The sequence below is a fragment of the Balaenoptera ricei genome, chromosome 11 (genome assembly GCF_028023285.1).
Source record: "Balaenoptera ricei isolate mBalRic1 chromosome 11, mBalRic1.hap2, whole genome shotgun sequence".
Lineage (NCBI taxonomy): Eukaryota > Metazoa > Chordata > Mammalia > Artiodactyla > Balaenopteridae > Balaenoptera > Balaenoptera ricei.
The window spans coordinates 52,897,253-54,012,598 of NC_082649.1; the positions used below are offsets into that span (position 1 = coordinate 52,897,253).

At 42.3% G+C, this 1,115,346-nt stretch overlaps 10 protein-coding genes, 3 non-coding genes and 4 pseudogenes across 17 annotated transcripts; 10 read left to right on the forward strand and 7 right to left on the reverse strand.

Annotated features, from left to right (window-relative positions):
* Nucleotides 1-123,744: 123,744 nt before the first annotated feature.
* On the forward strand, nt 123,745-123,816 carry TRNAD-GUC (transfer RNA aspartic acid (anticodon GUC)). The gene has a single exon. It is a non-coding gene; the product is annotated as a tRNA-Asp (tRNA).
* Nucleotides 123,817-182,084: 58,268 nt separating this feature from the next.
* On the forward strand, nt 182,085-279,647 carry STT3B (STT3 oligosaccharyltransferase complex catalytic subunit B). Of its 3 annotated transcripts, none has more exons than XM_059939065.1 (16): nt 182,093-182,857; nt 232,203-232,311; nt 235,933-236,220; nt 249,828-249,893; nt 251,521-251,620; nt 261,352-261,450; nt 262,581-262,727; nt 263,988-264,036; nt 265,425-265,579; nt 267,994-268,205; nt 269,423-269,610; nt 270,347-270,518; nt 271,395-271,568; nt 273,984-274,097; nt 276,141-276,353; nt 279,380-279,647. In XM_059939065.1, exons 1-16 carry the CDS (start codon nt 182,547-182,549, stop codon nt 279,458-279,460), a joined length of 2,478 nt encoding a protein of 825 aa, XP_059795048.1. In that variant the 5' UTR covers nt 182,093-182,546; the 3' UTR covers nt 279,461-279,647. The 3 variants fall into 3 exon arrangements, with proteins under 3 accessions (XP_059795049.1, XP_059795048.1, XP_059795050.1); XM_059939067.1 differs by lacking the exon at nt 182,093-182,857 and adding an exon at nt 186,890-186,971; XM_059939066.1 differs by lacking the exon at nt 276,141-276,353 and having other exon boundaries at nt 182,085-182,857.
* On the reverse strand, nt 225,791-226,096 carry LOC132374072 (non-histone chromosomal protein HMG-14-like). The gene has a single exon (XM_059937570.1). The coding sequence runs from the start codon at nt 226,094-226,096 to the stop codon at nt 225,791-225,793; it is 306 nt and encodes a 101-aa protein (XP_059793553.1).
* A 15,727-nt stretch (nt 279,648-295,374) lies between the features above and the next one.
* On the reverse strand, nt 295,375-672,774 carry OSBPL10 (oxysterol binding protein like 10). 2 transcript variants are annotated; one of them, XM_059939069.1, is made up of 12 exons: nt 671,443-672,774; nt 498,503-498,678; nt 491,341-491,420; nt 450,562-450,753; nt 378,336-378,546; nt 360,754-360,908; nt 328,867-329,016; nt 314,635-315,112; nt 305,413-305,599; nt 302,542-302,724; nt 298,929-299,082; nt 295,375-296,618 (listed from the first exon to the last, which is right to left on the reverse strand). In XM_059939069.1, the coding sequence occupies exons 2-12, from the start codon at nt 498,546-498,548 to the stop codon at nt 296,574-296,576; spliced, it is 1,881 nt and encodes a 626-aa protein (XP_059795052.1). In that variant the 5' UTR covers nt 498,549-498,678; nt 671,443-672,774; the 3' UTR covers nt 295,375-296,573. The 2 variants fall into 2 exon arrangements, with proteins under 2 accessions (XP_059795052.1, XP_059795051.1); XM_059939068.1 differs by lacking the exon at nt 671,443-672,774 and adding an exon at nt 589,975-590,477.
* Nucleotides 369,821-370,187, forward strand: LOC132374823 (large ribosomal subunit protein uL23-like; annotated as a pseudogene).
* On the forward strand, nt 497,306-497,378 carry TRNAW-CCA (transfer RNA tryptophan (anticodon CCA)). Its single transcript has one exon. It is a non-coding gene; the product is annotated as a tRNA-Trp (tRNA).
* On the forward strand, nt 627,189-628,032 carry LOC132374073 (ubiquitin-conjugating enzyme E2 variant 2-like). The gene has a single exon (XM_059937571.1). It carries the CDS (start codon nt 627,195-627,197, stop codon nt 627,630-627,632), a length of 438 nt encoding a protein of 145 aa, XP_059793554.1. The 5' UTR covers nt 627,189-627,194; the 3' UTR covers nt 627,633-628,032.
* A 254-nt stretch (nt 672,775-673,028) lies between the features above and the next one.
* On the forward strand, nt 673,029-786,271 carry GPD1L (glycerol-3-phosphate dehydrogenase 1 like). 2 transcript variants are annotated; one of them, XM_059939070.1, is made up of 9 exons: nt 673,029-673,141; nt 686,905-687,082; nt 700,627-700,767; nt 702,227-702,365; nt 710,037-710,149; nt 721,343-721,576; nt 721,818-721,924; nt 780,168-780,310; nt 786,237-786,271. In XM_059939070.1, exons 1-9 carry the CDS (start codon nt 673,095-673,097, stop codon nt 786,254-786,256), a joined length of 1,122 nt encoding a protein of 373 aa, XP_059795053.1. In that variant the 5' UTR covers nt 673,029-673,094; the 3' UTR covers nt 786,257-786,271. The 2 variants fall into 2 exon arrangements, with proteins under 2 accessions (XP_059795053.1, XP_059795055.1); XM_059939072.1 differs by lacking the exons at nt 780,168-780,310; nt 786,237-786,271 and adding exons at nt 723,924-724,052; nt 728,796-728,868.
* A 2,641-nt stretch (nt 786,272-788,912) lies between these two features.
* On the forward strand, nt 788,913-875,793 carry CMTM8 (CKLF like MARVEL transmembrane domain containing 8). Its single transcript, XM_059939073.1, has 4 exons — nt 788,913-789,711; nt 870,017-870,190; nt 873,974-874,090; nt 875,539-875,793. The coding sequence occupies exons 1-4, from the start codon at nt 789,565-789,567 to the stop codon at nt 875,620-875,622; spliced, it is 522 nt and encodes a 173-aa protein (XP_059795056.1). The 5' UTR covers nt 788,913-789,564; the 3' UTR covers nt 875,623-875,793.
* Nucleotides 875,794-887,064: 11,271 nt separating this feature from the next.
* Nucleotides 887,065-929,208, forward strand: CMTM7 (CKLF like MARVEL transmembrane domain containing 7). Its single transcript, XM_059939074.1, has 5 exons — nt 887,065-887,319; nt 919,708-919,881; nt 924,344-924,442; nt 926,941-927,022; nt 928,611-929,208. Exons 1-5 carry the CDS (start codon nt 887,161-887,163, stop codon nt 928,622-928,624), a joined length of 528 nt encoding a protein of 175 aa, XP_059795057.1. The 5' UTR covers nt 887,065-887,160; the 3' UTR covers nt 928,625-929,208.
* Nucleotides 929,209-938,647: 9,439 nt separating this feature from the next.
* Nucleotides 938,648-944,700, reverse strand: LOC132375309 (NADH-ubiquinone oxidoreductase chain 5-like; annotated as a pseudogene).
* Nucleotides 944,701-952,477: 7,777 nt separating this feature from the next.
* Nucleotides 952,478-953,389, reverse strand: LOC132375310 (cytochrome c oxidase subunit 2-like; annotated as a pseudogene).
* Nucleotides 953,390-965,437: 12,048 nt separating this feature from the next.
* LOC132375312 (ATP synthase subunit a-like) lies at nt 965,438-966,918 on the reverse strand (annotated as a pseudogene).
* Nucleotides 966,919-972,403: 5,485 nt separating this feature from the next.
* On the reverse strand, nt 972,404-1,013,960 carry CMTM6 (CKLF like MARVEL transmembrane domain containing 6). Its single transcript, XM_059939075.1, has 4 exons — nt 1,013,731-1,013,960; nt 995,421-995,597; nt 977,696-977,794; nt 972,404-975,146 (listed from the first exon to the last, which is right to left on the reverse strand). Exons 1-4 carry the CDS (start codon nt 1,013,866-1,013,868, stop codon nt 975,024-975,026), a joined length of 537 nt encoding a protein of 178 aa, XP_059795058.1. The 5' UTR covers nt 1,013,869-1,013,960; the 3' UTR covers nt 972,404-975,023.
* A 12,975-nt stretch (nt 1,013,961-1,026,935) lies between these two features.
* On the forward strand, nt 1,026,936-1,027,008 carry TRNAE-UUC (transfer RNA glutamic acid (anticodon UUC)). Its single transcript has one exon. It is a non-coding gene; the product is annotated as a tRNA-Glu (tRNA).
* A 7,666-nt stretch (nt 1,027,009-1,034,674) lies between these two features.
* DYNC1LI1 (dynein cytoplasmic 1 light intermediate chain 1) lies at nt 1,034,675-1,081,666 on the reverse strand. The gene is made up of 13 exons (XM_059939076.1): nt 1,081,352-1,081,666; nt 1,081,095-1,081,168; nt 1,056,927-1,057,043; nt 1,055,959-1,056,189; nt 1,047,086-1,047,255; nt 1,044,707-1,044,800; nt 1,042,050-1,042,185; nt 1,041,350-1,041,461; nt 1,039,550-1,039,609; nt 1,039,379-1,039,423; nt 1,038,595-1,038,715; nt 1,037,499-1,037,654; nt 1,034,675-1,035,657 (listed from the first exon to the last, which is right to left on the reverse strand). The coding sequence occupies exons 1-13, from the start codon at nt 1,081,495-1,081,497 to the stop codon at nt 1,035,545-1,035,547; spliced, it is 1,575 nt and encodes a 524-aa protein (XP_059795059.1). The 5' UTR covers nt 1,081,498-1,081,666; the 3' UTR covers nt 1,034,675-1,035,544.
* Nucleotides 1,081,667-1,102,756: 21,090 nt separating this feature from the next.
* Nucleotides 1,102,757-1,103,198, forward strand: LOC132374074 (large ribosomal subunit protein eL31). Its single transcript, XM_059937572.1, has one exon. It carries the CDS (start codon nt 1,102,777-1,102,779, stop codon nt 1,103,152-1,103,154), a length of 378 nt encoding a protein of 125 aa, XP_059793555.1. The 5' UTR covers nt 1,102,757-1,102,776; the 3' UTR covers nt 1,103,155-1,103,198.
* The last annotated feature ends 12,148 nt before the right edge of the window (nt 1,103,199-1,115,346 follow it).

Sequence of the window (1,115,346 nt, forward strand, 5' to 3'; positions counted from 1 at the left end):
AATGCTTATGATTTTATATCCTGAATAGAACATTTTTTAAAGAAGAAAAGAACAGGCATCTTGATTTTAAAATCTAGAACTTCTGTGATAGAGTATATACTTTGCAGCACTGCTCTGATGGGTTCCTCTTTGGAAACCTTTCCTTAAAATATATATCCAGCATGGCTCTTTGTTTCCATCAATCATTTTCCATTTTGTACCATAATTCTTTTTTTTTTTTTCTCTTTTGCAAATCCTTTACAGTGGATTCAAGGGAATAAACCTACCTTTAAGAACTTAATGTTCTAGCTGAATTTATACAACTTCAGATGAACAGGAAAATAATCCTGACAAGTGACAAAAGGTTAATAAATACAAATCCATTTTGGCATCTGTTTCCTCTATTATAAAATAAAGAGTGGAAAAAAGAAGCGTCCAGCAGATGCTGGTTTAGAGCAGCTCAATTGGTCACCCACTTTCCTGCTGAATGGTGCCAGCAGCCTGGTGCTAAGGGCCTGTCTGGATTTGAGGTATGACCTTTGCTTGCCAGGGATGCAAGGTGCCTTGGGAACAGTGCAGAAGATCCCCTTTGATTTAATCTTGGATTAGGATGGACTTTGCAAACTTTTGGCAAGAAAGAGCACACAGAATTTTCTGGAAAAGATGTTTGTAAGGGTGCTGGTCTTCAGCTAAAAATAGAATCAAGGCAGAACGCTGACTAATTAACATACCTAATTATAGGGATTTCTTACAGACAACTGCTCATGTCAGCCTTTTTCTTGTCAGAATGGTCATTGGTGGTGTCCAGTCAGAAGAAATAAACAATTATGCATGGGAAGGCTGCAACTTGCTGTCCAAAGGGAAAAGCTGTGGATGCTTCTGGAGAGTTCCTGTGCCGGGGTAACGGGCCCTACACTTTCAGGTTAGTGTTCACCCCCCGTGTCCCCTGACTCTCCTCAAATCTGGAGCCAGATTCCTTGGTTACTCTGGATACCAAATACATTTGGTTTCTAATAGAATCAGCGGAGTGTGTTCGGGCTTCCAGCTGTAGTAAGATACTCCAACTGGTGGAAACCAATCCAGCTGGAGTACACTTGAGCACAAATCACATGAGGTGAGACGGCAGTTGAGGAAAATTATAGTCATAACTTTGCTTTAGAAGCTAAGTCGCTTGCATGATCTCGGAAATGGTACTGATACTCTCAGCTCTCAGCAGTGATGCAGGTGCCAGAACACATTTTTGCTAAAGAGAGTTATTAAAATGCCTTTATCTATCTGGGGTGTGCCATCATTATTAAAAACAAAAGCAGAGAGGAAAATAATGAAGTTGAATCGTGTTCAAGGGGTTCGCGGCCTGACATGTGCTGGCAGTACGATTAATACCAGCATTTAGTGGGTTCCTGAAGCATCCCGTCAATCAGTACAAACACGCCACAATGCAGAATAGCTAAAAAGGTGATTTTTCATAAGCAAGCTCTCCTACAGTGTTTCCACAGTCCGTTTCTGTAGTTTACTGTCCTGTAAGTGTGCACATCAGACAAGGTTTCTGACACATCCACGCTTGCAGGATCATAGAGGGGAGGGAGGGAGCTCCGGGCTCCACGTCATAAACATCTATCCACTCACCCTCCCCCACTCCGACACACTCAGTACTCCATTCCACAGATGAGAAAAACTGAGGTCCATGAAAGTCAAATGAGTTGCCCAAGGTGACACAGCAAGTTAGAGACAACCAGAATTAAAATCCAGGACCAGAACTGTTTCTTCTCTAGAATTCTATTTCATTGTTCATCAACAGCTTCAGGTTGTTGATTTTATTTTTCCAGAAGAGAGTAGGCTATAAATTATAAATAAATCAATAGTACTCCACACCAGATCCCCCAAAGGTAACTCGGTACTGGACGCCTCTGCTTTTAAGACGCAATTAAAACACAGTACATTCCCAGAAACAGATGTTATAGCAATAATCATCTTCAGGCAGACCCAGGCAAGGCTCCGCCAATGTGGTAGAAATCATCACACAGACCAAAAACTGCAGAACGAAGGGACCAAGAAGGCAAGAAATAAACCTAGGCGTCCATTAGGAAATAGCAAATAAAGAAGACAATTGTGACAGGTTGAAAAGTAGGCATTGCCTGTGCGTATAAATGGAGCCCATTAATCTTTGAGGAAGTCAGATCAGAAACACTTGGTGCTCTGAGCTCTGCTTCCTGTTATCTGAATCCAGCTCACCAACCCTTCACGGAAAACTCTGCCATGTGCCAGGCTCAAGATTAGGCATGGGAACACTTACAGCGGTAGACCAAACAGCCGCCCTGCCCTCAGTGAGCTTACAGTCTCATAGCAAAGACAGACCAGAAAGAGGGTTTTTCAGTAACTGTCTTAAGTCCTAATCCACACCGCCTCCAGGAGCTCACAGCCGCGCCGTTCCGGTGAGAGCGATCTCATCCCAGCTTCAGGGTGAGCCCCACAGACTTAGGCTAATCAACGTGTGACGTTTTTGTAGCCCCAGTGATTGGCTCCAGGTGGGCACCTGACCTGAGTTTGTCCACTTAGAGTGAAGCCCGCTTTTCCTCAGTGGTTTGTGCCCTGCTCCAGGCAGTGCAGAGTACAAATATGAGGCCACAGCTGTTGTATGACTGTGACTGGGTGCCAAGTGGGAAGCTTCTTATTGCCCAGAGTTGAGATCCAGGATAAAGCTGGAGAGAAAGAGAAAAAGAACTCCACCCCCTGGCAAAATTCCAAAAAGAGCAGGAGGGACTTCCCTGGTGGCACAGTGGTTAAGAATCTGCCTGCCAATGCAAGGGACATGGGTTCGAGCCCTGGTCCAGGAAGATCCCACATGCCATGGAACAACTAAGCCTGTGTGCCACAACTACTGAGCCTGCGCTCTAGTGCCCACGAGCCACAACTACTGAGCCCACGTGCCACAACTACTGAAGCCTGTGTGCCTAGAGCCCATGCTCCGCAACAAGAGAAGCCACTGCAATGAGAAGCCCGCGCACTGCAACGAAGAGTAGCCCCCGCTCACCGCAACTAGAGAAAGCCCGCACGTGGCAACGAAGACCCAACGCAGCCAAAAATAAAATAAATTTAAAAAAAAAAATAATAATAATAATAAAAAGAGCAGGAAACTCCTCAAAGTTCATTAAAAGGCCACTGCACTGGTCCCCCTTGCACCCCAAGTCAAATGAGGACCGATGAGGAGCCCTCACAGGGTAAAGCGGGGCCGCAGGCGCACACCTCACTCCATGACCGGACGCCTACTGGGCCGGAGGCACCCACACGCCCAGCCTAGATCCCCGCTGTCAGGGCAAGGGGAGTGAGGGAGTTCCCAGGTGACATTGGCAGTGTCCCCAGGAAATCGGCAGAGTGACCAGAGCCTTCTTGCCTGGGGAGCTCTCAGGTTGGGCGGCCAGTGTGGAACGTAGGGAACTGGTGTGTCTGGATACAAGGTGGGAGCAATGTCCATCCCACACCCGGTTCCTCGAGGCCATTGGAGGGCGTGGAAGAGGCCGTGGAAGTTTGTGGCTCCACAGGAGTGTCACAGAGGTGAGAAAAGGAGACAGAAGCTAGGAGGCTATGGGGGCAAAGGCCACCACCCATCTGGAGAGGATTCGAGTACAAACTTCTGGAGGCGATGACACGATTGCCCTCTCAGAAGGTTCTTTATCAGGAGGGTGGGATAGAGTGAACTGCATCCCAAGAAAATCTGCTGGTCATCAACAAAGATCACCTGAAACCAGAGGGAGGCCGGGAGCCACTCCCACCAGTGAATAAGACACTTGGCCACTCTTCCAGCCCCTCCTCCCAGTGGCACATGCAGAGGCACTGACAATGAAAGGGTTGGGGGGTGGAGAGGGGTGCCTGAGAGCCCCACACCTCTCTCTACTGCATGAACCTCACACCCCAGCTTTGGCTGAGCTGGGGGTAAAGGGAGACAAGACGAGGTCTTAGCAGTGGCTAGGAGATTGGGGTTTTAAACACAAATAAGACTGGGCTGAAGATGCTGAAATAGACTAACCATTGTGTTACTAACTATTGTTGGCTGTAAAGTTATGGAATCTGTTCAGGATATTGGTTGGAAAGGGGGAAGCGAGATTTGAACTAGCACATTGGGAGCAGTGATGGGAGAGAAGAAAACTCTTAAATCCTTGTTCTACAACTTACTAACCCTCTAAGTGGGGATAATGATCCCTAACCTGCAGCATTGCTGTAATGGCTATATAGACTGACTTAGTCCATTCAGACTGGTATAAACTAAATACCACAGCCTGGGTAATTTAAAAGCAAAGGAAATTCATTTCTCACAATTCTGGAAACTGGATGTCCGAGACCAGGGTGCCAGAATGGTCAGGTAAGGACCCTCTTCTTTTTTTTTTTTTTTTTTTTAAATTAATTAATTTATTTATTTATTTTTGGCTGTGTTGGGTCTTCGTTTCTGTGCGAGGGCTTTCTTTAGTTGTGGCGAGTGGGGGCCACTCTTCATCGCGGTGCGCGGGCCTCTCACTGTCGTGGCCTCTCTTGTTGCAGAGCACAGGCTCCAGACGCGCAGGCTCAGTAGTTGTGGCGCACGGGCTTAGTTGCTCTGCGACATGTGGGATCTTCCTGGACCAGCGCTTGAGCCCGTGTCCCCTGCATTGGCAGGCAGATTCTTAACCACTGAGCCGCTAGGGAAGTCCCCCAGCCTGATATTTTAAAAGTACGTTCCATATATGCTGCAAACCTTCTACGTCATAAATAAAAGGTCTACTGAAGAACAAATAATGGGAAAGGGCAGTGATGATACTTTCAGGTTTGGGGAGGTGACAACTTTTAAATAAGTCTGCCAACTTACAAAGACAAAAAAAATAAGATATGGAGCAAGGCTTTCTGCATTAATCTCTGGATTACGAGCAAAAAGCTCTGACTTCGTAGGAAATCCAGAAGCCACCCAGGAAGGCCCTCTGAGGATGAACACAAGTCATCAAACCCTCCTGCCTCCTGCCACTGCCTAGAGGGAGGGCAGCTTGAGGTCCTGAGGAAGGCAGGGGCCCAGCTGTCCTTGGCTCAGCCAGGTGGGAGAGGGGCTGCCTGAGCCCTGGGCAACCCGCTAGCAGCTGGCGAGGCCACCCTGGGAGATGCTCAGGCACATTTGTATCAGCCAGGGCTGCCGCTGCGGTTCACAGCTCTGCAGTTCACAGCCAAGGATGATTTCCTCCCCACACAATGAGCAGGAATAAGCAATGTGAGTGAGCCCTGCTCAGCCTCGTCCAGATTCTTCCTTGCCAACCCCAGAGCCAATCCACTGAAAAGTATCCAGTCTACACTCCTGGCTGAGATGCTTGAATAATACTCCACAGTTCTTACACCCAGAGAAGTCTAGCTCATGCACGTTCTCTCTCTCCTTCTCTGCCTACCCCCATCACCCCCTCCCTCTCCTGCTCCTGTTCCTAGCTGCCTGTCTCAGTATTAACCCAAACTTCTCTAAAAGAGAATAACTTTTTTCTCAGAGATTCTCTCACTGACCCAGTCAGGAGCACCTAAGCAGTGAGGTCTGAGATGTGCATTAAAATTCTGTAAGATGCACTGACAGCCTATGAAGTTCCAGGCCCTGGGTTGGGCCCAAGTCCTACATAGACATGGAGCCAGAGGGCCTCCCAATCTAGTAAAGACAAAGATGTGCAAACAGCTAGTGCAGCCCTTTGAATCTCAGGTGTGCTAGATTTATAATTTTTCTTCTGTAACTCAGGGTCATTCTACTTCTAGCTCTCATTCTGCCCCAGTGACAGAAACAGGATTGACCTGGGTTTGTTCCCTGCTATTCTCCCTGGAGCTGGGTCTCATTGCCGGAAATTAACACATAGTCCAAGAGGGGAACAGAGGGCCTTTGGTCACCGTCTAATCATAGTGGCTGCACAACATCCCTCTGCCCATCTGGTCCTCGGTCTTTGATCTACTGTGTGGGGGAGGGGGTGACAGTGGGGGCAAGAGCCTGTTTTTGAAAGATAATCCGACATAAAGTAGAAGACAGAGTTGGGGGAGGGGCAGACAAAGACTGTAGGCGGGAAGATGAGCTCAAGGGTTGTTTTAAGAGTCCAGGCGGAAAAAAAGGGGGGGAGGGGTGTGGGATTTCCCTGGTGGTCCAGTGGTTAGGAATCCACCTTCCAATGCAGAGGATGCAGGTTCGATCCCTGGTCAGGGAACTAAGATCCCACATGCTGCAGGTCAACTAAGCCCGTGCACCGCAACTACTGAGCCCGCATGCTCTGGAGCCCTCGGATCACAACTAGAGAGTCCACCCGCTGCAACTACTGAGCCCGAGTGCTCTGGAGACTGTGTGTCATAACTAGAGAGAAGCCCACATTCCACAACAAAGAGCCCACATGCCTCAAAAAAGACCCAATGCAGCCAAATAAATAATAGATAAATAAATAAATAAGTCCAGGGAAGCAATGATACGTTTGGTTGGTTAGGTGGTGACCTTAGGCAGAGGGAGGAGGGAAGGGAATGGAGAGGAGTTTGTGAGGCAGGGTTAATGGGATTTGGGACTGATGAGGTGTGAGGTGCAGGAGAGGGTAGTATTGAGGACGACCCCTAGGTTTTGGCCTTGAGTGACCTTGTGGCTGGCAGGACCATCTCCCCAGGTGGCTGCACGTGGACCAGGGGATGGATGCATTCTGCTCTCGGCCTGTCGACTGAGATCTGCTGGGGTGGTGACTGGGGTAGATACCCCACCGAGGGCTGAGAGGGTGGGATGGACATGGGTGCCCTCAGAACCCAGGGGATGTCCTGCCATGTACATGGACAAACCACCCAGGCAGAATGCAGAGCCCGAGATGAAAAGAGAGCACAGGACAGAGGCCCGCAGAGCAGCAACATGCAACGGGTGGGCAGAAAAAGTGACAATGATGAGGGGATAGGAGCTGGATGAGCGCAGAGGCTGGTGGATGCATCAAAGGGACAGACTTGCCAGAAGGATGTTTCCAGTGGGACCAGCTGCTGCCGTGGGGCCCGTGGAGTGAAAATGGAAAAGAAGCCCTTAGACTAGACGCTAACCGCTGCCACGCTGGCGTCGGCCACCCGTCACACATTGTAGGGAACCAGTGACAAGCAGCTAATACATATTTCTATTTTCATGACGTTTACCATTTGAAAGGTGCTAATAAGCAAAAGGGGAAAGAAGCCAATGGTCTCTTAGGTCAACATGTGCTCCTCACCCTCAGAAGCTAGTTGCCCCTACATGGGGTGTGTGATCTGCACACGACATTCATTACCATGCCTGCTGGGCTCCGGGAATAGGCAGGAGAAGGCTCCCTGATAGCAAGTGTGACCGAACACCACATTTACTTAAGAACTGTGCACATTCCTTGGTCTGTGGGCAAAGAGAAACTTACTGAAGACCCTGCTGTACAACAGGTACAGATAACCAAGACTAATAACTTAAAAAGAATAAAACGACTGCAAATGGAGTATAACCTTTAAAAATTGTGAATCATTATATTGTGCACCTGTAACATATAATATTCTACATCAACTATCCATAAATTCTAACAAAAGAATAAAATCCCGACTCCCTACCATGGCTTACAAGTCCCTGCATTTCTAGCTACCCCTCCCCCTCAGCTTCCTCAGCCTCTGTGAGCCAGTCACACTGGTCATGTGGCAGTTCCTCAAACATCCGTGTTCCCTCTCACCTCCAGCCCTTTGCACATGTTTTCCCCCTTTCCTAGAATGTTCTCACAGGATTCAGCTTAAATACTCCTTCCCCAGAGGCTGAGGAGCTGAAGAGAAATGTAAGAAAAGGAATGGAAAGCAGGTAGTTTGGAGAAGCAACTGAGAGAGCTGAATCTGATTTGTCTGAGCTCAGAGTCAACACACTGAAAGAGTCTGTCTACCAGGCTCGGCAGAGACACCAGCGTCTAGCTTGATGGGAATGTCTGGGGGCACGAGTGTGGGACAGATGACCTCCCCAAATCCTCTGCTGAACAATCTAGAACTACAACATATCCAAGACTGCCACTTATAAGATGGCAGAATAAAGAAGTTACTGACCCCGTTGCCCTTGGAAATCACCCAAAGCAAGAAGAATGAGAGACACAACACAAACTCTATTTCTGACAGAAGTAGGGAGCACCTATAAAGCTGAACCACAATATATGAGGAAGAGTTGCCAGATGCAGAGAAAATTAAACAGAGTTCTGGAAGATGCTGAAAGCACAGAGTGGTGAAGGCTGAGGGACAAAATTAACAGTCCTTTCTTTGGATCAGGGATGGGGTATGTGAGCTGCCTGGCAAGCTCCCTAAATTCTTCAGGAGGATGGAAGTAATAAGGCCAAGGCCCTAAAGTGGAAATTATGTGGATAACATTCTCTGATTACAATGAAACTACACTAGAGATGAGCAACAAAGGCTTTGAAAACACCACATGTCAGAATTTGTGGGCGATAAAGAGTTCTCAGAGAAAAATTCATAATCTTAAGCACTTACCTTATAAATAAGAAAGGATGAGAGAAATGAATTACACACACATTCTCAAGGGGTTAAAAATTAACAGAAAATAAGCCTAAGTAAAGCAGAAGGAAATCGTTAGTAAATAAAACAGAAATCAATGAATTACATACAAGAAAAATAGAAAACCTACATAGAGAGACATATAGATAAGAGAAAAAGACAGACAGACAGACATTTGTTTGAGGGGAGGAAAAAAACCCTCCAATAACATTGAAAACCACAAGCTAAATTAAGGGATAAGGGTACGAAGCATAAAAAATGAAAATGGAAAAACATGCAGATATATAGTGTAAACTGAAGGAATAATAAGAGACTATTTTTAGTCTCTTTAGAGACTATTTATCAATTCTATTCAGATATTTTTAAAACCTGACTATGAAATAATTTGAAAACCTGAATGGATTGTTCAAAGAAACATGTTACTAAAACTGAACCCCAAAGCAATAAGCAGTTTAAACAGGCCAATTACTGTTGGTGGGGGGAGGCGCCTAGAAAAAAATAGCTACTCATCACAAAAACACCAAGTCCAGATGGTTTCACAGGGAAAACCTACCAAAACTTTAAGGGATAGCAAAACCAATGTTACTTAAATTGTTGCAGAATCTAGAGAAAGAAATAAAGATTCCAAATTCTTTTTTTGAAATCACCACAACATTGGTACCTAAAACCAACAAAAATAGCACAAAAAAGAAAACCACAGTCTGACTGATCTCACTTATGATTCTTGACAAAAATAGCTGACACAAAATATTAGCAAATAGAATCCAGCAATTAGCTAGAGAACTAATATAACATGAGTAACTGGAGTTCATGCCAAGAGGAAAAAGGTAGCTCTATATTAAAAAATATATAAATACAATTAATCATATCAATCAGTCAAATTGAAAAAATATAAGGTATCCACATAGATGCTGAAAAATGATCAGATAAGACTCATATCCATTCTTGATTTTAGTTCAAGTGACCAATCATTGAGATTTGTCTGGAAACAAAGATTTTCCCAAGATGCTGTACTTTTAGTCCTAAAACCAAGAAAAACCCAGGCAAGAGGGACAAGTTAGCTATGCTAATTTCCATAGACACAGGTGAATACTTCCTTAACAATAGAGATAGAGATAAACATGGCTACTGATAGCTGTACATCTCAATCTAAAGCCAGCATCAGAGAAACACTACAAACATTATCAATAAAGTTGGGAATGGGTCGATGACCTACACTCATACCGCATTATTTACCATTGTTACGGAGGTACTAGCCAGAGCAATTATCTAAGAGAATAAAATTAAAAGTATAAAAAAATTAGAAGGAGGAAATAAAATTACCATTATCTGCAGATAATATGATTGTATACCTAAAAAGTCTAAGAAAATCAGCTAAATAATGATTTCAATAATGGTGGTTGAGTGTCTAATAATAATAATCCAAAAAATAGACAGTGTACCTATACAAAAACAGTAAGCTGTTAGAAAATATCGTAGAAGAAAAGACACCCTTTACAAAAACAACAAAAATATAAAATATCTAGAAATAAATTTGGACAAAATTGATTCAAATTAACAAGAAATAGACAGTGTTGAAGGAAACAGAGATAAGTATGAAAAAGAAAAGTTGAAGAAATGAATATGCATGCTGTTTTTGTATGTAAGGACTGTCATTTCTCCTAAAGCTAATCTCTATATGTAATGTAATGTGATAAGATTAAAAATACCAACAGCATATTTTTTTAGAACTAGACAAACTGAATTTTGAAACATCTCTTGAGAAGCTGGAGACGAGGGATTTATACAGCACAACATAGCAGAACTTCCGAAAAATAATTGTTATTCACCTATTTCCAAAGCTACCCATCACAGCACCTATTGCCTGTCATTTTTTCCTTTTTCTGTCTCTCTTTTTCACTCTTCCTCTCTCCACTCCCCCTAATCCTGCTGGTTCCCTCATCTTCTCAGGCTACCCCTCCCAATCTCATCCCTTCCCACCTAAAGGAATTTGACCTGCTTTCAAATTCCATTCCTCCTGATCACAAGAGAAGGCACAGGGACTTCCCTGGTGGCGCAGTGGTTAAGAATCCACCTGCCAATGCAGGGGACACAGGTTCAAGCCCTGGTCCGGGAAGATCCCACATGCCGTAGAGCAACTAAGTTCATGTGCCACGACTACTGAGCCTGCGCTCTAGATCCCATGAACCACATCTACTGAAGCCCGCATGCCTAGAGCCCGTGCTCCACAACAAGAGAAGCCACCACAATGAGAAGCCCGGCACCGCAATGAAGAGTAGCCCCCTCTGCAGCTAGAGAAACCTTGCGCACTGCAACGAAGACCCAACGCAGCCAAAAATAAATAAATACATTTTTTAAAATAAATAAATAAATAAATAAAAAAGAGAAAGCACAGAGCCAGGCTTCTTAGAAGAGACCAGGTAGAAATGAAGGAGTAGGGGACAGGGAGAAGAGAGAAAAGCAAAGGAGAGTTCCAAATATTCTCCCTACATCTCTACCCTTAACAAAATGCATCTTGCTGAGAAAATTTAATAAATAATATGGATTAATTTGCTTTGCAAATAGCAAGCCCTATACAGGTGGTAACAGTAACCATACTTTAATAGACAGTCAACAGAAAATAATGATCACACATGTAGAATTTACCATTTATAAAGCACTACAACAAAACTATAATGTGGTGGAACAGGTAATATGATTCCTATTTTGCAGATAAGGAACTGGAGACTTAAAAGTGAAATGACTTACTAAGAGAGAAACCTATAGAAGCCTATAATCTATAGAAGGTGCTCTGAAAATGATGCTCAGATTTTTAAAATTATTGACCCCAAATATTTAAGATTGAATCAACCCTTCTATTGCTATATAAGAATCAGCACTGGAAGACATGAACATAATACCTGTGTACGTGAGTACATATGTTTAGTAGTAAACATACTACTTCCCACAAGGGGAAAAAAGGGCTAGAAATAAAATAGGAATCTTCTAAGAGAAATTAATGAGAATGGATCCCAAGATCTATTCTTTACACGTTGATTTGCTGCGACCACAGAGAGCTCAGAGCCTCTGCCTGAGTCTAACTAGAAAGTTTTCACCTACAGATGCTGTAGGTGCAATTTCAAAACCCATGAACCAAGATGTACACAAACTATAACTTAATTTTTTCTGTGACTGGACTATGTTGCCATTTTATCAGTCTTTCAGGTCTTTTTCTCAAGGGTAACATCTTTTTCACATCTTTTCTTTTATCTTTCCTTTCAAAATTGCAAACAATGTTTTAAAAATTGGCCATATTTAGGGTAAGTGCCACCTGTAAGTTAATTATTTCCAGTGAGTGATAACAGCCACACTGCATAACTGCACACCCTGCTCTCTGTCACTGTATCAGTTAAGATTTGCTAGGTTTGCTGCAGTAACAGATAATGTCAAAATCTCTGTGACCTAAAACAATGAAGTTTCTCTTCCACTCATCCAACCTGTTAAAAGTGGGCTGGCCACAGCTTTGCTCACCGTAATCACTCAGGAAGCCAGGCTGATGAGGACCCATCTCCATTTCCATTTCCATGATCTTGGAGGCAAGGGAATGTAAATATGGCAACTGACACGCTGGCCCTTAAAGCTTCTCTACTCATATTCTACTGGCCAAAGCAAATCATGTGGGTGTGCCTGAGTCCAGCAGACTCCTTGAGGGAGAGGCACTGATGATTTTGAACTTGAATACAGTCTACACAATCCTCTTTGTTCTTGAGGCCATGGTCTCAAGAACATGAAAAGCCAGACTGAGCAATGCAACGGAACACGGCTAAGTGGGCCACCAAAGAGTAACCCCAGCCCTGACCTCACTTGCTCCTCTATTCCTAATCAGGTGGAGGTGAGTAGGGATAGCTGTTCTAGCTGGAAACTTCTGACCTCTTGAGAAGCAGGTGAAAGGGAGGTAAATATGTCAATATTTCTCAGGCAAAACTCAAAGCCTTTATTTTGGTGTGAAAGGCCATGTTTGGGGAGGGAGAAAGAAGCAAATGAGTATTTATGTCTCCACATGTCTCAGACTTCTAAATATAAGTGAGCGGGTCAAGTCTAAATATCTCAAAAATGACTTGCCTGCAGATGTACAAATATCCATACCCTGGTTATTCACTTAGTTGAGTCAAATTATAAAAATGACTATGACCCTAGAAGCTTAGCTTTTCATTTTAAAATTCTAGTGTACTGATACTGATTCATTCTCATTTTCAAGATTCTGTTCAAAAGTAATATCTGATATGAATGGATAAAGAAGATGTGGTACATATTTACAATGGAATACTACTCAGCCATAAAAAAAGAATGAAATAATGTCATTAGCAACAACATGGATGGACCTAGAGATTATCATACTAAGTGAAATAAGTCAGAAAGAGAAAGACAAATACCATATATCACTTATATGTGGAACCTAAAATATGACACAAATGAACCTATCTATGAAACAGAAACAAAACTAGGGACATAGAGAATAGATTTGTGGTTGTCAAGGGGGAGAGGAATGGGAGAGGGTTGGATTGGGAGTTTGGGATTAGCAGATGCAAGCTATTATATATAAGATGGATAAACAACAAGGTCCTACTGTGTAGCACAGGGAATTCTATCCAATCTCCTGGGATAAACCATAATGGAAAAGAATACAAAAAAGAATGTATATATGTGTATAACTGAGTCACTTTGCTGTACAGCAGAAATTAACACAACATTGTAAATCAACCATACTTCATTTAAAAAAAATAATATCTGAGAAACTATCTCCAAACAACCATCCATTCTGAAACTTCATCTACTCTGCCCATGGCCCTTGGGACTGATATATGTCTTATTCTGTATCTATACACTGTGTTCTTAATTTCCCAAATTCTTTGTTATAAGCTTACATATAAAATAATTTGCTTTTCTCCTCATTGAGTTCACTGACTTTGGTGTGTGTATTAAACACACAGACTTAGAGATAACAGAGCTAGAGAGGGAGCTGGATAACTGCAAGTTAAATGTTTATATCCTTTTGGCAGCAAGTAGATACCCTGACTCAAACTGAATTAAGTAATGACGGAATTTATTATTATTATATACTTATTATAACTATACAGTTATATAGACCTTTAATATAATTATAGAGTCTAGAGGTAGGATGAACTTCAAATTTAATTGAATTAGAGGCCCAATGAGGTCATCAGGAATACAAGTGCTTCCTACTCTTCTACTCCACTAGCCTTGGGGTTGGCATCATTCGTGAGCAATGGAAAGATGACTACTTTATCTCCTTGTAGTTCTTGGTGGATTGGTGAAATTCTTCCTGAAAGCCCTGAAGCACACTTACCCTCACACTTCACTGGGCATAATCATCCATTCCTGAATCAATAATGGGTGAGGGGGCAGGAATTACCAACGTTGACCTAGAGTAGATGGTGAATATCCAATAGCAAGGTCCACCACAATGTGCAACTCACAATAAGATTCTACTTCAGGTCATTTCCCCTCTCTATGCCTCAGTTTCCTTATCTGTAAATCAGGATGATTTCTGTGTTGCATTCTGTCTCTAACATTCAAAGACTCAAGAGTCTCTGAGGAAACAATGTGCTATGAAAATAACATCATCTCTCTAACCTTCAAATTTATCATCTGTAAAATGGGGTAATAATACCTGCCTCATAGGGTTGTTGGCAGGATGGGTGGAGGTAATAAAATTAAAGAGTCTAACACTGTGCCCATCACATTGTAGGTACTCAACAAATGACATAATGATGATGATGATGATTTTATTTATCATGCAGAGAAAAGGCTGATATTCCTAAGAAAACTTAAGAACTAATAGGGAACAAGATGTTGCTTTTTCAAAGAAAACAAATTAATTCTTTCTGAGTTTGTTTTGTTTTGGTTTGGTTTTGGTAGTCCTTTAACTTAATTCTTTTAAGTCATCTTTTGAACTGAAAATAGCTTCATTATTTTCAAGACATATTTCCAGAGGGGAAATTACATTAGGATTGCTATGCCCTTGTCACCATTAACTGTTATTTACATCCAAAGAGGAAAATATATCATTTAAATTCCAGATGCTGACTGTATAATTTCTCTTTCTACGGGCACAGGAATGTTTTCTTATTGTTCAGTTCTATTCTCCCTGCATTTCACAAATCACTAGTGCATAAAATTATTGACATTTAAACAGGTGATTTTCAGCTTCATTTCATGCCATCTTTGGGCTACAATGCAATGGCCAAAGGGTCAAATAAGCAAAATAATCCACTATACTCACCATGCTCTCTAGGAAAGAGGTCTTTGCTCCTCTCCATGTCGGGAGCAGGAAATGATTTACTCAAGACTAGGGAGCAATCACATTAACTCCTTTGGGACATACCACTGCGCTGGTAAGAACCATTTATATAACCATGCAGGGTCAATCCATTTCAAAAAGCAACTACCACAAATGCAAATGTCACTTTATTTCTGATTGACTAGAAACAAAATAAAAAGACTACTTCTCCCATTGAAAAATACTCCACTCACTTACACTGTGAAAATTTCAGTAATTATAAAAAGCAGAAAACTATGTCTTCTCTGCCAGAGGATTCTATTATCACCTTAGCTCAACCCCAGTGGATTTAAATAATTCAGGTCATACTTTCATGATTGGTACCACGTGTGTGGTGCAAATCCTCACTGTGAGAGAGTTTAGAGAAAAGACATCAGCCGTTTGCTAATGGCTGGGGTTATAGAGTCTTCAAAAGACCCGCCAGGTTCTCTGTCTATCCCAAGAACTGAAACCAACAAACTTTCCTGGCTTTGTGCTAAACAGTTCTGGGACTGAGTACTCCTTGTTTTTCCTTATCAACTTTATTGAGGAATATTTATGTACAAACAATACTTTTTTTTCTCAGCACTTAATAATACTGGGACCAGGCAAAAAATAGTTGGCTACTTGATCCAAGAAATACTTGCACCTAGGAAGTAAGTCTGTAAAATAATGACTTACTTTGTAAACAAGTACTTAGTTTACTTTTTAAAACTAACAGCTTATGCACCAATATAAACACCTCAAAACCCTCACCTCTATATTACATAAAGTACCATGTCATAAGCTCTGCCTAATACCAGTTAGTTCTCTGCCTTGTAAGACTCTCCTTAAAATCATCCAACCCAGGTCCTAAGACCACTAAATATCCTCCCTGATGCTCCCTTCTGGGATACTCCTAAGACGCTGTCAAGGCCGGAGTATGTCTAACATGCTTACCTTTCTTTGACCAACAGGCTTTTCTAGGGGTTTCTTTGGGATGGTGATGGGCAACAAGTCTTTCCTACAGAAAGAGATGGATAAAGCATTTTTAATCCTCCTTCTCAATAAATTTCCATTTCCTTGTCAACCATAATTAGTAAACAGTCATTGTTTTCTACATATTGGGCTATACCTTAGGGATTGTATCAAAGAGTCTGATATAGAAGGTGTCCATATGGGGGTACGGATAACTTGGAGACAGATAAAAGACTGGGAAGCTAGCAGGCATGAGCAGTGAGTACTTCTCTGATACAGGATGACTGTATATACAGTGAGAGAGAGAGAGAGCACATGACAGAGAGACAGAGAGATGTATAACTGAATCACTTTGCTGTACACCAGCAACTAACACAACATTGTAAATCAACTATACTCCAATTTAAAAAAAAGAAGAAAAAAGGAAAAAAAAAAGAGGGGGTGAAAAGGCACTTGAAGGAAAATCCAATTAAGTATTCAAAAGATTACAAAAGTCAGGAGAGACCTGAATAGCTATTCCTGGTCCTTCCTTGTGGCCATTTAAATTCTGCCCAAACACGTACAATAGCTATTTATTCATTTGGAAGCTTATTTCCTCAAATGCCAAGACATCATCAAAGATGTTCCATGTGGCATGCAGAAATCCCTTTGAATATAACCGCTTTATTTATTCTGAAAAAGCAACCAACAATTAAAAATCTTCACAATTTCATGGGCATGAAATACAAAATGACAAAAGCAGATTCAGGGACACATCCAGACTCTCTCCTCCTCTAAGCTTGTAACTGAAAGGACAAAGCAATTAAATGAAACCAAACAGTGCCGCAGAGTGTAAAAAAACCATCCCACATGGTCTGCTCCTCAGGGTTCCACCCACCGTCACCACCAAGTCCCGGGTACCTTTCTCCCATTGACTTACCCTTGTTGACTTGTACTGTTCAGCAGTTAGACTTGGAAACCACTCCTTGGATCTGAATCCTTGACTCAGCTCCTCCACTTACCAATGATGTGAGTTGTGAGAAGTTACAGAACCCCTCTGTACCTCAGTCTCCTCATCCACAATAATGAGGTTACGAATTATGGCTCATAGATTGTAAGAAGTATTAAATTATAATCATAATTTAATAATGCACGGACAGTGTTTATGCGAATCAAGATGTGATTGATTATGCTTGGGTCATAAACAATCCCCAAATCTCAACCCAGCGAAAATTCGTTTCTTATCCATGCTACATGTCCAGCTTGGATCACTAACTTCTGGATACATGCTTATACAATAAAAAAAGAATGTGACAAAAGTCACACGGCTTTTAAAGATTTCTCCTGGAAGTGACTCATATCGGTTTCACTAACATTTCATTGGTCAAAGCAGGTCACATAGCTAAGTGCCCGATACAAAGAGCTGGTTTGTAGCAAAGCTAAGAACAGAATGCAGGTCCCTTGGGGCCCAATCCATAAGCTTTTTCCACCACACAAAGCCACAGTCAAGACTATGTTGGACCGCCTCTCCTTCTTGAAGGAGCAGAAGCCTTTCTTTTAAAGATATCTCACAATTCAGTTCCTGCCTAAGATTCCCTACCTGAGTCTGCTGACCTTAGTCACACCCCAAGGTACAGATCTTTCAATCTTTCTCGCTCATCATAATGTACTTCTCCTTATGCCATTTGTTTACTCACTCATTCATTCATTCAGGCAGGCATTTAAAACTTGCATGTGCCAGTCAGGATAAGGGAGTGACAAAGTCCAGAATGACCCTCCTGTAATAAACAACTAGAAAACTGGGAAGGAGCAGGGATATAGGACACAAATATTTTCAGATACTGGACAATAGGCAGTTCAGGACCGTGATCTCTGGGAGAAGAGAAACGAATGAGGAGTAATCTACAATTGCCCCATCTTTCTGCCCAGAGACAATTTCCAAACCACAGTGCAGGCATGGGGGGCTGAAACAGAACTAGGTGATCTTGCTGAGTTGAGGAGACAAATGTCAGAGTTTAGGGAGGTGGAGATGGCCAGAATTTTCAGTGTGGAGTACCCAAAGAGGAAGCTACACAGAGAAAGGACTCCAGAAATAGAGTATCATCTTGCTTCTTCGGCTTAATACTAATCCAGGCTCCACCCACTGTGGGCACGGCAGGCACGTGTCACACTGTGCAGGGTTCACGGCAACACCTGAAGTAAAAGTGCTACTGGGCTGACCAACTGTCCAGTTCTCTGTGTGTGTGTTAATGTGATATGCGTGTGTGTGTGTGGTGTGTGTGTGTGGGGGGGTGTGTATGTGGTGTATGTGTATGTGGTGTGTGTCTGTGGTGTGTATGTAGTGTATGTGTATGTGGTGTGTGTGATGTGTGTGTGTGTGTGTATATAGTGTGTATGTGGTGTGTGTGTGTGTGTACACATGCATGTGAATGTGTCTGCGTGAGTCTCCCATCTGTTTCCATGACCACAGCCTGAGTGACAGGGTGAGCTTGCAGATTCTAAAGGCACTGGCCCCTCTATTCTCTACACAGCCTCCAGGAAAAGGCATCACTGGTTACTGAGTTTTAGGACACAGCTGGGTTTGGCCCAGTTAACTACAAGCCAAAGATTCTGGGCTTTTTTCTTGATTATATTACTTATTTAACTTTTTCTTTAGCACAAAAGTAATATATCGTCACCATATAAAGTCAATGAAAAGCAAAAAGAATATAATAAAAGTCTCCGATAATCTCACTATGCACAGATAACCACTGTTACCATTTTTGTAAAATTATTTTCAGTATCTTCTTTTTTCCATAAAATTAGCATCGGAGAATATATATATTTGTCTCTATATATATATATGGAGTATTGTAATCTGCTGTGTCAGTCAGAGTTCCAGCAGGAGCAGGAGGTATCCTTAAATTAAGGTAAATTAAGGGGTGTTTAATAAAGGGCTGTTTGCATACGCATAGGCAAAGGCTCAGAAACCATGAGGGACAGTGCAGTGCCCTGGGGCTAACAACAGCAGGGAGGTGTCGTCCTCGGGCCTGAAGGGGCAGGATGGGGTGAAATTACCACAACCCAGGGACAGAGATGGCTGATTGGAGGGGGGGCCTGAGAGGACCTGAGATTTTTAGTCCCAAAACAGAGCCAGCGAAGGGAGGGAACTAAAGGAATGAAGTCCCGGCCTCCCCCTCCTCGTCCCCTTCAGTCTCCGCCATGCTGCCAGGACTGAACCCACCTGGAATCGAGAGGGCAAAGGAGACGGGGTGGCAGCAAACATTTCCTGTAAAGAGCCAGATAACGGTTTAGGCTTTGTGAGCCATCTGGTCTCTGTCACAAACACTCAAACCTACAGGTTTATAGCATAAAAATGGCTATAGACAATATTTAAACAAATGGATGTGACCAGATTGGGCCTGCAGGCCACAGTCTGCCAAGCCCTGGTGTAGACCACATGGGTCAGCCCCCCAGGCCACAGAGCAAGGAGAAAATATGGAGAGTAGGTCTACAAGGTTTAAGGAGAGACACCTAGCTACTTGCTTTAATGGTCTAACATACAGCAAACATTTCACCAGGCTTACTTTTCTTTGTGAACCTAGTGGTAAGGCAACTTTATTGGAAACAGGGCTAAATACTGTTCAGCAAATATTACAGAAGTAGTATCTAACCTTATATATATACATAAAATTAGGAACATACTTTACTGATCCTATTCTTTTCATTTATTCTCCTTATTTGTTTGTACCTCATCATGTTACAAGAAGATTTTTAACAAGGCTTAAATATGCAATATGATTTGAAATTAAGTTTGAAATAAATCAGTGAACTTGTAGGAACTTACCTTGTAGATATAATCATTTATGTGCACAATACTTTACATATTCAGTAAGAGTCAAATTAAACTAAAAATAAATGAATGAACTTGTAGGAATTTACCCTGTAGATATAAGCATGTATATGTACAAAGACATATACAAAGTATATTCATTTCAGCATTGCTCTTAATAGCAAAAAAAAAAAAAGGGAAATAGCCAAATCAATTAGGAGATGGTTACATAAATTAAAGCATATCCACAGAATAGATACTTTTCAGCCATTATTTAGAAAACTCTACAAGAATGGATGTGGAAGGATGATCTCCAAGATGTGGTGTGAACATTTAAACAGTATGCTATTATTTGTATTACAAAGATATGTATGTATGCTGTTATGTGTGTATGTATATTTGTGTATATATATATATACAAACATATATGCTGGCATATAAATGTATACATATATGTGTATATGTATTTTTATTCCTTAAGACGTTGTTAATGGATAGACAGACAAGAAATTGGAAACAATCGTTGTCCCTGGGAAGGGGAATTATGTGACTAGGGTGTGGAGTCACGGGGAAATGCACTTTTACCTATAAATACTTTTGTACATTTGTAATTTTGTACTATTCACTTACGTTACCTATTCAAAACAATTTATTCATTCATATAAAATTTAAAAGTGGGTGAGAAAAGAGCATAAGCTGGTATATATGTACAGTATGTGTAGCAGCACATATTTTCTGGTTTATATTAACTCTCCTCTCATTATCTAGTTTGAGGGAACTTGATCATCCCGACATTCCAGAGTATCACACTGGTCCCCTACATTGGTGGTATTTCACCAGTTGAATCTAGAAAATAACACTAACTTTCTATTCTATTTAGTAAGACACAGGTTTGTCAGGATGAAAGATACACCCCATCGAGCCAGGGGCCTGCCTCAAGTGAAGTTCCTAGGGGTGTAGTGGTCTGGGGCAGGGGGGTCTAGTCCCTTTAAACTGAAAGACAAATTGCTATACTTTGTCTACCTATCACTAAGAGGGGGGCACAAGAACTATAGGGCCTCTTTGGCTATTGGAGGCAATATACACCACATGTTCCATTTATCAAATAATGAATAAAGTTGCTAAAAATTACTGGGGCTCAGAGGAAGAGAAGGCTATACAGTAAGTCCAGGCTGCCACGCAGACTGGATTGCCACTTGGGGCTCAAAGTCCAGCAGTTACAATGGTACCCAGGATGCTGTGGCAAACAGGGATGCTTAATGGAACTTCTGGTAAACCCCAATCAGAGAATTCAAGGGCAGATATCTATAGAATTCAGAGTAACGCCATGTCTTCTTCGTCTGTAATTATTCTAATTGTGAGAAATAGTTGTTGGCTCACTACTGTGCCCTGGGTAGAGGCTGAACATCTAACCAGGCGGTATCAAGCGACCATGTTGTCTGAGCTTCCCATCAGTAACTTCCCATTGTTATCTGACCCACCAACCATAAAGGTCGATATACATAGCAGTAATCCATCATCAAATGAAAGTGGTTTATCCAAGATCGGGCTTAACAGGTCCTGGAAGCACAAGTACGCTGCACTGGCTTAGACTCCCATAGCAAACATTCTTGTTGCATTGCCATTTATCCCTTAAACCATACCTGCAGCCTCATGGAACTTTCCTATAACCGTTTGACTGAGGAAGATAAAACTCAGGTCTGGTTTACAAATGGTCTACACAATATTGTGGCACAAGGCAAACGGAAATATTACTGATTCACTCTGAAGTGTTTGTGAAAAAGTATTGAGGAATTCTTTCCTGGGCAAAACTTGAAGTAGTACATCTGATTATCCACTTGGCCTGAATAAAGAGATGGTGAAAGGGATGGATCAATCCTGAGTCTTGGACAATGAATAATAGTTTACCCACTTAGTCTGGAAAGTGGAAAAAAAAAGAAGCCTGATGACAAAAGAACACTGACGACAGACGGCTGAAGGAAGAGATACTAGTATATACATTCCAGCAGATATTGCAGAAGCAGAACCAAAGATACCAGATGTAAGAGTAAGGACCTCCGAAAATCTGCTTCTCCAGAAAAGCAATGAGAATATCAGCAAAATTGTAAAACTCAACTTTTCCAAAACTCTGGAAAGTAACAAAAGGCTTGCAACAATGCAAGGCAAAGAACCGAATCATGGTAAGAATAGCCAGGTTTGTGTCATTTTCACTTGCCCTATTCTGATTCCCTCCTCTCCCCAGCTTCACAGTAGCCTTGACAATCACAGTTCTGCAATCAAAGTGAAAACTACCAGCCTAGCAGCCACTGGAGGAAGCAGACAGGCTTGGAGTCCCCAGAATCACCACTCCAGAAAACTGTTATTATTTGACCTCTCTTGCAGTTCCCTGGACATTGTCACTAAGCAGGTCTTTATGTGACTTGACTCAGAGCTTACTCAGAGTGAACAACCTTTTCCTCGGGGGTATTTATCAAAAACAATCAGCAACAATTGTTTAATATTGCACTTGCCTGAGGTGGCAATAACAGTTGGGACAAACAACAAGCTGAAAAGAAACTTGAAAAGTAAAGTCCACAAAGATCTCTGAAAATTTCTGAAACATCCCTGGAAATCCAGATGGCCACACATACGCACAGGGCTCTGTACATGCCCAGAGCTGTGCACAAGGCCAGAAAAATGCTGAGAACCGTGGCATCACCTCTACATTTTTTGTGGTAAGCCATTTACAATCCAAGACACGGGTTTCCTGCTGTGGAAATGTGCAGGTCCATGAAATCTGCTCTCTGAGGCAGTTTCACTCTTGAGACACCAAATATACAGTCAATGGCCAGACAATAGATGAAAATAGAACTCTGACCCATAACTTCTGCAGCAACTAGTCCAGGAAGCCGAATCACAACCTCTGCAGCAATCAGCCCAGACAGCCAGGACTCGGTCAACGACTGCCACCTTCCCAAATGTTTGCTCCCAGTTCCAAGTCAGGACCAACCAGAGAAAGCCCACTCTGTTCCCCAAATCAGGCACATAAGGTGCTCCACTTCAGGTTAGCCCACTTCCAGATTCCCTGTGCCAACAACCTCCAATCAGAGCACTCTTGATGCCTTTCCTATTTTTCACTATAAAGCTCCCCCTTCTCCTGCTTGCCTCTGAGTTTCTGGCAAACACAGGTGATGATGGCTGACCCCCTTGCTATAGCAAACTCTGGAAATAGCCTCTGTGCTCATTCAGGTGGTCTCTGTTTATTTCCACAGCCTCATCACCTCGATGAGTTTTGCCAATTACACTCTCAGCATCCCCAGGAAGCTGCTCCGGGGCGGCTCAGAAGCCTATGCCCTGGGGGCTTGGTAAGAGCATCCTCTATTTTATGCTCCCTGAGGCCCTGCCTTTCTTCTGCTTTTGAAAGTTGTGGCCCTTTAACATTTCCTTCTCTTCCATTTTCTGCTTGAGTGTGATGGGCCTCTGGTGTCTGAGAACCTCTGTTCCCATCAGAAGCCACAGGTGAGATGTCAGCAGTTTAACCTGCTTCTTAAAGGACCGCTCGCCTCCCCTATGGGAAGTAGGACGATACCTTTACACTGGCGCAGCGCTTTCTTTCTGTTTGCTTTCATATTGCTTTTCTGGCCCAGACATTTGTCTTTCTAACTTCCTCCTCAAGAGTTTGCATTTTTGGGTCCCCCAGAGTATCTGATACCAAGTCAGGGAGTCAACAGTTTTCCAAGTATATAATTTTTAAACAAATCTTATCTATCTTCACTTTCTTGAGTTGTTCAATCCCACTCAGGAGGCCTGACCTCCTCAGATCAATACTCGACTCAGGACTGACCCCGTTTATTTTTATCTTGCCTGGTTCCCCTGGAGTACGTCTTATTTGCCCTGTGCCTTCCCTTGGAGGGGACCCTAATTCCATAAATTTCCCTGGCAGGTTCCCTTCAGGCACAGGCACTTCCTGCTTCCCCACTTGTGATAACTGATAACCGTACCAGTTTCCAATTCAAGACTCAGTGCCTAGAGTATTTTATCCTGGCTTCTCAGGCCTCCTCATTCACATCTGTCCAAATATTGTGCACAGCTATCTCAGTCCTCAAGGGGCGCTTACCCAACTCTTCTTATTAAGGGAGACCTATCTGCAGTTTTATAGAGATGCCCCTCAATCATTTCCTAAAGTCAGGAACCCCCAGGGAAATTTGTCCCATCTCCTCCCTGAGATGAGAGCCCTTCTCTGATCTTAGAGCACTTGAACAGCTATCCCTTCATTAGGAACGGGGGTTAGATGGATGTGCTTCTCCTGTCCATTCTTAAATATGTCTCATCCAGCCTCCAAGATCTCGTTTTCCGTTTCATATCTGCCTAGACTATGCTCTAAGATCTCAGTCATTCTGCTAAAGAAATTTCTCCCTTTTTCACTTGAGTCAGCTGTTTTCCTTTTGTTTCCTTTAATTCTTCTACTTGCTCCTATTTTGATAGTAAGATCAGTGCATGATTTAAATAATTTCCTGAACAAACCTGATCCCTAAAAACAAAGTGTTATGGGCATAGACCTTTGTAGCTGTGTTATTTTCTTTGGATATATGATAGTTTATGATTCCTTTTCTTCAACCAAAGGATATCCCATCCCTATTTAATCAAATTTATGGGATGATTCTACAGGCTGTCTCTCTAAAATCTAAAATGAGATCCAACCTCATGTAATTAACAAAACAGAGCCTCCCATATCAAGTCCAATCTCTGACCATGACCCTGAGGTTGGAAAGAAAATAGAAAGAGGTTGATGGTTTCAGGCTCACTCAAACCCACCCTGCTTATCTTTAGCTGCATGCTAGATTTCAGAGAAAACACCTGAGTTTTGTCCCAGATCTGCCATTTTACTATCTGACCTTGAGTTCAGTCTTGGCCTGTCCTGCCCTGGTTTCCTGGTTGTATCAGATACACTTATCTCTGATCCTCCATGACAATGCTCTGATCAAAACCAGCACCATCCAACCAGGCTTTCCCTCCTGGAAACCTGGTCCCCTGGATGTCCACACTGTAGGCCCATCACAGAAGTGTCACTACCATGCCTGTGTCAGTCCCAGCACAGGTCCTGTGCTACCTTAACCCCACACTGGGCCCCAGTTCTGCCACAAGTGGGGTGCTACAGTGGCAGCAAAATCACCACTAAAATTAAAGCCTTGTTATTACATGGTTACATTATTACTACATGTGATTTATAAAATGGTTATATATTTTAAAATCCATTATTTTATTACATATGTTGTTAACAAGATTTACTTATTATACAATATTGTATTTTTTATTTACACTGAAAGATAAGCTCCATGGGGACAAAAATTTTGTCTGTCTTATACACTGTATCACCTGCACCTAGAACAGTATCTAACACATCACTGATGCTCAGAAAATATCTGCTGAATTCATCAGGGGTTAAGAGCAGAGACTGGAATCAGACTATTTGGGCTCAAATCTGGATGCCACCACTTACTGGCTCTGTAACCTTAGATGAGTTAGTTAAGCTTCCTAAGCCTCAGTTTCCTCCTCTGTAAAATGGGGATGATGTACTGGGGACCAGCCATGTTGTGAGATTTAGGAAAGCTTGTCCGTACGAAGAGCTTGGCTTAGTGCCTGACCCAGAGTGAGAGCCGAGTTGATGTTAGCCATTGGTTTTCCAGCTGCATGCTGCATAGCTCCTGTCAAATGTCCCAGAAGAGCGTTTAGACTCCACATGCTAAAATTAAACTTCTTATCTAACCATCATCCATTCTCCAAATCTGCAAAGTGAGGGATAGCATCCAATTCCTGTCTATTCCTCACCCACAATCACATTAGACACCAAGAATATTGTCCCAACATGTGATAAAACAACTGTCTCTCTCAAGCCAACTGGCCAAGTCCATCCTCTGTGTCTCCTATTCTACAGGACAGTGTGGTAAAGCCAGTCCTTTCTCACAGCCTTTGTCACACTGTATAGATGGTGACCTACTGATCTACTTCCCTCCCTGGACAGCAAGCTCCCCAAAGCTCATTAGCATCTCTTGTTCCTTTTTAAGGAAACTAGCACACTGCCCACATTTAGTCATCAATAGGTAGCTCCTCAGAAAATAATGCCGACAAATAAAGGCTCCGTAGCAGATACCACAGGGGATCTGGCCCAGCCTCCATTTTCAACCTCATGCTTACCTCTATTGTTGAAACCGGAAATGCCAAAAACTCATTTTCTCAGCCACTCTTATAGCTGAATGTGGCCATGTGACACAGTTATACCCTCTGAGGCAAGAGCAGACATCCACTGGTGCCAACTCTTTCCTTTATTGCACCTTCCCGCTGTTATGGACTGAATGTTTGTGTCCCTCACCCTATTCATATGTTGAAGCACTAAACCTCAATGTGATGTTATTAGAGGGTAAGGCCTTTGAGAGGCAATTAGGTTAGAGAGGTCATGAGGGTGGGCCCCTCATGATGGGATTAGTGCTCTTACGAGCAGACACGAGGGAGCTTGAAGACGTCATTAAGCTGGAAAGTGGGTCCCCACTGGAACCAGAACACCCAACACCCCTTACCATCCAGTGTGGCCCTCCCCGAACGGCTGCAAATGCGGCAGTTAATGGCTCACCTGAGCAAACTTTGCCAGAGATTGTACCTGACTGATGATTTTCAGCTGACCAGGAGATGCTTAGCAGTTGATAGAACTGAGGAAGCAGGGGGACAGAGGCAGGTAACTGTATTTTTTTATACAGCAGGTTCTTATTAGTTATTTATTTTATACATATTATTGTATATATGTCAATCCCAATCTCCCAATTCATCCCACCACCACCACCCACCTCCCTGCTTTCTCCACTTGGTGTCCATACATTTGTTCTCAACATCTGTGTCTCTATTTCTGCATTGCAAACCAGTTCATCTGTACCTTTTTTCTAGATTCCACATACATGCATTAATATACAATATTTGTTTTTCCCTTTCTGACTTACTTCACTCTGTATGACATTCTCTAGGTCCATCCACATCTCTACAAATGACCCAGTTTCATTCCTTTTCATGGCTGAGTAATATTCCATTGTATATATGTACCACATCTTCTTCATCCATTCATCTGTCAGTGGGCATTTAGGTTGCTTCCATGACCTAGTTATTGTAAATAGTGCTGCAGTGAACAATGGGGTGCATGTGTCTATTTGAATTATGGTTTTCTCTGGGTATATGTCCACTAGTGGGATTGCTGGGTTGTATGGTAATTCTATTTTTAGTTTTTTAAGGGACTTCCATACTGTTCTCCATGGTGGCTGTATCAATTTACATTCCCACCAACAGTGCAAGAGGGTTCCCTTTTCTCCACACCCTCTCCAGCATTTATTGTTTGTAGATTATTTGGTGATGGCCATTCTGACCGGTGTGAGGTGATATCTCATTGTAGTTTTGATTTGCATTTCTCTGATGATTAGTGATGTTGAGTAGTTTTCATGTGCCTCTTGGCCATCTGTATGTCTTCTTTGGAGAAATGTCTACTTAGGTTCAAAAAACAGCCCAGAATCATCAACAGGAAGACACTGGAACTCACCAAAAAAGATACCCCACATCCAAAGACAAAGGAGAAGCCGCAATGAGACAGTAGGAGGGGCGCAATCACAGTAAAATCAATTCCCATAACCGCTGGGTGGGTGACTCACAAACTGGAGAACACTTATACCACAGAAGTCCACCCACTGGAGTGAAGGTTCTGAGCTCCATGTCAGGCTTCCCAACCTGGTGGTCTGGCAATGGGAGGAGGAATTCCCAGAGAATCAGACTTTGAAGGCTAGCGGGATTTGACTGCAGGACTTTGATAGGACTGGGGGAAACAGAGACTCCACTCTTGGAGGGTACACACAAAGTAGTGTGCACAAAAGGACCCAGGGGGAAGGATCAGTGACCCCATAGGAGACTGAACCAGACCTACCTGCTAGTGTTGGAGGGTCTCCTGCAGAGGTGGGGGGGGCCTGTGGCTCACCGTGGAGACAAAGACACTGGCAGCAGAAGTTCTGGGAAGCACTCCTTGGCAAGAGCCCTCCCAGAATCCACCATTAACCCCACCAAAGAGCCTGTAGCCTCCAGTGCTGGGTTGCCTCAGGCCAAACAACCAACAGGGTGGGGAACTCAGCCACACCCATCAGCAGACAAACAGATTAAAGTTTTACTGAGCTCTGCCCACCACAGCAACACCCAGCTCTACCCACCACCAGTCCCTCCTATCAGGAAACTTGCACAAGCCCCTTAGATAACCTCATCTACCAGAGGGCAGACAGCAGAAGCAAGAAGAACGACAATCCTGCAGCCTGTGGAACAAAAACCACATTCACAGAAAGATAGACAAGACGAAAAGTCAGAGGGCTATGTACCAGATGAAGGAACAAGAAAACCCCCCAGAAAAACAACTATATGAGGTGGAGATAGGCAACCTTCCAGAAAAAGAATTCAGAATAATGATAGTGAAGATGATCCAGGACGTCAGAAAAAGAATGGAGGCAAAGATCGAGAAGATGCAAGAAATGTTTAATAAAGACCTAGAAGAATTAAAGAACAAACAAGCAGAGATGAACAATACAATAACTGAAATGAAAACTACACTAGAAGGAATCAAGGGCAGAATAACTGAGGCAGAAGAACGGATAAGTGACCTGGAAGACAGAATGATGGAATTCACTGCTGCAGAACACACTAAAGAAAAAAGAATGAAAAGGAATGAAGACAGCCTAAGAGACCTCTGGGACAACATTAAACACAACAACATTCGCATTATAGGGGTCCCAGAAGGAGAAGAGAGAGAGAAAAGACCCGAGAAAATATTTGAAGAGATTATAGTTGAAAACTTCCCTAACATGGGAAAGGAAATAGCCACCCAAGTCCAGGAAGCCCAGAGAGTCCCAGTCAGGATAAACCCAGGGAGAAACATGCCAAGACACATAGTAATCAAACTGATAAAAATTAAAGACAAAGAAAAATTATTAAAAGCAACAAGGGAAAAATGACAAATAACATACAAGGGAACTCCCATAAGGTTAACAGCTGATTTCTCAGCAGAAACTCTACAAGCCAGAAGGGAGTACCACAATATTTTTAAAGTGATGAAAGGGAACAACCTACAACCAAGATTACTCTACCCAGCAAGGATGTCATTCAGATTCGACAGAGAAATCAAAAGTTTTACAGACAAGCAAAAACTAAGAGAATTCAGCACCACCAAACCAGCTCTACAACAAATGCTAAAGGAACTTCTCTAAGTGGGAAACACAAGAGAAGAAAACGACCTACAAAAACAAACCAAAAACAATTAAGAAAATAGTAATACAAACTACATATTGATAATTACCTTAAATGTGAATGGATTAAAGTTTCCAACCAAAAGACACAGGCTCACTGAATGGATACAAAAACAAGACCCATATATATGCTGTCTACAAGAGACCCACTTCAGACCTAGGGACACATTCAGACTGAAAGTGAGGGGATGGAAAAAGATATTCCATGCAAATGGAACTCAAAAGAAAGCTGGAGTAATAATACTCATATCAGATAAAATGGACTTTAAAATAAAGAATGTTACAAGAGACAAGGAAGGACACTACATAATGTTCAAGGGATCAATCCAAGAAGAAGATATAGCCATTATAAATATATATGCACCCAACATAGGAGCACCTCAATACATAAGGCAAATGCTAACAGCCATAAAAGAGGAAATCGACAGTAACACAATAATGGTGGGGGTCTTTAACACCTCACTTACACCAATGGACAGATCATCCAGACAGAGAATTAATAAGGAAACACAAGTTTAAATGACACAATAGACCAGATAGATTTAATTGACATTCATAGCACATTCCATCCAAAAACAGCAGATTATACTTTCTTCTCAAGTGCACACAGAACATTCTCTAGGATGTATCACATCTGGGGTCACAAATCAAGCGTCAGTAAAATTAAGAAAATTGAAAACATATCAAGCATCTTTTCCGACCACAACACTATGAGATTAGAAATCAAATACAGGGGAAAAAAACATAAAAAACACAAAAACATGAAGGCTAAACAATACATTACTAAATAACCAAGAGATCACTGAAGAAATCAAAGAGGAAATCAAAAAATACTTAGAAACAAATGACAACAAAAACACGACAATCCAAAACCTATGGGAAGCAGCAAAAGCAGTTCTAAGAGGGAAGTTTATAGCAATACAATCGTACCTCAAGAAACAAGAAAAATCTCAAATAAACAATCTAACCTTACACCTAAAGGAACTAGAGAAAGAAGAACAAACAAAACCCCAAATTAGTAGAAGGAAAGAAATCATAAAAATCAGAGCAGAAAAAAATGCAATAGAAGCAAAGATCAATAAAACTAAAAGCTGTTTCTTTGTGAAGATAAACAAAATTGATACACCATTAGCCAGACTCATCAAGAAAAAGAGGGAGAGGACTCAAATCAATAAAATTAGAAATGAAAAAGGAGAACTTACAATGGACACTGCAGAAAAACAAAACATCATAAGAGACTACTACAGGCAACTCTATGCCAACAAAATGGACAACCTGGAAGAAATGGACAAATTCTTAGAAAGTTATAAACTTCCAAGACTGAATTGGGAAGAAATAGAAAATATGAACAGACAAATCACAAGTAATGAAATTAAAACTGTGATTAAAAATCTTCCAACAAACAAAAGTCCAGGACCAGATGTCTTCACAGGTGAATTCTATCAAACATTTAGAGAAGAGCTAACACCCATCCTTCTCAAACTCTTCCCAAAAACTGCAGAGGAAGGAAAACTCCCAAACTCATTCTACAAGGCCACCATCACCCTGATACCAAAACCAGGCAAAGATACTACAAAAAAAGAAAATGACAGACCAATATCACTGATGAACATAGATGCAAAAATCCTTAACAAAATACTAGCAAACAGAATCCAACAACACGTTAAAAGGATCATACACCATGATCAACTGGGATTTATCCCAGGGATGCAAGGATTCTTCAGTATATGCAAATCAATCAATGTGATACACCATATTAATAAACTGAAGAATAAAACCCATATGATCATCTCAAAAGATGTACAAAAAGCTTTTGACAAAATTCAACACCAACTTATGATAAAAACTCTCCAGACGTGGGCATAGAGGGAAACTACCTCAACATAATGAAGGCCATATACGACAAACCCACAGCAAACACCATTCTCAATGGTGAAAAACTGAAAGCATTTCCTCTAAGATCAGGAACAAGACAAGGATATCCACTCTCACCACTATTATTCAACATAGTTTTGGACGTCTTAGCCATGGCAATCAGAGGAGAAAAAGAAATAAAAGGAATCCGAATTGGAAAAGAAGAAGAAAAACAGTCACTGTTTTCAGATGACATGATACTATACATAGAGAATCCTAAAGATGCCACCAGAAAACTACTAAAGCTAATCAATGAATTTGGTAAGGTTGCAGAATACAAAATTAAAGCACAGAAATCTCTTGCTTATACTCTAACAACGAAAGATCAGAAAGAGAAATTAAGGAAACAATCCTATTCACCATTGCAACAAAAAGAATAAAATACCTAGGAATAAACCTACCTAAGGAGGTAAAAGACCTGTACTCAGAAAACTATAAGACACTGATGAAAGAAATCAAAGATTACACAAACAGATGGAGAGATATACCATGTTCTTGGATTGGAAGAATCAATATTGTGAAAATGGCTATACTACCCAAAGCAATCTACAGATTCAGGGCAATCGCTATCAAATTACCAATGACATTTTTTACAGAACTAGAACAAAAATCTTAAAATTTGTATGGAGACACAAAAGACCCCGAATAGCCAAAACAGTCTTGAGGGAAAAAAACGGAGCTGGAGGAATCAGACTCCCTGACTTCAGACTATATTACAAAGCTACAGTAATCAAGACAATATAGTACTGGCACAAAAAAAGAAATATAGATCAATGGAACAGGATTGAAAGCCCAGAGATAAACCCACACACCTATGGTCAACTAATCTATGACAAAGGAGGCAAGGGTATACAATGGAGAAAAGGCAGTCTCTTCAATAAGTGGTGCTGGGAAAATGGGACAGCCACATGTAAAGAATGAAATTAGAACATTCCCTAATACCATACACAAAAATAAACTCAAAATGGATTAAAGACCTAAGTGTAAGACTGGTCATGTAAGACTCTTAGAGGAAAACACAGGGAGAACACTCTTTGACATAAATCACAGCAAGATCTTTTTTGACCCACCTCCTAGAGTAATGGAAATAAAAACAAAAATAAACAAATGAGACCTAACAAAACTTAAAAGCTTTTGTACAGCAAAGGAAACTATAAATAAGATGAAAACACAACCCTCAGAATGGGAGAAAATATTTGCAAACAATCAACAGACAAAGGATTAATCTCCAAAATATACAAACAGCTCATGCAGCTCAATATTAAAAAAAAAAAACAACCCAATCAAAGAATGGGCAGAAAACCTAAATAGACATTTCTCCAGAGAAGACAAACAGGTGCTCAAGAGGCACATGAAAAGCTACTCAACATCACTAATTATTAGAGAAATGCAAATCAAAACTACAATGAGGTATCACCTCACACCAGTTAGAATGGGCATCATCAGAAAATCTACAAACAACAAATGATGGAGAGGGTGTGGAGTAAAGGGAACCATCTTGCACTGTTGGTGGGAATGTAAATTGATAGAGCCACCATGGAGAACAGTATGGAGGTTCCTTAAAAAACTAAAAATAGAATTACCATATGACCCAGCAATCTCACTACTGGGCATATACCCAGAGAAAACCATAATTCAAAAAGACACATGCACCCCATTGTTCACTGCAGCACTATTTACAATAGCCAGGTCATGGAAGCAACCTAAATGCCCACTGACAGATGAATGGATAAAGAAGATGTGGTACATATATACAATGGAATATCACTCAGCCATAAACAGGAACGAAATTGGGTCATTTGCAGAGACGTGGATGGACCTATAGACTGTCATACAAATTGAAGTAAGTCAGAAAGAGAAAAACAAATGTCGTATATTAACGCATACATGTGGAATCTAGAAAAGTGGTACAGATGAACCGGTTTGCAAGGCAGAAATAGAGACACAGATGTAGAGAACAAACGTACGGACACCAAGGGGGGAAAGCGGCAGGGGGCGAGGAAGGGGTGGTAGGATGAACTGGGAGATTGGGATTGACATGTATACACTAATATGTATAAAATAGATAAATAAGAACCTGCTGTATTAAAAAATAAAATTAAATTTTTCAAAAAACTTCTATGTAGAGAAACTGTAGTACCATTTGGATTTTAAATGGAGGATAAAGTCCTATACAAATGTGAGGGATGGGGGCAATAATTTAATAAATAGCATTTTAATTTTAAAAAATAATAAAAATTTAAAAAATTTTAAAAGCCCAGCCCCTTGCTTCAAGGTGAGGCAGCTCTGAGGCACTACTTACACTCCAGAGCCCCCTGGACCAAGGCCAAGCAAGGCTGTTTCCTGAGACCACTGCCTGTTCCACTCATTCCTCTTCCCATCCCCTTCCGCTTGCTCCCCGACAGGTTATTTCAGAAGAGCACTCCCTCATAAGTCACGTGTACCCAAATCTCTGTCTCAGGGACCCCAACCTAAGACAGATGACCTATTTTAAGAATGTCCTTTCCCAAAAGGAGGAGCAAGCATGCCAATACCGACCCCACAAGCCCTCATGCTCTCCGACGGCGCAGAGTCCCGCTGGAGATGGCTGTGTCTGGCTGCCACTTCCAGCTGTTTATCAATTAGAAGCTTCAGCGAGGCCCCTTAATCTGGTAGCACTAACAGAAACCTTCCAGGCAGAAACTGATTAATTTCTCACTCCATCAAAGTTTAAGTCATCAGGGATCTCAGAACACAGCTAAGGGATTTTGCGATTAGGTTCGATTCTGTGAGCAAACGTGGAAGGAAAATACTTCTTTGCCTAATGTACGAGAGGAGGCATCTCTTTTGGTGCCCAAATTCTGCCTGTGTAGAACTGAACTACCAAAGGATATGGAAAACTCCAGGAATTGTGACTTTGGAGAAAATTCCTGCAAGTCTTCAGATCTGTGTTTTAAAAGAAGCCCATACATGTCCCATCAAGAGTAGGAAATTGTAGGAAAAGTAAAACCTTAACAAGTGGTATGTGACAAATAGCCCATTTCTTCAAGTGAAGATAACAAGGGTCATTTTTTATAAATTAAACATAAATGTGGATAGTGTAAATATTAATGTTTAAAATGTCAGAAACTGACCAACAGGAAACAGAAAAATAGGGAAGTCGGGTCATCGAGGAAGGGATTTGAATAACCGAAACTAAACAAGAGATCCCAAAACAATACCTGTATTTTAGTGAATCAGAATACAAACTAGAGAAAGCAGTTTGTGGAAGTTACCATGACTGGAGCTCCAGAAAGGGAAATTAGGGGCAAGAGGCACACAAGTATGGGAACCTGAGAGAATAGAGCCTGTCTTAGGGCCTGGGAGACTGTCCAGAAGAGCCACTTTGGGCCCAAAGATATGCCTGGAAAATGGCCCAACACATCCTTAATCCTCACGTCCTGGAAATCAGAGAAACACCACAAAGTGAAGGGGAGAAGTTCATAGACCTGGTTCTTTTCAGTGGCCTCAGTGTGACAAAGCTGGATTCTGTGATGGTTTTCTGGGTACCTGTCATTTGTGAAGCCAAAAGCGTTTGTACCCTGAGATTTCTCAGCCTGTACCTAAACCCTTTAATATTGTGGTTAAAAACATAAATTCTAAATTAAACTTTGTGCCTGGGTCTAATCCAAGCCCTGCTACTAATTCGTTGTTTGAAGTAAAGTGATTTAACCTTCCCTAACTCAGTTTCCTCACCTATAAATAAGAATATTAATAGTACCCATCTCATTGGCAGCAACATGGATGGACCTAGAGATGATCATACTAAGTGAAGTAAGTCAGACAAAGACAAATACCAGATGATATCGCTTATATGTGGAATCTAAGATATGACACAAATGACCCTATCTATGGAACAGAAACAGAATCACAGATATAGAGAGCAGACTTGTGGTTGCCAAGGAGATGGGTGGGGTTGGGGAGGGATGGACGGGGAGGTTGGGATTAGCAGATGCAAACTATGATATAGAGAACGGATAAACGGCAAGATCCTGCTGTATAGCACAGGGAACCATATTCAATATCCTGTGATAAGCCATAATAGAAAAGAATATGTATATGTATAAATATATTCTGGAGTCTAGACTCTAGACCCTCTAAATTATAGCGTCGGATTAAGTCAGAAAGCTGTATGCCTGGTCCACAAGCTCTGTACTCCTTAGAGAACTTACTTTCCTGAACTGTGTTTGGCATTACATCATTTCCTGTATTGAAAAACACAATGTAAACAGTGCTATGAAATTCAATTTGTGCTGAATAATGAGATAATGTTGAGAACATGGTTTTCTATGTCATAAAGTATCTCTTTAATGAAGACTTGAAGAAAAAATGCACTCTATCCCCCAAACTGTGAATAGCAGTGCATTTCCTCAGCAATTGTAACTTGTTATCTGCTTAAATGTTTCACTTTGTTTTGGCTACTAGGAAGATCACTATTAATTTGTAGCCAAAGTTCTAGCAAACTATATAGGATATAATATGCATTTGGGGTTTAAGTATTAAGCTTACCCTTAGGAGGCAAAGTAGAAAGTGAAACTTTCCATTAGGGTGGAAACTCCTCCAGAAGGCAGATGCTATGTTTGTTTCATTCATGCCTGTATATAAAGTGTCTGTATATTAAATGAGTGAGTGCTGCAGTACACAACACGGCACCTTGAAAATAATGTATAATATAGAAAGCAACAATAAAGAAAGAAAGGAAAGGGGCAGGAAGGAAAAAAAAGACGACAGGGTTTGTAAAAATCAATCACTTAATTTGTTATGAGAAATTCAATGTGACTTTTCCCCAACATTTAATTTTTCACATATATTGTTTTGTTCCAAGAGATTGGGACATCCATCAACAGAATAAGACAGAACTTTGTGTATTGATATGGGAAAATACTAACAACCAAATGAATAGGAATATGTATAATCACATTTTTATTTTGGCAAGACAAAATCTGTAAAAATATTTGTAATTTTTTCCTAAATATACAGTCATAGATGCAGAGAGAAAACTACGAGTTCTGGGTACTGTTCTGCTTTCTACACTGTATTATCATGGCCCTGACTTGGGACATCTTCTCACAAGGGTGACAACAGTACCATGAAGTTTGTCATGAAATTGATTTCCTCCTACATTGCCAGCAGCGGTTTATGTTGGTAAATTTATGGTTGTCAGCTTAGTATTGCTTATCTGAAGCCATAATGATATTCATAACCTTTGACCAATTACTCTACATCTGGGCATTTATCTTAAGGAAATTACTCCAAAGAAGAATAAAGGTCCATGCCCAAAGATATTCATTAGTATCCTAATACGTATATTTAACAATCCAAACCAAGTGGGAGTAAAGTATTGAATAATCTTCCTTCTTAACATTTCTGTCTCTCAACTAGATGATATTTGAAGCCAATCCTACAGCCCTTTCAATCATTTTAAAGTATTAAAACTAAATAACAGTCTCATTTGGGGGTATTAAAGTGTTCAATAAAATTGGAATTAAAACTTCAGTCTCATTTCATTTAAAACTCTTGATATAATCTGAGCTTAGAAACTTGCAATGTAGACTGGGAGGCAGTGGAGGTGGGTGGGACTTTTTAAATTTTTTGTTTTAAATACTTCCTTTCCCACTTCCCTGCTCAGGATGGGGATAGGAGAAAAGAGGAAAGGTAAGGCGGGTGGTGAAAAGTCTTGCTTGACTGATATAAATCTGGGATCAGAGCACTCTGTGGGGGCCAGATACCTAAATACTAGTATCCCTTGCTCTTTAGTCCCTTTTGGGGGTGAATTCCCCACTTGCGGGGCTCCCACTACATTGTTCCAGTAAAGCACAGACTCTTGCTTCTGGGACCCCTTGGGCAGGATGCCTGCTTCTAGGTTACCACTTTGGCACAGGCTGACCCCTTGGGCAGATGCTTTGAATTCCACACAAGCCCAGTTACCTTCCAAGGACCACCTTTGTTCTGAAAAGGCTGAAAGTGCTCCTTGCTCCTGCCCCTGCCCTCTCAATGCCCTGACCTCAAGGGCAGCTGTAACTAGCCTCTGTCTAGGTGTGAACCAGACCCCAGCCGCTGTGTACTCCAACACAGGATACGCCTCCAGGAGTTCTACTGAGAACCCCCTCACTTGGCCTAATGTGGGGGTTTGAATGGGGAGGAACACCGCACCCCTTCAGCTCTCCCCAGAGAGCATCTCCTTAGCAAGATCCACTAATTCCTCTGGATTCCACATGTGTAGAATAGAGGTAAGCCAGACTTAGAGAATGAACTTATGGTTACCTGAGCAGAAAGGTGGGATTGACATGTACACACTGCTATATTTAAAATGGATAACCAACAAGGACCTACTGTATAGCACAGGGAACTCTGCTCAGTATTCTGTAACAACCTAACTGGGAAAAAAATTTGAAAAAGAATAGATACATGTATATGTATAACTGAATCACTTTGTTGTACACCTGAAACTGACACAACATTGTTAATCAACTGTACTCCAATATAAAATAAAAAGTTAAAAAAATTAAAAAATTAAAACTTGAAAAAAAAAAAAAGAATAGAGGTGAGTGATGGGCTATATGGGCAGTTTTGGTTCTTTGGAGCTCCCTTTAGGAAGGACAACATGGGTGGTCCAGCCCCTCTCTTGGATGCCTGGTCACTTAACACTTTCACCCCAGCTGCAGCTCTGAAACAAAAAGGCATTCTGTGCCACCACTTTATTCATTTCTTTACTACTTTTTAACCCCAATGAAAATTCCAGTCAACTTCAAGCAACCCTCAAATTTTTCTCAGTGCTGTAATGGAAAACCGAGTTCTCAGCAGAGAAAAACAGGCTTTGAAGTTTTAAATGTGTGTAGTTGCTTATGCAAAATGCCTATTCTAGCTTATGTTATGGTGGACTGGTTATTCAAATCAAAATCAAATCTTCTACTACCTACAGAGTACAATAAGATGGAAATAATTCATTCGTAAGATTCTAATCTGTAAAACCACTCCACTACTTACAAAATACTACTCTAAGTATTATAATTCCATCAAGCCTCAATTTGAACAAATGTACAATCACTTAAACAACAGCTGTTAAATGAAAAAAGAATTCAAAATGCCTTTAGAAGAGTGACAGAAACATTATTAACATGATTGCTCTGGTGCAGACTTTCAGAAGGACACCCTCTGGAAGACTGACTCAGCCCTAGGAAACTCACACCTTGATAGTGACTCTTGGGGAAGAATCACAAGGAAACCCCCTTGATGGGTGGATGTTCCTCAGTGGTTCTGGAGGATGAAGGGCCAGGAAAATCCCCTGTGGGAAGTAATCTCAGGGCTTCACACAGGTTTACTGGAGGACAGGGAGATAGATGACGTCCTCTCTCATGAATACCACATGGATCCCTTCCCAGCATGGAACCTTCACCTGGATGATGGGGTTGGAGAAAAGTGCCTGCACCAGCTTCACGTTCCAGTGCTAGAGATGGATCAGGAGGACCTAAGTCATCAAAAGCATCCTCAAGATGAGTCCCACCAGGCATCCTTTTTTAAGATGTGGACAATTCACTCTCTCAAAAGAAGGCCCATTAAAACTTACAAATCATGCTGTTGCAGAAAGAGGACCAGTGTCTGAAGCAGAAAAGGAAACTCTGTCTTGTATATGTGAAGGAAGAGCTGGACCAGGATATAGATGGCCTGGTGGACACTCTATCATCCTGGGCCCCCTGAGCCCATGGACATGACATCTGGTAACATCTGGTGAACTCTGTCTTGTACATGTGAAGGAAGAGCTGGACCAGGATATAGATGGCCTGGTGGACACTCTATCATCCTGGGCCCCCTGAGCCCATGGACATGACATCTGGTAACATCTGGTGAACTCTGTCTTATACATGTGAAGGAAGAGCTGGACCAGGATATAGATGGCTTGGTGGACACTCTATCATCCTGGGCCCCCTGAGCCCATGGACATGACATCTGGTAACATCTGGTGAAGTAAGGCAACATTGAACCCTGAATACCTAAACCAACCCAGCTTGATGGGACATACCTCCTGTCTTGAGGATCTAATGACCCAGAGGATTCCCTGGTTCTCCTGGGCCTCTGCCAAATGCTCTGCTTGGATCATCGACATCTTGCGGATCCTTTTCTAAACTCTCAAATGTTGTAACTTCTGCATTGATTTTCATCTTCCATGTGCATTTTCCGTAACCAAGAGCAATGAGCTGGCTTTTCAAAGGACAAATAAGTCCTTCCATTTCTTCTTCTAGAGCTCAGGCATGTTTTTTTTTTAGTTTGATTTGATCTGGATTTTTGGTTTTTGTTTTGTTTTGGCATCCAGATCTTCATGGCACAGCTCATGTTTTCAGCTATGTTTTAAAACATTTCTCCTCAGTTTTTAAATCATTCTTCTTTTCCTACAGGATAATTTCCTGGGAGATTTCTTAGCCTTGTCTTGACGCAGCTCGGTCTTTAAGCTTTTGCTGAAGCTTTTGAACCTCACTTAATCTTTGCATTTTCTGATTCCAACCATGCATTTTTTTTGTCTGTTTGGAGAGTTGCAGTATAATCCGTCAGGGATTGTTTTATCTTCTCCATCCAGTGAAATATATATTTGGTTACTTCCTACTTCAAGGGGTTACAAGGAAGCATTTAGCTTGATGGCATCAATCAGTTTCCTCAAAGTTCATATTAACTTATCATCTAAGTGGTGTCCAATTTTCATTCTCTCATTATGTCCTTTTCCTGGTGTTGTCTTTTCCAAGGACAGCAGCCAAATCTGCCATCTTTAGCAGACATTTAGTCAGAGTTTTGATCTGAAGTTCCTTCTCATGTAGAACTTTTTCCGTCCAAGCTTTAGAACAGTGGTTCGCAAACTGTGGTCTGTGGTTGCCAGGGGGTCCCCAAGACTCTTTTAGAGGATCTGTGATGTCAAAACTATGTTCAAAATAATACTAAGATACTATTTCCTTTTTCACAGTTGACATTTGAGCGGACAGTGCAAAAAGCAATGATGAGTAAAGCTGGTGACATTTTAGTATGAATCACAGCAGAAGCACCGAACTGTACTCGTAGTCATTGTATTCTTCATCACCTTACAATGTCGGCTTTAAAAAAAAAAAAAAAAGCAGCTTCTGCTTCATACTGAGTGTGAAGATTATCTGGAGGGAAAGCACGTGTGCAATTGACTGAGTTGCAAGCTGAACTAGCCACTTTTTCACAGAGCACTATATTCATATGAAAGAAAAACTGACAAACCACACAGATTTAGGGATTTGGCAGACACATAATTAAAAATAAACAAAGCAAGCCTGTCACATCAAGGAAAACAACTGACAGTATTTTTTGCCCAAGATAAAATGCAAGTTATCAAGTGAACATCAGAATTTTGGGAAAAATTATATCAGTCATCATAAGCTTGACAGCTTCCCGATACTTAAAGCCTTTTCTGATTAAATCAGTGGTATTAATAACAAATATAATATTTTTATATTTTATAATGAAATATGTCAACATTTGGAAGATTTAAATAACTCAGTAAACCAATATTTTTCAAGAGGGCAATGCATGATATTATATAATAATGCTAGGTAAAATATCTATTTAAAGTGCAACAGCAGCATAGCACAGGGAGATCAGCTCGGTGCTTTGCAATGACCTAAAGGGGTGGGAAAGAGAGCGTGGGAGGGAGGCTCAAGAGGGAGGGGATATGGGGACATATGTATGCATATGGCTGATTCACTTTGGTGTACAAGAGAAACTAACACAGTATTGTGAAGCAATTATACTACAATAAAGATTTATTTTTTAAAAAATGTGGTGTATATTAAAAAAATAAAATAAAAAATAAAATGCAAGTTAGACCAATGAATTTTAATGTAGCAGAGTATGGAAATTTCATTGATATGCTGTCAGATTCCACATCGCAACTATCCTTTAGTAAACAATTGTCAAGTTTTAGTATAGTAACAAAGAAGAATACCCACAATTACCTAAAATAGCTGTTAACATATCCCTCCTTTTTCCAACTACATATTTGTGTAAGATAGAGTTTTCTTCATATATCTGAATTATAGCAATACACTGCAAAGTATTGAATGCAGAAGCAGATATAAGATTCCAGGTATCTTCTATTAAGTCAGACTTTTTAAAAAATTTACAAATCTATAAAATAATGCCAGTCTTCTCACTAATTTTTTGTTGTTTTGGGTGAAAAAAATGGCAATTTTTCATTAAAATGTGTTATTTTAAAACCTTAGGGGGGGTTTCCCTGGTGGCGCAGTGGTTAAGAATCTGCCTGCCAAGGCAGGGGACACGGGTTCGAGCCCTGGTCCAGGAAGATTCCACATGCCACGGAGCAACTAAGCCCATGCACCACAACTACTGAGCTTGCGTGCCACAACTACTGAAACCTGTGTGCCTAGAGCCTGTGCTCCGCAACAAGAGAAGCCACCGCAATGAGAAGCCTGCACACCTTAACAAAGAGTAGCCCCCGCTCGCCACGACTAGAGAAAGCTCCCCTGCGGAAACAAAGACCTAACACAGCCAAAAAAATAAAGTAAATAAATAAATTTAAATAAAATACAATAAATAAAACGTTAGGGGTTTATGATAATAAATAACAAATCTTTGTATAATTAGTTATTATGATAATAAAATAATGAGTAAACACTATTCTCAAAATTTCCCCAGTTTAATTTCTGATACAGTAAAAACCAGTGGATATAACCCACATGGCCAAAAGCCCTTTGGGATCCTCAATAATTTTTAAGAAAGTAAAGGGGTCCTGACACGAAAAACTTTGAAAACTGTTGCTGTCAAGTCATCAAAATTTTTTTTTCTGTTCATCACATTCATTGAGTTTTTCCCTCTTTCTGTCCTTCAGCCTCTTGTTGAAGTAGCGTTCTGCTTTCCTGGAGATGGTGTGCCCATCCACACCCTTCCTCAGTGCCAGCTTCTATAGCTGCTCTCACTCCCCTGACATAACTGTAAGGCACTCAGGGCTGAATGGTTCTTTTTTTATAATTTTTTTTAAAATTTATTTATTTATTTTTGGCTGTGTTGGGTCTTCATTTCTGTGCGATGGTTTTCCCCAGTTGTGGCGAGTGGGGACCACTCTTCATAGCGATGTGTGGGCCTTTCACTATCATGGCCTCTCTTGTTGCGGAGCACGGGCTCCAGACGCGCAGGCTCAGTAATTGTGGCTCACGGGCCCAGCTGCTCCACGGCATGTGGGATCTTCCCGGACCAGGGCTCGAACCCGTGTCCCCTGCATTGGCAGGCAGACTCTCAACCACTGCGCCACCAGGGAAGCCCGGGACTGAATGGTTCTTGATGCACCTTCCAGTGACTGGGCATCCTGTGAGGAGCCCTCCCCAGTGCTCATCCTGGACTTGTAGGTGTCTCTTTCCTCCATTCTTTTACTGACAAGTCTGTTTTAACCTCAAGAAGGAAACTTTTTAGTTTTTTATTATTTGCCTCCAGGCTCAGCATTTCTGATGACTTAGTCTCAAGGCTGGCCTCTTTCCAAAAGGACTCCAGTGCTTCATAATCTCTCTTAATATTCCTGAGCTCAGAAATTTTGCTTGTTCTTTATCAAAGGCAGAAAAAGTTATGCCAAGCTCTTCCTCCCTGCATTTAAAAGTTGGCTTTTGTCTACAGGAACACCCATACCACCATCTCCCAGGTAGTGGGTAGCACCACCAAGGTCTGGACCAGGAGTTACACCTTTACCCAGCCCCACACAGCATTTCCAGGGTGGACTGGGGTGAAGCTTGGTAGCCATCACTAGCTCCCCTATGGCACTAGTGGCTTCCACAATATAGCCTCAAGTTGTCAGGGCCCTACTGGCCCCAACAGACTAGAGGGGGCCCCATAGAATGTAGTTGTTACATAAATTACTTCCACATACATTATAATCCCACAATACATCTTTATTACTGTTTTAAGTAGCCAATAACCTTTTAAAGAATATATGTATGTATGTATAGATATATACTTTTTATAAACACATTATTTTTGGTGAGAAATCTGTCATTATTCTGTAAGTCATATATCTTTTTCTTCAGGCTAATTTTAGAATTTCCTCTTCATCTTGCTTTTTTGGAAGTTGATTATGTTTGCCTATGGTTTATTTTGAATTTATCCTGCTTAGGGTTCACTGAGATTCTTGGACCTGTGGGTAGTTATATTTCATCAGTTTGGAGAAATCTGTGGCATTGTCTCTTCAAATATTTTTTCTGCCCCATTATCTGTCTCCTCTCTTTTCAGGATTCCTGTTACATTAGATCATAGGTCTCAGATGTTCTTTTTGGTTTTTCATTTTTATTTCCTCTTTGTTTTCAGCTTGTATAATCTCTATTAACCTGTCTCCGTGTTCACTGATCCTTTCCTGCTGTTAGGTGTATCAATTCAATTATAAAAATCAATTCTGATAGACATTTTTTAGCATTTCCATTTGGTTCCTTTTAATGTTTTCCTTCTTTGCTGAAATTCTACCTATGTTTACACGTGTTATTCATCTTTTCCACTAGATTCTTTAACATATTTATAATAGCTATTTAAAAGTATGCATCTGCTAATTCCAACATCTGTGCCATATGTGGGTCAATTCTTTCAACTCTTTTCTCTGTGGTTTATTGGTCACATTTTCCTACTTTGTTTCATGACTCGCTACTTTTTATTGTATGCCCAAAATTGTGTGCAAGGGAGCAATAAGGGTTGAAGTCGATAAGACTTACCCCCAGAAAAGAGCATGCCCATTGCTCTGTCAGCTGCTAGCATGTGGGTAGCCTGGCAGGGTTGGAGAGGAGGGACAGTAGTGAGTGTAGCTAATCTACAGTTGAGCTGAGTTTGGGCCTTGTTGGCAGCTCATTTCGTGAGTTTTTGTTCAAATGTTTTGGGGAAAGATCAACACTTTGTCTTCAGCAGGACTTGGAGTCTGAGCCTCGGTGAGATTCCAGAGACCTCTCTGGGCTTTGCACCCCCCTGTCCAGCTGCCAACTTTGGGAGTTGCTGGGGACTTCTATTTGCTCTGACACCAACTTCTTTATTTTGTCTTCAAAAATTGGAAATTATTTAAATGCCCAACAAAAAGAGAATAGTTGTGTACGTTATGGAAAACCAATGCTGAGTTGTATGCACTGATTTATAAAATAGTTCTGAGGAAAAGACAAACGCTTAACATACAGTGTTAAATTTTTAAAACCAGAATATCAAGGTAATAAAAATTATATTAAAAATTATGTATACATATGGACAAGTACCAGAAGAAAGCCCCTACAAACGAAATGTTTGAGCCATTGATGTGGCAAGCTCATGAGCAGCTTTGCCTTAATGTTTTGTTGTGATTTCCACCAACAATGCCAACCATACTGAGTGTACAGTAAAGAACAAACCGTAGACAGATCTGAAAGAACAATAACAATTTCTTAGTCTGGGAAAGATAACCCAGAGAAGAAAGGGTCCAGCAAGGCTCTTCTCCCCTAAGGCCCAAACAAAAAGAAACTAGCTTAAAATACAGCAAGAGGACTGGGTTAGGAACAAGGAAGAAAGAATCTTTGGACTGTCATGGTTGTAAAGTGAAGGCTGACATGAGAGGGTTAGGAGAGAGGAATAAACTTAGAAAAACCCAGATGCAAACAATGCAGTTCTGCCCATCGGTCCGTCATTAATTGACAGTAATGCCATCAGATGTCTCAGAATAAACCATCCTCATTTCCATCACTGTTATTATAGACTGGAACTAGTTACCAAGGGAAGCTGTGGACTTTTTTCCCAGAGGCCATTTAAAATCAGATAGAGACAACCACCTGTCTAAAATAATTCAGGGAGAGACCTTCAAGATGGTGGAGGAGTAAGATGTGGAGATCAACTTCCTCCACACTAATACATCAGAAATATATCTACATGTGGAACAACTCCTACAGAACACCTACTGAACGCTGGCAGAAGACCTCAGACTTCCCAGAAGGCAAGAAACTCCCTTGCCTAGGGCAAAAGAAAAAAGAAAAAAGTAAAAACAGAGACAAAAGAATAGGGACAGAACCTGCACCTCTGGGAGGGAGCTGTGAAGGAGGAAAAGCTTCCACACACTAGGAAGCCCCTTCACTGGTGGAGACGGGGGGTGGGCGGGGGGGAAGCTTCAGAGCCACAGAGGAGAGGGCAGCAATAGGGGTGCAGAGGGTAAAGTGGAGAGATTCCCACACAGAGGATCGGTGCCGACCAGCACTCACCAGCCTGAGAGGCTTGTCTGCTCACCCGCCGGGGCGGGTGGGACCTGGGAGCTGAGGCTCGGGCCTCAGAGGTCAGACCCCAGGGAGAGGACTGGGGTTGGCTGCATGAACACAGCCTGAAGGGGGCTAGTGTGCCACAGCTAGCCGGGAGGGAGTCCGGGAAAAAGTCTGGACCTGCCTAAGAGACAAGAGACCATTGTTTTCAGGTGCGTGAAGAGAGGGGATTCAGAGCAACGCCTAAACGAGCTCCAGAGACAGGTGCGAGCTGCAGCTATCAGAGTGGACACCAGAGACAGGCATGAAACGCTAAGGCTGCTGCTGCCGTCACCAAGAAGCCTGTGTGCAAGCACAGGTCACTATCCACACATCCCCTCCTGGGAGGCTGTGCAGCCCACCACTGCCAGGGTCCTGTGATCCAGGGACAACTTCCCCAGGAGAACACATGGTGCGCCTCAGGCTGTTGCAACGTCATGCTGGCCTCTGCTGACACAGGCTCGCCCCACATTCTGTACCCCTTCCTCCCCCCGGCCTGAATGAGCCAGAGCCCCCTAATCAGCTGCTACTTTAACCCCATCCTGTCTGAGCAAAGAGAAGACGCCCTCAGGCGACCTATACGCAGAGGCGGGGCCAAATCCAAAGCTGAACCCCAGGAGCTGCGCGAACAAAGAAGAGAAAGGGAAGTTTCTCCCAGCAGCCTCAGAGCAGCGGATTAAATCTCCACAATCAACTTGACGTACCCTGCATCTCTGGAATACCTGAATAGACAACAAATCATCCCAAAATTGAGGCCGTGGACTTTGGGAGCAACTGTAGACTTGGGGTTTGCTTTCTGCACCTAATTTGTTTCTGGTTTCATGTTTATCGTAGTTTAGTATTTAGAGTTTATTATCATTGGTAGATTTGTTTATTGATTTGGTTGCCCTCTTCCTTTTTTGTTTTTTATATATATAGATATATATTTTTTTTTCCTTTTTCTCTTTTTGTGAATGTGTATATGTATGTTTCTTTGTGTGATTTTGTCTCTATAGCTTTGCTTTTACCATTTCTCCTAGGGTTTGGACTGTCCGATTTTTGTTTGTTTGTTTGTTTTTAGTATAGTTTTTAGCTCTTGTTATCATTGGTGGATTTGGGTTTTGGCTTGGTTGCTCTCTTCTTTCTTTCTTTTTTTTAATTACTTTTTAATCATTTTTTATTTTTATTAATTTAAATATTTTTTATTTTAATAACTTTTATTTTATTTTATTTTATTTTTTTCTTTCTTTCTTTCTTTTTTCCTCCCTTTTCTTCTGAGCTGTGTCACTGAAAGGGTCTTCGTGCTCCAGCCAGGTGTCAGGCCTATGCCTCTGAGGTGGGAGAGCTGAGTTCAGGACATTGGTCCACCAGAGACCTCCCGGCTCCACGTAATAACAAATGGCAAAACCTCTCCCAGAGATCTCCATCTCAATGCTAATACCCAGCTCCACTCAACGACCAGCAAGCTACAGGACTGGACACCCTATGCCAAACAACTAGCAAGACAGGAACACAGCCCCACCCATTAGCAGAGAGGCTGCCTAAAATCATAATAAGGTCACAGACATCCCAAAACACACCACCGGACACTGTCCTGCCCACCAGAAAGACAAAATCCAGCCTCATCCACCAGAACACAGGCACCAGACTCCTCCACCAGGAAGCCTACAACAACCCATTGAACCAACCTTAGCCACTGGGGGCAGACACCAAAAACAATGGGAACTATGAACCTGCAGCCCGCAAAAAGGAGACCCCAAACACAGTAAGTTAAGCAAAATGAAAAGACAGACAAAAAAACAGCAGATGAATGAGAAAAGTAAAAACCCACCAGACCAAACAAATGAAGAGGAAATAGGCAGTCTACCTGAAAAAGAATTCAGAGTAATGATAGTAAAGATGACCCAAAATCTCGGAAACAGAATGGAGAAACTACAAGAAACGTTTAACAAGGACCTAGAAGAACTAAAGAGTAAACAAACAATGATGAACAACAAAATTAATGAAATTAAAAATTCTCTAGAAGGAATCAATAGCAGAATAACTGGGGCAGAAGAACGGATAAGTGACCTGGAAGATAAAATAGTGGAAATAACTACCGCAGAGCAGAATAAAGAAAAAAGAATGAAAAGAATTGAGGACAGTCTCAGAGACCTCTGGGAAAACAATAAGTACACCAACATTCGAATTATAAGGGTCCCAGAAGAAAAAGAGAAAAAGAAAGGGTCTGAGAATATATTTGAAGAGATTATAGTTGAAAACTTCCCTAATATGGGAAAGGAAATAGTTAATCAAGTCCAGGAAGCACAGAGAGTCCCATATAGGATAAATCCAAGGAGAAACATGCCAAGCCACATATTAATCAAACTATCAAAAATTAAGTACAAAGAAAAAATATTAAAAGCAGCAAGGGAAAAACAACAAATAACATACAAGGGAATCCCCATAAGCTTAACAGCTGACCTTTCAGCAGACACTCTGCAAGCCAGAAGGGAGTGGCAGGACATATTTAAAGTGATGAAAGGGAAAAACCTACAACCAAGATTACTCTACACAGCAAGGATCTCATTCAGATTCGACGGAGAAATTAAAACCTTTACAGACAAGAAAAAGCTAAGAGAATTCAGCACCACCAAACCAGCTTTACAACAAAGGCTAAAGGAACCTCTCTAGGCAGGAAACACAAGAGAAGGAAAAGAACTACAATAACAAACCCAAAACAATTAAGAAAATGGTAATAGGAACATACATATCAATAATAACCTTGACTGTAAATGGATTAAATGCTCCAACCAAAAGACACACCTGGCTAAATGGATACAAGAACAAGACCCATATATATGCTGTCTACAGGAGACCCACTTCAGACCTAGGGACACATACAGACTGAAAGTGCAGGGATGGAAAAAGATATTCCATGCAAATGGAAATCAAAAGCAATCTGGAGTATCAATTCTCATATCAGACAAAATAGACTTTAAAATAAAGACTATTACAAGAGACAAAGAAGGACACTACATAATGATCAAGGGATCAATCCAAGAAGAAGATATAACAATTGTAAATATTTATGCACCCAACATAGGAGCACCTCAATACATAAGTCTAATGCTAACAGCCATAAAAGGGGAAATCGACAGTAACACAATCATAGTAGGGGATTTTAACACCCCACTTTCACCAACGGACAGATCATCCAAAATGAAAATAAATAAGGAAACACAAGCTTTAAATGATACATTAAACAAGATTGACTTAATTGATATTTATAGGACATTCTATCCAAAATCAACAGAATACACTTTCTTCTCAAGTGCTCATGGAACATTCTCCAGGATAGGTCATATCTTGGGTCACAAATCAAACCCTGGTAAATTTAAGAAAATTGAAATCATATCAAGTATCTTTTGCGACCACAATGCTGTGAGACTAGATATCAATTACAGGAAAAAATCTGTAAAAAATACAAACACATGGAGGCTAAAAAACACACTACTAAATAACCAAGAGATCACTGATGAAATCAAAGAGGAAATCAAAAAATACATAGAAACAAATGACAATGAAAACACGATGACCCAAAACCTATGGGATGCAGCAAAAGCAGTTCAAAGAGGGAAGTTTATAGCAATACAATCCTACCTCAAGAAACAAGAAGTATCTCAAATAAACAATCTAACCTTACACCTAAAGCAGTTAGAGAAAGAAGAATAAAAACCCCCAAAGTTAGGAGAAGGAAAGAAATCATAAAGATCAGATCAGAAATAAATGAAAAAGAAATGAAGGAAACAATAGCAAAGATCAATAAAACTAAAAGCTGGTTCTTTGAGAAGATAAACAAAATTGATAAACCATTAGCCACACTCATCAAGAAGAAAAGGGAGAAGACTCAAATCAATAGAATTAGAAATGAAAAAGGAGAAGTAAGAACTGACACTGCAGAAATACAAAGGATCATGAGAGATTACTACAAGCAACTATATGCCAATAAAATGGACAACCTGGAAGAAATGGACAAATTCTTAGAAAAGCACAACCTTCCAAGACTGAACCACGAAGAAATAGAAAATATAAACAGACCAATCACAAGCACTGAAATTGAGACTCTGATTAAACATCTTCCAACAAACAAAAGCCCAGGACCAAATGGCTTCACGGGCAAATTCTATCAAACATTTAGAGAAGAGCTAACACGTATTCTTCTCAAACTCTTCCAAAATATAGCAGAGGAAGGAACACTCCCAAACTCATTCTACCTGGCCACCATCACCCTGATACCAAAACCAGACAAAGATGTCACAAAGAAAGAAAACTACAGGCCAATATCACTGATGAACATAGATGCAAAAATCCTCAACAAAGTACTAGCAAACAGAATCCAACAGCATATTAAAAGGATCATACACCATGATCAAGTGGGGTTTATCCAGGAATGCAAGAACTCTTCAATATATGCAAATCATTCAATGTGATAAACCATATGATGAACTCACTAAATGCAGAAAAAGCTTTTGACAAAATTCAATGCTGATTTATGATAAAAAACCCTCCAGAAAGTAGGCATAGAGAGAACCTACTTCAACACAATATAGGCCATATATGACAAACCCACAGCCAACATCGATCTAATGGTGAAAAACTGAAAGCATTTCCTCTAAGGTCAGGAACAAGACAAGGATGTCCACTCTCACCACTATTATTCAACATAGTTTTGGAAGTTGTAGCCACGGCAATCAGAGAAGAAAAAGAAATAAAAGGAATCCAAATCGGAAAAGAAGAAGTAAAGCTGTCACTGTTTGCAGATGACATGATACTATACATAGAGAATCCTAAAGATGCCAACAGAAAACTACTAGAGCTAATCAATGAATTTGGTAAAGTTGCAGGATACAAAATTAATGCACAGAAATCTCTTGCATTCTTATACATTAATGATGAAAAATCTGAAAAGGAAATTATGGAAACTCTCCCATTTACCACTGCAACAAAAAGAATAAAATACCTAGGAATAAACCTCCCTAAGGAGACAAAGACGTGTATGCAGAAAACTATAAGGCACTGATGAAAGAAATTAAAGATGATACAAACAGATGGAGAGATATGCCATGCTCTTGGATTGGAAAGATCAACATTGTGAAAATGACTATACTACCCAAAGCAATCTACAGATTCAGTGTAATCCCTATCAAACTACCAATGGCATTTTTCACGGAACTAGAATAAAAAATTTCACAATTTGTATGGAAATACAAAAGACCCCAAATGGCAAAAAAAATCTTGAGAAACGGAGCTGGAGGAATCAGGCTCCCAGTCTTCAGACTATACTACAAAGCTACAGTAATCAAGACAATATGGTACTGGCACAAAAACAGAAATATAGATCAATGGAACAGGATAGAAAACCCAGAGATAAACCCACGCACAGATGGTCACCTTATTTTTGATAAAGGAGGCAAGAGTATACAATGGAGAAAAGACAGCCTCTTCAATAAGTGGTGCTGGGAAAACTGGACAGCTACATGTGAAAGAATGAAATTAGAACACTCCCTAACACCATACACAAAAATAAACTCAAAATGGATTAAAGACCTAAATGTAAAGCCAGACACTATAAAACTCTTAGAGGAAAACATAGACAGAACACTCTATGACATAAATCACAGCAAGATCCTTTCTGACATACCTCCAGGAGAAATGGAAATAAAAACAAAAATAAACAAATGGGACCTAATGAAAATTAAAAGCTTTTGCACAGCAGTGGAAACCATAAACAAGATGAAAAGACAACCCTCAGAACGGGAGAAAATATTTGCGAATGAAACTCCTGACAAAGGATTAATCTCCAAAGTATACAAGCAGCTCATGCAGCTCAATATCAAAAAAACAAACAACCCAATCCAAAAATGGGCAGAAGACCTAAATAGACATTTCTCCAAAGAAGATATATAGATTGCCAACAAACACATGAAAGGATGCTCAACATCACTAATCATTAGAGAAATGCAAATCAAAACTACAATGAGGTATCACCTCACACCAGTCAGAATGGCCATCATCAAAAAATCTAGAAACAATAAATGCTGGAGAGGGTGTAGAGAAAAGGGGACCATCTTGCACTGTTTGTGAGAATGTAAATTGATACAGCCACTGTGGAGAACAGTATGAAGGTTCCTTAAAAAACTAAAAATAGAGCTACCATATGACCCAGCAATCCCACTACTGGGCATATACCCTGAGAAAACCATAATTCAAATATAATCATGTACCACAATGTTCATTAAAGCTCTATTTACAATAGCCAGGACATGGAAGCAAGCTAAGTGTCCATTGACAGATGAATGGATAAAGAAGATGTGGCACATATATACAATGGAATATTACTCAGCCATAAAAGGAAACGAAATTGAGTTATTTGTAGTGAGGCGGATGGACCTAGAGTCTGTCACGCAGAGTGAAGTAAGTCAGAAAGAGAAAGACAAATACTGTATGCTAACACATATATATGGAATCTAAAAAAAAAAAAAGGTTCTGAAGAACCTAGGGTCAGGACAGGAATAAAGACGCAGACGTAGAGAATGGACTTGAGGACACAGGGAGTGGGAAGGGTAAGCTGGGACAAAGTGAGAGAGTGGCATGGACATATATACACTACCAAAAGTAAAATAGCACGAAAGAGGGAGGAGATATGGGGACATATGCATATGTATAGCTGATGCACTTTGTTATAAAGCAGAAACTAACACACCATTGTAAAGCAATTATACTCCAATAAAGATGTTAAAAAAATAAATAAATAAAAAATAAAATAATTCAGGTCCATTGAGCTAAATGACCCCTGAAAGTCCTTTAAACCCTGTGACTCTGGATTCCTGGGCTGATAACATTAAGAAAGCTTTATGATCCTTTTTTCCTAATCCTTTACTGTGTACTCTGTTTATATTTTTTCAGATTAGAATGTGAAACTTCTTCTCGCAAGCAATCCGTTCATTTCTCTTCCTGACATGAGGCTGAAATTTCAGGCTTGCAAATATCACTGGGGAATATTTCTCAGCTGCAGTTGATAATTTCTTCTTTCACTGCCAGGCGTCATCATGCCTGGAGAGAATTCACTTAGCAAAGAAGGGGCGAGGGCAGTGGGTAGCAGAGGGAAGAAACAGCATGTCCGAGAAGCTGGGGGTGAGCCTGGCAAGAAACGGGGGTAGAATTTATGGTAATTCGGTGACACAAAGCAAGAACTTAAAATTGAAAATAAAAAGTCTAGTAAGCCTTAGTTCTGGGTGTCTGTGTGTGTGTGTGCATGTGTGTGTGTTTAAAGTGCTTTAGAATGAAACAATGCCATTTGCAGCAACATGGACGGACCTAGAGATGATCATACTAAGTGAAGTAAGTCAGACAAAGAGAAATATCATATGATATCACTCATGTGTGGAATCTAAAAAATGATACAAATCCACTTTGTTACAAAACAAAAACAGACTCACAGACATAGAAAAAAAATCTTATGGTTACCAAAGGGGAAAGAGGGGGGAAGGATAAATTAGAAGTTTGGGATTAACAGATACACACTACTATATATAAAATAGATAAGTAGCAAGATCCTACTGTAGAGCACAGGGAACTATATACAATATCTTGTAATAACCTATAATGGAAAAGAATCTGAAAAAGTATATATATGTATAATTGAATCACTTTATTGTACACCAGAAAGGAACCTAATATTGTAAACAAACTATACTTCAATGAAAAATAAAAATTAAAAAAAAAAGAGAGATAGATACTTCTGCAACTTCAAAGATACTGTCAACTAAAAATAAAAAAAGTGCTTTAGGACACAAAATTCTACACTACCCAAATAAAGCTGTTATTTGGTCACAGCAGCTAAAAATATTAATGATGCCACGCCAAATGCTTCATAAGAAATCATCCCCAGCTGCCAGAAAGGGGGAAAAGTATCAGGCAAGATTTACATACACTTATTCAGAATGAAAAAGCAGTGACCTAAAAAAATAACCAAATCAACTTGAATTTTGCCCCTGAATTTCTCATCTCTCTCATTTGTCAGTGATCACTTGTGGGGTTCCCTCTGAGGACTGCATTTTGCCCTCCTTTGGGATGGGATTTGCACCCAGAGAAGAGATGGGGCAGGAATTACTGAAAGCCCCCTTTCGGATCAGCATTAACAATTCATGGAGCTCATCTCTAGTTCCACCTGAGGCGCTGGGAAGGACACCCGACAAGCAGCAAGGCCTTGTTCAAAGTGTCTCCTAATCTGCTTTGAAACGCACAGTGGATGGGGCCAATTCGAGGTCGACACCCCATCCTCGTTGTTTTGCGAGCTGCCTGGCTGCTCTTGTGCCTGAGGAAGTGAAAAGACAGACTGATTGCAAACCCACCTGGCTCCCACCCCGGCCGCTGAATGGCCTTTTGAAATGCAAACCTCCAGAGCTGAGGGTTGGAAACTCTCCTTCTATTCAGGTCCCCTGTCACACAAAGGGGAAAAAAAATAATCACCAAAAAGTAATTTAGGCTGAGTGGTTTACAAAATGAGACAGATCAAAGGGTAAACTCACACAATTGAAATGCTGAGAAGAAGGAGTTTTCAACATTATTAATTAAGTAAACCCAGTGTGGGTGAAAGCAGTTCAATTTCAGATGGGAAGCAGGTAAGGGGAGCTTTAGCGCCTATACCTCCACCAGACTTCACGCTGGTCCAACAAATATGTCCACAGGCAAAGCTAGCCTCCAGGCAACGTGCCCTCCAGGCAGCATTAGCCTCTTCTGGCTTCTGAGACGCAGCAATCTCCTGGCTTTCCTCCCACCGCCAGACATCCCCCTCCTCTGAGTCATTTGCCAGGTCCTCTTCCCCATCTCTCAGACTTGAAAGTTGGTTCCTCATGGCTTGGTCCTAGGTCTGCTTTGATTCCTTCCATGTGCCCTCTACCTGGACCACCTCATCCACAGCCTGGTTCCTCGCCATCTCTAAGCAGATGGCCACACATTTGCTCTCCAGCCAGACTTTCTTTCTTTAAAGCTCCAGGCCCAGGGAGTTTGGGATTAGCAGATGCAAACTAGTCAATATAAGATGGATAAAAAACAAGGTCCTACTGTATAGCACAGGGAACCATATTCACTATCTTATTGAAACAGAACAGGACCCCATGTCCTCAGCCTGCCTGTTGTCTGTGGAAAAACTTTAGTCAAAGAATAAGTTTAATCATAGAAGTGAAAAAATGCAGAAGCGAAGGAAAGCAAACAGGACAAAATAATAATAGTTGAGTCATTAAGCAAAGTCAAGGACCTTTAGTTCCTCCTCAAGGGCTATAGATAATATTCTGAGCCATATCCTGTGAGCTGTCTTATAGATACTAAAACCCCCACCAGGTGGAAGAAGTTAATACATGATGACCAGACTGTAGCCATGACATAAGCTGCCACAATCCCGAGAATTGGCCTCAAAGACAAGGGAACAAACCCACCCTGGAACTGAAGATTAACTGTACTTAAAACAGTCAAGATGATGGTGGTCAGACCACTGATGACCAATTTCAAGATGAGCGTCAGAGCTGACTGTGCTGTTTCTGCATGTAGCCCCCTCCCTCCGTCTATAAAAGCTCTTGCCCACTGATTGTTGGTGGAGGGAGTCGGTCTTTGGACAAGAGTTCCCCACCCACCCCGGTTGCCGGCCGCCAAAATAAAGCAAACTTTCCTTTCCACCAAGCTTACCTCTTTATTGGCTTTGGAGTGGCAAGGACACAGACCCACTTTTGGTAATAGTTTTTGCTCCCAACGTGAGGCTGGGATCTCGCGATATCTGGCTCCCAGGGTTTCCCAAGCAGAGCCGCCGCCATGATGACGCTCGGGGATGGCAGCAAGGAGCCTGCTGCTCATGACTCACTGGCCCTGGGCGGGGATTTGGGGGGATGTTCCTGGCAGCTGCCAAAACTATTTGTTTTGGGGATCCTCCCTGTTTCTCCCTTGCTCGGCACTGGCTGCCAATGTATGCTTTTCCTTGGTGGAATGGAAAGATGCCTTTGGACGAGCTGACAAGCTCCAAGACTGAGTAAGTCCACTAGCGTGCACCCGGCAAACTTCTCTTTTAAGCACAAAGTGTCGTTTGGGCATTTTTGCCAATTGGTTCTGATGTGTGTCTACCATTGAGGACCGTTTGTGAGCACGAAGTGTCATTTGGGCATTTTTGCCAATTGGTTCTGACATGTGTCTGACGTCAAGGCCTGATTGTGTTGGGAAGTGTTTGTTTGGGACTCCGTACGGGTCATCCTCTTGTTGGATTTGTGATAGTTCTATCTTCTGGTGTGTGAGTGTGTAGTCCATTTGTGTGGTTGGTATTCTTGTTGCCTTTTGTAAAATGGGAAATTCAGGTTCAATTCATTAGAAAAAGTCTAAGTTATGAAACTATGACTAAAGTAAAAGAAAGGTGATTTTTTTTTAAAGGTTATTTGTATTTATTTATTAATTTATTTATTTATGGCTGCGTTGGGTCTTCGTTTCTGTGTGAGGGCTTTCTCCAGTTGCGCCAAGCGGGGGCCACTCTTCATCGCGGTGCGCGGGCCTCTCACTGTCGCGGCCTCTCTTGTTGCGGAGCACAGGCTCCAGATGCGCAGGCTCCAGATGCGCAGGCTCAGTAGTTGTGGCGCACGGGCCTAGTTGCTCCGCGGCATGTGGGATCTTCCCAGACCAGGGCTCGAACCCGTGTCCCCTGCATTGGCAGGCAGATTCTCAACCACTGCGCCACCAGAGAAGCCCAAGAAAGGTGATTTTTTAAACACTTTGTGGCCAACAGTATTCTTCACACTCCAGAGAAAATTGTTCAGATGAAACTCCTTTGAAACTCCAAAACTGGTTCTTTTTGCATATGCAGTTAGAGAAAGCTAGTTTGATAAAATACTGTTTTCAGAATTCTGACCCTGAGAGAACAAAAATATGCCTAAGAGAAAGCTTAAAGTTAACTCTTATCATGTCCTTGAAATACAAACACAGTCCACTTTGCCTGAGACTTCAGCCTTGAGTTAATTAGTAGAACTTCAAGCAAAGGGAAAAGAAGGGGGAGCAGGGAGAAGACTTTTTTAATATTTATTTATTTGGCTGCGACGGGTCTTAGTTGTAGCACGCAGGATCTTCTTTGCAGCATGCGGGTTCTTTCGTTGCAGCGCGTGGACTCTTTGTTGCAGCACGCAGACTCTGTTGCAGCGCTCAGGCGTCTAGTTGTAGCGTGTGCAGGCTCCAGACCACGTGGGCTCATTAGTTGCAGTGCATGGGCTTAGTTGCCCCACGGCATGTGGGATCTTAGTTCCCTGACCAGGGATTGAACCCATGTCCCTTGCATTGGAAGGTGGCTTCTTAACCACTGGACCACGAGGGAAGTCCCAAGAAGCCTTTTAAACTCAAGTGAGAAAATTCAACTTATTCCAACTGTTATTTATAAATAGATTTATAAATAGATAAATTTATAAATAGATAAATGATTATTTATAAATAGATATTATTTATAATAAATAATTATTTTATTAATTATTATAGATAAATTCTATATTTATAAATTATTATAAATAGATAAATTTATAAATAGATAAATTCTATATTGAAATATCTGATTTGAGATCTCTGAATATATGTCTATATGTGACATATCATAAATAGATAAATTCTATATTAAAATTTATAAATAGATAAATTATTTATAAATAGATAAATTTATTTATAAATTTATCTATTTATAAATAATTTATAAATAAATAGATAAACAAATTATTCATAAATAGATAAATATATTTATCTATTTATAAATAAATTCTATATTGAATTTATAAATAGATAAATTTATAAATAGATAAATTATTTATAAATAGATAAATTCTATATTGAAGTACCTGATATGAGATCTCTGTCTGAATATGATATGTCTGTATGTGACATTGTCATAAGTGGGATCAAAAGTTTTTGTATAAACTCTTTGAACATAATCATGTTTCAGGGATGTCTACCTAAAAATAGTTTTTCCAGATTTTGGGTGACTTGAAACTTTAGAGTTTTGCTAAATTAAGTTAAATGATGAAAACTAATTGAATGTCTAAATCATTTTTAAGATAAAATACTAGAACACTGATTGCTGAACAAATCTAAGTTTACCTACTTTTGCCTTCTTATGACAGAAAAAACACTAAAGATGTTTGGGTTTACTAAACACGCATGTTGTACCACATTAAAGAGAAATTATGCTATGAGAAAAATGTCTGTTTTTAGAGGTTATGGAATATGTTCTTAAGTTTGCCAATCAGTAAATGCTGGTATAACAGTTCAACTGCTTGTTTCTTGGTTTTGTTAAGGCTTTTAAGGGTTAAAAATTGTAACATGTAATTAAAGCTACCAGAAATGATAAGGGAAGCATTTCAGTGTGTAAAATAAATAGGATATGTGTTGTCGGCGAGAGACAGTATAAAGAATGGAGATATTTTTGTTGAGGAAAAATGATGATAATGATGTTGTCCTAGAGCTGGTTGTTTCTGGATGGGGAAATATTAGGGACAAATCATATGGATACAAAAAGTAATAAAAGGTTTGTGAAAAAAGGGAATTTTGAGAAGAGAATTTTGTACATTGTCAGGAGTGATTAAGATTAGATTGGATTTAATTAGGTAAATGAACTTTGTTATTAATAGTAAGCTGGCACAAGACTGGAATTTGGTTTTCTTTCTTCCTGTTAAGAGAACAAAATTTTCCTGGAATATTGAGCTGCTTTTTTTTTTTTTTTTTTTTTAATTAATTTATTTTTGACTGTGTTGGGTCTTCGTTTCTGTGCGAGGGCTCTCTCCAGTTGTGGCAAGCAGGGGCCACTCTTCATCACGGTGCACGGGCCTCTCACTATCGCGGCCTCTCTTGTTGGGAGCACAGGCTCCAGACACACAGGCTCAGTAGTTGTGGCTCACGGGCCTAGATGCTCTGCGGCATGTGGGATCCTCCCAGACCAGGGCTCGAACCCGTGTCCCCTGCATTGGCAGGCAGATTCTCAACCACTGCGCCACCGGGGAAGCCCTATTGAGCTGCTTTTGATAACAGATTGTAAGTTTCTTTCTCTAGTTAAATTTGAGTATTCCAAAGGGTCCCTAGGTAGCTCAGAAGAAATATTAAAGTAACTAGGATTATTTGATATGTTAAATTATATGGAAAACACTTGATAACTTTCAGATCATATTGCTAAACTGGGTAAGAAATTTAAAGAATTCTAATGGAAAGTTATTGCTTTGCTTCAAACCATATTGAAGCCCATGTGCCCTAGAGCCTGTGCTCTGCAACAAGAGAAGCCACCACAATGAGAAGCCCACGCACCACACTGAAGAGTAGCCCCCACTCGCTGCAACTAGAGAAAAGCCCACGCGGCAACGAAGACCCAATGCAGCCAAAAATAAGTAAATAAATAAATATTTTAAAAAATTAATCAGAGAAGTGAAATAAATGCAAAAGCAAAAGAAGGCAGTCAAATGGGACAAAATAATAATAGTTTAGTCATTAAATAAAGACAAGGACCTTTATTTCCTTCTTAAGGGCTGTAGATAATATTCTGAGCCATATCCTTTGAGCTGTTTTATAGATACTGAAACCCCCACTGGGTGGAAGAAGTTAACTACATAATGACCAGACTGTAACCATGACATATACTGCCACAGTCCCAAGAACTGGCCTCAAAGAAATGGGAATAAACTGATGCAGGAACTGAATATTAACTGTTTAAAAGATCAGACCACCACGTGACCAATTTCAAGATGACTGTCAAAGCTATAATTCAAAAAGATACATGCACCCCAGTGTTCATAGCAGCACTATTTATAATAGCCAAGACATAGAAACAGTGTAAATGCCCATCTACAGATGAATGGATAAAGATGTGAGATATGTATATGTATATGGAATATATATATATGTATATATATGGAATATTACTCAGCCATCAAAAAGAATGAAATAATGCCATTTGCAGCAACTTGGATGGACCCAGAGATGATCATACTAAGTGAAGTAAGTTAGAAAGGCAAATACCATATGATATCACTTCTATGTGGAATCTAAAATACGACACAAATCAACATATCTACAAAGCAACAACAGACTCACAGATATAGAGAACAGACTTGTGGTTGCCAAGGTGGGTGTAGGAGGGAGGGAAGGATTAGGAGTTTGGGATGAGCGGGTGCAAACTAGTATATATAGGATGGGTAAACAGTGAGGTCCTACTGTGTAGCACAGGGAACTATATTCAATATCCTGTGACAAACCATAATGGAAAGAATATGAATAAGAAGTAAATAAATATATATATATACAAACACACACATATATATATAATTACTAAGTCACTTTGCTATACAGAAGAAATTAACAGAACATTGAAATCAACTATATTTCAATAAAATTAAAAAATAAGAGATGACTATCAGAGCTGACTGTGCTGTTTCTACACGTAGCCCCCTCCCTCTGCCTATAAAAGCTCTTGCCACTGACTGTCAGTGGGGGGGAGTCGGCCTTGGGCCTCATTATAATATGTTAGCATATGCTAAATGACATGCCCACAGACGCCATGACAGTTCCAAGGCCGCCCATAAAAGGCCCAAAAGTGGGTGGGGCCCCAATTCCTGGAAATCCCCACCCCTTCCCCAAGACAGTTAGAATATTCCTCCCACGCCTTAACCTATGAAATTCGCCAGCCTGTGAACACTAATCACCCCCATGCCTCCCGGCCACTCTCACTTTCTGAGATGACCTCTTGCCCTGGGGCCACCTCTCACCATCTAAGATGGCCAGCATTCTGCCTATGGAGTGTGTATCTCTGCTTTCACTTTACTACTGCTCACCTTTGAACTCTTTTCTGCACAAAGCCAGGGACCCTCACTTGGTGGCCTGTCCCAGGAACGCGCCGGAGACCTGGGACATGACCATCCTCTTGCGCCCCATTTTCTTGCAACATCTTTACAAAGGAAGAGGGGGAAGGTGGTCTCCTCTTCCCTCCCCACTTTTCCTTGGATTAATTAATCCACTTCTTACCTATCACTTTGCCTCTCACTGAATTCCTTCTGCGCCGAGGTGCACAGAACCTGAGCTTCATTGAATCCTGAGACAAGCTGTGTGGTTTCAGTTGAAATATTGTGGGTTCAGTCCCATCTGAGGTGCAGTTTCAATCCCAATCCCCCTCCCGGCTCTTGCCCAGCTCCTCCCCACGTCAGTGCCTTCAAAAGGGCTCATTTTTTCTGCCGGCAGCTGCTTTCTCCCCGTGAATCTGCTGGGCCAATTCCCCTCATCCTCCCAGTGTCAGCAGAATTACACCTTCCTCACAGCACCCGTCCTGTATCCCCAAGGCTGTCACAACCTCCACTTGTCCAGTTTCATAGTCTCCTTGACTTTTTATTTATGTAGGATTTGTCACGCTTTCTAATTAACCCACTCTACATAGTTACTTGTTTTCTATTTTTTGCATTGCTGTGTGTCCAGTGCCTGGCACTATATCCTGCACATTTAATGAAGCTATCCTGAAGGAATTAGTAAATGAATAATAGAAATAGAGATAAGGTCACAAGAAAAGAAAATTTTTCTGCCACCAAGTTACAATTTGTATATTTTTATTTCTATGAAGTTAGTCAGATGCTCTTCCTCAATGACTCATACTGAAATCCGTGACCAGAGTAAACCCCAGTGGCTTTTTCCACATTAACTGATGTCAAGCCACGTATGTCTCTGTGCAGAGGTAATGCATGTTTCATCTGCATGTAAAGTTTTTATCTTTGGGGGAACTATGTAATTTTTGAAACTGAATTCTGTCATCCAAGATATTAACTGTCCTCACCAGGTGTCACTTGAAAATACTATAATCATGACTGCCGTGCCTTTTTTCAAGTTGTTAAGAAATGGTGCCTTCATGCTAGCCCCACAAAACCCTGCAAATACCCCTACGGGCCTTTTTCCCAGTGTGGCAGACATAATTGGTCAACTCATCCAATAGCCATTTCTCCCAACTTTCTTATTCCTTGCTCTCTTTCAACTATAGAGGCTAAGAAAAGCCAGAAACCCAATATGTCAGCTTCCCTGTAACTAGTGGTGGCTAGTGAGACATAAAGGGACATCTACAAGGAGGAAGCAGTGTGGGGAAGTACTCTGCTCCCACTTTAAAACAAACAAACAAACAAAAAAAGGTCAATCTAACATGTGCTCTCTTAACACTGATTACTCCATTGATTCTACCTTTGAATGTGATTGTGATGCCTAGAGCCATAGTGGCTATCCTGTGGCCCTGAGGTGACAAGCATGAAGACAGAGGCAATATGAAGATGGAGGAACTTCTGAACCAGCCTATTATGCCTATCGCTAGAGTTCTTGTTATGAGAAATAACTGTGTCTTTATTGCTTAAGCCACTATTAATTGGGTTTTCTGTGCTTTACAGTCAAACATGGCTTGAATCGTACCTTTAGTTAGAACGGCACCATGAGTCAATATTAAAAGTATAGTTGATCAGTCAGACACAATTCTGTCTAACCATAGCGAAGTCCAGCCCTAATTTTTCTATTTTATCCATAAAGCTATCATGAAAGACTTTATTTCAATTTTTCCCTCAAGTCACAATACACTGAGACTATGTTATTTCCCTCCTTTGACAGTTCTATAGGTTCACCCTTTAAGCATTGCTCTTGGCCTGAAAAGAGTGGAGATAGTAGACATATTGTGCTCAGATCCTATTTCTATGACATTTGATCTGGATTAACATTAAGCCTCTTAAGACCTTTTTCTCTGTAAGCTTCATCCTACTCTTTTTCATAATTATTTTTTAAAGTGGATAGGTATTTTTCCTTCTGAACACTTAAAAATGCCCAACAAAACAAAGTATAAGTTCTCTGTTCTGCTCTTCCAAACTCTTTCGTGGTTCTGTATCCTGAAAAATCTTCAAAAGTAAATAGAATCTTTCCAGTAAACAGAATTGTCACACTATCCTCTGGCATTAGTTACAATATCAGTTGGGCTTCTGTGTCATAGGCTCAAAATAAGAGTGGCCTCAATAAGAAAGGTGATTATTGCGAGCCTAAAAATTCAGCCACTAAGCAGTCCAGGGTGGTATGGTAGCTCCATTTTGTCAGGCATCCCATTTCCTTCTAGCATAGCCGGTTGGCTTTTCCTCTTGGTCCAAAATAGTACCCATCATATCCACGTTCAGGGCAGCAAGATGGAAGAAGGAGAATGGAAGGTGTCCTTTCCCTTTAAGGGCATAACCCAGACATTACACACATCACTCTTGCCCACGTATAACTGACTACAGCATAGTCATATAGTCACATCTAGGTGTAGGAAGGCTAGGAAATGTAGTCACTATTCTGGGGAGCCAGGTGCCCAGCTAATTATCAGGGCTTCTACCACTACAGTAAGTCCCCTACATACAAACGAGTTCCGCTCCAAGAGCACGTTTGTAAAAGTCCAACAAAGTTAGCCTAGGTATCCAACTATCACAATCGGCTATATAGTACTGTACTGTAATAGGTTTATAATACTTTTCACACAAGTAATACATAAAAAATAAACACAAAAAGTAAAACATTTTTAATCTTACACTACCTTGAATGGTACAGTAGTATAGTACAACAGCTGGCATACAGGGGCACATTTGCATCTTTGAAAGTTCACAACTTGAAGGTTCATATAAAGGGAACTTATTGTATAGACAAAGGGAAGTGAGATTTCGAGGGACAACTTACAGCCTCTCTCAGACTTCCCCCCAAGAGAAATATGAATTCCTGGACTGAAGTTGCAATAACAAGCAATAATGTAACAATGTACATGAAATCGAGCCAAAGGCTTGAAGCTGGCTCTTGGCCCAGACAGAGTCACCCACTTTAATGAGAGAGGCCCAGTATTTTTGAAGTTTCTCTATCATAGTGGTTTGTAGAGTGGCTTGGACCAGCAGCACAAGCATCACCTGGGAACTGTTGGAAATGCAGATTCTTGGGCCCCACTTGACACTGAATCAGAAACTCTGGGGATGGAGCCCATAGCCTGTGTTTTAATGAGCTCTGTGGGAGATTCTGATACATGTTCAAGTACCACGCTGTAAAGTATCGCACTTCACAGGTTCGTGCTGAGCATTTATAAATTCCTACATTAAGACACCTGGTACCTGAAGAATTCTTGCGCTCAGGTGAGCAATAAACTATTTTATTAAGAGAATGTTCTGATCAGAAAATGGATTTCAAATAAAATATATACCTTTATATTAAGGAGTCTTCCATTCTTCTTAAGAAAATTTCTATTAGATTTGTTATTAACCTTCAAAAACAACGGTTGTGCAGCAGTGGATTTAAAATCAAGAAAAGGGCAAATCCTCTTCTTACTATATGGTCATCACAAAGACATGAACCAGCTCTCTTTCTCAAGCAGTCAGCATCATGAACAACACAACCAGTGGGGACATCTCACCCCAAAGGATGAGGTGCCAATGACTGATTCACTAGGTGGGGCACGTAGGGGTCTCTGGGGCATCCCTTCACACAACGCTTTCTTTCTCTAGCTCACGGATGTGAACAATTACTTATTTACACAGTCTTTCCTTTTTCTTGTGGTTTTTTTTACTTATAAGAGGTAAAACATCATCTTTACAATCATTTATAGCAGAGCCTCTCAAACTTTGATTGGCAGATGAATCTCCTGGGGATCTTGGTAAAACGCAGACTCTGATTCAGTGGGTCTGGGGCCAGGCCTGAGATTCTGCATTTCAAACCAGCTCTCAGGTGAGGCTGATCCTGCTGGCCCACAGACCACACTGAGTAGCAAGGATTTGTAGAATAACAGGATAAAGAATACAGGAGCTGTTTTAGAAGACCTCCCAAATTTAGCTAAAGAAGTCACCACCCGTGGGAACTGTTCAAACTGAGCTGCCAACACCAGGGAGGTTAAAAAGAAAAGATGCCTATTTACTGAAAGCAGTGGACAAAGAAAGGGAAAAAAGGGGGCACAGGGGGCCTATTCCCCCAAGGGTTGCTCCACCCTTGCTTCCAGGGCAAGACATCATCACAGCCTAGCTGTTTTCCCTGGGAATCACTGTGGTCGATGACAGTTACTCCCTCATGTATGCATTCACTTAATAAATATTTACTAAGCAAGGATTATATGCCAAGAGGGTCACCTCGAGTCTCACAGCATCAATCGAACAAGCAGAAGCTCACCGTCATGGTCCCACACTCTGACTGGGTCCCTGTCACTCCTTCTGTCCATCTGGGGGCTGGCTGGTCTCCTGAACTTCTCCCCAGAAGTAGAGTCTTACTTCTCATTGGGCTGTTTAATATTATAGCTTTGAGTTACAGGGGCTCGTTTATATTTGGTTCCCTTGCTTTATCCTTCAGGAGACAGTGTTCTCCAGTTAGGGAGATATTTCGTCCAGAGGTGCCCCATGTGGATCTGCCTCCTCTGTTTACTTACGGAGCTAGTGTTCGGCATTTCCCCCCTCACCTCAAAAGCCTTCTCTAGCCAGGTCTTAAGGACCAAAAAAGCTATCTCTGATTTACTTTCTACTCTAAGCCCAAACATTCTCAATGTCTTAACCAAAAAATTGAAGTGCTTCTTCCTTCACTATTCCTCAAGGCAAGATGAACTTCTGGAAATTCCCCAGACACAAGCTGACCCTGGCGGTCTTTTTCTTATCCCCTACAAAAGAACATGAACAAAACTTTCAGAACGCTTCTATTTAAGATAAGTCAAACAACCATGGAGGCCCTGGGGTAAATTAAACATATTGTTTCAAGCCAAAAATCAAGAACATGCCTGGAACATTCAAAAGTACTTATGGTGACAGAGAAACAGAAAATTTAAGAATACGCTTGTCCTAAAAAGTTTCAAACATATATTCGTCTTGGCACTGGTAGCCAAAAGTGTTCTAGAGCTGACAGAGAAGGGGGGAAAGGATGCAGAAAGGAACAGAGAAAAGACAAAGACTATGTGCTCCATCTGTTCACAATAGCCAACACATGGAAACCACCCAAGTGTCCATCAACAGATGATTGACTTAAGAAGATGTGGTACATATATACAATGGAATACTACTCAGCCATAAAAGAGAATAAAATATTGTCATTTGTAGCAACATGGATGAACCTAGAGAATATTATACTTAGTGAAGTAAATCAGACAGAGAAAGACAAATACCATATGAGATCATTTACATGTGGAATCTGAAAAATAATACAAATGAATCTATATACAAAGCAGAAACAGATTCACAGACATAGAAAACAAATTTATAGCTACCAAAGAGGAAAGGGGGGTTAAGCTGGGAGTATGGGATTAACAAATACAAACTACATAAAATAGGTAAACAACAGGGATTTAGTGTATAGCACAGGAAACTATATTCAGTATCTTGTAATAACCTATAATGGAAAATAATTTGAAATATATATATAATTGAATCACTTTGCTGGAAACCTGAAACTATCACAACATTATAAATCAACTATACTTCGATTTTTAAAAAAAGACTCTGTGCTTCATAGCTCTATCATTCAGGATAAGCCAGATCAGTTTTCTCAACCTATTTTTCATTATTGCCTCCCCAGGGAGTCTTTTTTAGACATTTTTTCTTAATCCCCCCCCATGAAATTTCAAAACCACAGATACTTTATATATTTGTTTATTTACAGTATGTATATACTGTATATTTTCACCCATCCCAAGAACCAATTTTCACCCCCTTGGTGGCGATATTGTCCCTCTTAAGAATGCATGGGTTAGATGCTGCTTGGTAACAAAAAATCTGAAATCTTAGTATCTACTTAACAACAAAGTTGTTTCTCATTCACATTCCCTGTACATCACAGGTCAGATGGTGGGGGTGGGAAGGGAATGGTGTGGAGGCTGCTCCCCAAATCTCTTCACCCCAGGGTCCAGGCGGACAGAGCAACCACCGATTCCATTGTTGCTGGATGCCAGTGGCAGAGGGAAAAGAGCAGTCAGGAAGGTCTCACACCTGCAATTAAATGCTGCAGCTCAGGAGAGACACATGTCATTTCTCATCTCAGGTCATTGGCCAGAAGTAAGCCATATGGTCCCCACAACCACAGGGGCCCAGGAAGTTTAATTCTACTGTGTGCCCAGAAGATGGAAAGCAGGAGGAAATAATAGGGAAAAGCACCCCAAAGCTCTCAAAACAACCTTGCCTTTGGAAAGCACTGCTATCAAAGAGGACATATATACAGAGAGGCTCTTGGGACCATAGGGTGTAGACTTTCCTTGTCCAAGACTCACCTGAGTTCTTGGCAGAAGTAACCCACACAGACACGCCCCCTTCCTTACCACTCTGGCCAGTGTCCAGTCCATTCAGCCCCAACTGCTCTGTAGCCTCAACACCACATCCTCTTTTCTCTCCCTTCCTCTTCTGCTCCAACTCCCCGACTAAGGATCTAAACCAGCAACAGGAATTTAGAAGGCTAGGAAGGCTGTCTATTAGAGAAACTCTTTCAATTGCAAAATGATTCAACTGCCAGCACCTTTCAGGGAAGAGGATGAACTAGATACAGAGAATTTAATACCCAAGCAAGGGTCATCATCAAGATGAAACAAAGTAAGTGCTCAGTAAACACCTGATAGCTCAATGAATGCAAGGTTGGACAAATCCATGAATGAAAAGCATGGTGTGCAGCCCATTTTCCATAGTCCTCAGTAGTACATTTTCTCCTTTATTGTTCTTTTCCTGATCTCCATGCAGACCAGTGTCATATCCCAGTCTTAGCTTCAAAACAAGCTCTGTTTCCTTGTGGTCCCATCATTGGCTTGCAAATGGGTTCTGTGCTCCACTTTCTCTTTCCTTCCTCTATGTTTGAAGGCAAGGCCCTGTGACTTGGCCTCTTCTCTAGACTGTCCTGTATCCTGTCTGACCTGTGACTATCCAGATCTCATGCTAGCCCCCAACAAATTCTCTAGAAAAAAGAACCTCCTGGCATAAACACACTGACTGTGAAACAATGACATTGACAAGCAGAAAGAAAGTAACAGGATATTGTTGCAAAATGTCAGAAACATGTGCACACAGACTTGTGCAGGTTCAGCCAAGACTTGTTTTATGGGTTTTGTTGTTTCTTATTTTATTGGAGGGCATTTTGGTAAGTGAAATAAGTCAGACAGAGAAAGACAAAAACTGTATGATATCACTTATATGTGGAATCTAAAATTGCAACAAACTAGTGAATATAACAAAAAAGAAGCAGACTCAGATACAGAGAACAAACCAGTGATTATCAGTGGGAAGAGCAGAGGGGTAATATAGGGGTGGGAAAGTGGGAGGTACAAACTATTATGTATAAAATAAGCTACAAGGATATATTGTACAACGTGGGGAATATGGCCAATATTTTGTAATAACTGTAAATGGAGTGTAACCTTTAAAATTGCATTAAAAATTGTTTAAAGAAATAGAGAAATAAAAAAGAAGGCCATATGAAGACACAGCAACACTGAGACACACCTAAAGAACACCGTGTGAGGATGGAAGCAGAGAGTGGAGTGATATATCAACAAGCCAAGGAACACCAAGGATTGCTGGCAACCACCAACAGCTAGGAAGGGGCAAGGAAGGAATCTCCCCTAGAGTCTGCATGGCCCTGCTGACACCTTGATCTCAGACTTCTGGCCTCTGGACTTCTGATTTATTCTCTCCAGTGAGAGAATAAAGTTCCGTTATTTTAAGCCATGAAAAATAAAATATTAATAAAATAAATAAAATGAAGTGAAATAAAACAAAATAAAATACTGATGAGGCAGGCATATAGCAGTCAGCAGTATTCACGTTTGCACATATAGCTATGTGATCAGGCAACTGCTCTCAAAAATTATGAACTATGAACAAGAACAAATCAACTATCCATATTTAGGCAGTTCAAGTGTCCAAGCAGAGACTTGTCACGTTCAGACCAAAATATCTACTTGGAAATATGAAAATGTTATTGAAGCCCCTCTTGGGAGTCAAGGGCTAGGGTGAGGATACGGGAATGGGAACAAGCCTTTCTGTCTTACAGAGGGGTGCAGTGAATAAAAAATACCCTTGCAGGAAAGGAGAGGAAGAAGAGGTTCCCGGCCAGCAGAAAAGTTTTGGGTCAGGAGTTCTAGAATCAAGCCTCAGAAAGGGCAACATAGAGTTGCTTTGAACACAAATCTAATATCATTAACACACTAGATGGCCATCCGGGTTGTCTCTATCCTGTAACATGTCAGTTCTTGCTGTGTGCTTCTGAGACATAGATCACAGATTTCTATTTCCACCTCCAGTAATCTGATATATTTGGCAAACAACATCATGGAGAGGAGAAAATACGAAAAGCATGGAAGGAAAAGGACCCCACTTTGCCCTTTCAATGCAGGCAGCCTGTTCAGCATGTGTTGCCGGAGCAGGACACAGACAGGCACCGACCTCGGCATGAGGGATGACGTGAGCAACAGGACAGGGGAGCAACATTTTAATGGAGAAGAAGAGACAATGAGCAAGTACATGAACAAATGAAGGATGCACTATCATGAGATAATAAACGTGGAAAGAAAATAAAACAGAGTAAGGTGGTTTTCTTACTGATCTGGGGGTTGGCTGTTACCTTAGATAGAGGGGTTACTTTAGAATGCATGAATAAGTCCAAAGACCCTGGAGCGATCATGAGCTTGGTGCATTCAAGGAGCAGAAAGCAGGCCACGTGCCTGCGAAAGTGAGGAGGGTGATGGTGAGAGGAAGCTGGAGCAGCGAGTTGAACCTGGATCACATGGGGACATGGGGGTCTTAAAGACCAGGGTAAAAAGTTTGAATTTCTCAGTGCATGTAGAGTGTGCCCCGTCACAAGGCAGAGTGAGGAAAGCTGGCCTTGGTTGCCTCCCTGTGTGTATCCAGCCCCACTGTGCACCAGCTGGGTAGGCACAGGCTCACAGCTGGTCAGTGCAAACAAATTATTCTGTCCTAGGTCAAGTTGGCTAGAAGTAGACCCTGAGACAAGGACTCATGTCAAGGGACTTACTAAGGAAGTACACGCAGCAGAAGCCAGTAAGGAAGGATGGGGAAGCAAGACAGAGAAAGTTAGGCAGAGTTCGGAAGGTGGGAGCTTCAGCCTGATCCCCGGAGGCAACTCTGAGGGAAAATTGTGCAACGACACCTCACAGCTGTGCCAAGCTGTAATAAGAAAGTTGACCTTTCATAGTCTCACATCAGGCAGTTGTTGGTTAAAGGCCACCCCAGGAAAAGTGGGTTCCAGTATCCTGAGGGCAGACCTCTGAAAAAGAGCTGCAAGTGGTAAATACCACAAGCAAAAGCACACTGAAGCATAGACACACACACACACACACACACACACACACACACACACAGCAAAATCAGATCCTAGAGGGTTGAAAGAGTTCCTATATCATCCACTACACAGCCTAACTGAAATACCTAGTTTCAAAATAAGTTCCCACCACTTACTCCCTCTGTGATCTCAGTCTTCTCCTCTATAGAATGTATATAATCATAGTACCCACCTTATGGGGTGATTCCAAAGACTTAAATAATGATAATGCATTTAAGTTCTAGCACAATGCCTAGCATATAGTAGACACTCAATAAATATTTTTTCCCACCTAATCAGGCATTCCAAAATTGCTGCACCGATCTAATAGAATATTTTCCCATTCATTGCCTTCTCCATACTCATAAAAGCTCCACCAATTTCCATAAGCATAATAGCTTTATAATAAGTTCAGTTGGCAAGCTAGGGGATTATCCTCAGAACTTTCAAAGAGAAATATAACTGCATTCCCACCTAATTATACATCAAGACATCCTTAAGAATCTCTCTTTCCCCTGGGGAGGACAAGGAGTATTCTTAATAATAACCAGGGACTATCATTATCTATCACAAATAGATTTAGAAATCACAGATGTCCAAAAGACTTCAATCAAATTCTTTATATTTGGGTCCATTATGGGTGATAATAGAGTTGTGTCTGCTTCATGGATTCTTGGATGTATTTCACTGCTTCTACAATTGCACTTCAAATGCTATCCTACTTCCTAATAATGAAGACACAGGTTCACTTCAGCAGAATTTTTTTAACTTGATTAAAGGACCCAACATCAAAGAATCTCTGTTTAGCACTCAATGGGACTTTGAATCTTTAACCATGTTCTCATGTAGTTCATCAGCTCACTTCCCAGCACCTACACTTTGAGCTGTTTCCAGGTTGGCCTATGTCTGTCTATCCATTAAAATGAGCCCACAAGAAACAAAGGATGACCTAAGATATGGGAATTCAAAACCACAGGGTCCTGTATAAGGCCCAGGTCAATGGCAAGATACCACTCAGCTCAGAGTCTGGTTGGAAAGGAGAGTAGTACATTCCATTCCTTAAAGTCAACACAGTCTATTTAGATGGAAATTAAGCGGACTTAACTGATAAAGATTTTTTGTGAAAAGTAGTTGTCTTAGACTTCTAAATAAAGATGGATAATCCTCTATGGTTTTCTCCCTTTTCAGCCAGACTCCACTGAAATTCCAGTAAAAGAATAAAAAATTGTGTTAACACAAAAGGACAAAAACAAAAGGGAAGAGGAGATGGCAAAGGAATGAAATTAGAGGTGGGACTGAAAACGGAGCAATTAAAACCCACATACTCAACTACAAGAACCTCTTCTTTCTCCTTCCACCTGCCCCAAAATGACAGTAGCCAAGCAATTTACTGTCCCTTCATACCACTCCATCTGCAAGCTGGGCTCTCTTCCGTAGGGAAGCTGAACAACACAAATATAAGCTCTTTCGAGACAGGTAAAGCCCCCTGATAAAAATACCCCCTCATTACCTCATCATCTTCAGATGAAGCCCACCAGTGGAAAGGTCCCCTCCCCATAACACACAGATTCCAGTCTGCTTTCTAGTGCTTTACTCTCAATTATATATGGAGAGCCAAAGATCACCAGTTATGAGAGCAGATTTCTGGCATGGAAGACATCAAAACAAACAGAAAAAAAAAAGGATCTGAAGGAAACAGAGACAAAAAACAGAAAAGAAAAATTTGAAAAACCTGTAGTATGTATTTTTAGAAAGCTAAGAGAAGGTATTTACATTTGTGAACCAAGAATAAGAAGCTAGTAAAAAGTATCAGTCAAAGCACAGTGAAGAGCTGTCACATAAAATTTAACTGAAATTAAATTTTTGATGGAAAGGCTAGATGGCAAATTTGCAGAACTTACCTTGGAGGAAGGGAAATTACCCAGAAAGTAGAACGATTTTCCAAAGACATAATAAATGGGAGGGAAAATAAAACAAAATTAGATAACCCAGGAAGTTCAATATTTGATTAATATGAATTCCAGAAATAACAGAGGAAGGGAATGGGTAAAATTATCAAAGTCGCAGTACAAGAAGATAGCCCATGGCTGAAGACTTGAGTCTCTATTTCTCTAAGTGACAAATACAATGAATTACCATCTGTGTTTTAGTAGAGGCTCAATCAAAGTCACATCCTCATGAAAAATCAGAACATCTGGGATAAATGAAGACTCTAAACACTTTCACAGTGAGAAAATATGTCACATACAAATATTGGAAACAAGACTAGCCACCCTAGGTGCCTCCAAATTTCTGAGGGTCATTATTCTTAATCTAAAATTCTATACAAGGTCTAACCATCAATCAGGTACAAGGAGAAAATACACTTTCAAGCATGAAGTGTTCAAATAAACAAATCTCCCATGCCTTTTGGAGATGATTTTAAAATCTCCATCCCTTTTTGATGGGAAGATATTAAATAATATGCTTCAGTGAAAGAAAGAGGAAGGTATGACTTTTAGGACACATTCTTTCTTATTCAACAGAAGGAAAAAGTGGAGGGAATTCACAAGCAGATTGTATAGGGAAGACTCATAACGATAGCGGAGTGGAGATCAACCATTTCAGATGGAAGGCAGATGGCTGTAGGGAAATCTCCTGAGTGGAAAAAAAAATGGAACAGATTATTTGATGTGTTTGATTGTTCAGAAAAAAAATATATATATGTATATACACATACATATATACATATATATATAAATGGCTACCATTAACAGATCAATGAGAGCAGCATTTGGGGAAAAAATAAAAAGAATTCTATAGAAAACTAATCAAAAGTGAAAACAGGCAACTGTGGTTGCCAGAGGTGGGGCAGGAGGTGAGTGACCCATGAAGAGGGTCAAAAAGTACAAACTTGGAGTTACAAAATAAATAAGTCATGGAGATGTAATGTACAGCATGGTGACTAGAGTTAATAATATTGTATTGCATATTTTAAAGTTGTTAAGAGTGTAAATGGTAAGGGTTCTTATCACAAGAAAAAAATATTCTGTAACTATGTATGAGGACAGATGTTAACTAGACTTATTGCAGTGATCATTTCTTAATATATACAAACATGGAATCATTATGTTGTAGTCCTGAAACTAATATAATGTTCTATGTCAATTAGACCTCAATTTAAAAAATAAAAAATAAAAAAGCAGAGGCAACTATGAACTCAAAAAAACAAAAATTGTATGAAAATGCAACCATAATATATTACATTTCTCAGCAGTGAATGACATTTATAAATTAAAATGATGTAAACACCAACTCTTGATTGAACCAAAATTATGAAAGATTGGGTAGACAGCAGAGAGAAGTGGAAAGAGAATTGCAGAAAGGGGTATAAAACTGTGAAATTCTCAACTGCCCAGCAGGAAATCAAAAAAATAATGTGAAGAATTAACAACATAAGAATATTATTTGACATGTAGAATTACGTATCAGAAATAATTTCTAAAAAGGATTGAAAGTGGTTATTTCTGGGGATTGGAGGTAGGGAGTGATAAGTGTTTTAACACAGTTTGGATTTTTTTACTATATACATATAAAACTTTCATATAAATAATTTTTTTAACTGTGAGGAAGGAATAAGAAAGATCACGGCAAACCAAATCCAACAATATATAAAAAGGATCATACACTTATGATCAAGTTGGATTTATTCCATGGACACAAGGATGGTTCAATAGTCACAAATCAATGTGATACCCCACATTAACAAAAGGAAGGATAAAAATCAAATGATCATCTCAATAAATGAAGAAAAAGCATTTGACAAAATTCAGTATTCATTAATGATAAAAACTCTCATCAAACTGGGTAAAGAGATAACATATCTCAACATAATAAAGGCCATTTATGACAAACCCATAGCTAACAGCATACTCAATAGTGAAAAGCTAGATAGGGGTATGGGATTAAGAGATACAAACTATTGATACTATCTATGTATAAGATACATAAACAAGGTTATATTGTACAGCACAGGAAATTATAGCCATTATTTTGTAATAACTTTTAATGGAATATAATCCTTTAAATTGCTGAATCACTACACTGTACACCTGATACTAATAGACTATTGTAAAGCAACTGTACTTCAATAAAAATAAAATAAGGAGCAAACTAAAATAAATGACAAACAAATAAATAAACCAATAGGAAAAAAAAGAAAGAAAAAAGGTCATTGGCTTCTGTGACCCAATCTCTATCAACAAATGCCCACAGATACAAAATTGATCTTGTTGAAATGGTGCCCAGTTCAAAAGTCTCTAAGGAAACCATAACCCACTCAAAAAGACTTTTAAAAACTAAACCAGTTTGAAACTAAAAATAAAAAACATATTTAGTTCCCTAGAAAACAGATTCAAATCAAATAAATAAAATATCAAGTTCACTTTATGTTCAAGTCCAAAAATATATATTGGTCTTTCCATTTTAATCTTCTTTGATCATTTTAATGTGTATGTATATATACACATATATATACACACATATCACTCTTTATTCAAACCTCCCAAAGATATGGGTTCTTATTTTTCATACTTCACTTTTAATCATTTTGATTAAGTGGTTAACTTTGCAATCCAGTTATTGGTCTTCCTTTCTTTTAAGGTAGGGTCTTCAGATAAAATACAAGATGACCAGTTAAACTTGAATTTCAGATAAAGAACAAACTTTTTTCAAATAATATGTTCAAATATTGCAATGGACACACTTATCCTAAAATTATTCATTGTTTATCTAAAATTCAAATTTAACTGGGCACCCTAATTTTTATTTGCTAAATCTGACAACCCTATTTTAAGGGTTTCCTCTGTCGAACTCATCTCATATCTGCTTCTGAATCAGTCTAAGCTGCAGCTGTTGTTTTCATCACGTCCTCCCTCTCCACCATTCTCAGTCCATCTCGAGCCGTCATTTCTTTGTGACTGGTCATTCCAGGACCTCCCAGGCCCTTGTTCATCCTGAAGAGGTGTAGCCTCTGTCTTGCTGGCCTCAGCCAAGGTGTGATGCAGAGCTGGTGGCATTTCCCTTTGCTCTCTGCCTCTTGACACCTGCCAACACCACTAACAGAGTCTGTGCCTTTGTAAAAGATTTGGTGACACAACACAGAATACTAAATATGACTTAGAGTAAAATAGAAAAAGAAAAAAATGGGAAGACCTTCTCAGGGGAAACTCTAGTTCCCAGCTCATTTTCTTCTCCTGCGGTTCACGACCATCACATCCTCCTCTAGTTGATGAAACCACTTCCCATAGTCCTTCAGAATATGACTTCCCTCCCTCTTTTACGAGCGCCCACTTCCTACCCAGAGGCCTCACACTTCCCCTCCCAGAGGAGTTTACAGGGATTAAGAATCCCCCATCAGTGGTAGAAATGTTCCATATCTTGACTGTAGTGGTGATTACATGAGTACACACATTTGTCAAGATTCATGAATTCTATACACTGAATGCACACATTTAATGATATATTGATACCTCAATGAAATGGATTTTTGAAAAATATCCCCTAGCTGTACTTTTACTAAAGCATAAGTTAATCATTCTGGAATCTAAAAGAACACTACAGGGATTTCAGCAGCCTGGGATTTTGCATTCCAAGTTTAGATTTCCTCAAGTTCTAGCACCAGTGTAAAGTGAAGATGTGCCTCCTTTGGTTTCTTGTGGTGGCCTAGTCTCTTGTGGGTACCTCTGAATAAAACACACACACACACACACACACACACACACACACACACCCCTTAGAGATGGTACAATATAGTCCATCTAAATATCTTACAGGGACTTTCCTGGCGGTCCAGTGGTTAGGACTCGGTGCTTTCACTGCTGAGGGCACGGGGTCAATCCCTGGTTGGGGAACTAAGATCCCACAAGCCACATAGCACGGCCAAAAAGAAAAAAAAAGGAAAATTATTTAATAATCAACTCTTTATGTGACGTAGAGACACAAGCAAGATGGCGCTTGGTGGAACAATTCCATCAAGACAAAAGCATTGGTCTCTCTACACAAATGCACTTGCATGTGAGGCAATATTGAAAATGGAATTATTAAACAGGGATATCCTCTGAACTGGTACAGGTGGGGAGGAGTCAGGGAGATGTTTAATATTGTTTTACAGGAATTGTCTTGGTTTCCAGGATTTTTCTACTCAACAAAGGGAAAATTCCATTTTCGGCTCAAACTCTAATCAGGAAATTATTCTTCAAAAAAAAAAAAAAGAGGGAGAACAGCTGAAAAACTCCTCACTACTCCACAGCCCACAAACAGGACAGACAGCAGACCGGAAGAGTCTCAGCTCCAACCAGATAAAAGCCATTTCTGAGTAACACATAATTTATGGCCAGGCATTTTGTATATAATACAGGAGGAAAGCAAACCTCTTAAGTCAAGAGTGGGTATGTAAGTGAACCTTCTGAAAGCACATAAACAAACATGGGCAACTTTCCATAAACTTTAATAAATAAATACTTTGATATTAAAAAGAGGGAGAAGAAAGAAAGAAAAAAAATAAAATAATCTAATACCAAACCAAGACAGAGCAAAGGGTCTCCAGTAAGGAGAGTGTCAAAAGAAACAAAGAGAATAGGATTATGATCAGCATTGGAATAATAAGAGTAATATTGACAACTATCTTGAGGAGTCACTGTGTGCCCAGGACTATTCCTAAGTGTTTTATATGCATTTGATCCTCACAACAGCCCTGTGAGCTAGTAAAATTATTAGCCCCACTTTGCACATGACGAAACTGAGGCATCCAGACTTCAAGCAACTTGAACAAAATCACACTGCAAGTGAGTAGCAGAGTCCAGATTTGAATCCATCTCCATCTGTTTGCAAATCCTTAGCCCTTGCCACTATGCTCTATTCTCTTGCTACTCAAAGTGTGTTCCACGGACCAACCGTAGCCCGAGCATCCCTCTGGAGTCTCTTAAAATGCAGAATCTCAGGTGGCACTCCCAGACCTGCTTAATCTGAATCTGCGTTTTAGCAAGACCCCCAGGTGATTCTATGCATATAAAAATTTGAAAGGCACTATCTAGTCCCTTTCAGAAGACAGATCAGTCTTATCTGTTTCGGATTTATCACCAGTTCCTTCACGAGAATGTACTGAAAATGGATATAAGAATCTATTGTATAGAATTCATAATTATTTTAAATAAACTATGCTCTTTTTTGCAGTAAGTAAAATACACATTCCTTGTTAGGTTCTTTCACGTTGCAGGGACTAGGCACTCCCAAGTTACTTTACAGTTACACTCAAAACTTTTCCAGCAAGTACCCCTAATAGCTAAGCTCACACCTCCAGCGGTTCTAGGAGCCATACCATTTTCTCTTTCTGTCTTCCTTATCTTCCATTTTTTTTGTAAACAACTTTACTGAGATGTAAGAATATTCACCTGTTAAATTTATAATTCAATGACTTTTAATAAATTCACTGAACTCACTGAGTTCTACAACCATCACCATAATCTAGTTTTAGAACATTTCTATTACCCCAATACGATCCTTCATGCCTACTTACAGTTAATCCCCACTCCCATCACCATCCCCTGTCTCTGTAGATTTGCCAATTCTGAACATTTCATATAATTGGAATCATACAATATGTGGCCTTTTTCATCTGGCTTTTTTCACTGAGTATAATCTTTTTGAGGATTATCCATACTGTAGCCTGTAGCAGTACTTAACTTTTTACTGCTGAATTGTCCCTTGTATGGACCCATAGCCCTTTAGATTGTTTAGCAAATTTTTAAAAAAATTTTTGAAACCTCAGTATTTATCTTTAAAATTCATTCCAGTGTTGCATGTGTCTGTGTTGGCCTGAATAGAAAAATGTTTTAAATAACAAATTAAATCAAAAATTCAATCTTTGCTCCAGTCCACCTTAGACTCCATCAATATGAGACATATAAACTTGGGTGATGAGAGTTAGTGCTAGGGAAACACAGGGAAGAGAGAAAGATGTGTTCATATAAGTCTTTAGTCATTGCAAACTAATCCTTCTGTAATTTGTTCCAAGTCCCAAGATAAAAATGCCCCACCAGGTACTGGTATAAAGAGACAGCAGAATGAGATGGCCCATCATGATGATTACAGTCAAGATTTTGAGGACTAATTATGGCAAACAGTATGGAGGTTCCTCAAAAACTAAAAGTAAAGTTGCCATATGATCCAACAACCCCACTCCTGGGCATATATCCTGAGAAAACTCTAATTGGAAAAGATACATGCACCCCAACATTCATAGCACCACTATTTACAATAGCCAAGACATGGAAACAAGCTAAACATCCATTGACAGGTAGATGGGTAAAGAAGATGTGGTTCATATATACAATGGAATATTACTCAGCCATAAAGAAGAATGAAATAATGCCATTTGCAGCAACATGGATGCAACTAGAGATTATCATACTAAGTTAAGTAAGTCAGAGAAAGACAAATATCATATGATATCACTTATATATGGAATCTATAAAATATGACACAAATGAACTTATCTACAAAATAGAACAGATTCACAGACATAGAGAACGGACTTGTAGTTGCCAAGGGGAGGGGGAGAGGAGGGACAGATTGGGAGTTTGGGATAGCAGATGCAAAACTATTATATATAGAATGGATAAACAACAAGGTCCTATTGTATAGCACAGAGAACTGTATTCAATATCCTGTGATAAACCATAATGGAAAAGAATATGAAAAACAATGTATATATATATATATATATATATATATATATATATATATATAACTGAGTCACTTTGTTGAACAGCAGAAATTAACATAACATTGTACGTCAACTATACTTCAATTAAAAAAGAAGAAATGCATGTAAGATTTTGAGACTGGAACAATGAAAAAAATAATAACATCACTCCTTTAAAAATATTGCTTAATAAAGGACTTTTCCTATTACACCAAACAAGTAACTACCCCTCACCCTAATATCCCAAAAGCTTACTCTTAATGGGAAGCCATTCCTTGTTCTAAAGTTATTTTTGTTGCCTTTGTCAAATCTTGGAACAGCCGTGTAAAACAGTTAATTAACTCACAGATGATCACCTTGTTGTTCCCTAGCTGAGGCTCCATTAAAAGCACCATCAAGTCACCCAGTGCAAAAATCTTGGCTTCTAATATCATTTTCCAATAAAAGAAACTAGAGCTCCTTGGAGATATAGTTGATTCTAGGACTGGAGCAGGAAGTATACAAGATGATCCCAGAGCATCTTGTGGTACCAGAAAGTAAGAAAGTGCTCCCAAAAATCATAATAATGAGGATATGTCAAAGGGACACAACAGCCAACCTGAAAGAGCTCCCAAGGGCCAAAATTGGGACAATTTGAGAAACAGAATAAATAATGTAGGATTAAATTAAAATCCAAAGTACAAAATAAACATCCATGAGACCATACTGTTATAAATAAAGTACTGAATAAATTTTAAAATGGAGCAGAAAAGGTGATCTCCCATACAGAAAATTCCAAATATTTTGTGTAAATACTCCTCTTTGAAGGAAATAGAACTTAACTCCCCACCCATTGGGTGTGGGCTGCATTCAGTGACTTGCTGCCAACAAGTAGAGTGTGTTAAGAGAGAAAAAAGTTACTTCACCAAGGAGAAGCCTGGTAACACTGCCTTGGCCATGTGACCAAGGTGGACATCATCAGTGATAAGTCATCTTGAAAACACAGACCCTTTAACTCATATGGTGAGAAGGGCAGTTTACCTCTGTGGTCTTCCTCCCAAGAAAACCATAACCTTAGTCCAGCCATGAGAAAAACATCAGACAAACCCAAACTGAGGCGCGTCCTACAAAGTACAAAGTACATCCTACAGGCACTGGCCAGTACTCCTGCCAACAAAGAATGTCTAAATGTCTGAGGACCGTCACAGCCCAGAGGAGCTTACAGAGACATGACAACCAAATGTAGTGTGGTGTCCTGGACGGGATCCTGGCAAAGAGAAAGGACATGGGAAAAAGTAATGAGACCTGAATAAAGTATGGATTTTCGTGAATAGTAATGTACTAGTGCTGGTTCCTTAGCTGTGACAAATGCCCCCTGGTAAGGTAAGATCTTAACATTAGGGGAAACTTGGTATGGGGTATATGGGAACTTTCTCTACAATCTTCGTAACTTTCCTGTAAATCTATGCTATTCTAAAACAAAACATTTAATTTTAAAAAACAGGGACTTCCCTGGCGGTCCAGTGGTTGGGACTTCACCTTCCATTGCGGGGGGGGCGGGGGTGTGGGTTCGATTCCCGGTTGGGGAGCTGAGATCCCACATGCCTCGTGGACAGGGAACCAAGATGTAGAACAGAAGTAATATTGTAGCAAATTCAGTTAAGACTTTGGAAATGGTCCACATCAAAACAATCTTTAAAAAAATGAAAATGAAAATAAATAAATAAATAAATAACAGACATAAGTTACAACCAGAGTTACTTCAGAAACCTCTCTACAGAGAAATATGCAACCAATTAGCCTAACCAATCGGCCACACCTAATAGGCAACTGATGGTTATCCGAAGAGAGACTCTTTTGTTCTTTTTATTTTTGACTGCAATGGGCAGCTTGTGGGATCTTAGTTCCCTGACCAGGGATCAAACCCAGGCCCTTGGCAGTGAGAGCGTGGAGTCCTAACCACTGGACCACCAGTGAATTCCCTCTTTCGTTCTTTTTAAGGAGTCACTCATGCCCAGGCTGATGTCATCCACAGCCCAAGGCTTTGAGCTGCATGACGATGACTCACAGAACTATACAGCACTGTCCCCAGCCCCCATTCAAATACCCAGAGCTTGATAATGTTTCCATGTGGCTGTCACCCAGGCCCCCAAACACAGGTGTACAGTTGTTGGCTATTATTATAACGGTTCTAACATCCAGCGCAGACTCATTTTCTGGAAAGCTGATGTTTGTGAGTGCAGCATCCTGGCTGGCCCTGGCGATTTGCTCAGCCTTTAAAATGGATAAATACATGTTATAAACCATACGTGGAAAAGGTCCACTAGCAAATAACCCAGTCATTCCTAAATGGTCAGAGCAGTCCTTGGAGTCAATCACTGAAAATAAACTGAAGCCAATTTTTTTGGTATGGTATTGATGAGGTGGGAGTGGAGATTATGAATAATGTCAGATCCCTCCCTAAGGCTTCAAAATTGGGAAGTTGGGACCCGAGGCTGGGCCAAGGATGGGAATTCAGCCTCTCCCTTGCAATTATTTTCCATCTTTCATTCATTCTTTCAACTATTATTTATTGAGCACCTACAATGAACTGGTAACCCTGGCCTATTGCCTAAGGCCAGGGGCCCTGGACAAGCAGAAAAGAAGACAAGTAAGTGGAACCAAGAATGCAATTAATCAAGCCCAAAACTGCCTGCATGCAAAAGTCCAAAGTTCTTTCTATCATCCAAGAGTAGCTGGCATACAGTAGGTGCTATTAACTATTTGTTGAATGAACGAATGCACACATCAAGGCTTTCCCTAGATACCAATGTGAATACCTAGAGGAGGAAGCAAACTAAAGAACTATTCTGAAGAATCCACTTCCTGTGTGTCAAAGGAAGAATCGGTTATCCTTCCCTATTTTTCTTTATGACCAGTGACTTTGCCCCACACAAGCCCAGTCACTTATGAAACAAAAATAAAATAACTGTATCTAAGCTGACTGAGGGAAGAGGCTTTGGAATGATAACACACAAGAGTGAATTGCAGATCCTTCTACCAAAAACACTTATCCCAGGGCCCCTGTGACACAAAGTGACGGACTGAGTACAAAGAGCTTTTTCTCAAGCCAGACACATAATTAAATTATTACGACGTTGTTCCTGTATCTCCCAGGTCTCTCTGATCTTAAAATTAGCTGAACAAGATCAAAACATCCTTAATATAGACTGAATGATCGTTTGTGAACAAATCTCTAAAAGTAGAGTAATCACATGATGTTCTGGAAAAAGTACTGAATTAAGGATTGACAGCTGCACCATTTAGCTCTTCATAGAACTTTAGGTGTGTTATTCCACTTCTCTGTGACTCTTTTTCCTTTCCTAAGAAAAGAGGGTGGGTGAAGAGTTAGACTACATTATCTCTAAGGTCACTTCAGGGTCTAAAACATTGGAATTCTAAGAGTATTGCTCTAATAATAATAATTTTATTATAATAGTTACTCATTGGTTGTATTTACTGTGTCAGACACCGTTCTGTATACTTTTCAAGCATTGTCTCGTTTAACCCCCAACAACTGTATTGGGTAGCTGTTAGTATTCTCATCCTCGATGAGGAAACTGAAGCACAGAGGGTTAAAGGTCCCAGGCAGTCCACATGGTGCACAATACCAAGGGCACAGGTCTGATGTGTATGTATTTCTGTTAACACAGTACCTGGAAAGTTGATAACTGCCCATACACGAACTCAAGCAGCTCAGCTTCAGAGTCTGTACACATAGCCTCCACCTACACCAACGGTTCTCAAAGGGTAGCCACCAGACCAGAACGGTCAGCGTCATCTGTGAACTTGGCAGAGTGCTAATTCTTGACCCCAGTCCAGGTCACAGAATCTGAAGCTCTAGGACCGGGACCAAGCGTTCTCTCTGAACAAGCCCTCTGGGTAATTCTGAGCTGGAGTTTGAGTATCACTGCTCCATGACTCTTAGGAGATGTGATGATGGAAGTCAGGGAGTGAGGAGTGTGAGGCTGGGGCATCATCAAAGTCATCTACTCTAGATGAACTAAGGGTTCCTTAAGCCTTAACAAGAGAACCTGCAAAAGTAGTCAACACTGCAGGCTGGTTACCTTTAGAGAGATCATCTTCTTTTAACATAGCACTGCAATGAACAAAGAATAAGAAAAACTCCATTTATTTTTCCCTTAAAATTACTGTCCATGACCATTTTTTCCAGGTTGAAATATCTTCAGGACTCATCTCTGAGTTTCCAAAGTGCTTGCCAGGGATTTAGCGGCAGAAGTCCTATTAGACTCCACAGGAGATTTCCAGCTGGAGCCACCAGCAGATGCTTTGAAGTCTTTACCTCTGATGGACCGTCTCCCCTTCTCAGACACAGCATTTGATGTTCTGAAAGTGGTGGAAAGCATCTGACAACCCTTGTATTTCTCTTTTGACCCAAAGCTGTTGATTTGGTGGCTTTTTTCTAAGAGGCACACCAGATTGTCAGCTTGCTTTCTTTAAAAAAAAAAAAAAAAAACTTCCAGGCTAAGATATTCAAATTGCTGAACCAATGGTATCATGGGAGGCCATTATAAAATCCTCTCCAAGTTAAGTCTGCATGCCTCAAAGAGCAAAAAATTAATATACTCCGTCGTTACACAGTTGAGAGGGGAAATTAATTTATACAGAAATCTTTTCTAAGGCATGTTCAGACTGCCTGGGTACTGCTCCAAATGGGAGCATTATCTGCCTTCCCAAAATAATATGCCATATGCCCTAATCTGGCAGACACAAAGATAATTACATGACTCTGGCAGAGCCAATATGCTTGCTAATAAATGGAAAAATGAGGACAATGCAAATCAAAGTAAAGTTAGATGGTTATCCAGAACATTGGGAAGGAAGCTACCTGTTACAATTAAACATGGTGACAAGCAGAAAATGGGTCTCTTGCATAGATTAAAAGAGCCAAAGCCGCTGCGAGGAGACCCATTTACAGCAAGGAATATTAACAGAGGAAGTGGGGTTGTTTGTGGGCATGTGTGGTAGGATTCCAAATCACAGGGTAATTTCCCTTCTAATAAACAACTCTTACGGAGATTCAATGGGAATTTTTAGTAAAACGAAAGCTCAAAACGCCAAATTCCACACTATGACCTGCAAATTTAAAGCAAAGGAAACAAAATGCAAAATGTGGCCTAGAGATTGGATTTGCATTAACACAAATGATGTGATGGCCCCAAACCATGGAAAGCTCTAGCCCGCAGTAAAAGATCTGACATCGGCATCCTCTTCAGAGTGCTCTCTTTTTTTAGGCAAGAGATCTTTTTTTCTTCATCTTTTTCTTGCAAAACTACTTGGAATTCTCGTATCTAACCTCCTGGATTCTGACATGCACTAAAGTGCTGAGTAACTGAAATTATCAAGCCTGACTCCACATGGCTATGAATGAAAGATGTAGAGACCAAAAAAAAATAAAAATGTGTTTCTTTTACCTTAGAAAATATCCAAATTTTCTGGGAAAAATTCTTTTCCTGCAATTTTTCTTTTTATTTCACCCTCCAATAAGCTCTTGGTCGCAGCACCAGCAAGCCTTCCTATCTTTGGAATAGAGGGAAGAACACTGCCCTGGTGATGAGAGAAGCATTGGTGCGAGGGACCAAGATTAAACATGTCCAGCCTCTGATGCGCTGTGTACAAGAACCAACCACAATCCTAAAACATGTCTGGGCAGCATGTGGGGACGTGGCAAGCCCTGCACAAGGGGCTTCAACTTAGAAGCCCCTCTTGTCAACCACAGGGAAAAAAAAAATCAGACCTTGGGACCCTGAGCCCTCGGAGAAAGAGTCTTTCCTCAAATGCTAACAAATACGGTCCCATGAGTGTTTCTTGCCAATTGAATTCCAGGAGAAAGACCATGACAGATGTGGGGTGCTGGTGGATTTGAGCTCCATCAGTACAAATACCTTCACGAGGGAGCTTGCATTGTACAGAGGAAGGCAGCAGTGATGAAATATTTACATATTTATAAATATCTAGACATTAACAAGCTTGCCAGGTTCGTTCCATTCCACGCATTCTAAAGAGTTGTCCCAGGAAAGAGAGAGGAGAGAGACATGGCCCTTGATGGAGAGATGACCTCAGGTTTAGGAAACCCGGGCAGAGGCTGATCGGGATCTACCCTCCAGGAGGGTACCCACCGTAGTCGCTGATTATTACAAGCCCGGAAATTTATCTAATACAACATCTCCTAAAGCATTTTCCACACAATCCCAAGAGATGAATGGGGGGGTGGGGAGGGGAGCTTCATTTTCAACTAAACTTGGGAAAAGTTTTATTCTTAGAGACTTAAAATATCCTCTGGCCTACCAAAGGCTCTGAAAAGTCCTGCAGTAAAGAAAGCTGTAAAATGTTGTTTAACCCAACAATTCCCTGATTTCTTGGATCATGAGGATCCTTCTATTCACTGATACCTACATCTTGTACAGTCCAAATTATCCTTCACCATACTGTGCAACAGAGTAGAATTTAATTAGGAAAATTTTCATTTGCTTATTCAGTATTTAAATGTCGAATTAAAAAATAGTGCATTTCGGGGCTTCACTGGTGGCGCAGTGGTTGAGAATCTGCCTGCCAATGCAGGGGACACGGGTTCGAGCCCTGGTCTGGGAAGATCCCACATGCCGCGGAGCAACTGGGCCCGTGAGCCACAATTACTGAGCCTGTACATCTGGAGCCTGTGCTCTGCAACAAGAGAGGCCGTGTTAGTGAGAGGCCCGCGCACCGCGATGAAGAGTGGCTCCCGCTTGCCACAACTAGAGAAAGCCCTCGCACAGAAACGAAGACTCAATACAGCCATAAATAAATAAATAAGTAAATAATTTTAAAAAAAAAAATAGTGCATTTCTTTCCCAATAAACTAGACTAAGACAAGTTTTTCTTTAAGAAGGAAAAAAAAACGGGAACTGGATTGGAGGGCCTCTGGGGTTCTGTTTGATTTAAGTCTTTTTTTATTTACTTTTCTTCTGCCTGAGGCCAAGGTCAGACTTGCTTTTCTATAAAGACAGACATAAAAGGCACACCCACCCTTTGGGTAATCCTCTGATACTAAAACAGCACTAGAAAGATTTAGGACAGATGAGGGGGTTAGTGTTTCTGAGAAGTGACTGACTTTTTTGCCATCAAATCCTTTATTGCCTTCTTTCATTGACTTGAAAACTTTGAAAAACACCCCAATTAAGTTAGCGCAATTTATAGCAAGTCTTTTGTGATATTGATTGTACTGTATAGTACATTGTATTACTGTGGTATAGTAATATTTCTTAGAGTTGTTTTGTTGTGTTTTGTTATTGCAGTAGAGTTGATGTACAATATTATATGTTACAGGTGTACAATACAGTGATTCACAGTTTTTGGAGATGTGACTGATTTTGATTGGTTTCTGGTCCAGCATATGTACTTGCTACAGTTTGGGACAAGATGCCTTTATAAAAAGGAGCTGCTGAGTTGTTGCTTACCCAGATTCATTGTCATTTAAAACAAGTTCTGAATGTGAAACTGTCAGAATTAGTCCACTTCCCTCCTCCCACCCCCATCCAGGGCTGACTTACTTATTAGCAACTCTGCGTGGCTGCTTTCACCTGCCAGCTCCAGGCTTGTTATGCGCTAAGACTGGCCCTATGTCCTTGCTGAGTCTGGAACGACCTTCGAATGCTCCCCTGGTTCCTCTCAGTATTAATCAGCTATTGTCACAATGATGCCACATAACAAAGTACCCCAAACTCAGTAGCTCCAAAAACAAACACATATTTTTGTCACTCCCAGTTCTTGGGGATGGTTCCCTTTTGACTCCTGGTTGGCTGGCTGGGCCCTAAGCTGTGCTCTCCCATCCCAGGCTGCAGGCTAAGGAGGCAGCAGAATCCAAGTGTTCTCATCTCACAGCAGATCTGGGAGCATAAGAAAGCCCAGTAACACGGTCCATTTAAGGTCTCTGTTCATACCCTACCTGCTCACATGCTCCTAGCCAAAAAAGTCACGCAGCCAAGCCCAGCATCAACAGGGTGGGAAAGTGAGGGCGAGGGGAGCGAATACCCACTGAGTAGGTCACACTACATCATGCATCTCTTGCCCTGCTTCTCCTACTACACATCCTGAGGTGTCCTCACCCCTAACTGCTAGCCTGGCTTTCGGCAACTGGATGATTTTGACCACTTGTACACTCCCTGCTTTCTAGGACCAAAATAGGATCAAGTGGGATGAGGAGCATGAAGACTCCAGAGTGGAACGACGGTGAGTAGAAGCCCTGCTGTTAGGGTGACATGAGCAATACAGGGAAACCCTTCCAGGCCCGAGGGTCCTAGCACAGAAGATAATTACAGATGAGCTGCAATGGTCAGAAGCTGAATTGATAGAATGGAGGCCAGAGAGGCAAGGAGATTCAGCAGGTTCTTCTAGATGTTTCCCACTTGGCCATCAGTCTTTTTCCTGGCTTGTGGGATCTTGTTCCCTGACCGGGGGTTGAACCTGTGCCCATGGCAGTGAAAGTACAGAGTCTTAACAACTGGACCACCAGGGAATTCCCCATCAGTCTTATTTTGGACTGTCCCAGGCCAAATTTGCTACTGTGACCTATTGCCCCAGGGCAGCAGGCTGGTGGGGGCCCCTCCAACTCCTCACTCACCTCCAGCCTGCAGGGCAGTTGCAGAAAGCAGCTTTTGAGTCCCTGTTTCAGCCTCAGCTTAGCCCTTCCTGTGATTAGCAGACAGACCCCTGTATCTTTCTTAATGATTTGGCCTTTTCACCAAAGCCAGAAGTTCCCGGACTTTGCTTCATGTTGGAATCATTTAGAGATCTTTATTTAATTTTTTTTTTATTGAAGTATAGTTGATTTACAATGTGGTGTTAGTTTCTGGCGTACAGCAAAGTTATTCATATATATATAGATATATATAAAATCTCCATTCTATACATAATAGTTTGCATCTGCTAATCCCAAACTCCCAATCCATCCCTCCCCCACCTCCCCTTGCCCTTGGCAACCACAAGTCTATTCCATCTAGAGATCTTTAAAAAGTGGCTCCCACCCCCAGGCATTCTGATTTAATTGGTCTGGGGTACAATCTGGGAACCAGAATTTTTTAAAGCTTCTCAGATGATTCTAATGAGCAGTGCAGCAAAGTTTATACCCACAAATCCAGAAATCAAATCTAGCCAATCAGACTACAACCAAGAGTTTAAGTCTACAACACAGTTTTGCACAGGCAGAAGATGGCCCTGAGCTGGGTTTGTACATAGGAACTGGAGAGACCCCAATGACTCTGCATATCAAAATACAGGTCCATAATCCCTTATTCTGAAACCCAAAAGACTCTGAAATTTGAATGTTTTTTCCAAACTCAATGGCAGCAAAATCTGACCTGACTTGAACCCACTTGGTGGCAAGACTCAACTATTTATACTCTTTATCCATCCCACTTAGCATGAATATTCAAGCATTTTGCCAGGAAATATTAATGTGTTTAATTACAGAGTGCTTTCCCAGACCCTATTGAAGCTGTTACATAATACAGGGTATGTGTACCTTTCTCACTCGGAAAATCTCCAAATTCAGAAGACAAATATGTGGCCCCAAGGGTTTAGGCTAAAGGAAGATGAACTCATAGAAAGAATTTGTTTTATTTCTCCTTGGATATAAAGAGCAGGAAGGAGAAGAGGATAGAAGAGAGTAAAATGACCAAACAACTTGGCGCTTGTGTGACTTATCTGTAAGTGTCCCATCTGCGTGGATTAATTAGAGAAAAGGACCATCTCTGAGTAAACAAAGCCCTTCAGTAAGGCTCACAGCTTGACAAGCAGATCGCAGGCTGGATTTTACCTTCACTCACCTCTCTTGGCCAGATTCTTTCATGTGGTGCACAAACTACACAACTGAACGAGTGGCCTTGCGAAGCAATTTTGATAGCAGCTGGAACCTGAGGTACAGAAATGGGCAGAGCTTTTTCTAAGTACAAGGATGTCTAATATTCAATTTTTAGTGTCTGTTAATGAAATGATAAGCTTTAGGGTGAAGGGCCTTGGAGGGCCTGCATGGAGTACCAGCATGAAGTGGCATGGCAGGGCCAGAGTCCATAAGATGGGGTACTGGACTTTCCACAAACTATTAAATAGGGTTCAGGACAATTTCACCCAGCTGCTAAAGAGCAGTGTCATGTGTGAGCCCAGCCTATGTCTGAGCTACAGAAACATTTCACTGAACATCTAATAGGTTGAATATAATATGCACTATCTCAGATGAGCCTCGCCACAATCCTATGAGAGGAAAGGAAGCTAGGAGTGGTTAGGTTGTTTGCTCAAGTAAAAATAGTTAAAAAGTGACAAATCCAGGTGTTTGATCTAGATCTTTCTAATGCCAAGCCAGTGCTCATAACCACTGCTCTGGGCCTACGTCACGCAGACACTGGCCTAGACACTGGGCATGGTGTCTGCATACAAGTGCTCAAAGGTTACTCCAGCAAAAGCAAAATATGGTGCCCACCCAGCACTGCATGTGGTAGAATCTTGTTAAAGATTCTATGCCTTAAAACTAAACCATAGGGCTTCCCTGGTGGCACAGTGGTTAAGAATCCGCCTGCCAATGCAGGAGACACGGGTTTGAGCCCTGGTCCGGGAAGATCCCACATGCCACGGAGCAACTAAGCCTGTGCACCACAACTACTGAACCTGCGCTCTAGAGCCCATGAGCCACAACTACTGAGCCCAAGTGCCACAACTACTGAAGCCTGCATGCCTAGAGCCCGTGCTCTGCAACAAGAGAAGCCACCCAACGAGAAGCCCGTGCACCGCAAGGAAGAGTAGCCCCTGCTCGCCGCAACTAGAGAAAAGCCCGCACGCAGCAACAAAGACCCAATGCAGCCAAAAATAAATAAATAAAATTTATTAAAAAAAAAAACTAAACCATAATAAAGACCCTACCAGACTAACACAAGCATGTGAAACACTTGAACAGCTCCTGTATACTTGCCTACCTCGTTTACATTTATATATACTCTGCAGTACAGAGGTACCCACAATTTCAGCTATTTTTTAAAATATTTATTTATTTATGTATGTATTTATTTTGGCTGCTCCAGGTCTTTGTTGCAGCATGTGGACTCTTAGTTTCGGCATGCATGCAGGATCTAGTTCCCCAACCAGGGATCGAACCCGGGCCCCCTGTGTTGGGAGCACAGATTCATACCCACTGGACCACAAGGGAAGTCCTGTCAGCTATATTTTAAGGAGAAATGTTTTGTTTCAGGCATTTCATTTGTAGGATCCATTAAACTGAATATCACCAGTATTTACTTAGAACCAAAAACACCCTCATGTACTAGACAAAGCTGAAAAGATTCACAACATTGTTTATTTGCAAAGGTGGTTTCCATTACCTGCACCCTTGTGAATATCAACAGACCACCAGAAATTCAGCCAATCAGGAACCTGTGGCCAGCCACATGTGGAGCTGTTTGTTTAAACTCCTATCAGAACCCAGCAACCAAACTGCACTGGTGATGGATATGGCACTTAATAAGCAACATAGTTAAATTGAAAATATAAATTTCCTGCTGTTTATGACTGTGGCAGAGACCCCTGATAGTCTACTATGGCAGCAGCTACCTATGCATCAAAAAGTTATCCTCCCCAAAGGGACTTCTGCAGTGCTGTTTATGTTCTGTTTCTGAATCTGGAGCTGGTCACACAAGTGAATTAAGTTTGTGAAAATGCATTGGACTGATGGTAACTAGATTTATCATGGTGATCATTTTGAAATGTATTGAAATATTGAATCACTATGTTGTGTACCAGGAACTAACATAGTGCTGTAGGTCAATTACACTTCAAAAACAAACAAACTTATACAGAAAGAGATAAGAGTTTGGTTACTGGAGGCAGTGGGTAGAGGGTGGGAGAATTGGATGAAGGCAGTCAAAAGGCACAAACTTCCAGTTATAAGATGAATAAGTACTAGGGATGCAATGTACAACATGATAAATATAATTAACACTGTTTTACATTACATATGAAACTTAAGAAAGGAAATCCAAAAGTTCTCATCACAAGGAAAAAATATTTTTCTAATTCTTTGATGTTGTATCTATATGAGATGATGGATGTTCACTAAACTTATTGTGGTCATCATTTCATGGTGTATGTAAGTAAAATCATTATGCTGTGCACCTTAAACTTACACAGTGCTGTATGTCAGTTATATTTCAATAAAATAGGAAAAAAAAGAAAATGCACTGGGCTGTACATTTATAATACATGTACTTTTCTGATTGTGTACTACAGTAAAAAGTGTCTGAAAACAATTACCCAGGGAATTCCCTGGCGGTCCAGTGGTTAGGATTCCATGCTTCCACTGCCAGGGGCCTGGGTTCAATCCCTGGTCGGGGAACTAAGATCCTACAGGCCACATGGTGTGGACAAAAAAATAATAAATTAAAAATAAATAAATAAATAAATAAAATTTTAAAATATCAATGATCCAGGCTACACAATATAGGCAAATAAAAAGAATACACTGGGCTTCCCTGGTGGCGCAGTGGTTGAGAATCTGCCTGCCAATGCAGGGGACACGGGTTCGAGCCCTGGTCTGGGAAGATCCCACATGCCGCGGAGCAACTGGGCCCGTGAGCCACAACTACTGAGCCTGCGCGTCTGGAGCCTCTGCTCCGCAACAAGAGAGGCCGCGATAGTGAGAGGCCCGCGCACCGCGATGAAGAGTGGCCCCCACTCGCCGCAACTGGAGAAAGCCCTCGCACAGAAACGAAGACCCAACACAGCCAAAAATAAAAAATAATAAATAAATAATAAATTTAAAAAAAAAAAAAAAAAAGAATACACTGAGAAAAAGTGTGTTCTTTCCAGGTACAGAGTTGTCAGTAGAAGCAGAGGCCAAAGCAGGGACTACATTTCCCAGAACCACTTGCTTCTAGATGGAGCCATGTGACTCATTCTTACCAATAGAGTGTGAGCAGAAGTGATGTGTCATTTCTAGGCCTCAGTGGCTAAGACACTGTATACTTTCTCTATTCTCTCTTCCCATCTGTCTAATAAATGAAGAGGATTCCAGTGCCCTAGAGCATAGCTGATCAACAAGACGGAAAGTGCCCACTGACCAGGAATACCAACACTGGACTTTTAGCAACCTGTAAATAAAATTCTGTAGTGTTAAGCCATTGAAATTTTGGAGTTTCCTTGTTAAAACAGCTAGCATTACCCTAACTTGTATAGCCACCCCAAATCTGTTCATTCCTTCTTTCTGACTAATGGAACCCTAGTATTTTTAAGTTGACAATGTGTCCACTTAAAAGTACTAACCTCTCTATATTCCCTTGCAACTGGATATGGCTACATGACTCAGTCCTGGTCAATGAGATATAAATGGAATTTGTCATCTATGACCTCCAGGAAAGCCCTCTTTTTTTTAATTTATTTTTTTTATTGAAATATAGTTGATTTACAATGTTGCATTAATTTCTGCTGTACTGCAAAGTGACTCAGTTATACACATATATACATTCTTTTCTATATTCTTTTCCATTATGGTTTATCACAGGATATTGAATATAGTTCCCTGACCTATACAGTAGGACCTTGTTGTTTATCCATTCTATATGTAATAGTTTACATCTACTAACCCTGAACTCCCATCTATCCCTTGCCCCTACCACTTGGTAACCACAAGTCTGTTCTCTATTACCATGATACTGTTTCTGTTTCATAGGTAAGTTCATTTGTGTCATATTTTAGATTCCACATATAAGTGATATCACATGGTATTTGTCTTTCTCTTTTTGACTTACTTCACTTAATATGATAATCTCTAGTTGCATCCATGATGCTGCAAATGGCATTATTTCATTCTTTTTTATGACTAATATTCCATTGTGTATATGTACCACATCTTCTTTATCCATTTATCTGTCAATGGACATTTAGGTTGTTTCCATGTCTTGGCTATTGTGAATAGTTCTGCTATGAACATAGGGGTGCATGTATATTTTTGAATTATAGTTTTGTCTGGATATATGCCCAGGAGTAGGATTGCTGGATCATATGGTAGCTCTATTTTTAGTTTTCTGAGGAACCTCCATACATGGACATGCTACATGAGATGCAGCAGCCACTTTGCAATCATGAGAGCATGTTAAAGATGGCCATGAACACCTCTTATGAAAACCACCCAGTCAAGAAATAGAAACTGACACTACCCCAGAGATCCCTCATGCGTCCTTTCCTGACCACAACCCCTTCTCTCCCCCTAAATGTAACTACTATCCTTCTCAGTCTCCCTTATTTATGGCATTCCCCAACCCCACATACATACACCTATGTTCAAACATTCTTTTTCGAAATGGCATTTGGGTATAAGGAGTAGGGGACTCAAGTGTCTTCATGGCAATGCAGTGGTGTCCTCAGACCTACACAGTCTCCTCTAATGATGAGCCTCTTCTTCATGAGAGAGAATATCAGGACCCACATGTCCTACAAACTCCCTTTTCTGCCTCAATGTCTCTTTCTCTGTCTGCCTCCTCTTTGCCCTTAAAACATCTCACCAGAAGGGACAGGTTTTCTCCTGTGTCATATTCTTCCTCCCAACTCCAGCCTCAAGGCCAAGCCATAATAGGAATAAATATTTCTTTCTTTACTAAATAAGGGAAACTCTAGGAAGACTAGCATTTGCTATGCTACAAAAAGAACTAAAGGAACTGAGGAAAATCCCCCTTCTCAACAATGCCTAATGCCCAAGCCTACCTCTTGCCAAAGAAGTCAAGAACTTAACCTTTCCTACCTGAACCACTAAGCCTCCAGGCTTGTAGTTCAAGGAGAATTTAGTAGCTTAAAATAACAACGCTTTATTCTGCTCACATGTCTGCAGGTCCCCTGGGCAGGTTCTTCTGATCTCAGCTAAGCTCACTCATGCATCTGCAGCCCAGCTGTGGATTGGCTACTTGGCTCTGCTGATCCTAGTTGGGCTCTCTCTTCCGTGCCCAGGGGTCATCTGACTCTCAGCTGTCCTGCAAAGGCCTTGGCCTCCCCATATGTCTCATCCTCTGATAGGCTAGCCTGGCCACGTTCTCGTGGTAATCACAGAGGAGTAGCCGAGAAAGCAGAAATGCACAAAGGCTTTCTCAAGCCTCTGTTTGTAGCAAGTCTACTAACATCCTATAGACCAATGACAACCCATGAAGCCCAGATTCAAGTGATAGGGAAATAGACACCATCTTTTTAGTGAGAGAAGTTGCAGAGTCATAGGGCAAGGGGCGTGGATTAAGAGAGGGTCAAAGAATTGGTACTATCAAGGCAAACAATATACCATATCCACCAATTGCCATCTGCTGTAGATTTAGGTTAATTCCTCAGCACTGCCAGACTGCCCCACAAGCTTGGGTCAAGAGGAAGCCTTCCTCGAGCAGAGAACTGCTGATACTGAGAGTAGCACAGGGTTGATAATTACTGAAATGGTGAATGATGAGGGACATTCATGGGACTCATCTGTCAATCTACTGTTTGGTGGGTGGCCCATGATGGAACGGACCCATCAGATTCTCACTCAGGAATTAGTACTGGAGGTCTAGACAGATGTGACAGAAGAAGACACACCAATTAACAAGACAGAGAGAGAGGGTAGCTAGGAGTAGCTAGGTCTAGTTCTAGGCTAGAAATGTGCATTTTATAGCAAACCTCTTTTTCTTGAAAATACCTAAGTGAATATCTGGGAGTACATTAATTGCCAAAAGTGGGCCAAATTCTCCATCTCCCCTGTATCCATGCCCCTTTGCAATGCGATTTTGTTGGTCTTCCAATCAAAGAGTACAGTAGTCCCCCTTTTCCACGGGGAATACGTTCCAAGACCCCCCAGTGGATGCCCGAAGCCACAGATATTACCAAACCTTTTTTTTTATTATTATGGTTTTTTTTCCTGTACATACCTATGATAAAGTTTAGTTTATAAATTAGGCACAGTAAGAGAATATTCAAATTGCTAGGACCCCTACTCTTGCACTTTGGAGTCATTATTAAATAAAACAAGGGTTGCTTGAACGCAAGCACTGTGATACCAAGACAGTCCATCTGATCACTGAGACAGCTGCTAAGTGACTAACAGGTGGGAGACACTGGACAAAGTGAAGATTCATATCCAGGGCAGGACACCGCAGGATGGTGCCAGATTTCATGACACTACTCAGGACAGCACACTGTTTAAAATATAAGAATTGCTTATTTCTGGAATTTTTCATTTAATATTTTCGGACCGCGGTTGATCACAGGTAACTGAAACCACAGAAAGTGAAACCGTGGATAAAAGGGGTCTACTGTATATCCATGTCCGTACCTTTTGAATCTGGGTTGACACTGTCACCTCCTTTGACAGTACGATGCTATGGAAGTGACGGAGGGCCAATTCCAAGTCTGGGTCTCAAAGGATGCACAATTCTTTTTCGGATCCTTGCTACCACCACAAAAAGAAGCCTTTTGGGGAATGAGAGAGACCACGTGGAAGAAAACAATCATCCCAGCCAAAGTTGTCCTAAACCCTACAGCAGCAGCTGACCCTCAATCACAAAAGATCAGCAGAGCTGCTCACCCAACACCAACTTATCACAAACACTGGAGAGGGAGCACAGCCCAGGCCAGAAAAATGTTCTACCTAACCCAAAGGGTCTTTCTTCTTTGGCGTGTCAATATGGTGGATTACATTGATCGATTTTTGAATACTGAACCAGCCTTGCTATTCTCAGGATAAACCCCACTTGGTTGTGATGCATTATTCTTTTCACATATTGCTGGATTCAATTTGCTAATATTTCACTGAAGATTTTTTTTTTTAATTATTTATTTATTTTATTTATGGCTGTGTTGGGTCTTCGTTTCTGTGTGAGGGCTTTCTCTAGTTGCGGCAAGTGGGGGCTACTCTTCATCGCGGTGCGCGGGCCTCTCACTATCGTGGCCTCTCTTGTTGCGGAGCACAGGCTCCAGACGCGCAGGCTCAGTAGCTGTGGCTCACGGGCCTAGTTGCTCCGTGGCATGTGGGATCCTCCCAGACCAGGGCTCGAACCTGTGTACCCTGCATTGGCAGGCAGATTCTCAACCACTGCGCCACCAGGGAAGCCCTCACTGAAGATTTTTGCATCTGTATCATGAAGGTTATTGTTCTGTTATTGGTTATTTGTTGTTGGTCTTTCCCTTTCTTGTACTCTCTGTTTTGTTTTTGTATCAAAGAAATACTAGCCTCATAAAATGAGTTTGTAAGTGTTCCCTCCTTGTCTATTTTCTGGAAGAGATTTTGTAGAAATTGTGTTATTTCTTCATTACATGTTTGGCAGAATTCACCAGTAGAGTCTTCTGGACCCTTTTTTTGAAGGTTTCTAAATATGAATTAAATTTCTCTACTAGATATAGCACTAGTCAGATGATCCATTTCTTCTTGGATCAGGTTTGGTAACTATTTTTCTTTCAAGGAATTGGTCCATGCCATCTATGTTATTGAACTTATGTGCTTAGAGCTGTTCATAGTTTTTTCCTTATTATCCTTTTAAAATCTGCAGAGTCTATAGTGATATCCCCTATTTTAGTCCTGATATTGGTAATTTGTGTCTTCTCTCTTTTTTTCCTTCAGAGTATGGCTGTAGGTGTATACATTTTGTTGATTTTTTTCAAAGAATCATCTTTTTGTTTCATTGATTTTTCTCTATTTTTCTGTTTTCTATTTCATTGATTTGTGCTTTTATCATTACTATTTCTTTCTTCCAGCTTGCTTTCTGTTTATATTACTAGTTGTGTAAGGTGGAAGTTTAGATTATGTATTTGAGACTATTCTTCTTTTTTAATATTTGCATTTAATGCCACAAATTTTTCTCTAAATGCTGCATCCCACCAAGTTTGATATATTGTATCTTCATTTTCATTGAGTATTCAAAGCATTTTCTGACTTTTCTTGAGATTTCTTCTTTGAGTCATAGGTTACTTGAAAGTATGTGCTTAATTTCAAAATATTGAGAGATTTTTCCAATATTTTTTGTTACTGATCTCTTGCTTAATTCCGGTAAGTTCAGAGTTCATATTTTGAATAATTTCAATTCTTTTAACTTTGCTGAAAATTGTTTTATGATCCAGGATATGGTCTATCATGGTGAATGCTCCATGTGCACCTAAAATGAATATGTATTCTGTTACTATTTGGTAGAGTTTTTATAAATGTCAATTAGGACAAGCTAGTTGATGGTGTTGTTTAGGTCTTCTGTACCCTCACTGATTTACTGTTTACCTTTTTTTCAATCAGAGTGAGGAGTGTTGACATCTCCAACTATAATTGGAGTTGTCTATTTCTCCTTGCAGTTCTATCAGGTTTTGCTTCACTTATCTTTACACTCTGTTGTTAGGCACGTACACATCAAGGATTGTTATGTCTTCTTGGAGAATTGACCCCTTTATCATTGTGTAATACCCCCGTTTTCCCTGATAAGTTTCCTTGCTCTGAAGTCTGCTTTGTCTGAATTAATACCGTGTTAATGCTTTCTTTAGCATTAACATGGTATAGCTTTCTCTGTCTCTTTATTTTCAATTTATCTGTGTCTTTATATTTAAAGTGATTTCTTATAGATAACATAGAGTTAACTCTTGTAGATAAAATTGAGTTTGGTCTCGTTTTTTTTTAATCCAGTCTGACAGTCTCTGTCTTTTAATTGGTGTACTTATTTAGATCATATACATGTAAATTGATTATTAGTATAGTTGTTCCTTCTCTACCATATTGTAACTTTGTTACACATTAATCTGTAACTTAATTAACTTAATTTGTTACCTGTTGTTGTTTGTTTCTTTTTCTTTTTCTTTTTTTGTCTTTCCCTCTTTTTTTACCTTCACTAGTTTTAACTGAGCATTTTACATGATTCCATTTTTCTCAATCGTATTTCGTTTTAAAAATTTTTAGTGATTGCCTTCAATTTTGCAATATACCTTTACAATCAATCTAAGTTCACTTTCAAATAACACTATATTGCTTCAGAGGTAGTGAAAGTGTCTTCCAATGGAGTATTCTCAATCCCTCCCTCCCATCCCTCATAACATTGCTGCCATTCATTTCACTGATCCATAACCATAATCATTCAATAAATTGTTGCTATTATTATTTTGAACATACTATTATCTATTAGATCAATTAAGAATAAGAAAAATAAAAGATTTTATTTTATCTTCATAATCTCTTCTCTAACACTCTTTCTTTCTTTATGTGGAGCTGAGTTTCTGACCTATATCATTTCCTTCTGTCTAAAGAACTCCTTTTAACATTTCTTACAAGGCAGGTCTACTGACAACCAGTTCCCTCAACTTTTGTTTGTCTGAAAAGTCCTTATTTCTCCTTCACTGTTCAATGATAATCCCACTGGATACAAAATTGTAGGTGAATAGCTTTTTTTTTCTTTCAATAACTTAAATATTTCACTCCACTTTCTTTTGCTTGCATTGTTTCTGAATAAAAGTCTGATGTAATTCTTTTTTAAAAATATTTATTTATTTATTTATTTATTTATTTATTTATTTATTTGGCTGTGCCAGGTCTTAGTTGCGGTACTCAGGATCTACACTGCGGCACTCGGGATCTTCATTGCGGCATGCGGGATCATTAGTTGCAGCTTGTGGGATCTTGTTTTAGTTGCGACATGCAGGATCTAGTTCCCTGACCAGGGATTGAACCCAGGGCCCCGGCAGTGGAAACGCGGAGTCTTAACCACTGGACCACCAGGTAAGTCCCTGGTGTAATTCTTTTTTTTTTTTTTTTTTTTAATTTATTTATTTACTTTTGGCTGTGTTGGGTCCTCGCTTCTGTGCGAGGGTTTTCTTCAGTTGCGGCAAGTGGGGGCCACTCTTCATCGCGGTGTGTGGGCCTCTCACCATCGTGGCCTCTCCCACTGTGGAGCACAGGCTCCAGATGCGCAGGCTCAGCAATTGTGGCTCACGGTCCCAGTTGCTCCGCGGCATGTGGGACCCTCCCAGACCAGGGCTCGAACCCGCGTCCCCTGCACTGGCAGGCGGACTCTCAACCACTGCACCACCAGGGAAGCCCCCCTGGTGTAATTCTTATCCCAGTTTCTCTGCAGGCAATGTGGGCTTCTTCCTCTGGCTTCTTTCAAGATTTTCTCTTTGTCTTTGATTTTCTGCCATTTGACAATGATATGCTTAGGTAGATTATTTAGTATTTATCCTGGTTAATGTTCTCTAAGCATTTTGTTTGGATGCTTTCTTAGCATTTCTGTTTCTCTGCTCACATTATCCACCCATTCTTGCACGTTGTCCACTTTTTCCATTAGTGTCCTCAGCATATTTATTGTAGTTATTATACATTTCTGGTGTGATAATTCCAAAATTTCTGCTCTCTCTTAATATGGTACTGATGTCTTCTCTGAATCTCCAGACTGGTTTTTTGGTGGGGAGCAGCTTCCTGATTTCTAGGCAACACCATTTTCCTTCTTTTGCTTCTCCAGCCATTCTAAGACTTTTACAACCAATTCTCCGTATTAAATCTCTCTATGTCTGGAATATTTAGAAGGGTTTCTATTTTCCTATTAGACATTGACTAGAATAGATGGAGTAGGGCCCTCATAAGAGGTCTGGGGTGCCATGCATGGGCAGCCAGGAGTTCTCATTAATACAATTGGAGCATAATCTATTCAGAAATATGTGCCTTGGGGAGCAGCAAAGACATAAGGGTAGTCATGTAGTACAAATGAGAAAAGGAGACAAAAATTTTAATTCATAAATTTGCTTGTGTTCTTATCCTGCTCTTAAGTGCTGTTTGCCTTGACATGATATACACAGCTGTTAAAATTAAATGTGGATCTTGTGCCATCTTTTAAAAATTGTTTTAAATTGATGTTCTTCAATAGATGAATGGATAAATAAACTATGGTACATCTGTAAAATGTAATATTATTCAGCACTAAAAAGAAGTGAGCTGTCACACCATGAAAAGACATGAGAGAAATGTAAAAACATATTACTAAGTGAAAGAAGCCAATCTGAAAAGGCAATATACTGTATGATTCCAACTCTATGACATTCTGGAAAAGGCAAAACTCTGGAGACAGTAAAAAGATCAGTGATGGCCAGGGGTTTGTGGGGGAGGAGAGATGGCTAGGCAGAGAACAGAGGATTTTTAGGACAGGGAAATTATTCAGTATAATACTATACTAGTAGATACATTGTACATTTCTCAAAACCTGTAGAACATCCAACACAAAGAGCAAACCTTAATATAAACTACAGTCTTTGGTGGTAATGATGTGTCAGTGCTGGTTCATCACTGTAACAAATGTACCACTCTTATGGAGGATATTGATGGTGGGGGAGGTTTTGCCTGTGGTGAGGGCAGGGGGTATATGGGAATTCTGTGCTTTCCACTCAATTTTGCTGTGAACCTAAAACTGCTCTTGAAAAAAATTTAAGTGTATATATATTAAAAAAAAAAAAAACTAATTGTTACACTCAGAAAGATATTGTACAAAAGATACTCAATTTAGGGATAGAGCCATTGGCTTATTAATCCATGTGACAAGAGGAAAACCAGTGTTTTCTCACAAATTTCCTCCTTTCCTGCATTCCCATGAAAACCAAAAAGTCAAAACGTTATTACATCAGAAATAAAAGCCATTGGTTGCATTATAAAGGAAGTAGAACTATTCCTTAGGCAGGTTTTGAAATCTTCTGTTTTGTAGAAATTAATCCTTCCACAAACATCACAGGAACTGCAAGCTTAACTTCATGTTTATATAAAGAGAAGGAGGAAAAGGATCATAGACCAACATGCACCCCCCGTCTTGGAATGCACGCTTGCAAACACAATCACATTTGCTTCCTCATGCTAAATCAAGATCACAGGGACATTCAGAAGTGAAATTAAATGAGGGAACAGTAGCAATATGCTTGAATGGTTTATTATCTGTCCCAGTCTGGAAAAATACATTACACTCCAAAGGAAGAAATAACAGTACAGCTGAATGACAGTATATTTATTTTTTATTGCAAGAAAAATGAATTACTTTAATACCATGAAACTACATTTGATAATTATTCTTTTTTTTTTTTGATAATTATTCTTTAAATCAACAAACAAAAACAAAACTTTTTCTTTTTTACAATCTGACCTTTCTCCAACTGTACTTACTCCATGCTTCTGTCATGGTTAATGGTTATAAGCAACAGAAGCTGGACTCGATTGAATGAGGAAAAGGAGAATATTCGAAGGATGTCACAAATCCTTTAGAGGGCTGGAGACCCAGGCTTAAGATGAGCTCCCCGAAAGAGTTCCCAAATCCATACAGCAGAACTAGTCTGATTAGGAAATAGTTACTGCCACCACTTCCAGCAGGCAATAATTATGCAGTTTGAACCACCGAGGCATCCATGCCAGAAATTCTACCTCACAGCCTTAACCTCCAAAGAAAGAGAGCAAGTTCACCCACCATCTGTATTATTTCACTGGTTCTCCAGAGAAACAGCCAATAGGAGGTATATACAGTTGACCCTTGAACAACACAGGTTTGAACTGCATGCGTTCACTTCTATGCAGATTTTTTTTCAGCAAATACATACTACAGTACTACATGATCTGTGGTTGGTTGAATCTGAGGGCTGTCTATGAAGTTATACATGGATTTTTGACGGGACAGGGCGTCGCTGCCCCAACCCCTGCCTTGTTCAGGGTCAACTGTATATACGAAAGAGAGATTTATTTTAAGAGATTGGCTCATGTGGTTATGGAGGCTTAGTTACGTCCAAAATCTGACTGGGTAAGCTGGCAGGGAAGAGTTGCAGTTCAAGTCCAAAGGCAGTCTGCTGGCAAAATTCCCTCTTGCTTGAGGGAGGTCAGTTCTATTCAGGCCTTCAACTGGTTGGATGAGGCTCACCTGCATTGGGGAGGGAAATCTGCTTTATTCAAAGTCCACTAATTGAAATCTTAATCTCATCCATCCAAAAACACCTCCACAGACAGTCCAGAATGATCTTTGACCACATATCTGGGTACCATGGCCTAGCCAAGTTGACACAGAAAAAGTAACCATCCTACCATCCCAGCCCTCTTCTGTCACTAGCTTTTGGGTCAAAGTTTGGCAAAGACATGTTTGATTGGCAGAGTGAATCAGTGGGGGTCCAGGCAGGAAAGAGATGGCACACTCAGAAGGATAATTGCAGAGTGTTTATTAAGAGGATGGTTTACAATGATGTGGGGAGAAATGGTGACACACCCAAGGGCTAGTAACAGTGGAAACCATTACCACACCTAGAACTGAAGGGCCAAGGGGAAGGAGCCATTCCTGGAGGTCAGTAGAGAAAGTAGAGATAGTAAGTAGCTTTTGTTTTGTTTTGTTTTAAATTTTATTGGATTATAGTTGATTTACAATGTTGTGTTAGTTTCAGGTGTTCAGCAGAGTGATTCAGTTATACATATACATACATTCATTCTTTTTCAGATTCTTTTCCCATATAGGTTATCACAGAATACTGAGTAGAGTTCCCTGTGCTTTACAGTAGGTCCTTGTTGGTTATCTATTTTATATATAGTAGTGTGTATGTTAATCCCAAGCTCCTGATTTATTCCCCCTCGCTCTGTTTCCCCTTTCGTAACCATATGTTTGTTTTCATATCTGTAAGTCTGTTTCTGTTTTGTAAATATGTTCATTTGTATCATTTTTAGAAATTAGATTCCACATATGAGTGATACCATATGATTCTGTCTTTCTCTGTCTGACTTACTTCACTTAGTATGATCATTTCTAGGTCTATCCATGTTGCTGCAAATGGCATTATTTTGTTCTTTTTATGGCTAATATTCCATTGTATATATGTATCACATCTTCTTTATCCATTCATCTGTCAGTGGACATTTAGGTTGTTTCCATGTCCCAGCTATTGTAAATAGTGCTGCAATGAACATTGGGGTGCATGTATCTTTTCTAACTATGGTTTTCTCCAGATACATGCCCAGGAGTGGGATTGCTGGATAATATGGTAGTTCTATTTTTAGTTTTTTAAGGAACCTCCATGCTGTTATCCACAGTGGCTACACTACATTCCCACCAACAGTGTAGGAGGGTTCCCTTTTCTCCACACCCTCTCCAGCATTTACTGTTTGTAGACTTTTTGATGATGGCTATTCTGACCAGTGTGTGGTGATACTTCATTGTGTTTTTGATTTGCATTTCTCTGAAAATTAATGATGTTGACCATCTTTTCATGTGCCTTTTGGCCATCTGTATGTCTTCTTTGGAGAAATGTCTATTTAGATCTTCTGCCCATATTTTTATTGGGTCGTTTGTTTTTCTGACATAGAGCTGCATGAGCTGTTTGTATATTTTGAAGATTAATCCCTTGTCAGCCACTTCGTTTGCAAATATTTTCTCCCATTCTGTGGGTTGTTGTTTTGTTTTGTTTTGTTTCAGAGTTTTGGGGGACTTTACCAAGAGCAGCTTTCAAGTTCTGAGCATTTCTCCATCACTGGCAGGTGTCACAGCTGGTGGTTCTTTCATCAGTACTAGTTGGAAGGCCAGCTTGTAGTGACCACAGTAGCCACAAGCAGCAATAACAATCACCAATCATCCCACAAGATGTTGACTTTCTGTCCACCATATTCACACACCTGGTTTCAGTGCAGTTTCTCATCTGTGTTCTCCACCAGGTTGGCAAAGTCATCAATGATCTCTATGACTCTCTACTATCCCTACTCTATTCCTGGAGCAGTAGCAACAGTTAGAACACTTCCTGGCACAGGTGGAGCTGGGGGAACCCGTGTCCCACTGCTCTCTCCTTCCACTGTCCAATCTCCTGCTATTACCTCCCGTTGGCTAAAGCCAACCAGAAGCCAGAAGCAAGGAAACTTTGGTGATATAGTCCACGCAGCTCGGCCTCCTGGTGGACAGAGCATGTAGAGAGGGGTGGAAAGCAGATCTGGAGTGACAAATAGAAGAAACCCAGAGCCTAGGTCACTGGCCTCGACATCAGCTGTAAGAACGGGAGTGTGAGGGCTGGGTATGTGAGACCTGCCTCCTACCTTCTGGAGGTAGGATTTTTGAATGAGGGAAATTTCCAAAATAGAATGTTCTGGTGAGGCTGGGCAGACACAAGTGAGACAATTGTCCTCTTTAAACTCCATCAGCTGGGTACATCCCAAAGATCATACACATCTTCTCGCAGTAGCCACTGCTGCAGCCCACAGTCTCCAACCTCAGAATAGCTGAAGACAACAAGGACCCCCTCATACACAGGACTTTCTGTCCTCTTCCAGAACATCCTTGTCCTGGGACTCCAAACCCTCTGCCTCTTCATCCAGGCCTTCATTTCCCTTGGAGGAGATTGGACATTTCTAATGTTATCTGAGAAAAAGAAACAAGAGACAAACACACTTCCACAAACAAACAAACAAAAAACAAAAACGCTTTATTTCAGCAAGGACCCCCTGAATATGTAATTTAGTACACAAGTCTCCAATTTAATCTTAGAAATACTCAACTCAACAACTCAACGTTAAAGGATGTTGGCCTAAGTGGAGGAGAGACTCCAAAAGGCCACTTGGCAGCCTTCTGCTGCCCTCATGGCAGGTTGGATAGTGAGTCACCTGTCTGCGGTTTGGGCGCAGTGGGAACTGGCATCAGCCCTCCCTCCAGGTGTTTTCTAAAACACACACACACCTATGCAAATATAACCTTAGAGTCCAGCGCTCTCATCCCAAAAGCCACACTTGTAGAAACAGACAATAGTCAAAGTTGCAATGTGGCATAGGGTCAAGTCTGCCCTGCCAAGGTGCCTTGCAGGCCTGCACTGAACTTAATGTTGTCTTTTAGGTGCCAACATTGAAAAATTAGGAAATTCAAAACCAAAAGCCAGATTGCCAGCTTCTCATGAAATTTAGGATGCTGTAGGAAAACTGGACCCATATTCCAACATGGCAGCATTCAGCCGGAGCTGGGAAATGACTGACTCCTTTGCTCGGACACGGGCTCTTCAGGCCTCCCCTGCTTCTGTCCCCGAGAAACTGAGGCTGACCATGAATGACTGATTGTCATTCTAATCGTGCTTTTATTTTCCTTATAGTCAAGTTAGAAAAATATTTCTCTACCAAAATGTGGGGAAATTAGAGACAGACTAAGAGAACCACATGTTTCAAGAAGAAGGGGTGGGAGCCTATTTGTGGGCCAAAATGAGCCAGCCTGTCTCACTTATTTATGCTCTGTGCACAGTCCCAAGTGACACGTGGGGTTTTGATACCTGGTTTGACCCCAGCAGACTCATTTAGACCCACCTTAGCCTCTCGGTTCCTTATTTGATTTAACCTGCGTTTCAAACCCTAAACCTACATGCAGACCTCATTTTATTGCGCTTTGTTTTATTATGCCTCACAGATACTGCATTTTTTTTTTTTTTTTTTAACAAACTGAAAGTTTGTGGCAACCCTGCATCGAGCAAGGCTGTCAGCACCATTTTTCCAACAGCGTTTGTTTGCTTCATGTCTCTGTGTCACATTTTGGTAACCCTCGCAATATTTCAAACTTCTTCATTATTATTATTCTGTTTGTTATGATGATCTGTGATCAGTGATCTTTGATGTGACTATTGCAAAAAGATTACGACTCAACAAAGCCTCAAATGATAGTTAGCATTTTTTTAGCAGTATTTTTTAATCAAGGTAGGTACATTATTTTTTTCGAAGTAATGTTGTTACACACTTAACAGGCTACAGTACAGTGTAAACATAACTTTTACATGCACTGGGAAACCAAAAAGTTCGTGTAACTCGCTTCATGCGATACTGGTTTTATTGTGATGTCTGGAACCAAGCCTGTAATATCTCCAGGGTGTGCCTGTAAGTTTTTTAAGTCCAAAGTGCTCTCTGCCACCTATAAACATGGAGATGCCTGATTTCTTGTATATTCAATCACTCAGCATCCTTTCAACAAATAGTTATTGAGCGCTTACAGGCAAGGCACCCTGGTAAGCACCAGAGATACAGCAAGATGTGTGTGATCTCGGCCCTCACAGAGCAACCTCTCTGTCCAGCTCTTCTGAGTATATTACTACAGGGAAGCTTCAATTTTCAGTTAGCAACATCACAGCTTTCTCCTGAGCCTTGGAGAAGTATCCTTGCAAACGGTAATGAGGGTTGCTTTCTAGCGGAAATCAAAGAAGGAGAGGGGCGGGCAAAAATTATTTTCATTGATTAGGCCCCAAATGTTTTCACTGTGGTGTCATTCAGGATAGGCCGCTGTGCTGTTGTGACCCCAACTTTCAGCGGCTTATTTCTTGTGCCTGCTGCCCGGCTGTCTCGGATCAGCCATGGTGCTCTGCCAGCCCAGCTTCCCCCTGGCACCCGGCCTGTGACCTGGCCAGTTTGTGGCAGAAGGAAATCAGAAGGGTAGTCCTGAGATCTTCTCCTTGGAGTCTCACATCACATTCACTCACAGTTCTTTGGCTAAAGCAAGCCTCATGGCCACACCTGAGTTCAGCAGGGCAGGGAGGTATAATCCTCTGTCCAGCAGGAAGGGCTCCACATGGAGAGACGACTGATGTTTTGAACAATAACACAATCTACCACAAAGAGCCATACCATCAGAGTCATCTGGTCCCTCGAGACCAAAATAAAGAGTTTGGTGTAAAAATCACATTCACCAAAAATTGACAGTCTCCAGTGAAAAAGCCAAATAGTATATAAAAGAAAGAAAATAGAAAGCCGAGTCAGCTCTGTCCCCTGTTCCTGGCTGCCGCAGCCCTGGCCCTGTTTCCGCACAAAGCAGAGGGACGCTCACACCGGGATCCTGCTTTCCAAGGTGAGGTTTCCCCTGCCTGCTCATCGTGGCTAAGTGACTGAAACAGGAAGCCTAGAAAATTGTTTTGGGAGGGTATTAAATAACTTCCTGACTTAATTGATTGATGAATAATAACTTCTAAAATTAGCCCTGCATTTTATTACTTAGTGTCTGAAATGAAATCTGCTCAGCTTACCTGAAATTCTGGGCAATGCAAATGATTAACAAACGCCCTTTAAGCTCCTGAAATCGTCTTCCTCTGCGGTTGTCTTCCGGGAGTTACACGGGGGAGGCAGCAGGGTGGGGGACAGGTGGGAGGCTCTCAGTCCCATCTGTACAGCCCGTCTTCTCCCCACAGCTTCCACGAGCACCCACAGGTTTACAGTCTTAATCATCACAAAGCTCTTAGTTCTTTAGGTAAAGATTGGGAATCAAAAACTATAATTACTTGCCACCCATGCTAACTCTTGCCTTTTCTCTCCAAAAATTCGCCGGTAGAAATTGTAAAAAGGTGAAGGCAGCTGTGTGATTCTAAAGACCTGCGGTAGGAAGCAGAGGCCTGTAAATGCACAGATGCCTTGCAGGCCAGAAAGGAATCCTCTCATCCCCAGAGAGGGAGGCATTTAACCCCAATAGGGGCAAGGAGGTTGAAGGAATCCTGAGGCTTTTAAAGCAATTAGCTCTATCTACAGACTATCAGTGAGTCCCAGTTTGTTTTCATTCATCTGCTTTCAGCCCCAAAGAGACAGAAACTGAAGTTCCTCAAATTATTCTGCTGTAGACCACTAAATGTTAATTCCATGGGAAAACATGATTAAAAATAGAAATACCGTTATTACAGATCTGAGACCCTTTTTTCAAGATTTGAATGTGGGAGGGCAAATGTGCTTTCCCAAATGTAAGCTTCTTACCCCACATGACCACTTCCTATACCACTGATTTCTAAACTCAGCAAGTATTTACCAAGCATCCTGGGCTGTAGAATGACTAGTGCAGAATTTACTCACCCACCAAGCAATGAAGCACCTCGCATTCACTTCTGAGCAGACGGACATACAGGACAACCTGGTCAAATAAACAAGCTCCCGTGGACTCTTAGATTAACCCCGTCCATAAAACATGAGAAGATGTGCATCTTCATTGACTTGAGCTTTATTCACAAAGAAACCTGGAAGAACACTGATAGCAAAGCCTAGGGGTGAAGTAAAATCTTCTTAAAGCCACACCATAAAGATGGCCTTCTGCTATGCAAAAATGAACACCTTCAAAGAGGCAAATGCTACAATCAAAAAAGAAAGATTGGTGAACATAAAGCCAGTCCACCATGATTGAAAGGTAAGTGCTAGAGACACAGACATGAACAAGATGGACACTATTCCCATCCCATGTGGAGCCTACAGCCTATGGGGAAAGAAGACAGATATTTGGAAATTTGATGAATAGTGTGAAAGGAGAGGTACAGGGAGCTGTGGAATACAGAGACATTTAATTTGGGGGAGTCAGAAGAGGCTTCCTTGAGGAAATGGCTTGGAAGCTGAGACCTAAGAGGTTTGTGGAATATTAATTAGAGCACATGGCAGCTCCTGTCGCTGCCCACGGAGATTCTCACTGTTGTCAGCTCCCCACCTTACCATCCAAGAAGCTCCCACCATGCACGGCACCTCCCAATCATCAAAACTCAGCAGCAACCACCCACCTTATTCCATTAAGCAGACAAGAAGACAAATAAATGGAGAAATAAGTTGAGGATGACTTCAGTCCAAAAAAGTTTAAATGGAGAAACCCAAAGTTTACTAGATGGGTCGTCACGGAAGTGAGTTAATTTGGATTCTGTAAAACAGATAGTCAAAAACTCCTGCCAAGATCATGGTAACTACACCTTCTCACAGTCAAGAATTGTGCCTCACTTTCTTTGAGACAGTCTCTAAAAGATAACGAGGTCCAAAACTGTAGCTTTATAAATGGAAGAAGGAGGAACTTCTTGTCAATGGTTTGGCAAATGTATTTGAAAACATTCCCTCAAGATGGGTGCAGAAGGACAAATAACAGCTGGTGTTGTCAACAGTCAATATCACTCTTAGATTTAAAGATAAAATACACATCGCTTTTCTAAAATGTCATGCTCTTATCAGGACCAGAGCATTTGACCCCGTATTTCTCATAAATGAGCAACTACCCAGTTTAACGAGCAATAATCCAGTTGGCCATCAGATGCATGCAGTTTGATCTGACTGACATGGCTGTGTATGGAAAACTCTTAGCAAACTGACCACAAGCAGGACAACTGCATGAGTGTTAATAATTTGTCTTTTGAAGATGTGTGATCATAGCGAATAAGGATGTTCTTTGATGTGATTCTCATAGTTAGGATGCCAGTTTCTTCTGGGGGTTATTTTAACCACATGTGGTGTCTTCTTCATTAGCCACATGAAGAGAACAGAATGCCAATGTTCATAGCAGCACTATTCAGCCAAGACATGGAAGCAACCTAAATGTCCATCAACAGATGAATGGATATGGAAGATGTGATACATATATACAATAGAATACCAATACCACTCAGTCATAAAAAAGAATGAAATTTTGTCAATTTCAGCAACATGGATGGACTTGAAGGGCATTATGCCAAGTGAAATAAATCAGGCAATGAAATAAAAATACTGTATGATATCACTTATATGTGGAAGCCAAAAAATACAAAAAACTAGTGAATATAACAAAAAAGCAGACTCACAGATGTAGAGAACAAACTAGTTCTTACCAATGGGGGGTGGCAATATAGGGGTTGGGGAGTGGAAGGTACAAACTACTGGGTGTAAGATAGACTCAAGGATGTACTGTACAAAGAGAATATAGCCAATATTTTGTAATAACTATGAATGGAAAGTAAACTTTAAAAATTGTATAAAAAATAAAAATTATTTTTAAATATTTAAAATTTTTATTTTATATAGTATAGTGGAGTTACAATGTAGTGTTAGTTTCAGGCGTATAGCAACTTGATTCAGTTATATATATATACATATCTATTCTTTTTCAGATTCTTTCCCCATGTAGCTTATTACAGAGTATTGAGTAGAGTTCCCTGTGCTATACAGTAGGCCCTTGTTGATTATCTATTTTATATATAGTAGTGTGTATATGTCAATCCCAACCTCCAAATTTATTCCCCCCCCACCTTTCCCCTTTGGAAAATTATTTTTAAATCATTTTTAAAGAGAATGGGCTGGACCAAGAGGGTCATGAGAAACCTAATTCCATGCCCAAGTGTATGGCCTTGGTGGGTACCACAAGAACATCCCCCTGTCCTCTACTCATGAGAGGTGCCTTTGTCCTCATTCCTCTACAAAAGCAAATTAAACCAGGTTCTCTTTGCTGACCTTGAAGGCGTTCTATTGATCAAAGCCACCTTGGCTTTCTTATTCAGCCAAGAGCAGAGAGACTGCAGAGCCTTGACTGGAAAGCACTTCCTCGACGCCCAGGATTCTTTTGTTGGAAAAAAGGGGCCAGGTGGGAGCATCTTCCTGGTGCTCTGCACTGTGTCGTAACAGACAGAAAGACTTCAGAGGAAATTGTTTCTGGCCTTTCTTTGAAATCAATGTAACAATAACTGGGAGTCTGAGGATGTAGAAGTCTAGAAGTGAACTCCTGGGTGATTGCACACACTGTGATACATTTGTTGGGTGGGAATAAAAGTCTATGAGTTACATCTTATTCTTCTCAGGATGAAATGTCTTGAGAAAATTATTGCAAAGCAATTGGATTTTTTAAAGTTTTTTTTCTGTTTAAAAATAAAAAACTATTCAGACAGCACCATTGTATATTCTATTTTTGTCATGAGAAAGCTGCATTTTGCCTTATTTGTAATCTAACTTGAACAATTATTATTTCCACCATCCATATGATATAGGAATGGTTACAATATTCCCACTGGGGCTAACATTCATCAGACTAGTCAATATACTTTATTTCCTCCAAATATTCATAAAGCATTTTTAACTTGATTTCTTTTTCTAATATCTATTTATTTATTTAGTTAGTTAGTTAGTTGGTTGGTTGTGCCAGGTCTTAGTTGCGGCAGGCTGGCTCCTTTAGTTGCGGCTCTCCGGCTCCTTAGTTGCTGCACTTGGGCTCCTTAGTTGCGGCACGTGAACTCTTAGTTGCGGCATGCATGTGGGATCTAGTTCCCTGACCAGAGATCGAACCCAGGCCCCCTGCACTGGGAATGCAGAGTCTTATCCACTGCACCACCAGAGAAGTCCCTTGATTTCTTAATTATGAATCATTTAGGTAAAGTAAAACACAATAAGTTTTCAACATGTAAGTCAGGTTTGGTGAGTCTTCTGAAAGAATATGCCAGCATGTCCATTTGATGGCTTATTGCATTCCTTGCCTGACCTCCCTGCCACCAACACCAGAAAAAAAAAAAAAAACCCTGCAAAGCCAGGTTTAAAATATAAGTAATAGCTGATAGACTGTCAACTTTCCAATGTCAGTAGGAGAAATATAAGGCTGCAGACTGGTTATCAATAGAAGGAGGAACATATAAAATGACCCAATCTATCTACAGGACCATCTTTTGTCTACCTTGTCCCAGACCTGATTAAAATGATTCAAGCTCCTATTCCACTTGGAATATTTACAGTTCTTTTCTGTTCATATTTCTCTTCTTCATATTGACTAATGGTCTCTTCCTTTTCTCCCTTCCACTGTCTCTCTCCCCATTCTCTAGAGAATTTGGCTTCTAGGAGGGACAGGACTGAACTATTCAGAAGCTTTTTGATGGCTCTAAAAAGAAAACCTCATATTTTCAGAGGGAGCTTTCCTTTATGATACATTCACATCTTTTAAGTTCACCATTATGTTCATAATTATCCACATTTTCTAAATAGTTGTGATTCTCTTTTCTATAAAGATTCATAAATATCTCAAATTTACTGCTTCATTAATCATTTTCACATGGACAGTATCACACTTGGCACAATGCAGCATTAAAGATTTCCCTAAGAAAACATCCAAGAACTATCATTCTTCCTACTCTTTGATCTTCCCAAACCAAAATCTCTCAGCTTAAAATATCCCAAATAAGAGACCTATTTCCTTCCTTTTTCTGATTTTCCCTTCTAAACACAGGGAGGTTGTCTCCAGGAAAGGGAAATGGGGGCTGGGGATCAAGGGTAGGAGAGAAACTTACTCTTCACTTTTAGTTTTCTATTGATTATGAAAACTTTCACAGCCTAAGACAATACAAATTTGTTATCTCACTGTCAAACGTCTGGGTTGGATTGACTGGTTTCTCTATTCTGGGTTCCATGAGGTTGAAACCAAGGTGCCAACAGTGTTCGTCCCTTATTGGAGGTTCTGGGGAAGAATCTGCTTTTTGGCTCATTTAGGGTGTTGGCTGAAGTCAGTTGCTTGTGGTTGTGGGACTGAAGTCCCAGTGTCCTCACTGTCTGTCATCCAGGGCTGGGCTTGGAGCCTCCAGGCTGCCTGCATCCCACATGGTACCTGGAGCACCAGCTAGTGAATCTCACTCACGCTCAGAATCTCTCTGCCTTCCTCTTCTGCTGCACCTATCTATCGCTAGCCGGGTAATCTCTCTGTTTTTATCTAGATTGGGCCCACCCAGATAATCCAGGATAATCTCCCTATCTTAAAGTTCATAAACTGAATTACATCTGAAAGTCCCTTTTGCCATGTAACATATTCACAGGATCCAAGGATTAGCACATGGACATCTTTGGGAGGGGGCAGTATTGGAGCTACCACATCACTGTACGTTTTTCGTTACATTTTGAAGTTATAATTTGTACCATGGGTATGGGTCATCTATTTTAAAAAATAATTAAAATAATAGAAGAGGACATATGAACAAGAATACGGCAACATTTGTGGAAGTTGTAGTATATTTGCTGAGTGCTTGCCAAACGCCAGGCTCTGTTCAAAGTGCTGTACCTGTTTTACCTAATTTAATCATTACAATGTTGTTATCTAGATTTTACAAATAAGGAAACTAAGGCCCAGAGGGGTTAAGTGTTTGCCCGAGGTCACACAGCTACTGTGTGGCAGAGTCTTGCGCACACAGAGGTAGCTAGCAAAGCAAAGCCTGCTTCTAGCCATTACACACCACTGCCTATAAGTCTCCAGCTGTGAGAAGCTCTGCTCTAATTCCTCCTTCACCTCCCCATGTTACACGGATTTCTCTAGGGGAATAAATGGATGAGGGAAGTGACTTTAAGTGCCGTATGTTTTATGAGAGCCTGGGGAAAGCTTTCTGGTTCTAATAGATCAGCACCGCTGACAATCATTTCCCTCCTGCCCATCCCAGGTAGGAAAGAGCCAGAAGCCACCCCCGGAGCCAGTGGGCTGGGCCAGGCAAAGGCTTTTAAAAGGGGGTCACTGGGTGCAATTTTTAGCGGTGGCAGGCTACAAATCCTCCCACCCCATGCCTGCCTCTAAATCCCAGATGTGTATCTTACCCCAAAGGCCACTGAGATGCTGCCTGGTGGTTGTCTGAGGCTTTCTGCCCCAAAACAGTTCTGCGCAAATGGGAGGCTCCATTTTACCTAAGATAGAAGGAAATCCCAAACCTACATCAGCACTCAGTAAGAAGAAGGGGGTGGAGGACTGAGAACAGGGCACCTGACAACCCCCTTCATGTGTACACTTCAGGCATCCTGTCTATTGTGTGTGAAATTAAGCTCTACTTTTTTCCAATTATACAAGTATTACATGTTCATTGAAAAAAATATAAATTATACAGGTGAGCAAAGAGAAGAAATTGTCCCGTATCTCTCACCAAAAGAGAACCACTGCAGTATACTGGTGTGTGTGCTTCCAGATGTGTGTGTGTGCGAACGTGTTTCTGTGTTGTGAAAGCGAGGAGGAAAGGTGCAAAGACAGAGAAGAAATTGATTTCTCTTTTCTAAAAAGTAGAATCATTGCACATGCAGTTTAACGCCCTTTTATTTACAATTGTTCTTCCTGTGAACATTTTTATCATGTCAGTAGACAAACTTCTACAACAAAATTCTTTCACAGTTCAAAATTTTTAAAATATTTTTAAATGAGTAACATATTCACTGAAGAAAAATTAGAAAATACAGATATGCAAAATAGAATTGTAATTCAACCGGGGGAGACAACCACTGTTCACATTTCCACCTTTGTTGTTACAGAATACACCCTATTCTAGTCCTTCGAAGTTAAACACTACTGCCAAGATTTTGCTAGGCAAGATTTTGCTGGACACAATTTTGCTAGACAGGCAGTCACTAATGTTAAGAGAAACCAAACTTTGCTGACGTCCCTGATTAATTCCTAAAGACTAAGTTCTAGAAGAAGTGCTGGGTCAAAGGACATGTACATTTTTAAAGCCATTGATCAACATCATCAGATTGCTTTCCAGGAGCAGCAGGAGGGTATGGGAGTACCGTTTTCCAGGCCCCCTCACCAATCTTGGGTGGTATAATTTTTTAAGTCTTTCAGGCACAACACTTAAAACATTTTCAACTCTGTGCAGCACAAAGCTGTGTGGGGTCTTGGTTTGGACTCACAAGCTCACACTGTTTTAATGACATCCTGACCGACTGCGAGGGTCAAACATGGTCTTTTGCAGGAAAAATCATGAAACACACACACATTTACAAGCAGAAAACTATGCAATTACAAAAGAAAAGATTCAGGTGAAGAAAGAAATAGGATGCCCTTTGAAATTGTTTCTAGAGAGAAATAGAATCTTCTTCACTTTGATTTCATTTTCTAAAGAAAACCATCCCAAGCCCAAGAAGTCCATTTATAAGTTTAAGGCAGTGGTATCAAATACCAATTTAAAAAACCTGAATAGGCTCTGACACTCCTTTGGTGAACACCTTAGAGCAAAGAAATAGAAATACAGGATCATCCCATCCTGTCCTCCCTTGCTCTGCTGATCACAAGACCAAGCACCTGTTTGGACGGTGTGTCTTTAAGAATCATTTCTGTCTCTTGTGGATCTGGTTTCGGTCAGAGAGCATATCATCTGCCACATGGAACTCAGTCCAGCAAAGGAATTGGCCCATTTCCAGCAATTATCTGAGAAATCCTACTTCGGCCACTAAATCTCCAGTTTTAATCAACTTACAAATCCCCATCACCCCCAGCAGTGAGCAATCAGTGGAGCCAAATGGAAGCAGTGATTGTGTCTGTGACCCCAGAAGCCCTCTCCCCACCAGCTGGCACTTGGAAGCCCGGGGGAGGTTCTCATTGTCTCCCATTAAAACTTCATTTCCCGATAAGATATCTGAATGAAGGAGGAAACGGTGCCCAGGCAGTGGAAGGGCTGCCACTTGGGGCCGAATGATGCCGTCTGTGTCCCTCGGCGGGAGCTTATGGAAGAGAAACAATTGCCCAGGAAATGGGTGTGTATTCTGTTCTTAGCATCATCAGATACCCGCCTTAACCAGAGATTTCTCTCCCAGCAGCTCCAGTGATGATGGTTCTAGCCATCTGACGTGCCAGCATCTGAGTGTAATTGATTCCTTGGCTTATTTGGCTTCGGTGCCAGCAGCTGTTTTGAGGCAACATTTACCCAGAACTCTTAGTTTAACCTCAGCACTTAAGCTTTTTTGGCACTGCCAAAAGCTGCTGTCCCACCCAGCAAAAACCCCAACAGAAGTGCTTTGGGTGCCCAGCAGAGATCCAGGTTGTATATTACAGCAAGTGGAATAGATCAGCTCTTAACTGTGGTGTGTAAAATTCTTTCATTCATTCTGAACATCTGTATGTTAAAAACCATAGACCAAGTAAAAAATTGTTTTCTGTTGTAAGATAAATCTAGGAAAGAATATCACAAAACTTATTGCTTTATATTGTGGATTTTAAAAAAACCTATTTCTCTGTTTTTAAGTGTTGAGGTGGAAGGGAGAGGACAGAGGTAGGCAAAATTTGCCTTTAGAAAATGAGACCTTCCTCCCCAAACTGCCAGCACAGGTTTTCTAAGACACTTTGTTGAAAATTAGTTCTCTCTATAAAAATAGTCATCGAATTCTAACCAATTTCCACTTTTTAAAGATCATATTTATGCTCTAATTAAACCCAACAAAAAAGACTACAGGCATTTCTTCAATAGGGTCAGGAATTAGGAAGTTAGTTGTGCCAACACTACTGTCTAACACACCGGTCAATGATTTAGCATCTCCCACTTCACGCTTCTCTGAACAGCAGGAAATGTTTGGTGCTGTCACAAAGCTGCTTTCCTGTGCTTTGCTACGCAAGCATCTTTCACCTGCATCATTTTGCAGGGCTTATTTCTCCTATCTTGCAAAAAAGAAAGTGCACCTACCTGTTCCTCTACCTACAAAGATTCCTCCCACAATGTGTTACTATTAAATAAAGTCCTTAATCAATCAAACAAGCTACAGCCTTGGATTGTTGCATGGCTTTCTTGCTTGTGTTGCATAGTCTGTTAAATATTGAGAAATAATAACAGATGAGTTACTACTACCTGCTCTGATCTGATGGTGCAGTGCCAGCTACAGGCCAGGTACACTCTGAGGGGTGACTGACACTGTCTACACTCTGAAGAAAGCCAGAAGAGCTGGAGAGTTTATGCCACCATCTCTGCCCCTCAGGTGTCCTCATCCAATAACCAGGAACATGAAAACCTAAGGTTAAGATAACTCTGACACATAATTCAGATTCCCTCAACAGGATCAAGCTGGAGATACCCTCTAAAGGGTTTGGCTTGAAAGCTTACCCTTACTGGGTTTCTTCCTGTTTCCATCATCTGTTGCTACATCACAAACTACCCCAAATTCAGGTATCTATTGTTGTGTCAAAAACTACCCCAAACTTCATCTATGGCTGCAAAACAAACTATCCCCAAGGCAGGTGTCCTGTAAAAAAAAAAAAAAAAAACCTTAACCAAATCACCTCTTGCCCTGGGGACAAAATCTTATCATTGCCATCAGATGACATGGGTTGCAAATCTGGTTTCCAAATCTGGTTGCTCTATTTTCAAATATAGGAGTGGAGCGGCCTCTTGTCTTGGCTGAATAAGAGTCACAAATATATACTCTCGTAGTTTAGAAAAGCAAATTCCAGTTACCATGTACCATTTGCCTTACGGCATATAGCATAGTGAATGTGATTCCTAAATCCCACTAGGGTTTTATAGCTAGCTTTCCTACCTAGCTTTCTCTTCGTGAGTGACAAAAACCAATCTTGGTTATATCAGTGCCTGAGCTGGAAAAAAACACGTGTTCCAATGCCATTTATTAAGCTTCAAGGGTGAAATCTGCCTATTAAATTTCCATAGTCTAGAAGGATATTTCAGAGCAGACACTTTTCCTGGCTAATTCCACAATAAGTAGAACAGTATTTTCTCTTTTTCTTTTTTCTGAGCTTGTTCTTCTTTAAATGATACAGCTGAGACACTGTTACAACTTGATGTTATTATATTTTCTTGTTAAACTTTAATCCTAATTCTCAATTTAGTTCCATAATCACTGGTTTTTAGTCTCTAAAATGTTGTTATTTAATTAGCAAGATAGAGATCAATGTCATACAAAATATGTGCTAACACAGAACTAGATTTTGCTCTCCTGTGCATAGATGCCAAGTGTGGAGAAAATAACCTGCTCCAAGTTCAAGGGAAACTTATCTCATCCCAGAAATAATAGCCTCCTGTTTCATGGGAAGCAGCAATCTTGAAATACCGAATTTTAACAATGTGCTCCCCCCTCCCCCTATGAATTTAACATATATGAAATGAAGGTATGTCTAGTAATTATCATCGTTTAATTGGCTTTTTTCTTTCATAGTGGTACATAAAATAATGGTGTGCCTTAAAACTGGTAATGTCTGAGTTTAGATGAAATGTGGCAATCCACATCAACTCAGCCAGAGAGAATTGACCAGACTTCAATATTAAATGCAGGTGTGTGAAAGCAAAGAGAAGAACTGAATTGCCTCTCTGATGTAGCCCCTTTTGGACACTTCCAGAAGCAAACAGCTATACCCAAAACTTGGAGTGCTTTTTGCAGCTCATTTTCTGTATATACTACCTCTTGCCTATTGCAATTTTGAGCATATTGACCATATTTAGAATGAGCCCTAGAAGAGATTCATTCTAAACATGAATGTGTAGCTTTATGGAAATAAATCTTACAACTACCCAGCTGGCATTGGGTTAGGTTTCTATGACACACTTTTCTGTTTCACAAAAACTGCCCTTGGGGTTTTGATGCTAATAAGGGCTCCAAGACACAAGTGCAATAATTCTCAAACTTTAATGAGAATAATCTTCAGCATTTGTTAAACATATTCATCCCAGGGCCTCACCCCAGACCTTGTGATTCAGGAACTCTGAATGGGACGGGGCAGGGAGGCCAGCTGTGTGGTTGACAAGCTCTGTGGGTGGTTTGGACACACACCACGGTTGACCACTGCCCTGTGGTGTGAGAACGCCAGTGCCCCACGCATGCACAGTGGTACATTAAAGGTGAGATTTCCCGAGTCCAGCATCTGCCTGGAGTCACCTGGTTGGACGCTCACACTGATCCCTGGGCAAATCTCGAGCCCATATCTCTTCACACCAGCTCTGTTTCCCTCATGATCTGTTGTCTGCCCTCCATGTGACCACCCAGACCCAGGGCATATGTGGCAACTGTTCTTTTTTTTTAAATTTTTATTGGAATGTAGTTGCTTTACAATGTTGTGTTAATTTCTGCTGTACAGCAAAGTGAATCAGTTATACATATACATATATCCACTTTTTTTTAGATTCTTTTCCCATATAGGTCATTACAGAGTATTAAGTAGAGTTTCCTGCGCTATACAGTAGATTCTTATTAGTGTGGCAACTGTTCTAAAAAATGCTTCTTCAGTCAAAAGGAACTGAGGCCTAAACTAGTTTACTTCAAATAGTGAAGGGGCAAGGAAATTTGGGTTCATTAACATTGATTTATTTGCCGACTAATTTTCATTTTAAAGGCCACGTGGAAGCTGCCTTTTCCAATACGGGGGGGATTCTAGCCCAGTTCAACACTCAGTGCTGGGCCTCCGCCTCCTGTCCATTTAATATACGTTCCAGACAGTGGGCATGGTGGACTAAGCAATGGCCCCCAAAGATGCCCACGTCCTAATCCCTGGAACCTGTGAATATGTTACCTCACAAGATAAAAGGGACTTTGCAGGTGTGATTAAGTTAAGGTGAGAGTAGCCTAGGTTACCCAGGTGGACCCAGTGTAATCTGACGGGCCTTATAAGAGGGATATGGGTAGTTCAGAGTCAGAGGGAAGAGATGGAAGCAGAGGTCAGAGGTCAGAGGTCAGAGATCGAGATCGAGAGAAGCGTTGGGCCCCTGGCTTTGAAGGTGGAGACAAGGAAGTGGATTCTCCCCTACAGCCTCTAGAAGGAACGAGTGGGTGACACCTTGATTTTAGACCAGCGGTACCATCCAAGACTATAAGGTAATACACTTGTGTTGTTTAAGCCTCTACAGTTGTGAAAATTTGTTATAGCAGCAATAGAAAGTTAATACAGGGGTTTTTAAATTATTCTTCTCACTCTAGAGCTGAAAATTCTCTGAACAAAGAGAGACCTACAGGAGGCCCAAGGGAGCAGGGTTTGGGTGGAGCCTGAGAACGAGGCCACCAACTGTTCCTGTTTCTCAAAAGCAGATGGGATTAATAGACTGTGACTTTGATTCTTGAATAACAAATGCCAAGGTCTCCGGGCCTGATCTAGGAGATCAACTATATTTGGCAACCAAACAGAAGCATCCACGGGTCTGCAGTTCTCCTATTCAAGCTCATTTGTGTCTGAAAGCATGCTTGCTTGCTTGTTCCTGGGAAAGGCTGAAGTTTCTGTTAGAGTTTAGATGAAAGGTTATCCACCAGTGTCCCAAAGAAGATAAAAGAAAGTGTGTCCCGTAATCTGTGTCCTACAGGAGTGAAAGGGACTAAACCGTCCCATGCCTGGAAGTCTCCCAGGGTTCTTGAATAGATGCTTTCTAGACAGCAGGTGCTACCTTTTACCGTCCATTCAGGGTCCTATCCCTGGCCCTCTTCCCCTCTCCCCAACTCCTCCATCCCAATAAGGTCATCCGACACCAATTCTGAAGCTTTGGGCATCTTGGGATGACTTTCCCAACCAGGAAGAGGATGGGGACTTTGAGGTGAGAGTGGATGGTGTCTCCTGTCTCAGCCCTACAATCCCCTATTCCAGCTGCTTCTCCACTGCCGGGTACAGAGCCTGCAAACTGCAGTTTCCAGCCTGGCTTTCCACCTGGCTCCTTGTCAGATGCCGCCAAGGGGAGACCCTGGCAGGAGTTCAGAAGAAGCTTTTCTTCTGTAGACTTGGTTGTGCTTCTGCAGAGTCAGGGCAACCATGGAAGGGGAGGCAGCAGTGGCTGAGGGAAGGGGCAGTCTCCTGGTTTTCTGCCAACTAGGCCCTGACAACAGCAGGCTGAGGGCAATGAGCAACAGTTTTTCTTTCTTCTTTTTGCTCTTTCTGAACTGGAGGCGGCAGACACTTGCTGCAGTGACATCTTTGGGAAGTCATACCCTCCCACCTGTCCTCCAGCTCTTCTAACACCTCATGACCAACCTCCTATTTCAAAATCTAGATAATCTGTTTTCCTGATTAGATGAGGAAAACCTGCATCTTCCACTTTCATTGACAAGGGCCAGAGTCAGTGAAACCCTTTATCTACCCTCAGTATCGTGGGTTTTTGGATTCCATTTGAGTCTTTCCATCAAAAGACTCAAAGTACAGACCTGCCCAGAAAGAGGAGGTAGCTAGAGCTGGCTGATGCACGTTGAACAAACCAGGTTGGAAGCCAATGTTTTTTCTTAGGTACTCTTGGTCTTAGGTTAGTTTATCCAGATAAATTCTCCAAGGTGAGGGTCCTGTGTGAGTGACTTACTGTGGGTGGTGTAGGCAGGATGCAACCAGGCCTCCCAGGGTCACTCCAGCCTGGCCTCCAGGGGGAGCTCTGGCGTGTGAGTGGCCTCAGAGCTTTCGTGATGATTGCAGCCATAGATCATTTCCAAGGGTCACCCTCAGGGGCCGTAAACTCCCAGGCGATTTTGACTAACTCCAGTAGCCTGATAACAGGCCTCTGAAGAAGAGTTGCAGGTGTGAGCCTTTGGAACAAAACTACACACAGAAAAGATATGGGACCTGGGGAATCCAGCCAGAGAACTGACAGGGGCCCTCTGATTATGACTTGTACTATCTGACTGTGAAAAGACCTTCAGAAAGGGGTGGCCAGCCCTTCAGAAAGGGGTGGCCAGCCCTTCACTTCTTTTTTTTTTTTTTTTTAAGTATTTGTTTATTTATTTATTTATGGCTGTGTTGGATCTTCGTTTCTGTGTGAGGGCTTTGTCTAGTTGTGGCAAGCGGGGGCCACTCTTCATCACGGTGCGCGGGCCTCTCACTATCACGGCCTCTCTTGTTGCGGAGCACAGGCTCCAGATGCGCAGGCTCAGTAATCGTGACTCACGGGCTTAGTTGCTCCGCGGCATGTGGGATCTTCCCAGACCAGGGCTCGAACCCATGTCCCCTGCACTGGCAGGCAGATTCTCAACCACTGCGCCACCAGGGAAGCCCTAGCCCTTCATGTCTGCCTCTCAAATTTTATGCAAGTTCCTCTTTGGCCAACTCTAACCCAGAATCGTAGGGGGAAAGGGATTCTAGGAAATGTAGTCCCCAGCTGAACCGTGTTAATGACAGAACAATCCAGACAACTAGCCTAACTGTTTTAATAAAGTATCACCAAACTCAGGTTATGGGTGGACCTCCTGTCGCTAGAATATCCACAGGAAACTGTTGGTGGATATTCTCCCACCCGTACTAGGAAAAACTGTTGATACAGCACCCTGTGTGGCCCCCATGATGTGCTCCATCAAATGAAAAGGGGTGGTCCACAGGTGGGGAGGGGGGGATAAAGTTCCAGGCAGCAGCCTGGCCCTGGAAGGTTCTAGGCCAAGTCCTCACCTCTCCACTTGGCCCCAGTTCTGGCCCTCTCACCCTAGCACCCCCATCCCCAGCTTCCTTGAGACTCATGTCAATTCTCAGTGCTCATTTGGGGAATCGGAGATAAAGTCAGTGTGGTGTTGCAGCAAAGAGCATGGTCTCAGAAGCCAGATTTCTGAGTTCAAGTACTGGGTCTACCACTTCCCACCTGTGCAACCTTGACCAAATGACTCAATCTCTATGCCTCAGTTTCCTCATTTGTCAAATAGGAATAGCGTTACTACCTATCTCATATGGTTGTTGAGAGGATGAGAGGAGTTAATGTGTCAATCACTTAGAATTTATATGAATAACATTCATTAAATTTCAATGACTAAGTCACTTTATTTAGTGATTATGTACTTTTTATTTTCTTTATATTCTACTAAAGCATTACCCAATGGGATCTGACAATACTTTGAAATAAATTAGCATTGTCATGTGTAAGAAGACACAAGTACACGATGACATTTTCAAAACTTTCTTATTCCTACTTGTTACTATTTCAGAGTGACCTTTCCCCAGATTTGTAAAGTTTTTATCATACATGGAATTTACTCTTAAAAGACAATCTTTAGGGAAATTTTCTAATAGAGTAGTGATTATAAAAAGGTTAAAGACCAAGTATGAGGCATTTGAAGTCGTCTAATTTCCGTCAATAGCTGGCAAATTTCACCAATAAATATTTGCCTAAGTAGCAGGAGCATAAAGCCATAAGAAAGGTTTGCAAGTGTTGGGTTTCACTGAAGATTCAGCGAGAGTAGAAATGTATTCTCCCGGAGAAGTAACTTTGAGTTCCTCATGTTTGGTCTCTAAGAAATAACTGGTATAGTCTAGTGGTCCAGTATGATGAGTCACTGTGGTCAGAATTTTCCCTCCCAAAACACTCATACATGCTAGTGGTACTGAATATTTTGTCCAGCCTCCTTGGAGGACAATTTGGAGATGTCTGTCAACACTTTAAATGCTTATACCCAGTCATATGCTAAGTGTTTGTTGTATAATAAAGAATTCGAATAGTCTTTGTCTCAGGTTCCTGGGATGGAACCTCTAAACCCTTGGAATTTCCTGAGTGTTAAGAGTGCTTTTGTTATTTATGGTGGGCTCCTGGGGTTGCACCTGAGTTAATGAGGTGACGTTATGGGCTCCTAGGAAGTTTCAGGATGAGCGCTGGCTGTGTCAGAGAGATCGATCCTGTAATTACAGGGTTGGGGCTTTAGGCCACCTGCTGCTAGCCCAACCTCCCTCCCCTGGGAGGGGACACGGCTGGAGATTGAGTTCAATCACATGGTCAATAATTTAATCAATCATGCTGCCATATTGAAACACCAATAAAAACTCTGAACACTTGAAGCTCCAGGAGCTTCCTGGTTGATGAACACATCGATATGCCAGAAGGATGATGTGTCCCTGCAGCCACAAAAACTCCATTTGGGAACCTGCCAGGCTTCACCAATAGGTTTCCTCATTTGGCTGGCCCTGATTTGCATCCTACATAGTATAACTGTAATAAGTGAAGTGGTCTCCTGAGTTCCATGGGTCATTCTAGTAAATTATCAAACCAGAAGGGGTCACGGGAGCCCCCACATTTGTAACTAGTTGGTTAAGAAGTGTGGGTGGCCTGGGGACCTCCAGACTTGCAGCTGGTATCTGAAGTGAGGCCAGCCTTGTTGGGGGCTGTGCCCTTAACCCATGGAGTGTGCACTAACTCCAGGTAGTGGCAGAATTGAGCTGAGGTACTGCAGTGTTTAACAACCAACTCTGCAGGGACAAGGGAAGCCCTCATGTGTAATCATTGCAGGTTCCCATGATGTAAATACTCTCACTATGGCCAATTCAAGTTACCAGTGTGATGTCATTGACCACGGAGCTGGGAAGAGATGCATTTGACCTGGTCCTCATGGGCCTGTATAAACTGACTCCAGCACATTATTGCTTGTATCCTTGGACCAAGCAACTCTACTTCTCAAAACGCAGCTGGCAGACTTTCCCCATCCCAAATATGTACAAGGATGTTCATTGTGTGTTGTTTGTATTCATAAAAGATTAAAAACAATCTACAGGCCCACCAATAAACTTAAATCATTGGGCATGAATAAAATGAAATACTCTGCAGGGTTTAGAAAGAACGAGGCAAATCTACACTGATGTGGAGTAATTTGCAAGATGTATCATTAAGTGAAAAAAGGAAGATGCAGAACCGTCTGCAGGTTTCTGCCATTTAGTATACCATGAAGGGAGATATATATTAACTGTATACATGTGTAGACTTTCTTGGGAAGGAATACATAAAAATCTAGTAAAAGAGGTAGATTCTGGGAAGGAGGATTGGGAGATTTGACAGAGAGACACTACTTTTTATGTAAACATTTTTGTACTGTTTGCATTTTGATGGCAGCTATTTAAAAAATTAAAGCCACAAGCAATGATAGAAAGTAGGGTAATTGGAATGAATGAGTAAATAAATGAGTGAACCTTTGAACAAAATGACCTTAGTTCTTTCATTGAAGTTAATACACTTGTCACTGATCTCTGCACACAGTTCTGTTCTAAAGGTGACAGGGTTTAAAAAGAAACCATGAGGCAGTCTCTAACAGTGAGGTCAAACACTGAAATGCCTGTAGGAGCCAGGTGGACATCATGAATGCAGGAAGCTGTCCAGGTGGGGGTCATGTCAAAAAGAAGGGCTCCCGCCGAACTCGAGGGAAGCCTTGACTCGGCTATAGCAGCCATTGGCCTGCAGCAGTGCGGGCCCAGGGTTGCCAGATCTTTTGACTTTTCAAGAGAATTCAGAAATCCAAAAAAATTTCTTGTTTAAAGTAAGCAATAAATACAAATCTTTTAACAACATAATATGAACCAGAGAAAATCCATTAGGGGAATTCCCTGGTGGTCCAGTGGTTAGGACTCAGCGCTGTCACTGCTGTGGCCCGGGTTCAATCCCTGGCTGGGGAACTAAGATCCCACAAGCTGTGTGTCACGGCCAAAAACAAAAAAACAAAAATCCATTATAACTTTGTAATTTTAAAGAGGAGGACTACTTTTCCACAACTGAAATACAGGAATTTGCTTAGGTTGAGCTTAAATGAGTAGCAAATATTTGGATTTCGCAGTCTAAGGAAAGAGATTTTACCATTTTTTTCCCCTTAAGTCCATCATTATATTTAATGATGGTATTGGTAAAGTTAGTGTCTTAGTCCATTTGGGCTACTATTAAAAAAACAAAACAAAAAACCACAGACTGGGTAACTTAGAAACAACAGAAATTTATTTCTCACAGTTCTGCATGCGGGAAGTCTCAGATCAGGGTGCCAGCAGGGTCACGTTTTCTGGTGAGGGCTTTCTTCCTGGTTCACAGCCAGTGCCCTCCCCCTGTGTCCTTACCCGGTGGAAGGGGCAGGGAGCTCTCTGGAGCCTCTTTTATAAGAGCACTAGTCCCATTTATGAGGGCTCCACCCTCATGACCGAAGCACCTCCCAAATACCTAATACCATCACCTTTGGGGGTGGTTAGGATTTCAACCTATAAATTTGAGGGAAAAACAAACATTCAGACCATAGCAGCTAGTTAACCAACTTCTCTTGGCAGTGTATACTGATTAACAGATTTTAAAAGCTTTGAGAAATTGCCAGGCCCATGCAAAAGTGAGGGATGAGAATGGGAGAAAGCTCTCAATGTGGTAGCTGGGCAGACCCAGGAAGGCAGCCAGGGAGGGGAGCCCAGATGGAGGCAGTTAAAGGAGAGGACTACAGTACTGCCCGCCTTGGGAGGATGGGAAAGAGCCCAAAGACCGGAAGTCCAATCATTATAAGGTAGTCTTTTCCAGTGGGTTTTCTTGCTTATTGATCTGCCTTTCTGAATCCCCTGTGTCTCCACTCTAGCTTCATTAGAATTGCCTGTGTCCGTCAATACCTGCATTATAACTAATTTATCCCTACTGACTGAGATCCTCCCAGCACCCTGTTGGCTGAAAGTGTGCTGATTTCCAGTTGCTCTAGCTTTTTAAAATCTCAGCTGTCAGCATAGCCATGCTTCCATGGAAGCTCAGGCCCACAGGGTTAAGCAAGCCCAGATGGAAGTGAGATTAATGGGGGCGTCTGTGTTATTGCAGAGGGAGAAGAAACAGTGGCATTAATAATAATGATGACGATGGTAGCAGCTTTTAGTATGGGCTAAGGGGCTTTATGGGAGAGGCAACCAGAAGTCTCACCCCATTACTCCATCTAGCTCCAAGCCCGGCATCTCTTGGGGACTGTCTCTTCCTCCAAGTCAGGTCCACGTATAATTTCTCAGAGTCCAGCAACGATCAATTTGAATATTTCCAACATCTAAATATTTCAACAGTGGTAGAAAAAAAATAAGTTAACCGCAGCTGAGTCCTTTTTGGATAAAATCAAATATAACCACCCAGAACACCCAGTCCTGAGCACACTTTATCCAGCCAGAGAAGACTGGCAGGCACTCCAGTCCTTGGCAGTGAAGTGACGTCCTTGGTCAGCCAATCTGGCCGCCCCTGGTTTTGCAAACAGAAAGGACTTTTCATATCAAGGTTATATCCTGTTTCCTCTTATAAGAGCCATCTTGGACCAAACTTTGTCCCATTCTTTCAGGACTTGACTGAAAGCTACAAGAATGAGCCAACACACTCCAACACTGGGACATTTTTCTACTGAAGTCAAGGCTGAAGTTCCATACTATTGTTTCTTAATTGCAGAGCAGGAAGCTAAGACTCAGGGAGATTAAATAACTAACCCCATCAGCAAGACGCAGAGCACAGATATGAATCTTATCCTGCTTCAAGATTATTCTTTTTATTTCATCTTCTATAACTTTTGCATTTCTAACTATAGAAGTAAGTGCGTAAGTGTGATGGGAAAATTGGAATACACAGAAATGTATTTTGCATTTCTTTTCAACCTCACTCTCTTTTATTGTTACATGCGTGCAAAAAACACATGTAGCATTTCATCAGGATTAGTCATTACATGTGCTCTACAAAGTGCAGACTTCTCACCCTCAGGCAGGAAAAACAGCCCCAAGACCTGGAAGGTTTCCCATAGTTTATTGCTTAGGTAATAAGCTGACCGTGAGATGGTCAGCGCATGCCCCTCCTCCTCTTCCTCCCGAAGCTTCAGGATCTCCAGCACCTGAATTGGGAAGCAGGGGCGGACATGGTTAAGACACACCCCTACCCCTGCCACCTCCCATCTGCCCACTCTCCCTTGGGACCCGACCTCCGGCTCCGACTCCCAGGCCTGATGCCTGGACAACTTCTCCTCGTTCGTCAGCTTCGTCATGGCCTCGTACTGGTAGAGAAGCTTCTTGGTGTGCTCTATGGGCTCCACCTGGAACAACCACCACAGTGACATGGAGAAGCAGCAATGGCTGGGGCTGTAGGCAGATTCTGGAGCCAGACCTCCTGGGTTCAAATCTTCCCCTGTCATTCTCTAGCTGTGTGACCTCAAGCAAGTTGCTTAACCTCAAAAAAAAAGAAAAAAAAAAATTGCTTAGGCTCTCATCTCTAGGTGAGAGCCACCTCAAAATTACCTCAGATGGGCTTATATTTCACTGGGTTAAATTTCAAATAACTCATTATAATGAATAATCCAAGCACTAGATAAATTGAGATTTTTAAAATATTCTGTTTCATGCCTGATTTCAGAAATGGTGCTGGAATATGATGAACCCCACGTTTACCTAAAGTAAGGAGAATCCTGGCCACTAACAGGGTGAGGAGGAGACATAAAATAAGGTCAAATATGCATCCATTCATTTGTCATTCAACAAGTAATTCAGAGCACCTTTTTTTTTTTTTGGCCTCGCTACACAGCTTGCAGCATCTTATTAGTTCCCCAACCAGGGATCAAACCTGTGCCCCCTGCAGTGGATGTGCAGAGTCCTAACCACTCGACTGCCAGGAAATTTCCCAGAGCACATTTTATGTGCCAGGCACTGGTTTCAGAATTGAGGATACAACAGTACACCAAATAGACAGAGTCCCTGCTTCAGGGGGCTTCCACTCCAGTAAGGGAGACAGACAGTAAACAAATGAACTGAGAAAATGTCAGGTTGTGATAAATACTGTGGAGAAAAATAAAGCAGAATACAGGGAATAGAAAGTGCTCAGGAATAAGGTTGCTCCTTTATGCTGTATATTAGTCTGCTTGGGCTGTCAAAAGAAAATATTGGGTTGGCCAAAAAGTTTGTTCAGGTTTTTCCGCAAGATGTTACAGAAAACCCAGACGAACTCTTTAGCCAACCCAATACCACAGACTGGGTGGCTTAAACAACAGAAATTTATTTTCTCACAGTTCTGGAGGCTAGAAAATTGCACCCTATTCAGTTGCAGTGAGAGCTCTTCTTCCTGGCTTGCAGACTGCCACCTTCTCTGTGTTCTCACGTGGCCTTTCCTCAATATGTGCACATGGAGGGTGGTGGGGGGAGAGGGAGAGAGAGAGAGGGAGAGGGCCCTCTGGTGTCTCTTATAAGGACACTAATCCTATCTGACCAGGGTCCCACCTATGTGACCTCGTTTAACCTTAATTACTTCCTTGTTCCAAACACAGCCACACTGGAGGGTTAGGGCTTCAATATATGAATTTGGGAGGGGACACATACATTCAGTCCATAATATACAGGATAGTCTGAGAAGGCATCTCTGATAAGATGTGGCAGCCAGCTTTCAAGATGGCCCTCAGTGAGCCTCACCTCCCAATATTCACACCCTTATGTAGTCTCCTCCCACAAAAGATCGGGGATGGTCTCTGTGTAATAAAGTACAGCAGAGATGAAGGTATTTGATTTCTGAGGCTGGGTCATCAAAGGTGTCAAAGCTTCCACCTTGCTTTTTTGGATGACTCTCTCTGGGGCAAGCCAACCACCATGTCAGGAGGACACTCAAGCAGTCCTGGGAGAGAACCACGTTGAGAGGGACTCACACCTCCCCTCCAGCAGCTCTAATCTGTCAGACGTGTAAATAAAGCACCGTGGAACAGGAACCTCCAGCCCGAGTCAAGCCTTCAGATGACTGAAGCCCCAGCTCAAGTCTGCACTCCAGCCTCATGTGAAACCCTTAGCCAGAGCCACCCAGCTAAGCTGGCCCTACACTTCTTGTCTACAGAAAATTTGAGGTAATAAAGCCTCTACGTTGAAGTAATTTGTTAGCCAGCAAAAGATAAGTAGTACATAAGGTGAGCAACCTGAAGGAAGGAAGCAAGATGAAGCTTACTTTTCCTTCCTTTTCCTTCTTTTTCCTTCCTTTTCCTTCCTTTTCCTTCCTTTTCCTTCCTTTTCCTGCCTTTTTCTGCCTTTCAGGAGGAAGGAAAAGCAAGTGTCAAAGCCATGAAATCAGAGCACGTGTGGCAAGTTCAAGGAACAGCACAGAGGATAGTGCAGCAGGAACAGAATGAAATACAGGGTCAGATCACATAGGGTCTATGTGTCTCCACCCTGCCAGAGTCACGTGCACAGAGACGCCCACTTAGGAGAGCATCTTCTTTTTTCCCCCCTTTGGTTTAGATTTTTTTTTGAATTTTATTTTATTTTTTTTATACAGCAGATTCTTATTAGTTATCTATTTTATACATATCAGTGTACATATGTCAATCCCAATCAAAGATTTTTTTTTTTTGGATGTGGAGCATTTTTTTTCAAGTCTTTATTGAATTTGTTACAATATTGCTTCTGTTTTATGTTTTGGTTTTTTGGCCGCAAGGCATGTGGGATCTTAGCTCCCCGACCAGGGATCGAACATGCACTCCCTGCATTGGAAGGTGAAGTCTTAACCACTGGACCACCAGGGAAGTCCCTAGGAGAGCATCTTATTTGTTTTAACGGAATGTCCTGATAAGTTTTGAATCTCATGTTGTCAGATTATGCCAGCCATCTTGGTGATCCCAAGAACCCTCACTCTTAAATATTATTTATGTTTACAATTCCCAAATTTGTCTTTCCAGTCTAGATGTCTCCCCTGAACTTCAGCATCTCATACCCAAGGGCCTAGTCAACATCTGCCCTGGAATAGCTAATAGCATCTCAATCTTACTGTGGCCAAAATCATATTCCTGTTCTTCCCACACCTCACCCCCCACAATCCTCCTCATCTCTGAAAATGAAAGTCCATCTTTCAGGGACTCAAGTCAATAACCTTAGAGACATCTTTCACTTTCTCTCTTTCTTCCCCCCATACACCCATCCAAAATATCGGCAAAGTCTATTAACACTCCTTTTAAAATATATCCAGAATCCAACACTTCTCACCATCTCCACCCCATCCAAGCCACTCTTATTTCTAGGCTGGGTTATGGTATGAGTTTTCTAACCAGTTTCCCTTTCCCTCCTATGGTCTACTCTCAGCCCCGTAGCCAGAGGGAGGTTTACATATATCCGATCATGTCATCTGTCTGCCCTGAATTCCCCAATGTCTCCCCATCTCACTCAGTGTAAAAACCAAAATCTTCACAGGATAAGGCCCTTCAGGATCTTGTCCAATTATCTCTCCAACCTCATCTCTAGTTACTCTCGCCCTTCCTCAGCTTCAGCAACAACAGCCTCCCTGCTCTTGCAGAAACGAGCCAGGCACACTTCTGCCCCAGGGTCCATGCTCTTGCCGTTCCTGTTATCTAGAATACTCTTTCATCTGATTTATCCAAGATTTACTCCCTTACCTCCTTTGGGAATGTGCTCACGTGTTCCCTTGCCAGCAAAATCTTCCCTGACCACCCTCTTAAAAAGTGCAACCCCCTCTCCAGAATCCCTTATCTCTTTGCTTCATTTTTGCACATAGCTCTTATCACTATCTGACATTTTATACATTTTATATGTTTTAATTATTATTTAGTTGTTTTATTGATTTATTTTTGTTGGGCTCCTTCTGCTAGAATATAAGCTCCTTGATGGTAAGGATTTCTGTCTGTTTTGCTCACTGCTGAATCCCCAGGGCCTAGAACAGTTCTTAGCACATGGTAAACACCTAATAAACACTTGAATGAATGAATAAGCCCCTTAGCGTGGATATAAGAGCCTCCGTTTCGGGACATGAGCAAGTGATGAAACGTGGTAGCTAACCTGCCAGGCTTAAGATAATGGGGAGAACTCAACATGCTCTAAAGAGTGAGGAAAAGAAAAACAAAGGCAAGGTGTACCGAGAAAGGCCCAGCATCACTGGGGGGTACCCGAGAGGAGCCAGAGAGAAAGTTCCTCCCTTGGGGGTGGGCTCAAAAGACTGGGGAAATCAGAACTATTTAAGGGGACTTTTAAACTAGTTTTTTGTAAGGTATCCAATGTAAATCCCAGTCCTCCACCTTCCCTACAAAATGTTGCCACCAATTCTTCTCTGCTTCGTAATGCTTCTGTGGGAGGGGATTCTGGCTGGAGAAGTGGGCAAGGATTGACTTTTGCATCCAAGTTGGCTGATGTTCAACATGTTCCATGCGGAGGTCAAAGGCCAAGAGCACAGCTGATGTCTGATTGCACCTGCAGCCTTTAACCTTGCTGTGTATTTCCTTGGCTGGCTTCTGTTGAAGGGAATGGTGATTTGAACAAGGACCAGGGTTTTAATTCATCAGACACTGTGTGCTGTGGCTTGGGTCCAATTCATCTTAAGGGCAGCTGCTTTCCTACACATTCTTCGAGTCATACTTATAATTATTACCAATAACCCCACATACGTGTGCCAGACACGACAGCCTGAAAAGACATGATCTCTGAGCTAAACAGCTTAGTTTCTGTTTTAATCATGGAGTTCTAGGATCTTACTCCCCTACTTTTTTCTAATACAGTTAGCTGATTTAAAGCAAGTAGCCTTTTGAATTCCCCTCTCCGTGAATTTTGCTTCAACCCGTGCTTTGGGAGAGCTGCGGGCAAAGAAATTTCTTTGAGGAACAACAAAAGTGCTCACTGCCCCTGGAGAAGGGACAGAAAATTAAAGCATGGAGCCAAGAATCATGTTATTTTTGTATTGTTAATATAAAATCACATTGAGATAGTACGTATATTAAGAGTTAAACCTATTCACAGAGAGAGAAAAAAAATATTTTGTAGGCTAAAAAGCCATATTCACAAAATATATATTTTATCTACATCCTGTCTGGCTTTTATCTGCCTTTATTCCCATTGTCTTTTTCCTTTTTCTTTTTTTTTTTTTTTTGGCAGTGCCGCGTGGCATGCGGGATCTTAGTTCCCCCACCAGGGATCAGACCCATGCCTTCTGCAGTGGAAGTGCAGAGTCTTAACCTCTGGACCGCCAGGAAAGTCCCCCCAGTATATTTCTTGAAGTATCAATAATGTGCCATAGGCTAAAAGAGCCATAAGGATACTTTTCCTTTGGGGTTTTCTGTCCTGAAACCCTAGCTCTGCGCAGCCCCTACCCTCCTTCCCCTCTCACCCAGCTTTACTCATCATGAACCTTCCATTTTGAAACTGTTAGCCTTTCAGGTCCTCTCTCCAAATTATATTTCACTCTCCAGGTTTTCTACAGGTAAAAAGAAATACATAACCTTTCCCAAATCTCTCAGATTTTTAAACTCAATTTCATTTAATTCCAATACCACAAGTGATTTAAAAAAAAAAAAAACAACCCAGCAATGCCGTTGTTACAAATGGGTGGGCGAGGGCAGGGATTAGCAGTGATATCTAGTAGGTAGAGTTCAATAAAACTTCTTGAAACCAGATTAGCAAAATACTGTTAGGATATATGATGAAGCACGGGAAGAGCCTTTGGGGTGTGAACCCAATTCTCCAGACCATACTCTTCTCACAGCCATTGCAAGCATGTGCAAGTTCTACGTTTAAAAAAGAGAGAGATGGACAAATGGGCCAAGGGAATAGGACAGAGAGCCTAAAACAGGTGCATGCCTAGAAGGATACTTTGTGTAAATGGAGGTGACACTTCACAGCAGTAGAGAAAGACAGTGATCGACTAAATGGTGGTGGGTGTCCATATGGAAAATTTGAAATTGAGCACCTACTTTACAACATACACAATAAATTCCCAGTGGATTAAAAATTCAAATATGGAAGGCAAAAACATTCAAACTTTTAGAAGAGAGTATCTTTATGACCCAAGGGGTTAGAGGGCAGAAAGATTTCTTAAAGCACAGAAAGTACAAACCTTATAGGATAACACTGATTGGTAAATTAGACTGTTAAAATTATGAGCTTATATTCATCAAATTACACCCTAAAAAAAGCGAAAAGGCAAGCCACAAACTGAGAATAAGTATCTGTAATAAGGTAACTAACAAAGTATTAGTATCCTGAAAATAAAAAGAGCTCCCTACGAATGGTTGAGAAAGCAAAAAAACAGCACAATTGTTAAGTGAGTAAAAAATGTGAACAACTCTAAATATAGCCAACAAATATAATACCACATTATAATAGATATGAAAAAAGATGGTCTTTGTAAGTTATCAGGAAAATATGAATTGTAATGAGATACACATTGGATTGGAAAATAACTAAAGTCTAATACCTAAAATAACTAGAAAGTCTGATACCAAGTGCTTGAAACAGTGTAGATCAACAGGAAATCTATTCACTGCTAATAGTAGAAAGTAATTTGGCCTTCCCTGGTGAGGCTGAAGATGTACACAGTCTGTGTATAACTCATCAAGCTCACTCCTACGTATAGATCCCAGATAAAATTCTAAAGATAATAACATGAAATTGTATAGCATTTCACAGTTTACAAAGCACTATTATTGGTATATGTAGTCTACAAACTATTTTTTTTATGAAAGTATAGTTGATTTACAATGTTGTATTAATTTCTGCTGTACAGCAGAATGACTCAGTTATACACATATATACATTTTTTTCATATTCGTTTCCATTATGGTTTATCCCAGGATACTGAATGTAGTTCCCTGTGCTATACAGTAGGACCTTGTTGTTTATCCATCCTATATAACAATATAGTAGTTTGCATCTGCTAACCCCAACCTCCCAGTCTATCCCTCTCCCAGCCCCCTCCCCCTTGGTAACCACAAGTCTGTTCTCTATATCTGTGAGTCTGTTTCTGTTTCATAGATAGGTTCATTTTTGCCATATTTTAGATTCCACGTATAAGTGATATATGGTATTTGTCTTTCTACTTCTGACTTACTTCACTTAGTGTGATAATCTCTAGGTCCATCCATGTTACTGCAAATGGCATTATTTCATTCTTTTTTATGGCTGAGTAGTATTCCATTGTCTATATGTACCACATCTTCTTTATCCATTCATCTGTCAATGGACATTTAGGTTGCTTCCATGTCTTAGCTATTGTGAATAGTGCTGCTATGAACATTGGGGTGCATGTATCTTTTTGAATTATAGTTTTGTCTGGATATACGCCCAGGAGTGGGATTTCTAGATCATATAGCAGTTCTATTTTTAGTTTTCTGAGGAACCTCCGTACTGTTTTCCAAAGTGGCTGCACCAACTTACATTCCCACAAACAGTGTAGGAGGGTTCCCTTTTCTCCACACCCTCTCCAGCATTTGCTATTTGGTCTACAAACTATTTTTAATCCATTTTTAGTAAGCAGTATTAACTCTACTTTTCACAGAGGTTTAGTTATCTTTCTAAGGTGACATGATTGATGAGTGGCATTGACACTTGCCTGTGTAAATTTCCCCATCTCCTGGTAACGACCCCCACTTTTGTGTGGGGATCTACCCTCTCCACTCTTATGGGATCCGGATGAGGCTCCATCCACACATGGTCAATTAAAGCGCCACAGTGATTGGTCCAGGGATAACATGGATCCCTAGGCCTGTTCGTTCAGAGTGAACCTTAGGACTGCTGGAAAAGTGTCCTGCGCTTTCTTGCTGGTCTAGACCCTGTGAGCAGATGAGACCAGAGCTAATGTAAGCTGCCTTGTGGAGTCTGAGAAAGAAGCAGAGGTAGAGTTGAGGGGTGGAAAGAAAAGAAGCCTTCACGACATAATTTATAACTCTGAGCTACTTGAAGCCAGATTTACCCCTGAACATCTAAGTTATTTAAGCAAGAAACTCCCTTTTTGCTTAAGTGATTGAGTTACCCTTTCTGCAATGTACAAGCCAAAGAATTCTGGACCATACAATGACAAAGCCAAAAGTAGAGCCCAGCTGTCCCAATGTCCACTGTTCTTTCCATAGCTCTGCCCAGCAGGATGTGGCTGGTAGGCTCCAAAGCCAACAAGAAAAAAATGGAAATAGTGTTTTGCTTTTACTAGGACAGGACTCTTGGAGTTTTTCCCCAGCCTATTACACCTGAAAATATTTTTTCTCTTATTTCTATGGGTATATATCTAGTTTGTATCTTATCCCATTCAAGATCAACAACTTCATAACTGAAGTAGTTTCTTTGTCAAAAATCCCCCTTAACATAGTCAAGGACAACATTATGTAATTATAGATAAATTCATCCAAGCTATCAATGGGGATATATGTATATGCATAGCTGATTCACTTTGTTATAAAGCAGAAACTAACACACCATTGTAAAGCAATTATACTCCAATAAAGATGTTAAAAAAATTTTTTAATATAAATAAATAAATAAATGTGATCAAAGTGAAGATATATGTTAAATTATTATCATGAAAGGGATATAGACTATTTGATTCAACAAGAAGACTGAAGTCTGATGACGCTGCGAAGAAAATAACCAACAACACAGAGTTGTAAACGACATTTCCTCTCCACACAGGAGAGTGGACAATTGTCAGAGCTGTCACAAAGACATTTAGCTTCTGACAGAGGCTGACTGCACCTGGAGAGAGGGACCACCCTGCCAGCTGGGGTCAGTGAGCTGGAACTGTGGGTCTGGAAACTGCACCGTAATTGCAAGACCACAGTCCCCAAACCCAGTCTGACAAGTGTGAATGTACCTCTGGGGACATCACAGGAATTCCAGAATGGTGATCACCAACGTGGATAACAAAAGCCATCCCCCGTCAGAGCAAATAAGTCAGGTTATCAAAGAATGAGCGTGAGATAGCCACCCAGCTGCTGAAATTGTAAAGCACTCAGAGTTGGTCTTCAAAGTCTCCACTGCTCCTTTGCTCCCCTCCTGGACCTTCCGGCTTCCCTCCCCCCTCTCCCCACAGACCCACAATAAGGTACTCGATTCGGACATACCCTCTGGGAAAGGGCTTAAAGCTCCAAATCAAATCTCTTTCTCTCTTTCCATCTCATTCACCAGAATTTCCATTCCCTCACAGAATCATGAACATTGGAGCCATGCAGTGCTAGGTTAGAAGCCAAACCATGCCACTGACAAATGAATGAAGCTGGGCGAGTTAGCTAACATTCCTAAGCATCAATTTCCTCATCTGAAAAATGGGAATAGTAATATCCCCTCACTCATAGAGTTATTGAGAGAATTCACTGAGATAAAGCATGTAATGCAGTTTACCCAATGGGTGGTCCATAGGAAAATCCCAATAAGCATCAGTAATTATTATTATTGCTACTAGTAATAATAATAGTGATACAGATAAAGATGATCAATAGGTCTAACCATCCTGTGGGAGTTTGCCTATTTTTGAAAAAAGAGCTTAATTGCTGGTTGATAACTTTTTGGAAGGACCCATTCACCATTTGCATTTTGCCTCCACTGTTTTTGCCTGTGGGGCTTTCTGTAGGACAGATCATGTATTCCTTACTGTAGTAAATTTCAATATTCCTTTTTCACAGGATCTATCATCTCTGAAATAAGTCTTTATACATAGCATGTAACCAACCCAAATGATGCCAAACAAGGCGCTAGCCCAAAGATCCAATACTAGCAATATACAAGACCTTTTCCCCCTTTCCTTTAGTGATTTACTTTAAGAATAAATTGCTTTTCTTTAAAGGTCACTTTGTTGCTTTAGAACAACAAAGGGAATTGCACAAAAGATGATTTATGCAATATTATGCAATTTTTCCTAAGATTTTATCTATTATTGCAATTTTCCTAGAAAAAAAAAAAAACCTCAAGATGTTGACTAAGTAAAATGATTTGCCTGAAAATACAAATTTTATCAGAAATAAAAATAACAAGCAATGTATTTTATATAATCTTCCACCTGGGTAAGGCATAATATTTAATTACAATTAATGTTTATTGAATACTTACTATATGCCCAGCAGTATACACTAAGGGTTTTATATGTATCATCTCATTGAGTCCTGACAATTATTTTATCAGGTAAGTTATTATTATTCTCATTTTTAAAACAGGAAATATAATATAACTTAGCCAAAGTCACACACTAGCAAGGGCTGAGTGGAGAACAGATTTATCTTACTCTCTAATTCAAGTTTGTTGATCAAGCAAGACCCAACTCTTGAGCATGACACCTCCAAAAGGCAATGTTGGAAAATGTTCATTGGGATAGCTGTGAAGTCCTGAATCAGAACAGCCAATTCCAGTAAATCACATAGACTCTGCCCTCTTAGCTTCTTCAAAACATCCATCCTGAACTTCCCATCCAATAGGATGGGGCACGAAAATTTCCCAGTTCTAAGGCAGATTCATCATGAAAAAAATCAGGTACAATAATGATTATCTGCCCAGACACATATTGCCTTCCATCCTTCCTGTAACGTTTTGAGGTGTGTATCACTCCCATTTGACAGATGAGGAAATAAGGTTCTGAGAGATTAAGTCAGAGACCAGAGCCTGCTCTCAGCTCACAGGGATGTTCTTTTGGCCCACAGAGTAGTATTGAAATATTTGAGCCAACATTTAAAGATTGGATGACATGCTAAAACCTGGATTTCTGGATTCTATTGAGACTCTCAAATTCCCAGAAACCCTGGCCACATTCCTTCCTGGCATCAATAGCTAAAGCTGAGGAGTAGTTGCCCAGGGCCCATTGTCTCCAGCCACCACTGTCCCCATCAGCATCACCCATTCCCTTTTAGCATAAATATCCACTGGTTCCCACCTCTCATGAGAACAGGCAGAATATTACAACCAATTGAGTGATCTGCAGAAGACCCAAGCCATGGGAAATACCCACTCTGCCACAGCCACCATCTCCAAAAGATGCCCACCTGCTGGGCAAAAAGGAGAGCCACAGAGGAATGACACAAATACAGGACACTGAATGTATTCTCTCCGTCTATTCAAAACACTATTTGCCACACAGCACACTTTAAATTGTCGCAGAATACTGTTTTCATTAATTGTCTTGTGTGTCTATTGTACAGGCAGCCTTTGTTGTTTTCCCACATGACTTGCCTAGGAGCAATTCTAATAAAAGACTCAGATCATACAGTATCCATTTTCTGCTTCTTTTCAGTAGTAGGGCCCCTGAGTTTTAGCTAGAAATCTAGCCACCACCCAAGAAGAAACTACATTTCCCAGACTCCCTTGTGGTTAAGTGTGGCCATGTGACTTACTTAGACCAATGGGATGTAGCCAACTTCAGGGTCTTCTAAAAGATTGACCTGCCCCAGGCTAGACCACCAATGTGGAAGTGAGCCAGCATCAGCGCTAAGGACATTCGAGGAGATTACAGGGCAATAAAATGGAAGGCACCAGGGTCTCTGAATGTCCTCGTAGAGCAAAGCCACCCTACCAGCCCAAGTGAGCTCATTCTAGACTGTTCTTGGGAGATAAATAAGCCTATTTGCTTTAGCCACTATAGTTTATATGTCTTTGTTCCAGGCGCCTTCCTCCCCTTATCCACTCCCACTCCTTCCATTTTCAGGCATCCTTCGTTCTTCCTCGGGTTTCAGAGTATGAGCTGTCCTTCCTTCACTGCATAAAGTACAGCCTTAAATCCTAACACAGCTTCTGGGGAGCAGTATGGCCTTGGGCAAGTTCCTTACCTTCTTTGAACCTAATCTGCAAAATAATATTTGGAAGGATTTGTCAAAATGAGAGAGTACAGGCACATCTACCTTGTATTTTGGTATGTCTTTAGCCTATATCTTAACTTATACGACCACTTTCCAACCTATTTTTCTCTAATGCATACTTGAGCCCACACTCCACACTTTATCAATGGTACCCCCATTACCCTTAGGAGTGAATCCAAGTTTCAAAACAAAGTTTAAAAGGCCCCAGATGACTGGACCCCAGTGTCACCTCCAGGCACGCTCTCTAGGCAGCCGGGGATGCTGTCATTTAGTTGGGAAAAGACCCTTTGCCAACTAGGCCTGTAACTCTTGTTTTAACTCCTTGCACTCTTGAGTTTCCTACAGGTCAGCCAACCAGAAGGCTGCACAGTGTAGGGGTTAAGACCAGAGGAATCAGACAGACCTGGGTTCTAATACTGTCTCCACCACTTCCTGCTGTGACCTCTGGCAAAGCACTTAACTTCCCTGTAAAACAGGTATGATCCTATGACTCAGCTCGGGTTGTTCTGATCATTAAATCAGATACTGTACAGAGAGCCCTCGGCTGAGTGTCTTGCATGTAGTAAACACTCAATAAATAGTTAGCGTTGCAGCTTTCCTTACTAGCTTTTTTAGTTTGTTGCAGCACAGAAGAAACATGGAACAACCTCCCACCCCTCGGCCTCTACCCAAGGATATATTCAGTGATGTACACAGTGAGTGTCACATCCTAAATTGCATCTCCCTGATGACAATGTGCCAGTGACACAGGATGAAGTCCAAGCCCAAGCCCTCTCCCACACACCCGCCTGTCTAGTGCATTTGGGGAGAGGTGAAGCGGTCTGTGAGTAGCCAACTCCCAGCATCCTTGTGCTCAGGCATCAGCTCCAGATCCTTCTCTACCAGTTTGCCCTGAGGAACCAGAAGCAAGTTGACTCTGGCTTTTGGAATTCTCTCTTGGAACCCTCAGGAATAAAAGTCCCTCCTGTAAAACCCCCAAAGCCCAGCTCTATTGTGGTCCAGTCATGCCTTCTTTAAAACAAGTGGGACTTCCCAGGTGGTCCAGTGGTAAAGAATCCGCCTTCCAATGCAGGGGACACGGGTTCGATCCCTGGTCGGGGAACTAAGATCCCACATGCTGCGGGGCAACTAAGCCTGCGTGCCACAACTACAGAGCCCACGTGCCCTGGCCCGCGTGCCACAGCTGGAGAGAGAAAACCCACAGGCCACAACTAGAGAGAAGCCTGCACACCGTAACAAAGATCCCACGTGCCACAACTAAGATCCCATGTGCTGCAACTAAGACCCAACACAGCCAAAAAAATAAGGAAAATAAATTTTTAAAAGATTCCTACACTAGAACAACGTCAACAAGCCAGCAACCAAAAAGTAATTTTTAATTAACATTTTACTGCAGTTGCTCTCAAAGAACACCAAAGAGGGAACACAGAACTTGTTAGAAATTCTCTCTTCCCTTTCATTCACTTCCAATTATTCCTCAAACCCTGCAACTGTCCCAGAGGCTCTCAACCTTCTCCTAAAGCAAGACACACAGACACACACACACACACACACACACATGCACACAGCCCACCAGCGGTATGCCAGAGTGGGCTTGCACCAGCTTGAAAGAGCCAATTGTTCAATTTTCAGGAATTTTGCCAGCTGGTTGTTCAACGCAGCCATTATTAAAAATTAAATTATAGAAACTTACAACAAAATAAATTATACACCAAAGTGATAAATATGCAATACTCAGAGGAAAAAGAGGAATGAACATGCAGCAACATGAGTGAATCTCAAAATAGTTATGCCGAAGCCAGACAAGAAAAGAGTGCATGCAGAGTGATTCCACTTATAGAAAACAAATCACCCTTATAGTGATGGAAAGCCAACCAGTGGTCATCTGAGGGCAGGGCTTGGAGGCAGTGGAAGAGACAGGTTATATAGGGACGTGAGGAGATTTGCGGGTATTTGATTTGATTGTGGTAGTAGTTTCACAGGTATATACAAATGTCAAAATTTATCACATTCAAGTACATGCAATTTACTGTATGTCAGTTATACTTCAAGAAGCTGTAATAAACACTCAGAAATCCATCACTCTCTAATTATTTTACTACATTTTACTACTATCTATATACTCTTAAGGTTTATTTTTATTTTATTTTATTTTATTTTATTTTACTCTTAAGGTTTCTTTACACTCTGTATCTGTAATGTGGAGATACTATACAATAGTGCTTCTGGCCTCTGTTCCCAATTCCATTTTCAGTGACCTCATTTTGGTAGCTTGAAATTGGCCATGATGGGAGGGTTTACACCATGGAAATCAGCAGACACTCCAAACCAGGGCTTGATTTTTTGTTTTCTTGGTTGTCAAGACTTAAGAAAGTCATGGAAAAAATGCTAGTAATACAGATTAAACTTAAAACTGTGTTATGCCTTACATCGTGAACAGCACAAAAAATTAAGAAAAGATTCTTTCGGGGCTCCAAAACTATTATCCGACTTATCAAAAAAGTCAGTCACTCACATCATTGATGAATGTGTAAAGTTAAACATATTCTTTGTTGTTTCACTTTCTTATGTCTAACTTGTTAAAATAAATGAAAATATTAACCAACGTTTATGTGAGAACGATATTCATTTATCAGTTGCAATGGATCTAAGAGTTCAGCAAAAATCAGTGAAAGCATTCTGTGGGAATCAATTGTTTATAAAGAATTTATAATAAAGAGTATTACATATTTTATTTTCTGTAAATTGTGCATGACACAATAAAATCTATAATAAACTTACTTATGTATGTGTACACACACACAGAGTTTTGTTTTTTCAGAAAGCCTGTATTAAACATTTAGCAGCATTGCATCACTTTAATGTCACTGTGATGTCGTTTGCAAGATAACCATTCCATTTCATGGTGTCCCTGTCTTTCCTTCACATTAGGTCTTTATTCTGTAGCTCCCTGGTTGAGGGTTGTTTTTTTTTTAAATTTATTTTTGCTTGTTTTTCTTTTTTGGGGGTGTTGTTCAATTTTCCCAATTCCAGAAAATAAAAAAGAAAGACTCTAGAATGACCAAGCTAGAGTCCTTCCTCCTTAATGAAGGAGGAAGATTGCAACCACTTCAATATAACCTGTTCTCTTCTCCTTTATTTCTGCCACGTGCACATTTTTGGCTCAGTGCTTTAGAGCTGACAAGATGCATGCACACGACTATGCTGCTCTAACCCAGCTGGCTCTTTGCACCTCCACGCCCCCCTTTAAGCCGCTTCACTAAGGTCCTGTCATAAAATCCAGCATCTGTGTGCTGAAGGCATTGCAGACAGAAGTACAGATGTTCCCTGCATAACATCCTCCAAGCTCAGAGGTGACAAGCAAAGCCTCAAACCCAAGATGGCCTGACCATAAAATCGTATCAACACTGATTATAGAGAGAGAAACATTCATAGGTTTTCCTGCAAAGCCCGGAAAGATGCAAAAATGAAAGTACTCGTTTGTTTGGGTGGTAAAAATGTAGGTGAACTTTTTCCTGTGTTTTGTATTCTATTCATGTCACTCTTGTTTGCATAAATATGGAAATGATTTGGGGGATGTATTTATGTATAGCATATCAAAATATAGAAATTGCATTTGATTTGCTTTGTTCCTATTCACCCTAAAGCACAAAGTGTTGTACAAATTTCTCATATTCACCTCTATTCTGCAGCCCTGCCACTCCCACTCCCATTACAGTAAGCCCCCTACATACGAACAAGTTCCATTCCAAGAGCGGGTTCGTAAATCCAATTTGTTCTTAAGTCCAACAAAGTTAGCCTAGGTACCCAACTGACACAGTCGGCTATATAGTACTGTACTGTAATAGGTTTATAATACTTTTCACACAAATAATACATAAAAAACAAACAAACACAAAAATAAAGAAAACATTTTTAATCTTATGGTCCAGTACCTTGAAAAGTACAGTAGTACAGTACAACAGCTGGCATACAGGGGCTGGTATCAAGCGAACAGGCAAGAAGAGTTACTGCCTGGAGGAGGGAGAGGAGGTGGGAGATGGTAGAGCTGAAGGATCATCAGTAATAGGAGACGGAGGGCAAGCTGCAATTTCACTCATGCCTGACGTTGATGGAAAGCACTTTCTCGTCTTCAAAAGTTCACAGCTTGAATGTTCGTATGTAGGGGACTTATTGTATGTAGCAGGTGTTTGATAAATATTAGTTGAATGAATGAATGAAAGTCCCCTGCTATCTGGGTTGTTAGAAAGCACCATGTTGGCTGAAGGGAAGAGAAATGCTGTGTCCTAGCTTGTTGTATTCAGCTGGATAGGTTGGGTACTTTATAGCTTTAGGAAGGTGTGATTTATGTCATGTCTATGTGAATGGCACCCCCAACGATCACACAGGAAGATCTGACTCCACCGCTGGACGATCATTCCTCGAGGGCAGGGACCCCGCCTTATTTGCATCGGTTCTGCGTATGACACCTAGCAAGGTGCTCCACGCCCGGTAGGTCCAACTGGCTATTTGAGGAGTGAATGTATATGTCCAATAGAATTGTTCACAAAGCCGTGGTAGCCAAAGGATTGTTCTTCTTCACGTTAAGGATATTTTCATCTTTAGAACTGTGCTGAATAGTACAAAATGATGTCCTTTCCTCCCTACAGGCAATCATTCACTGAGCAGAATTTACTGAAATACCCGCTGTGTGCCAGACACAGGCGCTGCTTGGGACACTGAAGATACGGTGGTGAGTAAAACAAAGGCCCTGGCCTCAGGGAGGTTACATTCTAGTGAAGAACAGACAAGAAACAGATTAGCAAAGTAAGTGTATAATGTAATGTCAGGTAGTAGGAAATGATAGGAAGAACTTTAATGCCAAGTTAGAGGATAGAGGGGAACAGAGAGCAATTTCAGGGAAAATGGTTAGGGCAGGCCTCGGTGAGGGCGTGATGTTTAAGCAGCTCTAAGTACAGGAAGTGAGGAGGTGAGGCGAGCCAGTATCTAGGTTGGGAAGCCCCTCCCCAGGCCCAGGGCAGAGCGTGTGGAAAGGCCTGGATGTGGCAATGAACTTGATGTGATGAGGAAGAGCAAAGAGGCTGGCAGGAGTGAGTGGAAAGTGGTAGAAGAAAAATACCAGAAAATTCTTGCATTCTGGCCTCCTCTTTCTAGGTTCCATGAAACCCTTCAGTTAAGAATCAGTGTGGTGGTGGTGGTTTTTTTTTTAAGTCACTCCTTATGTCAGGTTAACAGCTTACAGCACCATTCAACATTTTTTTTTACACCTTTACATTCCAAGCCTATCTTTTTGATATGAAACGCTGAATATTTTTCTTAGAATGCTCTCATTTCTTCAAGCAGTACAAGCTTTCTTTTTTAAAAAGAAATGTGTGCGGAGGGATTGTCCCCTCCATATTCCCGCTAATGTCCACGACGAGTCAGATTTTTGCTAATTATAATTTCGAAAACGGCCTTTTCCTGACATTACCCCAATTTCTAAGCATCTCCTGTGTGTTGGCTGTTGGCAGTGTGACCATAAACAAGATGGTTCAGGCAAAAAGCAAACAAGAGTTTCACTATGGAAAATAAAGAGGGTTGAATTTGTATATCTTTGTTTCCCTAAGTATGTGATGTAGCTAAAACCATTCACCATTGCTCTTTACAAGGAGAGCCTGGTTAAATATTAACACTTTTCGTCTTAACAGGGGTTCCTTTTGTTTCTTGTTAACAAAGTCCAATTTGACCAAAGCATTTCTTCTCTTCTTCTGGAAGTACTTGTAGGCAGAGTATTATATTGAAGGCTCTAGAAAATAATTCCTGCACATTTTTTTCCTACTATGGAACACTGAGCAGTGGGGTGATGTGAAATACTTTATGATCAGATGGGTTGTGCTGAGAATATTCTTTTTTCTGGATGGACCAAGTCGTAAGAGTCAAAAACCACACGTCAATTTCACTTGATCTCTATGATACCATTTCTCTCTCCCTCACACTACCTTCCCAGGAAATAAATGATCACTCATTTGGCAGGTTGAAATAATAACCACATTCAGATTAGAGCTTCTGAAGTATCGGGATAGAGTGCGCTCAATGACCTTGTAAACGGTGGTTAAAACGCCAATTAGTCTTTCATAAAACCTTGAGAGAGGCCATAAAACAATGCACATTCCTCTCCCTTTCCTAGCCTACTCCGTGTGAAAAACACGCAATTCAGAACTTGGGAGAGAGGGGAGGGAAGAACGGTGTATATATTTTGAAAAAGCTCCCTGGGTTTCATGGTGATTCTCTTGTTCAGTCATTTTCTCCTCCTCCTTCTTTACTGTTCCTCTGTTGTGTGGCTGTATTGCTATAACTTTTTTATCCCCCGCCTTACAAATTTGAGGAGGTATTGTTTCTTTCTCCCCTCATTCTTCTTCTGACTGTTTCCACATTTTCTCAATACCTCTTCCTTTCCTTTTATACCTTCTCTCACAGCTGATCATACTACAGAATTCAAGTTTATTTTTAAATAGTCATGGTATCTCTGAAATTAAGTTCATGCTCACCATTCTTCATTGTAAAATCAGAGTTTGGAGGAGGAGAAAGGAACTAACATTTATTAAAACACTTTAGTGCCAGACATTATGCAAGGTGCTCTGAGGACATAAATTCACTTAATCACTTTAGCAGTGGTAGTAGATTACATTATTTTTCAGAAATGTTCACTCCCTGCCCCTCACTTTCCTGGGAAGTGTAGACTTCCTTCTCCAGTGATGTTGAGTTTGCCTATGTGACTTGCTTTTGCTTCTATGGGGCAGAGCGTATTTCCCCTCCCCTTGGCTTTGACCTCAGTCATGTGATCAGCTTTGACCAATAGTGTGTTAATAGATGGGATACAAGCAAAGACTTGAAATAGGGCAACACATTCTCAGGCAGCCCTCTGGTCCCAGGAGAGGAATGAGGCTCTCAGAGAACAAAATCACTCCAAGCCAGCAGTACTGTTTACAATAGCCAAGACATGGAAGCAACATAAATGTCCATCGACAGATGAATGGATAAAGAAGACGTGGTACATACACACAATGGAACTTTTTTTTTTTAAATAAGTCTTCCCATCTATTTTTTATTTTATTTTATTTTATTTATTTATTTATTTATTTATTTATTTATGGCTGTGTTGGGTCTTCATTTCTGTGCGAGGGCTTTCTCTAGTTGCGGCAAGCGGGGGCCACTCTTCACCAAGGTGTGCGGGCCTCTCATTATCGCGGCCTCTCTTGTTGCGGAGCAAAGGCTCCAGACGCGCAGGCTCAGTAATTGTGGCTCACGGGCCTAGTTGCTCTGCAGCATGTGGGATCCTCCCAGCCCAGGGCTCGAACCCGTGTCCCCTGCATTGGCAGGCGGATTCTCAACCACTGCACCACCAGGGAAACCCCACACAATGGAATATTACTCAGCCATAAAAAAGAACGAAATGATGCCACTTGCAGCAACATGGATGGACCTAGAGATTATCACACTAAGTGAAGTAAGCCAGAGAAAGAGAAATATCATCATATGATATCACTTATATGTGGAATCTAAAAATTTATACAAGTGAACTAATTTACAAAACAGAAACAGACTCACAGACTTCTTAGAAAACAAACTGATGGTTACCAAAGGGGAAAGGTGGCTGGGAGGGATAAATTAGGAGTTTAGGATTAACAGATACACACTACTATACATAAAATAGATAAACAACAAGGACCTACTGTATAGCACAGGGAACTATATTCAATATCTTGTGATAACCTATAATGGAAAAGAATCTGAAAAAGAATATATATATATGCATATATGATAAGCATATATATATATATGAATCATTTTGCTGTACACCTGAAACTAACACAAATTTGTAAATCAACTATAGTTCAATAAAAAATAATTTTTTAAAAAACTAACCCAGATTAGCCACCTCCCAGCTGACCCCACACAACATAAACAAAGTTTTATTGCATTATGCCACTGCAATTTTGTGGCGTTTATTACACAGCAATAGCTAACCAATGCACAAGCCTATGAAGTAAATAGTAATATTCCTTTTTAACCAAAATGGAAACAGAATAAGAAAGAAGCCTGTAGTCGCCCAGCTAGTATGATGCAGAGCCAGGATTCACACAAAAGTCTGTCTAATCTAAACTCCAATGCTCTTTTACCTACAGCATGTTTCTTCTTGAAACTTTATATTCCTCTTTCCAAAAAACAAACAAAATTAATTTTATTTTTACTTTCATGTGTCTCTTGGTTGATTTTTACTAAGGTCCATAGCCCTCCCTAGAAAGTGTCTTCTTTACCCAGCACAGAAATTTGACTTCCTAGAATCACTTTTCTCCTTTTTTGGGTGAGTTCTCAATATGGCCCACTGATAACAGGAATAAAAACCTAATAACTGGTTATTCCAAAAATGTATTTTTATATATATGTAATTTGTTGTTTAAGCTCGTAATTGATCAGATATGAAGAGCAAGCGCTGGGTGCCAGTGTGTGATGGGTAATCACTTTCTCCCCTCCTCTAGCCTGGAGGCCTAGTGTGTGATAAAACAAGAGTATTCCAATTGCTGGGCCCTGATAACACGGTTCTCAGCCCTCGGCAGGAATTGGTCGCCTTGCTGCTGAGTCACTTGTCATTATTTTTCAGAACTGATAGTACTGAATAAAAAAAGAATCAGGAAATGGGACAAATACAGTGCCCAGTAGTTTTAAGAGGTCGGAAGACTCCACTGGCTATTTGAGATTAATCAGTTTAACTTCAATATCTGCAAAGGTACTTGAAAAAAGAGTCAATTTGAAATGATGCTGTAGTCAACTCGATTGCCAGCTAGAAGGGTTCCCACTTCCCTAGCTTAACCCTGTGTGGTAAGTCTTTAAATATCACCAACGATGGTTGTAAAGTTGATGCGGAACACTGGTTTTTTGTAAATCCATCTCTGGGATACACTTCCGACTTTCTCAACCTGGGCGCTACTGACATTTTGGCCCGGATAAGGTTTGTTATCGGAGCTACCCTATGCATTGTAGATGTTTAGCGGTACACCCTGGCCTCAACCTCCGAGATGTCAAAGTCTCCAGACATTGCCAAATGCCCCCAGGGGTCTAAAAACAGCTGCTGGTTGAGAACCACTGGGGCACATAAACACTGCCTCTGATTTCATTTGTTTGGTATAACAAACTGTAATGTGACCTGCTTGCCTTCAGCCTTCCCAGCCTCTGATCTGTACTGGCTGATCTTGCTCACAGTGATATAACATAGACTGTCAGTTCTCAAAGCCCCACAGTCTCCCCCTGTTCCTTCTGGGACTCAGCAGGGTGGCCCACCTCCCTCTCCCCCTTCCTTGGGTATCTGTCACCTGGTAAGCCATTTGAGGACACCCCCCCTGGCACTGCTGCCAGTGCCCATCAGGACGTCCATGCTGCCTCCAGGAGCATTTAAAGATGCCAGCCCTGGAGACGGCAGACTGATACCCCTTCCCTAGAGTCCCCACTGCACTAGAATCATCTGGGCGCCCTGTCAGAGGGCTTCTGTGTGCCAGGCTGCTTCACCTGGGCATCAAACGAATACTCTGTGACTTACCTCTCCCTCCCGCTTCTCAGAATCTGTCAGGAAAAGAATCCTTTGGGGAAAATGAATGTTTCTCAAACCATTAGGCCAGGACTTCTCAAACTGACTGCGTGAAGAATCACGTGGGGGAACATGTTAAAATGCGGACCCTGATTCAGGAGATCAGGGATGGGGCCCCCAGGTGAGGCTGGCCCTGTACTCCACTTTAAGCAGCAAGGTTGTAGTAGGTGTCAGTCACCTGGGGTGCAGGTTCATAGACCCTTCCACCAGAGATTCTGATTCAGAGGGTCTAAATGGAACCCAGACATCTATGTTTTGGGGGTTTTTTTATATTCTTTTTTTTTCATATTCTTTTCCATTGTGGTTTATCATAGGATATTGAATATAGTTCCCTTTGCTATACAGTAGGACCTTGTTGCTTATCCATCCTATATACAATGGCTTACATCTGCTAACCTCCCACTCCATCCCTCCCCTAACCCCCTCCCTCTTGACAACCACACGTCTGTTCTCTACAGGCATCTGTGTTTTCAACAACTTTCCCCAGGTAGCTCAGAGTTCACACTTAGAGAACCACCTCATTGCTGCCACCCTTATCTTTGTAAGACTAAGAAACACGTTCCCAGGGGCTGAGTCTACAATTCTGTTTGCACAGGAATGTCCTCTTCCTAGTTATAAGCTCTCTCCCTACAGGAAGATTGCCAAATGCAAATTTGTCTTTCTCTTTCTGACTTAGTTCACTTCGTATGATCATCTCTAGATCCATCCATGTTGCTGCAAATGGCATTATTTCATTCTTTTTATGGCTGAGTAATATTCCATTGTATATACGTACCACATCTTCTTTATCCATTCATGGACATTTAGGTTGCTTTCATATTTTGGCTATTGTGAATAGTGCTGCTATAAACCTTGGGGTGCATATATCCTTTTGAATTAGCATTTTCTCCAGATATATGCCCAGGAGTGGGATGGCCAGATCACATGTTAGCTCTATTTTTAGTTTTTTAAGGAACCTCCATACGGTTCTCCATAGTGGCTGTTAACAATTTACATTCCCGCCAACAGAGTAGGAGGGTTCCCTTTTCTCCACACCCTCCCCAGCATTTGTTATTTGTAGAGTTTTTAATGATGGCCATTCTGACCAATGTGAGGTGGTAACTCATTGTAGTTTTGATTTGCATTTCTCTAATAATTAGGGATGTTGAGCATCTTTTCATGTGCCTATTGGCCATTTGTATTTCTTCTTTGGAGAAAAATTGACTAGGATAAATACAGCATTTAAATACCACAGTTTAGGAAATGTCACGTTTTTCTGAGTATTTCTCCTTGATGGCATGTTTCCATGTGAATTTAAAAGGTGAGTGTTCACTGTTTTGCCCTCTGGTGTTTCTCTAAGTTCACCTCCACCCCAGCCCCATTACCCAATAACCCCATAATGGCATCCATCAAGCTCTTCAATTAGGACAGTACACGAAACAATGTCCCGACAGGTCTACCAGGATCAGGCTAATTCTACCCAGGAAGAAAATGTCATTTTCTATTTTCATAATAGACTTTTGAAGAAACCTATCATATTACTCTCCTTCTTTATGAAAACCTGTATTGCAAAGGATAAGCCACTAAGCCAAAGCAGATCAATAAATATGCCATGTGGTTCATCTCAATTCCAGTTTTCTCCAGTTCTAACTTCAAAATTGATATTCATCTCATTGCACATTATTTTTGTAAGAAGAAACGATCAACATTTTACAGTTTAGGTTATGATCCAATCTCCTAATCTCTTAAGAAATATGGATTCAGTGAACACATAGCCCAGATCTTCCAGGGTCAACCCAATTTCAAATGTTTTTCAGTTGTCATCTTTGGGTCCTGATCTGTGGTTCACCCCTGTTTCTGGCAATGCAGTCTTATTTTTCCCCTTTAAAATGAGGAAATACAGTTTCCCCTCAATCTGAAAATCTGCTATCTCACATTTTTTCTGGAATAGATTTGATTCAGCTAACCTGAATCCTTCCCAAATCTTCCCTCACTCCCAATTCTGCTTTTCCTTCTAATTCCCAAGGGCCTTCATCCATTTCTATCATGTCACATTTCTATTATTTACCTAAGGATTATTATGATAGTTGATTGCTTTGCCGTTGCACATACGTACATTTGTATGGATCTATCTTGCCTAGACTGTGATCTCTTTGAAAACAGGGGCCCTGTGGCATTTGCTTTTGTATCTATATGCCTAACACAATATATGTTCAATAATCGTATGTTTTAAGTTAACAAAAATAAGTAAATATGGTTTTGCTCATAGTTAAGTACAGAAGTGGGATCTCTGGGCACTACAGAGGAAGTTGGGTCTACATAAGATGGACCACCCAGGCAATGTGAGTGACTTAGCATGGATGGGGAGTAGAAAGGGAATCGTGCTAATGAGGGGGTGAAAGGGAGCCAATGACAAATGTGACCTCCTTCCAATTTTGTCTAGAGTCATCTTGTCCACAGCAATCACAGAAAGCTCAATTTAACAGCAAGAAAGGAGGTCAAGGGCTGAGGGCAGACTTAGTGGAATTAGAAGTTAAATAAATTCTGAAATTGAAGAATGAAGAATAAATGCCCTGCTGCTACACTCCAGGAACGTCCTCAAGAAAAAGAAGTTCTATTAATTTAAAGAACCAGAAAAATGGTTCAAAAGAGAGATTGTTTCCCCCGCTCTATAAAAAGCTAACTGCCAGATGCTCTTGTCGGCCGATACTATGAGATGTGATCGTGGAATACAGCTTTTTTCAGGGCAAGTGTTTTTCTGGGGCTTGCACCAGGGAACTGGGGCCTTTAAATGGAATACTCAACAAATGAAATCAGGCAAAATTTCAAGGGTACTCAAATAGACTCATTTTTATTTTTATCCTCTAGCAGAGGTGATCTAGAGAAAGAGGAAATTCTCTTCAGTGACGCTTGGATCTGAGGCTTCAAACTCCAGTCACTTCCTATAGCACCCATATCCACTGACCCAAGTTCATCTTCTAGAAAGCAGGCAAAATTCACCCCTCAAAGTTAGGTTTTTCCAGAATTCGAGAGAGGTCTACAGTTTGCATATTTCTCGACTTATTTGAGAAATCCGGATGCTCCTTCCCCCAAATTCCGAGTTTTGATCTGTGAATTTTATTTTTGCCTCAGTTGACAAAAGATAGTACATCCTTTCTTGGCTTTCTGCACCCCCCAACTTCGTCACTAGAAGCAGATGGCTAGAATCATGTGATCAAACTTTTTTTTAATGATTTTATTTTTGCAAAGTCAATATATCAATACATGAAAGCAGGCAGTCTGGTAGCCTAAAATAATAAGCCTGACAAAAACTTCCTATGTCTGAAGTGAAAACTTTGCTCTTGTGTATTCCCTCCACCTGTGAACCCTCAGCTGCTCTTTGCAGGCTGTAAAAGTTCCCCTTGCTTTGTTCACACTGTTCGTTAACTAGGGGCATAAATGTTTCGGATCCTGCTCTCATATAAACAACAAGCACTCCACACTGGCAGTTTGAGGCATGCAGAATTATAGATTGGGACTTTGTGACTCAACATGTAGCCACCGCTATGTTCTCTTTTCCTTTAAAGGAAATATGATCAGCTACTCCTAGTTATCCAAGTTCTTCTTGACACTGTTACCCACTCAGCTTAATTAAGTCCTTTGTTGATATAAATAAGGTTCTGGTTTAACTGAGCTCAGCAAAAGGAAAAGTGTGTTTGTTCAAGTTCTTTAGTTGCAAACAAGAGGAATACAATTAGATGAGATCAAGTTCACAAAGGAAGGGGCTTTCTTGTGAGATGGTGCAGAGTCTCAAAGGCCTGGAGGGAGCAAGACACATGACCTCAGGAGAGAAAGGACTTGGCAATGACAAAACTAGGAGGACACGTTCAGCAAAGTCTTCTTCTATGTTCTCTCCCCAAACCAGCTTCATCTGCTTTCCAGGACCTGAAGGTTCAGCCAAGAGACAGACTCACTTTTCAGTTTCAGCCCCAGAGGCCCAGGAGATTGGCAAGTTTAGAGCTTATGTCCGACTCTGGTCCAGGTGGCATAGCTAGAGATGGGTTTGCACAGAATAATCATGGTGGCTGAAGAACAAACTATTAGGATGAGAGTTGTTCCTGGGAAAATGGGGAGTTGCAGTCTCATTAGCTGATCAAACATCTCCAAAAGAGTCCACCAAAGAATAGCATATATATATATGTGTGTGTGTGTGTGTGTGTGTGTGTAAATATATATATATGTGTGTGTGTGTGTAAATATATATATATATATATATATATATATATATATATATATATATATATATACACCAAAATATTTAAACACTCTGTGACCCACAGAAGGTGTGCAATAGCAGGAGGTTTGGCAATTGGGGTGGAAAATGAGGAACTCTTTAGGCCAGTGTTTCACATTCTGCAAGGGAATGGCCACCCTTTCCAGCTTGTCACAGGGAAAATAACAAGGATTTTGGACAACTTTCTAGTTCCTCTTGAACCTTTTTTCATAATGTGAATAGGTTTGCTATTTAGTTAGAAATGTTGTGATTTTCCACCATGTCAAACAAATCCCTATTTTAACATAAGTACCAAAATCCATTTAAAGCCTAACTGATATGACTTATGAAAGTGTGTTGTTAAATTTTTATTTCCTTCAAATTCCTAAGAACTGATGTGTGATCGGTGGATCCCTGTAAATGTAGTAAAGGTCATATTTTTAAGCTATTTCCCCCAGTAGTTCATTTCTTCCCTATGTTCTTTCCTCTCCAAACAGTTAGGCTGTTTTGAGCTCACTGCCTCCAGGCAGGGACACACCCTGGTGGAGAGCTGAAACAGTGGTGTTTTCCTGGGTTGGGTTTCCAAAGTCCTAGGCCCTGTTTTGAAGGAGGAGAGGACAGATGGAGACCATCCTCAGCAGAGACAGAGAAACTCCATGGTTGAGAACAGGGTTGAGTTGGGGGAAAGTCACTGGGTAGACTAGGGTTTCTTCAACGTTGGAAAACTCTTGATTGGCTGAAAGGGAGAAATCCAGGGACAAATTAAATATTTGGAAAAGAGCAAGTCCTCAAGACTGTGGCTTTGTACCCTTTTTCCTAGTATGAGCCCCCAGTAGGCAGCAAACTTAAGATAGATTTGTAGGACCAAGGGATGGGTACCTGACCTCTGTTGCCCATGTGAATGGAGCTGCCTGGAGCTGTAGCAGCACAGTCTATAGAGACCTGGGGAGAGTCATGTGCATCTAAGCAGGCAGAACTTTGGTCATTCCTGGCCCCACAAAGCCCGCCATAGCACAGAAGCAGCTGAATGATTCTCATGTTAAGCAAGCCATAGATGTGAGCTCCCAGTGGTCATTTGCAAGGATTGACTTCTGAGACAGAAGAATGATGAATACTTCAGCGGCTGTATGTGCAGACAGATGCGTCGAAGACCAGATGCTCTCCAGATATGTTTTGATAATACATAAACCCCCAGGAGTTAGATCTGATCGTGAAAAAGACACAGATGATTCTGAATTCAAGGAGGTCAAGTTTCAGCCACTCAGCTGAATGGGGGCTCCAAAAAGAATTAAGTTACATTAGAGGAAATAAAGTACACTTCAACGCTTGGATTTCTGAACTGAGATATACATCCACTAAATAAATATATAGAAAAACAAGAAAACATAAAAAGCAATTTCAGCAGACTTCCTAGAATGTCTTTCAATGCCATTCAGGATTATGGTAGGTTGTCTTATTATCCAGCAAGTATCCACTTTCTCTTCCTCACCTCTGTGGAATTCCTTTGGCCCTGATGATGGGCATGGATAAGGGAATGTTGATAAACATAATGCAAATAGAGGCAGAGACATTTAAAAATACTAGTGCAGAGTTTGGCTTGATCTCTTGAGCTTTTGCCCTTCATCATGAAAAGAGCATGCCCCAGATAGCACTTATCCCAGAATGAGAAGATGCACAGAGCAAACCGGGATCAAAGCTCAAAGCAGAGTCATCCCTGATGACCCCCAATTCATGAATGAGAAATAAATGTTTGTTGTGGTAAGCCAGTGAGATCTTTGGAATGTTTGTTATGCAGGTTATTATGGTAATAGCTGACTAATACACATGAACAGCTGTAGCCTTAGGAGATTAGGAGATGCTCTGATGACACAACCAAATCTTAAGTGCTATTGTGCTCAGAAATAGATGTCCACTGATTCCTTCTCTAACATTCTGCCATTATGGCTACTAAGGTGGGTATCAATGATTTACTCTACCCAGTTTCCCCCTTCTTTGGGGAAATTTACCTTCTTTCTCTTGAAGGTCGTTTTTTCTCTCATGCAAACCATGAAAACTGTCAACCATAGTACATAACCCTCCTAGCCACACTGATTTGTCCAGTGATGGTTATGTGACCTAAGCAGGCCCAATCAGCGCCTTTCCCTAAAACGTTTTAGTGTTAGAGCTGCCATGTCCCCTCTCCCTGTATTGATGATGCCTGTTGACAAGTAGAGAAAATAAAACACACAAGACCAAGGGAAACAAGCTTACAAGACAAAGACTGTAATTTCTGCTTGGGATCAATTCTTGCTTCTCATCCTACCTAACCACATACCCAATCTTCATGGCTATGTCAGCCAATAAATTTCCCTTTTTTGCCTAAGTAAGTTCAAGTTGGGTTTTTGTCCCTTGAAAACAAGGGACAAGAATCTTGACAAATAATTTTCTGCTTTTGCTTCCACTGCTGCAGCCATTGTCTAAGGACTCACTTCTCTTCCCATGACAGCATCCACACTTAGAGACATCTCTTTGTTACCTCCCTGGTTCCGTGCTGCCCTCCTCTTGCTGTATGTCTGCGTGTGTCTCATCTTCCAACATCCTCAGAGAAGCCAGCCACAAAACAGGATAGATCCAGGCCACCTGGAAGATTGCTGACCTTTGGCCATCTTTGAACCTGGACCCCTTCACTACTCCAATAGCATGTGGCCTGGATGGAGGGGGGGGGGGGGCATGGTACAGAGCATGATGTTTCATAGGTAAAATCCTCTGCAGAAAGGGACTGTGGACTCTGAGGGTAACCAGAAAGGAACAGCACAACCAGCCAGTATCTTTTGTGGTCTGTCCTCTTGCTGCTTTTATTGGTCCACAGTATTGCTCCCTGTCTACTGTACAATGGAGGGTTAACTGGAAATGAAAGCAGAAACAAGTTTCTACTTAGAGGCTAATATAGAATGGGGAGCTTTTGGGGAAATTAATTGGTTGCAAGTTTCAACAATGCAACTAAGAAGAAAAGCTTCATTTTAGTCTCCAACTCCTCCATTTTCTGAAATCTTCCTGGTAACAAATTCTCCACCTCATAGTTCTCACTTTCAGTATTTTCTTCTAAATAAAAAATACAAGGTTGGAGATCAGATCATTCATTCATTTATTCAATTAACTAATTAATTAGTTAATTTAGTATTTTTTATTGAAGGGTAGTTGATTTACAATGTTGTGTTAGTTTCAGGTATACAGCAAAGTGATTCAGTACATATATATATACTCTTTTTCAGATTCTTTACCCTTATAGGTTATAACAAAATATTGAGTATAGTTCCCTGTGCTATGCAGTTAATTTAGTATTGAAGCACAATTCACTTTGGTTTTTTTTAACTGTTCCCAGTTAATTCCACCAAATTTGTTAGTGATTATTTAGCTAATCACATCTTTTTTTCTCCAACTTTTTGTGTTGAAAAATGCCAAACTCACAGAAAAGTCACGAGGGTAATCAAACACACACCTAGGTTCACTTTCCCTTAGGCTGACCAATTAACTTTATTCCAGTATTCCAATTCTTTTTTTTTTTTTTTTGGCTGCACCATGCGGCTTGTGGGAGCCTATTCAATTTCTTTAATATTAGCTAGATGAAGAAATTGTCTGATATTATCCTGGGTGTGACTTTTCACTGTTCAACTATATGATGAATGCTGGTGAGTAATTTATGGGAAAAAAATCCTAAAACAATATGCAGAAAACATTATTCATATCACTGAATAAGTGGGTGGATGACAAGTCAAAGAATAAAGGCCAGAATTTGGGGAGTTGCTGAGAGTTAAATAATGCACATAATTCTTGTTTCATTATTGTTTTCTCCATTGAATTCTCTGCCATTTGTGTTTGGATTGGGCTCCTTCCAATAAGATTTAGAAAGGTCTGCAGCCAGTTCTAAATGCTAAGACTGAGCTGTGCATGCAGATACAGACCCTCAATGTGCATTTGGTGAAGATGTGTTGTCCAAGGAACTACGCGGAGATGTTGCAATCACTCCACGTATGCGCAACATGAGTGGAGGAATGCGAAAAACTGACAAGCTACCTGAGAAGAAATTCAGTTTGCCTTGAACACAACTGTATAAACTTATCACCCCCTAACAGTGCTCATCTGAGGAAGACATTATCTTTTTTTTAGCTTCTAGAGATGACTCAAAGGGAGCTGACGGCACTTACCTTTTATAAAAGGCAGAACTCAATTTGCTCTTTTGCAATAATTATATCCCTTCACTAGGGTAATGGCTACCATAAATAGCATAATCTTAGAAATGTCATTATTATCAAATATTTATCGAGTCTTTCTTCATTGCACACATAGACTGTAGAGATGTATAGAGTTGATTAGAAACGGCCAGTGTTCTCAATAGTTTATGATCTAAAGACAGAGATGATGCAGAAGAACATAAAAGACAACGATTCTCTTGTAGCTAAGAATGACCTGATCTCATCTTCCGTAGTTCTCCTCTCACTGTCCTTCTGAAGTCTCCTGTCCTAAATGCGTTCACCCAAAAGTCAATCCCTAAGACAAGATTTTGTGTACAAGTCATTTATTTGGGAGGCGATCACAAGAAGCACAGAGAGAGTAGCGAAGTGAGACAGGAAAGGGAGGAAAACCAATAAAGGGTATGCTGATGAGGACGTTACTGCCGTGGGCAACAGGGTTTCAGTCCTGCTGGGGATCCACTAGTGCCTGCATAGAGCACATCTCAGAACTGTCCCTTCTCCCAGATGGATAAAGATATGTGGATATTTATCCTCCAGCTCCTGTCCCTATACACTTGAGGGTTGCTATTGGGGCATCCTCCTCACCCAGGCCCAGCACATCCCAATGGCAGAGAGATACAGCCGAGAGGAAGCTTTGTGCAAGTAGAGGGATTCTCCACGGAAGCAGCAGGTGACGTCTGGGGGTGGAGGGGTGACGGGGAGGTGAGTGGGCCATTTATAGCATCTGCCACATCTCCTTTTCCCATCTGGGTAAAAGTTCTGGTCCAAAGCCATCGTCAGAATACCTAGGATTCAAAACATTTTACCACTATTTAAAGGTACCATATACTTCTCTTGTACTACAAATTATGTCGTGTCTACTTGAGCCTTGAATAACCTATCCCGATTTTGAATAACCTAGAAATTAGCACCCATATCTGGATTATTTTTTATCACAAGTGTGATACATTGGCATTATTTTTCTTGGCATTTTAGTTTTCTGATAGGGCAATGGGCACCTAAGAAACAAATTTTTCATTTTCTGTAAGAAGACAATTATCTCAAAAGAATCAAAGTGACATCCGTGCTAACCGAAATAGGACATACTTCAATGTCACCAGGCAAGTGCATATTATATTTCTGAGGTTATATCCATTCCAAAAGGGTGAGTCAAATTCTATTTTAAGGGACTGAATTCAATAAAATCTAGTTTTAGAGGTTGTCTTCGTGACAGGGAATAGCCAGTTTGAAGGTTTCCCCCCAATTTCTTTAAAAGACTGTGTGGGTGACCTAAGATATAGTGCTTTTTTTTTTTTTAATAAGTAATTCAATGAGGAAAGCAGAATAATTCTCTATTTATTTTATTTATTTTTGGCTGTGTTGGGTCTTCGTTTCTGTGTGAGGGCTTTCTCCAGTTGCAGCAAGTGGGGGCCACTCTTCATCCCGGTGCGCGGGCCTCTCACTATCGCCGCCTCTCTTGTTGCGGAGCACAGGCTCCAGACGCGCAGGCTCAGTAGTTGTGGCTCACGGGCCCAGTTGCTCCGCGGCATGTGGGATCTTCCCAGACAAGGGCTCGAACCCGTGTCCTCTGCACTGGCAGGCAGACTCTCAACCACTGCGCCACCAGGGAAGCCTGATATAGTGCATTTTAAAATGGGCAGAGGAAAGTCAGCGCTGGGGCACAACCAGCCAGCAGGCACACCATCACATCCTTCCTGGAAACCAGGCGAGGCAAAAGTGCACGAAGTAAGCAAGCACAAGCAAACAAAGATGGTGGTGTTTTACAGACACTTAAGAGGAAAGACTGAGTCAGAGCATGTGGAAGAGGCAGAAGGGAAAACGGACAAATCAAGACAACACTGTTTTAACACATAGGGTTATAGCAAGAAACACGAGGCACACTGAAACTGAGAAATTGGGAGAGAGTTTAAGAAATGGATTATTTATAAAAGTGTGGGCAGGATTAGGGAAACCGCCATGGACGGTGTTAATATTCAGGGCTAGTGACAGCAGTGGGGAGGTTCAGAGCCTGCAGGGGCAGGGAGTGAGAGAGGTTACCAGAAATCAGAGAGGAGAGGGCCACAGGGCAGGAACTTTGTGGGCGTGTCAGCACTGCTGACCCCACAGAAAGGGGGCCAGGGAAACAAGCACCCCAACCTCCCTGCCCGTACTCGCTGCTGGACACCCCTACTAGAAGCCAAAGGGCAGGGCCCCGTGGTTGTCACCCATCCAGGTCAGCCACCAGGAGCAGAGCGCATGTGCAGAGTGGGTCTGGAGGACAAGAGCAGATATCCAGTGCCACCAGCATACGAGAGGACCTTGCTCAGTTCCTGTGCAAACTAAACAAGAGAGATCTCCAGCCCTGGGTAGTCCTGAACAGTCTTGCCACTGACTTGAGAGAAGCCAAGTACAAGTTCGCCATCTCAGTAAGTGGTAAGGTGTCCCCTACTATCGGGCGTGAGAGAAAGGACACTCAGTCACGACGGTGGCAGAGAGTCTAAAATGTCAGGATCCCATTTATAATCCTAAAGAGGATGTGTAGCTCCTTGGGTCCCATTTATTTGTGACAGATTCAGAGAGAAGAGTCCCCATGATCATAAATTAGCAGCACCCTCCCCGCCCCACACACGTGGACTTTTGTAGCATTTGACCTTGGGCTTCAGAAGCTTTAGGGGTCTCCGTGGTGCTCCCAAGCAAAATTGCATTAGGCTGGTAGCCACTGCTTACCATGCCCTCGGGGAAAGGAATGACGTTCTGAATATGCCTCAAGTTAAATACATTTTTTTTTAATGCATGTAAGTGAAGGACACCTAGAGTTCTCCCATTTCCAGGGCTTGGCTTCGTGGCTGTGTCCGTATCAGTGGTGGGAAGATGGGTGATGGTGGACTCAGGTGGGCTCTTACTCATCTCTCTGGTTTGTAGCAACTTTTCTCGCAGCTGCTTTAGAAAATCCTGTGCACATGTGCTTTGAGAGGCAGCAGGAGATGCTAAGCCTCAGAGGGCCGGGGAAACTTGGGCTGTGACCGCAATACCCCTTGCTTGAGAGGAGCTCTCCGTTAGACAAGAAACTGAGCACTCCTTTCTCCTCTGCCATATGGTGCTGCGGTATAATTTAAATTCCAAAGGTCAAATTTCAGAGCCTGAGAATTGCAGCTGGTAGACACTCCTAATCACTTTACTGATATAAGTAGGGACAGAGAAACATAATAATTTAAGTGAAAACCATGCTTTCAGAATCTGAAAGGAAAACTTCCAAACCTAATATTTTGGATCTTCTGCTTCAAAGGAAAGACCCAGAAAAAAAGATGCCAAGGGAACAGTCTGGGCAAATTGATTCTACTAGCAAAGTTACTTAAAAAAAAAAAAAAAAAAAAAAGCTGGACTGCTGACCAATTGTTTGGAGTCCTTTAAAATGGGATCTATTATGGCAGGATTCTCGGATCAACAGAAAGACATCCATTAAGCTCTAATTCTCACAGATGCTATTAATGTTAGTAAAAGTCAGAACTGAGAAGGAGGAGGTGGTATGTAGCCAAGCTATTGGACAGAGGAGTTTTTACTGAATAGGGAAAGAATTCCAAGAAGCATTTGCTAAAGATAAGTAAATATACCTAGAATAGGTCGAGCTGAGAATTCCAGTTTACGAGTCTTAGTGGAGGTTTACAAGCCAACATATTTTTAAATTTTTAATCAAATCCAAAAAGGCAAGTTCTAAGAAACACCAGCAGTTCCCTCTCCTTTAGGCTGAAAAGAAATAGAGCATGGAGACGCATAATTTGGCCCTTAGGAGATATAAGGGAAAATTCACTTGTCTTTCTGAGCAACTGTGAGGGGAATGGAGAGCTCGAGAGGACAAAGAAATAAAAATGACTTTAAATGCTCTTTGGGAGAATCCTCCTTTCTGTACCCGTCGAGATTTTTTCAGGTTAAAAAAAAAAAAAAAAAAAGAATGAGAAGGAAGGGAGGAAGGAAGTGGGGAGGGAGGGGAGGGAAGGAGAGTTATTAGCTTAAGTAGCAGGGGTAGTCTGTCTTCAGGTGCAGTTTGATCCAGAGGTTCAAAGATACCACTAGGGCAAGATTGATTTATTTTCATCTTTCCACTTTGCTCCTTCAGGACAGGCTCTATCCTCAGTCAGGCTCTTGGTTGGTGGAGAGAGCAGCAGAAAAAGCTCATTGTCCACCCACAGCTACTTTCCCTTTACTTCCTTTAGCATAAAACCTCTCACCTGTGGCTGGGCGCACAGTCTCCTGAGGTAAAGACCACATTTTCCACACTTCTACTGCAGTTATGCATAGTAGTGTGGCCAATGAGATACAAGCAGAAGAAGCGTCATGGGCAATTTCCAGCAAGTGTCTTTGAAGGATCCCTCTTCACCCTTTCCTCCTCCCTGCAGCCTAGAAGCTCAACCATCCATCTGGGACCATCCATGTTATCAAGGATGACAGAGCAAGAAAGAAACCACTCCCTGCTGGACCTTGAGCCACCCTGAATTGCTTGCCTCAGACTTCATTCATGTAAGAAAAAAAATACATCTCTGTCTTGTTTAGATTATTGCAAATGTGAGATTTCTGTCTCTTAGCAAAACCTAATATTAATTAACACACATAGCCGAATGCTTACCACAGTTCCAGGCTTATATCCCATGAGGTAAAGCCCCATAGGATATTACGCCTTCCTCTTCCTCAAAAGCCCAAAGATGCATCTGAGCATCTCAGTGGCTCCGATCAGGTCACAGGCCAATCCCTGAGCTGATCACTGTGACCCAGGGCTCTGATAGGCTTAGCAGGACATTAATAGAAAAACTGGTGAAATCCAAAGAAAGTCTCTAGTTTAGTAATAATCAGGCACCAACGTTCATTCCTTTGTTTTTTATTTTTATTTTTTCTAAATTTTTATTGGAGTATAGTTGATTTTAAATGTTGTGCTAGTTTCTGCTGTACAGCAAAGTGAATCAGTTATACATATACACATATCCACTCTTTTTTAAAATTCTTTTCTCATATAGGTCATTCCAGAGTATTGAGAAGAGTTCCCTGTGCTATACAGTAAGTGCATACATACAATGGAATATTACTCAGCCATAAAAAAGAACGAAATAATGTCATTTGCGCAACATGGTTGGACCTAGGTATTGTCATACTGAGTGAAGTAAGTCAGACGGAGAAAAACAAATATATGATATCGCTTATATGTAGAATTAAAAAATGGTACAAATGAACTCATTTAATCATTGTACTATGATTATGTAAGATGCTAGTATCAGGGGAAGCTGAGTAAAGAGCATATGGGAACTCTGTTGTGGTACACTTCTGGAATCTCCAAATAAAAAATTAAAGAATAAATACAAATACATAGGGAACTGTACTCAATATTTTGTAATAACCAATAAGGGAGAAGAGTCTGAAGAATAGAGATGTGTGTGTGTGTGTGTTTGTGTGTGCGTATAACTGAATCACTTTGCTGTACACCTGAAACTAACATGACATTGTCAATCAACTATACTTCAGTTAAAATAAATAAATAAATACAAATAAATTTTAAAGTACATTAATCACCTCTTGTGAAAAATAAGCTTTGATTCTATCCATTAGCAATAGTGGAAAAATAACAAAATATTGATCAAGGTGGAAAAGAAAGCTATGGATGATGTGACACTATGGTTCCCTGTCCGATGCCCAGCTTCCCCTGCTGCCCAAGCTTGTCTGCTGTGTCAGCACCTGGGCTGCCTTGCTTCCCTTGGCACACAAATTTCTTATTTTCAGTCATTTGACATCTCACAGGTAGAGTTAGCTGTGGTTTTATTCTTAGTTTATTCTTAGTTTATTCTTAGTTTATTCTTAGTCTTAGTTTTATTCTTAGTTTATTCTTAGTTTATTCTTGTGGTTTTATTCTTAGTTACTATGATTATTTGAAAACAGCATTTATATGAGATCTTCCCCCCCACCTCTATGTTCCCTACTCCCTGGAAGTTTCTCTTCTGTCTCTCCAACAGCTGCTCCCATAACTACATCACTTCTTTCTTTCCCTTCCATTCCTCTTTTCTCTCCCTTCACATCTCTTCCTCACATGGTTTGGAATTTCTAAGAAAGGTTGAACAGGAACTACTAGGGTAAGAGAAACAGGGGGGCCTGGTGTGTTACTGTATTTTAAACACAAAACCCACCCCCACTCCTTCAAAATTTTAGGTGTGTGGTGCTAAGACTCCACCCAGAATTCATCCCTCTACTTAAATCTGTACAATGGCATCTCAGCCCAGGGTAAAATGTGCCCAAGGTGTTGTGCCTTCTTGACCTCAAGCAGGTTTTATAACTTCAGAGAAAGTCATTTAAAATTTTTTAAAATTTTGTATACAATTTTTAAAGGTTACTTTCCATTTACAGTTATTACAAAATATTAGCTACATTCTCTGTGTTGTACAATATATCCTTGAGCCTGTCTTACACCCAATGGTTTGTACGTCCCACTCCCCCACCCCTATATTGCCTCTCCCCCTTCCCACTGGTAACCACTAGTTCATTCTCTAAATCTATGAGTATGCTTCTGTTTTATTATATTCACTAGTTTGTTGTATTTTTTAGATTCCACATACAAGTGTTATCATACAGTATTTGTCTGACTTAATTCACTAAGCATAATGCCCTCCAAGTCCATCCATGTTGCTGCAAATGGCAAAATTTCATTCTTTTTTAAGGCTAATATTCCATTGTATATATGTGCCACATCTTCTTTATCCATTCATCTGTTGATGGACACTTAGGTTGCTTCCGTATCTTGGCTATTGTAAATAGTGCTGCTATGAACATGGAGATGCATGTATCTTTTCAAACTGGTGTTTTTTGGAGAGGAAGTCACTTTTTAAAATATAGTTCAGGTACACAACATGGCAAAGGAAATTGATGTGGAGAACCAGAAACAGTTACTAAAAAACAGAAGAAAGAAAGAGAGAACAGAGTTCATTCTTATAGGCTATTGTTTGGAAAATGAATAGTTCAACCCGAACCCAAACAAAACTAGAATAATAAATGTGCCATTGACTTGGTGGAAATGCCCTGTACCTGGTAGAGAGGAGCATAAATATTCTTTGAATATATTCCTTACATTTATCCTGGTCTGCAGAGTTTAAAACCTCTTAAACTTATTGAGACTTCTCAGGGCTGTTTCTTGCTAATTACCCTGAGCGTTATGAATTTCTGCCTACATCTTAATATCAACAGTATTGGGTCAGTGTCTACTTTATCATCTGTGCTCACATGCTCTGCCTTTAAGATGCTTATTTATTTCTCTAAAATTATAAAATCTTCTTTTGAAGTAGAGATGGAACAAGGCGTTCCCTACTACTAATACAGGGCACAAAACCATAATTATGTGTAGAGTATAAAATAAATCTCTTTTATTTAAAGGGCACAAAGATGAACAGGGGAAAATAGGAGAGAACTAAATTAAGCTCTCATTATACTCATAGAAGTTACCATTAACCATTCATGATTTTTGTTAAATAATGTACAGAGAAGGAGACTTGAATGTCTTCTTTCAAAATTACTTACTTTTTTAAAGTAAATTTTGAAGTGTACTCAGACTCTTGAGTGTTTTTCTTATCTCTGTGACATAGTAAGCTTGCAGACACTTAATGAGTACTATCGATGTAGAGAAAAAAAACGTGAATTCAAGCAGAAATGAATTTAGTTTTAAAGTTAATGCTCCAGTTTTGTTGGTATACCTGAATAAGATTTCATTCTCACAAATGTTTGGGTTCTCAGTGTTAAAATGAAAGGGAGTCGAGTGCATCCAGGAGATGCTGGCAGGTGGGAGAAGTTTGCCCTGGCAGGGTGGGCAAACTCTTGGTAGCTTGTTTTCAGTCTCACATCCCTGCGGAGAAAGTGAAGATGTAATCATGCTCGTGAATCCTTCACAGAGTCACTGAGAAATCACATTCCTCACAGAGACGGTCTAGAAAAGAAGGAATAAAAGTTCAAGAAGTACTGGGGTTTTCTAGAATGTTCTCCAGTCTCAGTAGCCAAGGAGAGATCGAATATATTTCGTGTGTGTGTGTGTGTGATATGAGAGTCAGTTAAGTAAAATCTACAGTTTTAGTCTAGTTTTAATTCATGATTCATGAATATACAAGACTGTCTAAAACTATAATTCAAAAAGATACATGCATCCCTATGTACATAGCAGCACTATTAGCACTATTCAAAATAGCCAAGACATGGAAACAACCTAAATGTCCATTGACAGATGAATGGATAAAGAAGATGTGGTACATATAGACAATGGAATACTACTCAGCCATAAAAAAGAATGAAATAATGCCATTTGCAGCAACATGGATGGAGCTAGAAATTGCCATACTAAGTGAAGTAAGTCAGAAAGAGAAAGACAAATACCATATGATATCATTTATATGTGGAATCTTTAATATGACACAAATGAACTTCTGTATGAAACAGAAACAGACTCAAAGACATAGAAGACAGATGTGCGATTGCCAAGGAGTTGGGGTGGGAGAGGGATGGATTGGGAGTTTGGGATGAACAGATGCAAACTATGAAATATAGAACGGATAAACAGCAAAGTCCTACTGTATATCACAGGGGACTATATTCAATATCCTGTGATAAACCATAATGGAAAAGAATATGAAAAAGAATGTATATATATGTATAACTGAGTCAACTTTGCTGTACAGCAGAAATTAACACAATATTGTAAATGAACTATACTTCAATAAATTAAAAAAAAACAAGACCCTGTCTAAACACATTATATTATGTACAGGACACATGAGGAGGGACTCTCAAGATTTAATTTCATGTGTGGTTTGTCAAATGTCTCACTGCTTGGCGTTTTATACTTTGCATGCACACGCCCTCGCTTTTGCCACTAAAGACCACACTGCCCGACCACTTTCAACTGAACATGACCTTTGAGTTGTTTTTCCAAGAGTGGTTTGAGGTTTGCATTATTATTCCCTCTCATGTGGTTTGCCTTTGTGACCCAGTGCACATGTGTCCAAAATTTCTGGCTGAAGTTAGATGTTGCAGCTGGGAAACAGTTTTTCTCAGTGAAAAACAAAGTGGTTCAGTAATAATAATGACAAGATTTATTGAGCGCTCACCATATTAAGTACTGTCCTCATGCTTTACTTCAACGAACTCATTTAATCTTGACAACCCTCTTATGTAGATCCTATTATTAATATCATTATTATTCTCTTTAACAGATGGACAAAACTGATACACAGAGAGGTTGAGTAATTCACTAGAGGGCACACAGCACGTAAAAACAGCCAGGATACAAACACAGGAAGTCTGGTTCCAAGTCCTGACAAGCGAGGTCTGCACTACAATTTGGATATGACAGCACTTCAGTCCCATCCGATTCCTGCATTCTCACTTGGGTCAAAAGCAATACTTCAGAATTCCATGGATATGCTCAGATTATCCTACATCAAGGACAGCATTCCTGGCCGTACCACATGCCCCAAGTATGAAGTGCTGAACTGGTCACCATTTCACCAAACACACACTCGCACTGTGTCTGGAACACAATTGCTGACCGTCAGTCTCTTCATGACGTTCTTCTACCAATCCTTCACCTTTAGCTTCACAGCTTAGCTTGGCTGCTGCCTTTGCACTCAGGTCTTTTTTTTTTCTAGCTGCATCCTTGCTGGGCTTCTTCCCTTTCCTTGACTTTTCCCTCCCTTGCCAATTTCTCCTGAGGGCACTTCCTTAGTAAATCACACACAAGCCCATCTCAGGGACTTCTTCCTGGGAAACGATCTAAAACGGATGTATGAAGATTTTATGAGAAGCAGAAAGATGTTCAAGAGATTGGTTCAAGATGGCAGAGTAGAAGGACGTGGCCTCACTCCCTCTTGCAAGAGCACCAGAATCAAAACTAACTGCTGAACAATCTTCGACAGGAAGACACTGGAACTCACCAAAAAAGATACCCCACATCAAAAGACAAAGGAGAAGCCACAATGAGACAGTACAAGGGGCGCAATCACAATAAAATCAAATCCCATAACTGCTGGGTGGGTGACTCACAAACTGGAGAACACTTATACCGTGGAAGTCCACCCACTGGAGTGAAGGTTATGAGCCCCAGCTCAGGCTTCCCAACCAGGGGTCCGGCAATGAGAGGGGGAATTCCTAGAATATCAGACTTTGAGGGCTAGTGGGATTTGATTGCAGGACTTCGACAGGACTGGGGGAAAGAGAGACTCCACTCTTGGAGGGCATACACAAAGTAGTGTGCACATCGGGACCCAGGGGAAGGAGCAGTGACCCCATAGGAGACTGAACCAGACCTACCTGCTAGTGTTGGAGGGTCTCCTGCAGAGACAGGGGCTGGCTGTGTCTCACGGTGAGGACAAGGACACAGGCAGCAGAAATTCTGGGAAGTACTCCTTGGTGTGAGCCCTCCCAGAGTCTGCCATTAGCCCCACCAAAGAACCTGGGTAGGCTCCAGTGTTGGGTCGCCTCAGGCCAAACAACCAACAGGGAGGGAACCCAGCCCCACCCATCAGCAGACAAGTGGATTAAAGTTTTACTGAGCTCTGCCCACCAGAGCAACAGTCAGCTCTACCCACCACCAGTCCCTCCCTCAGGAAACTTGCTGAAGCCTCTTAGATAGCCTCATCCACCAGAGGGCAGACAGCAGAAGCAAGAAGAACTACAATCCTGCAGCCTGTGGAACAAAAACCACATTCGCAGAAAGATAGACAACATGAAAAGTCAGAGGGCTATGTACCAGATGAAGGAACAAGATAAAACCCCAGAAAAACAACTAAATGAAGTGGAGCTAGGCAACCTTCCAGAAAAAGAATTCAGAATAATGATAGTGAAGATGATCCAGGACCTCGGAAAAAGAATGGAGGCAAAGATAGAGAAGGTGCAAGAAATGTTTAACAAAGACCTAGAAGAATTAAAGAACAAACAAACAGAGATGAACAATACAATAACTGAAAGGAAAAATACACTAGAAGGAATCAATAGCAGAATAACTGAGGCAGAAGAACGGATAAGTGACCTGGAAGACAGAATGGTGGAATTCACTGCTGCGGAACACACTAAAGAAAAAAGAATGAAAAGAAATGAAGACAGCCTAAGAGATCTCTGAGACAACATTAAACGTAACAACATTCACTTATAGGGGTCCCAGAAGGAGAAGAGTGAGAGAAAGGAGCCGAGAAAATATTTGAAGAGATTATACTCGAAAACTTCCCTAACATGGGAAAGGAAATAGCCACCCAAGTCTAGGAAGTGCAGCGAGTCCCATACAGGATAAACTCAAGGAGAAACACGCCAAGACACATAGTAAGCAAATTGGCAAAAATTAAAGACAAAGAAAAATTATTGAAAGCAGCAAGGGAAAAATGACAAATAATATACAAGGGAACTCCCATAAGGTTAACAGCTGATTTTTCAGCAGAAACTCTACAAGCCAGAAGGGAGTGGCATGATATACTTAAAGTGATGAAAGGGAAGAAACTACAACCAAGATTACTCTACCTGGCAAGGCTATCATTCAGATTCGATGGAGAGATCAAAAGCTTTACAGACTAGCAGAAGCTAAGGAATTCAGAACCACAAAACAAGCTTTACAACAAATGCTACAGGAACTTCTCTAAGTGGGAAACACAAGAGAAGCAAAGGGCCTATGAAAACAAACGCAAAACAAATTTTAAAATGGTAATAGGAACATACATATCGATAATGACCTTAAACATGAATGGACTAAATGCTCCAACCAAAAGACACAGGCTCTCTGAATGGATACAAAAACAAGACCCATATATATGCTGTCTACAAGAGACCCACTTCAGACCTAGGGACACATACAGACTGAAAGTGAGGGGATGGAAAAAGATATTCCATGCAAATGGAAATCAAAAGAAAGCTGGAGTAACAATACTTGTATCAGATAAAATAGACTTTAAAATAAAGAATGTTAAAAGAGACAAGGAAGGACACTACATAATGATCAAGGGGTCAATCCAAGAAGAAGATATAACAATTATAAATATATATGCTCCCAACATAGGAGCACCTCAATACATAAGGCAAATGCTAACAGCTATAAAAGAGGAAATTGACAGCAGCACAATAGTAGTGGGGGACTTCAACACCTCACTTACACCAATGGACAGATCATCCAAACATAAAATCACTAAGGAAGGAAAGACGAACTTTAACTGACACAATAGACCAGATAGATTTAATTGACATTCATAGGACATTCCATCCAAAAACAGCAGATTACATGTTCTTCTCAAGTGCGCATGGAACATTCTCCAGGATAGATCACATCTTGGGTCACAAATCAAGCCTCAGTAAATTTAAGAAAATTGAAATCATATCAAGCATCTTTTCTGACCACAATGCTATGAGATTAGAAATCAATTACACGGAGAAAAACGGAAGAAACACAAACACATGGAAGCTAAACAATACGTTACTAAATAACCAAGAGATCACTGAAGAAATCAAAGAGGAAATCAGAAAATACCTAGAGACAAATGACAATCAAAACACGATGATCCAACACCTATGGGATGCAGCAAAAGCAGTTCTAAGAGGGAAGTTTATAGCTCTACAAGCCTACCTCAAGAAACAAGAAAAATCTCAAGTAAACAATCTAACCTTACACCTAAAGGAACTAGAGAAAGAAGAACAAACAAAACCCAAAGTTAGTAGAATGAAAGAAATCATAAAGATCAGAGCAGAAATAAATGAAATAGAAACAAAGAAAACAATAGCAAAGATCAATAAAACTAAAAGCTGGTTGGTTGTTTGAGAAGATACACAAAATTGATAAACCCTTAGCCAGACTCATCAAGAAAAACAGGGAGAGGACTCAAATCAATAAAATTAGAAATGAAAAAGGAGAAGTTACAACAGACACCGCAGAAATACAAAACATCCTAAGAGACTACTACAAGCAACTCTATGCCAATAAAATGGACAACCTGGAAGAAATGGACAAATTCTTGGAAAGGTATAACCTTCCAAGACTGAACCAGGAAGAAATAGAAAATATGAACAGACCAATCACAAGTAATGAAATTGAAACTGTGATTAAAAATCTTCCAACAAACAAAAGTCCAGGACCAGATGGCTTCACAGGTCTATTCTATCAAACATTTAGAGAAGAGCTAACACCTATCCTTCTCAAACTCTTCCAAAAAATTGCAGAGGAAGGAACACTCCCAAACTCATTCTATGAGGCCACCATCACCCTGATACCAAAACCAGACAAAGATAGTACAAAAAAAGAAAATTACAGACCAATATCACTGATGAACATAGATGCAAAAATCCTCAACAAAATACTAGCAAACAGAATCCAACAACACATTAAAAGGATCATACACCATGATCAAGTGGGATTTTTCCCAGGGATGCAAGGATTCTTCAATATAAGCAAATCAATCAATGTGATACACCATATTAACAACTTGAAGAAGAAAAACCATATGATCATCTCAATAGATGCAGAAAAAGCATTTGACAAAATTCAACACCCATTTATGATCAAAACTTTCCAGAAAGTGGGCATAGAGGGAACCTACCTCAACATAATAAAGGCCATATGCGACAAATACACAGCAAACATCATTCTCAATGGTGAAAAACTGAAAGCATTTCCTCTAAGTTCAGGAACGAGACAAGGATGTCCACTCTCACCACTATTATTCAACATAGTTTTGGAAGTCCTAGCCACAGCAATCAGAGAAGAAAAAGAAATAAAAGGAATACAAATTGGAAAAGAAGAAGTAAAACTGTCACTGTTTGCAGATGACATGATACTATACATAGACAATCCTAAAGATGCCACCAGAAAACTACTAGAGCTAATCGATGAATTTGGTAAAGTTGCAGGATACAAAATTAATGCACAGAACTCTCTTGCATTCCTATACACTAATGATGAAAAATCTGAAAGAGAAATTAAGGAAACACTCCCATTTACCATTGCAACAAAATGAATAAAATACCTAGGAATAAACCTAGCTAGGGAGACAAAAGACCTGTATGCAGAAAACTATAAGACACTGATGAAAGAAAGTAAAGATGATACCAACAGATGGAGAGATATACCATGTTCTTGGATCGGAAGAATCAATATTGTGAAAATGACTATACTACCCAAAGCAATCTACAGATTCAATACTATCCCTATCAAATTACCAATGGCATTTTTTACAGAACTAGTACAAAAAATCTTAAAATTTGTATGGAGACACAAAAGACCCCGAATAGCCAAAGCAGTCTTGAGGGAAAGAAACGGAGTAGGAGGAATCAGACTCCCTGACTTCAGAGTATACTACAAAGCTACAGTAATCAAGACAATATGGTACTGGCACAAAAACAGAAATATAGATCAATGGAACAGGATAGAAAGCCCAGAGATAAACCCACACACCTATGGTCAACTAGTCTATGACAAAGGAGGCAAGGATATACAATGGAGAAAAGACAGCCTCTTCAATAAGTGGTGCTGGGAAAACTGGACAGCTACATGTAAAAGAATGAAATTAGAACACTCCCTAACACCATACACAAAAATAAACTCAAAATGGATTCGAGACCTGCATGTAAGACCAGACACTATAAAACTCTTAGAGGAAAACATAGGAAGAACACGGTTTGACATAAATCACAGCAAGATCTTTTTTGATCCACCGCCTAGAGTAATGGAAATAAAAACAAAAATAAACCAATGGGACCTAATGAAACTTAAAAGCTTTTGCAAAGCAAAGGAAACTACAAACAAGACGAAAAGACCACCCTCAGAATGGGAGAAAATATTTCAAACGAATCAATGGACAAAGTATTTATCTCCAAAATATATAAACAGCTCATGCAGCTCAATATTAAAAAAACAAACAACCCAATCCAAAAATGGGCAGAAGACCTAAATAGACATTTCTCCAAAGAAGACATACAGATGGCCAAGAAGCACATGAAAATCTGCTCAACATCACTAATTAGTAGAGAAATGCAAATCAAAAGTTTAATGAGGTATCACCTCACAACAGTTAGAATGGGCATCATCAGAAAAGAACAAATGCTGGAGAGGGTGTGGAGAAAAGGGAACCCTCTTGCACTGTTGGTGGGAATGAACATTGATACAGCCACTATGGAGAATAGTATGGAGGTTCCTTAAAAAACTAAAAATAGAATTACCATATGACCCAGCAATCTCACTACTGGGCATATACCCAGAGAAAACCATAATTCAAAAAGACACATGCACCCCAATGTTCATTGCAGCACTATTTACAACAGCCAGGTCATGGAAGCAACCTAAATGCCCATCGACAGACGAACGGATAAAGAAGAAGTGGTACATATATACAGTGGAATATTACTCAGCCATACAAAGGAAGGAAATTGGGTCATTTGTAGAGACGTGGATCAATCTAGAGACTGTCATACAGAGTGAAGTAAGTCAGAAAGAGAAAAACAAATATCATATGTTAACACATATATGTGGAACCTAGAAAAATCGTACAGATGAACCAGTTTGCAGGGCAGAAATTGAGACACAGATGTAGAGAACAAACGTATGGACACCAAGGGGGGAAAGCGGCGGGGGTGGTGGTGGTGGTGCTGTGACAAATTGGGAGATTGGGATTGACATCTGTACACTAATATTTATAAAATGGATAACTTATAAGAACCTGCTGTATAAAAGAATAAATAAAGTAAAATTCAAAAATAAAAAAGGAAAGATGTTCAAGAGAGGGCAGTAAGCCCCAGAGCAATAGGAGCCATAAGGAAGCATGAGTAAGTGTCTTTGAGAACAAGTATAGTGAGTGTGTTAGAGGGTAAAGACAGGAAAGGCAGTCACAATGGGAACCAAGACAGAACAGTGGCGTCAGCATATGGACATGGTGCAAGGAAGATGACAGGTCATACGACTGGCCTAGCAGAGTTTTGTTGAGACACTAGAATTGCTGTGCATCCCAAAATAACTTATTGTTTTCTCTGCAGTCTGGCTGTGCATCTGCAGAGAGGTCTTCCTGTCTCTCTTTTACTCCTCTGTGCATCCTTTCAATAAATTCCATTACCCAGAACCCAAATACATCTCTGTTCTTTGAAAACTTGAAAGAGCCTAAGAAACCCACGTTATCAGAAATGAAATGAACATCCCAATCGTAAATGCATTTATAATGCTTTAGATGTTCAGAATATTTTTACAATTAATATATCCCTTCAGCTCCTTTTAATTTTGTTTTTATTATACAAATTATAATGTAGTTTTCAATTTTATAACTTCCAGCTAATGTGCCTTCCATTTCATTATGTCACTAATTTAATAACCAACAAAATCTCTAATTCCTTGGTAAATGAGTTTGTTTTGTGTAGTTATTAAGTGGAAGACATTTCTTCAGCATAATATTTATTGTACCTAATTTTAAAATTAAATGTTTGAGATATGAACAATTTACAATAGAAGTGGGGAGATTCAAAAAAAATGAATACATAAACTCTGAAGCTCAATATATATTAAATTCTCTGGTTAAGCAAGAAAAAGTCCTTATGTCAATTTTTCCTGTTTTCCAGACACCTCTAGGGTGAAATAACAGCATCTTCCTCCTGTTTCGTACAGGTTGCAATTTGTCCTGAGGATGAACGGGAAGAGAGGGAACCCATGAGAGGCTAGCTCTAGGTGTTGGGACAGGCACAGGCCACTCTAATTTCCCATCAGGAAGAAGAATTAACCACAGGCTCAGCCTGCCCCACGGAACCAGAATAGGGCCTGAAGCAATCCTGCGGTTTTATAAGTTTCTTTGAACTTCACTCTGACTTACTTTATATAAGAATATAATACATTGTCTTACAAATATAATGCAGTTATTGATTCTGTGATTATTTTACAATATGTAAAAAAAAAAAAAAATCCCCAGTGTATAAGGATTGGTGATGACACTGCATCAGATCACTGTGATTGTACCTGAAATACATTAAAAGAAAATATTTTTTACTAAAGTAAACTATTTACTCACCTGCTCCTATAAGACTCTCAGGAAGAGGTGGACAGTTCAGCTAAATATCAGGAAGGCACAAAACTTCCTGACATTAAAACAAAATGAAACAACCTTCTTTCTTTCAGGGGAGGCATTTGCAAACAGTTACTTGTTCTTTAGAAAAATTCTATCTGAATTTCTTAATGCACCGTAAAAAATCCCGTCATTACCTCAGAGGTACTTTCATGAAGTACATGATGTAGAATAGATATTCCAGAGGATATGCTAAATTGAACAGTAGAAGAGTTTGGGGGGGGGGGGTGTGGTTTAGGAACAGATTTGCATGAATTCACTGTAGATGGCCTCGTTTTCTGAGCAACCAGCAAATAAAATTATACATGTTAATGGTTTCCATAATATTGGAGCTACTACCTCAATAAGTATGCTTAAAGATACACAATCAGTGATGGCAATTCTGCCTCACTGAGGATGTGAAAAGATTGCCTTAAATATAAAATCAAGTACCCTCAGCCTTACTCATAAGGGAAATGCAAATTAAAACTATGAGTTTGCATCTCACTTGTTGGCAAAAAGCCAAACATTTCTTAACGTACATTGTTGGTGAGCCCTGTGAAATGGGTCTCTCACACACTGTGGTAAGGCAATAGATAAAAGCCCATATAAGGACAATTTATCTATTGAAATTACAAATATACTCATACCAAATTTCACGTATGGTAATTTCTCCAACCCATACACTTGCACTTGGGAAAAATTGCTTCCTTATAAGTCTATTCATTGTATCTTTGTTTGTAGTAGCACAAGATTGGAAACAGCTCAAACACCCACCAATGGGTTATTGATTAAATTAATATGATACATCCATCCTATGGAATATCAGGCAGCCATAAAAAGGAATTAAAATTTTCTCTATGAGCTGATGTGGAAAGATCTTGAAGATAAATATTTAGAAAAAATAAGACAGAGAGAAGTGTGTAGAGCATGTAAAAAGAATGGAAAAATAAGAAAACATGTTCATATGTGCTTGCCTTTTCATAACGAATTTTGAAAGGATACAAAAGGAAATAATAAAAATGATTACCTATAGGGAGAAAAGGGAAGGAATTTGGCTTCAGGACAAAGGGAGGGAGGCAGAGTCTTCACATAACTGTATTACCTCTGTAAAGCATTCAGTAATAGTAGTAGTAGTAATAATAATAATAATAATAAATCAAGCTCTCCAATTTGCATCATTTCAGTGATAAGGAATACTCTAGTTCAGGAGTTGGCAAACTACAACCTGCAGACCAAATCTGACCTGACACCTGTTTTGATAAATCAAGTTTTATTGGAACACAGCCACCTCATTGGTTTATATCAGTGAGTGTTTCTCATCCTCTTAGCCAAGGCATTTGGTCAGGAATTGACACTTGATCCAAGTCAGGCCAATCAGACCCACTGAAACCCAATTACAGGATTTTTGTTTGAGCTATCAGCACAGCCAGACATGCCTGAAGAAGTGACACTGGAGCCCTGGGGCGATAGAAACTCAATGTGATCACAGGGGTCGGGGGTGGGGGGGGGTAGTGTGTTCTTGCCAATGACCTAAGAGAAGGTAAGTTAAGGTAATTTCTGGGAAATTTTTGTTTTCCTTAAAAAAGGGAGACATACATGATTGACACTTCCTGTTCCCCTGACATTCTGCCTCAAATGCTGATGTGATGTCTGGAGCTTTAGCAGCTATCTTAAGATAGTGAGACAGCAGTCAAGAGAATGAAAACCAACCCTGCAGGGCTGTGGTGAGTTAAAGATGCTGATGCTCTAGTTATTGACAGGTGCCTGTGGGCAGCTTCAGTGACCTGCCTAAGGTCACTTGCCTTACTGGCAACCCTGCCTAAGGTCACTTGACTTACTGGCAAGACCTGACCCAGAATGCAACTCTCAGCTGCCCGTCCAGGGCTCTTCCATATGAAAGGTGCTTGCAATTCTAGAGCTGAGGTTGAAGTGTCAACTTTAATCTCATGCAGTGTTTTCCAAACTATGTCTGAGGACTGGATGTTTCATAGCCTGTTAAAAGGTGTTATAAGGAAACAGGTCAAATAGGCTTGGGCAGTGCGGAGGTAAAATTGAGTTACTGCAGAACTTTCCAGAGCATTGAGTATGGCAAAGTTTATCATAAATTTCCAAGGGGGAATTAAAGCATGTTGGGTTTTTTGACCGGGAAAACTTTTTTTTTCTCCCAAAGTATCTTATGGGATGAGTGTGCCTTAGAATCTTCTTTGGGTGATTAAGTGGTGACAGTAGGGTTGTTTCTTTTCATCTTTGCAGGTTATTTAGGTACATTCTTAGGAAAATTATGCAAAAGATTGCTGATAACCTTATCATTCCCCTGTATTAGTTATCCATAGCTGTGTAACAAATTACACAAGGCTTAAAATAATAAACATGTATTTTCTCACAGTTCCTGTGGGCCAGGAATCTGGGTGCAGCTTAGCTGAGTCTTCTGGCTCAGGGTGTCTCATTAGGCTGCAGTCAAGGTGTCATCTGGGGTTGCAGTCATCTCAAGGCTGGGCTGTGGAAGTATCTGCTGCTAAGCAAACTCTTGTGGCTGTTCGCAGCCTCAGGTACTTGCAGGCTGCTGGCCAGAGACAATAGTTCCATGCTACGTGGGGCCCCTTTAGGAGACTACTCACAGTACTATTGTTTGCTTTCCTGAGAGGGGAAAGAAGGAGGAGAAAAGGGGAGGGGGGAGAGGGGAAGGAAGGGGGGCAGGATGAGGAGAGGGGAGGAGGAGGGGGAGGAGAAGAAGAGACTAGTTTTTAATAACCTAATTTCAGAAGCAACAGCCCATCGCTTTTGCTATATTCTGTTGCTTAGAAGTAAGTCACTCCATCCAGCCCACACCCGATGGAGGAGATCCACAGGGTGTGAACACCAGCAATCAAGGATCACTAGAAGCTGCCTACCACACCTGCCCTCTGAGGTTTTCTTGCCACCTTAGCTTCCCACTAGTTTATCTAGCAGATATTTCAGTGAAACAGCATTCCTAGGTGGTGGTTGATTTGAGGCAGGTACTTCCTAGTTTAAAGAAACAGAGAAGTGTTGAGATGGGCTCAGGTCAAGGGGGATTATTTTAAGGAGGTCCACAGAGGTAAGTCTCACAGCCCATCTGTCATTGTTCTAGATATAGAAGTAGTCCCAGTAACAGTGTCAAAAACCAACATGGATTGCGTGCTTCCTTTGTGCCTAAGTGTTGGTCCAAGTTCTCCTGGATTGTTTCCTTTATTCCTCATTAGGACCCTAAAAGGAAGGTGCAGTCCTTATCCATGCTTTAGAGATGAGGAGACCAAGGCACAGAAGGGTGAAGAAACTTGCCATAGGCCACGTGACTCAGAAGTCGAGCCGGGATTTGATCTTTGGCAGGATGTCCCCAGAGCTTGTGCTCTAAACCACCACGTAACACTGCTTCTCGGCAGCCCAGCTAGGAGCTCACAACCTCATCACTTTTCTCCCACATTTCTCCCTTTCTGCTTCCCTCTCCCCTCTGGGGCTGCGGGTCACCAGACAGGTACTCCGACTGATGCTTATCAGAAGGGGATGATGTAAGAGTGAAGTCCCTCAGTCACCAAATATTTATAGTTGCCAATTAAATGCCAGGCTCTGGCCACCCCCTCCTGTGGTGTGTTTAGTACAAGAATGTGTGTCATGCTGTTTTGGTTCCTCTAGGAAGGATGAAAACTCCTTTAAGACCTGTGCCACTCCCGAGACACGGAATCATCACTTAGGTCTTTCTTGACCACAGTGGAAATGCCAGGCACTGAGGATCAGTCATTTTGTCTTTTCTTGACCTGACTTGATCCTCTGTGTGCTTTCTAAGCCAGACTTCTAAAAAGGGTGGTTTACACTCCCTGTCACTGCATCCTTTGCTTCCGATCCCCCCTCACCCGCTGCCATCTGGTTTCTGCTCCTTACTGCTTCCCTACACTGGCCTTGCGAAAGGAACTGGCCAACTCCTGGTTGCCAAACACGGCACACTTTCCAGCAGTGTCACACTGCACTTCTCTCCACTCTGTGCCACTGCTAGCCTCGTTTCTTTCCCCTTTCTCCACTTAGCTGCTGGAACATCACCCTCTCTGCTGGTTCTTCCATCTCTTTGGCTCCTGTCTTGCCTCCCTTATAGGCTCATTCTCGATCTTCTTAATCTGGGAGTTCCTTAGGGTTCTGTCTTCAACCCTTCTATCATTCTCTCTAAATTAAGTTCCACCAAAATTTCATCCATGGCCAAGAAGTCCTCAACCTTTATCCCCAGAAAAACGTTTCCCTCTTGAGCATCAGATCTCTTTATCTATGTGCCTCTATGTTAGACACCTCCTCTTGCATATCCTAAAGAGACTTAAAGCATGACATGTCCAAAGCTGATCTGATCATCTTCCCTCCGAACCTGTGCCTTGTCCTGTGCTCCCCATTTCTGTGACACCACCTCCCACCCCAGACTCATCCTAACTCTGACTTCCACCATCAATTTTTGGATTCTGCTCCCTTGATACCTCTCCAATCTAGCACTTCCTCTCTGGACCCCACCCTTCTACTCTCACCCTTTCCAGTATACTCTTCATGCTGCTGTCAAACATTTCTTTCCATTAACCAAGTCTGATGGTTTTATTGTTGTTCTAAATGCTTCAGTGACTCCCAGCTGCTTAAAGGTTAATATCTCAACTCCTTAACCAGGCAGACAAATCCTTGATAATGTGGTTCTTATCTCCCTTTCAGCCTCATCTTCCAACGCACCTTCATTAATACTGCATTTCGAGTATGACTTCCAAGGACTTCCTTGTTTCTGCTTGGAATCCCCGCATCCCTCTGCCTGGTGAATTTCTGCTTTGCTCCTGATATTTCACCACTCCACTCATCACACTGTACCACTTACGTTTGACTGTCTAACCCCTCGGAGATTTGAACTCAGTGAGGACATTATAAGCGCCTAGCAGGATCAAGAAGTTAAGTGCAGAGAGGCAAAACAGTACACCCAATCTTCATGCACAAACTGGAAACCATTTTTTCTATGTTGGTGAGCTGGAAACTGAGAATGAACCGTGTTGCAATTTATGCCTATGGGTTCCTTAATAGTTCTTCAGTAATGCATTCCTCACAGAAGTAACCTCGGAAATCTCAGATATTGGCCCTCATAGACTGATGAGATCTCTCACTGGTCCCCTCTCCAATGTGCTTCCCACATTGCACACCAGTAACCTTTTCAAACTGCACAATGATCATCTCTCACGCCATATCACACACACCACATCCTGCTTAAAGCCCTTCATGGTTCCCTATTACTCTGCAGTTACAACAAAACAAAATCACCTCTTAACATGATCCACACTATCTGGCCATTTCTTCAACTCCTATCCCACATTGTTCCACTATCTGTGTTGCAGCCATACTGGCCCTTTTCTGGGTTCCTTGTACTTGCCTCCCCAGCCCCCCGGCAGGGCCTTTGCATGTGCTTCTCTGTCTGGATAATTCTTTCCATTCTTCTTCCCCTGGTCCATTCATTCTCACCCCCAGTCCTCACCCCTAGTGCTGCTTCCTAAGGGTAACGTTCTCATCTTCTGAAGATCAAATCCCCTGTGTATCTCCCTTCCATTGTATTTGCCACATTCCATTTTTGGTACTTAGTAACGTGATGGTTCAATGTCCACCTCCCTAGGGCTGGAACCACATCCCTCATGTTCCCTCCTGCATCCCATGATCCACATAGAGCCTGGCATAAAGGAGGAGCTCAATGAATACTTGAATGAATCCCCAAGTGAGTGAGTGAGTGAAGATCAAGAATAACAGGATTTATGTCATGGTGTGTTCTGCCTATGTTTTCCTCTAAGAGTTTAATAGTGTCTGGCCTTACATTTAGGTCTTTAATCCATTTTGAGTTTATTTTTGTGTATGGTGTTAGGGAGTGTTCTAATTTCATTCTTTTACATGTAGCTGTCCAGTTTTCCTAGCACCACTTATTGAAGAGGCTGTCTTTTCTTCACTGTATATTCTTGCCTCCTTTATCAAAGATAAGGTGACCATATGTGCATCACAGCAAGATCCTTTTTGACCCATCTTCTAGAGAAATGGAAATAAAAACAAAAATAAACAAATGGGACCTAATGAAACTTCAAAGCTTTTGCACAGCAACGGAAACCATAAACAAGACGAAAAGACAACCCTCAGAATAGGAGAAAATATTTGCAAATGAAGCAACTGACAAAGGATTAATCTCCAAAATTTACAAGCAGCTCATGCAGCTCAGTATCAAAAATACAAACAACCCAATCCAAAAATGGGCAGAAGACCTAAATAGACATTTCTCCGAAGAAGATATACAGATTGCCAACAAACACGTGAAAGAATGCTCAACATCATTAATCATTAGAGAAATGCAAATCAAAACTACAATGAGGTATCACCTCACACAGGTCAGAATGGCCAGCATCAAAAAATCTACAAACAATAAATGCTGGAGAGGGTGTGGAGAAAAGGGAACCCTCTTGCACTGTTGGTGGGAATGTAAATTGATACAGCCGCTATGGAAAACAGTATGGAGGTTCCTTAAAAAACTAAAAATAGAACTACCATACGACCCAGCAATCCCACTACTGGGCATATACCCTGAGGAAACCATAATTTAAAAAGAGTCATGTACCACAATGTTCATTGCAGCTCTATTTACAATAGCCAGGACATGGAAGCAACCTAAGTGTCCATCAACAGATGAATGGATAAAGAAGATGTGGCACATATATACAATGGAATATTACTCATTCATAAAAAGAAACGAAATTGAGTTATGTGTAGTGAGGTGGATGGACTTAAGGGTCTGTCATACAGAGTGAAGTAAGTCAGAAAAAGAAAAAAAAATACCATATGCTAACACATATATATGGAATCTAAAGAAAAAAATGGTTCTGAAGAACCTAGGGGCAGGACAGGAATAAAGACGCAGACGTAGAGAATGGACTTGAGGACGCAAGGAGTGGGAAGGGTAAGCTGGGAAGAAGTGAGAGAGTGGCATGGACATATATACACTACCAAATGTAAAATAGGAGCTAGTGGGAAGCAGCCGCATAGCACAAGGAGATCAGCTCCGTGCTTTGTGACCACCTAGAGGGGTGGGATAGGGAGGGTGGGAGGGAGGGAGACGCAAGAGGGAAGAGATATGGGGATATATGTATATGTATAACTGATTCACTTTGTTATAAAGCAGAAACTAACACACCATTGTAAAGCAATTATACTCCAATAAAGATGTTAAATGGGAAAAAAAAAAAAGAATAACAGTTTTCCCTGCTGCTTTTACCCTCATGACTACTCTGGATTTGCATATGTACCTTAACAAATTTTCAAAATATTTCCAGATAAGCGATCTAATTTGATATTAACAATTGACTCGAAGAGTAGAAAGGGTAACCCATGCAGGTGACTTGTCCAATGTTACATGGCTAGTAAGCAAAAAAGTGGGACCAGAACCAAGCTTTGTCACTTTTCAGACCAGGGCTCTGGCCATTAAACAACCAAAAAGGAAGCAAAAGAAGATAACATACAACTTAATAGGCAGCATCTACACAAAAGACAATAAAATTGAGATATCCAAATAGAAACACAAAATAAGATTTATTTTAGGCTGATAGAACTTTGGTTCATGGAACACGGGCACAAGTTCTCTAAATGCTGGCATTTTAGCCTAGAAGGTTTGGGCTCTGACATAGAGCAAGTCACCTAGAATTCTGGTACAACAGGACTCAGTTAATATTCTATCATAATTCTCATTAAAATTTAGATGTTCAATAAATGTCGGCTATTAAATCATTAGTGGGAAAGTCTATTTCTGGAAACCTTTTCATCCTTTCCTTAATGAGACTATTTATTTATTTAATTTTATAAGTAAATGAGAGAAAAGTTAATCACTTAGCAGGTTGAGTACGTAGCTGGGTCCAGTTGTTTCAAAGAGCAGCCGCTAACCAAGGCTACTTATTCATTTAGCTAACATTTTGAAAAGACCTACTATTTAAACACAACTTCTAAATGTGTTTACATTTTCTGTACTAAATTTTTTAATGACTTAATAATTGAGTGCCTTTATAATATTACGTGAATACACGCTTTTAAGTTCAGATGTTATTTACCTAATAAAATGGACAATTTTACGTAAATGTTAATTTACATGAAAAGTTAATCAAGTATTTACGGAGTGTTGATCATACTGAAAGCTCCGTGCCTTTCCTGGGGCTTATATCAGAGCACGTCTAGTCTCCATATATTATATATAGAGAGAGAAATTTTTATTGAAATAAAGTTGATTACTCCACTTATATTTAAACTCATTTTGCTTTGAGTTTAGTCTACCGGGTAGCACTTTCTTTTGGGGGACAGGGGCGTGGGTAAAGGGGGAGAAAGGTGTAAAAATACAAACTAGACGTGCAAATATTCGTGTACAGGGATCTGCAGTTCGCTATCACCTAATGAAGAAAGGATTGGGTAACAGCTTAAAGTCCACAGAAAGTTTCACCCGTCTGATGGAATGTATGCAACTGTTAACAATTTCCTACATTTGCCCACATTTCCAGTGAACAAACGTCATCTTTGCAATCAGGAAAATACAAGAAGTGAAAAAAGCCGGAGAAAGTCGCACTTCCCTTGTCCCACGGGGTCGTTCCCGAGCTAGAGGCTTGTTTGCCGGCTCCGATGAGTTCCCAGCGCCGGCAAACGTGCCCTCGTCCGGGACCTGGGAGGCAGGCCGCCAGGCGCAGCTCGCTGGGCTGGTCGTGGGGCGGCCGCGGGCTGGTGATTCGCTGCGCCAGAAGCGGGGAGCCCCAGGCGGCAGATCCCTACGCGCCAGACCCACGCGCGGGGCACTAGGACTGCGCGCCTGCGCGCCCGGTCACGTGACGGGCGCTCCGCGCAAAGCGGGTTAAAAGTCACGACCGCGCAGCGCCCGCGAGCGCCAGGCCAGTCGGCGCGGCGCTCCCTGCGTCCCCTAAACTGGTTCTAAAGGAAGCCGCCCGTCTGTCCTCGACCACCTCCCGCCCCCTTGGCCCGGCTCAGCTCCAAGCAACGCGCGGAGCCGCCTAGCGCCCCTCCTGGCCGCCAATACAGGCGCGCGAAACTGCGTCTTTCAACTGACAATGAAACCGTAACCCCGCAGCCAGGCCGCTCCGGGCGAACAGGCGCGAGGCCGGGAGGGGGAGGGGAGAACGGTTGGGCCAAGCCCCGCCCCAGCTCGCGCCCCCATTGGCCGGCACCGCGGTTCTGGGCCCGCCCCCTAACGGACCTGTCGCATTGTGACAGGCGTAGGGGCCAGTTCCTGTTGGGTCGGGGGCGGAGTCAGGGGTAGCCTGAGCTCCGCCCGGACTTCGGGGGACTCCTCCTCCTGCTCCTCACGGCGGGGTGGGCGGCGTTGTGGGGGGAATGTCATTGCCGCTCCGAGCCGTGGTGTCGCCTCTGTCTGCTCCTGCTCTTTTTCTGGCGCCCTCGTCCCGTCGGCTTTCGCCGCTGCCGCAACTGCACTGGGAAGACGGATGGCTAGAGGGGCGCAGGGGCCATCCGAGTTGAGAGAGCGGCGGTCGCGGCCGCTGCTGAGGCGGAGACTCCCCGCCGCCGCCTCCACCCCCTGTCCCCCGGCCTCGCGGCGCTAAGGGCGGGCGCGCGCGGCTCTCTTCCCTCCTCCTCCTCTTTCTTCCTCCTCCTCCTCCTCCTCCTGCGGGTCCCCGCCCAGCACCCCTCGGACCAGGCGGCGGCGGCGGAGCGGAGCGAGACCCGCCGCCGGGGCACAACATGGCGGAGCCCTCGGCCCCGGAGAGCAAGCACAAGTCGTCCCTCAACTCATCCCCGTGGAGCGGCCTCATGGCCCTGGGGAACAGCCGGCACGGCCACCATGGGCCCGGGGCCCAGTGCGCGCACAAGGCGGCGGGCGGCGCGGCGCCGAAGCCGGCCCCCGCGGGGCTGTCCGGGGGGCTGTCGCAGCCGGCCGGCTGGCAGTCGCTGCTCTCCTTCACCATCCTCTTCTTGGCCTGGCTCGCCGGCTTCAGCTCGCGCCTCTTCGCCGTCATCCGCTTCGAAAGCATCATCCACGAGTTCGACCCGTGGTAAGTGCCCGCCGCCCCTCCCCCGCCGCGGGCCCGGGACCGGCGCCTCCCTCCCCCCAATCCCCCCACCCCCCGCGCTCTGCCCGGACCCGCCACTGGTCCCGAGCTCGGGCGCGCCCCCTCCTGCAAGCGAAGTTTCCCCTGCGCCGCTCGAGGCGGGGCGTCGGGGCCCGAGCGGGACCTTGACCCGGGTCGGGCGAGTCTGCAGACTCCCAGGAGGGCGAACGCTTCTCTTCGCAGCCGCCTCGGCCCGCGGAGCCCGACCCGCCGCGCCGGGCGGCGGACTACCCGCCTCCCCGCCCGCGGCTCTCGCCTGCTCTCAGCTTCTCGCGCGCGTTTTTGGCTGGTTGGGATGGGCTCGCCCAGGGGGTGCCCTGTTGCAGTTGGAGGTGAGTCCAGATGTGCAGGAGCCTCGTCGGCGCAGCCTCGCAGTTGCACGCTTTTACCGTGTCTCTCTTGGCTCTCAGACGGGAAGGGAAAAAGCGAGGGAGTGAGGTGTTGGAGGAAAGGAAATAAGATCCCTAAAAGTGATCGGAAAGCTAGGGACGCTTACTTAACGTTAGATATTTTCAAGAGTGGCTTTTTTTCAAGCCTTTAAGTGCACTCTGCACCTCACCGGTCCACAATTATCTTGGGCTACTTTTTAGAGCAGGCTCATTATTCTGTGAGCCAAACTGTCACCCTCAGTATGTTATGCGCAGTATCCGAAAGCGTTGCATTAGTTCCTTTATTGGTCTCTGCAGGAAGGTTTGTGGATTAGAGAACAAACAGTTCCATAGTGATGGGGAGCCCTAGATTGTAATACTGAAGTTTCACATGGTATTAGGGACTGACCTGAATGTTTTAGGAAATTACCGCATAAAGAGCACTAGCTAATTTAGCTAACTTAATTTACTGGTCTGTGAATTATTTAGATAGGAAGAGTGCTTTAATTTTTTTTTTCCAACTTGACCAACCTGGGTTAAGTTTTCTTTGTTTTTTGTTTTAGCCCTAGTCTATGCTTTTTAAACTGACTTAATTCATCTTCTTGACCTATCACCCTTGAGTTCATCTTACTTCCTTATAATTAGGCCCAACTAACCTTGAGGGTATTTGTCATTGGAAGTACAGAGAGAGAATCTTCTTGAGAGTTACTAAATATATGGATAACAAATATTTGGGGGAGGGAGTTACCCATATATTAAAATACCAATTGAAGTTCTGTTACAGATAGAAAAATTAGTAGTGCATCATCTGTTGAACACCAGAGGGGTCCACTTCTGGAGAATCCAACTTAGGTAGACAGTTAACAGCTGTGACATGCTTCCATTGCAACGTTTCCATTCCATTTTAGAGGTTTGATTTTTTTAAAAAAACAACTTCTGTGTTACTTGGAATCACAGAAGAAAATAAATTACTGTGATGCTTATGAACTAGACAGAGTTTTCTTAGTCTTAGCTTTGAAACACATAAGCAAATTAGATAAAAATGAAATTGAAACCAGAAAATGAAAACTGCTAATGTTTTGCTGAACGTGTAAAAAGAGAAAGTTGTGTTTTTTCAGTTTACAAGAGCAGAAGTGCATGGTTGACCAAACATTACGGGTAACAAAAATTGTGAATAATATTTCTGGAGAGTATCATTTTTATAAACAGAAGGCTGCATAATGTTTAGTACTAACATTGAGGCTTAAATTAAGGATTGCAGAAAAATTCACAACTGAATGATGAGATGATGGATATTTTTCCTAATTTTGAAGGAAGATTAGAAATCTGCATCAAGTGAGCCGAAGAGTTTCTACTAAAATGAGTATTATAATCATGAAAAGTCTTATCGGGTTGCTTCACAGATAAGTTTTTTTTTTTTCAATATGGCAAAAAATTAAAAGTTGATTTCTTCTCTAGTTTCAAGAATATGCTTGGAGAGCATAACCCTTTTTTACTCACACAAAAATTTGTTTGTGTCTTTCTGTGTATAAAACACATTTCAGAAACATCCTTTAGTAGAACGAATAACATTCTACAATTCGAATTTTAATTCATATACTCTAATCTAAAGGTATATAAACCTCTTCGGTCTTAAAGACCTATTAATGTAGGTTTTCAGCTTACTGGTAGTTTTAATATATACGTTTTATTATATTCCTGGTTAAGCGTTTATGTTCATAATGTTAGGTAATTCTGACTAGTAGTAAATAGCCTTTTATAATAAAGGAATTGTCCCTATCCTTTATTGTGAATGGAGATTTGCCAGTATAAATCTAATGTCTTAAGTATAATTCAGGTGACTTAATGAGAGAATTTTCAGTCAAAAAAAAAAAAAATCCCTTGTTTGCTCACTTATGTTTTTCTTTTCATGTCGTTCAAAGATCTCAGTTAGGCATCTTATTTTTATAATCCATTCCTGTTGAAAAATTTGGATTTTAAAGTGGTTTTCCTTCAAAGCTACTAATAGTACCAGCACTTTGATTCTACAAACATTCTAGTGTTATACTATCTTGGGAGTCTCTCGGATTACTGTTTTAACATGTAGTAGTAACATGAACCTTTAATAATGTTTAAATGTTCCTCTCAGGTTGTGTATCCACAAACCAATTTATTCTGGCCTTTCCTGATCCCTTTTTCTCATGTCTCTGTTCTGGCTTCAATTCTGAAATCTTTTTAGTGAAAAGTTTACTTTCTCTGTTTGATTGTGAGTTATTTCTGTAAATTTTAACATTAGTACTTAAATTGCGTAAGACTCTAGTTAGCTGCCAAAGGTGACTCATTGTCACAAAGTTATACTTGTTTTTTAAGTTTGTCATTCAAGTTATTTTATAAATCTTACCAGTTGTTACAAGGTTTGGTATGTGATGTTCAATAGTATTTATTGAATTTTAAAATACACTGCACTTTTTTAGAACTTGGCCACATTTTTGGTAATGATCTCTTCACCACTTCACTTTAGTAATTTCCTCCCTTATCAGTTGACTTGATCAGACATGAGGACACAGTTTGAGAATTTGTTGTCTGTACTTGGCAAACATTTGGTTGACCAACTAGTTTAACAGCACCTAATTTTATCTTCTTTTTATCTGGAGCAGAATGTAGTTTCTACTTATTTTTGTTGTAACTATTAATACTTTCATATTAACCAGGTGCTTTTCCCATAACCATTATCTTGTTAAATTGTGGTAGCTTTTCCCACAGAGACAATGGAAAAGCTCCCTATAAAAGAGTTGCATTTTTCCCTGCCTGTACAGGTTGTAGGGGGTTCTCCTTGGACCCCTAGAAGAAGAATTCTCTGAGCCTTGAGTTTTGGCTGCAGTTAGCTGTAAAAGGGCAGCAGATGCCTTTTCGCAGGGCAGAAAGCTGCAATTTAGAGTTGAAACTTGGGATGCAATTTTTCATAGAAACTATGGTATAAATAGGTTAATTAGTACAAACATGTTTTCAAAGGAGTGATAAACCTTTGGAACATAAGCTGTTTGTAAGTTGGGGGTACTTCCTGTACTTTGAGGTCTCCATGTTTTTCTTCACTTTGCAGATGACAAAAAGAGGCTATTGACCTCAGTTCTGAAGAAGACAAAATGGGTAATAAAACAAATTTTAGATCAGAAACATCCCTCAATCGTAAAAAGGCACTTTATGGAATCATTAGCAACAGCAGTCCAAATGCACTTCAGAACAGGTACAGTAAGTCCCTACATACGAACCTTCAAGTTGGGAACTTTCAAAGATGGGAACGTGCCCCTGTATGCCAGCTGTTGTACTGTACTACTGTACTTTTAAAGGAACTGTACTGTAAGATTAAAAATGTTTTCTATATTTTTTGTGTTTGTTTTTTATGTATTATTTGTGTGAAAAGTATTATAAACCTATTACAGTACAGTACTATGTAGCTGATTGTGTTAGCTGGGTACCTAGGCTAACTTTGTTGGACTCAGGAACAAATGTGACTTACTCACGTGCTCTTGGAACGGAACTTGTTCATTTGTATGTAGGGGACTTACTGTATACTGTCACTGATTTCATTGTAATTTAAAACTTTTCTAGCCTTGAGCTCTTGAGATCATTCTACGAACACTCAGGGAGGAGGTGCAAGGAGTGCCTTGAACTGCTGGGTTGGATGATGGGATTGGACCTGCTCCCATTGGGTGAGTGTGGTGGCTCCTATAGGTAGTAATCCTGGGTTTCCTGAGGCATGTCCTGGGGGAGTTAGGCTCTGTCAGCAACCACTTTGGAACTTTTTCTTTCTTTAGAGTATTCATACATTGAGGGCTAACTTGAATAATACTGCACACCACATACTGCCATGAGTAGTTTGCATAAAGACAACGTTGGTCGTAGAAACTTAGAATAAGGAATTGCATTATATGCTCTGACCCAGTTATTATGAATATGAGGAAACTTACTAGTCTGTCTATGGTCTATCTCTGATTTTTATGCTCTCAGTAAGTTTTGGGTGCTTTGGGGTATGAGAGAAAATGTTAAAAGTTCTCTTCATCGTGATATCTTATTTATCAGTGCATATGTGCTCTCAGAAATAACGGAAAGATTAATATTCTCCAGTGACTGAATCATATTTTTTTTCCTCAATTTGTTTACTTTGCAAACTTAGTGCTATTAGAGAAAGACAATATTGCAGTTAACTTGAATTATAAAGCACCCTACAATTCAATAGACCTGTATAATGCTAATTGTTATGAAAATTTTCAAGCATACAGAAAAGTTGAAAGATTTTTACAGTGAACACTCATACTGAACATGTGGATTCTACAGTTAGTATTTACTTTATTTGCTTTATCATATCTTTTTATCTGTCCATTACTGTTTTTAAATCTTACTTCTAGGATACCGATAGTGTACTGTTCACTCTAATGTAAAGAATGTCATCTTTGTTCCTGAACTCCATGATAAAGAGGAGCTCTTATTTCCGGGTAGCATTTATTTTCTATAATACTTGAATATAATGAGTATAAATACTGTTTATATATCATCTTTGATTGGAGTGCAGGTTAGAACCAGATTCAATCATCCTAGGTTTTGGTTAGTAACTTACCTAACCTACATCATAAGTCATTGCATTAGCCCACGTCTGTTAAATGACTTTTTTGAATCTGGTGTCTCAGGAGAAGCTCTGAAGTTGTTAGAAAGATATTGATGTTGGTTTTATTAGATTTAGTTTATGTGGAACTCCTAAACTCTTTTGAATTATTAGAAGCCTTTTATTGGTCAGCCTGTTGCTTACTGTGATGAGTCTTATGCTCTTTCTTTGCCATGTTTTATCCACATGGAATGCTTAATGGAGTTTTATGTATGATTGCAGAAGTGGCTTCTGTCAGTCCTTACAATAAATAGGAAGACAGGAAAACATTTTCAAATAATGTAGGACCCACAACTATACTATATGGGCAAATTAATACTATTGAAAGGGAAAAAATCTCTAAATGGTTAACCTGCTACTGCAGCTTCACCCCTTTATTTGCTTTACCTTTTTCTGGTGGACATTTTTTGTTTTTAAACCTCTTACTCTTTTCTGAGAAGGTTTCTGTGTCCTTACTTTACCTTTTTCTTACATGAATAATTTCCAAGGATTTAGAAATTGATAGAAAGTGGCAATACCATAAGATTTAAAAAAAAAAAAAGTTTGTTAGGTCAGGGTTGGAAGAAATAGGAGCAACTGCTTGAGGCTCTCATATTTTAGTATTGATAAATGTAGGTTAACTGGCATTTGTAGACATTCCAGGAAACCTAACTACTATTTGGAGCTTTATTTCTTTGGAAAAGTGCTTTCGTAGTTTTTAATGAAAGACATTTAAACATATTTTCGAGTATAACCTGTATGTAAGTTGGTGTCTTTATGTTGGAGAAGTTTGTACTATTTTTAGGAAAACAAATTTCTAGAAAATTGTGGCTGGTACACTAAGTTGACCATATCATCTGTGACTTTTTTTCTTTCTTTGGAACTTAGTATTGCAAGGTAACTTTAACATATGTTCTAAATAGTGGTAGATACTTAGTTTTTACCTTGTCTTATAAGTTGATTTTAGATCCTAGAATTGAAGAGATCAGGTAACATCTTTTATTTCTGTAGATAAAAAATATTTCAATTCAGTATTCCTTTCAAGGATTGAATAATACAGGTCCACCTGTTCTCCAAAATCTATGTCTCCACCTGTTCTACAAAATCTTGTCCTTTTTATTGCATTCTCTGCCTCCAAGGCAGGCTTAAAGGAACGTGTCTTCCATTTAATTTAATGTTTTTTAATCAGCGGCCCTGATTTAAGTCTTAACACGTTGACCTATCAGAATGCCCCGGGCACAGTCCCTGCTCTAGCTAACCACACTCATTAGTTGGATGATGGCTAATTACTTTGTTTGTTTTGATGTAGGGAAGAGAGAAGAGTTGATGGTGGCTGAAAGTTGTTATACCTGAATGACTAGGGAATTTTCAGAGAGGGGCTTTTAAGGGAATAGCTGAATGAGAGGGAAAGATGATTGAATCCAACTGAATGTTGTTTTCATTTACATTCGTCCGTAAAAAGTTCAGAGTAATGAGGTTGGAAATATTAAGCCATTTGAGTTAAGAGAATTATGGGGTGGAAGTTAAACTTTTGGAGTAGACTCAGAATTCTATAGTCTAAAGTACTTTTAGAGTATATGTTGGTTGGATTGGCTTGTTTTCTGGGTGAAGAAGCTGACTGCCAGAGTGGTGAAGTACTTTTTCTAAGGTGGTACAGTTGTGGCTTGGCTAGATTCTTTTCTATTTTCTTTGCACCTGTGTTTGCATTAGAGGAAGTTTTTGAGAAGTTGTTTGAAAATTGTTACTTCAGAAGATGAGGGGAAGTTAGTGTCTACCATTCACTTTATTTTTTTAGAGATAACTTTTTAAAAAAGTACTTATTTATTTATTTGGCTGCATCAGGTCTTAGGTCATCAAATCCGTGGCATGTGGGATCTTTGGTTGTGGCATGCAAACTCTTAGTTGTGGCCTGTGGGATCTAGTTTCCTGACCAGGGGTCGAACCCGGGCACCCTACCTTGGGAGGAAGAAGTCTTAGCCACTGGACCACCAGGGAAGTCCCTACCATTCACTTTAAACTGACAGTGTGGGAGATGTTGGCAATTCAAGTTTAGTCATGGAAACAGCTTTTGTGTGAAGTTTGACTTCTTTAGAACTAGTGATTTTAAAAACTGCATCAGTTATCTGTAATTTCCATGAGTTAATAGTTTCCGTAGTTTAACTTTTCAAACTTTTATTTTTTGACTTTTTTCCTTCATTCTTAATTTTTTCTTCATTCTTATCCCAAGGGAAATATTAATGCATAAAACATAAAGAAATTTTGTTTCTCTTAGTAAAGTATTAGCGATTTGCTGATGACCAAGTTGGTAATGTTTCTTTTGGGGCTTCCTTTTAATTTCTTTTTCATGCCTTGAAGGTTTATTAGCTATTCTCAGGTAAAGATTTTTCTTCATACTATGGGTGTTCTTTTTTTTAATGTTATCTAGCAAACTCTCCAACCTGCAAATGACTTCAAGAGAATTTGGTTTTTAAACTTAAATTATTGGACTCCTCTCTCTTTCTATAGATAGATGGATAGATAATATTACAGCACATACTGTTTTCTATACTATTTTAAAAATTAAAATATAGTAATTCATAATTAATTTCTAAAGTGCCGGTATATGTGCAGCTTAAATTATTGTTTGTTGCTGGCCAGATGAGTGGAGTTGGTGAAAAGAATCATGCCTGGAAACTCACTTGTGACCATAATGCTTTTTTTTTTTTTAATTGAGGTAGAGTCGACATAAAACATTAGTTTCAGATATACAACATAATGACTTAATATTTGTATACATTTTGAAATGATCACCAGGGTAAGTCTAGTTAACATCTATCACCTTAACATAGTTACCCCCAATTTTTTTTTCTTGTGATGAGAACTTTTTAGATCTACTGTCTTAGCAGTTCATGCTTATTCTTATAACACCAGTAACTCCTGTAAAGAAAAATACACCCTATTTAAGAAGTTTTTATTGTTAAACTAAATTATTATATGATCTTACTTGTGTAATCCACAGGAAAAATAATGGAGTACAGAGTTATTGGAAGGTAGCACTCTTGTCGTTTTTGAGTTATTCTTTGAAAATGTCTTAAATATTTACATAAACGGGGAAAGAAATGTATTCTACAGAGGCTTTTTATTATCAGTGAGAAGATGTTCAGTTTCAGCCTTTAAAAAATTTTTTCACTTGTGGTGAAATATCAAACATTCTGAAAAGTATTTAAACCTAATATACAGTGTAATGACTAATTATAAAATAAACACCCATGTGACCATCACTCACATCATCAAGAAAATTGCCACGACCTCAGAATTCTTGGTGTGTACTTTCTCAATCCATCCCCTTCCACGCCACACACTTTACAATAATTACATTCTTGCTTTTTCCCCTAGGTGGTATAATTCTGAGTGCATTCCTAAATAATATAATTTAGTTTTGCCTATTTAAAAACTTTAGAAAAATGCACTTGTGGCTTTTGTGTCTTGCTTTTTTTGCTCATCATTGTTTTTAAGATTCATCTTCACTGATCAAAGAGTTGTTGAGTGTATGTGGATAATAAGGTTTAGCAATAATTTGATTAACCAGGCTTCTCACCCACCGAGGAGGTTGCCTGCTCTTTTGCAGCAGGAAGGAAGTATCTGTTAGAAAGAGAAGGCATCCTTCTCTTCACTTGAGATAAAAAGATTGTCTCATGGTTGAACACTGAGCTCTAGTCAACCTGGTCTCTAGATAACCTTGACAAGTGTTTTAAAGGTACTAACTGACCAGAGAGATTTAATCTTTCAACAGACACTGAGGCTGCAAAGAAGAGGGTTGGGGATGGGGGGGGGGGGGGAGGAGACACCACTTTCAAGAGCCAAATGATAATCAAATAATCATAAATGCAAAATTACTGGATTTTAAACTGTAGCTTTTACCAACTATTGTTCGTTTTAAAGAATGTGTATTAAAATTTATGTAAGGAAAAGAGTTGCTGTAGTTAGTTCTTGAAAGAAAGAAGGAAAGAGAGTGTTGAAAGGGGATCTGAACTACAGGAATTTAGGAAAACCCTAAGACTGGACTGTTTAATGTATTGGTATTTTTGTAGAGGACTGTTGACCCTGGGTTGTGTGTGATTTTGTTTGTGTTGATATCATGGGCTCTTGAATAGCTTTCTTTTCTCTGAATGTTGTTTTTCCTGTTGCTTTCTTCCAATCTTCCTTGGCCACCACTTCTGTTCTTTTCCCATATTGTTAGCGACCTGGGTTCTTCAATCAGTATAAATTGATATGAGGCATATTTAATCAGTAGATACGGATACAAGGCCAGACGAGGAATTCAGGCAAGACTTTATTGGGACTTGTGCTGCAGCAGGAGGGAGCAAAAATAAGTAACGGGATCCCTTGCTTGCTCCCTGAGCGGGGGCGAGCTGGTCCCTTAGGGGTGATGGTAGGGGCGATTGGTGGGTCGGGCCAGAGGGGTGGCTTAGGGGGTCTTCCTACCCCCTTGGTGATGCTGTGTGCAGGGATCATTCTCAGTACCTGCTTTTGGTGCTGGCACCTCAGAAATGGCAGTTGGGTTTTGGCTGTTTTGTATCATGTTGTTCATAATTTGCCCCAACTGAGCATGCACACGGTTATTTTTAGTCCCTTACAGTTTCTTTGTATTCTTTTGCTCCGGGAGATGTTTGTCCAGGTGCAAGCACTGCAGTAAAGGGTCCCAGGTCCCAGCCCATCTCAATATCTTTATCTCTATTGATTTAGTAGTTGTCTTAGTCTTCAGGAAGAATGGGAGAGGTATGATAGTAGTAGGATCCTTTCAGAAACTGTCTTGAGGGGATAAAAAGTTGTATTCAGAGAATGGTAAAAGGTCATTGATCTTTAGGTAGGAACTTAGAATCTATTAGGATATGAGAATTTGTCATTATATATTAGCAAGTGATTTAAAGATACTATTGGAAACGTGATTCCAGCTTATGGGCTTTTAATTAGAAAGCAGTTCTTAAGTGAAATAAACATGAATGCTTCTAATGCATTTCTATCTGTTGGTCAGAATGATTTTGATCAAATTCGGTGGTATTTTTCTGCTGTGCATTAGTATGGAACCCATGCTACTTGAATGGATAACAGTTGATTTCGTTTGTGAACAAATAAAAGACTGTATGGTTAATTCATTATTAGTTGAAGAAGAATTTAAATCTAGGACTGTCTTTCTTCAAACTTCCAATGTAGTCAATCAATATTTTTAAAGAATTCAAACTTAAAATTTAAATCAAGTATCATAAGGAAGATATACTTATTACCCTTTCTCCCCCAAATCCCATGTAATACATGCCAGAGAGAAACTTTGAATTAGGCTCTGTTTGGATAATGGTCCAACTTAATGATTTAAGCTATTTTAACACCTCTAGTATTCCTCTTGTGTGACTTCTTCAGGGAAGTAGGGATATTTTTCTGAAATGTATTAACTATTAGGAAACATGCCCAGCATACTTCTTTCAGAAATAACAATCCAGTATAGCTTATCTGCTTTACTACGTGAGGTATAGGTACAAGTTTTATTAATCCCAGTATAAAATAGACTTACTTCAGTTAAATTTTATGACTGTTCATTTAACTAAATAGGCCAGAGCCATTTTGAAGAAGATTTTATCACGTGTAATGTAAAAATACTCAAGGAGACGAAGTTATTATTCGTTCTTTGCCTAAATTGGTGAGATACTGTTGTGGTGATATGGTGCTCATTTCCCCCTCTAATGAATAATAATAACAGCAATTTATTGTTACTGTTACTATAGAAAGACAAACGGAAGATCCTTAAGAAAATTTTCTTCCCAGAATATCTACATTATATTGGGAACTTAGTGAGTGTTCAATTTATATACATGGATCCTTTATCCTTAATGATAACCACATTTTATGTTTTGGTGATGATAGTAATAGTACAGGAAGTGCTTATTGTGTAATACCTTGATAAACCTTGGACTTGACTGTGCTGTTGGGAAAATCATATGTTTAGTTGGGATGTTGTGATTTATAATAGGAAGTACATATTTGGTCTAAATCCCCTTGGAGTTTCCTAAATGTTGAGAGCTTTAAAGGTGTCTTTTGTTACGTTAATGAGTGACTTTTGGAAAGTCCCTGGGTCACCTAAGGATCGGAGATGGTTGCCAGTGGAGCCAACCCTGGTTATTAGAGGGTTGGAGCTTTCAGTCCCACCCCCTGACTTCTGGGAGGGGAGAGGAGCTGGAGGTGATTTAATCACTGGAATCGCCAGTGGCTAATAATTTAATCAATCATGACTATGTAATGGAGTCTCCATAAAAACCAAAAGGATCAGAGTTTGGAGAGCTTCTAGGTTGGTGAACATGTGGAGATTGAGAGAAAGAGTGGTGGGTTCGGAGAGGACATGGAAGCTCCGCACCCCTTCCCACATACCATCTCTTCCATCTGGCTGTTCCTGAGTTCTACCCTTTTATAATAAACCGGTGATCTACTTAATGAAATATTTCTTTGAATTTTGTGAGCTAGTATATTAGTATATTAATCCAACCCAAGGGATTCTTGGACCTCCCATCTGTAGCCAGTTGGTTAGAAGCACAGGTGACAACCTGGACTTGTGATTGGCATCTGAAGTTGATGGGGTGCACAGTCTTGCAGGACTGAGCCCTTAACCTGTGGGATCTGATGCTCTCTCCAGGTAGATAGTGTCAGTTGAATTGTAGAACACGCAGATGGTGTCAGAGAATTGCTTGGTGGTGTTGAAAAACACCACCCACCCCCAGCCCCTACACACACACTGGAATTGCTATGGTGAACCTCTTATAGTGAACATCAAAATCTTGCTCTCAATAAAAGTGTCATTTTAATCTTAAGAAGAAAAGAGTTGAAGAAAGGAGGTGATAATGCTTATAGAAGTAGTTTATGTGAGCATCAGTGATTGCCATCAGCAATTGAGAGATGGCTAGTTGGATAGATGGATACCTTAGGAAGAACTTTAAGGGAGGGAGATTTTAGTTACAGAAGTATTTCTTCCAAATACAAACAACTCTTGAGTAAAAGTTCTGTCTCAAGTTTCAACTCACTAGTTAAGGAACATTGAATAAGAAAAGACAGACAAGTTAATATCCAATAACCATATGAATGATAAAAGTTCCAGTGTTGTTAACTTTTGAGATGATAAATGAAAAAAGATATCAGCAACAGAAGTAAAATTCACAAGCTGGCATTTTGTTTGAACATGAGAAATAATATCTTAATGTGGAAGAATAGAAATGATCATTGTATACACAGGCACTCGTTAGAATATACTAAATCATACAAATGATGAGTTTGGGTGGGATTAGATTAATGATCCATTTAGTTTCTTGGCTCTTAACTTTATGATAATGGGTAATTTATATGGAAATGAAGCAACATTTTAGGAAGCCATCCCAGCTCTGATCTCATTTAAACTTTACCATAAGAGGTTGAAGGATACTAAATAAAACTACTCACTAGGGATGAAGTAAGTTGCTTGTCTCCATTAAAGTGTCTGCAGTAGAAATAGTTTTGTCTATGTCTAGTCATTGGGAGGATCATTGAATATTGTAGACCTTAAGAGTTAAATAAACCAAGATATATATTTATCTTCTTTTACTATGGATTGAGCTGTAACAAAATGACTAATCAGCTCTTTAATTATAGTATTATTCCATGTAACAATAGCAGCATTCCTCTGAGTCCTAAACCTGATGTGCTGTAATGATCTCACAAGATGTTTTTGCTTAAAAATGTTTTTTTTTTAGCCTTCATCCATCAGTGTGCCTTTAAAAAAATCTGTCATAGTGAGTAGGGTTTGTTGAATAAATTGACAATTAAAATATTGAATATGTTAAATTTAAAAATTTAATGAACTTACTTCATGGAAGTTTAATCTCAATCCTAATATTTTTATTCTAGTTAGCTAAAGAAGACTTTTGTTTTAATATGCTAAGCAGCTTTCTGACATTAGAAAGAACAGGATAATGAAACAATGTGCAGCAGATGAACTGTAATCTGAAAACTGTGTAAAGGGACTTCCCTGGTGGCGCAGTGGTTAAGAATCTGCCTGCCAATGCAGGGGACGCGGGTTCGATCCCTGGTCCGCGAAGATCCCACATGCTGTGGAGCAACTAAGCCCATGTGCCACAACTACTGAGCCTGCACTCTGGAGCTCGCAAGCCACAACTGCTGAGCCCACGTGCCACAGCTAGTGAAGCCCGCGTGCCTAGAGGCCATGCTCCGCAACAAGAGAAGCCACTGCAATGAGAAGCCCGCACACCACAACGAAGAGCAGCCCCCACTCACAGCAACTAGAGAAAGCCCACGCGCAGCAACAAAGACCCAACGCAGCCAAAAATAAATAAATAAATAAATTTATTAATAAAAAAAGAAAACTGTGTAAAGTCCAGTCATTTGTTCAAAGTAGAAAAATGAACTTGAGACGCAACTAAAATCTTTTTAAATATAAGGATATTTTTTGAAGGTTGTTAAAAATGAGTCACTTCATTAGTGACTAACCTATCTTCCTGGTTTTCCTCTTCGCACTAGGAAACAATCATCCTGAGTTCTATTTAACATTTCCTTTGGAGAAAAAAAAAAAACAGTTCATGTGTGTATTTCTAGACAGTATATTGCTAAGTTTTGCTTTGTTTGGAGCTTTAAAAAATAGTATCCTACATATAAGCTTCTCTGACTTGCATTTATACATTTTCTAGTTGATTAACATTTGGGTTTCCTGTTTTTTGCTTTTATGAATAAATAATGCTACTGTGAACATTAAAAACTATATATTCTGATGCATATGTGTACATGTTTGCTAGGGTATATACCTGGGAATTTTGTCATAGTATGTTTCAGTTGTTTATAAAAATATAAAACACCACCCAAAACTTAGTGAGAAAACAGCATTTCATTATTTTGCAATCTGTATGTTGAGTGGGAGGTTCTTCTGCTTCAGCTTTGGTGCTGGGATGGTTGTAGTCATCGGAGGCTCAACAGGCTGCAGTCAGCTGGGGCTAGAATGGCTGGGCTGTGGACGGCTGAGAGTCATTTGGAGTCTTGGTTGGGAGGTCAGCTGGGTTTTTTCTTTTTTGACTCCTTCACGGGGGGCTGCTAGGACTGCCTCACAGCATGGTGGCTGGGTGCTAAGAAAGAGTGGCCTGAGAGAGGAAGTTGCCAGGCCAATCTCTGAGTCAAGGGAGAAGATGCCAGTATATACCAGTAGGGACAATTGTTTCAGACCATCTTAGGAGACTGGCTACCACAGTGTATTTATCATTTTTATCTCCTCTTCTGTAAAATACCTGTTATGTCTTTGGTCAGTTTTTTTACTGGGTTGTTTTGTATTTTGGTGTGTGAGGGAGAGGTGATACTAAGTCTAGGTTAAAGTTGTTGCAAATCTTACTGCATTTTGTGGCTTATTGGTCCTTAAGCAGTCCTGTGAGATAGATATTTTATTACCCCCATTTTACAGATGAGAAGAGTCAGTACTGCTTAGTATGTTAAGAAAGTAGGCCTTGAAGTCAGCCAGCCTCAGGGGATATTTTTGGTATAAAGAATAGCATATGCAAACATGTACAATTAGGAAATGGCATGATGAAATGGCATCAATCTGCTTGTTACACCCCCCCCCCCCCAAAAAAAGATTGACGCTTGGAAAAACTTACAAGTTTTTAAAATTCATTTATGGTCAATTATAATGTTTTAGATAAAGTTTGGCCTTTGTTAGGAAACAGGCCTGGTGATGCCAGAGTGACGGAGCTGGAACCAGTACATTCAGGTCCAAGTTCTCTAGTCTTGCTGCCTTCCCCAGTCCTCACTTTTCTTCCTCTAAATTATTCAGTTGGATCATTCATTCACGATCTGCCAGTACATTTTAAACACTTGTGTTGATAGCCAAACTAGTTCTGCACTTAGTCTCTCACTTTGAGGGTTTGCTGGAGTTCTCAGAACACAGCGGAAAGGAATTGGCTGATATTGGAGATTTCCTTGACTAACCCTACTTACAAAGTTTATCATGAAAATTAAGATTCATAAGCGTTGTGGTCAGAATGTTTAATAAGAATTCTAATAAAGCTAGAGATTCACAACTAATATTCAAATATTTGCCATATGTACTTTAAAAAGAACACTGTAGGCATGCATCAAGCGCAGCTGAGTTGCTTTAAAACTGAAAATGCCACAGAGCAATTCTGAATTCTACAATGTAAGACTGAATAAAATGAGGCAGCTTTCTCTCATGCCAGAGCAAATGCACAGTATACAGAAATAAACTTGTAGACACTTCTTCCCAACCCTCAAATTTAGGAAAATTGTTATTTGTACAAGTATAGTTTCTGATCATTACAGTTCTATATGTTGAAGACAGACACCTCAGTACAGCTCTCAAGTGTAAAAACAATGCTTCAGGCAGCATGACTTATTTTCATGTCACTTCAGGTTTCTTGGGTCCAAGATTCAAACGCGGAAATGAAAGTGATAATAGTAGTTGTACTTAACTGGAGGGATTTTTGACATATAGTGGAATTCAGAGCATCTTTGGACTTTGAGGCAGAAATCTTTTTTTCCACCAGTGATACCAGCCATCACAGGACTGAGCCTCTCATTCATTTTTATTTTTCCCAGCCCCATATTCTTCCAATTCCAGTGTCCTGCATGAGAATTAGTTACCCTTCCTCAAGAAGTAAACTGACGTATAACATTTGCTGTAATGTTCCCATGATAAAGTATAGGTGTCACGTAATTTGGCAAAAAGTGTAAAGCTAGATTCCACCAGGTTGAGTATAGTACAACACCATTTGTAGAAAAGAGGGAAAAAATTAAGTTCATTTAAAATTCAATAAATGCATTTGTAACATTTGTAATTCTCAGAATAAACACATTTTAAAAATAAAAGTATACCAAAAACATTCTATTCTCTGAGGAGTTCAATACATGTTATTAGTTTATAGAAATTAATAAAATTACCTTTGATATGTGAAGGATACTAAAACTTTCTTATAGTTCACTATTTCCTAGCACCTCTTCCTCAAGCCTGAAATGTGGGTCAAAAGGGAGGAGAAAATTGAATCACTCTCCTTTTATTCTTTCATAACTGCTTGAGTATGTTTGCTGACACTTTGTTTGAAAATGGGGTGACTAAAACTAGGTAAACTGGATCACTTTTCCCCCCCTCTGGAATGTAGAATGAACTTCATACCTAGAAGAGAACATAGAAATTATTTGTTAGAGTGCTTACCCAAAGTGTATTCTGCAGAACACATATCCCAGGAATTGTAGTTCAAAACTAAATAACCTATGATAATTTAAATTTGGAAAAAACTGAATACCCCATCCACTTATTTACAATACACATTAGCATGTTAAAAGCTGAGAAGTTCTTGAACACAATATTGATTTTATTTAATATAGTGTTTACATGTTTAATTTAGGAATCACTGTAGCTTTTTTTTTTTTAATTAGTGTTGAGTGCATTGCAGTTTGGGAAAGACTGATCTAGTTGCTTTATTTGATAGATGAGGAACCTGAGGCCTAATGATACTAAGTGACTTTCTCAAAGTCACAGAGCTACAGCTAGGACTGACAGGCTTGCAGGTTTGAAAGAATTACTGCATTGTGAACATCGAGTATATCCACATTATAATGGGAGCGTATATATTTTTTCATAAGTAAACAAGTATTTGCTCATTTATACCATCACCCCGATTTGTCTTGGTGACTAAGTTGAGTATTTTGACACCCAGCTCTTCAGTACTTGGAAATTTGTCAGATTTTAACATTGCAGTATGGCTTATGAATATGCCTTCCCTTAGGTCTTAAAAATTAAGATCTCCGGAGAAGGCCTGTATACATTGCTTATTTTGAGTGGCCGTTTTATTTTAGTTTATCTCTTGGTGTTGCTTTCCCCCTGAATGTTTGCTTAGCTTTTGAATTTACTAGTTGACCAAAACCACTTTGGTTCTTTAATCACAGCAAATTATGGGTCATGGGATATTATTACTATAGATAGTGCTTGTTAGTTGGAAATCTTATTTCTGTAGTATATGAATATGTGTCTTGACTTAAATATATGTATTATAATACATATTTATATATCAAATGCTTATTAGCTGGAAATCTTATTTATATAGTATATTACATAATAATTATATAATGGCAATGTTAGATAGTATCTAATAACAATAAATAGATGTAAATCAACATGTTTATATATATAACATTTGTTGGAGATCTTGTTGCAATTATATATGAATGTGTGCCTGACTAAAATGCGTATTACACATACACGTGTGTGTGTGTGTGTGCACACGTGCGCTTTATAGGGAGAAAGAATACACGAAGGCGTGTGCATCTGCCTCTCTTGTGTAGGTTTTTTAGATTTCAGTCTATTGTATTTAACTGAGCAAAAAATATCATTGGATAATTTTAATTTATCAAATACACTCTTTTATATGTGACCCTAGAAATTTTTTTTTAGATTTTTTAAATGGCATTAAGATACTTACTTTGATATAATTTTTTGGTGCCAGCTTCTCATCATTGTTTCCTTTTTTTCAGTTTATTAAGTGTCCTTTATAAAGCACAACATACTCCTTTTTCAAATGGATACTTAAGAAAACTGATAGCTGTCATTGCCAGTTAAGGCAGAAGTTGAGAGAGAACTAAAATATGGATATGTGTTTGAAAGTAGTTTGCTCTGTGTGTTCTTGTGAGATCTGATATCTTTTTGATTTGTAATGCATTTCACCTTAAGTGGGATGGTACAGAGAAGTTCTGCAGGACATTTCCAGCTTTTGAACAACCCTTGTTTTTTTTCCATGTGTTGCTCAGGAGTAGAGAAGCAGGTAGTTTGTCCATCTAATACATACAGCATGCTCTCTGCTTATGGAAGACCTCGGAGTCAAAATGACCCACCCATCAGCTGTAAGAGCCAGGGAGGTTAGTGAGAGTTGTCTTACGACCCAGTAGCAACTGCTTTTACATAAATGAGTCATGATTTGATGGTGTGGTAGTGGTCAGTCTGCATCTGTGGGTCTTTTCAAACTTCAGAATTGACCTAGTAATAATAAAATAGTAAAAAATGACTTCTTTATTCTGTATCATTAGTAATCATTTGAAATTTTATTGTTGTGCTGTTGTTGCTTAAATATTGATATGAATCTCTATAATCGTATTAGGCTTGAATATATCCTCACATATGAGTTTCCATAGTTTGTTATAAAATTGGCTGTGTTTAATACGATTATATAAACAGTGTTGATATGTATCACATGGTAGGATTGGATTTAGAGTGTTCATTTTAATAATTTAATAAATTCGGGTTTTTTCCTCTCATGTACTTATTTATTAGCATGTCATTGTGGCATGCTTTTGTTTTTGATCCTGCCACTAGATGGCAGGAATAATAAAAGGTAGATTGAAATGCCAGCTTGAGCTGCTGCTTTGTACTTTTCCCTTGCCTTGGTTGTTTTCTATTCCCTTTAGTGTGAATTTTGGGTATATATGTAGTCTCCTAACTAGTGGGATTTATGTAGATCTGGTACCTTGTGTAGCCTGAAAGTTCTTAGACAAGTTAAAGGAAAAGAGAAGGAACAGAAAACCTTTAATCCTGGATGTAATCATTGGTGTTCTAACACTTTGGTTTTCACTTTTATTATCTCTGTGAAATTCTGTTCCTTTCCTTTATTTCTCGATTCTCTTACGCTTACATTTGGCATCCATAATTGATCATTTCTGTTGGTGGCACTGGTTGCCTTCTCATTTACGAGGTGAATACGTGTTAACCCAGCCAATTTTGTAAAATCTTATGCTACACTTTGCAAAAAAAAACTCTTAGAATTATAATTGACTGTGAATCTTTTCACAGAATGAATTATTTTTGAAAGAGCTTATCTATTGATAGTCTTTGAAGAATAGAGTGGTGGACAGAGTCTAGGGTGGTTGGGATGTAGCTTCCATGATTATGTTAACGTTATATAAGATTTTTATCTTACTACTGGACTCACACCAGAGACTCTCCTTGTTGGCATTATGAAGTACTAAGCAGCCATGTTGGAGAAGTCCATGTGGCAAGGAACTGCAGGCAGACCCTTATGAGGCTCCAAAGAACTGCCAGCAAGAAACCAGGGTCCTCAAGGAAATGAATTCTGCCAGCAATCTAAGTGAGCTTGGAAGTGAATTCTTTCCCTAATTGAGTCCAAATGAGAGTCCAACCCTCGTAACCCCTTGATTGCAGCCTTGTGAGACACTAAGCAGGGGATCCAGTTAAGCTGTGCCTGGACTCTTGACCCCTGAAACCATGAGATAATGATACATGTTGTTTTAAGCCATCGAGTTTGTTGTAATTTGTTACACAGCCATAGAAAACGAATACAAATACCCTTAATAAAAATCTTTCCCATCTCTAAATGTTACCTATTTGCCAGGTGCTGTGGATACAATGGTGTGAACCCAGATAGACATGATTCTAGTCTAGTGGGGGAGACAGATTTGAAACAGTTAAGAATGACAAATGCTGTGAAGGTGCATACCACAAGAGCATCTAATAGACTTAATGAAACACCGAGTATCTCTTTAGGTCTTACTCAACTTTTTAAAATATTCTTCCTAGGTTGCTTTTCTCTCTCTCCTTTTAGTATATTCTTGCCATCACAAAACTTGATCTAGCTTTATTTTCTATTAGCATTATGAAAACTATGTTATAGCCTTATTAATTATTGCCTCAAATGGCAACAACCCATATGTTCTTCAATAGGAGAATGAGTTGTAGTATTCATAAAATGGAATACCACTCAGCAAGAAAAAAGGAACAAACTGCTGCTACAAGAATAAATATAAGAAACATTATGTTGAGTGGAAGAAGCCAGACACCTATAGAAAATAAAATATCCATTTATATGAAATCTGAGAACAAGCAAAATTAATCTGTGATGAAAGAACTCAGAAAGTGGGAGGGGGAAATGACTTTAAAGGTGCTGTGGGAACTTTCTGCAGTGATGGTTTTGGGTGATAGTTATGGTTGATGAGATTATAAAATTGTCAGAACTCATTGAATCAAACATAACATCAGTGTATTTTAATGCATTAAATTATACTTCAGATTTTAAAAATGAAAAAAATGTCAGATGTCCTTTAGTATCCTATGTGTTCTTTTCTCTGATTGTATTTGCTTGTTGACTATCCCTCCTGTAAGATTGTCAAAGATTGTCAGCTTCCTGAGGTCAGGGACCAAGTTTGCCTCTGGTTCTTAGTTAGAATTGTGTGCTTGTATGCATAATGCCCAGGCTTATTGGCTCTGAGTGAAAAGTTATTTGTGAACTATAGTTTATTCATAAGTTGGTATCCACGTTTCATGGTTGCATTTTTCAAGAAAAATATTTGTATTATTTCAGAATCTTGTTATCAGTGTTTTTTCTTTATGTAGCTTCTAGTTTTTTCTTTTCTAGGATGCACAAAAGACATCTGTTTTAAGTGTTGGTGGAGTAATCTCGCTCCAACTATATCTTTGCCAACCACAGTTTGAGATAGCACAGTGCTTTATTTATATACCAAAATTTAAAAATCAGATCTTTTTTGTAAATGTGAAGTTTATTATATTCCTCTTAAACAAATGAAAACTAAATATTTATTCTTTTTTCTCCTCTTTTTGCCACCTCTCTTTAATTTTTTGAGATGAAGCAAAGAATGGAGACACTATTTTTTTTACTGTTTTGATACAAAAAGCCCTTAAGCACCACAGTAATTTGAAAAAGAACCAGGTGGTTACATAGCACTTTGCCTAACTGGTGCTATCCCTTGTAGTCATGGTGTTATTTTTTTCCCCGATGAAAATAACAGTAAATTTTAAACGATTTAATGGCTGAGTCAGAAACTTGAAAAATAAGTGTACTCTCGATTTCCCAAAACTGGTAGATCACAGGTGTAGTTTTTCTGAACTCTTGAAGAAGATAACTCAGAGTAGGTTTTTCAGTGCTGGAAAGAAATGCCTTTCTATTGTGACTTATATGTTGGGGGTCTTCTAAAAATAAATTCAAAATTCTGCAGAATTTTTATGCACATTCTTCTGGTGAGAGAATCCATATTTTCATCAGATTCTCAGAGGCTGTCATCCAGAATGACTAAAAACCCCGCCTTTCCCTCCTTTTTTTATGAGGTTATTTTTCATTGCCAGCTGATGGTTTTGCCAACTTTTCAGAAACATAACCAGCTCTAAGTTGGCAAGAAATTATTCTGTATTGAGTGTTCACCTGTAGTGAACACTGTGAAAATGTAATATTTTATATGTCTGGTGGTTCCCTTCATTTCTTCATTGTTTTTACTGTTTTTCTTACCTTTTTGGTTGCACAACTAAATCATAATTACTGGGTTCTACAGACTGTCCTCTTTGCTTTTGCATTCTAAACCATCCCAGATATAGGTGTAAGAATGATGAAAAAGAAATACTTCCATTAGTAAACCTGATTTTTCTCTGGTCAGAAATGCTTGTTCTCAATTATAACACCATTTTTTTGCAGGAAAATATATACTTCTTGGCAAGATGTTCAGGAATGTCAAAATCTAAATCTGTGGCTACATGCATATTCTGTCACTTGTTAATTTATTGTCCTGACTCTCCTGTTTCTAATCTTGTTACTCTTATCCTTGAGGTGGTACCTAGCTATAATAACCTATAAAAAGATAAAATAGCATGATTCTTGCAAAAAATTAATTAGGATAAGCTTCATGTTTTAAGAAAATTCATGTTAGAGTTACTGCATTTTGATATCTGTATTCTATTTTAGTTCAAAAACATTGTCATATTGATATACGTTCGATCAAAATTTAATTTGATTGAGGAAATGACATTTTTTATCCTTTCTGTTGAGAGTTATGTTACTTATGCCTCTCCTATTTGGCTTTTTTTTTAGGATGTTTTATTTATTTTTTAACATCTTTATTGGAGTATAATTGCTTTACAATGGTGTGTTAGTTTCTGCTTTATAACAAAGTGAATCAGTTATACATATACATATGTTCCCGTATCTCTTCCCTCTTGCGTTTACCTCCCTCCCACCCTCCCTATCCCACCCCTCTAAGTGGTCACAAAGCACAGAGCTGATCTCCCTGTGCTATGCGGCTGCTTCCCACTAGCTATCTATTTTACATTTGGTAGTGTATATATGTCTATGCCACTCTCTCACCCTGTCACATCTTACCCCTCCCCCTCCCCATATCCTCAAGTCCATTCGCTAGTAGGTCTGTGTCTTTATTCCCGTCTTGCCACTAGGTTCTTCATGACCTTTATTTTCCCTTAGATTCCATATATATGTGTTAGCATACGGTATTTGTTTTTCTCTTTCTGACTTACTTCACCCTGTATGACAGACTCTAGGTCTATCCTATTTGGCTTTGACTGATGGGAAATGAAGTCAGATTTGAAGTTGAACTTGTAGGCCCTTATGACTTACATTTTGGTATGTTTTTACCTAGTCTTGAATTTTTTAATCTATATTTCTCTTGTCTTTTATCTTTCTATGTTACTTTTATTTTATTATGTATTTTTGTGGAACAAAATGGTGATAAGTTAAGGCGTTTTACAGATCTTAGAACTTGGAAAAGCATTGATTTCCCCCCCCCCTCCCCCCATAGGCTTTGATTGCATATCTGAATTATAGTAGAGCAAATGCTTTTAGTACTAAATGGTACCTTCGATGTTCAAATTACCTAACAAATATTTACTGTGTGATAACTATTGAATATGTGCCAGGCACTGTACCAAGTGTTTGGAATATATACGGGGTCTCTGTTGTAATGGAGCTTATTTTCTGGCAAGCAAAATGTAAACAAATAAAAAGAAAAAATAAAGTAACATGCTAGCTAGTGTCCGGGATGTGGCTGTGGGCCTATCACTTTAGAGAGGGAAGTGAATGAGGCCCTTTTGAGGTGATATTTGAGCTAAGACCAGGATGACAAGGAGTTAGCTAGCCCTGTGAAGATCTGAATTAAGACCATCTCTCCAAGCAAGAACAAGTTTGGCATGCTGAAGGAAAATAAGGCCCCTATGGCCAGGATATAATGAGAAAGGATATAATGTAAATAGGGATAGGATAGGGCCAGGTCAAGTATGGAGATTGATAATTGTGGGAGTTAAACCCTTATTCAGATGAATTTAAAAAATAAGTGGAGCAGAAGTTAATTTGGCTGTAGCAGATGTTTTTCATTTCTGTATATAATACTGAATGGTTTTGTGGGTGATACAAAGGATGGATGAAAGACTTTAGAGGCCAGAACATGAAGAGGGACCGAAATAGCATTGACTATGGAGTGTTCACACAATGAAAGTTTGATTAAACCAGTTACACTATTTTTATTTCCTTCTACCTGAATGGTATATTTCTATAGAAAGAATAGTTTACCTTGGAGTGGGAGTTAAAACATTTTACACAACTCATAACTTCACACTAGCATTAAATCACCTTACCCAGGGGACATTCGTGGGAAAATGTTTTAAAATTGGATCATATATAAAATGTTCAGAGGTGCTTTAACATTTATTGAACTTACTATATGCTGGGTGCTTGGTGGTAGGGGTAGGAAGATCTATTCATTCATCTTTGCCTAGAGACCAAATTGTGTGACGCCTGGCTTTGCTATTCATTAGTTGAGTGACTTTCAGCAAAGTTAACCTCTTTGCAGTTGATTTCTCGTCTATAAATTGGGGATGACAATAGTACCTGTCTCAATAAGTTACCACAAAGATTAAATGAACTAATACAAATAAAAGTACTTAGAACAGTATATAATTCATAATAAGCACTTATTAAATGTTCACTGTTTGTTAATTTTGTTACTGTTCACTTACGATGGAGCCTAATAGGTAAATTTATGCTATTTAGTATGTTGGTTGGAGAGAGGTAAAATGCAAAGTGCAATATCCAGTAGAGGCATAACGGAGGGAGTGCCAGCCCTTAGCTGAAAAGGATAGTTAAGATTTAGGAGGAAGTGTCTTTTGAGTTAGGTCCTGAAGGGTAAGTGTGGGAGGATATGGAAGAGGATTTGCTCTTCAGGAAACAAGAACAGCTTGTGCAAAGGTATAGAAGTATGAAAAAGCATGAATAGTATATATTTAAGGAAAAAAAGTTTGGAATATATGAGGTGAAAAAGAAGTAGGGAGGAGACATTTCAGGGTGGGGATAGGGAAGGGAGTCTCAAAAACATCAGGACTTTGTCCTATAGATTTTGGGAAACAGTGAAGGATTAGTATGGTTAATAGTTCATTTAAGAGAGAATTGTGTGGAGGATGGATTGGGAGGTGGTAAGAAGTCAGTAAAGAGACAAGTGAAATAGTCTAGATAGAATATGAAAAGGGCTTCTTATTGGGAAATTTTAGGAGCTGGGTTTAGGGAGTGAGTAGTCTAAGATGATTCTCTGTGATAATGGTAAAATTTTTAAGATAGTGAGCAACTTTACTAGTGGAGAGCAGAGTAAAAATGAGTTCAGTTTTAGGTATGTTGAGTATGATGTGCCCATGAAGACATCTCAGCAGCTATTCTGGTGGGCTGTTCAATATGAGGATTTAGAATATAGGAAAAGGAATTGTGTACTTAGGAATAATCCATGGTAGTCAAAGTTCAGGGAATGGACGAGGGAAAGAGGAGAGGTAGCAATGAAAAGAGTCTGGCATCAGTCAGGCTCTTGACATCAATCTTTGGAGCATAGTGACCAAGAAAATCAAATGTATATGGTACACAAAAAATTTTTTTCATCTAAAGGACTTAGGGAAATGGGCACTTGGAAGAGAATCAGTTGTCAGGTTCTTAGCTACTTTATGTACTTTTTCTTAAAACTGAGGTCCAGGCATCATACTGATTCTCTTTCCCCATCTCTAATTGCACAGTCATGCATCTCCCATTTTACAAAAGGAAAGCATACCACTCACCTGTCCCTATATGTTGCCCTGAGGTATAAAAATCTCTAGGTTTCCAAATGAAGGCACAGCACAGTTCACAATGTTCGTGTGGAGATACCGTCCTTTCTCTCAAAGAGAGCAAATCAGGTATCTGTCATGGAGATGTCGCAGAGGAAACTCCGTGATTCTTTCTGAGAATGTGAGTTTTCAGGAATTTATTTGTTGGATCATAATCTAAACAGATTGAATGTAGCAAATTTATCTTGAAAGAACTAATACATATCCTGAGATATTTGTGAGGGTAAGTCTAAAAATTTTTATTAACACTATCCTACTAATTCTAAAGCATGAAATAGAGCAGAAAAGTCAGTATAAATGAGAAGGGAAAAAAAATGGACAGAGGTTAGTTTCAGGGACAGAAATTACAGTATAAACCTTGAGATGCTTGCCTTTGGTGAGGGGTGGTGTCTCATTTGGAATTTTGGTGTACAGATGGTCTCCCTTAGGACAGATCAAGCTTCATAGCTTAGCATAGATTTTCTTACTCTAATAAAGCTGATGATAGTTAAACAGGGTTCTTTAGGAAGCAATGTAGAACTCTGAAGTTAGAAAAATAGATCTTTTCCATAAAGCCACTATCTTTTTTAGAAGACAGTGCTTTTCTTATGTTTTCATATTGCAGTTTTTACTACTATATTTGAGGAAACAGGAAAAGTCTTTTTCTCTTATAGAAGACCTAGACTAATGCAAGAGAGAAAAGAGACTAATTGAAGTAGTTAAGTATTAGAAGTATGTAATGGAGAAGGTGAGCTTCCCTTGTTTCATTTAGGGTAGAGACTCTACTTTTAGGTAGTGTAATATATTACTTGAATAATCTAAGAGTGAAAGTCAAAAGGAGCTAAAATTACCCACCCCTACACATTTTGGACATTTTTTCCTCAGGAAGAGAGGGAGAATGACTTCTTAAGACAGATTAAATAAGTCTCATAGACTTCATTTCTGAAATGGTTATATGAATAATTTTCTCACTTGTCAGTAACCAGACTATTTAAAGATTTAAGGAAAAAATGGGATAAAGAGTAAATTGTGATTTTTAAATTCATTAAAGGAAGAGAAACAACTATATTTGAAAGTCCTGTGGAATTAGAAAATACTTCATAACAGGAGAAAGAGGAAGATATTCAAAATAAATTGTTACACTTTAAGTGTTATAAGTAATTTGTTCAAATCAAAATACTGATAGATGATTGTGGTGATAATTAATACTGAAAGTTGTATACATCTCTTGAAAGATGCTGCAATAATGGACAATAGATGCAACCTATTAACAAGTCTGTCTTGCATTCTTTTCATGAGAACTGAGACTTTGTTTTCTATCAGATATATTTTTGATCCATGTATAACAGGTATATTATAAAAGTGAACTGGCCTTTTAAGATCAAATAGAAATTCCTAGTTCCCTCTTTATACTTTGTAAACAGAGTTTTAAAAGCATGAAGGAAAATTTCTGCGTGAGAAAAGCTTTTTTCCCATCCTTTCTCCTTTCTGAGACATTGAATATGCAAATGATAACAAACATCAATGTCATGTTATCATGAGACATTCTCCCAAAATAGTTCTTTAACATTTATGTGGCAAGCTTGTCTATGATGGGAAGACTGGTTTGGGTAAAGCAAACCTGTACTGGGTAGAAGTGGAAGGAGGGATTTCAAGTCTTTTTTGAAAAGGAAGTTTACCCAGGTTTACACATACGTTTATAAGATGAGAAATAAACTTTGAGGGAGTAAAGATTAGAAATTTTAGCTTACTGGTAAGGGTGGTTATCTGGAGCTTGACAGTGGTGGTTGAATTGGTTAATATATTAAATATGAGAAAGGTGCCAAGAAGGGGAGAAATATGAGGCAGAGATGGGGACCACTTGCTTTGGATCTCCTTTGTGAGAGTAATAGTTAATAGTTGTTGGAGGATTTGGTAAAAAAGCATTTTATAGGTTTTGTGTGAAGCTTGAAGGTAGTAGTGATGGTTGTTATTTTTGGTCATGCAGTACTTAATGAAGTTTTCTGGCTATGATTTTTTTTTTCTTTGCCTAGCCTTTTTGGTTTTGCTTTTTTTTCTTCTTTTTTTGTTAAAAATTGCTCATTGTTTAAAAAATCAAAGAATGAGGCATAATCTATTAACCGCTTGTTATATATTCTGCTAGGATTTCTTCAAAGGATACACAGTTTTTGAAATTTATGTAAGTGTACATGCACACATAACCTTTAAGGTTTTTGGCATAAGTACGATCATACTATACAGACTAATGAATTTTGCTTCATCTACAAAATAGCATGACATATATGGTAGCTGATAGTGCTATTCACCAGTATCTGGTTTCCCTCTTTTCTCAGCGCATGGGTGGGGCCACGTGACTAGTACTAGCCAATGAATCAAGAGTGTAAATGATGTGTATTTCTTTCCACCTGAAAATTCGTTGTGCTTAAACCTCCAAAATTCTCTTCTCTGGCAGAATGATTGCAACATTCAAGGTAGTGACTATTCAGGCTATGGTTGTTTAAAAGGTAATATCTGTACCACAGAGTTGAAATCTGAAATGATATAGTCAGAAGGATATTGGACTTCTCTGTCCTTTTGTTTCCAAAGTAACTTAAGAAAGCAAAAGCTTCAAGGTTCAAAGTTGCATCTTAAAACATCTTAAGAGAACTATGCTAATGGTTTTGCTTATATAATTTTAAACATATGCCAGTGTTTTTTAAACACTTGTTTTAGCTCTTGAACCCTTTCTTCAAATGAGAGTTTACACAAGAGCCTAATATACAGATAAGTGTGGATTAAATGGGATGGTACCCTCTTCCCTTCAAAAGTATATATTCTACTCGCTTCAGAATGTATACCCCACTCCTGTCAGAAAGGTAGTATGAGAGGAGTTCTTTGGAATCTGAGGTACAGGGAATGATTTAAGATCCACTTTTAAGGTTCACAGTGCCCGGAAGGTGATGCAAATTATTACTGGCATTTATTACTCTCTTGCTGTTTGGAATCATCTTGTGATCATGCTCAAGAATGTGGGCACTGGAGTCAGAGCTGCTTGGTTCAAATCCCATCTTGGCTACTTAATGGCTGTATGACTTTGGATAAGTATTTAACATCTCTGTGCTTTAGTCTGATAGATTGGGCATAGTATCCTACCTCAAAGGTTTCTTTTTTTGTGATGATTAAATAACAACTATTCTTATCACAGTACCTGACAACTGTTAACAATTTTTTTAAAGAATAATTATACTTCTGGGCTTCCCTGGTGGCGCAGTGGTTAAGAATCCGCCTGCCATTGCAGGGCACACGGGTTCGAGCCCTGGTCCGGGAAGATCCCATATGCTGCGGAGCAGCTAAGCCCGTGTGCCACAACAACTGAAGCCCAGGCTCCTAGAGCCCGTGCTCCACAACAAGAGAAGCCACTGCAATGAGAAGCCCGTGCACCACAGCGAAGGGTAGCCCCCGCTCGCTGCAACTAGAGAAAGCCCGCGTGCAGCAGCGAAGACCCAATGCAGCTGAAAAGAAATAAATAAATTTTTTTAAGAAAGAATAATTGCATTTAAATAAATAGTGCTAAAAATGCATCTCTTTACTACTCCCCCTGTTGGACCCCTTTCTCTCCTTAAACACACTAACCTCTCCTATCTCAGGGTCTTTGCACTGCTAGTTTCTTTACCTAGGGGCAGGTCTCCCCACCTCTTGGAATGGTTGGCTGCTCGCATCCTTAAGGTCTCACAAATGTTAGAAGACTTCATTTATACCTTGCTTAAAGCCATCCTTACCCCTTCCTCCCCTTCTTCCTATTTCACTCTTTTATCCCATCCCTTTAGTGTCTTCCAAAGCTGTTGCTTCAACCTATAGTTATCTGGTTTGTGTTTATTGTACTTAAGCTCCAGGAGAGAGTGACTTTGCCTGTCTTTTTCACTGCTCTCTTTCTAGTGCTGAATGGAAACCTGGGACACATTAGTTGCTTAGAATTTTTTTTTTTTAAATGGTAAATGATTATTACCTTTTAAAAATGAAAACCATACTAATGTTCAATGTAGAATAGCTATCCTTAGAGGCACATATTATAATGTCTTGACAGACAAGAATTTTGGGGAGGCTTTGAAAGACGTGCTGTCAAATTGACATAGGTTCTCTATTCATAGGAGACAACTATGAGCCCTCACATATCCTTATTTTTGAATGAAACTTCAGTTAACCTGGTATTTCACCACAAAGCAAATTAAAATAGTGGGATGATTCAAGGCTTTGACCTTAAGGGGAATGTTGAGATGTGGTAGTACTTGATACAGAGCTCTACTTCCTCTCTCCCCTTTTGCCCTATCTTTCCTCTCCTTCCCTTCTTTGCTACTTATATTTGCTGTTCTTTATCACCATCATGGAGCAAAGCTGCTTGCCTTTCCTTTGTTTGTTTCCTCCATTGTTTCTGATTTATTCTTCTGCTTTATAGATTTTATTTGCGAAGGCTAAGCTAAACTAGACTTGTGTTGTCTTATGGAAATTAGATTTGTGCACTGAACATTTGTGGGGTGTGGGACATGTTTGTCTACCATCCCCTCTGTGTTTATCTTGCTCTTTCATTGCCAAAAGCAGTCTTTTTCTATTGTTTCCTAATTTGAATCTATTTCTGTAAAGCCTGGTTTCTAAATTTCTGAGGTGTCTACTGTGTTCATCTAAAAGTGTGTTAATCTTGAATCTGTATAAGAATTTAATATAAAAGTGAAAAGAGTAGGGATTATTACAGCAAGCACTTATTTTGAGACAGTCATTTTGATGCCAGTCTTACAAAAAAGCAATGACATAGGCCCTGGAAAATGTCAATTAGCAAACTTTAGTTAAAGGTTTAATTATATTTATATTCATTTGGTAGATAGTTTTAGAGAAGTAATGGTTTAGGGAAAAGGAGGACAGAACTGGCCCTTGGGAGACTTGCTTGTGTTTTACTTTTAGCACTGCCTTAGCCCATTTCTTTAGGCTGGAACTTTCTCTATCTTTACTTCTTAGCTATAAATTGAGACCTTTATTTCTCAGCTTTTCTAGCTCATATTCTACACGTACCATATATTCTGTTACAAAAGCTAGTCACAGGGGTCTTAGATGACTTCAGGTTGGTCATAGCTTTAAGGCTAAGAATATACTATTCTACTTATTCTTAGACATCTTCCAATTAATATTTTTTCTGATACAGTGCCATATTTTTATAGAGAACTGGAAATGTTAATTAAACATACAAAACCCTTTCCCACCTCAAAAGTTTCCTCTTGAAGATAGAAAAGCCTTTCGTTAACTTTAGAGCTGAGGTATAATATTTTTTTAACCTTTAAGGGTATATATTGTGGTATTTTGCTTCAGTACATAATCGTGAGATTTCGTTATTGTTTTTGAGTGTACATTAAGTGTTTCAGTATAACATAAGGTGAAATAACAAACCTAAATCGAAATGTATGAAGTGGTCAGGTCTCCAACAAGATAAGTAGAAGGAAAACTCAGAGGCAGCACTTTCCCTCCTTGTTCAGAAGGGCAGGCCTGGTTTACAAATGGGTTGGTACTGAGTGTTTGTTTTCCTAAGGAAACAATATCGTATATGTTGAATAAGCCGTAAAGTTCTATTTAAGCTGTAATGTTCTGAATTCAAGTATTGTGCTAATCTCTGCTAGAACCCAAGAGGTATAACCATTTTTCCATAAATGGGCTTCCATAATTTAATCTCATCTTGCTACTTTAAGAGGTTGTTTCAAGCACATAGACTTTTCTTAGCTTTTGAAGGGTTTCTTGGGATGAAGAAGAATTAATACTACGGAATTTATAAGGATTAAAAACAAACAAGTGTGTGGCTTTCAGAAGCAAGCGTTTTACTCCTATCTTGTCACTTTTCATTTGTCTCTTATAGATATCTGGAAAGGCCATTATAAAATGGCGGTGTCTTTGAATAGCCAAAGGACACGGAGGTCTTAGGAATATACATTGCAGAAGAAAACTAAAGTTATATATCTTAGCTTCTTTGTAAAGGTGGGTCTCTAAGACCTCTTTTAATTTGTAATATGGCTGTTTATCAGATTTAAAACTCACATTTTCCTGTGATCCCCAGTTTCTCCTTACATCTTGAAGCAGTTTGCTTGTTACTGGAAAGCAGTAAAATTATTTATATGCCCCTTTTAGAATGAAAAAGTTCATGTGAGAATTATTTTGTCTGCTTAATAAGTCATTCTTACACACACTATTGGAATTTCAGGTTGGCTCTAGAAATTGGGTTGAGAGAATTTGGGGGAAGGCGTTCATTTATTTTTTTAAAAACTTTTATGAAAAACAAATAAACCAAAAGTAGAGAAGACCACAATGAACCACATGTATCTACTATACAGAGTATTCAATAATTAGCACCTTTTTTTCACACTTGTTTCAAAACAAATCATTTTATTGAATTTAAAATACCAAACATTGTTCTGACAATATTAATAAAAGTATATGTAAAATCTGGTAGTTTTCTCAGACTGAGTTAGATATTATTTTACCACTTCTGTTTCTCTTTTATTTCAGTTTTATTTTGATGTCTCCTAACCTTTAATACATCATTTCTCAGTCAATTCACCTAGTTTTACTTGAGGAAAACTGTAAATTGTATGTATGAGTGTGTGTGCGTGTGTGAAATTTTCCATAATAAAGTTTACATATAATTGACTTGAAACAAATAGACTGCCAGATATTTCTTCAGCAAAAATGGGTTTATTTGGGATCAGCAGAGAATTGCAATTCAGGATCTGCAACCACAGCAGGCCATGTACAAGTCCCAGCATGCCATTTTATAGAGAGGAAAAGGAAGTTGGAGGGGCTAAACAGAGTCTATGGCTTTTCATTGGCTGCTGAGTCCTTGCCAGGGAAGAAGAGGAACCTTTCTTCCTTCTGCTGGGCTCTGCCGTCCTTGCAGGGCATGAGAGCTCCCCTTTCTGGTCTCCCAACTCTATTTAATTGAAGTTTATTAATTTTTAACAATATGTATTACACATATATATAATTATGTAGATTATCTATCTATGTATATGTAAGTATTATAATTGCATATATAGATATGTGTGCATGTATGTGTAAGCTCTATATACACACACACATACACACGTGCAGTATCGTGGAAAATTTCTAACATAAGCAAAAGTAGAGTTAATACTGTAATGAACCTCCGAATGTGTATACATCACCCAGCTTCAACAGTTTTCAATTTATGGTCCATCTTGTTTCATCTATAACATCCTCCCCAGCTATTTAAATTTTTTAAATATGTAAATTGGACATGCTAAAATTGAAGACAGCTTTTGTGCACACAATTGCTTGCATTTAATGAAGAAGGAAATAGAAGCCAAAATTTAAGTCAGTGTTACTACTCATTACTAGTATGCCAGAAAGAATTAATTGACCCTCATAAGTGAAGTGCCAGGAACTATATGATACCTTCAAGGATACAAAAGTCACTAAGAAAAAAATATTCCACTGTCAGGTAAATTAGAATAGAGGTTCCAACGTGATGTTTTCAAAGCACAAATTCAAGTGGACTGGGGAGGGGAGGATGGAGTATTAGAGAAGGCTTCAAGAATGAATTTCAGGTTTGAGGGGATCTCAGGAAGAAAGGAGAATAAAATGCACGGCTGTGGTGGGTTTCTATGTAGATGGAACAAAGAGCTAAGAAAGACCATGCTAAAATTGCTCAATAAGAAGGTGAAACAAAAGATTAATAGATACAATTCTTTTTTTGGTTATTTACTGTAATGGAAAAGAGTAATTGTATGATTAATCTAAATGCCTTTTATATTTGTTTTGGATTGGTTTTTGTTTTGTTTTTTTTTTCCCCTGGTTATTAATTTCCCCCCCTGCCCCGGGTTCTTTTGTTTTTTTCAATTGAGAAATGATTACCATATACCAATGTATTAATTTTAGGTGTAAAACATAATGATTTCATATATGTATATATTGTGAAATGATTACCACAATAAGTTTAATTAATTAACATTCATTACCGCACCTTTTTTTTTCCCTTGTGATGAGAACTTTTAAGGTCTAAACAACTTTCAAATATACAATACGGTATCGTTAACTGTAGTCACCATGTTGTATATTGCATCCCTACGACTTATTTATCTTATAACTGGAAGTTTGAACCCTTTGACCACCTTCACCCATTTCCCCCACCCCTGCAATCCCACCTCTGACAACCAGCAGTCTGTTCTCTATATCTGAGTTGTTTAGGTTTTTTGGTTTGTTTTGGTTTTGGGGGGTTTTTTTAGACTCCACGTAAATGAGATCGTCTAGTATTTGTCTTTCTCTCTGACTTATTTCGCTTAGCATAATGCCCTTAAGGTCCATACTTGTTGTTACAAATGGCAGAATTCCTTCTTTTTTATGGCTGAATAATATTCCTGAGAGAGAGAGTGTGTGTGTGTGTGTGTGTGTATGTACACCCCACATTTTCTTTTATCTATTCATTTGTCAATGGACACTTAGTTTGTTTCCATGTCTTGGCTATGCTGCAACAAACAAGGAAGTACAGATACCTATTCAGGATAGTGATTTGGATTAATGCCTTTGGATTAATGCCTGGAAGTAAAATTGCTGGGTCATATGGTTGTACTATTTTTAATTTTTTTGAGGAACCTCCATGTTGTTTTCCATAGTGGCTGCATAAATTTACATTCCCACGAACAGTGTGCAAGGGTTCCCTTTTTTCTACATCCTTGCCAATACTTGTCTTTTTGGTAATAGCCTTTCTGACAGGTGTGAGATGATAACCTCTTTGCATTTCCTTGGTGATTAGGATGTTGAGCACCTTTTCATGTACCTGTTGGTATTTGGTTTTCTTTGGGAAAATGTCTGAATCAGTTTGGATTGGGTGTTTAATACTTCAACTGAGGTTTTCTGGGAATTCACGTAAAAGTAAATAACCAGACTATACTTATAGTATACTTGTAGTAACAAATGAATCTGCAACACAGTGTTACAAATTTAGATTTGGGTGCTTCTAGTGTAATTTATATATGTGTGTTTATATACACACAATGAGAAATACAAGCATTACTAAAATTTTCTATTAGGCTCTAAACAAACTTCTGCATCATTTAATTGAATAATATCTTTAACAGCAAGGAAAACTTTTTAAAAAATGATTACTGTTTGACGGTTACTTCTGAGTCAAATATTTTACAATTTTGTGAACCAAAACAAAATACCAAAATAAATTTAGATGATGTTTAGAATCTTTGCAACTATGAAATATAACCTCGAGTTTAAGATTCTGTGTTTACTGAAAGAACCTAATTGTTCTTACTGATTGATTTATTAATAAATGTTATAAATTTGGGCTTAAATTTCTATTTTAAAAAATATTTTTATTTTTCCTTTACTTTTTTATGAAGATTTTATTTGAATAAAGGTTCCAAGCCTTTAAAGTTTGAAATGCAGTAGCTTATTCCATTTTGGAATTTCATATTATATATCTTAAGTATTTCAGTTAAATGTCTTTACTTTGAATGAAGTTAATATTTATCTGTATTTTCTGTATAATTGAAAAGATTGGCAATTATAAGGGATAGGTAATGGGATAGAATGATGTGGGAACAAAACATTACCTCTGATAACAGGGCTTTAAAAACTTGGAAGTTTGTCAAGTAGTCTTTGAGACATCTCTCTCATTTTAACATAGTCACAGGAATGTTTATTGATTTTCAAATTTAAAGTCTGAAGGAATCTAGTGGTAAATTATTAGAATTAATAAGCATTTGCAAGGTTTCTGGTTATAAAATCAATGTAAAAATATCAAGAGATACCTGTCAAAGATTGCCAACAAACACAGGAAAGCATGCTCAACATCACTAATTATTAGAGAAATGCAAATCAAAACTATAATGAGGCATCACCTCACACCAGTCAGAATGGCCAGCATCAAAAAATTTACAAACAATAAATGCTGGAAAGGGTGTGGGGAAAAGGGAACTCTCCTGCACTGTTGGTGGGAATGTAAATTGATACAGCCACTATGGAGAACAGTATGGAGGTTCCTTAAAAAACTAAAAATAGAACTACCATATGACCCAGCAATCCCACTACTGGGCATATACCCTGAGAAAACCATAATTCAAAAAGAGTCATGTACCACAATGTTCATTGCAGCACTATTTACAATAGCCAGGACATGGAAGCAACCTAAGTGTCCATCGACGGATGAATGGATGAAGAAGATGTGGCACATATATACAATGGACTATTACTCAGCCATAAAAAGAAATGAAATTGAGTTATTTGTAGTGAGGTGGATGGACCTAGAGTCTGTCATACAGAGTGAAGTAAGTCAGAAAGAGAAAAACATACAATATGCTAACACATATATATGGAATCTAAAGAAAAAAATGGTTCTGAAGAACCTAGGGGCAGGACAGGAATAAAGACGCAGACGTAGAGAATGGACTTGAGGATGCGAGGAGTGGCAAGGGTAAGCTGGGATGAAGTGAGAGAGTGGCATGGACATATATACACTACCAAATGTAAAATAGATAGCTAGTGGGAAGCAGCCGCATAGCACAGGGAGATCAGCTCTGTGCTTTGTGACCACCTAGAGGGGTGCGATAGGGAGGGTGGAAGGGAGACAGACGCAAGAGGGAGGGGATATGGGGATATATGTATACATATAGCTGATTCACTTTGTTATACAGCAGAAACTAGCACAACATTGTAAAGCAGTTATACTCCAATAAAGATGTTAAAAAAGAGATACCTGTCAATATGTCAAACAGGATTTTTAAAAAATGAATGAAAATACTATTAAAAATAAGAATAAATCTAAGCAAAGATGTGTCAGATCTCTAAGGTTGAAATTATTCATTTTCTGACGAGACATTAAAGAAGACCTATAAGAAGGAGATAAATTCTATTTATGGATTAGATGAGTCAGTATTGTGAAGATACTAATTCTCCCCGAATCAACATGTGGAGTTAATGGACTTTTAGTCAAAACCCCACATGGATTTTTTGGTGGAATTGACAGCTTATTTTAAAATTCATGTGGAGATGCAAAAGGACAAAATACAAGGAACAGATTTAGAATGTTCTGCCAGATGTCAAGATTTTATTTAAAGCTCTAGTTATAAAGTTTGCATATTATTGGTGCAAGGATAGACATAAAGACCACTTGAGCAGAATAGAGTCCAGAAACAGATGTGCCCATTAATGAACTCTTAGTGTATGATAGAGGTAGAACTGTACAGCAATGGAGAAAAGATAATTTTTCAGTAAATGATGTGGGAACAATTATTTATACAGGGGAAATAAAAATATATAAATATTTCTCACCCTATAAAATAATTGATTCCAGGTATATTAAATACCTAAATAAGTAAGTTTAAATTATCATGAAAAAGAAAATATCTTTATGACCTTGGGACAGTAAAAGACTTTTTTAACCAGAAAAAAAGCACTAACTCACAGCAAAACAAAATTGATAAATTAGGTTTTATGTCAAGAATTTCTATTCTTTAAAAAATACCATCATGAGTGAAGAGGAGCTATGAATGAGAACAGTTTACAACTCACATAACCGACAAAAGAACAATATGAAGAACTTAGTCAAATTAACTAGAAAAAATGTGCAGAGTACTTCAATACATACTTCAGAGGAAATTTAATGACCATTAAATACATGAAAAGTGTTAACCTCACAAGGCATCATAGAAATGCAAATTACCATTGTTGGCAAAAATTGTTTGATAATCCTAAATGTTGGTAATGTTACTAAGCAACAAGCACTCTTGGGTAGGGTGTCCACCTTTTATTTATCTCTATAGTTAGTTCATTTAGCTATCAGACAGGGCTGATTAGTTTAGTGGTAGTGGTGTGTTGTATGGGGGGAGAATAGGGGGGAGGTACTGTGTTACGGGCCTAAGAAGAAAATAGTGACTATTACTACCTTCAAAGTGCTCAGTGAAATAAGAGTGTGCTGCCCTTTACTAAAGTCCTGTTATTTCACTTCCAGGCGATAAGAAGGGAAACCCATAAGGGCATTCAGGAAACTATTCACAGTGCTGGGTTGGAAACTGGGCCAGAAAATAGGATAGAAAAATGAACGGCAAATCAGACAGGAAGAAGTTAACTGAAAATCAAAGAAAATGGGTTTGTAAGAGTGAGTTGGGACTTCCCTGGCAGTCCAGTGGTTAAGACTCCGTGCTTCCAGTGCAGGGGGGCACGGCTTCGATCCCTGGTCGGGGAACTCAGATCCCACAAGCTGCATGGCGCGGCCAAAAAAAAAAGAGTTAAGGGAGTTGTGGGAGCCTTGCATACCAGAATTGACTTGATTCTGGGGATAAAATAGGACTAAACACATTCTACATCCATTTATGTTTAGTTTTTAGATACTTTGACTAGGTTTTCAGTAGAATCTTAATGAGCTTGCTTGTTTGTTTTAACACTTTAATTTTGCCTTCAGGCTTAGATCTCAGGAAGTGTAGTTAAATTGGTTTTAGTCTTTAACTTTGGGGATACCATTTAAAATTGACGTTAGGTAGCTATCTGGGAAGCTATCTAGAGTGTATTTCATCTCCATTTAAAAACATATTTATGAAATCAGTTATTCATTCAACAAATATTTGAGGGCTGCTATGTACCAGGTGCTATGCGAGGTGTTGGAGACATGTGGTTTCCTCGTGGGAGTATTTATCTAGTGTAGTAAATATTAATCAAGTAAACTAATGTGAAATTGCACCTGTGGCAAGTGCTAGAAGAAAAAAGTACATTGAACCTTTTCTGTTAACAGCATCCCTTAGAAATGTGCTGAAGTTTGAAGAATTAGTTATTTAGGCTAAGAGGGGAGATAGCAGTGATCCAGGGGGAAGGAACTGGCAGTCTGAAGTTCCTGAGGTCGGAGGGGATAAGGTGAGTCTGGAGGACTGAAGGATGGGTATATGGAAAGTAGGGAGATAGTAAGGTGTGAGATGAGGCTAGAGTTATGTAAGAGCTAGAGTGTGTGTGGCTTTGATTATGTTAAGTGAAGTTTCCTTCCTTTTAATTTTAAGAGATGAAGCCCTTGAATAGTTCAGCAGAGGGTTGCAATATGATCACATTTGCATTTTGAAAAGATGTTCTTTGTTGAGAAACAGTATACAGATTGGAGAATTAGGACATGGGCAAAACGGATGTAGGGGGATGAGTTGGGGGCTACTGCAGTAGTCTAGTTAAAAAATGATAGCTTGGATTACAGTGCTTAGTATCAGAGTAGGAAAGAGTGGACAAATTTCAAGGATATTTAAGTAGTAAAGTAACCTGGTTATGATTTGTGTATAGGATGTGAGAGGGAAGGAGCTCTCCAGGATGACACCTAGATTTTTGGCTTTTTCAATTAGGTGGTAATTAGATAGAAAGTACTAAAAGCAGACACAGTGTATGTATTTGTTTTGGGGGTGGATAAGTGGTGTCCAATCATGAGTTAGTTGGATATTGAGTTTGAGATGCCTTTGTGACATTCAAGGGGAAAAAAATGTAGAGAGGGAGATAACATTGGCAAATTGTGGGAATACTGATAATAATTGAAGACCCAGGTATGACTGACATCTTTTGGGGGAGAGTTACAGTTAATGAGAGGATCTTGGGTAGAGGAGGCTGCCTGTACAGAAAGCAGAGAAGAGGGTTGGAGACGTGGGGTAAAAAAATAGGAGACTATTTTAGTTATAAAAGCCAAGGAAGAGAATGATTGAACAGAGAGGGAGAGGCCAAGAATTATGCGAAATGGAAAGTTAAAAATACCACTCAGAACAATTTTGATTATGAAGTTGGAACCCCATGTTTCTTAGTTTTAAGAACATATTAATCTCTTGGAGTCCATTTTTTTTAAGTGAAAAATTACGTTTAAAATTTAAAATCCTGATTCTTGTTAAAATACTAGGCCTTTTGTCATTGAACTATTTTCACAGGTTTTGGGGATGTTACTTACTTTTCCTGTTGTGTACTTCCTAATGGTGCTCCTCTACCTCCTATAGTTTGTAACTGTCCTTTATGAGCTCATTTGAGTCTCAAGTTATTTTTGGTTTTTGCTTTTACTGTTAATCCAAGTTTTTGGACCTTGGCTTCAGTGATAACTTCTTGATTTGGAGATCCCTTGTAAATTTAGACTAACATGCGTGGTACAAAGGTGAAGACTTTACCTTTTTTATGGGAGTCTTTCTTCCCTTGGGAGGAGAAAAATTTAGCCACTTTCATGCTGTTGGATACATCGTTTTTCATCTCTGAAGGGATAGTCTTCCCATGGTCCCACCTTTAAGTACAATAAATACTTTGTTTCTAGCATTTGGAGGTTTCACTTTTAAAATTAGCTCTGGTACTTTCTTTTAGAGGGTGTGTAGCATTTCTAGCACTAGCTTAGATTTCCAGAATTGTTTCTGGAAAACAAATGTTGTTTTAAGTTCTGAGTTTAAAATCCTTTTTCCTTAGTCAGAATTTTGGGTATATTATTCCATTGCCTTTATAGCATTCAGTGATTCCAATTAACTGATATATTCCTTTGGAGAAAATCTGTTTATTTTCTATGAATGATTTTAAGTTGCACTTTATCCTTAGCGTTTTGAAATTTATTGAGAGGTACATGAAGTTTTTTGTGTTTTTTCATAATCATCTGTGGGGCATAATGATGATTCTTTTAAGATTAAATGTAAAAACTGGATTTACCTTTAGATTTCTTAATTTTTTCATAATACTTTTTTTCAGCTTTATTGAGATATAATTGACAAAGTTGTGTGTATTTAATGTGTACTGCATGATGATTTGAGATATACATAGACATTGTGAAATCATTACCACAATCATAACACATCCGTCACCTCACATAGTTTCTTTCTTTCTTCCTTCCTTTCTTTTTTTTTTTTTTGGTGAGAGCTCTTAAGATCTCATCTCCTCTTAGCAAATTTCAAGTATACAGTACAGTACGTATTACTAACTACACTCACCTTGTCATACATTAGATCCTTAGAACTTATTCATGTTATAACTGAAGTTTGTACCCTTTGATCTACCTCTCCCCATTTGTCCCATCCCCCATCCTCTGGCAGTCACCATTCTATTCTCTTTCTGAGTTAAACTTTTTTTTAAAAAAAGAGTTCACATATAAGTGATACCATACAGTATTTTTCTTTCTCTGTCTGGCTTATTTCACTTAGCATAAATGCCTTCCAGGTTCATACATGTTGTCACAAATTGCCAATGGCAAGATTTCCTTCCTTTTTGTGGCTGAATAGTATTCCATTATATAAATGTATAATGACATTTTCTTTATCCATTCATCTATCAACAGACACTTAAGTTGTTTACATATCTTGACTACTATGTATGTATTTATTTTAATTTTTGGCTATGTCGGGTCTTAGTTGTGGCACACGGGATCTTTGTTGCGGTATGCAGGATCTTTCGTTGCACACCCAGGCTCTTTGTTGCAGCACATGGGCTTCTCTAGTTGTGGCACATGGGCTCTGTAGTTTGTGGCATGCAGGCTCTCTAGTTGAGGCGCACGGGCTCATTAGTTGTGGTGCGCAGGCTTAGTTGCCCTGCAGCATGTGGAATCTTAGTTCCCCGACCAGGGATCCAACCCATGTCCCCTGCATTGGAAGGCGGATTCTTTACCACTGGACTACCAGGGAAGTCCCCGTCTTGGCTATTATGAATAATGCTGCAGTGAACATGGAAGTGCTGATATCTGTTCTATATACTGATTTTGTTTTCTTTGCATATACAGTTGACCCTTGAGCAGTGCAGGTTTGAACTACATGAGTCTACTTATATGTGGATGTTTGTCACTGATAAATACAACCTGCAGTTGGTTGAATCTGCAGATGCAGAGGAACTGCAGATGTGGAGGAACCAAGTATATGGAGAACTCACTATAAGTTATATGCAGATTTTAAGGAATCTCCACACTATTTTCCATAATGGCTGTATGAATTTACATCCCCACCAACAGTATACCAAGGGTTCCCTTTTTTCACATCCTTGACAGCATTTGTTACCTCTTTTCTTTTTGATAGTAGCCACGCTAACAGATGTGAGGGTGTTTCTCATTGTGGTTTTCAGTTGCATTTTCTGATATTGAGCACCTTTCATATACCTAATTGGCTATTTGTATATCTCTGGGAAAATGTCTTTTCAGGTTCTTTGACTTCTTTGACCATTTCTTAATCAGAGTTTTTGTGGGTTTTTGTTTTTTGGGGGGTTTTTTTGCTATTGAGAGGTATGAGTTCCTTATGTGTTTTAGATATTAATCCCTCATTAGATATATGGTTTGCAAACATTTTCTCTCATTCCATAGGTTGCCTTTTCATATTGTTTATTCTTTCCCTTGCTATGCACAGCCTTTTAGCTTGATATAGTCCCAGTTGTTCATTTTTGCTTTTGTTGCCTGTGTTTTTGGCATTGTATGCCCAAAAATCATTGCCAAGGCCCATGTCAAAGAGATTTTTTTCTGTTTTCCTCTAGGGGTTTTATGGTTTCAGATCTTACATTGAAGTCAATAATCCATTTCAAGTTGATTTTTGTGTATTGTGTAAGATAAGGGTCCAGTTTCATTCTTTTGCATATATTAATAACATCCAGTTTTCCAATACCATTTATTTGAAGATACTATTCTTTCTTCATTGTTTGTTCTTGGTGCCCTTGTCAAAGATTAGTTGACTGTGAAAGTGTGGGTTTATTTCTGGGCTCTGTGTTCTGTTCCAAAGGTCTGTGTGTCTTTTTTTATGCCAGTACCATACTGTTTTGTTACTATAACTTTGTAACATAGTTTGAAATCAGGGAGTGTGATACTTCCAGTTTTGTTGTTCTTTCTCAAGACTGCTTTGGCTATTCAGTGTCTTTGGGGGTTCCATGCACATTTTGGGTTATTTTTCTATTTCTGTGAAAAATGCTATTGGAATTTTTATAGGTATTGCACTGAATTTGTAGATTGCTTTGGGTTATATGGACATTTTAACAATACTATTGATAATTCTTCCAATCCGTGAGCACATAATATCTTCCCATTTATTTGTGTCTTCTTTCATCAGTGTATTATAGTTTTCAGTGTACAGGTCTTTCACCGTCTTGGTTAAATTTATTGTTAAATATTTTATTGATTTTTATACTGTTCTAAGTGGGATTGCTTTTTTTTTTATGTGCTTCAAAAAAGTCTTTCATAATCGAGATTTTATTGGTTGTTTTGAGGATCAATACATAGACATTTCAATTTGTACACAATTCTCAACATACGTACCAAAAACCTAAAAAATCATGTAGTTGTGATTCTTTTCTGAACAGTTATTCCAGTGACTTTCCAGCTTAAAATTTGGAGGCAAATTTTCCTTCACAGTATATCAAGTACCAATATCTTCAAATATTGATATGCTGTTACATCGTAAGTCCCACTAATTCACAATTTAATATCATATACACTACATACTCAAATTGTCAGTCATTCACAGCACATTAACAGTTACTAGAAGAACTGGACTACCACGACCAAAGATGTTACATAGTGCACAAAATTCTGCCCAGGAGAGCCAAGACCAAGGTAAAGTGGTTTGCTTTAGGAAACAATTATACCAAAAACAACATGGGAAGAGAAGTAATTTAGTGTTTAAGACATTAAATGCACAGCTGACTCCAAACTGCTATTTAGTATGCTTCCTATTATAAGATATAAAAGCTACCCTCCATCTGTGGAATGTTAAGCTGACACCCAAGACAATCAAAGCCTCCCATATTTAATATCCCAGTATTTTCTGGTTCTACCAAAAAATAAACAACCAGCAAATGATTTCACCTCTTAAAAAAAAGCATTTACACTTTAAAAATGGCATGAGGTGGGATTCCCTCCTTTTTAAAAATGTTTCTAGAGCTACTAAAAAACTTGCATTTACAAAATAGTTGATAACAATATTCCTCTGGATTGTACAAGAAGGGAGACAGGGACCACTGATAGGACCAGGGGTGTGATATTAATCAGACTTGGCTTCTTTCTCTCCTGCTTCATCAGAAGCGGAGCTCTCCTCGTTTTTGGTTTCTCCATTTTCTGCATGTGAGTCTTCTTTAGTCTCTTCGTTAGCCACTTTAGCCTGTTTTGCCTTTGCTCCCCTTTTTCCCTTTTGTTTGCACTTTTTGTCTGAAGATGTATCCTTTCCTGCCGCCTTTTTTGGCTTCATTTCCACTTTTGCAGGAGCCAGTTTAGCTGACAACCTTTCCGATCTCCTCTTGGGCTCCTCCTTCACCGCCCCCTCAGCGGAGCTGACCTTCCTCTTGGGCATCGTGGCGGTGGAGCGGGCATGTGCCAGGTTCCTGCGGGCCGCAGCACACCGAGAACCTTTGCAAAGCTGGGCTGCCTGGCCGCTGCCGCTCCTCCCACCGCCTGAGCTGCTGGGACCCGCAGCGGGGGCGGTGGGAGAACCCGGGATTGCTTTCTTAATTTCTCAATCAGATAATTCATAGTTAGTGTATAGAAATGCAATTGATTTTTTAAATGTTGATCGTGTATCCTTGGTGAAGCCTTCCGAGTTTTCTGTATATAAGATCATGTTATCTGCAAACAGACAAATTTTTCCTTCCCAATTTGGAAGCCTTTTATTTCTTTTTCTTGTCTAATTGCTTAGGCTAGGACTGTGTTGAAAAGAAGAGTGAGAGTGGGCATTCTTGTTTTGTTCCTGATCTTAGGGGAAAAGCTTTCAACTTTTCACCATTGAGTATGATGCTAGCTGTGGGCTTGTCATCTATGGCCTTTATTATTTTGAGGTACATTTCTTCTATACCTAATTTTTTAAGTTTTTGTCGTGAAAGGATGTTGAATTTTGTCAGAGGCCCTTTCTGCCTCTGTTGAGATGATCATATGATTTTTATCCTTCATTCTGTTAATTTGGTATCACATTTATTAATTTTCGTATGGTGAACCATCCTTGACTCAGGGATAAGTTCCAGTTAATTATGGTGTATGATCCTTTTAATGTGCTGTTGAATTCAATTTGCTGGTATTTTCTTGAGGATTTTTGCATCTTTGTTCATCAGGGACCCTGGCCTGTCGTTTTCTTGTTGTGTCCTTGTCTGACTTGGGTATCAGGGTAATGCTGGCCTTGTAAAATGATTTTGGAAGGGTTTCTTCTTTAATTTTTTGGAAGAGTTTGAGAAGGATTGGCATTCATTCTTCTTTAAATGTTTGGTAGAATTCACCAGTGAAGCCATCTGGTCCTAGGCTTTTCTTTGAATCAGTGATCAAAACCCCCCAACAATCACCTTACTCATTATTGATCTGTTCAGATTTTAAAATTTCTTCCTGCTTCAGTCTTTGATGTAAGTTGTATGTTTCTAAGACTGTCCATTTCTTCTGGGTTATCCAATTTGTTGGTGTATAATTGTTCATAATAATCTCTTATGATCCTTTTTGTGTCTGTGGTATTAGTTGTAACGTTTCCTCTTTCATTTCTGATTTTGTCGTCTTTTTTTTTTTCTTAGTCTAGCTAAAGGTTTGTCAATTTTGCTTATCTTTTTTTAAAAAAAGTTGAACAAAACTTCATTTTTTTTTCTTCTCTTTTTCTAGTCTTTATTTCTGCTCTGATTTTTGTTATTTCCTTCTTTCTGTTTTTTGTGCAAAATTTATTCTTTTTCTAGTTCCTTGAGGTATAAAGTTAGGTTGTTTATTTGAGGTCTGTTTTTTATTAATGCCAGTGTTTATTGCTATAAACTTCTGTCTTAGATTGCTTTTGCAGCATTTTGGTATGTTGTGTTTCCATTTGTGTTTATCTAAAGATACTTTAAAATTTTTCTTTTTATTTCTTTGACCCATTGATTGTTCAGAAGAATACCGTTCAATTTCCACATATTTGTGAATTTTCTAGCTTTGTTACTTATTTCTAATTTTATATCATTATGGTCAGAAAAGATATTTGGTATAATTTTCTGTCTTAAGTTTGTTAAGACTTGTTTTGTGACCTAATATGTGATCTGTCCTGGAGAATATTCTGTATGTACTTAAGAAGAATGTGTGCTCTGCTGTTAGATGGAATGTTCTCTGTTAGATCCATTTGGTTTAAAGCGTAGTTCAAGTCCAATATTTCCTTATTCATACTCTATCTTTCTGATCTATTCACTGAAAGTAGGGTATTAAAGCCCACTACTATTATTGCATTGCTGTCTATTTCAATTGTTATATACTCTTGATCAGTTGATCCATTTATCATTCTATAATGAATGACCTTTTGTCTCTTTTACAATTTTTCATTTAGAGTTTATTTTGTTGGATAAAAGTATAGCCATTCTTGCTCTCTTCTGCTTTGTTTGCATAGAATTTTTTTTCCATCTCTCCACTTTCAGCCTATGTGTATCCTTAAAGCTGAAGTGAGTTTCTGTTAGCATATGTTTGAGTCTTGTGTTTTTAATGTATTTACCCACTCTATGTCTTTTGATTGGAGAATTTAATCCATTTACATTCAAAGTGATTACTGATAAGACTTAATGACTGCCATCTTGTTAATTGTTTTCTAGTTCCTTTGTTCCTTTCTTCTTGTGCTGTTTTCCTTTGTGATTTGATAGTTTTCCTTAGCAGTATTCTTTGATTCTTTTCTCTTTATCTTTTTATATCTACTATAGGTTTTTGCTTTGTGGCTACTGTGAGGTTTACATAAAACATTGTATGATTATAACAGTCAACTTTAAGCTAATAATTTGATTCAGTTGCATGCAAAATCTCTATTCTTTTACACACCCCTTCAATTATGTTATAGATGTCATAATCTTTTTATGTTGTGTATTTAACAAATTATTGTAGCTATAGATATTTTTATTTTTGTCTTTTAACCTTTATACTAGTTAAGTGATTTATACACCATTACAATAGTAGAATCTTCTGAATTTGATTACATACTTATCTTACTAGTGAGTTTTATACTATTATATGTTTTTATGTTACGAATTATTGCCCTTTCATGCTAGCTTGAAGAACTCCCTTTAGCATTTCTTATAAGGCAGGTGTGGTAGTGATGAACTCCTTCAGTGTTTTGTTTTTTTTTGGTTTTTTTGTTTGTTTGGGAACGTCTTTATGAAGGACAGCTTTGCTGAATATTCTTGGTTGGCAGTTTTTTTCTTCAAGCACTTTGACTATATATACGCTATTCTGGTGCAAAGTTTCTGCTGAGAAATCTGCTGATAGCCTTATGTGGGTCCCATGTATAAGTTTTTTACTCTTGCTTTCAAAATTCTCTCTTTGTCTTTGTTTTTTGACAGTTTTATTATGTCTCTCAGTGGAGTCCTGTATGGGTTGAATATGTATTGGTACCTATGAACATCACATGCCTGGATGACTGTCAATTTCTCTCCCCAGATTTGCAAAGTTTTTAGCCATTATTTATGTAAATAAGCTTTCTACCCCTTTCTCTCCTTCTAGAACTCTAATAATGCAGCCATCACTACCCTTGATGCATAGTTAATGTAGGCTATTTTTCACTTTTTTTTTCCGTCTGCCCTGATAATTTCAAGTAACCTCTCTTTTAGTTCTCAGATTCTTTCTTCTGCTTGTTCATGTCTGCTGTTGATATTCTCTGCTGCATTTTTTTTTCATTTTATTCATTGTATTTATCAGCTCCGTATTCTCTTTGGTTTTTTTTTTATAATTTCTGTTTCTCTTTTGGACTTCTTATTTTGACCATGTATTGTTTTCCTGATTTGTTGAGTAGTCTTTCTGGGTTCTCTTGTAGCTTACTGAGCTTCCTTAAAACAATTACTTTGAAATCTTTGTCAAGCAATTCAGAGATCTGTTTCTTTGTGGTCAGTTACTAGAAAATAATTGTGTTCCTTTGGTGGTGTCATGTTTCCTTGATTTTTTTCACTTTTGTTGTAGCCTTGCATTTATGCCTGCCCATTTGATGGAGTGGTTTTGGTCAGGAAAGACCTTTACCTGCGGGTAAGTGTGAGGGTGCCAGCTGAATAGGCTGTGGCAGTTCTTACTCTGGGGAAGATCCAGGGGTGTAGTCTTTGTGCAGCTCCAACAGCTGAGGTCAGTGTTAGTGAAGATTGCAGGGGTCCTCAATGGCCAAGGCAGCAAGTGTCCATGGGGCTGTTAAGGGCTGTTGGGGACCTTCTGGTCTCTTTTTCTCCCACAGGGAGTTGTTGTGGCCAAGGGGATCTCTCTTGGCACCAGGTCCAACTCACAGGTGTCCTCTTAATCGTGGTAGTACTGATGAGTGCCCATGGAGTAGCCATGGAGCTAGGGTCTGGAGCTCAGGCACACACAAAGCAGCTGCAGAGCTGGAGTCTGAAGTGTAAGCACTTACAGAGCAGCAGTGGTTCTGGAGTCCAGAGCATTTGTGGGATTAGGGGGTTGTGGCAGCCCTGGTCCTGGGGCAGCGCAGCAGTAGCTCTTTCTTGCTGAGGACACAGTAGTGTCTCCCTCTCCAGGGGCCCTGTGGCAGTGATGGCTTTTGGTGAAAGCTGCTGTTGTCCTCTGCAGAGCAGGCCACTGGAGTTTGTCCTGATGAATACTTATGGGGTCCTCCTTTGTGAAAGCTGTCATGGGTGCTGTTGTCCTCAGTTGAAGAGCCTGCCTAGGTCCTCCACAGAGCAGACCACACTGGGCACTGCAGTGGTACTACCACATGGCTGATACTGATAGCCTCTACCCTTCTTTGTTCCTGGCTGTCTCTAGATGTCTCAGCTAAGCCTGTCTCCCTTGTGATCCTTCTGTGTGGTTGCTCTCCATTTTTTGCTTCATTGTGCTGCTGTAGGATCTCAGTTCTGCATGAGCCTCCTGGGGATATTTTCCTTCATGGATAGCTGTCTATTTCTTATTTTTTGTTGGGGGTATGAAGGCTGGTATCTCCTATTGTGCCATCTTTCTAATGCCACCCCTCAGAATACTTTCTGTCTTGTTACTAATTTGCTTTGCATCTTTGACCTTTTTACTATTTAACCCATCCTTTATTTTGTATATCTTAACAGTCATTTGACATTCAAAAACTTAAATAGTGCTTTTATCATAGATCTTTATTTCACAGTAATAGTAGCAGTAGCCTCTGAGTGCTTTAGAGATATTATATTGTTTACTTATCATAGCCACCTTATTGACATAGGTACTGTTGTTATCCCTTTTTCACAGATGAAGAAACTAGAGCACAGAGAGACCATGAGTTGTTTGCCCAGCCAAGGTCACATAGCAAATAAGTATGGAACTAAGATATTCAGGCCCAGGCAGTATGATTCTAACACTCGTAGTCTTAACCTCTCGGATATGCTTCCTTTCAGGCTGCTGTGGCTTGTCTTATTTCTGAAGATATTCCTATTTCTGTTTTCTATGGTATTAGTTCTTCCACTCATTGATTTTGATGCTTAGATTTCATATTGTCTACTTTTCTTAAATGTTTGGTTTTTGGATGTGTGCTTATTTTTGTATTTGATCAAGTCTGTCTACAAATACTACAGTGTTTGTATCTGGTGATTATGGGAGGGAGAGTCATGGCTTGCTATTGGGAAGGATATATCAAGCTGAATTTGGATATGAGGATTTCCTATTCATCTTCTTTCCGTCAAGCACTATTCCACTTTTTGAATCACTTGTCTGCATGTATTGCAGATACCTTTGAGGCCCACTTCCTTGCTTGGCAGTGGTAGGGCAAGGGGATCCACCTGCCTGGCTGTTCCTAATGCTCATTACCCTGAGGATTGCTGCAGGATTTTCTCTTGCCCCCCTGCCCCATAGCAACTTTATACTAAACATGGAACATCCTGGAAACTCCTCCCATTCCCCCACCTCCCCAACACACACACACATACCATGGTTTGCAGTTTACTTCTGGTTGCAATTTGGACTGTGGCTTCTTCCATCTCATTTCTTCTCATTTGGTTTTTTGTCTTTCATTGAGGAAATTTCTCATTCGTTAAGGTCATGTTCTCGTTTTAAAGTGCTGTTACAGTTCATCTCCCATGATTTTAGTGCTATTATAACTTATTCTTTATTTCTGTAATTTTTAGGGTTATAGGATTGGAGGCAATTATGTTGAATGTGCATCCTTCATTTTGATGCTATTTTCTTTCAGTGGTTTTTAATCTTTTGAGGGTCATTGACTTCTTTGACCATTTGGTAAATTGTATGTACCCCAGGCAATGGCCAAATGTTAATTTGAGCATTACTAGTTTGGTAGAGTTGTTTTTTGGGGGGGGAGGGAGGGACTTTGTTTTTAGTTATATTTAGAGGTATTAGCCTATTTCTTGGAAAATAATGTGTTACTTAGGTTTAAGGAAAATTGTTATAAAAGATGTATTTATGTAGCCATAGAGCTATATATAAAGAGTTAAATATAAAGTATAATATTAGAAAGAGAGCTATTTCTTCGTAGTAAAGTTTTATAACATTTCTTTTTTTCCTGTTTTCTCTAGGTTTAATTATAGATCAACACATCATCTTGCATCTCATGGGTTCTATGAATTTTTAAATTGGTTTGATGAAAGAGCATGGTATCCACTAGGAAGAATAGTCGGTGGTACTGTAAGTATATTTGCAGTTATTTATGTTAATCTTAAAATTTTGCGGTTATTTGAGTAAGTATTAATCACTGAGGTGGTGGCAATTTTTTTTTTTGTATTTTTAAGTATTTTAAGTATTTCTGAGCAATAATAAGGTGCGTTGTATTTTAAAATTCCGCATGTTCATTGCTAACATATAGAAATACAGTTGATTTTTTAAAATTATTTATTTATTTATTTATGTATTTATTTATTTATTTATTTATGGCTGTGTTGGGTCTTCGTTTCTGTATGAGGGCTTTCTCCAGTTGCGGCAAGCGGGGGCCACTCTTCATCGTGGTGCACAGGCCTCTCATTATCACGGCCTCTCTTGTTGCGGAGCACAGGCTCCAGAGGCGCAGGCTCAGCAGTTGTGGCTCATGGGCCTAGTTGCTCCGTGGCATGTGGGGTCTTCCCAGACCAGGGCTCAAACCCGTGTTCCCTGCATTGGCAGGTAGATTCTCAACCACTGCGCCACCAGGGAAGCCCTAAGGTGGTGGCAATTCTTGAAAGCTTTGTATAGTTAACTAACACATTTTTCTGTGGCTGATTAGTATTTAATTTGCTAAATCTCTTTTCTTGACCCTCTTCTTCCCACTCTCACCCCGCGACCTGTTTTTGGGTTACCTCATACTAGCCACTATTTCTGACAAGTGGATCTCTTGTCACACATTTAAGTTCAGGTTATTTGTATGTTTTTGTTTTGTTCTGTAACAACTTTATTGAAAAAAAATTTTGGGAAGGAAATAGAAATGTAGAAGAATCAGATAATTCTAATTTTCCAGGTCCCAATTACTCGAGGTAATTGAGTATTGATCATAGTTCGTGGGGAATTATAATGTCCAGAAGATGATATAAGAGAAAATATTTTTAGGATTTGGGATGTAAGGAGAATGCTGAAGAGAAAATGAAAGACAAGACACCTGTTTGGGCAATATATATGTGTAGTATTTTTTTCTGGATCAGTTTTGTCAGAGGTTTATCAATTTTAGTAGATTTCTTAACCCAAAGAAACTTTGACTTTGTTGATTATTAAATATTTGCCTTCTCTTGTGTTAATTTCCATTTATTTCCTTCCTCCCACTTTCTTGAGTTTGTTTTGATGTTTTTATCTGTCTTCCTGATACAGTTTGATGAGTAATTTTCAACATTTCTTTGTTATTAATGTGTTCATTTTGAAGCTATAAATTTCCCAATAATCACTTTTAACTACATTGCATAAGTTTTGATATGTAGTATTTTCATTATTGTTCAGGTCAAAGTGTATTTTAATTTCCACTATAATTTGCCCTGATTCATGGGTTACTTGTATTTAACTTTTAAACATAATAGAATTTCCTAGTTATCTTTTTTTTGCTTTATACTTCCAATATATTATGGTTAAAGAACAAATCCTGTAATTTTAATCCTTTGAAAATTATTGAGGCATGATTTGTGGCCCAAGATATAGCCAACTTTTATAAATGTTCCCTCTGTATTTGGAAGGAATAGGTTCTCCGTGGTAGTCAGATGTTGTGTTATAATCTGGGGCATCTTCTTATCTTTGATGTAAACAGAGATAAAGATACAGGACAATAGTCATGAATTAGGGTGAATTAGAAAGGTATTGAATGGTGAGAGATGTGGTAGATGGCTGTATCTGTACTTCTTGTGGGATGAATGCTATCATTACTTCATTGTACTAGTCTTTGATTACTATAGTTTGTTTCCTGGTGTGTTTATAAATTTTTATCTTGAATTCACCCTCAATGAAGGCTTGTTTTCTGAGACTCCTGGTGTCTTGGTATTTGGGACCATCCTTATAATAATCTTTCTCACTTGCCTTTGTTGGAGCCCTTAGAGGTCTTACTGCTTTTAGGACAGTTTTTAGAGGTTATTTCTCAGCTTGAGGTTTTTTATACACGATGCTGTTATAAATGTGGAACCCATATTCACCCATGTGATGAATGAGTTTCTTATTTCTTGTTTTGTTTCTATTCAGAGCTTTGGAAGTAAGGCAAGAGTTCCTTACTGTTTCCCTTGATGGATGGGTAGAATTTGTCTAGTCTAGTTTCATAAACGGGCCCTGGTTTTGTGCTGGGAATTAGGCCTTTTCTTTGATCCCTGTGGTGAGTGGTAACTACCCCCCAACCTCGAGTGCCTATATATCAAGCCTGCTTTGTTTTTGTTTTTTCTCTTTTTAGATTCCCACGGCATCAGTACCTACTTTGAATTTCTTCTTTATGTTTGGAACCTGGAGGGTTCCCTTCCTTTTGAGCTTAAATATGCCTTTTTTGTTGTTGGGTGGTTTTATTTGTTTGTTTAGAGTTTTTTGGTCCTTTCATCTAGTACTTCTACCTATTTTGGCTGTATTTCATATGTCAGTTCAGTCTGCCAAATTTAGAGTATTTTCAAATTCATTTCCATTTTCTTTGAATATTGCTAACAATATCATACACTGAGGCCTGGTATCATATATGAAATGGAACAAAATTTTGATTTTTAAGAATGGTGATGATTGCCATACTTTTTCCCCCTTCCATTATCCCATTCTCCTTCTATACATTCTATCGAGCATTCATTTTGTGCCAATCATTGTTCTCTGGATGCTGGGGAAATTTTTCTGGCTATTCTGGAGCTTATATTCTTGTGAGGGTGTTTAGTTAATAGACAATAAATAAGTAAAATAAATAGTATGTGAAATGGTGATAAGTGCTATGGAGAAAAAAGCAATGGAGTTGGGTTAAAGACCATGGGAGTTTGCAAGTTTAAATAGGATAGCTAGGAAAGGAAATTTATAACATTCTTTGTAGTTTCAGTGATGGAGAAAGAAAAATCTTTTAGGATTTAGATAAGGATGGAAATATAAATACACATTTTAATCACTGAAGAATAGCTCAGAATTAATGTCCTATTTCTTGTTCTTTGAATCCTCTTAATGTTTCATGTTCTCTTTTAGAGGGAGGGTGCAGAATATAACTGTTAACTGGCCTATTCTAGTTTATTATTTCCTTTCTATCCTTAAATATTTTAAGAAGTGTAAAAAGGTCTAATCTTCCAGGAGTCCGAAAATATTATATCTGAATTCACCAACTAACTAGTCCTTCTTTTCCTAGCTAAAATTGTTTACTTTCCAAATCTTGACTTTGAAAGAAGGGAAAAATCATTTATAAATACCACTTAAATAATATTGCACGTAACTTTCTTTCATCTTCCGTCCTTTTCTCAGTCCCTTGAACACAAGTATAGGCAATGTTGGAGCACGTTAAAACTCCAAACTTAAGGATATGTTAGATTAGGACCCTGTTTTATAGTGAAAGGATAGAGTTAGTGGGATCAATAAGAAAGTTACGTAGTTTTTCATTGTTAAACCTCTTCACTTTTAATCATTCATTCAGTATGATCTTTCTTCTTTTGCTTAAGTATGTATCTGAATATCAGATTTTTATTTGTATCTAATCCACAAGAACATTTAATTTTGTAATGTGTGAAGGCAAACTATTGTAAGAGCTTATTCTCAAACTTACTATAAACAATATATAATAATAAAGAAAGAAGCTTACATTAGTGTTTTCAGCTACCTCATTTTATATGTAATTAAATTGTCCTTTTTTTTTCTTCCTAGGTTTACCCAGGGTTGATGATAACAGCTGGCCTTATCCATTGGATTTTAAATACACTGAACATAACAGTTCACATAAGAGATGTATGTGTGTTCCTTGCACCAACTTTTAGCGGCCTTACATCTATATCTACTTTCCTGCTTACCAGAGAACTTTGGAACCAAGGAGCCGGACTTTTAGCTGCTTGTTTTATTGCTATCGTACCAGGTTACATTTCTCGGTCAGTAGCTGGATCCTTTGATAATGAAGGCATTGCTATTTTTGCACTTCAGTTCACATATTACTTGTGGGTAAGTAACACTTAATGTTTTGCTATCGTTAATACCCATGAACTTTCTGCTGAAATGCTGTTGTGCAGCATTTGTCTTTTATCAATTATAGTTGTATACAGAGAACTCTGTTACTGTTTGTAACAAGTAAGTCATAGCTCCAATAAAGAGGCTATCAAAAAATTAAGCTCTTGATTTTGTTTCTTTTGTAGGGGAGAGAGGAGTCAGATACTTAGGAAAATGAAATGTGGTTCAGTGGCTTAGGATGTTGAATTCTGTTTGTGAAACTTGTATTATTTTACTGTTGCCAAGTTATTTCTTCCTTGCCAATCTGTATACCTTCTATTTCCTTTTCTTGTGTTACTGTATTAGCTACTAATTCCAGTGTGATGTTGAAAAGGAGTAGTGAGAGGAGACATCCTTGTCTTGTAGGTAATATTTATCAAGTTGAAGAAGTTCCACTCTATTTGTGTCAATAGTTTGCTGAGAGATTTTATCATGAATGGATGTTGGATTTTGTGAAATGCTTTTTCTCTATCTTTTGATACACAGTTAACCCTTGAACAACACGGGTTTGAACTCTGCAGGTCCACTTATACACAGGTTTGTTTTTCAGTAAATACATACTACAGTACTACATGATCCAAGGTTGGTTGAATCCATAGATACGGAACCACAGATTATGTAGGGCCTACTGTCAAGTTACCATGTGTATTTTTGATACCAAGGGGGGTGAGGGGGTCACTGCCCCAACCCCTGCCTTGTTCAAGGGTCAACTGTAGTTACATGATCTTTTTCTTTTGACTTTTTGATGTCATGAATTACATTAATTGATTTTCAAATGTTGAGTCGCTATGTCATACCTGGAATAAATCTCACTTGGTCATGATATTGATATATAATTCTTATAATACGTTGTTAGACTTGATTTCTTAATGTCTTGTTGAGGATTTTTGCATCCACATTAATGAGAGAGATCGTGGTCTATAGTTTTCTTTTCTTGTAATGTCTTTGATTTTGGCATTAGGACAATGCTGGCCTTGTAGAATGAGCTAGGAAGTGTTCCCTCTACTTCTGTTTGCTGAAAGAGGTTGTAGAGTATTGCTGTCTTTTTTTTTTTTTAATGTTTGGTAGAATTCACGAGTGAACCCACCTTGGCCTGGTGCTTTCTGTTTTGGAAGGTTATTAATTATTGATTGATTCCATTTCTTTAATAGACAGAGCCCTATTCAGATTGTCTATTTCTTCTTGTTTGAGTTTTGGGAGATTTCTTTCACAGAATTGGTCCATTTCATTTAGGTTATCAAGTTTGTGCACATAGAGTTGTTCATTGTATTCCTTTATTATCCTTTTAATACATGTCCATGGGATCTGTAGTGATGGTCCTTCTTTTATTTCCAGTATTAGTATTTGTGTCTTCCTTTTTTCTTAGCCTGGCTTAGAGGCGTATTGATTTTTGTTCATCTTTCAAAGAACCAGTTTGTGATTTCATTGATTTTTCTCTATAAATTTCCTGTTTTCAACTTCATTGATTTCTGCCCTGATTCTTATTTCTTTTCTTCTGCTTCCTTTGGATTTAAATTGCCCTTCTTTTTCTAGTTTCCTAAGGTGGAAACTTAGATAATTGTCTTAGACCTATCTTTTCTGTTATATACATTCAATGCTGTAAATTTCCCTATGAGCACTGCTTTCTCTACATCCCACAGATTTTGGTAAGTTGTTTTCATTTTTATTTAGTTAACAATATTTTAAAATTTTTCTCGAGATTTTTTTTATTTGACCCATATATTTGTTTAAAGGTATGTTGTTTAATCCCCATTTATTTTGAGATTTTCCAGTTAATTTTCTGTTACTGATCTTTAGTTTAATTCCATTGTGGGATGAGAGCAACACCTTACATGATTTTTATTCTTTCAAATTTGTTAAGATGTGTTTCATGGTCCAGATGTGGTTTACCTTGGTGAATGTTCCACGTAGGCTTGAGAAGAATATGTATTCTGCTGTCCTTGGATGAAATCAAGTTTAGATGTCCATTACATCCAATATCCAGTTGATTGGTGGTGGTGTTGAGTTTCATGATTTTCTTAAATCATGAAAATCTTACTGATTTTCTACCTGCTGGATTCATCCATCTGAGGGCGGGTTTTAAGTCTCCGTTTATGGTAGTGGATTCATCCATTTACCCTCGTGGCTCTGTTAGTTTTTCCTCATGTAGTTTGACACTTTGTTGTTAGGCACATGCACTTTAAGGATTATGTAGTCTTTGAGAATTAATCCTTTTGTCATTGTGTAATGCCCTTGTTTATCTCTGATCACTTCTTTGCTTTGAGGTTGGCTCTGTCTGAGATTAAATTGCTACTCTTGCATTCTTTTGATTAGTGTTAGCATGGTATATTTTTTACCATCTATTTATTTTAGAACTATATATATCTTTATATTTAAAGTGGGTTTCTTGTAGACAACATATAGTTGGGTCTTGGATTTTGATCCACCCTGACAATTTGTTCTTTTAATTTGTGCATTTAGACCATTGGCATTCAAATGATTATTATTAGTTGGATTAATATTTACCATGTATGTTACTGTCTTCTAGTTGGAACTCTTTAGTTCTTTGTTTTATTTTTGTTCTCTACTCTTTTTCTACCTTTTGTCGTTTTAACTGAGCATTTTATATGTTCAATTTTCTCTCTTTTTCTGGCATATTAGTTATGCTTTGTTTTAAAACTGTTTTTAGCAGTTGCCTTAGAGTTTGCAACATACATTTACAGCTAATCCAAGTTCACTTTCAAAGACTACTGTACAGGCATATCTCATTTTATTGCACTTCACAGATACTGCATTTTTAGAAATTGAAGGTTTGTGGCAACCCTGCATCAAACAAGTCTGTCAGTGCCATTTATCCAACAGTATTTTCTCACTTTGTGTCTCTGTCACATTTTGGTATTTCTCACAATATTTCAAACTTTTTCATTATTATATTTGTTATGGTGATCTGTGATCAGAGATCTTTGATGTTACTATTGCAAAAAGATTACAACTCACTAAAGGCCCAGATGATGGCTAGCATTTTTTAGCAATGAAGTACTCTTTAATTAAAGTATATGTGTTGGTTTTTTAAAGCATAATGTACTCTTTTTTTACATTTATTTTATTTATTTATTTATTTTTGGCTGCGTTGGGTCTTTGTTGCTGCGTGCAGGCTTCCTCTAGTTGCAGCGTGTGGGGGCTACTCTTTGTTGTGGTGCGCGGGCTTATTGCGGTGGCTTTTCTCGTTGCGGAGCATGGGCTCTAGGCACGTGGGCTCCAGTAGTTGTGGCACATGGGCTTAGTTGCTCTGCAGCATGTGGGATCTTCCTGGACCAGGGCTCGAACCCGTGTCCCCTGCATTGGCAGGTGGATTCTTAACCACTGCGCCACCAGGGAAGCCCCGTAATGTACTCTTATAGACTACAATTTAGTGTAAACATAGCTTTTATATGCCCTGGGAAACAAATTCGTGTGACTTGCTTTACTGCAATATTTGCTTTATTGTAGTGGTCTGGAACCAAACCCACAATATCTCTGAGGTCTGCCTGTATCACTTTATAGGCAGTGAGTACCTTATAATAACAAAATAATCCTAATTCCTCCCTCTTTTCCCTTGTATCATAACTGTCACTCATTTCACTTTTATATGAGCATACATAATAGAATACATTGTTGGTATTATTATTTTCAACAGACTTATCTGTTAGATCAATTAAGAATAAGAAAAATAAAAGTTTTTAATTTACCTTTACTTCATCTTTGATGCTCTTCCTTTCTTCATGTAGATCTAAGATCCTGATGTATGTTATTTTCCTTCTTGTTAAAGAACTTTTAGCATTTATTGTAAGGCAAATCTGTCAACAAATTCCCTCAATTTTTGTTTGTCTGAGAAAGTCTTTATTTCTCCTTTAACTTTGAAGGATAATTTCACAGGGCACAAAATTCTAGATTGGTGGTTTTTTTCTCTCAGTACTTTAAATATTTCACTCTGTTCTTGTCTTGCTTGTATGATTTCTGAGTAGAAGTCATGTAATCCTTATCCTTGTCCTTCTATAGGCAAGGTGTCTTTTGCTCTGGCTTCTTTCAGGATTTTTTTCTTTATCTTTGGTTTTCTGTAGTTTGAAAAAGGTATGCCTGGTTGTGGTTGGTTATTTTGGCATTTGTTGCTTAGTGTTTGAGCTTTCTGGATCTGTAGTTCAATGGCTGACTTTACTGGGAGAAATTATCAATCATTCTCATTTCAAATATTCTGTTCCTTTTTCTCCTCTCCTTCTGGTATTTCTATTACATGTATATTACACCTTTTGTTGTTGTTCCACAGTCCTTGGATATTCTGGGTTTTTTTTTTCTGGTCTTTGTTCTATTCAGTCTTGGAGGTTTCTATTGATGTAGCCTCTAATTCAGAGATGCTTTCCTCAGCCATGGCCAGTCTATTCATAAACTCAGCATAGGCATCCTTCATTTCATCTGTAGCCTCTTTTTTTGTTTTGTTTTGTTTTGTTTTGTTTTGTTTTGTTTTGTTTTGTTTTTGGTTCTTAGGATTTCCAGCTCTCTGCTTACATTGCCCATTTATTCTTGCATGCTATCTCCTTTATCCATTGGAACTCCTAGCATATTAATCATAGTTTTAAATTCCTGGTCTGATACTTTCAGAATCCTTGCCATATCTGGTTCTGATGCTTCCTCTGTCTCTTTAAATTGTGTTTTTTGGCCTTTTGGTATGCCTTGCAATATTTTCTTCATAGCCAGACATGATACACTTGGTAAAAGGAATTGCTGTGAATAAGCCTTTAGTAATCAGGAGGTAAGGTATAGTCCTATGATTAGGTCTAAGTCTTTTAGTAAGTTGGACTGTGAACTTTACAAATGTTTTTTTTTTTTTTCTCTCCCCACTTAGGTGGGAAAGGATGGCTAGAGCTGACTGGAGTTATGTATTTCCCTTCCCCAGGTCAGTTAGGCTCTGATAACACCCCAGCAGGTCAGGCTCTGATTAATAGTTTCTTCTGAGGACAGGCCTTGTTAAGAACAGAATGCCTTTGCATTTTTCAGAACGTTTCCTGTTCCCCTCCCTGTGCCAGAAGCAACAAGGGGGTTTTGTTTTTCCATATATTTATTGTGAGAACCTGGTTAAGATCCTCAAGGCAAATCCAGCATAATTGTGGGGACCACCATATGACTGAGTCCACCCTGGAGTTTTTAAGTCTCCACACTGAGACTTATGTTTCCCTACCCACCTCCCTGCCCCCAATTATTTGCAGTATTGATTCCTGCATGTGTGTCTCTCCATTGTTGAGAGCAGCAGTTTGTCCTGTGTCTTTCCCTCACTCACAGATCCAGGAAGAGTTGTTGATATTTCAGTCTGTTCAGCTTTTTACTTGTTAGGACTGAGTGGTGACGTCCAATTCCTTACGTGTAGAACCAGAAACCAGAAGTCTATTTATTGCTAAGCTATCTAAACTTAATGTTTTTCCTGCAAGGAAAAGGGTGCTCCTTAGTACTAGCTTCAAGTTAAACCTTGCATATATTTAATTGTTTTCTTCTTTATTCTTTTAGCCTATGTTCATACTTTTTCAATGTTGGAAATTGCTCCAAATTTTTCCATATGAATACTCTTACATATTAGGTAGCTAGGTGAATGGTAGCATTATTTTTCTCTTTTATATTTTACATCTTTTAAAGCTCCTTAGCTTGTGGATATTTTTGCTTTGGCAAGGAATTTCAGAGGAGAATTGTTGCAGTCAATCAACATAGACAGTTGCTTGATCTTGAGTTTAAAAGAGAAGAAAGAAAAGCACCCATGGTGATGAAGATGATGACAAGCAGCAAGGTGCTGCCGATGCTGCTGTATTCACCAAAAAATGTTTTAAAACAACTGAGAAAAAACCTTAAAATTTGGAACATCCTTTTGAGGTCTTTTAACTAATAGAATTTAAATTACATATTAAGTATATATCTTGACAATACATATGAATGGATGGAGCTTGACAGTATAATGCCAAATGGAAAAATAAGTTGAGGTAGAATACATACAGTAATTTTAAATAGTACAAACCATATTGTGTACTGTTTGTTTATACCTATTTATTATGAAAGTATAAAAATATGGCATTTATCCACATATATACCAACTTTATGATAGTGGTTACTCCTGAGTATGGGTGGGTGATATTGAGGAAGAAAGTATGAAGGGAGGTTCAACTCTTGTCAGTAAAAAAAAAAAAAAATTTTTTTAATAAAATCATCCAAAGCAAATATATGATGTATTTGCATTTGGAAGTCTGGATGGCTATTATTCTCTACTCTTCCATATGTTTGAAACATTTTGTAATAAATTTTTAAAGTAATATATTCTGTATGTTGGAAATTTAGAAACAGAAAACTAATGTAAAGAAGCCATCTCACCCAGGTGTTACTACATTTGTATTTTGTCATATTTTTTAAATTTTGTATGCTTTTATGAAATGCAAAAGTGGTATTGTTTATATAGTTTTTTTATTCTTTATATTCTTTTAACATAGCATGAGTCTGAATCATTGCAGGAGTGCCTTAACTGGCATGTTAATTACCTTTCAACATATTTTAAAATTTCACTTTAAGAAATTGAGCCAAATTCATATAACATAAATTCACTGTTTCAACCATTTTAAAATGTACAGTTCAGTGGTTTTTAGTATCCTCTGTGTACCTACAGAACATTTTATCACCCCCTAAAGAAACCTTGTACCTCCCAATTCTGCCTTTCCTCCATTACTTTAATTTCTGTTTGAAGACTTACCTATTCTGGACATTTCATGTAAATAAAACCCACATTAAAAAATGTGACCTTTTATGTATGGCTTCATTCCCTGAGCATAATCATTCATATTTTTGACATGTATCAGTACTTCCTTTTTATGGCTGAATAATCCATTGTATGGATAATACCACATTTTTTAAATCCACCATTAGTTGATGACATTGACTATTATGAATAATGCTGCTAATGACATTTGTGTACAAGTTTTTATGTGGACATGTATTTTCATTTCTCTTCCATATATACCTAAGGGTGGAATTATTGGTTGGCATGATAACTTTGTGATTAACTTTTTGGGGAACTGCCAGACTGTTTCCCACAGTGGTTTCCCCATTTTACATTTCCACTGGCAATGTATGAGGGTTTTAATTTCTCCTAATCCTCGCCAATACTTGTTTTTTTTCTAGTTTTTTTGTTTTACTTGCCTGTTGGTATGAAGTGGTATCTCATGGTTGTTGCTTTTGTTTTTTTGTGTGTTTTTTTAATTGTGATAAAATACATGTAACATAAAATTTACCATCTTAACTATTTGTTAAGTGTAGAGTCCAGTGGGGTTAAATAGATCATAATGTTGTGCAATCACCACCACCATCCATCGCCACAGTTTTTCATCTTGTAAAACTTGAAACTATATCCATTAAACAATAACCCCCCATTTTAACTTTCCCCAGCCCCTGACAGCCACCATTCTACTTTCTGTCTCTGTGATTTTGACAGCTCTCCTAAGTATTTCATGTAAGTGGAATCATACAGTTTTTGTCTTTTTGTGACTGGCTTATTTCACTTAGAGTAATGTCCTCAAGGTTCCTCAGGGTTCATCCATGCTGTGGCATATGTCAGAATTTCCTTCCTTTTTTAAGGCTGAAATAATGTTCCATTGTATTTATATACCACCTTTTGTTTACCCATTCATTTGTTGATGGACACTTTGGTTGCTTCCATGCTTTAGCTATTATGAGTATGTTGCTATGAACATAGGTATACAGATATCTCTTAAAGACCTTGCTTTCAGTTCTTTGGGGTATATACCCAGAAGTGAAATTGCCAGATCATGTGGCAATTCTATTTTCAATTTTTTGAGGAACCACCATATTGTTTTCTGTAGCAGCTGTAATATTTTACATTCCTATTAGCAGTACACAAGGGTTCTAATTTCTTCACATCCACATCAACACTTGTTTGTTTGTTTGTTTGTTTTGGATAGTAAGCCGTCTTAACAGGTTTGAGGTGATAGTTCATTGTAGTTTTGATTTGCATTTCTCTAGTGATCAGTGAGGTTGAGCATCTTTTCATGTGGTTAATGGCCATTTGTATATCTTTGAAGAAATGTTTACTCAAGTCCCTTGCCCAGTTTTTTTTTTTTTTTTTAAATTATTTTATTTTATTTATTTATTGTTGGCTGTGTTCGGTCTTCGTTGCTGCGCATGGGCTTTCTCTAGTTGCGGCGAGCGGGGGCCGCTCTATCATTGTGGTGCGTGGGCCTCTCATTTCGGTGGCCTCCCGTTGCGGAGCACGGGCTCCAGGCGCGGGGGCCTCAGCAGTTGTGGCGCACGGGCCTAGTCGCTCCGTGGCATGTGGGATCCCCCCGGACCGGGGCTCGAACCCGTGTCCCCCTGCATTGGCAGACGGATCCCCAACCACTGCGCCACCAGGGAAGCCCCCTTGCCCAGTTTTGAATTGGATTTTTTGGTTTTTGGTTGATGAGTTTTAGGAGTTCTCAATATATTCTCAATAGTAATCCTTTGTAAGATACATGATTTGCAAATGTTTTCTCCCATTCTGTGGATTGACTTTTTCACTCTGTTAATATTGTCTTTGAGTCACAAAATTTTTAATTTTTCATGAAGTCCAATTTGTCTATTTTTTCTTTTATTGCTGTGCCTTTGGTGTCATATCCAAGAGATCATTGCCAAATCTAATGGCATGAAGCTTTTGCCCTGTGTTTTCTTCTAAGAGTTTTATAGTTTTAGGTCTAACATTTAGGTGTATTTGAGTTAGTTTTTGTATATGCTGTTAGGTAAGGGTCCAACTTCATTATTTTGCACGTTGATATCTAGTTTCCCCAGCACTGTTTGCTGAAGGGACTGTCCTTTCCCCATTCAGAGGACTTGGCACCCTTATTGAAAATCATTTGACCATATATGCAAAGGTTTATTTCTGGGTTCTTTATTTTGTTCCATTGGTCTGTATGTATTATATGTATGTCTTTATGCCAGCACCACATTGTTTGATTACTTTAGCTTTGTAGTAAGTTTTAAAATCAAGAAATGTTTGTCCTCTGTCTTCATTGTTCTTTTCGGGATTCTTTTGGCTATTAGGGGTCCCTTGAGATTACATATGAATTTTAGGGTGGGTTTTTTACTTCTGCAAAGAAAAAAAAATCATTGGATTTTGATATGGATTGCATTGACTCTGTAGATCACTTTGGGTAGTATTGTCATCCTCCAGTCTATGAATGACCATGGGATGTTTCCATTTATTTATGTTTTCTTTAAACAGTGTTTTATAGTTTTCATCATACAAGTCTTTTACTTCATTAGTTAACTTGTATTTTATTCTTTTTGATGCTATTGGAAATTTTTTTGTAATTTCCTTTTTGCATTGTTCATTGTTAGAGTATAGAAATGCAACTGAATTTTGTGTGTTGACCTTCTATCTTGCTATTTTGCTGAGTTCATTTATTAGCTCTAACAGTTTTTTGTGTATGTGGAATCTAGAGCTTTCTCCCTATGAGATCATATCTGTGAACAGGGGTGATGTTACGTCTTCCTTTCCAATTTGGATACCTTTTATTTTTCTTGCCTAATTGCTCTGACTAGAGCTTCAAGTACTATGTTGAATAGAGGTGGTGAAAGTAGGCATCCTTGTCTTGTTCCTGATCATAGAGGAAAAACTTCAGTCTTTCACCATTGAATATGTTTGCTGTGGGTTTTTCATATATGGCTTTTGTTATATATTAACATGTAATACATGTTATTAAGTATGTAATATATTTTATGCTATATACTAGTACATAGTATTTTGTATATTAATGTTATTTGTACATTTTTTATACATAATATCTCTCAGTTGGATGAAGGTATTCCTCTAATTGGACTCCTCAGGGAAGGCCCATGAATATCATATTCCTCAAGTCCTCACATGTTTAAATCTGTTTTTTTATTGTGTCATATATGAGAGTTTGGCTAGATGGAAAGGTCTAGGTCATTTGTTCTTTACTTGAATTTCTTGGAATTGTTGTACTATGATCATTTTGCTTTGTTATTGTCAAGAACCTAATTTTATGTGTTTCATAACAAACATGATCTTTTTTTCCTGAAGTAATAATTAGTTTTTTCTCTATAGCATTGAAGTCTAATAAATTTCCTAGGATATGTCCCAAAGTTGACACTTCTGGTAATGGTGACCCCTTTCAACATGTATATTGATAATTTTTATTTCTGGAAAGTTGTCTTTGATTATAGTTTCAAATATTAGTTTGTTTCACTGTTTTGTTTTTCTTGGATCTTCTTCCTGTTTGTTTGAATTCCAGTTCTATCACTTGGGGTTGTTTAAACCTCCCGAATATCTATTTCATCAACTATAAAATGGAAGTAATAATAGTACCCTACCTCATATGGTTTAAATAAGTTAATGCATGTAAAGGTATAGAACATTGTAGGAACACAGAAAGTGATGAGTACATGTTTGTTATTACTTCTGTTGTTACTGTCACCAAAAACAGAGCTAGTGCAGATAGAATAGTATTTAGAATAATACTTATTACCATATTGCCTCCTATAGTTGTGGGGTTTTGGGTTTTTTTTTTAAGTTTCCTCCTGTGCCTTTGTAATCAATCCTCTCCTTAACCCGTATTACTTGCAACCACAGATCTGATTTCTGTCTGTATGTCTCTGGGAGTTTCTTTTCCAGAATGCCATGTTATAGAAGCAGATAGTATGGGGTGGTCCTCTGTGTCTGACTTACTTCATGTAGCATAATACTTCTGAGAGTCATCTATGTTGTTGCATGTTTTAGTAGTTTGTTACATTTTATTGCTGAGTAGTATTCTGTTGTATGGATGTGCTATAATTTATTTTGTTTTCCAGCTTTTGATAATTATGAATAAAGAGGCTATAAATATTTCCACACAGTTCTTCATATGGAATAAATTAGTATTTCTCTTGAATAAATGCCTAGGTGTGGGATTGCTGGTTTGTAAAATAACTACATGTTTAATTTGATAAAAAGCTGCCAAGTGGTTTTTGCAAGTGACTATCATTTTGCATTCCCTTCATCAGAGTATGACGAGTTGCATTTATTTTGTTTGCATCACCAGTACATAGTTTGTTCATATGTAACAGTGTTGTAGTGGTATCCCGTGGTTTTAACTTGCTTTTCCCCAATGACTAATATTATCTTTTCATGTACTTATTTCCCATTCCTTTTCTTCTTTGGTGAAATGTCTGTTCATATCTTTTGCCTATGTTTTGGTTGGGCTGTTTGGCTTTTTATTACTGAGTTGTAAGAGTTCTTTATATATTCTGGAAATAAGTCCTTTATCAGATAGATGTGTGTTTTGCAAACATTTCTCCCAGTATGTGGCTTGTCTTTATTTTTTTAACATATCTTTCTAAGTAGAAATTTTTAATTTTGATCAAGTCCACTTTATCATTTTCTCTTTTATGGATCTTGCTTTTGGTGTGTCATCTAAGAAATCTTAGCCTACCCCAAAGTTACAAACATTTTCTCATGTTTTTACTTCTAGAAACTCAATAGTTTTAGGTTTTACATTAAGATCTGTTATCTGTTTCAAGTTGATTATGGTCTGTGGTGCAAGAAAAGGGCTGAGGTTCTCTTTGGGGAGGATATTGATATCCCATCATTCGAACATCATTGTTGAAAAGACTCTCCTTTCTCCACTGAATTACTCACTTTGATAGCCTTGTCAGAATAGGTTGACTGTATACACGTCAGTCTATTTTGGGATTCTTCTGTTTTATTGAGATCTCTATATATCTATCCTACACCGTGTTGTCTTGAAATCAGGTAGCGTGAGTGATTTAACTTTGTTCCTCTTTTTCATAATTATTTTGGCTGTTCCTAGTCCTTTGCTTCATATAAATTTTAAATTGGCTTATCAACATCTACCCAAATGAGTAGAGATTTCTACTTTTATTGGGAGTACATTAAATCTATAGATAGTTTGGGGAGAGTTGTTATCTTAATATGAAGTCTTCTGATACATGTACATGGTTATCTCTTTTCATTATTTTATTTCTCAGTTTTGGCTTTAACTTTTCTAGATTATAAATTAGTCATTTGAGATCATCTCTTCTAATATAAGCACTTAAAGGTATAAGTTTCCCTCTAAGTGCTGTTTTCGCTGCACTGCACAGACTTTTTTTGAGAAATAGTATTTGCATACCATAAAATTTACCCTTTTAAAGTATACAATTCAGTGGCTTTTAGTTTATGAATAAAGTTATAACACAAATTCCAGGGTTGTAATTTTCTCACTTTTAAATTTTTCAATATTTTAATATACTCCCTCCCCATTCACGTTTTAGAATAAGACCCACCTTGTTATTTGACCCTGTCCAAAGGTAAACCTTGTCGAAGTTGGCATGGTTTGGGGGAGGAGATTGGAGTGTATTTTGTCACACATGTGCACTGTAACATTGAATTCAAAGCAGTGTTTCATAGTCTGTTAGAAGTCTCATACAGCTCTAAGTGCTGTAAAACTAAGAGTGTTTTCTCTTTTCTTCCTCTCTCCTTCCCTTCCTTTTTTTTTGTTTTGTTTTGTTTTTGTTTGTTTTACAATTTCCCCAAAGATTGGACGTCACTTGTAGTTTGTTTTAATGTACTAACAGAAATAGAAGCCCATTTTGAAAGTGAAGAATTCCTTGAAATAAGCTCTATAGAAAGCATACTGTTAAATTTGAACATGGAGCTAACTCTTTTAATACGGAATTACCTATAATGTTTAATACAGAATTACCTATAATGGGACTTACATCTATCATTTCTTACTCAATTCATCTTAAAGATGACCCTTTGCTCTTGGCATAAGTATTTAGAGCTTATGTTTCTAAAATTTTAAATTCTGTTTTCTGAAGGTGCTAATAATACATTTTGATTTTTCAAATGAGCACGTAAACTCTTTGATTAGTTTTTTTAAGACAATAGAGATATGTCAACTTTTTGAACCTTCATTTATTGCACGTTGTCTTTCCAGTTCAGAGTAATTGAGAATTTTACTGACATATCATTAGGCCTTCTAGAAATTTTAAGAATATAAATTTATTGAAGATATGATTGTGGTATCTGAAAATTTCTAGGTAATGATAAGTTTTCAAAAATGGATGCTCATAATTATATGTGAGATATAGATGATCACATTCAGATGAAGAAAAACTACAGATTAAGGTGTTATGTCTAAGCAAACCTACCATATAAAAATGTAGACTTACTGAACAAATTTATTCTTTAGTTAAAAATCTTAATTTGTTGATATTAATCATTTTAAGATAGAAAATATAACAAATGGAAAAATAGAAGTTCCTTTTAAGATGATTCTTTTTACTAAAAACTATATAACTAAAAAAAAAAAAAAATCAAAGCTATTCCTAAAATGTATGACTACTGTCCAGTGTTATAAATGTGATATATATTAAGTGGATCCAAGTATCTGTATAACCTCATTACTCTTTTCAAAAAATAATCTTTGCTTTTTGTAATACAGGTTTACTAAACATTTAACCTTTTTTCATTCAGCAGGAACATTTATAAACTTTATTATATCAGTTGCTTGTTTGTTTTTTAGGTAAAATCTGTAAAAACTGGGTCAGTTTTTTGGACGATGTGCTGCTGCTTGTCATATTTCTATATGGTAAGATTTCATGTTACAAACTACATGAGGGCAAACAAGTCTTTGGCAGCTGGATCAGTGCCTCCTCTTTATCATTCCCTTCTCAGCCAGGGCTACTTCTCCACTTCGTTTCTCCTGCAGTCTTTAAGATCTTTTGTTTAATGTATTCTCTTTCCTTACTACCACTCTCTTTCCTACTCCCACCTTCAGGGCCTGGTATGGACTTTTACTTTAGTGGGGAGGGCTAGTACTCAACCCCTCAAACGTAATACTTGCAGTAAGTGAAACAAAAACTTTTCTTTCAAATGTACAACTTTTCCTAAATAATGGTCACATTCTCTAGGTTAACCTGTAAACTACTTAACATAATTTTTTTCAACAGATTACTTAAGATTGGGGTTCAGTATTACCTCTTTAATCTCCTGCCGTTCTTTTCCACACCACAGCCTATATAGTAGTCTTATGCTGAAAATTAATGATAATCTTAAGTAACTTTTTTTTGTTTCTTAAACAAATGTCATGGAATTTGTGCTTCCATATTATCCATGCCCGTTTTAAAGTGGTTAAAGGTTAGGACACATTCTGTGCAGTTGTACTCAATAATAGCAAACTCATTCTCTTTCAAGTTTAGACTGAAATTTTGGAAATAACCAGAAGTCCTTCAGTTAGAACTGGAACTCAACCAGAGTAATGTTGTCTTTGGTGAAAAATAGCGTATGACTGTAGCAGTAAACTGGTGTTCTTATGTGAATTGTAAACTGAAGGCCATTTCTTTTAAATTGTTTTTATATATTTTAGACAAGGGCAGCATTGTTAGAACGTGTATGTTAACATATAGTCTCCTAAGGTGACTGTTGGTACAAATGGTTCTTTTAAGCTTTTAGTTATTAGAGAACATGCAAGAACTTTGATCTTGACAGACCTTATTGCCTGTTACTAAATGTACTTAATAAATTCTATTGGTTTGGAATAAACATAATCTTTAGAATCTTTATTGATTTAGACCAGAACATAACATACTCAATTGTCTGGTAAATAGAATTATTCTAATTTTGTGCTACAGGCTAAACATTAAACTGGGATCTTGATTTGTATCCATTGGTAGGAAGAAATTTATACCCAAGGTAGCACCTTTTGTCTTGAGGATCACAAAGCACATCCAGATCATCTGAGTATTCCATTTAGTTGTTGACTGATGCTAACATCCATTGTTCTTATTCTTAGTGAAGTTTCTTGCAACGTATTTATCATCAAAAATGGAGGGAGTAAAAGGGGCTTTTTTCTTTTAAAAATTTATGATCTATATTCTAAAAGTCTATCTCCATGACAGTCTTTTTATTGCCAATTCACAAATTATATTGTTCTCAGTGTTCTTATAAGTTTAATTTAATTTGACCATTTCTCCAGTGAATATATAAAAGTGTATTGGATTTATGGTATTGTGTTGTTACTTATCAATAAAAATAAAGAAAAATAGGTTATTTGTAGGTTACAAATCCATTTTTAAGCATCTCAAAATTGCTAAAAAGCCTAGTGTTTATATTTGCTTATTATATGTTTAGATTGTCATGACATGTCATCACAAAACTTAATCTATTTTTAAAAGCAAGTATATAAATTATTTAACTTAGCATTTCTTTACTCATAGGTCTCTGCTTGGGGTGGTTATGTGTTTATTATCAACCTTATTCCACTGCATGTATTTGTGTTGTTACTAATGCAGAGATACAGCAAAAGAGTCTACATAGGTAAGTGATTTGACTTCTGATAGCTGTCAACTTCTAAGAGGTGTTTCATATACGTTCTTTTCATTGAACAGACATTTCTGTTAGGTTAGTATTATTCATGAGGAGGTAAAAATAATTTTAGATTTATTTTGCTTTTTGTATTAATAAGGAGGGTCAGGCATTTTTACTAAGTGTGTTGTTATCAACTTTCCCTTAATGAGTTTTTGTCAAAATCAGTCTAGATTTAATATTTGTCAACCTTTTATTTTAATTCGGGGGAATGGGCATTTCTATCATTCACATATACACATTGTTCAAATTCAGCTTACTCACTGTAAGAGATTAAGGATCCTTAACAGTTTAATAAACTTTTGAAAGCTCTTTCTGTATAATATACAACGGACTGTCTTAGTCCATTCTAGCTGCTATAACAAAATACCAGAGACTGAGTAGTTTATAAACAATAGAAATTTATTTCTCAGTTTTGGAGGCCAGAAAATCCAAAATCAAGGCACCAGAATGCTCACATTCTTGTGAGGGCTGTTTTCCTGTTCCACAGCTGGTACCTTCTTTGTCCCCACCTGATAGAAGGAATGAGCAAGCTCTCTGGGGCCTCTTTTAAAAGGGTACTGCTTCCTTGGAGCCCTCATTACCTAATCACCTCCCAAAGGCTACCTCCTAATACCATTTCCGTGGGCATTAGGTTTTCAGCATTGAATTCTGGGGAGAAACAAACATTCGGACCCTAATAGAGACTGAGTATTTTCTCTACACAATTTTAATTTGCTCTACAGGTTTTAAAGCATATCTTTTGAATAAGATGCTTAGTAATAGATGATGTCTCAAATCTTAGAGCGCATTTTCTATGAGAGAGACAGAACTTCTTTGGGTTGAATTAATCACAGAGAAGTTATGATCTGAAACCAGTGTCTTAGTAAAATAATATAATTCCATTATAATAATGTTGGAAAACAGTAACAAAAAGATATAAATCTTATTTACTTGATTAAAAAACAGTAGTTTGGCAGTTTCTCAAAAATTTAATCATAGAGTTACCGTGTGACCCACAATTCTACTCCTAGGTATATACCTAAGAGAATTGAAAATATATATTTACTTTGTAACTGCTTAGGATGTATCTCTATGAACTGTGTACTATATGCTTCTGTTATAGTCCTTACAATATTTTATTGTCTTATTTTCTGTAACAATTTTCCGTGGATTCTTTGGGCTTAAGGTATATTAAAAGGGAGACTGCGATTCTGGGACTTCCCTGGTGACGCAGTGGTTAAGAATTCGCCTGCCAATGCAGGGGACATGGGTTCGATTCCTGGTCCGGGAAGATTCTATGTGCCACGGAGCAACTAAGCCAGTGGGCCACAACTAAAAAAGAAAATATATATTTACACGAAAACTTGTACTGTAACATTCATAGCAGCATTTATTATTCATGATAGCCAAAAAGTGAAGACAAACCAATGTCCATCAACTGATGAATGGATAAAGTGTGGTACATCCATGCAATGGAATATTATTTGGCAATGAAAAGGAATAAAGTACTGATAACATGCTACATCATGAGCCTTGAAAACATTGTGCTAAGTAAAATAAGCCAGGCACAAAAGGCCATATACTGTAGGATTCTTTTTTTATGAAGTGTCCAGTGCAGGCAAATCCATAAAGACAGCAAGCAGATTAGAGACAGGAAGTTGATTTAGTGGTTGCCAGGGATCTGGGGAGTAGAGGAGTGACTGCTAATGGGTAGGGGGTTTCTTTTGGAGGTGAGCAAATGTTCTGGAATTAGATAGTGGTGATAGTTACACAACTTTATGAATACAATAAAAACCACTCAATGGTACATTTTAAAAGGATAGGTTTTTTTTTTTTTAGTACAAATTATATCAGTTTTTAAAAGTTAGAGTATATTAATTATATTTACCATTTCAGCATACTTTATAACAATTACCACTGAAATAGTACATCTGTATGTATCAAGTTCTTCTTATATAGCACAAACTGTCCTAATTTCTTCACATGTATTTAACTCATTTAGTCTTCATAACCACACTATGAGGATAGTTACTATTACTATCCTCATTTTACAGATGAGGAAACAAGAGAAGACATAATTTGCTCAAAATCATGTAGCTAGTAATGGAGCTGAAGCCTGAACTTAGATATTTTGGCTCCATAGCCCGTAATGCAAAAAAATCACTGTAACTGTGTGCCTGCCATATAAATAAATACCTTACTGGGGAAATATATCAACCTATGATAAATCTCTTTACCCTGAAAACACTGTAAACAATCATTGGAATCCAGAAAAGAAGATGACAGATTAAACAATAACTCTCGGCTTTTTGTTTTGGAACTATACAAGGAAAAACATTTTAAGTTAAATGGTTATGGGGAGGAACTAAGAATTTCTTTGTTTAATTTAAAAAATTGGGGTCCTGAAAATGTAATGGTCAGGAGAACAGAGTTAGGGAGAAGATTGAAGGATAGACTTTTGCAAAATGCCCCTGAATCAGGAAGAGGAAGAACTAAAGGAAGAGTTAGAAGTAGCCAGATAAATACATTGTTAAGGAGGTCAAATGGGAGTATTTTCTACATACAAGTTTAAAGCATGAACAGTGACCAAGTCCTCTTAAGTGTTAGCACTAAGATCAGGTAGGATGAGAGTTGAGAAAAGACCTTGTATTTGATGGATAGGATTTCTCTGGTCACTTTAGAAAAGCATACAGTTAACACTGCTTTGGTTGGCTCTTGAGAATATAAGAATATTAGAAAAGCTTTTCAGAGGGAAGAAAAAATAAAATGGGTTAGGGATGTTATGGATGTGTATGAAGTTAGATTAGCAAAGTCTTAGATAATTTCATGGTGTTCAAATTCTCCACCCCACCCTCCTTGTTTATATTTAGCTCTAGAAGTTACCAAGGAACATCATCTTATACTTTCAAATTATATTTCTTTGTTTTTTTTCTGCTGTACTATCCGTGATTTCATTTTAGGTATCAGTACGAAGTATATTTGCTATTTTTAAAAGTTGTGATTGTCTCTCCACTCAGGTGTTTTGAACAAGTCGCTTCTTGCTGCTTTTACAAATAGAGCTTATAAAATAATAGTTTACAAGACTCATTCTCTACATAGTTTGCAATGAACAGCATCCTGGAAAAAGAAAAATTATTTTTCTCATTATGTATATCTGTTAAGTTAGTCATTGTATTTCTCTCTGCTGGTCGAGAAGAATCCGTGGAGGGTTTTTTTTATTTTTAGTTTTTGGGGGGCGGGGGGGGCAATCTTGTGAGCTTTAATTGCATATAAGTTTCTTACCATTTTTCACCCTGCTTATTTACCAGCATTCACAGTAGTCAAGTAATCAAGCAGTAATAAAGTATCTTTATTAGTCAAAAGCTTCAACAGTCTTACAAGCCTTTAATCATATTTGTTAATAATAAAGCAAAATTGGTTGAATTTTAAAGTATTTCCTCACTATGTTTCTTTTGGTTAGTACTATTTTGGTTGAGAGAGACAGGGGATGGCAAAGGAATATTTTGCTAGACCTTTCCATCATCACCCAGGAGATAAAACAACTCAGAAATGGTAAGGTGATTTAATGGTGGATCAAAGTTAACAGGAATATAATATTCACAAAACCTTTTCTAACTTTATTTAAGTAAAAGGAAGTATAGCAGTACTTTAAAAGCATGAAGGGTACTGTCAACATAAGTTATTTAAGCAGGTACTTGAAGGTTAGTTTGGGGAACAGCAGGAGCTTCTTGAAAACTTGACATTCTTTTGGAACTCGAATCAGGCCTTTCAGTGCCTTTTATTTTATAGAACAATTCATTTGTACACCTTAAGTCAGGGACAGTGGTTTGTTTCTTCTCTGTATCAATCTGGTCCCACCCCATACCCTTGGATTAAAAAAAAATAAAGTACTTAAAAATTTTTATTTATTTATTTATTTTTTTATGTTTGGTTGCGTTGGGTCTTCGTTGCTGTGCACAGGCTTTCTGTAGTTGCGTCGAGCGGGGGCTACTCTTCATTGTGGTGTGTGGGCTTCTCATTGCAGTGGCTTCTCTTGTGGAGCACGGGCTCTAGGTGTGCTGTCTTCAGTAGTTGTGGCGTGCGGGCTCAGTAGTTGTGGCTGGCAGGCTCTAGAGCACAGGCTCAGTAGTTGTGGCACACAGGCTTAGTTGCTCCGCAGCATGTGGGATCTTTCCAGACCAGGGTTCAAACCCATGCCCTCTGCATTGGCAGGCGGATTATTAACCTCTGCGCCACCAGGGAAGTCCCAAAACAAATAAAGTACTTTAAGAGTGAAAAGATGTTTAGGTTCTGTTTCAGAAGATTACTATTTGTCCCAAACCAAAGAGATTTTCTTTGGTTAAAAATAACCAAACAGAATAACAGACTTTGTATGTATCTTCCTAATGGTAATTTGGGGGGAATTCTGACACACTGGAAGTATGGTCTGCAGTAGTGAAGGCCAGTAACTGTACTTCCACAGGATGGCAGTGTGATGAACATTGTCGTGATGTAATAAATGATTTACTACATTATTGGTCTTGTGCGTTTTCTTAGAGCTTACTACTTTGATGGAAAGCTTTATTCGTCTGGTTTAAAGGGTAAGAAAAGTAGGTTAAGATGGATGGATAGAAGGTTGTGATAGATGTAGATAGTAGTTTGGTCAAATTTCATAAAGAGTCCGGAGGAAGAATTGGTGGAGAATGATTGCCATGTGTTTGTGTTGTTGAGGTCTTTTGAGAACATTAGAGAATGGTACAGGTGTTGTCAACTGCCTCTTCAATGCCCATGTCAAGAAGAGGAGCTCTCTCCCTCTAAGTTTTTATAGAGCCAGGGTTTTTTCCACTAATGTCACATGTACTTGCTTCATTGTATTGTGGTTATTTGTGTACATCTCTGATTTCCCCAATTAGATATCTAACTCTTAGAGGACAGGATTGATCTTAATAAGATTTTGTATTTTTAGAAAGTCTTGACCATGATAGACATAAACTTAATATTTGAATGAATTAATTAAAGAGATAATTTTTAAACACACTGTTTGATGCTCTGGTATAAAGAATGGAGAAAAACTTGTTTTCATTTTGCAGTGGAGATTGTGTTTATTTTTAAGAATTGAAAGTTACTTCACTATTTCTTAATACTCAAGTATATCTAATTCTTATTTTCATTGTTTTAAAACATGGGTTTGTAAATGGGATTTAAATTGAGGTATGGAGATGTATATCTAATTTTACAGATTCAAGAAGAAGGGCAGTATTAAAAGCAAGATGAGCTTGTGACATTTTATATTACTTGGCAGGCAATCCTGAATTTAATAGTGTTAAAAAAACAAAATTCAACTGAGTAAATTTTAAATATTTAATTGGCTTTATGAATGATTCATAAGTTGAGCGGCATCACATCAAGCCAAGTAGAAAGGAGCTCCAAAGAGCCTCAGAAAGGGAAAGATTTTCATAGGCAAGACAAGGAAATTCACAAACAGAAATGCCTTTCAGGCTTAGGTAACCTACCTATTGGGGAGGGAAGGGTCTGTGTGTCAGATTACCTCATCTTTCTTTGGTGAGGGGGGTTTAGAAAGACTTACCTCATTGGTGCTGACCAAAAAATTCCACACTGACCAGTTAGGATTGCATTCCTGGGGAAGGTTGTGACTGCAATTAAGGTTATGAATTAAGTTTTGATTTTAGCCCAGGTGACTCCATTTGGGGCCTGTCATTTCTTTAACAATGGAAATATTGGTGTGTTAAAGAGTGCTGTGAAGTAGAACATATATCCCCCTATGTAAACATCTCAGTATCAGTGATCCAAAAAAGATAAAAATAGGGAAGACGTGAATCCAGTTCTCTGAAAAGGAAATGGTTATCTTTGGATTATTGCATATAGCACATTTATCAGCTTTGTATCATTGGTGCATGTAAGTAGGTATAAATGAGGTTAATTTGGATAGAGGAATATTTATAGGAAAAATATTGTTTAGATAGAACTTGTCTGTTTCTGTTAGTTCAGATTTATTTGACATTAATATATATTTACAAAGTAATGTTTACAAATTTAAGTCCCACCTGGCCTTTTTTATGTTTGCCGAGATTGAATTTCTTTTTCTTGAACTCATCTCCATCTTTTTATTAACTTGAACTCCAGTGCACCTACTTCTTTTTTTTTTTTTTAATTTATTTTATTTATTTCTTTTTGGCTGCATTGGGTCTTTGTTGCTGTGCGCGGGCTTTCTTTAGTTGCGGCGAGCAGGGGCTACTCTTTGTTGCAGTGTGCGGGCTTCTCATTGCGGTGGCTTCTCTTGTTGCGGAGCATGGGCTCTAGGCGTGTGGGCTTCAGTAGTTGTGGCTCACGGACTCTAGAGTACAGGCTCAGTAGTTGCGGCGCACGGGCTTAGTTGCTCCGCGGCATGTGGGATCTTCCTGGACCAGGGCTCGAACCCGTATCTCCTGCACTGGCAGGTGGATTCTTAACCACTGTGCCACCAGGGAAGCCCTAGTGCACCTACTTTTTTATAAAATGTTTTCTTCTTCACTAATGACAATAAATACCTCTGTGAAGTTGCATAAAACTGCTGAAATGAGAATATTACCAGGTTTAGTCTTCTCTTTTTGGATATGCCTGGAAATGAACTTGAGCAAATCCCTGAGAGGAAACTTCATTGATAGTTTCCAGGCAAGTGATCGCTGAAATTTTTATATTACCAAGCACAGTATAGTCCCATTTGAAGAGACAGTATGATGTGTGTACGCATGATGTATATGTGTGCCGACCATGCCTTCTAGTGATTATTTCTGGAAAATGTGACTTAAAGGGAAGTAAATGGGCTAGAGACTTTCACTTTTTACTGTGTTTTTTTTTTTTTCTAAACAATACATTACCTTTACAATTAAGAACAAACCAAACAAACAAAAAAGAACAAACCAGTAATCCATGGAAACAGATGCAGATTTGTGTTTGCCTTGCCCTGGGATAGAGGGGATGGGGTGAGTATGAGGTTTTCTTTTGGGATGATGAAAATGTTTTGAGACTAGAGAGGTTTGGTGGTTGTACAACATCGAGAATATACTAAATGCCCCTGAATTGTTCACTTCAAAATGATTATATGTGAATTTGACCTCAGTTTTTTTTTTTAAAGACTTTACTTTTTTGTTCAGTGTGTGCCATTTGTCATATCTAATCCAAATTCTGTGGCAGTGTTATATAATATTCAGTGTTCATTTGTGTTTATAAAAAAGAGAAATCCAGCCTCAGAGGATGTAAGTAGACTTAACTATAATTAATACACATCAATGACATAAGGTTTTCTCAGGCTTGGCCTTTCTAATTGTGCCTTTTTTTTTTTTTTTTTTTTTTTTTTAATTTTTGGCTGCGTTGGGTCTTCATTGCTGCGCGCGAGCTTTCTCTAGTTGCGGTGAGCGGGGGCTACTCTTTGTTGTGGTGCGCAGGCTTGTGATTGTGGTGGCTTCTCTTGTCGTGGAGCACGGGCTCTAGGCGCGCAGGCTTCAGTAGTTGTGGCACACGGGCTCAGTAGTTGTGGCTCGCGGGCTCTAGAGCACAGGTTCAGTAGTTGTAGCTCACGGCCTTAGTTGATCCATGGCATGTGGGATCTTCCCAGACCAGGGCTTGAACCCGTATCCCCTGCATTGGCAGGCAGATTCTTAACCACTGTGCCACCAGGGAAGTCCCTCTAATTGTGCTTTGTGTGCTCAATATTTCTCCAGGGTTTAATTTCTCAGCTCTAGGTGTCTAAAAGGCCTGTTGATCATAGAATCTTAGCTTATTATTATTGGGGCGGAGGAGGGGAGGGATCTACAAGTCTCGTCCAAACTCCTCATTCTGTTGCGAGGAAACAAACTTTTGTTTTTAAGTAGTTCAAGGTCACACAATGACCTTGTTCCCATTTTTTTTTCTAATTCTGCCTCTGTGACTCTTCGTCTGGGTGTCTACACAGACTGATTTGTTAACGAAACATGCTGTTATTAGATAACCCATCAACCAAATTGGTTGACAGTTCAAATATATGTGACATAGAAATTCTTATTTATATTTACTTAACTCTTATTGCATTTGTGTTCAACTATCTTATTGAGGGTAATTGTATCCCAACACTAATATGTCTGGAAAGTACATTGTTGGATGGGTTACTTCTGCAGCGTCCTCTAGACAACTGGTTCTCTATTAGCTTGAGGTCATCAGAAACTTTATACATTGGTCCTTCCTATTACATTTACTTAAGCTTCTTATCCTTTTCTAACACTGTAGTCATCTCTCATCAGACAGCTTGGAAGACAACTTAACATTTGAACCATTAACACATAATTTACCTTCTATAAATGGGTTTCTTTTAAAAGCAAATAAGCATTCTTTTTTTTTTTTTAATAGTTCTTTAAGTTAGTTGTAGGGTATTTTTATTTATTTATTTTATTTATTTTTTGTCGGTGTTGCGTCTTCGTTTCTGTGCGAGGGCTTTCTCTAGTTGTGGCAAGCGGGGGCCACTCTTCATCGTGGTGCGCGGGCCTCTCACTGTCGCGGCCTCTCTTGTTGCGGAGCACAGGCTCCAGACGCGTAGGCTCAGTAGTTATGGCTCACGGGCCCAGTTGCTCCACGGCATGTGGGATCTTCCCAGACCAGGGCTCGAACCCGTGTCCCCTGCATTGGCAGGCAGACTCTCAACTACTGCGCCACCAGGGAAGCCCCAAATAAGCATTCTTTCTCAGCTGAGTTGAGTGAAGGGAAGCATATGCTGTGCTGTACAATGTGTAGCATACAGATATGCCTGCTGTAACAGTTCTCTTGCAGTCTTTTTTTTTCTAATAGAGTACTTTATTTGCCAACAACTAAATATTGACTATACTTCATAAAGTATGTGAATAAGCTTTATAAATGGAATAATCTTCACATTAACTTATTTTACATGAGTTTTAACTTCATTTCTAAATAATTTTTAATTACAGTGATTCCAAATACTTTCGCTGTAATCAGCTTGTCTGGTAGTGATCTGTGAACACCTAAATGCAAAAATAAGTCTGTTATACAAATTGTAGCCCCTCCCCAATTTACCTATACACTTAGGTTGATATAAGCCAAGAATACTATATAGTATATTCAGTGCCAAGAGCAAATAAGTTTCCTTTATTAGATCCTAATAAATTCAGTAACTAGTCTGTTTTATGGCTTGACTTCTGTGTTCTTTTGTTCTTTAATCACAGAAAACTTAGCGGATGGACGTAAGATTTTTTTTTTTAACTGGTTAAGTACTGTACAAAAGTGTTAGGAGACTATAAATAGGGTGTGAATACTTAAAAGCTTTTGAGACAATAGCAGCTATTCATATATGATGATGATAAGTATTCATTTGGTCATGCATACTTTGGGTTAATGCCAATAGGAATGGTGTTTACTTATATATTACATAGCTTCTTGGATTATGTCATTGATTATTAATGATAGATTGAAAAAAAACTTGATTCCATTTTCAGGAGAGTAAAACAGCACCAGTCTCCTTAAAATAATATTTTTTAAAATGGCAGAAAGAATTTCACGATTTATAATGTATGATTAACCATCAAATATGTATCAAATAGAATAGTCACTTCAGTATTCTATTCTTAAAATAAGTTCAGTTAAAACTTTGCTAAAAATATATGAGTTGTGTATATATTTATGTTTGAAGTACTATTGGTAGTAGTAAATTATCCTTGTTTCCTATTTTGTCTTTATAGCATATAGCACTTTCTATATTGTGGGCTTAATATTATCCATGCAGATACCCTTTGTGGGATTCCAGCCAATCAGAACAAGTGAACACATGGCAGCTGCAGGTATGAAAAATATTTATTTTCTTTCTTCTAAAGAATCTGTGAAGGTATGACTGGCCAATCTTCAGTGGAATGAAGGGTTCTTTTGGGGTTTTGTAGTTGTTTTTAATTTTGATCGTATTGGTTCTAAAACATCACCACTATAAAATATGAATATCATAGAGTTTATGGAGACTTTCTGATATTGTGTGCCTAAAAGTGCCTATCTTGCCAGCTGTGACTGTTCTGAAAAAGCAAAACATCCTTTTTTGCAAACACTAAATAACATTTGCTTTGTATAAATTAAATAGTGTATCTGTACACTGAGTTACTGTATCACTGAGTTTTCATTTTACCAAATTTAGATGGAACATTTCATTTTTATGTTCCATACATCTCACTAAAATACTTTATCCGTATCTACTAACTGTAATTAATGGCTTTCCTATTGATTATAAGGTAATATAATTCCTCTCCCTAAAGCAGAGGATTTTGCCACCATTAATCTCGGTCACAAATAACAAGATACAATGGGAGATCTGTGAATAAAACTTTATCAGAGATTCTTCACACAAGGTGCATGATCCATAGGAAGTCTGTGGGTAGTTTTTTTGTTTGTAGCATTTTATAAATATCAGTATATTTAACTTTCTGAGACGATGTTCCATAGCTTTTATCATCAGATTCTCAGTAAGAATCTTGAACCATCTCTACCCCCCACCCAACTATAAACAGTAACCATATGTCAGGATTCTCCTGATCCAGGTCATTTGTATCCTTCAGTAAATCTGAGAATTATTTTTTTAATGACGTTTCTTTATTTTTTTTCTTTTTTTCCTAGAAAACATGTTGCTAAAATATGGGACAAAGGGTGGAATTTAATGTGCTGGATAGGCTTCAGTTATTGAAATGAGACTTTTCTTGCCTGGTCCGTGTATGGGGAGTCTGATCATTTTGAAAAAAATATGTAACAGAATTTTTTGGATGTATTAATTGGTTAACTGTCATTTGACAAAGGTAATGTCAGATCAAATGACTAGTCTTTGATATGAATGGTACAAGGTATTCTAAGAAGGTCTTCCAAATTAACGTTTGTAAATGTCCTTGGTAAAAATGCTTTGTTGATTACTTATATGAACCTTTTCTTTAATTAGGTGTCTTTGCATTGCTGCAAGCTTATGCTTTCTTGCAGTATCTGAGAGACCGATTAACAAAACAAGAGTTCCAGACCCTGTTCTTTTTGGGTGTATCACTAGCTGCAGGTGCTGTGTTCCTTAGTGTCATCTATTTGACTTATACAGGTAGGTGTCATCCCCTGTAGGATATGAATCTTGTCTCTAGGTTATTGCAAAAAGTAATTCTTTTTCAAATTTTGTACATGTTCCATTTATCCTAGTAGGTTAAATATTGTGCTTTCTTTACAAACTGTATGAAAATAATAGTCAGAGGTTCTATAAAATATGAATAGCACTACAAATTTTGATTTTTTTTTTTTTAACAGTATCTTAATTTTGCTGCTTCAGGTTCTGATAAATCCACTTTCAAGCATCCTTCTCTTGATGGATGAATAGGCCCAAAATGTATAAAATTCAAAGCTTCCAGTGTTAACAGTGCAGGTTTACCCTCCCTTGTGTACGTATACTCTATCTCCTGCTTTTAAACAGTCAACCAAATCAGTTTCAGTCTGCTTCTGGATTCCGAGTTACTTTCTAATCCTGACTTTACTAGTACCTAGAAACAGGTCAAATTCTTTCTGAAGGTATGCCAAATTAATGTACCAGCCTACATCATAAAATCATGAAGAATTAATTGACAGGAATAAAAGGCACGAATGTTTAAAATCATCTTTGTGGACTTCCCTGGTGGCACAGTGGTTGGGAGTTACACCTGCCAATGCAGGGGACACGAGTTCGAGCCCTGGTCCAGGAAGATCCCACATGCCGCGGAGCAACTAAGCCTGTGTGCCACAACTACTGAGCCTGCACTCCGGAGCCTGTGAGCCACAACTACTGAAGCCCTTGCGCCTAGAGCCCATGCTCCGCAACAAGAGAAGCCGCCGCAATGAGAAGCCTGTGTACCGCAACGAGGAGTAGCCCCCGCTCGATGCAACTAGAGAAAGCCCACGCGCGGCAATGAAGATCCAACGCGGCCAAAAATAAATAAAAAATAAATAAATTTTTTTAAAAATTAAAATCATCTTTGTAATTTATCTAAATTTGGCATACTGGACACCTCTCACTTTTTAAAATTATCCAATGCTATCTTAATATCTTAGCTTTATTTTACTAGTCAACTAGAGGTTTAAGAGAGAATTGGAAAACATTCTGCAATTTTATCTATCAACTTGTTGTATTTCTCTGGAAATGTAATGTCCGTGGATTTTTTTTTATTTGATCCCTAACCTTATTTTATCTGACTGCCAGCTGTGTGAAATAACGTTGTCACCTATTTTTTTAAAGACAAGAATTCTTTTAATATTAGCTTAAATTAATCCATAATAATCAATAAACATAAAAACAGTGAAAAGGCAGATTAATTTCCTCTACATTTTTCCTTCCAAGGTTACATTGCACCATGGAGTGGCAGGTTTTACTCATTGTGGGATACTGGGTAAGTGCATATAAGTTATTTGCCCTCATGTTATTTCCCTTTTGTCATCTGTTCTTTATTGTTAGTATCTCTGTCAATACCTGGGCAACATTTCTAAAGTATCTAGCACGTACTAGTTTAGTAAATGTTGTATTTTGTCTGTTATAATACCTGTTTGGAATTCACCTTTAGTGTGATATGTAAGTCACATTTCTGTTCATGGGCAACTCCTTATTTTAGTTTTATTTGTTAATACATTTCAGGTAACGTGTGCCATTTTAGTAATTGATTTTTGTTTTTACCAATGTATTCAAAGTTTCCATCTGTTAGTAATATTTAATTTTTAATCATTAAGGATAGATGCTATGTTATAGCATCTATATGCCGTAGATATGAAGAAAAATTTAACTTTCTTTTTAATACCACATTATCTAAGTTTCTTGATATTTTTTAACCTATCAAATATACTAGAGAATATTTGTTGTGCTTTTTAAGAGTGCTATTATAAAAAGAGTTAGTAAAAAAGTTTTAGTTTTAAATTAGCTGAATAATTTTTTATCTCTAGAAATGTTTTCCTAAGGATAAGAAAATACCTCTTGGTGATAATTTACTTCTCTCCCTTGATTCTGCTATTCCATCTTTTTTGTTACTCCCCATGTGGGCCCAATAAAAAACCTACCACAATTTATTGAACAGGCCTGCCCTTTGGTGTGATACCAAAAGGGCTCCTACCCATGACTAATTAAAGGGCATAAGCAAATTATGTATGAATGGCTTAAGCTAACAGACACAAACTTCCAGAGATCAGCCTTTGCATCACCAGAGTTTGAGGGAAAACCCCAATTGTAGAAGTTAGTTATTCTGATTAGGTTAAAATCCTAGGTTAAATTTTTGTTAGTCATACTTATTCTTGCTTTCAGACTTTAACTGACCACTTTGGAATTACAGGGAAAATTTGTCCTGTCTTTTCCATTTCCCTCACCAGCCTCTGTGCCATCTCCTTGTTAAGAAAGGTATTGTGGCAATATGATATCTTATTGGATAAGGTATTTCTGCTAGTAATAAGTCCAGAAGATAGTGAAACTCGTTGATGCAAACTTAGAAAAGTACTAAGTTAAAACTGCAAAACAAATTCCTATTTGAGCAAAGATTTTTGTGTTAGAAGTCAGAGCCAACACTTTTATAACTGGCCTTAGATAATTCTGATTTTAGGAGGGGCATATTGGTTTTGGTTTTACCAGTGTGTATCAGATTTATTTCCACTCTAGCTGGTTCCATTGGAATATAGTTTTAAGCAAGAAGAGGTAGGGATAGGAACCATATCTACAATCAGAGAAAGTTTATTCATCTAAAAGGAACTCCTGTTTTATCATTTACTTTTAAATAATGTTAACTTTTTTTAATACCAGGTATGCAAAAATACACATTCCAATTATTGCATCAGTGTCTGAGCATCAACCTACAACTTGGGTATCTTTCTTCTTTGATCTACATATTCTTGTGTGTACCTTCCCAGCAGGCCTATGGTTCTGCATTAAAAATATCAACGATGAAAGAGTATTTGGTAAGAGATTTTTAATAAATACTTTGATTTATTTATTTTTGTTGAGATTTTCACTGCACTTTAAAGTTTTGTTTTTCTTTGCTTGACTCTATGCATATTTAAGATAAACTTTCCTCTCTTACTTTGCTTAACCAAGAAAAATTCAGTGAATTTGCATTATATATATTCTTAATTATTAACTTTTCATTTTGGACTAGTATATAAATTTTTCATTCAATTTATTGTTTTCTGAGAGGTTAATGCAATTATAGTCTGTGGCTGAGAATTGGAAATTATAACTGTTGACAGAATAGATTTGACTTTTATTTTCTCAGTTAAATCCAATTAAGTAGAAGGAAGTTTGCAGGGGCATCCATGATCCAAATTTCAGTGCAAAAGTACATTTTGTAATGGAATAAGAATCACCTTTAAGTAAACACCCTCTTGACTGATAGATTTGTGTAATTTCCAACTTACAAGACTTAGAGATACAAACTATTTTAAAGCCAGTGTTTAGGATCTGACATTCAAAATATAAATGGACAAAATAAACAGATACCAAACACTTTTATGTAATTCAGTCATCACAAGAAGTATGCCGGGGCTGTTTTGCATTTGATAAAACCTGAAACTGAAAAAGCTTTATAATATGCACAGGGTCACACAAGCAAATAGTTTGTGCAAGCATGGGTCCTGGACCATGAGAGACACTCAGAAGTTACTGTTCCAGAGTGAAGTCAGGAGAGATAAAATAGCATCTGCATAGGTTCTAACCAAAGGATGACACTCCTTCTTTTCTGGTTTCTATAGGTCAGTGGACTCTGGATTAGGCCATGTTAATATTGTATCATTCAAAAAGATTTTAGCTTAGACATATTGCCCACTCATGCCTTAGCAGTCCCAATCCTAGGTATATACCCAAGAGAAGGGAGTGCATGTGTCCCATAAAGGACATGTTTAAGAGTATACATAGCAACTTTATCCATAATAGCCCCGAATTAGAAACATTCCAAAGGTTATCAGCAGTAGGATAAAGAGATTTTTGTGTATTTGTACAGTAGAATACAACACAACAATTAATAAAAGAATAGCATGGGTAATTAAAAGAAACCAGTACAAAAGAGAACATTTTTATATAATTTCATCACTATGAAGTTTAAGAATAAGGAAAACTAAATTATCGCTTTAGAAGTCCAAATAGTGATTACCTTTTTGGGGAGGGGTGGTGAGGGGAGCAGTTATTGACTGGGAAGAGGCATGAGGGATTCTCCTGAGGAGGTATACAAATGTTCTGTATTTCGATATGGGTGCTAATTACATAGGTGTGTACATATATAAAAATCCATTGAGATAAACAATATGGTATAATAAATGTATTTTCTAGTAAAGAAAAAAAATGTGAATTAGCTTCAAATGAGATAGGCACTCAAATGACTCAATAACTTTGTAAAGTCATATAGCCTCTAGACAGAAATGATAGAGCCTTTCCTTGTGGGGAGCACATTACCTGGAAAGCTTTGACTACTGGAAATTGCTTCCAATTTTTTTTTTTTTTTAAGTTTCTTGGCAATAACTTTATAAGTTCCTCCTTTGGTAATAAATTATATTCTTCTCATCCCATTCTTACTTTAAAGCAGGCTTTATGCCAGATACTGGCACAGACTTTTCATAGACTTTGATTCTATAAACTTACTGTGCCTAATAATACAATTCACCAAACATGTTTTCATCTGTCAGTTACATATTTTTCTAATATGTGATGCTGCTGACAAATAATGAATTGTCTCATTCCCCATAGTAGCTATAATTAAACTTGAATCATGATATGCTTCTCTAAACTGTTGATATGCAGTGTTCATTTGGTCAACACTAGTTATAATTTCTAAATATGACTTTTAAATTGGTTAGCATTATCAATTTAAAAACAATTAGGGCTTCCCTGATGGCGCAGTGGTTAAGAATCCACCTGCCAATGCAGGGGACACGGGTTTGAGCCATGGTCCAGGAAGGTCCCACATGCCGCGGAGCAACTAAGCCCATGCTCCACAACTACTGAGCCTGCGCTCTAGAGCCCGTGAGCCACAACTACTGAAGCCCACGCACCTAGAGCCTGTGCTCCACAGCAAGAGAAGCCACCACAATGAGAAGCCCGTGCACTGCAACAAAGAGTAGCCCCAGCTTGCCACAACTAGAGAAAGCCTGCGTGCAACAACAAAGACCCAACACAGCCAAAAACAAAATAAATAAATTTATTTTTTTTAAAAAGTTTCTCTTTTAAATAAATAAATACATACATACATACATACATACATACAATTAGCCCTTTTATGAGATGTTTGTCTGTTTTTAGATTTTGTTTTAAATAGTTTTAAATAGTGGAGTTTCCTGGAACCCTTTTCTCTTCTGAAGTGTTACGAGAGAACTTGTCTTTGCAGTTGCTCTGTATGCCATCAGTGCTGTCTACTTTGCTGGCGTGATGGTGCGGCTGATGTTGACCTTGACTCCAGTCGTCTGTATGCTGTCTGCAATTGCATTCTCAAATGTTTTTGAGCATTATTTGGGGGATGACATGAAAAGGGAAAACCCACCTGTGGAGGACAGCAGTGATGAGGATGACAAGAGAAACCCAGGAAATTTGTATGATAAGGTGGGAAATCTAAAGTAAGGCCTTTAAAATTTTTACGTGTTTTATTTTTCCACCACAGTAAGAACTTATATATATATTATGAAGTGTGATTAAATAAGAATTTAGGCAAACTATGACATTTCTAGTTGGTCTTTACTGCTTGCCTCAAATTTTGAATCCTGGTTGGTCTTTTCACTCAGAAAGCTGGCGCTCTACTAAATTACATAAAATTTAGCGTTATAAATCCTTCTGAAACCATGTGCAGAGTGCTTATCCTTGAGGTCCATATTCACTGTAAACTTTTAAAATATTTGGTTGACTGAATAGTGATTCACGAGGGGAATAAGTGCCTTAAAAAAAAAGTCTCCAGTTCGTTAGCACTAGGTGGCTGGCCCATATAATACTGTAATTCACTTTTAACTTCTCAGCTAACAGAGCAGGATTTTATTTGGTGCAAGTGTGGAAAAGACTTAGAATCAGAGCACTTGTCTTGGATGACATAGTAAACTTTATTAACTAGATTTTTAAGTAGCAGTAAGCAATGAAGCTTCGCAGTATACGTATTAATTTTGAAATTTTCTTTCTTTACTATGATAGGTCCAATATTATTCATACAGATTAGTGCTAATAAGGCACATACCTGCTTTTGTGTTTGTGTTTGTTATGTTTTGTTTTGTGGTTTCTTAATAACTAGCCTTGCAATTTAGAACCTCTGACTCTGTTCTGTTCTCTGTTCGGTGAGGTTTTTGTTTTGTTTTCAAAAATGTAATCTTGATTTTAACAAGTCTGTTGGTTTGGGGTTTGGAAATTAGAAAACTGATTCTGATAATTCTGGATTATAGCTGGACATTGCTGTTTTCATGGTGAGGAATTCAGATTTTTTATAAGAAAAGGTGGCCAGCATGAGACCATTTGGTTATCCCCTTTGTATTTACATAAAACATAAGGACAGTTGAGTTTGAAAGCATCCTCTTACTGGAGGTTTTTTGCTCTGCAACCTGCTCCTGGATTGGGTTTAGTTCCAGGAAGCCTTCTTATTCACATTTGACTTTAGAATCCACCTTGATAACTTTTAGAAAATGTTGTATGACCCACACGAGAATTCCTGATGGTTATACATTTTCCTTCTGAAAGAATTAAAATGATAGATAACATTCTCCCAACTTCTCCCTTTTGAGTGTCTTAATGAAAGCAAGTCAAATGATGAATTTGTCTCATCAGTTTTTTTGCATTTTCAGGCAGGTAAAGTGAGGAAGCATGTAACTGAACAGGAAAAAACTGAAGAGGGATTAGGTCCTAATATAAAAAGCATTGTTACCATGTTGATGCTGATGCTGTTGATGATGTTTGCAGTCCACTGTACCTGGGTCACAAGCAACGCGTACTCCAGCCCAAGTGTGGTCCTGGCCTCTTACAATCATGACGGGTAAGAAGACAGCTTGACTGCAAAACGATTTGATGCCTACCCTTTTTTCCTGCCTCAAAAGAGAGAATTCAGAGATGTTTGTGAGGCTCTGCATTTGAATCTGCTGTGCTTTTCTTGTGACCTTTCCCCTGCCCGTCCCCTTTGGTAGAAGTAGGTAATAATCATTGTATTTCCTGCTCTTTTCCAAAATATCTTTGCATATATAACATACACATTAGTCTTTCTCAAAGTGTCGTGCTTGGACACAGAGCATCATCATTACCAGGAAGTCCTTTAGAAATCTGAATTCTTGACCCCACCTCAGTGTGTAGAATGAGAAACCTGGGGGTGAGACTCAGCGATCGTGGTTTAATAAGCCCCCCTGGTGATTCTGATGCAGCTACAGTTTAAGAACAGCTGGTTTATGTACTGCAACCCCACATTCCCACCCCAGATTCTGCTTCACTTGGGTGCTCATTAGACTTGCCCAGTATCAGGCTCCACCCCAGAACTACTAAACCAGAATTTGCTTTTTTACAAGATGGCCTGGTGGTTTGTATGCATATTAAAGTCTAAGAAGCACTAGGTCTAGCTCCTCATTGATTTTTTTTTTTTTTTTTTTTCTCCCTACCATGGAGGCTTTTAACTACCATCCTTAAAATGTGAAATTACTTAGTGGCCTGGCACCTCAAGGTTTTAAGTTACCATCTTCACACTTCTAAGATATCATTTAAAAGAATATTGTGATTGTTTTCAGCACCAGGAATATCTTAGATGATTTTAGAGAAGCTTACTTTTGGCTGAGGCAAAATACAGATGAACATGCCCGAGTGATGTCTTGGTGGGATTATGGCTATCAAATAGCTGGGATGGCTAATAGAACTACTTTGGTGGATAATAACACCTGGAATAACAGCCACATAGCACTGGTAAGAATTTGATCAACAAAAGATCAAAAGTTACAAACCTTTATTCACTACTTAGCAATCAAACTTCACTTGTGATTAAGTAGGAAAAATGTGGGTGAAAGTACTCTTTGCTTGATGAATTTTGAACATACTTCTCTACATATTTATTCAATAAAGTGAGTTCAAGGTATGCTTACTTATTTTGTTTTTAAGAATAGAATTTATTTAAGTATCATTCAGAATTCTAGGCTGTTTGCTGGAGAATTAGGCAAAATCTGAAACTTAAAATATTATATTTGTCTTATATTTTCCATTTCATAAGAAAAGTATTTGCAAATATGTAAAACAAATACACTGTGTTTTATGGGCATGCAAATTATGTTTGCTCTAGCTATTAAATAACTAATTTACGTTAATTAAAGTTATCACCTCTCTGTTCTTTAAAGATTTTAAATAGATAACTGGGTGTTAGCCAAATGAGTTCTCTTTGTATTAGTGTTGTAGCTAATCATTAGATGTTTAGTAAACTGAAGAAAAGGATATATTTGTGCTAGCTAGATGGATGGTCATCCTTGGCCTGAGGTTATGAGAAGTTCTACTTCTTTTAAGCTTGCCTGCTTTCATATTGAAATGTTAATTTCATGAGACCTAATTATTAGCAGAATATTAGAGCATGTATTTCTGATTTTGACATTTCTGCTATAATTGGTTGTAGTAAGTGAGGTGCTTATAAATCTCAGTAAATCTGTTGAATTCATAGCAAATCATTTCTATAAAAAGAATTCCATGTAAATCAAACTCTTGAGATGCATTCCATTTTAAAGTAAAAATGTGCGTTCATTTTTATTTAGTGTATTTTGGGACTAAGTACACACATTCTCCTTTTTTATTCTGTAGGTGGGAAAAGCCATGTCTTCAAATGAAACAGCAGCCTATAAAATCATGAGGAGTCTGGATGTAGATTATGTCTTGGTTATTTTTGGAGGGGTTATTGGCTATTCTGGTGATGATATCAACAAATTTCTCTGGATGGTTAGGATAGCTGAAGGGGAACATCCAAAAGACATTCGGGTAAGAAACTAGGTCGTTCTCGGTGTGTGAAAGACAGCTCCCAGTAGCCCTCTTACCTCGCTAATTGCATCGTGTTTGTTTTCATTATCCTATCCCCCAAATTAGTTCTTCAGTCTGACTTTACTGTTTATTAAAGATACCATAAGCATTTTCCCAGGTTTAAAACTTTGGAAACTCATACCTGGTACTTCCATTCTCCCCTACAAAGCAATCACATGTCAAAATTCTTGCTTTTACTCCTTACAGCCTGTCACTTCTGCCCTTTCCTTCCATTTTCATTGCTTCCACTCTGGCATTGACCCCTATGCTCATAAACCTGAAATAGGACAGTAGCCTTGAAATTGCTATCTTTGCCTTATTCTTGTTCCCTCTCCCAGTCTAACATGACATTGATCATGTAACTTTCCAGCTTTTTTTTTTTTTTTTTTAAAGCCTTCATTAGTTTAAGGAAAGGGGACTTGAAACCAGACAGACATGAGTTGGAACTAAACCCTGCCACTGTCAGCTTGGTGCTATGGGCAAGTTGTTTTTCAGCCAGTCAGCATTATATTCTTCGAGCACTAGGTCTTGTTCTAGGTTCTAGTGTTATAATGGTGATTACGGCTGTTTCAGTTGATCACTAACAGATGCCAGGAATAATTCATTTGTAGTGCTGTTATGAGAATTTACAGTAACATAGATGAAGCCTCAGCCTAGAGGCTGGTTTGAAATAATCATAATGATGATTGAAATAAGGAAGCAGTGGTATGAAGTCCAAACGCTTTAGCTCAGAGTGCAACCCCTTAATACTTCACTTTCCTTTGCTGGCCTCTTGTCCTTCTGTCACCTTTTCCACTCTGTCGATCTACTCTAGCCCATGAAACTTGCCTCGTGGTTTCTTTCCTTGGCTCATCTGACACACGTGTTTATACTCTTTTCTTCTTGGAGTAGCTTCCCTACCACAGATTTGTCCCCTCTCCAAAAGCCCTTCTCTGGTGCATCATCAGATCACATCCAGCCTGGTTTGTAGGTAGATTCTGTTGTATCTCTCCCACTCAGCTGTGAGCGCAGAGAGGTTGGGCACCCAGTGTTGTGGTTTACGTGGTGAAGGCACAAAAGATGAGAGTAAGATTCACTGCTGATCCAGAATAAAAGAACCTTTTGGGAAAATGTATGAATGTGTTTTATGTGACAGGGATGAAGTCGAGTAAAGCCCCAGATTCCCTGTTTAAATGTAAATGCTGTGACATTTCCCCTAAACTACCATTAATAAACAGTATTACCTTGTGTTAAATTGGTCTTAATTTTAATCCTCCTAGTATGTAATTTTCATTTGTGCATTTGCTTTAGCAGTGTTAAAACTGTGACGTGGTAGATCCAGATATATGCTTTGAACCATTTATATAGAGAAAAATCCTAAATTCCTATGCTTTGTGAATAGGTAATTTACACATTCACATGGTTCAAAAAATAAAATATAAAGGGATATACAGTAAAAGTTTACACCCCCACCCCAAGAAAAGGAAAAGAAAAAAGTCCATGGTAGTCTCTTACTATTTTCTTATGATTCTTATTGAAGCAGATAACTAGTAGCAAAATATACACCTTGTTCTTGCTTTTTTTACTTCACAATATATTGTGGAGATCTTATGGGGATCCTTCGTTTCTTTTTTTTTTATATCTGCATAGTGTCTTCCATTGTGTGTGTGCACCATGATTTATTTAACCTGTCCCTGTTAATGGACATTTAGGTTGTTTCCAGTTTTTTAATCTCATAAACAGTGGTGCGATAAATAACTTTCTGCACTCATCATTTTGCCCACATATAAGTATCTCTGTAGGATAAATTCCTAGATGAGGAATTTCTATAGATAGTGTCAGATTAGCCCTCTTAGAGGTTAATTCATAAATTTGATGAGCTCCCAATAAAAATTCCTACAGAAGTTTTCTAAACATTCCCCTCTCAACTAAAGAACTGATTTTATAAGTTCATATGGAAAAATAAAGAACAAATTTAGTCGGCCTACCTGATACTAAATCATGGTATTGGTACCTTTTTTTTTTTTTCTTAAATTATTGAGGTTTTATTATAACATGGTTTAAAATCTGGTAGAATTAATTAATAATTGCCCTCCCTCACTCTAACAGACTATTGTTCTTTTTCTCTATGTTTTCTTGGATGCTCTTGTTTATTTTCTATAAATGATTTCTATACTGAGCTTTAAAAAACACCCATGATAGTTTTGTGGGTTTTTTAAGAGATGACATTAAATTTATAAATTCATCTTCTGATACTATGTTTTTTTGAGATGTAACTAAATATGGCTTTATGAAGGTACCTCAAAAGTTAGTTCTTATGGGGAAATGAAAAGGGGAACCTGTAGCTTTGAATTGGTTATATTAAACTGACACAAACTTCTGGATTCTTTCCTGTAGGAAAGTGACTATTTCACCCCACAAGGAGAATTCCGTGTAGACAAAGCAGGATCCCCTACTTTGTTGAATTGCCTTATGTATAAAATGTCATACTACAGATTTGGAGAAATGCAGGTTAGTTACATCAATTTTTCTATAATCTTTATTCAAAGGAATATTAAGTAGCCTTGTTTGACTCTAAAAAACAGGATAATGATGTTTTGTTTGTGCTGTAAAGAAAAATGTGCTCATCTAAAGATTCTTTTCTCTGTTAAATTTAATTTCTGAAACTTGTATGTAAAAAATGAGGAAATATTTTTTAGATCGAAGATTTCTTTCCAAAATTGTTAATTAACATAGGCTCAGATCCATTCTTTGCTTGTCATCTCACTTTTTGACTTCATGCTTTTGGAAGACCGGGGAGAGGTCTTCCAGCTGGGAAACAGTGTGATCTTAAGTAGTTTAACTTCACTGCCTGGTGGGGGAAAGCCTGAAATTAAAGAGGTGAATTATTTAGTCACTTCACATATTCACTGTTTCCCTGTTCTCCATTACCACAGAGAGCTAGGACTCTCTGGGTCAGAGTTTTCCCAGAAAATTGGAATGATATGGTACAAAAGATTAAGAGTCAACAAAAATGAGTGAATGGGCAAAGAGGCATCGTGGCAAAAAGAACAGATAACAGACTGTCACAGCACCTGGGTTCCAGGTCTGTCTCTGTCAGGTCACGTAACCCTTGGACAAGTCATATTCTCTCTGGACTTGTTTTTTTCCTTGTCTGTATATAATGGAGTTGGACTGATGGCTTCTGTGGTTCTTCATAGCTCTCAGATTGCATGACTGTCACACCAAGTTACATCCTTCATACTAAGGTTACATCAGTGGCAGAGGAAAAATTGCTTGTTTAATTTTATACAAATACCAGGGGTCAAGATCATGTTTCAGCATTATTCACTTGGAATTACTCTACAGGTGGCTCTGAAAAAACAGACAAAAATTTTACTACCAGATTTAGGTTTTTGTGTGTGTTTTCTTTGAAGGCCACTGCCTGGTCTCTAAATTCATGCTAAGAAAGAAGCAACTTAAGCCATAATAATTAGCTACCTCAGAAAATGGGTGAAAGATTAGTTTCTCTGTTCACTAATGAGAGCATTGAAGGACTTTTTTTTTCTGTCACGTTTATCAAGAGCTCTAAGCTGTGCGTCTAGCATGCATTCATTTTGATGCCTTTCCCTACTCAAGAATAATATGTTTAAGACATGAAGTATATAACTTTGCTCTTGTATAGATGTGCAATAACAAGTTATTCTCACACTGGAGGAGATTTGGTTTTTGGTTTTATTTTTAAGTTGAATTCATTTAAGTTCTGTGTGGCCACATAAACTTAGTCTGAGAATTTCTTAAAATCTTCTTGCGTCCCCCCATTTCTTCCTCCTTTCATTCTTGGTTAATCTTCCCACGGTTTGGCTTGTCTGACTTCCTTTGTGGTTCCCAATTTCAGGATTGTTAGCGTCACTGCTTTACTTGTGCACTGACTTAACAAGCAGTACTGGTGAGATAGAGCCACACTGAATAAGGTAAAGTCATCATGCAGCTTACATCCTGTTGGCGGATATAAGTAATTTTAAAAATAAATAAAACCTTTAGCAACAAACACTATAGAGTAAAAGAATAAGGAATCAATGGAGGAGACTTCTCAACCATCAATCTCAAGAAAATATTTTCCTGAAGGGATGGTATTTGGGCTGAGACCAAAGGATAGAAAGGGACCAGCCATGCAAAGTCACTGAATGAAGAAGAACTTTGAGGTTGAAAGAGTAGATAGTATAGTGCAAGGCCCTGGGGCAGAAAAGCAGGCCTGTCTGTGTGTTTTCTCTGAATACCTATAAGAAGGGCTTTAATGGATTTCATTTTGCTATTTTGGTTTTTTTATGCCTGCGGGCTGTTCATCCACTTTAAGGGTTCAGTGAAACTCTAATTCTGATGTATTTAGTTTCTCTCTTGCAGATTTCTTCCTATCTGGTTAGCAACATACAAGAACTGTTACAATATATTGCTCTGATTGTGTTTTCCTAGTTTAAAAGGAGAAAGTTTTACTCTGCTACTAACATTTACTACCTTCTAATATTGCAAGCTTTCCAATATGGTTAACATCCAATACTAATGTCACTTTTGCAGCTGGATTTCCGTACACCCCCAGGTTTTGATCGAACACGTAATGCTGAGATTGGAAACAAGGACATTAAATTCAAGCATTTGGAGGAGGCCTTTACATCAGAGCACTGGCTTGTAAGGATATATAAAGTGAAAGCACCCGATAACAGGGTGACACTAGACCACAAACCTCGAGTAACCAACATTTTCCCAAAACAGAAGTATTTGTCAAAGAAGGTGGGTGCCAAATGAAGTCATGTTTATGAAAGGGTAACTCCATATATACACTAGTATGTATAAAAGGGATAACTAATAAGAACCTGCTGTATAAAAAATAAATAAAATTTAAAAAGAAGAGAAAAAAAAGGGTAACTCAAAGATTGGTTGGTTTGACTGATAAATAATTACTGAAAATTGCGAATAAATTTTCATTTGCCAGATGAATAAAGACCAAGGCTTATATACAAAGGAGATATAAAACCAGCCTGCTGAGGGCAATCCTTGCAAACTGAGCACTTCAGGTACCCCAAGCAGCAACTGTTCTGGATAGTTCTCGATAGGGAAGAGTGGTTATCAGTGAACCAAGCTGAGATTTTCCAGAGGCGTTCTGGCTTTAGCTTGTGCCACTCCCATTATTAAGACTTGTTTGTAAAGTGAGATGTGTCTGTGGCTTCTGAACCTTTGTGAAAGTAAAAATGCCAAACAAGTAATAACAGTTGTGATTCGTTCATCATCTTTTGGTCAAAGCAAATTTATGTAGCATTTTCATGTTCCGTTCTCAGTACGATGTTACTGTATTATTCATTGAATAAAAAGTAAACTTGAGTTGGTTTGAGTCTTGAATTTAAAAAAATCATTTATCTTAAGATAATTATTTTTAAATGTAATTGTCATGACAAAGCTTGTAGGTAGAATTATGATGATGAGACTATTGCAGTCCTTTTGTAATATTTAATAAGATATGAAGTCTTCTATTAGAGGTCATTATGACTCACTTAAGCCAAATAGATCTAATCTTTGCTATAAAAGCTACTGAAAAATGAGTATTTATATGGTTTGCCCTCTGGGGGAGATGGAAAATAATGAGCAGTCAGAAAAAATATTAAAATTGTATTTTAAGGTACTATACCCTTATAATACTAATTGTTATTAGACTGATCTCAGTCTTAAGTCTTGAAAGATACTTAGGTTTACATTGCTCAGATCAGTTATTTTAAATCATTGAAGGAATTGTCTTATCCCTTTGTATTACTTAAAATATACTTCAAATATATTCAGGATACAGATTATTTCAATTTGTACTATAAAGTGCTGAATATTAACTGTATGGTATGTAAATAGAAACTTTAACTGAATACTTTCTGTGCCAGGAATAGGTTACCATATCTAGACTAACGTATTTAAATAAGTCACAGAGAGCTGGCACTCACTGTGTCAGTCATATCAAGTGATCTGGTGTCTCATAGGCACGTGGTAGAAGAAACTGGTGAGTCACATCAGTGCAGAAGTCAGAACAAATGCTGCCAGTCTGAAGGCAGTCACTCCTAAGACATCTCAGCCCAGTTTTGAAAAACAAGGCATTGAACTTGCTGTATAACTGTTGATAGTGAAGTCTCTTAATCTGACCTCTTTGTCTTCTCATCATTTCCCCCAAATAAGTGAATGGATAAATAAAAATCCATCTGTCTTATATACCAAAAACATATTCTATTAGCCAACAACATGGATCTAGTATTTCTGGTTTCCATGGCTTTATACTCAGTTTTGTACTAGCAGGAATGCTCTTTATTTGTTTTGCTTTCCTCCAACCCGGTTTTTATTTCGGGGGTTGAAGCGGGTGTGAGTGAGTACAGCAGCCACTTCCTGCCACTTCCAAGCTGACATGGCTGAGGCACTGGGAATTGTAGTCCGGGGCTGCATGGCTCACCTGCTCCTAGAGAGAAACACCCTGAGGACCTAGATACATACGTGCAGAGACCTGGGGCATTTTACAGGATCTCATAGAAAAGGTTTCAAGTTAGAAATAATGTAGGTGATGATAAAGAAACCAACTCCTTGGCCTGGTTTGAATTTTTACAAATTGTGCCCTCTGAAATTCTTTACTTTTTGCCCTAATAAAATAAGTTAATAATAAGGTAATAACATATATTGTGGGCAAGTTAGCAGTAGCTAATTTTTGTGACCTTAAGAAGGATTGCATTCTGCCTTGTATTTTTGTCGCTGTTAGAAAAAAATTATAAATTGTTTTAAACTGAACATCATAATATATATGTACATGACATAGCATTTGCCAGAGTTTCTGAAACCTCCTCCAAAAGTTGTATTTAAATGTGAGAATTGAATTGAGGGGTCAGTCTCTTGAGTCTTCACCTGCTGCTAACCCAGTGCTTTGACTGATGCCTTAAAGAACTAATTTCCAAGAAATTTGCTTTTTTCAGTATCTGTGAATATGTCGGATTGTCAGACCCATTTCCTATATTGATTTATCTTTGTGAGACTCTAAAATAGCAAACATTTTTGCAGTAATTTCTACCACCACATTTGTAGTAATTTATTTCTTATACCACAGACATCAGTTGACAGTATTTTAAGTGGAATCCTGAAGTGTTAAGAAAAATGAAAAATGTCTTAGTTTTTTAAAGATCTGTGATGCTCAAGAAATGTTACGGGTTTTTTTCTTGGTGTTTGGGTTTTGTTTTAATATTTAAGTGCTTATTTTCCTACCTAAATTGGAGAATGTGCCAAGTAACTTTATTTCTCTTTATTTTTGTAGATAGGTGTAATCATCCTCATTTTTTACAGATAAGAAAATTGGGGCTCCAAAAGTTACTAAGTTAATTTGTATTTCTGACACAGCTAATTCTTGGAAACTAAACTAGGAGCACCATTAACATTTTCTGAATCCTTAGTCTAGTTATATATTCTATCATGCCTGGAAATGTGAGTAATTATTACACCTAAGCGTTCAGTGGTTGAGAGGGGAGGTGGGGATCCATTCACTTGATGGTGAGGAATGTATGACAGGCGTTTGAGGACTGCTGTGGTTGTCCTTCATCTTAAAGGTGAGGACCTAGTCCAGTTCATCTTGGATCTCGGCATCCTTGGCATAGAGCAGTTCGTGGTGCTGTTTCAGAGTCCAGCCTAGGAAGATCTGAGGGATTATTAAGACAGTCTTCATCACTCTGCAGTAAACCATGTGTGTATCTGTAGTTTTAATCCGTAGGAAACCTGCACTAACACCATGTGTTCTGTTTTCTTTTTAGACTGCAAAAAGGAAGCGTGGCTACATTAAAAATAAGCTAGTTTTTAAGAAAGGCAAGAAAATATCTAAGAAGACTGTTTAAATATACTGTTCTGGTTCCTAACTTGAAGCAGATGTCCTTGTGAGAACCGGTCTTTGCCTTTAGCTCATGTCATGTTTCACAGCGACGGAGGGTACAGAACCATCACTGGAACCATCACTGGTCCAGGTTAATGTACAAAACTTTCTGGCAATGCCTGATTTAAAAAATAAAATTGGCTTACTGAGAACAGCTGTTTTTGATTTGTAATGTGAAGCAAGACAGAGCACTGCTGTAAATGTCTAACAGCAGACTTTTTTTTTTTTACTGGTACATGTTATCCTTCAAATCTGAGAATTTGGACAAATCGCACCAAAGAACCCTCTAATTTGGTCCCTGGCACATGCATACTTGTCAATGTTTTTATTCTTTTACAAGACCTGCATTTTTTTTTACCCAGATAGCAATATGTAAAATATGAATGACAAAATGTGATGCAAGCTTCTTGAACCAGTAAACTAGTACGGTCTGAGAAAGAGGTATTAGAAAAATAATGATACTTCCTTGAACTATATTTATTTTCATGTTTCTCCAGTGCAAAGAATGTTTCATCAAATGTACGTTTTCTATTGCTTACTGTTTGCTCTGAGAAGAAGCTGCTGTTTCAAAGATGGACCTCTAACTAATCGATTCAAATAGTTTTTTTTATGTTGAAACATTATTGCTGCTGTTAGCAGTTGTTTTCACCAGGTACTTACAGAGCAGATCTCATACATTGTTCATTCAAGGGCTAAATTTATATCCTTTGGAAATCATGGCAACTGCACCGAATGTTGCTTATTACCAGGATGGGGTTTGGTATCTTAGTCCTGAGGTTAGCACTTTGTTTACATGCAGAAGATTAAGGAAGAAACCCTTAAAGTGGACAGGCAGCCAGAGTTCATTTTGTGTGATTCTTCAAAATGACAAAGGATTTTTAAAGTTTGCCTGGATTTCTCTCATTTTTATAACAGTTTCATCCATCACAGTGATTTTGTCCTCTGCTCCATATTTTGTTAATCCCTTAAGCATTTGATGAAACACTCTTTAATGCTATATGCATTTTCTTACTTTTATTAAAAATGTGACAATTGTCCAAAAAAATGCACTAAAATATAAATGGAGATTGAACATGTTCACTTTCCGTCTCATAGGCAACTTTATATAGACTTGAAAATTTTCTCCTGTTCAGTAAAAGTGAAAGAGAAAGGGTTTTTCCTGCCACAGGATATCTTTTTTTTATATAAACAAGCATAATTTACACCACTGCTTTTGGTGGAAAAGTGCAGAATAGTATGTAACTTTTATGAAGAAAAGTGTAATTTACAATATTCATTGAGAATGTTACTGCTGATTTTCTTTTCCAAAGTGTAGAATATTCTTTGATTTATAGAATCCATTTTTGACCCAGATGATGGTTCTTTTACATACCAATAAAATGGTTGAACCTTTACACAAATAAAGTGTAACTAAATCTGGATTTCTGATACCTTGTCATTTGGAGGATTTTATTTTACTTTGTTGCTTTAAAATTCAATGCAGAGAAGTTGTTGACTGTAGGGAAAATAAAGTTAATTCAGATTTTGTGTTAAGTGTTGTCTTTTATACATCTTTTATTTTTGAAAGGACTAACAGTATTGAACACATACTTCCTTCTTGTTCACTTTTACAAAGGTTTTAGAGAACACGTGTAGGAAAAAAAGTGCTAGATTAGTTCAATTTAGGTCTAAGGTCTAAGTTGAACTAATCTATTATTTATTTTGCCTTCCTTTCCACCCCAGAGTGAAAATTTCATTTTGACTTTTTATGTGTGAGTGAGGGGAAGACACCTAGCCAAATAAGAATTTAATCTCCATGTAAATGAGGCTAGGACTCTAACAAAAGCCCTGCTCTGTAAAGTTCCGACATTTAATCAGCCAAGTCTTGTATAATTTTCTCATTAAGAGCAGGAATGATCTCTCACCTTTTCCAGTTTTAGGGAACCCCATTTTGGTTCAGTGGATTGCCTCAGCAAAAACTGTATTGTAACCACACTTGAGATTTTATTGTAGCAGAAAAGTGAAATTATAGACAGTAAAACAGCTTTTATTTTTATTCCACATCTTAGAATTGAACAAGCTGAGTGCTTTGTAGTATAAATAAGGCAGTGAGGCAGCAAGTCCAAAGATAAAATTCATTTTTCAAATTTACGTCCTTACCTACTTACTTGAGTTTGCATTTGTAGAGTTTTAACTTTGAGTCCCCAGGCCATGACCAAAAGGCCAGAGAACTAGATGGTGTAAAAGCAGCCTATAGGGTATTATCATTTCCATAGCTTAAGGTCATAAGATTATGAAATCTGGAGCCTCTGCCCACTTTTTTTAAATGGTAGTAAAATATATAACATAAAATTTACCATCTTAACCATTTTAAAGATGTACAGTTCAGTAGTGTTGAGTACATTCACATTGTTGTGCAACCCTCTCCAGAATCTCCTCCTTTGGAATGGGTGCTGCTTGATGTGGGTGCTGTCAGACCCCCCTGCCTTGTTACCCAGGCCTCACTGAGGTGGGTGGAGTCATGAATGAATGTAGAAACAGCAATCTGTTAGAAATGGCAGGTGTCTGAAATGAAAAAGTAATCCTTCTTTTGGTGTGAGGTGTGACACCGGGAAGACAAAAATGTACATCTTAGCAAGTTACCACAAGACAAGCAACTTTGTAACCACAACTCAGATCAAGAGAACAACACTGCCAGGACGCCAGAAGCTTCCTCATGCTCCCACTTGGTCACTGGCCTGTCCTACTTGCCCCTCTAGGAGGTAATCAGTCCCCTAGGTTTTACAGTAATTTGTTTCTAAACATATTTAATTGTACATGTTCTTTGAATGATAAAATGGCCTCAAAGTATGTATTTTTTTATTTAGCTGCTTTTGCTTAGTTTTTATGAAATTCCAAATGTTGCATGCAGCTGTAGATTTATTTTCATTGATGTATAGTATTCTTGTATGTGTGTATCTCTCACACACACACACCACTCTATTGATAGATACTTGTGTTGTTTCCAGTTGGAGGATATTACAGTTAAGGCTATAGGAATTTTCTTTTACACCTCTTGTGGAGCTTACATGCACACATTTTAGTGGGTATTTACCTAATAAAGTAGAATTGCTGGTAGGGTATGAAGGTTCTTGTTACTCCCACATCCTAATCAGCCCTTGTCAGTCTTTTTAATGTGGCCTTTATGGTGGGTGAATGATGGTTTTCCATTGTGGTTTAGTTTGCCATTTCCAGGTTACTAATGAGGTTGGTCATTTGGCAATCCCCTTTTTATAAGGATTTGGTTTTTTTTTTTTTTATTGTATTAGTAGGAGTTGTTTATATATCCTGTATATAACCTCTTCATCATTTGTGTTGCAAACTGCCTAGGAATTCATTATTTTAATGTTGTTGTATTTTTCAGTCTTCCATGTGCCTATAGCTTTCTGTGTGCCCTGTTTAACAATATTTTCCTAACCTGTGGTGTGAAGATCATCTCTTGTATTCTCTTCCAGGAAATATATTGTTTTATCTTTTATACTTAGGGTTGCAGTCTGCCCAGAATTCATTTGTTGAGTACAGTGTGAATTGTTTGGGTTTTGTTTTGGGTTCGTTAGGTTTTTTGGTTGTTTTTTTTTTCCATATGCAAATCTAATTGTGCACCATTTATTGAAAAGACTGTCTTTTTCCTAAAGTTCTGCAGTTCTCCTTTTGCAGTAAATCCATACATGAATCTATTTCTGGGCTGTATGTTATAGTCCATAGATTTCTCACCTTTCTGTATTGATTTAATGTGCTTTAAGATAATTAATATGGTAATGTCTCCCATCCCCACCTTCTCAGACTTCGCTTGGCTATTTCTGGCCCTTTGTTTCTCCATATAAATTTTAGAACCAGTTTATTCAATAACACCAAAGAAGAAAAAAAAAGAAAAGAAAAACCTTGTTGGGCTCTTGACTGGGCATTAGGCATTGAAACTATAGGTGAATTTAGGAAAAATTAACACCTTTGAAATACTGAGTCTTCTGTCTGTGAACATGGCATATCCTTCAATTTATGTAGGTCTGGGTCATCTTTAATATCTGTATTGTAGTTTTTCAATAGGTCTTGCACATTTTCATAAGTTTTATTACAAGGTATATTTTTTGATAAATACTGTCTTATAAAATTTTATTTTTCAATCGTCAGTATATAGAACATTTGGTTTTGTATGTTGAAATTGTACTGAACAACCTGTTAAGCTCATCCTAATAATTTATTCAGATTATTATAAACATATGCCATCATACTTGGGGAATAATGGCAGTTTTATTTCTCCTTTTCTAGTGGTTATGCATTTGATTTTCTTGCCTTTGCCGCACTGGTCAGGATATCCAGCGTAGTACTGCATAGAAAAGATAACATGTTTGTCTTGCTCCTGTCTCACACAAAGTTTTCAATATTTCTCCTTTAAATATGTTTACTGTAGTTTCCTTTAGGTATCTTTGATCGGATTGAGTACATATCTGTCCCAATTTCCTGAGTTATCATGAATGAGTTTTGTTTTATCAGGTGATTTTTTTCCTTTGTTTATTAAGATGATTCTGATTTTTCTCCTTTATTCTGTTTGTTAATAGTGAATTACAGAGACTTTCTGTTTACATTGTTGAACTAAATTTGTGTTCCTGGAATAATGATTATTTCTGGTTTTCTTTTTTCTTGTTGCATCCCTATTTCTGTCTCTTCTCTCTCATTACCTTGCTTCTCATTTTCCTTCAGTTTTTTATCCAAGACCAGCTTATGGCTTTGTTGACATTTTCTACAGTGTGTTTTTATTTCATTAGTGTTAATTTACTTCTGTTTGCTTGCAGGAGAGTTGTTCTTTTTACCTTAGTGTGATACATGAACTTAAAGTTATAAATTTACTCCAATCATAGTCTGTTTCATTCTCCCAAGTTTTGATGTGAACTATCATTGAGTTTAATGCATAATTTGTGTACTTTCTTCTTTGAACCATGGGTTATATAGATGTACATTTCTTGATTTTCAAATATGGTGGTTTTTTAGTTATCCTTTTATTATCAGTTTCTACCTTAATTGTATTGTAATCAGATACTGTGATTTTAATCCTTCGAAAATGTTTGCAATTTGCTCTGTGGTCCAAAGTGTGTGTAAAATCTCCCTGAAGCTTGTTCTGTTATTTGCTGAGAAGGATGTATTGAAATTGTATACTGTTATAGGTTTGCCTATACCTCTTTGAACTGTTGATTTATTTTGTATGTTTGAACCCAGATTATTAGGTGTATATATATTTAGAACTTCTATTGGTAAATTGAACCTTCAATTTTTTTGGAAATATCAGGATTTATTTTCAGTAATGCTTTTTGTTAAAGCCTATTTTGTCTGATTAGTAAGTTATATATCAACTTTCTTAAGATGTTTGCATGATGTATCTTTTTCATCCTTCTAGTGTACCCTATTTTGGATTTGTTGGGCTTTCAGCCTTGTAGCTTGTTGGTTTTCATCATTTTTTAAGTTCCCAAATCATCTCTTTAAATATTGTTTCTGCCCCATGCTCTTTGCTCTCCAAGACTCCAGTTGAACATAGTTAATTAAGCCTTCTTCATTGGTTCCCTCCTTTTGCCTCTCCATTCTGTGTATTTTCTCGACTCAAGTCTCTCATCAGTTATGGCTGATCATCTGTTCTTAAACCCATCCATTGAGTTCTTTTTACTTACTGTTTTTCAATTTTGGGGTTTCTCTCTCTTGCCATGCCAAATCTGCTGTTTCTTTTTACGGTTTACAGCTGACCCACTGACAGTCCTTTATTTAACATAATGAGCATAGTTATTTTAAAGTGTGTTTGATAATCCACTAACTCAGCTCTTGTGGGTTTTGTTTCTGGTGTGTGTTTCCTCCTAATGTGTGGAGGAGAGAGGGGGCAGATTGTGTGCTCTGGACACATAATTTAAGAAATTGTTTAAGTTTTTTTAGGCCTAGGATATTTTCCTTTCTAGAAGATTTTGTTTCTGCTAGGTACCTAGTGAAACTAGCAAGCCAGAGTCACATTAATCGAATTTAAGGGATGCTATATGATACACAGAGCTAGCCTGCCATCCCCGTGAGGGCTGGTTCATTATTCCCAGGCTGAAACCCTGCAAGGACTTCATCCATGCAGGTTTCAATACCAACATTTGTCCTCCTAGTTCTGCAAGGTTACTGAAATTGCAGTTCAGTCTCTGCCAATTTCCAGGGGGAAATGGCCTCAAATGCCAAGCTCTTCTCTCAGGATTTGCATCTTCTCCTGGGTTCTGGCGTGGTGATGCTGTCTTGGTTCTGTGAAGTCTTAAAACAGGTGTTATTTCTTGTCCAGCTTTACTGCTTGTCCTTAGCCAGAGAGTTGGTCCAAACTCCCCCAGTCCACTACTGTCAGAAGTTGAATATTAGAAACAAAGTTACCTATGGTCCTTTGGAGCCTAAAACAGATAGATACAGTATTTGTTTCTTAAACAACATCTTCACCTCTTTCTTGCTGTGTAACAGCTAGACTTTGGCAATCCAAATTTTGTGCATCCCATAGATAGATAGATAATCACAATCTCATTATTTTATTTACTTGGAGAATATGGAATATTCTTGGAGAGTCATCTTATTTTAAAATTCTGGTGACAGTTTGATTAGAGTACCAAGTGTCTGCTTTTGTTGAATTGGGTTTCAGTGAAAGCTGAAGCTAATGAGATTGAATGAAAACTCAAGATCAAGTGGCAGCCAGACTGACTGACTGTGACAACAGTGCATTGTAACCTCAGCACACTATCATAATTATTCAAACAAGCCAGATAGATGAACATCGTCATCTCTCTCTTCTAACAAAACTAGATTAACGTGAATCAGAGCTCAGGCTTGTATCCTGCTGAAGGAAAAAATATATACTTTGTGTCTTTTAATGTATATTATATATAAACATATAATCTATGTTTTTTTAATGTTTTTATGGCCCTAGCTATTTATGAGGAAGTTGGGTATTAGTCAAGCTTCTGTTACCTCCCTTCTGCCAGGAATATGAAAAACACACTTGTCAGTGAGCGAACCTCCCATTTCCTATCATCTATCTTTGGTCTACACAGAATTAACTTTTTAGGTCTGTAATCTGTTGATTTAATTTTTTGTATGACTTGAGGTGTGAGTTTTATTTATTCAGTTGGACCAACACCATTTGTTGAAAAGTCCTATTTCTCCCATTTAATTGGCCTTTGTAGAAAATAAACTGACCAAAATTCTCTATTTTGTTTCATCAATCTATGCGTGTCCTCAACACCAATATCACACTGATTGATTAACTGTAGCTTTTCAGTAAGTCTTGAACTCAACTCAGGTAACGTGAGTTCTACACCTTTGTTCAATGACTTTTAATATTTACCCTGAGACCACAGGCATACACTGGGTATCTTGGGCAAACGAGGATGTGTTGTCACCCAACCTGCAGCTGACATAGGATTAATATCCAGACTGGGTAAAGAACGCTTAGGAAAAAACACATGATTTTCATTAGTCCTTAACAGAAGAAACCAAATAGGAAGTAAATATATGAAAAGGAACATACCCACCAGGGTTAGCTAAAATGTGCAAATAAGTGAGAGGATGTACAAAAACGTGTATATTGCTGGTGAGAACTTAACAACTGCTCAGAATTAGCTGATGCAACTGAAGATGCATATCCCCATGTCCCAGCAATTCTGTCAGAAGTAGCTATGGTAAACTGATTGATGATAGCAGTATGTTCATACAATGGAATAGTATTGAAGGAAAAAGAAGAATGAACTACATTGATAAGGAATAACACTGGTGATCTTAAAAACAATTTGAGTTAAAAAGCCAGACCAAAGGATATATAACATGATCCCATTTATATACAGTTCAAAAACAGGCAACTATGTATCATTTAGGGAGGGATGTATACATAGTGTTAAAGCTATAAAGCAAACCAGGCTGTGATTCACCCACAAAGTTGGATTAATGGTCAACTTTGTGGGGGTAGAGGCAGAATAATGGGGAATTTGACTAGGAACATGTAAGAACGTTTTGGAGTGATAGCAGTGTTTCTTTGGAGTTGGACTGTGGTTACATGTGTCTGCTTCTACTTTAAAATAATTCATTACATGTGTCTGCTTCTACTTTAAAATAATTCATTACACTGCACACTAGATTTTTGCACTGTGCTTATAACACACACATGAGAGCAAGGTTGCAGACTAGGAAGCTCCAGGCCATCATTCCTTCATGGAAACACTCAAAATAACAAACTAGAGACTGGCTAAAATACCATTATAAGGGCTCTGGAAAACAATCACTGGTCTACAGCACTGAACGAATGCCCAGTCAAGAAAAAGTCACATTAAAAATAGTATGAAATCTCACAGTGCTTTTATTCACCTTGGCCCCACCTCTCCACAGTGGCATGGTTGAGAGAAAGCAGCAGCGCAGCTCTCAGTGACCTCTCCTAAATAGGAGGGAACAAAGCAGAACTCACCTGCAAAATTCTGATGTGTCTAGGACTGCCAGAAGAAAAAAAAAACTTCGCCTAACTTGTTAGTCTCAGGGAAAAGTAGTATAGCTGGGGAAAGCTACAGAAAGAGGGAGGCATTGCTCATAAAATTAGAACAAAAAATTTTTAAATTTGTATGGAGACACAAAAGACCCCGAATAGCCAAAGTAATCTGGAGAAAGAAAAATGGAGCTGGAGGAATCAGGCTCCCTGACTTCAGACTATACTACAAAGCTACAGTCATCAAAACAGTATGGTACTGGTGCAAAAACACAAATATAGATCAATGGAACAGGATAGAAAGCCCAGAAATAAACCCATGCACCTATGGTCAATCTACGACAAAGGAGGCAAGGCTACACAATGACAGTCTCTTCGTTAAATGGTGCTGGGAAAACTGGACAGCTACATGTAGAACAATGAAATTAGAACATTCTTTAACACCATACACAAAAATAAACTCAAAATGGATTAAAGCTCTAAATGTAAGAAAGACCTGATACTATACAACTGAGAGGAAAACATAGGAAGAACACTCTGACATAAATCACAGCAATATCTTTTTCAAGCCATCTCCTAGAGTAATGGAAATAACAAAAATAAACAAATGGGACCTAATTAAACTCGAAAGCTTTTGCACAGCAAAGGAAACCATAAACAAAACGAAAAGACAACACCCAGGGTGGGAGAAAATACTTGCAAATGATGTGAGAGATTAATCTCCAAAATCTACAAACAGCCCATGCAGCTCAATATCAACAAAACAACACAATCAAAAAATGGGCAAAAGGCCTAAATAGACACTTCTGCATAGAAGACATACAGATGGCCAAGAGGCACATGAAAAGATATTCAACATCGCTAATTATTAGAGAAATGCACATCAAAACTACAATATCACCTCACACCAGTCAGAATGGCCATCATCAAAAAGTCTACAAACAATAAATGCTGGAGAGAATATGGAGAAAAGGGAACCTTCCTACAGTGTTGGTGGGAATGTAAATTGGTACAACCACTATGGAGAAGAAGGTTCCTCAAAAAACTAAAAATAGAGTTGCCATATGATCCAGCAATCCCACTCCTGGTCGTACATCTGGAGAAAACTAATTCAAAAAGATACATGCCCCCCAATATTCATAAAGAAGATGTGGTACATATATACAATGGAATACTACTGAGCCGTAAAAAAGAATGAAATAATGCCATCTGCAGCAACATGGATGGACCTGGAGATGATCATACTAAGTGAAGGAAGCCAGAAAGAGAAAGACAAATATCATATGATATCGCTTATATGAAAAACCAAAAAAAAAAAAAAAAATACAAATGAACTTCTGTATGAAACAGATTCACAGACTTAGAAAACAAACTTATGGTTACCAAAGGGAAAAAGCAGGGGGGATAAATTGGGAGTTTGGAATTAACAAATGCACACTACTATATATAGAAGGGATAACCAATGGGGACCTACTTCACAGCAAAGGAACTCTGCTAGATGTTGTCTAGTAATCTAGATGGGAAAAGAATTTGAAAAGGAATAGATATATGTATAACTGAATCACTTTGCTGTACACCTGAAACTAACACAACATTATTAATCAACTATACTCCAATTAAAAAGAAGAAGGCTGCAGGGAGACTACAGACCTGGAGATGCCTGGGCAAGAAATTACGGATAGAGGAACAAGAGAATATCTAAGGTCCTGAGAAGAAGCTGAAGGGAAACTCTCTGAAGAATTAAGACATGTAAAAAGTAGTCATGTGTAAGGGGGAATCAAAAATGGCACACAACCCCAGGCAAGACACATGTCCAGAAAAGACCTTAGAGAACCTTAAGCCTCCATGCCGGGCTGATCCCAAGGCTCACACACACACACCTTTCACATCAGTGAAGGTCTTCCCTGGGGTGCAGCAATGAAAACACTGGGAGAGATGGTTATTTTTTCAAATGCCCGATTTTCAACAAAATATCACAAGGCATACAAAAAAAAAAAACAGAAAAACATGGCCCATGCAGAGGAAGAAAATAATGTAACAGCAACCGTCCTTAAGAAATAGGCATCAGATGTATTAGACAAAAACTTTAAACCAACTGTCTTAAATATGCTCACAGAAATAAAGGAAAACACAAAGGACTAAAGTAACTCAAGAAAACACACAGAGTATCAACTAAGATAGAAATAATCTTTTTAGAAAAAATCAAATTCTGGAACTGAAACAAATAAGATGAAAAGTTGGGTAGAGTGCTTTAACAGGAAGAAGAAAAAGTCATGAAGACAAGTCAATTGAAGTTATTAGGTCTCAAGAGACAAAAAAACAAAAAACTGCAGAAATGTGAAAAGAGCCCTCAGGACACCATCAAATGGACTGATATACGTTATGGGAGTCCCAGAAGGAAGAAAGAGAAACGGCCCATGTGATTTGAAGAAATAATGGCAGAAAACTTCCCAAATTTGATGAAAGACATGACTACAAATTCAAGGAACTCAACAAATGTCAAGTATGTTAAACCCAAAGGAATCCACAGACCACACTGAGACACCTTATAATCAAACTGTTGAAAGCCAAAAGCTAAGAAAATCTTGAAAGCAGCAAGAGAAAAGTGACTTGTCACGTAAAAGCCATCCTCAATAAGATTATCAGTGGATTTCTCAGAAATTTTGAAGGCCATGAGGCAGTAGGAATATACATTTAAAGTGCTAAAAGAAAAAAAAAAAAATGTAAACCAAGAATTCTATACCTTTCAACACTGCCCTTCAAAAATGAAGGAGAAATTAAGAGCTTTCCAGATAAACAAAAGCTGAGAGAGTTCATTACCACTACACAAAGTCATTTTTTAAGTTGAAATGAAAAGCTTTAGACAATAACTCAAAGCTATAAAAATATAAAGGTAAATACATGGAGAAATATGAAAACCAATACAATTTTGTATAATTTTATAACTTATTCTACATGACTTAAAAGACAGGCACATAAAAATAACCATAGACCTGTTAATGGGTACACAATATACAAAAATGTAATTTGTGACATCAATAAAAAGGGGTGAAGCTTTTAACTAAAGCTTTTAACTAAAGGATTAGTTTTTTTTATGTGATTGAAGTTAAGTTGGTATTAATTTAAAATAGATTGTTATAACTTTAGGATGTTATGTGTAATCCCTTTTAACTAAAGGATTAGTTTTTTTATGTGATTGAAGTTAAGTTGGTATTAATTTAAAATAGATTGTTATAACTTTAGGATGTTATGTGTAATCCCTCTAATAACCACAAGTGAAATGATTATAGAATAAAGACAAAAGAAAATGAGAGGGAACAAAATGTATCACTAGAAAAAAATCAACTAAATTCAAAGGAAGACTATAATGAAGGAAATGCAGGACAATAAAGCTATAAGACACACAGAAAACAAATAAAATGGCAAAAGTAAGTCCTTATCAGTAATTACTTTAAATGTAAATAGATTAAATTCTCCAATCAAAAGACATAAACTGGCAGAATGGATTTTAAAACAAGGTCCAACTGTATGCTCTCTATAAGAGACTCACTTTAGATCTAAGAATACGGTGTACATTCAAAGTCAAAGGATGGGGAAAATATTTCATGCAAAGAGTGACCAAGGAGAGCAAGGGTGGTTAGACTAATATCAGGCAAACTAAACTTTAAGTCAAAAACTTACAAGACACAGGGACAGTATATATTGATAAAAGAATCAATTCACTAAGAAGATAAAACTATTATAACCATACATCCACCAAACATCAAAGCTCCAAAATGTATGAAGCAAACATTTACAGAATTGAAGGGGAAATAGCTCTACAATAATAGTAGGAGATTTCAATACCCCACTATCAATAGATAAAAACAACAAGACAGGATCAATAAGGAAATAGAAGACTTGAACATCACTGTAGGCCAACTGGACTTAACATACACACACAGATCACTCCACCAAACAGCAGCAGAATACACATTTTTCTCAAGCGTGCATGGGACATTCTCCAGGACAGACCCTATGTTAGCCCACAGAACAGTAAATTTTAAGACTGAAATCATACAAAGTATTTTTTCCAATCACAGTGCAATCAAATTAGAAATCAATAGTGGAAGGAGAGCTGAGAAATCCACTGATACGTGGAAATTAAACAACATACTCTTAACCAATGGATCAAAGTAGAGATCCCAGGAGAAATTAGAACTTATCTAAAGACAAATGAAAATAAAAACACATACCAAAATGTACGGGATGCTGCAAAAAGCAGTGTTAAGGGGAAATATATAGTTATAATTACTTACATTTGCAAAGCTCACAAATCAACAACCTTTGAACCTTAAGAAACAAATGAGCTAAACAAAACTAAACCCACAGCTAACAGAAGGAAGGAAATAATAGATTAGCATAGAGGTAAATAAAGTAGAGAAAACAGACAAAGTCTCACACTTCCTGATTTCAAAACTTACTGCAAAAGCGATCAAAACTGTGGCACTGGCATAAAATCACACATAGACCAATGGAATAGACTAGGGAGTCCAGGAATTGTCAAATGGTTTTTTGATAAGACAACCATTCAATGGGGAAAAGAGTCTTTTCAACAAATGGTCCTAGGAAAACAGTATATCGATATGCAAAGTAATAAAGTTAGACACTTACCTAACACCATATACAAAAATTCACTTAAACTGGATCAAAAACCTAAACATCAGAGCTAAAACTGAAACTCTTCGAAGAAAACATAGGGGGAAAGCTCATGAAATTAGATTTGGCAATAATTTCTTGGATATGACAACAAAAGCACAAGCTATTAAAAAAAATGGACTTAATCAAAATTAAATACTTTTGTATATCAAAGGACACTATCAACAGTGAAAAAGCAACCCACAGAACGGGAGAAAACAATCTGCAAATCATATATATATATGGAACTCCTACAACTCAACACATAAAGCAACCCAATTAGAAAATGTGCAAAGGACTTGAATAGACATTTCTCCAAAGAAGATATACAAATGGCCATTAAACACATCACTAATCATTAGAGGAATGCAAATTAAAGCCACAATGAGATAGCTTTTCACACCCATTAGGATGACTGTTGTAAAAAAAAAACAAAAAAGAGAAAATAACAAGTGTTGGGGAGGATATGGAGGAAATCAAACCCTTGCGCACTGCTGGTGGGATTGCCAAATGGTGTACTCACTGTAGAAAACAGTATGGCAGGTCCTCAAAAAATTAAATGTGGAATTTTCATATGATATAACACTATAAACACACACACCCCCCTGAAAGAATTAAAAGCAGGGACTCAGAGATACTTGCACTCCCATGCACATTGCAGCATTATGCACAATAGCCAAAAGATGGAAACAACCCAGATGTTCATCGACAGGTAAACAAAATGTGGTGTGTCTGTATGTGCGTGTGTGTGTGTATATATATATATATATATATATATATATATATATATATATATATATATATATATATATATTCCTCTTAGAGGAAAACATAGGACGAACACTCTTTGACATAAATCACAGCAAGATCTTTTTTTTTTTTTTTTTTGCAAGATCTTTTTTGATCCACCTCCTAGAGTAATGGAAATAAAAACAAAAATAAACAAATGGGACCTAATGAAACTTAAAAGCTTTTGCAAAGCAAAGGAAACTACAAACAAGACGAAAAGACAACCCTCAGAATGGGAAAAAATATTTGCAAACGAATCAACGGACAACGGATTAATCTCCAAAATGTATAAACAGCTCATGCAGCTCAATATTAAGAAAACAAACAACCCAATCCAAAAATGGGCAGAAGACCTAAATAGACATTTCTCCAAAGAAGATATACAGATGGCCAACAGACACATGAAAGAATGCTCAACATCACTAATTATTAGAGAAATGCAAATCAAAAGTACAATGAGGTATCACCTCACACCAGTTAGAATGGGTATCATCAGAAAATCTACGAACAACAAATCCTGGAGAGGGTGTGGAGAAAAAGGAATCCTCTTGCACTGTTGGTGGGAATGTAAATTGATACAGCCACTGTGGAGAACAGTATGGAGGTTCCTTAAAGAACTGAAAATAGAACTACCATATGACCCAGCAATCCCACTACTGGGCGTATACCCAGAGAAAACCATAATTCAAAAAGACACATGTACCCCAATGTTCATTGCAGCACTATTTACAACAGCCAGGTCATGGAAGCAACCTAAATGCCCATCGACAGATGAATGGATAAAGAAAATGTGGTACATATATACAATGGACTATTACTCAGCCATAAAAAGGAATGAAATTGGATCATTTGTAGAGACATGGATGGACCTAGAGACTGTCATACAGACTGAAGTAAGTCAGAAAGAGAAAAAAATATATCGTATATTAATGCATATATGTGGAACCTAGAAAAATGGTACAGTTGAACCAGTTTGCAGGGCAGAAAGAGAGACACAGATGTAGAGAACAAACGTATGGACACCAAGGGGGGAAATTGGGGGGGGGGGGTGCTGTGTGGTGAATTGGGAGATTGGGATTGACATATATACACTAATATGTATAAAATGGATAATTAATAAGAACCTGCTGTGTAAAAAATAAAATAAAATTCAAAAATTCAAAAAAAAAAAAGCCAAGAGGATGACTACTCCAGGAGTCAAGACAGTGTTACCTCTGGGGTCCAGGAGGGGAATTTTGTAGGGGCACAATTTTGTCGAGGCACAAAGGTGGCTTTTAAGGTATGAACAAGCAGGTTTCTTTCCCTAAGCAGTGGGTACATGGGTGTTTATAATTATTCTTGGAACAGTATTATGTTTCATGTACATCTTTTTTATATGGTATTTCACAATTTTTAAAAAGGCAAAATGAATCCCCCCCCCCAAAAAAAAAGTGACCCTTCTCCATTTTTTACTACCCAGATGGTTTATACTCTGGTATAAGACTGGAAAATCTAAAAACACCACAGTGATTACTTTTCCGTCTTCTCACTGAGGATTTTCTTCTCAAAATAGCATCTATTCCACTTTTCCTCTCAGAAATAAAATGGTTCCAAACACTTTACTCTCCTGGATGTTTTAAGACGACGGACTGGAACAAGCCTACATTATGGTTTTGCCTGGTAAGTCACTTCTCTCAAAACAAGACTATTCACTAGATGTGACCTTATTGTTACAAAATATCCATACATGATGTTTTGATGAAAATATGATTGCTGTTCACATCAAATTAACACTAATCAATAAAATTTGAGTTCATTCAGAGCCACCAATTCCAACAGAACTTTGGAATCCCTAAAAATAAAATACAGACACACAGATAAGTATAGTATTTAATCGAAATATATTTGTCTAATATCTACAAAGTGTGAACAATTGGTCTTAAGAAAGCAGACAAAAGGCACAAAATTAGTATTACTACAGAGAAGCATTCATGCTACCGGATTGTATAAATATTCTCATTAGAGTGGCACAGTAAAAAATAAATTAAGCATTGAGCAAAGATCAAATACTTCATTTTCTCCTTGCTTTATATTCTGGTCATGTCTTGACCTCATTTGTAAAGGCTGAAGACTGAAACTGAACTGAAACCATGAAACACTTATGCAGGCTTTATGGATGTTTTAATCACAGTGGTTTCCTTGCAGAATTCGGGTCAAACGAGAGGTGCACTTTAAAAAAAATCCACAGGATATTCTCTTCTCTTTCCCCAAACGAAATATAAGATTGAGGCTGTGGTGGTGCATGTTTGTATATGCATGCGTGTATTTCATTTCTAAAGCCCTTTTTTCAGGATAAAGGTAGTGCAGTCTCCATATGACTTGTTTTCTACCATGAAAGAAGCAGCTTCTGAAAATTGTATGACTAGAGCTTTGAGCATGAGAAATTACCAGAAAGCTTCTGGGGCAAGGAGATGCGAGGAACATTCCAAGGTAGGCCTGGCTCTAGGCTCTCCCAAGGGTGCTCCATCCTAGAATGCTCCGGCATAAACCTTTACCAGCTTCCTGCCCGCTCCCCATCCAGCAGGAAATGGCAGTTGATCTGTCTTGCATATGGACAAACAAATGTTGACTTGGGAGGGGAGTGGGAAGCACAGCGATAATTCTGAAATGACAGCCACCTTCTACCAGACGGACAGCAGTAGGGCCACGCCAGTTCACCTTTGTTTGGACAGGAGTTGTCAATTGGAGAATACTTTGTGAGTGCAAAAGTATTTGGCAAAGTGAAGAGTAGAAAACTTCAAACCTCATTGATAAAAAGGAGCTCATAATTACCCATTTCAATATTGGTAAGTGCACTATTTACATGTGTAATAATATCCAGCAGACATAGCACATGCGTGTGAACATACAGTGTGCCGAGAGCTTGCACACAGACGTGTGTGCACACGCATGCCCCAAATGGCTCTTGAATAAATTCTATCCCATAGTAGAGTCTGGGGGTGCATTTTTCACAGTACATAATTTCTCTCTCAGGTACCATGTCTTGAATGCTATCAAGAGGTCTCAGGGAATACCAGCAGAACCTTGATACTGTACCACTTTAATTCCTACAAAAACAGGACCATTTCTGAAAGCTCTGCATCTCCACCCATTAGTGTGCCTTCCAGAGCGGATTGTAGTATACCCAGCCGTCACCCTGCAAGAGAGAGGAGGACACATCATTACATCGAGACCTGTCGGCGAGGCAAGGGGAGAAGCAAGGGTATCCCCTGCTGCGCTAGTAACACACAGTACTGGTTACCATCTATCTGTTCAGGACCACCAACCTGTGTGCCTGCCTCTCCTGATGTCTCACAGCCAAGCCACGCTGGTGGTCTCACCACCCCTCCTCAGCCCGGCTGCTTTTTAGAGCCCATGGGATCTTCATATCTGGCATTTTGGAAGCAAACCCCACAAAATGACCAAAATAACGAGGGGGAGGGCTTTGTTGGTTTACATCAAGGAAGATTAGTTGGCCAAAAAAAAAAAAAAAAGGCCTTTGAAACAGGGGGACAGGAGAAAAAAGAGGGTAGTTGGACAAACGGACAGGGAAGAGAAAAGACAAGGGCCTGAATAGGAGGAATCTGCCCAAACCAGTGATTTTTACCACCCACCAGCCTGGAGGGGAGTGCCCAACAAAGGGCACGGGCAAGGCAGCAGTCAAAAGACATCAGCACACACAGGAGAGGACAGCAGTCAAATACCAGCGAGGAAAAGGCAAGAATCAAAATGGTATGCAATCTGGTGCTAGGCTAGAGGGATGTACTGAATGTTAACTATGCTGGTGCTGGGATGATTTGTATTCTTTAAATATCCTCAAGCCTCCTGTTATAAACAGACTGGCTTTTCTTACACCCTATGGGAGGAAAACAATGTTTTTTGGTTGTTGTCATTTTACTTTTTAATGTGCAACTTTCCACACAAGCCAGGCAACCTAGTTGTCTCAGAGAGACCAGATCCAGCAGAAGGATCCTTGGGGGATTCTGTGATGGTTAATTTTATGTGTTGACTGGCCCCGGATTAAACATTGTTTCTGAGCACAGGGGAGGGGGCAGTGTTTCCAGATGAGGGTAGCATTTGAATTGGTGGGTGGAGTAATGTAGATATCCCACCCCCATGAGGGTGGGCATCATGCAATCTGCCCAGGGCCTGAATGGAACAAAAGGTGGAGGAAGCAGGAATCGGCCCTTTCTTGCCTGCCTCACTGTTGAGCTGGCACCTCATCCTGACGTCTGCCCTCGGCTGGGATTCACACTATGGGCTCCCCTGGGTCTCAGGCCTTTGGACTGAATCATACCACTGGTTTTCCTGCGGTTCCACCTTGCAAACCACAGATCCCATGGCTTTTCGGCCTCCACAATCTCATAATAAATCTATTTAAATTTCTATCTTCTGTTGGCTCTGTGCTGTTTCTCTGGAGAACCCTGATTAATACAGAGTCACCTCCCCTGGGCAAGGCCTCCAGACACGGATACACTCCCCAAGCAGGCTTCCTGCCTGAACCAGCATCTGACCTTGACATCTGCGCTCAGCCCACGGCCCTAGTTCCCGCCTCTAGGAGACACATGGTTGCTTCCTGCTCCAGACCAGAAGCCCACCTCAAGGTCACTAACTCTCCCCACAGACCTCCAGCTCCACGGAGCCATCCTTCCAAGGAGCAGAAGTCAGACACCAGCAGTGCCTAGGCAAGGAAAGCCCAGACAGATTTCAACTGGCCCTTAGTGTTTACATTTTTAAAAATTCCTTGACACCAGGTGAATATCAGATCTCATAAAAATTCTGATTTCTGGCTTCTCTTGAAGAACTGGGCCATCAGCCTGTGACGGCCTGGAGGTCAGTGGCATCCACCCTTTTAGATACGGACCCTGGGTCTGCCCCGCCCTCACCGGCCTGTTTCTCTCATTGATGCTGCCAGGCTCCTGACCAGCCTGCCTTAAAAATTGTGGCTCCTACACTTTTGTCATTTCCAATTCTGTTCTCAGAATGCTGCCCAGCTGTGCCACAAACAACTGGGCACAGGGCGCCTTGCCCAGCAGGTGGGCAGTCGGGGGGTGAGGGGCGTGGGGGGTGGGATCCCCTTCCAACACCACTTAGCAGCAGCGCGGGGACGCGGACCCCGCGGGCCTCCCCAGCACGTCCATCCTCCATTGGGCCCCTGGGAGGCAAAGCTCTGAAAGGGTGCTGTCATCGAGAAGGTTCCAACCCACCCAGGTGTGGAGCTGGGCTGGGAGGGGCTTCCCGACTAATTTGCTACTGAAGGCAGAGTAGCAGGGCTGTGGTCGTTGTGAAGCAGGACGCCGCCAGAGCCGCAGCCCCCTCCGTGCCTCCCCGCGGGCGGGGGTGCCTCCCTGATGGGGCAGCCTGGGGAGCAGCAGGCGCCCATGGGACCGCCTGGCGCCGCTGGAGCCACGGCCACCACGCCCAGGCCTCCCAGGCCCTCCCCGCCCAGGACGCCCCGCAGGGTCACCTCCTGGATGAAGTACTTGGGCCGCCAGGGCGTGCGGAGGTTCTCCCGCTTCCGCTCCTCCGCGCGCTGCTTCTCCTCCAGCCGCCGCTTCTGCTCGGTGGCGGCGTCGATGTCCCCCAGCCGCAAGCATCGGGTCACCTCCTGCCAGAGGTTCCTGGGGGCGGGGGTCATTGGGGACAGGAAACAGTCAGGCAGGGCCAGCAGCCTGAGGCTGCGGTCCTGGGCGAGGAAGGGCCCGAGCCGAGGATGCTGGGCTGCGGGGCGGGAGGGGGCGAGCAGCTCACTCCACAGGCCCAGAGCCCCACCTGCACCCAGATCTGAATCCCCTCTCCCCTCCCGGGCTCTGAGCGTCTAGACCAATCTAGGGAAGGCTGGAACAATCAAACTGCTCCTACAGACAGAATCTACAGCAGACCCTGCCACGGGGCATTCACCACATTCCTAAACATTTTACATATGGATTAACTCATCTCATCATCACAACACCCCAGGGATACAGATGCGATACTATCACCCCATTGTAAATGGAGAAAAACAGATCCACATAAAGCGAAGTGACCTGCCGGAGGTCAGCAAGCTGATGGATGTGAACAGGGGCTGCTCTCCCACCGGGAGCCCCATATTAGGAGTTACGGACACTGGGGGATCCGTCACCTCCCCGTGTCTACACGCAAACTTAGACACATTCATTCATGCATTCACCCACTCAGTCCTTCGTTCACTGGAGAAGGCGGCAGCTTCCCTCCTCAGGAAGCCGGGGTGCCCCCTCCAGTCCCACTCCGTGCCGGGGGGTGGGGGGGGGGGGAGGACCAGCACTGAGGTGAAGGCGGACAGTTCCTCACTTCGGCACATCAGGACCAGTCGGGATTCCGCACAAGGGGACCAGCGGGCTTCTCCGCAGCGAGCACCAGCACCCCCACCCCGGCTTTGGGGACAAGATGCCTCTGCAGCTGGGGCCGAGCGGGCGCTCCCCGTTAGCTCCTGGGGAGCCGGCAGGGGAGCGGCCAGTGCAGCCAGGACAGCAGCCCTCCCGGGGGACCCGGGCCCAGGGACCGATGGGGCCCGGGCTCTGGCTGCAAGGCCAGCCTGCCCACCGCCGCCCAGCACCCCCCCATGCAGAGGGTACAGTGGCACGCTGGCTCCTACCTTACACAGGAGAAACCTCTAAAGCCAGGTCCTACCGGCCTCACAGCCCTTGCTCTCTCTACCACGCCCTGACAGCTGACTTAAGAGAGGAAAAGATGGCCTAAAACAGGAAAGGAAGGTGGGGAAGGAGACAGGGAGGGCTGGGTGCCGGGTCAAATCAGTCTTTTCCATCACCTGAACGCTCAACACACACCTGGCGCTGAGGGAAGGACTGCGTGCCCGGACATCCAGGGTCGGGGTGCTCTCAGGGCAGGACCTCCCCTGAGAAGGCCCATCATAAAATAGTGGCCCCAAATTTAGAGGGTAGAGAGCCCCAGGGACTGCAGATGGGGTGGTGAGCAAAGAACCGGCCCACAGGTCAAGGGCTCTGCCCAGACACCCACAGGGTCCAACCAAGAGCCCCCTGGAGGGGCTCTGCTTCGGAAGGCTCTGAACTTCAGGACAAAGGGAAAGGCAAAAAAGCCTTCAGGGCGGAGAAGGCGGAGGCAAGTCTGCAAGAAAAGCAAAAAGGAAGCCCAGGGGAGCCTTTGCTAGAAGCGGAGGTCCTGGTGGCCAAGGGCCAGGTGGTGGCTAGGCCGGGCGTGGCCAGCATCGCCGCGTGGAGGGCTCCAGCCCGAGCAGGATGGCTGCGTGGGCCGGGCTCTGAGCGTCGCGAGCACACTGACAGTAGTGGGCCCATGTAAGCGCAGCTTCCCTCTCCCCTTAATGGGGCAGGGGTTCCCCTCCACCGGGGCCGGTGGGGGCTGAGACCACTGGGTGGGCCCTCCTTCGCCTCCTCAGGTGAGGCCTGGCACAGGGGACTGGGCTCAGGTGCTCTGAGCGGCAGGTGCCACACCTCAAGGCCATTCCCGCCTCGGAGAACAAGGTGGGCTGCTGGGTTTGTCAGCAGCCCAGGTCCAGGTTCCAGTAAAGTCCACGTATGCGAGACGGGAAGAGGCGATACGCCCCCCTCTCTGGTTCCGGACTCCATCCTCCATCCATTCCACCCCCAGCAAGGCCTGATGAGGAGGAGCTAACCTACTCAATAGTCTTGGAAGAACAGCTCAAAGGAATCATAGTTTTGTTCTCAACAGCCATACCAGAAACAAGCGGTGCTGTGACAGCAAGCACAGGGCTCCTGATTCTGGGGAGGTGTCGTCAGAGGCCAGGGGACGGATTCCTTCCTGTCACAGCCCAAAGGGCTGGGTTCACGCCCTCCATTTGGACACGGAGACGGTTACACTCTGATCAACAAGAATGAGTGGACTAATCCTACCACAAAGCCAAGTTTCCAGGACACTGCAGCCCTCTTTCTATTAAACTCGGTGATAATGTATGATTTATACACACTGGTATCCCTGCTTTGTTTCCACATAAAAAGCACCTTTCCAATTTCGTTACAAACTCTTCTTGTAATGGCAAACCCTTTCGCAGAATCATCTGTAATTTCACTCCAACCCTATATCCTCTTTCTACAGAGCAGCATGCTTGTAGATAAGAGCAGGGGCCAGCAAACGTTCTCTGTAAAGGGCCAGAGAGGAAATGTTTTAGGCTCTGCAGGCCATTTGGTCTGGGTCGCAACTGTTTCACTGCTATTGTAGCCAGAGGGCGGCCACAAACAAGATACAAACAAATGGACGCAGCTGTGTTCCTGTAAAATTTTACAAAAATCAGCCAGAGATGGGATCTGGCCCATGGGCCGTAGCTGGCTGATCTCCTGGATTAAAAAAATTAAAATGGCATATTTCCAGAAGATTCTGCTTCTGTACCTGCATAAACATCACTTTAAGTGGCTTGCGGGATATTCATATGCTAGAGTGAATTCTCCGTAGTTCACTTAACTGTTTTCCAATCGTTGCCCTGTTAGATGGTTTCTTTTTCTTCCTTTTGTTTATCATTTAGTTTTTTTTTTTTTTAAATACCCAAATTTCATATTTAAAACCTTTTGTGAATTGAAGAATTTTCCCTTAGATGAGAGTCCCAGAAATGGACTGCAAGAGGAGAACTCACAAATTTAGAGGTACTGATCCGTGCAGCTAACCTGCACACCTGCCTCCCGGAAGCACAGGGCATAGAGTGTTAACTTTATCACAGCCTTGCCGGCGCTGAATTTTTTTTGAATTATGTTGCTAATCTGGTAAGAAAAAAAAAAGTATCTCATTGCTTTGCTGCACAGTTCTTTGATTACTAGCATCTCTCTGTATTTAACTTTGCAATTAAGTAACAGACCCACAGAGTTGACAAACTCTTTTAGGACAGGCATTAAAGTCCGGGTGGGCTGTCTTCACACTCCACCCCATGACTGCAGAGCAACTAAACTGAAAGCAACAAAGGATCTACGCGGAAGTGACACACAGAGGACAATTCAAGTTTCCAAAGGAATTAGAATGTGATTGCTGGCCCCTTTGCATTGGGCTTCCTCTCTGCCCCCTGGGTCAAGTGCTGAGGACAACAAAGCTTGGAGAGGAGCACATGGCCTGGTCCCCACCTGGACTCCATGGGGCCCTGCTTCTCCAGGGGTCGGATCTTCTTGGGGTACACTGGCAGCATGGTCGTGTCAATGACCTTGGTCTCCCCGTTGTTGTAGGTGAACTCTAGGGTCCCATTCCACTCGCCGTGGGCTTTGCACACAATGGTGTTGGTCGGGTTGTGCTTCACTTCTGCTGTGACCCTGCATTAATGAAGCATCGAATAAACACGCTTTGCAAGATTATTAGAACAGAGACCGACTTCAAAAGGCATCCTCACATGTAGAGATTTTTTTTATGGGGTTGCTTTTTGCTCTTTTGCTCAAAGACTAGCTCTTAAAATGTGATCTAATATCCTTGAGCAGAAAAAAGCAAGCATCAGTGGGAAAACAGGTAGGATCTGAATAAAGTCTGTAGATTAGTTCATAGGAATGCAGCAATGTTAATTTCTTAGTTTTTTTTCAATTGAAGTATAGTTAATTTACAATGTTGTGTTAGTTTCAAGTATACAGCAAAGTGATTCAGTTACACACACACACACACACACACACACACACACACACACACACATACATATATATACTTTTTCAGATTCTTTTCCCTTATAGGTTATTACAAGATATTGAACATAGTTCCCTGTGCTATACAGTAGGTCCTTGTTGTTTACCTATTTTATATATAGTAGTGTATATATGTCCATCCCAAAGTCCTAATTTATCCCCCCAATTTCTTAGTTTTTTTCAATTAGTACTGTTTTATTGATTTTTGACAATAAATTAGATAGGCGGTTGAAAATTATACATGTTTTACACTATATTTTATACACTATATATTGTGATTTGTTTAGTTGAATTTCATCAATTTCTTAGTTTTGATAAAAACGCCAAGGTTTTATAAGATGTTATTATTGGGGTGGAAATCACAAAACTCAGTAAAAACAAAATATAAATATCAATTAAGTCTATCTGGTCTATTGTGTCATTTAAAGTAGAACTAACTACCATATGACCCAGTCATCCCACTACTGGGCATATACCCTGAGAAAACCATAATTAAAAAAGACACATGCACCCCAATGTTCACTGCAGCACTATTTACAATAGCCAGGACATGAAAGCAACCTAAGTGTCCATCGACAGATGAATGGATAAAGATGTGGCACATATATATAATGGAATATTAGCCATAAAAAGAAATGAAATTGGGTCATTTGTAGAGACGTGGATGGACCTAGAGACTGTCATACAGAGTGAAGTAAGTCAGAAAGAGAAAAACAAATATTGTATATTAACGCATATATGTGGAATCTAGAAAAATGGTACAGATGAACCTATTTGCAGGGCAGAAATAGAAAGGCAGACGTAGGGAACAGATGTGTGGACACGGGATGCGGGGGGCGAAGGGGAGGGTGGGATGAATTGGGAGATTAGGTTTGACATAAATACATGACAACATGTGTAAAATAGATAGTGGGAAGCTGCTGTATAGCACAGGGAGGTCAGCGCGGTGCTATGCGATGGCCTAGATGGGTGGGAGGGGGGAGGGGGGAAAGGGGAGGGAGGTCCAAGAGGGAGGGGATATATGTATACATATAGCTGATTCACTTCACTGTACAGCAGAAACTAACACAACATTGTAAAGCAATTATACTCCAATAAAAAATATATATAAAATATTTTTAAAAAAAAATATATATATATACACACCCTTCTCCTCCCTCAAATAGCAACTAATAGTGTACATTTCAACCACCAAAAGAGTGTGAGAGTCTAGGGGGAACTTTTCGATCACTAAACAAGGTCGAACCCCTCCAGCCTGGCTTCACAAGGGCCCCTGGTGGAGATGTGTGGCCCTTTGCCTCACCCACCTGGCCCGAGGGCTCCGGGTCTCAGCTCTGGGTGAAGGCAGAGCCCACCTCCCTCTCCGCAAGAGCCTGGTGCAGGCAGAGCAACATGGCAGAAACGGGAGGTGGAGGAGCCCGGGCCCTCTTTTTTCTACTGGCCAAGCTCGGGATGAATCTGGTGTTTTCAAATTCCAGGTCTGGAATTTTTCCCCCTGAGCCTGAACACCGCCGGAAGCCCGGGCGGCACCAGGAATCCTCCCAGCGGCACACAGCGGAAGCGTATCCGTGCTGTGCTGGTAACGCTTTAACAACGGGCTCGCCAGGAGGGAAAATGCCTGGTTTACAGCTTTTGCCAGTTTCTGTGCTGCCCCACCCACAGCGTATCTCAAGCTACCACTGGGGCATGAGGGGCCTCGGAGCCGGGGAGAAACACGCATAATCAGCTCTTGGGGGCTGGTATGTTTGGCTCCAAAATGGCCACTGAAGGTGCCTACTTTGCAGGGGACACTCCAGCACCCCACGTGAACGCCATCCAGAAAAGCTTTGCAAGAAAAAGGTCAAAGATGGGGGCTTGCTTATTATGCAGCAATCTGCTCCAAAGGGGGAAATTAATAATTAGAGCCATAAAAACGAGGCGATGCTCCCCTCAAACAGCGGGCCTCTCCTTCTGTTTCTTAGGACCTGCTTCCCGGCTTCCAAAAGGAGAGAAACGGTCCTGCTCTCATAGATGCAGGATTCAGGATGTTGCATGGAGCTCACAAAACAACTGCATCAGTGCAGGTCAGGCCTCGGGCCTCGGGCCTCGGAAGCGAGAGGTTACCATAACGCCAGAAGCCCTTTGTTCTCTGGGGCATGTTCCGCCAACACATCACCAGAATGGGGAGGGTTCAAGACGCTGCCCGGTGAGACATGTCATCTGAAACAGATCTGTTAACTTGATCTTGATTTTTCAACTCATCCCATGGCTGGAACCCAGTCTTCTGATGCAGACAAGAAACCCTGGGGCATCGTGATCGGACAGAGACGGAGTCTCCCTGGCCCCTCCTACCTGTGGACCTTCCCCCCATAGAAAGGCTTTGTGTGGAAGATCACTGTCGCTGAGTACCCGGTCTTGGCACAGGTGATGCTGACTTTTCCTCCGAGCTCCACCCAAGGGATGGTGAGGATGGACCGGGCGTAGGCACTGGGCAGGGTGAACACATAATCCTCCCCATGCTCCAGGAGCCGCAGCACACCTGAGGAAGACAGGAGGGAAGGGTTAGGCTCGCACACCAGGAAAGCACAGCTGGTGAAACCCAGGAGGACCCTGAGGGGCTCCCGGGCACGGAGGCCTTTTTGTCTCCCGTTTCTTGTAGCCTCCATGACCTTCCCTGAGTTCCAAAGGGCAGATTGCAACAGCTGCTAATCCAGGGAGGTGCAGCCAAGAAACCACCGGAGGCGAGATGAAAGGGACCAGAGAAGCTCCTCAAGATGAGGAGACCTAATAGCACCTGAGACCCTGCACACACCCTAATCTTGTCAGCAACCCCACCCTTGAACCATTGCTATAAAACTCCTCATCAAATCCTCCCCAATTGGGACACATAGTTTTCGAGGGCAGGAGCCCACTGTGTCCCCCTTTGCCTGGCAAAGCAATAAAGCTACCCTTTTCTACTTCACCCAAAACTATGTCTCCGAGATTTGATTCAGCCCCGGTGCACAGAGAAACTGAGCTTTGGGCATCGCTGGGGACCAGAAGACGCAAAGATGAGAAACCAAACACGCTCCTGCAACAGACGTCACGCCTCCCACCTCTGCAAAGGCCGGCCACCCACGTGCCATTTATCTATTCGCTGCATCTCTACTGCGTGAGAGACGCTGAGAACACATGGTGAGCAAGACAGACCCGCTCTCTGCCCTCAAGGAGCCAAAGAGAAAGGTGGGCGTGAATGAAGCACTCACAAACACAAAACTGTGACTGTGATGGGGTGGGAAGGGGAGGTGCCCGGGGCCTCCAGCAGCAGGAGCTGAGCTGGGAGGGGAGGCTTCCCGGTGGAAGAGACACTTGAGCTGGGTAAGAGTTGAGTTGAGGAAGAGGGGAGGGAAAGTAGAAGCAGGGGGAGGCATGTGCAAAGGCCCTGTGGTGGGAAGGAGCCGGGTGAGCATGGGGGTCTGAGAAAAGGGCCCCAGGGAAGAAAGGGAAGTGGTGGGTATAGGTACGGAGGCTGCCCAGGTCTACAGGGGCCAGGCCTTGTCTTTAAACTCCGAAAAAGCCTGTTAAGGAGTTCTGCCTTTATCCTGAGAGCAGCAGAGACAACCTCAAAGGTTCTCAGGAAGTTACAAAGCAGAGTGCACAGCTGCTGTCACCACCCGGGGGGCACCCACCCCTTGATCAGAGGTTCTCCAGGCTGGGAGCCAAGTACCAGTCTTGGAGAGATCTGATCCTCTTGAAACAATGCAAAATGACGTGGGCTTGTCTCTGTTTCTAGGGAAAGGAACCACAGTTTTGAACAAGTTCTCAAAGGCTGCCGTGAACTACCCCGACAGGCGCCATCTCCCGGGGCTGCTGTACAGCTGGTGCACTGACACCCAGCCCCTGCTCTGGCTTGTCCGGTCGGGCACCCACAGGGCCCCCTCTGCTGAGGGCAGCACCTCCTGGGCTGGCAGAGGCCTGAGAACCAGCACGCCTGGCTCGCTGAGGTTTGCTCTGTGTGAGGGGCCTTCTCGGCCTCCCACCCCGCACTGGGGCTTCGCTCCCTGTGGAAAAGCCCTCCCAGCTCTATTCCTGCCCACTCTGGGCCTGCAATGGTCAAGTGCAGCAAGAGCCTCAGGAAGGTCAGTTCTGTCCTTCGGCCGGAACTATGTGACTGGAGGTGTTAGTGATGTCCTCTCCCTGGGCCCCTGGTTCCTCCACTGGAAAAAGCAAGGAGGGGGGGCTCCATGTGCCCTGGGGGACCCTTCCTGGCCACCCAGCACTTCCAGGGGCTTCACATGCAGTGTCTTCTGTGAGCTTCACAACCATTCAACGCAGCATTAATTATTATCATTTTTAAATGAGGAGGTAGAAACAGAAACTCAGGGGTTAAGTAATTTGACTGGTCGGTACTTCTCTCTGAGGCTAGATAAGCATCTCAATCAACAGAGCTAGATTACTAAGCCCTAAAAAAGAATGAAATAATGCCATCTGCAGCAACATGGACGGACCTAGAGATTATCATACTAAGTGAAGTAAGTCAGACAAAGAAAGGCAAATACCATATGATATCACTTATATGTGGAATCTAAAATATGACACAAATGAATTTCTCTATGAAACAGACCCACAGACATAGAGAACAGACTTGTGGTTGCCAAGGGGGAGGGATGGAGTGGGAGTTTGGGTTAGCAGATGCAAACTATTATCTATAGAATGGATAAACAACAAGGTCCTACTGTATAGCATGGAGAACTATATTCAACATCCTGTAATAAACCATAATGGAAAAGAATATGGAAAAGAATGTATATCTACACACGCACACACACATATACGTGTAACTGAGTCACTTTGTTGTATAGCAGAAATTAACACAACACTGTAAATCAGCTACACTTCAATAAAATTAAAATAAATTAAAAAAAATCAATCAATCAACAGAGCTAGAATCTGCCCAGCAGAGACAGTGTATGTGTGTGTGTCCCTTTCAGCCCTGGGAGCTCGCCAGGAGAGTCTGAGGAGAGGGGACTAAAGGTACAAAGGGATCACGAATGCTGAGTTTCCAAAGTCAATATGAAGATGTACTCAGGAGTCACTCAATTTACCCTTAAAAACTCCTTGCATCGCCCATGAGCCACAGTTTGTGGAACAAACCAGGCTTGTCCAGAACCCGCAACCTCACCCCCAGGTAAGTCCAGCAAAGTTACACCTGCTGACCCACAGACACAGGGGGCTGGTGTGGAAACCCCAGGGGACGAGCCCATGTGCATCTGGGGGTCGTGACCTCCCCCAGGGAGGCAGGTGCTCACACATGAGCACAGGTGGGAGAGAAGACCACCCCCCCGAGAAAAAGCAGACTCAGGTCACTCACAGCCGCGTGGGCAGGACTGGGGGGCAGAGATTGCAGCAACATTTAAATCTCTCTCCTTAACCAGGAAGAGAATTGAGTACATGTAACATAAATGCACAGACCGTAAGACTCCACTACACCAAATACACGGAATATCAGAGCACACTGACTTCTCCCCACCTCCCCACTCACCAGAGCTCTCAATGAAATTACACCATCTTCCCCAAAGCCAAGCCTTGGGCCACCGAACACCCTTCCTCTGTCATTTACCCCTCCCCACAGTTCAGGGGGCAGAGCTGCCCCAGGTGACCGCTGAGGCCCTGTCCTGTGATGCACAAGGGTGGACCTGTGTCTGCAAGGAGGATTCGACACCAGTGTGTCGCTTCTTACAGCTTGTGCTCAGGACCCTGGAAGAAGGATGGCCAGGCCTGGTATACTTTTTGTTTCCAAGCCTACTTTGTGCCTTTCCTAGAATTAGGCTGCTAAGAAGAGAGCGAAGCAGGTGGTAAGTTCATGCCGAACAGGTCTGACACCAACAGTCAAGAGGAACCGGAAGTGGAAGTTGGAAAGAGAGAGACTCCAGCAGACTACCCACCTACCCCTCCGCCCCAGTTCCACTCGCAAGCCTCCGGCTCCCTGAGTGCCAGCCGCACCCTCGTAGTCTCAGGGCCTGTGGCAGCGGGAGGGGCCCTGAGACCCTGAGGAGGAGGCTGCCGGTCCCTCTGTCACCTGCCTTCCAGGGCCCAGAGAAGGCAGCTCTCCGTCCCCCATCCTCACCCTCCATGCTGATGGACTATGTGGCAGTAAAGTCCTCCCAGGGGCCCAAATGTCCCCTGACAGCACTGCCCCACCCCCGATGTCTACGATGTCCCCCTCTGCTGTCAGCCTTTCCAGCCTTTGACCTGCCGTACTTTGGGGACCCCCACCCATTTGCACATCATCCTGTGGTGGCTTCTCTCTGCGGACCAGGACCACGCGACAGCCACGAGCGCCACGTGCTGAGTCTTCCTGGTCTCATTCACGAATATAAACTCGGTGAGGTAGGATCATACCACTGATATTTTCTTTAGAACATACTTACCTGGAGCATACGCCACCCTTTTTTAAAAGCCCTAGATGAGATCTTAGAGGATCATGCCAACTCCTCCGTCCCTCGCCAGCCTGGTGACCTTAAGTGCTCTGCCCCTCAGCTGCCTCATCCGTGATGCAGGGACTAACGGTACCCGCACCTCAATGGGGCTGTAAAAAAGGCAACACTGAAACTTAGCTCAGGGCACGCAGCCTGCTACACCGCTGGAATCTTGATCACACCCCCATCTCTCGGCAGGTGAATTCTCAGCAGTGGTACTTCCACTTGGGAACAAAGAAGAAATCACAAAATCTGCTGACGGGTGATGCGCATGGGGGATGGGGAGCCAGGTGGGAGGCACCTTCCTCCCGCTCGTCTTCAGGAAAACCTCTTCCAAACCAAGGTGAAACTTCCCGCAAGTCCACAGAAATCAGAAAAGTGAGCCCCAGAGCAAGGCTGGTTTAAAGCACTGGCAAGACCACACTCCCAGGCTCTTTTCTGAAAATCCATAAATGTGCGCTCACTCATTAAATCACTGGCAATTATGCCTTCCCAGGACTCTTTTTTTCAGGATTGCATACAAAAATCTGTCCCTAATAATGAATAAAAGACTATATTAAAACTAGACTTGCAAATGGCCTCACAAATGAAAGCTCCTTTTTCATTAGCCTAAGAGCTGAGAGAAGCTGAAAAACACTGAATAATCATCTTTCCGGGACATAGCTAGTCCTCAAGCTGGGAGATTTTTGCTTTAAGTCCCACAAATTGATTTATCAATAAACGTAAGGCCAAGCACTAAGATTTTCCAACCGATAAATTTAAAATAACTCTGAGGAACCAAAATATTCCGACAGGGTGTTAACTCTGGAAAGAAAGCACAGAATCACGGAAAGCAACTCCGGGGAACTGGTCTTCAGGGCCCACAGTGCCGGCATTCATGGGCAAACGGGTCCCTGCCTGTCCCCACAGACCCAATTCAGAGGCTGTGCCATTTACTGGGCGCTGACCTGGAGTTCTGGCGGAGAGGGGTTTCAAGAGAAGCTGGATGAGCTCTGTCCCGAGCGGTGAGGGTGGGTACCAAGCAGAGGGACCTCTGCTCCCATCCACGGATGGATGTCATCTCGGGGTTGGCTCAACAGTGTCACGCTTAGGGCCTTTCAGTGTCAGAGCTGAGGGACCATTCGGGGGAGGTCTCTGAGCTACAACCTCGGGGAATTCAAGGCATAATGAAGCACTTGATAATGGCATTTTATCATAGCCAAATAGGCCACAGCCTTAGGGCAATAACTTAAAATGTAAGCCCATGTATTTACATACAAAATTTCAAGTGGACCCATCTAATGTTTAAAATGAAGGGTTGGGGCTTCCCTGGTGGCACAGTGGTTGAGAATCTGCCTGCCAATGCAGGGGACACGAGTTCGAGCCCTGGTCTGGGAAGATCCCACATGCCGCGGAGCAGCTGGGCCCGTGAGCCACAACTACTGAGCCTGCGCATCTGGAGCCTGTGCTCCGCAACAAGAGAGGCCGCGATAGTGAGAGGCCCGCGCACCGCGATGAAAAGTGGCCCCCGCTTGCCGCAACTAGAGAAAGCCCTCGCACAGAGACGAAGACCCAACACAGCCAAAAATAAATAAATAAATAAATAAATAAATTAATTAAAATGAAGGGTTGGAGGGACTTCCCTGTCAGTCCAGTGGTTAGGACTCATCGCTTCCAATGCAGGGGGCGCGGGCTTGATCCCTGGTTGGGAAACTAAGATTCTAGCAGCTGCACGGCAGCCAAAAGTTAAAAAAAAAAAAGAAAGAAAGAAAAAATGAAAGGTGGGAAAAAAATGTCACTTCATGCCCAACCAACAAATTCATGGAAGGTGCTGGGTCAGCGCAGGGAATGGAGTGAGGAAAGAAAAGCATCCCACCTCCCCCATTCACACTCCCCATAACCCCTCCCCCAAAGGAGCCCTGAGGACAGGAACCAGAACCTTTGGCTTTGAAGTCTGGGGATTCTTAGAAGCATTTTGTGTGAAAAATCCGAAAAACTGTGTGTTACAGAGCTCACATGTAATTAGTATGAAAGAAAGGGGGACGTAGCTACTGAAAGGACTGAGACAAACTTAAAGCCTCACAAGAATGAGACACGGTCCCCTGACCCTCTCCAGGCCCGTCGACAGCAGGAATACATGGGGGTGGGGGGGTGGCCAGGAAGGGGCCTTCCACAGTCTCTCTCCAGAATCTTCCTTCTGCTTTCTTCACTGAGAAGTTCTAAGCAGAATTTGCAAGCAGAGAGAAGAAGTGAGGGCTGTGCAGAGTGAATGAAGGCTGCACCCCTAGGCTGCCTGGAAGGAACAGGGCAGCCGAGATCCCGAACATCAGAGGCCGACCCTCCACGCGACACAGACACGCAACACATACAAGTCTCCAGGCTTTACATGACAAGCTTTAACCTCAGCCGGGACCTCCCCCAGAACTCTGGCCTGTAGCGACACTGTTTGCTCAAGCCCCCCTCTCAAATGTCTAAACCCCAACACAACCTAACTGGGCTCCCGTGCTCTGCCTCCAAACTAATCCCCTCTTCAGTCTTCCCCACCTTAGTTAATGGCTATTCCATCCTTCTAGTCGCTCAGGTCAACAGCCTGGTGTCACCTTTCTCTCATACCTCACATCCAATCCAGATGTGTCCGATGAGGGGTTAGTATCCAAAATATACAAAGAACTCATACAACTCAACGTCAAAAAAAAACAGACAGCCCGACTGAAAAATAGGCAGAGGACCTGAATAGACATTTTTCCAAAGCAGACAACAGATGGCCAAGAGGCACATGAAAAGATGCTCAACGTCACGAACCATCGGGGAAATACAAATCAAAACCACAATGATGTATCACCTCACACCTGTCAGAATGGCCATCACCAAAGAGATCACAGATAACAAATGGTGGCGAGGATGTGGAGAAAAGGGAACCCTCCTACGCTGTGGGTAGGATGTAAATGGTTGCAGCCACTACGGAAAACAGTATGGAGGTTCCCAAAAAACTAAAAATAGAACCACCATACAATCCAGCAATTCCACTTCTGGGTATTTATCCAAAGAAAATGAAAACACTAATTAAAAGAGATATATGCGCCCCTATGTTCATAGCAGCCTTATTTATAATAACCAAGATATGGAAACAGTCTAAGTGCCCATCAACAGACAAATGGATAAAGAAATTGTGGTATAAGTATACCATGAAATATTATCCAATCATAAAAATGAATGAAATTCCACCATTTGTGACAACAGGGATGGACCTAGAAGGTATTATGCTAAGTGAAATAAGTCAGAGAAAGACAAATGCTATACGATTTCACTTATAGGTGGAATCTAAAACGAATGAACAAACAGAACAGAACAGAAACAGAGTCATAGATTCACAGAACAAACAGGTGGTTGCCAGAGGGGAGAAGAGAAATAGATGAGGGAGGTTAAGAGGTACATATTTCCAGTTGCAAAATAAATGAGTCACGGGCACGCAGTGCACAATGTAGGGAATAGCGTCAATGATTATGTAATATCTTTAAAAAAAAAAAAAAAGCCTTGGCATCACCTTTCACTCATACCCCACATCTGATCTCTCCACTTCAGAATTCATCCAGATTCCCACCCTGTGTTACCTCCGCACCATTCCTGCCCTGGTTCAAGCCACCATCGCCTTTTGCCTGGATTATTATCATAATCTCCTAACTGGTCTCCTTGAGTCGCCTTCCCCCTCTTATGGTCTAGTTTCAACAAGCAGCTGGAACAATCTTGCTAAACTGCAAGTCAGATCATGATACTCTTCTGCTCAAAGCCCGCAAAGACTTGGCAGCTCACTTAGTGGGACGGCCAACACCCCTGCCAGTGGCCCCCCGAGGCCCCACGTGACCTGGACTCAGTCACCTCTCCGACGGCATCTTCTCCCTCCCACCTCCCTTCTCCCGGCTCCGGCCACACAGGCTTCCTGTCTCGGACCAGCATGCCGGTCCCTGGCCCCTCTGCCTCTGGCCTTGTTTTCTCCACCAAGACACACTCCCCAGGTAATCGACAAAACCTGTCCTTCATCACCTTCTTGGGTCCTTCATCCCCACCCCCGCGGTCTTTGCTGAACTGTCACCTTCTCGGTGACGTCTTCCCAGCTGCCACCCCAACCCATCCCAAAGCCCCACTGCTCTCTCCCTACCATTCCTAGATCCTTTATTTTATTTCCACGTCCTTTCCCGCCTTAATTTTTCTCCAGAGAACTTATCACCTTCCAAAGCACTACACAATTGTATTTCCCCAGCAGAAGAGAGAACTCTGTGAGAACAGAGATTCTTCTGTCTGTTTTGCTCATTCAAGTACCCATGGCCCCCAAGACAATGGCTGGCAACCAGTAGGCGCTCAGTAAGAGCGTGCTAAAAGTCAATGAAAGGTGTTCTCATCTCCTGGAGTTTGGAAAGGGCTTCCAAGGAGCCGTGTATGCCCTGAAACGGAAAGCCAAATTCTGTGCTGGATTTTTCTTTTTCCTGAGAGTCTACAGCCAGAATCTCACGGGGATTTATGACTCAAAAGAAGTTGAAGAACCACTAACACAGGTTCCTGAATTTGACAAGGATGATTACAGTTTCCCTCAAACAATGAATAACCTTCATTCACAGCTATTTGCTAATAGAGAAACGTGTGATCCGCGAGTGGTCTGATTATACTGGGTTTTCCCTTCAGAACTGCAAGCCCAGCGTCCAGAGATTTGCCTTGGGAATTATTTATGAGCAGATTTTGAATAGGCAGCACTATGATCCTCATTGTCTATGAGCCAGAAACTGGTGAGAATGAAGAAAAATGTGTTTTCATAGATTTGAAGCCAACTCTAATATTCATACAGAGCTGGAAAGAAAAGGCTCTGTAAGGCGGCTCACACACGAGTAGCAGGTGGAGATCCAGGTGGGCAGCCTAAGAGGCAAACAGCTGCATCCCACTTACCCCATCACCTCGGCCGCTTTGGGAAATGACCAGAACCTGGTTCCCAAATAGCAAAACCCATCCATATTTCCAACCCGCCCACTTACTCCCAATTCCGTAACGGAATAAAAACAAAGGCCTCCACACACAAATCCTCAAGTGTCCATCAGGTACACAAATGTCCCTCGGTCAGAGCCCAACTCCACCCAGCGATTTGGCTTACCTTCCCCGATCATTGAGACCCCCACGGACATGCCCATGAACTTGCTTTTGGTCCATACGTGAGTGTTGACGCACAGCCTCTTCTCCTTGCACTCACAGTAGAAGCAGGAGACGGGCGGGTGGTGGGACACCTGCTCGGCCACGAACCGCATTTTGTAGTTCTTGGAGGGGCCGTCGGCCATCGGGTGTTCCTGGCCGGAGGCAGCAGTGGCAGCAGTCCTCTTGGGCCTGACCCTGTCCTTGGGAACCTCCCAGGAGCAGTGGAACGTCTCGCCGATGATGGGGTTGTAGGGTTTCTTGGCCAGGGTGCCCTTGCGGCCCTCGTGGAAGGCGGTGAGGTAATACTCCACGAAGCCGATGAGCCTGTCCTGTGGCGTGGCCCCTGCGGCGACAGCCAGCAGCAGGTCTGGGTGTGCCAGGAAGTCTGCGTACATCTCCAGCAAGGACCGCTTCTCGAGAATGAACGTGGGAAGCACCACCTGCGGCCAGAGGAGACAAAGTCAGACAGCAAGCCCTATGGGTGCAGGAGAGAAAGCTGGAAAGGAAAAAAGCAAGGCTGCAACCCCCGTCAAGCAAGGTCCTAAGGGCGGGTGCCAGGGACCAGTTCCTCTGATTTGCGCACACATGACCAGTCAGAGGAAAGAACATCCAAGAAATTGGAAGTGGCTGCAGCGGTGGCATCAACATCAACCCAGCTTCGTGGATTAGACTTCTCTGGGCCATTTTCCTCTCTGCTCACCTGGGCTGAAACAACAGCCTCTGTCCCTCCCTCCATGGCCAGTGCCCTGCTAACACGCAGCCCTCTTTCACACCCCATCATTTAGGGACGTGAAGAAAATAGCCCCAAAGGGCTTTTTCGTATTCTTCCTGCCATCAGGCACCACCAAGGGGGGTGCTCAGTGTGTTCCCACAAACACGGATACTGGGGCTCGTTGGTGCTGCATCAAAGGGGGGCCCAGGTAGAGCAGGACCCGCCACTAAGAACATCTGCTTGGAGATCTCTGTAGGAAGAGCAGCGTATAAACCCTCACAGGATCAGGGCAGGGAAGGAATGTGGAAAGGGCCCGACCCATGTCTCCGGAGGCAAGGCCAGCTAGCGGGCAGTGTCCACAGTGGCTGCCACGGAGAAGAGGGGCCATGGGTAGAGGCTGCCCCCTAGGCTGGGCCAGAAGAAATGAGCAGAAGTTACAAAGAAGTAGGCTGGCACTTAATACTGAAGCTTCTGGTAAATGGACTGGCACAGGGGCCATCCCCTCGGTGTGTCACTGGCCCCATTACTGAAGACAGGTCGAAAGTTGGATGCTCTGTCAGGCACTAAGGGACTCCTCGTTGGTCCAAAGTGGATCCAAGTGGTCCCTCAGGCACCATACAACCCAAGTGCCTGGAACCCAAGGATTAGGTCACTTAAAGCAAATGATGGACTTTCTGGGAAGCTGGTAAGCCCTCACCATCCCTGATATGCTACCACCCCCTCAGTGATCTGATGACGTAGTTATGGGGTATTACCATTCCACCCCTCGGCTGCAAGACAAGCTTGCACTGACCTGGAGCATCTCACTCTGCTCCCCGTGGTGGGAGTCACGGGGTTCTGAAGCTGGAAGGCCGGCCCTGACCCGCTGGCTCCCCCTTGAACCGTCCGGGTGAGGGGAGGGGTTCACCAAGGTCACGCAGCTGGTTTACACTCCTCCCTACACGGCCAAGTCTGTCCTTCCGTCACATCATAGGCCCCAACTCCCACGAAAGCATTGCTAACCAATAATACCACACACAGATCTGTGACCTGGCCCCCACTTCAGCCTGCTGGGACCCTTCCTAGGGAAAGACGGAGATACCCTGGAAGTGAGGTGTCCCGACAGACAGGCGTACATGAGACAGACAGCAAAGCAGAGATTTCAGAGGAAACTGGGGGAAGCCCAGCCCGCTGGGGAGGTGAGGCTGGTACCCCTTCTAATGCTTTTCTGTCCCACTTGAAAACTATGTCAGAGGACAATGCACCCTCGCTAAGTCGAAAAGCAGCCAGATGTAAAATGAGCATGTAACACAACCCAAGTATCACAGCAACACTCCCAATTTAACATGTCTCTCTGGGTGACAGAAGTGAGTGATTTTTACATTCCTTCTGAGTATCCTTCTGCTTTACTTTTATAATAAACTAGAAGAAGAAACATTATTTAAAACACAACTATGCAAATTAATGGAGATTTCCTAAGTTTCTTTCAGCCACAACTTGACAAACTTGAGCATCTGGCAGCCTGAGGATGTGAGATGGCCGGGAAAAGTGCATCCTGGCTCAGAACCGCCTTCAGACGCCACTGCTATGACCTCCTACGTCTCTGCGTGGAAACAGGTCAAGCTCAGCTGCCATCCCCGTGCCCTGTGGGGCCTGCCCTTCTCATGAGGCTCACGGGGGCCCGGCTGTGCCACCCATGCCTGCCCCCCACAGAGCCACTCAAGGTCCCCCCAGGAATGTTCCCCACCCAGGATGTGCAGGTTGAGGCTGTGGATTTCAGCAACCATGGAACTCCCCCACCCCCGGCCAATGCGACCAAATCAATTGAAAAAGAAAAGAAGCCACCAAGGTCCGCATCTCCAGACCTTCCTGAAACACTCCATTCCTGCGCTCCCTCCCAGGCAGGGGGCCCTCTGACGGAGGGCAAGGGTGGGGTGCAGAGTTACACCGAGGAGCTCCACGTGAAGACGGTCCCATGACCCGGGCTCCTCCTCCCTGACCCCGTGGGATGGGGCGTCTCCGACAACAATCCCACCTCTGGACAGGAATTTTCAGGGCTGCACCCGAGACTGAAATTAAAAGGAAAGAATCACGTGGATGTTTACGCTCTCATGGGGTACTTTGGAAAAGGGCAAGAGTTTAAGGCATTTCCCCTAACTTAGCATTTCTGAACTCAGAAGCTGAAGGATTAAAACAAAACAAATAGGGCTTCCCTGGTGGCGCAGTGGTTGAGAATCTGCCTGTTAATGCAGGGGACACGGGTTCGAGCCCTGGTCTGGGAAGATCCCACGTGCCGCGGAGCAACTAAGCCCGTGTGCCACAACTGCTGAGCCTGCGCGTCTGGAGCCTGTGCTCCGCAACAAGAGAGGCCGCGATAGTGAGGGGCCCGTGCACCGTGATGAAGAGTGGCCCCCGCTTGCCGCAACTAGAGAAAGCCCTCGCACAGAAACGAAGACCCAACACAGCCAAATATAAGTAAATAAGTGAAATTCTAAAAAACAAAACAAAACAAAACAAATACAAAAAAGAACGCCACGCAGAATCCCAAATCGCTCGGCATCAGAACCCGAAGGCCCCTTCGGGATGCTGCAGGTCAAGCCCCTGGTCTCACAGGTGAGGGGACAGACTGGGGAGAAGGCAGGGAAGGTGTAGGAGAGCGTGGGGAACCTCAGGGCTCCCAACTGCCCCCCAAGTTCTGTCCATCGCCCGACACATCACGATTCTCTGCTTCGGGCCAATGAGAGCATCTTCTTTCCCTCAGAGGACGAGGGAGGTGAGCGGTCACTGGACGTCAGAACCGGGATGGTTGGGCCACCTCCTCTCCTGCCCCTAACATGCAGGGGTCAGGAGGCAGCCCAGGGGGAAAAGGTGGGACGAGAGCCCCACCTTCTAGTCCATTCTACTCTTCCTGGATGACAAGGCAATCCACCAGCCCAAAGACTGTCATTAATGTGCAGACGGGAGGGAGACCATGGGCAACTAAGAAAGGACACTCATGGTGCCCCCTATCTGGAAAAGTACAGCTGACGCTTCCTAACCCGCCTTCCAGCTGTCACGCCCGCCACTATTTCTTCTTCACACCATGGCTGGAGTCATCTTTCTAAAATCTCTATAAGACACAAAGTCCAGCCTGGCCCCCACCTCCTCCAGTCTCACAGTATCCCTCACTTTCTGCCCCAGCCCTCCCCTCACAAGCACACATACACACACGCACGAGTTCACTCCTGTTTCCTTTTCCTGCCCTCCCTCCTGCCCTTGTCTAATGAGAAACAGCTACCAGCTCATAGAAGGTAAACTCCTCTATGAGGTCTTTTCTGACAGCTCCTGCTCCTGCATCCACCCCCTCCTTCACTGTACCCATCACACACCCCCATTGTAGCATCTACAGGGCTCTTTTTGCTCTTATCAATGCTATAAAGAGCATTATTCGGACAACTGGGGGGAAATTTTACTATGGGCGTGTAAGCAACAGTATCATAGCCGTATTAAATTTCCCCAGCGTGACAAATGTGTCGTGTAGGAGAATGACCTTGTTAGGTCACTGATGGCCCATTGAGGTCCACTCACTGATGGATGTCAGGGAGAAGTGTCATGTCTACAACCTACTCTGAAATGGCTCATCAAAAAATAAACACATACATACATGTGCGTGTGTACCTGCTGTGTGGCGGACAGAGAGAAGAAGCAGGGAGAGAGTGGGAGAGGGGAAAGAAGAAAGAAAAATACAAAGTGGCATAATGTTAACAATTGGCCGATAAAGGTGAAGCATATATGTGGAAGTTCATTGTTCTAGTCTTGCAACTCTACTGTAGATTAGAAAATGTGCTAAATAAAGAGTTGGAAGAAAAAGAAAAAAAAAAAGGCTCTACTAGGGATGCAATACCTGAGAACTTACTAATTGTCGAAGACAACCCTCCTGAAATGAAAGACACAGGGAATGTGGTCTCACAGCCAACAGGTTCAACCCTCGAGGCATGTATTCTGCACTTGACAGTGATGCTGTGGCGTTGTCCGCACTGGGAAAAGTAGAATTCCCAGAGAGATGGAGGAGAATGGGGCAGGAGTGGGGTGACCATCTCCCCTTTCATCTATTGCTGGTGTTTGTGCAGAATACCCAACCTATGTCCTTTCAAGCCAGCACATTGACCACTCTGGGCAAAACGTTTCATTAAAGTGGATTCTCTCTCTCCTATGACCTCCCTGACTTCTTGTTGGTCCCTTTGCCAATAAGTCACTTAATCATCTGTTTCTTGGGCGGTGGACACTGCCGACAGGGAGCCACAAAGTGGTGAGGAGTAACTGGACTGTCTGCCTCCAACCGAGAGGTGAGCGACGGCCCAGCTGCTCAGACTCATGGCAGCCAAATGGCGCAATCGCTACTGCAGATTATTGAGCCATCAGTCAGGGCTGCCTTTTCTGCCATTAACATAATTAAGACAATAAACTACTTTGGGGAAAGGAAAAAAAAAGAAGGAGATCTGCACTCAGGACTGAGAGAACAATTAATTATGGCTAAAGTTGCATCAATCTAGAAGTAAATAACTTATGTTTGGGTTGGGATCTTAGAACTTGGAAACAATTGATCACCCATAGAGAAAGTCAAAGGGTCCCCCGAAAGAGCAGTGGTCCGTCCCTTCCCCACAAAGGGAAGCACAGTGGGCCTCCGCTAAGGAAGGCCAGAGCAGGTGCGACTTCTCCAAAGAAACATCAGTTAACCTAATAACCTTGAGAGTCATCTACATAATACTCTGTTCTCAGTCTGGGAAACCTACCCAGTGCAAACAAGCAAGGAAGGGAGGACAAGACCACCTGAGACTGACCTGTGCAATCCTTTAAGGAAACCAGGGGAAGTACACAAAAATCCAGCCTTACAAAATGAACAGGAGAGGATTCACACTGCCAAAGGCCGAAGGAATGCTCCCCCTGGTTTCCTTAAAGGGCCAGCTCCCTTCATGTGCATCTCATGGTGCTTGGGACATCAGGGAAGGCACTAGTTAAAACAAATGATACAAATGAACCTACTTACAAAACAGAAATAGACTCACAGATATAGAAAACAAACATGGTTACCAAAGGGGAAAGGTGGGTGGGAGGGATAAATTTGGAGGTTGGGATTAACAGATACACACTACTATATATAAAATAAACAACAAGGACCTACTGTTATAGTACAGGGAACTCTACTCAATATCTCGTAATAACCTATAATGGAAAACCATCTGAAGAAGAATAGATATATATATATATGCATAACTGAATCACTTTGCTGTACACCTGAAACTAACACAACATTGTAAATCAACTATACTTCCATAAAAATTTTTTTAAAATAAAAATAATTTTTTTAAAAAAAGGGCCCGGCTTGCAGGAGAGTCAGAAACTGTGAGCCGAGGTTCATCTCTTGGCAGCGACAACCGTGTGGACCTGGGCAAATTCCCCCCTTAGAAGAAGGAGCTTAAGCACAGCACTGTTAATCTGTGCTTGTTGTGATTGACGCTGGAAATTTAGCCTAATAAAATAATTCAATCAAAGGGAAAAGCTCTGAGTTCAAGATGTCCACTGTATCATTATAACACCAAGAAGCCACTTGTGGAGGAAGTACAAGACAACGCAGCAACCTGGGGGGAGGTTATGCATCCGTGAACAGGAACGCAGGCCATGAGACTGTTCTCGCCCTTGAACCCAGTGGCGGGCACGTGGGTGTCTGTCATAAGGCAATTCTCTAACCAGGGGGCACACAAACCGCAACCACAAACCACGTCTCCTCTTGGTTCAACAAACAGCTCTACTGGAACCATTTAAATAATTCTTTAAGAATCACAGAAACTTCACAACGATCTCAGCAAGCTTCTCTCTCAATGTACAAATCTTGTCTAACATCCTTGAGGACAGGATGTGCACGGGGCACCCAAGGAGAGTTCAATCCACCCTTTGCTTTGCACTAGTTTCAACCACAGTCTGCAGCCCCAGACTCCCACCTGCTCTATGGAATCAGTTATGCCTTCTGGAAGGGCTCACAATCCCCGATTCCAGCAGATCTCTGCCCCATCTGAATCTGTAAAATTTGAGTTTGGACCAAATCCCTTGAGGAATCCAAAGAGGTCACAGGTCCACCCTGGACCTTGCTGTTCCCCACAACCACCACCCCCCAAAGTCTCAATTTCAAGCACCCCCCCCCTCCACCCATCGCCCCGTACGTCCAGCTCACTCCATCGCAGCCCCAGCCCCACGACCCCATCATGTCCACCATCCCCTGTCGCCTCATTTCCCTCCACGTCCAGCGTGGCATCCTGCCCCACCTGACACTCACTCCTTGATCTGCCACCACCACCGCCCCCCCCCCGGCCCCTCGGCCCTCTCTCCCTCTGGGGGGTCAGCCAGTAAACCCCAACTCTGGTTTAATCCACCTCCTCACGTTCTCCGAGCCTCAACCTGGCAGCTCAACTTAACTGGAGAAAAGAGACACATGCTGGCTGCTCTCACTTTAAATTCGTGACCTAGAATCCTTACGTGCCCCGCCCCGGGGCGGGGCGAGGGGCAAGCCCGCCACCTCCTTCCTCCGCCTGAGAGGGCCGCTCATCCCTGCTGCCTCCTCCCTCCCCAAATCTCTCACAGCCCTTCCCTCTTCATCACCCTCACTGCTCTGAATCCTTGACACGTGGCTGTGCAGATGTGGGAGCAAGACGCGATTATCCCTGCTTTACAGGCAAGGAAACAGAGACATTCAGAAGCGAGGTTAACAGCTGGGGCGCGTCCCGGCTCAGAGCCACGTGCGTAAACACAGAGCTCTCCTGAGGGTCCCCCGGGGTCCCCGCCCCTCCGCTCTGCTGCTTGCCTCCTGCTACAACGGTGGACTGTCCTAGCTAAGGACAGACCCTCCGCCTGGCACGGGATCCCAGGCCCTCTCCCAAGTTCCCGCAGGCATCCCCGCCCTCTCTCCCAACCGTTCCCATCAGCATTCAAACATCTTCAGAAACCAAAGTTCTCAGTTCCAGACCTTCGTCCCAATTTTCTGCTTCCCTTTTGCATCAAAGCTCCTTGAAACGCCATCTTTACTCCCTGTCACCACTTTTCTCCCCATCCTCCCTTGAAGCCACCTAATCAAACTTTGACCAAAACAAAGGCAATGGTCCCTCTGCAGGCGCGTCGGCAGCAGTGCCTCACAGCGGAGAACTCCCTTCTCCTTAAAACACTGCCTGTGTGTGACTTCATGTCATCTTGTTCCTCTGCTTCCTACCCCACCCCCTCCCCCCCCAGCTGACCCTCCTCAGTCTCCTCTGCTGGACCCCTCTCATCTCTCCAGCCTTCACATACTGGAGATTCCCCGGACTCGGCCTTTGGACTTTCCCCCTACATTTCTACTCACCCCCTAAAGGGGGGTTGCCATCTCCTGAGCTGGACCACCCTCTGCACATTGTTCACTCTCAAACTGGTACCCAAGCTTCACTCACAAACCCCAGGCTTCTATACTCAGCTGCCTACACATCCTCTCAATTTGGATGCAGAGTGAATGGATCCCTCAGACCCCACAGACCCAAGGTTGAATCTGGGATATCCCCCCAAACACCCCAACCTCCTCTTCCCATAGCCTCTCCCCCCTTGGTAAGCGGGGGTGGTGGTCTGCTCCACTGGTGGCCCTCGATGAACCCAAGCGCCTGGAATTCACACCCCTGCAGAGTCCCCTTGTGGCACTTTAATCAACAGAGTCGGAGTGACACAGTGTCAGTTTGGGGACAAGGCTTATCAGCATCCAGTTTGGACCTCCTGGGAGCTTTGAGCCACAATGTAAGAGTCTGGCTACCCAGCTGGACAGACCATGTGGGAAGGATTCATGGAGACAGAAAGGTTACAAGACTTCATGGGGAGAGAGAGGCCCAGCTGTCCCAGCCACGTCTAGCCCACAACCAGCCCACCAGCTGATGACAGGCACACCAGTGACCACTGGCAAGACCAGCAAAAGAACCACCCAGCTGAGCCCACCCCAGACTGTGAACATAAATAAAATGGTTATTTTAAGCCACTTTGTTTAGGGTGGTCCATCCCTCAGCAATAGGTCACCGAAACAAACAGCAGCTCTAATGTTTATTATTCCAGTTGCTCAGGTTGAAATCTTAGAGTCATTCTTTATTCCTCTTTTGCTCATACCTTACAACCAAACCACATGCAAAAAGGATACCTGAAAAAAAAAAAAAAAAAAAAAAAGGATACCTGTAGCCTGCTGGCACGTCTTCTAAGTACACCCAGAAACTGCCACTGCCCTTGCCATTGTCTGTCACCTCCTCCATTCCCACCCTGACCCTGCTGCCTGCACCCCACTTGCCCTGTCCCAGTTTACTTTCTACAAAAGAGTCAAAATAATCTTTTTAAAATACAAGGAAAGCCCTGCATTCCTTTGTTCAAAGCTCTCCGACGGCCACCCATGTCATCCATAATAACACCCCAAGTCCTCACAATGTCCGACGAGGCGCTCCGATCCAGCCCCTGCTGTCTTGCCAATTTAATTTCCTGCCAGCCCACGCAGGTCAACTCTGCTCCAGACACAATGGCCTCCCTGCTCGTCCTCAAAATGCCAGGCAAGGGCCTCCTTGGGCCTTGTCCACTCCCTGACCCCTCTGGCCTGAACAGCCTTCCACTACATGGTCACCTGGCTGGCTTCCTCATCTGTCACTGTACTCCAGTGACACCTGGAGAATCCTGCGCTGAGCGGCTCCTCTAAGAAGCTCACCCGCCCCATCAGCTTTCAATCCCCACCCGCCATGCTCCGTGTCTCTCCACTGTGTTTGCATCTCCACATTCTTTTCTCTTCTCTCTCTAGTTTATTGTCTGTCTCTTTCCACCGTCACACAAGCTCCGTGAGGCGTGGATTCTAACTGTTTTGTTCACTGTTGCACTCCCAGCGCCTAGAACAGTACCTGGCAGGTTGTAGTACTCAATAAGTACTTGTTAGATGAGAGAGCACATGCATTACTGACGGCTGCCTTTCATAGCCCTGAAAACAAGGTAAAAATCGTCATAAACCCCCAAGCTCAACCTTGCATCCTGTGGGCCCCCCGTCCCTGGAGCCCACAAATTAGCAGGGCAGCAACTCTGAACAACACACGTTTCTCACCTGCTCCAAGGCCTCCAGAGGTTTCCCATCACCCTCAGGATCAAGTTCACCCTCCTTCAATGGCCCACAAGGCTCTGCAGATCCGACCCTATAGCCCCCACTCCAGGCTCCCGCGTGCCCCGCCAGCACACACCCCTCCCCAGCCTCACCGCCTTGTGCGCTCTGGCTTCGCCCATGCTGTTTCCTCCGCCAGGAATGCCCTTCCTCTAGTTCCTTCCACTACTGCCCACTAACCCTTCAGGCTCAACCTACATGTCCCTTAGTCAACGAGCCCTTCCGTGCCCTCCGTCTTCTGTGGCTCCTCCTTTCTCCCTCGTTTTCCTTCCTGGGCTACCCATGATTTGTGCAATTGTAGCAGGATATCCAGTGGAGGAATTCACCAGCAACTTGGGCTTCTGGAACCACAACTGAGGAAGGAGGACAGACGAGGGTGCTTCTGGAGGCAGGACCGGATACCTACTTTGGGGGGCCCAGTGAAAAACAAAAATGCAAGTCCTCTTGTTCAAAATGATTAAGAATTTCAAGACAGCAACAGCAGAGCAGTAAACCAAGCCTGGGATGCTTCTGAGCATGGGGTGCTGTACAACCCCACTGGTCACTTGCCCAGGAAATTGATGACCACGGTTAATGAACTAAAGCAAAATTCAGCACTCAAGGCCCAGTGAGGCTGGTGACCTGGGAATGCAGCTGCGCTGGACACCTCCACAAAGATGGGCTGCGTGCTTATTTTACAGAGAGATCAGAGCTTCAGCCTCAAGTCGAGGAAGGTAACCTCTCCAGGGTGCCTGCTCATCGAACCAAGTGCCGTTCAGGCCAAGCTCGTCCACTGCCAGCTTAGCACAAGCTTAACTGAATGACACAGACAAGAGCCAAGAAGAGGGGAAGAGACAATAAGGAAAGAGATAACCTACAAATAACAAATGCTGGAGAGGGTGTGGAGAAAAGGGAACCCTCTTGCACTGTTGGTGGGAATGTAAATTGATACAGCCACTATGGAGAACAGTATGGAGCTTCCTTAAAAAACTAAAACTAGAACTACCATGTGACCCCGCAATCCCACTCCTGGTCATATAACTGGAAAAAAACATAATTCAAAAGGATACATGCACCCCTATATTCACAGAAGCACTATATACAATAGCCAAGACAGGGAAACAACCTAAATGTCCATCGACAGATGAATGGATAAAGAAGATGTGGTACATATAGACAATAGAATATTACTCGGCCATTAAAAAGAATGAAATAATGCCATTTGCAGCAACATGGATGGACCTAGAGATGACCATACTAAGTGAAGTCAGTCAGACAGAGAAAGACAAATATCATATGATATCACTTATATGTGGAATCTAAAATACGACACAAATGAACATATCTATGAAACAAAACAGACTCAGAGACATAGAGAACAGATTTGTGGTTGCCAAAGGGAAGGGGGTGGGAGAGGGATGGAGGGGGAGTTTGGGATTAGCAGATGGAAACTATTACATATAGGGTGGATAAACAACAAGGTCCTACTGTATAGCACAGGGAACTATATCCAGTATCCTATGATAAACCGTAAAGGAAAAGAATATGAAAAAGAATATATATGTATGTATAACTGAATCACTTTGCTGTACAGCAGAAAGTAACACAGCATTGTAAGTCAACTATACTTCAATAAAATTTTTTTTAAAAAAGGAAAGATACAATTTCATCAACATTTTTACAGGGCAGGGCAACAAAAGCCCAGAAGCCTCATGGGACAATAAAAGGTTTCCCTCTTCCTTTCACAAGTATTTCAGCTTGTCAAATGTTCCCTTGGTTTCTGAATAACAGCTTCTTCCCAGTAAATAAGTTAATAAACAATAGATTAGAAAAGTTTTTCTTTCTGATAGCTGACTGTTGGATAAACATGTTTGCTCTTTTAGGAAAAGGCAATGTACACTTCTCATGATTTCCATATTTTAAAACAAGAGGGACTTCCCTGGCGGTCCAGTGGTTAGGACTCTGAGCTTTCACTGCAGGGGGCATGGATTTGATCCCCGGTCAGGGAACTAAGATTCCACATGCCGTGCGGCGCAGCCAAATAAAAAAATTAAAAAATAAAACACAGGAGCCAGAAGGTGATGTCTCTGAGACACTCCACCTGCCGTCATACAGTCCCCTCGGTGCTGTTGGGTTTCTCCACATCTGACCTGGGCAACTTCGCTTACTCTGACAGTCTCTCTCCTGTATCACTCAGGAGTCTACATTGAATTATAGAATATGATCCACGATGCAAATATGATTCACATGGTGACCCAGTACACACGTATCAACAGAACTAAAAAGTTTCACCTGCTGTACACTCTGGTATTTCCTAATGTATTTTATTTCATTTTTTAGAAATGATCATCTGACCCACTAAATTGGTTTTACAACCCACAAAACGGGCTGTGAACCAGAGTTTGGAAACATGGTTTGGGGTCAAATTAGTGATGTCACGGCCCAGATTGCAGCCCCCAGGTCTTCACTCAAAGCTCCGTCTGAGTGGTCTACACCATCCACAGGAATCAGAAAGGGGGCTTTTAAAAAGGCAAGCACTTAAAACGATTCTTCTAGCAAAAAGGATGCAAATTACACGGCCAGGAGACAGAAATTAAGGGAAGGCAGCAGGAGGTCAGCTTGGTGTGTGGAGCCCCCGAGCAGAGGGCAGGGAAAGGGGAGACAAGGGAACCTTCCAGGTCACACTGCCCACAGCATGGGTCCCCAATCCCATGGAAAGTAGTGCAGGTCCCCAGGATGTCAGACTCCCTCATGATCAAACCCATAAGAACATCCCCAAGAAAAGGCTTTTCTGTCCCCTCTGAGGCTCCCTGTTGTCACCTTCCTCTTCAAAGAGCCTGTCTCATCCGCCCCCTCCCTCTCGCTGGTCTGGCCTCCAGGCCAAGCTGAACTCGTGGAATCCAGCCCCTTCCCTTCGGCCAAACAAGCCCACGACCCTCAAGGCAGTTTCCCCAGGCTGCGCCTTCAGGGGCTCCAACCATTTCAAGTAGGCCTTCCAGGATCCAGAACTTTCATTCCCAGCACGCCCTCCCCGTGGTCACGTCCCTCCCTCCTAATCACGATGCACCTACCGAAACTGAGCAGGACCCTGTGGGGCTCCCGGGCATGGAAGCCCTTCAAACAGTTGTTAATCAGGGAAGGGAGGGGATACAGAGACAAGAGAGGAGCAGCCAGGAAACAACAGTGCAGCCTTGGGGCAGCGTCCTGGTTCCGCCTCAAGGGATACACATAATAATATCCTTGAGCTCCTCTGCAGAAAGATAACCCCCAACAAATGGAAAATGTTAGCATTCTTCATTCCACAGAAGACCACCTGAGGCCAGATTGGAGGAGTGCAGGCCCTGCACACACCCTGATCCTTATCAGCAACCCAACCCTTGAACTCCTTACCTCCTGGTTTGAGACACACAGTTTTGAGGGGCAGGAGCTCGCTGTGTCCCCCTTTGCCTGGCAAAGCAAGAAAGCTATTCTTTACTACTTCACCCAAAACTCTGTCTCCAAGATTCGATTCGGCACCGGTGCAAAGAAGCCGAGCTTTCGGCATCAGCATCAGGACGGGCAAGGGAACCCGGGTGGGCTGGACAGCCGAGTCCAGGCATCTCCCACCACCCACAACGCTCCCGATGCCCCCACGCCTCTCCGCCGCACGCAGAGCGGCCTTCCCTCTCGCCTCCAGAACGAAGCCACTGCCCGGAGGCGGGGGAGGCTCCACGGGGGGCCATCGCCGGCCATCAGCGTGGAGGATGCTGGGTCCTCTCAACGAGGTTTCCCGGGATGGGTGCAGCACCAACAAGAGTTATTGCGCGTCTACCAACCAGCAGGCACACAGCTCTCCACGTGGGCAGTGAGGTCTGGATCACCAATGGGGTTAAGGCCAATGACAGCCAGCAACAGGAGGTGGCCAGCTGCCCAGAGGCGGGGGTGGGGGTGGGGTGGGGGTGGGGTGGGGGGGGTGGTGCAGGTGGAGGCGACCTCACTCTTGCCCACACCATTTCCTTCCTCCTGTTTTCTCCCTGTGGCCAATGTGCCACGTCCATCTCTCTAGGTCACCTTTAATCCTCTCTAGGACACAGCAGGAGACAAAGAAACCCCATCTTGAATTCTCCTTATCATCTTGTGTGCTTTCCCTGCTCTCAAAGTATCGCAGCTCCTCCCGAGAGAGAAGCAAATGCAAGGCTCATGCTCTGGGGATGATCGTTCACATAAAATATCCTTTCCAATAATCCCTGGAACATCCATACTTGACCGCAGCTCTGACCTTTCCCCACTCTGCATCCCCAATCTCCCGAGCGGGAAAGCCTGTGAGGGACAGAAAGCACCCAGACGACTGGCCACAAGCCCCAGGGGACACGCCCACCTACCTTGGTCAGATCCATTCCAAGTTTGAGCTGAGAAATGAGGTGAAGGATTACACTGCGCTGATCCTCCATGACGCCCACTTCTGCCTCTTCCTGATCTTCAGCGTCACTTTTCTCATCTTCTGACAAAACCAATTCGGGGCCTGAGTTTGGCTAAAACGAGATCATCAGTAAAAATCACCAGCTTGGTCCTGAGAAGTGAGAAGCACAGCACCGAACCCATGTGCTTAGCAAGGGCAGAGAGCCCAAGCCTGCCCAGATAGAGTTTCTCCATAAACTGGTCCTCCCGGCCGTGGGGCAGAAGACGATGTTTGGGGTGCAGGCCCCATCTTTAAGCACCTCAGGAGCCCTCTCATCTTCCCCCTCACCTGTGAGTGAACCTTCTAGCCTAAGCACCTCCCCCGACAAGAAAGCTTCCTGCCCTCTAAGAAACTAACTATAATAGTCAAGTGTGCGTCCCTTCACCTTGGCTATTCCCAAATAATATTCTCCTGTTAACTTGTACAACCCAGGGCACTACAGCTAATGTAAATTTCTCTGTTTATAAGCAGAAGTCAGACACCCGTGAAACTGACATTACCTTATTTATGGGAAAATTTACTCTGAAATTATTTCTATTCCCATTAGTGAATATCACTACAGCAAGTGTTTAAAAAAAAAAAAAAAAAAAAAAGGCTCAGTGCTGGCATTAATTTATGGAGGGAAACAAAAATGAAAATGTAAAGAAAAAGTCCAAAATTTTATAATAATGCTAAGCTTCAACCTGGCTAACAGACCCTGCACTTCCCTTGGTGCAAGTTTTATTCATTCAGTTGCTTGATTCCAGTTTTCCAAATTACAGAGAAAGCAGGCAAGTTAATTAAATATGCAAGGTGGATTGCTGAGCGCATAATTTTCTAATACCTAACTACCAAGAACTCTGGCTACAATTACAGCTGTCCTCACAATTCTGTTGAAAGAAATAATCTTATTCACCATTCTTCATTTATGTATGTTCTCATAGTACTTGTTTCTATGTCAGCAAAAGCACTCTACACAAAACACTACATTATTGTTTCTAATTACTGTTGACTGGTCAGACATAATGAACTTATTAACACACAGAAACACGGGAGCCCAAACATTTTAATATAAAAGGATACAGACTTGCCCAGATATCCAAGCAAAAACTAATGATTTTCAACCTCATTAGACAGAACCATCTCATCTACTTCCAAAACACAGAAGTTATTTAGCGATCAAGGTGTTGATAATTGTCCGACCTCACATACACGTGCTGGTCCTTCCTCACCAACACTCCAGAGGAAATACGGTGCTCTTTCCACTGGGGTAGCATTTTTAAAATTTCAGTTGAAATGGACATTTACCATAGACATACTGCTCAAATTAGTCCCAAGGCCATGAGGCTTTCCTCCAGCCACAAGCCAAGTTTCCATCATGTGCCTGGTTCCCTAGACTCATGTCATGTGTGCTATGTGACATCATTGGAAAGGTGCTTTGCTAGAAATACTGAAATAACTGAGGGCCCCTGACCCCCACCATGGTCCAGAGAAGACTAACCAGAGGGGGAGTCTGGGGCCATGGGCCACCCTGATTCCACACTGGGAAATCAGAGACAGAGGAACAGGAACCAGCACTTGCTGTCAATGCCCGGAAGCCCCCACCTCTCCTCCAGCTTCAGCGCCCATGGCGGCCAAGGTCACTGTGGTTACGAGTCCGACGGGCTAAAGCAGGGCCACCCTCCCATATACCTGCCCTCCCGACCTTCCCTGCTCCTTCCCCCTCCTCTGGGTTTCAGGCAAGTTTTAAAGGGTGGCTGTCTCCTTTCACTGTGAGTTTGCATTTCCCGTCAGTTGCCACCAAAGCCAGAGAGCTCAGACACACTCCCTTCAATGCCAAGGTGATGGAGCTGCTACTTCCTTTGCAGTGACCTGCTGGGTGGTCACCTATATTAGCAGACATCCCCTCCACCCAGGGCAGCGGGGCAGGAGAGGGCAAGGCCTGGGTATCTTGTGTGGGAGGAAAAAGGACAATCGAAAGCAAATCACGCTACCATCCTGCACTCAAGGGGGTGGGCGTAGCTTTCAAGGTCCTTATACATCTCAACAAGAAAGGGAGCTCCATGGGAAAAGAATCTGAAAAAGAACAGATACATGTGTGTGTGTAACTGAATCACTTTACACCTGAAATTAACACAACACTGTTAATCAACTATACCCAATATAAAATAAAAATTCAAAACAAAAACCAAAAAATAAAAAGAGAGAGAGAGAAAAGGAGCTCCATCTGGAGTGCAATTGTTCCTGCTTGAAATTAGCTGCTCTCACAGAGCACTGATTGTAAACTAAACAAATCAATAGCTCAAGTAAGTTTTATGAAGTGAAGAATTGTTCTTTCTTCTGAAAGTGTGATTCTCCCATCTGCCCACAAGCCAGTGCACCCCTCCCACCCACTGCCACACTCACGGGGAGATGCTTACAGACCACAGGGACCAAACCTCTCCTGCTGTCTGCCTTCCTTGGAAACCAAACCCAGCTGGTCCCTGACATCCAGGAGCCAAGAAGCCTTCTGCGAGATCCTGCCACATCATACGAAGAACATACATTACTGTGCACACAAACCTCTCCAGCTTGTCCCACTTGAATCAACATCACATTTCCTGTGTCTGGTGATACCGTCAGGGACACTGGCTCCAGCAAGGAGAATGGAGGCTGGTGCACAGGCCTCAGAAGCTGACTCACTCCAGGGCGACTGGCCGCCAGAGCTCCTGGGGGCCCTGAAGTCCCGCCAAGGGAGGAAAGGCCACAGGGAGCCTGACACACATTTCCTCACTGGCACAGACCCTTAGCAAATGGTGCCCTAAGCTTAAACAAGGATCCAGCAACATTTCTGTCTCCTGCAGCTTCGGAAAACTTGCAAAAAGTCTCTTATCCAACCTTGAGTGAATAATCAGGGTTTTAAAAAAAAGCTGGTTTCATTCATCACATTGTCAGTGAACATCTTAGAGGACACCCCCAATTCCACCCACACTGGAACTCAAGTCCATATGCAGAAGGTGAGACCACCCTCTGGTGTGGGTCCAAAATGGGGGCGCGTGGATGGAGGGTAGGGGTCCCCAACAGGGCATGTCGGTCTGAAGGAGGTCAACTGGCCGTGTAAACACCCATCAGTGGGCACCCACAAAGCACCCATGGTTAGCAGGGGCTCTGAGAAATGGAGATTTCGAAGAACCAGGCTTTGATGGAGTTTTCAAGACAGAACACCTTCCCTTTTAGGGTCAAGGGTTTGCAGATTCTGCTGTTCCGATGTGAAATCCACAACAACGGTAACGGTCAGTGGATCCAAGTCTGCTTTCCACAGTCAGGCCCACGTGCTCATCACATCCTCACCCTCCCGCTCATCAAGTTCTGCTCCTCTCCTGGGTGCCCCTGTATGCCCACACCCTCCAATACCAATGGATTTCTGCTTGTAAAGTGATGGCGACCGTCCCGAGGTGACCAAAGGTGGCAGAACGGTCTTTCTCCACTGCAGAAGAAAACTGAAAGTAAGAAATGGCTTTATAACGCTGAGAAAGTTCCTAAGACTCAAGCAAGAAGAATCTTTAAATACTGCCGTTCCCCAGAGAGCTTTGCAAATGAGCCAGCCCGAACCGTAAAAATGTACGCAAACTTGAAGATAAAATGGAATGAGAATATGTTATAAAGAGAAGCGGGCTTTGGGAAAAAGAGGTTTTTAATCAAAACAAAAAATTATGACAGTATTTCTACCACATGAGTACCGCAGGACATGGCGTGCTACAACAATCCAGTGACTCTTGCCTTGTTAGCAAATGGGGGGGACGGACAAGCAAAGGTGATGGACAGGAAAAGGCCACCTGGCAGCTGGGGTCCAGGGGCACCCCCGGTAGCTCAGCAGTGACCTGGGCCCTAAAGCAAGGATTCTTAACCTGGGCCCCGTGGACACTCGTTAAGATACCTACCCATACCCTTGACATTTCATATACAAATTGTGTGTCTGGGCTTTTTATGGAGAGAGGGTCCTGCTCTCCTTGGATTCTTAGAAGGGTATCTGCCCGGGGCTGACCTCAGGCCTCGCAAGGTCTGCAGGGTCTCAAGGTCTGAAGGGTCATGGAAGAGAGATGGGCTCCCAGGGTGGGAAGTGGTCGAATCAAAGACGGTCCCAGCACCTGCAGACATGTCCCTGCCTCATCACCAACCTCTACTCCTTATCTGATAGGGGGCAGCTCCTCCACGGGCCGAGGACCAAAGCCAGAAGCAACACCGTGACTTGAGTTAGGTTTATGTGGGTCCAGCAGTCTTGTCAAGGGGGACACCGGTGTAGGGGAGACACTGAACTTTGTTAGCGTCTCTTCTTTTGCACAAAATTTTAATTCTTTAATATAAATGCAAATTCCAAGCAAGCCTGAAATTCCAACCTCTTTTATTCAATACACATATGTGATTTAATTACAGTTGGAGTCAGTTCCAGGAAAAAAAAACCCCAGGAAACAGACATTTATCTTTAGAGTCCATTCAATTCCTTGTCGGAGGTCTCACTCCACCCCACGCTCCCAAATCCACCCCCCCCTTCCCAGGCCTCGCTCCTATTTTCCCTTCCTCAGACGGTGTACGTCTCTCTTCACAACGATCTCTCCTTCTTTCTTAACTGAGACCTGGCCCTCAGACAGCTGGGGCCAGTATAAGCAGCTGGATCTATTGTACTAACATCCTCTTTAACCTAATGTCTTAAAGGGCTAACCCCTGAGACTCAAGGCATTAGAGAGAGGCCTGTGCATTACCCAGCCTTCCAAAAAGCCTTTTCACTGTTGGGCAGGGAGCAGCTCCACAAAGAGCCCTGAAAACCCAGACATGCAGGTGTGAGGGGTCTCCTCCAGCAAGGATCAGGATGGACTCCTATAGCCATCTTCTGCCAGGTAAATAAGCATCCTGGAAGAGGTATTCTTAACTAAACAACGTCTTCAACAGAAAAACATAATCCACTGAGCTCAAGTTAGCCACCTCTCTCCTGAAATTCTCCCTGCCCAAGATACAAAGCCAGCTAGAGAATGAATGTTCTCCTCTGGCAGCGGACACACTTCACCTCAATCGTTTTTAAAGCCTGGCATCTCTCCCCGCACGCTGGTACCTTGGCGTGGAGGCACAGCTGGGCTGAGCCATCCCAGAGAATCTTGGCATTGAATGCAAGAACACAACGTAGCCCAGATATCGTCCTTACAGGAAAAGGGGGGAACCCAGCCATGTCAAGAAGACTCTCTGGTATTCTGGGGACCAGCAAAAGGTGGGCAGTGGGGAAGAAGACCCAGAGCGTCACCACCCTCAGACACCCTCAAATGACAGCAATGCCTGTATCACAGCAGCAGGCAGAAGAGTAACCAGGAAATGACGTGTCCTCCTAGGCGACGTGCTTCTCAAGCCCACAACTACACAGAACATGCAATGACATGCAATCACGGCCACCAGGGCGAGCCTGCTTTTGCTCACTAGGGGATAAAAGTCAAGAGAAGCGGGTCTTCCAGAGAATAAGAGGTTTTAGGAAAAACAGGAACATGAAACACGGACAGAGCTTAGGGGGTCAGAGATACTGGGAGGGTGGGTACATGGAGACAGACCAAGGGGACCAAAAAAAAGGAAATGCAGTGAATACTAGAAGAAAAGCAAGAGGGTCTGAGTGTCTAAGAGGTACAAGCACCCAGGGACCAACAACCAAACCAATTTTTTTTTGGTTCTAATGAGAATGGTATTACTGCCTCTTTAATTTCTAGTCATTTTTTCATCTCAATATTCACAGTGTATTTAACCAAGTTATCACAACCACTACTTGGTCCTCAGAGCGCATCTTCATATCAGTAACATTTTATCAGTAAATCCTAAGAAGCCCCGCCTGACAGCCCAAGGTCACGAGAACTGGCACAGCTGGATCCGAGGACCCAGTCCAACTCGGGGCTCAAATCAATAGCCTCAGCAGAGCCTGGAGCCCCCAAAGACAGCCAGCCGTCCAGCAAATTCCACCAGTAATTTCTGGCCCTCATTCCCCAATAGGAAACGTCTACCCCGTGACTGTCAAGTGCACGGCCCTCCCTACCACGCACTTGGAACAATTATCTCCCGAGGACAGACACAGACGTGAAGTTTGTCCTCTGAACGTGCACTGGTTGCTCCCGGGGACCTACTGTTCTCCCCACGCTCAGCACAGGCGGGGTTTCTCCTCCAGACGAGTCTCTCTCGTGCGTGTCTCTAATTCCCCAAAAGTAGGCCATCCTTGCCCGGTGTAAGGGCTCTCGGTCGGAACGGATGGATGCTTGTCTCTGGTCACAAGTCATGCCAGAGGGCTGCCGTCGGACACACGTCTTCGGATGGTGTCTGGTCCGGCTGACGGCCCTCGGCCCTGATGCAGGGCGGCAGCTGAAGGCTCCTCACATGTACCGTCCTCTCTGCAGAGCCACGTCGAAGCCAGGCCACCGACTGTGCCTCGGAGGCCACTTCCTTAGTTAGGGGACCTTATCTGGCCATTTGGAGGTAGGTACAATGAGGCCACTGTGGCGGGGCGGGGGGGACCTGACGGAGAAGTTGGCTCTTATCCTTGACAGGTTCAAGTACAAACATGTCCACGCAGCCTGCTGGTCCCAGCTGCCATCTGGGGGGCACTGAGTTGGCTGCCACTGCCATCATAATCCTTCTGCCACCTCCCAGTGGACGCGCTGGCTTTCTGGCTCTACCCACACATACATACACATTTACCACACTTGGCTCTCACAGACTGCAAGGACAGATGCTCGTCCTGAGCAAAGGGGCCGACCTGCAGAAAGGTTAATTTTAAATCAAACACATCCTGGAAGGCAGAAGGAAGTTGCTTCCGGGGAGGGGGGTGGAGGGCGGGGGTACATTCATCATCAGCCAAGGTCATCGGGAACATCACACCAAGAAGATTCAAAAAGCGTTCCTTTCAAGACACAAGAGGTAAGCATTCAGAGGGAGGAGAATCGCCAGCCCTTTTCCAGCATCCGTGTGTCTACTTGAAAATCATTTTAAATGAAAGCAGAAAAGAAAGGAATTGCGAAGGAGCAAAGGAAACCTCAAGAAAGCACCGCAAAGGAAAAAGGAAGCAGCAGCAGCAAACAAAGGGGGAGGTGATTATTTTGCAGTTGAGGTTTTGGAAGCACATCAGCGGGACCCCTGGCCCAGGCATGTGGGCACCGGGAATCAAGGGGAGGGTGCCAGCGTGGTGGGTCAAGCAAAGTGCCGGCGCCGCATCCAGTGCTTTATGGCCTTTTCTCCATCAGCAAAAGTCCAGCCCTTTCCAGCCCAGCCCAGCACTGAATTCACAGCCGGGCCGAGGGCTCAGCAAAGCTCTGCGGGGTGAAGGGGCACGCCCACCGTGCCCTAGTCCTGGGTGGCACCAGCAGCACGGGTCACGCTTCCCAACTCACAGGAAGCCCCTGAGGATGGGGATAAAGGTCACGAGAAGGAGAAGAAAGAGGATGCATCACCACAGCTCTGCAAGGCAGCAAAGCGTCCAGGGAGAGCTCTGCGCGGTGGCTGCAGCGAGACGGTCCTGGACATAAATCCTGAACCCGCCACCTTCCACCTGGCAGGCTGTCTCCTCACCTGTGAAGTGGAGATGGTAGCACCCACCCCCTGGAGGGCTGCGGAGAGGCCCGGGGAAGCCAGGGCACGGGAAGTGGGTGCAGAGGGAACACTGAGCAAAAGCCTGCTGCTCTCGTGAGGCTGCGGCATCCTCATGGGCACATGGTGGACCTGCGGCCACGGGGATCTAGAAACCACAGCTGAAGTGCCCACCACCCCTGCTTGTGCTCGTTCCCATCTCGGCAGCCTCCTTCTGGAAGCTGCAGGATGCCGCCCATGCTGTCTCCCAGGCCCTCCCCAGCAATGATGACACCGAGGGTTCTGGGGCTGCAAAGGTCCAGGCCCCCCAAATAGTCCATGGCCCTGACCACGAGGTAGCATCACTTCCTGGACCTGGGGCTGCAGCAGGAAGGGATTCATAGAAATCCACCCTCCAACAAATCTCAGCCAAGAGTCACATGCAGATCCGGGAACCACATGGGACAAACACACAGTAGCCAGGACAGTGAATCGCAGAGTGCAGGCCATCCCCTGGCCTCAGGAGACCTGCTGTGGTCTGCAGGGAGTGACAGGACGGGGGTGCCTGCCATCCAAGGCTACCCAGGAAAGGTAGGGAAGAAATTCCCTGAGACCCATCCTAGCCCTCCTGGCCTCTGGAAAGAGGAAAAGTGGTGGTTTAAGACATAAAAGGACCCCCCCACTCCTTCTTGGGGTGGGCTGAAGGGTAAGCAGTCACCAGGCCTGAACGAGTTACCATTGCACCAGCCTCCTCGAACTCAAAGCACCGCATGAGATACTGAAGACGGAAGGATGCGGTCTTAAGCCACGGTCTCTGCATTCAACCAGCGGGGATCTGTTGGAGGACCTTCCTTTCTCCAGCCCTGGGTGGGACTGGTAAGTTCCCAACTCATCATTCGAGACTTAGTTCAATCAGGCTTCACGGGGGCAGAGGCGATGCCTCCATCCTAACCAGGAATCCCTAAGCACCCGTCCGCACCCAGCTCGGCACTTGCCCAACTGTATTTATGCAACTGCCCATCTATCTGCTTTCCCGTCGCAGCAGGACCGTCAGCCCTCTTTTGGTACAGGAACACTGATGATCGGGGCTGGCTGCTTAGGGCTCTGGGTCGATGTGGATTAGAAGCCTCCTCCAGGATCTGGGAGGAAAAATGCCCTGACCCAGCAGCAACATCAGCCGGGAGCTCAGGAGGGGAGACCAACAGCCATGAGATTGTCAGCTCACCCAACTCAGAGCTCCGTGATGACGGGAAGCCTGTCTTACTCAGGCTTTCATTTCTAGAATCCCAACACAAAGCCTGGTTTTATAATAGCTGCTCAGTTTAAAAAAAAAAAATTGTAAGGACTGAATGAATAAAACTGAAGAAAAATTGGGAAAACTGGAGCGTGCAAGGACAAAATCCAGATTTAAAATGAGAAGGCCAGCCAGTCACAGAAGACCACACATGACATGATCCCACTTATATGAGATGCCCAGAACAGGCCAATCTACAGGGACAGTAAGTAGATTAGTGGTTGGTGGGGGATGGAAGGACGGGGGGATTTGAGGTGACAGCTAAGAGGTAAGGTTCCTTTTGGGGTGATGAAAATATCCTAAAGCTGACTGTGGTGCTGGTGGTACATAGCTGGCAGCACCCTCAAATCCACGGGATGGCACACTTCAAATGGGTGAATTGACATGGCATGTGAATTATATCTCAATAAAGCTGTTATTTTAAAATTAAAAAAAAATAATAAAAGGACACATGATGCAAAGTCAAACAAGGCCAGAAGGAAGGTGACGTGTGCAGAGCCAGACTCTGGCCTGAGTCTCACCAAGGAGCAGCACTTAGGGTGGCACAGAAAGGCGGGGCCCTTCCAACCAGAGTGACGTGACAGGGAGGTTTGGCTCAGCCCAGACTGTATGTGGCTTTGACCTTAGGACTAGACTCACTCCCTTGGAAAGCCCATGTGATTGATGCCGTGGCTTTAAACCACTTGTACACTGATGGCTTCTAAGTTTATATCTCAAGTTCAGCCTTCTCCCCTGACTTCCAGCTTTGTGTGTCCAAGTGTCTATCCACACACCCTGAGCTATTAGGCAGAACAACGGACTCCCAGACACGTCCACGTCCTAATCCCTGGGACCTGTGAATATGTTACTTTACATGAAAAAGTGGCTTTACAGATGTGATTAAAGCCTGGAATCAGAGCAAGTATCCTGGTTTATCCAGATGGATCCAACAGAATCACAGAAATCCCTAAAATTCGAGAATCTTTCCTGGCTGTGGTCAGAAGGAGGAGATGTACCCATGGGAACTGGTCAGACATGCAGCACTGCTGGCTTTGAAGATGGAGGAAGGAGCCACAAGCCAAAGAAAGCAGGCAGCCTCTGGCAGCTGGAAAAGGCAAGGAAATTGAGTCTCCCCTAGAGCCTCCAAGAAAAACCTCGATTTTAGCTCCGTGAGACCTATGTCGGACTTCTGACCTACAGAACTATAAGACGATCAGGTTGCATTGTTTTAAACCAATAAGTCTGTGACACTTTGTTACAGCAGCAATAGAAAATTAACACACTACCTAATAGGCATATTAAACATAATATATCCAAAACACACCTTTCAACTCACACCTCCAAAACGTGATCCTCTGTCTCAGGAAATGGCAACTTCATTTTTCCAGCCACTCGGCCAAAAGCCTCAGCACCACCCCTGACTCCAGTCTTCCTCACGTTCCACCCACACCACAGCCCCCAGCAAACCCTGCCAATTGCATCCGGAATCCGATTGCTCTCACAACCTCCACTCCCTGGCACAGGTCACCGTCAGCTCTCGCTTATTTACTGCAACAGCTTCCCATCAAGTCTCCCGCACGCCCTCTATGGCCTCGGTCTCCTCACAGCAGCCAGCAGGCCTCTTCAGTCATAAAGCAGATTCTCTAACTCATGCTCAAAACACTCCCCACTTCCTTCAGAATCAAGGTTCTTATTGGGGCCCATGAGGCCCCATGTGATCTCGCCCCACTGCTTCTCTTACCTTCCTTCCCACCGCACCCCTCCCACACCCTCCTCAGGCCCTGCCAGCCACTTTCTGTTCCTAGAACACATGAAGTGCATGTCTACCTCAGGGCCTTTGCACCTGCTGTTACCACCCTTCTCCCCCTAGATTCCTGCATGGCTTCCTCCCTCCCTTCACTCAGATCTCTACTCAAGAGTCACCTAACCATCCTCCCCACCTTCCCCATCATGCCCCCACCCCGCCCCCGCTGCTCCTTCCCTCCTGGCACTGATCGTATCATATGCTGATTGATCACCTCTGTCCCCTGGAGAAGGTCAGCTCACGAGAACCAGGCTGTGTTTTGTTCACTGTTGTGTCTCTATCAACAAAGATAGGACTTGACACTGACATATTCCTTGAATGAGTAAATACACACTTGGCTTTCCCCTTTGGAAGTGAGCAACTACTGACGATCACTAAGAGGCTGAAGAATATAACCCAGGCCCCAAGGAACGGCCTGTTAATTAAGCCACAGTGTGACTGTCACAGGGGTGATGGGCACACTGAGAACCGTCCTGGAAGCTTCCTGCAGCCACGGTTCAGCGTGAGGGAGAACGGCGTGCACTGGGAGTGGCAGAGAATGTCCCCCACTCCCCTTCCCTTTATTCCACAAACAGACCCATCAGGCTCCGCGTGAGGCACAGGAGAGGAGCACAGACGGCGTAGGACACGGCCTGGGTCCCCCTGGGCCTGCAGCCTCTGTGCGGACAGTGGCTGGTGTGGGTTCCCAGTTGCAGGGTCAACAGTGAGCACCGCAAGAGCCACGGGGGAGCAGCAAGGCGGCGGCAGGCAGTTCAGAAGGAAGAAGCAAGCTCTGGAGGGAGCAAATGGAGCCAGCAGCAAAACTGGACGCAATGTCTACAGGTGGCATTATTTTAGTCAACCAGGAGCCACAGAGGAGAGAGCTCAGGAGATTCAGACGCAGCGTCATTCAAGTGGGAAAGGGCCGTTAGCATCTCCCACACCTCAACGGCCCCCTGCAGCACCCCGCCTTCTCTGTTTCACTCACCATCCTCCTTGTCACCCAGGTTTGAGGCCTGCAGGTTCACAGACACCTCCCCGGCGCCCCAGCACCCCAACACCCACCCGCTTACACATCCCTTCCCTCTCCCATCTCCGCCATCACACGCTGGGCCTCGGGCACATCTCACAGGATCCGAACACTTGCCAGATTCTCATCTGCTCCAGACCCCTCCTCTTACGCTCTGTTTCATAGTGCACCACTAGAATGATCTTCCCAAAACATGCGCTTCTCTGTTCAAAGTCTTCAAGGCCATCCCATTGCCCAGAGAAAACGATCCACTCACTCAGCCCACCATTTCGGGCTTTGCTCCCCCAGACCCTTGTTGTCACATCCCCTCCTGCTCTTCACCTAATCCTCCTCCAGCCTAGACTTACCCTGCCCGGCGCGGTAGCCACCAGCCACAAGTAGGTATTTAAATTAATTAAAATGAAATACAATTTAACCAGCCACATTGTAAGTACTTAGCGGCCACAGGCGGCTGGTGGCTACCATATTGGTCAGTTGGCAAAGAAAATACTTTCATCATCGCACAAGTTCTACACTTTATTTTATTTTATTTTAATATTTATTTATTCATTTATTTGGTCGCACTGGGTCTTAGTTGCGGCTTGTGGGCTCCTTAGTTGCGGCCCACAGGCTGCTTAGTTGTGGCATGTGAACTCTTAGCTGCGGTATGCGTGTGGGATCTAGTTTCCTGACCAGGGATGGAACCCAGGCCCCCTGCATTGGGAGCGCGGAGTCTTAACCACTACGCCACCAGGGAAGTCCCGAGTTCTACACTTTAAATGTCCCCCCAACTCATTTCCATGCCTCCCACCATTTGTGATTTCTCTGCAGAAAGAGCACCCATGCCCTGATGCAGGCTCTGATGATCCCGGGGCAGAGGGAATCCCTCTCTCCTCTAACATCCCACACGGAGGCCTCGCCAGGGTCGTTCACAGGTTACTGCCTTGCCTATCTTTTCTTAACATTTTGGCAATAAAAAGCTCAGTGAGAACAGATCATTTTAAAACTCTAAAATTCCTACTGAACCACAGATGAACCATTTTACAAGCACCTTCACCGAAGAAACAAAAAGACGACGGAATGATATATCGGGGGGGGGGGGTCCCCCTGTGATTTGCTTCTTTCGTAACCATGGATGCGCATCGAGAACAGAATTCTGGCTTTCTATATCCACAGTTGTTAATGATTTATGTTTTGTGCTGAGTGATGGATTTCTTCTGATTCTACAGATGGTGAATGCCTCTATTCAGAAAATAAACACAAGGAGACTAAAGTCGATGGCACCCCCTTAGTGGTCCTTTCAGAGTCTACACCTGATGCTGCTAATTGCTAGACCACCTTGCTTCTTCCACACATTATGCAGTCATGGGCTCGTACTTAGAGGCAGGCACAGGGAAAAACGATGCAAAGCAAGGAGGGGATGCAGAATGGAGCAGGGGGAAGCCCAGAATCAGGCCTAACACGTGGTCCCGAACCTGCAGCCTCAGCATCGCTGGGAACTTGACAGAAATGCAAAGTCTGGGCCCCATCCCAGACTTCCCGACCTGTGTTATGTTTGTGGGGATGGGGGTCCAGACCTGTGATATGTTTGTGTTTTGACGTTGATTTTTGAATCGAAATAGAATTTCTATGTGGTGCAATGTACAGGCCTTAGTGCGTAGTTCCATGAGTTATGACAAATCACTTTATATTCAATTACTTTTTTTTTCTAACACCTTAACTATTTTTAAGTGTACAGTTCAGTAGTATCAACTCTATTCACATTGCTGGGCAACAGATTCCTGGAACTTTTTCATCTTGCAGAACTGAAACTATACGCCCACTGTAGGCTTCCAGCCCAGCTCCTCCCCTACCCCTGGAGAACCTGAGTTTTACCAAGCCCCCCGGGTGATTGGAATGCACGCCAGCACTTGAGAAACCGCTGCTCCAATGATCCCAGGCCATAGGGGCTCCAGGGAGCAGCCCAGAAAAGCAGCAGGCGTGTTAGAGGCCTGGCACCCAGGAAAGATGTAGCAGGAAGTGTGTCACTGGCCTCTTCTGATTCCCCAAACCCAATCCTGAGTGCCCAGTGTGGACATGGGAGTCAAAGACGGACAAATGGACAACTTCTATCAAAATCTTGTGTAGGCATAAGTTGAAGAAGGAAATTGTATTTCTCAACATTAGACCAGGTTCTGGAAATTTCACTTGATGGCCCAAAAACAGGATCAGAAAGCTATAAACTTTTTTTTTGTTTTTGCTTTTTTGTTTGTTTTATTTATTTATTTTTTGGGGGGCTACGTTGGGTCTTCATTGCTACGTGTGGTCTTTCTCTAGTTGCGGCGAGCGGGGGCTACTCTTCGTTGCGGTGCGCGGGCTTCTCACTGTGGTGGCTTTCTTGTTGCGCGGCATAGGCTCTAGGCGCGCGGGCTTCAGTAGTTGTGGCATGCGGGCTCAGTAGTTGTGGCTCACGGGCTCTAGAGCGCAGGCTCAGGCTCAGTAGTTGTGGCACGTGGGCTCAGTTGCTCCACAGCATGTGGGATCTTCCCGGACCAGGGCTCGAACCCATGTCCCCTGAATTGGCAGGTGGATTCTTAACCACTGCACCACCAGGGAGGCCCAGGATCAGAAAGCTATAAACTTTGACTGGAAGAGGGTGATCAGTAGTTACACCAGGTGGTCATTTAATTCTGACTTTGAATTGTATCTGTCCATTTTCATCCTTTCTGCCTCTTGCTTAGAAATTCTCAACTGATTATCTCCAATGGAAATTTGGGGAGGGGATGATAACTCAAAGGAGATAACCAGAAACCACAGGGTAGTTGTTTATTTTTAATTTATTTATTTTTGGCTGCGCTGGGTCTTCGTTGCTGTGCGCGGGCTTTCTCTAGTTGTGGTGAGCAGGGGCTACTCTTCATTGCAGTGCACGGGCTTCTCATTGCAGTGGCTTCTCCTGTTGCAGAGCATGGGCTCCAGGTGCACGGGCTTCAGTAGTTGTGGCACGTGGGCTTCAGCAGTTGTGGCTCAGGGGCTCTAGAGCGCAGGCTCAGTAGTTGTGGCGCACAAGCTTAGTTGCTCCGCGGCATGTGGGATCTTCCCAGACCAGGGCTCGAACCCATGTCCCCCGCATTGGCAGGCGGATTCTCAACCACTGTGCCACCAGGGAAGCCGCACAGAAGAGTTTTGATTTACAAGTCATTGGAAGCAAGAGGCATTTACTGTTCTTTGCAGGCAAAAAGGGATTGCATCATGAATAATGGAAAAGGCAAAACCCATTAAAACTGTTCTGCAGATAACGCTCTGCCCAGGCCACCAGAGACACCATTCACAGGGGACTCCTGTGTGCCAGGCACATATCCATACACACACAGACGCATCCCAGCCTTCAAGGACCAAAATCAGGGAAATCTACGCCATTTCACTTCAAGGGGTAGAGTTTCTGGATTACTACCCCCTTTGGGAATTTCTGACTCTCAGAAGATCCAATGATTTAGTACCACAAGAAGATCAAAAGCTAGGAATTTTAGAAACAACCCCAAGCTTGGACAATTTTAGATTCTTCACTTCTCTTAAAAACTCTCTGGTATTTGTCTATCGTGTCTTAATTTCAGTAAAAACTAACAAACTTAGGGAAAAGCATCTCAGAGAAAACAGGCTCTATCTAGTGTCTTGTAGAAAAAGAAATAAACCAGAAAGAAAACCACCACACAGCTCTTAATTCTACAATGAGGAAGCACCAATAAGCCTCCGTTAAAGCTACAATCTCTAAATCCCACTCAATACATTTTGGCTCAAATAGCTGGCATTTTCTCTGCTTTGTAATTTGCATTATGTGCAACGATTTTTCTAGCCACTGTGATAGCGGATATTAAAAGAAGTTTTCCCTGTACTTTTATTCAAATGGGAATTGATACTCGGGATCTAAGAGGGTAATTGCAGCAATTTTTTTTTCATATTATTCACTGCCATAAAATCCAGATGATGCTTACTATGTCTTCTACATTAAAAACCATCACAGTATCATACTCTGCTTTGTCCCACTCTCAAATGCTTAATTCATTGAAAACGTCAAGGGGAAATGTGTGAGACAGCTGTAATCATCCCAGGGTAATGAAAACACTGTGTAGTGAGCACTATTAATGATCAGACCTGTGGGTTTAAAACCATATTTCGAAAAGATACATGCACCCCAATGTTCACAGCAACACTATTTACAATAGCCAAGACATGGAAACAACCCAAACGTCCATTGACAGATGAATGGATAAAGATGTGGTAGATATATACAGTGGCACACTACTCAACCATAAAAAAGAATAAAATAATGTCATTTGCAGCAACAGGGATGGACCTAGAGATGATCATACTAAGTGAAGTAAGTCAGAAACAGAAAGACAAATATCATATGATATCACTTATATGTAGAATCTAAAATATGACACAGATGAACTTATCTATGAAACAGACTCACATAGAGAACAGACTTGTGGTTGCCAAGGGGGAGAAGGGTGGGAGAGGGAAGGATTGGGAGTTTGGGATTAGCAGATGCAAACTACTATATTGATATACAGGATGGATAAACAGCAAGGTCCTACTGTACAGCACAGGGAACAATATTCAACATCCTATGATAAATCATAATGGAAAAGAATATGAAAAAGAATATATATATGTATAACTGAATCACTTTGCTGTACAGCAGAAATTAACATTGTAAATCAACCATACTTCAATAAATACATTTTTTTAAACTGTGGGATTATCATATTTAGCACAAAAAGAGCACAGTAAATTTTAAGGTATGAATGTCTCAGGTAGGACCCACACTCTTTTAAATATTAAATCGTCTCTTCTTTTTTCAGATCATTTTGATGCACAGAATTTCCATTTCTCCAGCATAACATAGTCCTACGATGACTCTCAAAGCCAGGCTTTCTGTCACCTGGCTAGACATTTGAAAAATGCTCTGTTCCTGAACGATAAATCTTCATCCCATTCATAAAGGGCAATAATGAAACACACCCCTCTTGCGTGTTTAAAAATACCCCATGGTAGGTGATATTTAACTGAATATTTTACCATGCTATAATCCAATGTCTTTAAAACTAAAAAACAATTTAACTTCTGACATTAAGTACTTCATTTCTGAGAAATAAAACTATTGGTTTTTTTTTTTTTTCAACTTGATAAGTATCCTGCATAAAACTGCCTTAAAAACCAGCAACATTAGACCCTGGACGGAGACAGACTGTCCAAACCAGAAGCACCAGAGAATGAGTCACTACACATTTTGACATCTGCCTGAGAGCAAGAAGTGGGCATGGGAGAAGCTGAGGGTAGGAGAACCAATGCTCTCAATGAGAGGATGCTTGATTCGTGCCGACGATGTTTCCAGGAAGGATGGGTGTACATATCAGCTCACGTACGTTCCCACAGTGTGATACCTCCCTATAAAACAGCCACCGCAAACACAGCAACACCGTGGCTCACCTCAGTGGGCAGCCCTAGACAGCAACACACAAAGTTCATTTGAAAGGATGTAAGTAAGGGGAATCTGACGCAAACCAATTCAAGCGAAGGGCTCCTTCATGGGGAAAGATTTTACAATGGCGACCGTAACCATGATTGTGGTCATCACGTCTTATCTCTCAAAGTACACCCAAGAAGTGGACAAAATATTTTCCTCATACTATGAAGGACTAATTGGCTTAATGTAAAAAGAATTCTTATAAAACATTAATTAGAAAGTCCAACTGAATGGGAAGATGTGCAAAGGCTGTGAACAAGACATTGAAAACAAGAGTAATACAAAGAGCTAATAAATACGTGAAGCGTATTCTCAACTTCATTCATAATCATAAAAATAGAAATTAAACAAGATACCATTTTTCTTCTTAAAAAGCACTGGTAAGAAAATAGGACCTTGATATTCATTCCTAATGGCAAAAGAACAGGAAACAGCAGCCCTCACACATTGCTGAGAGTATAAATTTGGCTCAATCTTGGAGGGCAATTTGGTAATACTTGGCAAAATTTTAAATTCCCAAATATGTTGGCTGAATTCCACTTAAATTCCACTGCTAGACAGTTTCCCTATATAAGACATATGTACATTAGTGTGCCAAATATATGCCGAGCACTACCTGTAAAAGAAAACTGGACTATCTAAAAGTCTCTCATGGAGTCTGGTTAAATAAATTACGGTACCTGATTCCATGAATTATGATACACCCAGAGTTGAATGCTTTGTGGCTGTTAAAAGGAGGGCAAACAATATACCTAAAGTCTATTGTAAATTAAAAATTAAAGAGCCACATTATCTATAGTGTGATTCCACCGTTGTAAAAACTGTTTAAAGTACACATGTTTGCTATGCAAACAGATTCCCCAGAAGAGATACAGTAGCTCCTTGTAGGAGGTATGCTGGAAGGAAGAAAGAGTGGACTTTTACTTCTGACTTCCTACAAGTCCTATGCTGTGTTTATGCGACAATTATGTTGCCATAATTTTTCAAGTCCTCCTCCTCCCAGTGCCAAGATCTGAACTGTGTGAACTGTCAAAGATGACCTCATGGGTCATGTCTGGCTTAATTCTGAGGCTCTTGGGAGCAGCAGAGGGGATGGAGGGGTGAGGAGCAGAGGCAGGCTGGGAAAAGTCAGTTTGGCAAAGTTTCACTATGTACAAAAAGCAAAGCCAGTTACTTTTCTCCCGATAGCGCATCCAGCTGAGCTGACTGCTTTCCTCCAAGGGAGCAATGTAACCACTGGCTCTATTTCAAGTCGGAGGTCCATCCCAGTTTTATTTTCATGGTTTAATGTATTTGTGATTGCCAACCAACTCACCTGCTGTGTAGTCTGAATAAGAGCCCAAAGATGTCCAGTCCTAATGCCCAGGACGGTGACTGGGTTAGGCTATATGGCAATGGGGAATTAAGGGTGCTAGTCAGCTTAAAGTAGGGAGACTGTCCTAGATTATCTGGGTGGGCCCAATGTAACCACAAGGATCCTTAAAAGTGGAAGAGGAAGAGGAAGGCAGAAGAGAGAAATCACAGGGAGACAGGACTATGGAAGCAGAGTCAAAGAGATGCAAGGTTCCTAGCCCTGAAGATGGAGGAAGGGGCCACAAGCCGAGGAATGCAGGCAGCCTCCAGAAGCTGGAAAGAAGCCAAGGAAATGGATTCATCCCAGAGCCTCCAGAAAGGAATGCCGTTCTGCTGACACCTGGATTTTAGCCCACTGAGACCTGCGTAACACTTCTAACCTACAGAACTGTAAGAGGATAAATTTGTGTCTTTTAGGCTAAGTTTGTGGCCATTTGTTACAGCAACAATAGGAAACTAATACAACCTACCTAATATTTCCTTTATGTCTCTACACTCCAGACTTCCTCTGGTGGGCAAAGCTGGGGTGTGCTGTGAAAATCAGCCCACCTGGGCAGCCTGCCTTAGAGATGCCCACTGAATTGGGCCCACCCTGCCAGCTGGCTGGGTGATTTTAGGACTTCCTCAGAGAGAAGCCAGGCAAGACACGTACCTTGCAACAAAACTGCTTGATAATGCTTAAATCAGCTATACCTGGAGAAGCCAAGTTTGAGTAAGTTATTAATGGAAGCCCTTTGTGAATCAGGCCCCACGGTATAAATATATACATTTGTCATCATTTACACCCAGAATACTCTTTTGGAAGGCTACATAAGAGAAATGAATCTCGCATGAGGAACCCAGAAGAGCTTAACAACAAATGCTCATAGGGCTTCCTCAACCAACTTCCTATCTACAAACTGGGGTAAGAGAGGCAGGTCAAAGACAATTTGAATAAGACTCTGACTACTGAGCACCTACTATGTGCCAGGCACCGAGATAAACACTGACAATACACCGTCTCATCTAGTTCTCATCACATTTCCATCAGGAAATTACTACGATCATTACCACTGATAATTCACATGCCCACGTTCTCATAGACAGTAAGTCCAAGAGCTGGGGTCCAACCGACTCTGTGAGCCTCCACAGCTGGAACCCTAGAGACATCACGCTAACCCCCGCATCGAGGGACAGCTTAAACTGACATCTACTCTAGACCAGAATATCCAAGAGAAGAAAGAGAATATCAGCTTCATTCCCATGATCTAGAAATGCAATCATTTAACCTCACCTCTCCAAAATACCCCTGTAGCTTTGAAACACTTTTTACTCATCTCAAGAGCCAAACTACCTAAAAGAGGATCTCTCATTGTCTTTGTTATTGTTTTGTATCTTATGTTCTACCAATTGCTTCTTTAAGGAATCTGTGTTCTAAAAAAATATAAACAAAAAGCTTGCTTTTGTGAGGTGGGCACTCTGATGCTTATAAAGGCCTTCTGTTAAGGCTCAGGAAGGACCTGTTATGACATCTGTCCCCCACTTTTCTACTCACCTAGTGAAGAACCACTGATCTCACAGAGCAGCAACTAAAACAGGTGTTTTCTCATTCTGGGAATTTCTATGTAAGATCCCATTCTAAATAAGGTTTTTAGCTCTAAAAATGCATCATAATGAAATTAAAAGGCATGTAAACATAAAAGTAGTCCCTTTCTCTTGCTTGCATTTCTTTTCTCACTTCAGTGCAGGAAATTGGTTTCAGTCACTATAAGAAAACCTCATACTCCCCAAAGGAGTTGTTTTCTCCCCAAATTACATGTTTTTTTTTTAAGACGGAACTACAAACTGGCCCTGCATTTTAGTACACAAGCCACTGAAAAGAAGATATTTGGGATCTGAAACACATTTTCCAAAGAAGAATGTCATTCATGGTGTAGGTCCATTTCCAGAGTAACCCACAAAGCTCTTTCAAACTCAGAATGTGGATTAAATATTATACATTTGCTATAGGAAGATCTGATACTCTTGCAGTATTACTTTAACTATAAAACAATCAAGTTCTACACATTCCTTATTCTTTTTCAAGGAAAGCAATTCTGATGAGATCAAGGAAAATGTGAAGAGAGATTTGGGGCAATCTGAAGGACATTTCCATGGCTTTAAGGATTGATATACTGTTCTCAGCTAGGTTTAATTTCATTTCCAAAAAAGTTACAGTTTCCTTTTCCTCCAAATGGCTGTATTTCTGCCCATCTTCTTATACTTATTTGTGATGAGGTCATTTGCTGGGATTACTGTAGCTAATAAAGAGAGCCACAAATGACATAGGACAGTCTGATGTCTCATTAGCTGGCTGCAGATGGTGAATGGCAGGGAAAAGGGGCCCGGGGCTTTGGGGAAGCTATGGCTATGAGTTGTCCTCAGAGGAGAAAGAAGATGGTGGTGACAGGGTGTCACATGACACTTGACTTGCACCTGTCACCTCACAAAGCCTACCTGCTTGGCCCCTGCTGCTCTAATATCTGCAGGGGCAAGGAGAGCTTTGGTGCTGGGGTGACTGGGGACAGGACGCACAGCCAAACAGCTGCTGGTAAAGTAAGTTCAAGTATCAGAGGGGCGGCTGTTTGAGTCCTATATCCAGAGCGGGTAAAATCTTTATCAGAACTTAGACAATTTCATTCACATACACACATACCATCTCCATTCTGCTGAGCTGCTCATCTATCACCATTTCCAAAAAATTTTAAATTTACAATTATAATATAGCACAGAGGCAGCCCCTGCACCGCACAGCCCCATAATCCACCTACAAAACTCAATCCACATTGCAAAAGGGATCCAAGAACTCATTGATTAATTCAGGCAGAGCCCGAAGTATACGTAAGAAAAGATTTTCCTCTTTTCTTCCATAACATTCTTTCCCCAAGATCATAAATCTCCGAGCATCGACTTCACATCTCTGGAAAGTGAACGGCATCTGAGACAGCATAGAAATCACCTCGAGAAGAGTTATTCGTCGTGGGCAAATAAAAATGTAAGCCGGGCAGATGGTGAAGAGCTCGTTTCTACTGGTAGCATCTCATGGGGCAAGGCGGGCTAGGCGGAAAGCAGACAGAGTTGTGAAATTTGGGGCCACAGTGGTAGGAAGAGAATAAATACCCAAAGCACCAGGACACTAAAAATTATCCTACCACATGGCTACAATCTCTTCAACTCTTCGCCTCTGCTTCAGATCTGACTTTCTCCCTCTATGGCCACAGGACTGATAGGAGGGCAAAGAGAAGAGGAGGAGGAGGAGAGGGGGTGGGGGGGAGGCAAAACCCATACTAAACACTGCAGTGCTTTAAGCCCTCTTTATTCACCAGTTTCAAAGCGCTTAATCCTTTGGGGACTGCGTCAGGATAGAAGAGATTATACCACCTGGTGCTGATTTTTTTCATATGGCTCCAGCTCACAATTGGCAAATCCAAGATGGCTGCGTCCCCAACACTCTGGTGGGTGTTTATGTCACAAAGCCACAGTGGCCTGGGGGTAAGGAAGGAAAGGGAGGCAACACGCTGACCACCCCCAAGGCTCCCCGAAGACTGGCTTGTTCTAGGGTTGAACCCACTGGAAGCCCCAGACACACCCTACTGGCCCCTGAGCAGGTGTGATTGGGGACCTTTGACTATACTCCACCTGGCTCTTATAAAAGCAACACCAGCCAAGAAAACAAAACTTTATTATCACCCACAAAAAGGGATACAAGAAAAAAGGAAAAGGAATGAAGGGAGGAACAAGTCGTTGAAAAAGTAGCAAAAATTGAAATGAATCCCCCAAAGCTGCACAGGAAATGACACTGTTGTGCCTCTGAGAGCTCATTAATGTGGCCAGAAACCAAGTTCAAGAAGCCCTTGAAAAATGCACACAGAGCTTAGGTTTGTGTGTGATGGTTATGTTTGCTGTCGATTTGTTAAGAAAAGAAGAGGGCAGAAAAACGCTCTTTTTGACAGACAGGAGCTCTCAGCCATGGGAGGAGTGATTGTTCTCAGCAATCACAGCCTATGAGAACACTGCAGAAATATGTCTCCAAATGCCATGCATCTCACAGACGGTCATCTTAACTACCACGGCCTGCAGCCACAGACCACCAGCACCTCCATGGTGCTGGCAAATTAACCTGGAAACATCACTTGGCTAAAAACCATTTCTCCTGCTTCTAATCTCAAGGTATAAAAAAATAACTATTGTGAAAAATGCACAGACTTAATAAGCTGAGTATCTTAGTTCAGGCTAACAAAATACCATAGACTGGGTGGTTTAAACAACAGGAGTTTATTTCCTCACAGTTCTAGAGGCTGGAAGTCCTGGATCAGGGGGCTAGCATGGCTGGGTTCTGGTGAGAGCTCTCTTCCTGGTTTGCAGATGGCTGCCTTCTGCTGTGTCCTCACAGGGTGGAAAGTGAGAGAGAGATCTCTCTCCCTCTTCCTTCCAAGGCTACAGTCTTATTGGATTAGGGCCCCACCCTTAAAACCTCATTTAACCTTAATTGCCTCCTAAAGACCCTAACTCTCAGATACAATCCTATTAGGGGTTAGGGCTTCAACATATGAATTTGCAGGGAGGTGGGTGTATGATTCATCTCATAGTACTGAGCTATGAAAATCTGCTAAACTAAGGAGTTCTCCATTCCATGTCCATCACATAGTAGCTCAATGAATGTCTGATGAATGAACAAATAACTGAGAAGATGAATAATTACTATCTTACTATACTGGGAACACAGAGCAAACTTATGAGAGAGCAGTCTATTTTCAAGCACAAGCAACAATCTAAGTCTCGAGGGTCTGGTAGCCAGGAGGTGTCTCTTCTACATTTGCACAGTGGATGGACTGTTTTCTCTCCAAACCAACAGCCAGAAGAGGAGAAGAAAAAACCCAGATGATTAAAAGCCACTCCCCATTCCATAATGTCAGAACCTAAATGGAATGCCCTCTGTGGATCTTCTGAAAAGGTTATAATAAGAGTTCCACACATCACCACCATCATCTAGTGCCTGTTGGATAGGTCGAGGCCAATGACCAGAAATGAACTAATTAGTAAGAAAGCCTTCTGACTAGGGAGGTCCAGGACACTGGCCATCAATGAATCACTTGTCACAGCAGCATACATAACTCACCTGCCACTCAACAGGTTAGACTTACCCCTAGGAAAGAGCGAGGGACAGAGATGAGGACAGGGAGAAGGATGCCCTCAGGCTATGAACAGTACCGATGGACTTCATCATTCACATTCATTCATTCATCACATATTTACAGAATGTCTACTATGCCCACAGTGCTTTCCTAAATATTTTGGAGTCTTCAATGAGGGATCAGAGAGAGGTCTACCCTCAAAAAATTTGGCCTATGAGATGAAACAGTCGGGCTAGAAAAGTCTTTTTTTTTCCTGGGTTGGGATCTGGGAATCTGTAATTTTTTAAAATTTTTATTGGAGTATAGCTGATTTACAATGTTGTGCTACTTTCTGCTGTACAGCAAAGTGAATCAGTTATACATGTACACGTACCTACTCTTTTTTAGATTCTTTTCCCACATAGGTCTTTACAGAGTATTGGGTAGAGTTCCCTGTGCTATACAGTAGGTCCTTAATAGTCACCTATTTTAGATATAGTAGTGTGTATGTGTCAATCCCAATCTCCCAATTTATCCCTCCCCACTAGAAAAGTCTTATGGAAACTGAAGATGAGCACTGCAGGAAGAAAACCTGCTTGGGGCAGGTATGGGGGTCCAGCCACACTCTCTGTTGCTCCCCAAGGCTAATGGGGACCCAATGTGGGTCCCCCTAGGACTCGAGATCCCTGTGATTTAGCACCCTCCTCCACAGCCATGGAGGGTGACTCTGGTAACTCTAAGGCAGTCATGGAAACCCAGTTGCCGGGTCCTGGGGGGGGATCTAGTTCTGGTTATGAGATAACAAGAAACGTGTGCCGGGGACCTCCCTTCCCACACAGAGCATCCTGGGAAGAGCTCTCATCTCGTCCCACGTTCTAAAAGAATGTTGTGAGCAGGTGATGCTTGGGACTGTACCTGGCATGCTGCCACCATGACAAGCATGGGGATGAAAAGCCAACAGCAAGAAGAATGGAAGAAACTGGTTTTTCATTTTTTTTTTTTTAAGAGAGAAGTAATCAATTTTTTGTGTGATAAAAAGCACATGAGATCTACCCTCTTAACAAATGTGGACGTGCACAAGTACAGTAGTGTTAGCTACACGCACATGGTTGCACGGCAGACCGCCAGAACCCTTCGTCTTGCACAACTGAAACTCTCCACTCACTGGATAGCAACTCCCCATCCCCCTCCCCACTGCCCCGGCCACCACCATTCTACTTCCTGTTTCTATCAGTCTGACAACTTTAGATACTTCTATAAGTGGAATCATGCAGTATTTGTCCTTCTATGACTGCTTATTTCACTTATTATAATGTTTCTAAAGGTTCATTCTTTTTTTTAAGGCTGAATAACAATCCATCATATCATCCATATACCGTATTTTCTTCATTCATTCATCCATTTAGGTTGTTTCCACCTCTTGGCTATTAGGAACAAAGCTGCAATGAACACTGGGGTGCAAATATCTCAAGAACCTTATTTCAATTCTTTTGGATAAATGCACACAAGTGGAACTGCTGGATCATATGGTAGTCCTAGTTTTAATTTTTTTCAGGAACTGCATACCATTTTCCAGGAGCCTGTATCTTCGAGGCCATCAGGAGTAGCTGCAACAAACCCAAGGCCACTCACTGGCAGAAGTCTTACTGTGTGAGAAAATTAAATGTAGTTATTGCTTGAGCTTCTAACTGTTGGGTTCTCTGTTATTTGCAGCTGAAAGAATCCTCCTGGACACAGGAGATGGTGTGGTATATACAGAAGGGCACTGGCTGGGGAGAAAGGAAGTCTAGACGTCCATCCTGCCTTTACCACTGACCAGTTCTGTGACTCTTGGCAAGTCAGTCAGTCACTCCAGTTTGGGGAGTGGCCATTGGACCCCTAAAGACTATTCTAAGATGTAGTGACTCAAAGGCCATGGCTCAAAGAGAAAAAACATCTGTCCTACAGGATCTGAGAAGAGGAGGCAATCAAACTCTCTAATGACAGGATGGGGAGTGGGGTAGAAAGGGGCTAATCATATCACCCACGACCTTACTTGTTACAAAGTCCAAATGTGATCGACAACATTTCCTACGTAGCAACCATTAACTTTGTGGAGCTATCACAGAATTCACTAAATTGATTTTCAACCATTATAAGGATGTGTTAGCTGATCCACTCCATGGTCAAATAGCTGACAACAAATACGTGTCAAATATTTTGAACAAATCAGTAAGGTTGAAAATGTGTGTTAAAAGAATTATCCAAAGGATCAAAACAGCATATTACCTTATCTTGAAAAACTCTATCACCATCCCATGCCTTACATTTAATGCTCAGTCAACATCTATCTATACATTGGTGTATCGTGGAGATGAAGAATAAAAAGGATCAAAATGGGTTGAGATTACCCTGGTCAGGCTTCAACTTGAATGTCAGAGGATTTCAAAACTAACAGCTTTATATGTGGTTAAGTGGTTCAACAGTTCAGTGCTAAAGATGACAATTCAACCAGGAGCATGAAAGTTCTTCTTGAGGCAAAATTCAGCTAAATCTTTATATCTGTCTCTTTCCCTTATTTGTAAAACAATGCCCTCCCTTGGGGAAGTGGGGATTTTGACACACTTACTTGAAAATTAAATTCTGCAGTTTTCTAACCAAAGCCCACTGGCTAATTTATATGCTGATCGAGTCCTTAGTACTTAGGGACATTATGAGAAGTCCTTCTGAACCTGCTAGATTTGGGGAGTGTAGGTCATATGGTCTCTTGATGGCATTACTGCCACTGTGATGCAGACAATTCACCAGGCAAAGTTTTCTAATGAAACAGTCAACCCAGGGGTTGATAGGAGCTGACGGTGTACTCCTGAGACACGGCTTCAAGACCCCCTGCTGAAGGTCCCCAGTGGAGAGGGATTAACAGGACTGACTTTCCATCTTCTCCCTCCAGGCCAGGGGTCAGTGTCCGGGCACCTAATAACTGCCTCCAATGATTAACACAACATACATTATGCTAAACAAAGAAAGCCAGGCTCACGAGTACACACTGCATGATTCCATTTATATGGCATTCTGGAAAAGACAAAACTATGTGGACAGAAAACAGATGAGCGCTTGCCAGGGGCTAGGGGAGGAGTTAAACACAAAGGAACACAAGGGAATCTTGGAAAGCGATGGAACTGTTGTAACAGATCAAAGTTCGGAAGTGATAAAATTGCATTTTAAAGGGGTGAATTTCATTATATATGAATTTACCTCAATAAACCTGACTTTTACGACAAATCAGGGTTTCTGTCTCTCAGAAACAGCCTCCAGAAAGGTGGGTAAACATGGTGACATGTGAGCTGCCATTGAGGATTGTCCCCATGCCACCCCTTGCTTCCCTATGCCAACAGCCCAACCAGTCAGGATCCAGGGCCAGGAACGGAAACCACTCCAGGTATTTCAATCAGGAAGGGATTTGATATGGGAATTAGGTGCTTAGAGCATCACTGGTCTGGCAGAACAGAAGGCCCCCTTAGACTTTTTCATGCAAGGACACACCACTGCAGGTATCCTTGATCCAAGTGTCGGGTTGCTGCCGCCGCTGCGGCCACAACAGCCTCTCCTGCCAACGCAGGGGGACTGAGGCCCCAGAACAACGAGTCTGGCCACTGCACCTGAGTCTAAATACTCACATCCCCTTGACCCTGTCCGCCAGCAGCACCAGCAGAAGGAACCTGGTCCCCGTCTCAGCTTCCAACTCTCACACAAATGCACTGAGGAAACTGTCGTGCATTTAGAAACCTCCCTGTGAGAAAGCCTGCGACGTGGACTTGCGTTGGTGGGTTTCCAATCCGGAGGGTGGATGGAGGTCAAGAGCGCCAGGCCCAGTACTTCATCTCCCCAGTCACCGTTCCTCCTGTCCTAAAACAAGGCACTCTTCGACAAAGAAAGCACCACCAAAACCCTCTTCTGTCTAAACTGAAATTTCAAACCGTGTTGAGAGAGTTGAAATACTGTTCTCCTAACGGGGACACCAAGATTCTAACTCACTTCATTATGGAAGAATATTTCAGTTTCACATTTAGTGGGTCCCAGCCCCAGCCGAATAAAATTTTGAGATCACTGCATTTGATAACAGAGCCAACCACAATTCTCTCGTAACTCACATATTAAATACACGCTGCTCTTCCGAGTTCTATTCTGTTGAGAATGAAACAGACTAAGCTTGAAAATGCATTCATTTTCCAGATATCTGTAAGTTGTTTTATGGTAAGCCAGAACCAGCGGAGGGGAGTGTAACATTGTGATTTATGGTAAGAAATATATATTTGCTTTTTTGTCCCTATTTCCAGCACAGAGTTCCTAAAACCCTTGGAATTTCCAAAGAGATGAAAGCTTTAAAGTGTCTTTTATTATGTTAACGAGTGACCTTTGCAAAGCCCCTAAGGATGGGAAATGGCTGCAGGTGGAGCCAACCCCTTGATGAGAGGGTTGGAGCTTTCAGTCCTACCCCTGACCTCCGGGGAGGGGAGAGGGCCTGGAGGGTAAATCACCAGTGGCCAAAAATTTAATCAATCATGCCTATGTAATGAAGCCTCCTTAAAAACCCTAAAGAACAGGGTTCAGAGAGCTTCACGGTTGGTGGGGAGAGTGGTGCACTCGGAGAGGGCAGGAGGGCACGGAAGCTCCGAGCTCCTTCCCACAGAGCTTGCTGTATGCATCTTTTCCTTCTGTTCCTGAATTACATCCTTCTGTAACAAACTGGTAGATGTTTCTCTGAGTTCTGTGAGCCACCCTAGCGAATTAATCAAGCCTGAGGAAGAGGACATGGGAACCTCCAATCCACAGCCAGCTGGTCAGAAGCACAGGTGACAACCTGGATCTGTGACTGGCATCTGAAGTTGATGGGGCGCTCAGTCTTGCAGGACTGAGCCCTTCACCTGTGAGATCTGACGCTCCTTCCAGGTGGACAGTATCAGAATTGAGTTGAATTGTAGGATACCCAGTCTACGTCTGATGGGAATTGGATTGAGTTAATTGCTTGATGGCATTAAAAAATACATATACATTGGAGTATGGTACCTTTTATACCCTAATTTATGCTCCTAAAGACCTAATATGATCAAAACAATAAGCCAGAAGAAAATACTTGGCTAAAGTACCACAATAACTACAATTCCTAGTCTCCCAATGATCACTCACATAGTAACTACATTCTCCACATCAAAAGGGATAAGAAACCTTCTCATAAGGAATTTCACTTCATTCCTTCTTGGGTTATTTCTCCAAATTGTACAAAAGGGAGGCAATGGAAACATTTTCCTTTTTCTGACAAGAAAACTATTGGGTGGCTATGGCTAGCTTCTTCAACTGTTACGACAAAAAAAAAAAAAAGTGACAAAGCACAATGGCCTAAAATAAAAATAGTGTCCAACCAACACTAGCTGTTTGGGTTGTGAGAATCATCTACCAGAGTTGTCACTGGAAAAAATGAAGGACGTCTTTGCAAAAGAGCTCTAATCCTTCCTTCTCAGAAAACATTCACACCTGCATCACACCCCATAAGCCTCTCACTGCTGCAAGGGAGGACCAGAGAATATCTCCTATCACTCTGACAAAAGGAATAAGAGCAAAAACGACAATCAGAAATTAATGATTGTTCCTAACTTAAAAGCTCTCCCTAGTTCTTCTCCTTCAAAATATTTTTTAAAAGTTGAACGTGGGAGCTAGTTATTTCGTATGGACAATGATATATTATCTTCTGCCAATGCTATTGACTGGCAAAGCAAAGTGGGCAATAATTTTATGTTAAAAGAACAGACCTCTCAAACTTCAGGGTTAGAAAAAGCACCCACAGGAAAGGCAGACATACACTAGGAAGGACTCAGAATAGGGAAGATCAGCAGCCCTAATAATAAGCTTATCAGGTTACTAAGTAGACATTTCCCCAAAGACATACAGACAGCCAATAGGCATGTGAAAAGATGCTTAACATCACTAATTATTAGAGAAACGCAAATTAAAACTACAATGAGGTATCACCTCACACCAGTCAGAATGGCCATCATCAAAAACTACAAACAATAAATGCTGGAGGGAGCACGGAGAAAAGGGAACCCTCCTACACTGTTGGTGGGAATGTAAATCGGGGCAGCCACTATTGGGAATAGTAAGGAGGGTCCTCAGAAAACTAAAATTAGAGCTACCCTAGGAACCAGCAATCCCAATCCTGGGCATATATCCAGAAACAACTCTAATTCAAAAAAATACATGCACCTCTATGTTTATAGCCCCACTATTCACAATAGCCAAGACATGGAAGCAACCTAAATGTCCATCAACAGATGAATGGATAAAGAAGATGTGGTACATATATACAATGGAATACTACTCAGCCATAAAAAGGAACGAAATAATGCCATTTGCAGCAACATGGATACAACTAGAGACTATCATACTAAGTGAAGCAAATCAGAAAGAGAAAGACAAACACCATATGATATCACTTATATGTGGAATCTAAAATATGACACAAATGAACCTATCTATGAAACAGAAACAGACTCACAGACATAGAGAACAGACTTGTACTTGCCAAGGGGGAGGGGGATTAGGGGAGGGATGGAGTGGGAGGTTGGGGTTAGCAGATGCAAACTATTATCTATAGAATGGATAAACGACAAGGTCCTACTGTAGAGCACAGGGAACTATATTCAATATCCTGTGATAAACCATAATTGGAAAGAATATTTAACAATTACATATACGTGTAACTAAATCACTTTGCTGTACAGTACAAATTAACACAACATTATAAATCAACTACACTTAAGTAAATAAATAATCATTTTTTTTAAAAAAAGCTTATTAGGTGACAGCCTCTGTTAGGGTTTCCCTGTGATGTTGCTGGGGATGAGGATCTAAACAGTTATTTCTAAAGATCTAAGAACTTCTCTTTTCATTTCTTTCTAGAGCAACATTTAGGTATGTGTATTATGGTGTGAACTCCCAAAGGTTCTTTTCCAACAGAATGGAAGTGATTGGAATTCTCAACCCCTTAGCAGCTAAGCACGACCTCCTCAAACGTGACCCCACCCGAGGCTCTCAAAAGAGCGACCTGACAGCAAGCTCCGACATCTTCTCAGTTGCCAACTTACCTTGCGAGGCACCCACACGTCAGCTGCAAGTGTTTCACCCTGAAACTCGGTGTACAGGCAGAGGCAAATACCTTTCAAAATCTCACATGCCCTATCGTTTCATACCCTGCAAAGTCACCTTACAGATACTGATGAAATACTTGCAGGCAGGCCGATCCTGCCTCTGGAAGACCTGAGCCCTCAAGTGGCCCTTGGAGAACAGAATCATGTGAAGCTTGGAGAAAAATTTCAATGGATAACCAAGACCATTTGATTGAAGAAGCTGCCTTGGGGCTTGCAATCTTACAAAATAGATTTTCCTCCACAATTTCAGGCTAAAGTGACTTCAATTCAAATGAAGAACCACCTCTAACACATGGTTAAAGTAGGTCCCAGCCCGGTTCACGAGATCATGTCAACAGGACACATGCATCCAAAGAAAGAAAAAAAACAGAAATTCACTCATGACACCTGGGGAAATTGACAAAATGCAGGCTGTGTTTGGCTTCCCTCCAGCTGCCACTTAGAGGCGCAGTTAGTCACGGAGATTGCGCGGGCAGATGACTGGGTCCAGGGAGGCTGTGGGGGCCTGGCTAGCCCCGAAGGTCTGCAGGGCTGCTCCTTCCTGGACCTGGGCTAGTGCAACACCTAGAAGAGTCCCGGCCACTGCCCCTGGGCTGGCCCAGTTGTGTAGCATGCGGGGATCGAGCATGGGAGGAGGGAGCTCATGTTATTAGCACAACCACACAAAGAAGCCAATATTCAGGGGAGCGACAGAATATATTGTAAGCGCTCCCATCATGTCAAGAGGCGTCACATTAGTGGGTGTGCTGGAGTTTCTCCCACGTGACGTGAAAACGACTCCCATTTCAATGAAAATAGGAGATTCCCCATCAGTTGGTTCACAGTTCGCCCACGGCAGCTGCCAGGCACAAGAACAGGAGCGCCAGGCGTGCACGGAGCTGATTTTGTCTCCCTGGGAGATGCTTCCATTTTATAACTTGTCTCCTCTTAAAACCCAGCGATGAGCAAGTTACAAACATAATTACTCTACTTCTGAACAAGCGCTAACACAAGCCATGAAAGGTGCGAAGAGAGGCTGGCGAGCTTACCTCTGGCTCTGGCGGGCAGGTTTGTTCATCCTCCACGGAGTTGGGTAAAACGGCCCAGGTTATGCTGGCGCTGGCCGATGGCAAAGAGCCAAGTGTCCCATTTTTCAGCTGCTCTGTGGAGTGTGACTTAGGCCCGTGCCATCCCAGGATGCTTTCTGAAATAAAGACCTGAATGATGCCAAGTATTTTCCAAATCCAACATTTAGAGCTCAAGAAATAGCCATACCATGCTGTTGAAGAAACCCGACTTGAAGTGGGTCCCATTTTAAGTGGACCATAGTGGATTTAAGTTGATTCAGTGGATTTAAGTGTAGATTCAGGTCACCTATTTATAAACGAGTTTCTGCGTAATGACCATAGGCTGTGTCTCTCCCTGTCCTCGGACAGAAACAATTCGCATGTGCCGTATCTCCTTGAGGGTGTTTTTCTTATTTTTTTTTAACTTTTCAAAAATACTTATAAATATTTACAATAAAAAACAAAAGTCAAATTGTATCAGGTATGGGCTGCTCGAAATGCAGTCTGAATGCCCATTGACATGATGACCACAGCTGAGAAAAGACGCCTGCAGTGTGATCACACCACGTGTGATCGGCCATTACATGTGGCCGAAGTCCATTCGGGTGGCAGAAGTCAGGAAGCCACATCAGGGACGGACATGGGCATGGAGGATGGATGCGGTCATGCCATTCTAGCTACCATATTGCTGTTAATAAAGCTTTTTTCTTTTTTTTTTTTGTTTGGCCATGCCACACGGCTTTTGGGATCTGTTTCCCAACCAGGGATCGAACCCAGGCCCTTAGCAGTGAACATGCAGAATCCTAACCACTGGACCACCAGGGAATTCCTTATAAAGCATTTTTAAAATTTTCCCTCAACCCTTGGGAACAACAAAAAAAACTTTCTAACTCTAATACTGATCTTTCCAAGAGTCATGGGTTATTACAGAATAGTTGTATATATGCTTGCTAAGGGGGACAGGAGTGATCAGAGGTAGATTTCTTTACCCTGTAGCAATTCTGCCGTTAGAAAAAGAATAGGCCTCAAACTCAGCTGAATCTGGAGCTTCTGTTCTCAGCCTGAGTGTAGGAGTGAGTGATGAAGGAAAGGTGGGCTCAAGTGCAGACAACCTCACGTGAACTAGAACTCAGCCGCCCTTCAGCACCTCAGATGCTGCCTGGCATCTCCTCATTCTCTCCCGGCTGCTCACGATGCTCAAGCGAGGCTGTTTGTTTGTTTTTTTCCCCATTCTTCCAAGGGACGAGAGCCTTTGTGTGTGCTGTTTCCCCGCTCAGATTGCCATCCTCTAGTTCCTCTACCTAGGGGAGGAGATCTCCTGAGTAAATCCAGGGGTCGGCTCAACCATCACGCGCTCAAAGAGGCCCAGGGGGACTTCGCTGGCCAAAGCAGCACCCCAGAGGCACCCCGTGTCCCAGCTGTTGGTTTACTGTCTTACGGCTCTTAGCACTCTCTGAACTCACCCTGTTCATTCGTTTATTGTCTGCCTTCCTCTTCTCTCTAGAATATTAGCTCCTTAAAAACAGGGACAATACTGCCCTTGCTCACTGCTGTATCCCCAGGACCCAGAAAAGGGTCTGGCAAGGAGTCTGAGCTCCTTAAATCTGTGCTGAATGAATGGATGACCATTAAGACTTTTCAGAGATGGTCAATTTCAAGAAGAGTGAATGTTTCAAAAAGCGTGTATGTCCATGGTGGAGAAGGGCTGGGGACAGAGTGGGGCAAAGGAGGTGGGGGGAAGAGTTATTTAATGGGTATAGAGGTTTAGTTTTGCAAGATGAAAAGGGTTCTGGAGATTGGTTGTACAATAACAGGAATGAATTTAACACTACTGAGTTGTATACTTAAAAATGGTTAGGACGCCAAATTTTTTTTTTGAATTTTTGAATTTTATTTTATTTATTTTTTTATACAGCCGGTTCTTATTAGTCATCCATTTTATACACATCAGTGTATACATGTCAATCCCAATCTCCCAATTCATCACACCACCACCTCCACGCCCTGCTGCTTTCCCCCCTTGGTGTCCATACATTTGTTCTCTACATCTGTGTCTCAATTTCTGCCCTGCAAACTGGTTCATCCATACCATTTTTCTAGGTTCCACGTATATGCGTTAATATACAATATTTGTTTTTCTCTTTCTGACTTACTTCACTCTCTATGACAGTCTCTAGATCCATCCACGACTCTACAAATGACCCAATTTCATTCCTTTTTATGGCTGAGTAATATTCCATTGTATATATGTGCCACATCTTCTTTATCCATTTGTCTGTTGATGGACATTTAGGTTGCTTCCATGACCTGGCTATTGTAAATAGTGCTGCAATGAACATTGGGGTGCATGTATCTTTCTGATTTATGGTTTTCTCTGGGTATGTGCCCAGTAGTGGGATTGCTGGGTCACATGGTAATTCTATTTTTAGTTTTTTAAGGAACCTCCATACTGTGTTCCATAGTGGCTGTATCAATTTACATTCCCACCAACAGTGCAAGAGGGTTCCCTTTTCTCCACACCCTCTCCAGCATTTGTTGTTTGTAGATTTTCTGATGATGCCCATTCTAACTGGTGTGAGGTGATACTTCATTGTAGTTTTGATTTGCATTTCTCTAATAATTAGTGATGTTGAGCAGCTTTTCATGTGCTTCTTGGCCATCTATATGTCTTCTTTGGAGAAATGTCTATTTAGGTCTTCTGCCCATTTTTGTATACATTTATTTATTTATTTTTTAGCACCTTTAATTATTATTTATTTATTTATTTTTGGGGCTGTGTTGGGACTTCGTTTCTGTGCGAGGGCTTCCTCTAGCTGCAGCAAGTGGGGGCCACTCTTCATCGCGGTGCGTGGGCCTCTCACTATCGTGGCCTCTCTTATTGTGGAGCACAGGCTCCAGACACACAGGCTCAGCAGTTGTGGCTCACGGGCCCAGTTGCTCCGCGGCATGTGGGATCTTCCCAGACCAGGGCTCGAACCCATGTCCCCTGCATTAGCAGGCAGACTCTCAACCACTGCACCACCAGGGAAGCCCTGCCCATTTTTGGATTGGATTGTTTGTTTTTTTAATATTGAGCAGCATGAGCTGTTTATATATTTTGGAGATTAATCCTTTGTTGATTCGTTTGCAAATATTTTCTCCCATTTTGAGGGCTGTCTTTTCATCCTGTTTATGGTTTCCTTTGCTGTGCAAAAGCTTTTAAGTTTCATTAGGGCTCATTTGTTTATTTTTGTTTTTATTTCCACCACTCTAGGAGGTCGATCAAAAAAGATCTTGCTGTGATTTATGTCAAAGAGGGTTCTGCCTATGTTTTCCTCTAAGAGTTTTATACTGTCCGGTCTTACATTTAGGTCTCGAATCCATTTTGAGTTCATTTTTGTGTATGGTGTTAGGGAGTGTTCTAATTTCATTCTTTTACATGTAGCTGTCCAGTTTTCCCAGCACCACTTACTGAAGAGACTATTCTTTCTCCATTGTATATCCTTGCCTCCTTTGTCATAGACTAGTTGACCATAGGTGTGTGGGTTTATCTCTGGGCTTTCTACCTTGTTCCACCGATCTATATTTCTGTTTTTGTGCCAGTACCATATTGTCTTGATTACTGTAGCTTTGTAGTACAGTCTGAAGTCAGGGAGTCTGATTCCTCCAGCTCCGTTTTTTTCCCTCAAGACGGCTTTGGCTATTCGGGGTCTTTTGTGTCTCCATACAAATTTTAAGATTTTTTGCACTAGTTCTGTAAAAAATGCCATTGGTAATTTGATAGGGATTGCACTGAATCTGTAGATTGCTTTGGGTGGTATAGTCATTTTCACAATATTGATTCCTCCAATCCAAGAACATGGTATATCTCTCCATCTGTTGGTATCATCTTTAATTTCTTTCATCAGTGTCTTATAGTTTTCTGCATACAGGTCTTTTGTCTCCCTAGCTAGGTTTATTCCTAGCTATTTTATTCTTTTTGTTGCAATGGTAAATGGGAGTGTTTCCTTAATTTCTCTTTCAGATTTTTCATCATTAGCGTATAGGAATGCAAGAGAGTTCTGTGCATTTATTTTGTATCCTGCAACTTTACCAAATTCATTGATTAGCTCTAGTAGTTTCCTGGTGGCATCTTTAGGATTCTCTATGTCATCTGCCTATCAGATGTCATCTGTATCATGTCATGTGCAAACAGTGACAGTTTTACCTCTTCTTTTCCAGTTTGTATTCCTTTTATTTCTTTTTCTTCTCTGATTGCCGTGGCTGGGACTTCCAAAACTATGTTGAATAATAGTGGGGAGAGTGGACATCCTTGACTTGTTCCTGATCTTAGAGGAAATGCTTTCAGTTTTTCACCATTGAGAATGATGTTTCCTGTCGGTTTGTCATATATGGCCTTTATTATGTTGAGGTAGGTTCCCTCTATGCTCATTTTCTGGAGAGTCTTTATCATAAATGGGTGTTGAATTTTGTCAAAAGCTTTTTCTGCATCTATTGAGATGATCATATGGTTTTTCTTCTTCAAGTTGTTAATATGGTGTATCACATTGATTGTTTTGCGTATATTGAAGAATCCTTGCATCCCTGGGATAAATCCCACTTGATCATGGTGTATGATCCTTTTCATTTGTTGTTGGATTCTGTTTGCTAGTATTTTGTTGAGGATTTTTGCATCTATATTCATCAGTGATATTGGTCTGTAATTTTCTTTTTTTGTAGTGTCTTTGTCTGGTTTTGGTATCAGGGTGATGGTGGCCTCATAGAATGAGTTTGGGAGTGTTCCTTCCTCTGCAATTTTTTGGAAGAGTTTGAGAAGGATGCATGTTAGCTCTTCTCTAAATGTTTGATAGAATTCACCTGTGAAGCCATCTGGTCCTGGAATTTTGTTTGTTGGAAAATTTTTAATCACAGTTTCAATTTCATTACTTGTGATTCGTCTGTTCATTTTTTTCTATTTCTTCCTCGTTCAGTCTTGGAAGGTTATACCTTTCTAAGGATTTGTCCATTTCTTCCAGGTTGTCCATTTTATTGGCATATAGTTGCTTGTAGTAGTCCCTTATGATGCTTTGTATTTCTGCGGTGTCCACTGTAACGTCTCCTTTTTCATTTCTAATTTTATTGATTTGAGTCCTCTCCCTCTTTTTCTTGATGAGTCTGGCTAACGGTTTTTCAATTTTGTTTACCTCCTCAAAGAACCAGCTTTTCGTTTTATTGATCTTTGCTATTGTTGTATTGTTTCTATTTCATTTATTTCTGCTCTGATCTTTATGACTTCTTTCCTTCTGCTAACTTTGGGTTTTGTTTGTTCTTTTTTCTCTAGCTCCTTTAGGTGTAAGGTTAGATTGTTTATTTGAGATTTTTCTTGTTTTTGAGTTAGGCTTGTATAGCTATAAACTTCCCTCTTAGAACTGCTTTTGCTGCATCCCATAGGTTTTGGATGGTCGTGTTTTCATTGTCATTTGTGTCTAGGTATTTTTTGATTTCCTCTTTGATTTCCTCAATGATCTCTTGGTTATTCAGTAACGTATTGTTTAGCCTCCATGTGTTTGTGGTTTTTACATTTTTTTCCTTGTTATTGATTTCTAATCTCATAGCGTTGTGGTCAGAAAAGATGCCTGATATGATTTCAATTTTCTTAAATTTACTGAGGCTTGATTCGTGACCCAAGATGTGAGCTATCCTGGAGAATGTTCCATGCACACTTGAGAAGAAAGTGTAATCTGCTATTTTTGGATGGAATGTCCTATAAATATCAATTAAATCTATCTGGTCTATTGTGTCATTTAAAGCTTGTGTTTCCTTATTAATTTTCTGTTTGGATGATCTGTCCATTGGTGTAAATGAGGTGTTAAAATCCCCTACTATGATTGTGTTACTGTCGATTTCCTCTTTTACAGCTGTTAGCAGTTGCCTTATGTATTGAGGTGCTCCTATGTTGGGTGCATATATATTTATAATTGTTATATCTTCTTCTTGGATTGATCCCTTGATCATTATGCAGTGTCCTTCCTTGTCTCTTATAACATTACTTATTTTAAAGTCTATTTTATCTGCTATGAGTATTGCTACTCCAGCTTTCTTTTGATTTCCAATTGCATGGAATATCTTTTTCCATTCCCTCACTTTCAGTCTGATGTGTCCCTAGGTCTGAAGTGGGTCTCTTGTAGACAGCATATATATGGGTCTTGTTTTTGTATCCACTCAGCAAGCCTGTGTCTTTTGGTTGGAGCATTTAACCCATTCACATTTAAGGTAATTATCAATATGTATGTTCCTATTACCATTTTCTTAACTGTTTGGGGTTTGTTTTTGTAGGTCCTTTTCTTCTCTTGTGTTTCCCACCTAGAGAAGTTCCTTTAGCATTTGTTGTAGACCTGGTTTGGTGGTGCTGAATTCTCTTAGCTTTTGCTTGTCTGTAAAGCTTTTGATTTCTCCATCTAATCTGAATGAGATCCTTGCCGGGTAGAGTAATCTTGGTTGTAAGTTCTTCCCTTTCATCACTTTAAGTACTTTCTCTTGCTGCTTTCAATAATTTTTCTTTGTCTTTAATTTTTGCCAATTTGATTACTATGTGTCTCAGTGTGTTTCTCCTTGGGTTTATCCTGTATGGGACTCTCTGCACTTCCTGTACTTTGGTGGCTATTTCCTTTCCCATGTTAGGGAAGTTTTCGACTATAATCTCTTCAAATATTTTCTCAGGTCCTTTCTCTCTCTCTTCTCCTTCTGGGACCCCTATAATGCGAATGTTGTTGTGTTTAATGTTGTCGCAGATGTCTCTTAGGCTGTCTTCATTTCTTTTCATTCTTTTTTCTTTATTCTGTTCCGCAGCAGTGAATTCCACCATTCTGTCTTCCAGGTCACTTATCCGTTCTTCTGTCTCAGTTATTCTGCTATTGATTCCTTCTAGTGTATTTTTCATTTCAGTTATTGTATTGTTCATCTCTGTTTGTTCATTCTTTAGTTCTTCTAGATCTTTGTGAAACATTTCTTGCATCTTCTCGATCTTTGCCTCCATTCTTTTTCCGAGGTCCTGGATCATCTTCACTATTATTATTCTGAATCCTTTTTCTGGAAGGTTGCCTATCCCCACTTCATTTAGTTGTTTTTCTGGGGTTTTATCTTGTTCCTTCATCTGGTACATAGCCCTCTGACTTTTCATGTTGTCTATCTTTCTGCGAATGTGGTTTTTGTTCCACAGGCTGCAGGACTGTAGTTCTTCTTGCTTCTGCTGTCTGCCCTCTGGTGGATGAGGCTATCTAAGATGCTTGTGCAAGTTTCCTGATGGGAGGGACTGGTGGTGGGTAGAGCTGGCTGTTGCTCTGGTGGGCAGAGCTCAGTAAAAGTTTAATCCACTTGTCTGCTGATGGGTGGGGTGGATCCCCTCCCTGTTGGTTGTTTGGCCTGAGGCGACCCAACACTGGAGCCTACCTGGGCTCTTTGGTGGGGCTAATGGTGGACTCTGGGAGGGCTCACGCTAAGGAGTACTTCCCAGAACTTCTGCTGCCAGTGTCCTTGTCCTCATGGTGAGACAGAGCCACCCCCCGCCTCTGCAGGAGACCCTCCAACACTAGCAGGTAGGTCTGGTTCAGTCTCTATGGAGTCACTGCTCCTTCCCCTGGCTCCCGATGCACACACTACTTTGTGTGTGCCCTCCAAGAGTGGAGTCTCTCTTTCCCCCAGTCCTGTCGAAGTTCTGCAATCAAATCCTGCTAGCCTTCAAAGTCTGATTCTCTAGGAATTCCTCCTCCCGTTGCTGGACCCCCTGGTTCAGAAGCCTGACGTGGGGCTCAGAACCTTCAATCCAGTGGGTGGACTTCTGTGGTAGACGTGTTCTCCAGTTTGTGAGTCACCCACCCAGCAGTTATGGGATTTGATTTTATTGTGATTGCACCCCTCCTACCGTCTCATTGTGGCTTCTCCTTTGTCTTTGGATGTGGGGTATCTTTTTTGGTGAGTTCCAGTGTCTTCCTGTCGATGATTGTTCAGCAGTTAGTTGTGATTCCAGTGTTCTCGCAAGAGGGAGTGAGAGCACATCCTTCTACTCCGCCGTCTCAAACCAATCCAAATTTTTTTTATTTGTATTTTTACCACAACGTTTTTGTTTTAGTGGCAAAAGGGCATCCATATATCAGTCCTTGATGTCATTTTTAAAAAGTTAGAAACTCACAACACTAAAATCAAAGGCTGAAGGATGAGGTAAGGACAGGCTTATGAAGAATCCCCATAAATAATAAGGTGGATGGGGTTGGACTAAGAAAACCAACCCAGGGTTCCAAGATCCAGAATCTTCCCTAAGAAAGGTGGAAAGATACTTCTTACCTGTCCTGTTGACCAACTCCTGCTCAGAGACCTGAAGTTGGATTCAGATCTTAAATACTGGGCAGCTGTCTCATAAATACAGGGGTACTACTTTCTTTTCATTTTATTTTATTATACAAGTAGTAAATGTCCTCTGGAATAATTAGGAAAACTTAAAAAAGCACTAGGGGAAAAAAATGAAATCTGCTCTCCTAGGCAATCAGGACAATGTTCCGTCCATTACTCCCACACCTTAACTCTGTCCCTCCCTCCCCTCCATACCATCATTCAGAGATGATAACCAGGAGACAGACAACAGGGCAGGAAGTAGAGTCTGGCCTGCTTGTGATACACAGCATCCTGAGACAAAGACCAGGACAGGAAGGGTGGGGGTAGCAATGCATGCTGGGAAATGCAGTTTTCTGTACATTCTATGGATTCAGAGCATCAAAGAACCAGTGAGGGAGGACAGGAGAGAAGACCACCTCAGACCAGTCCAGCTGCTCTAATCACCAGCCACTGGTTTGGGAGTCTGGATAGAGCTGCCTCATGTGAGGATAAAGGAGGAAAATTCTAATATAGAGTGAATGAAAACGAGTGTATAAATCAATCACTTCCAGCCTCAAGACCAGTAGTGAGCGCCCCCGCACCCTCATTTTCTTTCCTTCTCTCAACCCCTGCCCCTCCCAAAGCCAAAGCCAAAGCAAAGGCTTTGAAGGCCAAGAAAGCAGTGTTGAAAGGTGTCCACGGCCACAAAAAAAAAAAGATCCGGATGTCACCCACCTTCCAATGGCCCAAAACACTACAGCTCAGGAGGCAGCCCAAATATCCTCGGAAGGGCGCCCCTAGGAGACACAAGCTTGACCACTATGCCATCATCAAGTTCCCCCTCACCACCGAGTCAGCCATGAAGAAAACAGAAGACAACAACACACTGGTGTTCACTGTGGATGCCAAGGCCAACAAGCACCAGATTAAATAGGCTGTGAAGAAGCTCTATGACACTGATGTGGCTAAGGTGAACACCCTGATCAGGCCTGATGGAGAGAAGAAGGCATATGTTCGACTGGCTCCTGACTATGATGCTTTGGATGTTGCCAACAAAACTGGGATCATCTAAACTGAGTCCAGCTGGCTAATTTTAAATATAAAAGTTTTCACTAGTTAAAAAAAAAAAAAAAAAGGCCCATATAGTGCTTGGGAAAAGAAACAGTATCCTCAGAAGGCTTATAGGAACAATATATCTCTGAAATTTCTAACATAAGGTGTCAGAGAAAACATCAGGAGAGGTGTATCCTCGCAACAATACAAAATAAGTAGCTGCTATGAAACAAGAACAGAGAGCCAGAAGAAGAAAATGGGCTGAGGTGAAGAAGGAGATAGAGGCAGAAAGGAATTATTATAAGGAAACAAAGTCAACATTAGCAGAATTAAGGTTAATACTGAAACGAGGAAAAAGTAGAATCAACAATGTAGAAAGTCGAGTAAGTAGTGTGTCAAGAAAATGAAGTTCTACCAGTGAGCAGCTGCAAAGGGCACAAGACCAGCAATGAGACAGAACATAAGACAGAAGATACACAACAGAGACCCTAAAGTAAAGAGATCAGATCAGTGGAACAGAAACAATAAACAGTGACAGAAGTAAAGAAACACAGCCCGAGCGGAAGAGAGGGCTTTGGGTTCTGCTGAAAACAGCCCACCTCAGTCCAGCAAAACCAAGGGGAAAAGACTCACATCTAGACACAGCTTGGCGATATTTTCTTAGGCTTTTTCTCACTGAAATTTCAAACACATACAAAAATAGAGTAGTATAGTGACTGCCTGGCTCATGAAGTTTGGCAACATTTTTTAATTAAAAAAAAAATCATGAGAAAAAAATTTCCAAGCATTTAGGCAGAAAAGTTAGACCTGCCTTAAAGGAAAAAAGAAATCAAGCTAGTCTTGGATTTTGCTGCAACACTAAACCCCAGAAGGTGGGTGGATGAAGAGAATAATGCAAATAAAAGTCTACAGATTTGAAGGTGGGTGCGGGGCTGGGGGGATAATGCTTATCTTCAGACAAATTACCTTTCCTCTGCCAAAAAGAGTCAGCATTTATTGAGCTCTTGCTAGGTGCCAAGGACTACCATATAAAATTTACGTGTGCGAACTCATCTAATCCTAATGACGACCCATGGGTAGGTCCTATTATTATGTCCACTTGACAGGTAAAGAAACAAAAAGGCACAAGAGCCAGTAAGTGTCAGGGGTAGAAGGGAGATGAAAACCCAGGCCACCTGGCTCCAGAGCCCAGACTCTTAAACTCTACACTGTATGCCTTCTGAGCAGCGCTGCAGAGACTCAGAAAATATTCTACCTTCTAGGGAAAAAAATGACTTGAGGACATATCTCAATACATGAAGAAAAGAAGCAGAATTAAGAACTCAAGACTGGAGAAATTGTATAAAAGGATTGGCAGTGAGCAATAACCCAGTTGAACATAGAGCTGAGCAAGGCTGGGACTCAGGGGAGGTAAAAAGACACTTGCCTAGGGGTAAGATTTAGAGAGGCACCAAAACACTCAGTAGTCAAGATAAATGACATGTGCACGCAATATTTTTTAAATCAAAATTAATGTCAAAACAAAAAATGTCTTAAAGGACTCAGTCTCACCTGCCTCACACTGTCAAGTCCTGTTTTTATTTAAGGTTTTGATATTTTGTTCATCCTGGATTTTTTGCATTAATTTTGGTTTAAAAGTATTGCATTAAAACAGCATTTACCTTAATTACTTTGGCACCCTTAAATGTGTGCTCACGCTGGGTGCCTCACTTCATTTCATCCTGTCCCAGTCCTAGAACTGAATTTAAATACTTGTTATAAATGTGATTACACAACTATGAAGTTAAAATTCTTTTAAAGAGATTTAATCATTATCCCACATTATTAAGTATTAAATTAATATTTAAATACTAATAACAATAGCCTCCATATTATATTACCCAAAATTGGGAAGTCTATCTGAGAAACAAAGGAAATTAAAGTATTCTAAGTCTTCAGCACTAAAGGAGAGAGTGAAGACACAGTGTCATTCTTGATTTTGATGATTAGAAAAATACAAGTTAAAGAATGCTTATGAAGAATGCAATGTAACTACTACTAGAATTTATGTACATATTTTTTCCCAAAACACTAAAGAAAAGGGAATACAATCTGTGTAGCGAAATAAGAGGAAACAAGAAAAGCAGCATAGAAACATGAAAACAAAAAGCATAACAGAGGGACTTCCCTGGTGGCGCACTGGTTAAGAATCCGCCTGCCAATGCAGAGGACATGTGTTCGAGCCCTGGTCCGGGAAGATCCCACATGCCGCGGAGCAACTAAGCCCGCTCTCCACAACTACTGAAGCCCGCTCTACACAACTCCTGAAGCCTGCATGCCTAGAGCCCGTGCTCTGCAACAAGAGAAGACACCGCAATGAGAAGCACACGCACCACAACGAAGAGTAGCCCCCACTCACCACAAATAGAGAAAGACCCAACGCAGCCAAAAATAAATAAATAAATTTATTTTTTTTAAAAAAAGTGTAACAGAGACCAACAGAAAAACAACCATCAGTGTAAGGGAAAAAATAAATGGACTGCGTTATTCTTTTGAAAGATAGATTCTCAAGATTGTGTCATAAAACAAAATGCAAGTCTAAACCATATTTCATTAATCGGAAGACACACCAATTTTCACATTTTAACAACCCTGAAGCTGGAGTTCATCTTACACTCAATGGCGTGTCATAGTTTAATTGGCAGCTTTTTCTTAGTGGCACAAAGGCTAATGGTGTGTGTTACTGTTGATGTGTTTGACAGGTGAGAAAATATGGCTCACTTATAGAAAGTGACTCAGAAGGTCTAAAGGAGAAAGAAGATCACAAACATACCAGCAAGTACAAATGCAAAGAAGACTGCGATCAAATATTACCATGTGGCTGCTGACTGGTGGCCAATCAGGTAGCTGCATGTTAATTACCTTTCACTTTCTGGTCCACCTTAACCTTTCTGAGCAGGAGACCATCAAAGATGATCCAACAGAACAGAGGAGGAAGACAAAGGATGGGATGTCCACCAAATGGCAAACCCAGTCCTTAAACCAGGCTTTGACACACGCCTGCATCTCCTCACACAACATGCCTAAGTAGATAGAAGAATGCCAGGAAGAAGGGAAAAAAGAGCTTCTGGTTCCTTGAAGCAACCAGAAGCAGAAAGAAAGCTACAGAAGATTTATCTGTGGGCTTTAAGGTTTGTTTGACCATGGAACTGTCTTACTCTGTCCTTGGCCTCGGTTTACACCCTGCTTGAGTGCTGGGAGTTGCAGTGCCCGTGCCAGGGCTGTGACACCTCTGCTCAGAGGCCAGTGACAGGAGAAGGTCCCTGGAAGGTCCCTGCCTCTTCCTGTAACACAGTGAATTCACGCCTCCCAGGTTCAGTCAACCTGAGAGAGTTTTTCCCAAATGGAATAAGACTGACATTTACAAACGTGGGAAAAACATAAGGCATATTTATGATGAAAAGCTGGGATGTTAGGATCTAACTGCTTTCTTTACGGAGGAGCTGCCACTCAAACAATCTGTTTATACAGTTGTAAAAAAAAAAAAAAAAACCTACCATCTGAAATATTCTGCAATGCTAGCTTTTCCATTTTCTCCATATGCTGTTTACTGAAGGAATCGTCGTCACATTTCTATCTTGGCCTTTAATCACAAGATAAGGGAGGGTGACTTATGTGGGACTCATTTTCACCAGAAGCAGCAGGTCTTGAGAAAGAAGGTATAAGAGACAGAGAACAGCAAAGAGAATCTCTGAGTGGGGAAAAGGGATGAAGGTTGAGAATCTGAAGCTGTTTCTGGAAAAAAGCGAAGCTAAGCAGAAGGAAGAAGGCAACGGGGCAGAAAAGCCAAGAAGAGTACCTATAAAAATAGTGTCACCTATTTGACCCTTTTGGCCAAACCCCAAAATAGGAGGAACCAATGCAACTGGCTTATTAACTGACAATCCCCACAAATCTTAAAAGAGAATGAAAAAGTTATTGGAAGCGCAAGTTAAGAAGCACATATTAAATTCCGCTCCGGTTCCCCTCTCTTCAATTACACTTGTTTTGATCTCTGGCCCTGACTTATGTCCAAGGGCACGGGCATCATCCAGCTATTCCCTGAGGCTCTACCATCCTCGCTCCAGCAGCTCTGACCCCAGTGTTCTCTCCCAACGTGCCCTGCGCCCACCATTCGTTGGTACCCAGCTCTGACCTCGCACTAGAACATGCTGGTCTGGTCACAGGTGCCTGCACTGACTTTGAAGCAAGTTCCCCGCATCAAGGGTGCAAGCGAGGAACTACGCAGAAGCACAGGCAGCAGACTACTCTGCCCCCAGGACCACTTTAAGGTTCCGGAACCCTCCTCAAGCCCAGATTCCCAAGCAGCCCAGCCATCTCTGGAGCAGCCCTGCCTGCCTCTCCACGTAAAATCAGAGGCGCACATCTAGACTCAGGAAACCAGATGCCCACCTGCCCCACCCCGTCAATCAACTGCCTCCATCAAGATGTTGGAGGAGATCTAGTCACCAGGACAGAGGAGAGCTGCGTAACACAAGCCTTGACCAAAAAGCCAAGTTACTTTATTAATTTTAGCTACAAACCTCTTCATAAACAGAAGTTAAATGAAGCATTTCAGTCCTGCATATCTTAGAGGTAACATCAGAGAGACAGGCCCAGAGCCTGAAATGCATAGGTGGGAGCAGGTGAAGACTCAAGTAATTCTGGACCTTGGTCCAGTTGCTCTGCGTGTTTGAAATGAAATCAGGATCAGGGAGCAACATTTGCAGACAAAGGCTCCAGAGCCAACACATTCCCCAGAAGATGCAATGAGAGGCTACAGAAGATGAAGTGCTGCAAGACCACAAATTAATTTTTGATTCTGAAGAGGGGCAGAAGGAAAAAAAAATCAGTGCAGGGGTCAGAAAGCATAGAAACTTCAAGAACAATTCCCATGGATACCGGCTGTGCTAGGGGATCTGCACCCCCCGCCCCAGGCCCCTTGAACATCTAGAGGAAACCCTGACAGAGGTTGGCTTTAATGAGATTTTGATTTCCATCAACCCAGCCTGGCACTCCTTGGATATAACCATTATGTTTTTATCAGCGGGAGTCAGTCTGCTACAGTCACTATCAACCTCAAGAGCCCTGAGATTCTAAACAAACACATTTTGTGGTGACACTCCCAGGGTTGCCAGATTCTCTTATTCTGCTAGCTTGAGAGTCTGGAAATCCATTTTAACTGCAGGCAACTGTGATGCTTTGGATGCAGGAAGTAATTCCATTTTTTCCCCCAAATGTGTGGCACAGATTTATTTATTTATTTTTAATTTTTTTTTTGCTGCGTTGGGTCTTTGTTGCTGTGCACGGGCTTTTCTCTAGTTGTGGCTAGTGGGGGCTACTCTTCCTTGCGGTGCACAGGCCTCTCACTGGGGTGGCTTCTCTTTGTCACGGAGAACAGGCTTTAGGCACGTGGGCTTCAGTAGTTGTGGCACGTGGGCTCAGTAGTTGTGGCTCGCAGGCTCTAGAGTGCAGGCTCAGTAGTTGTGGCACACGGGCTTAGTTGCTCCATGGCATGTGGGATCTTTCCGGACCAGGGATCGAACCCGTGTTTCCTGCATTGGCAAGCGGATTCTTAACCACTGCATGTGGCACAGATTTAAAAGACACATGCAGAATGTTTTAAAACCTAAGGGGCTGTGTTATATGGAATGTAACTTTGGAAAGGGTTAAGAAGACAAAGAAACAAAATAACTCTTATGATGCTTCCTGCTCTATTCTCCAACCTTCAGCCAAGTTCTTTGGTAAAAATGGCTAAAAACACACAGAGATCAGCTCGGTGCTTTGTGACCACCTAGAGAGGTGGGATAGGGAGGGTGGGAGGGAGACGCAAGACGGAGGAGATATGGAGATATATGTATATGTATAGCTGATTCACTTTGTTATAAAGCAGAAACTAACACACCATTGTAAAGCAGTTATACTCCAATAAAGATGTTAAAAAAAAAATGGTTAAAAGGAAGGGAGGATGGACAAACGGGGCCAGGCCAGGGGTGGGACAGGGAAGAGCTGCAGAAGGCAGCATGGTGGGTGGCAGAGTGTCCGCGACACTGCTCGGTCTCCCCCTCCCCCCACCTCAATAGTCCTCATTTCAACCTGTCACCACATCTGAAATTCCACCTCGAGCTTTGTCCCGCCAGGCCCTTAAAAACCCCAGAGACACAATGAAAATCAGGAACAAAAATCAGAAATTTGCTAGAAAGCCACCCTGAAGAAAGATGTAAGGTATGAATTTTAGGAACAAGAAAATGGGTCAAGCTTCTATCCACTCATTCTCGGAATGAGCCTGTTCGGTCGCAGAGGCTGGACACACAATCTGGTGTGAAAGGGATCCTAGGAATCTTGAGAAGCATCCGGTCTAACACTGATTTGTACCCAAGCCCCAACGCACTCACCGAGGCTCCATCCAGATCAGGAAAAGTCAGGGAGTCCCAGCATCAGAGTCCCATTTTTCAAGTGGAGAAGGAAGAAGGAGAAAAGCAGATTGGGTGCCTTCACTCCGTGCCTCGACACACATGCCCCTCCCAGCCTGTATCCTGTACCTGAATGTTTTTCCTTTTGTTACAGAGGACATTGGTGGAGCCATCAGCAAAATTTAGTAAGGCCTGCAGATTAGGAAGAGGATTGTATTCATGTTAATTTACTGATTTTGACCACTGCGCTGTTATTACGTATGAGAGTGTCCTTTTTTTTTTTTTTCTTTTAATGAAATTTACACTGAGGTATATAAGAGTAAAGATATATATCAAGTCTGCAACTTACTCCTAAGTGGTTAGAATATTATAATAGGCTTATATATACAGACAGAAGATAATGAAGCAAATGTCAAAAAATGTTGGCATTCAGAGTATTTGGAGATATGAGGATTTTTCATACTATGCTTGTTACTTTTCTAGACGTCTCAAATTATTTCCAAAAAAAAGTAAAGAAAAAGAAGATAGACCTGCCCTGAGAAAATTATGATGTGAGCAGGACAGTGTCCCTGGCCCCAGTTTGGGGGACCCAGAGTCCGCTGGGTGTTCCATTCTGGACTGAACAAAGGACCCCAGGCACCTGCCACAGTGGGAAGATCCCACCTCTGGACGTGGCTCTGCCGTAGCTGGGTGGCCTCGGGCAGGTCATTTAACCCCTCTGAGCCAGCATCTCACTCACATGATGGGCATAATAATATCTACTTGGTGAAGATTTCAGAAAATGTGTAGCAAAAGCCAAATGCTGACAGAATCAGAGCTTAGTACATGATGGTGGGTATTACAGAAAGAAACCCGAATTACCCTTATACGGTTTACTGTAGGAAACCAACATCCCCGTTTTAACCTTGGTGAAAGAGGGAGGCAGAGGGGACTTGCGGGAAACGTGAAATACAGACTGTCATAACCCAGCTATACTTTCCATCACCTGAACTGCCTCATTTCTCATTAATTAATTGAACCCTGGGCAACAAAGCTCCATGAGGCTTCAATTCGTCTCTTAATTCTAATACTTTACAATTCTATATGACATGACCAATCTCAAGCCATTTTTACCTTTATCATTTAATTTAATCTTCCCTAATATCTTTCTATCTGCTTATTGATTAAACACTTCAAAAGGATTGGAGCATCTTAAGGGGGGTTATTATTATCTCTAGCTTCTTGGTAAAGAACTGGAAATGCTTCTGCTATGTATTCCAGAGAAATTCTCACACCGGGCCCTGAGGGGACAGGAAAGGGGGGCGGTGAGGGCGGGTGGCCAGAGAGCAGGAGGTAAGGCGGGTGTCCATCAGGAGAAGGTGTGGAGCCAAGTGTTGGGGGACGCACTCCACAGGCACAGTTAGAAACAGCGGACTAGAGGCACATAGCAATGAGTCTTGCAAACACAACACTGAGTGCAAAATTCACAAACGGAATGCAACGGAGAACGGGGCGCCAGCACGTCTCAAAGTAGCTTCAGAGTATTCATGGAAACACGTTAAATTGTGCATAGGATGGCAACTGCTAATGGGTAAAACAGAAATAAAAATATAGCCCAAGCGAGGTGGGGAAGGAAGAAGGGGTAAATGGAGAAGCGCTCGGATAAAAGGCGAGATGGATGGATTTAAAGGAGGAAGGCGATGGCAGACAGACACACGCATGCGTACATCGGACAGCGCGCACTTGCAGCCCCGGGCGGGCCCCCGGAGGTCTTACCCGAGGCCCCGGGCCTGTGGCTGGGCTGGCCGGCTTGGTGCAGGCTCTGCTGGAGCAGGCTCAGGCACTCCCCAAGGCAGCTGAGGGTGGCAGCAGAGGTAGCTTTCAGGAGCAGCAGGTCCTGGTCCAAGGCAGTGAGGGGCCCGGACCCCGGCAGAGACTCGATGGCATGCACCAGGTTCTTCTGCTGTCCCTCCACCTGCGTCATCATCTGCGGAACGGGAAGACAGCGAGGAGGTGAGGGTCGAAGTCCTCTCTTCCACAGGCGGGGAGCCAGCGCTTAAACCACCGGCGTGGATGAAAGTGCGGGGAAAGTGGTGAGAGACGGCATCACCACCCAGACTGCCAGCAGCGTGGGAGACAGCTCGGAGGGTGCTTGGCGCACATCCCTCCTGGGATGATGCAGGCCTGGGTGAAATCTACCTGGGTCCATCCACGCAAAGGCACGCCTCTAGAGCTCTGATCACAAGAGGGTTTTAGAACTTTAGAGCTGAAAGGGACCATCGGGGCCACCTGGGTGTATCAGTTTACAGATCTTCGGAAGGTAATAATAAATATACTAAAAGTATAGAAGTCTTGTGACCAACTTTAAGGTCCTTGGACCACGGAAGGTTATCTGAGACAGTGGAAGCGGGTGGCTTTGCCTCAGAGCAAGGTTAATTCCATGCTTTCCTTCCAGCTGCAATCCATCCCTAACTCCCTGGCAGTCCTATTCGAAGTTCAAGAAATAGAAGTGACATCTGGGGCTGGCATTTGTGGGGGTGAGACCAGACCGAAGCCAGTGCCGACCCACTCCGACCCCAAAATGCTACAAGAGCCCGCGACTTACTTAACACCGTGTGTAGGGTGACAGGAGGAGGAGAAAAACTGGGAGTTCTAGAGCCAGCCCTGCTCCATGGCTGAAGCTGTGACAAACCAGTAACCCTGTGTTGTGGCCTGGCTTCAGTTCGTAAGCTATAGACAAGCAGTGTCTCCTTGGACAAATAAGGAAGGAGAAAGGAATTGAAGAACTAGAAAAGGACTTCACTGGTGATCTTGTGAAGTTCATGCCCCTCCTGTTTTACAACTTATCTCGCTAAGCAAGATGATGAGCATAAATTGCATGGCAAACAAATAAACAGTCGAGTTGATACATGGGGGAGCTAAAGCAGCCTGCGCAAGGTCACAGGGTCACAGGTCAGCATCAGAGGCAGGAACCAACTCCTGTTCTCTGGACTCCGGTCCACTGTTCTTTAAGCATCCCTCACAAAAGCCATCCTTAATTTGAAGCAACCGCTCCTGCTTTGTCACTGTCATCCCAGGAGGATCCTTGTTACCATCAAGATGCCACCAGCTGGGAAGAAGCAATACTTCTGTAAGGACTACTGGACTTGGACACATAACTCATCCCATGCTTGGGCTTATTTTTCTATTTTCTTTTGAAGGCAAATATCTGCTATTTCCTATCACTCTGTGTAGTCATCTCCTTAAAAAAAAAAAAAAAAAAAAAAAAAAAAAGCTCCCCCATTGCAATCCTACTTACCAAAATCGGTGCCATTACTTCAAAAAGATTTTTAAAAATTTCAACATTAAACATATTACACGCCCAGCCTCTGGCCATGTAAATTATTTTTTGCAGATTACAGAGGTTATACCTAGCCATTCTGGCTCTTAAAACAGTACCTGGGGCATAATAGGAGCTCAATAAGAATTCATTTCTCCTTCAGGTCTTTGCTGAAGAGCTGCCTTCTCAGGAAAGCTTCCTGAACCACATAATTTAAAATCATATGTCCAACCAAAATCCTGGCACTCCTGTGCTCCTTCCCAACTTATTTTTCTCCATAGCACTTACCATCTTCCAACCCAACTTGTAATTTACTTATTTCTTATGTTCATCTGTACTAGTGTGAAAGCAAGGACTGTTCTATCTGTGCTGTTCACTGATGGATCTGTTTAAAGAATGAACGAACCCCCAGGGTCCCTTTTTTCTCACTGGGGCTCAAGAGAGTCTGTTTACGACACAAAGTCTACACAAATCATTATAGTCTATTAGGACAACATGGCTGAAGATTCAGTAAAAATAATACCTCTGTTATCAGTTTAGGTTTGCCAAGAAAATGGTTAAATTTAACATTGAAAAAGATAAAATGTTTTTATATTCTTCGACAGTCAACTCTACGTAGAACTGCTAACGTTTAGGGAGAAGTTGATTTCAAGCTACTTGTTGTAGTCAGCATTTCTGTAAATTCCTACCATAAAATCTTGTCTTAGAAAAATGATGCGTTGAAAGGGAAGAAGCAAACATAATGATGGAATGTAAATGTATTATGTTCTGGACTATTATGGACGATACCATAATGCTTAAGAGAAAAGGTGAGTAAAATGAAGTCATTAACTATGGAATATAGTCCTTTTTAATCAACGAAAAGAAGAACTGTATTCCAATTATATAGTATAGGATAAGTACTTGTTATTTCACAAGCATAAAATATGCAAATCTCAGGTAATAAAAACACAAAAGTGACTTCCAGAATCTTCTACCCTATTACGACAGAGGCAGGTTCCCAGAGATGGAAGGCACGTATCTGCTCTCTAGAATGTATTCAACAGTGTTTATCGGAGCCTGTTGCCAGCGCCAAGAGGCAGGACAGCCTCCAGCAAAGGACGTCTGAACCCGCAGTGGGTGGATTTGACGTTTACAATGACTGCAGCACGGCTGGCACTGAGTGGGAGGGGGCAGGGGTGCCACATGCCCCACAAGTCAAGGCAGAACTTTCCTGCTCAAAATGCTGAGAGCGCTCCCTGAGTGACCCTGTGCTACAGACTCACCAGGGACCAGACACTGGATGGATTTCAGCATCTTTCTTGGTCAACTGAGCACTAAAACGAGCCTAGCACAGCGCGTGACACACGGGAGACGCCAACAGTCATTTTCTCCCCTTTTCCATGTGACGCAAAACAGAACTTTAGTCTTTAAACACACAATCGATGCCAACCTTCACTTCCTATTAGCATCATCAGGCTCCAAAAGAAACTGAACGAACCCTGAAAGCAACGCAGGACTCCCAGCCTCAGCGCTTGTATATCACGCTTATCACTGCTTTAACTTTTCTCACACTGGGAGGCACTGATGGAGAACCTTCATCAGACTTGGGAAGAACAAGTTTTAGCTGTTTCCATATCTAATTTTAATGAAGGGCACACATGAGAAGATGTCGCAAAGCTGTACACGACAAAAACACCAACAGCAAGGTCTCAAAGCAGCTCCCTCTGCCCTGCAAGCTTCCCACACCCTCAACACAAGGGCAAAGCACGGCCAGTGACGGCCACCAGCCTTTGAACAGCTTGAACCACTAATTACATAAGTTTCAAGTCAGAGCTCTAAACACTTCTTCTGAAGCACAACATCAACCATGTGTGGTGTTTAAAAACCAAAAAAAAAAAAAAAGCACACATTTCATTTCTTGTGGCGTTTGGCTTCTACAATCAGGGGTATCACCACCTTGTTAACACAGGTGCAAAATGGGACCCCCGTGAAATTTCAGAGATCCACCCCCTGGGAATGTCAACTCTGAGGTTGTGAAATAGTCTACCTTTAGGTCAAATCCAACTTCACAGGGAAGGAAAAATGCTATGGTCCACTTCTCATAGCACAAACAACGGCATGTGCACTGCAAAATCAAAGCATAGGTTAATGCTAAGAAAGTCAGTGGCTGCAGATTTCATGGTTTTATTTCACTGAAGCTGAAACCAAAGCTGAAGGCAAAGACCAAAACCCAGTGACATCAGCTCAACAAGATGAGATCCTGCTAAAGAGGGAACTGAGGAGGGGGCAGCAAGGGGGCAGCGGCTACACTTGCTCTCGCCTTGATGGCCTCAGACTGTTCTGACCTGCAAAGCTGGGTGCAGGTTTTGAGAGGCGCCGGAAAGGTCCAGTCCTGACAGGCTAGACATCCACGAATACCAGCTCCTCACTCATCCATCTGTCAGTAACCAAAGCAGCAGCGTCACGCTCCGATTTCTTATCCTAATGTCACCAGGGCTGCCGGCCTTGCTTGGCCAAGCCTTCTGGGCTCACAGACTCCCCCAGACCTTCAGTAACTCAATCCCTCTTGCCTGGAAGGAGAACAAACAATTCGATGCCAACTTCAAGGTGGCCTTGGTTTGACATTTGTCCTCAGCCTGCTGGAATTCCAGAGCCCCTTCTAAGTCTCCTGTCTGGGTCAGGGATCAGTCCTTGGCTAACTCAGGCTTCAAAGACCTTAGAACCAAAACTAACTAACTAGCTAACTAACTAAAACTAACACTTTTCTCTCCCTCTCTCTCTCTCTTTCTCTCTCTGTCTCACACACACACACACAGAGCTTACTATCTCCATTAACACAGATTTACTATTCAACTACCCTCATTAGCATTACTTAAAAATTCCAGACTCCCCACCCCAGAAATGGCTTGCCGGCTCCTTACAGAAACTTCCTGAAATATCCATCAGCTCTTCAATGGAAGCCATCAACATAACAGTGTGCACCCTAAAATTTGTTAAATGCCTTGTCTCAAAGTCTTTGCCTTATTTCCACCAATCCTGAGCCGTTGTCTCTTGATCCCAATCAAGTCCCTGTATTGTCAACCAAAGTTCTAATTCTCGTATCCAGACGCTGCCCTCCTGGCTGGGAGACACTGCCCCATGGAGGTGGCATTTCCCCCACAGCGTGAATAATAAAGTCCCTTGGCCTTGTCATTAGAGGGTGGTGGTGACATCTGGAGAGGCAACATCCCAACCTCTACAGCCTTTCTCCATGTTTCTGAGTGTTGGGAACCCAGTTAAGTCCTGGCCTCACCTGAACAATTACTCCCTCTTGCTGAGTCGCTTCCCTGACTCTCAACCTGCCTCCTGCACTTCCTGGGCTTTGTCTGTTGTTCCAGCTCTTGGCATAACCAAAATGTTAACAAGCCAAGAGTTTCCTTGAAGCAGGGTACCGGGTCCCTTTGCACTGCTCTCCGTGGTCCCAAGCACAACCCCACGGAAGCCAGTCCTAAACATTTCCTGGACTCCCAAATCTCTCTCCAGGCTCATCAGGTGAGCAGACAAAGAAAACCCCATCGAGTGGGCAGATCTTCAAATCCACACTACTTGACAGGAGTAAGAGAGTGACGGTGATAATAAGGAACACAGATGAGCAGGAGGAAACAGGGTCCCTCTCCAGGGGTGAGGCTGCCGGCTACACAGATGAGGTTACAGACAAAGAGGAAGAACAAGGTGACAAAACACAGGACGAGAGTAGAGAAACCAACGTAAGGAACATATTACTCTATACTATAAACCAAGGGAAACCAAAATTCCACATTGTAAAGTATCCAACATCAAAAGAACCTACCGTCTTCTAGGCAGAGGAGTGAATTATGATGGAGTTACTGTTGCCTGGGCATATGTAAATTTAACCATCTGAAATACAGGCCTTAATCATCTTGTCATCTTTGTTGAGTTTTTCAAATAAATAGTAACATGGACAGTTGAATTTTAAATTTAATTTGGAAGCCTAATGTAGTGAAAATTTCTTCAGAGATATTGCTCTGAAATTCAAATTTCAATAAAAATTTTAGTTGGAAAAAAAAAAAAGGGAAAAAGAAGGGAAGATCTCCCAAAAATTGACCATTAGATCTTTGATGACCTAACTACATGTGTCCACAAACTTCTATAAAAGGCCAGGGAGTAAATATTTAAGGCTTTGCAAACCACTGGATCTCTGTGATGACTGCTCAGCCTGGCCCCTGCAGCTGGAAGGCAGGCAGAGTTCCCATGTAAACATTTGGGTGAGGCTGTGCCCACATAAAACTAGCATTTGACTCATCTCGGTTTGGATGTCAGATAATTCTCTTTCCTCATTGAACGTGTGATTTTATTGGTTCTTGGAGTAACTGGTGATTTTCGACTGTATCCTGGACATTTTGGCTATCATGTTAGGAGATTCCAGGTCCAATTTGTATTTTTTTAGGAGGCAATCACATGTTTAGGTTGAGCACACAAGCCCTAGCCTACTTTTATGGCCCATGGTTTCAATGACAATCTAATTTCAGACACTTTGTGGTGCTATTTTGATCTGCTTGGTTTATCTCCTGTCCCGGGGTCTCCACTGGTCCCTGCTGGTCTGCCTGAGAGTCCAGACCTTCCACACAGGGGACAGGTGCCTGTTTTGGCAGGATCCCCCTTGCCCTCAGCTCTGGGTGGGGGAGGGGAATCTCAGGCCTGAAGTCATTTTTATGCCTTTGGGCAGAAAAGTTTGCTTTCCTTTCAAAGGTATATAAGTGCATACATGCTATTTCCACTTCCAAGTTGAAGGCTGCTTCCTAAGCAGATCTAACTAGCCAGATGGAAGAGGGCCAAGCACCAGTCATTCATTGTTTTGGTTACAGAATTTATTCTCTCTTTTAGAAAATTGACAGAAGAGAAGCATTCATCATTTCTACATTTTTACCTACTTTCTGGATTTATACCCACTTTGCTGGACCTCAGGGGGTACGACTGAGGCTGACTGTTACCAGATGACTTACGTGCTGACTCCAGATCTCTCTGTCCACCCCCACCACTGGGAGGCCGGACGGGCTACTGGCATTTTTAGTTCAACATTCTGACACGTGGCCTTTATCATGCGAGACTAGAGGAAGAGAAATGAAAGAAAAGAGTGGTTGAAAGGCCAATCCAGAGATGAAGGACATCCATCCTGGTCCCTCCATAGTTTCAGTATGAGAACATGAGTGTTACCAAGAAGTCTCAGTGCTATTAATACAGCAGCCCATGCCATCCAAGGCAAAAGGCAAAGGCAAAATTCTGAACTGCACACGCACATACTCAGAAACACTTTGTGAAGATATGGGGATGAGTCCCCACATTTCTTAAAAACGGACTCTTTTCTGTCTTAGCTTCACCTTTGGCTTTTCTACAATCATTTCCTCGCCACCCCCAGTAATAACTCCACATTGCTCAAATATGAAATGCACATTTTATCTTTACCAACTCCCAAAAGACAAACCCATACTGAACTGTTCAAGAACTATGAGATCATAAACAGAAAAACAAACAACCCAATCAAAAAATGGGCAGAAGACTTAAATAAACATCCCTCCAAAGAAGAAATACAAAGGGCCAATAGGCACATGAAAAGATGCTCAACATCGCTAATTATTAGAGAAATGCAAATCAAAACTACAGTGAGGTACCACACCTCACACCAGTCAGAATGGCCATCATCAAAAAGTCTACAAATAATAGATGCTGGAAAGGGTGTGGAGAAAAGGGAATTCCCTACACTGTTGGTGGGAATGTAAGTTGGTGCAGCCACTGTAGAAAACAGTATGGAGGTCTCTCAGGAAACTAATAATAGAGCTACCCAATGATCCAGCAATCCCACTCCTGGGCCTATATCCAGACACAAATCTAATTCACAAAGATACATGCACCCCTATGTTCATAGCAGCACTATTCACAAAAGCCAAGACATGGAAGCAACCTAAATGTCCACTGACAGAGGAACGGATAAAGAAGATGTGGTACATACATACAATGGAATACTACTCAGCCATGAAAAAGAACAAAATAATGCCATTTGCAGCAACATGGATGTAACTAGAGATGATCATACTAAGTGAAGTAAGTCAGAAAGAGAAAGACAAATACCATATGATATCACTTATATGTGGAATCTAAAATATGACACAAATGAACCTATCTACAAACAGAAACAGACTCACAGACAGACAACAGACTTGTGGTTGCTGGGGGGTGGGGAGGCGGGAGAGGGATGGAGTGGGAGTTTGGGGTTAGTAGATGCAAACTATTATATACAGGATGGATAAACAACAAGGTCCTACTGTATAGCACAGGGAACTATATTCAATATCCTGAGATAAACCATAATGAAAAAGAATATAAAAAAGAATGTGTGTGTGTGTGTGTGTGTGTGTGTGTGTGTGTGTATATATATATATATATATATATATAACTGAGTCACCTTACTGTACAGCAGAAATTAACATAACACTGTAAATCAACTGTACGTCAAAAAAAAAAAAAAGAACCATGAGATCACAGCATTCATGCGCAAAGGAATCTATGGCTGTCAAGTCTGTCTCCTTTATTTTGCAAGCAGGAAATCTGGGTTCAGAGAAGCCAGGAGTCCGTGCTGAGGTCACACACAGCTTCACCTGTAGTGGCAGCCCTCACTTTCCTCCTCAGGGGCGGCTCCACTACGAGGCATGGTCTGATATACTTCCTCCTCTTTCCTTCTCTTATTCGGGAAGCACAATACCCTTTCTGACGGTGACGTTTCTTCCACTGTCCCTCACCCCACCTTTTCTCACCACCTGGAAACAACTTGTTTTTGTTATTCTGATTACAAAAGGCTGACTCACACCATCAATCACCATCCCAACAAAATCAGAAAGTAAATACAGTTCTAAAGAAGGAAGTAAAAATTACCTGAAACCCTACTTCTCAGAGATAAGCCCTAACATTCTGGTATTACTCTGACTCTTCCAATTTATACACACACACATGTACACACACAGAGTATTATTTTATTTAACAGGATATCCCTTATATATAATTGTATAACCTTTACCACTTGAAATGCATCACCTCTTATAGCTGGGAGTTACTTCAAAATACTCCAGTGGTGTTGGTGGGGGAGAGTATGAAATGATACTGGCTTTGGGGATGCTGAAGCTGTTGGTGGTGACATGGAGGTTTAATATTATCTTCTCTAATGTTTTTACATTTGAAATTTTTCAAAATAATGAGTTTTTTTTAAATAGGGAGGAAATACATCATTATGGGTTGAATTGTGTCCTTCCAAAATTCATATGTTGACATCCTACACCCTCAGTACCTTAAATGTGACCTAACTTGGAGACAGGATTTTTTTTTTTTTTTGCAGAGGGAAATATAGACTTTATTTTATAATAACTTTAAATGAAGTATAATCTATAAAAATATTGAATCAGGTGTGTTGTACACCTGAAATTAATAAAACATTGTAAATCAACTAACTATACCTCAATAAAAAAAAAATTATTAGAAAAATATAGGAGTTTCTTGTAGAATTAAAGATGATGAACAACCAACTCTCAGAAAGGACAAGAACAGGGCTGAGATTTTGGGACTCTCTGCAGCAAAAGCCTGAGGATCCCATCTTTAGGGGCTGCCATGAAGGGTTCCAAAGTTGCTGCACATGTGCATGACTCCAATCACATTTTTTCAAATTCTCAGGAACGAAAGTATGATTGGCTGTTACCAAGGAGTTTCAATCCTTGCTGCAATCAAGAAGAAAGGTTCTTTGCAGAGGTCATCAGTGTAAAATCAGGTCATTAGGGTGGGCCCTAATCCAATATGACTGGTGCCCTTAGAAAACAAGGAAATGAGGACCCAGACATGCACAGAGGGCGGATGAGAGAAGCCGTGGGAGAAGACTGATTTATAAGCCAAGGAGAGAGACCTGGAACAGACCCTCACAGTCCTCAGAAGGCACCAACCTGCCAATGCCCGGACTGAGGGCTTCTAGCATCCAGCGCCGGGAGACAAAGTACCAGTCGGTGGTACTTTGTTACCGCAGCCCCAGAAAGCTAATACACACGTCACAGACGTCTTTCCACAGATCTCACTGTAGTGGCTGCATCATGGAAGAGCTTTTCACTCCCAGCAAAGTCAACCCTGGCTCTGGAGCAGAAGCTCCTTGCATGCAATGTCACCATCACATCTTCTCGTGGAATTTTTGCTAAAGGAAAACTGAGGTGGAGAATGCCTCTTCAGAATGAGGTAACAGAAGATGCTGACACAAACGTTAAAAAGTATAATTTTTTCACTCCACCTGTCTGTACTGAATGTTAAGTTGGTAATGAGGGGTGCCAGGTACAAAAGGAATCATCTCTTATCCTGTTCTCAACGAAAACACCATAGACCAACAGAAGGACTTTGAGTAGAAGGTAAAGGGTCAGGAAATCACTGCCTTGTTTCATCCCTCATCGCTCTGTACCTCTGCCTCCCTCATACAGGCACAGCCGCGGCAGGGTGCTGGATGTGAGAAAGGCGCTCACCCTCACCAGCACAAAGCTGGCCTCCCAGGCACGACGCCCACGACCCGGGCTTTGGTGGAAGTGCCACCCACTGCTGGTTTTCATTATAAGTATCTCTTTTTTTTTTTTAACAAAAACAATACTTATCACGGAAAAAAACCCCACACATAGTAAAACAGAAGAAAAAAATACCCATAACACATCCCAAACTAGAGAAATAAATATTAAAATTTTGGTATACATACTTACAACAGTTTTATGCACAAATATGTACTTTTACTTTTTACGAAAGTGGTTGCACATCATAATACTGCTTTTTTTTATTCCATATACCATGTTGAATTGTAACAATACTATTTACGATACTGCAGGTCATTCCAGCACATAAATGGGCCACAATTTATTGCCCAATTCTCTATCGCTGGACCTTACAATGAGGTCTAACTTTCTTCTCTGTGACAAATTACAATTCCACAAACTTCTCTGTAGGTAGATCTCAGCATAAATTTGTAATGATTTCCTTAAAATAAACTCCTAGAAGAGGAGTTGCTGAACTTAAGCGTACTTAACGTTAATTTTTAAGGCTTTTGAGAAATACTGCCAGCTCACTATCGAAAAAAAATTGTTATCAATTTGTTTTCCTTCAGCAATGTGTGAGCTGTCTTCTTTCTTATTAGCACTCTCTAAAAATCATCTTTTTTTCATAACCAATTTCATAGACAAAAAAACTCAAAAAATGAAAACCAGTAATTTTTTTTAATTTTAATTCATTACACATGTCCCTGTATACTATGGGGCTAAAAAAGGTTAAGAAATTTCCACATCTAGTAACGAGCAGTAAATAAGCCCTAGAGACCTAATGCACAGTATAATGAATATAGACAATAATATTGTACTATAATCTTCAACCTTGCTAAGTGACTAGAACTTAATTATTCCAACCACTAAAAAGAAGGGATAATTATGTAATGTGACAGAGGTGCTAAATCTCACTACAATGGCAATCCTATTACCCTATGTACATGTATCAAATTAACATGCGGTACACCTTTAATTTACAGAATGTTATATGTCAAATATATTTAACAAAAAAGAAGTTTCCATATCCAGTAAAGAAAATTCAAGCAAATAAGACTAAAGGGAGTCCAGAGAGCACGCTCCCTTCATCAGGGTGGAAGCAGCCGTGTGGATAGGGGGGTGGGTGTAGGGCAAGGGACAAGGTGGCCCCAGCGATGGAAGGAAAGCTACACACAGCCCTGGCTGGGAGGGGAGGGATGACCAGGAGAACCAACTGGATTCAGAAAGCTCACGAAGAAGCCATAGCTCTCTCCTAAAAGGTCCAAGGACAAAGAGACAATGGGAAACAATGCCCGAGGTGCCCACACCCTCCTCATGCCAGAGGGAGCGTCTACCTGGACCCGATCCTACTGCCTGCTCTGCCCCCAGGACCCACTGGATAAGGGCAGGACTGTCCACCTTTGCCACGCTCGCCAAGCAAGGTCCTGTGTCTGATCTGAACCCAGCATCTAAGCTGAAGAGGAAAGCAGAAAGCAGCTCTTGGCTTTCCCACGTTCCTCCTCAACTTCTCCATCTACTTCCGGTACAGCAGTCACACCAGTCACAGCCATTGACATGAATCATAGAAGCAGGGCCATTTCACCTCCGGACCAAGGGGGAGCCTTACAGTTTACAAAGTGCTACCACACTCATCATCTCTCACTCTCCCAGCTCTGCCCTGCTCCCAAGGCAGGCTGGTCGCTGTGATTCTTGTTTTACACGACCCTGGGGCCCAAATCATAATCCATGCAAGTGGAGATGTGAGGACTGAAGTCCAGTGTCCTGGATCCAAACGTCTCTGCCCCTCTGCCTCACTCCCAGGAGGCACGCAGAACGGCACTGCCCTAGACGATTCGTGATCACAGCACACACGCACACGCGCGCGCACACACAGAGATGCTCACCCGGCAAGGCCTTCTGCCTAAAAGGAATTAGATGCAATTCACTCTGAACTGAAAGAGAACAAGTTAGACCACAAAGTCTTCCTGGGTAAAATCCCCAGAAAGAAATCCTGATTCATAAACAAAGCCTGAACAACAAAGGGTAAGGATTTGTCCTGCAAATGGTGTGGAAGTTTCACTCAAGTGTTTAAATATCTCTCAGAAGTCCCCTCATCAGAAACTGTTAAATATACATCATGTATAAAACAAAAACTAAAATGTTGCTTTATTGATCCATGTCAGAAGCCTTCTGGTCGACCTGCCATTTCTCAGCAGATACTGGCTGGTATATCAGGTTTTTATCTCTTGCAGAATGGAACCTTACAAACCAAAGATCAACGAGTATGAAATTAAACCACTTTCCTGAGTCTGCTTTACCTTTATTCACACTCATATTCCACGTACATTCTCGGCCTATCTCAGAGAACCTCTAAGTTTCTGGATATGTAATCTCCATTTGGGGAAATTCGAAGGTTGTTCTAAGAATTCCTGGGAAAAAAATAGCCAATAGACATCTATATCTAACTTCAGGTTGGTAGCACGTACTTATCTCACACTAGGCCGCAGCTCTACCTACTAATGCCTGTTACTCTCTTTCAAAACTTAATCGCTGTTTTTAGTTCAAATATCTATGCAAAGCAGCAGACAAGAACATGACAATATAGTTCTCTTTTCCAGCTAAAATGAATTTCACTAGTGCCAATTATTTTCAGGAAAGAAATGCATCTCCAAAGGATACTTGAAAGAGGGGGACAAAATTGTACAAGAAAGTCACATCTCCAGGCAAATCCTTTACAGCATCTGAGCCTTGGCAAATGAAACTCTGGAGAGACAAATGCATTTATCAGGAATCTGCTTCATTAATCTGAAAGGGAAAATTATGGTAAGGGATAAGCCACCAGTAATTAATATTTATTGTATCCCCACTGGGTAAATGACACTGCAGTCACCATTTTACAGAACAGAGAACACAATTCCTGCACACAGACTGCTTACAATGTAATCCTCCAGGTGCTCAAATACGAGCTAGCATAGTGATATATAATATACAGTGCTTTACAAAAGAGCTAACACCCCTCACAGGTGCCTGCATTGGAAATTGCTTTTGCGTGATGGAAATGAACTGCCCTGGACCCATTCCTATGCCTTCTCCACTCTCCCTCATGACTCTGGCATCCAGTTTTTAAGGAAGTATAAGAGTGTGTAGTCCATGACCACTATTCACATGAATAAACATGCAAAGGGAATTTATTATAATGATTTCCATACATGTCCATCTCCAGGGCCCAGCCTACTGAGAGAATCAATCAGTTAATCCACGACCACACACACTGTGAGAAGGGCCCACAGGATCTTAATTCATCAAAAGACTCTATTCACAGGAGATGCCTGACAAACGCTGGATGGATGGGTAGATGGATGGATGGATGGATGGATGGATGGATGGGTGGATGGGTGGATGGGTGGATGGGTGGATGGGTGGATGGGTGGATGGGTGGATGGGTGGATGGGTGGAGGAGGAAGAAGGAAGAGAGGGCAGTGAAAGGAAGGGGATGAAGCGGGGTGGGGGGGAGGGAGAAAAGGTAGAAGGAGAGGGGAGGAGGGGAGACTACCGAGAAAGCAAGGGGGGAAGGAAGGACACAGCTCCAAAGTTTCGGGAAGTGTAGACAAGCTGGCAAGGTCCTCTAGCAAGTCCAAGAACTCCCTTCCAATGCCCCTAGTCTGGAGCTGCTACTTCCACTCAAGGAATTAATGATATTTCTTTCTGTAGCCTGTGACCTTAGACCTTCAGCCTTAACTGTTAGTCCTCCCTGGAGGACAGAGGGAATGGGATGTTTTAACTGCACATGAGACATCTCCAGGCACACAACAACCTCATGTTTCTTACAGCCTCTATTAATCTGTATGTTCCTAGGAAAAACAAAGCCCTACCTGAATGGGCTCTAGGCTCGACCATGGAATATCTGCTTCCTGATTGTCTTTTTTGTCTTTTTTGTAGCACAGTTGATTTACAGTATTTCAGGTGTACAGCAAAGTGATTCAGTTATACATACATATATATTCTTTTTCAGATTCTTTTCCATTATAGGTCATTACAAGCTACTGAATGTAGTTCCCTGTGCTATACAGTAGGTCTTTGTTGTTTATCTATTTTATATATAGTAGTATATATAATGGTGTATCTGTTAATTCCAAATCCCTAATTTATCCTTCCCCCCTGCCGCCTTTTCCCCTTTGGCAACCATAATTTGTTTTCTATGTCTGCGAGTCTATTTCTGTTTTGTAAATAAGTTCACTTGTATCACTTTTTTAGATTTCACATATAAGTGATATCATATGGTATTTGTCTTTCTCTGTCTGACTTCCTTCAGTTAGTATGATAATCTCTAGGTCCATCCACGTTGCTAAGTAATATTGCTAAGTAATATTCCATTGTATATATAGGTACCACATCTTCTTTATCCATTCATCTGTTAATGGACATTTAGGTTGCTTCCATGTCCTGGCTGTAGTGAACAATGCTGCTATGAACACTGGGTTGCATGTACCTTTTCAAATTATAGTTTTCGTCTTTTCTGGATATACGCCCAGGAGTGGGATTGCCAGATCATATGGTAACTCTACTTTTAGTTTTCTAAGGAACCTCCACACTGTTCTCCATAGTGGCTGCACCAATTTACATTCCCACCAAAAGTGCATCTCCTGGTTAAGTCTTACTCTTTCTTCAGACTCAGCTTAGACGTTACTTTCAGCAGGCAGCCTTCCACCATCTCCCAAAAAGGTCACGATCCCCATCACCCATAGAACACATCATGGTTGTAATTAAGCGATGTGTTATGCTAGTACTTGGTTCCTCTCTCTCACCCTTATGAGCCTCTGAGCTCCACGAGGACAAGGACCATGGCTCTTTTGTTCACTGTTGCTTCTCTAGCATCTAGGACAAGGCCTGGGAAACTGCAGGCAAAAAATACTAGTGGAAAGAATGAGTGAACGAATAGATGAAGGGGAGCACCCAGGCATCTCTTAAGAGCTGGGAACAGCCGTTCTCCTCCCTTCAGGCATGAAAAAAGACAGGGCAACCTGAGACACATCCACATGAATAAAAGGCCCAAACACCATCTGAGTGACAGCCATGGGCTTTCAAAATTGACAAGGTAAGGAGGCACCATGCCAGTTCTGGGGACGAATAGGAGCAGGTTAACTGTTTCCCTGCCACATCTCGTCGGGAAACTGCAGTGGTCACGTGCCTCCCAGGTATGGCTGATCGTGGTCATAGAGAGTGTTTAGCAGCAAAGAGCGTAAATGGACCCACGCGAGTTCAAGGAGAAGGGGATCCCTTCATGGATATGGGACGGAGGTGCCTAGCGTCTCCTAGAAAGGACCACTCTCTGTCCTGCAGTGATGCCACGGTCTCTCTTCTCCATCCCTCCAGCCTCTGTGGTCTCTGATGTCGGTACTTCTCTCTCTCCTTTTACTCCCCTGAAAACTTCTTGCACTTGGACAAATCTCAACAGAGGCCCTGGAGCCACATCGACCCCATCTCACAGGTCTGACTTCAAATTTGAGAGAAAGTGAATATGACGGGCTGGTCATGGGTCGGATGCCTGCCCTGGTCCAGTCAGCTGACACCAGGGATGTGAAGAATGGTGTCATGTGATACCACAGCCCTGCACACACAGACCAACCCCTTCAGGATGGGGTCTCCCCTCAACCCACTTCTCTTTGTGATTTTAACCTGATACAGGATTCTGACATGCATGAGATACAAGGATGCACACTCTTTACAAATAACTTAAAAACTCACTTCACAGGAAGACGTATGTCTCAGCTGGAACATCAGTCAACGCTTTCATCCAAAACACTTAGTTCAGTGGTGAGGTGTTTCCCTAAACATGAATGCCACGCTCACACAGCCTCCTGTCCGAGGGTTCTAGAAGTTTACTAACTTCTTATAAATGTGTATGATAAACACCCAACTCTAACTGAGCTCAAACCCCCCCACCACTCTCTTATCTGTGATACCACCTCATAACGCAAGGTCAATAGGGTCCCACAGGCTAAAGGGAGCTTAAGAAGAGAAAGGGGCCCAATCCCCTGTCCTCTCTCAGCTCACACCTCTCCTAAGACTTTCCAACGTCTAGACGACAACCCCCAAGCTGTGTTACCTATTAGGTTCACGGGTCCAATGCCGCCCTTAACTTTGTGGAAATTAAAATTAGCACCAAGGAGCTCTGGGTTTTTTGACATTAGCCAACACTCCCTCAAGAGCCCTCTGGAGTTTCCCCTATGCAGCTGTGATGAAAACAGTTCTCTTTTTCATGGGAATAAATTCTTCTCTTCCCATCACCCAACCTGAGAAAAAGAAAATGTCTGGCCCTGGCAATGACCTTGGAAAGTACAGGATCTGAAAACAGAACTAGGTGTAATTCTCACAGGTGGCTTGTGTATCATGCCCCTGTCTTCTCGTGAATATTCCACCTCCTCGGCCAGCCCTGCACTCCTTGACTTTCTCTAGGTTACATCTTACCTGGAAATCCTTTCCTCCTCTTCCCTCATGGTCAAGTCCTACTAGGCTTCCAACGCCCAGCTCCTGAAGTTCCGCGCATCTCCCAGGCAGAAGTCACCAGTCACCACACCCCCAGCCCCTCGAACCCCCCATGAGTGCTCACCTTTTTTCTTTAAAGTTCTTGAGGTCCGGGGAGCAGCCCCACGCCCGTGTGCCCCTAGCACCTGGCTGGGAATACCAGTTTTCAATGATGTTCTCACTAGATGCATTCCCAGGCTTTGGGCCATTGTTTCAGGTTCCAGGTTTGTTCCTTCCCAGTGAAAATGCTCTGCTTCCATTGTTATATTTGTGTCAGTAGTTGGGGCTGCCTAACTTGGGCTAAGTCGGGCATTTACAGAAGAAAAAATGCATTTTCTCCTTCAATTCAGAAAATACTTAAAAATGACTATTCCCCCTTAGGCCCACCTGTGTTCCGTTAATTCACCAGCTTTAACCTAACCTTTTAGAAAATGTATACTATTAGCGACTCTTCCAGATACTGTCTCCTGTTTCCCAAATGCAAAATAAACACAGGCTGTAATTCTTTCCACAACTACAATGTAAATACATATTTCACCCCAGGGATAAATTGGCTTTATTTTCATGTAAATTTAGTAGCAATAAAAGGTAACCCTTGGGCGTGAGGAAATATTCATGTTTCTGACTGTGTGTGTTACCTTCCACCCCACTCCAAAGCATCAAAAAACAAAGAACTGGGAATTCCCCGGTGGTCCAGCGGTTAGGGCTCGGCACTTCTACTGCTGGGGACCCTGGTTTGATCCCTGGTCAGGGAACTAAGATCCCACAAGCAGAGCAGCATGGCCAAACAAACAAACAAAAACTACTTATCTAAAGTAGAGCCATTCCTCTAGTAAAAGTTTAAAGTATTGCTTCAAACTGACATACATGCTAGATTTTAATAGAGCTGCATTTATTTGGGGAACAATTTCCTCAGCTTTGAGATTGGCTAATCTGAAGAACAATGACCATTTTTACCCTCTCCGGTGCTGCCCCCTGCTGACAAAAGGATGCACACCCTTGCCAGACACTGCCCCCCACCCCCGAAAATGGCAGCTGCAACAAAATAAGCCCGATATCACTTATACGCGGAATCTAAAATATGACACAATGACAAACCCACAGCCAACATTGTCCTCAATGGTGAAAAACTGAAACCATTTCCACTAAGATCAGGAACAAGACAAGGTTGCCCACTCTCACCACTATTATTCAACATAGTTTTGGAAGTTTTAGCCACAGCACTCAGAGAAGAAAAAAAAATAAAAGGAATCCAAATCGGAAAAGAAGAAGTAAAGCTGTCACTGTTTACAGATGACATGATACTATACATAGAGAATCCTAAAGATGTTCCCAGAAAACTACTAGAACTAATCAATGAATTTGGTAAAGTAGCAGGATACAAAATTAACGCACAGAAATTTCTTGCATTCCTATACACTAATGATGAAAAATCTGAACGAGAAATTAAGGAAACACTCCCATTTACCACTGCAACAAAAAGAATAAAATACCTAGGAATAAACCTACCTAAGGAGACAAAAGACCTGTATGCAGAAAACTATAAGACACTGATAAAAGAAATTAAAGATGATGCAAGCAGATGGAGAGGTATACCATGGTCTTGGATTGGAAGAATCAACATTGTGAAAATGACTCTACTACCCAAAGCAATCTGCAGATTCAATGCAATCCCTATCAAATTACCACTGGCATTTTTCACAGAACTAGAAAAAAATTCACAATTTGTATGGAAACACAAAAGAACCCAAATAGCCAAAGCAATCTTGAGAAAGAAAAATGGAGCTGGAGGAATCAGGCTCCCGGGCTTCAGACTATACTACAAAGCTACAGTAATCAAGACAGTACGGTACGGGCACAAAAACAGAAATATAGATCAATGGAACAGGACAGAAAGCCCAGAGATAAACCCACGCACATATGGTCACCTTATTTTTGATAAAGGAGGCAAGAATATACAATGGAGAAAAGACAGCCTCTTCAATAAGCAGTGCTGGGAAAACTGGACAGCTACCTGTGAAATTAGAACACTCCCTAACACCATACACAAAATAAACTCAAAATGGATTAAAGACCTAAATGTAAGGCCAGACACTATAAAACTCTTAGAGGAAAACATAGGCAGAACACTCTATGACATACAACACAGCAAGATCCTTTTTGACCCACCTCCTAGAGAAATGGAAATAAAAACAAAAATAAACAAATGGGACCTAATGAAACTTCAAAGCTTTTTGCACAGCAAAGGAAACCATAAACAAGATGAAAAGACAACCCTCAGAATGGGAGAAAATATTTGCAAATGAAGCAACTGACAAAGGATTAATCTCCAAAATATACAAGCAGCTCATGCAGCTCAATATCAAAAAAACAAACAACCCAATCCAAAACTGGGCAGAAGACCTAAATAGACATTTCTCCAAGGAAGACATACAGATTGCCAACAAACACATGAAAAGCTGCTCAACATCACTAATCATTAGAGAAATGCAAATCAAAGTACAATGAGGTATCACCTCACACCGGTCAGAATGGCCAGCATCTAAAAATCTACGAACAATAAATGCTGGAGAAGGTGTGGAGAAAAGGGAACCCTCTTGCACTGTTGGTGGGAATGTAAATTGATACAGCCACTGTGGAGAACAGTATGGAGGTTCCTTAAAACACTAAAAATAGAACTACCATACAACCCAGCAATCCCACTACTGGGCATATACCCTGAGAAAACCATAATTCAAAAAGAGTCATGTACCACAATGTTCATTGCAGCTCTATTTACAACAGCCATGACATGGAATCAACCTAAATGTCCATCGACAGATGAATGGATAAAGAAGATTTGGCACATACATGTAATGGAATATTACTCAGCCATAAAAAGAAACGAAATTGAGTTATTTGTAGTGAGGTGGAAGGACCTAGAGACTGTCATACAGAGTGAAGTAAGTCAGAAAGAGAAAAACAAGTACTGTATGCTAACACATATATATGGAATCTAAAAAAAAAAAATGGTTCTGAAGAACCTAGGGGCAGGACAGGAATAAAGATGCAGACGTAGAGAATGGACTTGAGGACACAGGGAGGGGGAAGGGTAAGCTGGGACAAAGTGAGAGAGTGGCATGGACATATATACACTACCAAATGTAAAACCGATAGCTAGTGGGAAGCAGCTGCATAGCACAGGGAGATCAGCTCGGTGCTCTGTGTCCACCTAGAGGGGTGGGATAGGGAGGGTGGGAGGGAGATGCAAGAGGGAGGAGATATGGGGATATATGTATATGTATAGCTGATTCACTTTGTTATATGGCAGGAACTAACACACCATTGTGGAGCAATTATACTCCAATAAAGATGTTAAAAAAAAATACGACACAAATGAACATATCTACAAAACAGAAACAGACTCACAGACAGAGAACAGAGTTGTGGTTGCCAAGTAGGAGGGGGTTGGGGGAAGGATGAAGTGAGAATTTGGGGTTAGCAGATGTAAGCTTTTATATATGGAATGGATAAACAACAAGGTCGTACTGTGTAGCACAAGGAACTATATTCAATATCCTATGATAAACCATAATGGAAAAGAATATTAAAAAAGAATGTATATATGTGTATAACTGAATCACTTTGCTGTACAGCAGAGATTAACAACATGTAAATCAACTATACTTCAATTTAAAACAAAAAACAAATAATACTGATGAACAAAAAATAATAATAATAAGCCCACTGGCCTACTGGGTACCAAGCCCCACGGAGAAGAAGAAAGGGGCAAGAGACACAGCTCCTTCAGGATTCTAAGAATGAACAGAGAAGACAAAACATGTACATACAAAGCCATCAAAACAGTATAAAACTACACTGTTAAGTTATAGAGTAAGGGCTGTCCAGATGAACAAGATTCTGGGAAGGGTGAGGCCGATGAAGACAAAGGCCCCATATAGACTAGTGGTTCCCAGTCTTTCACGCTAAGGAACCCCATCTCACTCTGCATGGACTTCCTGAACATAAGGAAACCAGAGTATGCAGCAAATGTTCATCTACATCCAGCCAAGAGCAAAGAAACATAGATAAGTGCTTGGCTTCAGTTAGGGGATTTTACAATGATGAAAATAGCTCACAGATCCCCTAAGAGAGAAGGTTCTAGAATCCATGAACCCTAAGATGCTTTCTCAGTGGGCTTCTCAGGAGGTCTGGTGCCTACAAAATGGATTCAGTGACAGGGTTATTTATGCCTGCGAGCATTTTGCTCCTGAGGAAAGAGTCCTTAGCTTCCATGAGACTCTCAAAGGCACTTGTGGCCAATAGTAAATCAGTCAAAAAAACAAACAAAACTAAAATCTGTAGGCCTATGATGTCAGGCTAAGAACTCCCGGTTCAGATAACATGAAGGGTGCAGAGAGCAATTCCAGGGGAGATGCCATGCTCTCCGGTTCCTATCCTGAGAGGCATCCATTCAGATTTAAATTGAAGAAAAAATATCTATTCTTCTTTTTTTTAAGTAAAAAAGAAATGTATCTTTGCCTTTATTTGTTTTTCTCAAAATAAAAAAAAAATATATTTATTCTTCCTTTCCAAACTAACTCCACCAAACTCTTAATACCCCACATCACTTCCTTTCAACAATTTGCTTACTAAAAATTGGCACTTGCCATCTCTGCCTCTACAAGGATTAAGTCACAAGCCACTGCAGCCTCTGACCTTCAACACACCCTGAAAGGAGTTCAGAGTGGAGAACAGGAATAAGGCCCTCTGTATGCTGGGAAAAACTGGCAGAACAGGTCTTCAGATAGATATTTTCAGGGGAAGATTTTACGAGCCCAATTCTGGCATCTAAACCTAGAAAAGCGCTAAAATCATTAATGGCAACATCTGCTCCTCGTGCCTAGCAGCAACCTTCTGCCACAATGGGTGCTTGATTGCACGTACCCACCCTTCACTAAAATTATATATAATACTGACCTTCCCCCCTACCTCTTTGGAGCAGTTCCTCAGAGCTATCTGAAATGTTGTCTTCCAGGCTACAGTCCTCATTTTGCCCCAAATAAAACTTAACTCACAACTCTCACGTCGTGCATTTTTTTTCAGTCAACAAATTTTAAAGATAGAAAAAAAAAAAATGGCAACCACAACAGACCATAACTCTTAACCATTTATCCTGTGTGGTCAGTTCTCCTTGGCAAACAGGTCAGCCTCTGTTTACAGGGCTGGTTTGAGAAACAGGAGTTTATCATCTGACACTTGCTATGTCACAACCTATAGAAACTGATCAGCTGAAGAGCCTGCAGGCACTAATCTGAGCTCAGGGCGTGGAAAGTTAATAATACGTAAGTAAAAAGTGGAGAGCGCGTACAAGTTCCTACCCAGTGAATCTGCTTATTGGTGGAGAAAGCGCCTTCCCCAACGCATCCACCCTGGGAAGCAGCAGAACTAATTAGGGTCTAAGCGTACAGACTCAGGACCACTTACTAAGTGTGACCTTGGATATGTGGTTTACTTGTTTCTGGGTCTCAGTTTCCTCACCTGTAAAATGGGGCTCATAACAGTTCTCATGGCAGAGGCATGTGTGAGGGGTGAATTAGTCCATAACCTGACACAGCATCACACAAGTGTTTGCAGCTGCTTCTGTTTCCACTCCTGCTATAACTACCACGACTGTTATTCTGCAGGTTAAATTAGATTATGTGTAACAAGCTGAAAACAGTGATAGGCAAATAGGAAACCCTGAACACGTCAGCAACCATGGTGATGGTGAGCACCAGTGGCAAATAAACACAGATATGGAATCTTTCTATCCTGTGGTTTTCACCAGACCATCATGAAACCTGTTTCAGAAGCAATGCGGTCAATGTCAAACACATTACACATCTCTTGCAGAACCGTTTCCTTCCCTACTGGAGTTGACTTCCCTGTTCTTAAAAAATAACCTCACCAAATCAACTGCCGTCGGGTCCCATTATTCACAGTAGTTACATTCTACGAAGTGGCCGTGGATGCTTGATGATGGAATACTGTACCGTCGCTGCTAAGGGAAGTACAACGTGAGGGTCCCGGGAGCCTGCAGTGACATTCTGGTCCACCGCTAGGTTTGTCTGCCAAGGTCCTTGTAAAACAAGCTAGTTTCATTAGCATCAAAGCCTAGTTTTTCCATGTAATCCTTTTCTTGTAGAACACTTAGCAGGTATAGTTGATTCTCATTATTTGCAGTAATATGCTCTACAGAGTCACCATGAACAGTGAATTAGCAAATGCTGAGCCGTTAGTCCTAGGACGTGTGCGTGTGTGTGTCTGTGTGTGTGCGTGCGCACGTGCGCGCACATATATATCTCACACAGATTATCTCTTATTTTATGCTGACAAAAACTCAGTCTGGTAGATTCTATTTTCTTTATTTTACAAAGGAGAAAACGAGGTTCAGAAAGTCGCCTGGGGCCGTCCCACCAACTGGTACCAGAGCTGGGATTCAAACCCCATCCAACTAATCGCAGATGTGGAGCCTCCAGCACAAATTGCCCCTCCCGTCTCCATCCTCTGGTCACCTGTACCACAGCGCTCACGGAGGGCAGAGCATCACCTTGCTGGACCTCAGCTGAGAACGTGTGCATTGGGTGACAATTTTTTGACGTTCTGCATGTGTCTGCAAATGACCGCAAAGGCACCGTATCCATTTTGGAGTTTCGTATACATTTTAGCAAGGAGGAGAATTCGCGAATACAGAATCCGTGAATAATGCAGATCAATTGTATGTTTTTCAATTACTAATATATTTTGAAAGCCTAGAGGATAGACTGCATTTTTAAAATTATTCCTCAGTCCCCTGATCTTTAGAACCTGTCCAACTTACAAATTTAACATTTTTCACGACATATCACCTTTTGAGATACATGAGCCAGCCAGCACTAGGCAAGAAGGGTTTACCATTTTCCTGACCCTGGGTAACATGACCAAAACTGTCTTTGGCTTTCAGCCCCATGACAATGTTGCCCACTATGCTTTTTAAAAGTCGGTCACCATCTCACAAATCCACAAATTTAGCTGCTTTTCCATCTTTTCCAAAGTTTCATCACACACTAAAGATGTTACTTTTGCATTTTCCAGAGTGGCCTGACATACAGATCGTCAGATTTCCTCTTCCTCTTTTTGGATATACCACATTTTTGCTTCATGAACATTGAACTCACAGCCAACAGCACTATAACTCACACCTGAACGAAGCTCACCAAACACATATTTTATCCAGTGGGCACATCACAGCCTTCTTGCACTTAGCAACACTTGATGGCACTTCAGCCCTACACTTGGGGGCCATTTAAAACAGCAAAATCACTGACAAAAGCACAAACATGCCAAAAATGTAGCACTAAACAGACTGTGAGAAGCACATTTGTTTATAACATGAGAGCTGAAACAAAAAGGCAGAAGGTTGCCTTGTCTGACTTCAACTGGGGACCTGCACGTCAAGGGACTCACAATTTTTTGCAGCATGTCCATGAATGATCAGGAAAGCATCCTGAATATTGATTCTCGGGTTATAGATACATTTCAGCAGGTAGGCAAATTTGCAGAGACAGAACCCATGAAAAATGAGGCTCAACTGTATTTTTTTGGTCTTTGTTTTTTGGGTTTTTTTGGCCATGCCGCACGGCATGCGGGATCTTAGTTCCCCCACCAGGGATCGAACCCGCACCCCCCTGCAGTGGAAGCGCAGAGTCTTAACTACTGGACCGCCAGGGAAGTCCCTCAACTACATGTTGTTAAAGTATTAAAATATTTTAAAAGCCTAGAGCTATCAAACTAATACAAATAAACTCAAAATCAAAAAGGAAATGTATATTCACTTTGCTGTACAGCAGAAACTAACACATTGTAAATCAACTATTCTCCAATAAAAATTAATTTTAAAAAAAGGAGGGCTTCCCTGGTGGCGCAGTGGTTAAGAATCCGCCTGCCAGTGCAGGGGACACGGGTTCGAGCCCTGGTCCGGGAAGATCCCACATGCCGCAGAGCAACTAAGCCCGTGCACCACAACTACTGAAGCCCACATGCCTAGAGCCTGTGCTCCGCAACAAGAGAAGCCACCGCAATGAGAAGCCCGCACACCACAACAAAGAGTAGCCCCCGCTCACCGCAACTAGAGAAAGCCCGCAAGCAGCAAGAAAGACCCAACACAGCCAAAAATAAATAAATAAATTTATAAAAAAAAAAAAAAGGAGAAAAAGAGGAAAAGTATAGTGTCATGTGCAAGCACATGTGTGTGTGTGTGTGTGTGTGTGTGTGTGTGTGTGTGTGTGTGTGGTTCCATGAAACCACTGTGGTCTATCCCTTTTTCAGGCAAATGTAGGCGGCTGATTACTGAGAAGAGACACTTGTTACTGGGCACTATCCCCACTTCAAAACAGAAGGCTTAAGTTGACTCAATTATTTTAAAGTCCTGTGATGAATAGTAAATTGGAATAATCATGAGCATTGCAGTTATTCAAGTTCAGAAAAATATGCTCCCAGACATGCCCCTTCACCTTTAAAGGTATTGATTTTGATGTAGAATAAACCTTCTCAAATACTCTTTTTTTTTTTTTTTTTTTGGTAAATCATTCTCTGGGCAGCCTTTACACAACAGATTTTATTGGCTTTCATGGTCCAAATAATCATCTTAGTTCCTAAATGATGTTCACCTATGGATTCCTCTCTGCTACCTTTCAGTGGCGTCACTTTCTTCACAGTTCACAGAGGCAAGGTGTTTTTAAGGCTATTTAAAGTTTCTGGGTAGAAAACCTGGGAACCCATCCTCTTAAATCTTGGCAGGCTTAACCTGGCACTCTCCAGGGCAAGGAGGTACAGCCAGGAATGAACCAGTGAAATCCCTGCCCACGTGAGCGATGTTCCAGGGGAGGAAGATGGACCGTAAGTAAACAAGCAAGTGTGCGGTGTGTCAGGTGTGATGAGTACTGTGGAGAAAACTTAGGCAGGCAAAAGAGCAAGAGACGGGGGGCTAGTGGGCTGCAATATTAAATAGGTGGGTAACCTAGGAAGGCCTCACGAGACAGCCTTTGAGTAAACACCTCAAGGGAATAAGAGGAAGCCATGCACAGAGAGGAAGGAAGGATGTCCTAGGAAGGAAGGAGAGGTGGGAAGTGTAAATGCCCTGAGGTGGGAGCAGGTCTGGCAGGGCCAACAAACATCAAGGCCAGTGGGACTCGAGTCGGGGAGGGAGAGAGATGGAGAAGGTTTCAAAGGGGTGACGAGGGGGCTGCATGAGTAGGGCCATTTGGACCAGTTGTAACGTCTAGATTCCACTCTGTGTGAGAAGGGGCACATTTTAAGTGGGCTTTTTTAAATTGTCATTTAAAATTTCAATATTCAGAAAAATTTAAAGACTAGAAACCCACATACCCACTAGCAAGATTCAACAACTGCTCACATGTTGCCATATTTGCTTTATCTGCGTGTATGCACATGTTTGTACCTCTCTCACATACCTGTTCTTCCTGAAACGTTTGAAACGTTAACAACTTAACACTTCACCCCTGAATAATTCAGCATGCGTCTCCTAAAAGCCAAGACATTCTTCTACTTGTCCACAATACTACCGTCTCCCTTCATAAAATTAAAAATAACTCCCATTAAATTAATTAATACATAGTCCATAGTCAGAGGTCTCCAATCGTCTAAAACATCAAGGTCCGAATAGACAATTTGATTGCTATGTCACAGGAGTCTCTTTAAAACTACAAGGTCTCTGTCCATTTTTTCTATTTCTTGAGTAGACAAGACTTGTGGGTCTCCTAGGAGGTCCCACCTCCTGGATTTGTCCGACTGCGCCCTCCTAGTGTTGTTTAACTGCTTCTCTATCCCCTGTCCTTTCTGCAAACTGGGAAGTAGGTCTAAAGGCTTGATTAGATTAGGATTGGGGAGTATTTCATAAGTGTCGCCGAGAATGTCACGTGGCACCCCATCAGCAGGCACATCATGTCAAGTTATCCATCAATGAACACTGAGTGACACTAGGGATGAACACTCAAATAAGGTGGGAACCGCCAGTTACCTCCCTGAATGTTGTATTTTCACTTTTGCAATTAGCAAGTACTCTTTGGCATCTTACAAATGCACACACAAAACCCACAATTACACCTTACGAATATCCCTTTCCCCAGCACCCTTCACCTAACAGTTCTGGCATTCCTTAATGGTCTTTGCCTACATCTATTATTTCTTTGGGGATGCCAAAACGGTGATTTTCTAACTCTCTCTGCTTTCTACATTTATTAGTTGACATTCTCTCTCCCCACGACCTGCCACTTTTCGTTTTTGCTCTCTCTACAGACTCATGGTTACCTTTTCTATTTCGAATGTTACAAATCACCACCACTATTATCTTTTTGACACACACCCATGAGCCTTTGAGCGCTTCCATTCAGATACCATATAATGCCCCAAGCTTATTTTGTACTTTCCCTGCTCCAGACTGAATCAGCTGTTTCAGTGTTGGCAGGTCTTGAATAAAGGAGAGACATTACCGGACTTTTTAAAAGATCCCCCCAGCTGTTGGATTGAGAATGGTGCTATGAGTAAGAGCAGAAGCAAGGAGACCAGTAACCAAGCTCTTCTCACTGGCATCCAGGCGAGAAGCTGGTAACAGGGTCACGGGAGTCTGATGCTGGCTATATATATATATATATATATATATATTTTTTTTTTTTTTTGCTGGTTATATTTTGATGGATGACACAATGGTGTATTCTTACAATTCTGATGTGGAATATAGGGAAAAAATGGAATAAATGACAAAGATTGACCTCCAGGTTTGGAGTCTGAGCCACTGGAAGGATGCAGTTCCCATGTATTAACTTGGGAAGAGAAAAGAAGACATACAGATGGCCAACAGACACATGAAAAGATGCTCAACACCACTAATTATTAGAGAAATGCAAATCAAAACTACAACGAGGGGGAATTTGCCGGTGGTCCAGTGGTAAGGACTCTGCCCTTCCACTGCAGCAGGCACGGGTTCAATCCCTGGTCAGAGAACTAAGATCCCGCATGCTGCATGGTGCAGCCAAAAAACAACAAGAAAACAAATAAAACTACAACAAGTTATCACCTCACAACAATCCGAATGGCTTTCATTAAAATGTCTACAAACAATAAATGTTGGACAGGGCGTGGAGAAAAGGGAACTCTCCTACACTGTTGGTGGGAATGTACATTGGTAATAGCCACTATGGAGAAAAGTGTGGACGTTCCTTAAAAAACTAAAAATAGAGCTAGCATATGATCCGGCAATCCCACTCCTGGGCGTATATCTGGAGAAAACCATAATACGAAAAGACACATGCACCCCAACGTTCATCGCAGCACTATTTACAATTACCAAGACATGGAAGCAACCAAAATGTCCATCGACAGATGAATGCATATAGAGGATGTGGTACATATATACAATGGAAAGGTGACTCAGCCTTAAAAAAATATAATAATGCCATTTCCAGCAACATGGATGGACCTACAGATGATCATACTAAGTGAAGTAAGTCAGAGAAAGACAAATAGCATATGCTATCACTTATATGTGGAATCTAAAATATGATACAAATGAACTTATTTACAAAACAGAAACACTCAGACTTAGAAAACAATCTTATAGTTACCAAAGGGGAACAGTGCAGGGGGGTGGGGGGAAATAAATTAGGAGTTTGGGATTAATATATACACTCTGATATACATGAAATACATCAACAATAAGGACCTACTGTATAGCACAGGGAACTGTATGCAGTATCTTGTAATAAACTATAATGGAAAAGAATATGAAATAAAAAATATATATATATATATATGTTTAAAAAAAGAAACGGGAAGAGACAGCAGCAAGTTTTTGCTATTGTTGCTTGTGGGGCATGGGGAAGGGATGTGGAAGACATTCACAACTTCAGTTTTGGCCACATGAACGTAGTTACTCTGAGACAGAGATGACACAACCAAGTGGAAGTCTTAGTCCATCTAAGCAGCTGGACACGTGAGCATGGGGTGGTCAGCAGATGGACGGTTCTGGAAAAGATCACCAAGGGGACAACTGAAGACAGAGAAGAAACTCCAGCATTTTAGAGACTGAGATATACGAAGGAAGTAGCAACAGAGACTAAGAAGAGGGAGCGACCTGTGCAATGGGAGGAAACGCAGGATCGCGTGGTGTCTTGGATGCTCATGGGGGAGACAGTGTTTCAAAGAGGAAGGGACCTGCTGGATCCAGTACCGCTGACCCACCAATGGGATGAGGCCTGGGAGTGACCATGCAATCTACCAACCTGGAGATCCTTGGTGAGCTTGATGAGAACTGTTTTGGTGGAAATTGTGGAGGAAAAGGCCTTAATAAGAAAGGCTTACAAAAGACTGGAAACAAGCTTAAAAGGGAGCAGAAAAGTGACCCACAGTTGGAGACAGTATGGGGTCAAGAGAGGATTTTTTAAGACGGAAAAAGTTACAGCTGATTTGTATGCTGATGGGAACGAAACACAGCAGAATATGCCACTGCAAACAAAGTCCCTTTAACATAAGGATGATTGACTGATTATTTATTTATTTATGGCTGCGTTGGGTCTTCGTTGCTGCGCGCAGGCTTTCTCTAGTTGTGACCAGTGGGGGCTACTCTTCGTTGCGGTGTGTGGGCTTCTCATTGTGGTGGCTTCTCTTGTTGCGGAGCACCGGTCCTAGGTGTGCGGGCTTCAGTAGCTGTGGCACGTGGGCTCTAGAGCGCAGGCTCAGTAGTTGTGGAGCACAGGCTTAGTTGCTCTGTGGCATGTGGGATCTTCCCGGACCAGGGATCGAACCCGTGTCCCCTGCATTGGCAGGCGGATTCTTAACCACTGCGCCACCAGGGAAGCCCTAACATAAGGATTATTTTAAACTGAAGGCAGTTAAGAAGCAAACAGGATACACTCTGTGCCTTCTTCCTTTCTTCCAGGAAGGGCGAGAGGATTCTTAATTCCAGATACTCTAGACCCTTACCAGCCTGAGAAGGCACTAGAGGAATTCACATAACAAACCTCAGTAACTACCCCTAATCATCCATCAGTTTCCTCCATATATTTCCATCTTTCCACAATGTACAGCACTTACAAGCTCAAAGTCCTTTTCCTTTGTCACTTCACAGAAAAAATTTATTTTTCTTAAGATGCTCTACAAGCCCCAGTTCTGACCACTCCTTTGAGTTCCCAGTCATGAGCACTCCCGTGTGTATGCAAGATGCAGGCCTTAAGATCTAAACTTTTGTTTGTTTTTCTCTTGTTAATCTGTCTTTTGTCCATCTAATGGATAGGGCTCCTGCCAGAGCATTTAGGAGGGGAGAAGAAAAATGTTAAGCTTCGCCTCTCCTACAGGAATAATCCAATAGATTGACATTATAGGAGGGAGAATTTCTAGAACTATGTCTAGAGCAAGTGAGAGGGGGTAGCACTGAGCACATGAGTGCAGGGACCAGCCTAAAACAGGGAACATGTTGCTGGAAATGAATTGTCTGAAACAGAGGCAGGTGGGTGGGCAGAGATGGAGGAAGGAGACTGTTGGAAGTTCTCCTTTGGTGGCTTTTATCTTCTCAGGGAAAGAGAAGTAAGGTCATCACCTAAAAGTGAAGATGGGGAAGGAAGTGCTGCAGGTTTGAAGGTTTAACCAAGGTTGGGGGTTTTGCCAGGTGAGTGCAGCCAAGTGAGAAGTGTAAAGAGATTTGAGGGAGGACGCAAGGGCTTGACACACTGAGAGGCCATAGACTCTAAATAGATTAACAAGGAAAAGGCTGGAGGGAGTAATGGCAATTCACAAGGTCAAACCATCATCCCCATCATGGATGGTGTGGATACAGTAGGATGACAGCATGAGATTCAAAGGCAGGTGTTTTAAGGGAAGAGGGAGGCAGAATGATCTGGAAGGGGCAGAGAAACAAGGAGGTCACTTCTCCATCTCCATGTCCTGGGAGGAGGGAAAGAGAGAATCACAGCCACGTGGGAGGGCTGCCGGGGAGAAAAAGGTTCCAGACAGAGAAGGTGAGGAACCATTCAGAAAACAGGTTGAGGATGTAGGGGATTATGTTTGATGACAGACCATGAATCCCAAGAAGCACAATGAAAGGGTTTCAGGAGCTGGGGAACAGGGTCAGAAAGGGAGATACACAGAGTCACATGGGGATGCCAGGCTGGGATGGTCTGGAGTCCTGGGTATCTTGTGATGGCTGCCAACTTCCAGGTTCATGGGTGTGATGGGATTGGATTCAATGGTCTCAAGAAAGTGTTAGGACTTAAAGTTGAGATTAATTATATGTAAAAGTTAAGTAATTGAGAAGCACACCACAAGATGCTCATCATCATTAGTCATAGGGAAATGCAAATCAAAAGCAGAATGAGATACTACTTCACACACACTGGGCTAGCTATAACCACAAAAGTGGAAAATAACAAGTGTTGGTGAGGATGTGGAGAAATTAGAACCCTCATACGTTGCTGGTGAGAAAGTAAAATCAGATAGTCATGGTAGAAAACAGTTTGGCAGTTCCTCAAAAAGTTTAATGTAGAATAACCATATGACCCAGAAATCCCACTTCTAGGTACAGGCCCCAAGAAACTGAAAACTGATTTAAAAAAAAATACACGTACACGCATGTTCACAGCAGCACTACTCACAACAGCCAAAAGTGGAAACAACTCAAATATCCATCAACAGATAAATGGATAAACAAATTGTGGTATATCCACACAATGGAGTATTATTCAGTCGTGAAAAGGAGTGAAGTACTAAAACATGCTACAACATGGATAAACCTCAATAACATTATGCAAAGTGAAAGAAGCCAGATGCACAGGTCACACAAGGTTACACATTGTATGATTCCATTTACATGAAATATTCAGAATAGGTAAATCCACAGAACCAAGATTGGTGGTCGCCAGGGGCTAGGAGGAGGGGGTAGTGGGGATTGACCGCTTAATGGGTGTGGGATTTCTTCTTGGGGTGATGAGAAAGTTCTGCAACTAGACAGAGGTGGTGGTTGCACAACATTATGAATACACTAAAAGTCACTGAATTGTTCATTTTAAAACAGTTAATTTAATGTTATGGTAATTTCACTTCAATTTTTAAAAGTTTAAGTGATAATTCACCCATCTCAAGATCAGACTATCACTAATGCTGCACTAAAAATAAACATTTAAAAAGGTATTTAATGTTTAAATTCATGAAGAACAGAGAATACCAAGGCTAAGGAGCAAGATGCCACTGGACTTTGCAACTAGGCTCTCTCCACACCCAAAGCCTTCTAAAAACCTAAACGAAAAACCAAATTGTGTAAGGAATCTCCCAACACACCAGATCCACACTGTGGCTCATTTTCTCATGGTTTCTGGATCACAGGGAACATCAAACAATGGTGACACCTATTTTCCAGCTAGTTATTAGAACATAGCAGCTAATTTAAACTGGGTATTTTGAAAGCCTAGAACATTTTTTTTCATCTACAAGAGAAATGGGAGATGCGAAATCTCACAAGAGAAACCTCTTTGTGAGATGAGTGAGTGACCTGTTATTGTACCACCAGCCTAGTGGTCACTAATGAGCATTTGATTCAAATCAGTAGGCAACATAGGAGAAGCTAAGGTCTCTTCTCTATCACAGTGCAGGGCACGTGGTAGGTGTGTGATTGGTGTCTGTGGGAGGGAGAAACGGAGACAGGGACGGAGTCAAGACAGAACTCAGGTCTGGCCAGGCAACTGCAGAAAAAATAGTTTCAGTGAAGAAGAATTCCCAGACTTGCAACCATCTGCCTTAAAGCTGCTTCTTCAGCACCCCTTGCCCCCCGACCCACAGTCCCACTTGCAAGCACAAAGCAAAGGAGGGAGTTCTGGAGATTTCAACTCAACATGAACATTGTGTGTGACTTTGAACACATCACTGACCTCTCTGAGCCGTGCCCTCTTCACCTGTAAAATGAAGACGTTGAACTAGATTTTTTTTTAATACATTTATTTATTTTATTATTTATTTATTTATTTTGGCTGCGTTGGGTCTTTCGTTCCTGCACGCGGGCTTTCTGTAGTTGCGGCGAGTGGGGCCTACTCTTCACTGCGGTGCGCGGGCTTCTCCTTGCAGTGGCTTATCTTGCTGCGGAGCACGGGCTCTAAGCACGCAGACTTCAGTAGTTGTGGAGAGTGGGCTCTAGAGTGCAGGCTTAGTAGTTGTGGCGCACGGGCCCAGTTGCTCCGTGGCATGTGGAATCCTCCTGGACCAGGGCTCGAACCTGTGTTCCCTCCATTGGCAGGCGGATTCCCAACCACTGAGCCACCAGGGAAGCCCCGTTGAACTAGACTGACTCCAGCAGGGCTCTCAGTTCTCACAAGGATCCATTCTGGGATTTCTTCTGTAAGGCTTGATCTTTAAGAACCCGAAGAAGCTGGACAATTCCTATTCATTGACAAGACAACCATCCCAGGCTAAAGTTCTGTCCTTCCCTCAATAAACTGTCTTTTGAGCATCAGAGAATTGCACTCTTAGCATGGCTTTGGAATGCTAGTGACTGAAGCTTCTGGACAAAACACAGCCATACGTTATGATTCCCAGCCTGTGATTCCAAATGGTTCCACCCAAACTGTTCACCGTTGTAGGTAGGGGCAACTTGCTAAAACGTTGGAGGATCCAAACGTGGCTTCTGAGTCACTCCTGTAATTCTCTTGAGGGCAAAAGCCTAATCAGAACCAGATAAGGATGAAGGCAAAGACCAGGGATATCATTTTTCTTTCCTTTTCAGTGAACCATATCCTCATAATCTTTCTCCACTTTTCCATTGGGTTGTTGGCTTTTCTTCACCAGTTTTGAGAAGCTCCTTACACAACTGGGGAATTGGCCTTTATCTAGGTTATGAGTTGTAATTATTTTTCCAGGTTGACTTCTCTTGTAATACTTTTTCAGCCACAAGAAAGTCTTTACTTTATTTTTTAAATAGATGCTACATCTATTGTAGCTTTATTTTTTTTTTAATTTTTATTTATTTATTTATGGCTGTGTTGGGTCTTCGTTTCTGTGCGAGGGCTTTCTCTAGTTGCGGCAAGTGGGGGGGTCACTCTTCATCGCGGTGCACGGGCCTCTCATTATCGCGGCCTCTCTTGTTGCGGAGCACAGGCTCCAGACGCGCAGGCTCAGTAATTGTGGCTCACGGGCCTAGTTGCTCCGCGGCATGTGGGATCTTCCCAGACCAGGGCTCGAACCCGTGTCCCCTGCATTGGCAGGCAGACTCTCAACAACTGCGCCACCAGGGAAGCCCGAAAGTCTTTACTTTTAAGAAGTCAAATGCGTGAATCTCTTTCTGGTTTTGACTTAAGATTTTTTAAGTCATGTTTTAAGAAGCCTTCCCCATTCCAAGGCCAAAAGGAATTCTTGTGTGATTTAAGTACTTTAGTTTCACTTTTTTTTTAACACCTAAGTCTTGGCTCCATTTAAAATGCATCCTGGGGGACTTCCCTGGCGGTCCAGTGGTTAAGAATCTGCGCTTCCACTGCAGGGGGCACGAGTTTGATCCGTGGTCAGGGAACTAAGACCCCACATGCCGCATAGCACGGCCAAAGGAAAAAATAAAATAAAATGCACCCTGTAAAGAAGATAAAATAAAATGCATCCTGTATACACACACACACACACACACACACAATGGACTATTACTCAGCCATTAAAAAGAATGAAATAAGGCCATTTGCAGCAACATGGATGGACAAAGAGCTTATCATACTAAGTGAAGTAAGTCAGAGAAAGACAAATACTATATGATATCACTTACATGTGGAATCCAATATATGACACAAATGAACTTATCTATGAAACGGACTCATAGACACAGAGAACAGACATGTGGTTGCCCAAGCGGAGGGGGCGTGGGGAAGGGATGGATTGGGAGTTTGGGATTAGCACACGTAAGCTACTATCATATAGAGAGTGGATAAACAACAAGGCCCTACTGTATAGCACAGAAAACTATATTCAATATCCTGGGATAAACCATAATGGAAAAGAAAATGAAAAAGAAGGCATATATATATAACTGAATCACTTTGCTATGCAGCAGAAATTAACACATTAATCAACTATACTTCAATAAAATATATTTTTAAAATAAATTAAATTAAATTAAGTTAAATTAAATAAAAGCGAATCCTGGCACACCTCCCAGGTAACCCCCAGTTATTGCAAACTGCAGTATTCCAGGTGTGAGCAGCTTGGGCCAGACCAACAGCAGAAGTTTTTGAGACTGAACAGACACAGATCTGAACCAGCTCACCTCCTTACTACCTGAGGCCGGAGGCAAATGATTTAAACCTATCCAGTCCTCAATTTCCTCCTCCATAAAGCAGAGATAACTCTACCTGTCTACCAGGTTTTTCTGGGATTAAATGAGACAACTACAAAAAAGTATTCTGGGGAAAATTCCCTGGCAGTCCGGTGGTTAGGACTCCGCACTTCCACTGCAGGGGGCACGGGTTCGATTCCTGGTTGGGGAACTAGAATCCTGCATGCCGTGCGGCCCAATAAGTGGTCAAGACACAGCTGGTTGCCTCCTTCTTAGTTCTTCATTTTCTTTAGTCTGTTTGCCTTTTTGAGTAATTTACAGCGTATCAAAAAATATGCAAATATCATGGAGAGTGCAACTTGTCAACTTTCTTTGTTTTTAACTCATTAAAAAAAAAAAAAGGGGATTTGATCGAGGCTAGAATTAGGCCTCAGGGCTGCTTGTGGATTGATTTAACTACATTAAGTCTGGTCCTTTTAACCACATATATAACAGATTTGAAAGATAATAATATTATGATTATTGTAGGTCCTTTGGGAAGCCAACCAGGTCAGCCCCATCAATCCTGTTGATCAACAAGATGACAGATCAGAGACAGACCATTCATACCAAATTTACTCACAGACTACATACCTCACACCGTGCATTTGCAAGTAACTTAAGATCTACATGCTGCCTCTACAGAGTTTTAGAATAACTTCCAAAACGAAGATTTAAAATGGCAAACAGGGACTTCCCTGATGGCGCAGTGGTTAAGAATCTGCCTGCCAATGCAGGGGACACGGGTTCAAGCCCTGGTCTGGGAAGATACCACATGCCACAGAGCAACTAAGCCCGTGCGTCACAACTACTGAGCCTGCGCTCAAGAGCCGTGAGCCACAACTACTGAGCCCGTGTGCCACAGCTACTGAAGCCCGCGTACCTAGAGCCTGTGCTCTGCAACAAGAGAAGCCACTGCAATGAAAAGCCCACATGCAGCAACGAAAACCCAACACAGCCAAAAATAAATAAATTTATACTAAAAAAAAACAAAACATAAGCTTAAGGACTATCTGGTATCCTACCACATGGGTGTTCCTTTCTTCAGCTAAGCGGAAATTAGTGAGATAAAACTGTAAGCAACGACTAACACAAAAAATTGTAAATTAACTATACTTCAATAAAATAAATTAAAAATTAAAAAATATTTTTTAAACTGTAAGCAATGCAATTACCAAAATTACAAATGATCAATTAGCAGGTGACATTTTTCGATCTCACAAGTAATTAAAGAAATGCAAATGAGTGGAAGAATCAGATGCCCATCTTTTGTCTACTGGGCAAGTTGGCAAGACATATTAAACATGAAAAAAGTCGGTGTTGGCAAGAGTTCAGGGAAGTGAGCAGTCACACCCACTGCTGGCCAAGGCTGTAAATTAGGATGACTTTTCTCTGGGTCATTTGGCAATAAGTTCCTGGAGCCTTTCAAAGACGATCTGCGTGCGGCGGTACTGGCAAACCCCTGAGTATGTGCTCAACGAGGAACGTGTCCTGAATTACCCCCGAAGAGTCAGGGGCTGATTTACATGTCATATGTATCAAATTCTTATGTCTCCAAATCGCAGATGTTAGGAGCGGCCATCTGCCAATCACTAAATACTGATGGAGGATAAAGATTAAGAGGCCACATGACAGCATTCTCGTAGCCACCTGCAGGCAGAGATGTCACCGAGATGCTTGCAGAGCTGCGAAGGTCCTTAGAACTGGTACCAGTCCCTGGGGTCCGACCCCAAAGCTTTAATTGGAAGATCTGAAAGCCCCAAGCACCCACTGCCCCCTGGTGACCCTTGCAATAAACAGGACATACTCACCCACAAGATGGGCTCTACACAACCAACCGTCTTTCCTGAGTAATAGGCTTACATCATCCAAAGCGGATCCCCCAGCCCAGACAGGAAAGATCAACCACATACGTGTCTAAAGGCCAGATGGTGCAGGAAACACAGCTCTGCTTGTTGGAATTCATTTTCATGTTATCCCCCAAACCTAGGCCAGATGGTCGAGGGTTCCCTGGCTGGCTGGCTGGCATAAGGAACTGGGCATCTGAGACTCATAAACAAGTTACCAAGTGCAGAAGGAGAGAAGGATGGAGAAGGCTCAAGTCCGGTCCACTTGGATCAAGAAAATAAATGTCATGGGAAAAAAAAATACCTGTGTGACCTTTTTGCAAAACAAAACATTTTTGTTTTAAAATAGAAGTGTCATTTTTCACGCTGGAACAGCCTGTTCTTCTAAAGATTTGGCTCTGAAGCAAGGTGAAAAATCTTGTCGTTGAAAAACCATAATGCATCTTTGCAAACCGCAGAGACTGGGATAAAATGCACAGTGGCTTTGAGAGGAAGAAGTGATGTGCAGGGCACATTCTCAGGTTCAAAACTCCCTTTTAGTAAAAGCCAGTCGGCCACAGTATTTAGTACACATCTGAAGCGGGTGGGAGTCTCCAGGACAGAGTTATAAAAGCAGAATTAACAGCAAATAAAAATACAGATGCACTCACCCTGAGGTTCTGACATTTTTCTGACGGCCTCAGAAAAATGTTTGTACGATCATGCATGGCAGGATAAGCCCAGTCTTACACTCTGGAAGGAGTTCACTCTACTTATATTCTAATGTGCATGGATCAAAAGCCTGAGTTTGTATTGGTTCATAGAAGCGAGCACACTAGTTAATTTTACTTCACAAAACCTTGCTGAGCTGAGCTGCCTAAGGCCAAAGTAACAGAGCTAGTCACTACCAACTGAGAAAAACAGATCTTTATGTGATTATGATCTTAAAAGCACCCAGTGCTTAAATGAAAAATTGCATTTCAAAGGTTATATCTATAAGAAGGAAAAAAGAGAACCCAGTATACTCCAGTTCAATCCAACATTGACTGAGCCATCCAAGGTTTACACAGTGGGTATAGGTGCCTTGAGGGATTAAAACATGAGCAAGACAGATTATCATCTGGAACCTCAAAGAACATTCCAGGAGCTTTCAAGCAATCAGACATTATGCGTCACTTTCAATAAACATTCAGGAATTCAGGAAGGAGAAAAAATCATTATCAAGTTGTAGAATTGATCCTTTCAATGAAGCTTTTGCAAGTTTTCGAGAAAGCCGAGGGTGGCTTTCAAACACCCCAGGTTAAGCAAGGAGCAAAGCAGCTCCCCTCCCCCACACTCAGCATATGAGACGTCTGAAAGGCTTCTAATTACCTAAAAATGACACCACCACAGCAGTTTTGCTTTGTTTTTGTGCATGTGTGTGTCTGTGTATCCGTTTGTTTTAAACTCTCAGCCATCCAGACACACCAGATGGTCCAGAAAGTGACAGGGGCTGACTCTGTCCCCAAGAACTCACACAATTTGGATTTCCTGGAAGGTAAGCATGAAACAAGTTTTAGATTCCCTTTCTTGTATCCTCAAAGGGAAGAGAGAAAACAGGTATCAATTTAGTCAATTTCACCAGCTCCCCAATTTCCCCCAGTCCTCCCTATTCACAAACCAACCAAACGCAGCAGAAACGCCTTCGCAATCCCTTCATCACTTTCTGGTCCTGCCTCCCCCTTCCGATGGCATCTGTACCTCCCGTGAACTCCCAGCCAGACTAGGAAAGCTCCTGTCACTACTGTCTCTCTGCCTAAAATAGTTACAATATAAGCAGCAAGACACTGCACTTCCCCCGGCTCTGCTGAAGTTTTCAGCACCACAATCAAGGACCCATTTATTTGTAGGACCCCTGTAGCACAAATAATTTATGCAGAAAATTAAAACGTACAGAGTTTTTTTTTAATTTCTAAACTTAGATGTAATCTAATTAGCAATAAATGTCTGATAATATAGATGACAGCTGCTTATTTATCAGGCTGTTAGTCTGCAACACAATGTGGGTTTAACGAAGGGGGTCAGGTATGGGAATTAAAGAAACCCCAAACCCAGCACCAAATACATGTCTGCCTTTTTGAAATAAGATGATCTCACAAATATGACTATTTCTCCTCCTTTTTTAAAATTTTTATCTTATATTGGAGTATAGTTGATTAACAATGTTGTGTTGGTTTCAGGTATATAGCAAAGTGATTCAGTTATACATACACATGTATCTATTCTTTTTCAAATTATTTTCCCATTTAGGTTATTACAGAATATTGAGCAGAGTTCCCTGGGCTATACAGTAGGTCCTTGTTTGTTATCTATGACTATTTCTCCTTAAAAAGCTCCTCTGGTTCATGAAAAATAACAAGGAATTATGAAGACTTTCTAAGCTTTCCAAGCAAAAAAGTCACTGTAATTAAATTCAGACTCATAAGAAACAATATTGTTCAGATGCATTAAAGAAAATACAGAGAGTTCCGATATATCTGAGTTTTGCCCCTCCCTACGTCAAGGATTCCCAACCTCAAATCTATTGACATTTTAGTCCAGCTAATTGTACAAGACTGTCCTGTGTATTGTAGGATGTTTAGTAGCATCCCTGGCCTCTACCCACGAGATGCCAGTTAGCAAATGTCTCCAGGCACTGTCAAACACCCCAGGGTTGACAACCCCTGCTGTGAATGATCGCTCACAGCTGACCCTCTCCTGGCTAAGGAAGGCCGCCCAGTGTCCAAACTCAGGAGGTGTCAACCTCATCCCTCACCTCTGCCAGCAGTCAATGACCCCTTTTCTCCCCAACTGAAGCATTTTCTCCCATCCTTGCACACATTGCTTCTAGAGAGACTCACAAACCTCACCAGCAATTTCAGGGAATTTACATGGAAACAAGTTGAATGTTCGAAGAAAGGTAAGATCCTTAGCACTTAGTTGGACTTTCCTTCCTCTGCTCTGTGCTGTCTTAAAGCCATGGATTCTTGTGACTGTCTTCCGAGTGTGACAGCAAAACAACAGCTCCAAGTCAAGAGACCCACCTCTATGACCTTGTGCAAACCATTTAACCTCTCTGACCCTCGGGCCCAGGAGAGAAAATGAAGTTGAACCAGCTGATCTCAGAGAATGTTTCCATTTCTCCAATCTAGGGTTTCTGTGAACACTGCAAAAGGTCACAGCTATTTTCTCACATAAAAGGGGGTATATCAAACACACACAAAGGCATGGTCACTTACGCCTTTTCCACAATACAATATATCACAAAGCCAGCAAAGCCAATAACCCTGTGTGACCCCAGACATCTTCCTCAGTATCCTTGCCTCTGAAGGGCAGCAGATGGTGGTGCCCCAAAATATGCCACTTTGGTGTAAGGATTATTATGAGCTGAAGGCAACTGGGAAGAAGCAGATACAAGAAAAACCCTCTGCTCTCCCGTTTTCCAAGAAGGCCATAAATTTACAAAGGTATTCCTCCTCCCCCTCCACCAAGAAGGACAAAGGTTAACCCCCTAAGGCAGCTTTAGACCCTATCCGCCTGGTGACACCAGAGGAACCTACAAAACAAACTTCACTCCCTATCCTTCATCTTCGCCCTGGGAACCCCAAAACTGACTTCCTTTGTCCTGTGATTTCTCCACAAATTTATTGTCCTTTGTTGAAGATGATAAATAAACCAGAATTCTAAGCCACTTCTTTGAGTCATTTTTCCCTGGCTATCTCCCATGTTTACATGAGGTATACATGTTGATATGCTTTTGTTTGTTTTTCTCCCATTAATCTTTTATTACAGGGGTCTCAGCCAAGAACTCAGAGGAGTAGAGAGAAATTTTTCCTCGCTTATACCTTCATCTATAAAATGGAGAGGGGGGTGATGTATGTTAGACAAAAATGACGTAATAGGGAAGAACAAATCTGACTCCATGTTGGATCTGTTTCTTTTACTTTAACCTTTGTATTCTATTGCTTTGGCTACAAGTTAAGAATGTTGCCTACAGCCTGAAATATGCAGGACAGCCCATTCTCAAGGCTCTGACCTTTAAAGGTTTAACATTTTCCCATTCATATAGAGATAAAAAGTTGCAGGACAATGAATAACATTTATCTTGTTGCAGGTTTAACATTGTGACCTGACCTACCTGGACAACTGCAAGAACAAAGGATTCAGACACCAAGAAGTCTGCAGCAACCAACCACAACCCCTCCCCTTTTAGTATAAAAGAAGCCTGAATTCTATCGCAGGGAAGATGGTTCTTTGAGACACTAGTCCACCATCTCTCGGTCTGCTAGCTTTCCGAATAAAGTCACTATTCTTTGCCCCCAACAACTCGTCTCTAAATTTATTGGCCTGTCATGCAGCAAGCAGTACAAGCTTGGACCCAGTAACAAATTGACAGCTATGGTTTTACCCAGCACTCTCAACCTAGACTCCACATACATTCATAGGCTATGGTGTAAAATGGAACAGTAATGATCACTTTTGCACAAATTGTTCCAGATTCTGGGTCCAGGCCCAAGAAGCTGCCTGCAAGGCTGTCTTAGTACATTTATCTACTGATAAAGGCTACCCAGGGCAGTGGCCTCTAGCCACAAGTGGCTACGAGCATGTGGAACGTGGCCAGACCCAGCTGGGACATGTGCAGTGTGTGTAAAACGCTCACTGAATTGCAAAGACTTGATATGGAAAAAAATGTAAGGTATCTCATTATGTTTTCATATTGATCACATGTTGAAATCGTAAAATTTTGAATATATTGAGTTAAATATGTTAAAATTATCTTGACATGTTTCTTATTACCTTTAACATGGCTAAAGAAAAATCTGGATTACATATGTGGCTTCCATTATATTTCTATTGGACCGTGATAACCTAACTGCCCCTCCCCCTGCCCCCCAAGGCCATACTCAGTTGCAACGAAGCAAGTTGTTTTTTTTTTTTTTTTTTTTGGCTGCACTGGGTCTTTGTTGCTGCGTGCGGGCTACTCTTCGCTGCGGTGCATGGGTTTCTCACTGCAGTGGCTTCTCTTGTTGCTGAGCACTGGCTCTAGGCAGGCAGGCTTCAGTAGTGTGGCTTGTGGTCTCTAGAGCACAGGCTCAGTAGTTGTGGTGCACGGGCTTAGTTGCTCTGCGGCATGTGCGATCTTCCCGGACCAGGGATCAAACCCTTGTCCCCTGCATTGGTAGGCGGATTCTTAACCACTGCACCACCAGGGAAGTCCCTAAGTAAGCTTTTATTTGATGTGAGAAAACAGGTTTCTTCAAGTGCTCTATACAGTTTGAATCTGGAGTGCAGAAAACTGTCACTCTAAGGCAGATGTCAGTCAGTCTTTTACACCCAAGGCCCTTCCAGAACTAGATCTCATCTGATTCTTCGTGGGGGTTTGTCTGCCAGGCAAACCCTCTGGATCTGATTTTCAGATACGCCGAGAGAGAGCAGAAGACTAAAGCATAGGCACGACTCAGAGAGTGGGGAGTTGATGGGCCAGTCTGGATTCCAGCCTCACATCTGTTATCTATCTGACCTTGGACAAGTTACCCTCTGTGCCTCCAGCACCGCATGTGTAAAATGATGACCATAACGGGGCAGAGCTCACAGAGCTGTTGGTGAAGATGAATGAGTACTCAGCACAGTGCCTGGTACATGGTGAACACTCCAGAAATGATGGCAGAAACCATCGCTCAACCTCCTTTAACAGGTAAGAAAATGAAGGGACCAGGAACAGAAGTTGCTTGCTCCAAATCCCACGAATCCAATGCAGCACCTTCAGAAACTTACAAGTGAAAGGTGCACATTTAATACTCTCTGTCTGGGTTCAGTTTGGCCAGAGGGTAAAAGGACAAGAAGCTCTGAGCAGAAAATGATCTTAGGGATTGTCCAACTTCTCACATGAACTTGAATCATGTTGACGACATGGCTTCAGGGGCCACGTACTCTTGTGTAGAAACCACAGATGTTTCTAAAACAGACCATCTCCCCACATTCTCTGCTGTACTTAAATGTCCATCAACAGACGAATGGATAAAGAAGATGTGGTACATATATACAATGAAATATTACTCAGCCATAAAAAAGAATGAAATAATGCCATTTGCAGCAACATGGATGGACCTAGAGATTATCATACTAAGTGAAGTCAGACAAAGAAAGACAAATATCATATGATATCACTCATATGTGGAATCTAATTTTTAAAAAAATGATAGAGATGAACTTGGTTTACAAAACAAAGACAGACTCACAGACTTAGAAAACAAACTTATGGTTACTAAAGGAGAAACACGGGGGGAGGGATAAACCAGGAGCTCGGGATTGGCACACACACACACTACTATACATAAGGTAGATAATCAACAAGGACCTAATGTATAGCACAGGGAACTCTACTCAATATTCTGTAATAACCTATATGAGAAAAGAATCTGAAAAGGAATGAACATATGTATATCTGAATCACTTTGCTGTACACCTGAAACTAACACAAACATTGTAAACTATACTCCAATAAAATTTTTTAAAAAATAAAAAATTCCTCAATAACAGTCCAGGTCAATGAACTCATGCTGGTCTACCACAAGCAGGCAGCAACATTTCACTTCAAGATGGTTGTACCCTGCTGTCTCCATTACACTCGGGTAAAAGTGCAGCTCATCTCCGGGAGGGGAGAGAAGTTTTAATGACAAGTCTCAGTAAGCCACCAGGCCCAGTGCTGACACCAGCCTGCTGCAGGGCTGATGGGGTCATCAGAGTGTGTGCGTTCCAGCCCCTCCTGGGCATCCTAACAAGGAGAGCTTCAGCCCACAGACCATCAACTCCTGCTAATAACCCTTCTCCCAAAGAGGTGTTTTTCTTCTCCATCCTTCCAACCACCTTCCTTCACTGAAAGCAAATAAGTAGGCAAAACACCACTGCTTACAGGGATAAACAATCAGCATAAAATCATGCGGGGTGATGGCAAGAAAAGGCATTTAATGAGCCATATTTTGGAGCAAGTTAAAATTCATAGCTACACCATGAAATTCAATATGCTATAAAAACTTATGGTACACATTTAAATTTTATTTTAAAAAGAAAACTGTACTGATAACAGCGAAGGAAACTTCGAAATTATATGAGTCCCTAAGAAGAAAAGTGTTATCAGAATTATTCAGTTTGTAACGTCCTTTGGCTTTCTCTCTGAAGCTTTTCTGAAATATGCCTACAACAGGGACTGCGTTTCAGGCTTTACCTTCTTAGATTTTAATTCAGCGACAATATAATGCTTTACTGTTCTCTCACCAAAAAAAGAGAAAAACCTCTCAAATGTTCTGTTCTTCCTAAATAAAGATAAGCTTGCTGATATTTTCAGAGCTAGGATGTCTCCAAGGGGGCAGGAGTCAGGGGTTTAGGGCCCCGCCGCCCCAAACTTCTTTCAGGTCCCTGGGTGTTGGGTGTCAGGCATGAGGACCAGCGACCTTCCAGGGTCAAAGGATGGGGACTCTCTAGGTAGAACTAAACCGGTCCACACAAGGCGGCATGGTATCTCTGCAGTGCGGTGATGGGGCTGCTATGGTCCCCGAGTCTCGGAAGTTTCCTACAGTGAACAGCTGCTCTTAGCACCACGTATGTGGAGGAAGGACAGACCAGATGTGAAAAGGTGACCTTGGCCCCATCTGAGAGGGTGGATTCTAGCCTCCTGCTACCCCCCCCACCTTCAACAGCTCTACAGATCCTGGCTTCTCACCTGCCAGAAAACATAATTCCATCACAAGGAAAGAAAAGGAGGAGCTTAGATACCTAAGAGCCATGAATGCCCTCAGTGGTGTGTTATGCCAGGAAATCCGTATCAATTTCTCATGCCACGGGGTTATGATCAGATTATCACTCCCTCTGCTTGTAAGAGCCTAGACCTTACCTGCAGACTGGGAGCAAAGGGCAGGGCTGCAGGCGTGGGGAACACTTTTCAAGCTGCTCTACAAAGACTTCTCTGAATTTGACCAAGAGAGCAGAAGGGGCTCTGGGGCAAGATGCTGCTGCTCCCCTGGTATCCACCCCCCCTCGCCTCCTCCGTCGGCTTCAGCAGGGCATTTGGCTGCCCAGCTGGGGACCGTATTGTCAGCCTCACTTGCATGAGAGGCATGACCACGCCACCAAGTTCCTGCACATGATTCATGAGCAGAGGCAAAAGGTCTACAGTCTCCATCTCACCATAAAGCCAACTCGGAGCCCAGGCCTCTCCCTTCCCTTCCCACAAGCTGGAAAAAGTAACAACTGGAGAGCCAGCTTGTGCTGATGATCAAAGAGCCACCCGGCCAGCTCCAGTTGGTAGCCTCTGGACCCTCTAAAAGAGAACAAACCTGGACCTTATTTAAACTACGGTATTTGGGGTCTCTTTGTTACAGCCTCCGGGCTTGACTAATACACTCTTCCAGTCTACAAAATGGATTTCCTAAAATCACACATGACTCTGTGAGCATCCCTCCAAATGATTTTTCCTGAATCAATGAGAGTTGTCTATAAACATCAGCTGTCACCCGGATATGATGCTGTCATAGGAAGAAGGCAATGAGGAAGCAGGTTCTGGTGGTCCCGCTCCCAGCTTTCAAGAAAAGCTCCACTGGACCAGTGACCAGCTATAGCCCTTCTTCTCCCAGAGTGGCGCTGCTGGCCTAAGGTCAGCCTGACGGCCTGAGCTTTTCCAGGGAGGGTCAGTGATAGCCAGCCGTCAAGGGACACCACAGCCCAAGCCTGTAACCCTATGACAAAACAGAAGGACACTTTCTCCATGTCACAGAGCCACGCTGAGTCCCTGGCAGAACCAGCAACATCTGTAACCACCTTCCTCCAAACCAAAAGCAGCACCAGCAATCACTGTTGTGTTTCCTCAGGCACTCTGTCCGGTGCTTCATGTGCATAATGGATTTGGTAAAACATGTTATTTTGAAATAATTCTAGACTTACAGAAAAGTTGCAAAAATTGTACAGAGAGTTTCTATATACCTTTCACCAAGCTTCCCCTATGGTTAACACTTTACATAAAAGCAGCACAATTAGCAACGCTAGGAAATTCACACTGATACATGGCTAGCACCTGAATTTTCACACCTGTTTGCATTTCACCAGCTTTCCCATTCAGTTCTTTTTTCCTGGTCCAGGATCCGGGATCCCGTATCGCATTTAGCCATCAGCTCTCTTCACTTCCTCTAACCTGTGATACTTTTGAAAAGTCCAGGCCAGTTATTTTCAAAATGTCCCTCTTGTTTTCTAATAATTACAGTGAGGTTATTAGATGCATTTTTGGCAAGAATACCATTGTGCCTTCTCAATGCATCATATTTGGGGGTTCGGGACATCTTATTACTGGTGATGTTAACCTTGATCACTCGGTCAGGGTGGCGTCTGCTGTGTCACTCTGCTATCAAGTACTATTTTTTCTTTGTAATTATTAAGTCTTTTATGGGGAGATAATTTGAGATTATGGAAATATCCTGTTTCTCATCATACTTTCACTAATTTTAGTATACTTTGATAGTTCTTGCCTGCAACAATGATTATTATGGCGCCTGGTAGTGATCTTCTATTGCTCATTCTTTCTACATTTATTAATTGGAATTCTACGTAAGGAAGAGCTGTTCCTTCTGCCCCATTTGTTTGTTTATTCAGTTATTTATTTACAGCAGCACGAATCATGGATACTTATTTTATTCTAAGGTTGATAGCCCAATACTGTCAACATAATGGATTTTTGGTCCTGATAATTCTGACATTACGCCCATTGTACAGATAAGGAAAATGAGGCAGGAAGAGGTTAAAGACCCTGCCTAAGGTTACTCAGCAAGTCAGGAGCCAAGATGCAAAGCCAGCAGGACTGAGTGACAAGTTCAAGTTCTTCATTAGCAAATGACTCAGCCTCTAGGGTAAACAGAGAGGTTGTCTCAATTAGCAAAAGAGCAAATTGTGATCCACCAACTAGAAATCATACTTTAGGACAGAAGAGCAAAAAAAAAAACTAATAACCAAAAAAAACACACCTTGAAGCTCTTCATCTTAACAAGCAGAATTATTTACCCCAAAATTACTTGTCATTTTCCCAGCAAGCACCCCAACCCCATGGTGGACAGAGCCCACTGAAGGTACTTTATAAGGACTCAGGGCAACTCTACCCACACTCAAAGTGCTGACTGCCAAAGCAATAAACAGCAACATTAGTGATCTAAATGAAGCTTACAAAATGAAGCTATTTCAGAGGTTATTCAACTTTAATAATACTTCACTTTCCCAACTACCTGATCTGCTGTGGTCTGCAATTTATTTGGGCTGTTTAAAGGATCAAGGTTCTCACTTTGTGTGTCTGCTCAGTGGAATGATTCAGATTTTAATTCGAACAAGCAAACTATCCCCAGAGGAGTGTCTTACTGCCTGATGACTTTAACATCTCCACTATCATGCCCAACTTTCCTTCTGGTTTTCTACGTCACTGACGAAATTCATAATAATAATTATTATTGTTTAATCTAAAATGTGTGCAGGGTCTGCTGAATCATTCTCAGCTTTAAGACATCATTCGCTCATGCTTTAAATGAATCAGCATGGGTTTCTATTTTCTTTAAAAATGAATTATGCAAGTGATTTCAGGCAAGGTATTTCAGACTCCTCCTTTCAGATGAACTTTCAAACAAAATCCCCAATCAGACAAGGTACGACAGACGTTGACCCTTTCTGGGGATTCGCTCACCCTCTCTGCACACAAGGATGTGACTGAGGTCTGTACGCGCCAGAGAGGTACCCACTAAACCTGGCCACGTCCCCTGGTCCCTCATCTATAGGGTGCCTTTCCAGAAGCCCACAGTGCTAACTAAATACAGAAGTGATTCTTGTTATGAGCTGAAAGAAAATTAATCAACGTGACTGTAACTTGCCTCACATGCTTCATTCTCCCACCATCACCCAGTGCTCAGTCCTACATGCTTTTAGCCCTGAAATGGGGGGTGTCTGGGCGAGTGCAGGAACAGCAGCGGCCAGGTGGCTGGAACCCAGGAAAGGGGAGGGTGAAAAAGGTCTGAGAAATGAGGTCACACACAGCCAAGGACCTGGGCATATAGAGCTTGGGGCCACGGATCAGATTTGGGGTTTTACTGTAGGTACAGTGGAAATCCATCACAGCTCTTTAACAGTTGCACGATCTGATATGGCCATGAAAAGATCACTCTGGCTACCATATGGAAAAATACAGGGTGGGGGCCAAGGGCAGGAGAAGGGAGAGTTAAAAGGTAAGATGATGGTGGTTTGGACCAGAGCAGTAATGGTGGAGGTGGTGAGATATGGTTTGTCTGAATTTAGAACCAAAAACCGCCTCGAGGACATAGGCACTGAGGACTCTATAAGAAATTATTTAAGAATCGGAAAATATTTAAGAAGTAGAATACAGATGCTGGGCCATGATATCATGATGCATTAATAAACTTATCTTTTTGTATAAAGAACATCACACAGGGCATTATGCTAAATGAAATAAATCAGACAGACAGAGAAATACCACATGACCTCACTTACATGTGGATTCTTAAAAAAAGGAAAAAACACACCAAGCTCATTGTATGGCTGTTAGCATAACTGACGCCATCTTGGCCCGGGCACCTCCTCCTGTTCTCCCGCTGACCCTATCCAGGCCTGTACTGTGCAGTAAATCACCTCTCTTGTCATCAGGGCCTTTCTAGTTAAGAGACACTGTTTAATAATCATTAGGACCAGGTGGCCTCCATGCTCTGTTAGTCCCCAAACAATGATGAAGACCTTCGCTGACATATTCCCGTTGCCCACGAGACCAGTTACCCATTCATAAAACTTGACTTAGGAAGGCACGTCCTGTTTCTGAGCACCCACCCCCACACCCTAGGTTAACTATAAAACTGTTCCAATGTCCCCTCGGAGGTGTGGAGTACAGCTGCGAATGCTTCCAGGCTGCTGTGTCCTCCTGATCCAGATCCCACACTGTAAGTTATCCTGTAATAAACTGGTCCATTGATTATATGGAGCTGCCTGCCTCATCCTTCTGTCTCAAGATGCCTTCTCAGTTCAGTGGGCACTTTTCATTCCCTCCATCATCCAACACTCATAAATGCAGAGAATAGACTGGCAGTTGCTAAAGGCGGTGGGGCGGGGATGGATGAAGGGGGTCAAAAGGTACAAACTTGGGAGTTACAAAATAAATAAGTCATGGAGATGTAATGTACAACATGGTGACTAGAGTTAAAAATACTGTCTTGCATATATGAAAGTTGCTGAAAGGGTAAATCTTAAAAGTTCTCACCATAAGAAAAAAAATTTGTAATTATGTATGGGGACGGATGTTAACTAGACTTATTGTGGTGATCATTTCACAATACAAATATGGAATTATTATACTGTACACCTGAAACTAATATAATGTTATATGTCAATTCAATTTTAAAAGGGGGTGGAATTACATAGCATGAAGACAGTTTCACAGTCCACAGTTCTGATTTTGTCAAATGAGCAACTAGCTACAATAACCTTAGTGTCACCCAGGATCAGTAACCTACAGCCTGGTGGATCCCTGAGAAGAAAAAGAGCCAAGATTCCACACTCACCCTGTAAGACTAAAATCATTCCCATTTTACTCCTGTCATCCCAGCAGATCTGACCGGAAGTTGGAAGAGGGAGGAGCCGGGAGAAGAGGCAAAGGTAGGCATCCAGCAGCCAGCAGGGAGAGAAGAGGGAACACAGAAGCCACCCGGGAGCGGCCGGAGCAACGCAGGAGAGCTGGCGGCCAGAGAAGCTCCAGGGCCCCCGAGGTCCTGTGGGTTGCGGAGTTTGCAGACTGTGATCCCGGAACGTAGTGATAAATTACCCTGCTCTCTAACGAACTGAGTTCATTTCTTAAACAATCAGTATCCTGGAAATAAGCTGAGCACAAGCAAATACCAACCAGTGGATTGAGAGGGCACATCACTCGCTGGGTTTGCTCTTAAGTCCCCACAGCCCCAGCAAAAATGCTAGAGACTGGGATGGGGGTAAGCGCACCCAGAATTTCAAATTAAATAAAAAGAAAAAGACAAAGCTAATGAAAAGACACCTGAAACAATTCTAAATCCCTTTCTGACCGTCCTAACTAAATTCACCATGTTATTCCCTCCCTCTCTCCTCGCTTGACTTCATAGAACCCGACATTTATTAATTATTTGATTTCTTTCCTGTCTGTCCCACTAGACTTTGAGCTTCGTGACAGCAAAGGCTTTGTCTCTGTTTAATTTCCCACTATATCCTCAGAACTAGAATCCTTCCTGGAACATCTTAGACCTGCAATAGTATTGATCAAATGGGCAAATTAATATCTCTTCTAGATTTCTAAAAAGCTCTTAATAATGTATATATATATTTTTAATATATTTTATACATACATTATATAATATATACTATATAATACATATTATATGTATTATATATAATATACTTTATATATAACACATATACATGTATTTCATGCTTAATGGAGAAACTAGAAGCATTCTGAATAAAATGAGGACTAAGGCACAAACTATCACCATAACCACTACAATTTAAATTTGTTTAGGGATAAATTAGGAGGTTGGGATTAACATATACACACTACTATATATAAAATAGATAACCAATAAGGACCTACTGTATAGCACAGGGAACTATACTCAATATTTTGTAATAACCTATAAGGGAAAATAATCTGAAAAATAATAAATTATATATATATATATATCTGAATCACCATGCTGTATACCTGAAACTAACATGATAATATAAATCAACTATACCGCAATTAAAAAAAAAATTTGGATACACTAGCCAACACAATTATTAAAAGGAATCAGATAAAAATCAAGGAGGGGACTTCCCTGGTGGCACAGTGGTTAAGAATCCGCCTGCCAATGCAGGGGACACAGATTCGAGCCCTGGCCCGGGAAGATCCCACATGCCGCGGAGCAACTAAGCCCGTGTGCCACAACTACTGAGCCTGCGTTCTAGAGCCCACAAGCCACAGCTACTGAGCCTGCGTGCCACAACTACTGAAGCCCGCGCACCTAGAGCCTGCACTCCGCAACAAGAGAAGCCACCGCAACAAGAAGCCTGCGCACCGCAACAAAGAGCTGCCCCCACTTGCCGCAACTAGACAAAGCCCACGCACAGCAACAAAGACCCAACACAAAGAAAAAAAAAAAAATTTAATTAATTAATTAAAATTTTTTTAAAAAAATCAAGAAGGAGGTGAATGATCACTATTTGTAACAGATAGGATTGTACACCTGCAAAACCAGAGAAGATCAACAGAGAAACTACAACAAACAAAATAACACAAGGTATTTAGATTTCTGGGAATAAATTCAACCCACAGAAAACAACAGCCTCATTATTTACAAGCCACCCAATCAAGTCGCCCAATCAGTTAGAAAATATAAAGGAAAAAAATCCATTTGCAGTAGCAATAAAAGGGACAAAATACTCAGCAATTAAAAGAACCATGTAGGGGGAATTCCCTGGCAGTCCAGTGGTTAGGACTCCGTGCTTTCACTGCTGAGGGCCCGGGCTCGATCCCTGGTTGGGGAACTGAGATCCCACAAGCCGAGAGGCCAAAAAAATATGTTACTTTAATTCTCCTGAGAGACACAAAAGAATGTTGAAGTGAGTTGAAAGATGAATAACTATGCCCTGATTCTTGAAAAGGATATCATTCAGATGTCAATTCTCAAGGAATGCATAACTTTAATGCAAGCCTGATAAAAAAGCCCATAAGGTGATGGCGGCCGTGGAGTTTTTAAAAATTAAACAAGCTGTCTCTAAAGTTCATATGGAAACAATCATCCAGGAATGGCTGAAATAAAACGTGGCTAAGGTGTTCTGGCCTCATCAGATACTAAAGCATATTCTAAAGTGGCAGTACATAAAATATTATAGTCCTGGCACATTAACAGGCTGACAAATCAACGAGAAAGAAAAGAAGGAACAGAGACAGACCCAAACACTTAACTTAGTATGCAGTTTAGGTGGCACTGCCATATCAGTAGAAAAATTATGGACTATTCCATAAATGGTGTTGGAAAAATAAATATGCACAAAGAAAAAATGCAGATGGATGCTGTTCTCACTCTTTGCACCAAATAAATTCCATATCAAACAAAAATTCAAATACAAAAACAGAACAAATTTTTGAAATATTTAAAACATAAAAATAAAACAGCAATGGAAGTGTTCTAAAGCTGGACGGTGGCCATACTGCACAACTATAAAGATTCACTAAACCTCATTGAACTGTAAACTTCAAATGAGTCATTACCACGTGACCCAACAATTCTACTCCTAGGTATATAGCCAAGAGAAATGAAAACATATGTCCACACAAAAACTTGTACATAAATGTTTACAGTAGCATTATTAATAATAGCCAAAATATGGAAACAACCCAAATGTCCATCAGCTGATGAATGTAAAAACAAAATGCACGGGACTTCCCGGGCGGGTGGCGCAGTGGTTAAGAATCCGCCTGCCAATGCAGGGGACAAGGGTTCAAGCCCCGGTCTGGGAAGATCCCACATGCCGAGGAGCATGTGACTATGACTATGGTGATGGTTACATATATCTGTGAATATACTAAAAGTCACTGATTTTTATACCTTAAATTGGCGAATTATATAGTATATGAATTATATCTCAATAAAGCTGTTAAAAAAAAAGATAAAAAACAACTTAAAATGAGTGAATTTTATGGTATGGAATATATTTCAATAATGCTGTTTAAAAATGAAACTATAACATTTTTTAAAACATGGATGCTTTTTAAATAATCCTGGAGTGGAAAAGAACTTTTCTAATTATGTATGATACAGAACTCCAAATCCTTAAAGTAAAGATTGGTAACTTGACCACATAAAAATAAAAAATTTCAACACAGAATAAAACACCCTAAATAAAGGACAACTGACAAATTAGGAAAGGTGAATCTCCTTAATACATAAAAACTCCTAGAAATCAACAAAATAAAGAATACCTACTAAACAAAAATGGGCAAAAAACATGAACCACTCTTATAAATATGAAATGATACTCAGCCTCACTTAAAATAACATTAAAATTCTGAGATACCACTTTTCTTCTAGCCAAATGGCAAATGCAAAAGGTTTGAAAACCCAGGGAGTCCACAAAGGTGTAGAGAAACTTCCTCTCCTGAACATCACCGGGGGTTGTATAAATAGTTCCATCAAGCAATTCTCCATCCATAATCCTTACTTTTATTAAACAGCACACAGGCACAGATATTCCCTATAGCAGGGGTCCCCAACCCCCGGGCCACGGACTGGTAGCGGTCCATGGCCTGTTAGGAACCGGGCCACACAGCAGGAGGTGAATGGCGGGCAAGCAAGCGAAGCTTCATCTGTATTTACAGCCGCTCCCCATCGCTCGCATTACCACTTGAGCTCCGCCTCCTGTCAGATCAGCGGCGGCATCAGATTCTCATAGGAGCATGAACCCTACTGTGAACTGTGCATGCAAGGGATGCGAACCCTACTGTGAACTGTGCATGCGACAGATCTAGGTTGCACGCTCCTTATGAGAATCTAATGCCTGATGATCTGAGGTGGAGCTGAGGCGGTGACGCTAGCGCTGGGGAGCGGCTGCAAATACAGATTATCATTAGCAGAGAGGTTTGACTGCACAGAGACCATAATAAATCAATTGCTTGCAGACTCATATCAAAGCACTATCAGTGAGTGGCAAGTGAAAACAAGCTCAGGGCTCCCACTGATTCTGCATTATGGCGAGTTGAATAATTATTTCATTATATATTACAATGTAATAATAATAGAAATAAAGTACACAATAAATGTAATGCACTTGAATCATCCTAAAATCATCTCCCCCGCCCCAGTCCATGGAAAAATTGTCCTCCACGAAACTGGCCCCTGGTGCCAAAAAGGTTGGGGACCGCTGCCTTACAGTGTTGTTTATAAGAGTAAAAAATTAGAAATACTGTAAATTGTTCCTTAAAAGTGTCAAGAGCTTGAGTTGCCTGGTGAGGAGGACGTCAATTAGGACAAGAAGCCAAACTGAAAGTAACAACTAAGCCTTTATTTACTTACTGTGATAGTACTGCCTCCCCATCTGCAGATTCAACCAACAGCAGATCGTAAATAGTACTCCACGCGTGGTTGGGTGAAGCCACAGATGCGGAACCCGTGAATACTGAGGGCCAACCAAGGGCCTTAAGCATCCACAGATTTTGGTATCTGCAGCAGGTCCTGGACCCAATCTCCTGCTGATACAGAAGGACTACTGTGCAAGCAAGAGGCAGAACAGGGAAAAGGTGCCATTTTCCCCTACGAAACAGCAGAAGGTGAGGGAGGGTCAGATCTATGGGTGTGGGTGGCAGGGAGGCGATCCTCTCGCTGCCAAGGGAGAGGGGAAAGGGCTACAAAGGGAAAAGTACTGAGGACTGAGAGCAGAGAAAAGTGTCTTTGAGCCCCCTCCTCTCCCAAGGAGACGTCGGCAGAGGTGCCGGGGAAGGGTCTTGGCCAGGGCCCTTGGATAAGGAGGCCTCGGAGAGAGGCGCCAGGGTTAGCAATGCAGACGCACAGAAAAGCACGGGACCGTAACTGCCTCCAGATCCCACATCCAGGCTGGTCCCAGGAGGGCAGCTTTCCTCATGAGGCCTGCCAGGTAAAGCCCTTGTAATTGCCCGTGCTCAGCCCAAAAGATCACACATGGAATTCTGGCCCGTAGCAGTTCTGAAAGAGAGGAGTCTTGAAGCGTACCATGGTTTATCTGTACAGAAGAGCGCTCTGTTGATACCAAACAGAGAAAGAATTCTTATGTGATCGACAAGGAGCCATTTCCAAGAGAAAGAAGCAAAGTTCATAACAGAATATAACAAGTACATACCAATGTGTATAATACACTACAGTTGGGGTTTTTTAAAACAAGACTATTTTTTTAAAAATAAGAATATTTTACACATATACATACAGGTACATGTAACATACATGCCAACACATGTATAGAGCACACAAGAGGCTAATGGCGGTGGCTGCCTTTGGTCAGGGCAGCAGGCTGGGAAAGCGGAGGCAGGAAGCCCTTTGTCGAACCCTCCTGCACTGTTGGTGGGAATGTAATGGGTGCAGCAACTGTGGAAAACAGCATGGAGGTTCCTTGGAAAACTGAGTTGCCATATGATCCAGCAATCCCACTCCTGGGCATATATCCGGGCAAAACTCTAATTGAAAACTCTATCTTTTCAAAAAGATACACGCACCCCTATGTTCCTAGCAGCACTATTCACAATAGCCAAGACATGGAAACAACGTAAATGTCCATCGACAGATGAATGGATAAAGAAGAAGTGGTACAATGGAATGCTACGCAGCCATAAAAAAAGAATGAAATAATGCCATTTGCAGCAACATGGACAGACCTAGAGATGATCATACTAAGTGAAGTAAGTCAGAAAGAGAAAGACAAATACCTTATGATATCACTTACATGTGGAATCTAAAATATGGCACAAATGAACCTACCTATGAAACACAAACAGACTCACAGACATAGAGAACAAACTTGTGGTTGCCAAGGGGGAGGGAGTTGGGGGAGGGATGGAGTGGGAGGCTGGGGTTAGCAGATGTAACCTTTTATGTATGGAGTGGATAAACAACAAGGTCCTACTGTATAGCACAGGGAACTATATTCAATATCCTGTGATAAACCATAATGAAAAAGAATATCAAAAAGAATGTATATATATGTATAACTGAATCACTTTGCTGTACAGCAGAAATAAACACAACGTTGTAAATCAACTATACTTTAAGAAAAAAAAAGAAAGAAAGAAAGCCCTTTGTCAACAGATGGCCAATACCCATCTCCGCAGACACACAGGTCCCTTCTGATCTCCTGTGTACTTACCAGCAATTCAAAACTCTAATCTGTTTAACAAATAGAGTTAACACGGAAGTTACCTCTGAACAAAAGTAAATAACTGCCAATCTCAAAGATTATTATAACCAACACAACTCAATACCTGGCTCACCTCCCCGTTGGCGGGGCTGGAGAGCACCTTCCCTGGTATCTAGATTCTGGTTCTTGAATTGTATCTATCAGTTCCTTCCAAGCACAAAGTTTAATACGACTGTCACAGCTCCCAACTTGGTCTATAAATGCTCTCTAGAACCTCAAATGAAAGGTGCTGTGTAATTATGAAGTATTATTGCTGTGATTTACGTGCCCCAATGTTAGTAAATTCTAAATAACATGCCTTCCTGTGATAATTTCTCTGTCAGTGAGAAATCTTCACCTTACCTTCTCATCTCCTGAGTGTTAAGCTGATAGATGTTTATTCTGAGGTATGTTTGGAACAGTTTATACAACAGGCAAAAAAAAAAAGATTTACCCAATAGCATGTCAGAAGGACAATTATATTTATGTTGGAGGTAAAAATTTGTACTAAAATAATATAATTTCTGGGTTTTTTTTCTCCCTAAATATAGGGCAGAAGTTTTTGTTTACTTTTAGGATTCTTATTTCATCCTTCGTGGACAACCCGTGTAAATCACATATGTCTTACACTGGATCTCTCCAATATAAGGAATAAAGAATATATTATATAAGGAATTTCTCTGTAAATAAAAATTTAGAAATGTTTCTTCACACACCTATTTTAAGACTATATTCTTGCACTGGGGAGAGTAATCATCAAAGAATGAAAGTAAATAGAGGGATGAACAACCTTCAGAAAGAAATCCTATCATGTCCTTTTCACTGTGACATCAAGTTCTGATTTATAAACGACCAAAGCATCTTTGAGCTGGCGACCCAGCCTGGTGCCTTCATTTCGCAGGTGGGGGCAAAGGTCAGATAACCCACCCAAGGGTCACAGAGCAGCTCACGGGCCCAGAACAGAGACCCACGCCCTCACAAGGCTGTCCACCAGGCCCACAGCCTGTACCACTTACTTATCACCTACACAGGCAGTTTTTTTCTCTATGAAATGACACATGGGACAAAATGTTAATATACCTCAAAGCTACAAAAATTCAAACTTCCTGTCGTTGCCTTTAGCACCAACTGTAAGCTGGGAATGACACGTAAAAGAAGGTATCTGAGCCAAGCTGTCTAGGTGCTGCGAGCGCTATACCTGCCCTGTCGCTAGGTAGAAACGCAGGCGCGATTCCAAGGCCGCGGGCGGCGCCAAGGAGCACGTGCAGATGACTGTGTGTGCCTGGCTGAGGGAGGGCTCCGGGATGAGGCTTCCGTGGGCTCCAGTTCTGGCACAGCTGCTTCTCTGAAGGAGCTGAGCACACGGCTGGGCCCTCGAGGCCTCGTGTCCTCATCTGTACAGTGGGAATGAAACCCATCTGACAGGGCCAGGATGCAGAAGACACACGTTAGCATCTGATAGGCGTGAGCTCCCTGTAGTAGGGATGCGTGTACGTACTGAACCCCACTGCCCGCATGAAGAATCAGGACAAAGGAGGAATGCCCTGAGCACACATGCTGGGCCTTGCCACTGTCCAAGGCTTCAATAAGCCGGAGCCAGAATCTCCAAAAGAGCCTGGTCCCATCAGCCATCCTACCCTCAAAGCCTCCCCTCACCTCATGGCACAGGCAAGAACCCCAGGGGCAAGGCGACTTTCGTCCGAGGCCCGACAAACTCCACTTGGCCCAGACCTATCCCAGGCAGCCCACCCGTGAGGCCAAGAGAGCTGTGGTTCCAAGCCAGGCCTGCCATGTTGAAAAACAAACCCAAGAGCTTAAAGCCCATGTGGACAACTCTATGTACTAAATCACCATCACACAGTGACAAATGGAAGAATAGTCTTCAAGTGGTGTGACATAAAAGAGCTTAACTTCACGGGGGTCTTCTGTACTGAGTTCAACAGTGTTCCTCTAAATTCAAGTCCACTGGAACCTCAGAATGTGACCTTATTTGGAGATAGGGTCTTTGCAATTGTAATTAGTTAAGATGAGGTCATGCTGAACTAGGGTGGACCATAAATCCAATAACTAGTAGCCTCATAAGAGGGCGGAAAGAGGCAGAGACGTGGGGAGAAGGTCACAGGATGAAGGAGCCAGAAGTTGGAAGGATGCACCTACAAGCCAAGGACTGCTGGCAACCACCAAAGCCGGGAGACAGGCACGGAATTACAGCCTCCCTCGGAGGCTCCAGAAGGAGCCAACCTTGCAGACACCATGATTTCAGACTTCCAGTCTCCAGTTTGTGAGACAATAAATGTATGTGTTTTAAGTCACCCAGTTTGGGGTACTTGGTTGTAGCAGCCCTGGGAAACTAATACAGGATCCAAATTCTGGAAGCAAAGGAGCAAGAAACAGATATGTGGCTATTTCGGTTACAGTAATATACATAAAACACATAAATGGCTTACCTGGTAGACGAAAAATGGTTTTAGCTATTGCTCCCATCAAGGGGGTAGGGTCTCTGTCCCCTCCCCCTAAATCTGTGTTCTGTGAGCCCTAAAATATGAGTGACAAAGTGCCAACTTCAGGCCCAGGTTTCAAGAAACCAGCAACGTTCACTTCCTGTTCCCAGGACACTTGCCCTGAGTCCTGAGCTGCCACCTAAGAAGTCGGAAGCCACCGAGCTGGAGGGCCTGTTTGGACACAAAGACAGGGAGGTGCCCGGCCTGCCCCCGACGGAGGATCCCCCGAGGAGCCCAGACACCCTCAGTGTGAGGCCACGTCATCCTAATACACCTGCCCACATGGCCGATTCCTGAACAAAAGAGAGGATTGTTGTAGTTTCACGCTGTCAGGTTAGAGGCTGCTTTGTGATACAGCAATAGATAATCAGGGCTGTTTACTGTTTTTTAATCTATTTGTTTCTGTTTCTATATATTTGATTAATGTTCATAATATATCAAATCAGTTTTAGATGTAATACTTCATAAATAAATACATATCTAATGGGAGGCATACATTTTTTGACAAGGGTGGGTGACCAAGTATGTTTGGAGAAACCTGGACTACAGTCCTATAAGCTTCATATGCACACATATGCCTTAAGCCTGGTTAGCGGAGACTCCAAGCATCTAGTACATATTTCCAGACATGAACATGCTTTTTCCTACAAAAACAGAACTTCATATAAAATAGTGATACCTATTAATGACACAGTTCTTATTTTAAAAAAAAAGAAGTCAAGAAATACAGTAATAGATTAAGGTTAATAGGAAATAGGAATTCTGTGGCACCATGTAATATCCTTTGATTTTTCACTGGAAATTAACTGCTTCTCTACTGGTTTCCTTTGTATCCTCTTTAAAGACACTTGTGAATTGTCTTCTATCGCTTTTAGAAAACTTCAAAAAATTTTTTCTAATCTCCTGACTGTGACCTGTTCACAGCCATTTGCAAACTGCTTGCCCTGGTAGAAAAAGGAATCAAAGTCCAATGGGGCTTTGATTTTTCAATCAGGACTGTTTATGTTGCTCAATCTCTAATACGAAAGTATAACAGAAGCAAAAGATGCTACACCTTAAAAATGAACTAGAGAAAACTCGGATCAAAGCAATGGAAAATGATCATGGTCCCAGCAGGGGGGCAAAGAGGTAGCTAAGGAAGGTGGGTAGTTAAGGGAATACTGTAATTCACCTGCAAGCTTGTTGTGCTCAAGCATCCAGTGTGGGTGGGAGAGAGGAATAGTGCCTCTGCTGAAAACAGAACAAGATGACTGGGTTTTAAATGAGGAAGGATCCCTGTCTTATCCTAAAGTCCTACTATGAGCCACTAGGAACAAAACAACATCTTCTGCAAAACTCACCAAGAATCAGATCGTAAGACACAAGTTCCAAGGGTGGCTTGAGCGCCAAAGGACGAACTTGTCTAACTTCCCTCCTTGTCAATATCCAAAACTATGTTATTATCTCTTGGCCCGAGGGCACTGACAGGAAGGTTCCTTGTATTAAATTGCCACCTAGGGTAAAAACATGCATTAGTCTTTTCTGTCACAGAAAAGTGACACAAAATAATCTGCCACTTAGCTTCCTTCTGAGTGTAACGCTTCAAAGGTGTCTGAACCATGAATTTTCTGCAAGCCAGAGACAGGCAGAGACAAACAGGTTCCCTTACCATATATATCATTTTTCTCAGCAATAGTCTAATAATCCAGGGGTCTGATTTTTCCAGGGGTCCCACTGACTTGTGGAACCCAAAGGGTACGGGTCCATGTGGAGGGGCAGCCAGCCCAAACTGGCCCTCACTTTCCAGTGAATTCCTACTGCCATTAACCACTGTAGCACCAAATAATTTTCATGTTAGTTTAACCAACCACCTAGATTATCCAGTCCCTGGACAAGAGCCAGGGCTGCACACATCATTCCAAGCCCACATCAGAGGCCAGCGCTGGACCCGAGCCTGGTTTGACTGAAGACAGTCAAGCCGTGTGAGCTTTCCAGAAACAAGACCTCAGGGCAGACACATACAGGAAGGCTACAGGGGGCATACAACAGTCTAGGGTGCTTGTGATGGTTAATTTTATGTGTCAACTCGGCTGGGCCATGGTGCCCAGGTATTTGAACAAACATTATTCTGGATGTTTCTATGAGGCTGTCTTTGGATGAGATTAACGTTTAAGTTGGTAGACTCTAAGCAGAGAAGATTGCCCTCTGTATTGCGGGTGGGTCTCATCCAATCAGCCCATTGCCTGTATAGAACAAAAGACTGACCTCCTCCAAGCAGGAGGAAATTCTGCTGGTAGACAGCCTTCAGACGTGAACCGTGGCCCTGGCTCTTCCCTGGGTCTCCAGCCTGCCTGACCACCCTGCAGGCTACCTATTGGACGTGCCAGCCTCCACACTCATGCGAACCAATTCCTTAAAATAAACCTTCTTCCTTCCCCCACCCCCAACCCTATTGGTTCTGTTTCCCTGAAGCATGCTGACTAATACAATGGTAACCTCTGGGATCTACCAGTTCGTGACTTAGCTGCTTACATTCTGCTGACAGCAGTTCATTTCTCCACTAACTACTTCTTCTCCACCACCTGGCATCTGTGTGCTTCCCATTCACACTCTAAAGGGGCAGTTAATCTCATTATAGAGTTCCCACTTAAGACCACCTCCAAGTCCAAAGGCCGGGCTAGAGGACAAAGCAGCGACAGCTGGTCTGACAGCTTTGTTCAGGATGGTAGAGTCACATGGCACAAAACTCAATAGGCTGGTCATCATTAACCACTCAACCCCCCCCCCACTTTTTTTTAAATCACTAGTGACAAGGGTAAGGGTTGCCCAGAGAAATCACTATACTCCCAGGCATGAATCCTATTATCTCCTGTATAGACTGATGATGCATCAGGAATCCCATCTTTTGCACAACTCCCAACATAGGAACTAACACCCAGGCCAGAAACAACCACTTATTACCTGTGTGACCTCTTGTGATGGCCTTTTTGATGTGTCAACTTGGCAGTGATTCAATCACTCATCTAAATGTTTCTGTGAAGTCTTCTGTAGGTATGATTACAGTTCATAATCAGTTGACTTGAAGTGAGAGAGATTACCCAGATAATCTGGGTGGGCCAGGTTCCACTGAAAGGCCTTGAGGGCAAAGCTGAAGCTTTTCTGAAGAAGCAGTTTTGTGGATAGAGAGCCACCTGGGCCAGTGGCTGAGAGGCAGGCCCCACAACTGCACATAAGCCAAGTCCTTGCAATACATCTCTTCACATACATCTTCCGCTGGATATGTTTCTCTGGTGGAACCCTGGCTGATATGCCTCTCTTTGCCTTAACCTCTCTATGCCTCAGTTTCCCATCTGTAAAACAGACAACAATAATAATATCTACCTCACAGGGCTGACCTTAGGATCACACAAGTAAAGCTGAGCACAGTACATGGGCCACAGTAAGACCCCAACAAGTATGAAATATTATTGTTCATGTAACAGTCACTATTGTTATTAATGAATCCATGCCTTTGGGGAAGAAGTTTATACACTAGTGGGGAGATTTTTAAAGATAATTATAACATAAAGCCATATTTGCTAAAAACGTAGGTAGATATAAAGTGTACCAGGAACTAAGAAAAGAAAGACCTAAGCATGTCTGGGGCAGAGTGGAAGGCAGCCCACTGTAAATACATAATACACCTGGGCCCAAGCACCCCATTGCTTCTGTTTTGGGACCGTAACTCTCCTAAAAATATGCTACAGGGCAAGAAATCCCTTCCTCACCAAAAGCTTTTAACCAAATCTGCAGAGGAGTGTTTCCCAATGGCTATGATCCCCTTCATGAAAAATCACTCATTTACTCCAATTTTTATTGAGCACCTACTACGTGCCAGGTACTGTGCTAAGGGTTGAGAAATAAAGAGGTTTTAAAAAAAAAACCTCTTGATGGACAAAAGGGGTCAGACATTAAACAAGTAAACAAATAAATGCCTCATTTCCAAATGTAACAGAATAATGAAAGAAAAACAAGCCTAGCAAGAGAATCAACTGAGGGTAAGGAAGGAATTCTGGGAGAAGTTGGGATAAAAGTGGGAAAAGAGGGATTAGAATTATAACCAGCAAGGCCAGAACCTATCATTCAACCAAGGTGAGGAACAGAAAGCTGTGAGCAACCCCAACTTTCCGGGAGACCAGGCAGTTAGTCCTTTTGTGGTTAATTCCGCCCTCAGCCTCCCCCACCTTCCGCATGCCCCCAGCGGTGCCCTAAGCAGGCAGAGCTTCCTTCCCCCAGGGCAGCAGTTTGAGAGACAGCAAGTTGGAGGTTGACAGGGGACATGACCTCACTACTTTGCTATTGTTGTTATTCACCTGAAATACTGCTAATGCCAAAATCCAGTGACTCTCAAACTGGATTCTCAGAGGATCTCCAAAGGGTTCCATGCACCACCAAATGTTTGTTTCAAATTGCATGGATACAGAAACTAAGAGATCACAATGGTGGTCATAAATACTATTCCAAGTCAACTTGGAATCAATCAGTAAATGCCCATTCCACCTTCTAAAGTAAATCTGCACTAATAAAGCACTGTTTTTATATAGTAGGGATCTATAATATTTTTATTTGAGAATAATACTCTACTGCTTTAAAAACATTTGGAAATAACTGCTATTAAGGAACTCTGCATTACAGTTTTTGAAAACTGAAGTCCGGGGCTGACATATTTTGAGAGATTGCAAATCGCCACTCCAATGCACTTGAGGGTTACTGGTCATCATTTATCCAAAAAGTACACAGGAGAATTAATTTGGGACATTTTTAAAAATAATCATTCTGTTCACACAAAGGATAAAGGCACTTTATACCTTAAATGCGGTTTCCCTGGTGATGGGATGGGCTGTATTCAGTGCTGCCAGTACTGACCACTACCTTAACACTGATCAGCTAATAAAATTCGTTAGGGTACTGACAGCTACTGCTTCCATAGCAAAGGTTGTATACATGAATCAAGGTTTCTAAGCAGGCATTCACTACATCCGCGTGTATCAGAATCAAACCAAACCGTCCTGAAGGGAGAATACTGAGTCAGTATCATTTATAAAGATGGCACCTCATTAAAGCATCCCTCCTTATATGTGCATTAAGTAAACATGACAGTGCATTAAATGAAGAAACATACATATGAATTCACACAGCTGGAACCACATAAACACACTCTCCTCCACACATTATACTCTGTGAAAGGTTTATTTAAAACCATATTAAAAGGAAACCATAAACAAGACCAAAAGACAACCCTTAGAATGGGAGAAAATATTTGCAAATGAAGCAACTGACAAAGGATTAATCTCCAAGATTTACAAGCAGCTCATGCAGCTCAATAACAAAAAAACGAACAACCCAATCCAAAAATGGGCAGAAGACCTAAATAGACATTTCTCCAAAGAAGATATACAGATGGCCTACAGACACATGAAAGAATGCTCAACATCATTAATCATTAGAGAAATGCAAATCAAAACTACAGTGAGATATCATCTCACACCGGTCAGAATGGCCATCATCAAAAAATCTAGAAACAATAAATGCTGGAGAGGGTGTGGAGGAAAGGGAACACTCTTGCACTGTTGGTGGGAATGTAAATTGATACAGCCACTATGGAGAACAGTATGGAGGTTCCTTAAAAAACTACAAATAGAACTACCATACGACCCAGCAATCCCACTACTGGGCATATACCCTGAGAAAACCATAGGTCAAAAAGTGTCATGTACCACAATGTTCATTGCAGCTCTATTTACAATAGCCAGGACATGGAAGCAACCTAAATGTCCATCGACAGATGAATGGATAAAGAAGATGTGGCACATATATACAATGGAATATTACTCAGCCGTAAAAAGAAATGAAATGGAGGTATTTGTAATGAGGTGGATGGAGTTAGAGTCTGTCATACAGAGTGAAGTAAGTCAGAAAGAGAAAAACAAATACAGTATGCTAACACATATATACGGAATCTAAGGAAAAAAAAAAAAAAAAAAGGCCATGAAGAACCTAGTGGCAAGACGGGAATAAAGACACAGACCTACTAGAGAATGGACTTGAGGATATGGGGAGGGGGTGGGGTGAGATGTGACAGGGTAAGAGAGTGTCATGGACATATATACACTACCAAATGTAAAATAGATAGCTAGTGGGAAGCAGCCGCATAGCACAGGGAGATCAGCTCGGTGCTTTGTGACCACCTAGAGGGGTGGGATGGGGAGGGTGGGAGGGAGGGAGATGCAAGAGGGAAGAGAAATGGGAACATATTGTATATGTATAACTGATTCACTTTGTTATAAAGCAGAAGCTAACACACTATTGTAAGGCAATTATACTTCAATAAAGATGTTTAAAAAAAAAAAAACAAAAAAACAAAACCATATTAAAGGACATGGCCTCAATACAGTTTATCTACCCATTATACACCAGGGCAGCACACAGCCCTCTCTTCAAATGGGTATGTGGCCTGGGGACTTCCCTGGAGATCCAGTGGTTAAGACTCTGCGCTTCCAATGCAGGGGGTATGGGTTCGATCCCTGGTCGGGGAACTAAGATCCCGCACGCCGCACGGCACGGCCAAAAAATAAAAAGGTACGTGATGTGATGTGGCTGGAAGCAAGCTATGTAACAATTTTAAAAAGTTTAAGAGAAGGATAATTGCTATTTGTCAATAAATGATCACTGAACGCTTAATTAAATCTACATTTATGCCTCACCCTCACCCATTACAATGCAATAACATGACCTTTTCTGTCATCAAGCTACAGAGTCCAAAGTCTCCCTACTGAATTAAGTGTATTTAAGTCTCAAATGTCACAACTACAAAAAATTATTTGGTCAAAGCCAGAAGAACCCGGGCTCTACAAAGCTTATTGTGTTGTTCAAATGTTTATTATGTCCATGCCTATTACCATATTTGGACTTAGAGAAAAATTTTAGTAGGGACTCTCTTTAGAGAATTTTCTTAACTCTAATCCCAGGAAGAAAATAGTTAAAACCTGTTGGAGACCACAAATAGTCCCACACATACACACAGCTCTGCGCAAAGACATGTGCTGTCATGTGTGCAGACACTCAGATCATTTCCTCAGTAGCCACTCCTGGGAAACAGCAATGAAGAATTAGGAAAGGAAGAAACCTCTGACTTTCCTACTTTATGCTCTTCAATTCATGTATGCAGGTGTGTACACACACACACACACACACACACACACACACACAGCACACACATATGAACAGGTATGAGGGGTGTATATTTTCAGAAAGCATCTAGTGAACAGGAATTTTATAAAAATTACACTACACCTGTACCAACTGCACTTGTGTCCATTTAAATAATGTTAAATAACGTTAAAACCTGTTATAATGCCACTTAAAGTGTAAAAGTTAGAATACAAGTGAATACGACACATTTCAATCATCAAATGCTTAAACAGCTAGGGGCTCAAGTTGATTTTTTTAAATATATTAGATTCGGGACTTCCTTGGTGGTCCAGTGGTTAGACTCTACGCTCTCAATGCAAGGGGCCCGGGGTTTGATCCCTTGTCAGGGAACTAGATCCCGCAAGCCGCAACTAAAGAACCCACAGGCAGCAACAAAGATCCCACGTGCTGCAACTAAGACCCAGCGCAGCCAAATAAATAAATATATATATATATTTTTTTTTTTTAATAAATAAATAAAAATAAAATATATTAGATTCTATTTATAAAACAATTGCAGTGGCACTAATGGGAGACACATATGTAATTTTAAATTTCCTGGTAGGCACACTTAAAAAGATAAAAAGGAACAGGTGAAGTTAATTTTAATATACTTAATTTAACCTAACATATAGAAAAGATGTTCACTTCCACCTGCCATGAGTATTAAGACATTATTCATGACACATTTTACCTTTTTGGGGTACTGTCTTTGAAATCTCACGTGCACTTTCACATGCAGTGTTCATTAAAGTACATTTCAATTTAGGCCAGCCACATTTCAAGAGCTCATTAGCCTCATGTAAGTAACGGCTCCCCAGGGGGTGGGGCGCAAAGTGATAGAACATTTCCATGGTGGCAGAAAGTTCTACTGCACAATGTACCTCCCAACAGAGGGAGGCAGGAAGTGCAGGGCGGGGAGGAGGAGGAAGGCTGAGGCCAGGCAGCCAGACGGAGAGGCAGAGATGGGCAGACTTCAGAAGGCCTTGTTTGCCACACTGAAGAGTGCAAACTTTACCCTGTGGACAGCGGGGCATAAGGGTGAGACAGTTAAAAAATCAGTGTTAATCAGTGGTTTAAAACACAGATTCATAGGCTGGAATCAATCCATGATGAATGTTCTTCCAATATAAGATAAAAAATTAAAAACAAGGGAAATGCAGTATGGTTTTCATAAAACTAAACTTATTCAATGCAATAAATGGCCCTTTATTCTAAGATTATATGCCTTGGTGGGGGCGGGGGGATTAAATGTGCTTTTATGAGATGGTGGTAACAGATTGTCACTGCGCTTTAAAAACATCCGTACCAGGCAAATTTTAAAACCTGCAACACTAAGTTCTCCGAAAATTCTATTTCTAAATTTTAAACGCAAGTAAAATCCAAAATTCTGGAACTACCTCTTTTAAACACTTTCTGGACTTTATTAATATGGACATATGGGCCAATGTGTGTACAATATTCTCTATTCTTATTTTCTTATTTTATATACACATGTCCAAGTAGAAATGATACTTACAAGACTTTTTTTTTTTAATTGATTGATTGATTGATTGATTGATTGCTATGTTGGGTCTTCGTTTCTGTGCTAGGGCTTTCTCTAGTTGCGGCAAGCGGGGGCCACTCTTCATCGCGGTGCGCGGGCCTCTCACTATCGTGGCCTCTCTTGTTGCGGAGCACAGGCTCCAGACGCGCAGGCTCAGTAGTTGTGGCTCACGGGCCCAGCTGCTCCGCGGCATGTGGGATCCTCCCAGACCAGAGCTCGAACCCGTGTCCCCTGCACTAGCAGGCAGATTCTCAACCACTGCGCCACCAGGGAAGCCCAAGACATTTATCTTGAATTGCTATATAGTAATTCAGCATGTTAAGTGTATTATTGTTTATTCAGTCATTCCCAGAATGCTCTGTGTTGAATCTTTCACTTTACTAGTATGAATACCTTAACCCAAATTAACTTTCCTCCTCTACCCCCAATTCCATGGATTTCCTCAGAATATAGTTCCCAACAGGGAATTTATGGGTCAATGGCAATGAAGAGCTTTGTTTTGTGTTTAGTTCTTATTATATATCACCAGACTGTAGCAAAAAGAAAATATGCAGCACTGCCAATATTTCTTACCACCATAACCTACAATTATTTCTGGTAATCTGATAGACGAAGTAGTCCTGATTTCCATTTCTTGAATTGCTAAGGAGGATACACCTGTTCTTCACGATGATATCACGTCTTGAATTTTCTATATTCATCTCTCCTTGCCACTTCCAGAGATGACTTTGGGTATTGACCTTTGGGATCTCAATTCTTTATATTTTGGATAATAACCATTTCATCTTTTAAACTGTCTCACTATCTTCACCCATGCTGTGGCATTCCATTTAATATTGATTCTGTTGCCTGTGGCTGGGCTATTTTTCTTTTGTTCTTCAGATATTCGGGCACATCTGTCTTGTGGACGATGATTTTCTCCCTTGCTTCAGTGGCCATAAGTTTATCTTCCCTGTACAGCTGGATTAAAAACCCTATTCCATTTTCTTCTAGTTATTTTATAAATAAATACAGTGGCATTCAAAAGCTGAGGTGCCTTTATACTTTGAGATTAATACTTTCAAAAGTACAATGAGGTATCGTCTCACACCAGTCAGAATGGCCATCATCAAAAAATCTACAAACAATAAATGCTGGAGAGGGTGTGGAGAAAAGGGAACACTCTTGCACTGTTGGTGGGAATGTAAATTGATACAGCCACTATGGAGAACAGTATGGAGGTTCCTTAAAAAACTAAAAATAGAACTACCATAGGACCCAGCAATCCCACTACTGGGCATATACCCTGAGAAAACCATAATTCAAAAAGAGTCATGTACCAAAATGTTCATTGCAGCTCTATTTACAATAGCCAGGACATGGAAGCAACCTAAGTGTCCATCATCGGATGAATGGATAAAGAAGATGTGGCACATATATACAATGGAATATTACTCAGCCATAAAAAGAAATGAAATGGAGGTATTTGTAATGAGGTGGATGGAGTTAGAGTCTGTCACACAGAGTGAAGTAAGTCAGAAAGAGAAAAACAAATACAGTATGCTAACACATATATATGGAATCTAAGGAAAAAAAAAAAAAAAAAGACCATGAAGAACCTAGTGGCAAGATGGGAATAAAGACATAGACCTACTAAAGAATGGACTTGAGGATATGGGGAGGGGGAGGGGTGAGATGTGACAGGATGAGAGAGTGTCATGGACATATATACACTACCAAATGTAAAATAGATAGCTAGTGGGAAGCAGCCGCATAGCACAGGGAGATCAGCACGGTGCTTTGTGACCGCCTGGGGGGGTCGGATGGGGAGGGTGGGAGGGAGGGAGATGCAGGAGAGAGGAGATATGGGAACGTGTGTATATCTGTAGCTGATTCACTTTGTTATAAAGCAGAAACTAACACACCATTGTGAAGCAATTATACTCCAATAAAGATGTTTAAAAATATATAAATAAATAAATAAATAAATAAAGGTACATCTAACAAAGAAAAAAAACAAAAAAACAAAAAAAAAAACTGCAGAACTTTCTGGTCAGGATGAAATTTTCTCAGTTCCCAAGGCGGACTGGTCCATATCATAAAAGGACTGATGTCACAGAACAGTCACCCTTCTCCAGTCAGGAGGGAAGCTGGGCATGAAATTTGAGAATCAAAACTTCCGCCTTCTCTTCAAGATGTCCGCCACCCTGCAACCCTCAACTGCCAGTGTTTGTATACATCTCGACAAGCTCACTTACGATTAATTTTCAGCAAGCAAGGTCATCACAAACAAAAGCAATCACCTGAAGAAGATACCTGGTTGTTGCCCAGGAGTACAACAACCAAACCAAAACAGCTATGGAGGCATGTCACCTAGTTATTTGTCATATAATGAAAACTCCCTGGGAAATTTCAATATTTCCCACCACTGATGGAAAATGGAGAGAAAATAATATGATAATAATATGATAAGAAATAATATGATAATAATATAAGAAAAAATATGATAAGTCATTTACAAAGTTTAGATTATACTATAGAATTTTTACATATCTACATATGTAACTCATATATTAAAAAAAGAAGTTAATTCACCTGAAACTAATGCAACATTGTAAATCAATTATACTTCAATTTTTAAAAAATAATAAAAGAAAAGTAAAAAAAGAAAATGAGTATTTCTCTCTTTGGAATCTCACAAAATAAAGTTTAAAAAAAAAAGAAGTAATTCATTGAAAGGTTAACAGTGGTTATGTGAAGGGAGGCAGGGTCATGGGTTATTCTGATCTTCTGTAGATTTCTTCTGCATTATATACGTCATACAATTAAACGTTTTTATACAGACATACCCAAAGAACATACTCTTATCCTTTTAAAAACTTGAATTCTTAAAAATGGATGTAGAACAGATCTTGGCATTATATGAAATCAAATGCTACTAAAAGTTAAGCCAGGTCCCCCAACTTTTATTTGGGCCACTGCTCACTAAACACAAGCACCCACCTCCTCCTTTTGTTTTCATATGTACCAGGCCTCCTATCAACACTTAGAATAGTTAAGTCTATCAGAGATTTGTTAGAATTAAAAGAATTCTCAAAATACCATGAACTTACTCTTTTCTTTTTTTTTTTTTAAGGTTAAAGTCTCTAAAGTACTTGCAAAATATATATGCAATGAGGTTTACATAACAGCGACATGATGGTATTGCGGTTTTCCTGGTTTTTTTTTAAAGTCCTTATCTGTTGGATAAATATTGAAACATTTACTGGCAATGATAAAATATTTAAGATTTCCTTAAAATACTCAACTCACCCCAAAGAAAGGGGGGAAAATAGATGAAAAAAGAACAACAGAGGTTTGGAATTACTTAAGTTGGGTGATGGGGACCATTATTCTCTTCTGCTTTGTGTACATTCAAAGTTTTTCCATAATATAGCTTTTTGAAAAGGTACCATGACAAGTGAAAAGCCATGTGCACCACAATCACTGCTCGTATATCATCCAAGGTAGCGAAATTAAGCTCATAGCCAAACAGTTTTTGTGTTTTTTTTTTTTTCACATCAGGGTGACTATCTCAAAGAGAACATCTGACTCTGTACCTTTTCTTTATTAGGCAATAAAGGGTATATGCATGTGTAAATCTATCCAAAAGTGTCTTTCATATGCATCTACAGATCTGAATCAGAAGATTTCAGATTTTCTGTCCTGGGCCAGAATTAGAACAAGATAGCCAGCTGACACAGCACTACTTGGCTCACGACATTTAAAAAATAAAACAAGATGCATGCTGATTCAAGCCATAGCAAGACCCTATTCTGGGAGCCCCATTCTCCTGCTTGACACGGAGTAAGGACTCTGCTACTTCTTTAAGAGGACAAGCTGGTGCCTACACAAGTCAGCTGCAGGGCAAAAAGCCTCAGCACTCAACACAAGTTAGAAAACTAAGATGAAGATCATTTATTTTATACAATTTTTTTTTATTTAAATTAAATTAAAATTTTTTATTAATTTTTATTGGAGTATAGTTGCTTTACAATGTTGTGTTAGTTTCTGCTGTATAGCAAAGTGAATCAGCTATATGGATACATATATCCCCTCCTTTTGGATTTCCTTCCCATTTAGGTCACCACAGAGCATTGAGTAGAGTTCCCTGTGCTATGCAGTAGGTCCTTATTAGTTATCTACTTTATACATAGTAGTGTATGTATGTCAATCCCAATCTCCCAATTCACCCCACCCCTCCTTCCCCCCTTGGTATCCATACATTTGTTCTCTACATCTGTGTCTCTATTTCTGCTTTGCAAATAAGATCATCTGTACCATTTTTCTAGATTTCACATATAAGCGATATTACACAGTCTGTTCTTGGCAACAGTCGCAAAGGACGATACAAATACTAAGGACCTGGGAGCCCCAAACTGATGACTTCCCAGTGAATCAAAAGTAAAAACAAAACATAACCCCTAAGGCATACCCAGTGGAAGGGCTTTCATGTACACTATCATCTGTGATCCTCAAATCTCCCCTGAGAGGCTGGTAGGGCCTGTGTTATTCCCATTTCATGGATGCAGAAACTTGGGTTCCAAGCTTTAAGGCAACAGAGTCTTCTGCTTCCAAGGACAGTGCTCTTTTCACTGCCCCACACCTCCCTGGAGTGTATATGTGATGGTGAGAGCAGGTAAGCATTTCATAAAGTGAAGCAGAAAAGGGGAAACCAGCTTTAGGTCCACCACTTCCTGAGTTTCAAAATGCCCTCAATTATTTCCTAATTACCCTCTTTCTGTTCTTTCTCTTCTCTGCTGTGAGCATGGAGGCCTTAATGAATGGCCCTTCCATCTCCTTCCGTGTTACTATGGATTGGTGTCCTCTGCTTTCTGAGCTCTGGCAGAGGTCTCCTAAAACTCACTTAACTCAAGAAACAGAAATAATTTTTTTTAACCTTTTTTTTTTTTTCATGCGGGATCTTATTTCCCTGACCAGGGATCAACCCATGCCCCCTGCAGTGGAAGCGCGCAGCCTAACCACTGGACAGCCAGGGAATTCCCAGAAATAATTATTTTTTTTAAACCAGGAGGGATTGTCATGGCTGTGTCTGGGAGGTTTGCTTCTGGTCCTCTATCTCCATCAATCAAGACGGTACAAAGGAAGAGAAGCTGGCAGAGCAACATCACAGCCCTCACCTCCCACAGAAGACTGAACCTAGGAGAAGAACAAGACGTACCTCTCTGACTTCATGAAGCTGGCCGGAATACTGACTCTTGGCTCTTCGGGCGGCAGCAGGCGACTTGTGATGTGTGATTGTGACCACGCCGGGGGCCCCCGCACCGAGGTGTCTCTGGCTACAGGGAGATGCAGAATTGGGTGTTCCATGGGGGAGCAACGTGAGACTTCGGCTTCGGGAGCTTGGAGTCGTCTAGAATAAGCAACAGGCATCAAAACTCAACAACCGACCTGCAGCAGAACACAACCAAGTGTTGGCTTCCGTTTATGTTGGACCTCTCAGGCTTTCCCCTTCGTCTTTAGAGGGACGAGGAGCTGGGGAGGTGCCCGGCACTACATGCTCTAATCCCACACTCACTCAGGCCAGAGACACTGTCTCCATTAACTACGCTTCTGGTCTCGCCTCCGGTCATGTCTCCTGCCCCAAAATATGGCCGTGGAGAGCTACTCTGAGGCCCCCAACACCACGGGCTCTCGGGGTGCTGTGCTCCTCTTCCTAAATGCCCTCCCCTCCCGCCAGCAAAGCCAGCTGAACGCTCTGTGCTGCGTGGAGCATCCCCTGTCTGTCTCAGCCCCTCTGTGCTCTTCTTCCACTACATCGAGGTTATATTCATTGCCCAGCTAAACTTTGATTCTTTCAAACTCATCTTTATATCCCCAAGACCTGGCACATCATGACTGTTATTCATTAAGTACTTAATACATGTTTGCTGCATAAGTGAATGAATGTACCAAGTAATCCACCAATTAATCCCCATTTGTCAGTGCAGTGCTGGTATTTCATCCTATTGTAACATATCATCCAAATAACAACTGAGTACATGATAAGGACGGCATCACAACTTAGTGGAGATGAATTTTTCAATAACTGGTGTTGGGATAACTGGGCAGCCAACTGAAAAACAAAGTTGGATTTATCTCTCCGATCACAGACCCCCAAATGGATCAAAGACTTAAGAGAAAAAAAAGAAAAAGCACTAGAAGAAAACATGTAGCCTTGGGGTAGGGAAGACCTAACACCTCCAAATCCAAAAGCCATAAGAGAAAAGCTCAATAAACTTGACGCCCTAAAAATTGAAAACTTCTGCACATGAAACAAATTTTAAAAACCCACTCCTGCCACTGACAAAGCCAACTGATAAACTAGGAAAAATATTTTCAACTAGTTTCACAGACAAAAGGCTCATCATTCTAATTTGTAAATAGGAATATAGTGCCTAGGAATTAAAAAGAACAACAAACTATTAAAATAGGTCAAGATATGAACAGACAATTCACAAAAAAAAAAGAAATACAAATGGCCCTTAAATTATATGAAAACATGTTCAACTGTACTCATACAATAAAACCACATTTAGATATACCATCTTTCACCCACTGGATTGGCACAAATCCTAAAGTATGAGTACCCAGTCTACTGACAGGACCTTAGACAGATGGGTTTGTGGGAGTATAAGGTGGCAGAAAGCGCGAGGAGGGCAATCTGGCAGGACCTGTCCCAGTTACAGATTCGCTTCCCCATGATCCAGCAATGCCCTGTTTGGGAATGTCTCCTCCATACACCTGCACCCAGGTGGAACGGCATCTGTGCCCAGTAGTCACCAAAGTCATATGTTTAATGGCAAAGGATGGGAAACAATGCAAATGTCCCTCCGTCTAGGACAGGTTAATAAGACACGGCACACCTCCATGACGGAACACGACCAGGATGTAGTAGGATCATAAGAAAGGTCTCCGTGAACTGGTCTGGAAAAAGAAATCTCTAAACTATACAGTTAAGTGAAAAAAGCAAGGTTCCTAACTGTTCTATAGTATGCAAAGTTCTGTGTCAAAATGTGGAAAATTAGGGCTTCCCTGGTGGCGCAGTGGTTAAGAATCCGCCTGCCAGTGCAGGGGACACGGGTTCAAGCCCTGGTCCAGGAAGATCCCACATGCCGCGGAGCAACTAAGCCCGTGAGCCACAACTACTGAGCCTCTGCTCTAGAGCCCGCGGGCCACAACTACTGAGCCCGCGAGCCACAACTACTGAAGCCCACGTGCCTAGAGCCCGTGCTCCGCAACAAGAGAAGCCACCGCAATGAGAAGCCCGCGCACCGCAATGCAGAGTAGCCCCCGCTCGCGCAACTAGAGAAAGCCCGCGCGCAGCAACAAAGACCCAACGCAGCCAAAAATAAATAAATAAATAAATAAATAATTTTTTTAAATGTGGAAAATTACTGTCTTTATCATTTGTTTATAATCATTGTTTAAAACAAAAAATACTCTAGAAGGATACACATGAAACTCAAAGTGGGCTACTTATTCATGGAGAAGCTAGGAATGAGAGAGTAGGAACAGAGAGGGAGGGAGATTGTTCACTGCATAGTTTTCATATTCTTTCATTCTGAACCATGTGAATGGATTATTGATCCAAGATTTTCTACATTAAAAAGCTGTGTTCTAAATGTTTCTACACTTCATTTCAGCTTGAGAAAAAAAGGCAGTTAGATGCTATGCTGGATTCATGCTAGTTTCTCTATTCCAATTATCAAATACCTACTATGTGCCAAGGAGAATATCTGATGTGTGATGTCAAGGTGAAACATGAGATGTATGAGGCCATCTTTCACCACAGATGTTTATACTACTGCTGGGGATATAAGAGCACAGACACAGAGACAGCGAGACCGATACACACACGCACACGCGCGCGCGCACACACACACACACACACACACACACACACACACACAGAGTAAGGAAGGGCATGACAAGACGCTAATTTGGCAATACAGCCAGAAAATGTCAAAGTGAAGAAGAGAAAGATCAAGGCGAGCTGATTTCATCACAGGAGACTGTTCTGAGGGCAAAGAATTTGAAGCCTGAGTAGAATTGAGGGAGATAAAGAGACACGGGTGGCGTACAAAGCAACCCAGACAGGAAGTTCAAAGCCTCCAGCCTTGGATAACAGTCACAAGTCTAAACATTGTTAAAAGTTAATGATCCACAATTTTACAAATCTCCAAGGGGTTGGGGAGCAGGGTGGGAGCCAGGGTAGAAATCAGAATTTTGTGTTAGCCTGTAGTACCACGGTAGCTTGTAAATTTCTCTGGATGTGAACTTGGACAGAATTAATAGGAAGACAGATAAAGTCAGGAGGCAGTGTATTGCTTTTAAGTCAGCTTATATACAGGTAACTGGAGAAATCTGTGGTCTAAGAATTAAGTATACCTTGATCACAATGAAATACAACAATCATCTACTTTCAGCTTCAATCTTTCCCCTTGGAGTGAAGAGGAGGAAAGAAGCTATGCCTTTAATTCTTCAACGACGCAAATTGGCCTAAGCATTAATCTACTGAAATACATTTTGTTTTTCTGGTTTGTTTGTTTTGTTTTCATTTTCATCAAGAACTTTACTGAACAACGTATTCACCCTTTGGTCCACTCTGAAATACATTTTGATTGTTTGGGAGCCTTATTCCAACCCAAGAAAAGGCAGATTTTTTCACTGGGCTTTGAAGCCAGACAGCCAGGTTTCGCCCACACCCCCAGCTCTACCAGGTTCCAGCTATGTGGCCTCAAGTGAGTTAAGCTTTCTTATTAAGCATCAATTTCCTAATCTTTAAAAAAGGAATCATAATATTGACCCTTACGTGCCATCATAAGGATTAAAGTAGATCATGCAAAAAAATACTTAGCACAGTGCCTGCATGGCCAAAGATTGTTTCTCTCCTTATAGCCCTTAAAACTTGATCGATGAAGGCATTACTGATTTTTAAAATGTTAAGAAGCCACTTAGCACAGAATTGTAAGCAGTCACTGACCTGCTCCTTATTTTCTACAGGGTCAAAGTCGTGATGCAGCCCAAAATGTAATTAAATAATTACTGGAGAACCTACATGGTCAGCAAGACTGCAGAGGGAACCACACTTCTAAATTCTAAGCAGAATGAGAACCCATCAGAAATCAGAAAGGAAGACCTCTCTGGTAAGGGGCGCCTTTGCCTGAAGGACTAGCATGTAAACGACAATAAATCAGGAAAGTCACCCAGGAGCCAAAGGATTCTGCTGTGGATGTCTAACCCCACGCTCATTACTTGATGGCTGTCACTTGAATTCACAAGCAGTAAATCTGAGTCGAAAAAACCTTTAATTTCCCATTCACTGTATGTTTCTCATGGTTTAATTCACACTCATGTCTCCTCTCAGGGCAAATATGAGCAAAACAAGTCTCTCTCTTGATAAATCCCATAGGTCATCAGGCACCCGGAGAAAAAGGCAGAAAAGGCAGCAAACTGCAACTACTACAAACAAGCGGCTCTTTCCAAAAGGTGGCCTGTCGAAAATGTCCAGGTTGTGTTTGAAAATTACACTTAGGGGGACTTCCCTGGTGGTCCAGTGGTTAGGAATCGGTCTTGCAATGCAGGGGACACCGGTTCGATCCCTGGTCGGGTAACTGAGATCCCTCATGCTGCCACTAGTGGCCCCCGCTAAGCCCACGCTCCACAACTACTGAGCCCATGCTCCTCAACTAGAGAGAAAACTGCACACAGCAATGAAGAGCCCGCGTGCCACAACTAAGACCTGACGCAGCCAAAAATACATAATTAATTAATTAATTAATTAAAAAAAAATTACACTTAGGGAATTTCCTGGCGGTTCAGTGCTTAGGACTCTTTCACTGCCAAGGGCGCGCGTTCAATCCCTGGTTGGGGAACTAAGATCCTGCAAGCTGCGTGGCACAGCTATATTGAAAAAAAAAGAAAATTACACTTAGATGTCATACACAAACCTCTCTGCTACTAATTTAAAACAAAATATTATCAAAGTTTGAGGAAAAACATGTCAAGGTTTTGCTCCAAATATTGACTTCAAGGGAGCAACTAGAAATGCCAAGTGTGCCATCTGCAGAAAATTCTGAGGCAAGAGTAACGGCTCCTACCCGGGAGTGAGATCCACTCTTTACTTAGGAGAGTCACCCCCTGTGCCCCCTCCCTCAGCAAGTAGCAGTAGGTAAGTGGGGTTCCTGCCTGACAAATGGGGTGATGCCAAAGAAGAGAACAGGTAGCAGGTAAGACACAGCACAGATGCTCAGACCCCACCCAGGATTCCACCTGTAATCAGGTGTTATATTTACCAACCTCTTGGTTTTTCCCTTCTTTCTTCCTTGGATTTCTACATTTCCCAAGGTTTCAAGGCAGGGACACACAGACATCCTTTTTGTATTTACTGGCCCAAACTGTCAGAAAGGAAAGGTGTGACTGGAAAGGGAGACGCAGCACTAGAAAGAATATTTCCAGCAGGGAAACCAAGCAACAAGCCGGAGAGAGACAGTCTAGTCTGGGAAGCTTAGAACAGAATCACGGGACTACCGTCCAGAAAAGCAGCAAGAGGAGATGATCTAGTCCCACAGGACAGTGTGGGTGAGTGGTTAAGACCACGGTTTCTCAAGTTGACGGCCTGGTTTCAAATCTGCGCTCTGCCACTCATGAGCTGTGTGGCCTAGTAAAGTAACGTGGTGTTTTCATTTCTAAAATGCTAACATTACCTCATGGGTTGTTGGAGAGTAACATGAAAAGAGATAGGTAAAGCACATGCCATATAGGAAGCATGCAATAAATGTCATCATTATCATTCAAAAATTAATAAAAATGAGGCCTTTGGGTACCGAGTAGGTGAATGATTGTTAAGTGGGCCCAGAGTCAAGTATATGGATTTAAAGGTTGTTTTCATCCAAGTGCCTTAAGCAGACATAGCCTTACCTTAACTTCCTTAACTTACAAAAAAAAGAAGGTAAATTAAGAGTAATCATCCTAATTACTAAAAAAGTTTGCTTCAGAGAAAAAAGTACAAAGTACATTTACTATGATTGCACGTTTTTGAAAACCTATCTGTTGTAGAACACGAAGTGCCTGTAGATTGCTCCAATGATACATGGGTACCAAAAGCAAAGAATTAGTATAAATAAGTAATGAGCAATTTCCCATTAGGATTTTGGAATAAACAAACCCTCAAACTGAAAAGATCATCAGCTGGTCATAAAAACGTCTTAAAACTTGTATCAAAAATTTATAATTAAGCTTGCTGCAGCTGAAATTAAAAAGCTGAAAAGGAGTAGGGGAGGGGAATATCTTAAATGTACATTCATGGCAACTGCTTCTGTAGAAAATTTTTCTGATGGGAAAAATTGCTGAGAGTCAATTATAACAGCCTTCAAATGCCATATAATTTTGGTGCATATTTTCCTCACTTCCTTGAACTCTTTCACAGCAACGGGAAAAAAGACACTATATTTCAGAATAAAATAGCCCAGGGGAGGCAGAAAAATCAAACCGGCCTGGTTATGTTTTGTGAAAAATAAATTCAACTGACTAAAATCATTTCATCACATTCCTTCTCTCTCCTCTAAAAAAACAAATTAATATGCCATTTCTAAAGATGTGAAAGCTAATCATAAAAATTGTGGTTTATTCCTTTTCTTCCAAAAGGAAACATACCTCAAAATCAACCAAAAGGGAAAAGCATAACAGTTTTTAAAATATTACATTCAGGGCCTTAAAATTATTCAGATTTTTGTTTTCCTGGCGGTCAACATCTCAATAAAATGTGGCGTTTTTTTTTTTTTAATGTGGAGTGTTTTTAAAATGAATCTATCCTACTATTTTGCTTAATAGCTTCATATGAACCTTTTCTTTTGCCCTGCTTTTTATTTGTTTGTTTCTGCTTTTTAATATTCTGTTACCTCAGCTTAAAACAGACCTAAAGTAGAAATAAAATTTTTTAAACTGGGACATTTTCCAAGTTCACTGCCATGATTAACTTCTCAAAATTATACTCAGCTGTCTCTACTTTTCCAAATTCCTGTCCTCTTACAGAAATAGGAGTTTCAACTCTAAGTTACCAAGCCTAGGAAATTTCCATTGTCATCTGTGAATCTTGAATACACCTTAAACACTTTTCACTAACTTTATACCAAGATTCTGTTAAAATGCACACAAACATGTCTGCAAAGGAAAAATCGTGGTTTTCCCCAGAGAGGAAGGCTCTAGCTTGCTTCTAAACATATCATCCTGATTATACATGCAAATGCTAGATCTCTGAAAATCAGGGCAAGCAAAATGCATATATTTCCATTTCCTGCAAATAGAGGGATAGAAATCTTGACATTTTCAGCTTGCCTGTTCTCCCAACATTTTCAGCCACCAAATAAATTCTGCTGACTCTTCTCTAACAGCTAATCCAATTGCTCCAGAATCCCTAATGCATACTCTGGCCCAGCCTCTGTCCAGGTCAAGCTGAAGGTCCCAAAAGGGCTGAAAGGGACTTCCCTGGTGGTCCAGTGGTTAAGACTCTGTGCTTCCACTGCAGGGGGCACAGGTTTGATCCCTGGTCGGGGACTAAGATCCTGCATGCCCCATGGCAAGGCCAAAAACAAAAAACAGAAAACAACTGGGCTGAAAGCATTGGTCTCATGCACTTGGCATATCACACACCACTATTTTTTCCCACTTCCCCCACTCCCGCCATCTTGCAGATCCACCTAGAAGTGGTCATGTGCAATTTTAAAACCTTCCACACACCCACCCTCTCAGCTCTTGCACCTTCTATCCACATCCTTTACTTGGGACCCTGTGATTCCACGTACCAAGACTCCTTTTCGATGCTTTATTCTAAAAGCGTGAAGGCTCCCTCTTTCTATTGTCCTGCTGTGGAATTACAGAATTTTAGAGCTAGAAGAAATCTCAAGTCTAGTCCTCCCACTTTATAGATCTAAAAACTACAGCCTCAAAAAGATAAAATGAAATATACCAAAAGAGGACCCAAATTACGAGCCTCGGTCAAGATTTAACTAAAAAAGCCTGATGAGAGACTCAGGCCCTCCAGCTGGTCCTTCTCAATTAAATGAGGATTTAAGTCATTGAAACAGTGTCTGACACAAGGTTGACACTAAAACATTTGATAGAAAGGATGAAAGCTGATACCAGTTTATCCATTTTCACCTTTCCTCTTGCACATTCACCTATCGCAAAAATACACATGCAACACTCCTTTGAAAGCAGGATAACTGTACTATATATTCTCTTAGAACTGCAGATCCTCAAAGAAAATCATTTTATTTTATATATGTTGTTTGTAAATAACATGAAACAAAGACTTTTTAATGCTGAATAGCTGTTTCAATAGGAAAAAAACAACTCTGAAAACAAGGACTAGAAAGAAGTTGATTTAACTTAGTTATGTTAGAGCAACCACCAAAAACCCAGAACAACCACCAAAACCCTAGGGCAACCTCCAGACTTAATACAGAAATTTTAGTTTCACTGCTTTTAGCTTTAGAAACAAGATAAGGATTCCAATATCATCACTGTTTAACACAGTTCTAGAGGCACTAGCCAACAAAATAGGAACAAAAAAAGAAAAAGAGGTAGAAGGATAAGAAGTAACAAAAATGTCATTGACTGTAGGTGTGACCATTTTACAAAAAAATAAAAAGAAAGCACACTAGTGAGTCCAACAAAGTTGCCACATATATGATGAACTTAGAAAGGTCAACAGCCTTCCTCTGTATCAGCAATAACCAACTAGAAAATACAGTAGAAAATAAGATATTCAAAATAACAATAAAACTATGATGTACAGGTATTAATCCAATAAGGAATACAGAAGACTTTTGTGGAGAAGATTTCTTTACATCTGTGAAAATAAATCAATGAGGAATTGAGAAGATGAAGACACACCCAGGTGAATGAATTGGACAAGTTATTATAAAGATGTCATTTCTCCCGAATTATTATATAATTGTTCTAATAAAAATTCCAGTAGGATTTTTTGAGCAACTCAACAAATTTATTACAATATATAAATAGGAGAATAAAGGTCTGTGAAGAGCCAAGTTAATTCAGAAAAAGGAGAGGGGCTCACCCTCCCACCAGATACAAGTACTAACAAACAACAAAGCCACGATGACTATATGGTATTCATGCAGGAATTAGCAATTGGACTAAAAACTAGAAAAGAGGGTGTGAGAACATGTTAAGTATATAGGAGAACTTGGTATATTACAGAGGCAGCACCATAAACCAGTGGAGAGAACAAATGCTATTGGGAAAAGCAAAAATATTGCTGGCTTTCTGTCTTACAGGATATACAAAGGCAAAAATCTAAATGTAAAAAGTAAAACTACAAGCTAACAAAAGAAAAGGTAGGAGAAAAGTTATGTAACATGCAGAAAAGCATTTCTTAACCAAGACTAAAAGTGTAAATCACAAGTTGAACAATTTGATGGATCTGACTACATTGTAAGTAAGAGTTTCTATTCAACAAGGACACTGTAGACAAAAATCACAAGTGTGTAGAGACTTGGAGAAGACAGATTAATATCTAGAATATAAAAGGAGCTCCTAGAGAAAGAAGTCAGAAAACACAGCAAAAAATACGGGCAAAGGATAAGAATAGGCAATTTACAGGAGATTCAGGAATGGCTAATAATATATCAAGGTAATCAGAGAAATACAAATTACAATCACCAGGAGATTGTATACCCACCAGATTTGCCAAAATTAAAGAGTAAAACATCCCCAAATAATGGCAAGGATGCAAAGATACTGGAACCCCTTGCATTGCTAGTGAGAGGGTAGACTGGTGCAGCCATTTTGGTAGCAGTAAAGCAGAATTTAGTGAAAATATATATGTATGTTCCCTATGATCCTCAAACTTTCTGCTGGGCAGGTACCCAACAAATATGCTCCCAGTCACATGTATCCAGAGGGATAGATACAAGGATGCTCCCAGGTGATGAAGGTGGGGAGTTTGAGGCAATGTAGGTGGACAGCAGTAAGAGTCTGTATAACTAAAAAGTAGACTCTTCATACAATAATACACATGCATCAGTTAGAAGTCATGACTTAGAGGTATGTAGAGCAACACTGATAAACATACTGCTGAGTTAGAAAAGTTTAAGAAGAAAATGATAAGACCAGCAGGACAATACCACTTAGGTAAGTTCAAAACGCATACACAAGGCAAACAAAGACACATAATGTATGCCAGGAATTAATGCTGACAGGGGAATAGGAGCCAGGAAAAAAGAAAAATAATTATAAGAGTTTCTTAAAAAAAAATTTTTAAGAGAAGGACTTGTTTGGACTGATGAGTTTACCATGATCCAGTAATGACGGTTATAAATTTAATTACAAGCATATTTATAATAGTTAACACTTACATGACACCCACTATGTGCCATGAGCTGTTTTAAGTATTATATACACACCTTAAATCATTTTTATAATTTATAATAAAAGATTTAATAAATTTTTAAATAATGTAAATCTTTAAAATAAAAATTTATAATAAATCTGTATGATACCATGAGGTAGATCTATCGTTTCCATTTCAGAAATAAGACACAGAAAGATTCAGTATCTTTCCTTGGGTCACACAGCTAGTAAACAATGGAGCTGGGAGTCAAGTCCAAGCGAGCTGCCTCCGTGGGCCATTACATTGCACTTGCTAGAGTGATTCACCCACTCTCTTCAACTGAGGTCTGAAAAAGCCACCACAACTCTTTATAACCATAACTAATAGCTTAATTAGCATGTGGAGGGAAAAAAATCCTTTATAATATCAAAGCCCCGTAAGCATGCCAATTCTCAAAAACTCAAACAGTAAGCTCTTTAAGGCGAAAATACATGGATTTAAAGTTTTTTAATCAATTATCCATAATAATAGGGGCAATGGTATATCTACAGATATCAAGAATAAAATGCAGCTCACACCCCTCGTAGCACTTAGTGTGTTTTACCCACGGGTGGTCTGTCCATGCTTCACTGTCCTCCCTAGACTGTGACCTCCTCCAGCCAAGGGACTGCATCCAGCCACTGTGTACCCTGTGGAATCTGACACAGGCCTCAACTCGCAAGTGCTACAAACGCAGTAAATAAGAGCAATGAATACCCCCAACCTCAATTTTAACCACTGGTTACACCACTGCTCCCTCCCTGGAAACCTAGTTTTTAAAATACCAACAATGACTCAAAGGAGAGGGAGATATCCCTCTCCTTTTCCAAGAGGCAGAGGAGTCTGGAAAAGACACACCACCCCCACTTAATTATACCCAAGCCCAAAATGTCCAAAAAGCAACCTGGTACTGTTTCAACCAACACACATAATTGAGAGATTCAACAGGTATTTATTGGGCACCTACTATGTGCCAGACACCGCTCTAGGCAACAGAGATACAACAGTGAACTAAACAAACAAGTATCCCTGTCCTTATGGAAGTGGCATTCTGGGGAGGCAAAGAGACAGATAGACTTAAAATATAAAGTGTTTTAGATAATATATAATAATCTAAAGCAAGAATAATAGATAAAAGTAATACAAAGCAGGGATAGACAAAAGCGGGAGGGCTTACCAATTTTAGATAGGTGGCCAGGGAAGCCCTCATGAGAAGGTGACCTGAGTGAAGCAAAGGAGTGAGCCATGCTCTGACAACTGGGGAACAGCATTCTAGGTAGAAACTCAACAGGTGCAAAGGTCCTGGGACAGGAGTCCACCTGGCGCGTTTGAGCAAGGAGGACAGCATGGCCGGGGTGAAGTGAGCAAGGCACAGAGCAGTAAGAGATGAGGTCAGAGAGGTAACGACTGGAAAGAAGAGCTCCTGAATTAGACATTACAGACAATGGCCAGGCAAGCCAGAGTACCTGGTATAACCTGGGGCTGATTCAGAGGCTCAGAAAGATGAGCAAATGAGAACAATGGGTTCCAGCAAGCTTTCCTCCTCAGGGCCATATTCAGGCATTAACTTGTTATTTGCATACAATTTATATATGTCTACATAGCACAGATCATCTCTACTGGATCATTTTCATGGTTAAATTGTACTGCCCTGCAGATGGGCACTTCATGATTTATTCCCTTCCCTATTTCCTCTCACATCTCAATATCATCGACCTAGAAGATACTTTATGCCAGAAATGAATCACAGAACAAAAGGAGACTGCATGCCAAGGGATTCTATAAATGATCACTCCATAACATGGCAGAAAGGGGGCTCTTATTTTATGTTTAAACTTCCATCACTTACCAGTGGGTCAACCCAGCCACAGGGATGGAAAGTCCAAAGTGCAATTCTAAGACAGATCATTTTAAGAAGCAAATGTGATTTTCCTACAATCAATAACTCATCTCTGACAGAGGCACTCCTATCTACTTAGAGATCATTATCTCCTCCCCAAATGCTCAGGCACAAAAGCAGGAAGCTCAAAAGGGCACTCTTACTTGTGTTTCAAAATGCTTCCCACAGAAAAAAAAATTAAATCACACCACTGTCAACATGCCTCAGCTGCATGCAGAATCCTACAGGATCCGTGGAATAAATCCCACTTGAAATTACTTATTTCAAGTTTGATATTACTGATGAAGTTAAGACAGAAATGCAGGATTTGCTAATAACTTAGGGAATCTGGGTAAATAGCACCTTAACAACCCACATGGTGGGAGGTGGGGTGGTAGCAACAGGAAGCTGCAATTTTCCTAAAATTTTGTATCTGACCAGAACCTTTGAAGCTACTGATATTTGCCCTCCTCTTTCCTACTGGACTTGTTATCTGCATGTAACACACACAGGTAGGTATTCTGCACCTACGTAACCCCTCCCTAATTCTCCCTAAGGCACTCCTTGCCAAAGAGAAACAAACCACAGGTTCACAAGCTTATGCTAAAACTAAGCTAAGCTTATTTTTAAAACACTAAGGAATTTGTGTCTAGGATTTTTAACAATCCAGACACAAGACTTGACAAGTATACAGAGCCAACAAGATTTTTTTTTTCCCCTACAAATGATTTCTGGACCGCAAAGAAAAGAACCTGACTCACTCTCAGATCTCTCAATTTTTATCCAAGAATTTAAGACGGGAGTCATTAGAAGTATAAGTGGTTTAAGGACTAGGCCCTGTCATTCCAATCACTGAAATTTGCAGAAGCTGGCCCAGCAAATGAGTATCTGGCAAAGCAAAAAAGCCCGTAGGACTCCCAGGGGGTGCCAGTAATTTCCATGCATAAAGTCTGTGGATGAAGTCATTAGAAGCAGCCCAGAAAAGGTTGTAAGTGACCAGCCTGAAGCCCATCTTTTTCTCACCCCAAGAAATGTAAACCGGAGGCCAGTTGTAAATGCCATACTATATGCGAGGATTTTTGCAATGTCCAACCTTAGGGTATCGGGTAGCAGAGTTAGAAAAGGTCTAGTGGATGTTCTCAATGTCCTCAATTTAACCAAGTAATTGGATTTCCCACCACTTTCCATTCCTTCCATCCACCGTCCAGCACAGCGGGTACAGACTGCTCACGTCTCACAGCCCACCCCCCACCCCCGCAGTGACGCCTGCACACTTCCACCCACCAGTGGAGCTGGGGGTCCACAAAGAGCCACGTGGATTTAGTCCCTACTCTGTTGATGCTGGTGTACGCATTACTTTAACGGCCTAACTTACATAGTAAACTGACAAAATATAACTACGAAAAATCATTCAAATGTATTGAGGCAGGAGGTAGGTGGGCTCCAGGTTAGGCATTTACAACTGGCCTCCTGTTTACATTTTTTGGGGTGAGAAAAAGATGGGCTTCAGTCTGGACACTTACAACTAGCCTCCTGTTTGCATTTCCTGAGACAGGAGGTAGGTGGGCTCCAGGTTAGACACTTACGATCAGCCTCCTGTTTGCACTACGAAATAGAAATAACAACAGAAACAGGGTAAATGGCTGGACTTTGTCTCCTGTGGACACTTTAAAATAACAGTCATGGCAGGGACAGAGAGGGGCTAAACCCTGTCTGAGTAAAAGATCAAGAGGTCACATATTTCCCATCCTTAGGGGCAAGGGAGATACTGCACATGTGCAGAAAGGCTCCTCGGGGGTCACAAAGGAGAGGGAACCACCCCATAATACGTGATGCCAAGGCCCCCCATAGGCCTCTGGGCTGGAATCCATCTTGGAAAAAAGTTACACACGCATGTCGGGAAGGGTCCTAGGGCAGGTCACGTGGGGAAAAAGAAACCAGATAATTGGCCAAAGGTAAACAAAGACCCGGAAGACCTGCCCTATATAAATGACTTAACTGCCTCTTCACTGCACTCCTCCTGATTAGGGGGGACGCCCACACCCTTTCACTCCCCGTGTGTATCTCTGCCCTGCTTCTGTCTTAACTGAAACTGTTTCTCTGTGTGCTCCCCCACTTGTTGTGCTCTGTTTCTAATAATAAACTTTGTACTTGTTTTTACAGTTTCTGCCTCCTTGAGAAATGCATTTTTCAATGCAGGCAAGAGCCAGGGGAAATTTGCTTCTAGCCTCTAGCCCTTGCTGGTCTAGTGGCTAGGATTCCTGGTTTTCATCCAGGCTACCCAGATTCAACTGCTGGGAAGGGAACTAAGATCTCACTTCAAGCCACCGCACACTGCTGCCTCTCCAAGATCAGTATGATGAACTCTTTATGAAATCATAAAGTCTCCATGAAACTAAGCTGGATGACTTGGAAAATGTCAATAAAAGTTGAGTTGCTAAAAACTGCTGTTCAGTGAGATATGGTCATGATAACTGTAAAAGACTAGAAACCATTTCGAAAAACCTAGAAGGATTCTGTAACCAGTTTGTCCTGTTCTTTAAAGAAACCAAAACAGAAGATTATAGGTGATACATTACAGATATGCTTTCTACAGGGGAGAAGATGCAGACTTTCCACCAGTAAACCCACGCTTGGTGAAAGGGCCTTGGACCTACCTCTAAAGACTGGTGAGTGAGGGAGAACAATCAAGATGGTGGAGTAGTAGAACGTGAAGCTCATTCCCTCCCACAGAGACTGGTGAGTGAGGATTTTAAGTTAAAATGACACACGTGCTTAAGATTATGATTCCTAGCTTTAGCCAACTGGTTTGTGTTTCTTTTTTTGATACTGTAAATTAAATGTTTTTTTTAATTCAAGGATAGTTAACTTACAATGTTGTGTTAGTTTCAAGTGTATAGCAAAGTGATTCAGTTATATATAAATATATTATAATATATGTACTCTTTTTCAGATTCTTTTCCCTTATAGATTATTGCAAGATACTGAGTATAGTTCCCTGTGCTATATTGCAGGTCCTTGATGGTTATCTATTTTATATTTAGTAGTGTGTACATAATAATCCCAAACTCCTATTTTATCCCACCCACCCTTTCTCCTTTGGTAACCATAAGTTGGTTTTCTCTGTCTGTGAGTCTATTTTTACTTCATAAATAAGTTCATTCGTGTCATTTTTTAGATTCCACCGATAAGTGATATCATATGATATTTGTCTTTCTCTGTCTGACTTACTTCACTTAGTATGATCATCTCTAGGTCCATCCATGTTGCTGCAAATGGCGTTATTTCATTCTTTTTTATGGCTGAGTAGCATTCCATTGTATATATGTACCACATCTTCTTTATCCATTCATCTATCGATGGACATTTAGGTTGCTTCCATGTTTTGGCTACTGTAAACAGTGCTGCAATGAACACTGGGGTGCAGATGTCTTCTCAAATTATAGTTTTCTCCAGATGTATGCCCAAGAGTGGGATTGCAGGATCATATGGTAACTTTATTTTTAGTTTTTAAGAAACTTCCATACTGTTCTCTACAGTTAGCCAACTGATTTTTATCAAGGGACAGTGTCTCCAAATCATCAGCTAAGAGAACTTCTCCTGGAGTGTCAGCCCTGGGGTTAAACCCTGTTCTCCAAAGAGTGAGCTGCAAGATAGCGGTTTCCATGAATTCACCAGTGCAAATACTGGCTCGGCCAAGAGCTTCTGGGCTCATCACAGGGGAGGTGGTATTGGCTCCAGGTTTCTATACCTGGGCAGGTCAGCTGTATGTTAATACTCAGGGGACAGGGAGGAAGATGGCCTGATCCTCACAGGAAATGTGGATGCAAAGCTGTTGGGTGTTACAGACACACAATAGGTCCTTCTAGGACTCAAAGTGCTTCTGAGCTAATATGTCACTGTTACAACAGACTCGAGGGCACATGAAGGGGAAAGTTAAACTCTGATCGCTCCCTGCATGATAGTACTCGAGAGATTTTTCCTCATTCCTTACTGTCTCCAGAGACTCCACTACCTCTTGAAGAGTCCAAATCATTCATTTTTTAAAAGAGGGTTTTGTCTTGTATTAAAATCTAATTGGATTCCTACAGTTTTAACAGACTTAGTGACTTTAACAGATCAACTGGCTTAATTCCATCAAAATGAATAATAGAGGAGAAAAAAGAGGTTAAGGGCACTGGGACAAATACATGACCTTCACTTGGAACCTCGCTGAGAAAATCCCCTATGATCAGATATCATCAATTCTGGATATTCCTGAAGCTTTGAGAGACAAAGAAGCACTGGCGACCAAAAGAGAGATAGGGGATGTGGAAGTGACATGTGTCAGATACAGATGTGTCCTGCCTTACATCCTCCCAGCCCACCTTTCGATTCCAGCAGTTTCTGAGGCGACCAGCTGTGCACAGACGTTAGTACCAGCCTTGGCTGCACTATTTAAAACCTCCTACTTTCTGACCTGGGGCTGTTCTATGGGAGCCAATTCAAAAAGTCAATGGGAACGAACTTTCAAGAGGTACAGGTACCTGTCTTGACAGGTTCAAGAGCAAACTTGGAAGTACAAGAGAGAATTAACACGCCCATGGGGCAACCCTTGATCAGTGGGTGTTGGCAGCCAGTGGATAAATAATCCCATCTTCCGGACCTGGGGTAGAGAATTCTGAAGCACATTCCTACAAGGGTGACAGGTGATTCTGCTTTAACCGCCCACAGCGGTAACCAGCACAAAAACCCGCCCTTTTGGTTGCCTTTGTCAATTTCCATATTTCCCTCTTGCTTCTCTCCCTAACTCCACAATCCTGCACCCAAGCCTTCATCTCTCAGGCTCTGCACTCTGGGAGAATCCACCTAAAACAATAGGTACTACGCATTGTTACACAGGGTGCCAGACAGTAGCCAAAATGGTACGCTTGCTTTAATCTGTCATCAGAGCTGATATTTGCTGGTCCCTCCTCTTTTCTTTTCCATCCAGATTTACTCTTCTAGGCTGAAGTTCCATAAGCATGACGTCAAATTTCATTTCCTCCTCAAATCTTTCAAGAGTTCTATTGAGGAATATAGAGAAATTTCCAGACAAGGGCCCGATCTAGACACTGTGAATAGAACATAACTGATTAAAAAGTTCATGGCGGGGTATCTCCAGGACATGGGGAGTCACACATCTAATGGTCCACAGTCGCCGGCAGCCCAGGACCCTCAGATCTGAGCCAAGCAAAGAAGGCAGCCCCTCTCTGAGGCAGTGACAGGGACTCTGGAGTCTGGGGCTATGGAACTAAGATCCGCTGACAGGCAGAGCAGTAAAAGACTGTTTTACCCCATGAGCAGTTATGACAAGACCAGTGAGATTCCGTCTTCTATTTTACACCATACACAGAAGATGCTGAACTAGGATTCCTGTAACAAAGCACCAATCACCCTGTATTGGGCAAAAGATGCCCCATGTATTATCTTTGGGATTGCAACCAAAATCAATATAAAGCAGAGAAGTGCTATGCAGGCAGCAAAATGCGTGGGTTCCAACAGAGAGCTGCCAGGGTCTAAGTGGTCTGCCTCAATCTATGTATTTTACAACCTAGGGAGTGAGGAGTAAGGTCAGTGCCTCACCCAGAAGAACTGAAAACAAGTACTCAAACAAATACACATCTACATCCACAAATATTCACAGCAGCACTATTCACAAGAGCCAAAAGGTAGAAACAACTCAAATCTCCGTTCACTGATGAATGGACAAATTATAGCATAACATACAATGGAATATTATTCAGCCATAGAAAGGAATGATCAGACGTGCTACAATGTGGTTGAATCTCAAAAACATGATGCTGGGGCTTCTCTGGTAGCACAGTGGTTGAGAGTCTGCCTGCTAATGCGGGGGACACGGGTTCGAGCCCTGGTCTGGGAGGATCCCATGTGCCGCGGAGCAACTGGGCCCGTGAGCCACAACTACTGAGCCTGCGCGTCTGGAGCCTGTGCTCCGCAACAAGAGAGGCCACGATAGTGAGAGGCCCGTGCACCGCGATGAAGAGTGGCCCCCGCTTGCCGCAACTGGAGAAAGCCCTCGCGCAGAAATGAAGACCCAACACAGCCAAAAATAAATTAATAAATAAATTAATTAATTAAAATATTTTTAAAAAAAACAAAACATGATGCTGGATGAAAGAAGTCAGACACCAAAAGTCACATATTGTATGATTCCACTTATAAGAACTATCCAAAACAGGTAAAACCGTAGAACAGAAAGCAGATTGGTGGTTTCCAGGGGCTCGGGGAAGTAAATGCTTCAGGAGTTTATTTTGGGGTGATGAAAATGTTCTGGAACAAGATGGAAGATGGAAGTGGTGGATTCACAGCATTGTGGATGTACTAAATGTCACCAAATTGTCCATTTTAAAATGGTTACTTTAGGGACTTCCCTGGCGGTCAAGTGGTTAAGACTCCACACTTCCAATGCAGGGGCTGCAGGTTCGATCCCTGGTCGGGGAACTAAGATCCCACATGCCTCGAGGCATGGCCAAAAAAATAAAATTAAAAAAATAAAATAAAGTGGTTATTTTATGATATTTGAATTTCACCTCGGTTTTTAAAAAATGAAGAAAAAAAAGCAAGGATTAATGCCTTAAGAATCAGAGAACCCTCCGCAGACAATTCTAACATAATCTGTGTCTGTCAGCCTCTCCCCATGTCCTCCTACTCATCTCTTTTTTCCATGTATATGGAACTTTATTTTATTATAAGGCTGGTCTTATTTCCCCTTAATGCAGGCAGGATTATACACCCAGGGCCACTGGCTAAATACTGGGAGGCATTTCTAAACAACAGCTCAAGTTTTCTTAGTAAAATAGGAAGTCAGTCAACCAACACAGGAGTAAAAAACTATTTGCACAAACTATCACAAATTGTTAACAGCGGAAGTTCTACAGTGGTGAGACCACATTGTTCTTTCTTCTATTTTCCAAACTTTGTTACATCCCATTACATTACTTCTATAATCGAAAAAGTTAAACTAACAAATAAATTATATCATTCTGGAATTGCCTTCTAAGGTAGACTGTATTACACACAAAGCAGAACTCAGTAGGAAGCAGTTCTCACTTCACCCAGAGATGCTGCCAGGCCCACACAATCACTTCCTCAAGTCCAGATGTGAAATTCTCTACTGGTCCAGGTGCCCCAGAAAGAGGGAGGTGTGGGCAAACCTCTGTCAGTGCCGCAGGCAGGCTCTCTCAGTCCCAGTGTCGCCCCATTTACAGTTTGCATGGCTCATCCAAGCATCACTTATTGACTTCGAGAAGGATCCTGCACACCTGAGGTCAAGGCCTTGGGAAGATGAGATGTGCACCTTGCAGAGGGCAAATCTGAGGCCACTGAACAATGATACAGTGAAGAAATGGCTGTTTTTAAAATCCTACTTGAAACAATTCCTCTAATGCTGGTGGCTAAATATAAACATCCTGCCCTCTCACCTTCCTCGGGGCAAATCTTAATGCTTTTTCCCAATCACACTTCTTCCTGCAGCTTCTGATGCCACTGAGCACTCCCACCTTTCAGAGCCTCCGGGATGATGAACCCTCCCCAGGCCCCTCCTGCATCTGCGGCACATATCGTCTTTCTCACCAAAGTCTTCTAGTTATCCTAGGCCACCCAGCTGTGGGTGAGCCCTGAGGGCCAATCCGCAGTCCTAGGCATGTACCTTTCTCTACAAAGGGCTTTTTCTCACTGTGTCTTCAATTGCTGCCTTTTCTCAGAGGACTTGCAAATGCTCACTGTCAGCCCTCAAACTACAGATTTCCAATCATCTATAAAATGCCTTCCCTTGAACTTATTTACAAAACAGAAACAGTCACAGATGTAGAAAACAAACTTATGGTTACCACGGGGGAAAAAGGGGCGGGGGAGGGATAAATTGGGAGATTGGGACTGACATATACACACTACTATATATAAAATAGAGAACCAACAAGGACCCACTGTATAGCACAGGGAACTCTACTCAATACTCTGTAATGACCTACATGGGAAAAGAATCTAAGAAAGAGTGGATATATGTGTATGTATAACTGATTTGCTTTGCTGTACAGCAGAAACTAACACAACATTGTAAATCAACTATACTCCAATAAAGATTAATTTTTTAAAAATACCTTCACTCAAAGGACCCCCTCCCTGTCCCGTTTCCACCACCCCCCCCCCGTTTTTTTCAAGATTTTTTTGATGTGGACCATTTTTAAAGTCTTTTTATTGAATTTGTTACAATATTGCTTCTGTTTAGGTTTTGATTTTCTGGCCAGGAGGCATGTGGGATCTTTGCTTCCTAACCAGGGATCGAACCCTCATCCCCTGCATTGGAAGGGGAAGCCTTAACCACTGGACTGCTAGGGAAGTACTCCCCCCTCAGCCCCCCGGCTTTCTTATTACGTCATCTGCCCACAGGCTGGCTTCTCCCGGATCAAACCCCACTCACAAGTCGTCCTAAATCCTCCCCACTCTACTTCTCACACTCTGGTAACCATTCCTGTCTAGCTTTCCCTGTTCAGAGCTGTCCATTCCTGTCCCACTCCCGGCCACCACCCCAGTCCACGTCTGTGCTGACCTCCAAAGAAGTCCTCCAAAGGGGCGATCAGAACTGGGCTTCTCCCACACGGAACTGCGCACATTCTGAGATAACAAAACTGTGTCCGGTCAGGAAATTGGAAATCTCTCGGGGGAAATTTTATGTGGAAAACTGGTTAAACAGAGGATGGAAGAGCAGAAAGAACCACCAGGGAAGGGTGAGGCATCCTGGAAGTGCGTGTAATCTCTAGGTTACCTCTAGGGCTGAAGGGATCCTGGGGAGAGGGGTGGAAGCAGCACCCAGAAGGGGCTGGACTTGGTGGGTGGGGCTGGCCGGGGCCCACGCCCACCCCAGGCGGAGGGAAACGGACAGCCACGCCCACCCTCCTTGCCCCCGCCCACGCTGCTTCCACACACACCCCCACCCCCCCATTGATTCAACCTGCCCGAAAGAACCCAGAGCAAGGCATCCCATAAAGGCCTTCCTTACACACAGCCAAACAAGCAAGTTTGCGCCCTACAAGATTATGCAGAACCAGGGTTTACATGCCAGGGCACCTGCCCTAAAGGTTTGATGTTTGCTTGTTAGGCCCTGAGCATGGTGTGCTTCTAGAGACTCTGGCATAATTCTCTGTTATTTTTTTCTCCAGGTCTTTAACCCTCCATCCTACCTCTTGCTGAACCGCCTGCCCTTTCTCAGGGTCACACTTCATTTTGTCTCCTGCTGTTGCTATTTGCTCTTCCTGCAAGAATTTCACATTCCCCCAACCCCTTGTTCAAATATGGACATAGGGCATGTACAAGGTCATGGTTAAAAACATGGTACAACTCTCATTCCAAACATGAAGATCACAAGTTCCATTAGGCTGGTTCCAATTCCACCCGGAGACTTTTTTCCTCAGTTCTTTTTTAAAACTCACGCTCCACCATTCTTAAATCTCCTACTGTGTTTAAAACAAAAAGAAGCCTACATTTTAAAGAACAACTAGTTCCCATGCCAAAGCCCATCCTCTTAATGGTGCTTTTGTCCCAGAATCAGTGGGAGCAACGCCTGCCCCCCCACTACATGCCCACTCCGTGCTGTCACCTCTCTGCCCAGGTTTCAGGATTAACACAGGAAAAGCTGGGGAGCATTTCTAGCCAAAAGCCAAGGATGCCAGTCCATCAAAAAGCATGGCAAAATGGCCTGCAATATTTCCTCCCACATTAAAATGGGGCTGGATAAAAGGTACACTCTGGTTCTCTTCTTTGTTTCATCATATCCCTGATCATGATATAGACAGTCTATCATTTAGGAAAGGTTGCAGGTAACAAAACTGACTGATAGTGGCCTGAACTTTATAACCCTTTTTATTACTTAGCAATAAGTTCAGAGTTGGGTGGTCCCAGAGTCCACACCTCTGCTCAGCCACTCTCTGTGTAGTGGCTTTGGCCCAAAGCACAATCCCTCATGGTGACAAACTGGCTGCCACTACTCCAGGTGCCATGTCAACACACATGGGTATCCAGGGAAATGAGACCAAGGGATTTCCTCCTTCTGTAGCTTTCTCCTTTTACCAGAATCAAAACATTCCCCTTTTGCCCCCAACAGCCCCCTCTCCAAGCCCCACTGGTCAGAATGGGTCTCATGACCATCCCCAGTGGCAAGAGGGGCTGGTGGGCGAGTACTTGGCCATGAGGGGCTCAGACCAAGCACAATTCATCCCTGGGCCCAAGACCACTGGCTGTGGAGCAAATCAGGGGTCCAGTGGCAAGAACAAACAAGGAATGGCTATTGGGTTGGCATCCAACAGCTACTGTCACGGGCAGTCTCCCCAGAATCATGTTTCTAGGCTGCTTGAAAGAAAGAACACACTTTGAGTACAGAACAGGATGGCAGAATTCTCTTCGTTGGGCTTTTACAGCTATTCTCACCAACCTCAAAGTCATCGAGGAAGCAGCCAGGGCTAAATAAGAGATAAGTAGTATTCCCTCATTTAATTGACCTGGTATATGACAGACATGTACTAGACTCAACAAATGCCTCAGAAATAAAGGAAGGGGAAAACAAATACGCTACCTTCTTGTCTTCCAGAACATACAAGGACAAATTCGGTGGAAATGTTGAACTTCCGGTTCACTTTCACCATCTCAGAAAAAGTTAAAAGAGCTCCCGAGCCTGTCTGGCTCCATTTTCTCAGCGATGAGATAAGCATTTTTGGCATCACATCTGTGACATCCACCATATCTGCCTCCTGAGCTCAGACCTTACTGACCCCATAGCCTCCTGATCCTGAGTCCTTTGGTCTTTCTAGGGCACAGAACCTCCACTCACACCGTTTCCTTTATCTGCCACCCTCCACCCATGCCCACTCTGGCCCTTCTCTGCTCACTAAATGCCAACTCATCCTGCTAGAATCAGATGCCCAAAATCTCCTCTGATTTCCCCCAGATAGACTAGGTGGGCCCCTCCTTTGGGATTGCACAGCGCTGGGTTTGTATTTCAACCAGAAATGTTTGCTCTGGATTATAGCTTATTGGAGTAGCCATCAAATCCCACACTGTCTCAGAACAGCAGCCACGTGGAATTTATCTTCTTAACCCTGGTGCTGGGAGACATATCTAGCATATATACAGTAGCAGTCCAAAGAAGTGTTTTTGTTTGCTTCTTTTTTTTGTTTGTGTGTTTGTCTGTTTTACATCAAGGCTATTTACAGCTGACCAGAAGAAGTTCTTGAAATCTCCATGTTCAGCTTCTCTCTGTTTCTTCCTCCCTTTCTACAGTCTTTCACTGCTATTCAAAGGCTCAGCTCGCAGGACATGTTAAACTGTAAAAATGGCCACGATCCTTGGCACTTCCCCCCATCAGGAGGGGGGGGGGGTCTGTCTCTCTGCCCCCCCAAATCTGCTTGGCCTTGTGATGTGCTCTGACCTATAAATGCAATGGAAGTGACATTGCGTCTGTTCCACACCCAGGCTTCACGAGGCCTTTCAGCTTCTGTTCTTGCTACTTTGGGAACCCTGCCCAGCCACGTGGGACCCGGAGTGGCCTGCTAGAGGGTGAGATATATTCTTTAACCCTCACCCCAACTGCCCAGCTAACAGCCAGCCAACCGCCAGCCATGTGAGTGAGGCAATCCAGGAATGCCAGGCCCAACCCACCTGCCAGGTGACTGCAGACGCATAAGCAAGCCCAAGGAGAACCACTGAGCCCAGTTCAGACAAGAAGAAAGGCCCAGCCTAACTGTAAGCTGAATAAAGTGGTGGTGACTTTAAGACATTAAGTTTCAGGATGTTTGTTATTGGTTACACAGAAGGAGACAACTAGTACATGAGATCTGAGGATGGATTTGTAACACTGAAAGCTGGATAGGATCTGAGAATACCTTCTAGTCCAAATCTGTCTTTTTAAAAGGAAAATCGAGGCCCAGAGAAGCTGAACAATTAACTCCAAGCACACAGAGCCAAGACTAGGAGACTACCTTATTCTATGTCTCACTGGCCTTACCACTTCATACCACAGATAAACCAGGCCTTTCTCTACATCCAAGGGTCTATTATGTACTCAAAAAATGCTCACCAGGAGATTATTAACAGAATTATGACAAATGCATTCATTACCTGCCATGAAGCTGGGTTTTTTTAAAGACAGATTCACCCAGTGGCATGGAAAGATTTCCAAGACTATCATGTGACAAATACAAACAAAACAATACAAAAGCAACTTTGTAAAATTCAAAACAATTTATACAAGAGGGACTCATTTCCCTTCCTTGTTGAAAAAAGTGCCTAAAATGTTGACTTCGCAGGATCAGAACGGAACAGAAGGGCAGAGAGCAAGGGGGCAGCAGAGAACTTCCAACACATAAAAAAGCAAATCTACTTTCTGTCCATTCCCAAATTAAAATAAGTGTGAGAGAGAGAGAAATGTGCTTCCTTCTTCTCCCACAGAAACACACGGAGGTCCACAGGAGACCTCCCCCCAGGTCACCCTCACGGCACCTTGAGCACAGAAAGCTGGCAATTATACTACTCATCATCATCATAATTATGACATGAATAACTACCTTCATTAAGCCTCTCTGACAGTTGTCATTTACTTATCATGCAAAATCTCTGCAAAACACAAGAGGGGAAGGGCTCCACCTATGTTACAGAATAAGAAACTGAGGTACAAAAGAAAGCAAACAGCTCAAGGTCAAGGCCCACGGTAGCACCACCAGAACACCGACCCCACCACCCTGTCTCCTGACTCTCAGAGCTGAGCTGCCCCCCGCTCATGGGCTGTGTCTGCACATCATCCCGACACGTGAGATGAGGGGAAACTAACAACATGATGACTCCCATGGGCTTCAAAAGCCAGCAGATCAAAGCAGCCATCCGAGGTCAGTAGCTGAAGCTGTGGCAAGTCTTCAGGAGAGCCCGCATGCCCCGACCAAAAAAGATAAAAATAAATAAATAAAAATAAAGAGACACTTCCTCAAGTTTGGCTGTTCTGGACTGTGCATCCAATGGGGGAAAGAATATTCATGGCTTCAAAATGTGCAGAAACCCCTGTGCCCTGGGAGCCTAGACCACACTGTCCCAAGGGAGACATGGAGGGGAGGTGATGAGTAAATGCGTCCCTCACCCCCCTCCTCAGTTCCTGGGACCCCGTTTACCTTTGATGACCAGGGGTGAGGGGGCAGGCGGGGGCCTCCCTCTGCCTCGGCCCACAGTGGGATGAGGCAAGAGGACGTGCCACCAGGGGTCCTCACGGCGGCCAAGTGCCCGCAGCCCATCAGGAGGCCAGGAGCCCCCAGCCAGGGCCCAGCACGGCTCACACACAGGCCATCAAGCTTCAGCCTCCAGCCAACATTCTGTCTTTTCTCTACCCATCAGTGCAGCGCAGCGCGTGGGGGAAATTAAACTTCAGAAACACGTGCCAGGTGCCACCGCCTCTTCTCAGATTTGTGCAGAATTATGGCTAAGGGGGTCCAAGGCTGCAAAGTGTGGGGTCCCCTTCATTCTACGGCTGGGCCTGGGGACCGGCTCGGTGGAGCAGGAGAGCGAGTGCATCCTTGCTCCGCTGCTAAAATCTCTCTCAGTTCCTCGTTGCATCCCCCGCGGGGTAGGGGGCGGGGGGAGCAGCCCAGGAATCTCAAGACATGACGGATGAGCTACCTCACACCTGGCAAGAGAGCAAGGCCTCTCCCGAAAGCAAAGGCTCAAGGGCACAGCAGCCCCGGGTCCAAAAGAGGCTCAGATGAAGAAGCAAAGGTGTGGGGATGGCTTCTGGTCTCACCTTTGTCATACCCTAGCCCTGGGGCCACTGGACCTTCCTGAGCCTCAGTTTCCTCATCTGTGAAATGGAGATGACACCTACCTCAAAGGACTGTTGTGAGAATTATACGAGGCAATAGTTCTCAACTAGGGGTGATGCCCCCCCAAACCCCCCTCTCCCACCAAGAAGCATTTGCAGAGTCCGGAGAGTTTTTTTGGAGTTACAGCTGGTGGTGAGGGTGCTTCCAGCCTCTAGTGGGTGGAGGCCTGGGGTGCTGCTGGGTGTCCTACGACGCTCAGGACACCCCTCACAGCGAAGAACGATGCAGCCAAAGGTGGCGACAGTGCTGAGGCTGAGAAACCCTGGTACCACGTGATTTGCACGGAGGGAACTTAGCAACTACAGGGCACCACTTATCGCTGTTATTATGAGGGAAGAACATGTTTTTGTGGCATCTGAACAAACTATTTCCATGGGACAAAAACAGTTTCCTGTCGTCATTCTTGCTTTTTACCTCAATACATGATGAGGATCTAGGAACTTTGAGCTTCTATGCGATAAGCTGCAAAGGAGAGAGCACCAGGGAGAGTCTAATGCACACAGTAGGTGGTTAATAAATGCCTGCTGTCTAGTGCACAAAGGAAAGAGCTTTGGAATCCAAAGAGGTATGCAGGCCTGCCAAGTAGCAGGGCTGAAGGGGGATAAAAAGAAGATGCCATAAAGAGAAGCTGCCAAGTAGACGAACGAAAAAGAAATACCTGAAATACAGGTATCAGCATCGGCAAACTTTTCCAGCTGCCGACCTGGCCAAGGAGGGTTCAGAGGGATGAGAGATCCTGAAGGCGGATGCCAACCTACTAATGGAACTCAGGGTTCACTGAAAATGTCCCTGTGTCCTAACTCCAGTGGGCTTCTTGATAACCTCTCCAGATGGGTGTCAAGGAGTCTGGCGGGGGGGCTTTAAAAGCAGCTAAGAGTATGGGACTTCGCTGGCGGTGCAGCGGTTAGGACTCCACGCTTCCACTGCAGGGGGCACAGGTTCAATCCCTGGTCGGGGAACTAAGATCCCGCATGCCACACAGCGTGGCCAGAAAAAAAAAGTAGCTAAGAGTACAAGATGATGAGGGTAAAGTTTGTGGTAGAGAAACAGGATCATCAAACCTGCAGCACGGGCAAGAGAGGTTGGGGGTGTAGGTGCCTGGCAGAACCAAAAAACTACAGGTCAGTGTTAAACAGTCACCTTGAGGACACAAGTCCGATGGGTGGGTGGGTAAATGGAGGGGTCCAAGCCAGAACTGACTCCACTCATACTAACCCAAAACCACTCAATTAACTTTCCAAGTATTTTCATTTCCCTACATTAATACATTAAAGATCTATTACTTACAAAATCTTTCTTCCCTTCCTGGGCTGAGAAGTATCAATTTTCTTCTTCCACATTTCAAGAAGTACCCCGTGTTCTGTTCCTAGGTACCAGAGACAAGTAAAACATCTCTGCTCACCCTGCCAGCCCAATTCCTGCAGCAGGGGTCCCGGACACGGCGAGGCAGCCTCGTCCACTGGCTTCAGGGTATCAGAGACCTGGGTTCAAAATCCAGCCCTTTACCAGATATGTGACCCAAGGGAGTTATTTATAATCTCTCAGGGTTTTGTTATCCTCGTTCTCTTTTAGGAAACTAAAACGACCTTGTAAGCATCTTTTAAGGAATAAAGAAATAATGTCTATTAAAGTACTTACCACCATGCCTAGCATTTTGATCAGTTGTGATAGCTTCTGGCATAATAATTTTATATATTACAATATAGTGATATAAAATATTGTTATTGAAATAGACTCACAGACTTAGAGAACGAATATATGGTTACTTGGGGGGAAGGGTGGTGGGGAAGGATAGTTAGGGAGTTTGGGATTGACATGTACATGCTACTATATTTAAAATGGAGGGCTTCCCTGGTGGCACAGTGGTTAAGAATCCACCTGCCAATGCAGGGGACACGGGTTCGAGCCCTGGTCTGGGAAGATCCCACATGCCGCGGAGCAACTAAGCCCGTGTGCCACAACTACTGAGCCTGCACTCTACAGCCCGCTAGCCACAACTCCTGAGCCCGCGTGCCACAACTACTGAAGCCCGTGTGCCTAGAGCCCGTGCTCCACAACAAGAGAAGCCGCCGCAATGAGAAGCCCGTGCACTGCAATGAAGAGTAGCCCCCGCTCGCTGCAACTAGAGAAAGCCCGCGTGCAGCAACGAAGACCCAATGCAGCCAAAAATAAATAAATAAAATAAATTTATATAAAAAATAATAATAAAAATAAAATGGATAAACAACAAGGACCTACTGTATAGCACAGGAAACTCTGTTCAATAATCTGTAATAACCTAAATGGGAAAAGAATCTGAAAAAGAATAGATGCATGTATATGTATAACCGAATCACTTTGCTATACACCTGAAACTAACACTACATTGCTAATCAACTATACTCCAATATAAAATTAAAAGTTTAAAAAAATAAAATAAAATATCATTATTATTGGTCATCCGCAACCTTCTTTCATGGTATCTAAATTATATCTCAATAAAAAAAAAATTTTTTTTTTAAAGATAAATGCCAAAGTTACACATAGAAGGGGCTACAGAGGTTGCCCACCTTCAGTCGGGGGTAGTTTATCACTGGCTTGCCCCCCCCTTTACTAAGTCTCCGTCACCCATAACTCATCATCCTCCCTGCTCTTCAAAGCCCAGTATTCTAACCAGTTCTCTGTATTAGCCTGACTGCAATGACCCTATCATGCCTCCTTTCCCCAAATTATCTTTAATTCTCAGAAAACTATCGAGCACCTTGGTGGCTAGTCTCAGCTAGATAATAGCAAGTGAAAATTTACTTTCTTTAAAAGTCATACTAATATTAAAAATAAAAAAAAAAAAGGAATAAAAAATGGGATTTCCCTGGCGGTCTAATGTTTAAGACTCTGCGCTTCTACTGCAGGGGGCGTGGGTTCGATCCCTGGTTGGGGAAAGAAGGTCCCACATGCCATACAGCACAGCCAAAAAAAAAAGAATGAAAACGTCATACTAATATATAAATGATTTATAGAAAATTTCTCCCAAGGAATATATGTTGTTTTTTAAGAATAGGATCTTGTTTTGAAACTTGTTAGACTATACCTGATTTTTTAAAATTTTTACAGGGAAATAATTTCAAACTTAAAGTTGCACCCACCAAAAGAAAAACTCCTGTGTACCCTTTAGTCAGTTTCACCAATTACCATTTTATCCCGTTTATCATTTGTTCCCTCTCTTTTCTCTCCCCAGTACATGGGTGCACGCATGTGCACACACACACAAGTGTAATTATAAGACATATTAAAAATTTTTCCTAAACCATTTGAGTGAGGGTTACATGCATCATGGCCTTTTGCCCTTAAATATTAACTACTTCAGGGTGTCTTTCCTAAAAACAAGGATATTTCCTTACATAACCACAAAACATTTATCAGCTACCTTTATCTAAACCACGATCCATTATCTAATTTTGTCAATACAGACTCAAATCCAGTTTAAGGTCAGGTATTGTATTGAGTTGTCATGTCTCTAGGCTCATTTAATCTGGAATATTTCCACAGCCTTCTTGATCTTTCAAGATATTGACATTTTTAAAGAATGCAGCATACATGGGATATATTTCTGAGTAGGAATACCTTAAAATCTTCAATTGTTTTCTAGTCTCTGACCTTGTTATTTCTTCTAGAACTTATGGCTACCTGACAGTACCTATCTGTTGACTGTCTTCCCCGAAAATGTGTAAGCTCCATGTAGCTACTCTCCATGGAATCACCATGTCCCCGGAGCCAGAATGTCATGGCACCCAAGCACTCAGGGTTTGTTGAATACTCTTCCCAAGTTGGCCTCCTTCTAAACTTCTCTCCCAATGTCAGCAAAACCGTGACCAGCCCATGAACAGCTGATCCCAACTGTATGCCTGGATTCTCCTGTCCTTAGTGTGTTCATTCATACTTGCCTACGATGAAGTGTAGGAAATGTCCTCAGACCAAGACTTGTTTATCCTGCCTCCAATCAAAACTTCTCAAAGAGCCCTCACAATATAAAACCATCCACCGAACTTCTAGACAGAAACAGCAACTCAACTACTTATTCTAGAACAAAGCCCTATATATATACAGATAAAAGGTGGAATAAATGAGTTCAACTGAATCAAAACTGTACCCTTACTTTTTCCTTAAAAATTTAAAAAATCTGAAGGCCCCCTTGGCCTAAGATCATCCTCCTTGGTAGCACTAATACTTCCCTTTTGGGCAAGGCAGGCAGCCTAATTTTAAAACTATGCTCGAGAATGTATGCAAAATTGTTGCACTTTATTAAGGCAATAAAAACTCCCCAAACTATCGTTTTAATAAAGACTGTTTTTAAATTGTGTTTTATTTACTTAATTTTATGGTGTGTTTCAGAGGGTGATGTTTTACACTTAGTTTTAAGTACCCAAAAGGTAATTATCTGTGAAAAATTCTACAAGAAAAATGGCAATGCACTCAATATAACATGAAAGTAAAATTGCCCAACAACAGAAAACAGGAAGATGGAGCCAAGAAGAGTAAATCCTCCGATAGGCTTGTCCAGCTTTACTTACTGGGAGTGTTTAGGAAGCTCAAACCCATCGCATGAGATTCCCGCAAAGACTTGCCACTTAGGAACACAGACAGGACCCTGTGATGCTCTGCTTCTCAACCTGGGGCACTTTTTACCTGAGGGTCTCAGTGGGAGATGAACATCTTGCCTTTTTTTTTTTTTTAATTTATTTATTTATTTATTTATTTTTGGCTGCGTTGGGTCTTCGTTGCTGCGCGGGCTTTCTCTAGTTGCGGCAAGCAGGGGCTACTCTTTGTTGCAGTGCACGGGCTTCTCACTGCGGTGGCTTCTCTTATTGTGGAGCATGGGCTCTAGGCGCGTGGCCTGAAGTAGTTGTGGCACACAGGCTCAGTAGTTGTGGCTCATGGGCTCTAGAGCGCAGGCTCAGTAGTTGTGGCACATGGGCTTAGTTGCTCTACGGCACGTGGGATGTTCCCGGACCAGGGCTCAAACCCGCGTCCGCTGCATTGGCAGGCAGATTCTCAACCACTGCACCACCAGGGAAGTCCCAAATATCTTGGTTTTTACCCAACAATTTGGGTAAAGAAATAAAACACATTTAAAATATTAAATCAGGCTAGTATATTGTACAGTAAGAAGGATGAGCTGAATTTTTTTGAGACACAGGCCATTTCTAAAAATGTTGTCAGGTAGGCAGCACAAACCCCCTTCAACCCCCAGTGGAGAAGCTCTGCTCACAGAACCCCACACCCAGATGCAGGCTCCCTGCTCCTCAGTCAATCGCCCCAGCACCGAAGGCTTCAGCCGAAGAAGAGGGAACCACGTTCACACTTCATCACTGTTCGATTCAAATCGGGGTGGGGGCGGGGGAAGGAGCACTTCCCCCAAAGAGCATTAAACTTTAAACACCCCAAACCGTATCAGGTAAAATCAATTCTGAGAAACAAGACTAGAAGCCTCATCTGAATTGGCAGGAATCTGGAATTATTGAATATCTTTAAGGACATTTGGTTTTAAGACCTTCAAGGAGAGAATATAAAGAGAAGCAGGCCAATCAGTGACTGGGGAAGAGCTTCTGTCTGCAGATAAAGGGCCAACTTGACAGTAGCCTGAGAGAGCACAGCACTTTGCCAATCAGCCTCAGCGATGCTTTTTAAAAAGGAAAAATTTTACAAAGTTAAATGTTAACCATTTGAGTAACTACTATATGTGTATATGTCAATGCACAACATGAAAATTTCAAAAAGTATCAAAGGGTACACCTAAACCCCTACTTTCTTTCAACTCTAAATCCCCAGTTTCCCCCTTCCCTCCCAGGGGGAAACCACTGTTACAAGGCCCTTATGTTTCCTTCCAAAGACTATGTGTGTTGTGTATCTCTATTTGCTCTGTTTGTTGTTTGTTTTGACTGGCTGACTGGTTCCACAATGGTACACCTTCTCCACCCTTTTTTCCCCTTAAACTTTCCATCTATTTTAATGTTGGCTATTTAAACAGGTAAAAAATTTCTCTTCTGGGAACTCCCTGGCGATCCAGTGGATAGGACTCGGCGCTTTCACTGCCGTGGACCCGGGTTCAATCTCTGGTCGGGGAACTAAGATCCCGCAAGCTGTGTGGTGCACCCAGAAAAAAAAATTTCTCTTCTGATTATCTTAGAGACTCATTTATCAGAAATGTGTCGCAAGCCGTGCATACAGTCTTGGGCAGTCTGGTCCTGGCCTTTTCCCAGGGAGATGACCTCATGAGGCCCAACTTGGCAGGGTCCTCCTGCCAGCCCAGCACCCCTTATGGAAACTAACTCAGCATCTGGCTCTACAGTAAGAGCATGACAGACGTTAACTCACGGAAACCTCACCACAACCCACAGTTCGATCTTCGCATCGATAACTGTCATCCCCCTTTCACAGATGGGGCACTGAGGCTCAGACAGTAACTCGTCCCAAGTGGCACTAGAGGACAGGTTGTGAACCAGGTGGCCGGGCCACCCCACAGCCTCAGAAAGTGAGACTGGAACTACTGGCCACAAGACCACACAATATGAAAACCGCCAAACTGGTTCAGTCGGGATTATTCTCGAACTTTCTGATGCATGGGGAATATAATCCTTTGGGCAGTCTAGCCAACCTTGTCGGGGAAAGAGTCATTATAGTCAGGTTTTGGAGGCGGTTCTTAGCCTCTAGTCCTGAGTGATCCATCTTCAGGTGGAACCCAGCTCTACAACCAAGTTACCTGTCAACACAGATGTTCTGGCAGAGCTGGAAGAGTTCATGCTATAAAAAGAACTGATGTTTGTGAAGTAGTTAATGTCATTTCACCCTAAAAACCATCCTGTATGGTTGATGCCAATTATTTTGCCCCATTTACAGAGGTTAAGAGAGATTAAGTTACTCTAGACAACAAGACTAGTTAGTTGCTGTGAGGGGTCCAGGCACAGCCAGAAACCAGGTCTTTGGACTCCAATCCCCACTCCATTATACCAGATGTCCCATTTGTCCTCACAATTTTTGCTTATGTCAAAAAAGATGAGAAAAGTGAAGAGACAAGCCACAGAATGGGAGAAAATATCTGTAAACCATGTATCTGATAAGTGTCTAGTACCCAGAATATATCAAGAACTCTCACAATTCAACAATTAAAAATAAATAAATAAATAATGACAAAGGATTGAAGTAGACATTTTTCCAAAGAAGATACATGAATGGCCAATAAGAACATGAAGAGATGCCCCAAATCATTAGTCACTAGGGAAATGTAAGTCGAAACCACAATGAGATACAACTTCATACCCACTAGGATGGCTATAATCAAAAATTGACAAGATCAAGTGTTGACAGAGATGTAGGAAAACTGGAACCCTCATTCACTGAGCATGTAAAATGGCGCAGCTGCTTTGGAAAAGAGTAGCTCCTCCAAAAGTTAAACAGAGTTACCACGTGACCCAGCAATTCCACTCCTAGGTATATACCCGAAAGAAATGAGAAAATACATTCACACAAAAACTTGTGCACAAATGTTCATAGCAGCATCATTCACAATAACAAAAAAGTGAAAGTAAGCCGAATGTCCATCAACTGATGAATGGATAAAAAAATGTGGCGTATCATGGGGACTTCCCTGGCAGTCCAGTGGTTAGGACTCCGTGCTTCCACTGCAGGAGGCAAGGGTTCGATCCCTGGTCGGGGAACTAAGATGCCACACAGCCAAGGCAAAAAAAAAAAAAAAGGTGGCATATCCATACAATGGGATTATCCAGCCATAAGAAAGAATGAGGTACTGATTCATGCTACAACATGGAGGAAGCTTGGAAACATTATGGTAAGTGAAATCAGCCAGACACAAAAGACCACATACTTAATGATTCCATTTACATGAAATGTCCAGAATAGGCAACTTCTCAGAGACAGTGGTTTGGGGTTGGCAGGGGTTGGAAGAGGAGGTGGGTGAGGGATGAGCAGGGACTGCTGATGGGCACAGGAGGGGTTTCTTTAGAGGGTGATCGAAGATTCTGGGACGAGACAGCACTGACAGTTGCACAACCTTGTGAATACACTAAAAACCACTGAATTGTACGCTTTTAAAGGGTAAATTCTATGGTATGTGAATTATATCTCAAATCTTTTTAAAGAGATGGCAGCCCTTGCTAGCTATGCAGGCATGGGCAGGCATATTACTTATCCTTTCCATCCTCACCTATAAAACGCAGTCATCAATTATACTCCAATAAAGATGTTAAAAAAACAAACAAACAAAAAAACGCAGTCATAGTTGTACCTGCCTCGTAGGGCTGTTGTGAGACACACCTAAGATCATCCAAGAAAAGCACCTCTCTTAGTATCTGCCACGTAGAAATGTGATGATAGAGGCCATTTATTATTATTTCCTTTCCCCAAAATGTGTTCCTTTTGATTGCTATTTTCTTCAATTAAAAAAAAAAAAAGTCAGGATACATTTTGTTTGAAATTACTCCTGATTGACTTCTGGTTGCAGGAAGCTCAGAGCTCTCTCTACATAGGAAGAATCCTCAAGTACTTGATCTAATATAAAATACAATAGTATTCAATGAAAATTGAAATATGATAACTTGGGTATCGTTTAGGGATCCCAAATCCAGCACCACTACCACTACTAATACTACTGTTACTAACACACACAGGAAGGAGTCAGGAAGAGGAAGCAGGGCTGACATTTATTGCTTCAAATGCTTTATATCCATCGCGACTTGTCATGACAGTGGCAGGTATGGAGGAGACAGCTATGATTTCCCCACAGTCCTGGGTGGAAGGACACAGCCTTGAGGGCTGACACGTGTGCGCACACGCGCACACACACCATGAAAAGTGCTGTCCTACAGGTGTGTCTTGGTATAAACGGGAGCACAGGAGAGAGCAGATCCACTCCGAGCAGGCAGGTCAGGAAGGCATCACAGAACTCTATGAGCCTTGAAGACCACATGGGTATTCGCCCCAGGAAGGACGGAGAGGGAAAGGCACTCCTAGCCCAGCAAACAGCACAAACGCAGGAAGAGTACACAGTGTGCCTGGGGAGCCGTGTGTCTGGAACACTGGGTGCCCGAGAGTGAAGGTGGAGAAACCGGACCTGGCATGTAAGGGGCAGCCATCGCCAAGGTAAAGCTCTGGACTTTGTCTTAGGAAGCGGGTGCTAGCAAAGGCTGTGTGAGCCAGGGAGCAGTGCTACGGCAGCCTGCCCTCGCCCCTCTGCGCCTCACAGAAGCTCAAACTAGCTTTTCCAGTAAGCAGCCTAGAGGTGACCTCTGAAAATGGTCTGCTGTTCACTTGACCCAGAAAACCTCACAAAATCATGCAAAACAAGAGGTTCAAATCTTCGTGTTCATTCTAAGAACGCTCGTGAAATTGCCCAGGCCATAAAAGGTATGCACATCCAAAAAGCTACCGAGTTATCTGCAGGATGTCCCTTTACAGAAGCGACAGGTGCCATTCCATCATTCCAGTGGTGAAGTTAGTAGATGCGCTCAGGCCAAACAGTGGGGCTGGACGCATGGTCGATGGCCCCAAAAGAGTGCTGAATTTTTACTGCACGTGCTCAAAAATGCAGAGAGTGATGCTGAACTTTAGGGCCTAGATGTAGATTCCCTGATCAGTGAGCACGTTCAGGTGAATACAGCTCCCAAAAATGCGGCTCAGGACTTAACAGAGCCCATGGTCCGATTAACCTGTGCATGAGCTCTCCCGATCACACTGAGATGATCTTCACTGAAAAAGAGCAGATTGTCCCTAAACCAGGAAAGGAGGTTGCACAGAAGAAAAAGATACCCCAGGAGACTCTGAAGAAACAAAAACTTATGGCCTGAGAGTAAATTCTGCAAAAAAAAAAAAAAAAAAAAAATGCAAATAAAAGTTTAAAAAAAACACCTCAAACTCGTTTTCTTGGCAAACAGCTGCAGTGCAGTAAGCACGTAGTGGAATCTGACCACATGAGAACACCAGTTCCTAACGTCAGACAAGTAAGGTCGGGGTCCCTGTTGCACAGATGAGGCCACGGGAGAAGTGAGAGTGAGCAGGATATTCAACGCCAAGGCTGTGGCACAGACCAGAACTCCTCACCGGAAGGATGCAGGGGAAGGTCAGAAGCAAGGACAGAGGGGTGGGAAGCACCAGTCAACCTTTCCAGATTTAAAGAAAGCAAAACACTGTCCATGGCGCAAGAGGAGATTAAACCGGACACCGGCAAGTCCCTCCTTAGAAACCGTGAAGCCGTAATGGAAGCTTTATCAGCACTTGCCAACAGAACCTTCTGTGATGATGATAGATGTTCTAACCCTGTGCTGTCCAGTACGGCAGGCATCAGCCAAGCAGAGCCCCTGAGCGCCTGAAATGTGGCTAAGCATGACCGAGAAACTGAATTTCAAATTTAATTTCAAATAATGTCAGTTTGGACAGCCTCACGTGCCCCAAGGCCTCCATACTGGACCACACAGTTTTAGGACCTACCTCTTGTCCTATTCCTTATAGCTACTGTTTTTAGACACATTGAACAGAGGGAGTTTGGGATCCCTTCCCACTATTTAATCATTCCATTACTTCTGAGCTATTCCAAACTGTTCTGAGGGGCCTCAAATTTGTTTAGTCATAAAAGAGAGGTATTCGATGTCATTTGTTCGATGACTCCCCAAATTCTTAGCATTCACTCAGTGAGGTACCAGCAATGCCCCCTCTAGGTGAATAAAACCAGGGATTGTTCTGAGAGACTCAGCCCGCATTTTTTCATTATTACCATAAATATTCTGGTACGCGCTTCTGTGAGGATGGTGGGATGCGGTGGGGTCAGGACTGGATGGCATCTGAAGTCCCTCACAACCACGTGGTTCCAGATTCCACAGACGCCACCGGGTTAGTCCCGGTGGCAGGTGCTTCCCTGCTGTGATGTCGCACAGCCAAGACAGCTAAGCACCTCTGCAAAGCCCCCTGGCTCACACCCCAGGGCGGCAGACAGTCAGGAAAGCTGTAGTCATTAGTCATCAGAAACCGAGTTTCCTGGGAGAACCAATTAAACAGCAGCTACACATCTCCTTACTCTTCACACAAGGCATAACACACAGCCTGATAGAATTCCCCACCCATACCTCCCCACAACAGACGAGCCTTCTGATTCCCAGAAATAGTCCACACACCCCCATGCTTGTATGGAAAAGACTGGAAGGATGGACCCCACATGGGGTCACGTGACCTCTTTCTGTTGATATTTCTCTACACAGATAAGGCTCTGGAAGGATGCACACTCAAATAGTATCATCAGAGATTAGGTCTGGGGCTGGGATTTGGGGTGATTTTTTTCCTTCTTTACACTTTCCTACCTTCTGAATGTTTTGCATTGCGTACAGGTAATATTCACAATTTTTTAAAAACAATGCTACTTCCATTACAGGAAAAAAAATGCCTTCACAAGCTGTCAGCAGTGAACTTGCAACAGGAGTATGCTTGTGGTGGGGATGGGGGCACCAGTCAGACAGGAGGCAGCTGAGCTGAAAGGGAGTCCTGGGTGCACCCCCAGAGTTTGAACCCCACCCCCTCTCTCCCCATCGTGGGGTTGGTTGGAGACTTAACCTCCAGAGGCAGTGATAATCATCCCCTCCTGTCACACGTTCATCCTTTAGGGGCTGAAAGGCAAGGGAGAAGGTACTAACGCCCAATCAGCATCTGAAGAGACTTAGCAGAAGCAGACTTAGAAGTAGAAGAGACTTAGTGAACTTAGTATACAAGTCAACCCCCACAAGCGAATCCACCTTCCATGTTCTATTCTATAACCCAGTACTTCCGCTGGTATAGATTCATATATATATACACACCTAGAGGTACCAGAAGATGTGTGTCCGAAGATGTTTATTATAGCATCATGTATAACAACCACAATCAAATGGTCAGTGTCTGTCAGTGAAGGACTCAAATAAAGCACTGACATCCACCCTTTAGAACAGTATCTGGCCATCCTAACAGGAGTGGAGTAGATCCAGATGTCAAACAGGGAAAAATCTCCAAGATACATCAATAAGTGTAAAAAAACCAAAAGATAGAACAGTGTGCGTGATACGATCCATTTGTGTAAAAAACAAATGTAGAGCTACAGATACATACACATACACACTAACACATGCCTAAATTTACTAGGCTGATGTACCAAAGAGCAGTCATCTCCAATAAGCACCTATGGCAATAGGTGAAGATATGTCCTTTTTATTTGATCCCCTTCTGTTCTCTTTTATAAAAAGTAAAACAATACATATAAAAAGAAAACAATTTTATACTGCCCTGACTAGGTGTTTATAAAATACTGATGTAATGTCCAGAACTCCTACTATAATTCCTGGAAAATAAAGCAGGCCAGAGGGAAAAAAGCTTTAGAAGTGGGGCCCTACCCATATATCCAGACAAAACTATAATTCAAAAAGACACATGCACCCCTATGTTCATAGCAGCACTTTTCACAATAGCCAAGACATGGAAACAACCTAAGTGTCCATCAACAGATGAATGGATAAAGAAGATGTGGTACATGTATACAATGGAATACTACTCAGCCATAAAAAAGAATGAAACAATGCCATGTGCAGCAACATGGATGGACCTAGAGATGATCATACTAAATGAAGTAAATCTGAAAAAGAAAGACAAATACCATATGATATCACTTACATGTGGAATCTAAAATACGACATAAATGAACTTATCTATAAAACAGAAACAGGGGCTTCCCTGGTGGCGCAGTGGTTGAGAATCTGCCTGCTAATGCAGGGGACACGGGTTTGAGCCCTGGTCTGGGAAGATCCCACATGCCGCGGAGCAACTAGGCCCGTGAGCCACAGCTACTGAGCCTGCGCGTCTGGAGCCTGTGCTCCGCAACAAGAGAGGCCGCGATAGTGAGAGGCCCCGCGCACCACGATGAAGAGTGGCCCCCGCTTGCCACAACTAGAGAAAGCCCTAGCACAGAAACGAAGACCCAACATAGCAATCAATCAATCAATCAATCAATAAATAAATCTTAAAAAAAAAAAAAGCACCAATGCCTGATCCCTGGGCCTTTCCCCCTTTAAAAAAAAAAAAAAAACAGAAACAGACTCAGAGACACAGAGAACAGACTTGTGGTTGCCAAGGGGGAGGGGGTGGGGGAGAGGGATGGATTGGGAGTTTGGGATTAGCAGATGCAAACTGATATACACAGAATGGATAAACAACAAGGTCCTACTGCAGAGCACAGGGAACTATATCCAATATCCTGGGATAAACCATCATGGAAAAGAATATGAAAAAGAATGTATACATATGAATAACTGAGTCACTTTGCTGTATAGGACAAATTACCACAACACTGTAAATCAACTAGACTTCAATAAAATAAATTTTTTAAAAAAGAAGTGGGGCCCTACCTATGATTAAAGACCACATTTGGGGCAAGTCAAGAGGGGCATTACAGTGAATGCAACTGTCATAAGCGAGTCAAGGAGAGAAGATGTCTCCAGAAAGAAAAAAATAAACAAAATCATTGTGAAGAAATCATTTCAGGTTGTATCTGGAAGTAGAACAGGGAGGTATAACTAAGCAAGACATTTCCATGTCCTCCCTGAGCAAGACAGCAGACAGGTTATGGTAAATGGAAGCCTAAGAAGTCTGAAGTGTGGGTCTTCCTATCAGATACATGGAATACAGAAAAAGAATGCAAATGGATATCGTAACTAAGTTTGAACTAATGACATAAAAGCAGTAGCCCTTTGAACGTTAATTCATTAATTTTAACAAATATTTATTGCCCTGAATAAATTCATTGGACAATTATTTCCTATACAATTTTTTAATTGAAGTACAGTTGGTTTACAATATTGTGTTCATTTCAGGTGTACAGTGAAGTGATTCAGTTGTGGGTTTTTTTCAGATTATATTCCATTATAGATTATTAAAATACAAGACACTGACTGTAATTCCCTGTGCTACACAGCAAATCCTTATTGCTTATCTATTTTACGTATAGTAGTTTGTATCTGTTAACCCCATACGCCTAATTTATCCCTCCCCCGCCATCCGCTTTGGCAACCACAAGCTTGTTTTCTATGTCTGTGAGTTTGTTTCCATTCTGTATATGCATTCATTCGTATTATTTTTTTAGATTCTACATATAAGCGATAACAAATAGTATTTGGCTTTCTCTGACTTATTTATTTCCTGTATTTAAGGATAGGAGATCCTCCAAATAATCCATGAAAATGTCTACCTCCTATCTCCTATCCCCTGCACATCTGTACCAAGATCTCAGACTGAATCCTGAGGAGAAGCTAATTCATACATGGATGCCAAACTACCTGAGAACATTCTGACACACTTAGATGCAGAAGCACCTTACAGAGCGCTTCGTCGAGCTGGGGTCTCGTTTTATTTAAGGGTCTGTGACAACAACGAGTCTTCGTGAACAGTAAATCTGACTCCTCTGCCGCCGCCACAGTGACACCATCTGCTCAAGCTTCTCTGCAGACCAGTTACCAGCTGCCTAAATGGACAACACAGAAAGACACAGAAGTGTCTTTCCAGAATCAGTTCCAATAAAGTGTCTGCATGCCCCTTCACTCTACCTACAAGCAAATCCTCCCACCTTTCTCTTGGCTTTAAATGTAAATGTCACAGGACAAGTATGAATTCCTCGATGGTGGAGAACTTTAAAGATACTATGGAAAACAGCTTCCCCCAAGAAGCCAATCACTGGGCTGAAGGCTGATCCCAGCAGATGCAACGCCCCCCCCTCCAACCCACCCCGCAGTGACTTACCTTAGAATTCATCTCCATGTGGTATTTGGCACAAGCTCGAAGCTGAGTCACCCAGAACTGTTTCTCTTTTGCATCAGCAGCTAAAATATAGAAAGAAAGGCTTGGAGCAATTGAGCCAAAACACATCCAACCCATTTCTACACACACCTGAGGGGTTGGGGGCCTGGGAATGAAGGAGCGAAAGGCAAATGCAGATGGTACTCATGCCAAAAATCTGACGACACCAAATCTCAATCAAAAGTCTTTTTTTTTTTTTTTTAAGAAATCTAAAATGTTTTGAGAAACTTAAAGGGATTTTCAGAATTCCATCTTCCTGGATGGAATCACTTGAACACATACAGATCAATTTCTCCAAAAGTAATCAATACACTTACATTCTTTCTCTCTTTTTAAATTTCTAACAGATTTTTTTAACAGCTTGGAGATAGAATTTACATACATAAAATTCACCTGTTTTTAATATTAAGTGATTTCTAGTATATTTACAGAATAGTACAACCATGGCCATAATCTTGGTTTAGAATATTTTCAGTATGCCCCAAAGAATCCTCCACCCATCAGCAGTCACTTCCCATTTCTCTCTCCCCACCCCCTTTCCCATCCCTAGGCAACCACTAATCTGCTTTCTGTCTCATAGATTCGCCTATTCCAGACATTCCATATGAATGCTCCCAAGCAGTATGTGGCTGCCTTCTTTTACTTAATGTTTTTCAGGTTCATCCTCATTGTAGCATTTTTTATTGCCCCTAACGCATTTTTTTAAATCTCTCTTTTCAACTTATAAATACCAACTCAGAAACCTCAAACAGAACAAAACTGAATAAAGTAAGTTTCTTGTCATTAGAAGGGGGTTAGAGGTGGAATTTCCTTTTCGGTGGGGCATTATCTAAGTGGCTGCAAATATGCTTTGTTAAAACACTTTGCCCTACTGTGTAGTACACGGTGGGGGCACCTAATATAGTCCTGTGACAGGTGCTTAATGAAGGTTTCCCTGAAAAAGTGACAAAAAAATTCCCTCTTAAACCACGTTAAAAACTTAACTTATTCTGAAATGTCTGTCATGAGAACAATTTGGCCAATTTTTTAAACTCTTCTGAAAAAGTCATTTCTACTTCTTTAAAAAGCAGCAGGGAAGAGAAAACATGCTTATTTTTTAATGCCTCTACCACATGAGGCTATGAGGCTAAAAGGAGGATCAAAGTACAGTGTTTGAGGCCCCTCTGTTATCTATTGGAGTTGTAATGTGGAGTTATCAGCCTTTACAAAATTAGCGTTCAGTTGAATTACCATTTTAATATGCGTTCTCAAGGGTTCTTATTATGACTGAACAGAACAAGGTACAAAATGTTGACTTACAGACCCTCAAATGTCCCCCAAAGAGACATTACAGTACCAGTCACTTGCATAGTCACAATCTTCCATCTACACCCCCATCTCTCAAATATATAAAATTATTTTCTTAAAAGATCATGGATACATAACAGGTTCTAATAAAATCCAAGTTAATTTAATTGCATAACTCACTGCATAAATATTTTAACAGAATATTCACTGCATAAATGTTGACTATGCAGAAAACAAAATGATTCCCCTAGAAATTTGTATCGTTTACAAAAATGAGCCTGTCATCTGTCAATAAAACCCAACTTCAGCTTGAACTTCTGGTGAAGAAATCTGGACGTGCAGACCAGCATAAGACTAGGTGAACCCTACTTCCAAAGAATAAAAGGATTCTGCAGAACCTAGAGCCATTTCCCTTAGGAACATGAAGAATTGCTGGTTTGCGGCAGTACCCAAAGGCTCTGCACCAAAAACATTCCCAAAGCTGTGCATCTATTAATATCAAGATTCATCTCTACATGTAGTGAGATGTAAAATGAGAAAACCAATGCCCAGATTCTTTGGGATGGACCAAGGACCAGCCAGAAAGAGGCAGAAATGTGTCCTGCCTTTGCTGTAGTGGGTAAGTTTAAGCTAAATTTAGCCCTTGTGATTAGTTCACGCAGATAATAAAACTTTTATGTTTGCTATTAAAACAACCCTTAAAAAAAAACTTCAGGTTTAATAACCCAGAGAATAACAACTAAAAGGCAAAATGAGATGGCTCAAATGGTTAATTGGTTGGGCTGTTCTTTTGTATGGGTTTGTGTCACTTTAGAAATCACAGGCGGGTTTATAGCAATACAAGTCTACCTCAAGAAACAAGGAAAATCTCAAATGAAGAAACTAACCTTACACCTAAAGGAACTAGAGAAAGAAGAACAAACAAAACCCAAAGTTACTAGAAGGAAAGAAATCATAAAGATCAGAGCAGAAATAAATGAAATAGAAACAAAGAAAACAATAGCAAAGATCAATAAAACTAAAAGCTGGTTCTTTGAGAAGATAAACAAAATTGATAAGCCATTAGCCAGACTCATCAAGAAAAAGAGGGAGAGGACTCAAATCAATAAAATCAGAAATGAAAAAGGAGAAGTTACAACAGACACCACAGAAATACAAAGCATCCTAAGAGACTACTACAAGCAACTCTATGCCAATAAAATGGACAACCTGGAAGAAATGGACAAATTCTTGGAAAGGTATAACCTTCCAAGACTGAACCAGGAAGAAATAGAAAATATGAACAGACCAATCACAAGTAATGAAATTCAAACTGATTAAAAATCTTCCAACAAACAAAAGTCCAGGACCAGATGGCTTCACAGGTGAATTCTATCAAACATTTAGAGAAGAGCTAACACCCATCCTTCTCAAACTCTTCCAAAAAACTGCAGAGGAAGGAACACTCCCAAACTCATTCTATGAGGCCACCATCACCCTGATACCAAAACCAAAGATAGTACAAAAAAAGAAAATTACAGACCAATATCACTGATGAATATAGATGCAAAAATCCTCAACGAAATACTAGCAAACAGAATCCAACAACACATTAAAAGGATTATACACCAGGATCAAGTGGGATTTATCCCAGGGGTGCAAGGATTCTTCAATATATGCAAATCAATCAATGTGATACACCATATTAACAAATTGAAGAATAAAAACCACATGATCATCTCGATAGATGCAGAAAAAGCTTTTGACAAAATTCAACACCCATTTATGATAAAAACTCTCCAGAAAGTGGGCATAGAGGGAACCTACCTCAGCATAATAAAGGCCATATATGACAAACCCACAGCAAACATCATTCTCAGTGGTGAAAAACTGAAAGCATTTCCTCTAAGATCAGGAACAAGACAAGGATGTCCACCCTAGCCACTCTTATTCCACATAGTTTTCGAAGTCCTAGCCATGGCAATCAGAGAAGAAAAAGAAATAAAAGGAATACAAATTGGAAAAGAGGAAGTAAAACTGTCACTGTTTGCAGATGACGTGATACTATACATAGAGAATCCTAAAGATGCCACCAGAAAACTACTAGAGCTAATCAATGAATTTGGTAAAGTTGCAGGATACAAAATTAATGCACAGAAATCTCTTGCATTCCTATATGCTAATGATGAAAACTCTGAAAGAGAAATTAAGGAAACACTCTCATTTACCATAGCAACAAAAAGAATAAAATACCTAGGAATAAACTTACCTAGGGAGACAAAAGACCTGTATGCAGAAAACTATAAGACACTGATGAAAGAAATTAAAGATGATACCAACAGATGGAGAGATATACCATGTTCTTGGATTGGAAGAATCAATATTGTGAAAATGACTATACTACCCAAAGCAATCTACAGATTCAATGCAATCCCTATCAAATTACCAATGGCATTTTTTACATAACTAGAACAAAAAAATCTTAAAATTTGTATGGAGACACAAAAGACCCCAAATAGCCAAAGCAGTCTTGAGCAAAAAAAACGGAGCTGGAGGAATCAGACTCCCTGACTTCAGACTATACTACAAAGCTACAGTAATCAAGACAATATGGTACTGGCACAAAAACAGAAATACATATCAATGGAACAGGAGAGAAAGCCCAGAGATAAACCCATGCACCTATGGTCAACTAATCTATGACAAAGGAGGCAAGGGTACACAATGGAGAAAAGATATTCTCTTCAGTAAGTGGTGCTAGGAATACTGGACAGCTACACGTAAAAGAATGAAATTAGAACACTCCCTAACACCATACACAAAAATAAACTCAAAATGGATTAGAGACCTAAATGTAAGACTGGACACTATAAAACTCTTAGAAGAAAACATAGGAAGAACACTCTTTGACATAAATCACAGCAAGATATTTTTTGATTCACCTCCTAGAGTAATGGAAATAAAAACAAAAATAAACAAATGGGACCTAATGAAACTTAAAAACTTTTGCACAGCAAAGGAAACCATAAACAAGACGAAAAGACAACCCTCAGAATGGGAGAAAATATTTGCAAACAAATCAACGGACAAAGGATTAATCTCCAAAATATATAAACAGTTCACGCAGCTCAATATTAAAAAAACAAACAACCCAATCAAAAAAATGGGCAGAAGACCTAAACAGACATTTCTCCAAAGAAGACATACAGATGGCCAAGAAGCACATGAAAAGCTGCTCAACATCACTAATTATTAGAGAAACGCAAATCAAAACTACAGTGAGGTATCACCTCACACCAGTTAGAATGGGCATCATCAGAAAATCTACAAACAACAAATGCTGGAGAGGGTGTGGAGAAAAGGGAACCCTCTTGCACTGTTGGTGGGAATGTAAACTGATACAGTCACTATGGAGAATAGTATGGAGGTTCCTTGAAAAACTAAAAATAGAATTACCATATGATCCAGCAATCCCACTACTGGGCATATACCCAGAGAAAACCATAATTCAAAAAGACACATGCACCCCAATGTTCATTGCAGCACTATTTACAATAGCCAGGTAATGGAAGCCACCTGAATGACCATAGGCAGACGAATGGATAAAGAACTTGTGATAGATATATACAATGGAATATTACTCAGCCACAAAAAGGAACGAAATTGGGTCATTTGTAGAGACTGTCATATAGAGTGAAGTAAGTCAGAAAGAGAAAAACAAATATCATATATTAACGCATATATGTGGAACCTTGAAAAATGGTACAGGTGAACGGGTTTGCAAGGTAGAAATAGAGACACAGGTGTAGAGAACAAACGTATGGACACCAAGGGGGGAAAGCGGGAGGGGGGCATGAGGGTGGTGTGATGAATTGGGCAATTGGGACTGACATGTATACACTAATATGTACAAAATGGATAACTAATAAGAACCTGCTGTATAAAAAAATAAATAAAGTTCAAAAATTCAATAAAAAAGAAAACGAAACCACAGGCGGTGGTGGGGCATTAAATTTTTCACCTGCTATTGTTTCTGCTCTGACAATTTATTAAGCAATAAAGAGCAAAGAGAAACCAAGGACCATATAAATCTGGGACACACACTGTATGAATCTCCAAAGAGAACATGAATCTTCTCACAGTTCCCAAAAAACAAAAAACTTTCTTCAACTATAGACATTTTTATATCATAGGTTTGTGGACTGTTTTATAGATCCTGAGATATGACTTGTATATTGATAATAAAAGAACCTCAGGGGCTTCCCTGGTGGCGCAGTGGTTAAGAATCCGCCTGCCAATGCAAGGGACACAGGTTTGAGCCCTGGCTCGGGAAGATCCCACATGCCGCGGAGCAACTAAGCCCGTGCGCCACAACTACTGAGCCTGCGCTCTAGAGCCCGCGAGCCACAACTACTGAGCCCACGTGCCACAACTACTAAAGCCCGTGCGCCTACAGCCCGTGCTCCGCAACAAGAGAGGCCACCGCAATGAGAAGCCTGCGCACTGCAACGAAGAGTAGCCCTGGCTCACCGCAACTCGAGAAAGCCTGCACGCAGCAACGAAGACCCAACGCAGCCAAAAATTAAAAGATAAATAAATAAATAAATATATTTTTAAAAAAAATAAAAGAACCTCAGGAAATTCCCTGGTGGTCCAGTGGTTAGGACTCTGCACTTCCAAAGCCAGAGGCCCAGGTTCAATCCCTGGTTGGGGAACTAAGATCCCACAAGCTGCACAGCGTGGCCGAAAAATAAAACATAAAGGAACCTCAGCTTAGCCCACCTCTGGGTAGCAAAGCTTGGAGGAAGGTCAGCAAACACTGAGCTCTGAGCTGGGGAATCGAGGCCCTCAGTCTGGCTTTGCGGAGGCTGACCCACCACTGTCAGCCCCTGGCATCAAGGAGAGATAACGAGGGGCCTCTTCTTTGCACGTGGCCCTTCCTTGGGCAAAGAAAAATGTGATATAAGAGGCAGAATTACCACCGCCGAACACTTAATACACACTACTTTCCTCAGACCTTAATAACACTGACTCTGGTGTGTGTGTACATGCACATGCGTGCAAACATGTGCATTTGGGGTTTGGTTTTGTTATTTTGTTAGAAAAAGACTGACAATTTTTCCGGCAATGTGCCCATGACAGAATGCTGGAAGAATGATCTAGCAATCAAATCACATCGCTGCAGACAAGTCTGGCCCATCAGAAAACCTGCGAGGTGGATATGCCTCGGGGGCGACAAGACCTACAGTTCCAGCCAAATGCTGGGCTCCCCCGAGACCTGACGAGAATGCTTAGCAGACCTCAGCTTTCCAGAAGCAAAGAGAAGGGGAGCAAGTGGACTACAGGACATAACACCAGTTGGCTTTTCACCAGGCTCTAGGGCCACAACGGGTTAAATAAAGTACAAGTGAAGGGGCCTTTACTAAGAGCTGGTTCTAGAGAAACTTTGAGCAGAGGACACCATGACCCTTAAAAGGCTTGACCTGTCCTCAGATCACAGCCCCACGGGCATTGGAGGAAAGATTCACGGTATACGGTCCAAGAAAATATATACTGAGCTAATATGAAAAATCTGCCCAAGTCCTAAGGCTCAGCCAGGTTTGCGATCACTCACCTTTCCTTCGTCCTTAATTGCTCAGTTAATTAGGACAAACACTTCCTAATGTCAGCTCCTCTCCCCACCCCAGGGGTAGGAAAAGCAGCATCTGTCACCAGAGTCCGCAAACCCGGCAAATTGTTAAAGGTGATTTTTTTAAAAATCAAAAAACAAGAGACCCATCACCATGGTAACTGTGAACCCAGGAGGCCCGTCTGAAAAGTTCCCGGGAGAAGAACGTACCTCTCAGTTTGTACATCTCCCCGTTGGCAGAGTACACGACCAGCATATGGGGCGCTTCGTCACTCAGGGACACGATGGCGCCGGACAGAGACAGGGCCCCTCGAGGCTTCTGGTGTTTGCTTTGCTCGTTCACAAAATACTGCAGGATACCAGCCTCAAAATCCAGCACAAAGTACCTGTGTGGAGAAACCACAGTGCATCAGTTTTCTCTCCAAGCAAAGAAGAAAAAGAACATAATCCTTAAATTGACATCAAGGCTCCCAATCCAGGATGTTGGAAGCTAAACGTCCCTGCCAGGCCCCACACAAGTCATCCACGTGTAGGGAGAGAGCACCCAATTCTTAAGTCAAAGCAGAACTTGTCATGGCCCCTGGGGCAAGGGCCAGGCCCATTCTGGGCTCGGTGCAATGCCCATTCATACGTAAGCCTCAGAATGGTAAAGAAGAGGGAAGCACTGGGACACAGACTCTGGTAACAGGCTCCACGTGACTTCACAGGAACAGCTGAAATTCACACCCCAGAAGCAGCAAGCTGGGCCGGACTCCAGCCAACCGCCTGGGCACTGTACGGGGCCTGAGCCCCAGAGCTGGTCAATGCAGGAACTGGAGGTGCTCACACAGCCCCCTGGGCACCCTCCAGCGGGCCCTTCCATGGATCACTTTTCACACAAAGGGACAAGAATTCCCTCAGCTCTGGGAGGCTGTAATGCCACTGGAGTCTACATTCAGGGTGAAAACAGGGAAACTGCTAGTTGCCTAAATCACTCAAACAAATCTTGGTAGCCGAGTACCTGGCCTGTTTATAGTTACCATCTATCACCAGGAAGCAATCAAGACAACTTCCCCTTCTCCACCAGGACGAGTTGTCTTCATGTGAGACCCACATGCCCCCTGGGACCCAGAGGCTCACCACAGCCCCTGATGACTCTCCCAGCCTCTCACTTTCTGCTCCACCCATGCTGGCTCACCCAGCTGCCTTCCACCACTTTGCTCATGCTGTTTCCCCCACCTGGAGCAGTTACTCGAAGTGATGGTCTACAGATTGTTACCAATCCATGACATCGAAACTCTTCCCACAATTGGGCTTCGCATCAGCATCCAACTGGACAGTCAGTGGGTTTGTCTCGTTAAAGAAAGAGTCCAGACATTGTCTGACACACATGGCACACACAAGCCACAATACCAGTCCCAAATCAACCACGGCGCAATTGGGGGGTGGGAGGAAGCAAGTTCTTCATCAGCTTGAGATATACTTGCCACCCCTGTGGCTAGAACATGGTTCCCTCCCCCTATTTACTGGATGGTAACTTCAGGAACAACTCAGGTGCCACCAACTTGAGAAAGCGTCTCCTGACCAGGTCAAATCTTCCTCCCACAAGCTCTCACTTTGAACTCACCCCTCATGGCCCTGGCCTCATCGGGAGTCTACATTTGCAGGATTATCCCATTCAGTGTCTGGTTCCCCCCAGACTCTACGCTGTTCGGAGGCGGACAGTGCCTGACACCTCGCTGATACTCAGTTAATATTTATTCAGTGAATGAATGAAAGGGAAAAAACTACCGAATTCCACCCTTTTCAATCCGTGCACCAAAGCAGCTGGGTCACCACTGTGAACTTGCAGAGGCACTGGAAAATATGTCACACTTTTGAGGGATACAGAGTGATGCTCAACATCGGTCAGATATGAAGCATACAAACAACTCAGGCAGTTTTCACAGTTTCGATACTAGTTGCACTGCATTCCTTTCAAAGACATAGTATCTTTGCAAAGCTGGCTTTTCAGCAGTTGCTGGGTTAACAAGGAAACATCGACAGGGAATAGGAAGTGGGCAGCGATGCCAACAAGATCCCAAGGTTTGAGAGAGAAGCTGTGCAGAATCCGCAGGCACACACAGTCCATCAACAAGTAATTGCAGTTATTTAATGTAGAAACATACTCATAACGTAGAAACATAAACATTTATGTTTATTATTTTTTCAAACGGCCACTGAGTTGTTAGGACATCAATGTACATGAAGTTGTTTGGAGCTGACTGCTTTCATAATAAAAAAAAAAAAGCTGACTGCTTTCATAATAAATGAAACTGTAGGATTTTTTTTAACCTCTAAGCACCACGAACCAAGAAAGTTTACAAACTTCCGACCTAATTGATTCTCATAGTAACCAACAGACAGCCATCATTATTCCCCATTTTACAGGCACTAAGACTCAAAATCTAAGTCCCACTTGTCTGTGTCCAAATCCACACCTGGTTCAGTCCAGCACTCACAAACTCTCCTTCGAGTCTCACGCAAGTCCCCCCTTGTCACTTGCTCCGCGTCACCTCTCCTGTACCCACTTAGGTACTTGATTCTCCAAAGCTTCCCATTCCAACAGAGCTAGCCGAGCTGAAAGCACCTTTGCCTGGCCACAGAGGTCCCACCTCATCCCCATCCTGCAGAGCAGGCACACCTGTCGACCCAGGTCTCAACCCTCCAAAACTCCAATTCCTCTAAGAAACATTAATTATTTGTAACATTCCAAATGTCCTGGCCAAGGCTATTTATCTTTTTTACCCCTCTCCTTCCCTATCTCTCGAGTCACAATAATAAGGATATACTTCTGGTATCCACGATTAGCATGGATAAATCAAGACACAAAAATGTACTCCTGGACCAGGACTATTCAAAGTGCTGTTCCTCGCCCAGCAGTATCAACATCACCTGGGAGCTTGTTTGAAATGTAAATTCTTGGGCCCCACCCAAGACCTGCTGAAGCAGAAACGGGTGGGGGTGTGGGGCGGCCAGGAAGCTTCCAGGTGATTCTGATGCAGCTCAAATTTGAGAAGCACTGGCCTAAACTAACAGCTCATCACCAAATCCCTGCCCTCCATTTCCAGGAGACACAAGCCGAATACATTTCCCAGCTTTCCTCGTAAGGACGTGTGGCCATTTGACTGAGCTGTAGCCAACAGAATGTGAGCAGAAGAAATGCGAGCCAGGCCTGTAACATACAGACAGACAGAGAGACGCATGCACACGCGCACACACACACACACACACACACACAGACTGGAATGGAGACACCCTGCAAGGCAACTCGGGATCCACAACGGGTGTGGCAAAGACATAAGAGGGAAGCAGCCTGGATCCCCGAATTACCACCTGGAAGAGAGTCACCTCATTTCTACATGGATGAGAAAGAAGCTTCTGCTTATTAGGCCACTAAAATCAGTTAAAGAAGCCGGCCTGAGAAATTCACAAAAAATCTTTTTTAAATGTCTATTTTTACGTCCTTCTACTTGAAATGTGCTCCTCTCCTCCTTTCTGTGATGTGAAGACCAAATTCCATCAACGAGAGAAGAGCTGGGGTGATTTCTGAGCCGCCAGTGGTCACATTATTCAAATGCTGACCCTGCCCTTCTCTTTAAGAGTAAATGTTCTGGGCTTCCCTGGTGGCGCAGTGGTTAAGAATCTGCCTGCCAATGCGGGGACAAGGGTTCAAGCCCTGCTCTGGGAAGATCCCACATGCCGTGGAGCAACTAAGCCTGTGAGCCACAACTACTGAGCCTGCGCTCTAGAGCCCGCGAGCCACAACTACTGAGCCCACGTGCCACAACTACTGAAGCCCACGTGCCTAGAGCCCGTGCTCCGCAACAAGAGAAGCCACCGCAATGAGAAGCCCGCGCACCACAAAGAGTAGCCCCCGCTCGCCACAACTAGAGAAAGCCCGCGCACAGCAACGAGGACCCAACGCAGCCAAAAATAAAATAAATAGATAAATAAATAAAAAAGTTTAAAAAAAAGAAGAGTAAATGTTCTCACGAAATTGAGTTATATGTAGTGAGGTGGATGGACCTAGAGTCTGTCATACAGAGTGAAGTTAAGTCAGAAAGAGAAAAACAAATACTGTATGCTAACACATATATATGGAATCTAAAAAAAAAAAAAAGTGGTACTGATGAACCTAGTTGTAGGGCAGAAATAAAGAGGTAGACATAGAAAACGGACTTGAGGACATAGGGTGGGAGGGCAAAGCTGGGGCGAAGTGAGAGTAGCAACGACATATGCACACTACCGAATGTAAAATAGTTGGCTGGTGGGAAGCAGCCGCATAGCACAGGGAGATCAGTTCGGTGCTTTGCAATGACCTAGAGGGGTGGGACAGGGAGGGTGGGAGGGAGCCTCAAGAGGGAGGGGATATGGGGACATGTGTATGCATATGGCTGATTCACTTTGTTGTGCAACAAAAACTAACACAGTATTGTGAAGCAATTATACTCCAATAAAGATCTATTTAAAAAAAGAGCAAATGTTTTCCACGTGACCTATACTTAATGTCACGGTGACTGCAGCTGGGCAGACACGGCTCCTGGCAAATCACAGCATGAAGAGCAATAGTCCGTACAAGTGTAGGGAAGGAACCTCGGCGCCGACTACAGCATTCTGTGTCTCCAGCAGCCCCTGCACCCCCCCAAACCGCTCTGGCAGAGCAGCAGTGTCCCCCCATCCATAAACATGCCTCCTTTACACAGCAGGAAGCAGGAAAGGTAGCGCATAACCTGAACAGGCTTCAAGGAAAAGGCAAGAGCAAGTTGCTCTCAACTCCCCTGCCCGCCCCCCATCCACCCTGTGCCGTTGGCTGGAATGGAGAAAGGGCTGAAACACCTCTCCCCTTTCTGCTCTGCCCACTCATCAACCGGGCCCCCATCAGCCTTCCCCGCTCCCAGAAGCGGCTTCACAAACGCATCCTGCTCAGACCAACCATATATTCGCAAAGGACGTGGTTAAGAAGCTGGTACCAAGAAATGAACTGAATACTGGGGGGGTTTTTCAATAAGGATGACGGAATAACCAGTTGAGGTCACATTATGCAGAATACAGGAACACGTTAATGATTTGTCACATTACCTATTTCAAAATGACATCTTAATTCTAACCCCCTGCCTCAGGCAGAAAAAAAACTTATTTCCACTGCTTCCTAAAATAGCTTTAATGCAAATGCACAGGTTTGAATCATGTGCACTAAGCAAGGTCATCAATAATTTACTCCTTTCCTAAAGACAGTTAAAAATTCGATCCTATTTGGAAGGGAGTGAAAGGAGAATATCTGATTAAAAATGACAACAGACTAAACATAAAGTGTTCTTTCAGGATGGTCTTTGAAAGTTGATTTAGATTCTGTCACATGCAGGTGGCACTAAGAAGGGCATTGCCTGTGGGTCACACCCCCTGGGAGGTAAGAAATTATATTTGGTTTCCCGCAGGGTCAGGGCTCTGTCAGGCACTGCTGTTTGAAGCTTGCTGCTGTATCTGAAACTCATAGCTTTCATTCTAAATGGAAAAGTTAACCGTATTTCTGGATGAGGTTTCATTAAATGAGGTGCAAACGCCAGATAAAATCCTGAAACATTCTTTAAGGTTTTCCCCTCTGGAGAAATGAATAAGACGAACCTAATTCCTAATGGGCTCTTTTCTAATTAGCATCTCGAGCTTTAGTTTGCAACTTGACCAATGTGCAGGTGAACTTAACTGTATACGGAGGGAACATATTTTATGGACTACGTTAACAGACCAAAGAGGGTGCTGAGAGAGAAAGAGGGGAGACATCAAACCAACCCATGAAAAGAGCCATCAGTCCCGATCAGGTCAGCTTCGGGGTGGCAGCCTCACCCCGTCCCAAAGCTGGGACCCGCGGCGAGTGGCAGGCCTGCCTCAGAAGGGCTGAGGACAGGCCACTGCTTCGAAAACAACACGTGAGCACGTGCACAGACGCAGACACACCTGCATGCACATGCACTCACACGCGCATACACATTCACGCTCACTTGAGCAGGCCTACACACGAAGTAGCTGCCCTTACCCATCACTGCTCTCCAAGCCTTGCATCGCTGATGGTCATTTGTCAACACCTGTAGCCTTTTAATTCCCACCCCCACCTGCCTGAGATAGTTTCATGAAGGTTCAACTTCAGGATCTAGAAGTTGAAAACCAGACATACTTACTTTGAGAAGGTGGAGCACACCAATGGCCATTAGCATCCAGTCAGGAGCAGAAAAATAAAGGGAAGGAATTGGGGGGATGGGGGGAGGAACAGGGGGGAACCAGTTCATTAATGCCAAGAAGCAGAAGGTACAAGCAAACTACAAGAGGGTTACAAAGAGGAAAAAAATGCAGTGAAAAAAAAAAATCTTTCGAACAGGAACTTTGCCAGACAGGCTGCTGCTGACAAAAAGCTAAATCATTTCATCTAAACTTAAAAGTGAAAATTAAAGCAAGAGGAAAGGGCTTGAGAAGGGAGGTGATGGCCAGGCCCATGATGCCTGAGCAGACACCTTTCATACCCACGGTACTACTTCCAGGAGGGGGTCAGGACCCCTCCCATTCTCCGTGGGGCTCCGCTGCTCGCTCCACGCCAGGCACGAGGCCCCGTCCACCACCCTTCACACGCGAAAGCGGACCAAGCCCCCAGCTCACGCAGGCGTCTTTCCTGTTGGGATCTGCCTCACCTTCCCAGGCCCTCTATTTTCTTTCTTCTTTCCCCCCCGCCCCCACAGTATTTATTAACTATTTATCAAGAGAAGCTATTCTTGGTGGGAATGTAAACTGATACAGCCACTATGGAGAACAGTATGGAGGTTCCTTAAAAAACTAAAAATAAAACTACCATACGACCCAGCAATCCCACTACTGGGCATATACCCTGAGAAAACCATAATTCAGAAAGAGTCATGTACCACAATGTTCACTGCAGCTCTATTTACAATAGCCAGGACATGGAAGCAACCTAAGTGTCCACTGACAGATGAATGGATAAAGATGTGGCACATATATACAATGGAATATTACTCAGCCATAAAAAGAAACGAAATTGAGTTATTTGTAGTGAGGTGGATGGACCTAGAGACTGTCATACAGAGTGAAGTAAGTCAGAAAGAGAAAAACAAATACCGTATGCTAACACATATATATGGAATCTAAGAAAAAAAAAAAAAGGTCATGAAGAACCTAGGGTCAAGACGGGAATAAAGACACAGACCTACTAGAGAATGGACTTGAGGATATGGGGAGGGGGAAGGGTAAGCTGGGACGAAGTGAGAGAGTGGCATGGACATATATACACTACCAAATGTAAAATAGCTAGCTAGTGGGAAGCAGCCACATGGCACAGGGAGATCAGCTCGGTGCTTTGTGACCACCTAGAGGGGTGGGATAGGGAGGGTGGGAGGGAGATGCAAGAGGGAGGAGATATGGGGATATATGTATATGTATAGCTGATTCACTCTGTTATAAAGCAGAAACTAACACACCATTGTAAAGCGATTATACTCCAATAAAGATATTTTTTAAAAAAAGAGAAGCTATTCTTTAGTCCAAATATTCACACTTCATAGTTCAGGAACACAGCTCAGTGACAAACTTCCATGGAACTCAACCCAAACAAATTCTTTACATTCCAAAATCACTTTGCACTCTGAAAGATGCCAGCCTTCTTCACCGCCTCAAACTCTTTCACGGATTCATAATTTCTGAAGAAATCTGCATATGCCAGGCCCTCTGTCTTCTGAGAAGGTCCTGCTGGAGGCCACCTGTGCTTTGTCCTGACCATGACAACAGTGACCTTTGTTCTTCAGCTAAAGACCCTTCTCTGGGTTGGGTGACTGACTGCCTAACTCTTCCAGAATCCCAGCAACACACCAAAATGGCAGCGGCTTGGTCCTGCCGGCCTTGGGCGTCCTCCTGGCCTTGGGCGTCCTCCTCTCCCCACAGTACCAGGGAGGCCTTGCCCGGTGCAGGCACTACACACCCATTTTTCCAGGTTTCACCTGCCTTCCAATTCCCTCTTGCCCACAACCACCCGAAATAGCACCATTTCTGAGATCTAGTATCACCACGTTTCTAAAACTTCCAACCTATTGCTTATAGAAAATAAAAACTCAAGGAAAATCAGCAAAGCAAAGCATACTCACTTGTGAAGGGAAGGAGGATTTCAAATTGTGGGTGTATTTACCTAAGTTAACCTGAAGTCTTCAAAAGGACTATCAGCTGCCGATCATTGATTGAACACTCTCTCTCATCTTCAGAAATGAATGTATCAAAGTTCTCCCCAGAGTTACTTCCGTGGAGCTGCCTGTCTCATGTAAGAGGGTGTCTCTGCCTCTCCAGGTGGGCCTAGGACACCTTGGTCACTGTGGTCTCCTGACCTCAGAAGGGTTCACACTCAAAACCCTTAGAGTTTCTGGCTTGAGAAAGAAGGATAGATCTTCCAGAATTTCTCTCATGATAACCAAACTTCCTGGAGAGGATAGACGATGGATCCAGGCATCAAAACCTCACAACAAGGTTCCAAGGCCCAGCACCTGCAGGCAACCTGGATCCCAGCCAAGTGTTAAAGTCTGGAATCCTCTCAACACATGAAATTGGGGCGATGGCGAGAGAAATGCAGAGAGGCCTGCTTGCATCTCTCAGCTCCCTACTATTCAACCTGTCATCAGAGACTTCCACAACTGCCACCACCACCCACCAAAAGCACTAAGTGAGAGACTCCAACACACTCCAGAAAGTACTAAACTGTCAGAGGACCCTAAGGCACATCACCAACTCAGGGATAAATATACTCTGTCACATAACTCAAGCCATTATTAAAAATATCCAGGCATGCAATACAAGTTCAACCTCAAATATATCAGAAAAACGTCATGTACTATGGCCTGTCTATAGCAGAACCATTATGCTGGTCTTCAGATGTCTTAAAAATATATAAACTGAACCACTGATAAAAATGATTGCTAATGTTTTCAGAGCACTTTCTATGTGTCACGCATTGGGTGCTGCCATATTATCTCATTTACACCTCCCAGCAGTCCTAGGAAGTAGATGTGACCATAACCTCTTTCTACAGGTGAAAATTTCAAGCGCAGAAAGGTAAAAAAAACACGCTCAAGATCTTACAGAGAGGAAATTATGGGGTAGTCTTTAACCAGGGAATCTAGCCTTACAGGCCATGGCTCAAAACTGTTAAGATACCCTGTGTTTATTAAAATACCGTTTTCACTACAAAGATGCAAAAACATAGGGTCAAAACGGACAGACAGATAAGAAAAAAAAAATTAAACACAATCAGGTTGGGAGATTTTTAGAATTCTCCTTTCACCCAGAGTTGGACAGATATGCAGAAAACAAACGGGGTATATAGATTCAAAACAATATATTCCCAAGTTTTATTTTAAATGTTACAAAGAATTACATACTCCAAGGAAAAATATAACTTCTTTTTAGATGTGCATGGAACATTTTCCAAAATGTTGTCTAAAAAAACATCAAACATCTAAAAGTAGAAATTTTATAGGGCACAATGTTTGCACCTCATAGCAAAATAACATCTGACATGTTAAAGACTTTAAAAAAATAAACTAATAGTATTCGTTTTAATAATATAGTCACATATAATTATATTATATATTAGTATTAGGAGAAAATATGGGTGGATATTTTTAAACAGTTAGGGTGGGGAGGGCACCATAACAAGAGATTGCAAAACCGTAAAGAAAAGTATTGACACATATTTCTAAATTTAAAAAAATCTCCAGCTAAAAATAATCCATAAATAAAATTAAAAGACAATCAGTAAAGCAGAGTTTTAAAAAAGAATACTGAAGTGTCTTGCCTTCTAAAAAGAATGTTTTTTTACAGTTTGGGTTACTTCCTCCTGCTTCTGAATCAGCCTGGAAGCTTGTTAAAAATGTGGATTCCTGACTCCCAGCCCATACTTAGAGAATCAGGATCTTTGTGGCTGAGATCAGGAAATCAGGAAAATGAGTTTCAAAGTCTGCCTAGATCATCCAAGTAGAAAAACCAGTGCAAAATCGAGTCAGGATAAAACCTTCGAGTGTTACTCACACCCTGTTTTTTCTCTGGTCGTTCAAGCTTTTACCCCTAAGCACTCATTCAGCAAACATCTCAGCACTATGGGCCCATGCAACCAAGCGGAATATATTATTTAAGTGTGAGCTGACCTCATTTTGTCTTGGTCTGAAAGAGCCAAAGCCCTGCTCCTAAATCACCACAGCTCAGGCAGTAGGTATCTTGGCTCTGTTACGTTGGAAGTATTTTTGAGAAAGATTTAAAGAAAAGATATAAAGAAAAGTTACGAAAGTTATTTTTGTTACAAAAATAACAAAAAGTTATTTTTGAGAAAGATTTAAAGAAAAGTTACTTTGTCCTTGCCTTCCTTCTGGGAGTTTCTTCACCAGGCCTGGAGTTCCTGTATAATAGGATCATCAACTAGCATCATGTAGGTGCCCACCTGCGCAGAGCAGCCCCAGGACCAGCCCAAGTGAAGCACCTGAAGATTAAGGGCCACCAGCCCAAGTGGCTGCTGCCTCGGGAACCACCTTCACCTGACAAAGGACCAGCATAAGTCACAGTGAACTCTTAACACAAGATTTGATGTACTGCGCTTGGATTTGATCTATCATGAGACTCCATCTGCTTTTAAAGACCAAGTGATCTAATACCAGGAGCAAGAACTGAGAGCTTTCTAACACAAGTTAGTACAGGCTCTCAGAATATTGCCCCGTCACCTTCTGAACTCCTATTAACGCTTAGGTTTCCAAGGACATTAGGTAAGAACTTCAACTACAACTTTAACTAAACTGTAAAATATCGAGACCCATCTTAACGCTCACAATTCATTTTCATTCTTGCCATCAACAACACATGGAACTTACCTGGGAATCCTTGAGATGGGCCGAGTCTTGAATCAAGTCTCTGCCTATCACTAAAAGCTTCAACATATACATCAAGTCACAGGGAAAAGGATTCTGATACTGGCTGAAGCCCCGGGACAAAGACGAGTGGGCAGCCCAGGCCTGGTACCCACCAAACTGAAGAGAGATGGGAAGCTGGCCTGTGGAGACCAGGGAAGCAGTTAGGATCAGAAGCAGGCCCCTAGGCTCAGCTATTCTGCCCCAAATATCCAACTGAGTCAGGCCCTAAGCCCCACTCTCCCTGGATCAGAGCGTCCTTAATTTCTCCCTTTGGGTTACACAGCACATAGGAAAGAGGTGTGATCTGGCAGCAAGAGGCCTGACTAGACCTGTGGTTTTCAAACATTTGCTGTATCGGAATCACCTGGAAGCTTGTTAAGACACAAGTTCCTGTGCGCCCCCCCCCCCCACCAGATTCAGGAGGTCTGGGTAGAGCCAGAGAACTCTAGCAAGTTCCCAGATGATGCTGATGCTGTAGGTAGGACCACGCTTTGAGAGGCACTGAATTCTCACTTTTGTGACCTTGGCCACGGTACTTATCCACTCTGAGCCTCGATGCCCACATCTGCAAAAGCACAAAGCTGGCTCATTCTCTTTGGAACCATTCCACCATCGCTGTGCCTCAAGGTCTGCCTGGTTATAAAACAAGAACTTCCAAAAGTCCACATCGCATTTCTGAATGCAGACAGTGAGTCGGATCCAATGCTCATATTGCATTGTATCAGCAACAGCACTTTAGTTAATTGACTACAAAGCCAACAAGACAGAACTTAAAACACGAGCCAGTGTTTGCTCTTTTTTGGAGGTGCCATGGCAATATTATTTGGCAAGGTTCTCAGTGTGGTCAGCTGTACCATGTTCTGTGATATGGATAAAGCATTGTGGATACATTTACTCATTCTATGGTTAAACAAAAGAAAATCTACATAAGCCCAGCTATTTTTAAAGAATTTAGCTTTGGTTCCAAAACTAAGTTTTATTTCCAAGAATTCCCTCGTTTCTTTAAAAAAAAATTTTTTTAACTGAGTACCAACCTTGCTAGGCACTATATGCTAAATGTTAAAAATATATTGGGGGGGGGCAACAAGGTCCCTGATCTGATGGGGGCTTGGAAAAATGGTGCCAACAGACAATAAAATATTTACAAAAATAAACGTATGACTATAGCTGTGCTGAGTCTCATTTCTCAAGACAAAATGTCCATGAACTGGTGAATGGATAAACAAATTGTGTTACATCCATACAATGGAATACTATTTAGCAATAAAAAGAACACAGTACTGATACATGCTACATGGGTGGACCTCAGAAATATGATGCTACATGGAAGAAACCAGATGCAAAAAGATTATATATTGTATGATTTCATTTATATGAAGTGTCCAGAGAAGGGAAATTTATAGAGACAAAATGCAGATGAGTGGCTGTCTGGGGCTGAGGATGGGAAGAGTATTAACTACACACTGGCTAGAGGGAATTATTTTTGCTGACAGGAATGTTCTCAAACTGGATTGTGGTGATAGTTGCACAACTATATAAATTAACTAAAAATTACTGAACTGTACACTTACAATGGGTCTATTTTATGGTGCGTAAATTATACCTTAATAAAGGTGTTTTTAAAAAACTTCAGCAATCCTGGCAACAGCCTAGACCAGGGTGGAGGTGACAGAATCACTGCAGGGGTACAATTGACAAGACCTGATAATGAACTGGGAATTCCGTCTGAGGATTGTTGCACTTCACACGCCTTTAAAACTTCCAAAAGGTGTTGACTAGCAATTGGATGAATGGATTTGGAACCCAGAGAAGGTTCCAAAGCTGGAGATATAAAGACGAAATCATCTAAAAATAAGTAGCCATGGAAGCCAAAGCCATGGGTGAGATTGCACAGAAAGAGAATACAGGGAGGAGAAGGGGGGCAGGGATGAGGGGGCCCAGGATCAAGACGTGAGGAACTACAACATTAAACAGGAAAAGAGGCGGACAGAACAAGACAGAGAGGTAGGAGGAAAACCAGAACCCCAGAAAGAGAGCGTTCACGAAGGCAGGAGTAATCATCTGTGTCAAATGCTAACGAAGTGTAAGATAGACACTGAAACATGACTTCTTTGTGACCATACATGATCTATTTGTATATTTCAAGATTCATGGATTTCCATGACCCTAAGTTTATTGTGAAGCAAATCAGTTCCTGTTGGTGTGTAAGCCCAAGAGAAAAGAACTTCTCTTTTCTTCCAAACATGTACTGAGTCCACCAGCTGTTTCCCAATACTCATGTTCCATTTTTACTGGGAACACTGGAAAGATGGATCTCTGGGTTGAAACCAGGGGCTGCAACCTCAGCTCTAGCTAGGATTAACTTGTGGTCTGAAACCAAGTATAGTGGGGATAGCTGACTGACTACCTACCCCACCTACCAAATATCCATTGTCTCTCTCAAATCAAGAGAACTCCAATTTTTATCTGGGCCAATACATGATGCCAGAATACATTTCCCCACCTTCCTTTCAGCTAGATGTGGTCATCTGACTAAGTTCTAGCTCATGAAGAACAGTGATGGATTAGATTCCTTCCCCTCCTCTACCTGCTTTTTTGGAAGGTAGATGTGATGGCTGGAATTCCAACACTCCTTTTGGACTTTGAGGACATGGCCACACCCTAGGGATGATGAAGCAGAAAGTTAGAAGGAGCATGGGTCTCTGAAATCTGTGGAACCCCCAAACCAACCCTGCAAAGCTTATGCAAAAAAGCATGTATGTACAATAGAATATTACTCAGCCATAAGAAAAGAATGAAATAATGCCATTTGCAGCAACATGGATGGACCTAGAGATGATCATACTAAGTGAAGTAAGTCAGACAGACAAAGACAAATATCATATGATATTGCTTATAGGTGGAATCTAAAAATAAAAGATGCAAATGAATCTATTTACAAAACAGAAATAGACCCACAGACATAGAAAACAAACTTATGGCTACCAAAGGGGAAAGGGGAGAGAGATAAATTAGGAGTTTGGGATTAACACACATACACTACTAGATATAAAATAGATAAACAACAAGGACCTATACTATATAGCACAGGGAACTAGACTCAGTATTTTATAATAACCTATAAGGGAAAAGAATATGAAAAAGAATATATATATATGTGTATATATATATATGTATGTATGTATAACTGAATCACTGTGCTGTACACCTGCAACTAACACAATATTGTAAATCAACTCTACTTCAATTAAAAAATAAGCAAATAAAAAATAAACAAGAAGGATCTAAAGGTTAACAACAACAACAAAAAAAATCCCTGCCTTTATCTCATGGTCCTTCTATGGAGGAGAGGAGGGAAGGTGGAAAAGACAATACTTGTTCAGATTGGCCTAACCCTCTGAGGTAGGTATCATTAGTACCCCTTTCTAACCATGAAGAAACAGAGAGGGGTTCACTTTTACCAGAGTCACACAGCCCATAGGCAGTAGAGACAACACGAGCCCAGGCAATCTGCCCCTAACCCCTGCACCATCCTGCCTGTCTCAGAAAGCTGTGAGCACACTAAATCTCCCCCCCTCAGGACAAGGCGCCTCAGCCTTCAAGCATCTTCTAAGCAGAGGTGTGGGGTGGGAGAACGCACTGGTCAGGAAATGTCGACTATTCAGACTGCAAGTCAGAGGTGGGATGTCTGCTCAAACCAGTGAACTCGGCTGCCCAGTGGCAATTTCTCCTCTAGGGATTCTGCAGGCAGCTGACACCGAGGAGACGGGGAGGAGAGGAGATGAAAGGGGAAAATCCAAACAGGGCCGTCCAAAGAATTCTCACCAGGGCTGATGGGCTTCACCCCAGAGAGATCAGCATCCCGCCTCTTGAGGCCGCCGTGGGCAGCTGGCTCGCTCACTCTCTCCCTGGTCCTCCAGGAAACCGAACACTCAGCAGGAGCATTGTAGCTCCCCCGCCTATGGATCTCAGGGCTGGGGAGGAAGGACAGGGCAGGCCTGGCAACTAGTCTCAGGCACTAATGCAAGAATAAGTCGAGATGACAGATGGGCAGATCAGCTCAGCTCAGCTCAGGCTGCCACCAAGGGCCCTGGAAAAATACACACATTCCCAAAGGGAGATCCGCATGCTGGCTAGCTCTACCTGGCACGTCATTAAACTAACCTGAAAGGGTCCAACATACCAAAAACGCTGCCCAAAACAAGATTAAAGTCTCAACTGTTCCTCCAACACATGCTCTGAGGCCTCCATGCAACACGATCCACCGCGACCACAACACCGAGGCCAAAACAAAGCCACCCTGAGGTCGCCGGGTCCTCCTGGGAGTTGTGGACACAGCACGCTCTCTGCGGACACAGAATCCTGAGCGGGGACACAGAGGCCCAAGTGTCCACACATGCCCACTCGCCACAGACTCTCTCAGGGAGCCTGAGTCAAAATCATTTCCAACCTGGTCTGACCTTGTCAAGATCTGCGCCTGGGGAAGCCGCTGGTGTTTTGCCACTGAGCTCAAGGAAACATGGAACCTCCCCAATTTTCTGGGGAAGAGGAGGTGTCAGCGAGTGGACAGAATTCCCAGTTTTGAGGTTTTTCTCGAAAGAATTTTTCTAGACGCAACTACCAACATGTCTCTAGTGGCCACGAAACAAATGAACACACAACAAAGAAATCAGGTAAGAAAAGTATCTACCTCAAAGGACTTTTTTGAGAATTAAATAAGTTATTATTTGTAAAATGCTTAGAACAGTGTCTGGCACACTGCTAGCAATATATATATATTCCACATATTCCACATATATAAACAATATATATACGCACTTATTTCTCAAATAACATATTGAGGAGATACTTAGCAATTACCCTTAAAAAAATCCTCGTCTTATTTTTTTTTTTTTCATTTTACAATTAAGGAAAGAGCTTTCATTTTATTATTTTTGTGGTTAGGAACAGCAGGTTATAGAATTTAATTTACTATATTCTAGTTGCTGAGCTAACAGCTCTGTGACATAGATATTATTTCTATTCTACCAATAAAGAAACAATATGCAGAAAGGAATCCTGGTCTTATTTTTTCAGGGGCATGTGTCTGTGATCTTGTACTGGATACACACCAGTTGTGACTCCCTACTCCCCAAGTCACATGACGACAGCAAACCTGTCAACATGTCAGAGCGAGTGGCATTCCACAAAGAGCACCACGTCCAAGGGCCTAATGGCTGCTCATCTCAATAATGAGATTTAGGAGGATGAAGATTAGTAAGTATCAACTGAATCCCAAACATCAACGGTATTTTCCAAATCTGATTTGAAATGTCCACTACACCATCTCCAGAACAAACATCTAACCCTTCTTTGCAAGACAGTTGAGCATTTCTTGCCAAGAAACTGTCACTTGATTCGCCGTTCTGACTCTTCCCATCCCTCAAAGAGGGGGAAACAGGAGAAAGAGAGGAATGAAGAGATGTGTGTTCTCCACAGACAGGGAAGGTCCAGCCTGAATTTTGAGCACCGGTGGCCACTGTTCGACCTTATTAATCTCCTCTCCTGTGGAGGCAACATGAGTTTGGGGGCTCCCCACTAAGCTGTGTGGTATTTCAAGAACGCACTGCAGACAGTGAACTCAAAGACATAAATATCAAGGACGGGCAGCATGACAACTATTTCGTTTGCCTGGTCAGTTACTTGCCACTTCAGTTTGCAGAGCAAGAGCAAACAAAACAGTCCACTTCACAAAAAGCTAATCTCCTTTCAGTTGATTCTTCAAGTTTCTCATACCCTCCCCCAACCATCTCTTAAATTGTTTTTCATAAAATATATATGACCTGCCTGCTCCTACCACTCCCAGCCAGAATTCATCTCTCTCATCAACCCTCCCGCAGCCGACTGTTGGAGCTGAAAAAGTGGGAAATCGCTTGGCTTCCTATTATCATTATTACTGTTATTATTATCATCATCATCACCATCATCAGTTACACGACTATCTCTGCCACCTAAGCTGGAAACTCCTTTGGGGCCATGTTACTTGATTAAGAATCCCTCTGGGCTGGGCACAGTACCTCGCATGTGAAGGAGGCAAATGTAAGTCCCCTGATGGACCAAGGTGAAGGTCAGTAAACAAAAACGTGTCCCTTCATTATTATTTATTGTCCTCATTCACCTATTATCGCCACCATCACAATCAGAATAGAAAGCTCTCTAAAGCCAAAACTATTCTCCATCACCAAGAACATTTTTAGTACTCTATGAATACGCCTGAGACTCCACACCAGGATGGGAAACTTTGCTTTCGTGAAATCTCACGTCATTGACTCTGCATCTTACCCAGTGTACTTATCCCTGATTAAAGACCAGCCAGTCAGCAGAATAATCAATCCCCAACCATTCAGGACCTAGTTCATCCATCTGGGAACCACCCTGAGTCCCCAGTCCCCTCCCCCACTGGCCACTCCTCTCTGAACGGGAAGAAAAGAGAACCAGGTTGGCTCCAAACAGCTGACCACGAGCAGATTGGATTCGACTTTCAGGGATAAGACAGGCTGCACCTGATGATGACAATGATGGTGTTAGGTCATCCATGGCTAACAGAGAACTCCCTGAAGTTAAACTTGATTTTGAAAAATCGTCACTCAGGTCACTGAAGACAGCATACCTGCCAAACCCACTTCTGTAGAAGATTTTACGTTGAGAGAACTTTGATGGCTCTGGGAAGCTGAACATTTCCCCAGCCCTCTGGAGAATCAGGGAAACTACACAGCCTGCCTCTGAATTACCGATGTCATAATTTATTGAAAGGTCTCCATTAGGTCATAGGTCACACCCCGGATGCAATGCCAGGTACCCACTCAAGGGTCTGTGACTAGGAGTAAAAGCAACATGGAGCCGATGGTTCCCGAGCATCTGCGGTGCAAGGGTCCTGTGGCCCCGAACCCAACCAGCACCCAGCACACCCAACACTCATCTGAGTCCTTATTTCATCATCTTATAAAATGCAGAGGTATTCTTCACTCCATTTTATGCAAATGAAACCTAAGGCTGGTAAAATTAAGTGACTTTCCTGTTATCTCTCAGCTAGTTTGTAAAAGGACCGGCTATTTGAACTTCTGATCCATGGTTTATCTCATTAAATGATAAGGTTTCCTAAACTTAGGTTTACATTCACTACCAGGCGTTCTTCTAGATGCTGGGGAAAGAGCAGTAAACAAAACAGATAATTCCTGCCTCATGGAGCTCTAGCGGGAGGACAGAAATTACAGACATATAAAGCAAATATGTTAAGTGTCCGTGAGCGCTTTAGAAAAAAATAAAACAATACAGTGTCAGAAAGTGAAAAAAGGCTGCCATTTGGAGCATTCTAACGTCACCAGGTCAGGGAAGGCCTGTCTATACGCGGAGGATTTGAGCCGAGACCAGAAGGAAGAAGGTGAGGTGTGCCAGCTGAAGGAAATACTGTGTTCCAGGCAATAAGTACAATTTCAGAGGTGGGAGCAGGCTGGGCAAGCAGAAAAGAGCAGGAGAAAGCCCAGTGTAACAGGGGCAGACGAGTGAGGGGGCAAGTGATGGGAGGTGACTTGCGAGACAGCCAGGAGCCAGATCACGCAGGGCCTTGCAGACTGCGGTAAGGGCCTCCGATTTTACTCGATACGAGGGGAGGCTTCTGGAGGGTTCTGACGTTAGAGGATCACTCCAGAACTATGCTCAAGTGGGTGGTTGGAGAAGCGGGGAGGTCTGTTAAGAGCTAACTGCAACAGTCCAGGCAGAGATTTACGCCAGCAGATAACATGTAACATGTACAGATAAGTAACATAGAATTTTCCAGCACAGCTAAAACAGTCACCCCGTTCTCCTCCACCTGCAGCCTGATAACTTGTTCCTCTATCAGCTGACTCAGAGGCAGGATGGCCAGCCTTGGGCGTGGGCGCAGGGCGTTTCCACTGTAAACGGCGTAGTTGTATTGACTGTGGTTCATGGGTGAGGATGAGGTGAAGGAAGGGACGGGCATTGACTTTGGTTTCTATTATTTTAAGATATTTGCTTGCCTCTACACAGCCTGTGTGATTCTCTGGATTGTGGCCATCAATTCCCTGATCGAACAGTCCATTCCCATAGGCTAGGACGTGTTTTAAGTACTGGAGGATATTGATCTCCGATAGGTGATGAGAGCACTTTGGGGCAAAGAGGTGGAAGAGAAGATGGGCAGCTCCCCTCAGGCACTTCACGCAGCTTGGCTCTCCCTTAACTCGTGATCTGTAACCAACAAGAAACCTTGAAATCACTTCTCCAACAGCATCCATTAGAGAGAGGGGCCTGGTCAACAGCCATCCAATAACACTGACTGTAGCTCACTGGAGAGAAGTCTCACTTAGCTTAGAACGAAGTCTCTTGAAAGAATAAAACCTTACCACACAGCTGTATGGCTGTTGGCACAACTGACGCCATCTTGGCCCGTGTGGCTCCTCCTGTTCTCCGGCTGACCCTTCCCAGGACTGTACTGCGCGGTAAATCGCCTCTCTGTTGTCAGAGCCTTTGTAGTTAATAGTTAATAGACAGTGTTTAATAATCATTAGGACCAGGTGGCCTCCATGCTCTGTTAGTCCCCAGACAATGATGAAGACCTTCGCTGACATTCCCGGCACCCACGAAACCAGTTACCCATTCATAAACTTGACTTAGGAAGGTACATCCCGTTTCCGAGCACCCACCCCCATACCCTAGGTTAACTATAAAACTGTCCCAACGTCCCCTCGGAGGTGTGGAGTGCAGCTGCGAACACTTCTGGGTCACTGTCTGCCCGATTCCGCTCCTGTAAGTTACCCTCTAATAAACTGGTCCATTGATTACATGGAGGTGCCTGCCTCATTTTTCCATCTCAAGATACCTTCCCAGTTCAGAGGGCATTTTTCATTCCTTCCATCCTCCAACAATAGCATCAGGATGCTTAATAATGTTAATTTTCGTTTTTATAGACCGAGCTACGGGAACCCTCCCTAGAGGTTGATGAAGAAAGTAACCTGAGGGCTCATGTGGCCTCCTCAGGCGGCAGGGCCTGGCCTCTGGTGGTCTCTCAAAGCTTTGTTTCTACAGTCACTCTCCTTTATACTAAAGGCATACATCCTCTTATCACCAAGACCTCTAGTTTCTAACCAGTGTTCTCTACCAAGGGAAATATGTCGGCGTTCACCCAGAACACCCTCCTGATTTGCTTTCTGGTCTTGTGCATTGTTTTCTGAGGCTGTTTCTGAGGCACCTGGAGATTAGTCCTGGAAAAGAGAACAAGATAATGGAAAATAAAAGAGTCCATTAACTCGATGACTCTTGTGGCTAATGGAAGCTATGGCTGGTGCAGCTCAAGGTTAAAAATAAAAAAGGAGAGGGGAGGGGGACTGCTCACTAAATCACCTCCTCTCAGCAAATTATTTCATTAGCGAAAAAATGCAAATGACATTCCTACAGTGACTCACTGACTCAGCAGCGCCACTGTGGTACCCAGCAATTTGTGGTCAAACGGGCGCTGTGATTCCACAGACCCTCAGTGTCCACGTCAGCTCTTCTTCCTGGGCCATTCTCCACATGTTGGGCAACTCTGCCATCTGTGAACCTCACATCCATCTCCCTGAATGGCTGCCACTCTGAGTAGCAGCTTTGAAACCAACCACCTAACATCCTTTAAAAAAAAAAAAAAATCTGAGAAGTTGGAGGCACTGAAAAGCAAAGTCCAAGAAAACCAAGCGGCCGCTGCCCTGGAGAGGTGAGGAAAACCAATAGCCTCGTTAACTCCCTGCTCTTTCAATACAGGGACACGTGCTCCAGGAAGGGACAAGGCAATTGCAGAATTCAGAGGCCAGGACTCCAGAGACGCTTCCCACTCCGCTGTTCTTGGCAAACAGAATGTGAGCTGGATCAGTACTTTTGAAATACCGCTCGGTCTTCCACTGCAAAATGTCCCTTCCTTCAACTGCATCCCTAAGTCTCCCAAGCCTTACCAATATTTATAGCATGCTTCTTTTACCTTCCACTTCAATTTAATCCACTTCATAAATTAAAAGGCCCCTATTTCCTTTATTCCAACCATTCTGTAAGCCAGCAGGCCCTTATTTCAAACACAGACCAGAATAAAATGTTCTCCTTAATCAAAGATTATTTCAAGGTCTGCCACACTTGGGCTGTTACTTTGATTCTTTGCATCACAATGGTACAGCCTTTCAGGACACCAAAGCAGGGTTCATATTAAATGCAACACCCACAGGGAACTCGGCTAATGCCCCGCCTGCTTCAGCCTTCAGATCTGTAAGGACACTCACAGCTGACACTCAGGGCCAATGGCAGAGGCCCTAGAACAGGAGTTGCAAACTTTTTCTGGAAAGGTCCCAAAAGTAAATATTTTAAGCTCAGTGGGCCACAGAGTCTCTGCCTTAACTACTCAACTCTGCTAATGGAGCACAAAAGTACCCACAGACAAATGTAAATTGGTGCAGCCACTATGGAGAACACTATTGAGGTTCTTTAAAAAACTAAAAATAGAGTTACCATATGATCCAGCCATCCCACTCCTGGGCACATATCCAGAGGAAACTCTAATTCTAAAGATACATGCACCCCAACGTTCATTTGCAGCACTATTCATAACAGCCAAGGCATAGAAGCAACCTAAGTGTCCATTGACAGACAAATGGATAAAGATGTGGTACATATAAACAACGGAATATTACTCAGCCGTGAAAAGGAATGAAACTGGGTCATTTGTAGAGACGTGGATGGACCTAGAGATTGTCATACAGAGTGAAGTAAGTCAAAGAGAAAAACAAATATCGTATAGTAACGCATATATGTGGAATCTAGAAAAATGGTACAGATGAACCTGCTTGCAAGGCAGAAATAGAGACACAGACATAGAGAACAAACATATGGACACCAAGGGGGGAAAGGGGGGGTGGGATGAATTGGGAGACTGGGATTGACATATATACATTAACTAATATGTATAAAATACTTAACTAATGAGAACCTGCTGTAGAGCACAGGGAACTCCACTTTGCTGTACAGTAGAAACTAACACAACACTGTAAAACAACTATATCCCAATTTAAAAAAAATTTTTAAGTAAATTAAATAAAATTTAAAAATAGTGAGTGACGGGCTTCCCTGGTGGCGCAGTGGTTGGGAATCTGCCTGCCAATGCAGGGGACACGGGTTCGAGCCCTGGTCTGGGAAGATCCCACGTGCCGTGGAGCAACTGGGCCCGTGAGCCACAACTACTGAGCCTGCGCGTCTGGAGCCTGTGCTCCGCAACGAGAGGCCGCGATAGTGAGAGGCCCGCGCACCGCAATGAAGAGTGGCCCCCGCTCGCCACAACTAGAGAAAGCCCTCGCACAGAAACGAAGACCCAACACAGCTAAAAATAAATTAATTAATTAATTAAATTAAAAAAAATAGTGAGTGACAACTGATGTACACTTCAATCCAACCAGAATTTTGTTAATACCATATGGGTTAATATACCCTAGACTATGTGCTTCTAATTTACAACCAAGTAGATCAGGGGACTTAAACAACAGCCATGGAGTCCATACAGGCCTTTGTAAACCAAGTCAGAAGGTGGAAATGGCCGCATGAGTACAAATTTTATAAAAACAAATAAATAGAAAAGCAAAATCAAACAGTTCAATCTCTCTGTGCATGTATAAATTCAGGCTATCTTAGACCACAAACTAGCTTAGAAAACTTAGAAAACTGACTAGACAACATTTATATACATAAAACTTTGAAGAGTTTAGTTGTTCTAGACAGAAGCAATCATTCAGCACCCAAATGTGTACCATGCAGTTCTATGCCCCAGACCCTGTCACATTTCCACCCACCAAAATCTAGGGGAATGGAAAGATTCTCATATACTCGGAAAATTAAGAATGAAGCAGAGACTTCTCTTATTCCGTTCAGGCTTCTATAACAGAATACCACAGACTGGCTGGCTTATAAACAACAGACATTTCTCTCTCACAGTTCTGGAGGCTGGGAGTCCAAAGTCAAGGTGCAGCAGATTCAGTGTCTGGTGAGAGCCCACATCCTGGTTCACAGACAGCTTTTTGCTGAGTCCTGCCAAGGTAGAAGGGGCGAGGGAGCTGTCTGAGGTCTCTATACAAGAGCACTAATCCCATTCAGGAGGGCTCTACCCTCATGACCTAATTACCCTATCAAAGGCTCCACCTTTTAATACCATCACATTGGGATTAGGCTTCAACATATGAATTGGGGGAGGGAGGAAAGGGGACACATTCAGTCTATGACAAAACTACAGCCATTTCTTCCTTTTGTTTTTAAGCCAGTCCTAAACCAAGCTCAGTTCCCAAAGTGTTCTATGTGTTGTTAGGTGTCAGTGAATAAAAAGGTGCTATCATCAGCTAAGTTTGAAAAACTCAGCTAAAGCGAAACTGAATCAAGCATCAGTTTCTCTACCGTATGACTTATCAGAGTCTATAAATATGCTTGTGTTTGTTGTGCAGCCCTACAAGGGGATCCAGCAGGCAGTGTTTTCCAAACTTACAAACCATAGTAAGTTTTTTTTTTGGGGGGAGGGGGGCAATATATCTCATGGAACTAGTGTTCCATGGAACTTGCTCTGGGAAATTTCATAGCAAAAATATATCCAAGATGGGATTCTCATTTCCCCATATGTGGGATTATTTGAGCCTGGGACTCTAGTCCTTAGTATCAAATTTTTCTATACCAAAACCAGACAAAGACACCACCAAAAAAGAAAATTACAGGCCAATATCTTTGATGAATATAGATGCAAAAATTCTCAACAAAATATTAGCAAACCAAATCCAACAACACATAAAAAAGACCATATACCACGACCAAGTTGGATTCATCCCAAGTTCAGAAGGATGGTTGAACGTACGCAAATCAATGTGATACACCACATCAACAAAAGAAAAGACAAAAAACTAAATTTTTCTAGTTTCCTAGAATGAAGCAGTTGAAATAGGAAGATTACTAGAATCTACTTGACCCATTATGCTATCTAAGTGGCCACTACTCACATGTGGCTATTTACACCCAAATTGATTAAAATTAAGTAAAATTTAAAGTTCCTCAATGCCCACAGCATGGTTACGGGCTACTGTACTGAACAGCATACCTATGGGTCATTTCCATCATTGCAGAAGATTCTATTGGACAGCACTGCACTAGAATCTACGCTTCCTGTATTCAGGGAAGTGTCTGTTGTGTTTTCTACTGTATGCGCACCTGCACCCAACACAGTGGGGTTTTTTTGTTTTGTTTTGTTTTGTTTTGTTTTGTTTTTTAATTTTATTTATTTATTTATTTATTTTTGGCTGTGTTGGGTCTTTGTTTCTGTGCGAGGGCTTTCTCTAGCTGCGGCAAGCGGGGACCGCTCTTCATCGCGGTGCGCGGGCCTCTCACCATCGCGGCCTCTCTTGTTGCGGGGCACAGGCTCCAGACGCCCAGGCTCAGTAATTGTGGCTCATGGGCCTAGTTGTTCCGTGGCATGTGGGATCTTCCCAGACCAGGGCTCGAACCCGTGTCCCCTGCATTGGCAGGCAGATTCTCAACCACTGCGCCACCAGGGAAGCCCTGTTTTGTTTTTTAATTTATTTATTTACTTATTTATTTATGGCTGTGTTGGGTCTTCATTTCTGTGCGAGGGCTTTCTCTAGTTGTGGCAAGCGGGGGCCACTCTTCATCGCGGTGCGCGGGCCTCTCACTATCGCGGCCTCTCTTGTTGCGGAGCACAGGCTCCAGATGCACAGGCTCAGTAGTTGTGGCTCACAGGCCTAGTTGCTCCGCGGCATGTGGGACCTTCCCAGACCAGGGCTCGAACCCGTGTCCCCTGCATTGGCAGGCAGATTCTCAACCACTGCGTCACCAGGGAAGCCCCAACACAGTGTTTTGAACACAGCATTTAATAAATTGTTGTTGAATGAGAACAGGGTAAAAATTATCATGAATAAGACTTGCCCTGCCCTGCAGTTATTCCAACCACACCCTCTCCCCTCCCAACTCCTGTCCTCAAATTCTCTGGTGACCGATCACGCAGCATCCCCTCAGCACAGAGGGACCTTGAGGGCATTATGCTAAATGAAGTAAGTCAGACAAAGACAAATCTACATGATCTCATTTATACGTGGAAACTAAAAAAGCCAAACTCATAGAAACAGAGAGTAGACTGGTGGTCGCCAAGGGCTAGGCTGTGAAAGAATGTGGAATGCTGGTCAAATCCCACAAGTTTATACCTCAAGTACAAACTTCCAGTTATAAGATGAATAAGTTCTGAGGATCTAATGTACAGCATGGTGACTATAGTCAACAATACTGTATCACATACTTGAAAGTTGCTGAGAGCAAATCTTAACTGTTTACACAAACACACACACACAGTAATTATGTGAAGTGATCGATGTGTTGACTAACCTTATTGTGGCAATTATTTTGCAATATATAAGTGTATCAAATCATCACATCTTACACCTGAAACTTATACAACATTACATGTCTGTCAGTTACATCTCATTAAGCTGGAAAAAAATCTCCTTACCATGGATCCAGCACTGTCTCTAGTAAGTCAATAATTAATGCACAATAAGTATTTATTTACTCTCAATGCCATGGTTCAAATTCTATCAAAAAGTCTAAAACACACATTGATAGATACTCAGTTCTACTCAGAGGGCCTACATTCTAGAACGTTTCAAAGTTAGTCAACATGCAAAAACATATTTCATCAATTTTAGAGTAACCATAAAATGTTCCTTCTTGGTTTTTCTTCCTGATTGGATGCATCTGGCAGGTTTTAGAGTGAGTGGCCAGCCCCGTGACTCTAAAATCAGAGGGGTCAAGTGTGACAAGAGGTCTCCTACAGACATTATGATGCCTCTGTTCTTGTGAGCAGAGCAGAAGTGAGATATCCTACACTTTCTTCAGAAATCAACCTCCCGGGGCTTCCCTGGCGGCACAGTGCTTGAGAATCCACCTGCCGATGCAGGAGACATGGGTTCGAGCCCTGATCAGGGAGGATCCCACGTGCCATGGAGCAACTGAGCCCGTGCGCCACAACCACTGAGCCTGCGCTCTAGAGCCCACGAGCCACAACTACTGAAGCCCGCACGCCTAGAGCCCGTGCTCCGCAACAAGCGAAGCCACCGCAATGAGAAGCCCAGGCACCACAACAAAGAGTAGCTCCCGCTCGCCGCAACTAGAGAAAGCCCGCGCACAGCAACAAAGACCCAACACAGCCAAAAATAAATTAATTAATTAAAAAAAAAAAAAAAAAGAAACCAACCTCCCTCTAAATTGACTCAACAGTCAATTTTTTTACCACCATCCCCTAAAATGATCATTTCCCAGAGTCCACCACTCACCACGGATCATGTTAATCAGCACAATAAAAATGTAAATGTTTGTTCCACTCAATACTCTTAAAAGACTGAAGTGGACACTTTCACAATCACCTTCCCTCCCCCTACTGCCCCAACATAAAAGCTTTACAAATCTGTGATTAATTACTTCTCAGGCACCTGTTAATCTCCCTTCCTCTTTCCAATTAGCCAAACCAAGATCAGTGGGTTTTCGTGTTCCTGCTGAAGAACCCAATTGGGTTGATTCAACCACCTGGCCCTTCCCTAAAAATGGCCACCTATCTCTCCATTTCCATCTTAATTTTAACTCTTCTGTCTAATAAATATTTTAAAATTCTTTTTCAAAATCTTTTCTATTATGGTTTATCACAGGATATCGAATATAGTTCCCTATGCTATACAGTAGGACCTTGTTGTTTATCCACCCTATATATACTAGTTGGCATCTTCTAATCCCAAACTTCCAATCCAACCCTTTCCCAACCCCCTCCCTCTTGGCAACTACAAATCTGTTCTCTATGTCTGTGAGTCTGTTTCTGTTTCATAGATAGATTCATTTGTGTCATATTTTGTTTGTTTTTATTTTTATTTATTTAATTTTTGGCTGCGCTGGGTCTTCGTTGAGGTGCACGGGCTCTTCATTGCAGCACGCAGGCTTTTCTAGTTGTGGCGCGTGGGCTCCAGAGTGTGTGGGCTCAGTAGTTGCAGTGCACAGGCTCTCTAGTTGTGGCACATGGGCTCCAGAGCCTGCAGGCTCTCTTAGTTCCCCCACCAGGGATCGAACCTGCATTCCCTACATTGGAAAGCAGACTGTTAACCACTGGACCACCAGGGAAGTCCCTGTGTCATATTTATTTATTTATTTATTTTTTAAGTTTTATTTATTTATTATTTATCTTTTTTTTTTTTTTTTTTGGCTGCGTTGGGTCTTAGTTGCAGCACGCGGGATCTTCATTGAGGCACATGGGATCTTTCGTTGCAGCACACGGGCTCTCCATCGCGGCATGCGGGCTTCTCTGTAGTTGTGCGGGTTTTCTCTTCTCTAGTTGTGGCGCACAGGCTCCAGAGCACGCAGGCTCTGTAGTTTGTGGCACGCGGGCTCTCTAGTTGAGGTGCTCAAGCTCGGTAGTTGTGGCACACAGGCTTCGTTGCCCCGTGGCATGTGAGATCTTAGTTCCCCGACCAGGGATCAAACCCGCGTCCCCTGCATTGGAAGGCGGATTCTTTACCACTGGACTGTCAGAGAAGTTCCCCCTGTGTCATTTTTTAGATTTCACATATAAGTGACATCATATGGTATTTGTCTTTCTGACTTACTGTGCTTGTTTAATACATGTTTTTATTGTAAGCCTCAACTCCCATTAAGAAATACACGGACTAAATATATGTTGCTAAAGCTATCTCTTTTATTGTAATATTTAGATTTCTATAAATCTATTGCAACTCCTGAGATGACTCCACTCCCTAACTCCAGGCCTCTGCTCAGACTGCACCTTCTACGTGGAATGCCCTGCCCTGCCCACCTGACAGACCCACCTCTGTCCTGAGCTCTGTCCTGCTGCCCCCAGAGAGCTTAAACCACCCCCTCCTTTGCCTCTACACAGATTTCCACTAGGGCTTTTATAACAGTTTAGTATCAATGTAAGTCTGACACATCAAACACATTCAGAATGGCACCTGGCAGAGGAAAAGACCAAACTGAAACACAGATCACTTCAGTAGGGCTCCTTCACTGCAAATAACAGAAACTAATTTGAACTTGCTTCAGCAAACCCAGGGGTGACTTACTAAGGGGGTTCAAGGCATCTCATAGAAGCCAAGGGAGGTGGCCAGGCCTTAGGAAGGCCCTGGAAGCAAAAACTGGAAATCCAGACAACAGAGAGGAAGTGTCCCCTCTCTCTCTGATTCTAATCTCTGTTTCTCCAGAGATGAACATAACTGTTCCAGCTCCTGAGGGGGCACCTTGTAGAGTTCCAGCAAGAACCCACCTTGATTGCCCATCTCTGCAATTCAAAATTTCTAAGAGAGGGGAATAAACAAGTGTTCGTGGGAGGCAATCCACAAAGAAGGAGGAATGGCTTCCAGAATGTGTCTCCAATGGGCATTCCTATCCTGGGCTGGGGAAAACAAGGCCTTAGACACAGGCAGGGCGGCACTGCCCCCCAAAGCAGGCTGTGCAGAAAGTCTGAACAAACACACTTTCTTTTTTTTTTTTTGGTGGTTTCTTTTTTTTTTTAATTAAAGTATAGTTGATTTACAGTGTTTCAGGTGTACAGCACAGTGATTCAGTGATACATCTATATCTATCTATCTATTCTTTTTCAGGTTCTTTTTCCTTATAAGTTATTACAAAATATTGAGTAGAGTTCCCTGTGCTATACAGTAGGTCCTTGTTTATCTATTTTATATATAGTAGTGTGTATCTGTTAATCCCAAACTCCTAATTTATCCTTCCCCTCCCCTCCAACACACTATCATAATTATCCTCTCCTTTATTCCAAAGAGAGATCCACCTTCCTGAACCTCCTAGAGCAGCAGAACAATGACCATAAGCTCTGAATGGCTGGTCATTCTCAGTGGAAACTTACTTCAGAGAGTCAAACGTAAAGAGGGAGGTTGTTTGTTTGTTTGTTTTGGTCACGCTGTGTGGCTTGTGGGATCTTAGTTCCCCGACCAAGGATTGAACCCGGGCCCTCGGCAGTGAAAGTGCAGAGTCCTAACCACTGGACCGCCAGGGAATTCCCATGTAAAGAATTTTTTAAATGGAAGGAGGAAAAGGTAAAACTGTAGAGAAAGCAAACAGATCAGTGGTTGTCAATGGTCTGGGGGGGAAAGGGGAGAAATAAATAGGTGGAGCATAGGGCATTTCAGGGTGGTGAAAGTATTCTGTATGATGCTATAATGGTGGATATGGCATGCATTTGTCAAAACCCATAGAATGTACAACACAAACAGTGAACCCTGATGTATGCAGATTAAGAAAGAAATTAGGAGGTCAGGGATTTCAGGAAAGAAGCCAGACTGTGACAAGAGAATCTAACTGTATTACAAATGTATGAAACAACCTCACTGAAGGGAGTGGGGAGAAGTGCTGACCTAAGTAACTTTGGAAATGAGTGGAATTTGTCAGACTAAAGGCAAAAGAAACTACACCTAAGTACTTATTCTCCTTGATAAAGTTGTTTCCCACAGGGCTATTAGTTAACAATTCTGATACTACTATACATGTACAATGGAATTGAACAACTAAGTAAACGGATGTCAGAAGGTAAAATACAAGTTTCTCACTGTTGAACTGGGGGTTTACAGATAAACAAGAGGAGGAGTCTAGAATGATCCATATGGTAATGGATTAGAGTTGGAGATATCAGTAATGTTAAAAATGAGTTAAACTCATGTATAGATACAGAAGTTTACGCATATATATATATACACACACACGCGCGCGTGCACGTGCACACACACGTGCGGCTTAGTATACACACACATTTTTTTTTTTCCTCTGTCAGCTGAGAGGTGCTAAGACAAATGACACCCCATCAGCAGCAAGCACACTTAGCACCCAGATCTTGGTTTCTAACACCATTCTCCAATAAAAGGAACCAGAGCTCCTTGGAAAAATGGCTGATGCTAGGACTGGGGCAGGAAATACACAAGAGGAGCCTGGAGGGTCTTGCAGTGCCAGAAACAAGGAAGTGCTCAAAAACAAACAAATAAAAAGGCCACAAGGATAGGGGCATGTCTAAATGACAAAGAAGCCAACTGAAAGAACTTCCAAGGGTCAAAGTTGGAACAATTTTAACAACAAAACAAAGTAATATTGGGCCATAACCCAAAGTTAAAAGTAAATACCCATGATTCCACACTGATATGAGTAAATGATTAAATGGAGGCGAACAGACAAATCTTCCATGCACAAGAATTTTAAATAAATTATGTAAATACTCTTCCCCCAGGGAAGTAGAGCATAACGCTCCACTCCTTAAGTGTGGGCTGCACATAGTGACTTCCTTCCAAAGAGCACAGTATGAAAAGGGCGGGGGAAAGAGAAGCTTCACAGTGGAGAGAGCTGACAATCACTACTTTCCAGCCAGGCAATCAAAGTTAACGGCAACAGTCATGAATCGTGTTGATACATGTACCCTTGTTATGATGGGATGAAAATGCCTCTTTATCTTTGTGCTCTTCCTCCCCAAACCCATCACCGCAGTCTAATCATGAGAAAAACATCAAACAAATTCCAACACGAGGCATCCTACAATATACCTGACTGGCACTGCTCAAAATTGTCAAAGTTGTCAAAAACAAAAGAAGTCGAAGAAACTGTCACAATCAAGACAAGACTGGTAAATGAAATGTGGTATCCAGGGTGGGATTCTGGAGCAGAAAAAGGACATTAGGTTAAAAAAAAAAAGCAATCTGAACAAACTTTATTACTTTAGTTAATAATAAGGTGTCGAGGGGACTTCCCTGGCGGTCCAGTGGTTAGGACTCCTAGCTTCTACTGCAGGGGGCATGTGTTCGATCCCTGGTTGGGGAACTAAGATCCTGCCTGATGCACAGCACCTCCCAAAAAAAAAAAAAAAGTGTCAATACTGGTTCATTAATTGTAACAAATGTACCACATTAATGTAGGATGTTAATTACAGAGATGTTGTGTGGGTGGCATAGGGAATATACAGGAACTCTCTGTACTAGCTGCTTAATTCTTCTGTAAACCCAAAACTGTTCTTTAAAAAGTCTATGAATTTTTTAAAAGTGGGAGGAAAGAGAAGAGTCAGACCAAGGATCTGGGGCGTCAGTGTTCAGTGTTACAGTGACCTGGTCCCCAGCCCAGCTGGCTTCACGTGTGGCCCCATCTTGCTGGGATGGGATCCTTTTTTTTCTTTTTTTTTTTTTTTTTAAAGGTTTTTTTGTTTTGTTTTGTTTTGTTAAATTTTTGACGCAAGCCTCAGGATCTTAGCTCCCCGACCAGGGATCGAACCCGTGTCCTCGGCAGTGTAAGTGCAGAGTCCTAACCCCTGGACTGCCAGAGAATTCCCTTGGGGTGAAATTCTTCATCTCACAAATGCACCCAAATCCGGCCAAACCTCTTCAACTCAAAGATGTAGCTACCGGCAATTAGCAACAAGAACTTCCTAAAGCACAGAACAGAAGCTATTTTAAGTGACACCAGGAATTTCCAGAAAAATCTCAAGCAGTTAATGTCAGGGGTTCACAGGGTATAAAGATCACTTGGGGCTTTAAAGGAGCAAATGAGAGATGAAGGAAACCCTTGTGTGAACACTTCACAAAAAAAGAACAGGGGCAAGGACCATAGAGGACTAAAAAGCACTCTTCATTTATGTGAACTGGTTTCCTAGGGTAACCATTCTCTTTTTATTGGAGAATCCTTGAAGGCAAGCAGCCAAATTCCACAAAAAGCCAAGCTATCCAGTCTGATTTTGGAAAGGGGGCAGGAGGCCACCAATTCTGGTTAATTAACACTGTCTCTGGCTAATAGCTGGCTGTCCCTGGCTGTCTCACCAAAGGTCCTGTTTCTGCCCACACCAGTATGCAGCTTGTCACGAGTCAGAATGCAAGAGTCACTCTGAAAGGCAATAAACAAACAAACATGGCCATTAAAATGAGGCGAGACCAGAGAATTATGAGGAGGAAATGCACTAGGCGGACCAAACACTACCTCTTTTTCCTCCTGTATTTTTAAAAGCTAAAAATATTCTCCAACATACAAATTCATGTAAAACAACACTTTTCTCTAAAAAAAAAAAAGGCTTGAAAAAAAAACTTAAAGTGTGACATATATTTGTCCTTTATGGCTTTGACTCTGGAGTTGGAAAAAGCCGCCAGACACGCTCCACAGCCAACAGGGCAGCAGTGTCACAGACACCCAGGATGGAGTGAGCCCCACCACGCACTCAGCCCGTCAGCATGTCCCCGTGAGATCAGTAACGGATCCAGTGAGTACATTCAAGACTTCCTGGAAGACAGAAAAGCCAAGTTCTAGAGCATTACGGCTCCCTCAGGTAAAATCCTGGGTAACACCATTTCTACTGCGAGACTGAAAACACAAGCCTCACTTGGAACCAGTACACGTACTAAAAACAGCATAATTTAGTCCATTTGGAAATTATCTTTGCCAGAGTGAAGATGTGAAAAATACCTGAGTGATTTAGTGATTTTATGAGAGAAGTTCTTATTCACTTCAGGCATTGCAGGCTGTAGGGCATCTGTGACAACTACTCACTGCCTTTGGAGCGCTCAACGGCCGTAGACAATAATAATGAATGGCCGGGGCTCTGTTCCAGTAAAACTTTACATAACAACAGCAGCAGGCTAGATTTGACACACAGGATGTACTCTGCCAACTACTGAATTAGATAATTCATTCTCTCTCTCTCAAATAGCTGCCATCCATTCAAATTTCAGGAACAGACCCAAACTTTTTTCATTCATAAGTCAGGAAGAAAATCTACATGAATCCTCTGAAAGTCTCCTTATTTCTTAAAGAAACTCAGCTGAAAGTCACACAATTGCAAACGGTACTGTAACAGAGAAGAACAAACCTGACTCCATATTGGACCTATTCTTTTAGCTCTAAACTTTGGGTTCTGTTGTCTGTACTTAGTCATGCTGGCTCTGCACCTTTTGTAAAAGAATGTTGCGTATAGCCTGAAATATATGGGACAGCCCTTTCTCAAGGCTCTGCCTCCCAGGCTTTTCCATTCACACAGAGATAAGAAGTTGCAGAACAGAGAACATTTATCTTGGTGGTGGTTTACAAGAACACTGTGACCAGACCTACCTGGATAGCAGGATTCCTGCACCGAGAAGTTGCAACAACCAGCCACACCCCTTCCCCTTTCAGTACAAAAGCTGCCTGAATTCTAATTTGGGTAAGATGGTTCTTTGGGACACTAGTCTACCCTCTTCTCGGTCTGCTGGCTTTCCAAATAAAGTCACTATTCCTTGCCCCAACACCCTGCCTCTCGATTTACTGGCCTGTCGTGCGGCGAGCGGTATGAGCTTAGACTCAGTAACAATACCTGGATGTAACCAAGCAAAACTTGGCCAAGAATAACTTCTCAGGGAACTATGTTCTCTAAGGGGAAGTGTTTGGGAGATGCACACACCATATGGATCAAACCGAAACTTCTCAAGGGCCCAGAAAGCTTACCTTCCCTGTGGCTGTCTTCCTAACACACTCCCTCATGTAGAAGCTTTGAAATGGTTCCTAGAATGTCTGCAGCAAGTCCAATCTTCATAATATGGCATACAAGACCCTCCAGGACCCTCCACATCTGGTCCCAACGTCATCTCCAAGCATTCTCTACATCTCTTTCCACCCCCAAACTACACTCTGACAACATTAGAGGACTCACTACACCTCAAATACATCATTTGGCCATGTGCTTTCAAGTCTCCAAGCCCTTACCAGAGTGACTGTGTATTGTTCAAACTAGAGCATTTTTGAGAGTAAAAGGAATGCTATTAATACCTATGCTAGGACAAGAAGCATAGCCCAAGGCAGACCGTAGAGTCATTTAACATTTATTCATGATGACTTCTCTGTTGTAAAAGCCATTACAAGTTCATTCTGGTCAACTCCTACTCATCCTTCATGGCCCAAGTCAAATATCTCCCCTCCCCCCTTTTTTTGTGTTTTCTGACCTCTTTCTTGCAGAGGTAACCACTCCCTTATCTTTATATCTATGATAGCCTTTATCACACAGTGTTATATTTACTTATTCACCTATGTGTTTTTCTTTGAAGAATGTTTCTTCTTTATGCTGGAATTATCCTATAGTTTTAGCCCTCAACAAATGTTTATTCATTTTCTTATAATAACAAAAACCATTCTTTGTAAACCATAAACCAGTGGTTCTCAACTGGGGGTACTTTTGCCTTCCAGGGGATATTTGCAATGTCTGGAAACATTTTTGGTTGTCATAACTAGGGGAGATACTACTGGCATCTAGTGGGTAGAGGAATGCTGCTAAACGTCCTACAACACACATCATGCCCCCACAACAAAGAATTATCCAGGCCCCAAATGCCAATAGTGCTAAGGCTGAGAAACCCTGGAATAAACTTAAAACTTCAGCTCATTTCCTCGTGAAGTTACTACAAATTCTGGATGACAGAAATAGAAAGACATGAAAATTTTTAGCCCATATGCCATAAACATCTTCAGTAAGCCAACACACTCAAGGTGTTAGTGTAATATAAGACAAGTAAAAATGCACAGACATACTGTAAAGATTCACAAATTGGCTTGAGGCGCAGTGTGGATACACAGTGTCACACAGAGTGCTTTGAATATGACTCTCAAGCAGAGGTTATTCAACCAGCATAGGAATGATACAGAACATAGGCAGCAAGAGAAATAATAACACACGTGGAACTTCCTCAACCATACACAAAATCAAAGATGAAATAAAAGCTGCAAATTCTGGACACTTCCTGAGTCACTGACATTTGGGATCTAAAGTAGATTAAAACTGTATTCTTTACAAAAGGTGAATCTGAAACTTCCTCAACTACCATCAGAACCAAGGCCACTATTATATGTAACAGAAACTCCAGAATATTTAGAGGATATTTTCAACCACATAATCTTATAACATTAATTTCTAAAGAAAAACTTGGCCACCAACAAATTTTCTATGTTTCCTTATTAACAGGAATCTGCACTCTTCAATACTAGCTCGGTAAATTTTCCCAAGAACTGAGTCTAAAACACACGGCATACCTCTCTCCTTTCATAAGCAGAACAAACTATGTCAAATTTGCTTCTCCTGGATGCCCAGGGTCACCTTAACTACTTTAATACTGTACTAATATAACCCTCTCAGCCTATTGAAAAGGGACAGAAGGCTTGCCCTCCACGAAACGGCCCCCTATGGCTGGTTTTCTCCTGTTTTAATTCCAGGGTGGCCCACTAAGCTGTAACCATCATTCCTGCTGCAATCGGCATACCTGCCCAGGCCTTCATCTGCAGCCTCTTCTAATTCAGCTCTTCTGGAAATCTTGTATGAAGTAATTAACCAGAAACACCTTATCTGGGTAAGAGGCTGAGTGAATGGATGGTTAAAGAGTTCTTCCACTAATACAGGGCAAAGAGCTTTGTGCCTGTGAATTCTCACATCTAAGCATGTTCATGCCTTGGAGTTTCTCTCATCCACCCCAACCCCTAGCCCATTGTTCAAGAACAGGGAGGAAACCACACACAGGTAAGGAGTAAGAAGTTTTAAAAGCCCCAAAAGGCTAGTTTGCATGATCAAAATGAGGAACAAAGAGGGAGAATAAATTAAATACGAGCCACAATCAGTAAAATAAGGTCATGAAACCCCCAAGGGATGAGATCAGGTTAGTTACATTTATAACAATCACCTTCTATCGGAAAGCACAAATACCTTTAAGAAAAATAACTGAGACTTGCAGACTTTATTTAAAACTCTACAGAAAATGAGCACTTAGGTCCTTACAAAACTTTGATTCAGAGGTATTGATTTTTTTAAAACAGGCAACACATAAGCAAAGCATCCTGTCCATTTGGCATCTATCTTAACCTGCCTAGAGGAAAAAAAAAAAAAAAAAAAACCCACTAATTGAGAGTTTCAGGAATGACTCATACATCAAGGTGACTTTTAAAAGTTTGTCTGCATGCTGCCAGACAATAATTACTGTGTGAGCCATCCCTTCCCACGCCCCAATACCCTACTCTTGATTCAGATGATACAGGCCCTAGCATCTACCCCAGACTTGCACCACTAAGAATGCCTGGAATGCAAATTTGCAGCCATATAACTCCATCTAGACTAGAAGCCTGACTTGAAGGTACCAAAAGGTGTTGACGGAAGAAGGTAGAAATATAAAATTACTATTCAAAAATCAATCTATTATCAGGTCTGTGTTTATGAAATACCGGTACCATTTGATAAGAGAGGTGAGTTGTACAATAGAATCACAGAGACATCCAACCTTCAACTACCTCATTTACCTCCTTCATCTCCAATTAAGATTAAAAAGAAATCTTTTAGATGATAGGTCATCCATCATTGCCACTGGCACTTAAAAGGCATCTGATAATACTCAACATCCTTTCTTAGAAGAACAAAAAAGATGGAGATCAGTATTTTCTAACATCATAAACCCTATCTCAACATGAAAGCAAGCATCATGCCTAACAGATTTCTAGTCAGGTTCAAAGTAAGAATGTAATATATCATCAGTATTTTTTAACATGAATCTGAAGATTCCAATCAATGTAATTAGACACGAAAAAAGTTTACTGAAACAAAATTAACAGAAAGTAGCTTTAGGGACTTCCCTGGTGGCACAGTGGTTAAGAATCCACCTGCCAATGCAGGGGACACAGGTTCAATCCCTGGTCCGGGAAGATCCCACATCATGGAGCAACTAAGCCCGTGAGCCACAACTACTGAGCCTGTGCTCTAGAGCCTGCGAGCCACAACTACTGAAGCCCGCTCGCTCTAGGGCCCGCGTGCCACAACTACTGAAGCCCGCGCACCTAGAGCACGTGCTCCACAACAAGAGAAGCCACAGCAATAAGAAGCCCACGCACCGCAACGAAGAGTAGCCCCCCATTCGCCACAACTAGAGAAAGCCCATGTGCAGCAACAAAGACCCATCACAGCCAAATAAATAGAAAGTAGCTTTAATATAGAGAAAAATAACCATTATAAAATATAATAGAAGAAAAGCATTCATGATGACTACAAAATAAAAAGTAAAGTATCCAGCAATAAAATTATCAAGACATGTGCAAGACTTATATGAAGAAAACTTTAAAACACTCCAAGCTATCACTAAAAAAGACTTAAATAAAAGCAAGACATATTACATCTTAGGGATAGATTTCACATTCTCAAGATGTTAATTCTTCCTAAATTAATCTATAAACCCAATACAATTTTGATAAAAGTACTAGGAAACCTTTTTTTGGGGGGTGGGGAGGAAGCACTGAATAAGCACATTGTAAAATTCACATGGGAAAACCAGCAGGGGAGAATAACAAAGAAAACTCTGAAAATAAAGGTAACAAAGAGAGAACAGCCCTATAAAATATTCAAACAGATATATCATAAAGCTACAACAGTTAAAACTGTGTAATCAGTACGGGCAGTGGGTCAGATGAGTGAAGAACAAACAGTCCTCCAATCCATCCAAAATGCATGTGAGAAATAAGAATACGATAGAAGCGACATCTCAAATTAATGAGGAAAATGTGGTTTGCAAGTTGCTAAAGAGTAGACCCTAAAAGCCTCATCACAAGAAAAAGGGTTTTGGGGAATTCCTTGGTGGTCCAGTGGTTAGGACTCCACGCATCCACTGCAAGGCGCCTGGGTTCAATCCCTGGTCTGGGAACGAAGATCCCGCGAGCTGCACAGTGTGGCCAAATGGTGGTGGTGACAGATGTTGGGGACAGATGTTGACTTATTGTGGTGATCATCGCACAATATATACAAATACTGGATCATTATGTTGTACATCTGAAACTAATATGGTATTATATGTCAATCATACCTCTATAAGAAAAAAAATTAGTTGGCCTTCCCTAAATAAACACAGACTGGCAAGGAAAGGAGGAGAGAGAAAAGGAAAAACTACCTTGTACTTACAAAATATTGCTATGAGTAATCTGCATGCAAGTATTGGAATTTTACTGCCAAAAGTATTACTATTTCATATTAATCAAAGAAAATAAGTTTCTTTAACTTTTTAGGATGGTGGGAATATTCTTTCTTATTTGTGGTGGACAAACCATATACATTTGTCAAAGCTCGCTAAACTATACACATGAGAAGACTGAATTCTATGTAAACCTGATTTTTAAAAATATAAACTTTTTTGGAGCCAAATATCCTTCTTTCCCAACAAACATGGTACACTAGAAAAAGTATTCAATTCCAAACAACTCAAAATAGTTTATGCAAACTACTATATATAGAATGGATAAACAACAAGGTCCTACTGTATAGCACAGGGAACTATATTCAATATCCCATAATAAACCATAATGGAAAAGACTATGAAAAAGAATATATATATGTATAACTGAATCACTTTGCTGTACACCACAAACTAATACAACATTGTAAACCAACTATACTTCAATAAACTAAACTAAAAAAAGAAAAAAACAAAACAAAACAGTTTAAAGATTTTACTGTGAGTCGGGCAAACGAGAAGTTACCCAATTTTACCAATGGAGAAACTGAGGCCAGATCAGTGAAATGAACTATAACTTTCCATGGTGTTACTGTCAGGCTGTCACCAGAGTGAGCTGGACACAAGGGGTGATGACCCCAGTTCTGCCACCATTTGGCTCAACGTTGAGGCCATAGGTAAGTCCCTTCAGCTATAGAATGAGGAAGTCCCTACATGCCTTTTTTTAAAAACCAGATCTGAAAATTCTTTTATCAGAGAATATAGCCTAACACTATTTTTTTTAAAACCCTAGGAAAGGGACATCCCTGGTGGCGCAGTGGTTAAGTATCTGCCTGCCAATGGAGGGGATATGTGTTCAAGCCCTGGTCCGGGAAGATCCCACATGCCGAAGAGCAACTAAGTCTGTGAGCCATAACTACTAAGCCTGCGCTCTAGAGCCCGCGAGCCACAACTTACTGAGCCCACACGCCACAACTACTGAAGCCCGGGCGCCCTAGAGCCCCTGCCCCGCAACAAGAGAAGCCACCGCAATGAGAAGCCCACGCACCGCAACAAAGAGTAGCCCCCGCTCGCCGCAACTAGAGAAATCCCGCACGTAGCAACAAAGACCCAAAGCAGCCAAAAATAAAATAAATTAAAAACTAATAAAATTAAAACCCAAGGAAAACCCAACTTACAGAAGAAGAGCAATCATGCTGTGTTCAATCAAATTACAAATGATTTCCAACTTTACAAAAATCACTCACATGAAGAGCTTCCCTAGGACATTCAGGTGTTGGTTTACACAATAATAATTTTGTGACGGAGAAGGCAGAAAGAGGGTAGGTGCCAAAGTCAAGAATAAAAGAATTCAAAAGAAACATCTCTGGTATTATGATGGAAATAAATGTACATCTGAATCAACTCACCTACAAATTTTTAGGACAATTTTATTATATAAAGAAGTCATGAATAGGCTAATAAAACCATCTCAGTTTTTTAAAAAATCTGGCTTATGTAAAGTACTTTGGTAAGGGGCATAAAAAAATTATCAAGTTTTTTTCAAAGAAGCAAAAACTTCTTGTATGAGGGGAAGAAGTAAGAATAGAAGAAAAAGACCAAAATTCAAAACACTTATTCCACAGCCAAAGAATATCAGAAAATTCATACTCGTAGAAACAGGGCTAAATATATATGACTACCTTTGTGTTTGTATTATATTCTTTCTTCCCTTTATTTTTTTCCCCCCCTTTATTTTTTAATTGAAGTAAGTACAGTTGATTTACAACGTCATGTTAGTTTCAGGTGTACAGCAAAGTGATCCTACACACACACATATATAAATCTATTCTTTTTCAGATTTTCCATTACAGGTTATTACAAGATATTGAATATAGTTCCCTGGGCTATACAGTAGGTCCTTGTTGTTTACCTATTTTATATGTCGTAGTGTGTATATTTTAATCCCAAACTCCTAATTTATCCCCCCCTCTTTCTTTAAGGCAGCATTTCCCAAAGGGTCTTCCACACAGTTTCAAAAACAAAACAAGTTTCTATGGTTAAAATAAGTTCAATGGCTGTTTACTGCATCACCCTCGTATGAGACAGGATTGCACTCAGCTACATGTAATAAAAACTCAACTACAATGGTTTAATGAAATAGGGCTTTATTTTTCAACTAGGACAATCGGTCCCAGATGGAGAGTCCAAGGCTGGTGGAGTAGCTTCAGGAAGCCATCAAGAACTGCTTCCATCTTCCTTCCTTCGATCTTCTTGATTTGCTACTCATACCATGTGGCTTTTGTTCTGCTGGTGCAAGTTGACTACAGTTCCTTCAAGCAGGAGAAGTTAGAAAGGACAATGACAAAGGTGTGTGCCAGCCTCCTTGGATCCTGTTTATCGAGAAAGCAATAGCTTTCCTTGGAAGCCCCACCCTGCAGGGACTTAACTTACGTCTCATTGGCCAGTACTGGGTCACTGCTAGTGGCAAAGGAGCCCAGGGAGGTGAAATTTTCTACCTGGGTACATTGTCACCTAGAGCAAAACCAGAGCACCAAAAAGAAACTAGAGACTGAATGTTTATTTAGGAATTTAAAAGATCCATCCCATTTATCTTAGAAATTCAAACATGCATGTTTTGTATTAAAGACTCTGAGAAACTGTGCAGTAAATAAACCTGTTTATCTTTTTTTAACACAATACTTCTCAAACTTATTTGAACACAAAATTCCTTATTTCCTTTGAACAGCCTGTTGAAACATCATTCGGTGCAACGCATCTTCGAAAATACTGCTTTGGGAACTAAAAGAAGAAAAAATACTCTTATGAAAGAGTCTGTTTTCATACTTAGAAAGGTAGAAGGAATATGTTGCATTTAAACAAAGGGTTCTGGAAATAAATGAAGTGATAACAGAATTCTACAATCAGGAGCTGATGTGTTTTCACTTTTTATGTAAAGTCACAATTGCTGTGAGAAAAATCTTTGCTTTCCCCTTTATGCCTTTATAAGCATTTCCTCCCCACCATCCCTTCTCAACTCCAGAACTGTCCTTTCCTTATGTAACTTCCCCTCGTCTGAACATTTCAACTTGGGCTTTAAAAGTCCGTTACTGCCAAGGGCGCGGGTTCAATCTCTGGTTGGGGAACTAAGATGCCACAAGCCGCGCAGCACGGCCAAAAAAAAAAGTCTATTCCAGAGTTTCTCCAAGGTTTCACTCCTCCTTTGGTTCAGCTTCTCATCTTTTGATTACTTTTCTTTCTTCTCCCATTTTCTTATACTACCAAAACAATTTGGGGTTTAGCATTTATTTATTAAGTCAGCCCTTCCTGTATAATTTGTACTTGATTTTTTCAACCACCCTTCTTTGATAACTCATGGAGGCTGCTGTTAATTAAATGCTGTTACAGATGCCAGTATTGTTTCCAAGAAGAAATGTTCATATTTTTAAGAAAAAGTAGGGAAAGCATTCAAAGCTTAATTTTTCATCCTGATACTAAAGCTTTCGAAAGAAGGCCATTCAATCATATCTAGTTCCATTAAAACATTCATTTCTTTTAATTCACTTTGATAGTTTTTAAAGAACCAGACATGTCTGATCACACCAATTTACAAAGGGACTGAATGGAGCTGAACCCCATGGGGTCTTCTTACTCTCCTCTTTTCTAGAAACCAAGAAAAAAAAGCAGTTGAGAATATTAACGTCTCCAGTAGACAGGCCTCTAGAAAGTCAAAGTCAAAGGACCATGAAATACTTAGATGCCATAAAAGACCTTTTAGTGCCAAGTCCTGGCCATATAGATTCTCCATCCTCTTTAGGGGCTCATCACTCACAAAAGAGAAGGTACAGCCAACTTACTCCAAGTCAGAAATTCAGACAGCATCACTTTAGGTCCAGCAGAACACTTCCCAAACTGCTTCCAGAGAGAAGACTAGATCCTCCCAACCACCAGGGGAGCTAGAGAACCACAGGGCTACTCACTCCCGTCATGCCTCTCAGCCCTACGCCAACCTGAAGTCCCTTCCTGCCCCCAGCCATCCTTTCCCATAATCTTACACCCACATCCCCATCCCAATCCCCATCCTCCTACCCCCTGGAACCACCTCTCACCCCAGCCTCTCTTCCCTTCTTGGCTGAAAGTGGCACTTTTGATGGAAACACACTGCAGCCTCTTCTTATTCCCCAAAACCAAACTAAGAGCCTCCACCCTTGGGTGACACTTCCATCTACATGTACCAGTCCTCCCCTCCATTCGTTGAAGACCCTGTCACCCGGCTTGTCTTCCTTGCATCCAGCTGTCATTCTGAGCGACCTCAGAATTCCCCAAGCTCTGGCTAGTTGGTTCCTCGTCCTCATTCTGTAACCTCCTTCTCTGCATTACTGCCTTCCTCCCAAAGATCCATCCTGGACCTTCCCGTCAACACTCAGAACTGCCCCACCTCTAGCAGGCCCTCCAAACATTTCGCTCCACTTCTTTTCATCCGCTATAAACTCCTTCCCCTTCAGATCTCTCCTACAGCTTCTCGAACTACACCAGCTCCTCCATTTCACCTGATGCTCCAATTTGCCGATCGCTCTATTTTCTACTTCTCTGCATCCTTTGTCTCCATCCCTTTTCTCCTCCACCCTCCATCAACCACCCACTGGCCAATGATCTCAACTCCCCTGTGCTCCCGTATACACCCCCCCAACCAAGCCCCAACCCCAGATCCTGCTCCCCATCACCTCCTCTGTGTCTCTCTCCATGACGCTCAACACCAAGGAGAAAAATCACACATCCGCTAAAGCTGATGGCGTAACAGGTTCATGGTCTCCATTCTCCAGAGGCCCTTGGAGCTGCCCAGCACACCCACTCAGCTCTTCTCCCAGTCCCTTCAAAGGCTATTTCAAACCTCCTCCACTTTACCCAAGCCTTGGAGTCCACCACCTCCCCCCTCCTCCCTCTCCACTCTCAGAAAATGACCTCACCTCTTGCTTCACAGAGGAGGAAGCAAGAATACCTTCAACTTCCTCCTCACCCCAAGCTCCTCTTCCTCTATGTCCTTCCTCCCTCCTCCAGCCCTGCTCGGGGCTCCATCCACTCCTGACTTCCCAGGCACGGGCTCCATTCTGTTAACTCTCTCTTATAACCTCAAATCCTCCTCTCTACCAGCTCCCTTCCATCATCGTTTGAATGTGCCAAGACTATCATCTTGGGAAAAACATCCTGCTTCAAACCTACAGTCTACTCTAGTTATCATTCTGTTCTTCACAGCCAAGCTTCTTGAGATGTCTCTGCCATCTTCTCTCCCCTCCACTAACCCTGGCTTTGTTCCCCACACCTCCAGCGAAACTCACACCAGCAAGGTCTTAGCTGCCAAACTCCACCAGCACATTTCAGACACCCTCCCCTTCTCCTCCCTCAGCTTCCTAGACCCACACACACTCCCGCTTTTCCTTGTATCTGGCTCGCCAATCTTCTTCCCCTGCCTCCATCACTGCTTTTCAAACTGTTAAGGCTTCAACCTTCAGGAAATCAACTCAGAGCAGGGTTTCTCAACCTTGGTGTTACAGACATTCGCACCACGTGATTCTTTGTTGTGGGGGCCGCCCTGTGCCTTAGAGGCTGTTTACCAGCATCCCAAGCATCTACTCACCAGATGCCAGTCATGACCAGCAAACATGTCTCCAGACACGGTCAGACTGGCAATCACTCCCATTTGAGAACCACTGGCTTAGAGGGTTGCAACCCAAATTTTTTTTTTTTTTTAAGAAACTGAAATAAAATAGAAACTACCAGAGTATGTCTCCTAAGAAAGGATAAAGACCTTCCATGAAACTTTGGTCTCTGGGTCTTGTTTGTATTTGTGTACATGTGTACACCTGGAAGAGAAAGTACGTACTTCTTTCTGTGGGTCAGAGTCAGAACACTCTAAATCCTGCTACCTTACATGTGGGTGCTCCCAAGGTTCTGTCCTGGGCTCCCTCCCTTTTAAAAATCATCCTGAAATGCAAAAAGGCATAAAGAGACACACAATGAGCACTTAAGTAGTCAGCACCAACTCAAGAAAACAAAGCGTTATCAACCAGGTAAGAGCAGGGAATCTGGCAGGCACCCCCTCCCACACTCCTGGAGGAAACCACAACTCTAATTTGGTATTTCCCCCCCGATTTTACTATGTTTGGATGTGAGTCCTTAAGCAATATATAATACTATGTTGCTCAGTTTTAAATGTTTTAGGGACTTCCCCAGTGGTCCAGTGGTAAAGAATCTGCCTTCCAATGCAGGGGATGCGGGTTCGATCCCTGGTCGGGGAACTAAGATCCCACATGCCGGGGGCAACTAAACCCACGCGCCGCAACTACTGAGCCCGCACAACTCAACTAGAGAGCCCACGTGCCGCAAACTACAGAGCCCACGCACTCTGGAGCCCCAGCGCCACAACTAGAGAGAGAAAACCCACACACCACAACTACAGAGAAGCCCGCGCAGCAACAAAAGATCCCACGTGCCGCGAGGAAGATCCCGCATGCCGCAACTTAGACCTGACGCAGCCAAAAATTAAAAATTAAAAATTAAATGTTTTAGAAGAGCATGTTTTACACACCCTCTGCAACTTGTTTTTTTTTCCTAAAATTATGTTTGTGGAATTCATGCATGTTTGTATCTCCTATTCTACACCACAATTTATTCACTTATTCATCTTTGGTTGGTGGACCCTTGGGCTTCCTGCCTATTTGTGTGCATGTAAACAATGCTGCTATTAACCTTGGTGTGTGTATATTCTGTGCAAATGCGTGACAGATCTACTTGGATTTGTGCTCAGGAGAATTACCACCCTCCTAGAGAGTATGTTCATTATTATTATTGCATCAAACAGTTTTTCATGGAGGTTGTACTCATTTACATTCTGATCGGCAGTGGGTGAGGGTCCCCACTACTTCACATCCTTGCCATCACTTGTTGCTGAGGATTTGTTTTTGTTTTTGTTTTTGCCAACCTAAAAGGTGTGGAATTGTGTGCCACAGTGGTTTAAACTGCACCTCTCAGATGACTAGTTAAGGTGGGCAGAGTTTGATGAGTTTAGTGGCTCTTCTGGTTTCCTCTTCTCTGAGGAGCCTCATTTGATCATTTGTCCATTTTCTATTAGATTGCTACCCTTGTCTTATTGATATTTAGCAGTTCTTTCATATACTCTGAAATCAAGTGCTGCACTGTCGGTGATGTGTCATCATATCTTCTCCCTATCGTGGGTAGGTCTTTCTCCCCGTGCCTGGTCATCTCCTCCACTCCCATGGCCTCCTTTACCGCCTCCATGGTGACCACTGCCTGCTCCTCACCTGCTGGCCAGATCGCTCTTCCGGCCTCCAGATTCACAGAGCCATTTGCCTCCTGGCCCTCTCTCCTGCTGCCGAGCATCTCAAACTCAACTGTCCCAAACTAAAACTGTTACCCTCCCCGCTCCCTGCACCTCCTGCATTCATTTCCTGGTTCAGAGAAAACACTGCCATTCATTCCCATATCCAGTGAGGCTTTTTCTTCTCGTCTCCATCTTGTCCATCGCCTAGTCCTATTCATTCAACTTCCTCATTACATGGATTTTTTCACTGCTATCCACCTCCAGGATTAAATTACCTTGCTTCTGGACACTTTCATCTCTCAGTGGGACTGCACTCCATGGCCTCCCTGTTCCCAGCCCTTCAACTCCAATATACTGTTTAAAAAACTGCCAGACCGAATGGGCTTGAGGACACAGGATGGGAGGGGGAAGCTAGGGCGAAGTGAGAGTAGCATCGACATATATACACTACCAAAGGTAAAATAGTTGTCTGGTGGGAAGCAGCAGCATAGCACAGGGAGATCAGCTTGGTGCTTTGCGATGACCTAGAGGGGTGGCACAGGGAGGATGGGAGGCAGACGCAAGAGGGAGGGGATATGGGGATATATGTATATGTATGCATATGGCTGATTCACTTTGGTGTAGAACAGAAACTAACACAGTATTGTGAAGCAATTATGCTCCAATAAAGATCTATTTAAAAAATTGAAGAAAAAAAAAACACAGCCAGACCTAGCAATCCCACTATTATTTACCCAAGAGAAATGAAAATGTACATCCAAAAAAAAAAAAGGACTTGTATAAGAATGTTTATAGCACCTTTATTCATCAAAACCAAAAATTAAAAACAACCCAAATGTCCAACAGGAGAGTGGATAAACTAACTGTGGTTCATCCATACAATGGAATACTACTCAGCAATAAAAAGGAGCTGCTATGGGAATTCCCTGGCGGTCCAGTGGTTAGGACTCTGAGCTTCCACTACAGGGGACACGGGTTCGATCCCTAGTCAGGGAACTAAGATCCCTCAAGCTGCGTGGCATGGCCAAAAATAAATAAATAAATAAATATTTAAAAAATAAAAAGGAGCTGCTACTTATAAATACAATGATGTGGATGAGTTTCAAATTATGCTGACTGAAAAAAAGCCAGACACAACAGAGCCCCTACTGTGTGACACCATTTACATGAACTCCAAGAAAGACATAACTGGAGATAAAAGTCAGAAAGTGGCTGTAGGGGGGTGGGGGTTGGGTGACTGAATAGAAGGGGATCTAGAGGAACTTTCTGGGGGAATAGAGATTTCCATATCTGGTTTGGGGTGGTGGTAACGTGAATGTACACAGTTGTCAAAACTCATCAACCAAACTGGCCATCGACTAAACTGTGGCCATTTTACCATATGTAATTATATCTCAAATAAATAAATAAATATATATACATACGTACATACATATACATGTATTTACTTATTTATATTTATATATGTCTCCAACTACAGTGAGGTTGCTAAAATTAAAATCTGATCAAGTTATTTCCCCATTTAAAATTTTTCTGTGAGCTCCACGATCTCATGACAAAGGCCTTTGGAAGGTCATACCTACCTTCCTCTCCAATGTCTACTCTTTTTTATTTATTTATTTATTTATTTATTTATTTATTTGGCTGCATTGGGTCTTCGTTGCTGCGCACAGGCTTTTCTCTAGTTGCGGCGAGCGGGGGCTACTCTTCGTTGTGGTGCGCGGGCTTCTCATTGCAGTGGCTTCTCTTCTTGCGGAGCACAGGCTCTAGGCACGCAGGCTTCAGTAGTTGTGGCTCAGCGGGCTCAGCAGTTGTGGCTCGCGGGCTCTAGAGCGCAGGCTCAGTAGTTGTGGCGCACGGGGTTAGTTGCTCCGAGGCGTGTGGGATCTTCCTGGACCAGGGATCAAACCCGTGTTCCCAGCACTGGCAGGCAGATTCTTAACCACTGCGCCACCAGGGAAGTCCCCCAATGTCTACTCTTAACCCTTCTTCCCTGACCCTCCCTCATGGGCTACGGTGCTCTCACACTGAAGTTCTTATATTTTCCCAAACAAATGATGTCCTCTTTCACCTCTGGCCCGCTCTGCTTTGGGCAGCCCCACAACCCTTGACATGGCTGACTCCTATTATCTTTCAAGACTCAGTGTGGATGTCACTTCCTCCAGGAAGTCTTCCCGTTTCCCCAACACTAAATTAGGTACCTCCCTTGGGCTCCTGCCACTCCCTGTGCTTGCTGATACACAACCCCTTTTACTCTGAAATGTACCTGTCCAACTGCCTCACTAGGATATAAACTCCCCGAGGACGGAGCCTGCGAGCTAGTCACTGCTAGATGTGCCAGGGATTGAGGAGAGCAAGTATTCAGTTGACATTTGTTCAATGGGTGAGTGAAATACTCAAAGCATGTTTTCTCCTCACGCTAAACACGAAGGGATGGAAACTTAACAATATCAATATTTAAGGAAAAATAACTTCAGAAGAAAAAAACGTAAATATTTTATATTTAATACTTCGGTAACCACTTAGACACAAGAGACTGTATTATATCAAGGTCTGTGGCAAACAGAAAGGAAAAGTAACACAAACAGACTCGGCTAACTCTTACTCCAAAAGGAAAGATAAAAGGAAAATGGGAGTCATCTGGGGTTAACAAATAAATCTCAGGGAAGGCATACCGAGCAGGGAAGACTCTTTGATGAATATAAAAGTGGTCACTTTTTCAGTTGATTTAAGGGGAGCTGAGCGTTAGTCCAACAAACCTCTGTGAACTGTGTAAATTCTAACAGAAGCAGAGAGGAGCCAAACAATGATCTGGAAACATACCAAGAGTTCAAAAGCATCACGTCTAGACACTTCAAACTCCCCTGAGAGGGGTCTGGCTGCCTGCCTGTTGCCAAGATCCCTGCTGACCCCAACTGCTTACTTTCCATAATCATTTTCAGATGGACTGCTAAGAAGTCACCTTTAAGGGAAGCAGCCTCAGCCATCCGCCATCTCTAACACGTCAGAGGGGCACCGCCTCCCCTTTGCAAGGGAAAAGAAAATGCACTGGTGTGAAGTTGCAAGTGAAATGAATTCCTTAAATATCAGGAAGCAGAGAATATAAGTAAAGCTCTTCCTTTAGCACTTCTTGCTGCCAAATGAATTCCCAAAGCAAAAAAGTGCAGGCTGTATTTCTTCAAGGGCTGTCTGATGTGCCAGAAGACTTTTGAATATTCCAGAACTGTTATGGGCTGCTGGGTATCACCAAGCCTTTTCTTTCTTCCTTCTCCTCCCAGGCAAGAACTCAGTGTATGGCCCAAGATTAACAGTAACACATTTCCCTTTATAAATTCTTTTAAACCCTCCTAGATGCCTCATTAATCCCCTGCTCCATTATCAAGATCTGAGCCTGGCATCTGAAATCTTCAAAACAACACATTTACAGTGCAGGCATACTTGTGGGGTCAAAGTGAAAAGCAAAAATTGAGATAAATGAACCAAAAAGTGACAGCCACTGTCATTCAAAGCAAACACACGGTTCAACCAGCCAACACAGTTTTCTCGTGTTTTGAATATTTCTATTGTGGTAACACACATATAACAAAATTTGCCATTTAACCATTTGTAGCTGTGCAATTCAGGGGCATTAGTTACATTCACAATGTTGTGTAACCATCAGTACTATCTATTCCCAAAGCGATTTTATCACCCCAAACAGAAACTCTGCACCCATCCCCAGCCCCTGGTAGCCTCTAGTGTACTTTCTGTCTCTATGAATCTCATATAAGTGGAATCCTATAGCATTTGTCCTTTCGTGACTGGCTTATCTGACTTAGTATAGTGCATTCAAAGTTCATCCACATTGCAGCATGCATCAGAACTTCACCCCTGTCTGTGGTGAATTATAGTCCATTATATGGATAGACCACATTTTGCTTAACCAGTCATCTATTGATGAACTCATGAGTTGCTTCTACTTTTTGGCTCTTGTAATAATGCTGCAGTGAACACTGGCATACAAGTGTCTGTTCAAGTTCCTTTTTCCAATTCTTTTGGATATACACCTAGAAGTGGAACTGCTGGGTCACACAACAGTTTTTTTTAATTTAATAGCTTGAAAGAAAAACAAATGTAATTTTTTTCCTGACTATAAAAGCAATATGCGTTCATTGCGGAAACTCTGAAGAAGAATAATTACACCACCCCAAGAAAACCACTATTAATATTTTGGAATATTCCCTTAAAATCTTACTGTCTAGCTACACACACACAGAGAGTCAGACACACATGGATATTTTCACTGAAACCGTCTTTTTCCCACTTGACATTGTATCAGGAGCATTAACTCCATTGTCATTAAATGTTCTTCAGAAACATCATTTAATATCCGAATAGTATTTCAGCAGATGGAGCTTAACTTTCTTAACTATTCCCCTATTTAGGCTGTTCCCTATTTTTCATGGTTATACATAACACAGCAATGAACATCTTCATGCGTGTTTCTGGTGGACTTCTCTGATTGCCATCTGAGGATACATTAGATATATTAGAATCACTGGGTCAAACCACATGAACACTCTTAAGGCTGTTGATAAAGACTAGGTATCTGTCTTCCATAAAAGTCATATCAACCTTCATGCCCACCAGGAATGTTAAATAGCTTTTTTTAATGTAAAAATACATAAATTATTAAAATAAAAAATTTTAAAGATTATAACAAAATATTATTAAAATTAAAAATGAATAGAAGAGCATAATAGAATAGAACTGCTTTTATTTATTTATTTATTTATTTATTTATTTATTTATTTATTTATGGCTGCGCTGGGTCTTTGTTGCTGCACACGGGCGTTCTCTAGTTGTGGTGAGCGGGGGCTACTCTTCATTGCAGTGCACGGGCTTCTCATTGCAGTGGCTTCTCTTGTTGCAGCACAGGCTCTAGGCATGCAGGCTTCCGTAGTTGTGGCTCGTGGGCTCTAGAGCACAGGCTCAGTAGTTGTGGCGCACAGGCTCAGTTGCTCCGCGGCATGTGGGATCTTCCTGGCCCAGGGCTCAAACCCGTGTCCCCTGCATTAGCAGGCAGATTCTTAACCACTGCGCCAACAGGGAAGCCCTAGAACTGCTTTTAAACTGTGTGCGGTAACAACTTTCTTTCTTATTCAAGAATGTGATCAGGGCATCTGAGGAGTTAGCATCTAGGAAAATGGTAATCTCTATTTTAAATGAACAGACCTGCTAAAGCGTTAATATATTCACACAGAGACATGTGGAGAAAAAGATTTATGAGTGGCTGCCCTCACTCCCCAATGATCCCTCTGTCCCTTCCACCCAAGCTTGGATAGACTTAGAGGCAACTCTAATGCCTACAACATATTTACTTAGAAAGATCCAGTGCTTGGGTTTTAGTAGAAAGGGCAGGTCCACCCTCCACCACTTTATGAACAAACACATAAAGAAACCAAATGGTGATTTTAAAGTAAATCCCGGGGCTTCCCTGGTGGCGCAGTGGTTGAGAGTCTGCCTGCTAATGCAGGGGACACGGGTTCAAGCCCTGGTCTGGGAGGATCCCACATGCCGCGGAGCGACTGGGCCCGTGAGCCACAACTACTGAGCCTGCATGTCTGGGGCCTGTGCTCTGCAACAAGAGAGGCCGCGATAGTGAAGAGGCCCGCGCACCGCGATGAAGAGTGGCCCCCGCTTGCCGCAACTAGAGAAAGCCCTCGCACAGAAACGAAGACCCAACACAGCCAAAAATAAATATAATAAATAAATAAATAAATAAATAAATAAGATTATTATAAAAAAAAAAAAAGTAAATCCCACCTGTGACACCCACTTGTCACTTAGAGACAAGCCCCATCCCGGCCAGTGTGGTGGCTTCAGATGAAGAGGGAACAAGTCACACCAACAAAGGGCACCCGGAGGTCACTATGGAGAAGGAGATTCCCTAAACTTCCCTTCCATGTCAGCCAACAAGGGGTCAAATCCCACCACGGACTTCAGGTCCAAAGCTATGGTTCCAACTGCAGCACCAGCAACCAGGGGGTCCCGGAGTCCCCACAGAGGTGCTGTGAGGACCATCTGGACCAGAGTCTCCAATGACAGCAGGAAACACAGGCTCCAGGCCTCAAGTCCACTAATCCATTTGGTTCTCACCAGAAAAGGGTGTTTTGTTTTTTTATTTTGGCTTTTTTGTCATTTTTTTGGTTTGTTTTTGAATTTTGAACCAGTTGCCAGTCTTTAAAAAATAAGAGGGGTTTCCCTGGTGGCGCAGTGGTTGAGAATCTGCCTGCCAATGCAGGGGACACGGGTTTGAGCCCTGGTCTGGGAAGATCCCACATGCCGCAGAGCACCTAGGCCCGTGAGCCACAATTACTGAGCCTGCGCGTCTGGAGCCTGTGCTCCGCAACAAGAGAGGCCGCGATAATGAGAGGCCCGCGCACTGCAATGAAGAGTGGCCCCCGCTTGCCACAACTAGAGAAAGCCCTCGCACGAAACGAAGACCCAACACAGCCATAAATAAATAAATAAAAATAAATTAAAAAAAAAAAAGCAGACAGGTTTAAAAAAAATAATAATAAGAGCTTCTCACAAAAATCCACATCTGGTTCCCCTTGAAATACCCAAGTAGCTCAACGTTGGGCCCATGTTCACCCCGTGGCAATGAGAGGCCAGAGCTGAGAAGCAGCTGCCCCATCAGACGCTGGGTGCAGACCCACATCCCACCTTCCCGACCACTCAGGACATTGAGGCCGCCACCCTTGACCTCGAGCTCGAGGGCCTGGACCCTGCAAAACATTTGCACTTATGACCCTGGTCTGACAGGAACAATGTGTTATGCACATAAATATGGTTACTTTTCATATGCCTGCAGATCCCGCTGCAACTAATAAAACCCAAATTATTGAAAAGCATAATTGAATTCAGAGTACCTTTTACCATTAGGTATTTCCTGAAACAGCAAACACTATTAAGTATTAAATGGGAAGAGGGAACTCAAACTTTTTATTTTACTAATAACAAAAAAGATTAGAGACCACTCAATTAAAAATTTTTTAAATCAACTATAGTTGAATAAAGTTTTTTAAAAAAAGAATTTTTTTAACTTTTTTTTTTTTTTTTTTACTTCCTGCCTACTGTGTACAAAAGATGAGGCTTCCTACTATAAACACAATGATGAGTAAGACACAGATTAAATGTCACGGGCAGATGGAGGGAGATGCCGTGTGAAAAGTGCCACAACAGAAGGCTGCGCAAGGTGCAGTAGTAGCAGCTCCCGCCTGGGAGCAACACATGAGCCTTTATCAAAGGACACAGCACCTGGAATTCCCTGGTTGTCCAGTGGTTAGGACTCGGCCCTTTCACTGCCAAGGGTGCAGGTTCCATCCCTGGTGGGGGAACTAAGATCCCGCAAGCCTTGCCGCGTGGCCAAAAGTTTAGAAAATTAAAAAAAAAAAAAAAAAAAAAAAGGACACAGCACCTACCAGGCAGGGCAGTGGGGGGATAGGAAGTGACAGTATGAGATGAGGGGTGACACGGGGGCTGGGCATTGGGTACCATTCTAGCAGAGCTTGGATTTGATTGGAGGTCACGGGAAGTTGCTAAGAGCTTTAAGGATTCCATACGCTTTGGGAAGATCCCCGTGGAGATGGTGCTGAAGAAGACCAGCTTGGGTTCGGGGAGGCCAGTAAGAAGCGACCATGGGTGTCCAGGCCAGAGCGAGAAGCATCTGAACAAAGGTAAAGGGCAGGAAGAGCGGGACAGAGAGGCAGTGAGGGCTCCGTGGCTGGTTAGATACTGGAGAGAGAATGAGACAGAAAGAGTCACAAAATTTCTGGCTCCAGCAACTCAGTGGATGTCAGAGCTGTGAAGCCAAGACAAGAGACACAAGAAGAGCAATGACTGAGGAGTGAGGGCTTATGGGGCGAGACAGAAAGGCCAGCATCCCACCTGCAGAGTCTGGCCATCAAGGGTCAAGGCAGGGCCACGCCCCCCTGTCCATCCAGCCTGGCCAAGAGCCCCTGGCTTGGCACCAAAGCTTGAGGCACCTTCCTCCACCCAACCTGGCTGCCAATGACAGCTCCTACAGCATCACTAAGAGTGAGAAATCCAAGCACTGGCTTCCTCACCGAGGCAGGACTGTGCTTTGCCCACTGCATGCTTGTGGGTAACCGTCCACATTATCAATACCAGACCCCACAGCAACATCAGTAGTCACCTCCCCAGCCCTTCGACATCTACACATGAGATCTCCCCTCATGCAGCTGGACAAACACTGAGCAGGTCCCAGGAGCAGGGCCTGGTGCTGGGAGGTTGGTGGAAGTCTGAAGATGGACAAAACATGAAACCAGCCCTCCAAAGAACCTCACAGGGCAGAAAAGACTCAGATGTGAAGCTCCACGTACAGAGCCAAGTGTGATGGCCAGAGAGGATAAATGGATGAGTCTGTCTTGGGTCATGTTCCCTAGAAGAAGAAACTGATGTGGGGATTCCTGTGCCAATGGGTGCTGGAGGAGGTGCTCTCAAGAGAAACATGCAAGAAAGTAAGGGAAAGGAAAAGGAAAGGAAAAGGGGGGCTAAGAGCAGGCGAGCCACGGTCTGATCCCACAGGGAGCTCCGGAGTCAACTGTACTACAGACTTCATGCTGCCTGGAGGCAAAGGGCCAGGTTTTACACCCCAGTCTTGGACATCGGTCAATGATGTCAGCCCCTGGGCACAGGGCACCCCAGGGTAGGGGATGAGGGGTTTCATCCCCTCATCTCCAGGTTACGGAGCTGCTCTCCAGCAAGGCAGAATCTTCCAGTGAAGGATCCAGGTGTGAGGGGCTAGCAACCAACCGTGCTGTAGCCAAGCATTGGGTGCACTGGGTCATTAAAGGGGTTCCGGACAGGGTACCAACAACATCTGCTACAGAATCATTCCAGAAGTCCATGAGAACAACATTTAGGCAGGAGAATAGAGAAGGGTCCTTCTTCATCACGAATCTTTCCATCTTTCCACCTCCCTGGAAACTGTCCAGGAAGTTAATAAACTCACCTCCACAAGGTGCTTGAGCATCTCTGAAAAGCCTCGAGCATGGAGTGTAACTTTACAACCCAGGCTGAAGGCTGCTCTCCCAGGTTTGGGTTTTCTGTTGCCTGTTACAAACAGCAGCCAGCAGTTCTACCTGCCTTCTGCCCAGGACCCCTCCGGCCTCAGAGTGGATTTCTCTGACGGTACGCGAGCAATAAACGGGCAGTCATCCTCAGCCATATAACTGACAACATTCCTCCAATTTTTATGATGCTTTTTATGCTCACCTTATAAAGTTGCACGTTTTACTTTCCAGATTTCATTGTGTGCACTCAATGTGTCCCAGGAGTGTGGCCAAGCAGTTTTAATTTTCCAAGAAGTACTTCTCTGCCTCTCCTTTCCACTACAGTACGGCTGAGAAAGTGGAAAAGGCCCCCAGAGCAAGTTTTCTGGGCAGCCTAAACAATCTGGTCCAAGACATTCAAGCAGGAATTAACTTTAGGAGAACTTCCAGCATCCTGGCTGAAGCCCCAGCCCCTGCCTTCATGTATTTAGAGGGTACATCTATGGCAATACACAGCTGAATAAGCAAATTCCAAAGTAATGAGATGAACCTTGTAATAAAAGATTATCTGATTATCCAGGGGCAGCGCGAGAAGGTATTCAGTAAGATGCCAGAGAAATTCTGAATCACCAACCATGTGCAAAAGGAAATAGATGCTCAAATCAATTAACTCATTAATTATGATTTACCCTTTGATTAAACTCACAGATCAAGTTTCTGACAATACTAGGGCAGAGTTGGGGGGAGGACAGATTGCAGGTTGGTTTCTTAACCAATGCAAACCTGCCTCAGTTGTCTTTCCTAAAATGTACACATTAATGATTTCATGAAGAAATGCACTAATCAACAGAAAAAAAAGTTGACTGAAAGTTAAAATAGCAACAAATTACCCTTACAGTGCACCTTGCATGTGCCCAGACTGTGTAAGGAGCTGGGGTGTTTACATTCCTCTCCATTCTCAGGAAAACACTGTACAGTGCAGGAAACACTAAAGGATATTGGATCCCTACCTCACACCACAGACACAAAAGTCCAGACAGATTAAGGACTTAACTGAGAAAGGTAAACTTTTGAAACTTTCAGCAGAAAATAAAGAATATCTTTCTAAAGGGAACTCTCCTACACTGTTGGTAGGAATGTAAATTGGTGCAGCCACTATGGAGAACGTATGGGGGTTCCTCAAAAAACTAAAAATAGAGCTACTGTATGATCCAGCAAGCCCACTCCTGGGCATATATCTGGACAAAACTACAATTCGAAAAGATACATGCACCCCCTCTGTTCATAGCAGCACTATTCACAATAGCCAAGACATGGAAACAACCTAAATGTCCATCAACAGATGAATGGATAAAGAAGATGTGGTACATATATACAATGGAATATTACTCAGACACAAAAAAAGAATGAAATAATGTCATTTGCAGCTACACGGACCTAGAGATGATCACAGTAAGTGAAGTAAGTCAGACAGAGAAAGACAAATAACATATGATATCACTTATATGTGGAATCTAAAATATGACACAAATGAACTTATATATGAAACAAAAACAGACTCACAGACATAGAGAACAGACTTGTGGAGGGGGAGTGCAGGAGGGTTGGATTGGGAATTTGGGATTAGCAGATGCAAACTATTATATATAGGATGGATAAACAACAAGGTCCTATTACATAGCACAGGGAACTATATTCAATATGTTGTAATGAACCACAGTGGAAAAGATATGAAAAAGAATATATATGTATGACTGAGTCATTCTGATGTACAGCAGAAATTAACACAATATTATAAATCAACTATACTTCAATTTAAAAAGAAGAATATCTTTCTAGCTAACCAGAAAAGAAAATATAGAAACCCTGTCACATTAAAATTAAGAACCTCTTGACCTAAGGTCACTATCTGTGGATTGACGGGGTTTGGGTCGGAGCTGGGAGCTACTCTCAGTGAAAGATCTCAGTTGTCAGTTGTGCTGTGGGTTGATGCAGCGATCTGAGAATCAGCAATTTTTTAAAAGTAGGTCTCTGCAGGAAACTCTACTTATGTTTGCTTGTGTTGGCTTCCCAGGCATCTGAGATGAGCCTGCCAGGGGAGATGGCTGTTTCTGTCAGTGAAGGGAGCAGCTGCCAGTGTTGGGAAGCATAATAAAGATAATATAAAAAATAATAAAAATTTGTTTTCAAAAAAAAGCATCACGAAGTTAAAAGACAAGCTATCAATTAAGAAAAGATATGTGTAACACATACATCCAACAAAGGATAAGTATTCAGAATATATAAACAACTCATAAACCAATGTGAAAAACATAAATAACCTACTAGATAACTGAGCAAAAGACACAAGCTGGAATTTCACAAAAGAGGAAGAAAAGATGACCCTTAAACAAATGAAGAGCTGCTCTCTTTCCGAGAATCATGGATACCCAAGTTAACACATCAAAGAGATACTATTTATACCCAGTAGCTTAGCAAAATTAAGAAGTCTAATCACAGACACAGAAAACAAACTTATGGTTACCAAAGGGGAAACGGAGGGGGAAGGGATAAATTAGGAGTTTGGGATTAGCAGATAAAAACTACTATATATAAAATAGATAAGCTCAAGGTCCTACTGTATATAGCACAAGCAACTATACTCAATATCCTATAATAAACCATAACGGAAAAGAATATGAAAAAGAATATATATATGTACTGACACAACATTGTAAATCAAGTATACTTCAATTAAGTTTTTTAAAAAAAATTAATGTCTAACAATGACAAACACTGGAAAAGATGTAGAATGACAGAACGCTTATACTCCACTGGCAGGCATTAAACTGGTACACCTACATTAGGAAACAAGTTAGCATCATCTTATAAAATTGAGAGTCCAGATACTCTAAAACCCCCATATCCCATTCCTACATGTACATCACAGAGAAATTCTCGACCGCACGCACTGGGAGATACACACACACGTGTGCGCACAGTGGCAACAGTGCTCCTGGGAGCAAAAATGGAACTATCTAAACCCCTACCACCAGGTAAGTAATTCACACAAAGCAGTGTTCTAAGAATGCACCACAGTTAAACACAATAACAGGGATCAATTTTGGAACCATAATGAGTGAAAACAAACAACTGCAGAAGACTACATACAACATACATTTTTTTAAAAATATTTATTTATTTATTTATTTGGTTGTGCTGGGTCTTAGTTGCAGCAGGCAGGCTCCTTAGTTGCGGTTCGCAGGCTCCTTAGCTGTGGCATGCGAACTCTTAGTTGCTGCATGCGTGTGGGATCTAGTTCCCTGACCAGGGATCAAACCCGGGCCCCCTGCATTGGAACCACTTTGCCACCAGGGAAGTCCCCACAACATACTTTTTAAATATATAAAACTGAAAACAAACAAAACTAAATGATAAATTATTTAAATAAATATTATAAAAATAATTTATATTATTATTTATAAAAAGACAAAACAATGATGAATCAAGGGACTTCCCTGGTGGTCCAGTGGCTAAGACTCCACGCTCCCAAAGCAGGTGGCCCTGGTTCAACCCCTGGTCAGGGAACTAGATCCCACGTGGTGCAACTAAGACCCGGTGCAGACAAATAAATAAATAAATAAAATATTTTTTTTTAAATGATGACTCAAAACCCAAGAATTAATGGTAACCTGAAAGGGGGGAGGTGTAGGAGTTGGAGAACGCATGCATAGGTGAGCTTCTAGTGGTTACATGATCCTTCCTTGATTGAGCAGTGAACTCACACCTGTTCATGTTCTTATTACTCTTATGACATATATATATATATATATATATATAAAACATATACTTGCATATACTCTTTTGTATAAACCAAATATTACATTTTTAAAAGCTGAGAAAAAATAGTAAATTGGTACAGCCATTATGGAGAACAGAATGGAGGTTCCTTAAAAAACTAAAAATAGAGCTACCATATGATCCAGCAATCCCACTCTTGGGGATATATCCAGAGAAAACTATTATAATTCAAAAAGATACATGCACCCCAATGTTCACTGCAGCACTATTTATAATACCCAAGACATGGAAACAAACATGTCCATCAACAGATAAATGGATAAAGAAGTGGTACATATATACAATGGAATACTATTCAGCCATAAAAAAGAATGAAATAATGCCATTTGCAGCAACATGGATGGACCTAGAGATTATCATACTGAGTGAAGTAAATGAGACAGAGAAAGACAAATATATGACATCGCTTATATGTGGAATCTAAAAAATGATACAAATGAACTTACTTATAAAACAAAAACAGACTCACAGACATAGAAAACAAACTTATGGTTACCAAAGGGGAAAGGTGGGGAGGAGGGATAAATAAGGAATCTGGGATTAACATATATACAATACTATATATAACACAGATAAACAACAAGGACCTACTGTATAGCACAGGGAATTATATTCAATATTTTGTAATAACTTATAAGGGAAAAGAATCTGGAAAAGAATAGATAGATAGATGTATGACTGAATCACTGTGCTGTACACCTGAAACTAACACAACACTGTAAATCAACTATAACTCAATTTTTAAAAAAAGATAAAAAATACTCATCTATTCATTTCATGACAGTATAAAATTACAAAATGGAGACAATAAATAAGTGATTTTTTTAGATTATATGTGGTATTATTATTTCCGTTTTACTGATGAGGAAACTGAGGTTTAGAAAGGTAGGGTAACTTTCATACATACAGTTAAATGAAAGTGACAAAGCTGGGCTTTTATTTAATGTTAAAAGCCGAGGCTTTTAACACTATGCTATACTATAAGGTTTCCACCAGGAAGAAAAGAAATTAGAAATAATTCATATGATTCTACTCTTCTTACAGAACACCTATGCTTTCCAGGAGTGGTAGGACATAAGCACTATTTGCTCAGGATTTCTTAGCTCTAAAGTCACAATTTTTTTTTACATCTTCTTAACATGTTATATTGAACAGACAAAAAAAATATCCTTTAAAATTCAACAAAATTTGCAATTTAAAGAAAACCTATGATAAAGCATTTTCTTTTATTTTTCAAATGCAAAGAGGATGCTGGAGCAAGTAAGAAAACACGCCTTACTACACGATGGGTGGATTGAGAGTGTTTCATGATAAAAGTGATAAAGTAACCAGCTCCTGGTTCTTTTCTTTCTGGCTCTAAGCTTCAGAGCTCTCTCACAACTCCACGTCCTAAGCAGGTGGTATTTCCTCCAGAAAGAGTTCTTTGCCTACCACATCCAGAACTGGTGCCCCTCCACCGTGCTCCCCCTGTGCCCTGGGACTCCACACCACGGCCCGGGGTCTCCTTCCCTGCCCATTACTCCCAGAGGGAGGGATCCACCAATGACCTTCCTCCCACACGTGGCAGATGGTGAGCAACAAATGAATGAACAACCATCCTGCTCCATGAAATCCATCCACATAAAGGGATCAGGGGGGACACGGAGTAACGGGGAGAATGTGGCCACTGCAGTCAGACTGCCCTCTGTTCGAACGTCCACTTCGACATCAGCTGGCTCAGCTAAAATAATAAGATCTTACTAAAACCTGCCTGCCTTGAATGATTATTACGATTAGCGGCGATAATGTACGTGAAAATGGGTCCCGAAGTGATTTTAAACTGTGGGTGCACACTGAACGGTGGGGGGGGAAGGGGCCCACATTCTGGTTCAACTGGTCCAGAGTGGGCAGTATTCTGTAATAATTCCCAGTACTTCTCCTGTGCAGGCAGGTTCCAGAACCTCTGCACACGAGAGAACAGGAAGGAACCAGCACATACGGAGCCTTGCTGGGTCCAACACTTGTCACATTACTTAATAACCTGTCCCCGGAGAGTGGGCACTGCCGCCCTGTCAATCAAGCCGTGCCATTCTTTTCCCACCCTCTTCCTTCTGCCCCTCAAACATCTCAATCACCTTCAAAAACGATCTACCTAAACTTTCATATAAGTCACTAAATGTAAATATGCTCAAAAGGGGTGTGTGTCTCGTGTGTGTGTGTGTGTGTGTGTGTGTGTGTGTGTGTGGTGTGTGTGTGACAGAGACAGAGAGATGGAGGAGAAGGGAGGAAGGAAGAAAGAAAGGGAAGGGTTGGGGGGGAGGAAGAAATTGGGGAGAGGAGGCAAGAAAGTGACTCCTTTTTCCATCAGAGAATTTAGCAGCTTCAGGTTCTGGTTAATTCGTTAACAGAAAAGCCAAATAGAAATTTGTTTCCAACCCAGCTGTTGTGGCCGACTGGTCCTATATTTCTAGCACGTACTCAGCATAATGAAATCCTCAACAACAAAAATCATTATAAGAAGGCTGGATTCATGCTTTTTAACCCTAAGACAATTAAATGTCAAAGGTGCCCATCCACTGGCCCTCTCACTTTTCCTGCACATAAACCTCCACTAACACTGTTCCTGGAGAGGGGAGGGAAACGGATCAGAGAAAGGGCGCCCTGGCCCAGATGCTGAGACTCAGAGAGACTGAGCCAAATGGCCTCTGAGACCCTTTAACTCTAATCAGCTACAAAGAGCCTTTGTGCATTGATGCCATCCAACTGGAAAGGAAAAGGAGAAACCACCTCCAAGTTCCACGAGGAAGGCTCATGGTTCTTCCTTCTTCGCAGCAATGATTTTAAAGCTGCCATCTCAGCAGTGAGAGGGAATCAGTGCCTGATAAGACATGACGACACAGACCAGTCCCAACGTGTTAGGCTAACTATAGGAAGCCAGGCAGTAACTAGTACCTACTGTCTGGTTCCATTTATATGAAATGCTAGACTAGGTAAAACTAATCTATAGTGGGAGAAAAGCAGGGTGGTGGCTGCCTGTGATGGGAAGGGCAGGGGCACGAGGGAACTCTGGGAAGGTGGTGATGTTCTATATCTTGACATGGCTTTGGGTAACAGGTGCACGCAGTTGTCAAAACTCAGCAAACACACACTTAAGATTCATGCATTTCATTGTGAAATTTTACATCAAGAGAAAAAAACTGCAAACAGATCGTCAATGATAGGATAAAATGTTTACAAGGAAGTGTACTGATATTGGTAATCTACTTTGAAATGTATAAAGAAATAAAATGGGAAATTCCCTGGCAGTCCAGTGGTTTAGGACTCCGCACTTTCACCACCAGGGCCCGGGTTCAATCCCTGGTCGGGGAACTAGGATCCCGAAAGCCGTGTGGGGGAGGGAAGGATGGAAGGAAGGAAGGAAGGAAGGGAGGGAGGGAGGAAGGGAGGGAGGGAGGAAGGGAGGGAGGAGGGATGGAGAGAGAGAGGAAGGGAAGGAGAGAGGGAGGGAGGCAGGGAGGAAGGAAGGAAATGGCTTGATGGATGGACAGATGGAAAGCTACGTAATAAAGCAGGTATAATGAAATGTTCATTGTAGAGTCCAGATGATAGATATATGTGTGCTCCCTATACAACTCTACCAACTTTCCTGTATGTTTGAAATTTTTCAAAATAAAATGTTCAGGGAGCAAGGGGAAAGTTAGCCATACGAGGGGTGGGGGGAAGGTAAGCTAATTGCTAAGAAAAAGCACAGAAGCTACTGTACCCACTGGGGTTTAAGGCAGCTGTGACCTGCTCTGACAAAAGGAAAAGGGAAAGAGGGCAAAGTTGAGCATAATAGTAGTCATTTATTGGGCAACCACCATACATCAGAGATGTGGGTTAGACAGTCACCTGTTATCTGATTTTACCATCACAATCTCCCTGCATGATAAGCATATCATCATTTTATAGATAAGCAGACTAAAACTCAGAATGGCGTAATAACTTACCTGTGGTCATCAGGCTGGAAACTGAAACTGGTTCTGCCAGCCACGAAACCCCAGAGCTACATAGGAAAGAGCACCATGAGCCCAGCACTTCTTCCCTCTTCCCAAGGTCAGGACCGTGCCAAGGGCACAGGCATGGCAGGAAACCGCTCCTACACAGCAGTGCCACCTGCCACACAGTGGTAACAGCACTGACAGCTGCACTGAATCCCAGTCACTGAATTCTCCCAATAGCCCCGGAGTCTCCCACACTCAGTCCTTCTCCCTCTGTTCTTTGCACTTCAAGAATCTATCTACCCACCAGAGTTTTAGGCATCACCTCTATGCAAACACCCTTGGTCACAAATATTGCAAAGTTCCCCACTATCCAACAGTCTTCAAGCCCACCTGCCTTCCAGCTCTGCAGAGGTGAGAAAGCTAGACGCTCCCTTCACCAACTCTCTTGCAGCTAGATTCTTACAAGCAGATGCACCCACGCAAGACTTGAAAGGCAGAGGGGAACAACAGGAGGCAGCAGCCACAGGCTGGGAGGTCAGAACTTTCAGCAAGACAGGACAGTGGGAGGCGTGTTTGATGTCTTGGAGCAGCTGTGCAGAGGGTTTACTGTTCTGCCTCTACTGTCACAGGTACCAGGGTGGAAGTGAATTAGAACCATGTTATGGTTGCGATTTGGTTGGAGACAAGCTGTATCATTGCTGAACGTGTAGCACTGAAGCTTGGTTCTCCCAGAAATACTGTCTAATTAAACCTGTCTAATAAATCGCCTGCTGCTTAGATGGCTTAGAAGGAATCTACTGTCTGCAACGAAGATCCTAACACTGCTTCTGAGCAGCTCCGAGACAGTCTCCCAAGTTACGAGCCTACACAACTGCCTGCCAGACAATAAAACTCCCTAGTACAGGACATAAGCTTCCCACTTACCATGTTGGAGGGAGGGCAGGAGAGGACAAGAGGAACAGGGAGAACATATTACAGTCTGTCAGCTTCTAGGAATATACACACGGTCTTGCAGAAAAGCAAACCTAGAACAGCCTTTCAAATATCCAAGGTAACAGCGACAAGAGAGCACATAAAAAATGAGGGCCTTTCAAGGACCTCTGCCTCACACCCTAGACTAGGATTTGGAATAAAGCAGGTCATTCTTGGAGGCCACTTCAGGTAAGAATAATCTCATTCAAAAGTCATGTTGGCATGGTGATTTGAGAACAGCCTAATGATGTACAAAGGTATGACTGTTTTTTAACTACCACAACTTACACAGAAATAAATACTTTTGTTCCCTCCAATGAAAGACCCTCAGAGGCTCCTGGCTTATTGTCATTACCCATAACCTTTAGGTCCACTGAGACAAATCCATCTGCTCTGAGCATGGTTACAAGATTGGGAAACAGCAGAGAGCAAGTCAGAGTGAGGTAAGACCACAAAGCGGGCAGACTTCTTTTCTGCGGTGGCTTGTACTTGTTCTGAAGGCAATTCCAAAAAAGTAGCTTTCAAAATAATTTGAGCGATGGTAGCACTGTTGTAAAAAGGACTCTTGCCATTCTTGGAGATACATATATTTGGGAATTCCTGTTTCGGAAAATACACTTTTAGAGTCACTTCATATAGTGTGAGACTGAAGTGTGGTCATTTGTTTCTTGATTTATTGTGTGTGCACCAACCAAGAAGAAAGAAAAAAATTTTAATCTTCTGTGGTCTAGCCTCTGCAGCCATTGGCAAAGGTGCAGGAAGGCTCATGCCGCCATGAAACCTGGGGACCACAAAGTTAACTTAGAGCGACAGTGTGACTTTGGCACTGAATAGCCATTTACCTGATTCACTTTAGTCCTGGCCTGATTTCTTCCAATAGTTGGCCCTCTGGCTATTCCTCTTTTACAGGGCTTAAGAGTGAATTATAACTCTTTTATTGAAAAAGTCAAAAAACAGAAAATGACACTGCTCCTCACAAATCCGTCCTTAAAATATTTTCTCCAACAAAACTGATTTATACCTTTTAGGCTTTACTAGATCTCAATGTACTAACACCTGTCAGATACGCAGGTGCATTTTGCTCTTGAATAAAACCAACTGGTATGCACACACATCAAGGCTTTGCAAAAGTAAAAGTACAAAATGACAGGATTCAAAAGAAATGTACAAAAATGAAAATACAGTTGTATGATCCCAAGAGCAGTGAGATTAGGGGAAATTTTTTCCCAGAAGAAACCTTTTTTGTTATAATAACTGAGAAGTTATTGAAAAATAATACAAAAGCATCTTCCCCACCATGGATGCTAAATCTCAACTAAGATGTTTATGTCCCAAGTACTGGATTCTCTCCTCCATCACCCACAGAAGCCAAGGGTGCTTCAGCCTTGTTTTCCAAAAAGCTGCTAAACCAGAGATAAGCAAACAATGGCCTATGGGCCAAATCCAGCCCACCACTTGTTTTTCGTAAATAAAGTTTTATTGGAGCACAGCCATGCCTGTTTGTTTACATACTGTCCATGGCTGCTTTCATGCTACAACAGCAGAGTTGAAATCACTTACTATCTGACCCTTTACAGAAAGTTTGCCAACCCCTATACCTAACCAGAGGAAGAGCCACTGCAGCACATGGAAAGCTCACTAGTGCACCATGGGAAGTGTCCCCCAAAGGTCAAACACCATCTCTAGGGAGCCAGGGTGTGGTCCAAAAGAGCAGTTCTTCAAGAATGGAGGAGTGTGCAAGAAAAACAAACATGTCACATCTGCCAACATGCCAAGGTCCAGGCTAGAGCCACTGCCAAGCAACTGAAGAATGCTCTGTCCTAAGACCTGCTAGGAAACATCAGTCCCCAGGGAAGTCTTAAATGTTTAATGCAACCTAATCAGATTTAGCTAGGTACCTTCCAGAATTCAGAAGTGCATCTTCTATTTCAGCATCACAAGAAACAGTGCACTATCTACTGACAGATTCAAAGCAGTCCTAAAGACTGGTTCTTTATTCATAATTTGGAAAATGAAATAAAAGCAACATTGGCTACAGAAAGCTACTATTAAACCTAGTTCTGGACTTCCCTGGTGGCGCAGTGCTTAAGAATCCACCTGTCAATGAAGAGGACACGGGTTCAAGCCCTGGTCCAGGAAGATCCCACAGGCTGCGGAGCAACTAAGCCCGTGCGCCACAACTACTGAGCCTGCGCTCTAGAGCCCGCGAGCTACAACTACTGAGCCCGTGTGTCACAACTACTGAAGCCTGCGCTCCTAAAGTCAGTGCTCCGCAGCAAGAGAAGTCACCGCAATGAGAAGCCTGCGCACCGCAACGAAGAGTAGCCCCCGCTTGCCTCAACTAGAGAAAAGCCCGTGTGCAGCAATGAAGACCCAACGCAGCCAAAAATTAATTCATTAATTAAAAGTTTAAAAAAAACAGTTCTCTTTGCGATATAGGGAATTGCAGGCAGTCCAGTGGTTAGGACTCTGCACTTTCACTGCCAAGGGCCCAGGTTCAATCCCTGGTTGGGGAACTAAGATCCCACAAACCCTACGGCTAAAAAAAAAAAAAAAAAAAAAAAAAGTGACTTATTCTTTGCAATATATTAGAGGAAATTAGCATCAGACTCAGAGATAAGATATCCCCAACACGATCTTTTAATACCCCAGGAACACAGGGTTCAAGAATAGCTCTCTGCCCATTTTGAAATGCTTCTCCATCATTCAAAACAGCTAATAAACTGCAATGTGGAATGAATCTCAGGGCACTGGCCAGATAATGAGAAACCAGTGGGTATTCTTTGCTGTATAACAAAACCACAGGGCAGAAAGACCATATTTAGCATCACTCTTCTGGAGTTTTTCCAAAATTGCCTGAGGAGCAGAGATCCAGTTTCTTGTTCTGACTCTGCCACAAAGTCAGAGTATAACTTTGAATTAAATGTCATCTCTTTGGGGCTGTTTCCTTACCTGTGAGATGAGGGCAAGTTCATCTGAGGGCCTTCAGGATCCCGGAATAATTCCCTGAGAAGGAAAATGTCAGCCTACCCCTGCCTTTTACTGTTAAGCAATTTTTATTTATTTTGGAAAATGCTTCCAGAAAAAGAATAGAGGTAAAACGTCAGGATTATTCCTGAGTTGTAACATGTGGTCATAGGGTTACTTACAATCAAGTTCTCTCCAATGCTGAGAATGAAAAAGTTGCCTAGCAGTTAAGAAATATAAAACTCTCCCTCCTGGGGTCTGATGTATTCTATTGTAAAACGGTTCTTCCAAACTCCCTGGCACAGAGAGGACCATCTTAGTGCCATGCTGAATGTTCAAAAAATTACATACTAAAAAGCTTCCACGAGCAACAAACAGCTCAAGACCCAGGGCAAATGGGGAGCCCCGGAGGTCCCTTCCTGAACTTGTTTTTGGGTTTTATCAACCTAACTACAGCACCCTTCCCCTGTGGCCCAGGATGCCAGAGGTACCACATAAAGTAAGGCTGGCACCAGCCACACCCCACTTGTCATTCAGACCCTCAGCTACACTCACCAAGTTCAACAACGTGAAGTAAAAATTTTTTCCACTTTTATTACAGTAAAATTTACAATGTTGTGTTAGTTTCAGGTGTGCAGCAAAGTGATTGTTATATATATGTATATGTTTATATACATATATATTCTTTTTCAGATTCTTTTCCATTATAGTTTATTACAAGATATTGAATATAGTTCCCTGTGCTATACAGTAGGTCCTTGTTGGTTATCTATTTTATGTATAATAATGTGTATCTGTTAATCCCAAACTCCTAATTTATCCCTCCCTACACTTTCCTCTTTGGTAACCATAACTTTGTTTTCTATGTCTGTGGGTCTATTAACATGATATAAAATTAAACAAATCAGAAGCCTGCATTCACATTCAGGATAACAAGAGCATTTGCATCGATTCGGATTATAAAGACTATGGAAATGAGGTGCAACAGGGGAAACCAGTTTAAATATTCTGTTGTCTGGCCAAATTTCTAACTCAGATCCAATTGACCTAAATGAGACAGCAAGGCTAGAATGGACACCAGAAGGTTGCAAGCTAGTGTACATAACACTCCCCCCACAGCTTAAAACTATCCAGTTCTGAGTGAGAATGGGAGTTCCTTTTGTAGCTCTGTCTCCCCTTTCATCGGCTCAGAAACCAAATGAGTGTCTCTGAACCTTCCTGATTTCCTGGAAACTGCCACAAGAGACTGCGTGACCACCTCTCTCCCCCTTTCAAGGGCATCAGTCACGTGTCACACACACACACACACACACACACACACACACACACATACACGAAGTGTTGCTCACCCCCTGGGAGTAATTTACCAGCTCTCTTTCTTTCCCACGAACCATCCTCTTTAATCCTTATTCCTCCTTTCAGAAGGAAAATACATTCCAAGATCCAAAATACTCACCAACAAAGAGTTAGGACACAATCTGCTTGGACACGAAAGCTGTCTGAAAATTAGCTTAAACCACCTCATAGCTCATAAATGCCCAGGTGCCTCTTTCTGTTAATGTCTCATCAAGAAGTCAGAGCTGTATTTTTTATTTGCCAGAGCTGTTTTAGAGCCTCCATGTAGAACTCACCCCGAAAAGAATACTTCTAAGCAAGTCTATAACAAACCGAAATCTGAAGCTGTGCCAATCACTTGTTGGCTCAACCATCAAATACTGAAGACCTACCAGGCAAACACGAACCCCGTGGCTGCCTTCTTGGCATGACTTTGTCACAAGCCACCAAACAAGGTGTAGGAGAACCCAAGTGCCAGGGAGGCTCCGGGAGAAAAGTGACCCCGGAAAACTCAGAAGGCTAGCAACTCTCTACTTTATAATTTAAAATATAATAAGAGAGGCTGGGGGCACGCACATGGGGTACATGGGAACTCTAGTTCCACTCAATTTTGCTATGAGCCTAAAACTGCTCTAAAAAGAGTCTATTTTTAAAGAGAGATAGAGATCATTATTAATGTCTTTAGTTTTCTCTGTAGCCTTTTCTGAATTTTCCAAGTTTTTTATAAGGAACATGAAATAATACCTTTACAACTAGAAAACTAAGTCATTAAAACAGAGAATGACCCCCTTTTTGTATTAAAAAAAGACACAAAAGTCACTGAACTATACACCGAAAACAGGTACATTTGTCTGTTAATTATTCCACCATAAGGTTAATTTTAAGAAGTATTTTTAAAAGCCTTAGAAATCTTACTTTTCACTTTATTTTTTTAAATTAACTTATTTATTTATTATTTATTTTTGGCTGTGTTGGGTCTTTGTTGCTGCGCGCAGGCTTTCTTTAGTTGCGGTGAGCAGGTGTTACTCTTCGTTGCGGTACACGGGCTTCTCATTGCGGTGGCTTCTCTTGTTGCGGAGCACGGGCTCTAGGCAAGAGGGCTCAGTAGTTGTGGCACACGGGCTCTAGAGCGCAGGCTCAGTAGTTGTGGCGCACAGGCTTAGTTGCTCCACGGCATGTGGGATCTTCCCAGCCCAGGACTTGAACCCATGTCCCCTGCATTGGCAGGTGGATTCTTAACCTCTGCGCCACCAGGGAAGTCCCACGTTTCACTTTAAACAGTATATATTATAGTGTATGCTATAATCTTTTTAAAAAATTTTACTGCAGTATAGTTGATGTACAATATTACATAAGTTACAGGTGTACAATACGGTGATTCACAATTTTTAAAGGTTATATTCCATTTATAGTTATTTTAAAATATTGGCTGTATTCCCTGTGTTGTACAATATATCCTTGTAGCTTATTTTATACATAATAGTTTGTAACCTCTTAATCCCCTACCCTCTATTGCCCCTCCCCATGTATGTCATAATCTTTAGGGAAAGTTAATTTGTGTAAACTAGCAGTAGATGTTCCTGTTAAATTTGTGTTTCAAGATAATTAATTAAAGTAAGTTCTTTAATTTTGGTGCCACCAATTTGAGATTTGGGGTCCCGTAGCCTACTGTCACTACAGGTAACAATTATAATTCTGTAGAATAAATGGTTTGCTAAGCAAATAATAATAATAAAAGTTATTGCATAATGGATACAGAGTTTCTCTTTAGGAGGATGAAAAAGTTCTAGAGATGGAGAATGGTGATGGCTTCCCAACAGTGTGAGTATACTTAATGCCACTGAACTGTCCCCTTCAAAATGGTTAAAATGGTACAGTTTATGTTATGTATATTTTACCATAATAAAAGGAACTTTAGCTTCCACCTAAACACAGTTTTCTGGAGATTCCATACTTATTAAATGGGAACCAGTACAGGAAGAATGTCACAAATGCTCTGCTGGGTGCCTCGTGTGCTTTACCAGCAAGAAGTCTAAAATTAGGGTTTCAGTCTCTTCCATTACACTAGTCATTAATGCAAGGTCCCTGAGACAAAATTTGTCATTTGGTGATTTTCACAAAGACCACAGAGGCACAGAGAGGTGTGTATGGGGAAACACATCCAAACCTGCAAGGCCTACTCTGAAATCACTGCTACTCTGATTCCATCCATTCTAGCAAATATTTATTGAGAGCCGACTACAGCCCGGCACTGCGCCAGGACTTAGGGCAACACCTGCTCTCCTGGATCCTGCTTTCAGTCAAACTATTTCATTGATTTGTTGGTTTCAAATAACATTACAGGTGGGTGGGGAAGGGATGAATTGGGAGTTTGGGATTAGCAGATGCAAACTATTATGTATAGAATGGATAAACAACAAGGTCCTACTGTATAGCACAGGGAACTATATTCAGTATCCTGTGATAAATGATAACGGAAAAGAATATGAAAAAGAATGTATATGTATGTATAACTGAATCACTTTGCTGTACAGCAGAAACTAAGACAACACTGTAAATGAACTATACTTCAATTAAAAAATTAAAATTAAAAAAATAAACCATCAAATCAAATAATATTACAGGACACGGTGTGACTTGTATATCTCAAAGAAGCCATGTGTTTTCTTGTTTCCTTTTTATTTCTTTTTCTTTATACTCTGAAATGATTCAAACTTACAGAAGAGTTGCAAGAATATTACAGAGAACTCCTTTATTGCTGAACCCATATTTAACAGTTACTGATGTTCTGGTATCTGCTTTATCCTGGCTCTGGCTCTCTCCCTCCCTTCTCCTGCCCTGCCCCTTCCTTTCCTCCCCTCCATCCACACCCACCCAGCTCCCTCCTCCTCCCCTTCCCTCTCCCTTTCTCCTTATAGACAGGTTTTCTGGAAACATTGTGAGGCACAGACATCTCCTTTTATTCCTAAACACTTCATTATGTATTTTCCAAGAATAAGAACCTTCTCTTATTTAACCACAGTACAATTATCAATTTCTGGCAGTTAACATTGATTCAATAGTATTACCTAATACATAGCCCATACTCAAACGTTGCCAATTGTCCAAACAATGGGAAAAGGGGTGGTACCCAGGTTTTAAAATACTGTTTTGAAGGCTCCTTCCTCAGCCACCCAATGGACTGACAGCCCTTCAGGAGACCTGGTTTACTTCCCACAGGACCTTTCTTAAAGGACTCTAGGCAGAAGGAAATTCTCCCTATTTTATAACTTCTCCCTGTGTTACTTAACAAAGCTCTTAACAACCACCTCACATTTAACCTGAATTCATGATATGACTTAATCCTATTTTCCTTTTGTTCTAGTCACTGAAAATCTCTGGATAAAAATATTTTCTTGTAATAAAATTCTGAAGCATCACCCTCCCCCCGCCAATTAGAAACTGTTCAAAGCCCAGTAGCCCTTCCGCTTGGCGCCTCTCAGCAACTTCAATTTAAAGCAGTATTTCTCAACCTTTTTTATCATCATCAGTTTCCTAGGAAGCCTTTTCAGACAAATTTCCTTAAGCATCCCCCCAATGAAATTAATACAAGAGATAGACTGTTCATCTATTCATGTACTCTACCTATATCTGCACATTATATATTAAAAAGTGAGACATTTTCACCACCACCACCCCAGGAACCATTTTTTATCACCCTCATTTAGAATGCATTGTCTAAGGTCATTCACGAGCTAGGGTGGGGAGAAAAAGGAGAGAGATCAAGGTGTTACCTGTGTGAGACAAGACTCCAGTCCAGCCCGGGATCCTCAGAACCAAAGGATCAGAGCTCTAATGGTCCCTCTTCTATAGATGTGGTCTAGGGTCCACCCCGGCCCCATAACAGGCTCAAAATACTACAGAAGACTTTGCATATTCAAAGCTGGAATGGAAGTCTTAGGAGGATAAAGGAAAATCCCCCTCTTGTAAAGGGGATGGATGAGTCTGGATTGTCTAAAGGTTCCTTCCACAGATGTCTCCCCGGTGACGCAGTCTACTCGGCAGTCTTAACGGGGGAGCTGTGGTCTCAGAACCTCTTTGGAGGCCATTCATCCACTCATTAGAACCAACGCATATATATATACATACATTTTCTTTTTCTGGCTGTGCCGTGAGGCTTGCGGGGTTGAACCCAATGTATTTACATTAAGCCTGAATTGGAGTCCCCTAAATTGTCTGAAAAAGTATCTCCAGGGACTTCCCTGGCAGTCCAGTGGTTAGGACTCTGCCCTTCCACTGCAGGGTACGTGGGTTCAATCCCTGGTCAGGGAACTAAGATCCCACATGCCCCAAGGTCCAAAAAAAAAAAAAAAAAAGTATCTCCAGGTGGCTCTAAAACTGATTTTTTAGATATTTACCTAAAATAATGGCAAGTGCCAGATAGTCAGGGAGAGGACCTCATAAAATAAGATTAATAGCACCCCGTCCTGTAATATTTGTGTGCTTTCAAAAAATATGAACAAATATCAAGTTCTCGTGACTTTATGCAGGTGATATTCAGGAAAATTAAATATACAAATAAGGCAGTCTGTGAAAGAACACAAATTCAGGGGAAATTTTGAATACATATGACATTGTAAGCAGGGGTTGTGCTTTCTTTCTAGACCACAGCTCTAAAATTATAAAATAAAGATTTTTAAAAATCAATCAGGATATAGAAGAACTGAAAAATATCAACAAGAACTGGATCTAATTGACATTTACAGAACAATTCTCCCAATGACAAAGAATACATATTATTTTCAAGTATATATAGAACATTCACCAAGATAGAACATAACCAAGGTCATAAAACAACCCATAAAAAAATTTAAAAACTGAAATGATACAAAGTATGTTCTCTGACCATAATGAAATTAAACTAGAAATGAGTAAGAAAAAGATAACAGGAAATCTTCAAACACTTGGAAATTAACATACTTCTAAATAATCCATGAGTCAAAGAGAAAGGCTCAATGGAAACTGGAAAATACTTTGAACTGAACTAAAATTAAAATACTACATATCAAAATTTGTGAAGGCAACTAAAGCAGTGCTTCAAGGGAAACTTATAGCATTAAATATTTACATTAGAAAAGATGAAATAATTTAAGCTTCTACTTTAGGAAACTAAAAAAAGAAGAAACTAAACATAAATAGCAGAAGGAAAGAATAAAAAAGATTAGAGCAGAAGTAAAAAAAATTAAAAATAGAAAACAGTAAAGACCGCCAGTGAAACAAAAAGCTGGTTCTTAGTAAGATCAATAAATTGATAAATCTCTAGCAAGACTGTCAAAGACACAAATTACCAATATCAGGAAAAGGAAAAAGGGAATATCACTATAGGCTTCAAGATACTGAAAGGATAATTAGGGAATAATACAAGCAACTCTATACACCCTATAAATTCAACAATTTATAAGAAATGGACCAATTCCTCAAACAGCATTTACTACCAAAACATACCCAAGATGAAGCAGATAATTTGAATAGCTTTACAACTATTTTTAAATTGAATCTGTAGTTAAAAACCCTTCCAAAAAAGAAATCTCCAGGCCAGATGGTTTCCCTGGTGATTTCTACCAAATATTTAAAGAAGAAATAACACCAACTCTACACAATTTCTTCCAGAAAATATAACAAGAAGGATAACTTCCCAACTCATTTTAAGGCTAGCATTACCCTGATGCCAAAACCATACAAAGATGGTATTAGAAAACTACAAATATCTTTCATAAACATAGATGCAAGAGTCCTTAACAAAATATTAGCAAATTGCATCCAGCAACATAAATAAAGAATAATACACCATAACCAAGTGAGGTTTATCCCAGGATAGCAAGGCTGCTTCAAAATTCAAAAAGCAATCAGTGTAACCTACCACATTAATAGTTGAAAGCAGCAATGAGAAAAGGGCCAGACAGTAACCATTTCAGTCTTTGCTGGCCTCAAGGTCTCTGCAGCAACTACTCAACTTTGTCACTGGAGAGTGAAAACAGACATAGGCAATATGTAAACAAATGGGCATGACTGTGTTTCAGTAACACTTTATTTACAAAAGCAGGTAGCAGACCCTTTCAAAATAAAAAACACTCAACAAACTGGGAAAAGAAGGAAGCTACCTCAGCAAAATAAAGGCCATTTATGAAAAGTCCACAGCTAACATCATACTCAATGGCAAAAGACAGAAAGCTTTTCCTCTAAGATCAGGAACAAAGCAAGGATGCCCACTCTCACCATTTCTATTCAACATAGTATTAGAAGTCCTAGCCAGAGCAATTAGGCAAGAAAAAGAAATAAAAGGCATCCAAATTGGAATGGAAGAAATAAAATTATCTCTGCAAATGACATGCATAGAAACCCCTAAAGAGGGACTTCCCTGGTGGTCCAGTGGTTAAGAATCCATCTTACATGGGGCTTCCCTGGTGGCGCAGTGGTTGAGAATCTGCCTGCCAATGCAGGGGACACGGGTTCGAGCCCTGGTCTGGGAAGATCCCACATGCCACGGAGCAACTAGGCCCGTGAGCCACAACTACTGAGCCTGTGCGTCTGGAGCCTGTGCTCCGCAACAAGAGAGGCCGCGACAGTGAGAGGCCCACGCACCGTGATGAAGAGTGGCCCCCACTCGCCGCAACTAGAGAAAGCCCACACACAGAAACGAAGACCCAACACAGCCAAAAATAAATAAATAAAGTGCAAAATTTAAAAAAAAAAAAAAAAAGAATCCATCTTACAATGCAAGGGACGCTAGTTCAATCCCTGGTCGGGGAACTAAGATCCCACATGCCGCAGGGCAACTGAGCCCATGTGCCATAGCTACAGAGCCCACGCACTCTGGAGCCCGAGTACTGCAACTACTGAGCTGGCACACCACAACTAGAGAGCCCGTGCACCACAACTAATGAGCCTGCACACCACAACTAGAGAGAAGCCCGCGCACTGCAATGAAGAGCTTGTGCGCCACTACGAAGGATCCTGCGTGCCACAACTAAGACCCAACACAGCCAAAAAATAAATAAATTTTTTCTAAAAATAGAAACCCCTAGGGCTTCCCTCATGGCACAGTGGTTAGGAATCCACCTGCCAATGCAGGGGACACGGGTTCAAGCTCTGGCCTGGGAGGATCTCACATGCCGTGGAGCAACTAAGCCCATGTGCCACAACTATTGAGCCTGCATTCTAGAGCCCACGAGCCACAACTACTGAGCCCGCATGCCACAACTACTGAAGCCCACACACCTAGAGCCCCTGCTCTGCAACAAGGGAAGCCACTGCAGTGAGAGGTCCACGCACCACAACAAGGAGTAGCCCCCGCTTGCCGCAACTAGAGAAAGCCTGCACATGGCAACAAAGACCCAATGCAGCCAAAAATAAATAAATAAAATTAATTTATTTTTTTAAAAAAAGAAACCCCTAAAGAGTCCACAAAAGTTTAAAAAACCTGTCAAAACTAATAAAGGAATTCAGCAAAGTTGCAGGATACAAAATCAACACACACAAAAAAAGTTTTGTTTCTATACGCTAAAAATGAACAATCCAAAAAAGAAATTAAGAAAATAATTCTACTTATAATAGCATCAAAAAGAATAAAATATTTAAGAATAAACCTAACTTACTATATTCAATATCTTATAATAACCTATAATGGAAAAAAAGCTGAAAAATAAAAGAGATATATATATGTGTGTGTGGTGTGTAACTGCATCACTTTACTGTACACCTGAAACTAACACAATATTGTAAATCAATTATACCTCAATAAAAAAAAAAACAATAAACCTAATCAAAGAGGTGAAAGACTTATACACTAAAAACTACAACACATTTCTGAAAGAAATTAAAGAAGACATAAATATATGGAAAGCCATCCCACATGTCTTTGGATTGAAAGACTTAATATTTTTAAGACGTCCAGGGACTTCCCTGGTGGTCCAGTGGTAAAGAATTCGCCTTCCAATGCAGGGGATGCGGGTTCGATCCCTGGTTGGGAAACTAAGATCCCACATGCCGCAGGGCAACTAAGCCCACGGGCCACAACTACCAAGTTCGCGTGCCTCACCTAGAGAGCCCACGAGCTCTGGAGCCCATGTGCCACAACTAGAGAGAGAAAACCCGCATGCCACAACTAGAGACAAGCCCGTGCACTGCAACGAAAGATCCCACATGCCTCAACGAAGATTCCGCGTGCTGCAACTAACACATGGCACAACCAAAAAATAAAAAATAAATTAAAAAGATGTCCATACTACCCAAAAGGATCTACAGATTCAATGCAACCCCTAGCAAAATCTCAGTGGCAGTTTTTGCAGAAACAGAAAATTCATCCTAAAATTCATATGGACTCTCGAGGGACCCCGAATAGCCAAATAATTTTGAAAAAGAAAAACAAAGTTGAAGGACTCACACTTCTGATTTCAAAACATATTACAAAGCTACAGTAATCAAAACAGTGTGGTGCTGGCACAAAGAAAGTGGGTCAATGAAGTAGAACAGAGAGCCCATACAGTATATCATTCTGTATATGATCATACGATCTTTAACAAAGGTGTCAAAATTACTCAGTAGGAAAAGGAGAGTCTCTTCAACAAATGGTGTTGGGAAAATTGGATATCCACATGCAAAAGAATGAAGCTAGGCCCATATCTTACACTATATGCAAAAATTAACTCAAAATTAGATTAAATATCTAAACATAAGACCTAAAACTATAAAACTCCAGAAGACAACATAGGAGAAAAGCTTCATGACATTGGACTTGGCAATGATTTCTTAAACATGACACCAAAAGCATAGGCAACAAAAGCAAAAACAGACAAATGGGACAACATCCAATTGTAAAGCTTTTGTGCATCAAAGGACACAATCAACAGAGTGGAAAGGCAGCCAAAGGAATGGGAGAAAATATCTGAACCACTTCCTGTCCAACGTCTTCATCTACAGTCCTGCAGTCAAGGCCACCACACATGCCCAGAGCTGCTCCCAGAAGCTGGCCCATCGTCACACAAAACTCCCAAGACACATTCCCTTTGTCCTCTTTTTTTTTTTTTTTTAATAAATTTATTTATTTTACTTATTTATTTTTGGCTGTGTTGGGTCTTCGCTGCTGCGCACGGGCTTTCTCTGGTTGCGGCGAGCGGGGGCTACTCTTCTTTGCGGTGCACAGGCTTCTCATTGTGGTGACTTCTCTCATTGTGGAGCATGGGCTCTAGGCGCGCGGGCTTCAGTAGTTGTGGCACGTGGGCTCTGTAGTTGTGGCTCACGGGCTCTAGAGCACAGGCTCAGTAGTCGTGGCACACGGGCTTAGTTGCTCCACGGCATATGGGATCTTCCCGGACCAGGGATCGAACCCGTGTCCCCTGCATTGGCAGGCGGATTCTCAACCACTGTGCCACCAGGGAAGCCCCCCCTTTGCCCTCTTTATTCAACAAATGTTTCACAGGTAATTTTAAAACAAGCATCACCATAATTCTAGATAACAGAATTTATAAGTTGTAGGTTTAAAAGTGATTATAAATGATAATTCATTCTAATTTTCCTATGTTGCAGTCAGAGAGAACAAGCAATATGCTTCTCACTTCATCTCATTTACAGATGAAAAAAAAAAAACAAAACCGTTTGACATCCACATAAAATGAAACAGCTAGACTAGACAGGGAAGGGATAAAAACACAAATCTCCAAGCCTTGGGTTGAATAGTCTTTCAATAAGCTGCAAATATGGTGGCATTACCTAGTTTAAAATGGACAGTTGCTCCCAGGCACTAACAATTCCCACCATCTTCACTATAGCTAAAGTCCGGAATTGTCTAAGAATCATTTTATCACACCTGGGGCATCTTCCAAACCAGAGTGGGTGAAGTACGCAGGATGGCTGCCTCAGTGGCCACTTGAGAAGATTAGAGGTTAAGGCAAACTGGGTAACTTTTATTAGATACAGACTACATTGGGCCCAGAAGTATACACTGCATACCCCACAGCCTTTTTAAAAAATAAGCCAGACAAATTTTGGCTAACTTTTTAGCAAAGTTCCAAATTTACAGAGAAGTCACAAAGATACAAAGAACTATTTATTACTAAAGAACTACTAACATTTCACCACGGTTGCTTTATCGTTTTCTCTCGTTCTCTCTATATATACACACACATTTTTCCTGAACCACATGAGAGTAAGTTGCCAAAATCATGCCCCTTTACCCCCATATACTTCACTGTACAAATATTAAAATCAAATAATTAACATGGATACAGTACTGTTATAGACCGCATACTGTCATAATGTCATTTACAGAAAAAAATCAGATCACAAGTTATATTTAGTTGTTACAAAATGTACATTTTGAAGTGTTAAAAGGGAATTTACAGTTTCAAACTAAGAAAGCAAAAATAAAGACGGAAACAAAACAAAAAACACTAAAAATACCAACGACTGCTACAATGCTGGAAAGGAAAAGGAAGCAAGCCTTTAGATAAACAGAAATTCAGACAATTCCATGACACGGATAACTGCGATTCAGTCTCTTCCAAGTTAGGTTACGCTTTGCTTTTGTTCAAAAAATGACTTCGCCCAGACTTAAACTTGATTTCACAAGTTTAGTCCTGTTTCTTTGATACAAAGATTTTCTGAAGTATCTTTATGTCAATCCTATCTTGTTATTCAATGTGAGGAAAAAAATATAGAGTTTTGGCTTTTAATACTCTTTTCCTGAATTTCAGCTGACCCCAAAGGAATCCCGAAAACTGACATCTAACAAAAAAAATTTCAGTTACAGGAAACTCCAGATTAACTAAGTGACTACAATAGTGTTACAATGCACTTCCGGCCAAGGTATCAAATGGAGACCTCACAAAAAGAAAAAGGCATACATTAGCCAGGCGAATAAAAATGACCACAAAGATTGTTGCTAGTACAGAAAGTGACCAAATATGAAATGCCACATATGTAATAAGTATGCAACAATGCTCTCTCAACAGCACTAGCGGCACAAATTGCCTTTTGTCTTGTTCCCCTTTTTGGGACCAACACATGAAATGAGTCAGCTCGAACAGGCACACAGAAAAGCTCTGTGCTGAGCCATTAGCCAAAGGGGTCGGGAGGCCCATTTTTAAGGTATTAGTAATAGGGTGGAACTCAGCTACACGAGAATCCCAAAAGCAAAATGCATTCAAAACATGTGACCCCATTTTAGCCAAAGTCCGCACTCTGAGCTTCATGACCTGGGAGTTCTCCATGTCAATCAAGATTCATCTGTCAGCGCTTCCAAAGAGTCACAGGGCCCCCTCAGCCAGCCCCTGGAGCCCGAGTGAAGACAGGACAGTACAGTAAGAAAAGATATGACTAAGAACTACAGGAGGCAAGAGGCAAGGCTGTGAAAGCTCTAAACATACAGCCCAAAAACAGTGCCTGTTTCTGACCAGGGAAAACCCACCAAACATCAACTACTCACAGAAGGAAATTCTGCCCAGGGGAAGGCTACAAAATCACTAATTACAACACAGGGGCCCTTCTTGGGAAAGGCCAGGGCTGAAGAGATAGTGAATGAGGGATAAAACAGAGCAATGATTACCTTGCAGTGGAATGAACTGCTGGTTTACCCTGAGGCAAAGCCCTCAGTGATCTCATCTATAAAATGAGGGGGTGGAAGATCTCCAAGTTCCTTCCAGGGTAATGGAAAGAAAACATGCTCCAGAGTCAGACAGATCCTGGCTCCACACCTGACTAACTGGGCAACTTAGGTCACTCTATGCCTCAGTTTCTTCATCTGTAAAACAGAGATTCCACCTGCATCAGTTAGGGTTAGATTTGGCTGCGAATAGTGACTTAAAAAAAAAGCTTATTCCCCCAATCATAGAAAAGTCCAGAAGATGGCAGCCCAGGATTTGTGAGGTGGCTCTGATCAGCAAAGTCATCAGAGGCATCTTCTGCCTTGATAGCCTTCATCCCAGTCACCTGAAGACTCAAGATGACTGCTGGGGGACTTCCCTGGTGGTCCAGTGGGTAAGACTCTGCGCTCCCAATGCCAGAGGCCTGGGTTCAATCCCTGGTCAGGGAACTAGATCCCACATACATGCCGCGACTAAGGAGCCCGCCTGCCACAACAAAGGACCACACATGCCGCAACTAAAGGAGTCAGCGAACCGCAACTAAGGAGCGCGCCTGCCGCAACTAAGACCCAGTGCAATCAAATAAATAAAATAAATAAAATGAATATTTTTAAAAATGGAGGACTTGCCATGACTCCAGGAATCTATTTAAAAAAAAAGACGACTGCTGGAATTCCAGCCATCACATCTATATTCCAGTTTTGGCCACACGTCTATATTCCAATATGGAAAAAAGGGGAAAGGTACAAAGAAGGTTCCAGGAAACTACTATGTGACCACTCTGCTTGTAACCAGAATACAATCGCATGGCCATCCCTAGCTGCGAGGGGGGAATGAGGGGTGCAAATATAGTTTTATCTAGGACAAAGCACACATCCAGATTAAACCTGGGGTTCTATGACTATAGAAGAAGGGGAGACGGGATAAATCTGCAACACCTCTCATTCCATGTTAAGGATTAAATTGTAAATGTAAAGTGTCCGATGCTCCCTGGGCCCACAAATGTATCCCTTCCCCTCTGGCAGTGCTGACATTTTATGACCTGTGGTCTCGGCGGCTTGAGGTGTCCTTCGGGAAACAGGCTTTTCCAGCCTGGTCTATCTTTTACTGGCTAGTCTCTGGCCACAGCCCATGATTCCAGCCATACCAAACTATCTCCCTCCTTCCATGCTTCCCAACCTTTGTACTCACAGAGCTTCTACCAGGGAAGCTCTCCCCAAGCCCTGGGCTGCATGATGAACCCCCTAGACATCCTAGGTCTCCCCTCACCTGCCACTTCCCCTCTATCCCCACCAGGTAGGGCTCTCCCCAGGTGCTTCCTCTCGGGTAGCATCAGCCCCCCACACCCCACCCCACCCTGTATCATAAGTACTTTCTATGGGCCACGCCCTGTTCTAAGCCCTTTACACGCAGCTTTGAAGCTGATCCCAACAACCCTATGACACAGACACTATAACACCCCCATTTTACAGATAAAGAAACCGAGGCACAGAGAGGTAAACTAGATGGTCCACAGCCACACAGGTTGTAAACAGCAGAGCCAGGATGCAAGCACAGGCTGTTGGACTGCAGAATCCATACCCTTTGCCACCACATGAGGCTGCCTTGACTCCCTGATTGAGGGGTCTGCATGTCATTTCAAACCAGGGATGGTCAAACCACAGCCCACAGGCTAAATCCAGCCCACCACCTGTTTCTGTAGATAAAGTTTTACTGGAACACAGACACACCCAGTTGTTTACAATGGAGAGTTGGGGAGTTGCCATGGAGACCGCAGAGCCCACAGAGCCAGATATTAACTGTCTGACCCTTTATAGGAAAAGTCGGCCACCCCCGTTTCAGGCTGTCAGCTCCATAAGGCAGGGCCTGCACTGTGTTCTTCTGACCCCCCAGCTCTCAGGGCATTTGTTTATTTGTTTTTAATTGAAGTATAGTTGATTTACAATGTTGTATTAGTTTCTGGTGTACAGCAAAGTGATTCAGTTATACATATATTCATTTTCATATCCTTTTTTATTATGGTTTATTACAGAATATTGAATATAGTTCCCTGTGTTATACAGCAGGACCTCACTGTTTATCTATTTTATATATAATATTCAATAGTCTGTATCTGTTTATCTCAAACTCCTAATTTATCCCTCCCCCATCCCCTTTTCTCTTTGGTAACCATAAGTTTATTTTCTATGTCTGTGAGTATATTCAATTTTGTAAATAAGCCCATTTGTATCAATTTTTAGATTCCACATGTAAGTGATACCATATATTTGTCTTTCTCTGTCTGACTTGCTTCACTTAGTAGGATCATCTCTATGTCAATCCATGTTGCTGCAAATGGCATTATTTCATTCTTTTTTATGGCTGAGTAATATTCCATTGTGTGTGTGTGTGTATGTACCACATCTTTTTTATCCATTCATCTGTCAATGGACACTTAGGTTGCTTCCATGTCTAGTGCTGTAATGAACACTGGGGTGTATGCACCTTTTTGAACTAGAGTTTTCTCCAGAAATACTGCACGGCATTTGGTATACACAAAAAAGGTGCTCAACAAGTACGTGGGGTGTGAACATCCATCAGGCCTAATTACACATAGAGAGGAGCGCATCTGGGGGCTGATGCTGCCAACTCACGGAGGGCTTGGAAAGTCTCCCGACTGAACAACCAAGGGGCCCAGAAAAACGGCCGTGGCGGCGTTCCCTGCACTGTTCACAACCCATCACAGTTCTGACGGAGTGACCATTGCAGGGACGTACCTGTTGCCTAATCCACTTAACTCCCCCCGAACAAGAGGCTCACGGAGAGCCCCAGCCCCACGCACACTCGGGAGAACCTGAATCCCACGGCTTCCTCGGTGGTTCCCAATACCTGCTCATGGCTCACCGGCCACGTGACCGGCACTGCAGATAAACACAACACATCCTGGAAAAGAGTTACTAAACACCGAGGTCGGTCGCCTTTCAACTTGTTACATTTTCATCAAAATACTTCTAGAAAGGGACCAAACCACACAGAAACAGAAATAGTCCTTTAAAGACTACCGCACAACGTGAAAAGGTTATTCATGGCTCAAATGCCTTCTCCGACCTTCAGAGAACAGGCTTGTGTACCACTTTTCCTGACTGTATCGTTATTATTATTTTTTTTTTTTTTTATGGCTGCGTTGGGTCTGTTGCCGCGCGAGGGCTTTCTCTAGTTGGCGAGTGGGGGCTACTCTTCGTTACAGTGCGCAGGATTCTCATTGTGGTGGCTTCTCTTGTCGCGGAGCAGGGGCTCTAGGCGTGTGTGGGCTTCAGTGGTTGTGGCACGTGGGCTCAGTAGTTGTGGCTTGCAGGCTCTAGAGCACAGGCTCAGTGGTTGTGGCACACAGGCTTAGTTGCTCCGCGGCATGTGGGATCTTCCCAGAGCAGGGCTCGAACCCATGTCTCCTGCACTGGCAGGTGGATTCTTAACCACTGCGCCACCAGGGAAGCCCTGTATCGTTATTCTTGATAACATTACACAAGGCACAAATAAAGCACTTTCTCTCTGGGCTGTGACCATATCCAATCGAGTCTGGGTTATCAAAACCAAATTCTGGATGGTTTTCTTTCTAATTCTGTCTTGGCCATGCCCGAAATCCCATCAGGAGCTGCCCAGAGGAAATGTGCAAAACGCCTCCCATATTTCCGGCACAATCATCTCAATTCTGCTTTTAGCACACAAAGGCCCTCATCTCTCCTTTCCTCCCAGGGTTCTCCAACAGCTGTCCGCTGGAGCACACCCTGCCGGGCCAGAGGCTGGGCAGCCAATAGAGACCAGCACCCGCTACACAAATCAAACCATTTGTCACCTGGGGCCCTGAGCAGGGAGAGGAAGGGCTGAGAAATAGCTGCATACTGGCTACGGCTGGGTCAACAATGACCACCAACTCACCCCCAGGTTCCACGAAGTCACCCACTGGTCTGTTTAAAATACCAGACTCCCAGCAAACAAACTACTGCGTGCTAGGCACTGTGCCAGGCCCAATGCATGCAGGAGCTCACAGCAACGCTACGAGGCAGGTCTCACGCACAGACGAGGAAACGAGGGTCCAAAGAGGTAAGTGACTTGTAAAGGTTGTGCAGCAAAAACGAGGCAAAGCTGGACCAGCAAGGGGCTCTAAGCACATCACCAGCCTGTGCTCCTGCAGGCTGTCCCCTCAGAAGCAAGGCGATTCCAGGAGAAGGAGGCAGTCCCAGCTTCCAAAAGCTCCCCAGGTGGCAACACAGAAGGTGGCCGGGATGGGGAGCAACGCATTCATTTATACACTGATGGTGAGCAGTGGGAAATGGTCCAGCCACTCTAACAGTTTCTACATGCACCTCTCCTAGGACCCTACAATTCCAACCCCAGTGTTGACCCAAGAGAAATAAAGCTTGTGTCCACACACAGACTTGTACACAAACAGCAGCTTTATCTGTCACAGCCAAAAACTGGAAACCACCCAAACGTCCATCTACAGGTATATCAATAAACAAACTGTGGTGTATCCACAAATGCACTATGACTCAACAACAGAAAGAAACCCAGTATAAACTACTGAGAGGGGCGGCAATGTGGACGCATCTCAGAACATCTTTCTGAACTAAACAAACCAGACTCCGAAAAGGATATACTGTATGGTTCTATCTACATGAAACCCAAAGACACAAAACAAATTCATGGTGATAAAAATCAGAAACAGATTGCAGGGAAAGGGGAATGGACTGGAAAGAAGCACAAGGAAACTTCCCGGGGGGCAGAAATGTTCTGTACCTTTTGGAGCAGTGGTTACATGGTATAAACAAGTATCAAAATTCAAACAGAGCGGGCTTCCCTGGTGGCGCAGTGGTTGAGAATCTGCCTGCTAATGCAGGGGACACGAGTTCGAGCCCTGGTCTGGGAAGATCCCACATGCCGCGGAGCAGCTGGGCCCGTGAGCCACAATTACTGAGCCTGCGTGTCTGGAGCCTGTGCTCCGCAACAAGAGAGGCCGCGATAGTGAGAGGCCCACGCACAGCGATGAAGAGTGGCTCCCACTTGCCACAACTAGAGAAAGCCCTCGCACAGAAACGAAGACCCAACATAGCCATAAATTAAAAATAAATAAATAAATAAAAATAAAAAAAAATAAAAAAAAAAAAAATTCAAACAGAGCACCTAAGACCTGTGCATTGTATTGTATGTTAATTATAACTTTAAAAAGAAGTCCTTGGACTAATGAGTCATTCTGACAATAAAATGGAAAACAGATTATCACATGATTCCTTCCAAAACTAACTTCTCAGTAGAACTTAAAGAAACCCCAAAGAAACCCTGATTTGCCCATTAAAGTAAATTAGGTTTACTCACAGGCATTAGAAACAATTTCCCTCACAATATTACCTACCTAATATTTGCCCAAGGGGGTCTGTCTAGCAAACAAAGATGAATGAGCCCACCAATGCTTCCTAACAAGCCCATTATAGTCATGACAGCAACCTGCGCCCTTCCATGGGAGAGATGGCTGTCACCATGGCAACTGGTGGAAGGCAGGAAAGGTGGATGGGGAAGGGAGCTGGAGAGCTAAAGAACCACCTTAGAATTATGACTGTCGGGATGCAATACCCCCCACCACCAAGATGTCCACATCCTAATCCCTGGAACCTGTGACTGTTACCTTACACAGCAAAGTTTTTGGCATATGGCAGATTGATAAAATTCAGGATCTTGAAATGGAGGGATTATCTAGGTGGGCCCTAAATGCATTCATAGGAGTCCTTCTAACAGGGGAGCAGAGGGAGATTTGACACACACAGAGGAGAAGGCAACATGAAGACAGGCATAAACTGGAGTGATGCAGTTACAAGCCAAGGAATGCTGGCAGCCACCAGAAGCTGGAAGAAGCAAGAAGCAATTTTCCCTTAGAGTATCCGGTGGGAGCACGGTCCTGCCAACACCTTGATTTTGACCCAGTGAACCTGATTTCAGACTTCTGCCCTCCAGAACTATGAGAAAATAACTTCCTGTTGTTTAAAGTTACCAAGTTTGTGGTCATTTTTCATAACAGCCATAAGAAAACTAATACAGACTGGAAGCCTTAAAGCTGTATTGCTTCTGCCAGCAGTCTACATTCCCCCAGTATCAACTCAAACTCCTAAGAAATTAATTTATTAATTTCAAATTAATAAAAGGGTTTTTTTCTCTTGAAAGAAAACATCAGAGAACATCTCATTACCATGGGGTAGGCAAAGATTTCCTAAACAGGGCTCAAAAAGAACCAAACATAAAGGGAAAACATTGAAAATGTGACATTAAAATTAAGATTTTATGTTTACCAAGACACTAGTAAGAGATGAACTGGCAAACCATAGAGTGAAAGAAGATAGCTGCCTTCTCTAATATGCACTGCCTGTGTGCATGTGTACACAGACCCATCAATGAACTTGTATCCAGAAAAGAACTTTTACAAGTCAATACGAAAAAGGCAGATACCCCAATATATAAATAGACAAAGGATTTAAATAACACCTTACAAAACATGACATCCAAATGGCCAATAGATACATGAAAAGACGCTAAACTTCATTAGTCTTCAGGGAAGGCAAATCAAAACCACACAATGAAATACCACCACATACCCACCAGATTGGCTACGGTGAAAACAACAGACGATGTCAAGTGTGCAAGAGTCTGTGGAACAGCTGGAACTCACACATTTCTGGTGGAGTATTAACAGACACAACCACTCTGCAAAACTCTCTGGCAATATCTCATAAGGGGGACATTTGCAATATCTCCACTCCTAGGTATCCACCCACAGAAAGGCATACATATTATTTCCCAAAACTATTCGTATGGGCCAAAAACTGGGAAGAACTCAAATGTCTATCTGCATCTGCAATAGATATAAACATATTTAGTATATTCACACAATGGAACACCAAACAGTAGTGGAAATAAATAGACCACAACATGGGTGGGGCTCTCAAACATAATGTTAAGAGAAAAAAGCCAGATACAGAAGATCACATCCTGTATGATATGAAATTCAAAAAAAGGCCTAACTAATCTACGGTACTAGAAAACAGAATAGTGGAGCCCTCCGGGGGGGCTGAGGGGATGACTGCAAGGGATGGGGTTGGGGGGCTGCTCTTTCTTGACCTGGGTGTGCTCTGTGTATGAAAATTCATTGAATTATGTACGCTTATGAGTTGTGTACTTTTCTGAATGTATGTTAGACTTCAAATTTATCCTCAAAAACTCAGTTATTCAGAGATTATGTGAAAAGGTGTGGGCAGCTTTCCTTTTTCTCAATAACGTTTTCGAACCGCAAAATGGATGTAAGTTAACCTTAGGGGGAAAAAATAATGGAAAAAAGAGAAGAGAAGAAAATAAAAATCACCCACAATCCCACCAACCAAGGAAAACTATGGTAACCATTTGGTATAAATCTCCCCAAATACATGTACGTTTTAAAAGCGGGGGAGAGTTCCCCTGGTGGCGCAGTGGTTAAGAATCCGCCTGCCAATGCAAGGGACACGGGTTTGAGCCCTGGACCAGGAAGATCCCACATGCCGCGGGGCAACTAAGCCCGTGCACCACAACTACTGAGCCTGCGCTCTAGAGAGCGCACAACTGCTGAGCCCACGTGCCACAACTACTGAAGCCGGCACGCCTAGAGCCCGTGCTCTGCAGCAAGAGAAGCCATGACAATGAGAAGCCTGCGCACCGCAACAAAGAGTAGCCCCCGCTCACTGCAACTAGAGAAAGCCTGCGCACAGCAAGGAAGACCCAACACAGCACAGCCAAAAATAAAAAAACAAATAAATAAATAAATTTTTTAAAAAATAAATAAAAGGTGGGGGAGGGGACTTACCTGGTGGCGCAGTGGTTAAGACTCCGCACTCCCAATGCAGGGGGCCCGAGTTCGATCCCTGATCAGGGAACTAGATCCCAAATGCATGCCGCAACTAAGAGTTTGCATGCCACAACCAAGGAGCCCACGTGCTGCAACTAAGGAGCCCGCCTGCCACAGCTAAGGAGCCCGCCTGCCACAACTAAGGAGCCCACCTGCCGCAACTAAGACCCAGTGCAACCAAATAAATCAAGAAATTTAAAAATAATAATAATAAAATTAACAGGTGGGGGAGAGGGGATCCTGCAGGGAATGATTAACACACAGCAGGTTATAACATATACAATATATTACATATATTGTGCATATTACATATATTATATGTAATATGCAGTTTTGTAAACTAAGCAACTGCCCCTTTATTATTATTGTCAATGAAACGATCTAGTGTCCCTAAACTATTTGAGTGCAGCCTCAGAACAATCTGACAACCCGGACAGCAAGATGTGCAAATCCTTCCCAAGTACACAGAGGCAAGAACGTTAAACCAGAGCAGTGATTTTCAAACCTAGTATCACCACCAATTACCTCTAAAACTACTGGAATATTCAAAAACCATTCATTTTAATGCAGTATGATTTTTAAAGTTAATATATGCCCCTACTGGTTTTGCTAAATGGTCCAGGTGGCCCCAAAATCCTGGGAAGTCACGGCTGGAGGCTAAACACTACCTTCTCAAAGTATGTTAATGCAGATCAAGACAAAAGCAAGCCCTGGAAATCTAGTCCCTAAAGGTCCACCCTTGGTGGGCTGTGGTGGGTCTGAAGTCAGGGTGGGCATGTCTGCTGACCCAGAAGACAAAGACTGATGGTTGCGGACAGCAGGGCAAATGATAAACGTACTAACTCAAGGACAAGGCTATGAGCAGGTAGAGAACTAAGAATTATAACAGTAGCAAACACTGGCCAAAACAGAACTAAGTCCTGGTTTGATTTCTTCTCTGTCATGCATTCCTTTGCTTACTCATTCAGTAATACTTGCTGAACCTTTATTATATGCCACACCCTGTTCTAGGCACTGGCAATACAGCAGTGAACAAGACAGGTGAAATTATTCTCTGTCCTCAGGGAGCTAACACCTAGTGCAGAAAGACAAAAGAGTAAAATACAGAGCATGTCAGCTGGCGGTTAAGTGTTAAGGAGGAAAAGCAAGGAAGGGAGATGGGGATTAGAGGCTGGAAGAGGGAGTAAGTCACTTCCCCCCGAGATGTAACTGTCTGGTTCCAAGTTTTAAATGATCTCTCTCCCCTCAAAGAACTCTAGGATAATTACGTTAATGGAGTCCCAGAGTCATCCCAGCATTCAAAAATTAGACCAAGAATTTTATGGACCAGAAAGGGTCCATTTACCAAGGGGCAAATTGAAGATCCAATAATAGCTCCCACTTCCCAGGATCCTCAACTATTCTCAGCCCCTTATACACCGGTGTCTTCATTTAATCCCCACACTGAACTAATGAGAAGCATAGGGGTAACACCATCTTCGACATTTAACAGATGGGAAAACGGAAGCCCAGTGCAATAAGGGAACTGGCCCAAGGTAACAGGTGTGCTAAATGCTGACGTCAGGACACACTGCTCTAACTTTCCAAATAAATGTCCATTGGTGGCCTGAGGTTTTCTTTTGCCAACACTCATCTTCCTTATCCTATTCAAGATTTGCCTTTCAGTGTTTTACTGAGTTCTCACAACCCCACCAATCACCTGAAAAAGAATTAGAAGCTGGTTCCATATTTTTTTTTTTTGGCCGTGCAGCTTGTGGGATCCTAGTTCCCCAAACTGGGATTGAACCCGGGCCCCCTGCAGTGGAATCACAGAGTCCTAACCACTGGACCACCAGGGAATTCCCTAAATATATTTTTAATATTTGTAGCACCTACCTCTTCCGGAAATTGTATTCATTTGTTTAGAGGCATTTACTCTTTAATGCCATCTTACAAATCTCTACCATGCTGTAATGTCTGAAATATTTTCTTTAAAGAACTATAATAACGGATTATAGAAACTCCTTAATGGGTATTCCCTCCCCTGCCCTCCCCACTTCCCCCGGCTCTGATTACTTCACACTTTCTCAGCCAATGAGAGAGCCAAGTGTCCTGGACATGCTCCCCTGAGCGTGTCCCACCTGTGTAGTTTTCCCTCCTGTCACCTCTGTTTATGTCATTTATTTTGTGTTCTGGCCACACCACCTTCCTCAGGGCATGGGGATGAGGATGAGAGTACTACAAATAAGTTAAGGCAGAATATGATACTGAATGGTAAAATATAAGCATTACAGAAACTTGAGGACGTGCAAGCAGACACCAGAGTAAAAGTGGTGACTAGGGGGTGACAGTGCAAAGCCCTAGGAGCCGGTGGAGGATGTCATCAGCAGCGTGGCAGCCTGGGAACACTCACCAAGGACTTCGAGGCTGGAGATTTCTCATTAACTGCAGGCAATTTGAAAAGAACTGCAAAGGGACACACCATGAGGCCCCCCAATGCAGGGAGATTGACCCAGCCCACCTACTTGCACCAAGGCAATTCCCTGGACTGGGGAAGGGTGGGCTCCTTCCACTTCTGAATCCTGAGACCCCTCCACTACTTGATGAGAAGATGCCCAAGTGTTTTAAACACTGGAGTAGCTCCAGAGTAGCTGGAATGGTGCCTCTGAATAATTAAATGGACAAATGAATATATTTTCCAAGTTTCTGTCTTCTGCCCATCTTCCTTTTCACTGATCTAGATCTTCCTTTATAAGACCCCTTGAGAAGAAAGTATGCAGTCACAGCCATCAAAGATTTTCTCCGGATCACTAAATGGAGCCTTGGCCACAGCTGGGGGAACACAGATGTGGGAAACAAAACCTGACACTGAAACATTAACCATTAGAAAGAGACAATGCTTTTGGAGTCAGTGGTAGACTTCAAAACCAGTGCATCTACTGTGATGAGAACAAACATTGGCAGGCAGCTATAAACCACAGTAAACAAACTCAATAAAGATGAGACCTTAGCAGCACACACAGTACATTTCACCTGTGTAGCCTGCAATCAGGTACATGTTGTTGTTGTTATTATTACTATTATCATTATTATAAATTTTGCCTCTTCTCAATCTGGCCTTCAACCTAAATACTCCAGTAGATTTAGATACACAAAAGCATGAGTTACTCCAATTCCCCCTAAATCCACTCCAAAGAACAAATCCTTTAATATACATTGCAGGTAAAATGCCATCCCCAAGTGAAATAACAGTAATCCAGGGTAAAAGCTCTGTTGGCCTCATAAGCTACTTGGGGAAAAAAGCATTAAAGGTGACTGTCCAACACACAAACCAAATGCTATCACCAGCAAGGCATGGTGAGGTGCCATTAACAACGCAATTACCAGGAACTGAAATCAGATTCAGTCCTCTCATCTTCCTCCTCTCGGCACTCGACCCATCCTTTCAGCTCTCCAAGAACTGAAGGGGAAAAGGGAAAGGCAAGAGCAGACACTGGGGCTATTTTAAGAAATAAAAGGATTCAAAAGTTAAGGTGCAACTTCCGCTAACACAGTAGCAGATCTCCAAGGAAAGCCCGGTGAAAGTTCTCTGTCTATAATATCAACTCAGGTTCCATACGAAGGAAGTCATCTTCCTCTTAAGTTGAGTTTCATGTAAATAACTGCCTGCTGTTTCAGCTGTAAACAATCTGAAACTTACAAAGGGAGAGAGGACCACGCACTCTACTAACCAGCAGAGAGAAGCAAGAGTTCCCAGGGTGTGATTCAAATCTCACAAGCATCCTTAAGAACCCCAAGTCCTAATATCCAAGGGCTATTAAGGACCAGACACAAGATCTCATCAACAACCTCTCCAAAAAGCCCCATTCTCCTTGCATGGATATTTGTATTTTCCTTTGACTTGCTTTTGAAAAACAAAGTTTAAAAATGCCAGCAGCAGTACCCCATCTGCTCCTTTCAAGTGTTCCTCACTATTCTCACTACTCAGTCCACACAGCACCGCGACCCCTTCCCTTGACACCCATCCTTCCACGTGTCCATAACTAGGCTTCCCAACTGTGAGGGTAGAGTGAGCAGGGAATTTCAAAAAACACCTAAAGGGGAAAAATAATGATAATAATTTAAATAGCGACCTGCCATTTCGAAAGGGGAGACGGTGTCAAAGGAAAACAAAAAACAAAAAAACCCCTAAACTTCCGTCGCAGAGATTGGAGGTTCCCGGCCACCAACTGGGCAGGGGGCTAGCATGCGCGCCGGAAGCCGCCGAGGTTAAGTGGCTGGTTTCTGGCGGTGGTGGTGGTGTCTTTAAACGACAAAGTTTTAAATGAACTATGAGATGAGGAGAATTGCTGTGATGGGACCAGATGTACTAGCTCTTTCATCCAGGCGTCAAGCACGCCCCCTCTGCCTCCCGTCCTCAGCCATTCTCCAGGAGTACGGGAAACCGCTAGCAGGCAGGGCCCGGGGACCAGCGCGCTCGCCCGCCCGCCGCTCCAGTCCCAGCAGGAGCCAGGGCTCTCCCTCCCTCCCCGCCACTGCGATGCGGTCCCGGGGTGGGGTGGCGGCGCGCCGAGGGGAGCGAGGACGCGGGAAGGGCCCGGGTGCCGAGGCGGCCCCGGCTCGCCGGCGGCCCGATCGCGCGCGCACACACTCACACTCACAACAAGCGGCGCGCGGGGAGGGGCGGGCGGCCGGCGCGTTACCTGTTCTGCCAGCCCTGGAGAAGATTGGTGTATTTGCTGAGCACGCCCTCGAGCGCCGGCTCCCTCCGCCGGCCGCTTCCCCCGCACGGGCTAGCGGCCACCGAGCCCGGGCTACTGCGGCTGCCCCCGCCGCCGAGCGCGGCGGCCGCCGACCGACCGGAGACCCCCCGGCCCGCTAGGGAGCAGGAGGGCGAGGAGCCGGCCGAGGTGGCGCGGCTGCTGCTGCGGCTGCTGCTGTTGCTGCCCCCGCCGCCGTCTGCGCCCTGGGCCGCCCTCTCCATGGTTCGCGCGCGCCTGGGACGCGGGTGCCCGCAGCGGTGGCGACCCCGGCGCTGGAGCTCCTGGCGCGGCGGCGGCTACAGCTCCGGGCACCCGGGCCGCGCGTGGCTGCTCCAAATCCCCGGGAAACGCCTGACTCATACAGGAGGAAGAGGAGGAGGAGGCAAAGGAGAGCTGGGAAGGAAGCCAACGGGGCTGGATGCAGCTGCGGCCGCCCCTCCTCCCGCCGCGGCCCGGGCCCCGGCCCCTCCCTCCGCACTAGTTTTCCCGGCAAGTTCGGAGCGGGTGGCCGGTTCGGCAAGCCCTCCTCCGGTTCCTCCTCCTCTGCTTTCCAGTCCCCGCGGCCGCCCAAGCCCGGGGCTCGGGGCGCTCCCGGCGCCGATGCGCAGGGTGGGCACGCCCGGAATCCACACCCTGCCGCCCCCTCTCGGATGGGAAGGTGCGAAAGGGAATCTCCGCGCGTCACTCCCCGCCCCCCACCCACCTCGGGACCTGGAGGGAGGGGCGGTCCCACCCACCGGGTCCACCCGGATATGGACCCGCCTGGCCTAACGCCGGCTCACGCGCACACTCTTCTCAGTCTTCCGCACTGAGCCTGGCCCGGACACACGTATACGGTCACCTGGACATCGACCTCACTGGCCGAGCCAAGAAGCAGGGCAGGGAGGTTCTCCGGGCTCTCCTGTGCGTCTGGGAGGGGAGGACAGGGCAGGTAAGCTCTCCCGGGGCATTTTCACCCAGCGGAGTTATGGCACAGTGGACACCAGGGCCGGGACCGGAGGCAAGAGAACTCGGGCTCCTGCGAGTGCCTCCTTAAATTGAGCGTCCTAGGCGCCGCACTGCCCTCACCCTAATCCCCACCCTGATGGACACATGTAAACCTGGCAAATCCAGCCCTACCTGGTGTTATCAGACATCACGAAGCACCTGGGAACCGGAGGCTCCGAAATGGGTAAGACTGCACTGAAGGCAGGAGAAATCAGAGATACTTACAAACAGAGCGAAGTATTCTGTCTATTGGCTGTAACTTCTGCCCCCCCCACCTCCACCCCACCCCACCCCCGCCCCAAGGTACACGGAGCTGCAGCTGGGTTTCTAAATCTAAAGTTGTGTTTTTGCTCTTCCACAAAAGTAGATGGGTTACACTCTCTCCACTGCACTCATCATTTTTGTGCATATAAATATCCAATGCAATCTGGAAGTTTCCAAAATTACCTAGAAAATAGCTTTGAGGATCTCACACTCTCCCCAACACACACACACAAGAAAACAAAAACAAATATTGATAGGTGATCCCCATCTACAAACCCATAAAGCAGATAAATAATTCAACAGTTAAAAAATTACTAAATGAAATAGAGTCGGCTTTCATGGGGACAGTTCCCCCAGCCTGACCCCTTTCTAGCTCCATATCCTTCCAGGAAGCTTTCAAAGGTGGGTTAGCTCTAGCAATTTTCATGGAGAAGCTTCTGGAGCTGATGAGAGTTGGTTGTACCCTGAATAAATTACAATCCCAAGTACCCACACAGTGTAAAAAGAGAAAAATTCTCAAGAGACTGCATGGTAGAAAGGACCAACTTTGAAGCCAGACGGAGCTGAGTTCTAATCTATGACCTTGATCACGTTACCTCTTTTAGCCTTAGTTTTCTCACCTGCAAAATAGGACTGATGATACTACTGGCTGGGATGAACTACGTGAGAATGTTTATTTGTTCAAAATACTTACCGCCTCTTGCCCTGGGAGGACTGTTCTCCCTCCACATGACCCTCAGGCTTGGCCATGGAATTCTTTTGGCCAGTGGACTGTGAACAGATATAATAGATGCTATGCCCAAACATAAGTCTAAGAGTCATCACACGGTTCCACCATCTTTCTCTTCCTCCTGCCAGGTGAGCAGCATGTCTCAGATCAGGGCTGTCCTTCAGCTTGGGTCATGGAGTGAGAAGACGTGTGACAGAGCTGAAGCCAGTTAGCCTTGGCCATGCCACATGCACAAAATCTTTGCCGCTGAGATTTTAGGAACCATTTTGCCCCACAGCATAACTTTCCCTGAGCCAGCTGGTCAGTGTGTGAGTGCTCTTGAAGCCCTTCATTGGCATGAGGACTGGGAGGTGGGCATATACTGAAAAATAACCGTCAGTCATTATATGCCCACACAGCACCCCTCGTGGGGGCCTGCCACCTGAGGGTCCGGCTAAAAGTGGGGAGGTGCCATCATCCTGTTTCATATTATCGAACCTCTACCACCATTACTCCATCCTACCCAGCCCACCTGTGACTGGATGAGCCAGCCCAGGAAATTCTCACTTTGGACTAAAAAATTGAGACCCTTGAGATAGTCCAGTTGAAGGGGGGAGGGGCTACACTGAAAGGACTAGTCAAGGTCAGAGTTCTAGTCTGTTAAGCCTGCTGTAACAAAATACCACAGACTGGGAGCCTATAAACAACAAAAATGTATTTCTCACAAATCTGGAGGCTGGAAGTCCAAGATCATGGTGCCGGCATGTTCAGGTTCTGGTGAGAACCCTCTTCCAAGCCTCAGACTTCTCACTGTGTCCTCATGTGGCAGAAGAGTCTTGGGAGCTCTGTGGGGTCTCTTTTATAAGAGCACTAACCCCACCCTCATGAACTAAGCACCTCTCAAAGGCCCCACCTCCTAATACCATCACATTGCGAATTAGGATTTCAACATAGGAATTGGGTGGATATTGATAAGGGATTCAAAACTCTCTGCCAAAAAGAAGAAAAAAAATTTTTTTTCCAATGCATTTTGGCCTTGTATTACTTCATATAATGCTTTAATTACTCTTGCAGACAGTGTAGGAATTTTATAGGGAAAGTGAGTAATTTGATCAAGTCACAAAAAAAAAAACAAATGAGATACCATAACTCTAATTTTCCTGCATCCCAGTCATGGTAGTAATTTACGTCAAATACATTTTATGTAGAACATGATTGAGGGAGTTTCTCAGAAACTGTGGTTGACAAATATTCAGACCATAGAAGCCAGGGCTGAGCAAGAGCAAGCCAGCTGTGTGGGATCAGAAATGGCCAGAGAGGTAAGTCAGTAGCAAGAGATGCATGGAGCAGATGTGCTGCAAGAAGAGGCAAGACCATGACAGAGAGAGGAGCACACATGTCCCCACTCTTCCCCGCCTCTTCACCAGGCTTGTGCTTCTTACCCATGGAATTGGGTTTGTTGTTGTTGTTGTTGTTTGTTTTTTTAATTGAAGTATAGTCAATTTACAATGTTGTGTTAGTTTCAGGCGTACAGCAAAGTAATTCAGTTATACATATATATATATATATATATTCCTTTTCCATTATGGTTTATTACAGGATATTGAATATAGTTCCCTGTGCTATACAATAAGACCTTGTTGCTTATCTATTTTATATATAGTAGTTTGTATCTGCTAATCCCAAACTCCTAATTTATCCCTCCCCCACCCCCTTTCCCCTTTGGAAGCCATAAGTTTTTTATGTCTGTGAGTCTGTTTCTGTTTCATAAATAGGTTCATTTGTATCATATTTTAGATTCCAAATATAAGTGATATCATATGATGTTTGTCTTTCTCTGACTTACCTCACTTAGTAATAATAATCTCTAGGTCCATCAATGTTGCTGCAAATGGCATTATTTCATTCTTTTTATGGCTGAATAATATTCCATGGTATATCTGTACCACATCTTCTTCATCCATTCATCTGTTAATGGACATTTAGGTTGCTTCCATGTTTTGGCTATTGTAAATAGTGCTGCCGTGAACACTGGGGTGCATGTATCTTTTCGAATTAGAGTTTTCTCCAGAAATATGCCTAGGAGTGGGATTGCTGGATCACTGGAGTTTTAAATTTAAAGTCACTTTTTCTAGAAAGCTTTCCTTGACCCACTGTAGAATAGCAAGTGAAGAAAAGATACCTGCAGAATTCTCTTCATGTTGGAAAAACAATTTGAGAACAAAAGACATAATAAATTGGTGAAAATATTTGCAAAACGTACATGCCCAAAACAAGGACTTATTTCCTTAACTCACCCAGATTGCATAAATCATTAAGAAAAATACAAGTGTAAATAGAATGACTGGAAATCTAACAGCCATCTTGGACCATGTGAAGACTTTGTGAATGGAAGCCATACATAGTTGGAACAAAAGGACAAACACACCACACCTCTTCAAATAATGGGCAGAAACAGTCGCCCCAAGTAGGGAGCTGACTACCCCAGTTTCTCCACATGGACCCAGAGAGCTGGTCTGGAGTTTCCAGTAATTGTTTCCGGAACCCCCTCTTCTAGCTGGGACTGTCATTCTTGCCAATGGCACATAAAGTCTTAAGAGGATGTTCATGGACCAGCAAGAGTAAGTAGTACTAGAAATTAACACGACATTGTAAATCAACTATACTTCAATAAAATAAATTTTTTTATCTTTGTGTTCTGAATTCACAGCATTTTAATTTTTTTTTATTTTTATTTTTGGCTGCATTGGGTCTTTGCTGCACACAGGCTTTCTCTAGTTGCGGCGAGTGGGGGCTACTCTTTGTTGCGGTGTGCAGGCTTCTCATTGCAGTGGCTTCCCTTGTTGCAGAGCACAGGCTCTAGGCACATGGGCTTCAGTAGTTGTGGTGTGAGGGCTCAGTAGCTGTGGCTCGCGGGCTCTAGAGCGCAGGCTCTGTAGTTGTGGTGCACGGGCTTAGTTGCTCTGCGGCATGTGGGGTATTCCCAGACCAGGGCTCGAACCCGTGTCCCCTGCATTGGCACGTGGATTCTTAACCACTGCGCCACCAGGGAAGTCCCAAAATAAATTTTAGAAAAAGTAATTAGTCACTGACATGGTTGGCCAGATGCCATACATGAAGCCACAAGTGGAGAGAAGTTTGTTACAGGCACATCACCCTCTGTTTCAACTTGGTCACATTTGTGTTAGAAACAACTGATCTAATGTGTTCTCCATCCCAAATAATAACAATCATAGCTAATATTTATTGAGCACTTACTATGTGCCAGGCACTGTGCCAAGTGTTTTATACATAGTGACTCATTTAATCTTTACAACAACCACATGAGCTGTGTACTGTTCCTATTCCTATTTTACAGGTGGAGAAAAACTAAAACAAAGAAATGTTCAGCAAAAATGGGGCAAGATGTAAAAAATTTTATTCTTGTTCTACAAGGAGAAATAGAAATTTATTTTAGGGCTTCCCTGGTGGCGCAGTGGTTAAGAATCCTCCTGCCAATGCAGGGGACACGGGTTCGAGCCCTGGTCCGGGAATATCCCACATGCCACGGAGCAACTAAGCCCGTGCACCGCAACTACTGAGCCTGCGCTCTAGAGCCCGGGAGCCACAACTACTGAGCCCGTGTGCCACAACTACTGAAGCCTGCGTGCCTAGAGCCCGTGCTCCACAACAAAGCAAAGCCACCACAGTGAGAAGCCCGCGCACCGCAACGAAAAGGAGCCCCCGCTCGCTGCAACTAGAGAAAGCCCACGTGCAGCAACGAAGACCCAACGCAGCCAAAAATAAATAAATAAATTTACTAAAAAAAATATTTTATTTTATATTTCAAAAAATTAAAAAAAAGAAATGTTAAGCAACATCCTCCCAAACCCTGCTGGAGCTAGAATTTAAACTCAGGCAGTTTGGCTAATGAGCTTGAGTTCTTTACCACTAAACTATTCCACTTGCTTCATAATGGATTCAGTCTTCTTTCTTCTACTTAATGAAACCACTAAAAGTACAGCTCAGTGCCTGGAATTCCATTTCTTGTTACACTTTTGTTCATGTAGGAATTGATTCTCCCATCACCATTGGGAGAGAGGCAGGGCAGGAGCTTGGGCCCCTAGCATCCAGCCACAGGGCCTGCACGCCATAATCCTCAATAAATGTTTATTGTTTGATGAATGAAGTGCAGTTTTACTGGGGAAGAAACAGAAACTCAGAAAGGAGAAGCTAATACTAAACCTGAACTCAGGTCTTCTGACGCCAAGTCCAATGTTCTTACAAATTCACTGCCTGGACTTCAGCTGCAGTATGTACTTGCAACTTTACCAGCCGCTGGGAAGATGGAAACACCACAATGGGAGTAGGGACAGTCTATCACCCTGTGAACCAGGAGCGCTCCATCAGGACCGCCCTGAGGGTTATATCCAGGAAAATCAAATTACTACAATGGTCATATGCACCTTCACAATACAGCCATATATACATTATATTGACATTTTTCCAAAATGGAAATTATGTCATTGTTTTGATGATTAATTTATTTAAATGGATGCTCATTTGTAAAGATTCATATACACAAAGATACAATGTACAATAGAAAGTGAAATATATTTGTAACACCTCCCCAGAGGAAACCACTGTTAATAAGTTATGTGTATGTTCTTCCAGACATTTTTCTATGCAGAAATATAGTTACAGATTATCTTATCCAAAAACAGGTTCATACTGGGACTTCCCTGGCGGTCCAGTGGTTAGGACTCCGTGCTTCCACTGCAGGGGGCCTGGGTTCAATCCCTGGTCGGGGAGCTAGGATCCCACAAGCTGCGTGATAAGGCCAAAAAAAAAAAAAAAAAAAGTTCATACTGTAAAATATATTTCTAACGTGCTTTGTTGACTGAAGTATATGGTATAGAGAGGTTCCTTTAGAGCTATATCATCTATATATATCACCTGTATATCAACTGTATATCAGCTATATATCTGAAACTTGTAAAAGTTTCAGAGTATTGTTCTATATATGTGCACCCCTATTTAATCATCCCATTAGTGAGGCACACTATAGTGTTTCAAACTTTTGCTGTTATAAAAAAATGTTCTTTAAATAACCTTGTACATTAGTTAAATTATTTCCTTAGAATAAGATACTGGAATTACAGTGACTGGGTCAAACTGCTTATTATAAACATGGCTCATGTATTACAAAATTCTCCAAGAAAGTGTGAATCAGTTTTCACTGTGCTGATCCTGTCTGGGTCTCCTCGCGTGTTTGAGCGATGGCTGAATGGTCTAGGTTGGCCTTGGCTGGGACAGCTGGGCTCTTCGTCCTCACCAGGATCTCTCATCCTCCTGCAGCCTCACCTCAGCTTGTTCTCAGGGCACTGAGAGGGTTCCAGAAAGAGGAAGCATGCAAAGCCTCTTGAAGCCTGGTCTAGGGACTGGCGCAGGGTCATTTCTGCCACATTTCAACAAAGGTGCTGACTTTCCAAGATACCCAGGGAGGGGTCAACACGGCAGTGTTCTGGTTCCCATGGTAACTTAAAGGAAAACTTCCACAATATCCAGAGCCCTTGAGGTCCTGCACATGAACAAGGAAGATATTTTCAAATTCCTTGCAGCAGGAACACACGGAAGCTGTTCTTCCACAGACTCTTAGACAGAAAATGGAAAAAAGGTGGTTGGAAAATAAACAGTTTCTTTAAAAACAACAATAACAAAAAAACCCCACAAAAAAACAGTGCTGGAACAATTGGACATATATATGCAAAAAATTTAAAAATCCATACTTCACACTTTATTCAAAAATGACCTCAAAAGGAATCAAAAACTAAAAGGTGAAACACAAAAATATTAACTTTTAAAAGAAAGCATAGGAGAAATCTTTATGAACTGGGGTTAGGAAAACAGAGCAAAGGTGCGTTACCTCTTGTAAAGAGGGAAGGTTGACTGGGAGGCAAAACCAAGGGTTTGGAGAGGGAGTCAAGGACCACAGGAGAATTATTCCCAGGTCTTGAGATGCAATCAAGGGACTTGAAAGAGGATTACAACTTGTTGACTGGATTTTAGAATCACCGTGGACCACTGATTCCTTCCTGCTTCCCGTTTCCCCCTTTTTGAACAGGAATATCAGAGCAGCTATCCTGTGTCTGTGTCTGTTGACCACTGTCTGTTGAGGGGGGAGGGGGCAGATAGCCTTTCTTCAGTTTCACAGGTCGTGGGAATGAACTCAAGGAGCTGATCTTCAATAGCTACCCCTGGGCATCCTCTCCTCTCCTGGACTCAGCTTAGAGGACGTGATTCTGACTTCAAGCTGGTGCAGTGATGGGAGGAGACTCTTAGGGGCCCTTGAGTGGACAAGTGTGTTTTGCATGTGGGAGGGATATAAATAATTTGTGGCCAGACTATAGTGGTTTCAAAGATATGTCTACAGATTCTGTGATACTTTCTCAAGAGGTGGAGCTTAATTCCTCTCCCCTTGAGTGTGGAATAGACTTGGTGACCCACTTCTAGTGAAGAGAACATTGGCAGAAGTAATGAGACATCATGTCCAAGGTTATGTTATAAAAAGACAATGGTTCCTGTCTCAGGTGAATGTTCTCTCTGTTTCTCTCTCTCATCATTCACACTAGGGAAGCCAGCTCCCATGTCATAAGGACACCCAGGCAGCCTACAGAGAGGAATTAAAGCATGCCAGCCACTATGTGAGTCATCTTGGAAGCAGGTTTTCAGAGGCCAGCTGACCGCCACATGAGTGACCTCGGAAGCAGGTCCACCCCAGTCAAGCCTCAGGATGAGTGCAGCCCTGACAGACAGCTTGGCTGCAACCTCATGAGAGACCCTGAGGCAGAACCGCCCAGCTAAGCTGCTTCCAGATTCCTAACCTTCAGAAACTGTGAGACAGTAAGTGTTTCTGTTTTAAGCCACTAAACTTGGGATAATTTTTTACTCAGCAGAAATTAACTAATACAGATGGCTACCTTGAAAGTTGTCATTTTGTAATTTTTATCTCTTTGTTTCCTTCTCACTACCCTTGACCAAATTTTCATATCCTGAAGATATGAAGCAGGGAAAATAAAATAACTCAGGGCAGGTTAAAATAAAAATGATAGATCGATGTGGTATTGGCAAAAGCATAGACACACAGAAAAATGGAACAATATAAAATCTAGAAATAGTTCTACAGAATAGCCAATTGACTTTTGATAGAAGTGCAAACACAATTCAATGGAGCTTTCTGTATTAGTTTCCTGTTTCTGCTGTAAACTAGTACCACAAACTTGGTGGCTTAAAACAATACAAATTTATTATAATTTATTATCTTACAGTTCTGGCAGTCAGAAATTCAAAAATGGGTCTTACAGGCTATATAATCAAAGTATTAGCAGGCAGTACAGTATTTTTTCTGAAGGCGCTACGGGAGAGTCAGTTCCCTGCCTTCTCCAGCTTCTAGGGGCACCTGCATTCCTTGGCTCATGGCCCCTCCAGCAATGGCATCACCCCAACCTCTGCTTCTGTCATTTAATTTCCTTCCGATTCTGACCCTCCTGTGTCCCTCTTACAAGAATTCTTGTGATTACATTGAGCCTACATGGGTGATCTTTTCAACAAATGATGCTGGAACAACTGGACATTCATATGCAAAAAAAAAAAAAAAAAAAAACGAACCTTACCTACACCTTATACAAAAATTAACTCAAAATGAATCATAAACCAAAATGTGGAAGGTAAAACAAACTTTAGGAAGAAAACATAGGAGAAAGCTTTATGAACTTGGAATAGGGAAATAGTTCTCAGATACTACAACAAAAGCATAATCTATTGTTAAAAATTGAAAATTTGACATTATCAAAATTAAAAAATTTTTGCTCTGCAAAGACACTGACAAGAGAATGAAAAGACAAGCCACAGGCTGGGGAAAATGTTTGCAAGTCACGTACCTGACAAAGGACTTGTCCCCAGAATATGTAAAGAACTCTCAAAATGTAGAACTAAGAAAATAAACAGCCTTATTTTTTTTAATGGTGAAAGATTTAAATAATCATCAAATGTGATATACAGATGACAAATAAGTACATGAAGAGATGCTCAACATCTTTAGTCATTGGGGAAATGCAAATTAAAACTACAATGATATACTACATACCTATTGGTATGGCTAAACACACACACACACACACACACACACACACACACACAAAAAACTAATGATACCACGTGCTAGTGAAGACTTAAGAGTAACTGGAACGCTTATACATTGCTGGTGAGAATGCAAACTAGGACAGCCACTTTGGAAAACTTTTTGGCAGTTTCTTCTAAAGTTAAACATACACTTACCAAGTGAATAAGACAGAGAAAGACAAAGACTGTATGATTTCACTCATATGTGTAGTAATAGAAATTTTCACATATGGAGATATAAGGAAGTCATTCTGGCTTATACATGAATGGACTTGAATTTCATGCTAAAACAGCCTGTTTGTGGCTTATCAAACATACATTGTACATCTCCTTTAATTATTAAGGAAAAGGGCACATTGACCAGAAGTCAAGAATGTCCATGTTAAAAATAAAGATTAAATGCCTCCCTTCGTGGGACACCAATGTGTCTGGCAATAAGACTCCTTTCTCAGGTGCCAAGGCCACGCTGACTTGCTGTGTACGTGCTGATCTATTTTTTGAAACCTTGAAGGAATGTTTCCCTGACTTGTTTGATGTTCTTTGTTCTGACAAGACATAAAACTGTGCAGGGTCTGTCTTCAGGGCTATAGTCCTCAGTTTGGCTCAAATAAAACTCTTTTCTATTCCTTGTATAGATTGTTTATTGGTTATTTTCATCAACATGTGGAATATAAAAAACTAACAAGCAAACAACAAGGTCCTACTGTATAGCACAGAGAACTATATACAATATCCTATGATAAACCATAATGGAAAAGATTATTTTAAAGAAGAATGTTTATATATATATTATGTATAACTGAATCACTTTGCTGTACAGCAGAAATTAACACAACATTGTAAATAAATTATACTTCAATAAAAATATTGATAAAAAACAAACAAACAAAACAAAATAAATGAACAAACCAAACCAAACAAAAACAAACACAAAGATACAGAGAACAGGGTAGTGGCTACCACAGGAGGAGGGTCTGGGAGGGAGGGTGAAATGGGTAAACGGGATGGAAACCAAATTTTGGGGCGTGAGCACATTGCAGGGTATACAGAAGTAGAAATATAATGTTGCACACATGAAGCTTATATAATGTTATAAATCTATGTTACCTCAATTAAAAATAAATACAAGTGAAAGAACGACAACAACAACAAATACAACCTAGCTATCCCACTTTGGATGTTTATCTAAATGTAACAAAAATCTATGTTCACAATAAAACCTCTAAAAGAATGTTTATTGCTGCTTCATTCATAATCATCAAAACATGGAAACAACCCGAGTATCCCTCAACTGGGGAATGAACTGAAAACAAAACAAAACATACATTCATACAACGGACAACTACTCAGCAATAAGAGAGAGCAAACTGTTGATCCCTGCAACAGCACAAGTAAATCTTGAATGCATTATGCTAAGAAAAAGAAGCCAGACTGAAGCACGTACTATGTGATCCCATTTATAGGACACTCCGGAAAAGGCAAAAGTATAGGGACAAGGAACAGATCAGTGGTTGCCGAGAGGTAAGGGTGAAGCCAGGGTCTGACTACAGAGTCAGCTGGAGAGGATTTTTTGGAGTGGGGTGGGGTGATGGACCTGCTCTGTAGGAGGATTGTGGCAGTGGTTATAAGGACTCTATCCACTTGTCAAAACTCATAGACTGTCCACCAAAAAAGAGTGAATTTTATTAAACGTAAAAATTTTAAACAAATTTTTAAAAAGAAGGAAAAAAAGATATATGAGGTCAAGTGCCAGGTTACCTTCACGTTAGGGAATGGGTTCCCTATGGCAGGGAACAGAAGGACGAATGCATGCAAGGACGGATGCATGTATGCATGGATGAAAGGAAAGAAGGAAGGGTGGTGGATGCATGGATGGATGGAAGGAAGGATGGATGAATGTCTGCCTACCTGCATACTTACCATCACCTGCTCAAATCTTTAGGTTTCCCAGGTGATATTACTCAGACCTTTTTATTTATTGATCGATTGATATTACTCAGACCATTTTCTTTCTTTAAAATTTATTTATTTATTTATTTATTTATTTATTTATTTATTTATTTATTTATGGCTGCAATGGGTCTTCAATGCTGCGTACAGGCTTTCTCTAGTTGCGGCCAGTCGGGGCTACTCTTCGTTGCGGTGCATGGGCTTCTCATCGCGGTGGCTTCTCTTTGTTGCGGAGCACGGGCTCTAGGCGCGCGGGCTTCAGTAGTTGTGGCTCGCGGGCTCTAGAGGGCAGGCTCAGTAGTTGTGGCGCACGGGCTTAGTTGCTCCGCGGCATGTAGGATGTTCCCGGTCCAGGGATCGAATTGGTGTCCCCTGCATTGGCAGGTGGATTCTTAACCACTGTGCCACCAGGGAAGCCCTACTCAGACCTTTTAGGAAGGAATGCCAGTGTCTTTTCTATACACTATCCTCCGTTTACATTTCAGTGAGTGTCTTAATCTAAATGAGACACCAAATGTGAAAATTCTTTATAAACTAAAAGCATAATACGAATGCCAGCTGTGCTACTGCTAAAGGAAGAAACAATCTAGACATTCATTTGTTCTGCAACAATGTTGAGGCTCCTGAAAGGCCACAAAACAAATACCCCAGCTTAAAGAAATCCATAGAAAACCCCCGTCCAAAGATGCAGTGAAATACATGTGCAGCGAATGCTTAAGGTACCTGTGGTACAAAGCCACCGCTAATGACCATCCACGACACGCCCCCTTCCCACTCGACACCGGACAAATGCTCTATGAAGGGCTGGAAAGAGAAGACGAAGCCAATCTCGGCATTTTCCTGAAAAGGAAAATGAAACCCAGAAAGAGGAAGAGACTTCCCCAGGGTAACCCTGTGAGCTGGTGGTAGAACAGGAGCCCCAGTCTCATGATGAACGTCCTTCACTGGAGTCCATTTCAATTCAGTTTTAAGTGGTCTGCACAATAGTTATGCCAACTTCCCAGTGGCTGAGCCCATATAACCAGACGGGCAGATTACTGAAATAGGCAAAATATTCCAGAGACATAAAAATGAAAAAAAAAAACAATGTAGCATTCCTACAAAGAAAAACATCTGTCCAAGGAAACATTTTAAATTTAACTGAGAATTGTAACATTCTTTTTGCTGCAATCTGCTGGGAGGACTGATTTCTCTCTGCTCTCCCATGCAAGAGAACAACGACATGATTGTGGGTTGTTTTACTTGGAGGGTTTCTCAACCTCTACATATGAGCCAGCCTATGCTCTGATCTGAAGAATTTTTTTAAGATATAAATTTCCAAGGAAGAAAGGGGGTTCGTGGACCTTAAGGCTTTTATCCACAGATCTAAGAATTGGTTTTCCTAAAGTTTAGAAAGAGAAAAGACCACTCTACTGGAAATCTATAATGTATCTTTGTACTACCCAGTCAAGGGAAAGAGAGGAATTCCAGAGACAAGCAACTGCCGTGTATTGAAGTTTATTTTTGGATTAATCCTAACATTCGGGTCAATTTCTGTAGTTTGAAACTACTGAAGCAAGAATACAAAATTGCCTGAAGCAAAAGACCAAAAAGCAGTGAATAGAGAGATCCCATACTCCTCTCCAGAGAGTGCAGAATTTAAAAAATAAATAAAAACAAACAAACATGGACCAAGAGATTATCATACTAAGTGAAGTAAATCAGAAAGAGAAAGACAAACACCATATGATATCACTTACATGTGGAATCTAAAATACGACACAAATAAACCTATCTACAAAACAAAAACAGACTCACAGACATAGAGAACAGACTTGTGGTCACCAAGAGGGGCGATGGGAGAGGGAAGGGTTGGGAGTTTGGGATTAGCAGATGCAAACTAGTATATATAGGATGGATAAACAACAAGGTCCTACCGTATAGCTCAGGGAACTATACTCAATATCCTAAAACAACAACAACAACAAACAAAAACTTGACAAGTATCTCGGGACAGGAGATAGAAAGCTCATTGTTGTGAGAACTTCATTCCAAGTAACAGGGAGCTTGTGAATCTTGGAGAACTTAAGGAAAATCAAAGGGCTTCTCCCCTTCTCCCCACAAGGCTCCCCACTCACAGTGGGATAGAAGCCCGAAAGAAGGCGATGATCGTGGAGATTCATCTTGATGCAAAGGTGGGTGCCTTTATTTACAGATATCGTGCCCTTTCTACAGTTGAATGGTTTACTTCCTGACAAGACACATTTAGGATCATCATATGCTCCAATTTACTGGCAGACATTATGCAGTAAATTATTTCTGGCTATAAAAGCATGCCCGATTTATATGCCTAGCAGAGCCCCATAAGTATGACTATTACAGTTGCAATAGACAGTGTTTAAGTTCTAGTAGTCTTATGATCATTTATGAACATCATTCATTTTTAGAGACAGAGAGGAGTTAGTGAATTGGCAGACGCCAGACACAAGGAGAATTTTGTATTTTGCTTTCCACATCAGATAGTCTGCTTACAACACATTTCATCAAACAAATTTTTGGGGATGGGAGATGGAAGGGCTGGGGCTTAGTGGCATTTGGGGTCCAGTGGACTTGAATGTGCATCCAGCTTTGCCTCTTCCTTGCCATGCAAGGAACCAACTCTCTCTCTTGGAGCCCCAATGTTTTCATCAGAAAAATGTGGATGCTGTTTTAAGGCTCAAATAAGATACTTTGTGTTATGCTTTGTGAATAGTAAAGTACCAAAAAATGAGAGAGTGTGTTTGGGTTTTTGTTTTCCTTTCAGCATTTCTCCCCCAAATGAAAAGGAAGAGAGAAAAAATGTCCTCACCATCAAGTTATACTCCCCATCAGCATACCTCACCACTGGTGGTTCAGCCCGTCAAATGAAAACTACTCACAAAATATTCCACATGAGCACTGAGTCAGTTGATTTCTTGCTGGCACGGGAGAATTGTTAACAGTCAGAATTTGGGCAGAGAGTTGTCCCCAAGCACTGGGTTTATTTACAACTGAGAAAGAGAACTTAACAAGTATATTAATTTGGGATCACATGGCTTGAGATACTTCATTCTGTCACCAGCAGAACCCAAAAGCAATTTCCAATCACCTTATCTCTTTCATTGGATATTTTCCAAGGATTTTTGATACATAAATGACAAATAAGGTAATTTGGATTTCCTATTTTAAAGCTGTTCTTTCCAATTGGCTACCCATTAATTCAGTCCATATTGGGAACTCCACCCCTTCCCTGTTTGGCTCTAGTCTGCTGTTCCTGATTTTTCCTTAATAGCCCATGTCTATTGGTTTTTCTGTCCTTATAGAGTTCTTCCCCCTTTGGTTATGGTAGATCTCCACCATTACTGGAGAGTTTCCAACCATCTCAGTTCTTTTTTCAACTCTTTTGGATAAATAAAATTTATTTTTCCACATCAGAGTACCCATCAGCTTTGGGTAGTCATTCACACTTTAGAATAAATGGGTCTTTAACATCTATTTAGCTAACCTGCATTCATAAGAAAATGCAAGTTTGAGGAAGATGCATAAAAGAGAAAAAAGAGGGGCATAATTTGCGAAATTCAAATCAGTCAGATACGGATGATAATCTCCAGGTGAGGGCCTAATTTTTACTTTTCCTTTGGTCCTGCTTTGCTGTCAGCATTGCTCTGGGACTTACAGTCTTGATCAGCTATCTCCCCTCTGCTCTCTTGATGGCATTATTTTAACTCCAGGGACAGGCTGTACCCGGGCTGCAGTAGTCACCTGGGGTGTGGCACCGGGCAAAAGTATCATTTGCTCTGCCTTGCTAGCCCCTTCCCCACTAGGTTCCCCTATGTCAACGGTGATGACATGGCCCCCAATTTTTTCTTTCTTTTCAATAAATCTGATTACCTATTTATGCCCCAGGAGGTTGTTTCCAAAAAGATATTTAAAAATCATTTTAAAAAATCATTAGCCCTTCATCTATCTTGCTATGGGGTTCAGAAAATCTGGCTGTCTCAACTATACCCTGGTGTCAGGAATAGGATCACTACCCTGACAGCTTTGCCTTTCCCAGGCACACCCACCACCCAGGGAAATAAGACCCACAGAGCACTCTATTTTATAATGGAACTCTCCAATCAGACTCTAAATAATTTTACTGCCGTCACAGAACCGGCCCTAAAGACAGGGCATGAAAGGGATCATTCAGTTCCCTCACCTGAGGTCAGTGCCGAAATGTTCTTGAGAGGCCTCTTCAAGACTAATTCGTTTTCCTTTTAAACATCTAGAGCTGTGACCCTGGCCGTTCCTCAAGGTTTGAGTCACATGGTCTCATGATTATCTTTGTGGGGAGATTATCTCCCTGTCAGAAATTTCAGCCTTCATTCCGCCTTCCTTAATCGTACCAGGTTATTCTATTTGAGGCTTTCTTCCTGTACCTGGTAAATGGTGTTCATTTTCCTGGGTCTTATACAAGTGCCAGCCTCCCTCCCTTCCCTACACCTTCACTGTGGCATGGTCATTCTGCTCAGGTGAGTTAGCACTTGAGATAAAGGAGGAAAATTAAGATCAGAGTCATGTCCAAGCTTATATTATATTATAATATGTGCTTAAAAAAGCAAAGGTCCATTCCAAATGGTATTTAGGATCAAATTGCCTCCAATTGGTTCTGCTACTTCAATAACTATATGACCTCTGTGGGCTTCCTTATCCGAAACTGAGTGGAGGTAAAGACAATCATACCTCTCCAGAGGGCCTCTGTGAGGGCTAACTGACACCTGTAAGGAGGCCAGCATACTGACCCACGTGTGAAGGGTAATGAATACACCTATATAAGCCCATCGCTTATCTCACTCATTCTGCAGGTATTTCCACATCTTCTGTGCAAAATCATGGCACTATTCTCAGCACAGTGTGTCAGCCCCTACCCTGACTGTTCCTCCTTTCACATTGTTAGCTGTCCCCCCTCAATGCCAGTTCCACGTATGTTACACTCCAGTTTCCAACATTTCACCTTCTCTGCTCAGCATCTCTCTCTTCTTCCTGGAACTGCTCCCACCCTGTCTCCAGCCAGGTGGTTCACATGGCAAAGACCTTTTTCTTACATGGTCACAACTGAAGACTCTAAGATGGACAGCTTGTCAAACTAGACCACTCAGAGTCCTCCCTGGAGAGCCATGGAACTGGGACTGAGGAGAGACCATCCTTCTTTCCTGGTGGCAGCCTTGGGGAGTGGGTTCTGGGAGCCTTGGCAGCCATGTTCCTGGCTGTGTGGACAAGGTCCATGGCAGGAATACAGAATCAAGCCAACAAACAGGCAGAGTTCAGAGAGGGAGAGAAAACATCCCTTGGGGGTCCTTGAATAAAGATGCCCTCAGATCCAGGTTAGTGTCTGTTCTTCCTGAAGCCTGGCCATTCCACCCATGCTTGGTGGCATGAGCTCCCCACCATTGTTCCAGGTGGGGTTCTGTGCTTGAAAACAAGAGACACCTAAGATGAGGGGCAAGCTTATCCATCCAGCCAGAAGGTGTCCCAAGAGAATTACCCCTTCCAATTAGGAGGTTGGGAGTAACATATGCACACTACTATTTATAAAATAGATAATCAACAAGGATCTACTGTATAGCACAGGGAAATATATTCAATACTCTGTAAATAACCTATACGGGAAAGAATCTGGAAAAGAATAGATATAGGACTTCCCTGGCAGCGCAGTGGTTAAGAATCCGCCTGCCAATGCAGGGGACACGGGTTCGAGCCTTGGTCTGGGAAGATCCCACATGCCGCGGAGCAACTAAGCCCGTGCGCCACAACTCCTGAGCCCACGTGCTGCAACTACTGAAGCCCACGCGCCTAGAGCCCGTGCTCCGCAGCAAGAGAAGCCACCGCAATTAGAAGCCCGCGTAACTCAACAAAGAGTAGCTCCCACTCGCTGCAACTAGAGAAAGCCCGCGCGCAGCAACGAAGACGCAATGCAGCCAAAATAAATAAATAAATAAAATTATTTATTAAAAAAAGAATAGATATGTGTAAATTAATTAATTAATTAAATATATATCTAGTACATTAAAAAAAAAAAAAGAATTACGCCTTCCTCACCCCTTCCCTATGCCTTTGCTGCTCTGTTGGCACATGCTGTCTCCTATCTCAGTGTGCCGATGAAATAATCATCACAGCCACTTCTCAAGGGTCTCTAGCAGAGGAAGCATGTTACACCCATCATTGCTCTTCATGATACTAAATTACAATCTCAAAAGGTAAAATCATGACTCAGGTACACATGTGAAAGGAACACGTGTCAAAGGTTTTATCCAACTCGTTAATTATAGGAAACTGGTAAGATGTTAAAACTGGTTCAAATAAGAATTGGAATTACAGAGATTTATATTCTCTATCAGACAAAATTAGTTGGCATTGCCATGAACAGGAACCGTTTGCATTACTATGAACCATCAGTTTTCTCAACTTAGTTTCTACCCTCAGAGAGTGGTTTAAAAAGAGTCTCGCCAACAGCAAGTCAATTAATGTGCATGCCCCTATGGAAACATATCTCAGAAGTTCCCTAAACAATGGCCAGCACTCCCTGATAGGACACCCAACAGTCTGTTTTGTCCATTTTTTTTTAATATTTATGTATTTTTTTTTTGGCTGCGTCGAGTCTTAGTTGCGTCACGTGAGATCTTTCGTGGCAGCGTGCAGGCTCTTCATTGCGGCATGCAGGTTCTGTAGTTGTTGCACTTGGGCTTAGTTGCCCTGCGGCATGTAGGATCTTAGTTCCCTGACCAGGGATCAAACCAGCGTCCCCTGCATCGCAAGGTGGATTCTTAACCACTGGACCACAAGGGAAGTCCCTCTTTTGTCCATTTTCAATCTTTGTACAATCTTTTCTGATAATTACAACAATTCTGTAACAGAGGGATGATTATATTCAATAAATAATAATAATAATCCCTTTAAGAGATGAGGAAACTGAGACCCAGAGAAGTAAGAAACTTGTTTTGCTCACATAATTAGTAAATGGCAGGTTGGGATTCAGATGCAGCCCTGACTCCAAAATCCTGATCTAAACCATCCAAGTTGGCTAGGGCCTAGGGACACTTCTTGGCTCACACTAGTCTATCTAGGGGAACGTGTCACTCACTCATTCACCCACTGAACAGATATTGCTCTTATCCTGTGTTCTAGGTGCTGTGATGAATTGCTGTCTCAATCAGCCCAAGACCACCAGGCACAAACCTCAGACTGACAAAGTCAGGTTCATTGACGTATGGCAGAGGGAGTGCACATCAGAGGATTCATAGGGGGGTCTCACCAAACAAAGGAAAAGAGAGAGTTATAGGACAGGGGGAAGGAATGGTGGTTAGGTGAAATTTAAATGAAGCCGTATACTGATAGACTCAAAGCAAAGTAGGGCTGTGTGTTAAGGTATTATCGTAAGTCCTGGAAGTGGACCCAGGGACCTGTTTACTTGGAAACAAAGTTATGATAGTGTTGGAATACTGTGTTCAGAAACCTCTTATCCAAAGTTTTGCACCTGGGTTGTAAGCTCTGCACCTGGTTTGTAAATGAGGCTTTTCTCTGTGTCACGACTTAGACACCCCCACCACCCCCCACCGTGGGATGTTTCACTTTTTTAAACGTTTCTTATTATAATTGACATATAACATTGTGTAAGTTTAAGGTACACAGCATGTTGATTTGATACATTTATGTATTGCAATCTGATTGCCACCGTAGCCTTAGCTAACATTTCTATCACATCACATAATTATCATTTGTTTTTTTGTGGTGGATGCTTCATTCTAACTAACATAATTCCAGACAGCAAAGTTTCTGATAGTCTATGATTTTAGAGAAAAAATTCTTCAGTAAGAAAACAGTACTCACTCTAAGAAGGGAGTTGTTGTAACACTCTATAGCTACAGTGTCCTTGAGAGAGATATTAATTTTTGTTAACTTTGGAACAGATTTTATCTGTATCTTTCATCCTAGCCTGATGACTGGCCAGGTAGATTTTAAAAGTCTGTGATAATTTTTACTATCTTATGTCTCGGTGAGGGCCACAGATAATCAGGTCATTACAATATAGTGCGGAAAGGTGTTGAATTAGGGGATTTACTTTAGACGTAAGTTAGGTTAAGGAAGACTGCCTGCACGAGGCAGACCCCACTCTGGGAAAAGCAGGAGTTGGGCAAATGAAGGGGGGGGGGGTTACCTTACCGCACAGCAAGGACTTGGGCAAAGGCGTTAAGATGGAGAGGGTGGCACACTGGAGGAATTGGTGGTGTTGGTGAAGGTGAATCAACAGTACACCTAGTACACGGAGAGGGGCGTGGGGGCGGGAGGCACATAACGGTTATTTTATACCGTCTGGTATATAATATATACCAGATATATATATATAATTACATATAATATATATAATATCTAATTTATACCAGACGGTATAAAATAACCAGACTCTCCTACATCGAAGGGTGGAACGCACAGTCACCTTAGAGAGTGTGTTCTTTGTTCAGGGAAGGGTTGTTGGCGTGTTCTTCCTATATATGCCCAAGTGAAAGGCAAGTAGGCTGCACGGGGCTTCCGCTTCCTAAGGCACCTGGTTATGGAGCAAAGCGGATCCTTGAAGAGGAAGTAGAGCCATTGTGTCGACTTTGCCCTGAACCGTCCTATCCTACTTCCTGAGAACATTCAGGGGAACAAGGCTGGCCTTCAACCGAGGCTGAGTTGCAGGGAAGGACAATGAGACTCCAGAGATAAAAGTGCTACAGAGACATAAGGCGGCCTCGAGGAGAGACCTGGATTCAGCAGTGGGTGGTATCATTCCAGGTCCTGGGAGGGAACAGACTGCACAGTGAAACGGGCTAGTTCTCCTGCTTGTCTCTTCACTGGCTGAACCCAATCAGAAGAGGAGGGGGAGGAAGCCTGCGGATGCTCTCTGGAGAGGTGGGCCTTCCAGGGCCCAGAGCAGGGTGGAGAAGGGAGAATCATGGGTCTGGAGAGGCAGAGTGGAAACTCCGAGCACGGGGGTTAATGCTGAGAGTGCTTTCCAACCTGTTCACCCTGCCAACAGCTGAGTTTGAAACAGTGAGATAAAGGAGTTGTTACTTACAGCACAGCAGGGAGGGGCAGGCCCAAGGTCGGTGGAGCTGGTGTCTGCTACAAAGTGACGCCTCCGGAGACAGGCGTAAGAAAGCGTTGTATAACTGTATAACTGATTCACTTTGTTATAAAGCAGAAACTAACACACCATTGTAAAGCAATTATACTCCAATAAAGATTGTAAAAAAAAAAGAGGGCTTCCCTGGTGGTGCAGTGGTTGAGAATCCGCCGGCCAATGCAGGGGACACGGGTTCGAGCCCTGGTCTGGGAAGATCCCACATGCCACGGAGCAACTGGGCCCGTGAGCCACAATTACTGAGCCTGTATGTCTGGAGCCTGTGCTCTGCAACAAGAGAGGCCACGATAGTGAGAGGCCCGCACACGGCGATGAAGAGTGGCCCCCACTTGCCGCAACTAGAGAAAGCCCTCACACAGAAACGAAGACCGAACACAGCCATAAATAAATAAATAAGTTTAAAAAAATAAAAAATAAATAAAAAAGAAAGAAAGAAAGCGTTGTTGATTACTCCCTTATTTAGTTTTAATTTTAACTGTTTTATTTAAAATCATTTATTATTGAATTTAAAAAGCTGGAAAGCGTGACCATGGTTGTACTCTTGGTTAAAGAAGCAGATCGTACCAATTCAAGTGGCAAAGGCTGAGGCCGGATGGCTGAGCAGATCTGGAACGTCAGGTAGAGACTTTACCCCGAGGGCAGTGTGGGCCCGCCCCCACTGCCCCCCCCCCGACCCCCACCCCACCCCGGGGAAGGAGGGGTGGAAGCAGGAGAGCACAGTTCCCTGGCCCGCCTTCGCTGGACTATTGCTGTGATAGGCAAACTCCTGGCCTCTCACTTCTACCACCAGGAAGGATTGCACAACAATGCCACCGTCAGCTGACTTTCCCGCCCAGAGAGAAAGGGTAGCTGGGGACCCGGAGGAGCAGACAGGGAACCAGTCAGGGGAGACAGAACACAAACACCAAAAACAGGACCTGCTTTCCAACCTCGAGCCTTGAAAATATGCAGATCTAGAAAATCTTGGTTCTAAGCGCCACATTCTTTGGTTTTTCTACATTTCTAAGCTTTTGAGGGACGTATAAACTGGTTTCCAAAGTGTTCTGAGTTTTCATTCAACAAAACTATCACCTGCTTGTGCCAGGTACCAAAGGAACAATGGAGGGTAGGGGTTTGGGGGGAACATGGGTGCTCTCCAGACCCTCGAAGCTTCGCAGAGCAACAGACGCACAAACAACTGCTTCAAAGTGTGTCAAGGCCCTAGAACAATGCAGGGCATATTATAGACAAAAAATAAAAGACGGCTAGAATTTTTTAAATTGGTTTTTGGAAAACAGGTGCCGAAATTGAGTTAATTATAATCCTCAGCTCACAGCATCTACATCAGTCTCCTATTTTATTTTATTTTCTCCCTCCAGTTCCCACCCCTATTCTCTCCCCTCCTCCTCTGATTTAATGGACTTGATAAGTACTTTTGCATATGTTGGTATCCTTGTTAAAATATACAGGAGTCATATTGTCCATGGATCTGAATCTGCTTCTTTCAGTCAACACTCTGATTTTAAGATCTGCCTAGTACAATAGCTAAGACATGGAAGCAACTTAAATATCCATCAACAGATGAGTGGATAAAGAAGATGTCGTACATATATACAATAGAATATTACTCAGCCATAAAAAAGGATGAAATAATACCATTTGCAGCAAGCTGGATGGACCTAGAGATTATCATACTAAGTGAAGTAAGTCAGACAGAGAAAGACAAATACCATACAATATCACTTATAGGTGGAATCTTAAAAAATGATACAAATGAACTTATATACAAAACAGAAATAGACTCACAGACATAGAAAACAAGCTTATGGTTACCAAAGGGGAAAGGGGGGGGAGGGATAAATTAGGAGTTTGGGATTAATATATACACACTACTATATATAAAATAGATAACCAACAAGGACCTACTGCATGGCACAGGGAACTATACTCAATATTTTGTAATAACCTATTAGGGAAAAGAATGTGAAAAAATAGATATATATGTATGTATAACTGAATCACTTTGCTATACACCTGAAATTAACACAACATTGTAAATTAACTATACTTCAGTTAAATAAATAAGTAAATAAGATCTGCCCAGGATGCACCTGGATATCAAGTTTATAGTACCTAACTGCTGAAAGTTACCCCATAGGTTGATCTGTTCCATAGTCCTTATTCCGTCCTCCTCTTGTTAAAAGCCTGGTTGCCTCCACCTGCCCAGTACCAGGTGAATGCTGAGATGAACATCCGTGGACACATCCATTTGTGGGCTGTGAGCAAGTTTCTCTGGAGTCCTCACCCAGGAGTCCTCACCCAGGAGTGGGCTGGCTGGGTCATGGGGTGTATGCAGCATCCCTAAGTTCAGGCACACTGCTCTCCAGAGACCCACGCTTGGAATCATCAGATGCTAACATTTGCCACCCCAGAGGCTGTAAAGTGGTATCTCATTCTATTTTGCATTTCTCAGTTACATAACCAAGTTGAGCAATGCTGGCCATTTAGATAGTCCCTATGTGCATTTTTCTATTAGATTTGCTTTATAATCTAGATTGTATTTCTGTGTCACTTTTTGATGATGTAAAAATCTCCCTGTAAGACAACTGTCAATTTTGTCACTTGTATCATATTTAAAATAAATTATTAGGAATTCCCTGGCCGTCCAGTGGTTAGCACTCTGTGCTTTCACTGCTGAGGGCCGGGGTTCGATCCCTGGTCAGGGAACTAAGATCCTGAAAGACGCTCGGCGCAGTCAAAAAAAAAAAGAAAAGAAAGAAAAGAAATTCTTAATTTGTATGTACTATAACCCATTTAACTTTTTCACCTTTTGGTTTGTATTTTCTGGGCCTCGCTTAAGAAATCCTTCAACCCCACTCCCATCACAAAGATACTCTCCTACATTTTCTTCTTTTAACTTTATTTTTTTAAATTTATTATTATTATTTTTTGGCCGCACTGTGTGACATGCAGGATCTTCGTTCCCCAACCAGGGATGGAACCCGTGCCCCCTGCAGTGGAAGGGCCAAGTCCTAACCACTGGACCGCTAGGGAAGTCCCTTCTTTTAACTTTATACTTTTATCTTTCCAGGGCACCTTAGTCCATCTGCAGTCCAGTTTTATAAATGAAGTGAGGTAAGGACCCAATTTTATTTTTCTCCAATACTAAGGTACTTTTTCCTTTCTCTATTGATTTGTGTCAACTTTACCATCTATCAAGTTCTCCTGTACACAAAGATTTGTTTCTGAGCTCTCTGTTCTGTTCCATTGGGCCAGTCTGTTCATCCATGATTACCATACTGTTCTTGTTACTGTTACTTTGTAGTGTGTGTTAATATCTGGGAAGATGAAGCCTGGCTTTTCTATTTCAAAGTGAACCTAGTGACATGTATCCTTATGGACGTGTATCTTTCCTTAGACATTTTATAGGAAGATGGTAGGGTTTCTTTAAAAAAAATCCGACTGGAATATTGCTTGGATTGCATTGAATATATAGACTACTAATTGGAAGGAAATAAGCATCTTTATAATATTAAATCATCCAGTCCAATATTATGGACTGTCTCTTCATTGATTCAGATCATTTTCTATTTTTTTAAGTTTTTCAAATTTTCTCCAAAGAGGTTTTGAGTACCTCCTTGATATCTTACTTCCTAGATACTTTATATTTTTTGTACTTATGAAAGATACACTTTCTATTATACCTTATAGTTGTTTATCACTAGTGTAAGGAATGAATGCTATTGAGTCTTGTAAGGTGGTCTTTTTTCTAGAGACCTTGCTAAACCTTTACAAATTTTGATAGTTTGTTTATTGATTCTGTTGGGTTTCCTATACAGTTGAGCATATCTTTCACAAGTAATGACAATTTTATCTCTTCCCTTATTATCCTTTCACCTTTTAGTTCTTTCTTATGTCTTTTTGCATTGGTTAGAGCCAGCAGTATTGTGTTGAACAACAGTGGTGATATCAATCATCCCTGCCTTATTTCTGATCTTAAGGGAATGCATCTAAAATTGTCCCTTAGTGTAAGATGCTTTCTGTGGGCTTTGGTGTCTCAGCCCAGTTTCCCTAGAAAATGGAACCTAAGGTAAAGTTTAAATGCTAACACTCTACTGGGGAGAGGAGCAAACCCATGGAAGCAAATCAAGGAAGTAAAGCAAGAAAAGGGGCAAAGCAAACAGGGAATACGTTCCCAGGCTGGAAACAGCTTCAAACAGTGCTGCCTGGACTTTGAAGCATGTCTCCAGAGAGGCTGTGTGAAATGACTGAGGCACAGAACCACCTGATACAGTTGAAAAGGGAGCACTGTTTTTGCTGTATCCTGCCATGTTCTATCTCCCAGTGGTGCAGGTCAGCCCCTTAAGGCCTTAACCTCCTTCATGTTTGGATTCATCCCTCATCCCCCTCAATAGCTTCAAGGAGACTTAGAGTCTCTGCAGGTCCATTCTGGGCAGTGCACAGGTGGGGATTCCCTGGACTGTGGAAACAGCACTGCCACCAAGCGTGCATTCAAGAAATGCCAGATCGTGGCTCACTGTGACCCTCTCAGGTCCTCTCCCCTGACCTCTAGGTGTCTAAGGCCCCAGGAATGGCATGAGCTGTCACCAGGGGCACCCTTGCAAGTGACTGAGGTAGGCATAGCCAAGCAGATCTGGAGTGGTGCATAATGGTTGTGTACACATGGCAGCAGAGTTAGAGCTTGGCACGTTTCCTAGACGTGTTTGCAGTTTGACGAGGCCACGTGTCTAAACTATCATTATTGGAATGTAAAATGATATGAGTCGGGCTTCCCTGGTGGCGCAGTGGTTGAGAATCCGCCTGCCAAATGCAGGGGACATGGGTTCGAGCCCTGGTCTGGGAAGATCCCATATGCTGCGGAGCAACTAAGCCCTTGTGCCACAACTACTGAGCCTGCACTCTAGAGCCCGCGAGCCACAACTACTGAAGCCCGCGTGCCTAGAGCCCGTGCTCTGCAACAAGAGAAGCCACTGCAATGAGAAGCCTGCACACCACAACGAAGAGTAGCCCCCGCTCGCCACAATTAGAGAAAGCCCATGTACAGCAATGAAGACCCAACACAGCCAAAAATAAATAAAATAAATTTTAAAAAAAACGATATGAGTCGTTCTGGGTCTGGAACTTAAGACACTGGCCATGCCTCCTTTGTGATGTCTTTTAACAGCTGGAACCTAGTTGTGGCAGCCACCTAGCTTCCACCAAAGACAATGACATCCCTGTGGGATGCTGGAACTATAACTCAGAAGAAACTTGGAAACTTGAATGATGACATGGAGAGGGTCATCTGTCCCCCAGACCAGGACTGTTCACAGTGAGATGGTTAAGTAAGAAAGAAATAGTGTTTGTTTAGGCCACTGTTTACACATTTTTGTTGTAGCAGTTCACTGTACCCTGGTTAATATAATAGCCTTTATCAAGAAAATAAAATTACCATTTATTATTAATTTTCTGAGAGTTTTTAGCATGAGTTGTTTAATTCGATTAAATGTTTTTTCTATATTATGATAATTTTGTGATTTTTCTCCTTTAATCAATTAATAGGGTCGGTTGCATATAGAGATTTTCTAACGTTGAAGCATCCTTGCATTATGTACATATATGTCTGTTTATGTGTGTGTATAATACACACACACCCATATATATACATAGTTACTGGTAGATTTAGTTAACTAATATTTTAATTTAGAATCTGTAGTTGTGAGGTAGGCCTTAAATTAGTCAGGGTTTAATTGCATGTATGAAGTCACATAAGCAGGAAGAGTTTAAATTTAGGGAATTGGGTGCTTATAAAGTCATAAAAGGGATGGTGAAGCAGGCGCTAGCCTGGGTGTCCAGGAATGACTCTCAGAACAGACCATGGGTGTTATTTCCACTGCCACAGCTGCAGAGGAAGAACTAAGAACTGCCACGGAGGAGCAGCTGCCAGATCCCACCTGGAGCTGTGACCTACAGGGCAGGAAGCTGCCGAACCATCACGACAGCTGCTTGACTCCAAGGAGCTAGTGATTGGACACAAGAATGCAAACGCCAGAGCCTGATGCTTCCAAAACTGCCTCTCAACACTCACAGCTAGCGACTGGACCCCAAATGCTGCTCTAGTAGTGTCTCCATGACCACGCTAAGCAAAGTAACAGCAAGAGCAGTGGGAAGATGGCCTGTTCCACGCTTGGCACATCTACATTTTATTCAAGTGCAGCTAATTGTTGAAACTTCATCACACCAAGAACTCCAGCTGCAAAGGAGACTGAAAAGGGTTGCATTTTGTTTTCCGGGTTTTGCAGTACGGATGGGCTTGCTGGAAGAATGCTGGGTTGGAGAGTGAGTATCAGTTGACCATTGCATTGGCCAGATTCTGCTGCAATAACAAGCAAGCCCCAAACCACAGTGGCTTAAAATAGCACAGGTTTCGTTCTTAGATATGCCATCTGCCTGTCACCGGTCAGCAGGGATGTAACTGCTCATCTTAGTCATCCAGAGACCCAGGCTGATGGAGCCAGTGCCACCTCGCACATTGCTGGTTGCCATGACAAAGGTAAAGAGACACCAGAGGGTCTCAGACCAGCCATTAAACTCACCAGCCTGGAAATAACCTACCATTTATGCTCATAAATCATTGGTCAGAACTTAAAGAGGCCCCACCCAGCCTCAAGCGGGTTAATATATTCAATTCTACTGTGCACCCAGAAAGCTGGAGGAGAACTTGGAATATTGGGTGAATGTCACTTATAAATTACCACACTTACATCTGCCCAGACCTAGAAATGTCTTCTCTTCTACTTTCCTTATATGCATTTGGAATCAAGGTTATACTAGACTCAAAAGATGAGTCAAGCAGGTTTTCTTTTTCTATTCTTTGGAACAACTGACATAAAGTCAGGATGATATATTCCTTGAGAGATTGAGAGACATTTGTAAAATCATCTGGGCCTGTGGTTTTTTGTGGGGTGTTTTCCTCTATTTTATTTTATTTGTTTGTTTGTTTGGGGTTTTTTTTGTTTTGAATTTTATTTTATTTTTTTAAGCCACAGGTTCTTATTAGTTATCCATTTTATACATATTAGTGTATATATGTCAATCCCAATCTCCCAATTCATCATGGACCTGTAGTTTTTTTTTCTTTGAATTTTTGAATTTTATTTTATTTATTTTTTTATACCGCAGGTTCTTATTAGTTATCCATTTTATACATATTAGTGTATATATGTCAATCCCAGTCTCCCAATTCATCATGGACCTGTAGTTTTTTTTTTCTTTGAATTTTTGAATTTTATTTTATTTATTTTTTTATACCGCAGGTTCTTATTAGTTATCCATTTTATACATATTAGTGTATATATGTCAATCCCAGTCTCCCAATTCATCACGGGCCTGTGGTTTTTAATGTGCATAGGAAGAGATCTTTGAGATACTTTTTCTCAAGATACTAGTAAGTCTGTTCAAGTTTCCTATTTCTTCTCCCATCAGTTTTTACTTTTGATATGTTTATGTATAAATTTTTAAATGTTATTTTATTGTGTTTAAATCTCTATTATATCTGATTTCCTGCTTTTTACTTTGTAATTTGTTTGTTTGCATGTTTTCTCTCCTTTTCTTTTGCTCAGTCTTTCTAGAGGTTTGTCAAACTAATTATATTGACAAAACATTGGTTATACTGATATATATCATATTTTTGTTTTGTTTTATTGTTATTCACTATTTTACTGATTTTTGTCTTTATTTATTACTTCCTTTTGTTTTATTTTTTCAAATTTACTCTGTTCTTTAAGTTGATTCTTGAGTTGAGTGGTTAGGTCATTTGGTTTCAGTCTTTATTGTTTTATGACAAATATTTAAAGCTATAAACTCAAAGATGTACATTTTGACATATAGTATCTGGAATTCATTTGGGTAGCATAAAATATTCTCTTTTGGCCAGATGAAATCTTTGTTTTATACGTGTACATCCTTTGCCTCTGATAATCCATTTCATAGAATTTGTCCTACAAATATAATTGTACAAGTGGTTAAAGCTACATGTGCCAACTAATCATTATAGCTCACTTTCACAATGGTAGAAACACCCTAAATGTCCATCAGTACAGGAATTGTATTCATTTCCTGTGGCTGCTTTAACAAATTACCACAAACTTGGTGGCTTAAAATAACACAGGTTTCTTCTTCCACAGTTCTGTAAGTCAGAAGTCTGAAATCAATAGCACTGGTCCAAAATCAAGGTGGCAGCAGGGCTGCACATCCTCTGGAGGTTCTAGAAGAGAATCTGTCCCTTGCATCTTCCAGGTTCTGGCAGCTGCTGGCATTCCTTGGCTTGTGGCCACAACCCTCCAATTTCCACCTCTGTCTTCACATCACCTTCTCCTCTGTGTGTGTCAGATCTCTGCCTTTCTCTCTCTTTCTCTCTTTTTTTTTTTTTCAGGCCACGCCACGTGGCATGTGGGATCTTAGTTCCCCGACCAGGGATTGAACCCATGCCCCCTGCAGTGGAAGTGCAGAGTCTTAACCACTGGACCACCAGGGAAGTCCCTGTCCACACTTCTCTTAAAAGAACACTTGTGAGTCATGCAGGGCCCACCCAGATCATCCAGGATAATATCCCCATCTCAAGATCCTTAACTTAATCACATCTGCAAAGACTTTTTTCAAATAAGGTAACATTTACAGGTTCCACGGATTAGGAGATGGACATTTGGGGGAGGGGGCATTATTCAGTCTATAATAGGAAAAATTAAATAAATCGTGGTATATTCCTACAGTGAAATATTTTGCCATCATTAAGAAGAATGAAATGGAACTACATATATTAATATGAAACTATGTCAAGATGTACTGTTAAGGATTAAAAAGTACATTGCTGAACAATAACTATAGTATTATCCTACACTATAATTTATATATATTAGATATGTGCTTACGTGTGCTTAAAATACACTTCTGAATACATGCACGAAAGTAGTAATAATCACCTCTGGAGAATGCAACTGGGGATGGATCAGGAAGATGAGAAAATTTACTCTTCCTTTATACTTTTCTACATTGTTTAGATTTTTAAAAATCATGGACAGGATATTTTTACCATCACTATAAAGTGCTTTTGTTATAAAGTATTCTCCAGCCCATCTGCTTAAAGTGCCCTGGCCCTGCCATGCAGAAATTATTTGTTTTCCCCAGCAATCCTTTTTTGCACAAGAATCAGAACAAAAGAATCATTTTTCAGTGCCCTGTGAAGGTCTGTAGTTGCCCTCTTTTGCTGTCTGTTGTTGAACCTGCCGTGATACGTCATAATAGGAGCGGAGAAAGAAGCTGATGACTCAGCTTTCAGAGTGAGCAAACACATGAGCTATTCAATTCACCAGCACATAAACCTGCAACTCTACATCCACCTCAGGCTATGTCTCTTACGAGCTGGAGAACCTTAAGCAAGTGACTTAACCTCTCAGACATCCTTATCTATAAAATGAGAAAATGTGCTTGGTGTGAGCTGAGTTGCTATCTGCCTAGGTATAAAGAAAGCATTGGTGAAATTCAAAGTGGTGAATAGCAGGGAGGATATCACATATAAAATCAGATTTGAAATAGCCAGGTGCACTGCAATCAAATGACCCCTGCACCACATGGGAATTCTGGGTTCCAGTATGGGTGCCAGTGAGTCCCAGCTGTGTGACCCTCACACAAGCCCCTTCCCCATTCTGGCTCTAAGTTTCACCAACTGAAAACTGAAGGCACCTAACTATGATCTGTAAGGTTCCCTCTGGCGTTCACATTGTATAATTTGGGGGACTTGGACACAAAATTCATGACTGTGTTTGTCAATCAAAGTGTTTCTGAAAGTATTTATAGAAAACACTCTTATTACTTTGAGGATAAAAATTTGGATTCTTTAATGGACTGAACTGTCCCCCCCCCCAAATTCATATGTTGAAGTCCTAACCCCCGAAATGATTGTATTTGGTGATAGGGCTTATAAAGAGGTAATTAAAGTTAAATGAGGCCAAAAGGGTGGGGCCCTAATGCAATAGGATTGGTGTCCTTATAAGAGAAGGAAGAGGCGTGACATTAGTAAGATGATGGAATACAAGTCCCAGGCCCCGTTCTCCCACAAAAATACCTTTCATGATTGAAAACTCTCAAAAAACTAGTTATAGAAAGAATTTACCTCAACATAATAAAGGTCATATATAAAAAGCCCACAGGAATTCCCTGAGTCTAGTGATTAAGACTCTGCACTCCCAATGCAGGGGGCACAGGTTCAATCCCTGGTCAGGGAACTAAGATCCTGCATGCCACATGGCGCAGCCAAAAAAAAATAATTAAATAAATTAAATAAAATGTGCTTCCCTCTAAAATAAAATGAAATAAATAGAAATAAAAAGCCCACAGCTAACATCATACTCAACAGTGAAAAACTGAAAGCTTTTCCTCTAAGATCAGGAACAAGGCAAAGATGCCCATTCTCATCACTTCTGTTCAACACAGTATTGGAAGTGCTAGTCAGAGCAATTAAGCAAGAAAAAGAAATAAAAGCCATCCAGATCAGAAAGGAAGAAGTAAAATGATCTCTGTTCGCAAATGACACCCTCTTATATGTAGAAAACCCTAAAGATTCCACAAAAAAACTCTTAGAACTAATAAAGGAATTCAATAAAGTGGCAAAATACCAAATCAACACACAAAAATCACTTGCGTTTTTATATACTAACACTGTATCCAAAAGAAAAATTAAGAAAACACTCCCAATTTTAATGTTTAGAAATAAATTTAATGAAGGAGATGAAAGACTGGTATACTGAAAACTACAAAACATTGCTGAAAGAAATTAAAGAAGACCCCAATAGATGGAAAGACATCCCATGCTCCTGGCTTGTAAAACTTAGTATTGTTAAAATGTCCACATTATCCAAAGTGATCTATAGATTCAATATTATACCCAACAAAATTCCAATGACGTTTTTAATGGAAATACAAAAAATAATCCTAAAATTCATATGGAACCACAAAAGATCCCAAATAGCCAAAGCAATCTCAAGAAAGAACAAAGCTGGAGGCATCACATTTTCTGATTTCAAAATGTAATACAAATCTACAGAAGTTAAAAGTATGGTACTGACATAAAAACAAACATATAGACCAAAGGAAGAGAATAGAAAACCCAGAAATAAACCCAATCTTATATGGTGAACTTGAGACAGGCTGAGACCTGGGACCTGGGACCCTTTGCTGCAGCGCTTGCACCTGGACAAACATCTCCTCAAGCAACAGAAGACAAAGAAACTATAAGGGACTAAAAATAACTGCATGCATGTGCCTTTTGGGGCAAATTATGAACAAGATACAAAAAGGCCAGAATCCAGTTGCCACTTCTGAGGTGCCGGGAGCAAAAGCAGGGTACTGCGCATGCCCCCTGCACACAGCACCACCAAGGGGGTGGGCAGACCACCTGAGCCACCCCTCCTGCCTGACCTACCAATCCACCCCCACCCTCACCCCATATAAGGAACCAGCTCACCCCACCTCAGGGAGCAAGCAAGGACACATGTTACTTGTTTTTTCTCCCCCCTGCTACAGCATGAGTCCCAGTAAAGCCTTGCCTGAATTCCTCTTCTGGCCTCTTATCAATTTCTATTGATTAAAGAGTCCAAGAACCCAGGTCGGTAACATACTGATCTTGAACAAGGGCGCCAAATACACAATGGGGAAAGAATAGTCTCTCCAACAAATGGTGTTGAGAAAGCTGAATATCCACAGGCAAAAGAATGAAATTGCACACTTATAGGACATCATACACAAAAACCAACTCAAAATGGATTAAAGACTTACATGTAAGATCAGAAACTGTAAAACTCCTAAAAGAAAACAGGGAGAGAGCTTCTTGACATCAGTCTTGGCAATGATTTTTTGGATTTGATACCAAAAGCACAGGCCACAAAAGCAAAAATAGACAAGTGGGACTACACCAAACTGAAAAGCTTCTGCACAGCAAAGGAAACCAATAACAAAATGACAAGGCAACCTATGAAATGGGAGAAAATATTTGCAAACCATATATCTGATAAGGCATTAGTATCCGAAATATATAAGGAACTTGTAAAACTCAATATCAAAAACACAAGTGACCCAATTACAAAATGGGCAAAGGACTTGAATAGACATTGCTCCACAGAAGACGTACAATGGCCAACTGGTATGTGAAAAGGTGCTCAACATCCCGAAGCACCAGGGAAGTGCAAATCAAAACCATAATGAGATACCACCTCACACGTGTTAGGATGGCCATTATCAACAAGACCAAAAAGAACAAGTGTTGGCCAGGATGTAGAGAATTGGGAATCCTTGTACACTGTTGGTGAGAATGCAAATCCATGCAGCCATTATAGAAAATAGTATGGAGATTCCTCAAAATATTAAAAATAGAACTATCATAAGGTCCAGGAATCCTACTTCTGGGTATATATCCAAAATAACTGAAATCTGGATTTCAAAGATATCTGCACTCCCACGTTCACTGCATTATTATTCACAATAGCTAAGATATGGAAACAATCTAAATGTCTACTGACACATGAGTGGATAAACAAAATGTGGTGTACACAGAGAGAGAGAGAGAAAATGGAGTAATATTCAGCTTTTAAAAAAGAAGATCCTACAACCCAATCAAACTTACTAATTCTGTACAGTTAAGTGTACATTTTGCTAATCTTTTCCTCTCTCCAAATATATACCTGTTACACACAAACACACCTGTGAATATCATCCCACGTTTGTAAAGATTTATCAATACTATAGCACTTTGATATATACTATGCATACTATGAAGCTATATTATGTGATTTAACAGTATTTCATCATAAGTCTATAGCATAGTTGGTTTGGTCTAAGTAAAAACTTAAAATGAGATGTTTTATGTTGTCAATTTTTGTCATTACAAACAATACTTCAATAAACATTCTATACATAAAAAGAAGAGAGAAGATCCTGTCATATGCACATATGCAACAACATAGGGGAACCTATAGGATATTATGTTAAGTGAAATAGGCCAGCTACAAAAGGACAAATACTGCATGATTCCACTTATATGAGGAATATAAACTAGTCAAACTCATATAAGCAGAGAGTAGAATGGTGGTTGCCAGGGGCTGTGGGAAGGAGGAAATGGGGAGATGTGGCTCCATGGGTAAACATTTCTGTTAGCACAGGATGAATAGGTTCTGGAGCTCTGAGTACAACATAGTTAAGAATACTGTGTTTTGCGCTTACAAACTGGTTAAGAGACTAGATCTCAAGTGAAGTGTTCTTACCACAAAACAAACAAAACATGAAAAGGAAGAGACACCAAGGATGCGTGTGCACAGAAGGCAGCTGTCTGCAAGCCAAGGAGAGAGGCCTTAGGAGGAAGCAAACCTGCCAGCACCTTGATCTTGGACTTCCAGCCTCCAGAACTGTGAGAAATAGATTTCTACTGTTTAAGCCAGCCGGGTGGTAGCATTTTGTTATGGCAACCCTAGCAAACTAATACGGGGTTTAAAAGTCAATTGTGGTAGGAGCTACATTTAGGAATAATCAAGAGATTTCGTGGAATGGTTAAGCATTAAAAGAGCTTTTCCTGAGCTGGCAAGCCACAACTAAGGAGCCCACGAGCCACAACTAAGGAGCCAGCAAGCCGCAACCAAGGAGCCCACAAGCCGCAACTAAGGAGCCCTCCTGCCACAACTAAGACCTGGCACAACCAAATAAATAAAATAAATAAATTAATAAATATTTTAAAAAGAAAAAAAAAAAAGAGCTTTTCCTGACTTTATAAAAGCCATGTACAGATGCTATCTCTAACAGTTTTTGGTGGTTAGAATAGGTTATCGAAATCTAGTGCAGTTTTTCAAAGTCTCAGGTTTTAATTCTCCTACCAGTTCAGCTGGGGAGACAGAATTAAAATAGCACAGCGGAATAATAGTACAGAGCTTGGAGCAACCTGGACCCGAATGAAACTGCTTATTAGCAGGATGACCCTGGGTCAGTTACTTCATCTGTCTGCATCTGAGCATTCTGATACCTACCTCGTCGGGTTATTGGGGGAGTTAAATTAATGAAAAGACTGTAAAGACCCGGCAGCCCCATGGCTCGTGCTTCGTGGCTGTTAACACTTTTTTGACAATGAAAAGTCATCACCGCTGCTCTCCTTGCAAACCTCATCACTTTGCAAAGAAAATACTATTTTCTAATAAAATATTTCCTAGACTAAATTCTTTACTTCAGTGGTTTGCCCATTAGGAGGCCTGAGTTACTGAGCTCTGACTTATGTGCCAAGCACATTGAATTTTTCATACATTATTTCATTCAAACTTCTAGATACCCTAAAAGACAAGTATTATTATTATTCCCATTTGACAGATGAGGAAACTAACACTCAGAGAAGGTAAATAGCTTTCCAAAGGTCCTACAACTAGAAACACCAGGTGTTTGACTCCAAAGATCACTTTCTTCGCTACTATGCTATACTGGTCTCAAAATATAATTACTTTTTATAGAACTACACATTTTCCCTATGCTAAGTGTTTTATATTTTTAATTTTTACAACAACTTTATAAGGTCAGTACAAGATTCTATCAGTTTTACAGAGGGGGAAACATGCTTAAATAACTTACCTAATGTGATTTAGGAAGTGGCAAGGCTGAGATTCAAATCAGGTCTGTTTGGGTCCAAGGTCCTGGCTCTTTGTGCCCTGCCTTAACACCTCCACACTGTGTTTAGACTGCACAGAGCACTGCAAAGTGCACAAAACTGGAATTTAAGAGACCTGGGTTTTCATCTTGGCTGTGTTACAAACAGGCTGTGTGACATCAGGTAAGTCATTTCACCTCTGAGCCTCGATTTTCTCATTTGTTAAAAAATAATTTATCTTCTTAGCTTTAACATTCTATCACGCCAGGTGAATTCTGAGTAATTACATTCATTGTATCGCTAAATTTAAAGAAATAAGTGATTACAGACTCCTAAAAAAAACTAGAGCTGTTAAACCTTATGGTAAAGAAGTTTGATCCCAGTGCTTTGGAAATCAGCTTTGTAGATGGATTAGCGCACCAGTGAATGGGCAGTGGGAACAAAGATCACACTGAGGCTCAATATCAAAAAAACATACAACCCAATCAAAAAATGGGCAGAAGACCTAAATAGACATTTCTCCAAAGAAGACATACAGATGGCCAACAGGTATATGAAAAGATGCTCAACATCGCTAATATTAGAGAAATGCAAATCAAAACTACAATGAGGTATCACCTCACACTTGTCAGAATGGCCATCATCAAAAAGTCTACAAATAATAAATGCTGGAGAGGGTGTGGAGAAAAGGGAACCCTCTTACACTATTGGTGGGAATGTAAATTGGTGCAGCCACTATGGAGAACAGTATGGAGGTTCCTTAAAAAACTACAAATAGAGTTACCATATGATCCAGCAATCCCACTCCTGTGCATATATCTGGAAAAGATGAAAACCCTAATTTGAAAAGATACATGCACCCCAATGTTCATAGCAGCACTATTTACAACTGCCAAAACACGGAAGCAACCTAAATGTCGACTGACAGATGAACAGATAAAGAAGATGTGGTATATGTATACAATGGAATATTACTCAGCCATAAAAAAGAATGAAATAATGCCATTGGCAGCAACATGGATAGACCTAGAGATTATCATACTAAGTGAAGTAAGTCAGAGAAAGACAAATATCATATGATATAACTTATATATGGAATCTAAAAAAAATTATACAAATGAACTTATTTATGAAACAGAAATAAACTCACAGACATAAGAAACAAACTTTTGGTTACCAAAGGGGACGGGGGGAGGGATGAATTGGGAATTTGGGATTAACAGATACACACTACTATATATAAAATAAACAATAAGGGGTGCGTCAGGCTGCAGGAGAAGATGGCGGTCTCCACAGGCGTTAAAGTTCCTCGTAATTTTCGCTTGTTGCAAGAACTTGAAGAAGGACAAAAAGGAGTAGGCGATGGTACGGTTAGCTGGGGCCTTGAAGATGATGAAGATATGACACTTACAAGGTGGACAGGCATGATTATTGAGCCACCAAGGAGAAATTATGAAAACAGAATATATAGCCTGAAAGTAGAATGTGGACCTAAATACCCAGAAGCACCTTCATCAGTTAGATTTGTAACCAAAATTAATATGAATGGAATAAATAATTCCAGTGGAATTGTGGATGCACGGAGCATACCAGTGCTAGCAAAATGGCAAAATTCATACAGCATTAAAGTTGTGCTTCAAGAGCTAAGACATCTAATGATGTCCAAAGAAAATATGAAGCTTCCACAGCCACCAGAAGGACAAACATACAACAATTAATTTTAGTGGATTTAAAACTTGTCTTAAATCAACAACCTTCTATTCATGTTAATGTCTTGATTAAATATCACAATGCAAAATACCCACACATTAAGTAAGATAATTCCAGCTGGTAAACATGACCTGGACATCTGTAAGAGTATATTTAATATATGTACACCCATTATGTTTTCAGGTAACAGGAGGAAAATTCAGCACAGTTTTTTTTCTTGTTAAGGCACCATCATTTAAGCATGAACCTGGAGTACTCAGAGTGGAACTCAGGTTTCCAGGTGGAAGAACAGCGAGAAGTGTCAGATGGCTGTGCAAGCAGATGTGTTTCTGAAGAGAAAGCTCAAGAAGGAAAACCCGGAACAGCATGCTCTTGCTTAGCGAAAGAGCTTCCGTTGAAATTGTCTAAAATAGCAGGTACAATGAATATTGTCCCAAAATGTGTTCATTTTTGAAGCGGTATAGGTGCTGACTACTAGTAGTATCAAAAATACGTTCAGGATTGTTTTGATACCTGTATTTATAATAAAATTGTTGTGGGGAGGTGGACGGATTTCCGTTACAAGCTGTTCCTGGGTGTTCCATGTACCAGACGCGGTGAAGAGTTGTTTACAGTCTTTGTTGGACAAACCATGCATTTACATTTAAGTGAAATCAACAAAAAGGAAATAGATGTATGGATATGTGATTTTGAGATTAACGTTAGTCTTAAATTGTAAATAAAATGTGGAATGTTTAAAAAAAAAAACAACAATAAGGACCTACTGTAGAGCACAGGGAACTATACTCAATATCTTGTAATAAACTATAATAGAAAAGAATCTGAAAAATAATATATCTGTACATATATATACATATATGTGTATATACTATTATAACTGAATCACTTTGCTGTACACCTGAAACATTGTAAATCGACTATACTTAAATTAAAAAAAGAATCAGATTGAGTATCTGTGATCAGAGACAGGTATTCCTTCTCACTCTGCTTCAGTTTGCTTTTTGGTTGAGTGGAGAGTGCTCTAATACCTGTATGTTCACCCTAAGAAGACTCCTTCAAGTACCAAAAAAAGAGTGAGCAAGAGAATAGATGGGAAACAACATTGGAAGAAAGTTAATAAAAATGCAAGACACCCTCTTTGAAGAGGTCTTCTTCGTCCCCGGAATTGAACATCAGTAGCTGAGTTTGGAGTTTGGTCCACTGTGTTCATTAAACACAACAAGAAAGAAAATATTGTTTCCTGTGTGATCACATTGGAAATAACGGAATATAAACAAGCAGAAATCAAAAGGAAACCACAGTTTCAAAGAACTGAGTAGTGAAAAGTTGAGAACAAGAAGTGAAAGAAGAAAAACTTCAAAATTGGTGGATATGAGAAAAAAAAAAAGGGGGTCCACAAGGGAGAAAAAGGGAAAGTCAGAGGGGAAGAGGACGGGGGAGAAATGGAAAAAAGGTAATTTCCACCGAGAGAGAGCCCAAGCCACTCTTGATTTGAGGGGGTCATGCAAACATCACCTCATTCTGATTTTAGAAGATCACCCTCAAAACTCTCTTGAATTGAATTCCACACATTTTTGAGCCCTCCAAAGTCCACAGGAGTTTGAAGAACTGGGCCATCCTTCAGCAAAGTTGAAGTTGTTCTTCTATTCAGCCACCAGGGGGTGGCACATTCCACTCAATACAACAAACACTTCGAGGTTACCAAGTGCAGGGTGCCCTAGAGGCACCAGGAATGAGGCACCATTCCTTGTACACAAGTATACTTGATAATCTATTTACACAAATAATCAGAGCTCAAGAAGGAATGAGCTATGGAGTGGTATTTGAACTAAGTCTTTAAGGAGAGGTGGAAATTCATACTAAGCAGAAGTGTGTGGTAGGAGGAAAGTTCTGAAGAAAGGAATACATTTGCAAAGAAAGACTGGTGACAAAGATCATGTAAGCTTCTATTAGATAGTTGGAATAGAAAGCATTTTCTTAACTTGATGTTTTCGTACATTCAATGGCCACACACCACTTAATGGGGATTGCTCACATGTGTAAATGAGTGGAAGTGAGTTATAAAAAAAGATTCAACACATTTTAAAAATGCAATTATAGGGCATCCCTGGTGGCGCAGTGGTTGAGAATCTGCCTGCCAATGCAGGGGACACGGGTTCGAGCCCTGGTCTGGGAAGATCCCACATGCCGCGGAGCGACTAAGCTCGTGGGCCACAATTACTGAGCCTGCGCGTCTGGAGCCTGTGCTCCACAACGGGAGAGGCCACGATAGTGAGAGGCCCGCGCACCACAATGAAGAGTGGCCCCACTTGCCGCAACTAGAGAAAGCCCTCGCACAGAAACGATGACCCAACACAGCCATAAATAAATAAATAAATAAATAAATAAAATTTTTTTTAAAAAATGCAATTATACAAGTTGTTAAATGTGAAATTGTTTGCAGTCTTTCATCATGTTATCTCCACTTGGCTCCATGATCAATAGCTTGAATTGTAGTCTGATTCTTCATCAAGTTAGTTCCCTTTCTTTCTTTTTTTTTTAAAGCTGTTTTTAAAAAATAAATTTATTTATTTATTTTTGGCTGCATTGGGTCTTCATTGCTGCGCACAGGCTTTCTCTAGTTGCAGTGAGCGGGGGCTACTCTTCGTTGCGGTGCGCGGGCTGCTCATTGTGGTGGCTTCTCTTGTTGCGGAGCACAGGCTCTAGGCGCGTGGGCTTCAGTATTTGTGGCTGGCGGGCTTAGCTGCTCTGCGGCATGTGGGATCTTCCCAGACCAGGGCTCGAACCTGTGTCCCCTGCATTGGCAGGCGGATTCTTAACCACTGCGCCACCAGGGAAGCCCTATCCTTCATTTCTATTTAACTAGAAAATAGAAATTAAATCACAATTACATTGTGATCTTTGGCCAGGGTAGCAAGGGCCTCTGCTTCTTCGGATGGTTCTAGATATTTGTTCAAATGTGGACCCCAAAGTGATGGAGGGATTTCTCTCCAAATTCCACTCAAAATGCTCTGTAGAAGCAGAATTAATGAGCCTATCACACAAAACATCAGAAATCTGGATGCCTGTGCACTTTTATGATACAATTGGCTCTGATAGTGAATTTTCATGATTTGGCGCAGCATTTGAATTTTATCTTTTGTCCTTTTTATTTTTTTACAGCTTTACTGACATACAATTTAAATACCATAAAATTCACCCATTGAAGTACACAGTTCAATGAGTTCTAGTAAACTTACAAAACTGTTCGATCATCACATTTGAATTTTAGAACACCCCTTCCTCCAATTCCCTAGAGTCCTTTTGCAGACAATCTCCCTTCCACATCTAGTCCCAAGCAACCACTGGATCTACTTTCCGTGTATCTAAATTTGTATTTTCTGGACACTTTACATAAATGGAATCATACTATACTCAGTTTTTGCATTTGGCTTTTTTCACTTAGCATAATATTTTCAAGAGTCATCCCTTTTGTAGCACATCTCAGTATATTGGTACCCTAATTGACATAATAATACCTTATGCACATTTGAGCTTTAATAGTAAGTTTTTGAGATTGAACAACATAAGTACTCCAACTTTGTTTTTCCTTTTCAAAACTGTTTTGGCTCTGCAAGATTATTTGTGTTTCCATATAAATTTTCTGATCAGAGGACTTCCCTGGTGGTCCAGTGGTTGAGAATCCGCCTTCCAATGCAAGGGATACGGGTTAAGCCCGCATACTGCAACTACTGAGGCTGCGTGCCACAACTACAGAGCCCATGTGCTCTGGAGCCCGCATGCCACAACTAGAAAGAAGCCTGTGCACTGCAGCAAAGAGCCTGGCACCACAACGAAAGATCCCACATGCTGCAACTAAGACCCAACACATCCAAAAATAAATAAATAAATAATTTTTAAAAAAAAATTTCTGATCAGCTTATCAATTTCTGCAAAAAGTCATCTGTTGGGATTTTGTGAAGAATTGTGTTGAGTTAATCAGTTTTGGGGAAATTGCCCTCTTAACAATATTGAGTCTTCCAATCCATGAACTTATGTGTATTTATTTATATTTTCTTTAATTTCTCTCAGCGATATTTTGTTGTTTTCAGTGTATATATCTGGCACTACTTTTTAAAAAATATTTATTTATTTATTTATTTTGGCTGTGCCTGGTCATAGTTGCAGCACTCAGGATCTTAGTTGCGGCACTTGGGATCTTAGTTGCGGCATAAGGACTTCTTAGTTGCAGCACGCAAACTCGTGGTTGCAGCACGCATGCGGGATCTAGTTCCCCGACCAAGGATCGAACCCTGGGCCCCCTGCATTGGGGGCGTGGAGTCTTACCCACTGGACCAGCAGGGAAGTCCCTGGCACTACTTTTGATAAATTCATTCCTAAGTATCTTGTTCTGTTTGATTCTAAGTTGAATTGTTTTCTTATTGTCCTTATCATCCTGGCTAGGACCACCAGTACAGGGCTGAATAGAAGTGATGAGAGTAGATAGTCTTGGGAAGGGAAGCATTTAGTCCTCCTCCATTAAGACTGATGTTAGCTGTAGGTTGTTCATGGATGCCCTTTATCAGATTGAGAAGTACCCTTCTATCTGGTTTATTGAAGGTTTTTATCATGAATGAATGTTGGATTTTTCTATATTATGGAAATGATCATGTAGTCTTTTACTTTATTTGACTTTATAAGTATAGTGTATTAAATTAATTAATGTTTGTATGCTAATTCAACCTTTCATACCTAGGACACAGGATATACTGGGAATACACTCGGTCAGGGTGTATAATCCTTTTTTCTACATTGATCAATTTGATTTGATAGAGTTTTATTAAGAATTTTTGTGCTTGTGCTCATGAGGAATTTTGATCTGTAGTTTTCTTTTCATGTGATATCTTTGTCTGGCTTTGGTATCAGGGTAATGCTGCCATCACATGTGGGGGCTCTTTGTTACTGTAGCCTAACCTACCCTAGACTGAGTGATACAGCTGCTGAAAAGAATGATGCAGGTCTGTATTTTCAATCTCCAAAATACAGTGTTAAGTGGTAAATGCATGTTACAAACTCTATGGTATATGGTGTGCTATTATTTGTATAAGTAAAAACAAATCTATAAACATTTATGCATAGGCATAGCATTTCTCTGGAAAAACATGCAAGGAGTTGAAAATAAGGCTGCCTCTGTGAAAGAAAATTGAGCCACTGGGATAGAGGGAAGGAGACTTCTTTTTCCTGTTTATCCTTTCATACCTTTTGAATTTTGTACCATGTACAGGTATTACCTACACACACACACACACACACACTTTTAGTTTATAAAAATATTTATAGTATAAGGAAGCATAGCCACAAACAAGCTGAAAGTCACAGAAACGAGCTTTGTCTGGGAAGAAACGCTGGAGCAGGGCGTTGGGCACTGTTCTCGGCTCCGTGGCCTCCAAGACCAACTCCTTGGTCCTCACTAAGATTCTGTAAGAACCTTAATATTGTTTAAGGAGTTCCTTTTCTGATTAATATAACTTCAACTTAGAACCCAGATTGATGTGATTACAGGGCTGCCTAAAGGGACGGCCAAAGAAATTATGTGTGTCTCAAAGATCCCTTAGTGACTATTACTCCAGGGTGCATCCTACCGCATACCACTGGTCATGAGAGAAAACCCTCCTTCAATTAATATATGCAGTACATTTTGCCTCGTGAACAAAGATTGTTCTTGGGAAATGACCAGCGACGCTAACGTTCCCTTCATTTCCAAACAGGGGCCCTCACAGCTGCGCTTTGCAGATGGTGCACAACTTCTGCTATTTTTAGCCGAGAGCGCTCTAAGCTGAGGAAGCAGGTGCAGGACCGAAATTCCCCAGAGCCCGCTTCACTTCCTTGGTAATACCCTCACTTCTGGGCCAGAGATGCTGCACTGGCATCCACAGATCTGCATCAGCCCCCAGACTGACTGTTGTCATGCCCAGAGAGGACAAACTTTGGAGTTCTAGGAGACTAGCTTGAGTGAGAAGAGCCATGGCCAGCCAAGGAGTCATTTATTAATAAAACGGTATGTGGGGACTTCCCTGGCGGTCCAGCAGTTGACTCTGTGCTTCCACTGCAGGGGGCATGGGTTTGATCCCTCGTCAAGAAACTAAGATCCCACATGCCAGTGCAGCCAAAATAAATAAATAAATGAAATGATATGTAAATTAATACCTTACGTTAGCTATAAATGATTATGCATGAAAATTATAAAACATGGATTGGAAGATACAGACCAAACTCATCAGGGCTGACTGAAGTCAGGGCACAGAACAGGAGAGGAATCGGGTTGGGGCGGTGATTAAAGGGTATGCCGGCTTCATCTATGATGTTTCACATTCGTTAACGAGAAGACGAGATGCAAATCAGACGAACATTAACAGTTATTAATTCTTGACGTTGGGGGAATTCTCTGGCAGTCCAGTGGTTAGGACTCGGTGCTTTCACTACCAAGGGCCTGAGTTCGATCCCTGGTCTGGGAGCTAAGATCCTGCAAGCCGGGCAATGAAGCCAAAAAATAACCCCAAAATCTTGATGTTGGAAATGGGAGTATTTGCTAAATTTTTCTATATATTTTTCAGTATGTTTAGCTCAAAAAAAAAAAAAAACTAATAGAAAATTGAATATGTTCAGATTTTTAATTTAATTTAATTTAATTTTGGCCACGGCCACACAGCTTGTGGGATCTTAGTTCCCTGACCAGGGGTTGAACCTGCGCCCTCGGCAGTGAAAGTGCGGAGTCCTAACCACTGGAACACCAGGGAATTCCGTTTTTCTTTTTCTTTCTTTTTAAAAAAAATTTTTTTTGGAATGTGTTCAGATTTTACGCAAGAGGATTTTTTGCAGATTCCTGCAAAAAATGGAGACGCCTCTTCAGGCTTCACAATTTAGCTTTATCTCACAGCAAGACAAGACCTAGAGCTTCCTCCTTCCTGTTCTCTTCCTGATGGAGCAATGGAGAGAATGGATAGCTGTCTTCTATCTGTCAGTCACCTTGGCCTTTTGAAACTAACTAGCCGCTGGGTTCTGGAAGTGGGCTCTGGATGGGGGCTCAGCCTGGGATTAAGGGAAACATTGAGAATTTCCCTCCCCATTCATGATGCCCCCGCCACTTCAGCAGGTCCTCTCTTTAGCTGGTATCTTTCAACCCATCTCTCAGTCCAGAGCTTACGTGGTCCGGCTCAGGAAGGAGGACATACAGACACTCTCTCATACACACATGTGCTCACATAGGTAGATGTGGCAGTCAACTTGGTCTTGACGTCAAATGTCTGTCCAACTGTGGGTCACAGTCAAAATGTCTGAGAGCCACTATCGTAAGTAATGCAAACATAACATGGCCGAATCAGAGATCTTTATTCCATTCACTTTCTTCTCTCTAAATGTCTGAAAAATGTCCCTCCCCCATTTTCTCCATCTCGGTAAATGACACCACCATCTGACCCAACTGCTTCAACCAAAGACCAGAGTGCTCTCTTCCCTCACCCTCTATATCCCAGCCACCATCAGCTACAGAATAGATAACAGATAATTCTTTCATCGCAAGTATTGGTTTGTAAAACTTGTGTTTTGGACACAGACACACATACCCACACACATAATATGCACACTTAATTGCAATATAAAATGTATTTCTTCCCTTTTCTTGAAAAGGAAGAATGTTACAAAGAGGTGGTTTTTATATTTTAAGCCTCTCTAAGCAGGTTGGAAACATTTGGAGCTCACAGATTCTTTATTTCCTTGTTTGTATTTTTAAATGTTTGGTATCCTCTTCATTCTGTCGTCTTTCCTTTTCTATTGCTAAGAAATCTGCTCCTTTTATGAGAAATAATTGATGGAAGGTAGGAGGAAAAAGAGATTGTGGAAGGTATGATGCATTTTTAGTTTGCTGTGTCCTTATTGATGGATGTGAGGACCAACTAGAAGTCTGCTCTGTGCTCTGGATTCCCCAGCTCTCCATCTAGACCTCCTGTGGCACTTCCCACTTTTGACCTTGTGCTGCAGTTACTGGAACACATGGTTTATCCTCTCTAATTACCTATACCCTGCTTGGGAAAGGTTCCTTCTATATTTTACCTGTGTTCCCCCCCAGCCCGCCCCATCATCAGAGAGCCTAGCACAGTCCATTACAAAAATCTTTTGAAGGGAACCCTCCTATACTGTTGGTGGGAGTGTAAGTTGGTGCAGCCACTATGGAAAACAGTATGAAGGTTCCTCAAAAAACTAAAAATAGAATTACCATATAATCCAGCAATCCCACTCCTGAGCATATATCCAGACAAAACTATAATTCAAAAAGATACATGCGGGCTTCACTGGTGGTGCAGTGGTTGAGAATCTGCCTGCCAATGCAGGGGACACGGGTTCGAGCCCTGGTCTGGGAAGATTCCACATGCCACGGAGCAACTAGGCCCGTGAGCCACAACTGCTGAGCCTGCGCGTCTGGAGCTTGTGCTCCGCAACAAGAGAGGCCGTGATGGTGAGAGGCCCGCGCACCGCAATGAAGAGTGGCCCCCGCTCGCCGCCAACTGGAGAGAGCCCGCACACAGAGGCGAAGACCCAGCACAGCCAAAAATAAATAAATAAATAAATAAATAAAAATTTTTTAAAAAGATACATGCACCTCTATGTTCACAGCAGCACTATTCACAATAGCCAAGACACGGAAGCAACCTAAATGTCCCTCGACAGATGAATGAATAAAGAAGATGTGGTACATATAGACAATGGAATATTACTCAGCCATAAAAAAGAATAAAATAATGCCATTGGCAGCAACATGGATAGACCTAGAGATTATCATACTAAGTGAAGTAAGTCAGAAAGAGAAAGACAAATACCATATGATATCACTTACATGGGGAATCTAAAATATGGGACAAATGAACCTATCTACGAAAGAGAAACGGACTCACGGACACAGAGAACAGACTTGTGGTTGCCAAAGGAGAGGGGGTTGGGGGAGGGAAGAATTGGGAGGTTGGGGTTAGCAGAAGGAAACTATTATATATAGGATGGATAACCAACAAGGTCCTACTGTATAGCACAAGAAACTATATTCAATATCCAATGATAAACCATAATGGAAAAGAATGTAAAAAAAGAATATATATATATGTATAACTGAATCACTTTGCTGAACAGCAGAAATTAACACAACATTGTAAATCAACTATACTTCAATATGAATAAATTTATTTTATTTTTATTTTTGGCTGCGTTGGGTCTTTGTTGCTGCACGCGGGCTTTCTCTAGTTATGGCGAGCGGGGGCTACTCTTTGTTGTGGTGCGCTGGCTTCTCATTGCGGTGGCTTCTCTTGTTGCGGAGCACGGGCTCTAGGCGCGTGGGCTCAGTAGTTGTGGCACACGGGCTTAGTTGTTCCGCAGCATGTGGTATCTTCCCAGACCAGGGCTCGAACCCGTGTCCCCTACATCGGCAGGCAGATTCTTAACCACTGCACCACCAGGGAAGTCCCATAAATATATAAGTAAATAAACAAATAAATCTTTTGAGTGACTGCCTAATTCTAAATGCCTTCCTTCCTCCCTTCTTTCTATCCTTCCTTCCCTCCCGCCTTTCTTCCTTAGAGAGCTGGAAAGCCGTGCTTTAAGAAACTCTGGGGCTTCCCTGGTGTCGCAGTGGTTGAGAATCTGCCTGCCAATGCAGAGGACACGGGTTCGAGCCCTGGTCTGGGAGGATCCCACATGCTGCGGAGCAACTAGGCCCGTGAGCCACAACTACTGAGCCTGCGAGTCTGGAGCCTGTGCTCCGCAACAAAAGAGGCCGCAATAGTGAGAGGCCCGCGCACCGCGATGAAGAGTGGCCCCCACTTGCCGCAACTAGAGAAAGTCCTCGCACAGAAACGAAGACCCAACACAGCCATAAATAAATAAATAAATAATAAAGATGCCAGGGAGAGATTTGCATACAATATGCATTAAAAAAAAAAAAAAAAAAAAAGAAACTCTGCTTTCAGCTGGAATCCAGAACAAAAGGGGCAGGGCCTTTGGTCCAGAGAGCATCCCCCCGTGGCCCCTGCCCTTGTCGATCTGGTAAACAGGCCTGCAGAGAAGAAAGTGTACAGTGGGCATGAACACGCTAAAGAGAGACAACGCTCGTCAAAGTGGGCACAAGCAGAGTTTGCCAAGTGTCCTTGCCGATGTGAGGGAAGAAATCCCTTTATCTCATTCCTGTGGGGAAATTCCTCTTCCAGCGAGTTTGGAATGACACTAACCTCTAAGGTTATTTCCAACACTCACTCACAGAAATGAGCAAAGGCAGCCTGAGGCCCGTCCTGGAGTCATGAATCAACTTTACGTGCCGGCAGAGGTCACTGGTACACCTCAGCACTCTAGTGCTTTTTCTCTTAGGGAGTTCAACTTGACTGCCAGGGGATCTAATACACATGGGAAGAGAGCCAATGAAAATAAGGTGAAACTGCATCATCTCACTCTAAGGGGGAAAATATCTGAGGTAGAGCCAGAGAAACCATATAGAGACACATCGTTTTTATTTGCCAGATAATGGGGCGTAGGGCAGTGATTACGGTTTCTTTATGTCTCACGTGGCTCCAGGTGCAACCACCAGCAATCAACACATAATTTTTAATAATAATAATAATGTTATATCCAAGAGCAATAAATCCTCTAACTTTGCCCATTGAACGTAGCCTGTAAACCGTTTCTTGAAATTGCTTTCCAGCCAGTTTCAAACACGATTCTATTAAACCATTAAATAAAACAGAAGAGACTGTGTCATAAAGTGAGAGTGAGGATTATGTCAAAGGAGGTTAGAGGCTAAACTTATAGTATCTAAATTTTGTTGAGTAAGCAAGTGATAAAATTTTACTAAGCACAACCTTTAAGTTATATAAAATATTCTCTGGTTGGAATCACATTTTGTCCAAAAGTACTTCTTTATCTCAAGGGGGTGGTAAGATGATATGAAATATTTTAACAAGGGAAATAGAAAGATTGAAAATAATCAAGAACTAAAGTGAACTTCACCTACAAAAAAAAGTAAAACACTTCACAATTTTATTTTATTTTATTTATTTATTTATTTATTGGCTGCGTTGGGCCTTCGTTGCTGCGCGTGAGCTTTCTCTAGGTGTAGCGAGAGGGGGCTACTCTTCATCATGGTGTGCAGGCTTCTCACTGCGGTGGCTTCTCTTGTTGCAGAGCATGGGCTCTAGGCACATGGGCTTCAGTAGTTGTGGCACAAAGGCTCAGTAGTGGTGGCGCACGGGCTTAGTTGCTCCGCGGCACGTGGGATCTTCCCAGACCAGGGCTCGAACCTGTGTTTCCTGAACTGGCAGGCGGATTCTTAACCACTGTGCTACCAGGGAAGCCCCACTTCACAATTTTAGAATTTCAGGGAGAGAAATTGGGTTTGTCCTGTCGATATATTTTAAGCTCACAGATGAAGACAAGGTTGCTGGTATTTAGAACTTTTAATTTTCATATATTGAACGTAATTTTTTTAAATTATGATTTGGGCCAGAGGCCAACTTCTTGCAAAAATTTTTAGATTGTTTCCCATTATTTAATCAGAAAGGCTTTGAATATACTGAAAGACTCCACAAAATTCTGATGTTAGTAACTTAAAAAATTTTTTTAATTACTTAATTAAATTATTTTAAATGTTTTTTTTAATTGAAGTATAGCTGATTTAATGATATTAGTAACTTTTAAAGAACTATTTGGTGGTAGACTCAAGAGGGAAAAACTGATACAGGAAGAGCATATATGTAAAAGCAAACAATAAGAAATAGGAAATATAAATGCAATAGACAGTCCCATCAGGTACACAGCCGGCCACCCCAGAAAGAACCTGGAGATGGGAAAGTGGGGGTGGGGTGGGGTGTAGGATACACCATAAAGATATTTTATAGAAAAATATGCTAATTATCATACTAAGTGAAGTCAGACAGAGAAAGACAAATATAACATGATATCACCTATATGTGATATCTAAAACTTTTACAAATGAGTCTACACACAAAACAAACAGACCCACAGACATACAAAACAAACTTATGGCTACCAAAGGGGAAAGAGAGGGGAGGGATAAATTAGGAATATGGAATTAAGAGATACCAACTACTCTACATGAAATAGATAAACAACAAGGACCTACTATATAGCACAGGGAACTATATTCAATAGCTTATAATAACCGATAATGGAAAAGAATCTGAAAAAGAATATATATATATATGTCCCTGAATCACTTTGCTGTACACTTAAACTAATCACTTTGCTGTACACTTAAACTAACACAATATTGTAAATCAACTATAGAGCAATTAAAAAAAGAAAAAAAATATGTTAAAACAGAAACTCACAACAGATAATGTCATCTGTGCAATAGGATCAGATACTGATGTTATTTTTTAATAAAAATATTGCGGGACTTCCCTGGTGGTGCAGTGGTTAAGAATCCGCCTGCCAATGCAGGGGACACGGGTTCGAGCCCTGGTCCGGGAAGATCCCATATGCGGTGGAGCACCTAAGCCCGTGCACCACAACTACTGAGCCCGCATGCTGCAACTACTGAAGCCCGAGCACCTGGAGCCCATGCTCCGCAACAAGCCCACGTGCCGCAACTAGAGAAAGCCTGCACGCAGCAACAGAGACCCAACGCAGCCAAAAGTAAATAAATAAATAAATATATTAATTTTTAAAAATTATATATATAGAGAGAGAGAGAGAGAAAAAAAAACAATGATTGGAAGAGCCCTTAAGTGTATATCCATTCATTCTATCCCTCAACCTTCTGGCAGGAAAAGAACTCAAGCTATCTTCACAGATTTAACAAGCAAAAAATAAAAGGCAAATTCATAGAGACAGAAAATAGAACAGAGGTTAAAGTTCTACGTTATAATATTTACCATCTTAAGCATTCTAAGTGTGCAGTCCGGTGGCATTAAGTACATTCACGTTGCTGTGCAACCATCACCTCCATCCATCTCCAGAGCTCTTCATCTTGTAAAACTGAAACTCTGTGCCCATTAAACACTAACTCCCTGTTCTCCTCGCCTCCACCTCTAATAACTAACCACCATTCTACTTTCTGTCTCTATGAATTTGACTACTCCAGGTATGGCATTATGGGGTTTTTTTTAAAGCTTTTTTTAAAAATTGAATTTGTTTTGCATATCCTTTATTTTATTTATGTAGTTAATTTTTTTGGCCGCTCCATGCGGCATGTGGGATCCTAGTTCCCCGACCAGGGATTCAACCCGTGTCCCCTGCAGTGGAAGCGCAGTCTTAACCACTGGACCGCCAGGGAAGTCCCTTATTATGTTACATATATTTTACCACCAAAAAAAAAAATTTTAAGGAAAAAATGAGAAACTTTTCCCTCCTTTCCATCCCAATTGCCCTGCCCTGGCCAGACCACCATTTTTGTCTTATGCATTATAGATGGTGGTAGTAGCCCCATAACTAGTCTCCATTCCAGAGTCACGACTCTGACCCGGGACCCACTCACCTCTCCATTTCCACTCTGAAACTGTCAAGAGTTTACTAATTCCTACACAATCAAATACGAAATCCTTAGATTGCCTCAAGGCTAACAGGGGGTAAACCCCCAGCACCTCCCAACTTGCTAAGATGCTGCTCCTCAGAGTGACACAGGGAGACAAGTGAAAGACAGAGGTCACACGGCAAAGTCTGAAAGAAAAAAAAAAAGACCTTCCCACTAAATGCTGTGTTTGAACAGACATTGATTGTAAAACACACTCGGGATGGTACCCCCTCTGCACCATGGACAGCCACAAAGTAGACGACTTATCCCCTCATTCTGACCAAACACCTAGGCAGAAGTCCTGCTAGTTTAGGCAAGCTAGTTGATCTAAACTGGTATGAACCATCTACTGTATAGGACAAAGAACTCTACCCAGTACTCTGTAATGACCTATATGGGGAAAGAATCTAAAAAAGAGTGGATATATGTATATGCATAACGGATTCACTTTGCTGTACACCTGAAACTAACAGAACATTGTAAATCAACTATACTCCAATAAAATTTTTTTTAAATAAAAATTAAAAAAAATAAACTGGTCTAAACCAAAGTTGGGCCTCACTGTCTGGCACCCTCGCCATTCAATTACAACAACTACCATTACTGCTGCGCCCGCTGCATCTTGGGAGGTGAGCATCCTCTCAGGCAGCAATCCCAGAACAATAAGTGCTGGAAGAAAGGGCCCCCCATGCACCCCATCTGACAGAGAATGTGCCTCTGGGCTCACTAGGAGGGCTGGGCAGCAAGCAGGAGGCAGATGGCCCTCTCACTCCACTGGGCAGCTTCCTGGACTGGTTCTGCAGTTGGAGAATCTTAGAATGTGAGCAGAAAAAAGCCTCACAGGGACTTCCCTGGTGGCGCAGTGGTTAAGAATCCACCTGCCGATGCAGGGGACACGGGTTCGATCCCTGGTCCGGGAAGATCCCCACATGCTACGGAGCAACTAAGCCCATGCTCCACAACTACTAAGCCTGCGCTCTAGAGCCCAGGAGCCACAACTACTGAGCCTGTGTGCCACAACTACTGAAGCCCACGCGCCTAGAGCCCGTGCTCCGCAACAAGAGAAGCCATCTCAACGAGAAGCTCGTGCACCGCTAGGAAGAGTAGCCCCCGCTCGCCACAACTAGAGAAAGCCCACTCGCAGCAACGAAGACCCAATGCAGCCAAGAAAAAAGAAGAAAGCTTCACGGTCACCAGAAATTGTTTTGGAAAACAGTGCAGTCCAGTTCTCCATCAGCCTGAAGGGAGAAATCTGACACCTCCCTCAATGAAGGGGGTAAAAACAGTCCAGTCACCTGACCGGTGACCATCTCCTCATTCACAGAGGAGAGAATCTGTACATCCTAGAAGAGATTCTGCAGCTTTCAAGGGAAAGGGAGCATCATTCTGAGGACTTCGGCGGGGGTGGGGGGGGGGGAAGTGTTTTTATATAAGAGCAAAAAAGTTGTTTATAAAATATCTAAAAGATCTGGAGTAACGTAGCAGAGATAAGGGAGTTGCACTGAGAGTTCCAGAGATTTGCAAAAGGGTCCACTTGAGATTTTGGCAAAGTGCTGATTTCTGCCTGAATCTAGAGGGAAAATCACCAGAAAGGAGTAGGTGGACAGATCTAAAAAATCAGAAGTACTGATACATGGGTGGGCCTCAAAAACATTATGGTCAGTGAAAGAAGCCAGGCACAAAGAACTGGATACTATATGATTCCATTACATGAAGGGTCCAGAAAGAACAAATCTACAGATAAAGAAAGCAGACCAGTGGTTGCCTGGGGCTGGAGGTGGGAATGAGGGCTGACTGCAAACAGGCATGAGTTATAAAATGGCATGATGGAAATGTGCTAAAATGGATTGTGGTGATGTGTGCACAACTCAGTGCATTTACTAAAAATCACTGAATTGTACACTTAACCACGGATGAATTTCACAGTAGCTAAATTATAACTCAATAAAGTTGTTCAAAAAAAAATACAAAAACCATATCCTAGACAAGAAGAATAAAATAAATGGACAAAAAGCCTTATCTAGAAGTTAAGAGGGATTAAAGACTACTCCAAGTAAACTACAAAGACAAAATAAAAAATTAGTAACAATCTAGAAAACAGTAAGATTAATATAAAAATTTTAGGAGCTATTAAAGAATAAAGAGCCAAACTTCAGAAAAAAATGTATTTTAAAAAAAGAAGAAAAGAACATAGAAATTCTAAAGGAGATGTGAAAAGACAAACTGAAACTTATTGAAATTTTTGAGATTGAGCAAAAATTGGTTCAAACCAGGCAGCATCCATCTAGCAGAGAGAAAGGAGCTCTGAGAAGCTACACAGGATAAAAGACTTTTTTAAAAAATTGAAGTACAATTGACTTACTTACAATATTATATTAGTTTCAGATGTACAACATAGTGAGTTGATATTTTTATACCTTACAAAATGATCACCAAGATAAGTCCAGTAACCATCTGTCACCATACAAAGTTATTACAATATTATTGATGATATTCCCAGTTCTATACATTACATCCCCGTGACTTATTTTACAACTGGAAGCTTGTACCTCAATCTCCCTCACCTACTTCATTCATCTCCTACCCCATCCCTTGTCAATCACCAGTTTGTTCTCTGTATCTATGAGTCAGTCTGTTTCTGTTTTGTTTTATCTGTTCATTTGCTTTGATTTTTAGATTCCACATATAAGTGAAATCGTACAGTATTTGTCTTTCTCTGTCTGACTTATTTCACTGTGCATAATACCCCCTAGGTCTATCCATGTTGTTGCAAATGGCAAGATTTCATTCTTTTTTACAACTGAGTAATGAAATGAAAGGCTTTTGTAGCCAGAAGGGAGGGAGCAGGAATAAGGAAGCTATACTAGGCAAACAAGTGGGTTGGTAATCGCAGTCATTTTCCCTTAGGGCACGGCAGGGTCTATCAAGCAGATGACCTAATGCTGTTGATCAGGTGATTCCGGACTGACTAGTTTAAGATTCCTGGAATTCCCTGGTGGTCCAGTAGTTAGGACTCTGAGCTCTCACTGCCAGGGCCCGGGTTCAATCCCTGAATGGGGACTAAGATCACACAAGCCACGCAGTGCGGCCAAAAAAGTAAAAAAAAAAAAAAAAAAAAAAAAAAGAGACAGATTCCATTTCTGGGAGAGGCTGAAACTGTAATTAAGTTAAGACTCTTTGGTATCATTGGGTGTAGCATAAGCAACTCCATTTTGGGCCTGTTGTGTTGTTTTTAACATAGGTATAAAAACAAAGATGTAGGATTTTTTTTTTAAACTTAAAACAGAAGAAATACCCCTTAATGTTAAGAGTGATTCTCTCTCTTTAAATTGATTATAAGTGGTTTTTATTTTCTCCTTACTTTTCCAAATTTCCTGTAATAACACAATTTTGATTATAAATACTATTATACGTGTGCATGTTTATAAGTAATGATTTTGAAACTTTAAGTGAAATGGATGATCTTCTAGAAAATACAAATTACCCAGATTGCTTTAAGAAGAAACAATAACCAACAAGGACCTAGTGTATAGCACAGGGAACTATACTCAATATTTTGTAATAATCTATAAGGGAAAAGAATCTGAAAAAGAAAAGATATATATATATATATATATATATATATATACATATATGTATAACTGAATCACTTTGCCGTACACCTGAAACTAACACAACATTGTAAACCAACTATACTTCAATTTAATAGAAAATAAAGAGGAACTCCCTGGCGGTCCAGTGGTTAGAACTCGATGCTTTCACTGCGAGGGCCTGGGTTCAATCCCTGGTTGGGGAACTAAGATTCCAGAAGCCATGCAGTGCAGCCAAAAAAAAACACAGTAATAAAAAAAAAAGTAATAATAAATAAAATACAGAAATAACAAAAAAGTATATTTGAAAATATTTAAAGTTTACAATTCAAAATGTTCTTATATTAGTATTATGTATTTTTTCTCGTGTGTGTGTGTGTGTGTGTGGTGTGTGTGTGTGTGTGTGTTGTGTGCATGTGTTTGGACAACACTATAGGCCCCAAATTAAAACAGTCGAGTGGACGGAACACACCCTCCCCCACCCCCACCCCATCTTGATGTGGTCACCTGGCTGTGACTACATTCAGTGAAACAAGAAGAATGGATAAACCCGCTGTCATCTGGTTGTTGCAGGTTGCGTACTTGGGGAAGCAGTTGCTAGGATGGAGCGGGGCATGCACGAGAAGCAGGATTGGGCAGGGCGAGATCTCAGACTGACCGCGAGGCAGACCTGGCAACATTTCTCCCTGTAGAGACATCCTCTGTAGGATGGAATTGGCCAAGACCTCCTACCGCTATCTTACCTGGTCATTGGCCAGGGGATGCCCCAGGAGAGAGAATCTCAACTTAAAAGCTGATGCAGGTATCCAGAATATGTAAAGAACCCTTCCAATTCAACAAGAAGAAGACAACGCAATTTTAAAATGGGCAAGAGGGGAATTCCCTGGTGGTTTTGTGGTTAGGACTCAATGCTTTCATTGCTGTGGCCCGGATTCAAATCCTGGTCAGGGAACTAAGATCCCGTAAGCTTCAAGGTGCTGGGGGTGGGGGGGGGAGGGGGGAGGGGGTGCCTACCCACCCCCCCCCCCGCCAAAAAAAAACTTTAAAAAAAAAAAATGGGCAAAGAATTTGAAAAGACATTTTTCCAAAGATATACGAATGGCTAAGGAACAAATGAAAAGGTGTTCAACATCATTGATAAATGGAATATTTATACATGGAATATTTCCTGCCATATCTATAAACAAAGGATGTCACAGTCATCAATGTTTGCAGCCCTCCAATGTGACCCGGTGAGCTGGAAGGAAACTCAGGTCTGAAAAGAATACCTGCCATCTAGCGGCCATCAGACTGCAGCCACTCCCTGCGGTGAGCCCTGAGGAAACTCAGGAGGTGAAAATACAGGATGCTGGCCCCACATAGCTGAAGTGCATAACAGAGGAATGATTTCAGTAAGCCCAGCCTCTTGCATCTTTCCATACATAGAAAAGTGCTAAATTCCTTAACTTGAGATATCTGGTTTTCTTTAATTAACACTCTTTTGAGGTTCCTAACTACCTGCCCTTTGTTGCAAAACTCCTATATATCCTGGCCCCTCCCCTCGCCTCCTCGGAGCATTTTCTCAGAGTTATCCGAAACGCTGTCACCCAGGCTGCAGTCTCATTTTGCCCCAAATAAAACTTAACTCACAACTCTCACGTTGTGCATTTTTTTAGGTCAACATCATTAATCATTAGGGAAATGCAAATCAAAACCACAGTGAGATACCACTGTCCACCCTCTAGGATGGCTATGATCAAAATGACAGATAATAAGTGCTGGTGAGGATGCGGAAAAATTGGAAACCTTATACATTGCTGGTGGAAATGTGAAAGGATGTAGCCACTGTGGAAGACAGTTTGGTGGTTCCTCAGTAAGTTAAACATAAAATTACCATATGACCCCGAAATTCCATTCCTAAGTTAATATACCCAAAAGAACTGAAAACAGGTGTTCAAACAAAAACTTACACACAAATGTTCACAGCAGCACTAATCACAATGGTCAATAGAGGAACTTTGTATATATGCTAAGCGAAAGAAACCAGATACAAAAGGCCCTATCTTCCATGTATTTGAAATATCCAGAGTAGGCAAATCCATAGAGGCGGAATGTAGATGGAAAGTTGCCAGGAGCTGGGGGGGAGGGAGCAAAAGGGAACTGACTGCTTAATGCATTTGGGGTTTCCTTTTGGGGCGATGAAATGTTCTGGACCTAGATAGAGGTGATGGTTGCACAATATTGTGAATGTACTAAATACCACTGATGGTAAATTTTACATTATGTTTATTTTACCACAATTGGGGGGAAATAAAAAGCTGAGGCAGATTCTGAAGAAGCTAGAAGCTGGAAGCTGCCAGACAAGCACACTTCTCAGAGCTGGGCAACCAGCCCTTCCTTGAAAGGGGATGTGAGCGGTGCACCTCCGTGCCTGCCTCACCAGGCTTGTAATGGGAATGTTTTCAGTATACGAGGTGATCACTGCTCTCCCTCTTCACTCTTACCCCTTGGACCTTCTCCACGCTGAGGAGCTATCTTTTCCTCTGCACTGCCTCAGGGAAGGGATGACTCAGGACCCGAGTCCAATCTTTACCTTAGAGTTTGGAAAAGAGAGGTCCTCTGGGCATACATACAAAAGGTTTGGGAAGAATGTGGTCAAATTCACATTCCGAGTCCCAGGGGTTTACTGTTGGGTTAGATCTTAAGGAATCCTTGCTTGGGGTGGAAAAAAGGTAAGGGAGAGTGGTTAAAATTATTTGCTGAAAGAATGGTATCTCTCAACTTTATTTGAAATAGCAATTCAATGCAGCCTCTACTTGAAACTTGCAGGGGAGGGAACCTGGTTTTTGAGGGCAAAGGGAGTGAGGGAGAGCTGCCAGATAGATTTGGAGGTTCTAGAGGGGAAGGAGCCTGACTGTTACCTCTGAGGTCTTGAGCTGTCTCTGCAGCTGGCCTGGCACAGGAGTGAAACGCAGTAGGTAGACAGAGAAGATCCCAAAGCACCTCCCAGAGCTCCCTGCAGCCCCAGGGAGATGCAGGAGAGGAGCCAAAATCCACCCCCGCCCCACATGCCCTGTGAAGGGGGCAGTTTTGGGTGAACTAGAGCCAAGCTCAAGAAGCCCAGCAGTAAGGGACAACGTGGCACACCCTGCTGGAATCACATCCCAGGACAAATCAGGTACAGGCACATCTGGGCCGATGCCAGCTGGGATGGAAGTTAGCCCTGACCTCGCTCCCTCCCCACTGCATACGCCCGGAGAAGGGAGGAGGGGGGACTGAGCTCGCTCTCGGTGAGTGACCCAGAGTGGCAGAGAACTGACAGAATTGAGATTAAGTCTCCACGCCCTGATGGAATTTCTCAAAAGAAAAAGCAGATTGACTCATAGAAAAACAAAGTTCTATTTCTTCTGTGATGTGTGGCTTCAGATATGGCGCCTGCCACAAAGGCAGGAAAGATTTTTCAAACCGGGGCTCTGGTCCACATTCACAGCCCCATTTTCTACTCTGCACGGGAAATTCCAGCAGCACAGACCACCTGGCAGCTGGAAGCACACCACATGCTCTTGTTCTTTCTCAGCACACCTGTGACAAGTGTTTAAACGGCCATATGCCTTCCATTAACAGGTGAGGGTCTCTGTCCTTTCCTATTGAAACTGAGCTAGCTCACCTTGGTGCCTCTTTTGTAACCCATAGGATGTGGTGGAAGTGACACGCTGTGACTTCCAAATCTAGGTCAGAAAACTCCATGCAGCTTCTGCCCGGTTTTCTGGAAACACTTGTTTTTGGAGCCCTGGGCCACCAAGTTGGAAACCTGACCATCATGAGGCTGGCCACCATGCTGTGAGGAAGACCCTGCCATATGGAGAGGCCCCTGTCAGGTATCCTGCTGACAACCCCAACTGAGGTCACATCCAGTAGGCAGTATCAACTGCCCCCCATGTGACTGAAGATGCTTCCAGATAATTCCAGCCCCCAGCTGTGGGGTCACCTGCAGCCTTGAAGTCTTTCTAGTTGGGGAACCTGGATACCGTGTCTCCATTGTACTTTTGTTGAATTGCTGACGCAGAGGGTATGTGAGCATAATAAAATGATTCTTTTTGGCTACTAAGTTTTAGGGCAGCTTATTATGCAGTAGTAGGAACTAGAACATACCATTTTTCTCCATTTTGAGGGGTCAAAGTCCTATTCTTCCTTAAAAAGGCAACAAAAGCAACCCCCCCCTCCCACTCCGTGCGCCACCAGTTCCAGGGTCAGAATTGATCCTGTGGTCAGCCTGCTGGGATGCTTAGTGGCACACGGCCGCCCCTCCCTTCCCTGAGCTGCCGCACTTAGTGGAGAGCCCTGCACGTTGTAGGATCTCACAGATCATTTGTTGAAAGAATCTTATATAGGGAATTTCCTGGCGGTCCAGTAGTTAGGACTCGGCGCTTTCACTGGCGGGGCCCGGGTTTAATCCCTGGTCGGGAAACTAAGATCCCACAAACGGCGCGGTGCGGCCAAAAAAAAAAGAATCTTGCTCGAAATAACAATTCAATGCAGCCTCTCCTGGAAATTTGCAGGAACAGGAACCTGATTTTGGAGGGCAAACTAGGCTTACCTCTGAATGAACAGCCTGCTTTGAAAGGCTCCAAAGTAACCTAATTGTGTCTTCCCTTTAAAATTAATTTACAGTGTGAGATAAATTACAGTATTTAATTTCCCTTAACCTGCATTTTTCGTTGTTGTTGCATGCCTTGCCTTTTGAGATGACACAGGGCTGGTGCCAGGAGCTTGGGTGAGTGAGAAAGTCCGGGTGGAGCCCTGAGCAGTTTCCTAAAGGTACTTAGGAGTGTGGTTCCTGCCAGAGAACATTCCCACTCCCTCTGCACGAAGGCTCGGTTGGGCTTCTCCCAGAGGCAGGAAAACGCTTGTGAGTCACTTAGGAGCCAGATTCCATTAATGACTATCGTAAAAGTAAATTTTAGTAGGAGCTGTTATGGTGATTATGATAAGAGTAAACTGATAATTGAGTTAATGCTAACAGATCAATCTGCAAAGAGCCGGCAGAGACGGTTGTGAAAGAGCCAGAACGAGGGCGCAGAAGGTGAACCTCTGTGTACACAGCAGTCATCGGGAAATGGAGACAAGGTCAACAAGGGAACGGCTGCAAGCTTGGCTTTCTACCTGGTTGGGGAAGGAGGGGTGGTGATGTTCCCAACTGACAGCGTTCAGCCTGCAGCCAGAGTTGACAAGCACTTTTAGAGGCGGTACTGGCCCTACAGCTTGAAAATTCTGTCAGCCTCTCAGATTTCCCGCGTGATCTTCCTCGAAGAGGAACTGGGGGAAAGCGGGGTTGGCTTGGCGTTCTCCTCTCTCCCTCCGCCACAGGGCTGACTCAGCAGCACGAAACAAAATCGCAGAAAGAATAAATGTGATTATTCAAGGTTTAAAAAAAAAAAAAAAATCCAGAATCTTAGCTCTACTGTTTGTCCTGAACCCACTTTCCTATAGCTTCTTATTTCTTAGTTACAGTACGGAACATTTTTGCATTGCAAAAATGGGGTCCTCCATATATGAAAACACTGCTTGCTTTAAATATCCATCAACAGATGAATGGATAAAGAAAATGTGGTACGTATATATAATGGAATATTACTCAGCCATAAAAAGAAATGAAATTGGGTCATTGGTAGAGATGTGGATGGACCTAGATAGAGTCTATTGTACACAGTGAAGTAAGTCAGAAAGAGAAAAATAAATATCATATATTAACGCATATATGTAGAATCTAGAAAAATGGTACAGATGAACATATTTGCTGGGCAGGAATAGAAATGCAGATGCAGAGACATGTGGACACAGAGGGGGAAGGGGAGGGTGGGATGAATTGGGAGATTAGGATTGACATAAATACACTACCATGTGTAAAATAGATAGCTAGTGGGAACCTGCTGTATAGCACAGGGAGCTCAGCTCGGTGCTCTGTGATGACCTAGATGGGTGGGATGTGGGTAGGGAAGGAGATCCAAGAGGGAGGAGATATAGCTGATTCATTTCACTGTACTGCAGAAACTAACACAACATTGTAAAGCAATTACACTCCAATCTAAAAAAAAAAAAAAAAAAAAATAGGGCTTCCCTGGCGGCGCAGTGGTTAAGAATCCGCCTGCCAATGCAGCGGACACGGGTTCGAGCCCTGGTCTGGGAGGGTCCCGCATGCCGCGGAGTAACTAAGCCCGTGTGCCACAACTACTGAGCCTGCGCTCTGGAGCCCGCGAGCCACAACTACTGAGCACGCGCGCCTGGGGCCCGTGCTCCGCGACGAGAGAGGCCACCGAAATGAGAAGCCTGCGCGCCATAATGAAGGGCGGCCCCCGCTCGCCACAGCTGGAGGGAGCCCGCGCGCAGCGGCGAAGACCCAACGCAGCCATAAATAAATTAATTAATTAAATAAGTTTATTTTAAAAATTAAAAATGAAAATAACTGACACTCCACAGAATCAGTTTGGATGTACCCATCTCTCCCCTTTGCTTATCCCCCACTCCTGGTGGCTTTAGTTCTTCCATCTTCTTTAGACTCCTAGTTCTCTCTACCTTTCCCTATCAAAAAAAAAAAAAAAAAAAGATCAGAGATCTTCACTTTAAATGAAACCCACTTAATATAGTAACTCTTCTGGGCATCTGCAACTAAGACTTTCTGCAAAATGAGCAGCTCTATTTCCTGTGACACTAATGCTGCTTCCACGGCAGGCAGATGGCAGAGTGATGAGGATGCGGGAATGAGGAAGAGAGGCAGGAGGCCTTCCTTGTTCTAAACTGTAAATGTCTAAGACTGGCCCCAAAGCTAAACCAGACAACCACTCCTCCAACCTGTTCAGCCAACATTTGTCCCTCACCAACCAGGAAACAGCGTCTTCACTCTCATCTACATGATTTCACTTGCGCCTGACAAGAATCGAATGGTGGGTACTCCTATTATCCCCGTTTTACAGATGTGGAAATTGAGAGTTGTGGAACACAGAGAGTTCAGTGAAAACAAATGTACAGCTAATAAATGGAGGCGCAGGGGCATGAACGTAGGCAGTCTGACCCCACACCTGCTCCTCTGACCACTGCGCTGGGCGACATCTATTAGATTTTCCTTTCCTTTTCCTTCTCCCCAATCCTGATAGCTATCCCCCTCCCATCTCTCCACTCCCAGCATCCAAGGCTTCAAAGATCCAGAACCCATTCTCACACCTACCTTCTCTCCTGCACACCATCATGGTAGCCTGGCTCTTTCCTCCATGCCCCAACCCCACATCCCACTGCCAACTGATCCAGCCATTGCCCTGGGATTGGTAATATCTGCTCCACACTGTCTACCACCTGTTGGCCCCCATGGGGGTGAAAGGGAAACGTGGAGCCTCAGGGCGGGGCACCAGCCCAGGAGAGGACCAGCTGAGACACATGTACTTAGCTCTGGAGCCTGAGGAAAGTACCCGATGCAAAGAAACCAGTCTGAGGTGAGAATGACCTTGATCTTTTATTGCATGGACTTGTGTGGGTATGGTGATAGGAATCATTCAAAGGATTAATAATTCATGGCGTTATCAGGAAACCATTGACATTCAAAAATTATCTAATAGCATTCTCAAGATCTGTACATTTCACTGCATATAAATTTTACCTCAAAAAAAAAAATCTGTAACCAAACCTTGAACTCTAATTAATGATATGCATGGGATTGTCCCAATGTCTGCAACTTTGAAATGCATTAAAAATCAGGTGGGGGGGACTTCCCTGGTGGCACAGTGGTTAAGAATCCGCCTGTGAATGCAGGGCACACGGGTTCGAGCCCTGGTCCAGGAAGATCCCACATGCCGCGGAGCAACTAAGCCCGTGTGCCACAACTATTGAGCCTGCGCTCTAGAGCCCGCAAGCCACAACTGCTGAGCCCGTGTGCCACAACTACTGAAGCCTGCATGCCTAGAGCCCGTGCTCTGCAACAAGAGAAGCCACCGCAATAAGAAGCCCACGCACCGCAACGAAGAGTAGCGCCCCCCTCGTCGCAATTAGAGAAAGCATGCACGCAGCAACAAAGACCCAACGCAGACATAAGTAAATAAATAAATAAATAAATAAATTTATTTTAAAAATCAGATACGGACTTCCCTGGCGGTCCAGTGGTTAGGACTCTGAGCTTCCACTGCCGTGGGCCTGGGTTCAATCCCTGGTCAGGGAACTAAGATCCCACAAGCCATGTGGTGCAGCCAAAAACACACAAAACAAAACAAATCAGATAAATTGATGGTGGCTAACTGGATATGTATGTGCTAAAGCAGCTTTAACAAAATGTTGCCAGTTATAGAATCTAATCCGTGGGTATATGGGTATTCTCTGTAAAACTCTTTCAACTTTTCTGTATGTTTGAAAATTTTCATGATGAGATATCCAGACAAAAACATTGACATAAATATGATTATAGATAACTAACAAATTGAGAAGAAAAAAAACACGAAAAATGTGGGGTTTTTTTGGGTTTTTTTTAATTAATTAATTAATTAATTTATATTTTTGGCTGTGTTGGGTCTTCGTTTCTGTGCGTGGGCTTTCTCTAGTTGTGGCAAGTGGGGGCCACTCTTCATCGTGGTGCGTGGGCCTCCCACTATCGCGGCCTCTCTTGTTGCGGAGCACAGGCTCCAGACGCGCAGGCTCAGTAGTTGTGGCTCATGGGCCTAGCTGCTCCGCGGCATGTGGGATCTTCCCAGACCAGGGCTCGAACCCGTGTCCCCTGCATTGGCAGGCAGATTCTCAACCACTGTGCCACCAGGGAAGCCCGAAAAATGTGTTTTAACTATAGAAAAGTATGGCCTTTTTTGAGTCCTGACGACTTCTGTATGTTTTAACTGGTTCTGAATCAGTAAGCATACATCAAACAAATTTGCTGGACTATTTGATTATCATATTATACTCCTGGCCTCAGGTAGCATGATACCTGTTCAGGCAGACAGTCTGATTGTCACCTTTAAAAAATGTATCAGGACAGGACTTCCTTGGTGATCCAGTGGTTAGGACTTGAGCTTCCACTGCAGGGGGCCCAGGTTCAATCCTTGGTCAGGGAACTAAGATCCCACAAGCTGCATGGCGTGGCAAAAAAAAAAAAAAAAATTGTATCAGGACAGCTCAGAGACATTAAAGGAAGACAGGAAAGAAAGGCACTCCTGAGGGACTTCCCTGGTGGTCCAGTGGGTAAGACTCCACGCTCCCAATGCAGGAGGCCCGGGTTCAATCCCTGGTCACGGAACTAGATCCCACACGCTGCAGCTAAAAGATCCCGCATGCCACAACGGAGATCCCCCATGCCGCAACTAAGACTCGGCACAGCCAAAACAAATAAAATAAAAAACAAACAAACAAAAAGTGCTATAAAAAATAAATAAATAAATAAAAATTAACTAACTAACTAACTAACTAATGTAAATCAGTGCAGCCACGGTGGAAAATAGTTTGGAGGTTCCTTTAAAACCTAAAAATAGAACCACCATATGATCCAGCAATTCCATTCCTGGGTATATATCTGAAGAAAATGAGAATACTAATTTGGAAAGACACATGCACCCCAATGTTCATAGTGGCATTATTTACAATAGCCAAGATATGAAAGCAACCTGCGTGTGTGTGTGTGTTTGTGTGTGTGTGTGTGTATACACGCACAATAGAATATTACTCAGCCTTAAAAATGAGTATACACGCACAATAGAATATTACTCAGCCTTAAAAATGAATGAAATTTTGCCATTTGCAACAACACAGGTGGATCTGGAGGGCATTCTGTTTAGTGAAATAAGTCAGAGAAGGACAAATAGTGTTATGTTATCACTTATGTGTGGAATCTAAAAAATACAACAAACTAGTGAATATAACAAAACAGAAGCAGACTCACAGATACAGAGAACAAACCGGTAGTTATCAGTGAGGAGAGGGAAGGGGGGAGGGACAAAATAGAGGTAGGGGATTAGGATGGATTAGGAGGTACAAGCTACTACGTATACAATAAATAAGCTACAAGTTTGTATTGTACAGCACGGGGAATAGAGCCAATATTTTATAATTACTTTAAATGGAGTATAATCTTTAAAAATTGTGAATCACTATATTGTACACCTGAAACTAATATATTATAAATCAATTACTATACCTCAATTTAAAAAAATCAAATAAAATAGTTAACTAACTAAATAGCTGCTGGCTATATTCTCCTACAGGCGAGGTCTGGCCTCCTCCGCACTAGTTTGCACTTCAAGCCTCCCACCTCCCACGTGTACGGAGGTTAATTCAATGTGCTTCCAACAAGCTCATCCTCTTTCTCTCTCCCTATCCATCAGATACCCAGGCTGGACACCATCACTCTCAATTCCTCCCTCTTTCTTATCCTGCACAGACACTCAGCTACCAAAAATAATATTGGTTTTACCATTTATCTTTATCCCAAATCTACCCCGTGCTTCCCACTTCTGCCCTCGCCAAGGGCACTGTTCCCCCAGAGCAACGGTAGCCCCACTCTGTCTCCAATCGTTCTCTTCAGTTGCAGCCAGAATTAATGTTCAAGATGGAAAATTTGACCATGTTTCTCTCCAGCTTAAAGACCACTTCGTTGGTTTCCCCTGCCCTGGGGACAAAGCCCAAACTCTTTGGCATGGAGTACACGGCCCTCCTTGATCTGACCTTGCTGCCTCTTCCCTCTCCTCGGAAACTTCTCCAGCCCCCTCTCTGTCCATCAGACACACAGACCTTTCTTGGTTCCTCACAGGGCCCTCACTTAGGCTGTCCCCCAGGCCCCGCACATCACTCTTCTCCCCTCTGCATCTCACCTTCCCTGTGCATCCTTCAGGCACCTCCTCCAGAGCCCATTGTGGAGGCCAACGCTGAGGAGTTCCTCCTGCTCTGTCCCTGAGAACCCCAGATGCCCTGTCAGAAAAGTCACCACATCTGATTGTATTTGTTTTTTGGTTTTGTCTTGTTTTGTTTTGTTTTTTGGCCGTGCCACGCGGCTGCTGGGATCTTAGTTCCCCGACCAGGGATCGAACCTGGGCCCTGGGCAGTGAAAACACGGAGGCCTAACCTCTGGACCGCCAGGGAATTCCCCATTTCTAGTTTCAACTCCATTTCTTGGTTGCTAAATCAACTTGGGTATGTTTCAAGGGTACAATAGCAGAGCATTGCATTCCCTCTGGAGGAAGTGAGGAGTGATACTGATCTGAAGTATCTCAGGGGAAGAGGTGGCTGCTGACTATTTTTAGCACCAGAGTGACCAGTTAGTTCCCCATTTAATCCTTCATTGGGCTGGAGGCTGCCAAGGAAGCAAGGGGTTTAGAGCCACGTGAAGACCAGGAAGGCGGCCAAGTAGAGGTCCAGGGTCTCAGCTCTACAGCTCAGGATCTTTGGGCCTTAACATCACAGAGTGACCAGGCCAGGGGTAAACAGACCAACACCAGAAGTTAAGGGCAGGGTCGTTAAGAGTCAGGTTAACCAGGATTCCTGCAAACTCACCATGTGCAATCAGGAAGACAGGGCAAATCACGTGAGCACTCTGCATCCCTGTCCCCTCCTCCATAAAGGACATTAACACAGTATCCCTTGGGACTGCTTTGAAGATGAGATTCCTAGAGGATAAACCACCTGAGAACAGCAGCTGTGTCTTGGTCACAATTGTGTATTTGGCACCTGGCACTCTGCTTGACACTATATAGGTGCTCATTGAAAAATTATTGAATGAATAAATAAATGAATGATGAATGTGAAATACTAAACTAAACACAGAGCCTGCCTCATGGTAAATACTACTAGCATTGACTGAATGAATTACATAAAGAGCTTGGGACACGGAATAGCACGGGGCTGATTTGTACAAGGGCTCACCTGGGATAAGAAATCTAAATGCAGGTGAACTGATTGGCAGTTAACGTGTCCTCTTCCCAGTAAAGCAGTCGAACTGGGAAAGCAAGGTGAGTAAAAATGTACAAAAAAGAGACTCTTCTCTTAGATTCAACTTTAAATATGACAACGCAAACCATCTCCCCCCACACGCAGCTTGGGCCCTGAGGACTGAGACCACCTGCCCCCCACACCCTTTAGAGGCTGTGTTGATTTAACTTTAGAATTCCACTGCCCTCGTTAGCATGACTACTGTTCCAGAAGATTACACAGAGACAAAAGGCTAGATTGTTCAGAACAGGAACTTCCTGAAAGATACATCACCCTTCAGTGGAAACCATCAACAGATACTTTGCAACTTAAGATTCTTTGAATCCCTCAAATTCCTGGCCAATCCTGCATAGTTGCCTCCTCATCCAGTCCTGATCAAGGTCACAAACCGAACTCCCCATTCTAAGCCCTTTCCACCTTGCCTTCCCCTGCCTTTGTGCAGGTAGTGTATGGCGAGCTATAAATTCAGCTTTGTCTTCTAGTTTGGTCCTGCTGGTGCCATTAGGGGCAGTTACATGGACAAACAGAGTCACAGAATGTAAATAGTACAAAAGCAGCCGTTAAGGTGTCTGGTCCACCAAGGATGGGCCCGTCTAGCAGGTTCTCTTACAAACAGTCATCGAGGCTCTGCTCTGAGACCCCGGTGCTAAGATCCCCCTTCCTGTGAGGTCCATTCTGTCTCTGTCCAGCTCTCTCCGTGACTCCCAAGAATCACGGTACTGCCTCTGGAAATACACCCAAAGACCAGTTTCTCTTCCAGGAATCAGCTGACAAGGAAACCATCAGCACTGAGTCCTTATCAGCTCTCTCTGAAGGCAGCTGCCCCACAAAGCAGGATCTAAAACATCAGAGGCCTGCCCAGAAATCTCTTATCGCCTCTTTCAAGCTGGCTCGGGAATTCCTACCATTCCCATTTGGGAATAGAGATTCTATATGTTACGAAACCAGAAAAAAGATAATTGTCCTCTCCCCTGTGTTAAGGTCTGGGTACCCGTCTTCAAAGGTAAATGTTTTTTAATTTTAATTTTATTTTATTTTATTTTTTGGCCGTGCCGTGCGGTTTGCGGGGATCTTAGTTCCCCGACCAGGGACTGAACCCGAGCCCTCGGCAGTGAAGGTGCAGAGTCCTAACCACTGGACCGTCAAGGAATTCCCAGTAAATGTTTTTTTTGAATGGGGAATACATAAAGCCTGTTCCATCCTTTACAAACTCCTCAACCAAGATGAACCAAGTAGGACTTGAATCCCAGATGGTTTGAACATATTTTATTGCTGTTCTTTTGTTACAGAAGTAATACATACCTATTATAGAACGTTTAGAAGATATAAATTTTTAAAAGGTTACCTGTTCTTTCCATCATCTAAATATTACCTCTGATCCTGAATGTTTCTACATGTTTATTGGTCCTTTGTGTTTCTGCTGGTACAAATTCTCTTTTCATGTCTTGTGCTCATTTTTCTGCTAGGATATTCAGTTTTCTCTCTACTAAGTTATAAGAGCTCTTTTATATTAGGATATTCATCACTGATCTGTGCCATATTTTACACAATTTCCTGAAGTTTAACTGGCAATGGAGGTGAAGGATCTGGACCCTATGGGAATAGAGGAAGGTACAGCTCAGGAAATGTCCACAGAGGTGGATCCTGGGGAGCATGGGGGAATTAAAACCTGGGGGAAAGTAGGGAGAAAAGACAGCAAAAAGGAAAAACCAAGAACAAAGACTCAAGTCAGAGAAGGGCAACAAAAAGAGACCAAAGACTGTGCAAGACAGTTTCTTTTTTTTTTAATTTAAAAGAAAAATTAATTTTATTTATTTATTTATTGGCTGTGTCGGGTCTTCGTTACTGCGCGCAGGCTTTCTCTCGTTGCAGAGAGCAGGGGCTACTCTTCGTCACGGTGTACATGCTTCTCTTTGTGGTGGCTTCCCTTGTTGCGGAGCACAGGCTCTAGGTGCATGCGCTTCAGTAGTTGTGGCACATGGGCTCAGTAGTTGTGGTGCACGGGCTTAGTTGCTCTGCAGCATGTGGGATCTTCCCGGACCAGGGATCGAACACATGTCCCCTGCACTGGTGAGCGGATTCTTAACCACTGGGCCACCGCCACCGGGTAAGTCCCAAGATGGTTTCTAAATGGATAGCCTGTCCCAAAGGATTGGGTGGGGTTCCTTTTGATTCAGCTAAATGTGATCAACTTTCCAACTTCCTCATTACTGCATGGAGAGGAGCCAAGACCACCAGGAATGGCTGCAGACATAGGCGAGAGAGGTATCCCTAAGACCCTGGGTAAAGCAGCAAAGTCTATTAAGTTCCTCTTCCAAACAGACACACTTAACGCTCTCTACATCCCCCTGACACTGTCAGAGGCTTCCTCCTTTATTTCAGACCCCTTAATGCTACCTCGGGAATGTCCCACCTGGAAGGCCTCCAAGCTTCCTGTAAACTCAATCCACACTGTCATGGAACCACTCGGTCCCTGTTTTAAAAAACAAAACGACAAGAACGTCTTGCTGAGTTTCAACTATCTTTAGACAATCCTGTCTACTGAATCCTGTCCTGGGCCCCTCCTGGATCTGTCTGAATCTAAGTTTCTCAGAATCACTGATGTGACACTTGGAAGGAAAGTGACTGTTTACAAAGGAGAGTTTACAGTCCTCCCTGTGTACCATGCAGAGACCAGAGCTCAGAAGGCTACCTTGTTTCTACTTGCTCCCTTCTTGCTCTGTATCTGGCCCTTCCAATTTCTGCTCTTCTAAGCAGATAAGGTAAAGGGTCCCCCGCGAAAGAGAACCAGGCATGTCTTTCTTGACATAAGAGAAGCCATTTTTGGCCTAAGCCATTTTATGATCTAAGCCTGGCCAATGCTTGCCCTTGAATGGGTCTCAGTAGTAATGATCTGAAGGGAACAAAAGGACAAACTATTGTTACCAAGAAAGAAAAGTAACAACAGCAAAGATAATAAACCAGTTGTAAACTCCCAGTTCTGTTTCATGGTAAAGATTAGCGTGAAGCACTTTCTTGAGCTATTTTACAGAATTTAACCCTACCCCCCTCGGGGGGGCTCAACAACCATATCAACTGGAACCTAAGGGATGATGATGTTGACTTTTCCTGACCACTGTGGCTTCAATCAGCTGAAGCTTGGACTCTGTCGACCTTTGCCCTGATTCTATGCTGACTCCTCACTCAGCTCAAGCCTCTTCATGAGTATGCATGTTCCCTTAGCTTAGAACTTCCCCAATTTCGCAGTTCGGGGAGACACTGCTTTGGGAAAGATCCCCAGTGTTCTCCTTATTTGCTGCAAGTAGTAAATCCTTCCTTCTCTCGATCTCTGGCTTGGTTGTGTCTTTTGGCTCGACATCCACCAAGAGGCAAACCCAGTTTTGGGGTAACACTCTGAAACTCAGACTGAATGGCATAGCTCTCCCTTTCCAGGCAAGCAAATACATTCAGCTTTCTCTTAGACTGGCAGTTAGTGATCTTCCTTTCTTACATTTAACATCCCATAGTTTAGTTAAGCTTAAGTGATTATCTGGTTAACGTAATTAATACCAAGGTATGAATGACAGAAAGGCTTTCATTTTCTCAGGAGTATTGGCATGTCAAAGGTTTTACCAACACATATTGATTTATCAATATATAATTGGTAGACCTGGGTTTATTTTTGGGGGGGGGGGGCAGGAGAGGGAACAAGCAGGAAGGGAAACTCCATATCTGTAAAATGGGCAGAAAGGAGTAGAGTCCCGCCCCCACCCACTCTCCCCCTTTCCCTGCAAAATACAGGTGAATCCCCTGCCTGGCATCGCCACCCCCATCACGGCAGTCCTTATCTGACCATACATTGTGATCACATCTGCTACAAACCAAAGCAGAGATGGGGTTTTTCTCAGTTTTGCCTTACCAGCATTATACACACACACACACACACACACACACACACACACTGAGAGAGTCATTATAAATATTTGTTAAATGAACAAACAAACATGCTATAGTATGCATATGTTATGATCCTTGGCTCGCTAAAGTGAATCATTCATACCTTTATATGTGAAAGCGAGTTTGGACTGTACGTGTGATTTCTCTCCCCCTCAACTTTAAGGATGAGGCATGTGCCCTCCACCCTGTCAGGAAACTACAGAACTCTCCTCTTGAGAAATTAACCTGCTCTGAAGAAAAGTCATCAGGATAATGACATTTGGGAGTGCCTTACATAAAAGCCCTGCTGCCACCCACCCAACCGCCCCTCTGTTGACAAGCCCGCCCAAGCCACCTAGAGGTGCCTCACGCTTAACTATGAACAGCTCACAACACCAAACGTGTGGAAAAGCCCCTGCCATGACAGATAGCACACACAGGATAATGCAAACACAAAAGAAAACGAAGGGGAAAAAATCTATACTTAATATGTTCAAAGAGATAAAAAAGAATAATCAGAAAGAACTCTTGGAAACTGAAACCACCAACACAGCCTTTAAAAAAAAAAAAAAATAGAAGCACCAAAAGAGCTGAAAGATAAAATCCAGAAAGTGAGGGTAGGGGCAGGACTTCAGTGAAGGACACAAATGCTAAATGATGAAAGTTGCAGACAGAAACTACAGAGAAAACAGATAGGATCTAATTCCTCAAAAAATGAGACAAGAATTGAAAAACATAATAATTCCGACGGAAAGTGCATCACTGAATTTAGAAAGACCCGTGACAGGGCCATAATCATGAAATTTCAGGACACTGGGGTTAAAAAGAGGATCCTAAAAGTTTCAGAGAAAGAAACACAGGTCATATAGAAAGGAACAGTGTAGCAGGGAATAATCTAAGTGGCTTTAACACAGAGATACAGAAAATGGAACAGTGTAATCAAAATGGAAATTTATTCCCAGCTCCAGCCATAGCTCAGAGGTAGAGCCCAGGGCTGGAAGGGCAGCTCAGGAATCTTCACAGTCCAGCTTCTAGTTCTGAGTTTAGGGGGTGAACCTAGGTACCCCCATCATGTCTGCATCCCTCCTCGGGGAAGAGGGAAAAGTGAAAGAACTTTGGACGCTGATTCCTTCCAGATTACAATCTGGAAGTGGAAAGCAGGATTTCAACTCAGTCTACTGGCCAGAGCTTAAGTCACCTGTCCAGAGAGCACTGCAAGAAAGGCTAGGAAATGTGATCTCCAGCGAAGCTAGAAGTCAGGCATTTTCTTACTAAAGGAAAAAGGAAGAATGGATCCTGGAGGACAAATAGAACTGAACTGTATTATTTCACACATCACTGGATACTAGTGGCCAATGAATAACGTCTCCATAATTTGAGAGAAAATGATCTTTACCCAACGATGTCATACTAGTCCAATATCAAGGTGAGGTCAGAACAAAGCCATTAAAGACCTAGAAACAGAATTTTTAAGAAATTCGTAATTGATATGCTCTACTTAACTAAGGAGTAATCCAAGAAGAAGAAGGACATGGGATCCAAGAAGCAGGCTAAGAGAGCAAATAGGTCAGGATGGCGTAAGAGACAGAAGACAGTGGGAAGGAAATCGCCAGGTAAAGATAGGATCAATAAAATAGTCAATACATTTGATCATTTAGGGAAAACTACTGATAGGAATATACTTGATCCAATGGAGCAAATGATAAAACTTTAAGGATTGGTAGAAAAAAAAAATGTGAGCAAAAAACCAAGGCAATTATTAAGTCCAAGGGGGAGAAAGAATACACGAGAGGAAATCTTATTATAATACACTTCTCAGTGCTATAGCTAAATATGTTTACATGTCATAAAAAGGCAAACTAATTACTGAATTGACCCCAAACGGTGATGCAATTACAGAGCAGAGAGGATGTTAGGGAGGAAATAGGGGCATGTGGAGTGGTGGAGGTGGGGTGGGCGCCAGTGTTAATGAAGTAACTCCCATACTATTACAGGACATCTGAATTATACAAATCAAGAAGTAGCAGAAAACTTTATTCATAATAAGAGAAATGTAGTGTAAAAATAAAGTGAGAATATTTTCACCCATCAAACTGGTGAAATCCCACAAGTTTGGTAATACACTCCCTCCCTTGGCAAGGCTCTGGGAAGAATGTAAACTGGCCTACTCTCTGTGGAGAGCAATTTGACCATACCTATCAAAATTACAAATGTGTGTACTCTCTGAACCAGCAATGCCGCTTATGGGAATTGATCCTAGACATATATTCACGTGTGTGCAAAATAACATCTGAATATTCACTGCAGCCTTTTTTGTAAAGGAAACATTGGGGAAAATGCAAATGTCCATCTCCTTTTAAAAAAATAAATAAATAAAGATGCTCTATTTGCTCAAATAGAGCAAATAGGGCATGATTAAATATGTTCTTAGCTGAGAAAAAGCAAGGTGCAGAGCGGTGCGTCTATGAGGTGACCATCAGTGTGGTCCACCAGCACATCCAGCTGTCTGAGTCCGGGGCACACGATACGTTTGCACTTCCCTGCCCCCTTTAAACAGTCAGGTCCACATGACATGGTTTGCTCAATGAATGGGAGCAGGAGTGACACGTGTCACCTCTGGGAGGAAGCCTTTAGGGGCCTAAGAACAATTTGTTATATTCCCTGCCTCTTGCCATCACAAGCATGACACTCCAGATGGCAGAGATTCAGCTGGTTTGCAACCTTGTGTGAGGAAAACGTGAAACCACCAAGGGAGGACACAGAGCCTGAATGAGAAAGAATCCGCTAAGGTGTCTGGATGGTTTGTTACTGCAACACATTCTACTTCACCCTGATTGATGAGGGGTACTATGCCACCTTTTGTGTGAAAAAAAGAAAAGTAAATATATAATGTTATTTTCTTGTATATAGGTACATATAGAAAACTAACAGTGGTGACCTGAGGAAAGTGGATTGGGTGGGAAGTATACTAACGGGAAACAGAAGAAGGAGAGAGACTCTTTACTGTATTTCTTTTTACACGTCTTATTTTAGGGCCACATGAACATATTACTTACCCCAAAACTTTACTTTAAAAAGAAATAGTAGCATAAGAACATTATTTAGAAATATGGAAGTAAATATCAGATGAAAGACCAAAAGTAGTTGAAAGTGGTTATTTCCAGGGAGTGGAATCTTGGGAGGCGGATTGTCACTTTCCATTTAGTAGTATTTAGTACAATACGCAGTTTAAAACTATGTGTATGTATTACTTTGGTTTTTAAAAATTAAGAGAAAAAAACCCATGGAGAGTGACAGTGATATTATGAGGGCTAAGCTGTACCCAACTCTGTCGTGCATTGAGAAGTGACCTAAGAATGGAAAAATTTTAATTCCTCCAAAGTGCCAATCTTTACAAATTTAATCACATCTCTTATGCTGGCAGGTCATTTACAGAAAACTACAACCAATCTTGAATACAGCTGGGCATGAATGTAACACAGCCATGGTATCTGATTTCATGGTCTAGAAAAGAGGAAAACCAGAAAAGCAACAGATATTTTGCTTTTGCCAAGAAAGGCAACTTCTGCCTCAAAACACTCCCACCCACCCAGCGACCCAAGTCAGAAATCTGCAAGTCATCCTTAACCTCCTCCCCCCCTCACCCCTTCAAATGCAACCAGAGTGATCGTCTATAAGACAAATATGACCACTTCACTTATCCGCCTAAATGCTTCAATATTCCCCCTCTGCCTTCAAAATAAAATCCAAACCCCTACAAGAGAACTCTCCATTACCTGGTCCCCGTCCACCTGTCTGCCTCATCTGTCTCTACCTCTTGCTCTATCCTCTAAGTGACTGAACTTTCAGTTCTCAAAGGAACCAAGAGCTAGGTTTCTTTTGGCTCCAAGCCTTCACATGTGCTGTTCTCTCTGCCTCAGTCTTCTCCCATTTAATTCCTACTCATCCTTCAGTTCAGACATCCTTCTTCCAGAAAGTCTTACCTGTTGCTCTGGGCACAGTGGGTACCACTCCCATCTGTTCCCAGAGTCCCCTGTTTCCTATCAGAGCAACGTCAGGCTGGACTCTATGGAAGATATTGTTTCTTTATCTGATCTCCTTTCCAGACTAACCTTTGCCTCTTTTCTTTAACATTGTATCCTCAGCTCCCAGCATATGATAGGAGTTCAGTGTTGAATAAGCACACGAATAAGACTCAAATCTAGAACCAAGACCAGGTTAACATTTGATTTTTAATCAGGTAGAAACTGAACAAGTATCTCTGACTCTCTCTGGTAGGGTACAGTGCTGAGTCTGATAATTTCATCTTTAAAACTCCCAAGTTCTCCAAGTAATCCAAGGTGGCTGGTACACCAGATGTAATCAATAATAATACCCAGTGCTTGGCTAAGAGCTGGCTCCTAAATAAAGGTAGGTTGTAGGACTTCCCTGGTGATGCAGTGGTTAAGAATCCGCCTGCCAATGCAGGGGACACGGGTTCGATCCCTGGTCTGGGAGGATCCCATATGCCACAGAGCAACTAAGCCCATGCGCCACAACTACTACTGAACCTGTGCTCTAGAGCCCGCAAGCCACAACTACTTAGCCCATGTGCCGCAACTACTGAGCCCATGAGCCACACCTGCTAAAGCTCGCATGCCTAGAGCCCAAGCTCCGCAATGAGAAGCCACCTCCATGAGAAGCCTGCGCACCGCAACGAAGAGTAGCCCCCAATTGCCGCAACTAGAGAAAGCCTGCACGCAGCAACGAAGACCCAACACAGTCAAGAATAAAATAAAATAAATAAATTTATATAAGAAAAAAAAGGTAGGTTATAGTAGTATGATCTTTAAAACAAGCAACAGGGGCTTCCCTGGTGGCGTAGTGGTTGAGAATCTGCCTGCCAATGCAGGGGACACGGGTTCGAGCCCTGGTCTGGGAAGATCCCACATGCCGCGGAGCAGCTGGGCCCGTGAGCCACAATTACTGAGCCTGCGCGTCTGGAGCCTGTGCTCTGCAACGAGAGAGGCCGCGACAGTGAGAGGCCCGCGCACCGCGATGAAGAGTGGCCCCCGCTTGCCGCAACTAGAGAAAGCCCTCGCACAGAAACGAAGACCCAACACAGCCATAAATAAATAAATAAACAAACAAACAAACCCAAAGTTTAAAAAAAAAACAAAACAAGCAACAAATCCTTACACCACCCCAGTCTAAGGGGCTGGTGAAAAGGCACATTTGGTGGATACAACCTGGTGCACAACCCTTGTGATAATTTAATACTTCGGTATGAACAGATTATAATTGACACTGGCTACTGTTGTGTCTGGAACTCTATTTGGTTTTTTCAAGCAGCGAAATCTGTCTTTCATCTATTCTGTCTCTTTTCCCCAAGGAACTGAGATAAAAGCCCACATAAATTTCCAGAATGAGACAGTTTTCTTTGGCCAAAAATCTGTACTTTCTAATTAGACTGTCAATAGCAATATTGAAGATGGGCAATTTCAGTTGAAGCCTGTCGTACCAAGAACAAATGTTACCACTGGGGGCTGTACGGTGTGTAATTAGGAAGCAAAGCAGTGATGCATGTACTGGGGGACAGAGTAGATAAAATGTTTCTCGAGGGCGACCCAAGTTTACATCTTCCCTGGAATTAGAGGAATGAAGTTAACCAATACCAGCCTGTGAAAACATCGTCAGTGCCACAGAAAAATAAGGAAAAGAAAGACTTTGTGGGGAGAGTTTTCTAAAGAGGTTAATTTATTCTTTACATCCTTCGTTTTGCATTTTCATTATGTGCATAGTTTTTGGCATTGACTGGCATTTGCAATATGAAATAATGTTAAGTGGGGACGCAGGCAACAGAATAATGTGTCCATAAGAGAAATTGGTAATGATGTCTCCTCAGGGGAGGGAACTGGGGGCTGGAAAAGGGAGGGAGAGAGAATTTCACTGTATACCCTTTCCATTCTTTTGGATTTTGAATCCTGTGAATGCAGCAGTTATTCAATAAATTAATTAATTAATCAAATTAAAATAAATAAGATGAATCAAAATAAATAAAATAAATGAAATGCGAATAGTATATGGCAAATGGTTTATATCCTTACTTGGAAAAAGAAAAAATTGGTGATTCTCTGTCAGACTTCCAGACAAGTAAAAATGTGTTTAATCTATAAAATCCCAAGGCCTGGGAGCTATTTCAAAATATTTTTTCGACAAGCCAATATTAACTAAATGCCTTCTCGAGCCAGCTAAAGAAGGCATGTGTGTCCCATCACGGGTAATGTCGATGTTGCCCAATTGATTAAGGTGGTGTCGGCCAGTCTTCTCTACTGTGAAGTTTTTTATCCCCTGTAAGCAATTTGCATGGAAACTTTGAGGCTCCGTAAATATCCTGTCCCTCATCAATCTTCCACCACTATTTTGGCACCCATTGACGACTGTGGAGCACTGTCCTTCCCTCTGTGTTTACTAGTTGGCATGCTACTGTAAGCAGGAGCCCTCCCTTCTGCTAGATTGTTTACGTATTTCTTATCACCATAGACCCATGAATTTTTAGTTCATTCAAAGGGTTTAAGCCCATTATTATCATTATTTATTTATTTTTAGTTATTTATTATTTATCTACTTTATTATTTTTTTAAGTTGAAGTACTTTGATTTACAACATTGTGTTAGTTTCAGTTGTACAGAAAACTGATTCAGTTATACATGTATATGTATGTGCTTCTTCAGATTCTTTTCCATTAAAGGTTATTACAAGATATTGAATATAGTTCCCTGTGCTATACAGTAAATCCTTGTTATTTATCATTATTTACTTTAATGCTTGTGTTGACACAGATTTGGCTACGGGGAAATCCTTTTTTTTTTTTTTTTTTTCTTGTAAACTATGAACCACAAGGTCCTGGCCTGACTGCATCTCTGACTGCAATTCTCCCCTCTCTCGTATTTGTTCACTATTCACTATTCTACAGCTCTTTCTGTTCCTTAAACACGGAGGCTATTTTTCCTGCCTCAGGGCCTTTGCACTGGCTGCTCTCCCTCCCTGGAGTGCTGGCTCCTTTGATTCACTCAGGTGTCCCTGCTCAGAGTCCTTCTCTGATCATCTCATCTAATTTAAGGCTAATCCCTCTCTCCCTCTCCTACTTTCCCTCTCATTCTCTCTTCTGTGTTTTCAACCTCTTCCTCTCTACTGGTTCCTTCCTAGGAATATTTCAACATGTTCTAGCCTTTCCCGCACGATTTAAAGGGAAAAAAGAGCCCTATAAATTCTTCCCTTCCCCCTTTGGTTTTGCCGTCCCTCCCCACACGTCCCTAGCCCTCATCTTCTGCTGACAGCCAAACTTCTAGAAAGCAGCGTCTACACTCTCTCAAGCGCCATTTCTTTGCTTTCCATTTATGCCTCCACCCACCAAAAGCTCTGCCCAGAACTGAAACTGAAGTCTTCTCATGGGGCCCACCAACAGCCAGGGCCGTGGTTAGCCCATACCAGACCTTTCCAGTGTGGACTGGAAAAAGGTATCCCTTCCTCAAGACACTTGCTTCCCTCTGTCAGAAAATGGTCCTCTCAAGCACACCAATCTGCAATGTCCACAATGTGCACGGCGCCCACTGGCCTTGTGCAGTGTGCTACCTGCACGACCATACTTTGCTGGCAGCCTTCTTTCTGCTAGCTTGAAAGATGCACTCCGGTCTCATCTTGTCTGACCACTCTCAAACTCCCCTGTGACCACCCCTCCTTCTGGAAATGCGGTCTTCCTTTGCAACCATAACACCACACTCTGCATTCCTGCTGCTCCTTTCTCATCCTCTCAGGCTCTTAAATGTTAAGTCCATTTCAGAGTCCTGTCCTGGTTTGTCTTCCTTTGATACTTGACCCGTCTCTGTGAGTGATGTCAATCACTTTCACTCAACATTTATTGAGTGTCTACTCTGTGCCTGGCAGTGTCCTAGGCACTGACCCCTTGGGATTTCCAAGTACGTGCTGATGATCTGCAAATGTGTCTCTAACTGCCTCCCTGAAATCTGCCTCCCTGAAATCTGCACATGGAATCCAAATGGACTCCTCAGACTTAACTTCTCCAGAACTGAGCTCATCACCCTTCTCTCCAGATCAATTCCTCTTCCTGTTTTAGCAAATGATACTCATTCAGTTGCCCAAGCCTGAAAGCTGGAGTCATCCTAGACTCCTTCCTCTCTCTGCCCCCAAGAAAGTAGTAGGTCTTATTTTTCTACTTCCTAGATATGTCTCAGTTTCACCCACATCTCCCCATCGCCATCACCACCACACCAGCCTCCATCCTATCTAAGCCAGTATCACCTCTTGTGTAGAATAAACACTGCATCACAGATGTAGAAAACAAACTTATGGTTACTAAGGGGGGGAAGAGGGGAGAGGGATAAATGGGGAGATTGGGATTGACATATATACACTACTATATATAAAACAGATAACTAGGGAATATCCTGGTGGTCCAGTGATTAGGACTTGGTGCTTTCACTGCTAAGGGCCCGGATTCAATCCCTGGTCGGGGAACTAAGACCCTGCATGCCCAAAGTGTGGCCAATAGATAAATAAATAAATAAATAAATAAAATAGATAACTGATAATGACCTATTGTACAGCACTGGGAACTCTACTCAATACTCTGTAATGACCTATATGGGAAAAGAATCTAAAAAAGAGTGTATATATATATATATGTATAACTGAATCACTTTCCTGCATACCTGAAACTAATACAACATTGTAAATCAACTATACTCCAATAAAAATTAATTTAAAAAAAAAAAGAATAAACACTGCAGCAGGCTCCCACCTGGCCTCTGCCTCCTGGCCCTGACGATGTCAAGCTCCTCCTTTAAACCCTACAATGGCTTCTTCTGCCCTCAGGATTTAAGTTCTAATTCTTTGATATCATTTATAAGGCCAGTCATGATCAGGCACTTCCTCTACCTCCCTATCTTCATTTCTCTCAATTTACCCTGCGCCTCATACTTTTCCCTTATTCCTTTCTCCCTTTCATCCATACTGAGCTCCTTTTAGTTCCTGAACATGTCATCTGTCTGTAATCTCTGAATCTTAGCTGATACTGTTCCCTCTGCCTGGAAGAGCTCCTTTGTGCGCCCACCCGCCACCAGCCCCTCACCTTGCCAACAGCACCTTTTTCTTCAGGCTTCAACAAAGATCTTACTTTATTTAAGAAGCCTTCCGTGAGCCCCCAAATCTGGGACAGAGGCTTTTTTTCTGGGCTGCCATAGTAAATTACACTGTAGGGTAATTACCTGTCAACTGGCCCTGTATCTCCCTCTAAATGTAAGTATCTAAGAGGGGAGGGACCTTGCCTCTCGTTTCATACTTCATCCCTGGGACCTAGCACCGTGACTGGCACGCAGCAGGTGCTCAGTAAATACACACTGAATGAATGAGTAGTCACATGAGTGTAAGATACAGAATCCCCAATTCCTGGCTCTGACTCCCCATGGGAACTTTGGGAAGTCTTTTTTAGTCTTGCTGTATCTCAGTGTCCTCACTTATAATATGAAAATACACTACAGATTGTGGCAGTTTTAAAACCTGGCCCCCAACTTCTTTGACATTGTCTTACTGAGAGGTGAAGCCTATGTCTCCTCCCCTAGAATTTGGCCTCTGTGATTTCTTGACCAAAAGATCACATGACAGAAGTGATGCTGTGATTAATTTAGGGGTTCAAGTCTTAAGAAATTGGCAACTTTCCTTTCCCTTGAGATGTTTGCTGGTAGGATGCAGGCATGAGGAGAAGCAGCTTTTGGGGAGGCCCACCCACGTGGAGAACACTCAGGCTTGCAGCCCACCAGCCAGCAGTGGGCACTGACTTGCCAGCATGCAAATGAGCCAGCTTGGAAGTGGATCCTCCAGCCCCCTTTGACCGTGCACCCCATGTGGAGAGAGCCTTCCCCTCTGATTCTGGAGCTAAAGAAATGAATGTGGCTGCTTGGAGATCTAACTTTGGGATGCTTTGTTAAGCAACAAGAAATAACCAGGCGGATGTTGAGCCCTGCAAGTGGAGTGTTGCTGCCACCTGACATGCAGCATTGGCTTTGGGACCGGGTAGCAGGCAGGAGTCGAAAGGCCCTGGGAGGGTGTTAGGGACACGGTAGGACGCTGGTGGTGAGGGCTTAAGAGAACGGAGGAAAATGTTAGCTGGAGCCAAGAGAGGAAAGGAGACTCCAGTTTATAGGAAAGTTTGGAATAGTGTTGCCGTGCCTCCTGTAATGCAGAAAATCAGAAGTGTGCTGCATGAACTCAATGACCTGGCTAAGGAGATTGCTAGGCTGAGTTTCTAAAGGGCTGCCTGGCTTCTCCCAGCTGCCTGGTGAGTTTTTACCAAGATACACGCGTACCCCAGTTATGTTGTCAGGTGCTGTCTCCACGCACCGAATTGTAGACACCCTGGGACTTCTCCAGGTCCCTCAAGAGTTCACATGTCCAATGAGACGGGCTAACCTGTCGTCCTCCAGGTTGTTTAACCCTCTTCTGGGTGACCCACAGAAGGCCAACCTCGGCAGCCCTGCCATCTTAGCTGACCAGGAGGAGGACTGGCAGAGGACCAGCCATCTCAGCACTGGATTGTCTCACTCCTCTGTCCTGGAGCTTCTCCCCTCCCCCACGACCTTCATTAAATCAATACACAAAAATGTTTATAGTATATGTAAAAATGTAAAGCATAACCAACCTTCCTCTCCACTAGAACCACAATCCTGTATTTTGTGTTTCCCTCCCTTCTTTTCCCTTACAGTTATACTATGTATGTATATATCCCTGTTGATACATGTAATTTTGCATGATCTTTGTAGCCAGTCTAGAAAGTAAATGACTACTCACTATGTCATCCTGGCACAATGTGTCATGCATCTCCGGTGATCGATAAACCCTGTATGATCCTGTGCAGGATGGGTCCACAGAGCATTCAGGCAGTTCATTTTCATGCGGGTGCAGCTGCAGCATTGGGGAATGGGAGCGTCCATATGAGGAATAAATCTTTCAGGCAAAGGCTAAAAATGAGCCGATCAGTTGGTGTGAATCTTGGCAAAGTATGCTGACTCCTCAAGTACATGAGTTCATTACTTAATTAGACAAACCTGTTTGGTAACACAAATGGCAAGGGAAAAAAAATGAATAAAGCTTGGATAGTCCATCTTTCACATCATTCCCGCTTTGGTATCTTTCCTGGAGAATAACTGAGAGCTAACCACCAGTGAGGAGTGGAGGGCACGCTCTGTCTCACTCATTCTAAGTAGTTCCCTGCCTAAGTATCATAAGTAACAGAGATAAATTTTTCATACAATGTAGAAGTGAAAACAAAAATAACAGTTAATCCTCTGAGCATCAAACTAATAAGCCTAGTATTTTTCTAGGTACTAGAGTATCTGTTTCCTCAGCCAGTCTCCACTGATATTTTGGTTCTCTGGTTCTCAATCTTGAGTCCTCTTGCAATCACCCCTTGAACTTTAAAAAATCTGAATGTTTTGTATCCCATTCCGGGAGATTCTGATGCAATTGGTCTGGGGTGCTGACTGGGCGTGGGGATTTTGAAAAGCTCCGGAGACTCAGAGCTGCAGCGGAGTTTCAGAAACCCTGGTTCACACCGCTTTGTCCTCCTCCTCAGGGTCCAGCGCGGCGCCTGGTGGAAAGTGATGCTCAGAATGGATACACAACGTCCTGTTTCTCAGGAAGGAGGGAAGCGTGGTCTCAGAACCGCAAACCCTCCTGGTGTCCTGGGGCGAAGACCATGAGGAGGCCAGTCCTGCCAAGCCAGTGGGTGACGGCGACGCCGCCCGCGTCCGGGTCTCCCCCTCCCTAGAGCTCAGGTACTGTCCGGCCAAGTCCCGAAGGCCTCAGAAGATACACGGCCACCGCGAAGTTCGGCGGTGCCAGGTGGTTTCTTGTTTCCACAAGGGAGGCGGAAGCTGAAGAGGATGGGGTGGCCACTTCGAGCTCTGGACCAAGCCTGGTTGACTTTAGAGTCAATCCAGGATCCTCTCTCGGCTCCAAATTGCAGCCCCGGCAGCTCTTCCCGAGAGGGTTGGAGTGGGGGGCACCCGCGCCAGCCGGGTCAGGACTGCTCCGCGGGGAGGCTCGTGCAGCCCCCGGCGCCCGGAGCGCGAGTCAGGGCGCAGCCGCCCGGGGAGGCAAGGGGCGCGGCGGGAGCGTCGATCCAGGGGGCGCGGACTACAAGTCCCGACAGGCCTCGGCAGGGCTGGGCGGTGCCGGAGCGGGGCCGGGAGGCCAGCCGGGCCCGGGCGTGCGCGGTGGTTCTCGGGAGTGGCGGGGCGGGTCCTCCCGGCTGTCAGCTGTGGCCCTGGGCGCTCGGGCGGGAGTGGTAGCGGCCATTGGCCGAGAGGCGGGAGGGGCGGGGCTGCCGCGAGCCGCAGCGGGTTCAGGCCGAGCGGGAGGAGGCGGAGCGGGCGGAGGCGGGCGGAGGCGGGCGGCCGGCCGGGGAGGCGCGCGCCGGTCTGCTGCGTTCCGGCCTGGCCATGGCAGCGGCGCCCCTGAAAGTGTGCATCGTGGGCTCGGGGAACTGGTGAGCGGCGGCGGGCCGGCGGCGCGGGCTCCGCCTGCGGGAAGCCCCTCTGCCGGACGTCCGAGCGCGCGCGTCCCGGCCGCGGCGTGGGCACCGGGCACCATGCGTGGGGAGGCGGGGCGGGCGGCCTCGCGGCCGGGCTGGGCACCGCGCGCCCGGGGAGGCCGCGCCGAGGCACTGGGCGAGGAGGCCCTGGGCCCATGTGCTCGCGGGGGCGGCGCGGAGAGAGGGGAGGGCGCACCGGCGGGCACCTGTCTGCGCTCGCGGCACTGCGCGGCGGGCGCACGGAGGCCACCTGCTCGCCACGCCTGGGGGGTTTGCGCAACATCCTCAGGGCGTTCTTCATTTCTCCTGGCACATCGCCTGGGCCGAGGAGTTGGAGGAGGCTCGAACGTTCTTGCTGGGGTTTCCGAATCGAGGAAACCGAAGCAGAGGGGACTGAAGGGCGCCTGCTATCCAGGTCGAGGGCGGGGCCGGCTCTGCCCTTCCAAGTGCGGGTCCCGCTCCGGCTTCTGCGAAGTCTAGTATTTTAATATTAAGTATCGGGAAGAAAATCCACGTTCCTACAGGCCGGTCTCCCCAGTAGCTCAGGGACTTTGGGAATTCTCCCTTGGGGGGATGTTTGCGCAGCTTTGCTTCTCCGATAGGCTTTATTTGACTTTAGCGTTTATAAAGCACTTTGTGCCAGGCGTTCTTGTAAGCACTTTAAATGTCAGCTCTTTTAGTTACCTTTCTGAAACTTACACAGTGGGATTATTTGGTGTGTTTGGGTTACTGTAGAGGAAAGTGGGCTGGGGGAGAGGAGGCAGAATATGGTATAGCATCTGATATTTTCAGTCTTTTTTCCATAGCTGCGCGCTATTTTTCCCACATCCGAGGGACTAGTATAGAATAGTTCAGAGTGATGTCCTTAAAGTCCTTCTGTTTTTTTGTGGCCGGACACTTATCACGGTTCAGGCTTCTAGGAGTCCTGCAGCAATTGGTACTAGTTACTTGGTCTCCGTCTTTAACACTTGGTCCAGAAAGTACTTCTTGCAGGAAACCTTATCTGATTCTCCACTTTTCCATCCCAGCAAGGTGAGGGGCCTCTCCCTGTGCCTCTGTTGCTGACATCTGTCATTGCAAGATGATGATTTATTTGATTATCTGTTTCCACTCCTCCCCTCCCAGCTCTTGAGAACAGCATATACCTTAGGGCCGGGCATATGCTAAGTAAATACTAAATGAATGTCTAAAAACTAACTTTTTAATGTAAAAATGTAATTGTATATGATTTGGCAATAATTCACATTGTTTAAAAGGTACCAAAAACCCCACAGAAAAAACAGTGAAACATCTCCCATCCACACTTGTCTCCCAAGGTATCTCCTGGAAGAAAACCAGTGTTATCAGTTTCTTCTGTTCTTTACAGAAGAATTCTATCAAATGCAAGCAAATGTTTACATATATTTTTTTATCTCTCTGCCCTGCAAATACTAGGACATTATGCACTTTTCTGTAAACTTCTTTTTTCAACCAACAACAGAATGTTCTGTCCCACATGTAATGGAGTTGGTACCTGCCCACTGCAGAGCTTCGTATGGACTTTGCCAGTTCTGATCCCAAGGTCACTTGAGTGAAATGTCAGCTGCCTTGTGGGCCGTGAGACTGAAAAAGCGCCCATTCAGCGCGTGTTCTTTAACATTAGCTTCCTCTTCTGTAAGAGGCCACAGAACCACAGACGGCAGCACCTTGTCCTCCTTTGCAAGGTGCAGGGGAAGTGGCATGGCTGGGCTACGCCAGATTTGGGCCTGAAACAAGAGTTGTGAAGTGACCCTCCTGCAGCCCTGCCCCCCGTCCCCCCTCCCCCCGCTGGCCCCATGCCCCCGGCTTCCCGCAGCCTCTCTCTGATGTACTTGACTGTTTTTCTTGGCTCACTCCAGCCCAAGGAAATGGAGTAGAACTTGGCTAGTGACACTGGAGCAGAGCAATTGAGAAATGTGCTGATGGTCTGGTCTGGCTGCTGGTTCCCTTAATGATGGGATCAGACTAGAACAGTCGTTGGCTTCCTTGTTGCTGCCCTGGGTGCAGAGCCATGCCAGTCCTAGAGAGAGGCTCACGACCTCCCCAGAGAGATTCAGGAACTTAGGGACAGAAAAGGACACAGAGAGGCTGCCCAGGGGCCCACTGAGTGTTCAGCTCTGGTCAAAGACATTTGACTGTCTGCTCCACGCAGATATGGTGGTTTTTCCAGGGACAGGGACACAAGTGGACACCATCCCTTCCTTCAGGTCACAGATAGATAAGGATTTGGAAGATAAATTCAAAAGAAGTACAAAGTAGAATGAAATATCTGTCACAAGATTAGATGTTTTAGATTTTTGTTTTTGTTCTGAATTTTTTTTTTTTTCTCACGTGGCATGCGAGATCTTAGTTCCCCAATCAGGGATCGAACCCGTGCCCCCTGCAGCGGAAGCACGGAATCTTAACCACTGGACCACCAAGGAAGTCCCAAGAGTAGACGTTCTAAATAGTGTTTTTAGTAATGTTTCTTAAAATGTGGTGCAAAGACAACTTGCATCAGAATTAGCACTGAAGCTAGACTTGCTGAATCATATTCCCTGAGGGTGGAACAGATTTTTTCCTAAGGGATTTTAGGCTTCTGCTGATTTTAAAACAGGTTACCAAAAGACAGACCCTTCCAGATGCTCAGGAATAGGAAATTGCTTAAGCAGTGTTTACATTTGGGACTTTAAAAAAAAAAGTATATATTTATTTATTTATTTATTTATTTGCTGTGTTGGGTCTTTGTTGCTGCGCGCGGGCTTTCTTTGGTTGCAGAGAGCGTGGGCTACTCTTTGTTGCGGTGCATGGGCTTCTCGTGGTGGCACGGGTTCTAGGCATGCGGGCTTCAGTAGTTGTGGCTTGCGGGCTCTAGAGCGCAGGCTCAGTAGTTGTGGCGCACAGGCTTAGTTGCTCCGTGGCATGTGGTATCATCCCGAACCAGGGATCGAACCCATGTCCCCTGCATTGGTAGGCGGATTCTTAGCCACTGCGCCACCAGGGAAGTCCCTACGTTTGGGACTTTGAAGCAGCTCAGAATGCTTATGGAAATAATGATGTTACATCTATAGCTAAAAGGTGGCTCTAAAGCTCACATTGGTTCGTCCCCCAATGTAAATAATCATCAATTGCTATGCAGATACCTGAAGACTGACGGGCCTGTCCCGCCCTTCCTCACCTCTTTTCCTCTAGACGGTGAGAGAGAGGAGGCCAAGGGGGCCTCTTGCATCCAGCTGAGCCCTGTTGTGCTTCCCCCTGTGGGGATGTAGGGAGGTGCTTCCTAACGGGCATGGCTTTTCTTGGTCCTGGTGACTCACAATAGCAACAGAAAGGAAAAAACAAAAGCTTCTTAGGTTCTTCCAAAGATGAGACAAAGTTCCTTCACCAGAACCTTGGGAAGGGCACCCAGACACAGTGCAAGATGCAGTTCTAGAACTAAAACCTCAGGGTTGTATTTGCAGTCTAAGTCCAGAAACACCCCACACCTCCTTGGGAGGCTGGGTCAGGCAGCGGTGGAAGGAGGCAGTCGGGATTCTCACCCCCCAGGTTTCTGGCCCCATCAAGCTCTAGGTCCTTGAGCAAACTGCTTCTCTCCAAGAATCATTGCTCCTGACATGGGTACCTGCTGTCTAGGATCATGGTGAGGATGAAATGAGATGATCTGAGAGAGTGCAAAGTGACTAGCACTCAGTAGTTGTCAGCTAATGAAAAAATGCTGTCTGTGTTAGTTCCATCATCCTTGACCAGAGCCATCACAAAATGGACCTTTTCAAGGTCAGTGGTTAATAAGGTGGAATTGAAACCCAGATCCTTCTAACTCCAATGTCCATGTTTCTATAAATGCTTAGCATTTTCAGTGAGAAGTGTACTTTTACCAATGCCAATCACAAAATGCTAAGGAATAGAGGCAGAGAAAGGGAGAAGATAAAAGAGCGGGAGGTGTTTCCGGGAGTTATCTTTGGCCCTTGTTTTCACCACAGCTTGACTCCTGGCACTGAAGGTCAGGGAGAGCTTTGGCCTACTTTGCATTGATGACTGAAGCTGGACGTGTGGCTGACCCTTTTTGTCCTGTTGGAAGCATCTGAATGCAGCCTGGCAGCTCTTCATCCCCCAGTGTCATCGTTTTTGACTGTGCTGCTCAGTGTCTGTGATGATTCTTGCTGTATCCCCACGTGGAGGGCTCGAAACAGTTTAGGCATCTGCGTGTTAGCTCCTCTGAGGTCAAAACGACCCCTTCCTGGTCCACAGGCGGCACTGACACACCTCTACTGTGGAAGCTGGAGGGAGAGGTAGTGGTGGTTCGGGCTGACCTGGGAGGAGACCCATGTTCCTCAGGAGCCAGGCTGAGGACACCTGCCAGGCTGATCCGCACACCTGTTTCTGTTGTTGTGCAGTGTATATACATCACAGCTATATTGGAGATGAGCCTGATTTTCATATCTTAGCCCTCTTTCACCTCTTTCATCATTCTTCACTTCCTCCCCTCCCTTAAGGGGGATAATCATAACAGTTACCACTTAGGGTCATTTTCTGTGTCTGGGATGTGCGTTATTTCATTTAAATCTCATAACAAGTCTATGCGGTACTACTATTATTCCTATTTTAGATGACAAAACTGAGATTAGAAAACTTTTCAAGGTCAGTGGTTACTAAGGTGGAGTTGAAACCCAGATCTTTCTAACTCCAATGTCCGTGTTTCTATAAATTCTTATCATTTTTAATGAGAAGCATACTTTTACCTGAGAACAAATCCCATCGTCACAAAAATATTGAGTAGCTTACCCTCCCAAAAAAGTCTAGTATAACAATATTCCACTTAAGAAAAATCAAATTGAAATGAGGTCTTAAAAATCATCCTGGAGAGACTTCCCTTGCAGTCCAGTGGGTAGGACTCCGCGCTTTCACTGCTTGCGGCACGGGTTCGATCCCTGGTGGGGGAACTAAGATCCTGCATGCCTTGCAGTGCGGCCAAAAAAAAAAAAAAAATCATCCCGTTCAGTTTCCCTCCAAAGGAGGCATCCCATTTCTTGTAGACATGACATGAGCATAGTTTACTGTTTTTAAGGCACCTGATCTTAAAATTAATCTAGTAAATTAGGTATTAGAAAAGTCTTATGTTTGAGAGGAGAATCTGTCACCTCCAGCTTCTACCCATTAGTCTGTGAGCAGTGCTGAGGCGAGCCTACTCTTTTTTTTTTTTTTTCCAGCTGCGTTGGGTCTTTGTTGCTGTGCCGGGGCTTTCTCCAGTTGTGGCAAGTGGGGACCACTCTTCGCTGCAGTGGTGGGCCTCTCATTGCGGTGGCTTCTCTTGTTGTGGAGCACGGGCTCCAGGCACGTGGGCTTCAGTAGCTGTGGCACGCAGGCTCAGTAGTTGTGGCACATGGGCTCAGTCCCTCCATGGCATGTGGGATCTTCCCGGACCAGGGCTCGAACCCGTGTCCCCTGCGTTGGCAGGTGGATTCTTAACCACTGCACCACCAGAGAAGTCCGAGCCCACTCTTTTCTAAAACATGTCCCATTGGATAGAAGAGTCACATGTCCCCTAAATCTTCCATGTGGCAGGCCAAGTAGTATCTCCAAGCCTCTCAGTCCTTGCTGGTGGGAAGTTGTGTCTGGGGTCGTCAACCATCCAGGTCTTTCTTCTTCCCCTCATCCCTACCTCCCAGGCTTGATGACGTCAGGAACTAAGACAGAAGTCCCCCTGCTCCTTTAAGGTTATCCTAGTGGCACTTTGCCATCATTCTACTTTGGGGCTCAGTTCCTTTCACAGTTGGGTGCTAGGAACTTCATTGATTATCTGTTGCTGCCCCACTATCTCCCCTGAAACTTAATGGCTTCAAACAGCAATGATTGATTAGCTCGTTATTCTGGGGGTCAGCAGTTGGGCCTAAGCGAGGAGGGTCTTCTGCTGGTCTCACCTGGGCTCACTCGTAAGGCAGCAGTCAGGTGTTTAGTGGGCTGGGGCTCTTGGTCCTCGATGCCCCCTTTCACAGTCAGTGGGCTTTGGCCAGGCTAATGGGGGCGACCGGCCACGTGTCTGTCTTTCTGCAGCAGGCGAGCTTGGGCTTCTCCATGTCGTGGCTGGATTCCAACTTCAAGTTCATATAAATTCCTCACATAAGTGGAATCATACAGTAATTGTCCTTTTTGTAACTGGCTTATTTCACTTAGTATAATGTCCTCAAGGTTCACTTCTTTTGTAGCATGTGCCAAAATTTCCTTCCTTTTTAAGGCTGAATGATAGTCCACGGTATGAATATACCAGCTTTTGTTTATCTGTTCAACCCATCAGTGGACACTTGGGTTGCTTCCACCTTTTGGCCATTGTGAATAATTCTGCTATGAACATTGGTGTACAAATATCTCTTTAAGATTCTGCTTTCAAATCTTTTGGGTATATGCCCAGAAGGGGAATTGCTGGATCATATGGCAATTCTATTTTTAGGTTTTTGAGGAACCACTGTATTGTTTTCCATTTCAGTTACACCATATTATATTCCCACCAGCAGAGCACAAGGGTTCCAATTTCTTCACATTCTAACACTTGTTTTTGTTTTGTTTTAATATAGTAGCCACACTAACAGGTGTGAGGTGGTATGTATTTTGTTAATTGCATGTGATGCATATGATCATATGGCATATACAATTTTGCATCCTGTTTTTTGTTAAATGTAACGTTCTATTTGAGGCTTTTCCTCTGCAGTTTGGATTTTGATAGACAGAAAGGCTTTTTTCATCTGCTTCTCCCCCTCCTTTTTTTCTCTATGTGAAGTTGTTCACATTGATCTTTTTTCCTCTGTCGTTGCTATCTTTGATTTTAAACTTAGAAAGCTTCCCTATCCAGAGATCAAATAAACATTCACCAAGTTGAATCTATTTTTAAAATACTTTATTTTTCACATTTGCATCTAATACCCTGGCATTTGATTGTACTTTAAAAGCCCTTTAACTGCAAAGAATTACACAAAGTGTTAACAGTGGTTCTCCCTGGGTGGTAAGATTATAATTTTTTTTTGTCTTTCATGTATTGCTTTTATGAATAAGAAAGTAGATGTTATTTAAACCAAAACTGATCACCCTCTTCCCTTGGATCCACACGTAGGATCAGCTCTGGGCATGGGATGGGGAGAATCTAGCTGAACCCTTGTTTGTTCTCCCTAGAGAGTTTCCTCCTTGAAAAAAGAGGGATGGTCTGTGGGGTCTTTTCTGTGCCAGTAAGCTTCTGCACCCCGTGCAGTTCTGGGAATTGTCAACCTGACTTGATAGGCGTCCTGTTCCTTGGCTGATTAAAATGTCACATCTTTTTAGAGAGGAAGAGGTGAGTGAATGCCAAGGGGTTGGGGGAAGGGGGGTGTTGCCACTGGAGGTTAGGACCTCCAGCAGGTGGGTGTCTGTCCAGCTGGGACCCAGGGAGGGAGAGCAGAGTGGTGAAGACATGGCCTGGGCTGTGGATCTCTCCTCTTTCACTGACCCACCAGTGTGATCCCTGGAGTTCAGTGTCTTCACTTGAAAGATGGGGATCGTGATAGTCCCTGTCTCAGAGGGTTGCTAAGGCTTGAAACAGATAATGTGGGTAAGGTATTGACAACAGTACTCTGGTGGTAATCAGATTGCAATACATAAATGTATCAGACAAAGGGGTTATACCCCTTCAGTTTATACAGTGTTATTTGTCAATTACGTGTCAATCAAAAAACAAAAAGCAAACAAACAGTGCCTGACACCTGGTAGTCAGCAAACCCCTACCCTCTGCCTCTTGCCCCATCCTTGCCTCTTCCCCTTCCCTCTCCCCTTCCCCTTCCCTCTGCTCCTTTCTCAGCCTCCTCTCCCTCTCTCCCCCTCCTGCTCATAACCTCTCCCCTCCCCCTTCCTCCACCTCCCACCAGGTGTGGACTCTGGGTAAAAGCAGAGGACAGTCTCCCTGCCCCTCCTGTTCCTGCACCTTTGCTCCACGGGCCCTTCCCTCTGGCTCGAATTCTCCCCCACCCCAACCTTAGACTTACCAGCTTTATCCCCTGTGTCCTCTGTGCCCGGCACAGTGTCTGCATGGCATAGGTGCTTAATGTGTATTCTCAACAAATGATTCTACTCTACCCCTCAGCAAACAGGAATTAGTAGAAAGTGTGGGCTTTGGAAACAGATCTGGGTCAGAACTGCTGGCTCTAGATGGACAGCGTGACCGGGTAACTTATTCATTCTCTCTGAGCCTCTACTTCTTCACCTGTAAAGTGGGGATAACGTGGCTGCTGGAAAGATGAAATGAGCTCTTGTGTCAAATACCCAGTGTGTACCCAGCTGGCACCGGGTCGTGATTTCCCACCCCAAGTCCCTTTTAAATTTTGTTGGCATAATATTGCTGAGGTTGCAAACTAGTCTGTATTTTGAGGCCCAAGACTTGTTGATAAGATAATTCATGATTCCATGGGAAATGTGATATTATACCCTGGAGTAAAGACCCAGGACTGGCCGTCAGCCGTCCTGAGTCCCCCTCCCAGTTCTGCCACTACCTGGTTGAGTAACCCAAGGTCAGAGTGACCGAGCCTCCTGTGTCATGTCTTAATCTGCCAGGTGGAGGTTTAGATGGAATTAAACCTCCTTTAAACTGCCCTGCTCGCTTTTGTTCTGCTTATTCACTTAGACTTTCTTTAAAAGTTGACTTTAAAAGAAAACTTTGTATCACCACTCCAAAGACCACAAGTAGAAGGTAACAGCAGCCACCAGTAGAATGGAAACAAAACAGTATTATAAAATCCTTGCCAGATACTGGTCCCTGCCAAGGCTCTGAGTGGAGGCCACCTCATACTTTGGGAAGAAGGGAAATTCACACAGGCTGGGGAGCTGGGAAACACCCCAACACTCACATGAGACATTCGGCGCTCTCTCAGGGAGGCCAGGAGAGTTGAAAAGGGCACACATGCGTCGTTGTCACTTGATGCTCTGTGTGTGTGTGGGCAGCGCTCAGCCATTGGGGCTACCTCTGGCCCCCACTCCTCACTTTGGGAAAAACCGGGCTCGTCGCAGACCTGGCCTTTAGTAGATGGACGAGCTGGCAGGTGGAGCAATGGCTGCTGTGCCCTTGACCCAGCCGTGTTAACGGTCTGTGCCTGACCGGGCTGGGCCAGTTACAGGACAGCCCCTGAAACAAGGAGACGCCACCACCGTGGCCATGGGACCCCAGCCCCGACCGTGGCTGAGACACACACAAACCGCCTCCATGGACTGGACTGGACGCAGTATTTTTATTTTATTTTAGGCTCAGTTCTGATATATCTGTGCATGATTTTAGACTGGTCCTCTGTCGGCCAGGCATCTTTTTAGGACGGGGTTTTCACTTATATGTGGACTTTATATAGTTGCCTTCAAAACACAGGGGTTCTTCCAAAACACTCCCTTTGCTATTTGATCCTGTTCCTTACACATATGTGACAAACACATTTAGTACCATTTCAAAGCCACAAAGGAGTTTTGGGTATGGATTATACTTAAAAACAAAAACAACTTTATTCAGGTGTAATTGAAACACAGGAAACTCAGACATACTTAATATTTGATGGGTTTGGAGATAGGAATACACCCATGAAACCATCACCACAATCAAGGTAATAAATATCCATCACCTCCAAGAGTTTCCTCCTGCCCCCATCTCCCCATTTTTGGTGGTAAGAATATTCAGTACTATGTTAGCTATGGGCTTGTCGTATAGAATATATAGCCTTTATTATGTTGAGGTGAATTATACACTTTTGAGGTTTTATTAACAACACAGAAAAGGTGGACAGCAAAGAAAATACTTGGTTCAAATGGAGATGGTACTGAAAGAGATTAAAACGGAACAAATTAAAGTGTTTTCATTTCTGATCTCCAAAAAAATATATTATTGTATAAGTTATATAGAAAGAACAAGACTAGGCCTTATAGGCATTAGAATCTTTTTGTTCATATCCCTAGATTCTTTTTTTTTTTATTTTTTTTATTTATTTATTTATTTTTGGCTGTGTTGGGTCTTCGTTGCTGCGCGCGGGCTTTCTCTAGTTGCGGCGAGCAGGGGCTACTCTTCTTGTGGTGTGCGGGCTTCTCGTTGCGGTGGCTTTTCTTGTTGCAGAACACGGGCCTAGGCGCACAGGCTTCAGTAGTTGTGGCACACGGGCTCAGTAGTTGTGGCTCACGGGCTCAGTAGTTGTGGCTCACGGGCTCTAGAGCACAGTCTCAGTAGTTGTGGTGCACGGGCTTAGGTGCTCCGCGGCATGTGGGATCTTCCCAGACCAGGGCTCGAACCCGTATCCCCTGCATTGGCAGGCGGATTCTTAACCACTGCGCCACCAGCGAAGTTCCTCCCTGGATTCATTCTTGAATTGAATTTCATACTTCTTCCCCGCGTCCATCTCCTCCCTTCCCTCCCCTCCCCTCCCCCATCCATGAGTGGCAGATCCAATAGCTTGGCCCAGAATTACCTGGAGTTACCTCTGGTTGCCTCAGCATTGCTGAGTCTGATGCATCCCTTGCTACCACTGCAAAACAGCCCACCCTCTGCCAACTCGGTGGTGAAAATAACAAGCACACGTTGTTGCTTGTGCATCTCTGGATCAGCTGGTTAGTTCTTGGCTTGGCCCGGCTCCCTCACGTGTCTGTGATTAGCTGAGTGTTGGCTGGAAGCTCTGCTTTGCCTGCTTTTCCCATCCCTGGTGTATGAAGCCCTTTTTGCTTCTCTGCAGAGGTATGGTTTTCCTCAGCACCGTTCCCATGTCTTCTCCCTGGACCCCAGCCAGGTCTGTCCACTGTGGGTCCCTCAGCTGAACGCTGGGCAGGCGAGCCTTCCCATGGATTACCTGGGTTGCATCTGAGTCCTTTGTGTTAAAAGTCCCTCGTAGTTTACCCTTCTAATCACGTGTCCCTCATTCCCCTTCACCTCTTATCACACACAGGATTGTGAATTCCTTTTACCTTGTTCATCTCTCTTTAAGTGGGTGGGAAGCTTTTGAGAGCTGTGCCTTTTATATCACCGGCATCTAGCCCAAGGCATTATATGCAGTAGGTGCTCAGGACATTTTTGATAACTGAGATAAATGCATGAATGAATGACTGAATGAAGTCCTTGATGAAACCTGGGAGGAGGTAGAGTGAGGTCCTGCTGACCTCCCATGAGTAAAAAATGCAACTGGAGTTTCCCTTATTTTTGTTCTGTCCTTCTAAGCCCCATTTGAACTCCAAAGGACAAGGTATGGTGGGCTTAGTTCTTTTTTTTTTTTTAATAAACTTATTTATTTATTTTTTATTTTTGGCTACATTGGGTCTTCGTTGCCGCGCGCAGGCATTCTCTAGTTGCGGTGAGCGGGGGCTACTCTTTGTTGCAGGGTGTGGGCTTCTCATTGCGGTGGCTTCTCTTGTTGCAGAGCACAGGCTCTAGGTGCTCGGTCTTCAAGAGTTGCGGCACGCAGGCTCAGTAGCTGTGGCTCACGGGCTGTAGAGCGCAGGCTCAGTAGTTGTGGCGCATGGGCTTAGTTGCTGCGTGGCATGTGGGATCTTCCCGGACCAGGGCTCGAACCCGTGTCCGCTGCATTGGCAGGCGGATTCTTAACCACTGCGCCATCAGGGAAGCCCTGGTGGGCTTAGTTCTTAATAGTTCCAATTTTTATTTAAATTTTCTTAACTAACTTTTCAGCAGAAACACAGTAGGTTTGTCTCTGGTTGCAAATGCTTGGCTTCCCCAGGAGGCAGCTGTAAAGGGAGAAACAAGTGTATTCCAGTAGACTGTGGACCATGGGTAGGGGGCTCATGGTTCTAGTTTATTTTCCCACTTGATTTACTAGACTTGGATTCCTAGTGTCTTATAGATCCCCTCCTCGGTTTGCTCAGTTCCCCAGAATCACACTTGCTCTCTTTGACCTTGTGTGAGTTATTAGGATAAACATTAGGGTAAAAGTGATAGTGATGGTGGGGAGATTCTCGGCCTTTTTTCTGCAGGGTGTCAGAGGAGAATTGGATTAATGGATATTTAGCTAATAAACTGTCCTGCTGACAGAGAATAAGGACTTCACAGGGAAAGCCACAGAGCTTTGATGTTTACAGCTATTCCTTTGTGAGGAAGGAGAGCACCAAAGTTCTAGATCCTTGTGCAGAGCAGCTGTTCTCAACTCTGGCCGCACGTCAGTCCCAGGGGAGCTTTAATAACTGCTGATTCCTGATCCCACTCCCTGGGATCGAGAAATGGGTAACGAGAGGTACCCATTTCATTGATCTTGGGTGTGGCCTGGAACTCAGTCTCCCAGGTAATTCTATTGTGCAGCCAAAGATAAACATAAGGATAACTGTCTCCAATCTGTTCTTCCGCATCAGCTTGGTCTCACCCCCTTTCTGTCATCACCCCTTCCTCCATTTCACAAATTGTCTGAATCGTTAGAAAAAAATCATTAGAAAAAATAATGAATGCCCTGACACGTGAATTCTCAAGGTGCTCTTTACCATTCTTTCCTTTGTTCCTCACACCAGGAAAGTTATCTAAGAAACAAACTATTTCTCTGTTCAGATTCCTATAAAAGAACTTGATTGGTTCAGCCGCGATTAGGTACCACCCGCGGCCCAATCAGTGTGCACTCAACACACCTGTGAGATGGGCACAGGTGCCCGCTGACCATGATCACCTCTGCCACGGGGACCAGCCGCACACCCGCGGCTCTTGTGCAGAGGACTGGCGTTAACTAGCATTTTCCCTTCCCCTGTGGGAAAGCCTATGGGAGACTGATTCATTACCAGAATAGGTTTGGTGAATAGAGATGCAGAAAAAAGGGAGCTTTTAGAGGCCTCTGGGTGTCTGCTGGGGGGACCCATGCCCTTGCTCTGCTCCTTTTCTGGAATCCACTTGGGTCTTGTCTTTCCTTTATGACTGCACATGGAGCTTGTTGCAGTTCCCCAGGACACAGCTTATTCTACGGTAGCTGCATATTAATCTCCTTGATGGATTTGAAATATAGCCTAGTTGCTTTGGAGACTTCATGAATGCTTGAAGTGTTATTTTAAAATATATAAAATATAAAAATATATAAAAATATATATAAATATATAAAATGTAAAATGCCATCTTTCAGGTGGATTTCTCTTCCTTCTGTGATACTCTCTTCCAAGATAGGTTGGTGCTTACTAGTTTCAAGGGGTGGTGCTTTCTGACCTTGTAGCAAATTCTGGGGCTTTCCTGATCATGGGGTGGTATTTCCAAGTGAAAACAACTAAGTTTCAAACAGCTTGGACTTCCCTGGTGGCGCAGTGGTTAAGAATCCGCCTGCCAATGCAGGGGACACGGGTTTGAGCCCTGGTCCGGGAAGATTCCACATGCCACGGAGCAACTAAGCCCATGCGCCACAACTACTGAGCCCACGTGCCACAACTACTGAAGCCCGCATGCCTAGAGCCCGTGCTCTGCAACAAGAGAAGCCACCGCAATGAGAAGCCCGCGCACCGCAACAAAGAGTAGCCCCCGCTCGCCACAACTGGAGAAGCCCGCGCGCAGCAACAAAGACCCAATGCAGCCAAAAGCAAGCAAATAAATAAATAAATTTATTAAAAAACCAACCAAACTAACAAAAAAACAGCTTACGGCTGAGGCAACATCACATCTGAGTTCTAAGCTCAGTGCTTGAATCAGAACACAAGTCTCCTGAAATATAATCTAGTGCTTTCTCTCTTCTGCCCAAGTGAGTTTGTTTTCTTTTCCACTGTTTCTTTTGCAGGGGTTCAGCTGTTGCAAAAATAATTGGTGATAATGTCAAGAAACTTCAGAAGTTTGCCTCCACGGTCAAGATGTGGGTCTTTGAAGAAACGGTTAATGGGAGAAAACTGACAGACATCATAAATAATGACCATGAAAATGTAAAATATCTCCCTGGACACAAGCTGCCAGAAAACGTGGTAAGACTTTGGTTAATTCTAAAAGTTACACTCGGCTGAGTTAGCACTTGGGACATGGGGAGATGGGAAAGCTGCTTCCCCGGTCTCCTGTTCCTCTGTACCACCAAGTTCATTGCTTGGTCCGTTTTGGTTTTCCTGACTCTGAACATGGGCCTTGTGTTAGTTTGCTAGAGCTGCCATAACAAAGTACGGTAGACTGGGTGGCTTAAACAACAGAAATTAATTTTCTCACAGCTCTGGAGGCTTCACGTTGTCTGGAGGAAGAAATTTTCCTCTACCCTTCTAGTTTCTTCTCTCTGGTCTGAGAATTAAGTTGACATGAGACAGATTAAGAAACTTTCCTCTACCCTTCTAGGTTCTTCTGTCTGGTCTGAGAATTAAGTTGACATGAGACAGATTAACAGAAGAAAATCAAACAAAAGTTTAATAACATATATGCATAGGAGAGACCCAGGAAAACCGTGTAACCAAAATGGACAGAAGCCCTCACCTTAAATATCTTCAGCTAAAGACAAAAGAGGATGTTGAGGGTGGGGAGAGTCAGTTCTGGGAGGTGATGGGGAAAGCACAGTAAACAAGGGTAAGGTGGTTACGCAGATTTAAGTCAGTGCCTTCCCCTTTCCTGAGAGTTTCTAGAGGTTTGGTCCTCCCAGCTCTTCCAGGTACTTGGAGGGAGACCCCCTTACAAATGGAGATTTCCCTCATGAGTGTAAATGTTTCTTACAAAAGGACAACTCCTACTTGGTTTTCAGTTTCTTCCTTGTCTGCTGTTTCTTAAAAAAACAACCACCTTAAAATAATTAGTGTGCCAAAGAGGCATATTCTGAGGTGGCAAAATCTGCTCCCCTACAAAGCCCAAGAGTTGGTTCTTCTGAGGCCTCCCCTGGACTTTTCTTCTTCCCGTGTCTCCACGTGGTCCTCCCTCTGTGTATCTGAGACAGACACCAGTCATGTTGCAATGGGGCTTACCCCAGTGACCTCATTTTAACGTAATAACCTTTATAAAGACCCTGTCTCCAAATACAATCGCATTCTAAGGTACTGGAGTTAGGACTTCAACATATGAATTTTGGGGGGACACATAGCAGCTCATCACAGGCTAGTTTCTTGGCATTCAGAGTGGTGGTCACATCAAAGCTAGAACTAATAATTTTGCCTTTGTCTTGTGTCTCTTGGTAACTCCCGAGATACCTGTTGACGAAGAATTAATCAGTCGGTCTAAGAAAGAAGTAGACATTTTATTTGAGCCAAATTGAGGATTATAATTCGGGAATAGCATCTCAGTGTTGAGAACTGTTCCGCCCATTAGAAGTCAAGGCATAGTTACATAAGTTTTTTGAGACAGAGGGCTTTATGTTAAATGAATTACTGACAGTTCATACAATCCAAATCTGTACAAGATAAAGAAGGAATGTTATGTTTAAGGAGTTGTCTCCTTGACACTAAGAGAATGTTGCTCTTCATGGTTGAGCAGGTATTTCCGACGACGGGGAAGGTTTGGTCCACGTGTAATGCAGATACACAATGCACAGTAGAGGGGAGAGAGGAGGCCAAAGGGCAGAGAAAATTTTTTTTGTTTAAATTTTTCTTGTCTTGCCACAAAATATGAATTTTATTTCACATACCCTTTCTAAGCGCATGGACTTTGGTCCATCCCTAGGCCAGCTAATGCACTGGTGAAGCCGTGCACCTCAGATTGGGACTTGAACCCACGTGCTGGGACTCAAACCCAGCCGAAACCCACAGTCTTCTGACTGAGGTCACACACCTGGTCTCAGGACTTAATGAAGCTCAGGTTCTTGATGTCTTATCGCAGAAAGAATTCAGTGAGAGACAAAGTGAAAGGTAAGAAGTGGATTTATTTAGAGAGAAACACATTCCACAGAGTGTGGGCCATCTCAGAAGGTGAGAGAGGCCCCAGGGTATGGGGTTGTCAGTTTTTATAGTGGTGGGTAATTTTATAGGCTAATGAGTGGGAGGAGTACTCTAGCTATTTTGGGAAGGGGCGGGGATTTCCAGGAATTGGGCCACCACCTACTTTTTGATCCTTATGGTCGGCCTTAGAACTGTCATGGCGCTTGTAGGTGTGTCATTTAGCTTGCTGATGTGTTACAGTGAGCATATACTGAGGCTCAAGGTCTGGTGGAAGTTGACTTGTCCACCATCTTGGACCCATTTGGTCCTAATCTGTTTATGTCATGTCCTTGGACTATGTCGTTCTTTCAAAGGTTGTGCCCTGCTCCCTTCCCTCCTGTTTTATTGGTCTGTAATTAAAATCAAGGTCAAGACCTAAATTACCGAATAAGATTGGAGGAAATAGAAAATGGGAAGACTGACAGTTTAAAATTCCAGCTTATTAGGCCTGAGCAGGAAAAATTTGGTTATTGCCTGGCCTCATTCCAGTGACTTGCGGAGGAAGGAGAAGGTGAGCCTGAGAATGAAAATGGTGACCCGGCTGCTTGTGTGAGTGGAATTCATGAACTCCTGTTCCAGATTCACCCCTGGATGGCTTTCTGTAAGAGTCTGTTTGAAAACCAGCCCAGGTGGCTGCCTGACTCCTAGCAGGGGAGACAGATTTGTTGGCTGATGAATGCCAGCAAGTTTGGAGATGCAAAGACCTTGCTCACTGAGGATTTGCAATTGCCTTTGGCTACAGTGTTCATTGGTGTCAAGCCCTGTGCAAAGTAGTTTACATATATCATCACGTTACCCGAAAACTGGGTTTACCTCTTGGATTTATTACTTGGAGCAAGTAAGGAGAACACCAGGGATCTTTCCTAAAGCAGTGTCTCCCCAGCAACAAAATTGGGGAAGTTTTTTTTTTGGCAAGGAGTAGATTTATTAATACAGGACGCTTGTATGAGATGCAAGTGGTCAGGTGAGGGAGCTCTGCCCTGAGGATTAGGTGGGCTACAATTTTATAGTCAAAGGAAAGGGGGAGGGGAAAAATTGGGGAAGTTTTAAGCTAAGGGAACATGCATACTCACGAAGGGGCTTGGGTGGTGGACTGAGTGAGTCCAGGCTAAAGTGGTTTGAAAGTTACAAGGGTCAGAAATGGTCAACATCATCATTCCTTAGGTTCCAGTTGATCTGGTGGTGTTTAAACCCGAGGCGGGTTTAAATCCTACAAACCGCTTAAGATACTGCTTTAGGCTACTCTAACTGGGAGTCTTTACAACTGATGTGTTATCTTTGCTATTGTTACTTCTCTTGCCTGATTAGTTTGTCCTTTTGATCATTAATTACTGAGACCTGTTCAAAGGCAAGCACTGGCTCAGATCACAAAATGGCTTAGGCCAAAGATGGCTTCTCTTCTGTCGAGAAAGCCATGCCTTGTTCTCTTTCTCCGGGGAACCCCATCCCTGTCTGGTTACAGTCTCATTTAATGTTCTCAGTGACCCTCTTAGGTTGGTGCTATTAGCTTTCTTACTGTGATGGTGATTCTGATTTTATAGGGGAAGAAACCAGGGCTCAGAGAGGTTAATGAACTTGCCTCAGGTCACAGAGCTGGTGGCTGGCACACCTGTTCCTGAGCCTGCTGAGTCGTGGCCTTTTAGACAGTGATGACTTAATGACTTCCCTGTGTCACTGCACTGGGGCCGGGCAGCGTTACCCTGCAGTTACTCCTGGTGCAGTAAGTGGGGGAGAGGAAGGTTCCCTAGGGTTCTGAGCTGGGCAGTTAAGTTACCCAAGTATCTGATGGAAAGAGTAAAGGCGCCGCTGTTCCCGCGGCTCTGGAAGGCCTCTGAGGTCATCTCTAATCATGCTTGGAGCAGACCATTCCTCTGAGCTTCCCTTCTCATACCTGTCGGGATCGATTACTCCTTCCCTTCTGTAGAGAGTTCCTTCCACTCTGTGGGGACCACTCTGTACCCCCACCTGCCCCAGGCGTGTGGGCTTGACTTTCTGGGGTTTCGTTCTCCCAAGGTTCCTAGCGTAGTGCTCAGGGAACGTGGGGGGAGGTGAATCTGCCAGATGGTTCTCTGCCTGCACAGAGAACAGGGGAGCAGGGGGGAAGGAGGGAGTCAAGAGCCACGTCTCTCAGAGCCTGGCCCATGATTGACTCCACCCCCCACCTCCCCGGGTGCCCGGGTGTGGATGAGGGAGGAACTCTCCAGATGTTTGATGTCTGAAGCCTTGTAGGCTCATGACAGTTAGTGTATCCGTTCCCTGGACTGGACATTTGCATGGTTTCCGGTCGTTTGCTGTTGTAGACAGTGCCCCCGGGAAAGGCCTCGTCCCTGTCCCAGGGATGGCATCGCTGGGTCACAGGGATGCAGCCTGTAATCTGCCAGATGGCACCACTGGTGTCCAGCGTGATAGTGAAACCACACCACTCAGATTAGGACTTGAACCCACGGGTGGGGACTCGAACCAACCGAAACCCAGATTGGAACTTGAACCCACTGTCTTTTAATTAAAATCATACACCCGGTGTCAGGACCTACTGAAATTCAGGTTCTTTATGTCTCAGCTCAGAAGGAATTCAGTGAGAGACAGAGTGATAGGTAAGAAGTGGATTTATTTAGAGAGATACATACTCCACAGACAGAGTGTGGGCCATCTCAGAAGGCCAGAGGCCTCGGGGTTACAGGGGTTGTTAGTGTTCACAGGCTGGCTAATTTCATAGGCTAATGAGTGGGAGGAGTATTCTAACAGTCTTGGAGAGGGGGTGAGAATTTCCAGCAATTGGACCCCACCCACTTTTGGGCCTTTTATGGGAGGCCTTCAGTCATGGTGCCTGTGGATGTGTTGTTTAGCATATGCTAATGTATTATAATGAGAGCTTAATGAGGCTCAAGGTCTCCCGGAAGTCGAATCTTCTGCCATCTTGGGCCTAATTGGTTCTAAGCAGTTTATGTTGTATCCTCAATGGCCGTGTCCTTCTTTTATTTATTTTTATTTATTTATTTATTTTTAAACCATTTTGGGTTGTTTCTTTTTTAAAAAAAAAAAATTTTTATTTATTTATTTTTGGCTGTGTTGGGTCTTCGTTTCTGTGCGAGGGCTTTCTCTAGTTGTGGCGAGCGGGGGCCACTCTTCATCGCGGTGCGCGGGCCTCTCACTGTCGCAGCCTCTCTTGTTGCGGAGCACAGGTTCCAGATGCGCAGACTCAGTAGTTGTGGCTCACGGGCCTAGTTGCTCCGCGGCATGTGGGATCTTCCCAGACCAGGGCTTGAACCCGTGTCCCCTGCATTAGCAGGCAGATTCTCAACCACTGCGCCACCAGGGAAGCCCCGTGTCCTTCTTTTAAAGGTTGTGCCCTGCCCCCTTCCCTCCTGTTTCAGTTGTGCCCATCTCCACACACCTAGTGGGGTTTGAGAACTCACATCCTTCCACATCCTTGCTGGTACTTGGTATAGGACACCCAGGGTATTGGAAAGTTTTATTTCTTAAGCTGGCAGAAGGTACACAGGTGCTTGATTGTTTGTTTTTTCTTTGTGCTTTCTAGATTCTAGAATTTGTATGTATGAAATGTCTCATAATAAGTAATTTTAAAAGTTGAACAGTGGTGAAGCATGGTGGTGATGGGCACACCTTGGAGTCAAGGGCCTGCTCTGAGTGAGTCTGGGCAGCCCCCCTCCTCTTGGTAAGATGGGCCCCTGTGAGTAGTTTCCTTAGCAGTGCTGTGAGGAGTAAATGAGAAGATTCACATAAATTGTTTAGTGTTAAGAATCTGTTACAAAGCTAGGGCTTTGTTTTTGTTGGTTATTTTAAAAATTTTATGTTTATTTCAGAGTTTTTCAAATACCTCATTCGATCATTTAAAGAGTCAACTAGTGTTAGACAAGACCGATTATTGTTACCATTTTTTAAGATGAAAAGCCAGACATAAGATTAATTGACTCAGAGCGAATGTGGATCTAGAGCTAAAAAGGTGGCTTTACTCATTTCTGTCTTGCGGATTCAAGCAGAAGAGATGTGCTGCATTTTATCCATGTAGGATTGTTTTTTATGACGTCTGCCACTTGTGCTGATTGAGACTGTGAGTCATCCTTGCTTGGTGCCCCCAGACTGCTGCCCGCCTGACCCTTCTCCAGGTCACCATGTGCTCATATGTGACCCCTCCACAGGGGAACCTTCTGTAACAATGACATCACCGTGTCATCAACTTCTCACTAAAAGCTGAGGCAGTCTGGGTTTGTGATTTCCCCTTCGACCTGAATGGAAGAACATTTCTTATTTCCTGTCACTGCAGGATAAAAATTGTTGATCCTGTGTTGTGGCTGTCTGTCCAGGGCCTTTGTTTAGAGGAGGTCACGCAGGTAGAGAGCTCTTCTGCCTCGGTCCAGCTTTAACCAACCTCAGTGTGACACCAGGATTGACAGTTGCAGCATCTTCTGTGAATTATAGTTGTCGTGGCGTCTCATCTTTGTCATCTTCTTTTTGTTTTTCCCCAAGTTTATTTATTTATTTATTTTTGGCTGCGTTGGGTCTTCATTGCTGGACACGGGCTTTCTTTAGTTGCGGTGAATGGGGGCTACTCCTCGTTGCGGTGCGTGGGCTTCAGTAGTTGGGGCTCTCAGGCTCTAGAGCGCAGGCTCATGTAGCTGTGGCGCACGGGCTTAGTTGCTCCACAGCATGTGGGATCTTCCTGGACCAGGGCTCTAACCCATGTTCCCTGCACTGGCAGGCAGATTCTCAACCACTGCACCACCAGGGAAACCCTCATCTTTGCCTTCTAAGCCTTGCCAGCTCTGTTTTTAAAAACAGCTTTACTGAGATAGAATTCACAGACATACAATTTACCATTAAAGTGTACAATTCAGTGGTTTTTAGTATATTCACAAAGTTGGGCAACCATCACTGCAATCAATTTTAGAATATTTCATCACCTTAAAAAGAAACCTCATGCCCTTTAGCAGTCACCTCCTATTTCCTCCTTTCCCCAGCCCTAATCAACCACTAATCTACTTTCTGTCTCTAGATTTGTCTGTTGTGGACATTTCATGTAAATGGCACCATACAATACGTCATCTTCTGTGACTGGCTTCTTTCACTTAGCATAATGTTTTCAAGGTTATCCACGTTGTACCCTGCATCAGTACTTCATTCCTTTTTATGGCTGACTAATACTCTATTTTATGGGTGTACCATATTTTGTTTATCCATTCATCGGTTGGTGGACATTTTGGTGGTTCCCACTTTTTGGCTATTATGAATGATATTGCTGGGAACATTTGTGTAAAGTGTTCTGTGTGAACATGTTTTCAGTTCTTTTTGAGTATATACCTAGGAGTACAGTTGCTGGGTCTTAGGGTAACTGTTTAACTTTTTGAGCAGCTGCCAGACTGTTTTCCAAAGCGACCGCACCATTATACATATTCCCACCAGCTGTGTGTGAGGGTTTCAATTTCTCCACATCCTCATCAACACTTGTTATTATCTAACTTTTTGATCCCAGCCATCCTAGTGGGTATGAAATGGTATCTCATTGTGGTTTTGATTTTCATTTGTCTGATGGTTAATGATGTTGATCATCTTTTCATGTGCTTATTGGACATTTGTATATCTTTTATATCTGAAAAATATAAAACAATATACCATTTGTATATCTTTTATATCATTTGTATATCTTATATATCTGAAATGTGTATTCAGATCTTTTGTCCATTTAAAAAAATTGGGTTGTCTTTTTATTACTGAGTTGTAAGGATTCTTTATTAGATACAAATCCATTTTCAGCTACATAGTTTGGAAGTATATTCTCCCATTCTGTGAGTTTTCACTTTCTTGATAGTATCCTTTGAAGCGTAAAAATTTTAAGTTTTGATATCATTTTTAAACTTAATTAATTTGTGGCTGCATTGGGTCTTCATTGCTGCGTGTGGGCTTTCTCTAGTTGCGGCGAGCGGGGGCTACTCTTTGTTGCGGTGCACGGGCCTCTCATTGCGGTGGCTTCTCTTGTTGTGGAGCACGGGCTCTAGGTGCGTGGGCTTCAGTACTTGTGGCATGCGGGCTCAGTAGTTGTGGCTTGCAGGCTCTGGAGCGCAGGCCTAGTAGTTGTGGCACATGGGCTTAGCTGCTCCGTGGTATGTGGGATCTTCCCAGACCAGGGCTCAAACCCATGTCCCCTGCATTGGCAAGCAGATTCTTAACCACTGCGCCACCAGGGAAGTCCAAAAAATTTTAAGTTTTGAAATCCAATTTAGATATTTTTCTTTGTTACTGACTCTCTGGATTTGGTTCCTTGCATAGGCCTGCATTCACTGATGTGTCCTCAGTGCCTGGAATAGTGCCAGGCGTTATTTGTGGTTTGGCTTAGTGCCAGGGACAGCAGCCGTGGTGAGGGAGAACGAACCAGGCTGGAGAGTTCTGTTTCAGTGCTTTCGGTGGTGTCCTGTGGGATGGAGGGTTAGGCCAAGATAATTTAAAAAAAAAAAAAAAATGACCACTGACTTGGGTAGTAGGGTTGCAAGTATATCTATTAATTTTGGCTTAAAGGCTTCTGGATATTAGAATATCAGTTCAGTAGGAGTTTCAGTGTTAACTCTTTCCTGCCTGAGTTTAGCTTTTTCATTTTCATTGGAGGATTCATCTTCACTGGTGCTTCTCAAACCTAAGTGTTCCTCAGAACCACTTGGAGAGCTTAACAGGGATCACTGGATCCACCCCTGGAGTTTCTGATGCACTGGGTCTCAGGGGAGGCCCAGGCATGTGCATTTCTGAGGATTTCCCGGGTGATGGTGATGCTGTTGGCTGAGGAACCGCAGTTTGGGCACCACTGGTCTGCATGATAAGTTTATATTGCTCGTATAGTGTTGTGGAATTCAGGGGGTTCGCAGCTTTCTTTTTTCCCCCCAGAAGCAACCTCACTTACCACACTGGTATATTTATATAAGAATCATCAGTTAAGGTTGTCTGTACCTGAGGATCATTTTTCTGAGTGTAGAGCCAAGGATATGAATTTCACCTACAATCTTGGCCTAAGTTGAGGTTAGGGGAACAGGAGGAAACCACAATATTTCTGAACCCCTACTGTGTGCCAGCTGTACTTTGCTCTGTGTATTACTCGTGCTGTTGTGTTCAGCCTAAATGCTTATTCCCTGAAGAATGTAGGCGAGTTGCCTGTGGTGTCCAGTTAGCTAACTGGTGGTAGAGGTGGCGCAAGATGCCCACACACTGCACAGTGACAGCTAATCCAGGGGGAAACAGAAGAACCTTCAGGCTTGGCCCACAGACTTTACTGGCTCTGTTTTAAGTGATTTTAATTATTATTAGTTTCTTTATTAACTTGGACGAAGAGCCCTGGATTCCTGGCATCAGGCGGACCAGCCGTGATGCCTTTGTTCTGATTTGATTACCTGTCCTCCTTGCCAATGAAAGGCAAGCCCTTTTCTTCTGAGCTGTCTTTCCCAGCACATTTCAGGATCTTTGATGGTGGATACCCTCCGGAAGATTTTGGCAGGTGACCCATGAAATAGGTCAGCGTTTCCGAAGCAGTGTCCTGATTTGGTTCAGGGTAAAAGATAAGATTAGAGGCTTAGCTAAAGCTTTAATTCTGAAAGAGGGTATTTGATTTACTGTGTTCATTGAGGAGAGCTCATTTTGATCCTGTGTAACAGGAATCATGGGCCGTGTGCACCACACAAATGCAGCTCGGGTTACAGGTTGCTTCTGCGGGTTAAACCCTAAGCACTTGGGCAAGGTCAAGGACAATGGAAGGACATCAGTCCACGCTGAGTGAGCCTCCAGGCCTATTGTCCCAGAGACCCGTCACACCCAACCAACCACAAGTTCTTTGATTTGTTGAGAAAGGAAATGTAAGAGGAAGAAATCCTGGGCCCGCTGGCAGCTTCCATGGGAATATTTTGTAACAGGGGACATAGGGATGGGCTGATGCCTTAAAGGTTAAGAATTCATAGGAGGCAGGTAGATTTTTCTGATGAGTAATCTCTTTCACTTGTTTCATATCACTGCAGAGTGCTGTTACTTATATTAATTTGAAAGTGCTCTGTGAAATAGCTGTTAGGAAAGGTGATTTTTATCCCCATTCTGTAGGCGGGGTGACTGGTCAGTGAACAGGAGTCATCTGTCCAGGTCCCACAGCTGATCAGTTGCAAACATGGGACCCAAACTTACATCTTTTCCATCTTTTCTCTGGTTCTGGTGTCTTCTATCTCACCATGTCAGGGAAGTGCCCTGAAGAGATGGAAAGGGTGTGTGTGTGTGTGTGTGTCTGTGTCTGTGTGTGTCTGTGTGTGTGTGTGTGTGTGTGTGTGTGTGTGTGTGTAGAGGTGGATGGGGAAGAGGAGAAACAATAGGTCCAGAGAAGAAGGGTTTTCATTAAAATTTAGGTGGCCAGGCTTTGTATGAGAAGGGGGTCGAAAGCAGAAGTCCCTGCCTAAGTAAGGCTAGTAACCCAAGGGGGAGTGGGGGGTCAGAGGTCTTACAAAGGCTGGTAGTTCTGGCTGGGACCACAGGGAATGTGTAAGAACATAATGAGCCTTGCCAATCAGGGACAAATAGAGCAATTGTATGTTGGCATCGGGGCTAATGGAATAGAATAAGTAACTGCTTTTTTGGAGGAGGTAAAATCTCCAGGTGCCAGGGAACTAATAGGCAGGTAGAGTTTTGGTGATGAGTCCTTGCTATCCAGCCTAGATTACCAACCTGAAGAAGCCCCTTTGAAGAGGAAGGCAGGTTTCCCCCAGCCTTTGGGGGTATGAATAAGGAGGGAGAAGTGCTAAGCTCCGGGTTGTGATCTGCTCTATGAGGAACGACTATGTTGCCATTCAGATCAGCTTAAGCTGATGTTTTGGGTTATATGACTAGAAATTCAGATAGGGCCAGTTTCAGGTGCGGCCTGAAATAGTGGCTTACGTGATGTCAATGAGGCCCTGTTTTCCTCTGTTTCTCTGCTCTGCCTTCATTCACATGGGAGCCCCTTGGCAGGTCTGGGTTCTGCCCCTCACATTTGTAAAATGGTTGTAGCTGTTCCAGACCTCGCACTGTCATCCCATACTTTTCAAGGAAAGACCCAATAGCTGTTGCAGAAGTATAAGGAAGCAGCTGTTCTCAGAAGCTCCAGCAAACATTGGCTCCCATTGTTTTATGTGCCCATTGGCTTGAACAACTTAAGGACCATCCATGGAGCAGGGGAGGGGCCCATTCCACCCAAATTGCATGGTAAAATGAGGAAGCAGTAGCTTTTGAAATGAAATTTAGAGGCACTTTTGCTAGAAAGAAGGGGAATGAAGGCTGGGTGGTAAATGACAGGTCTTGCATACCAGCCAAAGGGAGGAGGGAGTGAAATAATGCCAGGTAGATTCCCTTGGGGAATTTTTTCAGTGAGGGAGTAACTCTTGCACAAGTTAGTTAATAGGCTAGACTAAGCTGTAAGGAGAGACAATAATGTGACTTTTAAAGGACAAAGGGATTTATTTCCCTCTCACATAATAGTGGTCTAGCAGCTTTTCTTCACACCATTGTTCTTGGTCCCATCTTTCTTCATCATTTCTGTGCCATCTCCTAGATCTAGGTTGTCAACTAGCACAAAAGTAGGAAGGGAAAGTGTGGAGGAAGCAGCCACTGTTTTAAGGGCTCTGGGCCTTAAGTGGTGTGCACTGCTCCATCTCACATTCTGTTGATGAGAACTTGGTCCTTGGCCTTGTGTAACTGCAAGGGCTGCTGGGAAATGCAGTCCTGAGCTAGGTGACCAGTGACCAGCTTGCAGCTCTGTTTATGGAGAAAGGGGAGAATAAATTTTGTCGAGGAGTTGGCATCTCCATCACAACTCCCAAACTAGATTTCCTAGGAGGCTTATCCATTGTGAATGATGTTCCTGTGGCAGATAGCACTTCCTCAGGGAAGATTCTGTGTCCAATTCCCTTCATTTTGGGAACCAGGAGTGTTTAATGGGAACTATGTCAGTTTCAGTTAGGTTCAGTTACATATGACAGAAAACCTAAAATAGGGACTTCCCTGGCGGTCCAGTGGTTAAGACCCCCACACTTCCACTGCACGGGGCTCGGGTTTGATCCCTGCTTGGGGGACTAAGATCCCACATGCCATGCGGCACAGCCAAAAAATAAAAAAATAAAAAATAAATAAAGGAAAAAAAAAGAAAACCTAAAATAACAGTGACCTAAGCAAAGTAAACGTTTGCGCTTTTTTTCTCTTATATAAAAGACATTCATCACATCTTTTATTTATTTAATTTTGTTGCCCAACAGAACTTGATTGTAAATAAAAAAGAAATCTCTTACATACTTTTCAAAAAAAAAAAACATGTTTGTCGTAATGATGCATCACGATGTCAGGGACTCTGTTTTGCCATCTCAGCATTTGCTTTCCTCCTCATGGTCCAAGATGGCTGCCTGAATTCCAGCCATCTCTTCACATTCCCTCTGGCAAAAGGAGGAAGAAAGGCCTTCAAAGGCATTTCCTGGAAGTCACATGCAACACTTCCATTTACACCTTATTGGTCAGCACTTAGTCACACAGGGACACCTAGCTGCAAGGGAGGTTAGAGATGTAGCCTTCTTTCCTGGCAGTTATGAGCCTCACCCTAAACTGTGGGTTCTCTTGCTGAGGAAGAAGGGGGAGAACAGACATTGGGCAACAACAGGCAGTCTCTGCTAGAGACTACATGCCCCTGTGTCCTCACTCGGTGGCCTAACCTCTGCCTCTGGGGGTGTGTGTGTGTGTATGTGCCCATGTTAAATTTTAAAACCCATCTTTGTACTTACCTGAAGGGAAGAAATCATCATAATAGCTGACATTTATTGAGTGCCTACCAGGTGCCAGACTCTGTTCTATGTCATTTATTCTTCACAACAGCGCTCTCAAAGTACTTACATAGGAGAGCTTAGCGTAGGACTGTTGACAGAGGCATGGGCGGAGTCGAGGGAACCAGAAGGGCTCGGTGAAGTGTCCAGAGATTAGCAGCAGCAGGAAGCCATGGCCACCCCTGAAAGGGCAAGGGGACAGACCAGTGTCACTCCAGCGGCCCCACCAGAGCTTAGAGACGTGGAAGAGGGGCTGCTTCAGACCAGGTCAGGAGGTGGAGCTGTAGAAGGAAGCCAGGCCAGCACCCCTGTGAGCCGGGGAGGAGTGGCCCCAGGAGCAGAGCAACACCCTGCCCGTCTCTCCTCCCACCTTGGAGCTCCCGGCAGTGCCCGCCTTGGGCTGAAGCCACCTGGAAGCCAGAGAGCAAGGGCGCCTGGGGAAACAGCCCACAGAATGCAGCCTCCTGGGGAGAGAGTGGGGCAAAGAATGGTAGAAATGGATGCGGGGGGGAGGGGGTGGGGGAGGGGTGGGAGAGCAACAGAGAACCACCCACACAGGATGGTTATGACCACCTTTTACAGGGAAGGGGACCGAGGTGGGGAGAGGGTAGGGCACTCGCCCAGCTGGTAAGCAGCAGAGGCAGGACCCTGCTGGCCTCAGATGCACGTCTGCACGTCCCGAGTGGGGAAGGTGGCGCAAACACAGCTCTGATTTGACTGACAGTCTGCACAGTGGAGGCATCTGATGCCTGGTCAGCGCGTGGAGAGATGTGTTTCGGACTAGGAGTAACTGTGTCCCCCTTGCCCTCGCAGGTTGCTGTTGCGAACCTCAGCGAGGCCGTGCAGGACGCAGACCTGCTGGTGTTTGTCATCCCCCACCAGTTCATCCACCGGATCTGCGAAGAGATCACCGGGAGGGTGGCCAAGGACGCGTTGGGCATCACCCTCATCAAGGTGACAGGCCCTCGCTTTGCGCGCGGTTACCGGGAACTTCCTTTCCTCTTTCACCTCTTGGAGATAAGGAGCTGAAGGGAAGTTATGGCTGGTTTGGATTTGTTTTTTTAAAGATGCCTGGAAGAGAATCAAAACCATGCCTTCCACGAGCCTCGCTCCTCTCACATTTAGGAGGGGCTGCTTTCTATGTAGAGAGGGTTCGCAGGGGCAGGGGCGGGGGGCGCGAGAGTGGGGTCCCCCAAAGAAAGAACCACCAGCTCTGGAAATCTTGCGTGGTTTGCATTCACTGGGAGAGTAATCATCTTTACTTCCCACTCTTGGGTTTATTCCCGAAAGAGAGAGTTTTTAACCAGAAGTCCACAAACCACCCACAGTGGTCCACAGATAGAATTCAAGAGTTCATGGACCTAAATGTGGGGGCGGAATTGCATTTTTATTCATTTTAACTGAAACCAGTGTTTCCTTCGCTTGTGAGTGTAGGCCACAGGCCAGAGTTTCAATGACAGTAGTACTAGCAGGACCTTGACCCTGTGATCAATAGAAATTACAGGTATTTTCGTATCACTTTACAGTGGCTTCAGATATCTCAAAGTATCATGTATGCTCGTCACTACTTGGAAATTATGGTAATTATTAGACCTGCCATGACATCTTTTTATAATTACATTAATAACATACATATATTACTTTGTCACAAATTTGTTTGTTTTTTTTTAACATTTGATAACTATATTTCAGTATAATTGTCTTCCTGGGTAATCTTATGTATTTTGCTTTATGCATATCAGGTCTGAGAATGAGTCCATAAACTTCCCCAGGCTGCCAGGGGAAGAACCCTCTTTGAGAGAGTGTGTTCCGTAGTGTTCACAGGTGAATGTTTATGAAAGCAAACAGTTCAATGTCAGTCATCAATAGAATGGACAAATGAATGGTGGAATACAACACAGTAGTAAATGCGAATGACCCAGAGCATTCATGCAGCCGTGTGGGTGAATCTCCAAAGTAATAATATAGCACAAAACAGCACACAGGTGAGCAGTACAGTTTCATTTATAGGTTTTCAAAAATATACTGATATAACTTACGGTTTAGGTATAGTTTTATGTGGCAAAATGATCAAGAAAAGCAAGGGAACAGGGCATAAAGCATTCAGGATAGGGGTTCACCCTGGCAGGGACCAGGAAACACTAATAAGGAGGATGAACTTGGGGAGAGACACAGGGGACTTCAGTGGTGTCCTTCATGTTCTCTTTCTTAACCTGAGTGGTTACATTTTCATTTTATTTTTACTCTTTAAATGGTACATACACAGTATGTCTGTTTACTGTTGTAAATAAGAGAGATTTTTCAAGTTGCGTATGCCATTGGAAGTCTGAATCTAGATGACCTATAAAGCAACGATCTCCTGCCTCTTGTCCTTGGTGGTTCGTTTTCCCCTAACTTGCTGACATCCTTGCAGGGCATAGACGAGGGTCCTGAGGGGCTGAAGCTCATTTCCGACATCATCCGAGAGAAGATGGGCATTGACATCAGCGTGTTGATGGGAGCCAACATTGCCAATGAGGTGGCTGCTGGGAAATTCTGTGAGACCACCATCGGTGAGGGCCGCCTGGGGAAGGGACATTGGGTGTCTTAACAGGCACATTTTCCGTTTCTGGAATTTTCTGTAGTGGACTCTTCCCTGCTGCCCTTAACATTCTTGGGGTGGACATTCAGTGGAGTGGGAATTTTATGTAGGAGGCCATTCTGTGGGACTGAAGCATTTCAGTGACCTCTGGAGTGAAAGTAAAGCCAAGGAGACCATGTTGACCCACTGTGATCCAGTAATGCATTATCGAGGTTAAACACAAAAACACAAGGGTACTTGTACCAAGAAGCAGGTGGTTACATCCATGGTGGGGCCTTAGAAACCCAGCTTTTCTTTTCTTTTTTTTTTTTTTTTTAAAACAACAGGAATTTATTTCTTACAGTTCTGAAGGCTAGAAAGTCCAAGATTAAGGTTTAACCAACACTTTTCTGTGATGAGGGCTCTCTTCCTGGCTTGCAGACAGCTGCCTTCTTACATGGGGGTGGGGGGGTGGGGGGTGGGATCAGGGAAAGCAAGTTCTCTGGTACCTCTTCTTATAAGGGAAACCCAGCTTTTCTTTACTCACAGATGCCAGGATCTGGATCCTCATTAGATTCCAAGGAGATCTAGAAATTGATGGGAATGATCCCCACTTTCAGGTGAATAAGCCCAAGGCCCAGAGAGTAAGTTACCTGCCCCAAGGTCACACAGCTAATATAGAACCCAGGTGTGAACTTGGGTCTCCTGTTTCTTGAAACAGAAAGCTCTTTCTACTCTTACACATTGGTGTTGTGAAAATTTTTGTTTCTTTTAAAAAGGGCTTTGGAATTCCCAAGTGCCCGTATTATAGGACTCGTAGAAGAGTAATATTGTTGGGTTTGCAGGTGCTTTGCAAAAGTGTATTTAAGTTTATCTACCACTCCAGAACTTACTTCCACCCTTGTCAAACATACCAACAATGTGAATCATTTCTCCTTGGCAGCTTTGTTAAAGGAAGCTCTGAGCATCTGAGCAAGATCAGGCTGTCTTGAGTAAGATGGGATGTATGGGGAAAGGTTCTCATACATGCCTGTAAGTTAGGCCATTTTCACTTTTTTTTTTTTTTTTTTTTGCTTTTTTCTCTTTTATTTGGAATTGTACGGACATTATCTGATTACAGTGGAAAATAGAGATAATCAAAAGAAAACCATTTTTAAAAATTTCTTTATTTAAAAATTTTTATTGGAGTATAGTTGATTTACAGTGTTGTGTTTCTGCTGTACAGCAAAGTGAATCAGTTATACGTATACATATATCTACTCTTTTTTAGATTCTTTTCCCATATACGTCATTACAGAGTATTGAGAAGAGTTCCCAGTGCTATATATGTAGGCCCTTATTAGTTATCTGTTTTATATGTAGTAGTGTGCATATGTCAATCCCAAACTCCTAATTTATCCCTCCCCCTGCTTTCCCCCATGGTAACCATAAGTTTGTTTTCTATGTCTGTGACTCTATTTCTGTTTTGTAAATAAGTTCATTCATACCATTTTTTTTAGGTTCTACATATAAGCAGTATCATATGATATTTGTCTTTCTCTGACTTACAAAAACCATTTTTTTTTCTTTTTTGGGGGGGTTTATTTAATTAATTAATTTAGTTAGTTAGTTATGGCTGTGTTGGGTCTTCGTTTCTGTGCGAGGGCTTTCTCTAGTTGTGGCAAGTGGGGGCCACTCTTCATCACGGTGCACAGGCCTCTCATTATCGCGGCCTCTCTTGTTGCGGAGCACAGGCTCCAGACGCGCAGGCTCAGTAGTTGTGGCTCACGGGCCTAGTCGCTCTGCGGCATGTGGGATCCTCCCAGACGAGGGCTTGAACCCATGTCCCCTGCATTGGCAGGCAGATTCTCAACCACTGCGCCACCAGGGAAGCCCCCACAAAAACCATTTTTAATTTCATTTAAATTTCATTATTTTTTTCCATTTGTGGCAAACTATTTACGGCTGTAGTTGTTATATATTCTTTTATAATTGTTTCATTTACTTCTATCAGCGTACATCTTCATAGCTGCGTAGCATTCTGTTGACAATCCATTTATCTGGGCACTTAAAAGAATTTTTTGTGGGGGGGGAGAAACAATAATTTTGGAGAGGAGAGGTATCACAAATAGTAAAAGGAAGAAAACAAAATGACCTATAATAACATTACCCAGGTTGATATTTACAAGAGCAATATAGTCACAGGTAAGAAAATTCAAACAGTACGAGAAGGTATAAATTAGAATTAAGATTGTAATTTCCCACCTATTCCCTCTTCCCAAAGAGAATCACTGTTAGCAGTTCCTATGTATCCTTCCAGAAAAAAAATTTTCGTATGTATGCTAGTCTGTATATAGGTTTTATTCTTTCATAGTTAGTTCTTTTATTCATCCGTGCTTTTAGTGCAGCCTGTCAAATTGATATGTAATTACTTCTATTTTTCAAAAATAATTGTTAACTAGTTGTTCCAGCTCAATCCTATTTGCCAGTAATCAATTTGCTAATCAGTTGGTTAGGATTGACTGGTTACACCAATCATTCTATAGGGTTGAGACTTCTCCAATCCTTGATTCAAAACTGTAGATTTGAGGGACTTCCCTGGTGGTCCAGTGGTAAAGAATCCGCCTTCCAGTGCAGGGGATGTGGGTTCGATCCCTGGTCGGGGAACTAAGATCCCACATGCCAGGGGCAACTAAGCCCACGTGCCACAGCTACTGAGCTCACGCCTCAATGAGAGAGCCTGCGTGCCACAAACTACAGAGCCCACGTTCCCTGGAGCCCACGCACCACAACTAGAGAGAGAAAACCTGCACACCGTAACTAGAAAGAAGCCCATGAGCCACAACGAAGAGCCCACGCTGCAGCGAAAGATCCCGTGTACCGCAACTAAGACCCGACGCAGCCAAAAAAAAAAAAAAAGACCTGTAGATTTTAGCTAGGATTTTTACCTGCCTCTTGGCCTTCTTTCTCCCAGTTGGGTGCATTAGACTTTTTTGGTGTGTAACACAGACAAATGCACAGAAGTTACATCTCTTCCTCTGGCTTCTGTTTACCCGGTGCTTCTACTGCCTTCTCTGTGGGTTGGTCCATGGCTGGTAAGAGTGACCTGAATTAAATTAAATTAACTGTTGAAAGTAAGATAGAACAGGAAAGTGATACTTTTAAAATTTTCTTATTTTATCTGAATTTAATTGTGAGGAAATATCAGACAAGCCCAAAGGAAGGGACATTGGTACAAAACAACTGGTCCACACTCTTGAAAAATGTCAGTGTCGTAGAAGATATTGAAAGGCTAAAGAAGAAGTCTAGAGAGACCTGACCACTAAGTGCAGTGCACGATCCTGGTTGCCATAAAGGCAACACTGGGGTAATGGGGGAGATTTGAATATGGGTTGTAGTTAGATAATTGTATCAATGTTAAATTTTCCGGATTTGATCTTCGTGCTGTGGTCATCCAGGTCTCCTTTCTTGATGACATTAGCAGCCAACTCATTTTTAATTATGACAGATTCAGGAATCTTAGTCCGCTTGAGTCTTCTGTGGAGGAGGAAGAAGATGGCATTGTTTTCAGTGTCTGGTAAAAATACTAACGAGCATGGGGAACTGCGGCACCCCCTTGTGGCGAGAACTCCCTTCCTTCTTGGGACTGACTTCACAGAGTCTGAGACTTCCACTCAACCCACAAATATTGTTCAAAGTCTGTTATGTATCAGTCATGATGCTAAATGTCAGGGATTCATAAGCCCCTTCTATGTAGAAGGAGCTTCTAGGTACACAAACAGTAGGGAATTACAGACTGAGATGAGGGTTTTGAAGGAGTCTTATTAAATAGGTTGATTATCTCCAAAACTTGGTGTGGAGGAGAAGTGGGATTTTCCTGTCTTTTGGTTCATAGTGAGTTTGGGGAGCCCTTCCACGTGGCTGATGGGCCTTCCCTGTTCTGGACCAGATGCCATGGGTCCCTGCTTGCTGCATCACTGCTTATGACTGGTAATAATAATACGGTCAGTGCTTTCTTATCCATGATTTAAAACAATAAAAGATCTAAAAATTTCAAAGGTGCATTTGATAAAGCCATTTGCAGCAACATGAATGGACCTAGAGATTATCATACTGAGTGAAGTGAGTCGGACAGAGAAAGACAAATATCATTTGATATCACTTATATGTGGAGTCTAAAATATGATTACAATAGCCAGGACATGGAAGCAACCTAAGTGTCCATCAACAGATGAATGGATAAAGAAGATGTGGCACATATATACAATAGAATATTACTCAGCCATAAAAAGAAACGAAATTGAGTTATTTGTAGTGAGGTGGATGGACCTAGAGTCTGTCATACAGAGTGAAGTAAGTCAGAAAGAGAAAAACAAATACCGTATGCTAACACATATATATGGAATCTAAGGGGAAAAAAAAAGGTCATGAAGAACCTAGGGGCAAGATGGGAATAAAGACACAGACCTACTAGAGAATGGACTTGAGGATATGGGTAGGGGGAGGGGTAAGCTGTGACAAAGTGAGAGAGTGGCATGGACATATATACACTACCAAACGTAAAATAGATAGCTAGTGGGAAGCAGCCGCATAGCATAGCACAGGGAGATCAGCTCTGTGCTTTGTGACCACCTAGAGGGGTGGGATAGGGAGGGAGGGAGACGCAAGAGGGAAGAGATATGGGAACATATGTATATGTATAACTGATTCACTTTGTTATAAAGCAGAAACTAACACACCATTGTAAAGCAATTATACTCCAATCAAGATGTTTAAAAAATAAATAAAAATAAAACTGATAAAAAATAATAAAAAAAATAAAATATGATACAAATGAACTTATTTACGAAACAGAAACAGACTCACAGACAGAAAACAGTGGTTACCAAAGGGAAAAGGGGGTGGGGTTAGGATTAGCAGATACACACTACTATATATAAAATAGATAAGCAACAAGGTCCTACTGTATAGCACAGGGAACTATATTAAGTATAATATATTCCATATCCTATAATAAACCATAATGGAAAAGAATAAAAATAAATAAAAGGTGAATTTGAGAAAATGTAAGATTGCCGTAAATCAAGCTCACCTATCTAATGGACACCATGTGTAATTTGCAGCCACAGAGGCACCAACAGATGCCACCTTTTATCAGCGGCAAATGGAGAGCAGTCCTCTCCCTGCCATGTGTCAGGTTACTCACAGCTGCTGATGGTTGGATTAAAGTGGCTTGAGTGGGAGGAGTGGGGGCCTGTCTGTAACGCTTGTGAGCCTCCCTCGTGTTGGAGGCCCCAGGCAGTGGCCCTGGTGGTGAGGACAGAGGAAAAAGACAGGAATAACATCACGATGTGAGGCCGGGGCTGCTTTGCCCAACCCAGGTGATGAAACGGTGCTGCTGGTCTGGAGGACTGTTTAAAAAAGGAAGAGGACAGTTTGCTCAAGTGGACATACTTCTAATATTTGGACAGAGGAGAACTCGGCTAAATGACATCATAGCAATGCCTGTAGAATAGGAAATGTGTTTCTTTTCTTATTGTTGTTTATTTTTGGGCCGCACAGCACGGCATGCGGGATCTTAGTTCCCCGACTAGGGATCGAACCCATACCCCCTGCATTGGAAGCACGGATTCTTAACCACTGGATCACCAGGGAGGTCCTGAAAATGTGTTTCTAAGTATCGGGTGTAGGTATTTTAAACATTTTATTATATGATGGCAAATTTCCTTAAACCAAACAAAAGTAGGGAGAACAGTATCATAACCCCACTGCCCATCTTTAGTAATGACTAACTGCTGGCTGGCCTTATTTCACCTGTTTCCCACCCTCTTTCCACTCTCCCCTGGATCATTTTGACATTATATTACTTCTGGGTGTAATTTTGATTGTTGACAATCCTCTTTTTTTTTCCTGCGTTGGAAGACCATAGTTCTGATTGTGATGTTTGTTGCTTGTTTATCTTCTCTTTTCCCACCCCTGAGAGGAACATAGCATAAAGAGGGAGTGCGGGCCCTGGAGCCAGAGCACCTGGGTTAGAATTCGGGCTCTGCCTCCTACTAGCTGTGTGACCTAGGGCAACTTGGTAAACCTCTCTGGGCCTCCTGTCTGTCAGTGGGGCAAATCAGTCATAGGCATGTAAGTATCAGCTATCTTACTATTATTATATAGACCTTTGTGTGATCCTTGTGAGCCTAGGCTGTTTTCACACCTGATTCCTATTTAACCTCAGACAGTCCTGAGCGTGCCATAGTGTTTTACTCATGAGGCTAGAGGAGGTTAAATCAGAGGTTTGCCAACTTGTCTGCCCATTGGAGTCACCTGGGGAGCTTCAGAAATTAGTGATGCCTGCTCCACCCCAGAGCTTGTAATTTAATGGGTCTGGGGTGTAGCCAGCCTTTGGTGTTTTTAAAGATCCTGGGTGATTGTAATGTGCAAACAAGCTTGGGAATAGGCTTGAGAACCTCGAGGCAGGAAGGGCCAAAGTGCCATAGTCCCCAGGCTCTGTGTGGAGATCATCACGTGGGAGCTAGGTCTTGGCTGGTGAATTTTATCATCCTGATTTCCGGAGCCCTCCCAGAGCAGAGCGCCACCCTGCATCCCACCAACCAGAGCAGATCTCACATCAGGCTCTGTGTGTAAAGTTTTATTTTTGTTTTGAACTGAAAGTCACTAACCAAAAAAATAACGTGAAAAGTACTGATCCTCCGTGTCATTCTAAGCATGGTCCCAAGGGAGGGGATACAACGGGAACAAAAATGAGGACCCTTTGAATGCATTTCCGTCTTCCACAATTGTTAGTGAACATGTTTGTTGATGTTGTATCAGTTCTCTTGTTGCCATAGTGATGCTAAGTAACAAACAATCCCAGATTCTCAGTGGCATCCAAAATAAGCACAGCTAACACATCTGTGGGTCTGCTGGAGGCTGGCGGATCAAAGCTGGGGTGGTTCTGCTGCTTTGTCTCATCTTCCTGTAGAGTCCAGCGGGCCAGCCAGGATGTATTCTCACAGTGAAGGCAGAGGGACAAAGGAACCAGCCCTACTACTGCACAAATAGGCTTCAAGCCTCCACTATGTCAGGTCTATTAATGTCCCATTGACCAAAGCCAGTCACGTGACTAAGCCCAAGGTCAAGGGGTGGGGAAATCTGTCCCACCCTCTGTGAGTCGAGGCATGTCCTCTGGTCAAGCCAAATGTTGGTAGAAAGGGATGTACTTTCCTCCCCTGGAAGGAGCTTATAAGTGTGTATGGTAACAAAAAGTTGCAACAGTTTTAGATATCAAACAATAGAAAGATGCTTAGATAAAATATAATGCATTTATGCGGTAAAATACAAAGCAGCCATTTAAAGTAATGTAGAAAGTATATGATGTCACTGAAAATTATTCCTGCCATAAATGGGGGAAAGCAGATTATGAAATCACGTATGTTGTTCTCAATTTTGAGAAAAACTATGTATATTCCTATTTCAGTAAGTTAAAGATGTATGCCAGATTGTTAATGATCCTGTGGTGGGATTGTGGAATATTTTAATTTTCTATTTCTAGTCCTATGACTCTTCAAAATTTCCTATCAGGAAAATATGTTATTTTTGTAATAAGAAAAACATCATTTTAAACTGTGTTAGATGCAAAAATTAAGATGAGAGGCTGTTATTAATTTCCTTTTTTCTAACCTTTCAATAGGCAGCAAGGTAATGGAGAACGGCCTTCTCTTCAAAGAACTTCTGCAGACTCCAAATTTTCGAATTACAGTGGTGGATGACGCAGACACGGTTGAAGTGTGCGGTGCTCTGAAGGTAACGCAGCCTTGATATTTCTGCTCACAGGAGGAGAGATCACACAGGGCCACTGCTAGCATCATTGCAGCCGGTTCTGAAGAACGGCCTCTGTGTTCTGTGCACGTACTTCTGGGGAGAATAGTGAATTGGCAGCCTTGTTTATCACTTCCTCCTTTGCCCAGACTTTCCTTGGCGGTTAGATTTCCTCCCTCACTCATGGTTGGCTTTTATTTGTAAATCTGGGAGAAGGGTGGGTTTTTGTTCTTTGGGAAATTGACAGCATTAACATTTGGAAAGCCAGGGACTACTTTGATTGTGGAGTCTTACCTGGGAGAGAAGTATTCTATTAATTTATACATTTCTCCTACTTAACTATCTTGAGCAGGAAGAGGAACTTGGCCCCTCTGAATGATGCTACTCTATTGGTTTGATGGTGTGGTTGGTTGTTTTTAAAGGAAAAAAAACAATCTGCTGCTGACAGGTCTTTCTAAGAACAGCTTTATCTTTGCCTGTAAAGGGAAAAGATCAGATTAAAGAACGAGCTTCTATTGGCTAGTGGCTTGGGAGGGTCAAGGGAAGTTTCCGCACTTGGTCTTGGGCTCCTGACTTGTTCCCCTCTGCCTTTAAAAGTCGTGGTCGGGGTCCCTCTATCCTGACTCTAGGGAACAGCCCACGGGAAGCTGGGCTGCAGCTTCTCATCCTTCTCCCCTTGGAATCAGAGCTGCTTTAGCTGCCATCTCAAAAAAAAAAAAAAAAAAAAAAGGAAAAATAAAGAGCTTCCATGTGAATGGATAACCCCTTTGAGTCACTTTTGAGTAATTTCTTTTGTAGCAGAAGCAGCTTTTCAGGAATTTGAGCACCTAGGGTAGGAGATTAATCTGGCATTCGCCTCACTTTGTCAGGTGAAAATTGCAAAGATCAAAAGAATGCAGGGGAGACCAGTCCAAAGAGCGCCTTGCCATGCTTTCTCCAAAGTGTACACCTTTTTTCCTGGTCAGGATTGAAAACCACTTTGTAGAATTAATATCGTGTGTGTATGTGTGGTCACGTCTCCATACAATGAGAATTTAAAAAATTGAAGCCAACGAAAGACTTGGGCTCCCAGGCAGTCCATCTTTTCGAATGCTGGTGGGAGATTCTCACATTGCACACGACCTGCTTTACATTTAAGATGCTGGCTTTGGCTGTGTTGTTTATTTTTGTTGGTTGAGATTTTTATGTGTTTTTAATAGTCCTTCATTAAACTAATGACAGCTTGCCAGCAGTGGCACCATGAAGGCCTAATTGCTCAGCATGGTCTGTGTGCTCCAAAGCTGTCTCGAAGTGACTGGGTTATTTTCCATGGTGGATGGGGAAGCTGTGAGAACCCGCCCAGAACAAAGGAGCAGAGGGAGAAGAAAGATTCTAGATTGAGGGCTCTGGAGAAGTTTCTGCTGATGGGACCACATGCTGGTCCTGTGTCTGAACTCAGCATGGCTTTTCATGTCTGTTGGCAGGAAGCCTCCCGCTACCCATGATAGAGTGGTTCTTGGGGGGTGGAGGCAGATGGGGGTTGAGGACCATTTATCATCCTTCCCCTGGCTTTCCTTTAAAACAGAATCAGTTACCATCATTGCTGCCGGCTTGCATCAGAGCTGGGAGTTTTGAAAACTGAGAAACAGGTGCTTTGGCAGTAATTGAGTCTAACCATCCCATTGGACAGATAAGGAGATGAGAGAGCCAAAGAGTAAATGACTCAACCGGCTGTATGAAAAAATTAAATTAAATTAAAAAAAAATAAAGAGTAAATGACTCAAACTTAGCAAATATTAGCACAGTCAGAATGTGATCCTGGATTTTAAGATTCAGTCCGGTGTTCTTTGGTTACTCTGGACGACCTGACCTTTCTGGTTGGTGTCCAGGCAGTTGAATGAAATGAAGCCCTCCCTTGCTAGAGCCTGCCCAACCGGGGCAGATGGGCATGTGTTTCTTTGATTACGTAATTAATCATTTTGTTGTTTTCTTCCTGATTATAAAAGGTAGTTTCACACAACAGAGAGGTGTAGAGAGGAAAGTGAAAATGACTGATAGACAATCCCTACATCCTGAGATAACCACTATTAATGTTTGTTGTCTCCCTTGCCAGTCTTTTTAGCAAGTACACATTTGTGTAGGTCCCCTTTTTAAAACAAAAACTGGGGCTTCCCTGGTGGCGCAGTGGTTGAGAGTCTGCCTGCCAATGCAGGGGACATGGGTTCGAGCCCTGGTCTGGGAAGATCCCACATGCCGCGGAGCAACTGGGCCCGTGAGCCACAGCTGCTGAGCCTGCGTGTCTGGAGCCTGGGCTCCGCAACAAGAGAGGCCGCGATAGTGAGAGGCCCGCGCACCACGATAAAGAGTGGCCCCCGCTCGCCACAGCTGGAGAAAGCCCTTGCACAGAAACTAAGACCCAACACAGCCAAAAATAAATAAATAAATTAATTAATTAATTTCCGAAAAAAACCCAAAAAAAACAAAAACTGGATCTTACTGTTCAAGCAGTTTGTTTTACTTTTTTAAAAAATTTTATTTTATTGAAGTATAGTTGATTTACAATGTTGTGTTAATTTCTGCATGACAAAGTGATCCAGTTACACACATATATGCATTCTTTTTTGTATGTTTTACTTTATCCACATTAACAACCTTTAGTAGTCTTCTCCACACTAAAAAAAAATTTTTTTTTAATTAATTAATTTATTTATGGCTGTGTTGGGTCTTTGTTTCTGTGCGAGGGCTTTCTCCAGCTGCGGCAAGTGGGGGCCACTCTTCATCGTGGTGCGCGGGCCTCTCATTATCGTGGCCTCTCTTGTTGCAGAGCACAGGCTCCAGACGCGCAGGCTCAGTAATTGTGGCTCACAGGCCTAGTTGCTCCGTGGCATGTGGGATCCTCCCAGACCAGGGCTCGAACCCGTGTCCCCTGCATTGGCCGGCAGATTCTCAACCACTGTGCCACCAGGGAAGCCCTAAAAAAATTTTTGAAGTACACTTTTTTTGTGTGCTCAAAAACATGAGGGCATTTGACTTACCAAAAAAAAAAAAAAAAGGAGGAAGAAAGATAACAGCTCCTTACAAGGATAAAAGAAAAAGAAAATTCAAAATGCAAAATCATGTTGTACCAGTGCATCTTACTGCTTCAGAATGTCCTTCACCTCTTAGCTACATTAATCTCTTAATCACTACGGGAGTATTCCTTTTTAAATATCAACTTTATTTAGGCATAATTCATGTATATTAAACTGCATCCAGTTAAATATATAATGCAGTGGGTTTTAACAGTTGGGTGTATATACCCTGAAAATCATCACCACAATACAGAACATTTCCATCACCCCAAACAATTCTGTATGTCTTTTTTTTGTAAATTTATTTATTTATTTTTGGCTGCGTTGGGTCTTTCTTGCTACACATGGGCTTTCTCTAGTTGCCGCGAACGGGGGCTTCTCTTCGTTGTGGTGCATGGGCTTCTCATTGCAGTGGCTTCTCTTGTTGCGGAGCATGGGCTCTAGGCACGCGGGCTTCAGTAGTTGTGGCGCACAGGCTCAGTAGTTGTGGCACACGGGCTTAGTTGCTCCGCAGCGTGTGCGATCTTCCCGGATCAGGGCTTACCTGTGTCCCCTGCATTGGCAGGCAGATTCTTAACCACTGTGCCACCAGGGAAGCCCACGTATATGTCTTTTTATAGTTCACCCCTCTCTCCCAAGCCAGCAGCCACTGATCTGCTTTTGTACACTATAGAATTTTTATAATGGAGTTGTGCAATATGTACTCTTCTGTGTCTGGCTTCTTTCACTAGCAGTGAATTTTTGTTTTAATATGAAGTTTAAGAGGTACTTCATATACAAAAGTACAGAAACCGTAAGTGTACAGCTCAACCTATGTTTTCTTTTTTATTTAATTAATTAATTTGTTTATTTTTGGCTGCTTTGGGTCTTTGTTGCTGCACGAGGGCTTTCTCTAGTTGTGGCGAGCGGGGGCTACTCTTCATTGCAGTGTGCAGGCTTATTGTGGTGACTTCTCTTGTTGTGGAGCACGGGCTCTAGGCATGCGAGCATCAGTAGTTGTGGCACGCGGGCTCAGTAGTGGCGCACGGGCTTAGTTGCTCCGCGGCATGTGGGATCTTCCCGGACCAGGGCTCGAACCTGTATCCCCTGCATTGGCAGGCAGATTCTTAACCACTGCGCCACCAGGGAAGTCCTCAACCTATGTTATTTTTAATAAATACTTTATTAGGATTAAGTTTCATTAACAGAGACCCAAAATAATAGTGATTGGGACTTCCCTGGTGGTATAGTGGTTAGGAATCCAGCTGCCAATGCAAGGGACACGGGATCGAGCCCTGGTCCAGGAAGATCCCACGTGCCACAGAGCAGCTAAGCCCGTTCGCCACTACTGAGCCCGTGCGCCACAACTACTGAAGCCCGCGCCTAGAGCCCGCGCTCCACAACAAGAGAAGCCACCGCAGTTAGTCCGCGCACTGCAACTAGGAGTAGCCCCCACTCACCGCAACTAGAGAAAGCCTATGTGCAGCAACAAAGACCCAACACAGCCAAAAATAAAAAATTAATAAATTTATATAAATAAATAAATAAATAATAAAACCTGTACATTAAAACCAGATTTAGTTTCACAAACAATTTTTTAAAAAAAAGTGGCTAAACAAGGTAGAAGTTCATTTCTTTCTTGTGTAAAAATCCTGAATCCATATGACAACTCCATTCCACCGAATTCTCAGGGACCCAGGCTCCTTCCAGCTCACGAGGTATGGCTCTTGTACTTGTGTTCCAAGATGGTGACCAGAGCTCCAACCATCACATCTGCCTTCCAGGCAGCAGGGTGAAAAAAAGGATAAAGGGCATGTGGCAGCTGTCTTTTAAGGCAGGTTCTGGGAGTCACAGTGTAACACTTTGGCTTCATCTTAATGGGCAGTTAGTACTTAATTGTGTGAATATACCTGCTGCAGGGGAGGTTGGGAAATTTCCCCCTCTCTCTGGGTAGCCATAAACTTGCATGAAAATCAGGAACTCTAGGACTCAGGAAGAAGAGGAGAGTAGATTGGGAGATACACCCATTACCTGTGCCACAGAGGCTCAATGTTCTTTGTAGGGTTGTCTATGGTGAGGCTCACCACCCTAATTGCTGGGCGTGTAGGTTTCCTCCAGGGCTTTGGCTGTGATGAATGTACTGTGGGCCACAGCCTGGTGCCCAGTCTCAGCCAGGGCCGCATGTGGCTGTGTGCATTTACGTGCAAATTAATTAAAACTTTTAAAAAAATTCAAAATTCAGTTTCTGAGTCACAGTAGCCCCATTTCGGAGACTCAGTAGCCACGTTAGTCTTCAGTGAGTCTCAGCAGCTAGTGGCTACTCTGTTGGACGAGCAGATAGCAGACATTTACGTCATCACAGAAACTTCTGCTGGACAACACTGCTCTCGCCAAGGCAGCTTCTCATCAGGGTGTGCAGCCTGGTGGGCTGAGCGTGGGCTTGACCTTGGGCCTCCTAGACATCTCAGCCAGGTGGCCTTACACAGTACCCAACCTGCAAACCATACGTGGTACCTCGGTGTAGTTAGCCTACACTTTTCAGGTTTCCGCGAGGTCAGATGCACTCGGAGGTGGCCTCAGGAAGAGTCAGGCGGGTTGTTGGACTTACAGAAAATACTGACTTGGGTTTCAGCAGGGCCATTCTCCCTAGGTGGTGATAGTGTTTGCATAAACTGTGGGTCACATGGGCTGCTCCTCCAGTTTTGTAGTCTTTTTGTGGGAGGGTGGGAGCGAAAGAAACTGAGCCCTATCCAACCCGCCCCAATTCAGGACTGCAGAGACCGCACTTCGCAGAGGAGGATTGCCTCTGAGTATTGCTATCACCCGGGAAATGGGCAGCGGCTTAAGGACGCCTGTCTTCTGAAAATCATGGTATTTTTAGCTCTATGTTTAAAATAGTGAATAAATTTTCACCATTCGCATGAATAGTTTAAAGCAGATTTAAATGCCCAGCGGATAGTGATAAATTTCACAGCTGAGCGATCTCAGAGGACATCTGTTCGGGTGCTATTCAGACATGATCTGACCAGCTCTGTGTTTATTTTTCTTTTGACAGTGATAAGTGGTAGGTGAGAGAGTGAGGATTTCAGGATGCATCATATGGTGATTAAACTGGCCCAGGGTCCCCTTAGGAGGGAGGGGTTGACTCTGCAGTGGCCCCTCCTCCCCGTGGTGGGGAGGCCAGACATCCAGGGCAAACTGGGAGGTGTTCCCAACCTGTGTGCCCCTGGGCCACGGGCACCCTCCTCTGCCTTTTCTCTGAGCGCAGTGACATAGAAGGTTAGAAGCACTGCACTGGAGCTCAGGGCTCATGCATTACAGCTCCTGCTTGGATGCTTCCAGTGACTGAGAGCTCACTCCCTTTGCTTCAGTCTTTTCTGTTGGGTGGGGTCAACTCTTCTTGTTAGAAAGTTCTTGTCTTGCTGAGCTGGCCCCTCTGTGCCTTCCACTCACTGGCCTGGAGCAGCCTTGTGTGATCTGCTCCCTGGAGAGAACTAGGAATCTGGGCTGCCAGGGCTCGAAACCCAGCTCTCCTGGTCCTGACTGTACAACCTTGGATGGGCTACTTACCCCGGGTGCCTGAGTTTCCTTGCCTCTCACTGTGTGTGGTAACAGGACCTGCCTTATAGGAACGTTGTGAAGATTAAATCAGTTAATAATATATGAAGCACTTAGAAACAGTTCAGTAAGGTTAACTTTTTTTTTTTAACATCTTTATTGGAGTATAACTGCTTTACAATGGTGTGTTAGTTTCTGCTGTATAACAAAGTGAATCAGCTATACATATACATATATCCCCATATCTCCTCCCTGTTGCGTCTCCCTCCCACCCTCCCTATCCCACCCCTCTAGGTGGTCACAAAGCACCGAGCTGATCTCCTTGTGCTATGCAGCTGCTTCCCACTAGCTATCTCTTTTACATTTGGTAGTGTATATATGTCCATGCCACTCTCTCACTTCGTCCCAGCTTACCCTTCCCCCTCCCCGTATCAATAAGGTTAACTTTTGTTGTTATTTTTATTATTCTTTCCCATAAATCTTTTCTCCTCCTAGGCCTCCCGCTTTTGCCTCCTGAGCCTCCATGCAGGCCCAAGAGACAGTCCTCTTTGATATCTGGTTGCAGAGGTCTCATGCAGGTCTCTTGGACCCGGAGAGGGGTGGGCGTGGCCAGGCCACGTTTGCCGTACCATGGAAGCAGCAGGGGACAGGGAACAGTGGGCCCGTGGAGCCAGGCACCGGGGGCGTGTCCCACGTGCATCACCTACCAGCCGGGCGTTCTTGGCAAGCCGTTGACCCTCGGTGAGCCAGCCAGGGGGACAGGCACACACTTGCCGGGGTTGCCATGAGAATACGGATGAGACCGTGTGTGCAGTGGCCTGGTGGGCTCACTGTAGGCACTTCGTAAATAATCCGTAGGAGCCCCTTGTTGAAAGGAAGTCCGTGTTATGTCCCATCCAGTCTGTAGACGTTGGCTGGGGTTGGTTTGTCAAGTGACCTCCAGAGTGGGTCATGTTGTGAGGAGGTGGGGGGGGTGGGCACAGGGACACAGCCCAGGAGGCATCAGAGAGCCATTTCCACAATCTAACCATTTGGAAGCTAGGCCTTGGCATGTTGCCATGGTAACTTCGATAAAACCATTTGGTGGGCTCACCAACAGTTGGCTTCGTGGTCTCTGTGGTCAGTCCCTCTGCATGTCTTTAGGTGTCTCTCTGTTGCCCCAGGGCTGTCCCACTGTCTGCAGTCCCAGGGCAGGCCACAACTGAGCCAGCTTCCCTGGAGGACTGTCACCACCAGAAGAGCCTTGAGAGATCTCGTCCAAGCCCTGAATTTAACAACCAAGGCCAAGAAGGCTCAGACAGGTGGAGTGATTATCCCAAGGTCACACAGCAACAAGGCAGACTGAGAACCAGAAGCCCTCTGGATGTCATGCGTGTGCCCCTTGTATCTCCCTATGCACTTCCTCAGTTTGGCTGCTATGCCAGGAGGGGTGACTGGGCCTGTTTGGGCCCAGCCTTGGGTGTTCTCTCTCCTGGTCTCTGCACAATGTCCCATCTAAAAGGTCCGGCTGTTCCATCCCAACTCAGCAGCTCTGGGGCAGAGCCGCAGAATGGATCCCAGTTCGCCCGTCAGCATCTCTCCAGCTCCTTCACTCTGCCTCTCCCCTCTCCTCTGCACGTGATGCTGCCAGACGCCAAGCGCGCCCAGCCAGGAATCGCCCTCCCCCCATCCCTGTGCACATGCAGCAGGTGCTTGGGGCTGGTGGTTGCCGTCAGGGAGCTGCTGAGAGCTACAGTCTGCATTGCCTGTGTGGTGGGAAAGACTGGAGAAGCTCACAGGTACAGGCAGAGGTGATACCTTATGAAAACATGCTCCCGGGTCAGGAGGCTGGATTCCTCAGCTCCGCCTGCAGCTGTACGAGCCGGGGTCTGCGTGGATCCTGGCCTTTGCAGAGGAATAGCCAGAACCAGAGTAAGGCCTGATGTGATTGCTGAGGAAGGGAAGGTTCATTTAGGGCCCTTGCCTTCTGGTCCCTCATTCAGCCGTCTTCATCTGCCGCCACCCAGGGAGCCAGTAGAGGGTCCTGCTCTGTTGGAAGCCCACCAAAGCTTCTAGAGGACTCACGGGAACTTTTTCATCTGAAGTGGCCACATCCTGTCAGGGTGAGCCTGGCCACATCAGTGCTGTGTTTGATCTGTTTTATAAAAAACTGCATATCAACCAGAGAAGACGTTTTTCCTCCCCGGGTCATTCCATTTTCTACCTTATCCCTCAGATTTTATAGTTCTGAATGTTTTAAAAAATGTTCTGTCTTTAATTTTAAAAAATTAGGGGGAGTGAGGAAGAAATGCACTTATTTTATTTTAGGTTATTTCTCATTGTTACTAACTGGCTTCATAGTTTAAGGTCTCTTAAGGCACAAATCCATATACAGGCATCAGGTATTATGACAAAATGCTTGTGTGGTTAGACAGAGGCAAAATACTTGCATTTTTTCCTGCATTGAGTGCTTTTGGAGAGGGAGCTGGTAACATGGAAAGAGCTGGGAACCTGAGGGTTGACTGGTGTCCCAAACAAGTCCACCCCCCACCACCACCCCCCGTCACCTCCACTCAGGCATTACTTGGCATATGTGATTGTCTGGTTTTACATAGGATTTGAGACCCAGTTCAGATGCCACTTCCTCCATGCAGGCTTCCCTGCTTTGAAATGAAGCTTCTCCGCACAATCTCGTCCTTCTGTCTCATGATGTGCTTTTCTATGTCTTTTCCCAGTGATATTGTCAACTCCTTGAGGACGCCCTGTGTCTAATTCTATCTTTGCAGCCCCCCACCCCCTGAGGGCACCCTCAGCCCCTCCAGGGTCCAGCGGGGCTTCCCACAGTGCACGCTCAGTACACATGGGTTGAAATGAGACCCAACCTTCAGTACCTCTTACGGAATATCGCTTTCTGCTGAGCATTCATTGTGATTTGTGCACAGGTTTTATTTTCCTGCTAAGTTGGGGGTGGTGAACTTTTTCCAGAAGAGCTTGTTAGAAAGTGTGGGCTTTGCAGACCTTACAGGTCTCTGCACAACTACTCAGATCTGTTGACAGCACACAGGCAACCACAGACAGTATGTAATTGAACGGGGGTTCCTGGTTTCTAGTACAACGTTACTTATAACACTTGGCCCTAATTTGCTGACCCCCGAACTAGGTTATCAGCTTCTGAAGAGGCAAGTCTGTGTCTGATCTGCCTGGTGTCCAGCATAGAGCCACGCAACAACCCAGCGCTTCAGAAATGCTCATTTAGGGATGATTAAATTTATTTATTTATTTACTTACTTACTTACTTATTTTTGGCTGAGTTGGGTCTTCGTTGCAGTGCGTGGGCTTCTCATTGCGGTGGCTTCTCTTGTTGCGGGTCACGGGCTCTAGAGCACAGCCTCAATAGTTGTGGCGCACGGGTTTAGTTGCTCTGCGGCATGTGGGATCTTCCCAGACCAGAGATCAAACCCGTGTCCCCTGCATTGGCAGGTGGATTCTTAACCACTGCGCCACCAGGGAAATCCCAGGGATTATTAAATGAAACAAAAGGCGGGAACTTGATCTGCACGTATGCATTCATCATCACGCAGCACTTCTGACCCAGGTACGCTCCCAACAGAAATGCCTACTCACGGTCACCAGAGGTCATGTACCAGGTGTCATAGCAGAGCCATTTGTAATGGCTCCAAACTGGAAACTACCCCAATGCCAATCAACAGAACAGATAAATTGCACTATATTTGCACAATGGAATATAACGTAGCAATGAAAATAAATGCGTTATGTGTAAAAATACGGCTGAAGCTCACAAACGTGATGTCAAATTGAGACAGAGAAGGTAGACACGAAGAATTACACCCTGTATGATTCTATTCATATAAAGTTTAAGGACAAGGAAAGTAAACCTGTGCCATTAGAAGTCAGGAGAGAGGTTACCTTTGGTGCAGGGGTGACCAGGAGAGGGTCAGAGGGGGCTTCCTGGGGCACTGGTTACGTTCTACTCCTTGATCAGTGTGCTGGTTACACAGATGTGTCTGGTTTTTGAAAATTCATCAAGCTGTGCACTTATGATTTGACTACTTTTCTGTGAATGTTATAGTTGAATAAAGCATTTGATTTATTCAACTATAAAAGAAAAAAAAAAAAAAGCCATTTGTTCAAACAGTATTTGACCAGAGACTACCATCCACCGTTCCCATTCTGGCTGGTGCCTCCCTCTGAGCACAGGTGTGGGCTCTTTGCCCTGTGAATGGGAATATGGGAGCCTGGTCCCTTCTTTCTACTCTCTCTCTCTCACGGGTCCAAAAGCAGAACCCCGGGTCGTGGGACTTCCCTAGTGGTCCAGTAGTTAAGACTCTGAGCTCCCAGTGCAGGGGGCCTGGGTTCGATCCCAGGTCGGGGAACTATATCCCGCACGCTGGAACTAAAAGATCCCGCATGCAGCAACGAAGATTCTGCATGCTGCACCTAAGACCCAGCACAGCCAAATAAATAAATGTTTAAAAAAACAAAGAACCCTGGGTCATGTGGGACCCAGGGGAGCCAGTGTCCCTGCCTTCCCTGCCTTCTCTCCCCCAGCGGGCATGTGACGGCATCCCCGGCCTTCTTTTCTCCTTTGTAGAACATTGTGGCCGTGGGAGCCGGGTTCTGCGACGGCCTCCGCTGTGGCGACAACACCAAAGCCGCTGTTATCCGCCTGGGGCTCATGGAAATGATCGCCTTTGCCAGGATCTTCTGCAAGGGCCAGGTGTCCACGGCCACCTTCCTGGAGAGCTGCGGCGTGGCTGATCTGATCACCACCTGCTATGGGGGCCGGAACCGCAGGGTGGCCGAGGCCTTTGCCAGGACCGGAAAGGTAGCCCCCGGCGTGGGATCCCGGGCTGGGGAGAGCCGCTGTCCTGGGGGTGGAGGCTGTGTGTGCTGGGCTTGTCCTGCTAACCCCCACCTGCCTTTGCTTAAAAGCACTTCAGTCCTACACCCTCTGCCTTGTATGTCGTTATCTTTTCTTGGCTTGCAACTCTCCTCCCCCACTCTGCTCTTAAAATAAGTGATGCTCTAGATTTTACAGGAGATTGTTTTCATCCTTCGTTTTTAAGACCATCGAAGAATTGGAGAAGGAGATGCTGAATGGGCAGAAGCTGCAAGGACCTCAGACTTCGGCCGAGGTGTACCGCATACTCAAACAGAAGGGGCTGCTCGACAAGTAAGTGTCCCAGTGTCCACAAGGCCAGAGGAGCGGCCATCATCTCCCCCCTTGCTCACGACCCCCAGCCTGGTCAGCGCGTGAGCACAGGCATTTGATGAGTGTGTGCGGAAAGTTACTGGATTAGTTCCATCCTTTGTGTGATGTGAGGGTCTGTGGCAGGAAACATCTGCCTGCCCTGAAAATGAGCATTTACACAAAACATGAAACGAGGGAGGGAAGCTCAGCGCTGTAGGGCATAGTACAGAATAGGAAGTTTGAGATTCTGGCTTGTCCTGCAGGGTGTTTGGTAAGAGCTACATGACATACATTTTAAATTTTAAAAAAAAGATTACTTTGTCCTTTTAATAAAAAGACATAGCCTTGTTAATGAAATGTCAGACAATTCAGAAAAGAAGGAAGGACAAGTTGCCCCCAGGACTCCAGCACTGGAGGTGCCCCATTTAAGGTGTGATGAGCAGCCTTGTAGTCTCCCCACCCATCCTCCGCTGCCCGTCCAGGCGGGTCACGTGTTAGAGGTGGCTTGGATCCGCTTGCTCTGCTGCAGGATGGAGGGAGGAAGCCCGGTAGTCCCACAGAAGCTGCCCAGCCTCTGAGGCTGCCCCAGCCCTTCCTCTTGTTGATTTGCTAAGCCTGTCTCCGTAATCACGATGCCACCACACCACCCAGTAAATGCTTGTGTGCCACATCCTGGGCGTCCTTAACTCTCCTGTAATAGTCTGGAGAGGTGGGTGCCTGGGAGAGTAGGGAGCTGGTCCCCAGCGTGCACTTCTCTGCACCGGGAGGTGGGTCACGGGTCTGCTATCAGGTCCCTTACCCTCTACAGGTCAGTCTAGATGCTGCTGGTCCCAAGCACCTGCATCTTGACCCCGCCGCCTGCATCCAGCTCTCCCCCTTGTTCAGCCGTCCAGTTCCCTATTGGAAGTTAGAAATGAGGGACAACAGAACATTTGTCTTCCTTCCTTAATTTGCATTTGATTTTTTTTGAAACGGCTTTCAATGCCAGCCGGGCAGAGGGGGGAGTCATAAACAAGCCTTGGAGGAGGAGAACTACCTTTTAATCATGATTAAAAGGAAAATACCCATGACATGCATGGTTTTCCTTACCTATTTAACAGCAGACACTGATGGGTTTGTGTATGATTGGGGCTACTTTAATGACCGTTAAGTCTTTATCAGGAAATTTTGTTTTAAGTCTTAAAAAAAATACCTGGGTGTTTGATGATGGTGAGTGTCTCCCAATCACAGTTTTAAAGTGGCATCTGTGTGCAACCAAGATAGAGTCCTAGGATCCCACAGTAGTACACAGATAGGATAGGGTCCTGCCCTTTGATAGGATTCTATGAGTTGACACATTGGCTGGTGTGAGTCTGTGTGTTGTCTAACTACTGGAGGATACAGGCTGGAACAGGTGTTCTGGGATCAGTACCTGCCTGTTTAAAAGCAAGTGTAACCAAACAGGAGAAACCCGCCTTACCACAGTCATGTCCCATTTTCTTCTTATTGGAAATTGACCCAGCCATCCCTGTGCTTAGTGAGGTCGCTGCTGGATTGAGGGGCACCTGCCCTTCTCCCAGGCCTCGTGTCGAGTCCCATGGGCCCATCCCCCACTGCGCCTGCCCCCAGTGGCACAAGTAGAGCCAAGTCCTGCTATTCTCCCTTCGCACCGCCGCTTACCTGGATTTCTTTCTTTTCCATTCCAGCCATCACCATGCTGGTCTTCCTCCATTTCCTTCTCCCTTCCCTGCTATAGAAAGAGCACTGAGCAGGAGGCCAGTGGCCTTGTGTCTCATCAGCTGTGTGGTCTTGGGCAGGTCATGTTTTTAGCTGCTCTGTGCCATTTATCCACAAAGTCAAAGTGGTAGACCAGATGACTGCTGTGGTTACCTCTAACTCAGAGGCCTCCTGCTCTTAGAGAAGGAGGTCCACAGGCCTTAGGTTGGCATCTCAGTTGAGTACCAACTTTGTTTCTAACTGTGTCCTGTGACCCCTGCTTTAGTGGAAGCGGACCTCCCTTGGCCCCAACCGCCTCCTTCTCAGACTCCTGTGTGCATCTGTCCTGCGGTTTGGCCTGCCTGGACACCCCCTTATGAGCATCTCAACCATCACCGCCCACAAGGCAAGCCAGGTCTGTCCTCAGAGAACCTCTTTCATATCCTCCAGATACAAATCATTTTCCCTGCTTTGAACTTACTGTTTAGAGCAGCAGTCGGCAAACTTTCTCTGTAAAGAATCACATAACAAAGATTTCATCTTTGTGGACCACATACGGGACTCTGCCCTATAGTCTTTGTTTCTGTTCATAGCTCTTTAAAAAGGTAAAAATGATTCTTAGCCTACAGGCGGCACAGAAACAAGTCACAGGCCAGACTTGCTTCTCAGGCCATGGTTTGCCAACCCCTGGTTTAGACACTATTGCTGCTAATGTGCTATGGACTTATTGCATAAACTTACAATTTTACTTCTATTTTTCAAATTTGGGAGCGGGGGGCACATGCTTTTGGAAGAAAAAAAAATTAAAGTCATACAAAAAGGCACACAGGTTAAAGTGGGTCCTGATCCCTACCCCAGATGGAGGTGGATTTCTCAGGGTTCGGTGAACTTTCCACATGGCCCTTTTGTTTGTGTGATGGGTAACGAACTCCACAGTCTGCTTTGTCCCTTTTCATCACTTCAGAATTTTTTTTTTTTTTTTTTTTTTGGCTTCGCCATGCAGCATGTGGGATCTTAGTTCCCCAACCTGGGATTGAACCTGTGCCCCCTACATTGGAAGTGTGGAGTCTTAACCACTGGACCGCCAGGGAAGTCCCCTAGGATATATTTTGAAAATCGTTCCACATCTGCACCTAGAGGTCTCATTTAATGGCTGCAGAACATTCCATGGTGCGGGAGAACCTCAGTTTATTTATTAACCAATCTTCTCTTGATAGACGTTAAGACATTAATAGACATTGTTGGGGTTTTTCTGTTGTTGTGAAATTTGCTTTATTTAACGTCCTTGTGCCTGTGTCTTTATGACCATGTGTGAGTATCAGGTGTTTGTATTAGTCTGCTTGGGCTGCCACAGCAAAATGCCACAGACAGAGTGGCTCACACAACAGAAATTTGTTTCTCACAGTTATAGAGGACAGAAATCGAAGGTGTCGGCAGGGTTGACCTCTCTGAAGCCTCTTCTCCCCGCGTCTTCTCGTGGTCCCCCCTCTGTGTACATCTGAGTCCTAGTCTCCTTTTCTTATGAGGACTGCAGCCCTATTGGTTTAGGGCCCATCTTTTTTTTTTTTGGCCACACCACCCAGCGTGTGGTATCTTAGTTCCCTGACCAGGGATCGAACCCAAGCCTCCTGCATTGGAAGGCAGAGTCTTAACTACTGGACTGCTGGGAAAGTCCCATGGTCCATCTTAATGAACCCTTTTCGCTTAATTACCTCCTTCAGTGCCCTGTCTCCAAATATAGTCATTCTGAGGGGCTGGGGCATTGGGTGAATTTGGGGGAGGAGTACAATCAGCCCATAACAGTGTTGTAAGCTCCTTGAGGGCTGGGGCCTCATTTATAATACTGCACATCCCTGCTCATGATTGAGGCCTGACACATCTAAGCCCTCAGTATCCATTAGTAGAATAGCTGATTTATTTGGTTTATGCCCATTTTTTAATAAAATATTATCTTTTGTCCTCCTTTCACTTTTTGAAAAAAAATATTTATTTTTTGGGAAGTATTTTTGCTGTGCATTATTATATGCTACAGGTGTACAATATAGTGAATCACAATTTTTAAAGGTTATACTCCATTTACAGTTATTATAAAATATTGGTTATATTCCTCATGTTATAAAATATATGCATGTAGCTTATTTTATACATAATAGTTTGTACCTCCTGTTCTCCCACTCCTGTATTGCCCCTCCCCCCTTCCCTCTCCTCGTCCTCGCTGGTAACCACTAGTTTGTTCTCTGTATCTGTGAGTCTGCTTCTTTCTTTGTTATATTCACTTGTTTGTTGTATTTTTTAGATTCCACATATAAGTGATATGGTACAGTATTTGTCTTTCTCTGACTTATTTCACTTAGCATAATACCCTCCGAGTCCATTTGCTGCAAATGGCAACATTTCATTCTTTTTTATGGTTGAGTAGTATTCCATTGTTTATATATACCACATCTTCTTTATCCATTCATCTGTTGATGACCATTTAGGTTGCTTCCATATCTTGGCAATTGTAAATAATGCTGCTATGAATATTGGGGTGCATGTATCTTTTCAAATTAGTGCTTTTGTTTTTTTCAGATATATGCCCAGTAGTGGGATTGCTGGGTCGTATGGTAGTTCTATTTTTAGTGTTTTGAGAAACCTCCATACTGTTTTCCACAGTGGCTCCACCAATTTACATTCCCACCTATAGGACTGTAAATTCTTTCTACATCCTGGCCAACATTTGTTATTTGTGTTCCTTTTGATGATGGCCATTCTGACAGGTGTGAAGTGATATCTCACGGTGGTTTTGATTTGCATTTCCCTGATGATTGAGCATCTTTTCATGTGCCTGTTGGCCATCTGCATCTCCTCTTTGGAAAAATGTATATTCACTTCTTCTGCCCTCTTTTTAATCGGGTTGTTTGTTTTCTTGTTGTTGAGTTGTATGAGCTGTTTATACATGTTGGATATCTTATTGGTCATACCATTTGCAAATATCTTCTCCCATCCACTAGGTTGTCTTTTCATTCTGTTTATGGTTTCCTTGTCCTCCTTTCACTTCTAACCTTCTTTAGAGAGTTCCCCAAACTGATCTAATTGGCTTTGTAGCATTTTAAAATTTAGAAAATAGCATTTAGACGGGCATTATAACCTAGTGGTTGAGTGTTGGCTACAAAGTCAGAAACTGTGCCTCAGTTTCCTCATCTATAGAGTGGAGATAATATTATCTACCCATAGGGCAGTTGTGAGGGTTAAATAAATTACTTATTGATAGAAATCCCCCCTCTCCCTACCTCTGTATCACTTGTTAACATCTCATCTACAGAACACATTTTGGAAATGGCTGGTCATGAAAATTGCTCTTGGCTTTAAGAGCAGCGCCCAGTTAAAATGCCTTGAACAGTAGGGTTATTTTTCTCACGTAACAGAGAATCTGGAGGTGGACATTATTGGTGTTGGCTCAGTGCCTCTGGATTAGAATCTTAGTGATCTTGTTAACCTTCCCTCAAAGCCTCAAGATGGCGCCAGCAGCTCCAAGCATCACATACACAACTGCACTCAGGGGCAGGGAGCAAGGGCAGTCTGGGTAACAGATTTTTCCTCCAATGCCTCTCAAGGAGAGAAAGATCTTCCCCAGAAACTCTCCCAGATGTATTGTGTCTTGCTGGCTAGAAATTACTTACTGGGCCAATTCTAGGTGAAAGAAAGGCTGAGAAAGTGAGGCTTAGGCTATTTCCAATCTCGATAAGGAGAGAAGGGGGTTGGGAATGGTTTCGGTTGGCCACTTACAACCTGCCACCCTGCTTGAGGGACATACAAGTTGTTCTCATCTTAGGAAGAGGAAAACTAAGCCATGGAAAGGGTTGAAATCTCCAGGCTCTAACTCCCATTCACAAGAATTTATTCAACAAATACTCACCGAGCACCTGCCCCTTGCCTGCACTGGGCCAGGCTGTGCTGATGTGGAGGTGAACAAACTAGGCTTGGGCCCTGTCCTCTCGAACAGTCTGGAACCCAGTGGCCACCCTGTGGCTGCATTTATAAGCTGTTTATTTATTGCACATCCACCATATGTCAAGTGTCGTACTGTCCACCTTACACGTAAGTCAGTTACTACAATAATCTTGAGTGTCCAGCCCCATTTTGCAGATGAGCAACAGGGTCAGAGGGCTTGTGAAACTTGCCCAAAGTTAATAGGCTGTGGAGTCAGATTTGATTCTCTACCTGACTCCAAAAAACCCCCAGAACATTCTGAACCTTAAAAAACCCACAGTGACAGACTGTCGTAAAGACATATAACTAATCAGCACTGTTTGCTGTTCTTAAATTACATTGTCATTATAGGATGCTTAACTAGATAATTTTCAGAATGGATTTTAAGATTCCTGGGATTCTTTCAAGCTCACTTTAGGCTGTGTGTGTATGTGTGTGTGTTTAAAAGCCTGATTGAAATTATAAAGTTATTTCCTTAGTGATTTTTGCCATAAAAAATAAATAAATAATAACTTGCTGAGCCAGCAGTACCCTGGGATAACGTTATCTTTTCTTACAGTGGATTATTAGCCCACTCCTTCGTGCCCTCATCCATTTCAAACTTTCATTTATACCTGTGCTCGCATCTTGGAAGAAAAGGCAGAATAAACCCCACTTCCAACATGAGATCAGCACTTCGCTAATTGTGGTTCCCCACGTTGATTCTTTTGAGAATGTTCCAGGCCTGCATTATTTATGGTGCTGTGTGGGCTGCCTCATCTTCATTCTTGGATGATTCATTTTGGAGCAGCAAGAGAAGTACCTCCCTGTGATTTAAAATTTATTCTCCAACCTTTTAAAATAGTGACAAAAACTTGGATTCATTCTAGATTTGGCCAAGAGCCTGAGCCACAACTCTTGATGTCATTGACCACAGATCACCCTGTAAAGACTACCCTAGGATGTGAGTGTAGACAGCGCACTCCAAACAACGAGGCAGGGGATGGTTTAGGTTGTACCAAGTTCTTCCAGCCACCGTGCAGAGGCTCTCTGCAGACCAAATAATGGAGGGATGTGAAGGCGGTCGCTTTGTTTTCCAATACTAGCATATGCTAGTCTGCAGTCCGTTAGGCAGGAGAGAAAGAGTAGTTAGTTCTGTGAGGTAGACCAGATGGCTTAACTTGTCTTTTCCTGTCCCCTGGACCAGGTTTCCGTTGTTCACTGCAGTGTACCAGATCTGCTACGAAGGCAGGCCCGTTCAAGAGATGTTGTCTTGTCTCCAGAGCCATCCAGAGCATATATAAAGTGAATCTTGCAACCTGTCAGGGAAAGGCCTGCCTTTCCGATCAGTCATTTGGATTCAGATGGAAACCGGGACTTGGCAACAAGATGTTTGCTTGACCGTAATCCCATCATGGATGTGTATGAATTTTTACAGGTTCATTTTTGAATTGCGAAATGAAGTTCATCAGCTAAGATGTTACTGGGCAACATCTAGACGCACATATATGAACGTGTGAGTGTGTGTTCCTTTTTCATTCTGTGGATGTTTCTATGAACCAAAATTAAAGGCCCTTTTTAAAAATCACTTTTGAAATTTTCCCACTGTGGTAGTTTATCAGATTGGAACTATCGCAGCTAAAAGTTTTGGATCTAATTCCTATGTATTCCAGTGAAGGAATTTTTTTTTCTCTCATTCTCTTGAGGTTAAAATTTAACCAACATTAACATGGTAAAGTGTATGAGTGAGTGAGTTCAAAGATCAACATACTGTAACTTTTAAACACTATCTCAAAGCCAACATAATGAACTACTTCGATTGTGGGTTGATCTTTTTTTTTTTAACAATTACTTATTTTTAATTAGGTAATCCACTCATAGATTTTCCTCTCACTGCAGTTTTCTGCATTTTTAGCCTCTTTTCTCTTCATTAGCTACCAGAATGTGCTTTCATAAAGGCTCAGCAGTGGCAGAAGACAGAAAACTCATCTGGGATTTTTCTGCTGTGACTGACACATTCTTCTGATTAATGACACTTGTATGATGCTTTTTGTCAGGTCGTACTTTTGTGCAAATATTTCCTTTAAGCCTCACAGATCCCCTGAAAGGGGGCTGCTGTTATTCCTCTTTTAAGGTGCAGTCACTGTGCCTTGTCGCCCGGTGAGTAGGGGCACAGCCAGAGGCTCTCAGACATCACTGAGCTGGTTTGAACTCCTGCTAATTGGTTGCAGCAAATGCAGCCTTTCTTGAGGCTGTCGGCGGGCTTCCTGCAGCTAAGGCTTGCGTGGGTCCTTGTCTAGAAGGATATCACCCAGTGTGGCCCTCACTCCATCAGCTTCACTTGGAGTCTCTTAGAAATGCAGGTTCCCGGGTCCCACCCCAGACCTCTGAAGTGGGGGTATTGTGTCTCTGCTTTGACATGCCTTCCATGTGTTTCAATGCTCGCTACTGTTTGAGAACCACTACTGTAGAAAATTTATTTTAGATTGGCATTTCTCAAATCATGTTCCATAGGAAACGAGTGTCCCGGGATCCAGTGCTGGTTCCGGTGTTCCCTGGCAAGGTCCAGTGAGTTTGGGAAAAGCTGCACCTGTACACCTCTCCTGAAGGGGTAGAATGTGTGTTAGTGGAACCTGTTTATTTAACCCAGCAAGTCCCAGACAGATTATGGAGGTTTTTTGTGTTTTTTTTTTTTTGGCAAGGAAACTTGCCAAAGTTTCCAGGCTGAGGTGACCTTAGGACAGCTCAAGTATACCCTTCACTCTCTGCAAGAAATGAGGATGAATGACTACCTGTGGTGTTGTTCATTCTGAACCTTTACAGTTCAGGTCTGCCATAGATCTTTGACATAGCTTTAAGGTGACACTATGAGGTACAGCCAAGTGGATGTCAACCTCGCTGAAACGCACATTGTGTGGACTAAGTGCTTTTAATTATAGAATTAGAATGGGAATTACTGTATCTTTGTAAATGTGATTGGTTTCAGGATAGCATTGCAGTTACCTTACATAGTACTTGATAAGTGTTTAAGGGAATGTATGAATGTCTTACATATTCATGGATTTTCAGTCACTTTGAGATTTTGACCTTTTTTATTTTCCAGCTTGGGACTTTTTCCCTTCTATACCCAAAATGATTATAGAACAGATTTTGTGGGAATTTTTAAAACTCCTATACACAGAAGTATATGAAAGCACACAAAATGCTACAAGTTTCATCGATTTTAGGGCCACTGTTAAGTCAATCCATTTTTGCTTGTCTCATAATTAATATTTTGAAAAGTTTGTACATAGATAACAAAGTGTTGCTTTTTAAGATACATAAAGGGCTGTAAGCTAATTGTGGTGTCTGTCAAGTAGGATCATCAGATGTGAGGAATTCGGATTTTGTCTTTTGTATATTCTCATCTGCATTCAGCTTCCTACTCTGGGTTTTGTACTTGAGTGTTTTTTCTTTATAAATGCCCTCTTACCACTCTGAGGTCTTCTGACTGTACCTCTTGAACATAATTATAATATTCTGCACATATGGAAAAAGGTAAATTTTATATAAGTTTGTGCTTTGCTAACTGTAGATATTTATTACTCTACGAGTTATCTATTTTTATAACCACCTGTGGTCCATCATTTATTTTAATTCACCTTTCTTACTAATTATGGTAATAGGGGAGGGAGACATCTAGAAGAGAAGCTTAATTTATACTGTTTCAGCCAAATCTCTGAATGTAAAAACTACACTGTTGCCTTGTATAATCCAACCTACTATAATGTGGAAAAAATATCTGTCTTGAAACCCATCCTAGCAGGTGGAATTGAGTTTTAGATTGGCATTTCTCCTTCTGGTTTTTCATTTAACTCTTAGCTATAACATTGGCCCCATGGTATCGGCCCAGGGAGTAGTGAGGTGCCACTGTACAAAGGAATCTTCAGTTTTTCCACTAGCTCTAATCTGAGCCTTTTACCTACACATGTACTATTTGTTTACAGACTGTAGGTGGATATAATTTAAAAGCTTGATTTAATAAACATTTAATCCCCCAAACCTGTGCTACTGATCCTATTTTTTAAAATCAGCTTATTTAATAGTTTTATTTGTTTAAGAAGCTCTTTTTTTTTCCTCCCTGAATTGTGTTGCATTGACAACAATAAAAAGGCAAATTTTAAAAGAAAGGCTGTATCTCTAATGCACTCCTCAAACACATCTGCTTCCATTTGTCTGTGTTCCTTTCCATTGCTTGCCGATCTTTTTATATAATTGTAAGTGTAGGATGGAGGCCTTCCAGTTGCAGCCATCCAGTGGACCGTGAGAGAAATCCCCAAGAGCCTGAAACAAATGGGGGCTGATGGCCAGAGCAGTAAGGCTTTGAGGTGGCTCTGTGGCTTCAGGGGAGGGTGTGGGAGTGCTCTCCATTATCACCTAGGGGTTTGGGCTGTAAAGCTTATGCTAGAATCTCCGAGGGCTACACTGTTGGGAAGAAAATGGGCTAAGAAAATACATATGAGCAGAAGCAAGAAAGTTAGACTCCAGGTAGAGAAAAAGGTCTCTGCTGAAAACCTGTGATCATGCCAGCACCACAAACAGGCTTTGGGTTTGAATTTTTATATCCAGGAACCACAAGCCAAAGTTAGCATAAACGTCGGAACTTGGGCCAGTAATGCCGGTAGGTAACTGACAGAAGCAAAAACAAAAACACCTGCAGAAATCACTCTGGATCCAGGCTGCACAGGCTTCCCATAAGTATGCACTTCCTACAAATATTCCCACTGAATATGCAATTTTAAAATTATAAAATAATTGCAAAATAGTTCATTTTGAGTGAAAGTCAACAGCTTTTTGGAAACAGAAGAATTAGATGCCTAGATATTTAATTGAGCAAAATGAGAGGTGCTTTGAAGGGTAATTTTAAAAATAGAGACATAAAAGGAGGATTAAAGCATTAAGGTCAAATTACTGTTGGGGGTGAAGGAACAACCAAGGAGACTTGAAAACAAACCTATTAGAACATCTTGAAATGAATATAATTTACATTATGTCTTTGGACAGATTAAAGAGTAGATTTGACAGAGCTGTAGATGGAATTAGCAAACTGGAAAATAGATATGAAGATATTAACAGAAAGTAGCAGAGAAAATGTCTCAGAATTTAAAAAGTAAATAGAGGATAGGATAAGAGTCAACATACATCTGAGAGAAGTTCCAGAAGAAAGAAGAGGGAGAGGCATTTTTTGAAAAAATAAAGTCTGAAATTTGTCCAGAATTTATTGTATGTGATCAACTTTGTTATTCTCCCAAATATATTTCCATTAAAATTTTACCACATAATCTTTATAACTTTTTATGACTACTTGTAAACTTAAGTTGATGGTGAACCTTTTCTTTCTTTTTTATTTTGAGGAAATAAGTTGTATGAGAAAGCTATAAGCATAATCTACTAATTTACTGAAGGTGTGATTGATTTGAGCACCGAAGCAAGCTGCGTCCCCTTTGGTTTGGATGAGTACTGAAGCAAGCTGTGTCCCCTTTGGTTTGGATGAGTACTGAAGCAAGCTGCATCCCCTTTCGTTTGGGTGGGAGATGTAGCACTGTGGCAAGGCTTGGGTTCAAGATCATGCTTCATTGTCTTAGTATCCATTTCGTCAAGTCAGCCAAGTCCTCTTTGAAGTGCATTTTCCCCATTGTTTAAGCGGGAATAATATCCATGCAGTCTAGCTCAAAGGATTACTGTGAAGGTCAGTGAAAAGCAGGAAATCTTAACATATAAAAGGAGAAAGATTTATAGCTGCTTATGGCAGAGACAAGGATATATATTAACTAAATTATAAAATTTTTTCTGAGATGCACAAACTACATTTGCCAGCCTCCCCTGCAGTTAGGTGACTGAATTCTGTCCAATGACATAGGGAAGAAAAAATGCCACTTCCTGGGGTTACGATTCTGTTTGAGTCTTTACTCTTTTCCTGCGTGCTGACTAGATGTCAATTTCCAGGATGACCTGGAAACTGTATGTTGGCTCTTAAAGCCTGGATTCCTACATGACTGTGTGGAGAAAGTCCCCCCACCCTCGGTCCACATTGGACTGTGATAGTTACAAAAATTATTATGCCACTGAGATTTAAGTGTTATTTATTACAGCAGCTGGCATAACTTACCCTAAGATGTTGCTAAAAAGACATTTGAGGAGTTAAGATGAGATGGAACTTAAGAAATATCAAGAGATTTTGGAGAATTTATACATTGGTCCCTATAGCATCCTAGTATCTATTTTGGCATCGCTTGTTTGGACACAGGAGGCTGTGTTGGAATGTGAGTGGGTACACTGTGGTTATGTCTGTTCCTCTCCTCCCAGGACTAACTAGCTAAGTCCAGACTTTGTATATGTAATTGTCCCTCTTCCAGAATTAATGCCGTCAAGGTCCAGGATTTATAACGTGTGTATGTATATATATATATATATATATTTTTTTTTTTTTTTTTGGTCATGCCACGTGGCTTGGTGGGATCTTAGTTCCCGACCAGGGGTTGAACCCAGGCCCTGGCAGTGAAAGCTCTGAGTCCTAACCACTGGACTGCCAGGGACCTCCCTAACATGTGCTTCTTTAACACTGGAGTGTCCTTAAGTTGTCTTCCTCATTTCAAAAGCTTTTAATTAGAAATGTCATTAGATTTTCGATAAGCCTTACATGCCAGCTGCCAACTCAAAATCTCGTCTAGGGCTTCCCGGGTGGCAAAGTGGTTAAGAATCTGCCTGCCAATGCAGGAGTCACAGGTCCGAGCCCTGGTCCGGGAAGATCCCACATGCCATGGAGCAACTAAGCCCATGCGCCACAACTACTGAGCCTGCGCTCTAGAGCCCGCAAGCCACAACTACTGAAGCCCATGTACCTAGAGCCCGGGCTCTGCAACAAGAGAAGCCACGGCAATGAGAAGCCTACGTACAACCAAGAGTAGCCCCTGCTCACCGCAACTAGGGAAAGCTCGCATACAGCAACAAAGACCCAATGCAGCAAAAAATAAATAAATAAAATTTTAAAAATAATAAAAAATAAAAACCTTGTCTAGCTGAAGCCAAAAGGAGTGACTCTTCAGCTCCGCTTCAAAAACTAAGGAATGAAACATCTCTGAATTTTACACATTGAGTAAAATTGAGCCATTGGAAAAGTACCTTCATCATTGAACTTGTAATTTGTCAAGTTGGTGTTATTCAGCTTGTTGCAAATGGAAATGCAATGCTTTTATGCTTTGATAGAAGTGTTATTTGTGATTCTTTTTTGTTATAGCTCTTATTTAAAATAATCTTTGAATGGGAAACAGTCACTTGATTCCAAAATAAAGCCCATTTGCCCACTGCCCAAGTAGCCACTGTTACTAGTTTCTAATGTGCTCTCCTAGAATTTCGTTTTACATAAGCAAATATATACTTAATCCCTTTCCCATTTTTCTACACAAAATAGAGCTTACTATACACCTTGCTTTTTTTCCAGTTAACATTATATCTTGACCATCTTTTATATTAGTGGTTTGTTTTAAGCAACTTTTTAAGAACTCTTTATTTTGAAATAATTATAGATTCACAGGAAGTTGCAAAGATAGTACAGAAAACTCTCAGGGCCACCCAGTTTCCCTGAATATATCAACACCTAGTTTTTAAAATTGTAAGTTAAAATAATAGTGGTAAAGCACTTTTAGCTTTGCTACTCTGGTTCTTTGTATATATGAATTTATTTAATTCTCAAAATTTATCATCCCATATACAGATGGGAAAACTAAGGCACAAAGAGGCTAAAAAACTTACCTAACAGAGTTAGTAATTGATAAAGCCAGGATTCGAACTCAGACAGGTTGCCTTCAGAGTTTGGGTTCTTATATTTTAGGTTATGTCACCTCCTTTGAGTAATGGCCGTTCATGGTAAAACAAAATCAGACAGTGACTGGAAAGGTCAAAGGTGCAGTCACTCAATTCTTCCTGAAAACTTGTATACATACACAGTGTTCATGCATGTATTAGATATTAAGACATAGTACTGTTCTTCAAAAAATCTACAAACAGGACTGTGGCACAGTGGCTAAGAATCCGCCTGCCAATGCAGGGGACACGGGTTTGAGGCCTGGTCTGGGAAGATCCCACGTGCCACAGAGCAACTAAGCCCTTGCACCACCACTGCTGAGCCTGCGCTATAGAGCCTGCAAGCCACAACTACTGAAGCCCGCGTGCCCAGAGCCTGTGTTCTACAACAAGAGAAGCCACCGCAATGAGAAGCCCGAGCACCGCAACAAAGGGTAGCCCCCGCTCGTCACAACTAGAGAAAGCCCACGCGCAGCAACGGAGACCCAACGTAGCCAAAAATAAATAAATTTATTAAAAAAAAAACAAACAGGAATGGATAAAGAAGCTGTGGTACATATATGCAATGGAATATTACTCAGCCATAAAAAGGAACGGAACTGTGCCACTTGTAGAGACGTGGATGGACCTAGAGACTGTCATATAGAGGGAAGTAAGTCCGAAAGAGAAAAACCAATATCATATAATATCGCTTATATGTGGAATCTAGAAAAATGGTACAGATGAAATTATTTGCAAAGCAGAAATAGAGACACAGATGTAGAGAACAAACATATGGATACCAAGGCGGGGAAGGGAGGGTGGGATGAATTGGGAGATTGGAATTGACATATATACACTACTATGTACAAAACAGATAACTAATGAGGACCTACTATATAGAACAGGGAACTCTACTCAGTGCTCTGTCTTGACCTAAATGGGAAGGAAATCCAAAAAAGAGGGGATATATGTATATGTATAGCTGATTCCCTTTGCTGTACAGCAGAAACTAACACAACATTGTAAAGCAACTATACTCCAATGAAAATTAATTTTAAAAAAACCAAAAAAAAAATACTGTTCTAAAACTTTCTTTTATAGTCTTAATATTGGAAAATATGGATCTCCCACATCCTTTAAATATCTGCATATGTTTAATTATATGACTTCCATAATTTATTACAGATGAATACTTAGATTGTTTTCTCTAATTATGGTAATTGCTTCAGTAAACATCCTTGCACATGTATCTCTGTTCACTTAGGTAAGTAAATCTAGAGGATAAAGTACTAGAAGTGGAATGGCTGGCCCAAAGTTATGTGTTTTATATTTTAACAAACACTGCCAAAGTAACCTTCAGAAGGATGGCTGCAATTTACGCTTCTGACCTCATTTTCTTTTCCTGATTACTTCTATAACCTCTACTAGGGATACCTTTATAACAGAGATCTAAATCGAACCAATAAATCCGAGAAATACACAATTTTGTATTTATCAAGAATTCAGGGGAATTCCCTGGCAGTCCAGTGGTTAGGACTTGGTGCTTCTATTGCCGGGGGCTCAGGTTCAATCCCTAGTCAGGAATTAAGATCCCGCAAGCTGCACGGTGTGGCCAAAAAAGAAAAAAAAAAAAAAAAGAATTTAGAAGTCTCTCCTACCAGTTTTACCATAAAAAATAAAATTTTGTTATTCAAAACTACAGTTTTGTTAAAAAAGCCGTTTTACTAACAGCTGTAAGAGGTTGGTGGTGCTGAAGGTTTATATAGGCACAGAATATGTCATGTAAGTGAGCTGTTTATGAGGAATGTTGAAATAAGAAACGTTAATTAAAAATTTAAAACATCACAAATTCACTGTTCAAGAAAAACCCCAGAAGGCTCTTTCATGTATCAATAAAAAGCAAGCTGAAATGGGTTAAGATGCTTGTCAGGAAATTCCCGGTTCCAGTGAACGATGACCCTCCTGTCCACTAGAGGTCACTCTTTGGAAATGACTTTCCCCCATGCAGTCGGCAGCCTGCAAAAAATAGCATCATTGTTCCTGTGGCTTTTTGGTGAAGTGGCGAGAAGGCCACGCATTTCTTATGAGCTGAGTGGAGTTTGTGCTGGGCAATTGTCCAGTATCTAGGTTTCGTTTTGACTTTGTAACCCAGAACCGTAAGTTTTGATGTTTTGCTTTGACTCTGTCCTGTATCCACTTGAACATCGGACTGGATTTTGTTGCTTCTGGATTTCTTTCCCTTCCTTGATTTTGGACTCCCACTCATGTCTGTCTTTGTTAAATGTCTGTCTTCTTCTCCCTCTTATTCTGACACTGACATTCTGGCAAAAGCAAAAATATCTGCTTCCTTTTTATTCTCAGGAAAGACTCCAGGAACATATTTGGGGAAATACTTCTAAAGGATGGCCCTTCCTTCCATGCTTTAAAGAAGTTTCAGCCAGGAGGGTGGTACGCAGTGAAGAAAAAAACCTCTTCGCATCCCAATCTTCTCCCTGGTTTGCCTATTCGTTATCTTTGGAGATAGTGTGATATCCATTTAGAGGCTATTTTATCAGGAAGTGAATGAAATTTATGCTTCAAGACTCTTACTTGTACTTATCCTTTCTACAGCCTTGTACCTAACTTTGTTTTCTTAAATTTTTTTTTTTTTTTTTTTTTTGGCTGCATTGTGTGGCTTGTGGGATCTTAGTTCCCCAACCAGGAATCGAACCTAGGTCCTCGGCATCGAAAGCACAGAGTCCTAATCACTGTGACTGCCTGGGAATTCCCTGTATTCTTTTTCTTAAAAAGAAAGCACCAAGTTCTAAAAGCTTCTGGCCCCTTACATTGAGTCCACATCTAGTTTCAAGACTTTGGAGTCAGGTGGGGATTCAAGTTCTGGCCTGGTGGGACTTTGGGCAAATTACTTAACCTCTCTGGGCTTCAATTTCCTTGTCTGTAGATAGTGTCAGGTTTCTTGAGGAGTCAGAACATGTATAAGTTGCTTCTTACAGTTCCCAGAACACATTAGGGAAGTTCAAGATGGAAAGAACCTGGGGAGAAAAAGACAAATCCGTACTTGGTTTGAATCGCTTGGGGTCTTCTGCAGGGAGACGTCCAGGAGACAAGAGAACATTGTGGACCACAGATCAAAAGCGGATGAGCGTCAGAGGTGTTGGGTGAGGCCGCTATGAGGTCGGATTCTCCTGAGGGAGGTCTATGAGGTGTGGAGGGGAGGGGATCTAGAGCCCAGGAACCACTAAATAAGACTGAGGTGCCCAGGGCAAGGCCTGGACAGAGTCCACGTTTCATTTTGTTTCATTTCAATCATGGCCCCAATTCCTCGGCCCTCCCTGAATCCACCTTGGCCATGAGACTTTACAGATGGAGTCTATTTCACAGCCCTTGCAGATAGGGCTTGGAGTGTGACTGGCTTGGCCAAGGCAACGGGGTGGAGGTGATGGAGGGTCAGGTCCAAGTCACATACGTATTTGCCAACTTGACTTTCTCCTGTACCTTTGCTCTCTTTAGACTACTTCTAGGAGATAATATGAATCATATTTTAAATATTTTACTACATACAGTAGCTCAAATTCATTTATTCTTTTTTTTTTAATTATACATTTATTTATTTATTTATTTATTTATTTTTGGCTGTGTTGGGTCTTCGTTTCTGTGCGAGGGCTTTCTCTAGTTGCGGCAAGCGGGGGCCACTCTTCATCGCGGTGCGCGGGCCTCTCACTATCGTGGCCTCTCTTGTTGCGGGGCACAGGCTCCAGACACGCAGGCTCAGTAGTTGTGGCTCACGGGCCTAGTTGCTCCGCGGCATGTGGGATCTTCCCAGACCAGGGCTCGAACCCGTGTCCCCTGCATTAGCAGGCAGATTCTCAACCACTGCGCCACCGGGGAAGCCCCATTTATTCTTAAACTCTAATTTTTCATTATGTGAATAAATCCCAATATAGTTTATCCATTTCCCTATGGATGGCATATAAGTTGTTGATGTTTTTTACTAATACAGAAAATAATGGAAGAATATTCCTGTGCATGCCTCCTGTATACATGGGTGAGACTTCCTCACATGTGTATACCAGCAAGTCATGGAATAGGCACACTTTAGATGTACTCAAATATTGCTAAATTGCTTTCCAAAGATTTTGGACCAGTCTACTCTTCCCACCAGCAATACATGAGAATACATTTAGCATAGCTTAGTGTCATCATCCTAATTTTTGCACTTCTTTTTCCAATCTGTTGGGTCTGAATTGATATCTGGTTGATATACTAATATTTATTTCCCTGACTTCCAAAGAAGTGGAGCCTCTTTCCATGTGTATATTGACCCTTCTGGTTTTCTCTTTTGTGAATTGTCTGTGCACATCCTCTGTCTCTTTTCCTGTTGGGTTGTTTGCCTTTTTTTTTTTAATAGACTTGCTCCTACAAGGCTTTACATAATCTTTGTATTTTATATTATATATTCTATATAATATTAAAGATAGGGCTTCCCTGGTGGCGCAGTGGTTGAGAATCCACCTGCCAATGCAGGGGACACGGGTTCGAGCCCTGGTCTGGGAAGATCCCACATGCTGCAGAGCAACTGGGCCCGTGAGCCACAACTACTGAGCCTGCGCGTCTGGAGCCTGTGCCCCGCAACAAGAGAGGCCGCGATAGTGAGAGGCCCGCGCACCGCGATGAAGAGTGGCCCCCGCTTGCCGCAACTAGAGAAAGCCCTCACACAGAAACGAAGACCCAACACAGCCAAAAATAAATAAATAAATAAATAAATTTATTTTAAAAAAAAAATTAAAGGTAGTATATAAAGAACATAATGTATATCACATATAATACATAAAAATATTATACATTCTTTATATGTTTGGTTGCTTATATGCACTGCAAAGATCTTTCAGTATTTTTTTTTTAAAGTAAATTTATTTATTTATTTATTTATTTTTGGCCGCATTGGGTTTTCGTTGCTGCGTGCAGGCTTTCTCTAGTTGTGGCGAGCGGGGGCTACTCTTCCTTGTGGTGCGCGGGCTCCTTCTCATTGCGGTGGCTTCTCTTGTTGCGGAGCACCGGCTTTAGGCGCACATATGGGCTCAGTAGTTGTGGCTCACGGGCTCCAGAGCGCAGGCTCAGTAGTTGTGGGGCACGGGCTTAGTTGCTCTGCGGCATGTGGGATCTTCCCAGACCAAGGCTCGAACCCGTGTCCCCTGCATTGCAGGCGGATTCTTAACCTCTGTGACACCAGGGAAGCCATTTCAGTAATTTTTTAACAGCTTTATTGAAAGATAATTCACATGTCATACAACTCACCCATTTAAAGTGTAAAATTCAATGGTTTTTTAGTACAGTCAATTATAGAATATTTCATGAATATTTAGAATATTTTCATGACCTCCTAAAGAAGCCCCCTGCCCTTTAGCTAGCTCTCCTTTCCCCCCATCCCTCCAGCCCTAAGCAAAAACTAATTTGCTTTCTATCTCGATAAATGTGCTAATTCTGGACATTTCATGTAAATGCAATATTTAACATGTGGTCTTTTGTGACTGACTTCTTTCAGTTAGCATAGTTGTTTCTTTTGGGGTTTTTTTTCCACACCACAGGCTTGTGGGATCCTAGTTCCCCAAACTGGGATCAAACCCAGGCCCCTTGTAGTGGAAGCATGGAGTCCTAACTACTGGACCGCCAGGGAATTCCCAGCGTAATATTTTCAAGGTTTATCCATGTAGTATGTATCAAGATTTCATTCCTTTTAATGACCAAATAATATTCCAGTGTAGGGATGTACCACATTTAGTTTACTGATTCATCAGTTGAAGTAATGTTTACTGAAAAATGTGACCAAAATTAAAAATTGTTCTGATTTCTGCCCATCTGATTTGATTGCTTACCCCTGTCTTCCTCCCACACATGATAAGAAAAGTTTTTTTGACCAAAATGATACAAAGGTTTACCCCTGGCTTTGAATTGTACTTTATTGATAAGAAACCTTAATCCAATGCCCATAATTAAAGAGGTAGCTCTAGAGGCTCTTGGCATCCTAAGTGTAGCCCTGGATCAAGCACCCCCATCCCCTGAGCTTGTTAGAAACACAGGCTCTCAGCCTTCCCCAGACCTGTTGGGATTAAACTCCGGTTTAAGGAAATCCCCAGGTGAGATGTATGCCCATTAAAGTTAGAAAAGCTCTGCTCTACGCTACTGTTTCTTACCCTGCGTCCATATTGAAACCACCTGGAAGGCTCTGCAAACAACGATTTTCAGAGATTCAGATTCACTGGTCTTGAGCGGGTCCCAGATTCCCTGGGTGACTCCACTGACCTGCTGGCCTGAGAAGCTCTGATAGAGATGTCTTTTAGGAGCAATCTCAACTTTTTCCTGTAAACCACTTTAATGTAGGAATATTTATTCTACATGTCTTAAGGGTTTGCAGTTCTGTTTAGCAAAACTGACTGGACGGCTCTCAGGAAGGGACCCGCATGTCCCTTTTCTAAGGAATTGGAGTGTGATGGCCAGTTTCACCTTCCGCTCTCTGACCTCCCATCTTAGTGGGCGTTCAAAGCTCTGCTGACGAAGATGGTCTGTGTTTCTCAAAAAACAGAGCTGAAGCCCCTGCGCAGGGCATGCTGCCAGGATGTGCTGGTTTTTCTTGGTCCATTTTCAGCATGCAGTGTCCAAACTTGCTCTGCGAGGAACGGCTACTGCTTGAAGCAGTGTTTACCCCAAACTGACTTCTTTCCTGCTCCTGCCAACAGATTAAATACAATAGGAACAAACATCTTGGGTAGACACCAGGATTTGTCTCTTTTTAAATAAACCCAATCCTGATCTTATCTTTGCTAAGGAAGCTCTGGCAGCAACAAGCTGTCAAATCTATTTCCCTGACTTCTTCTCATCTCTCCGAGGATTTCCTTCCATGTGCTGGCTTCCTCTGTGCCCTGATGATGTGCCCTGTCGTGTTGTTATGATCTCATGGCTACGATGACCAGCTCACGGTTCCAGGTGGGCAGTACAACTCCACTTTGCATGCTGGTAGAAAGTTTCACCCCTTTACCGGGTGTTGTCTACATCTCCCTGTCAGAGTCCTGCCCTACATCTGTCTCAGTGTCACAGCCATGCCCCAGCGCTGAGGCTGAGGCCACTTTTCCGAGTTAAAGGAAACAGGAGGGAGGCGGCAGGAAGATATGTCTGTTCTGTACATCCTGCCATTATCTAACTCACAGATACATGTGCGAGGTCCTCTTTTTTTTTTTTAATTGAAGTATAGTTGATTTACAATGTTGTGTTAATTTCTGCTGTACAGCAAAGTGGTTCAGTTATACACGTATATACATTCTTTTTTTAAATATTCTTTTCCATTACGGTTTATCCCAGGATATTGAATATAGTTCCCTGTCCTATACAGTAGGACCTTGTTGTTTATCCATTCTATATGTAATAGCTTACATCTGCTAATCCCAACCTCCCTCTCCATCCCTCCCACAACCCCCTCCCCCCTTGGCAACCACCAGTCTGTTCTCTGTGTCCGTGAGTCTGTATCTGTTTCATAGATAAGTTCATTTGTGTCCTATTTTGGATTCCACATATAAGTGATATCATATGATATTTGTCTTTCTCTTCTTGACTTACTTCACTTAGTATTTATGATCATGCCTATGTCCATCCACGTTGCTGCAAATGGCATTATTTCACTCTTTCTTATGGCTGAGTAGTATTCCATTGTATATATGTACCACATCTTGTGTGAGGTCGAACTTTCTGTTACATTATTTGCAGCCACCTCAAAGCTTGGGCCAATTTGACTTATTGGAAGGAGTGACTACACAAGAATCAAAGACCCTGAGGTTCCTGAAATGCACACCCAGCAGGGCACTCACGGGTGTTGGATGGCTTCTTGGGTTCTCTCCAGGGGTAGCTGAATTGCTAAGCTGCTAACTTGACCTGCTTCTCTCATACTGTGCCAAGGAACCCTGCTTTATTTTCCAGGCACCGAGTGCTAAATCTCCTGTGTTGGTGACACTTTCCTAATTCCAGCTCTGGGACATTCCCTGTTACTTAAAGCAGGCTCCTTGGAGGGTTTTCATCCAGTCAAGCATTCTCAAACCTGGGCAATTCAAGGTGTGAGTCTCAGTTTGAGATAGGACAGACCTCATCTGACCCAGCATTTCAAAGCTCTTTACACAGAGCCAGTTCTGTATCCGACAGAAGCCAGGATCGCTTGCTCAGCAGCTGGTACCTGGGCCGGCCGTGGGCAATTACTCCTGTTTTTGATTTTTGCAAGAGACGTTTGCTAATTTGCTGGTATGCTGCCTCTCTGATCACATGGCATGTCTGCGCCTGTGCCTGTGCATCCTTTGTAAATAACAGCTTGTTCTTTTCTTTTGGCCAGTGCTTGCTTACTCCCCTACCCTGCCCTTTTAATTTGTTTAAACTGGTTTCATTGTTGTAAATTAGGGCTCTAATAAATAATTCAGTAGCCTGAGCCCAAGTCCCCGCCTCCCAGAGGTGGGAGCCCCTGCACGACATTTATTGGTGATTTCCAGGGAAGGGTGTAGAGCCGTTTGCCATAAGACTTATTTTGTCCCCAGAACAGCCCACCACAACTTCTGAGCCATCTCTGATGTCCTGCTGTTCTGACAAGGATTCGATGTGAACATCGTTTCCTTTCACTTGTAACTGCAGGAAAGTCTGTGCTCTTGTTGGTTCAGAGAGCTGTCTTCTTTGTTGGTTTCTGTTAGAGAACCTTCTGAAACAATAGCCCGGGGTGTGTGTGTGTGTGTGTGTGTGTGAGAGAGAGAGAGAGAGAGAGAGAGAGAGAGGGCAGGGGAAGAGAGAGAGGACATGAAACAATTCTCTAGGAATTGATTTCATTTGATCATTCTGCCTAAGTTTCTAGGTTTGTCTGTCTGTCTCTCTCAGTCCCCCACGCTATCCCAGCTCTCTTTCTTCCCCGCTCTTGTTTCTTTTGCTCATTCCCAACCACCACATCCAGTCCCACCCACCTTAACTGACCTTAATACACAACATTATATATAATTCCACCTTAATTGAACTTAATAAGTTCCAGTGTGCTCTGTTATTAAATGACAGCAGTCATATAAATTATTTTTTCCTTAAAGAAAAGGAAAGGGTAGTGATTTAAATGCTTTCTTTTTCTTATGAAAATGCCATATATATGGTTTTATTATCAAATTTTCCATCATCCTGTATGATCCCACTTTTTTCATTTTACATTAAATCAAGAGCATTTCCCCAGAGTATTACATATTCTTAGAAAATGTATTTGACTGTTTGTAAGTTGATGACATTTTAGTGTTTGTTTCTTTTTAATTTTAGGTATACCTAAATAACCATTGTTGAATTGCAGGTACTAGAATTACAGGATTTAAAGTGTATATTTTAAAAGGTAGCAGCCACATAGGTGGGCCCAACTTACTGCCCACCCAGGTGGCATTAAGCAGTATCTTGGCAAAATACATCTTTGCCCACTGAATAGGTGAAAATGGTACCTTGATATTTTAATATTTTATTTTAATGTGCATTTCATTGATTCCCAGTGAATTGAAGACTCAGATAACAGCAGTAAGAAAAGGAAAGAAGTTTACTTGCAAGAAATATGAGACAGCCAGAAGGATCTGCTATTCAAATAAAAAAAAAACACAGCAGGTCATTAAAGCCAAACACTGCAGAATTACCAAGGTGACTGAATTTACAGTTGGTATGTTCAGGACTGAAAACCAGCAATTTCCTTACAGGGTTATCATTTCTATGAGGTTGTGGCCAGACTTCAGACAGCAGCGTTGCAAAAGTCAGGGATAAAGTTGTTTGCATTAAGTTGTCAGCACCTTACAGGCAATGCTCAGGAGTCCATTTATTCAAGGGGCTAGAATTTGACAGGCCCGAAAGTGTATTTTCCCCTAAACCTGGGACTTCATGGAAGCAAGATGTCAGTTTTGCTTCCACAAGACTTTTTATGTGTAGAAAGGATAGTGTATTTCTTCTTTTGTAACTATATATTTGTGTCTTTTGCCCTGTTTAATTTTATTGGGGTTTAGCTTTTGTTTACTAGACTACTTGGATTTTACTTGCTACATATTAAAAATCCATTGCTGTATATTGCAAAAAAATTTTTCCTGCGTCATTTGACTTTTGATATGGTTTGTGGTTTTGTTTTTTTATTTATTTTTAAATTCATTAATTAATTATATTTTTGACTGCATTGGGTCTTTGTTGCTGCGCATGGGCTTTCTCTAGTTGCGGCCAGTGGGGGCTACTCTTTGTTGTGGTGCGTAGGCCTCTCATTGCAGTGGCTTCTTTTGTTGCGGAGCATGGGCTCTAGCTGCGTGGGCTTCAGTAGTTGTGGCACGCAGGCTCAGTAGCTGTGGCTCTTGGGCTCTAGAGCGCAGGCTCAGTAGTTGTGGCTCACAGGCTTAGTTGCTCCACGGCATGTGGGATCTTCCTGGACCAGGGCTCGAACCCGTGTCGCCTGCATTGGCAGGCGGATTCTTAACCACTGCGCCACCAGGGAAGTCCCAGTTTGTGGTATTTTTTAATCATAGTTAACACATATTTTTATGTAGTCAAATCCACTGACTGTTTCCTTTATTATTTCTGTTTTGGTACCATGCTCAGAAAGTACCCAGCTGTTTCTCAGCTCTCTCTCTCTCTTTTTTTTTGTTTGTTTTTTGGCTGGTTCACGCAGCTTGTGGGATCTCAGTTCCCCAACCAGGGATCGAACCCATGCCCCGTGCAGTGGAAGCGTGGAGTCCTAACCACTGGACTGCCAGGGAAGTCCCTCTTTGTTTTTAATCAAAGTACAGTTGATTTACAACGTTGCATTAGTCTGAGCTCTTTCAATATTGCTTACAGGCAGTCCACAAAATGGGAGAAAATATTTGCAAATCATTAATCTAATAAGGGGTCAAGGGATTTTCCTGGCGGTCCAGTGGTGAGGACTCCATGCTTTCACTGCCGTGGCCCGTGTTCCCTAGTTGGGGAACCAAGATCCCGCAAGCTGCGCAGTGCAGCCAAATAATAATAATAATAATAAGTTAATATACAGAATTTCCAAAAATTCCTACAACTCAACAATGAAAAACCAAACAACCGGGTGAAAAAGTGGGCAAAGGACTTGAACAGACACTTCTCCAAAGAAGATAAGCACATGAAAAGCACATGAATAGATGCTCAACATCACTAGTTATTAAAGAAATGCAAATCAAAATCACAATGAGATACCACTTTCCATCCATTAGGATGGATGTCTATAATAATAATAATAATAACAAGAGTTAGTGAGAGGGCTTCCCTCATGGCGCAGTGGTTGAGAATCTGCCTGCCAATGCAGGGGACACGGGTTCGATCCCTGGTCTAGGAAAATCCCACATGCCACGGAGCAACTAAGCCCTGTGTGCCACAACTACCGAGCCTGCGCTCTAGAGCCCGTGAGCCACAACTACTGAGCCTGCGTGCTGCAACTACTGAAGCCCGTGTGCATAGAGCCTGTGCGCCTAGAGCCCGTGCTCTGCAACAAGAGAAGCCACCACAGTGAGAAGCCCGCACACCGCAACAGAGAGTAGCCCCACTCGCGACAACTGGAGAAAGCCCGCGCGCAGCAACAAAGACCCAACGCCGCCAGGAAAAAAAAAAAAAGAGTTAGTGAGAATGTGTAGAAGTTGGAACCCTTGTGCTCCGCTGGTGGAAACGAAAAATGGTGCAATTTCTATGTAAAATAATACAGGGGTTCCTCAAAAAACTAAAATTAGAATTACCATATGATCCTTCAATTCCACTTCAGGGAATTGAAAGCAGATATGTGTACACCCATGTTCATAGCAACATTATTCACAATAGCCAAAAGGTGGAAGTAACCCAAGTGTCCATCAATGGATGAATGGATAAACAAAATTCAGTATATGCATGCAGTGGAATACTATTCAACCTTAAAAAGGAAGGAAATTCTGCCATTTGCAACAACATGAATGAACCCTGAAGACATTACGCTAAGTGAAAGAAGCCAGACCCCAAAGGACAAATACTGTATAATTCCACTTACATGAGGTACCTAGAGTGGTCCAATACAGAGACAGAAAGTAGAATGGTGGTCACCAGGGGCTGAGGGGAGAAGGAAATGGGAAGCTGTTGTTTAATGGATGTAGGGGTTCAGGTTTGCAAGATGAAAAATTCTAGAGATGCATGGTGGTCATGGTTGCACAATGATGTGAATGTACTTAATGCCACTTAAAAATGGTTAAAACGGTTTTATGTATATTTTACAACTTTAAACAATATATTGCATATATTTTCTTTTAATACTTTATAATTGTGCTGTGGGTTTTTTAGGAACAATTCTGATTGTGAAAAGTGTCAGCAATTCCTATCCACGGTGCAAGTTTCACCCGTCGGCGGTGGGAGGTTGGTGGTTGGGGGCCTGATGAGAACTAAACCAAAGGTGGGGCTTCCCTGGTGGTCCAGTGGTTAAGACTCCACGCTCCCACTGCAGGGGACGTGGTTTGATCCCGGGTCAGGGAACTAAGATCCCGCACGCTGTACGGCCAAAAACAAAACACAAAAAACAAACTAAACCAAAGGTGAGTTAAGAATGGGGACAAACCCTGGGAGAGAGTTGGTGTGCCCATCAGGCTCTTTGATGACAAGGAATACAGATTTTCTTAGACTACCAGTTTCTATTTTGTTGTGTAACAAACTACTCCAAACTTTGTAGATTGAGAACAACCTTTTTATTACATCCCATAAATTGTGTGGGTCAGGAATGTGGGCAGGGCTCAGGCTGAGCAATTCTTCTCATGATGTTGATTGAGGTCGCTCAGTGGTACTAGCTAGTGGACGGGTTTGTCTGGAGAATCCAATATGGCGCCTTGGTGGGGATGCCTGGAGGGCTGGACTCAGCTGGGACTGTCAGTTGGAGAGCCTACATGACCTAGTCAGATGGCAGTCTCAGGGGAGTCAGATTTCCTACCTGGTGGCTCAGGGCTCCCTGAGAGAAGGTCCCCAGAGAACCAGATGGAAGCTGCATGGCTTTTCTGACTCAGCACATGAATAGAGTCAGTAGAGTTACTGACACATAGAGTTACTTCTGCTGCATTCTGTTGGCTACAACATAAGGTCACCCCCTAGATTCAAGGAGAGAGAAATTACCTGCCACCATCCGATGGGGAAGTGGTGAGGTCACACTGAGGGGAGCATGCGGGCTGGAGATATTGTTGTAGCCATCTTTAGAAAATGCAATATCTCCTCCTGCTAAGAGAAAGAGGATTTATTATAAAACTCAACAGAATTAGGCAAACCCTGTAATGGTAGCAGAGCGGGACCATTAGTCACTAGTCTGTGGCCTCCTGCGAAACCTGTGCTTGGGTCCCTGTCTGCTCAGTTTTTCTTGATCTTCCTCAATTTCCTTTGACCTCTGCTCTCAACCCAACCCCCTCCACGACCTCTCACCTGTGACCTACTATGGCCTCTCCTGCCTTTCTCAAGCTTCCCCCAAAATGTCTTAGTTCAAATTCCTGAGAGAGACTCTGATCGGCTCCTCTGATATTTCCCAGCAGCCCTTAGCCCAGTCATGGGAGGGGCTGGGAAAGAGGAGCAGGGCAGGTGTCAGATCCCACTGCCTCTGGTTTTCATACCTGGCTGCACATTGGAATTACCTGGCAGGTTTTTTTAAAATCCTCTTGGCCTGGGTCCCACATCCAGATGTTCTGATTTCTTTGGTTTGGGGTTAGAGACTGAAAAGGGGTATTTTGTAGATGCATGGTACCCATGCTTCTCCCACACTCAGGGAAGGCTATGTATACCCTGGGAATGACCAAGAGGTCTGGACAGCAAGCTTGCCCAGGGCGTATCATTTACCAGACAGGGAAAGAAAAACAGGCTTTTCTTGTTCTGGGCTTTGATCGTGTGTTGTTGCTTGTTTGTTTTTTTCACAAATAAAATCTCAAAGAATTTGTAAGCTAGAAGGGACCTTAGAGACAACCTAATATAACACTTTCATTTACAGATACGGAATAGGGCAACCACTTCTTCCGGGTTTGCCTGGAGCTGTCCCAGCTTTAGCACTGAGAGACCCACCATGGAAATCCCTCAGTCCCAGACAAACCAAGAAGGCTGGCCACACTATATGGAAACTCATTAGCAATCCCTCCCCGCTCTCCCCTTCTCCCAGCTGCTGGCAACCACTTGTATCTACTCTCCATCTCTATGGATTTGCCTGTTCTGGACATTTCATATAAATGGAATGCTACACTATGTGGTCTTTTGTATCTGGTTTATTTCGTTTAACGTAATTGTTTTTAAGGTTCATTCATGTTGTAGCAGGTATCAGTACTTCATTTCTTTTTATGGCTGGATAATATTCCATTGTATGGATATACCACATTCATCAGTTGATGGACATTTGGGTTGTTTCCAATTTTTTTTTTTTTTTTGCAAGTTTCCACTTCAAAAAAAAAAAAATTTATTTATTTGTTTATTTTGGCTGCTCCAGGCCTTAGTTGCGGCATGCAGACTTCTTAGTTGCGGCATGCGGACTTCTTAGTTGCAGCCTGCGGGCTCCTGGTTGTGGCATGCGGGCTCTTAGTTGCGGCATGCGGGCTCTTAGTTGCGGCATGCATGAGAGATCTAACTCCCCAACCAGGGATCGAACCCAGGCCCCCTGCATTGGGAACGTGGAGTCTTACCCACTGGACCACCAGGGAAGTCCCTGTTTCTACTTTTTGGCTATTACGAATAATGCTGTTATGAACATTCATGTGTGGTTTTTGTGTGGACATATGTTTTTAGTTTTCTTGCATATACACCTCAGAGTGGAATTGCTGGGTCATATGGTAACTTTATGTTTAACATTTTGAGAAACTGCCATACTATTTTTTACAGTAGCTGTACCATTTTAAGTGCCCACCAATAGTGCACAAAGGTTCCAAATCTTCCACATCCTTGCCAACACCTGTTATTTTCTGCTTTTTTGATTATAGCCATCCTAGTGGGTGTGAAGTGGTATCTCATTGTGGTTTTGATTTGCATTTCCCTGATGACTAATGATGTTGAGCATCTTTTCATGTGCTTATTGCCCATTTGTATATCTTCCTAGAGAAACTGATATTCACATCCTATGCTCATCTTTAAATTGGATTGTCTTTTTATTATTGAGTTGTAAGAGTTCCTTATATATTCTAGATACAAGCCTCTTGTCAAATACATGATTTGCAAATATTTCTCCCATTCAGGGGTTTTCTTTTCATTTTCTTGACTGTGTCCTTAAAGCACAAAGGTTTTTAATTTTGATGAAGTCCTATTTACTTTTTCTTTGGTCGCTTTTGCATGTCCTATCTAAGAAACTATGGCCTAATCCAAGGTCTTGAAGATTTTTTTTTACAGTATTGAACAGAGTACTTTTATTTTATTCTATTTTTAAATTTAAATTTTATTTTATATGGGAGTATAGTTGATTAACAATGTTGTGTTAGTTTCAGGTGTATAGCTAAGTGATTCAGTTATGCATATACATTTATCCATTCTTTTTCAGATTCTTTTCCCATATAGGTTATTACAGAATATTGAATAGAGTTCCCTGTGCTATACAGTAGGTCCTTGTTGATTATCTCTTTTATATATAGTAGTGTGTATATGTGTGAAGATTTAAACCTATGTGTTTGTTTAAGAGTTTTATAGTTTTAGCTCTTATATTTGGTTTCTGATCCATTTTGAGTTAACTTTTATATATGGCGTGAGGTAGGGGCCAACTTCATTCTTTTGCATGTGGCTATCCAGTTATCCCAGCACCATTTATGAAAGAGACTTCTTGCCCCATTAAATAGTGTTGGCACTCTTGTCAAAAATGAATTGACCATAGATGTATGGGTTTCTTTCTGGACTCTCAATTCTATTCCATTGGCCTATATGTCTATTCTTACACCAGTATCACACTGACTTGAAGACTGTAGCTTTATATTAAGTTTTGAAATAGGGAAGTGTGAGTCCTCCAGCTTAGTTCCTCCTTTTCAAGATTGTTTTGGTTATTCTGGTTCCCTTGAATTTCCATATGATTTTAAAGGTAAGCTTGTCAATTTCTTCAAAAAAGCCAGCTGGGATTTTGATAGAGACTGCATTGATCTGTAGATCAGTTTGGGGAGTATGCCATTTTAACAATATATCCTCCAATCCACAGTCATGGGATATCTTTCCATCTACTTAGGTCTTCATTAATTTCTTTTAGTGTTTTATAGTTTGAGTGTACTAGTCTTGTGCTTCTCATGTTAAATTATTCCTAAGTATTTTATGCTTTTTGATGGTATTATAAATCGAATTTTTCTCAATCTCATTTTCATATTGTTCATTGCTAGTGTATATAAATATAATTGATTTTTGTACAGGTATATGTTAGAGATATTGTGGGTTCAGTTCCAGACACCACAGTAAAGCAAACATCGCAGTATTGAGTCACATGCATTTTTTGGTTTCCCAGGGCATATAAGAGTTATGTTTACACTATACTGTATTAAATACAGTATAGTACAATAACATTATGTCTTTAAAAATGTACATACCTTAATTAAAAAATACTTTATTGCTAAAAAATGCTAACCATCTTCCGAGTCTTTAGTCAGTTGTAATCTTTTTGTAGGCGTAGGGTTTGAAATATTGTGAGAATTACCAAAATGTGACACAGAGACATGAAGTAAGCAAATGCTGTTGGAAGAATGGCGCCACTAGACTTGCTTGATGCAGAGTTGCCACGAACCTTTAATTTATAAAAAACTCAGTATCTGCGAAGTGTAGTAAAGTGCAATAAAACAAGGTCTGTATACTGACTTTGTATCCTGCAACCTTGGTGAACTTGTTTATTAGTTCTAATAATTTTTAGTGGGTCCTTTATGATTATCTATATATAAGATCATGTCATCTGCAAATAGATGACACAGTTTATGTCTTCCTTTCCTATCTGGATGCCTTTTATTTCACTTTCTTGCCTAGTAGACTTGTCAAATTGTTGAACGTTGAATAGAAATGGTGAAGGCAGACATTCTTATTTTGTTCCTGGTCTTAGGAAGAAAACATTCTGTCTTCTGCCATTGAGTATGATGTTAGATTAGTTGATGTGAGCTTAGTTTAGTTGAGTTTAGGTTTGTTTTGTTTTGTTTTTTTCGAGTTTAGGAGGTTCTCTTCTAGTCCTAGTTTGTTGAGTGTTTTTATCATGAAAAAGTGTTGAAGTTTGTCAAATGCATTTTCTGTGTCTGTTGAGATGATCATGTGGCTTTTTTCCCTTTTTTAAAATTTATATTTTATTGAAGTAGAGTTGAATTACAATGTTGTGTTAATTTCTACTACACATCAAAGTGACTCAGTTATACATATATATACATTCTTTTTCATATTCTTTCCTTTATGGTTTATCACAGGATATTGAATATAATTCCCTGTGCTATACAGTAGGAGTGGCTTTTTCCCCTTGATTCTATTTTTGTGGTATATTACATTGATGGATTTTCAGTTGTTGCCAACCTTGCATTCCCAGGATAAATCCAGCCTTCTCCACTCCCAGCCTGGGGACCTGATACCATAAACCATCCCAGCCGGCCACTCAGCCCCTCCACGACTGAGGGGGCATCCAGATAAACAGGGCTCCTGGTCTGCACAGTGCCAACCTGTTCACCACTACATCTATCAGGTCCTTTGGCACCTAAATAACCTAATGCTTAAGGGCTCAGCCAAGGAAACAACTGCTCTGCTTTTCCCAACAGTCAGAAGTAAGATTCTCAAACAAAAGAGGAAAAAAAATAACAGGAGAGAAGTTTGTTTCTTTGTGGTCATTCAGCTCCCCTGCTGGGTGGGACAAGGGCTCCTTGGACCTGATTTTCTGGCCACGTCCTATGGGATCTGCGGGCTAACTTGTTCCTGGAGACAGTGTGTTTTTTCTTCCAACTATAGCCTCTCACCTGTTTGACAGGCCTCTTAAAATAAGGTAATCCTCTCAGGGCCGGAATAAAATATGTGGACGTTTTGGACAGGCTAATACTTTGGCATTCCCTCAAACTGATATATTTAAATATTTGCTTAGGGACTTCCCTGGTGGCGCAGTGGTTGAGAATCCACCTGCCAATGCAGGGGACACAGGTTCATTCCCTGGCCCAGGAAGATACCACATGCCGTAGAGCAACTAAACCCGTGTACCACAACTACTGAGCCTGTGCTCTTGAGCCCCCGAGCCACAACTACTGAACCTCTGCGCCGCAACTACTGAAGCCCGAGCGCTCTAGGGCCTGCATGTTGAAACTACTGAAGCCCAGGCACCTAGAGCTCATGCTCCACAACAAGAGAAGCCACCACAATGAGAAGCCCACGCACCACAAGGAAGAGTAGCCCCCGCTCACCACAACTAGAGAAAGCCCATGCACAGCAACGAAGACCCAATGCAGCCAAAAAAAAAAAAATTGCTTAATGGGAGTAGGAGGAACCGAGCTTCTATTCATGCACAGGTGTGAACACTTCACAGTGTATACCTCTGCTGGCTGGAGCAGTCAGTGCACTTAACACACAGGGCAAAGAAAAACAAAAAAAGATTTCCCTGTGTCTGCAGTGCCTCTCCAGTTTACTTTTAGGATTTTGCAGAATTAAGTTACTCATTCAGTTTATCACTTACTATCATCAAGAGCGGGCCGGGGGCTTCCCTGGTGGCGCAGTGGTTGAGAATCTGCCTGCCAATGCAGGAGACACGGGTTCGAGCCCTGGTCTGGGAAGATCCCACATGCCGCGGAGCAACTGAGTCCGTGAGCCACAACTACTGAGCCTGCGCGTCTGGAGCCTGTGCTCAGCAACAGGAGAGGCCACGACAGTGAGAGGCCCGTGCACCGCGATGAAGAGTGGCCCCCGCTCGTTGCAACTAGAGAAAGCCCTTGCACAGAAACGAAGACCCAACACAGCCAAAAATAAATATAAATAAATAAATAAATTTATTAAAAAAAAAAAAAAAAGAGCGGGCCGGGCCTCACTTTTATATTTATTTCATTGGATTTCCTCCTTCACCTCAGTTCCATGCTTCTCCCCATGAGCACTTACTGTAATGTGTAGATTTCTTTGGATATGAACCTACTTTGGGAAAATACAGAGAATTGTTTAACGTATGTATGTATTTGAAATGCGTGTAAATGGTAATTCAACTTCAGCTGCATAAGAATCACCTGGAGAAAACACAGATTCCTGGGCCCCACCCCAGACACTCTGATTCTGTGGGTCTGTGTGGGGCTGAGATTCCACATCTTTTTTTTTTTTTTAATATTTTGGCTGCGCTGCATGGCATGTGGGATCTTAGTTCCTTGACCAGGGGTTGAACGCTGCCCCCTGCATTGGAAGCGTGAAGTCTTAACCACTGGACCGCCAAGGAAGTCCCTGTACCACATCTTCTTTATCCATTCATCTGTCAATGGACATTTAGGTTGCTTCCACATTTTGGCTATTATAAATAGTGCTGTTATGAACATTAGGGTGCATTAACTTTTCGAATTATAGTTTTGTCTGGATATATGCCCAGGAGTGGGATTGCCGGATCATATGGTAGCTGTTTTTAGTTTTTTGAGAAACCTCCATACTGTTCGCCATAGTGACTACACCAATTTACATTCCCACCAACAGTGTAGGAGTGTTCCCTTTTCTCCACACCCTCTCCAGCATTTGTTATTTGTAGACTTTTTAATGATGTCCATCCTGACTGGTGTGAGGTGGTACCTCATTGTAGTTTTGATTTGCATTTCTCTAATAATTAGCGATGATGAGCATCTTTTCATGTGCTTGTTGGCCATCTGTATGTTGAGAAGTACTGTTTTAGATCTCTCTCTATTATATATATATATATATTTATTTATTTATTTATTTATTTATTATTTTTTTTATTTGGCTGTGTTGGGTCTTAGTTGCCGCACACGGGATCTTCATTGTGACACGCAGGCTTCTCTAGTTGCGGAGTGCAGGCTTCTCTCTAGTTGTGGCGCGCGAGCTCCAGAGAGTGCAGGCTCAGTAGTTGCAGTGCACGGACTCTATAGTTGTGGCGCATGGGCTTAGTTGCCCCGTGGCATGTGGGATCTTAGTTCCCCGACCAGGGATTGAATCCATATCCCCTGCACTGGAAGGCGGATTCTTAACCACTGGACCACCAGGGAAGTCCCTATTTTTAAAAAAATATTTATTTATTTATTTATTTATTTATTTATTTGGCTGCGTCAGGTCTTAGTTGCAGCACGTGGGATCTTTGTTGCAGCATGCGGGATCTTTCAGTTGCAGCATCTTTAGTTGCAGCACGCGGAATCTTTAGTTGCAACATGCAAACTCTTAGTTGCGGCATGTGGGATCTAGTTCCCTGACCAGGGATCAAACCCAGGCCCCCTGCATTGGGAGCGCAGAATCTTAGCCACTGGACCACCAGGGCAGTCCCCTCTCCCTCTATTTTTAAATTTTTATCGTTCAACATCATATTTGCAAGATCTGTCCATATTATTGTATGTATCTTTAGTTCATTGATGCTGGCTGGTCCAGGAATTCCATGGTCTGCCACTCTTCAACAGTTTGCTTTTCTACTCCCCAGTGATGGGCAGACATAGCCCTCTGTCACACATAGGATGCTGCAATAAATGTTCTTCTATATGTGTCCTCACGAACTCAGGAATGAGTTTCTCTGGGCATATCCCCAGGAGTGAGGAATGCTGGGCTATGGGTACATATTGGCAAATCTAATTTCTCTAAGTATTTCCAGACTGCTTGCTTTCTCAGGTGTCTAAACCAGACCGGCTCCCTCACACAGCAGTGGGTTAGGGGTCCATAAACTTCTTAGGAGGCATAAAGGGTTTTAAACTTACATAATAAAAGAAATCTGTCAGTCTCTATAAACAGCAAGATGAGAAGCAATATTTGGTTTCAGAAGTTTTAACAATCCAACACTGAGCAGAGATAGGTCTGTGTTGGTCAGGAAAACATATGCTCACACACACACATGCTCACACACACACACACACGCTCACATACACACACACACACACACACACACACAGACATACACAGAAACACACACACACACACAGAGGCACACACACTCCAGCCCAAGGGCCTGGCCTGAGTCAGCACAAGCAGAAACCATTTCCATTTCCTTGTCTTACCTCATTGACCGTTACCCCACACAAATCAGAGGCTGGCAGGTTCCCAGGCCCCCTGATCTGCCTCTGACCTCTGCTCTGTGAAGCTCCTAGAAGCACCTGGGCTGCTCCAGTGGAGGGGTGGAGGAGACCCTAACTCTCAGACTCACCCAGCAGCTTTGGGGCAGTGGCTCCACAACCCATTGTCCGAGATGATCTGATCTCACTCATGGGGTTTGCTCTCCTGTTGATTCCTGCCGCTCACAACAATAAGCACAAAAATAGACTCTTCCTGAGTTGTCCAGCTTCAAAATGACCAGCAAAATGGTTTAGCAGATGCCTTAGTTGACCTTACACATTTTTGAAAGTTATTCTTTTTGACACTTGTAAATGAAGGTAAATTGGACTTTGTACCGTCGGGGGTGCTGCAATGGCTGATGGCTTGATGGTGGGCAACATTCGTTGTTGACCAGAATGGCAGGTGGCGTTTCCCGTCCACCATCCTGAATCTGATTAACTTGGCGACAAAGCTTAGGCTGAGGTGTGGGACGACCTGGATAAGGATCTTCAAATACCCAGGGGGCAGGGGTGGGAAGGTGGTTGAGGATGATGCATCTTGGTCCAGAGCCCAGAACTGCGCTCCTGGGCATGAGAGAGGCAGGTTGGGGGCTGCTGTGATCATCTCACAGGGATAACAGTCGGGTGATGGAAGATGCACAGCCTTTCACGCAGTGCGCTCTCCCCCACGGAAGAGCTCCAGCAGCGCCTGACAGGTTTGAGAGGACCCCTCTACTGAGGGAAGAATTTTGTTTCCCCCAAAGTAATGTTGATTAGGTTTCCTCAAATACAGAAAAAGATGAAGAAGAAAACAAAAAGGGTCCATAATCCACCACCTAGGAAACTAGCAAAGGTGACAAATAAAAATACTGAAAAGTATTTAAAACATGTTTTGTTTTTTCTGGCCGCACCACGTGGCTTATGGGATCTTAGTTCCCCAATTAGGGATCGAACCCAGGCCCTCGGCAGTGAAAGCATGGAGTCCTAACTGCTAGACTGCCAGGGAATTCCCTAAAACGATATTTTATTTTTAAAGTTTTTTTTGATGTGGACCATCTTTTAAGTCTTTATTGAATTTGTTACAATATTGCTTCTGTTTTATGTTTTTGTTTTTTTGGCCGCGAGGCATGTGGGATCTTAGCTCCCTGACCAGGGATCTTACCCGCACCCCCTGCATTGGAAGGCGAAGTTTTAAGCACTGGACCTCCAGGGAAGTCCCCCTAAAAAGTTATTTTAAATTCTATCTGTTACAGTTTACACTGGTAGTGGAAATGGAGGCTTGTTTTTTTTTAGCTGGAGCCAGATGGTAGAAGGTCTTGACTACCCCAAAATCTCGATTTTATTCAGAGGATCTCAAGTGGCTTCTTGCGTTTTGGGGGCCAAAGTTGGCGTTCAAAAGCTGAAGTGTTCAACCAAAGAAGTTGTTTTGAGAAACGTATGTGAGTTGCTTGCAGCCATCAGGAGCGTATAGGTTGAAACGTCACACCTCCTCGGGGGCAGAAACTTCCAGAAAGAAATGAATTCCATTTATTGCTAAGCCTGCTGGGTTTGCTTCTTTAAACGTAAATCTCCACAGCTTCCACCCAAACCTGTAGTTATATTGTCAGAATTGGGTCTATAAAGTAATACAATTCCTCTCTTGGTGTTGTAACCAGAGATCCCATTTATCAGGGCCCTGGCCGCATTCCTTGTCACCCCGTGGGGGAGGGGAAGAGCAGCCTTTATGAGCAAGCCCTGTGGTGGACAGCTATTGACCTGTCTGCTCATGATAGTACTTCCCCCCTCTGCTGGCTCTGTGTTTTGCCCCTATCCTGCCCCTGGTCCCATGCTTAGGGCCATCTTCTTTCAGATCTCACCCCGTAGGCCACAGTGATTGGTAAACCCCTAACCCCAAATAAGCCAATCACATTATTCAATCTCTTCCCGCTGTAATTGGTATGAAGATCTACCCCAATCTGGGCCAAAGGCAAGAGGGCATCCCTCTCAGATGAAGGAGCTGAAGATAGGAGCCTGAGAATCACAGATGGCCATGCCCTCCATACCTGGGAGAAATCCACTGGAGAGAATGAAGACAATCTAGATGTGGCCAACGGTGTTTCCAGAAGGTGGCCACGGTCGCATTTCTCATGCAACACGCTTTTCCAGAACCTGGCCACTCCCCGTCAAGAGGAGAAGTTTATCCCCAACCCTTGAAGCAGTATGGGGCTTCGTGACTGCCCTCCCCTGATAGGGAGGGCAGAGGGGTACCGTTTGACTAAGAGGCCAGCTCATAGGAGGCAATACAGCTTCCCCCTGGCTCGCCCTCTGGCGCTTGCCCTTAGAATCCAGCTCTCATGCTAGCAGTAGTCACATGGAGAGACCTGCACCTGGAGCCCTCAGCGCAGGTGATCACCCAGTTAACAGCACCAATTTGCCAACATGATCGCGCTACCTTAGAAGTAGCCCTTAAGTGAGGCCTCCAGCTGACACCGCATGGAGCAGAGATGAGCCTTCCCTTCTCTGCCAAACCCTGTCCATTGCAGATTCATGAGCGTAATAAGTGACTATTGCTGTTTTAATCTACTGATTTTTGAAGTGGTTTGTTATGTAACAATACACAATTGTTGGGCTTCCCTGGTGGCTCAGTGGTTAAGAATCCGCATGCCAATGCAGGGGACACAGATTTGAGCCCTGGTCTGGGAAGATCCCACATGCCGCAGAGCAACTAAGCCCGTGTGCCAAAACTACTGAGCCTGCGCTCTAGAGCCCACGAGCCACAACTACTGAGCCTGCGTGCCACAACTACTGAAGCCTGTGCACCTAGAGCCCGTGCTCTGCAACAAGAGAAGACACCACTATGAGCAGCCTGCACACCGTAACGAAGAGTAGCCCCCGCTCGCCACAACTAGAGAAAGCCCGCGTGCAACAACGGAGTCCCAACACAGCCAAAAATAAACTAATTAATTAATTAATTAAAAAAATACACAATTGTTATACTTGGGAACATGGAGAGTCAGTGAGGTTTTTTAAAAATTTTTATTGGAGTATAGTTAATTTACAATGTTGTGTTAGTTTCAGGTGTACAGCAAAGTGATTCAGTTATACATATGTATATGTATTTTTTCAGATTCTTTTCCATCATAGGTTATTACGAGATACTGAGTAGAGTTCCCTGTGCTATACAGTAGGTCCTTGTTGTTTACCTATTTTATATTTAGTAGTTTGTATATATTAATCCCAAACTCCTAGTCACAGTGGTTTTTGAGTGCTTAGTTCCATTGTCTGTGAGGCCTACCAGCACCTTCTTGAAGTAATGAGAGCCTTGCAAAAGCCTCTTTAATCTAAGATCATTGGATTTCTGTCACTTGCTATCAAGAGAATCCTGGTTAACACTGGTAGTCATGATTAAGGAAGGGTTCTACTGAAATAAGAAAATTTCCTGACACCCTCAGGGCCCGGTACACCCCCAAGACTGTAACTTCTGGACTACTGGATTTCAAGAGGAATAAAATTGCCCCTCAACCCACCCACCATTACCTTAAAAAAATCTATTATGACAGAGTTGCCAACTTTAATATTGTTACATTAGACCACTTTAAAAAAGTCAACTGCTATCTACTTTTACTATTATCTTATATAAGAAAGGATATTTCAACATTAAAAATGTTGGAAGGACACCATCTCAGAGTAAAGAAGAGTCCTTTAAATTGAATATATTTGCTGTCATACAAAATTTACCACATTGACATTTTTCCCTCCTTTTCATTATGGTACAATGAAAAGTTTATCATTGCCAGGCATTGGTCCTTGATATCTGGATATTGGAAAATTTGCTGGGTTCTACAGGAGGAGGGGAGCAAAGTTGAGGACAGCAGAGTCTACTCTCTAAGAACTAACTTCAATGAACCCTGGGCTGGTGGATAAAGAGGTGGGCGGCTTGGCATGGCTGGCCCTTCCTAGCAGCATTTTGTGCAGAGCTGTCCTGCAGAGAGACCTGGACGTTAATGAGGACCTTGATTCACAAAGCCATATTGAATAGAATGGTTGGTCTGTGGATTTGAGAACCAGAAGAGAGCCATCTCAGTGTTAATCAATTTTTTTTTTTTTTTTTTTTTTTTTTTTGCTTGGGCAACTTACTTACATCTCAGTTTTCCTGAGTGGTAAAAAGGAATGTCTTAGGTTGAATTTCCCAGAAACAGACTTTGAGACTAGGATTCATGTGAAAGTTATGTATCGGGAAGTGTTCCCAGAAGAAACCCACGGCGGAACTAGATGGTGGGACGGTCCCTTTGACTCAGGGCCACAGGGATTAAGGGCTCCTGGGGAAGGTCTGTAGACTGCCAGGCGTTTGTAAGCCAGCTCCCGGCAGCCTGAGGTCTGTGTTAGGACAAAGACACCAAAGAGACTCAGCTAGAGAGCTTGTGTGAAGGGAAGTGGTAAAGAAATCCAAGGGGATGTGGAATGCTGGCACACCAACTAGGGGATAATATTTATACTGAGCACCTCCTTTAGTTGTTGTGCTTGGCTCTTGGTCACTCGGTAATTTAAAAAGAAGAAGGAGAAGGAAGAGAAGAGGAAGAAGAGAAGGAGGGGGAGGAGAGAAGGGGGGGAAAGAGGGGAGAAGGGGAAGGAAGAGGGGGAGGAGGCAGCGTGGGGAGAGCTGGCGCCCTGTGGAGCTGTCACTCATAAAGCGGAACTGGCAGGCCCAGCCTCATTTCTTTACTCCTCGTGACCAAAGCATAAAGCTGAGGGTAAACAGCGTGGGCTAAATCAGGCCTCCTCTCCTCTTGAGTCTTTTTTTTTAATACAATTTTTTTTTTTAATTTGTTGTATTTTATTTATTTATTTATTTATTTATTTATTTATTTATTTATTTATTTATTTTTGGCTGTGTTGGGTCCTCGTTTCTGTGCGAGGGCTTTCTCTGGTTGCGGCGAGCAGGGGCTACTCTTTGTTGCGGCACAAGCTTCTCATTGCGGTGGCTTCTCTTGTTGCAGAACACTGGCTCTAGGCACGCGGGCTTCAGTAGTTGTGGCACGCGGGCTCAGTAGTTGTGGCTCGTGGGCTCTAGAGCTGAGGCTCAGTAGTTGTGGCACATGGGCTTAGTTGCTCCGCGACATGTGGGATCTTCCTGGACCAGGGCTCAAACCCGTGTCCCCTGCATTGGCAGGCGGATTCTTAACCACCGTGCCACCAAGGAAGTCCCTAGTTTGTTGTATTTCTTAGTTTCCACATATAAGTGATATCATACGGTATTTGTCTTTCTCCATCTGACTTATTTCACTTAGCATAATGCCCTCCAAGTCCATTTATGTTGCTGCAAATAGCAAAATCTCGTTCTTTTTTATGGCTGAGTAGTATTCCATTGTATATTCTCTTCGATTCTTAAAGAGAACATTCTTCCCACTGGTAGAGGGGAGGCTGTGTTGCTCTGCCCAGGCCCCCTTTCCCTGGCTGGCGCCCCCATTCTCTAGCTGCAATTGAGTTTTGGCTCAGAGCCACTTTGCTCAAAGATGCCTACCCCCTACATAAGAAGGTGGGGCCTGCCAAGCCATGAACAGGCTGATGTAGGAGTAAACAAGCCCAGCCCCCCACCCCAAGGTGGGACACTCCCTCTCCAGGGTTCCTGTGAGCAGGCTGAGGTTGGACTTTGGCTGAACTCCTGTCTCCACAGAGCTTCAATCCCTGGCCCTATCCTGCCTCCCTTCATCCCTTACAGGTTTTTCCTGAGATAACAACCTCAATAAATCATGCACAGGACATCCTCAGCTCAGGCTCTGCTTTTAGGGAACCCAATCAAAGATAAATGGTTTAGCAGGAAGAGGTGTTAGAAGAACCAAGTCTTAGAACCCTTACTTGTTGGATTATCTTAGGTTAAGATACTTAATTCTTCTGCGCCCTGGTTTCTTTCTTTTCTTTCTTTTTAAATTTTTTTTCTTTTTTTAAATTTTATTGAAGTATAGTTGATTTGCAATGTTGTGTTTGGTTTCTTCTGTACAGCAAAGTGACTCAGTTATACAAATATATCTATTCTTTTTCATATTCTTTTCCATTATGGTTTGTCACAGGTTATGGAATATAGTTCCCTGTGCTATACAGTAGGACCTTGTTGTTTATCCATCCTATATATAATAGTTTGCATCTGCTAACTGCAAACTCCCACTCAATCCCTCTCCCTCCCTCCTCCCCCTTGGCAACCAGAAGTCTGATCTCTATGTCTGTGATTCTGTTTCTGTTTTGTAGATATGTTGATTTGTATTGAATTTTAGATTCCACATATAAGTGATATCATATGATATTTGTCTTTATCTGACTTACTTCATTTAATATGATAATCTCTAGGTCCATCCATGCTGCTGCAAATGGCATTATTTTATTCTGTTTTATGGCTGAGTGATATTCCATTGTGTATATGTACCACATCTTCTTTATCCATTCATCTGTTGAGGGACATTTAGGTTGCTTCCATGTCTTGGCTATTGTAAATAGTGCTGCTATGAACATAGGAGTGCATGTATCTTTTTGAATTATAGTTTTGTCTGGGTATATGTTCAGGAGTGGGATTGCTGGATCATACGGTAATTCTATTTTCAGTTTTTTGAGGAAACTCCATACTTTTTTCCATAGTGGCTGCACCAATTTACATTCCCACCAACAGTGTAAGAGGGTTCCTTTTTCTCCACACCCGCTCCAGCATTTGTTATTTGTAGACTTTTTAATGATGTGGGCCCTAGTTTTTTTATGTGTTCATTCATTCATTCGTTGACCAGTGAACACTGGGCTAATCGTGTACCTACCTGCAAGATGGTTAAGAAATTACAGTGAATTATAATTCATTGCAATTATAATGTGGACGCCCAATACAAACTGCAAAGCTCTAAACTGTAAGGGTTACTTTAGGGGTGCATTCACACTACCCTGTTATAGCACTTAACACCTCCCAGTCTCAGATTCATGTCCCAAAGGGTGAAAGAGGACTGTATTTTCCTCCATCCTAGGAACCACTGTATTTCTTCAAATCTGAAATTCTGTCAACTTTAAGATACATCATTATCTTGTGTACAATTAAGAAAGGAAAAAAAAAACACCCTGTCAATTAAACTAGGAGACAATGACTCCTTACCACTTAGAATTTTTATTTTATATTGATTGATAGAGCTCTTTTAGACTTATTTTATCTTGAAAATTTTCAACCATACAAAAAAGTTGAAACAATTTTACACCATATATCCACAGCCTTAAGCTGTCAAAATAACTTGTATATAGTGTAAGTTGGGGTCAGTATTCTTTATTTTTTATTTTTTTTAATAGATAGCCATTGTTCCAGCACCATTTGTTGAAAAAATGTCCCTTTCCTATTGGATTTCTTTGGCCTTTTTAATAAGCTTATTTAAACATATATTTGATCATATATCCCTCTTGCATTTATGTAGAAGGAAAATATATTTGTTGATTCATATATATGTATCTTATATATCATGTGTATGATATGCTACATATTACACACATGTATACCATGTATGTAGATATAATATATATGTGAGTAATAAAATTCACATTTGTAGTCTTATTCTTCTGAACCACTTTTCAATCCAGAGTCTTTGTGTAAATGTTTTCCAACATGATATTATCCTCTAAGACATCAAGAATGGCATATATTCAGGATCTCTTTAGAAAGTACTCCACTATTGTCTCTAGAATTTTTTTCCAATGACCTGATGCCCATTTTGCAAGTTTTGATTTTGTGCTTTCAAGATGCTACTGGAACGGTCGATGGAAGATTTTCATACAACTAGGACTCATATTCCTTCTTCAAATGCTTCTTAAATGATTTGTTGACCAAACCATTGAAGGGTAGCAGTTAACCAGTATCACAAACAGGAACTATAGCTAAATTCACCAATTTGTAGGCAGAGATGACTACACCACAATTGCCATACGGCCAACAGTGATTTTAGGACACCATTAATTGCCTCTCTATTTCTGAGGTGTCAAAATGTGAAAAAGAAAAAAAAAGACTATTCCAGCATTGTGTACCCAGTGCCCGGGCCTGTGCCTGCCTACCAGGTGATCTTCAGCAAGTATTTCTTGAATAAATAGATTTTTTTTTTTTTATCTTGAAAAGTCCTTTGACCTTCTATGTTCCTCTGTTCAGTAGTTCTGGCCTATAAAAATATACTGTCATTACGTTTTCCAAGCCCCAAACCACCTGCTTGATAACTATAAAACTGTACAGTGGTAATACCCACATTACTTTATTATCTGTTTTCTTGGATTTTGCTAAATGCAATCTCAAGAGTGAAGGATGCACCAAATGTAGGTGTTTCCAAAATAAATTAAAACTGTGCTTTTGAGGAACTAATGTTAAGTGTGGCCTGGGAGACAGGCTTTTCTGTTACAACTGAAATATCAGTGCCATAAGTTCTGTGGTTGTGCACAGCTGCTGATTTCCATTTGAAGCAATGTTGTATTTAAATAGTACTTTAGGGATTTTGCTGGTGGTCCAGCGGCTAAGAGTCCACGCTCCCAATGCAGGGGCCCCGGGTTCAATCCCTGGTCAGGGAACTAGATCCCACATGCCTGCCGCAACTGAGTTCTCATGCCACCAACTAAAAATCCCGCACATGGCAATGAAGATCCTGCGTGCTGCAGCTAAGACCTGGCGCAGCCAAACAAACAAATAAATAAATAAATATTTTTAAAAATTAAATAAATAGTACTTTAAAGAAAAACGTATTTCCCATCATCAAAAAATCTACAAACAATAAATGATGGAGAGGGTGTGGAGAAAAGGGAACCCTCTTGCACTGTTGGTGGGAATGTAAATTGGTACAACCATTATGGAGAACAGTATGGAGTTTCCTTAAAAAACTAAGAACAGAGCCATATGATCCAACAATCCCACTCCCGGGCATATACCCAGAGAAAACTATAATTCAAAAAAATACATGCACCCCAGTGTTCACTGAAGCACTATTTACAATATCCAGGACATGGAAGCAACCTAAATGTCCATCAACAGAGGAATGGATAAAGAAGATGTGGTACTGGTACATATATACAATGGAATATTACTCAGCCATAAAAAAGAACTAAATTGTGCCATTTGCAGAGATGTGGATGGACCTAGAGACTATCATACAAAGTGAAATAAGTCAGAAAGAGAAAAACAAATATCGTATATTAATACATATACGTGGGATCAAGAAAAATGGTACAGATGAACTTATTTGTGAAGCAGAAATAGAGACACAGATGTAGAGAACAAACGTATGGATACCAAGGGGGAAAGTGGGGGGCCGAATTAGGAGATTGAGATTGACATAGATACACTATTATGCATAAAATAGATAACTAATGAGAACCTACTGTATAGCATAGGGAACTCTATTCAGTGCTGTGTGGTGAGGTAAATGGGAAGGAAATCCAAGGAAGAGGGGACATATATATGCGTGTGGCTGATTCACTTTGCTGTACAGCAGAAACTAACACAACATTGTAAAGCAACTATTCTCCAATAAAAAAAAAGAAGAAAAATGTATTTCCAATCTCATTACCATTAAGTATAAATGTATTCATTCCATCAATATCCTTTGTTACTTTAAATTCAGCTTATTTAAACCAGGATGGCATAGCATTTAAACCAATATGTAGTCCATCAAAGCCCACTAAATATTCTGTATTGACATCCATCCAGGCCTGTGACTTGATGTCAGGTTACAAATAATAATAATAGTTGTTACTAGGTCCTTCTACTGTATAGATACCTTGGAGAATAATCTTATTTGACTATAAAGAATCCAACTGGTCTCTTATCATATTTATGGCAGGATTTTCCCCCAAACACGTGGTGTTTCAAAAAGAAATGATCTTGTCAGTTTCCTGGTTTGGATAGTATACCATAGTCATGTCAGAAGTAACCATTAGGGGAAGCTGGGTGAAGGATACCTGGGACCTCTGTACTATTTTTGTAACTTCTTTTGAGACTTTTCTTAGTCAGTTCGGGCTACAATAACAAAGTACCAGAGACTGGGTGGCTTATAAACAGCAGGAATTTATTTCTTACAGTTCTGGAGGCTGGAAGTCTGGGATCAGGGTGCTGGCGTGGTCGGGGTCTGGTCAGAGGCCTCTGGGTTGTATCCTCACGTAGCAGAAAGACAGGAAGCCAGCTGTCTGGCCTATTCTTTTAAGGCCAGTAATCCCATTTATGAAGTTTCCACTCTCATGACCTAACTTACCTCCTAATGCCATCACACTGGGGTTAGGGCTTCAACATTTGAATTTTAGGGAGAAAAATATTCAGTCCATAACAAGACTTTTATCATTACAAAATAAAAATTTCAAAAAAAAGTGATATTTTGGATCATTATATCTTGGCTTTATGATTGGAAATTGATTTTTACACCATTAACAAGTAAAGAGAAATTGCCCCCTGGAAAAAGTATCTTTGCATTGATATTATTAATTTTCTTCACTTTTTTGTTCACAAAGCATATTTATTCTAAGCTTTAAAGATTTCTTTTTAGGGACTTCCCTGGTGGCACAGTGGTTAAGAATCCGCCTGCCAATGCAGGGGACACGGGTTCGATCCCTGGTCTGGGAAGATCCCACATGCAGCTAAGCCCATGCGCCACAACTACTGAGCCTGTGCTCTAGAGCCTGTGAGCCACAACTACGGGGCCCATGTGCCCCAACTACTGAAGCCCGCGTGCCTAGAGCTTGTGCTCAACAACAAGAGAAGCCACCGCCATGAGAAGCCCACACAGAAACGAAGAGTAGCCCTGGTTCACTACAACTAGAGAAAGCCCGTGCTCAGCAATGAAGACCCAACGCAGCCAAAAAAAAAAAAAAAAATTTCTTTAAAAAAAAATCCCACTTCAATTGAAAGCAAAAATGATAGTTACTTCTGGAGAGTGGAATAGGGAGGAAGTAATTTTCATTTCTGGCATTTCTTTACTGATGGAATATTATACAATGAATTTTTATTGCTTTAATAATTTGGGGAAGGAAACATGCTCAGAGCAGACTTTTCCTTAAACAGCTACAAGACTCAAATCACCCAGTGAAAATGTTCCTGAATATTCCTCATTGTCAGAGGGAAACCTTTTTCCATTTTTAGTGGTTCTGAAATTTATGTTTTAGGAATAATTTCAGCATGGGAATAAATTTATACATCAAAACTATTTCTACTACTCTGATAAATAAATATGAACTACTGAATTAAAACTGACTTTTTGCATGCATTTCCCTAAACGTTCTAGATTTTTTCATAAAGGATTAGATAGTTATTAAAATTTCATAAAACATCATTTTTATTTTTTCAGGAGCAAAATATATCATTCTCCAGTCACAGCTAAGTCATACACTATAAATAATTTTATCTTTCCAGCTGTGATATTACTATAAATATTGAAAGATCTTAATAATTTTTTTTTTTTGGCCTCGCTGCATGTGGGATCTTAGTTCCCAGACCAGGGATCGAACCCGCTCCCTCTGCATTGGAAGCACAGAGTCCCAACCCCTGGACCGCCAGGGAAGTCCCCTTAATAATTTTTGACTGCATGGTAGATTCCATTTTTTCCACACATTGGTTTTTGTTGTTGTTGTTTTTTAACGTCCAGATATACTTTTTATTTTAATTTTTTTCTTTTTCCTTTTTATTTAATTTTTATTTTATATTGGAGTATACTTGATTTACAATGTTGTGTTAGTTTCAGGTGTACAGCAAAGTGATTCAGTTATACATATATTCATTCTTTTTCAGATTCTCTTCCTAGATAGGTTATTATAAACTTTGGTTTTTCAGTAGTAGATCTTGTTAAATAAAAAGATTCTGAGATAACAAGGTCCTACAGTATAGCACAGGGAACTATATTCAGTATTCTGTAATAGACCATAATGGAAAAGAATATATCTGTATATCTATATATCTATATATACATATATAAACACATACGTACATACATATATATATACACACATATATGAATCACTTTGCTGTACACCAGAAACTAACACAACATTGTAAATCAACTATACTTCAATTAAAACGAAAAACAGGTTCTGGGGTCATTTCTGTATTTGGAACACTCCCTGGCTTTTGCTCATGTTCATCTCCTTTGTTTTCCTCTGCCTGGTATATTGTTGTAACTCTATCATTTATTTTTTTCTTTTCCCAGCATGCTAATGGCCAATTGCTGGTTAGCTAATGGGCTCCAGCACAATTCAGTAAATAGAATGAAATCATTAACACTGGGCTTAGTCCATCTACCCTAGTAGGAAATATAGGTCCTTTGGTAACTTGTGGTTAATCATTCAGTAAACAACTGATAGTCTTTGTAGGGAGACATCTTTACCCAGCATGACCTGCAGTAGCATTAGGGTGACCAGGTAAGTTATCCTCAAGGTGGGACAGTTTTGAGAGTCAGAGAAGACACTTTTTTTTCTTTTTTTTGGCTGCGCAGCTTGTGAGATCTCAGTTCCCCGACCAGGGATTGAACCCGGGCCGAAGCAGTGAAAGCCCAGAATCCTAACCACCAGGCCACCGGGGAACTCCCAGAGAAGATACTATTGGGTTGGCCAGAAAGTTCCTTCGGTTTAAAAAATATATTTATTTATTTATTTTGGCTGCGCTGGGTCTTTGTTGTAGCACGCAGGATCTTTAGTTGCAGTACGCGGACTGTTTAGCTGCGGCATGCGAACTCTTAGTTGCAGCATGCATTTGGGATCTAGTTCCCCAACCAGGGATCGAACCCAGGCCCCCTTCATTGGGAGCGCAGAGTCTTAGCCACTACACCACCAGAGAAGTCCCCCTTTGGTTTTTAAGTAAAAATAAAAGACACAAAAAAATTTAAAAAAATTTAAAAAAATAAATAAAAGACACAATTTTCATTTTCTCCAAGAAACTTATTGAACAACGTATTCATTGTTTTGTTCCACTACCTTCTGCCATTTTCAGGCAACTTCATAGCTCCATCGTCCCAAAACTTTTTATCTTTTTGAGCAAAGAACTCTTCCAGTTGCCTTTTACAGTCTTCCAGGGAATTGAAATTTTTTCCAGTGAGAGAATTTTGTAAAGACTGAAATAAATGGAAATCTGAAGGTGCAATGTCTGCTGCCTAAGGCGTATGAATCAGAACTTCCCAGCCAAGCTGTAACAGTTTTTGCCTGGTCATCAAAGAAACATGTGGTCTTGCATTATCCTGATGGAAGATTATGCGTTTTCTGTTGTCGCTTTTTGTCGAGTGCTGCTTTCAGTTGGTCTAATTTGGAGCAGTACTTGTTAGAATTAATCATTTGGTTTTCTGGAAGGAGCTCATACTAGAGCTTCCAATCCCACCATATACACAACATCACCTTCTTTGGATGAAGACTGGCCTTTGGTGTGGTCGTTGGTGTTCATTTCGCTTGCCCCATGATCTCTTCCATTCCACGTTGTTGTATAGTATCCACTTTTCATCACCCGTCACAATTTGTTTTAAAAACAGAACGTTTTTGTTACATTTCAGTAGAGAATCGCATGCGGAAATACGGTCAAGGAGGCTCTATTCGCTTAACTTACGTGGAACCCAAACATCAAAGCGATTCACATAACCAAGCTGGTGCAAATGATTTTCAGCCATTGATTTGAATATTTTGAGTATGTCGGTCGTGTGGTATAACGTTGATTGTTCTCAATGAATGTCTCGATTTGATCGCTATCAAATTGGATTGATCAAATCCAACTGATTTGATCAATTTCAACTGGTCTACCTGACCCTGGAGCATCGTCCAGCGAGAAATCTCCAGCACGAAACTTCGCAAACCACTTCTGACATGTTCGATCAGTCATAGCACCTTCTCCATACACTGCACAAATCTTTTTTTGCGTTTCAGTTGCGTTTTTACCTTTCTTGAAATAATAAAGCATAATATGCCAAAAATGTTGCTTTTTTTCTTCTGTCTTCAGTATTAAAATGGCTACACAAAAATTCACCAATTTTGATAAGTTTTTTTCTAAATGCACGCTAATATGACAGCTGTCACAATACAATCTAACAAAATTGTTTAGAATGAAGTTAAAGACAACTAAATGCTACTAGAGCCATCTTACAGGGAAAACGAACGAACTTTTTGGCCAACCAATATTACTATGAGACCTAGACAAGATACGTAAACTCACATGGGCTGAAAAAACAAAACAACTGAAATAAAAATTACCATCCATTTCAGATCCCCTAGTACTTTAAAGCTATGCTTTGAAAAATCATGTGCAATTAAGTTATTTAACTTGGGAAGATCTTTTTTTTTTTTAATAAATTTACTTATCTATCCTTGGCTGCATTGGGTCTTCGTTGCTGCCCGTGGGCTTTCTCTAGTTGTGGCGAGCAGAAGCTATTCTTCGTTGCGGTGCGCGGGTTTCTCATTGCGGTGGCTCCTCTTGTTGAGGAGCACAGGCTATAGGCACGCGGGCTTCAGTAGTTGCAGCATGCAGGCTCAGTAGTTGTGGCTCTTGGGCTCTAGAGCACAGGCTCAGTAGTTGTGGCGCACAGGCTTAGTTGCTCCGCGCCATGTGGAATCTTCCCAGACCAGGGCTCAAACCTATGTCCCCTGCATTGGCAGGCGGATTCTTAACCACTGTGCCACCAGGGAAGCCCCGAACTTTTATTCAAAAGACCATTGTATAAAAGGCAGTGGGTTTTTTTGCCTCACCACAGGGCATGTGGGATCTTAGCTCCCCGACCAGGGATGGAACCCATGCCCCCTGCAGTGGAAGCGAGGAGTCCTAACCACTGGACTACCAGCAAAGTCCCTAAAAGGCTTTTTTTTTTTTTGGCTGTGTTGGGTCTTTGTTGCTGTGCTGAGGCTTCTCATTGCGGTGCGTTCTCTTGCTGCGGAGCACGGGCTCTAGGCCCGTGGGCTTCAGTAGTTGTGGCACATGGGCTCGTTGGTTGTGGCTCATGGGTGCTAGAGCTCAGGCTCAGTAGTTGTGGCACATGGGCTTAGTTGCTCCGCGGCATGTGGGATCTTCCTGGACCAGGGCTCGAACCCGTGTCTCCTGCATTGGCAGGCGGATTCTTAACCATTGCGCCACGAGGGAAGTCCCTCAAGGCATTTTTAAAAGCAAAATTGCCCAGCATAATTTTTGAAAGTTCTGTGGGCATTTGGATACATGGAGAAGGTTAAAGAAAATTTGTTCCTGGAACGAGTATGCCATTGATATATTAATTTAATACCAAAGTTAATAAACCAGCTCTAACGGAATAATTATTTGAAAGCTCCTATCCAAATCTTTCCTTTTTCACCCATTGCTATTCCCAGCACTCTTTAAAACTGCAATCCTAGCCACAGCAGATAATTATATACGCTGTCTGGCTTAAAGAGTAAATTAATTTTGCATGTAATTCCCCCCAGAATCTACATGACAGGCAATTCTATTTTATACGGTTTTTTTCAGAATGGCAATAAATAGCACAAGATAACTGATATGAAACCAATTATTTAAAATCTACTTCCTTAGATATTCCCAGTCCAAAAGGCAAAAGTTTTTCTAGAGGTACTTAGAACCTGTAAAATAAAATTCCTGCATGGGTCTTTAACGGCTGTGCCTATTGACAAATATGTTTGTTTTCCCAAGTCAGCTGCGTGGGGTGAGGTGGGCTGCACACACTCTGTGTACAGAGGCATTTAAAGGGAGCAAAGTCTTGTTTGCCATCCAAAGAGGCCACTCCCTGGGGGCAGGTTAGAAATTATATTTGCATGTGTATTGCAGATACCTGAGCAGTAGGTACATTGTGAAAAAAACACCTGAATACTTGTTACAGGATATTTTGACAAATATGCGTTGTCCCCTCTCTGGATGCTGGATCCAGGCCGCTATAGGGAAGAGTATTGAATCCAGGTCCTAGTTTTGAGCACCCTGGGTTGCTCTTGTGTGTGTGAAATGAGGGTTTGGAGCCCTATGGTCTCCAAGCCCCCCTCTCACCAAAAGAGTCCATGCCCAGTCCACGGCCTTAAGGGAACGAATCAGGTGGAGCAGCTGATGCAAACAATTTTCTTTTTTGACAGCTTTCCCACTTAACTAGATGGCATAGTGTGCCAGAGGGGATGGGGGAGGTGACAAAGGAAGAGGTGCTCTAATTCCTGTTTGGATCCACAAGGCTCTGCACCTGGCCTGTGAGTCCACCAGGGATGGCCTTCTTTGGGATACTTAAAGGAATAAATATTCAGAGTAATAACATAAGACCTCAGAAGTCACCGACAACATTGCCTCATTTCCCAACAAATGATAATGATTATTATCACCCAAATAATCATTATTACTAGTAATAAACAGTAAGAAGGCAGACTTGGGACTTCCCTGGTGGTCCAGTGGCTAAGACTCCGTGCTCCCAATGCAGGGGGCCCCGGTTCGATCCCTGGTCAGGGAAGTAGATCCCACATGCCACAACTAAAGATCCTGCATGCCTCAACTAAAAGATCCCACATGCCACACCTAAAGATCCCACGTGCCACAACGAAGATCCCACACGCAGCAATGAAGATCCTGTGTACTGCAACTAAGACCCAGTGCAGCCAAATAAATAAATAAATATTTTTAAACAAAGAAATAAAAGAAGGCAGACTCAGGTTTTGTGGGGTTTGCAGACTCAGGCTTCTGCAGTTTTGAGGGCCCTCTTGAAGAAAGAGAATACACAATTATGAGTACAAAATTAGGCAAGAAATGAAAAGGCATTGGTAAGGGCCCCCATAGAGCCTTTGGAAGGGCCTGTGCAATTGAGGGGCCTGTAGCCTTGATCTTCATGGTAAGTCTACCTTTGATGTCCACGACCAACAGTGTTAGAATGTCAACTCCAGAGGGTCAGGGATTGTTTTTCTTTATTGACGTATAGTTGATTTATAGTATTTCAAGCGAACAGCAAAGTGATTCAGTCATATATATATATTATATATATGACTGAATATATTCCTTATATATATATAAGTAATCCAAGGCACAGAGAGGTTAAGTTAGTTGCCAACGGTCACACAGCTAGAAATGGCAGACCTGGGTGTTCTGGCTTCAGGATCTGTGCTTCTGGCTACACTCCTGCCTCCCAGATAAGGCTCAGGGAGATCCAGGGACCAGCAATAGTTAAAAACAGGCCGGCTTTCATTCATGCCTGAAGTAGTTCCAAGCCTCTGGCATTTGCCTACGGTATGCAGTCCTTAGCTACCGCAAATAATGACTGCTCACTAGCAAGGGAGACCAACATGTCTCAGTTTAGTCTTTATTAGAACCCAGACTTAGTTGAAACATATGAGAAAAGGAAGAACGAAGTTGAAGTCACACTGTAAACCTACTTGGAAAAGTGGGAAAAATGTTGGGTGCCTTTCCATTCAAAACCAGTGATTTCCAGGGTTCGAGGGAGTTACCTTAATCACTGTCACCCTGCTCTCAGCCCAGCCCTAGACCCAGCCCAGTGAGAGAAACATTTTCCCAAGGAGACTACCTGATATTGGGGAATTCCCCGGCAGTCCAGTGGTTAGCGCTGCACGCTTTCACTGCCAAGGCCACAGGTTCAATCCCTGGTTGGGGAACTAAGATCCCACAAGCCTTGCTGTGTGGCAAAAAAACAAAACAAAGAACCAACCTAATTGACATAAATATGATTTAAAAGAAGATTCAAATATATTTAGGTTGCATCCCATTCCCTCCACCACCAAAACAATTTTAAAAATCTTGCTCTGATATTATCAAGGAACTTGCATTCAAAGACATAGTTATAAGGAGAATAACTAGGCCATCCCTCCAGGGAGCGCCATCCATTTCCTTGTATCCTTGGGAAAATGATTTAATCTTTTTTGAGCCTTTATGGTTTTCCCCCTGAAAATGCAATCAAGACACCGATGCTGAGCTGGAGGACTTCTGTTTGCCCCTCTAGCTCTCCTCTCTACCCTTTCCCATCCTGCTCTGGTACCAGCCTGCCCTGGAGGCTGCTCTCTTTAGCCACTCAGGAGCCTCAGCAGGAGATTGGAGGGAGGGGAGGGGAGGCCCTTGCAAGGCTAGCACAGGCTGACTGCTTCATCTTCTGTACGATGGCAGCAGAATGTTGTGAGAATCAGGGATTAAGGGAATTGGGAAGCCTGTTTCCCCTACTGGCAGTTAAAGTGAGCCCTCTGGGCCTTGGGTGAGGCCAGGGAAAGGGTTGGGGAATGGGTACCCATCTGCCACAAGCCCCTGCCTCCCAAAGCCCAAAAAAACACCACCTGTGGCAGGTGAAGAACTAAACCTCTGGGAGAGGAATTAGTCTCAGAACTGAAACTGCTTAAAAGGACCCTGTTGGAAAGCCAGCTGTGTTCGTTATTAAACATCTCTTTAAGATCACAAGTTCAGTGCTTGGCCCTGCCAGTAAGAACTCTAGTGAAAGTATTCCTTGGGCAATTACTACGTGCCAGGCACAAATCCCTTAACTTACACTCACAAAAACCCAGCTAGACAGTATGTACGACTATTATCATCCCCATTTTTCAGGTAAGTGATCTGAAAGTTTAAGTAGCATGCACAAGGTAAAAAAGTTAATCATGGCTGTTCTGGTTAGCTACTACTATGTAGCAAACCATCCCAAAACTTAGTGATGTAGAACAACCACCATATTATCATGTCAGGGATTCACACATGGACTCAACAAATATTTATTGAATGACAGCTGTGTGCCACCTTCTGTGCAAGTCCCTGGGGAAGAGGAGCTTGACTCGGTTTGGAAGAAAGACTGCCAGGTAAATACCCATCTCCAATAAGGTCATTCCAACAGTGGGGGGTCGTTCACAGTCCAGTGATGGCACGAGGGAGGCCATGACTAAGTCTTCTAGGAAGAACCCACAGAGAAGGACACGTCTGAATTGGGTCTTGAAGCACGAGTAGGAGTTTGTCTAGCAGAGACCAGGGAGAAGGGGCAATCAATCCAGGCAGAGGACCAAAAAGCACCACAGCATCCACAAAGAGAAAGCTACCTATTTGTTCTAAAAGTTCGACTTGAACAAAACTGTCTTAGCTTAGATTTCCCCCAGAAGCAGACATGAGATGAGGATTTGAGTACAAGTAGCTTATTCTGGGATCTGAAGGGAACACGAGAAAAGCGCTGGGAAGTGATAAGGGGAAGGGAAGGCGGCCAATAAAGGGGGCATTGTTAAGTCAGTTCCAGACTCTGGGCACCTAAGCTTAGTCCCTCGGGAAGCTCTCAGAAGTGAGGTGGAACACACGCCGCAGATTTCTCCCGACCCAGGGATGAGGACGCTGGGCTGCATATGCACTGACTCCTCAGGGCCACGTTGAGGGGTGCATCTCTGCTTTTCAGCTGAGTGTTCCTCCCTCGTGTAGGCTTGGTCCTCAATCCAGCTTCCCCTCACAGTATTGAGATAGACTTCTCTTCCAACCAATCAGGATGCAGAGGTAGGAGTATCCCGACTGCCTTGAACCAATCAGGGACCAGCCAAGGGGCTGGGGGTGGGGTCAGGCTCATTCTCCCACCTTGGCAACCCTACAGTGATGGAGGGGTACGATTGATGTTGGAGAGGCAACCTCAAAGTCCAACAAACCCATCCTGTCACACTGGAAGTTACCCTTCGACTTCAAGACCTGGTTCAGGAAGATCTAAGGAACCGTGGCATATTTTCATAGTTCCAGGTGGCTGCTTCTTGGAGCCAGGTATTGGGGAGATGACCCAGTTCCCTGTTCGTGCAGTTTTGTCTCTACTCTGCCGTATTTCATCGGTCACTGGTGCTCCTGAAATCCTACAGATTTAAGTTCTTTGGTTTTGAGTTTCAACATCTGCCTCAACCCTTTTAAGGAAACGTGATTCTTTCCCAAGAAAAGAAAAACTACGGAGTTGGGGAGATTGAAAGGTGACAAAGAAAGCCCAGGATTGGGGTGATGGGCATTCGGGGGAGAGCACAGACCCTTTCCTGTGAGGCTAATTTGGAGAATAATAAAACAAAAGAGTCCCCTCCCCCAGCGAAGGTCACCTTGTATAAAAGGACAATTGTTCTGCCATGGTTTTCCATTATTTCCCTCCCATGCTGTCTGCCCCGCTTGATGGACTCTGGAGTGCTTTTCAGTTCAGCTGCTCAGAGCAGGGCAAAGCATAAACTGAGCAGCCCACTTAAAAAAAAAAAGAAAGAAAGAAAAGAAAAACTCTCTCCTGTGTTGTGGACACGGAGGTGTTTGGAAGCCTAATACTTATTCCCCCTTCCCCTGCCCTCAAGCAGTGGCTTGGAGAGAACGCCAGGCTGACACCTAGGGGTACGGCTCTGGAGAGGGAAGGGGTAGAGAGTTGGACAGGCATACAGTCTCCAAATCAATTCTTGTAAAAGTTTAAGTCGAATCTTTAGGGCTGTATTTTTGCCTGGAGCTGTTTACCATCCTTAAGCCTACAGCAAATTGTACAAAGCAGGAAAACTGCTTTCTTGGAATTCACCATCCTAACAGAGTAGGATCTTCAGTACTGACTCCCCTACTTGCTTTTTTGGGGGAGGAACAGGGCGAGAAGTGGGGTGGGGAATGTGGGAAGGGAAGACTCTTAAGGCCATAGTTCTCAAATTTTGCTGCCTATTACCATCATCTGGGGAGCTCTTCAAAATCCCAATACCCAGGCTGTACTTCAGCGCAATTAAATCAGAATCCCTGAGGGTAGGGCCTGGCCTCAGTAGTTTTTAATATTCCCCAGGTGACTCCAATGTGCAACCAGGTTTGAGAACCAGGGGCTTAAAGCAGTGCTTCTAATATGCACGGAAGCACCCAGGACTTTGTTAAAATGCAGAGTCTAGTCCAGCAGGTCTGAGCAGGGTCCGAGGTTCTGCAGTGCCACTGCTACAGCGGCTGGTCCAGGGGCCACTCTTCAAGTAGCAAGATCTTCAGACGTTTCTTTAACATAAGAGAGGAATGGAGGCACTGACAAATCACAGCAAAGCAAACAGCTTTTCAGAACACACAGCTTCCTGCTTAAAAATCTTCCTGAAAATGTTCCTCTTTGCTGTTAAGATACATTGCAAATGCCCTACTATGGCTACAAAGAATCACCTGGGGAACTTTCCCCAAAACACTGATGCCAGGATTCCATACTCCATCTCATCCAGACCAATTAAATCAAAGTTTCTGGAGGTGGGGATTGGACTTGGACAGATTTTTAAGTTCCTCAGATGACTGATGTGCAGCTAGATTTGAGGACCCCTTGTACTAAGTCATCTGGCCACTGCTGTTTCCATAGGAATGCACCCCCCCCCCCAAATCCACAGCGTTGTGGTGCATCGGCCATCGTTGATTGTATGAGGGGGCAGGCAGTGGGCTTGAACTACACTCTTGGACTCCTTCCCTGGGAATTTGGGTGGGAGATGCAGATTCCAGCGTGGTCTGGCTGCCCTTGTTAACCCAGCAGAAATGGAGTAGAGAAGTTTTGGCTACCATATCCCCCCAGATAGACCAGGAACAGAGATAGCTGGTTTCCTGCAGGAAACAGGAGAAGAAGCAAAATGGTACTGAGGACCCACGGGTCCCCAGGTCTCCCATCTTGAGGCTGTCTATGGCCAGAATGAGTGAGACCCTCGGTGACCACCTCCTTTGTCTCTAGAAGAGGGCCAGCTTCTGGGTTGGGGGGTCTTTATGTAATTGTCCCCCGCAACTCAGAAGGTCTGATGTGACCAACAAACCTTGAATAGTCAAATAGGAAAAATCTGTAAAACTCATACTAAACACAGCACTTCCGTATCATCAGCAACTGACCTCTTCCCCTTCTATCCCCCACCATTAAAATTCCTGAAAAATAAGAAGACACTTCACAAGTTTAAAAATAAGGACTGCTAGGTTCTCAAATTTGTTCTCTTTGTAGAGGAATCATCAGCCTTGAATTTCTGCAGCTGTGGCTTCTAAATCTAGCCCTCTGTGGATGGTGGGGGTATAATTGCTTGTCTTGCCTGTTTTCTCATCTACAGCATGGAACTAAGAGCACCAATCTGATCAGATTGCCTTGAGGAGTAACTCATAAAAGGGTATGGATCGCGTTACAGGTGTTGTAGAAATGCATCTTATAAATGAGTCACCTTTTCCCAGAGCATCACTGTGGAACAGTGGAAAAGAGGCCTTTGGAGAAGGTTTCTTGAAATCTCAGCCCATCCATCTATGAGCTGTGTGGTCTTAGGCAAGTTTCTTACCCACTCTGAGCCTCAGATTCTTCATTCCAAATATGGGCTAACAATGCCTATTTGCAGAACTTCTGTGGGGAATGAATGAGACAATGTGTGAAGACAGTAGGTGCTCAAAGACATGTTTCCCTTCCCTCCATGACCTCACTCTTGACCTAAAGTGGATTCGTTAGGTTATGTTCTTACAGTGTTACTGTAACGAAGACTACCTAACCCTAACCCTTCTCTCCCCAAATGGCAATGGTTAAAATCAGATAAAGATTTCTTTCTCTCTCCTGTAACACGCTGAGCGTAAGGCATCAGGCTGATGGGTTCTGTGGTGTTGGGTACCCATCCTTTCATCTTGTCCTGCCATCTTCAACAGGCAGCTTCCATCTTGTGGCTTAAGATGGCAATTTCCCGCTGGCAGGAAGGAGAGACAGGGCGATGGGGAGTGAGCCTCTCCCCTTTGAAGGCAGGGCCTGGAAGTTCTACTCACATTCCACTGGGCTGAACATGAGCTAGAAGGCAAACTCTGGGCCCCCATTTTGGGGTTGAAATCCCAGTTCTACCACTTACCATCTGTGGTCTTGGCCAAGTCAGTTAATGTCTTTGCACCTCTGTTTCCTAACCCTTCCTGGGGTTATTGTGAAAATTAAATGGGTTGGTACATCTAAAGCACTTAGAATAGTTACCTGAAACATATGAGACTGTAAGTTGTTATTGTTATTATTATTATTTGTTTAGCTACATGGCCACACCTAACTTTGAGGGAGGCTGGGAAATGTCCTTAACTAGGTGACTGTGTGCCCTGCTAAAACTCTAGAGTTCTATTATTAAAGGAAGGAGGGGACAGGGGACATCTGAAGACAGCTAGAGTCTCTGTCATGTAAGAGTTGCTAAAATCAGTCCTGTAAAAAGACTGCTGATGAGAAGTGGTTGTAATCTCCAATTTGGGCCTAAAAAACCTATGTCAACTGCTGCTTGTGTGATGGGGTGGACATGATCCATTCCTAGAGATGGAGACAATCATCAAAACAATAATAACGTGAGAATTCCCTGGCGGTCCAGTGGTTAGGATTTGGCACTTTCACTGCCCTGGTCTGGGTTCAGTCCCTGGTCAGGGAACTGAGATCCTGCAAGCTGTGCGGCGTGGCCAAAATAATAATAATAATTAAAAATAAGAATAACGTATGAGGCTCTGTGCCGAGCGCTGTCTCAGTTGTCTGTGACAACCTGTTTAGAGGTCCCACAATACTGTGGTTTTATGAAAAGTACTTCTTTTTACTCTATTCCCGCCTCAGATCTTGTTGCATGCTTATCACCTTCCACGCACGAGGCTAGGAGTCCGTGGTGAGTTCCATTCTCGATGGCAGTGAGTTTAGAATACATTCCGAAGCTCTCACAGGATGCCCCCCTCTGAAAAGCACAGATCCCACAAAACTAGGAGACCTAACTGGCTTTTCTGGTTACAGATTTACCAGGTCGAGGGAGGGGAGAAACCCAAGTGCAGTTTGTCATCCATCCGTTAATAAGCCTGATGCTAATATGACTTGGGCTTGTGCAAATGTGGACGTGCTACCCAGGCTTGGAGCCTCTTCCCCACCATCCAAGGCAAGTACATGCTGCGCGCGAATAAACAGTAACTTACTTGTGAACAAAGTGGATTTGACCGTGGGAATTCCAAGACAAATACACAAGGGGGTGATTCTTGGCATTATAAACAGGCAACCCCATAATACATTTTACCTTTTATTTGCCAGCAACTCTTCAAGAATGCATTTAAATGTATCTCTTTGTACAAATGGGGTGTTTCATTGGTGCTTCTCGGACTCTGGCTAAAGATCCTAGCTGCCTTTATATTTCTCAGCTCCATCCTCTCTCTTCAGTCAAATAGTTAATCATCTATAAATAAACCTTCCAGTTAATTCTTTCTAAAGCAAATGTAGTTGGTAAGCAAACACCCACTCCCTAAATTGCTTGCTTAACGCGTCTCTCGAGAGTCTTCCGGAGAGACACTTGTGGGTATAATTACTCTGCTTTTTATCTCTGCCGTCCAATTTTTGGGTGTGCTTCTGATTTCATTTGGGAAGGCTCCTGGCGCTTCTTTGGGTGTGGTCAGCTACGTGGGGACAGGTCTTTGCTCATCTAGTACCTGGGTCAGAGGAATTTGCTCGTGGCCACCTAATTAACGCTATTCATTAGCATTAATTAGCTTTTATTCATTAAAAGGTGTTGGCAACAGGACCCTCAAATTCACCTCTGTTTCAGATTGTTATAAGAGCCGAGAATTTTTTTCAGTCCTACAAAGCGAAGTCTGTAGATTAGGCCCATTGAGCCTCCACAAAGCGATATTCACAAGCACAGGGTATTTTTAGCAGCGGCTGCTTCCGATTTCCCACCCCTTTTGGAACTTCTAGGGCGGCTCCTCCAAACGCACTGGGTCTCCTTTCTGAATCCAGCGCCCAGCCGCGTGGGCCTCATTCTGACACGTTCCAGGGTTTCCATTTGCTTGTGATTGATGCTGTTTTATTGTTTGAATAAGATAAATGGGCCCCTGCAAGGTGCTGCAGGAAAACTTTCCCTTCCTTCCACAAACCTCAGTCATTTTCCACTCTAGGACCTGGTGTGAGGGGTCAACTAAGCTGCCCCTCGGGAGGGAGTGAACGGTACCCCCCCCCACCCGCCACCTCCCAGTCCTCTTCTTGAGCTTTGGTTTGGTGGAAATGTTATGTGTATCGTCAATTTAATTTTCTACTTGCTTGTAAAGTACTTGCAGAAAAAGTAAAAAGCTTGAGGATCACGAGAGCCTCAAGTACCTGACCTTGACTTTATTCACTCCTCTAGGAAGATGATTACATACCTCCCCCCCCCCCACCACACACATACATGCGCGCACCCCTGCAGCTCTCAGTGACTCGAACAGGAGCGGGTATGGTATGATCACGAGCTTCATAAATGCTCATTGATGGAATTTCTCCCCATCTCCCCCTTTGCCAAGCGCCGTGTAATGAACGTTTATGGACCAAACGGAGAGGGAGCAGGCCCATTGTTTTTTACCCTGGACAGCCAGGAGGGCTGAAAACCCATCTCGCCATATATCTCAGCGAACACACCGATCCCAGTGCTTCCTGATGGGGGAATTGTGTCCTTCCTCTGGAATTTCCTCCTCTATCCTGATTCTTTGCTTAGTTAACTTCGAATGGCCCTTGGAAACAGTTAAATGTCTGCTTCTGGAAGAAACAGTCCCTGGTCCCCAGCCTGACCATGCTGCCTTCCCACTGTGCAGGCTGACCTCGGGCCCACCCCTGGCCCCACCCACCACTCATTTACTGCTGTCTCCCCGCTTCTGATGACATATTCCGTAAAGGAAGGGACAGTCGTACAGAGCTGTGTAGTCCAATAGTGCACAGCACGTTGTAGATATTGGATCAATGTTTCTTGAGCCAATGGCCGCAGCTAAGAACTCTGGGGAGCCCATCTTTTCCATTGAGATCAAGACCCTTAAGATTTTTATTTTTTATTTTTATTTTTCATTTTATTTTATTTTGGCTCTGCCCAGCTTGTGGGATCTTAGTTCCCTGACCAGGGATCGAACCCGGGCCCTCGGCAGTGAAAGCGCCGAGTCCTAACCACTGGACCGCCAGGGAAGTCCCAAGAAGATTTTTAAAAAATCGAATAGAATTCAACTTAAGGCAGTGCTTGACCCAAAATAAGACAATAATAAATTAATTACTACTTAGTTATTATTATTACACCTTCTAAACACCTAGTTCTAAATCAGCTGACTCTTAACCCCTCTAAATTTTCCCGCTCTTAACCTTCCTCGGCTCCAGAAAACCCTGGTCAACCCTAAGCATCCCTCCACTGATTTCACATTTCACTCACCTCTCTCCTCAGTAGTTCCTCCAGCCCCTCCACCCTCAGAGTCACCCTCCCAGACTTCTAGAGGGCCTCCCAGGGGGAGGGAGAGGGGGAGGGGCTGGGAAGGGAGAAGAGAGCCTTCTCCCTTTGCCTGAATCAGGTGATGCCAACTGATGGTTTCTCAGATTCGTTGTTCAGCCCACAAAGGTGACACATACAGTCTTTTAAAATAATGGACGTTAATTGGCAATATTTAAAAACTGGTATTTTAGTGGTTAGGACTCCAAGCTTTCACTGCCAAGGGCCTAGGTTCGATCTCTGGTCGGGGAACTAAGCCCACAAGCCGCGCTGTGTGGCTGAAAATAAATAAATAAATAAACTGGGATTTCTAGCAATACTAGGCCCAAAGTTTTGCAAGGTAGCAATCAGGTGGGGTAGAAACCCAGGTGGCCCTTTTAGAGCATTCGTGCTCTTATTCACCACAGACCCCACCATTCTCTATTACATGCCCCTCAACTGAGTTTGAATGTTGGGCTGATTTCACTGCATTTCCAGGTTCCCAAATGTGGATTTATGGTAAGAGGAAAGTGAAATATTTCTGGTCCCTGTTTCTAAAACTAAAACACAAAAATAAAGTGTGACCTGGGCGATCATATGTTCCAAGAAAAATGGGAGTGAATGGACTCCTTTGTGTGAGGTAAGAACCTTCTACAAAGTTAATATTTTAAGCCCAAGTGTATCTGGTTAAAAGACCACAATTCAAGAAGCTGTTCTGAAACAAAACCGGCTGATACATTTACTTGTTTGACCTTATCTGCTAACCCCAGAGGACTTAAGGCCTCTGGTCAAATTGAGAGAGCATCTTGGAACACAAACAAACAGACCTACAGCTTCATTGGTGAATGGATTTGGGCCCCATGTCTGCCTGTTTTCAAGTTGAGGACAGACCAGACTGACTGGTAGCTTTCAGGACTGAGTGAAAGAACATTCTCACTTCTAAGCCAAACTCCTGCTTTCCCTACAAGACACATTAATAACGAGAGGAGGGGAGACAGGAAGTTCTGGGATGGATAAACTACAAAATCAAATGTGCTTGGAGAATCTGAACTACAGTTGGAACTAGAGAACTCTGTTTGTGATCAACCATAAATAATTATTTTTATTTTCTTAACTTTTGGAAATAATTTCAGACTAACCAAAAAGTTGCAAAAAAAAAAAAAAAAGATTTTCTGTAAACTTTCACCCAGATTCCACAAATATTAACATTTTACATGACAAGAGTATCAAGATTGAAATCATGGGATTAACACTGATACAATGCTGTTATCTAATCTACAAAATTTATTCAGATTTCCCCCACTGTCTCACTGAGGTTTTTTTTTTTTTTTTAATTGTATATTTTTGAATTCACATGTATTTTATTCTATTTTTTTATTTTTTGGCCAAGTGGCATGTGGGATCTTAGTTCCCCAACCAGGAATCGAACCCGAACCCTCTGCATTGGAAGCACGGAGTCTTAACCACTGGACGCCAGAGAAGTCCCCTGAGGTTCTTTTTCCGACTCATCTAGCATTTCACCTTGCACTTGGCTCTCAAGTGTGGAACAATTCCTCAGTGTTTCTTTGTCTTTTATGACCTTGATACTTAACAAAATGTCCTTTGATTTTGGTCTGTCCTTTCCTCATGACTGAAGTCAGGTTATTCTTTTTTTTTTTTTAATTTTTATTTATTTATATTTATTTTTGGCTGTGTTGGGTCTTCGTTTCTGTGCGAGGGATTTCTCTAGTTGCAGCAAGCGGGGGCCACTCTTCATCGCGGTGCACGGGCCTCTCACTGCCGCGGCCTCTCTTGTTGTGGAGCACAAGCTCCAGACACGCAGGCTCAGCAGTTGTGGCTCACGGGCCTAGTTGCTCCGCGGCATGTGGGATCCTCCCAGACCAGGGCTCGAACCCGTGTCCCCTGAATTGGCAGGCAGATTCTCAACCGCTGCGCCACCGGGGAAGCCCAGGTTATTCATTTTGATAAGAAGACCACAGAAGTGATGTTGCCTTCTCCTCGATGCATCAGATCAGGAGGTACACGCTATCTGATGATACTGACTTTGACATCTGGTGGTGTCTCACAGGTCTCCCCACTGCAGAGTTACATATGAATTCATAAGTATTCAAAGGGAAAACTGTATCTTCTGGGGAGATACTTTGAGATGATGTAAATATCCTTTTTTCTCATCATACTTCCACTCACTAATTCTAACATCCATTGATGATTCTTGCCTGAAAAAATCATAATTAATTTTAAAGTAGAATAATAATGAAGAAAAACGGGTGTTAGGTGAATCTATAAAAAATTCTTTATAAATGAGAATGTCCCTTGGTCCTCTTTCAGATAGTAGGTAAAAGTCACAAGGTGTCCACTTTTTCACTGAATTATTGATGAGCCTTGGGTCCCTATGGAAAGGCCTGGGCTCCACGGACTCTTGGCAATGCTACATCTCATAGCTTGCTTCTTGGGTAATATGGCCTAGTGGAAACCATATTTCAGACTCTGTATAAACCCTCAACAACCCACATGAGAACCTTCTTCCATGCAAACAGATCTCCTTAGATTTCTCTGTATCTGTTTGTACCTGGCCTACTCATGCTGGCACTTGTGGTGTTGCTTCGCCTGTTCCTATAGGCTGGGTGATGTCTTTCTTACCTGTCCACCTTCTCCTCCATTTTAATGAATTAGATACCTCCTACAAGTCTAAGCTCAAAGCTCTGTTCTGCACGAAGTCTTTTATAAGAGGGCAGGGCCTACCTTTTCTTCCTCTGATACTTTTCTGCATTTAAGAATAAAGTTTGGGGGACTTCCCTGGTGGCGCAGTGGTTGAGAATCCACCTGCCAATGCAGGGGACATGGGTTCGAGCCCTGGTCCGGGAAGATCCCACATGCGACGGAGCAACTGTGCCAGTGCGCCTAGAGCCTGTGCTCAGCAACAGGAGAAGCCACTGCAATGAGAAGCCTGCGCACTGCAACGAAGAGTGGCCCCGGTCACAACTAGAGAGGGCCCGCACGCAGCAACAAAGACCCAATGCAGCCAAAAATAAAGAAAGAAAGAAAGAAAGAAAACACAGGTGTGAATTTTCATGACTTTGGATTTGGCAATGGAGTCTTAGATATAAAATCCAAAGCATGAGCAACAAAAGAAAATAAGCTAGACTTATCAACATTAAAAAAAAAAAAAGAATAAAGTTTGGGTTTCAGCATTCATTCAATACCTCCTCTGGTGGGGAGGGAGATAAAGAAGGGTAATTCATAGTCCCTCAAGAAGTGGTAAAGAGAGGTGTGTAAAATGAATGAATTCTAAAGCAAAGAAGATAATAAGCTTTATGGAAATCTAACGGAAATCACAGAAAAGGTAGCTTTTGAAATGGGCCCAAAGGATGCAGATTTGAGCTGTGGGTGAAGGTAGGAGGCTTTCTAGGCTGAGAAAAGCTGGTTATGGACATAAAGTGGTCACACCTACAGAGACATGTGAAAATGTATTTGGGATTGGAATGGGAAGCATTCTAGAGCAGTTTGGGAAAAGGGCTGGAAGCGTGAGGTGTGCCACCTCCTAGTGGCTTTTATAGTGTGCACAGTGTGACATTAACCCAGATCTGAGCCTGGGGTTTCAGGACAATAATTCTTGCAGGCAGATGAAGGGTGGATTGTATAAACATGTCATTGGAGGAATGGACATCCCATCAGGAGGCTTCCAGGCAGAAGATGAGCACCTGAATTTAGGCAGCAGTTGGAAAGGAGCAGCCCGTTTGTCAACAACCAGTGTATAATTGCTTCTTTGTAATTCTGAAATCTAAGAAGCTGAAAACCGAAAGTTTCAAGTTTGCAGAAAATGTATTTGGTAGAAACATATGACTTAACCTGGTGTGAAGTTATTGTCTTTTTTTATCCCACTTCATGGATTAAAAGATGAAAGGCCGTGGATTAAAAGCAAAGGCCACAGTCCTTTGCTGCTTCTCTCATCCAGACATGGTGTCTATTTCCCCTCTGTTTGAATCAGGCTGCCCTTATCACTGGCTTTGACCAATAGAATGTGGCAGAAATGATGCTCTGTAGATTTCAAGGCTGGATCTTAAGAGATCTGCAGCTTCTGCTTATTTTTTCCCCTCTTGGAAGCCAACTACTGTGTAGAAGTCCAACTACTCTGAACCTACCATGCTATGAGGAAGCCTAATAAGCTTCATGGAGAGAGAGAGAGGCCGAGTAGAGGAGCACTGAAGTGCCAGAAAGGGAGTGAACAGAATGTGAGTGAAGGCTTTTCAGCCTTTCCACACCTGCCCTGCCACCGGCTGAAAACAGCTGCATTAATGACTCCAACCAACACCGTGTGGAGCAGAAGACTCTGCCAGCCAAGCCCCGCCCAAATTCCTGACCCACAGATTCATGAGTAAGATGGTGGTTATTTTAAACCACTGATGTTTGGGAGCATTTATCGCACTGCAGTAAATAAGCCAAACACACACTTAATTCATTCACGTATTTTCATTGCCGAAAACTAGTGTATTTGATTAAAGTACCACTCCGGACCTCACTGAGGGTGTTATGTGGTGTATGGTATATGTACATTTTTACCTTTCTAAATTAAAGATCTGAGTTTTGAAATCCATTTGGCCTCAGGGGTTTTCTGAGAAGGGCTTGTCCTTTGTAATACAGAAATAGAGCTGTTTCGACTTCCTTCCTGCCTTCGCTAAATGTCCTGCACGATGCCACAGACAGCTTCTCCAGCCATTCCATGTGTGTATCTCTTATTTCCACAGCTGCAAAATTGGTTTCTCTAAACCAGTAGCTCTCAAACTTCAGTATGTATCAGAGTCTCCTGGAAGGCTGGTTCAAAAACAGCTTCCTGGCCCCTGCCCTCAGAGTTTCTGATTCAGTGGGTCTAGGATGGGGCTTGAGAACTTGCATTTCTGAGAGTTCCTGGTTGATACTGATGCTGCTGGTCGGGGTACCAGACGTTGGCAACCGCTGCTCTAGGGGAAAGGGCTATATTTCTTATTCTCTTTACCCACTAGCCCAAGATGCTTAGCAAACGCTCATGGATGGAATTTGTCTAAATCGTCGTCTTTGTAATGCTTTTTTTTTTTTAATTTATTTATTTATTTATTTATTTATTTTTGGCTGTGTTGGATCTTCGTTTCTGTGCGAGGGCTTTCTCTAGTTGCGGCGAGTGGGGGCCACTCTTCATCGCGGTGTGCGGGCCTCTCACTATCGCGGCCTCTCTTGTTGCGGAGCACAGGCTCCAGGCGCGCAGGCTCAGTAGTTGTGGCTCACGGGCCCAGTTGCTCCGCGGCATGTGGGATCTTCCCAGACCAGGGCTCAAACCCGTGTCCCCTGCATTGGCAGGCGGATCCTCAACCACTGCGCCACCAGGGAAGCCCTGTAATGCTTTTGAAGCCTTAACTTTTACTCCCTGAGGTCCTCCTGAGTAGGCCCTAGACTAAAAGAAACGAATTCCTTGTTTTGTTTTATTAGATTGTATGCAATAGTTTTTGCTTTCTCAGCTCAGCTGATAGGACACTGTGGAAAAAAATGTCCCTTCTGATCTTTTTTAAACGTGTCTTGGGACACATAAGAGGGAATGGCTTTGCGGTGACCCCAGAGCAACCCTTTATTTGTGAACAAGGATTATTTCCTTTCCTTTTGGGGGTTTCTGAATAAAATAGAACATTTCTTGCCATCCTTTCACAATACAAGAGAGCGCCACGAAGATGCTTTTGTTGGCAAGATGGCCATCTACGCATTTTACAGATGGCACCACTGAGGCACAGAGAGGTGGAGGCCCTTGCTCCTGGTCACACAGCTGAGAAATGCAAGTGCCGGTGTTGGAGCTCGGGCCACCCTGACCCTCTAACAAGCTGCCTCACTGTGTGGGCCTCCCTCATCCTGTCCCGCACCCCAGGAAAGTACAGCCCTTTAGTCAGAAACTTCAGTTTGCACAACACACACCGTTCAAGCTTTCCTCCAACATTTCCTACCGAGGGTGATGGGACACGGATTCATCATGACCAGGGATCCCAAATATCTCCCCGCTCTCATCTCCGGGCCAGGCGCCGGCCCCGAGGCTCCACGGATCCCGGCGATCGAGCCACTGCGAGCGCCAGGAAGCATCTCGCCTTCCAAACCCGGCGAAAAAGTTGGTTCCTCAAGTCGTTCCTGGCAGGAGGAGCAAGAAATCACTCCGGGCTTCGGCAGCGGAAGCGGCGGCAGGGGGAGAAGCCCTGGTTGGACAGTCCCGGCGGCCTCGCATCGATCTCGGGTCTAAGGTCCGGCCGGATCGTAATTCCAGCCGCTCTTTCGCCCCTGGAGTCACCGCCCCTCCATTCCGGGAGTCGCAGGGCCCGGAGGCCTGGCTCTCCCCGGGGTCCACGGACCCAGGGCTGGCCGCCGCCAGGTGGAAGGAGACAGGTTAACGGCGGCCCGCCCTCGGGAGGCGGGGCCTGGCAGAGCGGCCGCGACCCCCGCCCTCCCTCCCCCGACTCCCCAAGCCCTCCCTCCCTCCCCCCACTCCCCAAGCCCTCCCTCCCTCCCCCAACTCGCCGTGCATCCCGCCGCCCCGCGCGCGCCAGCGCGCCCTCCCGGCTGCGAGCCCCGCAACAGGTGAAGCGGCCTCCGCGGGGCGGTCTCTCTCCGCCAGCCGCGCGCCCGCCTCTCTCCACGCCCCCTCCCCTCCGCCCGGCCTCCGCCGCCTCCCTTGGCTGTTGGCGGCCTCCCCTCGCCCGGTCTCCTGCTGCGGGGCCCCCGCGCAGGCCGAGAGCCCGCGCGCCTAGGAGCAGGGGCGGCCGCGCACTCGCCGGACACGCACTGCGGCCGGACGGATCCCGGCGGGTGACCCCCGCGCGCCCTGGTCCCCGTGCCGCCGCGCTCCCCTCCCCCCACGCCGGTGTCCCCGGGCTCAGGGCCGCGCGGCCAGCCCCGACGCGCCGGGGGTCCCCGAGGCGGGGCCGGCCCGGCCGGGGCGCGACGATGGAGGAGCCGCAGCGCGCCCGCTCGCACACCGTCACCACCACCGCCAGCTCCTTCGCGGAGAACTTCTCCACCACCAGCAGCAGCTTCGCCTACGACCGCGAGTTCCTCCGCACCCTGCCCGGACTCCTCATCGTGGCGGAGATCGTGAGTGCCTCCGGGCGGGCGGGGCCGGGGGCAGGGGCGCAGGTGGGCCCCGCGCCGTGCTCCTCGCCTGGGAGCTTGTTCGCATGCTCGGGAGGGCTTCGAAGGAATCCTTTTTGCTCAGCCTCTTCTTCATCCCCAGGTGCCAAACTCAGAGACCCCCTTTCTGAACGAGGTCCCATCACCTTGGGCTCTTTTGGGGGAGAGGGTCGTGACCCTTGGGAGGTCCGTTGGAGAGAAACTCGACTTGCTGGGCCCTCTCTGTGGTCGTGGTGTGTTCTGGGAGCAGGATGCTTGGTGGGCATTGAGTTTGTGTTAATGAGCGTCAGGGACACCTGGTGCCTCTCTTACCTGCCCTCTACCTGGGTGGCCTTTTCCCTAAAAGCAAAACTTTACGAAGATCAGAGGAGAGGAGCAGACTTTTTCTGTTTCTTAATTTATCTACCTGGTAGTAAAATCGAGGTGAATCAGGAGACGTTTACTGAATAAAATCTGAGGGTTTCCTGTCTGGTGCTCTTTGAAGACCAAAGGGTCTCCTGTTTGGTGCTGTGCACATCCTGGTTTAAGACTCAGAACGTTCTGCGGAAGGAGGCCGGGCATGTGCCTTCTCCTCTCCATAGGAAGACATGGAGGCTGAGAGGTCAAGTGATCGCCCCTTAGGGTCCCTTCGTGGCTGAGAAAGGACGCCGGCCGTGTTAACAGCTAGTGGTGGCCACTATTTATTGTCTTCATCCTGTGCTAGGGTCTCGTCAAGCGCTTTAGATGCTTTCGTGCTCTCATGTACCACACAACAACCCTATCCTGTGAAGGTAGCTTTAATTATTATCTCATTTTGCATGTGAAGAGACTGAGGCTTAGAGATAGGAAGTCGGTCGCACCTGGGGGTGGTGGAGGTGGGATTCAAACCCAGGCCTGCCTGACTCCAGGGTCCTGCTCTTCACTGCCAAGGGGCATCCTTTCTAGCTGTCTAAGCAGCGCCCCTTTTGCTGTATCTCGTATACTTTCACTTAAACATTTGTGAGATTGAAATCTAGACTATATGGGGCCATGACGGTGCCAAAGTGACTGAGGACCCCAGTGGTTCCTCTGAGAAACCTTCAGCAAAACCTGTGCACATCAAGTAGCTTGCTTGCTCCTCCAGGGTCTCAGAGCCCAACCCAGACCAACTGAATCAATCCCAGGTGGATCCAGTGCACGAGGAGTTTGAAGTGTTGGCTTAGCCCATGCCCCAGCTGGTTCCCCCAGCTGGTTCCCCCAGCTGGCATTGAGGCCTTCAGGAGATCCAATAAAAAGCTGGGGTATTGGAATCACTGTGCAGGGCCTGGCTTATAGGAATTCAACAAATATTTGCTGTGTGAATGAAGGAGTTCGCAGGCTCCTCTGCTCCAGCAGAACGAGCAGAAGCTAAAATGACAGAGATGGGGCTTCTACCCTGGGGTGGATGTGGACCAGGCTTAAAGTAAAACACCTCTTGTTTTCTGATTTATGGTCAATAAACTCCATGTTACATACTTTCTCCGAAAGTTGGAAAGTGAAAGAAAAAATGTAAATGGTCCACAATCCCGTTACTAGAAGTAACCACTGTTGATATGTTGGCATGTATACTTTTCGATTTCAATACGTTTTTTGAAAAAAATGGAAAAATATGTAAGAAAAATTGTCCTTATTACTACTAGAGTTGGGTTTTTATTTTTGACACGTCTATACATGCACAAGTTTTAAAGAGTCATAGTTCTACGGGTGGAAATGTAAGTTTTCCCCACCATCGCTATAGCAGAGGTACCCACGTTCACATCTCTTAGAGCTCTAAATAATGTGTTTATAACGCTGGTTCTTGATTCCAACCGCGCTCTCCGCCCCCCTGCCAATTGTAGATGTTATTCAGTGGCTTCCCACTCTGAAAGATGAGGCTTTAGCTCTCTTGGACCACTTCTTCCCCACCCCCATTATACATACACCTTTCCTGTCTTTGGGTTACATCACTAACCAGTGCTCCCTTAGGATACTGGGAACACTTCACAGAGGAGACACTGAGTGGTCTATGAGTGCTTTTCCTTTTCTGCCCAATTTCTTGTTTTCCCTGGAGTCTGTAATTCTGTTTCCGTTTTTTAGTTCTCTAGATATTTAGACACTAACTTTACCTTAGTTGTTTGAATCCCCTCTCAGGAAACTGAGAGGCAGCTGGTACTCAGTTAGGGTCATCCTTCTGACCAATCCTCTCTGGGAGCTACTGACCTCCTCCCACCCAGCCTGCTCACCTGGGCACAGCTGATGGCCTGGGATCTCCTGCGTGTCACCCTGGAGATTCTCTTCCTCTCTCTCCTGGGTTGGAACCCCTCCTTCCCATGACCTGTGTCCTTCTCTGTCTTGACTCACTGCCGCTGGGGGAACACACAGCCTCTGGTAGTCTCCTGAGAAAGGATGCATGTGTAAATCGAGATTTGCATCTTTCAAAATGTCTTGATTCCACCGTTACACATAATTAATAGGTTGACTAGGTAAAGAATGGTAGATTGGAAATCGTTTTCCCTCAGAATTTTGAAAGTATTCCTCTATTATCTTTTAGCTCTTATAATTCTTTAAAAAAAATTCCAATTCTTGATTCCCCCCCCCCCTTTTCTGGAAGCTTGTAGAATCTTCTTTCTCCCCAGAGATCTGTAACATCATAATGATGTGCCTTCATATGAGTCCGTTATCTTCCATAATACTAAGGACCTGGTGTGTTCTCTCAATCAGGAAATCTCATGGACGTTTAAGGAGATTTTTAAAAATTTGATTTTTTATCTTTCCATTTTCTTAGTTTTTTTTCTGAAATTCCTTTTATACTTTTTTTCCCCTACGCATGTATTATAATTTTTCTCATGGATTTGTTAACTGCTGTGTTTACTTACCATGAACATTTTTCAGGGTCTTGGATCTCTTGCATTATTACAGTTTTCTGTCATATAGAAGTACTATATTTGATTTCCTCAGCTTTCTGTTTTAAAACTAACATGTTCTAGGTTTTACTAGTATAGCCAGTGGTGTAGCAATCTTCCTGTTTTTCCCTCTCTTTCCACACTTTTCCAGTGACTTTCTTTTCTTTTTTTTAATTAATTAATTTTATTTATTTATTTTTGGCTGCATTGGGTCTTCGTTGCTGCGCACAGGCTTTCTCTAGCTGTGGCGAGCGGTTGCCACTCTTCATTGCGGTGCGTGGGCTTCTCATTGCGGTGGCTTCTCTTGTTGTGGAGCACGGGCTCTAGGCGTGCGGGCTTCAGTGGTTGTGGCACAGGGGCTCAGTAGTTGTGGTGCATGGGCTTAGCTGCTCCACGGCATGTGGGATCTTCCCAGACCAGGGCTCAAACCCGTGTCCCCTGCATTGGCAGGCAGATTCTTAACCACTGCGCCACCAAGGAAACCCTCCAGTTGACTTTCTTGAGGGAAAGTTCCTTGAAGTATATATTGGTGTGTCAAAGGGTACACAAATGTACATATTCTGTTTTGATACATATCCTGAAGTTATCTTTCCCCAAAGTTGTATTAATTTAAACTGTCATCAGTAATGTGAGCCTATTAAACTAAATATTTTTTTACGTTAGAAGGACTTTTAAAATTAAAAATGCCAAGGATCACCCTAAATGGTATACTATGTTTTATTGATCCAAGATCGTTTTTTGTTCATGTTTTAATATCTGGGTCAGGATGCAGCTTACAATGGATGGTTTCTTGAACTTAGTGAAAATGGTACCACTACTTCTTTATCCCAGGATGGGGGCGGGGCGGTTTCAAACTATTACACTTCCAGCCCTGAGATTAAGTTAGACCTGCCCCCAGAAGAATGCTACTTTCTGCCTTGAAAATACAAAATACTGAGACAAAGAATTACTAAGAACCTGACTCCCACCTTGAGCCTGGGGGAAGTAATAGAGAACAAAACACAATGTTTCCCCAAATCTGTTGTCAAAATCCCTTGCCCTGGCTTTCTCACAGGGGTGAGTGGTAATAGCTCAACCTGCTAAAATACTCTAGGCTGTGCCAATGTAACACCGTGTAGAAACCAAATTGTAATGGTTTCCTTCCTTTTAAAGTTTTATAACAAACTGGAAGCAATCTAGTACTTGACCTGTGACTCGTAGGATGCTGTGATCTCATAACAGTTATGAGTATATGAAGAATAAAAGTGATTTGTCAGAAGGTGAGTTAATCTCACTCTTCCTGTTATTGGTGACTTCAAAATGAGTTATGTCATCCGTGTAATAATGTCAGATCGCCTTTCCTTTACTTACTGTCATGAGCAAACTTAGGGGAAGGACAAAATAGGGTTTCCCTGAGAGCTGGAATCTAAATTATTCTATTCTGTTGAGTTCTTTTTAAAGAACAGTGAACGTATTTTTTTCTACTTCACAAAAACAATACCTAGTCTTGGTAGAAAAATTATAAAAATGCAAGTAAGAAAAAAAAACCCTTTAATTCTCACCCCCACGGTGGTTACTATCAGGCATGGTACCAACCTATGTCTGGGAGTGGGGAGGCTTTTCAAAAATTTTTGGTTATTGTAATGCCTGAGGTTTCTATTGGTGTTTAGTGCCCTGGGGGCCAGGGAGGCTAATGTCCTAAAGTGCCTGGGACAGTACCCAACCATGAAGAATTGCTTTGCCAGCTGCCAACAGCACCACCGTTGAGGAACTCTGGGTGAACCACTGTTTACTCCTTGGAGTAAACCATTCCAGAGTTTCTTAAGTGGTTGTATGTTACTTATCTGTAGTTTTTTAAAAATGTAGTCACTTGTAAACTACTCCTTGTTTACTGCTGTGACCATCTGTGCTGGACATCTTCCATTTGTCACTTGGATGCACTCTCCACCCGGCTCTCCACCCTGCAGGCTGACTTGCACGGATCGTGTCCAGGGTCCCCTCTGATGTCCCACTGGATTCCGATGTCCTCCCGGCACCCGCAGGAAGCTGTAAGGTGGGAGGGGAGCAGGTTCCTGGGGTTCCTCCCTGCTGGGGCTCAGCAGCCTGGCTGTGTCCCTCCGTGCTGGGCGGGCTGTCTGGCAGCCCTCTGCGCTCGGCTGTTCTCCCTGGCTCTGCTGACTGGTCACTCCCAGCCGCTTCCTCTTGCCAGGCACTGCGCTATGGCTTGTGGTCTTCCTGCAGCCTGCTTTCTAAATAAGACCTTTATTAAACTCTGCTCAGATTACCCAATCTAAATGTGCCAGTTTCTGGGGAGACCTGATAAGTTACCTTTCCCATTCAGTGATTAATTTCTTCTGGCATTCTTTTTTTTTTTTTTTTTTTTTTAAATTTATTTATTTTTGGCTGATTGGGTCTTCGTTGCTGCGCCGTGGGCTTTCTTCTAGTTGCGGCGAGTAGGGGCTGCTCTTCGTTGCGGTGCGCGGGCTTCTCTTGTGGAGCATGGGTTGTAGGCGCACGGGCTTCAGTAGTTGTGGCATGCGGGCTCAGTAGTTGTGGCTCACGGGCTTAGTTGCGCCGCGGCATGTGGGATCTTCCTGGACCAGGGCTCCAACCCGTGTCCCCTGTATTGGCAGGCGGATTCTTAACCACCGCGCCACCAGGGAAGCTCTCTCCTGGCATTCTTAAAGGCCACCTAGTATTCCATAAATATCCAGGTTCCTGCTGCTCAGTTTAGGTTTCTTTCTTTTCTGTAACAATGTTGTAACAAACATTCTTTAAGCTACATCTTTCTGGATGGTCTTTAATGTTTTCTACAGATGAGTACTTAGAATTGAGTAACAGGGTATATGAATCTTCTTTAAAGTCAAATTTATAGAGGTATACAGTAAAATTTACCCTTTTTAGTGTAGAGTTCTATGAGTTTGGGCATAGCCGTGTTTAAAAAGCAGCTTTATTGAGATATCATTCACAAAAAGTTGATCTCATAAAAGTGTACAATTTAGGGATTTTTAGGATATTCACATTTGTACAGCTTTCACTACTGACTTTAGAACATTTTTGTCACTGCAAAAAGAAACCTCTACCTGTTACCAGTCACTCCTTGGTCTCCCCTGGCCTCAGCCCTTGGTAACCACTAATCTACTTTCTACCTCTATGGAGTTGTCTATCCTGGTCACTTCTTTATAAATGGAATCCTATAATATGTGGCCCTTTCTGTCTGGCTTCTTTTACGTAGCATAATGTTTTCAAGGCTCATCCAGGCTGTAGTATGTTTCAGTACTTCATTCCTTTAGTTGCCAAATAATATTTCATTGTATTATATATATATAACATTTTGTTTATCCATTCGTCAGTTGATGGACATTTGGGTTGTTTCCAAATTTTGACTATTATGAATATGCTACTGTGAACCTTCATGTACAAGTTTTTCTGTGGACATAGTTTTCAGTTCTCTTGGGCATTTACCTGGGAAGGGATGGCTGGATCATATGGTAACTCTTTGTTTAATATTTCGAGGCACTGCTAGACTGCTTCCAAAGTGGCTGCACTAATTTACAATCCCAACAGCAATATGAGCGTTCCAATTTCTCCACATCCTCACCAAGATTTATTTTCTTTTTGATTCTAATCATCCTACAAGGTGTGAAGTGGTATCTCACAGTGGTTTTGGTTTGTATTTCCAAATACAAGCCCTTCCTTGAATTTTAGTGTCATGTTGCCAATTTCTGCAAAAAGGGCAGCTGGGATTTTTTTTTTTTTTAAACAAAATATTCAGGGGAGCCCTGCACATGTGAAAAAAAGCAAACTTAAAAAAAAAATTGTATTGGAGTAGAGTTGATTTACAATGTTGTGTTAATTTCAGGTGTACAACAAAGTGAATCAGTTATACATATCTCCACTCTTTTTTAGGTTCTTTTCCCATGTAGGTCATTAGAGAGTATTGAGTAGAGTTGGCTGTGCTATACAGTAGGTCCTTATTAGTTACCTATTTTATATATAGTAGTGTGTATATGTCAGTCCCAAACTCCCAGTTTATACCCTGCCCCAACCATAAGTTTGTTTTCTACATCTGTGACTCTATTTCTGTTTTGTAAATAAGTTCATTTGTACCATTTTTTTAGATTCCACATATAAGTGATATCATATATTTGTCTTTGTCTGACTTCACACAGAAAGCTAATGGTTTTTATTTGTGTTCCTGTGATTATTAAAATTGAACATTTTAAATATGCTTATTAGCCTTTTTTTTTCTTTTAGTAACTACCTGTTGTTGTTTTTTTCCTTCACCCATTTAAAAAATGGGGCTCTTTTTCTTTTTTTTTTTTTTGGCCAGCTGCCTGGCTTGTGGGATCTTAGTTTTCTGACCAGGGATTGAACCTGGCCCCTTGGCAGTGAAAGCGTGGAGTCCTAACTACTGGACCACCAGGGAAATCCCGGGGCTCTTTCTTTCTTTAAAAAATGTTTTAGAGATATAAAAGGGAGCAAAGACGTTAATGAAAATTACCTCCCAGGAGGGAAATAAGAATGGTTTGGGGGATGTGTTTGAATAGGGAGGTTTGCTTTTTAACTCCTTATCTTTTGTATGGTTTAAATTTGTTATAATGAGAATATATTTAAACATTAATGTAATTACAGAAGCTTAAAGCAGTGTGTTCATTGTACAAATAAATTTAAAATCATGTATATATGGAGTGAAAACTGAATGTCTCTGGTCTCCGCTAACCTACCTCCTTAACTCCACATTTCTTTCTTTTTCTTTTTTTGGCCGCGCCCTGCGACGTGCGGGATCTTAGTTCCCTGACCAGGCATAGAATCTGGGCTCCCTGCAGTGGAAGCACGGAGTCCTAACCACTGGACCGCCAGGGAAGTCCCTACCATTCACATTTTTCTGTACACTTGTTCTGTACACTTGCAAATACACACGTAGTATAAAACAAATACACACGAATGAGTGTATTACATATTCTGCAATTTATTTTTCATTTAATAATATCTTGATAGTTTTCCATATCGCTTTTTGTTGATATATGTTTCCTTTGTATTATGGGTATTAATTTTCTTTTGTCATTTGTTATTAGTATCATTCATGACATTTTTCATCAAAATAAGTTTCTAATTTGCATGAAATCTAGAGTGTTACCTTTATTTAGCCTTGCGGGGTTTAGTTTGCTTAAACATGGCTTCCTTATCCCCAAGATTATACAAATATTAGAAGAAAATATAGTTTCTTTAAATGCTAAAAATATTTACCAGTGGGAGTTCTCTGGTGCTCCAGTGGTTAGGATTCAGCGCTTTCACTGCCATGGCCTGGGTTCAATCCCTGGTCGGGGAACTGAGATCCTGCACGCTGCACAGGGTGTATTTATTTATTGATAAATACAAATTATACAATAAATACATAAATTAAAAAAATATTTTTTAAAAAAATTTGCCATCTAAAGCTGTAAGTTCTTTGTGTGTGGATAAGAATGTAATCTCACTTTTTTCCCCCAAATGCATAGCTAGTTGTCTCACCATTAATCATATTATATTCCCACATATGTGTAACTATTTCTTGACCCTGTTCTATTTCTGAGTCATTTCCAAATTGACTATAGCTTTATCATGCATTTTAATATTCAGTAGGGTAGATCATACAAATTTTTCTCTTTCTTGCTGTGCTTGTGTACTTACACTAACACTTAGAGGTGATTTTTAAAATCAATGTTCCTTACATTCCACTACAACTTTGATTGAGATTGCATTAAATTTATAAATTAATTTGAAGAGCTGTCCTTATGATATTGAATCTTATCACCTAGGAATATTGTATCTCTGCATTTATTTAAGGTCATTTGATGCTCTTGAAGTCGTAAGTTTTTTCCAGATGAGTTTTATGTACTTCTTAGTATATTTGATAAATAGGATTTATAAAAAATGAATTGGATTTGGCAATTTCTGACTATTTGTGGTTTGTAAGAAAGCTGTTGATTATCTTGTTTTACTCTTGTGTGTAGCCATTTTATTTGAGTAATTAGTTCTAATAGTTTTATTATTTTATAAGTAAATTATAGTAACATCTGTGAAACAATGATGGTTTTCTTTTCCTTTTTATATTTATACTTTTTTTTTCATTATTACATAGGTTAGGACTGCCAGTGTAATGTTGAATGATTGGGATGAGATGGGTATCCTTGGCGGACTCATAACTTTAATTGCGGCGTTTCTAATGCTTTAATGATAATACAGGTTTTACTGTAGGTTCTGGTAGATATTCTTTATTGAATTAAGGAAGGTAGGTTTAACTGTGTAACTGTTTTAATCAGGAATGGTTTTTGAATTGGGGAGATAGGATTTGGCTGGGGGGGTACCTTTTTATTAGGTGATCATACAGGTTTTTGTTTCTTTCTATTTGCTAATGGAGTGAATTGTATTAGGAAATCTAATGTTGAATCATTCTTGTACTCCTAGGATAATCTCTATTTAGTTGTAAGGTATTCTTTTAATAAACTAGTGGATTTTAAGACTTTTTTTTAACTCTTGGATTTGATTTGTTAGTATCATATCTGAGGGTTTTGTGTCTATGTTCATGTATAAGACCAGCCTTGTAGATCACTTTGCTGTGTTCTATTTTGTCTGATTTTAATACTGCCACCCACCCCAGCTTTTTTTGGCTAGCATTTATCTGATATGTTCTTGTCCCTTTTTAATTGAAGTTAGATTCACATAACATACCTCAGAGATATTGTGGTTCCAGACCACCACAATAAAGCAAATATCAAAATAAAGCTACTCACATGAATTCTTGGGTTTCCAAGTGTATATAAAAGTTATGTTCACACTATACTGTAAGCTGTTATGTGTATAATAGCATTACATCTCAAAAAACAAATGTACATACCTTAACTAAAAATACTTTGTTGCTAAAAAATGTTAACCATCACCTGAGCCTTCGGTGAGTCCTAATCTTTTTGCTGGTGGAGGGTCTTGCCTGGATGTTGATGCTGCTGGCCAATCAGGGCGGTGGCTGCTGAAGTTTGGGGAGGCTGCGGCAGTTTCTTAAAACAAGACAGCAGTGAAGTTTGCCACATCAGTTGACTCTTCCTTTCATGAATGATTTCTCTATAGCATGCAGTGCTGTTTGATAGCATTTGACCCACAGTAGAACATCTTTCAAAATTGGAGTCAATCCTCACAAACCCCGCCACTGCTTTATCAACTAAGTTTATGTAATATTCTAAACCCTCTGTTGTCATTTCAGCAATCGATTAAGTTCACCATCTTACATGGACCAGGTTCATGGCGCCCCAAAACAATTACAGTAGTATCATCAGAGATCACTGCTCACAGATCACCATAACAAATGTAATAATAATGAAAAAGATTGGGACTTCCCTGGTGGTGCAGTGGTTAAGAATCTGCCTGCCAATGCAGGGGACATGGGTTTGAGCCCTGGTCTGGGAAGATCCCACATGCCACGGAGCAACTAAGCCCACATGCCACAACTACTGAGCCCACGTGCTACAACTACTGAAGCCTGTGTACCTAGAGCCCATGCTCTGCAACAAGAGAAGCCACCACAATGAGAAGTCTGCGCACTGCAACGAAGAGTATCCCCCGCTCTCCACAACTAGAAAAAAGCCCTCACGCAGCAACAAAGACCCAACGCAGCCGAAAAAATAAAAGTAATTAATTAATTAAAAAAACAAACAAAAAACCCTACTTAACATAATGAAAAAGTTTGAAATATTGCGAGAATTAACAAATGTGACAGAGACACAAAGTGAGCAAATGCTATTAGAAAAATGGTGCCGATAAGACTTGTTTGATGCAGGGTTGCCCCAAGCCTTCAACTTGTAAAAAACACAGTATCTTTGAAGTGCATTAAATCAAAGTGCAATGAAATGAGGTATGTCTATAAAATTAACTATTTTAAAATGAACAATTGAATGGCATTTAGTACATTCACAATGTTGTGTGATCACTTCTATCTAGTTCTGGAACATTTTTATCTCCTCAAAGGAAACCCTACCTTTAATTTTCTTCCTTTTTGTCATCTGGTTATATCTTCTGTATTGATCATATAACTAGATTTTAGTTCTATACCGAGTCTGAGAGTTTGTCTTTCAATATGGAAATTTTTAACACATTCATATTTATTGTGATAACTTATTTAGAATTCTTGGTTTTCCTTATTTTTTCCTTTAGTGATTGAAAGTTATAAATTCCATTTCTATTTTGTTTGGAGTTACTTTTAAAAATCTACCCAAAATATTTATACATATTTTTCTAACTACCCACAGAATTAAGATGTGTAACCACATTCCATTCAAGAGATAACACTTACCTATTCCTCACCATGCACTTTGTGTTAGACAATTTTTTGTTTTTTAATAACCTTTATTGAGATATAATTCATATACCATACAGTTTACCCACTTAAAGTGTACAACTCAGTGGCTTTTGGAATATTCACAGAGTTGTGCAGCCATCACCATAATCAATTTTAGAATATTTTCATCATCCCAGAAAGAAACCCCATACCCATTAGCAGTCATTCTCCATTTCCCCACAACTCTCCCTATGCTATCACTAATTCTACATTCTGTCTCTATAAAATTTGCCTATTTTGGACATCTCATATAAATGGAATCCCACAGTATGTGATCTTTTGTGACTGTCTTCTTTCGCTTAGCCTAATATTTTCAAGGTTCATCCATGTTGAAGCATGAATCAGTACTTCATTTCTTTTTATTGCCAAATATTATTTCATTGTGTGGCTACATTTTATCTATCCATTCATGAGTTCATGGACATTTGGGTTGTTTTCACCTTTTAGCTATTGGTAATGCTGCTAAAAACATTTATGTACAAGTTTTTATGTTGACATATATTTTCATTTCTCTTGGATGTATTCCTAGGAGTGGAATTGCTGGATTATGTGATAACTTTATATTTAACTGTATGAGGAACTGCCAGACTGGTTTCCAAAGTGAATGCACCATTTTACAATCCCTGGGCTACTTTTAAAAAAAATGATTTCTTAGGAATAATTACTTGCCTGTTGCCTGAAGCTTTCCACCCATATTACCAAACAACTATTTTGACGACTACAGGTTTAATTTTTTTCATGCTGTTTTTTGTGTTATTTGCTTTCTTGGTTTATTTTTCACTTTTGAAGTACCTCCTTGAGTAATTCTTTTAGCAAGGGTTTGAAGGTGTTGAATTTTTTGAATCCTTGCACATCTAATAACATCTTTCTTTTACCTTTATACTTCAATAATTTGGTTGGTATAAAATTGTAGGTCTTAAAATTTCTTTTCATTAATTCTTTGAAGATGTTGCTTCATTGTCTTCTAGCATCTGGTGGCATTAATAAGAGACCTGATGGTCTGGTAGTCCCTGGACAGGCCTGTAAGGTTCAGTCCCCCCCACCCACCTTGGTCTCGTGATTGCCATTCCCACAGATTTAGTTGCAGTACAACCTTGCATGAATGATGCCTTGCACATTAAATTACCTATGAGAATGTAGAAAGCTGGTGCTGATGGTGTAGCAAGAAATTGTAGGTGGAATGTTGTTACTATATCAGGGTGAAATGGCTCATGAAAGGCAGTTTTGCAACCATATGAGGTAATTATACTGGAGCATCAGGTTGATGTGGTTGGGAGTAAAAGATTGTTAAGCCTCCACCTGGAGTTTCCTGAGTCCTGGTGGGATCTGTGCCTGGGCAGGCTGAACGCCCTCATTCCAGCCTGGGAGAAATGAGGAAGACCTTGAAACCCCTCTCTCAGGACAGCTCTAACCAGATGTTCCCTGCTGAGAACATGTCCTTTGCATCAGTTGCAGTAAGTGAGCTTTATAGTATTTAAGTCAAAGGCTTGTTTTACTAGGCTTCAAACCCACTCTTCTGGGGGAATCAGGTTCTCACTTCCTTTTTTTTTTTTTTAATCTCCTTTTAAGTAACCAAATTAAAAAAAAAAAATCTCCCTGAAAGCTTTTGGAATTTTCTCCCCTTCTTTAGAGATCATATGCTTTACCACTATGAATCCAGGAGGGCATTTTAAAATTCATCTTTCCCAGTACTCGTTGGGCCCTTTATAACTAATATTCAAATCTGTCTTCAGTGCAGGGAAATTCCTTGTATTTCCTGCATCTGTTTTTTTTCTGTTTTCTCTTTCAAAATATAATCTTCATTCAAAAGAAGTTCCAGAAGAGATTAAACTGTCTTCAATATCTCCTAACTTTTCTTTTATACTTTCCATTTCTTTGTTCTTTTGCAGAGTTCCAGGACAATAACACTTCCAGCCCAAATTCAGGTGGTTTTCAGTTGAGTATGTTCTGCTCTTCAGCCCAACTGCTGAATTTTTATTTTGGCTTTGATAGTTTTAATTCCCAACATTTTGTCATTCTTTTACTTCGTAGTCTGATTGTTTTTTTATTGAATCACTTTAAGACTCTTGGGTATACAGTTGACCCTTGAACAACACAGGTTTGAATTGCCTGGTTCCATTTACAGGTGGGTTATTTTCAATAGCAAATACTGCAGTATCACATGATCCGAGGTTGTCTGACTATAAGTTATACTCGGATTTTCAACCGCAGAGGGTCAGAGGTGCTCCTAACCCCTGTGTTGTTCAGAGGTCGATCGTACTTAAGCTTTTCTTAGTTTACAAAGAGACCACTTCTGCTTGTTGAGTTTGTTGCTTCTATACGGCTGTTTTCCTCAATCATTTGGTGATTCATGATTGTCGATTTGTAATTGTAGATGAAATGGTTGGAGACTGTTTGCTCAGCTTAAGTGAGAATCCCTGTGCCCACAGCAGCGAATGCAGGTTTTCACCACATGACCTGCATCTAATGTCTTTTTCTCAGAGGAAAGGAATTATTAATGGGGTAGAAGGGGCGTTGGGGGCAGTGTGGCTGCTCGGGCTTTGTTATGAGGTATGCAAATAGCTTGTTGAAGAATCTGGAAGTCTTGAAGCTTTATCTTGGAGACTGTTTCCAGAAGTAACTGCTAGAGGGGATGTGGAGAGAATGATTAACTCGACAGCTCTCTAAGTCTTTAAATTTAGTCCTTATCAGATTACCCTTGGCTCATTCCTTTTCTCACTTCTGCTGTTACTTTTTTTTTTTTTTAAACTTACTGACACAGGATATTTAATATTTTATTTATATATTTATTTTTTATATTTATTTTTCGCTGTGTTGAGTCTTTGTTTCTGTGTGAGGGCTTTAGTTGCGGCAAGCGGGGGCCACTCTTCATCGTGGTGCGCGGGCCTCTTCACTGTCGTGGCCTCACTTGTTGTGGAGCACAGGCTCCAGACGCGCAGGCTCAGTAGTTGTGGCTCACGGGCCTAGTTGCTCTGTGGCACGTGGGATCTTCCCAGACCAGGGCTCGAACCCGTGTCCCCTGCATTAGCAGGCAGATTCTCAACCACTGTGCCACCAGGGAAGCCCCTGCTGTTACCTTTAATCTTTGAATTTTTCTGAGCGTCTGCTTAGAAATTCCCCTTTTTGATGGTCCTCTGTTTTCCTCTCCAGGGCTGAAGACTGGAAACCCCATTACTTATCCTTAGTTTGTTCCCACATGTCTCCCAGGAATCAATCCCTCATGGCTATAGGTTGTTGCTGTTGCTCTTTCCAGCTTCTCAGCACTACTGTGTATTTTAAAATTATTTGCATGTGTGTGGTGTTTTTTGTTTTTGGTCATTTCAGTGGAATTTGGGAAGGATGGAGAGATAAACATACAGGTCTAGTCAGCTGCCTTGAGAGAGAATTTCTGCTGTTTTGTTATTCATGTAAAGGCATTTTTTATGTATATAGAGTATTGACCTTCTTTCTGTGTTGCAAATATTTTTTCTAGCTTTTCGTGCCTTGACTTTATTTACACAATGTAAAGCTTATCTTTAAATTTATCAGTCATGTTTTTTCCTTATGTCTGGTTCATTAGAAAATTCTACTTCTCTAACAAAACTAAATATAATTAATTATACATTAATTTTTAACCTGTGTTTTTCTTATAGTACTTTTTAATGTTTAACCTTAATATTGAAATTTATTTTAGCTGAAGGTAGAAAGTTGGGCTCTAACTTTGCTTTTAGATATCTTCTCGGTCGTCCCAACATGATATAATGATAATCTATAAATCTATTTTTCATTCACTAATCTGGATTGCTGTCTTTATTTCATTTATTTGGTTCTTGTATCGACTTGGTCTCAATTCTGTACTTTCTAGTCTATTCCAGTCTTTGTTCCCAAGTTTTAAAATCTGTCATTCTAGGATACGTTTTAACATCTGATAACGTAAACCACCCCAGCCATAAATTTTAGAATTTTTTAAGAAGTCATTCACTGCTGTGTCCCCTCTCCTCTGTCAAATTATCTTGGCTTTTGATTGGGTTATTATATAATACATAGATTAATTTTTGGAAAAGGGATTTACACTATTTTATAGTTCCTAAGAAGAACACTCCTCAGCTGTTCCCTTGTCTTCTGTTACATCTTCTTATTGATTCTTAAGCTCTTCAAGGTCTTTTCCAGTCTATAATGCTGTGAGTTTTACAGTGTAAATTAATAATGCGTATCTTATTTATTCAGTCGTCAAATATGTGTTGAATAGTTATTGTGTTCCAGAACCTTTGTCTAGCATTTAGAATATAGTGGTATAGCATCTTTCTATTTTTATTTAAAGGAATGATCAATGATAGGATGTAAGACATGAAAAGAAAAATATGCTTAGGATGATATCGAAGGATAGTTTTTAAAAATCCTCAAATTTTCAAATTTGAGCAGAAACTCAAGAGGCATTTATTCCTTGCTGGCCTTTGGTCTTTTATTCATCTCAAGGACTTAAATCTGAAATTTAACACATGCGGAATACAATTTGTTTCCTTTTTTTGTTAAGATTTATGGCTGGAGTTATTCCCAGGAAGGTGGTAGTACTTTTCCTTAGATGAGCATTTTACCATTCATTTTCATTTAAAAGTAAATGAATTTCCATGTTTATTATCTCACTTGATATGAAGCCAGCTCCAGGTTTTGGGGAATTCCTTCTTTCATTCCCATTTCTAGTTGAGCCATGATCTGAGGAAACAGTTCTCAAATTATATGTGAATGAGTCAACCACACCTTTGTGGGGTGCAAGGTGAAACAGTTCCATTGGTTGCTTCTCCCTTTTCCATACCTACCCATGAGATTCCTGGTAACCAGCCCAGTGGAATCTCCCTTCTACGGTAAAGTACTGTATCCACTGTCTCGGTCAAGGTTCAGTTGCAGACGACAACATCCACTTTAGCTAGTGGGAGCATCAGGAGACTTATTATAAATCACTAGATGGCTTCCAAAATTTTTGGTAGAGCTAGGGGAGCAGGCTCTAGGCTGAGCTTCCAGCAACACCTCCCAGTATAACACCACAGAACTGGCCTATCCTAGGAAGGCAAGGAAGCAGGATCTCCTCATTGCTGCTGGATCTTGGACCTCCATTGTGACACACGGCCCCACGTTCCCCCTGACTTATCTGTCAACACTCTGAAACTAGGGATGGGACACAGGGGTTTCAGTTACGGCTGCCACAAAAAAACAAACGCTGCCTCGGCTGAGTCTGCCAGTGGGAATGCAGAAGCTGCTGAAGCATGTCTTCTGGCCCCACGATGTGGTCTTTGGCTTCTAAATCCGGCATGGGTGTGTCTGCCAGAGCTCCATCATGGGTGGGACCTGAGCTGCGGGGGTCTGGCTTTCCAGCCTCTCGTGAGAGTAAGCAACGCTTCGAGGGGAGGGGCGTGGAGCTGAGTGGCTCCACGTGCAGTGCTTGCTACAGCCACCTTCAATGTTTTTCTAGAACATTCTAAGGACTTGCCCTTTTTCCATTTAGATGTGCATTTTCTTTTCTTTTTTTTCTTTTTTTGGACATGCGGCTTGCGGGATCTTTGTTCCCCAACCAGGGATTGAACCTGTCAGTTCTGCCAGAGAATTCCTTCTAGATGTGCGTTTGATTTCTAGCTCTGTGACCTTGCATGACCAACCTAAGATTTCTTGAACTTCCATTTATAATAATGAGAAGGATGATGATGACTTCACAGGTTAGCAGATGAAGTGAGCTAAAATATACGTAAGCCCTGTCTCAGAGGGAAATATTAGTTTATTTCTTGGGTAAATGTAGGTTCATTTCTTCCCTCAGTAGGTCCAGACTGTAGATTAATCCTCCTTGAACAGGGCTGCGTTTGGAATGAGTGGCCAAATCTTAGTTTCTTGTGAGTTCTCATGCACCCAGCAATGAGCATGAATATAGAATTTAGCCTCTGTGGTGTGTAGTGGGGTTAGGGTTAGGATTAGAATTTTAACTAAAGAAAGCTTAAAAGTTACATTGAGAACAAAGACCTGCTTATTTTAACTTTCAACACGATTAGTTCATTTAGACTGTGAAGGATCAGGAGAGTGATCTAGCCACAATTATGAGTGATGCCAGGTTTGTAGGTGTAATGGAAAGATTTCATCTATTTGTGTTCCTGTGTAGACTTTACTCAGAGAAGGTCTAAAAAGCCACGGGGCGGGTCCGTTTTCCAAAGGTCTGTGTTTAATGCGGTGTTTTGGAAAACACGCAAGGCATTGACCTTGCTTCTTATCTTGCCTCCCCCTTTCCTTCATCTATCCCATATCTAATTACCAGAAGTGCCACTTTCTGGGGGAAGAATAATTCAGAGGAGAAAGACATGTTTATCGTTGATTTATAACCTGCCTTGTTTCCAGAAAGGACTTGAGGCAGGACAAAAATCTTTGAATTGAGGTTTTTAAAGGATACAACAAGAAATCTATATCAGTCATGGATTGGCAGGCATCAAAGATCACTTTAGAAAAAGAAACACTTTATCTGAAGCACTAAACTTTGAACAGACTCGAAGGAACATTCTTAAATAAGATTCTTGGAGGCACAAAGCCACTGTATTGCCCGACACTGCATGCGGCCGTCGAGGGGAGAAAGTATGGAAGATTTGTCAGCCAGTCTTCCTTCAGCTTTAGGTTTACTTTAGGGGGAAGAAAGTCTGTGTGCTTTGAGGCTCTGCCTTTCTTCGGATTTCACAGGCCCAGAAGTTTCTTTAGAGATGGATGTTTGAGAAGATCTATAATAGCTGTATTTAATATTCTCCTAGCTTATAGTTTGGAAGCCATGGCTAAGGTTCCTTTAACTGTGACATGAATCTTGAGCAGTTTTCCTTTTCATTCACATTTCAAATCATGAGCTGATGTTCACACTGCCCTGGGAGGCGAATGTTGGATTTTTTAACTTCCCTTTAAGTGATTAGGTTGACTTAGCGACAGGTGCAAGACCAGAGCTCAGGTTAACTAGGCCACTCGTTAAGATCAGGCTGGCTTAGCTGCCAGCTGTGGAACGAAGCTCGGGTGGGAGTTGGCACTCGCATTTCCCAGCTCCCGAGGCACTTAAAAAAGGTGGAGCCACAGTCTTTTCATGGCTGACATATAATTGAGAAGTGGGGAGGTGTGTCCTCTGCAGACTTTATCATGCCCCCAGAATTAAGATTCCTTCAAACTTTTTTGTGTGAAATAACATACATCACTAAACCCATATATAATTTAAAGAATAATAAAACAAGTAATCATATGCTATCCACTCAGTTTAAGAAATAGAACATGACCTTATCTTAGAGGCCCCTGGTGTGCCCTGCCCACTTCCCCAGAGGTAACCCACTGTCCTGGCTTTGTGTTCTGTAAAGCTCATGGTCCGGCCATTCTTTAGCCTTGACTTATTTTGACCATTAACAGAATACAGGATCACGTGATATTTTCTTCTGTGACTTGCTACTTTCATTCATCCCTCGGCGTCTTCCACGTCGCTACATGTGTATTCACTCGCTTTCCAAGTTGTAGTCCATTATATCAATGTACCGTCACCTGCCTCTTCTGTGTTGATGGCCGCCTGGACTGCCATGTTTTAGACGGATTAAATTCTCTTTTTTGTGTTTCTCTTTTTTTTTTCCTTTCTCCTATTTGTTTGGAAGTTATGCTCTGTCTGTTAGGTAGATTCTCTACCTATCGTAACAAGCAGGCTTAGTCTGTCATCCAGGTTAAAATGAATCCGTATTTTTCCCTTGCTCTTACACAGAAACAGAGACCTTGGAACTCTAACTCAGATGACGTCCCTTACAATTTAAAATATGGTCTAGCCATTTAGTTCTGTCCTCTTTTCTACCCACAAGATAGGCATGACGCTTGTTGTATACAATCAACAGTTTAGTTTTATCCACAACCCACATGGTTGCCTGACATCTTTGCTCACTGTTCCTTCTTCCATCTCAGACCTCCCATCTGTTTTTGTTTTTCTGAAAATCTTTTTCTTCCTCATTCTTGAAAGATTATTAGGCCAAATTCCAAACTGACGGTCATTTTTGTCTCAGTTCATTGAAAGTATTGTTCTTTTGTCTTGTTGGTTTCCATGGTTGCTGTCAGAGTTGGCAGTCAAAGTGTAATTCATCATTCCTTTTTTTTAAAAAAAATGAATTTATTTATTTATTTATTTTTGGCTGCATTGGGTCTTCGTTGCTGCGTGTGGGCTTTTCTCTAGTTGCGGCGAGCCGGGGCTACTCTTTGTTGTGGTGTGCAAGCTTCTCATTGCGGTGGCTTCTTTTGTTGCGGAGCACGGGATCTAGGCACATGGGCTTCAGTAGTTGTGGCACGTGGGCTCAGTAGTTGTGGTTCGTGGGCTCTAGAGCGCAGGCTCAGTAGCTGTGGCGCATGCACTTAGTTGCTCCGTGACATGTGGGATCTTCCCGGACCAGGGCTCGAACCCGTGTTCCCTGCATTGGCTGGCGGATTCTTAACCACTGCACCACCAGGGAAGTCCCCATCATTGCTTTTTTTTTTTTTTTTTTTTTTTACTATTTATTTATTTACTCAGGCTGCGCTGTGAGGCTTGAGGAATCTTAACTCCTTGACCAGGGACTGAACCCGCGCCCTCGGCAGTGAAAGCGCGGAGTCCTAACCACTGGACCACCAGGGAATTCCCTCCATATAAATTTTAGAATCGTCTTGTTGATTTTTTTTTCTTTTTAAAATTTATTTATTTATTTATTTATTTTTGGCTGTGTTGGGTCTTCGTTTCTGTATGAGGGCTTTTTCTAGTTGCGGCGAGCAGGGGCCACTCTTCATCGCGGTGCGCGGGCCTCTCACTGTCGCAGCCTCTCTTGTTGCGGAGCACAGGCTCCAGACACGCAGGCTCAGTAGTTGTGGCTCATGGGCCTAGTTGCTCCGCGGCATGTGGGATCCTCCCAGACCAGGGCTCGAACCCGTGTCCCTTACATTGGCAGGCAGATTCTCAACCACTGCGCCACCAGGGAAGCCCCCCCATCATTGCTTTTTAATTAAACTGCTTTTGCTTTTAAAATTGTCTTTGTATGCACAGCAATCTCATTATAATAGGTCAAGCTGAGGATTTCTTTTTATATATCCTTGGGCTTAATTGGGATTCTTGAATCCAGTGATTGATCTTTCAACAATATTGGAAAACCCTCAGCCATTATCTCTTGAAATGTTGAAAGTATTACCTTTCTCATTTTATTTCATCTCCTTCTGAAACTCTAACTAAGTATGTGTTAGATCCTCAGACTCTATCTGGTATGTCTTTTATTTATTTATTTATTTTTTCTGGCCACACTGCGAGGCTTGTGGGATTTTAGTTCCGCGACCAGGGATTGAACTCAGGCCCTCGGCAGTGAGAGTGTCGAGTCCTAACCCTGGACCACCAGGGAATTCCCTGCCATGTCTTTTAAATTGATAATTTCCAAGTCTGTGTTCTGATATACATATGTATCAATGTTATTGCTATATCTTCCATTTTAATAATTCTTTCTTTAGTTTAATTCATATACTCAAACTTTAATTTCAATTCTCTTACGTTTCTAGAAGTTCTTTACCTTTTTCCTATCTACTATGCCCATCATAGTCTTCATAGACCCAGACCCAACCCAAAGGAGAGACTGCATATGGCTCTAAATTGAAAGGCAGATTTTCCCCCTCTACCATTGCCAAGGGTATTGGTGAAATGGCTCAGAACCTCAGTATCCCTGTAGGCGGAGCCTAAAGGCCTCCTGCCAGTGTTTTCTTGGCCTTCCTGCCTCCTCCCCCACCTCCCCTGCCCTTCGTTGTTGCCTGTCTCCCGTGTCCATAAGAAGCCCACCCGCCCAAGTGCTGGGTTAGTTTTGGGCACTGACCAGTGATGGGGGCTGGAGCTTGGCCAGTGCAAACTGACCTCTGCCTCCATTCTAGTGTTGTTGTGTCACCCTTCCCTCCTGGCTTACTCGCCCTCCTCGCCTCCAAATCCGTCTGCCTCTGTTATGCATCTTAATCCGGTGAGGGTGCCACACAACAAGGGTTCTGCAGCAAGCTAGGAACCAGCTCCCTAGAGGGCAGATGGCACTATAAATAGGAACCACTTTTTCTATAACGTGATTGGTTTTGTTTTGTTCATTGTGCTCCTTGAGCAACAGTAATGCCCTGGTGTTTCTCCTGTCGTTACATGGGCTCGCGAGGATGTCACGTGGTCTGCACCTGTCTGAGCACCTTGATGGGCGTCATCGCCTCTGGGCAGTGAGAGGAGTTGCCTCTGGTTAACCGTGGACCTTTGCGTGGGTGATCCCCCTGCACTCCTGGGCAGAAGGAGGGCTCAACTGAAGTTGCGTCACCAGGAGATTACTTTTTAGAAGGATCACTTGGGGCTCTGCCCGGCGCCGATGCCACTCAGGTGGTGGATGAGCAGTGGACGTCATACCTTCTAGGTCTTCTGCCACCTCCCACTCCTCCTCCAGGGAGCTGTCTGTCTGGGTGAACCTGTTCGGTGAGGCTCCCAGCCCTTCCGTAGGAAACTGAGGGATGCCTTTCTCACCACCTATTTTTTTTGCACAAATGGGTGACATCTGCAGACACTGCTGTCCATCCCTGTCTCGTGAGGAATTCTTTAATCTTGAAAAGAAGGGGGAAGGGAGAGGAAGAAAGGGAAACGTTCACCCTGGCAGAGGCCGCTGGTATCCACGGAGGCCCTGCATGGTGGGCTGCAGGCAGGTCAGACCCCATGGCTGCTGCTGCTGCTGTGGGGCTTGGACAGCTGGTGCTCTGGGGGTGGAGTTGCCCTGAGGCCTGTACTGAGTGATGAGAGCTTGTAGGAACTCTCTCGTGTGGCCCAGACATTCAGGACTCAGAATGTCTTGTCACTGTTGTCACCCTAAATTGTTATTCTAATGACAAGTCTTGGTTTCAGAGACGCCCGTGGAACAGAAATGAGCCTGGCCTGTATAGTGTTGAAAATCAGAATCCATTGCCAATATGTAAAAATCAGATATTTTAAGAAAATTTAGATTTCCCAGGACTTCCCTGGTGGTCCAGTGGTTAGGACTCTGCGCTTCCGCTGCAGGGGGCACGGGTTTGATCCCTGGTCGGGGAACTAAGATCCCGCATGCCGCACAGCGGCATGGCCAAAAAAAGAAAAAAAGAAAGAAAGAAAAAAGGAAAAGGAAATCTAGATTTCCCTGTTCTCTTGGAAAATTGGATCAAGGCACGACATGGGGCCTACAGTCCCTCATGGCAGTCATCCTCTGGAACCAAAAGGTGGCTACGGGTTAAATGCATGTTTGACTGTTGTGACAAAGACCAAGATATGGAGCTTAAACCAGGCAGGAATGTGTTTTTCTTGCATTCAGCAGCCAAAAGCCTAGTTTCCCAGAGCAGATAGGACGGCTCCAAGGTGCCAGGGATCCAGCTGCTTTTGTCTTGTTTTCTCTCTGCCCTGAACAGTGGGTTCATCTATGGTCCCAGATCCTACTTGGTTTCCCACCGTCACGTCTGCACCAGGCGCCAGTAGGAGGGCAAAGTGGAGGCTGCACCCCTTCAAGACCCAACCTGGAAGTTGCATGTGTCATTTCTTCTCTGTTGGCATGTCCTGTTGGTTTAGCCACATCTGGCTGCAGCCAAGGCTGAGGAAACGTGGTTTCTGTCTCTATGGCCGTGTGAATAACTAAAACCCATTTCTTCATAAAGAGAGAAGGTGAGAGTGGGTCCTGTTTTATGCCACTGCAGGCCCTGTGTTCACCTTGATGCAGCCCTCCACCCCGTCCAGATTGCTCACAACTGAGCCCAAGAGTCATAGCTGTTCATTGCCTTATACCTCACGGGTTTCACTCATTTATGTTACCTGCTTGGTCCCAGTAGACATTTGAGGCTGCTTGCTCAGCTGTACCCTGATCATCTCTTTCAACACACCTTCAGGCTTTTATACTTCCGTTACCTCTGTTTAGAATTCCCTTCCCTCCCTTTCAGGCCTGGCAAACTCCTTCTCAGGATAACTCAGCCCCTTCTTCCTTTCCCAAGTTGAGTTCTCTCTGCTTTGTCCCATCCTAATACACAAACTGCTAATTCTACATGATACCTGTTACTTACCTTTATATCCTCGATGCCTGGCAAAGCACCTGGTGCATAACAGGGTAATGATCAGTACCATTTATTGAGTGTTTATTCAGAGAAATACACTTTGTAGAACTTGTATAAACATTTTTAATGTACCACAATGAAATAGCGTGTTAATCGTGGCCTTTCTAGTTGTAGATGATGGAAACTTGACCCAAACCGACTTGAACAACAGCAGAAAGGAGAAGCACTTATTGGTTCATGTATCTGAGAAATGGAGGTATGGGTATAGCTTCAGGTATGGCTGGAACCAGGAACACAAATGATAGCAGAGCTCAGTCTTTCTCCATCTCTTGGCCATGATTTTTTCTGTGTAGACTTTGTTCTCAGGAAGGATTTCTCTACATGATGACAAAGATGCCACCCACAGTTCAGTATTATTTTTATAGTTACTGATTCCAGGAAAAAAAAAAGAACATGAATCTTTTTCTTCATAGTAGTAACCAAGTGCTGGAGGAGGTCTCGCATTGGCCTACCTTAAGTCGTATGGCCATTCCGGGTCCAGTCAGTATGGCCAAGGAGATAGAATACACTGGCCACACCTGGGTCATCTGTCTACTTCTGGTACCAGGGAATGGAGTCATCCCCTCTCAAATTACATTGCAGAAAAGGTAGGTCTCCAAGGAGAGAGAAAACAGGTAAAAGCATGAGCCCACTATATCTGGAACTACCCTTATCCCATTTCACAGATGAGGCTAAAAGAAGTTATGGTGACCTGAGATCACAACCAGGAAATGGCAGAAATGGGATTCAAACCAGGTCTTTCTGACTCCAGATGGTGGGTGCTTAGTTCACTGCACCCAACTGTTTGGAGAGTGAATGACCCTGGAACTCCTGTCTTTGTTTGGGGAAAACTGAGGTTTGATGCCTTTATGTATGACCGTCAGAATATGGAATTATCTAGTAGCCCCACCATGGGAGGATTTTGTGTAGAAGTACACATGTAGCTATAAGCTCTGCTTTCCCTGGAATACATCTGGTGGCTATACCTGAAAACACTTTCCTTGGCTAGCAAAGAACTCATTTTACATTAATGGAAGTAGGAGGAGTCAGGTAGCTGGATTCTTCTCTTGGAACATTTTGGTTACTTTAGCACATGCATTCCCAATGGAGGCAATATTATCTGCAAGGGAGCGAAAACTGGTTCCCAGTGGGAGGGAACAAAAAAAAAAAATCTTACTCTTTTCATGTATAAGTGCATATATACGTATAGTACACAAATAGATGTATGGTTTATTTGTGGTATTTTTAAAAATAGTTTTATTTCGGTATAATTTACATACCATAAAATTCACCTGTTTTTAAATGTACAGTTCATTGTATTTTAGTAAATTTACAGTTTTTAAAAAATTAAATATAGTTAATTTGCAGTATTGTGTTAGTTTCAGGTATACAGTAACGTGATTCGTATACGTGTGTGTGTATATATATACACACACATACATATATGTTAGATTCTTATCCATTATAGATTATTATAAGATATTAAATATGGTCCCCTGTGCTGTACAGTAGGTCCTTGTTGGTTATCTGTTTTGTGTATAGTATATACATATGTGTATATGTTAGTCCCAAACTCCTAATTTCTCCCTGCCCCCCATTTCCCCTTTGCTTACCATAAGTTTGTTTTCTATGTCTGTGAGTGATTTGTCTGTGGTATTAAAATTGCATGAGGAGGGCTTCCCTGGTGGCGCAGTGGTTGACAGTCTGCCTGCTAATGCAGGGGACACGGGTTCGAGCCCTGGTCTGGGAAGATCCCACATGCTGCGGAGCAACTAGGCCCGTGAGCCACAACTACTGAGCCTGCGCGTCTGGAGCCTGTGCTCCGTAACAAAAGAGGCCGTGATAGTGAGAGGCCCACGCACCGCGATGAAGACTGGCCCCCGCTTGCCGCAACTAGAGAAAGCCCTCGCACAGAAACAAAGACCCAACACAGCCAAAAATAAATAAATAAATAAATAAATAAATAAATAAATAAAATTGCATGAGGAGACTGTGCTCTCATGGGACCCCTCTCGAAAACAACAGCAAATTTCTTCAAGATCGTATACGCCTCCAGTTATCACTCTTTTCTCTGTTCCTCTTTGCGGTAAAACTTTCTTGCGGATCTCAGTTCCCCGACCGGGGATCGAACCCGGGTCACGGCAGTGACAGCGCTGAATACTAACCACTAGACCACCAGGGAACTCTCTGCTGCAAAACTTCTTGAAAGACTTGTTTTTATTTCCTAATTCCTCTCATCCCATTTGCTCTTTTTAAAAACTGAATTATAATTGATATGCAGTATTATATTAGCTTCAGGTGTACGCATAGTGATCACCACCGTAAGTCTAGTAACCATCTGTCACTGTACAAAGTTATTACATTATTATTGACTGTATTCCCTATGCTGTACATTACATCCCTGTGACTTATTTATTTTATAACTGGAAGTTTATACTTCTTAATCCCCTTTGCCTATTTTGCCCATCGCCTCTGGCAACCACCAGTTTGTTCTCTGTATCTGTGAGTCTTTTTCTGTTTTGTTTTGTTTGTTATTCCACATATGAGTGAAATCATATGGCATTTGTATTTCTCTGTCCGATTTATTTCACTTAGCATAACGCCATCTAGATCCATCCATATTGTCACAAAGGGCAAGACTTCATTATTTTATTTTATTTTTATTTTATTTTATTTATTTTATTTTTTATAAATTTATTTATTTTATTTTATTATTTATTTTTGGCCACATTGGGTCTTCGTTGCTGCACGCGGGCTTTCTTTACTTGCGGCGAGTAGGGGCTACTCTTCGTTGCAGCGCGTGGGCTTCTCATTGCAGTGGCTTCTATTGTTGTGGATCCCGGGCTCTAGGTGCGCAGGCTTCAGTAGTTGTGGCATGCGGGCTCAGTAGTTGTGGCTCGCAGCCTCTAGAGCACAGGCTCAGTAGTTGTGGCTCACAGACTTAGTTGCTACACGGCATGTGGGATCTTCCCGGACCAGGGCTCAAACCCGTGTCCCCTGCATTGGCAGGCAGATTCTTAACCACTGTGTCCCCAGGGAAGCCCTATTTTATTTTATTTTAAATTTGATTTAATTTATCGCCATGCTGCGCAGCTTGTGGAATCTCAGTTCCCAGACTAGGGGTTGAACCTGGGCCATGGCAGTAAAAGCGCTGAATCCTAACCACTAGGCCACTAGGGAACTCCCAAGATTTCATTCTTTGTATGGCTAATACTTCACTGTATATGTGTGTATATATGTATATAGACACCGCATTTTCTTTATCCATTCATCTGTTGATGGACACTTAGGTTGCTTCCATATGTTGGCTATTTTTTTTTAAATTTATTTATTTATTTATTTATTTATTTATTTATTTATTTATTTATGGCTGCGTTGGGTCTTTGTTGCTGCTCACGGACTTTCTCTAGTTGCAGAGAGTGGGGGCTACTCTTCATTGCAGAGCACAGGCTTCTTATTGCAGTGGCTTCTCTTGTTGCAGAGCACAGGCTCTAGGCACGCAGGCTTCAGTAGTTGTGGCATGCAGGCTCAGTAGTTGTGGTGCGCGGGCTCTAGAGTGCAGGCTCAGTAGTTGTGGCACATGGGCTTAGTTGCTCCGCGGCATGTGGGATCTTCCCGGGCCAGGGATTGAACCCATGTCCTCTGCATTGGCAGGCGGATTCTTAACCACTGCGCCACCAGTGAAGTCCCTATATGTTGGCTATTGTAACTAATGCTGCAATGAACGTAGGGATCGAACCCGGTGCCCCCTGCAGTGGAAGCGCAGATTCTTAACCACTGTACCGCCAGGGAAGTCCCTATGATTCCCAATTTCTATCTCTAGCTTGGACCTCTCCACTGAATCTTCCCTGAATCCCTGATTTGTATAGGCCAACTTACCGTCTCTTCTTGTACATTTCATTGGCAACTCAATGCTAAGTACCAATTTTCGGGAAATATGGGGGTCAGAGAAACATGTTAAAAGAACTCACAAGATTGCAGTTAGTGGGGGCTTCCCTGGTGGCGCAGTGGTTAAGAATCTGCCTGCCAGTGCAGGGGACATGGGTTCGATCCTTGGTCCAGGAAGATCCCACATGCCATGGAGCAGCTAAGCCCATCCGCCGCAACTACTGAGCCTGTGCTCTAGAGCCCGCGAGCCACAACTACTGAAGCCCGCGTGCCTAGAGCCCGTGCTCCGCAACAAGAGAAGCCACCACAATGAGAAGCTTGCGCACTGCAACGAAGAGTAGCCCCTGCTTGCCACAATTAGAGAAAGCACGTGCGCAGCAACGAAGACCCAATGCAGCCAAAAATAAACAAATAAATTAATTAATTAAAAAAAAAAAGAATGCAGTTATAGGACAAATTACCCAATTTCTTCAAAAAACACATTTTAAAGAAAAAATAAAGTGAGTAATGGGAGAGAAACCTTATAGATTAAGAGAGACTTAAGAGATAAATGTCCGTGAGTTACATTATAGGGACCTTATTTGGTTATTGATTAAACAAGCCAGTGGTAAAAACAATTATGAGATAATCAGGGATATTTGAATATTGACTGAGTATTGGTATTAAATAATTACTGTTAATTTGTTTAGCTGTGATGATGGTGATTTGGTTATACTACAAAAGAAAGTTAAAATCTACCCAGAATGTTATCAGTTCTCCCCACCTCCAGTATTACCACCCTCAGCCAAACCAGCATCCTTTCTTGTCTTATTTTTACAGTTGCCTCTTAACTGATCCCCTTGCTTCTGCCACCGCAGCCCCAGTCTGTTTTCAGCAAAGCAGCCAGGGAGATCCTGCTAAGATGTGTCATGTTATGCCCCGTCCATTTCATCTGGAGTAAGAGCCAAAATCTGTTCAGTCTACAAGACCCCGTGTCCTGCTCCGCTCCTGGGTCAGCCTCTCCAGCTACTCGGCTTCCTTGTACCTGCCTTATTTTTCTCCATAACATGTATCACCATCTGACAATCTGACATACGTACTTTTGTGGGGCTGATACTCCCACTAGAATGAGAGCGATGTGAGAGTAGGGACTGTTTATGTTGCTCACTGCTATACCCCCAGGGCCTGAAATATCTCCTTACACATCATAGGCACTAAATAAATGTTTGTTAAAAGAAAAACATGTTTCATGGAGGGGAGAATTGGAGGACATTAGGGAAAAACTGTTTACAAAGGTTCCTTGGGAATGAGGGACAATCATGAAAAAAGGTTGAGAAATGGGCCTTAGCCCAAGTCGTGGAAAAGCACGTGGTCATCTAGGAGCTGCTATTCCCTTCTTACTGTATTGTTCTTTGCTCTTTTCCCATGTGGGACAATCTCTGTCATTTTATCCGTGACAGCTACATGTCATGGAGCAGAACTTGGCTAATTGACTCTAACAGGGGAAAGCCCACTTGAATTTCTTCTTTTTGGACTGAACCACAATCTCTTGAGCTCATCCTATGTGGCTAATGTTGACCATTGCTTGGGACTCTTCCTCCATGATAGGATGTTTACTGCCTCTGGCTCCCAGGATTGATCTTGACACCAGAAACATCTTCAGTACATTTCACACACGTGCACATACCCCCATTTGAGAACTGGGGTACAGAGAGCCTTTGAGGAGGAATAACAAAGAAATGAGGCAATCCATGCAGAGACTCCAACGCACTGTTAGTTTCTGGCCAGAAAATGATGCTCTGTATATTCAGAATGCCTTCGGTGTCTTTTCTGAAACTCCGTTTATAATTATCCACTGGGTATTTTATTTGTAGCCCACTTGTTTCTAAAAAGGATTTGAAGTAGCTTTATGAGTATATATAAACCCCCATGCAAATATACACTTAAATTTAACGAAAGAAAATGGGAAAAACTCTAGCCCGGGAGAGCAGGAGGAAGCAGGTGAGTGAGCACCATGGTGGTGGCAGGTAGGAGGGGCCCACTATGGGGGGGGGGTCACCTGCGCCTCGCGCTCTCTGCTGCCCACCGACCAGGAACTGGGGAGGTGCGCTGCCCCCCACGACTGCCGCACTCTGCTTTGTCACTCATAATTTTTTATTCCTTTTAGTCATCATGTTGTGTTTTTTATTGAAAAATCTAAGTAACTGATTCTATAACATCATCGAAAAAAGTGTATTTAGGACTTAGAGTAGACATTCTAGATGATTTGTGTCTGCCTCCACCTCTGGCCAAGATCCCAGCTCACAGAGGTCGTGAACTGTGCCTATTCATCTTGGTACTCCGGTACCTGGAAGGCAGGAGGAACTCGATAAATATTTTATTGAGTAAATGAATGGCATTACAGTTCTCCTTACTGGAACAGAAGAAGCCAGTCAATTGTTTGAGGGAGAGTTTGTTTGGTTGCTTGGTTTTCTTCCTGGCTCATTTTGTTTTGTTTCTCTCTTTTTATTTTATTAATTAATTTATTTATGTATTTATTTTTGGCTGCATTGGGTCTTTGTTGCTACGTGCAGGCTTTCTCTAGTTGTGGCAAGCGGGGGCTGCTCTTTGTTGCGGTGTGCAGGCTACTCATTGCGGTGACTTCTCGTTGCAGAGCACGGGCTCTAGGCACGCGGGCTTCAGTAGTTGTGGCACGTGGGCTCTAGAATGCAGGCTCAGTAGTTGTGGCACGCGGGCTCAGTAGTTGTGGCTCACGGGCTCTAGAGCACAGGCTCAGTAGTTGTGGCACACGGGCTTAGTTGCTCCCCGGCATGTGGGATCTTCCCAGACCAGGGCTTGAACCCGTGTCCCCTGCATTGGCAGGCAGATTCTTAACCACTGCGCCACCAGGAAAGTCCGTGTTTTGTTTTTCTTGTGTGTGTGTGTGTGTGTGTGTGTGTGTGTGTGTGTGTTGTGAATTTTCTTTTCTTTTTTTAATTGAAGTATACTTGATTTACAATGTCGTGTTAGTTTCAGGTATACAGCACAGTGATTCAGTTATACATATATATATTCTTTTTTTCAGATTCTTTCCCCTTATGAGTTATAACAAAACATTGAACATAGCTCCCTGTGCTGTACAATAGGTTCTTGTTGGTTATCTACTTTATATATACTAGTGTGTATATGTTAATCCCAAACTCCTAATTTATCCCTGCCCCCCTTCCTGGCTCTTTTTGAGTGTTCTCTCACGTGGACAGTTATATCAGGAATGTTGAGTGGTGTCCTGGATCTTGTCCTCAGAGAAGCTTGGGAGAAACTTCAGACGCAGGGTCCATGTGGCCTTTCCTTGTAGAAGGAAGTTGCAGGCCTGGCATCGCAGGGCAGTTGAATGAGGGAGCGTTTCAGAGTCTCCAGCGATGCAGTCTAGGCACATCTGACCTGACCCAAGAAGGAAGCTTAGGACCCTCAGGGCACATGGAGAGCAGCCCCTAAATGTTACTGTTTCCGGGGCAGCAGTGGGTACATGCTGGAGGGGGTTCGGTTGGAAGTTAGGTAATATAGTAGTAAAAAGCAGGGGCCTTGCACAGAATTATACATAAGCGTATACCCCAAAAAAGTGTTTGCAAAAATGAATGAAATCCACATAGTTTCTGTAGACTAGTTAAGTGTATTGTGCCTGTCTTAATGTATCAGTGTCCTGGTTTTAATAAAGTACTGCAGTTACATAAGATGCCACTATTGGGAGAAGCTGGGTGATGGGTACCCAAGACCTTTCTGTACTGTTTTATGAGTCTATAATTTAAAATAAAAAGTTTGTTTTTTGGGGTTTGTTTTGTTTTGTTTTTTAAAGCAGGGACTGGCAACAGAACTGGCTTCCGGCCCACACTACCCTGTGCTGATCGGTGACTTTTCCGTATCCCTTATCCCGACTGATAACTACATCCTGCTCTTTGCCTTTCTCCCCTTGGGAATATAAAGTCCTTGAAAGCAGAAGCTGTATCCGTTTTGTTCACTGCTAAATTCCCCCCTACTTAGCACAGTGCCTGGCACCTGTTTTTTGTACTCAAATGTTTGAATGAAGGTAGCACAGGTGACTTTGAAGTTGAGGCTGTTCTGGTTTTCTGACAAGGAGAACAATCCCACCTCCTTCGGGCATTGGAGAATTAAATGTCTGTAACGTGGGTGGAACTCAGGGCCTGCCCGAGGGCAAACACTCGACTCAGGGCTTGGCACACTTTCCATAAGGAGCCAGAGAAAATGTTCGGGGCTTTGCAGGCCATGCAGCTCTGCGCTGCAGTGAGGCAGCCATGGGCAGCCTGTAGCTGAGTGAGCCTGCCTGTGCTCCAGTGCAATTTTATCTGCAGACACTGAAGCTTGAATTTCTTTTTTTTCTTTTTAATTTTATTTCTTTTTATTTTTTGGCTGTGTTAGTCTTCGTTGCTGCGCACGGGCTTTCTCTGGTTGCGGCGAGCAGGGGCTACTCTTTGATGCGGTGCGCGGTCTTCTCATTGCAGTGGCTTCTCTTGTTGCAGAGCACGGGCTCTAGGCACGCGGGCTTCAGTAGTTGTGGCACATGGGCTCAGTAGTTGTGGCTCACTGGCTCTAGAGCGCAGGCTCAGTAGTTGTGGCACACGGGCTTAGTTGCTCCGCGGCATATGGGGTCTTCCCAGACCAGGGCTCGAACCCGTGTCACCTGCATTTGCAGGTGGGTTCCTAACCACTGTACCACCAGGGAAGTCCCAACCTTTTTGTTTATCTATTTTATGTATATTAGTGTGTATATATTAATCTCAACCTCCTAATTTATCCCCCACCACCTTTCCCCTTTAGTAACCTGTAAGTTTTCTAAGTCTGTTTCTGTTTTGTAAATTAGTTCATTTGTATAGATTTTTAGAAAGTGATACCATGATATTTGTCTTTGTCTGCCTTTCTTCATTTAGTGTCATAATGTCTAGTTCTATCCACGTTGCTACAAATGGCATTATTTCATTATTTTTTATGGCTGAGTACTATTCCATTGTATATATGTACCACATCTTCTTTATCCACTCTTCTGTTGATGGACATTTAGGTTGCTTCCATGACCTGGCTATTGTAAATAGTGCTGCAGTGAACATTGGGGTGCATGTGTCTTTTTGAATTATGGTTTTCTCAGGGTATATGCCCAGGAGTGGGATTGCTGGATCATATGATAATCCTATTTTTAGTTTTCTGAGGGACCTCCATACTGTTTTCCATGGTGGCTGCACCAATTTACATTCCCACCAACAACATAAGAGGGTTCCCTTTTCTCCACACCCTCTCCAGCATTTGTTATTTGTAGACCTTTTAATGATGGCCATTCTGACCAGTGTGAGGCGGTACCTCATTGTAGTTTTGATTTGCATTTCTCCAATAATTAGCGATGTTGAGCATCTTTTCATGTGCGTATTGGCCATCTGTTTTTCTTCTTTGAAGAAATGTCTGTTTAGGTCTTCTGCCCATTTTTTGATTGGGTTGTTTGTTTTTTTTGTCGTTGAGTTGTATGAGCTGTTTGCATATTTTAGAAATTAAGCCCTTGTGCATAACTGCCGTTTTTATTGGGTACCTTCTGTGATATTTGAACCCAGATGAGGTAAGGGAGTTCCCAGCTAGAAAGGAATAAAGTAAGATTGCCACCATTTTCTTAGACACACACACACACACACACACACACACACACACACAGCTGCTCAGTTCTCTCAATTTGAAGTTTTTCTTCAATATTTTATCTTTATCAGAATTAGCATGACACATAGTCATGAATTTTTTTTTTCAAAGTTTTACTTAAACCTCCCAGATATTTTGTTCTTAACCAGGTTGGGGCCCAATGTGATCATTACTTTTACTCTTAAAATCACGAAATACTTCAGTTGCTAATACTATTAAACTATTACTAGGTGAATTATTTTCTTAGTGTTCAAATAAATTTTAGTGTTAGATTTATTGGGTGCTAGTGAAGTTTTATATTTTGTCATTGTGTATGACAGGAACTACAGTTATTCTACCAAATCAGAATACATTTAAATTAGAACATTAGATTTAGTGTGATATAAGTTTAGTAGAATATATAAATGCCTCTTGGGAGGCTTTTAAAGGTTGATTAGATTGATAGAATCTGAATAAATACTTTAGAAAATTAGTCTTTGTATAAAAATCCTCATTATTTCATGTATCCTCCAACTGTATGGAGATGGCCAAGTCAATTCCATTTCTGTACACAAGCAATAAACAGTTTGCAAATATAATTTTTAAAACTTACTATATATGACCTTTATAGAGCAGAACTATGAAAGATGAACATCTAAAAAAATGAAAAGCTATACTGTGTTCATGGATGGGAAGCATCAACATTGTACAGATGTCAACTCTTTCCCAAATAAATTCATTCAAAATAATTACAGTCCAAATGACAAAACCTTTGTGTGGGTAAGTGTAAGGTATGTATAACTTAAGCTGCTTCTAAAATGTGTTCCTATGTGAAGCAAGATAGTCTGGGGCCAAATTTCGAGTACTTCGGTGCTAGATTATGGAGTTTAGATGTGATCTAATATGGCAGTGTTTCTTAGGCTGGAGTCAGTGTTTGTGTTTTCAGAAATTAAAAAAATTTTTGAGTAACTATAGTGTTATAAGCCAATTCTGGACATTCTGAGTTTGCCCAAGGGTTGCCAGGCATCTTCAGGGCAGACACTTGTGTTTGTGTTTGCATCACCTTGATGCTGAGCTGTAGTCATCCATCATGGGCTAATGACAAAAGAACAAACAGACTGATTATATAGGGGTCTGGTTAGACCAAGTGAGGCCAAGTAATGCCACAGTTCATGAAGGGGCTTGCAGCAGCTGGAGTGAAGTGACTGGAGAATTGTATTTCCACACAGGATATGACATGGCTAGTAAACACAAAACAACTGACACACTGCTCTCAGTACCATATCTCAGTTGCCAGGAGTGTCTGGTTTCATAAAATCTTGCTACTGAAAAATAACTAGTGTTGTTGATTAGAAGTTTATTGGATTTATGGTTTTGTGTTCTATTTAATTGCAAGTTTGGTTTGGTTTATCAGTGCGGAGGAACCTATAAATAAAAGATGTGTGTTTGGGAATTCCCTGGCAGTCCAGTGGTTAGGACTCCGTGCTCTCACTGCTGGGGCCCGGGTTCAATCCCTGGTCGGGGAACTAAAATCCTACAAGCCGCGAGGTGTGGCCAAAAAGAAGAAAGAAAGGATGTACATTTAGTTCTCATTCATACTGACATTACATGACTTAGTCATCACTGAGGGTTGTTGTAAGAATTATGTTCACTTTAAAGAGGCCCATGTACTATTCAAGATTGAGAAATACTAAAACAGGCTGAGTAGGGCTGGAATATGATGTAGATTTTATTTTTCTTTCTCCGCTGGCAATCTCATGGGAGATGAGAGGCAAAGATGAGTTTGGGTGGAGAAGCGTATTTGTTGTAGGTCAACTGTTGACAAGTCTTTAGACGTTTCACTTAATCAGATGAAGAAATGGAGAAAAGTTAAGTGACTTATCGAAAGCCACGTCGCTGTAAGTGAAACAGGGAGGACGCCAGTTCAGCCCGCATCCCCTTCTACCAAGCTGTCCTGCAGGGATGAGTGGTGGCCTCACTGGGATGGTCACAGTTGGATCCAGGAAAGGAACGAATCTGGAAACCTTATTTCTTGAATTTTCCTTTTCCCACCTAAAGGTCTGAGGTACCCGGCACCCGCCTGGTTTGTGGTGAGTTAAGCCAGTGCAGTGACCGGGGCACAAGTCCTGGGCCCTACATCCTGCCCCCTTACACCTAGTTCGTCCCGTGTGAATTTATTTTTTAGAGGAGGAGGTGGCCTTTGCCGCCACTCTGTGGATGGCTAGTGGGAGTTATTTTCCCCGCCTGTATGACTTGGTAATTGAACATAGGCTATGAATTAGGTGAGATTGTATCTCCTTAAATCCCTCCCATGATCTGTAGCTCTCATTTTCTTCTGTCCAGGCTTACCTCGTGGCTTGATTTTTAACAACATGCCCTGGAAACAGAGAATGTTTGGTGTTTTTCAAGGCGATTATTGGAGAAAATATTCAGAAAAAAAATCAGCATTCCTGAGTTTGAGTTTGCGTGTGGGAGAAATGTCTGCCCCCTCATTCAACCCACATCACCTTGGGTCGTGACCTCCTTGTGGTGCAGGGCAGCTTGGAATTGGAGGAGATTCCCGAGGGACGTGGAGCTCCTCTTACAGAGGTGCCTCGTTTCACAGATGAGGAGGCTGGGCCTGGAGACTGGGGTGTGGCAGAGCTGGGCCCCCGAGTCCCAGTGTGGAGCCTCTCTTGTTTCACACACATCACGACTTTGTGTTTCTATTTTCTTAATTGCACTTAGTTTCCAAACAGGCATATACTAGGTAATATGTCTACATGGTTCAAAAGGCAAACTTATGAAAAGCTGTGCCCAGAAATATTGCTCCCACCCCTGTCATTAACCCTGCCTCTTACACAGGACAGCCTTAGGCTTCTTATTTATCCTTCTGTCATTTCTTTAGTCTGGGGTTCCTCACTCAGCCTCAGCACTGTTGACATCTGGGGCTGGGTAGTTCTTTGTTGGGGGGCAGGGGGCTGTCCTGTGCATATGCACTAGATGCCAGAAGCACCCACCTGCCTCATGACAATCAAAAATGTCTCCAGACATCATCAGATGCCTCCGGGGGCAAAACTGTTTCAAAGTTGAGAACTGCTTCTTCAGGCGAATACAAGCAAGTATCTTTATTTCCCACCTCTTTTTACCTTAACAAGCTCTATACACAGCTCCTCTTCCTGCGATATCTGTCTGCCTGTCTTTCTGTCTGTCTGCCTATTTTTACTTTTCCGTGTACAGACATCCCAGCCACCACCTGGGTCCACACACCTGGGCAGCTGCTCACATCCTTGGTGGCAGCACCGTGATGGAGTCCGCGAGTCCCCTCTCGTTGGGCCCTGGCTTGTAGGCTGCTGCTGGTTAGCCGCTTATTCATGGCCATGGTCCCCTTGTGCGGGTGTATCTGTGGGATAGGTCCCCAGAAGTGGGGCTCCTGGATCAAGGGTAAACACCTCTCATTTTGGTGGCTCTTGCCAGCTTTCCCCTCCACGAGGGCCGTGCCCTTTGACAGTCCCGTCAGCTGTGTCTCCACTGCCACACCATCGGTGTTGTAGAAACTTCGGATTCTTGCTGGCTCTGTAGGTGAGCAATGCCACGTGTTTCTTCATCAGCCAGCATTACATCTATTTAAAAAAAATTTTTTTTAAATTTTCTATTTTTTTGGCTGTGCCGCACAGCACATGGGATCTTAGTTCCCCGACCAGGGATGGAACCCGTACCCCCTGCAGTGGAAGCTCGGAGTGTTAACCACTGGACCGCCAGGGAAGTCCCAACATCTATTTTAATAACCTTATTCATGTTGAACAAGGCGCTCAGTGAGATTCAGCCTCATCTGCTTTCCCGAGTGGCAAGTGTCCTGCACTTGTCCATTTCTCGGTCTTTGCTCTTGCCGTTCCTCCACCAAGAATGCGCTTCCTCCTTGCTTTCAAAATTTTCACTGTCCTTTGAGGCTTCCAAACGCCATCTCCTCTGAGACAGTTGAAGCATAGGACGGACCGTGGATGCTTGTTCTTGTGTGTCTTTATTCAACCTGGCCCAGTTGGAACCTGTTTTCCTTTGTAGGAATCTGGTTTCCCTTTGCCACTCCCTTGAGACAAGCCACGTGTTCTGCTTCTGGCCCCATTACTGGCCCGATGACCCTGGGGAGATCACTTGTTCTTCCGGAGCATTTATTAAATGACCTGCCGGGGCTGCAGTGTTGCTTCACTCTGAGGGCTCTGTCGACGTTATTCCATGGGAGTGGTGCCCGTAGGGTTGCATAATGTACTGTGTTGCTTCAGATGTTCCTACTGGATTTGAGATTCCATGGGTTGCAACCTCCGCCTTGCTCACCCAGGTTTTTCTTGGGAAGAGCAGTGCCTCGCTTGACCACAGAGGCACAGGAGGGGTGTGTGTGTGCCCACGTTTGCGTGGGTGCCTTTGTGTGTTATTGATCCTTGGCCCCGCCAGTACAGGGCAGCAGAGCAGCCCACCTAATGTCCACGTTTTTATCATTTTAATAAGCCTCAGGAGGCTACCTTTTCAACTCATTCCCCGTGTGTTTGCTCTCAAAAGATGGTTGTTTTTCTGAGAGATTGGTGTTCTAGCCACTGGACAAAGAATCAATCCCCATATTATGTGTTAGTGTAAAAAGATGATTTTAGGGAAATTGCCCTCTACTTTTGAGGGATCACACCATTTCCTTGCCTTGAATGGACACAGTCTGAACTTGAACTTTTAACCAGGCTATTCTCTTCTATGAAGCAACATTTGTGACTCAAACTGCCCTTGTGGAATAAATGGTTGCCTCACCCAGACAACCCCATAGCTGGTCTCAGCCCTGTCGCTCCTGGGGTGGGTGCTCCAGGTTGCTTTGTCTGCCTGAAGTCCCAGTGGTGTCGTTACAGCGTCTTGCACAAAATGGTGGTGAAAGATAATTTCTTCTATTGTTCACCGGCCTTATCTGGAGGAACACTTCATTACCAGCTTGTGGTAGTTAAAGAAAATAAAGTTCTTAAACTCAGGGGGCTTTGGCAGTTTAAAATAGGAAAAGAAGATCTGTATGTGGGAAGAATTTGGGGGAATAGTTTGGGTACTAATTTAAGGACTTGGAGTGTTTGTTTAAGAGGGAGCCCTGGATGAGAATAGCCAGGGAGAAGTCAGAGATGCCAAGGAACTCCAGGGCGAAGGCAAAGAGGCCTGGTTTGAGTTCCCCTGCACATTTCATGGTCATTGGCAGTGTTCTTTGTTCATAGAATCCCCACACACTCTCGATAATCTCCTAACTAAAAACTTTGAGTATTGGAAGATCTAAAATATGAGACATGCAATTGGCATGTGACTCATTGCTTTTCAAAATCTTTCCTTAAAAATTATTTTCAGAATTCTTGGTCTCTTTCCAGAGAAACCTTAGTGGGAATTTTTCCTTACATCCAGCTTTGCTTATAAAATGAAAACAATCCTGATTTTAAATTTCATTTGCTCTCCCCTATCAACCAGCCCCTCATCACATGGCTAGTTTAAACCCATCGTGGTTGAGTTCATTCTTCAAAGAGTCTGGTGTATTTCCACGGAGAACAGTCCGAGGTCCTAGACAAACAGCCCGAGGTCAGAGGATGTTGCCGCACCATTTTCAAATATAAGTGTCTCTTCCTTCTACTCCTCCTTTTGGAGATGTGTTCAAAAGGGAGCATTGGTTTAAATCAATGAAAACGTTGGCTTAGGTTACCCTATATTTTGTAAACACGTTGGAGTACTTCGGTTTAACCATAAGAATGCCAGGATTCTATCTAGCTTGGCTGTTCCTACACTAGACATAGGTTTTTCTTCTACAGGAGTCATTAACTCAAGGGGAGAAACATCAAAAACTGGTGGAAAGATTTAAGAAAAATTTATCCAGAACTTAAAAATACGGCAAAAAGAGATGACCAAGTGCCCTTTCCGTATCCTACTAGAATGTTGTCTAACAAGCCTCCTGAAGATCATCTGATGTTCTAGGGCAGAAGTCAGCAATTTTTTTTCTGTAAAGTGCCACATAGTAAATAGTTTAGGCTTTGCACGCCGTTTGGTCTCTGTGGTAACTACTGAACTCGTTGTATTGTGAACACAGCCATAAACAATGCATAAATAAATGCATTCAACTGTGTTCCAATAAACCTTTATTTATGAGTGTTGATATTTGAATTTCATGTAATTTCCACGTGTCATAAAATATTTTTCTTTTGATTTTTTTCAATCATTTGAAAATATAAAAATCATTTTTCACTCACAAGCCCTATGAAAACAGGCTGATATTAATAAGTTGCAAATGATTTTTGTCCAATTAAGATGTGAATGATTTCTCCCAGGTAGGAAAGGCCCATCAAGGCTAAAGCTTTATGCCCTGTAGGACATTAATTAGTTTTTGTGTTTTTTGTTTTGTTTTGTTTTGTTTGGCCACGCCACGCGACTTGTGGGATGTTAGTTCCCTGACCAGGGATCGAAACTGCGACCTCAGTAGTGAAAGCACAGAGTCCTACACTGGACAGCCAGGGAATTTCCTAACTAGTTTTGTATCAGAATTTCTAATCTATTCCAGAGTTTGTTTGTTCCATAGATTTTTTTTCTCCACTTCGGTTTTTGTGCCCTCCTTTGAGCCAGCTTTGTCATCCTACTGATTCCTTCATCAATGAGTTAAATCTTTGGCATGTCTCCTCTATATTTACATGAGAGGCAAGTGTTTAACTTTTCAAAAAGTATACTTTGACAGCCACATGGATAAAAAGCAACATGGTACCTTTTAATTAACAATGTAGAAATTTCTGTTCATTTCTGTTTAAAACTAAGAACAAGGCAATTCAATAAATCATTCAATATAAGAGTAAAAGATTTATGCCTTATCTTCCAACCTGCCAGTTGAGTGCAGGAAATGGTCAAGGTAGGGCGGAGGTGGGTGAAGAGGGGCAGAGGGGAGACACAGCTGGGGGGGGATCTCTTGTGCCCACTTGGGCTCAGGGGAGCTGTAGCATTGCTTCTCCAGGCACAGTGGTGACATTGTACTGGAGATTCCTGACAGCTCACACAGTTTTCCAAGAATGCTTTTTGGCTCCAGCCAGAGGTTCTTATTATTGATAGTCTTAAAACAAAGAAGGAGGAAAAATATTTTTTTCAGAAGGCATTAATGTGGAGAAGCCGGGTAGTATTCCAGAGAACATTGGACTGGCTTTAGAGGTTCTGAGTTTTGAGTTTGTAGCCAGCTAGCTGTGTGACATTGGATAAGTCAGGGTACTTTTGTTTTTGCATATCATATGTAAAATGGAAAGCTGGGACTCTCTAGTCATTAATATTCCTTCTGGTGCTGAAAATTTTGTAACAAAAATAGACTCATTCCTTTGGTGGAATTAAGAGTAGTCACTAATTTCTAATTTTTTTTCCTAAATAAGAATAACATACTCTAAACGACAAGGACCCACTGTATAGCACAGGGAACTATACTCGGTATCTTGTAATAACGTATAATGGAAAAGAATCTGATAAAGAATATATATATGTGTGTGTGTATGTATATATATATATATACATACACACACACATATATAAAATGAATCACTTTGCGCTGAACACTTGAAACTAACACAACATTGTAAATTAACTATACTTCAATTTAAAAAATCAATTAAAAAAAAGAATAGCATAGTCTGTATTTAGAATCTAGACTTCTACTTTAGACTTCTTATATAAAGCATAAAATAATCATATATAATAAAATAGCATATAAAAGATAAAGATAACCACTTTCAAGTTAATTCTCTACTTGGAACAAATAACAGTGGAAAAGTACAAAGTGGAATTGTGTGCCTTTGTTTGCTATTCAGTTTATGGTGCCAAGTGCCTTTAACAGGATCTTTCTGTTCCCTATACCTTAGGGCCACTTCTCTGTTCAAAGTCAGTTTTTAAGTCTGAGAGCAAAGATTTCCTGGGCCAAGGGGGGAAAAGATGAAACAAAGCTTCAAAAAAGCAGGTTGGCATCCTGACAAGCCAGAACCTTGGGGAAAGAGATGGAAACAGAAAATAAGGAATCAGAAGCTCTTTTGAATTAAAAAGTACACTTGTGGGGTGCTTGAAGCTCCCTGGGTATTTCAAGCCCAGAGAAGGGATTATAGCAGATCTCAGAAGGCGTTGGCCCTTAACCTTTTGCGGAGGTCAGTGGTCTGTGGAGAACCAGGGAAATCTAAGCTTCCTTTCCTCATAAATGTGTGCACACACACACCAAGTTTTGCCTGTAGCTTCAGGGTCTTTTGAGATCCCAGACAGAAAGAGATTGACTCGCTAAGTTTGAACAAAGGAACCAGGGCATTTGGTGCAGAAACTTGTCATCTTTGAAGAAGGACCTGGTCTTAATATCCAAGCGGCCCTACTAAACGATTTAAAGTAGGGACTTCCCTGGTGGTCCAGGGGTTAAGACTCTGCGCTTCCATTGAAGGGGGCGCGGGTTCGATCCCTGGTTGGGGAACTAAGATCCTTCATCCTGTGTGCAGCAGCGCGACCAAACAGAAAAAACTATTAATTTTCTGTCTCTAACCCCCAACCCTTACAGACAACCATGTGCCCAGCTGTGCAGCCTCCTCCTTTTCTCAGCAGATTGTTCTTGGTCACCATTACATGAACTCTCTACTGACTGTCCAAACTGTACAAGTCTCAGAGTCCAAAGTAAATAAATTTGGGTTGTAAATACGTAAGGTTTTTTGAAGAGAATCTTTGTTGTCTTATTCTAAGTTGCTGAGAGTCACTGCTTGCTGGGAAGTGGAGGCCTTTCCTGGCAAGATTTCTCTATTTTCAGTTTGTTGACATGTTACAAAGATTACTTTAATCTTTGCTTGGGATTCACAATCTTGAAGCCCATTATTGTATCCATGAGAAATTTCTAGGATTTTTGAGAACTCTGATGCATCAATACTACTGATTTCAGATCATTCTTTTTATTTATTTATTTATTTATTTATTTATTTATTTATTTATTTCTGCATTGGGTTTTCGTTGCTGCGCGCGGGCTTTCTCTAGTTGTGGTGAGCAGGGGCTACTCTTTATTGTGGTGCGTGTGCGTCTTGTTGTGGTGGCTTCTCTTGTTGAGGAGCACAGGCTCTAGGCACGCTGTAGTTGTGGCACGCGTGCTCAGTAGTTGTGGCTCGCGGGGCTCTAGAGTGCAGGCTCAGTAGCTGTGGCGCACAGGCTTGGTTGCTCCGTGGCATGTGGTATCTTTCCGGACTAGGGATCGAACCCGTGTCCGCTGCATTGGCAGGCGGATTCTTAACCACTGCGGCCACCAGGGAAGTCCCTAGACAACTTCATTTAAATTTCCCATTTAACATTTTGCCACACTTGCTGTATCTCCTTGTGTGTGTGTGTGTGTTTTTTAAATACATCTTTATTGGAGTATAATTGCTTTACAATGTTGTGTTAGTTTCTGTTTGTGTATTTTATTTTTTCTTCAGTCACCCTGAAGTTGCAGATATGACAGTCCCTAAATACTCCAGTGTATCTCCCAAGAACAAAGATACTCTTTTCTATAATTGCAATTCCTTTATCACACTGAAGGAATTTAGCATCAGTTCAATACTATATAGTTAATGCAGCCCATATTCGCATTCCCAAAATGTTCTTTAATGTCCCAATATGTCCCTGTAATGTCCTTTCCCTCCACCTTTTCTTTGTTTTTTTTTTTTAAACTTTTTACCGAAAGGAACATTTGTTTATTTATTTATTTTTTGGGCTGTGTTGGGTCTTCGTTTCTGTGCGAGGGCTTTCTCTAGTTGCGGCGAGCGGGGGCCACTCTTCATCGCGTTGCGCGGGCCTTTCATTGTCGCGGCCTCTCTTGTTGCAGAGCACAGGCTCCAGACGCCCAGGCTCAGTAGTTGTGGCTCACGGGCCTAGTTGCTCTGCGGCATGTGGGATCTTCCCAGACCAGGGCTCGAACCCGTGTCCCCTGCATTGGCAGGCAGATTCTCAACCACTGCACCACCAGGGAAGCCCTCCCTCCACCTTTTCTGTTCAAGGATTCAATCAGGATCACAAATTGCATTTGGTGGCCATGTCTCTTTAGTCACTTTTAATCTAGGAACGTCCTCAGCCTTTTGTTGTCTTAGGACACTGACATTTTAGGAGTCCAGGCCATTTTCTTCTGGAATGTTCCACAGCCTGGTTTGTCTGTTTCCTCATGATGAGGTTCAGGTTAAACAGTGTGGGCAAGAATACAAGGTAGGTGGTGCTGTATGTTTCTGACCAGGTCACATCAGGAGGCACATGATCATGGCTTGTTTCCACAGCAACGTTGCTGAGTGTGGTCTCCGGGTTACAGGGGTATCTGCCAGATCTTGTAAAATGGGGCGCTCTTGTCGTAAGTCTGTGGGGGCCTCTTTTGAGACCATGGGAGTGTACTCCTCCCCAATAGACTTTCACCCACTGATGTTCTTCTTAGCCCTGTTTGACTTGTTGTTGGAGGCTGCAAGGGAAGAAGAAGTAAAAGGAAGGGCGTCCAGTCAGATCTTTGTAGAACCATCCCTGTTGCTCCTTTATTTGTATAATTGCAAGAAATGAATGATGTGAGTGCTCTGTAGTTTCCAGATTGTTTCACTCAGTCTATATGAACAAAAGAAGCTTAGTTGAGCTCCGTCTCCCCATAGAGAGACCTGCAAGGCAAATATTTGTCTGGAGCCAGTAGCCTGCAGTGATTACTGAAGGTCTGGGTGAGGTTATTGAAATGCCTGGTGTTTGCCCTGGTGGCGCACACAAGGCAAATGAGGCAGAATTATGTGAGCGTGGTTACGCATCGGTTTTCGTGTTTAGTTAACAGGACAGAACAGGGATGTCCGCTTCAGCAGCGCTGGCTAGATAAACAGCCTCTGCAGTGTCATGAGAAAAATCTGCAGCATCTACCGCTGGCTTAAAGGGACATTTAAACTTTGTAAATAAAAAGTTTGACTGTAAAATGGATAACCAGCAAGGACCTACTGTATAGCACAGGGAACTATACTCAATATTTTGTAATAACCTATAAGGGAAAAGAATCTGAAAAAAATACGTGTAACTGAATCAGTGTGCTGTACACCTAAAACTAACATGATACTGTAAATCAACAATACTTTAATTAAAAAGAAAAGAAAAGGTTTGACTAAAAACTTAGAAATATTTCTGCATGGACTTGAAAACTCAAGTGGATTTTGTATTGAATATTTCATCTCTCCCCTTAGGGTAGTGAGCGAAGACACTAGTTTTGGGCTACTGGATGAGAACCATCTAAGAAGGAAAAATGTTGGCAGTCTGAATCCTCCTGGAGAAGTATTCTGTAGAGTGTGGTATAATTTAGTCATCTTAGACGTTATTTGTTTCAAACGTGTTCACTGTTTGTAAAGTGCCATCTCAGAATCGTAGCATCATGTAGCCCAATCCTTTATGGCAGTGGTCCTCAACCAGGGAGTGGTTTTGACCCATAAGGAACGTATGGCAAAATCTGGAGACTTTCTTTTTTTTTTTTTTGGCTGCACCTCATGGTTTGAGGGATCTTAGTTCCCCAACCAGGGGAACTGCATTGGGAGCGTGGAGTCTTAACCACTGGACCACCAGGGAAGTCCCTGGAGACATTTTTGATTGTCACAACCAGGAGGGTGCTATTGGCATCTACTAAGTAGAGGCAGGGATGCTGCTAAAATATCCTACAGTAAACAGGACACCGTCCTCCACCACACATACGTACTACCAACAACAAAGAAATATCAGGTCCAAAATGTCAGTAGTACCAAGGTGGAAAAGCTCCTTTTTACAGGATAAAAGAGTTCTGTTATCAACAAATGTTTGCAGTATGTGAGGCACTGGGCGTTGCAAGAAAATTAAGACACTGTGCTCAAAGCTGATCATCTCATTAGGAAAACAGACCAGTAGACAATCACCAAACTCTGGGAAATGCACGTTCTTAGTTTACAGGCCACCTTAGCTGTTGGAGAGGAACTGGTGCATTAGGCTGAGAACAGCCGCTTCCTCTGAGCTGGAATTTACAAGATGAGTCAGCGTGGAGGGTTACGAAATCACTCTTCTGTTCATACATTAGCATTGACCTCTGTGAGGCCTCTTATTGTTTCCCCTTTATCCTCCTTTTCCTCTACACCATGGCAACCATACTTAGGGTTTAAATGTAAATCTTTGATTTTTCTTTTTTTCCATAAAATGCGTTTTATTGACTTGTGTGGATATCTTAACACAATTGCATTTGCATAAATCATCTCACTCACCTTTTTTTCCAGTTAGCTCTGTGCCGTTAGAATCAATTCGTTTTGCTACACACCCATCTGTTCTGTTGCTTCTAGTTGCTGCATAGTACTCCTTGGAGTGTGTTATCAGTTAGTCATGCTTAGCGACAAACCACCACAAACTTAGTGACTTGAAACAACAGTCGTTCAGTTTTCCTGAGTCTGAGTGATTGGTTGAGTGGTTTGGCTGATCTGTGCCTGGCCCTGCTCATCTCAGCTGGTATCACTCATTCATCTGGGGTCTGCTGGGGGCTGGGTAATTTCAGAGGTCTTTGGTATGTTGTGATCATCCTCCGTGAGGCTAGCCCAAGCTTGGTCACGTGGTGGCAGGACAGGAGTCCAAGAGAGGGAAATGCACAAGGCCTAGACTTGGAACTTACACACACTCATTGCCATCACATTCTGTTGGCTAAAACAAGTCGCCAGGTCAACCCATATTCAAAGTGTGGGGAAGGAGCGGAAAAGTCACATTGCAAAGGGCGTGGTAATAGGTTAATTGGGGCCATCAGTGCGATTAGTCTGCCAGAGTGTGCGTCCATCACCTTTTACCTATCCTGTCTCCCAGGGGTGCTTGGCCAAGTTGCTTCCAACCCTGGATGCTGTGATAACCATCCTTGTACATGTCACCCGTGGACCTATGTGAGAATATGGGGGACACAGTCCCAGGAGTAAGATTGCCGAGGCATAGCATATACCTACACTTAGTTTGACTACGTGCAGACATTCTTCAAGACACTTGCTGTAGGCCTCACTCAGACCAGCCGTGCCCAGTGTTCTTGTAGTTCCACACTGCCACCGACTCTTTGGAAGCACCCAGGTTAGGCCAGCTGAGACGTGATGAGGACCAGACGTAAGGCCCTAGAAATGGAGAGAAGAGGTAGAATTGACCTGGCCTGGTAGCCGATTGGATGAGGAAGGTGAGGGAACAGCAGGAGTCTGCGGTGTCTTGGCGGCTCGTCCGGGCAGGTGGGGATGTGGCATTGGGAGTACGGGAAGAAGGGACCCTGGGGGAGAGAAGAAGTCACTGGGGTCAGTGTCAGCACACCTGCATGTGTGGATGTGCAGCTGGAAAGAAGTTGAGGTTAAAGGTGAGGATCTAGGCACACACGATGAGGGGAGGTGACTGTGGGCTGGAATTGTCAGGGGCAGCGGTTCTCAAACCTTAGGATCACCAGGAAGATCACTAAATCTCAACTCGCTGATCCCCCTGCAGGGTTTCTGACTCAGTATGTCTGGAGTGGAGCTTCCGGGTGATGCTGCTCCTGGTCTGGGGACCACCAGTGTAGGGCAGAAGGACAAGCGGAGAAGGCCCTGGAGGACCACGTTCAGGGAATGTGCAAAGGAAAATAAAGCAGCAAAGGAATCTGGCAGAGTGTAAGCTCTTAGAAGACAAGAGGATACTGCTTTAAGAAGAAACTGAGGGGCTTCCCTGGTGGCGCGGTGGTTAAGAATCCGCCTGCCAATGCAGGGGACACGGGTTCGAGCCCTGGTCCGGGAAGATACCACATGCCACGGAGCAGCTAAGCCCGTGCGCCACAACTACTGAGCCTGCGCTTCTAGAGCCCGCAAGCCACAACTACTGAAGCCCTCGTGCCACAACTACTGAAGCCCGTGCGCCTAGAGCCCGTGCTCCGCAACAAGAGAAGCCACCGCAATGAGAAGCCCGCGCACCACAACGAAGAGTAGCCCCCGCTCACTGCAACTAGAGAAAGCCCACACGCAGCAACGAAGACCCAAAGCAGCCAAAAATAAATAGATAAATAAATAAACAAATAAATTTATTTAAAAAAAAAAAGAAGAAACCGAGGTGCAAGTTAAGGCCATTCCCGTTAGGAGCACAATTCAGAAAGAAAAGAGAAAAAAGGGAGATGGAGAGAAGCAGATTTTTCTTCCTTTATTATTATTAGTAGTACTATTATTAATATTAGTATTATTACTATTATTATTATTCCTAATGTTACTACTTCAGGATGGAAGAGACATAAGCTTCCTTTTCAGAAAAATAGAAGAGGAGCCATGGCTCCCTCAGACTCCACCCACCGCTTGTCTCTAATTTGGCCTGGGTAGGAGGATGCCTTCAGGCTAAACGGTCCTGCTCTCAGCAGCTTCAGACAACACAGAAGCAGGTTCATGTCTACAGACTGTTAGGGACCTTAGTGATGTGAAGAAAAAACAAGCAAGCCGCAGAGTAATCTGTTGAGTTTTCTATATGGGGAGAAACAAATGTATAACGTTCCCTGCCCATCTCTGTGTGTATATGTGCTCGGAAGAAAACAGACGATTTGCAGGAATGCCCCTTAGCACACACCTGGGTACCTCCACTGCCCAGGTCCTTCTCCAGAGCCTTGGAGTGTTGGGTGGGACAGTGGGAAGGACACTGATATAGGACACAAGGAGATTGGGCTCTGTCTTTGTTCACGACCTCTGTGTTACTTAACCTCTCTGTGCCTTGGTTTTCCCGTCTGCAGAGCCCGGGTCCCCTGCATTGGGAGTGTGGAGGCTTATCCGCTGTGCCACCAGGGAAGCCCCCTAAGTTCAATTCTTTTTTATTTATTTATTTGGCTGCATTTGGTCTTCATTGCTGCTTGCGGGCTTTCTCTAGTTGCGGCGAGCGGGGGCTACTCTTTGTTGCGGTGCGCGGGCTTCTCATTGCAGTGGCTTCTCTTGTTGCAGAGCACGGGCTCTAGGCACACAGGCTTCAGTAGTTGTGGCTCGTGGGCTCCAAAGCGCAGGCTCAGTAGTTGGGGAGCACGGGCTTAGTTGCTCCACGGCATGTGGGATCTTCCCGGACCAGGGCTCGAACCCGTGTCCCCTGCATTGGCAGGCGGATCCTTAACCACTGCGCCACCAGGGAAGTCCCAATTCTCTCTCTCTTTTTTTTTTCTTTTCCCCTAAGTCATAGAATATATGGACTGCTGTGGGGTTTTTTTTTTAACGTCAAACATTTTCCATTTATAAATATTTCAGGGCTCCATGCTCAGCTCACATCCGACTGGTTGTGAGCCCAGATTTGGAAGTTTGTTTGCCAATATGGTGGACATTTTCCTCTGATAAGAAAATGCTTTTGTGTATAATTTATTCCTAAAAATGCAGGACAAGCCACTGTTTGAAAACGGAACACCAGACTTACATGTTACTGTTAGAGACCTGGATATTGGGAAGTGGCCTGGAATCTGAATTTGTAAGTTTTTCTAACCATCAGAGTGGTGGAGGGAGAGGTGGGGGACCCCTGACATCACCTGTCACTCCCAAGCTGTGTAACCTGGGACGGTCACTCGGTCCGGGCTTCTCTCCTCATCTGAACTGAGACTGGTGATAGAATTGATCTCAAAACTGTACAGGGTCTAAGTGTGTGGGTCCACAGAAAGGGCTCGAAGCACCGCCTGGCACTTAGGGGCTGCTCAGTAAATGTTAGCTTATTGTTTATGTAAGGACTTAAAACATAGATTAAACAGTAAGCATGGACAATTGAGATTACTTCTTTAAAGTAAACTCTTCACGTCTGACCTGGTCCATCTCACTTGAAATGACATTTAGTAGGAAAGCAAGCATTCATGTCGGAGGAAAGAGAATGCTAAAGGGAAGGAGGAAAGAGATGCTCGGAACTTTGTCTGGGTTTTATTTTGAAATTCACATATTGTTGGTGGGAAAGTAAATAAAAGTAAATGAAAGTCTAACCTTTATGAAGGGCAGTTTAACAGCAGGTATTGTAAGGACAGGCACAGGTACTCTTTGACTCAGGAGTTACACTGCTGTATAAATCTACCCCACAGCGAACCTGAACGCATACAAAATGGTATTTGAGCAAGGTGAGCCTTTGCAGCACTGTTTGCAGAGCTGGAGACCGGAAACAAACCCAAATGTCCACCAATACGGAACTAGCAGAGACTCTACACTCAGGAACATTATGTAGCAGTTTAATGAGACGTAAGGATGCTTTCTAAGTTCTTGGAAAAGAGCTCCAAAACATATTAAGTCAGGACAACAAGGGGAGGTGGAGGGGGAGAGCTAAGTGTAATTTCGGAAAGATGTGCAAGAAACTAATAACAACGTTTGCCTCTGGATGGAGGGAGGGAGCGGGGGAAGCTGTGGTAGGAGAGACCCAAGAGGGATCCGGTGACCTGGAGACGCTTCGCTGTCTGACTCTTTATACTTTTCCATTTCCAAGCCATGTCAGTGTATTACCTGTTTGACGAATTAAAATAATCAGAAGGAATTTCCACCACAACCTTCCACTTTTTTTTTTTTAATAAATTTTTATTTATTTATTTATTTATTTTTGGCTGTGTTGGGTCTTCGTTTCTGTGCGAGGGCTTTCTCCAGTTGCGGCGAGCGGGGGCCACTCCTCACCGCGGTGCACGGGCCCCTCACCATCGCGGCCCCTCCTGCTGCAGGGCACAGGCTCCAGATGCGCAGGCTCAGCAGCCGTGGCTCACGGGCCCAGCTGCTCCGTGGCACACGGGATCCTCCCAGACCAGGGCTCGAACCCGTGTCCCCTGCATTGGCAGGCAGACTCTCAACCACTGTGCCACCAGGGAAGCCCCCACCTTCCACTTTTGATAAAGGTGACAGCAAACTGTTGCCAAACAGTGCTGAGACCCTGGGAATTTCTCTCCGTGTTTAGGTCTCGGGAATATGTAGTTTTATTTTAATTTTATTGTGGGAAATTTCAAACTGAGGGTAAAAAACTCCCATCTACCCACCGCCCAGCTTCAGTCATTTTTTTTTCCTTGTTTTTTATTTATTTATTTTATATTTTTATACAGCAGGTTCTTATTAGTCATCAGTTTTACACACATCAGTGTATACATGTCAATCCCAATCGCCCAATTCATCACACCACCCCACCCCTCCCACGGCTTTACCCCCTTGGTGTCCATACGTTTGTTCTCTACATCTGTGTCTCAGTTTCTGCCCTGCAAACCAGTTCATCTGTACCATTTTTCTAGGTTCCACATATATGCGTTAATATATGATATTTGTTTTTCTCTTTCTGACTTACTTCACCCTGTATGACAGTCTCTAGATCCATCCACGTCTCTACAAATGACCCAATTTCATTCCTTTTTATGGCTGAGTAATATTCCATTGTATATATGTACCACATCTTCTTTATCCATTCGTCTGTCGATGGGCATTTAGGTTGCTTCCATGACCTGGCTATTGTAAATAGTGCTGCAGTGAACATTGGGGTGCATGTGTCTTTTTGAATTATGGTTTTCTCTGGGTATATGCCCAGTAGTGGGATTGCTGGGTCATATGGTAATTCTATTTTTAGTTTTTTAAGGAACCTCCATACTGTTCTCCATAGTGGCTGTATCAATTTACATTCCCACCAACAGTGCAAGAGGGTTCCCTTTTCTCCACATCCTCTCCAGCATTTGTTGTTTGTAGATTTTCTGATGATGTCCATTCTAACTGGTGTGAGGTGATATACCTCATTGTAGTTTTGATTTGCATTTCTCTAATAATTAGTGATGTTGAGCAGCTTTTCATGTGTTTCTTGGCCATCTATATGTCTTCTTTGGAGAAATGTCTATTTAGGTCTTCTGCCCATTTTTGGATTGGGTTGTTTGTTTTTTTAATATTGAGCTGCATGAGCTGTTTATATATTTTGGAGATTAATCCTTTGTCTGTTGATTCATTTGCAAATATTTTCTCCCATTCTGAGGGTTGTCTTTTCGGCTTGTTTATGGTTTCCTTTGCTGTGCAAAAGCTTTGAAGTTTCATTAGGTCCCATTTGTTTATTTTTGTTTTTATTTCCATTACTCTAGGAGGTGGATCAAAAAAGATCTTGCTGTGATTTATGTCAAAGAGTGTTCTTCCTATGTTTTCCTCTAAGAGTTTTATAGTGTCCGGTCTTACATTTAGGTCTCTAATCCATTTTGAGGTTTTTTTTTGTGTATAGTGTTAGGGAATGTTCTAATTTTATTCTTTTACATGTAGCTGTCCAGTTTTCCCAGCACCACTTATTGAAGAGACTGTCTTTTCTCCATTGTATATCCTTGCCTCCTTTGTCATAGATTAGTTGACCATAGGTGCGTGGGTTTATCTCTGGGCTTTCTATCTTGTTCCATTGATCTATATTTTTGTTTTTGTGCCAGTACCGTATTGTCTTGATTACTGTAGCTTTGTAGTATAGTCTGAAGTCAGGGAGTCTGATTCCTCCAGCTCTGTTTTTTTTGCTCAAGACTGCTTTGGCTATTCAGGGTCTTTTGTGGCTGCATACAAATTTTAAGATTTTTTTATTCTAGTTCTGTAAAAAATGCCATTGGTAATTTGATAGGGATTGCATTGAATCTGTAGATTGCTTTGGGTAATATAGTCATTTTCACAATGTTGATTCTTCCAATCCAGGAACATGGTATTTCTCTCCATCTGTTGGTATCTTTAATTTCTTTCATCAGTGACTTACAGTTTTCTGCATACAGGTCTTTTGTCTCCCTAGGTACGTTTATTCCTAGGTATTTTATTCTTTTTGTTGCAGTGGTAAATGGGAGTGTTTCCTTAATTTCTCTTTCAGATTTTTCATCATTAGTGTATAGGAATGTAAGAGATTTATGTGCATTAATTTTGTATCCTGCAACTTTACCAGATTCATTGATTAGCTCTAGTAGTTTTCTGCTGGCATCTTTAGGATTCTCTATGTATAGTATCATGTCATCTGCAAACAGTGACAGTTTTACTTCTTCTTTTCCAATTTGTATTCCTTTTATTTCTTTTTCTTCTCTGATTGCCGTGGCCAGGACTTCCAACACTATGTTGAATAACAGTGGTGAGAGTGGACATCCTTGTCTTGTTCCTGATCTTAGAGGAAATGCTTTCAGTTTTTCACCATTGAGAATGATGTTTGCTGTGGGTTTGTCGTATATGGCCTTTATTATGTTGAGCTAGGTTCCCTCTATGCCCACTTTCTGGAGAGTTTTTTATCATAAATGGGTGTTGAATTTTGTCAAAAGCTTTTTCTGCATCTATTGAGATGATCGTATGGTTTTTCTTCTTCAATTTGTTAATATGGTGTATCACATTGATTGATTTGCATATACTGAAGAATCCTTGCATCCCTGAGATAAATCCCACTTGATCGTGGTGTATGATCCTTTTAATGTGCTGTTGGATTCTGTTTGCTAGTATTTTGTTGAGGATTTTTGCATCTATATTCATGAGTGATATTGGTCTGTAATTTTCTTTTTTTGTAGTATCTTTGTCTGGTTTTGGTATCAGGGTGATGGTGGCCTCATAGAATGAGTTTGGGAGTGTTCCTTCCTCTGCAATTTTTTGGAAGAGTTTGAGAAGGATGGGTGTTAGGTCTTCTCTAAATGTTTGATAGAATTCACCTGTGAAGCCATCTGGTCCTGGACTTTTGTTTGTTGGAAGATTTTCAATCACAGTTTCAATTTCATTACTTGTGATTGGTCTGTTCATATTTTCTATTTCTTCCTGGTTCAGTCTTGGAAGGTTATACTTCTCTAAAAATTTGTCCATTTCTTCCAGGTTGTCCATTTTATTGGCATAGAGTTGCTTGTAGTCTCTTAGGATGCTTTGTATTTCTGTGGTGTCTGTTGTAACTTCTCCTTTTTCATTTCTAATTTTATTGATTTGAGTCCTCTCCCTCTTTTTCTTGATGAGTTTGGCTAATGGTTTATCAATTTTGTTTATCTCCTCAAAGAACCAGCTTTTAGTTTTATTGATCTTTGCTATTGTTTTATTGTTTCTATTTCATTTATTTCTGCTCTGATCTTTATGATTTCTTTCCTTCTGCTAACTTTGGGTTTTGTTTGTTCTTCTTTCTCTAATTCCTTTAGGTGTAAGGTTAGACTGTATATTTGAGATTTTTCTTGTTTTTGAGGTAGGCTTGTATAGCTATAAACTTCCCTCTTAGAACTGCTTTTGCTGCATCCCATAGGTTTTGGATCGTCGTGTTTTCACTGTCATTTGTCTCTAGGTATTTTTTGATTTCCTGTTTGATTTCTTCAGTGATCTCTTGGTTATTTAGTAACGTACTGTTTAGCTTCCATGTGTTTGTGTTTCTTCCGTTTTTCTCCGTGTAATTGATTTCTAACCTCATAGCGTTGTGGTCAGAAAAGATGCTTGATATGATTTCAATTTTCTTAAATTTACTGAGGCTTGATTTGTGACCCAAGATGTGATCTATCCTGGAGAATGTTCTGTGTGCACTTGAGAAGAAAGTGTATTCTGCCACTTTCGGGTGGGATGTCCTATAAATATCAATTAAGTCTACCTGGTCTGTTGTGTCATTTAAAGCTTGTTTTTCCTTATTAATTTTCTGTTTGGATGATCTGTCCATTGGTGTAAGTGAGGTGTTAAAGTCCCCCACTATTATTGAGTTACTGTCGATTTCCTCTTTTACAGGTGTTAGCAGTTGCCTTATGTATTGAGGTGCTCCTATGTTGGGTGCATATATATTTATAATTGTTCTATCTTCTTCTTGTATTGATCCCCTGATCATTATGTAGTGTCCTTCCTTGTCTCTTGTAACATTCTTTATTTTAAAGTCTATTTTATCTGATATGAGTATTGCTACTCCAGCTTTCTTTTGATTTCCATTTGCATGGAATATCTTTTTCCATCCCCTCACTTTCAGTCTGTATGTGTCCCTAGGTCTGAAGTGGGTCTCTTGTAGACAGCATGTATATGGGTCTTGTTTTTGTATCCATTCAGCAAGCCTGTGTCTTTTGGTTGGAGCATTTAACCCATTCACGTTTAAGGTAGTTATCAATATGTATGTTCCTATGACCATTTTCTTCATTGTTTTGTGTTTGTTTTTGTAGGTCCTTTTCTTCTCTTGTGTTTCCCACTTAGAGAAGTTAGCATTTGTTGTAGAGCTGGTTTGGTGATGCTGAATTCTCTTAGCTTGTGCTTGTCTGTAAAGCTTTTGATCTCTCCATCGAATCTGAATGAGATCCTTGCGGGTAGAGTAATCTTGGTTGTAGGTTCTTCCCTTTCATCACTTTAAGTATATCATGCCACTCCCTTCTGGCTTGTAGAGTTTCTGCTGAGAAATCAGCTGTTAACCTTATGGGAGTTCCCTTGTATGTTATTTGAGGGTTTTCCCTTGCTGCTTTCAATAATTTTTCTTTGTCTTTAATTTCTGCCAATTTGATTACTATGTGTCTTGGCATCACGATGCTGTCTCACTTGGAAATTGACCATGCTGGGGGTTTTTTTGAAATGTTAATTCTCAGTCTGTACTTTAAAAGGTTTTACCACTTCATTCATCACTTCACCTTGCTTCTTAGGTGCTCTCCAGAGAGCTACTTCCAGCATTTTCTATGTGTGAAGTTTGTTCTTCTCAGTTGGACGGTCTACTGGCTTCCATCCTGTGAACACATAGTTAACAATGCTGTCGCCTGCATCGGTGGTTCCACTGTTCCATTTAACACTTGCTCTAATGTGCTAAGAAGGGGAAAACGCCACAAAATATTCAGATATTGGTGCACACTAGCTCTGCTGAGAAGGGAGGCATGGCAGAGCTGTCAAAACCATCCTCGAAAAAAACAACCCTTGGTAGAAATAGTGGTTTGTCAGTTCACGTTGGGATACTTGACATAAAAGGCTTTGGGTGCTGCAATCAGTAATGTGCAGAGTGAACTTGAAAGTTGAGGCCCCTGTGGACATCCTCCTGCAGGCGTGCTCCACTGGAGCGCTGTGTCGGGGAGGGAGCACCCCAAGAAACTTCTGCTTCTCACCCGAGATCTGTGCGTCTGTTGTTGAAAACCTAAACTGACCCCAAACGGTGCCACTCCCTCAGATCCTTAGTCAGTTTCCCTCGTACATCTGAAATCAAATCAGACTTTGGAGAAATGAAAATGTATGTCCACACAAACATTATGATAGTGAATCATAAAAGCCAAAAAGTGGAAAGAACCCAAATTTCCATCAGCTGATAAACAGACAAACACCATGTGATGTGGCATACAATGGAATGTTATTCAGCCATTGAAAAAAATACATGCTGCAACAAGGAAGCCAGACACAAGGGCTGGGTATCGCATGATTCCATTTATATGAAATGTCCAAAATAGGCAGATGTGTAGAGACAGTAGATCAGTGCTTGCTCAGGGCTGAGGGTGGTGATGGTGGGAGGAAAGGGGGAGGGATTGCTGATGGGGAAGGGGTTTCTTTAGGGTGATGAAAATGTTCAAAAATGATGGTGACAGGTGTACAGTTCTGTGAATACACTAAAATGCATTGCATTGTACACTTTAAATGGGTGCGGTTTATAGTGTGTAAATTACATCTCAATAAAGCTGTTATTAAATAGCATTGGATTAATTTACAATGCCTCGAGATGTACCTGAACCTCTTCCTTGGCATCTGTTTTTGCTTTTTGTCCTGGACTTGGGGTGTGGTAGGTGAGATGACGGAGGAAGGAGATGTGGTTTCCTTTCATCTCTGAAACTCCACATAAACTTAGTTTTTCTCGCCGCAAAATCACCAGAAAACAGAAGTGACTTTATTTGACCCTGTGATCTTATTTTACTTCCCATCCTTCATTCAGGGTTAGGACAGTGGTTCCTTAGCAGCTAATGGCTTCCTTTCTTCTCTACCCAAGACCCCCCCCCCCCCAAACTTATTTTAAAGCATTGTTGTACTTCTTGGGCAATAGTCGGTGACTTTCCTTTTCTGGAGTTTTCCTATGTCGGCAGTTACTTTGGTCTTGAGAAATCAGTGCTGGTATCGGCTAAGGACCAGCCGTTTTATTTATACGACCCACAAGGAGACAGGGTTTAAATACAACACCCAAGGGGATTCCCTGGCGGTCCAGTGGTCAGGACTCTGCATTTCCCCTGCTGAGGGCCTGGGTTCAATCCCTGGTGGGGAAACTAAGATCCCGAAAGCCAAGTGGTGAGGCCAAAAAATTAAAAAAATAAATATAAATAAAAGCAACACCCAAGTCAGAGGTGTATTTTCCTGCTGGTGTAAAAGCTGTGCCAGCATGCTTCCCAGGGAACCGTGGCGCTATTTAAACGGCATTGGGGACCTAAGTGAGGCTTGGGTTTTGCACCAGCTTGTTCACTTGACAATCTGCTGAAAATAGAACATTGTATGGGGAGAGGGGGAGGACCACACAGTTGGTGAAAGCGTGCCTGTGGGCGTGCGTGTGCGTGCGTGTGCGTGGACTGACTCCTCGGGCCTCCCTCCTGGGACACAAGAAGGAGAGGCACTTCCTGTCCTGACATCTTCAGGGAGATGTTCTGGTGAGGGGCAGCGTGCCTCACAGGTTGGGGAGCCCCACCGTAGTATCCCAAACCGCTTTTGAGGTGCAGGGAAATTGTGTCTGTAATCTGCTAGATCAGGAGTTGGCAGACTACAGCCTGGGGGCCAAATCTGTGCTGCTGCCAGTTTTCAGGAATCTTTGTTCAAACACAGCCATGCCTGTTTGTTTGCATATCAGCTGCTCCCAGGCCTCAGCCATGGAGATGAGCTACTGCAACTGTCTGTCCTGCAAAGCCTAAAATATTTACTCTCTGGCCCTTTACAGAAAACGTTTGCTGACTTCAGTGCTCAGTGACGAATTCCCTTCCCATGGGAGTCTGGGAACAGGCCTATATCCGTGGCACTTGGAACTTTAGCCCTATGTGTGTTTGAGAGGAAAAACCACAGGTCCCAGAGCTAAACTACAGAACCCAAGTTAGCAGGCAGTTCCAGATTATTCTGCACGGCATGTTAGCTCTGTATTAATCAGATGGCTTTTTCTTTTTTTTTTTTTCCCTTGGAGTTTTATCAGGTAGGTCATTATTTTTGGTCATCTTTCAAGTGTTCTTTAGTGGTGGGTTTATAACTTACTAGGAGCATTTAAAGTCATTGAGAAGCTGGCATGAAGCTAATTTACATTTTGCATGACACCAAGTTTAATATTTTATCCATGAGGGTTTTAATGTCCTCGTGGATTGGTAACTCAGGTAGCTTGCTTGCTGGGCCACTTTTAATGCTGTCCTGGTCCCAGACACCTGTTGAGTTCTTTGCTTACAGGGTTTCTAGGAATTTTCCTTCTCTCTACGAATGGTGGCAGTGGAAGAGGCAATGGTGGCAGCTACCTCCCCCCACACCCAGCCATGGCTACAGTTGGGTGGTCTGGGGATGGGCAGCTGACCCAAGTCAGCCCATCAATGGTGTCCCCGGGAAGTTTTTTGTTTTTTTTTTTTAAATTTATTATTTATTTATTTATTTTTATGTTTGGCTGCGTTGGGTCTGTTTCTGGGCGAGGGCTTTCTCTAGTTGCAGCGAGTGGGGGCCACTCTTCATCGCGGTGCGCGGGCCTCTCATTATCGCGGCCTCTCTTGTTGCGGAGCACAGGCTCCAGACGCGCAGGCTCAGTAGTTGTGGCTCACAGGCCTAGTTGCTTCGCGGCATGTGGGATCTTCCCAGACCAGGGCTCGAACCCGTGTCCCCTGCATTGGCAGGCAGATTCTCAACCACTGTGCCACCAGGGAAGCCCCTCCTGGGAAGTTTTTTTAAAAAAAATATTTATTTATTTTGGTTGCGCCGGGTCTTAGTTGCGGTGCATGGGATCTTCACTGCGGCATGCAAACTCTTAGTTGTGGCATGCATGAGGAATCTAGTTCCCTGACCAGGGATCGAACCCTGGCCCCCTGCATTGGGAGCGGAGAGTCTTACCCACTGGACCACCGAGGAAGTCCCTCCCCAGGAAGTTAGACTTGAGACTTGAGTTGCTGTCATCTCTCCCTAAGTGGCCAGAGCACTGACACTGGCAACATGGCTGGCCTTTTTCTTCTTCGTGGCTGGGTTACAGAGAAATCCAGAGGCGGAGACAGCAGAGGGAGCTTCTTGCCTTTCCCACGGCATCTTGGTCGATCTTCGTTCCTGTTTCTACAGAGTGGGTGTTTTAGGGGCGGGTGGGGTTGGACCTCCTGGAGAACTGCATGAGCTCTCACCATAAACGCTGGCCCAGGTGCCAGCCCTGGGGCCTGACCTTTCCCATAAGCAGGGCGGCAGTGAGGTCCAGCATAGTGGTTGTCAAACAGCCTGAGGATGCTGGAGCGGATGCAGGCGGTTTGGTCCTCCCGACTGCACTCTGACAGCTGCTCAGCCCCCGAGGCCGGCAGGGCTGGGGGCAGAGACGGGACTGCGGGGTGGATGTTGTGGACCTGCCCTGGTAGCTTTCCACTTGCCACTCACCTGCCAGGCTTCCTGTCCCCAGTTCGCTTCCTCGAGATGCATTCATGGGTTTCTGGGAGAGAGCATCAGCGGTAAAACAGCCATTTCCGCTTCTTCCCCTGACTCTCCATCTTCGTCTTAAGTAGGTTACACACACAAGCTCTATGTATAAAAAGTGTGTTTTTAAATTGACACCAGCAGGGCCAGACTTTGATTCTCAGACTTGGTAACTTTCACCCATAATGTAGCTCTGTAGTCTCTACCCCTAATAATCCTCCCACATAAATAGTTCCCCGTAGCTCCTGAACCAGAGGCCGAGTCATCACAAGCTTTTCCTAGTATCCAACAGACTCCCAAGAGCTCTGAGGCTTTGTCACAGAGCCGTGTCTGTCATGCGAGGAGTCTGACCTGCTACATCCCTGTCCGGCTTTTTGAGCATAACTCCAAAGAGGCGGCCCAAGATCTTGTAAGTGACCACAGCCTCTAGAATCAGAAAATCAGGTGCAGATTCTACACCTGCTGCTGGCTTTGGGCAAATTGCCATCCTCACTTCTGTTTCTGCATTTTAAAATGTGGACAAAATTACCAACATTGTCAAGTTGTTGCCTTGATAGGTGGTGATACTTAGGAATCCCCTAGCGCATAATATGGACTCAGGGAATGCTAGTCGTTTCTTTTTTTTTTTCCCCGTGTAAAATGATGCAGACCCAGCCCAAGGCTGATCAGTTCTGCTAGTTGCCAACACATTTGGGTAGATGCGGCAATGAATGGCTTTGAAACTGGCCAAGTGAATTTGGGGTATTTCTGGTGAACTTTGACTTGGATGCCAGCCCCACGTTTCTACAACTGAGTTGGCTGAGCTTTATTTTTCCATCAGGACCCTTCCCTTCATTTCTGTGTGTTCACAATGATGAGACTTTTCACTGGTGGCTTGCAACACGATCTGTTGGACCATTTACTTAAGAACAGTAAAGTGTGGTGTCGGGGGCCTGGTCATGAAGCTGTTTGCTTGTAACGTGAAAACATTTCTCCCGTCTAGGAGCCCTACCTCGTGAGTAGTGGAAACCTTCTTCCATCCACAAATGCCTTCTAGTTATCCCCTGTGAAAGATGTTCTCTGGGCTCTCCTTTCCGAAGACAACATGGACTTGTTATAAATATTATAAATGCCTATTTGTTAAAATGTTCTGCCTCCAGTGGGCTGCTGCCAATTTAGTGTAATCATCTCAGGTTTATTGGCCTGTGTGTCCTCCCCTTACGTGAAGCTCTGCCAGGCCTCTCTGCGAGAGTGCAGGAAGTAGCAGGTGGACCTTTTTTCCTCATTTAGGGAATTATTACTGTTAAGCTCGTCTAAGGGAAGAGGAGGCTGGGGTCTCTCACATCATCTTGCCCAGGAAGGAGCTTGGTGAACTGTTTAAAATTTCAGCTCCGTTGGCGGCAGCATCTTATTCCAGTTTTAACGGGAGCACTGGTTTGTGACCATGCCCGGTGGAGCATCGCTTGCCTATTTAAATTGTGAAATAAACTAAGGGGTTTCTAGGTGTAACTCAGCTGCAGGGAAGAAGTTCCAGTAATAGAGATGCATTGTTATTGGCAGCCTTAAAAAACCCTCCATGGTCGCCTGTTCTTCAGAGAAAAGTCCAAGCTGAGCCACGGATAATTAGCTTCTCCCAGGGGAGGGGAGGGGAGGGGACTTATCATTTTTAGACACTCAGTGGAAGGAAAATGTGACAGTAAGTATCCAAATTAACAAGTCTTGTTTCTGTCAGCCTGAGCTTATCAAGTTTTTCAACCAAAACTCTCCCCAACCTCTGAGAGTGAACTCAGGGATCTGAGAGTGAGGCTTGATGCTGCCCAGGTAGATTTTGGTTTTTTTTTTTGGAGTTTTATATTTTATTTTTAAAATTCCTGTGAGCCTTCTCCTCTGCAATATTTCTGGTTTTGATTTTCAGCAAAAAGGTACTGTTCTAGTCCGTTCGGCTGCTGTAACAGAATACCGTAGACTGGGTGGCTTGTAAACCTCAGAGATTTCTCTCTCACGGTTCTGGAGGCAGGAGGTCCAAGATCAAGGTGCTGGCAGATTTGGTGTCTGGTGAGAGCCTATTTCCTAGTTCATAAATGGCTGATTTCTCACTGTGTCCTCGCATGGCAGAAGGGAAGAGGAAGCTTCCTGATGACTTTTTTAGAAGGGGCCTAACCCCATTCATGCACTGGCCTCGTGCAAGCTCCACCCTCATGACCTAATCATCTGCCAAAGGCCCCACCTCCAAATACCATCACACTGGGGGTTAGGTTTCAGCATATGAATTTGGAGGGGGCGCAAACTTTCAGTCTATAGCAGGTATTTAGTTATTTATCTGTGATAGCACTTTCCCCCTAACTTACCCCCAAATCTTTGGATAAAATTGATGCTAAGATAACGTGGCTTCCCATACAACTGTGCTGCAGTGTTGTTTTCTGTTTGTTTCATCTCCCTGGCCACACTGAGCATTCTTCAAGGGAAAGAGCCATGTCTTTTTTCTTGCATGCGCTGGCCTCGTGCAAGCCCATCTCTTTGGTTGTCCTGGTGTACGGTAACCTTAGTGCCCCTCATTCAGCTGGTGGAAGAAGGAATGTGGCAAAGTGCCACGCCCTCCCCAAGATTAGTCGTGTGTACAGTATTCCTGGACAGTCACAAAGGAAGTCCCAAGGGGCCAGTGGCTGACTGTAAAATGCCGGGTTGAGCATCTGAACCCACTGAGTGGAGGGACATTACCCTCCCAGGAGCAGTGGTAGGCGATGGCATCACCTAGGATGCAGACACAATGGGAGCCGTGAAATAAGCCGGCTCAGGACAGCCGGCTTAGAACCTTCCCTCAGGATCGCAGGTCTGCTCCTAAGGTGAAGCAGACGCAGCCAGGTGGTGCAGAGGCCAGCCCAGCAGGAGCCCCGGCACTCCCCCGACCTGCTGGCCGTCCAGGCAACGTTACGTTGAAACAGATCTTCCCGATGACGAGCCACGCTCGATTACATGACTGGTTCACCCCATGCAGCCATTGCCAAAGGAGATTTTGAAGGTGTGCCAACTCAGAAATGCTGATGCCAGAAATATCTGTTTCCAAAAGTGCCTCTGGTCCTATCATGCCCTCCTGGTGAATAAAATCTGAACTCCTTAACCTGCCGTCCCGAGCTCTCCACAGTGTGGCCCCAACCCCTCTGTCCCTCCGTGTCTCTTGCTGCCAACCCTCTGTCTTGGCTCACATCCTTAAAGCAGGTGGGGGTGCCAAGCCCCTGCCTCACCACTGCCTGCTGTCCTGGCCTTCCTGAGGCTGTTAGTCCTCTCTGAGCACCCAGACTCATTTTTTGCTCCTCCTGAATGAACCTCTCAGCATTTCTTGACGTGATTGCACTTCCTAGGCTCTTACCCTGGGCTGTGCTGCAGTGTTGTTTTCTGTTTGTTTCATCTCCCTGGCCACACTGAGCATTCTTCAAGGGAAAGAGCTGTGTCTTTTTTCTTGCATGCACTCGCCTCATGCAAGCCCGTCTCTTTGGTTGTCCTGGTGTACGGTAATATTAGTGCCCCTCATTCAGCTGGTGGAAGGAGGAAAAAATGGAGTTTTACACAGATGTGCTATAAATAGATGCAGTCTAGGAAAACTCAAGTTTACATGGAGTTAGAAGGTAATTATGCTCCCAAACAGGATTTTATGCATCCTCTTGTGAATGGCGCTTCTCTAAGGCTTTTAAAATAAATTTTGATTTACAGCAACTTGATAACATCTTTTAGGAAAAAAGCTAGAGTGAAGTTTGAATTTGAGACTCCCAAACAAAATTGCCAAAATAATCCCATTGCATTTTTCTTAATTACAAAATATCAGCTTCAGCACATGACGGGTTTTTGGAAGGCAACTGGAAGGGTCCATTCCAAACTACCAAATTGTATAAGCTGTGCTGCAGCCTCTCCTTGTCCTTAATATAGAGAGAAATTTCATTTTTTATATGACAGGTCAAAAAAACTGAAGTGTAGAATATACTGATAACGGAAACTGCCTGGACAGTCTTCAGTAATATGGTAAATTGGCCTCCTTCTCCGTGGATTCTTTTCTGTTGCAGTAATAGGTGAACCTTCAATCAGTGAATATTAAAACCCATGAATGTATACCTATATGTGTGCTATAGAGGTATGTGATCCTCACCATCAAGAAAGAAACACTTAATTGGTTTTTTGAAAAGATCAACAAAATTGGCAAATCCTTAGGTAGGCTAACTAAGAAAAGAGAAAAAAGACTGAAACAAAATAAGAAATGAAAGAGGAAACATTACAGCTGATGCCACAGAAATAAAAATGCTCACTAGAGACTATTGCAAACAATTATACATGAACAGATTGGGCAATCCAGAAGAAACAGATAAATTTCTAGGAACATATAATCTTCTAAGACTGAATTGTGGAGAAATTAAAAACTTGAACAGACCTATAACTTAGAAAGAGATTAAATCAGTAATCAAAAACCTCCCAAAAAAGAAGAACCAAGGACAAGATGGCTTCACTGGAGAATTCTACCAAACATTTAAAGGAGAATTAACACCAGTCCTCTCAGACGTCCCAGAAATTGAAGAGGAGGGAACACTACCAGACTTATTCTATGAGGTGAGCATTACCCTGATACCAAAATGAGACAAAGATACTATAAGAAACCTGCAGACCAATATCCCTAATGAATGTAGATGAAAAAATCCTCAACAAAATACCAAGAAACCCAATTCAACAACACATTAAAAAGATTATACATCATGATCAGGTGGAATTTATTACTGGAATGCAAGGATGGTTCACCATATGAAGGTTAATGTATAACACACCACATTAACACAATGAAGGACAAAAGCTGCATGATCCTTTCAATTGATGCAGAAAAAGCATGTGACAAAATTCTACACCCTTTCAAGATAAAAATGCTCAACAAACTAGGAACAAACTCAACATAAGTAAGGCTATATATGAAAGCCCATAGTTAACAATGTACTCAATGGTGTAAAACGGAAAGCTTTCCCTCTGAGATGAGGAAAAAGGCAAGGATGTCCGCTCTCACCACTTCTTTCAACATAGTACTGGAAGTCCTAACCAAATTAAGTAGGCAAGAAAAAGAAGTAAAACTCATGCAGATAGGAAATGAAGAAGTAAAATTCGCTCTCTTCCCAGATGATATGATCTTGTATGTAGAAAACCCTAAATATTTCACCAAACAAAACTCCTGTTAGAACAAGTAATGAATTTAACAAAGTTGCAGGATACAAAATCCACACACAAAAATCAGTTGCATTTCTATACACTGGCAGTGAATAATCTGAAAAGGAAATTAAGAAACAATCCTATTTACAATAGCATCAAAAAGAATAAAATACTTTGGAATAAACTTAATCAAGGAGGCAAAAGACTTGTACAGTGAAAACTACAAAGCACTTCTGAAAGAAATTAAAGAAGACAAATAAATGGAAAGACATCTGTGTTTGTGGATTGGAAGACTTAGTGTTAAAATGTCCGTACTACACAGAGCAGTCTACAGATTCAACGCAATCCTATCAAAATTCCAATGGCATTTTTTGCAAAAGCACAGAAAAAAAATTTTTTTAATAACATCTTGATTGGAGTATAACTGCTTTAAAATGGTATATTAGTTTCTGCTTTATAACAAAGTGAATCAGCTATACATATACGTATATCCCCATATCTCCTCCCTCTTGCGTCTCCCTCCCTCACCTCCACCCTATCCCACCCCTCTAGGTGGTCACAAAGCACCGAGCTGATCTCCCTGTGCTATGCGGCTGCTTCCCACTAGCTATCTATTTTACATTTGGTAGTATATATAAGTTCAGGCCACTCTCACTTCGTCCCAGCTTACCCTTCCCTCAAGTCCATTCTCTACGTCTGCGTCTTTATTCCTCTCCTGCCCCTAGGTTCTTCAGAACCTCTTTTTTTTTTTTTTAGATTCCACATATATGTGTTAGCATACGGTATTTGATTTTCTCTTTCTGACTTACTTCACTCTGTATGACAGACTCTAGGTCCATCCACGTCACTACAAATAACTCAATTTCGTTTCCTTTTATGGCTGAGTAATATTCCATTGTATATATGTGCCACATCTTCTTTATCCATTCATCTGTCGATGGACACTTAGGTTGCTTCCATGTCCTGGCTATTGTAAATAGAGCTGCAGTGAACATGGGGGTGCATGTGTATTTTTGAATTATGGTTTTCTCTGGGTATATGCCCAGTAGTGGGATTGATGGGTCATATGGTAGTTCTATTTTTAGTATTTTAAGGAACCTCCATACTGTTCTCCATAGTGGCTATATCAATTTACATTCCCATCAACAGTGCAAAAGGGTTCCCTTTTCTCCACACCCTCTCCAGCATTTATTGTTTGTAGATGTTTTGATGATGGCCATTCTGACCAGTGTGAGGTGATACCTCATTGTAGTTTTGATTCGCATTTCTCTAATGATTAATGATGTTGAGCATTCTTTCATGTGTTTGTTGGCAATCTGTATGTCTCCTTTGGAGAAATGTCTGTTTAGGTCTTCTGCCCATTTTTGGATTGGGTTGTTTGTTTTTTTGATATTGAGCTGCATGAGCTGCTTGTAAATTTTGGAGATTAATCCTTTGTCAGTTGCTTCATTTGCAAATGTTTTCTCTGATTCTGAGGGTTGTCTTTTCGTCTTGTTTATGGTTTCCTTTACTGTGCAAAAGCTTTTAAGTTTCATTAGGTCCCATTTGTTTATTTTTGTTTTTATTTCCATTTCTCTAGGAGGTGGGTCAAAAAGGATCTTGCTGTGATTTATGTCATAGAGTGTTCTGCCTATGTTTTTCTCTAAGAGTTTTATAGTGTCTGGCCTTACATTTAGGTCTTTAATCCATTTTGAGTTTATTTTTGTGTATGGTGTTAGGGAGTGTTCTAATTTCATTCTTTTACATGTAGCTGTCCAGTTTTCCCAGCACCAAAGCACAGAAAATTTTTTAAATTCATACAGAATTTCAAAGGATCATGAACATCCAAAAAATCTTGAGAAAGAAAAGTAAAGCTAGAGACCTCACACTTCCTGATTTCAAAACTTATTATAAAGTTGCAGTAATCAAAACAGTATGGAAATGACATAAAGACAGATGTCAAGCTGAGTACCATCACTAGTTTTCAATCCCAAGGGAGCAGAACATCTTGTACTGATCACCAGTCTCAGGCAGCACTTCAAACACTTCTGCCACAGCACCTTGGAATTGGAGTTACCAAGAAAAACACAACTGGATGGGACATAGCTTTACCTACGTGGAGAAGAGACATCAGTTTCAGTAGTAGACATCAGTCCCTCCTCACTAGGCAGTGCCCCTGGTAGCCAACACAGGGCAGTTGACCTTTGAGCACCCTTCTTAAGCCACAGCAGAAAGGCCCCAATGCTTCCCCTGTGGAGTGTGAAAGCTGGGGACATGCCTGAGGGCCATTGTGTACATACTAAAGCAGAACAAAGGAACACTCTATTGCACTTGAAACAGGGAAAGATACTACGACAGAAGGTGATAAGCCCTGCACAGGCTCTCTGGGTTCTTTATCGCTTGGTAATGCTGTGTTCCAGGCCCAAGGCCCATTCTTTTTTTTAAGGGAACATACATACATACATACGTTTATTTTATTTATTTATTTATTTATTTATGGCTGTGTTGGGTCTTCATTGCTGTGCACGGGCTTTCTTTAGTTGTGGCGAGTGGGGGCTACTCTTCATTGCGGTGCACAGGCTTCTCATTGCGGTGGCTTCTCTTGTTGTGGAGCACGGGCTCTAGGCACATGGGCTTCAGCAGTTGTGGCACGAGGGCTCAGTAGTTGTGGCTCGCGGGCTCTAGAGCGCAGGCTCCGTAGTTGTGGCGCACGGGCTTAGTTGCTCTGCAGCATGTGGGATCTTCCTGGACCAGGGCTCGAACCCATGTCCCCTGCATTAGCAGGCGGATTCTCAACCACTGCGCCACCAGGGAAGTCCCTGCAAGACGGATTCTTAACTGCTGGACCAGCAGGGGAGCACGTCGCCGGGGCCTTTCCAGCTCCGTGGAAGCAAGACCTGACTGCTGAGGGATCTGGGCCCTCGGCTAAAGAGGAAGCACAACCTTATTTCCTGCACTCAGAGTCAGTTAGACACCCAAAGGGCGCGTGGACTGAGGGAAGGACAGACTGCAGAGAACACGAGCCTGGACAGAGACCTGCAGAGCCCCCCACGTCCAGCACATTGATCCGGCTTCCTCATTGTGAGGGTTCGGTTTTTCACACCGCAGCTGTGGGTCGAGCGCTCGCTCGGCATCTTGGGTGGAGGAAAGCAGTTCATAATCCTCCTTGCTTGGTTTTTATTACAGTGCCTTTAAGGTTGACATTAAAGAGCGGCCGTGTGACTTCTGATACTGTACTGTTTACAGTGTCTGAACTGCTTTGTCTGATCTCCTCCTTCTCCTGGTGCCTCAAGGGCGGAGGACAGAGGTGGAGCCCCACCCCTGGGGGGACGTGCCCACAGGGGGCCTGCGATGCAGTAGAGTCAGCACACAGGAAGGCTCGTTCCTGTGAGATGCTTCCTTGACCTCAAGCAGAGCTGTGCTCCTGTGGGCGGTGCTGGGAGGTTCCATAGCAGAAAGGAGTCCTCAGACCCGGCTTTGTAGACTGTGGATTTGGACCTGACCTTACACTGGGGATCATGATCCTCTACACCACGCGGCTGTGTGTGGCTGAATGAGATGAGTGATGTAACTGGCAATACCGTAGGCAGACACTGATGCTGATGAGAGGCAAGACAGTTATCGTCGTGATGGGATGGAGGGTCCCCCCAGGTCAGAGAGGAAGGTGCTGCTTTATAGTGATCCCCACTCCCCATAATTCCTTTCTTCTCCTCCTTCCTATTGCTTCTTCCCTATAAGCCTTTCATCTCTCTTCTGTTCCTTAAAAGGTATCCCTTTTCCTTCCGCCCTTTGCCTTTTATACCCCAGCGCTTCAAAACGGAAGGAAACCAGCATTCAAAGAACTTTGCTGAAAGAAGCAAGCAGCGCTGGGAGCCGGGCCGGCGTCTGACCACAAAGGGCTCCCTCAGCTTCAGGGACTGAGGAGGCCTTTGGGTGTCACTGAACCCAATCCCTTCGCCCTGAGAGTGCTGCTACCACACAGTTTGTTCTGTTTTCTTGAAGACTCTAAGCTCTTTGACCAGGACTCACTGCTCCTTTGCTTACTGGTGACCCAGGACCATGAGTCCAGTGTTGTTCACTGATTCATGGAGAATATTGAGGTGATGTGTGTCCTTTGTGAGGCCTGAGATCTTTGATCAGGTCATGGTCACCCAAGATCCCTCGTAAGCCCCTGGTGTGTGGGGCTCGGGGGAAAGGAGGGAAGGAAGGCGGGCCTTCTCAGAGCTGAGCTGCTGGAGGCTTTCAGAACATGTGGCTGGACCCCTCCCCCAGGGATGCCGATTCAGTGCTGGGTGGCCTGAGAATCTGCATTTCTTCTTCTTTTTAAAAATATTTATTTGGCTGCGCTGGGTCTTAGTTGCAGCACGCGGGATCTTTAGTTGCAGCATGCGAACTCTTAGTTGCGGCATGTGGGATCTAGTTCCCTGACCAGGGATCGAACCCGGGCCCCCTGCATTGGGAGCGCAGAGTCTAAGCCATTGGGCCACCAGGGAAGTCCCAGAGTCTGCATTTCTAACAAGCCCCTGGGAGGTATGACTTGCTCTGGGGACCACACACTTGGAGAAGCAAGGCTCGAGGGCAGAGGTTGGCAGATGATAGCCTGCCAGCCAGTCCAGCCTGCCACCTGTTTTTGTAACTAGTTTTCGTGGAACACAGTTACTCCCATCCTTTTGCATATTGTCTGTGGCTGCTTTCATGCCACAGTGGCAGAATTGAATAGTTGTGTTGGCGACCATATGGCCCAGAAAGCCCGAAATATTTACCATGTGGCCCTTCACAGGAAAAGTGTGCCAGCGTGTCCTCTAGCACGTCCTTAATGCCCTGAGCCCCATGGTTCTAACTACAGGAATAAGACCCCACTTTATTTCACTGGCTCTATACTCTAGGACCCTTACTGCCAAGATGCCAGCTCTGCTAAGCATTGCATCATGTTTCCTAGAGGAGAAAAGCATGAGACCAGTGATCACTGCTGTTTATGTAGCTCTTTGCAGATCACAAAACACCTTCAGACCCTGCAGCAACCTAGATGGTGCCATGCCCATCTCATGGAGGCACAGACTGAGGCTTAGAGGGGCCAGAAAGTTAGTGACGAACTTAGGTCTTCGGTCCTCCCTCCCTACCACTCTGCCTCTTGGACACAAGCCCACATTGGATGAACTTCGTGTATTAGTCATCTCTTACTGCGTAACAGATTACCCCCAAGGGTAACCGTTTTAAACAGCAGTAAATATGTATTATCACTCGCAGTGTCTGTGGATCAGGAATTCAAGATCAACTTAACTGGGCAGTTCTGGGTCAGGCATTTTCCTGGGGCTCAGTCAGGTGTCTTCCGGGGCTGCAGTCAGTTAAGGCTTGACTGAGCCTGGAGATCCACTTCACCAAGGCAGCCCCTCGCCTGGCTGGCAAGTTGGTGGGAGGGCTCTGCTCCTCTCTGTGTGGGCCTCCCCGCAAGACTTCTTGAGTGTCCTCACAACGTGGCTGCCAACTTCCCCAGAGCCCAGGAGAAGCTGGATCCTTTTTATGACCTAGCCTCGCAAATCACATAGCATCATTTCTGCCACACTCCGTTCAACAGAAACATTTGAGAGGAACCTGCATTCAAGAGGTGTGTCAAAGAATTTGTACATATATTTGAAAACCAGCCCCATATGCAGATTTCCATTCAGTTGCCTGCTGGGAATATTGAGGTTCTGTGGTTTCCCTCAGAGAGGGCCTTTAATTGATCATAGAGGTCACACTAAAGTTCCAAGCAAGAGCAAGGTTAAGTCACAAACTACTAGCATCACGTAGGCCTCAAGCTTTGTTCTGCTCTGCAGCACCCAAGGGTCTCCTATAATGGTACTTGGGGAGCGGTCACGCAGGGCCAGAGGGAGACACCCACCCTCATGGTGTGTGAGAGTGGGAAGACGACCAAGAAGAAAGTGGTTTGAAATACCCCCGGGTGATTCACATATGCATCTCCCAGGTGCTGGTCCCCCCACTCCCATTTGAAAACTGCTTTCCTAACTCTGTCTTCCCCATTTCCCAGATTGGGAAGCAGAGGCCCGAAGAGGCACAGTTTCTTGTTGAAGAAAGCAGCAGGTATTAAGCATACTTCAGTAAAGCTTAGTCGGGGCGCATGGATTAAATTTGCCCCTTCCAAGTCTTCGTATTAATTAATCCTTATCACAAGCCAGCCGAGTACATTTCTTGTCAGATCTGTTTCCAGGCAACGTCTGAGTCTAATGGGTGGGTCCCAGACCGAGTTTATTCTTCCACATCCTGCCACCTCTGTGGAATGTGCTTCAAGTGTAGGAACTTATCCAGACAGATGGTAAACTCTGATCTCATCCCACCGAGGAGGGACCGTAGCTCCTAAACCTTTCATAAGCGGTGTTTGGTCACCCTCTAGTGGGTAAATGGAAAAGTTCGCCATGCTTGCTGAACAGAAGCGCTGCTGATCTGGAAGGGGCGTGGAGGTGACTGACAGCACTCAGCAGGTATAGGGAGCTGTCATCTTGAGCATGATACAGTTCCTCGATGGTGCAGGGAAAGGGTGCACGCTTTTCCCCTGTCATCTCCTCTGGCTCAGTGTGTTAATAATCTGGTTTATTTGAAACAATGCAGGAAACAAAAATCTAACAACTATATGTGCACGTGTGTATATTTCCTGATGCAGCGAGTAAGTGTGACGGTTAACAGGATTGGCTAAATTTTTTCTGTAAAGGTCCAGATAGTAGATATTTTAGGCTTTGCAGCCAAAGGCCATGCACTCTGCTGTTGTAGCATGAAAACAGCCTTAGATAACGCTTAAATGGATGGGCATTGGCCGTGTTTGTGGATTGTACATAACAGGCAGCGGGCTGCGGGTGACCATGGCCCACAGTTGTCAACCCCCATGCAAAAGAAGGAACTGGATTGTGTTCATCTCTCACACGAGGTGGTAGAGTCCTCAGGGGTGGGGACTCGTGCCCTGCTCACCTTTGGACCCTGAGTACCCAGCAGTGTGTCTGGCTTGTAGCAGGTGCTCACGGCGTGGTTGCTGACCTGAGATGGCTCTGATGTCGGCCTCTGCAATATATCAGCTTTCTCCCAGGATTTCCTGGTCTTCATTGAGTTAAAAACAGCAACTCTCTGAATCGGATGTTTAAAGCATCAGAGCAGATAAGATTTGCAGCCATCCCTGTTTTCTTTCCATCTGTCTCTATTTTAAATGAACCAAGGCGCCACGGGAGAGGCCAGCAGATAATAGGCTTTGTAACGATGAGCTCGAGCACTGCCTGGTGGCCCAGCGTCAGTGGGCAGCTCTGGGGAATTTTGTTTTGCAGAACCAAGCATGGGTTTGCATCAAGGCATCTGCTCATTTTACCAGAGCTTATTTCTGCCCAGAGACTTGCGCTTGGGAGGGGTTGGCTGGTGGCATTCTAGGTGATGCTCCGAACCAGCACAGCAAGAAAACAGAGCAGGTGCCGGCCTCTTCAGCCTTGCATGTGGCTGGCCCTCAGGGCAGGTTTGTGGTCTGCCAAACACTCTGTTGTTGCCATTATTAATCACAATAGTGGTTATCATTTATAGAGCATCTTGTCTCATGTGAATTCTAGAAGATACATTTTATCCCTGGGTACAGATGAAGAAGCTGAGGCACGGAGAAATTAACTGATTTGGGGCATGTTATTGATATTATGTGACACCATAGTTAAAAGTCAGGACTAAGTTATGTAACACATAGTTAGTGCCTGTTTCTCCATTTGTAAAACGGTCCTGATGAAAGTTATTCAAAGGGCAGCTGTGTGGGTTAAAGTGAGGTGAGGCATGTAAAGCTCTTCCTTACTCTCTAGGACATAATATGCTATTACTATTACCTGGGGCCTGGGCACATAGTAAGTGCTCAAAAAATATTGGTTAAAGAGATAAATGTTATTTGCCCAGTCACACAGCTGGTAAGAATTCAAAGCCTGAATCTTTCTACCAGGCCAGATGGCCTTGGCATTGTACCATTTAACCAAATAGGAACGGAGGACATGGTAACCATGATATTGAGGGTGTCCACACAGGCAGAGAGGACAGAGCTGAAGGGTCAGACGCTCCTGGTTCACTTAGCCTGGCATCTTGTTGGGCATCTTGCCCATAGGAGAGGCCTCAAGTTCAGTCCATATGTCAGGGGGCTGGACATAGGTAAGACTCCTTGGCTCCATACAGGTGTAAAAACCTTGAACGATAGAGAAAAGGATCCTGGGAAAGGAGGAGGGGACGGACTCCTGAGAGTCATTGTCAACCCTGTTAGTAATACTAGCATAATAGTAATAACTGACCCAGCAGCCAGCTGGTCCCAAGCACTGCTGTGCATATATTAACTCACTTTGTCTTCCAACAACCCTATGAGGAAAGTTTCTGTATCCCCATTTTACAGATAAGGAAACAGGCTCAGGTTGGTAACTTGGCCAAGGACAGGCTGAATCTGGAGTACCTGATTTCCCCACTGAGCCAGCTCTGCTTCTCAGTCTGACGTAACCACGAGTGCTAGCATCACCCCAGCCAGAGAACGGGGAAGTGGAGAAGGGGAGGAAGACATCAAGACCCGATGCTACAAATTAAAATAACATCAGACTAGACGTTTGGTTCTGCTCTGACCACTAACTAGCTCGAAGCTTGTTGATCCCAAACATCTCCTGAACTTCTCTTCCAGCATTCACATTCTTTGGCCCTCAAACCACTATGGAATGAGTCTTGACTTTGAGAAAAGGTGCTGTCTGGAGACTGACATCCGATGCCAAGCCATGGGTCAGTCTCCTGTGGAGCTGAACTTCCATCTGACCTTCGTGTATTGGCTCGGAGCCTGTGGGAGACTCACGTCATCAGATGGGATGTCTTTGAGATCTCAGAGTCTTGGCTTTCCCTCCATCACCCAAATGTTGCCTGGCTAACTCCCATTGACCTACTTAATCTTAAACTGCCTCTGACCATCCAGACGTGGTTGGGTCCTTGTGCTTTACATTCTTGTATCAGCCTAGTTTCCTTTCATAGGACTTAACCACAGTTCATAGTCGAATATCCACTGACCGACCTTTTCCAGAGGCAGAGACCATGTCTGTTTTCCCACATCATTGCACCACCAGTGCACACTCAGTGAGTTTTTTTTTTTAAATAAATTATTTATTTATTTTTGGCTGCATTGGGTCTTCGTTGCTGCGCGTGGGCTTTCTTTTTAGTTGCAGCAAGCGGGGGCTACTCTTCGTTGTGGTGCGCAGGCCTCTCATTGCGGTGGCTTCTCTTGTTGCGGAGCACGGGCTCTAGGTGCACGGGCTTCAGTAGTTGTGGCACATGGGCTTAGTAGTTGTGGCTTGCGGGCTCTAGAACGCAGGCTCAGTAGTTGTGGCGCACGGGCTTAGTTGCTCCGCGGCATGTGGTATCTTCCTGGACTAGGGCTTGAACCCCTTGTCCCCTGAGTTGGCAGGAGGATTCTTAACCACTGTGCCACCAGGGAAGCCCTCAGTGAGGTTTTTGAATGATTGAATGTTGTCACGTGTGTGTGGTATTAAACATGGCAGGAGGAGACAGCCTGGCATGGTCATATAGTTTGGTTCTCTCCTTGCAGGACACGTAAGAGTAAGTCTACAGTAGCCAGTTTCCAACGCCACTTTATTGCAAGGAATTAATATGGTCAATGATCTAAAGCCCATTGAGGTATTTTGGAGGAGTGCTGAGCTCACACCTGGATTAACACAGCTCCCCGGGGCAAAGCCAGCCGGAAACAGCTGATGCGTTGCTCCCAGGGTAGCCTAGTTCACTGTCAGAAGTCACCTGTCTGTTTTCAAGGCTGAAGGACAGATGGTGCCCATCCCGGTTCCAGGCTAAAGTCGGAAAGAAAGCAGCCAACCCTTAGTGCCTCGAAAAAGCCCTGGCTCATAAGAGATGCTCAGTGTACATTTGAATAAATGAGACCCTTTAAACTCCTCTGAGCAGCAGAACAGCTGTCACAAAGTTCAGAGGCTTCAGAGGCAGGAGAGAACTCACAGACAAACTCAGTGTGTCTTTCAGTGTGATTTTTAAAAATCTAAGGCATCTGTTTCCTTGGTCCACAGGACCCTAGAATAAGGAAGCTGCGTGGGGGGCATGTGCATGCGGAGGGTCCAGCAGGGCTGTTGGAATCAGCTCGCTGACAGTCTCAAGAGGTCACGATGTTGAAGGTTTTCAGTTTTAAAAAACTTTCTTCATAGAAAAAACACAGATATCTGGTACCATTCAGGAAGTGGGGTGGGTGGGGCAATCAGTCTCATTCCACAAGGCAGGTAATTGAAATATTCAGTCCATTGCATCATCCCTATTGCTTTCCTCTCCTTGTTATCATTTGTTCAGGTCAATATTCAATATTTATTATCTCTGTGTAAATATTAGAGTCAAGTGTTACAGTGAACACTTAACTACAAACAGCTGCTAATAGTTTCTTTTGGTATTTAGTGACGTTAATAACGTACATATTTTTTAAGAATTTGCTCACTTTTCTTTGTAGCTAATTCACCTTGCATTTTTCTAATAGCCTTTCAGTAAAGTTTCCCACAAGCCATTCCCATCAGATAATCAGAGTTCTCATTTTTATCTTGGATGCATTTCTCCTGGGGATCTCCCTTCACCTTGGCATTCCCTTTACCTTTCTGTTGGGCTGACTTTCTGGTTTCCTGGATCCCTTGTCTTCCTCTTTCTTGGCTTCCTCCCTCACTTGGGGTGGAGCAGATTCCCTAATAGACTCACCAGGTTAAGAAGAAGGTAAAGTGACAAAAGGCACGGTGGTGATGGCCTTCACCATGCCTGTCTTTTGTTTTTGTTTTTTTAAAATATTTATTTATTTATTTGGCTGCTCTGGGTCTTAGTTGCGGCACGCAGGATCTTTTAGTTGCGACATGGGGGATCTTCCCTGACCAGGGATGGAACCGGGGGCCCCCTGCATTGGGAGTGTGAAGTCTTAACCACTGGACCACCAGGGAAGTCCCTGTCTTTTGAGTCACTCGGCTGCGATCTGACCTGGTTACCTTCTGTGCCTGGCGCGTTTGTCATGCCTGGATTTCCCCTCCTTCTGGGGATTACCCTCACCTTTCTCCCACAGAGTTCTGTTGGTTTACTCAGTAGTTCCTCTTTTAGAGTTTATACCCTCATTTTGTTGGGTCATATCCTTCAGTAGATTACTGAGAGAGAAGGTGTGGAAGGTGGATTTTTTTTTAGATGTTGCATATCTGAAAAAAAAAAAAAAAAAAAAAGTCTGCCTCTTGCTCTTCATTGATTATTTTCCTGGGTAATTTCTGGGTTAGAAACCACTTTCCAATTTGAAAGCATTTGCCATTATTTTCTAACATTCTGTCTGCTTCTGGAAAAGGTTAAAAGCCTTTCTGTTTTCTGATCCTTGGTGGTTCTTTGATTGTTCAAAACATCTTCTCTTTGCACCTGAGGCTCTGAGATTTCTGAACCTCGGTTGGGTCTGTTTTCATCCATTTTGCTGGGTACTCAGGGGAGCCCCTTCCAAAAATGTGTCACTTTTGTCTCCTTTCCTATTCATCTCATTCTGATGATAATTTTAGAAGGGTTTGGGGAAGGAACAAAGTTAGATTCATGTGTCCATTTTGACATCTTTACCCAAAAGCCTAAAATACATGCTGAAGCTACAGGAATTGGTGCTGGCACAGCAGTCAACACAGATGAGTGGAATGAAGATTCCAGAAACTGACCCAAAATGTGAGAAGTCACCAGTAAGTGATAACAGATCACCTGACCATCTGCTAGAAAAAAAATAAAGTTGGACTTTCTTCACCCTGTACATAGAATTCAATTCTAGTTTGTTTAAAGATTTAAGCATACACACAAAACTATCAGAAAATATAGGAGAATATTTTTATAATCTTGTGCTGAGGAAGCCCTTCCTAAGCACATAGGAATAGAAGAAGGCTCAAAGAGCTACCAGTTAACTGTGTAAAAATTTTAAACTTCCATGTGACTAAAGACTGAATTTAAAAAAGCTGGATGGGAAAATATTGCCACATGTGTAGTTTGTTACCATCCTTGTTATGTAAAGATTTCTACAGATCAGTAAGAAAGTGATTTTTTTAAAACGTCAATAAATCAGAACTAGAAGTGGCTAATAAGCACTTGAAAAGATGCTTTTCCATCCTCACGACTGATCAGGAAAGTGCAAACTAAAATAAGAAGGATACAGCACATCTGTTCTTAGTGTGTGGTCCCTGAACCGGCAGCATCCCCTGGGAACTTAGAAATGCAGATTCTCAGATCCCTTTCTAGACCTACTACTAATCACAAACTCTGGGGGGAAGCCCGTCCACCTGTAGGTTAACAAGCCCTTCAGTTGATTCTGACGTTTGAGAACCACCGCTGGGCAGCTGAGAGAGTGAACAAATGACGTTCAGTGTCGTGGATGAAATCACAACGTTGAGTGAGAGAAATCAAACATGGGAGCATGGGGCTTCCCTGGTGGCGCAGTGGTTGAGAATCTGCCTGTTAATGCAGGGGACACGGGTTCGAGCCCTGGTCTGGGAAGATCCCACATGCCACGGAGCAGCTGGGCCCGTGAGCCACAACTACTGAGCCTGCGCGTCTGGAGCCTGTGCCCCGCAACGGGAGGGGCCGCGATAGTGAAAGGCCCGCGCACCGCGATGAAGAGCGGTCCCCGCTTGCCGCAACTAGAGAAAGCCCTCGCACGAACCGAAGACCCAACACAGCCAAAAATAAATAATAAATAAATAAATAAAGTAGCTATAAAAAAAAAATAAAAAACAAACAAACAAACAAACAAAAAAACATGGGAGCATGGACGATAGGATTCCATCTCTGTGAAGTTCCAAAACAGGATGACAGAAACCAGGGGAGTTGGGACCCTCGGAGGAGGGAAGGAGTAACTAGGCGTGATGGAGCCCCCCCTCCGCCGCAGCGGTGCTAAACATGTTCTCTTTCTTGAGTGGATGCTGGTGACACAAGTTGGTCCAGTTTGTGAAAATTCATTGAGCTGTTCACTTAGGATTTGTACACTTTTCTCTGTGCTGTACTTCAGTCAAGCAGTGAAGGGCAAAACATGAGATCTCTTTTGTTTTTTAGTCAGGTTTTTAATCATTTAAAACCTGGGCATTTAATGAGGTTGGAAGGGAAGAGCAGGCATACTCAGATGAGAGGATGAATCAGCACAAGTATTTTGATGAGTAATTTGACAGTACCTCTAAAGCTTAAAATATTCTAGAAATTCCACTTCTAGAAATCTATCCTGGAATTCAGGTTTGCAGAGGTATACATTATATAAGAATGTTCCCTGGGTATTTTTTGTACAAACATAAAGGAGACAACTTAAATTTTTCTCCATAGGGAACTGGTTACATGAATTATGGAAAACTGGGCAGCTGTTAAAATCGACATAGATCTGGAAAGAGGTCCTCGGTGGCATGGCTGACTGAAAGAAACAAGTTATAGGCACCATATACTGAGTGATCCGTATTTTTAAAGGAGAAAGAAAAGGATTTGCAGGTGGTAGTTACAAATGCAAGCGAAAGAAGTTAGGAAGGCTGGATGTAAAATTTTTATATTGGTTTCTCGAGAATTTACAACTGGTGTTTGTGACTTCTTTGTGTGTTTTATATATAGTTTTTATACTGCTGTGCTTATTTTTACCTGCACTTATCACTTTCTTAAACTTTTTTAAGTCTTAGATTTACCATTCAAAAAAAAGGGTTGGCTTAAAATAATGTTTATCAGTGAAAAAACAAACAGTATTTTTGTAGTCTAAACAAATAAAGATCTAGTTACACACACACACACACACACACACACACGGAGCTGTTTTTGTAGAGTGCTTTTCATCAATATTGGTTATAGTGAGACAAGAAGTGTGCTTCTGGATATATTTCACTTACCTAGGAAATTCACTTGGGTAGAGTAATTCTTTTCTTTTTTTTTTTTTTTTTTTTAGGAGGCGTGCTGTTTTGGGTGAAGTATTTTTTTTTATTTATTTATTTTATTATCTTTGGCTGTGTTGGGTCTTCGGTTCGTGCGAGGGCTTTCTTCAGTTACGGCAAGCGGGGGCCACTCTTCATCGCGGTGCGGGGACCGCTCTTCATCGCGGTGCGCGGGCCTTTTCACTATCGCGGCCCCTCCCGTTGCGGGGCACAGGCTCCAGACGCGCAGGCTCAGTGTTGTGGCCCACGGGCCCAGCCGCTCCGCGGCATGTGGGATCTTCCCAGACCAGGGCTCGAACCCGTGTCCCCTGCACCAGCAGGCAGACTCTCAACCACTGCGCCACCAGGGAAGCCCAGAGTAATTCTTTTCTTGACAGTTCTTTTCCTGTGTTTGCTGGTGAGATCTTGGGTCAAAGATTTCTGTTTTTTGAGAGACAGCTCAGTTAGCGATATTATCTCTGTGTGTAGAAGATGACCGCCGCTAGCACTTTAGACAGAGCGTCTCTGGATAGTGAACTCCGCTTGCTTTAATAATGATAACCATTTTCACATTCAGAGCCAAGAGCTGTTAGCTGAGCCTGTTTAGCTGGCACAAGCTTACGCTGGCAACTCTTAAACTCTTGCACACTCCTGGAGAGACAGCTGCCACGTTGCAGTGGCTCTTCCTGTGGTTATTTCCTGTGTGAATCAACAGAGGGCCCTTCTGACCCCTTCAGTTTGAATCAAGAAGCCCTTGTTGTTGTTTCAGACCCTACCATGCTGGATGAGGTGTGTTACCTGTCTTACTGATCCAGCGGAATAGCACACCTGTGTGTGTAGATGACCTGTCAGTTGTGATGAATTCCGGACCAAAACCCCATGGGTGTTGAGGCTTGGCCCTTTCCGGGATTTTATCCTGTTTTGTGCTTCTTCACTTTCAATAAATTCCATTGCCACAGATGTAAACACAAAAATACATCTCCATTAAATGTTTCTTCGGAATTCATATACGACATCAAGCAGATAAAAGAACATCAACTTTCAGCTCTAGGGAGGGGAAGCAGCAGCACTTAGAGTCTGTTCCCTGCTCCCCAGCACAGACGTCCGGACCTCGCCAGGGAGGTGGGTTTGTCTCAGTGAACAGTTTAAAAGGTCCCCTGGAAGCCTGTCTGAGGGCTAAGTGATCCTAACAGGAAGTCTTCTTTCCTAAAGAGGGGCCTGAACTCTTCCCCCTGGACTGTCCACTTCTAACCCCATCCTGAGGTCTCTGGCTCCCCTAAACTGGATAGGTTGTAAACTGAGCCCAGGTCAGCCCTTTAACCTGTTCCTGTTTCATCTTTCCAGCTGAGGAAGTGACACCCTAATCCACTGGGGAGTCTTTCCAGAAACCCGGGGGTAATTCCACTTTATCCTAATCTGATATATCAAATCTGTGAAGGTCCTGTCTCCTTCTGAAATTTGCCTTGAATCACTCACTTCCCAGTATTCACCAGCATCTTGGTCTTGGGCGCATCATCTTCTTCCACTTGGATTATTACAGCAGTCTCCGAACTGTTTCCCTACCCCTACCCCAACTCTGCTTGCCTGTTCTCGCCATGCAGTCAGAGTGATCTTGCAAAAACTTAACCTGATCTTATCATTGTCTTGCTCAGAATCCTCCTGTAGCTCTTAGGATAAAGTACAAAATCCTTAGGTGTCCTGGGCCCACTTAATCTGACCCTCCCCAAGCCCTCTAACATCTTGTACCCATGTCCTAACGTCCTCCACTCTCCTGCAGGTTCTAGAAGGCCCTTCCCCTGCAGCCCTCTGCCCATGCCATGCTCTCTGCCTGGGACGGTGTCTTCTGCCCGTCTTACTAGCTCCCAGAGGGTCTTCAGGCTCTTCCTCAGCACAGCCTCCTCTGACATTTGTTCCTCTTGCCAAAAAGGTCACAGCCCCCGTCACAGACCCTTGTCACACACTTTATTTCCTTCAGAGCATTTTCCCAACTGTAACTATTCAGATATTTCCCCCCATGAGACTCTAAGTCGTGCATGAGCAGGTCTGTTTGGTTTCTGCCCTGCTCTACCCTCGGGGCCCACGGAGCAGGAAGCCTGGCCTGTGGCATGTGCTCAGGGCAGGTGCTCAGGTGTCAACGCCGAATGACCAGCTTTGTGATCAGAGTCAGTTTCATGTCTTGTCCCACATCCCATGGAGAGAGCTGAGACAGGAAGGAAATCGCTTGCCCCGAGTTACACAGCAGCCAGATCTGCTGCCAGAGTCCGTCCCACACGCCTGATGCTGTCTCCTGGGAATAGGGTTTAGATGCCAACTTTCCTTCCTATGGGTTAGGAATAAAGTCCTCCTGGGCCCTGGAAAGCACACCTCGCCGTGGCCTCCCTCCTTGAGGACCAGAGACTCACACAGCGTAGACCAGCATCCTTCCTTCACTCAGTGGTGATGTGGTGGGGCTTCGGGCTGGTCTTGCTCTGTAGCAGCAGTGAAGTCGGGTGACCGTTGCTGGAATAAATGCATAACTTATGTCTTGTTCCCTTGACAGGTATCGGGAGCAGATTCCAGCCACAGATGTGTGTTGTTTTGCCCCTCTTTATTAGTGCTGACATTTAAAAATCGAGGTCATCATGTACAAACTTGAGTTTCTGTGTTCTCCTTGGGGTGGGGGTGGCAGAAAGATGGAGAAAACCAGCCCACAACTGGCCGGAGCTGGGCAGAGACTTCCCCCAGAAACAAGGCGTGGGTTTCTTGTTTGTCCTGGTCTCTGCCCTGCCTGTTCTGTTCATTCATTTTACCTTCCTGGCATTTGCAAGAATGTGAGCTTGCGGCCAGATCACATTTGGTACATGTACCCATATATATGAGTAAAAATTGTGATTGACACTTTGTATAATTACTTTTTTCTCTGTCCCCACTTCCTCCTCCTTCTCCATTTTCTCTTCCACCTCCCTTTTCCTTTCCACGGCCTCTCCTGTTTCACAGGTTCTGGGACTGCTGGTATGGACACTGATCGCTGGAACTGAGTACTTCCGGGTCCCTGCGTTTGGCTGGGTCATGTTTGTAGCTGTGTTTTACTGGGTCCTCACCGTCTTCTTCCTCATCATCTACATAACGATGACCTACACCAGGATCCCCCAGGTGCCCTGGACCACGGTGGTAAGGAAACCATGGGTGTTCTTCCTGTTCACTGCCCATTAGGTAGGACGGAATTTAGTCCTTCTCCAGACAATTCGGGATTGTCTATGCCAACAAAGCAGAGGGCAAAGTCAGGGAGAACCCAGCACAGGTGTTTTACACCTGAGCGTGAAACAGCATTGTTGGAAGGTCCAGGAATTCCTTTTAGGCAAAGTAGCAAACCGGTCCTCAGAAGACTGAATCAAGAGAAGCTCTGTTCTCTGCGTACACTCTTGTTTTATTAATTCCCTATAAACAGTGTCATCTAGGAACAGGTGTGTCAGGGCATAGCCTCAGCAGATCTTCTGTCCTCCAAACCCCTCCTGGGGCCGTGGCTTTAACCCTTTGTGTACCAGAGTTCTTTGATGTTGAGAGGTGAAGAGTTAGAATGAAAAATGAACGTCACTGTTAGAACAACAAGATGACCTCACATTGGGGAGCAGGAGTAGTCAAGAGTGACTGGATTCTTGTCCTGACTCCATGCTGGATGCATGATTACAAAGGGAGACACAGCCTGGGGGCGGGGCGGGGGGAATAGATAAGAAAATGTGTAGATTACAGAACCTATCTTTGTCTGCTTGGGTGCCAAAACAGAATACCCTAGACGGGAAGCTTCAGTGACAGAAATTTCTCTCAGTTCTAGAGGCTGGAAGTCTAAGATCAGGTGTCAGTACAGCTGGTTTCCGGTGCAAGCTCTCCTCCTGGCTTGCAGATGCCTGCTGATCTTGCTGTGTCCTCACATGGCAGAGAGAGAAAGAGAGGATGTGAGCTCCCTTTCGTCTCTTCTTACAAGGGTGCTAACCCTCTCAGGGGGACCCCACTCTCATGAGCTCCTCTAACCCTAATTACCTCAAAGGCCCCGTATCCAAATACTATCACGCTGAGGGTTAGGGCTTCAACATATGAATTTGGGGGGACACATTCAGTCCATAATATTCTGCCCTGGGCCTCCCTGGTGGCGCAGTGGTTAAGAATCCACCTGTCAATGCTGGGGACACGGGTTTGAGCCCTGGTCCGGGAAGATCCCACCTGCCACAGAGCAACTAAGCCCGTGCGGCACAACTACTGAGCCTGCGCTCTAGAGCCCACGAGCCACAACTACTGAGCCCACGTGCCGCATCTACTGAAGCCCACGTGCTCTAGAGCCTATGCTCCGCAACAAGAGAAGCCACTGCAATGAGAAGCCTGCGCACTGCAACGAAGAGTAGCCCTCACTAGCCTCAACTAGAGAAAGCCTGCGTGCAGCAACGAAGACCCAACACAGTCAAAAATAATAAGTAAATAAAAATGAATAAATTTATAAAAAAATACTAATATTAATAAAAATAATAATATATTAAAAAAATTCTGCCCCCCCAACCATGACCATCTCACATGCATATACATTTGTTCCATCTCAACATCCCCCAAACTCATTCCAGCATCAACTAAAGTCTTGGTCCAAAGTCTCCTTTAAATACCGTCTATGTCAGATATGGGTGGGGCTTGAGGTACAGTTCATCCCGAGGCAAAATTCCTCTCCAGCTATGAACCTGTGAAACCAGACAAATTGAGTGCTTCCAAAATACAGCGGTGAGACAGGTACAGATAGACATTCCCATTTCAAAAGGGAGAAATAGGAAAGAAGGAAGGGGTGACAGGTCCCCAGCAAGCCCAAAAGTTACAAGGCAAATTCCATCTGATCTTAAGGCTCCAGAACAATCCTTTTTTTGGTTCAGTGCTCTGCCTTCCCGGTGCATTGGGGTAGCAATGTCACCCTGGTGTCTCTGCAGGGTGGCCCTGCCCCTGGGGCACTGGGTAGGGATATCCTGACTCACAGAAATCCCACCCTTTGAAACTGAGGAGGAACCAGTCTGCCCACTGGGCCCGCGATGGGAGTGGCAGCCCTGATGATCTCTGAATCACCTTCGGGTGATTCATTCTTTTCGTGAAAGATAAAGCTATTTCGCAGTCAAATAGTTCTATGGTTCTGTCCCATAGAATCCAAGAAGTTCCACAGCCCTACTTCATTTTGGCCCATCTGCATCCCCTTCAGTTCAAACTGGTAATGTTTCTACTGGTATAATCCCTTACCTATTCCTGGCTTCTGCTAAGATGGTCGATTAGATCTGTGGTTTGTACCTGTAATCTGTTTATCAAAAGGCTGTTCGGCCACACCCTGAGTGTTCTCTTCTGAAAGAGCTTTCTCATTTTTCGCAATATGGCTGAGCTGAGAATTTTTCAAAACCTTCTTTTTTGTTTTGTTTTTTTTGTTTTTTTGGCTACGCTGTGCGGCATGCGGGATCTTAGTTCCCTGAGCAGGGATCGCACCCGCACCCCTTGCGTTGGAAGTGCGGAGTCTTAACCACTGGACTGCCAGGGAAGTCCCGGTTCTGGTTCTTTTTTGCTTAATGATTCCTTCTTCAATTCATCTCTCTCCTTTTGCATTTTCCTCCAAGCTGTCGGGGGAACCAGGCCACTCCTTCGGCACTTTGCTAAAAAAATTTCTTCAGCTAAACGTTCGATGTCATTGCTTGAAGTTCTCCCTTCCACAAAACACTAGAACACCTTTCAGACAAGTTCTTTGCCACTTTATAGCAAGGATCACCTTTCCTCCAGTTTCCGATAACATATATTCCTCATTTCCATCTGAGACCTCACCAGAATCTCCTTAAACATCCATATTTCTAGCATGTGCCTCAGAACTCTCCAGCCGCTCTTTATTAGCCAGTGCCAAAGCCACTTCCATATTTTTAGCTATTTTGTGACAGTTCTGAAGGGACTCAAAGTCTTGGTCTCCTGACTGCTGGTCGGGGTTCTTATTTTGCTGACCTCTGGCCTAGAGCATCTATTAGTCTGTCTCTCCTCCAAGCCTAAGCCTCCTTCATTGATTTATTACATTAAGAACTTAAAATATTGCCTTTAATGTTACTTTTTTTTTTTTTTTCTTGTTTAACACTGCTCCCTTCTGAAACTCCCTGGTTTGAAAATGCTCTGATTTGCATTTTTAGAATTTATCATCGTGAGGTGTGTCCGCATTTTATAGCTAAGGAAACTGAGGTTTGGAGCCTCCTGACTTTGCACGGGTTCACGCACAATTGGGCCCATGTCTCTCGACTTCCATCCAGCAGTTTTTTCTGATGTCATCCTGCTCCGGGAGCTCCTCTGCCTGAGTAGTGATTAGAACCCTGGCCAGCAGTCAGGAGACCCCTCCATGTTGGGGTTCCACACTCACACGTGTGAAGAGACCAGAAAGTCATGCAAGTGAGCGTAAACCCTGTTGAATCCTTGCCACCCAGATGCACTGACTTAAACAACCGCAGGGTATTCTTCACAGAGAAGTAAGCTGGAAATGTGCTCCCAGGATCGCTAGATCTTCTGTTGTTGTTTTTTTTTCCCCTTCCTAAGAGAATCCAGAAATCTGGGTTTCTGTGTAAACTCCCCCAGTTTTAAGATGTTTACAGCCAAATTTTGAAAATTTTACTCGCTGCTGGCAGATGCTAAACGTCAGATGCGTCTGCCTTCTGGTTGGGATATTTTGTTTGCTGCTCCAACTGAGAAGCCCCTTTGCAACCCCTCAAAGCGTTGGTAAGCGAGGAAGCAGCGTGCACCGAGTACCCCCAAGGCGCCGAGGAGCTGCCTTCTCATCGCCCTTGTCCCCTGCCCCCCTCACGAGTCCAGGTGGGCCCCTTGCCACAGCCGAGGTGCGCCTCTGGCCGCTTCTGAGGTCCGGGTGTGCCCAGACCTTCCCAGGCTCCCTAAACACTCTGCACCTCTGTCTCCCAGGGTCTGTGCTTTAATGGCAGTGCCTTCGTCTTATACCTCTCTGCCGCTATTGTGGATGCGTCTTCTGTCTCCCCGGAGAGGGACAGTCACAACTTCAACAGCTGGGCAGCCTCGTCGGTGAGTGAGCACTTCATCCCCACGGTCTCCTCCTCCCTCCCCAAGGCCGGCTGAGGATCTGGGCGAGGAGGACAAAGTTAACCTGCAGGGAAAAGCATCACCTGCGGGAGGGACACCTTGGCAATGAACTTCCTGGTTTGAGCATCATGGGGCCTCCCGTTGGCCTGGAGCACAAAGAGGCTGAAAGAGTCCGCTCGAGTGAAAGCCAAATGCTAGAACAAAATAAGTGTTTGAGGGAGAAAAAAACATTTGAGGGATTCTAAGAATAATTCTGCCTACAGTGTCCGTGGGAGAGAGAGGCAGAAAATGAGCACAGTAGGATTCTGTGTGTTGAAGTAGAAATGTTTGTTTATGCTCTCAGGATGCCTGGGAAGATAGACACCAGCAGAGGTTCCTTCCAGGGACTGTGATGGGCCATGAGGAGTGTGGGATGAGGGGCTTCTACTTTTTAATTTATGTGCTTCTGTACTGTTTGCATTTTTAAACCATAAGTGTGTATTTTTCAGATTTAAAAAACTAATTTTAAAAGTTTCTCTGAGATGGGCCTTATAACATTCCATCCGCAGTAGAAGTGGTGGGGGCGGGAGGTGGGCAGTTAGACAGGAAGACCAACAGTATGATGTTAAAGCTGGTGGGTGATCCATGGGTGTTCATCGTATTCTCGACCTGTATTTCAAAATCTCTATTGAAGGGTAAAGAGCGTGGATCCACGTGAGATTAAAAGTCACAGGGCTCAAGTTAGCACACAGCACGAGTAGTCAGCTGGGCAGATGCAAACTAATATGTATAGGATGGATAAACAACGAGGTCCTACTGTATAGCACTGGGAACTATATTCAATATCCTGCGATAAACCATCATGGAAAAGAACATGAAAAGGAACGTACATATATGTATAACTGCGTCACTTTGCTATACAGCAGAAATTAGCACAACATTGTAAATCAACTGGACGTCAATAACATTTTTTTAAAAATGAAGAATTAGGTGGAACTGGGCTGTGGTTGCCCCAGGAGAGGGCCCGGCGTTTTCCCAGCTCTGCACTCACACCCCCTGGGGGCCCCTGGCTTCCTTCCGCCCACTCAGCTTGTTTGTGTAAACTGAGCCTGTGACAATCTGAGGTTAAGCCTTGGTCTAAAATCACCGATACTAAATTAGAAATACATGGGCTTTTCTCAGATGCACACCACCATATTCACCCCCACGTGAACACCCTGGGCTTATTGGAGTAAGACTACAGGCTTTCCAGATAGGTTCCCAAAAAGAAAAACAGCCTAGCCTGAAATTGTTTCAGAAGGAAGGTAATTGAACCAATAAAGCAGTTTTAGATGAGAAAGCTTGGAGTCGAGGGATGCCATAAGTGCATTATTCAGTAGAGGTGAAATGATAACTTGTGCTAATTAGGATGTGCCCTAAACCCCCTTTCTATTATGCTTTGTTTTCTCCAGTTCTTCGCCTTCCTGGTCACCGTCTGCTACGCTGGAAACACATATTTCAGTTTTATAGCTTGGAGATCCAGGACCATACAGTGATATGCCATTTTGAGAATTAAAAGGGAAAAAAAAAGGAAGAATCTCACTGTAAAAACAGGTGTAGGTATAATGTATATTTCCAGAGAATTGTATTTAACTAATGTTTTTATATACTTAGTTAAATTTGCTCACAGTGGTTTGTTATAATTAAACTGGATACTTACTTGCAAAGTGCTGTAGCTTATAATGAATCTTAAATATCTTGTTGATGTCTTCATAGACCTTATTTTCTTAGGCAGTGTATTAGAAATAGATAAATTGCTAATATTAAGAATGCATCAAGTTTGTAAACCTAACTTTTAAAAATTCCAGATTCTTTTTTCATTAAATGTTTCACAATCCAGGGTAATGTGACATCTGACTCAAGAAAGGAGACCTATTGCTGAAGCCTGAGGCTGGGGGCTGGGGGGAATTCTTCATCCTCATGGTGTTGCCAGGGGTGATATTGCCAGGAGACACTGTCCACAGCCCCCAGGCCAGCGTGGTCGGAGAGACCCATCTCCCCAGGTCTGGGGATCGCCGGCGGCATGAGTCTCACATGCCAACTGGTTAGCCCAGAAAGCATCTAATGAGACACTAGCCTTAGAACTTAGTAATGAGCTCGCCTTAAGTGGTGCTCTGAGCACAGTGGCTGATGTGCTGGTGGTATTTTTTTCTAATACAGATTAAAATAAGCTCATAACCATTAAAAGGATAAATACTTGCATGTACCTTAAAAACCATCTTGCTGACCACAGAGACACAGGTACCATATTTGGTGGAACATATCGGACCAAAAGGCTCCAAATCTCCAAGCCTTAATATTTTGTAACATTGTTATTAGATATTATGAGACAGTGGGAAGAACCCCGTTCCGGAGGCAGATGTGCACTTAGAGGAAGTGTTTTTAGGCTAGGTGGTTCTTGCTGGAATGGCAGTGTATCTTGGGTGATTTTTCAAACTGCAAAACAAGAAACCACAGAAACGTTGGTATAGTTGATGGTAGGGAGAGGGTTCAGCCATGCACTCTGTGGACATGGCCCCGTGGCCTCCTCTCTTCTGCTCGTGTGGCAGTGCTGTTTTCTTTCTGTTGTGTGTTGTTTGCGTTGGTTTTCCTGTTCATCTAATTCCTTAGCCAAGCTCTGTTTCCCCCTATAAAGGAGAGTTGGGATTTCTTCAGTGTCTAATGACACCCACCCCAGACCTTTGAAAGGAACAATGAAGAATGTTCTTGGGTTGTGTGTCCAAAAAGGTAGGGGGGAGGGGACACCAAGAGGGAGAGGTGGGGTGGAGGGTGGGAGTGAGTGGGCGTGGGGAACACGAGAGGCCTCTTTGGGTCCCGCATGTAGCCATGAAGCTTCAGCTTCAGTGACGCAGACCTGCAGGTGACCGGGGCTGCGATCTTTCTGGAGCTGCGTTCCCAGTCATCACCCGGACAGCCTCTGACTCGCTGATTTTGCAAGAAGAGCTGAAATAACTAGTCAGGGTTTGTGTGTGCTGCCTCTCTGTCCATCTCTCCCTCTCACACTCCCAGAAGCATGTTCACCTTGCATGTACCTGGTGGATTTTTTTTTTAATTGAAATATAGTTGATTTACAATGTTGTGTTAGTTTCAGGTGTACAGCAAAGTGATTTAGTTTTATATATATATATATATATTTATATATATATATATATATATACACATATATTCTTTTTTACATTCTCTTTCATTACTTGGTAGATTTTAAAAGTACTTTATATTGCAATCAAGTCTCCATAAGAGGCAGAAAAACTGTAACGTAAGAGGTCTCTGTTTCTGGAAACAGTCATAAAGAAAGAAGCCTGCTTTTATGTTTGTGTGTGTGTGTGTGTGTTTGTGAGAGAGTGTGATTTCTATAATCATGGACACATACATAGGAAGTAACTTCTGGAGTAAAAGGTTTCATAAGCCACTTTGAAATGTCTTCCAAATAAACCACAACCAGCTGTAGGCCTTTCCTGAACCCGTAGCGCCAAAGAGATCTATTTCAAGAGATCCGTGATTCATTTGCGTCCATGCGGAGGGGACTTGCTGTCATGTCTTTATATGTGGCTTTTCAAGAGCATGACCCTTTGTGTTGCCTTAAAAGTTCACCCCAAAAAACCACCAAAAAACCAAAAAACATTTATTTTTGGCTGAAAGGAAATTATTTCTTCTTTTGAATGCTGAGAGACCTTGTTCATGAATAATTTTTAAGTGTGGGTGTTTAGACAACAAAATGATTCTCTATTATTCAGTTAAAGCTATAAGTTTTGAACTGGGTTTAATTTTTCTCTTGAGAAAGAAGGAAAAAACAAAGCCACATGGAACACAGCCAGCATAACAAGAAGAATAGGTTTCTGGGGTTGAAAAATGTTATTACAGGGATGGTATAGAGTGTGCTTACACTCTGCTGTCTGTGCTCACTGTCTGCATTCACCTCTCAGCCCTTCCAGAACCATCACCTTCTCTTTGATAGAGCCGGGTGGGTTTTAATTTGATGTATTTCCACACTCATGGCAAATCAATGAAATGCTTTAGGCATTTAATCTCTCTCCATTGCTATTTCCAACTCATAGCCCCAAAAGGTAAATATTTAGCCAATATTTTAAAACTGTAAGAAAATCTAGAGACAAGAATGTTCAGTGTCAGTTGCTTTTGTGCATTTTTAAATTGCTCCCTTCATAGGAAAATCCCTTCAGGGTATCAGCACACAAAAGATTTTAAATACATAAAATATCTCTGCTTAGAGGACAGACATTTAAAAACACTAACTGAAGATGCAGCCCTGGGTAGAATATCAATTTAAAAATCTGTATTTCTGTTCCCTAGACAATTATTAAATTGAAAAGAGAGATTTTTCACAGAAAAAAACAACCCAGGCATACAGGCAGACCTCGTTTTATTGCGCTTCACCTTACTGCACTTCACAGATACTGTGTTTTATACAAATTGTGTGTTTGTGGCAACCCTATGTGGAGCAAGTCTATTGGTGCCATTTTTCCAGCAGCATTTTCTCGTGTCATGCCTCTGTGTCACATTTTGGTAATTCTCCCAATATTTCAAACTTTCTCACGTTTCTTATGGTGATCTGTGATCAGTGAGCTTTGATGTTACTATTGTTCATTGTTTGGGGGCACCACAAGCCATGCCCCTATAAGATGACAAACTTAATCAGTAAATGTGTGTGTTCTGACTGCTCCACCAACCAGCTATTCCCCGTCTCTCTCCCTCTCCTCAGGCCTCCCTATTCCCGGAGACACAACAATATTGAAATTAGGCCAGTTAATAACCCTACAATGACCTCTGAGTGTTCAAGTGAAAGGAAGACTCACATGTCTCTCAGTTTAAATCAAAAGCTAGAAATGATTAAACTTAGTGAGGAAGGCATGTCAAAAGCCCAGACAGGCTGAAAGCTCAGCCTCTTGTGCCAAACAGCCAAGCTGTGAATGCAAAGGAAAAGTTCTTGGAGGAAATTAAAAGTGTTCCTTCAGCGAATACACGAATGATAAGAAAGCAAAACAGACTCACTGCTGATATGTAGAAAGTTTTAGGGGTCTGGATAAAAAGAAGATCAGACCAGCCTCAACATTCCCTTAAGCCAAAAAAAAAAAAAAAAACCTAACCTAGAGCCAGGTCCTAAATCTCCTCAATTCTGTGATGGCTAAGGGAGATGAGGAAGGTGCAGAAGAGAAGTTTATAGCTAGCAGAGGTTGGTTCATGAGGTTTAAAGAAAAAAGCCGTCTCCTTAACATAAAAGTGCAAGGTGAAGCAGCAAGTGCTGATGTAGAAGCTGCAGCAAGTTGTGCAGAAGATCAGATAATTCATGAAGGTGGCTACACTAAACAATAGATTTTCAGTGTAGACAAAACAGGCTTCTACTGGAAGAAGATGCCATCTGGGACTTTCATAGCTAGAGAGGAGGAGTCAGTGCCTGGCTTCAAAGCTTCAAGGGACAGGCTGACTCTGTTGTTAGGGGCTAATGCAGCTGGTGATTTTAAGTTGAATCTAGTGCTCATTTACCATTCTGAAAATCCTAGGGACCTTAAGGGTTAGGCTAAGTCCACCCTGCCTGTGCTCTGTAAGTGGAACAGCAAAGCCTGGATGATAGCACATCTGTTGACAACATGGTTTACTGACTATTTTAAGCCCACTGTGAGACCTACTGCCCAGAAGAAGATTCCTTTCCAGATATTACTGCTCATTGACAAGGCACCAGATCACCCAAGAGCACTGATGGAGATGTACAATGAGATAATGTTGTCATGCCTGCTAACACGACATCCATTCTGCAGCCCATAGATAAAGGAGTCATTTCAGCTTATTATTTAAGAAATAACATTTTTCATAGACTCTGACTGCCATAGGTAGTGATTACTCTGACGGATCTGGGCAAAGTCAATTGAAAATCTTCTGGAAAGGATTGACTGTTCTAGATACCATTAAGAACATTCTTGATTTATGAGAAGAGGTAAAAAATATCAACATTGACAGGAGTTTGGAAGAAGTTGATTCCAGCCCTCAGACTTTAGTGGAGGAAGTCAGTGCAGATGTGGTGGAAATAGCAAGAGAACTAGAATTAAATGTGGAGCCTGAAGATGGGACTGAATTGCTGCATCTCCTGATAAAACTTGAACAGAAGAGAGTTTGCTTCTTATGGATGAGCAAAGACAGTGGTTTCTTGAGAAGGAATCTGCTCCTGGTGAAGATGCTGTGAAGCTTGTTGAAACGACAACCGAGGGTTCAGACTGTTCCATAAACTTAGTTGATAAAACAGTGGCAGGGTTTGAGAGGATTGACTCCAGTTTGGAAAGAAGATCTATGGGTCAGATGCTATCAAACGGCACTGCAGGCTGTAGAGAAGTCATTTGTGAAAGGTAGAGTCAATTGATGAAGCAGACTTCACTGTTGTCCTATTTTAAGAAACTGCCACAGATGCCCTGACCTTCAGCCACCGCCCTGATCAGCAGCCATCAACATCCAGGCAAGACCCTCCACCAGCAAAAAGATTAGGACTCCTGAAGGCTCAGGTGATGGTTAGGATTTTTTAGCAGTAAGATTTTTTTTTTTTTAATATTTCTTTTTTTTTATTTTAATTTTTTATTTATTTATTTTTGGCTGTGTTGGGTCTGCGTTTCTGTGCGAGGGCTTTCTCTAGTTGCGGCAAGCGGGGGCCACTCTTCATTGCGGTGCGCGGGCCTCTCACTGTCGCGGCCTCTCTTGCGGAGCACGGGCTCCAGACGCGCAGGCTCAGTAGCTGTGGCTCACGGGCCCAGTTGTTCCGCGGCATGTGGGATCTTCCCAGACCAGGGCTCGAACCCGTGTCCCCTGCATTGGCAGGCGGACTCAACCGCTGCACCACCAGGGAAGCCCAACAGTAAAATATTTTTAAATCAAGTATGTACATTGTTTTTTAGACATAATGCTACTGCACACTTCATAGATTACAGTATAGTGTAAACAGAACTTTTATATGCGCCGGGAAACCAAAAAATTTTTGTGACTCGCATTATCGTGGTGGTCTGGGACCAGACCCGCCATATTTCCGAGGAAAGCCCATAGAAGCCTGGGGCAGACGTGTGCACACTTAACAGTGAAAAAGGGCAACCTGAGAAGTATTTCCTAACTTGGCCTTACATAAATGTTCTGGCTACGTTCTTGCTGCCAGTTGTAAGCAGACAGCTGTAAAGGAAGGTGAGGTAACTGTTCCAGTGCTGATGACCTAGGATAACGGGGAAGATTAGAGTATGTGTTGTTACAAGTAAACTTAGTAAACTTAGGTGTTCGGTGTCTAAGAGGATCAGTTTTGGGGGGAAAGTGCTTGGCAACCTAGAGGTGATGATTTTTCAGAAACTTAGGAAGGTGGGTGGCAAGAAAGTTGAAGAGACATTCCATTTGGAAGGTGTGTTTTGAGAAAACTTGTGTGTCAATGGCAGACTTTTTTCTAGAATATTCGGAATAACTCATCCAGGATGTAGCCGACCTTGTTGCTGCCTCAGCATCCCTTCTCCCCGCCTCTTGTTATCCGACTACCCTAGTTTTTATTGCACATTCATACCACCCACTTACACCCCAGCAACTTCGGGGAAAGCCAGCTCCACTGGGCTCTAGGAATGGCCTAAGCCAGTCCCACCGCAGCCACAGCGACTGGTTCAGGCAGGGGCACGTGACCAGGCTTGCTGGGGAGTTCTGAGAAAGGAGTTCTGAGGAAATGCGTAGGCAGGAAGTTGTTGGCAAATACCTTGCGACCACAAGGAGAAGCCAGTCGCGGGATGAAGGTGACTGGAAGAGAGATGGAGGGGGAAAGAAACTTCTTTGTAATGACATCATTGAGCTTCCAGCTCCTCCAGCCTGGTGGATAGAGAACATCTGTACTGTGAGGAAAGGAACCAGGTGAAAACTACATAGGCTGTAGGGATGAAGTGGTACATTTCCAGAAATCTATTTCACTGTACATATGAAGAGCCTTAAAAATTATCCATTCCCTGAACTTGGGGATGTTTCTCTTAGGAGTCTAAGATTCATGCACAAAGATGCTAATCCTGGTCTTATGTATAATAGGGGGGAAAAAGAACTAAATTAGCCTAAAACCGTAACAGGAGGAGAATGATTCAATAATTAATTAAATTCATTGAAAGAGACTTTAGAAATGAATGCACTACAACCCAAGTTTATTCAGAGTCAGAATTGGTTAGCACCATCATTAATGATTTAACTTTGTATTTTTAACACATTTCTCAAGCTGTGCTTGAACTGTGGTTGCTAGATTGGTTATTAAAACGAAGATCAGTTGTTAAAGTGCTGTCTTCCTAAAAATATATAATGGAGAAAAATAAGTTGTACACACACACAGAAAATCAATGCTGCCACTAAAAACCCTTTGTGAGTAATTTTTAACAGGAAATGTTTGTGGTATAACTTGGTGTTTACAAAAGGCAGAGCAAACCAAACTGTAAAGGGTGGTGGGATCATGGGGCGATTTCAGTTTTCTTTGTTTTTTCTGAATTTCCCCCAGTTTTCTACACTGAGCAGGAAATACCTTCATCATCAGGAAATAAATATTTTTAAATAAAAGACGAGAGAAGGCAGTGGTTTCAGCAGGTCAAAAAGAAAAAAAGGATCCTTATTACTTGTGGAAAAATTAACATCTTCAAGTTCTCTTATAAAGGTGGGCAGGTGACCAGAGCAATTGCGTAAAAACCATTCAGGGGACTATGCCCATTCCTTGGTCTCCTTTTGAAGGGAAGTGTAGTCATCTTTGGTCATCATTTATTTCATTTATGAAAGATTTCATGGATAAAGAAGGAAAAAGAGCCTCCTCTCCTCTCCTCCCTCTCCCCTTCCTTCCCTCCCATCCTGATAACTTCGTAGGAATACTGATGCTGATAGAAAACGTTAGCACAAAAAGCTAATTATTCCTTACATTTGTATGTTGCTTTGTTACCTTTCTTAACATTTTCAGATTCATTTCTGTTTGAACCTCAAAAATGAGCACTATCAGCCCATTTCACAAACAGGAACACTGAGGTCCAGATAACTTCACTTGTGGGCAGACCAGCAACCAAATTCCCATCTCCTCATTCCAAAGGTCAAGCAAATAAAACCAGGACCCTTATGCAGACTGTCCCACTGCTAAAGGAGTTAGGGGTCCTCCATTGCCCCACTCTTGCAAATGTACAGCCGCAAAGCATAGCAAGTCACAGCCAGTGGAGAGCATTCACAAAGCAGATGGTCTACAGGGAGCCTACCTACAGTCTACTTGAGAAGTCATGGCAACACACAGGAAATTATCAGAAAATGAGAGAAAATTGTCCAAGGCCAGCTTCACTGCTGACCCATCCAATGTCACCGTGCTCTCATCAACCACTGCCAGACATCAGTCTGCAATGTGACATCCACTGTAGGGTGGGCTTTCCAGAGACACATTGGGCGGGGGTGGGGGTAATTCGGGGACCACCTGTGTGAGTCAGCGCCAAATTCTCAAGTGTAGGCAGGAACCAAGTACAAACATCCTGAGCCGGGCAGCAAGCGTTAGCAATGTTTCGTGTCCCTCAGTTGTTTACAGACGTTTCTTGGGGGTATCGGAGGGACATGGTACAAGGCATGTAAGCTGGTCAAGGTTTATGAACAAAAAGGGCAGATCTGAAGCAAGGGCAGCCCAGAGGTCTTTGCTTTGTTGTTTGCTTGCTTGTTTTTTGCTAGGTCCTGGCTCAGAATGCTGTTTGCCCGTCTGCCAGTGCCCCAACCTGCCAGACACAGCCGTCCTCCATCCCAGCCTATTTCAGGGTCCACTAACGTGTACCGAATGCCTGAACACGTGTAATCTCATTCACTCCTCACAGCAGCCCTGTGAGTAAGCAGCGCCGCCCCCTGCTTTGCAGATCTGGAGATTCCTGCTCCGAGGCACCTGGATTCCCAGCCAGGTCTTCTAACTCTGAATCCAGTGCTCTTTCCACGCTACCCTTTTCTTGAATCTCCAGATAGGTTTCCCCCCATTTTCAAGTAGAAGATTATTCCTTATGCACAACAAATAATGCAGAGTGAGCATTCATGTTCAGACTTAGTTTTAATTTAATAGACCAGTGAAATTCATGTGACCTGTTAGTCACATCTGATAGTAACGATTATCCTTGGGCTTCATGGCAATTAAGCATAAATAAATGGTTCTTCCACTATCAAATTGAAAAGTAATAAAGATGCACCGTTGTGTTCCAGGCATTGTGATTGGTGCCATGGATGTCAGGATAAAGGCCCAGAAGAGCCTGCACACTGTTGAGGACTTGCTATGTGCCAGGCACTTTGCTGAGGACTTTCCAGGCCTTAATTTATCTAATCCTCATAGGAGTCATGGCAGGTGGTATTTTCCAAAGATGACTTGACAGTATCACCATGCAACTTCCTAATCAAATGATGGGAGCCCACCAGGGTCACCTTACCCTTACTGGGAAGTGGTGGGAAGTCAGGGAAGGCTTCCTGGAGGAGGAGGGGCCATCTCATCCACACACTGAAGGATAAAGAGCTGTTAACCAGCCGTCAGTGGAGAAAAGAGTTCAGACAAACACTCAGAGGCATGATATAGCAGAGGGCGTGACGTTCATTCAGGCTTGAGCATGGGGTCCAAAGGAGTGGAAGCTGCTAGATGTGGCTGGCGAGGTGGCAAGACAAGATGGCAAAGGTGGGTGGGCCCCCTCTTTTGAGTGCACCCAGCCCTGCACCCACCAAAGCCCTTCCTCCCCAGGGGGCAGCCCTTCCCACCAAGAAGTCATCACCCCGTGTAGACACCTCTGTGTACTTGGCTGCAGGTCTGGTCTGTGGAGCCTCTAATTGCACTCCCGACCAGCACGCAGCTCTTGTGCTGCCAAGCCTCTCGCTCGGGCTTTTAAGTGATCATGATAAAGTGATTAACACAGAGTGGCCACCACCAGTGATTATTTCCGATCTAAGCTGGGTGGCACGTGGGCCAACGGCAGTCCGAGAAACCCAGCCAAGGCTCAGCTCCAGTGGACTCTGGAAACGCCAGTGGTTCTCAAACTCCGGCATGCATCTGAATCACGTGGGAGGTGGAGGGCCGACCTTGCCAAAACACGGATTGCTGAGCCTCACCCCCAGAGGTTCTGATTCAGCAGGTCTGGGGCGGATGGGGGGGGGGTGGGGCTAAGAATTTGCATTTCTCACCAGTTCCGGGGTGATGCTGGTGCTGCTGGTCTGGGGACCATACACTGAAAATCACTGATTTAGAAGATTGCTGGAGAATTGGATGAAGGCCCCTGGAAGGAGGGGAAATTATCCACTGCTGGGTTTTTCTGCTTCCCTGAAGCCTTCACTTCAACAAAGACCCCCTGTCATCTCCATGATGGGGTCCGAAGCCTTGGAAAAGTACAAAAGTGATGATGTAAATCTGTATGGAAAACGACATGCATCTGGAGCTGTCACAGAGCGACTGCACGGCTATCACATTATCACAGCAGCCCCGAGATGCAATTATGTTTGTTTTATAGAGAACGAAATGGAAGGCACTGTGACTATTATCTAAACAGAAAACAGATATTAGAGGCAATTTTTTTTGGTCATGAAGACTTTCAAATGTACACACAAGTAGAGAACATGGTATTACAATTCCTGAAATGCCTCAACTTTGGCAATGATCGTGCTCAACTTGAGTGGTCATCAGAATCACCTGGGAGACTTGTCAAAACAGATTGCATGAGTATCTCGACATTCTAGAATTATCAGGACTTTGCCACATTGACTGTCTTCTGACGACAGGACAGCACTGGCATCCAATGATGTCATGAGGTAGATTTTTTGTGTTATTTCGAAACATTTGGAGATATATCAAGTGTGGCCACAGGGACACTCTGCTCAGAGAGGACACTGATAACATTTCATTTCTGTAGTCCTGCTTGCTCATTTTAAAAGTAACCCGGGGGCTTCCCTGGTGGCGCAGTGGTTGAGAATCTGCCTGCCAATGCAGGGGACACGGGTTTGAGCCCTGGTCTGGGAAGATCCCACATGCCGCGGAGCACCTAGGCCCGTGAGCCACAATTACTGAGCCTGCGCGTCTGGAGCCTGTTCTCCGCAACAAGAGAGGCCGCGATGGTGAGAGGCCCGCGCACCGCGATGAGGAGTGGCCCCCGCTTGCCGCAACTAGAGAAAGCCCTCGCACAGAAACGAAGACCCAACACAGCCATAAATAAATAAATAAATAAATAATAAAAAAATAAAAAATAAAAAAAAATAAAAGTAACCCGGAAGGAGTGCAATGTAGCGTCTCTGTTTGACAGCGTCTACTAGAAGTAAACCTATGTTCACCTTGTGACCCAGCAAACCCACTCATTAAGTATTTTCCCGGGAGAAATGAGAGCTTCTGTCCACCAAAAAATCTCACCAGAATGTTCACCACAGCTTTATTGGGATTAATCTCGATGCATCTTGTTGAGTGAAAGAAGCCAGACACAAATGAAAATATTCTGTATTATTTCAAGTACATCAAGTCTGAGAAGAGGCAGAACGAATCTATAGTGACAGAAAGAGGGAAGGAGCACGAGGGAACTTTTTGGGGGGTATCGGCCCGGTATTTGTTGCTGTGGGCGGTGGTTGCACAGGTGTACATACACATACATAACAACGGAGCTGAACACGGAAGGTTTGGACATTTCAGTGTATGTGAGTTACACTTCAATCAAGTACCCTTAGCACATATCCGCAGCCGCACCCACACCAGATCCCAGGAGGCTGAGACCCAGCTGTGCCCGGGCCTCGCCCATCTCGGAAAGGCCACGGCCCAGTGCGTCCGTTTCCCCCCTCCCTCCAGCCCAACTTTCGCGCCTCCCCGAGGGCGGGGGCTGCCGCCACCTTTCCGGAGAGCTCAGGCCAGGCCCTCCCCTGCGCGTCCGGCGGAGGCTGGGTGGGCGTCCTCAGCGCGGGCCGGGGGCTCGGGCCCCGCCCCGGCGCCACGCCACGCCCCGGCGCCACGCCCCCCGCGGCCCCACCCAGCCTCTCTGCTTCTGGCCTTCGGCCTCGGCAGCTGGAGGCTGCCGGCCGGCGAGGGCCGCGCGATGTCGCACGGACCCGGGCTCGTCCGCACCACGTGCAGCAGCGGCAGCGCCCCGGGAGTCGGGGCCGGCGCGGGGCAGCTGGGCGCGAGCTCTTCGGAGGGGCTGCTGGACCCCGTCTACCCCCGCACCCACGGAGCGCTGCTGAAAGTGGCGCAGATGGTAAGAGAGGCCCGGGCGCGAGCCGGGGTCACACGGGGTGGCCGCGGAGGGGACGCGCCCGCGGCGGGAGCATCGCGCCCCGGGCGGGGGTCTCGCCGCCCAAGTCAAGTTGGAGGGGGCTTCCTCGGGCGAGTTGCGCGTGCAGCCCCCGCGCTGGAACTCGGCGCACCCATCCGGCCTGCTCGCGCCTCCCCAGCTCGGAGGTCCCAAGTTTTTCCAGCCACTCTGCGGAGCCTGCGAGCTGGTGACCGAAACCACGGCCAAAGTTCCTGTGTGTCTTCCTTCCTCTTCTCGGGCCGCGCCGCTTCGGACCCGGGCCGGGGGTGGAGAGCGGCCGGGCGGCAGCGCTCAGGCCACGGAAGCCGACCTTCTCCCGCCGCCTCTTTCCCCGGACTCCGCGCCGCAGGGCTTCCTGCTCGGGGCTCACCCTCGCCCGAGCGCGGGGTCCGAAGGCCAGGCGTTCACGGGGGTAGAAAGCCCTGGGACCCTTGGGGCAGCCGTCCCGGGCCCTGCCCCTCAAGTTCCAAGGGCGGGCCGGTTCTCGGGGCCGTTGGACGGCAGCGGTCAATGGGGAAGGCCTTTTGGGGAGCCGGTATTTATCTGGGGAGAGCGTGAGTCGCCGGAATGGGGCTCACTGTAGAGTGGGCAGGGCGAAGGCCTGGGCGCCGAGTGCCACCGGCGCTGCAGGGACCTCCAGCAGCGCAGACCTTGCCCGGCCTGTTATCCTGTTCGCCACTCTTCTCTGCCTTCCCATGTTTTTCTTCCTTACAATTTTAAAATTTCAACACCTTTCCCGTTTGTTCGGTATGTTTTGAAACTGGGCTGGGCTCTTTGTGACTCCACTCCTTGTCATGTTTGCAGCCAGAATGGTGAGGGGGAAGTGGTAGTTTTGAAAAGGAGGGTGAAGGAAGAGATGTGGGTTAGACGCAAGGTCACAGACCCAGAGGCAGGGCCTACCAAGGTGGGCCAGCCCCAGGCCTGGACACGGGGTGAGGGCTGCCCAGGCCTCCACAGCTCTGTTACTCTGGGTGCTGAGCGTGTGTAGAGGGGGCTCTGGTTTCCTGCTTGGGCCAGACCTGAAGGGGAGAGGGACTTAGTTCCCTTTTCTCAAAGAAGAGCGTCTAGATGGACTAAAAATTAGGAAGTAGAGGCATTTTAGTTACTAACAAAAAAAATCATGCTGAGCTGCGTTGGTTGTTTGTTTTTTTTTTTAATAGTTTATTTATTTTTATTTATTATTTTTGGCTGTGTTGGGTCTTCATCGCTGCACGTGGGCTTTCTCTAGTTGCGGCGAGCGGGGGCCACCCCCCACCGCGGTGCGCGGGCCTCCCACTGCGGCGGCCTCCCCCGTTGCGGAGCACAGGCTCCAGGCACGCGGGCTTCAGTAGTTGTGGCACACAGGCTCAGTAGTTGTGGCACGCAGGCTCAGTAGTTGTGGCTCGCGGGCTCTAGAGCACAGGCTCAGTAGTTGTGGTGCACAAGCCCAGCCGCTCCGCGGCATGCGGGATCCTCCCGGACCAGGGCCCGAACCCGTGTCCCCCGCATTGGCAGGCGGACTCCTCACCACTGCGCCACCAGGGAAGCCCGCTGCTTTGGTTTTGAGCAAGGTGACATTTGAGTTGAATCTTGAGACATGAATGTGGGTGTGTCGGGCTGGGCATGCCCCGTTGGCCTCTCCACGTCCTAATTCAGTGTGCTTAAGTCAGAGCTGGGTGATGCTGGGGTGGTGGAAAGGAAGGAGATAGGGTGAGACATGGGCCAGTGTTGGGCAGTTCTTCCCCTTCCCACCCTGACATGTAGAAAGAGGCTTCTGTCACTTCTTGAGCATTTGCTCTCTTCTTACCTCTGTGCAAGCGAGGCGTGGGGAATACAGCCGTTAAGAAGATAGATCCTTTCGTCAGTGACTGGGACATTTGCAGAACCATAATAGGGAAGGAGAATCAGAGTGTAGTTTCATAAGCAGTAAAGATGGAAATGTAAGTGTCTTCCAGAAGATTCCTTGATTTTATTTTTATTTTTTGGCTGCACCACGGGGCTTGTGGGATCTTAGTTCCTCGACCAGGTATTGAATCCAGGCCCTTGCAGTGAGAGCACGGAGTCCTAACCACTGGACCGCCAGGGAATTCCCAGAAGGTTCCTTTATTTACTCAGTAAATATTGAGCACCTACTGTATGCTAGAGCAGTGTGGAAAGCAGAGTAAACCAGACAGGTCAGCTCCTGTTCTCTTTATAATGTAATAGGGAAAGTATTAGTCAAATGATTTTAAATATAAAATTAGAAACTGGGACAAAAGCTATGAAAGAGAGGTCCTCAGTGTCATAGAGAATTAACTAGGGGGTCTGCCCTGTCTGGGAGGTAAGGATGGGCTTCTTTGAGGACGGAATATTTGAAGGATGAGGGAACAGTGTTACCAAAAGAAGGAAGAGCACAGACAGTGGCTCTGAGACTGGAGGAAGAAGTAGTGATAATGGTTGGAGGGTAGGAGCAAGGATGGGAGTGATGTGGATGAGTCTGGAGAAATATGCCAAGACTAGACCATCTAGGGTCTGCCAGATAGTGCTGAGGATATGGTCCTTATTCTAAGACTATCCCAGAAGTCATCATGTCGATAATCGACCCACCATTGAAGTGATGGTTCTCAACCTGGGGCTGTACAGCCCCCTAGGGGTCATTTTGGAACTTTGTGGAAGCTTTTTTTGGTTGTCACAGAGATGAGGATCATATGCAGGATGCATTTTATTCATTTCAGTACAGTAATGAAGGCACTGCAAGTACTTACTATTCTAAAGAGGTGAATTGTCCGAAATATGATTGAAGGAGCCTAAGTGGGTGTGTGAGTCGGGGGAGAGTGCCTGAGTTTTCTGGCCAGAGAGAGCATCCTAAAGACTTTCTAGGAGGTCGGAGCAAGTATGGGCTTCCCTTGGACATTCACAGCCGAGATTCCAAATGGAGTTAGACTTTGGGGGATCGCAGCCTCCGATATAACCATGAATAGACCTGTGAGTGGAGAATGAGCCAGCATAGCCCAGAATGGCCCACCCCTCCGTGTTCTGTTTCAGATCATTTGGTTCCCAAATGCAACCTGCACCCCCATGCCCTGTTTCCTGGAAGCTGCAGAGTTAAGGGCAGCAAAGAACCTCACTGTCAAGAGTCTTTGACCCCAACCCAATCCCGATGCAAGAACAAGAAACTGCTGCCCATCAATGGTCAAACAAATAAAAATAATAAGACATAAGTTATGGGCTTTATTCCCAATAACAGAAGTAATACTTGTTCATTGTAACTTTGAGAAACACAGGGAAGAAACTAGAGTCTTCCCCCAAGTTTCCCCCAAGATTGATATTTAAAGTAAGATTTTCTACTATTTCATAGGAGAGATATAATTTGTGGTTGTTGGTTTTGTTTTGGTTTTACAAAAGAAGGATGATACTCTACAGTTTGTAAAATGCTTTTTTTGCTTAATATGTGATGAATGATTTCTCATGTCACTTAAGGTTTGTCTGCAATTAGGTTTTCAACAGTGTTTTTATAGCCAGTCACGAATGTCCCTTTGTCTGTGTGACCAGCCCCCTCCCCCTTTTTGTGGCTCAAGGAGCTTCCAGTTCTGCCCATTCACGAACAAGACAGTGATGAACTCCCCTGTAGAGAAGTTTTGGTGTGCAAAGCCATAAATACTTCCCAGGGGTAAATGGCCCTCACCTTTCACAGAGAGGAATGGAGCGCCTCTTGCCCTGCTGAGCATGCTGGCATTAAATAACTGTCTAGACTTGTTAACATCTAGAAATTAATGGTTGTCCCTTTATCATCCAGAAATTTCAAGGAGCCAAGTGTGATAGTAGTAATATTTTAAGTCATAGTAGTATTTTTGGTGTCTGATGGTTTGGAAAAGGAACAGTGACATGGATGGACTGGGAAATTTTGTAATGCTTTTATTTTATTTTTTTAGAGCTTAATAAGAAAAGATTTATTTCTTCATAGTTTATATCAGTCATTGGTTGCTGGTGTGAAAATACATCTTTTTCACAAGTCACACGGTGCAAGGCTGATGGAGTCACCACCGTGACTTTGGGACACCCTCTATGACACATGCCTTCTTCAATTGAAATCGAAGAAGATAATAAGCACATAAGGATCTTACAGGTTCTCTTTTATTCTTTGGCTCAAAGGTGATACCATTGGTCAGAAGCAGCCACATGTCCTTTCCAAAAGCAAGGGGTCTTGGAGAAATCATCTTCTGTATGTCCAGAATGAAATGAGAACTGTATAACGTCTACTGCAGTCTTTCTTTTTATCAAATACTTTTAAAGGCACTTGTATTTAAGCTATGGCAACAGCCACGTACATTGGAAGGATGATAGTACCACGCGGGTATGAGGCATTATTTATTCAGGCTGCAGAGCATGTGGATTTCCTAACTACTGGCAAGAATTCCCCTCCAGGGCACCCCAAATAACTGCCTGTCCCCCCCACCCCCGATTGGGAACCACTGGCCAGAGAAGATGGTCCTGATGCAAACAGCAGCTGAAGGGTCCATGAGGCTGGGGTACCAGGGTGGGGATGGGGCTGGTGCATTGCCCCGCATGAGTCTGGACAGAGTTGCACAGGGTTTCTGGCATTACAGTGGGTCCTGGAGACCCTCCGGGACATTCCGAGGCCTCCCTGTGTGGGTCAGTGCATTGATTTCAGTTCTGTACCAGGGAAGGCCTTCTCTCTGCTCCCTTCCTCCCATCCCTCATCCCCCACTCTCAGTGCTGGCGCTTCCTGCCCGGGCCCCTGGCTGTCCATCTGTTTCCTCCCCCTGCCATCTGCCCGAGGTGCTGCCCCAGGCCTGCTGCCTGGGGGCCTCCCTCTGACCCGCCGCCTGCCACATGCTCTCCTTCTTTTGTCACCAGTTTGGCTCAGCAGTTCCTTTGCCCACTGCTCACTCCCGGGCATTCCTCTCTGGGGTCCTTAGCAACTCCTGGCATCCGTGGCCTGGCTCAGGGCCTGGTGCTGGCGGCTGGTCCTCCAGCCCCGGGTCTCCCTGAGAGATGAGGGCTCGCAAGGAGAATGGGGCCTCTCCCCAGCGCGGCCCTGTCCTGCTCCCTGGCGGAAATCAGCACCAAGAAGCTTCTCAGCGTCCTGCTGAGAAAGCCTTTCACCTGCTTTGTGTTTTACTTCGCAGCGGCAGTGACAAGTCTCTTCCTTTCCCTTGAGCAGCCTTTTACTTTAGATAAATAGAAGGATAGATTGATTGATAGAGAAAGAGAAATTGTCTATAAAATGGTTGCCACACATTACTCAGGGAAGGGGTTGCTGTGAAATTTAAGAGTAAAGAGGGTGTCATTTTCATTTTTTAGAGATGGAGAAAGTGAAGGGAATTCAGAAGGGAATGAGAAGGAGGGGGGAGAAATTAAAGGCTTTCGGGTACAGAGTAAATTGGACCTTATGGAAGGCAGAGGGAGTGATTAAATATAGCATGACCCTCCATATCTCTTTACTCACTTCTTCCTCTTAGGTTTTCTTTATTCCCCTAAGGAGGTGGCAACCATGCTAATATTGTTTATAAAGAAATCTTTTTTAAACTTTTCCTCTCAAATGATGAAAGTCATACTTAACTAATTATAATAATAGCATCTATCACACATTGAGTTCCTGTTAGGTGACAGCCACTGGGCTAGGTGTTTTACATGTGTGACCTCATTTAATCCTCATGATAGGTAGGTCCTATCATTATCTGCACCTTACAGATGAGGAAACACAGAGAAATTAGGTAACTTGCCCAAAGTCACAAAGCCATAAATAGTGAAGCAGTTTGAGTCCAGATCTTGAGCTCATAAAAGGACAATTTGGGGTTATTTTTTTTCATTATCAATATGCCATGAGAATTTTTCCATGTCATTAAACCTTATTTGAAAAGGATGCTGTGATAACTACACGTGGTAGTTGGTTGGACCATAACTTATCCATTTGGCTCCTCATTGGTGGGCAGACGGTAGCAGAGCTAAAAGGAGGTGCTCTGAGATGTGACAGCAGGTACTAATGACAGTTTCACCTTTTGCCAGAGATGAACTCAGCCAGAGTGGGGAAAACCCCTCACTGGGGTATAGGCCAGACAGTGTGTGTCGTATTTTATAAAGCGTTTCACATGTTACTGTCTGGGCTGCTGGAAGGCTTAAGAGGAAACCATTAGTATCATCTTTGTGTTTAAGTCCTAAGTTCCTCCTGAGAGGAGAACTAAGGTTCGGGTGTCTGCTTTATTATGTCAGGCAATTTTACATGCAGTTCCCCTTTGTTTAACCCTTAATGACTCTGTTATTTATTTTCCCCTTCTGTTGGTTGAATGAAGGCTGAGAGGTTTTGTAACTTGCCCAAGTTTCAAAAATTCCATTAAATTCTGGAGCCAGCATTTGAGCCTAGGTGTGGCCAAGGCCCAACCCTTCCCCGCCATGGTGTGCTGTCTGTCTTGTCTGTGTATGGCAGACAGGCTCCCAGGCTAGCCCACTGTGGCAGACACACTCTAGGGGGACCCCCAATGAGTCACAACCTTATGTAATTCCATCGTCTTGAGTGTGGGCAAGACCTATGACTTGTTCTAACCAATAAGAAATAGCAAAGATGATGGGATGTCATTCCCATGGTTATGTCATATGCCAAGGTGAAGGGATGCTGCAGATGTAATTAAGGTTCTAAATCAGATGATTCTGAGTTGATCAAAAGGACATTATCTCCAGGTAGGCCTGATCTAATCAGGTGACAGCCCTCAAAAGAGGTACAGTTAAGTCCCCCACATATGAACGAATTCTGTTCCAAGAGTGCGTTCGTAAGTCCAGTTTGTTTGTAAGTCCAACAAAGTTAGCCTAGGTACCCAACTAACACAATCGGCTGTATAGTACTGTACTGTAATAGGTTTATAATACTTTTCACACAAATAATACATAAAAAACAAACAAACACAAAAAATAAAGAAAACATTTTTAATCTTACAGTCCAGTACCTTGAAAAGTACAGTAGTACAGTACAACAGCTGGTATACAGGGGCTGGCATCGAGTGAACAGGCAAGAAGAGTTACTGACTGGAGGAGGGAGAGGAGGTGGGAGATGGTAGAGCTGAAGGATCGTCAGCAATAGGAGACGGAGGGCAAGCTGCAATTTCACTCACGTCTGACGTTGATGGCACAGGTTTGGTTCCTTGCTGGATTCAATTCTATCTACCCTCTTGAAAAATGATGCAGTGATAGTAGTAGCTATCATTGGGTAGTAGCTCCTTTTTTCTCGTCATAGATGACACGGTAGCACTGGATTGCGTTTTGAATGGCTGCTGCAACCTTTATGTACCATTCTATGTTCAGGTCCTGTGCTTCAAGAACTAAGAGTGCCTCCTCAAATAAAATCCCCTTGCCATTTCCTGCATCGTGAATCTCTGTGGATATCCTGGGCTTGAATTAAAGATACTGTACTACTGTACTCTATACAGTACTGTAAAGTACACAAAAGCACAACCACTTGTAGAGGATGCACGCACGTGACAGTGTACGCCAGATATGTGAACTAACTTATGTGATTGGACTTGTGAACGCGCGTTCGCATCTTTGAAAGTTCGCAACTTGAAGGTTCGTACGTAGGGGACCTGCTGTACTGGGTTCTTCCCAAAGGAGAGATGCTCCTGCTGGCCCTGGAGAAGTGAACTGCCTTGCTGGGAGAGGGCCTGGCAGAGGACCACGTGGCGAGCATCTATAGGTTCTGTCTAGAAGCTGAGAGCAACCCTCTGCTGACAGCCAGCCAGGAAACAGGGACCTCATTCCTATAGCTGCAGTAGCATATGAGCTTGGGTGAGGACCCCAAGCCTCAGATGAAACCCCTGTCTGGCCACCACCTACACTGCAGCCTTGAGCAGAAGTCTCTTGCCAGGGCTTCTGACTGGTGGGAACTGTGAGATGATAAATGAATATTGTTTTAAGCTACCAACTTGGGGTAATTTGTTATGCAGCAGTAGACATCTCACACACCCACAGAAGCCCGGGCCTCCTGCATCAAATCTGGTGCTCTCACGGCTGCTCCTTAGCAAGAAAACATGGGGCAACAGCCGTGCAGGAGACAGGAGGTACAGTGGCCATTTTTACAGTAACAGTTATACAAGTTTTTATCTGGGCTGTGGTCACGTGTCATTGAATTCCTGTGGAGTAAATCTGTTGGTTGAGTTCTTGCTCTTGGCATTGTGCTGAATGCTTTAAATGCAAGAACTCACTCGTCGTTACAACATCCCTAAGAGGTGTCAGTATTTCCACTTTACAGATGAGGAAACCGTGTGGGGAATTTAAATACCTTCTGTGCAGCTACTAGACATGTAAGAATGGCCCCCATCGCCCAGTAGTCCCACTGTCCTCCAGGGTCACTTCCCAGAGCCATTCTAAAAAATAAAAATCCTGATGCAAACAGTAATTATGGTTGTACAATTGTTAAAATTGTATTTGGTTTTTTTGAACAGATAACATTCACATGATCAAGATTTTAAAAGTTCAAAAAGTCCTCCAATTCTCGCTTTACCTTCCTGGAGGCTACCAGTGATACTGGTTTCTTGTATATCCTTCAGGAGTTATTTTATGTTTCGATGTGTGTGTGTGTGTGTGTGTGTGCGTGTTTGTCCATCTTCTTTCCATCTTGGGGATAATTCCGTATGTGTTCAGTGTATTCTCATTCTCCTCATTTTCCTTAACAGCTGCATTGTGTTCCAGAGAGTAGATTTACCATAATTTATTTAACCAGTCCCCTCTCAACAGGCATTTAGGTTATTTCCCATCTTTTGTTACGTCATAGTGCTGTTGTAGATACCCTTGTACATATCATAGTTCTGTGTGTGTACAAGGTAATCAGAAGGAGAAACTCCTAAAAGTAGAATTCCTGGACCAAATGTTGCCTGCTCTTGGAAATTTTTTCATCTGTCCTGTAATTTAGATTCTCACACATCTCCTGTGATCTTCTCCCAGAGGGTTTCAGGGGTCTTCCACATTCATTGCCATTGAGAGACTCTACTTCATGTTCAGGGTTCAGAGTTCCACTGCTCTAGACTCCCACTTAACTTTATTTAAGATGTTAAGAACCAGAAAAGTCTAGGGAACAAGAAGACCTGCGTGACCAGCATTTTTCTTAGAATTTCCCAACATCCATCACAGGGAGTGTTGAAGTCAGCTTCCCTAAAGGCAGAGCTAGAGATGGGGATTCTTGTGCAACTGGTTCTTGAGTGAGGGCAGCAGTCAAGGGCAAGAGGAGGACTAGACAGATGGGTTTGAGAAGTCTCGCCTCAGCCTGATCTTGCGGGGAGCTCTGGAGAGTGAGGTGCACCATAGAGATGCTCCTCTAGCCGTTAGCGAGTCATAATCTTTTGGCTGGTGGAGGGTCTGGCCTTGGTGTTTGATGGCTGCCGACTGATCAGGGTGATGGATGCTGAAGATCGGGGCTGCTGTGGCAATTTCTTAAAATAGGACAACTGAAGTTTGCCGCATGGATTGACTCTTCCTTTCACAGATGATTTCTCTGCGGCCTGCAGTGCTGTTTGATAGCATTTGACCCAGTGGAGAACTTCTTTCAAAATTGGAGTCAGTCCTCTCAAACCCTGCTGCTGCTTTATCAACCAAGTGTTTGTAATATTCTAAATCCTCTGTTGTCATTTCAACACGCTTTATAGCATCTTCACCAGGAGCAGATTCCATCTTAAGAAACCACTTTTTTGCTCATCCATAAGAAGTGACCTCTGTTCTGTTCTAGTTTTATCAGGAGATGCAGCAATTCAGTCCCATCTTCAGGCTTCACGTCTAATTTCAGTTCTCTTGCTGTTTCCACCACATCTGCAGTGACTTCCTCCACTGAAGTCTTGAACCCCTCAAGGTCATCCATGAGGGCTGGAATCAACTTCTTTCAAACTCCTGTTAATGTTGCTTTTTTTTTTTTTTTTTAATGTTGCTATTTTGACCTCCTCCCATTGAATCATGAATGTTCTTCATGGCAGCTAGAATGGTGAATCCTTTCCAGAGGTTTTCAGTTGACTTTGCCCAGATCCATCAGAGGAATTCCTATCTAGGCAGCTATATAGTCTTAACAAAATGTATTTCTTAAATAGTAAGACTTGAAAGTCAGAACGACTCCTTGATCCATGGGCTGCAGAATGTTGTGTTAGCAGGCTTAAAAACAACATTCACTTTGTACATCTCCGTCAGAGATGTTGGGCCACCACGTGCCTTGTCAACGAGTGGTCGTATTTTGAAAGGAATCTCTTTTTCTGCGCAATAGGTCTTACCGGTGGGCTTAACGTGTTCAGTAAACCATGTTGTGAACAGATGTGCTCTCATCCAGGTTTTGTTGTTCCATTTAGAGAGCATAGGCAGGGTAGATTTAGCATAATTCTTAAGGGCCCAGGATTTTCGGAATGATACATGAGTATTGGCTTCAATTTAATGTTGCAATAGCCCCAAACAAGAAAATCAGCCTGTCCTTTGAGGCTTTGAAGCCAGGCATTGACTTCTCTCTAGCTATGAAAGTTCTGGATGGCATCTTCTTCCAATAGAAGGTTGTTTTGTCTACATGGAAAATCTGTGGTTTAGCGTAGCCACCTTCGTGAATTATCTTAGTTAGATCTTCTAGATAACTTGCTGCAGCTTCTACATCAGCACTTGCTGCTTCACCTTGCACTTTTATGTTATGGAGACACTTCTTTCCTTAAACCTCATGAACCAACCTCTGCTCGTTTCAGACTTTTCTTCTGCATCTTCCTCATCTCACTCAGCCTTCATAGAATTGAAGAGAGTTAGGACCTGGATCTGGATTAGGTTTTGACTTAAGGGAATGTTGTGGCTGGTTGGATCTTCTAACCAGGCCCCTAAAACTTTCTGTATATCAGCATTAAGTCTGTTTTGCTTTCTTATTTTTCGTGTATTCGCTGGAGGAGCACTTTTAATTTCCTCCAAGAACTTTTCCTTTGCATTCACAGCTTGGCTGTTTGGCCCAAGAGGCCGAGCTTTCAGCCTGTTTGGGCTTTTGACATGCCTTTTTCACTAAGTTTAATCATTTCTAGCTTTTGATTTAAACTGAGCGATATATGACTCTTCCTTTCACTTGAACACTTAGAGGTCGTTGTAGGGTTATTAATTGGCCTAATTTCAATATTGTTGTGTCTTAGAGAATAGGGACACTAGAGAAGAGGGAGAGAGATGGGGAACAGCTGGTCAGTGGAGCAGTCAGAACACACACAACAGGGACTTCCCTGGTGGTCCAGTGGTTAAGACTCCATGTTTCCGCTGCAGGGGGCGTGGGGTCGATCCTGGTCGGAAAACTAAAATCCCACATGCTGTGGAGTGCAGCAAAAAAAACCCCCAACAAACAAACAAACAAAACCCCACAACACTTACTGGTTAAGCTCACCATCTTTTTTTTTTTTTTTTTGTATTTATCTCTTTTTGGCTGCCTCGGGTCTTCGTTACTGTGTGCGGACTTTCTCTAGTTGTGGCGAGCGGGGGCTACTCTTCGTTGCGGTGCGCAGGCTTCTCATTGCGGCGGCTTCTCTTGTTGCAGAGCACGGGCTCTAGGTTAACAGGCTTCAGTAATTGTGGCGTGCGGGCTCAGTAGTTGTGGCGCATGGGCTCCGTTGCTCCGCAGCATGTGGGATCTTCCCGGACAGGGGCTTGAATCCGTGTCCCCTGCATTGGCAGGCGGATTCTTAACCACTGCGCCACCAGGGAAGTCCCAAGCTCACCGTCTTTCATGGGCATGGTTTGTGGTGCCCCCCGAAAGAATTACAATAGTAACATCACTGATCACTGATCACAGATCACTATAACAAATATAATAATAATGAAAAAGTTTGAAATACTGCAAGGATTACCAAAGTGTGACACAGACATGACGTGAGCAAATGCTGTTGGAAAACAGGCACCAATAGATACTCCAGGAGATCAGTGACGCCAGTGCTATTGTAAAAAATGCAATAAAGCAAAATGCAATAAAACAAGATATGCCTATATTTAGCGCTGTGATCACCATTTCAACATATAATTGTCTTAGTGTCATTTAGGGATAAAAAATTGATTTCCAGATGTAGTGGGTCATCTGGTCCCCCTCCCCTCAAATTTATATCCCCGTCCTAAACCCAGGGACCTGTGAATGTTACCTTATTTGGAACAAGGGTCTTTCCAGATTTAATCATGTTAAGGGTCTTTAAATGATTATCTAGATTTTCTGGGTGGGCCCTACATCCCACGACAAGTGTTTTTATAAGAGACTCAACAGCAGGGTTGTGGGGAAGGCGATGGTGATGTGAAGATGGGGCAGAGCTTGAGTGATGCAGCCATGAGCCAGGATGGCCAGAGCAGCCATGGAAGCTGGCAGAAGTAAGGAGCACCCCCTCCTGAAGTGTCCAGAGAGAGCTCAGCCCCGCCAACTCCTTGACTGCAGCCCAGTGATATTGATTTTGGACTTCCAGTCTCCAGAACTGTGAAAGAATAAATTTCTGTTGTTCTAAGCCACCAATTTTGTGGTAACTTGTAACAGCAGCCACAGGACACTAATACAACCAATTAAAGACTGTCCATTGTGGGCAGACTTTTCACAGTTTGTCCTTTTAATTGATTAATTAATTTATTTTTAATATTTATTTATTTGGCTGCGCCGGGTCTTAGTTACAGCACGCAGGATCTTTAGTTGCGGCATGCATGTGGGATCTAGTTCCCCGACCAGGGATCGAACCCAGGTCCCCTGTATTGGGAGCGTGGAGCCTTAGCCGCTGAACCACCAGGGAAGTCCCTAGTTTGTCCTTTTAGAAGCGCTTTGCTTATTTCCAGGCATGCAGTTTTGGAGAGGTGATGGCCACCCTCCGCCACTCGGGCTGGCATTACGCCTCCATCTTCTTTATTTTAGCACATTTTTTTCCTTAATAGGTTTTTCAGAGAGAGAAGCGGTCCTTGAATTTTTGCTGAGAAAAGCAGAACCATAAAGACAGAGCAAACTTGAAGAGAGCATCAGAGTCATTCTCAGATGGCAGGGTGGAGGCAAAAGATGAAAAGTGGGTTCCAGAGATGTGCTGTCTGGCCTTCCACAGACAGTAAATGAAGTGTCCCCAATTCCCCCAAACTGTTAGAATGCCAAATAAATTTTACCGCATTCTAGTAGAATCTTTACAGGTAAGAGACTGCAGCTCAAATACGTCTTAAAATGGTCGAGTGAACCCTGCTTAATTTACTGCTTGTGAAATAGTTCCTGTTTTAAATGTTTGTAGAAGTGCCCAATGATTTGTTTCTAAACTATATATACTTTTGTAACTTTTTATTTATAAATAATTCCAGATATACAGAAACTTTGCAGGAACAGCACAAAGAACTCCCCACATACCCTTCCCTCAGGTTCTCCGGTTGTTAACATTTTGCCACATTTGTTTAATCATTTTTTATTTATATACATGTTATTTTTTTTCTCTGGACCATTTGAGAGTAAGTTGCAGACATGATGCCCTTTTGTCCCCAGTGCTTCAGTGAGCATTTCCTAAGGACCTTCTCTTACAAACTGCAGTATGGCTCCCTCCATCAGGAGATCAGTGACACCAGTGCTGTCGTGTCTAATCTATCAGCCTTATTCGGGTTTCCAGTTGACCCACTAACGTCCTTTTTCTGGTCTAGTGTTGCCTTCAGTGGTTGTGTCTCTGTAATCTCTTCAACCTGGAACGGTCTCTCTTATCTTTCGTGACTTTGACATTTGTGAAGAGTCCAGGACAGAGCAGCCCCATCATTGGATATTGAAGTTGGTTCGGAGGGACCCTCTGATTCTCCGTGTTTTGTGGCTACAACAGAGGCAAAAGAGAAAGAAAGGAAAGAAAAGTGTTTGGATCATGGTGACTTATCTCCCTTTTAGTGCTTTTGTTTTCACAAAAGTCCCTTTTGCAGACTTCCTATCTGGGGGTAATAGTTCATGTTGAGCTTAACTGCATGTCCTGTTAATAAAAAGAAAAAGCAAAAATGGCTTAACTCAAAGGTAACATCCTTAGGGGACTTCCCTGGCGGTCTAGTGGTTAAGACTCCACGCTTCCACTGCAGGGGGCACAGGTTCAATCCCTGGTCGGGGAACTAAGATCCTGCATGCCTCATGGCTCGGCCAAAACGAAAAAAAAGGGTAATATCCTTGGGACAATGGCTAAAATTGCTTGGGGGATTCCTCACAACAGCCTCTATCATTTAGTTACTATTATTTTCCTTTCTTTTTTTTTTTTTTTTTTTGCCATGCACCCGAGTTCACAGTAGTTTATGCCATCAGATACAGAGTTCAGCTGACGTATGTAGCTGTTGACCAAAACCCCGGGCTCCCGCTCCCAGGGTGCAGGCTTGTTTCTGGTCCACAGCTGTGCAGCCGCTCAGCTAGTTCTCACCCATGGAATGAGCGTAGAAGTGTTATTTGTCGCTTCCTGTTTGAGGCTTTTAAGAGGCAGGATTCTCTACTCTTTTTTCTGTCAGCTGTGTGCAGAGGACTCCAAGGCCCCATTTTTCATATTTATGGTTTAGTTTTGTTTTTTTGGGCTGCGCCATGCGGCTTACAGGATCTTTGTTCCCCGACCAGAGATCAAACCTGGGCCCTCGGCAGTGACAGCACTGAGCCCTAACCACTGGACCGTGTGGTTTTCCCCTTTTTTTCCTATTTAAATATAAGGAAACAGAAACAATCCCAGGTCTAGAGATTGCCTGCTTCCCCCTGTTCTGCCTCTGAAGGACCCCCCCCGTCTGAAGTAGTCCCCCACAACTCCACCCAGCCACCCCCCCATCACCCTGTTCTGTTGCCCAGTTCTGCTTTCTTCCCAGCACCTCTTTAGCTGAAATCCCCTTGCTCACATCTTCATTACTTGTTGGTGGTGAGTCTTCTCTACCAGGACCTGAACTGCGTAAGGGCAGTGACCGTCCTGTCTGGGTCACCACAGGGTGCCTGGAATTTAGAAAGCACTCAGGATCTTTTTTTCTTGTTGTCGTTTTTGTTTGTTTTTGCTTTTTTTAAAAAATTTATTTTTTTATTGAAGTATGGTTGATTTACAGTGTTGTGTTAATTACTGCTGTACAGCAGAATGATTTAATTATACATATACATATATATATATATATATATATATACATATATACACATTCTTTTTAAAAAATATTCTTTTCCATTATGGTTTATCACAGGATATTGAATATAGTTCCCTGTGCTATACAGTAGGACCTTGTTGTTTATTCATTCTGTATATAATAGTTTGCACCTGCTAATCCCAGCCTCCCTCTCCATCCTTCCCCCGACCTCCTCCCCCTTGGCAACCACCAGTCTGTTCTCTATGTCCGTGCAGAATCATTTTTTTTTTTTTTTTTGAATGAAATGAAAGAAAATTTTCTTTGCCAAAGCCTCTGGTAACAGCACTCCTTTCAGAAAAGTCAGCTTGGGTGAAGTGCTTGAGAGGCGTGGACCTCCTCAGAAGACCCAGTAATGATAATTATTAATCATGATCATTAATAGGGATAATGAGGGAGAGGGGAGTGGCCGAGCTGTGGAAGGGCCCGGGGCAGTCACTTCAGGCCTGCAGGCCAGGAGGCAGGAGCCTGCGGGGAGAGGCTGGATACCCGATTTTATTTAGTTGGGTCAACAGCTTTCCACTGACTTACGCACTCAAAACGGGGTTCCGACGCCGAAGCAAGCAGAGGTGAGCCGAGGGATGAGAGAAGTGTCTGCCAGTTTGTCAGGCTGTCAGGACGGAGCTCCTAATTTAAAGCAACACCAGCAAACACTGAACAACGGCATCGCTGTAGTGGATCAAAGGCTGAGAGAATAGAAGACCTGACGCAGCCAGCTCACTTTCGGATTTCTAGTTCTGGCTCGAGTGATAAACCTTTGTGTGGTTCTAGTCGTGGCTCTTTGTCTGGCAGAGGCTCTGCTTCAGGTCACTGCATCAGATATTTATTTGATGCTTCCTCTGTCCCAGCCCTGTGCCAGATGTTGAGGGGGACAGCGGTGAACAAGGCTGATCAGACCTTTCCCCTTGGGCAGAAGATCTGGACACTATACAGGTGTTGTATATCATCACCTCCAAGGCCGCATTATTTTAGACACTGCTAGGAAAGGAAGCCAGTGTTAACTATATGAGGATGCAAATCTCTTATCATTTAGAAATTTTATTTTATGCTCCTTGAAAGAGTTCCTTTAGACTTAACTAAATGGAGATTTTATATATTCTTGTGAATACATAAAAAGGAAACTTGATGAAGGAAAATAAATTGGTTAAGATATTCCTAAAGTGGCCCTCTTCTAAATTTCTTTTTTTTTTTAAGGACTCTTTTTAAAGAAATCCTTTTTAAAGTATCTTTGCATACTCTGGTCCTCTGTGCCATCCAAAGTGTGAGCAGTGCAGCATTCTTTAGAAGAATCTGTGAAAGAACTAAAAGCTACTGGTGCTGGGCTCGTAAGCTGGCTTTTGACTGTTTTGATGTGCCTGTTTCACCATCTCGCCATGTCAGCCCCACAACCTCTGGTTCCCAGGGCTTCGAAGAGTGCTCCGCTCTGGCCTCTGGGATTTTCTTCCATGTGCTGACACCCATTCGCAAGTTTTGATGCTGGCACATGGCAGGCAATGGTAACTGCTCCACAGGTGCTGTCTGGTCTGGCCAGCAGCAGGTATAGCTCCGCCTCCGGTTGGAGGGAAGAGATGGTGTGAAAAGACGGGGCGGGCGTCTTTGAATCCGTGAAGTGTGATTAGCATAGGGGCCGAGGGTTTTGCAGGAGGAGGCAGAGGGTGCTCTGGGTCCTCCCAGCCTGTGCTCAGACCTTCCCGGGAAAGGCACCTCCAGGCTGAGACCTGAGCGTGGGATGATGGCAAGGCAGGAGGAAAAGGCGGGAAGAGCGTTCTGGAGGAGGGAACGGCCTGTGCAAAGGCGTAGAGTTTGGAAAAATTCTTGATTGGTTCCCAGAATGGGCGTTTTGGTAGTGGTGAGGTATGGAAGCGCTGTTAGCCATAGAAATCAGTTCGTCATGGTTCTGTTAGGCTTTGACAGCTTCACCGTCATTGTCAACCGCCTCATCAAAATTGCTGGAGGAATTAATCAAGCAGTGAGGGTGTTAATTTACCTGTTTCATCTGGGTCTTGCATTGAAAGTCTAAAAAGGATAAACTGGGAAATAGTTTCTTGACACCTCTGTTCAGTTGCCACCCTTCCCTGGTCGCAACATTATTTCCATGGTTCGGGTCTACTCACAGTTCCCTGTACGTTGCTTTTTAAAGTTTTTATAATGGGGAATTTTCAACATAAAAATATTGAGAATATTATAATGACCCTGCATCCATCACCCAACTAAAACAATTATCAACACATGGTCAGTCTTGTTTTATGTCTGTCTCCCATCTACCCCATAGATTGTTTTGAAGCAAATCCTAGATTCCATATTTCAGTATGTATACTTTTTAATAGTGACCACTATGATTATATTATATTATATTGTTATATTACTATTGTCACAACTTAAAAGACAAGCAATATCAAATATCCAGTCTGTTCAGGTTTCCCCAGTTATGTGTGTGTGTGTCTAAACAGTTGGTTTGTTCAAATCAGGATCCAGATAAAAACCACACGTCGTATTTTGTTCATGTGTCTGTCTCTCAAGTCTCTTTTAATCTGTGGCTTCCTCCTCTTCCTTCTTTTTCATTACAATTTATTTCTTGAATAAAGCTGTTCATTCATCCCTGTGGTTCACTCCCATTGAGTAGATGCATCTGAGTGCATCCCTGCGGTGTCCCTAACAAGTTCTTCAGTCCCCAGTATTTCCTACCAGTTGGCAGTTAGATCTACAGGTTCAGTTGATTGTGGTATTGATCTTGAAACCTGTAACATTGCTAAACCCATTTATTAGTTCTAGGATCTTTTTCTGTAGATTCTGTCGGCATTTTCCACATAAATAATCATGTTGTTTACAAATAAAGACGTTTCGTTTCTTCCTTTTCAATCTACATGCCTTTTATTTCCTTTTCTTACTGCAACCTTCGGAAATATGTTGAATAAGCGTGGTGAGAGAGGACATCCTTGTTCCCTGTCTTAGGGGGATACATGCAGTCTCTCATTACTAAGTACATTGTTAGCTTTAGATTATTTTGTAGATGCCTTTTATCAGGTTAAGGAAGTTCCCTGCTATCCTAGTTTGCTGAAAGCTTTTATCATAAATGGATATTGAGTTTTGTCAAATGCTTTTTCTGTATCAGTTGATATGAGTATTTGGGTTTTCCTCTTCGGTCTGTTAATACGGTACATACATTGATTTTCAAATGTTGAACCAGCCATGCATTCCTGGGACAAACTTTAGTTAATTCTTGAGCATTTATGTTTTTTTATCGATTGTTGGATTCAATATGCCAATATTTTGTTGAGGGTTTTGATAGCCTGGAAAGAGTTGATCCAGCAGCTTGCTAATGACCCAGCCCACTTCCAGACCTTCTCTTTGAGATATTCACATACTGATAAGCCAGCAAGGGTTGTTCTGAATCCTTGTCTCTCATTCCTCTTCCTGTGGTTGCTGCTCTTTTGGGCTTTACCTGTGTCTCACTTCTGCCCACGTGTTAGAACAGCATAACGTAGTGAAACTCAGTTCAGAAACAGGATGTAAAAAGAAGCATCTGAGTCCAGATCCAAGGTGATTTGTCTCACCTTACTGAGGTGCTGCTCTGTGCCCAGCCCCAGTGCAGCCCTGGGGACAGTGTATTTGTGCTGCATTTATCTGAGTGGTCTGGTTCCCTCTTAGCAGGTGCACGAGAGGCGGCTTTGTTTAGGATGAACTTTATGTTCGTGTCTCTGTCCTTCCTGCTTCCTCCACAGGCATCTAGACCAGGGCAGAGGCAGGGCTGCTCCGTGGGGACCGAAAGGCCCTGCGTCTTAACCACCAGGCAGCTTTTACAGCAGCCAGGAGGCTCAAGGTGACCCTGCAGGCCTGGTGAGGGGAAGTGTAAGGAGGGGCCAGGTTCCAGCCTTACCGGTTATTTTGTAAGTGAAGGTCAAGGAGGTGGGGAACTTTCTGAAGGAAAGTCTTTGTTTTCACCTGGCACACAGGTGACCCGAAAGTGAGAGAGCAAAGGAGAGCGAGGCATCAGAGAAGGGCCTGCTTTTGGGAGTGATGTCACTGAAGCTGGGGGCTCAGGTCACAGTAACTGTGCCTTTGAACCGAGGACATGGTGGCTGGAGAGGGAAGAAGACAGGGGCGAGGTGTCCGTGCCAGCCCCGTGGTCTTGTCCTCTCTGGGGAGTTGTTCTCTAGAATTGGGCCAGAGGGCAGGAGCGGGGGCACTGGTGGCCCGCAGGAGGGGGAGGCCTGGCACATTTTTCTTTCATGAGTGGCTTTGTCTGTGCCAAGGTCTGGACAGATGGGGCTGCCAGCTCATGTGGAGCCTGTGGTCAGCACTCTGAGGAATCCGAGGCAGCCGCCTCCCGAACAGGCTCGCAGGGGGAGCTTCCTGTCGGCCTCCGCCTGCTGTGGTGCGGGGGCCGCTCCCCACGTCACCCCCAAGGGTCCCCGGAGCATCTGTGCCACCTGCCGCCCTCCTCCCACCCGCCTTCTCCGCCCATTCCTCTGGCTGTATCTCTGATTCTGCTCCTCGTCCCCCTGCAAGGGTGGGCACAGCCTCCTCCTAACTGACCGCGCGCTCCTTCTCCCCCATCTCCACTAGATTCGTTTTCCAAGCCTGCAGTTCTGTTGTGGTTCTTCCCTGCTCCGTAACCTTCACTGGCTCCCCATTGCCTGCCCGGAATGTCTACTTCCTCAGCCTGGAATCGGACGCCCCCCCGCCCCTGCCAGCTTTGTTCCTGTCACGCACATGTGCGGTTTGCCTGCAATGGAGAACAACTCACCTGTGCCCAGATACGCCCCGTGCTTTTCCACCCCACGCCTTCCCACCGGGTTCCCTCAGCTGGAAGCCTCCTTTTCCCTTCCTTGTGTGTTCAGATCCTGCCTCCCGTGGGTCCACACTGGGCCACACCCGCTCTTCACAGAGGACGTGCCTGGCCTTCCTCTCCTCCAGCATCCTTCCTCACAGATGGTGCCTCCCTGATGGCATTCGTCCCCTGTTTTCTTCTTAGGTACCTGTGTCCAGGTCTGAGGCTCCTCGCCCTTTGGGCAGCACGGGTGTCTAAGCTGTCCTACGTTGTGCTCATCTCCCGGTGACAACTCGCTGCACTTCAATGAACCGCCATTTAAGTGCTGCTCTGTGCTAAGAGCTTCTCAGACATCATCCTGTTTACTCTTCCCAAAATACCTCTGCAAGGACTTTTTAAAAAATTAATTTATTTATTTTTGGCTGCGTTGGGTCTTCATTGCTGCGCGCAGGCTTTCTCTGGTTGGGGCGAGCAGGGGCTACTCTTTGTTGCGGTGCGCAGGCTTCTCACCGTGGTGGCTTGTTGCAGAGCAGGGCTCTAGGCGCACAAGCTTCAGTAGTTGTGGCACATGGACTCAGTAGTTGTGGCTTGTGGGCTCTAGAGTGCAGGCTCAGTAGTCACGGCGCACAGGCTTAGTCGCTCCGCGGCATGTGGGATCTTCCCGGACCAGGGCTCGAACCCATGTCCCCTGCATTGGCAGGCGGATTCTTAACCACTGCACCACCAGGGAAGCCCTATCCCCATTTTAAAGATGAGGAAACTGAGGCCCAGCGAGGTTAACTGGCCCATTAGTAATTGTGTTTGTTAAGTGGCAATTTGACCTATCATGGTTGCTGGCTGTGCTTTACTGTTCCCCTTCAGCCTCACTCATTCTGATTGGAGGCGGCCTTTGGCCAACACTCAGGCTTCCTTCTCCACTCCTCACAGGATACCAGACGACAGTCATGCATCCTTAACCACTGTGGTTTTCCATCAGTGACACATGCTTACAATCCTTTAATGGTTCTTAGGTATTTGCTTTGTCATTTTTTATCCCAGACTAATTTCTTTTTCCCCCAGGCTGGCACTGGTTTGGCATCATGCTGCCTGGGTTTTGTTTTTTGTTTTTTGTTTTTTTTTATTTTTTATTTTATGGCTGTGTTGGGTCTTCGTTTCTGTGCGAGGGCTTTCTCTAGTTGTGGCAAGCGGGGGCCACTCTTCATCGCGGTGCGCGGGCCTCTCATTATCGCGGCCTCTCTTGTTGCGGAGCACAGGCTCCAGATGCGCAGGCTCAGTAGTTGTGGCTCACGGGCCCAGTTGCTCCGCGGCATGTGGGATCCTCCCAGACCAGGGCTTGAACCCGTGTCCTCTGCATTGGCAGGCGGATTCTCAACCACTGTGCCACCAGGGAAGCCCCGCTGCCTGGGTTTTTAATCAAGGTATCCCACACCCGCATTCTCAAATTCAGCAGGCGCTTACTTCTGGCACGTGCCCAGGGCTGGATACCAGGCCTCCTGCTGGGGCCGGCCGCACAGCTTCTTCAAATATTTACTTCCCCAGGATCTGGCCAAAGTACTGAGTGGCATAACCCTTTCTTCTGCATCAAGGTTTCTGTAGGATTGTTTTTGGCAAAGTGGAACCCAATGTAGCCTTGTGTCCCTCAGCAGGGCTGGGAACATGGTTAGGACTCAATAAATAATCACTGAATAAATAATTTATTCTTCTTTTCACTTTAAAAACTGGGGTTGCCTAAATGGGAAACCAGGGAAATTCTGAAAACAGATGCATCGGTTAGCTTTTGCTGCATGACAAACAGTCGTAAAATCTTGGTGGCATCAACAATGAGTGTTTGTTGCTCACATGACGGAGGTCAGCTGGGGTTGACCCTGCTAATCATGACCCGGGCTGGCTTCCATGCCTCGAGGTTAGCTTCTAGTCTGATCTGAGCTGGGTTCCGCTGGAGTAACTGGGTTCAGCACTATCCACGTGTCTGTCACCCTCTGGGAGCAGCAGCCTAGCAGCTTGAGTCTCGTGACATGGTGGGAGGTGGCGTTGTCGCAGAGCTCATGGTGGGCAGTACCCGCTCCCCAGACTCAAGGACCTGCCTCTGCTCAGCACTGTGTAGACAGTTGCCGCCCTGAATTTAAAGAAAATCAATACGTAGATGTATCTGGTAGGAGGATCTTCTTTTCAAGTGAAATCTTACCAGGAAGCATAAATAAGTGGTTCTCACCAGCTGAGCCACTCGGGGTGGGCCGAGAGGATGCTAAGGCAGCCGTCCTGGGCTCCTGCTTTTCCCTCTTAGTTGCCACAGCTGCAGGGAAGCCCAGACCGAGAGCTCGAGGATGTAGCCTCTGACTGTCACTGGCATTTTCATTTTTCTCAATCGAACCCGGAGCCTCCAGGCCCAGCAGTTTTTGCCCCATCAGAGCCTCTCGTCGAGGACGATCCAGGACAAGCATCCTCTCGGATGCAACGTGGGACGGAGGTGGGGATCTATCGAGCCATCCTCCGCCGTCCCCTTTACAGCGGCTTCATTATGTAATAGTCAGCGACAAGGTTCTCGGAGGCGACAGCTGCCTTCCAGCTGAGCTGCCCCAAGAGCATCTCCGCAGAGGGGACGTGTCTAAGCCAGAGTGCCAGGTGCGAGACGCAGATGTGATCTCTCACCTGGGCCCACCACTGCCCTCTGAGCGGACCTCAACTTCCCCTTGCAAAGAATCAAAACACGAAACCCAGAACAATGCATACTTTCAGAACAGGCCAAGCGGGACCTTTTTTTTTGTTTAAGCGCCTGCTCCAGCTACTGTGCTTGCACAGCAAATCACGCCCAAGGTTAGTAGCTGTAAAACGGCCACTTATTACGCTCACAGAGTCTGTGGGTCAGGAGCTTTGGCAGGATGCAGTGAACGGGGCTTGTCCTTGCTCCAGGATGACTGGGCTGCATCTGGGAGACCTCGAGAGCTGCGGCCGGAATGATGGAAGACTCGCTTTCTCACGTGTGGTGGTTGATACTGGCTGGTGACCAGCCCTCAGCTGGGGTTTTGGCCAGACGCCCAGCCGTGGCCTCACCAAGTGACCTCTGGTGGGAGAGTTCCAGGGGTGCGTCTGCAGATGGGGGGGACCACAGGGAAGCTATGTCGGGGCCCCTAACCCAGCCGTGGGAGGCCTGCCATGTCAATCCCACCACATTCCAGGCGGTGCCAAGGCTGCCCAGATTCAAGGGGAGCGGATGGATTCTGCTTCGTGGTGGGGAGCAGCAAGGCTCTGGAAGAGCACAGCAGCCTGGAAATGCTGCTGTGGCCGTTTTTGGAAAACACAGCCACAGTGTGCTAACGGGGGGTCGGATGTTACTTTTACCCTGCACTGCTGAGGCCGAGGGAGTCAGAATATCTGGTCGCAGAGAGTTTAAGCTTCTTGTGCAGCCCGGTCGGGTCCCGCCCCGTCTTCTACCCCAGCCCATTGAGTCCTCAGGGAAAGCTTTACAGTTAAAGCTTTGCTGATGAAGTCATCTGCCCAGTCCCACAGCTTGGGGAAAAAAAAAACACATAAAAGAGGCAGGAAGCAGGGTACTGTGGTTAAGAACCGCATTTGGGAAGCAGATGGAAAAGACTGAATCCCATCTCTGTGCAAATAGCTCTATGGCCTGGGGCAGGCACCTCTCCACATCTGTTTCCTCATCTGTAGAAGGGGAGTCATAATAGCACAACCCTGTGCCGGGCACGTGGGAGGTACCTAATGAGTAGTAGCCATTCGTGAGAATCATCATCATTATTTCAGCACTTTGTAAAAAGCTCATGTCCCAGCAAGGGCTGTGGACCCCGCCCCTGCTCCCCCGGTCCTGGAGAAGATTCTTGGCAGTCAGCCTCTTTTATTTTATTTCTATTATTCATCAGGGAACCTCTGAGAAACACTAGCTCCTACTCTGAGTCAGACCCTGGCTGCACACAGGGGTCTTATCATCTGATTTTATCCTGATCTTAGAATCTTAAAAAAGAGCACTTAATGTATTTTCTATGTTTTCCCCTGTAGATTAATATTGTGTTCCCTCAATTGAAAACCCACCACTGGGGAATTCCCTGGCGGTCCAATGGTTAGGACTCAGCGCTTTCACTGCCGAGGCCCAGGTTCAGTCCCTGGTTGGGGAACTAAGATTCTGCAAGACTAGAGGCCAAACAAAAAAACCAGGAAAAAAAAAAACCCACCACTGTTTCAGTAGGATAATTTACTAGAGATGGCATTACTGGGTCAAAGGATATGCATTTTTTAAAGATATTTGACAATTTGGTGTTGAGCCCAGCAGTGCCTCCCAAGCCCATGCTCAGTTTTTTTTTTTTAATTAATTTATTTATTTTTGGCTACGTTGGGTCTTTGTTGCGGTGCGTGGGCTTCTCATTGCAGTGGCTTCTCTTGTTGCAGAGCACGGGCTCTAGGCGCACGGGCTTCAGTAGTCGTGGCACGCGGGCTCAGTAGTTGTGGCTCACAGGCTCAGTAGTTGTGGTGCATGCGCTTAGTTGCTCTGCGGCATGTGGGATCTTCCCGGACCAGGGCTCGAACCCGTGTCCCCTGAATTGGCAGGCAGATTCTTAACCACTGCGCCACCAGGGAGGTCCCCCATGCTCAGTATTAACCCTCACATGTTAGTTCACTGTTAATGTTATTTCACAGTTCGTTGCATACTTGTTTGGGGTGAAGCACCAGGACTTTCCATGTGTTAACTGAAGTTAATCCTCATCGCATCCTAAGAGGGTGTACTGTCACCTTCATCACCTGCTGTAACAGTCACCAATTCATGCCCAGTCCTCCTTGAAATACATCCTCATCCCCTTACTCTTCCCATATTACATTTTAACAGCTTTATTGAGGCATAATGTACATATTGTAAAAGCTACTCGTTTTAAACATACTATTAAGTGATTTTGAGTAAACTGACAGGGTTGTGCAGCCATCACCGTAATCCAATTTTAGAACATTTCCATCATCCCCCAAAGACCTCTCATGCCCACTTGCTCCCATACTATTGTGAAGCAGCTCCTATACTATGTTTTGGCTCATCCATAAATATTTCAGGGTGTGTCTCAATTGCTGGGCATTCCATCTGCTTGTTGTGGTGGCCCCTGCTAAGGCAGCCCCCCTCCTGCTTGTGCCCCCAAAGCAAACCCCTGTGTCCAGTGCTGCCTCCTGTAATCTGAGAGCCAAGGGGACATGATTGCGGAGAAGAGGCTGCAGTCTGCCCACAGGCCATGTTTACTACGGGGTCCCGGTGAGAATCCAGTTTCACCCCAAATGCAGTTCTACACACGTCACTGAAGGCCTCCTCTGTGCTGGGCCCTGGGGGTAGAGCAGGGAATTCGCTCTGGGCCCTGCCCGTGTGCCCACAGCTGACCCATCTCCAATGAGGAACGCACTGGCCAGCGGTGGCCCCGGCTGGGGTGGCCAGCTTGTCAAAGCGTCACTCTGGCCTGATCCACACCTGAACGTGTGCGTGTGTATTTTGCACAGCTTCCCTGGTGACCCCTTGCTTCTGGGGTTAAAGCTCGCAGTTGTTTCAGATGCGCAGGAGAACCGCAAACGTACTGGTCTCCTCCCGCGCGTAAAAGGTAGGGCCTGTCCAGGGCGATGCTTTTTCCTTTCTCTATTCCCCTCTCAGCACGAGGGAGCAGGAGCGTGGCCCTGCCCAGTGCCTGGAACGTGGAAGGCCTCAGGGGTGCACCATAAACGGTATTCATTCATTCCAGCCACAAATAACTATGGAGAACCCACGCACCATTCAGGGTTCCTGGCTCTGGGGCAACAACAGTGAGCAAAACAGATCAAAACCCCCATCATCAGGGGGCTTATTTTCGGGGGGTGACAACAAAAATAAACAGGTGAAATACACAGCTTGCTGGAGCTCTAAAGCAGAATAACCGAGTGAGGAGAGACTACAAATGATAAAATACTTAATCTTTTTAAAAAGCAGAGTATATAACTGTATATAGCATGTAATCCAATCTTCAAAAAAGAATAATAATACATATGTGCTCATAACATCCATATGTGGAAAGAAATACCCCAAAATACCAGGGGTGGTGGTTATCTCTGAGAAGTGGGATTATGGGTGATTTTTGTTTTCTTAAATAGACACCTGTATGAATTAATTTTCTATACTGAATAAGTATTGATTATGTAATTAGAGTAACCCTATTGTTTGAGCAGGACACTTGACATGACCGCCATTTTTAACGGGCCCACCTTTCTGAGTTGGAGCCCCAGAGCCCTGCCTCCGAGTGTGTGGGACTCTGAATCAGGGTAGGATTCCCTTCTTTTATCCGGGGTCCCACAGGCTATTCCGTGCTCGCCCCTAGTGGGAACTGGACAGAGAGTTCAAGCCCTTGGCTGAAAACAGAGGCAAGAGCCAGGAAACGGTCCTGGAGAGAAACAAGCAGGTCCTGTAGGCAGGGCAGCATCATGGTGGGGAGCAAGGACATGCAGTCGCATGCCGGGGGCCCAGCTGGCTCTACTTCCCTGCTGTGTGACTTTCAGCAAGTCACTTAACCTCTCTGTGCCTCATTTTCCTTGTAAAATGATGACAGTAGTATTTACCTTCTAGGACTGTTGTGAGGATGAACTTGGTTAAAAATTGTAGAGCACTTAGCCCTGGGCTTGGGTATAGTAAGTGCTCGCGAAGGGCTGTCCTTTGTGGAGCATCAAGGCAAGGAGGGCCAGTGCGACAGAAAGGAAATCCACATGTGAAACAAGAGACCGGGTGGCAGCTAGGCGTCCTGCAGGGCAGCCGCCCACGACAGTGCGTCCTCCTGGTCAGTGTCAGCGGTGCCGAGGTTGAGAGACCCTGAGTCCAGTGAAGCCGCAGCTGATTAAAAGGAAAGGGTAGATCTGTATATGTACCATTAAAGAGCTCCAAGACGTGTCATAAAGTGCTTTTTTTTTTTTTAATTTTATTTATTTATTTGGCTGTGCTGGGTCTTCGTTTCTGTGCGAGGGCTTTCTCCAGTTGCGGCAAGCGGAGGCCACTCTTCATCGCGGTGCGCGGGCCTCTCACTATCGCGGCCTCTCTTGTTGCGGAGCACAGGCTCCAGACGCGCAGGCTCAGCAGTTGTGGCGCACGGGCCTAGCCGCTCCGCGGCATGTGGGATCTTCCCGGACCAGGGCTCGAACCCGTGTCCCCTGCACCGGCAGGCGGACTCTCAACCACTGCGCCACCCAGGGAAGCCCATAAAGTGCTTTTTACAACTTGACGTGTGATCTTTGTAATACAAGAAAGCAAAATAAGTGAATTTTAATAACCAATGAATAATCCTTTGGCACATGGCTGTTCATGAGATTGCACGGGGCCATTTCCTGGTCCCTAGAGGGGGCTTCACCAGCAGACAGGTGCGTCTCCCCGCGCCCCAGGGCAGAGCTCAGCCACAGCTGGAACACTGCAGAGTCTCCTGCCTGCCTGCCCGCTGCCAAGCAGAGTCACTAGGGGCCTGCTTGCATCTACAAATGCAGTTTCCCATCACTGTATCATCGTCCACCTCTCTGACTTTTTGAACAAGCTTGGCTTTCATCTCCTGGGCTTTTCCAGAAAAGCCTCTTAGAGTTGGTCTGAGGCCTTTTGATGTTGCCTTTTATCAGTTGCTTTCCCTCCTCCTGCCTGTCTCTCTCACTGAGACATTATCCCAAGGTCAGAATAAAAACCCTGCGAGAGGGTGGGGTGGGTGACCTGCTGGCATCCAGCCCCGGCCTCTCAAACAGAGGTGTCTGGTGCCATCTGCAGCCAGACACAGGCACACTCAGTGCCCCAGACGTGGCAGGGCATCGGGGGACAGGCCTGCCGGGGGAATGTCCCTGGGCACAGGCAGCCGGGACCCTGAGACCACCAGAGGTCATCTCCTGAGCACTGCCTCTGGAGGCTTCTCCAGAACTTGTCCATCTTAGACTTCAAAATTCCATTTCCTCCTTGAGGGAGACCCACCCAGGCCTGGGCCTGCTGCCTGGCACCTGGCCATGGACTTAGGGACCAGCCTGTTTTAGTTGCAAAATTCTCAGGGGACAATCGTCTCTTTCAGGTAATGTTCAGTGTGCTTCGTCTCCTGTGAAATTGAAACACACTGCTGCTTTCACAAAAATGATCTCTTCTTTCTGATAAGAATTCTGATAGCATGGAGTCAGAAAGGACACGGTTTGAGGGGGACGAGGTGGTTTCTAATCTGAGGGAAGGCCAGTGGCTGTAAACATGCCGCGGTGGGTCTGTGAGACCCGACTTTGAGTTAAGGGTTCTTGCAACATGACTTTTAAACCCCTGGACATTTATGTTAGATACCTTATTTTCAACTTTTCATGACAGTTCGTTATAAAAGAACAGACCTGGGACTTCCCTGATGGTCCAGTGGTTAAGACTCTGCACTTCCACTGCAGGGGGCATGGGTTTGATCCCTGGTCGGGGCGCTAAGATCCTACATGCCGCGCAGTGAGGCCAAAAAAGATAATAATAATAAAAAATAAAAAAACAGACCTTTATGAGAGGAGCTAGGAAGCACCCAGAGAAACAAGTGAGTCCTTTAGGTGGTATCACATTGACGTTACTCCAAACAGAACCAGGACTTCCTTGGTGGTCCAGTGGGTAAGACTCTGTGCTCCCAAATGCAGGGGGCTCGGGTTCGATCCCGCATGCGTGCTGCAACTAAGAAATCTGCATGCCGCAACTAAAAGATCCCACATGCCGCAACGAGGATCCCGAGTGCCGCAACGAAGACCCAGCACAACCAAAAACTAATAATAAATAAATTTTTTAAAAAAAATAAATGAATAAACAGAACTGTATGTGTCTTCCAAAAGCCTCCCAGCCTTCTTCACTTCAGCTTCTCTGAATTCAGGCTTTTCTCACTGAGAACAAGAAAAGGTCCTAATAGGTAAACAACAGGGTCCTACTGTACAGCACAGGGAACTATATTCAATGTCTTGTAATATTGAATAATAGAAAAAGAATCTGAAAAAGAACATATATGTATAACTGATGTATATATATATATACACACACATATACACACACACACATATAACTGAATCATTTTGCTGTACACCTGAAACTAACACAATATTGTAAATCAACTCTACTTCAATTTTTTAAAAAGGGTGGGGGAAGAAGAGGTCCTGAGAGGGCTGGTTGCGGGGAGCGGGGCGGTCGCCCACATCCCAGGCCTTTTCTCTCCATTGTCCTTTCTTCTGCTTCACCTTCCTGGCTGCCCCCTGAGTATTGATCTAGAGGATTCAGGGCACTTGCAGAGGTTACCCACTGGCCCTGGAGGAGTTCTTGAAAAGTTTAGAGTCAATCAAGTCTCTCTTTTTCTTAAGTGCACTAGCTAAGATGCTGGCTAGCTAAAGTAGTAATAAATGACTCCTTCGGCAAAAAGGACACTTTCGGTAGTGTGCACAAGTACACACCATCTGCTGTCTAAACGAGATTGTCCAAAATTGGGCTCTGCTGGAGAAGAGCACGTGGTAGGTGGCCTGAGACCCAGGGGTCAGAATTCAGGAAGTTTTATTTCACAGTCAGGTTTCCCAGACAGGTCTGAGACAGTTTGGGGTAGAGCAATAATGTACTTCCTGCTGCACGGCGCTCAGCCCCGGGGCTCAGAGGGGAAGACCTGCCCGGGCCCCTTTCGTTGGTTGGGGAAACTCCCACCCACGTGTCTGCAGACTTTGTCACAGATGAAGACTTATAAAAATTATTTTAATCTTTGAATTAAATTAGGTGCAAAACAGCTTCTCCCCCTAGAAATCCACTGCATAATCCTGGGTTATTTGCATTTTAAGGCAGGCCTTGAATTAAAATGCCCCAGTGTGTGTGTGAGAGGGTCAGTGCAAGGCTGGGGAGACCCCCCAGACTCCCCAGAGAGACGAGGCCTGGAAATGGGGGCTTATAGGGCAGCAGAGCTCTGACCATCATGCACACTCCTGAGTGAAGCAAAGCCTCCCTTTGAGGCTTTAAAACAACCTCTAGGTGTGAATCATTATGTCACTGTGGCCGACTGGCTGGAGAGGAACTGAAAAAATGAAAATCCTCTTGCTGCTCATTAGCAAAGGGAAATACGCAAATGTTGAGGGTCCCTGTGTGTCAGGGCCACACTCTTCTGCTTTGATCTGTTAAGCAGAACACTCTTCATGCCCACTTTAGGCTCAAGCTGAGTGTTCTTTGCTAGCTGGTGTCCCTGTACCCGAGGACCTTGGTAGAATGCTAGCAATGAGGGGCTTTGGAAAATAGAGTTTTTAGCGTTAGCCACTTTAACCAGCATTAGATCCATTTCGTGATCTAATTCTCATTGTAGACTCACATTTTCTACAGCGGGGTTTCTCCACAGTAGGGCAGTAGTTTGAAGGCTACACTTGAGGCCAGATAGTTCTGTATTACGGGGCCTGTCCTGTGCATTGTGGAGGGTGGGTAGCACCCCCCCCCCCGCAACTGTGACAACCAGGAACGTCTCCAGACATTGCCAAACGTCCCATAGGACACGAAATCACACACACACCCCCTTGGAGAATCACTGTTCAGTAGGAAAGAGGCAGTGTGAAATATTTAAGCTTTGTCCTAAATTAGTTGTACTTTTAAAATAGACCCTGAGACTTTACATACGTTTAACACCTGTGTGTTATTGGTTTATCCCCTGTGTGGGGTGAACAAGACTTTGTTCTCTGTGAGTGGCCTTCCCAGAAACTCAGAATCTTCTCTCCCCTCTTCCAGTCTGCCCTTCCATGGTATTCTTATGTTGCTAATAATTGACCTGATCTGTTCATTCATTACTAGGTCATTAGTTTATTGATTCTGCACACTCATTCATTCATGTAACAATATACTTAGCAAGCTCTCACCGCAGGCCCGGGGGGGAGCAAGTACCACCTTGTAGTCAGGATTCCCACACATCTGATGGCACATCCGCCTTCCTCAGGTCGTTTGTGGTGAGGGCTCACAGTTTTTGGAAGGCAAAGCTGCATCTGACATGGAGGAACAGGGTCCCTGGAATCAGACAGACTAAGGTTCAAATCGTGCCTCCGCAGCCTACAGTGGACGTAGCCTTAAGCTAAGTATGGGGGCTTGTGTGCCTCCGTTTCCCCTTATGAGCATGGGGATGATCTTGTTGACCTGGTAGAGCTGTGGGGAGTCTCAAGGAGATCATGTACATCAAGCATCAGTAAGTGGTAACGGTGAGGAAAATCGTAAATTTTCTATGGCAGGACAAACAAACAGAAAAAAACAAACAGAAACAGCAACAACAAATGACATGCCCCCTTTGTGGTAGGCCTTACCCCATGGGCAGTGTGCATCTGCATTACACATTAACCAGACCTCCTCAAAGCAGGAGGATGAGATCAACGTTTGAGAAAAAGCTGGCCCCTTTCTTCACATGCCAGCATTGTAATTCTATGATTAATATATTTCTTTTTCATCTCCTATAAGGGGTTGCATTGACTAAAATGTTTGTCTCTACATGCATAATTGAAAAAACAAAACAAAACACTTGAGGAACTGTGTACACAATGCTAACCTGTCAATATGATACATAATTTCTTTGTCTCAAAAATATATAAAACTGCGGGACTCTCCTGGTGGCGCAGTGGTTAAGAATCCGCCTGCCATTGCAGGGGACACGGGTTCGAGCCCTGGTCCGGGAAGATCCCACATGCTGTGGAGTAACTAAGCCCGTGCGCCACAACTACTGAGCCTGCACTCTAGAGCCCATGTGCCACAACTACTGAGCCTGTGCACCTAGAGCCCATGCTCCGCAACAAGAGAAGCCACCACAGTGAGAAGCCCACGCACTGCAACAAAGAGTAGCCCCCGCTCGCCGCAACTAGAGAAAGCCCGTGGGCAGCAACAAAGACCCAACGCAGCCAAAAATAAATAAATAAATTTATAAAAAAATATATATGTATATATAAAACTGCATTTCTAACTCCTGATCAATGGAGCAGTTCTCAGAGCTTCTGATAATCTGTTTCCCAGGTTATAGTCCTCAGGGTGGCTCGAATAAAATGCTCTTTTCTTTCTTCTTAGCTTGCTGGTTATTTGATTTTTCGTTGACAGTAACTTACTGTCTGCCAGCTGGTAGTTTATATGTATGAACTGACGTTTTGGTGGGTCAAAAACAGTCAAATATTGGCAACTTCCTTCAGTTCAGCCTAACATGGAAACCTGGGGTTCAATATCACGCTGACTCCGTGGAGGTCCAGCAAATAAGGGAGGTGGTCCTGCCTGGGTATTTCCAGAATTCCTGCCCTCTCCCTGAGGATGCATCCTGCTGGCACATGGACCTCAGAGAACAGAGAGAACAGACCACTCCCTGCCGTCCTCAGCATTCACAATGGCTTGTGTTTCAAAAGCTTGTACTGTGGAAAATTGCACTGTTCCAGCCAATTTGTGATGGGGTAACCTGGATTGTGGCAGCTCCTCAGTTCCCTGTGGTTGTGTTTCTGTTGTTTTGTTGTTCGTTCCCTGGGTGCCCATCTTGGGTGGGCATTTCTCTGATGTCTCTGTGTTCACGTCCCAGATCTCGCTGCTGATCGCCTTCATCTGCGTGAGGAGCTCTCTGTGGACCAGCTACAGTGCCTACAGCTACTTTGAAGTGGTCACCGTTTGCAACTTGATCATGATTCTCGCCTTTTACCTGGTCCACCTCTTCCGCCTGTACCGCGTGCTCACCTGTATCAGCTGGCCCCTGTCGGTAAGGAGTGGCCGGGCCTGCTCTCGGCCTGCACGAGTCAGGATGCTGGCTGGGCACTGAGACCTGACGGAGTCCTTCCTGTCTGCCTACCCCGCCTTCCTGCACCATCCTTGGCTGCTTCAGCTCTGAATTTCCCACTGTTAGGTGGACGTCTATGCCTCATGTCCCACTGGTTTCTAAAACTCACCACTGGTTTCTAAAACTCACCTTCCAGCTACAAGAAGCCTGTGCCTCTCACCTCAGTGCTTGTTTTCTCAAGTGACAGAAAATGGGCTGTGTGTGTGTGTGACTCGGAGGAGGAACATGGAAGGAAGAAGCCGACAGGGGTGATGGGTATTTACACTGTGTGAGTATTGATAAGATTTGTCAGCTGAAGTCGACTGGCAGAGTCTGAGGAAACATGTCAGAAGTTGCTAGGGTTTTTTCTTCCCACTATATTCTTTTTAAAAACAGCTTTATTGATATATAATTCACATGTCATACAATTACCCATTGAAGTGTACAATTCAATGGATTTTAGTGTGTTCCCAGACTTGTGTAACCATTACCTCAGTCATTTTTAGAATGTTTTCATCACCTCAAAAAGAAACCCTGTACCCTTTAGCTGTTACCTCCTATCCCTCATTCACCTCCAGCCCTGAGCAACTACTAATTGGCTTCCTGCCTCTGTAACTTTTCCTATTCTGGACATTTCATATAAATGGACTCATATATTTGGTCTTCTGTGACTAGCTTCTTTCATTTAGTAGAGTGTTTTCATGGTTTATCTATGTTGTAGCATATATCAGTACTTCATTTCTTTTTATAGCTAATATTCCATGGGAAGGATATACCACATTTTGTTTATTCATTCATCATTGATGGACATGTGGCAATTATGAATTTCTACCTTTTGGCAATTATGAATCATGCTGCTATGAACATTTTGTGTACAAACTTTGTGTGTGGACATATTTTCATTTTGCTTGGGGATATACCTAAGAGTGGAACTGCTGGGTCACATGGTAACTATGTTTAATTGTTTGAGGAACTGCCAGACTGTTTTCCAAAGTGGACGTACCACTTTACATTCCTAGCAGTGGTATATAAAGGTTCTAATTTTTCCACATCCTTGTCAACACTTGTTAATTTCCAACTTCGAGATTTTATTAATTCTAGTGAGTGTGAAGTTACAGCTTGTGGTTTTGATTTGCATTTCTCTGATGACTAACGATGTTAGTCATCTTTTCATGTGCTTTTTGGCCATTTGTATATTTTCTTTAGAGAAATGTCTTTTCACATCCTTTGCCAATTTTTTGATTAGGTTGTTTTTTTGAGTTGTAAGAGTTCTTTGTATATTCTAGTTAAATGTCCTTTATCAGATATTTTCTCCCATAATTTTTTCTTTTTCTTTTTTTTTTTTTTTTTTACTTTCTTGACAGTATCTGTTAAAGGAGAAGGTTTTTATTTTGATGAAATCTAATTTATATTTTTCTCTTGATTATGGTTTTGATATAATATTAAAAAGCCATTGCCAATTCAAGATCATGAAGATTCACCTCTGTGTTTTCTTTTAAGCCTTTCATACTTTTAGCTCTTACATTTAGGTGTTTGATCCATTTTGAGTTAATTTTTGCATATAGTATGAAGCAAGGATTCAGGTTCATTCTTTTGCATGTGAATATCCTGTTGTCCCAGTTATCTGTTGGGAAGGCTATTCTTTCTCCCATTGAGTGGTCTTGGCAGCTTGTTGAAAATTAGTTGGCCATAAATGCATGGATTTATTTCTGGACTCTCAACTCTGTTGCACTGATCTTACTATACTACCTTGGTCACTATGGATTTGCAGTAAGTTTTGAAATTAGGAAGTGTGAGTCTTCCCATTAGTCCTTTTTTTTCAGGATTGTTTTGGATTTTTGCCATTTCATATGAACTTTAGAATCAGCTTTTCAGTTTCTACAAAGAAGTCAGCTGGGATTCTAATACGAATTGCACTGAATCTAGATAAGTTTGGAGAGTATTACCATTTTAACAATATTAAGTCATGATCCATGAACATGGGAGGTTTTCCCATTTATTTAGATCTTTTAAAATTTCTTTCAACAATGTTTTGTAGTTTTCAGAGTATGAGTTTTATACTATTTTTGTTTAGTGTGTTCCTAAGTATCTTATCCTTTTTGATACTATTTCAAATGTAATTATTAATTTCATTTTTGGAGTGTTCATCACAAGTGGATAGAAATACAATTGATTTCTGTATATTGATCTTGTACCCTCAATCCTGTTGAAATCATTTATTAGATCTAATAGATTGTTAGTGGATTCCTTAGGATTTTCTATCTATAAGAGCATACCATCTGTGAATAGAGACAGTTTTACATTCCTTTCCAATCTAGATGCTTTTTGCTTCATTTTCTTGGCTCATTGCAAGAAATTAGTTGAATGTTGCATTAAAGTGGCAAGAGCAGATATCATTATCTTGTTGCTGATTTTAGGAGGAAAGCACTCATCTTTTATCATTAAATATGATGTTAGGTGGGGGTTTTGTAGGAGGTTTATCAAATAGAAGATGTTACCTTCTAGTCGTACTTTGTTGAGTGTTTCCATCATGAAAGGGTGTTAGAATCTGTCAAATGCTTTTTCTTTGTCTGTTGAGATAGTCATGTAGGTTTTCCCCCCAGGATTCTATTAATATGGCGTATTACATTGATTTTCACATGTGGAACTAACTTTGCATTCCTGGGATAAATTCTGATTGGCTGTGGTGTATGATTCAGTTTATGTGTAGCTGGATTGGGTTTGCTAGGATTTTTGCGTTTGTATTCATAAGATATATTATTGGCCTTTAGTTTTCTTGTGATGTCTTTGGTTTTGTTATCAGAGTAATACTGGCCTCATGGAATGATCTGGGAAGTGTTCCCTCCTCTTGTGTTCTTTAGAAGAGTTTGGGAAGAGTTGGAATTGATTCTTCTCTAAATGTTTGGTAGAATTCTGCAGTGAAGCCACCTGGTCCTGAGCTTTTCTTGTGGGTAGTGTTTTTATTGTTAATTCAGATTCTACTTATTATAAATTTTATTCAGATTATTCCTACTTGAGTCACTTTCAGTAGCATGTCTTTCTAGGAATATCTCATCTAAGTTATCTAACTTATTGGCATACGATTGATCATAGTATTCTTTTAAAATCCTTTTTAACTCTGTAACACCAGTAGTGATGTCCCCACTTTTATTTATTTATTTATTTTTGGCCGCACCTCTTGGCTTGTGGGATCTTAGTTTCGAGACCAGGGATTGAACCCAGGCCCCAGCAGTGAAAGCACCGAGTCCTAACCACTGGACCACCAGGGAATTCCCATCTGTCTTTCATTTCTGATTCTGGTCATTTGAATGTTTTCTTTCTTTTTTCTTGATCAGTCTAGCTAAAGGTTTCTCTATTTTGTTGATCTTTTCAACGAACCAGCTATTGATTTCATTGATTTCCTCTGTTTTTCTTCCATTCTCTGTATCATTCATTTCTGCTCCAATCTTTATTTCCTTCTTTCTTCTTGCTTTAGGTTTAGTTTGCTTTCCTTTTTCCAGTGTCTTAAGGTAAAAGTTAGGTTATTAATTTGAAACCTTTCTTCATTTTTAATATAGGCCTTGACAGCTATAAATTCCTCTCTGGAGCACACCCCACTGTCAATGGCCCTAAGCCCCAGTTCTCCTCTGATCTGGCGTTTGTGGGGAGGGGAAAGGATGAGGCGAACCATTCCCTTGTTGTCGAATGACAGAGGCGCCCCGCCTCATCCAGGGCCTGCAAAGACCCCATTTTATCACGGAGAGTGAATGGGGCGGAAATGGGTGCCCCTGTGGACCCAAGGGAAGCAAAGGCGGAGTCAGCCCTTCCTGCAGACCCCTCGGCAGTCTGGCCTGAGGGCACACTTCCAACAGAAGAGAAGAGAGAAGACAAAATGAGGACAGAACTGGGAGGACTTTTGTTCACAGAATGGGGAGACCCTCCAGGCAGCCACCAAAACCAGCACATTGCTAGCCCAGAACTTTCTCTGAAGCAGAAGCGAAGGCATACATCTTTTTAAGGGGCTTTGCTTCTCAGAGCTGGAGCTTCATTTAAACTCTCCATCCTTGGAGTTGCAAGCAGCTCATTTGCTTGTTAGTAGCTTTGGCCGGAGGTCAAGGTACCATGGACAGATTGACCTCAGGAGTGGAGTGGTCCTAAGGGGACATCTCTCCTCACCCGAGAAGCACCCTTTCTCTTTGTCGCCTCTCTTCCTGCCTGCCTGGCATCTTTTCTCTCTTGTGTGGCCTCATCCTGGCTGGCCTTCCTTTCTTGTTGCCTGTGAGCTTCACTGCTCCTGCCGGGGTGTTACAGGGAGAAGAAGAAGTGTCACTCCCTCCCCTCCATGCATCTCTCCTGACGCCCAGGTGCCTCTGAGAACCAGGAGTGGAGCTCCCTACCCACTGCTCTGCTTTGTTTTTGCCCCCAGGAACTCCTGCACTATTTAATCGGTACCCTGCTCCTCCTAATCGCGTCCATCGTGGCAGCTTCCAAGAGTTACAGCCAGAGCCGACTGGTGGCTGGAGCGGTGAGGACATTCTCCGGGAAGCGGCAGGAATGAATTCCTGTTCCGAATGCTCATTTTCTTCCTCTCAGGGCAGCAAAGGGGTTGTTCTCTGGGGCCTTTCTTTCTCAGAATCAGTCCGGACCTTGATCCACCAGCAGTGGTCTCCAAAGAGCCTTAAACTTGGGCCCACGGGGCAGGGTGTCAGAAGGTGGATGGGCAGGGCTGTTACAAACTCAAATGGCCCCAGCGGCCCAGGCCTCTTTCTCTTACAGCCACTGCTTAAATCAGGGGGCAAGTAGGTTTTAATTCTCATGTTCACTCTGGTCATTTGCTCATGGCTGTCTCAGCCCCGTTCAGGGAAAGGTTCTGAGGCCTCTTTCCAGCCCAGGGGAACATTATTGTGATCAGCTAGTGATAATCTGCCATGAGTCCTAGCTTTGCCATTCCTGACTTTTAACAGTATTCAGGCCAGGAAATAACACTCCTATACCTTTCAGAGGTGAAAATTGACCCATCTGCTAACCTGAATAGAAGTAGCATGGAAGTGGACAAAACATAGTGCTATGGGAGCTATATATATTTATCACACAGATACACATATGTGTATATACATTATTTTAAAAAGATCTATAGATTCCTGTCATCTGATTTCTGATTTAGCTAATTGTTTACAGTTTGGAAGTCTGTAGGCCAGAACTGATTTGCCTCACTTTTCAAATGAGTTTTAAGAAAAGCTCTCTGTGTGATAGTCACTCACTTCCACACGGTACCAAAATTCTCTTGACTTTGGGCCAAGAGTGGGTGAGTGCCTGGAATTCCACGGAGGGGTGGAGTCTGCATGGGGCAGAAGGTCACCGCGGAGGGGCAGCCAAACCCCCGAGCACTCGTGCCCCTTAAGCACCTTCCCCCCCTCCCCAGGCAGTTTCCAAGAAGAGGGATGGTTGCCCCCTGCCCAGCTGCAGGCAGGCTGGCAGAGGGGGCACAGAAGAGCTTGGCGCCCGCTGTGTTTCAGGACCATGTGGGGAGATTCCCACTGGGTTTCCTGATTGAGGTGGCACATTACAATGTTAGCCCTGGAATCCCAATAAACCCCATTTGTCATACACGATCTCTGTGCCTAGGACCAAGCATGGGCCAGGCGAGGGGCCAGAAGAAATGAAAAGACATGGTCCCTGCTAATGAGAAAGTGGTGATCTAGCTTAGGAGGCCAGGGCACATGAAACAATTAGCACACAAGGCACTGTCATCCAGAAGAGCATTGTGTAGCCCTATAATAAACTGTTCAGTTATGCAGTGTGGACAGTTGGAGACTGGGATGGTGTATAATGTGCTAATTGTGCAGAACAGACAATGAGAGGCCAGGACAGGCTCTAATAGGCTGATTATGTGGTGCAGACAATTGGTACAAAAGGAGCCACAGCAATGGACGGGGTCGGGGGTGGGGTGACGGGCAGCCACGTGTGGAAACCAGCAGCTAGGTTGGATAATCCTGCGCTTGGTCTGGCTGCTCCTGGGCCGTTCCTTCTGGACCTCAGGGAGCTCCCAGCCGTGCACTTGGAGGGCCCGAGGGCACCTGGGCAACAGGCAAGCAGAGGTGGACCCTGGGCTCAGATCTCTGGTCTGGCCCTTGCTGGCTCCACATTCCTGGCCTGAAGAGTTGACCTCCTGTCCCTGGTTTCTTGAGCTGAAAAATGAGCGGGGAGAGGTAACAGCCGCGCCCACCTGGCAGAGCTGTGCGGGTTCCTTTAAAGGGCTTAGAACACTGCGTGGTACGAAGTAAGTGCTCAGTCAGTGTTAGCTGCTGCCGCTGCCAGTGTTGACAAGTCAGGAGAGGCTACAGGCTTCCAAGTTCCAGGCAAAGACACCTGAGTCCCTGCCTGCTTCTTGCTCCATCATTTAATGAGCCACCGTGAGGCCCTTTCCTTATCACAAACGAGGCGGCTGCTCTGGGCTAGGTGCTCACAGCTGAGCACAGAAAGGAAAGGAGCGCTGCCTGAACTTATTTCAGCCTAACGTTACTTAAATACATGCAAACCTAAGACTAGGTATTGGGGCCTCAGCTTCTGGCTCCGACACAGCTGTAAAGCCAGACAGACAGAAAGCCTTTACGGATGAAGTGCAGATGATGCTACCACACCAAGAAAATCCATTTGAATGTTAATGTGTTAAAAACCCAAGTTAAAATGTACTATTCCTCCTTTTTCTGTCGTATTAGCCCAGTATAATTAAAGTCCGGTGGCTTGACCCCAGCTCGGTTGTAAACATAAACCCGAGCGTGGGCAGGTAGTTGCCTAGAGAAGAGGTGAGGGGTGGCGACCGGAGGCCTGACTGTGTCCTAGCTGCGGGCCCGGGCGTCACCTCCACACCTGAGCGAGGACGGGTGGCCGGGTCACTTGAGTCCCTGAGCTCCCTCCCAGCCACAGCTGGTATAGGAAACAGGCCCAGGGATGAGCAGCAGAAAGGGCTGCCGCGTGACTGCCCTTGGCCTGGGCTCTTCCTGCCCCCTTTCTCCCGTGCAGATCTTCGGTTTCCTGGCCACCTTCCTCTGCCTGGCGAGCGTGTGGCTGTCCTACAAGATCTCGTGCGTGACCCAGTCAACAGGTGAGTTCTGGTCTGAAAACAGATGACCGAGAAGGTTCCCTCTGCTCAGGAACGGGAGGACACAGGCTCTGGAGCTCGGCAGTAGGGAACCACCCTGCTGCAGAGGACCCTCTGCTCCGTCTTGTCTCCACAGCGCCCAGGGGCACCCTCACATCTGCGTCTCTGATGGCCTAGCGTTTTCTTTAAATGAGTTTCCTAATGACAAAAATAAAATGTAGTACATTTAGAAAATCGAAATAAGAAAAAGAAATTTTTAAAAATAAAAACCATTATCACACTACCCAGAAACAGCACCTGCTGGGTGTCTATCCCTCCTGCATTTCCTCTCTGAGTATACATATAGAGAGATGTGCTTGTTTTGTTTGTTTGGCTGCCCCGTGCAGCTTGCAGGATCTGAGTTCCCCGACCAGGGAGCGAAACCATGCCCCCTGCAGTGGAAGCGCGGAATCTTAACCACTGGACCGCCAGGGAAGTCCCTGCACATGTGCATTTATTAAAGGATCAGAGTTCATGTATTATTTTGTAACCTTCTCCTCTGCTTCTACCTAGCCCCCTATCAGGCACTTTCCCCACATCATTAGGTGTCCTTCTCTGGCATCCTTCATGGCTCCACGGTATTGCACTGGCTCCACTGCGTGTCGGTGCCGTAGTTTACTTGTCTCCTATTTGGGGACTTTATGTTTGTTTTTTTATTTTTTAAAAGAAAATTCTTTCCTACTAAACAGTGCTGTAATGAATATCCTTATACATATATCCCTATACACACACTTAATATTTTTTAACTTTAGAATAAATTCCTAGAAATAGAATTGCTGAAAGTCAAACCAGCTATTTCGGTTAATTTACTTCTTTCTTTGATCCAGCACTTCCTTTCTTTCTTCTTTTTCTTTGTTTTTTAAAAATACATTAAAAATATCGAAGCACCTTACCTTGCCCAGCAGAGAGGTTGCCACAGCAGCGCTTCAGTCTTAATGGTCCCAGTGGCAAAAAGCTAACAGAAGGCTAGGTGAAAGGAGCCAGTCACCAAGGACCACATATTGTAGGATTCCATTTAGGAAAAATGTCCAAAATAGACAAATCCACAGAGACACAGAGTAGGGTAGTGGTTGCTTAGGGCTGGGGGGAGGGATACAGGGGTGACTGCGCATGCCTATGGTGCTGCTTTTGGAGGCGATGAGAATGCTCTAAAATTGGGGTAGCTGCACAGTTCTGTGAATATAGTGCAAGCGGCGGAATTGCACACTTTAAATGGGTGAACTGTATGGTATATGAATTATATGTCTGTGAAACTGTCTTAAGAAAAAATGAATGATAAAAAAATGCGAAAAAGTTAATAGGTAATGTCTAAAAGTAATCTATAAATATAAGTATACATATACTAGGTAAAATTACGGAGGAAGAGCCAAAAGAAACAGCTGAAGAAGTTACAGGACCTCTGAGGAAGAGACCTGGCTGGGGTGGGGAGGAGCAGGGAGGGGAATCATCATTCCCACGGGCGGTGGTGCGGGCGGGGGGGAGGCAGCGCATGCGCAGCCGTTGGGCAGCCCTGCTGGCCGAGCTCTGCCAACTCTTCCGCTTCCTTTCCCAGATGCCGCCGTCTGATACCCTAACAGCCCGCCAGCCCTGTAGGAGGCGCTGCAGGACGTGTGACCCACGCGGATGGAGGGGCTTGAGCCGGCGGCCGCAGGAGAGACCGGGGTCTGGGTCCCCGGGCCGGTGGGTGCGGGAGGGGCCCTTCCTCCGGCTCCTGAGCGGGTCCAGCCTCTCAGGCCAGCCTTCTTCACTTCCTCAGAGAATATTCCTCCCCGTCCGGGAAAGAAAAGCAGCCTCCAGGGAAATATGATCTCTCCCTCCTGCTTTAGAACCGCCTCAGGGACTGATGCCCCCCTCCCCCCGTTAAGGTGAAGGGGGTGGTTTTTGAATATTCCTGCCGAACCCTTCCGCTCTCCGCAGCCCTCGGGGAGGGGCGCTGCCTTAAATCCTCTTGTGAAAACACAGCCACCTCCTAATTTATCTCGCTTGGAAATCTGGTCTTGAAGGTACCCTCTTTCTTAAAGTGAGGCTTATGGGAGCACCATGCGGTCAGCCTGTCCCCAAATAGGAGATCTCGGTTCCTTTCCTTTTGTTACCATTGTGTACGTGTTTGTATGTTTTTAAATAAAATGTTGACTTGGCCAATTGCAGAAGGATTTCTTATTAAGTTAGAAGAAGGCTGTGAAGTGAGCGCTACCTGGGGGCCCACTGGGTTTGTGTGCCCCACCGGCGGTAAGAGGAGCAGAGGATGCAGATAGTCCTGGCCTCTCAAGATTTGAGTATTTTCTTTCTTTTTTATAAATTATTTATTTAATTTTGGCTGCGTTGGGTCTTTGTTGCTGGGCGCGGGCTTCCTCTAGTTGCAGAGAGCAGGGGCTCCTCTTCCATACGGTGCGCAGGCTTCTCATTGTGGTGGCTTCTCTTGTTGCGGAGCGCGGGCTCTAGGCGCGCGGGCTTCAGTAGTTGTGGCGCACGGGCTTTGCTCCGTGGCATGTGGGATCTTCCCGGACCAGGGCTCGAACCCGTGTCACCTGCATTGGCACGCGGATTCTTAACCACTGCGCCACCAGGGAAGCCCTTGTGTATTTTCAAAGTAAATTGATGTAAAGGGTGGAAGCCAGTACTGTTTACACAAGACTCAAAAGCAACACAGGCAGCCTTTAAAAAGAGGGCAATTCTGACACATGCTACACCATGGATGAACCTTGAAGATATTATGTTAAGTGAAATAAGCCAGACACAAAACGACAAATACTGTATGATTTTAGTTACATGAGGTGCATAGCGTAGGCAAAATTCAGAGAGACAGGAAGTAAAATGGTGGTTGCCAGGGTCTGGAGGGAGGGGCCCTGGTTGTGAGTGTTTAACGCGTGCAGTTTCCATTTGGGAAGATGAAAACATCCTGGTTGGGACTTCCCTGGTGGTCCAGCGGTTAGGACTCCGTGCTTCCACTGCAGGGGGTATGGGTTTGATCCCTGGTCAGGGAACTAAGATCCCACATGGCGAGAAGCCAAAAAAAAAACATTCTGGAGATGGACGGTGGTGATGGCTGCACAATAATCTAAATGTAATTAATGCCACTGCACTGTATAACTAAAATTTGTTAAAACGGTTAACTTTTATGTTATATGTATATTTTACCACAATTTTTTCTTTTTTTAAAGCAATGCAGGACCTTCTGTCTAAGGCACCTAAGTAGCTGCAAAGCTACTTGGGAAATGGAGGAAGGCAGAGGTCCAATTACGCACACCCCACAGCAGGCACCACAGCCCAGCAGAGGCCAGCGCCGTGTTCTAACAGCTAAGCGTCGCAGGTCTAAAGGATACAGGCTGCAGGATGTGGGTGTCTTCTCTACACCAGGTGCTCTCTGGGGCTGCTCACCCAGGGGGAGTGCCCATGCGTACGCCAAACTCTGTCCCAGCACGGGGAGGTGACCCACTGCACAGACCCAGCCAGGCAGGACCAAGCCAAGGTGTGAGAGGAGGGAAGACTGGACCCATGGGGGGAGGATGGGAGTCAGGTACCTGCCCCAAGGACCAAGAGCCAGCCTTGGCTCATTGTGGCCACCACAGGCCCAGGATAGGGCGTTGGCACCTGTGGCACTAGGGACACTGGGAGATGAGACCAGAGTGGGTCTGCCCACATCATCTCCCACGAGCGGGCAGCTCCTGGCCAGCAGAGACCTGGGGAGGAGGGCTGGACAGTGGGCTAGGGCCCTTTGTCTGGCAGGCCTCTGCACAGGTGTTTTCTCACCGCCCACAAGAAAGACTGCTGCTCAGAGAGGCTCTGGAAAACAGCTTAGCTGTGCTGCTCTCTGCAGGAGGTGGCGTGCAGCCAAAGCACTGCCTCTTTCTCTGAGGGCCCTGCTAGGAAGCACATCTATCCTGAAGGTCGGGCTGTGGAGTAGGGAGACCCAAGGAGAAAGCCGAGGGGAAGTGAGGTTAGGGCTAGAGCTGGGATTTGAGTCCAGGTCTGGCCTGTGACCACCCCACCCAGGTCCTCTGGGTGGGCAGGCAGGGCGGGGCCAGAGCCAGCCTGTGCTAGCTGGTTTCCTCCACAGGCAGGTGGCCCTGGTGTCTGCAGGAGGCCCAGAGAAGGAAACAAGTGTGTTCTTGACGGAGGCCCTGGCCTGACAACAGCCCTTGTGCTGCAGCGGGCCTGGCGGCTTCTCTTCCAGACATGGTGACCTGCTTGGCCCTCAGCCTGGGCCTCCAGCCAGGACGCTCAGGTGACCCAGAGCTGTCCCACTCCCTGTGCCACCACCTCCCAGGCCTCTTCCTTAGCAAGGATAGCTAACTTCTGTTGCCATGGAAACACCGCAGACCTTTGGGCCCCTTCTCAGCGCCATCTTTTCCCCACTGTAGTGGTTTCTGAACTGCAGCCTGTAAACTCTCACAGGTGCTCCGAGGAGCTCACAGATGTCGATTTTATGTGCAAAATATATGTTAACATCTTAAAACGCACACTCTTCTGTTATCAGTGGCAAGCACTGAACGGTGGGAACCCCTGGGCCGGCCATGCTCCAGCACAGGCTCCCTGGCCTCATGCAGCCCTCGGGGAAGGCTGGCCTTGCACCTGGGCTGGTCCAGGGAGACGCCAGGAGTGGGAGGTGAGCGGCTGAGAACCTTCCACGACGTCCTGGGCGAGCCAGGCTTCCTCCAACTCCTGCCACCAGGACCAAGCAGCGGAATGAATGGAAGATGAGGCTACAGCCCCAGTTAGCTCCTTCCTCCAAATCGTGCGCTTTTCAAATTAATCCCATTACTCTTCTAGACTCAATTCATAAGAAGTCAATGTTATAAATGTAAATGAGTAATTTATATGAATACTATATTTCCTGTTTTATATAATGGAATTTCATGGGGGATTTAGATTGAGAAAAGGGATTTCTCTGCTTTAAAAAAGAAAAAAAAGTCAGGCACCCCCTGCCCTGAAGGGAGCTGCCAGGCTGCCCACGGGGCACCAGACAAATGGACACAGCGACCGGCCCAGGTTGAAGGGGGCAGGAAACCAGGAGAAACTTCCTCAGGAGACCGCGGTGAGAACACCTGGTGCCTCTGGACCTTGTAAGGAGACTGAGGCCACTGGTGGCTTGTTGAGGATTTACTGTAATTTTCTGTATAGATAAGTAATTATGCCAAAAAAAAAAAAGACCATGATTAATATATAAAGTTGTGCAAAAGAGGAAATACTATGGTATGAAGCGTTGCGCAGGGCTCAGTTCTGAAGAGTGATAGCAGCCAGGAAAATGGGCACTCTATTGATCTGACCAAAACTGTAAAAAAAAAAAGGAAAAAGAAACCCTCATTCCCCAAGTGACTGAGAGAAGTGGAAATCTGGATTTTTAGGCCAAACAAAACTTGAGTGGGGCTGGCTGCGGCCTGCGGCGGCCCCAGGTTTGCTACCCCGCCCCCGGCGGCGGTGCTGGGGCGGGTGGGCGCGGGGGCGGTCGGGGGGTGGGGGGGGGACGCAGGAAGTCAGCTGCTTCCTCCCGACCGCTGGGCGGGGGCGGGGGCGGGGCCCTCCCCGGGGAGCGGGAGCCGGGTCCCCAGCCCGAGGCGCGCTGCCCGGCGCCGCCGCGGCTCCCCAGGGGCTCGGCCTGCCTTTCTACGGGAAACTCACCGGACCCCGCAGGTGGCCGCCCGCGCCCGCAGCGCCGCCTTTTGGTGGCCGCGGGGAGCCCGGTTCGTCCGACTCCAGGGTTCGGGAACAGAAGCTCAACTTGCACGTTTTATTTGGACTTCAGGCGCTCAGATGAATCATAATTCTCTGGTTTGCGACCGCAGCCTCCATTTAACTGTAACTACACGCTTCCCATCCCCCACCCCCACCCCCGGTCCTCTTCCCTTCCGAATCTACCATTCACCACACCTTTGCTTTTCTTATTACATAATTCTAGCGTCGCTCGATGTATTGCCTAAAAAGTGCAGCGAAGTATGGCAGTTATTTATTAAACCCCACGCTGTATGTCATCCTTTCGCTGTGTTGCTGTAACAGACACCGCATTTTAGGCAGCACTGCACATCCTCTTGGCCCCCCCATCTCTTAATCCAGCCGGCACCGTGTGCCTGCCCTGCAAGGGCTGTGACCAGTTTCACTCCAGCGCAACCACGGAGCTGGGCTGCACGCTTCACTGACAGCTCTTGACTGTCACACCAGAGCTTTCCCGTGGTCGTCGCCAGGGGTGTCCAGCCCGCAGGTGCAGGAGTTCCTGCCCCGTGGGGTGATGCTAGCTAATGGGACATAGGAGTCAGTGGATACATTCGTCCTCCTTCTCTCCCGGGACAGACTGTCCTGAGGCAGGTTTTATACAGTGTCTCCAAGGACAGTCCCGTGGGACCATGCAAATGATCACACAGGGTGGTCTACTCGGCAGCGCATCCTCATACTGGCTGGTTCTCTCTCCTTCCCGGCTTCACTGCCCACGTAGATGGTTCATCTGGATCTGTGGGTACAAGCCGACAATATGCGGCGGCTGCACCACCAGCCTTATTCAGGGGCAGCCTCAGAAGACAATAGTGGAGATTGGCGGCCCCATTGGCCAGAGCTCTGAGCATCTGACTCATCCAAGGAAAGAAAATACACGGCCTCAAGGGGGCAGTGAATGGCCAGGGACCCCAAGAAGTGGGTGGACAGAAAGCCACTAAGATTCTCAGATGATCAAGTCGTTTGAACGAGAGGTGAGTCACCTACCAAATAAAAATCCTGGGTAATGAGGCCACTGAATGCCAGGAAGAAGGCAGCCCAGGAAAACTCCTGCACAGATGCATCTATTTTACGACTAAAAGCCAAGTCAGGTGATTGACAGCCTTAAAGGGGCGGGCGGAGCGGACCAGCAGAGGCAGAAACCTGGAGTGAGTCCTCGGCTCCTGTGCAGCAAAGAACTACTCAGCGTGAGCTGATACCACTCAGACCGGATAAACTACAGCCATGAGACAAGCAGGGACAAGACTCAGGTATAGGATCGGGTGGCGGGATTCATCCCCACCCAGGGGGAAGCCCTACATATTCCTAAACTCTATTATAGATACTGCCTGTAGTTTTGTGGGGTTTTGTTTGGTTGGTTTTGGTCTGGGCTGTGCTTGCTGCTCTTTTGTAAAAACCTGCTCACGGGATCCGTTCATTGCACCCACTGTTGGTGGCTCATGTAAGGGGTCAGAGGCAGAGCCGCGGACAGGGTTTCCCCATAAAGCTTGCTGAGCGTTTGAAACAGTGCCTCTTCCAGGGAGAAGAAAAGGTACAAGGTCTTTTCACCCACGGTTTCGGATGGCCAGGGGTGCTACGCATAGCTTCCAAGCTTCCTTGGAAGTTGCACCCCGCTGTCTGGCCGATGGAAGCTGGGAGCTTTACTGTGGACTCTGGGCGCTTAAATAAGAAGGTGGCCACTTTCATTTCCACAGTGCCCGACGTCTCCAAAGTGGATGGAGGTGCTGCTGCCATCATACCTGGCTCTTAGTTTGCAGCCTGGGGTACTGCTAACACTTTATTTTTTAAATGGGGGCGTGGGGGGGTGAGGGACGGGTGGAATGAGTTTGCCTTCACCTGGCACAGCACACAACACACTTATTGCCCTGAATTCCCCAGTGAGAGAGCATCAGTGGTTTGGACACACCTGGTATCATGTGAACTGTTGGTGGGTATGCAGGCATCTCTGTAATGGCTCCACAGAGAAAACTGCTTTGCTGCATCAGCCAAGCACAGCTGATGAAAGACAGATGGGCCCCTCAATGAGGACAAAGTCCACGTGACCTGCCTTCCAACTAACCATCTTGGGAGCTGCGTCACAGCCAAAGAGACATTTCACAATCAGTTAAGGACAAACTTTGTCGTAGCTACCGCTTACCAAAAAAGGGGCCCCACCCCCAAACTAGCCACTTTGCATATTGGCTGTTGGAGACAGTAGTGCATCCCAAACCTGGATATATTCCCACAGCCTCCACCCCAAGTCATCAGACGTGTGGCCACCTTTGAATGAGGGCCCCAAATAACCAATAATCTTGGAAGCCATTTGGGCAGCAATGAAAGACGCCTTACCCTAGCACCTCTGTCTTCTTCACACCTAGAGGAAGTACATGTGTCTGTGACCAACCGCACAGCTGAAGGGGGCCTTTGGCAATGACCACTCCTCCAGTTCCTCTGGGCCTCTGAGCTTTTGAACTTGAGAACTTTCTCCTGCCGCTGAGAAGCGACTGTGAGAATGACTGAGCTCTAATCAAAACAGCCTCCAACTTGACATCCTGAAAGTCTGAACTACATTCCATAGGTGGGAAAGTTCTATCATGAAAATATCGTGGATCTTCCAATTAAGGCCAGCCCCTAAGCCTTTAACTAACTTCACAAACAAGTGTCTCCCCTACTGGGCTGCTGGTTTCATGAAGGCCAGCTGACAAGAATCAGTGACGAAGGATCCCACCCACCTCCAAGGTGAGCAGGTCCTCTATGATGCTAGAGCCTTTCAGTGAGAGCAAACGGCCGATGGCCCACAGCAATGGACGCCCCTTGTGAGGAGCTGAACTTAAGGTGGGACTTCTAGCCGGAGTGCACCCCCCAGGATTTAATGAACAATATCTGTATATAAGCTCATGGGCTGTCGCTAATGGCCTAGCTGTAATGGTCAGGTCTTTGGGCCGCCCAGGACTGGACTTGTAAAGACATACCATATATTGGGTGCATCCCCCGTGTAAACGTAAATAATTACAGACTCAATATTTACATTATATGTATGTTTAGATGAAGCAACCACATCTAGAGAAAAGTGTTGAGACAAACATACATGGAAAAAGCCAACACGTGTGGCCATCACCTCTACCACAGACCAGTGGGCTGTGCTCAAGTCCACCATGGGTAAGCAAGCACCATAAAGCTTGAGATGCCCAGTGAGAAATCATGCAAGCAACTCTTCACTGCAAAGACTTGTATTATTTGCCAACTATACCAGAGTCCTCAGTGATGACTTCCACAGGGCCAGCTGGTCTGTCTTCACCTTTTTACAACTTGCGCAAGGTGATTACCGCCTCTGTCTATCTGAGCTCCTAGGTACTCAAGGACTTTTGCACCTGCTTTGACCTCAACAGAAGAATGGGTGGATGTTTCATTTCGTTCAAATCTATGTAGACAAACTTGGACACTTTGTCCCAGGTATTCTATGGCCACCCTCCTCTGCCCACTGTCTACTTACATTGGAAAATGGCAACTCCTGAGTCCAGAAAGGAGGATGGTGTGGCTCATCCCTGACGGGGGATGACAGATCTCAACTGATCAGGTGTGAACATGTCTGACCCCAGAAATACACAGAGGTCAAGGGGACATGAGTAACTTTTTTTTTCCCCCTTTTACAAGTATGGACCAACAGTTTCAAATGTCCTTCCCCTAATCTTCTAGTTCTCATGATGTTGAATATGTCACCCTCATCTAACCCAGCTGCAGGGCCCCAGGGCCAGGGGTGGATTAAGACAAATTTGGATGGCCCTGGGGGTTCATTTCCTCCCTCATTTTGGTAGCTTATTGGAGAGATGACTCTAAAGGTTTGAGTTAGCACAATGGAAAAACATACTGATTCCAGCCCTTGAGTTGTTTTCTTTTTTTTTAAATTTTTATTGGAGTATAGTTGTTTTACAATGTTGTGTTAGTTTCTGCTGTGCAGCAAAGTGAATCAGTTATACATTTACATATATCCACTCTTTTTTAGGTTTCCTTCCCATTTAGGTCACCACAGAGCACTGAGTTCCCTGTGCTATACAGTATTTTCTTATTATCTATTTTATACATAGTAGTGTATATATGTCAACCCCAATCTCCCAGTTCATCCCACCTCCCCTTCCCCACTTGGTAACCATAAGTTTGTTTTCTACATCTGTGACTCTTTCTGCTTTGCAAATAAGTTCATCTGTACCATTTTTCTAGGTTCCACATATAAGTGATATTATACGATGTTCGTCTTTCTCTTTCTGACTTACTTTACTTTGTATGACAATCTCTAGGTCCATCCATGTCACTGCAAATGGCATTATTTTGCTCTTTTTTATGGCTGAGTAATATTCCATTGTATATACCACATCTTCTTTATCCATTCCTCTGTCAATGGACATTTAGGTTGCTTCCATGTCCTGGCTATTGTAAATAGCTGCAATGAACATAGGGGTGCATGCATCCTTTTGAATTATGGTTTTCTCTGGATATATGCCCAGGAGTGGGATTGTCCAGCCCCTGAGCTCTTGAGGGTCTCCTTTTCCAATAAGGCCGCTCTTCCAGAGAGCTTCCATTCTTTGAGAGTTGAATGATTACTCGAGTGCCCCCTGTACCTTCTGTACATACACATGGGAGCACTGTGGGGCAGGGTCCCTCTCTGCCTGTAGTCTGTTTATGTCCCGAACAAACTATAGGCTAATGAAAGCTTAGGGAACTGCACACGCTCAACTTCTAACCTGCTTGATTCCCCCCAATATGCCTTACTTATATCTGTACCAAGAGACACAGTGTCATATTAAATTGGATATCTTTCCATATCAGTAGAGAATTTCTGTATTCCATTCAGTGAACGTATTCCCCTATAGATTCACATCTGAGGGAAAATAGTCTTTAATCAGAGGATGCCCATCAGGGTGGCAGCTACCACCCTTCGTTGTGAGGGCATGTGCTCAAGGAAGTAGAGACATGGGTGGGATGTTAAAACAGGATAAAACAGGGACCTGAAAAGCACTTTCCCTTTGGGGCTTGTCCCTCTTGCTTCTCCCACTGCCATGAGAACATGTTTGGGCCAGCCTGCTGGCAGGATGTGAGAGGCACATGGAGGAGGACTGGTTTCCCTTGTTGACAGAGAGATGACCCAGAAGCATGAGCTTCCAGCCAACAGCAAGCCTATGCCCAGACTTCAAGTCAGCCCTGCCAAGGACAGAAAAGCCACGCAACCTAAACTATGACCCACAGACTCATGAGCTAAATACATAGTGTTAAGTCACTGAATTTGGGAGTTACTTAGTATGCATCATTATTTGTGGAGATAGTTACAGAAGGCACCAAGGCGGGGTTTAGAACTTCAGAGTCTCCAGCTATACCTCCTGCTCCATAGAGGCTGGTTTTATTAAGAGCTGGCTTCTGGGAATTCCCTGGTGGTCCAGTGATTAGGGCTCCGGGCTTCCACTGCAGGGGGCATGGGTTCAATCCCTGATCAGGGAACTAATATCCCACATGCCTTGCAGTGTGGCCAAAAAAAAAAAAAAAAAAAGATCTGGCTTCTTCTCTGTTGCCCATGTAGATTTTAGGTTAAACCCTAACTTGAGAGGATTTCAAAGGCAGAAGCAATGGGTTGACATTGGTTTGTCCAGAGCCAGGATTAGGTTCCAACTGGCTACTGGCTTCTGGTGGAACAATCTTTTTGTAGATGTTAAATATTCTGACTGTGAGGGAAGGGGGGTAACTGGTGGCTGGGAAAGGTACTCAGAAGCTAGACCAAGTGTACAGGTGGTTGAGTCGAACTTGAGGATCAAATAAAAAGGGCTGAGCCATTGGAAACCTGGAGTTTGCACTTCCAAAGAATACAGTGGAACCAACGTGAGGAAGATTCAGTAAATCCAACAAATAGGAGAATTAGCATCAGAAGAACTTAGGATCTTCGTAGAATAATCTGAAAGAAAATAAAGTAAATGAAGTTAAAAACTCAGTGGAGCTGCTATACTGTAAATTAGAGTTAAAATTCAATGAATAAGTGAAATACAGCTTAAGAAAAAAATTAGTGTTTGAGGCTACCATCCAGAATGTAGCACAGAGAGATAAAGAGTTAGAAAATATTAAAGAGTTCATTGTTATAGAGGATGGGACTTCCCTGGTGGTCCAGTGGTTAAGAACCCATCTTGCAATGCAGGGGACGCTGGTTCAATCCCTGGTTGGGGCACTAAGATCCCACACACCGCGGGGCAACTAAGCCCATACACCACAGCTAGAGAGCCTGTGTGCCGCAACTACAGAGCCCACATGCTGTGGAGCATGTGTGCCACAACTACAGAGCCCATGCACTCTGGAGCCTGCACGCCACAACTAGAGAGAAGCCCACACACTGCAACGAAGAGCCCGTGTGCCACAACTAAGACCTGATGCAGCCAAAAAATAAATATATTTAAAAAAACCCACATTTCTCCTACAAAAAAAAACTTTACAGAGGATGGAATGAGAAGGTCCCACACATGTCTGATGCAGAATCTAATCCAGAGGGAGAATAAGGAGAGCTAATTTCTTTTTTTTTTTTTTTTGAAATTCACTTTCTTTCTTTCTTTCTTTCTTTCTTTCTTTCTTTCTTTTTCTTTCTTTCTTTCTTTCTTTCTTTCTTTATGACTGTGTTGAGCTTCGTTTCCGTGCGAGGGCTTTCTCTAGTTGCGGCAAGTGAGGACCACTCTTCATTGCGGTGCGTGGGCCTCTCACCATCGCGGCCTCTCTTGTTGCGGAGCACAGGCTCCAGACGCGCAGGCTCAGTAATTGTGGCTCACGGGCCCAGTTGCTCCGTGGCATGTGGGATCTTCCCAGACCAGGGCTCGAACCCGTGTCCCCTGCATTGGCAGGCAGATTCTCAACCACTGCGCCACCAGGGAAGCCCAGGAGAGCTAATTTCAAAGTGGAAAACAAATGAGAATTTTCTAGAAATGAAGAATGTCAATCCTCAGACTAAGGAAGCATACCACATCCCTCGCAAGTTACATGAAAATAAATCCACCTAGATATCTTCCAGTGAAACTCAATACCAAATGCAAAGATAAAATCTTAAAAGAACCAAAGATGACCACATGTAGGCTCACAGCAGATTTATATTTTGCAGTGTTAGAGCCCGGATGACAATGGAGTAATATCTCTGAAGGATTGAGATTAAAAAAACAAAAACAAAAACTGTCAATCTAGAATTCACCATTCAGCTTAGCTATTTTTTTTTTTAAATTATTTATTTATTTATGGCTGTGTTGGGTCTTCGTTTCTGTGCGAGGGCCCTCTCCAGCTGCGGCGAGCGGGGGCCACTCCTCATCGCGGTGCGCGGGCCTGTCAGTGTCACGGCCTCTCTTGTTGCGGAGCACAGGCTCCAGACACGCAGGCTCAGCAGCTGTGGCTCACGGGCCCAGTTGCTCCGCGGCACGTGGGATCCTCCCAGACCAGGGCTCGAACCCGTGTCCCCTGCACCAGCAGGCAGACCCTCAACCACTGCGCCACCAGGGAAGCCCCAGCTTAGCTATTTTTTAAGTATAAGGGCACTCTTGCTGAAAGGACAACTAACCCTTGAGTCAGAAGAAAATGGAATCCAAAAATAAGTAGAATGTAAAGAGGCAACGGTGAGGAAAAAATAAAATATATTGTCAAGTCTAAAAAAGCAATGGTTGCATAAAACAACAATAATAGCTAACTTGAGGGAGATGTTAAAACAAGATAAATTTAAACAACTAGGCAACAACAATGCAGTAGATGGGAAGAACTGATGGGCATTCATTCTAAGGTCAGTTTTGTTTGGGAGATGGGTAGGAACACTGATTAAATTTATACATTTGTATAAAATCAAATATGCATGCTAAAAATGTAACACTATTACTGAAGAATTTTAGTTAATAAAAGTGGCAGGAATTACAGTATAAAGTCACCACTTTGCAACCCTTACTAAAATAACAGATTTAGACAAAGGTCAATGGATGAAACTTTTCAGCTAAAAAGGTGATGGGAAACTTTACAGTGGGAAGAGTCAGGCTGTCAGCACCTGAACCCACTGATTAAGTGTGCACTAAGAGTGGCACTACGTCAGGGTACACACTGCCTGATGAAGTACACAACATCACCTACAAGAAACGCTTAAAACAAGAAGAAGCCTAACCTGAATTTAAGCAAGACTTTAGAGCTTGCTTTCTGTTTAGAGGAAATACTAGGAATAGAGGAACAAGATAAATAACACAAGAACACAAACAGATAAATCCAGAATGTGAGATGTCTTACAGGAATCCAAACTATTAGAGGGAAAAAAAGATGCCAGCAACATTGCTGAATACAAAGTAATCAAAATTAACCCCATCCTTGTTCCACAATTCTAATCAGAATATGTAATTTTTAAATAAAGATCCCATTCTGGGGAATTTCGTGGTGGTCCAGTGGTTAGGATTCCATACTCTCACTGCCGAGGGCCTGGGTTCAATCCCTGGTCAGGGAACTAAGATCCCACAAGCCACATTGCGCGGCCAAGAAAAGAAAAAGATCCCATTCTGGGTAGCTACAAAAATAAGTATCTAGGATAAATCTGACAAAAGATGGGCAAGACTTTTATGAAGAAAACCATGAAACTTTACTGAAAAACAATAGAGGACCTAAATCAGTGAAGATGCTATGTTCATGACTGTGAGGTTCAATAATGAATCATTTTTCCACAAATTAATCTATTAATTCAATGCAATTCCAAGAAAAAATCAAAAAGCTTTTTTCATTTTTTAATGAAACTTGCCAAATCCATCTTAAGAATTCATAATAAAAACTAAAGTGCCTCTGTAATCTTCTTCTTCGTTTTATTGTAAACCCAAAACTTCTCTAAAAAGTCTTTAAAATTAAAAAAAAGTGCCAAGAATAAAACAATTTAGAACTTGCCATATCAGATATTAAGATTTTTATCAAGACTGTGGTATTAGCAAGGGGAAAAATAGCCCAAGAAAGTTAGCACCAGACCCAGGCATATACATAAACCTGGTAAATGACAGGGGCAATATTGTCTATTAGAGGAACAGAGTCACTCACTGAAATAATAAATCAGAGGGGATGAGAGACTCACACCACACACAAAAATCAAGGCACAAGCAAGTACTAAATATAAGACGCAAATCCTTAAACATTTTAGAAAGTAGAGGAGAACATCTCTGACCTTGAGGTAACTACAGAAGCAAAGTTAAAATATAATTCACAGAATATGAGAAGATATTTCCAAGGCATATTACAAAGGGTAATATCTATAATATGTCAAGAACTCTCAAATGAAGAAAATACTCAATATTAAAAAAAAAAAGGCAAAGGAACACTGCTATATATAAAATAGGTAACTAATAAGGACCTACTGGAACTCTATTCAGTATGCTGTAATGACCTATATGGGAAAAGAATCTAAAAAAGAGTAGATATATGTATATGTATAACTGATTCACTTTGCTGTACAGTAGAAAGCAACACAACATTGTAAATCAACTATACTTCAATAAAATTTTTTTAAAAAACGATGAGGCTGATTTTTGGCTCACTGATAAATTTAAGTATGGTGATAGGCAGTGCATGAGAGTTGGAAAATATCCTAAGAGGTGAGAGAATTTGAAGGTTTGAAGGATAACTCAATTTTAGATTTTGTGTAGTCAGGTTGATTTCAAGGGCCAGAATAAAACCTGACACAGTCGTGGCCAGGGCAGTTCATTTCCAATAATGAGGCATAGTTATTTGTGGAATTGTTGGTGGGGGAATATTGTTGGAGAGAAGGAATCCAGTGAAGTTGCTCTGGCTAATAGACATTTTTTTTTAAAAAAATAAATTTATTTATTTATTTTTGGCTGTGTTGGGTCTTCGTTTCTGTGCGAGGGCTTTCTCCATTTGCGGAGACCGGGGGCCACTCTTAATCGCCGTGCGCAGGCCTGTCACTATCGTGGCTTCTCTTGTTGCGGAGCACAGGCTCCAGACGCGCAGGCTCAGTAGCTGTGGCGCACGGGCTTAGTTGTTTCGCGGCACGTGGGATCTTCCCAGACTAGGGCTCGAACCCGTGTCCCCTGCATTGGCAGGCAGATTCTCAACCACTGCGCCACCAGGGAAGCCCCAGGCTAATAGACATTTGATGGAATCGATTAAGAGCGGGTGTTTTCACTGATGAGAATTAATGTAGAGAAGCGAGGTTGCCCTGGGAGCAGGAAGAAAAGAATTCCAGTGCTGTAGACAGCTGGGAGCGACGCGGTGATGAGAGTGATTAACAGCGCTCAGGCGTTGGTATTTGACGCGTCAGGAGTTTCCATCATTAGGTCTTTGGAATGAAAACCTGTGAGGCAGAGTCTTCCTGTTCCCGCGAGGCTTCCGATGACCAGAGATGTTGCGGTAAAAGATACGGCTTTCCATAAACCTCCTATTGTTCGAATGTCTTGTTCATCGTTTGAATCGTGGATCATGGATCCGGAGCATAGAAACAATATGGCTTTGAAGAAGGCGCGTGTACAAATGTGCAGGAAGGCTCAATGAAGTTGGTTCATGCCATTGTTACTATGATGAGGCCTACTTGGCTGAAAGTGGAGAAAACAACCATTTTTTGGATGTCGTTTTGGGTGAGAACTCCCGTTGCTGTAAAGGGTGTGGTGATTGCTCCTAAGCGTAATGCTGTTGTTTGAAGGAACTTGTTATCTTCTACTAGGGGGTAAACGTGAATAAGTAGGAAAATGCTGTTACCAGTCTTGCGGTTTTGTACTTGAGTAGAGTAGGGCTGGGGGCGGGGAAGGGGGTGGGAGGCGTAGGGCCTTCCCTTGCTGAGGGAATTCAAGGGGGTAGGCCAAATGGGGTGGGTTTTTCAGTTGCAGCTGGAAAAGAAGTCCTATGAAGGGTAAGTTTGGGTAGTCTAGGTTATGTATAAAAATTTGTTGTAAATCCCATGCATTCAAGTTGAATAAGAATCATGCTATCGGGCTTCCCTGGTGGCGCAGTGGTTGAGAATCTGCCTGCCAATGCAGGGGACACGGGTTCGAGCACTGGTCTGGGAAGATCCCACATGCCACGGAGCAACTGGGCCCGTGAGCCACAATTACTGAGCCTGCGCGTCTGGAGCCTGTGCTCCGCAACAAGAGAGGCCGCGATGGTGAGAGGCCCGCGCACCGCGATGAAGAGTGGCCCCCACTTGCCACAACTAGAGAAAGCCCTCGCACAGAAACGAAGACCCAACACAGTCATAAATAAATAAATAAATAAATAAATAAATAAATAAATAAATAAAAGAACGTGAATTTCTTTAAAAAAAAAAAAAAAAAAGAATCATGCTATCGATATAAGAAATCCAGTATCTCCCATGCGGTTATAAAAGATTGCTTGAGGGGGAGTTCCCTGGTGGCCTAGTGGTTACGATTCCGTGCTTTCACTGCCAGGGCTGCTTGGATCCCTTGTTGGGGAACTAAGATCCCACGAGCTGCATGGCATGACCACAGGAAAAAAAAAAACATTGCCTGAAGGGCAGCTGGATTTGCTGTTGCTCGGCCATGTCATCATCCAGTCAGTAAAAAAGATATAATTCCAACTCCTTCTCCTCTGAGGAAAAGTTGGGAAAGATTGTTGGCAGTACCAAGAATTAGTATTGTAATTAGAAAGAGGAGTAAGTATTTGAAAAATCAGTTAATATTCGGGTCTGCGTGTATCTATCACATTGAGAATTCTATAATAGATCATGTAACAAATAGTGCTACTGGTACAAATATTATTGAGAAGTCATCTATTTTGAAGCTAAGTCATCATTTGAAGGTTTGGAGGGTGACTCAGTGTCAGTTTGAAATCATTATTTCTTGGCTTGAGTGAATGAATAATATTGTGGGGATTAGACTGGTAATAAAGCCTCTGAGATAGTGGTTTTTATGTAGGATGGATATACGTTACTTTCATAGATTGTTAGAGTTTGTTGTTATAATTGGTGGTGTTAAAATAAATCACGTAACTAGTGTGAAAGAGGCAAATAAGTTTATTCCATTTATTTGGAGTTGCACCAGTGTTCTGGCTCCTAAGATCAAGGGATGACTACTATCATTTAAAAGTCTGAAAAAACCATCCTGTTAGGTATGGAGGAGTGAATTAGCAGTTCTTGCATGTTTTTTGGTAAATAAGAAGGTTTGAGCTTCTGTTACTAGATGCACAATCTAGTGGGGTTTTTTTAAACTATATTTACAGTAGAGGGGCCCCCAAATAATTTGGGGATTAAGTGATAGGAGTAAGAGAGGTAAGAGGTGGAGAGTTATAAGGGCATTTTCTCATGTCAGTGATGGTTTGATGTTATTAACGTAATGTATATATTTACCTCGTTGTGTTATGATTAGCATTTATAGGGAGTCTAAAGCAGTCATTACTGTTTTAATTCCTATGAGGATAATGGTAACGTTTGATCATGAGAAAGATGATATTACTACAAATAGTACTCTAGGAACCCTCCTACACTGTTGGTAGGAATGTAAATTGGTACAAGCACTATGGAGAACAGTATGGAGGTTCCTTAAAAAACTAAAAATAGAACTACCATATGATCCGGCAATACCACTCCTGGTCATGTATCTGGAGAAAACCATAATCCAAAAGGATACATGCACCCCAATGTTCAGTGCAGCACTGTTTACAATATCCAAGACATGGAAGCAACCGAAATGTCCATCAACAGAGGAATGGATAAAGATATATATTTATGCACCATTATATATACCAATATATATAATATTCCATTTTATATATATATATATATATATATATATATATATATATATATATATATATAATGGAATATTACTCAGCCATATAAAAGAATTAAATAATGCCATCTGCAGCAACATGGATGGACCTAGAGGTGATAATACTAAGTGAAGTCAGAGAAAGACAAATATCATATAATATCACTTATATGTGGAATCTAAAAAAAGATACCCATGAACTTATTTACAAAACAGAAATAGAGTCACAGATGTAGAAAACAAACTTATGGTTACTGGAGGATAAATTATGAGATTGGGATTGACATATACACACTACTATATATAAAATAGATAACTAATAAGGACCTACTGGATAGCACAGGGAACTCTACTCGATACTCTGTAATGACCTATATGGGAAAAGAATCTAAAAAGAGTGGACATATGTATATGTATAACTGATTCACCTGGCTGTGCAGCAGAAACTAACACAACATTGTAAATCAACTATAGTCCAATTAAAAAAATTCTCCAATTAGAATGAGAATTGGGGGTAGGGCTAAATCTGTAAGGCTTGCTAGTCGTCATCATGTTGCTGTGAATGGGAGGAGCGTTTGTGGGCCTCTGTGCTGGGATGATTGTTTGGCTGTGAATGCGTTGGTGGTGTGAGTTTGCTGGGAGAAGAGTATAGATGATGTGAGGCGGTGGTAATTGTTAGGGCGGCAGCTCCTCTATAGCTTCAAGGTGTTTGGATGAGAATGGCTACGACGACTAGTGCTGTGCAGCTGACTGATGAATATGTGGTGAGTGACCCTAAGTCTGTTTGGTGTGAGGAAATGGAGCAAGTGAGAATTATTCCTCGTCAGGAAAGGATGAGAAAGGGATATGCTCTGAAATCTGTGCGTGGATTTAGAATTGTTGTGACCATAGCACGCTGTAGCCTCCACGTGTTGGTAGTACGGCTGCAAGGACTATGGGTCCTGCACTGGGGGCTTCTACCTGGGCTTTGGGCGATCAGAGGTGAAGGCTGTCGAGAGGTATTTTTACACTGAAGGCTATTATGCCTGCTAGTCCCATGAAAATGTTAGATCAGGAGTCGGGTATTATTTGTGTTTGATGTTGAATTATTAAGAAGTTTTAAAAAATTTTTTAATTGAAGTATAGTTGATTTACAATGTTGTGTTACCTTCTGCTGTACAGCAAAGTGACTCAGTTATGCATATATATACATTCTTTTTTTATATTCTTTTCCATTATGGTTTGTCACAGGATACTGAATATAGTTCCCTGCGCTATACAGTAAGACCTTGTTGCTTATCCATTCTGTATATAAAAGCTTACATCTGCTCACCCCAGCCTCCCTCTCCATCCCTCCCCCACCCCACTCCCCCTTGGCAACCACCAGTCTGTTCTCTGTGTCTGTGAATTATTAAGAAGTTTAATGAGCCTGTAGTATTGTGGATATGTCCTAGTGCTACTAAGAGTGGGTGGGATCGTGCTAGCGTGCAGAATGAGAAAGTCCTGTGTGAAGTCGTTCTGTCTCATTATCTCATCGGGTAATGACAGTAAGTGTTGGAACTAGTGTTGCTTCAAATAAAATATAAACTAGGATTTGTTCTACAGCAGGCAATGTTATGATTAGAAATATTTGTAGTATCACTAGTATGGTGATGTAGAGTTTTTTCGGATTAGGGATTCTTGGACAGGTGGGATTGGCTGGCTAGAAGTATGAGTGGCGGAAGTCGTGTTGTTAAAGCTAATAGTGGTGCTGATGGGGAGTCAGAGAAAAAAACTAGTGAAGAGTTGAGGCTATTATCATTAAATTGGCTGAGAAGAAGTAGGCTTATTCAACTAATCAGTAAGCTGTGGGCTGAAGGGTTAATTCAGATTATATTATTCTTTGATAATCCTGTTAGTGGTATTAATATAATTGTAGGGATAATGATTTTTGACATTGGAGAAGGTTAAGATTTTGTACCTAGTTGGTGCCATACATGTTTGATTATTATTATTACTCTTATTATTATATCCCTTTTGTTACTAACAGGGATAGTCCAAGTGAAGCTTTGTAAGCTGCAAATACTAGTAGGAAAATGGGTATTCTGCTGGCTAGAGTGAAATGTGTGTTTAGAATTATTAGGGTTGCTATCATGAATTGTAATAATATTATTCCTTCTCAGCATAATATCTAGTGAGGATATTAGGTGAGATTAGTATATTAATAATCCTACAAGAGATACTGTACATGCTAAAATAATATTTATACATACTAAAGGCACTTGATAATTATGAACTTAATCATAATTTAATGAGTTAAAATCATTCATTTTAGCTTAAACTAATGATCATATTAAGTTCATTCTAGTCCTTTTTAGATTCATTCATAGGCCAGGCTCGTCGCTAGTAGTATGATTAGAAACAGAGCTAAAATGAGCTTTTTTTTTTTTTTTTAATTATTAGCACCTTTAATTATTATTTTATTTATTTATTTGGCTGTGTTGGGTCTTCGTTGCTGTGCTAGGGCTTCCTCTAGCTGCGGCAAGCGGGGGCCACTCTTCATCGCGGTGCGCGGGCCTCTCACTGTCGCGGCCTCTCTTGTTGCGGAGCACAGGCTCCAGACGCGCAGGCTCAGTAGTTGTGGCTCACGGGCCCAGTTGTTCCACGGCATGTGGGATCTTCCCAGACCAGGGCTCGAACCCGTGTCCCCTGCACTGGCAGGCAGATTCTCAACCACTGCGCCACCAGGGAAGCCCTAAAATGAGCATTTTTTAAAAAAAATTTTATTGGAGTAGAGTTGATTTACAATGTTTCAGGTGTACAGGAAAGTGATTCAGTTATTCATATACATATATTCATTCTTTTCCAGATTTTTTTCTCATATAGGTTATCACAGAATATTGAGTAGAGTTCCCTTTGCTATACAGTAGGTCCTTGTGTGTTATCTATCTTATATATAGCAGTGTGTGTATGTTAATCCCAAGCTCCTGATTTATCCCTCCCCCCAACATTTCTCCTTTGGTAACTATAAGTTTGCTTTCGGTATCTGTAAATCTGTTTCTGTTTTGTAAATAAGTTCATTTGTGTCAGTTTTTAAAAAAATTAGATTCCACGTATGAGTGATATCATATGATATTTGTCTTTGTCTAACTTCACTTAGTATGATCATCTCTAGGTCCATCCATGTTGCTGCACATGGCATTATTTCATTCTTTTTTACGGCTAATATTCCATTGTATATATGCACCACATCTTCTTTATCCATTCCACTGTTGATGGACATTTAGGTTGCTTCCATGTCCTCGCTATTGTAAATAGTGCTGCAATGAACATTGGGGTGCATGTATCTTTTCGAATTATGGTTTTCTCTGGGTATATATCCAGGAATGGGATTGCTGGATCATATGGTAGCTCTGTTTTTAGTTTTTTAAGGAACCTCCATACTGTTCTCCATAATGGTTGTACCAATTTACATTCCCACCAACTGTGTAAGAGGGTTCCCTTTTCTCCACACCTTATTGTTTGTAGACTTTTTAAAAAATTTTATTTAATTAATTAATTTATTTTTGGCTGTGTTGGGTCTTTGTTGCTGCATGCGGGCTTTCTCTAGTTGCGGCGAGTGGGGGCTACTCTTTGTTGCGGTGCGTGGGCTTCTCATTGCAGTGGTTTCTCTTGTTGTGGAGCACGGGCTCTAGGCGCACAGGCTTCAGTAGCTGTGGCTCGCGGGCTCTAGAGCGCAGGCTCAGTAGTTGTGGCGCGTGGGCTTAGTTGCTCCGCGGCATGTGGGATCTTCCCGGACCAGGGCTCGAACCCGTGTTCCTTGCATTGGCAGGCGGATTCTTAACCACTGTGCCACCAGGGAAGCCCCCTGTTTGTAGACTTTTTGATGATGGCCATTCTGACTGGTGTGAGGCGATACCGCATTGTAGCTCTGATTTGCATCTCTCTGATAATTAGTGATGTTGAGCATCTGTTCATGGAGCATTGTCTTTAGGTTATTTGTTTGGGATGCTCAGGGTAAAAGTACAATAAAAGGAGAGCAACCTCTAAGTTGAAGAGAAGAAATATCATAGCCACTAAGAAATTTTATGGAACACGGTAAGCGTGCCAATCCTATGGGGTCAAATCCGCACTGATAGACACTTGTTTTTTCTGTGTAAATATTTAATGGAGGGGGTCAGAATGCGATACATATAAGCAGTGAGGCTAGTGCTCTATTTGTGATTCATGTCAGTATAAGATTTCTTCTTTTTTGGATTATACTGACACTGATTGGAAGTCAGTTGTACAATTTAATACTAAAAGAGTAAGATCCTCAATAATAAATAGATATGCAAAGGAATAGCCATACTATGTCTACAAAATGTCAATATCAGGCCGCAAAGTCCAAGTGGTGATTGGATGTAAAGTGAAATTTTAATTGGTGTAAGAAGCAGACGATTAGGAAAGTAGAACCAATCATTCCATGTCGGCCGTGGAATCCTGTAGCCATGAAGAAAGTTGATCCATATACACCATCTGAAATTGTAAAAGGCGTTTTGTACTATTCTGAGGCTTGTAGAAGTGTGAAGTAAACACGCAGCGCAATTGTCATAGAAAGGGCTTGGAGCATATGTGTTTGGTTTCCTTCTATGAGGTTGTGGCAGGATCAGGTGATGGGTACCCCGGAGGCTAATAGGACTGAGGTGTTGAGGAGTGGTCCCTCTAGTGGGTTTAGAGGGCAGATGCCTGGGGTGGTCAGCATCCGCCTAGTTCAGGTGTGGGGTGAGGCTCGAGTGATGGAAGACTCAGAAAAAGCTGTTAAGAAAGAGGGCTTCTGAAATCATGAAGAGAATGAGTCCATATCAAAGTCGTTTTTGAACAATTGGTACAGGATGGCCTTGGAAGGTGCTTTCTCGGATGATGTCTCATCATCACTGATATATTATTAGAGTATTAGTAAGCCTTGTGCTATCAATAATATTGAATTAAACTGAAATCCTGTGACGAGGCCAGATGTTATTAGGAGGGCTGAAAGATCTCCTGTAAGGGGTCAGGGACTAGGATTTAACCTATGACATGCAGGGGTTTGGTGGGTCTGTGTGTTGTCATTTAAGTAGAGACTTAAAGTAAGTCCCCTACATACGGACCTCCAAGTTGCGAACTTTCAAAGATGCGAATGTGCATTTGCATGTCCAATCACGTAAGTTAGTTCACGTGTCTGGCGTACACTGTCACATGCCTGCATCCTCTACAGTTGTGCTTTTGTGTACTTTACAGTACTGTATAGAGTACAGTAGTACAGTGTCTTTATTTCAAGCCCAGGATGTCTGGAAACAAAAGGGTGGATAGAATTGAATCCAGCAAGGAACCAGAACCTATGCCATCAATGTCAGGCGTGAGTGAAATTGCAGCTTGCCCTCCATCTCCTATTGCTGACGATCCTTCAGCTCTACCATCTCCCACCTCCTCTCCCTCCTCCAGTCAGTAACTCTTCTTGCCTATTCACTCGATGCCAGCCCCTGTATGCCAGCTGTTGTACTGTACTACTGTACTTTTCAAGGCACTGTACTGTAAGATTAAAAATGTTTTCTTTATTTTCTGTGTTTGTTTTTTATGTATTATTTGTGTGAAAAGTATTATAAACCTATTACAGTACTGTATAGCCGATTGTGTTAGTTGGGTACCAAGGCTAATTTGGACTTACGAAAAAATTGAACTCACGAACGTGCTCTTGGATCAGAACTTGTTCATATGTAGGGGACTTACTGTACTATTAGGGTGAATATGTAAGCTTGAATTAGGGGGAGAGCAAATTTGAGGATCGTGAGATAAGAATAATGACTGTCATAAGGGCTGTGGTGGTCCTAATATTGAATAGTGCTGGAGTTGCCCCTCTGATTCAATGAATTAGTAAGTGACCTGCTTTAATATTGGCTGTTAACCGTATGGCTAAGGCTATTGGTTGCCAAAATAGGCTTATAGTTTTGATGATGACTAGCACAGGGATAAGAGGCACTGGGGATTCCTTGTGGTAGAAAATAGGCAAGGGGACTTCCCTGGTGGCTCAGTGGTTAAGAATCTGCCTGCTGAAGCAGGGGACACGGGTTTGATTCCTGGTCCGGGAAGATCCCACATGCTGCAGAGCAGCTAAGTCCATGCGCCACAACTACTGAGCCTGTGCTCTAAAGCCCGCGAGCCACAACTACTGAGCCTGCGTGCCACAACTGCTGAAGCCCGCGTGCCTAGAGCCCATGCTCTGCAACAAGAGAAGCCACTGCAATGAGAAGCCCGCACACCGCAACGAAAGCCCCCGCTTACCGCAACTAGAGAAAGCCCATGTGTAGCAATGAAGACCCAACGCAGCCTAAAATAAATAAATAAAATAAATAAATTTATGTTTAAAAAAAAAGAAATGATGCGGTTATGGATTCATGGGTTAGGAGTGAGGAGTACAATGCTTGGGACTAGAGCAATGAAGATAGCAATAGGAAGTCCTGTTATTGTTGGGGTAATGAAAGAGGCCAATACATTTCCATTCATTTTGTTTCTCAAGGGGTGGATTGTTTTTGTGTTTGAGTGAGTTGTAGTTCTGGGTTTAAGTGATAAACATAGTTTGAAATGTTTCATTGGAATATAATAAATATGGCTAGAATGATTGATGAAATAGTAATGAGTCGTGCTGATGTCTCTAGTTGTGGCATATCATTAAGGGGAGGTTTAAACTCTCATCTTTTTTTTTTTTATTTATGGCTGTGTTGGGTCTTCGTTTCTGTGCGAGGGCTTTCTCTAGTTGCGGCAAGTGGGGGCCACTCTTCATCGCGGTGCGCGGGCCTCTCATTATCGCGGCCTCTTTTGTTTTGGAGCACAGGCTCCAGACGCGCAGGCTCAGTAATTGTGGCTCACGGGCCTAGTTGCTCCGCGGCATGTGGGATCTTCCCAGAACAGGGCTCGAACCCGTGTCCCCTGCATTGGCAGGCAGATTCTCAACCACTGCGCCACCAGGGAAGCCCCTAAACTCTCATCTTTAACTTAAGTTTCATGCAGTTTAGCTTCTTAATGAATTTATGATATTGTTGCAGATCAATTTCTTGAAATACTTTAGTGGAACTAATTCCAAGATGATAGGTATGAAGGTATGATTTGGTCCACAGATTCCTGAGCACTGTCTGGCTGTGTTGATATAAGGGTTGTTTGGTTTTAGCATCCTGGAGTAGCATCTCTTTTTAGGCCCAATGAAGGCCCAGCTCATGAGTGTAAAACCTCTTCAGAAGAGGTTAATGTTCGCATAGTCACTTCTATGGGTAGAACTACTCGGTTATCTCCTTCTAACAATTGCAGTTCTCCTGGCTTTAGGTCTGAGGCAGGGATCACAGAAGAGTCAGAATTTAAAGCTTCATAATCTGTGTAGTCGTAACTCCAGTCTCACTGGTGCCCTAGAGTTTTTGCAGTCAGAGAAGGATGATTGATATAAAGAAGTCATAAGGATGCCAAGGCAATTAAGATTGGGATGATGGCTGTTAAATTGTTCAGATTGTTTCGACTTCTTGTGCATCTCTTGTGTTTGTATGTGTTAGTTTAGTCGTTAGTATGAGTGAAATAATATAAAGAACCAAAGAGCCAATGAAAAATATGATTTGGGACTTCCATGGTGGTCCAGTGGCTAAGACTCAGCACTCCCAATGCTGGGGGCCGGGGTTCGATCCCTGGTCAGGGAACTAGATCCCGCATGCTACAACCAAGAAGTCCGCATGCCGCAACTAAGAGTCCACATGCCGCAACTAATGTCCCGAATGCCGCAAGTAATATCCCGCATGCAACAACTAAGACTCGGTGCAGCCTACGTAAATAAGTAAATTTTTAAAAAAAGATGATTCACGTGTGATCATGGAAATGTAGGAAGCTCTTCTATCATGGGTGATGTTGCATCTTGAAAGCCTAGTTGAAAAGGATATGCCATGGAGAGGGATAGGGCTTTCACCTATAATTTAACTTGGACAAAGTTATGTACTTTTTACCAATATCTCATTTATTGAGAAAGACATAATGGTTATGGTATTGGCTTGAAACAGTAGAAGAGGGTTTGGTTCCTTCCTTTCCTAGTTTTCTTTTTTTTTTGTGTGGCTGCGTTGGGTCTTAGTTGCAGCACACGCGATCTTTGAGGCATGTGGGATCTTTTCGTTATGGTGCGTGGTGTGCTCGGGTTTCTCTCTAGTTGTGGCATGTGGGTTTTCTCTTCTCTAGTTGTGGTGCACAGGCTCCAGAGCGCGTGGGCTCTGTAGTCTGTGGCACGCGGGCTCTCTAGTTGAAGCTCGCGAGCTAAATAGTTGTGGCTTAGTTGCCCCGGGGCACGTGGGATCTTAGTTCCCTAACCAGGGATTGAACCCGCGTCCCCTGCACTGGAAGGTGGATTCTTTACCACTGGACCACCAGGGGAGTCCCCTAGTTATTTTATTTTATTTATTTATTTGGCCGTGCCGTACATCATGTGGGATCTTAGTTCCCCAACCAGGGATCGAACCCACGCCCCCTGCATCGGAAGGGCAGAATCTTGACCACTGGACCGCCAGGGAAGTCCCTTTCCTACTTATTTTAGACTGACATAAGTGGGTTCTTCAAATGTGTGATATGGTGGAGGGCATCCATGTAATCACTCTAAGTTTGGAGTGGTTACATCTACTGTTGAGACCGCTTGTTGTGATGCAAGTGCTTCTCAGATGATGAAAATTATTAGTATGACTGCTGTCACTGAAATGCAGGAACCTATTGATGAAATGGTATTTCACGTTGTATATGCGTCAGGGTAGTCAGTATATCATTGTGCTATTCCAGATAAACCGAGGAAATGTTTTGGGAAGAAGGTTATATTTATGCCTACAAATATAATTCACAATGGATTTTTGCTCCTGCTGAATTGAGTGTATAAGCTGAGAATAGCGAGAATCAGTTGCACAAAGCCTCCTATGGTGGTGAAGACCGCTCCTGATGCATAGTGGAAAAGTGCAACTCCATAGTGTGTGTCGAGAAGGACAGTATCTAGGGATGAGTTGGCTCTAACAATTCCTGTTAAACCACCTACTGTAAAAGGAAAAGAAATCCTAGGACTCATAATATAGCGGGGGATCATTTGATGTTACCTCCGTGAAGAGTGGCTAATCAGCTAAATTCTTTTTTTTTTTAAATATGTAGTATGGTTGTGTGTGTATATGTGGCTTTTTTAAAAAATTTATTTATTTATTTATTTATTTTTGGCTGTGTTGGGTCTTCGTTTCTGTGCAAGGGCTTTCTCCAGCTGTGGCGAGTGGGGGCCACTCTTCATCGCGGTGCACGGGCCTCTCCCGTTGGCGGAGCACAGGCTCCAGACACGCAGGCTCAGTAGTTGTGGCTCACGGGCTTAGTTGCTCTGCGGCATGTGGGATCCTCCCAGACCAGGGCTTGAACCCATGTCCCCTGCATTGGCAGGCAGATTCCTAACTACTGCGCCACCAGGGAAGCCCCAGCTAAATTCTTTTACTCCTGTGGGAATAGCGATAATTGAAGTAGCTGATGTAAAGTATGATCGTGTATCAGCATCTGTACCTACTGGTATAGATGGGCTCATGACTTAAAAGGTCAACAAACATATTAAAAGATGCTCAAGCTCAAATGTACATGTATTTGACTGTGTTAGGGCCTCAGACGCCATAGCTGAGGTGAAGCATCCCCCAAATTTAAAAACTACTGAATGGGGGGACTTCCCTTGTGGTCCAGTGGTTAGGACTCAGCACTTTCACTGTCGTGCCACAGGTTCAGTCCCTGGTCGGGGAACTAAGATCCCACAAGCTGCAAGGTGTGGCCAAAAAAAAAAACCAAAAAACTAAAGTGGGAGGGATCCTACTAGTGTGTAGAATAAGAAATAAAGTCCTGCATCAGTCGTTCTGTTGGACTATATAATCGGGTAATGATAATAAGTGTTGCAACTAGTGTTGCTTCAAATAAAATGTAAACTAGGATTCCTTCTATGGCAGTCATTTTTTTTTTCTGGGAAACATTTTATTTTATTAATTTTTATTGGAGTATAGTTGCTTTACAATGTTGTGTTAGTTTCTACTGTACAGCAAAGTGAATCCGCTATGCGTATACATATATCCCCTCTTTTTTGGATTTCCTTCCCATTTAGGTCACCACAGAGCATTGAGTAGAGTTCCCTGTGCTATACAGTACATTCTCATTAGTTATCTATTTTATACATAGTATCAGTAGTATATATATGTCAATCCCAATCTCCCAATTCATCCCACCCCTCCTTCCCCCTTGGATCCATATGTTTGTTCGCTACGTCTGTGTCTTTATTTCTGCTTTGCAAATAAGATCATCTATACCATTTTTCTAGATTCCACATATATGCATTAATATATATGTTTTTCTCTCTCTGACTTACTTCATTCTGTATGACAGTCTCTAGGTACATCCACATCTCTACAAATGACCCAATTTCATTCCTTTTTACATTTGAGTAATATTCCATTGTATATATGTACCACATCTTCTTTATCCATTCCTCTGCTGATGGACATTTAGGTTGCTTCCATGTCCTGGCTATTGTAAATAGTGCTGCAGTGAACATCAGGGTGCATGTGTCTTTTTGAATTATGTTTTTCTCTGGTTATATGTCCAGTAGTGGGATTGCTGGGTCATATGGTAGTTCTATTTTTAGTTTTTTAAGGAACCTCCATAGTGGCTGTTTCAATTTACATTCCCACCAACAGTGCAAAAGGGTTCCCTTTTCTCCACACCTTCTCCAGCATTTATTGTCTGTAGATTTTTTTTTTTTAAATATGCAAAAAATCAAAATTTTAATATTATTTAATAAACTCCTTTCTTTTTTTTTTTTTTCACACACACACACACTGTATTTTATTTTTACAAGAGATAAATCGACTGACACCAAGCATTGTACATGGATGACCACAACAAAAGCAACAATGATTGCAATTACCAAACATGAAACACACTCATACTATGTCATAGTATTGACATTCAGTCCAGTAATCCTCCACTGTAACAGCTCCTTTACTTTGCAGTGAAAATTGATTTGTATATTCTTTGCCTCTGAGTCCTTGTGGAATTTTTTTTTTTTTTTAAATTCAGACAGAAAGTCACAAAAATTATACTCATCCTCATCAGTTCACTCAGTCCCATGTAATTAATTTTTTTTTTCATCTTGATCTTTTGTTAGCACTTTTATGAGTTCATCAGTTTTTCATTAGAGTTCTGAAAATGCTTATTCATTCAGTTCAGCAGTACAGTCCGTTACCAGAAACCTGTACTTGTCAGAGTCTTTTCCATGTATTTCTTGAAGATGAAACCCTTTTATAGGAACATATTTGCAAAATCATCAGAGTACACCCAGAACTGTCTGTAAATGACAAAAGACTTAAAAATGACCACGGTTAAAGATTTGATGACAGTTCATAATAATGCAGTTGACAAGAAAATTAGTTATTTCTGAGATATACATTTTAAAGTAATAAATAGGATTATTACTTATAACATTATACCAGAACATATAAGATTTTTAGAAATTTCATGTAATGTCTGAAACATTTATATTAACATATTTCCATACATATTTCCATACAAGTACAAATATAAGATTTTTAGAAATTTCATGTAATGTCTGAAACATTTATATTAACATATTTCCATACATATTTCCATACAAATACAAATATGATTTTTAGAAATTTCATGTAATGTCTGAAACATTTATATTAACATATTTCCATACATATTTCCATACAAATACAAATATAAGATTTTTAGAAATTTCATGTAATGTCTGAAACATTTATATTAACATGTTTCCATACAAATAACCCAATGAAAGTTTAGTATTAGTTGTTTTGTTTGTTTTTTTATACTGCAGGTTCTTATTAGGCATCAGTTTTATACACATCAGTGTATACATGTCAATCCCAATCGCCCAATTCAGCACACCACCATCCCCACACCACCGCAGTTTTCCCCCCTTGGTGTCCATATGTCCATTCTCTACATCTGTGTCTCAACTTCTGCCCTGCAAACTGGCTCATCTGTACCATTTTTCTAGGTTCCGCATACATGCATTAATATACGATATTTGTTTTTCTCTTTCTGACTTACTTCACTCTGTATGACAGTCTCTAGATCCATCCACGTCTCAACAAATGACTCAATTTCGTTCCTTTTTATGGCTGAGTAATATTCCATTGTATATATGTACCACATCTTCTTTATCCATTTGTCTGTTGATGGGCATTTAGGTTGCTTCCATGACCTGGCTATTGTAAATAGTGCTGCAATGAACATTCGGGTGCATGTGTCTTTTTGAATTACGGTTTTCTCTGGGTATATGCCCAGTAGTGGGATTGCTGGGTCATATGGTAATTCTATTTTTAGTTTTTTAAGGAACCTCCATATTGTTCTCCATAGTGACTGTTATCAATTTACATTCCCACCAACAGTGCAAGAGGGTTCCCTTTTCACCACACCCTCTCCAGCATTTGTTGTTTGTAGATTTTCTGATGATGCCCATTCTAACAGGAGTGAGGTGATACCTCATTGTAGTTTTGATTTGCATTTCTCTAATAATTAGTGATGTTGAGCATCTTTTCATGTGCTTCGTGGCCGTCTGTATGTCTTCTTTGGAGAAATGTCTATTTAGGTCTTCTGCCCATTTTTGGATTGGGGTGTTTGTTTCTTTGATATTGAGCTGAATGAGCTGTTTATATATTTTGGAGATTAATCCTTTGTCCATTGATTCATTTGCAAATATTTTCTCCCATTCTGAGGGTTGTCTTTTCGTCTTGTTTATGGTTTCCTTTGCTGTGCAAAAGCTTTGAAGTTTCATTAGGTCCCACTTGTTTATTTTTGTTTTTATTTCCATTACTCTAGGAGGTGGATCAAAAAAGATCTTGCTGTGATTTATGTCAAAGAGTGTTCTTCCTATGTTTTCCTCTAAGAGTTTTATAGTGTCCAGTCTTATATTTAGGTCTCTAATCCATTTTGAGTTTATTTTTGTGTATGGTGTTAGGGAGTATTCTAATTTCATTCTTTTACATGTAGCTGTCCAGTTTTCCCAGCACCACTTATTGAAGAGACTGTCTTTTCTCCATTGTATATCTTTGCCTCCTTTGTCATAGATTAGTTGACCATAGGTGCGTGGGTTTATCTCTGGGCTTTCTATCTTGTTCCATTGATCTATGTTTCTGTTTTTGTGCCAGTACCATATTGTCTTGATTACTGTAGCTTTGTAGTATAGTCTGAAGTCAGGGAGTCTGATTCCTCCAGCTCCATTTTTTTGCCTCAAGACTGCTTTGCCTATTCGGGGTCTTTTGTGTCTCCATACAAATTTTAAGATGATTTGTTCTAGCTCCGTAAAAAATGCCATTGGTAATTTGATAGGGATTGCATTGAATCTGTAGATTGCTTTGGGTAGTATACTCATTTTCACAATGTTGATTCTTCCAATCCAAGAACATGGTATATCTCTCCATCTGTTGGTATCATCTTTAATTTCTTTCATCAGTGTCTTATAGTTTTCTGCATACAGGTCTTTTGTCTCCCTAGGTAGGTTTATTCCTAGGTATTTTATTCTTTTTGTTGCAATGGTAAATGGGAGTGTTTCCATAATTTCTCTTTCAGATTTTTCATCATTAGTGTATAGGAATGCAAGAGATTTCTGTGCATTAATTTTGTATCCTGCAACTTTACCATATTCATTAATTAGCTCTAGCAGTTTTCTGGTGGCAGTTTTAGGATTCTCTATGTATAGTATCATGTCATCCGCAAACAGTGACAGTTTTACTTCTTCTTTTCCAATTTGTATTCCTTTTATTTCTTTTTCTTCTCTGATTCCCGTGGCTAGGACTTCCAAAACTATGTTGAATAATAGTGGTGAGAGTGGACATCCTTGTCTCGTTCCTGATCTTAGAGGAAATGCTTTCAGTTTTTCACCATTGAGAATGATGTTTGCTGTGGGTTTGTCATATATGGCCTTTATTATGTTGAGGTAGGTTCCCTCTATGCCCACTTTCTGGAGAGTTTTTATCAGAAATGGGTGTTGAATTTTGTCAAAAGCTTTTTCTGCATCTATTGAGATGATCATATGGTTTTTATTCTTCAATTTGTTAATATGGTGTATCACATTGATTGATTTGCGTATATTGAAGAATCCTTGCATCCCTGGGATAAATCCCACTTGATCGTGGTGTATGATCCTTTTAATGTGTTGTTGGATTCTGTTTGCTAGTATTTTGTTGAGGATTTTTGCATCTATATTCATCAGTGATATTGGTCTGTAATTTTCTTTTTTTGTAGTGTCTTTGTCTGGTTTTGGTATCAGGGTGATGGTGGCCTCATAGAATGAGTTTGGGAGTGTTCCTTCCTCTGCAATTTTTTGGAAGAGTTTGAGAAGGATGGGTGTTAGCTCTTCTCTAAATGTTTGATAGAATTCACCTGTGAAGCCATCTGGTCCTGGACTTTTGTTTGTTGGAAGATTTTTAATCACAGTTTCAATTTCATTACTTGTGATGGGTCTGTTCATATTTTCTGTTTCTTCCTGGTTCAGTCTTGGAAGGTTATACCTTTCTAAGAATTTGTCCATTTCTTCCAGGTTGTCCATTTTATTGGCATAGAGTTGCTTGTAGTAGTCTCTTAGGATGCTTTGTATTTCTGTGGTGTCTGTTGTAACTTCTCCTTTTTCATTTCTGATTTTATTGATTTGAGTCCTCTCCCTCTTTTTCTTGATGAGTCTGGCTAATGGCTTATCAATTTTGTTTATCTTCTCAAAGAACCAGCTTTTAGTTTTATTGATCTTTGCTATTGTTTTCTTTGTTTCTATTTCATTTATTTCTGCTCTGATCTTTATGATTTCTTTCCTTCTGCTAACTTTGGGTTTTGTTTGTTCTTCTTTCTCTAGTTCCTTTAGGTGTAAGGTTAGATTGTTTACTTGAGATTTTTCTTGTTTCTTTAGGTAGGCGTGTATAGCTATAAACTTCCCTCTTAGAACTGCTTTTGCTGCATCCCATAGGTTTTGGGTCGTCGTGTTTTCATTGTCATTTGTCTCTAGGTATTTTTTGATTTCCTCTTTGATTTCTTCAGTGATCTCTTGGTTATTTAGTAACGTATTGTTTAGCCTCCATGTGTTTGTCCTTTTTACGTTTTTTTCCCTGTAATTCATTTCTAATCTCATAGCGTTGTGGTCAGAAAAGATGCTTGATATGATTTCAATTTTCTTAAATTTACTGAGGCTTGATTTGTGACCCAAGATGTGATCTATCTTGGAGAATGTTCCGTGCGCACTTGAGAAGAACGTGTAATCTGCTGTTTTTGGATGGAATGTCCGATATATATCAATTAAATCTATCTGGTCTATTGTGTCATTTAAAGCTTCTGTTTCCTTATTTATTTTCATTTTGGATGATCTGTCCATTGGTGTAAGTGAGGTGTTAAAGTCCCCCACTATTATTGTGTTACTGTCGATTTCCTCTTTTATAGCTGTTAGCAGTTGCCTTATGTATTGAGGTGCTCCTATGTTGGGTGCATATATATTTATAATTGTTATATCTTCTTCTTGGATTGATCCCTGGATCATTATGTAGTGTCCTTCCTTGTCTCTTGTAACATTCTTTAATTTAAAGTCTATTTTATCTGATATGAGTATAGCTACTCCAGCTTTCTTTTGATTTCCATTTGCATGGAATATCTTTTTCCATCCCATCACTTTCAGTCTGTATGTGTCCCTAGGTCTAAAGTGGGTCTCTTGTAGACAGCATATATATGGGTCTTGTTTTTGTATCCATTCAGCCAGTCTATGTCTTTTGGTTGGGGCATTTAATCCATTCACGTTTAAGGTAATTATCGATATGTATGTTCCTATGACCATTTTCTTAATTGTTTTGTGTTTGTTTTTGTAGGTCCTTTTCTTCTCTTGTGTTTCCCACTTAGAGAAGTTCCTTTAGCATTTGTTGTAGAGCTGGTTTGGTGGTGCTGAATTCTCTTAGCTTTTGCTTGTCTGTAAAGCTTTTGATTTCTCCATCAAATCTAAATGAGATCCTTGCCGGGTAGAGTAATCTTGGTTGTAGGTTCTTCCCTTTCATCACTTTAAGTATATCATGCCACTCCCTTCTGGCTTGCAGAGTTTCTGCTGAGAAATCAGCTGTTAACCTTATGGGAGTTCCCTTGTATGTTATTTGTCGTTTTTCCCTTGCTGCTTTCAATAATTTTTCTTTGTCTTTAATTTTTGCCACTTTGATTACTATGTGTCTCGGCGTGTTTCTCCTTGGGTTTATCCTGTATGGGACTCTCTGCGCTTCCTGGACTTGGGTGGCTATTTCCTTTCCCATGTTAGGGAAGTTTTCGACTATAATCTCTTCAAATATTTTCTCTGGTCCTTTCTCTCTCTCTTCTCCTTCTGGGACCCCTATAATGCGAATGTTGTTGCGTTTAATGTTATCCCAGAGGTCTCTTAGGCTGTCTTCATTTCTTTTCATTCTTTTTTCTTTAGTCTGTTCCGCAGCAGTGAATTCCATCATTCTGTCTTCCAGGTCACTTATCCGTTCTTCTGCCTCAGTTATTCTGCTATTGATTCCTTCTAGTGTAGTTTTCATTTCAGTTATTGTATTGGTCATCTCTGTTTGTTTGTTCTTTAATTCTTCTAGGTCTTTGTTAATCATTTCTTGCATCTTCTCAATCTTTGCCTCCATTCTTATTCCAAGGTCCTGGATCATCTTCACTATCATTATTCTGAATTCTTTTTCTGGAAGGTTGCCTATCTCCACTTCATTTAGTTGTTTTTCTGGGGTTTTTTCTTGTTCCTTCATCTGGTACATAGCCCTCTGCCTTTTCATCTTCTCTATCTTTCTGTAACTGTGGTTTTTGGTCCACAGGCTGCAGGATTATAGTTTTTCTTGCTTCTGTTGTCTGCCCTCTGGTGGTTGAGGCTATCTAAGAGGCTTGATGGGAGGCTCTGGTGGTGGGTAGAGCTGACTGTTGCTGTGGCGGTCAGAGCTCAGTAAAACCTTAATCCACTTGACTGTTGATGGGTGGGGCTGGGTTCCCTCCCTGTTGCTGTGGCGGTCAGAGCTCAGTAAAACCTTAATCCACTTGACTGTTGATGGGTGGGGCTGGGTTCCCTCCCTGTTGGCTGTTTTGCCTGAGGCAACCCAACACTGGAGCCTACCCGTGCTCTTTGGTGGGGTTAATGGCAGACTCTGGGAGGGCTCACGCCAAGGAGAACTTCCCAGAACCTCTGCTGCCAGTGTCCTTATCCCCACGGTGAAACAGAGCCACCACTCGCCTCTGCAGGAGACCCCCCAACACCAGCAGGTAGGTCTGGTTCAGTCTCCCCCAGGCTCACTGCTCCTTCCCCTGGGTCCTGATGCACACATTACTTTGTGTGTGCCCTCCAAGAGTGGGGTCTCTGTTTCCCCCAGACCCGTCAAAGTCCTGCAATCCAATTCCCACTAGGCTTCAAAGTCTGATTCTCTAGGAATTCCTCCTCCCGTTGCCTGACCCCCAGGTTGGGAAGCCTGACGTGGGGCTCAGAACCTTTACTCCAGTGGGTGGACTTCTGTGGTATAAGTGTTCGCCAGTCTGTGAGTCACCCACCCAGCAGTTACGGGGTTTGATTTTACTCTGCTTGCGCCCCTCCTACCGTCTCACTGTGGCTTCTCCTCTGTCCTTGGACGTGGGGTATCCTCCTTGGTGAAGTCCAGGGTCTTCCTGTCAATGATGGTCCAGCAGTCAGTTGTGATTCTGGTGCTCTCGCAAGAGGGAGTGACAGCACGTCCTTCTACTCTGCCATCTTGGTTAATCTCCCCTGTCTGTAGATTTTTTGATGATGGCCATTCTGACCAGTGTGAGGCGATACCTCATTGTAGTTTTGATTTGCATTTCTCTAATAATTACTGATGTTGAGCATCTTTTCATGTGTTTGTTGGCTCTCTGTATGTCTTCTTTGAAGAAATGTCTATTTAAGTCTTCCACCCATTTTTTGATTGGGTTGTTTGTTTTTTTGATATTGAGCTGCATGAGCTGTTTGTATATATTTGGAGATTAGTCCTTTGTCAGTTGCTTCATTTGCAAATATTTTCTCCCATTCTGAGGGTTGTCTTTTCACCTTGTTTATGGTTTTCTTTGCTGTGCAGAAGGTTTTAAGTTTAATTAGGTCCCATTTGTTTATTTTTGTTTTTATTTTCATTATTCTAGGAGGTGGGTCAAAAAAGATCTTGCTGTGATTTATGTCAAAGAGTGTTCTACCTATGTTTTCCTCTAAGAGTTTTACAGTGTCTGGTCTTATATTTAGGTCGTTAATCCATTTTGAGTTAATTTTTGTGTATTGTGTTAGGGAGTGTTCTAATTTCATTCTTTTACATGTAGCTGTCCAGTTTTCCCAGCACCACTTATTGAAGAGGCTGTCTTTTCTCCATTGTATATTCTTGTCTCCTTTGTCATAGATTGGGTGACCATAGGTGCGTGGGTTTATCTCTGGGCTTTCTATCCTGTTCCATTTATCTGTATTTCTGTTTTTGTGCCAGTACCATACTGTCTTGATTACTGTAGCTTTGTAGTATAGTCTGAAGTCAGGCAGCCTTATTCCTCTAGCTCCAGTTTTCTTTCTCAAGATTGCTTTGGCTATTCAGGGTCTTTTGTGTTTCCACATATGGTAGTCAATGTTAAGTTTAGAAATATTTGTCATTTTACTAGTATGGTGATGTAGTTTTTTCTGGGTTAGGGATTCTTTGGACAGGTGGGATTGGCTGGCTAGAAGTATGAGTGGCAAAAGTCGTGTTGTTAAAGCTACTAGTGGTGCTGATAGGGAGTCAGAGAAAAAAAACTAGTGAAGAGTTGAGGCTATAATCGTTAAATTGGCTGAGAAGAAGTAGGCTTATTCAACTAATCAGTAAGCTATGGGCTATAGGGTTACTTCCTATTCTATTATTCTTTGATAATCCTGTTAGTGGTATTAATATAATTGTAAGGATAATGATTTTTGATATTGGAGAACGTTAAGATTTTGTACCTCGTCGGTGCCATGCGTGTGTGATACTATTGCTTATAGGGATAGTCCAAGTGCAGCTTTGTAAGCTGCAAATACTAGTAGGACAATGGGTATTCTGCTAGAGTGAATTTAGAATTATTCTAAATAGTGTGTTTAGAATTTAGAATTATTCTGAATAGTGTGTTTAGAATTATTAGGGTTGCAAATAATTATTAGGTTGTTATAATGAATAGTGATAATATTATTCCTTCTTGGCATAATATCTAGTGAGGATATTAGGTAATATTGGTACATTAGTAATCCTACAAGAGATACTGTACATGCTATAATAATATTTATATATATTAAAGGCACTTGATAATTATGAACTTAATCATAATCTAATGAGTTAAAATCCTTTATTGTAGCTTAAACTAATGATCATTTTCAGTTCATTCTAGTGCTTTTTGGGTTCATTCATAGGCCAGCATTGTTGCTAGTAGTAAGGTTAGAAACAGAGCTATAATGAGCATTGTTTTTAGGTTATTTGTTTGGGTGCTCAGGGTAAAGGTAAAAGGAGAGCAATCTCTAAGTCAAAGAGAAGAAATGTCATAGCCACTAAGAAAACTTTTCTGGAACAGGGTAAGCGTGCCGACCATATGGGGTCAAATCCACACTCATAGAGACTTGTTTTTTCTGTGTAAATATTTAATGGAAGGAGTCAGAATGTGATACATACAAGCAGTGAGGCTAGTGCTCTATTTGTGATTAATATCAGTATAAGATTTATTATTTTTTGGATTATACCAACACTAATTGATTGAAAGTCCATTGAAAGATTTAATACTAAAGAAGAAGATCCTCATCAATAAATAGATATGTAAAGGAATAGTCATACTATGTCTACAAAATGTCAATATCAGGCCGCAAAGTCCAAGTGGTGATTGGATGTAAAGTGAAATTTTAATTGGTGTAAGAAGCAGACGATTAGGAAAGTAGAACCAATCATTCCATGTCGGCCGTGGAATCCTGTAGCCATGAAGAAAGTTGATCCATATACACCATCTGAAATTGTAAAAGGCGTTTTGTACTATTCTGAGGCTTGTAGAAGTGTGAAGTAAACACGCAGCGCAATTGTCATAGAAAGGGCTTGGAGCATATGTGTTTGGTTTCCTTCTATGAGGTTGTGGCAGGATCAGGTGATGGGTACCCCGGAGGCTAATAGGACTGAGGTGTTGAGGAGTGGTCCCTCTAGTGGGTTTAGAGGGCAGATGCCTGGGGTGGTCAGCATCCACCTAGTTCAGGTGTGGGGTGAGGCTCGAGTGATGGAAGACTCAGAAAAAGCTGTTAAGAAAGAGGGCTTCTGAAATCATGAAGAGAATGAGTTCATATCGAAGTCCTTTTTGAACAATTGGTACAGGATTGGCCTTGGAAGGTGCTTTCTTGGACGATGTCTCATCATCACTGTTATATTATTAGAGTATTAGTAAGCCTGGTGCTAATAATAGTACTGAGTTAAACTGAAATCCTATGACAAGGCTGGATGTTATTAGGAGGGCTGGAAGAGCTCCTGTAAGGGGTCAGGGACTAGGATTTACTCTGACATGCAGGGGTTTCGTGGGTCTTTGTGTGTTGTCATATATGTAGAGACTTACTAGTAGGGTGAATATGTAAGTGTGAATTAGGGGGACAGCAAATTCGAAGATTGTGAGTAGGATAAGAATAATGACTGTCGGGACTTCCCTGGTGGTCCAGTGGTTAAGAATCCTCCTTTCAATTCAGGGGACGCAGGTTTGATCCCTGGTCGGAGAACTAAGATCTGACATGCCGAGGGGCGACTAAACCCGCGAGCTCTAGAGCCTGCGTGCCGCAACTAAGACCCGATGCAGCCAAATAAATATTAAAAAAAAAAAAGAATAATGACTGTCATAAGGGCTGTGGTGGTACTAATATGTAGTAATGCTAGAGTTGCCCCTCCGATTCAATGAATTAATCAGTGACCTGCTCTAATATTGGCTGTTAAGGCTACTGGTTAACTAAATAGGCTCATAGTTTCAATGATGACTAGCACAGGGATAAGAGACACTGGGGTCCCTGTGATAGAAAATAGGCCAAGGATGCTTTGTTTTGTGGGGAAAACCAGGCATTACCGTTCCTGCTCATAGAGGGACTGCTAGACCTGAATGCATTGAGAGTTGTGTGGTGGGTATAAATGAAGGTGGTAGGGGTCTTAGTAAATTTGTTGACCCAATAAACAGAATGAGTGATTGAAGTATTCGTATTCAGGTCTGTCCTCTGTGATTATGAATGGCCATTATTTGCCTTGATGTGCATTGGACTCGTCACTGTTGAGTAAAAATGATACGGTTGTGGGTTCGTGGGTTAGGAGTGGGGAATACAATGCTTGGGACTAGAGCAATGAAGATAGCAATAGGAAGTCCTGTTATTGTTGGGGTAATGAAAGAGGCCAATACATTTTCATTCATTTTGTTTCTCAAGGGGTGGATTGTTTTTGCATTTGAGTGAGTTTTAATTCTGGGTTTAAGTGATAAACGTAGTTTGAAATTTTTCATTGGACTATAATAAGTAGGGCTAGAATGACTGATGAAATAGTAATGAATCTTGTTTATGTCTCTGATTGTGGCATATCATTAAGGGGAGATTTAAACTCCCATCTTTTTTTTTTTTTAATTTATTTATTTTATTTTTGGCTGCATTGGGTCTTCGTTGCTGCGCATGGGCTTTTCTCTGGTTGTGGCGAGTGGGGCCTACTCTTTGCTGTGGTATGTGGGCTTCTCATTGCGGTGGCTTCTCTTGTTGCAGAGCATGGTTTCTAGGCACGTGGGCTTCAGTAGTTGCGGCACGCAGGCTCAGTAGTTGTGGCTCGCAGGCTCTAGAGCGCAGGCTCAGTAGTTGTGGTGCACGGGCTTAGTTGCTCCACAGCATATGGGATCTTCCCAGACCAGGGCTTGAACCCGTGCCCCGTGTTGGCAGGAGGATTCTTAATCACTGCGCCACCAGGGGAACCCTATTTATTTATCTTTTGTCTGTGTCGGGTCTTAGTTGTGGCACGCGAGATCTTTCGTTGCAGTGCACAGGCTCTTCATTGCAGTGCGCGGGCTTCTCTCTAGTTGTGGCACATGGGCTCTGTAGTTGCAGCGTGTGGGCTTAGTTGCCCCGTGGCATGTGGGATCTTACCAGCATCCCCTGCATTGCAAGACAGATTCTTAACCACTGGACCACCAGGGAAGTCCCTATATCATTAATTATTTTAAGGCACTTTTATAAAGTAGGCTTTATTTCCCTTGCCCTTTCAAACTGGGAAAAATATAGAGTAGATAGAAACCGACCTGGATGACTCCTGTCTGAACTCGGATCAAGTAGGACTTTAATCGTTGAACAAACAAATCTTTAATAGTGGTTACACCATTGGGGTGTCCTGATCCAACATCGAGGTTGTAAACCCTATTGTCAATATGAACTCTAGAATAGGGTTGTGCTGTTAGCCCTAGGGTTACTTGTTCTATTGATCAATTTTTTTGGATCAATAAATGATAAATTATTTTGACTAGTAGGTCTAGATTTTAATCACTCGGAGGCTTTTTTGTTCTCTGAGGTCACCCGGACCAAAATTGTTAACCCACATGAAATTTTTGTTGTCCCTTAATCATTTATTTTTTGGGTTAGTTAAAGCTCCATAGGGTCGTCTCGTCTTATTTTGTCATTGCCACCTCTTCATGGGAAGGTCAATTTCACTGATCGAAAGTAAGTGACAATAAAACCCTCGTGTGGCCATTCATATAAGTCCTCATTTGGAGAACAAATGGTGATGTTACCTTTGCATGGTCAGGATACCTCGGTCGTTTAACAGATGTCACTGGGCAGGCAGTGCCTCTAATACTTCTTATGCTAGAGGTGATGTTTTTGGTAAATAGGTGGGGTTTGCGTTTGCAGAGTTCCTTTTACTTTTTTAAAATCTTCCTTAGGTGTATAACTGTATAAAGGTTAACAGTGTATTTGATAAACAGTTTATCGCTGGTTTCGTTTATTTACTGTTAATTATCAGTATAGCATTGGTCACTGACGTAAGCTTATGCAAGGAGAAATATTTCTTGTTACTCATTAATATTACTGCTTCTATTAATAAGTCCAGTATTAAACTAGGAGTTGATTAATTTGTTGTTGGTATTAAGATAATTATTTTATTGGTAATTCCGTGGCAGTCCAGTGGTAAGGACTCTGCACTTCCACTGCAGGGGGCACGGGTTCAATCCCTGGTCGGGGAACTAAGATCCCGCAAGCCACATGGTGTGGCCAAAAAACAAAACAAAACAAAACAAAAAAAGGGAGAAGATAATTATATTGTTGAGCTTGAATGCTGCCTTTTTTTTTTTTTTTTTTGAATGCCTTCTTAATTGGTGCTGCTTTTAAGCCAACTAAGGTATTGTTTATATTTACTCTCTAGATAAGGTTGTATCCTGTTTCTAAAAAGCTGTACCTTTTTAGATGAACATTTAGAAATACATTAAAATTTATAGTTTTTTTGGTAATTTTTAAAGTTGAACTAAGTTTCTGGACAACCAGCTATCACCAGGCTCATTAGGCTTATCACGTCTACTTATAAATCTTCTATTTTGCCACATAGGTGAGTTTATTCTGGTAAACTGTTCATAAGTAGCTCGTCTGGCTTTGGGATATTTAACTTAAATTCTCTTTGTTAAATATTTACTAGTTAAATCACTATGCAAAAGGTAAAAGGGATAAGCTTTGCTTTTTATTACTTTTAATATTTCTTTCATCATTACCTTATGGTACTTTATAATGTCAAAAAATTTTTGGGGACTTCCCTGGTGGCGCAGTGGTTAAGAATCTGCATGCCAATGCAGGGGACATGGGTTTGAGCCCTGGTCTGGGAAGATACTACATGCCACGGAGCAACTAAGCCTGTGCGCCACAACTACTGAGCCTATGCTCTAGAGCCCACGAGCCACAACTACTGAGCCCGTGTGCCACAACTACTGAAGCCTGCACGCCTAGAGCCCGTGCTCTGCAACAAGAGAAGCCACTGCAATGAGAAGCCCGCAGACCGCAACGAAGAGTAGCCCCTGCTCGACGCTACTAGAGAAAAGCTCACGTGCAGCAACGAAGACCCAATGCAGCCAAAAGAAATAAATAAATAATTTAAAAAAAAAGAATATAAACAAATTGGTTCCACCGCTTTGCAGACCCATTTGGAAATATTTAGCCATGTTGAAATTGCATATACCCTCTGACCCAACAATTTGATTTCTAAATACACACCCAACACATGTACACAAGATGTTCCAAGTATGTTTGCTCAATGCAACACTGGTTGAAATGATCAAGAATTTTAAAAAATTTTCTATAAACAGAGGAATGGTAAGTAAATTGTGGCATGTAGTATACGTATGATGGAACACCAAGTAGCAGTTAAAATGAATGAACTAGAGTTACAAGTATCAGATAAATTTCAAAATACTATTGACTGGGACTTCCCTGGTGCTGCAGTGGTTAAGAATCTGCCTGCCAGTGCAGGGGACATGGGTTCGAGCCCTGGTCCGGGAAGATCCCACGTGCTGCGGAGCAACTAAGGCCATGCACCACAACTACTGAGCCTGCGCTCTAGAACCCGTGAGCCACAACTACTGAGCCTGTGTGCCACAACTACTGAAACCTGAGCGCCTAGAGCCCGTGCTCCGCAATGAGAAGCCCGCACACCACAACGACGAGTAGCCCCTGCTCACAACTAGAGAAAGCCTGCGTGCAGCAACAAAGACCCAACGCAGCCAAAAATAATACATTAAAAAAAATACTACTGGGGCTTCCCTGGTGGCGCAGTGGTTGAGAATCTGCCTGCCAATGCAGGGGACACAGGTTCGAGCCCTGGTCTGGGAAGATCCCACATGCCGCGGAGCAACTAGGCCCGTGAGCCACAGTTACTGAGCCTGCACATCTGGAGCCTGTGCTCCGCAACAAGAGAGGCCGCGATAGTGAGAGGCCCGCGCACCATGATGAAGAGTGGCCCCCACTTGCCGCAACTAGAGAAAGCCCTCGCACAGAAACGAAGACCCAACAGAGCCATAAATAAATAAATAAATAAATAATTAAATTTAAAAAAAAATACTACTGACTAAAAAAAGCAAACTATACCACGCTGTACACTGTTTATGGATACATCTATATATATGTCAGATAAGAAAAACAGGAAAGATATCCACCAAATTCAAGACAGTGTTTACCTTTGGAAAAGGAAAGAGAATAAGATTAGAGGTGGTGGTACTTGAAAAGTATAACTTCATTTTCTCTTTAAACAAGGGCCTTAAAGCAAATATGGCAAAATGTTATGATCTACTAAAGCTGGGTGGTATCTACAATAAGCATTATCCTCTGTAATTCCAGTGCTTGACATGTTTCAAAAAATTTTAATGTAGCTAAATGCTAAGATATCAGGGAAAGAACAATACTTTCCACTTTTGTTAAACCAATTTTCTATGGTAGACATTATTTGTAGAATTATAATTTAGTGTAAAAAATAAAACAAGTTTTTCTATTTTAAATTGTTTTGGGGTAGTCAGGCCTATAGAAATTTTTTGCTTTTAATTTTAATTGAAGTACAGTTGACTTACAATGTTGCAGAAATTTCTTAAACTGGGAATTTTATTTCTCCTAGCTAGGTCACAATCCTTTACATGCTTATGACAGACTATTGATCCCTAACCCATGATGCTTTCTCTTGCTAACAGAACCAATTTTGTTCAGGTATCAGAAGGCTATATGCTTCAAAGGATATTCACAACCTAAGGGGAGGAATCTTGATTACTTTAAGCCAATCACAGCAATTCTAGTCTCCATGTTAAAAAGTGATTTGGAAACAGGTATTTAATATCTCCTAGTAAGATAAGTAGGTGAAGTCCACCAAGGGGCTTCTGTGAAAAAGGAACACCTTGGAAGGACATGGAAGAATCAACAACCTCTTCTCTTCTGGCCTTTGGACATTGTTGTACAAGCAGATGATGCCTGGAGATGTTGCCACCATCTTGCGAAACCATAAAGGGTCAATCCAGAAGACAAAAACTCTCACAGCAGAAGGTGGATGGGCAAGGACTTCCCTGGTGGCCCAAGGGAAAGACTCCGTGCTGCCAATGCAGGGGGCCTGGGTTTGATCCCCAGTCAGGGAACTAGATCCCACATGCATGCCGCAACTAAGACCCAGCATGGCCAAAATAAATAATAAATTAAAAAAAAAAAAAAAAGTGGATGGGCAGAAAAACATGGTGAGCCACTGAATTTACCAGTTGTGGAACTGCCCTACCGACTTCTTGTGAAGTAAATTTTCCTTACTGTTTAAGACCCACTTACTTAATTAGGTTTCTGCTCCTTGCAGTTGACTGCATATTGATAAAATCATGCTCTTTATCAAAACAAAACACAAAACTCCGAAGAATGTACAAATTCCAGTGAGTTCTTGACGACTATAAAAAGACCTTGTTATTCTGTACGTCTGGAGGCAGGAATTTTGCAAACTACACAAATAGTTGTAGCTTTACCAGAACCACCTCAGTTTTGCTTCACACTTTCCCAGTCATTGAATAGCTTGCAAGAGAATGTACCTGTTTTGTTTTTAGGATTGTTGGCCACACCAAGAAATGTGATCGAGTCCAAATTTGCTTCTTTGGGAGTATTTAAAGGTATATTTAGTCCGTAACATTCCTTTGTAACTCTTCACACACGGCTCCCTAAAAATGTTGTTTCAATGTGTATTCCAACTTTCCAAGAAGAGGGACAGCCCATGGGTAGGAGTTGGACGTGTTTCTTTTCTACCCATGCCCCACGCCCAGGCAGATCCAAAGTCCAGTATTCTTACCAAGGTTGTGGAGCCAACTCCTAGAACTCTGGAGAAAGCTTTCATTTAAACACCATGTTTTTATAATAATTAAACAACTACAAAGGTGTGAACGATAAAGTGGGTTTATTTAAAAAGAAGACTACAAAATTTGACATTGAGAGAGATATAAAAGACTCAGGATTTAAAATTATTAAATACAAAAATGATTGATTGGTTATAAACAATGTAAAAACACATTTCCCAGTCCCCAAACAAAAGTAGAGCAGTTATAAAATTTTTGTACTGTATGTGCATTTCCCTTATAATTTTTAAGAACCATTCTAAACAGTCTATTTGTGTACAATATAAATTTACCATAAACGTTAATAAAAAATTATTTTACATTTGAGTTTACTAAGTGTGCCCTTTTCTGTAAGTAACAGTATCTTTGGTTTCAAGTTCACCTTGAAATTTTTATTTACCACAAAGATCTTTTTACTCCTAACTCCTTCTACAATAGAAGATGGAGGCTAATCAGTCATGGGTCCTGTAAAAAACAATGTGAAGAAAGGTTCTAGAGTGACCCAAAATACCAGTGAAGATATTACCTTTCGGTGGCCAGCTAAGAGGTCCATTCTGTGCCAGTGAAACAAATGGAAGTGAAACCTCAGAACAAGCAGAGCTTAAGTTCCACGCCAACATGCTGTGGATGTGAGGCCAGCAGAGGACATTCCATCAAACTCAACTGAGCCCAGTGCATGAGTGGGGACCCTGAGGTAGCCCAGCTGGTCTGCTCTGAATCCCAGCTGGGTGCAGATGATACTTAAAAGGACAACAGTATAGCTGGATGTGAAATTTGAGAACCTGCCTATCATAAGCTGCTTATCTTTGAACCCAAGACCCAGGCTATTTCTCCTCTCTCAGACAGCACACCTAGTAAAAACAGCATCCAAGATTGGTTTCATTATCTCCCAAGCAGGTAGTGGTGACATCACCACTAGCACTAGCATCCAAGCTCTGATACAAATGGATAAGGTTCTGAGTCAGTAAGAGCAGAAGCTGTGTCCGGCCATCTGCGTCTGAAAACCATCTACAACACACAATTGGCAGATGAGAAATTAAAAAAGGATGAGGTCATTAAACTGTCTCACTGGAAACAAACATGATTCCACTCTTTCAGACAGAAAACCTACTAGCCCAGGAGACTTTAACCAAAGTACTGAAGGATCTGATGCATGGGCTCATTGCCTGAGCCCTACAGTCTTGAGTCAAAAAAAATCTACCAGGAGGACAAGAAAGGTCTAGTCTGTGAACCACTTGGTCAGAAAGGTCCCGTTTAAAAAAAAAAAAAAAAAGGACCCACTTTAAGAAAGGTCTTGTTCAAAGTGCCCTGGCTGGCTGGCTCTAAGACAGCCTGCCAGCAACAGACAGTTCTTCCAAATTATCAGAACTGGTTATGAAGTGTCTTCTGAGAATAGTTTGACTACTCCCTTACACCATCAACAGTATTAAACTGGGCAGGAATCTCTGGATATTCACTTTCTTAAGAAGGTCTCCTTTGAAGAAAAACCAGAGCAATGCCTATGTGGGAACAAGAACCCTAAAGATCCTGCTATATACTCTATGCAATTAAAAGGGCCCAAGATTCTGGAGAAACTGCCATCAAGGAAGCCAGAGCCAGAGGCCCAGCTATGCCTGATGAAGTAGTACATGGACCATTCTGATAAGGAGACAGAAAAGGGAGGCTCTCAAATCAAAAATCAAAGATTGGGGTTTTAAAAGAAGATTGGCTCCAAAGAAAACACTGAACAGAACCTGCAGAGCTGTATTAACTTCAGTAGAAATAATCATATGGCAAAAGGGAACAAACCATTTTCTATCTCGTAGTATGAACTCATCTCTTCAGGCATTTGGAAGTGGTCGAGGCCTACTTTTATAACTACTTTCACTGCATTGTGCAAAAGTGTATTTTATCTTTGGTCCTTAGTCATGATAGCAGTTTCTTCCATTTTTCTATCTTTCTATATAAAGATCTTTTTTTTTTACTTGATACTGACAACCAAAGTACAGTATAAACATGGGGTTACTGATGCTGTTGCTTTTGTAACATGGACAATACCAACATCTCCCATACATTTTCTATTAGGCTATAAAAGGTCTCAGAAAGAGTTAATTATTATTATCCTAAAATGTTACAGTATAATTTTAAGGCTGAGTGAGATACAGTAAAGCCTGGGTTTTACATTTTAAGGAAAAAACCTAGACCAACATTTAAAATATTGATCTCTTAAATATACATTAAATTTTATCCAGTCATCAAAAAGCAAAGTTATAGTTAAGCAAATTAATTTAAAAATGAAACCATTTCTAAATGGATAAACTTAATCCTGCTGTTTATACATCTATAAAGCATAATTTGAAAGCTAAGCCTAGTAACAATGACAGAATAATTTATCATCAGTTGAGCTATGTGATTTAAAGGAACAATTGCCCTCACCTCCAAACAAAACAAAACTTCATCTGACACAAGTTTCAACCGTTACCAAAAGAAAATATATTTTTTAAAACAAAAAGCCCTCTGGCCCAATTTGTGGTGACTGACACACAGTCCAATCAATACTGATCAAACTGCCTTTCTGCCTTGCGCTCCAAAGGAAGTGGTTTAATAATGACAGACTCTACAAGAGCTTCTGCCAGGGCTCAGGCACCACGCAGTGGCGACGTAACACCTGTTCCCTAGAGTCTCTAAGCATTAAGTGGTTCACTAACAGTAGCCTCAGGTTTTCTTGGCCGGGGCTCCTTACGTTTTTCATAGACCATAATGAAAAAGTCAGACAGGAACACAAAACTTGCTAGAAATCCAAACACCTGAGGAGGAAAAAGGGGCAAAGATTATATGAGGAATTCTGCAATATACTGTCACATTTCCTACTTGGCTCTGATCATGTTTTATACAAGCAAGACAATTCATCAATTTATCTTAAACACATCATTCTTAACATTAGTGGTTAAAAAATTTTTAAGGTCATCAAAAAATGGAAAGAAGTTACAAAAAAAAATTCCAGAATAATGGTCATTAGTCAAAGTCTCACAAAATATTAATGTCCTGTCTTGTGTGTGTGTGTATGTGTGAGGTGCCAATCTATGAAGCTAAGGTTAATAGATGAAAAACAAAATCCTATAACATGATACAAAACACCGGATTGTTAGCAATGGTTTAGACTGACACACAGATGAGAAGAGCAGGCAGCCACGCCTAGGTAAAAATGGAAAAGGTTATTTGTATCAAAACAGAAATTCTATTTGGAAGATACTTTTAGGTTAAATGGTTCAATTACCTAAAAAATATTTTCCAGCTCGCTGTCACACTGTAATGACACAGCAACATGACGCCACTACCTACACTTCCTCTTCCTTAAATCACTTCTTCCTCATTGTACTCTTCTAACATCTAATCAAACATTCTGAGAATTCTGTCAAGAGACAGAAGACCATGGTGCAAATTTAGCTTCTTCACTAGCAAAACCCTTAAGGAAGGGGGCCAAAGAAGTGCTCTGTAAAAAGAGAAAATCGATGTAGGTCACGGCTAAAGTCTCAATTCTAAGGCTCCATCTCCATGAAGTTTAACATTTTGTCGTCGTTTGCTGCAGTCTCTCGCCCTTCACACCCCATCCCTCCATTCTGCCTCATTTCACTGTAAAGCAAACGGAGCTCCTAATTCATTAATTCAACTGGATGTCCCCAACACATCCAACCAAAATGTAATTATCAATTCCACCCCTCGAAACCCAAGTCCCTTCTTCACTCTGGAGTCTGTATTTTGGCTTGATGGCATCTGTCCCCTTATTTGACTGGCAAATTTATTTGACACTTTAAAGGCAGATCAGATGTCATCTTGTCTACGAAGACATCTCTGACCACCTTAGAGAGCTCCGGTCCATACAGGACCCTCTATGCATATAACCCAAATGATCTTCTAGCTCTTCTGTTCACATCATAATTTTTAAAAAAGTGGACTCCCTCACTCATTTAAGTCTATATAATTTTCATAATTTAAATAGTTGCAAGAGGTAATTTCCAGCATATTATAAATACTGAGCTTTTAAACCACCAGTCACTCTTAAATATATCTAATGAAATCTGAATACTGTAATATTCTGACACACCACCTAATTAAAACACACAAATAAGCTTTTTTTTTAATAGCTGGTAATTTTAGGACATGCTTTCTTTTCCCCCCACGAACTCAACATTTCCTCAACTTTATTTTACTTCCTCCACAGGATTTTATAGTAATACATTTTTATACTAGGAAGTATTTTACTGATTCACCCTATCATACTCTTCTGCAACAAAAATATGATTACAAACAAATTAAGCATAAGGCTTTTTTTCTCTTCAGCTGTTTCATGTATCCATGACTAAATATTACTTACTGCTAGAATGCATCAAGGTTCGGCATTAATTTTATTGTTTTGTTTTTACACATTAAGTACTAAGAAACCGTGTTCACATAAATAGGTAGATATGTTATAGCCATCTAATTCTCTGAACTCCTTTTGAGTTGTTCTATCATAAAAAGCAGTTTTAATGATCTATTAGCTGACAGTTCAATTAATTACAACTTCAATTTTCTTATGAACAAAGCATTAATTGGAAATCAGCTGACTAGTAAGAGGTTTGTTAACCAGTTGTTAGTTGTTCATGTTCACAGCACTGGCACCAATTAAGTCCATGATCCTTGATTTGTAATTCTGAAGTCCAAAAGGCAACAAAAACTCGAAGTTTCATGATTCACTTGGCTCAAAATTGACACAACGTAAAACTCTTTACAGTCTTTACCTATCTTTTTACTGTGAATATTCAGATGCTTCAGAAATATTAATATGTTGGATTACAAGGTGCTGCCCAGGCCCTCTGAAGGTGTGTAATACAGTATATGCACAGTATTACCTTTCTAAAATGCAGAATATTCTGAATTCTAAAAAACATTTGGTCCCTCAAGGATTTCAGATAAAAACATTTACTTATCTATCTCTTATACTAGGCTGAACTTTGGGGTCATTTCTCCTGTCTATTCTCTACACCTAAAACAGCACCTGATATGTAGATGTGTTTCTGTTGAACCAAAAAGGGGAGAAATGTAAGATAATCAAGTCAATTTTACCACTTCCATTAGCAATAAAGTTCATATGTGGCTTCAATGGATTTTTGTTAACAAAACTCAGTCAAATTCTAAAGACAGGTTCTAGGTTTTTAAGGCTATCATATTTATTTGCTTTTAGGCCTCTAATCAAATTACACTAAAAAATAAGTTAAAAGACAAACCACTCTCCCTTACTGTATAACCTGTCAAGTACTTTCCAAATTCCATATTTCTAAGCAAATAAAAATAAGCAAAGATAAAAGTTACTTACAATTGCAGCAAGTTCAGCCGTGGTACTGTCATGTGTCAAAGAGAAAAAGATGGATGCCACCAAAAACACCAATCCTGTTCCCACAGTAATATAAAAATCCTATACATACACATAAAACACAAGGAATACAGCATGGTTAGGGTGGCTGAAAACAAATGTTTTAATTTTTAACTTTTAAAAAACTTCAGTGACTTTTTTTTCTTGACTCAAACTTACATACTTCAACTTCTAACTTTTCAATAAGCCTGGTATTTGATAAAATACCCTGTAAAGGAACAGTACGCACACTCTGGACAGGGCATATTCAGAGAGTACATCACAAGATAATGTTTTAATAAAAATAGTTCTCCATTATTACTTATTGTGGAATCTAAAAAGTAAACAAATGAGTAACAAAGACCCACAGACACAGAGAATAAACTAGTGGTGACCAGTGGGGAAAGGGGAGGGATAAGATAGGGGAAGAGGATTAAGAAGTACCAACTATCACGTATAAAATAAATAAGCAACAAGGATGTATTGTACAGCACAGGAAAATCTAGCCGTTATTTGGTAACTAACTTTAAATGGAGTATAATCTATAAAAATATTGAATTGCTATGTTGTTCACCTGATACTAATATTGTAAAATCAATTATATTCTATTGCAAATAAATAAATAAAAATGAAATAAAATAAAAACAGTTCCCCAAAGGTCATGCATGTGTGTGCTTATCTTTTTTTCTAGGATGTATTAATTTTTAAAAAATATTCATTTATTTATTTGGCTGCACCGGATCTTAGTTGCAGCACGTGGGATCTTCGTTGCCGCGTGCAGGATCTTTAGTTGCGGCATGTGGGATCTAGTTCCCTGACCAAGGATCGAACCCGGGTCACCTGCACTGGCAACATGGAGTCTTAGCCACTGGACCACCAGGGAAGTCCCCTCTCTAGGACATATTAAGATCAAAGCCAAAGGATTTATTAAATCCCACATTACTTCCAGCAAAGAACAGCATTTTTCTTCCCTTTCAACATAATCCATGCTAGGATGGCCTCTCTGAGAGTACTTCAGTGCTTTTAAAGCACTTTGGAAAAGAGAGGCTCAAAAGGATCACCCATCATTAACTAAAGACACTTAGGCTTTCTTGGAATAGCATGTCGTTTTCAATTGTGCCAAGTGGGTAATCCAACATGAGCTTGTATGATGAGATTATCTACTACATAAAAGCATCCACATCTCATCATAATGCAGTTTACAGCAATGGAATTCTTCATGGTTTGCAAGTGCTCTCTCAGGCATCACCTCAGGAGGCTCGCTCTCAAATGCCAACTGAAAACAGTGCTTGACATACATACTTGATTCAGAGGAGAAACTGGAAAAATGACAGCCACTCCGAAGTGTTTTAAGTCTGATACTTTTTGAGTTTTCTGAAATGCAATCTCCACTAAACCTAGTATCAGTAAAACTACCCAAAACAGAATTCACTATTTTGTTAGTTCACTTAACACTTACAAGAAATTGCAGAGATTGCCTCTTTGCTTCTAAAAGAGGTGTTTTTCTGCAGCACTTTCTTTTTTCCTATTCCTTTGAATTGAATATTATTTAAATCTGTTATATACAAATATAAAACTCTATTTACTAATATTTGGAGTACACTCAAGGAGGTATTTAAACAAGACAATCATTTTGAGACAAAATAATGTAGTATTCAATAAACACGGGTTCTAGAGCGAGACTACCTGAGTTCACATTCCAGTAATATTACTTCTTAGCTACATGACTGAATTAGTTACCTAAGGTCTGTGTGCCTTTGTTTCTTCATCTGCAAAATGAGAGTAGTAACAATATCGTATTCATAGGTGATTCTATAGATTAGAGTTAATCCATGGAAAGTGATCAGATCAGTGCCAGAAACACAATAAATGTTCCATAAACATTGGCTATTGTTATTCTTGATACAATGGGACCCGCAAGAGCATGGGATAGAAAAGATTCTCTTTCCAAAAAGATTACTGTTCCTCCCTAGACACTACCACCACCACACACTCAAAACATTTTCTCTATAACAGAAAACTCCTTACATAAAGGTTTTTTTAATTTAAGTATATTACTAAGCAGACAGTAAAAGTAATTTTTAAACCATTCAAGCAAACATGACTTCCTTACGATGTTAGGTGAAAAGTAGAACATACATACTCTACAATTATAACTATGTTTAAAACTTTCTATAAGACCCAAAAGACATACAGTAAAATATTTACAAAAGCTATTTTAGGATGAAATGACTAATTTTTCTTTTTTTCCTCAGTATTTTAAAATCAGTATTTACTCTAAAATAACTTTTTAAATGCTCAAATTTGATGTAATAAGTGCTTTACATTTTGCTTAGTTTGACCATTATACTAAACTGGGAAATATATTGTTTCTTGTCAAAAAGATCAATGTTCTTAAACGCTACAGATGCAGCACTAAAAAACTATAAACATTTCTAAAAATATTTTTATGGAAAGTAGTGCTATTTTGCTGTTGAGATAAGAAATGAAAAAAATATTTTCAATCTTTAATGTTTAAAATATGAATTTACACATTCAAGCTACAAATCAACCAGCTCAGATGCTACTGAATTTTTCCCTTGACCAAATCTTATCACATACTAATCTGTAAAAAGGAAGACTTTTCACAGATTAAAAATATAATTAACAAAAATTCTAAGATATTCTCCGCATCCTCTTCTTAATACGTATTTCATAAAACAAATGGGTTCTGTTGTCACTGCTATACAAAGACTCTTGTGGTGACGATATGTGCCATGATAGCATCTAAATATACTAGGGCAGTGGTTCTAGCAGCGTTCTGCCTAGGCCACATGGTAGACTTCAGAGTGTGAGAACTTTCCTGGGTTCAAATCTGTTTATTTTTACCCTCACTGTGTAACTTTGGACAAGTTACTTAACCACTCTCAACCTAAGTTTCCTCAACAGAAAAATGGAGCATTGAGGTGTGAAGATTCTAAATCACAGCACATAAAGTGCCTGGCACACAGTAAACACTGACAGCAGCTATTATCGGGTAAGATAATGGGAACTGCCATATATTGGCCATACCAAGAACTGCATGTATGTGTTCATCAAAGTCTTAATGGATTTGACTCAGACTCTACCTGTTTTTCAAAGTTATTTTTTTAGCTGTTTGGTATCAACTTTTTGTTTTTTAATTTTTCAAACTTAAAAGAATCATTATATATATATGTATTTTTTATTAAAGTATAGTTGAGTTACAATATTGTGTTAGCTTCAAGTATACAGCAAAGTGATTCAGTTATATTTTTTCAGATTATATTCATTATAGGTTATTATATAGGTTATTACAAGATATTGAATATTGTTCCTTGTGCTACACAGTAAATCCTTTTTGCTTATCTATTTTATGTATAGTAGTTTGTATCTCTTAATCCCACACCCCTAATTTGTTCCCTCCTCCCTTCCCTCTCCACTTTGGTAACCATAAGTTTGTTTTCTATGTCTGTTAAGTCTGTTTCTGTTTTGTATACAGATTCTTTTGTATTATTTTTAAGATTCCACATATAAGTGATATCATATAGTATTTGTCTTTCTCTGACTTACTTCACTAAGTTTAATATTCTCTAGGTCCAGTAACTAACATATTACTGCAAATGGCAATATTTCATGCTTAAAGAATTATTTTAAAAGAAGGGAATAGGAGCTCCAATCAAGACAGCAGAGTAGAAGGACGTGGAACTCACCTCCTTCCACAAATACACCAAAAATACCCCTACAAATGGAACAATTCTCACAGAACACCTACTGAACACCAGCAGAAGACCTCAAACACCTGAAAGGACAGGAAAAATCTCCATGTGACCAGGTAGGACAAAAGGGAAAAAAAAAAGGGAAAGCAGGACGGGATCTGCGGCCATGGGAGGGAGCTGGAAAAAGGGAAGGTTCCTGCACCCTGGGATGCCCCCTCACTGGCAGGGAGATCAACCAGGACAGAAAGGGAGCTTCAGAGGTGCAGAGGAGAGTGCAACAACTGGTCTGTGGCAGGCAGAACAAACAGAGACCTGCACAGACGGCCGTGCCACCGCCCTGCGCATCCCAGCCTGAGACACACATCTGCTGGTACGGGCAGGGCCTGGGTGCTGAAACTCAGGGTTTAGAGGACAGAACAGGGAGAGGGCTGCTGTTGGCTGTGTGGAAACAGCCTGAAGGGGCTGGAGTGTGGTGCGGTCGCAACCGGGGATGTTTGCGGAAGAAGCCCAGGCCTGTCACAGAAGTGAACTGCCATCGTTAAGTGGCGCACGAGGAGGGGATGGAGGCCGCCATAGCAGCCTCTTTCTCACGTGCCAGCCCCCACCTCCGCAGGCTCCAGGGGAGTGCACCCCAGCCACCGCCTTGGGGGCTCCTGCCTTGACAGGCTCCAGCGTCCCAGCCGCTGCCTCAGCGGGCTCTGGGAGCAAACGCCAGTGGGTTGCCCACACACAGAGGCAGAGCTGAAACCACAGCTGGACCCCAGCGGCCACGCGACTTAGGAAGTAGGGCTGAAATCTCTCCCTGCAGCTGTGCAAGCCACAGACTTACACCTCCGCTGCCAGCTGTGTAAATTCAGCACCTGCAGGACATCCGAGGGACAACGGGTCCTCCCATGGCTGGGACAGATCTGGCCTTAGCAGCTGTGGGCTTTGTGGGCACATGCATGTAGGGACTGGGCTGGGCCAGGGTCTGAGCTGCCTCCATAGCCCCCACAGCAGGTCCAGGTGCACAACTACTGTAGTCCTGGAACCTGACTTCAGTGGATCTGCGCTGGTGGCCTTGTGAAAACAAGGCCAGAGGGACACCAGGGCTGACTGATGGCATTCCCAAGGTTGAGACTGGGGCAAGGGCAGTGCCAACAACAGTGTACTTTGTGAGCCCGCACAACGGGTGACAGGTGAGCACACTCACCTGTGAACAGCTCTGGCAGAGGAATAGTCAGTGGCTCCGCTCCCAATGGGAACACGCCAATCCCACCTACCTTGCACCATCACTCAGAAATGCACCTGGGAGCTTCTACTCCAACAACTAGGGAACAAACCCAGCCTGATAGAGCAGTGAAAACCACAGAGCAAGGAGGAGGCCCCACTCAATATCCAGTGCAGGTTCTGGTCACCACAACACCAGTCACACCTCCTAGCAAGGGGATAACAACAGCCAGCACACACTGAGGAAAGAGGTGGCAGGCATCCAAGCTAAAAACAGCCCTCGCACCAAAAAATATCAAACCCACAAAGGCTACACAGGAACACTCCCACATAAAAACAGCCCTCCAAACCACAGTAGATAATTGTTTGTCCTCAACTCATAGAGCAAGAGAAATATAAGTAAAATGAAGAAGCAGAGGAACCACTCCCAATTAAAAGATCAAGAGAATTCCCCTGAAAGAACAAACAACAAAACAGACCTCTTCAGTCTAATAGATATCGAGTTCAAAAAGGAGATAATGAAAACACTGAAGAAGTTAAGGACTATTTATAGAAATGCAGATTACTATAAAAAGAAATAGAAACTATAAAAAGGAACCAAGAAAAATTAGAGAACTCATTCACTGAGATGAAAGTTGAGCTAAAGGCAATGAATGAATAGTAGAACGAATAATGCAGAAGAACAAGTGACCTGGAAGATGGAATAATGGAAAGCACCTAATCAGAACAGCAGACAGAAAGGCAAATGAAAAAAAACGAAAGCAACATAAGAGACCTGTGGGATAATACAAAGCATGCCAATCTACGCATAACAGGGATCCCAGAAGGAGAAGAAAGAGAAAAGGGAATTGAAGATGCTATGGCTGAAAACTTCCCAAACCTAAAGAAGATAACAGATATCCAGGTACAGGAAGCACAGAGGGTCCAAAACAAGATAAACCCAAACAGACCTACACCAAGACATATTTCTCTACAGAAATGCTGCAGGCCAGGGACTTCCCTGGTGGTCCAGTGGTAAAGAATCTGCCTCCCAATGCAGGGGACACAGGTTTGATCCCTGGTCGGGGAACTAAGATCCCACATGCCGTGGGGCAACTAAGCCCGCACACCACAACTACTGAGCCTGTGCAACTCAACTAGAGAGAGAAAACCCGCACACCACAACTAGAGAGAAGCCCATGCGCTGCAACGAAGAGCCCACACGCCACAACAAAAGAAGATCCTGCATGCCGCAATGAAGATCCCACATGCCACAACGAAGACCCAATGCAGCCCCCCCCGCCCCCCCAAAAAAAGGTGTCTATGGAAAAAAAACCAAAGAAATGTTGCAGGCCAGAAGGGAGTGGCAAGATACATTCAAAGTCCTGAGAGGGAAAAATCTGCAACCTAGGATACTCTACCCAGCAAGATTATCATTTAGAATAGAAGGAAAAATAAAGAATTTCTCAGACAAACAAAAACTAAAAGAATACAGCAATACCAAACCCATCCTAAGGGAAATATTGAAAGGTCTTCTCTAAACAGAAAAGAAAAATCTATAGGAAAGAGAATATCCTAATCAGAAAGTAAATCACTTAAGTAAGCTCGTATACAGATTTAAAAGAGGAAAATCAAAATTTTCTGTGAAAGTGATGATAACCACAAAGAACAGCAAAAGGAAGAACATGAAGATGGGGCTTCCCTGGTGGCGCAGTGGTTGAGAGTCTGCCTGCTAATGCAGGGGACACGGGTTCGAGCCCTGGTCTGGAAGGATCCCACATGCCGCGGAGCGGCTGGGCCTGTGAGCCACAACTACTGAGCCTGCGCTCCGCAACAAGAGAGGCCGTGATAGTGAGAGGCCCGCGCACCACGATGAGGAGTGGCCCCCGCTTGCCGCAACTGGAGAAAGCCCTCGCACGGAAACGAGGACCCAACACAGCCAAAAAAAAAAAAAAAAAAAAAAAGAACATGAAGATGTAAAAGAGGACATCAAAATCATCAAATGTGGGGGAGGAAAGTAAGAAAATGTAATTTTTTTTTTTCTAGAATGTGTTCGAACCTATATGATTACCAGTCTAAAGCAAATGGGAAGGGTTAATATACTTGAAAAACAGGGCAACCACAAATCAAAAACACACAATAGGTTCACAAACACCAAAAAGAAGAGAACATAAGCATAATACCAAAGAAAGTCTTCAAACCACAAAAGGAAAAACAAAAAGGGACAAAGAAGAAATATAAAATCAATGGGAAAACAAGGTTTAAAATGGCAATAAATACGTATCTACCAATAATTACTTTAAATGTCAATGGACTAAATGCTCCAATCAAAAGACACAGAGTGGCAGACTGGATGAAACAAGAGCCTACATACACTATGCTGCCTACAAGAGACCGACTTTAGGGACTTCCCTGGTGGCACAGTGGTTAAGAACCCACCTGCCAACGCAGGGGACCCAGGTTCGAGCCCTGGTTCAGGAAGATCCCACATGCCGCGGAGCAACTAAGCCTGTGTACCACAACAACTGAGCCTGTGCTCTAGAGCCCGCAAGCCACAACTAGTGTGCCCACGTGCCACAAGTACTGAAGCCCACGTGCCTAGAGCCTGTGCTCTGCACAAAAGAAGCCACTGCAATGAGAAGCCCACGCACCGCAACAAAGAGTAGCCCCCGCTTGCCACAACTAGAGAAAGCCCGTGCATAGCAACGAAGACCCAACGCAGCCAAAAACAAATAAATAAATAATTTTTTAAAAAAATGACCCACTTTAGGGCAAAGGCCACACCTAGATTTAAAGTGAGGAGTTGGAAAAAGATGTTTCGTGCAAACGAAAATGACAAGAAAGTGGGGGTTGCCAATACTCATATCAGACAAAATAGACTTTAAAACAAAGGCTATAAAGAAAGATAAAGAACACTATATAATGATAACAGGATCAATACAAGGAGAGGATATTACACTTGTCAACATATATGCACCCAACATAGGAGCACCCAAATACATAATACAAACACACACCTAAAGGGAGAAACTGACAGGAGTACAGTAATAGTATATTTTAACACCCCACTCACATCAAGGGACAGATCTTCTACACAGAAAATGAATAAGGCAACAGAGATCCTAAGTGATACAATAGAACAGTTAGACTTAGTTGATATTTTCAGGACATTACACCCCCAAAAAGCAGAATACACATTCTTTTCAAGCGCACATGGAACGTTCTCTAGGATTGACCACATACTAGGGCACAAAACAAGCCTCAACAAATTTAAGGGTATAGGAATTATTTCAAGCATCGTTTCTGACCACAACAGCATGAAACTAGAAATCAACAACAGAAAAAGAAACAAGAAAAAAAACAATTACATGGAGACTAAACAACGTGCTCCTAAAATAACCAATGGGTCAATGGTGAAATCAAAGAAGAAATTAAAAAATACCTTGAGGCAAATGACAATGAAAACACAACCATACAAAATCTATGGGGAAATTCCCCGGTGGTCCAGTGATTAGGACTCCATGCTCTCACTGCTGAGGGCCCGGGTTCAATCCCTGATCAGGGAAGTAAGATCCCACAAGTCGTGTAGTGCAGCCAAAAATGATAAACAAAATCTGTGGGATGCAACAAAAGCAGTTCTTAGAAGAAAGTTCATAGTGACACAGGCCTTCTTTAAGAAACAAGAAAAATCTGAAATAACTTAACCCACCACCTAAAATAATCAGAAAAAGAAGAACAAACAAAACCTAAAGTCAGCAGAAGAAAGGAAATAATAACGATCAGAGAGGAAATAAATAAAATAGAGATTTAAAAAATAGAAAAAAAAATCAATAAAACCAAGAGCTGGTTCTTTGAAAGGGTAAACAGAATTGACAAGCCTCTGGCCAGGTGCACCAAGAAGAAAAGAGACAAGACCCAAATAAGCGAAATAAGAAATGAAAGGGGAAAAATCACAAGTGATACTGCAGAAATACAAAAAAACCATAAGAGAATACTATGAACAATTATATGCCAACATATTTGACAATCTAGAAGAAATGGACAACTTTCTAGAAACATACAGCCCACCAAAATTGAATCAAGAAGAAATAATTTGAACAGACAAATCACGAGAAGTGAAACAGACTCTGTAGTAAAAAAAAAAAAAAAAAAAACTCCCTACAGGGACTTCCCTGGCTGTCCAGTGGTTAAGACTCCACACTTCTAATGCAAGTGGTATTGGAAAAGTTGGACAGCCACATGCAAATCAATAAAGTTAGAACACACCATCACACCATACACAAAAATAAATTCAAAATGGCTTAAAGACTTAAATATGAGACATGACACCATAAAACTCCTTGAACATAGACAAAACATTCTCTGACGTAAGTTGTACCAATCATACCAGTCACCCAAGGCAATAGAAATAAAAGCAAAAATAAACAAATGGGACCTAATCAAACTTACAAGCTTTTGTAAAGCAAAGGAAGCCATAAACAAAACGAAAAGACTACCTATGGACTGGGAGAAAATATTTGCAAATGATGTGACTGACAAGGGCTTAACTTCCAAAATATACAAACAGCTCAAACAACTCAATAACAAAAAAAGCCCAATCAAAAAATGGTGAGAAAACCTAAATAGACATTTCTGAAAAGAAGATATACAGATGGCCAATAGGCACATGAAAACATGCTCATCATCGCTAATTATCAGAGAAATGCAAATCAAAACTACAATGAGGTACACCACCACACACTGGTCAAAACAGCCATCATTAAAAAGTCTACAAATAATAAATGTTGGAGTAGGTGTGGAGAAAAGGGAACCCTCTTACACTGCTGGTGGGAATGTAAATTGGTATAGCCACTATGGAAAACAGTATGGAGGCTCCTCAAAAAACTAAAAATAGAGTTACCATACGATCCAGCAATTACACTCCTGGGAATACACCCAGACAAAACTGTAATTCAAAAATATACATGCACCCCAATACTCACAGCAGCACTATTTACAATAGCCAAGACATGGAAACTACCTAAATGTCCATCAACAAATGACTGGATAAAGAAAATGTGGTGTGTATATATATATATATATATATATATATATATATATGTGTGTGTGTATACACACACACACATACATACACACGATGGAATATTACTCAGCCATAAAAAAAAGGAAATCACACCATTTGCAGCAACATACTATGATGATCTCTAGGTCCATCTAAGTGAAGTAGGTTAGACAGAGAAGGACAAATACCATATGATATCACTTATATGTGGAATCTAAAATACAACACAAATGAACTTATTTACTAAACAAACACACTCGTGGACTTAGAGAAAAGACTTGTGGTTGCCAAAGGGGAGGGAGGGTGGGAAAGGGAAAGATTGAGAGTTTGGGATTAGCGGATGCAAACTAGTATATATAGGATTGATAAACAACAAGGCCCTACTGTATAGCACAGGGAACTATACTCAATATCTGTGATAAACCATAATGAAAAAGAATATATATATGTACAACTGAATCACTTTGCTGTACAGCAGAAATTAACACAACACTGTAAATCAACTATACTTCAATAAAATTTTTTAAATGCAAAAAAATAAATAAGTGAAAGAAGGCAATAGATTCTTATGGTACAAAACTAAAGAGTACAAATGAGTATACAGAAAAAAGTAAATCTTAGGTGTATGATCAATACAGGACCCAATGCTTGCTTCTCATTAATTTAAAACAATAAAATCTTACTGCTTTGTATTTATCCAGTTCTCTCTCTATTTATTTTTGTTGCACTGGGTCTTTGCTGCTGCACACTGGCTTTCTCTAGCTGCAGCGAGCAGGGGCTACTCTTCACTGCGGTGCAGAGGCTTCTCATTGCAGTGGCTTCTCTTGTTGCGGAGGATGGGCTCTAGGCGTGTGGGCTTGGGCTTCGTAGTTGTGGCTCACGGGCTCTAGAGCACAGAGCTCAGTAGTTGTGGTGTGCGGGCTTAGTTGCTTAGCGGCATGTGGGAATCTTGCCAGACCAGGGATCGAACCCATGTCCCCCAAATTGGTAGGTGGATTATTTTTATTTTTTTTAACATCTTTATTGGAGTATAATTGCTTTACAATGGTGGGTTAGTTTCTGCTTTATAACAAAGTGAATCAGCTATACATATACATATATCCCCATATCTCCTCCCTCTTGTGTCTCCCTCCCACCCTCCCTATCCCACCCCTTTAGGTGGTCACAAAGCACCAAGCTGATCTCCCTGTGCTATGTGGCTGCTTCCCACTAGCTATGTATTTTGGTAGTATATATAAGTCCATGCCACTCTCTCACTTCGTCCCAGCTTACCCTTCAGCCTCCCTGTGTCCTCAAGTCCATTCTCTACATCTGCGTCTTTCTTCCTGTCCTACCCCTAGGTTCTTCAAAACCATTCTTTTTTCTTTAGATTCCATATACATGTGTTAGCATACGGTATTTGTTTTTCTCTTTCTGACTTTACTCTGTATGACAGACGCTAGGTCCATCCACCTCACTACAAATAACTCCATTTCGTTTCTTTTTATGGCTGAGTAATATTCCATTGTATATATGTGCCACATCTTCTTCATCCATTCATCTGTCGATGGACACTTAACTTGCTTCCATGACCTGGCTATTGTAAACAGAGCTGCAGTGAACATTGTGGTACATGACTCTTTTTGAATTATGGTTTTCTCAGGGTATGCCCAGTAGTGGGATTGCTGGGTCCTATGGTAGTTCTATTTTTCGTTTTTTAACGAACCTCAATACTGTTCTCCATAGTGGCTGTATCAATTTACATTCCCACCAACAGTGCAAGGGGGTTCCCTTTTCTCCACACCCTCTCCAGCATTTACTGCTTGTAGATTTTTTGAAGATAGCCATTCTGACTGGTGTGAGGTGATACCTCATTGTAGTTTTGATTTGCATTTCTCTAATGATTAGTGATGTTGAGCATACTTTCATGTGTTTGTTGGCAATCTGTATATCTTCTTAGGAGAACGGTCTATTTAGGTCTTCTGCCCATTTTTGGATTGGGTTGTTTGTTTTCTTGATATTGAGCGGCATGAACTGCTTGTAAATTTTGGAGATTAATCCTTTGTCAATTGCTTCGTTTGCAAATATTTTCTCCCATTCTGAGGGCTGTCTTTTCTTCTGGTTTATGGTTTCCTTTGCTGTGCAAAAGCTTTTAAGTTTCATTAAGTCCCATTGGTTTAGTTTTGTTTTTATTTCCATTTCTCTAGGAGGTGGGTCAAAAGGATCTTACTGTGATTTATGTCATAGAGTGTTCTGCCTATGTTTTCCTCTAAGAGTTTTATAGTGCCTGGCCTTAAATTTAGGTCTTTAATCCATTTTGAGTTTATTTTTGTGTACGGTGTTTGGGAGTGTTCTAATTTCATTCTTTTACATGTAGCTGTCCAGTTTTCCCAGCACCACTTACTGAGAAGGCTGTCTTTTCTCCATTGTATAGTCTTGCCTCCTTCATCAAAAATAAGGTGACCATATGTGCATGGGTTTATCTCTGGGCTTTCTATCCTGTTCCATTGATCTGTATTTCTGTTTTTGTGTCAGTACCATACTGTCTTGATACTGTAGCTTTGTAGTATAGTCTGAAGGCAGGGAGCCTGATTCCTCTAGCTCCATTTTTCTTTCTCAAGATTGCTTTGGCTACTCAGGGTCTTTTGTGTTTCCATACAAATTGTGAAATTTTTTGTTCTACTTCTGTGAAAAAATGCCATTGGTAGTTTGATAGGGATTCCACGGAATCTGTAGATTGCTTGGGGTAGTATAGTCATTTTCACAATGTTGATTCCTCCAATCCAAGAACATGGTATATCTCTCCATCTATTTGTATCATCTTTAATTTCTTTCATCAGTGTCTTATAGTTTTCTGCATACAGGTCTTTTGTCTCCTTAGGTAGGTTTATTCCTAGGTATTTTATTCTTTTTGTCACAATGGTAAATGGGAATGTTTCCTTAATTTCTCTTTCTGATCTTTCGTTCTTAGTGTATAGGAATGCAAGACATTTCTGTGCATTAATTTTGTATCCTGCTACTTTACCAAATTCATTGATTAGCTCTAGCAGTTTTCTGGTAGAGTCTTTAGGATTCTCTATGGATAGTACCATGTCAACTGCAAACAGTGGCAGATTTACTTCTTCTTTTCCAATTTGGATTCCTTTTATTTCTTTTTCTTCTCTGACTGCCGTGGCTAAAGCTTCCAAAACTATGTTGAATAAAAGGAGTGAGAGTGGGCAACCTTGTCTTGTTCCTGATCTTATTGGAAATGGTTTCAGTTGTTCACCATTGAGAATGATGTTGGCTGTGGCTTTGTCATATATGGCCCTTATTATGTTGAGGTAAGTTCCCTCTATGCCTACTTTCTGGAGGGTTTTTATCATAAATGGGGGTTGAATTTTGTTGAAAGCTTTTTCTGCATCTACTGAGATGATCATATGGTTTTTCTCCTTCAATTTGTTAATATGGTGTATCACATTGATTGGTTTGTGTATATTGAAGAATCCTTGCGTTCCAGGGATAAACCCCACTTGATCATGGTGTATGATCCTTTTAATGTGCTGTTGGATTCTGTTTCCTAGTATTTTGTTGACGATTTTTGCATCTATGTTAATCAGTGATATTGGCCTGTAGTTTTCTTTCTTTGTGACATCTTTGTCTGGTTTTGGTATCAGGGTGATGGTGGCCTCGTAGAATGAGTTTCGGAGTGTTCCTCCCTCTGCTATATTTTGGAAGAGTTTCAGAAGGATAGGTGTTAGCTCTTCTCTAAATGCTTGACAGAATTCGCCTGTGAAGCCATCTGGTCCTGGGCTTTTGTTTGTTGGAAGATATTTAGTCACAGTTTCAATTTCAGTGCTTGTGACTGTTCTGTTTATATTTTCTATTTCTTCCAGGTTCAGTCTTGGAAGGTTGTGCTTTTCTAAGAATTTGTCCATTTCTTCCAGGTTGTCCGTTTTATTGGCATATAGTTGCTTGTAGTAATCTCTCATGATCCTTTGTATTTCTGCAGTGTCAGCTGTTACTTCTCCTTTTTCATTTCTAATTCTATTGATTTGAGTCTTCTCCTTTTTCTTCTTGATGAGTCTGGCTAATGGTTTATCAATTTTGTTTATCTTCTCAAAGAACCAGCTTTTAGTTTTATTGATCTTTGCTATCATTTCCTTCATTTCTTTTTCATTTATTTCTGATCTGATCTTTATGTTTTCTTTCCTTCTGCTATTTTGGGGCTCTTTTGTTCTTCTTTCTCTAATTGCTTTAGGTGTAAGGTTAGGTTGTTTGAGATGTTTCTTGTTTCTTGAGGTAGGATTGTATTGCTATAAACTTCCCTCTTAGAACTGCATTTGCTGCATCCCATAGGTTTTGGGTCGTCGTGTTTTCATTGTCATTTGTTTCTAGGCATTTTTTGATTTCCTCTTTGATTTCTTCAGTGATCTCTTGGTTATTTAGTAGTGTATTGTTTAGCCTCCATGGGTTTGTATTTTTTACAGAGTTTTTTCCTGTAATTGATATCTAGTCTGATAGCGTTGTGGTCGGAAAAGATACTTGATATGATTTCAATTTTCTTAAATTTACCAAGGGTTGATTTGTGACCCAAGATATGATCTATCCTGGAGAATGTTCCATGAGCACTTGAGAAGAAAGTGTATTCTGTTGTTTTTGGATGGAATGTCCTATAAATATCGGTTAAGTTCATCTTGTTTAATGTATCATGTATAGCTTGTGTTTCCTTATTTATTTTCATTTTGGAGGATCTGTCCATTGGTGAAAGTGGGGCATTAAAGTCCCCTACTATGATTGTGTTACTGTCTATTTCCCCTTTTATGGCTGTTAGCATTTGCCTTATGTATTGAGGTGCTCCTATGTTGGGTGCATAAATATTTACAATTGTTATATCTTATTCTTGGATTGATCTCTTGGTGTCCTTCTTTGTCTCCTGCAAGAGTCTTTATTTTAAAGTCTATTTTGTCTGATATGAGAATTGCTACTCCAGCTTTCTTTTGATTTCCATTTGCATGATATATCTTTCTCCATCTCCTCACTTTCAGTCTGAATGTGTCCCTAGGTCTGAAGTGGATCTCTTGTAGACAGCATATAGATGGGTCTTGTTTATGTATCCATTCAGCCAGTCTATGTCTTTTCGTGGGAGCATTTAATCCTTTACATTTAAGGTAGTTATCAATATGTATGTTCCTATTACCATTTTCTTAATTGTTTGGAGTTTGTTATTATAGGTCTTTTCCTTCTCTTGTGTTTCCTGCAGAGAAGTTCCTTTAGCATTTGTTGTAAAGCTGGTTTGGCGGTGCTGAATTCTCTTAGCTTTTGCTTGTCTGTAAAGGTTTTAATTACTCCGTCTAATCTGAATGAGATCCTTGCTGGATAGACTAATCTTGGTTGTAGGTTTTTCCCTTTCATCACTTTAAATATGTCCTGCCATTCCCTTCTGGCTTGCAGAGTTTCTGCTGAAAGATCAGCTGTTAACGTTATGGGGATTCCCTTGTATGTTATTTGTTGTTTTTCCCTTGCTGCCTTTAGTATTTTTTCTGTGTATTTAATTTTTGATAGTTTGATTAATATGTGGCTTGGCTTGTTTCTCCTTGGATTTATCCTGTATGGGACTCTCTGTGCTTCCAAGACTTGATTAACTATTTCCTTTCCCATGTTAGGGAAGTTTTCAACTATAATCTCTTCAAATATTTTCTCAGTCCCTTTCTTTTTTCTCTTCTTCTTCTGGGACCCCTATAATTCCAATGTTGTTGTGTTTAATGTTGTCCCAGAGGTCTCTAAGACTGTCCTCAACTGTTTTCATTCTTTTTTGTTTATTCTGCTCTGCAGTAGTTATTTCCACTATTTTATCTTCCAGGTCACTTATCTGTTCTTCTGTCTCAGTCATTCTGCTATGGATTCCTTCTAGAGAATTTTTAATTTCATTTATTGTGTTGTTCATCATTGTTTGTTTGCTCTTTAGTTCTTCTAGGTCCTTGTTAAACGTTTCTTGTATTTTCTCCATTCTAGTTCCAAGATTTTGGATCATCTTCACTATCATTACTCTGAATTCTTTTTCAGGTAGACTGCCTATTTCCTCTTCAATTGTTTGGTCTGGTGGGTTTTTACCTTGCTCCTTCATCTGCTGTGTGTTTCTCTGTCTTCTCATTTTGCTTAACTTACTGTGTTTGGGGTCTCCTTTTCGCAGGCTGCAGGTTCGTAGTTCCCATTGTTTTTGGTGTCTGCCCCCAGTGGCTAAGGTTGGTTCAGTGGGTTGTGTAGGCTTCCTGGTGGAGGGGACTAGTGCCTGTGTTCTGGTGGATGAGGCTGGATCTTGTCTTTCTGGTGGGCAGGACTGCGTCTGGTGGTGTGTTTGGGGGTGTCTGTGACCTCATTATGATTTTAGGCAGCCTCTCTGCTAATGGGTGGTGTTGTGTTCCTGTCTTGCTGGTTGTTTGGCATAGGGCATCCAGCACTGTAGGTTGCTGGTCGTTGAGTGGAGCTGGGTCCTAGCGTTGAGATGGAGATCTCTGGGAGATCTTTTGCCGTTTGATATTATGTAGAGCCAGGAGGTCTCTGGTGGACCAATGTCCTGAACTTGGCTCTCCCACCTCAGAGGCACAGGCTTGATACCCGGCCTGAGCACCAAGACCCTGTCAGCCACACGACTCCATCTGTTATTCCTCTCTTTTTTCTGTTTTTTTTCTCAAGAGTTTCTTCCTCCTGTTTTCTGTTTATCTCCTGTCTTCTTTGTCCATTTTTTCTTGATTGATCTCCCTTTGATTTTCACCCTGTAGCTCTCTCTGGGCTTCTATTTCGACAGCAACTATGGGACTCTCGATGGTGTGGGCCACTTCTTTTGCCAGTTGGCCGAGGAGAAGTGTTTGTAGGCAGATTGTTAACCACTGTGCCACCAGGAAAGTCCCTCTCTTTTTTTATTAGTTAAAATTTACCCTAATTTTTATCTTTTCCCTCAAAACTGTGAATTCTTTCATAAATCAACCCTGATAGTTACAATTCCTCATAAACCACTCCTGATAACTTGAATGCTATTGAAGAAATAAACTGCTCAATTCTTTCTTCCTTAAATGCAGTAACTATGTAAATTATCTTACCTGTTATCTCAAAAATCCATATTATACTCAAATAAAAACAGAGGGTCAGCAGACTAAGTCTTTAGAAAGTTATACATCTCTAATTTTGTGAGTATAAAATTCTCACATAGACTTCTATTAAAAGGGAAATTTCTGCGCAATGAATTTAACAAATACCTTCTAAATTCACTTATAGAGAACTTTCTTTCATAAAATAAAATCAAAACAAAACAGGTAGAATTACATGTTCTTTTGTTTAAAGGCTTCAAAAATATCAATATATCACATTAGTTCATTACTCCATCTCTTACGTCCGGCATAACGCCTGGCCTACAATAGGCACACAGTGAATAACTGTAGAACCAGTGAGTGACAGTCTGAAATGTGAGAAATCAAAAGTGACAAAACCCTAGTTTTTACAAAATACCTCATGTGAATTAGATTAAACCACCAATAACTGTAAATTATCAGCAGTGTCTGTCACTCTCATTCTAATTTCACCTTCCCCCTCTACCATACCACCTGGCAGGGAAAAACTGAGTTGCTTAGAGGCAGAGCTGGAACAATGGATAGAGTCTTTTCCTGTTACTGAGTTATGAAAGCATTACTACTGTAAACAATACAACTACAGAAGATCCAAAAATATCTAAATTCTTGTTATAGGAATTATATTTTTTCATGCTTACCGATGACTTGACTTTTGCGGTATCAACTTTGTCATAAACTGGAGTGCAGTACACAATCAGCATAAGGAGACTCAGCAGAAAGGCACTGCAGCTTACAAGTTCGAAAAAGTAAAGGCCTCCACACAAAGTACATTGTGACACAACTTCCTCACAGATAAAGGCCAACAGAGACAGCACCTACAAAAGAAACAAAACATTTGGCTTAAGTTTTTTTCAGGGAAACCTACAGTATTCAGAAAACACCACTTGTTCACTCAAATATTTATCAAGTGGAGACTCAGCAAACAAGATTACTGAATGAGGGCTTCCCTGGTGGCGCAGTGGTTGAGAATCTGCCTGCTAATGCAGGGGACACGGGTTTGAGCCCTGGTCTGGGAAGATCCCACATGCCACGGAGCAACTAGGCCCGTGAGCCACAACTACTGAGCCTGCGCGTCTGGAGCCTGTGCTCCACAACAAGAGAGGCCGCGATAGTGAGAGGCCCGCGCACCGCGATGAAGAGTGACCCCCGCTCGCCGCAACTAGAGAAAGCCCTCGCACAGAAACGAAGACCCAACACAGCCATAAATAAATAAATAAATAAATAAAATTTTTTTAAAAAAAGGAAAAGAAACGGAAAGCTTTAAAAAAAAAAACAAAACAGATTACTGAATGAACCTGATCTACACATAATTTACACTCCAGTTGCCTTGAAGGGAATACAGGTACACAGATAATTAACTACCTACTGTGTGCTAAATGCTAGAATAGGAGAAATCCGGGGTGTTGTTATAAAAGCACACAGAAAAGGCACTCAACCTGGAGGTTGGGAAAGGCTTCCGGAAGGAAAGCTGAGACCAGAAGGACAGTAGAGTCAGTTGTGGGGTGAAAGATAGGGGAAAAAGTTCCAGGCAGAGAAGCAGTGCACAGAAGGACCTAGAAGTGAGAGAGCTCGGTACCTTCCCACGCTAACCACACACAGATATCCCACAACCTCCACTCAACTGTGAAAGTGAGTTGAGTCAACATGGCTAATGCGTCAGAGGGGAGGGGATGGCAGCACAGAAATGATGAAATGAGACCAGAGAGGTAATAAGCAGAGAACAGATCTAAATGCCTCCTTTTACTAGTTTAAGGAATCTGGATTTTAAGGGTTTTTAAAGCAAAGGGGTAGGGACTTCCCTGGTGGCGCAGTGGTTAAGAATCCGCCTGCCAATGCAAGGGGCACAGGTTTGAGCCCTGGTCTGGGAAGATCCCACATGCTGTGGAGCAACTAAGCCTGAGCGCCACAACTACTTAGCCTGTGCTCTGGAGCCCGCGAGCCACAACTACTGAGACCGTGAGCCACAACTAGTGTGCCCACGTGCCACAACTACTGAAGCCCGTGTGCCTAGAGCCCGTGCTCCACAACAAAGAGAAGCCACTGCAATGAGAAGCCCACGCACCGCAACGAAGAGTAGGCCCCGCTCGTCACAACTAGAGAAAGCCTGCACGCAGCAACGAAGACCCAACGCAGCCAAGAATAAATTTTAATAAATAAATAAATAAATTTATAAAGCAAAGGGGTAACATGATCAGGTTTATGCTTTTAGTAGTTCTTTATAGCTACAATATAAAGAAGGGACGGGGAGGAGAGATGGTGGGGGAGACGGGGAGGGGGAGACAGTGGGGGAGGGCAAAACTGGGGCTGGACATCCAGTTGGGGAAGCTCATGTCAGAAATCAGAGGAAAGGTAGTGAGCAGGGTAGTAGTAATGGACAAGAGTGAAATCACTGAAAGATGCAGTAGAAGCCCTCATCAGACAGGATGAATACAAACGGAATAGGAAACAAGATAATACATATATGCTTAAACCATTTTATTTTCATTTAGAACAAAAAGGCACATTTATTTATTCAGTCTTTTGAAGTGGGCCTTTTCTTTGAGAATGCACCTGATTGGAATTCCCCATCGTGTTCTCTGCATTAATCACTTCCATCATTTATGACTACCACTTCCAGACTGATGTTATTTGAAGTGGAGCAAGATCTGGGACACCTGAGAAGCAGCGTGCAGAATCCTTCTAGAGTCGGACTAGTTTTACTGGCCTTTCACAGTTGCCTTGCTCTTACTTAATTCCACTGCACGTATTTTAGTAGCTTTTTTGGTCTTTCCAAAGCATTCAATTTATTTTCATAGAAACAATTCCTTTTCACATTCAATTTTAGTCTTGCAGTTATTTAACTGGCCATAAAAAGTATAATTTTGGGGACTTCCCTGGTGGTCCAGTGGCTAAGACTCTGCACTCCCAATGCAGGGGGCCTGGGTTCGATCCCTAGTCAGGGAATTAGATCCCCCATACCGCAACTAAGAGTTTGCATGCTGCAATGAAGATCCTGCACGTAGCAGTGAAGATCCCACGTGCCGCAACTAAGACACAGCGCAGTTAAATAATTTTTTTTAAAGTATAATTTTTATGCATTTTCATTGAATGGAGAACAGTTATCTCTGGCTAATTCGTCAACTCAATTAAATGCAGATGGTTTTAACAGTGCTCCCACTGTTGTGTGATGTGGTATTAACACACTGGTGCCTCACTGAAGAAAGAAGAGTTTTTCTTCTTCTTTTTAAGAGGCAAGGGTGCTGGGAAGAAAATAAATTCCATTTTAAATATGCTGTATATGAGAGGTCTGTGGAAGAGTTGGGTGGAGCTGGCTACGAGGCAAAAGGATATATGGGTCTGGAGCTCAGGGGACAGGTCTGAGGTGGAGACCAAGATGTGGGAGATTACCCAGAATGAGGAAAGTCGGCCCTGTGCAGAACTGTGAGGAACCCCAAGATTTAAGGGATGAACAGAGGGGGAGACAACAGCAAAGGACAATTAGGAGCAGCAGTCCAAGGGGTAGTTGATCAAGAGAAAGTATTTCTACGCAGAGCAAGTAATCAAGAGTGCTGAATGCTACTCAAGAGTACTGAAACGCTTACATGAGACTGAGCTACAGGGTTGCTGGTGACATCAACAGGACCATTTCAGTGTGCTCAGGGAGGCAACCTAGATTACTGTACTGTACACTGGAAGTGAGGGCTAGACAAGGCAGTACAATAGAGACAGCCCAGTCACCCAGTGGATGAGGTCAAAGGGAAAGGAATTTAAAGACAGGAGAGAACTGAGCATGTTTAAATGCTTAGACAGAAACCTGTAAGATGTCTAAAGACAGAGAAAGAAAAGAGGATCTCTAAAGGCAAGATTCAGGGCTCACGGTGTGAGGCTAACTCTCCTCTAGAAATAGGAAGGAAGAGAAGAGATTCACTTGTGCAGTTTGTGTGGGTTTTGTAGAAGCTAAGGGAATTTCCTTCTGGGCATTAAACCATCAAAATGACTGATGACCCAAGTCAAAGCCTTTTGGGAAATGCTGTCTCACAGAAGTCAGGCCAGCAGGAGCAACCAGATATATTAATGGCACTAAGACTGCTACCAAAATCAACACATACGTAAGTATATAATCAAAATTTTATCCTACGAAACACTTTCATCAAATCAGAGGTCAATAGTACAGCCACTCTGGAAAACAGGTTAGCAGTTTCTTTAAAAACTAAGCATGCAACTGCCGTATGACCCAGCAACTGCATTCCTACATTCTGTATATGACCAAGAGAAATGAAAACTTACGTTCCTGCAAAAACTGATACATGAATGTTCATAACATTTTTACTCATCAAAGACCCAAACTCTAAACACTACAGATGTCCTTCAATGGTTACGCAAACCGTGGTAATCCATACCATGGAATACTACTTCGCAATAAAAAGGAACAAACTTGGTATATGCAACAATCTGGATGAATCTCCAGAGAACTATGCAAAGTGAAAAAAATCCAATCTCCAAAGATTAGATACTGCATGACTCCATTTATATAATAACAAAGCTTATAGAGATGGAGAACTAATTAGTGGTGGCCACGGGAGAGGGGAGAGGTGTGGCTATAAAAGGAGTGGCACGAGGGAACCACGTGGTGATGGAAGTTTTTTTTTTTTAATTTTTATTCATTTATTTATTTTTTGGCTGCATTGGGTCTTCGTTGCTGCATGCAGGCTTTCTCTAGTGGCGGCGAGCGGGGGTTACTCTTCGCTTTGGTGCGCAGGCTTCTCATTGCAGTGACTTCTCTTGTTGCAAAGCATGGGCTCTAGGTGTGCGGGCTCAGTAGTTGTGGTGCACGGGCTTAGTTGCTCCGTGGCATGTGGGATCTTCCTGGACCAGGTATTGAACCCGTGTCCCCTGCACTGGCAGGTGGATTCTTAACCACTGCGCCACCAGGGAAGTCCGATGGAACAGTTCTGATTCTTGATTGCAGCAGTGATTAAGGAAGCTACACTTGAGAAAACAGCATAGAGGTGTACACACACACACACACACACGCATGAATGCAACGGACCTCCCTTTACATTTTGTTTTTGCAAGTTCCTGTGATTCTATAATTATTTCAAAAGAAAAAGTTAAAAAAAGTCAAATCCAAATTGGCATCTAAACCTCTAAGGGATTTCCCCCTTCCTGCTGGCAATACAAAATTCATATATTCCCACAACTGAAAAGAATGCATGTAAGGACGAAAATAGGTCCTTGCTGTGATTTCCTGTAAGTTAATGAGGCATAAAATAGTCCAGAATATCCCAAACAACTTCCTCACATCAGACAGATGCTAGGCGAGGCATTCCCAGTCACCGCAACACAGGATAAAGCGACACACCAAGACAAGTCCCAAAAGGTCATTGTGTAAAAGTACTTCTCCACCTGTAATTATAATTACAAGAGAAGTTTTTATAAGTCTACAGTATAATAAGATCCCAAATGTCTTAATATTCCATTTGCTTTATTCTCGACTCTATGTTAAATCTTGTCCAAGTTTTAGGAGTTTCTCTATGAGACATTTGCAAAATATACCTGAGGTGTATGAAAGTCAATTAACTATGAGAAGATATGAGCCTAAAACTCTAATTGGGGTGTGAGAATAGCTGATCTTGAACCATTCTTCTCTACAATAATGAAATTATCAGGAACACTCATCAGTGCAGGCTATTAAGACAATAAAATCTTATCTGCAGTAGAGACACAGACTGCTTATCTACTCTCCCTAAGAAAAGGGCAGGATCCAGCTGGGCCAGAAGCAATCAGTGACAAGTCATTACAAGTCCTATTCCAAACTTATTAAAGGAGTCATTCTTACTGACCTTAAGCCCTAAAGCAGTATCAAGAGTAGGGTTCTACATGGACATCCTAGAGAATGAAGGGGTACTAGATCAAGTTCAGAATTTACTAGTTCCTATTCCCAGATAAAGGCCAAGAAATTAGCACGACAAGCTATATTCAGTATGAAAATTTCTCCTGATTCCCCATCTCTGATGCTACTAACCTTCCTTTAAAATCTCCCACAGCACTGTACAGTCTCTAATACAAAATAAAGGGATCATTTCACAATATATACAAATATCACATTATTAAGTTGTACATCTGAAACTGTTACATGTCAATTATACCTCGATTTAAAAAATAAATTAGAGGGAGACGTTCAAGATGGCGGAGGAGTAAGATGTGGAGATCACCCTCCTCCCCACAAATACATCGGAAATACATCTACATGTGGAACAACTCCTACAGAACACCTACTGAATGCTGGCAGAAGACCTCAGACTTCCCAAAAGGGTGCACGAGGAGAGGGGATTCAGGGCACCGCCTAAAGGAGCTCCAGAGACAGGTGTGAGCCACAGCTATCAGCACGGACACCAGAGACAGGCATGAAACGCTAAGGCTGCTGCTGCAGCCACGAAGAAGCCTGTGTGCAAGCACAGGTCACTATCCACACGTCCCCTCCTGGGAGCCTGTGCAGCCCGCCATTGCCAGGGTCCCACGATTCAGGGACAATTTCCCTGGGAGAACACACGGTGCAACTCGGGCTGTTGCAACGTCATGCCAGCCTCTGCCACCGCAGGCTCGCCCCACATTCCACACCCCTACCCCCAACACCCCCCAACACCCCCCCCCCCCGGCCTGAGTGAGCCAAAGCCCCCTAATCAGCTGCTACTTTAACCCCATCCTGTCTGGGCAGGGAACAGATGCCCTCAGGCAACCTACATGCAGGGGCGGGGCCAAATCCAAAGCTGAACCCCCAGGGGCTGTGCGAACAAAGAAGAGAAAGGGAAATCTCTCCCAGCAGCCTCAGGAGCAGCCGATTAAATCTTCACAATCAACTTGATGTACCCTGCATCTCTGGAATACCTGAATAGACAATGAATCATGCCAAAATTGAGGTGGTGGACTTTGGGAGCAACTGTAGACTTGGGGTTTGTTTTCTGTATCGTATTTATTTCTGGTTTTATGTTTATCTTAGTTTAGTATTTAGAGTTTGCCATCATTGGTAGATTTGTTTATTGATTTGGTTGCTCTCCTTTTTTAAAAAAATATATTTTTTTTCCTTTTTCTCTTTTTGAGAGTGTGTATGTGTTTGCTTCTTTGTGTGATTCTGTCTGTATAGCTTTGCTTTTACCATTTGTCCTAGGGTTCTGCCTGTCCGTTTTTTTTGCTTTGTTTTTTTTTCAGTATAGTTTTTAGCGCTTATCATTGCTGGATTTGTTTTTTTGGTCTGGTTGCTCTCTTCTTTTTTTTTTTTTTTTCTTTTTTGATTATTTTTTAAATTTTTTAAATAATTACTTTAATTTTTTATTTTAGTAACTTTATTTTATATTTTTTTCTTTTTTTCTCTCTTTCCTTCTGAGCCATGTGGCTGACAGGGTCTTGGTGCTCTGGCCAGGTGTCAGGCCTGTGCCTCTGAGGTGGGAGAGCCAAGTTCAGGACATTGGTCCACCAGAGACCTCCCGGCTCCATGTAATATCAAACGGCGAAAGATCTCCCAGAGATCTCCATCTCAACGCTAAGACCCAGCTCCACTCAACAACCAGCAACCTACAGTGCTGGATGCCCTATGCCAAACAACCAGCAAGACAGGAATACAACCCCACCCATTAGCAGAGAGGCTGCCTAAAATCATAATAAGGTCACAGACACCCCCAAACACACCACCGGACGCGGTCTGGCCCACCAGAAAGACAAGATCCAGCCTCATCCACCAGAACACAGGCACTAGTCCCCTCCACCAGGAAGCCTACACAACCCACTGAACCAACCTTAGCCACTGGGGGCAGACACCAAAAACAGCGGGAACTATGAACGTGCAGCCTGTGAAAAGGAGACCCCAAACACAGTAAGTTAAGCAAAATGAGAAGACAGAGAAACACACAGCAGATGAAGGAGCAAGGTAAAAACCCACCAGACCAAACAATTGAAGAGGAAATAGGCAGTCTACCTGAAAAAGAATTCAGAGTAATGATAGAGAAGATGATCCAAAATCTTGGAACTAGAATGGAGAAAATATAAGAAACGTTTAACAAGGACCTAGAAGAACTAAAGAGCAAACAAACAATGATGAACAACACAATAAATGAAATTAAAAATTCTCTAGAAGGAATCCATAGCAGAATGACTGAGACAGAAGAACAGATAAGTGACCTGGAAGATAAAATAGTGGAAATAACTACTGCAGAGCAGAATAAACAAAAAAGAATGAAAACAATTGAGGACAGTCTTAGAGACCTCTGGGACAACATTAAACACAACAACATTGGAATTATAGGGGTCCCAGAAGAAGAAGAGAAAAAAGAAAGGGACTGAGAAAATATTTGAAGAGATTATAGTTGAAAACTTCCCTAACATGGGAAAGGAAATAGTTAATCAAGTCTTGGAAGCACAGAGAGTCCCATACAGGATAAATCCAAGGAGAAACACGCCAAGCCACATATTAATCAAACTATCAAAAATTAAATACACAGAAAAAATACTAAAAGCAGCAAGGGAAAAACAACAAATAACATACAAGGGAATCCCCATAACGTTAACAGCTGATCTTTCAGCAGAAACTCTGCAAGCCAGAAGGGAGCGGCAGGACATATTTAAAGTGATGAAAGGGAAAAGCCTACAACCAAGATTAGTCTACCCAGCAAGGATCTCATTCAGATTAGACAGAGAAATTAAAACCTTTACAGACAAGCAAAAGCTAAGAGAATTCAGCACCACCAAACCAGCTTTACAACAAATGCTAAAAAAACTTTTCTAGGCAGGAAACACGAGACGGAAAAGACCTACAATAACAAACCCAAAACAATTAAGAAAATGGTAATAGGAAAATACATATTGATAATTACCTTAAATGTAAATGGATTAAATGCTCCCAGCAAAAGACATAGACTGGCTGAATGGATACAAAAACAAGACCCACCTACATGCTGTCTACAAGAGATCCACTTCAGACCTAGGGACACATTCAGACTGAAAGTGAGGGGATGGAGAAAGATATATCATGCAAATGGAAATCAAAAGAAAGCTGGAGTAGCAGTTCTCATATCAGACAAAATAGACTTTAAAATAAAGACTCTTGCAGGAGACAAAGAAGGACACCAAGAGATCAATCCAAGAAGAAGATATAACAATTGTAAATATTTATGCACCCAACATAGGAGCACCTCAATACATAAGGCAAATGCTAACAGCCATAAAAGGGGAAATAGACAGTAACACAATCATAGTAGGGGACTTTAATGCCCCACTTTCACCAATGGACAGATCCTCCAAAATGAAAATAAATAAGGAAACACAAGCTATACATGATACATTAAACAAGATGAACTTAACCGATATTTATAGGACATTCCATCCAAAAACAACAGAATACACTTTCTTCTCAAGTGCTCATAGGACATTCTCCAGGATAGATCATATCTTGGGTCACAAATTAAGCCTCAGTAAATTTAAGAAAATTGAAATCGTATCAAGTATCTTTTCCGACCACAATGCTATGAGACTAGATATCAATTACAGGAAAAACTCTGTAAAAAATACAAACCCATGGAGGCTAAACAATACACTACTTAATAACCAAGAGATCACTGAAGAAATCAAAGAGGAAATCAAAAAATACCTAGAGACAAATGACAGTGAAAACACGACGACCCAAAACCTATGGGATGCAGAAAAGCAGTTCTAGGAGGAAGTTTACAGCAATACAATCCTACCTCAAGAAACAAGAAACATCTCAAACAACCTAACCTTACATCTAAAGCAATTAGAGAAAGAAGAACAAAGAAGCCCCAAAGTAGCAGAAAGAAAGAAATCATAAAGATCAAATCAGAAATAAATGAAAAAGAAATGAAAGAAACAATAGCAAAGATCAATAAAACTAAAAGCTGGTTCTTTGAGAAGATAAACAAAATTGATAAACCATTAGCCAGACTCATCAAGAAAAACAGGAAAAGACTCAAATCAATAGAATTAGAAATGAAAAAGGATAAGCAACAACTGACACTGCAGAAATACAAAAGATCATGAGAGATTACTACAGGCAACTATACACCAATAAAATGGACAACCTGGAAGAAATGGACAAATTCTTAGAAAAGCACAACCTTCCAAGACTGAACCAGGAAGAAACAGAAAATATAAACAGTCCAATCACAAGTATTGAAATTGAAACTGTGATTAAAAATCTTCCAACAAACAAAAGCCCAGGACCAGATGGCTTCACAGGTGAATTCTACCAAACATTTAGAGAAGAGCTAACACCTATCCTTCTGAAACTCTTCCAAAATATAGCAGAGGGAGGAACACTCCGAAACTCATTCTATGAGGCCACCATCACCCTGATACCAAAACCAGACAAAGACATCACAAAGAAAACTACAGGCCAACATCACTGATGAAAACAGAGGCAAAAATCGTCAACAAAATACTAGGAAACAGAATCCAACAGCACATTAAAAGGATCATACACCATGATCAAGTGGGATTTATCCCAGGGATGCAAGGATTCTTCAATATACGCAAATCAATCAATGTGATAAACCATATTAACAAACTGAAGGAGAAACACCATATGATAATCTCAACACATGCAGAAAAAGCTTTCGACAAAATTCAACCCCCATTTATGATAAAAACCCTCCAGAAAGTAGGCATAGAGCGAGTTACCTCAACATAATAAAGGCCATATATGACAAAACTACAGCCAACATCGTTCTGAATGGTGAACAACTGAAACCATTTCCAATAAGATCAGGAACAAGACAAGGTTGCCCACTCTCACCACTATTATTCAACACAGTTTTGGAAGTTTTAGCCACAGCAGTCAGAGAAGAAAAAGAAATAAAAGGAATCCAAATTGGAAAAGAAGTAAAGCTGTCACTGTTTGCAGATGACATGATATTACACATAGAGAATCCAAAAGGTGCTACCAGAAAACTACCAGAGCTAATCAATGAATTTGGTAAAGTTGCAGGATACAAAATTAATGCACAGAAATCTCTTGCATTCCTATACACTAAAACGAAAGATCAGAAAGAGAAATTAAGGAAACACTCCCATTTACCATTGCGACAAAAAGAATAAAATACCTAGGAATAAACCTACCTAAGGAGACAAAAGACCTGTATGCAGAAAACTATAAGACACTGATGAAAGAAATTAAAGATTATACAAACAGATAGAGAGATATACCATGTTCTTGGACTGGAGGAATCAACATTGTGAAAATGACTATACTACCCAAAGCAATCTACAGATTCAATGGAATCCCTATCAAGCTACCAATGGCATTTTTCACAGAAGTAGAACAAAAAATTTCACAATTTGTATGGAAACACAAAAGACCCTGAGTAGCCAAAGCAATCTTGAGAAAGAAAAATGGAGCTAGAGGAATCAGGCTCCCTGACTTCAAACTATACTACAAAGTTACAGTAATGAAGACAGTATGGTACTGACACAAAAACAGAAATACAGATCAACGGAACAGGATAGAAAGCCCAGAGATAAACCCATGCACATATGGTCACCTTATTTTTGATAAAGGAGGCAAGACTATACAATGGAGAAAAGACAGCCTCTTCCGTAAGTGGTGCTGGGAAAACTGGACAGCTACATGTAAAAGAATGAAATTAGAACATTCTCTAACACCGTACACAAAAATAAACTCAAAATGGATTAAAGACCTAAATGTAAGGCCAGACACCATAAAACTCTTAGAGGAAAACATAGGCAGAACACTCTATGACATAAATCACAGCAAGATCCTTTTTGACCCACCTTCTAGAGAAATGGAAACAAAAACAAAAATAAACAAATGGGACCTAATGAAACTTAGAAAAGCTTTTGCACAGCAAAGGAAACCATAAACAAGACCAAAAGACAACCCTCAGAATGGGAGAAAATATTTGCAAATGAAGCAACTGACAAAGGATTAATCTCCAAAATTTACAAGCAGCTCATGCAGCTCAATATCAAAAAAACAAACAACCCCATTCAAAAATCGGTAGAAGACCTAAATAGACATTTCTCCAAAGAAGATATACAGATTGCCAACAAACACATGAAAGAATGCTCAACATCACTAATCATTAGAGAAATGCAAGTCAAAACTACAATGAAGTATCACCTCACACCAGTCAGAATGGCTATCTTCAAAAAATCTACAAACAATAAATGCTGGAGAGGGTGTGGAGAAAAGGGAACACTCTTGCACCGTTGATGGGAATGTAAATTGATACAGCCACTAAGGAGAACAGTATGGAGGTTCGTTAAAAAACTAAAAATAGAACTACCATAGGACCCAGCAATCCCACTACTGGGCATATACCCTGAGAAAACCATAATTCAAAAAGAGTCATGTACCACAATGTTCACTACAGCTCTATTTACAATAGCCAGGACATGGAAGCAACCTAAGTGTCCATCGACAGATGAATGGATAAAGAAGATGTGGCACATATATACAATGGAATATTACTCAGCCATAAAAAGAAACGAAATGGAGTTATTTGTAGTGAGGTGGATGGACCTAGAGTCTGTCATACAGATTGAAGTAAGTCAGAAAGAGAAAAACAAATACCGTATGCTAACACATATATGTGGAATCTAAAAAAAGAAAAAAAAATGTTTCTGAAGAACCTAGGGGCAGGACAGGAATAAAGACACAGACATAGAGAATGGACTTGAGGACACGGGGAGGGGGAAGGGTAAGCTGGGACAAAGTGAGAGAGTGGCGTGGACTTACATATACTACCGAATGTAAAATAGATAGCTAGTAGGAAGCAGCCACGTAGCACAGGGAGATCAGCTCGGTGCTTTGTGACCACCTATAGGGGTGGGATAGGGAGGGTGGGAAGGAGACGCAAGAGGGAGGAGATACGGGGATATATGTATATGTATAGCTGATTCACTTTGTTATGCAGCAGAAACTAACACACCACTGTAAAGCAACTATACTCCAATAAAGATGCTGAAAAGAAAAATTTTTTTAAAAATACAGTGTGTTGAGTATCATGTATCCAACATTGTAATATATATAGGAACATGTAATAACAGAGCAACAAGATTAATGTATAAGAAAAAATAAAAAAACAATAATTTTATATCTCATAATTGAGCATTTGTTATACATAAAAATTCAGGAAATCTCAGGAGAATGTTCAGATCCACCTGCACTAATAATAGCTGGAGAAAGATGAGTGGAAAAGCAAGACTCAAATCAGGGCCAAGAGACACACAGGATCAGGATAGGCAGAGGGCATTCCAGGTGCAGCACAAAAGGAACAGATTCATGCCAGCAAGGATTTGCACAGTAGCCCAAAAGGGATAATAAGGCAACCAACCTAACTGGATGGGAAGTGATGAGGAAAATGGTTAAGGAGTTGAGTGACAGTGATTATCATGCCAGGGAGTATGGACTTCTAGATGCAGGCACTGCCTGTCTGATTTAGTTGGTTAGCAGACAGGAGGAGCGGAGGACCGGGTGAGGCCTGAAGGAACATCAACAGTTCAAGGGGAGGAGGGAACAGGGCAACTTGCACCAGACAAGCAAGTCACAGGAAGTTTAACACTTCTTTCCTAAACTCCTTAAATAGCAAGGACTTGCGGGACTTCGCTGGTGGCGCAGTAGTTAAGAATCCACCTGCCAATGCAGGGAACACGGATTCGATCCCTGGTCTGGGAAGATCCCACATGCCACGGAGCAACTAAGCCCATGTGCCACAACTACTGAGCCTGCGATCTAGAGCCCGCGAGCCACAACTACTGAAGCGTGCGCACCTAGAGCCCGTGCTCCACAATGAGAAGCCTGCGCACCACAACGAAGAGTAGCCCCTGCTCGCCACAACTAGAGAAAGTCCGCGCGCAGCAACAAAGACCCAATGCAGCCATAAATAAATAAACAAACACATAAATAAAAAATTTTTAAAAAGGACTTCCCTGGTGGTCCAATGGTTGGGACTCCGCGCTTCCAATGTAGGGGGCTGCACGGTGCGGCCAAAAAAAAGAAAGTAAACACACTCCTCCAAATTGTAAATCTAACAGTGATGCTGCAGAGTGTGTGAGTGGTGTGAGGGCTGAAGTGTGGCTTATTTTATTAATCATATATATGTAAGTAATCATATATATTTATGTTTATATTTGTAAGCAGACACTTTTTTGTATTAAAAAAGAAAAAAGATGGGGGCTTCCCTGGTGGCGCAGTGGTTGAGAGTCTGCCTGCCAATGCAGGGGACACGGGTTCGCGCCCTGGTCTGGGAAGATCCCACATGCCGCGGAGCAACTGGGCCCGTGAGCCACAACTACTGAGCCTGCGCGTCTGGAGCCTGTGCTCCGCAACAAGAAAGGCTGCGATAGTGAGAGGCCCGCACACCGCGATGAAGAGTGGCCCCCGCTTGCTGCAACTAGAGAAAGCCCTCGCACAGAAACGAAGACCCAACACAGCCAAAAAATAAATAAATACATTTAAAAAACAAAAAAAGAAAAAAGAAAAAAGATGTGAAAGTTACGGGAAGAAGTTTGAGAAATGTGTGGTCACCAGCATTAAATACCAAAGTGGTTAAAGATTGGAGAAGAGATAAAGTCACTGAATTGCGTAAGGAAATAATGGTGAATGCAACCCATAAATTTAGAGGCTCACTGATTACTTTCTGGTAAACAGTTTTGCTCTCAATGGCATGAAGGCATGTACTAAAGATTGCTTACTGAATATTAGGTTAAGCACCTAACAACAGTACGTACACCCAATGCGGCTCCTTCTAATGACATGAAATTTTACCCAAACATAATTAAGGGAATTATCAAGCTGTTAGAGTTGGCAGAGCCCTTGGAGAGCACAGTCTCCCAGCCTCATGCTTACAGTTGATTGACTTAATCTCTGACAGACTATATCCCAAGTTAGCCAGGCACAGACAAGAACCCGGGTCTCCTAACTCCCACTCTGTACTTGTTTCCCCCCAATAAAGCACTGCTTATTAAGTTCATTTTACGACTATGTATGTTTGTGTAGGTTTTCCCTGTAAGTTGGGTTTTTGAAGTTACAACTATAGTTTTGTGCATTTCCCGTTTTGCTGTTAAATCATACATTAAAACCAACGTGCTGGGGTCAACACATTTGGGAAGTCTTAGTGACTAAAGATTGTCTTACAGTTCTGGTGACTTAAACATTCAGATAATGACTACCCTGTGTCTCTATTTCAGTTTCACTACCTTTTCTGAAACTTCAGTCTTCCCTAAAATTAACAGTCATCATACTACATACTAATTCTCCATCATTTAGCAGTCTACCACCAAAAAACTTCTCATAAAAAGAACTTTTTAATGTTTGCTATTGATTATAAGGCTCCATCTACACAATTATATTAGTCTGTGAATTTCTGAATTTGCTACTAAAAACCTTGTAGTGATACATAAGGTTCAAGTAAACATATCAGTCAGCCTGAAATCAGGTAAGCCTCTCTTGCCTTCGGCAAACATTTATTCTCCCAAAGGTTCGAAGATATAATTTGCTGACATTACAGATCTTCAAGGTAAAAACAGAGCATTTCAATTTAGTGCCTATCAGTTTTCTCATTTAAATCATGAAAAGAGCACCAACATAATACAAACTGCTTCTAAGTGATCTGTTTCTTGGCACTTACAGAGTAACAATATTTATAATTTAATAAATTTAAATGACTGGTGAATTCTAAATCAAACTGCTTGCCTGAAGAGCCATTATGGGGACTTCCTTGGTGGCGCAGTGGTTAAGAATCCACCTGCCAATGCAGGGGACACGGGTTCGATCCCTGGTCCAGGAAGACCCCACATGCTGCTAAGCAACTAAGCCCATGCACTGCAACTTCTGAGCCTGCACTCTAGAGCCCGCGAGCCACAGCTACTGAGCCCATGTGCCACAACTACTGAAGCCCGCACACTCTAGGGCCCGCCTGCTGCAACTACTAAGCCAGCATGCCCCAACCACTGAAGCCCGCGTGCCTAGAGCCCGTGCTCTGCAACAAGAGAAGCCACCGCAATGAGAAGCCCCCGCTTGCCGCAACTAGAGAAAGCCCGCGCTCAGCAACAAAGACCCAACACAGCCAAAAAAAAAAAAAAGTCATTATAATCATAGTACTATGCAGCCTTCAGGACATTCAATTGGTACCATAAACACAATGTCGGCTTGTGGCAGAGAGAGTATCACACATACTTAGATCACTGCACCAGTTTACTAGCAAGGAATTAGGTTGCCAAAGGTCTGTTCTCCCTTCAAACAAAAACAAACTCCCTCAAAAATAACAATAGCAACAAAAACGTCACAAAATAAAATATGGGCATAAGGACCAATCTAAGGATAGAATAAACTAATAAAGTGACTGCATAAATTTAGAACTGCAATGACTCCTTATGGTAAATTCTCAGCTGAATCTCTATTTCTTCTTCAGCTCTGGAAGGGTGGATGGACAAGCCTCTGACAAAATTAAGGTCACATCTGAATGGCAGACAGAGCCATGTAACTCCCAGAGTATGTTAACTCAAGAGCTGGTTATTCTCTTTTCTCTCTAACCTCCCCTTCTGTTTGCAGGCTCCGTTTTCTATCTACCCTCTGGTGTTCAGCTCTGTATCAGCAAGCACATCCCACAGAGCCTCAGAGATTTCTAAAAATCTTAAGAGTGGAAAGAACCTCAGAGGAAATCCAATGCAACTTCCTAGGTAGGACTCTAAGAATTTCCTAAGTACACAGTGTTTTTTAAGTTTTAGAATAAGATTCATTTCCCTTTTGGGGTCTTTGAGAATCTGGTAAGATTTATGGGTCTAGAATAATTTACCCAAACACAGAAATGCACTATATTTTGAATAAAATGTCATAGGGCTTGCAGGTCTCTTATTAAAGTACCTCCTCTTTTGGTTATGGGTTTCTCCACTACGGTTGTTTCCTTCTTGGAGCTTTCCAATTCTATTTAATTAAAAAATAAGTTATCTAAAGTAAAACAACTTAAAGCAGAGTTTGAGTTAAGGCAAAGAAGACTCTGCCTGTTGCCCCTGGCTGGATGACAGTTTTCATTTATTCCATATATAACTTCCTTGGGACTTTCTGGGTAACTCCTATAATATACTGTTGTGAAGAGGTAAGACATTAAAACAGACAAAGCAGGAACAAAAAGAAAACCATCAAAATGAAAGGCAATAACGAAGAAATTTTTTTTTAAATCTATATTAGAGAAAGTGTTCTTGTAACATTACAAGTTCCCCATAAACAGAGGGAATTCCCTGGTGGTCCAGTGGTTAGGACTCCGAGCTTTCACTGCGGAGGGCACAGGTTCAATCCCGAGTCAGGAAACTAAGATCCCGCAAGCTGTGCAGTGGCAGTTTTTATTCTCTCGCTCTTTCTCCTATGGATGATGGAGAACAAGCAGGAATAGTCTAACAACCCTCGAAAGGCAAACTCATCTTCCTCTCCTCACCACATCCAAGTAAAAAGTCTATCCAAACTTCTGGCTGTATTCTATTTTGAAGACATGGAACTACAGTTTACTAAACTATAAACAAGCTACTGGGAAATTTTACTTTAGATTTGCCAGTGCTGATTAGAAAGGGAAAATAAAGGCAACTAAAAAGAGATTTAATGGGCAACAGACCAGAATTTATGATGTCTTTTGAGCAGCAAGAATGCTTCAGATGAATAATAACCCTCTTCTGTTCTAAAGAGTTGTACTACTTATGTAGAAACATTTTAGCTCTAAGGCAGAGAAACATAGCTGATATCTAAAAGCCAAGTGAGAGCTGACAAGAGGAAGAGAAGAAGGAAGCCCTTCTAGGTAGAAGGAACCGCCCATGCAAAGGAACAATGGCAGGAGGGAGCTAATGACACCTGGTAAGAACAGAAAGGTTGCCAGTATGGAATTAAAAGAAGATAGAGCCAGACCCTTGCGTTCCACAGGCCACAGTGTCATTTGCTTCCAAATGACTCCCCAATTATTCTCAGAAGTGATCATTTTGGTGGCTAAAAAGTACTGTTTGTTTTCTGACTACTATTTTTCTATCCAATAAAAGTAGGTCATCTGAGTTCTAAGAATATAAGTTCTGGTTACCTGATTTCTAAGAACTTAAGATTTTCCCAAGGAAACTAACTGGCTATTTTCACTTGGTTGGTTCAAAAAACCAACCCAACCCATAAACACTCTATAAACAGTCTGAGTTTTCCTCCTGCAGAAAATGTTACCTATCACTGGTTAAAACAGAACATAAGAGCTTAATATGTGTGTAGTCTGAATTAAAATTTAAATCTCAAAGATGTTTTGATATTTTCAGTAGTAGGTTTAAGGTCCTTAACCAATGCCCAAAGTAAACTGAAACTCAGCGACACTGAAAAAGAATGCCCTCGCTCTGCTGCCTGCACACAACACACACAAAAAGCTGTCCTTTTGACTTCGTATTTGGTACACACATATTGCTCATTCAGAAGTAATTCTTTTCCAGTCAATATAAAACTTTTGGGAGACAATTTATTGGACACACACATCTCTATGCCTTGCGTAGTATCGGAAGACTTTGTCCAACAAATTAAACTGCCTCCTTGGGCTCGCACCAGGAAACCCGCAAGAACCAGAGAAAGATAAACAAAAAGCGTTTCATAGTCTAAATACAGGCACTTCGGGAGATAACGCAGAGTTACAGCTGGGAGAAGAGCCGAAGTCCTACACAGGAGGAGAGAAAGTCTAAGCGGCTGACTTCGGTCTCTGACGCATTTCCTGCGCCCGCCAAACACGCTCGGTGGTCCTAGGTCGCCGTCGGGGACCCAGCGGGGAGGGACCCGGGATGAGGGGGCGCCGGCGGGAAGGGGGAGCCCCGAGGGGAACGGCCCCTCCCCAGGTGGAGAGGGAAGGAACTGGAGATGTGGAAACGGCCGCTTCTTAACTGCCACTTGAGAGCCGCTCGACTGTCTCCTCTCGCCCGCCCCGGCCGCGGACTCACCAGCTGAAGGAGTTTGAGGATTAGCCGGGTCCGCTTGAGCCGGCTCAGGGTGAAGTAGGCGACGAGGCCGCTCCGGGCGCCTCTGGCGGGGCCCGGGTGCGCCTCGGTGGTGGATCTGTAGACCGCTCCGTTCTCCATCGCCCACGGTCCGGGAACGCAAGACCGCAACTGGCGTCGCCGACTTCACCGACTCCGCTACCAGGGCCTTCACTTCCTGGGCCTCCGCCCCACTTCCGGCCGACTCCGCCCCTGCCCCGCCTCCTCCAGAGCCCCGCCCCCTGCCGCGAGGCCTTACCTCTTCTCTAACTTCTTGTAAAGATCTGCGGAGAGACTCAAGGAAAGGGAACAGCAGGTGCAAATGCCGTGAGGATCCAATGACCTCGGCTCGTTATGAAACGGCTGGTGTGGCTAGGTTAAATAAGGGAGAAAGAGAGGCGGTGAAGTTGGAGATGTAGGCAGAGGCCAGATAATGTAGGGGCCTTGCAGAGCAAGGGAAAAAATTGGATTTCATTTTAAGTGCTATGGGTTGTCTTGAAGGACTTTCAGGATTTCTCCCTCCTGCTTCTCTCTGAATTCCTTCTAGAGTTAATTATCAAAATTGTTTCATTTACTTGTCTCTTTTTTGTTCACCAGCTGCTACAGCCCTATATGTTAATTTTGTGTGAACTTAAAAGATACTCATCAAGGAAGGTAATTATATTTTAGCAACTGAAGTTGATCAAGTTACATGCTAGGCACACATATTTCCTCCACAACAATATAATGTAGGTACTGTCATTACTTTCATTTTACAGATGAGAAAACTGAGGCTGGAACCCAGTCCTCCCAGGTACAAAAGCCCCTCCATGTCCCCCAGTTCTTGTTTTTAAAAAAAGGCTTTAGTCTCCTAGGCCTTCCCTGAGTTCCCAAGAGCAGATTCAAGCAATTACTAATTATGGAAGTGAGGAATGCAGAAACAAAAGCAAAGCAGTCAAGAAATGATAGCTCAGGGATTAAACAGAGTCCTAGTTCTTCCTCAGGGGATATATACACATAATCTGACCACAGATCTTTGAGTTGTTCTGCAGGAACTAAGACCCCCACACTGGTGGAGGATGGTGACTACATGCTGACCACAAGCACACAGACCCCAGACTGGTTGGAACCAGAAGCTTGGTGATTAATATTCCTGAAACACCACCCTGTTACCTCAACACCAACCAATCAGAAGAAAGTCATGCCCTCTGCAACTCTCACCCCAAATGTTGCCTTTAAGACCCTCCCCTGAAAACCACCGAGGAGCTCGGATCTTTTGAGCATGAGCTGTCCATTCTCCTTGCTGGGCCCGCCAATAAATGCAGTACTTTCCTTCACTACAACCCAGTGTCAGTAAACTGGCTTTGCTGTGTGCTGGGCAAGAGGACCCAAGTTCGGTTCAGAAACAAGACCAAGAGGCTAAGTATCACATCCAAGGTCAAACACCCAGGGACAAGTAGAATGTAGGCCTAGGCAGTCTGACTCATGGCCTTGCTGCTAACCACTAAGCCAGCAACCTCAGCCTGTAACCCATCTCTCCATTACGGCCTTGAAACTGTGTTAAAGGGAGGGGTTACTGCTGCCCTCTGCTTCCACATTTATCTTCTGTTCTCCACAGCCCCAAACCTCCCTTTCTTCTCCCAGTAACAAAACAAAAGCTCCGATTCAAATGAATAGAGACAAATAGATACTACTCTGCTGGAGGGGGTGGGGGTGGGGGGTAGGGAGATAATCTACTGTCAGCCAAAACTATCCTTCTGTCTTTGATTAAACACATTCTTAACCTTTTGCTGAGGTCAAGCAGCCACCAATCCTGGCCAATAAAGCCACTGTGCTTTCACAAGGGCTACAAGAATTCACTGCCTTTTTATTCTCCAAGTCACCATCATCCCAAATTAGACACTACCTGTGTCTGAAATTTACTTTGAAATTCATGAAAAAAAAAAAGATGAGTTAATGAATAGAGAGATGGATGAAAGGAGAGATTTGTGATAAAGCAACTGTGATAACATGTTAATGGTGTAGTACATGGGTGTCCATTGCACAATTATTTCAACTTCTGTGTTTGGATATTTTCAAAATAAAATATTAAGGGAAAGTTACAAAGAAGAAGGACACTTAGAGAGAGGAGAAAAAATGGACAACTCTCAACGCTCTTGGTTTGTTTATGGTGCACTTGGGCAAGTCTAAAAAGGTTCTCCGCTTCTCTTTGAACTTAGGATAGAATGTAGCCTGTGATTCACAAACTTCAGGGTGCCAAATAATCATCTCGGAAGTTAAAAAAAAAGCTCCTTGGAGATCCAGCCCCAAAGTGTCTGGATTTGGGTGGGTCTTGGGAATATAATTTTGTAAGAAGCTCTCCAGATACTAGCGGTGAGAAATCCATCCACATGTGGAGGAACACTGTTTCATAACATGATGGGAATGAAAGCTATTAGGTAGGAGACAGCAGACGTGCCATAACCTCCTTTGCTCTGATTGATTTGGGGGTGCCTAGCATTTAGACACTAATATCCCTGCCAGTTTAAAAAAATGTGCATTGCTTATTGTTTCTTTTTTCTTCTTCTTCTTTTTTTTAACATTTTTTTTTTTAATTTCATTTATTTATTTATTTACGGCTGTGTTGGGTCTTCGTTTCTGTGCGAGGGCTTTCTCTAGTTGCGGCAAGCGGGGGCCACTCTTCATCGCGGTGCGCGGGCCTCTCACTATCGCGGCCTCTCTTGTTGCGGAGCACAGGCTCCAGACGCGCAGGCTCAGTAACTGTGGCTCACGGGCCTAGTTGCTCCGCGGCATGTGGGATCTTCCCAGACCAGGACTCGAACCCGTGTCCCCTGCATTGGCAGGCAGATTCTCAACCACTGCGCCACCAGGGAAGCCCGCTTATTGTTTCTTAATAAGTTAAAAGACCAACTGAAGATTTTAGGTCTTCATGAACAAACACTTGTATAGTTGGTCCTCTGTATCCATGGGTTCTGCATCTGCAGACTCAACCAACCACAGATAGAAAATATTTTTTTAAACTCCAGAAAGTTCCATAAAGCAAAACTTGAATTTGCTGTATGTCAGCAACTACTTACACAGCATTTACATTTTATTAGGTATTATAAGTAACCTAGAGATGATTTAAAATGTATGGGAGGATGTGCATATGTTACATACAAATACATGTTTTTATATAAAGGACTAGAGCATCTGAGGATCTTGGTATCCAGGGAGGGTCCTGGAACCAGTTCCCTCCTGGACACCATAGGATGACTGTACTAGGGAGTCCTTTGGATGGGGGCAACCACACAGAAAACTTTCGCTTCATTAATGAAAAAACAACACTGTATAGTTAAATACTGGGACTTGCTACATTGAAATGAGAAATCTTATTTATGGAGAAAAGATACACTAAATGGAAGAAAGGAAGATTCATTTAAGTTTTGGAGAGTATTCAGTTTTCTCCTTTCATATAGTTAATATTTTTTAAATGAAGGAAAGAAAACATTCACAAAAAGAGATAGTTTGGGAAAATATAATTTGAGGAGATTTTCAACATTAAAAAAATAATTTGGTGCTACCTTTTCAGTTGAAATTTTAAGTTTTCAGCAGCTCCTACTGAAAAAACTTCATGGCTCTCTTATCTATGTTAGCACAGTTAGGCAGTAATGTGGATACAAATTTGGACCACAGACACTGTCCTACAGTGAGGCCACAGAAACATACATAACAAACCACCTCACACAACAAAGTGTATGTGCCATAAAAGAGATACAAAGTAAATATTTTGGGAATTCAGAGTAGAGGGAAATGATTTTCAGCTAAAAGGATCAGCCTGGTAGAGCTTCAAGCTGGGGGTTAAAGAATACTGAGCTTTGGACATGCAGAAAGAGGACAGAGGGCACTGTAGGCAGAGGGGCAAGGGGATGGAAAGCAAAGAGACTGCACAGAGAACAGAGGGAGGAAGGACAAAGGGTTGTCAAGGAGGATAAACTGAGGGTCAGATTTTGGAGGGCCTTAGAAATCAGGCTAAGGAACTAGGGCTTTCCTTTACTGTTGAACAATGAGGAACCACCGAAGTAGGGAAGTGAAATGACCAGAGCTTTTGCTTGAGGATATTTTTCTAGCAGCCTTGTGTAGACTGGGCTGGTTACAAAGAGCCAGGTAGGGGCTGTTGTAGAAGTTCTGGAAGCAGGAAAGAGAGGCTCAAATTCAGACAGTGGTCATGGAAAGAGAGCAGAAGGGATGGCTTGAAAAGACCCTGTGGGAGGGAAAACCAGTGCGGTTTGGCGATTGATTTGTTTGAAGAAAAAGGGAGGAACTGGAACAGGTGCTAAACTTTCAAGCCATGTAACATAGATTGACAGAGACAAGGAACACAGGAGGAATTAACTCTTGTCTGGATCAAAGTATAAACTTCAAAAAGTGAAAAACATGACGGTCCTCCAAGTATGTCAGCATCCTTCAAAGACTTATTTAACTCACTAGCAATCAAAAGAATGCAAAAATGGTTCAGAGAATGATATGAAAGATCGTGGTATGTATATGTCTGTGAGTGTGTCTATGTATGAAAAAAAGCTGGAATAAGATTACTAGGTTAGATCCGAAACTGGCTAATGTTTAGCCATTAGCTAAATGGCTAATTTATAATAATCACAAATTATTGCCTTTGTGATTAAGTCTAGCAGAGAAATCATTTTCACTTCTATCAGAAAACAGGGAAGTAAGTCAGAGAAAGACAAACATCATATCATATCATTTATAGGTAGAATCTAAAAATTGATACAAATGAACTTATTTATAAAACAGAAACAGACTCACAGACAAAGAAAACAAACTTATGGTTGCCAAAGGGGAAAGGTTGGGGGGAGGGATAAATTAGGAGATTGGGATTAACACAGACACACTAATATATATAAAATAATCAACAAGGGCCTACTGGATAACACAGGGAACTCTACTCAACACACTGTAATAACCTATATGGGAAAAGAATAGATATATGTCTATGTATAACTGAATCAAGTCACTGAGACTTGAGACTTACACAACACTGTGAATCAACAATACTCCAATATAAAATAAAAATTAAATTTAAATTAAAAAGAAAAAAAAAGAAACCCCTACTATATTCCCCTCAGGCCTTGGTGACCCAAGCTGGTGTCCCATCCCTGGAGCCTGAGCAAGCTTGGGTCCCAAGGCTGGACTATCCTGGGATTCAGTGAGTTAGGAAGGATGTGCCGTCAAATGAGCCCCCCTTGGCCCTCTAGTGCCTGGTCCCCTCTGGATGGGACCACAATCTCCAGATTCAGGCGGGCCCTCTTACAGCTAAACCAAGCCCAGTGCATGCAAAGAAGGGTGGACCCTCTGGGCTGGAAGAGTTTTGAAAAGTCACCTGGTCTCCATGTCTCCTGGTGGTGGGCCTCCCACCTTCAGCTTCCTTCCTTAGAATCGCCCCACCTCCAGATGAAAGCACCCTCAGCATAGCAGTTTTCTAGGGGTTGGGGTTTGTCAGGGGAAAGGTGAAAAGTAAAGGGGAAGAAGTAATAAGACACAAGTCCTTGGGCCTTTGTTCTGGCACATTCCACTCTGACAACCCAGGAACACCACTTTCGCTAAGGCTCTGGTTGCCTGAGTAACCAGACCTGGGCATGAAGAAATCCTGCCACCTTGTGGCTATTTCCCATAACAACAACTTTAAAACCTCTACTTACGGGCACTTCCATCTTCACAAGGCCTGAGGGGCTGTATACGACACATGCCCTCAAGAAATGTCCTGGGGTAGTTCATCAAAAAACAATTCAAGGGACATCCCTTGTGGTCCAGTGGCTAAGACTCCAAGTTCCCAATGCAGGGGACCAGAGTTCGGGCCCTGGTCAGTGAACTAGACCCCACATGCCACAACTAAGAGTTCGTGTGCCAGTAACTAAAAGATTCTGCATCCTGAAACTAAAAAAAATCCCACATACTGCAACTAAAAATCCCGCACCGGCAACAAAGATCACACGTGCCACAACTAAGACCCAGCACAGCCAAATAAATAAATAAATAAATAAATAAATATTTTTTAAAAAAGAAAAGAAAAAAATAATTCAAAACAGGGCAGACTTTCAGGAAGCCAATTTCAAGAGGTAAATTTTACTCACACTGTTTAAAAAAAGAAAACCACACAAAAAGATGCTCAACATCGCTAATTAGAGAAACGCAAATCAAAAATACAATGAGGTATCACCTCCCACCAGTCAGAATGGCCAACCATGAAAAAGTCTACAAAGGATAAGTGCAGGAGAGGGCGTGGAAAAAAGGGAACCCTCCTATACTGTTTGGTGGGAATGTAAATTGGTAATGGCCACTATGGAGAACCCTATGGCGGTTCCTTAAAAAACTGAAAATAGACTACCATATGATCCAGCAATCCCACTCCTGGGCCTATATCAGGAGAAACCATAATTCAAAAAGACACATGCACCCCAGTGTTCACTGCAGCACTAGTTACAATAGCCAAGACATGGAAGCAACCACAATGTCCATCGACAGATGAATGGATAAAGAAGATGTGGTACATATACACAATGGAATATTACTCAGCCATAAAAAAGAATTAAATGATGCCATTTGCAGCAACACAGATGGACCTAGAGATTATCATACTAAGGGAAGTAAGTCAGACAGAGAAAGACAAACATCATGGTATCACTCATAGGTGGAATCTAAAAACTGATACAAATGAACTAATTTACAAAACAGAAAGAGACTCACAGACTTAGAAAACAAACTTATGGTTGCCAAATGAGAAAGGTAGGGGTGGAGAGATAAATTAGCAATTGGGATTAACACAGACACACCAATATATATAAAATAGATCAGGGGTCCCCAATCCCCGGGCCACGGACCCGTGCTGGTCCCGGCCTGTTAGGAACTGGGCCACACAGCAGGAGGTGAGTGGCGGGCGAGCGAGTGAAGCTTCATCTGCCGCTCCCCATCACTCACATTACCGCCTGAACCATACCCTCGCCTGCCCGTGGGTCACTGGGGCGGGGGAGGTCAGTGGAAAAATTGTCTTCCACGAAACTGGTCCCTGGTGCCAAAAAGGTTGGGGACCACTGAAATAGATAATCAACAAGAGCCTACCGGATAGCACAGGGAACTCAACACTCTGTAATAACCTATATGGGGAAAAGAATCTGAAAAAAATTGATATATGTCTCACTGATCAAGTTGCTGTATACCTGAAACTAACACAATGTAAATCAACTATACTTCAATCTTTAAAATTAAAATAAATAAAGACACAAAATTATTTGTAGCTTATATATCTTCTATAATTAACATCTAACGTTATAGACTCTGGGTACAATTCAATAATAAATAGTAAGTAAAATTATCTTTCCCTAGACCACTGATGACCCTTCAGAGGGTGTGGGGGACAATGCTGTAGTTTAGGGGTTTGTAAACTTTTTTCTGTAAAGGGCCAGATGGTAAACGTCTTAGGCCATGAGGGCAATGCAGTCTCTGTCGTAAGTACTCAATTCTGTTGTTGTAGAGTGAAAGTAGCCATAAATGATACATAAGTAAATGCTATATTGCAACCATATCCCCATAAAACTTTATAAAAACAGGCACTGGGCCGGATTGGCCCACAAGCCATAGTCTGACAATCCCACTCTAGTTCAGTAGTTCCTACCTCAGATTCTCAGCAAAATCACCAGGAATGCCTGTTGAATCACAGATTTCTAGGGCTCCACCCTGACAGTTTCTGACCCAGGAGATCTCGAGTGGAACTTGGGAGTTTGTATTTATATCAAGTTCCAACATGTTGCTAGTCCAGGACCACCTTTTGAAAAGCACTGCTCTAGTCTGATATATGGCATTGAAAGGGCACTTGGTAATCCTTCGGCCTTATTTTCAGGTTTTGGACCTTTTGTCTAAACAAAGCCAAGGTGAAGAACTCAGACCAGGACACACCAAGGTTACCATGCCAGAAGTAAGTTCAAGTGGAGTTCTTCGTACCTAGTTTCAAATATGGAGCTGGAGGAGATAAATCATTTGGGAAACTCATCAAACTGACAGAACTGTACAAATGTTCCAGGCAAGGGAGTTCCCTGCTGGCCTAGTGGTTAGGATTCCAGGCTCTCACTGCCATGGCCTGGGTTCAATCCCTGGTCAGGGAACTGAGATCCCACAAGCTGCGCGGCCAGAAAAAAAAAAAAAAATTCAAGGGAAGAACCTACAGAGAGAAGAAGGATTTAGGCTAGGACTTTGGCAGGAATGGGAGAGAAGGTGAACAGGAGTCACAGAAATAAAGGCATGTTTAGAGAGCAGGAGAACACAGAAGTAGTGTCATAGAGGCAAAGAAGAAGGTCTCAAGTTTTCCTCGTCAACGTTTCCAAAAACTTGAGTGTTTGGTGCTGTGTTTTGCCAGGTAAGCAAAGAAAAGTTTGGATCAGAAATCTCCTAGGGATGATAGTTTATCAACAAGACTAGAGGATAAGCAAACAACTTCATCAATCTCCACATTTTATGTATACCAGCAGAGGGCTGCGATGGCAAAGGAATGCTAGTGATGCCTTCCGTTCTAGGTTTTCTGCACTCCTGTGCACGGAGTTAATTCCTCAGAGGTATTTGGGAGGAAAAGACTATAGATAACTTAGCCTCCTTCCTCAATATCAGTTGGGTATTTTAGTTCAGGACAGTCTGATTGCTTGGGTGGGAGATGTGATGGAGCAAGGTGGAATCTTCTGACTGCTTTGGGAAAAAGAGGGTGGGGTCCAGTTTGGGATTTAGATTACAGGGTGTCTCTGTCATTACAAGGCCACTCTTAACACAGGGTGCCTCACACTGAGCGTCATTAAAGATTCCAGAAAACAATCTGTTTTCCCCTCATCATCGATTAAGTATTAGTTTTTGAAAATGTGAAGCATTAACAAAAGTTCCAGAAGTAAAAACATACAAAAAGGTACACTTAGGTGTTCAGTCTATCTGTTCTGTCTCATTTTGCTCAATCACCCCCTGCAGGTAACGTTTTGTTTGCTTCTGGTTATCTTCCCTGTGTTTCTTTAGTGGAAAGAGACATATACTGTCCTGAAGTTGCTGCATGTCAGTTCATAGAAATCAGCTTCGTTTTTTGGTTTTGTTTTTTTTGAATAATTACATTGAGTGGCCATACCTCAGTTTACTCACCCAATTTCCTATGAATAGGCATTTAGATTGTTTCCAATATTTTGCAATTACACATAATGTCACAATGAATAACTGTGTGAATATTATTTTTGTATTGTCAGCTATGTATCTTTGGGGTAAATTCCTAGGTAGGTGATTATTAAGTTTGTGTAGTTGTGTTAAATACTGCGAATTGCCCTTGCGAGAGGTTATACTGTTTTGCACTCCCAGGAATAGTGAACACACCTGTTTCTCCAACATCTCCACATCTCCCACAAAGTGTATTATCAAGCTTTGAATTTTCTTCATTCAGATGGGGAGAAATAATATTTTGGTGTAATTTTAATTTGCATTTCTCCCTGAGGAAAACTGAACATACTTACATATGTTCAAGGGCCATTTTTGTTTTACTTGTCTGTTCATGTTTTTTGCCTGTTTATTTATATTCTATAAGGATTTTAGTTCCCCCACCTCTATTTTAAGAGTTCTTCAAATATTAGGTATATCAGCTCTTTATCTGTGATATAACTACTATCTCTCAAACTTTCTGCTTGCCTTTTGACTCTGCTTATGGTGCTTTTTGCCATCATGCTTTTTTTTCCCAATTATTTTTAGGTAGGTGAATATAAAATTTTTCTTTCATTGCATGTGGATTGAGTTAAAGTTAGAAAGCCTTTCCCCACTCAGATACAAAATAATTTTATGTCTTCGTTTAGTAATTCTATGGTTTCATATTTTATATTTAGGTCTGATAACATTTGGAGTTGATTCCTGTGACTGATGTCAGGTATGGATCTAATTTTATCTTTACAAATAGCTAGCAGTTGGTATAATACCATTTTATACATATATGTATAAATATATACACATGTATAAATATATATATGTGTGTACATATATAACTATTTTGTTATGGAAACAAGCATACAAGGCAGTAGGCGTTTCAGAAGTGGTCTCATTACGCTAATATATTTAGAGCAGATAGCTAAACATACTTGAATAATCATGGGACTAGTATTTAAGGAATTTATGTAAATTAAAACTCCTTCCCGGCGGCTATGAAAATTTAATCTGTGTAACAATTCAGTTTACAAAGCACCCCCACAGCCTCAATCTCATTTACCCCATTTGTAACTCTACACCTAAGCAGGTTGTCCTTGACACTACGCAGATGATGGAACTAAGGCTACAGAACAATAAATGACTTACAGAGTCAAGGGATTAATAAATGGAGTAATCCAGCTTTTCTGCCTCTTTCCACGGTCTTCCACAGCGTCCTGGCACCGCAGTTCTTGCATATGAAGATGCTCGTGGCTTTACAAAGCCCATTTAAGAAGAAGGTGGTGGCTAAGACGCTCATATCTTGCAAGGTAGGGTTGGACTAAGACTATTTTACTTGAAAGTTAATGCTCTCGAAATATTAAGCATCTACTGCAGTTAGAGCAGCAAAAGCTTGGGAGTACAGCAAAAGATGTGGCCATCCCCAGCAATTCCACTCCTGGGTGCACACCCGAAAAAAATAAAAACACTAATTCGGAAAGATACACGCACCCAAATGTTCATAGCAGCATTATTTACAATTGCCAGATATGGAAGCAACCTAAGAATCCATCAACAGATGAATGGATAAGGAAGATGTGGTAGGGCTTCCCTGGTGGCGCAGTGGTTGAGAGTCCGCCTGCCAATGCAGGGGACACGGGTTTGAGCCCCGGTCTGGGAGGATCCCACATGCCGCGGAGCAGCTGAGCCCGTGCACCACAACTGCTGAGCCTGTGCTCTAGAGCCCGTGAGTCACAACTGCTGAGCCCGTGTGCCACAACTGCTGAGGCCCACGTGCCTAGAGCCCGTGCTCTGCAATGGAAGAGGCCACTGCAGTGAGAGGCCCACGCACTGCAACGAGGAGTAGCCCCTGCTCATCGCAACTGGAGAGGGCCCGCGCGCAGCAACGAAGACCCAACACAGCCAAAAATAAATAAATAAATAAAATAAATTTATTAAAAAAAAAAAAGATGTACATATATACAATGGACTACTACTCAGCCATTAAAAAGAACGAAATTTTGCCCTTTGCAGCAATATTGATGGACTTGGAGGGCATTATGCTAAGTGAAATAAGTCAGACAGAGAAAGACAAATACTAGGGGATTAACCAGGGGGAATTCTAGGAGAGTGGACCAGGGCAGCACACAGACACAGGGAGACAGGAACACAAGGTGCAGGTGGCTGCTCCAGGCTCAGATATGACATCATTTATATGTGGAATCTAAAAAATACAACAAACTAGTGAATATAACAAAAAAAGAAGCAGACTCATAGATATAGAGAACAAATTAATGGTTACAGGGGTTGGGGAGTAGGAGGCACAAACTACTGGGTGTAAGATAAGCTCAAGGATATATTGTACCACATGAGGAATAGAGCCAATATTTTGTAATCACTGTTAATGGAAAGTAACCTTTAAAAATTGTATAAAAATTTTTTTTTAATTAAAAAAAAAAGATTTGGTCATCACCTATCATTTTAATAGTATTTCCCATCTGAGTAGACCAGAGTGCACATGCACAAAACACAGAATAATAGGAGACTAACCCAGGTAACTATTGGCAAAGTTGTAGCATTAAAGACAGAACACACTTTAATAGAAAATGTTTAGAAGAGTCACATCCTACAGGACATCAACCAAAATTTCTGAACCAAAGCCTTGTTTTAAATTCTAAGGCAACACAGGACAAAATCAAATGACTGATTTGGCTACTGGGTTATAATGGCAGTTCTGAGTGTGCTCAGAGGACCCCTAGAGGTCTTGAGAACTTTGCTGGGATTCCATCAAGTCAAAACTATTCTCATACTACTACTAAGAGGTCATCTGCCTTTTTCACTGTGTGAACATTTGTTTGCACCACAGACGGAGTAAAACTGCTAGCACTCTAGCACAAGGCAAGGCAGTGGCACCAAACTGAACTTGTGTAGTCATCGTATTCTTCACCAGTCTACCACTCTGTGGGAAAATATAAAGCCAAGTTCACTTAAGAATTCCCTTGATGAAGTAAAAATTAATTTCACTAAGTTGCAACCATTTAGTACCAGTTCTTCTAAAATTCTGTGTGAGGAAATGGAAGGACACATGTACCACTTCTGCTGCTTACAGAAGTGTTTTCGTGCTATTGAGTGGTAAGCTGAACTGGCCACTTCTTCCACCAGGCTTACTTGAAAGAACTACTTACAGCCCAACTGGTTTCTCAGATGTATTTGGCAGACATTTTCTCAGAAATGAACGAAGTGAGCCTGTCAGTACAAGGAGTAAAACTGACAGTATCTGTTACACTGATAAAATGTGAACTTTCAAAAAATCAGAATCTTGGAAAATTTGTATCCATCACTCAGCCTGACAGTTTCCCACCACTTAATCTTTTCTAATGAGACCTGATAATAACTAAAAATATGTGATTTGGGGAGACATTTTATAATGGGACATGTCAATATTTGGAAGAACCTTGTAGTTCAGTGAACTGATATTTTCTAAATCCAATGAATAATGTTACAAAATCACATAGGGGTAAAAATCCACTCAAAGGGCAAGAAAGACCAATGGATTCCACGCTGCAATTAACCTTTAAAAAACTAACACTTGTCAAGCTTTAGTATCAGAAAAGAAAATTCACAATTATCTGGAAAAGCTATTAAAATACTCCTACTTTTTCCACCTACGTATTTGTGAGGCTGGATTTTCTTCCTGGAATTCAAATAGCACATCAGATCAGACGGAATACAGAGCAGATGAGAGAACCCAGTTGTCTTCCATTAAGCCAGACATTAGAGTTTGTAAAAATGTAAAACAACAGTACCCTTCTACATACTTTTAGTTTTGTAAAGCTGTTTTCTATAAAAAGTTACTTTAACATGTAATGGAATTACTATTGTTATTTATAAATGAATATTTAAAAATTTTCAGCTTTTATTTATTATATGGCAAATACAGATAAGTGACCACATTAACAATAATTCTTTGGGGTTCTTAATAAGTACAAATATAAAGGAGTCTTGGGAATTCCCTGGTGGTCCAGTGGTTAGGACTCAGCACTTTCACTGCTGAGGCCTCAGGTTCAATCCCTGGTTGGGGAACTAAGACCCTCCCAAGCCTTGTGCAGGGGGTGGGGGAAGGAGTCTTAGACCAAAAGTTTTAAGAATCACCCATATTTGAACTTTAGAAAAAAATCTTAACCCAACATAAGACAGAAAAGAATTGTCACCAACTAATTCTAAAAAGATTTTGGTGATACAATGAGATCAAGGTACTACTCTGCCCCAAACGTGTGTGTGTGTATATATATTACTCTCCCTCCCTCTCTCTCTCTATATATAGTCATATTTTGAGAAATTGGAAGCATCATTATTTTATGATTATTTCTCAAAGTATAACTGTATCCATATACTAATTATCTGATTGCGAAATACCTTTTAAAAATCCTTGAATTTCATATACCTCTTCACATTAATTACTTCCTGTATTTTTTATTGTATGTATGGACTACAATTTTTCCTATAATTCTCTGAAGTGATCATGATCACAGGATAACTCTTACACATATAGTGAGAATTCCCTGACATCATTGTCTACAATCCTATTTCAGCATGGGGAACCACTACTTGATAAAGACATTAATAAGGTGCTACATGAAATTCCCGTATTCTGGCATTTTACCAGTTTAAAGAGCAAGTACTTTCTCTAAAACGAAAGCCCACATACGAAAACTGTAATAGATATTACCATTTGTGCTATTGTTAAGTTCCACAACAGGCCTTATAAATTGATATCTGATAGTTTTAAAGAAGCAAAACTAACAAGTATTACACCAATCTTACACAAACTGTTTGTTTTAATACTTATTTATTTGGCTGAGCCGGGGGTTAGCTGCGGCATGTGGGATCTAGTTCCGTGACCAGGGATCGAACCCGTGCATTAGGAGAGCAGAGTCTTAGCCACTGGACCAGCAGGGAAGTCCCACAAACTCTTTACAAAGACTACAAAGAGGGAATACTTTCCAACTTGATTTATGATGTCAACATAATCTTGATATCAAACACTGACAAAACCATGAAAATTACAGGCCAATTTTTCTCAGGGGCATGATGTAAAATCCTAATAAAATATTAGCAAACCAAATCCAGCAATATAATAAAACTAATACATCAAGATCAAGTTAAATTTATTTCAGGGATACAAAGTTGGCTTAATATTTCTAAAAGGTAATGTAACTGATACCATTAACAGAAAAATTATCTCAATAAATAAAAAAACATTTTATAAAATTCACCCATTCATGATAAAACTTATGATATAAAGTAACTAGGAAAGAAGAGAACTTTCTTTCTGATAGAGTATCTACAAAAAGCATGCAGCAAATATACTCAATAGTGAAATACTTAAAGCTTTCATTCTGAGATGGGGAACAAGATAAAGATGCTTCCTCTCATCGGTTCTATAGAATCCTATACTGGAGCATAGGCATCACAAAGCAAGATAACATTAGAAAAGATTAAAACTCTATTTGCTGATGACATAATTATATGTAGAAAAATATAAAATAAATTACAGGTGGTGCACCTTTCAATAGCTCAGCTGGGAGAGCAGAGGACTGTAGACAGGACACATGTAAAATAAACTACGGATGAACATTAACAAATGAATCTGAGTAAGGCTGCTGGATGAGATCAATATAAAAAAGTGTATTTCTACATACCAGCAACAAAGAAAATAACACTTTAAAAGGATGCCATTTAAAACAGCATCAAAAAGGGAGTTCCCTGGCGGTCCAGTGGTTAGAACCCTGAGCTTTCACTGCCGAGAGCCCGGGTTGAATCCCTGGTCAGGGAACCAAGATCCCGAAAGCTGCACAGCATGGCCAAAAAAATAAATAAAAAATACAATAGCCTAAAAAAATTAGCTGGAAAAAAATCTACCAAAAGAAGGTGCAAGATGATACACTGAAAACTACCAACACTGCGAGGAGAGACTGAAGGCCTATATAAATGGAAGGATATTCCTGTGCATAGCTTGGAAGATACTGTAAATATGATAATTATCCCCAAATTGATCCATAAATTCAATCTCAATCAAAATGCCACTTCTTTGGTGTGGCAACTGACCACCTGATTCTAAAGTTTATATGGAAATGCAAAGGGTCAAGAATAGCAAAAACAATCTTAAGGAAAAACAATAGGGGAGGGCTTAGGCTGCCAGATAAAGGCTTTTTTTTTTTTTTAACTACAGAAATTGAGACTGTAGTACTAGTACAGGATAGAGAAACTGGCAAATGGAAAAGAACAAAAAGTCCAGAAACAGATGCATGCATAAATGGACAAATTATGACCCAGGTGACACTGCAGTTCAGAAGGATGATACCCCCCACCAGAGTGGTAATGAATTAATTGAACACCACACTAAAAATAAAACAACCTTTATCCCCTACTTCATACCATGCACAGAAATCAATCCCAGATGAATTGATGAATTGTAGAAAAGTAAAACAATAAAGCTTCTAGGAAAAAAAAAAACTTAGACTATTTTCATGACCTTGAGGGCAAGCAAAGACTTCTTCAAAACAGGTAAAAAAAAATCAATAACCATAAAGAAAAGCTGGCAAATGGAACATTAAAATCAATTTCTATTCATCAAAAGATAGCAATAAGAGAGTGAAAAGGCCAAACCACAGAATGAGAGAAGATATTTGCAATACGTATCTGACAAGGACTAGTATTCTGAATACGTAAAGAATGAGTTAGTAAGAAAAAGTCAAATATCTCCCTATTTTTCTGAGGGGAAAAAAAAAAGATAAGACTCTTAAGATTCTTAAACAGGTACTTTACAAAAGAGGATATCCAAATGGCCGATAAACATGAAACATGCTTAATTTCATTAGTTATTAAGGAAATACAATTAAAACCACAATGAGATCCTATTGTATAAATAAAAAACCTGCCAGAATGATAGACAATAGCAAGTGTATGCAAAGATGCAGAGCAACTGGAACTCATATATTACTGGTAGTAATGTGAATTCCTTTAAAAAAAATTGATATGTAATTCACATACCATAATTCACCCTTTTGAAGTGACATCAAGTTTTTAGTATATTCACAAGACTGTGCACTGTATAATTCCAGAACATTTTCATCACCCTCAAAAGAAACCCTATACCTATTAGCAGTCACTCCTCGTTGCCCTCTCTTCCTGCAACCACTAATTTACTTTATGTCTCAAAGCATTTGCCTATTCTGGACATTCCATATAAATGGAATCATACATTCTGACTTTTTTGACTGGCTTCTTTCACTTAACACGCTTTCAAAGTACATCCATGTTGTAGCATGTATCAATACTTCATTCCTTTTTCTTTTTGGCCACGCCGTGTGGCTTGCAGGATCCTAGTTTCCTCGGCAGTGAAGCACAGAGTCCTAACCACTAGACCACCAGGGAACTCCCATTCTTTTATAGCTGAAAAATATTCCATTGTATGGATACGTCATATTCTGTTTACCCATTTGTCTGCTGATGGATGTTTTGTTTGTTTCCACCTTTTAGCTATTATACATAATGCTGCTATGAACATTTGTATACAAGTTTCTGTGAAGACATACGTTCTCATTTCTGTTGGGTATATATCCAGGAGTGGAAATGCTAGGTCATGTGGTAACTATATGTTTAACCTTACTGTTTTCCAAAGTGGTTGCACCATTTTACATTCCCACCAGCAATGTACAGGAGTTCTAATTTCTTCACATCTTCACCAACACTTATTTCTTATTTCAGCTGTGAAGTGGTATCTCATTGTGGCTTTGACTTGCATTTCGCCAGTTACTAATGATATCAAGCAACTTTTCATGTGCTTGTCATTCGTATATCTTCTCTGAAGATGTATCTATTCAAATACTTTGTCCATTTCAACATTGGGCTGTCTTCCTATTGAGTTTTAAGAGTTTTTGTATATTCTGAACACTATACTCTTATCAGATATATAATTTGCAAATATTTTCTCCCAGGAATGGGACCTCTTATAACTTTGGAAAAACTGTTTGGCTAAACATTTAACACCTGCTAATGCTGAATATACACATAGCCTATGAATCCAGCAATGCATGTCTACATATACACCCAACAGAGAACGTGTTTTCCACAAGACACATTCAAGACTGTTCATAACAACACAATTCATAACAGCAATTGGAAAACTGAAACCACCCAAACATCTTGTGGTAGGTTGACTATTGGCCCCTCAAGGATGTCCACATCCTAATCCCTGGAACCTGTGAATGCTACCTTACTTGGCAAAGGGACTCTGCAGGTGTGGCTAGGATTTTGAGAGGGGGAAATTAGACTTTGGGATTCTGGTCCACCAAGTAAGGAGTTTGGAAGTCCATCCTAACAAGTAAAAAGCTGAACAAACTGAAAAATCAACAATTCTTCTTGGATCTGTCAGAGAAGTGAGGTCACAGGGCCAACTGCAGTCCTCCATATTGGAGAGGCAGGCAGGTGGACACAGAGAACCACAACTTACTGAAGCAGAAACTTCCAAGCAGAAACCTCTAAGGGAGACAGTGCTGGGGTAAGAAAGCTGGAGCTGTAACTGACAAATTACTGGAGGCTCAGAGTGGACAAGTCTGTGAGTTAAAAACCCCCAGTTAGAAGGGGATCCCCACTGTTTTATGAGTTTTACCTCCTGGAACCCTCCCAGGGTCTCAAAGGGAAAATCAGAGAAAAATCCCCTGGTGCTTCCGGTAGGAGAAGGAAGAAAGTAACTGTTTTGAAATAAGTCAGAGTATTCTGTTCTTAACAAGGCCTGCCCTCAAGAGAAGCCATTTTATCAGAGCCTCCCTAATTGGGGTTTATCAGAGCCTAAACAACATGGTAGAAGGGAAATGCCCAACTCCAGCTCCCTCTAGCCATCCTGTCCCACCTATGGTGTAAGGGGGCAGGGGGGATGGAGAAGCACTTATGAAGTTCACAGCCCAGGGACACAGGTTCACTGAGACCTAATCATAGGACTACAGAATGCCTCCCCTGCCCCACACCTCACCACCACAGTGCTAAAAGGTCTATTCACTGGAGTTCCTTTTACCTAGTACATCATGTCCAGCTATCAACAGAAAATTACAAGGCATAAGTAAAAGGCAAAAAAACACAGTTTGAAGAGACAGAGCAAGCATCAGATCCAGACACAGCAGAGATGTTGGAATTATCAGACCATGAATTTAAAACAACTCTGATTAATACGTTAAGGGCTTTAACAGAAAAAGTAGACAACACACCAAAACAGATGGCTAATGTAAGCAGAGAGATGGAAATTCTAAGAAATAATTCTTTTTTAAAGGTAGAGATTAAAAAAAAAACTAACAAATGATGAATGCTTTCCATGGGCTCATTAGCTGATTAGACATGGCTAAGGAAAGCATCTCTGAGCTGGAGGACCTGTCAAAAGAAACTTCCAAAACTAAGAAGCAAAGAGAAAAAAGGGGAAGAAAAAGAGGGAACAGAATACCCAACAACTATGAGACAACTACAAAAGATGTAACATATACATGAAAATGCCAAGACAGACAATGACAGAAAAAGTATGTGAAGCAATAATGACCGAGAATTTCCCCCAAGTTAATGTCAGATACTAAACCACAGATCCAGGAAGTTCAGAGAACACTAAGGATAACCACCCCCCCAAAAAAACTACACCTAGGCATATCATATTCAAACTGCATAAAATCAAAGACTTAAAAAATCTTAAAAGAAGCCAAAGGGAAAAAACACCTATGGAGGAGCAAAGGTAAGAATAACATCCAATTTCTTTACAGAAACCATGCAAGCAAGAAGAGTGACGTGCTGAGGGAGCTTATACTGGATTACTCACATGGGCCAAAGTTTAATCCCATGGATCCTGATACGTGGGAAGTAGCAGGGTCAGAGTGAGAAGCAATGTGATTGAAGCAGAGAGTAGAAGATGCTATGCTGTTGGCTTTGAAGATGGAGAGGGGGCCAGGAACCAAGGAATTCAGGCAGCCTCTAGAAGCTGGAAAGGAAGGAAACAGATGCTCCCTGGAGCCTCCAAAAGAAACCAGCCCTGCTGACACTTTAATTTAACCTAGTACAGCTGATTTTGGACTTCTGACCTCGAGAATGGTATGATAATAAATCTGTATTAAGCCACTAAAATTTGGTAAATTGTTACAGCAGCATTAGGAAACTAATGCACACCCATCAATAGCATACTGTAAAAATTACAGTGTATTTGCACAATGAAATACTATGGTGCAATGAGAATGGGTAACAACTGCTATAGGCAACAAAATGGAGGAACCACAGAATACTAAGAAGCCTGACACAAAAGAATATAAATGTAAGATTCCATTTATATAAAGCTTAAAAATAAGTAAAACTTATCTACAGCTTTGGAAGAAAGGGCAGTAGTTACTTGGTAGGTGGGAGGACTGACAAGGGGCACAAGGGAAGCACCTGGGGTGCAAATAATGCTGTCTTTCTTGATCCTGGTGCTGGTTATATGTGGTCACTTTGTGATATTTCAAACCATACACCTGTAACTTGTACACTTTTCTGTACTGTACACTTCAATAAAAAGTGCTTAAAAAACAAACAAAAAAGATTAAGTAGTTTAAAAACAAACTTCCTTGCAAAAATAGGGACAAAAATAGGTTTAAATGCAGTAAACACAAGATTTTTGATTAGTTAAAATTGAATCCCATATAAAGTGAACAATTACAATTACTTCAGGTAACAATGTAATTCTGAGGATTTTCCAGTACATCTCCAATGTCACACAGAAAAAAAACATGAGTTGGTCTAGACATGCAAACACAGCAGACATACCAAAGTATACCATAATGCACAGTCTGCAACTGTCTTCATTAGTTTCACTTACTTCATCAAGTACTACTAGTTTAGAAAAACTGGTCTTTACAACACCAGGATTGCAAAACCCCTTCTGGACTGAAGATTTTATTAATGGCATTTTTCATCTCATATTTTATTAAACAAAATGTTTTTGCAAATTAATTTTTCCATGCCCACAAACATCCTAAGTTTTTCCCACACTGAAATTATAACCCTCTCATATATTTTTAGTATTTACATTCAACCATTAGGAGCCAAATACTACTATAAAACCAAACAGATTTTAAAGTTCTAATGAAAGAATTATGTTTGATAGTAGAGGTACTGTCCTCAAATATTTTGTTGAAAAAAAAAATCTTTGGAATATATATTTTAAAGTTACAACAAAGACCAATGTAAAGGGTAGTAACCATTGTCCCCCAATTATCTGTAATTACACAACAGGTCAAATGTACATGCATTCTTTAGTTGAACTTCAGTAGGAAAATCAAACTGTTCTCACGAAGGTTCCAAAACAAGCGCTGAAATCTGAGTATTGAAAAGGTGGAACTATTACCAGGTGATCTCACCTGTAAGGGAGTAGCTGTGTTTCAGTGCACTTGCCAAACTTTTAAAACAGCTTCTGTCCATTAAATAATGATAAAAGGCTCTATTTTTTCTACTAGCAATGCTGATGTAAGATTCTGTAGTTCAAGACATGTTGATGGGGAAGATGTACTGATAAAGGTAAATTCCTTTGACAAGGCAGTGAATCTCATGTACTCGTCTCTTAGAAAGAAGATCAGAAAGCTTAATAATCCTATTAAGTCAAACACTTTAAAAATACTAACAAATCTTATTCATTATATGATAAATACAAATTTAAATATAAGAGAATGCAACAAGTTATTTGAACCTGAATGCAGAGAATAAATACTTTATTAACTGATTACAGTTGAAAGTCACAAACAAAAAAGGGGTATATTAAGGCAGAGCCATATATATATATATCAATATATATATAGATATATAGATATATATAGATATATATATATATGTAGATATATATATATAGACGAATCCAAAGACTGTTACCTCTTTACATTTTAACAACCTCTGCATTTTTCTTTTACACATTTAGGCAGTGTGCTTTCTTTTCTTCTCAGTTAAAGAAACAAATCTTGACCAATATTTCTAAATCATATTTTGATGACAACTTACAGGATCATGGATTGAGACAATGACTAGTGTATCAAATGCTATCTGATCGTTTTCTCAGCATATTCCATGTGTGGTGGTATATTTACGTTGGTGTGGAAAATCTGACAACTGATCATCTTCTTTTCCAGCAAAACTAACACATAATTTTTTTTAATGATTTTTTAATAGTCTTAACTGAAATAAGCTTGGACTTCCTTCCAAGTAAGTCGAATGCCCAAAGCATATTATTTTCTGCCCTTCTCAAACCCTCCTATATGTTTTAAGTAGCCTTTAGAATATGATCGCATGGCTGTATTTCAGATCTATAAATTTGAGTTTTTCAAAATCCAAAATTACTTCCTTATGCAAAGTGGCAATGCAAATAGCAATCTTACATAGTGTAGAATAATTTTTCTTCTGTATACTTCCCTTTTATAAAATGGGCAACCACATACACAAAAAAGACATGAATTTAGTCCATCTGAAAAAGCACTCCAGCTCCCTAATACCACTTTTGAAGGAGAAGGCAGAGGCAAGTTTACATTATCCCAGAAAACTGAATAAATGGCTTTATTTGGTATCTTCAAGAAGCTTCTCCTTCCGTAGGAGATGTGGGTGCTGCAGGAGAAGCTGTAACTGGTTTTCGTGCAATTCTGTCTAGTTCCGCGTGAACATCTGACAGGACAGGCTTCTGGCCTATTTAAAGGAAAAGAAACCAAGATTTAGACATAAGTCAAAATATCCTTAACACCAATGTGTCCTCATTTAACAACTGCCAACGGTTTCATTAACTTTATCTAAAACACAGTTATATAAACATCCTTAATTTTAAAATAAATTCCCTTTTTTTTTTTCTTTTTTGGCCTCATCACGCAACATGCAGGATCTTAGTTCCCTGACCAGGGAGCGAACCTGCACCCTCTGCAGTGGATGCACAGAGTCTTAACCACTGGACCACCAGGGAAGCCCCTGAATTCCCTCATTTTAAATTGTGGGGTCTGTTATCAAATAGAAGTAAAACTAGCACCTACCATTTAATCTCATAAAGGTATACTTTTTTAAAGACATAGAAAAATAAGAACAGTAAAAGAGAAAAATAGCAACAAAATTTCAGAATCTGGAAAGATGAGTGAGTGGTAATTAAATCAGCAGTACTGAGAAAGGTAATCTTCTACACTGAGAGTGGGAGAAGCCAGAAAATAATTCAATTTATACCCAGAAACCTGTAAAATGATCAAAAATGGTAGCTGCAGGTACTTGTGAAAAAGGTGGCAAGAAGGTGTGATTAAAAAAGGAGAATGGGTTAAAGTGTCTGCTTGAAGAGAAATTATAAAAACAACAAAAGGAAAAGACTTCATCAAAATTCAAAACTTTTGTGCTTCATAGGACACTCAAGAAAGTGAAGGGATAACCAACACAAGGGGAGAAAACATTTGCAAATTCTATATCTGATAAGGGTCTAGTAAAGAGAATATATAAAAAACACTTAGAACTCAACAATAAGAGAAATAACCCAATTTTAAAATGGGCAAAGGATTTGAATAGACATTTCACCAAAGAAGATATACAAATGGTTATTAAACACATGAAAAGATTCTCAACATAATTAGCTATCAGGGAAATGCAAATCAAAACCACAATGAGATACAACTTCACAGCCAAAATGATGGCTCTAACCAAAAAGATGGACAAGTGGTGATCATTTTGTAATATATAAAAATATCAAATCACTATGTTGTACACCTGAAACTAATATAATATTGTAAATCAATTATATTTCAATTAAAACACACACACACACACACACACACACAAATAGAGAGACATTTTGGACTTGGTTAAGCAAAACCAAAAAAAACAAAACAACTAAAACACAAAGATGAACAATAACAACTGTTGGAAGGGATGGAGAAAAACTGGGGCCCTCATAAACTGCTGGTGGGAATGTAGAATGGTATAGCATTTTGGAAAACACTTTGGCGGTTCTTTAAAAATTTAAACATAGAGTTACCACATGACCCAGCAATTCCACTCCTAGATATATACCCAAGAGAAATGAAAACATATGTCCATCAACTGATAAATGGATAAATAAAATATGTATGCATATCCATACAATGGAATTTTTTCAGCAGTTAAAAAAACCAAAATATTGATACATACGCTACAACATGGATGAACCTCGGAAACATTATTTTAAAGAAGGCATATACTACATGACTCCATTTATATGAAACCTCCAGATAGGCAAATACAAAGAGACAGAAAACATTGTTTGTTGCCTAGGAGGACTGCAGGGGAGGGAAGGATAACTGCTAATAAGCTGGACGTTAGGGAAGGATAACTGCTAATAGGTTGGATGTTTCTTTTTAGGGAGAAGAAAATGTTCTAAAATTAGATTATGGTAATGGTTTATGTAAGTCTGTAAATATACTAAAACTTTGAATTGTACACTTTAAATGAGCAAAGTTCATGGTATGTAAATTATATCTCAATAAAGCTGTTTAAGAAAAAAAAAAAGCTCCAGGTAACTATACCTGACTTTTTGGCAGATGGTGGTAAACCACTGCTTCCACCTCCAGCCCCACCTCCAGGGCTACCACCACCAACACCAGAGCCTCCTGGGGAACCAGTCTTTTTACTCAGCAAACTATTGAAGAAATTTGCCAGGACACCTTCACTTGTAGCTCCAGCTATAAAAAAAAAAGATAAGATAAAAAACTTGTACTCAAAGCATTCAACTTTTCTATAAATTATTATTGTAGAATTATATACAGAAAATGTTCCAAATTCAAGTTTAATCTTTTGAGGCTGGGTAACTTCTCTAATCTACTCATATATAAAACAAAATATGAGTGTTAAGAGCGTAAGATAATTATGAAAAAATTAGGGTATTATTTTTAAAAGGCCAAAGGCATTTAAAACAGATTGTTAGATGCAAATATATCTCTCTTTTGAAAGGCGTTCTTCAAAAATATAACTGTTGAGAAATATTTGCTTCAAGTATTACAAAAAGTTACCCAATGCTATATGAAAACCAGCAGAAGTTCTAAGATATTAATGGGCAAAGGATAGCAATAAACAATTCACAGAAGAAAAATACAAACAGAAAGGAAATACTAGGGGTAAGAGCTCTTATTTGTTAGTACTTAGAGAATGCTGATTAGGTTGTGGGCAAACTGCAACACTCAATGTTTATGACATGTGAATTGAAGAATCCATTTGAGAAACATCACCAAAAGGCATAAAAAGGTACAAACTCTCACCTACTAATCCCACTTATGGCAATTATTCCTATAGAAATAACTATAATGCATATAGTTTTTTCCTTTATGTTAACTGCAGATAACCCATTATAGGAAAAACATGAATTTCTTCAATGACCTACCATAGCAGAATGATTAAATATAACACAAAGCTTTCATAAAGCTCACAGCACAGAGATGATATGTTAAGACTACACTGTAAAACGGTTCACAGTCTGATTAACTATGAGATTGTATTGACAGACACAAAGATTAGAAGCTACTGAATAAAAATGAAAATAGCTAAAGCAAAAGGTGGAATGACTCTAGGTAGATTTCTATTGTTAAATGTATTGTGTTGCTTTCTCTAAGAAAGAGAGAAATGTACCTTTCATGTTTGGATCAATTTTTTTTGACCCAGCAGGGATGGGTGACACACTGGCAACATTGGATGACACAGATCTGTTTGGTGTTCGAGGGGAGCCTCCTGGGACTCTTGGCGAGGCATCCTAAGTAAAAATAGGAAAGGCATAATTACAGAACCCTGAAACTTTCAACTTCACAGAAGTTATCACAAAAAGAAACTACTTTGCAACTGTCCCCCATATCTTCTACTGGTGCCTTTACGCTGCAAGCCCTGGGCAGAAGTGTTTAGCAATTGTGTCCTCATTATTAGAATACCAGAGACCCACTGCATTTTAGAATACTAACTTTCCCTTCAATGGAAAAAGAAGAACATATTGAATATGAGGTGTGGTTACGAGTATAAGCTTGGGAGTCAGATCTGGACTCCAATCTGGACTTGCATCCCATCCCACCAGCTGTATAATCTCAGGCAAGCCATGATGTCCTCCAAAGCCTCCATTTCCCCACCAGCAAAATGGGGGACCTGCCTCATCTGGCTGTTGTGAGGATTTACAAAATAGCACATATAAATGGTTTGGCACAGTTAACTCATGTGGGACAAATGTTGCAAAATAGATATTTATGATTTCAATATTCTAAACGGGAGTGAAGTTTTATCTTTTAAAATCTCACAAATTCCAGGAGAATCCTTAATGCAAGTTTATATCAAAGCATACCCATTTAAGACAGGTATATAATTAAGAAAAAAAGAACTAAAACAATATGCACTGCATTTTAATAATTTTGTCAAAATCTGTAATACTGACCACAGGCCTTCCAGCTGCAGTTGGTGGTTGCTTTGCTAAAAGGGACTGAAAAACACACAAAAATTCTAGGTTAGATATTCAGGCATGTATTACTGTATTTTTAAAGAAAATATGTACAAGAATAGTTTAACCATTAATCATACTAAGTCTGTTTCTGATGTAATTTCATACCTGTAGCTTCATAAGAAACACTTGGTCATCTTCTGCCACAATTTCCTTCTCATGCACAAACTGAAATGAGTAACGCATAAATGAGCAAGTCTCATATATTATGTTAATGTCATTCATAACTTACTCTCTAGATTAATTTTTTTAAAAAACACCAAGAATATGAACATTACCTAAACCATATTTACATGGGTGAGCTGCCCTCCCCAAGGCCCTACAACAGAGTTGTCTGATACCTATCTGCAATAATATAAATGTCCTATACTTGTGCTGTGCAATACGTTAGCCTGTGGCTACTGAGCAGCTGAAATGTGGCTACTGTAACTGAGAAACTGAATTTTTAATTTTATTTAGTTGTACTTAATTTATATTTAAAAGCTGTATGTGACTAGTAGTTACTGTATTGGACAGCACAACCTGAGAGCCATAGGCATATCAGTCATGCTTATAAAATCTGCTAAGCAACAGTCAGGTGTTTTAAAAGGGCCAATAATATCCCAGCTGAGTGAAAATCAACTTGTCCCTGGTTTCCCTGAAATAAAAACATAATGTCTCTTCTACCTGCTGAATAATTAGAAAAAAAGGAGTTGCAAATGTCTCCTGCTCCTCCTATTTCTGTACAAGGTACGCCATAGTCTATTTTCCACCCAGTAGCCAGAGCGATCCTTTGAAAGGTTAGGTCAGATTATATCACTCCTCTGCTTAAACTCGCCCCTGCACCCCCCCGCCCCCGTCACTTTCCATCCCACTCAGCATGAAATCCAAAGTCCTGACTGCGGCCTAATGATGAGGCCTTTCTCTCCTACCACTCTGGCCCTCTGGGGCTCTTTTCCAGCCTCTCTGGCCCCCTCACACACTCCTGCCTCAGGGCATGTGCACTTCCTGTTCCCTGTGCCTTCAACATTCTCCCCTCTCATCAGAGACATGCCCTCATCATTCCTAAAACTGCAGCCCTCCCCACCTCGGTCCTCTCACTCACCCTTCCCACACTCGGCTTCATTTCCATAGCACTGATCACCACTTGAGAGGTGGCATATATACTGATTCACTACTGCATCACCCTACTATTCAGCACCTAGTGCCTGAACAGTGGCTCAATAAATATTTGCGAAATGAATAAAAGACAACTTACAGCACAATTTTGCTGGTAAGAGAGAGAATGGGAAAAATTGGGGGGTTTTTTTGATGTGTGCATTTCTTTTAACAGACATCCAAACCAAGTAACACACCAACTGATTTTTCATTTGACGTTACTTTTCTTATTTCTAACTGCTCAATGTAAATATTTGGGTTTTTAATTAAGAACACTATATGTTAAATCAAAATTACTTTTTCCGGAAACATGTTCAAATTAAAAGTCAGTGAGAAGTACTACATGCAAACACTCATTTTTATACAACTTTTCATAAGTATCTATACTATCTAACCATAAAACACCATATACTGCTTAGCAAATCAAGATATATAAAAGAAGAATACCTTCTGAAACGCGATTTAATAGTTATAAGAATGACATGTAACAGTAAAGACTAAAATTAAATCTAGGAACGTGGCAGCCCCTGGACAGCTGTGGGCTAGTATGAATAACTAATGACCATGAAGATGCAAGATCTGCCTAGACAGACAGAAGCCAATACAATTATTCTAACAAGGTGTTCTTGGCTTTTGGTTGAGCTCTAGGTTGTAAAGTTCACAACTTGATAGCAAAGGACTCCCTTACCTTTCTACCTACAATCTTAAAATTATGGACTTCCCCCTCAGTTTAAAAGCCTAAATATTGAGACTATATACTAAAACTGTTACCTTTCGGACAGGTGGTTTAGTTATGATGTCTTCAAAATTATCTTCTGCTTTTAACATTTGAAAATTTTCATGTAATATTCCTATCTTCTTATCATTATCCCACCCTGCTGGACTAGAAAGAAATGCACATGACAAATTCTCAAGCATTTATATAGTCATTCTTTCATTCAATCCATGATCATATTAAGGGGAATATTTTTATGAAGTTAAATTTGACCAATTATGGAAAATTAATCAGTTTTATTATAATGCTCAAGTTTACTAATTTCTACTTAAAATTATTATCAATCTTCCTAATTTTAAAACTGTCATTACAGGTTTTTTTGGGCAGAAGGTGGTAATTATTTTTACCTCCCAATTTATTCAGATAACTTTTCAAAGCATGTCTAGATTATACATTGGGTCCTTTATGTATCATAACCAATTAAAGAGTAGATACACTGATATATGCACCCAACAGATAGTTTAGTTATAATAGCAAGCCTTTCAAAAGGGTTCAGACCAGCAGTAAAACTAAAAGGCAAAGATAAATAAATCAAGGCAGGTTATAAACAAAACAATCTAGGAACAGATTCTCACCTACTCATCATGGAAAAGTCTACTGGTCTCACTTCAAATGAGAATGAGATGATGATGATGGTGCACCATCGAATTGGAGCAACAACACATGATAAAACAATACATTTAAGAGTATACTTACATAAATACTGCATCTTTTTCCACAACAATAGCAGGAATCTTGTAGGGAAATCCATAGAGTTTCTGAACAATGTATTTATATACTAAATCTATATTTTTGTTTTCTTTTACTGAAGTGTAAATAAGTGCTGCACCATCTGAATGAACACCGTTAAAGAAACTTTTGGACAAACTCCATCAACAGGTACCATAAAATTTTGGGTTCTCAGCTTAGCATTTATGCATATTAGTTTCAAAAATAATTTCCAAAGGCATAATTACATGGTAATCAAGACTTTCAAAACTATAAAATACTTATATACAGGCTGAAATGCAAATAAAACTATCTCTACATAATTGATTTAACTTAGGAGGGCAAAAATCTCATTAGCCAAGAAAGTAAAGGTAAATTTAATAACTGACACCACTACTACCTCTACATTGAAAGCATATGAAGAGGCAATTTATTTTTGTTTTTAACCTTCCTAAACTCCATGAAGGAGGGATATTATTTATCAAAAACTGTTTTGCCTTTTTAACAAAAATGGCTTGCACTACTGTCTCTTACAGTTTTTACTAGTCCAGGAATTAGGACTTTGCGGAGAAAGCTCAGGAGATCCACTGAACAGAGAAGATGAACCATCAAGAACCATCAGGAAGCTTTTAAGAACGATCCAAGGCAAAAGTAGATTTCATGACCAAAACGCTAGCACTAGCCATTGGGTCTCAAGAGAGATGGTGACTCAGGCCAAGAGGAAATGCTGAGAATGGTCTAACTTCTGAACTAGGATACTCGTATTTTCTAGGACACAAACCAAGGCTTATGAACCTTAAAATGGTATTGCTAAATACTACTTGTCATAATACTTAGTTTGGTAGAAACAAACATCCATAATCTTAAGTAAATGCTTAATTGTGTGAACTTTTCATGAATGATCTTTCTCATGAGAGCCAATTTATAATTTGGAAGATTTACACAGCTGGAAAATTTGCAATGCAATTAAAATTTTTTAATTTTTAAAATAAAGATGATTTTGAATTGTTGTCCTCACTGACACACACACACACACCTCTCACTATCTTTTTTTTTTTTTAATTTATTTATTTATTTTTGGCTGTGTTGGGTCTTCGTTGTTGCATACGGGCTTTCTCTAGTTGCGGTGAGCCGAGGGGCTACTCTTCGTAGCAGTGCACAGGCTTCTCATTGCGGTGGCCTCTCTTGTGCAGAACACGGGCTCTAGGTGCATGGGCTTCAGTAGTTGTGGCTCATGGGCTCTAGAGCGCAGGCTCAGTAGTTGTGGCACATGGGCTTAGTTGCTCCACGGCATGTGGGATCTTCCCAGACCAGGGCTCAAACCCGTGTCCCCTGCATCGGCAGGCGGATTCTTAACCACTGCACTACCAGGGCAGCCCCCCCCTCTCACTATCTTGAAGTGATTTCTTGTTTTGTATTCTTTTAAAATCAACCAGCTCTACTAAAGGTCTGTAATTATTATAGTGGACAGTCTCCTTCCTGATTACATCTCTATATGTACATTTCCAAGTGTAGCTTTAAATAAATGTTTAAAGAGACTGTTTGTTCTCAAATTTTCTAATCTGCAAAGATAACAAAAAGGCTATCAACACCTACTTCAATTACTTCTACTTTTTGTTTTCTTTTGCAGACAAATGCCCTTTAATTCAATCCAACTAACCATTATGTGACATGAGAAGAGGAAGTGCCATGGAGGACAAAGTACTGAAGGAAAAAAGGAAAAGGGAAACTCCCAGTGTCAAGTGATCTTATTCATTATTCAACGAGGCTCTTGCCAAGTGGTCCTTAAATTAAATGTCCATTAATGATGATGAAAAACTACAGATACTATAAACATGTGTACATTACTTATTCCTGTCTACTGCTACTATCTATCATTTCTTCACTTTTCAGACCCAAAAGCTTTGATTGGGGAATGCAACTGCAAAACATCTGATCCAAGGGGGCAAGTGAGAACACCTCTCTTCGGTGCTCTCAAGCTGTTTGAAGTTTTCAACAGGAAATTCTCTTAAAAGTACTCACTCATTTTATCCTTTGTTTAGTTGTAAATGTTATTCACTGGCTCATATAATCCTTGCAACCTAGACTACACAAGATTCCTTATGCTAGGTTTTCCAACCTTGTGATCATCAAAATTACCCAGAAAGCTTTTTTAAAATTCAGCATAGATTCTCCAGCCTCCCCTTGGAATGTTCCAATTCAGTAAGTCTTAGATGGGCAAAGCCAGATTTAAAAACCATTGCATTAGACTATAGTGGAGATAACATACTAAACAAATTAAAAACAAGAACACACAAACCCAAATATTGATCTTTCCCTACCACCCACCCCCAAGAAATGAATACCAGTTTTCAGCGAGAATGTTTTCAATGCCAACTCATTAGAATTTTCTACATAAGTCTGATCATTATTTTTCTTAATCACAGTACTTTAAAAACAGCAAATCAAAGTTACATATTTCAATACGTGCTTTTATATCTCAAAATACCTAGATATAAATGATTTGGGAATTGAAATTTCCAACCAGAGGCAGGAGGAAAAAAGTTTATGGAATTTCTGAAGTCATCAATGTATTCCTTTACTTAAGCAAACAAACAACCAAACAGCTAAGGAACACTGCACCAATCAATGTATTAAAAGGATACACTGTAAACAAAACTTCCGGATATGAGACTGAATAAAATCGAAATGCTCATCTCTGTAGTCATGTTCTTTCTCCAACACACTAATGGCATCACACTAATGAGTTAAAATAATTTAAAAAACAATATTAACTTTAAATAATAATATAATGACTTAAACAGTTCAATGTTGGGTGAGGGAATATCACAAAACTACCACTCTGATACAGTGACTGATCAGTAGAACCTAGAATATTAATTACTCCTATATGTCTAGAGACTTTTAGTTGGAGTCTTAAGACTAATGAATACTTTTATTTCTTTAAAAAGCATTGATTTCTATGATATATTGAATGTGATGAGAACACCAAAGAGAAAATTTTAGCACATAAAGGAATGAAGAATAACAGGACAACCTTATAATGGGCGGTCATACTTGCTAACTCAACGACTTATGTCCTAGAACAAAGTTTTTAAGATCTAAAATCTATTCTAGTTCTATAAAACACTCTGTATATCCAGGGAGTCTGCACCTCTCACTATTTCCCCTTTGTTCCTCTGCTTATTTGATAGCTCTTAATTGACCTTTATTTCTTTTCTGGTGCTTTTATTCACTCTCACTTCAATTTCACCAACAGCAAAAAAGGGGAATTATAGGCTATTTCTGAAATATCACCTGTACAATCAATGAAACAATTCTGAATTCTGCTTGCCAAAAAAAAAATGTTAGGAAAAAAATTAAGGTATGTTCAAACATCATGATATCCAAATAAATTCATCAAAACTTTTGTGAATTGAAGGTTATGAAATCTAAAAATAAACAATGTCCCGCATACCTAATATTAGTTTGGGGTCAAATTTGATGTCATTTTTTTTGATATGTAATTTTTTGTTATGCATATATACAACATAGAACAGTCTCCTTATATAAACATGATATAGCATACTGTCCATGTTATAAAACACTGAGAGTAATTATTTCATATTATTAAAGATACTTACAATTATTATACTGTTGACTTATGACATTTTTGGTGAAGCACTATAGTTTAGTAAAAACATTTTTAACTGAAATATGAGGATCTGGCAAGAAACCTAGCTGAGTCTCAATTTCAAGCGTCTTTAAACTGAGTTGAACCACCATTCTTCATCTATCCTGAGACACACATTCCCCCATCCCTCCACACACTTTAAAAGCTCTTAAATTGAAGCAGAACTGATGGTGTCTTAGATTCTGTGAAATACTGTAGGTGATCTCTTTTGGCTTAAAAATTTTATGAATCTATGACTCATTTGATACTGATTTGGGTCCCTTTAAAGCATGACATTTTCTCTGTGGAAAATAAAGAGCTTTTTATAAGGCAAGTTGTGGTGTAAAACAGGAAAATATCTGCCAATAAACAGCTCTTTGCCAAACAAAATAAAACCCAAACAAACCGCAGACAAAAGGATTCTATTGTAAGAGTTTAAGCACAGTTTTATGCAAAAGATATAAGTAACAATTAACTACACTTGAATCACCATTTGAAAAGCAGACAATAGACTTTGACTTAATTATTTTAAATGCTACCCCCACATTCCTTTGTTATTGATAATTTTTATAGTGTTTAAAGTAAAACTTAAGCTATATTTAAATTTTTTTATCATTTTTATTCCAAAGGTGAATAAATTCCACACCCTCCTTCATTTAGATGTGCAAATTTTACATTACAAAAAACATAATAATTTTAGATCTCAAAAGCGTTTATATGTTCTGTAATTATCTTAACTATTCCATGGCTTACACAGTAAAGACATACTACTTAGGACCAAATGGGGAGAAGATGAACTATAAATTATTTTTTAAAGGAAATTTGATTGTATTATAAAGTGTATACAGTGACAGAACTAAATTAACAGAATTTTTATAATAGTAATCCTACCAGAATCTCTTAAATAAATAAAAGGCTTTTGATAACTGCATATCAACTTTACATGAGTATTGATACATCTTTTAAATTAAGTCTATCTTATTTTAAGTACATTTTCTAATATCAAGATATTAGTATATAAAACTTACTGTGGAAAAATATTTTATTTTATAAAGTTGATAGCTATCATCTTACCTGTAACTATCTCTACTAAACTAACTATACAATTTGAAGTCTAACTGGAATTAGGAAAATGAAATTTGATCACAAATTTTAGAATATCTGAAGTAACATTTTCTTTCAAAGAAAACTATGATTAAGTTCACAAAACAAACATGTGAATATCATTCAATATTTTAAACTATCATATCTATTTATTAAGAAAAGTTACCTAGGAAAACTAATGTATCAACTCCAAAAGGAGCCTAGAAAATAAAACAGTTGTTCATCCTTGGTTAGTATCAGTAGTAGAATCTGTAGGAAGCAAACTAACCTTTGTGCAAACTACTAGTACTGGAATGCCCAAGTTCTGCGTAAGTGTATCCGCACCCAGAGGTAAAACCACACTGTCGTCTTTGTCTTCCTGTGATGCGGTATTTCTTCTCTGAGGAGAAGCTGGGAAATCTTCTCCTGGCTCTACATATTCCTGAAAGTCTCTAATCACTGAAAATCAAAGTAAATAATTTAATACGTAGTTTAGAAATGGCTTTTTATTTCAGCAGGTAGCTTTTCTGCTGTCTAAATACATATTTTACTAGAGTTCACACTTAATCTTGTGTAAGAAACAAAGAGGTTTTGAGAAATCCAATTCAAAGACAGTATAGGAACACTGGACGCACATTAATTATCAGGAGGAAGAATAAAACATTGAGGGGCTCCAAAGGGTGGGGTTCAATGCAGGCCTGGTTCAATCTGTGCAAATTACTGTGGGCAAGTCACAATTGAGCTTTGTCCCTCTACCCTCTCTAATTCACAAACAGCACTGAAAGGATAAAAAATAAATAAATATGGGGGGGGGGAGGAAGGTTTCCACAATCTAAAAGACAGTTCCAGATGGCTTTCTAATATTAACTTACTTTCTCTAAACCCTTTATTCAGATCTCCTCCTCTTTCCCTAGGTGCAATCTTGAGCCATGTTTATTCTATAACTCCCATAAAAACTAGGGAGATATTACCAATACTAATAAGTTTTTAGAACTCGTTTGCAAAATTGTCAAAACCTTCACTTAAAAAAAGTTAATGTGGGAGAGGAACCAAAATGGCGGAGTAGAAGGACATGCTCTCACTCCCTCTTGTGAGAACACCAGAATCACAACTAGCTGCTGGACAATCATCGACAGGAAGACACTGGAACTCACCAAAAAAGATACACCACATCCAAAGACAAAGGAGAAGCCACAATGAGACGGTAGGAGGGGCACATTCACAGTAAAACCAAATCCCATAACTGCTAGGTGGGTGACTCACAGACTGGCGAACACTTATACCACAGAAGTCCACCCACTGGAGTGAAGGTTCTGAGCCCCACGTCAGGCTTCCCAACCTGGGGGTCCGGCAACAGGAGGAGGAATTCATAGAGAATCAGACTTTGAAGCCTAGTGGGAATTGATTGCAGGACTTCAACAGGACTGGGGGAAACAGAGACTCCACTCTTGGAGGGCACACACAAAGTAGTGGGCGCATCATGACTCAGGGGAAGGAGCAGTGACCCCAGGGGAGACTGAACCAGACCTACCTGCTAGTGTTGGAGGGTCCCCTGCAGAGGCGGGGGGTGGCTGTGGCTCACCGTGGGGACAAGGACACTGGCAGCAGAAGTTCTGGGAAGTACTCCTTGGCCTGAGCCCAACCAGAGTCTGTCATTAGCCCCACCAAAGAGCCCAGGTAGGCTCCAGTGTTGGGTTGCCTTGGGCCAAACAACCAACAGGGAGGGAACCCAGCCCCACCCATCAACAGTCAAGTGGATTAAAGTTTTACTGAGCTCTGCCCACCAGAGCAACAGTCAGCTCTACCCACCACCAGTCCCTCCCATCAAGCCTCTTAGATAGCCTCATCCACCAGAGGGCAGACAGCAGAAGCAAGAAGAACTACAATCCTGCGGCCTGTGGAACAAAAACCACATTCACAGAAAGATAGACAAGACGAAAAGGCAGAGGGCTATGTACCAGATGAAGGAACAAGATAAAACCCCATAAAAACAACTAAATGAAGTGGAGATAGGCAACCTTCCAGAAAAAGAATTCAGAATAACGATAGTGAAGATGATCCAGGACCTCGGAAAAAGAATGGAGGCAAAGATCAAGAAGATGCAAGAAATGTTTAACAAAGACCTAGAAGAATTAAAGAACAGAGATGACCAATACAATAACTGAAATGAAAACTACACTAGAAGGAATCAATAGCAGAATAACTGAGGCAGAAGAATGGATAAGTGACCTGGAAGACAGAATGGTGGAATTCACTGCTGCAGAACAGAATAAAGAAAAAGAATGAAAAGAAATGAAGACAGCCTAAGAGACCTCTGGGACAACATTAAAGGCAACAACATTCGCATTATAGGGGTCCCAGAAGGAGAAGAGAGAGAGAGAGAAAGGACCTGAGAAAATATTTGAAGAGATTATAGTCGAAAACTTCCCTAACATGGGAAAGGAAATAGCCACCCAAGTGCAGGAAGTGTAGCGAGTCTCATACAGGATAAACCCAAGGAGAAACACGCCGAGACACATAGTAATCAAATTGGCAAAAATTAAAGACAAAGAAAAATTACTGAAAGAAGCAAGGGAAAAATGAAAAATAACATACAAGGGAACTCCCATAAGGTTAACAGCTGATTTCTCAGCAGAAATTCTACAAGCCAGAAGGGAGTGGCATGATATACTTAAAGTGATGAAAGGGAAGAACCTACAACCAAGATTACTCTACCCGGCAAGGATCTCATTCAGATTCTCTGGAGAAAACAAAAGTTTCACAGACAAGCAAAAGCTAAGAGAATTCAGCACCACCAAACCAGCTCTACAACAAATGCTAAAGAAACTTCTCTAAGTGGGAAACACAAGAGAAGAAAAGGATCTACAAAAACAAACCCAAAATAATTAAGAAAATGGTCATAGGAACATACATATCGAAAATTACCTTAAACGTGAATGGATTAAATGCTCCAACCAAAAGACACAGGCTTGCTGAATGGATACAAAAACAACACCCATCTATATGCTGTCTAAAAAAGACGCACTTCAGACCTAGGGACACATACAGACTGAAAGTGAGGGGATGGAAAAAGATAGTCCATGCAAATGGAAATCAAAAGAAAGCTGGAGTAGCTATACTCATATCAGATAAAATAGACTTTAAAATAAAGAATGTTACAAGAGACAAGGAAGGACACTACATAATGATCAACGGATCAATCCAAGAAGAAGATCTAACAATTACAAATATATATGCACCCAACACAGGAGCACCTCAATACATAAGGCAACTGCTAACAGCTATAAAGAGGAAATCGACAGTAACACAATAATAGTGGGGGACTTTAACACCTCACTTACACCAATGGACAGATCATCCAAAATGAAAATAAATAAGGAAACAAAAGCTTTAAATGAAACAATAGACCAGATAGATTTAATTGATATTTATAGGACATTCCATCCAAAAACAGCAGATTACACGTTCTTCTCAAGTGCGCACTGAACATTCTCCAGGATAGATCACATCTTGGGTCACAAATCAAGCCTCAGTAAATTTAAGAGAATTGAAATCATATCAAGCATCTTTTCTGACCACAACGCTATGAGATTAGAAATGATTTACCGGGAAAAAAACGTAAAAAACACAAACACATGGAGGCTAAACAATACTTTACTAAATAACCAAGAGATCACTGAAGAAATCAAAGAGGAAATCAAAAAATACCTAGAGACAAATGACAATGAAAACACGATGATCCAAAACCTATGGGATGCAGCAAAAGCAGTTCTAAGAGGGAAGTTTATAGCTATACAAGCCTACCTCAAAATACAAGAAAAATCTCAAGTAAACAATCTAATCTTACACCTAAAGGAACTAGAGAAAGAAGAACAAACAAAACCCAAAGTTGGCAAAAGGAAAGAAATCATAAAGATCAGAGCAGAAATAAATGAAATAGAAACAATAAAACAATAGTAAAGATCAATAAAACTAAAAGCTGGTTCTTTGAGAAGATAAACAAAATTGATAAACCATTAGCCAGACTCATCAAGAAAAAGAGGGAGAGGACTCAAATCAATAAAATTAGAAAAGAAGAAGGAGAAATTACAACAGACACCACAGAAATACAAAGCATCCTAAGAGACTACTACAAGCAATTCTATGCCAATAAAATGGACAACCTGGAAGAAATGGACAAATTCTTAGAAAGGTATAACCTTCCAAGACTGAACCAGGAAGAAATAGAAAATATGAACAGACCCATCACAAGTAATGAAATTGAAACTGTGATTAAAAGTCTTCCAAAAAACAAAAGTCCAGGACCAGATGGCTTCATGGGTGAATTCTATCAAACATTTAGAGAAGAGCTAACACCCATCCTTCTCAAACTCTTCCAAAAAATTGCAGAGGAAGGAACACTCCCAAACTCATTCTATGAGGCCACCATCACGCTGATACCAAAACCAGACAAAGATACTACAAAAAAAGAAAATTACAGACCAATATCACTCATGAATATAGATGCAAAAATCCTCAGCAAAATACTAGCAAACAGAATCCAACAACACATTAAAAGGATCATATACCATGATCAAGTGGGATTTATCCTAGGGATGCAAGGATTCTTCAGTATATGCAAATCAATCAATGTGATACACCATATTAACAAACTGAAGAAGAAAAACCATATGATCATCTCAATAGATGCAGAAAAAGCTTCGACAAAATTCAACACCCATTTATGATAAAAACTCTCCAGAAAGTGGGCATAGAGGGAACCTACCTCAACATAATAAAGGCCATATACGACAAAGCCACAGCCAACATCATTCTCAATGGTGAAAAACTGAAAGCATTTCCTCTAAGATCAGGAACGAGACAAGGATGTCCACTCTCGCCACTATTATTCAACATAGTTCTGGAAGTCCTAGCCACGGAAATCAGAGAAGAAAAAGAAATAAAAGGAATACAAATTGGAAAGGAAGAAGTAAAACTGTCACTGTTTGCAGATGACATGATACTATACATAGAGAATCCTAAAAATGCCACCAGAAAACTACTAGAGCTAATCAATGAATTTGGTAAAGTTGCAGGATACAAAATTAATGCACAGAAATCTCTTGCATTCCTATACACTAATGATGAAAAATCTGAAAGAGAAATTATGGGAGCACTCCCATTTACCATTGCAACAAAAAGAATAAAGTACCTAGGAATAAACCTACCTAGGGAAACAAAAGACCTTTATGCAGAAAACTATAAGACACTGATGAAAGAAATTAAAGATGATACCAACAGATGGAGAGATATACCATGTTCTTGGATTGGAAGAATCAATATTGTGAAAATGACTATACTACCCAAAGCAATCTACAGATTCAATGCAATCCCTATCAAATTACCAATGGCATTTTTTACAGAACTAGAACAAATCATCTTAAAATTTGTATGGAGACACAAAAGACCCCGAATAGCCAAAGCAGTCATGAGGGGAAAAAACGGAGCTAGAGGAATCAGACTCCCTGACTTCAGACTATACTACAAAGCTACAGTAATCAAGACAATATGGTACTGGCACAAAAACAGAAACATAGATCAATGGAACAAGATAGAAAGCCCAGAGATAAACCCACACACCTGTGGTCAACCAATCTATGACAAAGAAGGCAAAGATATACAATGGAGAAAAGACAGTCTCTTCAATAAGTGGTGCTGGGAAAACTGGACAGCTACATGTAAAAGAATGCAAATAGAACACTCCCTAACACCATACACAAAAATAAACTCAAGATGGATTCGAGACCTAAATGTAAGACCAGACACTATGAAACTCTTAGAGGAAAACATAGGAAGAACACTCTTTGACATAAATCACAGCAAGATCTTTTTTGATCCACCTCCTAGAGTAATGGAAATAAAAACAAAAATAAACAAATCGGACCTAATGAAACTTCAAAGCTTTTGCACAGCAAAGGAAACCATAAACAAGCCGAAAAGACAAGCCTCAGAATGGGAGAAAATATTTGCAAATGAATCAACAGACAAAGGATTAATCTCCAAAATATATAAACAGCTCATGCAGCTCAATATTAAAAAAACAAACAACCCAATCCAAAAATGGGCAGAAGACCTAAATAGACACTTCTCCAAAGAAGACATACAGATGGGGCTTCCCTGGTGGCGCAGTGGTTGAGAGTCTGCCTACTAATGCAGGGGACACGGGTTCGAGCCCTGGTCTGGGAGGATCCCACATGCCGCGGAGCAACTACGCCTGTGCACCACAACTACTGAGCCTGCGCGTCTGGAGCTTGTGCTCTGCAACGAGAGAGGCCGCGACGGTGAGAGGCCCGTGTGCCGTGATGAAGACTGGCCCCCACTCACCGCAACTGGAGAAAGCCCTCGCACAGAAACGAGGACCCAACACAGCCAGAAATAAATAAATAAATAAATTAAAAAAAAAAAAAGTGTGAGCTACTAATAATGACTACCATCCTGTAGGAGAATCCAAATGAATGTCTCCATTATTTAAAAAAAAAAAAAGACATACAGATGGCCAAGAAGCACATGAAAAGCGGCTCAACATCACTAATTATTAGAGAAATGCAAATCAAAACTACAATGAGGTATCACCTCACACCAGTTAGAATGGGCATCATCAGAAAATCTACAAACAACAAATGCTGGAGAGGGTGTGGAGAAAAGGGAACCCTCTTGCACTGTTGGTGGGAATGTAAACTGATACAGTCACTATGGAGAATAGTATGGAGGTTCCTTAAAAAACTAAAAATAGAATTACCATATGATCCAGCAATCCCACTGGGCATATACCCAGAGAAAACCATAATTCAAAAAGACACATGCACCCCAATGTTCACTGCAGCACTATTTACAATAGCCAGGTCATGGAAGCAACCTAAATGCCCATCAACAGACGAATGGATAAAGAAGATGTGGTACATATATACAATGGAATATTACTCAGCCATAAAAAATAACGAAATTGAGTCATCTGTTGAGACGTGGATGGATCTAGAGACTGTCATACAGAGTGAAGTAAGTCAGAAAGAGAAAAACAAATATCGTATATTAACGCATGTATGTGGAACCTAGAAAAATGGTACAGATGAACCAGTTTGCAGGGCAGAAGTTGAGACACAGATGTAGAGAACAAATGTATGGACACCAAGAGGGGAAAACCGCGGTGGGGTGGGGATGGTGGTGTGCTGAATTGAGCGATTGGGATTGACATGTATACACGTATGTGTATAAAATTGATGACTAATAAGAATCTGCAGTATAAAAAAACAGAAACAAACAAACAAAAAAACAACTAATACTAAACTTTCTTTGGGTTATTTGTATGGAAATATGTTAATATAAATGTTTCAGACATTACATGAAATTTCTAAAAATCTTACATGTTCTGGTATAATGTTATAAGTCATAATTCTAGTTATTACTTTAAAATGTATATCTCAGAAATAACTAAATTTTCTTGTCAGTTGCATTATTAGGAACTTTCATCAAATCTTAACCGTGGTCATTTTTAAGTCTTTTGTCATTTACAGACAGTTCTGGGTGTACTCTGATGCTTTCGCAAAAATGTTCCTATAAAAGGGTTTAATGTTCAAGGAATTCATGGAAAAGACTCTGACAAGTACAGGTTTCTGGTAACTGACTATAGTGCTGAACTGAATGAATAAGCATTTTCAGAACTCTAATAGAAAACTGATGAATTCATAAAAGTGCTAACAAAAGATTAAGATGAAAAAAAAAATTAATTACATGGGACTGAGTGAACTGATGAGGATGATCATAATTTTTGTGATTTTCTGTTTGAATTAAAAAAAAAAAAAGTTAATGTGAATATACCAAGAGGCTTAACAATGTATACTTTGATTTAGTAATTACTCTTCAAGGAATTAAATTGTTAAGGGACCAGTGACAAATACACACACACACAGGGATTTCCATACAAGTGATTTTCATGTTTAAAGGCAAAACAACAAATTTGGAAACAAATTATCCACAGCGCAGTATTAAAACAGTATATGAGGGAATATTATACAGAGCCACAAAGGAGGAAAACTGTCCTAAACTTACATGGGGTCAGGAAGAGGGAATCTTGAACAGTTGAGCATGGTTCCATCAGTAACAAACGGGCATGCGTATACCTTTAGCAGCTCTGGTAGCTATTACCCTTCAAATCAGAGGCTGAAATCTAATTGGTTCTCAAGTTTTAGCATGCACTAGAAGTTTCTGATTCAGCAGTCTGGGACAGGGCCTGAGAATGTGTATTTCTGACAAGTTCTCAACTGTACTGATACTGATGCTGCTGGTCTTAGCACCACACACTGAAAACCACTGACTGCTATAGTATAAACTTAGAGAAGGGAAAAAAAAGCCCCAGAGGTAATGGCCAACAAGGAAAAAAAGGTATAGATTAAAAGCAGTTAGACACCCTTTTCAATAATTTAGGACATACATTCTCTTAAGTTTTTACTGTTTCCGTGCATATAAATTCCAGTAAGCTGTCAAATTTCCCCTAAAAGTTATCGGCTAACAATAGTAAAGAACGGCAGCATACCATCTGTATATTTTCTTAAGCAAAGTGCAACAATGACATATGAAGAGCTCTCAGTGAAATTAAGAACTGTGACAAGTGGCTTACAACTTGTTAGAAATGACCCGTATCATTTTCATAATTTCCATGAAAATTTCAACTTACATGGGCACATACAAAATATATTATGTACCTTGTAAATCATACAACCAGCTTAACATCTTTATATTTATGCTGTTACTTAACATCTTTATGGACATACTTCATTTTGACAAGGTTAGTAAAAATTGTTCTACTTATCAAGAAACGAGACTACTGAAAATGAGCAGCTGAAGAAAGATTCAAATTTTTTTATCCTGAAAACCCACTTTCCAAAACGAACACATACGGCCTTTTGGCAAAGAAGAAAAGGCGCCTCTACTAAAGAGTCTGCCGTTATGTATATGTTTCCAATGTAAAACTATATTAAAACAGCACATCATTCAAACTGAATTTCAAAAGTAGTACTCTCATTGAGTTTCCTCATTAAACCTTATTCAAAGTCAAAAGTTCCTAACAATTTTGACAGTCAGCTAGGACATTTTGTCTTTGAAATCTATATTTTCTAGATTACTCACACTTTTGTTCCATTTCTTTCATTTCTTCAGGAGGAATTTTCAATTTGTCAATATGTTCTCTAACAACACTTGCCCATTTCTGTAAAGAATCCAAAGCAGTCCAAGGCTTTGACATATCAACAACCAACGTAACTAGAGTGTCCTTCAGAGAAATGGCATCCAGTGAAAATTTAAGGAGGCCTTTGTGATACGGGTCTCCATCCAAGATCCATATATTACATCTTGTTTGATCTACGACAGACAAAAGAAAGTTACCAAAGCAACAGGATAAAGTCATTTCATCATCCAACTAACAATACTACTTGGTATTTTAAGGCATCTCCACAGGAGATGTCTCCTTCGGCAAGGTTCACCTACTTGGGTTACATCTACCAATTCAGTAAAGTCCTAATGAATACTCAAGAAAATGATATAACTGCCAACACAGAAAATCAGCATCCTCTACTTCATATTTCTCAATCCCAAACCACAGACTGAAAAACATGTTTCTATTCTTACCATCAGCAGATAGAGCCATGCATATTCAAGATATTATATACGAAAATGAGAAGGCAAGTGATCTATAGAAGAAAAAATTGGCTGATCAGATGAGAAAAGCTGGGGAGTAAATGACACTTTCATGTCAAAAAATGAGACGAGGGTAAAAAGAGGGCAAAACAATCATAGGATACTATTATTTCACTATCGGAGGGAAAATGAACTGAAAAATTGAGATTCTTCAAGGTTAGCAAGAAAGCTAAAGTCTGCACACCAATACCCTAAGACGTTTAAAAATACCACTATATGAATCCCAATCTCAAACCAATAAAAGTATGCCCTAACATAACTATTTACTGACTGGCATGACACAGTAGGTCTCCTAGTAAAAAATGACACACTAAGAAAAGTCAAAGACCAATATTAATACGGACAGCAGTGCAACCTGGAAAGACTTCAGTAAACTTACATTACAAATAAACGACACTCACCATCCCTGTCTTCATCATGAACATTTAAGTACAAATATTCCAATCCTCTTCCTTTCTTGTACTCCTCTATTCCCTGAATTTTTCTGATTAAGCTTGTTTTTCCAGCTCCATCTTCACCTGTAAAAAAGGACAAATCTTTAAAATTATAACATGGATTATTTAAGAACGCTTTCTAGTGTGCCAAGAGAAAACCCAACTGGAACTAGCTTCAACCAAAAGGGTAATTTGATGGAAGATAACTAGGTAATTACACAGGTGAAGATGCGGACTTCACCTCCAGGATTCTCTCTCTTGGTATCTCTGCTCCTCTTGTCAAGTCTCCTTTTACCCTATTACAAATGGCTTCCTCCATGGGTATTTTTCAGGAGGCTCAACTCTTATGACATCCTCATTTAATCTACGAGGAACAAAAGACTCTCTCTGTCAGTTTTCAGTCTGAAGACTCTCAGGTAAAGACTATTAGTTGGCCCAGCTGGGGTTATGTGCACACCCAAGGGCCACTCATGGAGGAAGGATAATACATAAAAACTGACCTGGGCAGGGAACTGTGACTGTAGCCTCACCAAAACCATGAAGCCATAAGAAATATGTGCAAAGGAGAGGGGTGAGGATTGGAGATAGTGAGTTGGGCAAAAACAAGGGCAGAGAGAATGTAGACTAGACAAAAATAAAATGTAGACTTAAAAAATATTAATAGCAAGAAATCATGTGATTTAAACTTGGCACAAATTTTAAAAGTTTAAAACTAGGCTAGCTAGTCAATGTTTTGGTGAGTTTTTTTTATATTGTGAATTTATTTAAATACTACATGTTACTATTTCATGGACTTATTTTGTAATTGGCAATATTGTGTTATTGGTACTTAATAAAGGTGAGTTTCTTGGATCTAAGGACTTATGTCTGGAGACTCATGAGTTCTCTGAGAATTTAAAAGTTATTTTCATTTTCATGTTAAGCACTTAAAAAATTCTATATGTCCTGGATCTTCTGAATAACTATCTTTATATCTAAATGCTGTCAGAAAATTGCAGTACCCACCTCTGCATTGGTGTTTATCATCCTTCTGGTACCAAGCTGAGGCCAACTGATGCAGACAGAACAGAGAAGAGAGTGGCCACATAGGTATGCCAAACTCAAAAGAAAGTGTCCCAGAGCAGTCAGTACTATTTTCAACTGTACTGGTCAGAATGGTTCTGAACCATTTCCAACATTTCACAGCAATAAGTATAGACTTAACTAGGCAATAAAGAACTTGCCATTAAATATTTACTTTTCAGTACTATTTTTGCAGTGAACCATTAAAATGGCCCAGCGAAATATAGACTGGGTTGAAAACAGGAATATCTATGATAATGACATGAGTTCCATTATGATCATGCTTAAAATGGACATCATAAGGTTAACCAGTGAAAAATAAAATACATAAATACTTCTGTCTACTATTAAACTCATTTAATTTCAGCAAAACATCATGTGTTATATTGATTACTAATCTGAATTTTATCAGTTCCATAGTTTTTATGGCATTTAATTTATAATTTGTTTTTATAGTTCAAGAACTATAAAAAAAATTTGAAGAATTTATATCTAGTCACCTCAGTAGGCATGAGCATTAGACATAATAAAAATAATCTAAATCACCGTGTGAGACCTATGAAAACTTTCTTTTAAAGAGTGTTTAAATAGGAAAGAGCAGAGGGATAGTTTTTTTTTTTTTTTTTTTTTTGGCTGTGTTGGGTCTTCGTTGCTGCACGCGGGCTTTCTCTAGTTGCGGTGCACGGGCTTCTCATTGCAGTGGCTTCTCTTGTTGCAGAGCATGGGCTCTAGGCACGCAGGCTTCAGTAGTTGTGGCTCGACGGCTCCAGAGCGCAGGGTCAGTAGTTGTGGCGCACGGGCTTAGTTGCTCCGCGGCCTGTGAGATCTTCCCGGACCAGTGATCAAACCCATGTCCCCTGCGTTGGCAGGCAGATTCTTATCCACTGCGCCACCAGGGAAGCCCAGAGCAGAGGATTTTTAAGACAGTGAAACTATACTGTATGGTACTATAATGGTAAATACAAGTCATTAGACATTTGTCAAAACCCATCTGATGTACACCAAAAACAGACCCTCGTGTAAACTATGGACTTCGGGTGATAAGGCTGTGTCAATGTTATTACACTGACTGTAAAAATGTAACACCGTGTGGGATGTCAATAGTGGGGGAGGCTGTGCATATATGGGGACAAGTGGTATTTGGAAACTCTCTATACTTCCCACTTGATTTTGCTGTGAACATAAAACCACTCTAAAAAAATTAAGTTTACTAACTTAAAAAAAAAAAAGAGTCTGAGTCTGTTCTATAACTTGAAAGAATCAAGATTTCTCTTATGACAGGCTACTTTCCTGAAAGGAGTCTTCTAAGTTAAAATGACACCAATTGAAAACTTATTACCCCACAGAAACAGTGTTACGTATTATAAGCAAACACTTAGTACCCAGACTTATCATAGAAGCTTAAATCAACAACACAATGTTCACTAAGAATTTTCGAAGTATAATATATAGAGATCCATAAAAATACGCAGTAATTAGTCAGATAAAATTTCACTTAATATGAGCCAGCATTTATCTTATCTCTTTAATTCCCACTTTAGATGTTAAAAAGTGAAAAAGTATCTTTATTTTTTATTTTATTTTTAAAAATTTGTTTATTTATTTTTGGCTGTGCTGGGTCTTCGTTGCTGTGCGTGGACTTTCTCTAGTTGCGGCAAGCAGGGGCTGCTCTTTGTTGTGGTGCGTAGGCTTCTCATTGCGGTGGCTTCTCTTGTTGTGGAGCACGGGCTCTAGGCGCGCAGGCTTCAGTAGCTGTGGTGCGTGGGCTCAGCAGCTGTGGTGCACAGGCTTAGCTGCTCCGCGGCACGTGGGATCTTCCCGGACCAGGGATCGAACCCATGTCCCCTGCATTGGCAGGCAGATTCTTAACCACTGCGCCACCAGGGAAGTCCCAACGTATCTTTAAAAGGGTCAAAAATTTGAGTCTGTTTCAACTTCTTTTTAATATTTCAAATATATATTTTATATACAAAAGTTTCTGAAAAATAAATATACTCGTAATCTTAAACGTAAGCAAAAAGAATAAAACCATAATAATATCCCTTAGAAATAATCATCGATAATTTGGTTATCTCTGATGGTAAGATTATGAGTGATTCCTTAAGTAATAAGTTCGTGTCTTCCTTTTAGTTTATCTAATTCTAACTTTAAAGGTTTAAGTCAATAAGCTCAGAATAGATTTTGAGCCCAAATTCATGGTACCAAAAATATTGTCAATCGTAGCTGCACACGCTCACCACTCTAAGTTCTTGCACCCATCAGCACAGTGTGATGGCTGACTGCAAGTGGAAGGGGTCACCCCCACTTATCATGAGACCAGAGTTATTCCTCCCCAGTGAATGCTGACCATCATTCATTTCACTGGACTAATGGTTCTCAAAATGCATCAGGATAACCTGGGGGGCTTGTTAAATTAACACACTGCTGGGCCTCACCTCCTGGCTTTCTCAGTCAGTAAGTCTGGGGTGGGGTCCACGCCTCTGCATTTCTAACAAGTTTCCAGTGTTGCTGATGCTGCTGGTCCAAGGACCACACTTTGAGAACTCAGACATTTAGACGTTACTTAGATGCTTACTACACTAAGCCAAGCACTAGGAATACAAAGATCCACAGGTCAAAGTTGCTGTCCTAGGAGCTCATAAATTGGAGAGGGAAAACAAACAGAAGACAATTTCAAGATACTGTCATTAGGACTGCACTTGAGATGTGCAACAAGCAGGAAACCAGAACAAAGGGAAGATCCTGGATTTGCTTGGAAGTCAAAAAGGGCTTTGCACAGAAAGTAGCACTTCAGCCAGATCTTGTAGTGTTAATGAACCATAGAGAGTTAGTCATTCCAAGAAGTAGGAAAGCATATACAGAGGCCTGGAGACAAAGAAGTGTCCTTCTAGAAAGGACAAATAATTTGAATGCATGAAATTTAGACTGTGAGGGGGAAAAGGAAAGTGAGAATAAAAAGGGAATGCCAGATCACGAAGGGCATCCTATGCCAGGCTGAGATGGTTAGGCTTTATCCTGAAGAGTCACTGGCAGTATTTAGGTATTTTAGAAAGACTGCTATCACAAAGGTGTGGAAGAGTGACTGACAAGGGTAGGTTTGGGAGTAAGGAGACTAGATAATAGACAATTACTGGAGTCCTAGCAAGAAATGAGGTAGGCCTGAACTAAAGTATTAGTGGTGTGGTGGGACAGCTGGACTCAAAGGCTGATTTGGCTGGGAGCTGGCAGAGAGGTTAAGGGAAACACAGAGGACAGAGAAATCCCTCCCTTGCCACAGCTATAGTCAAACGCCACCCCTCCTGTTCTACCACTTACCTTTCGGTGGTTGGTCCTAAGTCTTCCTTGCAAGCTTCCACCTCCCCCCCCGCCCCAATATTTGTGTTTCCCAGGGTTCCTTCTTCAGACCTCTATTCTTCTCGCTCTACATATAATTCTAGGGGAATCTCCACACAAGACTTCAATACCACCTATAATCTGGTGACTCATAGACTTCCTTCCAGCCTCAGTCTCTCCGGAACTACTTACTGGTCATCATTATTTGGATGTCCCATAAATAACTCACATTTCAATATGCACAGAAGTATTAATATCATTATCTTGCATTTTCCCCCCCAAACATTCACTTACATAATTATTAATAAGAGTCCAAGATCAAGGCCCTTATCCACTGTTCCCTCTATCTAGAACATACTCTTCTATGTGTTACCTAAGCTTCTTCGCAACTTCCCTCAAATATCACTTCCTCAGGTAGGCTGCTGTCCCTAACCACCTCATTTAAAATCACAACCTCAATCAATCAATCAATCAATCAATAAAATCACAACCTCCCAACACCCCTACTGCTTCTCTGCTTCTTGTTTTTTCTCCATTGAACTTACTAACATAATACGGCTTTTTCTTTTTTTTGCTTAGTCACTCCTTACCCCTCAAAACTCCAGAGGAACAGGCATTTTTGTGTTTTGATAACTGCTGCATCTCCAGTGCCTATTAACTCTTCATAGTGAAAAGTATATTCTTAATCCTCCTACACAGTAGTCACTGATAGACTGTCTCAAACAACAAAAAAATATGCCAAGATATTAATACAAGTTTCACAAATCCCTGAATGAACAAATGCAAATTCTGTCCCCTTACCCACTTAGGGAGGGTTCTTTTTTCTTTTTTTTTTTGGGCCGTGCCCTGTGGCATACAGGATCTTAGTTCCCCGATCAGGGGTCAGACCCATGCCCCCTGCAGTGGAAGCATGGAGTCTTTTTTTTTTTTAATAATTTTATTTATTTATTTTTGGCTGTGTTAGTCCTTTGTTGCTGCATGTGGGCTTTCTCTAGTTGCGGCGAGCGGGGGCCACTCTTCGTTGTAGCACACAGGCTTCTCATTGCAGTGGCTTCTCTTGTTGTGGAGCATGGGCTCTAGGCGCACAGGCTTCAGTAGTTGTGGCATGTGGGCTCAGTAGTTGTGGCTCGTGGGCTCTAGAGTGCAGGCTCAGCAGTTGTGGCACACGGGTTTAGCTGCTCCGTGGCATGTGGGATCTTTCCAGACCAGGGCTGGAACCTGTGTCCCCTGCACTGGCAGGCGGGTTCTTAACCACTGTGCTACCAGGGAAGTCCCAGCACGAAGTCTTAAGCACTGGACTGCTAGGGAAGTCCCGGGAGGGTTTTTAAACTTTAGTGTGCATTAATGCAAAAGCCTCAGAAGTCAGGACAGAAAAGGGATGAAATTTCAAGGCCATCAATGTACTTCTATATAAGAAAAATTAAAGGACTTTAATTTACCTCCCTTCGCCCACAGCCTACTCAAACAGAACCATCAGTGGCTTCTGCTTCCATCTCTATGGAAGCAGCAGTAGCAGCAAACACACAGTGCCTACCGTATGCATTTAACCAGCAGTAATTCCAACACAACCACAACTCTAGCGGAATGATGATTACCTCCCATTTGAGGATACCTGGGGCTCAGAATTGTTAAAGTATCTTATCCAAAGTCTCAAACAGGTAGGAAATGACAAGGCCAGGATCTGAATTCATATGAATTGAACTCCAAAGCACCCTCTTTCCAATATACAATAAACAATAATTAAATCTTTAGAAGACTATTAAACATACTGCTTATTATTTTTGTATTATGACAGAAGAATAAGACATTCCTGCTTCCAGGGGTCACTTATTTTCAGAAGAAAAAGAAAAATGATTTAATGCATTCCTCTCTGTGGGCAGCCTCTGAGTGATGGATGATTATGTTCCCATTCTCCTGATTCTACCTCTAAGGACTGGGAATGAAGTTTGTTTTACTATACTAGTAATTTCTTCTCTCTTGGAATTTTAAACCTTGGGGACCCATTTTAAGAAAAATTTTACAACATTAAATTTGGAAAAAAAGAGTACTGTCAAATAAATGGAATACGGTAAATATGGTAGTTAGAGATTTTTATATGGTAAATATGGTAGTTAGAGATTTTTTCCTCCCATTCTGTGATTTGAAATTTCTCATTTCTGGTAACAAATTACAAGTGTTCACAATGAGAATAAAGAACATTTCATAAACACACACGGGCTATAAGGAACTCTAACGACATCCTCTCTACTTAGAGATGAGGAAACTGAGGCCAGGCCACAGTCACAAAGACTGTGGGAGCATGGTGACAGTAACCCAAACCTCCCAAGAGAAACCAAGTCAACCTTCTCAAGAGTTCAACTCCCTTTTGTCCTCAGAAGAAAATATAATGAGGGAAGAAAAACAGAAGAATATCTTATTCTCAAGAATATTCTAAACCTAACAGAGAATATCCTCAAGATGTTTGAAGACGCACTTTGCTTGCTGAACAAAATCTTTCTGGGAACAAAATTTCTCCCCTCTTCAACTTTAACGACATTTGGAAATTATAGTTGGTTGAAAATTAAACATTCATATTTTACACATTTTAAAATAAGTCTTAGGCCTCAATTATAATGACCATTTTCTGCTGCTGTCACCTTTTTTTTTTTTAACATCTAAATGAACTCTGACATGATTTGTCTTGATGGTAAATGTAGACATCTGAAAATAGACTTCCTAAAATGTCTAAGAAGGCCAACGAAGACATACTCTGTAAACAAAGTCTCATTTGTTACCTACTATTTCCAGAAATCTCATCTGAGGTATTTGCAAAGATATAGTCTTGTTCTAGGGTTATACACATCTTCCAACCACATTATTTGTTGGACTGCTTTTTCTCTCTGTCTTAACCCATCAGCCTCCCAGTTCTCTTCTCTCACTACATAAACATACCACTCAAAAGTGAACATTCACCAAGTTCATACCACACTCTAATCCATTCCGCACCCTGCAGCTGAGTGATCTTCCTGAAACAATCATGCCACGCTCCCTCTTAAGACCCTGAAAGGGATTCTAGTTAATGATATTCATGCTGAAGTATTTAAAGGGAAATATACCAACATCTGCAATTTACTTTGAAATGCATTTTTTTTCATAGTTGCATGGTGGGACACATATGATAAGGCAAAAATAGTTAAATGTTAACGGAAGAATCTGGGTTTGGGTATATGAATATTAACTGTAAAATTCCTTCAACTTTTCTGTATGTTTGGAATTTTCATAAAATGTCAGAAAAAAAACCCTAAGGGTCTTCCTGCTGTTCTCGCAGTAAAGGGCAAACTGTAAAGGCCAATGTCCCTTGCAAAGGCCCCCTCACCTTTCCTGCCCATCTCTCACCATGTCCCACCACCTGCACGCTAGGCTCCAGCCATTCACAACTTCTTCCAGTGCAGCAGAGAGGCCTCGCTCTCTCAACTCTAAATCTTCGCACACACTTTCACTTCTTTCTGGAACATTCTTCCCCTCCCCTCACTGCACCTGGGAGAACCCTACCTTATCCTTCCTGTCTCAGTTTAGTCTCCTCTAAGAAGCTTTCTCTGACTCCAGAAGTCCGGTTAAGCATCCTCCTTTGTACTTCCACAACATACCACACACTTCATATACTTCACTGTAGTGTGTCAGCTTATTTGTGTGTTTCCTTCAGTGTGTCACGTCTGTCCCCTTCTTTCAACAAATATTCTCTGGGCAAGTTCTCTTAACAGTAAGCAAGATATAAAGTCCTTGCTTTTAAGATGCTTACAGGAAAAAAATTATCCCATTCTTAACGGGCACTTGCTTGCTTGCTCACCAAAACCAGAAACCATATCTTAGTCTCTTTGGGCTGCTATAACAAAAACACCATAGGCTGGGTGGCTTTAAACAACAGACATGTATTTCTAACAGTTCTGGAGGCTGGGAAGTCCAAGATCAAAGTGCTGGCAGGTTTGGTGTCTAGTAAGGGCTAGCTTCCTGGGTCAGGGACAGTTTTCTCACTGTGTCCTCACATGGCAGAAAGGGTGAGAGAGCTCTCTGGCATCTCTTTTGTAAGGGCCCTAACCCCATTCATGAGGGCTCCACCTTCATGACCTAATCATCTGCCAAAGACCCCACCTCCTAATGCCATCATATTGGGGGTTAGAATTTCAACATGAATTTGAGGGGACTCATTCACTCTATAGCATCTGTCCTATACAGAGAAGACCCTTTAGCAACATTCTTATTTCTTAATCACAACCACATGCAGTCTCTGTATTCATAACTATACCTCATCTGTCATTGCTTATCCTGGACCTTTACCACAATCTACTATAGTAATTCATCACTCATATCTATAAAATTTAAGCGGCTCCCTCTCATCAATAACAGATCATAAAACATACCTCCTTCACTAAACTTAGGAAAACTTTCTAGTCACTGTACCAAGCTGCCTTGCCACAGCCAATCTGAACTAAGTTTGAAGATACTAAAAAGTCCGTCATGAACCTCCTCTTTATTCTATTATACAATTAGAAGGATCAAAAAATGTTAAAATTCAGGATGTCTATGTTTGGAATTGATGGACATTTAAAAATCATCTTTAATGGCCTAACCATTCAATAAACAAAAGCCATTAAATTCCAAGTCATTTTTGGAAAACAAAACACAGAGCCTAATAGTATGAGTAAAATATAGTAAGAATTACATACATACTTCATTCTACCCAATTAATATACCTTTAGGGTGGCAAGTAGGGCAATGGGGCCTGTGTGGCTTCAAACAATGCTGAAAGAATGCACCTACGTAACATCTATGAACTTTAAGAAAGTTTTATCTTCAGTTCCTCAGCCTTCAGCTGGCAGTGAAACAGACACACCAGCATTAAGTGTGCCAGCCAAATAGTTAATGATCTGTAAACATATACTTGTACAAGTACAGAGTTCCTGTTTAAACAGACTAAGATGAAAGCCCTTCTACAAAGCACTCTTTAGTGAGGATGTTAAAATTATTCTCTAAATAGTTCATCTAAATTTGCATTTCCATATTAGGTTTTCTTAAAGAGGGCATATTTTAAAGGTGTTTTTAAAACAAATCAGGGAATTCCCTGGTGGTGCAGCAGTTAGCATCCCATGCTTTCACTGCTGATGGCCAAGGTTCAATCCCTGGTCAGGGAACTAGGATCCCACAAGTCATGGGGCACAGCAAAAAAAAACAAAAAAAAACCAAAAACCATAACTAGAGCTTCCAAGACAAGATGGCAGAGTAGAAGAATGTGAGCCCACCTTTTCTTACAAAAACACCAAAATCACAACTAACTGCTGAACAATCATCAACAAAAAAACGCTGGAACCTACCAAAAAAGATATCCTACATCCAAAGACAAAGAATAAGTCACAATGAGACAGTAAGAGGGGGCACAATCATGATAAAATCAAATCCCATACCCACTGGATGGGCGACCCACAAACTGAAAAACAATTATACCACAGAAGTTCTCCCACAGGAGTGAAAGTTCTGAGCCCCACGTCAGGCTCCCCAGCCTGCAGGTCTGGCAATGGGAGGAAAAGCTCCCAGAGAATCTGGCTTTGAAGGCCATCAGGGTTTGATTGCAGCAATTCCACAGGACTGGGGGAAACAGAAACTCCACTCTTGGAGGGTGCACACAAGGTTTCACACACATCAGGACCCAGGGGAAAAAGCAGTGGCCTCATAAGAACCTGGACCAGACCTACCTGCTGGTATTAGAGGGTCTCTTGCAGAGGTGAGGGGCAGCTGTGGCTCACTGCGGGGACAAAGACACCGGCAGCAGTAGTTCTGGGGAGTACTCAGGGGCGTGAGCCCTCCTGGAGGTGGCCATTTTCTCACCAAGACCTGGCCCCTCCCAACAGCCTGTAGGCTCCAGTGCTGGGACACTTCAGGTCAAACAACCAACAGGGTGGGAACACAGCCCCACCCATCAGCAGACAGACTAATACTTAAAGTCTTCCTGAGCACACAGCTCCCCACTAAACACACTCCATGACACAACCCTGCACACCAGAGGGACAACACCCACCTCCACCACCAAGGCAAGAGCCAGTTCCTCTGACCAGGAAGCCTCCACAAACCTCTTAGACACTTTCATCCACCAGGGGGCAGACAGCAGAAGCAAGAAGAACTACAACCCTGCAGGCTGCAGAATGGAAACCACAATCACAGTAAGTTAGAGAAAATGAGATGGCAGAGGAAAATGTCCCAGATGGAGGAACAAGATAACACCCCAAAAGAACTAAGTGAAGTGGAGATAGGCAATCTACCTGAAAAAGAATTCAGAGTAATAATAGTAAAGATGAGCCGAGATCCTGGAAAAAGAATGGAGGGACAGATCGAGAAGATACAAGAAATGTTTAACAAAGACCCAGAAGAACTAACGAACAAACAGAAATGAACAATAAATAACTGAAATTAAAAATACACTAGAAACAAACAATAGTAGAATAAATGAGACAGAAGAACAGATAAGAAGACAGAATGGTGGAAATCACTGCCACAGAACAGAATAAAGAAAAAAAGAATAAAAAAATGAAGACAGTCTAAGAAACCTCTGGGACAACACTAAACACACCAACATTCGCATTAGAGGGTTCCCAGAAGGAGAAGAGAGAGAGAAAGGACCTGAGAAAACATTTGAAGAGATAATAGCTGAAAATTTTCCTAACATGGGAAAGGAAACAGTCACCCAAGTCCAGGAAGCACAGAGAGTCCCAGGCAGGATAAACCCAAGGTGGAACATGCTGAGACACGCAGCAATCAAACTGACAAAAATTAAAGACAAAAAATATTAAAAGTAATAAATAATATACAAGGCAATTCCCATAAGGTTATCAGCTGATTTCTCAGCAGAAACTCCACAGGCCAGAAGGGAGTGGCATAATATATTGAAAGTGATGAAAGGGAAGAACCTACAACCAAGAATACTCTACTCAGCAAGGTTCTCATTCAGATTTGACAAGCAAAAGCTAAGAAAATTCAGCATTTCCTCTAAGATCAGGAACAAGACAAGGATGTCCACTCTCACCACTTTTATACAACATAGTTTTGTAAGTCCTAGCCACAGCAATCAGAGAAGAAAAAGAAATAAAAGGAATCCAAATTGGAAAAGAAGTGAAACTGTCACTGTTTGCAGATGACATGATACTATACATATAAAATCCTAAAGATACTACCAGAAAACTACTAAAGCTCATCAATGAATTCGGTAAATTTGCAGGATACAAAATAAATACACAGAAATCTATTACATTTCTATACACTAACAAAGAAAGACCAGGAAAAGAAATTAAAGAAACAATCCTATTTACCACTGCATCAAAAAGAATAAAACACCTAGGAATAAACCTACGTAAGGAGGCAAAAGACCTGTACTCGGAAAACTAAGACACTGATGAAAGAAATCGAAGATGACACAAACAGATGCAAAGATATGATATACCATGTTCTTGTACTGAAAGTATCAATACTGTCAAAATGACTATACTACCCAAGGCAATCTACAGATTTAGTGCAATCCCTACCAAATTACCAATGGCATTTTTCACAGAACTAGAACAAAAAAATTTTTAATTTGTATGGAGACACAAAAGACCCCAAATAGCCAGAGCAATCTTGATAAAGAAAAACGGAGCTGGAGGAATCAGGCTCCCTGACTTAGACTATACTACAAAGCTACAGTCATCAAAACAGTTTGATACTGGCACAAAAACAGAAATATAGATCAATGGAACAGGATAGACAGCCCAGAAATAAACCCACACACCTATGGTCAATTAATCTACAACAAAGGAGGCACGACTATACAGTGGAGAAAAGACAGTCTCTTGAATAAGTGGTGCTGAGAAAACTGGACAGCTACCTGTAAAAGAATGAAATTAGAATATCCTTTAACACCATACACAAAAAAAACCTCAAAATGGATTAAAGACCTAAACGTAAGACCTGACACTATAAAACTCTTAAGAGGAAAACATAGGAAAAACACTCTGACATAAATCACAGCAATATCTTTTTTGATCCCTTTCCTAGAGTAGTAGAAATAAAAACAAAAATAAACAAATGGGACCTAATTAAACTCAAAAGCTTTTGCACAGCAAAGGAAACCATAAACAAAATGAAAAGACAACCCATAGAATGGGAGAAAATATTTGCAAATGATGCAAGGGATTTAAACTCCAAAATCTACAAACAGCTCATTCAGCTCAATATCAAAGAAGCAACCCAATCCAAAAGTGGGCAGAAGACCTAAATAGACATTTCTCCAAAGAAGACATACAGATAGCCAAGAGACACATGAAAAGATGCTCAACATCACTAATTATTAGAGAAACGCAAATCAAAGCTACAACGAGGGACTTCCCTGGTGGCGCAGTGGTTAAGAATACGCCCGCCAATACAGGGGACATGGGTTCGAGCCCTGGTCCAGGAATATCCCACATGCCATGGAGCAACTAAGCGTGAGTGCCACAACTACTGAGCCTGCGCTGTGGAGCCTGTGAGCCACAACTACTGAGCCTGTGTGACACAACTACTGAAGCCCGCACACCTAGAACCTGTGCTCTGCAGTAAGAGAAGCCACCACAATGAGAAGCCCGTGCACTGCAACGAAGTGTAGTGCCCGCTCGCCACAACTAGAGAAAAGCCTACGCGCAGCAACGAAGACCCAATGCAGCCAAAGGGAAAAAAAATGCAATGAGATATCACTTTACACCACTCAGAATGGCCATCATCAAAAAGTCTACAAACAATAAATGCTGGAGAGGGTGTGGAGAAAAGGGAACCCTCCTATGTTGGTGGGAATGTAAATTGGTACAGTCACTATGGAGAACAGTATGGAGGTTCCTTAAAAAACTAAGAACAGAGCTACCATATGATCCAACAATCTCACTCCTGGGTATATATCCAGAGAAGACCAAGGTTCAAAAGGACACACGCACCCCAATGTTCAATGCAGCGCTGTTTACAATACCCAGGACATGGAAGCAACCTAAATGTCCATCAACAGAGGAATGGATAAAAAGGATGCAGTACATATATACAATGGAATATTACTCAGCCATTAAAAAGAATGAAATAATGCCATTTGCAGCAACATGGATGGACCTGGAGATGATCATACTAACTGAAGTAAGTCAAACAGATAAAGACAAAATATCATATGATATCACTTATATGTAGAATCTATAAAAATGATACAGTGGGGCTTCCCTGGTGGCGCAGTGGTTAAGAATCTGCCTGCCAATGCAGGGGACACGGGTTTGAGCCGTGGTCCAGGAAGATCCCACATGCCACGGAGCAACTAAGCCCATGCGCTACAACTACTGAGCCTGTGCTCTAGAGCCCGCAAGCCACAACTACTGAAGCCCACACACCTACAGCCCGTGCTCCACAACAAGAGAAGGCACTACAATGAGAAGCCCGTGCACCGCAAAGAAGAGTGGCCCCTGCTAGCCACAACTAGAGAGAGCCTGCGTGCAGCAACTAAGACCCAATGCAGCCATAAATTAATTAATTAATTAATTAATTTAAAATATGATACAAATGAACTTATACACAAAACAGAAACAGACTCATAGAATGAAACAAACTTATGGTTACCAAAGGGGAAAGGCGGGCGGGTTGAGGGTGGGGGGTGGTGATGGAGATAAATTGGGAGTTTGGGATTGACATGTACACACAACTATTTTTTTTTTTTTTTTTTAAACTGTTCTTAAATTTATTTATTTTTGGCTGTGTTGGGTCTTCGTTTCTGTGCGAGGGCTTTCTTTGGTTGTGGCGAGCGGGGGCCACTCTTCATCGCAGTGCGCGGGCCTCTCACTGTCACGACCTCTCTTGTTGCGGAGCACAGGCTCCAGACGCGCAGGCTCAGTAGTTGTGGCTCACGGGCCTAGTTGCTCCGTGGCATGTGGGATCTTCCTGGACCAGGGCTCGAACCCGTGTCCCCTGCATTGGCAGGCAGATTCTCAACCACTGCGCCACCAGGGAAGCCCCACACAACTATTTTTAAAATAGATAACCAACAAGGACCTACTGTATAGCACAGGGAACTCTGCTCAACATTCTATAATAACCTAAATGGGAAAAGTATTTGGAAAAGAATAGATACATGTATATGCATAACTGATTCATTTTGCTATACACCTGAAACTAACACAACATTGTTAATCAACTATACCCCAACATAAAATAAACATTTTTTAAAAACTAACTTTTCATTAGATCAAATTCTATTATAATAAAGTTATTTTCATGTCCTCATCCAGGCACTGGGCAACTTTTTCTGTAAGGGACTAGACAGCAATATTGTAGGCTTCGCAGGTCACATAAGGTCTCTGTCACATATTTATCTTTAGTTCCCCCCCCAACTCTTTAAAAATGTAAAAAACAAACCAACCCCATTCTTAGCTTGCTGGCCATACTAAAACAGTCTATAGGCCAAACCCTGTCCTAGTGGATGGACCAAAAGGAGGAAAGATTTGTTGATCCAATTACAGTGAAATTCTCCATAGCAAATAAGCCCGTATTTCAAATTATTTGTCTGAACCCTATTCAGATAAGTCACTCTCTGTGAGTGAACCAAGTACAGGGTCCAAGCACTCAAAAGAACTTCGGTTTTACCATAAAGTAGTAACAGCCATCAACTCTCACTTCTCAGCTCAAATTTGAAAACCAAATTGATTACAAAAGAAAAACTCCACACAAAGTCACCAAAACAGTATAGAGGTAAAGGTGTGCTCATGATATTGTTTTATGTCCTCAAAACATCTAATTCAGCAATACGATGTACTGTCCATAAACTTTATAATGATAATTTAATTAATGAATTAAATACGTGAAGATCTAGGAGATGTGATTTCCAACTATAACATCGTCACCATTAGATGTGTGAACCCGGACAAGTCAGGTATTTCCATTTGCTCCCTGTCTTCTAAACAGAGGGGGAGGTAAATCCAGACAATCTTTAAAGTGATGGATTTAAAATTCTTTGACTATTACAATTCATACCTCCTTGATCAGTGATACACTAGAAAAAAAATTTTTTTATAAGACATCAACAGTGTTTTAAAAAGACAACATAAAAACATGAATCATGAAAATGAGCAGTCAGAACACTAAGTACACACAATACGTTAGCAACAGCTATCTTGAACACTTCCCATGTATGCCACTGTTTGAAGTGTTTTACAAACATTACCTCATACAATCCTCACGATAATCCTAAAAGGCAAACAGTATAATCTGAAAGATTAAGCAATTTGCTAAAGAAGGGTCAGGATTTAAATCCAGCAATGCTCCTCCACACTACTGTCACTGTCACTGATCGGGAGCAGCTTCCAGTCTTCTCCCCCCAGCTCAAGACAGACAGGGATGACAAAAGGTAAAATTTAGCAGCACTCTGCCTCCCTTTCCTCCCAGTTTCCTTTCCTGCTATCATGGAAAGCTGAAGCACTGTACTCTTCTTGCTCAGCACAGGTCTGTGTGCCTGATGCCTGCTTTCTATGCAGACCTTTGATTCACACTTTCACACTTCTGTAGGAAACTTTATGGTCCACAGCATCATGACAGAGAGAATTCTAACCTGCCATATTCCTTCTTTATCCAAGTAAGATACCAACATTGTAAAATTAACATTTTTGATTTGACTTTGTATGATATAAAATAAATTATCCTATTTTACCTGAAAGCTCTGGTGACAAGAGCCATGAGGAGTCATCACTGGAGGTACTTTTGGGCTTGGACCTTCTTCATGGCCTTCCATAAATTATCTGATGACCCAGATAGGGTGGGGGGTTTTGATCTGCTGTCCATCTCACAAAGAGCATCTCCTCCCTTGCCTCAGCCGGCAAGAGCAGGGAGAAACTTAACCAGCTGTAGCATCTGCACCCGGTGATTCAAGACTACCTCCCTCCAATACGTCAAGGAGTGCACGGACAGTGGAAAGTTAGACAAACCCAACCCTGAATCCTAGCTCAGCTGTGTAACCTGGGGTTCAAAGCCCTCTTCTCCAAAACAGTGAACATGCTACATAGTAAAGCACCTAGCAGAACACTCAAGTAACAAGCATAATATATGATACTCCCACCCCATCAGTTGGCCAAAGCCCTACCTTTGAATATCATCATTCAGCAATCCACATCACATTAAAAAATAGAACTTATTCCTTTATCATTTCTCTCACTCTTGCAGCCTGACTAGACATGAACTGAAAACCACTGAGTTTAATTCAATAAACATTCACCAAGGCCAACAAGTGCTGATCCCAATGGTTATTAACAGTTCCTATGCTCCAGAAGGTCAAAGTCACACTAATGCAATAGTTCTTAATTAACAAACATGAAATATATTTTACAATAAAATTGCCTTTAAATTAACATGCCAATTTTTAACCTACCTACCAGATAGGCAAAGATTAAAATGAATAATCCTTGGTGTCAGCAATAGTGCTAGACAAACAAGTACTTTCACATACTGATGGTGGGAATGTAGAATGGTACAGCTTTCCAAAAATACTGTTTAGTAATATACAAAAAGACTTAAAATATATATACTTTTGACCCAGCAATTCAACTTACAAGAATTTATCCCAAAGATAATATTTGGCAAGTGGAAAATGGGGTATAACAATAATAATCTGTTTACCAATCTTATAATTATGATAGAGCCATATATTTTATTCAGTCATTAAAAGGGAAGAAATCCATATCTACTGCCACGCAAAAAAACCCTCTGATACATAAAGAAAAAACATCTGACTTCAAAATACAAGGTATGAGCCTATTTTGTTTAAAAAACAAATATACACATAGAAAAAATGAACATTCCTATCCTCATAAATTTTTTTTTCTCTCTCTCTGGCGAGAAACATGTATTACTTTTATAATTTAAAACAGTGAATACTAATTTTAAGAGGAAGGTATGTTACACATAATTTCTTTCAGTTCTTTTAATCCCAGGAACTATGAAAGAATCTCAGTTAGGAGGCTGTAATTTGCCCACATTCCCACAGCTTCGAATGGTAGGAAGGGCTGACTCCCACACCTGGGGGGCCTCTAGTTAACGACTCTTCCACACCTGAGCACCCTGGGCCTTTTCACCACGTTCTTAGCTACAGCAACACGTTCCCTTAGTCCTGCAGTGTCCTCCTCCCCACCCTACTTAGCAAAATTTTACTCAGATACCACCTTTTCCATAAAAACTTATGTAAGCTATTTAGCAATTATTTCAGACTGGCATTTGATTTTTTTACTATATACTTTGAGTCCTTCCCCACAGAAGGTTATAAGCTCCTGGAGGGCTTGGACCTAGTGAGCCCCGTTTCCTCCAGATGACCCAGGAGAGCATTTTATGCACAGCACGTTCTAATAAATGCTTGATGAACAAATAAATAAAGAGGTTACCTGTGAAGTCTAACAGCCACTGCCCTGACTTTAGAAATAAGGCCCCAAAATGTTAGTCCATGGTCACTCAATAGCAACAGTCCCATGCTGAACTTGGGTCTTTTCTTTTTCCCAACTCAAAGCTCCTGTGTGTTTTGCATTTTCAAAGTACTTTTGCTGACCTTCTCTCACATGGACTTCACACCAGCTGAATTACCACTGTACTGGTTGACATCTGTAGTTCTTCCAGCTCTGTTTTCTGTTTTTGACAGCAGCACTAAGGGGAAATATATGAACCACTCTTGACATTTCTTAAACCTGCATTGAAACTATACCTCTAGCTGGAATAAAGTAAAAGCTGGTCATCAATCATCCAACGTTTATTTACTGAGCACCTATTAGGGGCGAAACATCATATTCCATTAACCAGAAACCTCTATTAACTGGCACCTGTGCTTACTGATAAAATTGATGCCCGTAATAGTCTAAAGCAGGGGTCTACAAATGAGCCCACAGGCCAAATCTGGTCTGCTGCCTGTTTTATTTATTTATTTATTTTTAAAAATTTATTTATTTATTTTTGGGTGTGTTGGGTCTTCGTTTCTGTGCGAGGGCTTTCTCTAGTTGGGGCAAGCGGGGGCCACTCTTCATCGTGGTGCGCGGGCCTCTCACTGTCGCAGCCTCTCGTTGCGGAGCACAGGCTCCAGACATGCAGGCTCAGTAGTTGTGGCTCACAGGCCCATTTGCTCCGCGGCATGTGGGATCTTCCCAGACCAGGGCTTGAACCCGTGTCCCCTGCATTGGGAGGTGCTGCCTGTTTTTGTAAATAAAATTTTACTAAATACTGCCACACCCATCCACTTATGGATTATCTATGGCTCTTTGGGGGGCTACAAGGGCAGAGTTGAGTAGTTACAACAGAGACCATTATGGCTCACAGAGCCTGGATTATTTACTATGTGGCCTTAATAGATTGCTGACCATCATAAAATATCAATATGCCATTGGACTCTCAAAAACATTTTATATTTTTTAGCAGTAGTGACACATAACAGGCAATAGTTTCGTTAATCCTTTGAAAATTACCAGTCCAGTATCGCATATGTGGTAACACTATTCCTTGCATCACATTCCCATAACCAATCATGCCAGAAAACAGCATCTACTGATAAAAATCTGTGTTTCCCACAAGTCATATAACCTTGGGGATCTTTAATCCCAGCTTCTCCCAAAATTAAGTTTCTGACTGAACAATCTCATTATTTTTAGAGTAAAGTCCTCACACAGAAAACCATTCACTTCCTTGACAAGTTACTTCTCTGAACAGATCTCTAGTCCAGTGTATATCTTAAGGTTTCCTACTTGCAATAATTCAAACATAATAGAAACTAGTTTTACTCCTGATGATGCTCAGTATTTTGTGGGGCTTTGTTTGGCTGCACATTATCCTGAATTATCACCTTCGGGAAAAATGCAGACTCGAGATTTCTTCCCTGAGTGGAATCAAACAGCCCACGTATACAAAGAAATACTTTATTAATTTAAACCCAATTGCAATATGTTCTCAAAACATTTCTTTAAAAATATACAACTCACAAGCTTTACAATTAGAAATAATTACAGAATGTCAGAAGAGATAAGACTTGAGATGACTGAATCCAAATATCTTAATTTACAGATGAGAAAGATGAGGCTTACATGATTTACCGAAGGGCCAACTAGTTTTCATTAATTCATGCTGGCCTTAAATCAGGAAGTTATACTGATGTCTTATCTATAAGCCAGGCACTGTGCTGGGGTCCAGGGCTACATATGTATCTTCACAGACAATGAATTCAATTAATCTTTATCAGTAAGATTTTTTTGCAGTGAGACAGATTATGTCACGAGAATCAGATAAAATTCCTTAATAACTGCTAAACATCTTTCTGCGTTTCCTACAAAGAAAGCTCTCTTTCTGTAGAGAGGCAGTCCAGTGGAGCCAGGCTGCACAATTCAGAATCCTGATGTTGCCCCTTTCTGGCTATGTAACCTCACAGCAATTTAATTAACAGCTCTGTGTTTGTTTCCTGATCTTTAAGGGGATAATCACGGTATGTAAACAGTCCTTATGTGGCTGGTACAGGTAAGTGCTCTATAAATTTTAGGTATCATTGTTGTTGTTATTTTCCTTAGGTAGTTTTCTTACCAAAACATGGTTAAGTAACCAAGGTATGAAGAAAGTGCCCTCAAAAACAGCTATTGAAATACATGTAATTACAATCTCTGTAGTAAAGTTTGATTAAATATAAAGGGTAAAGAGAAAAAAACAGTTCTTCAAAGGACCATTTATAAGTTAAATCCTACTTAAAATACATGCACAAGGAATTTTGCCTTTTAGGGACTTCCCTGGTGGTCCACTGGTTATGAATCCACCTTCCAATGCAGGGGACGCAGGTTTGATCCCTGGTCGGAACTCAGATCCCACATGCAGTGGGGCAACTAAGCCAGCGCGCCACAACTACTGAGCCCGCGCGCTCCAGAGCCCACAAGCCCTCACGCCACAGCGAAAGACCCTACGTGCCACAACTAAGACCCAACGCAATCAAATGAATAAATAAATATTAAAAAAAGTTTTTCCTTTTAATATTAAGAACAAACAAGTTCATTCTCAAAATCTTTCATGAAACAATGGTTAAATGCTAATGCCATAGTGTTTCTGGGTTTCACTAGGGGTCAGGCCCGGATAGAGTAAATGACTGCTTCAACATAAATGCCATGGCAACAGACGTGTCCCTCATTAAGCTACATCCTAGAATCCAACAAATATTTGGATTTTACTTTAAAATAATCATTAGTATTTTTACTCAAAGATGGCCTTTTAAAAAAGTTATGCAGTAGGAAGAGTACGTGGCACTTACTACCTTGAAGGAACTTCTATCAAGTTGGAAAACCAAGCCAGAGCCACAGAAGGCACGGTCTTTACAGCTGTGTGACCTCGGAAAACTCACTGAACAGGTCTCTAAGATTCAGTACCTCATCTATAATTGGTGTTAGCATCTATCTCCCAGGTTTTGGGGGGAATGGGGAAAGGGGGACAGAGGAGGCAAACTAAGATTCGTATGAAAATGCTTTGAGGATGGCTTACACACATGCACACATTGCTAGTTCTGACCCCTTTCACCCACAGGCAGTGGGAGGGGAGGCCGTGTAGCAAGGTAAAGTTAAACTGCAATTTGTGTTTGGGGTACTTAAGCCTTGATCAATGTTCCTATTCTATACAGTTGCTGGAAACGTAAAACCTTGTTATAGTCTCAGATTTGGTTTTTTAAATACGAGACTCCAGAGATCACCGTAATTCATGAAAGACATATTAGGGCCAAGCATCCTCCTGCCTAGCACCTTCAAACTCATAACAAAGAAAACCACAATCCCTATTTCTCTATTTCTCCCCTCTACCAGCATAAACTGAATGCGGCCATAATATGTGATGGTAAAATGTCTTTAAGAAATCTTTAGAGGTATTCTAGAAAATTAACCCTATTTATGTAATCAGTATAAAAATCTGTTATCAGCTTTTTCCAAAGCTGAAAAGGACTTTGATGAAAGTCCCAATAGGAACAGTACTCAAAAAATTTTTTTAATTTTAAGCTTGTATAACTTGATACTAGATGGAGCTTTATGAACTATTAAGCTCATATAAGGGACTTCCCTGGTGGTCCAATGGTTAAGACTCTGCACTTCCACTGCAAGGGGCACAGGTCTGATCCCCAGTTGGGGAATTAAGATCCTGCGTGTCGCATGGTGGGGCCAAAAAGTAAAATAAATTAAAAAAAAAAAGCTTATATAAAAGGAAATTTAATCTGTTCTAAGTTTGGAAGGATGGAGGTCTAGAGCCTCTAAATATATTCAGCCATATGCACTGACCCAGTGTCAAAGGCAGATTAAAAAAAGGGTTTAAAAAAAAAAGCATGGTGCAACCTCAGTGCAAATTAGGAACGTTAAGAAATGAACAAAACTGTCACTTTTGTTTCACTAAAAACAGAACCATCTAACTAACATCTAGTGCACAGGAATAACTGGGAGGAACTTATAAAATGAAAACAAAATTCAGGAATCTTATCTTTACAATGGCAGTATTTGAAAAGAAGTCTTATTTAACTTAGAGTATTTGAAACATAACCCACTTCAATGAGGTCACTTTGTGTTAGGTCCATTTTAGTTTAGCGCTTAATAGTAATTTGTTTAAACTAGTAACCTGAAAACATTTTCTGAACTTTTTTTTGCTCTTGGATCCTAATCTATCTCTGCCCTATAAATATCAGTTAGGTAGGCACTAACTCAATTTTTAAAAAGAGTTCTGATAAACTATTTTCTAATCCAGTTAAGAGACTCATCACAAAAAGTCACTGTGCTGTTATCACTTCACAAACATTATCTCATTCAGTTCTCCCCATAACACTAGGAAGTAGGCATTATTATTTCTATAACATCCATTTTAAGGAAGAAGAAATTGAGGGTCATAGAAGTCAAAGAACTTGCTTAAGATCATAGGACTAGTATGTAATAGGGTCATGAATGAATCCAGGTGAATCCGCAGTAGGTACTTTCAATCACATTAAAAGCAAAGGTAGCGGGACTTCCCTGGTGGCGCAGTGGTTAAGAATCTGCCTGCCAATGCATGGGACACGGGTTTGAGCCCTGGTCTGGGAAGATCCCACATGCCGCGGAGCAACTAAGCCCGTGCGCCACAGCTACTGAGCCTGTGCTCTAGAGCCTGTGAGCCACAACTACTGAGCCTGCGTGCCACAACTACTGAAACCCACGCACTGCAATGAAGAGTAGCCCCCGCTCACCGCAACTAGAGAAAGCCCTCACGCAGCAACGGAGACCCAATGCAGCCAAAAATAAAAATAAATAAATAAAATTTAAAAAAAAAAAAAAAAAAAAAGCAAAGGTAGGGACTTCCCTGGTGGTACAATGGTAAAGAATCTGCCTGCCAATGCAGGGGACCCGGGTTCGAGCCCTGGTCCGGGAAGATCCCACATGCTGTGGAGCAACTAAGCCCGTGTGCCACAACTACTGAGCCCACGTGCCACAACTACTGAGCCTGCATGCCACAACTACTGAGGCCCGCGCGCCTAGAGCCTGTGCTCCACAACAAGAGAAGCCACCGCAATGAGAAGCCCACACACCGCAACAAAGAGTAACCCCCGCTCGCCGGAACTAGAGAAAGCCAGAGCACAGCACCGAAGACCCAACATGGCCAAAAATAAAAATAAATAAATAAAGTGATATATATTAAAAAAAAACAAAACAAAGGTAACACTAATTTTTCAACTAGCTCCAGTAACTTTAAATAAATAACGCCAAGAATCATATATTGTAGATTGTCAAGAGTTCATGAAAAATAATTTGTTTCTACCTAAACATTCCCATTAAAAGCGGACCCTGACAAGTATCATTTGACTTCTTTGTTTCCCTTCCTGTTTTTAAATGAACATTAAAAAGTCTTGAGACATCAATACCAAAGTTTTAAAATTCAACGATCATCCTATAAGCCAAACTTCAAATTTTCACATCTAAAGAATATGAAAGAATCTCTAAGTTACTTTGGAGCTAAGCCTGCAAAAATGTGAACCTGTGAATTGTTCTCCACGTCCACCCCCAGAGTCAGTAAAGAAACAAAATACTTCCAGAGAGCAGAGGGAATATAGAACAATCAGGAGATTTGAGACATTAGACCATTTCTCCTTATTACACCCATCAGGCCGAAGGGACTGAACGAGAAAGGTAAACGTTTACTGCACTTTACAAATTTCAGAATTATAAGTGACAGTGAAAAAGACAGCTGCAACACGAGCCCACTGTACCCGTAAAAGCTGAATCAAATAATTACATTTATCACGACTACACCAGGTCTCATTTCTAGCTTCTGTAAATTATACAAAGAGCCGGCTATTAAATATTGATGGCATGCCATTTGCACTGGAGCTATCGCGAAGAGCCTCCTGCTACCAATTTTTGTCATGAAAGAAAAACCATCCTTATTTTCTAGGTAAACCCCAAGCCACCAGAATCTCTCAGATGGGCTATCGCATTGTCCTTCCCGGAGGAAGCTGTCAGGGCCAACCCCACAAACCCAGGGGAGGAGAAACTTTCAGGGGAGGGCGGGTCCCTGCAGGTCCCGGGGCAGGGGTCCCTGTTCTCCTTCTCCCCCAGCTGTCAGCCACAGGTCGGGCGGCGGGGCGGGGCCAGCCCCGGCTGTCCGCACAAAGCGAGCCAGAGAGCGGCGGGCGGACTCAGACCCAGGCCACGCTGGGGGGCCGCGCAGGGCGGAGCAGGTCGGGGCACTTACCCAGCAGCAGCACGTTCTTCCCCGCGGGGAGCTTGGAGCGCGAGCGGGTGGAGACCTCGCTGAGGATGCAGGACCTGGCGGGGAGCAAGGCGCACGCTCAGGCTGGAGCCCCGCGAGGGAGAAACGGCACCAGCCTCGCGCGCCCGGGCGGGGGCGGCCGAGAACGCGGCGGCCTGGGCCGGGCGCCGAGCTCCGGCGGGCACGCGACCCCGGGGCGTCCCCGGCCCGGGGGTACCGGGGAAGGGTGCGGTCCTTACCAAAGGTTCTGCCCGTCCTCGTCGTCCCCTGCCGCGGCGCCGCCGTTGCCCGAGGTTAGCTCGTTGGCCAAGGGGCCGCCCGTGTAAGTCGAGGTTAATCCCCCCGGAGAGGAACCGAAAGAGCCGACTCGCCCCACAGCCGCCATCTTGGTCGGGAATCTCACCGGTCCCGGCAAAGCTGAATGAGCCAGGCGGCGGCGGCGGCGGCGGCGGCGGAGGCGAGAACCCGGATATGCAGCGTTTGGCGCACGGCGGCGGGGCGGGGCCTGCGGGGGTGGGGCCCAGGCCCTGCAGGGACTGACGGAGCGAAAGACGGCGAACTGCGCGTGCGTAGCAGGCCGCCAGCCGGCGAGGAGGAGATGCGCGTGCGCAGGTGGCCCGGCGGGCTGCCGTGCTGCAGACCTAATCGTCCTGAGCTCAGCGGGCTGAAGTGCTTCCCGCCACCCCCTCCGCAGCCCTAGGCTGCAGCTGGGCGCGCTGGGGTGTGTCAGGTGAACAGTGCTCCCTCCCACTCTTCAGTCGGGTCCACAAACCCCGCAGCGGGTGTGGAATTGCTGCACTGTCATTGCCGTCCCGCCGGCTGCAGTTGGAATTGGTTGTTCTTTGTACGTAATACAGAAGAGATTCCTAATTTCATCCTGGAATCTCTTTTCACCATTGTTCTGCAAATTCTCTGCCTCATTCCTGTGTCGGCTTCTTTCTTATCTTAGTGGAGAACTTTCTCCATTAGTTTTATGAGAAAAAGGTGTATGGCTACATTTTTGGAGACCTGTGTATTCAATCAAGGCCCAGATGAAAGCTTAATGAAGGAACTATTTACAAAGGTGTGACTGATCCGAAGAGATGCGGCTAGCAACAGCAGGAAGATTTAGGGCTGAAGGGGAAAAAGGAAGGGATGTTTGCTAGAATCCAGAGAGCTGCAGCTATAGGAAAAGTGCTGATCAGCAAGATCTGTGGCTTTGAGTAAAGGAACACAGCACTAACCGCTCTTTCTGCCCTGTGGTATCCTGCCAGTGTCTCACATTTGCAACCCTACCAGAAGCCAGAGGGAAAAAACTCAAGCAAAGCAATCTATGCAGGCTTACCTACCTGAGCACAAAGAAGGATAGAGAAGGGTGCAGAGTGGATCTGGAGGGGCAAACAGAAGATATCGAGCTCACCTTGTCTGTTTGAAATTGCATGTAGTCTATACTCAGTGATAGTTTGGCTGGGTATAGAATTCTTAGGTGGCAAATTATCTTCCCTTAGGTTTTTCAAGGCCTTGACCCCTTGTCTGCTAGATTTTAGTGTTGTCCCTGAGAAATCCAAAGTCATTCTGACTCCTAATCCTTTGTTACGTGTTCTTTTTTTTTTCCCTTACTTGGAGACTTTTAGAACTTCCACAGATTTCCACTAACACATATACCCCCTTCCAGTGCCTGCACTGTCATAATAATTATCCTGCCAGTTATCATAGACAAATAATCCATACCCTTACACTAAAGCAATCTCGCCACTTGTGCACTAGATTTCATTTCCTCTCCTCCACTCAAGGACATTGCTCCAACAATTCTCCCCCCTCTTTCTCTATATAATCATTTATTGATTTCAACTGGATCATTTTCTCTTAACCCTGCTCCTTCACCAGCTGCTATATTTCTTTCCTCCCTTTTACAGCAAAACTCTTTAAAATATTTGTCTTTATATGCTGTCTTCGATTCCTCTTCCCCGTTGCTCTTAGAACCCACTTCAATCAGACTTTTACCCCATGACTCCACAGAAACTGCTCTTATTCTTCTTATCAATGATCTCCTTGTTGCTAAATCCAATGGTAAATTCGCCTTCCTCGTCTTTCTTGACCTTTCAGCAGCATATGATACAGCTGATCACCCCTTCTAAATATCCTTCTGCACATAGCTTCCGGGTCACAATGTTCTCTTGGGTTTATTTTCTGCCTCACTAGCTCAGTCTCCTCCACCATTTCCTCATTTTCCTGACCACTTAATGTTACAGGACTCCTAGGCTCAGCCTTTGTTCCTCTTATCTATACTCACTCCTTTGGTGATCTCATGCAGTCTTGTTGCTTTAAATTCCATCTGTATGATAAAAAACGCCCAGGTTTCTCTCTCCAGCCCAGAGCTCCATCTAGAACTCCAGGTTAATACATCCAACTGCTTTTTTTTTTTTTTTTTTAATTTTTGGCTGCGTTGGGTCTTCGTTGCTGTACACGGGCTTTCTCTAGTTACTCTTCGTTGAGCAGGGGCCACTCTTTGTTGTGCCGCATGGGCTTCTCATTGTGGTGGCTTCTCTTGTTGCGAAGCACAGGCTCTAGGTGTGCAGGCTTCAGTAGTTGTGGCACGCGGGCTCAGTAGTTGTGGTGCATGGGCTTAGTTGCTCTGCGGCATGTGGGATCTTCCCAGACCGGGGATCAAACCCATGTCCCCTGCACTGGCAGGCGGATTCTTAACCACTGAGCCACCAGGGAAGTCCCCAACTGCTTCTTCCACGTCTCCACTTGGATGTCTAACAGCACGTTTCAAACTCAACATGCTCCACATTGAGCTGCTGACCTCTCCCCTCAAATCCCGCTTCACCCATCACCTTCCCCACTAGGTAGCGGCTCCTTGTTGCCTGAGCTATTCTTGACTCCTCCATTCCTTTCACACTCCACAATTGAATCCATTAGGAATCCTGGAGTCTCTACCTTCAAAATATACCCACAATCCAACTTCTTATCACTCATTCTCTGATACCACTTTGAGCTATCATCTCTTGCCTGAATTGCTGTAAAAGGCTCTTCAACATGGTAGCTGGAGAGATCCTTTAAAAAGGAGTTCCTTGGTGGACCAAAAGGGAGTTCACTGGTGGTCCAGTGTTTAGGACTTGGTGCTTTCACTGCCGAGGCCTGGGTTCAATCCCTGGTTGGAGATCTAAGATCCCGTAAGCCAGCGTCACCCCCCAACACCAGGAAAAAAAATCAGATCATGTTACTCCTCTATTCAAAACCCCACAGTCGCTCCTCATTTCAATCAGAGTAAATGCCAAAGTCCTTACAATGACCTAGAAGGCTCTACAGAATCTGGCCCCCACTGCCTCTCTGGACTTTCTGCTCCACTGTGTCCCTCCGTTGCTCCCATCCAGCCACACTGGCTCCACTGCTGTTCCTTAAACATATTGTGTATCCTTTTGATTTAGCTGTTCCCTCTGCCATGAAGGAGATAAGGAGCTGCCCAAACCAATATCTTCCCCCAGATAGCTACTTGGCTAACTCCCTCTCCTCCAATGTCTTTGCTCAGTTCTCAGCCTCTCAATGAGGTCTACCCTGACCACCTCATTCAATGCTGCAACTTAAATCTTCACCCCTGCAATTCCAGGTTCTTCTTACCTTGCTTGCCTTTTTGTTTTCCATAACACTGACTACCTTCTAACATAGTATAAAATGTACTGATTATTACCTCCTAACGTAGTACAGTCATCCCTCGATATCTGCAGGGGATTGGTTCAGGACCCACCCACAGATACCAAAATCCATGGATGCTCAACTATATATAATGGGGTAGTATTTGCATTTAACCTATGCACATCCTCTCATATACTTTAAATCATCTCTAGATTTCTTATAATACCTAATACAATGTAAATGCTGAGAAAATAGTTGTAAATACAATGTAAATGCTATATAAATAGTTGCCTGCACATGGCAAATTCAAGTTTTGCTTTTTGGAACTTTCTGGAATTTTTTTCAAATATTTTAAATATGAGGCTGGTTGAATCTGTGGGCATGGAACCTGCAGATACAGAGGGCTGACTGTAGAATTTACTTATTTATTGGAACTTAAGCTATTGAGAGCTTCACTAATGTACCCCAAGCACTTTGTGCCTAGAACATAGGAGACGTTCAGTGAAGATTTGTTGAAGATATGGATAAAGGAACAGATTTACTGCTTGTCACCAGGTTTCTAAAATTTCAGGATGAAGATGATGACGATGTGTGTGTGTGTTTCAAGAAAAGGGGATACAAAAAAATTCTTCAACACTGGAAAGCAGGAGCTCTCTTTTACAATATTTTAACCACTTTTTGATATAAAAGTATTCCACATCCTCTTGCTACTTTAACAGGTTGCCTGAATACTGATTTACCTATTCTTGAAGGCTCTGGGCCTCTTTAGGTTTCTCAATAATATTCAATAGTATCCTGCTGTTGTATGGGCAAGTCTTAGATCCTGCTGGGATACTCCAGGGTGTACCCCAGATATCCTTTTTGGTTTCGTTTCTAATTCAGCTGAGCCCAGGCGCCTGGAAGTGGGAAATGGAACACTAGTCAGAGAAGGGACAGCTCCTCTCTCCAGCTTTCCGTCTCTCGGGAGCTACGTCTCTCCTCCCTCTCTGTCAACCATCATCCTCTGCTTACTCAACAGTTTCCTCAAGGTCACAGTTAGGTATTTCTGTATCTCAAGAAAAGCAATCAGGGCTTCCCTGGTGGCGCAGTGGTTAAGAATCTGCCTGCCAATGCAAGGGACACGGGTTTGAGCCCTGGCCCGGGAAGATCCCACATGCTGCGTTGCAGCTAAGCCCGTGCGCCACAACTACTGAGCCTGAGCTCTAGAGCCTGCAAGCCACAACTACTGAGCCCACGTGCCACAACTACTGAAGCCTGCGCTCCTAGAGCCCGAGTTCCGCAACAAGAGAAGCCATGACAATGAGAAGCCCGCGCACCGCAACAAAGAGTAGCCCCCGCTCACCACAACTAGAGAAAGCCCACGAGCAGCAACAAAGACCCAACACAGCCAAAAATAAATAAATAAATAAATTTATTTAAAAAAAGAAAGAAAAGCAATCATTTGTCATGCACAAGAGCTCTGCAGAAAACTGCTTAGGGAGGGGAACCTTCTGGAGGGCTGAGGTGGGGGATGCAGGCCACTTCCTCTTTCTGCCAGGGATGCCTCCCTCTGAGTTTGAGAACTGAGACAAAGCAGCCACCCCTCAAGCTGCTTCCTGTTGTACCAGCTTCCACAGGCCGCCTCTGGCAGATTTTCAAACAAGACTTGCTTCACCCACTGCGCCAAATGCTGGCAATCACAGTTGATACAAATGCCAGCTGAAAAGCCAAAACCAAAAGAAAAAAGAAACAAGCAAGGCGATGAGTGGCCCCTTAAAATTTGACTTTATGAACAACTTGTCATAAAGTGTCAACAAAAGTGTCAGAACGAACTTCAGAGGTTAAAGAGTGCCCTCCCTTACATGATGTATGAATTTTTTTTTTTGGTAACATCCCTGACATTTGAGACAAAATGGTAATGCTAGAATTGGCAGAGTCCTTGCTTACAAGTAAGTAAAAGTCCTTTCTTACTCTCCAGCAGGAGATCCAGGGATCCAATTAGAGGGAAAAGAGACAACGAATCTTGGTTTTTTTTGCTTTCCTTTGAGTCATTTTTATCTCACTCTAAGTACCTCCTTACAATGAATACAATGATGGGTATTTAATTCACTTTTCAGTCACCAGTCCCTCTAAATTACAGATCTAACCTCTCTCCTACCACTCACCTAGGATTTTTATCAGGTGAGCCCTGGCAGAACTTCATACCTTAGACAAAGAAAGAGGTGGGGAAATACCTGACAGGAGAAGATGGAAATAGACATTTTTAGGGGCTTTTTTCCCCCCCCTTCATAGGAAACAGCAGAAGAGAATCTCCTCTATTTCTGGGTCTAAAATGAAATCCGTGCCCCTTCTTTTTAAAAAATAAGTGCTTGTGTATGCATTTGTGTGTGTTTGTGTACAAGCATACTTGAGGATTACAGTTCACAAAGAAAAAATGTTTCATTTGCTTATAAATGTATCACTGAAAAATAATATGCCCTGAATAGTTTTTAAAATTCCAGAATAAGACAATAATTAGAATTGTCTTTTCATTTTGGACTGAGCTCCTCACCACAATATCCACGTTCATTCCTGGAAAATGGGTGATGAATGAAAGGGTAACAACCTGTAAATCAATCCACATTCACATGGAGTAGATGCTCTGTGAGACACAGGGAAAACAAAGAGACTTATCTTTTAGGCTAGAAGAATGTTTCTTCATCTAAACATTTTAATTATTTATACATTTTTAATACAGAACAATTAGGATTTTTAGAATGCTTAGTTGTCATTGTTGTTTTAATCTGTTCTTTCCCACTAAAAAGAAGAAAGAAAAAGGTTCACTGATTAATATATTGTTAGCTGGATAGTTCTTACATATGTTTTTGGAGGATCTCATTTCCTTGTAATCAGATACTCTGAAGTTCAAGTCCATTACCTTTTCAAAAGAATAGTGATTTTAATGCCGCTTACTTCTTAGATTTCCAGAATTACACTCTGCCAGCCTCTTTACTTCCTAAAGGAGAAGGTATCTAGTAACTGACTTTATAGACTGAGATCTGCCAACACTAGATCATCAAGGTCATTAAGTTTTTCTGCTCTGGGGGCTCTACATGAGGCAAAAAATATGAAATTCCATGGCATTTTTAGAAATGCACTGTCTTTTGGAGCTGCAGGTGATTTCATGTTCATAACAATTTAGTCTACTTTAGTCTAGAGCTAATTATGGTTTCTTATTGTTTTACTAAAAGTAAGCCTAGAATATAACCTATTATATTCTGTACCAACAAAAACATTACATATGTTTCTTTTTTCCCCACATGGGAAAGAGGATGAATGAGTTGCCCAGTGGGAAGTTTCTTATAAGCAAAATGAATCAGTTATTTTACACCATGTAAGATTAAAGAGTTGTTTATTCGAAGGTGTTTAAGGAGATTCTAATGATCTTCAACTTTTTACTATTAGAAAACAGAAAGTTAGCGTTGCCAAGTACTGTAAAGGTGAAATCGGGAAGCAGAATGTCCTATCCGATTCTTCCTCAGAAAATCTCAGGATTGTGTTGAAGAATCAACCTCACCTTTTATTTCAGTTCATTGGTAAATGATGATAGGTAACCTAATAGAATTTTCACCCTAGTACATATATATTTTTTAATACACCGGCTCTAGCCTAAGGATTATATTGCCATGTGACCTCATGGTTTAAAATCTTGCTTTTAAATAGCAGCAATATTATATTGAGTCTGACATTTTAGACTCTGTCCACACCATCAAACCTAAGTATTGGATTAAACAATGTTAATGATAAATCAAGTGGTAAAACAGCTGATTTGCAGGGACTTCCCTGGTGGCACAGTGGTTAAGAATCTGCCTGCTAATGCAGGGGACACGGGTTTGATCCCTGGTCCAGGAAGATTCCACATGCTGCGGAGCTACTGAGCCCACACTCAGCAACTACTGAAGCCCTCTAGCTCTAGGGCCCATGTGCTGCAACTACTGAGCCCGCATGCTGCAACTACTGAAGCCCGCATGCCTAGAGCCCGTGCTCCACAACAAGAGAGAAGCCACCACAATGAGAAGCCCGCGCACCACGACAAAGAGTAGTCCCCCCTCGCCACAACTAGGGAAAGCCCGCGCAGCAATGAAGACCCAATGCAGCGAAAAAAAAAAAGAAAGAAAGAAAAAGATAGCTGATTTGCGTCATTTAGATGAAATAAAGTGTTTGGATTCAGCATTTGCAGTGAGGTGCATGGGGTCATGGGTACAGCCCAGACTCCAGAATCAGACCAATTTGAGTTCAAATCTAGACTCTGCCACTTACTATGTGACCTTGGAGTTGTTTAAACTGTAAAGCCTGTTTCCTCACCTCTGATAGAGTTGTGAGGTAAACAAATGGAATCTGACATATAGTGAGGACTCAGCAGAAATACTTACTGTTATTCTTATTTGAAATAAATTTATTAGGTGTTTTGTAGAGCAGAGTTTCTCAATGTTGAAATGGTTTAAATGTGCACACGAATTCCTTAGAACCTTGTTAAAATGCAGATTCTGATTTAGTAGGACTGGGATGGGGCCTGAGAGTGCATCTCTAACAAGCTTCCAAGTGGGTATCTATACTGCTGGACCACAAAGCAAGGATATACAGCAGAAAGAACTCAGGCTTTGGATTTATCCACCTGCAGACTGGGATCCTGGCTGCAAACATGTTAGCAGTATGACCTGGGCAAGGTCAAGCTTTCTCATCTCTAAGATGGAGATAATAATATGTATTTCTAATTAAATCAATCTTCTTTAAATAAAAAATAGTGAACTCAAACAATACCTGACATATTGTAAGTACTTAACAAATCTGAGTTCAGTTTTTCTATAAGAAATGCTTTACTGGTCCATCCAGTATGGGAGACTTATGGTAGTTTTGAGACTATAGTAGTTTTCCTTCGTGGAAAAGCTGAAAATTCCAATCTTTGAAAATTTCTTAGAATTCGATCATTATGAAATCCACTTCAACGTTGATTTTAAAGTTTGTCATTGCATGGCAAGCAAATGTTGTGGGAACAGATTGGGAAAATGCCCCAGGCAAGTGGTGGTGCCTAAAGTCAGAGTGGGTAGAATTTCTACAAGTAACTGAGATAACTGAGGAAAGAAGCTAGCTTGTGAAGCATTTTATTTTACTGACAGTATTTTTACCTTCTATAGTATGGAAAATGTCAAACATATATCACAGTAGAGAGGAGGTATAATGAACCCATCACGCAGCTTCAGTAGTTACCAGCACATGGCCAGTCTTATTTTAGTTTGACCCTCACCCTCTTCTTCCATCTCTGAATTATGTTAAATCAAATCCAAGACATAGTATTATTTCACCCATAAATATTTCAATACATATTTTTAAAAACCAAGGACTCTTTTTCTTTAAAAACATAACCATTATTGGGGACTTCCCTGACCATCCAGTGGTTAAGACTCCACGCTTCCAAGTGCAGGGGGCGCGGGTTCGATCCCTGGTCAGGGAACTAAGATCTGGCATGCTGCACGGCACGGCCAAAAAAACAAACAAAAACCATAACCATTATACCGTTATAATAATCATTTCAAACATACTGCAACTATTGAATTTATAGCATATATTTAAATTACCATCCAATTTTTACTATAGTTAATGAGATGCATGTATACATGTTAAAGTAGAATTCAAAATAGCCCCACACTTAAGAACAAAGTAAATAATGCTTGTTTCCTAAACATTGCTGTTGTCAAAGAGGGCAGGGCAGTCATTGTCTTACCTGCAGGACTGACATCCTCAACATCCTTCCCCTCACTGCTGCTTCTTAAGTGATCTGCCAAGTCTAGGTGTTGATTTCCTCTCCACATTGTCCTCTGTATTCTGAGCCTTCCCTGTTTGATTCTCTCCAGCTGACAGAAAAGAGACTGCTTTTAACTTTTGCCAGGAGCAGGCCCTTCCAGGCAAGCTGATCTGAGTTCGAAGCTCACACGAAGAGAGTAGGGTTCTAGGATCTCATAAAATGTTAGACCTGGATGGGACTTCTTAGTTCAGCCACTAGATCTGAAAACTGAGGTGCAGGATTGTTAAGTGACTTGCCCTATTTCAGGATTACCTAAAAACCTCTCAAAATAAGGGCAAGTTATTGCACATCTGATCTGATCTTTCCATAATGGTAAAATTTCAATCAAGGAGTTTGATCTCTTATTTTACAACATTTGGTTAGTCTCTCTAGCTTCCTGCTAAGGACCAAATTTTCGTTTTCCTTTTTTTGTCTTGGACATTTAGAAATATACATGATTAGAGCAAAATAAAGTCATTAAAGAAGATGAAAGGTTTTTCAGCGTTATCGCATTGAAATCCTTTTTTGAACCCATATAAAATTTCCATTTCAATTTCTAATTATAAAATATTTCAAACATATAAATACCAAAAAGTAATATATATCTATTGTTATATTAATATGCATTAATAATATGCACATTATATGAAAGTAACATAATATCACCATAGAACGTCTTTCCCTCTTATAATTTTTTTTATCGAATATATTTGACATATAACACTGTATAACAGTCCTCTTAGAATACAATCCTCTTAGGTATACAATCCTCTTAGAATTTTTTAAAGGAAATTTTCCAATCCTTTCTTTCTTAGAGGTAGCCTCATCTTGAAAATAGGTGAATTTGGGGACTTCCCTGGCAGTCCAGTGGTTGAGACTTCTCCTTCCAATGCAGAGTGCGGGTTTGATTCCTGGTCGGGGAGCTAAGATCCCACATGCCTTGTGGCCAAAAAACCAAAACATAAAAAACAGAAGCAATATTGTAACAAATTCAATAAAGACTTAGGGCTTCCCTGGTGGCGCAGTAGTTAAGAATCCGCCTGCCAATGCAGGGGTACACGTGTTCGTGCCCCGGTCCGGGAAGACCCCATTTGCCGCGGAGCGACTAGGCCCGTGAGCCACAACTACTGAGCCTGCGCGTCTGGAGCCTTTGCTCCGCAACGGGAGAGGCCGCGACAGTGAGAGGCCCGCGCACCGCGATGAAGAGTGGCCCCCAGCTCGCCACAACTAGAGAAAGCCCTCGCACAGAAACGAAGACCCAACACAGCCAAAAATAAATAAATAAATTTATTTATTTATTTAAATAAATAAATTAATTAAATAAAGACTTAAAACAAAAGGTCCACATCAAAAAAAATCTTAAAAAAATAAATAGGTGAATTTCATTCTCATGCAGATGTATATTTGGATATTCAATTGTAGGTTTTAAATTTTTACATAAATTTTATTTTATTTTAATAAATTTATTTATTTTATTTATTTTTGGCTGCATTGGGTCTTCATTGCTGCATGAGGGCTTTCTCTAGTTGCGGTGACCTGGGGTGGGTGGGCTACTCTTCCTTGCGGTCGGTGCACGGGCTTCTCCTTGCGGTGGCTTCTCTTGCTGTGGAGCACAGGATCCAGGCACGCAGGCTTCAGTAGTTGTGGCTCACTGGCTCTAGAGCTCAGGCTCAGTAGTTGCGGTGCACGGGCTTAGTTGCTCCGCGGCATGTGGGATCTTCCCGCACCAGGGATTGAACCCGTGTCCCCTGCATTGGCAGGCGGATTCTTAACCACTGTGCCACCAGGTAAGTCCCTACAGGAATTTTATACTATGTGTTTATACATTTTACAAATTGCTTTTTTCACTCAATATTATATTTTCAAGATTGAGCCATGTAGATATATAGGAGGGTCTTGGATCATTCATTTTAGTTGCTATACAGAATTTTGCTGTATGAATAATCCAGTTTATTTAATCCACTCTCCCTCAAAGGAAGAGTTAAATTGTTCTATTAGATATCTTCTGTTAGACTTATCACTAGGTACCCTATAGTTCTGGTAAATAGGCTAAATGGCATTGATTCATTTGTTATTTATTAATGGAATAATAATAAATTAAGGTTATGTAATTGTTGGTTTCTGGTATATCAGCATGCTATTGCTGTTTGTATATTGATCCTTTATCCACCAATTTTGCTGAACTGTTTTATTCATTTCGAGTAGATTTCCTTGTGGGGGAATGGTATCATAGCCCACCACTTTCCTTAGTACTTCTTACTGTAACAAGATAGAGAAATTTGGATTTATCAGAGTTTTAGGGGAAAGGGTAGCTGAAAGCTAGAGAAACAGATGGCTTGGTGGGCCTGGTCCTCTTGAGAGAAGCAGCCAAAGCTTGGGGACTGCCCACCCAAGGCTCTGTGTACAGAGGGTGTCGTGGTTTTGGAAAGGGGGGGGGTGACCTGAGGCGCTGGATGGGGCCTCGCGAGATGGCAGAGACTGTGTGATCTGCGATGTGATCCCCTCCTCTGTGTCTTAACATGTTTTCAGTAAAAATAGAAAACAATCGTATGCTTAGTCTCATTGATATTCTTGCAGGAACCACCGAGGAGATGGAGTTTTGTATCCAGACACGATGCAGGAACAATAGAACCGAAGCTGCCAGGATCCAGACAAGCATGAGGAGGTAGAGTCTGAAATCCTGGGGAGGCACCTGGTAGGAGGGACCCCCTCCGCGACACTCAGGTGTGCACTGACAGTCATGTGATTTGCATGTGGAGAACGCACTGTCCAAAGAGAAGAGTCACTTCCTTTTTTTTGCCAAAATTTCTTCTTTCAAAGTCTGAGTTTGCTAATTCTTTGGCCCTCTTGAAATTAGAGTGTGATCCGAGGGGCATGGGAAAAAATATCTCCTTCAAGTTATCTCCTTAGTGGCATGTCACAGGGCGAAATTCCATCATTAGATTCATTTCTTCAGGGCGCCCTCTACACACGTAATGAGTTATGGCCTTAAGGTTTTGGGGGGTTTATTCGGCCCCGCAGCACGCGGTTCCCCAACCGGGGATTGAACCCGCGCTGCCTGCACTGCCAGAGTGGAGTCTTGACCACTGGACCCCCAGGGAAGTCCCTGACCTTATGGTATCTGAGGAAATAATAAACCAATACTGGATAACTAATTAATGTTAATGTAGATTAGCTGATTCATTTAACCCACCACTAAAAAGGAAAAGACGGGGCTTCCCTGGTGGCGCAGTGGTTAGGAATCCGCCTGCCAATGCAGGGGACACGGGTTCGAGCCCTGGTCTGGGAAGGTCCCACATGCTGTGGAGCAACTGGGCCCGTGAGCCGCAACTACTGAGCCTGCGCGTCTGGAGCCTGTGCTCCGCAACAAGAGAGGCCGCGATAGTGAGAGGCCCGCGCACCGCGATGAAGAGTGGCCCCTGCTCGCCGCAACTGGAGAAGGCCCTCGCACAGAAACGAAGACCCAACACAGCCAAAAATAAATAAATAAATTTATAAAAAAAAAAAAAAAAAAGGAAAAGACAACGGCAAAGAGCTTGGAGTGGAGGGTCAACTTACCCGGCTTGAATCCTCAGTTCTCCACTTACTAACCCTGTGCTATTTGGAGCCATTACTTAATTTCTGTTGCCTTAGTTCTTCATCTACAGAATGGAAATTAATAAATAGTACTTACCACATAGATGGCTGTGAAAATTAAATGAGTTAAACTTTGTCAAGCACTTAGAACATTCCCTACCTCGTAGAAAGCACTATTTATTATTAGCTTTAATTATTGTCATCATCATTGGAGAGGAAGTAAAACTCTGAGGAATGGCCCAAAGGACAGCTCATTTTGAGGAAATAAGGAGATGGGGAAAATCTACCCACAGTGTATGACTGAAACCAAACAATCGGGGGCAACGGAGGGAGGGGACATCGAGAGTAAGAATGGAGGCTTTAAAGAAGAGGGACCAGATAGAAATGGTTTCTCTTTTGAAGTTTCACACAGAACAATGTCTAGATGCCTGGTCCTTGCATTTAGGGAATTATAAAAGTTTTTCACCAGATATACCGGGTGGTCAGCTTTTGCTGCAATAATGCTGCATAAAAGGGCACCCCGCAACTCAGCAGCATACCACACTAAGCATGTATTATGGCTGTGGGTCTGCAGGTCAGCTGGAATTGGTTCCAGCCTGTGGGTCTGCTCCACAGGGCTCCTTCTGTGGTCCAGGATGAGGGCTAGTGGCTACCCGGGTCACGTTCTTCTCCTGGTGGAGGTCAGAATCTTCCAGAGGCCCAGGTGCAGAGCTCACAAACACACACACAGAATTGACAGTGTGTCGGCTCTGCCCACATTCCACTGGCCAAAACAAACCACACGGCCAAGCCCAGCATCCATGGGATGTGGAGGTACTGTTTTCCCATGCAGGTGGGTCAGAGAAGGAAGGAATATATCCTGAACAAAATTCTCACTTTTCACACCTTCTGTCTAAGATTTTATAGTTTTGTGTTTTTTTTTAACTTATTTATTTATTTATTTATTGTCTACGTTGGGTCTTTGTTGCTACGCACGGGCTTTCTCTAGTTGCGGCGAGCAGGGGCTACTCTTCGTTGTGGTGCACGGGCTTCTCATTGCGGTGGCTTCTCTTGTTGTGGAGCACAGGCTTTACGCGCGCGGGCTTCAGTAGCTGTGGCTCAAAGGCTCTAGAGCGCAGGCTCAGCAGTTGTGGCGCACGGGCTTAGTTGCTCCGCGGCATGTGGGATCTTCCTGGACCGGGGCTCGAACCCATGTCCCCTGCATTGGCAGGCGGATTCTTAACCACTGTGCCACCAGGGAAGTCCAAGATTTTATAGTTTTGATTGTGTCTCCTCTCAGCCTTTATTTTCTTAGACTGAAGAATTTCAGTCTCTTTCTTCTCTCCTGATTTGATTTCATTTTTTGGTCTCCTCACCTTGTTAGATGTGACCCATTTTGTTGGCCTTCTCAATTATATCTCTTCTCGATTATATGTACACATTGAACAACTGAGTGTCAGGGTAAAGTTGGAAACCGAATGTCCTTTTCTGGGATCAAGATGAATAAACAGAGTGAAAGGAAACTAACATTTTTGGAATCAACTGCATGCCAGGCACCAAGCTAGATATTCTTCATTCCATGTTAGGGATTCTTCATACACTGTCTCTTTCAATCCTCACAGATCAAACACCTGTAGGGGTGGGGCAGGCACATGAGTGAAGCGCATGGGATGTTCTCAACCTTGAGTGAGGATGAGAATCAGCTGGAGAGCCTGTTCAGACATGGAGTGCTGAGTCCCATCCCAGAGTTTCTGATTCAGGAGGTGGGAGTGGGGCTACGTAAGAATTTGCATTTATAGTGAGTTCCCACATAATGCCGTTGCTTCTGGTCTGGAGGACACACATTAAGAACCGCTGGACTAGAATTGGGTCCTGGCTCCTAGAAGCAGCCCAGACAACAAATTGACAGCTTTGGGAGGGTCACTTGGCCTCTAAGTTTCCATTGCCTCATCAGTACAATAAGCATTTTGGATGAATTCTACCATTTTATGAGCCAATGATTAAGAATTATCTTTAGAAAAACAACAACAAACATTAAAATAACTGGGGCAGGGAATTCCCTGGTGGTCCAGTGGTTAGGACTTGGCTCTCTCACTGCCAAGGGCCCGGTTTCAATCCCTGGTCCGGGAACTAAGATCCCATAAGCCGTGCAACACAGACAAAAAATAATAATAATAATAAAATACCTGGGACAGGTGGCCGGGGCAGCGGGGCGGGGGGGCACTTACTGACTGGGAAGGAGCATAAGGAAGACTTCTGGGATGCTGGAAATGTTCTAGGTCTTGATCTGGATGTTAGTCATGTGTGTGTACCTAGGTAAAAATTCCTTAAGCTGTACATTTAAGATTAATGTACATCATACACTTTAATATATGCATATTAACCTTAATAAAAAGGTCAAGAATATGATTCTTGCCAAAAAAAATTTTAATGCTTTTACACAAATTCTAATTTTTATTTTTAGTGGGATCCAGCTAATGTACTTTCTTTTTATTACCTTGCATAAATAATATCCACCAACATAACAAAAAGTGATGGAAAATAAAGTTTCAACATCCACACATCTGTGCAGGTAGGGGATATTAAAGTTGCTGCCAGCATGAAGCTGGCTCCTCATTCTGTTCGCCTGGAGAGACCAAGGCAGAAAGGAATCTGGGGGTATTGCTGAGACTGAGGTGGACATGGGAGAACACATTCCTCGGTGTTTCGTAAATTCAGACTGGCCATCACAGGGACCTTTGGTTCCCAAGTGACCACCATGAGTATCATCTAAGTGATCCACTTTATCTGAGCATGAAAGATTTTACCTGTTTCCCAACTAAAGGCGAGACAGACATCAGAGGTACAATTCATTTGCATTGACTCAATTAAATGCATTTGACCAAAAAAACAAAACACAGAAAAGAACAAAAATATTCGATCATGCAGCTAATTATGTCTGATATTCAGGACGTATGCTCTGGAATTCTGAAATGAGAGGGAAGTGGGAGATAGAATTCACTGATCTCTGAGTCAGGCAAGTGAGCCCTCGGCTCTCAGTCGGGTACTGGAGCAAATGTGCACATCTCTTCCCAACTCTGTGTTCAGTGACATCATGTTGGTAGCCTGAAATTGGCTATGGTGTGAGTATTCACCCCATAGATGTCACAAATGCTACAAATCAGGATGCTTTGTTTCAGAGAGCCAGCTAACTGGCACATCACTGCTCACCTGCCTCTCGTAGGGGGCTGTCTGGCCACACTGAATGTGCTTCTAGTAAAGGTACGGGTTTTTTCATACAACATGAAGCCTAACTGCAAGTCAGCTAATTCATCTGGTGCTCAGTGGAAGAAACAGCTCCTGCATTGCAAAAAAAGCTGGCTGCTTGGGGCTTACATATAAAACTGGTTTTGTGTCTACAGCCCTGTAGAGTAATACTTACGTCTAAACCTATGTAGTGATTGATTTCAGGCTTTTTTCAAATATTAATTCAGGGTAGTTCAAAGGTAATCATGTGCTGATTTAAGACAGTAGCTTCTAGGTGGACTCATTCCTGTACTAATATGCGGGTCCTAGAGCAGCCAGTGATTCATTTTGGTGTTAATCAGTGGAAGTGTGGGCCAGATCTAACTAGCAACCAGTGTTGCATCTTGATACATAAACCAAGGATACTTTATTTTTGTCAAGACATTACTGTGATAACATGATCTGCTCAGAACTTACTGAGAATCATGGTGATGTTTTAGGAGAAGTGTTCACTCTGCCAGAGGTAAGGGGTTTGGGGGTTTAGTCTAGGACTTGTATCTAACTAACTGAGATCTTGGATTAAATTGTTTCACTTCTTTGGGCTTTGGAGACTTTATCTGAGGGATGAGGGTACGTAATAGTGGATAACCTCATGTCCTTTCTACCTCTGAAAGAAAGGAAAACTTTAAACCAGCTTGCAGCCTGTGTGTAACCTGCAGCTGTAAAAAGACAGTTGCACTAAGAGTCCATCAACAGATGAATGGATAAAGAAGATGTGGCACATATATACAATGGAATATTACTCAGCAATAAAAAGAAACGAAATTGAGTTATTTGTAGTGAGGTGGATGGACCTAGAGTCTGTCATACAGAGTGAAGTAAGTCAGAAAGAGAAAAACAAATACTGTATGCTAACACATATATATGGAATCTAAAAAAAAAAAAAAAGGTTATGAAGAACCTAGGGGCAGGACAGGAATAAAGACGCAGATGTAGAGAATGGACTTGAGGACATGGGGAGGGGGAAGGGTAAACCGGGACGAAGTGAGAGAGTGGCATGGACTAATATATACTACCAAATGTAAAATAGATAGCTAGTGGGAAGCAGCCGCATAGCACAGGGAAATCAGCTCAGTGCTTTGTGACCACCTAGAGGGGTGGGATAGGGAGGGTGGGAGGGAGATGCAAGTGGGAGAAGATATGGGGATATATGTATATGTATAGCTGATTCACTTTGTTATAAAGCAGAAACTAACACACCATTGTAAAGCAATTATACTCCAATAAAGATGTTTTTAAAAATAATAATAATAAATAAAAACATAAAAAAGACAGTTGCACACATAAATATACAAAGGCTATATGATGTGATGGAAGAAGATGCTATGTGCCACTTCCCCAGTATATCCTCTCTGGCCCCATTAAGTGAGTCCCTGCAAAGGATTAGAGCAGTGTGGCACTGTGGCCAGGAGCCTGGTGAAATTACTACTACTTTCTGGCTGTGTGACTTTGGGCACATTACTTAACCTCTCTGAATCTTAGTTCCCTTATCTATAAGTTGATGGGTTGAATACCTACTCACAGGGCTGTAGAGGATTAAATAAAACTAAGTATGTGAAGGGGCTTTGTAAGGTAGAAAGCATACAACAAATATTATTATTAGTAACTGTAGTTTGGAAAATAATTTAAGATGTCAGAATTACAGTGAAATTCTCCATGCTTAATAATAAGAATAGAACAATAGTCTTCAAAAGAGATGTTCTGTCTAGAATATTGATGTGTTTATAAAGACCAATTAACTCTTCATAACTCAGAAAATAGTTTATAAATAAGTTGATTAGAGATTGAACAATGGATTATTCTGTCTGGAATTATTAGGCTTTTTATTTCTCCTTCTTCTTGCTAATAGTATGTACTAAGATTAGAAGAAAATGAAAAAAAAAAAAAAAAAGAAGAAGAAAATGAAAGGCAAGAGAGAGGGGTGCTGCCTGGAAAGGGACCAGCCGGCCACCTGGTGGTCCTCCCGGCTGGCACCCTTATTGCCCTTCCCCCAACACTTAGTCACCAGGTCATTTCTCAGGGACAGATTCACATTACCAGAGTTCAGAGAGACTGATGCATAAACCAGAATCTCAATCTCATTAATGTACAAAGAGAGATTTAACTGCTAAGGGGCTGAATATTTGCTCTTTTTTTTGCCAATAAGTTCTAGACACTTACCCAAATAACAACTACATATAAAAGAAAACCCAAAATTACAGTGGCTTAAACAAGATACAAGTTTCCCATAAAAGAAGTCTGGACATAAACAACATATGATATAATATATGATACTATATCAGCATATCCAGACTGATACAGTAATTTCACTGTGTCTTCTGGGACATAAGCTTTCATCTTTCTATTCTGCCATTCTCAGCCTGTGACTTCTATTCTCAAGGTCACCTCATGTCCCAAGATGACTTCTAAAGGCCAGCCGTGATGTCCATATCACAGGCAGCATTTAGGAGGAAAGAAGAAAGACGGCTATACCACCTGGTTTTCAGAGACTTTCCATTAGTCCCATAAACACTTCCACCTATATGTCATTGGTGAGAATCTCACAGCCTCATCTAGCTGCAAGGGTACTTGGGAAATGTGGTCATTTAGGCAGGCATATTTCTTGCCCAAATAAAATTGAAGTCTGTTATTAAGAAGGCAAGGAGGGGCTTCCCTGGTGGCGCAGTGGTTAAGAATCCGCCTGCCAATGCAGCAGTCACGGGTTCCAGCCCTGGTCCGGGAAGATCCCGCATGCTGCGGAGCAACTAAGCCCATGCGTCACAACTACTGAGCCTGCGCTCTAGAGCCTTTGAGCCACAGTTACTGAAGCCGGCGTGCCTAGAGCCTGTGCTCCGCAACAAAGAGAAGCCACCGCAATGAGAAGCCCACGCACTGCAACAAAGAGCAGGCCCTGCTCGCCGCAACTAGAGAAAGCCCGCGCACAGCAACGAAGACCCAATGCAGCCAAAAATAAATAAATAAATTTTAAAATAAAATAAATAAATAAAAGAAGGCAAGGAGGGGACTTCCCTGGTGGTCCAGTGGCTCAGACTCTGCACTCCCAATGCAGGGGGCCTGGGTTCGATCCCTGGTCAGGGAACTAGATCCCACACGCCGCAACTAAGAGCCTGCATGCCACAACTAAAGATTCTGCATGCCACAATGAAGATCACATATGCCACAACTAAGACCCGATGCAGGCAAATAAATAAATATTAAAAAAAAAAAAAAGAAGGCAAGGAAAAGGATGTTGGGTTGGGCATTTCTGCTGCTGCAGTCAAATTATAATCATTAGGTGGCTGAATGAATGAGCAAAGAGAGCTAGATTTATGATTCATGATTTAAGGTGCTAACATTTAAGGCTGAGCTTCCAAACTTCAGTATGCATTTGAATCACCAGCTATCTTGTTAAAATGAAGATTCTTATTCAGAATATCAGAGGTAAGGATGGAAATTCTGCATTTCCAACAAGCTCCCAGATGATGTGGGTGTGTGGACCACACTTTGAGTAGAAGGGTCTAAAGCATCATTCTTAACATTATTGGTGTTTTCTCCAACAATTGGAGGAAAACAGCTGATGCAGCTGGAGGAGTACACGGGAACCCAAAGGCTAGGGGTGCTTTGGTGTCTGAATTTGGAGTGAGTAGAAACTGGCTATAGTGGAACGCAGAGTTTGCTTCAACTGAACCTAATACAGCAACTTTTCCCTTAGAGCATCTGCCCTGTCTGCTGACAGACTGAAATTCCTTACAGGAGAAAGCTGAGAAAGAGGGAGGACAGGGAGTAGTTCGGGGAAAGCGGGTGCCCTGGATGTCACGGTCTTGACTCAGAATTCTTGTCTATTGTCCTGCCTAAGAGAACAGACCTTGGCTATACTGAGGCAGGAGTTTAATTTGGCACTGCCTTGGGAAGTGTCTATGGAAGCCCCTTGGGTAGGGTCAAGACCATCAAAAGGCCTATGGCCCCAAGATATCCACCTTCTACCAACCATGGGTAAAACCAAAATTACAGCATCACACATCTCTTGCTTTGCTTTGCTCCCACCTTGCCTGCAGACTTCCCTGGATCACAGAGAGCTTTTGTTGTATGTGAGGGCTCATATGTCCATCCACTGCCCATCATTACTAGTTAAGTCATTGCAACAGAGCCAGAAAATGAGAGAGACCTGGGATATATTTTAAACTCCTGGGAAGATTTTTTAGTGAAGAAAAGTCAAAAGAGAATTGTGGGGGCTTCCCTGGTGGTGCAGTGGTTAAGAATCTGCCTGCCAATGCAGGGGACACGGGTTCGAGCCCTGGTCTGGGAAGATCCCACATGCCGCAGAGCAACTAAGCCCGTGCGCCACAACTACTGAGCCTGAGCTCTAGAACCTGTGAGCCACAACTACTGAGCCTGCATGCCACAACTACTGAGCCTGCGCTCTAGAACCTGTGAGCCACAACTACTGAGCAAGCACGCCTAGAGCCCGTGCTCTGCAACAGAAGAAGCCACCACAATGAAGCCCGCGCACCGCAACGAAGAGCAGCCCCCGCTCGCCACAACTAGAGAAAGCCCGCACACAGCAATGAAGACCCAACACAGCCAAAAATAAAATAAAAATAAAAAATAAATTAACTAAAAGGAATATTACCTTTAAAAAAAAAGAGAATTGTGGGAAAAAATATACTATATATCTCAAATATTTATTTATTTATTTTTATTTTTAATTTTAAAAAAGATTAAAAAAAAAAATTTTGGCCAGACCGCACGGCATGGGGGATCTTAGTTCCCCAACCAGGGATCGAACCTGTGCCCCCTGCACTGGAAGGGCAGAGTCTTAACTACTGGACCGCCAGGGAAGTCCCCTCAAATATTTATTTTTAATAAATTTATAATTTAACATATACACAAAATGCAATGATTGAACAAATATAAGGTCAAAGGACAAACTCTGAGGCCCTTTGTGACATTGAGGCCAAAGCCAGTGGCCCTGTCTGCTCCCTGTGATAAGCCTTGGGAAGCTTGGGGCCAGACGCCTGCTCCACCTCCCCATTCCCAGTGTGCTTAGGTGGGCTCAATGGCATGAGCTAACAATTGTTTATCCAGTGTTTACTCTTGTCTTCTTCCTCACTAACAAAACTACAGTTTTGTTTTGGGGCAATGTGCCAGTTAAAATATGTCATCTCCCAGTCTCCCATACAGGTTAGGGCAGACCAGGTGACCCATTCTTAGCCAATGGGATTTGGTCAGCAGTCTATTGGATGGGGCTTCCACAAAATTATTATTTTAATGATAGAGAAGGAAAGACTCAGCTGACATACAGATTTTGTCCTTCTGGCTTCCTTCTTTGAATACAGATGTGATGCCTGAAGGTAGAGTAGTATTTTGTAGTCAAGAGAATGAAAGTCAAATGCTAAGGATGCCCCTTTCTAACCCCGGCCGGGCGAGATGGCTCCCGCAAAGAAGGGCGGCGAGAAGAAGAAGGGCCGGTCCGCCATCAACGAGGTGGTGACCAGAGAATACACCATCAACATTCACAAGCGCATCCATGGAGTGGGTTTCAAGAAGCGTGCCCCTCGGGCACTCAAAGAAATACGGAAATTTGCCATGAAGGAGATGGGAACTCCAGACGTACGCATTGACACCAGGCTCAACAAAGCTGTCTGGGCCAAAGGAATAAGGAATGTTCCATACCGTATCCGTGTGCGGTTGTCCAGAAAACGGAATGAAGACGAAGATTCACCAAACAAGCTCTATACGTTGGTTACCTATGTACCTGTCACCACTTTCAAAAACCTACAGACAGTTAACGTGGATGAGAACTAACGGCTGATTGTCCAATAAAGTTATAGAGCTGCAAAAAAAAAAAAAAAAATGCTAAGGATGGAAGAGCAGAAAAGTGCAAGAGATCTGGCTTCCTAAGGGCATTGTGAATTTGCTATATTAGGCTTGAACAACCTACCTCTGGACTTCTCGATATATGAGAAAAATAATTCTTTATTTGGGACTTAACTGTCACTTCCCAAGGAGGTGTTGGGCTGGTCTGGTGCTCCAGTCATGATAAACACCAGTGACATCTGTATAATCTTCACTGAAAAAGCTCTCTGTGTAAATTGAGTTGTAATCAAGTGTGGCCTCAGTGGCTTCTTCCAGGAAGCTGGGAGTGTCTGACTCCCCTGGAAAGCCTGTGTGTTCTCCAAGGACCTGTCAGGAGTGGAGTTTAGGTCAGTAGTGAATTCTAGACCAGTGGTCAGGTCCAGGGGTGGTGTAGGGAAAGTCACAGCCAGGGCGAATAAGGCAGAGAGGATCAGGGCTTTCCTGGGCGAGGTGCAGAGGGCGAGTGCGGGGTGCTCTCCAAGGTAAGCAGGAAGGCAGGCAGGCCCTGCGTGTGACCCCCTTTCTAATCCTCTCTTCGTTCTCCCCACTCTTCACCCCTTTCCTTCCCTCCTTGCATGGATTCTCACATGTCCTATTGCATTACCTTGAAAGCCCATCACAGAGCAATGATTTACTTTGCCAAGCGGAAGACAGTGCCAAGTCATTGCATAATCCCCTCCGATGTTCAGAGTTCCTGAGCAGCTGCTCTGGAGGTGGATGAAAATAACCCACCGTTTCAGTTTTTATAACGCATTCAGGAGTGAGAATGTTATTTTTTTTTTTTTTTTTTAATTTATTTATTTTTGGCTGTGTTGGGTCTTCGTTTCTGTGCGAGGGCTTTCTCTAGTTGCGGCAAGCAGGGGCCACTCTTCATCGCGGTGCGCGGGCCTCTCACTATCGCGGCCTCTCTTGTTGCAGAGCACAGGCTCCAGACGCGCAGGCTCAGTAGTTGTGGCTCACGGGCCTAGTTGCTCCGCGGCATGTGGGATCTTCCCGGACCAGGGCTCGAACCCGTGTCCCCTGCATTGGCAGGCAGATTCTCAACCGCTGCGCCACCAGGGAAGCCCGAGAATGTTATTTTTAGGGCACGATCATTTCAAAGCTCTTGCTGGCCTGGGAGGAAATGTCTCCAGCGCTTTAGGGAAATGACGTAGGTTCTCTTTTCTCTTCCAGCCACTGTCCAGAATGAGTTCTTTCTTTGTAGTAACAGGAAACGATTCATTGCTCATATCCAACTGAGAGAGTTTCAAACCACTGGAATTTAGGGTACTTTCCTGCTTTATGGCCTATGCAGTAAGTGAACTTGATATCCCTAATTCCACCTTGGTTTGGGGAGGATAAAGGTGATGTCTTTTATTGCAAATGGCCCAGAGCGTTGTCAGGTATGCATGGAGTGAGGCAAGGATTTTGGTGCATGAGGTTTATTGAGGACCACAGTGAGGGAGAGGAGAAAGGAGGGTGGAGAAACAATGAAGCAGATGCTCATCAACAGGTCTCTGTCATGGCCCCTGTGGCTTCATCCTCTGAGGACTCTGAAGGTCCTGGAACATGCCTCAGAACCATCCCACTGAGGGCGGAGAGATGGAGTGTGTATACACCCACTCCCATCCCTCAGGGACTAAGGGCTGAGTGTGGGACATTAATTATGTGACGCCTCTGGTCTGCCCTGGAGTGGACTGAGCAGCCCCACTTCCCAGGGTCAGAGACTGTCTTGGACAGAGAGACTAGGAAGTTCTCCACGAAGCCGAAGGACATATGGGTGGGACACTGACAGCATCTGTGACAAGGGTCAGGGTCCGATTCGTAAATGAGCCATGTGACCCACATTTAAAATATACAGTATGGGCATTTCCCTGGAGGTCCAGTGGTTGGGACTCCGTGCTTTCACTGCTGAGGGCCCAGGTTCGATCCCTGGCTGGTGAACTAAGACCCCACAAGCCTCCAGCCAAATATATATACATACACACACACAGACACACAGACACACACACCCACACAGTATGGACTTCTGAACAACCATTTTTGCCTTGCAAGGTCTATTTGTTTTTTTTGTTTTTTTTTTTAATTTTTGGCTGCACTGGGTCTCCGTTGCTGCACGCGGGCTTTCTCTAGCTGTGGTGAGTGGGGGCTACTCTTCACTGCGGTGCGCGGGCTTCTCATTGCGATGGCTTCTCTTGTTGCGGAGCACGGGCTCTAGGCACGCGGACTTCAGTAGTTGTGGCATGTGCGCTCAGTAGTTATGGCTCACAGGCTCTAGAGCACAGGCTCAGTAGTTGTGGCGCACGGGCTTAGCTGCTCCGTGGCATGTGGGATCTTCCAGGACCAGGGATCAAACCCGTGTCCCCTGCATTGACAGGCAGATTCTTAACCACTGTGCCACCAGGGAAGCCCTGGTCTATTTGCTTTTAAGTAAAGAAGCAGAGAATCCAGCTGTAGGTATTGGCTGTGGAGCAAAAGCAAATTGGAATTGAAGCCTTTATCATCTGCAGTTCCCATCCCCCTTCTCCAGCTCCACCCAAAGTAAATGAGGTCACTCTCCCCCTGTAGAGTCAGCACAAGTCCGGGCAGAAGATGACGCCGTTGACTCTCAGCTGAAAACTGAGACAGCAGCATTTGCAAGAGCCAAGAAAGAACAGGGCTCAGACTCTATCATCTGTATCTAGAGAATGCAGGGAACAATGTTAAATACCTGTGATGGCCATGACGATGAAGCCCACCGAGTCAAAGACGTCCAGTGGATACTTGGTGCCTACACTAGAGCTCCTGCAGACAAATAAGAAGTCCCAAATATGTACTGTTTTAAATACTTTTGTTTTCTTTTTGTTCATAAAAATAATACATACTTCCGGTAATTTTACAAAACTTCGAAAATACAGAATAAGGTAAAGAAGGGAAAAAATGAACTATAATTCATGTTCTGATCTTGTATAAATACATAAACAAAATAGGTAAATCTATATATAAAGAAAATGCAGATCTTTTATAATATAATCATATATTAGAGCCAGTTGGGATCCTTTTACATACATGGTTCTATATCCTGTTTTTCATAAAGTATATCATGGGTTGTGTGAATCTGTATGCCGTTGACAAATTCACAGTGTCTCTGTCATCTGAATCCTATTCCATCACCTGGATATGCCATAAACCATCTGGCCATTCTTCTATGAATTTGTGGTGAACACTTTTGTGCTGACAATCTGACCTCTGGGTATTTTGTTGCGATGTACTCTCAGGTGTGGGATTACAGAGTCAAAGGGAATGAGGCCAAGAGTCTGGGGACCGAGTGAAGGGGCGGCCTCCACCCAGCAGTCCCTAGAGAGAATCTATGACAGAGATGACTCTCTTGGCTAAGGAGTTGCAGGCCAGGCAGGGTCCTCAAGTTTGAGGGAACCCTAGAGATAGCCTCCTCCCACAGCCTCTTTGTTGTTTTTCAGATAGGAAACTGAGTCCCCAAGAGGTTAAGTCCCTTGCAATTTTGGGGCACTGTCTGCCACTTCTGGCATATGTGTAAGCCCTCAACAAGCCTCTCTGAGAGCAGCCCAGATGGACCAGACTTGGCCAGGCCATCAGGCTCCAGACTTGGGTTGTTTTTAGAAATTAAATTACATCATGACACAGAAGATGGAATGGCCAGGCAGCTGGCTGCCCAGCTAGAAGGAAGGCTATGTTCTTCTGGTGCTTGAGAGCCTGAAAGGGTACCTCCTTCCCCATCAGCTGACTACATATAATAGGATAAAATATCTCTTCCTTCATTTGGAAAAACCACGAGGCTTGGTGAAGTGCCTAGGAGCAAAAATAAATCAGAAGGAACACCATGCATTGGGTCAGAGTGAGTCAATGAAACCCACACTGGGAAAGGCAAAGACTTTCATGAAGGCAGCTCATTCTTTGCTTGTTTGTTGAATGAAGATTTGGACTCCAGGTATGGTGTGTATTGCAGACACTGTCAGAGTCCTGCTCCTATTCCCTCAGCACACACCGTTCCCAGATATAGCAACCACTTCCTACTACAAGCACCTGAGAAGTGTTACTTGAGGGCTTTCTCTGGCTGCAGGAGTCTTGCTCAGGCCCATCTGAACAGGCAGGCTAGAAGGGCAGGAAGCCATCTCCTGGAGCAACCATCAACCAACGACCAATGGGAGTTGGTGTTTAATAATCCCTGTTTCCTTGTCTTGTGGGTAGGACATCTTTGTTCTCTGCCATCTCACACAGGTCCCAGTGTGAGTGGGTCACAGACGCCTGGAGCAGTAACTTGCTCATTAACATACCCTGCATTGGTTGGTTTTCCTTCTGTCTTACTCTCCTACTCCCCTACCAGTTCTCCTGGCATCACCCCCAACTCAAATGCTTGTGTCCATGTCTCCTTCTAGGGGAACCCAACCTAAGAGAATGTAGCCCCTTGAGAATTAACTGTAGGAAACCTTGATATGAGAAACTTCGATCAGCGGAGTAGACACAAACTGATACAGATGTTAAAATTGGCAGACAAGGACATTAAAATCATTATTATAATTATGTTCTGTATTTTCAAAAAGTTAGAGCATAATAAGATGAGATATGGAAAATATTCTAAAGTCCAATGGAACTGCTAGAGATGAAATAGAGAGAGGAAAGCAACCAAGATAAACATCGACAGTAGATGAAGATCCCAGGCTGACAGGCAGAGGTCAAATTATAATAGCTAGGATTAGGTTCGGTTACATAAAACAGGGTAGGGGGTGGTAATTAGCAGTACCTTAAACAAGAGAGAAGCTTATTCCTCTCTCATGTAAAAGAAATCTGGAGGTAGGCACTGCATAACTAAAAGGGCAGCTGCACTCTGCCATCAGATTCAGTCTGGTCTTTCAACCCTACTATCCTTTGTGTATAGCTTTCATTCCCTCATGGCCCAAGGTGGCAACTAGAGCTCCAGCCATTACATCCACATTCTAGGCAACAGAAAGAAGGAAGAGCAGAAGAGCAAAAAGAGCCCTTCCTAGCAGGTCAATTCCATTTAAGCAGTCTGCCTGGAAACCTCGTAGAACTCTTCCACTTAGATCCCATTGCCTAGAACTTCATGTGGCAGCCTCAAGCTGCAAAGGAGCCCTAGAATTATACAGTCTTAGCTGCTAAAATCAGAGTGGTGCTATTAAGTAGGGAACAAAAGAATGGGCTGTTGGGTCAGATAACTACCCCTCTCTGCCTTACCAAGAAAGATCCAAGGCTTAGAGATGTTTGGTGCAGAGGGCTGCAAGGCGAAGGACAGAAAACAGGGGTTAGCTGAATGTTTGTTTTCAGAATAACTGAACCATTTAGATCTCCACTTTGCATCTACCTCGCACATGTGGAACACAGGCAATCCAAACAAAAAAAATATTAAAGCTCTGTATCAGTTATCACGGCTGTACAACAAACCACTCCAGATTTTAGTGGCATAATATAACATTCATTTATTATTTCTCACAATTTTATGGGTTGGCTGCGGTCAATTGGCAGCTCCACCAGGTCTGGGCAGTCTAAGATGGCCTGGGGCCTTGGTTCTGGCTGTCATTTGGCCCCCTCTCTGCATGGTTTCTCATCACTTCAGTAGTCTAGCTCATGCTTCCAAGAGAGAGAAGCTGGAGGCTGCAAGGTCTTTTGAGACTGAGGCCCCAGAACATGCATAGTGTTACTTCTGCTGCATTCAGTTAGCCAAAGCAAGTCACAAGGCCAGACCAGGTTTAACAGGTAAGAAATAGACTTCATCTTTTGATGGAGGAGCTGCAAAGCCATTGTTAAAGAGGCACGGACACAGGGAGGTTTGATTCATTGGGAACCATCCTGTTAACAATCTGGCAGAGACTCTAAAGAAACTGAATAAACTGCCTGGAGGGCTCCCAGAATGAAGCTGTCCCCATTCTGGAATCTTGAGATCTTATCATCTCAAGGCCTACTCCCTTCTTGTTCATTCTAGAGCAAAGTCTGCCAATAAATAAGCCCTGCCCACTTCACCTCTCAGCTGAGGACCAAAAGAAAGAGCATGACATATACACCAGCAGAAGGATTCAGTACCAAATACCTTGAAAAATCTATCCAGTCTCTTACTCTTGGGTATGTACAGTTAACAAAGGGCTACCAAAAACATTAAGAAAATTTGAAACATGAAAAAGAAAGACCAAGCCAAAGGTACAATTAACCCCAGAGGAAATGGAGATAAACTAGAGAACAGAAGGAAGCATAATTTTTTTAAAATTATTTATTTTTATTTATTTTGGCTGTGTTGGGTCTTCGTTGCGGTGTGCGGGCTTCTTATTGTGGTGGCTTCTCTTGTTGTGGAGCGCGGGCTCTAGAGCGCAGGCTCAGTAGTTGTGGCGCACGGGCTTAGTTGCTCCGTGGCGTGTGGGATCTTCCCAGACCAGGGCTCGAACCCGTGTCCCCTGCCTTGGCAGGCAGATTCTCAACCACTGCGCCACCAGGGAAGCCCAGGAAGCATAATTTAAAAACAAAAAAACTTAAGTGACTTCAAAGAGATTTGAGAAGCTATTATATTTATAAAACAAGAACAGAATACTGGGGGGGAAAAAAAAACAGTCAACAGCACAAGAAAAATCTTTGGAAGTATAATGGCAGGTATAAAAAATTCAACAGAGAGTTTGAAAGAAAAGGAACTCTTCTAGGAAATGGAACAAAATCAAAGAAATGGAAAATAGAAGAGGTAATGAAGATAGACCACCCTAGGAAGTTCAGCATCTAAATAGTAGGAAGTCAGTAAACAGAGAAAGTGGAAACCAAAGGAAGGAAATTATTAAAGAACTATGGAACAAAATTTCCTACAAAGATATATGCCCTTACTTTGAAAGAGCCTTCTGAGCTCCTGGTCTAATAAGTTGTTTTTTTTTTTAAACCCAAGTCTAGGTACCAAAGGGAAACTTCAGAACATCATGGATTAAGAGAAGACCCTCAATCTTCCTAGGAACGTAAGAAACAACAGATCACAAATAAAGGAAAAGATTAAAGCATCCAGGGACTTCCCTGGTGGTCCAGTGGTTAAGAATCCACCTTCCAATGCAGGGGACTCAGGTTTGATCCCTGGTCGGGGAACTAAGATCCCACATGCTGCGGGGCAACTAAGCCTGTGCGCCACAGCAAAGAAGAACCCGCGCACCAAAAACGACGACCCAGCGCAGCCAAAAAAAAAAAAAAAAGATTAAGGCATCCAACTTATTATCAGACATGAAAGAGCTTAGAAATTTTGCCTCTCAAGTATCCTTTCTGTCAAAGGAAGATGTGGTATATAGGACACAGTGGAACTCCCCAAGGAGTGCTATGAAAAGAAACTCCAGCTTCTCAGCTGTTCAAGCAGCCTGAGCACAACCAGTTCACCTTAGATCAAAGACTCAGTGAGCTCTCACAAGAATATTTTTAAGAAACATGGAATACATTTCAAACAATAGGAAAAAGGAAGAAGAAGCTAAATGATATTAGTCATGTAGTAAAGAAAGCATATATTTCTTCTTTCAACAGCAAAAGAGAACCAATTAGAAACATTAGAAAACAAATGTACAAGACGTAGGAAGCAACGAAAAATCGCAGCATGATTTTGAGGAACTGGGAATGTAAGTGTAGTAAACTGATTGCATTAATGACCCAATGGTACTCCATTGTATGATTAATACTAGTTTATTCATTTTTCTGTTGATGGACTTTTGGGTTGTTTCCAGTTTGGGGCTATTGTGAATAAAGTTATTGTGAAAATTCTTGTCTTTGTCTTTTGGTGTGAATCTCATTCTTAACTCGGGTCTTTTTCACTTGCTCTTTCCTCTGCCTGGACCACTTCACCTCTAGATCTTTCCAAGGCTGGCTCTCTCTCACGGTTCAGGCTAGCTATCAGATGGTGGCTGGAGGGGACAGGCTGGGGGCTGGAACACTTGGGGGCTGGCTGGGCACCTCTTTCTCTTACAGTTTCAGGGCCTCTCCGTGTGGTTTCTCTTTGTGTGTTGGTTTGAGCTTCCTCATAGTGTGGCAGCTTCAGGGCAGTTGGACTGCTCCCATAGCAGCTGACAGTCTCAAGAAAGTATTCCAGCAAACAGGGGAAACGTCATTGCCTTTTACAACCTAGCCTTGGAAATTACATGGCATTGCTTCTGCTGTGTTCTGTTGGTTACAGGTAAATCACCAATCCACCTCAATTCAAGGGTAAGGAAAATACACTCTACCTCTTCATAAGTGAGTGATAAGAATCTAGATGAGCCATGTGGAATGGAAGATATTATTGCAGCCAATTTTTGGAAGATACACTCAGCCATACTGTCCATACCCTGTGTGGTTTTTTCCATAGTACTTTCTATTATTAGATATTATTTTATTTCTTTCTTTGTTTTTGATCAGCCATCGCCCTTTACTAGAATATGTGCCCTAAAAAGGGCAGGAACCCTCTCTTTATTATTCTCTGTCCTCTTACCAGTACTTGAATGGTGCGTGTGAAACCGAGTCCCCCTAAAACCAAGTTCTCCTGAGTTTATGATTAATCTCTCTATCCAAAACCCTGTTCCTTTAGGATTGAGGAATAGCAAAGAAAATGGAGGATTGAAACCAAGCAGGACCTTGTGGGGCCTTCCCAGGTAAAAAAGTCCTTCCATGTCCCCCATTTCTTGTTCATAGAAAAAAAGGCTTTAGTCTCCTAGGCCTTCCCCAAGTTCCAAAGAGCAAGTTCAAGCAGTTAATGATCAGGACAACAGAGTCATAGGACTCCTAGCTCCTCCTAAAGGGATATACTTAACAACCTGGTGCATATCTTGGAGTTCTTCTGCAGAAACTAAGACCCCTATGCAAGTGGAGGATGGTGACACTACATGCTGACCACAAGCACACAGACACTAGACTGGTTGGAACCAGAAGGCTTAGATTCCTGAAACATCACCCTGTTACTTCACCACCAACCAGTCAGAAGAAACTCCACGAGCTGATCATGCATCCTCCCACCCTCTTCCCTAACACTGTCTTTAAAAACCCTTGCCTGGAAGCCATTGGGGAATTTGGGTCTTTTGAGCATGAGCTGCCCTTTCTCCTTGCTTGGCACCTGCAATAAACCCTTACTTTGCCGAAAACACCCACTGTCAGAGTTTGGCTTTCTGCACTGCAGGCACAAGAGCCCTTGCTTGGTAACACCTGCACATCATATTCAACATGTTTGTTGAATAAAATAATAAGACTTTTGAGACAGGGAACCAATAGATGCCTCATGTTAATAAACCAAGTAACAGAAGCACAAGCACATTATTTAGGGATGTGGACTTAACCACTCAAAGAAGTAAACTAGAAATAGTTAAAGGAGTTGCCTGTAGGGCTCAAGATGGGAAAGAAAGGATGGGACAGAGGGCAAATACTTTACTGCAGCACTTGTGTATATGGAAATTTTTTAAATGCATGTACTTTTTTTTTCCATTTTATTATTATTTTTTAACATCTTTATTGGAGTATAATTGCTTTACAATGTTGTGCTAGTTTCTGCTGTAAAGTGAATCAGCTATATGTATACGTATATCCCCATATCCCCTCCCTCTTGTGTCTCCCTCCCACCCTCCCTATCCTACTCCTTTAGGTAGTCACAAAGCACTGAGCTGATCTCCCTGTGCTATGCAGCTGCTTCCCACTAGCTATCTATTTTACATTTGGTAGTGTATATATGTCCATGCTACTCTCTCACTCCATCCCAGCTTACCCTTCTCCCTCCCTGTGTCCTCAAGTCCATTCTCTATATACAAGCAGCTCATGAAGCTCAATATCAAAAAAACAAACAACCCAATCCAAAAATGGGCAGAAGACCTAAATAGACATTCCTCCAAAGAAGATATACAGATTGCCAATATACACATGAAAGGATGCTCAACATCACTAATCATTAGAGAAATGCAAATCAAAACTACAATGAGGTATCACTTCATGCCGGTCAGAATGGCCAGCATCAAAAAATCTACAAACAGTAAATGCTGGAGAGGGTGTGGAGAAAAGAGAACCCTCTTGCACTGTTGGCGGGAATGTAAACTGATACAGCCACTATGGAGAACAGTATGGATGTTCCTTAAAAAACTAAAAATAGAACTACCATATGACCCAGCAATCCCACTACTGGGCATATACCCTGGAAAACCATAATTCAAAAAGAGACATGTACCACAATGTTCATTGCAGCTCTATTTACAATAGCCAGGACATGGAAGCAACCTAAGTGTCCATTGACAGATGAATGGATAAAGAAGATGTGGCACATATATGCAACAGAATATCACTCAGCCATAAAAAGAAATTAAACTGAACTATTTTTAGTGAGATGGATGGACCTAGAGTCTGTCATACAGAGTGAAGTAAGTCAGAAAGAGAAAAACAAATACTATATGCTAACACATATATATGGAATCTGAAAAAAAAAAAAAAAAAGGTTCTAATGAACCTAGGGGCAGGACAGGAATAAATGCGTGTACTTTTGCTTGTTTGATATTAAAATTTTTTAAGCTAAATTTTAAGAGGTTATTGTAGAAAATATGGAAAAATTGGAAAATATGCAAGACTAACAAAGCATTATTTGCAATCCCACCACCCAGAGACAGCCACTCTAAACACTTTGTTCTATTACCTTCCTGTTGAAAATAGTCTGTATCTTGCCTTTTTATTTTCTTTGCAAGAATTCTATTGTGAGGATTTGCTCTAGAGCAGAAATGCTGCCTGGTAAAGGTAACCTAAGGATTCCTTTACTTCTTGTTTCCCCTACTTAAAGGTCTGCATAATTATGCCCTTTTTTTTCCTCTCTCCACCCTGACAATCGTGTTTAACCCACTCTTTCCCCGCCTCTCCTTCCCTCTTATTCAAAGACCTCGTGAGTTCATCACTGTCTCTTTCTCCTCAGTCACAGGACAGCAGCGTGTGTCTTGGTGACTTATTGCTACACAACAAACTACCCAAAACTCACTGACTTAAGACAACCATTTTTAGCATTTTTCAACAGTTCTGTGGGTCAGGGATTTGAGCAGGCTCAGCCCCATCATCTCTGCTCCACCTGATGTCTGTTGAAGCATAACGTCCACCACGTCCAATGCCTCAGCTCAGACCACTGGCAAGGCTGGTGGCGAACAGGAATGGTTACATTGGGATCACATGTCTGGGGCTTTAGCTTACTCTGGCTGCCAGGTGCCTGGCTTCTCTTCCATGTGGTCTCAGAGCTTTTCCTTCTCCACATGGTCTCTCCAGCAGGGTGGTCAGTCTTCCTGCATGACTGCAGGGCTCCCAGGAGCTTGTGTCTGGAACTCTGCCTGCATTCTGTTGGCTACAGCAAGTCACAGGCCCAGCCCAGACGCAAGGGGAAGGGAACACACAGGGCATGAACACCAGGAGGCATGGGTTACTGGCGGCCACCAGTGAGTCACATGGATATGAATTCAAATCCTGGCTCCTCAGCTTGCTAGCTGTATTTCTTTGGCCTAATTTCTATACTTCTCTGAGCCACCATTACCTTCTTTATCCATAAAATAATCAGGATATAATTCCTTCTGGGCAGAATCATTCTATGCATTGAATAAGAAAAACATGTATTATGCTGCACATAATCACTGCATGGGGTTTCATAGGAGGGACTCAAGCATTAGAAAGATGTGCAAACCATAAACTTGATAGAACCATAAGAAAATAAGCTCCTGGTAATCTGAAGAAATCTTTGGGAGGGCTTTAGACTTCCAAGGAACCAGAAGTTGGAATCTCAAAAAAATCGCAAAATACGGTGATTCCAGTATGGTTCCATGGGTGAAGAATTTCTTCTCTCTCTTCTGTCTTCAATTACTACTTTCTTCTATTTGCCAACCTCTTGGCTGTATTTTAAGCTTAGTCCTTCTCGTCTTATCTCTCTTGTTGACTAATTTCCTTTGCCTTGTAACCCCTTGTTCTATCCAAAAACCTGGAGCCACAAGAAGCCCTTCCCATGGTCATCCACCTTCCCCTCTAGAAGAGAAATCCCTTTAAGCCTCGTCCCCATAACTGTGCCCTTTCTCCTGGCCTCCTGCCTTGTCACTTCCACCGTGAGGCTCCTCCCCAGCAAGAGATTTGAGAGCAAATGACCTTTAACCCAATGAGAGTCCCCCTCCTGCAATCTCCACTAATCTTCTTAGGTGTTAATATTTAGCCTTACCTGGT

Bases quoted from the DNA above. Each gene is read 5' to 3' on its own strand.
- STT3B (XM_059939065.1), top strand. From the start codon at position 182,547: ATGGCGGAGCCCTCGGCCCCGGAGAGCAAGCACAAGTCGTCCCTCAAC. The intron at 261,451-262,580 runs GTATGAAAAATA...TTCTTTAATTAG, and splicing joins TGAACACATGGCAGCTGCAG to GTGTCTTTGCATTGCTGCAA. The intron at 265,580-267,993 runs GTAAGAGATTTT...TTGTCTTTGCAG, and splicing joins CAACGATGAAAGAGTATTTG to TTGCTCTGTATGCCATCAGT.
- LOC132374072 (XM_059937570.1), bottom strand. From the start codon at position 226,096: ATGCCCAAGAGGAAGGTCAGCTCCGCTGAGGGGGCGGTGAAGGAGGAG.
- OSBPL10 (XM_059939068.1), bottom strand. From the start codon at position 590,255: ATGGAGAGGGCGGCCCAGGGCGCAGACGGCGGCGGGGGCAGCAACAGC. The intron at 329,017-360,753 runs GTAAGCTCGCCA...ATCTCGTTTTAG, and splicing joins CCTGCCCGCCAGAGCCAGAG to CCAAACTCAGGCCCCGAATT. The intron at 299,083-302,541 runs GTGGGGACCAGG...CCCCGCCCCCAG, and splicing joins CAGGGCCCCATGGAGTCCAG to GAACCTCTGGCAGGAGGTGA.
- LOC132374073 (XM_059937571.1), top strand. From the start codon at position 627,195: ATGGCGGTCTCCACAGGCGTTAAAGTTCCTCGTAATTTTCGCTTGTTG.
- GPD1L (XM_059939070.1), top strand. From the start codon at position 673,095: ATGGCAGCGGCGCCCCTGAAAGTGTGCATCGTGGGCTCGGGGAACTG. The intron at 700,768-702,226 runs GTGACAGGCCCT...ACATCCTTGCAG, and splicing joins TGGGCATCACCCTCATCAAG to GGCATAGACGAGGGTCCTGA. The intron at 721,925-780,167 runs GTAAGTGTCCCA...TTCTGGTTACAG, and splicing joins CAGAAGGGGCTGCTCGACAA to ATTTACCAGGTCGAGGGAGG.
- CMTM8 (XM_059939073.1), top strand. From the start codon at position 789,565: ATGGAGGAGCCGCAGCGCGCCCGCTCGCACACCGTCACCACCACCGCC. The intron at 789,712-870,016 runs GTGAGTGCCTCC...CCTGTTTCACAG, and splicing joins TCCTCATCGTGGCGGAGATC to GTTCTGGGACTGCTGGTATG. The intron at 870,191-873,973 runs GTAAGGAAACCA...TCTGTCTCCCAG, and splicing joins AGGTGCCCTGGACCACGGTG to GGTCTGTGCTTTAATGGCAG.
- CMTM7 (XM_059939074.1), top strand. From the start codon at position 887,161: ATGTCGCACGGACCCGGGCTCGTCCGCACCACGTGCAGCAGCGGCAGC. The intron at 919,882-924,343 runs GTAAGGAGTGGC...TTTTGCCCCCAG, and splicing joins GTATCAGCTGGCCCCTGTCG to GAACTCCTGCACTATTTAAT. The intron at 924,443-926,940 runs GTGAGGACATTC...TCTCCCGTGCAG, and splicing joins GCCGACTGGTGGCTGGAGCG to ATCTTCGGTTTCCTGGCCAC.
- CMTM6 (XM_059939075.1), bottom strand. From the start codon at position 1,013,868: ATGGAGAACGGAGCGGTCTACAGATCCACCACCGAGGCGCACCCGGGC. The intron at 977,795-995,420 runs GTAAGCATGAAA...GTGTATGTATAG, and splicing joins CCGCAAAAGTCAAGTCATCG to GATTTTTATATTACTGTGGG. The intron at 975,147-977,695 runs GTAAGTAACTTT...TTTCCTCCTCAG, and splicing joins CGGCTGAACTTGCTGCAATT to GTGTTTGGATTTCTAGCAAG.
- DYNC1LI1 (XM_059939076.1), bottom strand. From the start codon at position 1,081,497: ATGGCGGCTGTGGGGCGAGTCGGCTCTTTCGGTTCCTCTCCGGGGGGA. The intron at 1,038,716-1,039,378 runs GTCAGTATTACA...ATTTTTACTTAG, and splicing joins CTGCAGCTGGAAGGCCTGTG to GATGCCTCGCCAAGAGTCCC. The intron at 1,035,658-1,037,498 runs GTATAGTTACCT...TCCTTTAAATAG, and splicing joins ACCATCTGCCAAAAAGTCAG to GCCAGAAGCCTGTCCTGTCA.
- LOC132374074 (XM_059937572.1), top strand. From the start codon at position 1,102,777: ATGGCTCCCGCAAAGAAGGGCGGCGAGAAGAAGAAGGGCCGGTCCGCC.